Genomic DNA, 975,175 nt, shown 5'->3' on the forward strand with positions numbered 1-975,175 from the left:
AGTCTGGACCAGCTGGACCGGCTGCAAGCCTCCCCAGAACTGTGAGTTTCCCAAGCCACGGCAGCTGGCACCCCTCCCCCACAGGCTGCTTCCCAGAGGGGAAAGGAAAGGAAATTTACCAGCAGCAGGGACTGAGCACAATTAAACGTCTATTGTGGAATTAATTAACAAATTCTAACTACTAAAAATAGGCCCCCAGCTAAGGTGAACCTGGTCAAGGCAGAGGTCGCCCATTGGGCTAACGGAAAAAGAGGAAAGGGGAGGAAACAGAGGTTTTTGTGGCTGTGTTTCTATAGAGGCTTGGCTGCCTCTGGATTCAGCAGCGGGACTTCTCAGGCTGCAACTGCCCCAGGCATAGGCAGAAACGGATTGCTTTCAGGGCTGTCTCCCACCTGTGCCTTCCCCAGAGGAGGGGTGAAGCCCAACTCAGGTGGTATCCCTCCCTCAAGGAATTCAGACACCAGGGCTTGGCAATTTCAAGCCATTAAAACTAGCCTACAACCTCTCCTCTGTCTCCACCATGCCCCCAGCAGGGAGAGTCTACCAAAGTTAAAGGTGCCATAACATCTTTTGCTGGTGGGACCTGCAGGCAGACAAGCACCACATACTGGGCAGGATAAGAAAAACAGAGCCCAGAGACTTCACAGGAAAGTCTTTTAACGTGCTGGGTTTCACCCTCAGGGAAACTGATGCAGGTGACTCCTTCCCCCTGATAGGAGGCCAGTTTAGTCCAGGAAAACCTGGCTGGACTATAATGCCTATTTAGACCCTCCTAAGGGTGGGGAGGGAAGAGGCACCATACAAGCAGGGCAAGAAACAAGAACTGAAAAATTATCCTGTTAAACAAAACCTAAGCTAGAGGTCCAGAAAAAGCTGAACTGAAGGTCAAAGAACAGATAGAAAACAAATTCATCTAGCAAGAAAACCCTAGGTAAGAGAAGTGAAAGCAATCTCCAGAATAAACTAATTAAGGTAATTAAATGTCTAGAGCCAACAAAAAATAACAAATCACACCAGGAAAATTGAAGGCCCAGTCAAAGGAACAAGCCAACAGTTCAAATGAGATACAGGAGCTGAAACAATTAATTCAGAATATACGAACAGACATGAAAAACCTCATCAAAAACCAAATCAATGGGTGCATTGATTAGTTTAGTGGTTAAAATGCCCACCTTCCATGAGGGAGACCTGGGTTCGATTCCCAGACTATGCATCCAAAAAAAAAAAAAAAAAAAAAAACCAAATCAATGAATTGAGGGAGGATATGAAGAAGGCAAGGGATGAACAAAAAGAAGAAATGGAAAGTCTGAAAAAACAAATCACAGAACTTATGGGAATGAAAGATACAGTAGAAGAGATGAAAACAACAATGGAAACCTACAATGGTAAATTTCAAGAGACGGAGGTTAGGATTAGTGAACTGGAGGATGGAACATCTGAAATCCGACAAGAAACAGAAACTATAGGGAAAAAAATGGAAAAATATGAGCAGGGACTCAGGGAATTGAATGATAATATGAAGCACACAAATATACATGTTGTGGGTGTCCCGGAAGGAGAAGAGAAGGGAAAAGGAGGAGAAAAACTAATGGAGGAAATTATCACTGAAAATTTCCCAACTCTTATGAAAGACCTAAAATTACAGATACAAGAAGTGCAGCACACCCCAAAGAGAATAGATCCAAATAGACGTTCTCCAAGACACTTACTAGTGAGAATGTCAGAGGTCAAAGAGAAAGAGAGGATCTTGAAAGTAGCAAGAGAAAAGCAATCCATCACATACAATGGAAACCCAATAAGACTATGTGTAGATTTCTCAACAGAAACCATGGAGGCAAGAAGACAGTGGGATGATATATTTAAATTATTAAAGAGAAACACTGTCAACCAAGAATTTTATACCCAGCAAAATTGTCCTTCAAAAATAAGGGAGAAATTAAAACATTTTCAGACAAAAAATCACTGAGAGAATTTGTGACCAAGAGACCAACTCTGCAAGAAATACTAAAGGGAGCACTAGAGACAGATATGAAAACACAAAAGAAAGAGGTGTGGAGAAGAGTGTAGAAAGAATGAAAATTAGACATGACATATAAAATCCAAAATGCAAAATGGTAGAAGAAAGTACTACCCATACAGTAATAACACTAAATGTTAATGTTTTGAACTCCCCAATCAAAAGACTGGTGGAATGGATGAAAAAACAGGATCCTTCTATATGCTGTCTACAGGAAACACATCTTAGACCCAAAGATAAAAATAGGCTGAAAGTGAAAGTTGGGAAAAGATATTTCATGCAAATAACAATCAGAAAAGAGCAGGAGTAACTACACTAATATCCAACAAATTAGATTTCAAATGTAAAACAATTAAAAGAGACAAAGAAAGATACTATCTACTAATAAAAAGAACAATTCAACGTGAAGACATAACAATCATAAATATTTATGCACCAAACCATATGCCCCAAAATACATGAGGCAAACACTGCAAACACTGAAAAGGGAAATAGACACATCTACCATAATAGTTGGAGACTTCAATTCCTCACTCTCATCAATGGACAGAACATCTAGACAGAGGATCAATAAAGAAACAGAGTATTTGAATATTACAGTAAATGAGCTAGACTTAACAGACATTTATAGGACATTACACCCCACAACAGCAGGATACACCTTTTTCTCAAGTGCTCATGGATCATTCTCAAAGATAGACCATATGCTGGGTCACAAAGCAAGTTTCAACAAATATAAAAGATTGAAATTATACAAAACACTTTCTCAGATCATAAAGGAATGAAGTTGGAAATTAATAATAGGCAGAGCACCAGAAAATTCACAAATATGTGGAGGCTCAACAACACACTCGTAAACAACCAGTGGGTCAAGGAAGAAATTACAAGAGAAATCTGTAAAGATCTCGAGGCAAATGAAAATGAAAACACAACATATCAAAACTTATGCGATGCAGCAAAGGCAGTGCTAAGAGGGAAATTTATTGCCCTAAATGCCTATATCAAAAAAGAAAAAAGGGCAAAAACTCAGGAATTAACTGTCCACTTGGAATAACTGGAGAAAGAACAGCAAACTAACCCCAAAGCAACCAAAAGGAAAGAAATAACAAAGATTAGAGCAGAAATAAATGAAATTGAGAACATGAAAACAACCGAGAAAATAAATAAAACCATAAGCTGGTTCTATGAGAAAATCAATAAGATTGATGGGCCCTTAGCAAGATTGACAAAAAGAAGAAGAGAGAGGATACAAATAAATAAGATCAGAAATGGAAGAGGAGACATAACCACTGACCTCACAAAAATAAAGGAGGTAATAACAGGATAATATGAACAACTTTATGCTAATAATACAACAATGTAGATGAAATGGACAACTTCCTAGAAAGGCATGAACAACCAACTTTGACTCAAGAAGAAATAGATGACCTCAACAAACCAATCACAAGTAAAGAAAGTGAATCAGTCATTAAAAAGCTTCCCCCCCAAAAAAGTCCAGAACCAGATGGCTTCTCACGTGAATTCTACCAAACGTTCCAGAAAGAATTAGTACCAATCCTGCTCAAACTCTTCAAAACAATTGAAGTGGAAGGAAAGCTACCTAATTCATTCTATGAAGCCAACATCACCCTCATACCAAAACCAGACAAAGATATTACAAAAAAAGAAAACTACAGACCAATCTCTCTAACAAATATATACATAAAAATCCTCAACAAAATTCTAGCAAATCGAATCCAGCAACACATTGAAAGAATTATACATCTTGACCAAGTAGGATTCATCCCAGGTATGCAAGGATGGTTCAACATAAGAAAATCAATTAATTTAATACACCATATCAACAAATCAAAGCAGAAAAATCACATGATCATCTCAATTGATGCAGAGAAGGCATTTGACAAAATTCAACATCCTTTGCTGTTGAAAACACTTCAAAGGATAGGAATACAAGGGAATTTCCTTAAAATGATAAAGGGAATATATGAAAAACCCACAGCTAATATCGTCCTCAATGGGGAAAACTGAAAACTTTCCCCCTAAGATCAGGAACAAGACAAGGATGTCCACTATCACCACTGTTATTCAACATTGTGTTGGAAGTTCTAGCCAGAGCAATTAGACAAGAAAAAGAAATACAAGGCATCAAAATTGGAAAGGAAGAAGTAAAACTATCACCGTTTGCAGATGATATGATACTATATGTCGAAAACCCTGAAAAATCCACAGCAAACTACCAGAGCTAATAAACGAGTATAGCAAAGTGGCAGGTTACAAGATCAACATTCAAAAATCTGTAGTGTTTCTATACACTAGTAATGAACAATCTGAGGGGGAAATCAAGAAACGAATTCCATTTACAATTGCAAATAAAAGAATAAAATACTTAGGAATAAATTTAACTAAAGAGACAAAAGACCTGTACAAAGAAAACTACAAGAAACTGTTAAAAGAAATCACAGAAGACCTAAATAGATGGAAGGGCGTACCGTGTTCATGGATTGGAAGACTAAATATAGTAAAGATGTCAATTCTACCTAAACTGATTTACAGATTCAATGCAATACCAATCAAAATCCCAACAACTGACTTTTCAGAAATAGAAAAACCAATAAGCAAATTTATCTGGAAGGGCAGGGTGCCCCGAATTGCTAAAAGTATCTTGAGGAAAAAAAACGAAGCTGGAGGTCTCACACTGCCTGACTTTAAGGCATATTATGAAGCCACAGTGGTCAAAACAGCATGGTACTGGCACAAAGATAGATAGATATACTGGCCAATGGAATCGAATAGAATGTTCAGATATAGACCCTCTCTTCTATGGACATCTGATCTTTGATAAGGCAGTCAAGCCAACTCACCTGGGACAGAACAGTCTCTTCAATAAATGGTGCCTAGAGAACTAGATATCCATATGCAAAAGAATGAAAGAAGACCCATATCTCACACCCTATACAAAAGTTAACTCAAATTGGATCAAAGATCTAAACATTAGGTCGAAGACCATAAAACAGTTAGAGGAAAATGTAGGGAAATATCTTATAAATCTTATAATTGGAGGTGGTTTTATAGACCTTACACCCAAAGCAAGAGCACTGAAGAAAGAAAGAAAGAAAGAAATGGGAACTCCTCAAAATTAAACACTTTTGTGCATCAGAGAACTTCATCAAGAAAGTAAAAAGACAGCCTACACAATGGGAGACAATATTTGGAAACGACATATCAGATTAAGATCTAGTATCCAGAATTTATAAAGAGATTGTTCAACTCAACAAAAAGACAGGCAATCCAATTACAAAATGGGAAAAAGACTTGAACGCACACTTCTCAGAAGAGGAAATACAAATGGCCAAAAGGCAAATGAAGAGATGCTCAACATCCCTGGCCATTAGAGAAATGCAAATCAAAACCACAATGAGATATCATCTCACACCCACCAGAATGGCCATTATCAACAAAACAGAAAATGACAGGTGCTGGAGAGGATGTGGAGAAAGAGGCACACTTATTCACTGTTGGTGGGAATGTCAAATGGTGCAATCACTGTGGAAGGCGGTTTGGTGGTTCCTCAAAAAGCTGAATATAGAATTGCCATATGACCCACAATACCATTGCTAGGTATCTACTCAGAGGACATAAGGGCAAAGACACAAACAGACATTTGCACACCAAAGTTTATAGCAGCATTATTTACAATTGCAAAGAGATGGAAACAGTCAAAATGTCCATCAACAGACAAATGGATAAACAAACTGTGGTAGATACATATGATGGAATATTATGCAGCTTTAAGACAGAATAAACTTATGAAGTATGTAACAACATGGATGGACCTTGAGAACATTATGCTGAGTGAGACTAGCCAAAAACAAAAGGACAAATACTGTATGGTCTCACTGATATGAACTGACATTAGTGAATAAACTTGGAATATTTTGTTCGTAACAGAGACCATCAGGAGATAGAAATAGGGTAACTGGATATTGGGTAACTGGAGCTTAAGGGATACAGACTGTGCAACAGGACTGGATACTAAAACTCAGAAATGGAAGCACAATACTACCTAACTGTAATACAATTAGGTTAAAACACTGAATGAAGCTGCATGTGAGAATGATAGAGGGAGGAGGGCTGGGGACATAAATGAAATCAGAAAGAAAGATAGACGTTAAAGATTGAGATGATATAATCTAGGAATGCCTAGAGTGTATAATAATAGCAAAATGTACAATGTACAAATTTTAAAAATGTCTTTGCATGAGGAAGGGCAAAGTAATGTCACTATTGCAGGGTACTGAAAATAGATGGTAATTAATATTTTAAAATGTCACCTTATGTGTGAGACTAAAGCAAAAAATGCTTGTTACAAAATTTATATTTTGACTAGTGCCTTTCCTAATATAATTTATGTAGATAGTTTGATTGAACGCCATAAGTACTTGGAATCTCAGGTAGGACATGAGATTTTGTTGGTTTGTCCAGAGTGATGCCCTGATGAATCCCACAGTGATTCAATTAGTGAGTGGAAAAGTATTTGCAAAGTCCCCTTCAGGGAATGGTGAGAACGGGGAGAAATTCAACTTCCCCAAGTTGAATTCTTGATATTCTCACAAGCAGTGTGGACAACCAAAGCTATAGGCTGAGCCCCCAGTCTTGGGGTTTGTTCATATGAAACTTAACCCCACAGGGGATAGGTCAAGCCTACTTAAAATTAAGCCTAACAATCACCCCCAAGAGAACCTCTTTTGTTGCTCAGATATGGCCTCTCTTTCCAGCCAACACAGCAAACAGACTCACCACCCTCCCCCTGTCTACGTGGGACATGACTACCAGGCGTGTGGATCTTCCTGGCAGCGTTGGACAGAAATCCTAGAATGAGCTGAGATTCAGCATCAAGGGATTGAGAAAAAACTCTAGAATGAGCTGAGACCCAGCATCAAGGGATTGAGAGAACCTTCTCGACCAAAAGGGGGAAGAGTGAAATGAGACTAAGTGTCAATGGCTGAGAGATTCCAAACAGAGTCGAGAGGTTATCCTGGAGGTTATTCTTACACATTAAGTAGATATCACCTTGTTGTTCAAGATGTAGTGGAGAGGCTGAAGGGAACTGCCTGAAAATGTAGAGCTGTGTTCCAGTAGCCATGTTTCTTGATGATGATTGAACAATGATACAGCTTTCACAATGTGACTGTGTGATTGTGAAAACCTTGTGTCTGATGCTCCTTTTATCTACCATATCAACAGACAAGTAGAACATATGGAATAAAAATAATAGGGGGTACAAATGTTAAAATAAATTTAGTTTGAAATGCTAGTGATCAATGAAAGTGAGGGATAAGGGGTATGGTATGTATAATCTTTTTTTTCGGTTATTGTTCTATTTCTTTTTCTGTTGTCTTTTTATTTCTTTTTCTAAATTGATGCAAATGTTCTAAGAAATGATGAATATGCAACTATGTGATGATATTAAGAATTAATGATTATATATGTAGAATGGAATGATATGTTAATGTTTTTGTTGTTAATTTTTTAAATTAATAAATAAAAATAAAAAATTTTTTTAAAAGTTGAAAAAGTGATTAGACACTGAGTAGAAATATGAATGAAGATGATCTGGATAGGACTAAGGTATGTCAGTAGACTGGGTAAAGGATGATATCTTCCATATCTTAAAATTTCAACTTCTGTGTGAGACTAAATGGAGAGATGTTATTTGGTGCAAAATTTATATTTTGGGTAGTCCATTTCCTAATTTAACGTGTGTGGTTAGTTTAGTTGAACATCAAAAGTACAGGATATTTTAAATAGGGCATGAGATTTTGTGGGTTTGTCCAGGTTAGTGTGATGTCCCGATAAATCCCAGAGTGATTTGGACAGTGAATAAAAAAGTATTTGCAGGATCCCCTTAGGGGGAATGGGGAGAAAGGGGGAAAAATTCAGTTTCCCCATTTGGAGAATTCCTAATATTCTCGCAAGCAGTGTGGACAACTAAATCAATAGGCCGAGCCCTCAATCTTGGGGTTTGCCCCTATGAGACTTATTCCTGCAAAATATAGGCTAAGTCTAATTAAAATTAGGCCTAAGAGTCACCCCCAGAGAACATCTTTTGTTGCTCAGATGTGGCTTTTCTCTTAGCCGACACAGTAAGGGAACCCACTGCCCTCCCCGCTCCCCCATGTGGGACTTGACTCCCAGGGGTGTGAATCTCCCTGGTAAAATGGGATAGAGATCCCAGGTTAAGCTGAGATCCGGCATCATGGGATTGAGAAAACCTCTTTGACCAAAAGGGGAAAGAGAGAAATGAAACGAAATAAAGTTTCAGTGCCTGAGATATTTCAAACAAATCAAGAGGTTATCCTGGAGGTTATTCTTATGCATTATATAGATATCCCTTTTCAGTTTATGGTGTATTAGAGTGGCTAGAGGGAAGTACCTGAAACTATAGAGTTGTGTTCCAGTAGCCTTGCTTCTTTTTTTTTTTTTTTTACAATTTCTGCTCAGGACAAATTTATTAAAATTTCTACCAAAAAATAAAACAACCCATTCTCTGGCTTGCAGTTCCATTTCTTGCCGATGACATTTAGCTCAGTGAAATTCTATGGCAACCAAAGTATTCAAAGAGGTCCTTGAAATTTATAGCGACCAGATTTATCCTTGTCAACTGTGCTTTTTGAAAATGAATTCCATCTCACCCTTGAAATACTATCTTCACTCCAGCTGGGGTCATGTGGTAGAGGGCTCTGTGCCTCTCTCCCTTTGGGTTGTCAATTTCCAACCTTCTCTTTCCTTCCAAAAGGAAGATTTACTTCTTGGCTCCTGGCGTCCAGGCTAACCCTCGTTTTGCTGTGGTCTGCTAAAGTTCTCGGCATTTCCTTCTTTTTTTTTCACTTCTCTCCATCTTTATGATCGTGGTAATGTGGTTTGAATGTTTGTTTTGTTTTTCCAAAATAGCTTATCCATTTCCTATTCTACACCTATTTCTTTTTTTTTTATTAATTAAAAAAAAAATTAACAAAACATTTAGAAATCATTCCATTCTACATGTACAATCAGTAATTCTTAATATCATCACATAGTTGCATATTCATCATTTCTTAGTACATTTGCATCGATTTAGAAAAAGAAATAAAAAGACAACAGAATAAGAATTAAAACGATAATAGAGAGAAAAAAAACCTATACCTCACATGCAGCTTCATTCAATGTTTTAACATAATTGCATTACAATTAGGTAGTATTGTGCTGTCCATTTCTGATTTTTTATATCCAGTCCTGTTGCACAGTCTGTATCCCTTCAGCTCCAATTACCCCTTCTCTTTTTTTTTTTTTAATTAATGGAAAAAAGAAATTAGCCCAACATTTAGAAATCATACCATTCTACATATGCAATCAGTAATTCTTAACATCATCACATAGATGCATGATCATCGTTTCTTAGTACATTTGCATCGGTTTAGAAGAACTAGCAACACAACCGAAAAAGATATAGAATGTTAATATAGAGAAAAAAATGAAAGTAATAATAGTAAAAACAAAACAAACCTATAGCTCAGATGCAGCTACATTCAGTGTTTTAACATGATTACTTTACAATTAGGTATTATTGTGCTGTCTAGCCTTGCTTCTTGAAGATGATTGTATGAAGATATAACATTTACAATGTGACTGTGTGATTGTGAAAACCCTGTGTCTAATGTTCCCTTTATCTAGGGTATGGACAGATGAGTAAAAAAATATGGATTAAAAAATCAACAAATAATTGGGGGAAAAAATAAATAATAAACCACAATGTTAAATGTTGCTGAATGATCAATCAAAATTAAGACTTGATTAGGGGGTTGGGGAGCAAGGAGGAAATATTTAACTTTCCCAATTTAATAGGCTAAGCCCTCACTCTTGGGGCTCACCCCTATGAAGCTTATTGCTACAAAGGAGAAGCTAAGCCTACTGATAAAAAAAAAAAATTAAGACTTGAAAGGGGTCTTTGATAGTTCTTATATTTTTAAAATACATACTGAAATATTTTTAGATCAAGGACATGATGTCTAGCATTTACTTCAAGATAATCCTGGGCTAGGGGTGAGAGGATGGGTGAAGACACAAGAAACCACTCTGGGCATGAAGTGCTCATAGAGAATGCTGGGAACTGACGGCATCGAGAGTCACTGCACAGTTCTTTCTACTTATGAATGAACTACACGTTTGAAATTTCCCATTGTAAAGGTTTTTTATTATTTTCCCATACCAAAAGTTAGCCTTTGGGCTTTTATCATCACAGAGAAAGTTGGTAACCTCTCTGTAATTAGTACTGGTGGATTATGAAGGCAGAACCCAGTATGAGTTAAGGAGTGACTAGAGGCTAAGCTATAAAGACACTGAATGTAGACAATAGACAACTTGTTCAAGAAATTTAGCTGTGGAAGAGGGAAAGGATAGAAAGAAGACTTCTTCCTCTTTAAGATCGGAGGCTTGAGCTTGGTTATATGCTGATGGGCCTGAGCCAGCAGACAAAGAGACTGTTGAACAAGGAAGGAGCAGGAGAAGGTAGTAGGAGATGGAATGAAGATTTGAGTTGAAGGGATTGGCCTTTTATTATAAGATAACATCTCTTCCTCTGATGCAGAAGAACAGAAGTGGGTGAAGATGCAGGTGGCCACAGATGAGTGACAAGAGGCAAAGGGCAGTCATGGCTTCTACTTTCCCCTCTGAGCTAGGCAGTGAGGACATATACTGAGAGTGGGAATGGAATGTGAAGGGGCCTGAGGCTTAAGAACAGTGCAGAAGGTTTGAGAGAATTCACTTAGGAAGACCTTGTAGGGCAGCGTTGATGGTCCAGATGACATTGACGAACATGGAAACTATCTGCCCTATCTTGTGTTTGCTTTTCAGCAACACTCAGCAGCCTGGTTTGAGCTTAAAAAAGAAGACCATTCAGATTTGTCCACTTGTAGATTTTCCAAGGATGGGAACAGGAGGATAACTTAACAAGAGTGTTTAGGACTGCAGCAGTTATGTATGGGTGTGTAACAAATCACCCCCAAACTTAGCAATTTAAAACAACAAACATTTTTATATCTCACAGTTTCTGAGGGCTAGGAGTCTGGGAGCTGTTAAACTGGATGGTTCCAGTTCAAGGTCTCTGGTGAGGCTGAAGTCATCTAAAAGCATCAATAAGCTGGGGAACCCACTTCCAAGCTGATTCACATGGGTGTTGGCAGGCTTCAGTTTATCACTGAAGTATGGTACCCTGCTTCCTCTAGCATGAAACACTAAAGACAGTGAGAGGGAGGGAGGGACAGAAGAGAGAGAGAAACTAAGACAGTAGCAACAGTCAGTAATAGCCAAATCTCAGAGGTTACATACTATCACATTTGCTGAAATCTATGCTTTAGAAGCAAGTTACTAAATCTAGCCTATGAATAGGGGGAGAAAAATTAAGCACCAACTCTTTTGTTTTTTAATTCAATTTTCTTTTTATCATGACACAGTTGTGTATTCATCACCATGATCATTTCTAGAATATCTGCATCACTCCAGAAAAAGAAATAAAAGGAAAAAAACATACATTTGTTATACATACATAAACATACATAACTAGTGTAATACCACTAGTATTACAATCTACCCAACTTTTTTTTTTACCTCTTATTCCCCTCTATATTATTTGATTACTTTTTTGTCCTTACTTTTTTACTCATCTGTCCATACCTTGGGTAAAGGTAGCATCAGACAAGGATTTCACAATCATACAATCACACTGTAAAAGCTCTATAGTTATACAATCATCTTCAAGAATCAAAACTACTAATACACAATTCAAAAGTTTCAGGTACTTTCTTCTAGTTACTCCAATGCACCATAAATTAAAAAGGGATATCTATATAATGTATGAGAATAACCTCCAGGATAACTGCTCGACTTTGTTTGAAATCTCTCAGGCACTGACACTTCATTTTGTCTCATGTCTCTGTTCCCCCTATTGGTCAAGAAGGCTTTCTCAATCCCATGATGTCAGGTCCTGGCACATCACCAGGAGTCATGTCCCATGTTGCCAGGGAGATTTACACCCCTGGGAGTCATGTCCCATGTGTGTGTATTGGGGGGGGGCGGACAGTGAGTTCACCTACCGAGCTGGCTTACAGAGACATCCCACATCTGAGCCACAGAAGAGGTTCTCTGGGGGTGACTCTTAGGCAAAATTATAAGAACGCTTAACTTTTCCTTTGCAGGGATAGGCTTCATAGAGGTGAGCCCCCAAGATCGAAGGTTTTGCCTATTAAATTTGTTGTCCCCAATGCTTGCAAGAATATCAGGAATTCCCCATGTGGGGAAGTTTAATAGTTTCTCCTTCCCCACCCCACCCCAGCCCCTTAAGGGGACTTTGCAAACACTTTTTATTCTCTGCCCAAATTACTCTGGGATATATCAGGGCATCACACTAACCTGGACAAACCAACAAGATCTCATCCCCTACTCAAGATTCCATGTAATTATGATGTTCAAATAAACTAACTATGCAAGTTAAATTAGATAGTAAGCTACCAAACATACAAATTTTTGCACCAAATAAACATCTGCCTTAAGTCTTACACAGAAGTTGAAGTTTTAAAATAAACACCATATCATATCCTGTTTTCTGATTTACCTTAGTCCTATGAAGATCAGCTTCATTCATATCTCTAGTTGAAGTTTAATCACTTTTTCACTTTTTTAACAGTTGCTGTGTAGGGTAATGCTGACTTTCAAAGCCTCAGAGCTCTAACTCTGAGTCTCAGGTGTCACACAAATACCCAAAATTCCAGGGAATGACCAGGTTATACACCAATAGCTCAGCATCTCAGAATTGTAAATAGCAGTTACAACTCTGGAATAGATGTGACTGTTTTAAGAGCTTACAATCTAGGAACCTTTACAATAGGCCCTCAATCTGACAACCCAGTTTCTCAAATTCAATTCTCTGAGTTTGTATATTATAATTAGTCCATATGATTGAGGCATGATTTTTGTCTTTTGTTTCTGACATTTCATTCAACATACTGTCTGCAAGCTTCATTCACCTAGTTGCATGCCTCACATCTTCATTCCTTCTTGCAGCTGTTCAGTAGATCGTTGTACATATACACCATAGTAGCCCTTCCATTCCTCAGTCAATGAATCCTTAGGCCACCTCCATCCATTGCAAATTGTGAACACTGCTACCATAAACACCAGTGTGCAAATGTCCATTCATGTCCCCACTCTGAGTTCCACTAAGTATATACTTAGCTACAGGGTTGCAGGATCATAAGGCAACCCCACCCCTAGCCTCCTGTGGAACCACACTGCCCTCCAGAGGGCCTGCACCTCTCAGCTTCCCCATCAGCAGTGAATTGATACATCTCTCTATCCACATTTTCTCCAGCACTTGTATCTCTCTGTTCATTTTTAAACAGTTTTATTCACATATCATACAATCCAATCTAAGTAAAAAATCAATGGTTCCTGGTACAATCACATAGCCATGCCTTCACCACCACAATCTATATGAGAACATTTCCTTTTCTTCTGCAAAGAATCCCATGCCTCTCCCCCATATCCCCTGCTTACTGACATATTGTTTTGGCACATAAGCACTAACTCTTGAAGGGAGGAGTGCCAAAGAATTTGTGAATATATATTTTTATTGCCACAAGGACATGGTCAAGAGGGTGACTATAATGATAGACCCTAATCTGGATGGAGAAAGATAGGCGGGAAATGATGGGTAAAGAGAGTATAGAGGAGATTCTAATAAATAGTGAGAACAACTACATGGGAAAACTAGAATGCTAGAAGGATCAGAGTCTTGAATATGTGAATTCCAGAATAAAAACAGAAAAAATAATAATAAAGGAATTTACAGGAAACAGAGACAATGCAGGAAACAAAAGAAAACTCATTCATATCCTCAGTGAGATAAGACAAGATACTGCATCAATGTAAAAATAACATGCTGATATTTTAGAAAGGGGTCATCAGAGTACAAGAAAGATTTCTCAAATATTAAAAATGTGCTTGACTTCCGGAGAAGATGGCGGATTAGTAAGACGCGCGGGTCTTACTAAGTTCCTCCTCCAGAAAAGCAACTAAAGAAACAGAAACAATACGAAACAGCTCCCGGAGCCATGAAAGAGACCAAAAAGACAGCGTACCCCATTCTGGAACAGCTGAACAGGCAGGGAGAATCCGCTGCGGTGAGATACCCGAGGGGCGCGCGTTTTCCCGGCCGGGGCGGCTGGCGACTGGGGTCCCCTCCATGCACGTGGCTCCCTGGTCTGACTGGGAACGTTGGATAGCGGGGCCCTCCTGCCACGCTTGGCGTCTCGGGCCAGCTGGGCAATTTGGACCGGTACTCCCCCAAGCCGCGGCGGCTGGCAACCCCCCCCTCCACGCGCGGTTTCCCGGGCCGACTGCGAGATTCGGATTGGCAAGTTAAAGGAGCCACAGCATCTTTTACTAGTGGACCCCGCAGACAGACGAGCGCCACGAGCGCCACCTACTGGGCAGGAAAAGAAAAACAGCCCAGAGATTTCACAGAAAAACCTTTCAACCAGCCGGGTCCCACACCCAGGGAAATCTGATCAAATGCCCAGACACCAGCAGAAAATAATGGATGACGCTCAGAAAATTGAAGATATGGCCCAGTCAAAGGAACAAACCAATAGTTCAAATGAGATACAGGAGCTGAGACAACTAATGCTGAATATACGAACAGAAATGGAAAAACTCTTCAAAAACCAAATCAATAAATTGAGGGAGGACATGAAGAAGACATGGGCTGAACAAAAAGAAGAAATAGAAAGTCTGAAAAAACAAATCACAGAACTTATGGGAGTGAAGGACAAAGAAGAAAAAATGGAAAAAACAATGGATACCTACAATGGTAGATCTAAAGAGACAGAAGCTACAATTAGTGAACTGGAGGATGGAACATCTGAATTCCAAAAAGAAACAGAAACTATAGGGAAAAGAATGGAAAAACTTGAGCAGGGGGTCAGGGAACTGAATGACAATATGAAGCGCACAAATATACGTGTTGTGGGTGTCCCAGAAGGAGAAGAGAAGGGAAAAGGAGGAGAAAAACTAATGGAAGAAATTATCACTAAAAATTTCCCAACTCTTATGAAAGACCTAAATTTACAGATCCAAGAAGTGCAGCGCACCCCAAAGAGAATAGACCCAAATAGGCGTTCTCCAAGACACTTACTAGTTAGAATGTCAGAGGTCAAAGAGAAAGAGGATCTTGAAAGCAGCAAGAGAAAAACAATCTGTCACATACAAGGGAAACCCAATAAGACTATGTGTAGATTTCTCAGCAGAAACCATGGAATCTAGAAGACAGTGGGATGATATATTTAAATTACTAAAAGAGAAAAACTGCCAACCAAGACTTCTATATCCAGCAAAATTGTCCTTCAAAAATGAAGGAGAAATTAAAACATTTATAGACAAAAGTCACTGAGAGAATTTGTGACCAAGAGACCAGCTCTGCAAGAAATACTAAAGGGAGCACTAGAGTCAGATATGAAAAGACAGAAGAGAGAGGTATGGAGTAAAGTGTAGAAAGAAGGAAAATCAGATATGATATATATAATACAAAAGCCAAAATGGTAGAGGAAAATATTATCCAAACAGTAATAACACTAAAAGTTAATGGACTGAATTTCCCAATCAAAAGACATAGAATGGCAGAATGGATTACGACCCAGCAATACCACTGCTAGGTATCTACTCAAAGGACTTAAGGGCAAAGACACAAACGGACATTTGCACACCAGTGTTTATAGCAGCATTATCTACAATTGCAAAGAGATGGAAACAGCCAAAATGTCCATCAACAGACGAGTGGCTAAACAAACTGTGGCATATACCTACGATGGAATATTATGCAGCTTTAAGACAGACTAAACTTATGAAGCATGTAATAACATGGATGGACCTAAAGAACATTAAGCTGAGTGAGTCTAGCCAAAAACTAAAGGACAAATACTGTATGGTCCCACTGATGTGAACCGACATTTGAGATTCAGCTTGGAATATATCATTGGTAACAGAGACCAGCAGGAGTTAGAAACAGGGTAAGATAATGGGTAATTGGAGCTGAAGGGACACAGACTGTGCAACAGGACTAGATACAAAAACTCAAAAATGGACAGCACAATAATACCTAAGTGTAATGTAACTATGTTGGAACACTGAATGAAGCTGCACCTGAAATATGGTTTTTTGTTTGTTTGTATCTTTTGTTTTTGCTTTTTTTCTTTTTCCTTTTTTGTATATATATATATATTTTTATTAGTATTATTATTTTAGTTCTCTTCTCTATATTAACATTCTATATCTTTTTCTGCTGTTTTGCTAGTTCTTTTCCTAAATCAATGCAAATGTACTAAGAAATGATGATCATACATCTATGTGATGATACTAAGAATTACTGAGTGCATGTGTAGAATGGAATGATTTCTAAATGTTGTGTTAATTTCTTTTCTTTTTTTTGATTAATAAAAAAAATTTTTAAAAAAATGTGCTAAAGATGCTCCAATCAAGTTGGCAGAGTGGGAAGCTTCAGAGCTCCACTCCCCCATAGAAGTTTTGAACAACCAGCAAGTACTGGCAGAAACTTCTTCCTAAAAGCTCCAGACAACAGTAAAGGAATTATAGTAATACAGCAAGTGCCAATCAAGAAAAAGGTCACTTACAAGCCTTGGCTTTTAAGCCCTGACTAGCCCTTGCACCATTCCCTCAATAGCTTGGTGTAGAGTTGGCCCATGCTCTCCGTGCAGATCCTTTACCAGTTCTGCAGAGAGAAGAGTATCCCTCACTGCACACACTGGGAGGACAGTAGGTTTGGCCCAATCTGTCTGGTGGTGGCCTGAGGGAACTGCTGCCCCAGAACTTGCCCGTGTAAGGAGGACTACAGTCAAATAACAACCGCCTCAGGCAAAGGTTTGCTGGTTGTGGGACATAGATCAGTGCCAGGGACCATGAGGAAAGTATTTCTTGGAGAGATGGGGACACTCATATCCATGTATTCAGGGGAATTCTTAGGGTCACATGTATATGCCCCAGACAAGGATCAGGGTGGCCAGAGCTATGTTCCAAACCTATTAGATGGATAAGCCCTGATGGAGAACACTCACACAAGTCAATCTTCAGAGACTTGGAAAGGTGTTTCCTTTCTTTCCCCTTCTTCTCCTTCTCCATCTTCATTAGCTCCTGGCATTCAAGGAGAGCTGTCATAACCTAGTGAGGTGGATGTGAGCTTAAGGGACAAATGTCTGAGTCTAAATTCCAGTGATAACACATGAAAATATGAAAATGTCCAGGTTTCAACAAATGGTTCCAAAACCGACATAGAAAGAGGACGTGATGGTTCAGGCAAAGTCGATCAAAGCATTTAGAAACCATCAAGGAGGAGGATCCAACCTGGGACATTCCAGACAGGACTTTTAAAATAGTCCTAGGTAGGCTCAAAGAGCTCAAGGAAAACATGGACAAAGAACTAAAAGAAATCAGGAAAATGGGAGATGAACAAAAAGAGATTATTAATAAAGAAATGGAAATTATAAAAAAGAATCAAACAGAGCTAACTACCACAGTAACATGCTATGTTATAATCAGGCTGCTGAACGCCAAAGATAAAGAGAATTTTGAGAGAAGCAATGTGTCACATACTAAGGAGCCTCAGTAAGATTAAATGCTAATTTCTCAGCAGAGACCGTGGAGGCAAGAAGGCAAAGAGAATTCTGCAACCAGCAAAACTGCTTTTCAAAAATGAAGAAGGAATTAAGACATTCCAAGATAAACAAAAGCTGAGGGATTTGTCACCACTAGACCAGCCCTACAAGAAATGCTAAAAGGAATTTAGCAGATTGAAAGAAAAGGACACTAGATAATTGACAGAAGCCACATGAAGAAATAAAGTTTTCTAGTAAAGAAAATGACATGGGTAAATATAAATACTAGTACTACTGTATTTCTTATTTGTAACTACATTTTTTACTTCCTATGGGATCTAAGAGGCAAATGGATAAAATATAATGATAAATCAATGGTTTTGATCTCATAAGGCATAAATATGCAATCTGTGATAAGAATTATAAAACGAAGGGTATGGGTATATAGTTTTTGTCTGCTATTAAAGTTGTTAAATTGATATCAAAGCAAATGAGATTGTTATAGATTTAGGATGTTAATTTTAAGACCCATGGTAACCACAAAGAAAATATCAGAGAATATGCAAATCCAGAGACAGAAATTAGAGTACAGGTTATGGGTTGGGGTCGAGAGGACAAGGGCAGTGGGGAGTTAATGCAAAATGTGCGTAGGGTTTCTAGTTGAGATGAAGGGAAGATTATAGTATTGGAGGGCACTGCAACATTGTGAATGTGATTATTCCCACTGGATGGTATGCTTGGGAAGGTTTAGGATGATTAGATTTATGTTCTATATATGTTTCTACAACTAAAAAAGAAAGAGAAACTAAAGAAATAAAGACAATTAAATGCAACACGTGATACTAGATGGGATCTAAGGATGGAGGAGAAAAGTCTCAAAGGGCATTACTGGAACATAAGAAAAAACTGGATCACAGAATGTAAGCTTATATCAATATTAAATTTATTGAACTTGATAACTGCACTTTGGGTAGTTGCATATGTGAACATCCTTATTCACAGAAGATGTGCATGGAAGTATTACACACTGAAGGAGTATGATGTGTGCAACCTGCTCCCAAATGTTCAGAAAATAGATGAGATAAATAGCTAAATAGATGGATGGATGGATGGATGCATGGATGGATGGATGATAGACAGAATGATACAGCAAAGGTGGCAGAATGTTATAATTGGTAGAGCTGAATACCTGGAGGGGAGTATATTGGAGTTTTCTGTATGAATTTGTATTACTTTTGCAACTATCATGTAAGTATGAAATTATTTCAAAACAAAATTTTTTAAATGTGATAAAAAGTATTTTAATAGAAGGATTAGTTGACAAAAATCTCTCAGGAAGTGCAAGAAGAGACAAAGAGATGGTAACTGAAGATAAAAGATAATTAATGTGTCAAATCAGGAACTGTCAAGTAAACTCACTGCCCTCCCCTCCCCACCCCCATAGGACGTGACTCCCTGGGGTGTAAATCTCCCTGGCAATGTGGGACAGAAATCCTGGGATGAGCATCAAGGGATTGAGAAAAACTTGACCAAAGAGGGAAGAGAGAAATAAGAAAAAATAAAGTGTCAGTGGCTGAAAGATTTTAAACACAGTTGAAAAGCTATCCTGGAGGTTACCCTTTTTAGTTTATGGTGTATTGGAGTGGCTAGAGGGAAATAACTGAAACTATAGAGCTGTGTTTCAGTAGCCTTGTTTCTTGAAGATGACTTTATAGTGACATAGCTTTTACAGTGTGACTATCTGATTGGGAAAACCCCATGTCTGATGCTCCTTTTATCCAGAGTATGGCAGATAAGTGAAAAAAAAAAAAAAAGGATAAAAATAAAAAAATTATAGGGAGGATAGGGGCAAAATAAATTGGGCGGATGGAAATACTAGTGTTTAATGAGAGGGAATGGTAAGGGGTATGGGATGTGCAAGAGTTTCTTTTGATTTATTTTTCTAGAGTGATGTAAATATTCTAAAAAATGATGATGGTGATGAATATACAACTATGTGATATTGTGAGCCACTGATTGTACACTGTGTATGGAATGTTTGTATGTTAAGAATGCTTGTATGTTTGTATGTTAAGATTTATCAATAAAAATATTTTTTAAAAATCAGGAGGTCTCAGATATAAATAATAGAAGTTTCAGAGAGAGCAGAAAATAGAATGGAAGATATTATCAAAGAAATACCAGAAAAATTTCCCATTGAAGGACAGAGGTTTCTAAACTGAAAGGGATCATTAAATGCTGAGCACAATGAATAAAAAATATACCCACACCAAGGCATACCATCATAAATAATCAGAACATCAGAGATAAAGAGAAACCCTAGAAAATTCTAGAATGAAAAAATAAAAGGTCACATACATAAGACCAGGAATTTCAAAAGCAATACTAGACACTAAAAGATAGTGGAAGAAACAGCCAGAGACCCAGGTTCAATTCCCGATGCCTTTCCATGCAAAAAAAAAAAAAAAAAGAAAAGGGGGAAATAATGGCCAATTTTTTACTCAAACATAATCTCCATCAAGTTGGAGATCAGACTAGAGACATTTTTAGAAATGAAAAAATCTCAGAAAAATTCACCTCCCATCCCATCTTTCTCAGGGAGATACGTGAGGATATGTATCAGCAAAACAACAAAGCAAACAAACAGAACAAACACATGATCCAGCACATAAGAAAGGTGAGGGAAGGTCCAGGAACGATGCCCTAGAGAGCCTCTACTCCAGGGGGCTCCAAGAGGGATGTCTCTGGAAAACAAAACGGTCTGATGCATTCGAAGAGAAGCTTAACAGCTCTTTTGGTGACCTGGGGGAAATGAAAAAAAAAAAAACAACAACAACTAAACTAAACAAGTTTTTTAAATAAGGCAATTATTTACTCCAAGGGAAGAAAAAAATTTATAAGAAAATGTGATGAAGTATACTGCTAGGTTTACCAGTGAACAATAGTTTCATTGTCATATTGATGTAAGTAGTGACCAGTGATTTTAACCAAAAATTACTATCACTATATTGGGAGGACAGGAGGAGAGATGATGGTAGAGGTGGGGAGGTCACAGGAAGGGAATATTACAAAGGCTAATCCATCATGCATTACCACAGGATATCACCATATACTATTTAAAATTAAAAAAATCAAAAATTAGCAAGATAAACATATTATTTAGAAATATTTAGCACCATGCATTATTATAGGATATCATCACATATTGTTTAAACTTAAAAAATAAAAAATTAGCAAGATTAAAAAAATGAATGAAATGTGACCCCTACCGCACAGCATACCAAAAAAAAAAAAAAATTAGCAAGATAAACATATTATTTAGAAAAACAATTGTATCTTTATGTTGCTCTGAATTCAGGAAAAAGTTTAGTAACATAGATCATTACTACAGCAAGCTGATATTTCTAATAACTTTCTACATGATAATTTGAGAACATTCACAGTGTTGATAACTGATTAAATAGTATTTAAGTTAGTGTTTAATATTTAGAATTTAAGAAACTACGCTCTCTGAATTTGTAGATTTTTTTCCTTGTTGCCTTAATTTTAAATCGGTTTATGAAACATACAACACAAACACAAGTTTTATGTGATTATTTAGATACTTCATTTAAATATCCCTATGGTGAAGCTAACTAAAACATCCATTTTGGGTGCTTCTGTGTGTACTGATTTAATCCAAAATGGTTTAAATTAATGCTTTGTTAATTTAATCAGATTTATTTTTTCTTTTTATAATTTCATTAATATTTATTTTATCAACATTAACACACGCATATAGCTTAAAAATGTAGTTATAGTCTTATAAAGTCAAGTTGTACTGTAAGGTTTATAAAGAAAACAGCTATCCTCTACTTCAGTTTTCCCTTCCCCCATTTCCTGAACCTTGAAGGCAACCAGTTTCAAATTTTCTTGCTACTTACTGATATTAACCTCCATATTTCTAAATATGTTTTTTTCTATTAAGATTTCTTTTTATTACCTCTGTGTCTGTATTAAGTTAAACATAAGTTCTCACTGATGTCTCCAACTCTAATCCATTACTACATAGCCACTGAGTTTTTATTTGCTATTATATATATTTTTTACTTTTTTAAAAAGTATATTTTTATTTAAGAAAACAAACAATACACACAGAGGATCGCTTCATGCGATCTCCAAAATTCTACCACAGAACTTAATCTCTCATTCCAATCTCTTCTTACTTTGTAGAACACTAAATCAAATTATTTATATTTTTAAATTTGAAGGATAGATTTTCAAATATTGGTAGGTCTAATTACATAAAATCTTATCTCAAAATATGAAAACATGAAAGAACTTTGAAAATTTTAAAGCACTATTCAGATTTAACAGGATATAAGCACAGAGGCTATACCTATCTGCTTGAATTTGGGAAATACAGGTAAAAAGTGGTTTGGAAGAAAACAAAAGACATACAAATAATCCGATAATTATCTGTAAGCTATATTTTCCTCAGCTGTCCTTGAACTTCTCTTGCTCAAATTTTCTGATGCAAATAAATTACCTATGCCCCTTGTCTCCAAATAGCCTTCTCATCCTCAGAGCACCCCTTCCCAGGGCTAATTATCACAGCTGAGCGTTTCCTGGGCCACTCAAGCAAATACCAATGCACTGGTTTGGCAATTTATTTGCTAACAGTTTTGAGGCTTTTAACCTTTGAGGCTTCCCCCTCTCTCTCTGTCTGAATCTCACTCTGCTCCTAAAGGACTCCAGTAATGATTAAAACCCATTCTGATGGAGGCGGGCCACAACTGAACTGAAGTAGCCTCATCGAAAGGCCCTACTTAAAATGGATTCACACCCACAGGAAAGGATTAAGTTTAAACTGGGGTACATACAGCTACAAACCACTGCAATGGCCTTTATCCTGACACCATCCTCATGCCCCAGTATGTTATGAGTTATCATGGAAGCAAAGGATGGGGTATGAGAATACCACAATTGTTAAACTTGCAGATGACATTTTGGTGTTGATAAAAATGTTAGTAGCATATACTAATGCCAAAGTCGGTGGGTTGCAGATAGAGTATTTGTATCAGAGAAGGGATCATATCTGTCTTGACCGTCGCTGTATCCTCTGGGCCTAGAGGAGAGTCTGGCACATTACCAGCACATTTTTTTAATAAATGTTTCTAGGGAGTGAATAAGTGAAACCCAAGGGAGAACATTTTAATTTGAACTTAATGGAAAACTTTTTTTTTTGAGGGGGTAAGGTAGTGTCCAAGGGCTAATTTATTAGTTTGCACAGAAATTCAATGGCTCCCTAATTGTATGCTGCCATTTCTCACTCCCTTCTCCTTTTGTCTTTTTCAAATTTAATTCATTTTACACTGCTACCAATGAAACCACTCTCAGAGTTAGGACTTAACATCTAGTGCCTTTAAAAATCAATCTCAAATGTTGTGTTAGTTAATTTTTTTTTAATTAATAAAAAAAAAAATCAATCTCAAGGGTGGGCCACGGTGGCTCAGCAGGCAAAGTTCTTGCCTGCCAGTCCAGAGACCTGGATTCACTTCTTAGTACTTGCCCAGGCAAACAAACAAAAACTTAAAAAAAAAAATCAATCTCTAACACAAATGTCCAGTTCTAAATGTAAAAGATAAGGTCCATGAAAAATTCTTGTGGAGAAAATGCCTACTTAATTGTCTTTTTCAATTTAAAATTATATCTTGACAAAAAAAGTTCATCCACGGTTGAATAAGCTTATACCTAATGATTCCAAGAAACTTTTAAAGGCACGTGTTTTAAGGGAAACTCCCTTTTGATATAATATTATTAAAAATGTTACCCTAGTAAAAAAAAGATTAGTGCATTATATTTTATTAGCACTCAGGTCTATACACTCATGTCACTCTTTCAGCATTATTTTAAGCACAGCAGGGGTGGTTGCCTTGGGGTCACATTCCCAACACCACACATTCAAGCTGTGTGACCTTGAGACAGTCACTTAACCTAGCTGGGCCTCTGTTTCCTTCTCTGTTAAATGAGGTATTAGTGTCTTCCCCACAGGGTTGTTTTGAGGATTAAATATAAAACCTGAAAACAGCACCTGAGTCAGGGGAGGTGTTAGCTAATACTGGCTATTGTCTCCATTTTTAAAGATTAGAAAACACAGAGAAGTGAAGAGATTTGTTTAAGGTTACACAACTGGTAGGCAGCAGACTGCTGACTCATCTCCAGATTTTCTGACTCCAAATTTAGTGGTCTTTCTGCCATACTACAATTATCTCTCATTTCAACAATAAGAGTGTACGGCTGCCTTAGAAAAGTTCACAAAATTAGAATACTAAAATTATAGCATACAATCAGAAACTGGCAGTAAGAATAGCTGGTTTTACAGTCTCACAGTGTTACCAGTATAGAGGGAGCAATCACTAAAACTAATTTAACTAAGGTTTTACCAGCAACAAGATACTTCAATACTTTTAAATTTATACCTAAGCAGTTCTATTAGGGACTGGGTTTTGTTTTGCTGTTCTTCTTTTTTCAAGACATCACTCCCTTCTACCAGCATCTGTAACAAGGAACAACTGTACAATGTGTTACAAATACAAACTTGGGACAGAAGGAGGGTGGTGTGGAAGAGAGTAAGGGCCTCTGAGGTTGGTTCCTCTCCTGCTTAGTAGGCGAGTGGGCAAATACCCTAATACATGTGATTCTTAGCTCTCTTGCCTGTGAAATGAGAAGGCTGGATTAAATGATATCCATATTTCCAATAGCGTTAACATTCAATGATACATTTTATGACCCTCATATGGGTATGGAATATACAACTTCATGTAGACTAAAAGACTGTGTGGATTATAGGACCAGCTTAGTGACTCTTGGCAAATACTTAACCTTCATGAACTTCATATTCTTCTCTTTATAAAATGAAAACTTTTGTCTCATGACGTTGCTGGGATAAAAAAAGGAATGAGATAATAAATGAAATCATAATTTACGCAAAATGCCTAGAACATAGAGAGCATTAAAGTATTTTTTTTCCAAAAATGCATAAACCCTGCTTATGAATTCAAACTTGTTCAATTTATGCTGGTAAACAGACTATTTAATAATTTTTAAATGTCCTAGAATGATCAGCAACCAATATGTTTTTATCAAGTAGTTATTGGTTTCTACACTGGTAATAAAATATGTCAACATGGTTCCTGATACTGACACAAGAACATTCATATAGACCAATAGAAGCAGAATGGAGTTCAGAAATCAACCCTCACATTTATATGTCAACTGATTTTTGACTAGGGTGCTCTTCTAGTTGGAAACTGTTATACGCCTCCAGAAAAGCCATGTTCTTCTAATTCAATCTTGTGAGTACAGATCAGTTGTGGGTGGGACCTTTTAATTAGGTTGTTTCCATGGAGATGTGGCCCACCCAATTCAAGGGGGATCTTAATCCTTTTACTGGAGTCCTCTATAAAGAGAATATAAGGCAGAAAACAGAGAGCTCAGAGCCAACACAGTAAGCAGAGGGATGAAACAAAGTGAAAGACATAGAGAGAAAGAATATGCCCCAGCAGAAGCCAGAAGGACCCATAGGAACTAAGAGAGCTATTTTGAAATCAGCCCAGGAGAGAAGGGCCAGCAGACATCACCATGTATGTGCCTTCCCTTGTGACAGAGAAATCCTGAATGTCATCAGCCTTTCTTGAGTAAAGATAGCCTCTTGTTGATGCTTGTTCTAGTTTGCTAGCAGCCGAAATGCAGTATAACAAAAATGGAATAGCTTTTAAAAAGGAGAACTTAATAAGTTGCAAGTTAGCAGTTTTTAGGCCGTGGAAATGTCCCAATTAAAGCAAGTCTATAGAAATGTTCAACTTAAGGCATCCAAGGAAAGATACCTTGATTCAAGAAGGCCGATGAAGTTCAGGGTTTCTCTCTCATTTGGAAAGACACATGGTGAACATGGCGTTATCTGCTAGCTTCCTCTCCAGCTCCTTGGAAGGTGTTTTCCTTCTTCATCTCCAAAAGTCACTGGCTGATGGACTCTCTGCTTCATGGTGCTGAAGCATTCTTTGCTCTTTCAGAATCTCCAGCTTTCTCCAAAATGTTTCCTTTTTTATAGGATTCCAGTAAAGTAATCAAGACCCACCTGGAATGGGTGGAGACTCGTCTCCACCCAACCCACTTTAACACCCATTCTTGAGTGAGTCACATCTCCATGCAGATAATCTAATCAAAGTTCCCAACATACAGTACTGAATAAGGATTAGAAGAAACAGCAGCCTTTACAAAATGGGATTAGGATTAAAACATGGCTTTTCTAGGGTACACACATCCTTTCAAACCAGCACAATGCCTTAATTGGACATTTTCATGGCCTTAGAACTGTAAATATGTAACCTAATAAATCTCCTTTGAAAAGCCAATCTATTTACGGTATATTGCATTCTGACAGCTTTAGCAAACTGAAACAGGTACCAAGAATACTCAGTTGAGAAAGAATAGTCTCTTTGATAAATGGTGCTGGGAAAGCTGGATGTCCATAAACAAAAGAATGAAGGTGGATCCCAGCCTAACACCATATACAAAGATCATCTTAAACTATAAGAACCAGAGCTATACAACTACTAGGAAAAAAATGTAGGAAAACATTTTTAGGACCTGATGTTACACAATAGTTTCTTAGATGTTACACCCAAAGCACATGCAGCAAAAGAAAAAAAGAGATAAATGGGACCTCATTAAAATTAAGAATTTTTATTTCTCAAAAGACCTTATCATGAAAGTGAAAGACAATGTACTCAATGGGAGAAAATATTTGGAAACCACATTTCCAATAAGGGTTTAATATTCAAAATATTATGAACTCCTACAATTCACCAAGAAAAAGACACAACTCAATTAGGAAATGGGCAAAAGGCTCAAATAGACATTCTCCAAAGAGAATATACAAATGGCCAAAAACAAAAAAACACATCAAAAGATGTTCAACATGATTTGCTATTAGGGAAATGCAAGTCAATACCACAATAAGATATCACTTCACACCCACTAGAATGGTGACCATTAAAAAAAAGAAGAAGAAACAGAAAATTCCAAGTATGGGAGAGAATGTGGAGAAAAAGGAATATATATTCACTGTTTGTGGAAATTTGAAATGGTGCAGCTACTGCGGAAGATAGTTTGGTGGTTCCTCGGAAAGCTAAGTATGGAATTACCATATGACCCAGCAATCCCACTTCTAGATGAAAGCAGATACACAGATATGTGCTCACTGATGTTCATAGTAGCGTTAGTCACAATTGCCAAAAGATGGAAGCAACCCAAGTATCCATCAACCAATGAATGAATAAATAAAATGTGGTATGTATACACAGCAAAATATTGTTCAGCCAAAAAAAAAGGAATGAAGCCCTGATACATGTGACAATATAGATGAATGATGGAGACATCATGTTGATAGTTGCAATCCCCAACCTTGGAAATTCTCCCAATACATTTATCAACAGCTGTGACCACATGGCTACTGAAATTCTTGCTCCATTTTCAGTTTTAGATCTCTCTGCTCCCAAACAGTTTTTCTCTTTCAATAAAGTCTTTTTTTTAATTTTTTTTATTAATCAAAAAAAAGAAAAGAAATTAACACAACATTTAGAAATCATTCCATTCTACACATGCACTCAGTAATTCTTAGTATCATCACATAGATGTATGATCATCATTTTTAGTACATTTGCATCGATTTAGGAAAAGAACTAGCAAAACAGCAGAAAAAGATATAGAATGTTAATATAGAGAAGAGAATTAAAATAATAATACTAATAGAAAAAAATATATATATATAAAAAGGAAAAAGAAAAAAAACAAAAACAAAAGATACAAACAAACAAACAAACAAAAAACTATATTTCAGGTGCAGCTTCATTCAGTGTTCCAACATAGTTACATTACACTTAGGTATTATTGTGCTGTCCATTTTTGAGTTTTTGTATCTAGTCCTGTTGCACAGTCTGTATCCCTTCAGCTCCAATTACCCATTATCTTACCCTGTTTCTAACTCCTGCTGGTCTCTGTTACCAATGATATATTCCAAGCTGATTCTCGAATGTCAGTTCACATCAGTGGGACCATACAGTATTTGTCCTTTAGTTTTTGGCTAGACTCACTCAGCATAATGTTCTCTAGGTCCATCCATGTTATTACATGCTTCATAAGTTTAGTCTGTCTTAAAGCTGCATAATATTCCATTGTAGGTATACGCCACAGTTTGTTTAGCCACTCGTCTGTTGATGGACATTTTGGCTGTTTCCATCTCTTTGCAATTGTAGATAATGCTGCTATAAACACTGGTGTGCAAATGTCCGTCTGTGTCTTTGCCCTTAAGTCCTTTGAGTAGATACCTAGCAGTGGTATTGCTGGGTCGTAATCCATTCTGCCAGTCTATGTCTTTTGATTGGGAAATTCAGTCCATTAACTTTTAGTGTTATTACTGTTTGGATAATATTTTCCTCTAACATTTTGCCTTTTGTATTATATATATCATATCTGATTTTCCTTCTTTCTACACTTTACTCCATACCTCTCTCTTCTGTCTTTTCGTATCTGACTCTAGTGCTCCCTTTACTATTTCTTGCAGAGCTGGTCTCTTGGTCACAAATTCTCTCAGTGACTTTTTGTCTATAAATGTTTTAATTTCTCCTTCATTTTTGAAGGACAATTTTGCTGGATATAGAAGTCTTGGTTGGCAGTTTTTCTCTTTTAGTAATTTAAATATATCATCCCACTGTCTTCTAGATTCCATGGTTTCTGCTGAGAAATCTACACATAGTCTTATTGGGTTTCCCTTGTATGTGACAGATTGTTTTTCTCTTGCTGTTTTCAAGATCCTCTCTTTCTCTTTGACCTCTGACATTCTAACTAGTAAGTGTCTTGCAGAATGCCTATTTGGGTCTATTCTCTTTGGGGTGCGCTGCACTTCTTGGATCTGTAAATTTAGGTCTTTCATAAGAGTTGGGAAATTTTCAGTGATAATTTCTTCCATTAGTTTTTCTCCTCCTTTTCCCTTCTCTTCTCCTTCTGGGACACCCACAACACGTATATTTGTGCGCTTCATATTGCCATTCAGTTCCCTGATGCTCTGCTCAAGTTTTTCCATTCTTTTCCCTATAGTTTCTGTTTCTTTTTGGAATTCAGATGTTCCATCCTCCAGTTCACTAATTGTAGCTTCTGTCTCTTTAGATCTACCATTGTAGGTATCCATTGTTTTTTCCATTTTTTCTTCTTTGTCCTTCACTCCCATAAGTTCTGTGATTTGTTTTTTCAGATTTTCTATTTCTTCTTTTTGTTCAGCCCATGTCTTCTTCATGTCCTCCCTCAATTTATTGATTTGGTTTTTGAAGAGTTTTTTCATTTCTGTTCGTATATTCAGCATTAGTTGTCTCAGCTCCTGTATCTCATTTGAACTATTGGTTTGTTCCTTTGACTGGGCCATATCTTCAATTTTCCGAGCGTCATCCATTATTTTCTGCTGGTGTCTGGGCATTTGATCAGATTTCCCTGGGTGTGGGACCCGGCTGGTTGAAAGGTTTTTCTGTGAAATCTCTGGGCTGTTTTTCTTTTCCTGCCCAGTAGGTGGCGCTCGTGGCACTTGTCTGTCTGCGGGGCCCACTAGTAAAAGATGCTGTGGCTCCTTTAACTTGCCAATCCGAATCTCACAGTCGACCCGGGAAACCGCGCGTGGAGGGGGGGGTTGCCAGCCGCTGCGGCTTGGGGGAGTACCGGTCCAAATTGCCCAGCTGGCCAGAGACGCCAAGCATGGCAGGAGGGCCCCGCTATCCAACGTTCCCAGTCAGACCAGGAAGCCACGTGCATGGAGGGGACCCTAGTCGCCAGCCGCCCCGGCCGGGAAAACGCGCGCCCCTCGGGTATCTCACCGCAGCAGATTCTCCCTGCCCGTTCAGCTGTTCCAGAATGGGGTACGCTGTCTTTTTGGTCTCTGTCGTGGCTCCGGGAGCTGTTTCGTATTGTTTCTGTTTCTTTAGTTGCTGTTCTGGAGGAGCTCAATAAAGTCTTTTAATGCTTAAAAAAAAAAAGACATCATGTTGAGTGTAATAAGCCAAATACAAGGAGACAAATATTATATGATCTTAGTGATATTAAATAATTAGAATAATCAAATTTATAGAGTCAGAAACTAGAATTTGGGTTGCCAGGGACTGGGTTGGAGGTAAGGAATGGGGAGTTAAATGGTATAGAGGTTCTTTTTGGGGTGACAGAAAAAATTTGCTAGTGGATGGTGGTGATGGCAGCACAACATTGTGGATGTAGTTACAGCACTGAATTATATATTTGAATGTGGCTAAAAGGGGAAATTTTAAGTTGTATATATGTTACTGGAATAAAAAATAGAGAGAGAACTAACAACACAAACAGTGAACCCTAATGTAAACTATGGATTGTATTTTATACTACAATTATAAAAATGTGCTTTCATGAATTATAACAATTGTACTACACTAATGCAAGGTGTTAATAATAAGGTACTATATAGGAACTCTGTATTTTATGCATGATTTTTCCATAAACCAAGTATTTCCAAAACAAAAGGTTGTTTCTGAGTTATCTTCCAATTAGTGGATTAAATATCTTCCCAGCCAGCCCAACCATAAACAGGTCGTCAAATATCCCAAGCCCACTCATTCACTGATTCACTCATCCATTTATTCCACAAATATTTATGGAGTATGTATTATGAGCCAAGCACAGTTCTAGACCCTGAAGATGCAGGGGAGAATGAAATAAATAAGTCCCTGCTCTCCAAGAGCTTATGGTCAAGCATATTGTGGGAACAGTCAGCAAAATAATATCTAATGCTATGTCTAGTGACAATTGGGTTAAGAAGAAAAATAATGTGTAAAATGATAAAAGAGTGCTTCCTTAGAGAACGTGGTCAGAGAAGGCCTCATTAAGGATGTACATTTGAGTGAGCCCCATGTATATTTGAGTGAGTCCCACATGACCAGGACAGAAACAAGAGAAGATGCAGACAGGAGAAGGGCAATCCACGCCCTGGAATAAGGATGAACTTGGCAGGTTGGATAAACAATAGTGAGAGTGGTGGGGCCAGAGTGTAGGGAAGGGGGAGAGCAGTAGATGAGATAAATGAGGTAGGAGAGGCCAGAGCAGGGAGGGCCAAGGAGGCCATGTTAAGGAATTTGGATTTCATTGTATATACTACAGTAAGCCAATGGCAGGTTGAGAGTGGGTGAGTGACTCTTTTAATTGATATACATATATATTTTTTACATGGGCAGGCACCAGGAATCAAACCCATTAATTGATATTTTGAAAGGATAACTGCGGCTTTTGTGTATAGAAAAGACTGTATGGGGGTCAAGAGTGGAGGGAGAAAGACTAATCAGCTTTTAGTCTTTAAACTGCACAGTAACCCAGGACTTTGATGGTAGCAGTTTGTACCAGGGTGGTCAGTTTGCATGTAATAGAACTGGAGCTGGATTAACCACACTAGCTGAAGGCACAGCGCAGGAGTTATTCATTAATAGCTGGTATGGTGATTAGCAATTCTGCACCCAAGTTAACTGCAATTGGCCCGAAATAAATTTGAAGGGAAAAAAACCCACCAAAACAAATGTTCTCAAAACCATCCCTCTTTTCCTCTTTCACATCTATTTTCCAAATTTAAATGTACTTTTCTCCTTCTCTACTATGCCCTCATCCCACAAGACCTTTAGAAAGTACAGAATGTATTTAAGGCTTACTTCACAAATTCTTTTCATTTGGGTACATTTGTACTGGAGAATTTGAATTGCTTTTTTAAATGTTATTATGAATATATAAGACTTGTAAAAGGTACACAACATAGCAAAAGCTGTTTATCACAGATTAAGAAATAAAACATAACAATAGAATAGAGTCCTTTTAATTGCTCCTCTCCAATCACATACCCTTCCCACCCCACAAAAGTAAATCCTAGCCTGAATTTGGTATTCTCACTTCTGGGCATCTCTTTATGCTTATACTAAATATATGCACATATAAATACATGTATCTGTCTTTATTTTTCCAGACAGTAATCATAAACATCATAAACTGGTTTTGGCTTAAATAGCAAGAAGTTATTGACTCACTATTTCAGAGGTTAGAAGGCTTGCTTCCTCCAGGGAAGTTAGTATCCTGGCTGGTCGGCAATCCTTGGCCTCCTTGACTTTCCCATCACATGGTGTTGTCTTCTCCTTCTCTTGTTGGTTCCATTGACTTCCATCTTCTTCTAGTTCCTCCCCATGGCTTCTGTTTCTGTGTCCAATTTCCTTTGCTTATCAGGACTTCAGTCATGTTAGAGTAAGGACCCCCTTAACTAATAACATCTTCAAAGGTCCTGTGTGTAAATGGGTTCACACCCACAGGCCAGGGGCTAGGTCCTGAACATCTTGTGTGGGACATGATTCAATCTCAAGCAGCATCCCTATTTTGCATGGTTTTAAACATTATATAAATGGTATATTTTCAATAATTTTTCTTCTTTCATTTTTTAACATTGTGAAAGCCACCCATGCTAGTTCATTCATTTTCACTGCCATTTATATATATATATTTTTTTTATTGAATGACTTTACCACAATTAGTTTATTCTTTTCTCCTATCCATGAAGATTTGGGTTGTTTCCAATATTTTTGCTATAACAAACATGCTACTACAAATATTCTCATACGTACTCCTTTTTATATATGAGTCAAAGCTGAATCTAGAGTCTTCCTACTCAAAGCGTGATCCAAAGATCATCAACATCAGTAGCACATGTATCTGGTAGAAAGGCAGAATCTTGGGTCCCACACGAGACTGAACTAAATCAGAATCTGTACTTTAACAATTACCCAAGTGATTTATTGGCACAAAACAAGTTTAAGAAGCATTAGTCTAATTGAAGCAGTATTTCTCAAACTACCTGTAATGAGTAGATTTTATTTTGGCTTTATCTGTTACAGACTGATAATTTGTAAAATACAAAAGTCACATGCTTGGATATCATGGCAATGTCAAAATTGCTATAAGGTTTCTCAACACTTATTCATAATTTCTTTACTTAATTCAGTGCAAACTGGTTCGAGTTTGTGGACCAGCTTGGTTCAGAGAACTACACCAGCTATATGTTTAGGAGTGAAATTGTTGAGTCACTGGAATTCTCATCTTCAACTTAACTGGATAATGCCAAATTGTTTTGCAGGTGGCTGTTTCAAATACATTCCTACCAGCAGTATATGGGGTTCATGGATGTGAAACAGTATCTTACTGATGTTCTAATTTACGTCTCCTTGTTATCTTTATCTTGGAAGACTATTATGGAACAGTCTCTGATAATACGTTTTCCTACTGCATAATCTTCTTATAGGTTTATCTTCATTACTTGGACTTATAACTATTTCCTGGGACTACCCCCCAAAATAAGGTTCAATCATTGGAATATAGATATTTAGTAAAAATATATGCCCCCTCTGTTGCTTAAAACAATCATCCAATTCTATCTTATTGTTTTTTTTTAAGGCAAATGCTCACTTTAATCATGGTTCTAAATTACTTATTTCCATATTAACATAGATGTTTCCATATATCAGGAAGAACTTAGCTAAGTATAATCCAGTTTTTAATGGCTAACATGATTTGATAAAATATATATATTAAAAAGTGACCAGGAGCTGGTTGAAATTCTCACTATGAATATAAAATACACATTACCATTTCTGTACACAGTGAACTCAGATCTCAGCTTCCTGGAAAGCTCTGTTACCTAATATCATAATAGGGATGACTAAGTACACAGCAGGCACTCTCTAAAGCACCAGCCTAACATCAAGTGATTATATCTTTTTTTTTGCATTCAATTTACCATTTGTTTTTGAAATATACACGTTTTTCATGGAGAATTTAAATATTTTTTCTTCTCAATTTAATTACGTTTTTCACCTATTCAAACTCAACCTTGTCCCTAATGCATTTTAAATCAATGAGGTTTTACCATAGTTTATTTTTCTCTCAGTGCAACTTAATATGTAGCTTGCTTATTGTTTTTTTATTTAAGAAAACAAACAATATACTTAAAAATGGATATCTTAGCTTAACCATAGGCATATTTAAATAAAGTATCCATATAACCATTATAAAGCCTGTGTTTGTGCGGTAAGTTTCATAAACCAATTGAAAATTAAGGCAACAAGGAAAAAAAATCTACCAATTCAGACAGCAAAGTTCTTAAATTCTAAGTATTAAAACTAACTTAGATACCATTTGATCAGCTTTCAAAACTGTGAATTTCTCAAAATAACATGTAGAAAGTTCTTACAAATATCCGCATTGCTATAGTAATGACCTATGTTCCTAAATATTTTCATTATTTCAGGAAAATATGAAGATACAAATATTTTTACCATTAACATAGGGAAATTTTAACCACCTAAAATGGATATTAGTTAGCTTATCCATAGGCATATTAAAAAAAAAATCTTCTTGAAAGCAGCAAGAGAAAAGCAATCCGTCACATACAAGGGAAGCCCAATAAGACTATGTGCAGATCTCTCAGCGGAAACCATGGAGGCAAGAAGACAGTGGGATGATATATTTAAATTATTAAAAGAGAAAAACTGCCAACCAAGAATTCTATATCCAGCAAAATTGTCCTTCAAAAATGAGGGAGAAATTAAAACATTTTCAGACAAAAAATCACTGAGAGAATTTGTGACCAAGAGACCAGCTCTGCAAGAAATACTAAAGGGAGCACTAGAGACAGATACAAAGACAGAAGAGAGAAGTGTGGAGAAGACTGTAAAAGGGAAGACTATGAGTAAAGATAAAAAGAAGGAAAATTAGATATGACATATAAAATCCAGAAGGCAAAATAGTAGAAGAAAATACTACCCATGCAGTAATAACACTGAATGTTAATGGATTAAACTCTCCAATCAAAAGACATCGTCTGGCAGAATGGATTCAAAAACAGGACCCATCTATATGCTGTCTCTACTCAAAGGACATGAGGGCAAGGACACAAATGGACATTTACACACCAATGTTTATAGCAGCATTATTTACAATTACCAAGAGAAGGAAACAGCCAAAATGTCCATCAACAGACGGTTGGCTAAACAAACTGTGGCATTTACATAAGATGGAATATTATGCAGCTGTAAGACAGAATAAAGTTATGAAGTATGTAACAACATGAACGGACCTTAAGAACATTATGCTGAGTGTGATTAGCCAGAAACAAAAGGACAAATACTGTATGGTCTCACTGATATGAACTGACATTAGTGAATAAACTTGGAATATTTCATTGGTAACAGAGACCATCAGGAGATAGAAATCAGGTAAGATGTTGGGTAACTGGAGCTGAAGGGATACAGATTGTGCAACAGGACTGAATATAAAAACTCAAAAATGGACAGCACAATATTACCTAACTGTAATACAATTATGTTAAAACACTGAATGAAGCTGCATATGAGAATGATAGAGGGAGGAGGGCTGGGGCATAAATGAAATCACAAAGAAAGATAGACAATAAAGACTGAGATGGTATAATCTAGGAATTCCTAGAGTGTATAATGATAGTGACTAAATGTACAAATTTAAAAAATGTTTTCGCATGAGGAAGAACAAAAGAATGTCATTACTGTAGTGTGCTGAAAATAGATAGTAATTAATATTCTAAAATTTCAACTTATGTGTGAGACTAAAGCAAAAAATGCTTATTTGGTACAAATTTATACTTTGACAAGTGCGTCTCCTAATATAACTTATGTAGATAGTTGATTGTACACCTTAAGTACATGGAACTTTGTGTAGGACATGAGATTTTGTTGGTTTGTCCAGGTGATGTCCTGATGAATCCCAGAGTGATTTGATCAATGAGTGGAAAAGTATTTGCAAAGTCCCCTTCGGGGAATGGTGAGAATGGGGGAAAACTCAACTTCCCCAAGTTGAATTCTTGATATTCTCACAAGCAGCGTAGGCAACCAAAGCTATAAGATGAGCCACCAGTCTTGGGGTTTGTTCATATGAAACTTAACCCCACAGGGGATAGGACAAGCCTACTTAAAATAAAGCCTAAGAGTCACCCCCAAGAGAACCTCTTTTGTTGCTCAGATGTGGCCTCTCTCTCCAGCCAACACAGCAAGCAGATTCACCACCCTCCCCCAGTCTATGTGGGACATGATTCCCAGGGGTGTGGACCTTCCTGGCAACGTGGGACAGAAATCCCAGAATGAGCTGAGATTCAGCATCAAGGGATTGAGAAAAACTCTAGAATAAGCTGAGATCCAGCCTCAAGGGATTGAGAAAACCTTCTCAACCAAAAGGGGGAAGAGTGAAATGAGACAAAGTGTCAATGGCTGAGAGATTCCAAACAGAGTTGAGAGGTTATCCTGGAGGTTATTCTTATGCATTAAGTAGATATCACCTTGTTGTTCAAGATGTAGTGGAGAGGCTGGAGGGAACTGCCTGAAAATGTAGTGCTGTGTTCCAGTAGCCATGTTTCTTGGTGATGATTGAACAATGATATAGCTTTCACAATGAGATTCTGTGAATGTGAAAACCTTATGTCTGATGCTCCTTTCAGCTACTATATCAACAGAAGAGTAGAACATATGGAATAAAAATAAATAATAGGGGGAACAAATGTTAAAATAAATTCAGTTTGAAATAGTGGTAAATGAAAGCGAGGGGTAAGGGGTATGGTACGTATAGTTTTTTTTCTCTATTATCATTTTATTTCTTTTTCTGTTGTCTTTTTATTTCTTTTTCTAAATCGATGCAAATGTACTAAGAAATGATGAATATGCAACTATGTGATGATATTAAGAATTACTGATTATATATGTAGAATGGAATGATTTCTAAATGTTTTGTTTGTTAATTTTTTTAATTAATAAAAAAATGACAAATGTAAACCACGCAAAAAAAGATACAAATTAAATTTTAACATAATCAAAAAAAAAAAAAGGATGTAATGGAGAGGCTGGAGGGAACTGCCTGAAAATGTAGAGCTGTGTTCCAGTAGCCATGTTTCTTGATGATGATTGTATAATGATATAGCTTTCACAATGTGATTATGTGATTGTGAAAATTTTGTGTCTGATGCTCCTTTTATCTACCTTGTCAACAGATGAGTAGAACATATGGAATAAAAATAAATAATAGGGGGAGCAAATGTTAAAATAAATTTAGTTTGAAAAAAAATCTAAGTAATTATCGTAAAGCCTTTTTTGTACAATATGTTTCATAAATCAGTTTAAAATTAAAGCAAGGAAGGAAAAATCTATAAATACAGATAGAGTTATTTAAACTCTAAATATTAAACAGTATCTTAAATACCATTTGATCAACTATCAAAACTGTGTATGTTCTCAAAATATCCAGTAAAAAGTCATTACAAATATCACTCTTGCTCAGCATAGCTAACAAATGAGCTATGTTATTAAATATTTTCAAATTTTTTATTTCAGGAATTTATTTTATCTAAGATTACTATAACTGCCTATAGTCTTTTTTAAACTTTTTTTATTGTATAGTATAATATATATACAAAGCAAAGAAATGAAAAAGCAATCGTTTTCAAAGCACTTTTCAACAAGTGGTTACAGGATAGATCCCAGAGTTTGTCATGGGTTACCATACGATCCTCTCACATTTTTCCTTCTAGCTGCTCCAGAATATAGGAGACTAGAAGGCTTAAATATTTTTTTATCATGACAATGTTTTTTTCTTTTTTGTGAAAAATAACATATATGCAAATAAGCAATAAATAAATACATGCGTACACAAGCATCAGTAACTATCTTAAAGAAAATAGTGTAAATTTTTTATTCTTCAAAAATTCATAGAAGGGTCCAAGAGGGCAGCTTAGTGAGGTGTGGAATTTAGCTCGTCCTCCAGAACAGCTAGTAAATAGCCAGGAACAGTACAGAACAGCTGCTGGGCCACATCAGTCACCAGACACACAGCATATACCAGCCTGGACAAGCTGGGCCAGCTGCGATCCCACCCAGAACTGCTTCTCAGCCTCCAACTTCCCACAAGCAAGGGTGGAATTAAGCTTGTCTGAGAGACAAAGAGGCTGGTCAGGTGAAAGGAATTAAATCCCTAGAAGAGGGGCAAGGCCCAGCTCAGGTGGAATCCCTCCCTCAAGGAATTCAGACCCCAGGGTCTGGAAATTGAAGCAATTAAAGCCATCCTATAACCTCTCCTCTGTCTCCACCATGCCCCAGCAGGGAGAGTCTGATGAAGTTAAAAGCACCACATCACCTTATGCTGGTGGGACCCGCAGGCAGACAACTGAGACACACCGGGCAGAACAGGAAAAACACAGAATCTAGAGGCTTCATAAGAAAGTATGTCAACCTGCTGGGTCTCACCCTCAGGGAAAACTGACGCAGGTGACTCTTTACTCCTGAGAGGAGGCCAGTCTGGTCTGGGAAAATCTGACTGGGGCCCATAATGCCTAAAAAGACCCTCCTAAGGAAAAAAAAGAAAAGAAAAAGGCACCATACAGGCAGGGCAAGAAACAAGAACTGAAAAATTCTGATCTGTTAAACAAAACCTAAGCTAGAGGTCTACAATAAGCTGAACTGAATGTCAAAGAACAGACAGACAACAAAGCATCCAGCAAGAAAATCCTAGGTAAGAAAACTGAAAACAATCTCCAGAATAAACTAATTAAGGAAATTAAATGTCTAGATGCCAGCAAAAAATAATGAATCATACTAGGAAAACTGAAGATATGGTCCAGTCAAAGGAACAAACCAACAATTCAAATGAGATGCAGGAGTTGAAACAATTCAGGATGTTCGAACACACATGGAAAATCTCATCAAAAATCAAATCAATGAACTTAACCCTGCAAAGGATAGACTAAGCCTACTTAAAATTAGACCTAAGAGTCACCCCAGAGAACCTCTTTTGTTGCTCAAATGTGGTCTATCTCTTTCTCAGCCTAGATGGCAAGCAAACTCACCGCCCTCCCCCTTTCCACATGGGACATGACTCCCAGGGGTGTAAACCTCCCTGGCAATGTGGGACAGAAATCCTAGAGTAAGCTAGGATTCAGCATCAAGGAATTGGGAAAACCTTCTCAACTAAAAGGGGGAAGAGAGAAATGAGACAAAATAAGGTGTCAGTGGCTGAGATTCCAGAGTTGAGAGGTTATCCTGGAGATTATTCTTACGCATTAAATAGATATCACCTTTTTAGTCCAGGTGTAACGGAGAGGCTGGAGGGAACTGTCTGAAAATGTAGAGCTGTGTTCCAGTAGCCATGTTTCTTGAGGATGATTGTATAATGATATAGCTTTCACAATGTGACTGTGCGATTGTGAAAACCTTGTGTCTGATGTCCCTTTTATCTACCTTTTCAACAGATGAATAAAATATACAGATTAAAAATAAATAATAGGGGGAACAAATGTAGAAATGAATTTATTAGATTGAAATGCTAGTGATCAATGAAAGGGAGGGGTACAGGGTATGTATGGTATGTACAATTTTTTTCTGTTGTCTTTTTATTTCTTTTTCTGAATTGATACAAATGTTCTAAGAAATGATCATGATGATGAATATACAACTATTTGATGATATTGTGAATTACTGATTATATATGTAGAATGGAATGATCATATGGTAAAAAATGTTTGTGTTTTGTTCTTATATTTTAAAAAAAATTTAATTAAAAAAATCAAATCAATGAATTGAGGGAGGATATAAAGAAGGCAAGGGATGAACAAAAAAAACTTGTGTTGGTCAACGATGTACACCCTAGAGGAGAGTCAACCTTAAACCACTTCAGGTTATTTCCCGAGATGGTTTGACCGAAGTTGCTGGAAGTAGAGGGGAGGTCAGTAGGACCATAAGTAGCTTCATGGTTGCAGTGTGGAGTGATAGTGGGCAGTAATCAGAGTCTTGGGTGGGGGCTGCAGGTCCAGAGAGCATTGGGTAGGCAAGTCCATTTAAAACCATGGTGATACAACTAATTTGAGATCTGGGATAATTGGTTTAGCTGGGCCAGCCAGCTACGTTATCTTTTTCTTTTTTAATTTAATTTATTTTGTATTATCAAACTAAAGCAACATACAAACATGAACATTCTAAGCATACAAACATCCCATGTATGATGTACAATCAATGGCTCACAATATCCTCACATGGTAGTATATTCCTCATCATGATCATTTTTTAGAACATTTGCATCACTCCAGAATAAGAAATAAAAAGAAAATACTTACATATACCATACCCCTTACCCCTCCCTCTCATTGACCACTAGTATTTCCAACACCCTGAAATATTGACATTTCTTTGTTCTTCCTCATACAAAAACATTTTTTAATTTGTGCATTTAGTCACTATAACTGTATACTCTAGGACTTATCAGGGCATCACTCTGGACAAATCTACAAAATCTCATGCCCTATTCAAGGTTCTATGTACTTTTGATGTTCAATTAAACTGCCCATTAAAGTTATATTAGGAAATGCACGAGCCAAAATATAAATTTTGTGCCAAATAAACATTTTTTGCTTTAGTCTCACACATAAGTTAAGATTTTAAAATATGAATTACTATCTATTTCCCACACCCTGAAATACTGACATTCCTTTGTTCTTCCTCATGCAAAAACATTTTTTAATTTGTACATTTAATCACTATAACTGTATACTCTAGGCTTTCCTAGATTATACCATCTCAGTCTTAATCGTCTATCTTTCCTTCTGATTTCATTTGTGTCCCCAGCCCTCCTCCCTCTGTCATTCTCACATTCAGTTTCATTGAGAGTACTAACATTATTGTGCTATAATTAGGTAGTATTTTGCTATCCATTTCTGAATTTTTATAATCAGTCTTGTTGCACAATCTTCAGCCATTCAGCTCCAATTACCCAAAATCTACTTTATTTCTATCTCCTGATGGACTCTGTTCTTAACTGAAATTCTTGAAGTTCATTTATTAATGTTAGTTCATATCAGTGTGACCATACAGTATTTGTCCTTTTGTTTCTGAATAATCTCACTCAGCATAATGTCCTCAAGGCCCATCCATGTTGTTGCATGCTTCATGACTTTATTCTATCTTACAGCTGCGTAATATTTCATTATATGTATATACCATAGCTTGTTTAGCCACTCGTCTTTTGATGGACATTTGGGCTGTTTCCATCTCTTTGCAATTGTAAATAATGCTGCTATAAACACTGATGTGCAAATGTCCGTTTGTGTTCTTGCCCTCATGTCCTCTGAATAGATACCTAGCAATGGTATTGTTGGATCATATGTTTTGCATAGATTTTTAATGTCAAAGAGAGAAGTGTATCTTTACAATGGGGAGTTCTGGCAGTCTCTTCTTAACCAAGTGATCAAAGTTAGTGTTTTAGTTTGTTAAAGTTGCCAGAAGGTAATATACTAGAAATGGAATGGCCTTTATAAAGGGAATTTATTAATTTGCAAGTTTACAATTCTAAGACTGTAAAAATGTCCAAACTAAGGCATCCAGGTAAAAACACCTTGACTCAAGAAATGCCAATGGGTCCAGAACACCTCTGTCAGCTGGAAAGACATGTGGCTGGCATCTTTTGGTCCTTTGGTTTCTGGTTTCAAACAGCTTCCCCAGGAGTGTTTTCTTTCTGCATCCCCAAATGTCTGAGTCTCATGTTGGCTGTCACTTCTGTTCCCCAGGCATATGTATCTGAGGTTTCTCATAAATGTTTCCTCTTTTAAGTACTCCAGTAAACTAATAAAGATCCACTTTGAATGGGCAGAGTCATATCTCAAAATCAAAAGGTATACCACAATTGAGTGGATTATATCTGCATGGAAGCAACCTATTCAAAGGTTCCCACTCTAAAAAACAGGTCTGGCCCTACAAGATTGGATCAGGATTAAAACATGGCTTTTCTGGGGTACATAATAGTTTCAAATTGGCACAGTTAGTGTCACAAATAGTGGGACAATCTGACATATGCCTCCTGAGGTGAGGCAGTTTGAAATACACAACATCATCTAAAAGGATTCTTGCTAAAAATGTTTAACCTTAATAATCTGCAAGATCAGAACATGTCAACAGAAATATAATATGAGCCACATAAGTAATTTAAAATTTTCTGGTAGCCACATTTTAAAAAGTAAAAACTTCCCATGAGATGCTAAGCAAGCCAGAACCCAGAGTTGTGTCCCAGAGGAGTTAAGTGAAGGCCCACAGATGTTTAGAGAGGAAACCACTGACATTAGAAGCTGGAAGCAACGAACTGGGAACAAGGACCTGCAGATGCTAGCCACATGCCTTCTCAGATCAGCCTTCCTTGAGCCAAGTTATCTTTCTCTGGATGCCTGAGTTTGGACATATTTATGGCCTTGGAACTGTTAACTTGTAAATTATTATATTCCCATTTTAAAAACCATTCCATTTCTGATATATTGAATTCTGGTAGCATTAGCAAACTAATACAGATACCATGATCAAAAAGAGAATATGGGTCACTGACCTAATTTCTTCCAGCCAATGGCATGAAAAGGAGTGTGTTTTGAAGAGGAGGAGCAGAAGTGGAACTGTTTAAAATTTTAAAAGACTTGAGAAATAACAACTACACATATTGAGTGGACCTTGTTTGGATCCCGATTCAAACGACTATAAAGACATTTTTTAGACAGTTGGGGAAATTTGCATATAAATTGGATGTTAAATAATATAAAAGAATTATTATTAATTTTGCTAGGCATGATAGTGGCATTTTGGTTATGTAAGAAAGTGTCCTTTTTTGGGAATGCATATTGAGATATTCAAGGGTGAAATAAAATGATGTCTAGGGTTTGCTTTAAAATATTCCAGCAAAAGGGGGGCAATTTGGGGGAACAGATGAAAAAGCACGGCAAAATGTTTATGGTTATTGATTTATACACAAAAGCCCATTATATTGTCTTGTCCCTTTGTGTTGGGAATTTTCATAATAAAAAAGTTAAAAAAAAAGTAAAAACAACAAAAATCCACAGGTGAAATTAACTTAATATTATTTATATTATTTAACATATTTAATATAATTTAACTCACTATATGCAACACATTAGCATTTCAACATGTAATATAAAAAATTTAATGAGACATTTTACATTTTTTATGAAGATTTATGAATCTTCAAAATTTACAGTGTATTTTTACACTTAGAGTATATTTCAATTCAGACAGTAAATTTTCTTCAGAAATACTTCATCTTTAGGTTTTATAATATTTACAGTTGAAAAAGTAGATTCATATACCCCAGTTGCTCCAAACCTACTTAAAAATTTCCCAGTAATTGAACTGAATATCAGCTTTCAAATTTAAATTAAAATTAAATAAAATTTAAAGTTCAGCTCCTCAATTGCACTAGCCACATTTCAAGTGCTCAGTAACCACATGTGGCTAGTGACTACCTCATTGAATAGTGAAGCCCCAGACCTAACTTCCAATTTACAGGAAATAAGGGGAATAGTAGATAATCAAGCAAGTTAAGTGACATTAAGAGACAATCCAGAATGTGGAACATTCTGTAAAATAACTGTCTTGAACTTTCCAAAAAGTCAATATCATTAAAAAAAAAAAAAAAGATAAGATGGGAACGTATCCTGGCCTAAGACTTTAAAGGAGCTTTAACGACCATACTCTGTGTTGATACTTTTTGAAAACAAAACAAAACCTCGGACAACTGGAAATTTCCCTAAACAATTGGGAAATTTGAATATGGACTATATCTGAGATGATAGTATGGAATCATTGCTAATTTTCTTAAGTGTGAGAGTAGCAGTATGGCTATATAGGAGATCACTTTATTGCTACGAGGATGGTAATTTGAATGGGACAATAATTCTAGAAATGTGATTTTAACTAAATATCAAAGTTGATAGAAGAAAAAATATTTTTAGACATGCAAGATCTCAAAGTACCTTTCTATGCAACCCTTTTCCAGAGGGCACTGGAGGATATCCCTCCTTCAAAATGCGGGAAGGAATAAATCCAAAAAGAGGAAGATTTGGATAAGGAAGATGTGGGTTGAGGAAGGAAGTGGTTGAGCACAGGAATGAGGTTATGGGAATTCCCAGGACTATGGTTAGGACCAATTTTAGAAAGCAGACATTCCAGACTGGAGCAAGAGCAGTACAGCCCAGTAGAGATTACACAATGAGTTTGAACCTCTGCTGGAGAGTTCTGAGAGAAGGATTAATGATAGGTACATACAGTGCTGTGTCGGTAAACTACCTCTCTGAAGGAAAAAAAAGAAGTTCTGGTTTGTAGTATTTATTTGAGTGGCATAAACCCTTCCATTATAGCTGATTCCAACTACCAACATGAAGATCCTAGACAGAGTTGGCAGGCAATATCCACAATCTTTTCTCAGGAGTCAGTAAGAACTCACTCTAACACATCACTGACATAGGAAATTAAGAAAATAAACAAATACAATAATTATTAACTCCAGAAAAAATAAAAAGTTATACATATTTTTAAAAAGGAATCATAGTAGTACTCACAGAGTCAACTATGAGCAATATTTACATTGCCATAATAGCAACGTGCATACTGAATATTGGTTTAACTGTTAAAAATATGAGGTAACCAAGAAAGTTCCGGGAAGATGGCAGAATAGGACAGGTCGAGTTCACCCCTGCTCCAAAGAACAGCTAGAGAAGGGCAGGAAGGCAACTGGGACAGCGATTCCAGGGTGTAAGTGATGTGTGAGAGTCTTCTACACCACACAGGGAGGCCCTGGTTGAAAAGCTGAAGACTGAGATGCAGAGAACTGGAGACCATCCAGCTTGTGTAGGCAACCTAACATGCCCCTTTCCAAAGGGAAGTCCGGAGCCCTCAGGAGTGCACAGCTAGGAAGACAGGGACACCACCCCCAAACCCCCAACTCACCCCACACCCCACACACTGGAACACCGCCCTGCCACCATGCTCCAAGAGTCCCTGCCCCACACCCCCACCCCGCAAGCACAGCACATCTGCCCCAACCCAACTTACCTCTCCCTCACAAGCACACAGTCTCAACCCACCTCTCCTCCCGAGACCCACCCACCTGTGCCCAATTCCTCCACACCCACCTTTCCCTCCTGGTCCTCTGTGGGGGCTGCCATGCATCAAGGCTGTGCATTTACCTTCATACCCAGGCTACATCCATACTAAGACCATACATCCTTCAACCCCGCCACACCCCCTCTGAGCTCTGCACACATGTACATCAATTTATGGCCCTCCCAGATTTGCACATGCACACACGTGCACCCTGTCACGCCCCCCATCTCTGGACAAGCTCTGACCTGTGCATTTGGGCCACACCCGCCCCCAGCCCACGCAGACGCAACCCTAGACCCTGCCCCTGAGCTCTGCACAGGTACAAACCATGGCTCCACCCCTAGACACGTGCACACCAGGGCTCCGCCCCCCCAGACCCATGCATGCGCACAGCCACATCCTCCCTGCCACCAGGTGCTCATGCTTTCATGCATAGACCTCTTGACTCCTGACCCACACACATGTACCCTTGCCCCACCCTCCGGCACAAACGCCCTGCTCCCACATATGGGCAGGTGCTTACATGTGCAAAAGTGTTACATACCCCTGCCCTGTACACGTGGGAACCCCTGCTCCACTACCCCCCACCCCCCAACCCCTGTGCACCTGTGCCAGGCCTCTGCCAACCTGACATCACCCACCCCTGACCCACATCCCAGAATCCCCATGACCTGTGCTTGGCCCCTACATACTCCCACGTCTGCAATCTGGAACCCTGTGAAAGTACACACCTGCACCCTGCCCTCCCTGTGACCTGTCCTCTGTGCCTCCTACCGTATACCCTGATGCCCATGACACCCACGTTCCACATGCCCACCCACATCCTGCCTGTGCAGCAGCCCCCATACATCCACACAGCCCCCACCTATCCACCTCCTGCATGCCCTACCTCTGTGCCCCCTATACCACAGCCTGCTCCTGCACTCCAAGGCCTGCCTGAGCTGCACCTTGCCCCCACGGCACCCACTGCACCTCCACAACCCTGCACTACTGCTCACAGACACCAGCATAGCGTCCCCAACCTGCGCCTATACCTGAGTTGCAACCCATCACTGCACTGTTGTGTCCTGCCCCACACCCTGCATCCTGCTCCACATCAATCCCACAAATACAAAACTTTAGACTACTGAAGGAGATCAACTTCCAAAGTAAACTTATCAAGATATTTACATATCTCAAAGACAACAGAAAATCACTAAGCACATCAAGATGCAGACAGATATAACCCAGTCTAATGACCAAATTAAAACACTGGTGGAGACATGGACTTTGGGATAGCTAATCAAAGATGCTCATATAACTCTACTAAATAAAATCAGTGGGATAGTTAATGACATAAAGGAGATAAAAAAAAAACTCAATAGAAGAGCATAAAGAGGAATTGAAAAAATAAATAGAAAAATAGCAGCTATCACAGATTAAAGATGATGTAGACCAAATAAAAAATATACTAGAGACACACAACAGCAGATTTGAAGAGGCAGAAAAAAGAGTAAGTGAACTAGAGGACAGGGCAACTGATTTCAAACACACAAAAGAGCAGATGGCAAAAAAGATGTAAAAATTTGAACTGTATCTCAGGGAAATTATGGACAAAACAAAGTGCCCAAATATAAGAATCACTGGTGTCCTAGAAGGACAAGCAAGAGTAAAAGCCTAGGAAGATTAGTGGAGGATATAACAGGGGAAAACTTTCCAACCCTTATAAAGGACATAAATATGCAAATCAAAGAAACCCAACGAACTCTAAATAGAATAAATCCAAACAGGCCTACCCCAAGACACATACTAATCAGTCTGTCAAATGCTGAAGAGAGGTAGAAAATCCTGACAGCAGCAAGAGAAAAATAATCTACTATATACAAGGGAAATCACATAAGATTTGAGTTTGGACTACTCAATTGGCATTATGGAGGCAAGAAGGCAGTGGTATGATAAATTTAAGATCCTAAAAGAAAAAGACTTCCAGCCAAGAATTCTGTACCCAGCCAAATTGTCCTTCAAAACTGAGGGAAAGATTAAAATGTTCACAGACACACAAAGGCTGAGATAATTTGTTAACAAGAGACTGGCCCTACAAGAAATACAAAAGGGAGTTCTGCCAGCTGAAAGAAAAAAAAAAGACAGGAGAGGGAGGTCTGGAGGAGGGCACAGAACTGATGAGTACCCGTAAGGGTAACTTAAAGGATAAAAAGAGGAAGAGGGAAAAGAATATATAGCTCTGACAAATAAAATCCAAAGAATAAGATGGTGGATTCAAGAAATGCCTTTAAGGTATTAATTTTGAATGTTAACAGACTAAACTGATGAATTAAAAGATACAGATTGGAGGAATGGATTAAGAAATATAATCCAGCTATAAGCTTCTTATAAGACACTCAGACACAAGGATACAAATAGACTGAAATTGAAAGAATGGAAAACTATGTTTCATGCAAGTTGTAACCAAAAGACAATAGAAGTAGCTATACTATTATCAGGCAAAATAGACTTTAAATGTAAAGACATCATAAGAGACAAAGAAGGACACTATATATTAATAAAAGTGGCAATTCACCAAGAAGAAATAACAATCATAAATATTTATACTCCCAATCAAGGAGCTCCAAAGTACATGAGACAGACATTGGCAAAACTGAAGGGAGCGATAGATGTTTCAAGAATAATATTAGGAAACTTCAATACACCACTCTCCTCTACAAAGAGAACAAACAGACAGAGGATCAGCAGGAAATAGAGAAGTTAAACAATTTGATAAATGAATTAGACCTAACAGACATATATAGGTCATTACACACCAAAACACCAGGATATATGTTCTTCTCTAGTGCTCATGGAACATTCTCCAGAATAGATCATATGGTGGGGCACAAACTGGTCTTTATAAACTTAAAAACACTGAAATTATTCAAGGCATTTTCTCTGATCACAATGGAATGAAGCTGGAAATCAACAACCAGCAAAGAGTGAGAACTTTCACAAATATATGGAGATTAAATAATACACTCTTAAACAATGAGTGGGTCAAACAAGAAATTGCTAGAGAAATTTGTAACTATTTGGAAACTAATGAAAATGAGAATACAACATATCAGAATTTATGGGATGTGGCAAAGGTTGTATTGAGAGGCCCTAAATGCCTATGTTAAAAAAGAAGAAAAAGCAAAAATTGAAGACTTAACTGCTCACCTGGAGGAATTTGAGAAAGAACAGCAAACTAACTCCAAAGCAAATAGAAGAGAATTACAAAGATTAAAGCAGAATTAAATGAATAGGAGGACAAAAGAACAATAGAAATAATCAATAAAACCAAAAGTTGGTTCTTTGAGAAAATCAATGGACCAATAGCACGGCTGACAAAGGAAAAAAAGGGAGAGGATGCAAATAAACTCAGAAATGAAAGGGGGTCAAATTACCACACACCCTGAAGAAATTTTTAAAAATCATAAGAGGATACTATCAACAACTATACACCAACAGACTAGACAACTTAGATGAAATGGACAAATTCCTGGGAACACACAAACAAGCTATACTGACTCAAGAAGAAACAGAAGATCTTTACAAACCAATCACAAGAAAAGAGATTCAATCAGTCATCAAAAATCTTCCTACAAAGAAAAGCCCAGGGTCAGATTGCTTCACAGGCGAATTTTATCAAACATTTCCAGAAGGAACTAATACCAATTCTACTGAAACTCCTCCAAAAAGCTGAGGAAAAAGGAACACTACCAAACTCATTTTATGAAGCTAACATCACTTTAATACCAAAACTGGGTAAAGATGCTATAAGAAAGGAAAACTAAAAGCTAATCTCCCTAATGAATATAGATGCAAAAGTTCTCAACAAAATACTAGCAAATTGAATCCAACAACCCATTAAAAGAATTATACACCACGACAAAGTGGGGTTTATACCAGGAATGCAAGGATGGTTCAACACAAGAAAATCAATTAATGTAATACTGCACATTAATAAATTGAAAAGAAAAAAATCACATGATCATCTCGACTGATGCTGAAAAAGTATTAAACAAAATTCAACAGGCTTTTCTGTTAAAAACACTTCAAAAGGTAGGAATCAAAGGTAACTTCCTCACTGTGATAAAGGGCATATATGACAAGCCAATAGCCAGAATCATACTCAATGGAGAGAGACTGAAGATTGGGAATGAGACAAGGATGCCCTCTGTCACTACTATTATTCAATAGTGTGCTAGAAGTTCTAGCTAGAGAGGCAGGAAAAAGAAATAAAAGGCATCCAAATTGGAAAGGAAGAAGTAAAACTCATTATTTGCAGATGACATGATACCATACCTGGAAAATCCTGAGAAATCTACAACAAAGTTACTTGAGCTAATAAATTCAGCAAAGTGGCAGGATATAAAATTAATGTGCAAAAATTAATAACTTTTCTATACACAAGCAATGACCTGAGAAGTCAATTAAGGAAAAAATTCCATTCAAAATAGCAACTAAAAGAATTAAGTACGTAGGAATGAACTTAATTAGGGACATAAAGGCTTTGTACACAGAAAACTGCATAACATTGATAAAAGAAATCAAAGAAGTTATCAATAGGTGGAAAGACATTCCATGCTCATGGATGGGGAAGTTAAAATAGTCAAGATGTCAATTCAACCCAAATTGATCTACAGATTCAACACAGTACCACTCAAAATTACAACAACCTACTTTGAAGACTTGGAAAAGCTAGTTACCAAATTCATCTGGAAGGGAAAGAGACCCTGAACAACGAAAGGATGCTAAAAAAGCAGAACAAAGTGGGAGGAGTAACAATTCCTGATTTTAAAGCTTATTATAAAGCCACAGTGGTCAAAACAACATGGTACTAGCACAAAAATAGAAGTATTGACCAATAGAGTCAAATCGAGAATGCAGAAATAGACCACCAAATCTATGGTAAATCTATGGCCCCCAAATCCACTGAATGAGGACAAAATAGTCTTTTCAGTAAATGGGCATGGTAGAACTGGATATCAATAGCCATAAGAATGAAAGAGGACTGTGCAGGTTTGAAGTTATTATGTACCCCAGAAAAGCCATGTTATTTAATCCTCATTAAATATTGCTGGGTGGAATCTTTTTTATTGTTCACATGGAAGCGTGACCCACCCAATTGCTGGTGGTAACTTTTGATTAGATGGTTTCCATGGAGATGTGTCTCCACCCATTCAAGGTGGGGTTGCTTACTGCAGTCCATTAGGAGGAAACCATTTTGGAAAAAGATAAGAGCAACAAGAGCCACCAGAACTGACAGCCAACAGAATGGACAGAGCCCTGGAGAAGCCATTGAAGAGAAAGCAAACATCTCACCACTTGCCTTTCTAGCTGAGAGGGAAACCCTAAACATCGATGGCCTTTTTGAACCAAGGCATCTTTCCCTAGATGCCTTAGATTGGACATTTTTATAGGCTTGCTTTAATTTGGACATTTTCACAGCCTTAGAACTGCAAACTTGCAACTTAATAAATTTCCCTTTTTAAGAGCCATTCCGTTTCTGGTATATTGCATTCTGGCAGCTTACAAACTAGGACAAGGACCCTTACTTTACACCCTATACAAAAATTAACTCAAAGTGGATCAAACACCTAAATATAAGAGCTAGTACCATAAAGCTCCTAGAAGAAAATGTAGGGAAACATCTTCAAGACGTAGTAATAGGAGGTAGCCTCCTAAACTTAACACCTGAACACAAGCAAAAAAGAAAAAATAAATAAATGGGGACTCTTCAAAATCAAATGTTTTTGTGCCTCAAAAGCCTTTGTCAAAAAGGTGAAGAGGCAGCCAACTCAATGGGAGAAATTATTTGGAAATCACATATCAGACAAAGGTTTGATATCCTGTATACATAAAGAAATCATACAACTCAACAACAAAAGAACAAAGAACCCAATTATAAAGTGGGCTAAAGATATGAATAGGCTTTTTTCTGAAGAGAAAAATACAGATGGCTAAAAATGTGAGGTAACCATATTGAGCAAAGAGGGGACTGAAAGGGGACAAAAAACAAGAGTTAAATTTTCATCTCCCATTGTAAAAGATCAATAGATAATGACTAAAATTGAAAAATCAAGAAATAGTAGAATAACCAGTTTACTGAGAACTATGAAGGCAAACTTCAGGAAGAGTCAAAAGAGATAAAAGTGGCTACCTCTGGTTGCAAAACTGGGGTGGTGAGAAGTATGGCATAAAGCAGCTAGTTTTCTTTATAAGCCCTATAGCACTATTAGATCTAAACACATACACACATACTTAGGTGACAAAGTAGATGGAAAGAAGAGAATGGAGAAAATCAAGACTTCTGGTTACAGAGGGTTAACTGAACACAATCTTTTATCACTCCTTCCTCCCAAAAGTTATTCAAATGACAAAAGGGACATAAAAATAAAAATAAATGGATAACTCTGGTGGAAAGCCAGGAGGATGCAGCAGCACACCAGGACTTTATGGATAATACAAAATAGTTGGGATCAGATTGATTTTTAAAACGAATACACCTGGACTAAAAAATAACCTTACACAAGCCAAAGAAAGTACCTTACAAAGTGAGTTTTATCAGTACATCAAACTTCTAAAATGTTACCCCATTTCCCCTCCACTATCCCCCTCCAGTATCTCCCTCCACCTTAGCTCTATGAAATGGGATTTCTGATATGGGACATTCTCTCCCAGATCAGGCAGTGGGAGCAGAGACTCTGGGCACTATGCAGGAAGGAATCCCTGCACTCACAAGCACTCCCTAAAGAAGAGATTTCACGGTCACTCTTCACCCACTATACCGAACAATAACTCCATCCAGGGCTTCTGTACTGATAACCCACATTCACTACCAGACAAACAACACAGTATCCTAGAAAAACAAGGCACAATGTTAGGAATAAGACTAAAAAGATCACTTATTATGATTCCTTGTGGTCACTGTTATCCTGAAAAGCCACTCCTTTAATTCTTGCTCTGTAGCTCCCCAGAACTGTCCTGATTCCTTTTCTTTTCAAGACATAATTCTGCAACTTTTTCTTCAATTCAGTGAATTTCTCCAATCTTCCCAATAAATTTATTTCTTGCTTAAGCTACTCAGAGGCAGAGTCTGTTACTTGCAATGAAAAATTCTTACAATACAAAAGATTTGAATGACACAATTGATAAAAGTTTAATTTAATGCTATTTATATAGCTTTGGTACCAATAGAGAATGACACATTCTTTTTAAGCACCCATGAAACATTTACAAAAATGATCCCTCTTAGGCAATACACACACATACACACACAGCCATGCACATAAAATCAATAAATTGCCCCCAAAAAGAAGGTAAATTACAAGAAGAAGGAGTCAAGAGAAATTAAAGTGGTTGCCACTGGGTTGCAGAGGCCACAGTGTGGAATGAAACAAAACAAAAAGACAAAATTAAAAAACAAAAACATATCCAAACTTTACTTACAAAGAAAAAACAAAGTCTTCCAAAGAATTCCTTTGATAAAGAAGAAATAAAAGCTGAAATTACAGAAAATTTAGGAAGGAACAATCATAGGAGCGTTACTCTCAAAATCTATAAGACTAAAATGATCCTCAGAGGAAATTTTACAGCCTTAAATACGTTTATTAGTAACCAAGAAAGACAGAAAATAATTAAAATAATCAACTCAAAAAGCAAAAAAAAGACAATAAAATAGATATCAAGTAAACAGAAAAAAAATGTAAAATATGAAATGAAATAGAAAAGAGACTTGGCCAATAAAACCCAAAGCTTGTCTTTTAAGAAAAAGAGACAAAGTTATTAATACAAAAGGGAACATATGAAAATTATTTTCAAAATTATGAGAATATTTATTTTGGAAGTCAAGAAGGACTTCTTAAGCAAGACAAAAAAGCAAAAGCTATAAAAGAAAGCACTGATGTATTTGACTCAAAAAAAAGTTAAAATGTTTGAAAAATGAAAGCATTAAAAGCCATTATTATAAAGAGCTGCGGTAAACTAATAAAATCATAACCACAACAAAATTTTTTAAATGAGTAAAAGCTTTACAAATTCGTAGAAATAGGGCCAGTAAAGAATGCTCAAATCATACTCATAAAGTTTAAAACAATATAACACGATTTTGTACCCCATCAGATCAGCAAAACTTTTGAAGCATAATATGCAGTGTTGAAAATGGTTACTAGATTGTTGACTGGAACATAAAATGGTAGTATTTTTGTTTTTTATTTTTTGTTTGCTTTTTGGCAGTATTTTTGGAGTACAATATAAAAGTATGTATTACATTTTTTAGTGTGCATATCCCTTTGAATCAGTTATTTCACTTACAGAAATCAAACCTACAGAAATATTTGAACATATTCACAGATATCTGCATGAAGATGTTCACCAAAGCATTTTTTTCTTTTTTGGATTAGTGAAAAAGTGGAAGCTACTCAGCAGCCATTCAAACGAATGAGTAAAATAAAAAATAAAAAAAAAAAACGAATGAGTAAATCTCTAGGTACTTACATGAAAAAAATTTCCAACATACAGTGTCAAATGGTAATATAGTAAATTACTAAATGCAAATTGCATAGTGTAATGTCATTTGGATATGTATGTATCATATATAGACACACACACACAGACACAAACTGGGGTAGGTGTGCGTCACTTTTTTTTTTTTGCATGGGCAGGCACCCGAAATCGAACCGGCCTCTGGCATGGCAGGTGAGAACTCTGCCACTGAGCCACCGTAGCCAGCCCCACTTTTTTACTCTGTACGTTCCAGTGTTGTTTTAATAATTACTACAAACAAGTATTTTTTATTAAAGAAAAAGGAAAGAATAAACAGTTTGGGAAGAGACAAAAGAAAGCGTTTATGTTAGCGAAGGGTGAGAGGGAAAGACGTTTTTTATTTTTCACTCCACAAACTGTTACACAAATTAAACATGAGTGTTAGGGGTTTTTTTATGAAATCAAAATTTTAAAATACAATGAAATAACATAAAAATATTTTCAGAGACAAATGAAATGGACCCCAACTAAGCCTAGTCTAGCAATTAATTAAATAAAATGGCGTAAGATGTTCTACCTGGTCCTTTTCCAGTTACCCCTTCCTTAAAACAAAATTATGAATTACTTCAAAGTATTTCTTCACATCTTTATTGAACATTACCATCTTAAATACTGCCTTACGTGCCAAGAGTTCAGAGCATAGTTGGTGTAAAAATTTAGGCTGAGAACCCAAAATCGACAGGATATCACCGGCGGTCTTGTTCTTGTTTTTTTAATTCTCAATTAAATGTAAACTAGTAAGTAGCTTGTATATAACTGCCCAATTTCCCAAAAAGATGCTCATTTTAAAAAAATTGTTACACGTAAGTCACAAACTGTATTTTACTGAGAATGTAGAAGGATTAAATGGGGATGAAAGTAACATGATTACTGGCAGCAAGAAAACTTTCGGCATTAGGTACAAGCAGTGTGCTAAGCAGCAAGTACCTGGCAGCAGCATGACTTTGCACAACACACTCTGCAATCTTAAAACATTTCCCCAGGATTACACGTTTAATGTATAAAGACCAGATGTCAACTAGAAAGATAAAAAACACAAGTAAGGCAGGTAGAAGGTAATGATGGAGAATTTATCTTTGGTTGGACACTATAAAATCCTAAGAAATAACTGTATGGTATTCATTGCGGCTGCTGGTAGATCGGTTAGACCCCGTTCACCCTAATCCAGCTGGCACGCCTCATCTCGCCAAAATTCAGTATTTAGGCTTCACGTTATACTGCAGACGCGGTCACTTAAAAAACACAATTTTTTTTTGGTAAGGATCAACACAACACGTTAAAAATGCGGGGTGCAACCATTTCCCTACTCAAAGAGTCCGGGCCCCACCCCACCCTCACTTTCCCCTCAGCCCTATCTCCACGGCGGGCACAGACGTCCTGACGCATGTTTCACTAGCGAGTTGCTCTCTCCATTTTGTCCTCAGTCTCCTTCAGCCAACGGAAAGGTGCTACTTTAGAGCCACTGAGTGAGATATTTAAAAAGGAGGTAGTGGTGTGGACACAGGAACACCACCTGCTGAGGGCTGGCCCTGGGAACTCAATGGCTGTCCTGTGGAGGCGCCCGCGGCGCACAGGGATCGTCCTCGAGCCGGAAGGACAAAGGACACGTCGGGAACCTAGGCGGCCGAGGAGGCGAGGGGTGACTTCCGGCCCCACCAGCGGGGCTGGGGGTGGGGTAGGGCCTGCACGACATTGGCCGCGGCCCGCCCCACAGGACAAAGCTTTGGCGGCGCCCCTCGGCGCGCACCCCGCGCCCGTGCACGTGGGCTTGCGCGCGCGTGCGCGCGGGTAGAGACTAGAAATGGCGGCTGGGGCGGAAGAAGTGGGCTGCAGCGGGAAGGGGAGTAGGCTGGCCGTGCAGCAGCTGTCCCGCCGCCTGCCTCGCGGCCCCGTCCCCGCCCCCGCCATGGATCCGGTAGCCGGACTCGTTCATGAGCCCTCCTCCCAGGCTCTGCAGGGATGGGAAGGGCCCTAGATGGAGGGATATGATCCGTCCATTTGAACAAAAGACATGACAGTCACAGTCGAGAAAAGTAGGAAAGCTTGCCGCCTTGTGAGCGAAGAACTAGAATCGCTCACCTAAAATGGCGGACGACGCGCGGGGACGAGTTGGATGCGCGGCGAGGCGGCGAGGCGGCTCCGCCCCTGCGGGCTGTACCGGAAGTGCGGGGAGCTGGGTGAGCCGTGGCTCTGCCCGGACTGCCGGCTGGGCTTGCGCTCTCGGAAGCTCTCGGAGGCTCTCGGAGGCGCTGCTTTTCCCCATGGCGGCCGAGCCGGAGACTGGCGAGCCTGGGAAAGGGAAGGTAACGCGGACTGAGGCCTCCGGGGAAGTGCGGGAGAAGCCCACGGTCCGTCCACCTGCGGACCGTCCATGTGTGGACCGTTTGGGAGGTGCAGAGCAGGGCGAGCAAGGGCGAATCGGTAGGGAAAGAACCTTTCTTGAGCCGGGAGACCCTAGGTCAGAGGCACGTACCATTTTTCTCTGGTGGCATTCTTGGGGTTGAAACTGTTACACACACACACACACCCCTAGTGTGTCTAAATTACCGTGACAAAATTGACCAAAACTCGGGAGGAGAGGGACTACTGGCAGTAATGACTTACCGCAGGCCGTTATAAAAGAGCTAACAATACTGAATTCTTTGGTGTTTTGCTGAGAAGGGTACCGCCCTGAAATTTCCCGGTAAAGGTTAATTGTAAAGGGAGTCATTAAGAAGTTCCTTGAGGATAGGGACACTTAAATGTTGTGTTCGTCACAGCACTTAACGCAGAGGAACTTCGTAAATGCTGAGAAATGAAAACGTGGTTCTGTTCTTGTGAATTTCTATCCAGGACAGGAGAATCAGAAAGGTTGAGTCTTTTCCCGGTTAATCTGTTTTCTCTCCACCTAGGGGATGCAATATTGTATGTAACCAGTAGCCTCCCTAATGTCCCTGTCTTCCTGCTCTTCCCCTTCTTAGTCCACTGTCCATAATTGTCAGCGTTTTCCTTCTATGTAAAGTGGGTAATTTCACTCCTCGACTTAAAATCTAGTAGCAGCGGCCCATGGCTTGCAGGATAAAACAAACCCAAATTCCTTGACCCGTAATGTAGTGTTTTCCTCTAGCCCTGTCTCACAGTTCAGACTGATTCACTTCACAATTGCTCTCCAGGTGTAGGAAACCTGAACCAAGCTCTCCGGTCTCCACAAAGGGGACTCACTCCCTGTGAAACCTTCCGAGCCCCTGTAGCGGAGAGGTATTTCTTTGTCCATCACCCCTGGCACCTTGTACATAATTACAGCATTTGCCATACTGGAAGATAATTATATATTGTCTTCCTCCTTGCCTGGGTCTCTGAAAGCAGGGAACTGTTTTGTCATCTTTATATCCTCGGTGCAAAGCAGGTAGTGTTCAGAAAGAAATGACCACAAAATAAAAAAAAAAATTTTAATATTGTAGATATTAATATTGGACCAATCATGAGCAAATTATTTGAAGACCCGTGGTGTGCCAGAGGGCTCCTGACCTGTAATTTTATGATATACTCTGTTCATTTCTTCCAAGTTCTTTCTTCTTGGGGGACGTTTTCGTTTAACCGGTTTTGTCTATGTTATTGGTGTTTTTTTCTTTTAGTGTCTCATATAATGTACTATTACAAATATGCTTAGTGCATAAAAAAGCCCTTGAGACTTATTTATCCAAGGGGGCACAGTAACATTAAATTCTAGACTCAGCTTTGTTATCAACACTAATAAATAGGGCTTCTATTCTTCTTGTATTTGAGTACTCATCTTTGATAGAAGCTGACATTAAAAAGTGGTGAGGGTGCGTTAATTTGCTGGTAATCAAATACTTTTCTTAAAAAAGATGTTTCAATATTGATCTAATTAATTGGTCTGTCAGTAGACAAAACAAAATACTGTCAATGAAATGAAGAGCTGTACAGCCCCTAAAATTGGGCACTGCCACATTTGTGGGTAAGGTTAAGAAAGAGAAATGAAGCCTTTAAAAAAGCAGGTCATTCCAGTACCGTCCAGGGACAAGGATTACTTGGTTATTAGAATCAACATAAGATAAAAACGGAAGTCATAAAGCTAGCTTACCTTGTTAGAAATAGTCCTTTAAAAACTCTTTCCCTTGCCCTCATTCTGGGCTCTTTAAGAAATATTAAAGTATGATAGCTGGTACTTAACTACTAGGAAAGTGCTATAAGGCAAATTCTGAATTCTAGTAATTAATTCACCAAAGAGTTCCTATTACTATGTTCCAGGTACTAGGTGCTAGACATACAGTTTTTATCAAACAGGCAAAATCCTTGCCCTTATGGAACTCACACTCTACTCTGACATTAAGGAAATAAGAATTCTGGATACTGAGCCAGCCTTGAAAGATTCAGGAGAAAAGCATGCTTCAAACCCTGAGGCAGTAGCCATCTAGGCCAGTTAGAGGAACACTTAAACTAGTGCACCTGGTACTAAAGAACACAAATAGTGGGAAATAGTGGGATACAGTGAAGTGCGGGTGGCCTGGCAGATCATACAGGGTCCTTCATATCATTGGTAAGGAGTACACTGAGTAATTAGGCCCTATGGAAGGTTTTAAAAGGAGAATGACAATCACCCGAAGGGCATTTAAGTTCGTAGAATTGAGGTCTTTTAAGAGGCTGTAAGAGATAATGGGGTGGCAGTTAAGATAATAGCAATGGAGTTGGATGAGGCTGTTTTGGAGATAGATTGTTACAGACTTACTGATAGACTGAACATCTGAACATAGATTTAATAGCAGGAAATCAAAGATGACTCTAGGTTTGGAGGGTTTTTTTTTTTTTTCTTTTAAACCTGTCGAGACACATCAATAAGCAAATGAAACTGAAACTTGGGAGTTTAGGTTTGATTAGTCTAAATTTGGAAATCCTCACATGCAGATTTTGGAGGTGGGGGACAGGCACATCAACATTTAGATGTCTGCACGGGAAAAGCAATAAAGGCTCCAGAAATGAGACAGAAATACGAATGTATTGGAGGCCAAGAAGTAGTTTATTTGCTTGGGGGGGGGGGGGGCAGGCAGGGCTGGGAATCAAACCCGGGTGTCCTTCATGTAAGTAGTTTTAAAAACAAGCGATTATGGCAAATGTGCTGAGACTTGAGTATTGTGAAATGGATGTCTATTTTAGAGGCCTTAATGGACCAGTTTCTATGGGTGCTGGGGATAAATTGAGTTAAAGGTAGAACAGAAGGTGTGTTACAAGTTTTATGGAATAGCACTAGAAGATCAGGAGGGAGAAGTCGAGAGGTTTGCTTGTTTTTAGAAATATGTTTGTATACAGGAAATTGCTATAAAAGAAAAAAGCAGAGGTAATACATGCAAAGGAAGAGAGAATCGCAGAAGCAATATCCTGGAGTAGGCAGGTGTAGTTAGTGGATTTGTTTCAGATAGGAATAAGACCAGTTCATCCTTCTCAACAAGAATATGGGGCACTGATGCACATAAATTTGGTAGTGGAAAAAAAAAATCTTAAAAAAAGCCCTTGGCTTGCATTTAAGGGTTAGATTTAACAGCAAGTTAAATCTTAAATTTGCAGGCTGCTTAAGAAAATATTAGAGAAATGTTTAAATGCATGGGTATTAAGAGAACTACTTCAAAGGGACTTGACTGTTGTCCTGCATTTCTATTTCTGATCATCTTACAACTCAGTGGCTGAATACTAGGTTATTACAATATTCTATGCTTCTTTTGTTACCAGTAGTATAAAGTTCAATTTGAATGTGCCAGAATTACTAGTAAAATTGTGGTCTTAAAACAGTATAGTTTGTGTTTAAATTTACTAATTCACTTTTTTATTCTATACAGCAGTATTTCCCAAATCTGATATTCATCAGAATAAAACACCTGGGAAAAAACAAAAATTTCCCAAGCAACTAAATCTGAGTGGGGTTGACCACTCAGATGCCTAAGTATCTGGCTGGTTGTGGCACCCTTATTTTAGAGAATATTTTTAGTAAAGATCACCCATAGTGGGGCCAATATCATGTACGGCAACTTTACCAAGTAATGTTTGGTGATTTTGGTGTTTCCATCATGGAAAGGAACCTGGGCAATATAGAAGGAACAGGGGCAGTAAGTGCTTGAGCCCCATGCTTATCCCCTCTGCTTAAAAATCTCCTTGTCCAGCTGTGACAAGTCACTCTACCCTGTGGTACAAGCTACTGGTCTCACATACTTCAAATACCCAGTAAAACTGCAGCTTATACTACTGCTCTCTTTGCCCTCAGCACCCACACAGCATGGAAAATAAGACTGGTGTGATAAGGACATGCTCCTGTGTGAGCAGGGAGTCCAGCATTCCTCACTGGCATGTATTTCCTTGAACTCTTGAGCTGAGCCTTTGCTAAATGAAAAATCTAGAAAAGCAAAATTAAATCCCCAACTTCTTTGTATGCAGTTTTTACTCAATTTTATAAAACTAAAGGTCTGCAAGATAATGAGCACCTGCTCTGTTAAAAAGTATTCCTGTGTTACGTGGTGGTGAGGTAAGCAGAGAGAAAAGGAATAAAATTATCTGAGATAATACATGCTTTATTAATGAACTAAGTCACATTTTTTCTTTTCCAGTAGAAGCTTGAGCCAAAGAGCAAACAGGAGAAAATGAGAGTATCTTCATGTTTCAACCATCATTCTGAGTTCTTTTAACTCTCCTTTCCCCATTTCTTCCCTTGCAGTATTGTATTATCCTCTGGGTATCAATCATTTCATCCTACAAATCGTTCCCCCTTAGAATATCATCTTCCTTACTATTTCCCCCAAACGTCTGCCCTGTCCTCCCAGAAGCCCCAAGTAGTCAGGATGATAGATGTCCGAGTTAAGTGTGTTAGATTTAAGGTGGCAGTATTTTTTTAAATCAGGGAAAGGAGCTCAATACATCCAATGAAGATCAGGAAAAAAATCAAGACATCTTTAGCACTTGATAAATTTTAATAAACATCCAGCCCAATAATCATCTAACCCAACCCCCTCTTCATATTACAGACTGAGTCCAACAGAGATAAAAATGACCTACAGGTTACAGTATTAACTAGTGACAGAGCTGAGACAAAAAAATCCAATTCTCTGTATTCCCAGCATTCCCCACCACATGTAGGTTGTGGTTACCATGTACTATAAAAACGGAATCAAATATAATTAAGTTCATCCTCGCAGGCAAGGAAACTGCACAGAGCGCTTATACAAGAACAGCTGAATACACTCAAATACTGTAGTAAACTGGTTAGTTATTTCAATGTTCCCACTTTTGAAAGCCTCCCCGATTACTGGAATGACTCCAAATCAGCAGATTAGCAAATAATTGTATAACACAAATATGGTATCCTCCTGCATGGGGTTTTCTGGTCAAAATTCCAATTTAAAAGTTTACAGATTGTGTTATACTAAAGCAGGATAAACTTTCAGATTAGTAGTTTGCTAATCTTTGCCAACTGCCCTGGAATAAATTATTTTCTTGTTCAATCCAGGTTTTTTTATTTTATCCTAGCCCTTTAAACTTCTGGGGATTTTAGATGTCGAAAACATTCCCTGTGCACGAGATTCAATATTATATGGTTCATTAGGATCTGTTGTGACTGGCTTTGGACATTTTTTATTAACCAGTGAGTATCTTTTTTTAAAATACATTTCATTTTTTAAATCTTTATGTGCAGAGAACAATACCTTTGTAGATGTAGAAATTATGTATAAAAATCATGGTTATGTTTACTTGACAGGTAGAATTAGAAGATCCTGTGATGTTGGAGTAGGAGGATTTATTTTGGTGACTTTAGGATGCTGGTATGTATACAAAAAGTGGTTTATTAATTATAAAGTATTTGTTCTTTCCAGAGCTATCTTCCACTGAGAGATTTCAAACTCCCATAACTGCTTTATTAAGCCATCTTGGTGGAATGCCTCTATCTTTTTATATCTATAGCATTTACAGCACTTGTACAGTGCTTAAATAAATCAAGGCATGACACTAGTTATTTCATTAATACCTAGTTACGGTTTCTACACTGTTCATTTGGGATGACTGTAACCTTTTACCTTATCCTCATGCTTGTTTGATCTTTGTAATCTCTCATGCACTTATGAAATGAAATGCAACTTTTAGAATGTGTTTTAAAAAAACTAACACAACATATATTAATCTAAATTTTCTTGAGCAAAGTCAGCCCAGAAAGCACACGATTCCATTTAAATGAAGTTCTGCGACAGACAAAACTAAACTAAGGTAATAGAAAACAGAATATAATGGGATGGGGGACACTGACTAAAGAGGGTCAGAAGGCAATGTTCTGGAGTAAAAGAAAATACTCTTTGTTGGTTCTATACGTGCACACTTTTAAAATCCTCAACTTTACATACAAAATATACCTTAAAAAATGTTCACATAGTTGTAGGTATTTTGACAAACCACTGAAAAATAGCACTTTAAATGAGAATGCTCAGATTTCCAATCTCAGCAGTAACCTATAAACATTTTTAAAATCTGTTTATAAAAAGCAGTAAATAGGTGGGCCATGGTGGCTCAGCAGGCAGAGTTCTCACCTGCCATGCTAGACACCCCAGCTCAATTCCTGGTGCCTGCCCATGTTAAAAAAAAAAAGCAGTAAATGAGTTTTGTAAGCTTACTTCTATAGGAATTTTCTATTAATAATTTATTCATACTCTTTTCTTAAAGGTTCCATTGTAGGTATAATAATGCAAAGTTAAGAATTAAAGAAAGAATTGCCAGAGAAGGAATTAAAAATAAGATTTTATACGAAAGCACCCACCTTGATCCTGAAAGAAAACGAACTAACAGCAACAGCAGTTCCTGAGCAGAAAATTAGGATACAACTTACTGAAATCAATGTGAACAAAATGGACATCAACTGTAAAAAGCATTTCATCTACAGTAAGGAAGGGTTCAATCAAGTAAAGTATGTGTTAAGGTACAAAGGTGCAGTTTCTTGATATTTGTAAAAATACTTGCAAATGAACTCTGGCTTTACTTCTTATCTAGCCAAATAAAGTGTTGCTTACAATGGAGTTTGTATATACTTAAAATATGAACAGAATTTACTGGCAATGTGATGAATAAAATCATGAAGCCTAGAAGAGTCTCCTTGTAATAAGTAGCTGAGTTTGAGTTTTCTCTCCCAGTTGGATTTTTTAACTTGCCTTAAAAACAAAAATCACAATCTTATGAGGAAATACTTCCTGGTTTCTAAAAGCAATGCTCACATCAAAAGGATGTGTTTTACTGCCATAAACATTTTTGTGGGTGGGGAAAAGCACTTTAATTCTTTTAAGTATGTACATGCTATGCATTAAAAATATTCTAAGAACTTTTGTTCTTAAAAAAGCAACTGCATGATTAAACATGAAGACAATACCAATGGACAGTATCATGATGAACCAAAAATAGGAAAACAGGGATGAGATGTCTTGAAACAAGTAATTATTTTGTTCCTCATCCCTTTGCAAAGGAAGTGTACAAAACAGGAGTAGCATTTTCTACCCCATGCCTACCTTCTCTTGTGTCTGTCATTTTGAAAATTAGGATGCACAAAGACTGTGAATTACCATAACTACTGTAACAGCTACTAGTGAATGGCTTTTTCAAACAAACCAAACTTGAGTAGCGCTTATTCACCCTTGCATGTTTTACTTCACCCATGTTTTACGTTCACTGTGTGAATGGGGAAAATTTTGATGACAGCTAACCAATAACCTAACCTGATAATTAACAATCTGTTTGAGAAGGCCACTTTTGTTTACTAACATGTAGTATGTAAAATTGGGCAGTTGGATTATAACCTAAGATGCATGCCAGCTCTAGCATACTATGATTATATCTTACCCCAGAATAAGAGAAACCTCTTTGCTGATAAACTTTCCAAGGCCTTCATCAAAACAAGGTTAGTTCATTTTCCCAGCAGAAACTGCATACTGGAGACACCTGATTAAAACCAAAGTTGTGGGTTTACAGATCATGCATAATACAGGATTCCCATATACTGCCCCACCACCACCTTGCATTAAGTGTGAAACATGTTACAAGTAATGATAGTAGAACTAGAAAAATGTGCTATTACAAGTTCATAGTTTAACTAACAGGGTTGTATTTTAAAACGTCATTTCCTAAGATTACATATCATTAATATTTTCTGTATTTTTGAGCTCATCAAAAGTTAAAAAATACATTAAATTACTTGGTTTATATAACTCATCCCATCGCTACTGGACATCTGTTACAGCCTCCATTTTGGGTTTTTTTTTAATGCTTCAACTTTCACTTCCCAATCCTTTCCACACCCTATCAGCCAAGTCTGACATTGGTGAATTAATCTCTTAAATGTACCTCCAGCAACCATGACCATTAAACCTTAATCTATGCCTATGCTAACGTTTCTGTCATCACTGCCTGTGGAATGCCTTTCCTACCTCCTCTCTAGCTTTCCCAGTCTCTTGTTCACTACAGTAATCAATTACCCTCCCACGTTTAGGTTCATACTACTTTGTTTTCTTGTACCAGCACCTTTTTTGTTATTTGCGTGTGTCGTACAAGTAGAAACATTCCCAACAATCTAGCACAGAAATTTCAAAAAGTATTTGTCAAATTACTGAATGTCTGCTACACCAAGTAGCGTCCAGGGTCACCTCTGATCTACTTTTACAGTTTCAAATTTTATAATGATAGAGTAACCTACCTTTTGGACTCCATTCAGAGCCTCCAGCTGCATGTACTGCTTTCTTCGCTGTTCCATTAATTCCGAAATTTCACACTAGGTGATATAGCAGTAGGTACCAGCTAAATAGCTGATTGAAATAGAATTGTGATTATTAGTAGTTTTAGAAACTCTTTGTAGCTTATCTATCATAACTATTTTGTTAAATCCTTTCTAATGCTTTATATATTTTCCCCCTCCCTCACCCCTCCCACTTTTTGTTTTTGACTACTTTTAAATCTCATTAAAAGGACTTCAGGGAATTTAAAGTTAACTAGCTTTTCTCAGGACTTGTGATTTATAGACTGAATTTGGCAAGAAATATCGACTATCCCTGGTACCATTATTTGATTTGTAAGCATCTCTTTAGTCTACGTACCTCTACTCCATCGCTGGTTTCCCTTTGCTTCGATTATAAAATGCGAGGAGGTCTATATAATAAATTCAGGATTCCTGTTTATGCACTTTTCAGCAAAGAGCTAAGGATCAAATAAGGTTTGAATCCTTCTATTCCTAGATAAAAATCTGTTAAGGGGGATCAAGGCCCCCCTTTAAAAGTCATGTTAAGATATGCACTATTCTTTGGATACGCAGAAGACCATAACAAGGAAAGTAAAATTAAAACGATCGCTCTAGTTCTGGTTTTTAATTGCCCTCTGAAATAAACTGAGGGAGGCATCTTAAAATATAGTCCAGTGGTCATCAATCAAGATATTATATTCCAATATCCTTCTAACCACCCCAGTACTGGTGTTTTAGATAGTTTATTTTGTACACTAGTTCCATGTTTGAAATGTTTTAAATTTTTCTTTAAAATGGGAAATACAGCTGTTAGGGACTTTTTAATTACAAAGGTATTTTCCAAGTATTACATTCTAAAGTTTATAATGCAAATACTACAGATAACTACTGCATTGCTGCGAATATTTTTTAATGCTTTTCAACCATGCATTCTCCTTACTCTTCCATTTTCTAGAATAAGGATGACATTTTTTTTCCAAGTATTTTTATCTTGAGAAGACCAACTGCTTAATAAACAAATACTATTAAAGAGGTCTCTTGTTTGCTTTAAACCTTTGGTCAACATTAACAGATGATATATTTTCTTTTTTTTCTAGAAATAAAATTTCTCCAAGTCCTGTATACGGTAAACCACTTATTATATGCCCTGCCCTTAAGGGATCAAAATTAAGTAACTTCATATACTGGTTTCTTAAAGGATGAGTTTCCACAGACATAATTTTCCCCTATGCCATTTGAGGATAAGTCATGTGAAATAAGCTAGGCTCTACTGTCTAAATTCAAATTTTACTTCTTAAGGGAATGATTCTTTTTAGTTTTATGGGTTTTTCTCAATGAATAATGGTTATAGAATTTGCTTCAAAACCTCAAGCGTTCTCTGCTACTCAGAATCCATCGTACTGCATGTACTACTTTACATGACAAAGTAGGGAGGGCCATGTTTTGTTGCACAACCTTGGTAGCTATCATTTGCAATCAGTACATCAAAGTATTTCACCAAAATACATATTCTAGAATCTGTATTAGTAGAGAAATTAACTTCTACTAAAGTTCTTAATTACGTTTTTAAATAATTTCAAGGCAAGAGGAAATTATAAGCTTCGGACTGTCACAAAGCTCATATGCCAAGCTTTTCCATTCCCTCAGTCTGCTGAAAATATTACGAACTACAGTAATTTGGCTTCTTCAAAGGTAACGCTTTAACTTTTATTTCACTAAACATTTTTTTTACTTTAAATTTCCTTTAATATGAATTTACATCACTTCTTTAGCCAAAGAACCTTAATCTACTTTCCAAATTTTCCTAAGCTTAAAAAATATATACTAAGTGTTGTGTATTTAGTATAGATGCAGAAAAGATTTTGGGAAACCAAGGATAAAGAAAGGTATCCCAGACATTTTTTGCATTAGAATCTCTAAGCCTATCTTTACTTGAACTAGACATAAGGATAACATTAAAACAATGTCTAGCAAAAAGATAAATAGAAGGAATTTAAACCATTAGAAAAATGATTTAACTTTGAAAGGATTAAGGTCTATTTGCATATATACCTAAAACGCGATTAGAAGACTGCCAATTGCCAAGAGAACACCAAATATTCAACTTCAGCTATGCCAAGGTAGAATTAGGAAACCCTTATTATTTCATTATAGAACTTATCCCTCTGGTTACAAATTTCTCCATTTCTCCCATCTTTTTTAAAATAGGGGGCATACTAGTTAAGATACTGGAAGCCTAATAAAACAACTGTTAAGTGTACAAGCAGCAATTAATTTAGAATACCTATTGGAATCACTGGAACACATTTAGTTGGGCCCTTTTACTCTTCCACACAGCACATTCACATGGGCAGACTAAGGAAAAGGAGATGAAATTTAAATCAGCACATTTCTTGCTTTATTACATCTCAAATTAAAAAAAAAAAAAAAAGTACGTTGGAACCTTTCATTGTTGCACTTGACCGTAATTCTCCCACAGCTCCCTTAACCTCAAACTGAGACATAAGGGCACCTTTTTAATAGCTACCTAAAATTGGTGTCTTGTTACCTGCCATTCAAATGAGCCCCAATCATTCTTCTGCAATATTATGCCATCTTCTCTATGCTGTTAATGCTTTTGAAATACTACACTTAAATATGACATTACTAGACATCACTGTTCTTAGTAGGGCTATTTTAAAAATTTTGGGCTCCTTGCCAAATATATTATTGGACAAATTAACATTTTACTTCCTGGTAAAGGCAGCAAAGAACATGCCATAAATATAGTTCAGTATTTATCCATTACTAAGCTCTTCAGCTTTAATTCCTTGAAAACAGCAGACACACACCTACTGGTTTGGTAACTTTAAGTGTAACAGCACAACAATAAGCAATTTGGCCTTTCTGTAAGACATTTCTCCATATGCCTAGGCTGTTACTACCTCGTCACCCTCAAGTCTAAGTTCTCATACCCACAAATCCAACTTTCTGCTTAAAAACAAAACCCATGTCCTTTGTTAAGATGCAGTATGGGCTGAATCCTGGCATGAAAAGGGAAAACAAGTTAAAATATCCTTAGGCAAAAAAAAAAAAACCACAAATTACAGGCATGGTTATGTTCCTTGTCCTAAAACTTCATCCAACCAAGTAGTCACTACCAATGTCCTGGCCTATCAGTTATCTGCAGCATTTGTTCCCTTATCAACACTGATAGGGTTAGACCTGAAATCAGTGACCATATTCATGTCACTTACATGGACTGCTTCAGCTTTCCATATGGCAGCTCATTCCCAACTTAATTCCACAAAATATATCACTAAACCTTATAGCCTAAAGTTCCTGGTGCAACTAATGGAACAACTGTAATTGGCTAGGATGTGAAACCTTATTTTTACTTAACCTAACTGCATAATTTTATGGTCTGCTATAGTTATATTCCACCTATCCTTCTGTGGTCCAGCTGTTAAGGACTACTTACTGAGGTTGACAGAAAACTGACCTATATTCAGCACAAATAAAAACTTGATGTTAAGAAAGGTTTCTTCAAATATTCAATTTCACAAACATGCGATTTAAATTCTGGAATGCTCACGATACTCAGGGATCCCCAGTTCTATTTTTTTCCTAACCTATCACACTCAAGGGATACATAAACTCTATCTGTACTGTAACTCACTTCCAGAGCTGATTCAACGACGTTAAATTTATTTTAAATAACATCAAGGTTGGCAATAAGGACTACTTTTTGGAGACAAAACTTACTCCAGTATGAGCTAGCCAAACAATGTATCTTTAATGCTTCTCTGACCATTTTGTGTGAGGGGCTGTTAAGAGTACCCTAAATAACTAAAAACTCAAGCATTAGACTATATTTACCACCTTGTTTCCATCTAGAAGTTGAGAAATAACAGCTATGGAAAAAATATTTAAAGCTAAAAATTATCCAAGGAAAGGGCACTCCACATCCTAATGTAGTTTAAGTATTTAAAACATTCAGGTAATTAGCAATTTGAAAAATGACTTATGGCTTATGAGTAGAACCTAGTAATACAAACATTATCTCCTTGCTTTTTTATTATTACTAAATGTTAAAACTTAAAACCCAGTCCTTCATAATCTCAATCTCAGGGGCACAGAAATCTGAATCATGTTTAAATTCAAACTGTTTACAGTGGCTTTGTGATCACCTTTCAATTCACACATCCTCAGTGAGTATTCTGGGGAGTTGGAGAGTAGATAATTATTCTCTGCTACAAGTTCAATATGCTTTCACGTGACATTTTGAAGTTAAGTGTAATGACAGAATTATGGAAACAAACATTTTTAAGATATGTTTATGTCCAACTAACAGAAACTAAGAGGTTTGAGAGATGAAAACTCTTATGCCTTTCTCACCAGAATACTAGTATAATTACCTTCATTTTAGTTTGGTTTTTTTAATTGAATTTACTTACAGATCTATCAGGTCATTGTGTCTGAGATGCCTATACCACTGCCTGCAAAGATACTAAAATATCACCCTTTTCATTTGTCTAATAGAACCCATTATAACAAGGGTCCTAGGATAAAAAGCCAATTTATATTAACGAATATGTGCTTTTAGAAAACAAAAACTATTTAATTCCCAACAATTAAAGCAAATTCTGAATACAGAACACATCTATCCATGAATGAAATCCCCAGAGTAAACAACACACTAGAAGTATTTCTGGTTGCCTTTCCTGGAATAATTTTTAAGTACTTATTCAAAGCAGATTGCTTTTAAGAAAACTTTTTTAGGCCCCTTATTTTCAGATAGGGTCTTTCCTAGGCAAATGAGAGATTTTGTCATTTCAATGTTGTTTAAGTTTGACTCAAGCTTCATTTTAAGATTGCCATCTTCCATCTGGTTATTAGGGCCAAAATCTGATTAACTATCTTCTAAGTCAGAGCCAGAGCCCTATATCAATTTAAACTCCCTGACCTCAGCAAAGGCTGGATGGCTATATGAGGAACATTGGCCTATTAGTAACAAAAAAATCTCGGCATTTTTAGCTTTGCTGATTAACCTTTACATGATATTCTCATACTACTGTGACTGACCATCAAATTATGATGGTACAATTAACTATCTTCAAAATTTGAGTTAAAGTATCCCTAAAACCAATAGCAATATAACAGATGAGGTTTTTCAGGGTGTAGTGAGGACATTTGTTCAGAACTAAATCTGGTGTTTTTGCTTGCCACAGTGGGGAGGAGGCAGGCATGGAGAGAGGTGAATAAACCAAGTTTCTCATTCATAGATCTTAAGTCTGCCGGAACTTGGCATTTTTAAACTTACCTATTTTTCTCCCTTTTGTTTGCTATTGGTGCATTCTCTTTTCTCAATTTCCTATATACTTTCTAAGATTATTTCTGTTCATAAAAGTATAGACAATGTAATTATAGTCCTGAGACTTCTCGTCAAACTGTTGAAGCACGTTTCTGGATAGTTTCTCTCTTCCCAAAATTTATTGGGCCGCACACAGCATGGTAGTCTACCTAAATGACAGTGTTATGTGACTATTTCTTTGCTGCAATTAGAGTTTGAATTCCTTTATAACCAATCTCTAACTAGAAAGTATATTGACGATTTTAAAAAAAGGTGCAAATATAAAGTTTAGGACAACTGAATGTAAAATTAGCATCAATGTATAGTCTGGCTGTTTTACCCTGGGGTAGGTCTATGCAATACTATTCACAATGTTACCTGGCAAAAGTAGCTCATGCCAATGGTTGCTAGCAGTAAATTAACTTCTAAAAAGACAAAAAAAACCTTTGAAACACTATCTTGTACTATTTTTAAATTTGTATGATTAGCTTTTGTTAGAAAAACTTTTCAACCGAACCTAGACCATTATATAAAATTTAATTCCAGCTTGTAGCAAGATTCCTAGGAATATGAAAATCCAAGTTAAAACTGATTTAAAACAGCTAAAACAAAAATCTAAGCAACTAGAAACAGCAAATCTAAATTTACCAAAGCAACCTAAAAGTATCAACCAAAAACTAGACTGAAGTCAAATTTTAGTTCTACAGTTTGACTCCTGATTCCTCACTTCACATCAGTGAAGGTCCTTTAGAAGATTAAGTGTTCTGTGCAAACCCAATAAATTACAATTAGGGGATCTAATGTTATCACATAGCTATATTTAAGTTAGCAGTGTTGTGTAGTAGTGAAATCAATGACTGGCTTGTATGACGGCTTCTAAAAGCATCTGTTCCCAGAGTTAGCATCAATGTATTTTATATATATATAAAATAATAATCAGTTGAGGACAGCCATTAGCATTTTGTAAACATGATAAACTAAGTGTTAACTTCTCCCAGCCAGTACCTTTTCCCCTCATTAAATATGATAAAAGTTGTCTGGGGGGGGAGGGGAAGGGAAGAATTCAACTTTACTTCATAATCAAAATCAGTTGTCAGTATACATTTAAGTTTTTAAAACCTAAATGTTCCAAATACATAGAATAAAAAGCTGTCCAGAAAGCACACACTTAGTATCTCCTCTTGGGAGTTTTTTAGGGATTTTGAACCTTGATGGCGAGAATCCCAAAACAAGAGTAAAATGAATTTATTTTATTGCAAACAAACGTCTAAATTAATTTCTCCACCCACTTTCTTTAGAAAGAAAAAGAAATCAGCAGGCTAAGGAGATACCCATTCAAGAACTGACATGATTAAAAATTAAGATATAAATGGGTGACTCACAATTTCATTAGCTTACAAAGATGGTGGAGTTTACTACAAGCACACTAGTTATACAGTATTTTGTGGGAGAAGGGCATACAGACATAGCTAACTTCATATAGATCCCATTAGACAACTGGATTTACAACAAGTTTTTTTAATAAGAAATGGGCAAAGCCAGCTTTCTTTTCAGAATCAAAATGCAGAACAAATGGAAAAATTATGGTATTTAACCTTCACAAGTTTGAGCCTCCACAAATAATGCAACCATGTTTTACATTTTTAACAGCCCTTCTATATACACTCCATCTTCTCTATCTTACTTCCAAGATGTATCTTCATTCCCGATTATGCCAATTCCATTGTTAAAAAAACCTTCCCAGTTATTGGAAGAAACTACTAAAGTTTATCCCCTCCTCCACTACCCATCAAACTACAGAGAAGATGGAGTGTAATATGAGCAGTACAGAGTCTTACGCAATTCATGAGGACCACTTAGTCCTTACATGAATCTGGTTGCTAACATTTCTATTATATTGTGACAATGACTCCCGACTGTTATTCTCTGAGAAATGGGGGAGTAAATTCTTAATAAAAGACACCAGGTACAAAGCAACATTTTACTTTTGTTGTGATAAAAAAAAAAGTCACATTTTACAGATAAAATGTAGAACCCTGAAATACTGACACATTCTCTTATCGTGCACAATGCTGAGGTTCTCTTACGATTCACTTTAAAACTGCAATTAAAAATGTACAAAAAAGAAAAGAAAAAAAAAATCAACCCACAAAGCTTCTAAAAAAGGAACCCGCAGGCACTTCCTCTTGTGGAATGTTTAAAAAGTTAGCCTACTAAAGAAAACAGTCGACTTCTTGTGAAGGTTTTGGAGAAATATGTATCAGTTCGTTTTATTTGGGTATTCAATAATATCCTTGGTGATAATGCTGACTCCATGGCTTCTGACCCCAGAATTGCTGTAAGAGAAAATTTTTTTTTTAAAGAAAAAACATCAATAAGCCACTCAAACTGCTTTTTAGGAAATGACAATGAATCTAATTCAGAGTAACTGCTGGAAACAAATTTTTATACCTGTCATACCTCTAATTTCTATCAAACCAGATTAAGTTAGTATTAATATCCCATTATCAGTAAGACATTACAAAAAGAAACACATCATGACTTGGTTAGTTTACACAATTAAAGCTAGTAATAAAGAAAACCATATATATTAAATAACAGTATTTTAAAAAACTCTTAAGTTACAGCAAACTCCAACCTATTTTGCCTTTAAAAGATAAGATTATGGCTATCACTGCAACACAATTCATACCTTGCCCTATAACAATTAAAAACACTTCAATCACAGGACAAAATCTTCTTCAAGACTGATTTTTATAAATTCAAAATACAATTACTACATATAAGCACATAAGAAATTACTTACACCCTGCTGCCACTGGTTGTAGCCCTGAGATTGATTTTTGTAGCCGCGATTGTTGCCTCGTCCTCTGAAGTTCTACAGAAAAGAAAAATGAATGCTGAGCTCAATAGCTTGTTAGTAGATTCGTACATCTGGGGTAGGGGATACAGAAACAGGCTGGTTTCTCAGCTGTTTTAACTGTTTAGTCATTATGAGAAATCCACCATACTAGTAAATATGCCTGAAAAGCAAAGTTTAAAAAGGACTTATTTACCGTTATCAGTTTAATTCCCCTTGCATTCTTATTGTGGCTCTACAACTTGCCAAAATATAATTATCAGTGCCTGTCAAAGACCTTAAAACATTACCTGGTTGTAGTTCCCTCTATTGGGCATTCCACCTCTGTTGTAGTTCCCTCTATTTGAATAGCCACCTCGGCTGGGGAAAACAGGGCCACGAGGGTATGGATAGCCAATTCCACCACTTCCACCACCACCACCACCTCTCTGTGGCATATTGCCCCTCCTATTATATCCACCACGGTTCCCAGGAGCTAAAAACAAGAAAAGTTCAGTTTAAGAGTGTGTTGTCCTCGCTTACACAAAAGATTTGGCTTCTAGAAGAAAAAACAAATGTTTAAACACTGATGCTAAATTTTGACCATTTTATATTACCTATGGTATTAACCAAGTAAACTTAAGTGTCATTCAGTATTAAATCACAAGATGTAAGCAGTTACGACAGCAGCACTGGCCCAATAACAGGACTGAATTTCCTAAGATGAACTTAGCTAATCAACACATAGATTCAAACCATAAGATAATCACTTGCTTCCATCTTGAACCAAATAAGCAGAAGACTAAATTTAACTTACCTCCCCCTCTGAAATTTCCACCACGCATATTGAATCCTCCACGTCCTCTATGGCCACCACCTCTATTAAACTGGTTCTTGCCACTCTTATTTTTATTGCTCTTCTTTGAGCCAGTGTTCTGTTTCTTTTCTGGGGGAAGAGCCTTTTTGCTTTCTTCCTTATATTGCTCCAAAAGCTTCTGGGCTTCCTCCTTTTGCAGTTCAACATAGGTAATCTCATCAAAGCACTCAGCTACCTCTGGCAGCGTAAAGTTTCCTTTGGGGAATAAAGACAGATAGATTATTTACTTAAAAACCCACTACACACATCTACAATTCTTGAATGGCTTTAATTCTTTCAAAAGACATTTTTCCCTTTAAAAAAAGGAAAAAGCCAAAAACATTCTCTTTGTTGATAGTAAAGCAAGACTTCCTGATACCGTATTATTGACAGGAAGTAGTTTGCAACTCTAAGAAATAAATCATAGAAAGAGATTTAACATGGTAATACAATTAAATTCCATGCCTTTCATTTTGAGAACTGCATGTTCTGGAAGGTCTTTCCCCTCTACTTCTGCTTTCTTCTGTGTTCTCTGCTTATAGTCTTCATCTTTTGGGCAAACCACAACAGCTTTTCGTTGGAAGCCTGCAAACAGGCACATTTTTCTCCTCTGTGCAGCAGCAGACACATTTGTCTTTAAAAAAAAAAAAGTTTGGCTTAAAAAAATATGAAGTGTCTATCATTAAGTTTATAACCTTGGCCATTTAGTTCAAGAAAACTGGTACCAAGAAAAAAAAAATCAGTCACAATTTACAAATTTATATTCTTAAAAAGCTATAGCATACCTGATCCAGAATGAAATTTCGTTTCTTACGGGCAGCAATCTCAATGAACTTTCCAAGACACTGGGGGGCTCTTTGTAACAGTGTGTTCAGTTTTCCGGTATCTGCCATTTGCTTCTTAAAACCTGCCACCTATTTAAAGTTTAAAATCCTCCTTTCAATTTGAGGTAGATGGGTTACATAAAGCAAATGTTATCTCTAACCTTTTAATACCACCTTAAATCCACGTGAAAAGCAGAAAACATTTTAAAATTTTCAGTATCGCCTTACACCCCATTAATGCTAGAAAATACAAAGCCACTTAATCATCTAACAAGGACCTATCCTATTCTCAGTTCTTTTAACCGCTAGAGTTCAAAAAATCTACTTAAGTAGTCAACGTTAAGACAGATTTAAACAGGTCAAACAGTTATTTAGAATGTCTTCTGGTAAATTTAAAGTACTGAGATTAGGCCAAAACAGTTTACTTACCATCATTTTATCCATAATTGTATTTGTGCCAAGAATGTTGTATTTACCAGGATTTTCTGCTGCATGTTTAGTAACCCAGGTGGTTTTTCCAGCTCCTGGCAAGCCAATCATCATTACAACCTACAAAGGAAAGAAACATTTCACTGTCCAACCATTAAAGGTGACCTAATAGTTTTTAAATGCATAACAAAACGCATGTAGATTCAATCTTCATAACCTGTTCAAAAAGAAATAGGTATTAAGTCTAACACTCCACGTAACGGTGAGAAAAAATAGCTACTAGAGAACAAACACTGGTTGAGAGCCACAGCTTTGCCAGTAACCTGTGGATTAACCTTTGTTTTTTTTTACATGGGCAGGTACCAGGAATCGAACCCGGGTCCTCTGGCATGGCAGGCAAGTGTTCTTGCCTGCTGAACCACCATGGCCCGCCCTGTGGATTAACTCTTAAACTAGCTTTTTTTGCCAAGCAAAAGGTATCTTCAAATGCTACAACTTAAAACACTTACTTCACAATCTTTCTTCTCTTCAGGCCCCTTTGGTCCTCTGACTCGATCCTCTAAAGGGACATTCTGGATTAAAGTATATTCTTCAGGTATTGGGAAATATGGCTTTTCCTTCTGACCAAAATTAAATTCTACTGCACAGTTGTGACAGAGAACATGTGGGAAGAGTGGCCGTCCAGCAAGAACTTCCTTACTGATTTTGAAGGCAATGCCAAGATCTTGCCCATTCTTAGCATAGGAGAGCTCTACTTCATCACTTTCAAAGTTCTGTTAAACAGAAGATTTTTTATTTTAATTTGCTTCTTACAAACCTTCTAAAAGATGTCAAAATTTATGAGTGACGCTTATCCTCTGAAAAATAAGCTAAATGTTAAGAACTTCCCTAATGGTTATAATGAATGAAACATATTACCTATATCCGCTTCTTGTTGCAAAGGGTGGACTAGATTTTTCAAATCTAATGTAATGTTTAACAGTTTAAGTCAACGTGAGTTAGTGATTCCTTTCTTAATTTCCTATATTTCTAGTTCAACAGGATGTATCACTTTTTATTCTAACCCAGAGTTAGTGTATATATTGATAGTACTTAAGACTGACACTGATTAAACTTAAAAAAAAAATTCCTAGATCAAATTGCTATTTGCCATAAACAGAACCTTAAGTTATGACTTACAGCAAAACATGTAATCACATCATTTTCATCAAACTTCTCCCCATAATCTTCAGTCTCACAGTTGCACGTTTTTATTCCTTTTAGAGAATATCCATAAGAAAATTCTTCTTCACCTAAAAAATTTCAATCAATTTATGAAGTCCAATTACATCCATTGTCTTTTTATAAATATGTAGTGCACAAGAGAAACTAATGCATAACTTAATATTCTTTCTATATCCTAAAACTAGACATAGAATTGTTGTATTAGCTGAGTATATATACACCCTAGTTAACAACTGTGTATCACGGGTAAGATTTTACTTTAAGCACTGGTCACAAAATTATAATATTCTGCCTGTGCCTACTACTACATGCTATTTTTCATCTTCAAAATATTAAGATAGGATAATGACAATGAGGTTATTTAGCATACCTTCTAGTATAGTTAAAAATATCAAAACGACAGACTGTACACATTCACAAGCCCATAGTATTGAAATGGAAACCTTACCAAGCAACATTCCACTTGTAGTTAGGGACCAACCAATCCGAACTTCATGTATGTCGATATCTTTTGTATACAAATGCCTTACTGGGATCTTCTCTGTAACCTAAAAGTCAGAACGTTAAGTGATTAAACTGTAAACCACAGAAGGCAAATCCTTGAATCCAAAGTCTTATTTCATTTGGGCTTATTTCATGGGCTTATACTGGTCCAACTACTTCAACAAAGAGAAGATACCCACTCTTCCTTGCCTCCCTCCACTACAGTATTTACAAGAACATAGATAAAGTCTTCTAAGAGCTTATAAACTAGAAAATGTAAACGGGGGAGGGGAGCGATTCACATTTTAAAGGATGTTTAAAAACTAAATGTTCTCAATTTACATACAACATGGCTAACTAAATCATGAACCTCATCAAATTTTTATTTAACCCCTTGGTGTCCTTGCAAGTGCACGACATAACTTTTTTAAATGAGTTAGCTCTACATGGCAATTTTTATTTAATTCCAAATACAACAAACACGTTCAACTATTACAAAACAGACTCCAATCCCTCCTACAATTCACAAAATCTTTAAAACGTAAAGTTTCTCTGACACTAAGAGTATCCGGCGAATGAGGACTCTCTCTCACACACACACACTCACACACACACACACTCACACACACACACACTCACACACACACACACAAATCGCAAAATTAGGATTTACCTTCATCTCAAAACAGACTTTGCCTTTGGAAACACCGTAAGATGCCCTTCCTCCAGCCCAAAGAAAAGCAAAACTCTCCATAGTTAGGGAAGAAGCACTGAGACGATCTCTCGATATTTTAAAATGCAGATCACAGTTATCTGTAATCATATCAAATATCATATTGTTTCCTTTTGACATCTAATGTTAATTCATCTGCTACATAGACAAGAAAACTTGGTTATTAAATGTTTGCATTTCTTGATGCTTCATAAAATCTCATACTGTTTTTACATCATGCTGTTGTTTAAGCCCCACTCCCACCAAGCCACTCGTCAAAATTATGAACTAAAGAATAAACTGTCTATAAAACTAAGAAATACCAAAGTTTAATATGTGTATGTTTAGCACATAAAATAAGACAGTGTGACATTAAATACATACCTGCTCTGCTCTTTACCTTGATTTAGAGGCAAGCAGTAGAGGATAGCAGGAAATCAAAGTGAAGCATGCCAGAAACAGGTTGCATTTACCAGTGCCACAATAAACTGAAGGGAGGTCATGACCAAATATTTTAAAATAGAAGTATGAGCTGCTTTTCTTGCCCTTGGTAACTTAACAACACAAAGGCTCTAAACCCTGCTCTAAAACTTGAAAAGGCAGCCTCAACCTACAAAGTTCAACTCTGTTATAAAGCTGTTAAAGCATTTTAGGTCCCTGAGTTTCCCTAGGCTTGCTCTTTAGTCCATACTTACAAGAGATTACCCACTACCTGGATTATTCAAATCTGAAGTATCTTTAACCTAGCTATTGGGTCACTGACTCATTAGCCTGTACCTAATCAGAACTCACGCTTGAGGAAGAACTGAAGATAAATCAGAAAACCGTTCTTTTTGGAAGTTTTAATTAGGGAATTATTGCCACAGTTTGGAATTCTTGAATCCATTAGCTTTGCTCTTAAAATTTTTGATAGAATCTGCATCATATACAACCTTGTGAATCTGAACAATATTGAGTTAACTGATATTCTTAGCTGACCAGCTGAAATCCTACCTACTTTATAATAGTGGAGTTTTACCTTCCTGTAATATTGTTTCAACATCTTGCCAATTTCTAGCAACTACATCAAAGCAATTTAAGCAACTGAATTTAATGATACTTTCCAAATCTTGGTGTGAAACTACCTAGCCATCAAATAACTAGTTTGTCTCAAAGAACCCATAGACTATCTCAACTACCTATAAATGGTATACGGTAAGAAATAAAAAATTTAATGTTTACACTGTTACAAATCTGAATAAATACAACTTCTAATTCATGGAAATTTAAGCTTCCACTGCTTAAATCTACTGGGCGATGTGACACCTATCTACTTGTACTTCAATCATTTCTACCCTCTGCTCTACTTATTACAATGAATAACTTCATTTTTATCAAATACCAAACCAACGTAATTACTTATAGTAAAATTATAAATCTGACAGCCATGGCTCATTTATAGGTTTGCAATACTTCCTCATACTCAATTGCAACCCAACTGGGTAAAGTAGCAGAATTTACAGTGCTGCCATTGATACCATTCGCTGCTGAAGAAAGCTAGTGGCCCAGTGAAAGCCCACTGCTGCTGCCCCAGGTCTTTGGAAGAAATCAACTTATGTTAAAGCAGCAGCTACTGAACTGGAATTGAGAACAAAACAGCAGTTATTGAAAAAATAGTATTACAATCTTTCGTTAGAATAGGGAATAAACTTGTGTGCTAATGGGAAAGGTCATTAGCAAATATTTAACTAGCCCAAATAGCTCACATTATAATTCTACAAAAAAAGCGTAATTACTTTACTGTAGAAGCCTTAGTATAAGTTATGGGTACTTCACAAATTTCCATTAGGTAATTAGTAAAAAATTGCCATTAATTTTACATTCCTAAGCATAAGAGCTTTCAAGTCATATAAATTATAAAATCGCTAGAGCATGTGAAATTACCAATACAACTGATGCTGTACTTAAATATTAAGCTATAAGAATGAATACACACCATAATCTCCTACTTTTACTGTTTTCTGAACTTAGGTTGGACGTACAGCATTACGTCTGTAACACTGTAGAACCAAACCACAGCATTTGGAGCTGGAGGAAGGGAAGAAATGGCTTCACTTACAAGTATCAAGACAAACCACTGTGTCATCGAAGTGTTCATCTTCTTCTTCGACAGGCGGCTGAGGAGATTTGGCTCTGAAAGAAAGAATTGTCTCCTGATATGGCTTTTCCCGTCAACCAACAAAGAATAGATGATTAAAAAAAACTAGGTTACCATCCTCTACCTGCTATACTTGTTTTCTTCAATGTACTCAAAATATCCGCGGCCATGATCTTCTCGAGGTCTTTTAACACCTCTCTTTTTGTCTCCGCCTTTCTGCTCTGTTTTGCCGTCTCCTACAATACACAACAGCCTTATAAGAAGCCAAGCCGCCAAAGAGTGACCAAAAAAATCCTTTCCTAGTTTGAGGCGCAAGACCTTGTCTTCATCCTTTATTCCGTAAAGAGCTTTCAATCGACGAATCAAACGCGAAATCAAAGCACAGAATTCAACCAGTTAGTGACGCAGTCCAAAGACGTAACTAATTTTGCCGTGTACGCGATGATCCGAGAAAACGAAAGAAAAATAGTCGGGCGCAAATCCTGGACCCACGTGCACCGACAGTGTTCAGGAAGGGGGGAGGGGCGAGCCTCCGCCGCGCGGCCCAGCCCGCCCCTCCCCCACCAGCCCGCGCGCCCCGCCGCCGCATTGTACTGATCTTCCGCCCAGGCTCCCCGCCCGGCGCCTCACGACGGAAGTGACGTCACGCCTCGACCCTGCGCTCCTTGCACAATACAGCGCCCAAGAGCCGCTGAGGCACCCCCCGCCCCGGGACCTCGAGCCTCTCCCCTCCCCCCCCAGGCATGTGCCCGCACCGCGCACACGCAGCGCGGCGGGGCCCCCGCTGGCCCACAGGGCTTCCTCCCGCCGCCCGCCGTGGCTCCTCCCCCTCCAGCGGCAGCTGCAGCTCCCCCTGGCTCTTGAGTCACATAATGGAGGCGCCACCGCCGCCGTCACACACACCGACCCCGAGGCCTCATTACGAACCCAGAATTACCCGCAACCCCCCTTCCCCACCTGGATAGGCACACGGAAAAGGCTCCGCACCCGCCCCCCTCGCCCAACCCCCGCGGCGGCCCCAGCCCAGGGTTCCCTCCCCGCGGCGGGGCTCCGGCAGGCCTGGGGCACGGTCCCACCCCGCGCGGGCCTCCCGCCGCGCGCAACGTACAACGCAGCACTCACCCGCCGCCGGAGCCCCGGGGCGACCGCCGCCTCCGCCGCCTTCCGCCTTCTTCTTACCTCCCGCCTGCTGTTGGCCCTGCCTGGCCCCGGGCGGCGCCACCGTCACCGCGAACAGCGAGGTGGGGCCGCTGCTCTTCCCCGCGGCCTCCTTGGCGGCCCCGCGCTGCTGTTGGGGCTGTTGCTGCGGCGTCGCGGGCGGTTGAGGCTGCTGCTCCCCGTGCCCGTTCTCGTCTCCCGCGCCTTCCTCCTCGTCTCCGAGCTCATCTTCTCCTTCCTGGAAGCCCTGATCGTCGCCGTTCTCGTCTTCCGAGGCAGCCTCCTCCTCCTCCATCGGGCCCGAGTCGGCCGCCCCCGCGGCCCCGTTCTCCTCCCCTAGCTCCATCTGGTCGCCATCCAGGGCCGCGATCCCTTCCTCCTCCTCTTCTTCCTCCTCCTCTTCATCGCCGGCGGTCGCGGCCTCCTGCTCGAGGCCTGCTCCCGAGCGCCCGGCGGAATCCCCGCCCAGGTCTAGGCTGCCGTTCCCGGGCTCCATGGCGGGGCGGCCTCCGGCCTCCTCGTCGTCCAGCGCGGCCTGGAGTCGCTCCATGAGATCGGCCTTGAGGCCCTTGTCAGAAAGGCGCCGCTTCTTGAGCTCCTCTTTCAGCTCCGACACCTTCAGCTTTTTTACATTAACAGGCGAGGAACTCATCGTGAGGGCCCCGATTCACCGCTAGGCGCTGGTTCAAACTCGGCTCCGCTCACACGGCCACTGGTGGCGGCTAGTGCGGCTGCTCCTCGGCCCGGGCGGCGGCTGCGGCTGCGGCTGGAGGTGGGTTCGTGCTGCAGAGCGGACCCGCCTGGTGTCGAACGGCGCCAATTCCTTTCACCGAGTTCGCGAGGGAGACGCGGAGACTCGCCTGGCGCGAGCGAGCACGCAACGTCCTCTCGCAGGGCGGCGCCGCGCACGTAATATAGTCGCCCCGCCCCCCAGCCTTACGGTAGTGCTGCGCAGCAGCAAAGTCGCGGCGCGCGCGCGCTCCCCTTCATCCTCTTTACCGTACTTACTTCCCCGCCCCCACGCCGCGTCCCAGACTCGGAGAGCGGCGCAGGCCGCGCGGCGCCGTTCCTCACGGACCGAGCAAATGGAGGAAGGTCGACCGTCTCTCGGTTAAGCCGAAGCCTACCGGCCCTTCCAGTGCCTTAGTACTACTTTTGCTCTGTCAGTCCGATCTGGACGCTGCTTTTATCCATATGTCTTTAATTTCACTCGAACTCTCCACCTTTTCTTCCATCTTAGATTTGCATTCTTAGATATTTGTCCTCTATCAAATTAAAACTCCTCCACATTTTATTTCAAGTTTGATTTGTACCTCACAAATTAGCTTTGATTATGTGCGTGAGGTGTATTTTTCCGCTTAATTTTTTTGTTTAATTTTACCGAGTCCTGCCTGGGGAGTTGGATTTTAAGTGCCGGAAGGGTGAGGGCAGAAGCCCTTTCTTTTGTCTTTTCCACAACCTCTGTTGCAGGGCTTGGGATCCTGTATTCCACGCTGCCAAATAAACTTTACAGGCCTTCATGGCAACTGTTCTCATGTTTTAGTAGCCAAATAGATAGATCTCAGAATTGCATTTGTGAGTTTTCTTTACCTACCAAAAAGACGGCTCTTCTATAATGTTTATTCTGTCAAATTTAGGAGCGGTCTGCAGTCCCAGCAGCTAACAATGAGGGGGAGAGCAGTCATGCACTTTGATTCTGTTCCTACTCCTATGAAACTTCTTAATCAAATCATGCTGAAACTATAGAAACTGGTGAAAAATATGATTTTGTAAAAAAAAAAAAAAATAGTCACGCTGGAAAGGAAATCGGTAATTTTTGTTGTATTTTTAGAAGTTTATGTTTTCTCTTTAGTAAATGAAAGGACTGGTATGGTCTCGAAGTTTTAGGTAGGGGTTACAAGGAAATAGATTTGTGATAACCCGGGAGAGTCTGTACAGTGACCAGCCACTGTACTCTCTAAGGAGATCAGTTTACCCAGGAGATCTGTTTGGTACAATAATGCCCCAATATTAATTTGAAATTTGGAAGTGTAGAAATCTGTGGTTAACTTTCTCTCATAGACTAGTCTGATTTGATGATTAATACATTTTATTTTTAAAGTTCCTTTTTGATAGTTTTTAGGAAGCATGTACCTTGCCATGCAGGCATGTGTAAAGATAAAATACCAACATTTATGTAATGATTTAAGTTGAAATTAGCGAACTATGTACAATGCTGATAATTCTTGGTTCAAGTTGACTTGAATTGATCGGAATAATATCCAAAACAGAACCAAACAGGTTTTAGCCTTTGGTTATATATCCTTGAAATTTATAAACAAGTGACAAAACTGGAATTTGAACGCTTTCTTTGCCCTTGATCAAAAATTGAAAGAGCTACAGGAAGCTTACACATTCACAAATTAGATAATTAGTCCGTTAGAGAATCAGGGTTGAATACAACTAAGTCTTTTAAATGTGTAACTATCCTTAGATCCTTAGGTAATAGTTACATTTTTAGGTATTAGTGATATGAAAACAATTTCAATTTAGCTGAAAAAAATAAGCCCCAAAACTAGATATATTATCAAAATAGATAGATTTACAACAGTTGTTTGGGGTACATTAAATCAGTTGTAAGAACAAACATGAAATATGTTGCGATGTGCTTTGAAATGTATTGTTTTTTGTATATATATTATTTTTTACAGAAAAAGAAAAAAGTCGATTGTGATGATCAATAAAAAGTCTTAGGGAAAAAAGCCAAAAATAATAATTCAAAAAATAAAAAGAATGAACATGAACTCTATCTTTAGATGCACATTAGAAAGTTCCATCCATGGCCTTGTTTCCAAGAGCTTTGTGACTTTTAGAGCCAGATGGGGCCTGTTGATCGTCTTCAGTCTGTTCATTCCACAGTCAAGGAAGTGGAGATCTCACCCCCATGCCGATCCTCTTTCGTACATTACAGTAGGCTCCCTTAGACAGCGTTCAAAAGAAACCAGTTTTTCTAAATGCTCAGAGAACCATCATCTTACTGGTTCTTTTTTTTAAAAGGAAGAAATGTACCATAGACATATTTTACCACTGAAAGTACAAATCATGACTTGATTTTACTAGTCGTTTTTTACTTTACTCTTTTTTGGGGGGAGGGGCAGGGTGCATGGTCTGGGAATTGAACCTGGGTCTCCTGCGTGCAAGACAAGCATTCTACCACTGAACCAGCTGTGCACCCTCATTCTGCTTTATTTTTTATACCATCATGACAGTCCTATTCTACAAAGTTGACTAAAAGTGAGGTTACTTTATATTTCTGAGGGACCTATAAGGAACTTGAAATTACCCCCTTTTAAAATCCTGCCGACTACCAAGAAGGCACAGTTGAAGGGGGACAAATTAATTCTCAATGGCAAACAAGTGATTGATTAGTTAATTACCCCTGGATAATTGATGTAGCAGAGATAATTACAAAGTTAGGTACCCCAGATAGATAATTTACATTTTAAGGTTGAAGCAATGCTGTTGTTTTGTCACACAATTCACTCAGCAAATATTTTTGAGCTAAGACAGGCGCTGGTCTGCTGACAGATCAGTGATCTATATAAATATGCCTTCACTCTCAGGGAAAGTTAGTCAGTAAATAAAGTAGAGATGACAGGTACTACAGGGGAAAAACCAAGCAGGAGAAGGGCAGGGCATGCTGAGGTGGGGTGCATTTATAAATGTGGTAATCAGGGAAACCTAACATATAGGGTAACCTTGTGGAAGCCTGAGGGGTGTGATAGGAAGTGAGATCAGAAAGGAAAGATAGTAGAAAAGATTCAGATTGCCAGTAGTTTTCTAGGTTGTTTTGTAAGGACTTCGACTTTTGCCTTCAGTGAGACGGAAGACACTGAAGGATTGTTAGCAAAGAAATGACATGAACTGATAGGAATACTAAATTTAATGAATCAGCCTGCACTTCATTTATCATGACACTTCCATTTAATTCTGTATTTTTTGTATACTACAATTTAGCATAATGAAAGAAGCAAGAAATATGCTTAGATACATTTTTTAATGTGTTTTACAAAAGATATAAGAAATTACAAGTAGCTTTGGGTTATTATAAATTAAGACAATTTTTCAAATAGACCAACAAGAAAACCCAATTGGAAGGGGGATGTACCAAATAGCAGTTAAAAGTGCAAGCTTTAAAATCAGACAGACCTGGTTTCCATACCAGCTAAACCACATAATAGCTGTGTGATCTTGGACAAGCTGCCTCATAGGGTTGTTGAGAAGATTCAAGGAGGTAATGAATATAAAACCTTGAGTACAGTGCGTGGCACATAGTCTTCATTAGATATGCCTGGCAAGTTAATAAACTTAAGAAAATCCGTGATTTGATTGTTAAATATTATTTAGGAAATTGTGACTTTACATATTTTGTAAATTGTGAGTGATTTGTTCATGGTGAGATTTCAATTTGGCAACAAAGTGAAATAGTGGAAGCAAGAATGTGCAGATTTTACTTCTAGCCCCAGCACTGTCATTATAATCAGCTGTGTGATCTTTCTGGACATCAGTTTCCTCCTCTATAAACCATGCAGAACAGACTAAAAGACTTAATAGAACTTTCTATAAGTTCCCTATTTGCTGACTCTAAGAAAAAGCCATGGGGAGGAGTCAGGCTAGAAGTTAGTGGAAACCTGGAAGAGAAAGAAGAGGACAGCACTATATGGTAACACCAGGGAACCCCAAGGATTGCCAACCCTTCAGCACCACTGGCCCCAGGCAGAAACAAACTTTCAACCTCCAAAACTATTCCAAAGCAATAAATTCCTGCTGTTTAATCCAACGAAGTGTGTGGTATTCGTCATACCAGGTGGGAAACTAACACAAAACCCTCATCTAGATGTGGCCCAACAGCTATACTAAATGGAAAGCTGATCCAGGAATGGCAGTAAAGTGTATATGTAGATACATTTACATAATATATTTACAAACATATACGCACACATAGTCCCAATGCATCCAACAAATATATACTGAGCACCTACTATGTACCAAGTATTGTACCATATACAAGGAATACAGATACAAATGACACAGTACCAGGCAGGAGCTTAGTGTTTGGAGAGAGAAGTCAAGGTATAAGCAATTGCAAAGGATGCTATGAGACACTAGGACAACTACAAGGGGAGCCAGCCATCTTGACCAACTGCTTAGCTGCTGTCTGTAGGATTCCCATAGCATAGGCTTGTACACATGCTTGCCCACACACAAACATTCACACATGCAAACTCTCTCCCCAACAAATATAGACAAGAAGCCAGTTGCATGACATTTGCAAGGAAACCGTAATTAGCTAAGATTTTCTTATATCATATTCATTACTTTATATACAGAGCTGCTTATCATTTTTAGACTTCTGCCAGCTAATAATTAAGCAAGTCCTTCACTAAAAGCTGTCAAGTGTTTAGAGAAAAAAAGTCAAAATCAAACTAAAGGTGTCCCCTGTTCTGTCGTAACTGCCAAGGAACTCTGTATACTCTGTTTCTAAATAACCTTTTCTTCATTTTCCTACGTTCACTTTGCTCCACACTTTTTCTTTTTTATTAATTTTTTTTAAATACCAAAAAAACACCAAACAAACGCGAACATTCGTAATTTTTTTATCATTCCATTCTACATATATAATCAGGAATTCACAATATCATCACATAGTTGCATATTCATCATCATCATGATCATTTCTTGGAACATTTGCATCTATTCAGAAAAAAAAATAAAAAGAAAATGGAAAAAAATTCATACATACCATACCCCCACCCCCACCCCTCACCGATCACCAGCATTTCACTCTAAATTTATTGCTCCACACTTTCTATGGGCTGTCTTATAAGTCTGATGTCTTTTGTCCTGATTCATTTATTTGTGCTATTAACTGCCAGTCACTGAGTTTTCCGCTATGTATTGACTACTGTGTAAGGTATTTTATACAAAAAATCTCTGACTCTCATACAATCTCATGAGTAGGAATTCTTAGTCTCAACTTATAAATAACGGCCCCTGAGAATCAGAGGAGTTGTCATGTGACCAAGGTTACTATGTGGTAAGGCTGATATGCAAAATCAGGGCTGCCCATCTCTCGTGCCCAAGCTCTTCCTCCTGAATCAATCAGTTTGAGTCATTAGAGTTTCAAGGTAAAAAATGACACTCTATTTTGGCACAATTTTATAGGATATATGTGGTAGATTGAGTTATGTACTCCAGAAAAAAACATGTTCTTATTCTTAATCCCATTCCGTCAAGGTGAGCCCACTGTAAACAAGGACTTTGGAAGCTGTTTTTAGTTAAGGTTGTGGTCAAATGAATTAGGATGGATTTTAATCCTATTACTGGAAGCCTTATAAGGAGAAAGCCACGGGGAGTTGCTACAAGCCAAAAGTCAATGGGACCCTAAAGAGAAAGGAAAGGACATCACCATGTCCACAACTGGGTGGGTTACATCTCCAAGAAAACACATAATCAAAACGTCTTACTTAATATTGAATGAGGATTAAAGAACATGGCTTTTCTAGGGTACACGGCAGTTTCAAATCAGTATATTCCATCTTCTGGACCCCCTAAAGACATGTTCTTTCCATATATAAAATACATTTGTTCTAGTTTGCTAGCTGCCAGAATGCAATATACCAGAAACGGAATGGCTTTTAAAAAGGGGAATTTAATGAGTTGCTAGTTTACAGTTCTAAGGCTGAGAAAATGTCCCAATTAAAACAAGTCTAAAGAAATATCCAATCAAAGGCATCTAGGGAAAGATACCTTGGTTCAAGAAGGCCGATGAAGTTCAGGGTTTCTCTCTCAAGTGAGAAGGCACATGGCGAACACAGTCAGGGTTTCTCTCTCAGCTGGAAGGGCACATGGTGAACACGGCATCATCTGCTAGCTTTCTCTCCTGGCTTCCTATTTCATGAAGCTCCCTGGGAGGTGTCTTCCTTCTTCATCTCCAAAGGTCGCTGGCTGGTGGACTCTCTGCTTTGTAGTGTTGCTCTCTCTGAATCTTTCTGAATCTCTCATTCTCCAAAATGTTTCCTCTTTTATAGGACTTCAGAAACTGATCAAAACCCACTCAAATGGGTGGAGACATGTCATCCCCTAATCCAGTTTAACAACCATTCTTAACTAAATCACATCAACCAGGGAGATGATCTCATTACAGTTTCAAATATACAGTATTGAATAGGGATTATTCTACCTTTAAGAAATGGGATTTATATTAAAACATGGCTTTTCTTAGGGGGCATACTTCCTTTCAAACCAGCACAACATTCATTCAGTACAATATCACACAGCCTTAAACAATTTCAGTAGCAATACAAATACAGTACAAAGTCAAAAACAATACCAAATCTCATCGAAGTCAGCTATAGGCATGGACTGTCCTAAGGCAAAATTTTCCTCTGGCTCGGGACCTGTAAAAACTCAGAACAAGTTATCTGCTGCCAATACAAAGGAGGGACAGTCATAGGACACATGTTTCCATTTCCATTGGAAGAAACACAGGGGTGTTTTGTAACCAAACAGTTACAAAAACCTGCAGGGCAAACTCCATTAGATTTCAAAGTCTGAGAGTCATTTATCCTTGGGCCTTTAGAAAACAGAAATCCCACCCTTTCCAAAGGCTTAAGCAGCAGCCCTGTTCTCTCCAAATGCAAACTTGGGGGACACTGGGTAGACCACCTTTTTCTTGGCTCCACCTTCTCCAAACATTGGGGCAACACCCAGGCTCCCTGCCATCTCTGGGGCACACACTCAACCCCTCCAGTAAATGGGGTAGCAGCCAGGCTTCCCCCCAATCCCCAAGGAATGTGCTTCACCATCTCGGAGGCCTGGAGCACCATAACTCTTCAAGAACATCTAGGTGAAAGGCCCTCCTTCTGTCTTTGAGGCAAACTGACCCTCTCCAAGTGCATGGGTGGGTCCACTCTCCTGGCCCAAGTTTTTTGGCTTCAGACCTTAGCATACATGGTTCTGCCTTTGAAGGTATTTTTTTCTTTAATTTGTCCCTTTACTGTCCCTTTTAGTCCAGACTGGCAGTGGTTCTGTTTATATAGATCCCACAAGATATTTGCTGGTTTTCTATGTAGTATGCAGAGATCATGACCATCAGACAATAGGACTTCCCATAAATCCTTCCTGGAAAACTCCCTCTTTAATCCTGGCTTTTCAGAAATGGCTGACTGCTTCCATGTTTGGCTAAATCTTTCCATGGGACACTATTTTCTGAGGTCTCCCTTTCTGGAAGCCCAGAATTTTTCAAACGATCAATTTCTGTATCCAAGAGTTCAGTTCTCAGCTTCTCTCTTTTCTGTTGCATTTCACTATAAGCTGCAAAGAGAAACCAGGCTGCACTTTTCATATTTATTTTGGAAATCTCTTCAGTTAAGTATCTTAGCTCGTGGCTTTTAAAATCTGCCCTCCATCAAAAACCAGTAGTCAATTTTGCCAGATTCTTTGCCACTGTAAAACAAGGATTGCCTTCCTTCCAGTTTGCAATAACACATGCATCATTTCTGTCCAAGTCCTCGTCAGAATTATCTTTTTTTTTAGGTTTCTTAAAAAACAGATAATTAGCTTTTTTTTATTTTTCTCATAATTTTTTAAATTTTTTTAAAAAATATAACAACAAGCACAAACATTTTTAACGTATGATCATTCCGTCCTACATATATAATCAGTAATTCACAATATCACATAGTTGCTTATTCATCATCAAGATCATTTCTCAGAACATTTGCATCGATTCAGAAAAAGAAATAAAAAGACAACAAAAAAATTCGTACATACCATACCCCTTACCCCTCCCTTTCATTGATCACTAGCATTTCAATCTAAATTTATTTTAACATTTGTTCCCCCTATTATTTATTTTTATTCTGTATGTTTTACTCATCTGTTGATAAGGTAGATAAAAGGAGCATCAGGCACAAGGTTTTCACAATCACGCAGTCACATTGTGAAAGCTATATCATTATACAATCACCTTCAAGAAACATGGCTACCAGGACACAGCTCTACATTTTCAGGCATTTCCTTCCAGCCTCTCTGTTACGTGTTAACTAAAAAGGTGATATCTATTTAATGCATAAGAATAACCTCCAGGATAACCTCTTAACTCTGTTTGGAATCTCTCAGCCATTGACATTGTATTTTGTCCCATTTCTCTCTTCCCCCTTTTGATCAAGAAGTTTTTCTCAATCCCTTAATGCTGAGTCCAAGCTCATTCTAGGATTATCGGAAGTATCTTTGAGTCCACATTTCTGCCAACAGTCTCATCAAAGCATTCTAGGCCTTCTCTATCAAGATCCTCACAACAGGGTGGGCCACGGTGGCTCAGCAGGCAGGAATGCTTGCCTGTGATGCCAGAGGACCCAGGTTCGATTCCTGGTGCCTGCCCATGTTAAAAAAATAAAAAGATCCTCACAACTCTTCCAGAATTTTCCCCTTATCCATTTAAAAAGTCATTCCAACATGTTTGGAATTTTCAAACTGCAGCACCCAACTCTTGACCAAAATCTGTTTTAGTTTGCTAAAGCTGCCAGAATGCAATATACCAAAAATTGAATGATTTTTATAAAGGGAATTCATTAAGTTGCAAGTTTATAGTTCTAAGGCCATAGAATGTCCAAACTAAGACATCCAGAAAAAGATAACTTAATTTCAAAGAAAGAGCCAATAACATTCAGGGTTTCTCTTTCGATTGGGAAGGCACATGGGGATGTCTGCTAACTTTCTCTACCACTATCTTCAAATGGCTTCTCTAGGGGCATTTTCTTTCTACATTTCCAAAGATCTTGGGCTATGTGGGCTCTGAAGTTTTTTTCCAAAATGGATCCTTCTTAAAGGGATCCAGTAAGCACCCACCTTGAATGGGTGGAGACATCTCCATGGAAACCACCTAATCAAAAGGTTCCACTCACAATTTTGTGGGTCACATCTCCATAGAAACAACTTAATCAAAAGATCCCACCCAATAATATTGACTGAGGATTAAAGAACATGGATTTTCTGGGGTACACAATAGTTTCAAGCTAGCACACCATGTGATGGTAAAACTAAGGAATCAAGGATTGCCAGCCAGTCAGAATGTTTTGGACCCCAGGAAGAAGCAAGTCTTCTAGCCTCTGCAACCATGGGCCAATAAACCCTGTTGTTTAAGCCAACCCAATATATGGTGTTTATTATAGTAGCCAAACACTAACAGATACAGTACAGAAGAAAGAGGCAGGCAGACCAACAAGAATATTACATGTGCTCTACTACGAGAGTAATATGTGCTATGAGAGAGATATTCAGCATGGTAAATGAAGCAAGGGGTTTCTTGAGTGAAAAGGCACTCAAGCTGAGTCTTCAAAGAGTTGGCAAAGCTGAGAGAGGGAGAATTTTAGGCAGTGGGAAGAGGCTCTGAAAATGTGCAGAGGTAAGAGCCACTCCTGTGGCTGGAATTCAGTATGGCTGGATTGTAAGGGGCAAGAAGGGGGGATGATTATAGTGGAAAACAGAGGCAGATTAAGAACTCCCAGCCAAGCTAAGGAGTTGGAACTTCATCCACTGATAAGAGATGTGGGAGTAGGAGCACTAAGCAATTTTAATCTGAGAAGTGGCATGATCAGATCTAAAGTTTAGAAAGATCAGGGAGGCATCAAAGTTTTGAGAACTCACGTGCCTATAGGTTATAGGCCAGAAACACAAATGAATAAGGAGGATAAGGTATAAGAAAAACAACTGCTCTGTTTGGAGTGATGAAAAGGTTTGGGTAGTGAATGGTGGTGATGGTTGCACAACACTGAGTGCAATTTATGCCACTGAACTGTGTACTTGAAAAATGGTTAAAATGGAAAGTTTTATGTTATGTGTATATATAACATATATATACATATATATGTATAGACACAATAAAATATTTTAAAGAAGAAAAGGCAAGCAACTTCAATTGTGAAGATATATAGCAAGTAACTCTTGGCCTCAGGGCAGGGACATCATAGGGAGTGACGGAGGATTTGAAGAACTGGAATGAGGGCCCCTATTTACAGGGGTTGGCCACCTATGGCCATGTGGAATGGGGCCAGGAATTGCCAGATTTTTCTCATTTCTCCAAGGAAGTGGAAATACTAATTTTATATGATGTCTCCTGAATTTTGGAGGTGATCAACACTATGTAAGGAGAAAGCCCCATATCTTTGGCCCCATTTGTAGCCGTTGGATTAGAAGGTCTTAAGGAGTGAGCGGGGTGGGTGGGGGTGGGTGGTAAGCAGGTAGACCTGTTAGGTGGCTGTGAGAGGAAAATGGATGAGAAGTGATGAAGGCTACTCTGACCAAGGTCAAATGGGTCAGTTTAGTCTTACTAAGGGTAAAGGGGCTGTGAAGAAAGATTACATAAGAGTCCTAGGGTTTAAACCCAGTGATGTTTGCTTGAACTCTGACATGACAACCCGGTCCTGGGCAACGTCACCACTAGGGTTAATTTTATAAACAGTGTTGCCATTAGAATTGGGATGTAATATTTTGATGGTAGACACATTCTTTACTAATAGGAAAAATGTTCTGCCCTGCCCTTCACACTTTGATATGTGTATATGAGGACATTCCACCTCTAACCTTCCTGTTATTCCCCTCACCGCGAAAGTGGCCACAAACAGATTAAGAGGCACATATATTGAGTTATGGAACCAAAGCAAAGCTTAGCAACATGTAGGGCCTGGAATCTGTTCCCATTCCTGCATATTATTATACCATTGACGTCTGGTTAAACTGAATGCCAGAGAGAGTTCTGAAGTGGAAAGGAGGCACAAAAAGAGTTATCTACCCAAGGGGGAATGATGTGTGGAAGGAAGACAGAGCTTCCTTAGACAGATCCTAACTGTTAAGAGGTGGCTTCAGTTTTAGGACCACACTGAGAGAGAATGTATGTTTGAGAATATTTACAATTTATTTTGCTCTTTTAGCAATAAGTAATGACACCATGTTCTCTGCTGGCTACTTCCTTGAGTTACCACCCACCTGTTAAATATTTATCATATTTTACATATATAAATATTATCTCATTATCTCACCCTCACAACAATTCTGATATTGTATGAGTGCTAGGCCTTGTTTATCCTACTCCACTTAAAGATTCAGTTTAGGTGTCACCACCTCTAGGAAGATCTTCCTCATTACCAGCAGTCCCACCCTCCATCACCCCCAACTAGATTAGGCATGCCTCCACTGAGCTGCCAAAATCCCTGATGGGGTTCTTGCCCATGGCTTTGTAGTTCTCTGTTTCTGTTTCTGCCTCTCCCACTGACTGATCTTCTCAAGGGGGGAGCTGCTGTGTTTCTAATTCAGTTTGGATCCTTAGCCTAGCCTAATCCATTCCTGTGGATGGGAACTCCTGTAAACCGGACCTTTGGATGAGGTTGTTTCAGTTAAGGTGTGGCCCAGCTGAATTAGGATGGGTTTAGTCCTACTACTGAAAGCCTTAGAAGGAGAGAGTAAGCCAGAGGGAGCAGCCAGAAGCTGAATGTCAACGGAACCTGAGAGAGAAGGGGGAAGCCAGGAGAGTCTGCCAAGTGCATAGCCATGTGACAGAAAAGCCAAGGACCAAGGATCATCAAAGTAGCCCTCCCCAGAATGTTACAGTCTTCTGGGAGAAAGCATCGCCTTGATGAAGACTGGATATTGGACTTCCCCTAGCCTCAAACCTGTGAACCAATCAATTCCCATTGTTTAAGCCAACCATTGCATGATATTTGCTTTGGCAGTCAACAAACTAAAACACCTGAGATGTAAACATTCAAGACATGTGCGTGGAATGATAAGCTTATGTGGATATGACATAGCTCAACAAATGACTATAACCCTTACCATCCAGGTAACCTTAGGCAAAGTCACTTCCTTCTCAGTCCCTTAATATGTGAAATAATGATAATTACAATTGTCCTAGCTATGCTTAGTGGTGAAAATGCTAAACTATACAATTCTATATAAGCGGGTGGTATTCATATACCTTACTTATCAAAAATAGATTTTGGGGAAAAGGGAAGGGGAGAAGTTTTTATCTGTCTATCTCAATCTGAAACTGAGTGGTAACAGTGCTTTTTGAAAGATTTTTTGAAAGATTTTTTTTCAATTTAGGTCTAATAGCTCTAGGAATAAGATAGCATGTGGGATGGATTAATAAGCTACATCTCTTTTGGTGGGTGAGTGAAATCATGCTCAATTCATCTTTCTCCTGGAGTATTAAGTCATATCTAAACAATGGTCTGGAGAGGTTTTAGATTCATGGGTGCTTATCTGTGCCCAGGATTCATAGCCACCATTCTGGCTAAATGAAAACAGTAATTGGGTGCCTTACTGTTATTTCTGCAGAAGCATTGCTGTTATCATGGAAAATAAGAAAATAAAACTCAGTCATTAAAAAAGAGTATGGTGCTTTAAAATATGAAGATAAAGTTATTGACTTCCTATCAAGTGGGACAGACTTCTTTCTGATAATGGGTACGAATTTGTAGTATCATCCTGAGATTATGACCTGGGATTGCTCTATGGTTTGAATTTATACTACTGGATGAAACCACCTTGATCTAAGCATGTAAAGTGGACTTTCGCTTTGGTGGTGTTTACTGATCACATCTTCCACTCTAGAAACTGAACTTTCTTAACTTGGCTTTTATCACATAAATACTTAAGTAGGTCAGCATTCCTACAACAGATGAGTGTGGAGCAAATTCTCAAAATAAGATTAGTAATATTGCCTAGAGAAGCTAATTAAGCACTTTGTAAACAAAATCTTAATTTACTTTCATCCACGAGGAACTGAGGGAATTTACCTCCCTGCCTCCAGGGAAGATGTGAATCAGCAAGTTGAGAGAGGGAAGCCAGTTATGTTTTAGGCTCATACTTGATATCTATCTGAGAAGTGATATGATTTCTTTCCAACATGGGAGAGGTTTGATTGCCTGCAAAATTGGATTCATTTCCAGTTTTTCCGTTGTCAGATCTTCAGAGTCAGATGATACCATTTACTTACAAAAATATGAATTCCTATAATAGGCGCTCCAAGCCATAAATACACAAAGATTTTACAATGTAAATAGTAGAGATTTTTCAATTATGGGTGGTTCAAACTCAGCCATGCCCGAGTTCTAGCCATCAATACAGTAATAAAGAGCTAATAGAGAAATGAATCACTCATTAACAAGGCACCAGAGTGATTTATCTTTATAAGGTTCTGAGCTCTTCAGCAGCTTCCCACTGCCCAGGAGATGAAGCACTTAATCCTCCCCTGGGACATCCAGGAGGTGGCTCCTTACTCCTTTCCAGTGGTATCACAGATTCTTCTGTGCTTCATGGGCTTGGGGTGGGGACCCATCTTTTTCTAGAGCTGGCCACCGTTTTGTTTTCTTTGCCTGAAATACTCTTGGCATGGCTCACCCCCACTCATCCTTCAGGGCTCAACATAACCTCATTACTCAGAAAGACATTCCTTGATTGTTTTCACCAAGTTATGTCTTCCAGACTAAAGTTTTACTCTCTCATAGCAGCCTGCACCTCCACTTTCCTAACATTTATTGTACTTATAATGGTTGATAATATGTACCTACCTCAAAGGAGTGTTGTCTGAGGAAAGTGCCTGCTCTGTGATAAACATTCGGCAAAAGTTAGCCCTGAACCTTGTTATTGGGTCATGTTTGTCTTCTTCCCTAGACTTGTACCCTCGGGAGGGTAGAAAACATGTCTGTCTTGTTCATTCTATATTCCAGACGTCCCACACTAGGAGAACTGGGCAGAGTCAAGGAGCCCAATAAATATCTGTTGAATGAAGGAATACATAAACATTTGTTGAATGAGTTTGTAAATATTTATTAAGGTATTTTGAACCAGGTCCTATACAACTGTAATATTTCAGTGAAAAAAAATTCAGAGTCTCTCCTATGGGTAGCACATAGAGGCATACCCTCAGACTTAATTAATAATCTATAAAATACACTCAAAATTCAAAACGGATTACCCTTTGTATGTAAAAAAAACATGTTTTAATTGGATAGACAGGTCTTATTTATCTTTCTATGCCAAGCAGCTAGCTCTTAATATGTACTCAATTAATGTTTGTTAAATTGAGAATAGGTCGCCGACAATAATATGATGTTTGATCAGGGCTTTCCCCATTACAAAGTGCTTCTGCATACAAAATCTCATATTATCATATAGTCTCCTTTATTCTCACAGTTCTTCTCTTTTCCTTTTCCTTCACATTCACAGCCATCACTTTTTTTTTTTGCTTTTCAAAAGGGGAATTTAATAGGTTGTTAGTTTATAGTTCTAAGGCTGAGAACATGTCCCATTAAAGCAAGTCTATAGAAATGTCCAATCTAAGGCATCCAGGTAAAGACACCTTGATTCAAGAATGCCAATGAAGTTCAGGGTTTCTCTCTCAAGTGGAAGGGCACATGGCGACACAGGGTTTCTCTCTCCTCTGAAAAGTCACACGGTGAACACAGCATCATCCACTGGCTTCCAGTTTCATGGAGCTCCCCTGGAGGCATTTTCCTTCTTCATCTCCAAAGGTTGCTGGCTGGTGGACTCTGCTTCTCACGGCTATGTCATTCTGCTCTGCTCTCTCTGAATCTCTCTGAATCTCCAGCCATCACTTCTTGACTTTCTGTTGCCAGAATCAATGCTATGTCGTTCTGCTCTGCTCTCTCTGAATCTCTCTGAATCTCCAGCCATCACTTCTTGACTTTCTATTGCCAGAATCAATATAACTTCCTCAATTTCTTTATCCATCTCACTCTTTTCAACTGTTTATTTCTAGTTCTCTTTCACATATGTCTAAGCAAATTTTACTCTTTTATACATTTCCACTTGACAAAGTCCAAGTCCCAGACAAGTTTACATTTGACCCTGAGGTAGAAGCCACATTACTGGGGATAAAACCAGTTAGCAGAAGATAGATTGGGGTATGTGTCCAAGAATTCTGAGAGTCCCCAACTGTAGTCTTCCGGGCACTGGATAGATTGCAATAGTAGTGGTCAATGAGAGAAAGGGGTAAGAGGTATGGGATGTGCGGGTCTTTTATTTTTCTTTCTTTTTCTAGAGTGATACAAATGTTCTAAAGATGATTATGGTGATGAATATACAACTCTGCAATGATATTGTGAGCCATTGATTATATGCTTTGGATGGACTGTATGTGCATGAAAAAAATTTTTTGAAAGTCTTTTGGGCAGCCTTAACAGCAAGCATTAGACATCTTATTTTAAAAAGGAATCACACATTATATGTCCACTGCCTATGGTTTGAATGGTGGCCATGGTTTCTTCTTTTATTTTCTACTGAATAAACTTCAGTTGAGAATAAAATATAGGAGATATTATAAGGAGAAAGGAACACCAATAAGTATGAAGTTAATCAAGGTAATAAAGAATATTCCCTATTTTTAAGACCTAATGTCAAATGGTGTTTCCACCAGGAGAGAAGTCTTCCATAAACACTGGCTTTCAATTACAGACAAAATGGAAAATAGGGAGGTGACAATAGGTGTGAAGTTGAAGATCTCATTTGGCTTCCATATGTCCAATGCTTTTAACATCTAGGTAGAGTTCTCATTCTAATATTCCTAAGAGATGCAACATCGTACAGTGGTTAAGAACACAGAGTCTGGAGCCAGGCTGCTAGAGGCAGAATCCTATTTCCTTTAATTCCTAGTTTTGTGACCTAAGGCAAGTTTCCTAATCTTTGTATATCTCAGTTTCCTCATCTGGAAAATAAGAATAAGAAATACACACAGAGTTTCTGTGAGCATTAAATAAATCCTTGCAAAAGACTTAAGACAATGTCAGATTCATATTAAGAATTGTAACAGTGTTTGATTAATAAAACTATAAAAATAGTTAATTCACATCTAAGTACCCTATAGTTTACAAATTAATTTTCACGTTCATCATTGTAGCAAATTCTCACAACTCCAAGGTAGTTATTAATACACCATTTTATGGATCAGGGAATGAAGTTTCCTAAGTGGTTTGGTAAATTAATAGCTCTGGGCCAAAGGTTATCAGATAGAAAAGTAAATGTTTCATTTTTCTTATCCTTTCTCCAAGGTAAGGGGTCAGGTATTTTTGTTCCTTTTTCCATAGGAAGGAGAACGGTGACTACCCACTTAACTGTTGTTTGGTTATTGATAATGAGTGGCTATCTTCCATCGAAATAAAATATAGTTTATACATGTGCATTTATGATATGTGGCTTGCTGCATACCTCTCTTCTAGAACATTCACCTGTTGGTAAGTTTTATTGCTAAAGACCTTTAGGGAACAATATTAGTCATAATGGTGAATCTTAAACTAACACTCTGACTCCTAAATTGAAGTTGGGTCTGTCAGCCTATAGAGGGAAGCTCATTATAGATCTTGGATTGAAAGAATCTTCCCCTTCCTCCCCCAGGGCACACCCATACCTGGAGTTATGTAAGAAATTTGTTTTCTGCTCTGTAATTATTAAAATTTTCTATTTTACACCCCCCTGCACCTTTTTATTTTGCATGGACAGGCACCAGAAATCGAACCCCGTCTCCAGCATGGCAGGCAAGAATTCTGGCACTGAGCCACCGTTGCATTGCCTAATATTTCCTATTTTAAATAAGATACTATGTATGAGTAAAAGGTTCTCAGGGTAGCTGGATGAGCCTGAGAGACAGGGTTGCCTTCCTCCTGGGAGGCCCTAGACACTGCAGAGTGATGTTAGATATACAGGCTTGGGAGCTAGAAGCTGGGCTATCTGATTTGAAGCCCACTTAAACAACTTTTTAACTGTGTGATTTTAGACAAGACACTCAATATCTCCCAGTTTCCTCATTCACAAAAATGGAGATAATATTATCTGTCTTATTGGGTTGCTGGGAAGATTCAATGGGTTAATGTATGCAAGGCATTTAGAATAGGTGTGGTTTGTGTCAAGCATTCAGAAAATGTTAGCTATTGTCATTGTATTCTATTTTACTTAACACCCTCATTATCCTCTCCTCTAAATTACTGGATTCAAACATTTTTGCCTGTGACTTTTAGAAAAAACACATTTTGTATCACTGTCCAGTAAAAGCATACTCATACACCCTTAAAAAAATAACTCAAAATTTCACGGAACATTAATATTCTTACCACGTGCAATGTACTCTATTAATTTCTATTCCCTTTTTAAAAAAAGATTGGGAGCGCCCTGTTAAATTGATTTCACAACCCACTAAATGAGTCCGTTTGAAAAACTCTGCTCCTTGGTAACTGTGTTAGGCAGAATAAGGATTCCTAAAATGTCCATGCCTTAATACCTGGAACCTGTACATATGTTACTTTACATGTCAAAAGGGACTTTGCAGATGTGATTAAGATGGGGAGATGATCCTGGATTGTTTGGGTGGGCCTGGTTTAATCACATGATTCCTTCAAAGTGGAGAACACTTCCTAGGTGTAGTCAGAGAAAGAGCTGCAAGTATGGAAGAGGGGTCAGATGCAAAGTGAGAAGGACTTGACCCTCCATCATTGGCTTTGAAGACAGAGCAAGGGAGCTATGAGTCAAGGAATTGTAGACAGCTTCTAGAGGAATCTAGAAAAAGCAAAGAAACAGATTCTTCCTTAGACCTTACAGAAAGGAACACAGCCCTGCTAAACTCAATTGTAGCCAGTGAGACTCATGTCAGACTTCTGACCTCCAGAACTGTAAAAAAATAAATTTGTACTGGTTAAGTCACTAGATTTGTGATAATTCACTGTAGCAACAATAGGAAACACATATGCCAAAGCCAGAAAATCTGACTTCACCTTTGACAAATCTTTCCTTGTAGCACCACACATTCAATAAGTCACCCAGTTCTGCTTCTACCTTTGAATATCTCTGGAATAATCTATATGCTTTCCTAATTTTCATGGTCATTGTCCACTATCAGACCCTGTCTATCTCTCTCTTGGACTATAAAGCCTCCACATGGCTCTCCCTGTTTCTGGTCCTCTCACCTGTACCAACACCCCTCCCTCTTACCTTCAGAGTTAACTTTCTCAACTACCAGTAAGATTACCTCTACTTTAGATGTCTCATCATGCCTAAGGAAGGAAATCTGAAGTCTTTACAGTGATAAAGCTCTTCAGCCAACTCAGTTCAAATCTATGAGGACACATTTCTGGCCCCTCAGAATATTATATTTATAAAGTTGCTTTACCATGTCACTTTATTATAGGTAGTTTTTTTTTTTTCATTTTGTTTTAAAAGATTGCTTCTCAAGAGTCAAAGAAGGCACAAAGAAGGGACACTGCTTGCCAGCCAGTCAACTCTTCATGTGTCCCCAACTAGGTTTCTGAGCTTCTTGTTTCTATTATGGTTCTCTAATCACAACATATTTTATTTTATTTTTTAATTAGATCATTAGTGGCATAGAGAACTCCTTGCTTTGGCAAAATAAATAAAATACCAGGCAGTATACACTTTATTTGCTTTTATTTTAACAAGCCTTGTTACAAATATGTACCAACCTGTGTATTTTGGAAGGTTCTGCTGGACCTGGCATCAAAATGAGAATAATAAAGAAATGCACGTTGCTGCCCCTCTCCTGCCTCTGTGTACTTCTTTGTAGTCACCAGCCATGGTGAGAAAGAAGGCCATTTCTCCAAAGAAAGTCAAAATCCCTGTCTTGACCCTCCCCTGCCCACTACCTCCCCAGGCTTCTTTGGTATCATACTTTTTCCTACATATCCCCTGTGGTTTAGCCAACCAAGTCAGACTAGGTTCACAATTAAATTTCCACACAGCAAGAGAAAATTTCAGATTATGAACTACATTCAGTTGTACAACAATGAGGACAGTACATCTTGATACTAAGCTTTAAACAGGCTGAGTTCTAATAAATTCCATCTAGGGGCACCTCAAAGCATCTCTTATGGTTCTTCTGATTTGGGTACTATATTTCCATTTTCTGGTCTCATAGCCCTAATTTGGTCTCTAAAGGAATCACATTGTTTGTTTTTTCCATGTGGAAACTCATATACCCACTGTTTTAGTTTGCAAAATCTGCAAGAATGCAATATACAAGAAACAGAATGGCTTTTTAAAAAGGGGAGTTTATTAAGTTGCAAGTTTATAGTTCTACGGCCATGAAAATGCCCAAACTAAGGCATCCAGGGAAAGATATTTTGGTTCAAGAAGGCCGATGATATTCTGGGTTTCTTTTTCAGCTGGAAAGGTACATGGCGACATCTAGCTTTCCCTCCGGGCTTCTTCAATGGCCTCCCCAGGGGCGTTTTCCCTTTTTTTTGGGGGGGGGGATTTTTTTTATTAATTAAAAAAATTAACAAACAAAACATTAAGATATCATTCCATTCTACATATACAATCAGTAATTCTTAATATCATCACATAGTTGCATATTCATCATTTCTTAGTACATTTGCGTTGATTTAGAAAAAGAAATAAAAAGACAACAGAAAAAGAAATAAAATGATATTAGAGAAAAAAAGATTATACATACCATACCCCTTACCCCTGGCTTTCATTTACCACTATTTCAAACTGAATTTGTTTTAACATTTGTACCCCCTATTATTTATTTTTATTCCATATGTTCTAGTCTTCTGTTGATATAGTAGCTAAAAGGAGCATCAGACATAAGGTTTTCACATTCACAGAGTCTCATTGTGAAAGCTATATCATTGTTCAATCATCATCAAGAAACATGGCTACTGGAACACAGCTCTACATTTTCAGGCAGTTCCCTCCAGTCTCTCCGCTACATCTTGAACAACAAGGTGATATCTACTTAATGCATAAGAAAAACCTCCAGGATAACCTCTCGACTCTGTTTGGAATCTCTCAGCCATTGACACTTAGTCTCATTTCACTCTTCCCCCTTTGGTCGAGAAGGTTCTCTCAATCCCTTGATGTTAAGTCTCAGCTCATTCTAGGGTTTTTCTCAGTCCTTTGATACTGAGTCTCAGCTCATTCCAGGATCTTTGTCCCACGTTGCCAGGAAGGTCCACACCCCTGGGAGTCATGTCCCACTCAGAGAGGGGGAGGGTGGTGAGACTGCTTGTCATGTTGGCTGGAGAGAGAGGTCACATCCGAGCAACAAAAGAGGCTCTCTCGGGGGTGGGCGTTTTCTTTATGCATGTCCAAAGGTCTCTGGCTGTGGTGGTTCTGTTGGTTCTGAAGCTTTTTCCAAAATGGTTCCCTCTTAAAGGGCTCCCTCCAGTAAGCAACTCCACCATGAATGGGTGGAGACACATCTCCATGGAAACTATCTAATCAAAAGTTATCACCTACATCTCCATGGAAACAATAAAAAAGGGTGGGTCACATCTCCATGGAAACAATTAAAAAAATCCCATGAGGCAATACTGAATGAAGATAAAAGGACATGGCTTCTCTGGGGTGCATAATAGCTTCAAACTGGCACACCCACCAGTTCTTTGGTTAAAACTGCCACACCTGTCATGGCCACTCTATCACCACTAGGCTTGCCTTGTGTTGCCGTAAGAACCTTGTTTCCTTTCCCTTCACTTTCTGACTTTTAAAATTTTCTTCCTTTCAAGGCTGTGCCCTGAGCCCTTATATTTGCAATGGAATTTCTAAAATATTGCATTCCGCTCTTGCCTTGCTTTTTTCTCTATTACTAGTGTTTTCTTTAAAAGCTTTTACAATTGCTCAACTCTTTGCTCTATGCAGTCATTTAAATCCCATTTGCCACCCTACAGCTTGAATCCAGATTCCCTGATACATTATCTTTCCAGTCAGAAATTCATAAAGATCATTTTCATTGAAGTAAGCTACACTGACTTCCAGTAAACATTTCAAGTATGTCATTTGGGGACCCTTAATCTTCTTTCTTATGCTTCTGTTTCCAGATCTTTTGCATGGTGAATTCTTACTTAACGGACCAGGTTCAAACTTGACCACCCAAGAGCATGTCCTAGTTTTTGACTGTGGTTGGGTGCAGTTGTAGCTCCTGAAGTGAGTAGTGGAGGAGTGGAGTAATGTGACAATCCACACCTATATATCATGCCTTGAGCTAACACAGGTCTGAGTTCAGTGTTCTCTGCTGGGAAATTTGGTGGGTTTTGCGGATGGTTGTTAGAGAGCGGACAAAGGATAGCCTTCTTGATATAATCTGACCCTTATGTAAAAGTTTTATGCTTTTGTTTTTGTTTTTATTTGGTAGTTGTGTGTGTGTGTATGTGTGTGTTTTAAGTGAGCATTGAAAAGTTCCACCCTATAGCAGAATCATCCTGAGGGACACTAGTGTGACTGTTGTTCCAGGCTCTACCATGTGAAAACCCAATTCAATTCTTTGGCGCCTGAAGAATCATGCTAGATAGCTTTGGTGTCTTTGCTTTGATCTTATTTAGTTGAGAGCTGATAATTTACCAGCAAAAGTTCATGCTAGTATTCAGGCTAACATTTAATGCTAGAAATGCTAGGGATGGAGATACAGCCCATTAGTTAATTCTTATAATTGAGATAGGCTGTGGTCATTAATGTAAGTGACAGCAACTCTTCTTCATCATCTGGTTAGCAGCAAAGAAAGAGATCTGAACTAAGATCAAAGAATCTGGTTCAAATCCTAGGCTTATCTCAAGTAAGTCTTAACTTCTCTGAGAACATTTTCATTATTTGCCAAAGGATAATAAGAATATCCTCTATACTTACTCAATTGATATTTTTGTAAAATAATACGTGCACTTTGTTTAAATAGTTAAATAGCAATGTGAACTTTATCACATACACAAAATGTAATTCCCTGCCTGAATTATTTTCCAAAGATAGGTTCAACAGTATTCTTCATTCTACATACTTGTATTAGCTAGGGTTCTCTAGAGAAACAAAATCAGCAGGAGCTATCTGTAAATATAAAATTTATAAAAGTGTCTCACACAACCATGGGGCTGTAACAGTCCAAGATTTGTAGGGCAGGCCGTGAACTGACAGCTGCAATGAAGGTCTTCAATGAACTCTCGGGAGAGGCTGGCTGAAGCAGAAAGAGGGATTGCCTGTTCTGAGTCCTCCTTAAAAGCTTTCCAGTGAGCAGGCCACAGTAGCTCAGTGGCAGAGTTCTCGCCTGTCATGCTGGAGACCCAGGTTTGTTCCTTGGTGCCTGCCCATGTAAAAAAAAGAAAAGAAAGAAAGCCTTCCAGTGATTAGATTAAGTATCTTTCATTGCAGAAGACACTCCCCTTAGCTGCAGCTGTGGATGCAGCCAATGCAATCATGATTTAAGTCTACGAAATGTTCCTCAGAGCAACAGACAGGCCAGTGCTTGCTCAACCAGACAATCAGGCACCACCAGCTGACCAAACTGACACATGAACCTGACCATCACAATACTCTTCTTCCAATGAAACCCTGATATTCCTCCCATGAAGTTGTAGGATCTGTTCTTCCCCTTGACTTCGGTGAATCTTTGTTACTGTTTTGACTGATAGAATATGGCAGAAGTGATGCTATGTGATGTCTTGTTCTCTTGGGACGTTCACCTTTGGGGGTCTTAAGACATGTTAGCAGTCCAATTGCCTTGAGGTCACCATGAAATGTAAAAGCCCAATTTAGTCAACTTAGAGAGATCACGTAGAGAATGCCCTAAACGAGAGAGAGGGAGGGTGAGAGATGCTGCTCCAGCCCTACCTCGATCCTAGCTCCAGTCACTCATTTTAACAGCATGAGAGACCTTGATCCAGAACTGCTCAACAGAGCTGTACCTGAAATCCTGGCCCACAGAAACCATGGGAGATAATTAATAAAATGTTTGTTAATGTTTAAAGCCACCAAGTTCTGGGGCAATTTCTTACACAGCAATAGTAACCAGAATACTTCTGAACCTTTCTTATCTCTCAGTCTCTCTCCCCTGAAGGCAACCGCTTTGTATTCTTTTAGCTGTTTTTTTCTCCATACTTAACACTGCATAATTATAAATAATATGCTTAAACTGCTATACATTCTAGATATATCATAATTAGAGTCCATATTTTAGAAGATGAAGACTTCAAACTCTTATACTATCCTCATATATTGTTTGTGGGATAACACAAGCACTTTTGTTTGCTCAGTCCCCAAATACAATTATATCAAACTTCAGTTGTCAGTATTTTTACCTTATTATCACTATGTAAGTCTTTTGTTTTTTAATATTTTTATTGACAAAATAGCATACAAACACAAACATTCTTAACATACAAACATTCCATACATGATGTACAATCAATGGCTCACAATATCATCACATAGTTGTATATTCATCACCATGATCATTTTTTGGAACATTTGTATCACTCCAGAAAAAAAGAAATAGAAAGAAAAAAGAAAAAATTCATACATACCATACCCCTTCTCCCTCCCGCTGATTGGCCACTAGTATTTCCATCCACACAATATATTTTACCCTTTGTTCCCCCTGTTATTTTTTTATACATATCTTTTACTCATCTGTCCATATCCTAGATAAAAGGAACACCAGACACAAGATTTTCACAATCACACAGTCACATTGTAAATATTATACCTTTATACAGTGATCCTCAAGCAACAAGGCTACTGCAGAACAGTGCTACAGTTTCAGGTACTTCCCTTTAGCCACTCAAATACACCATAAACTGAAAAGGGATATCTATACCATGCGTAAGAAAAACTTCCAGGATAACCTCTCGACTCTGTTTGAAATCTCTTAGCCACTGACACTTTATTTCCTCTCATTTCTCTCTTCCCCGTTTTGGCCAAGAAAGTTTTCTCAATCCCTTGATGTCAGCCCCCAGTTCATCCTGGGATTTCTTCAAATAGGCTTAGCTTATCCTTTGCAAAAATAAGTTTCATAGGGGCAAACCCCAAGATTGAGGCCTTGGCCTATTGATTTGGTCGTTCTCATTGCTTGCGAGAGTATTAAGAAATTCTCCAAACAGGGAAGTGAATCTTTCACCTCTTCTCCCAATTCCCCTAAGGGAACCCCACAAATAATTCTTTATTCACTGTTCAAATCACTCTGGGATTTATCAGGGCATCACACTAACCTGGACAAACCCACAAAATCTCATGCTCTGTTCAAGATTCCCTGTACTTATGGTGTTCAACTAAACTGACCATACAAGTTAAATTAGGAAATGCACAACCCAAAATATAAATTTCGCACCAAATAAGCATCTCTCATTTTAGTCTCACACAGAAGTTGGAATTTTAAAATACAGACGATATCATCCTTTACCCAGTCTTCTGATATACCTTAGTCCTATCCAGGTCAGCTTCATTCATATTTACGTGATGTCTGATCACTTTTTCAACTTTTTCAACTGTTCCTGTATGAGGTACTGCTGACTTTCATAGCTTCAGAGCTCTGACTCTAAGTCTCAGGTATCATATAAATACCCAAAGTTTCTGGGAAAGATCATGTTACATACAAACAGCTCAGTATCTCAGAATTTAGAATTAACAATTGCACCTCCTGAATATATGTGACTGCTATAAGAGTTTACAATCTAGGGCCCTTTACAATAAACCCTAACCAGATAATCCATGCTCTCAACTTTAGTTCACCAAGTTTTGTTTTGTTTTTTTAATTATAGTTAGTCCATATTATTAAGGCATTATATTTGTCTTTTTATTTCTGACATTTCATTCAACATATAGCTCTTAAAGTTCATTTTTCTAGTTGCATGCCTCACAACTTCATTCCTTCTTGCAGAGGCTCACACCATTGTATGCACACACCGTAGTTCCCCCTTCCATTTCTCCGTCCTCGTTGTACCCTGAGGCCATCCATTGTGAAGCATGAACAACACTACCACCAGAAACACCAGCGTGCAAATGTCCATTCCTATCCCCACCCGCAGTTTCTCCAGGTATAAACTGAGCACCAGGGTTTCAGGATCATATGGCAACTCCACCCCTCATCTCCTAGGGCAGTACCCTTATCTGATACTGCTCTCCAAGGGGCTGCACCTCTCATTTCCCTACCAACATTGAATAGGTACCTCTTTTTCTCTGCATTTTCTCTAGCACTTGTTTCTCTCTGACCATTTTTAAATAGTTTTATTCACACATCATACAATCCAGCCTAAGTGTATAGCATGCCTTCCCCACCATACTCTATCTGAAGACATTTCCTTTTCTTCCACGAAGAATCCATACTCCTTTCCCAATGCCCCCACCTGTTGACATTTCTTTCTGGCATAATGCCTTTGTTACATTCAGTAGAAGCATGTTACAATGTTACTGTTGACTATAGACCCTAGCCTCTGATTACAAGTTTTATAAGATAGTTCCCTACATTTTCTTCTAAAAGTACATTGATTGTACTTTTTCCCATATACCATCTATTTTCAACACCCTGTGATACTGACATTATTTTGTTCTTCCTTCTGCAAAAACATCTTTTAATTTGTATATTTAATCACCATCATTGTACACTCTAGGGATTCCTAAATTATACCGTCTCAATCTTTATCCTCTATTTTAACTTCTGATTGCATATGTACCCCCAGCCCTTCTCCCTCAACCATACCCACATTCAGTTTCATTCAGTGTACTTACATTATTGTGCTAAAACCAGGTAGTATTGTGCTATCCATAGCTAAATTTTTACAATCAGTCTTGCTGTACAATTTGTAACCCTTCAGCACCAACTGCCCAATCTCTACCCTATTTGTATCTCCTGATAACCTGTGTTCTTAATTTAAATTCTCCAAGTTTCTTCATTAATGTTAGTTCATATCAGTGAGACCATACAGTATTTGTCCTTTCGTTTCTGCCTAATTTCACTCAGCATAATGTCCTCAAGATCCATCCACGTTGTTACATGCTTCCTGACTTTATTCTGACTTACAGCTGTATAATATTCCATTGTATGTATATACCACAGCTTATTTAGCCACTCATCTGTTGATGGACATTTGGGCTGTTTCCATCTCTTGGCAATTGTAAATAATGCTGCTACAATCATTGGTGTGCAAATGTCCATTTGTGTCCTTGCTCTCATGTTATCTGAACAGATACCTAGCAATGGGATTGCTGGATCATATGGCAATTCTGTACTTAGCTTCCTGAGGAGCCACCAAACTGCCTTCCTCAGCGGTTGTACCATTTTACATTCCCACCAATAGTGGATAAGCGTGCCCCTTTCTCCACATCCTCTCCAGCACTTGCAGTTTTCTTTGTTTTTTTTTTTTTTGATAATGGGCATTCTAGTGGGTGTCAGGGGATATTTCATTGTGGTTTTGATTTGCGTTTTCCCAATAGCCAGTGAAATTGAGCATCTTTTTATGTGCCTTTTAGCTATTTGTATTATCTTCTTCTGAGAAGTGTCTCTTCGTGGTGCCCATTTTTTTCTGGGTTTTTTTGTATGCTGCATGATGGGGTCCCATTTCATTATTTTTCCCTATGAGTATTCCATTATTGCAGCCCCATTTGTGGAATTTTTGTTTGTTTGTTTTGCCTGTTTTATTTTGGGGGGGGGAGGGAAGTGCAAGAACCAGGAATAAAACCCAGGTCTCCCACACGGCAGGTGAGAATTCTACCACTGAATTACGCTTATAACCCCTCTTAGCCCACTTTTTAAATTGGGCTGTTTGTCTTTCTGTTGTTATGTTGAAGAGTCTTTTTATATATTCTGGATACTAGACTCTTATTTGATATTTGGTTTCCAAATATTGTCTCATATTGCATAGGCTGCCTTTTTACTTCCTTGACAAACTTCTTTGATGCGCAAAAGTGTTTAATTTTGAGGAATTCCCATTATCTATTTCTTGTTTCAATATTCATGCATTGGGTATAAGATTGAGGAAAACACCTCCTATTACAAGTTTTATAAGATATTTTCCTACATTTCTTCTAAAATTTCTATGGTCTTAACTCTAATGCTTAGGTCTTTGATCTACTTCTTTTTTTCTTTTCTTCTTCTTTTTTTTGTATGGGCAAGCATCTGGAACTGAATCTGGGTCTCCAGCATGGCAGACAAGAATTCTGCCACTGAGCCATGATCACACTGCCTTATAAGAGAAATCCTCTCGCCTCCCTCCCCCCCACCCTGTCACCTGCTGGCTGTGGGCCTCAAGCCCGTGTCTCCCACATTGCAGGGCAATAAATCTACCACTGTATTACCTTTGCCTCTGGTCTTTGATGTATTTTGAGTAAATTTTTGTATAGAATGTGAGATATGGATCCTCTTTCATTCTTTTGCATATGGATATCCAGTTCTCCAAGCACCATTTATTGAAGAAGCTGCTCTGTCCCAGATAGTTGACTTAACTGCTTTATCAAAGGTCAATTGTCCATAGATGAGAGGGTCTACATCTGAACACTCTATTCAATTCCATTGGTCAGTATATCTATCTTTATGCCAGTACCATGCTGTTTTGACCACTGTAGCTTCACAATATGATTTAAAGTCAGGTAGTGTGAGACCTTCCACTCCATTTTTATTTCTTAAGATATTTTTAGCTATTCAGGGCACCCTGCCCTTCCAAATAAATTTGGTTATTGGTTTTTCTATTTCTGCAAAGTAAGTTTTTGGAATTTTAATTGGAATTGCATTTAATCTATAAATCAATTTGTATATAATTTGTATATATTTATATATAAATATAGTTAAGATTGACATCTTAACTATATTTAGTCTTTCAGTCCATGAAAACGATATGCCCTTCCATTTATTTAGGTCCTCTGATTTCTTTTAGTAATTTTCTATGCATAGGTCTTTCGTATCCTCAGTTAAATTTGTTCCTAAATATTTTATTCTTTTGGTTGTTATTGTAAATGGAATTTTTTCTTGATTTCCTTCTCAGATTGCTCATTACTAGTGTATAGAAACAATCCTGCTTTGGGGTGTTGATCTTGTACCCTGCCACTTTGCTGTACTCATTTATTACCTCTAGTAGCTTTGCTGTAGATTTTTCAGGATTTTCATCATATAGTATCATATCATCTGCAAACAGTGAGAGTTTTACTTCTTCCTTTCCAATTCAGATGCCTTGTATTTCCTTTTATTATCTAATTGCTCTGGCTAGACTTCCAGCACAATGTTGGATAACAATGGTGACAGTGGACATCCTTGTCTTGTTCCTGATCTTAGGGGGAAAGCCTTCAGTCTTTCTCCATTGAGGATGATGTTAGCTGTGGGTTTTCACATATTCCCTTTATCATGTTGAGGAAGTTCCCTTCTATTTCTATCCTTTGAAGTGTTTTAATCAAGAAAGGATGTTGAATTGTGTCAAATGCCTTTCCTGCATCAATCGAAATGATCATGTAGTTTTTCTGCTTTGGTTTGTTGATATGGTGTATTACATCAATTGGTTTTTTTATGTTGAACCATCCTTGCATAGCTGGAATAAATCCCTCTTGGTCACGGTGTATAATTCTTTAAATGTGCTGCTGGATTCAATTTGCAAGTATTTTGTTGAGCATTTTTGCATCTATATTAATTAGAGAGATTCGTCTGTAATTTTCTTTTCTTGTAGTATCTTTGGCTTTGGTACGAGGGTGATGTTGGCCTCATAGTTGAGTTATGTAGTCTTCCCTCTTCTTCAATTTTTTTGAGGAGTTTGAGCAAGATTGGTACTAATTCTTTCTTGAATGCTTGGTAGAATTCACATGTGAAGCCATATGGTCCTGGCCTTTTCTGTTTTGGGAGTTTCTTGATGACTGATTCAATCTCTTTACTTGTGACTGGTTTGTTGAGGTCATCTATTTCTTTTTGAGTCAATGTTGGTTGTTCATGCCTTTCTAGGAAGTTTTCCATTTCATCTATGTTGTCTAGTTTATTAGCATACAATTGCTCATAGTATTCTCTCATTACCTCTTTTATTTCGTGGGTCGGTTGTTATGTTTCTTCTTCCATTTCTGATTTTATTTATTTGCATCCTCTCTCTTTTTCTTTTTGTCAACTTAGCTAAGGGTCCATCGATTTTAAGGATTTCTCAAAGAACCAACTTCTGGTTTTGTTGATTTTCTCAATTGTTTTCATGTTCCCAATGTTGTTTATTTCTGCTGTAGTCTTTGTTATTTCTTTCCTTTTGTTTGCTTTGGGGTTAGTTTGGCTATTCTTTCTCTAGTTCCTCCAAGTGAACAGTTAATTCCTCAATTTTTGCCCTTTTTTCTTCTTCTTCTTCTTCTTCTTTTTTTTTTTTTTTTTTTTTTTTTTTGCATGCTGTATGGCAGGGTCACATTTCATTCTTTTTCCATGTGAATATCCTGTTATTGCAACACCATTTGTTGATTTTGATTTTGTTCAGGAATTGAACCCAGTCTGGCAAAGCAGGCAAGAATTCTGCCACTGAGCCACAGTTGCACTGCCCCTCTTCCTTCTTTTTTGATATAAGCATTTAAGACAATAAATTTCCCTCTTAGCACTGCCTCTGCTGCATCCCATAAATTTTGATATGTTGTGTTTCTATTTTCATTTGCCTTGAGATATTTACTGATTTCTCTTGTAATTTCTTCCTTGACCCACTGGTTGTTTAAGAGTGTGTTGTTGAGCCTTCATATATCTGTGAATTTTCTAGCCCTCTGCCTGTTACTGATTTCCAATTTCATTCCTTTTGATCTGAGAGAGTGTTTTTCAATCTTTTAAAATTTACTGAGACTTGCTTTGTGACCCAGCATATGGTCTATCCTTGAGAATGATCCATGAGCACTTGAGAAAAAGGTGTATCCTGCTGTTGTAGAGTACAGTGTTCTGTAACTGTCTGTTACATCTAGTTCATTTATGTTTTGCTCAAGTTCTGCTTCTTTATTGATCCTTTGTCTAGATGTTATATCCATTGATGAGAGTGGGGAATTAAGTCTCCAACAATTATGGTAGATGAGTCTATTTCTCTCTTCAATGTTTGTATTTTGTGTTTGCCTCATGTATTTTGGAGCACTCTGGCTCAGTGCATAAATATTTATGATTGTTGTGTCTTCTTGTTGAATTGTTCCTTTTATTAATACATACTGTCCTTCTTTGTCTCTTTTAATTGCTTTACATTTGAAGTCTAATTTGTTAGATATTAGTATAGCTACTCCTGTTCTTTTCTGATTGTTGTTTGCATGAAATATCTTTTCCCACCCTTTCACTTTCAGCCTATTTTTGTCTTTGGATCTAAAATGAGTGTTTACAGGAGTGTAAACAGCATATAGATGAGTCCTGTTTTTTAATTCTGCCAGTCTATGTCTTTTGACTGGGGAGCTTAATCCATTGATATTTAGTGTTATTACTGTCAAAGCAGTACTTTCTTCTACCATTTTGCCTTTTTTATTTTATATGTTGTTGTTATTGGTTTTCTCTCTTTTTTTTTTACCTTGCTTTTAGTCTTCATTTCTACACTCTTCCCCATGCCTCTCTCTCTCCTACCTCCTGTAGTGCTCTCCTTAGTTTTTCTTACAGAGCTGGTCTCTTGGTTACAAATTCTCTCAGTGTTTGGCTGAAAATGTTTCACTCTTCCCCTCATTTTTGAAGGACAATTTTGCTGGATATAGAATTCTTGGCTGGCAGTTTTTTTCTTTTAGGAACTTAACTATATCATACCACTGCCTTCTTGCCTCCATGGCTTCTCTGAGAAATCCACACATAGTCGTATTGGATTTCCCTTGTATGTGATAGATTCCTCTTCTCTTGCTGCTTTCAAAATTCTCTATTTCTCTTTGACATCTGACAGTCTGATTAGTAAATGTTTTGGAGTATGTCTATTTGTATCTATTCTGTTTGGGGTACACTTCACTTCTTGGATTCGTAATTTTATGCCTTTCATAAGAATTGGGAGATTTTCAGTGATTATTTCCTCCATTAGTTTTCTCCTCCTTTCCCTTTTCTTCTCCTTTTGGGACACCCACAGCATGTATATTTGTGTGCTTCATGTCATCATTCAATTTCCTGAGACCTCAGATTTTTCTGTACTTTTCCCTATATTTTCTTTTGTGGGTTGGATTTCAGATGTCCAGTCCTCTCGTTCACTAATTCTTTCTTCTGCCTCTTCAAATCTATCACTGTAGATTTCCACTGGTTTTTTTTTTTTCTTCATTTCTTCTACTCTGCCTTTCATTCCTATAAGTTCTATAGTTTGTTTTTTTCAAACATTTTATTTTTTTCTTTTTGTTCACCCAATTCTGTATATCCCCCTCAACTCATTGATTTGATTTTTGATGAGATTTTCCATGTCTGTTTGAACACCGTGAATTAGTTGCTTCAACTCCTGTATCTCACTTGAATTGTCAGTTTGTTCCTTTGACTGGGCCATATCTTTTATTTTCCTAGTATGACTCATTATTTTTTGCTGGTGTCTAGACATTTGATTTCCTTAATTAGTTTATTCTAGAGGCTTTTTTCACTCTTTTATGTAGGATCTTCTTGCTGGATGGTTTTGCTGTCTATCTATTTTTCTCTTTTTTAACTCAGTTCAACTTATTCTATACCTCTATAATGTTTAACTGATCAGAGTGTTTCAGTTCTTGTTTTTCTGTTTCTTGCCCTGCCTATATGGAGCCTTTTTTTTTTTTTTTTTTTTTTTGAGGCAGGTTTCTTCGGGTATTACGGACCCCAGTCCAATTTTCTCAGACCCAACTGGCCTCCTTTCAGGAGGAAAGAGTCACCTGCATCAGTTTTCCCTGAAGGTGAGACCCAGCAGCTTGACAGTCTTTCCTATGAAGCCTCTAGACCTTGTTTTTCCTGTCCTACCCAGCATGTGGCGCTTGTCTACCTGCAGCTTCCCACTAGCATAAAGTTCTGTGGTACCTTTAACTTCAGTAGACCCTCCCTGACTGGGGCAGTTTGAGACAGAGGTGAAGTTGGAGGTTGGCATTAATTGCTTCAGTTTTCCAGTCCCTGCTGTCTTAGTTCCTTGGAGGGATTCCACTTGAGCTGGGTCCCACCTTCCTCTTGGAAAAGGCACAGACTTTAGCTATTTAACCCCTTTCACCTGACCAGTTCCTTTGTCTCTTAGACAAGCTTAATTCTGCCCTTGCCTGGGGCAGTGCTGGAGATTGAGAAGTCTTGCAGTTGTATCTAGTGAGTTGTTAAGTAGTAGAGATGGAGCAAAAAAAAAAAAAAAAAAGCAGGACCCCTGCTCCTTGGGTTTTTCAATCAAAAGCTCAAGTTGGTAAGTGGCTGTATGTATCTCCAGGCTCCATGTGCCCCCTTTTTATAGGGTCCAGCCTTTTCCCGTATTTTGTGCTGTCTGACTTAAAAAGCCTGTTTTTTTTTCCCCATCAGCCCCACCCCCTCTCTGCTGGGACAAAAACTCCTAGTACCTTTATCTCTTATTCCAGGTTTTTCTGAGCTGGGGGCTTATTTGCAGTAGTCAAAATTTGTTAATTAATTCTGCAGTTGGAGCTTGGCTGAGGTAAACCTTTGCTGCTAGTAAAGTCTGTTTCCTTTCCTCTTTGGGAACCAGGCTGCTATGCCCATGGGGGAGGGGCGCCAGCCTCCGCAGCTTGAGGGACTTACAATTCTGTGTGGAATTGCAGCTGGTCCAGCTTGTCCAGACTGGTGTATGCTGTGTGTCCAGTCACTGACATGGCCCCAGCAGTTGTTCTGTACTGTTCCTGGCTATTTACTAGCAGCTCTGGAGGATGAACTAAATTCCACACCTCATCATCCTGCCCCTCCACTATATGTCTTTTTCACTTTTGAGCCAAGAATACATTGCCATTACATTCCTCTTTTTATACTACTTAATTTCTCACTCATTCAAATTTCCCATATCATTATCATTATTTCTTTCCACAGTTTCTAAACTTCCCTGAAAGAGATTTTCAATACGGTCAAATACATCAAGTAGTCTACCTATCTGTTCCTTTTTCATCCTGAATTCATCCTATTGCAGCCTTCTGCCCCTCTGTTCCTTTCTAAGCCAGTGCTTTCTAGGTGCAGCTAATGCCTAGAGGCTACCTTTTGCCTGTGTTAGAAACCCCTTTCCCTGAATTGGATGTTTTAATCTTTCTTGGGTTACTCCCTCATTTTGGTGGAACACATCCTCCAGTGGCTTCCTGAGAAAGGATGTGGGAAGTTTGAGATCTTGCATGTCTGAAAACGTCTGTATTATACTTTCATTTGAATAATAGTTTGATGAAGTAGAGAATTCTAGATTGAAAAGTCGATTTCACGCAAAATTTTGAAAGCATTGCTCCATCGTTTTCCATTTTCCAACACTCTTCTTGAGAATTCCACTGCCGTTCTGATTCCATATACTTTTTGTGTGAGAGTTTTATCCTTCCATAGAAACTTTTAATATTTTCTTACCTCTAGAGTTCTGAAATATCTAGAAGATAAGCCCCATTTGGATCTTTTTATTATTTTCCATTCATTTCCCTGGCCAGATTACTTGAATCTACAGTCCTGCCCTCTTTTCTGGGAAATATTCTTCTATGATTTTTTTTTTATGCTTTTCTCCTTTTCCCATTAGTTGGCTATTGGACTGCCTGGATAAATCCTTTAATTAAAAAAATCTTTTCTCCCTTGCTACCCACCTTTATTATTATTATTAGAGAAGTCACAGATTTACAGAAAAATCATGTAGAAAATACAGAGTTCCCATATACTTCACATACATACACAGTTTTTCCTATTAACACTTTGTATTAGTGTGTTATCTTTGTTAGAATTGTTGAAACAATATTATTATAATTATACTATTGACTATTGTCCATAGTTTACATTAAGGCTGACTTTTTGTGTTGTACAGTCCTATTTGGGGTTGTTTTTTTTGGGGGGGGGGGTGCATGGTCCCAGAATCGAACCCAGCTATCCTGCGTGGAGGGTGAGCATTTTATCACTGAACCACTCATATACCCTCCTATTTGCTTTAATGACCAAAAGTCTTCCATCACACCAAACAGAAATTATTTTCCAATTAAACATTGACTCCCCATTCCTTGCCCCCACCCCAGCCTCTGGTAATCTGCATTCTAGTTTCTGACCCTATAAATTTGCTTATTCTACTTATTTCATACTGGCAAGACTGTTCAATATTTGTCTCCCAACCTTTTTGTTGTTGTATTTGTTACAATTTATAAATTTATATATTGTATGTCTAAAACTATAGATTTATTATTATTTTCCATGCATTTACATTTTGGAAACCGTAAGAAGTAAAAAGTGGAGTTACATACCAAAAAAATACATTTATAATTGCTGGCATTTACTGACATTTATAATTACCCACATGGCCACCTTTACTAGAAATCTTTATTTCTTCATGCCCTTCATCTACTATCTAGTCCCCTTTCTTTTCAGTCTGAAGAACTCCCTTTTGCATTTAGCATTGCTTGTAGGGCAGGTCTAGTGGTGATAAATTCCCTCAGTTTTTGTTTACCTGGAAATCTCTTAATTTTTCCCTTGTTTTGAAAGACAGTCTTGCCAGATATAAAATTCCTGGTTGGCAATTGTCTTCTTTCATCACTGTAAATATGTCATCCCACTGCCTTTTTGATTCTGTGGTTTCTGATGAGAATTGGAACTTGATGTTACTGGGACTCCCTTGTACTAAATACATTACTTTTCTCTTGCAACTTTCAGAACTCTCTCCTTGTCCTTGGCTTTTGACAGTTTAACTACTAGGTATCTGGGCATAATTCTCTTCAAGTTTATACTGTTTGGGATTCATTGGGCATCTTGAATGTGCCTGTTCATTACTTTTATTAAATTTGAGAATTTCTTTGTATATTCCTTCTACCCAGTTTTCTCTTTCTTTACCTTCTGGGACTCCCATAATGTGTATATTGGGATACTTGATGGTATCCCACAGGCCTCCTAGATTTTGTTTACTTTTTTTTCATCTTTTTTTTTTTATGCACCTTAGACTGAATCATTTCAATTGTGTTGTCTTCAAGTCCACCAATTCTTTCTTCTGCTAGCTCCAATCTGAGGTTAAAACCTTTTGGGGAATGTTTCATTTCAGTTATTGTGGCCTTCAACTCTGGTATTTCTGTTTGGTTCCTTTTTAAAGTTTCTGTCTTTTTATTGAGATTCTCAATTCATTCATCATTTTCTTGATATCCTTTAGATCTTTCTCTCATGTTTTCCCTTGTCTCTTTGAGCATATTAGGGATCATGTTTTAAAAGTTTGTTTCTGGTAAGTCCAATGTTTAGTATTCTTCATTGACGGTTTCTGATTTTTTATCTTGTTTCCTTGGCTGGACCATTATTTCCTGTTTTGCACACTATATATTTTAATATTTTAAAGTATTAATTCTGGGATTTAGTCACTGAACTGTACCTTATTTGTACCTAGTTTAGTAATATGAGAGATTTCCCTGAATGCTAGGAGGTAACAAAAACAAAGAACCAATCTAAAAAACACCTTCACAGTCTTTGAATATTGGGTTTATGTTGGATGGTACTCTTCTCCAGAGTTTAGCTCTCCTATCAGGAAGATGGGCCTGAGATGAAAATGAAGTACAAAGTCCTTTCTGTCTCTTTTTAGTCTGTGTCTTGTCCTGGGCTTGTGCTTGCTGGTGGCCTTAGAAATTTCTCCATTTACACGAATCTCAATGCCCCTTCTACTCCTTATGAAATAGACATTCTTCCTTTCCTGGGTGCTCCTTTGTATGTCTTTAAGCAGATAATGCTTTGCTACAGGTAGCTTTGACTTAATTATTTCTTATTATATCTGTACGCGGCTTCTGCCTGCAGGGCAAGTTCTGGGAGGGTGATCCAGAGATGAGTTTCCTGGTTCACTTTTTCAGGCTGCCGCCAGACAGATGGGCATCTACACATAGGCACTTCATCATGCACATAGGGGTTTCTCTACTCCCTCCAGAACAGGGCCCGGGTCCCACTATGGGAGCACAGGCAGAGGTCACACCACACCAGGTAGGGTGGGGAAAGGACCAGCAAGGTCACCTTGAGTTTCTCCTACTGTTTCTAAAGCTATGTTTTCTTGATTCAGCACTTGCCTAGTTCCTGCAACCATCTGACTATTTTCTGGAATTCGAGGAAGATAGCTCTGCCAGGTTTTGCTAGTTATTCAAAGACTTGCGGGGCACATCCCCCAGAGTGTCCTCCGTATCCAACTTGTTCAACTGTATAACTGATCATCTTTCTAAATCATGGGAAATTTTCTCAGTTCTGAAAACTTGCTCTCGTTTTATCTTATTTCTCTGATGATACTAGCACATTTATTTATGAAGGCTTTCTTCTGTCTCCTACTTTTGTTTTCTCCAATTTTCTGGGTTGTGTTTTCATTTGTTTGTTTGCTTTAGTTCCTGTCTTTCACATGTGAGAACTCACTCAAATGTCTGGAAATTCTTGCGTGGCCATTCATTAAATAGTGGCATGCTAAAGAGCTGAAAGAAAACATGAATGGGACTTCATAATGCTGAGCTCCACTCTAGGGTGACAGGTTAGGAATCCAGCTTTTGCATGGGAAACCATCCCCCACCGCCACTCCTGTCTAGCCAGCAGTACAAGTGTTTTAGCTGAATAATTTCTGCAAAGTAGAATCTTTTATTTCCCTACCTGAGGATAGGGTGGGGGCTATTGTATTCCTGGATGACAGCAAAGTGGGGTTGGGGCTTTGATGCACTTTCAGATAACCCACTCTCAAGCCCCATGCCTCACCCCTGCCTTCTGGTATGTCTGGTATACCCGAGTCTGGGCATCCACAGTTCAATTTCTCCAGATATGTCTCTGAATTCCTGGGGCCAGGTAGGGAGTAGGAGTTTCTACCTGGCTATATGGAGAAGAGGAGCGGGCAGGTGGGAAATCTCAAGACTTCAAACCAAGTCCCCTGTTTTCAGTCCCACACAAATGAACCTGGTCCCTCCCAATCCTGAAACTTTCTGGGATTCTGTAGAGCATATTAGTATCCTCCTCTGATCTGGTGCTTCTTCCTTCATTCTATGTGAATTACCAACTTTCATCTGATTTCTATAGACACAAAATGTGTTGATACCTCTTACTCATTGATATATTCTCTTCTGCTCTCTGTGACCCTAAAGGTTTATATCATTTCCATTTCTTTTCTGTCATTTAAGTAGAGCTTCAGGAAAAAGCAGAGATAAACATTTGCACTTGACTCTGCCATGTTTAATCAGCAATCTCTCCCTTACTTTGTAAGCCTATTGTTAGTACCAAATAGACAATAGATACAAAAGAGCTTTGAAAACTGTAAAATGTCATGCAAAAGTTATTTATTATCATTTGATTCCTAAGAAACTGCAATAGGTTTTTCTATTATGACTTATCACTTACTACTTTTGACAAATGAGCCATTCAGTAAAGTCAACCACCCATCTAGCAATAATCCTTAGATGCTTTATCCAGATGAAAATAAATAAAATGTCCTCAATTGTAACGGTTATACAGAACAAATTGAAAATACTAATTGGTAACCTAAATAAACTGCATCATGAGGGGAGTATAGAGCATCTTCTCTCCCAGGCCCCTCCCCCAAATTCTCTCCCCCAGGTGGGTGGGTGGCTTCTCCCTGTGTGCCATGGGCCCCTGGGCATACATGTGTCACAGCATTTCCTACTCTACTGAAACCGCTTATTTCCTTACCTCGCCCTCCCAAGTACCGACTGTGTCTTATCCATCTCTGTATCTTTAGCTCCTAGCACGGGGCCTGGCCTACAGTAGTTTCCCAATGCTTGATGAAAGTGAAACACTGCAGACAATCACCTCAAACAGTATTTATTCTCAGGGGAAAATATTTTGAAGGGGGTGACTGACTGGACATTCCAGTTTAAATATTGAGAAAACAAAGGTTGGAAATCCTCCCTTCCCTATAAAGACAAAGAGAAAATTGTGGATCTGTTTGACAAGTTGCTTCATCTTTTCATGCGATGGAAAAGAAAGGATAGAGAAGTAAAAACACAGCTCTGGCAGCACCAAACAGCCCAGATACAAGTGTTGAGCACAAAGTGGGAGGCAGGGTGGATCCTGACAGCTCTTGTGTTCCATGAAAAACACCTGCTCTACTGGCAGCCGGGAAGGAAAGACCCAGAATAGCACATTTACACCACTCACAAAAACATAGGAACTCCCCTTTACTGTAGGCAAGGGGGGAATGTAGGGAGAGAGGACAAGTGAAGCTTACTTGGAAAATGTACCCAACACAATTAAGAGGGACTTGAATTTCCTCTCTAATGGGAAGACAATGAAATTCAACACTCCTTTCTGACGGGTAGCTAGGTATGTTCAGGGTTCACAGGATTTGAGGGCAGACTGTTGGGAAGCTTAGAAGCATGCAAGATTCTCAGATAGGACAAGCTACACATAAAGCACCGTCCCAGGAGTCCCTTGAGGGAGGCTTACTTAGTCACAGAGTGATGAAATCGCTGAGGAATGTGGGGCATATCCCACCGTATGCGTTGCGCTCGGAGTTCTAGGAGAACGGGGTGAGGTTTGGAAATGATGGTATGGAGATCATGTGAGCAGCAAGCAGAGGCCCACCAATAAAGAAACAAGTAGCCAGGAAGATCTGTGATTAACTAACAGACAACCCTGTATCTTATATTAGCATTTCCAAAATAGTTCCTTGTTCCTTAAGAAAAGGATTGTGTGGTCACTGAAGTTTGGAAAATGCTGGATAACGTAAGACCCCTTAGGGATTCACAGTGTGCATTTGCATCTTAAAGGCCCTGAGGGGTTCTTCATGAAAGGAAAAACAAAAACATAAAAAACTGCTTTGCTTTATTTAACCCAGAGTTTTCCAACACTTCCCTGCAAGTAAGGCCTATTAAAATCCTGCAGAACTAGTGTTCTATGAACTACAAAATGGGGAACTCCAGTTTACCTAGGCTGTGATACTTGAGTCTTGCCTTTGGTAATGACAAGACACTTTTCAGGATTTTATAGTGAAAGAGGAGTTTAATTATAAACATTATATGTGAATTTTAAACTCCCCCTTTCTCAAATAACATATCAGAGTAGAAAATCCACCAAGTTTCTTATAATTTTTGTTGTTGTCATATCTTATGTTATTTCTGTGTAAAGACACTTGTGTTTAAAACAAACAGTGAGAAATAGCACTCTTTCTGTTGCTGGCAAATGATTGGCTTATTCTTTATCTTTTAATAAGGTTTCTCAATCTTGGCACTATTGACATTTTGGATTGGATAATTCTTTGTCGCAGAGGGCTGTCCTGTGCATTGTAGGATGTTTGGCAGCATCTTCTACCCACCGTATGCCAGAAGCATTCCTCTACCCAGTTAGGACAATCAAATATGTCTCCAGACATTGCCAAGTATCATTTGGGGAGCAAAATCTTAGCCGCAATTTAGAACCACTGGTCTAAAAAGGACACCCAAACTTCATCAGGAAATTTCAAAATTATTTTATATTTCATCATTTATTGCTGGTAAACATCTGGTCACTCAAAAAGTTTGCTCAAGAGAATTGAGATGAGGTCAAAGCCCAAGGAGTTGCTGCAGAAACCTGCAGTGTGGCCAAGAACATGGGTTTTTATTCTGCCCCCAAAAAACTGAATTACCCTTTGAGTTAGAAAGTACATTAGTAAAGCAGATTATAAGGTCAAAACAAAAAGAATTTGTTTTCTCAGTTAAAGCCTGAAATCCTTGAACCCTCGTTTTGGGGGTTGTTTACATATCTTCTCTGTATCTGGAAACAGTTTGGTTCAGCTCAAGTATTCTTTGAATGTTTGAAGAGGGAAAATTTTTTCTCTTCAATAATTAAAAGCTAGTGCTTGGTATTACCTTCTTAAATTGTAAAATCAATCTAATAAAAGTCTTACTTAGGGCGGTGCAATGGTAGCTCAGTGGCAGAGTTCTCACCTGCCATGCCGGAGACCTGGGTTCAATTCCCCGATCCTGCCCATGCAAAAAAAAAAAAAAAAAAAAAATCTTACTTAAAAGACTATTAGAGACTTAGAGTGAGGCATCTTGGATCCAATAAACTGTGCTCAAAATGGTGAATCCACATACTAAAAACTGGACAACTTCCCAAAAGTTACCTTTGGAAAAGAGAAGCTCTCACCATGACACTCTTCAGGAAGACACACACACAAAAAAAAAAAGAAAAAAAAAATTTCCCCTCTTAGGATAAAACCCCAAATCCTTAACCCTTAATGTGGCCTATAAGGTCCTACAAGATCTGATCCCTGTCCATCAAGCCAGCCTATTTTCAAACCACTCTTCCTGCCTTTCACTCAATTTGGGCGTTCCTGCCATTTCAAGACTTTTCTATATACTATTCCCACTAGCCAGGACACACTTTATTCCTTTCATCCTTATCCCTCCCCTATTGCCTGGACAATTCCTACAGCTCCTCTAGGTCACTGTTTCAATGGAGCGAACAGCAGGTGCAGTGTTAGGAGATGGAAAGGGGCTTGATCTGTTAGGGAACAGCCAGAAAGCCCGTGTGGCTGGAACTTAGGGTAGGAAATGAGGTTGAAAACTAGGCAGTGGACAGCTAACATAAGGCTTTGTAGGCCATGGTAAAAAGTTTGACAGCCCATCAGAGGGTTTCAAGTAAAGGAGCCAAGTACAATCTTATTTAAGTATTTACAAGGTCATTCGGGTTGAGGAGTGGATACTGGGTTGGAGAGGGAAAAGAAAAGAAATCAAGACAGCTGGGAGGCTATTGCTGGATGCCAGATGAGAAATGATGGGGGCTTGAAAGTGAAGATAAGTGATTAGATTCAGGATGTATTTTTGAAGTAGAGTCAACTAATGGTTTGGAATAGGAGTGAAAGGAAGGAGAGGAATCATGACAGATTCCTTTGTTTTCAAATTGGTAAAATTTTGGCGAATGTAGAGTTACATCCTCTTTTAGGTTAAAAACCTAAAGAAGAGCAGGTTTGATTGTGAAAAATAAAAAGAAAATACAAACCGGACAAGTTTGAGATACCCATAAGATATATAAGTTAAATATATATGTCTGAGTTCAGAGGATGATCTGGGCTGGGGATGCACATTTGGAAGTTGTGCTGGTTTGAAAGGATGTATGTCCCCTAGAAAAGCCATGTTTTAATCTAAATCCCATTTCATAAAGGTAGAATAATCCCTATTCAATACTGTACTTTTGAATCTGTAATCAGATCATCTCCCTGGAGATGTGACTCAATCAAGAGTGGTTGTTAGGCTGGATTAGGGGATGACATGTTTCGCCCATTCTGATGGGTATTGATTAGTTTACTGGAATCCTATAAAGGAGGAAACATTTTGGAGAATGGAGGAAATTCAGAGAGAGCAGAGGAGAACGATATAGCCACAAGAAGCAGAGTCCACCAGCCAGTGACCTTTGGAGATGAAGAAGGAAAATGCCTCCCGGGGAGCTTCATCAAACCGGAAGCCAGGAGAAGAAGCTAGCAGATGACACCGTGTTCACCATGTGCCCTTCCAGCTGAGAGAGAGGCCCTGACTGTGTTCGTCATGTGCCTTCTCACTTGAGAGAGAAACCCTGAACTTCATCGGCCTTCTTGAACCAAGGTATCTTTCCCTGGATGGATGCCTTTGATTGGACATTTCTATAGACTTGTAACTGGGACATTTTCTCAACCTTAGAATTATAAACTAGCAATTTATTAAATTCCCTTTTTTAAAAGCCATTCTGTTTCTGGTATATTGCATTCTGGCAGCTAGCAAACTAGAACAGAAGTCATCATCATATATGGAAATAACAGGAATGGAATGGATGGGTTTACCTGGGGGAAACTGGAGTTATAGAAGAAAGGGGGGCCCTCTGTGGAATGTCAACATTAGAGGTTATGTAGACTAGAGAAAGAACCTGCATAGGTGGTTAAGAAGGAGTAGCCCCAGGAAAATGCAGTTTTAGGAAAGCCTAGAGAGGTGTGTTTCGAGATATGTGTGGTTTACCCTGTGGAAAACTGCCAAGAGATCAAGTAAGATGGAGGAAGAAAATGATCTACTTACTAGATTTGGCAATACGGGTATTGATAGCCTCAGCAAGAGCAGTTTTAGTGTAGTAAGTTGAATGACCAACAGGAAATAATAAGTCAGAGTCATCTTTTGAGAAGTTTGGCTACAAAGAAGAGAAATGGGCTATATTTGGAGGAGATAGAGGAGAATTCCTTTTTTTTTTCTCAACTTAGGAAATATTAGAACATATTTGTCTGCTGGTGAGCATGCCACAGTAGAGAAGGAAGAAGAAATGATGCAGAAAAGAAGAAATTTTTGAATAGGTGGGATGTAGAAAACAAGTGGAGAAACAAGCCTTCTAGTCTCTGAGATTGTAAGCCAGTAAATCCCTGTTGTTAAGCTAACCCATTGGATGGTATTTGTTTTAGTAGCTGGGAAACACATGCACCATACAAACCAGCTATTTCGCTCTTGGAGAAATGAAAACTTATGCTTGCACAAAAATCTGTTCATGAATTTTCATAGCAAATTTATTCATATTAGCCCAAAACTAGAAATAACTCAAATGTTCCTTCAATAGGTGAATAGTTAAGCTGTAGTATGCACATATTAAGAAGTATTACTCACCCATAAAAGGAATGCACTATTGACATATAAAACAACTTGGATGGATCTCAATGGAATTATGCCAAGTGGAAGAAAAACAATCTCAGAAGCTTATATACTACATGCCTCCACTTATATAATACCCTTGAAATGGTAAAATGATAAAGATGGAGAACAGATTAGTGATTGCCAGGGGTTAGGGAGGGGAAGAGCCAGAAGGATGGCTTTGGCTATCAAAGGATAGCATGGGGTATCTATATGATGGAATTGTTCATATTTTGACCATCGTAATGGCCACACGAATCAGCACGTGTGATAAAATTGCATAGCACTAAATACACATGCAAAAATGAGTGCATGTAAAATGGGTGGGATCTGAATAAGGTTGGTGGGTTGTGTCAAGGTCAATATTCTGGTTGTGATGCTGTATGATAATTACACGAGGTGTCACCCTTGGGGGAAACTGGATGAAGGGTGCATGGGCTCTCTTAGCATTATTTCTTACAAATGCATGTGAATCAACAATTCATTCAGAGCAAAAGTTTAAAAAAAATAACCAAAAGAAAAAAACAATTTGAAATTAAGGCAAAGAAAACAAAAATAAACTGGTTGAGAAATTTCCTAATATGCATTTGTGTACATTATTATTAGCCATTTTTAATATTAGAGGTTGGAATTCCATGTCTTCTGTATATGTATCAACCACAACACTTGTATGCATTATGTTTTCTTAGTAAATGTTTAAAGCTGCTGCTGCTGATCCCATACAATGTCTAGTTTGCTTAGTAGTTTGGTTTTTACCTCCCAACTATTCTACATGTAATATTTTAATTTTCTTCTGCAACAGATCCTGAGCTTGATTTCTGTGTGGGTACAGATTTTGAATTAGGCCTTTTTCTTTCTCTGTTGCTCTCTAGATTAGGAAGAACAACTTGTTTATATTAGTTTATATAATTACTCAGAAAAAGAACACTGCATTCATACTTAATGTGTAGAAAAGATGTTGGTCTTCCAGTTGATATTTTACTCACTTTTAAAAAGAACATTCAGAGGGAGGCTATTGAGAAAGAGTGCTGCCAGGATCTTCATTTTGCTTACACAAATTGGGAAGTTGTGATATTAGTCCATTTGGAATTATTTCATGATGTTTTGAATTAAGTGGTCTTGTAGGTACTAAAAGTGAGGGTTGAAGATGACCCATCAATCACAAGCAGCACAGTCAATTCAGACGGACAAGAGCTTCTTGACCAGAGCTGAACTGAGAATGGGCACTCCTGGAGAGTGATGCAAATGGAAGAAATAAGGGGGCAATCAAATACAAGAATTCATGATTCACATGCATTGATATTGATACCCCCTTGTACTTTCTTTTTCTGTAATATTATTTTTTTTAAATTTTTTTATTAACTTTAAAAAAATTACAAGAGAGAAACACAAACATTCCTAATATATGATCATTCCGTTATATATATATAATCAGTAATTCACAATATCATCACATAGTTGCATATTCATCATCATGATCATTTCTTAGAACATTTACATCAATTCAGAAAAAGAAATAAAAAGGCAGCAGAAAAAGAAAACTAAAACAGAAAAAAAAATTATATATACCATACCCCTTACCCCTCCCTTTCATTGATCTCTAGCATTTCAAACTAAATTTATTTTAACATTTGTTCCCCCTATTATTTATTTTTATTTCATATGTTCTACTCATCTGTTGACAAGGTAGATAAAAGGAGCATCAGACACAAGGTTTCCACAATCACACAGTCACAGTGTGAAAGCTCTATCATTATACAATCATCATCAAGAAACATGGCTACTGGAACACAGCTCTACATTTTCAGGCAGTTTCCACCAGCCTCTCCATTACAACTTGAATAAAAAGGTAATACCTACTTAATGCATAAGAATAACCTCCAGGATAACCTCTTGACTCTGTTTGGAATCTCTCAGCCATTGACACTTTGTCTCATTTCACTCTTCCCCCTTTTGGTCAAGAAGGTTTTCTCAATCCCTTGATGCTGCTTCTCAGCTCATTCTAGGATTTCTGTCCCACGTTGCCAGGAAGGTCCACACCCCTGGGAGTCATGTCCCATGTAGACAGGGGGAGGGTGGTGAGTTTGCTTGTTGTGTTGGCTGGAGAGAGAGGCCACATCCGTAATATTCTTTTTTTTTTATTTTATTTTTTTTTTTATTTTTAATTTTTTTATTAATCAAAAAAAGAAAAGAAATTAACACAACATTTAGAAATCATTCCATTCTACACATGCACTCAGTAATTCTTAGTATCATCACATAGATGTATGATCATCATTTCTTAGTACATTTGCATCGATTTAGGAAAAGAACTAGCAAAATAGCAGAAAAAGATATAGAATGTTAATATAGAGAAGAGAATTAAAATAATAATACTAATAAAAATATGTATATATAAAAAGGAAAAAGAAAAAAACAAAAACAAAAGATACAAACACACAAACAAACAAACAAAAAACCATATTTCAGGTGCAGCTTCATTCAGTGTTCCAACCTAGTTACATTACACTTAGGTATTATTGTGCTGTCCATTTTTGAGTTTTTGTATCTAGTCCTGTTGCAAAGTCTGTATCCCTTCAGCTCCAATTACCCATTATCTTACCCTGTTTCTAACTCCTGCTGGTCTCTGTTACCAATGATATATTCCAAGCTGATTTTCAAATGTCGGTTCACATCAGTGGGACCATACAATATTTGTCCTTTAGTTTTGGGCTAGACTCACTCAGCATAATGTTCTCTAGGTCCATCCATGTTATTACATGCTTCATAAGTTTAGTCTGTCTTAAAGCTGCATAATATTCCATCGTAGGTATATGCCACAGTTTGTTTAGCCACTCGTCTGTTGATGGACATTTTGGCTGTTTCCATCTCTTTGCAATTGTAGATAATGCTGCTATAAACACTGGTGTGCAAATGTCCGTCTGTGTCTTTGCCCTTAAGTCCTTTGAGTAGATACCTAGCAGTGGTATTGCTGGGTCGTAATCCATTCTGCCATTCTATGTCTTTTGATTGGGAAATTCAGTCCATTAACTTTTAGTGTTATTACTGTTTGGATAATATTTTCCTCTACCATTTTGGCTTTTGTATTATATATATCATATCTGATTTTCCTTCTTTCTACACTTTACTCCATACCTCTCTCTTCTGTCTTTTCGTATCTGACTCTAGTGCTCCCTTTAGTATTTCTTGCAGAGCTGGTCTCTTGGTCACAAATTCTCTCAGTGACTTTTTGTCTATAAATGTTTTAATTTCTCCTTCATTTTTGAAGGACAATTTTGCTGGATATAGGAGTCTTGGTTGGCAGTTTTTCTCTTTTAGTAATTTAAATATATCATCCCACTGTCTTCTAGCTTCCATGGTTTCTGCTGAGAAATCTACACATAGTCTTATTGGGTTTCCCTTGTATGTGACAGATTGTTTTTCTCTTGCTGCTTTCAAGATCCTCTCTTTCTCTTTGACCTCTGACATTCTAACTAGTAAATGTCTTGGAGAACGCCTATTTGGGTCTATTCTCTTTGGGGTGCGCTGCACTTCTTGGATCTGTAAATTTAGGTCTTTCATAAGAGTTGGGAAATTTTCAGTGATAATTTCTTCCATTAGTTTTTCTCCTCCTTTTCCCTTCTCTTCTCCTTCTGGGACACCCACAGCACATATATTTGTGCGCTTCATATTGTCATTCAGTTCCCTGATCCCCTGCTCAAGTTTTTCCATTCTTTTCCCTATAGTTTCTGTTTCTTTTTGGAATTCAGAAGTTCCATCCTCCAGTTCACTAATTGTAGCTTCTGTCTCTTTAGATCTACCATTGTAGGTATCCATTGTTTTTTCCATTTTTTCTTCTTTGTCCTTCACTCCCATAAGTTCTGTGATTTGTTTTTTCAGATTTTCTATTTCTTCTTTTTGTTCAGCCCATGTCTTCTTCATGTCCTCCCTCAATTTATTGATTTGGTTTTTGAAGAGTTTTTCCATTTCTGTTCGTATATTCAGCATTAGTTGTCTCAGCTCCTGTATCTCATCTGAACTATTGGTTTGTTCCTTTGACTGGGCCATATCTTCAATTTTCCGAGCGTAATCCATTATTTTCTGCTGGTGTCTGGGCATTTGATCAGATTTCCCTGGGTGTGGGACCCAGCTGGTTGAAAGGTTTTTCTGTGGAATCTCTGGGCTCTGTTTTTCTTTTCCTGCCCAGCAGGTGGCGCTCGTGGCAGTCGTCTGTCTGCGGGGCAGTCGGCCCGGGAAACCGCGCGTGAAGGCGGGGGTCGCTGGCCGCCGTGGCTTGGGGGAGTGCCGGTCCAAATTGCCCAGCTGGCCCGAGACACCAAGCGTGACGGGAGGGCCCCACTATCCAACGTTCCCAGTCAGACCGGGGAACCACGTGCGTGGAGGGGACCCCAGTCGCCAGCCGCCCCGGCCGGGAAAACGCGCGCCCCTCGGGTATCTCACCGCAGCAGATTCTCCCTGCCCGTTCAGCTGTTCCAGAATGGGGTACACTGTCTTTTTGGTCTCTGTCGTGACTCCGGGAGCTGTTTCGTATTGTTTCTGTTTCTTTAGTTGCTTTTCTGGAGGAGGAAGTAAGACCCGCGCGTCTTACTAAGCCGCCATCTTCTCCGGAAGTCCGTAATATTCTTAATGTCTCTAATATTACGTTTTCCATCCTGGTCTCCTAGTTGTCAGCATCTTTGCAAACAGAGACTTCCCTTGATGATCAAGTCTCTGCTCAAATCAGGAGGAGCACAGTGAATAATGAGGTTGTTTATTCATCCTTCCATCCATCTAGTCATCCATACAGGAAAATATTAGTGAGCCACAACTACACATGAGGCACACAATATCATTTTAATAAATGGAAAAATTGCTAATTGGTTGATAGATTGAATAGTCACAGCAGCGCGTCTGTGTGGGCATTCAGCATTATGGCCACCAGAGAGACATTAAAAAGCAACCATTTGAATGAAGTTGGAACAGAGGCCTTCATTCACTGTGAATTATTTTGAAAGATCATTCCCTAAAAGAGAACAAAAAGGCTGACAAGCTTTTTATATTTGTGTCAAGCTCTTCTAATAATTGAAGAGTAATTTGGGGGAATTTGCATATTCCTGGGTGGGTGACCTTTGTCCCACATAATACATAGATATACTTTTCAAAGTGAATAGGATCTTAATTTCCAATTACAGTTTTTTTTTGTTTTTTTTTTGCATGGGCAAGCAATCCCAATTACGGGTTTTTAAAATGCAAAATTAGCACAATACTTTGGGTAAATAACAGGTCTGAAGAAACTATATAATCTGCATTTTCCTGCCTAGTTGCTATTAACTGCCCCAGTTATAATCTGGGTGTAAGAAGAAAAATATTTCCCAGCTCATTTGTCTAGCAATTGTTTTGATTTTGATTATCCTTATTTTGTTTCTTTTTTTTTGTGTATGTTTTGTTTGCTTGTTTATTTTTAACTATAACCAAGTTCTTTTACTTCTCTGTTCTCTAATTTCTGCAACTGAATATGGGAAAGATAATTGCAAGTGATACAGTTGTTGAGGTTACATGTGTGCAAGATTCCTACAGAGAAGCACCTGGTATATAGTGAGTTTTTAAGTGATAGCTGTCATTATTATTGTTGTTACTAAAATAGATACAAAGTGAAATTTAATTCAAGCCTACCAAAAATGTTAAGTGCTTTCAGCAACACAATGTTATTTTAAAAAGTGTGTGCCTAGCAATTCTACTCCTAGATATATACCCCAAATAATTGAAAACAGTGACTCAGATACTTTGAGCTCCGGTGCTATCAGGGCACTGTTCACAATTGCCAAAAGGCAGAAACAACCAGGTGTCCATCAGCAGATGAATGGATAAACAAAATGTGGCATATATGTGCAATGGAATATTATTCAGCCATAAAAAATAAGAAAGGTCTGATACACTCTACAACATGGATGAACCTTGAAAACATTATACTGAGGGAAATAAGCCAGACACAAAAGGACAAATATTGTGTGATTCCACTTATGAAAAGTATCTAGAATAGCCAAATTCATAGATGCATAAAGTAGATTAGAGGTTACCAGGGGGTGAGCGGAGGGTAAACAGGAAATTACAATTAATGGGTACAGAGTTTTTGTTTGGGGTGATGAAAAAAATTTGGAAATACAGAATGGTGATGGTTGTACCACACTGTGAATGTAATTAATGCCACTGAATTGTACACTTAGAAATGATAAAAATGGAAAATTTTGTTAAATATAATTCACCACAATAAAAATTTTTTAAATATGTTTTTTTAAGGAGAAAATGCCATAATATGAATATATATCATTTTTCTTGGTGACTACTAAATTCTTTGGAAATGAAGAGAAATTTGGAATGAGTTTGATTTTCATGGTCAAAACCGAAGGAGATGAGAGGATTGAGGTGACTAAATACAGGTAAAGCACACTCAGTACTTACGAGAATACTTTCCAATAGGTAAGCTGTATTTCTCTTTAGGTCAGAGGAACATGAAAGGGCAGGAAACGGGGGGGGACCTACAGGAGCCCCCCTGCAGATGGGAGGCCCCTTCCCACCCCTGCCCCATAGAAAAGTTGAAAAAGGGAGCGATGTGGAAATAACAATGACTGGGGTCCATGTAACTCCTGCCAAGGAAATAGAGATGAAAAATAATCAGAATAGATACTAGAAGTGATGTTTAAGTGGGGCTTTTTTATTTCCATGGGAGTTGCAGGTACTGGATTGAAAGTTTGGTGAAATAAAAAGAAAAGATTGAAGAGTGTGATGGAGGGGAAATCTACTATTGTTGGAAACAGCATGAGTCTAGTGGGAAAAAATGTGGAGCTCACAGGAGGAAGGTTCAGGTGCAAATGGCCTTTTAAAGGTTAACGATTCTATGCTGCAGTTTCCCAACTACAAAATGAAGAAGAAATGGAAACAATTTTTCTCTACTTCACAGAGCTAGAAAGAAAAGGAGAAAGTGTTAAAGTTCTTTAAAAGAGATATTTGATAAATTTAATGGTTGCATCTGGATATTGTCATTTATTTTTTCTTCCAGATGAACTTTAGAATCACTTTGCTAATTTGCTGATAAAGTTTTTCTGGACTTTTAATCGAAATGTATAGATTAATTTAGGGAGAATTGATAGTATTTTAATATTAAATCTTTCCTGCTAGGAACAGAATATGACTCTCTACTTGTTTTATTCTTCTTTTTTATGGTCCAAGAGCGTTTTTTAGTTTTCTACATACAGGTTCTTTATATTTCTTATTTGGTTTACACCCAGGTATTTTACGCTCTTTAGTTGCTATTTTAAGTTGGACATTTTCCTATTATACTTTGTAACTGGTTTATAGGAAAGCTATTCTTTTATATTGATTTTATAACCAGCCACTTTACTGAAGTCTCTTATTCTTTCCACACAGTGTTTCAGCTAATCCTGTTGGGATTTCTATCTATATAGAAATATCAACTGCAAAAAAGAAAAAAAAAAAGGATAATTTAATTTCTTCCTTTTCAATAATTGAGCTTATTTTTTCATGCCTTTATTTGCATTGGCTGAAACTGTGAGAACAACAGATGGATAATAGTGATGATAGAGTATACACTTCATGCTTTTTTGTTCCATATTTTAAAATAAATGCCTTACCATTAAGTATGATGTTAGTTGCTGATTTCAGATAGAAAAATTGTATCAAATGAAAGAAGAGTTCTTCTATTTTTTTCTTTGCTAATGGTTTTCCACTTTCTTACTTATTAGAGTTGCTATTAACTCAAAGCACTTTTCATAAGGCCCCATATATTTCATTTTGTTCAAAAGCCTGTAGTCTCATCACAGCTTAACATGCATTATTGGATTAATTAGTACTGCCATAATTTGCATAATCATTAGGTCCAGAAAAATTGAAGACTCTCTTTAATACATAATGAAAAAGGCATTTTATCAGCTGTACCAGAGCAGCATTTCTCAAAGAGGTTTCCACAATTCACCTGAAGTACTCGTAAGTACAGATCAGTGGGCCAAATCCCAGACAGAAAGAGAATTTATGGAGTCTGGGAACCTGCATTTTCAATGAGCTTCCCAATGAACTTACAATTTTGAAAATCTGTGGGGAGGATAGAAGAACAAGTAAAACATACAGAGCTTTAAAAAGGAGAGTATATTTGAACTAACCATCACAGAATGGCATAGCTAAATTCATTGTGTGTGCTATAGTGATTAAACTACTTGTGAATATAATGAAACAGTTAGCTCAGCCAGGACTCATTCCAGTCATTTTTGTCTAAGCTTAGTTCTGACCATTTCTAGAAATTCCTTTAATTCACTGGTTTTTCCAATAGTGCCAGAGAGGCCTCTAATGAAGGTAAGTAAGGGCTGCCTAGCTGGTTGGACTCTCCTTTTCAACTCCACGCAGAGCAACTCTACTTTTTCTTTTACATGTTTTAGGTCTCCAAGCAATATTTTAGGTAAAAAAAATTTTGCAAATTATTGATTTACACCCTTTAGCTCCATCCTAAGTTTACTATAGCTTGATCTTCTTATATTAGTTTACATGATCAAAACTCATAAAAGCTTGATTTGAACAAATCTGCAAACTAAAAAACATAAATCACCTTTATGTGTTTCTTACTTTGTATAGTTGTCTCTAAAAATGTAATCTCTTCTATCTCAGGGATCATGACTTTGCATATAATACATAATGTTTCTAAGAATCTGAGGGCATTCTGTATCTGTTTACTATTATTATCATTAATATTAACCAGAAACTCTCTAAACATATATTTGAAAAATTGTAGAGAGGAGGAAAAAACCCAAATGAGATAATTAAGGGAGGCATGATGAACTAGGCCCATGATTAGGAGTGAAGCTGGAGTTTCTGGCCCAGGAACTCTAATTCCTTTCTATTTATTTTGGTGCTTGTTGTCTCACCCTTCTGGATTGTAATGCCTTCTTCTTCTTCTATAAATTGAAGCATGAGATTTCAAAGATTCCTTCCAGCTCTAAAAGTTGGTGACTTATTTGAATGTTAAAGAATTCGACATTGGCTTAGATTAGTGCCCAATGCTGTGCTTTGAGCTCTCTGTCCCAACCAAGAAAAATTTCTAGTAGTATTCTATGTATAGAATAATGCCCTGGACTGAAATGCATTGATTCATTAATTCTAAAATTAATTAATTCAACACAATAAGTACCTACTTACATGTGATTAAAAGCAAATTACTTTAAGGGAACCTAAACCAATAATTATGTTTTTTAAATCATAAGCACAATAAATTAACTCACGTTTTGTTAAGATACCCAGTTCATGGTGGATGAGGATGACAATTCAAATCATGCCTAGGATTTCATTTCCAACTTCAGATGTTAGTTCTCTTTATGCTTATTTTTCAAGACAAATTTTGTTTTTCCAGGTAGGACTTTCCTGCCACATTCCTCGCAAAGCTGAAATTTAAAATGCCTATCTTTTGTTACCATAATAAAAATGTAAAAAGAAAGAAAAGCCTGTAGAACTGTCTACGGCAAAGAATGAGCCCTAATGTAAACAATGGACTTTAGTTAATGAGAGAATTATAATACTATTGGTTCATCAGTTGTAACAAATGAACCACACTGATTCGAAGTGTAAGTAATAGGGAAAACCGTGCGTGTGTTGGGGGGTGGTGGAGGGTATATGTGAACTCTGTCCTTTCTGCATGATTTTTCTGTAAACCTACAGCTGTTCTTTAAAAAAAAAATGCTTTCCTTTTAGTCATCGTCCATGATTTCTCACCAGTGCCCACTGCTTATAACAAAAATGAAGTAGTTTTTCCTCTATTCAGCAAGTGCCCTCTGTACATCCTATAATCCCAACAGTGCACCAGGACATTAGAAGCAAAAGAAGGGGAGCAAGTAGTAGTGATCCTGAGAATCTCACAGCCTTTCCTGTTCATTGGAAAAAGAGGGAACCACATTTAGCATATTAATTTCTTGATAAGGATGATTCTTAACTAATGACAATTTAAAAAAAATTTTTAAACAAAAATTCCTTTGCAACAGTTACTTGTGAAACATATATTTGAAATTTCACCAATTATGGTATCGATCTGAGCCAGAACCCTAGTCATATCTCTTTGTGGCTGTGAAAACAAATCCAAAAGCAATATAATGAGTGGGTTGAAGTAATTAATAATATTTTGGTATAAGGAACACTAATGAAGCAGTAAAGAGTGGAATGACAGCTGCTATACATGGGACTCATACTCCCTCCCCCCCAAAAATCCTGTTATGTTATCTTATAAAAGAGCGCTATTGACTTAAGATATCTTAGTGGAGAAAAAAAAATTAAGATACAACAAACAAAAAGGAATGTTTTCTTACCTTTTTCCATCCCAGTGTATTCTTTGCCTAGAGATGGCAGCATACATGTTATTTCTAGGAGGTTGGGTCCCACAGGATTGGATGTGATAACATATCTTTAAACATTTTTCACATTTGCATGTTCCACGCATGAGGTAAGCCCATACTTATTATATATAATATATTTCATATGATATATGTAATACTTTATATATTATATATAATATTGTGTATGTATGGTTATCTTTGCTTTGCTGTTGTGTTCCTTCTTTGTATTAAAGAGATACTGATAGTGCTGTGCCCTTGCAAAGTTTATGCCTCACCTCATAGTTCCCTCAATTTTGTGAATGAAAGTTACACACTGCTGTAGTGTTCTCTGGCTCCTGTTTTGTTGGCAATATCTGTGATCACTGGTGTATTAAATATCAGGCCTTGAATAATTATTTCTGCCTTGAGCTGATGGCAAACTAGGAGACTAATACTTTACCTTTTCTCCAGCACAAGGAAATTTCCCCTTGGATTCAACCCAAGTGCAAGGCAAAAAATCTGACAACTCCAATGCGTAGCCCACTCCAATCCAAAAAAAATCTAATTCATAGAACTTAAGCTAAATACTGCCATTAAGAGGAAATAATATCCACTACATTTCCATGAGAATGGCAAAAAGAACTGAAGATAAAAACCAAGATACATCTTATTGATCTGTCAGTTGTGGCAGAACTTAAAAGAATAGGAAAATATGTGAATTCTCTTCCTTGTGATCAAAGAAGTATCATTTGGTTATTTCTTTTGTGGGTTTGAAAACTTGAGTGAAGGATCCAGTGGACTTTGGAATCTTACTATAATGCTAAAAATTATTATAGTCTGCCTAAGGTAAGCATAGGAGTAACTTTTGTATTTGTCATTTAATTCCATGTAATTCATAGTCCTTTCATGCAACCTCTGAAATTTTAAAAAGTAAGTATCAGTGTAGTGTTCTTAAGTAGAAGATGTATTTCTAGACAAGTCCAATCAATGTGAAATATGCTAGGCACCGCTGACTAATTGGTAATCTTTGAGAGCTGTGGTTTACAAAACATGTGTGATTAAGGTATCTGCCAAAATGAAACCCGAATCTTCATGCTCTCATGCAAAGGAGACAGAACTTGATATCAAAGAATACGAGGAGGCCTATGGGGCTTAGGTTTTCTGTGAGAGGATTGAAAATATGAACAGGCTTCAGGAAATAATGAGGCCAGCTACAGAGCCATGGGCCTGCCCTCCCTGGTAACTGCACAGCAGGACTCAGTCAGGTGCAGGCAGAACTCACTTGACAAGGCTTTCCATAGAGGCCGGTCCTGCAGCTCCCGGGCACCCACCCACACTGGCACCATGCATGTGCGTGAGGTCTGCAGAGCTGGCCCCTGTAGTATCGACTTGTCAGAGGACCCAGCTGTATTTCTCCTCTCACACTGAAAGGGACATCTTTATTTAATGGATGATTCTGTTGTCAGGGCCCAGATTGCCTATGGAACATCATTTTCTTGTACGCAATAAGAATACATCTTAAAGCCACGTCATGTTTGAAAACAAGGTCATCTTAAAGATGAGGACACACACACAAAGCATTGCCATGCACCTCCAGAAGTTCTGCGTGTCCTGAATTTTCATTTGTCACATAGAGAGAGAGCTATTCTCACATCAGGAATTTACTGGCTTATAACTGTGGGCACCGGATTGCTTATATACTAGAACTATTTTACAGCACCCGTTGCTGGGAGATATCCAGTAAACAGGCAGGGTTTACTGACATGTGCCTGATGAGTTTTCTTTGACTTTCATTTAGTATTTGCTCATTTTGGAAGAAAAAGTAAATATTAAAAATACAGACCACCTTGAAATTGATAGTTACATAGAGAAGCTTGATCCAATTCAGATTTGTCTTTTTTTTGGCATGACACTTCATTAGTGGAGCTGTATACCTCCTACTATGTCATACAAAGAAGCACATACTAGATGTTGTCAACCTGGTACATCCATGATCAAGTTCCCCATGACCTTTCCATCCATGGTTTTAGCAGGCATCTCTGATCACTGCTTAGATTATTTCATTAGGGGTTGCAAAATGGCAATCTTTTAATTTCATCATCCCTTCATTTAGGAGCTGAATCTCTTCTCATCAATTGTTTAGTTACCCTTAGATACAGTTTGTACAGAATAAATGCTTTCTTCTCTTGATTTATTCATTTTCCGAATAGAGTTGTTGCCTTGGCATCTTCTAAAGGTGACTACTGAAACTATTTTTGGACCATTATTATGAACCCATGGATAGCACCATACTTGATGTGTATTTATACATTTTAGGTTATTTACTTATTTATTTTCAGATAGTCAAACTATCCCACTTTCAGCCAGCGCTCCCGTATCTTTCTGATGTGACCCAGAAGTCTTTGATAACTTTCTTTCTTCTGGTACAGCAAGATGTTCCAGGGTCAGGGGACATATTACATGACACCATGTGGGTGAAAGCAACGAAATCTTGAATGTGAGAAACTTACAGGGCAATCTATTTCATTTTTTTGATAAATACATTACAAGGAGTAAAAGAAGGAGAACAGAAAATATGTAGATTAGAAAAGACCGTAGAGACATGAGACAAACGCAATTTATGGATCTTGTTTGGATCCTGATTCAAACAAAGCAACTGTATTTGAAGACCTGCTGGCTTTTTGATAATATTAAGGAACTATTGGGGGGGAAAAAAACCTCCTTTTGTTTTAGAGATATATACCAAAGTATTTATGGATGAAATGATTTATCTGAGATTTGTTTCAAAATAATCTATTTGGGGTGAGGAGAGAAAGTGGGTGTGGTACAGATGACATAACATTAGCCATGTGTGGATGGTTACTGAAGCTAGTGGTGGGTATGTGGGGGTTCCTTATGTTAATTTCTTTGGTTTTATATCTTTTTTTTTTTAATTACATGGGCAGGCACCGGGAATCGAACCCGGGTCTTCGGGCATGGCAGGCAAGCATTCTTACCTGCTGAGCCACCATGGCCCGCCCTTCTTTGGTTTTATATATCTTTGAAAATTGGCATAATAAGAAGTTTAAAATGTATTTAAAAAGTACGTATTACCCTAAAGGAAGCGGAAGAAGGACTGGTTGTGGAAGAACTACACCAGCTCTACATTGATACAGTGTTGCCTATTTCAGAAAAGTGCTTGCCACTTGCCTGCTGCAGAGGCAGCGCAAGGAAAGCCTGGTGAATACACCAGGATAATAATGCTATCTAGTGTTTACTGAGGTATGTTGCAGGCCCTGAGCTAGGTGTTTGAATAACCCACAATAACTCGATTAAGGTTGATACTATTATAATAATACCCATTTTACACATGGAAATACTGAGGTTCAGCAAGGCCACTCACTTAATAAGCAGCAGAAATAGGCTTTAAGCCGTCTGGTTTGGCTCTGGAGCCTATACCATTAATAAGAGCAACTTGAGTAGCTTTTACTAGAAGCCAAGCCCCTTCCAAATGCTTTACATCTACTCATTCATTCAGTGTTCACAATAGCCCCATGAGGAAGGTACTCTCCTTAGACCCATTTCACAAATGAGAAACCTGATACATAGGAAGGTTAAGCAACTGTGCAAGGTCACGCAACCAGCAAGTGGCAGAGCCAGAATTCAGGTTGGAGGCTCTGCTGTCTCTCACACGCACCACTCTGCTATGCTGAGATCTATTTGTGCAGCGATTTGATCACATGCAAGGGGTGGTCTCTGTTAGAGGTTCTGGGCTAAGGTGGTGGATAAGATACTTAATTTTTTTTGCCTTCCAGTAGCTTATAGCCTACTCGTCCCTGAATCTCTGGGGAGACGCAAACTGATCAAGTATATTAAGAAACCTAATGTTTTTATATTTTTTTCCTGGATACATCCCTACTGAAACCCTCCTCCTCCTATTCTAAACTGGACTGGTTGAGGCCACTGCACAGCTCCTGTGTTGAATTTCCTGTTTCCTGGATCTCACATCATCATCTTTTTTGGGTTACCCTATGTTTCTGGTGGTGTACATCTTCCAATACCTTCTGATAAAAAGCGCAGAAGAAATACAATTTTTGAAATCTTGCACAGCAGATAATATTGCCTTTATTTTATTCTACAGATTGGAGATATAATTTTAATTTGAAAATCATGTATCCTCTGAATTTTGAAGGCATCTTTCTTTTTCTTCTGTTGAAAAGACTAATGCTCGTTTTATGTTGTCTTGAGAATTGTGATATCGTTCCAATTCTTCATCCTTTGTGTGCGACCTGTTCTATCTTTCTAGGAAATTTTAGAATCTTCTCTGTAAAACAGGATAATATTAGTACTTACCTGATTGAATTAGTACCTGAATTATGTGGATCAAATCAGTTAATATGTTGAAATTCTTGTGCATAGTCCCTGACACATAGTAAGTTTTTTATGTGTCTTCTATCAGTTTTACTCACCTTACTGGGATTTTGGGAGAGATGGGATAAAAGCTTATGTTCACTGGCCATGTGTAACTAGGATTGCAGAAGTTAATATTTTGCAGTTTTCTCGTTTGTGTGTGTGTGTGTGTATGGAGGTTTATATTTTCCAAAACTGAAAAAACAACCAAAAATGAAATGAGTTAAGAAACCATCCCAAAAGGATTTTGATTAGGGCTATGCCTCACCCAGTGAAATTGGTGAACAAGTCTGATTGGAGTGTATAGGAGTATGTAGAAGGAAGGGAGGGTATTGGCTGCTGAGGCTTAAAGCTATCAGTAAGCCATATCCCCCAAATATACTGGACTCATCTCTACAATACACGTTTTTATTTACTTTTGTGTCCTCAGCACATTGGTCACTGTTTGATTCCTGGTAGGCAATGGATACAACGTCCTTGGCAGTTGGCTTGGCAAGAAATAACTTATAAATATCAGCTCTGTATCTTTGTAGCACATGTGTCTACTTGGAGACTCTGTTTTCATTCTACCTTTTTATTGACTTTGCATATAATTGTTAATTTCCTCAATAATAGTAACTAATATGTATTGAGTGCTTTACATGGTTTATCTCATTTAATCTTCCAACGAGCCCATGAAGTCATTCCCAATTTCTTTCAGAAAAATGAGACAAGAAGTTAGGTAACTTGCCCACAGCTATTAAGCATTGCAGCCTGGCTTAAAAAAAAAAATCAGTCTAATTCTTTTTGTACCTTGAGGAGCAAAGGGAAGTAATGAATCACCCTATTGGTGATTAGACTAATCTGAACACAGAAGTTATCACGCAGTGGTGAGCGGCACGTCTAGGCTTAAAGACTGGTACTGACTGATTCATAGTGCACTGTTAGGAAAAGGGTTTGATTTATACTCATTCACTGCAGCATTCCTAAATAATAATATCTGGAGAATTATAGACACTTAATATATATGTGATGACTAAATTAAATAAAACATAAAATTTTAGATCTAGAAAAGAACTCAGAGATCATTTAGCTAAGTGAACTGATTTTTGAAATGGGGAAACTGAGGCCAAGGTATTTAAGTCAGACATTGCATATTGGTGGGCCATGGACATGTTTTGTGTTTGTTTATGTTTTTTTCGTTGTCTCTACACAGTGCTTTTTAAAATATCAAAGTGGTTGTGAAATTACGTTTGGGCACTGAACAGAAAACCCAATAAACCTATGGCTTAAATAGGATAGAAGGTTATTTCTCTCTCATTGTAAAAGACAAACCAAAGGGAGGCAATCCAAAGTGTTGGCTCCAGAATTAACAGGAATGTAGGCTCCCGTCTTTCTTCGCCCATGGCTTTCATCCTCAATATTGTATTATGGTACAAAGTGGTCATAGAGCCTCTGGCCATTTGCATTCTGTCAGGAAGGAAGAAGATGAGGAGGGCAAAAGGGGATGCTTTTCATCTGAGTTTAAGTAAAGGAGATTATCTGGATGTCCCATACAACTTCTCCTTATATCTCATTATCAGTGTGCAAGGGAGTCTGGAAAATGTATTATTGTGGCTGGGAATCCTGTTGCCCAGATTAAAAGCAGGATTCTGTTATAAGAAAGAAGGGGAGAATGAATTCTAAATGTTTTGTTAGTTAATTTTTTTTAATTAATAAAAAAAAAAAGAAAGAAAGAAGGGGACAATGGATACTGGGTAGGCAGTCTCTCTCTCATGGTTGTCAACATTTTAAATACCAGAAAATTTCACGTTGGGAGTTGGGAGTTTTTCTTTTCTTATGAGAGCATGAGAAGATGGAGCTGAGGTTTTGGGTGAGGGAGGAGAGGAAATTCTACAGGACTGAAGGGAGAGCCAGATGAAACGGAGGAGGGCCATGAAGCTGGGCTGAGGAGGGAGTTGATGAACTAGAATATGAGTAGTGATTTGGGTTCTGCATTGTGGTCTGACAAAGTTAGTGGTTTAAGAGGATTAACCTAGTAATAGTTGGAGGACTGGTTGAACAGAAGGAAGAGAGAAAGTACAGGTAAGGAACTATTACCAAGACCCAGGATGCGTTGATGAGGGTCCACCTCTGCAATGTCAGTACAAATACATTACAAGCCACACATGTAACTTAAAAATTTTCTGGGGCCCCATTTAAAAAAAGAAACAGATGTAATTAAATTTTGTGATGCAATTTTGTTGATAGATGTTATATATTCACATACCATATATACACAAAGTATACAATCAGTGGTTCACAGGATCATCCTATAGCTGTGTATTCAGCATCAAAATAGATTTTTGAACATTTTCAATTACTCCAAAAAAATAAAATAAGAAGAGAAATAAATAGTAGAAAAGAACACCTAAAATGTCTGTTACCCTGTGCCCCCCTATTATTTATCTATTTTTTGTCTTTTTGTTTTCTTTCTCATCTGTCCATACACTGGATAAATAGAGAGTCAGTGACAAGATTTTCATAATTACATGTTACACCTTAAAGGCTCTATAGTTATCCAATTATCTTCAAGAATGAAAGCTACTAGATTGCAGCTTAACAATTTCAGGTATTTCCCTCTAGCTACTCCAATACACCAATAACTGAAAAGGAATATCTAAGCACTGCATAGGAAGAACCTCCAGGAAGACCTCTTGACTCTATTTGAAATCTCTCATCTGCTAAAACATTATTGTGTCTATTTCTCTTCCCCCTTTTGGTTAAGAAGCATTCTCAATCCCATGATTCAGGGGCCAGGCTCTATCGACAGAAGTATCATAGCCCATGATGCCAGGGAGATTTATACCCCTGGGAGTCATGCCTGCCAAGGAGGTAGAGCAGTGAGTTCACCTGCTGAGTTGACTTAGAGAGAGAGAGAGGTCACATCTGAGCAACAAAAGAGGTTCTCCGGCAGATGAGTCTTAGGCATAATCATAAGCAGGCTTATTTGCTCCTTTGCAGGAAAAAGGTTTATATGGGCAACTCCCAAGATTGAGGATGTGGCCCATAATTTGGCTGTCCCCAGTGCTTGCAAGACCATCAGGTCTTCCCCAAATGCAGAAGTTTAATATTTCTACCTTTTTCCCAGTCCCTCAGGGGGACTTGGCAAATATTTTTTATCTTCTGCCCAAATTACTCTGAGATGTATTGGGGCAGCACACTAACCTGTACAGACCAATGAGATTCATTCCCTATTCAAGGTTCCATGTAATTATAGTGTCAAGTAGTTGACCATACAAGTTAGATTAGATGTCATGCTACTGAAAATATAAATTCTGCACCAAATAAACATCTCTTCCTTTGTTCTCACACAGAAGTTGAAGTTTTAATACGCAGTCAATATCATCCTTTACCTTGTATTCTGATTTACCTTAGTCCTACTCAGATCAGCTTCATTCATATCTCTAATTGAAGTCTTGTCACTTTTTCAGTATATTTAACAGTTGCTCTAAAAATGTAAAAAAAAAAAATGCTGACTTTCATACCTGCAGAACTCTAGTCTCAGGTGTCACACAAATATCTGAAGTTTCAAGGAATGACCAGGTTAAACACAGAGAGCTCAGCATCTCAGAATTTAGAAATATCAGTTACCACTTTGGAACAGATGTGACTGCTGTAGGAGCTTACAATCTAGGAACAACTTGAGCTGTTACCCCCTTTTTTGGGGGAAGATAAGCCCTTTAGGGAATTATCTCCTTCACTTGCCTTGTTACTTTGTCACTCAGACCTATCTTAACTGCCCTTGCCTGGGTCACAGCTAACATTTAAAAATGCCTGAGCCTTTCTCTAATGACCTACTTGGAATCGTTTAAAAAAAGGAAAAGAAAAGAAAAGAAAGAAAGAAATCCCTTCTAAGGGCCAATTTCCAGCCCCCAAGTTTTGACTGTCAAGAGCCGGAGTTGGTAGCCAGCTCTTTGTGCTCTTTTCTTGAGGCTCAGCTCTTTTCCAGTATTCTGAGCTTGGCCGACTTCAAAAGTCTTGTTTCACTGTTGTTTTTCACATCAGCCCTGCCTCTTCACTGCAGAGAGAGACCTCAGGATTCCTTTCTTGCTTGTTCTTGGTTTATCTGTACTTGGAGCTTGTATTCAGCAGTCCAAATTTGTTAATTAAAATTGAAATTGTAGCCTGGCTGAGCTGTCCTTCCTTGTTCCGAGCAGAGACTACTTCTTTTTTCCTATGGGAGAAGTATTTCCTACTGAGCCTGCCATGCCAGTGGGGGAGGGGGATTTGCTTACAGTACTCCTGAGTTTGGGGGATTTATTTACAGTACTTTGCCATGATCTCTGCCCTTCTACCCATTCCAGACAGTGTATGATGTGTGTCCAGTCATGGAAGTCCCTCTAAACAGTTGTTGCAGACAGTTCCTGGCTATTTACTAGTTGCTCTAGAGGATAACTAAATTCCACACCTCCCCGTGTCACCATCTTGCCCCACCCCTTGCCTGTAATTCATTTTAATGGTACATTTTATTTACCTGCTGCGATGGTTTGAACCTATATGTACCACAGAAAAACATGTTCTTAAACATAATCCATTTCTCTGGATGTGAACCCATTGTAAGTAGAACATTTTGATGGGGTTCGTTCAGTTAAGGTGTGGCCCAACCCAATCAGAATGGGTCTTAATTCTCTTACTAGAGTCCTTTATATATAAGAGAATGAAATTCAGACAAAGAGAGAGAAAGTCACAGGGAGGAAGAAGCTAAAGTCATTGAAACCGAGAAGGGAATGGACACACCAGTAGATTGCCATGTTGCAGAGGAGACAAGGATTGCTGGCAGCTGCTTTTTGGGAATAAAGCATTGCCTTGAGGCTTGAACATTTTCTCAGCCTCCAAACTGTGAGTGAATAATTCCCTTTGTGTAACCTGACCCATTTCATGGTATTTGCTTTGAGCAGCCTCGGAAATGAAAACACCCATTATACCTAAAACATTATTATTTCAACATATAATCAATTTTTTTAATTATCAGTAAGTTTTACATTCTCTATTTCTGAATTAAGTCTTTGAGATCCAGCGTGCATTTTATACTGACAGCGTATCTCAATTCAGATGCTAAATTTTCATCGGAAATAGTTGATCTGTATTTAGATTTTTTTTGATGTATAGTTGAAAGCGTATATTCACATACCTAAGTTATTTTAAATATACACAAAAGTTTTCCTACAACTGAATCGAGTAGATTTTTTAGTTTACGTTAATTAAAATTAAGTGAAACATAAAATGGAGCTCCTCGATCACACTTAACACGTTTCCAGCACTCAGTAGCCGCACGTAGCCATGGCTTCCACATAGGGCAGCATAGTCCAGAGAAGGAATGAAGACAGAAAGAAAGGACCTCGTTCGAGACACAAGGCTCATAAATGATGCTTGTCAAATGGAATACCTCTGACAAGACCCATATGATCATTTTCTTACAAAAGCGCAGGATTTATCCACATTTTACACATTCCCTAGAATGCCAGGTCGTTTTATCTCTCCAGTTCTTCACCTGGAATGCCTTTCCTCTTGTTTTTATTCACCTAGAAAATGTCCACATATCTTTCAGGTCTCCATTCAGATGTCATCTCTGTGAAATCCACCGCAGGTCCCTCAGACCTGGTTAGTTGGCCCCTCTCTTTGCTCTTGTGTCATGCTTTTATGGATTTTTCATGTCTTTAAGGTAGAGGACCATCCCTTAATTATATCTGAATACCTATTCATAGCACAAGGCCTTATAGGTTCTCAGAGCAGGTTATTGAACGAAGAAGACCATGTTAGGCTACATTTTGCTTCTCTGTTGACCTTTCAGTCTGCATATTTTAAAGGGATATGCTCAGTCTTAATGCAATTGTAGCTTTATCTACTTAAATATCATTTGACATGTCACTTCCAAATGGCAAAGTTCAAGCTGCTTCTAACTTTAAGCCTCTCTATATGAAAACTGTTCAGGGCAGGTTTGTATAAGACTTCCATCTTTTTAAGACCTGACATCAGCCCATGCTGCTACACTAATTCATTTGAGTTTAATTTGTGTGCCTTTTTGGCTGTTGCCTTTTGTGAGAACAGGCACTTGCATATAGTAGTTCTTGGATGACAACCTCAGGGACTTCTTAAAATGTATGAGACATATATTGCAGTATCACTTGCTTAAGCAAGGTTATGTAAAACAGACTGAAGGACAGCGTTACAAGACACAACTTCACTCCCAGGTGGTGATGGAGACATTTCATTAGGTATAAACTTGGACACAATTAACTTCATGGTGATGGAGTGCCTGAACTTCAGTGTAGCCAAATCTATATTTGTTATGTGCTTCATTAGATGGCAAGAAACAGAGTGAAGCTTGGATGATCTTAAGTGGTAGGAGGCAATTTGACAACATCTACTGAAATTTTAAGTGCACATTCTCTTTGCCTCTCCAAAGTCTGCTTTTAGGAATTTATTGTATACAAATATTTGCATAAATTCATAAACAAATGTGGAAAAGAGTCACTTTTGTATTGTTGGTTGTTTTCTTTTTAATTTTGAAATAGCCTCCACATCTACCAGTATTAGATTAATTATGTAATTTATGGTGTCTATACAATGGAATACTATGCAACCATTGAACAAAATAGGCATATATACAGCCTGTCCGCATTGTTTGTGGATTCTACATTTACAAATTTGCCTACTCGCTAAAATTTATTTGTAACCCTCAAATCAATACTTGCAATACTTTTGCAGTTATTTGCAGATATGTGCAGCACAGCAAAAAATCTGAGTTGCTTGACATGCCTGTTCCCAACTGAGGTTAAACAAGGTGACAGCTCTGCCTTCTTATTTTCACTCTCATGGTGTAAACAAGTGTCCTTTTGGCATTCTATTTAGTGTCATGTTTTTCACATTTTTGTGCTTCACTGTCTAAAAGGGCTTACAAGCATAAGGTTGAGTGTTGTCTAGTGTTCCTAAGTGCAAGAAGAAAATGTGTATGTTAGTTAAGTTTTATGCATGAGTTATAGTACTATTGGCCATGAATTCAATGCTAATGAATTAATATATATTAAACAAGATGTCTAAACAGAAGCACATTGTTCTAGTTTTCTAGCTGCTGGAATGCAGTATACTAAAATAGAATGGCTTTTAAAAAGGGGAATTTATTAAGTTACTAGTATACAGTTCTAAAGCCAAGAAAATGTTCCAATTAAAACAAGTCTATAGAAATGTCCAATCTAAGGCATCCAGGGAAAGATACCTTGGTTCAAGAAGGTCGATGAAGTTCAGGGTTTCTCTCTCAAGTGGAAGGGCACATGGCGAACACAGTCAGAGTTTGTCTTTCATCTGGAAAGACACATGGTGAACATGGTCAGGGTCTCTCTCTCATCGGGAAAGTCATTTGGTGAACACAGCTTCATCTGCTAGCTTCCTCTCCTGGCTTCCTTTCACAAAGTTTCCCAGGAGGCATTTTCCTTCTTCATCTCCAAAGCTTGCTGGCTGATGGACTCTGCTTCTCGTGGCTGTGTCATTCTGCTCCTCTCTCTCTGAATCGCCCATTCTCCAAATGTTTCCTGTTTTATAGGACTTCACAAACTAATCAAGACCCACCCAAATGGATGGAGACACACCTCTCTAATCCAGTTTAACAACCACTCTTGAGTAAATCACATCTCCAGGGAGATGATCTAATTCCATTTTCAAACATACGATACTGAATAGGGATTAGAAGAAACGGCTGCCTTTACAAAATGGGATTAGGATTAAAACATGGCTTTTCTAGGATACATACATCCTTTCAAACCAGCACACACATAAAATAAATTTATGTATTGATCTGCTGATGAAAATGAAAACAGGCTCTGAAGAACCTAACCGAGTATTTTGCGTAGGAACAGTCGTTCAACATTTGCTAATTCAGTGTTTATTGTGACTTTACAGAACATAACCACTGCGAATAACATGAATCAACTGTATAAACATTATTTACACAGAAAGCTGTCCATTGCTGAATGAAGAAAGCAAGTTACAGAACAAACTATGTTAAAATAAATATGTAAGAATATTACACCAAAACTTTTAATAGCGGTTATCTTCAGGTTGTCAAAATGGCAGAAAGGATGGCTTTTCATGTAACATAAATGTATTTATTGTTTGAGAGTTGTTCAATGAATATTTATCATATTTATAATTTTAAGCAGCATTTAAAAATGTATAATAATACCAGGAAAATAAGGAAATAAGAAGATATCTCAGCAGCAGAAAATCCAGACTTCGTAGAAAACAGTAACTCCAAGGAACACCTTGAGGAAACAATAGCAGTTTAAATGATCTGGTAATCTTATTCGTTCCTCTGCTCAGAAGACTTTTGCACACTGCATTAGTGACATGGCCATGCTACTAACTCATTTTCTTACATTCAACTTCTTTCTTCTTTTTTTGGTATGGACAGGCTCCAGAAATTGAACCTGGGTCTTCAGCATGGCAGGCAAGAATTCTGCCACTGAGCCACCGTCCTGCCGCCCAGATTCAGTTTCTTTTTTTAAAAAAATGTCTTTATTGAGATTTCTTCACGTACCGTAGAGTCCATCCAAAGGACACAATCAATGGATCACAATATGTATTCATCACCATGCCCATTTTTAGAACATTTGTATCATTCCAGAAAAAGAAATAAAAAGAAAAAAGAAAAAAACACCCCATACATCCCATACTGTTAACCTCTCCCTTTCATTGACCGCTAGTATTGCAATTGACACAATTTTTTTTTACCCCTTACTCCCCACCCCACTATTATTTATTTATTTTTTGTCCTAATTTTTTTATTCATCAGATTCAGTTTCTCATGCTTTTTCTCTGTCTGGTTCTCATTAAACAATCCCCAACTAAGAGGATCTGATTAGATCAGTTAATCACCATTCAATCTGAATTACTCCTACTAGCTAAGGTTCTTCTACCACGCCACCTCGTGGGCCTCTATTTCCCCTTTAGAGCTCACTGGCTTTGACTAGAGCTGTTTCCTAGTGCAGTCAGTGGTTATGTGGTACATGCATTAGAAAACACCCACAGCCTGTTCGATTAGGAGGACAATCTGGTTGTGCCAGTTTGAAAGGATGTATGTACACTAGAAAAGCCTTGTTTTAATCCTAATTCCATTTTGTAAAGGCAGCTGTTTCTTCCAATCCCTATCCAGTACTGTATGTTTGAAACTTTAATTAGATCATCTCCCTGGAGATGTGACTCAATCAAGAGTGGTTGTTAAACTGAATTAGGTGGAGATGTGTCTCCACCCATTCCAGGTAGGTCTTGATTGGTTTACTGGAATCCTACAAAAGGAAACATTTTTGAGAAAGGAGGAGAGATTTGGAGAGAGCAGAGAAGCATGACAGAGCCCCGAGAAAGCCACAGCAGAGAATGCTGCAGAACCACAAAGCAGAGAGTCCACCATCCAATGACTTTTGGTGATGAAGAAGGTAAACACCTCCCGGGTCACTGGAGGGGAAGCTAGCAGATGACACTGTGTTTGCCATGTGCCCTTTCAGCTGAGAGAAAAACCATAACTGTTGTTCTAATTTGCTAGCTGCCAGAATGCAATATACCAGAAATGGAATGGCTTTTAACAAGGGGAATTTAATAAGTTGATAGTTTACAGTTCTAAGGCCGAGAAAATGTCCCAATTAAAACAAGTCTATAGAAATGTTCAATTTAAGGCATCCGGGGAAAGATACCTTGGCTCAAGAAGGCCGACGACTTTCAACATTTCTCTCTCAGCTGGAAAAGCACATGGTGAACATGGCAGCATCTGCTGGCTTTCACATGGCTCTACTAAAAGGGACTCTCTCCAAAATATTTCCTCTTTTAAAGGATTCCAGCAAGCAACTCCACCTTCAGTGGGTGGAGACACACCTCCATGGAAATCATCTAATCAAAAGTTACCACCCACAATTGGGTGGGTCACATCTTCATGGAAACAATCAAAATGCTCCCACCCAGCAATACTGAATGAGAATTAAAGGACATGGCTTTTCTGGGGTCCACCACAGATTCAGACCAGCACAACTGTGTTCGCCATGTCCCTTTCCACTTGAGATAAATCCTGAACTCATCGGTCTTCTTGAATCACGGTATCTTTCCCTGGATGCCTTAAATTGGACATTTCTATAGACTTGTTTTAACGGGGACATTTTCTCGGTCTTAGAATTCTAAAGCAGAAACTTATTAAATTCCCCTTTTTAAAAAGCCATTCATTTCTGATATACTAGCAAACCAGAACACTGGAAAAGGCTTATGCATAACATTTCACGAACCATTCTCTGTACTCTCTATTTCAATACAAACAAGATGAGAGGCAAGCACAATATTCCTAACATTTATTATTATGTTGTTGAAAAAATCTAGTCAAGAGTCCTTTTGTAAAGACGTCCTTGTCAGTGTGAAGGTTTGTCTTCATATTTTCTAGTTGGGTCAGTTTATGTTCTCCAAACCTATGGTTTGCAAATGTGCATGCTCTAGATCAAAAAGTAGATTCTAGAAGCAATTTTTTTCTCACTGCCTGAAGTTTACTTTTCATTCAAAGATTAAATTGATGAAAAAAACAAGTAAAGAAAAAATCAGTGCTATTGCTTTTGAAGTGATAAAAGTGCAGCTAAAATTTTTATAGAATCTGGGATTCCTCTGATGCTGTATTCTTGAAATATTTCAAAGCCCAGTCTAGGCATCTATTTTTAAAGTTTAAAAGGCAGGTAATTCAAACCCTCCAGAACAAGGGGAAAAAAATAAAATAAGAAAAGGTGCATCCAAAAGTGCTGTAGGTATGAACACTTTCTTCGTTACATTTAATTTGAAAGTCGACATCTCCAGGCCACTGGGGATATTGTTAGTCTTTTCTTACTGGCAAAGGGGCCACCTGACTTTAGAAACCTATGCAAGATGTAGATGTATTTACACCACTTCCAAAGGCAGGTAAAGTTCCCATTTCCTGTGCAGAGTAGGGACCATGTAGATGGCAGGCTATGGCATCATTCATTTTTCTATGCTTCAAAGACTGATTTGCCAAGGCATAGCTGGTTGAGCTGTTGGGTTTATGAAGATTTATTATTATGTGAATCTGTCACGTGTTTTTCATACTCAGTTCCTCTCACAGTGTGTATTATGATATTCTGTACAAGGATTTCCATTTCTATTAAACAAACTGGTATGGAACACCTACCTTGTGCCAAGCACCATGTGAGACACTAGAATACCAAAGTCAGTAATATATATTTCCTAGCCCAAAGTTACTCATATCTAGTAAGGAAAACAGCCTTGCTTTCAATCAACTATAATGCATATTATAGATACACACAATCTGCCACCTGAGCCCAGTTAAGGAAAGAACTACCTTAAGGCTTCAATTCTAAGGTGTACATTTTAATATCGCTGATATTGGGATGTATCTCACAATTCCTACTGGCAGGTTTTTTTTCCCTTAGTGATATCACTTCAATGATGTCTTACTTCAGTGAAATACATTGGTTGTGTCTTGGGCACAACGACATAATAATAAATGTTAGGAATATTGTGCTTGCCTCTCATCTTCTTTGCATTGAAATAAAGAGAGAATATAGAGAATGGTTTATGAAATGCTATGCATAAGCCTTTTCCAGTGTTTTAGTTTGCTAGCTGCCAGAATGCAGTATATCAGAAATGGAATGGCTTTTTCAAAGGGGAATTTAATAAGTTTCTACTTTACAGTTCTAAGACCGAGAAAATGTCCCAATTAAAACAAGTCTATAGAAATGTCCAATTTAAGGCATCCAGGAAAGGTACCTTGATTCAAGAAGACCGATGAGTTCAAGTCACACAGACGTGAGGAGAGAGTCATAGAGGAGATTTCTGTGTTGGGTCTCTGACGATTGAGTAGGATAATTGCTATGGTAAAATCCTCTCATTACAAGTGTTGTAATCAGACCTAAATCCTAACTGCAGAGACTTTGGGCTATTGCTTAAAAGCAGGGGTGTTTGAAGGAAATAAATAACTAACACTCAGTGTGGTGTGTTTTGTGTGTCAGGTAATGCTCTAAGTGCTTTCACATGTGTTAATTCATTCAATCTTAAAGACACCGCTGAGAGGTAAGATACTTTTTAGTATTCCCATTCTACAGATGAGGAATCCTTAGAAGTTAAATAATTGCCCATGGTTTCACAGCAAATAAGTAAGCAGTGAATTAAAATGCGGAAGTCTGGCTACAGCTCTTAGTCACTGACACAGAGCCTCTCAGATGAGTGTTTATGTGAAAGCTTTTCTCTGTGAACTGCAGGATTGCACAAGTATTAGTTATTATTAAATGCAAGGAAGAGGGCTTCTCAGGTAAGGGGACAGTAGGATCAAAAGTGACAAGATTTTAAAGCATTCAGGAGTTACTTTTGGAGGAAGAAGCGTTCAGGAGGGTAGGATGGGTGTGGGGTATCACTAGATAGGAGGCTGAAGTTATATTGATGTAGAATTGTAAAATGCATTAGAGAATTTTGGATTTGGGACTTTATCTATGGGCTAGAGGGAACAGTTAAATATTTTTGAGCTGGGGAGTGACCCAATTAAACTTGAGATAGCAGCAGCAGGGAAGATGGATCCCAGTGGCGCGAGATTGAATGCAGAGAGACCAGTTCGGAGAATGTTAATAGAGAACTGAACTTGGCTGCAGTCGTGGGGATGAAGTGAAGGAGATCAGATTTGCACTAGAGACATTTTACATGGAGATCCAAGCCAACTCAGGCGAAGAGAATGCTATCTGACCTCAGACAGCTCGTAGGAGGGGTGGCGCGTGTCCTTAGAGGGTGGCCAGCCGGCCAATAGAGATGCACAGTACAGGATGCGACGTGTGAGTACTGCCGGCTAATCCCGGCTTACTCACTATGACATCCCATAAAGACTTTTTAAAAATCAGATACGCAGAACAGTGCTTTAATCTTGACCATATGTTGCCTTATGTGTTTCAAAAGCTAGTTAGAGCAGACATGATGGTCTCATAGCCATCTGATGACCGGTTATCTTGGAGTGGAGTGGCCTGGGCAGTGGCAATGCCCTCAGTATCCACAGGAATCTAGTAAGATAGATAGTCAGCAGTGACTAAGAGTCTACTGTGCCCACAGGACTAGGGAAGAGACTGAAGAAACTGAGAAGGAAGGAAGCTTCTCAGTCAGTGCAAGAGTCACAAAGCGAACACCCAGAAAGGTGTTTTAAAGAGCATATCAAACAGGCAAGTGAGCAGTGCAGAGCAGACTGCGTGTGGGAAAGCGGCTGCATTGGGCAGTGCAGCCACTGCATGCACTTTAGCTGGTGGAAGCAGGCTGGCGGCCTTGGTGCAAGCCCTTCGTGATGACAGCGCTGTTTAGGCGGCCTCAGGTGACCGGCCTTCTGGGTGATGGGGCTGTTTAGGGTGACCACGCCTTTGGGGTGGCCAGGCCTGTTTAGGCAGCCCAGGGTGACCAGGCCTTCGGGAGGACGGCGCTGTTTAGCCGCATGGCCTGCATGGCACACTGAGGCTGATGCAGGTCCTGACGCGTCTCAAGGGCTGGTTCAAACCCTACATCACAAAAGCCCTGTGTCCCCCCACACCTCCCCCAAAAGAAAACAAATTAAGAATCTCACCAAGAATCTTTGAATTTGGGAATGGGATATTTACAGACTCATGGTAGTCCTCATTAAGTTCTACCCCAGGGGCCGCAGTAGGTCTCCCATGAAACTGGGGTGCCCCTCCTTCCCCACCTGACCCTGTGGGCTGTGAGAAGGCATCATGTGGTGCCACCCTGGACACAGTCAGGCCCTGGGGCTGCCCCATGTGAGGTTCCCCACAGTACCATCCTTATGTTCATCCAAGGATGGTACTGGATCTTGGTACCATTATTATTTTTTAACTTTTTTTTCTTAAATATAACATATATACAAAGCAAAGAAAGAAAAAAAGCAATAGTTCTCAAAGCACTCTTCAACAAGTAGTTAACAGGACAAATCCCAGAGTTGTGGTGGGCTACCATACCATCATCTCAGATTTTTCCTTCTAGCTGCTCCAAAACACTGGAAGCTAGAAGGAATATTAATACAGTGATTCAGCAGCCATACTTGTTTGTTAAATCCCATTTTTTTCTGTTGTAGCTCCTCCTCCTCCTTTGATCCTTCTCCTAATCTATAGGGATCTTTGGGCAATGCCCATCTGACTTTCTCATGTTGAGAAGGGATGTCAGCACTAAAGGATAGAGGGATATGATTAACTAATAATCTTGGAGAGGCTGATCCCTGTGGGTTTCAGGATTTATTTGACTTAGGAACCCTCTGGGAATTATATGGTCCAGGAAGGCAAACCTAGTGCATGAAACCTTTATAGAGTCTCAGCTTGAACCCTAGGGTAACGTTTTTTTTTTTTTTATTAATTAAAAGAAAAAATTTTAACTAACACAACATTTAGAAATCATTCCATTCTACATATACAATCAGTAATTCTTAATATCATCACATAGATGTATGATCATCATTTCTTAGTACATTTGCATCGATTTAGAAAAAGAAATAGCGAGACAACAGAAAATGAAATAAAATGATAATAGAGAGAAAAAAATAAAAATAAAAAATAAAAAAAAACTATAGCTCAGATGCAGCTTCATTCAGTGTTTTAACATAATTACATTACAATTAGGTAGTATTGTGCTGTCCATTTTTGAGTTTTTGTGTCCAGTCCTGTTGCACAGTCTGTATCCCTTCAGCTCCAATTACCCATTATCTTACCCTATTTCTAGCTCCTGCTGGTCTCTGTTACCAATGACATATTCCAAGTTTATTCTCGAATGTCGGTTCACATCAGTGGGACCATACAGTATTTGTCCTTTAGTTTTTGGCTAGTCTCACTCAGCATAATGTTCTCTAGGTCCATCCATGTTATTACATGCTTCATGAGTTTATTCTGTCTTAAAGCTGCATAATATTCCATCGTATGTCTATACCACAGTTTGTTTAGCCACTCGTCTGTTGATGGACATTTTGGCTGTTTCCATCTCTTTGCAATTGTAAATAATGCTGCTATAAACATTGGTGTGCAAATGTCCGTTTGTGTCTTTGCCCTTAAATCCTTTGAGTAGATACCTAGCAATGGTATTGCTGGGTCGTATGGCAATTCTATATTCAGCTTTTTGAGGAACCGCCAAACTGCCTTCCACAGTGGTTGCACCATTTGACATTCCCACCAACAGTGGATAAGTGTGCCTCTTTCTCCACATCCTCTCTAGCACTTGTCATTTTCTGTTTTGTTGATAATGGCCATTCTGGTGGGTGTGAGATGATATCTCATTGTGGTTTTGATTTGCATTTCTCTAATGGCCAGGGACATTGATCATCTCTTCATGTGCCTTTTGGCCACTTGTATTTCCTCTTCTGAGAGGTGTCTGTTCAAGTCTTTTTCCCATTTTGTAATTGGGTTGGCTGTCTTTTTGTTGTTGAGTTGAACAATCTCTTTATAAATTCTGAATACTAGACCTTTATCTGATATGTCATTTCCAAATATTGTCTCCCATTGTGTAGGCTGTCTTTCTACTTTCTTGATGAAGTTCTTTGATGCACAAAAGTGTTTAATTTTTAGGAGCTCCCATTTATTTCTTTCTTTCTTCAGTGCTCTTGCTTTCGGTTTAAGGTCCATAAAACCGCCTCCAATTGTAAGATTCATAAGATATCTCCCTACATTTTCCTCTAACTGTTTTATGGCCTTAGACCTAATGTTTAGATCTTTCCTAGGGTAACATTTTAACTACTGGATTGAGTCAAGCCAAAATTTCACTATGTGTGTCCTCCTTTCTGCTTAAGACAGTATAAGAAGGGTTTTCTGTCAAAGGGCAACAAAAGAATCCTAGTTGATACAAGGGTCTAAAATTTTTTTTCAAGGCTCTGAAGCAGCACAAACGCAAAGTGCTCTGCACCCCAAAACCCCACTGCTGTTCGTATTATGCAAACAAGTTACATTTTATTTGTCAAATATCCTGTGAATTCCCCCAATTGTAGTTAAAAATGGGGTTTTGCAAGTTTATTTGGCCATTTAGGCAAATGTACTTACATTCTGAGTTCCATAACTTTCTCCACTTATTCCAAATGTGCATCATAGGGTTATCAGTTTCCTTGGAACATCAGTAAATGACAACATCTTAGGAATATGAAAATTCCTGAACAGAAGGAGTGTACTTCTGTTTTTTTTAATGGGATACAGTCAGCCCCTCTGCATTGAGACATGTTCTTCCATGGGTATTACTTTACATTCAAGCAGTGAAGAGGAGTGTTCTAGTTTGCTAGCTGCCAGAATGCAATACACCAGAGACAGATTGGCTTTCAATAAAAGGAGATTTGTTTAGTTAACGTATAGTTCTTCAGAGGAAAGCCAGCTAACTTTTGACTGAGGTTCTTTCTTACGTGGGAAGGCACAGGGCGATCTCTGCTGGCCTTCTCTCCAGGCCTCTGGGTTCCAACATCTTTCCCCAGGGTGATTCCTTTCTGCATCTCCAAAGGCCTGGACTGAGTTGCAAGTGCCAAGATGAGGTATGCTGAGCTGCTTGGGCTGTGCTATGTTGAGCTCTCTCATTTAAGCACCAGCCAATTAAATCAAACATCATTCATTACAGCAGGCACACCTCTTAACCTACTGCAGATGTAATGAGCAACAGATGAGGTTACGTACCATTGGCTCATGTCCACAGGAACAAAACTAAGCTTGACACCTCAACCTAACTACCACAAGAAGGTACACAAAAGTTGAGAGAAGCATACAATGATTCCTTCTGTAATCCATCAGCACAATCATGGATTCTTGGTCAGGAGCAGAGATTATTTCAGGTAAAATCTGTTTAGCAGTTGGAAGATAAATGCCTGTTAAAAATTATTAATTATCCACCTGATGTCTTTTTTTGTTACCTAATCCCTTAAATTACATCCCTTTATTCCTATATCCTATTCATTAGAATAGTCTGCACTACTGGACTATTATTTTAAAGTTATAGCTCTTTGGCACTTGTGTTTACCATGGGCTTTACCATAGTTTTTATTAGGTACTTTAAAGAACCATTTCATTAGATAATGTCCATCCCATTTTATAGGCGAGGTGTATAATGTAGTTTGTTCAGGGTCATGGATTAATAGCCCATAATTAGAACTCCTGTGCTTAAACTGTTAGATGTTCTAGCCCACAGGGTATCTTTTTATTACTGTTACTTATAAATCACCTTCTTACCTAACTTTTATGGAAAACAAAAGGTGTGCTTCATGACGGTATTTAAATAACGGGTTTTGGAGAAATTGTTTTCTTTTTATTTTGTTACCTATAAATGTACTCTTCCTCATATGTCATAGCTGGTTTGTTTCATCAGAATCTAAACAAGATGTGCATATTATATTTTTTCTATCTCAAGTTTCTTTCTGTTTCGAGGGATCCACACTCCACCCTACTTTTTTTGTGTGCCACTGACTTATGGAAGATACTGGTTCAATTGTCCTATAGAATATCCCACGTTCTGGATTTGACAGTTTGTTTCTTCCTGCTGTCATTTAACTTGTTTCTCCACATGCCTCACCCATTTCCTATATATGAGAGTTAGCTCTAGAGGCTTGATTAGATTTAAGTTCGACTTCTTTGGCAAGAATATTTCATAGATTATATGGCTATTGGTAACTTAATAGAACTTCCTGCAAAATTTGATTCTAAAATAAAGTGGGAACATAAAATGTAACTGTTTGTGGATTATTCAGGAAGTATCTGGGATATTTCCCAAGGATTCACCGAAGTAGGTTAGAAGAATAGCCCCGAAGTCCAGCCATTAGCTTTAATCTTTTTTTTTTCTTTATGACTGAAGTTGTGGGTTTACAGAACAATCATGCATAAAGCTTCAATCTTTTTGTTTCTCTTCCCCTGGGACAGCACTGATTATCTATGTTTGTCCTTGTCTAACGCTGACCACCTACCTAAATATGGAACATGCACTAAAGGAATGAATAGATATGTGTTTCTCTGGTCTGGGTAGCAAGCACAGAAATGGACTCTGCCTAACTTACTGAAAGGACTTCATTAAAAGGCTGTAGGGTAGATTGTAGAATCCTTAGCTAGGCTGGAGAACCAGGCTCAGAGAGGTACAGAAACCCCAGGAACGTAGGCAGTAGCACCCACAGCCAAGGTCACTCTATAGAAACCTATTGGATGGGAAACAGTTGCTCTACTTCTATACCACTAGCATCAGATACTCCTGTCTCCTGCTACCTCAGACCCTGTACCATGAATGAATTCTAAATCCTGCTTCATCTTTATATTACTTGCTCAAGATTCTGAGTTGTAGGCAAGAGTGACCAATTTACCAGCTTGTCACATGTTCACACCCCTATTCCTGGAGAGTTGGGAGTATCTGGACCCTTTGACTTCCATAGAGGGATACTTGGTATCCCATTAAGTCTCAAATGGGTAGAAAGTGGAGTTAAGACAGAGAAGATAGGATTTGACAAGTGGGTATGACTCCTGAATAGTTATATTGATATTTGTTTTAGTCTCTGGTGTCCTGGAACAGCTAATGGGAAAAGACTAAAATAATGGAACTATAACCTGTACCAAACTCTGAAATCTGTTCTATAACTAATTTCTGCAGTGTGCTTTGAAATTTATTGCTTTTGTGTGTATATATATATTATTTTTCACAATAAAAAAATAAAAATAAAAATAAGACTCATATATGGGTAGATCAACCCAGTAGGAAGAGGGTTTGGGTGCATGTATCCAAAAACCTGGACAAATATCCATTGTATAAGATGAATTCAATTATTATTGGACCCTTTCAAAGGATAGGTGAATTGGAATCAGTGAAAAGGTAGGTGTCAAAATATACTTAGCTGCAGTAAAAATTCTAGGCCAAGTACCTCTATCTGATGATCTGTAATGCTTCTTAAATTTTAACATGCATCAGAATCACATGGTGGGCTATTAAAAAACAGATTGCTGAACCCCACCTGTAGACTTTCTCATTCAGTAGATCTGTGGGTCCAAGCGTTTGTAGTTCTAACAAGTTCCCAGGTGCTGCTGCTGCTGCTGGTATTGGGACCATATTCTGAGAAACACTAGTCTAGGTTCTAGTTCAACAACCACTTGCTCTGTGTCTTGGTGTTTTTGAGATATGTGTAAAACTTACAGTGTTTCAAGCAGCAGATGGACAGGTGAGATGACTTCTGAGAGCCTGCAAACTCTATGAATCTATGGTTCAGTAACATCCTATAAATATAATTTCTTTTCCATATACAACTCAAATTCCTAAAAATACATGTCACGCAAATTACTTTTCTCTAGACTAAAGTCCCTATTTCCATGAACTAGTCAAAGATTTAATTCCATTCATCACCCTAGTCACTTTCCTATGAATTCTCTACACATTGTTATTGTTCCTGTTAACATGTGTTTTTCAGTTAGGGTTCTCCAAGGAAACAGGATATATATATATATCTGCAAATATATGAGATTTACTATAGGAATTGGCTTACATGATTGTGAGGGTAGGCAAGTCTGAATTTCATAAGGCAGGCCATGAGACTAGAAGCTGGGAACTCTGATGAATGTTTTTGACAAATTCCCCAGGAGAAGCTGGCCGGCTGAAATAGAGATTAAATTTTTTCCTTCTAACTGCTGAAATCATCAGTTCTCTCTTTAAGGCCTTCAACTGATTAGATGAGACTTTTGTCATTGTTGAAGGCAAACTCTTTAGTTAATTGTAGATGTATTCAGCCATAGATGCAATCAACTTACTGATGATTTAAATCCAGGAAATATCCTCACAGTAACAATCAGTCCAATGCTTGTTTGACCAAACAACTGGACACCATCACCTAGTTCAAAATAACACATCACAACTTAAACATCACAATGTGGGACCCAGAATTCGAAACATACTCTAGATGGAGTCTGATTATTATAGCGTAATGCTATTGTAAAAGCCTTATTTTTGTTCCCAAATTATCTATTAATATCATTCAGTAGCTCTATCTTATTATTAACTTCATTTTGATATTCTTATCCACTAAAATCCATACCTCGCTTTTTTTCATCCATCCTTTCTTTCACATTTTAAGCTTTAATGCTCAAAACTTTTCATTGTACAAATGATTGTGGAAGCCTATGTTTAGGATTTAATATTTATCCTTGTTAAGTTTTATGTTTTAGCCTTGACGTATAACATTTGTCAATTTGTTATCTGATATACTTATTGTGACTTGAACATTGTAGACAGTTAAAGATATGATCAGCACAATACAAATATCCTTATTCATTAGTTCATTTATTCAACACTTTAAAGAGATGGTTATTTTATCCAGTTGAATTCACCTAAATTTATTTTTCCTGAGTTTTCTTGACTCCATTTTGTTTACTAATGTCTTCAGGGTTTTGACATATGCCTTGGTGAAATGGGATGTACAATGTCCAGCATCCCAACCCTCTTTCTAGTCTAGTAGTTTCTGGGTTTCCAACGACATTGTGGATCATGACTTTGGGTCATCTGAGCTAGGTGTGCATTCCAGATATACGCTTAATTCTGTGAACCTGCAAGTCACTTCAATTCTCAGACCCTGAGTCTCTTCATTTCCAAAAGAGAGCAATAAACATGGTCTTGCAGGGTTATTGTAAGGATCAGACATAACATAGGCGGAAAGTACAAGGTTCTCTTATATGCCCCCCCTCCAGTTTTCCCCAGTACTAACTCTGCAGTAGTGTAGTATCAATTGATGAAACCATATTACTATAATTATATTATTAACTATATTCCATAGTTTATGGAAGGGTTTACTCTTTTTGTTGTACAGTTCTATGGGTTTTTAAAATTTTTTATCCTGGCAACATATATACAAGCTAAAATTTCCCACCTCATCTACTTTCAGATATAGAATTCAATGGTGTTAATTATAGTAGCAATATTGTGCCACCATTACATCATCCATTACCAAACCTTTACTGTCATCCCTAACAGAAACTCTGTCCTGATTAAGCAATAACTCTCCATTCCCAATCCTTCACTGCTAAGCTGAATTCTAGTTTCTGACTCTACAAATTTTCATATTCTAATTACTTCATAGAAGCGAGATTATACAATATTTGTCCTTTTGTGTTTAGATTATTTTACTCAATATGATATCTTCAAGGTTCATTCACATAGCAGCATACATCAGAATTCATTCCTTTTTACAGCTGAATAATATTCTGCTACATGCTACCTTTTTTTTTTTTTTTTTTACATGGGCAGGAACCAGGATTCAAAGCTGGGTCTCCAGCATGGCAGGTGAGAACTCTACATGCTAAGCCACCATGGCCTGCCCATACATACTTTCTGAACTTGGCATATGAAAAAAAAACATTAGGAGGAGAAAGATTTCTAGTAAGGAGAAATTATATTTCTTCAGAATCTATATAAACTCATGCAAAGCTTTGATCCAGAGATTTGCAAATCTGAGAATTAAACAGTATACATGAAAAATGATTATCAAATAACTTAAAAATGGTATGGTCTTTAATGAAAGTACTTTTCTCCTTGGTTAAAATATACAATATGATAATTTTGGTTTTTTAATTATAGTCTGTGGCAAACTTTACCATCATTGTTGTGCTAATATGCAATAGAAGACTTTCCCAAGGCTTCATATGTAACATAAGGACTTCATACAGGATTATGGAAGGATTATATACCATTTTTCTAATTATTCCAAAAGGAAAGTCACAAGATATTAATCAAAGAATTTAAATATGTAAGATATTGGGTAATTGGAGCTGAAGAGATACAGACTGTGCAACAGGACTGGATAAAAAAACTCAGAAATGGACAGCACAATACTACCTAACTGTAATATAATTATGTTAAAACACTGAATGAAGCTGCATGTGAGAATGATAGAGGGAGGAGGGCTAGGGACATAAATGAAATCAAAAAGAAAGATAGATGTTAAAGACTGAGATGGTATAATCTAGGAATGCCTAGAGTGTATAATAATAGTGAAATGTACAATGTTCAAATTTTAGAAATGTTTTTGCATGAGGAAGAACAAAGGAATGTCATTATTGCAGGGTGCTGAAAATAGATGGTAATTAATATTTAAAAATGTCACCTTATGTGTGAGACTAAAGCAAAAAAATGTTTGTTACAAAATTTATATTTTGACTAATGCATTTCCTAATATAACTTATGTAGATAGATTGATTGAACGCCATAAGTACTTGGAATCTCAGGTAGGACATGAGATTTTGTTGGTTTGTCCAGAGTGATGCCCTGATGAATCCCAGAGTGATTCAATCAGTGAGTGGAAAAGTATTTGCAAAGCCCCTTTCAGGGAATGGTGAGAACGGGGAGAAATTCAACTTCTCCAAGTTGAATTCTTGATATTCTCACAAGCAGTGTGGACAACCAAAGCTATAGGCTGAGCCCCCAGTCTTGGGGGTTGTTCATATGAAACTTAACCCCACAAAGGATAGGTCAAGTCTACTTAAAATTTAGGCCTAAGAGTCACCCCCAAGAGAGCCTCTTTTGTTGCTCAGATGTGGCCTCTCTCTCCAGCCAACATGACAAGCAGTCTCACCACCCTCCCCCTCTCTGCGTGGGACATGACTCCCAGGGGTGTGGACCTTCCTGGCAACGTGGGACAGAGATCCTGGAATGAGCTGAGACTCAGCATCAAGGGATTGAGAAAAACCCTAGAATGAGCTGAGAATTAACATCAAGGGATTGAAAGAACCTTCTCGACCAAAAGGGGGAAGAGTGAAATGAGACAAAGTGTCAATGGCTGAGAGATTCCAAACAGAGTCAAGAGGTTATCCTGGAGGTTATTCTTACGCATTAAGTGGATATCACCTTGTTATCCAAGATGTAATGGAGAGGCTGGAGGGAACTGCCTGAAAATGTAGAGTTGTGTTCCAGTAGCCATGTTTCTTGATGATGATTGTATAATGATATAGCTTTCACAATGTGATTGTGTGATTGTGAAAACCTTGTGTCTGATGCTCCTTTTATCTACCTTGTCAACAGATGAGTAGAACATATGGAATAAAAATAAATAAAAGGGTGAACAAATGTTAAAATAAATTTAGTTTGAGATGCTAGTGATCAATGAAAGCGAGGGGTAAGGGGTATGGTATGTATAATCTTTTTTTTTCCTATTATCGTTTTATTTCTTTTTCTGTTGTCTTTTTATTTCTTTTTCTAACTTGATGCAAATGTTCTAAGAAATGATGAATATGCAACTATGTGGTGATATTAAGAATTACTGATTATATATGTAGAATGGAATGATATGTTAATGTTTTTGTTTGTTGTTAAATTTTTTAAATTAATAAATAAAAAAAGAATTTAAATATTTGCACCTAGCTTTTAGTAAGTAGAGAAAAACAAAAGAACTGTTAATTGATTGTCTATATTAGGTGGCTGGGGGACAGAGAAGGGTGGGAGGGAAACTGCTTTTTCATTATAAGCCTTTGTACTTTTTGAATTTTGTAAGTGCATATATTACCAATTCAAAAAATAGCTAATCCGTTTTTTTTCTGTATGCTGTATGGCAGGGTTCACATTTCATTTTTTTTCCGTGTGAGTATCCCATTATTGCAGCACCATTTGTTGAATTTTTGTTTGTTTGTTTTTTCTTTCTTTTGTTTGCCTTTTTTTTTTTTGCTTTTGGGAAGTGCACCGGCCGAGAATTGAACCCAGGTTTCCCGCATGGCAGGCTAGAAGTCTACCACTGAATTACCCTTGCACTCCCTTAGCTAATCCATTTTTAAGTAATGGAAAAAAGAATTTTAAGTAACACTATCCTTTTTACTGAGAGCTGTTTCTTATAAAACCTCGAAGTATTGACTACAAAGAAGTCAAATAAATTCCTATTCAAGTCTGACAATATATATGAATTAAACCAGTTCAATGAACCACATTAAAATAGATTTACTTTATTACAACTTCTAAACTCTGTCTTCTAGGTATTCAAATGAAAACGAAATTGTTTCTACTGAGATAGCCAATCCATTGCAAACATTTTACTAAGAACATTGAATTTTTTTCCCCCTTGGGTGCATGTCTGTGAATCAAACCTGGGTCTCCCCCATGGAAGGCAGGCATTCTAACCACTGAACTACACATGCACCCTGAGAATGTTGATTTTTAAATGGGAGACACTTTTGAAATAAAAAGAGCAGGAAAGTAAGCTGGATTCAGATTTTAATATAAACATTTTTTCTGAACATTTTGGGTAACTTTTTTTGTGAGTAAGTATTAGATTTTTGTTGAATGTATCATATGAACAATCAACAATTTACATAAATCCTGACTGCCTATTTAGGCAAATAAAACAAGTGCTCCAAACAAGATTGTGCACATGAAAAGAGAGATATTAAAAATATACACACCTCCAAGGGCTACTAAATCATTTTGTTTTATGATACAAAATGAGAGTCCTTCAGTTTGTAAAATTTCATGCAGATACTGTTTTTTTTGGCATGGGCAGGCTCTGGGAATCAAACCCAGTCTCCGGCATGGCAGGTGAGAATCCTGCCATTGAGCCGCCATTGCACCACCCAGATACATTTTTTTTTTTTTGATGTTTAAGTCTTAAGGTATTAGAGAACATTATTGCAATTTTCATTGCCTCAGCAACTGCTATGGAGCAGACACCACAACACAGAACTTTATAGCATCTGAGGATAATCATAACTGCTTGAGAAAGTCCGTAAGAACCTGAAAAACACCAAACCATAAATTCAAAATTACGTTTTGCAAATATTTCTTATAAGTCTATTATCCTGAAGAAGCCATGGATTATCAGTAGATGCTCAGTAGAAGGTGACTCATAATTTCTTTCAGTTTGTTTGATAACTAGAAGAAAATAATGTGCTTTTTGTAATAGTCATATAAAAGTTTGCTTTTAAACTACGTTGGTGGGTGAATGGGTGGTTCAGTGGTAGAACACTTGCTTTCCATGCGGGAGACCTGGGTTTGATTCCTGGACCATGCAGTCAAAAAACAAAACTACATTTGTGATTTCAAGCTAGGCAAACATAGCTAGGGTATGTGTGTTTCCCCTATTTTACCTAATATCATGGTATTGGCTCTTTTGCGAAATTCCTGCTACAACAGTGGAAACTCAGTAACTGTGAGATCTCTTAACTCCTTCCTCATTAATCTCAATCTCAGTAGTCCAGGTCTCCCAACTCCTGCCCAGAAACCAAAGAAACTATCTCAATGTCTACTAACGGAACAGTCCAATGGCAGACAGTAGAAAAGTCCACACTTAAGGAGCCACTTGAACAGAAGAAGGTGGCATACATCTGTTACCTCTACTAGCATTCAGGGAAAACTCAAGTCTTTTATTTTATTTTTTTAAAATTTTTATTGTAAACCTTAATGAACATACAAACATTCTCGACATACAAACATTCTTGACATGGTTGCAATCAATGGCTCACAATATCATCACATAGTTGTATATTCATCACACAATCATTTTTTTGAACATTTGCATCTCACCAGCAAAAGAAAGAAAAAAGAAAAAAGAAAGAACTCATACATACCATGCCTCTTACTCCTCCCTCTCATTGGCCACTAGTATTTCAATCTACTCAATTTACTATAACCTTTATTTCCCCTATTATTTGTTTATTTTTATCCTTATTTTTTACTCATCTGTCCATACCCTAGATAAAAGGAGCATCAGACACAAAGTTTTCACAATCACACAGTCACATCGCAAAAGCTATATCATTATACAATCATCTTCAAGAAACATGGCTACTGGAACACAGCTCTACATTTTCAGGTACCTCCCTTTAGCCACTCTAACACACCATAAACTGAAAAGGGGATATCTTTATAGTGCATAAGAATAAGCTCCAGGATAACTTCTCAACTCTGTTTGAAATCTCTCAGCCACTGACACTTTATTTTGTCTCATTTCTCTTTTCCGTTTTGGTCAAGAAGGCTTTCTCAATCCCTTGATGCCGGCTCCCAGCTCATCCCAGGGTTTCTGTCCTACGTTGCCAGGGAGGTTTACACCCTAGGAGTCATGTCCCACATAGAGTGAGGGAGGGCAGTGAAAACTCAAGTCTTGGACACAACCTCAGACCACCTAGAAAGCACCATGGGCGCCTAAACCAGAAAGTATCCAGCTGTTTCCCAGACAGCATTACAGTACTCTTGAGACCATAGCAAAATTTTAATCCAGACCCAGGCAGATGTAGACAAGAGAGCCAAGGATTTCCTCTGCAGGTGTGCGCAAAGCTGCTTCTTCATGAACTGCGTCCAGATCAAGGAAGCAGGTCAAAGCCAAAACCCTGTTCAACAATACCAGTCCTCACTCAGGAGTCTCCAGCAGGTATCCGAGGACTCAGAGAGGCAAAAGGCCCTAATCGGAAAGGTTTGGCAGTTATTCCCATCCCATAATGGATTATTGCAGCACTTCCCAGCCCCTCAGATCCAAATTGCCAACGTCAAAGAGTTCTAGGAGCAGTGTAGTAAGGCTTCAACTAACTTGCATCTTTCAAGTTCTTTAATCTTTTATTTTCTCTTCCAGGGCATGAAAAAACTCAAAACTGGGAATAGTGAAAAATAACAATAACAACCACTTATTGTGCAACTGCCTTATGCTTGACACTGTAGAAGTGCCTAACGTACTACATTTACTCATATAGTCTTCTTCATAATAACCTTCAAGGAAGTATAAAAATGAAAACAAACAAAAAAACAAAAACGAGACTCAGAATGGTTAGTAACTTGCACAAGTTCCTACAGCTAACAAGAGTCAAAGATAGGATTTGAACTCAAGACTGAGGACACAGCCTTATAATTATATATAGAATTACAATGTCCTTGGTAAGGCAAGAAGTGTCTACCAAGACAGGGTTTTTTAAAGAATTAAATGAGAAAACACACGAAAGCACATAGCCTGTTGCCTGACATAAAATAGGAACTCTGTAAATACTTTTTAATCATTATTTCATGTCTTGGAAAATGTGCAGTGGAGTGGGATAGACAGTGGTCTTTTATAGGGTTTTTAACTGGTTCGACAACAGCTATTAAATATTTTAAAATAGCAACATTCACATGGTCCCATAGTATGTTAGTTGGCCAAGTTAAAAATAGATTCTAAACATAGCAAGAGCAGAAATTCAATCTAAGCGACTGAGTCATGGAAAGCAGTAACCACGGTTGTAACAGAAAAAGAAGAGGGTGCATTAACTGACTATGCATTCATTTAGAATTATCCATCTCCACTTCCCATTCCCTTTATCCCTTCTCTAGAGCAGGAAATGTATATATATGTAGATATATACACACACACATATGCAATACATACACAGAAATGCAAATAAAGATGACATATTCCTATTTAGCTGCAATAGAATTATTATAAACCTATTACTTTTGAGGCTTTGGCACTTATTAACACATGCTAGATACCCTACAACAATACGCATTTCCTTAAAATTTTTAGGCAGAGGAGGGAGGATAATATTTCAATGTTTGGGAACTAAACGGGTTGATAACTAGAAAGGATGTGGACAGAAGCTACATTCATAACTATTCCCTCTGTGCTCAGTAAATGTACAGTGGCAGACTTAGAATATTGGGTTAACACTCTGTCATTCTGTCATCTGAAACCCTGGGAGCTGCTATGCCAGATAAAAACTTCAATCACTGCCAAGGACTCATTGCCCAGAACCACAAGTAGCTTTCCCGAGAAAGGATGGATCTTACGTTCTCCTAAAGTTTACTACTTTAAGACATTGTTTGGAGCACAAAATTAGTTTCCTCCCAGTTGCTAGGGTGTACCAGTTGTGGATGTCATTACTTAAGACAGAAGCCATAAAATGTGTATCCTTAAATCACAAAATTGTATTTCATGAACATCAAGAAAAGAGTGATAAATGGGTGTGCACTGTTACTTTACGTAATGGCACATCACATTAAACAAAACTTTTCATAGAAAAAGAAATGTACAGGCTCTTTTGAAGAATAATTTTTTGTACCATATAAAGAATAAAAAAACACATTATGAATAGATCCACCATAAAATTGATTTATACTCCTTTAAAGAAAGTTTGAAAGAGGTTTATTTGGAAAACACGAAACAAAATAGGAGAATTAAGGCCAAAACCACAGGAGAGTAATTAAGTATGCAGGCTTTGGAATCAGGCTGCCTGAGTTCTTACATCAGTTCAGTTGATACAAATTGTGGATCTTTGGGCAAGGGAGTTCAGTTCTTTGGGCCATAATTTCTTTTTTTTTATTGTGAAAAATAACATGCATACAAAAAAGCAATAAATTTCAAAGCACCCCGCAACAATTGGTTGCAGAACAGATTTCAGAGTTTGGTATGGGTTACAATTCCACAATTTTAGGTTTTCTCTTCTAGCTGCTCCAAGACAATGGAGACTAAAAGAAATATCAATACAATGATTCAGCAGTTACACTCATTTGTTAAATCCTGTCTTCTCTTTTAAACTCCACCTTCTCCTCTGATCTCTCTCCCCATCTTTGGGGTATTTGGGCTATGCCCATTCTAACTTTTTCATGTTGGAATGGGCTGTTGATAATATGGAATAGGAGAATGGAACTAGTTGATGTTCTGGAGAGGATGGCCTCTCTGGGTTTCAGGATTTATTTGGCCTAGGAACCCATCTGGAGGTTGTAGGTTTCTGGAAAGTAATCATAGTGCATGGACCCTTGGTAGAATCTCAGATAAAGCCCTATATGTTCTTTAGGGTTAACAGGAATAATTTTGATTGAAGTTAGGCAAACCTTGATAATTAGCAATATCTAGCTAAAGCATGATCTAGAGTAGCCTCTTGACTCTCTTTGAACTCTGTCAGTCACTGGTACCTTATTTATTACAACTCTTTTCCCGATTTGGTCAGGAAGGCATTGTCAATTCCACAGTGCCAGGGCCAGGCTCATCCCTGGGAATCATGTCCCATGCTGCCAGGGAGACTTTCACACCTGGATATCATGTCCCAGGTAGAGGGGAGGGTAATGATTTCACTTACAGAGTTGTGGGCCAAAGTTTCTTGACTGTCAAGTGGGAATAATTATAGTACATATATCAGAAGGTTGTTGTGAATGGTAAAGTTCTCTATACTAGCAATAGGTCTAGCACATAGAATTGTAAATATTAGTAGTGTCGTTTTTTTGAAAGTAACAGAGGCAACAGATATTACTAGGTACCTGAGATGAGCTGATTATTATAATCAAGGACTGATTTTCCCAAGAGCTAGGACAAAAAAAAAAAAGACTTTACTTTCTGACAAAAGGACAATAAACCTTCATCATCGAAGATTATTCAGATTCAAGTAGGAGGTTATTAAATGAGTTTTTGAATACAGGGCATTTCATGGAATAGCAGGAATCTTCAATGTCAGTTTCGCACACTGCAACAGTAATTGTTCAGTTGAGGCTCCTTCTGTCCACTCTCTGAAAGAGCTGAGGGGCTAGAATGCTATATTGTAATGCATGGTGCAGAACTGAGATACATGCCCCAAATTCTTTGCCCTCTGATTCTTACTTAGGTGGGTAGGACATAAAAAATCTAGAAAAATAGATGGAAAACTTTCAAATGGCTGATATCTTAAATGGATCTTTAGCAGAAGTGTATCAGGTTTATTCATTTAAGTATTTAATTTTTTGGTTCAACAAATACTTGTTTTAGGCATCAGGCAAAGGGACATGGATTACAAAGATGGATAAGATCCATTGCTTCTTTTGGTCTTACATGCTGCAAGTTAAGAAAGAGCCACATGCTTAAGATACCAGAAGTGGATGGAAACAAAGATCACATCAAATGAGAGTGAATTTCTACTGTCTTTCCAGATGGAAGGGCAGTTTATGTTGGTGCTGTGGGGATTAGGTCTGGCTGCCAATGGAATCATTACAGCATTTTACTTAGGAAAGAGCTATGAATTAAATCAAACACTGGGATAAGTTCATCATTAATATGTTAAATTACATGCCATCTAATATAAGAAAATTGTTATAGCCTAAAAAATTCTGATATGGACTTAGGCAGCTTGTTTCTTTATTCATGAATTGGCCCTATAGATTTTGCCTAATTCCTAAAAATGTTGAAGGTATTTTGGAATCAAATTTAATTTTCCTTGCTCTATGCTCCCTAACCTCTGGACATTTCTTTAATATGGTTCTTTTCTTAATGAACTATCATCTCCCTAAAACAAGTACTTGTTCACTAGGCTTATTTGTTCATGAGCCAAATTATTTAGAGTAAAGGGTACAGATTAAAGAGAAGAGTGCTAGGACACAGACTGTTTGACACTATTTCTTGGATGGATCAACGCATTAATTAATCCAGTGTTTCCTAAACTTTACTCAGTTATTCTTTAGTTCCATTTTTTTTTTTGTCGTATCCATTTACTTGTACTAATAGACACATTTTCTTAAATTTGACATAATGAGAAAATTTTAGTAAAATTTAGTCTTATCAGGCAGGCCATGGTGGCTCAGCATGCAAGAATGCTTTCCTGCCATGCCAGAGGACCCAGGTTTGATTCCCGGTGCCTTTCCATGTTAAAAAAAAATTTAGTCTTATCTTAAGCAATATTTGTGAAATCATGTATTTGAAGTGCTAGATTTTTTATTACAGTTTAAAATCAAAACAGAACCACTTATTTTATTTTATTTTTGAAAATGTTGTTATTGAGAAATTTTTGTACACTATACAGTCCATCCATAGTATACAATTAATAGCTCACAATGTCATCACAAAGTTGTGTATTCATCACCATGATCATTTTTAGAACATTTGCATTACTCCAGAAAAAGAAATAAAAAGAAAAACTTATACATCCCAGACCCCTTACCCTCCCTCTCATTGACCACTAGCATTTCAATCTACCCATTTCTTTCTTACCCCTTATCCCCTCCTATTATTTATTTATTTATTTTTCCTTTAAAAAAATTTTGTATTGTCTGCAACAAACAAACATACAAATATTTTTGACATACAAACATTCTATACATGGTGTACAATCAGTGGCTCACAATATCATCACATAGTTGTGTATTCATCACCATGATCATTTTTTTGAACATTTGCATCTCTCCAGCAAAAGACACAAAAAGGAAAAAAGAAAAATCTCATATACTCCATGCCACTTATACCTTCCTCTCATTGAGTATTTCAATGTACTCAATTTATTTTAAACTTTGTTCCCCCTATTATTTGTCTATTTTTTACTCATCTGTCTATACCCTAGTTAAAAGGAGCAGCAGACACAAGGTTTTCACAATCACACAGTCACAATGCAAAAGCTGTATCAGCATACAATCATCTTTAGGAAACAAGGCTACTGGAATACAGCTTTACAGTTTCAGGTACTTCCCTTCAGTCACTCCAATATACCATAAACTAAAAAGGGATATATATATATATATATATATATATATACACATATATAATGTGTAAGAATAACCTCCATGATAACCTTTCAACTCTGTTTGAAATCTCTCAGTCACTGAGATTTTATTTTGTCTCATTTCTCTCTTCCCCCTTTTGGTCAAGAAGTCTTTCTCAATCCCTTGATGCTGGATCCCAACTCATCCTGGGAGTCCTATCCCACGTTTCCAGGGAAATTTACACCCCTGGGAGCCATGTCTCAGATAGAGGGGAGGGCAGTGAGTTCACCTGCTGAGTTGGCTTAGAGAGAGAGAGAGAGGCCACATCTGAGCAACAAAAGAGGTTCTCTGGGGTTGATCTTTAGGCATAGTTTTAAGTTGGCTTAGCTTCTCCTTCTCAGGAATTAGTTTCATAGGGTCAAAATCCAAGAGCAAGGACTCATGCTGCTGAATTGGTTGTCCCCACTGCTTGTGAGTATATCAGGACTTCCCCAGATGGGGAAGTTGAATATTTCCTCCTTTCTCCTGAGTCCCCCAAGGGGACTTTGCAAATACTTTTTTATTCTCTGTCCAAATTACTTTGAGATATATTAGGGCATTACACTAACCTATACAAACCAACCAGATCTTATGCCCTATTCAAAATTCCATGTAATTATGGTGTCCAAATAAACAAGTTAAGTTAGGAAATGCACTACCCAAAATATAAATTTTGTACCAAATAAACATCCCTTCCTTTGGTCTCATATGGAAGTTTTAAAATATGGACCATATCATCCTTTATCCACTATTCTGATTTACCTTAGTCCTATCCAGATCAGCTTCATTCATATCTCTAGTTGAAGTCAAAACAGAACTATTTAGATAAATAGAAAAACAAAAATGTGTGACTCACCTAAAATAATCTCCCAGTCCTTTTGGGAAACAAGGAATTAATCAATTAACAAAATTTTGAACTGAAAAGGACTCTTAGAATTTCTAAGCCAATGCAGAGTCCCACAGAGGTGAAAAGTCTCAGCCAAAGTCACCAACCAAGGGAAGAGTTAGGCGTGGAAACTAAGTCTATATTAGTGTTACAAGTTTAATGCTTTCGTCATCATAGTTGGTTGTAAATTGTGCCCCCAACTAGCTGAATAGCTATTTAAATATGTGAATTCCTACCAAATAAAATAATTTTTGTCTGGGTGTAAATGATGCCAAAGTACTTCTGTCAGTAGCTAATAGTCCAATCGCTTCTTAAAGCCACAAGAATACTTATTTTCTTATTTGACAAAGCAACAGCTGTCTCCAATGATTTAAATATTATAGATTAAAAAGAATGGTATGCAAAAGGCACATGAAGAGATGCTCAATGTCCCTGGCCATTAGAGAAATGCAAATCAAAACCACAATGAGATATCATCTCACACCCACCAGAATGGCCATTATCAACAAAACAGAAAATGACAAGTGCTGGAGAGGATGCGGAGAAAGAGGCACACTTATCCACTGTTGGTGGGAATGTCAAATGGTGCAACCACTGTGGAAGGCAGTTTGGCGGTTCCTCAAAAAGCTGAATATAGAATTGCCATACGACCCAGCAATACCATTGCTGGGAATATACTCAAAGGACTTAAGGGCAAAGACACAAACGGACATTTGCACACCAATGTTTATAGCAGCATTATTTACAATTGCAAAGAGATGGAAACAGCCGAAATCTCCATCAACAGAAGAGTGGCTAAACAAACTGTGGTATATACATACGATGGAATATTATGCAGCTTTAAGACAGGATAAACTTATGAAGCATGTAATAACATGGATGGACCTAGAGAACATTATGCTGAGTGAGTCTAGCCAAAAACTAAAGGACAAATACTGTATGGTCCCACTGATGTGAACAGACATTCGAGAATAAATTTGGAATATGTCCTTGATAACAGAGTCCAGCAGGAGGTAGAAACAGGGTAAGATAATGGCCAATTGGAGTTGAAGGGATACAGACGGTGTAACAGGACTAGATACAAAAACTCAAAAATGGACAGCACAATAATACCTAATCGTAAAGTAATCATGTTAAAACACTGAATGAAGCTGCATCTGAGCTATAGGTTTTTGTTTTGTTTTGTTTTGTTTTGTTTTGATTTTACTATTATTACTTTTATTTTTTTCTCTATACTAACATTCTATATCTTTTTCGGTTATGTTGCTAGTTCTTCTAAACCAATGCATATGTACTAAGAAATGATGATCATGCATCTATGTGATGATGTTAAGAATTAATGATTGCATATGTAGAATGGTATGATCTCTAAATGTTGGGTTAATTTCTTTTTTTCCGTTAATTAAAAAAAAAAAAAGATAAGGGATAATTGGAGCTGAAGGGATACAGACTGTACAACGGGACTGGATATAAAAACTCAGAAATGGACAGCACAATACTACCCAATTGTAATGCAATTATGTTAAAATACTGAATGAAGCTGCATGTGAGGTATAGGTTTTTTTTGTTTTGTTTTTTTTTCTTTCTATTATTGTTTTAATTCTTATTCTGTTGTCTTTTTATTTCTTTTTCTAAATCGATGCAAATGTACTAAGAAATGATGAATATGCAACTATGTGATGTTATTAAGAATTACTGATTGTACATGTAGATTGGAATGATTTCTAATTGTTTTGTTAATTCTTTTTTTAATTAATAAAAAAAAAAACTACGAATGTAAAAAAAAAAAGATTAAAAAAAAAAAAAAAAAGAATGGTATGGCGGCATAGTCCTGTTTAATGTTGAGATTATATTTAGCCAAGAACTTTCCCATCCACTTTATTTTGGCAGAAATATTTTACTGAGGACTACTGAGAAGGTTTAAGAGCCAGGATAGCTTCAGGTTGGACAATTCAGCCTTCTTATGAATTGTGCAGAGATGAGTGTACAACAGACTTGAATAGTAAATAGGTATATAGGCCCTAGTTTGGGTATGAAATTTGTCTTTAACACTGTCAAGATAGTGACCCTATTTAACATGTTTGTTGTTTAAATAATATTAGTGTTGCTATTAAATAAATGATACTTAATGGAAAAGACCACTATATAAAGCCAAAACTCTACACAACGATTATCATCCTGAGATTTCAGAGTATAAGTTTTATCAAGTGGTAAAAATATGCCCATTTAAGGAAACGGAGGCACAGAGGACTAACATTACTAAATGACATCAGAGCAAAATTAGAAATAAAATTCTGAGTTCTAGGGCCCTGGCTCTCCCATTATGCTGTACCTTGTTCTAGTGAATATTCATTTAAAAATAGTTAATACGAAGAAAGACATGGCACAGTCCTTTGGGCATTCCCATTTCAAAGAAGAAGAAGATATATAAGACTTATCTCTGTATAGCAAAGTTACTATGATTATTCAGGCAATGTTTTCTGTTGAGCATTAATTTTCAAAGTATTTATTAAATTCTTGGTTGTACCTTTTCCTCCTGATGCAAAACATTGTTGTATTATTAGGGCAAATACATGGCACTGTCTGTGAGAGAAACCATAATTAATAGTAAATTTCTAGTTAATGTTCTATTTAGTTAAAAGTCTATGAATTCAAAGGCCTTGAGAACCCCCAAGGCAGTGAAAGAAAAACAACTTAGTGGACAGACTTAAACCAAATTGCTTAAACTTGTAATTCTTTGCTTCTTTACAAATAGGTATAACCTCTCATTTATCTCCTAGAAAAAGATACCATTAGTCTGATGATATACTTTCTTTCTTTCTTTTTTTTTTTTTTTGTATGCTATATGGCGGGGTCACATTTCATTCTTTTTGCAGTTTGATATCCTGTTATTGCAGCACCATTGTTGAATTTTGTTTATTTGTTTTGCTTGTTTGTTTGTTTTTTGGGAAGTGCATGGACTGGGAATTGAACCCAGGTCTCCTGCGTGGCAGGCGAGAATTCTACCACTGAACTACCCTTGCAACCCCCTAATGATATACTTTTATGGTGGTTCCTCTCTGCCCACTCACCCCAATAGATGACATTGAACAGGCTGAATCCATGGGTCTTACTTACTACAGGGAGGAAAAGAAAAATCCAGAGTGAGATTGTGAAGTAGGACTTCAAAAGAGGTCTTGGAGCTGAGCAGTAGAAAAGGCATTTTTCCTCTCAGAGAAGCTGTCTGGAATCTTAACTGGATTGCCAGTTGATAATTTTCACATATTTTAGAAGCAAACCTTTATTGGGTAAGTCTTGCCCACAGTAATGGTATGGTATGGATTCTCTACCTTTTGGAGATAAAAGAAGGTTTGGTGGTATTTTCATTTTATAGGTCATTAACTTAATGAACTCTGGGACAAAAAGTGATGTGACAAAAAATAAAAAAAAAGCAAAATACAAACAAACCAAAACTCTGCTACCTTAAAACTACCACCTCTAAAAATATCAGCTGTCACGTTTGTGTGTTCCCTGTTGTCCCTAACAGACTGTCCCTGTACAGATTAGGCACTTTATAAATATTTTCTGAATACTGAGTGAATCTTTCTTCTCCAGGAATGGATAAGGAGTCTAAAATAAACAAGAGCTCCCTTACTTTCATTACTCTGGGAGAAAGGATTGTGAATGTGTAAGAAAAAATTAAAGGGGTTAGAGAATTACATAAATGTTTCATCATTTCACCAGTTTTCCCTTGGCTTCACTGCTCCCAGCAACCACGCTCTGGCATAACTGAACTCTTTTCAACACCATGTTTCCCTTCCTAGCCAAATCTTGCTAAAAATAACTTCTTTTTCTAACCTCTCTCTCCTGTCACCACCATTCGCGTCCAACCTTACACTTTCCTTTGACTTCTTGAAAATATAGATGATCTGAAGAACAAAAAAGGAAAATATGAAGAAAACCCCAGCAAAACCTGTGAAGATTTTTTTTTTTAGTCTGCGTATGTATTGTCTGTTCATATAGTTTGGTTTAGTGATGTTCTCTGTTGGGGACCAGGTGGCAGAGCCTTGTTCTGGGGTAATGTGGAACTCTATTAAAAAGTTAGAAGCTGGGTGGGCCACAGTGGCTCAGCAGGTAGAGTTCTCACCTGCCATGCCGGAGACCCGGGTTCAATTTCCAGTGCCTGCCCATGTTAAAAAAAAAAAAGTTAGAAGCTAACTTACAAGACTGTTCAGTCACAGCTGATTGTTATTCACAGTTATTTTACTAAGTGTTCATCAGGGTAAGTGACCAGACTCACAGGCCAGGCCTAAACAGTCAAGGTGAAGCACAGCACTGAATCATTTTCTGCTCAATTCTAAAGGTGCAAATGATATTGGCATTGTCTGTGATACAAAATAATATTAAAAGTGTACTTTTTTGTATCTGTTATTTACAGTATTTAAAATTGCCATATATCCATATATCTGTGTAACTATTTATTCCCCAGGCTATTTTTCCACTATCTTATAAGAGCCTGAGGGACTACCATTAATCTGAAAATTCTGGGAAAGGAAAATCAATTATAATACTGTAAGGATTGGTGTGGTAGGGTTATGGAAGAGTCACATGTTATTAGGCACATCCTCTTATAATCTCAGAGAGTCAAAAACTTTTATGAATCAGGGATGATGTCTGTATAAATTTTGTAAGATCCCAGGATCTTTATAATATATCCACTAGTTACTTTTATCTTTTTCCCCCATAGATTAGCAGTAAAATTCTTAAAAATAGTTTTAAAAAATGTCTATGTGGTTTGTATTCAAAGGTAGCAAGGAAGGTGGAAACTGGAGCGACTGGACTGCCCAACTCCCTTCACAGCCTCAGTTCCTCTCTGCCCACTCACCCCAGTAGATGGACATCGGACAGGCTGAGTCCCTGGGTCTTAATACAGGGAGGAAAAGAAAAATTCAGAGTGAGATTGTGAAGCAGAACTTCAAAAGAGGCCTTGGAGCTAAGCAGTAGAAAAGCCAGTTTTCCTCTCAGAGACACTGTTTTGGAATCTTAACTGTTGTCTTCCTCATCTTTAAAATGGGAATCATATTAGTATCTTTCTTACAGGGTTATGGTGATGAACATATTCCATGTAAAATACTTGGCATATTTCCTAGAACAAGCAAATGCTCCAAATAGGTGTAAGAATCATGAAAACGTCTTACAGACATAGTTCAAAAAAATTAAATCAGGTCAGAAGTCAGGGAGAACTACAGGTTGTTTGCATGTGCAAATTGGTCAACTGCTGTCAGACCATCTCTTGGCAATTTTCCTTATCTCCATTTTACAGGTGGGGAAACTGTGGTTCCAGAGAAGTAACATGTCCCAAATCATATAAATAATGAGTAATGGACTGAGATTCAATACTGGGTTTATTTACCTCCTAAGACCATAGACATGTTCATTTCTACAGAAGTATCTCCTAATATAAATGTTAACATAATTGATTAATGTTAATTATGTTAACATTAACATAATTCCAAAGATGAAATTTTGAAGCTGGAACTCCCCAAAATTCCAAAGTCAATTAGCAGCATAATTCTGCACTTTTCTCCTTAGTGGGAAGAGGTTAAGTGAACAATCATACACATTTATTGAATCTCTGGGTTAGCTACCACCCTTCAACTTTAAGGGCGTCTGGTAAATGAATAAAGAGCAGAGACTCACCAAAAGTTGCTTAGCAATGTGTGTCCCTGAAATGTGATGCTTAGGACAAGAAATGTGGAAATAATGAATTAGATTACGACTTGCTGTGCCAACATGTTTTTTTTTTTTTAACTTTTTTATTGTAAAATATAGCATATATATAAAGCAAAGAAAGAAAAAAGCAATAATTTTCAAAACGCACTTCGACAAGTAATTACAGATCTCAGAGTTTCTCACAGGCTACCATTCTACCAACTCAGATTTTTCTTTCTAGCTGAAAGAAGGAATTTGGAGGCTAGAAGGAATATTAATATAGTGATTCAGCAGCCATTCTCATTTGTTAAGTCCCATTTCTGTTATATTTTCCTATTCTCCTTTAATCCTGCTCCTAATCTATAGGGATTATTGGACAATACCCATTCTGACTTTTTCATGTTTGAGAAGGGATGTCTACACTAAAGGATAGGAGGATGAAATTAATTGATAATCTTGGAGAGGTTGGTCCCTCTGAGTTTCAGGATTTATCTGACCTAGGAAACTTCTGGGATATATATGTTCCAGGAAGGCAAACCTAGTGCATGAAACCTTTATAGAGTCTCAGTTTGAGCCCCTAGTGTTCTTAAGCATCAGCAGGACTGATGTTGATTGGGATTTAGCAAACCAAGACAATCAGCACTATCTAATTCAAGCTTGCATAACAGTAGCCTCCAGAATAGCCTCTTGACTCCATTTAATCTCTCTTGGCCATTGATGCCTTGTTTTATTATACATCTATTCCCCCTTTTGGTTCAGAAAGCATTGCTAATCACATGGTGCCAGGGTCAGACTCAATCCAGGGAGTCACGGGCCACACTGTCAGAAAGACTTTCACCCCTGGATGTCATGTCCCACATAGGGGGAGGGATAATGATTTTCCTTGCAGAGTTGGCCACATCTGAGCAACAAAAGAGGTTTCCCAGAAGCAGCTCTTAGGCCTTGTTATAGGTAGTCCTAGCTTCACCACTACAAAAATAAGGATCATAAGGGCAAGCCTCAAAATCAAGGGCTTGGCTTATTTTCTTGGGAGTCTTCAAGGTTGAGAGAGTACAGGGTTTCCCACATGGGAAAATTTAAGAGTTCTATATATATATATTCCCCCCTTTGGACCCTCAAGGGACATCACCAATACCTTTTTTTTTTAATCATGGGCAGGCACTGGGAATCGAACCCGGGTCTCCAGCATGGCAGGTGAGAACTCTGCCTGCTAAGCCACTATAGCCCGCCCACTATCAATAACTTTTAATTATCAGCCCACGATAGTTTGGGATGTATCCAGGTATTACATTAAGCTGTACAGAATCACAAGGCCTCCTTCCTGTTCTGGACTCTAGGAACTTGGGTTGTTTAAATGAGCTATCCAGACAGGTTGATTTAGATTTGTGTGTTATAGAAAATTTAGGTTCTAGACATAATAAACCTCTCTGTCATTGGTCTCATACTCAACATGTGTTTTTCAAGAGAAACATAAAGAAGTGTGTTTTTGAGAAAAACGAGGCCAGGGGTGTGATTTTTCCAAATGCTTTAAGAGTTGTGGTTACACGCAAGATTTACTTCCAAGCAGCCTACAGAGCTAGCTAGTCCTGGCTTCTGTTCTGGTCTCCCTGAAAAGTCCAAAGGACCCCTGTCACTTAAATGCTCTTGTCCAAAACCAAGAATTTCCCTTGTTATTATGAGGCCTGAAACCTCAATCCACGCCTCAATCCAGGAAGGTGAACAGGAAAGAGAAGGAAGGTAAGCAAACCACCAGGTCATAGTAGAGCAGTGAGTATTCCGTTCTTTCCTGCTATCCAAAAGCAGGCATCCAGCCAGGCCTTTAGTTGAACTCTTTGTCAATCCAGACAATGACAAAGTCTCTAAGATAATCTCTGTCAATTGCTTTGGTTTTGTATTAAAGCAGTTAAAAAAAAAATGTGTGTGTGGGGTGCATGCTAAACCATTTTTTGCCTTTTTCTTTTCTAAATATCCTGGTTACTAATTGGGACATAATGATATATTTATAAAGAAGGCATATAACACAGTGGCTCTGGAATCAGAACTCTATTCCTAACCAGTCCTCATACTAGCTGTGACCTTAAGCCAATTATGTGAAAATTTAGTTTTTTCCTCTATAAAATGGGAATACTAGTATCAGCTTCATAGGGATTAAATCTGATTATATAGAGACTACTTAAATATATATATATATAGTATTTAAATATAAGTATTTAACACAACTAAAGAACTATTTTTATTATTATATCTCTGTAATGAAAGCACACCCTCACTCTGTTGTGTTCTGACAGGGTTTTCCTTTGGAGATCACAGGTAAGACTATTCATTTTTGGGTAGGGATAGTGTCTTTCTGGAAAGAGTGGACACTTTTGAGGTTACTTATCCAGGGAAGGGATATATATCCTCATTTAGGGAACTGGAATTTTAGACCAGAGAGGAAACTTCCTCCCTCTCATTTTCCTGTGCCTAGAGCTCAAGGAATCTAGATATGCTTAAGACCAGGCCTGCTTGATAAAGTTTTTTTTTTAATTGTGAAAAATAACATATATACAAAAAAGCAATAAATTTCAAAGCAGCCCACAACAATTAATTATAGAATAGATTTCAGAGTTTGGTATGGTTTACAGTTCCACAAGTTTAGGTTTTCCCTTCTAGCTGCTCCAAGACACTGGAGACTAAAAGAAATATCAATATGATTCAGGAGTCACACTCATTTGTTAAATTCTATCTTCTCTTTAATAATTTCACTTTCTCCTTTTTTTAATTCTTTTTTTATTGATATATATTATATATTCACGTACCATGTAATCATGCAAAGTGTACAATCAGTGGTTCACAATATTATCATATAGTTGTGCATTGATCTTGATAAGATTTTAAAAAAGGCAAAGTAGAAACCAGAAAGGGGCCATAAACTGAAGACAAGTACAGCATATCATGTAACTTGGATGATATCACTTAAGCAGCAGTAAATTTTAGTAATTAAGAGTACAATCCCTGGAGTCAAACCACCTCCAGTTGTGTAGCTGAAGCACAGGAAGAATAAAGTTCTCGGAGGGGAAATTCAATCTCAGAACAATGGTTGGGGTCTCCACTCTAAGCGGAGCTGGGGGTTATTTCCCTCAAAGGCAGCTGACGTCCTTTCAGGTTCTTTTAACTTTTTTAAACTTTAGCTTACATATATTGAGTCTCAGGAAAACTCTAAGATAGGGATTTTGGTTATTGTTAGTTTTATTTTTCTGAGTCAACTAAATTTTAAAGAGATTACATGCCTGGGATTATGAGGTCAGTAAATAGCAATGCCCAAGAAAAACCCAGTTTTTGGTTTTTTAATTATTCATACTCCAGGGAGATTTCTATTATCCCCATGCTAGGAAAGTAGACATGCTGTAAGAATTTTGGGACTATCATTTCGCATTATTCACATCACTTGCCCTTTCTATTTCATCCACATCTTAAATAATGGAATCAATTGCATTTCAGAATAAATATTTTCTGCATCCCTCCAGGGCATGGTGCTAAAGCCTGTCTGAATAGATTTAATCCACTATAAATTCAGGCATGCAAAGGACATAACCTACCATGCTGGAGACCTGGGTTTGATTCTTGCCACATGCATACAAATAAAAAAAAAAAGAAAGAAAAGAAAAAGAAAAGGACATAAGGACATAACCTGTACATGTCCACCTGGTCCTATGGAATAATCAAATAAGTATCACTGTCTAAAACTATACTCTTTTAAGCTTATATAGTATCCATGAGAAGGATCAAAAATATCTCTGTTTCTTAGTTTCTGAAAATTACTGTGAGATTCTTAGGGGGAAAAATGCTTTAGCAGTACACAAAATTGCAAAGTTACTCAAGCTATAGTACAGAAACAAAAATCACATGAAAGAAAAGATTCTAGTTCACCATTGTCTAAAACAAGCTAATGATCATTTAAAAAGAATTAAAAGTATAATATATCAAGAGAGTCAGGTTTCCACAACCAAAAAAAGTGTAAAATCAAGTCAAATAATGACATTGTACAGATCATTTATTCACTGGCATTGTGAGCATTTGTTATTTGGATAACCATTTTCACCTTCTGGAAAGGTTTCCAGAATGATGATCTCTAATCAGCTAATCACAGTCAGTTCAAAAGTATTATTAAGCAGCTATTATGTGCCCCCAATTACGCTGCGTTTATAAGACTAGGTTCTTGCCTTCTGTGCTGGTTTGAAATGATGTATGTACCCTAGAATAGCCATGTTTTAAATCCTAATCCCATTTTGTCAAGGCAGACGTTTTCTTCTAATCCCTATTCGGTATTGTATGTTTGAAACTGTAATTAGATCATCTCCCTGGAGATGTGATTTAATCAAGAGTGTTTGTTAAACTGGATTTGGTGGACGCGTGTCTCCACCCATCTGGGTGGGTCTTGATTAGTTTACTGGAATCCTATAAAAGAGAACAACAAGAGCGAAAGCCAGGAGATTCAGAGAGAGCAGAGAATGCTGCAACACCACAAAGAAGAGAGTTTACCAGCCGGCGACCTTTGGAGATGAAGAAGGAAAACTCCTCCTGGGGAGCTTCATGAAACAGGAAGCCAGGAGAGAAGCTAGCAAATGACCCTGTTCGCCATGTGCCTTTCCAGAGGAGAAACCCTGACTATGTTCGCCATGTGCCTTCTCATTTGAGAGAGAAACCCTGAACTTCATTGGCCTTCTTGAACCAAGGTATCTTTACCTGGATGCCGTTGATTGGACATTTCTATAGACTTGTTTTAATTGGAACATTTTCTCAGCCTTAGAACTGTAAACTAGCAACTTATTAAATTCCCCTTTTCAAAAGCCATTTTGTTTCTGATATATTGCATTCTGGCAGCTAGCAAACTAGAACACTTTCAAACTTAATAAGGAGAAGGAGTTAATATATATTAAATATTTTTTACTCATCCAAACCAAAAGAAATAGCATTTTCTGAAATGTGCTTTAGGAATTCAGAGAAGTAATTAATCTGGTTTAGAGTAATTTAAATAAAAAGTTTGCTGAGGTGTTAGATTTAGTCACAAATTTAAAAGTATTGAGCAGGGAGTTTGCAGAAAATCTGTTCAACTCTTAAAATAATTTGGTTTTTATTTATATATGAGTTCCATTTTATTAACATGTGCAGCCAGTAAGTTTGCTGATACAAAAATATAATAGAAAAATGTCTTACTTGGGATAAGTCTGTTGACTCTGGGTCTTGAAGAAAATCACTGAGGAGACCAACTCCAGTCTTAATTTTTTAAAATATATTATTTCAGACACAAAAATTGAAACATTTTCTACAAACTAGAGATATATGGATGAATAAAGCCTGAAGCATTTACAGTTTGGTAGAAGGAAATAAGTAAATCATTGCAAATCATTGGGAGAGGCTCTGTAAGATGTGTACGGCCCCCCCAGAGGAAGAGGTTATAGAGAAAACTTCCAGGCGGTAACCTTCAAAGAGATCAACAACCAGGAAGGGTCAAATATGTGTCTGTGGGATGGTGAACTGTGGCGAAGGAAGAGAGGGAAGAAAGGTACTTAAGAAATAGGAAACTGCAAACAGCATATAAAAAGGCACAGTGAGTAAGTAGTGGAGTTTAATTGGGGTTTAAATTGCAGTGGGAGAGTTGGGACTTTCTACATTTATTTTAAAGCCCTTCATTATCTATATGAAGAAAGAGAGTCTAAAGACAAGTAACTAGACCATAATGACTGTGAGATTTAACATAAATGACATGCTAATAATTAATTAGCTAATACAATGCTAATAATTACTTTTATATTTGGGTGTTAAGAATTCACTATATGTAATTGTATTTATTTCATATAAATATCTTCTGATAAGAAATATTATGATAATCGAACCATCCAATTTCAAATAGAACCACATGGATACCTATCTTTTTTTTTTTTTGCATGGATAGACACGGGGATAGCAGGAGAGAACGCTACCTGCTGAGCCACCGCTACCTGCTGAGCCACCGCTACCTGCTGAGCCACCGTTGCCCGTCCGCACATGGATACCTTTTATAGTAAAAACCTTACTTTAGTAAAGAATATAGTCAGTTTGCTTTAGGTTTTAGTTTAAGATTTTAGATACAGAATAAAATGAGCATAAAACCAGTGTTAATAAAATAATTAAATAGAAGTATCTTGCATTAAATACAAATTATCTCTTAAAATTTAGTTAATAGTTGATAAATTGCTTCTACATTCATCACGTCATTTACATTAGTACAGCATATACACCTAAGTATCATTTAACATTAGTTTTAAAATAAGTATTTGAGCCACATCATTAGGCATATTAAAACGTTTTTAAGAAGAAAATAATGTAGTAGCGTGAATTTAGTCTTAAAAATAACATACTAAAAAGTTAAACACAACTGCAAAATTCCAGAAAAGCAAGATTGAACGCTTTTCCATAGCCACTTTCACTGGAGGTCATCTCAAATTTCACAACTAAGAACAGTTTAAGATGTAATACTGGCACATTTTTGTTGCTAAGAGAACCTATTTTGTTTCAGAATTGCAGCCTTGACGACGCAATGTTTGCGCCTGTTTTTACACGTTTTTCTAGCGCTATTTCTCTTCTCTAGCAGCAATAGTCTAATGGCGCTGGTTTCCCCTTGCACCCGGCCCAGTTTTCCGTTTTAGCTTCAGTTCTCACAGGCTGTGCGCTCGCCTGTTCTGGAAAGGGCGGGGAGGACTGGAAGGGAGAAGCCCGGAGGGAAGGGTTGGGGTGGCGCGGCCCCACTGCAGCCGCCGGGGCCGCTCCCCAGCGTGGACCCGCTGTGAGTGCGGAGGCCGAGGGGGCTGGACGGCGGGAGGGTGCCGGCCCCGCCGGGGCAGCGGCCTCTTCATCAGGCTCTCGGCTGCGATTTAAAATCTGCAGCAAAAACCGTGTGCACACATCCTACAAACAGGAGGGGCGGGCGAGGGCAGTGTGTCCGCGTGATGTCCCCGAATGAGTCGGGAAAAAGGGAAAGGAGAGGTTCGAGAAATTATCAAATAGTTACCCCAGGCCGGAAAAATCAGGGCCCAGGCCTTGCGCTAGAGGAGAAAAGGCTGAGGGGCCGGTTGGCGCAGCACTGGGGCCCGGGCGATAGCACCGGCTTCCGCGAGAGGCTCGGGGCGGGCAGGGCAGAGGATGCGCGCCCGGTCTCCCCCACCCACCCCGGGGGCTTCCTTCCCTGGGATTCTTAGAGACTCGAACTCTAGGCCCGGCTCGCCGTGCGGCCGGAGCGGGGAAAAGGACGCCACGACCTTGGGTAACGCTAGGCATCTCCCAGGCGACAGACTCCGCGACAAGATGGCGGAGGAGAGGGAGCGCACAGGTAAGCGCCGTTGGGTGAGCGGCTGCCCTTGCAGCCGCTGCGACCCCGGGGTGCACAGGCAAATGGGGAGTGGGGTTGTTCGCCGTTCATCTTGTATCCCCACCACAGAGAAAGAGGTGATTGAGAAGACCGGTCGACCAGCTCTGCAAGGGAGGCTTCCCTCGCCCCCGCGCGGGGTGCTTCCCGGGCGGACTCTCGGCCCCGCCTCCCCCTTCTCCCCACTCCTCCTCCCTCCTCCCTCCTCCCTCTCTTCCCCCTCTCCGCCCCTCCCTCGAAGGCCCGAGCCTCGGTTCAACTGTCGGGCTGAGGGACAGACGGGCGAAGGCAATAATGGCGGCCTTGTTCACGTTCTTGGGGACGTCGCCTTGCCCGGAGTTCTCGGTGCCGCAGGCGCCACGCCAGCAGCTGCTCAGGCTTCGGTCACCACCGGGTGGCTGGGCAGGACGGGCGCCGGCTGCCAGGATCTGACGGGCTCCCTTTCGGTCGCGCCGAACTCCCTCCCGGGCCCAGCCGGATGGCTTTGCGGCCACCATTTTGCCTCTGTGGTGAGGACGTGGGAGGAGGGCCTGGAGGTCACCGCCGCTTCCTGCGCGCCTCCCTGGCCCCGAAAATGCCTGCCGTCTTATAAATAAAAGCAAATCAAAATCCAGCAATTTCAATAATGACGAAATGGCCCAATCGCGTGGGAAACGCGTACGAACCCCCGTGTGCAGGCAGAGAGTCCCCCCCGGTCCCGTGGCGGGAACAGCCACCCCAGCGCGCGGTCGCCGCTGGCACGGGCCAGACTGGGCCGGGCGGCTTAAGGTCTGCCGGGTCCGGAGAGCTGAGAAAGGAAAAACTGATTATCCAAGGTTATTTGCAAGACATTACATTGTTTTCACTCAGCGGTATGACTTAAAACTAGACCTTTAAACTAGACCCTTAGTTACCTTGGTTGCCTCGTAGTTACTACTAAAAGTAAGTGTTTATATTTATTAATTGCCAAAGTCACCGCAGAAACAAAGTGATAAAGCAGTAGAGGTAACTTAGAAATGAAAACAATATTCCACCTTTGTGTCCTTTCTGGAGCGCTCGAAGACTTATATCAGCGTTCTGTTTTTCTCAGCATGGAACAAAGTCAGGTCAGGTTAAGTGAATAAACTGACCCCTAGATGCTTAGTCCCTTGCCATGGTGATCAGATCAGCAGAGGAGAAACAAATGAAACGGTGCCAAAGATCTGCCTATTGATAACAGTAATACTCTTTGATCTTTTCATGGTATGGTTAGTCTGAGAATGCGGGACTGTTAAATAGATGTTACCTTTCCTAAAATAATTATAATTTTATGATGCTGTTATACTTACAGAAGTATGAGATATTTTCTAGATAAATTTTAAACCTTCCCCAGAAAAAGGAATGATTTATTCTTATATATTCTAAGTTCCTATTTATAATAAATGGAAAAATCATTAAGAGATAAATGTTCTAAGTTAATTATGGATTTTTTAAAAAAGTGATTTGATTAGAACAGCATGAGAATCAAAAAGCACTGGATTATGCTCCAATTACGCTATCTTTACTTTTTTTAAATAGAGCTTTCCTGATTTTTCAATTTTCAAAAATGTTTTCCTATTTAAAATAAATTAATTCAGAGAAAGAAAAAATTCTGTACACAATCATAGAAGTAATACTGTTAAAAGCTGGATACCATTCATTCACTGGCATATATTTAATTCCTAACATATGGAAGCCATTCTGCTTAGATTAGAACTTTGGAGGAGACAAAGATGAACAAGACCTGGTCCCTCCTTCCAAGAAAGGTGAGTTTAGTGAGGAATATGAATCATATACAAATGGGAGGGATCAGGTTACTAGGTAGAGCAGCATTTGTGCCAGACACTGTGCCAGGTATTGTACCCTTGCTACTCAAACCCAATCTGTGGGCAGAAGGTTCAGCAGCAGTGGGACTTTGTCAGAAATGAAGAATCTCAGGCTCTGCATTGTGAATCAGAGTCTGCATTTTAACATATTTGCAGGTGACCCACATGCACCTTAAAGTTTGAGGCGCACTGTTAGATAGTATATGCCACTTATTCTTAACAGTTTTATGAATTAACTATAACTGCATTTTGAAGGGCATGATGAAATAATCTTATGTTGTCTGAGGATAAACTAGAGACTTGGTGATATTGATCTTTGAATGGACATTTTCCACTCCTATATTTGATTCTCAGGTTTGAAGTTTCAGAAATTACTTCTAACTTGACTAAGCAGAATTGATCAGGCTTTGGGAATTCAATTAAGCTAATGAAACTCATGAAAGACTGATTTGCAAACCTGGATAATTTAATAATTTAAATAAGAGTATGTTGATACAATTACCAGAAAGCTGATTTCTGCAATGTAATACACTATATTATGGGTATTAAACTTTTGGGGAGATTGAATTTATATTTCAGAAGTTGCTTGATGAGCATAGAATCAAACAAAAGAGGATAGTTTTGAAGCATGTATCCATTATCAGTTTCAAGAGGTCAAGGACCTTTTCTGATCTGTTATACCCAATGTACAGCAGTGTCTCCTTGAAGTATGCATTAAATAAATATTTTGAATTTAGATCATCTGAAGTCATCAAAGTCAGTTGATGTGTTAACTAAGGTCATAACTAACTTTATTTAATATTCTATATCTAAGTAAACATAAATAATAAAATTTAATAAAATAAAGCTAATTTCTGTTTTTTTTTTCTTTTCCTTACTACTAAAGCCTTATGTTTATATTTAATCTGGGTCAACAATTTTTTTTTTCAGAGGGCCATGGTATTAACTAGTGTATCTTAAAAATTTCTTAATAGAAACATGTTTTAAATAGTTCATCTTAATTTTGAGATATATTGCAGTTATATAGGAGCAGTAAGTTTCTGGGTAGTCAGCTCCTCTTCATCATTTAGGGATTAGCACTGATATAAGTATGGAGAATATTGATAGGAAAAATGAACTAAATTTAGTACAGGGGCTATTATACTCTTTTTTTTTTTTACATGGGTAGGCACCAGGAATCGAACCCGGGTCCTTGGGCATGGCAGGCAAGCATTCTTACCTGCTGAACCACCGTGGCCCACCTGGCTATCATACTCTTGTAAAACCTTTCTGTACTCTTCCGTATATTGAAGTTATTATGCTGATTTGTAGCGTATTTTGTGCCTTGGCCTAGTATAATTTTTTTTCCTAGATTAAAAATGTGTGATAGTTGTATTAGCTAAAAAATAAAATAAGTTAAATTTTAGAATTGTTAACTTAAAAATTCAAATAATTTTATTTGTTTTACCAAAAGGAGAATATTTTAAATGAAATAGAAAAAAGGTATTTGAAAAGTTTTAGTCTTTCCCTAAACTTTTCTCAGGGAGAACATTTTTTTTTCCCTTTCCTTTCTTTTCCTTCTGTTTTGTTTGTTTAAACAGAGAACCAATGCAATTCTTGATTCTTTGGATCCTTAAATCTTATGTTATTTTTTCTGTCTCATAGAGAGTATTATATGGGGCTGGAAGGATAATTTGGCTTGTAATTGGAAACACATCTAGGAAACACTGCTTAGGAATAAAATTCTAACTTTTGGCTGCCCGGTGAGCTTTGAAAGGTATGTTCATTTTTTTAGTAAACCTCTTTTTGTACATCAGATACTGGAAGCTCACTCTAGGCTTTACTGTTTTTGTTTGTACTGAAACACTGTTACTCTGCATAGTTTGATAATTGTTAATGTGTCTCCAATTCAACTGTTACCTCCCAGAAGGAAGAGGTTTTACAAGTTTTGTTTTTGCTTTTGCTTTGCTTTAGTTTTGGTCTATTGTGCCACTCCTCTGAAAACCCAACATTTGGAAATATAAAGTAAAAAACAGAAATTAAAGGTGAATATTACCTTATGAAAAGAGTTCCCTTAAAGAGTAACTGTTGATAGTATGGAGTAGTATGTAGAATAGTAGAGAAGGAGTGAACTTTGGAGTAAGACCTGAATTTGAATTCCAGCCTCTTCAAGATCTAACTATCTGATCACAGTCAAGATGCTAAACCTAAGGAGCCTCAGGTTCCTTAACTGTAAAATGGGGGCAATTGTACCTATTTCATAATGTCATTGTGATGGGGACAGGGTCTTCTTATTCATCTTTACATCCTAACACCTACCACAATGCCTGGCATTGAATGTTGGAAGGAAAGAGCTTGGTAGAGTCTGGAGACTTAGTAGCTATTATGAGATGTTTGAAATGGAATATAGGGGTTAAGAAAAAGTTAAATCCAAATTTTGACAATTGTTGATACTACATGGTGCATTCGTGCATATTTATGGATCTCTCTTCAATTGTTGTCTCCCCATTTTAGACCAATATAAATACATCCAAATAGAGGCTAACTAAAGAAGGAAACTAATTTATTGAAACCTAATTTACATCCCTTAACTTAGAATTCTTGAAAGTCAGAGAAAAACTAGGCTGAAATTTATCTTTATACTAATATATAAAAATTTGTCAAAAATTTCATAATTTAGAAAATGAGATGGAAATTTTGAGTGCATTCAAAATGAAAAAATTTTGGTGCATTTATTTTGGAAAGCAATTTGAAACTTTGCACTAAGAAAAATTATGTCATATGCTTTGATTCTTTAATCTCAGGCATTTTCCATGAAAAAAATTGTTCTATAAAGGAGAAAAAGAAAGCAATAAATACAAAAACATTAATTATAAAGTCATTTATATATTTGAAGACTTGAATATAATCAACGTCCAACAAATGGGGGATGCTAAGTAAGTTGTTTTGTATTGACTGGTTGGACTATAGCCACTTAAAACAATATATAAAATTATATATATACATGGGTAAGAACTACAGGGAACACAGGGAAATATGATACCGAGATAGTTAGATTTTCAGGGGCATTTTCTTTCTTTCTTTCTTTTTTTCCAGAGGGGACAAACGACATTTGTTACATCATCAGTGCAGTTTACAATCAGTAAGTCCCTGGACATCTTTTAGGTGTGCTATTGGCAAAAGTCCCTAGATTTCCTCTCTTGAGGTTTTAGATCATTACTTTTTTTTTTACATTTGGGTTTCAGGGCTTATCTGGTCTAGGAACCATTGGAAGGTTTAAAGTTTCTGAAAAGTAAACTTAGTGTGTACAACTTTTATAGGATCTCAGATAGAGCCTTGGGTTCTTTAGGTTTAATGGAATGGTGCTTGGCTGAAGCTTGCAAAAGAGTAACTTCCAGCCTAGCCTACCCACTCTATTTGAACTCTTAACCTTATTTTGTTACATTTCTTTCCCCCCTTTTGGGCAGGGAAGGCATCGTCGATCCCATGGTGCCAGGGCCAGGCTCATCCCAGGGATTCATGTTCCATGTTGCCAGGGAGACTCACACCCTTGGATATCATGGCCCATATAGTGGGAAGGGTAATAATTTTCTTTGCGATTTGGGGTGAGAAAGAGAGAGAGAGAGAGGCCCCATATGAGCAATAGAAGAGGTTTTCCAGAAGGTAGGCGTACCTTGTCTTGTTCCAATGGGGAAAGCTTTCAGTCTTTCTCCATTGAGGATGATGTTAGCTGTGGGTTTTTCATATATTCTCTTTATCATGTTGAGGAAGTTCCCTTCTATTCCTATCCTTTGAAGTGTGTTCATCAAGAAAGCATGTTGAGCTAGCAAACTAGAACAGCAAGAAACTGAATACGACAAATATATCTATTAATTCTCAACTGGCTAAATTAAATCAGGGTGTCACCGAATGATAGAATATTATGCAATCATTAAAAAATAAACAGGAAGATCTACAAGATATATCATTGAGTGAAAATTATAAAATATAAACCAACAGGTATTGTAGGATTGCTTTGTGTTAACAAATAAAAAGGATATACATATAGGCATATGGATGCATAAAAACAGCTGAAAGAACATCTGAAAGTACAGCTGCTTCTGGAGTGTAGGGCCAGAAGCCACAGTTGTTTAAGGTGAAATTTCATATTTTAGTTTATTCCTGTCTATACTGTTCACGTCGTATGGGCATGCCTTTCTTTCATACTAAGACTTCTAGGAAATGTCACATACCTGATAAAGGGTCAGTCTAATTTTCTACAAATCAAATATGATGAAATTAAAAATTATATTTGTAGCAATATCTTAGAAGTGTCAATGTTACTTAAGTGCTTTTAAAATCATTAAAGATTAAATTTGGTTCAATATGGTTTATGTCAAAAAAAAAAAAGCATGTTGAATTTTTTTTGTTGTTATTTGTTTGTTTTGGGAAGTACATGGGCCAGGAATTGAACCTGGGATGGCAGATGAGAATTCTACCGCCGAACTACCCTTGCAGCCTCTAAACCTGTGGGTTTTATATATATTAAGAGTATAATAAAATAATTTGTCTTTTAAAAGCAGTAATAGATATGGATTCTTTAGACCCGAGCATAAATTCAAATCTGCTGTTTTCAGTTTTACTTAGCATGTTCCTTAATTTCTCTTAACTTCAGTTTCCTCCTCTGTAAAATAGGGGTAATATTCATTCCCCTATTTGTTTTAGAAAGTTAAAACTATCAAATGCTGTACATATAGGTGAAATTTCTTTAAATAATAATTGTAAAACCATAGTTCAGACAATTATCATTTTTTAAAAATATTTTTATTATAAACAATGAACAAACATACATTCTTGACATTCAAACATTCTTGACATGGTTGTAGACAGTGACTCACAATATCATCACATAGTTATGTATTCATCACCATGATCATTTTTTTTTCAACATTGCATCTCTCCAGAAGAAGAAAGAAAAAAGACAAAAAAACCGCATACATGTCATACCCCTTAACACTCCCTTTCATTGACCACTAGTATTTCAATCTACTCAATTAATTTTAACCTTTGTTCTCCCTATTATTTGTTTATTTTTTATCCATATTTTTTACTTATCTGTTCATACCATAGATAAAACGAGCATAATCACAATCACACACTATAAAAGCTATATCATTATACAATCATTTTCAAGAAATATGGCTGCTGGAACACAGTTCTACATTTTCAGGCAGTTCCCTCCAGCCACTTTAATACACCTTAAATTAAAAAGGGGATATCTATATAAGGCATAAGAATAACCTCCAGGATAACCTATTGACTCTATTTGAAATCTCTCAGCCACTGACACTTTGTTTTGTCTCATTTTTCTCTTCCCCCTTTTGGTCAAGAAGGTTTTCTCAATCCGTTGATGCTAAGTCCCAGCTCATTCTAGGATTTCTGTCCCACCTTTCCAATTTTGTTGGCTTGTAGTTCTTTTTCTTGTCTAATTGCTCTGGCTAGAACTTCAAACACAATGTTGAATAACAGTGGTGACAGTGGACATCATTGTCTTGTTCCAATGGGGAAAGCTTTCAGTCTTTCCCCATTGAGGATGATGTTAGCTGTGGGTTTTTCAGATATTCTCCTTATCATGTTGAGGAAGTTCCCTCCTATTCCTATCCTTTGAAGTGTTTTCATCAAGAAAGCATGTTGAATTTTGTTAAATGCCTTTTCTGCATCAATCCAGATGATGTGGTTTTTCTGCTTTGATTTGTTGATATGGTGTATTACATTTATTGATTTTCTTATGTTGAACCATTCTTGAGTACCTGGGATAAATCCTACTTGGTCATGGTGTATACTATATTTTTGGGTTTTTTAAAAATTTTTATTTATTTATTAAACTTAACCACATACAAACACAAACATTCTTACCATATGGTCATTCCATTCTTGATATATAATCAATAACTCACAATATCATCACATAGTTCTATATTCATCATCATGAGCATTTCTTGGAACATTTACATCAATTCAGAGAAAGAAATAGAAAGAAAACAGAAAAAAATTCATATATATCATGCCCCCTACCCCCCTCCCTTTCATTGATCACCAGCATTTCAATCTATTAAATTTATTTTATTTACTTCAACATTTGTTCCCCCTATTATTTATTTATTTTTAACCCATACATTTTATTCATCTGTCAAAGCAGATAAAAGGAGCATGAGATACAAGGTTTTCACACTCACACAGTCACATTGCGAAAGCTATATCATTGTATAATCATCTTCAAGGACCATGGCTACTGGAACACAGTTCTACATTTTCAAGCAGTTCCCTCCAGCCTCTCCATTACACCTTAACTAAAAATGTGTAAGAATAACCTCCAGGATAACCTCTCAACTCTGTTTGGAATCTCTCAGCCATTCACACTTTATTTTGTCTCATTTCTCTCTTCCCCCTTTTAGCTGAGAAGGTTTTCTCAATCCCTTGTTGCTGAGTTCCAGCTCTTTCTAGGATTTCTGTCCCATGTTGCCAGGAAGGTCCACACCCCTGGGAGTCATGTCCCATGTAGAGAGGGGAAGGGCAGTGAGTTTGCTTGTCATGTTGGCTGAGAGAGAGAGGCCACATCTGAGCAACAAAAGAGGTTCTCTTGGGGGTGACTTTTAGGCCCAGTTTAAAGTAGGCTTAGCCTATCCTTTGCAGGGTTAAGTTTCCTATGAACAAACCCCAAGATTGGGGGCTTAGCCAATGCTTTGGTTGTCTCCACTGCTTGTGAAAATATCAAGAATTCACCACTTGGGGAAGCTGAATTTTCCCCCTTTCTGACCATTCCCCCAAGGGGACTGTGCTGGTTTGAAAGGGTGTATGTCCCCTAGAAAAGCCATGTTTTAATCAAAATCCCATTTTGTAAAGGCAGAATAATCCCTATTCAATACTCTTTGTTTGAATTTGTAATTAGATCATCTCCCTGGAGATGTAACCTGATCAAGAGTGGTTGTTAAACTGGATTAGGTCTCCACCCATTTGGGTGGGTCTTGATTAGTTTCTGAAGTCCTATAAAAGAGGAAACATTTTGGAGAATGAAGGAGATTCAGAGAGAGCAAAGCAGAATGGCATAGCCACGAGAAGCAGAGTCCACCAGCCAGCAACCCTTGGAGATGAAGAAGGAAAATGCCTCCTGGGGAGCTTCACAAAACAGGAAGCCAGGAGAAGAAGCTAGCAGATGATGCTGTGTTCGCCATGTGCCCTTCCAGATGAGAGAGGAACCCTGACTGTGTTCATCATGTGCCTTTCCAGATAAGAGAGAAACTCTGACTGTGTTCACCATGTGCCTTTTCAGATGAGAGAGAAACTCTGAACTTCGTTGGCCTTCTTGAACCAGGATATCTTTCCCTGGATGCCTTAGATTGGACATTTCTATAGACGACTTGTTTTAATTGGGACATTTTCTCAGCCTTAGAACTGTTAACTAGTAAGTTACTAAATTCCCCTTTTTAGAAGCCTTTCTGTTTCTGGTATATTGCATTCCAGCAGCTAGCAAACTAGAACAGGGACTTTGCAAGTACTTTTTTATTCACTGTTCAGATCACTCTGGGATTTATCAGGGCAATACTCTGGACAAACCTACAAAAATCTCATGCCCTACTTAAGGTTCCATGTACTATGGTGTTCAATTAAACTGTCCACATAAGTTATATTAGGAAATGCACTAGCCAAAATACAAATTTCATACCAAATAAACATTTTTTGCTTTAGTCTCACATGTAAGTTGAAATTTTAAAATATTAATTAGCATCTATTTTCAGCACCCTGCAATAATGACATTCCTTTGTTCTTCCTCATGAAAAACATTTCTAAATTTGTACATTTAATCAGTATCATCATACACTCTAGGCATTCCTAAATTATACCATCTCAGTCTTTATTGCCTATCTTTCCTTCTGATTTCTTTTGTGCCCCCAGGCCTCCTCCCTCTATCATTCTCACATTCAACTTCATTCAGTGTAGTAACATTATTGTAATACAGTTAGGTAGTATTGTGCTATGCATTTCTAAATTTTTGCAATCAGTCCTGTTGTACAATCTGTATCCCTTCAGCTCCAATTACCCAATTTCTTTCTCCTTATGGTCTCTGTTACCAACTGAAATTCTCTGAGTTCTTTCACTAATGTCAGTTTATATCAGTGAGACCATACAGTATTTATCCTTTTGTTTCTGGCTAACCTCACTCAGCATAATGTATTTAAGGTCCATCCATGTTGTTACATATTTCATAACTTTATTCTGTTTTACAGCTGCATAATATTCCATTGTATGTATATATCACAGCTTGTTTAGCTGCTCTTCTGTTAATGGATATTTTGGCTGTTTCCATCTCTTCGCAATTGTAAATAATGCTGCTATAAACATTAGTGTGCAAATGTCCATTTGGGTCCTTGCCCTCATGTCCTCTGAGTAGATAACTAGCGGTGGTATTGCTGGGTCATATGGCAGTTCTATACTTAGCTTCCTGAGGAACCGCCAAACTGCCTTCCACAGCAGTTGTACCATTTGATATTCCCACCAACAGTGGATAAGTGTGTCTCTAAGTGTGCCTCTTTCTCCACATCCTTTCCAGCACTTGTCGTTTTCTGTTTTATTGATAATGGCCATTCTGGTGCGTATGAGACGATATCTCATTGTGGTTTTGATTTGCATTTCCCTAATAGCCAGATGTGCTGGTTTGAAATGATGTATGTACCTGTTCTAGTTTACTAGCTGCTGGAATGCAATATACCAGAAATGGAATGGCCTTCAAAAAGGGGAATTTAATAAGTTGCTAGTTTACAGTTCTAAGGCCGAGAAAATGTCCAATCTAAGGCATCCAGGAAAAGGTGCCTTGGTTCAAGAAGGCTGATGAAGTTCAGGATTTCTCTCTCAAGTGAGAAAGTACATGGTAAACAGAGTCAGGGCTTCTCTCTCAGCTGGAAGGGCACATGGCAAACACAGTACAGTACCCTAGAAAAGCCCTTTTTAAAAGTCATTCTGTTTCTCGTATATTGCATTCCAGCAGCTAGCAAACTAGAACAGATTTTGGGACCTGAGGAGTGGAGTGCTGCTGCAGTTTGCAAATACCAAACATGTTGGAAGGGCTTTTTAGATGGATAAGGGGAAGATTCTGGAAGAGTTGTGAGAAGCTTGATAGAGAAGGCCTAGAATACTTTGAAGAGACTGTAAAATGTGGACTCTAAAGACACTTCTGATAAAGACTTAGACAGAAATGAGGCATGTATTATTTCAGACTGGAAGGAAGACGAGCCTTGTTTTAAAATGACAGATAATCGCCCACGCCCCGCAGCAGCCGAGCCGCCCGCCATCCTTCTCCCCTCTCTTTCTCCGCCGGCCCACCGCGCGGCGCCCACGCCCCGCAGCAGCCGAGCCGCCCGCCATCCTTCTCCCCTCTCTTTCTCCGCCGGCCCGCCGCGCGGCGCCCACGCCCCGCAGCAGCCGAGCCGCCCGCCATCCTTCTCCCCCTTCCTCCCCCTCCTGCTCTGGCTGCTCTCCAACCACCACGGTGCCCTCTTCCCCCGTCTTCATCGTGCTCCTCCGCCACCAGCCTCGACAGCCTTGCCGCCCTCACCTTTCCTCCTCCAGAACAGCTACTGTGGGAGTGGAGATAATACAGAGCAGCTCCCGGAGCCATGAGGGAGATCAAAGGGACAGCGTACCCCATCCTGGAACGGCTGACTATCTGGGAGAACCAGCTCCAGTGAGATCACCAAGGGGCACGGGCTTTCCTGGGTGGGACGGCAAGCGACCGGAGTCCCTCCCTTCCACCTTCCTGGGCCAGCTGGTAGAATTGGACAGGCGGTCCCCTTAGGCCGCGGCGGCTGGTGCCCCCACCACACGAGGCCTCCTGGAACAACTGAGATAGTTGGGTTGGAAATCCCCAGACTGCGGAGAACAGTGACCGGGGGATCCCTTCCAAACACGTGACTCCCCCATCGGCTGGGAACAGTGCACTCTCCCGGGCTGCGACAGCTGGCACCCTCCCGCCACGCTTGGTGCCCCGGGCCGACTGGCTAATTTGGCCAGACGCTCTCCTGTGCTGCGACGGCCGGCGACCCTCCCCGCGTTTGGAACCCCGGGCCGGCTGGCATTCTTCCAAGACGCTTCGGCTGCCGAACCTCCCCTACGGCGAGAGTTTTCCAGAGTTGAGGGACCCACAGCAACTTTCGCTGGTGGAACCCACAGACAGGCGTGTGCCACGAGCGCCACCTACTGGGCAGGATAGGAAGAACAGAACCCAGAGATTACACAGAAAAATCTTTCAACCTGTGGGGTCGAACACCCGGGGAAATCTGACTAAATGCCCAGACGCCAGCAGAAGATAATGGATCACGCTCAGAAAATTGAACATATGGCCCAGTCAAACGAAGAAACCAATAGTTCAAATGAGATACAGGAGCTGAAACAACTAATGCTGAATATACTCACAGAAATGGAAAACCTCTTCAAAAACGAAATCAATAAATTGAGGGAGGACATGAAGAAGACATGGGCTGAACATAAAGAAGAAATAGAAAAACTGAAAAAACAAATCACAGAACTTATGGAAGTGAAAGATAAAGTAGAAAACATGGAAAAAACAATGGATACCTACAATGACAGATTTAAAGACACAGAAGATAGAATTAGTGATTTGGAGGATGAAACATCTGAATTCCAAAAAGAAACAGAAACTATCCGGAAAAGAATGGAAAAATTTGAACAGGGTATCAGGGAACTCAAGGACAATATGAACCGCACAAATATACGTGTTGTGGGTGTCCCAGAAGGAGAAGAGAAGGGAAAAGGAGGAGAAAAACTAATGGAAGAAATTATCACTGAAAATTTCCCAACTCTTATGAAAGACCTAAAATTACAGATCCAAGAAGTGCAGCACACCCCAAAGAGATTAGACACAAATAGGCGTTCCCCAAGACACTTACTAGTTAGAATGTCAGAGGTCAAAGAGAAAGAGAGGATCTTGAAGGCAGCGAGAGGAAAAACAATCCGTCACATACAAGGGAAACCCAATAAGACTGTGTGTAGATTTCTCAGCAGAAACCATGGAAGCTAGAAGACAGTGGGATGATATATTTAAGTTACTAAAAGAGAAAAACTGCCAACCAAGACTCCTATATCCAGCAAAATTGTCCTTCAAAAATGAGGGAGAAATTAAAACATTCTCAGACAAAAAGTCACTGAGAGAATTTGTGACCAAGAGACCAGCTCTGCAAGAAATACTAAAGGAAGCACTAGAGTCAGATACAAAAAGACAGAAGAGAGAGACATGGAGAAAAGTGTAGAAAGAAGGAAAGTCAGGTATGATATATATAATACAAAAGGCAAAATGGTAGAGGAAAATATTATCCAAACAGTAATAACTCTAAATGTCAATGGACTGAATTCCCCAATTAAAATACATAGACTGGCAGAATGGATTAAAAAACAGGATCCTTCTATATGCTGTCTACAGGAAACACATCTTAGACCCAAAGATAAATATAGGTTGAAATTGAAAGGTTGGGAAAAGATATTTCATACAAACAACAATCAGAAAAGAGCAGGAGTGGCTATACTAATATCCAACAAATTAGACTTCAAATGTAAAACAGTTAAAAGAGACAAAGAAGGACACTATATACTATTAAAAGGAACAATTAAGCAAGAAGACATAACAATCATAAATATTTACGCACCGAACCAGAATGCCCCAAAATACGTGAGGAATACACTGCAAACACTGAAAAGGGAAATAGACACATATACCATAATAGTTGGAGACTTCAATTCACCACTCTCATCAATGGACAGAACATCTAGACAGACGATCAATAAAGAAATAGAGAACCTGAATATTACTATAAATGAACTTGACTTAACAGACATTTATAGGACATTACATCCCACAACAGCAGGATACACCTTTTTTTCAAGTGCTCATGGATCATTCTCAAAGATAGACCATATGCTGGGTCACAAAGCAAGTCTTAACAAATTTAAAAAGATTGAAATCATACACAACACTTTCTCGGATCATAAAGGAATGAAGTTGGAAATCAATAATAGGCGGAGTGCCAGAAAATTCATAAATACATGGAGGCTCAACAACACACTCTTAAACAACAAGTGGGTCAAAGAAGAAATTGCAAGAGAAATTAGTAAATACCTAGAGGCAAATGAAAATGAAGACACAACATATCAAAACTTATGGGACGCAGCAAAGGCAGTGTTAAGAGGGAAATTTATTGCCCTAAATGCCTTTATCAGAAAAGAAGAAAAGGCAAAAATGCAGGAATTAACTGTCCACTTGGAAGAACTGGAGAAAGAACAGCAAACTAATCCCAAAGCAAGCAAAAGGAAAGAAATAACAAAGATTAGAGCAGAAATAAATGAAATTGAAAACATGAAAACAGTAGAGAAAATCAATAAGACCAGAAGTTGGTTCTATGAGAAAATCAACAAGATTGATGGGCCCTTAGCAAGATTGACAAAAAGAAGAAGAGAGAGGATGCAAATAAATAAGATTAGAAATGAAAGAGGAGACATAACTACTGACCTCACAGAAATAAAGGAGGTTATAACAGGATACTATGAACAACTTTACGCTAATAAATACAACAATTTAGAAGAAATGGACAGGTTCCTGGAAAGATATGAACAACCAACTTTGACTCAAGAAGAAATAGATGACCTCAACAAACCAATCACAAGTAAAGAAATTGAATTAGTTATTCAAAAGCTCCCTAAAAAGAAAACTCCAGGACCAGACGGCTTCACATGTGAATTCTATCAAACATTCCAGAAAGAATTAGTACCTACTCTCCTCAAACTCTTCAACATAATCGAAGTGGAGGGAAAACTACCTAATTCATTCTATGAAGCCAACATCACCCTCATACCAAAACCAGGCAAAGATATTACAAAGAAAGAAAACTACAGACCAATCTCTCTAATGAATACAGATGCAAAAATCCTCAATAAAATTCTAGCAAATCGTATCCAACAACACATTAAAAGAATTATACATCATGACCAAGTAGGATTCATCCCAGGTATGCAAGGATGGTTCAACATAAGAAAATCAATTAATGTAATACACCATATCAACAAATCAAAGCAGAAAAATCACATGATCATCTCAATTGATGCAGAGAAGGCATTTGACAAGATTCAACATCCTTTCCTGCTGAAAACACTTCAAAAGATAGGAATACAAGGGAACTTCCTTAAAATGATAGAGGGAATATATGAAAAACCCACAGCTAATATCATCCTCAATGGGGAAAAATTGAAAACTTTCCCCCTAAGATCAGGAACAAGACAAGGATGTCCACTATCACCACTATTATTCAACATTGTGTTGGAAGTTCTAGCCAGAGCAATTAGGCAAGAAAAAGAAATACAAGGCATCAAAATTGGAAAGGAAGAAGTAAAACTATCACTGTTTGCAGACGATATGATACTATATGTAGAAAATTCAGAAAAATCCACAACAAAATTACTAGAGCTAATAAATGAGTACAGCAAAGTAGCAGGCTACAAGATCAACATTCAAAAATCTGTAGCTTTTCTACACACTAGTAATGAACAAGCTGAGGCGGAAATCAAGAAACGAATCCCATTTACAATCGCAACTAAAAGAATAAAATACCTAGGAATAAATTTAACCAAAGAGACAAAAAACCTATATAAAGAAAACTACAAAAAACTGTTAAAAGAAATCACAGAAGACCTAAATAGATGGAAGGGCATACCGTGTTCATGGATTGGAAGACTAAATATAGTTAAGATGTCAATCCTACCTAAATTGATTTACAGATTCAATGCAATACCAATCAAAATCCCAACAACTTATTTTTCAGAAATAGAAAAACCAATAAGCAAATTTATCTGGAAGGGCAGGGTACCCCGAATTGCTAAAAGCATCTTGAGGAAAAAAAACGAAGCTGGAGGTCTCGCGCTGCCTGACTTTAAGGCATATTATGAAGCCACAGTGGTCAAAACAGCATGGTATTGGCATAAAGATAGATATATCGACCAATGGAATCGAATAGAGTGCTCAGATATAGACCCTCTCATCTATGGACATCTGATCTTTGATAAGGCAGTCAAGCCAACTCACCTGGGACAGAACAGTCTCTTCAATAAATGGTGCCTAGAGAACTGGATATCCATATGCAAAAGAATGAAAGAAGACCCATCTCTCACACCCTATACAAAAATTAACTCAAAATGGATCAAAGATCTAAACATTAGGTCTAAGACCATAAAACAGTTAGAGGAAAATGTTGGGAGATATCTTATGGATCTTACAACTGGAGGTGGTTTTATGGACCTTAAACCTAAAGCAAGAACACTGAAGAAGGAAATAAATAAATGGGAGCTCCTCAAAATTAAACACTTTTGTGCATCAGAGAACTTCATCAAGAAAGTAGAAAGACAGCCTACACAATGGGAGACAATATTTGGAAACGACATATCAGATAAAGGTCTAGTATCCAGAATTTATAAAGAGATTATTCAACTCAACAACAAAAAGACAGCCAACCCAATTACAAAATGGGAAAAAGACTTAAACAGACACCTACCAGAAGAAGAAATACGGATGGCCAAGAGGCACATGAAGAGATGCTCAATGTCCCTGGCCATTAGAGAAATGCAAATCAAAACCACAATGAGATATCATCTCACACCCACCAGAATGGCCATTATCAACAAAACAGAAAATGACAAGTGCTGGAGAGGATGCGGAGAAAGAGGCACACTTATCCACTGTTGGTGGGAATGTCAAAGGATGCAACCACTGTGGAAGGCAGTTTGGCGGTTCCTCAAAAAGCTGAATATAGAATTGCCATACGACCCAGCAATACCATTGCTAGGTATCTACTCAAAGGACTTAAGGGCAAAGACACAAACGGACATTTGCACACCAATGTTTATAGCAGCGTTATTTACAATTGCAAAGAGATGGAAACAGCCAAAATCTCCATCAACAGAAGAGTGGCTAAACAAACTGTGGTATATACATACGATGGAATATTATGCAGCTTTAAGACAAGATAAACTTATGAACCATGTAATAACATGGATGGACCTAGAGAATATTATGCTGAGTGAATCCAGCCAAAAACTAAAGGACAAATACTGTATGGTCCCACTGATGTGAACGGACATTCGAGAATAAACTTGAAATATGTCATTGGTAACAGAGTTCAGCAGGAGTTAGAAACAGGGTAAGACAATGGGTAATTGAAGCTGAAGGGATACAGACTGTCCAACAGGACTAGATACAAAAACTCAAAAATGGACAGCACAATAATACCTAATTGTAAAGTAATCATGTTAAAATACTGAATGAAGCTGCATCTGAGCTATAGGGTTTTTTTTGTTTTTGTTTGCTTGTTGGTTTGTTTGTTGTTGTTGTTTTTTACTATTACTGCTACTTTTATTTCTTTTCTTTATATTAACATTTTATATTTTTTTCTGTTGTCTTGCTAGTTCCTCTAAACCGATGCAAATGTACTAAGAAACAATGATCATGCATCTATGTGATGATGTTAAGAATTAACTGAGTGCATATGTAGAATGGTATGATTTCTAAATGTTGTGTTGATTTCTTTTTTTTTTTCTTTCCGTTAATAAAAAAAAAAAAATGACAGATAATCTGGCAAAATTACTAGTGGCTTTGGCTGGAAGGCAGAGTTTAAAAGCCATGAACTTGGATATTTAGCAGGAGAGATCTCCAAATTAAATGTTGAAAGCGCAGCCTGGTTTCTCCTCACAGCTTATAGTGAAATGTGACAGGAGAGAGATAAGCCAAAAACTGAACTCTTGAGTACAAAGAAACCAGAAACTGAGTCCTGGAAAATTCTGGGCCTCCAGAAAGGGAGACCACAGAGAATAGTGCCCTGTGTGAGGATTTAACCAAATGTGGGACCCAGTCAGCCATCTCAGAGAAAGCCAGGATTGGACATGGAGTTATCCAGGAAGGATTTGTGGGAACTCCTTATGTCTGATGGGCATGAACCAAGGCTACTGCATAGAAAGCCAACGAGAGTGCTGGGGGACCTGTATAAACACAGCCACTGCCAGTCTGGACTGGAGGGTCCAGAGAAAGGACACGTTGGAGGAAAAATAACTTCAGAGGCGAAACCATGGAGGCTGAGGGCTGAAGTCAAGAAGCCTTGGGCCAGGAGAGTGGACCCACCCAAGCCCGTGAAGAGTGTGAGTTTGCCCCAAAGGCAGAGAATGGGCCTTCCACCTCGTTGCAGTGGAAGAGTTATGCCGTCTCAGGCCTTGGAGAGGGTGAAGCACATTCCTTGGGGTTTGGGGAGAGCCTGGCTGTCACCACATGGTGGGGTTGAGCGTGTGCCCCAGAGATGGCAGAGAGCCCTGGTGCAGCCCTGATGCTTGGAGAGGGTGGAGCCCAGAAAAAGGTGATCTCCCCAGTGTCCCCCAAGGTTGTGTTCGGAGAGAGGCAGGCCTTTGCATAGGCCTTTAGAAAGGGTGGGACTGCTGCTTTCTAAAGCCCTGAGGATAAACAACTCTCAGACTTTGAAATATGATGGACTTTGCCCTGCGGGTTTTCAAAACTGCTTGGATACTGTGACCACTGTGTTCCTTCCTCCCTAGGGAAATGTGTATATGTATGCCATGATTTTTCCTCCTTTGTATGCTGGCAGCAGATAACTTGTTATGAGTTTTCAAAGGTCCGGAGGCAGAGGAGAATTTGCCTGAGCACAGACCATACTTGTACCTAACTTTGAGGAGACTTTTTACTGGTTTTAACCTTGTATTGCATTTGATTGTTACTGAAATGCTTTAAAGTTTTCTGATATTGTGATGAAATTAATGTATTTTGTATATGGGAAAAACATGTCTATTTTAGGGCCTAGGGGGTGGAATGTGCTAGTTTGAAATGATGTATGTACCCTAGAAAAGCCATGTTTTACTCGTAATCCCTTTTGTAAAGGCAGCCATTTCTTCTAATCCCTATTCAGTATTGTATGTTTGAAACTGTAATTAGATCATCTTCCCGGAGATGTGATTTAATCAAGAGTGGTTGCTAAGCTGGATTAGGTGATGACATGTCTCCACCCATTTGTGTGGGTCTTGATAAGTTTCTGAAGTCCTATAAAAGAGGAAAAGCTTTGAAGAATAAGAGATTCAGAGAGACCAGAGTAGAATGACGTAGCCACAAGAAGCAGAGTCCATGAGCCAGTGACCTTTGGAGATGAAGAAGGAAAATGCCTCCCAGGGAGCTTCATGAAACAGGAGGCCAGGAGAAGAAAGTAGCAGGAGATGCCATGTTCACCATATGCCTTTCCAGATGAGAAAGGAACCCTGACCGTGTTCGCCATGTGCCCTTCCACTTGAGAGAGAAATTCCTAACTTCATTGGCCTTCTTGAACCAAGGTATCTTTCCCTGGATGCATTTGATTGGACATTTCTATAGACTTCTATAGACATTTTCTCAGCCTTAAAACTGTAAACTAGCAACTTATTGAATTCCCCTTTTTAAAAGCCATTCTGTTTCTGGTATATTGCATTTCAGTAGCGAGCAAACTAGAATACCAGGGAAGTTGAGCATCTTTTCATGTGCCTGTTGGCCATTTGTATTTCCTTTTCTGAGAAGTGTCTGTTTATGTCTTTTGTCCATTTTGTAATTGGGTTGTCTGTCTTTTTGTTGTTGAGTTGAAGAATCTCTTTCTATATTCTGGATACTAGACCTTTATCTGATATATTGTTTCCAAATATTGTCTCCCATTGTGTAGGCTGTCTTTTTTTACTTTCTTAACAGTTCTTTGATGCACAAAAGTATTTAAAAGTTCCCATTTATTTATTTGTTTCCTCATATATTTCTTTCTTCAGTGCTTGTGCTTTGGTGTAAGGTCTTGGAAACTGCCTCCTATGATAAGATTTACAAGATATTTCCCTACATTTTCTTCTGAAAGTTTTCTGGTCTTAGATCTAATGTTTAGGTCTCTGATCCATTTTGCATTATTTTTTGTGTAGGGTCTGAGCTATGGATCCTCTTTCATTCTTTTGCATGTGGTTATCCAGTTCTCTAGGTACGATTTATTGAAGAGACTGTTCTGTCCCAGGTGAATTGACTTGACTGCCTTATCAAAGATCAATTGTCCATAGATGAGAGGGTCTATATCTGAACACTCTATTTTATTCCATTGGTCAGTATGTTTATCTTCATGCCAGTACTATGCTGTTTTGACCACTGTATCTTTGTAATATGCCTCAAAGTCAGGTAACATGAGACCTCCAACTTCAATTTTCTTTCTTAGGATATCTTTTGCTATTCGGGGCACCCTGCCCTTCCAGATAAATTTGGTTATTGGTTTTTATATTTCTGAAATGCAAGTTTTTGGGATTTTAATTGGTATTGCATTGAATCTGTAAATGAATTTAGGTAGAATTGACATCTTAACTATACTTAGTCTTCCAATCCATGAACATGATATGCCCTTCCATTTATTTAGGTCTTCTGTGATTTCTTTTAACAATTTCTTATAGTTTTCTTGGTATAAGTCTTTTGTCTCTTTAGTTAAATTTATTCGTAAATATTTTATTCTTTTGGTTGCAATTGTAAATGGAATTTTTTTCTTCATTTCCCCCTCAGATTGTTCATTGCTAGTGTATAAAAATACTACAGATTTTTTGAGGGTTGATCATGTAAACTGCCACTTTGCTGTACTCATTTATTAGCTCTAGTAGTTTTGCTGTAGATTTTTTTGGGTTTTCGACATATAGTATCATATTATCTGCAAACAGTGAGTGTTTTACTTCTTCCTTTCCAATTTTGATGCTTTCTATTCCTTTTTCTTGTCTAATTGCTCTGGCTAGAACTTCAAACACAAGTTGAATAACAATGGTTATAGTGAACATACTTGTCTTGTTCCTGATCTTAGGGAGAAAGGTTTCAGTTTTTCCCCATTGAGGATGATGTTAGCTGTGGGTTTTCCATTTATTCCTTTTTATCATGTTGAGGAAATTCCCTTCTATTCGTATCCTTTGAAATGTTTTCAACAAGAATGGATGTTGAATTTTATAAAATGCCTTTTATGCATCAATTGAGATGATTATGTGGTTTTTCTGGTTTGATTTGTTGATACGGTATATTACAGTAATTGATTTTCTTCTGTTGAAACATCCTTGCATACCTGGGATGAATCCTACTTGGTCATGGTGTATACTTCTTTTAATGTGCTTCTGGATTCCATTTGCAAGAATTTTGTTGAGGAGTTTTACATCTATATTCATTAGAGAAATTGATCTGTAATTTTCTTTTCTTGTAATATCATTATCTGGCTTTGGTATGAGGGTGATGTTGGCTTCATAGAATGAGTTAGATAGCCTTCTCTCCTCTTCAATTTTTTGAAGCGTTTGAGCAGGATTGGTAGTAACTCTTTCTTTCTTTCTTTTTTTTTTTTTAACATGGGCAGGCACCGGGAATCGAACCTGGGTCCTCTGGCATGGCAGGCAAGCATTCTTGCCTGCTGAGCCACCGTGGCCCGCCCACTAATTCTTTCTTGAATGGTTGATAGAATTCACATGTGAAGCCATCTGATCCTGGTCTTTTCTGTTTTAGGAGCTTCTTAATGACTGATTCAGTTTCTTTACTTGTGATAGTTATGTTGAGGCCATCTGTTTCTTCTTGAGTTAATGTTGGTTGTTCATGCCTTTCTAGGAAGTTGTCCATTTCATCTAAGTTGTCTAGTTTATTCACATAAAGTTGCTCATAGTATCCCCTCATCACCTTCTTTATTTCTGTGGGGTAAGTGGTTATGTCCCTTCTTCCATTTCTGATTTTATTTATTTGCATCTTCTTTTTCTTTTTGTCAGTCTTGCTAAGGGTCCATCAATTTCATTGATTTTCTCAAAGAACCAACTTCTAGTTTTGTTGATTTGCTTGATTGTTTTCAATTTCATTTATTTCTGCTCTAATCTTCATTATTTATTTACTTTTGCTTGTTTTGGGGTTAGTTTGCAATTCTTTCTCTAGTTCTTCCATGTGAACAATTAATTCCTCAATTTTTGCTCTTCTTTTTTGATATACACATTTAAGACAATAAATTTCCTTTTTGGCACTGCCTTCACTGCATCCCATAAGTTTTGATAGATTGTGTTTTTATTTTCACTTGCCTTGAGGTATTTACTGATTTCTCTTGTAATTTCTTCCTTGACCCACTGGTTATTTAAGTGTGTGTTGCTTAGCTTCCATATATTTGTGAGTTTTCTGGCCCTCTGCCTGTTATTGATTTCCAACTTCATTCCTTTATGATCTGAGAAAGTGTTTTGTATGATTTCAATCTTTTTAAATTTATTGAGTGTGGTACAATGGTGGCTCAGTGACAGAATTCTTGCCTGCCATAGCAGAGACCTGGGTTCAATTCCCAGAGGCTGCCCATGCCAAAAAAAAAAAGAAGGTACAGTATATTAAATTTATTTGGACTTGCTTTCTGACCCAGCATATGGTCTGTCCTTGAGGATGATACATGTGCACTTTAGAAAAAGGTGTATCCTGCTGTTATGGGTGTAATGTTCTATACATGTCTGTTAAGTCTATTCATTTATTGAATTATTCAAATTCTCTGTTTCTTTATTGATCCTCTGTCTAGATGTTCCATCCATTGATGAGAGCAGGGAATTGAAGTCTCCAACTATTATGGTACAGGTGTCTATTTCTCTTTTCAGTGTTAGCCTCATGTGTTTTGGGGCACTGTGGCTTGCTGTATAAATATTTATGATTGTTATGTCTTGTTGAATTGATCCTTTTATTAATACGTAGTGTCCTTCTTTGTCTCTTAGTTGTTTTACATTTGAAGTCTTATTTTTTTCTATATTAGTATAGCTACTCCTGCTCTTTTCTGATGTTGCTTGCATTAAGTATCTTTTCCCAATCTTTCACTATCAACTTATGTTTATTCTTGGGTCTAAAATGAGTCTTCTGTAGACAAAGTATAGATGGGTCCTGTTTTTTAAAATCCATTCTGCCAATCTATGTTTTTGTTTGGGGAGTTTAGTCCATTAACATTTAGTATTGTTACTGTAAAGGCAATACTTTCTTCTACCATTTTACCTTTTGGATTTTATATGTCATGTCTAATTTTTTTCTCTTTTTACCTTTACTGGTAATCTTCATTTTTACACTCTCTTTCACACCTCTCTCTCCTGTCTTTTCCTGTATGCCTCTAGTGTACTGTTTAGTATTTCTTGCAGAGCTGGTCTCTTGGTCACAAATTCTCTCAGTGATTTTTTTGTCTGAAAATGTTTTAATTTCCCCCTCATTTTTGAAGGAGAATTGCATTGGGTATAGAATTCTTGGTTGGCAGTTTTTCTCTTTTAGTATCTTAAATATATTATACCACTGTCTTCATGCCTCCATGGTTTCTGCTGAGAAATCTACATATAATTGTATTGGGCTTTCCTTGGATGTGATGAATTGCTTTTCTCTTGCTGCTTTCAAGATTCTCTCTTTCTCTTTGACATCTGGCAGTCTGATTAGTAAGTGTCTTGGAGTCAGTTTGATTAGTAAGTGTCTTGGAGTATGTCTGTTTGGATCTATTTGTTTGGGGTATGCTGCACTTCTTGGATCGGTAATTTTATGACTTTCATAAGAGATGGAAAATTTTCAGTGATAATTTCTCCATTAGTTTTTCTCCTCCTTTTCCCTTCTCTTCTCCTTCTGGGACATCCACAACATGTATATTCATGCTCTTCATGTTGTCATTCAGTTCCCTGAGCCTTGTTCATATTTTTCCTTTCTTTTCCCTATATTTTCTTTTTTGTATTGGATTCCAGATGTCTAGTCCTCCGGTTCACTAGTCTTTTCTTCTGCCCCTTCAAATCTTACATTGTAGGTTTCCATTGTTTTTCTTTTTTTCATCTCTTCTAATTGTGCCTTTCTTTCCCATAAGTTCTGTGATTTGTTTTTTCAGCCTTTTGGTTTTTTCTTTTTGTTCACCAGTTGCCTTTTTTATATCCTCTCTCAACTCGTTGATTTTTATTTTTGATGAGATTTTCCATGTCTGTTCGAACATCCTGAATTAGTTATTTCAACTCCTATATTTCATTTGAAGTGTTGGTTTGTTCCTTTGACTGGGCCATATCTTCAGTTTTCCTAGTATGACTTGTTATTTTTTGCTGGCATCTAGGCATTTGATTTCCTTAATTAGCTTACTCTGGAGATTGTTTTCACTGTTTTGCCTGGGAGAAAAAAGTTTGTGTAAGATTGAAAGCACAATTACAAAATTATGAGAAAACAAAAGAATGGTGTCACTCAAGTCAAGGGTAGTGGAGAATTTCATGACGAACTAAAAAGTGTAAAAATAAAAATAAAAACCCCACCACCACACTAAAACCAATATTTAACATTTATAGAGAACTAGGCTAAATGTTTTACATGTTTTACATGTCATTTGATCCTTATAAAACCCCTTTGTCATAGGTACCTTTATTCCCATTCTATAGTGCCAATATCTAAGAGTATGGAAGTTGTTACTCTTGTTCTTACCACAAGAAAAAAAGCTAAACAAACTGAAAGTTTGGCAGTCAAAAGTTTGACTTCTTAGATCCATCAGAGAATTGAAGTTGCAGGGCAATCTGCCATCCAGAAATGTGGAGAGACAGGAAAATACAGAGAAGGTTTCCTTAATCTATAGTAGAAGCTGCTATAACTATAAAGTGGTAGGGATACTCATAATTTTGATGAGTTGTTGCAGGCTGGATGTGGACTACTCTGAGACTGAGAAACTCCTGGTGTTCTGCAGTCTTATGGGGTTCCTCATACTTTCTTGAGTTTTATTGTAGGAACCCCACCAGATTATCATGGTGAAGAGACAAGAAAGACCCCCTCATTGCTCTGACAGTGGAGGGAAAAAATAATTCTTTGAAATATGCCCAGAGCATTCCCCATAACAAAGGGAAAAAGAATTTATTAGACCCTTGTCCTTCCTATTGACATTTACTCAACTCCAGCTCCCCCTAGCCTTCTCTGGTGGGGTTGGGGAGAAGTTAAGAAACACTTGTGTTGGTTATAGTCCAGCGACACAGGCCAACTAAAAATAAAATTTAATCCTAAATTTATAAAATGCTTCTCCTTCACACTTGACTACTACATCAGCAAGACTGCAGTATAATAATAGTGGATTACAGCCGAAAGACCTGCCAGGTGCAGACTCTGTCTGAAGAGGGGTTCTTAGGGAAGCCCAAAGACAACAGGGAGACAAAAGCAAGAGCACTAGAGGAGTCTGGTACCTACAACACAGATTACCATAAAACTTTACGTAAAACTTTGTTCCTGTTAACTGATACAGTGAATTTAGCTTCCAACAAAAATAACAAGGCACATAAGAGGCAAGAAAAAACAGTCTGAAGAGAAAAAGTAAGATGCATGTTTTGGAATTATCAGACTGAATTTAAAATAACAGATTAATATCCTAAGAGTTCTAATGGAAATGATAGACAACATGCAGGAACAGATGGATAAAGTAAGCCAAGAGATAGGAACTCTAAAAAAAGAATCAAAAGGAAATGCTAGCAATAAAAAACAAAGACCATAATTGAAATGAAAAGTGCCTTTGATGGGCCCATGAGTAGGTAGATGCCAACATGGTAGAGGAAAGATAGATCAATAGAAACTTCCCAAACTGAATTGTAAGAAGAAAAAAAATTATAACATACTGACCATCCCAGAATTGTGGAACAATTTCAAAAGGAGTAGCTGGAATACCAGAAGGAAAGGAGAGAACAGAGCAGAAGAAATATTTGAAGTAATAATAGCCAAGAATTTTCCAAAATTAATGAAAAATACCAAACCACAGATCCAGGAAACTGAGAGATCACTAAGCAGGATAAATATTAAAAACAAACAAACAAAAAAAACCCAAAAAAGTACAGCTTGGCAATGTCATATTCAAACTGCAGAAAACAAAAGACAAAAATCTTAAAAGTAGCTAGAGGGGAAGAACATCTCAATTATTGAAGCACAAGGCCAATCATAAAAGCAGACTTCTTTATCGGAAACCATGCAAGCAAGAAGAGTGTGGAGTTAAATATTTAAAGTGTTAAAAGATAGGTAAAGCAATTTGACAGAGGTCATGTAGATATTAAATGGTAAAGAATGGACCACATTCAATTCTGTTTGGTTCTTAAGTAATGCTCTTTAACCTCTATACCTCACATAGAGAAATCAAATAGAAGTTTACATAAGGAAAAAAAAAAGGAAAATTCACCCATGATCTCATTATCTGTAGTAGTATCTCTCAAACTTTAGTTTGTATCATAATCACTGGTGGAGGGCTCTACCCCCAAAGTATCTTAATCAGTAGATTTGAATCAGGTCTCCAAGAATTTTATTTCTAACAAGTTACAGGAAGAGGATGATGCTGTTAAAAACTATTGGTCTGGACTCTAGAGCAGTGTTTGCTATTTTAATGTATTTTCTTTCAGAATTTTTCTAGAGAGATTTATATTTTGCTTTAGTTTTGACTTCAGACTATATCATATAGTTTTTTTTAAAACTTTTTTATTGTGAAATATAACATAAACAAAAAAGCAATAAATTTCTAAGTACATTTTAATAAGCAGTTATACAACAATTTTTAAAGTTTGGTATGGGTTACAGTTCCGTGAGTTTTTGTTTTCCCTTCTAGCTGCTCCAAGACACTAGAGACCAAAAGAAATAATCAATATAATGATTCAGCAGTCATACTCATTTGATAAATCCTATCTTCTCTGTTATACTCCTCCTTATCTTTTTAGTTTTTGTGATAAATAACATATATACAAAACAATAAATTTCAAAGTACATCGCAACAATTAGTTGTAGAACAGATTTCAGAGTTTGGTATGGGTTACAATTCTACAATTTTAGGTTTTTACTTCTAGCTCTGTAAGGTACTGGAGATGAAAACAAATATCAATAAAATGATTCAGCACTCATACTCATTTGTTAAACCTTACCTTCTCTATATAACTCTATCATCACCTCTGATTTTTCTCCTGCTCTTTAGTGCTATTTGGGCTGTGCCCATTCTAACTTTTTCCTGTTGGAAGGGGCTGTCGATAATATAGGATGAAGGATGGAACTAGTTGATACTTTGGAGAGTCTGGCCCCTCTGCATTTCAGGGTTTATCTGTTCCAGGGACCCATCTGGAGGTTGTGAGTTTCTGGAAAGTTACCCTAGTACATGGAACCTTTGTAGAATCTTATGTAATGCCCAAGTTTTCTTTAGGATGGAGGAATGGTTTTGGTTGGGATTTGGCAAATTATGTTAGGTAGCAATATCTAACTGAAGGTTGCATAAGAGAGATCTCCAGAGTACCTCATGACTCTATTTGAACTCTCTCAGCCACTGATACCTTATTTGTTCCACTTCTTTCCTCCCTGTTGGTCAAGATGGCATTATTGACCCCATGGTACCAGGGCCAGGCTCATCATCCTTGGGAGTCATCTCTCATACCACCAGAGTCATTTCCCACACCTCCCATCACCCCTGGATGTCATGTTCCACATAGGGGGAGGGCAGTGGTTTCACTTGCAGAGTTGGGCTTACAGAGAGAGTAAGGCCACATCTGAGTAACAAAATAGATCCTCTGAAAATAACTCCTAGGCGTACCTTCAGGTAGGCAAGCTTCTCCGCTACATGAATGAACTTCACAAAAGCATGCCTCAAGATCAAGGGATTGGCCTGTTGATTTGGGTGTCCCTAATGTTTGACAGAGTATCAGGGTTTTCCCTGGTGGTAAAGTTTAATAGTTTCATTATTTTTAGTTCCATCCCTTAACGGACTTTGCCAGTACTTTTTGATTATCTGCTTAATATACTCTGTAATATATCCAGGCATTACATTAAGCTATTCAGGATTCAAGACTCCCTGTGTGTGGATTACTTAAATGATCTATCCAGATGGGTTGAGTTAGATTATATGCTACAGAAAATTCAAGTTTTGGAAAAAATAAAACTTTCTTCCTTTGGTCTCAAAGAGTAGGTGAAGTTCTACAATATAGACAATGTCTTCCTTACCCCTGAATTCTAAATTAACTTAATCCCAACCTCGGCTTTGTTCTTATCTCTTAATACTAGGTTATAAATATATAAAACAGCCTCTCGAAATCCAGAAATAGGGGGTGTGAGGGTACTTTACTTGTAGAATTTTCACCTGCCATGCAAGAGACCCAAGTTCAATTCCAGTCTATGCACTTTCCTAAAACAAACAAACAAAAAACAATCAAACAAAAATTCAATAAATGGTGCTGCAATAATGGGATACTCACATGGAAAAATAATGATATGTGACTCCACCATACAGCATACACACACACACACAAATTCCAGAAGTAACAATTACCGCCCCAGACTAAATGTGATTGCTGTAAGACCTTACAATCTAGGCTCCAATTTTCTTTTAAGTGTTTTCTAAATGAGATCATACAATATTTGCTATTTTGTTTCTGGCTTATTTTGCCTCACCAAATGTGCCACAGGTCCATTCACATTGATGTATGCCTCACAACTTCATTCCTTTTTGTAGCAGCACAATGTTGGAACATATGTATGCACTATCATTGGCCAGTCTACTCAGTCAGTGCATCTTTGAGCCATCTCCATCTACTGAGCCTTATATATAACGTTCAAAGTCAACCATCCATCAACACTCTCAATTTTAGATAGTTTCATTGTCTCCAAGAGAAAGATAACCAATAAACACACTCTCACCAAATAGAAAATCCAAACTCCCCCTAACTCTTGTCCCTCTGCCCACTATGTACCTGTAGTATTACTGCAGTACTGTTGATGTTTTCCTATTAAATATAGCCCATAGTATGCAACAGCAGTTTTCCCCCTATATCCAGAACTTATACACTCTTTGTACAAAATTCTCCTACCTTTGCAATAGTTCATGCAGGAACTTACTGGTTCTTATATTAAGATGTTTGATCCAATTTGAGTTAAGTTTTGCATAGGGTGTACGGCAAGGGTCCTGTTTCATTCTTCTTGCTATTGATATCCAGTTCTGCCATGTCCATTTATTGAAAAGACTATTTTGTCCCAGTTCAGTGGAACTGGGGCCATGTCAAAGATTAGTCTACCACAGATTTGGTGGTCTCTTTCTGTGCCCTCAATTCAGTTCCACCAGTTAATACCTCTGTCTTTGTGCCACTACCATGCTGTCCTGACCACTGCGGCCCTATAATAAGTTTCAAAATTGGGGAGTGTTAATCCTCCCACTTTGTTCCGACTTCCCAGGATGCTCCTAGGTATTTGGGGTCTCCTTCCCCTCCAGATGAATTTGGTAACTAGGTTCTCTAAGTCTTCATAGTTGGCTGTGAGAATCCTGATAGGTACCACTTCGAATCTGCAGCTCAACCTGGGCAGAGCTGACATCTTAACTACATTCAGAGGTCCAGAGGGTCGGGGCAAGGATGTGCACATGTGCGGGGCGAGGCGGAATGGGGTACAAGGGTCAAGAGGTCCATGCATGGATACATGGGTGCCTGGCAGGAAGGTGTGGCTCTGCCGGTGCGTGGATCTGGGGGCAGATCTTAGGTGTCCATGTGTCTGGGGGTCATGGCTCTGGTGTGCACATGTGCAGAGCTCATGGACGGGAGGTGGGATTGTTCCTGCCTGGGCCGGGGGCGGGTGTGGCCTGGATGCGCAGGTTAGCGTTTGCCCAGAGCTGGGCAGGGGGGGAAGCCATGGAGTGAATGGGCAAGTGCGTGTGCACGCATCTGTGGGGGCATATGCTAATGTGCTTGTGTGTAGAGCTCGGTGGTGTGGGGTCCAGGGGGGTTGAGCGACTGGTGTAGGTGTGGCCTGTGTAAGAAGGTGAGCACCTGCAGCCCAGATGCAGGGGACAGGGAGGAGGTGGGGGTTGAGGGCCTGGTTGCAGGGTGCAGGTCTCAGTAGGTGCAAGACTGTTCACTTGCATGGGAAAGGTGGGTGGGGCTGGGACAGGCTTGCACGCATGCAGGGGGCAGGAGTGTGGAGCAGGGAAAGGTGGGTGACAGAGTCATGGGGTTTACGTGTGCAGTAGGTGGGGGGAATCATGGGTCACAGGGCAGGGGCGGCGTACGTGAGAGTAGTGTTTATAAGGAACATGGTTTGGCTTACTTCCTTGTCCCTGTCTCCCTGTCTGTGCATTCCTGTCAGCTCTGGGCCTCCATCTGGAAATGGATGTGTTAGGCTGTTTGCACTAGCTGGATGGTCTCTGGTTCTCTGGGTCTCAGTTCTTCAGCTTTTGGAACCAGGGCCTCCCTATGTCATGTAGAAGACCCTCCTAGGTCACTTATGCCCTGGGATTGCTCTCCTCGTCTTTTTCTGTCCCTTTTCTAACTGTTCTTTAAAGCACGGTTGACCTCAACCTATCCTATTCCACCATCTTTCCAGAAGTCCAGAACAGAAATTTTATATGCAATGTTTTCTCAACTTTTGGGGGGAAGGAAGGAAATATAATATTAATAGCAGTTATCTTAGGATGATAATATTATGAGTAGCTTTTATTTTCTTCCCTTTATTTCTCCTACAAGAATAGTTCTACAAAGAACAGTTATTACTTTTATCGTGAAGAAAATCATACGTATATTTTAGTCTCCATGAACCCACCCCCAAAATGTAGATTCTGCTAGGAATTTATATTTTCCACCCTAGTTAAAACTGAGCTCATGCTCTCACTATCGTTTTGCTATTCCCCAAAGTTTTACTGACCATTCTAGTTATTGGCTATTATGGTATTTTGCAGTTAAATGTTTTCAAAGACATTATTACCTCCTTGAGTAGTGATAAGTACTAAGACTAACATGGCATTCACTGTGTATTATTCTGAATGTTTTACACTTATTAACATATTAAATCTTTGCAATAACCTGTGAGGTGTGTTCTATTACTATACTAACATGGCATTCACTGTGTATTATTCTGAATGTTTTACACTTATTAACATATTAAATCTTTGCAATAACCTGTGAGGTGTGTTCTATTACTATAGTCTCAGATGAGACTCCTGAGGCACAGGGAATTTAAGTTGTTTGCTCGAGTTCATGTATTATGAAGTGGCAGAGCTGGAGCTTGAACACAAATAATCTTAACCACTACTTTTAACTGCCTCATTTTGTTATACAACCTTCCTTTCCATTCTGGTTTGCTAGCTGCCAGAATGCTCTATACTAGAACAGAACAGCTTTTTTTTTTTTTTAATTTTTTATTAATTAAAAAAAAAATTGTAAGAAACACAAACATTCCCAACACATACACTCAACAATTCACAATATCATCACATAGTTGCATATTCATCATCATGATCATTACCTAGAACATTCGCATCAATTCAGAAAAAGAAATAAAAAGACAACAGAAAAATATGACAGAAAAAAAAATTTTATAGGCCATACCCCTTACTGATCCCTTTCATTGATCACTAGCATTTCAAACTAAATCTATTTTTATTTTTTTATTTTTTTATTTTTTATATTTTTTATTAACAGAAAGAAAAAAAAAAAGAAATTAACACAACATTTAGAAATCATACCGTTCTACATATGCACTCAGTAATTCTTAACATCATCACATAGATGCATGATCATTGTTTCTTAGTACATTTGCATCGGCTTAGAGGAACTAGCAACACAACAGAAAAAGATATAAAATGTTAATATAAAGAAAAGAAATAAAAGTAGCAGTAATAGTAAAAAACAACAACAACAAACAAACCAACAAGCAAACAAAAACAAAAAAAACCCTATAGCTCAGATGCAGCTTCATTCAGTATTTTAACATGATTACTTTACAATTAGGTATTATTGTGCTGTCCATTTTTGAGTTTTTGTATCTAGTCCTGTTGGACAGTCTGTATCCCTTCAGCTTCAATTACCCATTGTCTTACCCTGTTTCTAACTCCTGCTGAACTCTGTTACCAATGACATATTTCAAGTTTATTCTCGAATGTCCGTTCACATCAGTGGGACCATACAGTATTTGTCCTTTAGTTTTTGGCTGGATTCACTCAGCATAATATTCTCTAGGTCCATCCATGTTATTACATGGTTCATAAGTTTATCTTGTCTTAAAGCTGCATAATATTCCATCGTATGTATATACCACAGTTTGTTTAGCCACTCTTCTGTTGATGGAGATTTTGGCTGTTTCCATCTCTTTGCAATTGTAAATAACGCTGCTATAAACATTGGTGTGCAAATGTCCGTTTGTGTCTTTGCCCTTAAGTCCTTTGAGTAGATACCTAGCAATGGTATTGCTGGGTCGTATGGCAATTCTATATTCAGCTTTTTGAGGAACCGCCAAACTGCCTTCCACAGTGGTTGCATCCTTTGACATTCCCACCAACAGTGGATAAGTGTGCCTCTTTCTCCGCATCCTCTCCAGCACTTGTCATTTTCTGTTTTGTTGATAATGGCCATTCTGGTGGGTGTGAGATGATATCTCATTGTGGTTTTGATTTGCATTTCTCTAATGGCCAGGGACATTGAGCATCTCTTCATGTGCCTCTTGGCCATCCGTATTTCTTCTTCTGGTAGGTGTCTGTTTAAGTCTTTTTCCCATTTTGTAATTGGGTTGGCTGTCTTTTTGTTGTTGAGTTGAATAATCTCTTTATAAATTCTGGATACTAGACCTTTATCTGATATGTCGTTTCCAAATATTGTCTCCCATTGTGTAGGCTGTCTTTCTACTTTCTTGATGAAGTTCTCTGATGCACAAAAGTGTTTAATTTTGAGGAGCTCCCATTTATTTATTTCCTTCTTCAGTGTTCTTGCTTTAGGTTTAAGGTCCATAAAACCACCTCCAGTTGTAAGATCCATAAGATATCTCCCAACATTTTCCTCTAACTGTTTTATGGTCTTAGACCTAATGTTTAGATCTTTGATCCATTTTGAGTTAATTTTTGTATAGGGTGTGAGAGATGGGTCTTCTTTCATTCTTTTGCATATGGATATCCAGTTCTCTAGGCACCATTTATTGAAGAGACTGTTCTGTCCCAGGTGAGTTGGCTTGACTGCCTTATCAAAGATCAGATGTCCATAGATGAGAGGGTCTATATCTGAGCACTCTATTCGATTCCATTGGTCGATATATCTATCTTTATGCCAATACCATGCTGTTTTGACCACTGTGGCTTCATAATATGCCTTAAAGTCCGGCATCGCTAGACCTCCAGCTTCGTTTTTTTTCCTCAAGATGTTTTTAGCAATTCGGGGCAACCTGCCCTTCCAGATAAATTTGCTTATTGGTTTTTCTAATTCTGAAAAATAAGTTGTTGGGATTTTGATTGGTATTGCATTGAATCTGTAGATGAGTTTAGGTAGGATTGACATCTTAATTATATTTAGTCTTCCAATCCATGAACACGGTATGCCCTTCCATCTATTTAGGTCTTCTGTGATTTCTTTTAACAGTTTTTTGTAGTTTTCTTTATATAGGTTTTTTGTCTCTTTGGTTAAATTTATTCCTAGGTATTTTATTCTTTTAGTTGCGATTGTAAATGGGATTCGTTTCTTGATTTCCGCCTCAGCTTGTTCATTACTAGTGTGTAGAAAAGCTACAGATTTTTGAATGTTGATCTTGTAGCCTGCTACTTTGCTGTACTCATTTATTAGCTCTAGTAATTTTGTTGTGGATTTTTCTGGGTTTTCTACGTATAGTATCATATCGTCTGCAAACAGTGATAGTTTTACTTCTTCCTTTCCAATTTTGATGCCTTGTATTTCTTTTTCTTGTCTAATTGCTCTGGCTAGAACTTCCAACACAATGTTGAATAACAGTGGTGATAGTGGACATCCTTGTCTTGTTCCTGATCTTAGGGGGAAAGTTTTCAATTTTTCCCCATTGAGGATGATATTAGCTGTGGGTTTTTCATATATTCCCTCTATCATTTTAAGGAAGTTCCCTTGTATTCCTATCTTTTGAAGTGTTTTCAGCAGGAAAGGATGTTGAATCTTGTCAAATGCCTTCTCTGCATCAATTGAGATGATCATGTGATTTTTCTGCTTTGATTTGTTGATATGGTGTATTACATTAATTGATTTTCTTATGTTGAACCATCCTTGCATACCTGGGATGAATCCTACTTGGTCATGATGTATAATTCTTTTAATGTGTTGTTGGATACGATTTGCTAGAATTTTATTGAGGATTTTTGCATCTGTATTCATTAGAGAGATTGGTCTGTAGTTTTCTTTCTTTGTAATATCTTTGCCTGGTTTTGGTATGAGGGTGATGTTGGCTTCATAGAATGAATTAGGTAGTTTTCCCTCCACTTCGATTATGTTGAAGAGTTTGAGGAGAGTAGGTACTAATTCTTTCTGGAATGTTTGATAGAATTCACATGTGAAGCCGTCTGGTCCTGGAGTTTTCTTTTTAGGGAGCTTTTGAATAACTAATTCAATTTCTTTACTTGTGATTGGTTTGTTGAGGTCGTCTATTTCTTCTTGAGTCAAAGTTGGTTGTTCATGTCTTTCCAGGAACCTGTCCATTTCATCTAAATTGTTGTATTTATTAGTGTAAAGTTGTTCATAGTATCCTGTTATTACCTCCTTTATTTCTGTGAGGTCAGTAGTTATGTCTCCTCTTTCATTTCTAATCTTATTTATTTGCATCCTCTCTCTTCTTCTTTTTGTCAATCTTGCTAAGGGCCCATCAATCTTGTTGATTTTCTCATAGAACCAACTTCTGGTCTTATTGATTTTCTCTATTGTTTTCATGTTTTCAATTTCATTTATTTCTGCTCTAATCTTTGTTATTTCTTTCCTTTTGCTTGCTTTGGGATTAGTTTGCTGTTCTTTCTCCAGTTCTTCCAAGTGGACAGTTAATTCCTGCATTTTTGCCTTTTCTTCTTTTCTGATAAAGGCATTTAGGGCAATAAATTTCCCTCTTAGCACTGCCTTTGCTGCATCCCATAAGTTTTGATATGTTGTGTCTTCATTTTCATTTGCCTCTAGGTATTTACTAATTTCTCTTGCAATTTCTTCTTTGACCCACTTGTTGTTTAAGAGTGTGTTGTTGAGCCTCCATGTATTTATGAATTTTCTGGCACTCCGCCTATTATTGATTTCCAACTTCATTCCTTTATGATCCGAGAAAGTGTTGTGTATGATTTCAATCTTTTTAAATTTGTTAAGACTTGCTTTGTGACCCAGCATATGGTCTATCTTTGAGAATGATCCATGAGCACTTGAAAAAAAGGTGTATCCTGCTGTTGTGGGATGTAATGTCCTATAAATGTCTGTTAAGTCAAGCTCATTTATAGTAATATTCAGGTTCTCTATTTCTTTATTGATCGTCTGTCTAGATGTTCTGTCCATTGATGAGAGTGGTGAATTGAAGTCTCCAACTATTATGGTATATGTGTCTATTTCCCTTTTCAGTGTTTGCAGTGTATTCCTCACGTATTTTGGGGCATTCTGGTTCGGTGCGTAAATATTTATGATTGTTATGTCTTCTTGCTTAATTGTTCCTTTTAATAGTATATAGTGTCCTTCTTTGTCTCTTTTAACTGTTTTACATTTGAAGTCTAATTTGTTGGATATTAGTATAGCCACTCCTGCTCTTTTCTGGTTGTTATTTGCATGAAATATCTTTTCCCAACCTTTCACTTTCAACCTATATTTATCTTTGGGTCTAAGATGTGTTTCCTGTAGACAGCATATAGAAGGATCCTGTTTTTTAATCCATTCTGCCAGTCTATGTCTTTTGATTGGGGAATTCAGTCCATTAACATTTAGAGTTATTACTGTTTGGATAATATTTTCCTCTACCATTTTGGCTTTTGTATTATATATATCTTATCTGACTTTCCTTCTTTCTACACTTTTCTCCATGCCTCTCTCTTCTGTCTTTTTGTATCTGACTCTAGTGCTTCCTTTAGTATTTCTTGCAGGGCTGGTCTCTTGGTCACAAATTCTCTCAGTGACTTTTTGTCTGAGAATGTTTTAATTTCTCCCTCATTTTTGAAGGACAATTTTGCTGGATATAGGAGTCTTGGCTGGCAGTTTTTCTCTTTTAGTAACTTAAATATATCATCCCACTGTCTTCTAGCTTCCATGGTTTCTGCTGAGAAATCTACACATAGTCTTATTGGGCTTCCCTTGTATGTGACAGATTGTTTTTCTCTCGCTGCTTTCAAGATCCTCTCTTTCTCTTTGACCTCTGACATTCTAACTAGTAAGTGTCTTGGGGAACGCCTATTTGTGTCTAATCTCTTTGGGGTGCGCTGCACTTCTTGGATCTGTAATTTTAGGTCTTTCATAAGAGTTGGGAAATTTTCAGTGATAATTTCTTCCATTAGTTTTTCTCCTCCTTTTCCCTTCTCTTCTCCTTCTGGGACACCCACTACACGTATATTTGTACGGTTCACATTGTCCTTGAGTTCCCTGATACCCTGTTCAAATTTTTCCATTCTTTTCCGGATAGTTTCTGTTTCTTTTTGGAATTCAGATGTTTCATCCTCCAAATCACTAATTCTATCTTCTGTCTCTTTAAATCTGTCATTGTAGGTATCCATTGTTTTTTCCATCTTTTCTACTTTATCTTTCACTTCCATAAGTTCTGTGATTTGTTTTTCAGTTTTTCTATTTCTTCTTTATGTTCAGCCCATGTCTTCTTCATGTCCTCCCTCAATTTATCGATTTCGTTTTTTAAGAGGTTTTCCATTTCTGTTCGTATATTCAGCATTAGTTGTTTCAGCTCCTGTATCTCATTTGAACTATTGGTTTCTTCGTTTGACTGGGCCATATGTTCAATTTTCTGAGCATGATCCGTTATCTTCTGCTGGCGTCTGGGCATTTAGTCAGATTTCCCTGGGTGTTCGACTCCACAGGTTGAAAGATTTTTCTGTGCAATCTCTGGGTTCTGTTTTTCTTATTCTGCCCAGTAGATGGCGCTCGTGGCACACGTTTGTCTACGGGTTCCACCAGTCAAAGTTGCTTGGGTCCTTTAACTCTGGAAAATTCTCACCGTAGGGGAGGTTCGGCAGCCGAAGCGTCTTGGAAGAATGCCAGCCGGCCTGGGGTTCCGAATGCGGGGAGGGTCGCCGGCCGCCGCAGCACAGGAGAGCGTCCGGCCGAATTAGCTAGTTGGCCCGGGGCGCCAAGCGTGGCGGGAGGGCGCCAGCTGTCACAGCCCGGGAAAGTGCACTGTTCCCAGCTGGACGGGGGAGTCACGTGTTTGGAAGGGATCCCCCGGTCACTGTTCTCCGCAGTCTGGGGATTTCCGACCCAACTATCTCAGTTGGTCCGGGGGGCCTTGCGTGGTGGGGGCACCAACCGCCGCGGCCTAAGGGGACCGCCTATCCAATTCTACCAGCTGGCCTGGGAAGGTGGAAGGGAGGAACTCCGGTCGCTTACCGTCCCACCCAGGAAAGCCCGTGCCCCTTGGTGATCTCACCAGAGCTGGTTCTCCCAGATAGTCAGCCGTTCCAGGATGGGGTACGCTGTCCCAGCCATTCCAGGATGGGGTACGCTGTCCCTTTGATCTCCCTCGTGGCTCCGGGAGCTGCTCTGTATTATCTACACTCCCCCAGTAGCTGTTCTGGAGGAGGAAAGGTGAGGGCGGCAAGGCTGTCGAGGCTGGTGGCGGAGGAGCCGGTGAAGGCAGGGAAGAGGGCACCGTGGTGGTTGGAGAGCCGCCGGAGCAGGAGGGGGAAGAGAGGGGAGAAGGAGGGCGGGCGGTTCTGCTGCTGCGGGGCGTGGGCGCCGCACGGCGGGCCGGCCGAGAAAGTCAAACTAAATCTATTTTAACAGTTGTTCCCCGTATTATTTAATTTTATTCCATATGTTCCTCTCATCTGTTGACAAGGTAGATAAAAGGAGCATCAGACACAAGGTTTTCACAGTCACGCAGTCACATAGTGAAAGCTGTATCATTATACAGTCATCATCAAGAAACATGGCTGGAACACAGCTCTACATTTTCAGTCAGTTCCCTCCAGCCTCCCCATTACATCTTGGATAACAAGGTGATATCTACTTAATGCATAAGAATAACCTGCAGGAGAATCTCTCGACTCTGTTTGGAATCTCTCAGCCATTGACACTTTGTCTCATTTCACTCTTCCCCCTGTTGGTCGAGAAGATTTTCTCAATCCCTTGATGCTGGGTCTCAGCTCATTCTAGAGTTTTTTCTCAATCCCTTGATGCTGAATCTCAGCTCATTCTAGGATTTCTGTCCAACGCTACCAGGAAGATCCACACGCCTGGTAGTCATGTCCCACGTAGACAGGGGGAGGGTGGTGAGTCTGTTTGCTGTGTTGGCTGGAAAGAGAGGCCACATCTGAGCAACAAAAGAGGTTCTCTTGGGGGTGATTGTTAGGCTTAATTTTAAGTAGGCTTGACCTATCCCCTGGGGGGTTAAGTTTCATATGAACAAACCCCAAGACTGGGGGCTCAGCCTATAGCTTTGGTTGTCCACACTGCTTGTGAGAATATCAAGAATTCAACTTGGGGAAGTTGAGTTTTCCCCCGTTCTCACCATTCCCCGAAGGGAACTTTGCAAATACTTTTCCACTCATTGATCAAATCACTCTGGGATTCATCAGGGCATTCACCTGGACAAACCAACAAAATCTCTTGTCCTATACAAAGTTCCATGTACTTAAGGTGTTCAATCAACTATCTACATAAGTTATATTAGGAGATGCACTAGTCAAAGTATAGATTTGTACCAAATAAATATTTTTTTGCTTTAGTCTCACGCATTAGTTGAAATTTTAAAATATTAAGTACCATCTATGTTCAGCACCCTGCAGTAATGACATTCTTTTGTTCTTCCTCATGCAAAAACATTTTTTAAATTTGTACATTTAGTCACTATCATTATACACTCTAGGCATTCCTAGATTACACCATCTCGATCTTTACCATCTATCTTTCTTTGTGATTTCATTTATGCCCCAGCCCTCCTCCCTCTATCATTCTCACATTCAGCTTCATTCAGTGCTTTAACATAATTGTATTACAGTTAGGTAATATTGTGCTGTCCATTTCTGAGTTTTTATATTCAGTCCTGTTGCACAATCTGTATCCCTTCAGCTCCAATTACCCAATATCTTACCCTATTTCTATCTCCTGATGGTCTCTGTTACCAAGGAAATATTCCAAGTTTATTCACTAATGTCAGTTCATATCAGTGAGACCATACAATATTTGTCCTTTTGTTTCTGACTAATCACAGTCAGCATAATGTCCTTAAGGTCCATTCATGTTGTTACATACTTCATAACTTTATTCTGTCTTACAGCTGCATAATATTCTATCTTATGTAAATGTCACAGTTTGTTTAGCCAACTGTCTATTGATGGACATTTTGGCTGTTTCCATCTCTTGGTAATTGTTAATAATGCTGCTATAAACATTGGTGTGTAAATGTCCATTTGTGTCCTTGGCCTCGTGTCCTTTGAGTAGAGACAGCATATAGATGGGTCCTGTTTTTTAATCCATTCTTCCAGACGATGTCTTTTGATTGGAGAGTTTAATCCATTTGCATTCAGTGTTATTACTGCATGGGTAGTACTTTCTTCTACTATTTTGCCTTCTGAATTTTATATGTCCTATCTAATTTTCCTTCTTTTTACCTGTACTCATAGTCTTCCTTTCTACACTCTTCTCCACACCTCTCTCTTCTGGCTTCGTATCTGTCTCTAGTGTTCCCTTTAGTATTTCTTGCAGAGCTGGTCTCTTGGTCACAAATTCTCTCAGTGATCTTTTGTCTGAAAATGTTTTAATTTCTCCCTCATTTTTGAAGGACATCTTGCTGGATATAGAATTCTTGGTTGGCAGTTTTTCTCTTTTAATAATTTAAATATATTATCCCACTGTCTTCTCGCCTCCATGGTTCCTGCTGAGAGATCTGTGCATAGTCTTATTGGGCTTCCCTTGTACGTGATGGGTTGCTTTTCTCTTGCTGCTTTCAAGATCCTCTTTCTCTTTGACCTCTGACATTTTGATTATTAAATGTCTTGGAGTATGTCTATTTGGATCTATTCTCTTTGGGGTGTGCTGCACTTCTTGGATCTGTAATTTTAAGTCTTTCATAAGAGTTGGGAAATTTTCAGTGAAAATTTCCTCCATTAGTTTTTCTCCTCCTTTTCCCTTCTCTTCTCCTTCGGGGACACCCGCAACATGTATATTCATGCACTTCATATTGTCTTTCAATTCCCTGAGTCCCTGCCCATATTTTTCCATTTTTTTTCCTGTGGTTTCTGTTTCTTGTCGGATTTCAGATGTTCCATCCTCCAGTTCAGAAATCCTATGTTCTGTCTCTCGAAATCTACCATTGTAGGTTTCCATTGTTTTTTTCATCTCTTCTGCTGTGTCTTTCATTCCTATAAGTTCTCTGATTTGTTTTTTCAGACTTTCAGTTTCTTCTTTTTGTTCTTTCCTTGCCTTCTTCATGTCCTCCCTCAATTCATTGATTTGGTTTTTGATGAGGTTTTCCATTTCTGTTCGTATATTCTGAATTAGTTGTTTCAGCTCCTGTATCTCATTTGAACTATTGTTTTGTTCCTTTGACTGGGCCATATCTTCAATTTTCCTAGTGTGATTTGTTATTTTTTGCTGGTGTCTAGACATTTTATTACCTTAATCAGTTTATTCTGGAGATTGCTTTCACTTATCTTACGTAGGGTTTTCTTGCTAGATGAGTTTGTTGTCTATCTGTTCTTTGACCTTCGGTTCAGCTTTTTCTGGGCCTCTAGCTTAAGTTTTGTTTAACAGAGGGTAATTTTTCAGTTCTTGTTTTCTTGTTTCTTGTCCTGCTTGTAAGGTGCCTTTTCCCTCTCCACCCTTAGGAGGGTCTACATAGGTATTACAGACTCCAGCCGGGTTTTCCCGGACTAAACTGGCCTCCTATGGGGGGAAGGAGTCACCTGCATCAGTTTTCCCTGAGGGTGAGACCCAGCAGGTTGAAAGACTTTCCTGTGAAGTCTCTGGGCTCTGTTTTTCTTATCCTACCCAGTATGTGGTGCTTGTCTGTCTGCGGGTCCCACCAGCAAAAGATGTTGTAGCTCCTTTAACTTTGGAAGGCCCTCCCTGCTGGGGGCGTGGTGGAGACAGAGGAGAGGTTGTAGGCTGGTTTTAATGGCTTCAAATTGCCAAGCCCTGGGGTCTGAATTCCTTGAGAGAGGGATTCCACCTGAGTTGCGTTTCACCCCTCCCCTGGGGAAGGCTCAGGTGGGAGACAGCCCTGAAAGCAGTCCGTTTCTGCATATGCCTGGGGCAGTTGCAGCTTGTGTATTCCCGCTGCTGAATCCAGAGGCAGCCAAGCCTCCGTAGAAACAGCCACAAAAGCCTCCGTTTCGTCCCCTTTCCTCTTTTTCGGTTAGCCCAATAGGTGACCTCCGCCTTGACCAGTTTAGCCTGAGCTGGGGGCCTATTTTTAGTAGTCAGAATTTGTTTTTTAATGCCACAATTGGTGTTTGGTTGGACTCAGTCCCTGCTACCGTTAGAGTCTCTTTCCTTTTCCTCTGGGAAGCCGCCTGTGGGGGAGGGGTGCCGGGCGCCGGCCGCTGCCGCTTGGGGAACTGCCGTGGCTTGGGCAACTCACTGTTCCGGAGACTTGCAGCCGGTCCAGCTGGTCCAGACTGGTGTACGCTCTGTGTCCAGTGTGGCTCCAGGAGCTGTTCTGTACAGTTTCTGGTCATTTAGTAGTTGTTCTGGAGGACGAACTAAAATGCACACATTGCTAAGCTGCCATCTTGGCCCCTCCTCCCTCGAACTATGCATTTTTAACTAAATAAATTCCCTTTTAGTAAAGCCAATCCATGCCTGGTGTGTTGCATTCTGACAGCTTTGGTAGACCAGGACACTCTCCAACATTTACAGTTTCCTGTTTGTTTAATAGCAGCCATTCTTATAGGTGTGAGGTGATATCTCACTGTAATCTTGATATACATTTCCCTTATAGCCAAAGAAAATGAGCATCTCTTCATGTGCTTTTGAGCCATCTGTATTTGCTCTTCAGAAAAATGCCTATTCATATCTTTAGCCCAACAACAATTGGGTTGTTTGTTCTTTTATTGTTGCGTTGTATGATTTCTTTGTATATACAGGAAATCAAACCTTTGTCCAATATGTGTTTCTCCCATTGAGTTGACTGCCTCTTCACCTTTTTGACAAAGTCCTTTGAGGTGCAGAAGCATTTGGTTTTGAGGAGTTCCCATTTATCTATTTTTTTTCTTTTGTTGCTTGTGCTTTGGGTGTAAAGTTTAGGAAGCTACCTCCTGTTACTACATCGTGAAGATGTTTCCCTACATTTTCTTCTAGAAGATTTATGGTGCTAGTTCTTATATGTAGGCGTTTGATCCACTTTGAGTTAATTTTTGTGTAGGGTGTAAGATAGGGGTCCTTTTTCATTCTTTTGACTATTGATATCCAGTTCTTACATGCCCAATTATTGAAAAGACTATTTTGCCCCAGGTCAGAGGATTTGGGGGCCTTGTCAAAAATCAGTTAACCATGTGCATGGGTAGTTCAGTGGTTAGAATGCCCACCTTTCCTGTGGGAGACTCGGGTTCAATTCCTGGACCATAACCTCCCCCCCCCCCCCAAAAAAAAAAAGGAAAAAGAAAAATCAGTTAACCATAAATTTGGTGGTCTATTTCTGCACTCTCAATTCTATTCCTTTGGTCAATGCTTATATCTTTATGGCAGTACCATGCTGTTTTGACCACTGTAGCTTTATAATAGGTTTTTAAAGTCAGGGAATGTTAATCCTCCCATTTTGTTCATTTTTTAGGATGCTTTTAGCTATTTGAGGTCTCTTTCCCTTCCAAATGAATTTGGTAATTAGCTTTTCCAAATCTTCAAAGTGCATTGTTGGAAGAATCTGGATTGGTATTTTGTTAAATCTGTAGATCAGTTTGGGGAGAATTTACATCTTAACTATATTTAGTCTTCCTATCCATGAGAGGGAATGTCTTTCCACCTATTTAGGTCTCCTTTGATTTCTTTTAGCAATGTTATTTAGTTTTCTGTGTACAAGTCCTTTACATCCCTACTTAAGTTTATTCCTAAGTACTTGATTCTTATAGTTGCCATTTTGAATGGAATTTTTTCCTTAGCTGGTTCCTCAGCTAGGTCATTGCTTGTGAATAGAAATCTTACTGATTTTTGCATATTAATTTTATATCCTGCCACCTTGTTGAATTTGTTTATTAGCTCAAGCAACTTTGCTGTAGATTTCTCAGGATCTTTTGCATGGATAGTATCATATCATCTGCAAATAATGAGAATTTTACTTCTTCCTTTCCAATTTGGATGCCTTTTATTTCTTTGTCCTGCCAATTGTTCTAGCTAGAACTTCTAGCACAATGTTGAATAATAATAGTGACAGTGGGCATCCTAATCTTGCTACTTATCTTAGGGGGAAAGCTTTCAGTCTCTCTCCATTGAGTTTGATGCTGGCTATTGGTTTTTCATATATTTCCTTTATCGTATTGAAGTAATTACCTTTGATTCCTATCTTTTGGAGTGTTTTTATCAGAACAGGATGCTGAAGTTTTTCAAATGATTTTTCAGCATTAATTGAAATGATCATGTCATTTTTTCCTTTTGATTTGTTAATGTGCTGTATTACATAATTGATTTTCTTGAGTTGAACCATCTTTGCGTTCCTGGTGTAAACCCCCACTGGTCATGATGTATCATTCGTTTTATGTGTTATTGGAGTCAATTTGCTAATATCTTATTAAGAATTTTTGCATCTATCTTAATTAGGGAGATTGGCCTGTAGTTTTCTTTTCTTATAGCATCTTTACCCAGTTTTGGTATTCTATTAGTTAAGGTTCTCTAGAGAAACAGAATCAACAGGAAATATCTGTAAAAATGAAATTTATAAAAGTGTCTTATGTAATCATGGGAATGTAGCATCCAAAATCTGTAGGGCAGGCTGTGAAGCTGATAACTCTGATGGAGGGTCTGGATGAACTCCACAGGAGAGGTTCGCTGGCCAAAGCAGGAAGAATAACTGTCTCTTCTGAATCCTCCTTAAAAGGCTTCCAGTGATTAGATTAAGCATCACTCATTGCAGAAGACACTCCCCTTGGCTGGTTACAAATGGAATCAGCTGTGGATGCAGCCAACGTGATCATGATTTAATTCTATGAAATGTCCTTATAGCAACAGACAGGCCAGCACTTGCCCAACCAGACAAAACAGGTACCACCACATGGCCAAGTTGACATATAAACTTGACCAAGACAGGTATTAAAATGATATTAGCTTCATAAAATGAATTAGGTAGCTTTTCTTTTTCCTTAATTTTTTGGAAAAGTTTGAGCAGGATTGGTGTTAGTTCTTTTTTGAATGTTTGATAACATTCCCCTGTGAAGCCATCTGGCTCTGGGATTTCCTTTGTAGGAAGATTTTTGATGACTGATTGAATGCCTTTACTTGTGATTGGTTTGTTGAGATCTTGTATTTCTTGCTGAGTCAGTGTTTGTGTGTCTCCAGGAATTTGTCCATTTCATCTAAGTTGTCTAGTTTGTTGGCGTATAGTTGTTCATAGTATCCTCTAATGATTTCTTATATTTCTTCAGGGTCTGTGATAATGCACCCCTTCTCATTTCTGATTTTGTTTTTTAGCATCCTCTCTCTTTTTTTCTTTGTCAGTCTTGCTAGTGGCCCATCAATTTTATTGATTTTCTCAAAGAACGAACTTTTGGTTTTATTGATTCTTTCTATTGTTCTTTTGTTCTCTCATTCATTTATATCTGCTTTAATCTTTGTTATTTCTCTTCTACTTGCTTTAGGGTTAGTTTGCTGTTCTTTCTCAGGTTCCTCAGGTGTACTGTTAAGTTCTTGATTTTTGCTTTTTCTTTTTTTTTTTTTTTTTTTAAATATAGGCAGTTAGGGCAATAAATTTCCCTCTCAACATAGCCTTTGCCACATCCCATAAATTCTGATAAGTTGTATTCTCATTTTCACTCATCTCCAGATCACTACTGATTTCTGTAGCAATTTCTTCTTTGACCTACTTATTGTTTAAGAGTGTGTTATTTAATCTCCATATATTGGGGATTTTTCTCATTCTTTGGTAGTTATTGAGATTCAGCTTCATCCCATTGTGATCACAGAAAGTGCTTTGAATAATTTCAATGCTTTTAAATTTATAAAGATCTATTTTGTGTCCCAGCATATGATCTATCCTGGAGACTGTTCTATGAGCACTAGAGAAGAATGTATATCCTTGTGATTTGGGGTCCAGTGACCTATATATTTCTGTTAGGTCTAGCTCATTCATCAAGTTGGGGTTGCACTGGTGAGGGTAGCGCCCAAGGAATGTGCCTGGCTTACTTCCTAATCCCTGGGTCCCATCTGTGCACTTCCGCATGCTCCTTCCCTCCACGCCAGGCCCCAGCTTTCTGCCTCAACCGTTCCTTGGCCTCTGCAACCAGGGTGCCCTATGAAGTGCAGAAGCCTCTCCCAGGTCATCTGCACTCCTGAATTGCCACCTCAGCTGCCCTCGTATCCCTTCTCTAACTTTTCCATGGAGCAGGGCTAATTTTCAGATACTCTATTCGACTGTCTTCCTGAAAGTCTCATTTTCTTTATACTTTTTATAAGAAAATAAAACACAGTGTCTAAGGAAATTTTTAAATGATGAATTTATATAAAACTTTTGAATATATTAATTTTTTTTAATGAGGAACTTCAGCTTCCTTCCCAGAATATTACTTTTTCTTCAACAATTTTTTCATACATCATATAATCCATCCTAAGTGTATCGTCAGTGGTTGTATAATGACAGAGTTGTTCATTTATTGCCACAATCAATTTGAGAACATTTTCATTGCTTCTAAAAGAAAAATCCCACACCCCTTATATTCCCCCCATTATTGACCCTTAACATTGGTATGGTACCTTTGTTACAATTGATCAAAGACTATCACAATATTATTGTTAACTGTAGTCCACAGTTGGCATTAGTTGTATTTTTCCCCATATACCATGCTATTATTAACACCTTGTAGTAGGGGCATTTAACTTCTCTTTTTCCTTGTTGATCCTCTGTCTGGTTGTTCTATCTATAGAGGAGAGTGGTGTATTGAAGTCTCCTACTATTATTGTTGAAACATCTATCGCTCCTTTCAGTTTTGCCAATGTCCATCTCATGTACTTTGGAGCTCCTTGATTGGAAGCATAAACATTTATGATTGTTATATCTTCCTGGTGAATTGACACTTTAATCAGTTTATAGTGTCCTTCTTTGTCTCTTATGATACCTTTACATTCAAAGTCTATTTTGTCCATTATTAGTATAGCTACTCCTACTTTCTTTTGGTTACAACTTGTGTGGAAAATCTTTTTCCATCCGTTCACTTTCAATCTATTTGTATCCTTGTGTCTAAGATGAATCTCTTGTAAGCAGAGTATAGCTAGATTATGATTCTTAATCAATTCTGCCAATCTTTTTCTTTTAATTGGTATGTTTAGTCCCTTAACATTCAAAGTTATTACTGAAAAGGCATTTCTTGAATCCATCATCATATCTTTCTAAATTTTGTCACATCTATATATTCTTTTCCGTCTGTTCTCTTTGTATTCTTTAAATTACCCTTAGCGGTACTCTTCAATTCTGTGCCCTCCTCCAGACCTCCCTTTCCTGTCTTTATTTTTCAACCAGCAGAACTCCTTTTAGTATTTATTGTAATATCAGTGTCTTGTTGACAAATTCCTTCAGGACTTCTTTGCCCGTGAAAACTTTAATTTCTCCCTCAATTTTCTTTTTTTTTTCCCCTCCCTCAATTTTGAAGGACAATTTGGCTGGTTATAGAATTCTTGGCTGGTAGTCTTTCTCTTTCAGAATCTTGAATATATCATACCACTGCCTTCTTACCTCCAGGGTGCTAGTTGATTAGTCTGAACTCAGTCTTATTTGGTTTCCCTTGTATATAGTAGAATGTTTCTCTCTTGCCACTTTTAGGAATTCCTGCTTCTCTTCAACATTTGACAGACTGATTAGGTATGTGTCTTGGGGAAGGCCTATTTGGATTTATTCTGTTTGGAGTTCATTGGGCTTCTTTGATTTGTATATTTATGTCCTTTATGAGGGTTGGGAAGTTTTCCCCCATTATATCCTCATCTACTCTTCCTAGCCTCGTACTCCTCTCTTCTCCTCCTGGGACGCCAGTGATTCTTATATTTGTGCGCTTTGTTTTGTCTATCATCTCCCTGAGTTCCAATTCAGTTTTTTCCATCTTTTTTACCATTTGCTGTTTTGAGTCTTCGAAGTCAGTTATCCTGTCCTCTATATCACTTATTCTTTCTTCTGTCTCTTCAAATCTGGTGTTGTGTGCCTCTAGTATGTTTTTAATTTGGTCAACAGAGTCTTTAATCTCTGTGATATCTGCTATTTTCTATTCATTCTTTAAAATTCCTCTTCATGCTCTTCTACTGTCTTCTTAATATCCTTTATGTCATTTGCTATTTCACTTATTTTACTAAGTAGAGTTGTATGAACATCTTTGATTAGTTGTTTCAATGTCTGTGTCTCCTCTGGTGTTTTAATATGGTCATTAGGCAGGGCTATATCGTCTGCATTGTAGTATGCTTAGTGATCTTCTACTGCCTCGTGGCATGTAAATATCTTGATTGACTTATTTTGGGAGTTGATTTCTTTCAGTAGTTTAAGGTCTTGTGTTTGCCAGATGGTTGTACAGCAGGGAGAAGGGTACGGGATGGGGCACTCAGTGCAGTGACTTACTTAGGGCATGTAAACATCTTGATTTATTTATTTTGGGGGTTGATTTCTTTCAGTAGTTTAAGGTCTTGTGTTTGCAGGATGGTTGTACAGCAGGGAGCAGGGTAAAGACTGGGGCACTCAGTGCAATGATTTATTCAGGGCACATATAGGTGCAGGTTCAGGATGTTATGCTGATGCTTGTGAATGTGGGCACCCAGAGGCCAGGGAGGATGTAGCTGTGTGAGTGCACATGTCTGGGAGGCATAACCCTGATGAGTGCTGGTCTAAGACGTGGGGCCCTTTGTGTGCATGTGTTGAGCTGTGGCAGCAGGTCAGCATTATGCCTTCATGGATTCGGGGCAGATGTGACCTGGCTATGCAGGTCAGTATTTTCTCAGAGCTAGGAAGTGTGGCTGAGTGACATGCACATGCATGGTTCTAGGACTACTGTAAAGTGTGGTTCTCAGAGCTGAATGATGTGATTGGGGGCCTGTGCACATGCGTGGGCCTAGGAGTGCCATAAACTGATGTGTAGAGCTCAGGGGGGCACAGGGTGAGGCTGTGTGACACAATGGGTAGGGGAACAGGGGTAGCCTGGGTATGGAGGTTAGTGCTCGAAGCCTTTATGCAACAGCCTGCAGGGAACAGGGAGGGGGAGGGAGTGCTTGGGAGGGGTACAAGGGTACAGGAGAGGTGGGTTGGTCTGTACTTGGGGTGGGGGTGGGGGATGGGTATGTGCCTTGAGGGCTGGTGGGGGTGTCTAGAGTGTGGAGAATGGAGCAGGTGATGGGGTTTGAGTGCATGGGGTGTGGGGTGAGTTGCTGGTCATGGGGTTGCACTGGTGAGGGTAGCGCCCAAGGAATGTGCCTGGCTTACTTCCTAATCCCTGGGTCCCATCTGTGCACTTCCGCATGCTCCTTCCCTCCACGCCAGGCCCCAGCTTTCTGCCTCAACCGTTCCTTGGCCTCTGCAACCAGGGTGCCCTATGAAGTGCAGAAGCCTCTCCCAGGTCATCTGCACTCCTGAATTGCCACCTCAGCTGCCCTCGTATCCCTTCTCTAACTTTTCCATGGAGCAGGGCTAATTTTCAGATACTCTATTCGACTGTCTTCCTGAAAGTCTCATTTTCTTTATACTTTTTATAAGAAAATAAAACACAGTGTCTAAGGAAATTTTTAAATGATGAATTTATATAAAACTTTTGAATATATTAATTTTTTTTAATGAGGAACTTCAGCTTCCTTCCCAGAATATTACTTTTTCTTCAACAATTTTTTCATACATCATATAATCCATCCTAAGTGTATCGTCAGTGGTTGTATAATGACAGAGTTGTTCATTTATTGCCACAATCAATTTGAGAACATTTTCATTGCTTCTAAAAGAAAAATCCCACACCCCTTATATTCCCCCCATTATTGACCCTTAACATTGGTATGGTACCTTTGTTACAATTGATCAAAGACTATCACAATATTATTGTTAACTGTAGTCCACAGTTGGCATTAGTTGTATTTTTCCCCATATACCATGCTATTATTAACACCTTGTAGTAGGGGCATACATTTGTTCTAGTTCATGGAAGAGCATTCCTATTTTGCACTATTAATCATATTCATCATCCACAAGAGGGTTCATATTTTATACAGTTCCATGTTTTACCCTCTAGCTTTCTTTTAAAGCAGTTTTACTGAGATATATTTACATGACATGTAATCCATCCAAAGTATTCTGTCTATGGCTCACAGTATAATCAAAGAGTTGTGTATTCACCACCACAATCAGTTTGAAAACATTCTCATTGCTCCAAGAAGGAAAATCCCATATCCCTTATACCCCCCTATTATTGACACCCAGCATTGGTATAGTACCATGCTACAATTGATGAAAATATATTGTAATATTACTGTTAATTATAGCCTATAGTTTGCATTAGTTGTAAGAATATTGCTTTTTTTGACATTTTTTATTGTGGAATAGACATATATACAGAAAGCAATAATTTTCAAAGTACATTTTACCAAGTAGTTCTAGAACAACTTTGGTATGGGTTACAGTTCCACAATTTCAGATTCTCCCTTCTAGCTGCTCCAAGACCCTGGAGACTAAAAAGAAATATCAATATACTGATTCGGTAGTTATACTCATTTGTTAAATCCTTACTTCTCTGTTATAACTTCTTATTTGATCTTACTCCTAACCTTTTAGGGATATTTGGATTATGCCCATTTTAAATTTTTCATGTTGAAGAGGCGTGTTGACAGTATGGGGTAGGGGGATGGAACTGGTTGATATTCTTGGAGAGATGGTCACCTCTGGGCTTCAGGACTTACCTGGCCTAAGAACCACCTAAAAGTTTTAGGTTTCTGAAAAGTAAATTTATTGCATGCAATTTTCGTGGGATCTCAGATGAAGCCCTGGGAGTTCATTAAGGTTAACAGGAATGATGTTGATGGGATTTGGCAAACCTTGGCAACTGGCAATATCTGGCTGAAGTTTGTATGAGAGTAGCCTCAAGAATAGCCTCTTGACTCCATTTTAACTCTCTTAACCTCTGATACTTTATTTTTTTACGTTTCTTTTTCCCCTTTTGGTCAGGAAGGCATTGTTTATCCTATGGTGCCAAAGCTAGACTCATCCCTGGGAGTCATATCCCTGGGAAACTGGGAAACTCACATCCCTGGATATCATGTTCTATGTAGGGGGGAAGGTAATGATTTTCCTTGCAGAGTTGGGTTTAGAAAGAAAGGAGGGGCCACATCTGAGCAACAAAAGAGGTTTCCGGAAGTAACACTTAGGGATAATTATAGGGAGGCTTAGCTTCTCTGCTATAGAAATAAGTTTCATAAGAGCAAGCCTCAAGATCTAGGGCTTGGCCTATTGGGATTCCCTAGTGTTTGACACAGTATTGGGTTTCCCAGGTGGGGAAGTTTAAAAATTCCCTATTTTTCTCCAATCCCTTAAGAGACTTTGCTAATACTTTTCAAGTATCTGCCTAACATATTCTGGAATGTATCCAGGTATTACATTAAACTACACTGAATTACTAGCCCTTATTCCCATTCTGGGCTTTATGTTTTTGGGTTGTTTAAATGTACTATTCAAACAGATTGAGCTAGATTATGTGTGTTCTACTTTGCTAGCTGCCAGAATGCAATATACCAGAAACAGAATGGCTTTTAAAAAGGGAAGTTTAATAAGTTGCAAGTTTACAGTTCTAAGGCTGAGAAAATGTCCCGATTAAAACAAGTCTATAGAAATGTCCAATCTAAGGCATCCAGGGAAAGATACCTTGGTTCAAGAAGGCTGATGAAGTTCAGGGTTTCTCTCTCAAGTGAGAAGGCACATGACAAACACGGTCAAGGTATCTCTGTCATCTGGAAAGGCACGTGGCAAACACAGTGTCATTTGCTAGCTTTTTCTCCTGGCTTCCTGTTTCATGAAACTCCCCGGGAGGCATTTCCCTTCTTCATCTCCAAAGGTCACTGGCTGGTGGACTCTCTGCTTTGTAGTGCTGCAGCATTCTCTGCTCTCTCAGAATCTCCTTTCTCCAAAATGTTTCCTCTTTTATAGGATTCCAGGAAACAAAAACATTCCAGACATGTCTCCACCTAATCCAGCTTGATTGAGTCACGTTTCTAGGGAGGGATCTAATTACAGTTTCAAACATACAGTACTGAATAGGCATTAGAAGAAACGGCTGCCTTTACAAAATGGGATTAGGATTAAAGCATGTTTTTTTCGAGGGTACATAAACCTTTTCAAACTGGCACAGTGTGCTACAGAAAATTTAAGTCTTGGACAAAATAAAGCTCCCTTCCTTTGGTCTCATGCAGTAGGTTAAGTTCTAAAATACAGACAATACCATACTTACCTTGTATTCTGATTTACTTTAGTCCTAAACAGGCTTCATTCTTATCTCCAATTGAAGCTTATTTTCTTTTTTCGGTTTCTTTAACATTTCATGTATGTAGCAATATTGACTTTCAGACCTGCAAAACTCCAACTCTGAATCGTAGGTATCACACAGGTACCCTAAGGTCCAGGAAAATACAAGGTTATACATATAACACAGCCTCTCAAATTCTAGAAATAACAATTACTGCTCTGGGCTAAATGTGTCTGGTATAAGAGCTTACCATCTAGGCCCCAGATTTTTGTAAGTATTTTCTAAAAGAGGTCATTCAATGTTTGTTCTTTTATTTCTGGCTTACTTATTGCATTTATTTTTATCTTTATTTTGTATACTGTATGGTGGGGTCACATTTCATTATTTTTCCATGTGAGTATCCTGTTATTGCAGCACCATTTGTTAAATTTTTGTTTGTTTGTTTTATCTTTCTTTGTTTGCTTATTTGTTTGTTTTGGGAAGTGCATGGGCCCGGAATTGAATCCCGATCTCCCACATGGCAGGCAAGAATTCTACCACTGGACTACACTTGCACCCCCTGTTTCTGCCTTATTTTGCATCACACAATGTCCCCTAGGTTCATTCACAATGTTAGATGCCTCATGATTTTGTTCCTTTCTTTAGCAGCAGTATTTGATCATATGTGTACACCACAGTTTGCTAGTCTACTTTTCAGTCAATGTATACTTCAGGCTCCTCCATCCTTTGGTTATCATGAAAAATGTCCAAAGTCAACAGTTCATGTCTCACATTATCCTCGCTTAGTTGTATAATCATCAGCATGCTCAATTTTACACAATTTTCGTTGCTCCCAAGAGAAAAATAACCAATAAACACATGCTCACCAAATAGAAAATCCAAACCTTCCCTTAACTCTTGTCCTTCCACCCCAATTATTTATCCCTGCTATTGCTGTGGTACTGTTGATGTCTTCTGTTAAACATAGCCCATAGCATACAATAGTAGTTTTCCCCTGAACCCTGATATTATGAAGTCTTTGTACGAGACGCATACCTTTGAAGTAGTTCTTTGCAAGAACTTATTTATATTTTAATGTTGATTGCTGAGATACATGGGCTCTATACAACCTTTCAATCATGTTCACCTTCAATATGGCCATATTACTAATAGACCCACTGATGAACTGCCTTCACTTCTATCCAGTCCCTTACTCATTAGCTTACCATTCACCCATCTCTAGCTTCCCTGTGTCTCTAGGTCCCTCATATTCTGTAAGTCATAAAAACAGAATCATACATTATCTATCCTTTTGTGTCTAGCTTATTTCAGTCAGCATTATGTCTTCAAGGTTCATTCACATTGTCAATGCTTCAGGATGTCATTTAATCTTACTATTATATATATAATATATGTACTATATTATACTGTACTATAATATATATACGTATATACTATTATATATACTATTTCATTGTATGTATGTGCCACATTTTGTTTATCTTTTTATTCTTTAAGTTACCTTTACTGATACTCTTCAATTCTGTGTCCTCCTCCAGACCACCCTCTCCTGTCTTTTTTTTTCAGCCAACAGGACTCCCTTTAGTATTTTTTCTAGGGCAGGTCTCTTGTTAACAAATTCTCTCAACATTTGTTTATCTATGAAAATATTAATCTCTCCCTCATTTTTTTTGGGGGTGGTGCATGGTCCCTCACTTTTGAAGGACAACTTTACTGGATAAACAATTCTTGTCTGGAACTCTTTCTCTTTTAGAATCTTAAATATATCATAGCACTGCCTTCTCATCTCCATGGTGCCTGTTGAGTAGTCCTAACTTAGTCTTATGTGGCTTCCCTTGTATGTAGTGAATTATTTTTCTCTTGCTGCTTTCAGAACTTTTTGCTTCTTTTCAGCATTTGAGAGCCTGTTTAGTATTATGTCTTACAGTGAATCTATTTGGATTTATCTGTTCGAGGCTTGTGATTCTTTGATTTGCATATTTATTTCTCAAATAAGTTTTGGAAAGTTTCTTTCCATTATCTTCTCAACTCAATTTCCTAGCCCTTTACTCTTCTCCTTCTGGGACACCAGTGATTCTTATATTTGTGTACTTCATGTTGTCCATCATTTCCTTGTGATGCAATTCCAATTTTTCTGTTTCTTTGCCATTTTTTTTCTGCATTCACATTTATTTGTCCTGCCCACTAGTTCACTTATTCTTTCTTGTACCTCTTCATATGTGCTATTTATTGTGTGTCTCTAGTATTTTTTAATTTGGCCTACAAATCTTTCATTTCTGTGAGATCCACTATTTTTTCTGTTTATTCTTTTCAAATTCTTCCTTCTGCTCTTCTAGTGTCTTCTTGATATTCTATATGTCATTGGCCAACCCATTTGTACTAGTCAGGGTTCTTTAGAGAAACAGGCCAACAGGAGATATCTGTAAATATGAGGTTTATAAAGGTGTCTCACACAACCATGGGAATGGAAGGGTCCAAAATCTGAAAGGCAGCCTGTCAAGCTAGCAGCTCTGATGAAGGGTCTGGACAAACTCCATAGGAGAAGCTCACTGATTGAAGAAGCAGTGAGAAAGTCTCTCTTCTTCCTTAAAAGTCTTCGGCTGACTGGATTATCTTCCTGGCGGAAAACATGTCCCAGTTGATCGCAGATGCAGCCAGCCATAGATGTAGTCAACTGACCAATGAACTAACACACCAGCCTTCTGTTTATCAACCAGCCCCAAAATATCCTTGTAGCAATGTCCAGGCCAGTGCCTGCCAGACCAGACAACTGGGCATAATCACTTGGCTAAGTTGACACCAAAATCCAACCATCACACCATTGAATTTATTTAGGAGATTTGTATGAACATCTTTGATTAGTTCAAAGTTCTGTGTCTCCTCCTGTGGTTTAATTTGTTCATTTGGCTGAGTCATATCTGCCTGAATCTTTATGTGCTTTGTGATTTTTTGTTGGCTTTGAGACCTTTGATTAATCCTGATAAGGTTATTTTGAAAGTTCATTTCCCTTGCTCTTCTGAGGTTTTGTATTTGCTTGGGTTTTTGTTAAAGGTTTCCTTTTGCTCTTGGTTTGTCAGTAATTTCCCACCAAACCAAGGCCCAGATCTCATCACAGTTGCAGGATGAAACTCTACTTGAAGATCTAATGAAAGCTAGGAAGATAGGCAGTTGCCAGACTTCACTTTCTGTGTCTTACCAGCATATGTCACTCTTGGGCATCTCTTCCCTTCTGGCCCACTTCTCCTTGACTGCTGCAACTGGCTGAACTTGATGGAGACCCAGTGCAATTCCAGCCAGGACCACTGGTCTCGGTTATGTGCTGAAAGCCACCAACCCTTGAGCTAGTGGATGGGCATTGTGTAGGGAATCCACTTGTGGGGATGATGCGTCTGGTGGTTGCCAGGCTCCTTCTTGGGACTTTGGCTGTGGGACTGACTATTTCAACTGTTCTTACCTTCAGCCTACCTGAAAAAGCCTAGTAGTGTGGCGTGTCTTGCTTCCTCAACTATTCCTCTTTGCTGGTACACACCTGAGGGCTCTGGGCCTCCATGGGAAAAGGGAAACAGCAGTACTCAATGAGTCTCTTTCACTTGCCAATTGTCATACTGACCCCACCCTGTCTCCCCCTCCTGCAAAAAGGAGGGCCCCCAGTCTGCCAAAAACCAGGCCCCCACAGTGGCCTGCTTTGGGGGTTTGGGGCAGGCATTGTGCGCTGACTGGAAGGTCTCTGTGTGCAAGCAAACCAAGTCTGCTGGCTTCCTGGTTCCCCATGGGAACTCCTGGCTGTGGAGCTGTTCTAGTTTGCTAGCTGCTGGAATGCAATATACCAGAAACGAAATGGCTTTTAAAAAGGGGGAATTTAATGAGTTGCTGGTTTACAGTTCTAAGTCTGAGAAAATGTCCCAATTAAAACAAGTCTATAGAAATGTCCAATCAAAGGCATCCAGGTAAAGACACCCTGGTTCAAGAAGGCCGATGAAGTTCAGGGTTTCTCTCTCAAGTGAGATGGCACAGGGTAAAACACAGTCAGGGCTTCTCTCTCAGCTGGAAGGGCACATGGCAAATACGGTGTCATCTGCTCGCTTTCTCTCCTGGCTTCCTATTTCATGAAGCTCCCCGGGAGGCATCTTCCTTCTTCATCTCCAAAGGTCACTGGCTGGTGGACTCTCTGCTTCATGGTGCGGCAGCATTCTCTGCCCTCTCTGAGTCTCTCTGAATCTCTCATTCTCCAAAATGTTTACTCTTTTATAGGACTTCAGAAACTAATCAAGACCCACTCAAATGGGTGGAGACATGTCATCCCCTAATCCAGTTTAACAACCATTCTTAACTAAATCACATCAACCAGGGAGATGATCTCATTACAGTTTCAAACATACAGTATTGAATAGAGATTATTCTACCTTTACGAAATGGGATTTATATTAAAACATGGCTTTCTTAGGGGGCATATATCCTTTCAAATCAGCACAGGAGCTAAGAGGAAAGATCTCCCAAGCTAGCCACGGAGGCTGACCCCACTCCTTCAGAACCTGCTCCTTCCTGTGCACTGCTGCTTGTTCCACGACCAAGCAAACTCACCCCCTTCTCTATGTCCCAGGTCCTCAGCTTTTTCATTCATAACCTCTCTATTTGCTGTAGAAGACACTCTCTAGCCACTTGCACTCTGGAATTGCTTTCCTCATTGTTTTTCTGTCACTTCTCTACTTGTTCCATGGAGCAGTAGTGAACTCAGCCTATCCTATTCCACCATCTTCCCGGAAGTCCCTGACCTTATTTCTTTCTATTCTGCACTTGTTTATTCTGCCTAAAACCTAATGCTGCAGATATTCACAAGGCTGACTCTTTCTTCTCCTTCAAGTCTCTGCCTAAATGTCACGTATAAGTGAGGCAGATCTTTCCTAACCACTGTACCATCCCACGCTACCCTTTCCACATGCCTGCCACTCTTTCCAATATTTCCAATATTACAGTTTTTTTCAATACTATTGGTATCACTTCAATGCTGTATATTTAACTAAATATCTATTGGCTTATCTTTTTCTTCAATAATGATAGCCCCATGAAGGCAGGGATTTTTGGCTTATTTTTATTCTTTGCTGTATTGTTTGTATCTAGAGTAGTGTTTAGCATATTGTAGGTACTCAAAAATATTTATTAAATAATTTGCTTTTATATTGCTTTATAAAAGTAAATCTTATTCCCAAAATAGCTTTGAAAGTTCTTTGAGGGAATGTTGCATGTTGCTTTTGTATGCCTCTCATCTCCTAACTTCATGCCTCCTCAAACATAGAATAAATCAAGGCAGGTGAGAAACTCTATTGATAGGAATCAATATACGTTGGGTTAGAGCCCTCTGTCCCTCAGGCTAGAACTCTCTCCAAAGTGTCTGATATAAAAGATAGGCAGTTCTAAAGGCAAAATGAATTGATGATTACAGAGTCAAAATAGCACTTATCTTTGGTGGGGAGGGAAAGAGATGAACCGTGAATGGGCATGAGAGGATCCCTGTGAAAGGGTGCTAGAATTGTTAACATACCTTAATCTGGGTCGTGGTTCCATGGATAGATACGCATATATATTGTTAACCTTTGCACTTAAGATTATACCTTTGGTACTTTATAATATATTTATTATGCCTCAGAAAAAAAGTTGAACAGAAAAGATAGTCTGTTCTATTGTTTGAAATCTCCAGAGGAAGTTAAATGATATGTTATAAAAATTAGGATAGAATTTTTTATGTTCTTTCTTATTAAGAATATCTAGCTTGGTTGTTGAAATTTTTGCATTGAATTCAAAATTAAAGTAAAATAATTTTTATTTGCTTTATCTTTTGCAGAGATAGCAGTAGCAGAATTTCACAGAAAAATCAGAGAAGCTTTTGAAGTGTTTGACCATGAATCGAATAATACAGTGGATGTAAGGTTTGGAAATTTTTTCTTTGTTAGAATTCTAAGTTACTGCTACAACTCCTTAATTTGAAGAGGGCTCATTTCTCTTCTTTTTACATTATACCTTTTAGTTATTATGCTATTTACACTATTTATTATGCTATTTACATTATTTATTTTCCTCTGCCTTGTAAAAGCTCTTTGCTAACTATTGCATCAGCTAAATACTCCTTCCTATCCTATATAGTCTGGTGGAAAGAATATGCCGTAATGCCCAACCTATAGATTGTAAACTCTGTGACGGAGGTGAACTCCACTGTAGCTTTAGTGCTTGGCACACGGTTGGCACTCATAATACTTACTGAGTGGGTGAATAGACTATGCTTTTAGACACATAGGTATGTATTCTCAAGATATGAATGAAATATTACCAAAGAAGATTCGTGATACTTGAGCAATGGTACTGTACGCTGCCAAAGTAAAATAACAGAAGGAACCAAAACAGAAGAAGGTTAAGTGAGAGACAGACATGATTATTGGTAATCCGAATGGAGGACTAGGGGACAAAGAATAGCTTGAGACAAAAAAAAAAAGTAAAAAGCATATCAAAATGTAAACAGATAGAGAGTAGAAAGATAATTTCACGGGTGCACGAGTAGTTCAGTGGTTAGAATGCCCGCCTTCCATGTGGGAGACCCAGGTTCGATTCCCAGACCATGCACACACACACACACACACACACACACACTCACAAAAAGATAATTTCACGAGATTTAATAGAAATCATAGGATCCCTGCCACATAAATCAAAGGAAAACAATAAAATATTGTTTCAGGAGGCCAGGCCCAGTGAGGATTATTTGATGGAATCACAATCCCAAGATTCAGAACCTAGTTTGCAGACCAGCAAAGCAATGTAAAATTAGTTAAAAATGGTACTAGTAAGAACTATTTGATGCTTATAAGCCAGTTCTCACTTTCAGTGCTTGTGCTTCAAACTGGAATTAAACCGAATGACTAATATGAAACTTTATTTATGACAAATTGTGACTATATATATTCCTTAGTCTCACACCTCCCTCACCACAGGTAGGGAGACTGGTAAGTGCATTTGCTTTATAGTAGCACTTTATCAAATTTTGTTTTCTACCTCAACTATGTTTATGGGTCCTACTTCAGTGGGGAAGGTAGAAAATGGAGTCAAGTTTGTCTCTCCAGCACATTAAATGTTACTACTGGCTTTTTTGTGAGCCCTGACTCAGCCAGGTCAAGGGAGTGTGAGGGCACTTAGAGCTGCAGCAGTGCACAGCTCCAAGTGGCTTCATTCAGACTGTATTCTGTGGGAGAGTGTGTGGGTGGGATGGTGGCAGTGACTGCGTTTGGGGAGGGGGTGGCTTGTAGGGTGGGGAAACGTGCAGCTTTTGCCTGCTGTTTGAATGACCAAATATTTGAATGTCATATGCCTTGACCTGAGACCTCTCTTTGAGGCTGAAGGTTTCTCCTTCTGGAGCAGGGGAGAGAAATATTGTTAGAGAAGTGAGGGAAAAATCGAAGAAAGACCAGTATAGCCTTATGAGAAAGAAAGGGAAGAGAGAAAAGAAACCAAGGTTTGCTATCTGACAAAGTCCTTTGTACATCATGTTATTTTAATATTTTTGTTTGTATGGTAAGAGTTGACATCTCTGTTTTTGGAGACAAGGAGGGGATAGTTTGTTTAAGGTCACCTCAGGGTTTTTCTAATTCCAAAGTGTTCACTGTATCACATTGCCCACATTGTTCTTCATGACTGATTTCTTCCCTTTAGGCTCCCTGAAGTAGCATTGAAAAGAAAATCTCTGGAATCCTTTAGAACAGTGATGCTAAACTTTTTTTTAGTAGAAGGGCTAATTCAGGAAAATAAACATGTTTATTGGATGTATCTTTTTTCCATTGAAAATGAGAATAATTTTACTGACACCCTGAGAGGAAGTGTATATTCCTACACCTTAAATTGTCTATTTTATTGAATAAAGAAGGTTGCTAAGAAAATTGGCATTGTTTTAAGTGCTAAAATATTAATGCTAAGCACATTTGAGGAGTAGCAACAAGGATGAATGCAGCTTTCTAATTTTTATTCTTTATGTTGATTTGTGTAGCACTTTAAAGTTTATGAGTGTTCTCATGCTGCTTGTAATTATTACCATTCACTTTTTATAAATCGGAAATTGAGGATAGAGAAGCAAAATGGTTACCCAAGACCACACAATGGGTTAGCAGTAGAATTGGAAACTCAAATTAATTTCTTCTGTCCTGGGCAGCATTTTCCAAGTCTGTTGTGTACCAGCCCTGGACTAGGATCTGGGAATGCAATGATGAGTAAGGTTTGATCCTACCTTTCCTAACCTCCACTCTCTCTCCATTTGTTAAAACAGTTAATCTGTCTAGAATTTACTTTGCTATATGATTAAAAGTGAAGGCATATCTAGTCTTTTTTAAAAATTACTGAACAGTTTATTTTGTTTGCTTTTTGAATTATTAGATATACTTTATTATATGCTTAATTTTGTACTATTAGTTCTAATTTTAACTCTGTATTTTGATGTATTGCTTTACCTTTCAATCTTCTATTAGTTTTACACTATATTCTTACCAATTTATAATATGCTTTAGTATTTGTTAGAGCTGATTTCCCTTCATTATTCTTCTTTTTAAACATCTTAATTAAAAGTTGAAAGGAGTATTCTGTGTATAGATTGAGTGGTATAAAGGAGTGTCTTTACAGGGACAATTCCAGAGACATCTATAGTGGCTTGGTTTGGGCAGAGAAGGGAGAGTGTTTCGTGGGAGGCTGAAAGGGCCTTTGGCTGTTCCTGCTCTAAGATGCTTTAACCCTTAGGGGGAGGCGTGGGAGGTAAGGCTGACCCGGCCAGCTTTACAAATGAGTTTTGTGGTGGTTACTCTCTCTTATCCTTGCCTCTGCTTTGTACTAACTGAAAGATTTGATTTGAAATTTCATCACGTTAGATGGAGGTTAGGTCTGATATTATGATTACCAGGCAGCTTGTGGGTTGCTCATCACTATCTAAAATAGTATAAAATAGTCTCTCTGCTTTCCTCAGGCTTTTGTAGGACAACCAGAGGTTTAGAATCAAACTTTCTGGGTTCTAAGTCTAGCTTTGTGACTGTGTGTGATTTATTTATTATCTCTCTGCCTCAGTGTTCTCAATTACTTCAAGGCATAAGTAAGTGATTCTCAAAGAGTAGTTTGCAGAACCTCAGAATGTACCTGTGAAGTCAAGGCTATTTTCATAATAAATCTAAGACATTGTGTACTACTTTCATTCTCATTTTTTCACAAGTGTATGATGAAGTTTTTCAAAGGCTATATGATATGGTATTGCAACAGTTGAATGAAGAAGCAGATATAAGAATCCAGCTGTCTGTATTAAGCCATTTAATATTCTATTAAAATATAAAATATTTGCAAATATGTAAAATGATGCCATTTTGGTAATAAATTCATTTTTTGTTTTGGAAAATGTAGTTATTTTTCATAAATTATGTTGCGTGGATACAACATTGGTTTATTATTGTTGTTTCTAAATGAATTAATAAATAAATATTTTTAAAACTTAAGGTTTAATTTCCAATATGGAAAATATAGATAAATTTAATCCATTTAAGAAAAGTTCTTTGAGTGTTTCAATAAATTTTAAGAGTGTAAGAGTCTAGAAAAATGCTTGAGAATCATTATTATCAACTGACATTTTAAAATATCTTAGAATAATATTAGCTTGGAATTTAAGGCTTGGGACAACAATATTACCTACTATTATTCCACTTTTATATTCTTGAAATAAATAATTCAGACTGCTTTTTCTGCACATTAATTTGTATTAGCACTGTTATATTGTACATAACAAAACCCTTATAAAAATAACTAAGTTCTATGCATTCTGTATTCATCTTTCAGCTCTGATGCATTCATTTTCTTTCCTGTTTTCCATGTTAAATAGCTTTGAAAGCTGGCAGCTTGAAAAACATTGAGGGATGTTTTCAATATCATAAATTAGGGGCATTTTATCTTGCTTTATATAAAAATATATACATTTTCCTTTCTATTTTCAGAAACTGGTAAGATTGACTGAAAATTAAATTTTTGAATAAATAATATGACAGAAAAGAAAAGATTCTGAAAGCACAAAGAATATATAATGATAAGTTAATCTTTTCACCTCTAACCTTGGATATCTATGCTCACTTTCTAAAGGCAAGGTTACAAGTTTCTCTAATTCATCCAGAGATAGTCCATACAAATATAAGGAAGTGTGTATGTATGTGTGTGTGTGTGTGTGTGTGTGTAACATAAGTGGTAAGATACTATATAAACCATTCTGCTCTTTGCTTTTTTCACTTATCGGTATATCTTGGTGATTATTCTTTATTAGTACTTAAAGCGCTTCCTCATTTCATTGTATGTATGAACTATAATTTATTGAATCAGTCTCCCATTAATGGACATTTGGGTGGTTTCCAGGCTTTTGCTATAATAGGCAGTGTTGGAGAGAATATTTTAGTATGCAGGTCATTTGCAAAGATGTGTATTTTTCTCTACGATAGATTCTTGCAAATATGTAAAAGTTCATGGATATTTTCGGAGATATAGTTATCTTGACAATATGTTCTCCTACCTCAATATGTGAGAGTACCTGTTTCTCCACTCCTTCTAAAAGTGCGATTGTCAAACTTTGGGATTTTTGTCCATTTATGTGAAAAATAGAAACTCAGTGTTATTGTTCATTTTCCTAATTATGAGCATGCTTTTGTACTTTTAAAAACTGTATTTCCTTTCCTTTTTCAAAAAATGTTCTATGCTATTTTTCTTTTTAGTAATAACACAACAGAATCCAGTGCTTTTCTACTTTTTTAGCTATGATCCTTTAGGACTAGCTCTGACAAGTACATTTTCCTATACTGACAAATACCTGTGCTAGTGGCCTGTAGGCCACATTGTCAGGAATGTGTATCTGAGAGGCTGTACATTTCAAGGAGGCCTGACAAGGCTGAGATATTATCAGGTGGCTTCCTCAAGATCATTTAGTCATTTTTTTTCTTACTTTTTGTTGTGGTAATGACATACAATATAATGTTTGCCATTTTAACCATTTTTAAGTGTATTAATTACATTCACAAAGGTGTGCAACCAATGCCATCCATTTTACCAAAACCTTTTTATCACCGCAAACAGGACTGTATGCCTATTAAGCCATAACTTTACATTTCTCCCTACTTCCACCCCTTGTTAAGCTTACAAATCCTTACATCTCTATGAATTTGCCTATTCTAGATATTTCATGTAAGTGGAACCATTCAGTATTTGTCCTTTTATGTCTGCCTTATCTCACTTAGCATAATGTTTTCAAGGTTCATTTATGTTGTCATGTAAAGAACCTTATTTCTTTTTTTTAATTGGAACCTCATTTTTTTTTTAAGGTTGAATAATATTCTATTGTATTTCTCACACTTTGTTTATCCATTCATTTGTTGTTGGACATTTGGGTTGCTTCCACCTTTTGGCTATTGTGAATAATGTTGCTATGAACATTGGTGTTGAAATACCCGTTTGAGTCCCTGTTTTCAGTTCTTTTAGGGATATATTTAGGAGTAGAATTGCCAGATTATATGGTAATTCTATGTTTACTTTTTTGAGGAACTGCCAAACTACATTCCATAGTAACTGTATCATTTTAAATTTCCACCAGCAGTGTTTGAAGATTCCAACATTTGTTATCAACCCTGCCTTTCTTTTTTTTGTTACAGCAGTCCTAGGGGTATGAAGTGGTATTTCATTATGGTTTTGATTTACATTTCCTAATGGCTAATGATGTTTAGCATAATTGCTGTACGTACATATATCTTCTTTGGAGAAATATCTATTCAAGTTCTTTGAACATTTTTAATTGAATGGTTTGTTGTTGAGGTATAGGAGTTCTTTATATAGTCTGAACATTAAACCCCTATTAGATTATGACTTCCAAACATTTTCTCTCATTCTATGGTCTTTTCACTTCTTGATAGTGTCCCCCCTTTTTTTTCTCGTATGCAGTATGGTGGGGGTCCCATTTCATTCTTTTTCCACGTGACTATCCTGTTTTTGCAGCACCATTTGTTGAGTTTATTTTTTGGGAGGGTGGAAGTGCATGCACCAGGAATCAAATCCATGTCTCCTGCATGGCAGGTGAGAATTCTACTTCTGAACTATCTTTACAGCTATAATAGGGCCCTTTTTTTTTTTTAATTTTTTTTTATTAATCAAAAAAAAGAAAAGAAATTAACACATTTAGAAATCATTCCATTCTACACATGCACTCAGTAATTCTTAGTTTCATCACATAGATGTATGATCATCATTTCTTAGTACTTTTGCATCGATTTAGGAAAAGAACTAGCAAAACAGCAGAAAAAGATATAGAATGTTAATATAGAGAAGAGAATTAAAATAATAATACTAATAAAAAATATATATATATAAAGGAAAAAGAAAAAAACAAAAACAAAAGATACAAACACACAAACAAACAAACAAAAAACCATATTTCAGGTGCAGCTTCATTCAGTGTTCCAACCTAGTTACATTACACTTAGGTATTATTGTGCTGTCCATTTTTGAGTTTTTGTATCTAGTCCTGCTGCACAGTCTGTATCCCTTCAGCTCCAATTACCCATTATCTTACCCTGTTTCTAACTCCTGCTGGTCTCTGTTACCAATGATATATTCCAAGCTGATTCTCGAATGTCGGTTCACATCAGTGGGACCATACAGTATTTGTCCTTTAGTTTTTGGCTAGACTCACTCAGCATAATGTTCTCTAGGTCCATCCATGTTATTACATGCTTCATAAGTTTAGTCTGTCTTAAAGCTGCATAATATTCCGTCGTAGGTATACGCCACAGTTTGTTTAGCCACTCGTCTGTTGATGGATATTTTGGCTGTTTCCATCTCTTTGCAATTGTAGATAATGCTGCTATAAACACTGGTGTGCAAATGTCCGTCTGTGTCTTTGCCCTTAAGTCCTTTGAGTAGGTACCTAGCAGTGGTATTGCTGGGTCGTAATCCATTCTGCCAGTCTATGTCTTTTGATTGGGAAATTCAGTCCATTAACTTTTAGAGTTATTACTGTTTGGATAATATTTTCCTCTACCATTTTGGCTTTTGTATTATATATATCATATCTGATTTTCCTTCTTTCTACACTTTACTCCATACCTCTCTCTTCTGTCTTTTCATATCTGACTCTAGTGCTCCCTTTAGTATTTCTTGCAGAGCTGGTCTCTTGGTCACAAATTCTCTCAGTGACTTTTTGTCTATAAATGTTTTAATTTCTCCTTCATTTTTGAAGGACAATTTTGCTGGATATAGAAGTCTTGGTTGGCAGTTCTTCTCTTTTAGTAATTTAAATATATCATCCCACTGTCTTCTAGCTTCCATGGTTTCTGCTGAGAAATCTACACATAGTCTTATTGGGTTTCCCTTGTATGTGATGGATTGTTTTTCTCTTGCTGCTTTCAAGATCCTCTCTTTCTCTTTGACCTCTGACATTGTAACTAGTAAGTGTCTTGGAGAACGCCTATTTGGGTCTATTCTCTTTGGGGTGTGCTGCACTTCTTGGATCTGTAAATTTAGGTCTTTCATAAGAGTTGGGAAATTTTCAGTGATAATTTCTTCCATTAGTTTTTCTCCTCCTTTTGCCTTCTCTTCTCCTTCTGGGACACCCACAACACGTATATTTGTGCGCTTCATATTGTCCTTGAGTTCCCTGATACCCTGTTCAAATTTTTCCATTCTTTTCCCTATAGTTTCTGTTTCTTTTTGGAATTCAGATGTTCCATCCTCCAGTTCACTAATTGTAACTTCTGTCTCTTTAGATCTACCATTGTAGGTATCCTTTTTTTTTTTCCATTTTTTCTTCTTTGTCCTTCACTCCCATAAGTTCTGTGATTTGTTTTTTCAGATTTTCTATTTCTTCTTTTTGTTCAGCCCATGTCTTCTTCACGTCCTCCCTCAATTTATTGATTTGGTTTTTGAAGAGTTTTTCCATTTCTGTTCGTATATTCAGCATTAGTTGTCTCAGCTCCTGTATCTCATTTGAACTATTGGTTTGTTCCTTTGACTGGGCCATATCTTCAATTTTCCGAGCGTCATCCATTATTTTCTGCTGGTGTCTGGGCATTTGATCAGATTTCCCTGGGTATGGGACCCAGCTGGTTGAAAGGTTTTTCTGTGAAATCTCTGGGCTCTGTTTTTCTTTTCCTGCCCAGTAGGTGGCGCTCGTGGTGCTCGTCTGTCTGCGCGGCCCACCAGTAAAAGATGCTGTGTCTCCTTTAACTCGCCAATCCGAATCTCGCAGTCGGCCCGGGAAACCGCGCGTGGAGGCGGGGGTCGCTGGCTGCCGCGGCTTGGGGGAGTGCCGGTCCAAATTGCCCAGCTGGCCCGAGACGCCAAGCGTGACGGAAGGGCCCCGCTATCCAACGTTCCCAGTCAGACCGGGGAGCCACGTGCGTGGAGGGGACCCCAGTCGCCAGCCGCCCCGGCCGGGAAAACGCGCGCCCCTTGGGTATCTCACCGCAGCGCAGCGGATTCTCCCTGCCCGTTCAGCCGTTCCAGAATGGGGTACGCTGTCTTTTTGGTCTCTGTCGTGACTCCAGGAGCTGTTTCGTATTGTTTCTGTTTCTTTAGTTGCTTTTCTGGAGGAGGAACTAAGACCCGCGCGTCTTACTAAGCCGCCATCTTCTCTGGAAGTCCCCAATAGTGCCCTTTTTATAAGTTTTTAATTTTGATGAAGTCCAGTTTATGTTTTCTTAGGTTACTTGTGCTTTGGGTATCACATCTTAGAAACCATTGCCTAATCTAGGACCATGAAAATTTGTCCTTATTTTTTCTTATAAGAGTTTTATTGTTTTAGCTATTAAATTTAGGTCTTTTATCCGCTTTAAGTTAATGTTCCTGTATAGTATAGGGTAAGGGTCTAACTTCATTCTTTTATACATGTAAATCCAGTTGTCCTAGCGCCATTGGTTGAAGAGCCTCTTCTTTCCCCATTAAATGGACTTGGCACCCTTATTGAAAATCAATTGACAATAAATGTGTGGGTTTATTTCTGGACTCTCAATTCTATTCCATTGGTTTATGTCTATTCTTACAGTATAACACTGTTTTGATTACTGTAGCTTTGTAGTATATTTTGAAATCAGAAAGTGTGAGTTCTGCAACTTTGCTCCTCTTTTCCAAGATTGTTTTGGCTATTCTACATTTCCTTTTATTTGAACTTTTGTTCATGACCTCCCCCATTTTTCTACCGAATTATCTTTTTATGTATTAAATATCTTAGCCTTTGTCTGTATCTGTGATGTATATGTCATCTATATTTTGACACTATTTTGACTTTCTGTCATTTAGAAAGTAAAAGAAAAAATTAGTCAAAATATACATGTTTTAAGTGGGTTTAGTTTTTGGAAACAAACAAAAGTCATTAAGAATAGTTTTAATATAATAAATTTAGGTTACCCTGAAAAAAAAGCTAGGTTTACAAACAACGATAATATACCCCACATGGAGTAGCCTCTAAAATAAAGAAGTTAATTATTCCACATAGTTGCTAAATTTAATTTGAAAATATTCTAATATTATTCATAAACAATTCTAGTTTTTTATAATCTATGTTCTTTCATCTTTGAATCTAACAATGAATGTATACTGGAAGTCAGCAGAGTCAGTTGCTGGCTCTATTGTTTATTTTCTATGTACCGCCCTCTTTTTATTTCATTTTTCTTATCAAAATAACTTAAATAGTAATACCTGCCCTACCTAAGCTTTGTGTATAGAGTATCAAATTAGGAAAATATGAGTGAATTTTGAAAAGTACATAAGCTTTGTTATGCTTAGTTATTTTAATACTCCATTTTAATAAGTTCTAGAACAGATTCTTGCAAATGTGCCGGACTTCCCCTTCCTCTAACCATACCTGTCATTCCCATTCCTATGCTTAAATCTGCCTTCGCAGAATGATCTTATTGTTATATTCCAGACGGTTTTGTGTTTGCCTTATACCTGTGCTATGTATAGGAGATTTTCATAAATATTTTCTGATTTTCTTAGTCTTTAGATAAATTTTTTTTTTTGTAGTCTGGCAGCCTTCAACTATCTTCTTGCTAATGCAGTGAGGTGGGCTTTTTTGTTTGTTTGTTTTCCAGTGGTTTGTTCTTCAACTGAACGTGAGTCTGAGACCCATACCATTCAATATTCATCTATTTCACTGATAAGGAGGTTTAAGTTTCTTTAGCCATTGGCAGAGACCTTGAGTGTCTTAAGCCTTGTCTAAAATTCAAAAGTAGGTTAGAACCTTTTTGAAACAGAAGTAACTTCCTAAGAAGACTGGAGAAGTGAGATGTCATAAATATAATGTTTATTTCTTCACATTTATGCTATTTCTAAGGATTATTAACACATTTCATTCACAATTCATGTTCATTAGGTAGTAAAAAGTGTGAGCAGTGTGGAGAAACTGCATGAACAAAGAAAGCTTGAGACTACTCAAAGTGCTATAGAAAAACTGTAGAAGTAAATGTGTCTGCACTTATGTAATGGAAAAACATAGTATAACTGAGTTGGGGGTGATGTTTGGATTTGCAATCCCTTCAATTAGGGAGTTAGTTGTAAAATCTGCAGTTTATTCATGTAACGATATGTCATACAGTAGGTAAAATTAATGAACTAAGTCAACATGTATAACTTGGATAAATTTCAAAACAATGTTGAGTTAAAAATTACAAAAGGAAGCAAACATTATGATATACCATATATGTTTTAAATGCACAAAACAATAGTGTATATTGTTCATGAACACATAAACATATATAGTAAAAGTATAAATACATATATGGGAATGATAAACGTTTTCCTCAAGACTGTGGTTGCATAAGCGGATGGAGGAAGAATGGATGGAAAGTAGGATTTCATCTGCTTCTGTGATGTTTTTTTTTTTGATTTTTTATTAATTAGAAAAAATTACAAGAAACAAACATTCCCAACACATACACTCAGCAATTCACAATATCATCACATAGTTGCATATTCATCATCATGATCATTTCCCAGAACATTAGCATCAATTCAGAAAAAGAAATAAAAAGACAACAGAAAAATATAACAAACAGAAAAAAAAAATTTTACAGGCCATACCCCTTACTGATCCCTTTCATTGATCACTAGCATTTCAAACTAAATCTATTTTAACAGTTGTTCCCCCTATTATTTATTTTTATTCCATATGTTCCTCTCATCTGTTGACAAGGTAGATAAAAGGAGCATCAGACACAAGGTTTTCACAGTCACACAGTCACATAGTGAAAGCTATATCATTATACAATCATCATCAAGAAACATGGCTACTGGCACACAGCTCTACATTTGCAGGCAGTTCCCTCTAGCCTCTCCGTTACATCTTGGATAACAAGGTGATATCTACTTAATGCGTAATAATAACCTCCAGGATAACCTCTCGACTCTGTTTGGAATCTCTCAGCCATTGACACTTTGTCTCATTTCACTCTTCCCCCTTTTTGTCGAGAAGGTTTTCTCAGTCCCTTGATGCTGGGTCTCAGCTCATTCTAGAGTTTTTCTCAATCCCTTAATCCTGAATCTCAGTTCATTCTGGGATTTCTATCCCACGCTGCCAGGAAGATCCACACCCCTGGTAGTCATGTCCCACGTAGACAGGGGGAGGGTGGTGAGTCTGTTTGCTGTGTTGGCTGGAAAGAGAGGCCACATCTGAGCAACAAAAGAGGTTCTCTTGGGGGTGATTGTTAGGCTTAATTTTAAGTAGGCTTGACCTATCCCCTGTGGGGTTAAGTTTCATATGAACAAACCCCAAAACTGGGGGCTCAGCCTATAGCTTTGGTTTTCCACACTGCTTGTGAGAATATCAAGAATTCAACTTGGGGAAGTTGAGTTTTCCCTCGTTCTCACCATTCCCCAAAGGGGGCTTTGCAAATACTTTTTCACTCACTCATCAAATCACTCTGGGATTCATCAGGGCATCACCTGGACAAACCAACAAAATCTCTTGTCCTATATAAAGTTCCATGTACTTAAGGTGTTCAATCAATATCTACATAAGTTATATTAGGAGATGCACTAATCAAAGTATAGATTTGTGCCAAATAAACATTTTTTGCTTTAGTCTCACACATTAGTTGAAATTTTAAAATATTAAGTACCATCTATTTTCAGTACACTGCAGTAATGGCATTCTTTTGTTCTTCCTCGTGCAAAAGCATTTTTTAAATTTGTACATTTAGTCACTATCATTATACACTCTAGGCATTACTAGATTACACCATCTCAATCTTTATCCTCTATCTTTCTTTGTGATTTCATTTATGCCCTAGCCCTCCTCCCTCTTCTGTGGTGTTTTTATTGTTAGGGAAAAAATCTGAAGCAAATGTGACAAGATGTGAAATCTGTTAAATGTAGGTATTGCATAAATGGCTGTCATTTTTTCCTGTACTTTATTTGAAATATTTATAATTAGACAAAAAATATATATTTTTCAAAGAGTGGTTTATATCTTGTCTATTCACCATCTCACCTAAAATTGGTAAAAAATTGGAATTGATTCCGTGATTCAAGAAAAAGAGTTCTTAACTATTTTCATAAAATAGTGCTTGTCTTTTGTAGATAATTTAAGAAATGTAATAACAAAGAGTTTTAAATATCTATCCCAAATCCTACCTCCTGAAATAATAATCATTAATATGAGATGACTATCATTCTAGACCCCTTTTCTATCCATATATAAGTGGGATAAATGGATGGATGGATAGGGAGTTAATAGAAAGGAAGAAGGAGGAAAGAAGAGAAAGGAAGCAGAAGGAAATTATGGAAGGAAAAAAAATCTAGTATATAATCTCCATAAGAGCAGGGATTACTGTCTGTTTTGTTTTACCAGTGCTGTATTGTACTATCTAGAATTGTGTTAGAAACATAGTAGGTGCCCATTAAGTATTTAAGTGAACAAAGGAAGAAACTACTCCTATAAAAATAAAATCACAATGATTCTGCTTTTTAAAAATAAAAAGCATCAATTTAATTTTTTTGAATATAGCAAAACAAAAAAATTAAATTGGAGAAATTGTGAAATCTCACATATCTGCTGACCACAAAAAACTTTATGTATTTTAAGTTCAGAGAATATGTTGAGAGAAACATCAACAGATTGTAGTTATTGTTTTTTTATACTACGTTTCTCAAAAATAAAAAATATTAATTGATTCCCTGCTATGAAAGATGAGAACAGTAGCAACTTAAAAATTGTATCAACTTTTGCCCCCCAATCTCCCAATTTATCTTAGGCATATTAATTTTTTTTACATAGACAATGTAGAATAGTCAAACTTTGTTCAGTGTCATGCAATTTTCTAGTATATATCTACTTTATATTTGAGTGGAATCATTACTAACCACCATTTTCCCCATGTTTTTTCCATCCTTGAATTTTTTATTTTGAATTATTTCTGTTGTGTAGATTTCTTCTATTGTGAAGTGTTTGTGTTTTTATGTTTTTGTTTTATTTTATTCTGGTAGAGTTCATGGGTATTCTCTGAGTTCTTTCATGTTTAAAATGTTTTCATTATACTTGAATACTTTGTACTTGAATGACATCTTATACATTTTCACCATTATTTATTTATTTATTTGCATGGGCAGGTTCCAGGAATCGAACCTGGGTCTGTGTCATGGCAGGTGAGAATTCTGCCACTGAGCCACCGTTGCAGTGCCCTCACCATTATTTTTAATGGCTGCAAGGTGTTCCAGTGTATGACTATAAGTTCATTTCAGAAATCTGTGTTGTTTGTAATATGATGACACTGTAATTATGACATGGCTAAAATTATTAATGTGAGATTGTTCAAAGATCTTACTCCTTTCCTAAACTGCCACAAAGTAGATCCTGGTAACCCAATTTCTTTTCTTCTACCTTTCTTAAGGAGAAAGATGTCAAGCTACGTCATTAAGATCTGAGAATAGATGGTGGGAGGATAGATAGTAAACACTCTGACTGAGAATGAAAGAGAAGTTTGTTAAAGATGGGGAAGGTAAAATGTGAATGAGAGTAGTGGAGCTCAAGTAGTTACAGGGTATGAAGGTAGTAATAAGGAAAGGGGATTACAAAAAACCCCCCACAACCCAGCACATTTTTTAATAGATAATATATTCACGTGGTTAAAAATTCAAAGAGAAAAAAGTATAGAGAAAAATCCCTCCAACCCCTTTCTACCAGTCACCCAGTTTCCCTCCCCAGAGGCAATGAAAATACTAGTTTTGGGGTATCTCTTCACAAATATTCTATGCATATTCAAGGAAACGTATACATATTATTATTCTACATTATTCTCTTTTATTTAATCAAACAATTGCATTCTTATGTGTTCCTATGGGGTGAGGTCAAATCTTTGGTGAAATTAATTTTATTTGTTTGTTTATTTATTTATATTAGAGAAGTTGTGAGTTTACAGAAAATTGTACACAAAATACAGGATTTCCACATACCACCCTATCACTAATACATTGCATTGGTTTGGAACATTTGTTACACTTGATGACAGCAGATTTTTATAATTGTACTGTTAACTAAGTCCATGGCTTAACTTAGGTTCACTGTTTATGTAGTGTAATTCCATGTTTTAAAAAAATTTTTTTCTGTTACCATGTATGCAGTCTGTCATTTCCACTTTTAATCATATTCAAATATGTATTTCAGTGCTATTAATTGCATTCACAATGTTGTGCTACCATCACCACCATCCGTTACCAAAGCATTTCCATCATTTCAAATAGGAAATCTGTATATTTTAAGCCTTAACTTCCCATGCCCCATCCCCACCATGGCTCCTGGTAACCTGTATTCAAGCTTCTGACTCTACAGAGTTTGCTTATTCTAATGTTTCACATGAAAGAGCTCATACAATCTTTTTTCCTGGCTTATCTCACTCAACATGATGTCTTCATGGTTCATCCACATTGTCACATGTATCAGGGCTTCATTCCTTTCTGTGGCTGAATAATACTCCATTGTATGTATATATCACATTTTATTTATCCATTCATTGGTTGATGGACACTTGGGTTTCTTCCATCTTTTGGCAGTTATTAATAATGCACTATGAGCATCAGTTTGCAAATATCTATTCGAGCCCCTGCTTTCTATGCTTTGGGGTATATAACTAGTAGTAGGATTGCCCATTCATATAGCTCTCTGAAGAACCGCTGAATTGTCTTCCACAGTGGCTGCACCATTTTACATTCCCAACAGCAATGAATGAATGTTCCTATTTCTCTGCATACTCTCCAACATTTGTTATACTCTGTTCTGCTAGTAGCAGCCTTTCCAATGGGTGTGAAATGGTATCTCATTGTGCTTTTTAAAAAATTGCAAACTATATGTACCAAAAAGCAATACATTTCAAAATATATTGTAATGAGTAGTTATAGAACAGATTTCAGAGCTTGGTATGGGTTACAGTTCCACAATTTTTGGTTTTTCCTTCTAGCTGCTCCAAGACACTGGAGACTAAAAGAAATATCAACTTAATTATTCAGCAGTCATACTCATTTGTTATCCTGTCTTCTCTGTTATAACTTCTCCTTTGATCTTTCACCCAGTCTTTAGGGGTAATTGGACTATGCCCATTCTAACATTTTCCTGTTGGAAAGGGTAGTCGATAACGTGGGATAGGGGAATGGAACTAGTTGATGTTCTGAAGAGGCTGGCCCCTCTGGGTTTCAGTACTTATCTGGCCTAGGAACCCATGTGAGGTTGTAGGTTTCTGGAAAGTAATCATAGTGCATACAACTTTTGTATAATCTCAGATAGAGCCCTAGGTGTTCTTTAGGTTTGGCAGGAATGGGTTTGGTTGAGGTTTGGCAAACCATGTTAAACAGCAATATCTAGCTGGAAATTATGTAAGAGTAGCTTATAGAATAGCTCTCACCTCTATTAGAACTCTGTCAGCCACCGATACCTTATTTTGTTACAATTCTTTTCCCCCATTTGGTCAGGCAGGCATTATTGATACCATTTTGCCAGGGCCAGGCTGTTCCCTGGGATTCATATCTCATATTGCCAGAGAGACTTTCACCCCTGGATGTCATGTCCCACATTTGGGGAAGGGTAATGATTTTATTTGCAGCATTGGACTTAGAGAGAGAGGCCCCTTCTGAGCAACATGAGGGGTTTTCTGGAAGTAATTCTTAGGCATAACTATAGGTAGGCTTAGCTTCTCTGCTACATAAATGAGCTTCACAAGAGCAAACCTCAAAATCAAGGGCTTGGCCTATTGACTTGGGAGTCCCTAATATTTGAGACAGTATCAAGGATTTCCCCTGTGGTAAAGTTCCATATTTCTTCTTCTGTTCCTCAAGGAACTTTGCCAATACTTCTTAATTATCTGCTCAACACACTCTGGAATGTAGCTGGGTATTACATAAAGGTGTATAGAATTATAAGCCTTCATTCCCTTCCTGGGCTCCATGTGTTTGGATTGTTTAAATAATCTATCCAGAGAGGTTGAGTTAGATTATGTGCTACAGAAAATTTAGGTTTTGGACAAAATAAACTTCTCTTCCTTTGGTCTCATTGGATAGGTGAAGTTCTAAAATACAGACAAGGGTCTCCTTACCCCTGTATTCTAATTTACCTTAGTCCTGACCTGATTGGCTTTGTTTTCATCTCTAATTGAAGCCTGATCTCTTTTCAGTTATTGTGTGTGGCAATGCTGACTATCAGACCTGCAGAACTCCTGCTGTGAGTCATAGGTGTCACATAGGTACCCAAAGCTCTGAGGAAATACCAGGTTGTGCATATGTAATACAGGCTCTCAAAATCTAGAAATAACAATTACAGCTCCGGACTAAATGTGACTGGTTTAAGGGATTATAATCTAGGCTACAATTTTCTTTTAATTATTTTCTAAAAGAGATCATTCAATATTTGCTCTTTTGTTTCTGGTTTATTTTGCATCACCTAATGTCCCACCAGGTTCATTTACCTCAATGCATGCCTCACAAGTTCATTCCTTTCTGTAGCTGCACAATATTCTATCATATGTATACATCACATGTATACATCACCATTCTACTTCTCAGTCAGTGTATCCTTCAGCCACCACCATCCATTGGGCATCATGGATAATGTCCAAGGTCAACAGTTCGTGTCTCACATTATCCTCACTTAGTTGTATGATCATTGACACTCTTAATTTCACACAATTTTCATTGCTCCCAAGAGAAAAATAACCGATCAACATACCCTCACCAAATAAAAAACCCAAACCTCCTCTTAACTCTTGTCCTGTCCCCCCCCCCCCCCAATTATTTACTCCTGGTATTGCTGTGGTACTGTTGATGTTTTCCTGTTAACATAAATCATAGCATGTAATAGTAGTTTTCCCCCTATAATTGATATGATAAATTCTTTGTACAAGATTCATACCTTTGAAGTCGTTTGTGCAAGAATATATTTATATTTGTAGTATTAATTGGTGAGTTACATGAATCTGTACAACCCCTTACAATCATATTGACCTTCAATATGGCCGTATTACTTATAGACCCACTAATGAACTGCTTTCACTTCTATCCATTCCCTTACGTTTAAGTTCAACCTTATTAACTAACAATTCACCCACACCTAACTTCCATGTATTTCTATGTCTCCTATATTCTATATTATAAGCCTCCTGAGTTTACCTTTACCAAGGTCATAAAAGCGAAATCATACAGTATCTATCATTTTGTGTCTGGCTTATTTCACTCAGCATTATGTCTTTAAGGTTTTCCATGTTGTCATATGCTTCAGGACTTAGTTTCTTCTTACTGCTACATACTATTCTATTGTATGTATATACCATGTTTTGTTTATCCACTTGTCTGTTGATGGACATTTGGATTGTTTCCATTTTTTGGTGATTGTGAAAATGTTGCTATGGACATCGATGTGCACATGTCTGTTTGTGTCACTGCTTTCACCTCTTCTGGGTACATTCTAGGTCATGGTTTTACTGGGCCCTAGGGCAACTCAGTATGTAGTTTGCTAAGGAACCACCAAACTGTCTTCCATAGTGGCTGTACCATTTTACATTCCCACCAGCAGTGCATAAGTGTGCCAGTTTCTCCACATTCTTGCCAATATTTGTAGTTTCCTGTTTGTTTAATAGCAGCCATTCTTATAGGTGTGAGGTGGTATCTCCTTGTAGTCTTTTTTTTTTTTTTTTTTAAACATGGGCAGGCACCAGGAATCGAACCCGGGTCCTCTGGCATGGCAGGTGAGCATTCTTGCCTGCTGAGCCACCGTGGCCCGCCTTCTCCTTGTAGTCTTGATCTGCATTTCCCTTATAGCTAATGAAAATGAGCATCTCTTCATATGCTTTTGAGCCAGCTGTATTTGCTCTTTGGAAAAATGTCTATTTATATCTGTAGCCCATTTTGTAATTGGGTTGTTTGTTTTTTGTTGTTGAGTTGAATGATTTCTTTTTGTATACAGGATATGAAAATTTTGCCTGATGTGATTTCCAAATATTTTCTCCCATTGAGTTGGCTACTTCTTCACCTTTTTGACAAAGTCTTTTGAGACCCAGGAGCATTTGATTTTGAGGGTTTGTCATTTATGTATTTTTTCTTTCATTGCTTGTCCTTTGAATATAAAGTTTAAGAAGCTACCTCCTATTACTAGCTCTTGAAGATGTTTCCCTATTTTTCTTCTAGGAATCATAAGATACTGGCTCTTATATTTAGGTGTTTGATCCACTTTGAGTTAATTTTTGTATAGGGTATAACATAAGGGTCCTCTTTCATTCATTTGGCTATTGATATCCAGTTCTCCATGCCCATTTATCGAAAAGACAATATTGTCTCAGTTTAGAGGATTTGGTGGCCTTATCAAAGATTAATAGACCATAGATTTGATGGTCTCTTTCCTCACTCTTGCTTTGATTTCATTGATCAATGCTTCTGTCTTTGTGCCAGTACCATGCTGTTTTGACCACTGTGGCTTTATAATAAACTCTAAAATCAGGAACTGTTTCTTCTACTATTTTAAAAACAGGAACTGTTAATCCTCCCATTATGTTTAGCTATTCGAGAGCTCTTTCCCTTTCAAATGAATTTGATAGCTAGCTTTTCCAAGTCTTTAAAGTAGGTTGTTGGAATTTTGATTGGTATTGCTTTGAATCTGTAGATCAATTTTGGTAGAGGTGACATCTTAACTATATTTAACCTTCCTATCCATGAGCATGGAATGTCTTTCCACCTATTTAGATCTTCTTTAGTTTCTTTTCGCAATGCTATGTAGTTTTCTTTGTACAGGTGCCTGGTTAAGTTTCTTCCTAGACACATGATTCTTTTAGTTGCCATTTTGAATGGAACTTTTTCATTAATTGTCTCCTCAGTTAGGTCATTGCTTGTGTATAGAAACGTTACTGACTTTTGGACTTTAATCTTATATCCTGCCACTTTGCTGAAATTGTTTATCACCTCAAGTAACTTTGTTGTAGATTTCTCAGAATTTTCCAAGTGTAGTATCATGTCATCTGAAAATAATGAAAGTTTTACTTCTTCCTTTCCAGTTTGGATGCCTTTTGTTCCTTTTCCCTGCCTGATTGCTCTTGCTAGAACTTCTAGTACAATGTTGAATAATAGTGGTGACAGAGGGCATCCTTATCTTGTTTTCAATCTTAGGGGGAAAGCTTTCAGCCTCTCAACATTGAGTACGATGCTGGCTATGGGTTCTTCATATATGTCTTTTATCATACTAAGGAAATTACCTTTGATTCCTACTTTTTAAGTGTTTTTATCAGAAAAGGATGTTGAATTTTATCGAATGCTTTTTCAGCATCAATCGAGATGATCATATGATTTTTCCCTTTTGATTTGTTAATGTGCTGTCTTACATTAACTGATTTTCTTGTGTTGAACCATCCTTGCATTCCTGGTATGAAACACACTTGATTGTGGTGTGTAAATCTTTTAATGTGCTGTTGGATTCAATTTGCTAATATTTTGTTGAGAATTTTTGCATTTATGTTCATTAGGGAGATTGGTCTTTAGTTTTCCTTTCTTGTAGCATCTTTACCTGGTTTTAGTATTAAAATGATATTTAGCTTCATAAAATGAGTTAGGTAGCATTCCTTTTTCCTCAATTTTGTGGAAAAATTTGAGCAGGATTGGTGTTAGTTTTTTTTTATTGTTTGATAAAATTCCCGTGAAGCCATCTGGCCCTGGATTTTCTTTTTAGGAAGATTTTTGATGACTGTTTGAATCTCTTTACTTGTGATTGGTTTGTTGAGATCTTCTGTTTCTTCTTGAGTCAGTTTAGCTTGTTTGTGTGTTTCCAGAAATTTGTGCATTTCATCTAAATTGTCTAGTTTCTTGGTGTATAGTTGTTGATAGTATTGTCTTATGGTTGTTTTTATTTCTTCAGGGTCTGTGGTAACGACCCCCCCCCCCATTTCTGATTTTGTTTATTTGCATCCTCTCTCTTTTTTCTTTGTCACTCTTGCTAGTAGCCCATCGATTTTATTGATTTTCTTGAAGAATCAATGTTTGATTTAATTCTTCTTTCTATTGTTCATTTGTTTTCCCATTCATTTAACTCTGCTTTAATCTTTTTATTTCTCTTCTTCTATTTGCTTTGGGTTTAGTTTGCTGATCTTTCTCAAGTTCCTCCAGGTGAGCTGTGAGAAGTCCTCAATTTTTGCTCTTTCTTCTTTTTTAATATAGGCATTTAGGGCAATAAATTTCCCTCTCTGCACAGCCTTTGCTGCATCAATAAATTCTGATATGTGCATTCTCATTTTCATTCTCCAGATAGTGGCTGATTTCTCTAGGAATTTCTTCTTTGACCCACTTGTTGTTTGAGAATGTGTTATTTTATCTCCATATATTTGTGAAAGTTCTTGTTCGTTGGTGGTTATTAATTTCCAGCTTTAGTCCATTGTGATCAAAGAAACTGCTTTGAATAATTTCAGTGTTTTAAAATTTATAAAGACCTGTTTTGTGCCCCAGCATATGATCTATCCTGGAGAATGTTCCGTGAGCACTGGAGAAGAATGTATATTCTGGTGTTTTGGGGTGTAAAGACCTATATATGTCTGTTAGGTCTAATTCATTTATCAAATTGTTTAAGGTCTCTGTTTCCTTGTTAATCCTCTGTCTGGTTGTTCTGTCTATAGGAGAGAGTGGTGTATTGAAGTTTCCTACTATTATTGTTGAAATGTCTGTTGCTCCCTTCAGTTTTGCCAGTGTCTATCTCATATACTTTGGAGCTGCTTGATTTGGAGCATAGACATTTATGAGTGTTGTTTCTTGTTGGTTAGCTGTCTCTTTACTAATATGTAGTGCCCTTTTTTGTCTCTTATGATGTCTTTATATTTAAAGTATATTTTGTCTGATATTAGTATAGCTACTCCTGCTTTCTTTTGATTATAGCTTGTGTGGTACATCTTTTTTTCCGTCCTTTCACTTTCAAACTATTTGTATCCTTGTGTCTAAGAAGAGTCTCTTGTAAGCATCATATAGCTGGATTATATTCCTTAATCCATTTTACCAATCCATATCTTTTAATTGGTAAGTTTAGTCCATTGACATTCAAAGTTATTACTATAGAGACATTTCTTATATCCACTATCTTATCTTTTGGTTTTTATTTGTCAGATCTATATGTTCTTTTCCTTCTTGGTCTTTTTATCCTTTAGGTTACCCTTACTGGTAATTTAATTCTTTAATTCTGTGCCCCTCTCCAGACCTCCCTCTCCTATCTTTTTTTTCAACAGGCAGAAGTCCATTTAGTATTTCTTGTAGAGCTGGTCTCTTGTTGACATATTCTCTCAGTCTTTGTTTTTTTGTGAACATTTTAATCTCCCCCTCAGTTTTGAAGGACAGTTTGGCTGGGTAAAGAATTCTGAAAGTCTTTCTCTTTCAAAATCTTAAATATATCATACCACTGGCATCTTGCCTCCATAGCGCCACTTGAGTAGTCTGAACTCAGTCTTATGTGGTTTCCCTTGTAGGTAGTAGATTTTTTTTCTCTTGCTGGTTTCAGGATTTTGTGCTTGTCTTCAAAATCTTCATTTGGCAGCCTGATTAATATGTGTCTTGTGGTAGGCCTGTTTGGATTTATTCTATTTGAAGTTCATTGGGCTACTTTGATTTGCATATTTATGTCTTTTATAAAGGTTGGAAAGTTTTCCCCCATTATCTCCTCAACTAATCTTTCTAGACCTTTTCTCTTTTCCTTCTGGGACACCTATGATTTTTATATTTGTGTGCTTTGTTTTGTCCATCATTTTCCTGAGATCCAATTTTAAAAATTCCATCTTTTTGTCATTTGCTCTTTTGTGTGTCAAAATCTTTTGTCCTCTCCTCTAGTTCACTTATTATTTCTTCTGCCTCTTCAACTCTGCTTTTGTGTATCTCTAGTATATTTTTGATTTGGACTGCAGCATCTTTAATCTCTATGATTTCTGCTATTTTTCTATCCATTCTTTCAAATTCCTTTTAATGTTCTTCTAGTATCTTCTTTATCTCCTTTATGTTACCAGCCTTCCCACTGATTTCATTTAGTGAAGTTATATGAATATCTTTGATTGTTTCAAAGTCTGTTTCTCTTCTTGTGTTTTAATTTACTCATTAGACTGGACTGTATCTGTCTGCATCTTCATATGGTTAGTGATCTACTCTTGTCTTTGTGGCATGTAAATATCTTTATACGGTTACTTTATGCTGATATCCTATGGTAGTCTAAAGCTTTGTATATGTGGGACAGGTGTGGAGCAGGATGTGGGCCTTGGGGAGGGGCACAACAGTGTGATGACAGATTGTGGTGCAGGTATATATATGGGTCAGGGACCTATGCTGGTGCCTGTGCATGTGGGGTGCATGTCATGGTATTGTGGATGGGTGGTGCGGGGGCCATGGGCATGACGTGCAGCTTAGCCAGGCCTTGGAGCACTGGTGCAGGGTGTAGTATAGGGAACACAGAGGTAGGGTGCGGCCAGATTGGGGGGCTGAGTGGATGCATGGGGGCTGATATGTGGCAGGATGCTGGTGGGATCATGAAGCATGTGGGTCATATGTGTCAGGGTCTGGGGTACAGGGCACAGAAGTCGGGGCACAGGAAGGTTGGGGTGTGGGTGTGTTCTTGTATCGGGGAAGGGGTCCAGGGGTGCAGGGATGCGGATGTGCGAGTGTGTAGGGGCAGGACACAAGTCGTAAAGTTTGTGGGACATGTGTTGGGTGGGTGATGACGGGTGAGTGGGGCCCTGGCATGGGTCTGCAAGTGTGGGGGTGGGATAGGGCTGCCTGCTAGTGTAGGCCAGACTCTCTGTGGCACAGATGTGCCCAAGAGCACCTGCCAGTTGTGGGAAAAGGGCATTTGTGCCATAGATGGGGCGAGTGTGTGCATGTTTGTGGAGCATGGAGATTGGGGTGCAGGGGTCAAGAGGGCTGTGCACAGATACGTGGGTGCCAGCAGGGAGAATGTGGCTATGCTGGTGTATAGATCTGGGGGCAGGGTGTTGGTGTGTGGAACTGGGGGGCAGGGCCCAGGTCTGCATGTGTGCAGAGCTCAGGGGTGGCAGGGTGGGATTGTGCTTGCTTGGGCTAGAAGTGGGTGTCACCTGGTGTGCAGGTTAGCAATTGTCCAGAGCTGAGGAGACATGGCATGAGTGGTGTGTACACATACATACATGTGGGGGGCCAGATGCTGATGTGCACATGCACAGACCTTGAGGGGGCCTGGCAGGGTTCAGTGACTGTATGGAATGGGTATGGGTGTGGCCTGTGTATGAAGGTGAGCATCTGCAGCCTGAATGTACAGGTGACTGCCTGCAGGGGGGCAGGGAAGGGGATGTTGTGGCCTAGTTGCTGGCTGTGGGTACGCGGGTTTCAGAAAGAGTGAGAAAATGGACTGGAGAGGTGGGACTGTGTGCTTGTGTGGGAGAGGTGGGTTGGGCTGGGAAAGGCTTGTGTGCATGCAGGGGGCAGGAGTGTGGGTCGGGGATGCATGGGAAGGGAGTCAGGGTGGGGGCCCTTGGAACATGGTGTGGAGGCTGGTGACAGGGTTCGGGTGTGTGGGGTGTGGGAGGAGTTGTGGGTCATGGGGTAGGGGTGGCTTGTGTGCAGTTAGCATGTTCAGTGAACACAGCTTGGCTTACTTCCTTGTTCCTGTCTCCCTGTCCATGCACTCCTGATGGCTCCAGGCCTCTGTCTGGAAATGGACATGCTAGGCTGTTTGCAGTAGCTGACTGGTCTCTGGTTCTCTGCCCTCTCAATTCTTCTGCTTTTTCAACCAGGGCCTCCCTATGTGGTGTAGAAGACCTTCCCAGGTCACTAACACCCTGGAATCGCCCTCCTGAACTTTTTTCTGTCCCTTCTCTAGCTATTTTTTGGAGCAGGGGTGAACTCGACCTATCCTATTCCACCATTTTCCTGGAAGTCCTCTCTTTGTCTTTTGCTGTGATTGTGTAATCAGTTTATTACAGGATGTATTTTTCATCGTGTTTATCCTGTTTAGTGTTCTCTGAAATTCTTTGATATGCATATTCATGTCTTTTGCTAAGTTTGGGAAGTTCTATATCATTATTTCTTTTTCTATTCTTTCTGCCCCTTTCTCTCGTTCTTTTCCTTTTGGGACTCCCATATGCATATTCTGGTATACTTGATGGTGTTTTCTAGTTGTATTAGGCTATTTTTACTTAAATATTTCTTTTTTTCCTTCTGCTCCTCAATCTAATTCATTTCAAGTTCATTGATTCTTTCTTCTGCCAGCTCCAGACTACTCTAGAAACCCTCTTGGGCAGTTTTCATTTCAGCTATTGTGGTCTTCAACTATATTAGTTCTGTTTAGTTTCTTTTAAAATTTTCTAACTCTTTGCAAAGACTCTCATATTGCTCATTCATTGTTTTCCTGATATCCTACAGTTCCTTCTCTGTAATTTTGTTTATCTCCTTGAGCAGTTTTAGAATCAAATTTTTGTATGCTTTGTTCTATATGTTCACATTCTTTTCTTCTTTTTGGTGTTTTTTTCCTCTTCCTTTGGATGGGTCATCTTTTCCTATTTCTGTGTCTTGCACTCTTTAGTTATGCACTGTATATTTTAAAATCTTAAAATGTGAAATCTGGAATTTATTCCCTGGGATGTCTGTTTCTTGATTTGTAAAGACCTACTGGTAAGAGAGAGATTTTTTTGCACTTGAGCCCTCAAAACAGGAAGGTCTGCGAAGGCAAAGCTGTATGCAGGTTTTCCCTGTTTTTCTGGGCTCTGTCTTGTCCTGAGCATTTGGTTGTTAGTTGTTTTGGAGTTCCCCTGTTTACAGGAGTTTGGCTTTCCCCCTTTGTTTCCCAGGAGGCAAACTTCCCTCTCCTGAGTATTTATACCAGCAGGCCTTTGTCTCACACTGTCTGCCTTTATGGTTTTTTATATTCTTTTCATTGACTCAGGAGACTTTTGCCTGAGGGCGGATTCTAGGAGGAGGGTTATGCCTGAGAGAACTTTCCCAAGTCAGTCTTTCCCAGCCCAAACAGAACCAGGGACCCATGAAGGGGGCAAAGACCCAGCTCCAAAGTTGCCCTGGGGAGAAGTTCAGGAAGTGTGTCAAAAGTTTCTCCGACAGCCCCCCATACTGAGCTTTCCTGGCCTGCCCAGAAAATATAGCCCTTCGTCTAACTGTTCCTTGTATCCCCATGGAAGTGTTGTGTCTTTGGATCTCCACCACCTCTGTCTCTATCCAGGGAAGCTTGGAAAAATAGCTCCTACCACCTTTGTCAGAGTGTGGTTGAAACAATGGCTGATACGCAGTTATCCAAATTCGCTAGTCAAATACTGTGATCAGCAATCTGCTGTGCCCACTTCTGTTCTTAGAGAAGAGGAATTTTATGTATCTTTCTTTCACTGGTAGCTAACAATGGACTAGATCCAGTGGCAGCCTGCTGCAAGAGTGGGAGTTGGCCTCAGTAACTGCTGCATGGAGAGAACAGTTTGCAGTTCTTTAATGTAATTTATCAACTTTTTCCTTTTGCTCTTCCCTGAATGCTGTACAGTGTTCTTCTGGTCATTGGAGTTTCAAAACAGTTGTTTTAAATAGTTCCTGCCTGTTTAAATAGTTGTTTTGGTGGGAGGACAGTCCTGGAGGTCCCTATTACACTGTATTTTCTGGATACTTGTGAAATTTATTTTTATAAAAGCTTCTTAGTAGCACTTAAGGGTCTAGGGTAGATGCAGCTTTTCAGAGAAAGCTTAAGCCTAGATACAGAAACGTCCCAGGTTTTAGTGTATTGTAGGTTATTATGAAGGGTGTGTGGCAATGCTAGATATCCTGGTGTGCTTTATAAAGTTTGTTAATAAGATGGCATTGTGACAAAAAAATAAGACCTGAATATAGACTACCCTGTCCAGTGAACTTTTTCTACTATTTTGCTAAAAAAGTAATTTCTGCATTCCATATTTTTGGAGGCCTTCTTTGGTTGAATCTGGATTATAAGTATTGTCTGTTATACTTATTATCTAAAACAGGTGCAAATGTTTCTGTATGCCTACAAAAATTGAAAGCCAGAGACTATCTGAGTACTGGGTAGTCTCAGGGAGTGTACTTCCTGGGGCCTCTGGGCATATAATAAAAGCCTCTGGGTGTGTACCCTCTGTGGCTTCCAGGTTCATATTTCCTGCAGCCTCAACGTATTCTTCTTGACATATGAAATCAAATATCTGCATTCCCTTTAAAAGTGTCATCTCTAAATGTAGACGACAATACAAATACTTAGCAGAGAATAGTTCATGGTAATATCTTCTTTAGCGCTGAAAGATGAAAAGGGCACCAACCAAAAAAGCATTACTGTGTACTCAGATAACCACAAGGAAATTTGGAAACCTGGCTTCTTTTATTATTGTGTTGATCTTGCTCTTCCAGCTTGGAACCAAAAAATCGTCTCATTTTCTCAGTTATGTAGGTTTCTTCAAGGACATGTAAGGATATATTAGGAAATAAGGAATAAGCAAAGGCTCTCCCCAGTGGTATTCAAGCATTTCAGTGTACTGGAATGACATTTGTTTCCATGAAGGATACAGGTGCTGTATTTCAATAGTTTCTCTGGTTGTTCCACATCAACTCTAGTAGCCTAATATGCTGGTAACTCTGTTCCTCTGCCTCTATTTTCTCTCCCAAATTCTTCTTCCTACTTTACTATCGGCTAATTTAATCTCTACTTTGTATCTCGTACTTCCTTGCTTCTATTTGGCTTCTAAGGCCTTATAATTCTGCTAACTGCCTTCTCTCTGTTATTTCCCTTCTACTTTTCTTCCATATTGTGTTCCTCTCTGTATCTCTTACTTTCAAACTCCCAACAAAGAAAGAAGAAAAAAACCTGTTGGGGTCATTTGCCAGTATTCAGTAGAGTGCTTCTGTTAAGCTAGGCTCTTTGAATAGCCACCTTTATGGGTCTCTCTTCCACGCCTATAGGAGGATGTAATGTTTTGGTTAAGTGGCCATCTCTGGTTCAAGCAGCTATGCCTGTGGAGACAGATCAAATGGTACAAAGCATAACAATCTATACATTAAGAAACTCTCAGAAGAGGCCTGTGGATTTTGAAGTTACCTTACATGCCTTTCTGGCGCAGTTACCCCATATCCTGATGAAGTTGTCTGAGCCTACTAACAGGTTACTCCAACTCATTTTCTAGGTCAGCAGTTGAAACTCTGGTAATCTCACTGGTTTCTTACTATTTCCCTCCCAAGTAGTGGTAGTTATTCATGTTCTGGTGGTCAGCTGTGGTAGAGACTGGGTAGTCTAATTCTATTTCCTCTTCTCCTGGGCACATGGCAAGACTATAATTTCCAGCCTCCATTGCAGATAGAGGTAGGCTGGGAATTATATTCTGTCTAGGCCATGCTACTTTGTTTTGGCCAATGGAATATGGGTAGAAGTGCTGTGTTTTACTTCTAGACCTGGCTCATGAAAACATCCTGTTGTGATCCTTCATGCTTTATCCTCTTCTGGCTTGATACATATAACCAGTATGTTGTTAGAAGACATGTTTTAAAAATGCTGAAGTCGTAAGATGGAAAGAGCATGATATTTTTGGAGAGCGACCTACCATCAAGAAAACTCATTTTGGATTTAATGTAAGCCACTTCAGTGACTATTGTGTTACACCACTGGGGGGTTGGCTATTATACTAGCAGTAAGTATTATCCTCACATTGGTGACCATATTGAATTTGCTCCATAGGAAACCAAGGAAGGGTTTTGGGCCCTTAGATATCTTGGTGGACTAAGTTCCAGGTTTTGTGGGCTGAAGTTGGTTAACAGGGTGGTCCCATCAGAGAGAGCTGATGGGGTATAGAAGAGCTATCCTTGTTTTGCTACTCCAGTCAAGTATGGCATGAAGAATCTTGCACTTCAAGTCTTCTTCCACAAATAACAAGCCATGGATACTCATTATAATTGTATAAAAAAGTCCAGGAGGTTTTTTGAAATTGCCCCCAGATTTATCTGTGGGGAGAGAGAAGGAAGGAAGTAGTAACAGTGGTAGTAACAGCATGTATACAGAGCAAATAACTCCATCCTCATCATAGAAAATCAGGCCAATAAAATTCAATGTTTTGTATATTCTGGGTAGAAGGTTTGATGGAAACTTCATCCATTTAATGTACATGGCTACTAAGGCAAGAGGTCTAAATTTGTTCTCACCCTAGGGGAGGTGAGAAAATCAGGACTGGTTGGGGTATTCAAGTGGCTACCAAAGGGAGATTTAGTTACAGTACCCAGGTGCCAAGTCACATGGGAATTCATTATTTTTATCAAAGGACTTAGCAACAATTGTTTAAGGTACAACAATATAATGCAGTTGTGAAACCAGGCCAGGAGACAGGCTATAATTCAGGCAAGATTTTGGTTAGTTTAAAAGCTTGGTAGTAGCTATACCAGCTCCTAACCCATAGCCTTTTTTGTTTCATTTTTTGGATTACTGAGAAGTCACTCAAATGTCTTCTCTGAAAACTAGTGAGTGTATTTTGTAATAGTTTTCAGCCTTCCACTGATCTCCATGAGTGTTTATGTTTTTAACTGGCAGCTTTTATTATTATTTTTTGCCTCCTAATTAATAATTTTACTAAAGATGAAATATTTATTGCTTGGGTTATGTAATGCATACAACATTGCCTTTTGTCCATACACAGCCTCAATATTAGCTGAGGGTATGTGATTAGTTGTGTGAAGTTATTAGGAAATGAATTTGTAAAGGAGGTTAGGGACCATTCAGTGAATGGTGGGCTCCTCCTAGGAGTCTGGCTTTCACTATATAGTCAATATAAATCCGTAAAAGCAGAGAAGTAATCCTGGGTTTTAGAAAGATAACTGTACCTATAGGATGGTAGATAGAATGACTTGTAGACTAGTACAGTGGTTTCCTAATTCTCGCTGCATATTAGAATCACCTGAGTAGGTCTTTAAAAAAACCAAACATGGTAAAAGACTTGAATGGGGACTAGAAGAATAAACTTCAATGGCACAAGGTCTAATGATAACAAGTATAAACAAGGATATGGAATGACAGGCATTCTCATACTCTGCTCAAAAGAATCTAAATTAGAGCTTTGGAAAAAAGTTGAATAACAATGTGTCTGTGTGGTGGCCTTCCAGAGCTGTCCCAGTCTAGATGGCTGAACACTGCATGCATAAGAAAAGCATGAAGCTACCCAGAGAGCTCTCCAGCCTAACAAGATCTAGTTACTTTCATTAGCCTACAGCCTAAAACCAGGTAGAAACAAGGATGCAGGCATGGATAGCTGATGACCCCAAGAATAAGTGCTTTTGTCATACCCTCACAAATAATTACCTCTTTTAATAACTTAGCTTTCCTTGACATCCACTGTGTTCTTTGTATTCTGCTGAGTTATCCTCTCCCTGAGATAGTAAACATGGAATGTCCATGGGTAGGTACAATGAGTTATGTATCATAGGTTACAACGAATTATAAATGGAAAGGCCTCCATTATCATTTCTAATGATCCCAATACACAAATATATTCCATATTAAAACATAAATAAAAAACAACAAAAGAGCAACAAAATAAACTTTTACCCAATAAAATACCCTGACTAAAGTCCTATCATTGTGTTTCTCATCATAACTAAGAATCTCAAAAAAGAGTTTGCTTTCATTGATAACCTTTGCTTCTTCTGTTCCTTCTTCAACATTCAATTTATAATTTGATTTCTCTCTTCCTATCCCATTCCCATTCATACTGTCTATGGTCACTATTTGTTTCTTCCCTTGTTTTCCAGGACATTACCTTTGGTTTTCATCCAATATCTTTGACTTTTCCTTCTCAGCCCCTTTGGGAGCAAGTACCTATCTGGCCTATTAATGTCCATCAGAGTTCTGGCTTCACCCTTCTTTTCATAGGAAATATACCCTTTCCTGGGAAATTTCATTCATACCCTAATATAAATTTGAGCCTGAAAAATTGAAAAAAAGAAAGTCTATTAAATAAGCAACTCTTAGGTCAAAGGGGAAAGTTTAGGGGATGAAATTGAAAACAACAATAATGGAAACAAAATACACCAGAATCTATGAGATATAACCAAAATCAATACTCATTAACTGCCATTATCAAGAAAAAAAATGAATAGAGTACCCAATCCAAAAATCCAGGGGAGCATCACAGAACTAGACTTTTTTTCTAAGTAAAATAATATGTATATAGAATAAAATCTAGGGGAAAAAATGAACTGAAAGAACGTTTAAGGGAGGAATTAAACTTTCTTTAATTTAAGGGAGGAATTATGAACATAAAAATAGAATTAAGGGGTTAGGAACCAGATAACAATAGGAACTAAAATGAACAGCCAATTTTCTGAAAAGTTTAAAAAAGGTAAGACACTAATATTTGGGGGGTGGCGGGAGAAAGGACAAATACACAAATAACTTGGGGGAAATAATCAAAACAGGAAAATTTGAAATATCATAAGAGACTAATTTAGTTTGTACAACTCTATACAAGAAAATTTGAAAATCTAACTAAAATGTGCAACTTTCTAAATAAATATAATTTGTCAAAACTGTTTCTTATCTTCTGTACATGGATCAGAAAGTTTAATATTAGTAAGATGGCAATACTCCCCAAATTGATCAAGAGATTCAATGCAGGTCCTATCAAAATACCAGCTGCCTGTTTAGAAGAACTTGAAAAGCTGATCCTAAAATTCATGTGGAATTGCAAGGAACCTAGAATAGCCAAACAATCTTGAAAATAAAGAACGAAGTTAGAACTCCTGCTTTCTGATTTCAAAATTTACTACAAAGCTACTGAATCAATACCGTGTAAAACTAGCATAGGACTAGACATATAGATCAATGGAATAGAATTGTTCTAGAAATAAACTCAAATATTTGTGGTCAGTTGGCCTTTGGCAAAGGTGGCAAGATGATTTAATGGAGGAAGACTAGTTTTCAGCCAGTGTTTTTTGGACAACACGATATCCACATGCAAATCAATGAAATTGGACTCCTACTGTACTCCATATGTAAAAATTAACTGAAAATGGATGTAGGACCTAAATGTAAGAGCTAAAACTATAAAAATCTTAGAAGAAAACATAGTATAAGTTTTTTTGACATTACATTAGGCATGGCTCCTTTGATATGCACAAGCAACCAGAGAAAAAGTAGATGAATTGGTTTTCATCAAAATTTAAAATTTTCTGCTTCAAAGTATACTTTAATGAAAATGAAAAGATAGACTTTAGAATGGAAAAAATATTTGTGAATCATATATCAGATAAGGGTCTAGTACCCAGAATATATAAATAACTCATATAACTCAACAATAAAAAGGCAAATAATCTAATTAAAAAGTACATAAAGGATTTGCATAGACATTTCTCCAAAATGGCCAATAAGCTATCTTGAAAAGATGTCACAAGGGCACAATATAAAAGTCATATATCCATTACCAGCAATCAAGGCAGTTGGATTACAATTCAGAGGTTTCAGATATTTCCTTCTGTCTTCTCCAATATACTGGAAAGCAAAAAAGAATATCTATATAATAATTCAGCAATCAAGATCATCACTTAAGTCCTAGTTTCTTGGTTACACAATTCAGTCTTTAACAAACAGTTTTCAGCCTAATGTAGAATGAAAGGTATAACAAGTAACTTTTAAAATGTGGACATGTTGTGATAGAGGTATGCTTGGTAAGACAAATGAGAGAAAGGCTCATTTTGCCAGGGTGAGGTGAGGGCAGGGACTTCACCTGGATGTGATAACACAGGATTCTTGAAAGATGAACAGGAGTTCCCTGGATAGTCAAGGGTAGTGGAACATGAGAAGATGGGGGTTGGGTGGGGTAAGGAAGAAGATAGTCCAGGTGTTGGGAACTACAAATGTGAGGTCCAGAGACTTTAGGGAATAGTGAGTCATTTGACCAGTCACAGGAGATGAGCCTAAAGAAGGAGCAGAGGCCAGGGAAGCGGGGCTTATGTTTCAGGCTGAGGAGTTTGAACTTTACCATGAGGGAAATGGAACCCAATAAGGGATTTTCAGCAAGGGGGTGTCATCCTCAGAATATCTTCTAAAGTTTCCCAGCAGTGGTATGGAGAGAAGACTAGAAACAGACCTATTCAAGGATGAAAGATTAGCGAAGGGGCTACTGTGCCATGCAGGGAAGAGAGGTAAAGGCCCCTCTCTTCAAAGAGAGTGAAATCAAAGAAGTGACACAGAAATGCACTTGTCTGGGCCCTCTCCATTGCACCAGTCCAACTTGGTGAGCTCCTTGAAATAGTCCTCTTCTCTTAGCAACATGACCCAGATTTTTTAAAAAAATGTTTTTATTGTGAATTATAACACACACATACACACAGAGAAGCAATAATTTTCAAAGTACATTGTAACAAGTAGTTACAAAACAGATTTCAAAGTTTGGTATGGGTTATTGTTCCACAATTTCAAGTTTTTCCTTCTAGCTGCTCCAAAACATTAGAGACTAAGAGAAATATCAATATAGTGATTCAGTAGTCAATCATTTGTTAAATCCAATATTTATCTGTTATACCTCCTCCTTCTCCTTTGAACCTTCTCTCAATCCATAGGGGTGTTTGGGCTATGCCATTGTAACTTTTTCATATTGAAAAGGGGTGTCAACAATTTAAGATAGGGGATGGAATTAGTTGATGCTCTTGGAGAAGCTGGCCTCTTTGAATTTCAGGACTTATCTGGCCTAGGAACCCTGTAGAGGTTATGGGTTTCTGAAAAGTAAACTTACTGCATGAAACTTTTGTAGAGTCTCAGTTAGAGCCCTAGGTGTTCTTTGGGATTAACAGGAATGATGTTGGGAGTTGGCAAACCATGGCAGTTACCAATATCTAGGTTAAGCTTGCATCTAGCCTCCAGAATAGCCTCTCGACTCTAAAATAGACTTTAAATGCAAAATTGTTATAAGACACAAAGGAGGACATTGTGTATTAATAAAAGGGGCAATCTACCAAGAAGAAATAATCATAAATATTTATATGTGTTTTTTGAATGCTGTATGGTGGGGTTACATATCATTATTTTTCCATGTGAGTATCCCATTATTGCAGCACCATTTGTTGAATTTTTGTTTGTTTGTTTTTTTGTTGTTTGTTTTGCTTGTTTTTTTTTTTTGGAGAAGTGCATGGACCGGGAATTGAACCCCGGTCTCCTGCATGATAGGTGAAAATTCTACCACAGAAACACCCTTGCACCCCCAACAATTATAAATATTTATGCATCTAACCAGGGTGCTCCAAAATACATGAGGCAAACATGGGAAAAACTGAAGGGAGATATAGGCATCTTTACAATAATAGTTGTAAATGGTTCAATATACCACTCTCATCAATAGATAGAACATCTAGACAGGATCAGTAAGGAAAGAGAGAATTTGAATAAATGAGCCAGATCTAACAGACCCATTAAGAACAGTGTACCCCAAGATAGCAGAATATACATTCTTCTCAAGTACTCATGGATAATTCTCCAGGGTAGACCACATTTTCGGTCACAAAACAGGTCTTATACCTTTGAAAGATCAAAATTATACAAAGCACTTTCTCTGATCATGCTGGAATGAAGCTGGAAGTCAAAAACAGGTGGAGGAGGTTATCAGGAGATAGAAATAGGGTAGGGATTGGGTAATTGGTGGTGAAGGAATACAGATTGTGCAACAGGACTGATCTTTCAGAAGATCAACAAAATTGACAAGCCCTAGCTAGACTGATAAAAAAGATAGAAAGTAAAAACAGAGAAGATGCAAATAAATACAATCAGAATAGGGTGGGGCAGTGGTTATTGCTACTGACTACTCAGAAATAAAAAGATCATAAAAAAGACTATGAACAACTGTATGCCAGCAAGCTAGGCAACTTATATGAAACTGACAATTTTCTAGAAATACACAAACAACCCACACTGACTCCAGAAGAAATAGAAGATCTCAACAAACCAATCACAAGTAAACAGATTGAAACAGTCATCAAAAACCTCCAAACAAGGAAAGCTTAGGACCTGATAGCTTTATAGGTGAAGTCTACCAATCATTCCAAGAAGAATTAATAGCAAGTCTACTAAACTCTTTCAGAAAATGGAGAGGAAGGAATGCTACCTAACTCATTCTATGAAGCCAGCGTCACCCTAATATCAAAACCATATAAAGATACTACAAGAAAGGAAAATTATAGACCAATCTCTCTAATGAATATAGATGCAAAATCCTCAACAAAATGCTTGCAAATCTAATCCAATAGCACATGAAAAGAATTATACACCGTAACCAACTGGATTTTATTCCAGGTATGGCAAACGTGGTACAATAAAAGAAAATAATATAATATACCACATCAATAAATTGAAGGGGAAAAAAACACATGATCATCTCAATCAATTCAGAAAAGGCCTTTGTCAAAATCCAATATCCTTTCTTGATAAAAACACTTTGAAAGATAGGAACAGAAGGAAACTTTCTCAACCTGATAAAAGGCATATATGAAAAACCACAGCTAACATTGTACTCAATGGTGAAAGACTGAAAGCTTTCCCAATGAGATCAGGAACAATACAAGAATGTTCACTGTCACCCACTGTTATTCAACATTGTAGTATAAGTTCTAGCTAGAGCAATTTGGCAAGAAAAAGAAATAAAAGGCATCCAATAAGGAAAGGAAGAAGTGAAGCTTTCACTATTTGTTAATGACATGATCCTATATTTAAAAAGTCCTCCAAAACTACAACAAAGTTTTTAAATTTGATTTTATTTTATATGCTGCATGGTGGGGTCACATTTCATTATTTTTCCATGTGAATATTCCGTTATTGCAGCACCATTTGTTGAATTTTATTCTTTATATTGTTTGTTTGTTTTTGCTTGTTTGTTTTTTGGGAAGTGCATGGACTGAGAATTGAACCCAGGTCTCCTGCATGGCAGGTGAGAATTCTACCACTGCACTACCCTTGCATCCCCTACAACAAAGCTTTTAAAGTTAAGTGGTAGAATATAAGATCAACATGCAAAAATCAGTTGTGATTCTGTACGCTAGTAATGGGCAATCTGAGGATGAAATCAGGAAATAAATTCCATTTCCAGTAGCAACTAAAAGAATCAAATACCTAGGAATAATATTAACCAAGAATATAAATGACCTGTATTCAGAAAAATACAAAGCATTGCTAAAAAACAATCTAAGAAGCCTAAATAGATGGAAGGATATTTTGTGTTCATGGATTGGAAGACTAAATATTGTTAAGATGTCAATTCTACCCAGATTGACTTACAGATTCAGTGCAATCCCAATAAAAATTCCAGTAGCCTACTTTGCAGAAGAAAATATTCAGAAGCATCTTTAAGATTTTGTGATAGGTGGTGGTTTCTTAGAACTTGTACCTAAAGCACAAGGAATGAAAGAAAAAATAAATAAATGGGGACCTCCTCAAAGTTTAATAGTTTTCAATGACAAGGTATTACTCAATAGGAGAAAATATTTGGAAGCCATATATCTGATCAGGGTTTAATATCCAGGATACTTGAAATTAATGATAAAAAGACAAACAACCTAATTTAAAGATGTGCCAAAGACACGAATAGACATTTTTCCAAAAAAAGGGCTAAAAAGCACATGAAAAGATGTTCAACATCAGCAGCTATTAGGGAAATGCAAATTGAAAGTACAATGAGATAACATTTCACACCTGCTAGAATGGCCAATATTAAGAAAACAGAAAATTGCCAGTGTTGGAGAGGATATTAGAAATAGGAACATGTGTTCACTGTTGATGGGACTGTAAAATGCTGTAGCCACGGAGAAGGCTGTTTGGTGATTCCTTAGAAAGGTAAATATAGAATTTATCATATGGCCCAGCAGTCCTGCTACTGGGTATATACTCAGAAGAACTGAAAGCAGGGATGCGAACAAACAATTGAACACTGATGTTCATAGCAGCATTATTCACAATTGTCAAAAGATGGAAACAGCCCAAGTGTCCATTAACTGATGACTAGATAAACAAAATGTGGTATATACCTATGGTGGAATATTATTCAGCTGTATGAAGAATTGAAGCCAAGACATATGTGATTACAAGGATAAATCTTGAGGACATTATGTTGTGTGAAATAAGTCATACACAGAAGGACAAATATTGTATGACCACACTAGAATGAATTAAATATAACTAGCAAACTCATGGTATTACTATCTAGAACTTAGGTTACCATAAGATAGTATGAGGGCAGAGAATGGGGAGCTGTTTTGGTTTGCTAAGGCTGCCAGAATTCAGTATATCAAAAATGGAATGGCTTTTAAAAAGGGAATTTATTAAGTTGCACGCTTACAGTTCTAGGGCTATAAAAATGTCCTGATTAAGGCTTCCAGAGAAAGATACCTTGATTCAAGAAAGGCCGATGGGCTTGGCTGGGGCTTCTCTATCAGCTGGGAAGGCACATGGGGTGATTTCTGCTAGCTTTCTCTCCCAGCTTCCCCGGGGGCTTTTTCTTTGTGCATTTCCAAAGGGCTCTCCCTCTCTCTTTGTGAGGTTTGAAGCTTTATCCAAAATGGTTCCCTCTTAAAGGACTCCAGTTAAGTGTCCCCATCTTGAATGGGTGGAAACACATCTCCATGGAATGTGGACCTAATCAAAAGGTCCCACCCACAATTGACTGGGTCACATTTCTGTGGAAACAACTTAATTAAAAAGATCCCACTGAACAATATTGAATGAGGATTAAAGAACATGACTTTTCTAGGGTATGCAACAGTTTCAAACTGGTATTGGAGCTGGGGCTTAATTTCTGCAGAATTTGTTATAAGGCTGATAAAAATGTTTGCAAATGAATGGAGGTAATGGGAGCACATTATAATGAATGTAGCTAATGGCAATGATATGTGGGTGTGATTGTAATTGAAAGGGAAAGTTTAGGGTTCTGTGTGTCACTAGTAGGAAAACTGGAGAATGACACATGGGACTGTATCATATAGTGAGCCCTCTTCAGTGTGAAAATGTTCTAGAATTGATTGTGGTGATGTATGCACAACTCTGTGAATATACTAGAAGACAGTGATCGTCCACTTAAATAGTTTCAACCTATAAATAACTTTTTTAAGTGTGAAAAATAAAATGAATGGACCAATTTACTCTAAAAAAAATCAGTAGTGTTTCTATACATTAGTAATAAGCAATCTGAGGAGGAAATCATGAAAAATGTTCCATTTACAACAGCAACTAAAAGAATCAAATATCTAGGAATGAACTTAACCAAGGATTTAAAAGACCTATATACAGAAAACTGCATGTTTTTTAGTTTATATGTTGACTGAAATAAGACACAAAAGGTATGATTTCATAAATATGAACTAAATTATAATGAGCAAACTCTAGAGTCTAGATTCTAGAGAAACTGAATAAGGGTAGAGAATGGGGAATTGTTCCTTATTTGTGCAGAACTTTTATTTTTTTAATTTTTATCTAGGCAGGTACTGGGAAACAAACCTAGGTCTCCGGCATGGCAGGTGAGAACTCTACCTGCTGAGCCACCATGGCCTGCCCTGTGTTTTACAATCAAACATTTAAGATTGATTGTAAATGTTTAGAAATGGTTAGAGATCATGGTAGCACATTATAGTGAGTGTAATTAATTGCACTGTATTATGGGTATGATTTTGGTTGAAAGGAGAAGTTTAGGGTCATATATGTCATAGATGGAAAGCTTGAGGATAAAACATGGAACTGTATAACTGTGAATCCTGTTGTGAATGATGACTGTGGCTAATAGTACAAACATGAGAATGTTCTTCCATGGACTAGAACAAATGTGTCCTGTCATAAAATGTTAACAATAGGGTGGTATGTGGGTAAAAATACAACTAATGCAAACTATGGGCTACAGTTAACAGTGATACTGTAGTATTCTTTCATCAGTTATAACAAAGATACCATACCAGTGCTAAGGGTTAATAATAGGGTAAAAGGAGTATGGGATTTTTCTTTTTTGGAGCAGTGAACATATTCTTAAATTGATTGTGGTGAGGAATGCACAACTCTTTTATTATACCAAGAGCCATTGGTTGTACACTTTGGATGGATTATATGGTGTGTGAATAAAACTGCTTTTTAAAAAATAAGCATAATCCAGATCATCTGTTATTAAGTATGGTATAATAGGCCAATGAAATAGAGTTGAAAATTCAAAAATAATCCCAAGTGCATATGGAAAGTTAATATATGATATAAGTGGCATCTCCAATAAGAGGGGAAAAGATTGACTTAACAACAGATGGCCGTTTGAAAAAAAAAAACCATAATATTCTTTCTGTACCTCATGCTGCATACTAAAATAAACTATATGCAACAAATATCTAGGTGTAAAACATAAAGTCTTATAAATATTAAAAATGTATGTGTGAATTTCATATGAATGTGAACTTGGAGTAAGCAAAACTTTCCTAACTATGTTTCAAAACAAAATCCGGACGTGAAAAGAAAAGATTGACACATTGTCACATAAAAAAATTGCATGCCAGAAAAAAAGAATTAAGAGCTATATGGTAATTTATGAAAAAAAAACAAAACATATCACAAATGGCTAATCTCCCTAGTATATAAAAAGTGGTAATTCTTAAAAAAAAATCAATTAACTGGAAATCTCCATTTCTTGATCATAAAGAAAAGGAAATTGAGTATATTATTTTAAAATTTGATCATTTTCAGTGTTTTAAAAAATTTTATTTTGAAACAATTTTAGAATCATAGAAAATTGCAAAAATAGACAGTGTTCTTATATATCCTTCAGCCTGCTTCCCCTAACATTAACATCTTTGACATAACTATAGTACATTGATCAAAACCAAGAAATTAACATTCGTCATTTAATGCTATTAACTAAACTCTAGATTTTATTGGAATATCATCAATTTATCCCTTTTCTGTTCCAGAATCCAGTGTAGAATCTCATGTTGCATCTTGTTGTTTTCTCATTAAATAACTTGTCTTTAATCTGTCACATGTCCTCAGTCTTTGTCTTTGAAAAGTCCTTCTCAGTTATTTTGTAAAATGTGCCTCAGCTTGAGTTTGTCATGTGTTTTCTCATAATTGGATCTAGGTAATGCATTTTTGGTAAACATACCAGAGATATGATTTTGTATGTTTCTCAGAGCATCACATCAGGGGTTAACATCATGTTGATATTTCTTATTGTTGATCATATTAACCTTGATCACTTGGTTAAGGTAGTATTTGCAAGGTTTCCCCACTGTGAAATTACTGTTTATTCCCTTGTAATTAATATTTTAGGGGAGATACCTTGAGACGATAGAAATATCCTGTTTCTCCTCAAAATTTCCCCACTAATTTGAGCATCTTTCATGGATTTTAAAGATGCCTGAAATTGTTCTTACCAAATGGTGCATCATTGTTATTTTTAAAAAGAAAACTCCTGCACAATAGACTTTGTTTGTGTTTTGTTTTGGGGTGGGCAATCATTCGACAGTGTTTACTTTGGATTATATTTACTTTCAGAACATTAAAAAATGTTTCAGTCAATTAATTCAGTAAACATTTATTAAACCCTTGTTATGACCAAAATCTATGAGGAATATACAAAAGGCATAGTAGTACTAGTTTGCATCTGAGGCTTTTTCTCTGGTGGTACTTTTCACCTTAACTTATGCTATCATGATTTGTTCTAAGAAGATATTGCAAAAAGGGTTGAGAGAGAGAATTCTAGGAGTCAGAGAATGAGATCTAACTTTCAATTTTGCTCCATACTAGCTTTGTTATTAGGAGGGCGAGTTAAATAACGTCTCCAAGTCCCAGTTATTTTTTAAAAGGGGGTTATAATTCAGAGTGATATGAGAATTAAATGGATGAATGCATATAAAAGTGTTTTTAAGTGAAAGGCAGTTACAAATGTATATAAAAGTGTTTTTAATTGAAAGGCACTTACAAATTGAAAGGCAATGTGTGCTACAAATTCATTTGATATTCAACAAATATTTACTGAGCACCTGTTATGTGTGAAGCTGCTTTCTATATATTGTGGTACAGAAAGAGATAGTCAAGGCCTCTGCCTTCATGTAGCTTATATTTTAGAAGAAAGAGACAAACAGTATACAAGTAAATATAGTAAATATAATTTCAGTAGTAAGTTCTGTAAAGTAAATAAAACAGGGTGATGTACCATAATGTGCTATAAAGAACATAAAATAGAGTGATGTATTAGAGAGAGGGAGTGGTTTGGCCAGAGGGAATAATGTACACATTTTGGTCAGGGAGGACTTCTCTAGAGCTGACTTTTGAGTTAAGATGTTTATAATTAGAAGGAGCCAGCCATGTGAATATAGATAGACTATAAAAGTCTTATGAAGAGTGTACTGGTTTGAAGGATTCTGTGCCCTAGAAAAGCCATATTTTAATCTTGATCCATTTTGTGAAGGCAGCCATTTCTTTTAATCCCTATTCAGCACTGTAGGTTGGAAACTTGATTAGATTATCTCCACAGAGCTGTGACTCACCCAATTGTGGGTATTAACCTTTGATTAGAGGGAGATGTGACTCCACCTGTTCCAGGTGGATCTTGATTAGTTTACTGGAATCCTTTAAAAGAGGAAGCATTTTGGAAGCAAGGGAAAGAGCCTTGAGAACCAGCAGAGCCCAGGCAGCCCCAGACTTTGGAGTTGAATAGGGAAAATGCCCCCCCCCCAGGGAGCTTCGTGAAACGAGAAGCCTGGAGAGAAAGCTAGCAAATGTTGCCATATTCACCATGTGCCTTGCCAGCTGAGAAACCCTGAATTTCATCAGCCTTTCTTGAGTGAAGGTAACCTCTTGTTGGTGCCTTAATTTGGACATTTTTATAGGTTTGCTTTAATTGGAACATTTTCATGGCCTTAGAACTGTAAACTAGCAACTTAATAAACTTCCCCCTTTTAAAAGCTGTTCCTTTTCTGTTATATCGCATTCTGGCAACTAGCAAACTTGAACAGAGGGGAGGGGAATCACTGTGTTAGAGAAAAGCAAAGAGGACATTGTAATTACAATATAGTTAGAAAGTGGTATAAGATTAAGTCAAAGAAGTTGGCAGGGGTCAAATTATGTAGAGTCTTAATAAACAATAAAAAAGAGCTTAGATATTATAAGTGCCATGGGAAGCTATTGAAGGGTTTTGAGCAGGGGAGTTACATAAAATGATTTACAATTCTGGCTGCTGGGAGAAGAATGAATTGAAATGATTGGTAAAAGAACCAGCAGCATGACAATTTGACAATTATTGTAGTGGCCCAAGGCAAGAGAATGGGGGCTAAGCAAGCATGGTGATAGTAGAAGATACAAGATACTATTTTTGTTTTGATGGTGGTGGTGGTGGTGATTTCTTTACAGCCATTATCACTGCCTGAAATTAGCTCAAATAGGAATTTGTTTATATATATGCTTTTTGCCTCCTCCCACCAGATTGTGTATCCATGATTAAATCAGAGGACCTTGTCTATTCAGTTCACCACAGTAACTGTAATCAGTGCTAGGGCAATGCCTGAGCTATAGCAGATGCAAAAATAAATGTCATTAAATTTTTATTTATTATATCACTCTATGTAATGTCCAGTATTTTATAGAGCTTTTTTTTCCCTAGCTACTGCACAGGAGCTTCCAATTTTTTCATCTGAGGGTTGCAATTTTAGTATATAGGTGTAATAAGAAATTATATTGCACAGTTTGGAGCCAGAAGGTTTTAGGAAACATTTTAGCGGTAGAAAAATGTTCCTTATTTGATTAGGAAAAATATTCCTTACATTTGAACAAAAATGTAAAAAAAATTGATATTTTTTGGGGAAAAAAAGTCTTTTTTTGAACAGAGTCATTGTGATGAATACAGACAGTTAACTGTTATTTTGGCTTCATTTCATTCCTTTGCCAAAATAGTTAAATATTTGTTAATTAGTAGAAAAGCATTTTGAAATCCTGCTTTGTTCCTTCTTAGAATTTTTTGAATTGCTTTAAATTTTCTCTCATACTGGGCATAATATCAGTTATTTCATAGAGAAGGTAAAATGTTTTGCCCGTTCTTTTCTCCCTTAGAATTGCATCAACTGTCCTGAATCAGGTGTTTACTTTGTGATGTTTAAGACTTTAGACTGAGGGCTCTTAAACTGGTGACTCACGGCCTAACCTAACTCAATAGTACTAGCTCCATCTTGTGTTAGGTATGTGATACTACACTTAGTGAATTTCCAGTCTTCATCGGGTCAAACATTTTAAGTGGTCCAAATGCTATTTATAATTAAATGATGATGCCACTATTGAGCAATCTCATTGTGACTCATTCGTCCTGAAATGATCTTACCCCAATGTCTACTACTCTTTATATGGTGCAGATACAGAAACAAATCCTTAGTACTTAACTGTGTAATGATAAAGACTTTTAGAATTAGTTTGGCTTTTTTTGAGGGTGGGAGGAGTGGGTGAGTGCGGGGGTAGGTGCATGGTGGGGAATCGAACCCGAATCTCCCGCATGGAAGGCTAGCATTCTACCACTGAATAGTTGGTTCTTTTAATCAATGTAAGACATCTATTCTGGTAAAAGAAATAAAGAGTCTCTCCTATATTTTAAGGACTTGATATGAAATAGTTTATTTTAATTTGGTTTAAAAACCTTACCACAACTGAGGTATTGACAATAAAAATTGATTTAAAAGGAAGGAAAAATTTTCCAAAAAGAAAAATACTTTTTTTTTTACGAATTATATTTGCTTTCTAGTTTGGATGCATGGAAGACTCCTGAGTGAGCTGGTATTTTTCTCTTTGGAAAAGAGACCGCATAGGAGAGGCCAGTTTCACGGGGCCCAAGTAAGTGATGGTTAACCATTCAGGAGTTTTGCAAGTCACTATATATAAAAGATAATTACATAAACTTACAATTAAATTATATTTAAAACAAAGGTAATAAATGCTCAAAACTTAATACTTCCTAATTATTACCTTTTACTCTTATTTTGAGGTTATGTCTAATGTATGTATGTAGAAATAACTATGTGTTTGTTTACTTTTGTGCATCTCTTCCTAACTCCACTTTGAGTGACTTCAGCTCGGTAGCTGGTAGCTTGAAATTGGCAGTGGTGGGAGTATTTATACAGTGGAGATTTACAAAACTGTACAAATCCCCGCCTAAAAATCTGATAAAAAGACTTTAGAAGAAATCAATACATTTTAAAAAGCTATTTTAATTTTTCTTTACTACATTAGCTCCAGTATGTTTTTAAATAATTGTTTTAAAAGGTTACTTTAATAATTTTAAATAGTTACTTTACTTCAATAATATTAATAGTATTAAACATACCTTTAAAGGAGGTGCAAGGATAGTTCAGTGGCAGAATTCTCGCCTGCCATGTGGGAGACCTGGGTTCGATTCCTGGCCCGTGCACTTCCCCAAAACAAACAAACAAAAAATTCAACAAATGGTACTGCAATAATGGGATACTTACATGGAAAAAGAATGAAATGTGACCCCTCCATACAGTATACAAAAAAAAAACCTTTAAAATAATTTTCAATCAATTCTCTTGATTCAAAATCTCATTTAGTAGAAAGTAACAATAGGTTAATTAGTCTCAATATTACATATATTCTAGCATTACTTTATTTCATATTTGTGTTTCATTTTGTAGTTATCTAATATTTTTATTTTTCTTTTTTTGAACATCTTTTATTTTCGACATTAAGCTATGAAACTTCTATTCCCTGTCTCTTGAAACTATATTTTCACCTCTTTTAGTATTTTCTTACATTTTCTTTTTCAGTTCTCTCTCTTTCTCAAAATTAATGTTCTGATCTTTTTCTGGCCTCTGTTCTTTCTGGCCATTCTCTTTTTTTCTCAGCTCACCTTTAGAAGCTTTATTACTCTGAAGGCCAGACTATTAGCAATATGGTTTCCTCCAGAATGGCAAGGATCCCAACTCCATCCAGTGACCATCTGGACTTCCTCAGGGTCCACCTGGTGCTTTCTGCTGCTTTCCCATGTTCTTGGCACAAGAATTATAATGGAAGAGAAGGTCATATAATCATTGCTTTTCTGTGCCTCTAGCCTTGTACTTCAGGACATGAGGTAACAAGAGAAGCTCTGAGTCATCTTTGCTTCAACTATAATTTCTTTTTGCTCTCATCTCATGGACTGCATTTAGGAACTTGGGAGGCCTCTTGAAATAAATTCATCTCATATGTGAGAAGAAGGGCATATTAGTATTTATGTATCATCTCCCCTCCCCCATCCCATTTACCCTTGCTTTTTTTTTATCTTCTCCCTTTCAGTTCACCCTCTATATTACTACCTTTACTGGGCAATGCATTCAACTGACTGCCACTAAACAGCACCTACCTGGATGAACTGCCTCCTTGGGCCAGAGGCCAGTCCGACAATTCACCTGGGAACTGTTGCTCATCTTTATAAAGCTAGCAATTATTACTTCTGCTGACTTGAGTGCAGCACTCAAAAAGATTCACTCATAAAAACTGACAACAACAGGATGCTCTCTTATTTATTGTTGTTGGTAGATCTGCACGGGATGATAGACTGATATCCAGCCTCGTTCCTACTTCTGCTTCATGAAACTGGATATTTTCAGTCTATCATCTAGTGTTCCCGAGTTTTTTATTTTAGATTCTAAAATACTAAGTGAAATTGTTGTAATTACTACGTTTTAATATAAAACCTAGGATTAAGACATCCTTAGTGACCAGCTTTTCAAGTAAAAGTGATAAAAATTGCATAATCCAAAAGAACGATTTGTTTTATAAATAATCTGTCTATCCTAGGCAGGATTTCTGATAACTCCTTATTATTATTTTGTGTTTTTTTAATGCAGTTTTGTTGTGATATAGTCATGCACCATAATCCATCCAAATTTTACAATCAGTGGCTCACAGTATCATCATATAGTTGTGCATTCACCACCACATAGAACAATTTCATTATTCCAAAAAAGAAATAAAAATAAAGAAAGCTCAAAATATCCCATATGCCTTATCACCCCCCCGCCACCATTATTATTAGTTTTTGTCTTTATCTTATTACTCATTTACCCATACATTGGATAAAGGGAGCGTCAGTCACAAGGATTTTACAATTACATGGTCACCCAATAAAAGCTATAGTTACACAATCGTCATCAGAGATCAAGGCTATTACGTTACAGTTCAACAATTTCAGGTATTTCCTTCTAGCTATTTTAATATACTAGAAATGAAAAATATCTATATAATGTCATTAGTCATAATAATGTGCTAAATCCTAATTCCTCAGTTATACCTCCTCCCTCTCATTTGACCATTCTCTCAATCTTCCGGAATATCCAAGCAGTGACTGTTTTTTGTTTTGTTTTTTTTTAAGCAGTGACTATTTTACTTCTTCATGTTGAAAATGGGTGTTGACCCTTATGGGGTATAGAATGAAACTGGTTGATGTACTTGGAGACACTGGTACCTCTGGGTTTCAGGGCTTAACTGGCATAGTAACAATCTCGAGGCCTTACATTTCTGAAGAAAATAAACTTACCAAGTAAAACTTCCATGGAATCTTAGATAGATCCCAGGATATTTTTTAGGGTTTTCAGAAATACTATTGGTTGGGGCTTGGCATAATGTGGCAATTTGCAATATCTGGCTGAAATTTATATAAGAGTAATCTCCAGAATGACTTCTAGATGCTATTTGAAATTGCTTAGCAATTGAAACTTTATTTTGTTTCATTTCTTTCCCCCTTTTGGTCAAGAAGGCATTCTCAACCCCATGATGCCAGGGCCAGGCTTATCCCTGGGAGTCATGTCCCACTTTTTCAGGTAGACTCCCCATGAAGGCGGGGGTGCAGTGGGTTTATTTGCAGAGTTGGCTTAGAGAGAGAAGCCACATCTGAGCAACAAAAGAGGTTCTCTGGAGGTGATTCTTAGGTATAATTTTTATAAGTAAAATATAATATAATATAGTATAATTATAATTATAATTTTGCCATTGCAGAAGTTAAGTTCCATAAGGTCAAGCTTAAAGATTGGAGGCTTGGCTTATTAAATTTGGAGCACCTAATGCTTGAGAGAATATCAGGAATCCCCCACATGAGGAAGATTAATAGTTCAACCTTTTTCCCAGTCTCTCAAGGCGACTTTGCAAATACTTTTTGATTTCCTTCCCAAAATACTTTGGAGTATATTGGGGTATTACATTAACCTGTACAGAAAAAAATATATATCATTCTGTATTCTAGGTTCCATGTAATTATGTTGTTTTAAAAAACTGACCATACCAGCTTAAATTAGATAGTGTGCTACAGAAAATTTAACTTTGTACCAAATAAACATCTCTTCCTTTGGTCTCACACAGAAATTGAGGTTTTAAAATATCACCTTTTACTCTGTGTTCTTATTTACCTTAGTCCTAATGAGGTCCACGTCATCATATCTCTAGTTGAAGTCTGATCTCTTTTTCAGTTTCTTTAACAGTTGCTGTATGAAGTAATGCTGACTTTCAGAACGCAGAACTCTAACTCAGAGTCTTAGGTGTCACATAGATACCCAAAGATCCAGGGAACTAGCAGGTTATACACAAAGAGCACAGAATTTCAGAATTTAGAAATGATAGTTAAAATCCAAAAATAGATGTGACTGCTGTAGGAGCTTACAATCTAGGAACCTTTACAATTAGCCTTATTGAACATTCTGTACTCCTCAATCATCAATTGCTCAGTCTCTGCCCACTTTCTATTCCTATGCTTTCAAATTAAATTCTCATTATAGTTAGTTCATATTAGTGAGACCATACAGTATTTGTCCTTTTTAATGGCCTATTTCATGCAACATAATATCTTCAAGGTTCATCCACATTTTTACATGTGTCATAACTTTATTCCATCTTACAGCTGCATAATATCATATTATATTATAAACCACAGTTTTTTTATCCACTTGTCCATTGATGGACATTTGAGCTATTTCCATTTTTTGGCAATCATGAATAATTCTGCTATAAACATTGGTTTGCAAATGTCTGTTCATGTCCCTGCTTTCAGTTCTTCCAAGTATATACCTAGTAATGGGATTGCTGGATGATATGGTAATTCTTTACTTAGCCTCCTGAGGAATTGCCAGACTGCCTTCCAGAGCAGCTGCACCATACCACATTCCTACCAACAGTGAGTAAGTGTGCCTATTTCTCCATATCCTCTCCAACACTTGTAGTTTTCTGTTTTTTTTTTTTTTTGATAATGACCATTCTAGTCAGTGTGAAATGATATCTCATTGTGGTTTTGATTTGCATTTCCCTAATAGCTAGTGAAGTTAAGCATCTTTTTATGTGCCTTTGAGCCATTTGTATTTTCTCTTTGTAAAAGTGTCTAACCATGTCTTTTGCCCATTTTAAATTGGGCTATTTCTTTTTGTGGTTGAGTTGTTATAAGATCTCTTTATATATACTGGGTATTAAACCCTTATTCAATATGTTGTTGCCAAATGTCATCTCCCATTGCATAGGCTGCCTTTTTACTTTCCTGACAAATTCTGTTGATGCACAAAAGTATTCAGTTTTGAGGAGATCCTGTTTATCTTTTTCATCTTTTATTGCTCGTGCTTTGGGTGTAAAGTTGAGGTAACCATCGTACCGCAAGCTCTTTAAGGTATTTCCCTATATTTTCTTCTAAAAGTTTTATGGTCTTAGCTTTTTGATCCATTTTGAGTTAATTTTTGTATAAGGTATGAAATAAGGATCCTCTTTCATTCTTTTGGATATGAATATCCAGTTCTCCAAGCACCAGAGGCTGCTCTGTCCCATTTGACTTGACTTGACCACCTTATCAAAAATCAATCATCCATAGATGAGAGGATCTATTTCTGAACACTCAGTTCTATTCCATTGGTCAGTATATATATCTTTATGCCAGGACCATGCTGCTTTGTCCTTTATATCTTTGAAATATGCTTTCAAGTCAAGGTAGTATGAAACTTCCCACTTCATTTTTCTTTCTCAAGATATTTTTAGCTATTTGTGGTACTCTGGTCTTCCAAATAAACTTGATTAGGGTTTTTCTATTTCTGTAAAGTAAGTTCTTTGGATTTTAATTGGTATTGCATTGAATTTATAAATTATTTTGTGTAGAATTGCCATCTTAATTATATTTGGTCTTCCAATCCATGAACACAGTACGTTCTTCCATTTATTTAGGTCTTCCTTGATTTCTTTTAGTAATGTTTTCTAGTTTTCTGTGTATGGGTCTTTTATGTCCTTGGTTAAATTTATTACTAAATATTTGATTCTTTTGATCACTGTTGTAAATGGAATTTTTTTCTTGATTTCCTCCTCGGATTGCTCATTCCTAGTGTACAGAAATACTACTGATTTTTGCATGTTGATCTTGTACCCTGCCATTTTGCTGTATTCATTTATTAGCTCTAGTAGCTTTGCTTTAGAGTTTTCAGGATTTTCTGCATATAGGTATCATGTCATCTGCAAACAATGAAAGTTTTACTTCTTCCTTTCCTTTTTGAATCCATTTTATGTCTTTTTCTTGCCAGTTGTTCTAGCTTGAATTCCAGCACACTGGTGAACAACAGTGGTGACAGTGGCATCCTTGTGTTGTTCCTGATCTTAAAGGGAAAGCTTTCAGTCTCCCCTCCCCGAGTATGATGTTACCTCTGGGTTTTTCATATATTCCTTGTATCATTTTATCATGTTGGGGAAGTTCCCTTCTATTCCTATCCTTTGAAGTGTTTCATCAAGAAAGGATATTGAATTTTGTGAAATGCCTTTTCTGCATCAATTGAGATGGTCATGTAGTTCCTCCCCCACTTTGATTTATTGATGTGGTATATTACAGTAATTGATTTTCTTATGTTGCACCGCCCTTGCATACCTGGAATAAAACCCACCTGATCATGATGCATAATTCTTTTAATGTGCTCCTGGGTTCAATTTGCAAGTATTTTGTTGAGGACTTTTACATCTATATTCATTAAAGAAATTGGTCTGTAATTTTCTTTTCTTATTGTATCTTTGTCTGGCTTTGGTACTACGGTGATTTTGGCTTCACAGAATGATTTAGGTAGCTTTCCCTCCCCTTCAGCTTTTTTAAAGAGCTTGAGCAGGACTGGTAATAATTCTTTCTTGAATGCTTAGAAGAATTAATATCTGAAGCCATCTAGTCTTGGGAACTTCTTGATGACTAATTTAATCTCTTACAAGTTTACAGGTTTGTTGAAGTCCTCTATTTCTTCTAGAGTCAGTGTTGGTTGCTTATCCTTTTCTAAGAGGTTGTCCGTTTCATCTATGTTGTCTGGTTTATTAGCATATAGTTGCTCATAGTATCCTCTCATTATCTCCTTATTTCTGCAGGGTCAGTAATTATATCCCCCCACCCATTTCTGATTGTATTTATTTGTCTCCTCTCTCATTTTTCTTTGTCATCCTTGATATTATTGATTTTCTCAAAGAACCAACTTCTGTTTTTCTTGATTCCATTGTTTTCATATCTCAATTTCATTTATTTCTGCTCTAATCTTTGTTATCTGCTTCCTTCTGTTTCCTTTGGGATTATTTTGCTGTTCTTTCTCTAGTTCCTCCAGGTAAGCAGCTAATTCCTCAATTTTCCTTTTTCGTCTTTTTAAATATAGGCATTTAGGACAATAAATTTCTCTCTCAGCACTGTCTTGCTACATCCCATAAGTTTTGATATGTTGTGTTCTCATTTTCATTTCCTTTGAGATATTTATTGATTTACTTGTAATTTCATCTTTGACCCCCTGGTTATTTATGAGTATGTTGTTTAGCCTCTGTTTTAGTTTGCTAGCTGCCAGAATGCAATATACCAGAAATGGAATGGCTTTTAAAAAGGGGAATTTAATAATTTGCAAGTTTACAGTTTTTAGGCCATGGAAATGTTCCAATTAAGGCAAGTCTATAGAAATGTCTGATCTAAGGCATCCAGGGAAAGATACCTTGGTTTAAGAAGGCTGATGAGGTTCAGGGTTTTTCTCTCAGCTGGAAGGGCACATGGCAAACATGACAACAGTCAGCCAGCTTTCTCTCCAGGCTTCCTGTTTCACGAAGTTCCCTAGGAGGCATTTTCCTTCTTCATCTCCAAAAGTCGCTGGCTGGTAGATTGTCTGCATTGTGGTTCTGCAGCATTCTGTCGTCCTTTTCTGCTTTCTCAGAATCTCCAAAGGTCGCTGGCTGGTGGACTCTGTGGTTCTCTCAGCCTTGTGGCTCTGCTTGGCTCTGCTATGGCTTTCTTGTTGTTTTCAAAAGGCATTCACTCCAAAAAAATGGCTCCTGCTTTATAGGATCCCAGTAAAGTAATCAAGACCCATTCAGAATGGGCAACATGTCTCCATCTAATTAAGTTTAATACCCACAGTTGACTGATTAGGACATAACCTAGTCAAGTTTCCAACCTACAATACTGAACAGGGATTAGAAGAAACCATTACTCTTACAAGATTGTTTAGGATTAAAACATTGCTTTTTTTTTAGGGCACATAAATCCTTTCAAATCAGCACAGCCTCCATTTATTTGTGAGTTTTCCAGGATTCTGTTTGTTATTGAATTCCAACATCATTCCATTATGATCCGTGAAAGTGCTTTGTATAATTTTGATCTTTTAAAATTTACTGAGGTCTGCTTCCTACCCCAACATATGGTCAATCCTGGAGAAAGATCCATGAGCACTTGAAAAAAAAGTATGTCCTGCTGTTGTGATGTATGATGTTCTATAAATGTCTGTTAAATCTAGTTCATTTTTCATATTATTCAAGATTTTTGTTTCCTTATTGATCCTCTGATTAGATGTTCTATCCTTTGATAAAAATGTTATATTGAAGTCTCCAACTATAATTGTAGGGATGTCTACTTCTCTCCTTTCAGTGTTGTCAGTGTTTGCCTCATGTATTTTGAGGCACTCTGGCTTGATGCATTAATATTTATGATTGTTATGATTTCTTTGATAAATTGTCCCTTTTATTAACAAATAGTGTCCTTCTTTGTATCTTAATTCTTTTACATTACTTTTTATGCATTAGCATTTTAGCACCTGTGGGAAGTAAAAAGTAGTTACATACTAAACAATACACTACAATAATATTGGCATTTATAATTACCCAAATGGTTTATTTCTTTATGCCTCTTTGAACCACTCTCTTCCAATTTATTTCCTCTACTGTAATTGCTTGTTTAATTGTTATTCTTACCTATTAGAATGTAAATTCCAGGAGAGCAATTTTTGTCATATTCATTCATGTGTTCCTAGAACCTAGCATATTTTCTGATGCATAATAGGTATTCATAAATATTTTTTTAATTAAAAAAATAGGATTAGAATCATTAAAAATACAATTTAATTCTGGTGTTAGCACTCACTAGCTGTGTAACATTGGGCAAATTATTCATCTCCAAGTTTTAGTTTACTGATCTGTGAATTGGGATAATAATATCTAGGTATATTATAGGGTTTTTATGAAGATCAGATAAGATTGGTGTATGTGAAAGTATTTTCCAAATATTTTGTAAATAAAGTACTATACAAACTATAATTATTAGTCATTATTAAGGTATAAAAATTTGAGCCATAATCTCATATCTGTAAGTAAACTTAATTTAAAATAGCTACCTTGGGCCAGTATTACGTCAGAAAGGAACCATAATCCAATGTCCCCAAAACATTGAAAAGTAATTTAAAGTCTCTCAGAGAGGGATAAAGGGGGATTACATTGCTGACACAGTAAAATATACAGGAATTGTAATTTTCCTTTTATCTTTCTTCCCAAAATCTAACTCCGAATAGCATCTGTTCTCTAGAATAGAATTACACACATAATTTTAAATTTTCTAGTAGCCACATTAAGAATAAAATAAAAACAGAAAATTAATTAACAATGTTTTTTAATGCAATGCATCTGATATATTATACTTTCAACAAATAATCCATAAATGAGTTATTCGTGAGATTTTATGTTCTTTTTTTCATAGTAAGTTTTGAAATCCTTGTATATTTTATACCTACAGCACATTTTCAATTCAGTGTAAGTCACATTTAAAGTGCTCAGTAGCCACATGTAATTTCAAGGCTATTGTACTGGTCAGTGCAGCCCTACTTCTCTCCATTATCTAGAGCCCCTCCCTGCCACTCTCTCAAAATTCTATAAGGGCTTTCAGGTCTCTTCCTTCTCCCCCTCCCTTTCCTGCCCTGCTTTTTGTTATGTAATGTTACAAAAGCAGTCCTTCCATTCTGTAGCTTCAGCAGTTTTCTCATTTGCATAACAAAAGGCCTGGAGTATTGTGGAGGGGATAAATTTCTTTGAATATATATGAATTCATATTTCTTGTCCTTGCCTTATTAAATATTTTTAAAATTTATTTTTATTGATAAATATTATATATTCACATCTCATGTAATCATCCAAAACGTACAGTCAGTGGTTCATAATATCTTCATCTAGCTGTGCATTTATCATCACACTTGACTTTTTTTATATAAAAAAGCAATAAATTAGAAGAAAATATAGGGAAATATCTTATAAATCTTATACTTGGAGGCAGTTTTATAGACCTTACACCCAAAGCAAGAGCATTGAAGAAAGAAATAAATATATGGAAACTCCTCAAAATTAAACACTTTTGTGCATCAAAGAACTTCATCAAGTCAAAAGACAACCTACACAATGGGAAATAATATTTAGAAAAGATATACCAGATAAGGGTCTAGTATCCAGAATATATAAAGAGATTGTTAAACTCAACAACAAAAAGACAAACAACCCAATTACAAAATGGGCGAAAAACTTGAACAGACACTTCTCAGAGGAGGCAATACAAATGGCCAAAAGGCACATGAAGAGATGCTCAACTTCCCTGGCTATTAGAGAAATGCAAATCAAAACCACAGTGAGATATCATCTCACACCCACCAGAATGGCCATTATCAATAAAACAGAAAATGACAAGTGCTGGAGAGGATATGAAGAAAGAGGCACACTTATCCACTGTTGGTGGGAATGTCAAATGGTACAACCGCTGTGAAAGGCAGTTTGGCGGTTCCTCAGAAAGCTAAATATAGAATTGCCATATGACCTGGCAATACCATTGCTAGGTATCTTCTCAGAGGACATGAGGGCAAGGACACAAACAGACATTTGCACACCAATGTTTATAGCAGCATTATTTACAATTGCGAAGAGATGGAAACAGCCAAAATGTCCATCAACAGATGAGGGGCTAAACAAACTGTAGTATATACGTACGATGGAGTATTATGCAGCCGTAAGACAGAATAAAGTTATGAAGTATGTAACAACATGGATGGACCTTAAGGACATTATGCTGAGTGAGATTAGCCAGAAACAAAAGGACAAATACTGTATGGTCTCACTGATATGAACTGACATTAGTGAATAAACTTGGAGAATTTTGTTGGTAACAGAGACCATCAGGAGATAGAAATAGGGTAAGATATTGGGTAATTGGAGCTGAAGGGATACAGATTGTGCCACAGGACTGAATGTAAAAACTCAGAAATAGACAGCATAATACTACCTAACTGTAATACAATTATGTTAAAACACTGAATAAAGCTGAATGTGAGAATGATAGAGGGAGGAGGGCTGGGGACACAAATGAAACCGGAAAGAAAGATAGACGATGAAGACTGAGATAGTATATTCTAGGAATGCCTAGAGTGTATAATGATAGTAACTAAATGTACAAATTTTAAAAATGTTTTTGCGTGAGGAAGAACAGAGGAATGTCATTACTGCAGGGTGCTGAAAATAGATGGTAATTAATATTTTAAAATTTCAACTTATGTGTGAAACTAAAGCAAAAAATGTTTATTTGGTATAAAATTTGTATTTTGGCTAGTGCATTTCCTAAAAAAAAAAAAAAAAGCAATACATTTTAAAGCACATCACAACAATTGGTCACAGAACACATTTCAGAGTTTGGTATGGGTAACAATTCCACATTTTTATGTTTTTACTACTGGTTGCTCCAAGATACTGCAGATTAAAAGAAATATCAATATAATGATTCAGCAATCATACTCATTTGATAAACCCTACCTTCTATGTATAACTCCACCATCATCTGTGATCTTTCTCCTACTCTTTAGGAGTATTGGGTTTTGCCCATTCTAACCATTTCATGTTGGAAGGGGCTGTTGATAATATGGGATAGGGGATGAAACTAGTTGATGTTCTGGAAAGGGTGGCCCCTCTGCATTTCAGGACTTATCTGGTCCAGGGGCCTATGTGGGGGTTGTAGGTTTCTGGAAAGTTACCCTAGTGCATGGAACCTTTGCAGAATCTTAAATAATGCCGTAGGTGTTCTTTATGATTGGCTGGAATGGTTTTGGTTGGGGTTTGGCAAGTTATTATAAGTAACAATGTCTAACTGTAGCTTGCATAGGAGTGACCTCCAGTGTAGCCTCTTTACTCTATTTAATAAACTCTCTCAGCCACTGATACCTTATTTGTTGCACTTCTTTTTCCCTTTTTGGTCTGGGTGTCATGGCACCAGGACCAGACTCATCCCTGGGAGTCATCTCCCATGCCATCAGGGAGACTCACCCCTGGATGTTATGTCCCACATGGGGGGGCGGGGGACACACACAATAATTTCACTTACAGAGTTGGGCTTAGAGAGAGTGAGGCCACATCTGAGCAACAAAAGAGGTCCTTCAGAAGTAACTCTTAGGCAGATCTATAGGTAGGTTAAGCTTCTCTGCTACATAAGTAAGCTTCACAGGAGCAAGCCTCAAGAAAAAAGGTTTGGCCTATTGATTTGGGTGTTCCTAATGTTTGACACAGCATCAGGGGATTCCCTGGTGGTAAAGTTTAATAGTTCCATATTTTTTCTCCCATCCCTCAAGGGACTTTACCAATACTTTTTTTTTTTCTCGCATACGCACACACCGGGAATTGAACCCTGATTTCCGACATGGCAGGCAAGAATTCTGTCACTGAGCCACCATTCCACTGCCCTGCCAATACTTTTTGATTAAATACTCTGGGATGTATCCAGGCATTACATTAAGCTGTATAGGATTAAAGGCCCTCATTCTTATTCTGGATTCCCTGTGTTTGGATTGTTTAAATGATCTATCCAGACAGGTTGAGTTAGATTATGTGCTATAGAAAATTTAGGTTCTGGACAAAATAAATCTTTCTTTGATCTTAAAGAGTAGGTGAAAGTCTAAAATACAGGCAGTGTCTTCCTTACCCCTGTATTCTGAATTACATTAATCTTTGGTAACCCAATCAGCTTCATTTTTATTCCTAAATACCAGGTTATATATAAATAAGACAGCCCTTCATAATCCAGAAATAATTACCACTCCAGACTAAATGTGACTGCTATAAGAGCTTACAATCTAGGCCCCATTTTTCTCATAAGCATTTTCTAAATGAGATCATACAATATTTGCTCTTTTGTTTCTGGCTTATTGTGCCTCATCAAATGTCCCACAGGTTCATTCATGTCGTTGCATGCCTCACAACATATGATTGAACAGCATTATGTTTAATCATATATTTACACCATCATTTGCCAACCTACTTCTCAGTCAGTGTATCCTTCAGCCACCTCCATCCATTGGGCATCCTGTATAGTGTTCAAAGTCAAGAATCCATCAACACTCTCAATTTTAGATAATTTCGTTGTTCCCAAGAGAAAGATAACCAATAAACACACCCTCTCCAAATAGACAATCCAAACCTCCCCCTAACTCTTGTCCCTCCCCCATCATTTACCCCTGCTATTGCTGTGGCACTGTTGATGTTTTCCTGTTAAACATAGCCCATAACATGCAATAACAGTTTTCCCCATACCCGGTGTTCTAGTTTGCTAGCTGCCGGAATGCAATATATCAGAAATGGAATGACTCTTAAAAAGGGGAGTTTAGTAAGTTGCTGGTTCACAGTTCTAAGGCCAAGAAAATGTCTGAGGTGAGAACGGGGAGAAATTAAACTTCCCCAAGTTGAATTCTTGATATTCTCCCAAGCAGTGTGGACAACCAAAGCTATAGGCTGAGCCCCCAGTCTTGGGGTTTGTTTATATGAAACTTAACCCCACAAAGGATAAGTCAAGTTTACTTAAAATTTAGGTCTAAGAGTCACCCCCAAGAGAGCCTCTTTTGTTGCTCAGATGTGGCCTCTCTCTCCAGCCAGCACAACGAGCAGTCTCACCACCCTACCCCTCTCTACGTGGGACATGACTCCCAGGGGTGTGGACCTTCCTGGCAACGTGGGACAGAGATCTTGGAATGAGCTGAGACTCAGCATCAAGGGATTGACAAAAACCCTAGAGTGAGCTGAGACTTAGCATCAAGGAATTGAGAAAACCCTCTCGACCAAAAGGGGGAGGAGTGAAGTGAGACAAAGTGTCAATGACTTTGTCACTTTGTCAGATGCCAAACAGAGTCGAGAGGTTATCCTGGAGGTTATTCTTACGCATTAAGCAGATATCACCTTGTTATTCAAGATGTAATGGAGAGGCTGGAGGGAACTGCCTGAAAATGTAGAGCTGTGTTCCAGTAGCCGTGTTTCTTGAGGATGATTGAATAATGATATAGCTTTCACAATGTGACTGTGTGATTGTGAAAACCTTGTGTCTGATGCTCCTTTTACCTACCTTGTCAAAAGATGAGTAGAACATATGGAATAAAAATAAATAATAGGGGGAACAAATGTTAAAATAAATTTAGTTTGAATGCTAATGAAAGCGAGGGGTAAGGGGTATGGTATGTATAATCTTTTTTTTTCTGTTTTCTTTTTATTTCTTTTTCTGAATTGCTGCAAATATTCTAAGAAATGATGAATATGCAACTAACTGATGATATTGTGAATTACTGATTATATATGTTAATGTTTTAGTTTATTTGTTAAATTTTTTTAAATTAATAAATAAATTTTTTAAAAATGTCCCAATTACAACAAGTTTATAGGAATGTCCAATTAAAGGCATCCAGGGAAAGATACCTTGGTTCAAGAAGGTCGATGAAGTTCAGAGTTTCTCTCTCAAGTGAGAAGTCACATGGTAAACACAGTCAGGGTTCCTCTCTCATCTGGAAGCGCACATGGCAAACACGGCATCATCTGCTAGCTTCTTCTCCAGGCTTCCTGTTTCATGACGTTCCCTGGGAGGCATTTTCCTTCATCTCCAAAGGTCGCTGGCTGGTAGACTCTGCTTCTCATGGCTATATCGTTCTGCTCTCCTCTCTCTGAATCTCTTATTCTCCAAAATGTTTCCTCTTTTATAGGACTCCAGAAACTTATCAAGACCCACCCAAATGGGTGGAGACATGTCATCCCCTAAACCAGTTTAACAACCACTTGATTAAATCACATCTCCAGGGAGATGATCTGATTACAGCTTCAAACATACAGTACTGAATAGGGATTGTTCTGCCTTTATGAAAAGGGATTTAGATTAAAACATGGCTTTTCTAGGGGACATACATCCTTTCAAACCAGCACACCTGGAAATTATACTCTTTGTGCAAGATTCATACCGTTGGAGTAGTTCATTCAAGAACTTACTTATATTTGTAGTATTAATCAATGGGACACATGGGTCTATACTTATTAAATATTTATTGTAATGAATAAAATAGCTAGTCTCATACAATAATATGCTTATTACATTGGTGTTTCAGGGACATATTTTGAAACTTCAGAACAAAAAGTATAGTCTTATAAAAGGTTTCTAGTTCCTTTTAAGAACGTATGTTCAGATACTGCCTGATGAGGGATATGGGGCATGAAAAACAAAAATGTTAAGAATAAGGTATTCATGGTAGTATGAAATATAGTTGACATGAAGACATTACATGTTTTTTAACCCTTCATTATTATGAAGGAAAATCAGTAAATGAAAATTAAGAACCCTATCTTTCACAGTTATCAACTTTGTTTTTTTTTTCTGAAAACCCTGCAACTTCTTTAAGTTAGGAATTTAAATATATTTTATTTAAAATGTTTTCTCAGGGGAGTAAAAGGGTAGTTCATTGGTAGAGTTTTCACCTGCCCATGCTGGAGACCCAGGTTTGATACCTGGCCCATGAACTCCCCGTCTCCCCACCACAAAAAAAAATTCAACAAATGGTGCTGTGATAATGGGATACTCTCATGGAAAATGAATGAAATGTGACCCCGCCCCCACCACCATACAGCATACAAAAAAAAAGTTCTTGGAGGTCTCCTTACTTCAGAACTTAAAAAAAAGTTTTCTCTGGCAAAAAAGATAATACCACTAAAATCATCCAGGATTTTAAGAAGTTAAGTATTCTAGTTAAATGAATATCTGTGAAGTTAAATTAACATGCAAATATTACAATTTTAATTTTAATCTCTTTGAATACAAATATTTAATAATCTATTATAAATGTCTTATCTTAGTATCCAGAGATTGCCTAATATAATTTATACTTTTACGTTATTTGTTGAATTGAATTACAGTATTGTTGGGGAGGGTGAGGTGACAATGTCAACTGAGAAATAACAAGATAAGCTGCAAGGCAACAAAGTCTTTTATTGGGGGTCTTAGAATTGCAATCAGAGAGCACAGCTTTAGGTAGCAACCTAAATCCTGTCCTTTCATCGCACCTAAGCAAGGGTTTTTAAAGAAAGAGATTACCTAAATTTGGTTGGTGGATATTTGGGGAACTCCAAATATCCTTCAGTTTAGTTTTCTGAGTTCCTTATCTTGTGGTTTGTGTCTGGTGTCCAGATGTCCTTAGGGTTTCAGAGGAACATTGTTGCTTGAAGCTTTGCATACTTTGGCAGTTGGTGATATCTGGCTGAGAATTGCATAAGAGTAAGGTCTGTAATGACTTCCTGACTCCATTTGAAATCAGCTATAGTAACTCTATTTTATTTCTTTTGACAGTATCTAATATTTATTTAGTAGCTACTCTGCTAATAGCTCTGCTTTACATTAATGATATCTTATATTTATTTAGCCTAAGTGTGTGCACAGCATAGTTACAAGTGTTTTGAGGCAGGTACTAGTTTACAGAGCAGGAGGCTTACCAAAAAGAGATAACGTAGGTAACCTGCTCAGACTAGCAAAGTCTAGTGACCTGCTGAAGTGGGATTTGAATCCTAGCAGTCTGGCACTAGAGGCCATACTTTTAAGTACTCTGCGCTAATGTAAACTTCACTAGAAACCTCAGGTAGACATTATCACCCCCTTTTTAAAGAAGGTAAAGATGAGGTTCAAACAAGGTGTTACACTTAAAATCATCTAGTAATGGGCTGACATTTCTTTTTCTTCTTCTTTTTTTCTCTATTTCTTTCTCTAGAACTTTCTTATATTGGCCCAGGCAGGTTTGAATTTGCCAGTCAATGAGAACACTTTTTTCTTTGGTTCACTTGTCTGCCTTTTCCTTTCTCCAGGAAGTATCTTTATATGCTCTGAAATAATTGAGAGATACATAGCATTTGCCTCTTCATTCAGAGTTTATGTTCTTAAAGTATTGATGACTTTTTTTTTCCCCAGAGAGATTGGAACAATTATCAGGTCGTTAGGATGCTGTCCTAGTGAAGGAGAGTTGCATGACTTGATTGCAGAGGTAAGTAAGGCTAAGAAAGTTTCATTCACCAGACTCTTTGATATTGACCCAAAGGACCCTGTGCATCATTTGTAATCTAAAAATGCTGACCTGAAATTAAAAGTGCTGAAAACTACTGAATGTACTTAGTGAAAATATTAGGAAAACTATGCAAATTAGCCAACTAATAAGAACTGAAAGAATTAAGACTAGATCTTGAAGAAATGACTATGATAAGTGATTCAATGGATGATATCAAGAACCCACTTTAGATATTATCCTAACTTTAAAATTAATTGAAGAAAAACAAGTAGACATAAGGAATTGATTATATGCAGAATGAATATTGTTCTAGTTTGCTAGCTGCCAGAATGCAATATACTAGAAATAGAATGGCTTTTAAAAGGGGAATTTAATACGTGTATTAAACCCTAGCAGTTTAAACTTATTAAGTTTAATAATAAAATAAGTTTAATAAGTTTCTACTTTACAGTTCTAAGGCCAAGAAAATGTTCCAATTAAAACAAGTCTTTTGCTAGCTGCTGGAATGCAATATACCAGAATCAAAAAGGCTTTTAAAAAGGGGAATTTAATAAGTTGCTAGTTCACAGTTGTAAGGATGAGAAAATGTCCAATTAAAACAAGTCTATAGACTTCTTTTAAAAACTTATTAAAATTAACTTTATGGGAGTATAATTATAGACATAAATTATAAATCTGTTTTTAGTGTGTTAAAAAAAAAAGCTAGTCTATAGAAATGTCCAATCTAAGGCATCCAGGGAAAGATACCTTGGTTCAAGAAAGCTGATTCTATTTGGTTTTCTATGTGTTAAATAGGTGTGTAAAGTAACAACCGGATGTTATTGGAATTTTTCTTTTAGCATTTATAATTTTCAACTCATTATATTTCTTTGTGTGTGAAATTTTAATCAGAAGTGGTTACGATGTTAACAGTATTCTTTGAAAGAATATCTAAAAGGTTTATGCATGTTTGAATGATCACACAAAGGCTGATTTCTAAAAAATATTAAAACAATAAAGTATTTATTTTGCCTAAAAAAAAAAAAAAAGAAAGCTGGAAAGGCATATGGCAAACATGGTGTCATCTGCTAGCTTTCTCTCCTGGCTTCCTGTTTCATGAAGCTCCCCAGGAGGCATTTTCCTTCTTCATCTCCAAAGGTTGCTGGCTGGTGGACTCTCTGCTTCTCGTGGCTGTGTCATTCTGCTCTCTCAGAATGTCCTTCATTCTCCAAAATGTTTCCTCTTTTATAGGATTCCAGTAAACTAATCAAGACCCACCTGAATGAGTGGAGACACATCTCCACCTAATCCAGTTTAACAACCACTCTTGATTGAGTCACATCTCCAGGGAGATGATCTAATTACAGATTCAAACATACAGTATTGAATAGGGATTAGAAGAAATGGCTGCCTTTACAAAATGGGATTAGGATTAAAACATGTCTTTTCTAGGGTACATGCATCTTTCAAACCAGCACAAATATTGAAGAAGAAAAATAGTAAATGATGCCAGTTAAAAGAGATTGGAAGCAAAAATAGAGACCACAAGGGATTTATATTTATTTGGAGGAAATAAAACTAAAAAAAATGTAGTAAACAGGATAATATAGTAAGAACTGTTAAGTAAAAGGAAATGGCTACATGCACTGCTGGTGTTGCCGGGAGAAGAACCCTTTTCCAGAAGACAAAAACACCTGACTGACAGGGGTTTTCTTTGCTGGCTTGAATCTGTTATGTACCCCCAGAAAAGCCTATTTTTAAAATCTGATCTTGTGGGGGCAGACCTATTATTGGGTGGAACCTTTTGAATAAGTTGTTTTCATGGAGATGTGACCCTGCCCATTCAAGGTGAGTCTTAATCAGCTTGCTGGAATCCTTTAAGAGAAATTGCCGAAAGAGTTTAGAGAAGCTGAAAAGGAAAATGTCTCAGGGAGAAGCAAGAAGGACTAACAAAAGATGAGAGAGCTGTTTGAATCCAGAAGCTGGAAAAGAAGGACAGCAGAGAGCACCATGTGCCTTCCATATAACAGAGGAACCATCACTGCCAGCTGCCTTCCTCTGAGAAGGTCTCCTCTTATCGGTGCCTCAATTTGGACATTTTCATGGACTTAGAATTGTAATTTATAACTTAATAAATCCCCTTTGTAAAAGCCAGTCCATTTCTAGTATATTGCATTCTGGCAGCTTTAGCAAACCAAAACAACACCCTTCAGGGTTGTTGATATGCAGTACCTAGTGATAAAATTAGTTTCTGTCCAGTAGAGATAGTTTATCAGAATGGATAAGCATACTTTATTAATCAAAGTATATCTGTTCTCCACTTTGTAAAACTCCCCCTTTGTAAACTGGAAATTCACTGTTAGCCTATCAGAACACTTCTTCACTTGCTTTCACATTTTCCCAAATGAGATTCCCCTTTCTGTCCCCTCTGTGGCTCTTCCTTCTCCTTTCTGAATGGGATGCTCCCTGATTTATGAATTGTTCAATAAAGTACTGAGAACCTAGATTGCATGAAAAAGTTTTCTTTTATCAGAAATAACTTGATATCCAGGCATTCTAAACATTAAAAAAAAAATGATTGTGTTAGTTTGAAAGGATTTATGTACCCTAGAAAAGCCATGTTTTAATCCTAATCAATCTTGCAGGAGCAACCTTTTCTTTTAATCCCTATTCAATAATGTAGGTTGGAAACTTTATCTCCATGGAGATGTGACTTACCCACTTTTGGGTATTAACATTTCATTAGAGGTAGATGTGACTCCACCCATTCCAGGTGGGTCTTGATTGGTTTGCTGGAATCCTTTAAAAGAGGAAGCATTTTGGAAAAGGCTTAAGATTCCAAGAGAGCAGAGCCACAGCAGGGTGACGAGAACAACAAAGCAGAGAAGCCATGCCACCAGAGACATTTGTAGATGAAGAAGGAAAATGTTCCCAGAAGCTTCATGAAACAAGAAGCCTGGCGAGAAAGCAGACGTCACCATGTTTGACATGTGCCTTTCTAATTGTGCAAGAAACCCTGGATGTCATCAGCCTTCTTGAACCATGGTATCTCTCTGGATGCCTTAGATTGGACATTTCTATAGCCTTGCTTTGATTGGGACAATTTCACAGCCTTAGAACTGTAAACTTGCAACTTATTAAATTCCCCTTTTTAAGAACTGTTCCATTTCTGTATGTTACATTCCAGCAGCTAGCAAACTAGAACAATGATTAATCCTAACAATGTAGATGAGTCCTTGGAGAGACTTGCCCCATAAAGAAGTGAAGCACAACCCAAGACCAGAGCCGCATGTCCTATGTGGATTGCCAGAAAGACATTGGATCTAATTTAATGCAACTTTCAGTTTAACAAAGCGGAGGACTTAAGGGGAAAAAGCTACCTGGGAAATTACCAGAAGAATTTTTTCAGAATCGCTTATTCCTAAGCATGAGTGTTGCAGGTGAAGTCAGGATTAACAAAGAGGATAAGGAAGAAAGGCAGGAAAGTGGGATTTTATTTATCTTTTTATTCCTTGTACCTAGCACAGTGCCTGCATAAAAGAGGCCTTTTGACAATGTTATGTTGAAGAGAAGTGTTTTTGTTGCTAAAGCTGATAAAATGTAATATACAAGAAACAGATTGGTTTTTACAATGGGGATTTATTAACTTAAAAGTTTATGATTTTGAGGCCGTGGAAAATGTCCAAATCAAGGCATTATCATTATGATACCTTCTGCCTGAAGAAAGGCTGCTGCTAATCCTGGACTCCTCTGTCACTCTCCCTTCTCTCCGGGTTTCCTTGCTTCAAGCTTCTAGCTTCAGTGGCTTCTTCTCTCAGCTTCCGTATGGGTTTCTTTCATTTAGCTTCAGTCTCTCGCAGCTTTGTGTGTCATTTTCTTTAAACTTCTCTGGGGCTTTTTTCTGTTTCATTCTCTTGTAAAGGACTCCAGTAAGAGGTATAAGACCCACTTTGAATGAGGTGAATCACTTTTCAATAGAAATAACCTAATCAGAAGGTCTGCACTCACAGGAATGAATTAGAGGAACATGATTTCTTTTGGGGATACATATACAGCTTCAAGCTATCACAAGAAGTATTGTGACTTTGAGTCACATAAATTCTGTATCAATTTCTCTATAATAATACCTGCTTCAAAGTTTGCTCCACAAATAAATGAAATAATGTAGAAGACATTTTTTGAATTCTAAAGTACTATATAAATTAAGAAATGGAGGATTACAAAAATGATTCTCTTGCCCAGATATAACCACCTTGGTAGCATAAAAGAAGTACCCATTTTGCATTAACATTTAAAAACATTGGATAAAATAGGGAATTGTAAGAACACAATGCTTTTGATTTTGGGATTCTATAAAACTATTTGAATTAAGAGTAGGGAAAAGTTTTATTTTCCTGAATTGCTTCTTCTATCAAAAAGGTTGCTGACCACTGCTTTACAGTGTTAAAGATAAGGCTGGAATTAGGATTAGGGAGAAGTCTGACACTGTGAAAGTGATAGGAACTGTAAGATGAATAGACAGTGAAATCATAATTATTGGATATAATTTACTAGAGTAGGTGGAACAATAATGACAAATGCCTCTGAAGTTTGGGAAAGAAAAATCTTTAGAGCTTAGTCCTTTGGTGGTAGACTTTGTTTGTTTGTGTATTGTAATCTATAGTAGAGGTCAGCAAACTATAGCCTCTGGGCGAAATCTGGCCTAACACCTGTTTTTGTTAATAAAGTTTTACTAGAATACAGCTAAACTCATTTATTTCTATATTTCTATGACTATTTTCATGCTGCAATATTGGGCAGAGTTAAATAGTTGCGAAAGAGGCCATATAGCTTGCAAAGCTTAAAGCATTTACTGTCTGGCCCTTTATAGAAAAGTTGCCAACCATTGATCTATACGTTTCTGTGGCACAGTAGAACAGATGTCACATCTAGGATTAGGAGATCTAGGTTCAAATCCCTCCACTCCCACTTATAACTATATGACCTGCAGTGAGCCATTTAATCTCTCAAAGCCTGGTTCCACTTCTGCAAAAGGAATGTAATAATATTAAAGTGTTATTATAAAGACTACATTTAATAACAGGAATCAACTGTCATTTGGTGGGCACTTGGTGCATATTTGAGTTTGCTTGTTTTACAGGTAGTACTTTACCAAGTGCCTACACTAGTTTGGGCAGTTAGCCACAATGGATGCTCAGTTTTCAACATTGTGTTTTGTCTTTACCTTTTTCTTAGGCACTGTCACACAGCCTTTGAAAATTACAGATATTTTAAACAGTTATGAACCAATAGGGGTCACTCAGCTCTATAAGTATTTTTCTGTAGCTATACACCAATACAAATAATTTATTCAAATCAAGTTCTAGCAGTATGCTTAAAAAGCTTTGGGTGTGACTACCATTTTTGAATTTTTCCAAATAAATGAGAGAAAAAAACAGAAAAATTTTGAAAATCAGTGCTTCATACAAGTAAATATCTAGGGGTAAATGTTGTATTTCTAAATGGTCTGCAATATATTTAGAGATCAAACCATTTAATGTATATTTGTATGTGCTTTAAAATTTTTCTATAGAAATTGAAACCTGCTTACAATTCTCTGGTTGTCATCTACTTGAATTTTCTTATATATATACACTTTTGTATATATCTAATTTTGTAACTTTCAACCCTTAATTTCTTGAAGAAGCTCAAGTTTCTTGAGCTAATGTTTCTCTTGAAATGGATAATTTTAAAACTTACTCAACATTGATCTATCTACTTAGTATTCTATAATTAGCAACTTGTGCCAAATAATTTTTGTTTGGAATATCACAAAAATTGACAACTGTGAGAAGAGTTAGTGAAAATTTTACTGACATACAGGTTACCAAATGATAATTCCTTTAATACTAAGTTATAATCATCTAGGAGCTTCTGTTTTCAGGAACTGAGAGGAGGTAATGGCATTTTAGTACAAATGCAAAGAGTATTTGGTGTTCTATGGCCTTTGAAGTCCATACCTAAATGAAATTATGGAGAATTTTAAGTGGTTGCAAAGGAGAGCTAAATGTTCTTTGGAAAATAAGACCTAGGTAGATAAAATTATTATATTGCGTGTGCTGATTTGAAAGGATGTATGTCCCGTAGAAAAGCCATGTTTTAATCTAAATCCCATTTCATAAGGGCAGAATAATCCCCATTCAATACTGTATATAATTAGATCATCTTCCTAGAGATATAACCCAATCAAGAGTGGTTGTTAAGCTGGATTAGGGGAGATGTGTCTCCACCCATTTGGGTGGGTCTTGATTGGTTTTTTTAAATCCTATAAAAGAGGAAATATTTTGAAGAATGAGAGATTCAGAGAGAGCAGAGCAGAATGACATAGTCACAAGAAGCAGAGTCCACCAGCCAGTGACCTTTGGGGATGGAGAAGGAAAATGCCTCCCTGAGAGCTTCATGAAGCAGGAAGCCAGGAGAAGAAGCTAATAGATGACTCCATGTTTGCCATGTGCCCTTCCAGATGAGAGAGGAACCCTGAGTGTGTTCAGCATGTGCCTTTCCAGATGAGAGAGAAACTCTGACTGTGTTTGTCATGAGCCCTTCCACTTGAGAGACAAACCCTGAACTTCATCGACCTTCTTGAACCAAGGTATCTTTCCCTGGATGACTTAGATTGGACATTTCTATAGACTTGCTTTAATTGGGACATTTTCTTGGCCTTAGAACTGTAAACTACCAACTTATTAAATTTCCCTTTTTTAAAAGCCGTTCGGTTTCTGATATATTGCATTCCAGTGGCTAGCAAACTAGAACATTGCATAATGATAAATAAATCAACTTATCAGGAAGATATAACAATCATAAATGTTTATGGCCTATGTGCTGCTTTGAAAATGTTATGTACCCCAGAAAAGCCATGTTTCAATCCTGATTCAATACTGTAGGCTGGAAGCTTTTGATTAGATTATCTCTGTGGGGAGGTGACACACCCAATTGTGGGTATAAACTTTTGATTAGATGGAGATGTGACTTTGCCCATTCCAGGTGGGTCTTGATTAGGTTATTAGATTCTTTAAAAGGGGAAACATTTTGGAAAAACCTCAGAAATGACAGAGCTGACAGAAAAAGAGTCAGCTGACACAGATGCTTGGAGCCCAGCAGACGTCACCATGAGATGTTAAGCAAGCTAGAACCTGAAGAGAGCCAAGGGAAGCCAAGAGATGACGCCAGCCCTGGAGAAGCAAAGTGAGGAACCCCCACAGGAACAGAGGCTGAAAGCAATGGAGCCCAGGAGCAAGGGACCAGAATTTGCCAGCTACGTGATTTCCCAGCTGACAGAAGTGTTCCTGACCCATTGACCTTTCTTGAATTAAGATATCTTTTCATGGATGCCTTAGTTTGGACATTTTTATAGCCTTAGAACTGTAATAAGTTGTAGCCTATAAATTCCCCCTTTTAAAAGCTATTCCAGTTCGGGTATATCATTGCATTCCAGTAGCTTACAGACTAACACAACCTAATAAAAGAATTTCAAAATCCAGGAAGCAGACATGGGCAGATTAAAGGGACAGACAATTCCACAATCATGGTTGGAGATTTTAACTACCTTCTCTAAGTAATGGAGAGGACAGCTAGACAAAATGCCAGCAAACACATAGAAGATCAAAACAACACCAACAAACACCCTGCCCTAATTGGTATTTATAGGATACTACACCTAACAACTGCAAAGTACATTTACTTTCCAAGTTTACATGGTATGTTCCACAAGGTAGATTGATGCTGGGCCATAAAACAAGTCTCAATAAATTTTTAAAAATAGAAACCATAAAGATTATACTTTCTGATAAAAATAGAATTAAATTATAAGTCAACTGAAAATAAGATAACTTGGAAACCCTCAAATATCTTGAATTTAAACAACACACATTTAAATAACTCATGAATAAAAGAAGAAATCACAGGGAAATTAGAAAATATTTTGCCCTGATCATTACTGGAAATACATGTCAAAATGTGTGGAATGCAATGTAAAGCAGTGCTTAAAGGAAATTTAGAACTTTTTATGATTATATTAGAAAAGGATAAAAGCTCTAGAATTAATGATCTAAGTTCCCACCTTAAGAAACTAGAAAAAGAAAAGTATCATATATTCAACATAAATAGAAGGAAGAAATAAGAAATTAGTGAAATAAAATATGGACAGAGAAAAATAAATGAAAATTCCTAGTTTTCTCAATTCAAATTGATAAACCTCTAGCTAAGTTAATCAAGAAGAAAAAGATAGAAGGCACAAATTACCAATATCAAATTAAAATATGGGTTATCATTAACCTTCAGATATTTTTAAAGGCTAAAAGGGAGCAATATTATGCCAGTTTAAATCTGTTGTGTTCCCCAGAAAAGCCAATTTCTTTTAATCTTCATTCAGTATTGTTGAGTGATATTTTTATTGTTTCCATGGAGATGTGGCCCACCCAATTGTGGGTGGTACCTTTTGATTAGATGGTGTGGTAGTTAGGTTCAGGTGTCAGCTTGACCCGGTGAAGGTGCCTAGTTCTGTTGCTGTGGACATGAGCCAGTGGCATGTGGACCTCATCTGTTGCTGATTACATCTGCAGTCAGCTATGAGACCTGCCTGCTGCAATAAATGATGTTTGATTTAATTGGCTGGAAGCTTAAATGAGAGAGCGCAACATAGCACAGCCAAAGCAGCTCAGCATACCTCATCTCAGTACTTGCAACTCAGCCCAGGCCTTTGGAGATACAGAAGGGAATCACCCCAGGGAAAGTTGTTGGAACCCAGAGGCCTGGAAAGAAGGCCAGCAGAGATCGCCCTGTGCCTTCCTGTGTTAGAAAGAACTTCAGTTGAAAATTAGCTGCCTTTCCTCTGAAGAACTATACATTTTTAACTAAATAAATCTCCTTTTATTAAAAGCCTATCCATCTCTGGTGTGTAGCATTCTGGTAGCTTTGGCAGACTAAAACAGATGGTTTCCATGGAGATGGGGTTGCTTACTGGAGTCCTTTAAGAGGAAACCATTTTAGAAAAAGCTTTAGAGCAACCAGAGTAACCAGAACCAACAGAGACCACACAGCCAGAGACTTTTGGAGATGAAGAAGGAAAATGCCCCCAGGGGAGCTTCCTGAAACAAGAAGCTTAGAGAGAAGGCTAGCTGACTTGCCATGTGCCCTTCCAACTGAGAGAGAAACCCTGAACTTCATCGGCCTTCTTGAGTAAAGGTAGCTTCTTGTTGTGCCTTAATTAGGACATTTTCATGGCCTTAGAAATGTAAACTTACAACTTAATAAATTTTCCTTTTTGGAAGCTGTTCTCTTTCTTATATATAACATTCTGGCAGCTTGCAAACTACAACAATTATGAACAACTCTATGCCAGTAGATTTGGCAACTTAGACAAAATGAATGAACTACCTGAGAGACACAAATTATTAAACCTGGGGGATTTGAATAACCCTATATCAATTACAGAAATTGAACTTATAATTAAAAACCTCCCCATAGAGCAAACTAGAGATTCAGACAACTTCACCGGTAACTTCATAATACCATTTTAATACAAACTCCTTCTGAAAATATTAACAGGAGAAAACATTTCCCAACTCATTTAATGAAGTTAGTATTATGCTGATGTCAAAACCAGATGACGATATTACAAGAAAAGAAAACTACAGACCTTTATTAATAGAAATATAAAAAAATTTTACCAAATCAATTCCAACAGTATGTTAAAAAAGATAGTGCACCGTATATAAGTGATATTTATCCTAGGAATTTAAAGTTGGCTTATAATTTACTTTATTAACAGAACAAAGGAGTTAAACCATATGTATGAGCATTTCAATAAATATAGATAAAACATTTGACAGAATTCAATATCTATTGAAGATAAAAGTATTCACCAAACTAAGAATAAAAAGGAAGTTCCTCAAGTTGATTAAGGCCATTTACAGAAAACCTACAGCTAAGATCATACTCGGTGCAAAATCAGGAAGAAGGCAAGGAAGCCTTTGTTCACTACCTTTCTTCATTGTTTACTTGAAGTCCTCATCAGCACAACAGGACAAGAAAAATAATAAAAGACATAGTTTTGAACATAAAATGTAAAATTATTTCTATTACAGACCACAGAATTGTATGTAGCGTATTTCTCAGGGACTGGAGCCTAGCCAAACTTAAAATTTTTTAATGTTTCTCTCCCTCTCTATGTTCACTCCCGGCCCCCATATCGGTAACCTAGTTCACTGTTCCCCCTTCCCCCTCTTGTTGTAGACCGCCCATTTCCGTAGCTCATCTCAAAGCCTGCAACCCTTCCTGTTATGCTCAACTCGTTCCATACCCCTAATTTCTACCTTCTGCCTGGCAACTGCCTACTACCTTGCATGATTGGCTGCCTCAGTGTGACGTGTAGACCCTTAGCTCCACCCCTCCTCCGAGTATATTTAAGCCTGTTGCTCGCCCAGCCCCGCGTCGTCGATAGAGCCCCGGGGTCTTCATACCCCAGAGGTCCCACTCTTCGGGTTCCCGGGTGACCCATCCCGGAGTGTAACAATAAAGGCTTAAAACCCGCATCTGGCCTGAGTGACGACTTCTCGCGACCGCCGGCTGGGGAAAGCGCCGGCTCCAGCTTACCCAGGTTAATTCCTGCGAGCTCGCCCCAAACCCACCCAGTGTACCGGTCGCGCGGCCCGGCTGAAGCTATCAGCGACAATTGTATATTTAGAATATTCTAAGAACATTACCAAAAAGCTACTAGAACTAATATGTGAATCTAGCAAGGTCACAGGATACAAAGACAACATACAGAAATTAATTGTATTTTTATAAACTAAAAATGAGCAATTAGAAAAATGAAATTAGAATTAACAACTCCATTTACAAAAGCATAATAATGAAATAATGAGGAATAAATTTTTAAAAAATATGCAAGACTTGTACACTGAGAACTGCAAACATTGTAAGAGGAAAAGAGCTATATAAATGGAAAGATACACATTATAATGGTTGATTTCATGTGTCACCTTGACTAGGTTATGGTATCCAGTTATTTAGTCAAGCGAGTTCCAGCCTGATTGTTACTATGAGAATATTTCATAGATGGATTTGCATCTACAGTAAGTTGATTGCATCTATGGTTGATTGCATTTAATGGTCAACAAGGGAGATTGTCTTCAGCAATGAGGGGGAGTCTCCTCATCCAATCATTTGGAGGTCTTAAAGCCAAAACTGAGGATTTCAGAAATCAGAATAAAAAATTTCTGTCTCTAAATCAGCCAGCCAGCTTCTCCTGGAGAGTTCAACTTCACTTTCATTAAAGTTTCCAAATTGTGGTCTGCCCTACAGAGTATAGATTTACCAGTCCCCACGGTTGTGTAAGCTAATTCCTATAATAAATGTCTTAATATTTATATATTAAAATATATAATCTCTTGTCAATTGTTCTCCTCTGGAGAACCCTAATACATATATATTCATGGATTAGAAAACTCAATATTGTTAAGGTGGCAATTCTACTCAAATTTATCTATATATTCGATATACTTGCCATCAAAGTCATAGTAAGCTTTTTGAAGAAACTTACAAGTTGATTCAAACATTTTCATAGAAAAACAAAGGACCCAGAATAGCTAAAATAATTTTGTAAAAAAACAAGGTTGAATTTACACCACCTGATTTCAAGATTTACTATGAAGCTAGAGTAACCCAGAAAGTGTGATAATGGTGTAAAGATAGACGTGTAGATCGATGGAGCAGAATAGAGAATCTGGAAATAGGCCCACTCTTATATGGTCAATTATTCCTCGACAATGGTATCAAAGTAATTCAAGGAGAAAAGCATGAATATTTCAATAAATGCTGGAACAGCTGGATATCTGAATGGAAAGAAAACAAATTTCAACCCTTCCTTACTCCATAAATGAAAGTTAACTTGAAATGAATCATTTAGCCTGAAAATTAGAGCTAAAACTATAAAATTTCTAGGAGAAAACTGTGACATTGAGTTAGCCAAAAATTCCTTAGATAGGACACAGAATAATTGAACCATAACAGAAAAATGATAATTAACTTTATCAAAATTTTATTCACCAAACGACACAATTTTTTTATTTTTTTATTTTTTGTTTCTTATTTTAAATGGCACAGTTTTTAAACAACAACCAAAAGATACCAGGCACAAAAATGCAAGCCACAGATTAGTAGAAAAATATTTACAAATAATTTATCTGACAAAGGTCTTGTATCCAGAATATATAAGCATCTCTTTCAATTAATAATAGGACAACCATTCCATTTTAAAAATAGCCAATTATTTGAACATTTTGCAAAAGATGTCAGAATGGCCATGTATCAGTCAGGGTTCGCTAGAGAAACAGAACCAGTAGGAGATATCTGTAAATATGAGATTTATAGTAATGTCTCATGCAACTGTGGGAATGCAAGAGTCCAAAATCCATAAGGCAGTCCATGAGGCTGGCAACTCTGAGGAAGGTCCTCAACAAAATTTACAAGAGAGCCTGGCTAGCTGAAAAAGAAGTGAAAATTCTTCTCCCTTAAAAGTCTTCAGCTGATTGGATTAAATCTAGCTGACTGGATTCTTTCTTTGTGGAAGATACTCCCTTAGTTGATCACAGATATAAACAGCCACAGATGCCATCAACTGACTGATGATTTAATAAACCAGCCTTCTGGTTTATTAACCAGCCATGATATATTCTTGCAATAACAGTTAGGCCAGTACTTTCCTGATCAGACAACTTGGCACCATCAGCTGGTTAAGTTGACAACTGAACCTAACTATCACAGACCACTAAACACATGAAAAGATGATGAATATCACTAGTTATTTGGGGTAATGAGCTACCATTACACACCCACTAGACTTGCTAAAATAAAAAAGTCTGGCAATATAAAATGTTGGCAAAAATTTGGAGCAGGTAGAACTCACACATTACTAGTGTGACTACAAAATAGTACAGCCATTTTGGAAAACAATATGACAGTGTCTTATAAAGGTAAATGTACCTTACTATACAGTCTAGCAATCCTCCCTGTAGGTATTTATCCCCCAAAAATGAAAGTGCGTATCCACACAAAGACTTATAAACAAATGTCCATTATACCATTAATTATAATAGCCAAAAAAACCCCAAACAAACGAACAAAAAAACTGGAAACAACCTAAATGTCCATAAATCAGGGAATGGATAAATAAAAAAGAACAAAATACTGATACACATATCAACATAGATAAATCTCAAAAAAATGTGTTAAGTAAAAAAAAGACAAATGCAAAAGAGTATACTTTATGATTTCATTTACATGAAATTGTAGGAAAGGCAAAACTATAGTGACAGAAAGTAGATCAGTGGTTGCCTGGGACTAGAAATTGGGAGATGGTGCAAAGGAGCTTTAGTTAACTTTTTATAATGAAGGGAATTTTCTATATTTTGATTATCATGATGTTTAGATGGCTATAAAATTCCCCACATTAATTCAAACTGTACATATTACTGCAATTTAAATTATGCCTCAATATAAGCATAAGAAAGGAATAACATGAACACCTTTATGCTGCTTCTTCAGTCTGTGGATTACAGATAGGAAAATTGGCTCCAGTTTAGGAACTGAGGAAAGAATTGTGACTTTTTATTGGGTTGACCATACTTAGTCTCCAGCTTCTCCATCCTTATCTTTTTTTGGTTATAGAGGTTAGGCAGTATTTTTGTTGGCTTTTCATCTATTTTGCCCCTAGGCATACCATATTCTGTTAAAATCTCAAAAACTCCCCTTAGCTCCCTCTTTATCCTTACTGGTCATTGTATGCTGCCTCTTAACACTTCTACCTGGTTTCTGTTACTTGCAGGGGGTGGGGTAAGGTGGTTGGGTATGACTTGGAGAGTGAAAGGGTTGCAGAATCGTCCCATGTGTTTAAAAAATCCTGGATATATGATTGCTTATTCTACCATCAACACTGGCCTGCAAAGAAGAACCGTCACAGAACTTCTTAGTAATGATACTACCTTTCTCACCAATGCATTCCTGAAGCCTTGGTGAATGGTGCGTCCTCTGGGCCCCAACAAGAAATATGATCTTCTGGTGGTTTTTCTGACTCATCTCCCTTCCAACCTGCCTACTTCTTTCAGCCAAGGCAGCTCCAGATTTTCTGTTTCACTCAGTATTGATCATCGATTACTTTAGGTCTCTGAGGGTTATCCTAGCAGCAAGTTTGCTCCATCTTCTGGGGTCTTTGCCAGGGTGTTAAGTTCTGTTCCCTGAGACAGTGCCCAAAGTCAATGAATTCTTACTTATCCAGTCTTATATTCTAGAACCCATGTCCAAGCACCCTCACTCAGTCTCAGAGATACTCCCATAGTCTTTTTCCTCTGTTATCAATCCTGGCAAGGACTTCCCCATCCAGGTCATTCTAGCAACTAACTCAAGTTAACAGTCAACCTGCTAGGAAAGGAGATGGGAGAAGCTTCTGAGTGGGGCACCTGCTTCCTACAAGGAAAGGGTGGGCCACCTCTGTAAGCCCAGAGTGTCCAGAGGATCTTCCCAGCTAACATCATCAGAGATTTCCATCAGGATGTTTCCATCCCATGTTTCAGGGTGCCAGGTTTTGTTACTGGACAAAGGCCATGGATTCTTTTGCCCAATGTGCTCAATAACCAATTCCTGAGGGTTTCAAAGAGAGAAAGAGTTTATTAATAGGCATATAGTAGGAGAGCAGATGGCCTAGAGGTCCAAAGCTCTAAACTGCCACAATTCTGATAGTTTTATTAGCGAGAACTGGGCAGGGTTTAGAATAATGTGCACAGTGGCCTCAGATGATGTAATTAGAAGTGATCTGATTATCGAGCATGAATAGATTGATTACATGCTTTGTCACAGAACATATGTAAGAAAATGGTGGAATGAGGCACAGGTGACTTGTAGGTTAAAGTCTAAGCTATTGCACATGTCAGGCGGGCCCACTCTGGTTAGATCCAGTCTTGGTTATCAAGATTACTTTGGACTTGGGGTGGGTTTGTTCTGGGCTGACCTAAGACCCTTCATTAATAAACATTAAGGGCCATCTTTAGTGATTTCATGATTCTAAAGTTGAAAAACTGGATAACTGGGTACAAATGAAGGTTAGTCACAAGGTTTTTACGATTACAGAGGCAGGAGATAAGGGCTTTACAATCATTATCAGAGATCAAGGCAGCTGGATTACAATTTAGAGATTTTAGGAATTTCCCTCTGTCTATTCCAATATACTGGAAAGCAAAAAGGAATATCTATATAATGATTTAGTAATCAAAATCATCCCTTAAACCCTGATTTATTAGTTACTGATTGGATTAAATCTGAGTACACATGTTTGGATATTAAGGGTAACTACGAGAAGAATACAGATTGAATGTATAACTTCCAATTTAGTAAAAACAGGATAATAGAAATTAAATAGCACTCAATCAATCCCATAGAAGGTAGAAAAGGGAAAAAGAAGCATAGAAAAATCAGGATATATAGAGGCTATATAGAAAACACAGGGTATTGGTACAAATAAGCATAATACATGGAACTGGACTAAACTCACCAGTTTAGACAGAGATTGTTAAGATTGCACCCTTAACATTCCAGAGCTTTTTCTGTCAGTAAGTTTTGTCATCCTTCTCTTCAAATTATTAATCTGATCCCTTCTCAAAACTCCCATATCCATCACCTTAGCCAAAGCCATTGTCATCTCTCCCTGAACTACCATAATGGCCTACTTTCCCCTTTCATTTATTTAATTAAATTTTTATTGTGGTAACATATATACAACATATTTGAGTATGCAATTCAGTATTAATTACATTCACAATGTTGTGCTGCCAATCACCACCATCAATTACCACAACTTCTTCAATACCTGCAACAGAAACTCTGTACCTATTAAGCAATAATCCCCATTCTCCCCCCATCTCAGCCCCTGGTAACCTTAATCTACTTTCTGTCTTTATAATTTACATATTTTAGATGATTCTTATAATTGGGATCATATAATATTTACTTGTCCTTTTTTGTCTGTCTTACTTTACTCAATGTGATATCTTCAAGGTTCATCCACGTCATAGCATGTACCAGAACTCTTTATGGCTGAATAATATTCCATTGTGTGTATATACCATGTTTCATGTATCTATTCAGTTGTTAATGGACATTTGGGTTGTTTCCTCTTTTTGGCTATTGTGAATAATAATGCTATGAACATTGGAGTACAAATATCTGTTTGAGTCCACTGATTTTTTAAAATGCAATTATATTGAGATATATTTGCACATCATACAGTCCATCTAAGGAATACAATCAGTGGCTTATAGTATCCTCACATAGTTGTGCATTCGTGACCAAAATCAATTTTAGAACATTTTCATTACTTCAAAAAATAAAAAGTAAAAAATATTAAAGAAAACCCAAAATATCCCATGCCCCATATTCCCCACTATTGTTGACCCCTAGAATTGGTGTGATACATTTGTTATTATTAATGAAAGAATATTAAGATATTACTGTTAACTATTATCCATAGTTTGCAATAGATACATTTTTCCCATTTATCACTCTATTATTAACTCCTTGTATTAATGTTAGACATTTGTTCTAGTTCACGAAAGATCTTTTTAATATTCGTAGTTAATAATAGCAGCCATTCTCCACCATGTGATTCACTGTGTTATACATTCCCATGTTTTAACCTCTAGCTTTCCTTCTGGTGACATACATGATTCTAAACTACCCCTTTTAACCACATACACATACAATTCAGCACTATTAATTATAATCAGAATTATGTGCTACCATCACTTGTATCCATTTACAAATGTTTAAGTTCAACCTAGTTAAAAATTCTGAACATATTAAGCAACTGCTCCCCATTCTGTAGCCTCATTCTTGCTTCTAGTAACCTATATTCTAGATTTTGTGTCTATGAGTTTACATTTTATAATTAGTTCATATTAATGAAATCAGACAATATTTGTACTTTTGTGTCTGACTTATTTCACTCAACATAATGTCCTCAAGTTTCATCCATCCTGTTGCATGCTTTATGACTTCATTTCTTCTTCCTGCTGAATAATATTCCATCATATGTATACACCACATTTTGTTTATACATTCACTGGTGAATGGGCACTTGGGTTGTTTCTGTCTTTTGGCAATTGTGAATAATGTTGCTATGAACATCAGTGTGCAAATGTCTGTTTGTGTCTCTGCTTTCAGATCTTCTGGGCATATACTGAGTAGTGGGATTACTGGATTCTAAGGCAACTCTACTTAGCTTTCTCAGAAACCACCAAACTGCCTTTCCATTGGCTGTACCATTTTACATTTCCACCAGCAGTGAAGTATTCTAATTTCTCCACATCCTCTTCAACACTTGTAGTTTTCTATTTGTTTAATCATAGTCATTCTAGTAGATGTGAAATGATATCTCATTGTGGTTTTGATTTGCATTTCTCTAATAGCTAGTAAATATGAGCATCTTTTCATGTACTATATAGTTATCTACATTTCCTCTTTGGAAAAAACGTGTATTCATTTCTTTTGCCTTTTTTTGTTATTGTTGTTAAATCCTCTTTTCTCTTTTATAACTCCACCTTCTCCTTTGATCTTTTTAAAAAGTTATTTTTTTATTGATATATATTATATATTCACATGCTGTATGTTTTTGTTTGCAAGCTGCCAGAAGGCAATATACCAGAAACAGAACAGCTTTTAAAAGGGGGAATTTATTACGTTGCAAGTTTACATTTCTAATGCTGTGAAAAATGTCCAAATGGAAGCATAGCTATGGAATGTCCAATCTAAGGCATCTAAGGAAGAATACTTTGGTTCAAGACATCTGTTAACTTTTTCTTCAGTGGTTTCCCTAGAGCTCTGTCTGTTCTGTTGGTTCTGTCAGTTCTGGTGACTCTGAAGCTTATTTCCAAAATGGTGATCCTTTGAAAATGTTGGGACTGTACTTTCCTAGCCTTCCCATTAGATGGCACTCTTCAGAAACCTATACCCCATATCACAACAAAGGTAAGTTTTTTTAAATCCCTCTGAATCCTCTGTTTCTACAGTGGGTGGGAATAATGGCCCTGCTGCAGGTGCCTTACCAAAAAGGGCTAAGGCTGTAAGACCCCACTATTCTATTTCAACTATGAACAGTTGGGTCAGTACTGTCCTACAACCTACTTTGTTCCTGGTTGGGAGCGGCTTACCTCACTCTCTCAGACTGCAGCAGACAACCAAGTAGGGTCTAGGCCAACCTGAAGCTACCTACGTCAGGGGTAGGAGACTAGTGCCAGGGGCTGCAATGGAGCTTAATTACTTCCTAAAGCTTCTCTGTTTATGGAAATAGTGGATCTGTGAGTGTCCTGGGCACCTGCATAGAAGGGAACAAGGTTGTGGGACCTAGAAGGTCACTAGTTGAATCATAACTGTTGGCCAATAGTTGAATCATAACTGTTGCATGTTTGCCTCTTTTCCTGAGGGGCAGACCTCCCTTTCTATTCATGCTGCCACTAGACAAGAACCTGGCCTACCCAGAGCTTCAGCCTTGGCAGTTGTATTAGTTAGGGGTCTCTAGAGAAACAGAATCAACAGGGAACACTCACAAATATAAAATTTATAAAAGTATCTCATATGACTGCGGGAGCGCAGAGTCCAGAATCCACAGGGTAGGCTGTGAAGCTGACAGTTCCGATGGAGGGTCTGGACAAACTCCACAGGAGAGGCTTGCCAGCCGAAGCAGGAAGAGCCTGTGTCTTCAGAATCCTCCTTAAAAGGCTTCCAGTGATCAGATTAAGCATTACTCATTGCAGAAGACACTCCCCTTTGGCTGGTTACAAATGGATTCAGCTGTGGATGCAGCTGACATGATCATGATTTAATTCTATGAAATGTCCTCATCGCAACAGACAGGCCAGCACTTGCCCAACCAGACAAACAGGTCCCAGCACTTGGCCAAGTTGACACATGAACCTGACCATGACAGTCCACCCCTTGTCAACCTGGCAGCTATATATATCACCTTAAACCATACCAATTTCCAACTAAAAACAATAAAACACACATTTTTTCTTTCACCTATCAATACTCAACTGTCCTGCATATAACTGGAAACACATTAAATCTCTCCAGAATAGGGTGCAAGTCCTTCGGTAATATTCATTCTTAAACTTGATATCTTACAACTTAAATAGTATAACACGAACAAAACAGTATTACAGTCCTTGTTTCTGTATCTAATCACGTGGTTGAAGTTCATATTTATCACTACCTTCTTCCACTACCCATTCCATGTTCTCTTTACCCTCAGCAAGCACTTCAGCTGGCCATGGTTCTTTGCCTGGTGGAGTGACCCAGACCTTCATTCGTGAAGTTTCAGAGCCATTGGTAGTCCTGTCTGGATTGGGTTGTTGCAGTTTTCCATTGATTTTAATCACAGGGCATGGTACTACAAGACGCCCTAGGGGATCTCCTATTTTCCAAGAAAACTCTTCTTTACCTCCATTATGTAGTTGCAGTCCTACTTACCCCTGATAGTCAGGGTCAGTCACCCCAGACAATAATGTAATCCCCTTCTTGGCTTGTTGATCCAGTGGCATAAATAGCCCAAACTGACCAGGTGGCAGGCTTAGATTCCAGTTCAGTGGAATCATTGTTGTTTCTCCTGGTGGAAGCACTCCCCGTTTTGGAACTAAAACCTGTAGACCAGCAGAGTTCAGGGTCGCAGGGACAGGAAACAAAAATTTTCCTAGTGGATCACTAGGGGTGATAGTGAGTGGTACCACTCCCATTTCCACCCCTTGGTTCCTAGATCCATGAATCCTGGCTATGGGAGAAACAGCACCATACAGCGAACGCTGATTCAGAGCATATACAGCTTCCTGGAGAACATTACCCCAGCTTTTTTAAGGTATTGCCACCTAGTTGGCACTGTAATTGAGTTTTCAAAAGGCCATTCCACTGTTCTATCAATCCAGTTGCTTCTGGATGATGGGAAACATGGTAAGACCAGAGAATTCATGAGCATGTGCCCATTCCCACACTTCATTTGCTGTGAAGTGTGTTCCTTGATCAGAAGTAATACTATGTGCAATACCATGACGATGGATAAGGCATTTTGTAAGCCCACGGATGGTAGTTTTGGCAGAAGCATTGCATGCAGGGAAAGCAAACCTCATATCCAGAGTATGTGTCTATTCCAGTTAGAACAAATAGCTGCCCCTTTGGGGGCTGGGCACCAGGTGCCATAATGAAGATTTGTCTTTCACTGCATTCTTCCTGTTTGTGAAAATAATGGAACTGCTGCCCCCAAGACTCCAATGTAGAAAGACTATGAGCTACGGGACTGAGAGGGTTAACCTCACCAGCCATCAATTGGACCAGGACTATGCCATGTCTTACCAACTGGGTGAGAACCAGACCAATATAGTAGCTATCTTGTAGATTCTTTGGGATTTTTTATATGTACAAGATCATGTCATTTGTGAATGGGGATAATGTCAATTCTTCCTGTTCAATTTAGATGTCCTTTATTTATTTTTCTTGCTTGATTGCTCTGGTTAGAACTTCCAGTAAAATGTTGAATAGCAGTGGTGAAAGTAGGAATTCTTATCTTATTTCTGATTTTAGGGTGAAAACATTCCATCCTGCATCATTGGGGATCATGCTTGCTATTTTTTTTAGTAAATGCCCTATATCATTTTGAGAACATTCACTTCTGTCCTAGTTTTCTGGGTGTTTTTATCATGATAGGACGTTAGATTTTGTCAAATGCCTTTCCTGTGTCAATTAAAATGAAATGTATCCAATGAAGCAATTGTGGGTCCCCCCCCCTTCATTCTATTAATATATTTTAGTATGCTGATTTTCTTATATTGAGCCACTCTTTCATCCCTGGAATAAATCCCACTTGGACATGGAATATAATCATATTAATATACCATTAGATTCAGTTTGCCAGTATTTTGTTAAAAATTTTTATGTCTGTGTTCATAAGGGATATTGGTCTGTTTTTTCTTTTGTTATGTGGCCTTTATCTGGCTTTGGTGTCATCATAATGCTAGCTTCATAGAATGAGTAGGAAGTGTTGGAAATGTTTAAGAAGGATTGGTATAAATTTTTCTTTAAATTTTTGGTAGAGGCAGTGAAGCCATCTGGTACTGGGCTTGTCTTTGTTGGGAGGTTTTTTATTATTTATGCAATCTCTTTACGTATTATAAGTCTCTTGAGGTTTCCTGTTTCTTCTTGCATCAGATTAGGTAATTTGTGTATTTCTAGGAATTTGTCTGATTTTTCTAGTTTAATTTGTTGGCATACAATTGTTCATAATATTCTCTTACAGTCCTTTTTATTTCTGTAAGGCCAGTAGTAATGTCCCCACATTCATTCCTCATTTGAATTATTTGCATCTTCTCCCTTTTTTTCTTTGACAGTCTTGCTAAAATTTTGTTAATTTTATTTTTTTTCCAAAAACCAACTTTTTGTTTCATTGATTCTCCTTATTGTTTTTCTATTTTCTATTTCATTTATCTCTGCTCTAATCATTTCTATTTCCTTCCTTCTGCTAACTTGGTTTAAATTTTCTTCTTTTGCTAGTTCCTTTAGGTGTGAAGTTAGGTTATTGATTTAACAGCTTTCTTTTTTTTAAATTTAGGCATTTGTAGCTATAAATTTCCTTCTCAGTATTGCTTTTTCTGAATCCCATAAGTTTTTGTTATGTTGTATTTTCGTTTTCATTCTTCTCTTATGTATTTTCTAGTTTCCCTTGTGATTTTTCTTTGACACATTGGTTGTTTATGAGTATATTGTTTAATTTCCACATATTTTAAAATTTTCCAGTTTTCCTTCTGTTTTTAGGTTCATTCTATTGTGGTTAGAGAGGGTACTCTGTATGATTTCAGTCTCTTAACATTTTTCAAGATTTGAATTGTGGCTTAACATATGATCTATGCTGGGGAAAGTTTGATGTGCATTTGAGAAGAATGTGTATTTTGCTGTTGTTGGGTACAGTGCTCTCTGTATGTCTGTTAGGTCTAATTGTTTTCTAGTGTTTTCAAGTCCTCTATGCATTTAGTGATCATCTGTCTAGATAGCTATTGAAAGTGTGTATTAGGATATCCAATTATTATTGTCAAACTCTCTCCCTTCAATTATGTCAAATTTTTCTTCATATATTTTTGGAGTATATATATTTATCATTGCTATATCTTCTTGGTGGATTGAACCTTTTATCAATATATACTTCTTTGTCTTGTAATCTTTTAAAACTTAAAGTCTGTTTTGTCTAACAATAATATAGCCTCTTGTGGCTACTATTTTTCATGGACTATGTTTTTGCCATTCTTTTATTTTTCAACCTCTTTGTTTTTTTTTGTATCTAAAGTGAGTCTCTTATAGACTGCGTATAGACGGACCATGTTCTTGTCATCCAATCTGCTAATCTTTGCCTTTTAATAGGAGATTGTAATCTATTTACATTTGAAGCAATAACTGATAAGAAAGAATCTATTCCTGCCAGTTAGCTCTTTATTTTCTGTATGTCTTATGTGTTTATTGTTGTTCAATTACTCCATTACTCCCTATTTTTGTATTTAGTTGATTTTTTGTGGTGTAAAATTTTAAAAACTTGTTTTCAAATGTACTCAAACATACAGGAAGTTGCAAGAATAATACAAACTCCATACAGAGACATCCAACATATGTCTATCCCCAAGATACCCATATCCACCAATATCAACAAGTTGCCACATCTGTTTTGTCATTCTATGTATCTATCATCCATCCATTCATTTTTCTGAATTACTTGAGTATGGATTGTATACATCATACTTCTTGAACATTTAGTACATTTCCTAGGAATAAGTATATTCACTTCTGTAATCATCCTAAGTGTATTATTCAAGTTCAGGAAATTTAACATTGATAGGAAGCTTACAGTCTTTTCATATATCCCAACAATTGTCCATTAGAGCATGGGGCCTCTCTGATCCTTTCAGTTGATGTGTCTTGTGTCGGGCATGCATATGTGGTTCTAGAAATTCCTCCCATTTACATGGTTCCAAATGTTCCCTCTTCCCTAAGAAAGTTTCCTCATGGTTCCAAGCACTGCTCTATATATCCTATAGCCAGCAATCCCTTGTCCCAGGCAGTAAGACATGACTTCTCTCCCATGGTGTTCTGAACTCTCTTCTACATGTAGGTCAAGTTCTTGGACAGTGAGTCCCTCATGTATACAAGGGCTGCTCTGCTTTCTGGAACCAGGATCAAGGATACAAACTAGGAGCACAAGCCAGCTCTATGTCAAGCCAGTGAAGGGTGGGGAAAGGACCAGCCAGGGTACCATGCAATCCTACTGGTTTTACGTATTCCTTTTCTGGAGAGGGGCTCTCCCTGTTACTGAAGTCCTTTAACTGTTTTCTGGAGCTTTGAGATAGATATTTCTGCCAGTTATTGCTGGTTGTTCAAAGCTTCTGTGTGGGGAATAGATCTCTGAAGCATCTCACTCCACCATCTTGAACTGTTGTGGTTTATCATTTTGATTCCCTTCTCTTTTCTCCTTCTCTTTATTTTTTAGTTATTTTCTTAGTGGTTACCTTTGTGATCACTATTAACATCTTAAACTAATAAAAATCTAGTTTGTATAACACCGGCTTAATTTCAGTAGTGTACAAATGCTCTACTCTGATACCTCTCTGTTCCTTCCTTTTTGTAATTCATTGTTTCAGATTACATCTTTATACTTTGTATACCCATAACATAGATTATAATCATTTTTGAGACATTTGTCTTTTAAATCATATGGGGGTGGGGAGGAAGGTAGTTAAAAACCCAAAGTATAGCAATACAGGATTTTATATTTACCATTTCTAGTTACTGTTACCAAAATTCTTTATTTTTTCTTATGGTTTAGAGTTACTTCTGATGTCTTTTTATTTAAGCCTGATAAACTCCCTTTAGCATTTCCTGTAGGGCACGTATCCTTGCAATGAAATCCTTAAACTTTTGTTTATCTGTAAATGTCAATTTCTCTTTTATTCTTGAAGGATAATCTTGCTGGATATAATATTCTTGGTTGGCAGTTTTTTCCTTAAAGATGTTGTTACTGCCTTCTGGCCCCCATATTTTTTGATGGAGAAATCAACTGTTAATCTTATTCAGGATCCCTTGTACCTGACAAGTTTCTTCTCTTTTGCTGCTTTAAAAATTCTTTCTTTGTCTTTGGATTTTGACATTCACTGTAATGTGTTTTGGTGTGTTCTATTTCAGTTTAACCTGAGTGGAGTTCATTGAGCTTCTTGGATGTGTAGATTCATGTCTTTCATTCAATTTGGTAAGTTTCTGGCTGTTATTTCATCAAATACTTTTTCTACCCCTTTCTCTCTCTCTTATCTTTCTAAGACTCCCATAAAGCATATTTTGGTGTGCTTGATGGTGTCCCACAGGTGTCTTAGGTTCTACTCATTTTTCTTCATTCACTTTTCTTTCTGCTCTTCACACTTGATCCTTTCAATTGTCTTGTCTTCATTGTGTGTCCAAACCCATGGATTAATCATTACATTTTATACATTTGTAGTTTAGCTCTTGTAAGAAGTAAAAGTAGAGTTACAAACCAAAAGTACAGTAGTACTGGCTTTTTTATAGCTTTGTTTTTTTTTTTTTTTTGTGGTTTTGAAGGACATAGAATTTTTGGTTGGTAGTTTTTTTCTTTTAGCATTTTAAATATGTCATCCTATTGTCCTCTTGCCTCTATGGTTTCTTTTGAAAAAAATCAGCACTTAACCTTATCAAGGCTCTCTTGCACTTGATGAATTGCTGTTCTCATGTGGCTTTCTGAGTCTTTCTTTGTCTTTGGCATTTGACAGTTTCATAACAATGTTTCTCAGCATGCCTCTTCTCTCTTTTTTCTCCTTCTGGAATTCCTATAATACATATATTGGTATGCTTGATAGTGCCTCACATGTCTCTTAGGCTCTATTCACTTTTTTTCACAGGTTTTTATTTTTGCCTCTCAATCTGTATAGTTTCCGATGTCTTTTCTTCAAGTTAATTGATTCTGTCAACTCCACTCTGCTGTTGAACCCCTCTAGGCAATCTCTGTTGTGGGGGTGCATAGTCTAGAAATCAAACCTGGGTCTCCTGCATGAAAGGCAAGCTTTCTACCATTGAACCACCCATACACCCTCTAGGCAATTTTAATTTTTATTCATGTGTCTTTAAGCTCCAGCAATTCTGTTTGGTTCCTTTCTATAGTTTCTATCTCTTAAGTTCTTTCTTTCTTTCTTTTTTAATATGTATATATAATTTTCCTTCTTTAGTTTCTTGCCCAGGTTTTTCTTTAGCGCTCTGATCATAATCAAGTCAGTTTTAAAAATTTATTTGTTTGACATGTCCAAATTCTAGGTTTATTTGTTGATTATTTCTGACACTTTATTTATTTATTTATTTATTTATTTTTGCTGCATGCACACTGGGCATTTGAATATTTTAACTTGTTAACTTTGGAATTTAGTCATTGAAGTGATTGTTCCTTAAATTGGTTTATGCTAGTTTTATGACAGAGAGTTACTTGGATGCAAGGAGCTAACAAAATAAATAAATTGAAAACATTTTTCCCGGTGTTTTCTACTTGGATCTGTGTAGTGCTGTTCTTCAGCCAGCTACAGAACCTACAGAACAGAACCTACAAAAGCTACAGAACCTACATAACAGCCTGAGGTGAAAGCATAGGGTCATCTAGGTCTTTTTTGAGCATGTGCCTTGTCTTGGTCATGCCTATATGAGCTTATGAATTCCTCAGTTTATATACATCTTCAAATTATTCTCTTCCCCTAGAGAATTTGCAGCCTTTACTCTGCAAATTTAGCCCTGGGTACTATATTGTATTTCTTAAAGCCAGTGATCTTTTGACCCAGATAACTGTGGTTTGATTACTTTCTTATAACATTTTAGCTGCCCTGTAAACCACTTCTACATCCAAAGGAAGTTCTGAGACAGATGAACATCCTGGTCCAGTCTTTCAGGTTGCCACTAGGTGGATTAGTACAGATGTATGTGTATCCCTGTATGCACATAAGATTTACTCTGCTCTTTCTGGAACTGTTTTTGGAACAGCCCTCACCAAAAACATGGGCTGGTTCTGTACTGGGTCAGGGAACAGGTGGAGAAAGGGCAACAAAGATGTCACAAGATTTTCCTTTTGCTTTCTTTTTATTTTTTCTCTTGTGGGCGGGCCCCGGGAATTGAACTCGGGTCTCCAGGATGGCAGGCGAGAATTCTGCCACTGAGCCACTGTTGCACCGCCTGCCCTCCTTTTGCTTTTTATCTTCTTTTTTTAATTTCTTTTTGCATGGGCAGGCACCTCCTTTTGCTTTTAAGTTCCTTTTTCTTGATTCAGTGCTTTCCCAGTTACTTCAGCCATTTTACTGTTTTCTGGAGCTCTGAGAAAGATGGTATTGCTAGTTTTTTCTTGTTTAAAACATCTGTGAATGGATGGAACCCTGGAACATCTCACTCCACCATCTTGGTGATATCATTTCCCACCATGGCCTTTTTAACTGCTTTTACCACTTCCACTCCTAGCCCCCACAGTCTAGTCTTCACACTGTTGTCAAGAGAGATCTTTTTAAAAAGCGAAGTTAGAGCATGTCATTCCACTGCTCATAACTCTGTAATAACTTCCAAACTCGTGTACAAAAAAATTCACAGTATTTGTACTTATTATGGCCTACAAAGCTCTAAGTGATCAGTCCTGTGATCTCCAACCATTGATCTTCTTGTTCACGTACTGGCTTCCTTGCTGTTTGTAGACTATGTTAACATACTTACACTCAAAACCTTTGTTTTTGCTCTTACCTCTGCCTTGGAATGCTCTTCACCTAAGTATCTGCAGTATTTAGAGACCTTAAATCTGGCCAGAGTGAGTCCTAGTGTGGCAAGAAAGGAACTGAGAGGTGGTATTGGCATCTTGAACTTCTCCATGTTTCACCTGTATGTTGTGATTCATTATCTATATCCTTGGTATTATTAATTAAGATTGATACTAGGTAAAAATCTCAGTTTCTGATGAATCTACTCTGATTGTCCAACACTTTGTGTGTAATTAACACAACCTGAAATTATCTTATTTGTTTATTTTTGTTTCTATCCTTACCTCTGGAATATAATCTCCTTGAAGGCAGAAAGTTTTCCTGTTTTGTATATTGTATACTTAGCATCTAGGACAAAGCCTGCCATATACTGACTCAAGAACCTTTTTACTGTTTCTTGCATAACTAAGCCATATTTTGATTGTAATTATGTTTCTTATACTTTCTCCCCTGCCCCAAAACTTAACATAGTTTAACACAATTATTAGACTTTTCTCACAAAGCCTGGTACCAGAGTAGCAGTAAGTATGGAAATTCAGGCCTGTACAGCACTGTAAGAGTTATTTGAGTGAAGAGTTTTACAGTAGGTCTGATTCATACATTCAACAGTTTAAAGTTTACATTAAATAAAAGTAGTTAAAAATTGTTATGAGCTGGTATTCATTCAATGAATGATTATTGAACATTTACCATATACTGGATAACAGGAATACAGAGTCAAGCAAAATGAGCGCAATGGCATCCTAATTTGTTTCAAGATATTTTTGAACATTTTAACAATTATAAAAATAAATACCAAGTGCCAATACGTGTACATTTAAATATTTGAGATGGCGTTCAGTCTTACTCCTTCAGCCAAATGAAGAAAACTACCCATAAATAAATGGACAGTAGAATTTTGTATGTCTCTGGTCTGTCATTTAATGTTAAATTAATAGTGGTGAGGAGCCTTTATGATGTCAAAGTGTGATAGTTACTCCCTTATAACCAGTTAAAACAATATGTTTTATATTATATAAACATTTAAATTTATGTTATATAGCAGCTTAACAAACTAAAACAGATACCATAATACATTTGCAGACATAACACAATCCGCAAAGATTCTGAACATGGTTTATCATTATTTTTATTGGGTAAATATTCTTAGGGGGTTTTTTTTTGTTGTTTGTTTGTTTGTTTTTCCACATTCCCCAACTTTATTAGAGAAAAAAGCAGTGATGGTAAATCTCTAGAACAGTCAATTTTCTGGGATTCCTCCCTTGAATATGAGACATTTAATTTCCAAACACATGCCTGCAGTATACATGGTTCCCAACTGCAGTAAGTAGGTAAGAAGGCTGAAACTGTAAAATGTTCATCTTCCAACTTTTCTCAGTCTGTGGTCTGTCTTTGGATCAGCAGTAATTGCCTAGATAGCGACTATGGCTTCATTAATTTTTGTCTGTAGCTCTCTGAGCTCTTCTATATGCAGCAATTGCAGAATTTGAGCAGCTTCATTAAGAACTGTATCTCCTGTGTCAAAACCAAGAATATGCTTGTCTAAAGCAACAGGCAAGCCCTCTTTTGTTTGATTTGCTTTGGCAACTGCATCCTGCCTCAGATGCTCCTGAACCAAAATGTGAATTGCCTTAAACACCACCAGGTAATCATCATGGCGTTGAATCTGAAGAAGGTTAGCCAAAGGCATTACTCCAGCTTTAAAATCAGGATTATTTACATTCAAATTGATCAATGACTCGGCATTTTTAGTTGCACTGTCAGTATTTTTTGTATTATCAGGTGCCAAGTCTTTGTATTTTTCAGCATTATCTCCATATTCAAGTCTAACAGCCAACCCAAGAAGCTAGTCAATTGCTTCTTGTTGATCTTGAATCTTGAAAAGACAGTTAACATCTCTGCGATACTTTTCAAAGAACTTGGGCACACACTGCTGTAGATGTTTCTTAAATTACCCCTGTCTTCAATTTTGTGGTGTCTGATTTTCTGATCTTCAAGCCAAAATAAATAAAGTTTCTAAGTTCTGTTTCCCCTCTTGCAGTTGAAGCCGGCAGGGTTGTGGTAGTTGAGGGCTGTCAGCTTGTGTGGGAATATGGCTGGGGCTCCTCGTTCAGACCTGGGCTTCGGGCTGGGAGAGGAGAATTCTCAGTTTTTTTTTCTTTGAAACTTTAGAAATGGCTTTTTCGTTAGCAAAATAAAATCTACATAATCCACACCATAAAAAAAAACATACCCCAATACCATATATGATAGGATTACAGGGTGAATTGTATCCTTTAAGCTTTTCTGTATTTTTTTAGTTTTCCTACAAATAGTTGTGTTACCTCAATGATAAGAAAAAAGAAAAGCAAAGAAAGGGCTGGGAGAGGAGAATTCTCAGTTTTTTTTTCTTTGAAACTTTAGAAATGGCTTTTTCGTTAGCAAAATAAAATCTACATAATCCACACCCTGATGAAGTGGGAATTTCTGCCAACCTGAACCTTAATTGTATCATTCCAGTTTTAAGTGAGCTCTGAGACTTCACATCCTTCAGAATTTGACTGTACCACACTGGGATAATTAGTTTCTTGTTTTGAGATAGTTGGCTATATGAAATATTTTTACCTGTTATTGTTCCCATATATCCTGACATTGGAGAAGGTAGGAGGATTTATCCTTAAAATGTTTTACATATTCCCTTTTAGATACCATTTTTGCATACTAGATACTAGAAATTGGCAAAGGTTTTTAAAAATAAGTACTTGGTGTTGACACTCTTTCACACGGCTAATGGCAATAAAAATTGGTAGTATTTATACCTTTCTGGAAGACAATTTAAAAATACACGTCAAGAATTTAAAAGATGTACATACTTAATGATTTGTTTCTGGAGGAAATACTGTTATTGAAACCAACACAGATGTAGATTTAGATTTAGATTTTAGATGTTAATCACAGTTTTGTTTGTAACAATTAGAGACAAACTGAATGCCCATTAACAGGAAAAAAGTTAAGCAAATCTTGGTTTATCCATTTAATGGAAAACTAATGACTAGGTAAGATGTTCATAATATATTAAATAAAAATGCAGGTAGACTAGAATTCCATTTTTGTTAAAATATATACATATGTGTATGTTTATGTACATACGCATATGTGTGTGTAAATAAATGCAAAACATACCCCAATACCATATATGATAGGATTACAGGGTGAATTGTATCCTTTAAGCTTTTCTGTATTTTTTTAGTTTTCCTACAAATAGTTGTGTTACCTCAATGATAAGAAAAAAGAAAAGAAAAGAAAACTGCATTATATGATTCATAGTGTCTATGATGACAAAGACACTGATGTTGAAGAAGCATGCCGAGAGTAAATAAAATTATTTTATAAAGTGTAAAACTAAAGAGTAATGTTTTAAAATTATTAGGTTACGTACATAGTTTTAAATATATATGTGAACCTAATAAAGTTTATATATAAAACTTGTCCACAATTCCTTTAGGTAATTTTCTCATTAGGAGAAAGTGGGATCATTTTATTCAAGTTCACTATATTCAGATATTTTTGTGTTTACAACTGCTTCTTTGTTTAAACTAAATCTCAATCCAGGATGAAGCTTTTCTTCTAGTTTCATTATAACACAGTTTTAAAAACTTGCCTTTGGGGTATAAATGGGATAGAAGAAAGAATACCTTAGTGGGAATGATTTTTCTAATGATTGACAGATTGTCTCCTCTGTTAAATACAGGACACTACTGAGGGTGGGGAGAAGGCCTCAAGTCTGAACTGAGAGGACAGAAACTGAAAGGAATGAAATAATTAGTGTAGCTGGAGCCCCACCCTCAGAAGACAAAACTGGGAAATTAATGGCCTAACACCCACTGATTCAACCTTTTCTTCTTATCAGTTCAAATTGTAGAAACTCAGCATTATAAGGGACTTCAAGGATTACCTGGTTTAGCCACCTATTGATTTTTGGATTCTTTAGTGGTCTGAATGAGAGGTGATTCAATCTATGTTTGATACTTCCAGTAACAAGAAAGGAATTTACAATCCAGAAGATTCATATATCCTAATTTTGCACCAACAGCCCTTGGAATGTTTAGAGTAAATAATTTGAATAAAGTACATAGGGCTTTAAAAGTTTTTGTTTGTAAAAATAATATTTTTGGTATATTCTAATGAATTTTTGTTGTTATCTAAAGTGGATAAATATATTCTAAATTGTATTCATATTTTGGTTTTAAAACATGATTTATGTCAAATTTTTATATAAGCTTAACTTGAAATATCTCAGGGTTTTTATACTTTTACTACAAATAATTTTTGTAAAAATTCATATATATATATCTTATTTGGTGACCTGGAACTAGTTGAAATGTAGGTACTTTATAAACCATCTTAACTACTGATATTATCTTGTTTCTTGTGAAGCATGAAATAGTTCAGTTCCTTGACTGATTATCATATCCCTGGGGAGAAATGAATTTCACTATGTTTTATGGTGCCTATTCAGTGGGTTCAGCATTAAAATAAATAATGCTGGAATGAGAAAAGAGATGGCCCAATGATTTCACTATGGGAATGAGAGTTAAAGAATTGTAGGCTGTGATTCCATTAAAATGCTTGTTTTAATTTTTAGAACCTAAAATAGGCATTTAACCTCTTTGTGCCCATATTTCCTCAAGTGCAAAGTAGATTTAAAAAATTAATTTATAGTAGGCTGAGAAACAGAATTTGCCTCATGTTTTAAGACTTAGATAGATGTTGATATAAAAAAAAATCACATAGTATTTATTGCAACTTTTCCATATTGGAGAAGAGATGCAAAGAGAAATGGAGTGCCTGGGGTCACATGGAGATGGGAGCTTAAGCCCTCCTTCAGCCCCTTTCTGTAGCAGTAAAAGTAGTATTTTTTTCTTCAGGTCCTCCTCCACCAGAATTCTTTGGAGGAGAAGTAAGTCATATCAGAGCCATGGTCTCCCAGGCAAACTCTGCTGTCACACTAGAAAGATGAATTCACTATAAACGGGGCTTGCAGGCTAAGCTGGAGGAGCTCTAGCCCAGAGGTTTTATCTTTACACTCATAAAAGCTGCCTGGGTTACTTTTGAATTATCACTTCCTTTTCAGCACATGAGCCCCTTGGAAGAAACTAGATTATGATTTACTTTGACTCATTCATATTTGCTATAGCAGGATATATTTGTTTTGTTTGGTTTTGACTTTTGAAGAAGAGGGATGCAGTGCGTGGTGGATGCCTGTTCTCTCCCTCTCCTTTCAGTCCAAGGCCACATGTAGGGGAACAGCAGAGGTGGAGGCATTGCTACTAAACCATGCAGCCTGCCTGGAGTAGGACAAGATTTTAAATATGCCAAGAAACTTAATATATTATATTGTTTGACCACCGTATCCAATGTGGCATTTCACAGATGAGAAGGCAGGGCTTGAATTTCTGTATGAACAATTAGGTCCATGTGGCAGGATGTGGTGGGTCAATGAGGACATGCTTGAAATGTCAGCGTTAGAGACTGATTCTTTTAGGAGGAAGTGTCATTCCATTTCATAGAACCAGAATTGTGCACATTGCCAATAGAAATAATCATAATCATAACCACCACAGACTCACACTGAGCACCTCCATGTCATGTCTCATGTGATCTCTGCAACAACCTTGCAGGATAGATATGACTGTTCTCCCTGTATTACAAATAGGGGCACTGTAAATAGAGGATGAATTTTAATAAAAACATTTTAACTATTCATAGTCTAACTATGGATGTACTGTGCTATTTTTCTATATGGAAGGCAACATCCTTTTTTTTTTTGTATACTGTGTCATGGGGGTCACATTTTATTCTTTTTCCATGTACGTATCCCGTTATTGCATCACCATTTGTGGAATATTTGTTTGTTTTTGGGAAGTGCATGAACTGGGAATCGAAACCAGGTCTCCCACATGACAGGTGGAATTCTATCACTGAACTACCCTTGCACCCCCGGCAACATCCATTCTTTTAAAAGACTAAACAATAAAGAGGTCAAAAGGGATTTCCTCACTCAGACTGCCATAAGTAAAGAAATGGCAATGGATTCCTAGTCTTTTTGAACATGTATACTATAATTTAGGGTATTTTTCTTGAATTCGTTTCGCTATAAGTGAGTTGAGTTTTCCCTTGAAGAAAGTAGGTCTGAACATGTACCATTTTCACTATATCCACTCTGAAATACAGTTCTGAATTCTGAATATCTACTTTGCTCATCTCCAGTTGATAAATACAGGGACTTACTGCTTGATGATAATGATTCAAAGACTTTGGATAAAAATATGGCACACACATTTAGAATATTAATATGTTATATATATATATATAAACACAATATATACTATAGAGTATGATCCAACATTTGATATATTTTTATTAAATCTTAAAATAATTTTTGCCCATGGATTTAAATAATCACTGAGCCATCATTGCATTACATTTCTAGAAAGTAATGTTCTTGTCCTATCTTACTGATGGCCTCATATGGTTAATTAGTTTTTCCTGCACCAGAAAGAATAGTACCCACTCTTCTTGACCCCACCCCATCTCTACTCGGTAACCATTTCCAGATTCCCAGGAGTGGTATTTACTTCTTGTTTCTCTTGTATGATAGAAGAATATACCATATTTTAAAAATACCTTTTAGGAAAATGATGAAGTCGGAATAAAATATGGTGTTAAGTTAGTAATGTATCAATATTTATTAGTTGTCGCAAAATTTACTGTACTATTTTGACAGTAATGTGAAGAGTTAACAATGCAGGTGGAGGGTATTCAGGAACGTTTTATACTGTTTTTGCAATTTTTCTTTAAATATAAAACTATTCTAAAATAAAAGTTTAATTATAAAAAACTTTTTATGATAAAAAATAGTGCCTGATACATATTAAAAATTCCGTAAATTCTATATTTGGAAATATCATGTAATTATATATATTTTAATGCTATTGCTTATAAATGTTTTTATATGAAAAAATGGTTTAGATGTGGCCTCTAGAGGACAGTGTTGGTTCATAGAAATATTTATAATCTGCCCAATTGAAGATAGGCTTATCATTTTTCTTTTTTGATATTAAACAAATCCTCTGTTTACTCATCACTCTTTAAAAAAAAAATCAAAGAAAATTTATGCCTTTTCTGTGGTAGTCTGTTTTAACTTATTATTTTTGTGTAATTTTGGTTCCATAAAAGTCTATTAGGAGGGATGCACGGGTGGTTCAGTGGTAGAATGCTCACCTTTCATGCGGGAGACCTGCGTTGGTTTCTGGACTACGCACCCCCACCAAAAAACACAAAAAACAAAAAACTTCTATTAGGCAAGAATGATCCTGCAGCGTTTTCACCCTAGTGTTCACAGCACAGAGGCTTGGGAGGTTATGAGGAAACCCGGCGGAGCGCTGTGAGTCATCATATTGTGTGTTACTTGTGAGTTCTCACATGATGGAGAGAGAGTTATAGAATCGAATCGCCTTTGGAAAAACTAAGGACAGCTTGTAGATTGATGAGGAGGCTCATGAAACGAAGATGGATTTTGATCTTTGAGAGGTTAAGACTGCTCTACAGTGGTTTGTTGGGGGTAGGGGAATAGAAAACAAATCATTGCTCCTACTTCTGGAGCAAATTGTTGGGAGTAATCAGAATAGAAACGCAACATTTTAATTTAAAAATTATTGCTCCTTAGGTAATCTCATGAGATTGGTATTTTACTTTGAAATGTCTCCTGGAGATTGGGAGTTACAGAGTGCTACTTATGCCCATCAGAGTCCTATCTACATTAATTTGCAAAATGCTTAGCTTGGACCAAGAGGCAGCTAAAGAGAATTTTTCATGTATTGAGGGGCTCAGAAATTCTGTAACATATCATTTTGTCATCAGATGGATTAAATTTTCTGCTGATGGTAGAGTCTGAGGACTCCAGACTTTTTAATGGTGTGAACCTTGTATAAATCTATTTAAAAGTGGTTGTGACTTAGATGACAGTATATTCCATCTAGCAGCAACCCACAGATTTCTTATTTTTTGTTCAAACAATAAAGCTAATCTATTGAATTGGGATCTATGAGCCTTTTAAAGGAATTTTTGAAAAAGAATGGAAAATTTATAGCTCCTCATAAATAACTTGACATGAACGTTAAGATCAATATGTTTTGTTCAGACACACCATCAAAGTTGAACCGATTGGTCTCATTCTCATCTAATATTGCTAGGTACCAAAAATTCTTCCTTGACTATTCTGTTCTCTTAATTTTGTGGTAGTATAAAAAGTTTCCACATTTTATTTAGATGTTTAATAAATATTAAAGTGATGTACTTGGGTCCTTGAGATAATAATTGGTTCCCTAACCTGGCCCCTCAAACAGTAATCTTTATCCCAGGGAAAAGCATCAATCCATCCAGTTGTGTAAGTCAGAATCCTGAGAGCTGTCCTTGACTCCCCTATTTTTCTCATTCTATTCACAATAGATGCACTACCAGGCCATATTAATTTTACCTCTTAAATATCTGTTGAAACTCTATTTTTCTCTCCCTGGCCACCACTCCAATGTAAACTGTCATTTTATCTGCATAGACTAATGCAGAACCATCTCACCCACAACCAGTGTATCTTTCAAAACACAAATCTGTTGAAACCTTCAGTGATTTCCTATTGTTCTTAGGATAAGAACCCAAACCACTTTCATGGACAATGAGACCCTACATGATCTGGTCCTTGTCTCTCTCTTCAGCCTCATCTTGAAACATTCTCCTCCCTGCTCCCTGAGCCTCGGCCTCATGACCTCTGTTACATCTGCTTCCTCCCATCACAGGGTCTTTGTGTATATAATTTCATCTACCTGGGAGTTTCTTCCCTGCTTTCTTTGTCTGTTTCTGCTCATCCTTTATAAATCAGCTCAAGTATTATTTCCTTATGAATGTCTTCCCTGATCTCCTTATCTAGAATAGTCTCTATATTATATGCTCTTATAGACCCATGCTCCTTTATTTCATTGTGCTTATATGAATTTAAAATTAGACACTGTTTTGTTTTGTTTTTTAATTAGTATATGTTTCCTCTACCAGAATATAATTTCTCTGAGCAGGGATCATGCCCATAAACACTCATCAACAAATCTCTAGCACTTGGCACAATGCTTGGAAAAACTAGTTGCTCGATACATTTGTTGAATGAATAAATCGTGATTTCTTTGTTAATGTTCAGGTAGAAGAAGAAGAACCCACTGGATACATTCGATTAGAAAAATTTCTTCCAGTGATGACCGAAATACTACTGGAAAGAAGGTAAATATATAAATGTTATTGTTAAGACAAAATAATGATTAGAATTATAGTAATGTCAAAGTGCTTGATTTTTTTCACTTTGTATATTTTACACAACCAATATTTATCTTAGGGTAGTTTTCTTCTAACTTTACACTATGCTTCTAAAGTTTTGATGGTATGTGCTTAAAAATATCAAGCACTTTAGTATTAATCTAAGCAAAGATTAAAGAGTCAATAAGCTACGACAATCATGTCAGCATTTTTATCTCTGATTTTGAATTGTTAATGATAAATAAGAAAAGGCTCTAATTGTTCTTTGAACAAAAGTACAGCATAACTTAAACCTACTATAGTTGGTTACGATAGAGATTTTACTCCCACATAAATTGATTTTCATAATGATGCAAAAAAGCAAATAGAAAACATCAGACATGCCAGTGATTTTGAACTAAATAGTTTCTAAAGGGATTGGGTTCTTTCAACTTTCGTATCCAGAAATACAAAAATTTTGGTGAGGGATGTATGTTACCAGCTTTTATTTTGCTTTATGTAGTCATTTTTATGTAGAGACAAGATAAATACTGTGGCACTCCTTTTACCACATAATTATAGGTACAGACCAATTCCAGAAGATATCCTTCTTCGTGCTTTTGAGGTATGTAAGCTCCAGATGATATCTTTTTATATTTATATATTTGTATGAGAAATTGATTATCTAGAATTTACTCATCAAACAAAAGATAAAATACTTATCTTTTCCTTTCCTCCAGGTGTTAGATCCAGCTAAACGTGGGTTTCTTACTAAGGAAGAGCTAATCAAGTATATGACTGAAGAAGGTAAGTATGATTTATTATTTGTATTGTAACAGCAATTTATTTAAGAGATTAATAATGTTAACAATTATGTACAGCAAAAATTAAACTCAGTCATTCTGGTTACAAATTATTTTGCTATTTCTATTATTTTGGTTTGGGGTGATTTCTCTTTTATGGAAGATAAGAGTATAAATGGTTGTCAAAAGGAGACAGATTGTTCCCTCAAAGGATTTTTTAAAGTGTAATGATTACTTCTATTAATTGTAGTTATTCAATACATTGAGAATATTTCTAGAATAAGAGGTATACCACCTAGAAAATATGAATTATCAATCACTATATATCAATGCCTGTCACTAGATTAAAGATTTGAATTGGTATATATATATATATAAATTCCTTTTTAAAGAGCTTTTCAGTTGGTGAAGTTACAGATAATACAGCCTCAGTTAAATATGAATTCACATAATAATTTTAGTTTTTATGCTAATGGCACCATATATATTTGCTTTGAACATGAACTATACACTCACACATGCACACTTACATATAATACCTGCACATCTATAATATATCAATGTATCTCCTTTAAGAACACTCTTTGCTTAGGCTGATCCATAACTTTGTTTTTCCTGAATGTCAGTAACCGGATGGACATCTTCTCAAAACCATTCTCATATTAGTCACCTCCTTTCCTTCCATTCAAAGCTAGATTTCTGTCTTCTTTTCTCAGTTCATTGGATCCCAGATTGAGTCCTAAATGATTCAGAGTCACTAATCACTTGAAACAGGATCAGAATTTCCGGTAATTTTGAGTAGTGAAGACCAAGACCATGTCTACATGCACAATTGATTTGACCATTTTTACTTAATCCACCATTAGTTGGGAATACAGAGAATGAGAGTAAGGAAAAAAATCACATGACAGTCATAGCTGTCACCCAAGAACTTTTATGATGTTATTAAAATTATCTTAGAGATTAAATGTGATGGGAATGTTATGACTTTTAAAGCATCAGCCACTTAATCTTAAGGATTAATTTAAGGGAAATGAATCCTAGATTATTTTAGTCAATATGAATTTAATCAAAATGGCCCAAACAGTTCAATTTTGTTAGTACTGTACTGCACACCTACTATGTGTTTACTATTTAGTAAGTGTAGTGAGGGATGATGGTACTCAAATCTGCTCCTTCTCTCAAGGTTATTACAATCTTATTGGGAAAATAAAACTAATTTATAAAATAATTCACAAATCAAGAGAATAGGAAAATAAGTATTGGAAGGTCACTGTGAGCCTGGAAAGCTTGGTCTTAAAGAAGATTTAAAGAGAAAATAGATTCCTTAAGATGGTAAAATTTAAATGTAAGTTGTTGAGGGTAGCGGTAAAACCTTATACATTATAGTACCCACAGATGTTTTTTGAATGAATGAATGAGCAGATGAATGAAGGTAAAGGGATTGATGTGAGAGAAATTATGAATGGATAAAACAGTACGAGCAAAAATGGAAAGGTAGAAATGAGCATGGTATTTTAGGAGCTTCTGAGAAGCTGGCCCAGAGGGTCTTGTTAGCAAACAATAATAAATGAATTTAGATAGATTTATGGGGACCAGATTGTAGATGCCTGGACTCAGGGTTTTTTAGCTCATCCAGTGGGCAGTGAAGAAGGATTGCATCGTTTTGAAGAGATGAGTCATTTGGCACAAGAGGGACTGTGAGAATATTACGCTGGTTCTGGTAGGCAGGGGAGATGAGTAAGAAAGAGGTTAAGCAAAGGACACCAGTTAAAAGACTGTTTTGGTATTATGAAGGTATTCTAATAATGTCCTGACCTGGGTTATGGGAACAGGAAGAGAAACAAGGGATTGATATAATAAGACTATCTACAGCAGAGTCATGATGAATTGCAGAGTATAGGGGTTAAAGAATAAAAAAAACAACAGGGCTTTGATATTTTGAATGACAGGTATTATGGTTATTCTGTTGAGTGAAGTGTATATAGAAACAATGCAATTGTAGAGTTTACTTGGAGACGCAGTGTGATAATTTCCGAAAAGGTGTATTTAGAGACAGTTAATGGTACTTAGAGATCAATTATTTAGTATCTCAGTGGATTAAACATAGAATGATTATTTTCAGATAATATTTTAAGAAGATAGGTGGAAAAAAAAACATGGATTGTTGTCCCGATTACTCATTCAACAAATAACCTTCCATATTACATGGGTTAATATATTTGATAGTGATTTATAATGTGTAAAGTACTTTACATATCTCAAGTATTATTGTAGTCAACAGACTCTCAGCCAACTGTGATAGCAGCTTACTAGCTTAGGAACAGGTGCTCTGAGATTCTCAGAATTCTAATATTTGATTTTAAGTACATTTATGCTTTATAACAATATGAATTAAAGTTACTTACACAGTCTTTTCTCAGTATCCACAAAGCATCAAACACCTTAATCAATTTGAGAATGTGGATTCTAAATGTCTAGGATGTCATATCATGAACATAATAAATCATATTGAATCAAGTTCCTGCATGATACAAGTCCACTTGTGTCCAGGCATGTGTACTGTGTCAGATGGAGTCTAGCAGCAGGAAAATCTCAAAAAACAGTTGGGTTTTTTTGTTTTTTTTTTTGCCTCTTCATGTGGTTTCAATGTGGTTTACATTTTTATTGTAAAATATAATATATATACAAAGCAAAGAAAGAAAAAAGCAATAATTTTCAAAGCACATGTCAATAAGCAGCTTCAGAACAGATCCCAGCGTTTTTCATGAGCTACCATTCCATCATCTCAAATTTTTCCTTCTAGCTGCTCCAAAACACTGGAGGCTAGAGGAATATTTACATAGTGATTCAGCAGCCATACTCATTTGTTAAGTCCCATTTTCTCTGTTATACCTCCTACTTCTCCTTTAATCCCTCTCCCATTCTTTAGGGATCTTTGGGGAATGCTCGTTCCAACTCTTTCACATTGAGAGGGGGTGTCCACACTGAAGGATAGGGGGATGCAATCAATTGATAATCCTGGAGAGGCTGGTCCCTCTGAGTTTCAGGATTTATCTGACCTAGGAACCCTCCAGGAATTATATGTTCCAGGAAGGCAAACAGTGTATGAAACCTTTATAGAATCTCAGTTTGATCCTTTGGCATTCTTAAGAGACAGCAGGAGTGATGTTGATTGGGTTTTAGCAAACTATGACCATTAGCACTATCTAACTGCCTGTTAACTATTGGCCATACCATGCAGTTTTAGTTTTCCCCCTAGATCCCTCTACCATTGACTCCTTGTCCACTATCAAACCATTGAAATAGTTAATGTGAGAACTTATTTATAATCATAAATTTAATCATCAGGATACATGGCACACATCCCCTTTCAGTCATTTTCACCTTCAATATGGCAATTTCCTTATAAACCAACTTATTAATTATCATCACTTATATCCATTTCCTTGCTTTAGATTCAACCTCTTTGGGTAGCCTTTCCTCCATCTCTAGCATCTGTGTTACCCGTGCCTATGTGTCAGCCACTGTTCTTAGTCATTTTTAAATAATAAGACATTTAATCCTCATAACAACCCCCATGAGAGTGGTGGTGCTATTGATAGCTCTGTCTTTACAGACTGGGAAACTGAGGCACAGGGAGGTTAAGTGACTTGCCTCAAATCTTAAAGCTAGTAAGTGATAACTAGAATTTGAACCCAGATAATCTGGCTCCCAAGCCTGTGCTTGGAACCATTAAGTTATTTTCCTCCATCCTTAATCAAATACTATATACCTGTTTCCTTGCCTAGGGAAACAGTGTAACTACCTCCTGTATTGTGCATTAAAAAGGCCTTATTCTAAGCAATAGAGTGTGATGGTAAAGCTCATAGACCCTGAAGCTGGACTGCTAGCATTCAAATCTCCCAATAACTAACCACCCACTAAACTGGGGCAGGCTGCCTTATTTTTTTGTGCATTAGTGTCCTCAACTACAAATTGGGAAAATAACATTTCTTACCTCTCATGAGGTATTTGGGAGATAAGTTAGCTAATATACATGAAGCACCTAGATCAGTGCCTTCACACATAGTCTTCAATAAATATTTGCTATTAGTATTCTTTTTTTTTTGACATGGGCAGGCTCCAGGAATCGAACCTGGGGCTCTAGCATGGCAGGCGAGAATTTTGCCACTGAGCCACTGTTGTACCATGCTACTGGTATTCTTTTAAGTTTCTTAGGACTTAGTGTCCTTCAAAGTTAATTTGGCATTGGATTTAGTAGTTAACAATCAGATAAGAATAATCCAAATTTGCCTTTTTAGGCATTTTTAATTTTCTTAGTATATAAGCATGATTTCAAAAGAACTCTGTATGTTTTCCTTGTTCAATGTACCTTCCTCATCAAACTCTCCCTTTGAATCTTTTCAGTGTTATTAACTGAATTCCAACTTAGAAACATTGTTTGTAGTGGCAGGTGGCTTAAGCTCAGAAGGTAGGAAAACCTCAGACCCTGATAACTGCTTGGCTAAATCTCTTCAGGGATAAGGTGGATATTTCTGTATTTTTGTTTAATGCTAAGTTGTTTTAAATAGTCTAGAGCCATTCCAACATTTTTTCTGAGTTTGCTTTTCATCTTGGTGAAACCAATATCCTGATGGCCCTAAGCTGTTATCCAAATCCACCTGTGTTGGTTTGAAGCTGTTATGTGCCCAGGAAATCACTTTCTTAAAGCTGATCCATTCCTGTGGCTATAGACCTGTTGTGAGTGGGACATTTTAATTAGGTTATTTCAGTTGAGGCATGCCCCAGTGGGTCTTAATTCTCTCACTGGAGTCCTTTATAAGAGGATGAAAACAGAAGCTGAGAAAGGACCCAGAAGCTGACAGAAGATACAGAAGCACAGATAGAGCAGCCAGAAGCTGAAAACAACAAAATTTGGGAGAGATGGACCAGCAGACTCGACTGTGTGCCATGCCATGGAGTCCAGGATTGCCAGATCATCTGTTGATACCTTGTTTTGGATACTTTCACAGTTCAGAACTGTAAGCTTGTAAACTAATACATCCCTGTTGTTTAGAAACCAGTCTATTTCTGGTATATTGCATTTCAACAACTTTCCTTTGGTTTCACTTGACACAAACTCTGGGTTAAACTAGAACAAAGCAGACTGTTTTGAAATGGTTGATGAGTGTCATCTCTCACAGGGTTCAACTGGCATTACTAAGTTGTCCAGACATGGTTAGGGAATATTCAGAGATACAATCATTACAGTTTCAATTCTTGTTATCTTATTTTCTCAACTTTTCTGCATAGCAATCATATAACTGTCTTCATACCCTTACTAAACTTAATTATTAGATTCCTAACAGACTAGGGCTTCGGGTTAATCTTTTGGCAATTTCAGTAGTTTTATTTCAATAAATAATCTTTTTCATGTTATGTCCTCCTGCTGTGAAAGAAATGATCAATTCTGTAGTTTGCTTAATCTAAGACATCTGCAAAGTAAGGTATGTCCAAAGTCTGTCAGGGACTGCAAAAGCATGCTGTTTGAACCTCTGAATTGTTATGATATGTTGGCTTGATATTCCTGGGTGAGAGAGAGTAGTGATACAGTGGGGGCTTGTGGGACACCATGACAATTAAATTTGCCAGAGGAAATAGAAAAAAAAGGATCAAAAGATTGTAAATGATAGATTGCCTTTCTTGTCCCTCCAGGTGAGCCCTTTTCTCAGGAAGAAATGGAAGAAATGTTGTCAGCTGCAATTGATCCAGAATCAAATGTAATTCATTACAAGGACTATATATCAATGATGGTGATAGATGAAAATTAAATGCTCTTGTCTTAATTTCTAATTCAAAGGACAATTTTAAAAATTGGCTGTCCTTATTAATTTTACATTTTATCTTGTATTTCCTTGATCTAATATCTGATATCTCATGATATAAATGTTGCAAGATATTTTGTTTTTTAATGGTGATTGTAAAATTAAAAACAAATTTATTTGATATGTCTGGCCTTATGAAATGACAATTGCTAATTATTTGAAAACTATCCTTACATTTTTAACTCTTATTCATTTCCATGACTTTTATTCATTTTCTATATTAAAATTTATGTTACCTCGCTGCCCTCCCCCTGTCTACGTGGGACATGACTCCCAGGGGTGTGGACCTTCCTGGTAATATGGTACAGAAATCCTAGAATGAGCTGAGACTCAGCATCAGGGGATTGAGAAAATCTTCTCAACCAAAATGGGGAAGAGCAAAATGAGACAAAATAAAGTGTCAATGGCTGAGAGATTCCAAACAGAGTCGAGAGGTTATCCTGGAGGTTATTCTTACACATTAAATAGATATCACCTTGTTAGTCAAGATGTGATGGAGAGGCTGGAGGGAACTGCCTGAAAATACAGAGCTGTGTTCCAGTAGCCATGTTTCTTGAAGATGATTGTATAATGATATAGCTTTCACAATGTGACTGTGTGAATGTTAAAATCTTGTGTCTGATACTCCTTTTATCTACCTTATCAACAGAAAAGTAAAACATATGGAATAAAAATAAATAATAGGGGGAACAAATGTTAAAATAAATTTAGGTTGAAATGCTAGTGGTCAATGAAAGGGAGGGGTAAGGGGTATGGTATGTATGAATTTTTTTCTGTTGTCTTTTTATTTCTTTTTCTGAATTGATCCAAATGTTCTAAGAAATGATCGTGACGATGAATATGCAACTATGTGACTGAAAGATTTTAAGATATGAGGTATTTGAGAGAAAGAAAAGTAGACGAAAGGATTATAAATGAGCGTGCTTTATTGAGCTGGGCTCCTGGGCAGAGCTCACCGAACCCAAGAGGGAGTGAGGTGAATCCGTCCACGGGCTTTGGCAAGTGCAGTTTTTAAGGGCAGGGGTTAGGTGATGACATGAAAGGGGCGGCACATTAAACAAAGGATTATTATGCTAGCGGGTTGAGCATTGGGTGGTTAGATGTCCGTGAATAGATGTTTGCTGCCAAGACCTTGATTGTAACGGTTCACCTCCCGTTCTGGAGTGACTTCATGGTTCCAGCCATAGAGCCCTCCCTTATTCCCCAGACCTAACAGTGATGATATTGTGAATTACTGATTATATATGTAGAACATAAGTTAAGAATGTTTGCATTTGTTGTTATATATATATATTTAATTTAAAAATTAATTTTAAAATGTTTTGGCAAAAAAATAAAACTTATGTTACCTTCAAATTAATTAAACTGGCAGAATGAGGAATGAGTGGAATAACCCAAGATTTGGCATATTAAGATTTTGGGTGGGGGCAGAATGACCACAAATTGAAAATGAATTGCAATATGATGAAGTCTTTTTTAAACAAGGTACAATTCAACAATCTGAATGTGGGAGAGTTATTCAAATGAATATTAGTAATTGATTTTTTATGAATACAAATTACAAATCTCATTTTGAGATTAAAATGTTAGTATGAAAATTTAAATTTGCTGATCCAGTATGTTACCATTTATGAAATTGCTAAAGGAGTTGAGGTAATTGAATCTAGGGAAAAGAAGACTGAATGGAAATTGATAATGCAAGCTAGTAGCAATTCTCTCTTCATCTTTAAAACTCTCGCATATTCGGACTATTTCTTAGTATTGTCCTAAACACTAAGCAAGAATGTTGAGAAATGTTATGGTGTTTAGGAGGTACAGCCATTGAACGAGCAGAACAAAGTTATCTGAGCACAAGGAGTCTCAATGGGAGAATGAATGAGAATTTTCAAGAAAAGGAGAAAATCAGGTAAAGGAGAATGAAAACTTCCAGAGTGGTGTTAACATTGTATGTGTGTATATACGGAAAAACCAAGGAATTGAAGCACCTCAAGAAAATATTATAATGATAATCTATGGGGCTACGGTGTTAAGGAAAGATAAAAGTAGGAGGGGGCCTGATTGAAAGGAAGGGGTCAAGGAACTCAAGATCTCTAAGAATTCCACTGACTTGCATGGCGGAGGTGAGGGATGATTGTCTTTCCTGCCATTCCTGAGTAATAATATGCTTTGCTTTTAGTGGTTTTATAATGTTTTATTTATTCTCATATTATTATAACTAACAATAATAACTAACATTTTGACTGTTCACTATACAGTGTTCTAAGTAATTTACATTAATTAATTGATTTAATCCTCACAGCCACTCAATGGTATGGGTATTATTATGTTACCCCTATTTTACAGAGGCAGTAAAGAACTTGCACAGCCATAAGGCATTGAATTAATCAGGTTTTGCTGACGAACAACCTCAGACTTTCAGTGGCTTACAACAGTAAGTTTCTGTTCATGTTTTATGCCTCCTGGGGTCATCTTGTGTCATTGACGTGTTTTCTTCATCACACTCATCTACTTCTTAGGTAGGATCATCACTGGTCCTGCTTTACCCAGGATAGTCCCAGCCTCCACTCTTGCTGAATACAGCTCCCTTTTGCTTTTAGGAATATCCCAGTTTAGATGATAAATTATATGGTCATCCCATTAAAAAATAGTGAATAAAAATAATGATAAAGGATCATTGCTTGTGGAAAGCTTTATGAAAAATAGCCATAGCAATGGTAGTAGTGGAAGGCATTTCTTCCTTCACCAGTCTCCCAAGATTATGCCAGATAAATCTAAGTGAAGAACTGATGTGCCATTCACTTAGCTATGCGTGTTGGAATTGCCACACAGAGATGAACATGGGCCACATACCTTGATGCCAGTGAGGAGAAGTATGAGGAAGGGGGTGTGGTGACCCTCAGAAGCATTAACAGGCATGCTGTTTATGGTGGGTGACACATGGCAGCCAGGAAGGAAGGTGGCAGAGACATAAAATATCCTTCAAGGTGGAAGTATACCCAAGGGCTTATCATGTGGCAGCAGTGGCTACCACCAATATGTAGCATTAAAAGTGTATGCTAGTGCCTAATGCGTAAACCCAAGTGAAAGGTTTAGGAGGTGAAAGGGTGAGAAAGAAGGAAGGTAGACCGGGAAATTTAAAGCAGGGTTTATTTCTGGGCTCCTGGGCAGAGCTCACCGAATCCAAGATGGAGAGTCGTGAGTCTGCGCCTGGGTGATGGCGTGGGCAGTTTTTAAGCAAGCAGGTCAGGTGACATCCGGAAGGGGCGAGTCTCCGGAAGTCAGGTGTCCAGAAAGGGCGGTTCTGGAACCCATGTTGGGAGGGGCGACACAGCCTCCGCAGCTCCAGTTGCAGTGCCCTTCCCGGTTCCCCCGACCTAACACCAAGCATGGACTTGTTTGGAGCATACATGACAGCTCTGAGTTATCTTCTATTAGCCCATTACCCCACAGAACCCTGATTATGCCAAAGAAATGCTGCCTGGCTAATTAACTCCAGCCTGTTGGTAAGTAAGAAGTGATATATTTTCTTTCCCAGGAGAGGCTTCCATACCCAGAATCAGTAGAGCGAGGATGCCTCAGGATGGAATATCCCCAAGTCCTACCTTCTAGAATTCTTCAAAAGTTCTAACTGCCTACCATAACTGTCAAACCCCAACTAAAACCATTCTTGCCAATCCTAAAGAACATCTAGGGCATTATATAAGCATTATATATAGCTGCACCATTTTACATTCCCATCAGCAATAAATGAGTGTTCCTATTTCTCCACATCCTCTTCAACATTCGTAATTTTCTGTTTGTTTAGTAGTGGTCATTCTAGTAGGTGTGAAATGTTATCTTATGGTTTTGATTTGTATTTCCCTCATGAGAAATGGTGTTGAGTATCTTTCCATGGCTTTTTGGACATTTGTATATCTTCTTTGGAGAAATGTGTATTTAAGTTTTTTCTCCGTTTTTAAAAGTGTCTTTTTATTGTTGCGTTGAAAGATTTCTATATATATTCTAGGTATTAAGCCTTTATATATGGTTTCCAAATATTTTCTCCCATTCTATAGACTGTCATTTTACTTTCATGATAAAATCCTTTGAGGCACAACCGCTGTAACTTTGGTGAGGTCCAATTTATCTTTTTTTTTTCCTGGTACTGTCTGTGCTTTGGGTTTAAAGTTTAAGAAACCATTGCTTAACACAAGGTCCTGAAAATGCTTCTCTACCTTTTCTTCTAGGAGTTTGGTAGTTCTAGGTCTTACATTTAGGTTTTTGGTCCATTTGGAGTTGATTTTTTTTTTAATGATGAGAGATAAGGGCTCACCTCCATTCTTTTCCAAGTGGAGAGCCAATTTTCCCACGCAGTTTGTTGAAGAGACTATTTATTCTTGCTCAATTGGGTGGTTTTTGCCCTTTGTCCAAAATCAGTTGGCCGTAAATCTGAGGGTTAATTTCTTTTTTTTTTTCATTTTTTTTTATTAATTAACGGAAAAAAATTAACCCAACATTTAGAAATCCTACCATTCTACATATGCAATCAGTAATTCTTAACATCATCACATAGATGCATGATCATCGTTTCTTAGTACATTTGCATCAGTTTAGAAGAACTAGCAACACAACCGAAAAAGATATAGAATGTTAATATAGAGAAAAAAATAAAAGTAATAATAGTAAAAACAAAACAAAACAAAACAAAAACCTATAGCTCGGATGCAGCTTCATTCAGTGTTTTAACATGATTACTTTACAATTAGGTATTATTGTGCTGTCCATTTTTGAGTTTTTGTATCTAGTCCTGTTGCACAGTCTGTATCCCATCAGCTCCAATTACCCATTATCTTACCCTGTTTTAACTCCTGCTGAACTCTGTTACCAATGACATATTCCAAGTTTATTCTCGAATGTCGATTCACATCATTGGGACCATACAGTATTTGTCTTTTAGTTTTTGGGTAGACTCACTCAGCATAATGTTCTCTAGGTCCATCCATGTTATTACATGCTTCATTAGTTTATCCTGTCTTAAAGCTGCATAATATTCCATCGTATGTATATACCACAGTTTGTTTGGCCACTCGTCTGTTGATGGACATTTTGGCTGTTTCCATCTCTTTGCAATTGTAAATAACGCTGCTATAAACATTGGTGTACAAATGTCCGTTTGAGTTTTTGCCCTTAATTCCTTTGAGTAGATTCCAAGCAGTGGTATTGCTGCGTCATATGGCAATTCTATATATAGCTTTTTGAGGAACCGCCAAACTGCCTTCCACAGTGGTTGCACCATTTGACATTCCCACCAACAGTGGATAAGTGTGCCTCTTTCACTGCATCCTCTCCAGCACTTGTCATTTTCTGTTTTGTTGATAATGGCCATTCTGGTGGGTGTGAGATGATATCTCATTGTGGTTTTGATTTGCATTTCTCTAATGGCCAGGGACATTGAGCATCTCTTCATGTGCCTCTTGGCCATCTGTATTTCTTCTTCTGGTAAGTGTCTGTTTAAGTCTTTTTCCCATTTTGTAATTGGGTTGGCTGTCTTTTTGTTGTTGAGTTGAACAATCTCTTTATAAATTCTGGATACTAGACCTTTATCTGATATGTGATTTCCAAATATTGTTTCCCATTGTGTAGGCTGTCTTTCTACTTTCTTGATGAAGTTCTTTGATGCACAAAAGTGTTTAATTTTGAGGAGCTCCCATTTATTTATTTCCTTCTTCACTGCTCTTGCTTTAGGTTTAAGGTCCATAAAACTGCCTCCAATTGTAAGATTCATAAGATATCTCCCTACATTTTCCTCTAACTGTTTTATGGTCTTAGACCTAATGTTTAGATCTTTGATCCATTTTGAGTTAACTTTGTGTAGGGTGTGAGATATGGGTCTTCTTTCATTCTTTTGCATATGGATATCCAGTTCTCTAGGCACCATTTATTGAAGAGACTGTTCTGTCCCAGGTGAGTTGGCTTGACTGCCTTATCAAAGATCAAATGTCCATAGATGAGAGGGTCTATATCTGAGCACTCTATTCGATTCCATTGGTCGATATGTCTATCTTTATGCCAATACCATGCTGTTTTGACCACTGTGGCTTCATAATATGCCTTAAATTCAGGCAGCGCGAGACCTCCAGCTTCGTTTTTTTTCCTCAAGATGTTTTTAGCAACTTGGGGCACCCTGCCCTTCCAGATAAATTTGCTTATTGGTTTTTCTATTTCTGAAAAATAAGTTGTTGGGATTTTGATTGGTATTGCATTGAATCTGTAAATCAATTTAGGTAGGATTGACATCTTAACTATATTTAGTCTTCCAATCCATGAACATGGTATGCCCTTCCATCTATTTAGGTCTTCTGTGATTTCTTTTAGCAGGTTTTTGTAGTTTTCTTTATATAGGTTTTTTGTCTCTTTAAGTTAAATTTATTCCTAGGTACTTTATTCTTTTAGTTGCAATTGTAAATGGGATTTGTTTCTTGATTCCCCCTCCGCTTGTTCATTGCTAGTGTATAGAAATGCTACAGATTTTTGAATGTTGATCTTGTAACCTGCTACTTTGCTGTACTCATTTATTAGCTCTAGTAGTTTTGTTGTGGATTTTTCCGGGTTTTCGACGTATAGTATCATATCGTCTGCAGACAGTGATAGTTTTACTTCTTCCTTTCCAATTTTGATGCCTTGTATTTCTTTTTCTTGTCTAATTGCTCTGGCTAGAACCTCCAACACAATGTTGAATAATAGTGGTGATAGTGGACATCCTTGTCTTGTTCCTGATCTTAGGGGGAAAGTTTTCAATTTTTCCCCATTGAGGATGATATTAGCTGTGGGTTTTTCATATATTCCCTCTATCATTTTAAGGAAGTTCCCTTGTATTCCTATCTTTTGAAGTGTTTTCAACAGGAAAGGATGTTGAATTTTGTCAAATGCCTTCTCTGCATCAATTGAGATGATCATGTGATTTTTCTGCTTTGATTTGTTGATATGGTGTATTACATTAATTGATTTTCTTATGTTGAACCATCCTTGCATACCTGGGATGAATCCTACTTGGTCATGATGTATAATTCTTTTAATGTGTTGTTGGATACGATTTGCTAGAATTTTATTGAGGATTTTTGCATCTATATTCATTAGAGAGATCGGCCTGTAGTTTTCTTTTTTTGTAATATCTTTGCCTGGTTTTGGTATGAGGGTGATGTTGGCTTCATAGAATGAATTAGGTAGTTTTCCCTCCGCTTCGATTTTTTTGAAGAGTTTGAGGAGAGTTGGTACTAATTCTTTCTGGAATGTTTGATAGAATTCAGATGTGAAGCCATCTGGTTCTGGACTTTTCTTTTTAGGAAGCTTTTGAGTGACTAATTCAATTTCTTTACTTGTGATTGGTTTGTTGAGGTCATCTATGTCTTCTTGAGTCAAAGTTGGTTGTTCATGTCTTTCCAGGAACCCTTCCATTTCCTCTAAATTGTTGTATTTATTAGCGTAAAGTTGTTCATTGTATCCTGTTATTACCTCCTTTATTTCTGTGAGGTCAGTAGTTATGTCTCCTCTTCCATGTCTGATCTTATTTATTTGCATCCTCTCTCTTATTCTTTTTGTCAGTCTTGCTAAGGGCCCATCAATCTTATTGATTTTCTCATAGAACCAACTTCTGGCCTCATTGATTTTCTCTATTGTTTTCATGTTCTCAATTTCATTTATTTCTGCTCTAATCTTTGTTATTTCTTTCCTTTTGCTTGCTTTGGGATTCGTTTGCTGTTCTTTCTCCAGTTCTTCCAAGTGGACAGTTAATTCCTGCATTTTTGCCTTTTCTTCTTTTCTGATATAGGCATTTAGGGCAATAAATTTCCCTCTTAGCACTGCCTTTGCTGCATCCCATAAGTTTTGATATGTTGTGTTTTCATTTTCATTCGCCTCGAGGTATTTGCTAATTTCTCTAGCAATTTCTTCTCTGACCCACTGGTTGTTTAAGAGTGTGTTGTTGAGCCTCCACGTATTTGTGAATTTTCTGGCACTCCGCCTATTATTGATTTCCAACTTCATTCCTTTATGATCCGAGAAAGTGTTGTGTATGATTTCAATCTTTTTAAATTTGTTAAGACTTGCTTTGTGACCCAGCATATGGTCTATCTTTGAGAATGATCCATGAGCACTTGAGAAAAAGGTGTATCCTGCTGTTGTGGGATGTAATGTCCTATAAATGTCTGTTAAGTCTAGCTCATTTATAGTAATATTCAGATTCTCTATTTCTTTATTGATCCTCTGTCTAGATGTTCTGTCCATTGATGAGAGTGGTGAATTGAAGTCTCCAACTATTATGGTATATGAGTCTATTTCCCTTTTCAGTGTTTGCAGTGTATTCCTCACATATTTTGGGGCATTCTGGTTCGGTGCGTAAATATTTATGATTGTTATGTCTTCTTGTTTAATTGTTCCTTTTATTAATATATAGTGTCCTTCTTTGTGTTTTAACTGTTTTACATTTGAAGTCTAATGTTGGATATTATTATAGCCACTCCTGCTCTTTTCTGGTTGTTATTTGCACGAAATATCTTTTCCCAACCTTTCACTTTCAACCTATGTTTATCTTTGGGTCTAAGATGTGTTTCCTGTAGACAGCATATAGAAGGATCCTGTTTTTTAATCCATTCTGCCAATCTATGTCTTTTGATTGGGGAATTCAGTCCATTGACATTTAGTGTTATTACTTTTTGGATAATATTTTCCTCTAACATTTTGCCTTTTGTATTATATATATCATATCTGATTTTCCTTCTTTCTACACTCTTCTCCATACCTCTCTCTTCTCGCTTTTTGTATCTGACTCTAGTGCTCCCTTTAGTATTTCTTGCAGAGCTCGTCTTGTGGTCACAAATTCTCACAGTGACTTTTTGTCTATAAATGTTTTAATTTCTCCCTCATTTTTGAAGGATAATTTTGCTGAATATAGGAGTCTTGGTTGGCAGTTTTTCTCTTTTAGTAATTTAAATATATCATCCCACTGTCTTCTAGCTTCCATGGTTTCTGCTGAGAAATCTACACATAGTCTTATTGGGTTTCCCTTGTATGTGATGGATTGTTTTTCTCTTGCTGCTTTCAAGATCCTCTCTTTCTCTTTGACCTCTGACATTCTAACTAGTAAGTGTCTTGGAGAACGCCTATTTGGGTCTAATCTCTTTGGGGTGCACTGCACTTCTTGGATCTGTAATTTTAAGTCTTTCATAAGAATTGGGAAATTTTCAGTGATAATTTCTTCCATTAGTTTTTCTCCTCCTTTTCCCTTCTCTTCTCCTTCTGGGACACCCACAACACGTATATTTGTGCAGTTCATATTGTCCTTGAGTTCCGTGATACCCTGTTCAAATTTTTCCATTCTTTTCCCTATAGTTTCTGTTTCTTTTTGGAATTCAGATGTTCCATCCTCCAAATCACTAATTCTATCTTCTGTCTCTTTAAATCTATCATTGTAGGTATCCATTGTTTTTTCCATCTTTTCTACTTTATCTTTCACTTCCATAAGTTCTGTGATTTGTTTTTCCGTTTTTCTATTTCTTCTTTTTGTTCAGCCCATGTGTTCTTCATGTCCTCCCTCAATTTATCGATTTCATTTTTGAAGAGGTTTTCCATTTCTGTTTGTATATTCAGCATTAGTTGTCTCAGCTCTTGTATCTCATTTGAACTATTGGTTTGTTCCTTTGACTGGTCCATATTCTCAATCTTCTGAGCGTGGACCGTTATCTTCTGCTGCTGGCGTCCGGGCATTTAGTCAGATTTCCCTGGGTGTCGGACCCAGCAAAGTTGTAAGATTTTTCTGTGAAATCTCTGGGTTCTGTTTTTCTTATCCTGCCCAGTAGGTCGCGCTCGTGGCACACGTTTGTCTCACCTGTTTGGAAGGGATCCCCCTGGTCACCGATCTCCGTGGCCTGGGGATTTCCGATCCAATTCTCTCAGTTGGTTCGGGGGGCCGCGCCTGGTGGGGGCGTCAGCCGCCGCGGCTTGAGGGGACCCTGTGGTTCCTTAATTATTAATTCCCCTATTGGTGTTTTGTTGGACCCAGTCCCTGCCACTGTCGGAAATTCCCTCCTCTCCCTGGAGGGGTGTTAGTCGCCGGCTGCAGCGGGCCCGGGAAATTCGCCACCGGACCAGGAAGTCGCCCGCGGGGGAGGGGCGTCGGTCACCGGCTGCCGCAGCCGGGGGAATTCGCCACCGGACAAGGAAGACGCCCGTGGGGGAGGGCCACCACGACTTGGGTAGCCCTCTGATCCGAGACTCATAGCCGGTCCAGGAAGCCGCCTGCAAAAAAGGGGCGCCGGCCGCCGCGGCTTGGGAAACTTGCCTCTCCGAGACTCTCAGCCGGCCCGGGAAGGAGGGATGGAGGAGCTCCAGCCGCCACAGCTGCCCAGGAACTGAGTTTTAATGCTGTAACAGAACTCCCTCCATCCCTTTTTACTTCTTCATGTGGGCAAGGTTTCTTAGCACTTCTGTCTTTTAAAATTAAGTGGTGGCCTCTTCAGGTTCTTCTGGGGAGTGAGTGAGCCCCCCACAGGGAGAGCGCCTCGCGGAAGGAAGGAAGGAGACTCCGGGTGCCTGAGGGTTAATTTCTTAACTCTCCCTTCAATTCCACTGGTCTGTATGTCTGTTCTTGTGCCAGTACCATGCTGTTTGATTGCTATGGCTTTATAATAAGTTCAGATTGGGACGTGTGAGTGCTCCAAGTTTGTTCTTCCTTTTTCAAGATGGCTTTGGCTATTCGGGACTGCTTACCCTTCCATTTAAATTTGATGATGGGCTATTCTATCTCTGCAAAGAAGACTCTTGGAATTTTATTGAGATTGCATTGAATCTGTACATTGCTCTGGGTAGAACAGACATTTTAACAATATTACTCCTTCAATCCATGAACACGAATGGCCTTTCATTTATTTAAGTCTTCTTTGATTTATTAAATTTTTTTGACAATGTTTTGTGGGTTTTGGTATACAAATTCTTTATGTCCTTGGTGAAATTTATTCCTAGATATTTTATTCTTTTAGTTATTGTAAATGGAATTTTTTTTCTTGACTTGCTCTTCAGATTGTTCAAAGACGAAGAAACATTACTGATTTTGGGTGTTGATCTTATACCCTGATACTTTGCCAAATTCATTTGTTAGCTCTAGGAACTTTGTTGTGGATTTTTCAGGATTTTCTGTATATGGTATCATGTCATCTGTAGCTAGGGAAAGTTTTATTCATTCCTTTCCAATTTGTATGTCTTTTATTTCTTTCTCTTTCCTAATTGCTCTGACTAGAACTTTCAGTATAATATTAAATAAGAGTGGTGACAGTCTTGATCCTGATCTAAGAGGGAAAACTTTTAATCTTTTACCATTAGTATGATGTTAGTTGTGAGTTTTCATATATACCCTTTATCATATTAAGGAAATTTCCTTCTGTTCCTAGTTTTCTATGTGTTTGTGTCAATAAGGGGCTCTGGATTTTGTCAAATATCTTTTCTGTGTCAACTGAGACAGTCATGTTTTTTCTCCCCTTTATTCTGTTAATGCAGTGCATTATATTAATAGATTTTCTTATATTGAACAACCCTTGCATACCTGGATAAATCCCACTTGATTATGGTGTTTAATTATTTTAATGTACTGTTGAATTAGATTTGCTAGCATGGTGTTGAGGCTTTTTGCATCTATATTCATAAGAGAAATTGGTCTGTGATTTTCTTTTCTTGTATCCTTATCTGGCATTGGTATGAGGGTAATGTTGGCCTCATAGAATGAATTAGTTAGTATTCCTTCTTCTTAAATTTTTTGAAGAGTTTGAGCAGGATTGCTGTTAATTCCTCTTGGAATGTTTGGTAGCATTCACCTGTGAAACCATTTTGTCCTGGACTTTTCTTTTTTCACAGGAGTTTGAATGCCCCTCCACTTCCCAGGAGCAGACCTTTTCCCTTTTCCAGGTGTTTCATTGCAAGACTTGATGCAGGTAAGCCTTTGCCCCAGGCCATCTGCCCCAATTGTTTCTTACACTGCTTTTGATGTCTCAAACTGCTTTTGCCTGGAGGGCAAATAAAGGGAGGGGGGAGTTCACAGGGGAGAGGAGTTTCCAAAATCAGTCTTTCCTAGCCAGAACAAGGACAGAACCAGAAAGGAGTGCAGGCTGCTTCAAACTGCCCTGAAAAGAGAATGAGGGAGGGGCTGGAAGGGCCCCAAGATCTTCTCCCACAGCTCCCCAAAGCTGCATTTCCTTCACCTGCCCAGCAGTTGCAGCCCTTCAACTGTCCTTGGTATCTCTAGGGAAGCCACCTCTAAGTTTCCTCCAGATTAGAGCAATGGCTCTCCTAATAGCCGGCCCTCCAGCGATCCAAAGTAGCTAATCAAAAGCTTTGACCAGCGATAGGCCCATGCCCACCCTGGATTTTGGGGAAGTGAATTTTTATATTCCTTTTTGTCACCAGCAAGCTATGCCAGGGGTTGGACCCCACTGCTGTCCTCCATTGGAATGGGGATGGGTGGGTACCATTAACCTAGTGGAGGGGAGAGCAATTCACAGTTATTTACCAGCCTTTTCCTCCTGCTCTTCTCTGGATGCTGTACAGTGTTCTACTGGAATCCTTGGTTCAGACAGTTCCTACCTGTTTAATAGTTGTGCTCGTTGGGGGACTGATTCCTGGGGCTTCCTACTCCGCCATCTTCACACATTATTTTTCTGCCTGTCTTTATAAAGCCACCAAAAAGTGTTAACAGGTTTCCCATGGAAATCTCATTTTATCTCCTAGTTGCAGAATAAACGTAGTATTTTTTAAAATTTATTTTGTGTTATCAAACCAAAACAACATACAAATATGAACATTCTTAACATATAAACATTCTGTGTATGGTATACAATTAATGGCTCACAATATCATCACATAGTAGTATATACATCACCATGATCATTTTTTTTAGAACATAAAAAAGAAATAAAAAGAAAAAAGGAGAAACTCACAAATGTCATACCCTTTACCCCTCCCTCTCATTGAACACTAGTATTTCCATCTACTCCATAGATTTTAACCTTTGTTCCCCCTATTTTTTTCTACACCCCTTATCACTGTGTTTCATTGTTCATTAATGTTTCAGTCTTCTCAATTTATTTTAACATTTGTTCCCCGTATTATTTATTTATTCTTAATCCATATTTTTTACTCCTTTGTCAATATTGTTGATAAAAGGAGCATCAGACACAAGGTTTTCACAATCACATAGTCACATTGCAAAAGCTATATCATTATACTTTCATCTTCAAGAAACATGGCTACTGGAACACAGCTCTACAGTTTCAAGCACTTCCCTCTAGCCTCTCTAATACATCTTCAACTAAAAAGGGGATATCTATATAATGCATAAGAATAACCTCCAGGATAATCTCTCGACTCTGTTTGAAATCTCTCAGCCACAGAGACTTTATTTTGTTTCATTTCTCTCTTCCCCCTCTCAGTCAAGAAGGTTTTCCCAATCCCTTGATGCTGAGTCCCAGCTCATTCTTGGATTTCTATCCCACATTGTCGGGTAGGTTTAAAACCCCTGGGAGTCATGTCCCACATAGAGATGGGGAGGGCAGTGAGTTTGCTTGCTGTGTTGGCTGAGAGAGAGAGATAGGTCACATCCGAGCAACAAAAGAGGTTCTCTGGGGGTGACTCTTAGGACTAATTTTAAGTAACCTTAGTCTATCCTTTGAGAGGATAAGTTTCATATGAAAAAACTCCAATATTGAGGGCTTGGCCTATTGATTTAGTTGTCCCCACTGCTTAAGAGAATATCAGGGATTGTCCAAATGAGGAGGTTGAATTTGCCCCCTTTCTTGCCATTCCCTCAAGGGGACTTTGCAAATGCTTCTTTATTCACTTTTCAATCACTCTAGGCTTTATCGGGCATCACTCTGGACAAACCTACAAAATCTCATGCCCTATTCAAGGTTCCATGTACTTATGATATTCAATTAAACTGTCCATATAAGTTATATTAGGAAATGCCCTAGTCAAAATATAATTTTGTACCAAATAAGCATTTTTTGCTTTAGTCTCACAAATAAGTTAACATTTTTTCCCCTAGGTTTTTTTAAACATAAACAACATGAGCATTCTTACCATATGATCATTCCATTCTTGGTATATAATCAATAACTCACAATATCATCACATAGTTGTATATTCATCACCATGATCATTGCTTAGAACATTTGCATCAATTCAGAAAAAGAAATTTAAAAAAAGAAAAAAATTCATATATACCCTACCCCTTACCCCTCCCTCTCATTGACTGCGCATATTTCCATCTACCCAATATATTTTAGCCTTTGTTTCCCCTATTTTTTCTATATTCCTTACCATTCCCCTTCACTGATCACTAGCATTTAAATCTACTAAATTATTTTAACATTTGTTCCCCCTATTATTTATTTATTTTTAACCAATATGTTATGCTCATCTGTCCATACTGTAAATAAAGGAGCATCATACACAAGGTTTTCACAATCACACAGTCATATCACAAAAGTTATATCATTATATAATCATCTTCAAGAAACATAGCTACTGGAACACAGCTCTACGTTTTCAGGCAGTTCCCTCCAGCTTTTCCAATATGCCTTAACTAAAAAGATGATATGTATATAATGCATAAGAATAACCTCCAGGATAACCTCTTGGCTCTGTTTGAAATTTTTCAGCCATTGACAATTTCTTTTGTCTCATTTCTCTCTTCCTTCTTTTTGGTTGAGAAAATTTTATCAATCCCTTGATGCTGAGTCCCAGCTTATTCTAGGATTTCTGTCCAACGTTGCCAGGAAGGTTTACACCCCTGGGAGTCATGTCCCACATAGAGAGGGGGAGGGCAGTGAGTTTACTTGCTGTGTTGACTGAGAGAGATAAGCCACATCTGAGCAACAAAAGAGGTTCTCTGGGGGTGACACTTAGGACTAATTTTAAGTAGACTTAGTCTGTCCTTTGTGGGGGTAAGTTTCATATGAACAAATCCCAAGATTGAGGGCTCAGCATATTGCTTTCATTGTCCCCACTGCTTGTGAGAATATCAGGAATTCTCCACATGGAGAAGTTGAATTTTCCCCCTTTCTCACCATTCCCCCAAGGGGACTTTGCAAATACTTTTTAATTTACTGTTCAAATCACTCTGGGATTTATCGGGGCATCACTCTGAACAAACCTCCAAAATCTCATGCCCTACTCAAGGTTCCATGTACTTATGGTGTTCACTTAAACTGTCCACATAAGTTATATTAGGAAATGCCCTAATCAAAATATAAATTTTATACCAAACATTTTTTGCTTTAGTCTCACACATAGTTAAAAATTTTAAATATGAATTACCATCTATTTTCAATACCCTGCCATATTAACACTCATTTGTTCTTCCTCAGGCAAAAACATTTTTTAATTTGTACATTTAGTCATTGTATCATTGTACACTGTAGCCATTCCTAGTTTATACCATCTCAGTCTTTATCATCTACCTGTCCTTCTGTTTTCATTTGTACCCCCAGCCTTCCTCCCTCTATCATTCTCACATTCAGCTTCATTCAGTGTACTAACATTATTGTATTACAGTTAGGTACTATTGTGCTATCCATTTCTTAATTTTTATAATCAGCCCTGTTGTACAATTTGTATCCCTTCAGCTCCGATTACCCAATATCCACCCTATTTCTATCTCCTGATGGTCTCTGTTCTTAACTGAAATTCTCCAAATTCATTCCTAATGTTAGTTCGTATCAGTGAGATCATACAGTATTTGTCCTTTTGTTTCTGGCTAATCTCACTCAGCATAATGTCCTCAAGGTCCATCCATGTTGTTACATGCTTTATGACTTTATTCTGTCTTACAGCTGCATAATATTCCATCGTATGTATATACTACAGCTTGTTTAGCCACTTGTCTGTTGATGGACATTTGGCTGTTTCCATCTCTTGGCAATTGTAAATAATGCTGCTATAAACATTGGTGTGCAAATATCTGTTTGTGTTCTTGCCCTCATGTCCTCTGAGTAGAAAGCTAGCAATGGTATTGCCAGATCATATGGTAATTCTATACTTAACTTTCTGAGGAATCACCACACTGCCTTCCATAGTGGTTGTGCCATTTGACATTTCCACCCCAACAGTGGATAAATGTGCTTCTTTCTCCATATCCTCTCCAGTACTTGTCGTTTTCTGTTTTATTGATAATGGTCATTCTAGTGGGTGTGAAATGATATCTCATTGTAGTTTTGATTTGTATTCCCCTAATAGCCAGGGAAGTTGAGCATCTTTTCATGTGCCCTTTGGCCATTTGTATTTCCTCTTCTGAGAAGTGTCTGTTCATGTCTTTTGCCCATTTTGTAATTGGGTTATCTGTCTTTTTGTTGTTGGGTTGAACAATCTCTTTATATATTCTGGATACTAGACCTTTATCTGATATAGCATTTTGAAATACTGTCTCCCATTGTGTAGGCTGTCTTTTTACTTTCTTGACAAAGTCCTCTGATGCACAAAAGTGTTTAATTTTGAGGAGTTCCCATTTATCTATTTCTTTCTTCAATGCTCATGCTCTGGATGAAAGATCTAGGAAATTGCCTCCTATTAAAAGATTTATAAGATATTTCCCTACATTTTCTTCTAAAGGGTTTATGGTCTTAGATCTAATGTTTGGGTCTTTGATCCATTTTGAGTTAATTTTTGTATAGGGTGTGAGATATGGATCCTCTTTCATTTTTTTTTGCATGTGGATATCCAGTTCTCCAGGCACCATTTATTGAAGAGACTGTTCTGTCCCAGGTGAGTTGGCTTGACTGCCTTCTCAAAGCTTAATTGTCCATAAATGAGAGGGTCTATATCTGAACATTCTGTTAGAGTCCACTGGTCTATCTTTATGCCAGTACCATGCTGTTTTGACCATTGTAGCTTCGTAATACACCTTATTGTCAGGTAGTGTGAGACCTCCTACTTCGTTTTTCTTTCTCAGGATATTTTTAACTATTCTGGGTACCCTGCCCTTCCAGATAAATTTGACTATTGGTTTTTCTATTTCTGAAAAGTAAGTTTTGGGGATTTTAATTGGTATTGCATTGAATATATAAATCAATTTAGGTAGAATTGACATCTTAACTATATTTAGTCTTCCAATCCATGAACACAGTATGCCCTTTCATTTATTTAAGCCTTCTGTGATTTCTTTTAACAATTTCTTGTAGTTTTCTTTGTATAGGTCTTTGTATCCTTAGTTAAATTTATTCCTAAATATTTTATACTTTTGGTTGCAATTGTAAATGGAAGTTTTTTCTTGATTCCTCCTCATATTGGTCATTACTAATGTATAGAAACATTGCAGATTTTTGAGTGTTGACCTTGTAACCTGCCACTTTGCTATACTTATTTATTAGCTCTAGTAGTTTTGCTGTGGATTTTTTTGGGTTTTGGACATATGATATCATATCATCTGTAAACAGTGAGACTTTTACTTCTTCTTTTCCAATTTTGATGCCTTATATATTTTTTTCTTGTCTAATTGCTCTGGCTAGGACTTCCAACACAATATTGAATAACAATGGTGACTGGATATCCTTGTCTTGTTCCTGATCTTAGGGGGAAAGTTTGCAGTTTTTCCCCATTGAGGATGATGTTAGCTGTGAGTTTTTCATATATTTGCTTTATCATGTTGAGGAAGTTCCCTTCTACTCCTATCCTTTGAAATGTTTTCAACAGGAAAGGGTGTTGAATTTTATCAAATGCCTTTTCTGCATCAATCGAGATGATCATGTGATTTTTCTGCTTTGATTTGTTGATATGGTATATTACATTAGTTGATTTTCTTATGTTGAACCATCCTGGAATACCTGGATGAATCCTATTTGGTCATAGTGTATAATTCTTTTAACGTGCTGTTGGATTCAATTTGCAAGGATTTTGTTGAGGATTTTTGCATCTATATTCATTAGAGAGATTGGTCTGTAATTTTCTTTTCTTGTAGTATTTTTGCCTGGCTTTGGTACGAGAGTGATGTTGGCTATTGAATGAGTTAGGTAGCCTTCCCTCCTTTCCAATTTTTTTGAAGAGTTTGAGCAGGATTGGTACTCATTCTTTTTTGAAAGTTTGGTAGAATTCACATGTGAAGCCATCTGGTCCTGGACTTTTCTTTTTTGGGGAGCCTCTTAATAACAAATTCAATTTCTATACTTGTGATTGGTTTGTTGAGGTCATCTATTTCTTCTCAAGTCAATGTTGGTTGTTCATGCCTTTCTAGGAAGTTGTCCATGTCATCTACATTGTCTAGTTTATTAGCCTAAAGTTGTTCATAGTATCCTCTCATTATCTCCTTTATTTCTGTGGGATCAGTGGTTATGTCTCTTCTTCCATTTCTGATTTTATTTATTTGTATCCTCTCTCTTCTTCTTTTTGTCAACCTTGCTAAGGGTCCTTCAATCTTATTCATTTTCTCAAAGAACCAACTTCTGGTTTTGTTGATATTCTTGATTGTTTTCATGTTCTCATTTTCATTTAGTTCTGCTCTAGTCTTCTTTATTTCTTTCCTTTTGCTTGCTTTGGGGTTAGTTTGCTGTTCTTTCTTGAGTTCTTCCAAGTGAACAGTTAATTACTCGATTTTTGCTCTTTCTTCTTTTTTGATATAGGCATTAAGTGCAATAAATTTCCCTCTTAGTACTGCCTTTGCTGCATCCCATGAATTTTAATATATTGTGTTTTCATTTTCTTTAGCCTCTAGATAGTTACTAACTTCTCTTGTAATTTCTTCCTTGACCCATTGGTTGCTCCTGAGTGTGTTCTTGTGCCTCCATGTATTTGTGATTTTTCTGGCCCTCTTCCTATTATTGATTTCCAACTTCATTCCTTTATGATCTGAGAAAGTGTTTTTATGATTTCAATCTTTTAAAATTTGTTGAGACTTGCTTTGTGACCAAGTATATGGTCTATATATGGTTGTTTACGTGAAATATCTTTTACCAACCTTTCACTTTCAACCTGTGTTTATCCTTGGGTCTAAAATGTATCTCCTATAGACAGCATAAAATGGGTCCTGTTTTTAATCCATTCTGCCAGTATATGTCTTTTGACTGGGGAGTTCAATCCATTAAGATTTAGTATTATTACTGTAAGGGCAGTACTTTCTTCTACCATTTTGCCTTTTGGATTTTATATGTCATATCTAATTTTTCTTCTTTTTACCTTTACTGATAGTCTTCATTTCCACACTCTTCTCCACACCACTCTCTGCTGTCTTTTCCTATCTGTCTCTTTGTGCTCCCTTTGGTGTTTATTGCAGAGACAGTCTCTTGGTCAAAAATTCTCTCAGTGATTTTTTGTCTGAAAATGTTTTAATTTCCCCCTCATTTTAGCAGAACAATTTTGCTGGATATAGAATTCTTGGTTAGCAGTTTTTCTCTTTTAGAATCTTAAATATATCATACCACTGTCTTCTCACCTCCATGGTTTCTGCTGAGAAATCTACACATAGTCTTATTGGGCTTCCCTTGTATGTGATGAATTGCTTTTCTCTTGCTGCTTTCAAAATTCTCTCTTTCTCTTTGACATCTGACATTCTGGTTAGCAAGTGTCCCGGAGTATGCCTATTTGGATCTATTCTGTTTGGGGTACACCGCGCTTCTTGGATGTGTAATTTTAAGTCTTTCATAAGAGTTGGGAAATTTTCAGTGATAATTTCCTCCATTAGTTTTCCTCCTCCTATTCCCTTCTCTTCTCCTTCTGGGACACCCATAATATGTATATTGTTATGCTTCATGTTGTCATCCAATTCCCTGAGGCCCTGCTCATATTTTTCCATTATTTTCCCTGTAGTTTCTTTTGCTTGTTGGATTTCATATGTCCCATCTTCCAGTTCACTAATCCTGTCTTCTGCCTCTTGAAATCTAACATTGTAGGTTTCCATTTATTTTTATCTATTCTACTGTGTCTTTCATTCCCATAAGTTCTGTGATTTGTTTTTTTCACAATTTCATTTATTAAACATACCAACATACAAACACAAGCATTCTTACCGTATGATCATCCCATTCTTGATGTATAATCAATAATTCATAATATCATGTGATTTGTTTTTTCAGACTTTCAGTTTCTTCTTTTTGTTCATCCCTTACCTTCTTTATATCCTCCCTCAATTCATTGATTTGATTTTTGATGAGATTTTCCATGTCTGTTCAAACTTCCTGAATTGCTTGTTTCATCTCCTGTATTTCATTTGAATTGTTGGTTTGTACCTTTGACTGGGTCATATCTTCAATTTTCCTAGTATGATTTGTTATTTTTTGCTGGCATCTAGACATTTAATTTTCTTAATAAGTTTATTCTGGGGATTTTTTTCACTTTTTTATCTAGGATTTTCTTGCTGAATTGTCCGGGACTTCTCGCTCAGCGTCAAGCCCCCGGCCGGCGAAGGGGACAGAGGAGAGAGAGACAGACGCAGACAAACCAACTCGAGTGATAAACACGAATCCGTAACACGCGGCGGTTGTGAGCACAGACCTTTACTGGAGCCAAGCTTGCATTCTCTGTAACAGGTTCCGCGCGGGCTAGAATACCCCACGGGGGAGCAACCTCTATGCGGCCGTCAGGTACGGCTCCCTGCGGGTCGTCTCCGCTTACCCCGTCCGGGTAACGCCTTATATGCATAATCAAAATCCAATAGGCTAACACCACGTATACAGGGGTGATTGGTAGATGCGGTTGGCGGGTGTGTGCGTCATATGCGGAAGCAGGATGTGGGCACCATTTTGGCTCACTCGATGGGCGGGGGGAACTCTAGAGCAGGCTGCAGCGTGTCCACTAGGCCTGACCCGGGAGGCGGCTCTCCACACTGAATGACTTTGTTGTCTGTCTGTTCTTTGACATTCACTTCAGCTTGTTCTAGACCTCTAGCTTAGGTTTTGTTTAACAGATCAGAATTTTTCAGTTCTTGTTTTCTTGTTTCTTGCCCTGCCTGTATGGTGCCTCCCCCACCCCCACCCCCCAAGAGGGTCTACTTAGGTATTATAGACCCTAGTCAGACTTTCCCAACCAGACTGGCCTCCTATCCGGAGGAAAGAATCACCTGCATCAGTTTTCCCTGAAGGTGAGACCCAGCAGGTTGAAAGACTTTCCTATGAAGCCTCTGGACTCTGTGTTTTTCCTGTCCTGCCTAGTATGTGGCACTTGTCTGCCTGCAGGTCCCACCATCATAATGTGATGTGGAATCTTTAACTTCAGCAGACTCTCCCTGCTGGGTTGTGGTTGAGACAGAGGAGAGGTTGTAGTCTGGCTTTAATCGCTTCAGTTTTCCAGACCTGGGGTCTGAATTCCTTGTGGGAGGGATTCCACCTGAGCTGGGTCCCACCCCTCTCCTGGGGAAGGCACAGCCTCCAGGGAATTACTTCCTTTCACCTGACCAGCCTCTTTTCCTCTCAGACAAGCTTAATTCTGCCCTTGCCTGGGGCAGTTGGAAACTGAGAAGCCTTGCTGTTGTATACAAAGAGCAGTCAAGCCTTAGCAATATAGCCACAAAAAATAAAAGAAAAAATACTTTTCAGAGCAGGACCCCCATTCCTCTGGTTTGCCAATCAAGAGCTTAAGTGGGTACATTGCTCTATGTATCTCCAGGTCCTATGTGCCCCCTCCTATCCTTCAAGGCCCAGGTCTTTTCAAGTATTTTGTACTGTGTGATCCAAATAAACCTCTGGTTTTTTTTTCTTTTTTCCATCAGCCCTGCCCTCTCTGCACCAGGGCAAAACCCAACAACCTCAGCTTTTACTTGAGGTTCAGCTGAGCTGGGAGTCTATTCTTGGTAGTCAGAATTTGTTAATTAATTCCACAATTGGAGCTTGGGTGTACTCAGCCCCTTGCTGTTAGTAGAGTCTCTTTCCTTTCCGCTCTGGGAAGCAGCCTGTGGGGGAGGGGTGCCAACCTGCCCGACTTGGGGGACTCACGGTTCTGGGTGGGATCACAGCCGATCCAGCTTGTCCACACTGGTGCACACAATATGTGTGCTGTATGTACGGTCACTGATGTGGCCCCAGCAGTTCTGTACTGTTCCTGACTATTTACTAGCTGCTCTGGAGGATAAGCAAAATTCCATACCTCACTAAGCCACCAAGTTAAATGTAGTATTTTTGCATAGGGAACATTTTCTTTATTCTAAAGTATTTTCAGTTTGTATTTTACCTCTTTCACTCTTCTGCATTACCCTCAGCATCCAATTTAAGTCAAAATGGCATTTTCCTGCCAAGAAGAATATTTGATCTTTTTTGCCTTCTGGGATGGGGGTGCAGCATAACTCAAGTTCCCACACAGGCCTGGAGTCTGGTGATTGCGTGCTCTCACCCTGTTCTACCTCTGACTCACACTGGCTCAGGCACTTCGCTTCCTGTGAAACTATAAAATAAGAGTCCAACCCTAGTTGTTCTCCCACCTTTCAGGAGTGCAAATATTTAGTCTCTTTTGCATGCAACAAATGCTCAAGTGCAAAATGATAAGTGCTGCAAAAATAGTGTGTCTGAGACAGCACACAAGTTGAAATTATGACTGATGATTAAGGGCAGAATTATATTCTATGGAATGGAATACGTTTAGATCTTTTTCTCCTTCCTTCCTTTCCCTGTTCTTTTTCAGGTTCGAAAGTACCTTGTTTATAGGGGTAATTCCTTGAAGATCAGTGTAACTACATTACCTGTTTTGGAAAGTGTTAACAAGTAAAAAAGCTCATGGTCACATACCTGGCATGGTGGCTGTCCTCCAGGCCTGTGTATCTGTGAAAGTATGGGTTACTTGTCACCTGCTTCAGAAGCACCTGGGGTGGAGATGGGGGTGAGGAGGAGTGCTTGTCAGAAATCCAGATTCCTGGCTCCTGTGCCAGAGTCCCTAAAACAGAATCTCGGGAGGTGAGACCCAGGTATCCATTTGTTTTCTTTTTTTAAAGGGCACTGTCATGGGAGTTTTTTGCACACTTAAATGTAAGAACCACTATCTGGGGCAGTATTAAATTGTGAAAGTGTGAGATTTGGAGTTCAATTCAGCCATTTAAGTGATTGAAGCAGGTCATTTAATATTTCTGAGCCTCTACGTTTTAATTTGTAAAATAGAAAGAATACTTACTCTTCAGGGTTGTCATGAAGAGTAAACAAGATAATATAACTGAAAGTTCTTTGAAAGAGAGAGAGAGAAATCTGCTGCCTGGGAATGTGCAATCAGAGTGTGGGAAAGTGGGTAGGTCAGAGAACAGTAATCTATGATATGAGGGTGGTGAGCCACCTGGGGTGTTGGAGAGATACAAGAAAATGTGCCGTCATGGTGCTATTAATAATAAACTGTTAAGTTTATTTCTGGAATGTGAAATTGGGAGGTTTTAGATATGTTTTTCCTTTTTTCTATCAGTCATAGTGCTTTTAGAGCAGCATGGATTTTTCACCTCATCTCGTGGAGAAAACTCTTATTCATCTGAGGAAATGGTGTTTTATTTTTCTAAAAAAAAATTCACAAAGTTGAACATTTGAGACCAATTCTAGTTCTTTGGTAAAGGAGGTGAGATAAAATAGCTAATTCTGAAAATTAGACATGGATTTATATGACTGGCTGAACAAAATGACAAATATGTCTTGCTATTTCTCTATTAAGTGTTCACCCATTCAGTAAGAAATCTTCAAAGAGGCTCCCAACCATTTATCATTAAGTTAATGAAATTTATTAATATATGAATTGAGTGTCACATGCTTTAAATAGAGTTGAAAAAGAATCAAAGTTTGTTTTTGTATTCTGAATGCTTAGGTTTAAATATCTGGGTAACTGTTGGCTCCATTCTAAGCCTGGTTACTGGCTGAAGGCATGATATTAACTTGGGCAAAGTACCTTGTTGATGATAATAAACATAAGTCTATTTTTCAACTAGTTTTGGTAATTTCCAATTTTTTTTAGTTACTTTTTATCAAATCTAATTAGACTGTCATTGTTTTAACCTTGTATTATGGCTGATAAAGAGCTCATATTAGGGATAGAAGTGTCAGCTCTGCCATTTTCTGAAGCGCACCTATGATCACAGTATTAGTATTATCTTCAATTCAAGGTTTTCTTTACAGGAAACTTTTTAAGCTGATTATCAATTTGTGAGGGTTAGTTTAGTTAAAACTAGATAATATCTATAAATCCTCCACTTAATAGGGCACCCATAAATTGTAGTAATTGCACTAAATAAGTAAGGTAAAAGCATGTTTACAAGCAAAGGCCCGCCCTCTCTTCCCTTGGGACACCTGCCTGCCTTCCCTGAAATGGGGGTCCCTAGCACACGGACCTAGTTAAGACTTCAGTGGTCATCCATAGTATGTATTGGTAAAGCCTAATTCTAATTTTTAAGATAATGTATAAATTAAAACAGGAATTCTAACTGTCTTCCTGTACCCTAATGAATTATCTTATATACCCTGTGGGTGTGCATATCTCACTTTTTTTTCAGGTTTTTTTTTTTAACTTTGAAGTATCTTTCAAAACTTTTTTTTATTATGTAATATATATACAAAGCAAAGAAAGAAAAAAGCAGTAATATTCAGAGCACTCTTCAATAAGTAGTTACAGGACAGGTCCCTTGTCATGGGCTACCATACGATCCTCTCCGACTTTTCCTTCTCGCTGCTCTAGGATATAGGAGGCCAGGAGGAATGAATATTTTTTTATCAACATAATCGACTTTTTTCTTTTTTGAGAAAAATAACATACAAATATATATGAAAAAGCAATAAATTTCAAAGCACAGCACAAAAATTAGTTGTAGAACAGATTTCAGAGTTTGGCATTGGTTATAATTACACAATTTTAGATTTTTACTTCTAGCTGCTCTAAGATACTGGAAACTAAAATAAATATCAGTTTAACAATCAGCTATCATACTCGTTTGTTAAACCCTACCTTCTCTGTATAACTCCACTGTCATCTTTGACCTTTCTATCCCACTCTTTAGGGGTATTTGGGCTATGCCCATTATAACTTTTTCATGTTATTTTATGTCAATAATATGGGGTAGGGAGATAGAACTAGCTGACACATCTCACTTTCTTTTTTTTTTACATCTCACTTTTCAAGATGACTATTGTAAAGACTTTCCAGAGGGAAAGGATCTTTTAGAAAAACAATGTAAAATGTAAAATGCTTTAAAAGTTACTGCAGTATTTTAAAGCAATATACAGTTACTAAAGAAAAACTAGAAAATGCCAGTAAGCAACAGTTCCATTAAAGTTAACCACAATAACACTTTGTTTCATCTCTTCTCAAGCCTTTTCCCAAGAACATGTATATCTATATAACTTTTTCAAATATCAACATGGAATCTATCAGTTAGGGTTCTTGGTTGCAAAGACAGAAGCTAAACCTGCCTAACTTAAGCAAGAGGAAATTCACTGGAAGGAACATTGGCTGACGAAGGGGTGCTCAGAGAATTCACAGGTCACTGGATGGCTAGGCATGGGGCAGCCAAGAGCCAAGATAGCTACAAGAGCAAAGAATAAGGGAGCGAGGGCAGAGCTATCGTCTCATCGCTGGAGCAGTGCTATGGGGCACTGGTGCTGCAGTAGATGGCCTCGCGCTGGCCAGGTCTGAGTCCTGGTGAGGTGGTAGATGAGCTGGGTTAAGCCTGTCCTGGGCAGGCAGAAGCAGTATCACATCCCTAGGCCATCAGTCATCTAGGAAGCATCCAACCATCAACTCTACCCAATATTCCAGTGAAAATATTCCAGTAAGAAATAAGGGGAGTATTGGGGAGGAGAAATAAATAAATAAACAAATATTTACTACAAAACATGCTACACATGCCATTAGGTAACTCTATTTTTCATGCATGATGAACAATTTTTCCACATTAATATGCATTAACGTAAAATAAATTTTAATGACTGAATAGCATCTAATTGTTTACATGTACATTAATTTAGTTCATTAATTCTCTATTCTTGGTCATTTAAATAATTTCCAGTTTTTCCCTATTGTAATACGTTGTGAAGAATATTCAGGTAGTTAAATCTTAATTTATTTAATGGCTTATGATACCTTCCTAGAACTGTTGGATTTCTTTCAGAGTTGTGGGGACCTATTTTTAAGTATTTTTATTGTGTTTTCAGACTATCCTGGAGAACAATTGCTCCCAAATCCCATCATAAACATGGTTTTATTTTGAACTTGGCCAATTTGATAGGGAAAAAATAGTTATCTAATTGATTTTTTAAATAAACATTCCTTTGATTATTTGGGTTTTCTAAAGGCCCCTGACAATGTGTGCCAAAGGATTCAATTGAATTAGCTCTGGAAGCAACAAAAATGAGTCTCACAGATTGTTTCTGGTCAGACAGAAGCAAGAAATCCTTTGGCTGTTGTGAACTGCAGACTCATAAAGCACAAAATTACAGGCAGACTCTGAATTCAAGAAATGCATTTTTATTCTGAATAATTATCATTTGAGGAGGTTATTAGTGAGGAAGAGCTACTCTTGCACACAACAGTCAGCAGGAAATGTCACAAATATTCAAGCAAAGAAATAGGAACTGAGGAAATAAACATGCAAATAAGAAGTGAGAAATTATCACCAAAGCCATAACGAGGGTCCAACTGGCCATCTGCTCCACTATAAGCTTTTTAGGATGTGAAAATGTTTCCTAATATAATTCATTTGCTCATTCCACCAACATTTATTGAATTCCCATTGTGTCAAATACTGTTCTAGGTACCAGAGATACTAAAATGAATTTAAGATACAGTCCTTGTCCTTGAGAGGTTTCAGTCTTGGGAGAGAGAGACAAACAAATAATTACACTGAGCGATTGTTGTTCAGCAACATTAGCAAAGTGCTCAGGAATCAGAGCAGACAGCAGTTCTGCCCATGGGATTCACAGAGGACTTCACAGAGGAAGGATGAACCATAGATGTGTGGCTTTTTTATATTCATCACCATGATGATTTTTTTAGAACATTTGCATCACTCCAGAAAAATAATAAAAAGAAAAAACTCATACATACCATACCTCTTACCCCTCCCTCTCATTGACAAGTAGTATTTCCATCTGCTCAGTTTATTTTACCTCTTATCCCTTCTATTATTTATTCATTTTCAATCTGAATTTTTTACTCAACTGTCCATACCCTGGATAAAAGGAGCATCAGACACAAGGTTTTCACAATCACATTGTAAAAGTTATATCTTTATAAAATCATCTTCATGAATCAAGACTAAGTTATATATATATATATATATATATATAAAGGAAGAATCAAGGCTACTGGAACACAGATCAACAGTTTCAGGTACTTCCCTCCAGCCACTCTAATACACCATAAACTAAAATGGATATCTATATAATGCCTAAGAATAACATCCAGGATAAACTCTCAACTCTGAAATCTCTCAGAGACTGAAATTTCATTTTGTCTCATTTGTCTCTTCCCCCTTTTTGTCAAGAAAAATTTCTCAATCCCTTGATACTGGGTTGCAGCTCATCCCAGGATTTCTGTCTCACATTGCCAGGGAGATTTACACTGTTCGGAGTCATGTCCCACACTGGGGGGAGAGCAGTGAGTTCACCTGCCAAGCTGGTTTAGAGAGAGAGGACACATCTGAGCAACAAAAGAGGTTCTCTGGGGGTGACTCTCAGGCAATTTTAAGTAGGCTTAGCCTATCCTTTGAAGGAATAAGTTTCAAATGGGGTGAACTCCAAGATCAAGGGCTTGATCTAACGATTTGGTTGTTCCCACTGCTTGTGAAGATATCAGAAATCCTCCAAATGGGGAAGTTTAATATTTCTTCCTTTCTCCCCAGTCCCCCAAGGGACTGCCCAAATTACTCTGGGATATATTGGGGCATCATACAAACCTGGATAAGCCAACAAAATCTCACAGCCTAATCAAGATTCCCTGTACTTATGGTGTGCAACTAAACTGACCATACAAGTTAAATTAGGTAATGTGCTACCCAAAATATAAATTTTGTATCAAATAAACATCTCTCCTTTTGGTCTCACACAGAAGTTGAAGTTTTAAAATATGTATGATATCACCCTTTACCCTGTGTTCTGCTCTAACTTAGTCCTATGCAGATCAGCTTCCTTCATATCTCTACTCGAAGTCACAGATGTGTTTTTGTGCCCACATTGGCAATACTGTTAGGTAAGGAGAAGGTTACGGTTCCAGAACGAGATGGTTTGAGTCTCATGATAAAGTAGATTTTTAGCATGGCTTAAGGAAAGAATGGACCTTTTTTTGAATTCCAGCTGTGCCAAGTACAGGATGTGTGACCTGGGAAAAGTCATTTGATTTGTCTTTACCTTTGTTATTCAGCTGTAAAATAGCAGTCATATTACCACGGAAGGTGACTGAGCAATAAGGCTATGTGCACATAGGACTCAATAAGTGGCAAATATCTGTTGAATGAATGAATATACTTTCTTTACTCTATATAGTAAATCTTTTTCAATTCCACATTGATTTGGGGACCAGATATTTACCGGACCTCAAATGCCAACCCCAGTCCTTCCCAGCTGAGAAAGAAATCCTAGATCCCAGTCTTTCTTCTGAGTCAAGGTATCTTTCTATGGATGCCTTAGTTTGGACATTTTTATGGCCTTGGAACTATAAACTTGTAACTTAATAAATCCCCTTTATAAAAACCAATCTACTTCTTGTATATTGCATTCTGGCAGCGTTAGCAAACTAAAACAATATGTACCTTTAAACAGAGAATTTCTGTTTGGTAGCCATCATGCTGGCTTTTCTATATCTAGCCCTTTTAGTTCATAATGCAGCCAAAACAATGCCAACCAGGCTACCCCAGCCCCCTTCCACCCAGATAAAAATGATAATCAGGACTGAAGATCATGAGAGTTTGAAAGAAGTTGGAGGATTATGGGAATCAGTATAGTTTACTTAGAATACAATAAAATCTTGGAATACAATAATAGTCACTGAAGGAATATTCTTAAACAAGCAACTAAAACATTTGGTGCTGACATTGAGTTGAACATTAAATATCTACAGTATTTTCTAAAATTATTGAGTCCAAAGTGTCTCAGGATATCTAAAGGACCATTGCAAAGGATGCTCTATATGATACTACAGAAGTGGGGACACAGTTGGATCTGAGATCACCTTGGTATTAAATTTGCTTCATGTAACCTTAGCTGATCAGTCTTTTTTTATTTTTAAAAATATTTTTATTAAGAAATATCTACACACATACAGTCCAATCATTGTATACAATCAATGGCTCACAATATCATCACATACTTGTATATTCTTTACCATGATCATTTTTAGAACATTTGCCACATTCCAGAAAAAAATATGAAAAGAAAAAAAAACACCTCATACATCCCATACCCCTTACCCACATTGACCCATAGTATTTCAATCTACCCAATTTTTACCCTTTATCTCCCCATATTATTTATTTATTTTTATCCTTATTTTCTTTTATTCATCTGTCCATACTCTAGATAAAGGAAGCATCAGACTTAAGGTTTCACAATCACGTAGTTACATTGTAAAAGTTATTTAGTTATACAGTCTTAAAAACTCAAGGCTACTGGAACACCATTCAGCAGTTTCAGGCACTTCCTTCTAGTCACTCCAATATACCATAAACTAAAAACAGAAGTCCATATAATTTTAACCGCATTCAAGTATTTAATTCAGGGGTGTTAATTACATTCACAATGTTGTGCTACCAGCACAACCCTCCATTACCAAAACTTTACGATAAACTCAAATAAAAACTGTACAATTTATTCATTAACTCCCCATTCCTACCTCCAATCTGGTCCTTGGTAACCTATATTCTAGATTCTAACTTTATGAGCTTGCTTATTCTAATTCTATGAGAACAGTGAGATCAAGACATTATTTGTCCTTTGTGTCTGGCTTATTTCACTCAACTTGTCCTCAAGGTTCATCCATGTTGTCATAGGTATCAAAGTTTCATTCCTTTTTATAGCTGAATCATATCCCATTGTGTGTATACCACATTTGTGTGTATACCACATCAACCTCATTGGTTGATGGACACTTGGGTTGCTTCCATCCTTTGGCAGTTGTGAATATTGCTGCTATGGACATTGGTGTGCAAATATCTGTCTGAGTCTCTGCTTTCAGTTCTTTTGGGTATATGCCTAGAAGTGGGATTGCTGGATCATATGGTAATTCTATACTTAACTTTCTGAGGAACTGCCAAACTGATTTCCACAGTGGCTGTATCATTTTACGCTCCCACGAACAATGAATGAGTGTTCCTGTTTTCCTACATCCTCTCCAACATTTGTAATTTTCTCTTTTTTTCTTAAAACAGTAGTCATTCTAGTGAGTGTAAAATGTTATCTCATTGTGGTTTTGATTTTCATTTCCCTCATGGCTAATGGTTTTGACCATATTTTCATGTACTTTTTTTTTTGTGTGTGGCTATTTTTATATCTTCTTAGAAGAAATAGCTGTTTAAGTCCTTTGCCCACTTTAGAATTTGGTTGTTTGTCTTTTTATTGTTGAGTTCAAGGATTTATTTGTGTTTTCTGGATATTTTCTCCCATTTTGTAGGTTGTCGTTTTACTCCATGATAAGATACTTTGAATTACAAAAGTTTTTAACTTTGATGAGGTCCTATTTATCTATTTTTTCTTTTTTGGTTGTGCTTTAGATGTAATGTCTAAGAAACCATTGCCTAATACAAGGTCCTGAAGTTGCTTCCCTATATTTTCTCCTAGGAGTTTGATAGTTGGCTTTTATATTTAAGTCTTTGATCCATTCTGAGTTGAGTTTTGTGTATGGTGTGAGGTAGGGGTCCACCTGCATTCTTTTGCAAGTGGAGATCCAGTTTTCCCAGCATCATTTTTTTAGAGACTTTTCTTCCCCAATTGAGGGGATTTGGCACTCTCTATGGCCAAGAATCTGTAAGATGTGAGGATTGATTTTTGAACTCTCAGTTCAATTCCAGGGTCTGCATGTCTCCGAGTACCATGCCATTGTTTTTTGTTTGTTTGTTTGATATTTTGGATTTTCAAAAAAGCAATTTTATTGAAGTATATTCACATACTATATAATGATTCAAAGTGTAGAATCAGTGGTTCACAGTATCATTATATATGGTGCATTCATCAACATAATCAATTTTTGAACATTTTCATTAGTCCAAAAAAGTAAATAAATAAAAAAGGACAACCAAAATATCCCATGCCCATTATTCCCCATTATTTATTTATTTATTGTCCTTATTTTTTTACTCATCTGTTCATACATTGGATAAAGGGAGTGCCAGCCATAAGGTTTTCACCATCAGACAGCCACACTATAAAGGCTGAAAGGTTATACAATCATCTTCAATAATCAAGGCTACTGGATTACAGTTCAACAGTTTCAGGTATTTCTTTCTAGCTATTCTAACATACTAAAACAAAAGAGAGGGTTATCTATATAATGCATAAGAATAACCTCCAGAATGACCTCTTGACTCTATTTGAAATCTCTCAGCCACTGAAACTTTATTATTGCTATTATTTTTTAGGCATGGGCAGGCTTCAGGAATCAAACCCCGGTCTCCAGCTCAGAAGGTGAGAATTCTTGCCACTGAGCCACCATTGCACCATCCTGAAACTATTTTGTTTCATTTCTCTTTCCCCTTTTGGTCAAGAAGGCTTTCTCAATCCCATGATACCAGGGTCAGGCTAATCCCTGGGAGTCATGTCCCACAATTCCAGGGAAATGTATATCCTGGGAGTCATATCCCATGTAGAAGAAAGGCAGTGAGTTTACTTGCCAAGTTGGCTTAGAGAGAGAGGCCACAACTGAGCAACAAAAGAGGTTCTCTGGGGGTAACTTGTAGGCATAATTATAACTAGGCTTATGTTCTCTTTTGCAGAAATACATTTCATAAGGGCATGCCCCAAGATCAAGGGCTCAGCCTATTAAACTGGTAGTCTCCAAAGTGCCATGCTGTTTTTATTCCTGTGGCTTTGTAATAAGTTTTTAAATTGAGAGGTATGAGTCCTCCAACTTTATTCTTCTTTTCCAAGGGGACTTTGGATTTTGGGGGCCCCTTACCATATATATTCATTCATTGTTAGTGGGAATGTAAAATGGTACAGCCACTGTGGAAATCAGTTTGGCAGTTCCTCAGAAAGTTAAGTATAGAATTACCATATGATCTAGCAATCCCACTTCTAGGCATATACCAAAAGAACTGAAAGCAGGAACTCAGACAGATATTTGCACACCAATGTTCATAGCAGCAATATTCACAACTGCCAAAGGATGGAAGCAACCCAAGTGTCCATCAACCAATGAACAAAATATATATATTTTGGCATGGGCAGGTTCTGGGAATCGAACCTGAGTCTCTGGCATGGCAGGTGAGAATTCTGCCACAGAGCCACCATTACATTGCTCCCTTCCATGTATTTTTTTTTTTTAACATGGGCATGCACCGGGAACCTTCCATGTATTTTTGATGGTGGACTTTCCATTTCTGCTAAGAAGGCTGTTGAAATTTTTATTATGATTGCATTGACTCTGTGTATTGTTTTGGGTAGAATTGACATCTTCACAATACTTAGTCTTCCAATTCATGAACATAGATTGTCCTTCCATTTATTATTCCCTTCCTTTCAAGTTTGGTTAGATTTATTCCTAGATATTTGATTCTTTTAGTTAGTTAACTATTATAAATGGATTTTCCCCCTGATTTCCTCTTCTGATTGTTCATTACTAGTATATAGAAACACTACTGATTTTTGGATGCTGAGCTTGTACCCAGCCATACTGCTGAATTTGTTCATTACCTATAGGAGCTTGGTTTTTGGATTTTTCAGGATTTTCTGTATATAGGAACATGTCATCTGCAAATATTGAAAGTTTTACTTCTTCCTTTCTAAATTGGATGCCTTTTATTCCTTTTCTTGCCTAATTTCTCTGACTAGAACTCTAGTCCAGTGTTGAATTGCCAGTGGTGGCAGTAGACATGTTGTCTTGTTCCTGATGTTGGGGAAGTTTTTCAATCTTTTACCATTCAGTATGATGTTAGCAGTGTTTTTTTCTTATATGCCCTTTATCCTGTTGTGAAAGTTTCCTTCTTTTCCTAGTTTCCTACATGTTTGTATCAAGAAGTGGTGCTGGATTTTATCAAGAGTCTTTTCTGTGTCTGTTGAGGTGATATGTGGTTTTTACCATTTGTTGTGTTAACATGGTGTCTTACATTAATAGATTTTCTTGCATTGAACCCTCACATACCTGGGATAGATCCCACTTCATAATAGTGTATAATTCTTTTAATGTGTTGTGTATTTGGTTTGCTTGTATTTTGTTGAAGAGTTTTGCATACATATTCATAAGGGATACTGGTCTGTACAATCCTGCCCCATTGACATCTCCGTAGCACTTATCATTGTTTGGCAGCAAATCCATGGCATCATTTCATTTCATCCTTAAATTTTGTGTATATCTAAAATATAAGGACTGTTTATAAAAGCAAGCCACAATGTTATTATGATCCCTAAAAAACACTAATTCTTAATATTATCAAATATACAATCAGTGTTCAAATGACCAATTTTCTCATAAATGTAATAAATGACTTTAAAAAATATACAGCTTGTTGAATTAATGTTCAAAAAGATCCACCATTGTGATTGGTTGATATGTTTTTAAGATTTCTTTTAATGTATAGTTTTCACCTCCAATCGTATTTTTTTTTTATGGGGGGATGCATGGTCCGGGAATCGAACCCAGGTCTCCCACATGAAAGGCGAGCATTCTACCACCGAACCACCCCTTGCACCCTCCAATCTCATTTTTATCCTTTGCAATTTATTTGTTGAGTAAAACCCAAATCCAGACCTGTAGTTTGCTTATTATATCCCCATGTGTATGCAATTCAACACACTCCTTTTTTTCTATCCATTACAAGTAAATTGGTGGTTGGATCTAGGCTTGATTTTTTTTTTAAGTTTTCAATTTAAATTGAATAATTTCAATTGGGTTTTGAGACTTCTTCGTCTATTCTTATGTATGACTTTTTTTTTTTGTATGCTATTTGGTGGGAGTCACATTTCATTCTTTTTCCATATAACTATACTGTTATTGCAGCACCATTTGTTAAATTTGGGGGAGGGGTGGGGGAAGGGCAGGGACCAGGAATCGAACCTGGGTCTCCCACATGGCAGGTGAGAATTCTCCCACTGAACTACCCTTGCACCCCTGAGGTTTGATTTTTTGAGGCACAATTACTTTATAGATGGTGTGTCCTTTTATGAGGTTGTCTCTCTGTGATGCTAGAAGTACCATAGATTAATGGCTAGATCAGTTAATTAATTAATTTATTAGGGTTTGCAGAATGGGGATCATCTAATCCTATTGTCCCTTCTTCATTTATTAGCTAAAATACTCTTTAAAGAGAAATTTTCCTCATCTAATATTTGGTTACCTAATGATACAGTTCTCTAAGAAAGGCAAACAAAATATTTAAGTTTTTCTCTTTATTTACCTGTTTTCAACATAATGATTTGTTGTCTTAGCATTCTCTGACAGTTATCAATTAGTTTTTGTGTATCAGTCAGGGTTCTCCAAAAAAACAGAACCAATAGAATGTGTGTGTGTGTGTGTGTGTGTGTGTGTGTGTGTGTGTGAAAGAGAGAGAGAGAGAGAGAGAGAGAGAGAGAGAGAGAGAGAATGGAGAGAAATTCTATGGATTTGGAACTGGCTTATGTGATTGTGGGTCTGGCAAGTATAAGCTCAACACATGTCCTTGTCTCTGAACCATCAGATTAATTTGTTTTCCTGTTAAAGGAAGGGGCAGGTAAACAGTTGCAAAGAGCAAGAATTGTTTATTCCAAAACTCAACCCCTATAAGATAGGCAGGGTAAGATCAGAGTTAAGCAAGTCTTTGAAACATTGCTTGGCTCGAAACTCCCTTGTACCAGAAGCTAGATCCATTGAAGGGAAGGTGGCTGTGTGAGTGGCAAAATGCTTGCTTGAGTGGGCTGCTACTGGAGTCTGGTGAGAAGACAATTGCAAAAGAAGTCACATTCTTGGTCTAAGATCTGCAAAATGGACATAAGGAGGGAGTGTGGCTATGGGCATGTGACCAACTAAAAGAGGCAGGGGAGGCAGTAGACTGGGCAGGCAAGGCCAGAGACAATGACCAGTTGGTCCAGTTTCTGCTTTTGGAATCTTGGAAATAAGAGAGGGTGCTTGCTTTGATGGGGAAGAGACACAGGTGAGGAGCCTATGGATGGACTTCAAACAAGCTTAAGTTATTTTGGAACCACCTTTGCAATGCATTGATTAGTGAACAGTTTAGGTATTTTGTAAAGGATCGTCTCTTTAAGCAATTTCAATACAGAAAGAATATACTATAGAAAGAATAGAATAGAATAAATGGACGTAGAAGTATCTATTGCCATTAACATTTGGCCAATCTTGCTTCATTTATTTTTCTTCGCAAGCAGTTCCTCTCACTTCCACTCTCTCCCCTGCCGTTTGATTTCCAAACCAATTCCAGACAACACATCATTTCATCTCTGAGTACTTTGATATTATCTTTAACAGACAAGGACTTTTATCCCACATGACCGTAAGACCATTATCATACTTAAAAATAAATTAACAATAATTCTTTAATATCATCTAATAGTCAATCAATATTCAAATTTTCACAGTTTTCTCATAAGTGTCTTTTTACTGTTGGTTTGTTCCAAACAAGGTCCATGCATTGCATTTGGTTGATGTGTCTTTCAAGTCTCTTTTAACCTATAATATTTTCCTCCCCTTTTGTTCTTGCCATTTATTTATTGAAAAGCCTGGTCTTTGATCCTGGAGAATTTCTCACATTTTATATTTATCTAATTGTATTTCTGTGGTGTTGCTTATCATGCTCTACATGTATTTCCTGCAATCTGATTGTTATATACTGAGGCTCAATCAAATTCAAGGTCAGTTTCGTTCTGTTGTTTTTATAAATTGACTCCATTGGAGGTGGTGTATTTTTATTGCCTTCCTTCAGGAGACTCAGAATGTCCAGATTCTCTTTTGTCAACAGTTGGTTCAGTTGCTGTCAGCCTGATCCAGAGGATATAAATTCCCCATCAACATTTCACCATAGTTAGCCTGTAAATGTTATTTTATTAGGAGTTGCAAATGGCAATTTTTATATTCTATAATTTCTTCTTCATTTATGCACTGAAATTCTTAAAGATAGTTTTCCATCATCAAATATTGGGTTTCTTTGAAATGCAGTTTGTACAGCAAGGGCACAGCAATTTGCTGGTTCTTTTCATTAAGTTTTCAAAATAAATATTTATTTATTTTAAAATCATGCATTTTTTTTTATATCTTGTGTGAGTCACAGGTGTGTCTTGAAATTGTCTGTGCCCCTTATCAGAACTATTAGGCCCCATTTGGTACCCAAAGCTTCACAGGGTAATATTATTACCTCATCATTTTCTGATGATTTATAATGTTTGCATAAGCACTTACACTGCTATTGATGTCACAGTTAATCTACCTTTTTTGTGTGTGTGTGGGTGGAAGTGAAGTGTTTGCACTGGACTTGATATAATAAAGCTGCCACAGATGGATAAAACAGGTTTCAAACACCACAAGATTATAAGGAAAAAGCTGATTTATAGTATTTATATAAATGATAATAATATAACAAGAATTCACAAAAGTTCTGAGTATAATTTTTCTATAACTAGTCAGTAATACCTTTCAATATATTTTACTATTTTATATATTTAAATTTTATGTTTAAATTATTGTGTATTTTTTTCCTTTTTTTATTAATTAAAAAAATTAACAAACAAAACATTAAGATATCATTCCATTCTACATATATAATCAGTAATTCTTAATATCATCATATAGTTGCATATTCATCATTTCTTAGTACATTTGCATCGATTTAGAAAAAGAAATAAAAAGACAACAGGAAAAGAAATAAAATGATAATAGAGAAAAAAAAACTATACGTACCATACCCCTTACCCCTCGCTTTCATTTACCACTAGCATTTCAAACTGAATTTATTTTAACATTTGTTCCCCCTATTATTTATTTTTATTCCATATGTTCTACTCTTCTGTTGATACAGTAGCTAAAAGAAGCATCAGACATAAGGTTTTCACATTCACAGAGTCTCATTGTGAAAGCTATATCATTGTTCAATCATCATCAAGAAACATGGCTACTGGAACACAGCACTACATTTTCAGGCAATTCCCTCCAGCCTCTCCACTACATCTTGAACAATAAGGTGATATCTACTTAATGTGTAAGAATAACCTCCAGGATAACCTCTCGACTCTGTTTGGAATCTCTCAGCCATTGACACTTTGTCTCATTTTACTCTTCCCCCTTTTGGTAGAGAAGGTTCTCTCAGTCTCTTGATGTTAAGTCTCAGCTCATTCTAGGGTTTTTCTCAGTCCTTTGATGCTGAGTCTCAGCTAATTCCAGGATCTTTGTCCCACGTTGCCAGGAAGGTCCACACCCCTGGGAGTCATGTCCCATGCAGAGAGGGGGAGGGTGGTGAGACTGCTCATCATATTGGCTGGAGAGAGAGGCCACATCTGAGCAACAAAAGAGGCTCTCTTGGGGGTGACTCTTAGGCCTAAATTTTAAGTAGACTTGACCTATCTTTTGTGGGGTTAAGTTTCATGTGAACAAACCCCAAGACTGGGGTTATATAAATGATAATAATGTGGCAAGAATTCACAAAAGTTCTGAGTATAATTTTTCTATAACTAATCAGTAATATCTTTCAATATATTTTACTATTTTATATATTTAAATTTTATGTTTAAATTATTGTATATTTTTTAGAAAGAAAACCCACTTAGCCAAGTCAGATTTGCAACTTATCTCTGTGTTTCTTCCATTTTTAAATTTAGTCATTCAACAACACACATTAGTTATCAATGAATTTGGAGATCTAAGCTAGGTAGAAATTTGAGCTAATTTCTGCAGTAACCAGGGTTACTCAGATCATTTCAAAATTATCTTAATTTAGGAATTAAAGAATTCAGATGATATGGGAAATAGAACAGTTACAACCTAACCTCCTAAGAAAGGTTGCATTTCTAAATTCCTAAAGGATGTTATCCTAATATATGGCTAACATCAAGGACTGAGACTAATGACCTTGCAATAGCAAGGGTGAGTGGGGCAGGCACCAGAGTTACGGACAGAAGTGGAAATTAGGCAAAATCAATAATCATCGAAAACTGTGCTTGGAGGAGGGTGATCAGGGAGTTATTCCATGCACTCTAAATGGAACCATGAAACCTACACAGTGCTATGCGGAGGATCAAAAAGCACAGGGAGTTTATAGGCTTTATCTGCTTGTGTATTGTAAAAGTGGGATGGAACCAAGAGTCAAGATCTGGAAAAATAAATGTGTATGCTTTCATGTAACAGACTTTAAAGTTCCAAGTAGGGGCCAGGTTGTTCACTAACCCAGGTACTGAGACTCTGTCCACCACACCCCATCACTGACTCCCTTCAGTAAACACCAAATTAATGGCGGCTCCAAAGCTTTACAGCTTTTCTTCTGGTCCTTATCCCAACCCTTGGCCTTTCCTTCTGCTCAGAGGACCTAGCCTCTTATTTGACAGAGAACATAGAAAACTTAAGCTTGAACGTTCTCAAATCTCCCTTGTCAAAGAACAAATGGCCCCTGTAAGATATGCAGGGTAAATGTGGAGCTGCAGGGTATCACAGTCACCTCATGAGTGTCTGCTCCTATTTTTGCTACCTGATATTCCCATCACTGCTTGGATTTGGTACCAGCTCCTGACTCCACACTACCCTTTCCTGGTTTTGGGTTCTCCTTCATTTCCCAGGCTTCAGGAGTTCTCTGGGTACCACCTCAGGTCTCCAGTTCCTAGTGCGACCCTAGTGCATGACACTTTCCATTACCAACCCACTTCCATTCATGTGTAATTGTGCAAGGTACAATACTCTTGTTTCTAAAGGCACCTCTGTTTTCCTCCATCCTTACCTCCTATACTCTACTCTCAGAAGTCCCTATGCCCTCTTCAAAGCTAACCTTCCTTCTATGCTATATTCCCATTCCAGGCTGCCTCATTCCTCTTCCATCAATTATTCCCTTTGTTCTTCTATTTTCTCTTGGACCACAGTCTAACTGGGTCTACTCCTTCTTTGTAAAAACACCTTCCATTCCTTAGACTTATCTCCCTTTTATCCACATTCTCTATCTCACCCCCATCCACCACACACCCCCCTATCTTAGTTTCCCAGCTGCTAAAACAAATACCATACAATTGGTTGGCTTGAACAACAGGAATTTATTGGTTTACAGTTTTGAGACTAGGAAAAGTCCAAAGTCAAGGTGTCAGCAAGTCAATGCTTTCTCCCAATAGACTGTTCTGGGGTTGGCTGCTGACAATTCTAGGACTCATCATATGGCAATGCACATGGCAGCATCTTCTCTTTTCTCTTCTAGGTTCCATTGACTTCCAGCTTCTTCGTCTCTATGTAACTTTCTTTCTGGCCTTCTCTAAAAGGCCTCCAGTAATAGGGTCAAGACTCATCTTGATTCAGTTGGCCACACCTTAACTAAAAATCATACCTTCAAAAGGTCCTAAATAAGACCTTGTGTTCACACTTACAGGATTGGATTTAGAAAAAGAACATGTGTTTTTTTTTTTTTCCTGAGATACATAACTCAATCTACTGAACCTCCCTTTGCCACCAAATATTATGAAAGAATATACTATACTCTCTGAATTCACATCTTAACCTACCCTTCATTTCTCATGCCTTTGCAATCTTATTATTTCTGCAGTCTTCATCACTACTGAAAGTGCTGGCAAGGTGATCAATGACATATCAATTGCTGATTCCAGCCACCCTGGCTGGTCATTAACCTATGTGAATTTACTGCAACATTTGACACTTGGTGGTCACCTTTCCTTACTGAAATTATTGGATTCAGACTCCACAATTTGCAGATTCTTTCTTTTTCTCTTTGACTATCATATCTGATCTCTTACTGGTGCCTCTTTCTATTCCCATTCTTAAATATTAGTGTCTCCAGGATTCTAGCATTAACTTTTCTTCCTTTAATCCACTCTCAAAGCAGCCTGATTGATTCTCATGGTCCCATTCTACTACTTATAAGCCAAGGACTTCAGATCTAAACCTTGGAATCTAACTTTTCTCTGAGACTTTCTCCAGCTGAAAGTTCTGTGGGTGTCTCATCTGCAGCAAAACCTATTCTTCCTCTCTAATTTATGAACATGCCTAGTGTCTCTGTAATCCATCCCTCCCTTCCATTCTACTCTTGGTAATATAATGTGGTTCCAGTCCTAATCACCTCCTTCCTTGTCAATTGCTACACCATCCTAACTCTCTGCCTCTAGGCCCAATCTTTTCTTCATCTGTCTCTGAAAATGTCATTCTAAACATATATGGTTGGAGGCAGGTCAGGATGGGGGCATAGTGAAGTGTGGAATTTAGTTCATCCTCAAGAGCAGCTAGTAAATATCCAGGAACAGTACAGAACAGCTGCTGAGGAAACATCAATGACCAGACACATAGCATACACCAGTCTGGACCAGGTGGAATGGCTGAGAACCTACAGATAACTGTAAGTCCCCCAAGCCACAGAGGCTGGAACCTCCCCGCCCCCCAGGCATAGCAGGCTGGTTCCTTGAGGGGAAAAGGAGACAGACTTTACTAGCAGCAAGGGCTTAGCTCAACCACTCTTCAATTTCAGAATTAACAAATTCTGACTACTGAAATTGGCTCCCAGAACAGATAAATTTGGAATAAACACTAAAGGAACTAGGAGTTTTTGGTCCAGTAGAGAGTGGTGGGGCTGATGGAAAAAAGAAAAAGAGGCTTTTGAGTTGGATGGCACAACACACTGGAAAAGGGCTGGAACCCAAGAAAAGGGGACACATAGAGCCTGGAGATACATAGAGCCACATACCAATTCAAGCTTTTGATTGATAAACCTGAAGACTGGGGGTCTGGCTCTGAATAGGATTTTTTGCTTTTTTTTTTTTACTCCTTAAACAGCTCATTAGATAGAACTGGAAGCACTCTGAGGCTCCAGCACTGCTTCAGACAAGGGTGGAATTAAGCTTGTCCGAGAGACAAAGTAACTAGCTAGGTGAAATGAGTTAATTTCCTAAAGAGTATGTCTTCCCCAAGAAAAAGGGGTGGGACCCAGTGCAAGTGGAGTCCCTTCTTCAAGGAATTCAGTCCCTGGGGACTGGAAAGCAGAAGCAATTAAAGCCATTATACTACTACAGCTCTGTCTCAACCACATCCCTGGCAGGGAGAGTCTGCTGAAGTTAAAGGCACCACATCACTTTATACTGGTGGGAAGCTGCAGGCAGACAAGTGCCATGTGCTGGGCAGGATAGAAAAAGCACAGAGTCTAGAGACTTCATAGGAAAGTCTGACAATCTGCTGGGTATCACCCTCAGGGAAAACTGATGCAGGCTACTCTTTTCTCCTGAGATTTGGGCCTGTCTTGTCTGGGAAAATCTGCCTGGAGTCTATACTATCTGAGGAAACCCTCCTCAAAAAGAAAAAAAAGACTCCATTTAGGCATGGCAAGAAACAGAAAAACAAAAACTGAAAAATTCTGATCAGTTAAACAGAACCTATGCTAGAGGTTAGATTAAGTTGAACTGAATGTCAAAGAACAGAGAGAGAACAAAGCCATCCAGCAAGAAGACCCTAGATAAAAGGCTGAAAAAAATTTCCAGGATAAACTAACTAAGGAAATCAAATGCAAATGCCTAGATGACAACAAAAAATAACAAGTCATACTAGGAAAATTGAAGACATGGCTTAGTCAAAGGAACAAGCTAACATTTCAAATGAGATACAGGAGTTGAAACAACTAATTCAGGATGTTCAAACAGATATGCAAACTCTCATAAAAAATCAATGAGTTGAGGGAGGATATAAAGAAGACATTGGGCAAACAAAAAGAAGAATTTTAATGCTTGAAAAAACACATCATGGAACTTATACTAATGAAAGTCACAATAGAAAAGATGAAAAAAAAATTGGAAACCTACAATAGATTTGAAGAGGCAGAAAAAAGGATTAGTGAACTAGAGGACTGGGCATCTGAAATCCAAAACACAAAAGAAAATATAGGGAAAATAATGGAAAAATATGAACAGGATCTCAGGGAATTGAATGATAACATGAAGTGCATTAATATACATGTTGTGGGAGAAGAGGAGGGAAAAAGAGGAGACAGACTAATGGAGGAAATAATCACTGAAAATTTCCTATCTCTCATGAAAGACCTAAAATTATAGATCCAAGAAGTGCAGCACACCCCAAACAGAATACATCCAAATAGACCTACTCCAACACACTTACTAATCAGATTGTCAAATGTCATAAACAAAGGGAGGATCTTGAAAGCAGCAAGAGAAAAGCAATCTGTCACATGCAAGGGAAGCTCAATAAGACTATGTGTGGATTTCTCAGCAGAAACCATGTAGGCAAGAAGGCAGTGGTATGATATATTTAAGATTCTAAAAAAGAAAAACTGCCAACCAAGAATTCTATACCCAGCAAAAATTGTCCATCAAAAATGAGGGGGAGATTAAAATATTTTCAGACAAATAATCACTGAGAGAAATTGTGACTAAGAGACCAACTCTGCAAGAAATACTAAAGGGAGTACTACAGGCAGAAAGGAAAAGGCAGGAGAGAAAAGTCTGGAGAGGAGTGTAGAAATGAAGCCAATTATCTGGAGAAAAGTGTAGAAATGAAGACAATCAGTAAAGGTAAAAGGAGAAAAAAAATGAGATATGACATATAAAATCCAAAAGACAAAATAGTAGAAGTACTGCTTTACAGTAATAACATTAAATGTCAATGGATTAAACTCCCCAATCAAAAGTCATAGACTGGCAGAATGAATTAAAAAACAGTTTCCATCTATATGCTGTCTGCAGGAGACTCATTTTTTCAACAAAAATAGGTTGAAAGTGAAAGGTTGGGAAAAAATATTTCATGCAAAAAACAATCAGAAAAGAGCAGGAGTAGCTATACTAATATCCAATGTGCCAGTTTGAATCTGTGGTGGACCCCAGAAAAGCCATGTCCTTTAATCCTCATTCAGTATTGCTGGGTGGGAACATTATGATTGTTTCCATGGAGATGTGACCCACCCAATTGTGGGTGGTAACTTTTGATTAGATGATTTCCATGGAAGTGTGTCTCCACCCATTGAAGATGGAATTGCTTACTGGAATCCTTTAAAAGAGGAAACATTTTGTAGAGAGGCCTTTTTTTGTAGAGTCACAAGAAAGCCAGCAGATGCTGCCAAGTTCACCATGTGCCCTTCCTGCTGAGAGAGAAACATGAACTTCATTGGCCTTCTTGAATCAAGATATCTTTCCTTGGATGCCTTTGATTAGACACTCCTATAGACTTGTTTTAATTGGGACATTTTCTTGGCCTTAGAACTGTAAACTAGCAACTTATTAAATTCCCCTTTCAAAAGCCATTCCGTTTCTGGTATTTTGCATTCCAGCAGCTAGCAAAGTAAAACATCCAACCAATTAGACTCCAAATGTAAAACAATTAAAAGAGATAAAAAGGACTATGTAGTAATAAAAGGAAAAATTCAACAAGAAGACGTAACATTCATAAATATTTATGCACTGAGCTAGAGTGTTCCAAAAAGGAGCAAACACTGAGGCAAACACTGACAACGCTGAAGGGAGAAGTACACATCTCTATCACAATAGTTGGAGACTTGATTGTCCACTCTCGATAATGGATAGAACATCTGGACAGAGGAACAATAAGGAAACAGAGATTTTGAATAATACAATAAGGGATCTAGATTAACATTTACAGAACTTTGCACCCCACAACAGCAGGATACACATTTTTCTCAAGTACTCATGGATCATTCTCAAGTATAGACCATATGCTAGGTTGCAAAACAAGTCTCAATAAATTTAAAAAGATTGAAATTACACAAAGCACTTTCTCTGATTGTAATGGAATGAAGTTGGAAATCAGTAACAGGCAGAGGGCCAGAAAATTCACAAACATATGGAGGCTAAACAACAAACTCTTAAACAACCAGTGGGTCAAAGAAGAAATTAAAAGAGAAATCAGTAAACACATCAAAGCAAATAAAAATGTAAACACAACATATCAAAATTTATGGGATGCGGCAAAAGCAGTGCTGACAGGAAAATGTATTGCCTTAAATGCATATATTTAAATAGAAGAAATAGCAAAAATCGAGGCTATAATTGTTCACTTGGAAGAACTTGAGAAAGAACAGCACACTAACCCCAGAGCAAATAAAAGGAAAGTAATAGTGTTGTTTAGAGCAGAAATAAATGAAATTGAGAATATAAAGACAATTGAGAAAATCAACAAAATCAGAAGTTGGTTCTTTGAGAAAGTTAATAAAATAGATGAAACCTTAGCTAGGCTGATGAGGGGGGGAGGGGAGGCATAGGGGGAGGGGAAGGGGGAGGGGAAGAGGGAGAGACAGAGAGAAGGGGAGAGAGAGAGAGAGAGGGTGACAATGCAAATAAAATCAGAAATGGACGACAAGACATAACCACTGACCCTGCAAAAATAAACGGAATAATGAGAGAATACTATGAGCAACTATATGCTACTAAACTAGACAACATAGATGAAATGGACAACTTCCTAGAAAAGCATGAACAACCAACATTGACTTGAGAAGAAACAGATGATCTCAACAAACCAGTCACAAGTAAAGAGATAGAATCAGTCACCAAAAAGCTCCCAAAAAAGAAAAGTCTAGGACCAGATGGTTTCACATGTGAATTCTACCAAGCATTCAAGAGAGAATTAGAACCCATCCTGCTCAAACTCTTCAAAACAATTGAAGAGGAGGGAAAGCTACCTAACTCAGTCTATGAAGCCAATATCACCCTAATACCAAAACCAAAGATACTACAAGAAAAGAAAATTAAAGACCAATCTCTTTAATGAATATAGATGCAAAAATTCTCAACAGAATACTTGCAATTTGAATCCAGCAGCACATTAAGAAAATTATACACCATGACCAAGTGGGATTTATTCCAAATATGCAAGGATAGTTCAACATAAGAAAATCAATTAATGTAACATACCATATCAACAAATCAAAGCAGAAAAAAACACATGATCATCTCAATTGACGCAGAAAAGACATTTGACAAAATTCAACATCCTTTCTTGATGAAAACACTTCAGAGGATAGGAATAAAAGGGAACTTCTTGAACATGAAAAAGGGAGTATGTGAAAAACCCACAGCTAACATCATCCTCAATGGGGAAAGACTGAAAGCGTTCCCTTTAAGATCAGGAACAAGACAAGGATGTCCACTGTCACTATTGTTATTCAGCATTGTGCTGGAAGTTCTAGCCAGAGCAATTAGACAAGAAAAATAAATATAAGGCATCCAAATTGGAAAGGAAACAGTAAAACTCTGTTTGCAGATGACATGATACTATACGTAAAAAATCAAAAAAAAAATCTATAGTAAGGCTACTGGAGTTAATAAATGAATACAATAAAGTGTCAGGGTACAAGATCAATGCCCCAAAGTTAGTAGTGTCTCTATACAGTAGTGATGAGCAATCGGAGTAGGAAATCAAGAAAAAATTCCATTTGCAATAGTAACCAAAAGAATAAAATACTTAGGAATAAATTTATCTAAGAATACAAAAGACTTACACACAGAAAACTACAGGAAATTGCTAAAAGAAATTATGGAAGACCTAAATAAATGGAAGGGCATATGTATTCATGGATTGCAAGATAACATAGTTGAGATGTCAATTCTATCTAAATTGATTTATAGTCAATGCAATATCAATTAAAATCCCAACGGTTTATTTTGCAGAAATAGAAAAACCAATAATCAAATTTGTTTGGAAGGGCAGGGTGACCCAAATAGCTAAAAATATCTTGAGAAAGAAAAATGAAGTGGGAGGTCTCACAGTACCTGACTTTAAAGCATATTACAAAGCAACAGTGGTCCAAACAGCATGGGACCAGCACAAAGATAGTTATACTGACCAAAGTAATCGAATTGAGTGATCAGAAATAGACCCTCTCATCTATGGACAATTGATCTCTGAGAAGGCAGCCAAGCCATCCCACCTGGGACAGAGCAGCCTCTTCAGCAAGTGGTGCTTGGAGAACTGGATATCCATATGCAAAGGAATGAAAGGGGATCCATATCTCACACCCTATACAAAAATTAACTGAAAATATATCAAAGACCTAAACATTAGAATGAAGACCATAAAACTTATAGAAGAAAATCTAAGAAACTAGCTTATAAATTTTGTAATAAGAGGCAGTTTCCTGAACCTTACACCCAAAGCATGAGAATTGAAAAAGAAATAGAGAAATGGCATCATCTCAAAATTAAACACTTTTGTACATGAAAGAACGTTGTCAGGAAAGTAAAAAGACAGCCTTTTTGGAATATTCGGAATATTTGGAAACCATGAATAAGTGTTCAGTATCCAGAATATATAAAAAGATTCTTGAATTCAGTAACAAAAAGACAAAAAAACCCAGTTTAAAAATGGGCAAAAGACATGAAGAGATATTCTGAGAAGAGGAAATGCAATTGGCTAAAAGGCACATGAAAAGATGCTCAACTTCACTGGCTATTAGGAAAATGAAAATCAAAACCACAATGAGATATCATCTGAAACCCACTAGAATGGCCATAATAATAATAATATTAATAATAATCCTGGAGAGGATGTGGGGAAAGAGGCACACTTATCCACTATTGGTGGGAATATAAAATGGTACAACTGCTCTGGAAGGCAGTTTGGAGGTTCCTCAGGAAGCTACGTAGAGAATTGCCATATGATTCAGCAATTTCATTACTATATATTCAGAGGAAGTGGAAGCAAGGACACTAATGGACATCTGCACACCAATGTTTATAGCAGCATTATTTACGATTGCTAAGAGATGGAAGCAGCCCAAATGTCCATCAAGGGACAAGTGGCTAAACAAGCTGTAGTATATATATATGATGGAATACGATGTAGCTGTAAGACAGAATAAAGTCATGAAGCATGTAACAACGTGGATGAAACTTGAGGACATTATGCGGAGTGAATTAGTCAGAAACAAAAGGACAAATACTGTATGGTCTCACAAATATAAACTAACATTAATGAGGGAACTTTGAGAGTTGACGTTAAGAACACAGGTTATCAGGAGATAGAAATAGGGTAGAGATTGGGCATTTGGTGCTGAAGAAATACAGACTATGTAACAGGATTGATTGTAAAAATTCAGAAATGCATAGCACAATACTACCTGATTGTAGCACAATAATATAAGTACACTGAATGAAGCTGAATGTGAGAACAGTTGAGGGAGAAGGGCTGGGGGGCTATATTTTGAAACCAGAAGGAATGATAGAGAATAAAGAGTGAGATGGTATAATGCCTAGAATGGATAATGATGGTGATTAAAAGTTTTGCATGAGGGAGAACAATGTCAACATTGCAAGTTGTTGAAAATGGATGGTATACAGGAGAAAGTACAATTAATGCAAGATAAGGTCTATAGTCAATAGTAACATAATATGCTTCTACTAAAAGTAACAAGACATTATGCCAAAACTAAATGTCAACAGGTGGGGGGCATGGGGGAGGGGTATGGATTCATTGTGGAAGAAAAGGAAATGTCTTCAGATAGATTATGGTGGCAAAGGCATGGCTATTTACTTAGGTTGGGTTGTATGATATGCAAATAAACAGGTATGGTCACAGTACTTGTCTTAGTATGAGGTTTGCCAAAAGCAGTTCCTGAGATACAGATTTGCATAGATTTGGGAGGTGATCTCAGAAAAAATAGCATGGCAATAGGCAAGTGAGGTAGATAAGGGAAGCCAGCTAATATAGGATCCTATCAAGCCTGTAATCACTGCAGGTAACTGAGTTTAATCCTGTTGGGAACTCATAGAGTCACTGTAGAATGTGTGCCTCTGACTTATCCTGCCTGATTGGTCAGAGAGTTGGGATATTTATACTCTGACCCCATATCAGGCATTGGTTGAGAGAGATGAGAGGCAATAATTCTATAGTGTTTTATGCTCTCCTCGGGCTGGTGGAAGTCAGGCCATCCTGTATTAAAATGGTAAGACAAAGCCTGCCTCTTCACACTTTCCTGCTTAAAAACCTCCACAGGTCCCCTCTACCCTCAGCTGCCTTGCAGGCCTCCTCTCCTGCACCCGTCCCCACAAACCTTTCCCTCCACTTTCATGGTGAGTCTCAGGTTTCTCCTAAAGAAGACAAACACTCTCATGCCCCCTTGAATTTGAATACATTGTTCTTATTGCCTCTCATTTAGGTTCAATGGTAATAATGGTTACATGTATTGGGCATCTGCTAAAAGTAGGGAAATTTATATTAGCTTTCTTAATGTAACCCTTACAATCACCCTATGAATTATTTTTCAAAATTACTATATCCATTTTATAGATAAGGAAATTGAGGATGAGAGAGGTTAACCAACATACCTGTGTCATGAAGCTAAGTGTCAGGGCCATGTTTCAGCACCCAGGTCTCTGCTCTGAGCCTGTGCCATTCGTTAACCATAAAGATGATTGCGTTATAGGGTGCAAGGGTAGTTCAGTGGTAGAATTCTTGCCTGCCATGCAGGAGACCTAGGTTCAATTCCTGGTCCATGCACTTCCCCAAAACAAACAAACAAGAAAGCAAACCAACAAAACCCAAACAAACCAAAATTCAAGATATGGTGCTGCAGTAACGGTATAATTATATGGAAAAAGAATGAAATGTGACCCTCACCGTACAGTATACAAAAAAAAAGAAAAAAGAGAGAGAAAGCAGATGACTGCTTCATGCTTCAGCGTGGCGGTGACCTGTCCTCACTTCTCCTTCCCCAACCAGATGGTCCCTCCCCCATCTTCCCATAGCAATGCTGCACCTGCCTTTTTATAGCAGGTGTCACCTTGTGGCATAATTATTTATATATGCATGCCTTCCCTTTTAAACTGTGAACCTCTCATTTTTTTATCTTCAGTGCCTGGACAATTGCCTGGCTGGTAATAAGGCCATCATTAGCCCTTAAAATAAAAATTAAATTGAGTTATTACTGAAATTAAACTTTTATTTTAATACCATGCACATAAACCCTGAGGAATGAGGCTTCTTGAAAAAGGCAGGGCCCAGATTTGGCTTAACCTGTCATTTTTTGCCGGGCAGTAAAGAAATAGGAACATCAACTCTAATGGAGCATATGGGCAGGGTCCTGTCAAAAGCCCACCAAAAAGAGGTGGCTTTTGATCTAGACTGTGTTTCCCCAAGGGACAGAAACAAACCCTTACCCAAATCAAGGTATAGTCTATTGTTTCTTCCTAGTTCATGCACAGAACAACAACAAAAATTCCTGGACAGCCATTAAGGCTTTAAAGGCTCTTTGATTTGGGATGTTTATAAGGCGTGTTTGAGTCGGTGGCTGTGCAAACCACAGAATGGCGATGGGGGAAATGTCGGCTGGTGACTTACAGAGCTGCCCCAGCTTTATTCTTTAGAAGTCATTGAATTGACACTAACAGCCAAAGGGGGTTGCTAGGTTTTAGTGTGGACTTGACAGTAAAATGGAGGAAAGAAAGCTTCTTTCTGGGAAGAAACTTCCATCCTGGGCATCTATAATAGACAAGTTCATTCTATCCCTACATAATAAAAAATTCAAAGCAAACACAAATAAACAAACAAAAAAATTTCATGTGCAAATTTGTAAAAACCTGGCTTCACAATCAAGATATTGAATCTGCTAATAACAATATCCTAGGAAAGCAAATGATAAAACATTAACTTTATCATTTGCTTTTTGGCAATAGGGGATAATGAGAAAGAACAGGGAAAACATTCAAAAGGCAGCAGAGAGATAAACTTCACCCTTCTTTCTTCACGGGGTCCCGGGGGTGTTTGGCAAGTGCTCCTGTGCCCTGAGGTGAGACTACCTAGTGCATGCGGGCGTGTCTGCTGCCGAGGATGGCAGCGTAGCCGAGCTCTCCCATCTGCTGACAGCAGGGCAAAGTTTTTGATTTAAAAAAAAAATGATGCTCATTACACACACACACACACACACACACACACACGCACGCGCGCGCGCGCGTCTTCCACAAGCCATTTGCAAAAAAGACGGAGCAAAGAACAATTTCTTTACAGTGCACTTGGACTTTTCTAGTGCTGTGAAAGTTAATACACTAATGAAGGCTACACGAGGATCTTTTACTTCTATGTCTGTGGATTTTGTCTCTATTGTACCTCTTGATACTATTTTGATTGCCTACTTTGTCTATCTTCTCTTCACTTTCATAAAAGACATAGCTTTTCCGTCTGACTTTCGAATTTCCTATATAAACAATATAATATTTGTTGGTACTGGAATCCATTTAAGGAAATAGAGCATGAGGACTGGGGACTTCTTGAAAGCACTCCTACCTCCCATCAACATCAGCGAATCTGGAAGATGTTACTATTATTTTTTTATGCGGATGATCCTTATTACTCTAATTCTTTCATTTAAGGTCACACTTAAGATTTTTGAAGTTTCAAAGAGATAGCTACAGCTGAGTGAAAACAGATTATTGAAAACTTTATTATAAATGTGTGAAGGCATATGGGTTTTAAACTTCCTTATACTTTTCTGAGTGTTATTTTTATAATAAAATCTTATGTTTTGAAAAGCAGGCTATCCTTTACCTTGATCCTTAAAGAACATGTTGGTTTATGCTACTGTGCTTCCAAGATTATTTTTTCTGTGAAGTTTTTTTTCCCTGAAAAGCTAATCATAGTGTCTTACAGGTAAGTCAGTCAAATAAGACACAGTTGAAAGGCCAATTGCATGAGGTTTCCAGGTACTCTGCCATAAAAGTTCCCAGAAAAGCTATTAAAAATTTATCTGAGTTACTTTCAGTGATCTTAATTAATATAGCAGTTGTTGATATAGATTATGTCTACTGCATGGGCTATCTTTATACTATTTTGTTGCCTTTTTTTTCTCTTATATTCAGTTCAGAACATTTTATAATGCCCACTTACAAAATGTTTGCTCAGCACTGTACCAATCACCATGGGAAATATAACAGTTGATTATTGCCTGGAAAAGCAGTTCCTGGAGAAAAATTCAAAAGAAAAGGATGTTCCAGTCCTCCATTTAGCGATGGCTACAGAAACATGGTGATTTCTGTTCTAAAGTTAATATGACATTACTAATGTATGAAACAAGACTGAATGCTGGAAATATGTTGGTGTAATAGTACTATAACACCTAACTGTCATTAAGCATTTACCATGTGCCAAACTCCACACTAGGTACTTAACTCACATTATCTTATCTAATCTGCACAAAACCCCTACAATTAGCTACTGTGATTATCCCCATTTTACAGTTGAAAAAGCTGACACACAGAGAGATAAGCATGGTGCTAGAAAGTGAAAATGTGATATCTAGTCCAGGTCTGCCTGACTGCAGGGTCCGAGTTTGATGCTGGTCTTTATCTTTAGGACAGCCTTTGGCAGGCCAGTACATCCTTCAGGATGTCTAGGCTGAAAATAACATGGTGTTGAGTTTTCACTGCTAAATTTTATTTTCCATTAAAGTGAAAGTGTAAGGAGAACAGTTTATTAAAAGAGCATCCAAAAAGAGGCTGTCAAATTTGTGTAATGCCATTGCTTGTTGTGGTAGTTTGAAGCTATTATGTACCCCAGAAAAGGCCATGTTCTTTTAATCCATTCCTGTGGGTGCTGACCTACTGTGGGTGGGACTGTTTTGGTTAGGCTGTTTCAATTGAGGTATACCTGCCTCATTCAAGGTGGGCCTCGATCCTCTTGCTGGAGTCCTTTATAAGAGGATAAAACACATATAGAAGCTAAGAGATGAAATTAGGAGAAACTCATGGAGGACCTACAGAAGCTCACCGAGGAAGCCACTGGAACCAGAAGCTGAAACCGAGAGTGAAGGACTAGCAGATGCTGCCATGTGCCTCCCTGCCTGACAAGTGTCCTGGATGCCAAGAGCCTATCTTCAGAGTCCAGGTATTGTCCTTTTGATGCCTTGAGTTGGACTTTTTACAGCCTAAGAACTGTAAATTGTAAGTTAATAAATCCTCCTTGTAAAAGCCAACCCATTTCTTTCTGGTATATTACATTTCATCAGCTTTATCAAACCAAAACACTTGGTCTCTACTACCAAGTCTTTCACTGATATGCAAATATGCATGCTGGGTTCTTTTTTTTTTTCTTTTAATTGTCTTCCTAGACCTTCCCTAGATCCCTTCATGTATGATATCTCTGTGAGAACTACTGTGAAAAACTGAGTGGTTGGCCAGCAGCCTATTTTTGCCATTCTTCATGGTCAGACCCAGGACTTACTTGAGAGAAAACTTAGCTATGTTTGAACAGTTTTCCTGTTTGGTAACATATGGAAGAGTTTTGCATTTCTTATGCATAGATTAAAGGGAGATGTTACCAATCAAGTGATTTAAATTATTTCTTAAAAATTAGTGCAAACTCTATGCTGTTGGGGAAGGAGGAACATTACTTCATATTTAGTAAGAGTGGCTGTGGTACCTGGAAAGGCAGTTCCACCAGGGGCACATATGGAAGTCAAGACGTGTGGTTGGGAGGACCTGGTGACAACTGTTTCATCTTTTCCCAAAACAGCAGCTTGCCAGTTTTGACGTGTGCCACATTCATTCACTCATTCATTCATCAGTAAGACCCTTCCTTGAGCTAAATATACTGAACTTTGTAGCAGTCCCCAAAGACTAATCAACAGTCCCTGTCCTCAGAGAACCTGCTGTCTAGTGAGGAAGACACATGAATGGGTAAATCACAGTTCCTAGTAGACAATGACATTATAGAGTGATGAATGAAGTGCTGCTGAAGCACGGAAGACAACGCAACTATCCTAGCTTTGGGGGTGGGGTGGGGGTGTGTCTAGAAATTAGGAGGTGACATCTGAGCTGTGGCTTAAACAGAGAATAGGAAGTTTCCTATGGGGGAGCTCATTTTAGGTAGAGATAGAGTCTGCAAGGACAAAACTTCAAGGGCCCGCCAACTTACCCCTAGGGAACAAGAGGAAAGTGCCTGGGTTTCTTGTTACTCTTTTGTACTCTTTTGTACTGTAAATTTTAAAAGGTCTTTATATATATATATACATTTTTTTCCCTAAAGTTCTCAGCCATCTTGAGTATCTGGAGAAAACCTTTCTTTGTCTTTGCAAAGATCAATGTGACCAAAGTAGCATAAAATCTGTTCTTTTAGAATTATTATTATTTTACATATATATTTTTAACTTTACTGTATAGTATAACATATATACAAAGCAAAGAAATAAAAAAACAATAGTTTTCAAAGCACTCTTCAACAAGCACCTCTCACATTTTCCCTTCTAGCTTCTCTAGAATATAGGAGGCTAGAGGACTTAAATAATTTTTTAGCATTACAATTGGCTTTTTTTCCTTCTTTTTTTGTGAAAAATAACATATATCCAAAAAAGCTAAAAATTTCAAAGCACAGCAACACAATTAGTCATAGAGCATATCTCAGAGTTTCACACAGGTTACAATTTCACAATTTTAGGTTTTTACTTCTAGCTGCTCTAAAATACTGGAGACTATGAGAGATATAAATACAATGATTCAGCATTCATATTCATTTGTTAAGTCCTATCTTCTCTGTATAACTCTACCATCACCTTTGATTTTTCCATTCCTCTCTTTAGGAGTGTTGGGACTATGGCAATTCTAAATTTTTCATATTGGAAGGGTCTGCCACTAATATGGGGTAGGGAGATGGAACTAACTTATGTCCTGGAGAGGCTGGGCTAGGTTTCAGGACTTATCTGGACCAGAAACCCATCTGGAGGTTGTGGTTTCTGGAAAGTTACTCTAGTGTATAGAACCCCTGTGGAATCTTACATATTCCCCTAAGTGTTTTTTAGGATTGGCTGGAATGGTCCTGGTTGGGAGTTGACAGGTTATGATAGGTAACAAGGTCTACCTGAAGCTTATGTAACAGCAACCTCCAGAGTAGCCTCTCGACTCTATTTGAACTCTCTCTGCCACTGTTACTTTATTAATTACACTTCTTTTCCCCCTTTTCGTCAGGATGGAATGGTTGATCCCACACTGCCAGGGCTGGATTCATCCCTGGGAGTCATCTCCCACCTTGCCAAGGAGACTTTCACCCCTGGATGTCATGTCCCACGTAGGGGGGAAGACAGTGATTTCACTTACAGAGTTGGGCTTAGAAAGACTGAGGCCACATCTGAGCAACAAAAGAGGTCCTCCAGAAGTAACTCTTAGGCATGCCTATAGGTAATCTAAGCTTCTCTGCTACCTACATAAGCTTCACAAGAGTAAACATCATGATCAAGGGCATGGCCTATTGTTTTGGGTGTCCCTAAAGTTTGATACAGTATCAAGGGATTTCCTGATGGTAAAGTTTAATAGTTCCATATTTTTTCTCCCATCCCTCAGGGGACTTTGCCAATACTTTTTGATTATCTGCTTAATATACTCTAGGATGTATCCAGGCATTTCAATAATCTATATATGATTAAAGGATCTCTTTATTATTCTGTGCTCCCTGTGTTTCAATTGTTCAAATGAGCTATACAGATAGGTTGAATTAGATTATACACTACAAAAATTTCAGTTCCAGACCAAATAACCCTTTCTTCCATTGGTCTCAAAGAGTATGTGTGGTTCTAAAATATAGACACTGTCTTCCTTACCCCTATGTTCCAAATTACTTTAACCCCAACCTGTTCAACTTCATTCTTATCTCTAAATATCAGATTATATATATAAAACAGCCTGTCAAAATCCAAAAATAATAATCACCACTCCAGACTTAATGTGTCTGCTCTAAAAGCTTACAATCTAGACCCCTGTTTTCTTATAAGCATTTTCTAAAGGTGACCATACCATTGTTGTTCTTTTGTTTCTGGCCTATTTTGTCTCACCAGATGTCCCACATGCTCATTCACATTGTTGCATGCCTCACGACATTGTTCCTTTTTGCAGCAGTACAACCTTCATTCATAAGTATACACCATCATTTGCCAACCTACTTCTCCATCAGTGCATCCTTCAGCACCTGCATTCATCAGACATCATGTAGAGGGCCCAAAGTCCACAGTCCATCAACATTCTCAATTTTAGATAATTTCATTGCCCCAAGAGAAAGAAAACCAATAAACACACCCTCACCATATAGGAACTCTAAACTTTCTCTTAACTCTTGTCCCTCCCCCCATTATTTACCTCTGCTGTTGCTGTGGTAGTGCTGATAATTTCCTTTTGAACATAGCTCATAGCATGTAATTGCAGTTTTCCCCCTCTACCCTGGACTTGAACACTCTTTGTACAAGAATCATATCTTTGAAGTAATTCTTGTGAGAACTAATTCATATTTCTAGTGTTAATCAGTGGGACACATAGGTCTATACAACCCATTTCAATCTTGTTCATCTTCAATATGGTAATGTTATGTATAGACCCACCAGAGAACCACCTTCACTCCTACCTGTTCCTTTACATTGGTGTTCAACATCATTAACTAAGGGTTCTCCCATCTCTAGCTTCTATATATTTCTAAGTCCCCAATATTCTGTATTACAAGTCTCTGATTATACCTTTATGCTGATCATAAAAGTGGAATCATACAATTTCTATCCTTTTGTGTCTGGCTAATTTCACTCAGTATTATGTCCTCAAGGCTCATCCATCTTGTCATGTGCTTCATGATGCCATTTTGTCTTACTGCTGTATAATATTCTATCGTATGCATATACCACATTTTGTTGATCCACTCATCTGTTGATGGGCATTTGGTTTGTTTCCATCTTTTGGCAATTGTGAATAATGCTGCTATGAACATTGGTGTTCAAATATCTGTTTGTGTTGCTTTCAGCTCTTCTGGGTATATACCAACTAGTGGTATTGCTGAGTCATAGGGCAACTTAATATTTAGTTTCCTAAGGAACTGCCAACAGTCTTCTGTTGTGGCTGCACCATTATACAGTCCCATCAGCAGTGCAGAAGTGTCCTAGTTTCTCCATGTTCTCTCCAACATTTATAGTTTCCTGTTTGTTTAATAGCAGCCATTCTTATAGGTGTGAGGTGGTATCTCATTGTAGTCTTGATCTGTATTTTCCCTATAGCCAATGAAAATGGGTATCTTTTCACATGCTTTTGAGCCATCTGCATTTGCTCTTCAGAAAAATGCCTATTCATATCTTTAGCCCAACAACAATTGGGTTGTTTGTTCTTTTGTTGTTGAGTTGCATGATTTCTTTGTATATAGAGGAAGTCAAATCTTTGTCAAATATGTGATTTCCAAATATTTTCTCCCATTCAATTGGCTTCCTCCACCTTTTTGACAAGTCTTTTGAGGTGCAGAAGCATTTGATTTTGAGGAGTTCCCATTTATCTATTTTTTTCTTTTGTTGCTTGTGATTTGGGTGTAAAGTTTAGGAAGCTACATCCTATTACTAGGTCTTGAAGCTGTTTCCCTACATTTTCATCTACAATCTTTATGGTGCTAGTTCTTATATTTAGGTGTTGATCCACTTTGAGTTAATTTTTGTGTAGGGTGTAAGATAGGGGTCCTCTTTCATTCTGTTGGCTATTGATATTCAGCTCTTTTATGCACAATTATTAAAAAGACTATTTTGTCCCAGTTCAGAGGATTTGGAGCCCTTGTCAAAAATCAGTTGACCATAGATTTGGTGATCTATTTCTGCACTCTCGATTTGAATCCATTGGTCAATGCTTCTAACTTTGTGCCAGTACCATACTGTTTTGACCACTGTGGCTTTATAATAGGTTTTAAAGTCAGGGATTATTAATCCTCCCACTTTGTTCTTCTTTTTTAGGATGCTTTTAGCTATTCAGAGTCTCTTTCCCTTCCAGATGAATTTGGTAATCAGCTTTTCCAAATATTCAAAGTAAGTTGTTGGAATTTTGATTGGTACTGTGCCGAATCTGTAGATCAATTTGGGAAGAATTAACATCTTAACTGTATTTAGCCTTCCTGTGCATGAACAGGGATTGTCTTTCCACCTATTTAGATCTCCTTTGATTTCTTTTAGCAATGTTATTTAGTTTTCTATGTACAAGTCCTTTACATCCCTAGTTAAGTTCATCCTAAGTATTTGATTCTTTTAGTTACTATTTTGAATGGAATTTTCACTTAACTGACTCCTCAGCTAGGTCATTGCTTGTGTATAGAAATGTTACTGATTTTTGCACATTAATTTTATATCCCACCACTTTATTTACTCAAGTAACTTTTCTGTAGATTTCTCAGGATTTTCCAAGTATAGTATCATATCATCTGCAGTTAATGAGAGTTTTACTTTTTCCTTTCCAATTTGGATGCCTTTTGTTCCTCTTTCCTGTCTGATTGCTCTAGCTAGAACTTCTATCACAATGTTGAATAATAGTGGTGACAGTGGGCATCTTTGTCTTGTTCCTGATCTTACAGGGAAAGCTTTCAGTCTTTCTCCATTTGGGTACAATGCTGGCTATTGGTTTTTCATATATTCCCTTTATCATATTGAGGTAGTTACCTTTGATTCCTATCTTTTGGGGTGTTTTTTATCAGAAAATGATGCTGAATTTTGTCAAATGCTTTTTCAGCATCAATTGAGATGATATGTGATTTTTCCTTTTTGATTTCTTAATGTGCTGCATTACATTAATTGATTTTCTTGTGTTGAACCATGCTTGCATTCTTGGTATAAACCCCACTTGGTCATGTTGTATAATTCTTTTAATGTGTTGTTGGATTCGGTTTGCTAATATTTTATTGAGAATTTTTGCATCTATGTTCATTCAGGAGATTGGCCTGTAGTTTTCCTTTCTTATAGCATCTTTACCCAGTTTTGGTATTAACATGATATTGGCTTCATAAAATGAGTTAGGTAGAGTTCCTTTTTCCTCAATTTTTTGGAAAAGTTTGAGCAGGATTGGTGTTCTTTTGGAATGTCTGATACAATTCCCCTGTGAAGCCATGTGGCCCTTGGCCTTTGTTTGTAGGAAGATTTTTGATGACTGATTGAATCTCTTTACTTGTGATTGGTTTGTTGGGATCTTCTATTTCTTCCTGAGTCAATGTAACTTGTTTGTGTGTCTCCAGGAATTTGTCCATTTCATCTAAGTTGTCTAACTAGTTGGTGTATAGTTTTTCATAGTATCCTCTTATGATTTCTTTTATTTCTTCAATGTCTGTGGTAACACGCCTCTTCTTATTTCTGATTTGGTTTACTTATATCCTTTCTCTTTTTTTCTTTGTCATTGTGGCTAGTACTCCATCAATTTTATTAATTTTCTCAAAGACCCAACTTTTGGTTTCACTGATTCTTTCTCTTATTCTTTCATTCTCCCATTCATTTATCTCTGCTTTAATCTTTGTTATTTCTCTTCTTCTAATTGCTTTAGGGCTAGTTTGCTGTTCTTTCTCAAGTTCTTCCAGGTGTGCTGTTAAGTCCTTGAGTTTTGATCTTTCTTGTTTTTTTAATATAGGCATTTAAAGCAATAAATTTCCCTCTCAGCACATCCTTTGCCACATCCCTTAAATTCTGATAGGTTGTATTCTCATTTTCATTCATCTCTAGATAGCTTCTGATTTCTGTAACAATTTCTTCCTTGACCCACTGGTTGTTTCAGAGTGTATTATTTAATCTCCATATATTTGTGAAAGTTCTTGTTCTTTGGTAGTTATTGAGATCCAGCTTCATCCCATTGTGATCAGAGAAACTGCTTTGAATAATTCCAATGTTTTTAAATTTATGAAGACCTGTTTTGTGCCCCAACGTATGATATATCCTGGAGAAGGTTCCATGAGCACTAGAAAAGAATGTATATCCTTTTGCTTTGGGGTGCAATGACTTATATATGTCTGTTAAATCTAATTCATTTATCAAGTTATTTAACTTCTCTTTTTCCTTGTTGATCTTCTGTCTGGTTGTTCCATCTATAGAGGAGAGTGGTGTATTGAAGTCTCCTACTATTATTGTTGAAACATCTATCACTCCCTTCAGTTTTGCCAATGTCTGTCTCATGTACTTTGGAGCTCCTAGATTGGGAGCAGAAACATTTATGATTGTTATATCTTCTTGGTGAATCGACCCTTTAATTAGTATATAGTGTCCTTCTATGTCTCTTTTGATGTCTTTAAGTAGTCTGTTTTGTCTGATAGTCGTATAGCTACTCCTGCTTTCTTTTGGCCACAACTTGCATGGAAACTCTTTTTCCATCCTTTCACTTTCAATCTATTTGTATCTTTGTGTCTAAAATGGGTCTCTTGTAAGCAGCATATAGCTGGATTATGTTTTTTAATCCATTCTGCCAATCTATGTCTCTTAATTGGTAAGTTTGTTCCATTAACATTCAGTGTTATTACTGAAAGGGCATTTCTTGAATCTGCCATTATATCTTTTTTATTTTATTTGCCAGATTTATATATTCTTTTCCTTCTTTCTCTTTGTATTGTTTAAATTACCCTTATTGGTACTCTTCAATTCTGTGCCCTTCTCCAGACCTCCCTCTCCTGTCTTTTTTTTTCAGCTGGCAGAACTGCTTTTAGTATTTCTTGTTGGGTCGAACTCTTGTTGACATATCCTTTCAGGACTTCTTTGTCTGTGAAAAGTTTAATCTCTCCCGCAGTTTTGAAGGACAATTTGACCGGGTACAGAATTCTTAGCTGGAAGTCTTTTTCTTTCAGGATCTTGAATATATCATACCACTGCCTTCTCACCTCCAGAATGCTAGTTGAGTAGTCTGAACTCAGTTTTATTTGGTTTCTCTTGTATGTAGTAGTTTGTTTTTCTCTTGCTGCTTTCAGGATTTTCTGCTTCCCTTCAACATTTGTTGACTGATTAGTATGTGTCTTGGGGAAGGCCTATTTGGATTTATTCTGTTTGGAGTCTGTTGCACTTCTTTGACTTGTATATTTATGCCCTTTATGAGGGTTGGGAAATTTTCCCCCATTATATCCTCAACTACTCTTTCTAGCCCTTTAAGCCTCTCTTCTCCTTCTGGGACACCAATGATTCTTGTATTTGTATACCTAGTTTTGTCTGTCATTTCCCTGAGTTCCCATTGACTTCTTTTCCATCTTTTTTGCCATTTGTTGTTTTGAGTCTTCAAAGTCAGTTATCCTGTCTTCTATATCAATTATTCTTTCTTCTGTCTCATCAAATCTGGTGTTGTGTGCCTCTAGTATGTTTTTATTTTGTCAATAGGGTCTTTAATCTCTGTCATATCCACTATTTTTCTAAGTATTCTTTCAAATTCCTCCTTATGCTCTTCTACTGTCTTCTTGATCTCCTTTCTGTCATTTGCTATCCACTTATTTTATTAAGTAGAGTTGCGTGAACATCTTTGATTAGCTGTTTCAATGTGTGTGTCTCCTCTGGTGTTTTAATTTGGTCATTAGGCAGGGCTATATCTGTCTGCATTTAGAATTATTTTATAAACTCAACACATGGAAAAACTGTATAATAAAATCTTGGTTTTTATGCTGTTTTTTGAGTCCTGTGTGGTGGAAAGTATTTTGTTTTAATCCCCCTTCTTATGGCTGATACTTCTAAAGATAGCTGTGATTTTTTTCTGCACTGAAATATAGCAATGTAAAAGCCTCTAAGCCCTGTAAGAAAATTGCTATTTTTCATCATTCTTTGCATCAATAGTGAGAAGCTCCCACAGATAGCCTGTGTTAAGCAACCTACATTCAGCTTCTTGCTATTAAATCTGGCTTCCTTCTACTGGTAACTGATAACAGTAAAATGAAAACACATCCACTTAGCTTTAAACATGCCCCCAATGGAAAATAATGACTGTTGAGCTTGGGTGATTGTTACTCAACGGAAAATTTCAGTTCTGGTACCCAAGAATTAGCAAAATTTGAATCATTTTGAAACAATGGTATAGGCTGCATTTTGTAAAGTAAAAATTATATTAGTGGCACATTTTGATTTCTGGCAGACGTATTAAAAGAAAACTTTACCTGTCTGGAGAGATTTGATGAGTTGCTCAGCTAGCTGAGAAGTATATGAATCACTCACTTAATTGGAAGCTGGGCCTTGGTGGTAGAGCGTTGAGTGTTCTGTTTCTGATCGCTATGAGGTGATAGTGGAGAATTCCAGTTTGTTAGTACCATTGATATTCCAGTGATCCACTGGTAACAAGAATAGAATTTATGGATAGGTTTACAGTTTGTTATAGTTAGTAAATAAAATTAATTAATGTTAATTAGTAATTAATGCATTAAAAGAATTTGAACCCTTGATGAAGGAATTATCTCACCTTTCAGACAAGGTAATGTCTTACTTCTTAGGACTTTAATAATTCTAACCAACCTACAAATTCAAGTGTAACATTAAAGGCTAATTAAATCAAATTTCCTCCATTAGAGAGCAACATATAAGAAATCAAGAAGTGATTTTATTTTTCATAATAAAAGTGACCATTAAGAGTACGGGAATGATCCCAGTATGTATGCTGGGGTATCAAAATGAAGTTTTCAGCCACTTACTTAATGAAAGATAGATGATCATAACCTGAAGAATGTAAAAAATAATAAATTGCCTAATTTATTTTCTGAATGAGTAAAAGTGCACATACACAAAACTCAAAAGATATAAAAGCTCATAGATTAAAAATTAATTCTTCCTTATAACTTTCCTCCTCAACCATTCCATTCAGTTTCCATTCAGTTTTCTTTTTCCTGAGTTCACTCACTCTATTGGATTCTTGTTTAAGCATGAGTGTGTGTGCACACGTGTGTGTGTTTATTTACTTATTTAGCACCTTTACATATTTTCCTTTTACATTGACCAAGAGATCCTGTAATCCAGTTCATATATCTACCTCATTCATTTTAATATCTGCAGAATATTCTGTTGCATGGATGTACCATGCTTTATTTAACTAGTTCTCATTTAATGAATATTTAGGTGGCTTTCAACCTTTCAGGAATTCTCAATTATATTGCAGTAGATGTTAAATATATATGTACATGCTGCTCCAAGATTTTTCCTTATTTTCATTTCCCTGGTAGGTTTTTCTCATTCTTTTATATTTCTCAAGAATTTTGCCTTAGGTGTGTTTTTGTATACCCAAACAGTGATTGTAACTTTTCCAGCAATTGCTGTATTTTCCATTTTAGATAAGAGGCTTCTTAGATGGGAAGGGTATACAGTGGTTGATAGATGAATAATGTGGAATAATGCAATTTAGGGCAATTACCAGTTAAGAGCAATGTTAGGCTTGATCCACTTTGACTTGTAATCTGTACATTATTCATCCCCAAACAGTACAGCTCCTGTCCTCTTACAAAATCAGAATGTGGCTGTTTTGAAGGAATGGTGTTAAGCCTGTCTACTCTGGGTTTTTAAAGCATAGTATTATACTTTTCAAATAATTAAGACAAATATAATTCAAAATTAATTCCATCAACTACATGTTTCTTTAGTTTTGAAATCCCTGCAGATTTTGATTAATTTTCATTAAACTCACAAACATTTCATAAGCAGAATTTTCATGTCCCTTTTTTATAAACCTCTTTAACAGAAACAAACAACACAAAAAGGAAACAGTAAGGTATATTTTGCACAGTTATGTGAACTTTAGACAATATCATCTGACTGTAGATGTGATCTTTGTTGCTCAACCCATAATGGGGAATTGATTGACTCATATAACTCAACTATCCAATGGCAGATAGTTTAGATGCACCTTGATGTAGGACTAATATGCCATAATTAGCATCCAACTCTTGGTTCTGCTTCCTTGTGTTGACTTCATTTTCAAACAACTCTTTCCCCCATAATTCTCAAGATGGCTGAAGATAATTCTTGGATTTTCCCTTGCAGAGAAACATCACCAGAAAACTGAGTGTTTCTTCCCAGTCTGGAACAGTAGTCTTGGACTTTATTCTCATCAGACAAGCTGAGTCTCATGCACATCTTGAACCATCGCTGGCTGGCTTAGGCTTGAAGCACATGCGCCACTCCCAGAGCCCAGGGCAGAGCTGACTTTCCACAAAGTACATGAACTGAGTGGGAGAAAGGTGTATATCTGAACAAAAATTAGGGACTGGACATAGAACAGGTAAAGTGAGCAAATTTCTACGACAGTTCCCATGCCTCTGATAGGAAGAAACAAACAAGTCTTGCCTTCCATTACCCCCTTCCCCCAAAATCTCAGGAGCCTCTTAGGTCTTAGGTTTCTTCTAGTAACTTCTTGATCTAACTTTACTTCCTTAAACTTGGATCTCCTCTCTGAATCTTACCTGCATATTGTTCTTTTCTTTCCATATTCATCCAAACGTAGAACGTCATCCTTTTTTTTCTTTTATTTGCTTCAAAGTAGTCTCATACAAGGCATTGCATGTGATAGACCTAAAAGGAAGGTTGAAGCAATGAAAGGGAATTGCTTAGCAGCACACCACAGTACACCATTTAAAATTTATTGTCAACTCATTATTTAATGCAATTTTATTGGTATATTCATATATTCACATACCATATAATTATCAAAGTGTAAAATCAGTGGTTCATGGTATCATCATATAGATTTTTTAAAACATTTTCATTAATCAAAAAAAAGAATAAAATGAAAAGTAAAAAAGAACACCCCCAAAATTCCATGCTTCCATCCTCCCCTATTATTTATTTATTTTGTCTTTATTTTCTTATTCATTTGTCCATACATTGGATAAAGGGAGTATCAGTCACAAGGTTTTAACAATCACATGGTCACACCTTAAAAGCCCTATAGTTATTCAGTCATCTTCAAGAATCAAGGCTACTGGATTACAGTTCAACAGTTTCAGATATTTCCCTTTAGCCACTCCAATATACCAAAATTTGAAAGGGGATATCTGTATACTGCATAAGAATAACTGCCAGAATGACCTCTCGGCTCTAACTGAAATCTCTCAACCACTGAAACTTTATTTTGTTTCATTTCTGTTCCCCCTTTTGGTCAAGGAGGTTTTTTCAATTCCACAGTGCCAGGACCAGGCTCTTCCCTGGGAGTCATGTCCCATGTAAGGGGGAGGGCAGTGAGTTCATCTGTGGAATTGGCTTAGAGAAAAAGGCTACATTTGTTAACGCATTTTAAAAACAGCATACCATTCACATACCCTAAAATTCAACCTCTTTATTTTATATTTTATTTTTGGCATGGGCAGGCATCAGGAATCAAACCCAGGTCTCTGGCATGGCAGACGAGAACTCTGCCTGCTGAACCACCATGGCCTGCCTAAAATTCAGCCTTTTAAAGTATATAATTCAATGGCTTTTAGTATAATGATGGAATTGTACAACCATTATCTACTTCCATAAAATGTTCATCATACAAAACATACCCTTGTACCCATTAGCCTTCACTCCCTATCCCCCTCTCCTCAGCCCTGACAATCACTACTTTATTTAATGGAATCATGTGATAGATGGCCTGCGGTGTCTGGCTTCTTTTATTTTGCATAATGTTTTTTTTTTTTTTTTTTAGATTCATCCATGTCGTGGCATGTATATGTACTTCAATCCTTTTTATGGCCAAAATAATATTCTATTGTGTGGATAGGATACCTCATTTTGTTCAATTCATCAGTTAATGGACATTTATAAAATGTCCATTATTTTCATAAAATGAAAAACAGGGTTGTTTTCATTTTTTGGCTATTATGAACAATGCTTCTATGAACAGTCATGATAGCCCATTTTAAAGAGTGTTTTCACCGTACCTGCTGTGGGGACTTTCTCACTGGCTCCACTTTTGTCTTTGTACCCCATTCTGCCCCCTTGTTTTGACCTCTCCCTTTTCTGACTCAAGGCCAGCTTCCTCCCTCATCTCTTAGACCCTCCCACCTCCCACTTTTGCATTTCTACAATCTCTGTAAAGTGCTCTGGCCAACAAAGTTCCATCTATTCTGCACATCTCCCTTTTGAAATGCAAGCACCAGCTCAAACTCTGCAGTATAATATTCTTCGACTCAACCAAATTCTCAGGCAGGCCTTTTACCTGGCCAATCTCTTTAAGTGAAAGGGAAGGTAAAATTTAGTTTTCACATCATATGAATCATGATCTCTACCTTAGAAGGCAGAAGCCATTCAGTCAGATGTTTAGTTCTGAATAGCATTTTTTGTTTTCTTTTCTTTTTTGCAATCTGTGGGACAGTATCAAGGCTCTTAACACTGAATTTGCCTATGGGATTTGCCCATCAAGGCAGAGTGTCCTCACAAGTTTGGCAGGATCGTGAGCTTCCACAGATGAGAGGGACATGCAGATTGGGGGAAAAGGCTCCCAGCTGAGCAAACCAGGGTTATAGGACACACTTAATATGGCAAAAACAGCACTGTGGGTCATGTCCAAAAACACAACAGGGGGTGCAAAACATCAACTTAGAAGACAGTTGTCAACCTCAGAGACTCTCATTCAACTTATAGAGGTAATTATCACCGCAAGACCTTAAGATGTTTAAGGAGTTTTGCAAGAGATATTTACATTTTCTGGCTTGCATTTTTGTTTAGGAAGACATGAAAGTGATGATCAATCACTTCATGATTAGCCCATCTTTATAAACTAATGAGCCCACAAATGTGACTGAATACCTGCCTAATTTGTGAAACCAAAATTTTTGTCAAGAACCTTATTTCTGAAGAAGATCAATGATACGTTGAAAAAAATAAAGGGAATGCTTAAGAAAACAGGAAATCATTTTAGGGTAGAATTTTTTTTGGGGGGGGGAAGAAACAGACAGTATTCGCCCACGTTTTAAATAAGGAATAGGGATTTCAATAATAATATAACGAATAATGCATTTACTTCATTTATAAAATTTGGCCTGTAAAGAATAGAGCCAGTAAGGGTTAAAGTAGCATACAGAGAAATGGAAAGCAAATGGGGAGTAAAAACAAAGACAGACACACACCTGTTGGGAAGTGAAGTTGCCAACACCCTGAAAGGGGAGCCCTGTTTGTATCATTTCTCCTGTCTCTGCAGTGCCTCCCACACTGCCTACCACATAGCAGGTGCCCAAAGGAAGGTTTGTTGAATAAATGATGATCACAAAAGACAGTGAGTCAGAGAGAAAAACAGTAAGTGTGAAGGAGGTAAAGAAAGAAATAACCTTACTAAAGTAAGGTTTTCATTTTCAAAGGTCTGAACATGACTTTGTTCTTATAACAAATCCATGAAATAGGAAGAAAGTATTATTATCCCCGCCATTTGTACAGAGAAAGCATAAATTTAGGATTAGAGGAGTTGCATCACTCACTGGAGGTCACACCCCTGGGAGGCAGCAGGGCCGTTCTAGAAGAGGTCTTCCGCCCGCTAGCCTGGGCTTCCTGTCTGCAGGGCTCTGCTTCTGTCTCCTGGAGGGACCGCCGCATGCCTGGACCCTGGGGAGAGAGAGGTGCAGGGGAGGGGGAGGAGTTGGGATTGAGGGAGGTGTGGGGAGATGATGTCCATCCTCTGACTTGGATTATTCCCAGATAACGTGTCCTCGTGAGCAAGAAATGCTGATGGGTAGCTGACATCCAATAGCATGCCTCAAAGCCAAAGTGCCCTGGAAATTCAAGAGTAAATTTCTGTGTTTCCAACTGAGTCTATCCCCATTACTCTCATTCTGTATTCCCTACAGGGCTGCCTGGTGCAGAGTGTGGGGAAGGGGCTCTGGACTTGAGTTAGAAAATCTCAGATCCCTGTTCCATCCCACCCTCTACCTGCTGATGTGTGACTCTGGACACATACGAAAGACTTGGAATGAACTGGGATTTTCTCAGCAGAAGCACAGGTACCAAAAACCGTGAAGTATTCCTTTTGATTCTGAGGGAAAAAAAGATTTCCAGCACACATTCTAAACCCATCTAAGCTGTCATTTCTGTGTAAGAGTAATACAAAGATATCTTCAGTTAAGCAGGAGCTCAGCATATGCGCTTCTGACCCACTTCCACCCGGACCCTGTTGTTTAAGAAGAAACTCCAGCAAAAGAGGGAGAAAATCAAGAGTGAGGACCCCTTGGGATGGAGGAAATAGTGGATTTAAATTCAAGATGGCCAAGAAAGGATGGCTGGACAAGTGCTGTTTAGCAGGCTTAGAAAGCAACTAATGTAGTCAGAAAGGCCTGAGGAAAAACAGAGAATTGTTAGATTGTTTTATATGAGAGATAACTTAAAAACAAACAAACAAACAAAAAAACACTGCTAAATGTACATGAGATCCAATGCAGCATTTGGAAGAAATTTTAAGCTAAGTGTAGAGAAAATTATGCTAATGGGAAAAAAAGGAAATTACCAACTCTAAGAAAAAGAAAATTTTGTACAAGAAAGAAAATATAATCATAGTACAAATATATCTCATAGCACCCGTGCTCCAGAAGTGAGCAATATTTACCCACCATGCAAACACTGTTTATGTTACCTGTGCTGTGTGATCTTAGGTAAGCTACTTAACATCTTTGTTCTCTCATTTCCATTCATTACCTAGAATGCAATAATAATGGTACCTGCCTCACCAGGTGGGTGCTGAGGATTAAATGAGATGATTCATGTAAAGAGCCTACTCATTTATTCAATTAATATTTATTGAGCACCTACTATGTGCCAGGCATTGTTGTTTGTGCTTAGAGTAAATCTTTGCTCTGTGCAGTTTATATTCTATCAGTGAGAGGCAGTTAATAAACAATGAATATATAAATGATAAAATATGTTAGAAGGTGTAAGTGCTAGGGAAAGACCTACGACAGGGAAAGGGGGGGTCTTGGGTGCCAGGGGAGGGGGGCAGGTCATAATTTTCAATAGAGTGCTCAGGTTGGACCTCAAGAAGCGGGTGACCTTTGGGCAAAGACCTGAAGGCAGTGAAGGACTCGGGTGGGCAGGTCTCTGGGAGAAGACGGTCCTGACCAGGAAGGTGAGTGCAAAGGCGATGCATTCCCAGCTTATCCGAAGAAGAGTGATGAGGCCTGTGCCACTGCAGCAAAATGAGAGGGAAGAGATGTAGGAGAGCAAGTCAGAGAGGTATTGTAGGGCCAGGTCAGAGAGCCTTGGGGGCATTGTAGGATTTGGAGGAACTGGGGCACCACTGTAAGATTTTGATGGACGAGGGACACCATCTGATGTACATTTTAAGGATTCACCTTGGCTGCTGCATTGAAAATAGACTATAGGGACGGCAGTGGGAAGATTAGGTAGGAGGCTGTGGCAGAAAATCAGGCAAAGAGATAATGGAGTTGGGCTGTGGTAGCGGTGGGGGTGCAGAGACACAGTCATATTTGGGATATGTTTTTTTTTTTCTCTTTTTAAAAATTATTTTTTGGGCAGGCCGCAGTGGCTGAGTGGCAGAATTCTTACCTGCCATGCCGGAAACCTGGGTTCGATTCCCAGTGCCTGCCGATGCCAAAAAAAAAAAAAAAATTGTTGAAAGATAATACACATACAGAAATGTGCACAAATAAATATTCTATCTATATACCCACTATATATAATACATGTATCTGCAGAAATTTAAAGTTACCTATATATGTCGGCATTCCGTTTCTTTGCACTATTTCTTTCTCACTTGCTATTTTTGGGCCCTGGTAATTGAGGAAGTCAAGTGAACAAGACTGGAAGAGTGCAAACAAGTGTGTTGCACAGAGATCCTACCAAGAAGGGTGAACTGATGAGACAATGCCAAGGTGGGGGTTCCTTTAAGATTGCCTATGTGCTGTTCAATTCCTCTGCCACACTCCTGCAGGGCCACCTTTTTCACATGTTTTCAAGTAAAGATGATATAACACAGAAAGGGAAAAATGTAAAGAAAGATGCCACACTGTCTCCTTTTCAAGACCAAATTCAATACTACGTGGTTACCACTAGCCCATGTGGCACCTTTAATAAATTAGAAAAATGCACTTCCCCCCCAAAAAACACTCCCTTCTCAAGTCACTTTACTTCCAACTGTCAGAAAATTCATTGCAATATAACTAAACTAATTTTACTGGAATAAGAACACTTTCCTGCCACTTGCTGGATGAGGAAACATCTTGCACTATGCAACCTGGGACTGCTGCGCTTGGCCCTCAGGTTGTAGATAATTGCAGTTTGGTCATTTTTAATTAATGCACCAGTCAGGGTTATTTTTTAATATATTGTTTTAAAACTTGATGTATAACATATACACAGGATAAATAGGAGGTGTATTTAAAAAGAATAAAACAACAAGAAAAGCACCAATTTGCACAGAAAAAAATGTAACAAGCTCACAATTTCAAAAATACATAAATGTTGCAAAGAAATACCATTAGCAAAATAAGTATCAGAAATTAGCATGGATTGATGGGAATAGGGTCAAAGTGAAAACTCCAACTAAGTTGACATACAAAAGTGATATGGTCAATAAAAATTTTATTTGTTTTACGCTGATGGAAAACAAGAAATGATGCTGAAAATCTAAGTATATTTCTGAGCAGCCCATTGTAAGTAACACAGACATGTGGAATGAGGGTGGATGGGAAGGGCAGGTCAGAATGTCATTCCAATTTTTGGATGCGACAAAAGATGGTGACAACTTGTTATTGATCTCAGAAAAAGGTCGAAAACAGATCCTCATAATGGTATTTTTTTTAAACCCTTAAGTAAGGAAACATTGGTGACTAAGAATCAGAAGATTAATCAGACTTAAATTCATGAACTCAGAAGGTCTTGACTAAACATTTGGGTAATGCAGGACCTCACAAGGATTAGCTTGAAGATTTTACATTCTTACGTTTTGATGGTAGATCCGATGGGATTTCCTGACGGATTGGATATGAGGTATGAGAGAAGAAGGCCAAACATTTTGGCCTGGGCAACTTTAAGGATAGAATTGCTATTGGCCTAGATGAGGAAGACAGCAGGTGGAGCTGCTTTAGGAGTGATCAGCTGGAATTTGATATAGGACATGTTAAGTCTGAGATGTCTGCTAGACATGTAAGTGGAGATATGATGAAGTGAGTTGGTTATATGGGAATGATCAGAACTGGTGATAGGAATCTGGGAGTCATTAGCCTACGGGTGACTTTTGGAACCTCCAGATCGGACATGGCCACCAAAGGAGGACGCACAGATGGAGCCAAGAAGAGGCCAGCAGAATAGGCTCTGGGGTACACCATCCTGAAGAGGGTGGGGAGACGGGAAAGAACCAGTTGCGTCACTGAGAAGTAGTGCAGGGCCCTCGAAAGCAAGTGAACAAAGTGTGCTAGAAACGACAGGGTGATCAACTGTGTCAAAATATCACAGCACCTGGCACTCCATAAATACTAGCCCGTTATGATTCTTATTAATATTGGCAAGATAGGGAGAGTAGAGAATGTGGTGAATAAGCTAAATCTGCATACACCATAACATGGAGTAAAAAGCTATTGTCAGAAATTGATACATTAAGAAATAGGATAAATATCAGGATAAGCGCATTTAGGAAAATGGAGTTAAATACCTTAAAATGGGTCAAAATGGGTGCCTCAGAGGAGAGGAGAATAGGTGGGAAAGGCAGTGTGGGACAGGGAATTTTTCAAATAAGCCTTTTAGACTGCTAGGTACATATATTTGATTAAGAAAATGTAAAGGACACAACAAGAAGACTATTGCACCAAAAAAAAAAAAAAATCAACTGTCCAGTGTGATTTATGAATGGCATTTTGCAGGGCGATTGCTGAGCCCATGCTGTGGCTGCAGAGGCAGCTTGGGCCTGCCCCCAGGACCCATCATTTATTGACAGCCTACATGCATTGCTAGGGCAGGAAGGACAGGAATAACTTAGGCTACAGGGAAAGAGAAGAGACTGCAGAGGAAGAAACAAAAAATTTCTTCTTCCGCCACACTGTATTGCTGTGTGCTTCTTCTAGCTTCTTATTGCCAAGGACTGGTTATGGGTCACAGAAAATGGTGTGACACCTTCCACCATCCCTGTCGATCACACTGACACCTCCCTAGCACGCCAACCCCCTGTCGTACCCACGCCCAGGGAGGACGACTCGGCCTTTCTACTCTGGAAGATGTGCATTTCTCAATCGGAAACATATGTAGAAAATGACTGACATTACTGGTATCAGTTAAGCTGGGTGACCCAAAAGAAAAGGAAGATGGGGATGTGGGGTAGATAGGGGGGAAGTGGGCTAAGATTCTCTAATGACATGATGTGCAGCTATTTGCTTATTTTCTGTGGCTTTTGCTCCAAATGAGAGGTTTTCGCTTTCACACAGTGAAGGGTAAAATACAAACCCAGCGTTCACAAACATTCACCCAGAGAGGTGGTTCAGGGTCCAGAGTTCCTCCTGGCATGGACAAGGAAGGTTGGTGGAAGGATAAAGAAAACAGAAGGGAGACTGGAAGGGTGGTTGAGAGGAAAGCAAAATAAGAGGGAAAGGAAATGATAAAAGAATAGGAGAAAGGGCATAATAGTTAGAGAAGAGGGCCAGCCAAATAAGTGGGTTGGGTATTATTTTGTGGACTGATACAATGGGTTAGTGTACTTACTTCTCAGGGCTGCCATAAAAAGTTACCACAACCTTGGTGTCTTAACACAACAGAAATTTAATCTCACAGTCCTGAAGGAAGGAAGTCTGAAATTAAGGTGCTCCAGGGCTGCACCCCCTCCAGGGGCTCCAAGGCAGGCTCCTCCTGGCTCTTCCAGCTTCTGGTGGCCTCAGGTGATCCTCGGTGTGTGGTAGCAGCACTCCAATCTCTGCCTCCACTTTCACAGGGCCGTCTCCTCGGTATGTCTTCTGTCTGTGTGCCTCAGATACCGCTCTGCGTTCTCTTGCTTATAACGACACCAGCCATCGGATTTAGGGCCCACCCTAAATCTAGGATAATCTCATTTCAGGATTCTTAATTGCATCTACAAGAACCCTGTTTCCAGAGTGGGCAACGGTGGCTCAGTGGCAGAATTCTTGCCTGCCATGCTGAAGACCCAGGTTCGCTTTCCTGAGCCTGCCCATGCCAAAACAAACAAACGAACGAAAAGACCCTATTTCCAAATAAGGTCCCATCCACAGGTGAGGGGGGCCAGGCAGCACTGGATATATCTATTTGGAGTTCCCTATTCAACCCATGATGGTTACTCACCCTCGACTTAAAAGGCGTTCTCTAGAAGGAGAATTTCTTAGGAGTAATGGACAAAATTTAAAGTTATTTATTTACTCACTGAAAAAGAAAATGAACAGGTCAATAAGAACATATTAAAAATCTGAGAAAAGAAAAAAACACAGGGCAATTGAGAACCTGAAAGTTAATACAAACCTCTGATAGAAGTGAAAATATGTTTTTTGTTATTATCTCATTGGATTTTTGTATATGACAATACAAATAACACATACAGCTATATAGCAAGGAAACAAAGTTGACACTGATAGCCTCAAGAATCCATTAGTGGAGTGATTTTCTAGTTCTATAGTTCATGAAAATAAATAATTGTCTCATCTGTTCATTGATTTAACAGACAGTGAATCCTGAAAGACATGTGTCAGGGTCCGTGAGTGGAACTAATAGTAACATGACCAAATGCCCCCCATGGAGAGCTCGTGGTCTGAGAGGAGAGAGGGAGCCTCTCACAGGAAAGGAGCCACAGAGGGTGGCTGTAGGATTGAAGAAAGATGGCCGTGCATGCCTTTGGAGGGATCAGAGAAGACTTCACGGAGGAGGTAGTTCTGGAGCTGACACTGGAGGAGGGAGCATCTGAATCTGCAGCGAGAAGAGGAGGCACATTCCGGGAAAAGGCAAAAACAGAGGCCCGGGTGAGAGATCTCATAGTGTGTGGTGAGTATGAATGGTTCTGTTATGTTGGACTTTAGTGTCTGAGGAGGAAAGTAGTGGGGATTAGGTGGAAAAGGTGGGTTAGCCAGCTCACGGAGGTCCTCGAGTGCCACACAAAGGAGTTTATTCAGCAGACCTGTGATTCTCAGACTGGGAGAGAAGGCACCCTCCCAGGAGGTGGTTGGAGGCGCTCTAGAGGTGGATGTCGTTAGAAGAAGCTCCTCTGACATCCCACATGCAGGGCGTCCTCCCTACTCCGGAACTGGGAATGCCTCTCTTAGTCAACAGGAACCTTTGAAGCTCTGAGCAGAAAGTGCCCAGAGCTGGCTCCACAGAAGATTCCTCTGCAAGTACGTGAAAGACTTGTGAGGTGGGGTGAGGCCAGAGACAGAGTGCAGCGGGGACACTACTGCCACAGCACCCATGATGAGGAAGTGAGCCCTGATCTAAGGGGGTCATGGGCAGAGAAAAGAGGAAGCAATGGGCTGTGAGATCTTATTTGTGAAGTGTGGACTGAACTGCCTGGTTCCAGTGGGACTGGTTTAATGGGAAAGCTTTTCTTGCTGGATGTTCACCTCTTATTTGGGTTCAGATAATGTGTGCATAATGATCCTCACAAACTCTTATCTCGTAGTATTTCAGTTGATGCATTGCTGGTTCTGAGGGTGTTTAGTTCAGTGACTACAATGCTCATTTACTCTCTGATATTATTATGCCCTCTAGTTTTCTGTTTTACTAATGTTGGGGCGAGGGGAGGATGAATATTCAATCTACTACCCGCCCTCCCCTTGTTTCTCTCATGTGGCTGATGGGAAGATTTAAAGGTTCCACCAGTCCCTTGTGGACACGTGAGCTGTGGTGAGACCTGAAGACTCCTCTGCCAGACGAGGGTGGGGCAGGGCTGGGGTGTGCGGGGGCAGGATACAACAGACTGGAGTAAGGCTTTCCCATAACCTAAAGCATTAACTCAGCTTTCCACCAAGCATTCCATGCATCCAGCTTAGGCAAAGAAAAAAAAAGTCTTGGAATCCTCATTCCCCTCCCTCTTTCTCTCTCTCTCACTCCTCAGCCAATCCACCAGACTCTACCTGTCTTAGCTTCCTAGGGCTGCCTTAACAAAGCACCACAAACTGGGCGGCTTATAGCCACGGAAATGTATTGTCTCACAGCACCGGAGGCTGGAAGCCTGGAAGCACAGTCTCAACAGGGCCATGCTCCCCTGAAATGTGTAGGGGAGAAGCCATTGTATGGCTCTCTCCTCCAGCAATCCGAGTGTTCTCTGCCTCAGTTGTCATCTGGAGTTCTCGCCTCTGTCTCTGTCCTGCTCTGGGTCCATATTTCCTCTTCTTAAAAGGATGAGAGCAGTCACATTGGATTAGGGGGCCACCCTACTACAGTATGGTTTCATCTTAATATAACTAATTACATCTGTAAAAACCCAGGTTCCAAATAAGGTCACATTCTGAGGCACTGGGGCTTAGGACTTCAACATATCTTTTGGGAGGGCAAAATTCACCTCAACATTACCTTCAACACATGGCCCAAATCTGGCCCCCTCCATGGTTGTTATCCTGGTCCAGCTGCCTTAATCTCTCATTTAGATTATTACAGTGACATCCTCTCTGGTCTCTGTTTCTGCCCTTACACCATCAGTCTATTCCCAACACATTTTATTCAGAATGATCTGAATAAAACATAGATGAGATTGTGTCAAGCCTGTTCAAAACCCTCCAGATGGCAACTCCTGTCACTTGGAGTAGAAACCAAAGCCCTGACAATGGTCCACAAGACCCTGCTGAGGTCAGCTGCCTCCTTCTCTCTATTGTTGCCTCTTAATGTTCTTCTTCCTTCTGATTCTGCAGCCACAATGGTTTCTTGATTTTGCCATTCCTTAAACAAGCCAAGCACATTCCTGCCTCAGGGCCTTTGCTCCTGCCATTTCTTTAACCTGAAGTTCTCTATCCCAGCGAGTTGCAAACCTTGCTCCCTTTCCTTCAGTTCTCAGTTCCAATTTCACCTTAACAAGGAGCTTTCCCTGACCACCCTAAAAAGTAATCACCTCCCTCACCACTCCCCATGCTATCTATCCTCCTTGCCTTGCACTTATCAACCTCTGACATATGTTTGTTTATTAGTTTGTGTCCAGTTTGCTGTCCTCACTAAAATGTAAGTTCCCGGAGGATAGGCCTTTTTCTGTTTGCTTTGCAGCTGTATTCCTACCAACCACACAGTGCCTTGCGGGTTTTTAACCATAGCAACAAATGTTTGTGGAATGAATGAGCATGTAAAGACTTCCTACCCCTTAGGCAATGAATCAATCAGGAAAACAGAAACTATTCTAGGTATTTCAAGCAAGAGGTGATTTAATACAAGGAATCTGGTCACTGAAAGGGCTGCAGGTGCAAAGGTAAGAGAAAGCCACCACCAGCTCTCAGGTCCATTACCAGCTTACAGAAAAACAGCAAGTTTCAGAAACTGTAGGAATTACTGTCAATTTCACAGTTGTCTGCAGCACTGAGGCAGGGGTTCATGGAGGAGCACTTGGAGGTCATAATGAAACATCAGGCTTGCATGTTTGCCTCCTGCTGAATGGGGAGCCACAGAAAACAGTTATTTTCCAAATGTCCCTTGAGTAGTTCTCATTGTTGCATTCTAACTTGGAGCCTCCCTGGTAGGATATACTGGGAAATGTGGTTCCCAGGTCTTCAGCTTGCCATACAAGGGCCAGCATTTAAGAGTGGAAAATGGGGCTGGCACCTCATCAAAGGCAGGAAATGGCCACTCTTTTTCTCTTGCTTTTCCTCAAGTTATACCTTTTTGGGGGAAGAAAAACTTTCTCCAAGAAAGAAAGCAAAGATGCAGATTGGTTTCAAGAATTAGGATCTGTCAGACATCAGAATCCCCATTGTAGGAGCGTTCTACCTCATGCTACCAAAAGGTCATGATTTTAGCTAAAATTTATTGAGCTATGCTATGCATCAAGCACTGCACTAAGCCTTTCATCTGGAATATGTCATTTAATCCTCATGAGGTAAACATTATTATTCATCCTCATTTTATAGACGAGGAAAGAAGAAATGGAAGCTAAGTAACTTGTCCAAGGTTGCAGAGCTAAAAAGCTTGGGGGCCAGAATTTGAACCCAGCTCGTAAAACTTTGGAGCTGGGTTCTTAAATGTGATTATCATGTTGCTCCCCCAAGGAGAGGAAACACCAGTTCTAGGGATCTCAGCTATCTGAAGATGCACAGGGAGGGAAAGGTTTTATTAGTCTATGTGAATCTGTTAACAGATAAAACTAATGATTATTTGAATGCAATGCATGTGATTTTGAAACACAAACCAGGAGTAGGACTCAAGAAGAATGTCTCCCTAGGAAACCTGGGACAGTAATGTCATCTGCTCACTGTAGCAAAGAGAGAGGAAAGTACAGAGAAGACTGGTTTGTGATTTGGAGGTCTAATCTTTGCCTTGCCATTTTAACTTCTTTTGTGATGGGCATATCATTTGGACTTTTTGTGTTTCCAGGCTCCTCATCAGTATAAGTGAAATAATTGTTAATCTTACCCACAGAAGATTAACTGAGGGAGAACCTAATCACTTGGTATAAATTTTATGAAAACCCAGCTGCTAGAAAGTAATGTTCTATGCCAGAATAGATTTATATATTAGACTAGAGGATTTTTTAGGTACTATTTAAAATTCAACAGTGATGGGCTTGCTACCAGTAACTAAGGAAGATGATTACACAGTTTCCTAGATTTTGCCGTCATTATTTTTACCTTGAAAGCTTTTCTACGTTTTCCTTAACTTTAATTTAAATCCATCACTCCTAATTTTAATCTTTTAGAACTAGGCATGTTCTCACTTTCAGAAATTGGTTTCCTGATGATGATCTTGTTTCACTATAGTTATATTTTAAACTTTATACTTATTCGAGTTGCTTCAATCTTCACTCTTAAGCAACGCCTTCTAGGTTCTTTAATTACTTTTGATCATACACTAAATTTCACATGAAAAGCAAAGCATATGAAAAAATGATATACATTCATGTTCTCCATATACCTGACATGAGAGCAACACCTAGAACTGTGATGGGTGCCACAGACATAAAGATTAAGGACCTGGCGGCTGTCCTCAGGGAGCTCACAGTCTAATGGGCATTCTGAACCTTTGAATGGACATCTCAAATCTTAAGTCAGAGCTCTGTATTTAACAACCGTTTTGCATCTTAGTGGCTCTAGAACTCTTTATAAGTAATCAATTTAATAGGGAAAAGAGGACAAATGAAAACAGATGTACGGGTAGCTCATGCATAGCTCTATTATTATATTGCTTTATGCCTCAATATGCAGTAATTAGGGGTGTTGGAAAGATGAGATGGCAGTTACAGAGGAATTACGGAGACTGCTGTGGGTAAGTGGGGCCAGTTAGGGAAAGCTTCCTGCAGGAAGAGGCCCTGACTAATTCGGCACAAGCTTATATTACTTTTAGTTTACTATTTCTTCTCTGGCAGTCTTTTAGGGAGTACTGTTTTCTAAATGCCTTCCGTTTAGAATCTGAGGTTCAAAACACATTTCTCTGATGTAGGAAGTTTGATGTTTTTGGCTTTCTTTATGTTTTCTATTTCTTCATACTTCTGAGACTCTGCATTTTCACACATTGTTTCACTTTTCTTCAGCAGTGTTGGCAACACCTCTCAATTTAGCTCATCTCTGCACTTCATTTATTGCCATTTATGTCTTCTTAAAGATAATTCATTAAGATGACAAGCAAGGCCAGAGCCAGTACCAGTCTCAGGCTTCTTTGCCCTAGATTGTCAGCCATATATTACAGTTCATGACTTAGGGCCTTGAGTTGTGTTTTCCACTCATGCGTGGCTATTTATCTAAGAGATGAGATGCATTAAGATTTGCTGCTGTAAATGAATAAAAAAGTATTTGCAAAGTCCCCTTAGGGGAATGGTGAGAAGGGTAAAATTCAACTTCCCCAAGTGGAGAATTCTTGATATTCTCACAAGCAGTGGGGACAACCAAAGCTACAGGCTGAGCCCCCAGTCTTGGGGTTTGTTCATATGAAACTTAACCCCGCAAAGGATAGCTAAGCTTACTTAAAATTAGGCCTAAGAGTCACCCCCAAGAGAATCTCTTCTATTGCTCAGATGTGGCCTCTCTCAGCCAATGACAAGTAAACTCACTGCCCTCCCCCTCTGTATGTGGGACATGACTCCCAGGGGTGTGAACCTTCCTGGCAATGTAGGACAGAAATCCTAGAATGAGCTGGGACTCAGCATCAAGGGATTGAGAAAACCTTCTCGACCAAAAGGGGGAAGAGGGAAATGAGACAAAATTAAGTGTCAATGGCTGAGAGATTCCAAACAGAGTCGAGAGTTTACCCTGGAAGTTATTCTTACGCATTAAATAGATATCACCTTTTTAGTTAAGGTGTAATGGAGAGGCTGGAGGGAACTGCCTGAGAATGTAGAGCTGTGTTCCAGTAGCCATGTTTCTTGAAGATGATTGTATAATGATATAGCTTTCACAATGTGACTGTGTGATTGTGAAAACCTTGTGTCTGATGCTCCTTTTATCTACCTTATGGACAGATGAGTAAAACATATGGATTAAAAATAAATAGTGGGAACAAATGTTAAAATAAATTTAGTAGATTGAAATGCTAGTGGTCAATGAAAGGGAGGGGTTAAGGGTATGGTATGTATGAATTTTTTTTTCTGTTTTCTTTTTATTTCTTTTTCTGAATTAATGCAAATGTTCTAAGAAATGATCATGTTGATGAATATACAACTATGTGATGATATTGTGAATTATTGATTATATAACAAGAATGGAATGATCGTATGGTAAGAATGTTTGTGTTTGTATGTGGTTATGTTTCATTAAAAAAAAAGATTTGCTACCGTAAAAGCTTTAACAAAATAAAGATCTGTCATCTCTAGTGGGGTATCTTCACCTGTCAAATAAGTTAAACCATCAAAAGGTAATCTGGTGCACTAGGCATACTTCTTTTCTGCAAGACCTGGAAGTTTATTGCTTCTCATTTTTATAAACTGTTAGAGGATTTTTTTCTTTCTCTTAGTATATGTTCTCAGTTCTGTGCAGGTAGTGAGGTTGATTGTATGAGAGAACAGTCGAACTGAGGCTACTTGATATTTCTTCTCATACCCTCTTCACCTGTTCTCTCTCACTTGGAACACAGACGCTTGATTTTCACTATCACTTCTTTAGTTGCCTGTGACTCAGTCTTAATTGTCAGAAGTTTGAAAAGAGCTCACCAGGCAGGACCTCATGCAGAACAGACATTTATAATGATTGGTCGTTGTGTACCTTGTGTAACCCCCTGGCTTACATGTCACCCTGCTGTCTGCTGTTAAGTGGAGAGTAAGATCAGTCGGATATTCAGATGGCTGGGGTTTCTCTGGGTACATCATTATTCTCCTGGTTCTTGGTTTCCTCATCTTTGCTATGGAAGTGAGAAGGCTGCCTCTCTCACATGTGACTGTGAGGAATTATAAACCAATAAGGTGATTGCTTAGCATATGGCTGAATGTCAAGGGCCATATAAATGCTTACTTTCATTTATATAATAATAGTTGGGAGGCCATGTGAATGCTGCTGTGGAAACTATAACTACTGCATTTCCTGATACTTATCTATGCTGTTGTTTACATATGAGGCTTTACATTTAAATCCCGTGATTTTTTTAATCCTGTGGTTTATTAGAAAAGTAACAGGAAAGATCACAGCTTGATCACAATCTCAGCCATTTTATCACAGTGTGAGTTGTCACTGTTCTCCCACCCAGGCGCATCCATTGCCCAGTTATTCTCATATAATCACCTCTCCCTCCCCCCCAAGGTCATTTGTCTCCCATCTAGCCATCTGTCCTTCCTTCCATTCATCCTTCTGTCCAACCATCCATCCACCCACCCATCCATCCATCTATCAACCAGAAACACTGCATTACTACCTTATGAGCTGAATGAGCCAAATATGAATAGGTCTGAACTGTTGATTTTCCAGGGGAAGTTTAGGGAGTGAGAGGACTTCCTTAGGTGACAGAGCTATGTGATAGCAGATCTTGCATGGACAGTCAGCTCAAGGGGGAGATGATGAAGGGAGGGTTTGCTGTAGTGATACTTGGGGCTTTAGCAATTCAAAGGACAGTGGAGGCTCCTCAGGCTGGTAAGCCAGACCTCAGCTGGCACACAGCTAGAAAAGGATGATCCACAGGGTGTGGGAAACGATAGTACAACAGAAAGAACAGGAAATTGAACTCTAAGCCCTCATTGGAGGAATTCCTGGAATCGCACACCTCCTGCGAGTCTCTGTAAGCTGACCCTGGCTGGTTCTCATTCCCACAGCTGCTGAGGCTCATCCTGCTCAGGGGACCCAGCTCCCTCCCTGCCCTGCGATGGTGACCTTGCTCTGGCAGTTCTTTACAGAGAGCCTGTTAAACTCTTTCATTTTCCCAAAAAAACCATTTGTTTTGGCTCCTCCACTCCCAACAGCAAATAGCCGGTGTCCTTTGACCCTCTCGCCACTGCTGGGATTCACTCTCCGGTTGATGTGAAGATGGACCCTATGGGACTCCAGGTGGCTGGGCCAGAATTCCTGATGTGGGCACATGGGCTCATCCTCTTTGTCAGACTTTTGCTTCAGAGAGAAAAGATAGTTGGATCATTGTGGCCATATCTTTTCTAGCTGATTTAGTGCTGACATTTCTGAAGGTGATCTCTTTTTACCCCCACTATTACTTTTCTCATCACTTAAAAAAAAACAGTATTATTGAGATATATTTTACATATAATAACATTCACGCTACTCAAGTTCAAAATTTTTCGGTAAATTTACTGAGTGGTGCAGCCACTATCAGAAATCAGTTTCGGACATTTTCATCACCCTGATAAGATCCTTTATGTCCATTTACAGTTAATTTCCATTCCTATTCCCACCTCCAAGCAACCACTAGTCTACTTTCTGTCCTTATAGATTTACTTTTTCTGGACATTTACTATAAATGGAATCATACAATATGTGGTCTCTTCTGGGTGGCATTTTTCACTTAGCATAATGTTTGTGAGGTTCATGCATGGTCTAGCATGTATCAGTATTTCATTCCTTTTTATTGTCAAATAATATTTCATTGTATTGATATACTACCTTTTGTCTACTCATTCACCAATAGATGGACATTTAGGTGGTTTCCATACCTTGGTTTTTATGAATAATGCTGCTATGAACATTTGCATGCAAGTCTGTTTGCGGACATGTGTTTTCATTTCTCTTCCACCTTGGAGTGGAATTAATGCATGATACAATAACTTTATGTACCTCCAGCAATGTTTGAGGCATTTTTCCATAGCTGCACCAACAGTTGTTATTGTTTGTCTTTTTGATGATAGTCATTCTAGTGGGTATAAAATGGTGTCTCCTTGTGGTTTTAATTTGCATTTTTCTTAAGACTAATGATGTTAAACATGTTTTAATGTGCTTATATTAGTCATTTGCATATCTTCTTTGGGAAATAATCTGTTTGTGGTTTCTTTTGCCCATTTTTGATTAGGTTTTTGCTTTATAATTTGTGAGTTATAAGATATCTCATCACTTTCTATCTCCTGACTGACATGTTTGCTTCCATGCACTACAGCTCCAAAATTTCTTACAGATTGCTAGCAGATTGTTACAGCATGGCCTATTTACTCAAAATCCTTCAGTGTTCTCCGTTGCCTATAGTTCAAAATCCTAAACTTGACATTTAAAATAGTACATGATGTGGTTCCTTCGTGCCATGCCCCTATAGGCACTCTGAGTATAGGAAAAATGGCTCACTTGTGCCCTCTCTGTCCTTTTCTGTGGAACTTCTGTCTCTTGTGCCATGTCTTTCCTACCTTTTCCTCAAACTTCTATCCGTCCTTCAGGGCCCAGCTCAATGCCACTTTCTCCATGTGTCCTTTACTGACTCCTCCACTAAGAATACCTCACCTACCTCTGACATCCTTATTTTATACCCCAGAAATGCCATGTTTTAATCCTGATTCAGTCTTGAGGGACCAGGCCTATTGTTTAGGGTAAGAAATTTTGATTGTTTCCATGAAGATGTGACACACCCAGCTATGAGGTGGCCTTTTGATTAGATGGAGATGTGACTCCACCTATTCAAGGTGGTTCTCGATTAGTTTACTAGAGTCCTTTAAGAGGGGAAACATTTCAGAGAAATCTCAGCTGCAGATGCTTAGAGAACAGCTGCTTTAGAGCTGACAGAGACATGGATGTTTGGAGATGCTTGGAGTGCCAACAGAGAGCAGATGCCTAGACATGGGCAGAGCACAGCAGTTGTTACCATATGCCTTTCCATGAGATGCTAAGCAAGCCAGAATGCAGATTTGTGTCCTGGAGGAGCTAACTGAAGGCCCACAGATGCTTGAGCCAGAAACCACTGGCATCAGAAGCTGGAAGCAATGGAACCAGGAACAAAGATCAACAGATGCCAGCTGCATGACTTCTCATATGACAGACATTGGCTTTTCTTTAATCAAGGTATCTTTTCCTGGATGCCTTAGTTTGTGTATCTTTCTGGCCTTAGCACTGTAAATTTGCAGCTTAATAAATTCCCTTTTTAAAGGCCATTCCATTCTTGGTATATTGCATTTTGGCAGCTTTAACAAACCAAGATATTCTCCTAACTCTTTTCCTTTTTCATTTGTCCTGCTGGCCTGTTTACGTGCCCTGCTTGTAGTCTGATTCTTTTTGAAATTTTAAATAAAAAGATTTCCATACATCACCACAGAATATTCTGGTCTAGTTCTAAAATTTGCAGAGCAAGCAATCATTAACTAGATATGTAGCAGTTTATGTTTTATTTTATGTCCTCAACTTTCATAGCCTTTTTATGTCCCACCTGCTGCCCACATGAGCTCCACTTCTGACCTTGAAACTGTGGGTTGTCCCAGAGAAATGTGTTTTCAGTTGGTGACAAGGAAAGGTTTGTGTTTTTTCCCCAGAAACTCTCTCTGACAAGATCCTGTGTCTTTGGACAAACCATAAGACTTCTAGAGAGCTCTAGGGGTCTCTCTCTTGTATTCTTAACTTCAAATTTAGGAAGTGATAATGTTTTATCAGTATTTTTTTTGGTACAGTTCTTTGAAATCCTATTTTATTGTAAGGTATTTATTTTTAATCAACAACATTTCCTATTACTATTCCTCTCCTGCATTGTTTCTTTGTATCCTGATTTTAACTAGGCATGCAGACGTGTGTGTGTGTGTGTGTATTTGGGCATGCATGGCCAAATATGCTTTGTGGAGGCACACATATATATTGTGCTCATCCTTTCTCCTCTAGCTTCTTGTGATATCTTTCCTACAAATTGAAAATTGCTTCAATTTCTGTTATTTTCACAATTTTTACTTTTAATAATAATATTAGATTTGTTTTAGGAAATGGGTGATCCTACCTCCCAGAGAGTTGTTATACTCAATATTTTGGTGTTTCAGTTTAATCTTTTTTTCTGATGCATATATAATTTTCTTTAGGTTTAACTGAATTATCATACAGTATGCACTTTTTTTTTAACTTAACATTAACATCATCGATATCTTTCATTCAATTATTCTTTTATGAAAACATTCTTAATGGCTGCATGGTATTCCATTATCTGATGATACTTTAAGTTATTAAATCAGTCCCCTACTGATGCACATGTAGGTTACTTTCCTTCTTTGACTATTATAAACAGTGATGCAGAGAATGATGTGATCGTCCCCAAAGCAGGTTACTTCCTGTGATAAATGGCAGCACAGCCCACAGCTGTCAGCATTTCATGCACAACATTAGAGGGCTGAGGACTTGTGTTTCTGATCCTCCAGAACTTATTGTTTTAAATAATTGGTCTTTTCTCCTGTCTCACCCCAAAAACAAACAAACAAAAAATAACAATCAGAAAAATATCACTCTGACCACACTAACTAGACTGTTACCCCTTAGGCCTTTCTATACCTTTTACTTCTGAACTGTCAACTTTGGATTGAGCTCAAGACTTGGAATTTAGCATAGAAAGAATTTATGAGGACAAACAACCCTATTAAAAAATGGGCAAAGGTCATGAAATAGACATTTCTCCAAAGAGGAAAACAGATGGCTAAAAAGCATATGAAATGATGCGCAGCTTCAGAAGCTATTAGGGAAATGCAAATCAAAACCACAATGTGCTATCATCCCACACCTACTAGAATGACCACTGTTAAACAAACAGGCAACTACAAGTGTTGGAGAGGATGTGGAGAAATTGGAACACTCTCTCACTGCTAGTGGGGATGATACAGCCACCGCGGAGGACAATTTGGAGGTTCCTCAGGAAATATAGAGTTGCCTTATGATATGACCCTGTAATCCTGCTACTCGGGGTATACCTGGAAGACCTGAAAGCAGGACTGCGAACAGACACCTGTGCACCGCTGTTCACAGTGGCATTACTCACAATTGCCAAAAGCTGGAAACAACCCAAGTGTCCATCAACTGATGAGTAGATAAATAAAATGTGGTATATACATACGATGAAATAGTATTCAGCAGTAAAAAGGAATGAAGTCCTGAAAAATGTGACAACATGGATGAACCCCAAGGACATTATGTTAAGTGAAATAAGTCAGACACAAAAAGGTAAATATTTTGTAATTTCACTGATATGAGCTAATTATACTATTTAAACCTATAGATACAAAATGTAGAATATAGGTTACCAGGATATAGAATAAAGTTAAAGAATGGAGAGAAGTTGCTTAATAAGTATAAAATGTTTAACTAGGCTGAACTTAAACATTTGGAAATGGACAAGGTGATGGTAGCACATTTATTCTAAGAATACTTCACAGGGCTGAATGGTGTGTGAGTGTGGTGGAATGGGGAAGTGTCACCAGAGGAAACTGGAGGTTAAAACATGGGAATGTATGACACAGTGAATCTTGTGGTGGGCAATGTCTGTGATTAACTTTACAAATATAAAAAAGCTCATTCATGAACTAGAGCAGATGTAGGACACAATTACAAGGAATCAATAATAGGGGGTATGTGGGAATAGTGTACCTATTGTAAACTTTGGACTCTAGCTAATTGTAATATTTTAATACTCTTTCATTGAGAGTAACAAATGTACCACACCAATACTATGGGTCAATAATATGGCGGGGATAAGGAGCATGGAGATATAAGGGCTTTCTTTTTTATTTTCATTTCTGTCCTAGAGTAATATAAATGTTCTAAATTTACTCATAGGGCTGTATACACAACTACGTGATAGTACTGAAACCAGAAAATGTATACTTCAGATGGTTTCTATGTCTGTGAATATATCCCAATAAAATTGCATTAGAAAAGAATTTGTGAGGATAAAATAATTAATGACTGCCTTTTAGACCACAATAGTGACTGAATGCACAAATTACTTTTAGCTCCATTTACTTTTAGCTCCCTGGCAGACCACATATGGTCATATGGTCCCAAGGACACTGGTAGATCATATATAACTATCGTCTGCATATTCATCCAGATACCACATGGACAGTGTAAGCCACTTTAATTATCTTTGAAGGAGAAGCACAGCCACTTTTGGCACATGCACTCAACTGGCTCTGTTGGCATGTTGATGCCTGAACTGATATGGAAATTATTTTGAAAGAAAAATGCTAAGGAGGCATGGAATCTGTTATATTCTGCACTCTGCTTGGCAATTAGGTTACCAGTATGATTTTGATTTTCTGTTTCTGACTTATACTTTTAGATTTTTAAAAACACAATGCATTGACATATTTCACCTAGAAAATTTATGAGCTATTTATGTCTGAGATTTAAATAATGGGAAAGCTAAATTGCATTCTCTGAAATTATAAACATTTCCATGAAACATTCCCAAAGAAAGGCCCACTTAATAATAAAATAGCAAGGAATATGGAATAAGAATTTCATTATCAGTCCGGTAATGGACCTTACCTTATTTTTGCATTTTGTAGTTATAAAGGGAAGAAAAGTCTTTATACCCAGGGGCATCAATTGGATCTGTAAGTTGGCATTATAAAGCCTCTGGATTTTAGGGTATAATACAATTTTTTTCATTCATGAATGAGTGGTTTTGTTCACCTAAATCTTAACATAATGCTGTTAACACCCTGGAATGTGAAGAAGTGAGGAATATTGCTATGTCTCTATCTATATCTAAATCTAAAACGGTATCCAATCATCTATTACTGAAGGATTTGGTTGCATCATTAAAATCCCTAATTTTAATAGAAAATAAAATTATCGCTAGCCTCTAAAGGCTGCTAACTCACAGAATAAAACCTTCGAAGCTACATGAAATCTATGAGTCCAAGGTGAACTTGAAAAGCCACCAATAAAAGTAAAATTAAGGAGTATTTTGTATTGAATCTTGAAATTCCTAAAGAAAACAATTATGGACAGTTCAACAACAATAAAAAATGTATTGGAAGGCACTGGAGGCAGAAACTGGAGGGAATATAAAGATCCAGTCCTTTGAAAGAAGGGTCATATGGCTGCTTTTTCCATTCTGCTGAACACAGTTGACTAGATTTCAAGAAGAAGGCCAGTCTTATTGTTTTGAAGTATTACATGGTGGAGTTCAGGGGCTCCAAGTATAACTGGAAATGAAGGAGGAAAATCCTGAAAGGAGAGAGCCATAAGTGAAGCAGCCCTATAATCTGCCTTAAATTTCACTTAAATCTTTGCTTGATACATTAAACTCTGTATACCCAGAAAAGCTTCAAGAATTCCAGGTGAAAGCAACATTTAGAAGCTGAAAGAGTTGAGCAGAGATTTCAGCTGCCTACTGCAGGGGTGCAGAGTTTGAAGTTTGAGTCCCAAGTTAGAGAGATTTGATAAATACCTTAGGTGCTCCATGAAACCTCACAAGAGCCACACTTGAAGAGTAGAGACTAAGTTCCAGGACTAAGAGATTTGTTCCTAGATCTAAGGGCAAAACCTAGATAGAACCACCCTACAAAAGAACAAAAGCAAGCTTCCACACAAGTTCAAGGTGAACAGCCAATAATTAAAACTTCCTGCTAGAGCAGAAATCAATGCTCTTCAAAGAAAGGTAATAGAATCCAGAGTCTCTACAATGTAGTATCTACACTATTCAGTATAGAATTAAAATTTACTAGATATTTGAAGGAACAGGAAGATGTAGTTCAGAGTCAAGAAAGGAAAAAAACAGTTAATAGAAAATGACCTCCAAATGAGCCATATGTTGGAATTAGCAAACAAGAAATTTCAAGCGGCTATAACAACTTTGTTTTAGGATTTAAAGGAAAAGAAGCAGAGAAATGGAAACCGTGTGTGCATGTGTATGTGTGCATGTGTGTGTGTCTCTGTGTGTGTGTGTGTGTATGTGTGTACCTGTTCTCAAACTGAAAAGTACAATATTTGAAATAAAAAATTCACTGCCAGATAGGCTTAATAGCAGATTGGAGATAGCAGAAGAAAGGGTCAGTGAACTTAATGACAAATCAATTGAAATCATTCAATTTGAAGAATAGAGGGGTAAAGACTGAAGTAATGAACAGAGCCCCAGTAACAAAGAGACAATATCAAGCAGTCTAACATGTATATAGCTGGAGTCTCAGAAGGAGAGGAAAGAGAGAATATTGGGCAGAAAACAGTTGATGTGTTAAAAAAATATATTTGAAAATTCTTCAAATTTGGTGAAAAAACTTACTGATGTACTTACAGATCCTAGAAATTTAGTAAACGCTTAAGCAGGATAAATACAAAGAAAACCACATCCAGGCACATCATAGGCAAATAGCCAAAAACCAAAGATAAACAGAAAATCTTGAAATAATCCAGTGCATCCAGAGAAACATCCATAATAATTACTGCTGACCTCTCATCAGAAACCAGGGAGGCTGGAAGGCAATGAATGAGATCTTTAAAGGGCTAAAAGAAAATATCTGTCAATTAAGAATTCTACAAGTTAAACAATTCTTCAAAGTGAAACAAAGATAAACAGAAGCTGAGACAATTCGTTGAGGAGACCCTCACTATAAGAATTGCTGAAGGAAGTTCTTCAGGCTGCAAGGAAATAACCCAGTTGGAATCTTGGCTTGACAGGAAAAAAAAAAAAAAAAGAAAAGTCCCAGAAATGGAAAAAGTGAGTAAATAGAAAACACAAATATTTTTTATTTTCTAATTTCAATAAAAGACAACAGACTGTTTAAAGTAAAAGTGATAAGATTGTATTGTGGGTTTTACAATGTATGTAGATATAAATTATATCAAAATAGTAGCCCAAAGGAGGGAAGTAAAATGGAAATATACTGTTGCATGTTTCTTACATTTTAGGTGAAATGATACATGGTCTGTACTTACAGATGATGAGCCAAAGGTGTATATTGTAATCCTTAGAGCTAGAAATCCAATCGAGTAATTAAGTCGGAATACTAAAAATATTCAATTAACAAAAACAAGGCAGGAAACAAACAGAGGAATGAAAAATAGTACAAAGAGAAAACTAATAGATTAATGCTAGCAACATCATAATGCTGAAAAACCGTATTAAGAAAACAAAACAAAAAAACGCCGAAAACAAAAGTACATATTACAAGGAATCTATTAAATCAAAAGTTCAAGATCAGGCGGAACTAATTTATCATAACTGACATTAGAACAATGGCTGTTTAAGAGGGGTGGGGATTCTCTACGAAGGGGCAGGAGAGAACTTTCTGGACTGATGGAAATTTGTGTCTTCAGGGGAGAATACACTTATCAAAATTCATAGAATTGTACACTTATGATTTGTGCATTTCACTGTATGCAAATTTCACAGCAATAAAAAAACCCTCAAATTCAACTCTCTTGAGGGGCCTCAGTTTATAAACTTGATCAAGAGAGGGCGCGCTGACTCTACAAACAGGCTTCGAGCCCCAGCTACTTTGGGATTCAAATCAGACCAGCTTTGGTCTCTTTGGTCTCTAAGGTGGATCGCGCAGCTCCCTGAGAAGTCTTCCATGAGACCCTATATTTCCCTCCCGCGGCTTCACCGGCTGGTCAGTTTCATCTGGCCACACCCAGCTTTTCGATGCTAGCAGCATGTACCTAATGGCGACGATATCTTCCGCAGCCCTTCCGCGGAATGCAGATGGGGCTGAGAGCTGGCGTGCGCAGCTTGGAAGCGGACCTACATCCTAAGGTCTTCTCCTGATATGGTTGTTTTAAAATTGGCAGTGGGAACGTAATGGAAACTTCCACACTGTCCCCTCATCTTCATTTTGACCTTCTTCGCTTGCTTTGGTGGCTGTGAAATAGTCCCACCTAGGGCTGCGCAGCCCGGGGGGGAGGGCGGCGCCAGCGCGGCACAGGCACCAGGAGAGGCTGAGAGCATTACCCCAGGGTTGCAGGACGCTGGAACACTGTCTTCCAGCCCCTCAGGCCTAGTATAAATCGCCAATCGAGTAATTAAGTCGGAATACTAAAAATATTCAATAAATCGCCGAGAGAAGCCAGCGAATGGAAAGACCTAAATGTTCTTTGCGCCCTCGCCCACCCCCAGCCCCGCGATCTCGGGGGACGAGGAGATGCCATTACACCCCACGTGATCCCCGCGCTGGTCGGCTTCTTCCAGAGGCGGCTGGCGGGGTGTTAATTAAAGGTCACAACAAAACAGATCTGCTGGCTCAACAGAAGAAATGCCCTCCTGGGAAATGGCAAATGACACCCCGGAGGAGCCACGTGTGGAGCCTGGCACATGCTGGCGTCCTGCGCTCTGGGGTGCTGCGCGGGTGGGGGAAGGATCCGAGAGGGCGCGCTGAGTGGGTCTCCCCGCGCCCCGCTGGAGGGAAAGGCAAGGAGGGGGCGCCGGGGGCAACGAGCCCCAGCAAGGGGCGGTCTGGTCAGCGCGCACCACGCCCCCTTTCCAGGCCCGCGAGGGCCGCTCTGCGGACTGGCAACACGGCGAATCTCTGTTTCCCCTGGCCGTTGGGTCCCCGGGCTCACCTGTCCCAGCTCAAAGCGGATTAGTAAATCACAGATTGGGGTCCAGGCGGGCGGAAGCAAAGCCCCCCCCCTCCAGTCCTCCGGCTTTTGTCGGGAACGGTGGCCACCGGCTGGCCCGGGGTGGGTAGGGACAATTCTAGAAAAGGTTTGCAGGGCAGGTCTCCGAGAACAAAGGGCGGGGGGAGGACCCGGCATGTTTGTGGACTTGTCTGTGACTCAATCCTTTACGGCGTTTCAAAGGCAGAACTGAAAGCCCTGCCAGCAAGAGAAAGAACTCGGGGGCGGGGGAGGCTGGGGCCCAGCATTTCTGCGCAGCCACGCTGCACCTCAGCTCCGGGCTAGCGCAGTGAGTCCGTGAGTGCCCCGGACACCGGCTGCTCACCAGTAACTTCCCTGCGAGGAACGGGATTTACGCCCAGCCCCCGCCCCCGCCCCGCCCCCCTCGCTCCCGGCCTCGCAGTGTCAGGCCGGAGCGCCGCTCCATAAAAATGGATCCGGGCCCGCGCGGCGGCGGCTGCGGGGTGGCGGGCACGGCGGCGGCTCTGGCTGGCTCCCGGGCCGCTGGGCTGCGTTTCCCGGCGTTTGCTCGCGCGCTCTGACCGCGGACCGCTCCTTTCCCAGACAGAGCCGCCCCCTCTCCCGGCGCTCGCGTAACTGTCAGGCAAAACGGGCAGACGGATATTGGCTCCGCGAGCTGCCGAGGCTCCTCCCCGAGTCTGGATCTTTATATTTTGGGAGAATTTCTTTTAACTCACTTACAAACCTCGGTGAAGGCGACAAGTTCCCACACCCGGCCAGGCTGACGGGGCCCACGCGCCGGGAGCGGCGAGGCGAGGCGCGGCACCGCGCGGCGAGGGCTCGGACTCGCCCACCTTTTCTGCAGCTGCCTCTGCGGTGATTTTATTCCTGTTTTCAATGGTGAAGGAAAACGGACTTCCTTGGCTGAGGAAAATGCCATTTTTCTGGATCTGACCGTGAAAAGAGAACGTGTGACTGGAGGTAGCAGAAGAGCATATTTTGAAGACAAGAATAAACCATCCACCCCAGCCCTTAATGAAAATTGGTGATATTACTCACTCTTAGGGTCAAATTTCCTTTTATTTTCCCCCCTCCATACTAAGGATCCTTGAGTTGAGGGCAAGGAGCTATCTCCTCCTACATCTGGGGCACCTTCCTGGGCTTGAAGACCTCTTGGATGTAGCTTTGGTGAATCATTAAGACACTCATCCGGATAAATCACCATGAATTCAGTAGCTGGGAATAAAGAGAGACTTGCAGTCTCCACCAGGGGCAAGAAATACGGGGTAAGTTGTGACTGGGATAATGCGGGGACCCACTAAAGCCCCCAACTCTGCCGGGGTCCCTCCCACTCCTCTGGCCTTCGGTGCGGGCGGGTCAATACCGCGGAGACGGCTCCCCCAGCTCCGCGCCTGCGGTTCCTCTCCGCTGCGGAGGCTGAACCCTCGGCGGACGCCGGTTGTGCGTGCGCGGAGGCGGGTCCGGCTGTGACGGCCCCGCACGCTCATGCTTGCTCGCAGAAAATCTTCAGTCCTCTTGTTCCTTCCCTTCCCCGCACGCTTAACTTTTGCAGCATTCCTCCACTTTTAAGCACAGTTGAGCTGAATGGGAGAGTTTTTCATAATTCTCTGCTTTTCCTCGTGTCATTTCCCTGGAGGCGGGAGAGCCTTTCATTTACCATTATGATTTGGTGGGCTGTGTCTCAAATGAATAGAAATCCAGAAGTCATAGTCCCTCGGGATAGATTCTTCCAGGATCTTGTACCTAGGCTCTTTCTGCCTCTTTCTGAGGTAGGTGCAGGGTTCAGAAGAGCTGGGCTGCTGAATCTATGGGTTTCCCTCCAGAACCCATTTAAAACCCCCGAGTGAGCCCTTCTCCTCCGTCAGCGCCCGGGAACCCGCACAGTGTGCACCCAGTGGGATGGGGCTTCACTTAAGGACGATTAACGATACACTTGGTGGCTGATTTGGCCGCAGGATTTGGAGCGGTCCCGAATGGGCGCCGATTCGCGCTCGGCCTAGGACTCTGGCGCGCAGATCTCCCGATGCTGGCGCTCCCCACCTGGCTCGGCTTCGGGGTGCTGGAGCCGGCCGCCCCTGCAGCCCCGGCCTCCCCTCCGCCCCTGCCGCCTTCCGCCCCTGCAGCCCTTGCAGCTCCTGCGACCAGTGTGTCTCCCCCCGCAGGTGAATGAAGTCTGCTCGCCCACCAAGCCCGCAGCGCCCTTCTCGCCCGAGAGCTGGTACAGGAAAGCGTACGAGGAATCGCGCTCCGGGAGCCGGCCCACCCCCGAGGGCGCGGGCTCGGCGCTCGGCTCGTCCGGGACCCCCTCCCCCGGCTCGGGCACCTCGTCTCCAAGCTCCTTCACGGGCTCTCCGGGCCCCGCCTCCCCCGGCATCGGCACCAGCTCGCCGGGGTCCCTGGGCGGCTCGCCGGGCTTCGGCACTGGCTCCCCCGGCTCGGGCAGCGGCGGCGGCTCCTCCCCCGGCTCGGACCGCGGCGTCTGGTGTGAGAACTGCAACGCCCGCCTGGTGGAGCTGAAGAGGCAGGCGCTGCAGCTGCTCCTCCCGGGGCCCCTCCCGGGCAAGGTGAGCCCTGCGGCGAGGGCGGGCGGGGAGCTCCGGGTGGACCCGCGGAGGGGCTGCCCCACAACGCTGGGGGCGCTCGCACGGCCCCGGGAGGGGGCCCCGTGCATCTCCTCTCAGCCAGAACGCCCCGGGGCAGGGGGTCTTCTCCACAGCGTGGACGGAGCATCCGCGGTTTCAAGCTTCACCCTCCACCGGGGCTGTGCTCTCCCAGGCGATTTGTCCTACTGCCCGTCACCCCTTTAGAGTTCCCTTTGGGTGGCCCCTGCCCCCGCACGCCCATAGTGTTCGACCTGCGCCGTGCTGCCTTCTCAGGTGCCCCTGGGATTCTTTCTTTTCTTCTCCTCCTCCCGGGGCTGCAGGACTTTCATTTGATTTTTTCTTCCCACCCCCCAAGCATGATCCTTAACAAAAACGTCGATGGGGGCAGAAAAAGCAAGATGATATTTAGGAGTTGGCATTTCCCATTGCCTATTTATTCTTTTTTCCTGAGATTCCAGAAACAGAAACCATATTGAAAAACCAGCATCTTTTCTGTAATATTTTGTGTGTGTCAGTGCGCGAAAGATTAAGGGGTGGATAGCTCCTTGGAGCAGAGCTCCCTCCTGGCCTGCTGGAGCCCTAAAAGTGCCGGTTCTTTCCTAGCAACCCTGCGGGCGCGGTGTGACCCTTCCAGAAGCTCCCAGAGTGTAACAGTGCAATTGTATTTGCACGGTTGGACCCAAGTACTATCAAATGATAATATTTACTCTTCCACTTCAAAGAGTTTTTATCAGTGGTTAAGGCAGAGAAGTATCAAGAAAACTGAATTGCTTTGGAGGTTTCTGACACTGTTTGTTCAACGGCATTTTCTGTTTCTTTTGAAATGAAATATTGTAATTTCTGTTTATATTTCTGCTTCTTTTGAAACGAAATATTATAATTTCAGATAGTGAAGTTTAGGAATAGCTGCATATGCTTGCCTCATCTGCTTATCCAAACACACACACATTAATGTCTCATCTGCAAGGTTAAGTTAAACCAATACCCATAGATGTTGTAAAATTTAAAATGTGGAAAATTACCACCAGGAGAATTGGTTTTATGAACCCAGAATTTATCTCAAGAATAATTAACTCCTGGAATGTTGTCAGTGGTATTTTTGTAGTTCTATAATAAATTCTTCAGGACACCCTGAGAATAAATCTCAGAGTATCTTAAAGCATATTTCACCCTTACATGCTAGATCCTCCTATTTAACACTGTTTCTTCACTCACAGATTTGTTTGTTGTTTAGATCACTCATCCAATATTTATTGATTCACATTAAGACTCTGTGTTAGGCAGAACTGTGAAAAGAACAGATATGTGCAATCCTTGTCCACAGGGAACTTATTTTCGAACGGAGGATGTAGAATGTCCACAAAATGCACAATTTACAATTACTCCACATTTATGTTAGGTGCTACAAATGAGAAGTATAGGATGCTGTGATGTTTATATAGTGGGACTGGGCCATCTGATAAAGATTTGAAGGACTGTCATTCTTAAAGTTATAAAATCTGATGTTTGGCAAACTGAATAAATTGCAGCCCACCAAGAAGTTTAGAACATTAGTGAGGACCTGTCCTTATAATAGGTTCTTTGTGTTGTTGTTTGAGTGCTCTTTTGTGTGCAAAGGTAAATCAAAGTATACACTTTTCATTAAAAAAGTTGGAAAGGAAATTTATCTACAGGAAGAAGAAACAAATATTGAAACTTATATGCATCCGTTGTATTTTATAAAGTCATTTGACAAACTGGATTTTTGTTTTTGTTGAAACATCCTGGAAAACTCATTAACAGCGTTATAGGAGGCAGCTCAATATGTTTACCAATTTTATTTATGTGGTGAAATGCAAGTGAATTGGGAAACTGGTTATAATACCAGAGTGAGGTGCAGGGTCTGCAGAACCTCAACTCTTGGCACCGTCTTATGTGATCCATGCATATCTAGAAAGGGGGTGTCAGTGATGGGGACAGTCACATGGGATCATTGTAGGTGGGTACATGAATATCACATGATGCACAGTTATCTGAGCTTTTTATGTGAAGCAGCACAGTAAAGCATGCTATTTGGTATAGGGGAGTATGCAAGACCTAATCAGGAACAAAGGGTTTTGGATTAGATAGTAATGAGGTGTGGGACCTGAGTTTTAACTAGAAATACTCCAACATGCTATTGGGAATAATGATTTATGTTGTTTTGTTTTAAAAGCTATTGTACCCTTAGATTAGCTACTACAGTTTCTATTATACCTTTAAAGTTTGCAACATTTTAACCAAATAAATGCCACATTTCCTGGTGTACCATAGAGGGAGGACCATTAAACTGTGAGACAAGGCCTTTCTTCTTCCCAGAGTTGGATTTATGGGCAAATTTAGGACCTCTGTAGCCCTGAGGCACAGAAGGAGTTAAGTTTCATTAGAACAAGAGATGTCATTGTGGCTCCAACATGCAGTTCACCCTGGAGAGTAAGATTCAGGAAGATAAAGACATGTTTCTGAGGAGTACTTAGCAAAAATCATCTTTGTAATTAATTTAAGATGCTTGACTGTATTTTTGGGGAATGCTTTCTTAAACAGAATAATAAATTCTACTGAGGGGTATTATTTAATGTAGGCATTTAAGAGTCCAGGGCAAAAGAGCACATCCAGAGGCCTTATATGTTAAAACAGATTTGGTTTTAGTTCTTTCTCCATCACTGGCTCACTTTCTGACATTGAGTAAGTCTGTTTTCTTCTCTAATTTCTAACTTTCCCATTAATAGGGTAAGGAAGACAAATGATTCAATCTCTGTTGGAACACTGTATAAATTATTTAAGATGAGACTTGGAAAGGACCAGAGAAACATGGGAAGATTCATGGTTATTAATTTGATAAGATTCTGTTAGATTTTGTTTTATAGAATTTAGGGGTTCTCTTACAAACATTACCCCTTTTTTGCTTGTAATTTCATCAGTACACTTCACAAATATCATACTGCTGTATGAGTTCTCACATGCTTCCGCTTGCTGAGGTGGCAAAGCCTGATTGACTTCCCCTAGTGTTGTTTCTGAGACAGCTGGTTATGGAGGGGAGGTGAAATGCGGGGGTGTCTGGTTACTACCAGGAATTAGGGATCAGCTCTGGAGGCCTGAGGCATGGCCCCCCTATTCTGAGAGCTTCTCCGTGGTCATGGGGTCACTGGGTTCCTAGCTGGGTGGGTGGTGCTGGCGCTAACCAAGGCAGAAACAGAAGCAAGATTTGGCTGGAGCTCAGAGAGAATCACAATAATGGGTTTGGTTTCTGATCTGTTGATTTTGAAATCCCTGGAAAGAGATGGCCAGTGAGGCAGACGTAAGAAAAAAGTATCGGTTGATTATTTCAAGAACCTGGAATGTAGAAGTGACAACTGTGAGCTCATATAACCCTGTTAACGATGCTCTAGCTTCATCCTTTCAAACGGCACCTCACCTGAGTGCATGGAGATCTGTGCCTAGTGGTGGGTTGTAAAACATTCTGATCGACTTTTATTATCACCTCAGTCAGTAAAAAAGAACTTACTAGGTTTATAGCATTTCTTTTCTTCTGCTTATAAGTGTAAGTAGACAAAACAAAAGAATGTGAATTTGCAAAATTTGGGGATTTTAAATGAAAATGATCCTTTTACCCATTGTGGTATTCCCATGTATTATAAGACTATTTCATATCCATCAGCAAAAGTATCTTTCCCACTTTATAGACAGTGCAGGCACCATGCTAGAAATTCTTCATTAGGGGCCAAGGAATGGATGTCTCATTTTTGGCTACCCTGAATCCTTCTCAGATCCCGACAGAACTTTGGCATCAACAGTGCAAGTAAGATGAAACATCAGCCCAAAGAAATTCCCTATAGTAAGCAGAAATACTCCAGGTTGGCAAAAGTATATTGGATATCTATACATTTACATATCAATAAAAGATATGTAAATTTTTAAACATAATTTTACATAAATTAAAGGTCTAGAATTATGCTCCTACCTGAGCCACTTATACCCCCCAAATACCAGGGAGATTAGCCAGACCCACTGAGAAGAGTGGTCAGGAATCACAGAGATGAAAGAAAGGACTGTGCCGTATGGGCTGAAAACAGAAAACATGTATCCTAAATATCCAGAACCCAAGTAAGTCTAGACTTTGAAATATAGATATATTTCTATATTTTCCCAGCTTCAAAACAGGGCCATAGAAAAAATATTCAAAAGATTCCCCATAAGCTATCATAAGATACTTTATAAATAGATAAAATAGGTGTTGTGGTTTAAATATCAGATGTTTATGAGAGAATTCTAGTTGAACTTTTTTTTTTCCAAGAACACATGGCTATTTTCAGAAAGCTCCATTTGAGTTTTGAAGCACTGCTTTGAAATACTTGTGATTTAGTCTTTTTCATTTTAGAAATATTTTAGTTAAAGGAACACCTAATAGATAATACCAGCAATGAGAAAGTTCTATAGTGTTTATCATGTAAAAATTCCTGAAGCATTTAGGAGTTTATGAAAACATTCTCAGTCAAGACATGTGAGCAAGGGTCTCTTCCTCAGGTTTAGCAAGCTGTGGGATAATGGCATTTCATTCTACCAGACTTTTACTTGTGAACAAATTGGTCCACTTTTATAGTGACTTAGTTCATTTTTCAAAAATCCCTGGCTTGTTATCATCTCTTCCACACTCATTGCTGATAAGATTATTGCGTTGGTAGTGTGATTTTTTTCAATGGCTGAGACTGGTAATTTGTCGTCATTTAAAGGGATTAAGCCAATTAAAATGTAGGCAGCATCGGTAGCTCTTTGGCATCATGTCACAGATTGTATCATTCATCAGCTAATCATAGTGATGGTGTTAATAATGATGATGATGGTAACAAATGGCTAAGAATTATTATCCTTGTGCGCAGGTCCTGTACTAAGATTATCTATCTGTCTATCTATCTATCAATCTATCTATACACACACATAAACATAATTACCAAGATATATTTACATACTTACTAAGGCATATTTACATACATATATATACACATATCTACATACATAATATCTCAAACAGCAAAATGAAGATGAACAAAATTTATCATTTTACCCTGGAATTCTATGTGCTTGATATCCTTAAGGTCACAAAAGGAAGCAGGAGAAAGGATGCAAGGAACAGCACACCTCTTTCCCCAAAGCCGCTGAGGGTCACTTTTAATGTAATTGCCTGCGTGGGAGACCCCTGCTTGTGAGAGAATGTTATAATTATTTTTCCTGGGCTCAAAAATGGTAGCTTTGCTATTGGGGGCAGGCGCGGGGTGGGGAAAATTCTGTGAGGTTGTCAAGATTCTGAGCTGAGTAATTTTTTTTGGCTGGAATGTAATGGGGTGGGGGGGAGGAACTTCCTCATATTTATATTCACTCAGTTGAGACTGCTGTCAGCCCTTTCTGAGCAGAAAACCTTGCCTGAGGACCCTGTCCTGACCTTTGGAGAGGAAGAGTGCTGCAGCTGAACATTTCAGTGCCAAGTCAGCAGAGCTCCCAGACTTTTACTGTCCTCTCAAAGGTTGCAAATTGACTGAGCATGTGAGGGTTCACAGTTTCTTTTCAGGAATACACAACTAATTTCTTTTTTACTATTTTCTTGAGTCAGGGCAGTTTATAAACATTCTTTCTTACCATTTGTTTTTTGTTTTGAACCTCTTATATGCTCTTTTGTGGCCACGGAGCACTGTTTAGAATGGACTCCTGTTGTACTTTCATACTTATATTCACCAGTCTGGAATGTTTTATCTTAAAGTATAATTGTATAGGTGTGAAAGGACTGAGAATCCGTGTGTATTCCTAAATTAGGTTTGAACTATTTATCAAACTAATTGTGTCCATTTTTCCATTTACTCTTACCTCTGGGACTGCTTGAGAAGTCACCTAAGAAAGTAGGATTTTTTTTTAACTTTTTTTATTAATTAAAAAAATTAACAAACAAAACATTAAGATATCATTCCATTCTACATATACAATCAGTAATTCTTAATATCATCACATAGTTGCATATTCATCATTTCTTAGAACATTTGCATCGATTTAGAAAAAGAAATAAAAAGACAACAGAAAAAGAAATAAAATGATAACAGAGAAAAAAAAGATTATACATACCATACCCCTTACCCCTCGCTTTCATTTACCACTAGCATTTCAAACTAAATTTATTTTAACATTTGTTCCCCCTATTTTTTATATTTATTCCATATGTTCTATTCTTCTGTTGATATAGTAGCTAAAAGGAGCATCAGACACAAGGTAGAAAGTAGGATTTTGAGTCATGATTAAAAAGGTGTCTGCTTACCACTTCCAGGTTTTAAAGAAATTCATCTGGTTCTCTTTGAGTATCTATATGGTTTTCTTTTTTATATTTAGATCTTTGATCCATTGGGAGGTTATTTCAGTGTATACTAAAAGGTATAGATTAATTTTATCTTTTTCCAAATGTCTATCCATTTGTCTCCAAACCATTTATTAAAATACCCATCTTTTCCCCACTGACTTAAGATACCACTTTATCATAAGCCGCGTTTCCATTTGTACTTGGCTTTATTTCTTGACCTTCTATCATGTTCTGTCCTTCTCTTCATGTACCAGTTCCTCACAGCTTTAGTTATAGAAGCTTTGTAGTATGTTTTAACGTTTGGTAAGGCTAACCTCTTCTTCCCACACAAACAATGCTATTCTGATTCTTCTTTCCCAACTAGTTATTTTCCTGCATGAACTTCCAAATAAAGTTGCCTGAACAGAATTTTAACTGGCACCATGTTCAATTTACATTTTTACCTAGGGGAGAATTGGTATCTTTATGATGTCGAATCTTTCCTAAGAACATGGAATGGCTTTCCATTTGAACAAGTCTACCTTTCAGCAGTTTTTCCTCATATAGGACCTGCACATTTCTTGTTAAATAAATTCTTAGGTATTATATCTTTTGTACTGTTATAGATGGGCTCTTCTTTTCCATTATCTCTTGTAATTGATAATTATTTGCATATATGAAGGATATTAATTTATATAGTAATTTTATATCCTGTTGTCTTATTAAATTTTGCCAATGTCTTCATTAGTTTATTAGTTTTTTATACTGGTAATCTTAGGTTTTCTAAATAATTCATCTTCTACAAATTGAAACATTATTACTCTCTTCCTTTGCTTTTTTTAATGCCTTTGTTTTCTCTTTTTTGTTACATTGGTTAATACCGCCATATACAATGATAAATAACAGTGATATAGTGGGAAAGTGTATAGTTTTTCCCATTAAGATATTGGTTTTTGAACTGAGGTCTCTATTTTTAAAAGTTAAGAAAGCACCATCAATTCTTATCTTACTTAGCGTTTTTCTGTCTTTAATCAGAAATGGGTGTTAGATGATCATTTCCCTGAAGGCTAAGAAGACATTGGCAAAAATATGATTTTTCCTTCCTTAGATCTATTAATATTATGAATTATAATTGATATCCTCATGATGAACCATCCTTGCCTTCCCATAAGAAACCCCGGTTGGTCATGATTTATTTTTAAAATATGCTGTTCAATGTGTTAATGTTTTATTTAATGTTTTTCCTTTGATATTTTTAAGCCAATAAACATGTTTTATCCCCCCCTGTGTACCAGCTAGTTCTATGCCACGTTGTAACCAAGATTCGAAAAGGACAAAAATGTATGCCCTGGAGCAACTCACAGTCTAGTAGTAGAGCCACAGAGGGAACCAGAAAATTAGAGTACAGTGTACTGAGTTCTGGAATTGGGACACACAGTCTGCTTGGAAGCACAGAAAGGTGATTCTTGAGCTGGGTTTCTAAGGGTGAGTAGGAGTTCAGCACATGCATTTGGTGAAACATAGACCTTTCAGTCAGAGGGAATGGCAGGCATAAGGCAAAAGGAATTATACAAGCTCAGTACACTAGATGAGCTGAAGTAGTGCAGTGTCACCGTGGTACGTCGTGTGGGTAGGTGAAGGGCAGACTCGGATGGTGGCAGGATGAAGATGAGAGGCCTTGCAGGCTTAGGAATCTAGATTGTGTTCTGCAGGTCGTGGGCAGCCCTTGAAGGGCTTTTAGCAAGGGAATGAAATGACTAGATAGGCATCTGAGAAAGATTGCTCTGATAGTGAGAAAGAGGATGGATTAGAAGAGTGGTGACAAGAAGACCAGTTAGGAGACCCATCATAATGGCTTGGGTGAAAGATGACACAGACTTGAGCTAAGGCAGTAATAGTGGGGATAAGGAGGCAAGTAGATAATATACATAGAAAATCATGGTGGGCGGCAGCTGAGAGATGGGGCAGGAGGGAGAGGAGGAAGATGCGTTCTCTGAGGTTTCTGGGGAAGGCAAAGGTATAGATGGTGCTGCCATTTGTTGAGCTGGAGAATGCAGGAAGAGAGGGTTTTCATTATTGTGGGTCTTGGTTTTGAGAAAGGTTGTGGATAATAAAAATAGTTTGAGCTCTGTGGTGTTTGAGGAGGAATGGTTCAATGGGTCCCTTCTGAAACACTAGAGCAGGTTCAGAGCTGGAGACAGGAATTTGGAAGATGTCAGCATGTAGGAAATGGTGGATTCTGTCGACTGGGTGAGTTCTCCAAAAAGGATGTGAAAAGTGAAACAACAGAGTGCTGAAGATGGAGCTGTAGGGTTCACTGTCATGAAAGAGACAGGCAGCTTGAGGTGCCAGAGAGATAGACCAGGGAGGAGAGGCCAGAAAAGTGGGAGGGAAATAGGAGAAAGTGGTGTCATGGAAATTAAAGGAGGAGAGAGTGTCAAAAGGGAGGGGCATTGAGATCTGGTACCTTAGATCAAGGAGGTAAGGGATGAGGTTTCTGTTACATTGGCAAATTGGAAGTCATGGAGGATCTTTTTTAGAAGAGTTTCTGTTGCCGTGGGAGAAGGGCAGCCAGTGGCAGTGTGTCTGAGTCGATGGAGAGGTGAGGACACTAAAAGGTTAAGGGAGTACTTTGCTTTACTAAAGCTGCCAGAATGCAATGTACCAGAAATGGGTTGGCTTTTACAATGGGGATTTGTTAGTTTATAAGTTTACAGTTCTAATTCTAGGCCATGAAAATGTCCAAATTAAGGCATCAAGAGAAAGATACCTTCTCCGAAGAAAGGCTGCTGGCATCTGGGGTTCCTCTGTCACATGAGAAGGCACCGGGCTGGCATCTGCTACTCCTTCGCTTCTGGGTTCCATTGCTTTCAGCTTCTGATTCCAGTGGCTCTCTCTCTCTCTCGTGTCTGTGGATCCTCTTTAGCATCTCCAGATGTTTCTCTCTAAACTCTCTCTCTCAGTATTTCTGCCTTTTATCCTCTTATAAGAGGGCCCAGTAGAGGATTAAGACCCACCTTGAATCGTCTGGGTCACATCTCCATGGAAACAACTAGTCAAAATGTTCCACCCATAATAGTTCTGTACCCATAAGAATGGTTTAAAAGAAGTGGCCTTTTCTAGCATACACAGTAGTTCCAAACTACCACAGGAAGGTCCTGGCTTTTTCCGCTTTTTGAGGTTCTTACTACCTTGAAAATAGGATATGGAGTCAACAGACAGGTGCAAAACCAGGCTCCTTGGGCAAGTCACTCAGCCCTTCTGATCTTGCCTCTGCTCATCTATGCTATGGGGGTGATGATACGACCCTACAAGGATTAGGTAAAATTGTGAGATGATACTCCATCATCACTTTGTGTTATTGTTCCAGTGACTTTACACAGGGAGTTGGATGTAGCACATTCTAAATTTTATGAAAGGTTTTTTCCTTTCTTTTATTTTTTTTGCTTGAGATATGACACCAAAATGCAAAAGGAGCAATCGGAGAAAATGGAACCATTCAGCCCATCTCCTTTCCTGTTTCTTTACCTCCAGGTGAATAAAACATGTCATTTTTCATTGGTAGGGTGACTCTACAGGAAATTTAAGAGAGTTGATGGAAATAGCTGTGACTGTTAGTTGAGATGCCATAAATATGGTTTGAGAGCCTTGGTCACAGACGGAAATCCCTTCTTTAAGCCCAGCCCCTTGCAGAGGCCCTCCAAGGAGTATTGCAGCCACTGCATTTGGCATTTAGGCTCTGATGAATGAAGGAAAGCAGATTTTCCTCCAGTGACTGTGTGTGTGACGTGCAGATCTGAGCAGCACCAGGAATTTGGGCTTATCTGTCTTCCCATCCAGTTGTATCTTTCTTAGACAGTTTTTTTTGCAGTTTTACTTTGCTGATTCTATCACATTGATTCCGACCAGACCCTGTGGAGAAGTCTGGACTAAAAGGTCACCCTCCCCCACGAAGCAGTGTTTCTCAGCCCTCGGAGCTGGAGTTGATCTGGGTGGATATGGTTCTTGTAAGTTCTTATATAAAAAAAAAGAGTAGGGATTTCTAGTGGTTATATAGGTTAAAATATCAGAAAGTTCTAGGGTAAAGTAAGTTCTCTTGATAAGCAGAAATACCTTTAAATATATCTTAAGTGTTATAGACAAGCTTACAGCTGAGGGCCTGTTTTTATTCATGTTTTCTACTTACTGGAGTTCAAGTTCAATACCATTGCTGACCTTAAAAAGTTCTTGGGAAGAGTTTTAATGTTGCACACAGTATGGTTTTTAAATAATTGATAGTTCTTTCATACAAAGTGTGTTTCATATATATTTTTCTATTTTTTGAAAGTGTGAGAACTGTAAATAATATTAAGTTAAATTTGCTTTTTCACCACAGTGGCGGGTGACATATGTGTAAACTTTTATCTTAATAATTCTGTATCTAATCTAAGTGATATCTGAGATTTGTGATTGCTGATTCATGCTTTTTTATAAGGTAAGATAGGAGCTTATAGAGCCTGGGATTTTTCTGGAGTGTAATTCCATCTTTTAAGCAGTGGTGATGAGCAGTTGCACGTTCCTGTGAAACACTATCTTTTTATTTATAGTGGTTGCTTTCTTTAGAGCATAACTGCTATTTTCCTACCCCCTTAACTGAGGATTTCAGGCAGCAATAGGAGACATACATATTAAATAATTAGAAACCAACAAGAATAATTGCCATCACACAATAATAACAATCCCTACCAAAAACTGTTGGACTTTCTATCCAAATGTTAGATAGAACATAAACATTTGAATCCAGGCAAACAACTAATTACCATCATTGTTCAAAAAATTAATTAGCTTCCTGGTTCATTTCTGTCTTTCCTTTGAGGTAATTTGTGGGTGTTAGATCTGTAGAGGGAAACCTTGTCCTGGGGATGGCAGCTGAAGAGGCAGCGTTGCATGTCGTCTCCTTGGTCCCACCGCTGCTGGTTGGGGCACCGCTTGTCCTCAGCCCAGCCAGGCACTGCGGCAGTGGATGCTGAGAGACAACAGTACTGGGAGGATAGAAAGGAAGGAGAGGAACAATATGGAAGGGAGGAGGTAGAAGGACAAGAGAGAGGGGAGAGAAATGGAAAATAAAGAGATGGGTGGTTGGTGGGTTTTGGAGGTTTTCTATACCTAGTTCCCTCCTCCTGCTCATAGTTCTCGATATTTAGGTGATAAAGGACCATTCTTAGAGCAGGATACAACCCTGCCTGCAGCACTAATTAGCATTGTGATATTGGGGAACTCACGTAGCTGGCCGGTACTTTATTCTTCTCTTGTAAATTAAAAGGGTAGAAAGTCTCTGAATCTGGAGAGAGCCCCCTAGGGTTTATGGGACCTCAGTCTGGCCCCATAATTCCAGAGAGATATGCTTGATAAAATCCTAGAGGTATTTTTGGCTGAGCCAAGAGCCCGAAGCTGTTCCTGAACTGCCACGTTTGTGGGGCTTCCCACCCCCAGCCAGATCCCGCCCCTGTCTGCCCACTACAGGGACTGTAGAGCTATTATTGTGCACATTTCTGCCTTTGGAATTTGGATCATAAATTGACTAAGATTCTTCTTGTTTCTTAATAAAGCCATTTACTTAACAGTCTTGTGTGTTTGTAAGGAAGAATAAACTTAGACAAAAGAACAGTCGATTTTATAACAGCAGTGTGGGAACATTTGAAGAAAAGTTTTGCCTTAGATATAAAAACTGCTCATAGTTTTACATTTAAATTGCCTGCCCCACTGATTAGGACTTAGAAATAATTTCTGGCGAGTTCATCCTGCGTCGCAGTCTAGGAATACCAGAGCTCCAAACATTGTACTCATCATTCTTAAAAAAATTGTCCATTTAATGTTTTTTCCAAATCTTTTACTGCCTTTGCTGTTGCTTACTTTTTTTTACTCTGTCCAATATCTAGATAGAGCCATATTTGGGTAGGCCTATATTTATATATCACATGTATGTGAATTGGATTTAATAAGCTTGCATTTTTGATAGTGTGGTCTGGAAAAAGGATACAGCAAGTAGCTGTATCTCAGCTCAGTGAGGTCCACCTCGGTTATTATAGACGGAATTTTTCTCATTTAACACTATCCTGGGTTGCCTTTTTTCAATATCTATTTCCTGTGAAATGTTTCTCTAATCCTTATTTGAATGATATTTCTGTATTTTAGGTTAAGCACAATCCAGAGAGCACATTAGGACTGTGGAGCACGTATCACTGGGAACAGGCACAGAGCAGCAGGACAGCAGGAGAACCACTGGTTGCTCCTCATCCTTTGCCTGAATTCTTTGCACAGACATTAACGTGGCATTAACAGAGCATGCTGTGGCCAAATGCACACAGCTCAGAGTCTTTGGATTAAGCGCAGAAAACCCTCCACACAAATTTGTGTTGGTTTTGTCCTTAGATATTACCTTTCACTTCTCTTCTTGGTCTTTTCCCCTAAATTTATCCATGTACCAATTAGTGGAATTTCTAACGGGCAGTGTGTGTGCATGCACACGTGTGTACACACACGCTTTGTGGGATCCCTGAGGGAGATATTCAGGTTGCTAACATGGCAGACGTCCTGTCTCAGGTTTCAGACATTGTTAGGCCCAGGCTTTTATGGGAGGTCAAGGCAGCTAATAAAATGGGATGTGCAATTAAAAGGACATTCAGCAGAGAAGGATGGCTAGCTGTCTGGGCAGTTTGAGTAGAGGAAGGTTTGGCAGCTGTAAGTTTGCTAATGATGACTTTACCAGCATTTTTTTTTTTTTTTTGTAAACGGGGTGGTAAATGTAATACAAAGGCATGGTTTTAATATGCCTAATCAGGTCCTCTGCTTCCTGTGTGAGGCACCTTCTGGGGGAAGGAAGAAACTGGGTTGTGGGCTTTTTTGTTATGGTGGTTGGCGCTAATTTACGTTTTTTATAGTGCTCTTAGTTACTAGTGATTCTCCATAATGCCCCATTATGGTAGCCAGGAAGGAGATAACAGAATGATAGAGAGGTTTAAGAGGCTTACCCAGGGTCACCCAGAAAACCTCTGGCTTCCGAATCCCCATCTAGGTTTTAATAGGATATATTTATGCAGTTATTTTGCCCATGTGCGTCTCCTTCTGAACTCTGAATCCTGGGAGCATACAGATCATATCTTATTAATGTGGATTCCTTTGGTGCCTGTTCACCCAGTAGACAGTAATTGTTCTTTGAATAAATGAATTCTTCAAGGCTTACTGGCCTTTTGAGGAAAAAGAGTCTCCTTTCTACTGCTGTATAATGGAAACATTCCTTAGGGTGTTGAGGGAAATGACAGAGGATGCTGGTGGTGGAGGGGGAGAGGTGAAGCCTGAGGAGGGTCCGGGAAGTGGCAGGACGCTGCCCCACTGACATGGCTCCTGTTCTCCAGAAAAGAGCAAAATTCATAGGGATCAAAGAGTGAGCAGCCTAGGACCCTGGGTGAAACTTGGTCTAGTCATTTATGGGTTGGCTAGTTTGGGGGTCCTTGCATTTCTTGTTACATGGTATGTTCTTCTTTTTGCCCAGGTTAGTGCTGTCATATTCGCTTTTACTTTGGTAAACTCAAGGAATTGGGGGTGGCGGCAGTGTTGACTGGGTGTTTGGAATGGATTCTAGGTATCCCAGGAAGGAAACTTAGTATAATTGGTTGAAACTAAATTAATAGCACACGACCCAGAGATACAGGCCTCTCAGACAGTGCTCATGTCTGATTTGATTTTTCCCTTTATCTGAAAATTGATAAAGATAATCATGCATGTCTTGGTTATTTGGTGAGATGGTAACATGCGGTAATATCCAGGATGGATGATGGATTGGAATAATAAAAGAATCTCTTTCTCCCTTTAAAGGTTTAGGGCTACGTCAAAGCTAGAAGTGAGAGGAGAAATGAAGTGGGTCAGTGTTGAATCTTGAAGTGCAGAGGAGTAAGGAAGCAGCATGTGCTTTCTACAGACATTAATGGGATAATGCTAGTTTTTCTGAAAAGAAATGGAATATTATTCTCATTGCTTTATTTAAGAGCACCTGTTAGTATCTTTTTAGTCAGAGCATGAACTCTCCAAACCCTCTTTGTAATTTTTATACAGGGCAAAATTCAGTATAAATATGTCAATTTAAATGATGGCCATTCATTTTAACGTGCACCTCTACTTTACTCCTGGCGACCTCAGCATATTCTTTTTAATCTTTTAACATTTTATAATCATAGGCCAATGGAATAGAAGGAGGCTTAGAGGTTATCCAGCATTCCATTACGATTTTGTGGTCAAGAGCATGGTTCTCAGAGTCAAACTATCTGGGGTTGAATCTTTGCTCTGCCATTTACCAACTCTGTGAACTTAGGGAAGGACTTACCTGCTTTCTACCTCAGCTTCCTTATTTGTAAAGTGGTGTTACTGATAATTGCATTAGAGACATGCCTTGACTGGCACATAGTAGGTGTTCATATTAAATTTTAGTATCCAAACTCCATTCCCATCTTACAGAAAGCTAAAGTCACTTATCTAGGCAATGATGTCCTGACCCCAGGCTTCATTCTACGCAATTAACATTCAGCTCATTTGTTTCTCATTCTCTCATCCATCCATCCATCCATCCATCCATCCATCCATCCATCCATCCATCTACCTGTCTGACCTTTCTTTGACCCTCATCATATATGCATGTGGTCATTTGACTTGATGCTGATGATATAAAGGTGATTAGACACAGACCCTGCTCTCACACTTCTCACAGTCTACTGGAGGGGGTGGGTACAGTACAGGGGAGCTTTGAGTATGGTGGGAAGGGACAATGTCCTAAAAGAGGTGATGCTGCATTGAGGCTAAAAAAGATGGGTAGGAGTTGGTGAGGGAAGGCTGAAGAAGAGGAGGCATTCCAGGGAATCTCATGAAAAGATAGAGGCCAGTAACATCTTGAGAGTCTGCAGCTAAGAAGACCCTTCATTTCTTAATTCTAAGAAATGAAGGATTGCTGGACATAAAGTTCTGAAGAGGTGGCCCAGCACTTTGCCTTCACCAAAACTTAAATGACAAGGTAAAATTTAGACATCCGTTCTAACAAAGATAATAGTGTGCAATGCATTATATAGAGTTCTGAAGGAAGGTCTAGCTCTGTGTACTGCTATGTATAATGGACATAGCTTTTGAATGATAATATTGGTAACGTTTATTGATCTAACTACCAGATCCTTCAAAGCATTAGGTGCAACATCACGTTTAATTCTTACAACAGCCCTTGGGGGAGGTAGCGTTACACTCCCCACTTTACAAATGAGGAGACTCCGTAAGTTTAGGTGCCTGGGTCAGGTCCAGCAGCCAGGGTGCAGTGGAGGCAGGCTGAGGTCCCTGTGCTGACTGTACCCCCTCTTAGCTCTCTGCTATAATGTGAGCCTCATTATAATCCTGCAGCAGGTAAAGGGGCAGTTTATGTCCTGTAGAGGAATGCAGGGGATTCCCCCCACCCTGTCTATTTTTTCTCTTACTTCCATTTACATTCTGGGAAGAGGACTGGCCGTGGCCAGCCAGAAGCCATTTGCAGGGGGTGGGTGTGGGGGTCACAGGCAGGACCCGTGGTACACTGTTCTGCAGGACCCTGTTTTATCTGTGCCTGTAATAGTTTGAAAAGTTTTACAAAGACTGTTATCATCATTGAGTAAACACATTAAGCTGGCAAATAAATCTTGATGAGGGCAGCACATTAAATGGTCCCCTGCATAATAGTTATGAATACACGACTATAATTACATTGTACATGTTGCAGTAAACTCCAAAAAATGATTTATTAGCTCTTGGGTACTTGACAGCAATATATTCAATGGCAGCGAACTTTTCCAAATTTGGCAGCGTATTTTGCGTGTATGACTTTTTTGGAGTTAGACCAAATGTATCCTTTTAAAGATCAGGTAAGTTAATGCTATCCTATATTTATAGAACCACTTTCTTCAGGTCACTGTTGCCCCTTCTTTCCCTCTTTTCTCGCAGCACCCCTTTAAGAAACGTCAGGGCTGAAAGGTCTTAATTTCATTTAACAGGCAAAATAAATGAAGGATAGAGAGGCCATGAAGCTTTCTTTTGTTCTTTCTGTTCAGCAAATATTTATAAAGCACCTCCTCTGTGCCAGCCAGTGTTCTAGTTCCCTCATCACCAGCACGTTCAAGTCAGAGCCTAGGAAACTTGCCTTCTCTTTTGCTTTACTCCTGCTGTCCCTTTTCTAGAGCAGTGGTCCTATTGAAATACCTGCCTTTCTATGGGTGTCTGACATTTCCCAGGTCAAATGAAGGGAGTTTCGGGGGGTGCGGCTTACCTACAGTCTCTGCCCACAGATGAGGTGCCACAGTCATCAGAGTATGACTTTTTATAAAGTGTTCCTTCAACCCTTCTTATGGACCGTGGATTAACTGGGGGTTTCTTTTGGGGCCTGTTGCTCATTCCTTGCTGCCTTTCCTGGTTGAGACTCCCCAAAGGGTGAAAAGCTAGAACAGTGGCCTTTGTCTTCAGTAAGGCCATTAGATGATACAGTGACTGCTTTCAGATGCTGCTGCTGTGGCCCAGATTCAGTATTGTGACCCAGAGGTGAAAGGCTACATATTCCATTTCGACGCTGAACCAGTCAGCTTCCAGACTCCGGGCATTTTAGTAGAGAAAGGTGTAGGGTGATATACACGCTAGAAAGTAGCTAGAAATAGGTTTGGGAAAAACTAAGAATGGAGCCTCAATTCCTAGAGATGTTTTTGTGAAAGGTGTCACCTTTGTCAATGTTAATACAAAAAGCACAGTGATATAATCATACACTCCTGGAAAATAGCCTGCATATAGCTAAAATCGATGTGCATGTTATTTATGAGCATATGCTGTGTGTGACTATCACAGGTGCTGGGTTCTGGTCCAGATTTTTTTCTTTTTCCATTATAGTTTTCAGAAAGAATGAAATCAGAGATACATAGTTTAACCTAGCAAAAATGAGTGCAAGTCCAAAACAAGAATCTTAGAAAGTTAAAATTCACCTTCTTTCCAGGTCTCAGGTCCCAGGTTTCAGTCTCGTTTACCTTGGGTGGCTGATGGGGTTACCTGCCCTGTGATCAGGAATGTTTGTATTACTCAGCTGACGTTGCGATGTGAACACAGAGGCCCAGAACAGGGGACTTTGGAAGAGGAAAGTAAGTGGGAGGAAAGGCTGCCTTTTTATTTTGAGGAACTAGGTGCCTCTCCCCACAAATGCTCTGTTGGCAGAGATCCTCTGAAATTCTGCAAATTCAAGATCTGGAATAACGAAAAAAGGTACAAAAAATTAGGAGACAGAATTTTGTGGCAAGGAGTAGGAAGTCATCCAGTCCAGCCATGGCAGAGCAAGAGGTAGATTAAAAAATAACAACGTTCAAATCAGAGGGTTTTTTTATTATATTGATAATGTATTCAAAATCCTCTTCTTGTTTGTTCCGTTTCTAGTTTTTTCTTTTCTTTCTAGAATAGAGTGAGAAGGGAGGAACCGTAAATATGGAGTCATAGCTTTGTTTAAAGGTGCTGAAATTTTATTCTGAGAAATGTTATGCTCTTTTGGCTTTACTCCTGCTGTCCCTTTTCTAGATCAGTGGCCCTATTGAAATACCTGTCTTTCTATGGGTGTCTGACATTTCCCAGGTAAGATGAAGGGAGTTTTGGGGAGTGCAGTGTACCTACAGTCTCTGCCCACAGATGAGGTGCCACAGTCACCTTTGAGACCTTGACATTATCTTTCAAAAAATATTTGTTGGAGACTTCCGGAGAAGATGGCGGCTTAGTAAGACGTGCGGGTCTTAGTTCCTCCTCCAGAACAGCTACTAAAGAAATAGAAACGGTACAGAACAGCTCCCGGAGCCACAACAGAGACCAAAAAGACAGCGTACCCCATTCTGGAACGGCTGAACTGGCAGGGAGAATCCACTGCGGTGAGATACCCGAGAGGTGCGCGCTTCCCCGGGCCGGGGCGGCTGGCGGCCGGAGTCCCTCCCTCCCTCCTTCCCGGGCCGGCTGGGAGAATTGGACAGGCGGTCCCCTCAAGCCGCGGCGGCCGGTGCCCCCCCCCCCCACGCGCGGCCTCCCGGGCCGGCTGGGAGAATTGGATCGGAGGTCCCCCAAGCTGCGGAGACCGGCGACTGGGGTCCCTTCCACACACGTGGCTTCCCGGTCTGGCTGGGAACATTGGATCGGCACTCTCCCAAGCCGCAGCGGCTGGCGCCCCACAACACGCTTAGCTTCCCAGGCCGGCTGGGAGATTTGGACCGGCACTCCCCCAAGCCGTGGAGGCCGGCGCCCCCCACACATGCGGATTCCCGGGCCGGCTGGGAGATTTGAATCGGAACTCCCCCAAGCCGCTTCGGCTGGCGACCCTCCGCCACAGCGAGAGTTTTCAAAAGTTAAAGGAGCCAGAGCATCTTTTACTGGCAGGACCCGCAGACAGACGAGCGCCACGAGCGCCACCTACTGGGCAGAATAAGAAAAACAGAGCCCAGAGATTTCATAGGAAAGTCTTTCAACCTGCTGGGTCCCACACCCAGGGAAATCTGATTAAATGCCCAGATGCCAGCAGAAAATAACAGATCACGCTAGGAAAATTGAAGATATGGCCCAGTCAAAGGAACAAACCAATAGTTCAAATGAGATACAGGAGCTGAGCTGTTCTGAATATACGAACAGAAATGGAAAACCTCTTCAAAAACCAAATCAATAAATTGAGGGAGGACATGAAGAAGACATGGGCTGAACAAAAAGAAGAAATAGAAAGTCTGAAAAAACAAATCACAGAACTTATGGGATTGAAGGACAAAGTAGAAAAGATGGAAAAAACAATGGATACCTACAATGGTAGATCTAAACAGACAGAAGCTAGAATTAGTGAACTGGAGGATGGAACATCTGAATTCCAAAAAGAAACAGAAACTATAGGGAAAAGAATGGAAAAATTTGAGCAGGGGATCAGGGAACTGAATGATAATATGAAGCGCTCAAATATACGTGTTGTGGGTGTCCCAGAAGGAGAAGAGAAGGGAAAAGGAGGAGAAAAACTAATGGAAGAAATTATCACTGAAAATTTCCCAACTCTTATGAAAGACCTAAAATTACAGATCCAAGAAGTGCAGCGCACCCCAAAGAGAATAGACCCAAATAGGCGTTCTCCAAGACACTTACTAGTTAGAATGTCAGAGGTCAAAGAGAAAGAGAGGATCTTGAAAGCAGCAAGAGAAAAACAATCCATCACATATAAGGGAAACCCAATAAGACTATGTGTAGATTTCTCAGCAGAAACCATGGAAGCTAGAAGACAGTGGGATGATATATTTAAATTACTAAAAGAGAAAAACTGCCAACCAAGACTTCTATATCCAGCAAAATTGTCCTTCAAAAATGAAGGAGAAATTAAAACATTTATAGACAAAAAGTCACTGAGAGAATTGGTGACCAAGAGACCAGCTCTGCAAGAAATAGTAAAGGGAGCACTAGAGTCAGATACGAAAAGACAGAAGAGAGAGGTATGGAGAAGAGTGTAGAAAGAAGGAAAATCAGATATGATGTACATAATACAAAAGCCAAAATGGTAGAGGAAAATATTATCCAAACAGTAATAACACTAAATGTTAATGGACTGAATTCCCCAATCAAAAGACATAGACAGGCAGAATGGATTAAAAAACAGGATCCTTCTATATGCTGTCTACAGGAAACACATCTTAGACCCAAAGATAAACATAGGTTGAAAGTGAAAGGTTGGGAAAAGATATTTCATGCAAATAACAACCAGAAAAGAGCAGGAGTAGCTATACTAATATCCAACAAATTAGACTTCAAATGTAAAACAGTTAAAAGAGACAAAGAAGGACACTATCTACTAATAAAAGGAACAGTTCAACAAGAAGACATAACAATCATAAATATTTATGCACCAAACCAGAATGCCCCAAAATATGTGAAGAATACACTGCAAACACTGAAAAGGGAAATAGACACATCTACCATAATAGTTGGAGACTTCAATTCACCACTCTCATCAATGGACAGAACATCTAGACAGAGGATCAATAAAGAAATAGAGAATCTGAATATTACTATAAATGAGCTAGACTTAACAGACATTCATAGGACATTACATCCCACAACAGCAGGATATACCTTTTTCTCAAGTGCTCATGGATCATTCTCAAAGATAGACCATATGCTGGGTCACAAAGCAAGTCTTAACAAATTTAAAAAGATTGAAATCATACACAACACTTTCTCGGATCATAAAGGAATGAAGTTGGAAATCAATAATAGGCGGAGTGCCAGAAAATTCACAAATACGTGGAGGCTCAACAACTCACTCTTAAACAACAAGTGGGTCAAGGAAGAAATTGCAAGAGAAATTAGTAAATACCTCGAGGCGAATGAAAACGAAAACACAACATATCAAAACCGACGGGATGCAGCAAAGGCAGTGCTAAGAGGGAAATTTATTGCCCTAAATGCCTATATCAGAAAAGAAGAAAAGGCAAAAATGCAGGAATTAACTGTCCACTTGGAAGAACTGGACAAAGAACAGCAAACTAACCCCAAAGCAAGCAAAAGGAAAGAAATAACAAAGATTAGAGCAGAAATAAATGAAATTGAAAACATGAAAACAATAGAGAAAATCAATAAGACCAGAAGTTGGTTCTATGAGAAAATCAATAAGATTGATGGGCCCTTAGCAAGATTGACAAAAAGAAGAAGAGAGAGGACGCAAATAAATAAGATCAGAAATGGAAGAGGAGACATAACTACTGACCTCACAGAAATAAAGGAGGTAAAAACAGGATACTATGAACAACTTTACGCTAATAAATACAACAATTTAGATGAAATGGACAGGTTCCTGGAAAGGCATGAACAACCAACTTTGACTCAAGAAGAAATAGATGACCCCAACAAACCAATCACAAGTAAAGAAATTGAATCAGTCATTCAAAAGCTTCCCAAAACGAAAAGTCCAGGACCAGACGGCTTCACATGTGAATTCTATCAAACATTCCAGAAGGAATTAGTACCAACTCTCCTCAAACTCTTCAAAAAAATCAAAGTGGAGGGAAAGCTACCTAATTCATTCTATGAAGCCAACATCACCCTCATACCAAAACCAGGCAAAGATATTACAAAAAAAGAAAACTACAGACCAATCTCTCTAATGAATATAGATGCAAAAATCCTCAACAAAATTCTAGCAAATCGAATCCAACAACACATTAAAAGAATTATACATATGACCAAGTAGGATTCATCCCAGGTATGCAGGATGGTTCAGCATAAGAAAATCAATTAATGTAATATACCATATCAACAAATCAAAACAGAAAAATCACATGATCATCTCAATTGATGCAGAGAAGGCATTTGACAAGATTCAACATCCTTTCCTGTTGAAAACACTTCAAAAGATAGGAATACAAGGGAACTTCCTTAAAATGATAGAGGGAATTTATGAAAAACCTACAGCTAATATCATCCTCAATGGGGAAAAATTGAAAACGTTCCCCCTAAGATCAGGAACAAGACAAGGATGTCCATTATCACCACTATTATTCAACATCGTGTTGGAGGTTCTAGCCAGAGCAATTAGACAAGAAAAAGAAATACAAGGCATCAAAATTGGAAAGGAAGAAGTAAAACTATCACTGTTTGCAGACGATATGATACTATACGTCGAAAACCCGGAAAAATCCACAACAAAACTACTAGAGCTAATAAATGAGTACAGCAAAGTAGCAGGTTACAAGATCAACATTCAAAAATCTGTAGCATTTCTATACACTAGTAATGAACAAGCTGAGGGGGAAATCAAGAAACGAATTCCATTTACAACTGCAATTAAAAGAATAAAATACCTAGGAATAAATTTAACTAAAGAGACAAAAAACCTATACAAAGAAAACTACAAAAAACTGTTATAAGAAATCACAGAAGACCTAAATAGATGGAAGGGCATGCCGTGTTCATGGATTGGAAGACTAAATATAGTTAAGATGTCAATCCTACCTAAATTGATTTACAGATTCAATGCAATACCAATCAAAATCCCAACAACGTATTTTTCAGAAATAGAAAAACCAATAAGCAAATTTATCTGGAAGGGCAGGGTGCCCCGAATTGCTAAAAGTATCTTGAGGAAAAAAAACGAAGCTGGAGGTCTCACGCTGCCAGACTTTAAGGCATATTATAAATCCACAGTGGTCAAAACAGCATGGTATTGGCATAAAGATAGATATATTGACCAATGGAATCGAATAGAGTGTTCAGATATAGACCCTCTCATCTATGGACATTTGATCTTTGATAAGGCGGTCAAGCCAACTCACCTGGGACAGAGCAGTCTCTTCAATAAATGGTGCCTAGAGAACTGGATATCCATATGCAAAAGAATGAAAGAAGACCCGTATCTCACACCCTATACAAAAGTTAACTCAAAATGGATCAAAGATCTAAACATTAAGTCTAAGACCATAAAACAGTTATAGGAAAATGTAGGGAGATATCTTATGAATCTTACAATTGGAGGCGGTTTTATGGACCTTAAACCTAAAGCAAGAGCACCGAAGAAATAAATAAATAAATGGGAGCGCCTCAAAATTAAACACTTTTGTGCATCAAAGAACTTCATCAAGAAAGTAGAAAGACAGCCTACACAATGGGAGACAATATTTGGAAACGACATATCAGACAAAGGTCTAGTATCCAGAATTTATAAAGAGATTGTTCAACTCAACAACAAAAAGACAGCCAACCCAATTACAAAATGGGAAAAAGACTTGAGCAGACACCTCTCAGAAGAGGAAATACAAATGGCCAAAAGGCACATGAAGAGATGCTCAATGTCCCTGGCCATTAGAGAAATGCAAATCAAAACCACAATGAGATATCATCTCACACCCACCAGAATGGCCATTATCAACAAAACAGAAAATGACAAGTGCTGGAGAGGATGTGGAGAAAGAGGCACACTTATCCACTGTTGGTGGGAATATCAAATGGTGCAACCACTGTGGAAGGCAGTTTTGCGGTTCCTCAAAAAACTGAATATAGAATTGCCATACGACCCAGCAATACCATTGCTAGGTATCTACTCAAAGGACTTAAGGGCAAAGACACAAATGGACATTTGCACACCAATGTTTATAGCAGCATTATTTACAATTGCAAAGAGATGGAAGCAGCCAAAATGTCCATCAACAGACGAGTGGCTAAAAAAACTGTGGTATATACATACAACGGAATATTATGCAGCTTTAAGACAGAATAAACTTATGAAGCATGTAATAACATGGATGGACCTAGAGAACATTATACTGAGTGAGTCTAGCCAAAAACTAAAGGACAAATACTGTATGGTCCCACTGATGTGAACCAACATTCGAGAATAAACTTGGAATATGTCATTGGTAACACAGACCAGCAGGAGTTAGAAACAGGGTAAGATAATGGGTAATTGGAGCTGAAGGGATACAGACTGTGCAACAGGACTAGATACAAAAACTCAAAAATGGACAGCACAATACTACCTAATTGTAATGTAATTTTGTTAAAACACTGAATGAAGCTGCATCTGAGCTATAGTTTTTTGTTTGTTTGTGTTTTTAATATATATGTATTTTTATTTTTTATTATTATTTTTTTATTTTTTTCTCTATATTATCATTCTATATCTTTTTCTGTTATTTTGCTAGTTCTTTTCCTAAATCGATGCAAATGTACTAAGAAATGATGATCATACATCTATGTGATGATATTAAGAATTACTAATTGCATATGTAAAATGGAATGATTTCTAAATGTTGTGTTAATTTTTTTTAATTAATAAAAAAAATAATAAATAAATAAATAATATGCGGAACAAATGTTAAAAATAAATTTAGTTTGAAGTGCTAGTGGTAAATGAAAGTGAGGGGTAAGGGGTATGGCATGTATAATCTTTTTTTTTCTGTTATCGTTTTATTTCTTTTTCTGTTGTCTTTTTTATTTTTTTCTAAATCGATGCAAATGTTCTAGAAATGATGAATATACAACTATGTGATGATATTAAGAATTACTGATTGTATATGTAGAATGGAATGATAGCTTAATGTTTTGTTTGTTTATTTTTTTTAATTAATAAAAAAATTAAAAAAAATTTGTTTAGGGAGAAATGGTTTCAGATCCATGAAGATTTCATACCAGAATAGACCAGTAAGTAGAATGTCATATTCAATGGAAGGGGACCAGAGACTTTCCAGAAAGATGCACAGAGTTCTATACTGGCCTCCACAGGCCATTTGCCGTAACATCTATAAGCTTGGGCTCATGGAGGGGAAGGGAAAGAAAGGGCATCTGGTCGTTCACCTTATTTTTAAGGAAAAACACCCCTGACTTTTTTGATCTCTTATTCCCTCTGAGATAACAGCATCTTTAAATAAAAGAGTAGTGCCAAGTAATTCTATTTAGAGGCTTTGCAGGGCTGGGGTGGTGTCATGGAATGCCTCTTAGGAAGAACCCAGGCTATTGCTGGGGAATTTTACTACAGCAATGCCAATGGCTGACACTGATGAATGGCTCGTCTGAGCAAGTTAGTAAAGCAGATTGCAGGAGGCAAGTGACTTCCAGGCATCCTCGGCCCTCTATGTAAATGAAATCTCCACGGAGCCATTATTTACTTCTCTATCTATGAAATGAAGAGGTAGGATTCTTGCCTTTTGGTTTTGATTTTACTTAGTGTCTGTGTCTGTGTATGTGTGTGTGAGTGTGAGTGTGTGTGTGTTTTCTTCTTGCCTGCTGGTGTTGGATACTGGTAATGGCAAGTCATATCTGTTTTTGATTAGTAAAATGACCTTCAAATAAGAGCAGGAAAAAAATGCTGTCTTTAACTTGGAACCCTGTATTTTTTTTTTCTATAGCAAATTTAATAGCTTCTTGTCCTTTGTTTTTAGCTGAATAAATCAAAGACTTGGTCTGGGGGAATTATAGCATTTTGTTTAGAGAAGAGGTAGAGGAGTTATATGAAGAGCTCACATAGGGATGGGTTAGTTTGCCTTCTACCTAAGATAGAGAAACTTGAAGATAGAGGATGAGACTGGGTTGTGCAGGTCAGTAGAGCTTTCTTTGGCAGTGGCATGAAGGAACCAGGCACTTTCTGATGTTTCTGGGCAGAGAATATTTTGCCCCTTAGGAGAGTATCACACAGATGTCAAAAACCCCTCGAACAGCTCTTTTACAGGAAGATTTAAATATCAAAATGATTCCTGAGCCACAGATGCAAGCTATTCTAGACACGTTCAGGAAGTAGAGTACTTGCCATGTGCTGAGTACTAAACAAGGAGCTCAGTATTTTCAAGTGCAACCAAATCACTGAATTTGACCTTGCAGTTGTTATAGTGGGGTTGGGGCTGCATTTTCAAATAAGGGGAGCAGTGTTTTTATGGCTTTGGTTTTTACTCAGTTATTTTTTTTCTGAGTCCTTTGAATGACCAGAAAATTCTTGGGCTGTCCCTTTAGTCAGATGTTTCTTGGTGGTCTTTAAGTTATTTTTGAGCGCATGAAACACTCAAGAAAATGCTCTAAAGGGAAAGACCCAAATGACCTCCCTAAGTCACTCGTCACCAACTGAGTCGTCAAACATCTGTTAAGCTCCTCAGATGTACCACCTGCTTGTGTTACAGATTTGAAAACGAATGAGACAGAGTTTGGTCTTGAGAGGCTTACCAACTAGTGAAGGCAGACATGTCAATAAAGACGTGCCGTAAGGTGGGACCAGAGCTGCCACTGAAGTGTGACTTGGGCAGAGTCCGGGCATAAAAGAGAGTGTGGCCATTTCCGCGGGCAGTTGAGGTGGTGTCAGAAAGTCCAGGACCAAAGCCTTCGTCTGTTCCTTGAAGAACCAGCAGGTGTTTGCCTCCGCAATGGAGAGCAGAGCTGCAGGGGCAAGGGCAGTGCAGCGGGTGGCCTCGAGAGCACGGCATGGGTGGGCAACGGCAGTGACGGCGACGGTGGGCGATGAGCGGGTGGTGGAGGCCTGGTGGACTGTGTTCTGATGAGGAATTTTAATCAGGGACCAGGACAGGGTTGTCCTTTAGGGTAACCGCCGGCAGCAGCAAGAAAAAGAATCAGAGAGAGACAAGACCTCAGCTGGTGAAAGGCAAGAGACGGTTGTTGATACTTTTAAAGGACTGTTCTGCTATATAAGCATCTGGTTTTACTGGAATTTTGTTCCTCATGGAAATAACATGAAGACGTCGGACCCTCTGCATTTCTAAGGGTGGTATAGACTCTTAGAGGCTGGAGGTGGTGCTAAGAGCGCAGGTGTAGGAGTCCATGGATCTGAGTTCTGACACTGGCTCTCCACGTAAACAGTGACTGCACACTGTCCTTACTTCAGCTTCCACATCTGCAAAAATGGGGGGACACCCCCTTTCCAGGTTATCAAGATCATTACATGAGATGGTTCCCTGTTAAAATGCTTAGCATGAGGAAATGAATACCTGGTAGCTGTCATCGCCAGTCTTTAATTCCTAAGTTGTGACCTTTGCTATGTGTGGCCCAGTGCTTTAAGAGAGGGAACTTGTAGTCCCTTTTGAAATTTACAGATCTGCTTGTGCAGTCCCGATCCCGTGGTAAGTTTTCTGCCTGCTGTAGGTGTGCCGTTCACGGGCCAGCAGTCACCCTGGAAGGGTGGGGCAGGGAAAACGGAAGGAAGCCAAGCCTCAGAAATAGGCACAGACTTGTTTATGGCCAGCGCAGGACTTGGAGTCCTTCTGAAGTCACTGCTGCAGAATTCTTGTTTTCTATGGTGGGTTAGCTGGGGGTCGGGAGGGGTCTCCTCTAGCCCTTCTCCCCCATCTCCACCTGCAACAGACCCCGTCAAACACTGAGAGGCCTGGGAGAGCTGCAACAATTATTGTGCCAGAAAGGAATTTGCCAAAGCTCTCGGCGATCTTTCTATATTAAAGTTTCTTTTCTTTACCTCTTTCATACGCAAATTTAAGCCTTTTTTTCCCCTTTAAATCACTTTTGTGCTGTTTAACCTCTTTGCCCTGATTTTCCCCTCTCCTTTTATAGTCCGGTCCAGCTGATGGATCACCTGGGTAAGATTGCCCCCTGGCTTTGTGAAAGTAGCAATTAACTCCCACCCCGAGAAGGTAGTGTGTTGTGTTGCACGGCAGCCTTGGTGTGGAGGATGGGTCGACTCTTTTCATTTGAAAGTAGGATATCGATGAGCACGAATGCCAATTTACCGCACAGGCTCTTGCCAACCCGTCTTGATCTCATTATGGTGTAAATTTTCCAGATTGTATCGCATTAGCTCAGGAGAATTCAGGAGAGAAAAATGTAGTAAAGTAAAAACACACCCATACACAGGCACACGCACACAGAAGAAAAGGAATATTTTTTCCATTATCTATAATGAAGGTAAAAATCAACCTGGCCCTGCCTGGCTGTGTCTGGAAGGCCCTGTGGTGGGTGTACCGAGGGTGGATGGGTAGGTGTAAAACCCTGAAACAGGTTTTCAAGTACTTTATATTTTTGGTTTATACCTTTGATTCATTTTACAATTGGTTTTTTTTTTTTTGGAACTCATGATTTTGGGGAAAGGTCAGACTGTCAGGTCTATTCGTCTGACCCTTCCAGCCTCAGCGTTGTGAGAGAGAAGGAGGGAGGTTGATGTGGACTCTGATGGTGCTAATTTTGTAGGCCTGAGATTTGTGTGCATCGGACAATAAGGAATGTAAGATCGTTCTGCTGTGTTTTTTTTTAAATAGTTTCATTGAGATATGATTTATATACCATAAAACTCACCATTTTAAGTGCAGAATTCAATCGTTTTTGGTATATTTGTGTATTTGCAGAGTTTGGCACCTATTAGAATGCACCATTAGATGGTGATCTAATTTGAGAACCTTTTCATCACTCCAAAAATAAACCTCATGCCCATTACCCACACTCCCCATTCTCTCCCTGCCCCCGCTCTAAGCAACCACTAATCTACTCAGTCTCTGTAGATTTGCCCATTCAGGGCATTTCATGTAAGTGGAATCAAACTGTATGTGGTCTTCTGTGTTCTTCAACTTTGGATAATGTTTTTGAGGTTCGTACACGTCATTCTTTTCATTGCCAGGAGGTATTCATTGTGATGTACCACATGTCACTTATAAATTCATCAATTGATGGATATGTGGGTTGTTTTTCAATTTTGACTATTATGAGTGATGCCACTATGAAGATTTGTGTACATATCTTTGTGTGGACGTATGTTTTCATTTCCTGTGGGTAGATAGCTAGGAGTGGAATTGCTGGGCCATGTGGTTCCTCTATGTTTAACATTCTGAGAAACATCTAAACTGTTTTAGAAAGTGGATACAACATTTTACATTCCCACTAACAGTACATGAGGATTCCTGTTTGTCCACATGTTTGTCAGCAATTTTTATTATCCATCTTTTTGATTACAGGCATGCTTTGCTTTATTACAATCACAGATATTATGGGGTTTTTTTTTGTGTGCAAATTGAAGGTTTGCGCGGCCACCCTGTTTTGAACAAGTCCATCAGTGCCATTTTTCGAACATCATATGCTCATTTCGTGTCTCTCTGTTACATCTTAGCAATTCTCTCAATATTTCAAGTGTTTTCATTATTATTATATGTTATGGTGATCTGTGATCAGTGATCTTTGATGTTACTATTGTAATTCTTTTGGGGCACCATGAACTGTGCCCATATGGAACATTGAACTTAGTCGATAAATGCTATGTGTTCTACAGGTTATTTCCCATCTCTCTTCTCCTCAGGCTTTCCTATTCCATGAACCCAACAATATTGAAATTACTCCAGTTAATAACCCTACAGTGGTCTTTGGGTTTTCAAGTGAAAGGAAGAGTCATACGTCTCTCAAATTAAATTTAAAAAATAAAAAAGAGCTAGAAATGATTAAACTTAGTGAGGGAGGCACCTCGAAAGCTGAGATAGGCTGAAAGCTAGGTCTTTTAGGATAAGCTGTTAGTCAAGTTGTGAATGTAAAAGAAAAGTTCTTGAAGGAAATTAAAAGTGCTACTCCAGTGAACACACAGATGGTAAGAAACCAAAACAACTTTATTGCTGATATGGAGAAAGTTGTAGTGGTCTGGATAGAAGATCAAACCAGATACAACATTCCTTTAAGCTAAAGCCTAATTCAAAGCAGGCTCTAACTCTCTTCCATTCTATGAAGGCTCAGAGAGGGAGGAAGCTACAGAAGAAAAGTTTGCAGCCAGCAGAGGTTAGCGTATGAGATTTAAGGAAAGAGGCCATTTCTGTAACATAAAAGTACAAGATGAAGCAGCAAGTGCTGATATAGAAGCTTCAGGAAATTACCCAGAAGATCTAGCTAAGATAATCAATGAAGGTGGCTACACTAAACTACAGATTTTCAGTGTAGATGAAACAGCCTGATGTTGCAAGAAGATGCCATCTGGGACTTTCATAGCTACAAAGGAGAAGTCAGTGCTTGGCTTTAAAGCTTCAAAGGACTGCTGACTCTCGTGTTAAGGACTAATGCAGCTGGTGACTTTAAGTTGAAACCAACGCTCATTTACCATTCTGAAAATCCTAGGGCCTTTAAGAATTATGCTGAATTTGCTTTGCCTAAACTCTATAAATAGAACAACAAAGCCTGGGTGACAGCGCATCTGTTTACAGCATGGTTTATTTAATACCTTAAGCCCATTGTTGAGACCTACTGCTCAGAAAAAAGATCCCTTTTAAATGTGAGTGCTCATTGACCATGTACCTGGTCACCCAAGAGCTCTGATGGAGATGTATGCGAACACAACAACTGCTCTTCAGCCCATGGATCAAGGAGTCTTTTCAACTCTCAATTCTTATTATTTAAGAAATATATTTTGTAAAGCTGCCAGAGATAGTGATTCCTCTGATGGATCCAGGCAAAGTCAATTGAAAACCTTCTGGAAAGGATTCACCATTCTAGATGCTACTAAGAACATTCATGACTCATGGGAGGAGGTCACATATCAACATTAACAGGAGTTTGGAAAAAGTTGATTCCAACCCTCATGGATGAATTTGAGAGATTCAAGACTTTAATAGAGAAAGTAACTGAAGATGTGGTGGAAATAGCAAGAGATCCAGAATTAAAAGTGGATCCTGAAGATGTGACTGAATTGCTGCAATCTCATGATAAAACTTGAAGGGATGAGGAGTTGCTTCTTATGGATGAGCAAAGAAAGGAGTGTTTTTTTTTCAAAAACGTAATTTTATTTTTTAAAATTTATTTTGTATTATCAAGCCAAAACTACATACAAACATGAACATTCTTTTCATACAAACATTCCATGTATGGTGTACAATCAGTAGCTCACAATATCATCACATAGTAGTGTATTCATTACCTGATTATTTTTTAGAACATTAGCATCACTCCAGAAAAAGAAGTAAAAAGAAAAAAGAAAAAAACTCACACATACCATACCCTTACCCCTCCCTCTCATTTACCACTAGTATTTCCATCTACTCAATAGATTTTAACCTTTGTTCTCCCTATTTTTTTTCTATACTCCTTACCACTCCCTTTCATTGTTCACTGGTATTTCAGACTTCTCTATTTTAACATTTGTTCCCCCATTATTTATTTATTCTTAATCCATGTTTTTTTACTCCTCTATCAATATTGTTGATAAAGGAGCATCAGACACAAGGTTTTCACAATCACATAGTCGCATTAGTGTATCATACTTTCATCTTCAAGAAAACTGTCTTATACCTTTTGTTCCCTCAATTCTTAGAGTACATACTTTCATATGTCTTTTTTTAGTTTTTGTACTTTAACTTTTTGAGTCCCTTCTCATTCCTTTCAGTATATACATTTCATGTTTCTTTATGGTTACCATGGGGCTTAAATTTTACATCCTAAATCTATAATAATGTTTGATTTGATATCACCTGAACTTCAATAGCATATACGAACACTGTTCTTTTACCCCACTCTGCCTCTCCATTTTTGTTGAACCTGTTACAAATTATGTCATTATAATTATACATCCCAAACCATAGATTTATCATTACTTTGTATGCATTTGCATTTTAGAATCTGTAAGAAGTAAAAAGTGGAGTTGCATATGAAAATACAGTTCAATAGTACTGGCATTTATAATTACCCATTTAGTTGCCTTTATTAGAAGTCTTTCTTTATGCTGCTTTGTTCCTGTCCAGTGTCCTTCTCGTTTCAATCTGAAGAATTCCTTTTAGTGTTGCTTGTAGGTCAGGTCTATTGGTGACACATTTCTTTAGCCTTTTTTTTTTTAATCCTGTAATGTCGAAATCTTTCCCTTATTTTTGAAAGGCAGTCTCATTGGATGTAGAATTCTGGGTTGGCAATTATTTTCTTTCAGCCCTTTAAATATTTCATCTCACTGCCTTCTTGCCCCCATGGTTTCTTGTGAGAAAGCAGCACTTAATCTTACTGGGATTTCCTTGTACATGGCATGTGGCTTTTGTCTTGCAGCTCAGAGCTGTGTCGTTCTCCTTGGCCTTGGACAGTTTGAGTACTGGCCATGTTTTGATATGTCTGGCCATGCTTCTCTTTGAGTTTATCCTTTTTGGCTTTCCTTGGACTTCTTGAATGTGCATATTCGTGTCATTTGTTAAATTTGGTATTATTTCTTTGAATACTTACCTTTTGTCTCTTTCCTTCTTTCTTCATTTTCGATTTCCATAATGTGTGTTCTGGTTCACTTGATGGTGTCCCACAAGTCTCTGAGACTCCATTTGCTTTTTTAAATACTTTTTTATTTTTTTCCTCAGTTTAAATCATTTCAATTGCCTTGTCTTTGGATTTAGTGATTATTTTTTTCTTCTGCTAGCTCCAAGCTGCTGGTGAAAACATCTAGGGAGTTTTCCAATGTTTTTATTGTGGACTTCAACGTTCTGTTTGGTTACTTTTAAAAATTTCTCTCTGTTGAGATTCTCATATTGTTCATTCATTGCTTTCCTAATATCCTTTTGTTCTTTCTCTGTGTTTTCCTTTATCTCCTTGAGCATATTGAGTATAATTTTTTTGGTCCTTGTCCAGTGTGTCTGAAGTCTGGTTTCCTTGGTTGATCATTTCTGATTTTTATCCTGTTCCTTTGGATGGGCCATAATTTCCTATTTCTTTGTTTGTCTTATAATGTTTAATTGCACACTGTACATTTTAATAGTTTAAAGCAATAATTCTGAGATTTAGTCCCTGAAATGTCTGTTCTTTAAGCTTATATCCAGCTTGTGTTGTGACAGATTTCCTTGAGTGTCATGGGCTAACAAAAACAAACCAACCAACTAAAAACACCTTTCACAGGCTTTGCAAATCGTCTCTGCATTGGTGAGTATTCTTCTGAGTTTAGCTCTCCTATCAAGAAAGTCTGCCTGAGGGAAGAGAAATGAAACAAATTAAAGTTTCAGTGGCTGAGAGATTTCATACAGAGTCGAGAGGTCATTCTGGAGGTTATTCTTATGCAGTATACAGATATCCCTTTGCTGTTTTTGGGTATTGGAGTAGCTAGAGAGAAATCCCTGAAACTGTTGAACTGTAACCCAGTAGCCTTGATTCTTGTAGATGATTGATGATGGTAGAGCTTCTAAGGTGTGACCATATGATTGTGAAAACCTTGTGACTCACACTCCCTTTATCTAGCATATGGACAGATGAGTAAGAAAAAAAGACAAAAACAACCACAACAATGGGGGATGGGGAGCATGGGATGTTTGAAGTATTCTTTTTTTACTTTTATTCTTCTTATTTTTTTTTTAAGTAATGAAAATGTTCAAAAATGGATTGTGTTGACGAATGCACAGCTATGTGGTGATACTCTGAACCACTGATTGTACAATTTGGATGATTATATGGTATGTGAATATACAATATATCACAATAAAATTGCATTTTTTTAAAAAAAAAGGAAGGTCAGCCTGAGGCAAACGCCAAGTATAGGATCCTCTCTTTCTTTTCTGAGCCTCTGTATTGTCCTGGACTTGTGCTTGCTTGTGACCTTGGGTAATCTCTTTACAGGAATTAGAGTGCCTCCTCTCCTCCCTATGAAATAGACTCTCTCCCTCTCCTGCTAACTTTATTATATGACTATGTAGCTGGTGATTCTTTGCCTCAGGCTGTTGGGATTTAACTGTTTCTTAAACTGCTTTAGTTGTTTCTGCCTACAGGGCCAATCCTATAAGGACCAGCCAGAGATGAGTTTCCTATTTCAGTCTTTCAGGATGCCGCCGGATTGATTGGCACTGCCATAAGGGCACCCTAGTATATGCATAGTGGCTATTCTGCTCCTGCTGGAACAGGGCCACTGGCCCTTAGGGGAGCTGAGACTAGCTCCACACTGCACGGGAAGGGATGGTGAGGGGCCAGAAAGGGTGCCACAAGCTTTCCTACCACTTTAAAGCTGCATTTACTTGATGTGGCACTCACCCTGCAATCCTTTAATTGTTTTCCAGACATTTAAGGAAATAGTTTTGCTGGGTTGGGTAATTTTTCAAAGATTTGGGGGTGGGAGAAGGTAGGCACCGTGAAGCTTCTGCCATCTCGATCCCCCAGGATTCACTATGGTTTTGATTTGCTTTTCCCTAATAACTAGTGTTGTGCTTTTCATGTGCTATTGACAAGTTGTATATCTTCTTTGGGGAAGTTATATATCTTCTTTGGGGAAATGTTTATTCACCTCTTTTGTCCATTTTTTTAATTGGGCTATTTGTCTTTTTTGTAATTGAGTTACTTGTTATATATAACAACATTTGTTACATTGTTAATGTTTCTTATAAATTCTAGGTACTAGTCCCTTCTCAGTATATGATTTGAAAATATTTTCTCCCTGTCTGTGGGTTGTTTTTTTTACTTTCTTGATGGTTTTGTTTGAAGCTCAAAAGTTTTTAATTTTGATGAAGTCCAACTTACCAAATTTTCTTTTATTGGTTGTACTTTTGGCATTATATTTAAGAAATCATTGCCCAACTCAAGGTCACAAAATTTGCTCTATATTTTCTTCTAACGGTTTTATAATTTTAACTCCTACACTTAGGTTTGTGATCCATTTTGAGTTAATATTCATTTTTCCTGTAGTGAGGCTTTTTCCTAGTCGCATTCAGATTTCAGCAAGTTAGACTTACAATGACCATTGCAGATTTTCTTTTCTGTTCTTTATTTTTTAATAAAACCTGCATAATGGCCAGTAGAGTCACGATTGCAAAGCTTGACATGAGAGTTGGCACATAAACATGCAGAAGTAGGAATCCTGCCAAAATCTCTAACACAATCTTCTGAGGCTGGGGGAACTGTCACACAGGCAACTTACAGGAAGGAGATGGACTCCAGGACCTTGGCACTGATCCGAAGAAAGCTTGACCTCTTAGCCAGCATCAGAGGTGACAAAGCAAACAAGCCATCAGAGAGAAGCCTGGGTGGCATGCCACAATTAAGTTATTATGGCACCAGGGCAGCCTGCCAAGCCAGCTGTCAGAGGGCAGACAGAGAAATCAAATTTTTTTTTTGCTGGGGTGCTGTCATGCAGTTATTTGATAAAGCTGTCTGTCTGTTTTTGAATCCATTTCTGCTTTCAGTGGATTTTTTCTTTTAACCCAACCCCCTAACCAACCTCCTGCAAAAGACACAAATGTTCTCTTTTATATACCTCTTATTTTTCTCCAAAATCCTCCAAGGATTAGATATAATTTTCAGGGAAGTTGGAGGAAGTGAGATTCTGGGCTGATTTTTAAACAAAAACCAAGGCACAAGCTAGAAGTCACTAGGTGGAATGACATCATAGGATGTTCCCTCTTGAGGCACTGATCGTGAGAGCAAATTGAATGGTAGAGTGTCAAGATGAGCTTTTATATTTTGTAACTTGAACTCCAGGTCAGGTCTCAAAACACTTTAAACACATTAGCAGAAATAGCTCAGCCCACCAAGTCAATTGAGGGGTGATGTAGTACTTATTCTGGGTTGATCTTTCCATTTGTATACACATGTGCAAATTATGCTTTGTACACACAGGTACACACTGCATACATTCTCCTAGTGGAGTGGTTTCTCATTTAATGTTCCCTCACCCCCATATTGATTTGAAAATCTTGGTGAGGGGAGGATATATTGAAAATCAAATATACATACCTGTCTTGTATAAAAATAAGAAATAGTGTCAGTATAAAAAAATCTGAGTTTATACCACAAATTATAGAGAGCATCAGTTTTCATCACAAAATCAGTAGTCTATTGTTTTAGTTTGCCAGTTGCCAGAATGTAATATGCCAGAAACAGAACAGCTTTTAAAAAAGGGGAGTTTAATAAGTTGCAAGTTAACAGTTTATAGGCCATGGAAATATCCCAATTAAAACAAGTCTATAAAAATGTCCAATCAAACGCATCCAGAAAAAGATACTTGGTTCAAGAAGGCCGATGAAGTTTAGGGTTTCTCTCTCAAGTGAGAAGGCACATGGCGAACACAGTCAGGGCTTCTCTCTCAGCTGGAAGGGCACATGGCGAACACGGCGTCATCTACTAGCTTTCTCTCCTGGCTTCCTGTTTCATGAAGCTCCCTGGGAAGCGTTTTTCCTTCTTCATCTCCAAAAGTCACTGGCTGGTGGACTCGCGGCTTCGTGACATTCTCTACTCTCTCAGATTCTCTCGCTTTCTCCAAAATGTTTCTTCTTTTGTAGGATTCCAGTAAACAAATCAAGACCCACTCGAATGGGTGGAGACACGTCTCTACCTAATCCTGCTTAACAGTCACTCTTGATTGAGTCACATCTCCAGGGAGATGATCTAATTACAGATTCAAACATACAGTACTGAATAGGGATTAGAAGAAATGGCTGGATTTATAAAATGAGGTTAGGATTAAAACGTGGCTTTTCTAGGGTACATAATCCTTTCAAACCAGCACATCTATGGGTTACCTGTAGAGAGATGTTTTTTCTTGGTTCAATTAAAATGAAAGTTTTCAGGAATTATTTTATTATATGTGGAGGAGCACCTGTGTCTTTTGTCTCCCAGAGATCGGAGTACAGGGCTTTGCAATGAACGGTGAATGGTTTTTGGTAAATGTGGCTGACCATTTGCTTACTCCTAAACTTTGGTAGTTGATGCAAGTTTATTTTCCTGCATCATATACAGATGCGTTAGTGAATATGTCTCTTGTTTGCAGTGAAAAAGTATGTTCAGAGCAATTTTTTTAGATGTTTAGAACATTTATAGCTCAGTGCAGTGGAAGGTCATTCCAGACTGAAATCCAAGACTTTCTAATCTACATTAATATTTAGAGTCAAACTTTTCTTTAATGTTTCTCTGGGATTATGATGATCACTCCATACAAATTTAGTTCAGCTCAGAGTTTTGAGAACCTGCTGTGTGCTAAGGCTGTAGGTAAGAATGATTCCAGCCTTCAAGAAGAGTATAATTAGGTAGGCTCTGGAGAAAATTCAGAGATACAAGACGTGAAATTAAGCAAATCTGAACACCTTTCTTGGGTTGTCTGATTACTCCGAAACTAAGCGTTTTTCTCAGTCAACAAGTACTGTGGTGTCTCTTTGCAAAGTTGGAAGGCATTGGTACAATATAAGTCTCGTGTCACAGGAAATGACAGCAATTTAATGACTAACATCAAGAATCCCATTTGCCACCAGTTTATATTTTCTCAAAATAGGTCTCCCCTCACGTGTATTCTACTTTTCTAAATAACGGCATTTCCCAGAAACCATGGTCTGAGCTGGGTTCCGCAGAGGCTGGCAGCACCCTCTGTAAATTGTGGGAAAGTCACTCTAGCAAAGAATGGCCCTATTTCCTTAACCTCAAATTAACTGTCATCTTGCTAACACCTTGCTGAATTTCTTTATTTTCTGCTTTATTTGGGGGCAACTCAGACCAATTAAACAGCCTTGGTTAGGTATCCCTTGCTTAAAACAATCTCCTTTGGTCTGTGAGGTACAAATAATCGAACTTTAGGGTTGACAGGAGTAGTTCTGAGAGTGTGAGCCTGATGGAGAGTGGAAGGAGAGGGGTAGGGCTCGAGATCAGCAGTGAGAACACCTGCGGCGCAGTCCCACTTCCTGCCCGGAAAGCCCTGTGCTCAGTAACTCACCTTCAGCCTGGTCCTCTGTAGACTGGGAATCCTAATATCTGCCCCACTTATATTTCAGGCAAGAATCAAATGAGATAGTGGGAGTGTTCAATAAATTAAAGTGACATGAATGTTAAGGGAATGATTATAGATATCATCAAAGTAACTATGCTAGTGTCGGACAAAATGTCCAGTACTTTTCTAAACAATTTAATTCTCCAAAATAAAGGATAACAAGCCCTTTGAGATAACTAGTCATTTGGCTAATGCAGGACTGCCCCTCTGGTCACTTCCTTCTCTCAGCCTGAGGGGCAGGAAAAGAGGTGATTGAAGATCTTTGTCTTGACAAAATGCTCAGTGCACTCCCTTGTGGGTCAGGAGAATGTGGATTGGAGAGTCTGGACATTTCAGTTTTGCAAGTGGAAATGGGTAGCTGTGTGTGTGTGTGTGTGTGTGTGTGTGTGTGTGTGTGTGTGTGTGTGTGTGTGTGATGCTAACTCAATTTCATGGCTAGAAGAGAGAATGTTGAAGAGTTATTAGAAAATTTTTTATTCACAAAATAGGATAAGTTGCCTCAGGGCCTTGAAGAATAGGCAAAAGATATGGAATTAATTTTTGATAGTAAGGAGCTAATTCATAGTCTTGACCTTTAGATGGGTATGATGAAAACTGTGGTTGAGGATTATTTTTCTATTCTTGGAAAAATCCAAGTTCGGATGAGAATCTAAATGAGGATAGTAAATACTGAAATAGGAATGAAAGGGCAGATGTGAGTCACTGTTGAGCATAGGTGTGGCCGGGTTGGTTCTAGTTTTCCCAGGTGAAGCTGGGTGGGTAGGAGAGGGCCAGTGCAGGAACAAGCAAAACCTGCCCCCTCTCTCTGATAGATGTTCCAAGATTTTGCTTTTATACAATCATGTTTGGGTTTGGCATTGGCTCAACTTTGGGGAGAAAATTTTTGAACTTTCCCTTTATGCTCTGCAAACTAATGACAAGACATGGTTTGAGAAATTAGCTCCTGAGTAAGTTCCATTTACAAAAATGTTCAAACTTTAAAGAATTGTGAATTGTTACTATTTTGCATTGATGACTTTTTTTCTTTCAAATCCTGGAGAATAATGGATTATAAAGTTCTTTTATGTAATCCCAGTTCTGGAAACTTAAATATGGCTTTCCTTTTCTTTTCGATGTCATTTGCTCTAAGAACACAAAAGATAACTGTTTTCTAGGCCAGGCACACCTTGTAAGCATTTCTGTAACAAAACAGCAAACTGTAATTTTTTTTGTTTATTTTTCTTTTTTTGTTTTTTGTAGTATTTTCTTTAGCAAACTGTAATTTAAAGTTTATTTCACTCTGTTATTGCTAAGCAACAAAGAAGCCATGCTTACAGAAGGTTTTGTACTTAGACTGTCTTTAAAGAAATCTGCGGTGCACTCAGGACTCTGTTGCCCTCAGGTTGTGGAGGTGTTCTTGTTTTACTTTTCTAAAGAATCCGTAGTTAAAGGTGAGTCTCCTAGCTGTCTTCTCTTTGTGGAAAAGACCAGAATCATCCCAAGTGGAGTCCTGGTCAGAGGTCCCACAGCTGGAAGCTCATGCTGCTAAGGACTCACTTAAAAAAAAACCCTTTGTTTTGTGCCAGGTTTTATCAGAACCAAACCATTTTGTTTGTAGTCTTTTCCGCTGGAGACTCTTTTCTCAGTCTTTGCCTGGACTGGCTTGCCGTGTGTTATGGATTGGGTTGGAAGATGCAGGCGCGGCCTCGTGCCACGCTCCCTCATCAGCAGCGGGCCCTGTTGCTATGTTGGAAGTGGTTTTCCATTTCTTCAGCAGCAACTTCTGCTGGTTTTGGGAATACCAGTTCCTCACTCTTGTGCCAGTTTTGGTTTTCTGTTTTGGTTTCATACATAGGATGTCTTTTTCTATGTTTCCCTAAATGATTATCTTATATTTCTTCCTCATGTCTACTAAAAGCGCAGCATCTCTGTAAAGCTTTCCTTGATTTGAATGAAGTGATCATTTTCCCTTAGTCCCATGATGCCTCCATCTCTCTGTAAAAGAGAAGTTCTGAGTATATAAAAATATAAGCATCTATTTGTAATCCAGACTTTTCCTATGACAGGTAGGTTATGGATGCTACCAAAGATTTGGGAAATATTTGGGAAGAAGTTGTTTTCCACAATGGAAAGTAACAAAATTACTACCTAATTAATGAAATTATCTATATGTAGAGAACCACAGACAAATCCATTCAAATGAATGATTTATCAGTACTGAGTTTGTGGAGCCAGAGTATATGCTCTGAAAGATGTGATTGCATCATTACTGTGAATAGAAATCCAAAATCAGCTTAATTGTGTTGTAACATGAGGCCATGAATTGATGGTGCTGGGCTGACCAAAGAGAAGGAGAATTAGGTGTATTTGTCGTTGTACCTTAAAAACTTCCAAGGGAGAAAGTTAATTATATAACTGAAATGCCCCTAGAAGAAGGGTGGATGCTAAGCTGATGTGTACCACTGTGTCTTTCTGGTTGTTTAGGCCATTGCCCTTATTGATCTTTGGGCATCTTTCTGGATGTTGGGAATCTGTTATAATTATAATCAATCAGGGATAGGTCACACCAGGTGTTTAATACTTTGAATATCACTCCCACTGGAGGTACAGTTCATGGGTCATTCTAAGACCTTCTGAATCTTTATATCAAGATTAAATAAAATGGTGTTGAATACTTTTACAAAATAACTATTTAATCATCTTAATCATTATCTTATGATTCCTTTAAATTATTAGCTTATTGTTATCTTCAGAATATAATTGATTTACTGTATACTTAAGTAACTTCTAATGAGTTAAAGGAATAAAATATTAAAAAAAGTTTAAAAGTCTAGAAGAAAATGGAGGTGATTAATTTATGGATGAAGAAGTTTCTAAGCTTAAAAGAATGGAAGGTATTGCAAGAGAACATAGGGACAGGTTTGACTACATAAAAATTAAACTCTGTATATCAAAAACATCTGGACATTTGATAAATAAAATCAAAAGGCAGACAACAATCTGCAGAGAATATATTAAAAAAAAGAACGAAGTGTTACTATCCTTAATATATAATTTTTTGGTACAAATGTTACTGTAAACAGTAAGACCCCAGTGGAAAAGGGACAAAATTTGTGAAAAGGCTTTGCAAAAAGGGAAATAAAAATGGCTAATAAGCATAAGAAAAATTGTTCAACCTTGTTGGTAATTAAATAAATATAAATTAAAGCAACATTGAGATAACATTTTTGGTCTTGCTTAGAAAAGATTCTTTAAAATATGATAATATTTCATATAGTAAAGGATAAATTAATACAACTATATTGAAAACTATTGTGGTCAACCTAAGATTATTTTTACCCTTTGACCCAGTAATTCCACTTTCAAGATCTCTCTTAAGGGAATAATCAGAACTACAAAGTTTAATGCACAAAGATATTTTCTGAAACATTATTTATATTTATAAAGAATTGAAAGAGGGAACCTGCTCATATATCATGATTAGTTATATCAACTAATTCTAAGTGAAAATAGGACAGAATAAGATGCAAAATTGCATATGGAGAATTTCACAGTAAAAAAGTGAATGAATGTTTGTCTCTTTTATTTAACTTTATTTTTTAAACTTTTCACAATGGACATTATATTCCTCTAAAAATTTAAAATTTTGGTACATTTTATAAAAATTTGATTCCTACATACTCTTTTGAGAAATGTCTGTAGTGTACAAACCAGGTAACATGTTGTCTGTGCCTTCCTATGAGAAGTTAGATGATTTTAAACTCTATATACAGTTAAATGATCTCATTCAGGTGAATTTTTTAATAATAAATCTTCCAGAAGGGTGAGGATCACTATGTATATTTTAGGGGCCTGCACAGCCTACGGTAATTCCTTCCTTTTAGGGAAAAGAAGGAGGAAGACATCAGCAGGCATCCGTTTGTGATGTGTATTTTACTTCTTAATGCCACTGTGTTCACTAAGCTCACAATCAGATATGATGTAATCTATTTCACTTGGTTTCATGAAAAAGCAGAAAGCTTTTGCTTTATTATTATTTTTTTGGTATGCTGAGTGTGGGGAGTCACATTTCATTATTTTTCCATGTTGTGTATCTCGTTATTGCAGCACCATTTGTTGGATTTTTGTTTGTTTGTTTTGCTTGTTTGTTTATTGGGGAAGTGCATGAACCATGAATCAAACCCGGGTCTCCCGCATGGCAGGTGAGAATTCTGCCACTGAACTACCCTTGCACCCTCTTGCTTTGTTTTTTAAATAACCTTTTTTCTAAAAAAGGAATTCAATAATAACATATAATAAGAACTTATTAAGAACCAGCCACTGTTCTAAACACTGTTATATTATTTAATCTTTTTTTTATTGTGGTGAAATTTATGTAACATAACATTTGCCATCTTAACCATTTTTAAGTGTAAAATTCAGTAGTGATAATTACATTCCCCATGTTGTGCAATCATCACCGCTACCTATTGTCCAAAATTTTTCATCACCCCAATCAGAAACTCCCTGCCACTTAGGCAATAGGACCCCATTCTGCCTCCTTCCCAGCCCCTCGAAACCTCCAATCTACCTTATAGTTCATGTAAGTGGAACCATACGATATCTGTCCTTTTCTGTCCGGCTTATTTCACTTAGCATAATGTTTTCAGGGTTCGTCCCCATTGATCATTTAGTCTTCATAGCAATCCTATAAGGTAGTCCTGTTACTACACCAGTTTTACAGATAAGGAAACTGAGGGACGGCAAGTCAAGTCACGTGAAGAAGCTGGTGATCAAACTCATGATCTGACTCCAGAGTTTCTCAATCGCTGAGCCAACTTTATTTACAATTTGCACGTGCTTTACCGAGGAATTGACTCAGGCATAGACTGGCCAAGGCTGCCGTGTGATGAATCATCTGACGAATCAGTGGCAGACGAAGGTTTGGAGCGATGTATTGCTGTGTGCAGTTATCATGTGAGGAACTGAACTGTGTAAACGTAGAAAATGATTAGTTTTGTGCACTTGAAAGTTTCTTTTTGCTTTTAAATAAGCATTAATGGACTTTCCACAAGCTTTTGAGAATAATGTCCAAATAATATTATTAATATAAATTGTTAGAGCATTCCATGCCAAAGTTTGATTTTTATAGGAAGAGGAATGTGGTAGTCCCTTCTATGTAATGTCTTGATGGTCCATAAGAATCTCCACTTATACCTTGTTTCTGCCTCGGTTTACTTTGGAGCAGGCATAGTTCTTCATTGTGGCAAATGCATTTTAAACATTTTCCCCTTGTTTTTGAATTGATTTGTAGTTTCATTTTGCATAGATTGCTTGATGCAGGAGACAGTTAGGAAATGAGAGCATGACCATGTGGCACAGATTATAATGCACAAACTTTAGTTAAATAGTGATACTGCTCTGCAGACTCATTGTTGTGTGGACACGAAGGGACATTTCACTTTGTAGCCTGACAGTGTTAACAAGGTTTAGCTGATTCAAATGAAAACATTGGTCCTGGGGTCTGGATAGCCAGGAAAAATAAAGATACCTGTAACGAAGTATTTCTGTTTGCTGGCGGAAAAGCCGAAATCTTCCCTTACCAACAGTATCAGTGATTTCCTCACATTGTGTGTGTGTTTGTGTGTTGGGAGAAGCTTGTAGATTTTAACAATTGCTTGAGCAAAGCTACTATGTTCACACTGTCCAAGTGTGCTAGGTCAGGCTCCAAGGCGTTTAGCTTAAGGAGATACATTTAAAGGGAACCATGTTATAAAGGCAACTGCTTGGGAGGTCTCAATAATTGCTGGTTTTTATTGGCTGTGCTAGGACTTTATGTAGGAACGGGTGTGATCTGGGAGGCATTGCTTTACACACCGACTTTAAAAAGTCACTGTTGTATTCTCGTTTAGCTGCATTTGACATATACTCACAGCTTTCCTTTCTCTGCCTGCAGTCTAGTCAGATAATCCATTGTTGCATTTTACTTTTACTCAAGTGAATAAAACTTGTGTCAGCAGTACCTTTGAATTATGCTTATGTATTTCCTACTGCCTCTTTGGCACACAGTTTGGGAAGAGTCTGTCCTCTGCCTGAAATAGGAATACATTATTCTTCTGCTGTGCTTCAGTTTCACCATCATTTAAAGAGAGGGAGTGCAGTGGTTTTGAACAGCCTTTTTTCCTTCCTGATGCTGTGAGATATGCTAGCTGAATTACGAAGTCTTTGAACTGCACATTGCTTGAATTCCTTAGGAGAAATAGTTGAAATAAACCTGAACCTGTGATTTTTTTTTTCAGGAGGAGGGAGGGGAAAGAGTCTTGTCTTTCCACTTCTTAAAGCCTTGCCTTTGATCTTGTCAGGTGAGGGCACTTAAAGCATTTAACAGCTGGATCTTTGCTGGCTTGGTTTGTCTTCGGTGCTGCAGGGAAGGACCCTTCTGTGTGGAGTGTCCTGGGGAAGCGTCTCTGCCTTGACATGGTTCCTTGCAGGAGACGGAGGGACTGGAGCCCTTGCCCAGCACCTGAAGTTATTTTCTAGGCTCCTCAGGGTGTCTGTGTGTGGAAGGAGGATCCCAGGGACTATTTGCTTCTAGTGTTCTTTTGTTTGATTTTAGAATCTAATGCATTATGGTTACAGGTATGTAATGACACAGTGTTTAGATACTGTCCCTTCAGTAAGACCCCATTTTTTGGTTAACAAAACCACCATTCACTTGATCAGTGAGAGTTACAATGTAATGGTCCTTTATGTCTTCACCCCACAGCTACTCTAGGGCTGAATCTGTGGATCTCCCTTCTGCAGTGGTAGGGAAGTCATGACCTATCTTTTCACCCCATACTATAGCTGCCCACCTGGCCTCCCAAAATCTATTTTTTTCCCATTCCCAGTGGCCCAAAATGCTACTTTCATTGTGTTTTTCAGGTGTAGCTCTTGTAATGCTGATCACTATTTACAAAATGATGAATTTAGTGTAAATTCCTTAGACCTCCTTTTAAGGCCTTCAGGTCACCTACTTAACTTTCCAAGGTTTAGCCCCTATACGCATACTGTGTTCTAGCCCAGTGCTTCTTAAACATTAGCATGCTCTAGAATCACTTGGAAGACTTGTTACATGACAGATTCCTTGACTTCATCTCCTGAGGAGGTTTGGGATGGGTCTGAGAATTTGCATTTCTAGCATGCTTCCAGGTGATGCTTTGAGAACAACTGCTTTAGCCAAACCTACTGCTGTAGTTTAGCAGAACTTACAATTCTCCCCTACACTTTGTAATGCTTCTTCCTTTACTTCGAATACTATTCTTGGTTCATTCCACCCAGCAAACTCAGTTCATTCATCAGAGCTTCTCCCAAGGCCACCTTTATAAGATATTTCAAATGCTATGAGGACATCTTCCTTTGGCCACAATTTTACCTTTTTCATCAGAGCCTGCCATGCACTGTAGTTATTTACATTTCATCTTATTTTCCTTGTATGAATGGTAAGCTTGTAGAGAGGAACAAATTATAACTCCTCCAGTCTGTGGTAGAAAAACAGTTGTGAGATAAGAAATCCTACTTCCTATTGACTCAGCTATGCATTTAAAGATTCTGGCAAGTGCTTGAGATCCACAAAGGGCAGGAATCTTGCCGTATCCGTATTTGAATTCTCTGCAGCACCTGACTAATTTCTTACTCATAGTAGGCCTACAGTAAATATTTGCTGAATGAATAACAAGCTTAAATACTAAAGATGCTGCAGGCCTGAGAAACAGGGAGCAAGCTCTGCTGAGCCTTCTTACTTCTATTCCTATAATCCTCTTATAAACTGTTGGCCTTCTAAGAGAACATTTATTATTTTTAATGAACTGGTATGTGGCATGGTTTAAACCTATTTATTATCCTTCAAAAGTTAGCCTGGAATAGTATCCATCAGCCAGGAAGATCTGAGAAAGGGCGGGATGCACCTTTGTCCCCAGGTTAATGCTTCTCGAGAGAAGCGTGCTTTGAAGAGGGCGGGAAGACTGATCTTTTATTTTACCTCAGCATAATTATGATAACTTTGTTCTTTAAAATGCACATGCACACACACACACATACTTTATGAGTCTCTTACAGCCAGTAATAGTGGTTGTGTTGTTATACTTTGGGGAGTCTTGAGAAGCAGGGACAATCACGGGAGAAGAGGTATATTTTTAAGAATTTAATTTTCAGTGCTTGATTTTAAAAATTTATAAAAGTAAGACATGCTCATTGTAAGCAATGCAAATGGTATGGAAGTATATAGAGCCCAAAATTACAATAACCCTGGAAAAGTGTGTGTTTATAATTTTAAGCAATGTATGGAGATGTTATGACCTGGGAATGCCAAAATGTAAAGTAAATGGCCTTTAGAATATAGAGAACCATCAGCTATTGGTTTGTTTCTCAGGATAAATCAAGGTATGATTTTTCTAGTATCCTCAAAATGATTAACACTCCTATATAAATGGTAGAACCTTTGAATTGCACAGGTATGTATAAGTTTCACATTTGAGAATATCCCCGTGGCTGCCAGCGTCATGAGTATGCTCTGTATATAGATGCCCTTAGCCAGGCTATGGGCCAGAAAAAGTTAGGGAATGTGATCCGTTTTGTGATTGTATGCATTCACTCGTTTATTCACTCCTCAACTATTCACTGAGTGTTTACTCCATGTTGCCTCACACGGGACTGAGCAAAATAAACCCAGTGCCTGCTTTTAGGGAGGTTCAGTGAGGATAGCGGAGTCAATGCAGTCTCTGGGCCTAAGTTCAAATCCCAGATCAGCATTTACTAATCTGTGTGCTTTCAATCAGTTGAGTCACTAGGCCTCGATTTTCATCATCTGCAAAATGGGAATAATGAAAGTACTTACCTCAAAGGTTATTGTATGGATTAAAATAAGGAATGCATGTATAATAATTAGAACAGAGCCTGACAGTTGATAAGTGCTCAATAAATGTTAGTTATTATTTATAATTGGGGTGAGGGTAGACATCAAACAATAATAAATAATATAAGGTTATAAACTGAGTTAACTTTAAAAAGGAAAGATGAATTGTGCTATGAGAAACTATAACATTGTAATTTAGAATGGGAGGTCAAGGAAGCACAGTAGTCGGCTGATGCAGGAAGGAGGCCAGTTTGGCAGGGGTGGAGTAAGCAAGGGAGAGTGGCCTGAGCTGAACTGGAGTCCAATTCATTAACCAGGCCACAAGGTTAGTGAGAGAGCTGAACCAGACACAGGTCTCCTTACTCCTGATGCATTGACTAGAAAATCCTTGACCCTCAAACTTTGATCACATTTAGTTCCTATCAGAAACAAATCTAATTGTCTTTAGACATGTGCTTGAAAGCAATGACAGGTCCTCATACTAAAAAAGGACCAAGTGTTAGTATATATAATACACAATATATATATGTATGTATATATAATATGCATATATTATATAATATATACATGTGTGTACATGCATGCTTCTCTCCCTCCCCCTTCTCTCTTTTCCTCCCTTCCTTGCTCTTTCCTGTTTTCCTTGGGGTGGTAGGGCTCAGAGGTCTACATAATTGGTGGCTGAATAGGTAAGAATTCAGGCTGCTCCGTCTTTTCCAGATGTAAGTCATCTGACCCATTTGGCTCTTTATGAATCCATCCATCCATCTATCCATCTGTCCATCCATTCATTCATCCATCCATCTCTCCATCCATTCACTTGTTCATTCATTTATTCATGCAATTCATAAATATTAACAAAAGGGCAATCATGAGTAAAGTGTTTGTGCTAGGTATTTGCAGTGGTCAACCAAACCAACCCAGTTAGTCTCTGTCCTTGTGCAGTGTACAGTTTCTCAGCAATAAATCAACGGGAAGTTATCATATACTTGAAATGTGCTACTAATGTGCTATGGGATACAAAAAAGTATGTAAGTTGGTCCTAAACCTCACAAGGAATTTACAGTCTGGTTGATTCCACAAGGCTTTTCTTTACTGGCTTATTTATTTTTAATTTCTAAGATAGGGGCAGTGATCTTCCCGAGTCTCATTACTCCCCTGAATCTCATTTTCACAGATGCTCAGAGGACAGGGAGACTATGGCAGCAGCGCATTGCATTCAATGAGGAACAGAATTTCCTGAACCATTTTTCATTTCCCTCCTGGTCTCTTGAGTCTAGTTGATCTTGACTAGAGCCCTGATAATCTCCTAGACAAAATATTTAAATCTTCTCCAGCTCTGGAGACTTTGAGAAGAGGATATTGTGGCTGAAGTCCTAAATATTTTGGAATATCATTAATGCAAGCGTTACATAGCAGATGCTGTTCAGCACAAACTCTATCCCAAGAGACTGTCCATATCTTTGTAGATGGAAATGCACACGTGTACTCATAAATTTCCCCAGCCTCCTAATTTTGTGTCCTACTCCCCTTTGGGGCTAACCCCTGCTTTCTTCCCTTGGCCATTGGTTACATTTTTCTTTTTCTTTTTAGAAAGAGGATGAAAAATAGCCACAGTAAATGACTGACAGAGGCTTGAATTGTCATTGTTCTCTTTTCCAGGGGGAGCTTGTCTTTTTCATTGAAATCAAAGCTCTAATCTGAAGTTGAGTTTCAGATGAGGCAGGGCTGATTTGGGATAATAGGATTTTCCAAGCATTCTCAAAATCACGGTATATACACATAGGCAAAACACTAGCTGCATTGGCGAAGCTGCAGTGCTGGGCATTTTGCAAAAGGGATGGAGGCTGCTGTGCTGTCTCTCTCAATACCTCTTGATTATTGTTTAGTGGAAAAGGTAAGAGGATTAAAAAATAATAATTATTGAGCCTATACCACATGCCCAGTATCATCCATACAACAACCTTGAGAAAGAGACATTATCACCTTCATTTTACATAGGCAGCTGAAGATTACAGTGTCCCAGGGACTTGTTCTGGGTCACACAGTCAGGACTTGGGGTTGGACGTAAGGCCTGGGCTTCTGGGCCTGGATCACCTGCCCATGTGAACTTTAGTTTCCGTATCACCACCGCCTCACCACCTGATTAAGTGATTGCAACTTAAAAATACAAATAGACCCGGTCAGTTCCATTTTGAAATAACAAAACAGTCAACAATGTAGATGATATTATGCTCTAAAAAAAAAAAAAAAATCCTGATAACAGAGCAAGCACAGTTTCTCGCCTTAAGATTTACCTATTAGTAGAGCGATGCTGAGATCTTTGTAATGCCAGTAAAGGGTTGTTACTGCTCTCTGAATTCTTGGTCTTTTCATGTTTGTCTCATTTGTCTTCTAACCTTCAGGCTTGCCCATGGTTTCTTCTGTGACCACTGGAATTCTGAATTCAGAAAAGGTTATTAGCCACCTGAATAATTGCACCTTTATAACTTTTAAGACAACTACCTAGAGGCAAAGGATAACTACAATAAATGACCTGTAATTCTAGGTCTTAGATCTTTGCTTTAACATAAAAACAGCGTTCCACCTCCTTAGATTCACAACCTGAAGAAATCAAAGCTAACCACTGCCAGATTTCATTATCTAGTATTTAAAGCATGTTCTAAAATGGGAACAAGTCTCCTTTTTAGGGGTGGATGGGGTAAGGGGATCCATTTCTGATTTTGCCATGCTTCTGTAGGAATTTTTTAAATAGGGGTAATTTTTTTTACCCCCAACTGTTCTGCACCACAGGGGTATAGTGGTATCCGAGGAGGCAGCTTGACTTTATGCTTCAGGGAAAAGCCTGTTATTTCCTGTTGGGGTTTTGAAGTTGCTCTTGTTTAGTTTGTTGCTGTTTTATAAGTCAGCCTGGATATGTAAAGGCAGGAGGCCTGTTGGTCTATGTTATGTTGGCCTTGGGGCATTAGAATTACAGAGCAGCTTTATTTAGGGTTGCTAGGCAGGCCATATGTACTCAATTATCCCATTTTGAACGACTTGGTCCTTTGTACCAGCTCTTGCCTCTCCCCACCCTTTCCATCTCTTCTGCAAAAGCTGCTCACTGCTGTTACCCACATTCAGTAAGGCCTGGGCGACAGTGACAGTAAGGAAAGTACAGATTGGACTCGTCGGTCCCTCTCAAAACCACTTGCTCTTGCCGCAGACCCCTCCTTCCTGGGCACCTTCTACCTTAACTAAGTTTATTCCAAGGAAATGATGGAAGAATTTCATTTACATGGGACTTACACAGACTAATACAGTTTAGTACAAAAATCAGGGGGCTTTGATATCCGGTAGATCTAAGTCCAAATCCCAGTCTAGCTGTCTGAGCTTGGAAAAGTTACTTAGCTTTTCTGACTCTCGCTTTCTCCATTTGAAAATGGGTTGAATTTACAAGGAAGCTGATTTTGGTGCCCATAAGAAAAATGGGGATAACAATAGTTCCTTCCTGGATTGCCATGAGCATGGTTTCTGACGCAGTCGATTTTTAATACATATACTTCTATTTTCCCCTTCCTCTACTTTCTTCAATTTTTTTTTTTTTTCACTTAAACATCTATTGGTCATCCTATGGTGGTTTCAGGACATGTATATTTCAATGTTAACTGGGACAATGCCATGGAATTGAAGCTGTAACAACAGATGATGGGGCAAATATGTAAGGAAATGTGTGGATTGTGTTACTGGTACCCACAATTACCACACAGCTAGTATTTGTCCACTTTAACAGACTTTCTTACCAGTATTTTGTGTTGCATCAGGAAGTGAGCTTTTTAATATCACCTATACAATGTCCAGGACGTGCTTCCTCCCGTCTGCTCCCTGTCCCTCTTTCCCCAGGACTCTATTTCCCTTTCTCTCCCCTGAGGTTGGTATTCCATGTCTTGAAATCTTCACTTGTGTCATATATTCCTGGGAATCTAGAACGTTCTGAATGCTTTGTGACCATATTCACCCTGCAATGTGAATTCTCTAGAGCCACAGAGAAGCAGAAGCAAGTCGATGCTGCCCCATGAACTCAGAGGGTGAAAGAATTTCACGACAAAGCTCTCAGGGGAAGTGGTGTCAACTGCAACATCTTGAATATAGTTAGTGTGTTATAGTTCTCCAGAGAAACAGAGCCTATATATGATTCATGCAACCATTGGGGCTGGCAAGTCTGAACTCTGCTGTGCAGGCTGCAAGTTGGAAACTCATAAAGGTGTTGCTGAACTTCTTAGTCTGAATTCCTCTGGGAAAGCTGGCCAGCTGGAAATTCTGGCAAGAAGCAGACATTCTTCTTCTGACTTCTGAAATCCTTAGTTCTGACTTTTAAGACCAATCCAACTGAATGGATGAGGAGGTTCCCCACATTGTTGAGGGCAATTTCCTTTGTTGGTTGTAGATGCATTCAACTGGTTTTAGTTACAATCAGCTGATATTGATACAAGTCCCATCTGCGAAATACCCTCACAGTAACAAGTAGGGCAGCATTTAACCAAACAACTGAACATTGTAATCTAGCCAAGCCAACATATGAAATTAATCGTCATGGTTAGGAATTGGGTCTATTTCCCCAGAGTAATATGAACCCCCAGGCTGTTCATGGCAATACATGAACAGTCTGTAGATAATTAGCAATTAGCTTATATCTTTACACAGAGATATTTCAGGTTCGCTGTATATATCCTTCTGCAGCCATTGTTGTGCCGGATTCAGGTGGCCTTGAAGCAGGGAAATACTGAGTGGGAGCAGGGAGGAGGGTCTCATGAGGAGCCTGGAAAATATATTGGGCCAAGGCAGGAGCTGGTGGTTCAAGAAGTGAGGGGAGGGGGAATAAGCGAAAACCTCATAGCTTCATGGATGTGGCTTCATGGATGAGATTCCGATTAGAATACCAAGGGTAAATGCTATTTGGAACATCCCCCTAGAAATTTAACTAATGTGAAATCATAGTAAAATGTATGTGTTATAAGACTTCACCTCAAAGCAAATAATCCCACTTAAAATCTCAAGTTTTTAGCTTTTCCTTCTGCAGGAGTTTTTTTTGTGAAATATTTCTTAATTGTTTACGTAACAGCCCTGATTGGGACTATAAAAGGAAGCTGATGTGTCTATTTAAGCATCCTCTGTAAATTCAGGCCACTAGAGTACCTTCTAGGTTACGATCTCCCTGATACACTGGATTTTGTGCACAGCAGGGTACCAGATTCTGTTAAAAGGTGCATTATTCCAGTTTATTGGTTTTGTAAATGCAGTTTATTCCAAGCACAGTATGCCAGAATGATTTCTATAATTCATAATGGTATTATCATTAAGGTATGTGGGAAGTATACTAATTCCTGTTCTGTAGGATAAAACAGCTAAGGCAGAAATAACGCTGCCTTAAGAATCTTCTCTTAAGAATCTAGGCCAATAGTGCTAGAAGTGCACAGTAATAATAACAGTAACGTGTTCAACCAGCAATACCAATTACTGTAAGAATACAGTGGACGCAGACCATATTCCCACATAGTTACACAACTGGGACATTTAACTAGGAAAGTTAAACAACTGTATGACATTTCTGGTATACTAGCCGTCAGATCTCCCAGTATAAAACCCTTCCAAGATACATCTGCCACCATATCTCCTTCCGTCTGGCAGAACAGAGCAGTCTTCCCAATCTTTGCCATGCTCAGAGAACCAAGTGAGGTGACCTGGTTTCCTCTCCTGACTCTATCTTGGCTCTCTCATAGTTAATCAAACCCTTAAATGTCCTGAAGGGTCAGGAGCCCCTTCTTATTCTCCAGTTTCCTGTAAAGGCTGGAGGCATGGCTCTGGGTAAATCTTTTTTTTTTTTTTTTTTATTAATTAAAAAAAGAATTAACAAAACAATTAGAAATCATTCCAATCTACATGTACAATCAGTAATTCTTAATAACATCACATAGTTGCATATTCATCATTTCTTAGTACATTTGCATCGATTTAGAAAAAGAAATAAAAAGACAACAGAATAAGAATTAAAACAATAATAGAAAGAAAAAAAACCTAAAAAAACAAAAACAAAAAACCTATACCTCACATGCAGCTTCATTCAGTGTTTTAACATAATTGCATTACAATTGGGTAGTATTGTGCTGTCCATTTCTGAGTTTTTATATCCACTCCCGTTGTACAGTCTGTATCCCTTCATCTCCAATTATCCCTTCTCTTTTTTTTTTTAATTAACGCAAAAAAAGAAATTAACCCAACATTTAGAGATCATACCATTCTACACATGCAATCATTAATTCTTAACATCATCACATAGATGCATGATCATCATTTCTTAGTACATTTGCATTGGTTTAGAAGAACTAGCAACATAACCGAAAAAGATATAGAATGTTAATATAGAGAAAAAAATAAAAGTAATAATAGTAAAATCAAAACAAAACAAAACAAAACAAAAACCTATAGCTCAGATGCAGCTTCATTCCGTGTTTTAACATGATTACTTTACAATTAGGTATTATTGTGCTGTCCATTTTTGAGTTTTTATATCTAGTCCTGTTGCACAGTCTGTATCCCTTCAGCTTCAATTACCCATTGTCTTACCCTGTTTCTAACTCCTGCTGAACTCTGTTACCAATGACATATTTCAAGTTTATTCTCGAATGTCCGTTCACATCAGTGGGACCATACAGTATTTGTCCTTTAGTTTTTGGCTGGATTCACTCAGCATAATATTCTCTAGGTCCATCCATGTTATTACATGGTTCATAAGTTTATCTTGTCTTAAAGCTGCATAATATTCCATCGTATGTATATACCACAGTTTGTTTAGCCACTCTTCTGTTGATGGAGATTTTGGCTGTTTCCATCTCTTTGCAATTGTAAATAATGCTGCTATAAACATTGGTGTGCAAATGTCCGTTTGTGTCTTTGCCCTTAAGTCCTTTGAGTAGATACCTAGCAATGGTATTGCTGGGTCGAAAGCAATTCTATATTCAGCTTTTTGAGGAACCGCCAAACTGCCTTCCACAGTGGTTGCACCCTTTGACATTCCCACCAACAGTGGATAAGTGTGCCTCTTTCTCCGCATCCTCTCCAGCACTTGTCATTTTCTGTTTTGTTGATAATGGCCATTCTGGTGGGTGTGAGATGATATCTCATTGTGGTTTTGATTTGCATTTCTCTAATGGCCAGGGACATTGAGCATCTCTTCATGTGCCTCTTGGCCATCCGTATTTCCTCTTCTGAGAGGTGTCTGTTCAAGTCTTTTTCCCATTTTGTAATTGGGTTGGCTGTCTTTTTGTTGTTGAGATGAACAATCTCTTTATAAATTCTGGATACTAGACCTTTATCTGATATATCATTTCCAAATATTGTCTCCCATTGTGAAGGCTGTCTTTCTACTTTCTTGATGAAGTTCTTTGATGCACAAAAGTGTTTAATTTTGAGGAGTTCCCATTTATTTATTTCCTTCTTCAGTGCTCTTGCTTTAGGTTTAAGGTCCATAAAACCGCCTCCAGTTGTAAGATCCATAAGATATCTCCCAACATTTTCCTCTAACTGTTTTATGGTCTTAGACCTAATGTTTAGATCTTTGATCCATTTTGAGTTAACTTTTGTATAGGGTGTGAGAGATGGGTCTTCTTTCATTCTTTTGCATATGGATATCCAGTTCTCTAGGCACCATTTATTGAAGAGACTGCTCTGTCCCAGGTGAGTTGGCTTGACTGCCTTATCAAAGATCAAATGTCCATAGATGAGAGGGTCTATATCTGAGCACTCTATTCGATTCCATTGGTCGATATATCTATCTTTATGCCAATACCATGCTGTTTTGACCACTGTGGCTTCATAATATGCCTTAAAGTCAGGCAGCGCGAGACCTCCAGCTTCGTTTTTTTCCCTCAAGATGTTTTTAGCAATTCGGGGCACCCTGCCCTTCCAGATAAATTTGCTTGTTGGTTTCTCTATTTCTGAAAAATAAGTTGTTGGGATTTTGATTGGTATTGCATTGAATCTGTAAATCAATTTAGGTAGGATTGACATCTTAACTATATTTAGTCTTCCAATCCATGAACACGGTATGCCCTTCCATCTATTTAGGTCTTCTGTGATTTCTTTTAGCAGTTTTTTGTAGTTTTCTTTATATAGGTTTTTTGTCTCTTTAGTTAAATTTATTCCTAGGTATTTTATTCTTTTAGTTGCAATTGTAAATGGGATTCGTTTCTTGATTTCCCCCTCCGCTTGTTCATTACTAGTGTATAGAAATGCTACAGATTTTTGAATGTTGATCTTGTAACCTGCTACTTTGCTGTACTCATTTATTAGCTCTAGTAGTTTTGTTGTGGATTTTTCCGGGTTTTCGACGTATAGTATCATATCGTCTGCAAACAGTGATAGTTTTACTTCTTCCTTTCCAATTTTGATGCCTTGTATTTCTTTTTCTTGTCTAATTGCTCTGGCTAGAACCTCCAACACAATGTTGAATAATAGTGGTGATAGTGGACATCCTTGTCTTGTTCCTGATCTTAGGGGGAAAGTTTTCAATTTTTCCCCATTGAGGATGATATTAGCTGTGGGTTTTTCATATATTCCCTCTATCATTTTAAGGAAGTTCCCTTGTATTCCTATCTTTTGAAGTGTTTTCAACAGGAAAGGATGTTGAATCTTGTCGAATGCCTTCTCTGCATCAATTGAGATGATCATGTGATTTTTCTGCTTTGATTTGTTGATATGGTGTATTACATTAATTGATTTTCTTATGTTGAACCATCCTTGCATACCTGGGATGAATCCTACTTGGTCATGATGTATAATTCTTTTAATGTGTTGTTGGATACGATTTGCTAGAATTTTATTGAGGATTTTTGCATCTGTATTCATTAGAGAGATTGGTCTGTAGTTTTCTTTTTTTGTAATATCTTTGCCTGGTTTTGGTATGAGGGTGATGTTGGCTTCATAGAATGAATTAGGTAGTTTTCCCTCCACTTTGATTTTTTTGAAGAGTTTGAAGAGAATTGGTACTAATTCTTTCTGGAACGTTTGGTAGAATTCACATGTGAAGCCGTCTGGTCCTGGACTTTTCTTTTTAGGAAGCTTTTGAATGACTAATTCAATTTCTTTACTTGTGATTGGTTTGTTGAGGTCATCTATGTCTTCTTGAGTCAAAGTTGGTTGTTCATGTCTTTCCAGGAACCCGTCCATTTCCTCTAAATTGTTGTATTTATTAGCGTAAAGTTGTTCATAGTATCCTGTTATTACCTCCTTTATTTCTGTGAGGTCAGTAGTTATGTCTCCTCTTCCATTTCTGATCTTATTTATTTGCATCCTCTCTCTTCTTCTTTTTGTCAATCTTGCTAAGGGCCCATCAATCTTATTGATTTTCTCATAGAACCAACTTCTGGCCTTATTGATTTTCTCTATTGTTTTCATGTTTTCAATTTCATTTATTTGTGCTCTAATCTTTGTTATTTCTTTCCTTTTGCTTGCTTTGGGGTTAGCTTGCTGTTCTTTCTCCAGTTCTTCCAAATGGATAGTTAATTCCTGAATTTTTGCCTTTTCTTCTTTTCTGATATAGGCATTTTAGGGCAATAAATTTCCCTCTTAGCACTGCCTTTGCTGCGTCCCATAAGTTTTGATATGTTGTGTTTTCATTTTCATTCGCCTCGAGGTATTTGCTAATTTCTCTTGCAATTTCTTCTTTGACCCAGTCGTTGTTTAGGAGTGTGTTGTTGAGCCTCCACGTATTTGTGAATTTTCTGGCACTCTGCCTATTATTGATTTCCAACATCATTCCTTTATGGTCCGAGAAAGTGTTGTGTAAGATTTCAATCTTTTTAAATTTGTTGAGACTTGCTTTGTGACCCAGCATATGGTCTATCTTTGAGAATGATCCATGAGCACTTGAGAAAAAGGTGTATCCTGCTGTTGTGGGATGTAATGTCCTATAAATGTCTATTAAGTCTAGTTCATTTATAGTAATATTCAGATTCTCTATTTCTTTGTTGATCCTCTGTCTAGATGTTCTGTCCCTTGATGAGAGTGGTGAGTTGAAGTCTCCAACTGTTATGGTATATGAGACTATTTCCCTTTTCAGTGTTTGCAGTATATTCCTCACGTATTTTGGGGCATTCTGATTCGGTGCGTAAATATTTATGATTGTTATGTCTTCTTGTTTAATTGTTCCTTTTATTAGTATATAGTGTCCTTCTTTGTCTCTTTTAACTGTTTTACATTTGAAGTCTAATTTGTTGGATATTAGTATAGCCACTCCTGCTCTTTTCTGGTTGTTATTTGCATGAAATATCTTTTCCCAACCTTTCACTTTCAACCTATGTTTATCTTTGGGTCTAAGATGTGTTTCCTGTAGACAGCATATCGAAGGATCCTGTTTTTTAATCCATTCTGCCAATCTATGTCTTTTGATTGGGGAATTCAGTCCATTGACATTTAGTGTTATTACTGTTTGGATAATATTTTCCTCTAACATTTTGCCTTTTGTATTATATATATCATATCTGATTTTCCTTCTTTCTACACTCTTTTCCATATCTCTCTCTTCTGTCTTTTTGTGTCTGACTCTAGTGCTCCCTTTAGTATTTCTTGCAGAGCTGGTCTCTTGGTCACAAATTCTTTCAGTGACTTTTTGTCTGAGAATGTTTTAATTTCTCCCTCATTTTTGAAGGATAATTTTGCTGGATATAGGAGTCTTGGTTGGCAGTTTTTCTCTTTTAGTATTTTAAATATATCATCCCACTGTCTTCTAGCTTCCATGGTTTCTGCTGAGAAATCTACACAAAGTCTTATTGGGTTTCCCTTGTATGTAATGGATTGTTTTTCTCTTGCTGCTTTCAAGATCTTCTCTTTCTCTTTGACCTCTGACATTCTAACTAGTAAGTGTCTTGGAGAACGCCTATTTGGGTCTAATCTCTTTGGGGTGCGCTGCACTTCTTGGATCTGTAATTTTAGGTCTTTCATAAGAGTTGGGAAATTTTCAGTGATAATTTCTTCCATTAGTTTTTCTCCTCCTTTTCCCTTCTCTTCTCCTTCTGGGACACCCACAACACGTATATTTGTGCGGTTCATATTGTCCTTGAGTTCCCTGATACCCTGTTCAAATTTTTCCATTCTTTTCCCTATAGTTTCTGTTTCTTTTTGGAATTCAGATGTTCCATCCTCCAAATCACTAATTCTATCTTCTGTCTCTTTAAATCTATCATTGTAGCTATCCATTATTTTTTCTATGTTTGCTACTTTATCCTTCACTTCCATAAGTTCTGCGATTTGTTTTTTCAGTTTTTCTATTTCTTCTTTATGTTCAGCCCATGTCCTCTTCATGTCCTCCCTCAATTTATCGATTTCATTTTTGAAGAGGTTTTCCATTTCTGTTCGTATATTCAGCATTAGTTGTCTCAGCTCTTGTGTCTCATTTGAGCTATTGGTTTGTTCCTTTGACTGAGCCATATTCTCAATCTTTTGAGCGTGGACAGTTATCTTCTGCTGCTGGCGTCTGGGCATTTATTCAGATTTCTCTTGGTGTTGGACCCAGCAAGGTTGTAATATTTTTCTGTGAAATCTCTGGGTTCTGTTTTTCTTATCCTGCCCAGTAGGTGGCGCTCGTGGCACACGTTTGTCTGCGGGTCCCACCAGTAAAAGGTGCTGTGGGACCTTAAACTTTGGAAAACTCTCGCCGTCCTGGGGGTTCGCTAGCCGAAGCGGCTTGAGCCGGCCCGGGGTCCGAACGCAGGGAGGGTTGCTGGTCGCCGCAGCCAGGGAAAGAGCCCGTCCGAATTTCCTAGTCGGCCCTGGGCAACAAGCGTGGCGGGAGGGCGCCAGCGGCAGCGGCCCGCCCGAGAGAGTGCACGTTCCCCGGGAGTCACGGGGTCACCGTTCTCCGCGGCCTGGGGGTTTCCGATCCAATTCTCTCAGTTGGTCCGGGGGCTGCGCGTGGTGTGGGCGCCAGTCGCCTTGGTTTCAGGGGACCACCTCTCCAATTCTCCCAGCCGGCCCGGGAAGGGGGAAGGGAGTAACTCCGGCCGCTTGCCACCCCGCCCGGTAAGGCCCGCGCGCCTCGGCGATCTCACCCGAGCTGCTTCTCTCAGCCAGCCAGCCGTTCCAGGATGGGGTACGCTGTCTTTTTTTTCTCTGTTGTGGCTTTGGGCGCTTTCTGTATCGTTTCTACTCCCCTAGTAGGTGTCCTGGAGAAGAAACTAAGATCCGCGCGTCTTACTAAGCCCCCATCTTCCAGGAAGTCCCAGTGGTGTTCTTTTCTGGGTAAATCTTTTGCTCAGGTGGAGAGGAATAGAGGTGTGGTAGTTAGATTCGGTTGTCAACTTGGCCAGGTGGAGGTACCCAGCTCTGTTGCTGTGAACATGAGCCAATGGTACATAAACCTCATCTGTTGCTAATTACATCTGCAGTCGGCTAGGAGGCGTGTCTGCTGCAGTGAATGATGTTTGACTGAATTGACTGGTGTTTAAATGAGAGAGTGCAATGTAGCACAGCCCAAGCAGCTCAGCATACCTCATCTCAGCACTTGCAGCTCAGCCCAGACCTTTGGAGATGCAGAAAGGAATCACCCCAGGGAAAGTTGTTGGAACCCAGAGGCCTGGAGAGAAGGCCAGCAGAGATCATCCTGTGCCTTTCCACGTAAGAAAGAACCTCAGATGAATGTTAGCTGCCTTTCCTCTGAAGAACTAATGAAATAAATCCCCTTTTATTGAAAGCCGATCCGTCTCTGGTGTGTTGCATTCTGGCAGCTAGCAAACTAGAACAGGAGGGGTAACTGGGTGCAGAAAAGGAACTTCATTGACTCTGCACCAAGAGTGGTCTCGTTTTCTTCCACTATTTGTGTATGTCCTGGGCACCCTCTGCTATCTTTGCACAAAAGTGAATGCATTTCATATGCTGTGTCTGAAGTTGATTTTCTTTGTGAGTGGGGAAGAGGAGTGGGAATAGAAGACAATTGTTGTCTCAAATCATGTGATTTCTTCATGCAATAATGTGTTCTTGACATTAAAAAAATAACTTCAGGCAATGGAATAGCCTAAGGCATAGTTGCACATAGTTGTATAGGCAGTTATTGATCTGGAGAATTAACCTCCATGGCTCTTTCAGGGAATACGATTCTAGGAGAATAATGGAGAATGTATCTGGACATGCAAGTTCTAACCCCTGATGTGTTGCTGCTGTTTACTGCAGGTGTGCACGTTTGTTTTTGTCTCGTCTCATATCAGATGCCACAAGGTAGGACCAGCAAATTCCCACGAATCCTCTCACACAGGACACTTCTGTTTCCTCTCACTTTGCTCTTTAAAAAAAATCAAATCTCTTAAAATTTATAAAAATGATCTATTTTTTAAACTTTTAAAATTGTATCATATATATACAAAGCAAAGAAATAAAAAAGCAACAGTTTTCAAGGCACTCTTCAACAAGGAGTTAGAGGACAGATCCCAGACTTTGTCATGGGCTACTATGCCATCCTCTCACATTTTTCCTTCTACCTGCTCCACAATATCAGAGGCTAGAGGGCTTAAATGCTTTTTATCATCACAATCAACTTTTTTTCCTTCTTTTTTTTTGTGAGAAATGACATATATACAAAACTATAAATTTCAAAGCACAGCCCCACAATTAGTTCTAGAACATATTTCAGAGTTTAACATGGGTTACAATTTCACAATTTTAGGTTTTTACTTCTAGCTACTCTAAAATGCTGGAGACTAAAAGAGATATCAATTTAATAATTCAGCAATCATATTCATTTGTTAAATCCTACCTTCTCTATATAACTCCACAATCACCTTTGATCTTCCCATCCCTCTCTTTAGGGTTGTTTGGGCTATGACCATTCTAAATTTTTCATATTGGGAGGGTCTGTCACTAATGTGGGGTAGGGAGATGGAATTAGCTCATGTTCTGGAGAGGCTGGGCCAGGTTTCAGGACTTATCTGGACCAAGGACCCATTTGGAGATTGTTGGTTTTTGAAAAGTTACTCTAGTGCCTTGGAACCCTTGTGGAATCTTATATATTGTCCTAGGTGTTCTTTAGGATTGGCTGGAATGGTCCTGGTTGGGGGCTGGCAAATTATGATAGGTAGCAAGGTCTAACTGAAGCTTGCATAAGAGCAACCTGCAGAGTGGCCTCTCAACTCTATGTGAACTCTCTCTGCTACTGAAACTTTATTAATTATACTTTTCCCCCTTTTGGTCAGGATGGAATTGTTGATCCCATGGTGCCAGGTCTGGATTCATCCCTGGGACTCATCTCCCACATTGCCAGGGAGACTTTCACCCCTGGGTGTCATGTCCCACATAGCAAGGAGGGCAATGATTTCACTTGCAGAGTTGGGCTTAGAGAGATTGAGGCCACATCTGAGCAACAAAAGAGGTCCTCCAGAAGTAGCACTTAGGCATCCCTATAGGTGGTCTAAGCTTCTCTGCTACCTACATAAGCTTCGTAAGAGTAAGCCACCTCATCAAGGGCATGACCTATTGATTTGGGTGTCCCTAAAGTTTGACACAGTATCGGGGTATTCCCTGATGGTAAGGTTTTATAGTTCCATATTTTTCTTCCGTTCCTCAGGGGACTTTGTTAATACTTTATAATTATCTGCTTAATATACTCTAGGATGTATTCAGGCATTTCTGTAATCTATACAGAATTAAAGGACCTCTTTATTATTCTGTGCTCCCTGTGTTTCAGTTGTTCATATGAGCTATACAGATAGGTTGAATTAGATTATGCACTATAGAAAATTTTATTTCCAGACCAAATGAACCTGTCTTCTAATGGTCTCAAAGAGTGTGTGTGGTTCTAAAACGTAGACACTGTCTTCTTTACCCCTATGTACTGAACTACTTTAACCCAAACCTGTTCGACTTTGTTCTTATCTCTAAATATCAGTTTATATGTATAAAACAGCCTCTCAAAATCCAGAAATAATAATTACCACTCTGAACTTAATGTGTCTACTCTAAAAGCTTACAATCTAGACCCCTGTTTTCTTAAAAGCGTTTTCTAAAGGTGACCATACTATTCTTGTTCTTTTATTTCTGGCTTATTTTGTCTCACCAAATGTCCCACTTACTCATTCACAACATTGCATGCTTCATGACTTTGTTCCTTTTTGTAGCAGCACAACCTTCATTCATAAGTACACACCATTGTTCGCTGATCTACTTCTCCATCAGTACGTCCTACAGCCACCTGCATTCATCAGGCATCGTGTAGAGGGCCCAAATTCCACAGTCCCTTAACATTCTCAATTTTAGATAATTCCATTGTTCCCAAGAGAAAGAAAAACCGATAAACACACCCTTGCCAAATAAGAAATCTAAACTTCCTCTTAATTCTTGTCCCTCCCCCCATTATTTACCTCTGTTGTTGCGTGGTAGTGCTGATGGTTTCCTTTTGAACATAGCTCATAGCATGCAGTAGCAGTTTTCCCCCTGTACCCTGGGCTTGAACACTCTTTGTACAAGAATCATATCTTTGAAGTAATTCTTATGAGAACTAATTCATATTTCTAGTGTTAATCAGTGGGACACGTAGGTCTATACAACCCCTTTCAATTTGTCATCTTCAATATGGTAATATCACTTGCATTCCCACTCCTATATATTCCATTAGATTGGAGTTCAACCTCGTTGGCTAACGGTTCACCCATCTCTAGCTTCTATGTATCTCTAATTCCCCAATGTTCTGTATTATAAACCTCTGATTATACCTTTATGCTGGTCGTAAAAGTGGAATCATACAATATCTGTCCTTTTGTGTCTAGCTAATTTCCCTCAGCATTATGTCCTCAAGACTCATTCATCTTGTCATGTGCTTCATCACGTCACTTTGTCTTAATGCTGCATAATATTCCATCATATATATATACCACATTTTGTTGATCCCCTCATCTGTTGATAGGCATTTGGTTTGTTTCCACCTTTTGGCAGTTGTGAATAATGCTGATAAGAACATCAGTGTGCAAATGTTTCTCTGTGTCATTGCCTTCATTGTTTCTGGGTATATACCAAGTAGCTATTGCTGGGTCATAGGGCAGCTCGATATTTAGTTTCCTAAGGAACCGCCAAATAATCTTCCATAGTGGCTGTACCATTATCCATTCCCACCAGCAGTGCATAAGTGTCCCAGTTTTCCACATCTTCTCCAACATTTATGGTTTCCTGTGTGTTTAATAGCAGTCATTCTTATAGGTATGAGGTGGTATCTCATTGTAGTCTTGATCTGCATTTCCCTTACAGCCAATGAAAATGATCATCTCTTCATGTGCTTTTGAGCCATCTGTCTTTGCTCTTCAGAAAAATGCCTATTCATATCTTCAGTCCATTTTATAATTGGGTTATTTGTTCTTTTGTTGTTGAGTTGTATGATTTCTTTGTATATACAGAAAATCAAACCTTTGTCCGATGTGTGATTTCCAAATATTTTCTCCCATTGAGTTGGCTGCCTCTTTGCCTTTTTGACAAGGTCTTTTGAGATGAGGAAGCATTTGATTTTGAGGAGTTCCCATTTATCTGTTTTTACTTTTGTTGCTTGTGCTTTGAGTATAAATTTTAGGAAGCTACCTTCTATTACTAGGTCTTGAAGATGTTTCCCTGCATTTTCTTCTAGAAGCTTTATGGTGCTAGTTCTTATATTTAGGTGTCTGATCCACTTTGAGTTAATTTTTGTATAGGGTGAAAGATAGGGGTCCTCTTTCATTCTGTTGGCTATTGATACCCAGTTTTTCCATGACCAGTTATTGAAAAGACAATTTTGTACCCAGTTCAGAGGGTTTGGAGGCCTTGTCAAAAATCAGTTGACCGTAGATTTGGTGGTCTATTTCTGCACTCTCAATTTGATTCCATTGGTCAGTGCCTCTGTCTTTGTGCCAGTACCATGCTGTTTTGACCACTATGACTTTACAATAGGTTTTTAAGTCAGGGAGTGTTAATCCTCCTACTTTGTTCTTCTTTTTTAGGATGCTTTTAGCTATTCAGGGTCTCTTTCCCTTCCAGATGAATTTGGTAATTAGCTTTTCCAAATCTTCAAAGTAGGTTGTTGGAGTTTGGATTGGTGTTGTGTTGAATCTGAAGATCAATTTGGGGAGAATTGACATCTTGACTATATTTAGTCTTCTCATTCATTAGCAGAGAATGTCTTTCCACCTATTTAGATCTCCTTTGATTTCTTTTAGCAATGCTATTTAGTTTTCTGTGTACAAGTCCTTTACGTCCTTAGTTAAGTTCATTCCTAAGTACTTGATTCTTTTAGTTGCTATTTTGAATGGAATTTTCCCCTTAACTGGCTCCTCTGCTAGGTCATTGCTTGTGTATAGAAATGTTACTGATTTTTGCATATTAATTTTATATCTGCTACCTTACTGAATTTGTTTAACTCAAGTAACTTTGCTGTAGTTTTCTCAGAATCTTCCAACTATAGTATCATATCATCTGCAAAAAATGAGAATTTTACTTCTTCCTTTCCAATTTGAATGCCTTTCATTTCTTTGACCAGCTTGATTGCTCCAGCTAGAACTTCTAGCATAATGTTGAATAATAGTGGTGACAGTGGGCATCCTTGTCTTGTACCTGATCTTTGGGGGAAGACTTTCAGTCTCTCTCCATTGAGTACAATGCTGGCTATTGATTTTTCATATATTCCCTTTATCATATTGAGGTAGTTACCTTTGATTCCTATCTTTTGGAGTGTTTTTATCAGAAAAGGATGCTGAATTTGGTTAAATACTTTTCCAGCATCAATTGATATGATCATGTGATTTTTCCCTTTCAATTTGTTAGTGTGCTTTATACGTTAATTGATTTTCTTGTGTTGAACCATCCTTGCATTCATGGTATAAACCCCACATGGTATGTAATTCTTTTAATGTGCTCTTGGATTCAATTTGCTAATATTTTATTGAAAATTTTTGCATGTATGTTCATTAGGGAGATTGGCCTGTAGTTTTCCTTTCTTACAGCATCTTTACCCAGTTTTGGTATTAAAATGATATTAGCTTCATAAAATGAGTTAGGTAGAGTTCCCTTTTCCTCATTTTTTGGAAAAGTTGGAGCAAAATTGGTCTTAGTTCTTTATGAAATGTATGATAAAATTCCCCTGTGATGCCATCTGGACCTGGGCTTTTCTTTGTAGGAAAATTTTTGATGATTGATTGAATCTCTTTATTTGTGATTAGTTTGTTGAGATTTTCTATTTCTTTCTGAGTCAGTGTAGCTTATTTCTGTGTCCCCACGAATTTGTCTATTTCATCTAAGTTGTCTAGTTAGTTGATGTATAGTCGTTCATAGTATCCAATTATGATTTCTTTTATTTCTTCAGGGTCTGTGGTAATGCACCCCTTCTCATTTCTGATTTTGTTTATTTGCATCCTCTCTCTTTTCTCTTTGTCACTCTTGCTAATGGCCCATCAATTTTATTGATTTTCTCAAAGAGCCAACTTTTGGTTTTATTGATTCTTTTTATTGTTCTTTTGTTCTCCCATTCATTTATCTCTGCTTTAATCTTTATTATTTCTCTTATCCTATTTGTTTGGGGGTTAGTTTGCTGTTCTTTATCAGGTTTCTCCAGGTATGCTGTTAAGTCCTCAATTTCTGATCTTTCTTGTTTTTTAATACAAGGGCAATAAATTTCTCTCTCAGCATAGCCTTTGCTGCATCCCATAAGTTCTGATAAATTGTATTCTCATTTTCATTCATTTCTAGATAGCTGCTGATTTCTCTAGAAATTTCTTCTTTGCCCCACTGGTTTGTTTAAGAGTGTGTTATTTAATCTCCATGTATTTGTGAATGTTTTTGTTCTTGGGTGGTTATTGAGATCCAGCATCATTCCATTGTGATCATAGAAAGTGCTTTGAATAAGTTCAGTGTTTTTAAATTTATGAAGACCTGTTTTGTGCCCCATGATCTATCCTGGAGAATGTTCCATGAGCACTAGAGAAGAATGTATATCCTTGTGCTTTGGGGTGCAATGACCTATACATGTCTGTTAGGTCTTATTCATTTATCAAGTTATTTAACTTCTCTATTTCCTTGTTGATATTCTGTCTGGTTGTTCTATCTATAGAGGAGAGTGGTGTGTGGAGGTCTCCTACTATTATTGTTGAGTTATCGATCATTCCCTTCAGTTTTGCCAATGTCTGTCTTGGGTAATTTGGAGCTCCTTGATTGGGAGCATAAACATTTATGATTGTTATATCTTCTTGGTGAATTGACCCTTTAATAAGTATATAGTATCCATCTTTGAGTTTTATGATGTTTTACATTTAAAGTCTATTTTGTCCGATGCTAGTATAGCTCCTCCTCCTTTCTTTTGGTTACAACTTGCATGGAAGATCTTTTTCCCATCCTTTCACTTTCAATCTGTTTGTGTCCTTGTGCCTAAAATGAGTCTCTTATAAGCAGCAGATAACTGGATTATGTTTCTTAATCCATTCTGCTAATCTGTAATCTTTTAATTGGTAAATGTAGTCTATTAACATTCAAAGTTATTACTGAAAAAGCATTTGTTGATTCCATCATCTTATCTTTTTAATTTTATTTGTCAGATCTACATATTCTTTTCCTTCTTTCTGTTTGTATTCTTTAAATTACCCGTAGTGGTACTCTTTAATTCTACGCCCTCCTCCAGACCTCCCTCTCCTGTCTTTTTTTTCAGCCGTCAGAACTCCTTTTAGTATTTTTTTGTAGGGCCTGTCTCTTGTTGACAGATTCTTTCAGGACTTTTTTGTCTATGAACACTTTAATTTTTCCCTCAGTTTTGAAGGACTTATGGCTGGGTATAGCATTCTTGGCTGGAAGTCTTTCTCTTTCAGGATCTTGAATATATCATACCACTGCTGTCTCGCCTCCAGGGTGCTAGTTGAGTAGTCTGAACTCCATCTTACTTGTTTGCCCTTGTATGTAGTAGATTGTTTTTCTCTTGCCGCCTTCAGGATTTTCTTCAACATTTGACAGACTGATCAGTATGTGCTGTGGGGAAGGCATATTTGGATTTATTCTGTTTGAAGTTTGTTGGGTTGCTCTGACTTGTATATTTATGTCCTTTATGAGGGTTGGGAGGTTTCCCCCATTATATCCTCAACTACTCTTCTTAGCCCTTTACTCCCATTGTGAATGGGATGCCACTGATTCTTATATTTGTGCACTTTGTTTTGCCTATCATTTCCCTGAGTTCCAATTCAGTTTTTTCTTTTTTGCCATTTGCTGTTTTGAGTCTTTGAAGTCAATTATCCTATCCTCTATATCACTTATTCTTTCTTCTGTCTCTTCAAATCTGGTGTTGTGTGCCTCTAGTATGTTTTTTTTGGTCAACAGAGTCTTTAATTGCTGTAATATCTGCTATTTTTCTGTTTATTCTTTCATATTCCTCTTTGTGCTCTTCTACGGTCTTCTTGATCTCATTTATGTCACTTGTTATCCACTTATTTTATTAAATAGAGTTGCATGAACATCTTTGATTAGTTGTTTCAATGTGTGTGTCTCCTCTGGTGTTTTGATTTGAGCATTAGGCACAGCTATATCTGCTGCATTGTGATATGCTTAGTGATCTTCTGCTGTCTCTGTTGCATGTAAATATCTCGCTTGATTTACTTTGGGAGTTGATTTCTTTCAGTAGTCTAAGGCCTTGTGTTTGAGGTATGGTTCTACAGCAGGGAGGAGTGCATGGGGTGGGGCACTCAGTATGGTGATTTGTTTCAGGGCAGGTGTAGGCACAGGTTGGGGATGTTGCACTGATGCTTGTGAATATGGGCGCCCAGTGGCCAGGGAGGATGTAGCTATGTGGGTGCACTGGTCTGGGGGATATAACCCTGATGTGCGCTGGTCTAAGGTATGGGGCCCTTTGTGCACATGCATAGAGCTGTGGCAGTAGGTTGGCATTATGCTGTCATGGACTGGGGGCAGATGTGACCCGGCTGCGCAGGCTGGCACTTTCTCAGAGTTGTGAAGTGAGGCTGAGGGCTGTGTGCATGCATGGTTCTAGGACTGCTGTAAAGTGCGGTTACCAGAGCTGAATGACATAATAGGGGGCCCGTGCACGTGTGGACTTGGGAATGCCATAAACTAATGTGCAGAGCTCAGGGGTATGGAGTGAGGCTTTGTGTCACTTTGTGCACTGGGGCCAGGGGTAGCCTATGTATGGATGTTAGTGCTTGCAGACTTTATGTGCTGGCAACAACCTGCAGGAAACAGGGATGGGGAGGTAGTGCTCGGGAGGGCTGCAGGAGTGGTGGGTTGGGCTGTACTTGGGGTGGGGGTGTGTGACAGGTATGTGCACTGGGGTCTGGTGGCATGGGGATGCATGGATTGTGGGGGATAAGTGGGTGACAGGGTTCAGGTGTGTGGGGTGTGGGGTGAGTCGCCAGTCATGGGACTGTGCTGGTGAGGGTAGCACACCCAAGGAACAGGGCCTGGCTTACTTCCTAGTCCTGCTCTCCTGTCTGTGCATTCCCCCCGGCTCCATGGCTTCACACCTCCATGCCAGGCTCCAGCTTTCTGCCTCTCAGTTCCTCAGCCTCTGCAACCAGGGCTGCACCTCAGTCACCCTCCTGTCCTTGCTCTAACTTTTCCATGGAGTAGGGCTAATCTTGAGCTACTCTAGTTACCCAATATCCCAGAAGTCCATAAAATTACACTTCAATAAAAATTAAGGTATTTTTGCATTTATAACAGTAATATACGCCTAATATGGAGAATGTGGAAAATACAGAAAGAAACCAAGAATATGAAATCATCTGTAAAACCACCATATAGAGACTATAGAATTAAAAATCCACATGATATTGACCTGCAGGAATGATCCAGTCTAAATCAGCATGCTGATGTTTAAATGGGGTGTGTTTCACTTTGAAGATCACAGGCCCAGCTCCTTGGAGGGAGAAGCCTGCACCTAGCATTGTGCCTGGCCCAGAGAAGGAGATAGTGTAGTTGGATGGATGGATGGATGGATGGGGCAAGTGGAATCAAGGCTGGACTCACCATAGGAGCTGTGATAGAATTTCTGGGACATTTGCTTCTGATGAAGGCATGAAATAATCTATTTTCAAAAGGCTTTTGGAATTTTTTCTCTACTCCATGTTATTTCCCCTTGCACTGCATCCCCTCTTGTTACTCCTCCCAAGCACATGTACACACCCACTTTTCACACCGTCATACTTTTTGTTGAAGAAATGTGTATCTCTGTCATGTATTAGTCAGTTGTTTACCAAGTGGCGAAACCTTTCCATATTCTGGGACATGTGTAGCAAAAAGAAGCTTTAGCCAGAAGGTGTAGTAGCGGAGAGAGGAGCCCTTTTCTTTACTTTCTGGCTTCAAAACTTTCTGGACAGCTTATGGCAAACTTGAGGATGGAAGTTGGCTGGATTGCCCCAGAATTACCTCGCACTGATTTCCTTTTTCTGCAGGATTCTTTTGTCAACAGATAATTTCCTGTTAGCTAATCAACTGGCTCCTCAAATTGAAGCTCCCCTTCATATTCTCACCTCTGTGCCAAGAAATGTTCTTGGCTATTGAAACCAAAGCGATAGATTGGCAGTGGGACTCTACTTGGCTAGGGGTAAAATAACCGATGATTGCAAATAATTGCAGAAAACAATTTTGAATTTTATTAATGAGGTGCTCTAAACAAGTCTTTTAGCCTGTTGTTCCACTTAACAGCCAATTCACTGAAGTTCAGTGTGCTGTAATTTACATTTATCTTCGCCATTGAGAGCACCAGGCCCTTGTATTCTGTAATCCACACAGTTGGTCATTTTCAGGAATGCTTCTCTCTGTGACAATATAAAATAAAACAGACTCGTTGGAGAACTGCGTCAATTTAGCCGCATCCAGAGGACCAGTTGGCTGCTTCTGCTTCAAACTTATTTTCTCTCCTGAGGAGAGGTGACACAGGCACAGAAAGTCTCTAGGTCAGAGATATTGAGGTAGAGGCCTGGGGGGGCAAGGAACATCTGTCATTAGAATATCAGGTGACTTTTCCTTTCATTTGCTTCCTTTCACCTAGGGTCCAACATCCCAGGTTGAACTGATTTTTTGGTACATGACAAGATTTCTGGGGAAGAGGTAGCGGTAAAGTGGGGGAATTGTTTGGAGGAGTTGGTATAGGCTGCCATTTCCCTCCGTATTACATCTCAAAATATGAAAGGTGTGGCTTTCCACCATAGATCACCATGATCTCAGCTAAACCAACTCCTATCTTCCCTAATATATTTTCAACTGAAACCCTGTGGCTGCTTGCCTCTATTTATTTAACATAGCTGTGACCATGCTGGGCTGACAGGGAATATAAAAATGAGACCAATTTTTGTTGCCCTGTGGATATTTATTGTAAGTTATTATTGTTATTTGTTTCCCCACCAGATTGCAAGCCCCTTGAGGCCAAGGACCTTGTGTTCTGTATCTTTGGATTTTCTATAGACCCTAAAATACAGTAGACAACCTAGAAAATGTTAACAATGGATTAATCTAAGGGAAGAAAGAAGACAATACAGTACATACATGCAGAACTGGGAATGAAAAAGATAAACAGTGAGAGCTCTAAGTAGTCGCAAAAAGAGCTGTAGGGCTTAGACAAAGAAGGTATCGTTTTGTCAGGGGAAGGTCTGAAAGCCTTTATGGAGAGGCTGGCACTGGAGCATTGGTAAGACTATGATAGGTGGAGTATGGGGGTTAGGCATTTCAGTGGTGAATTAGAAGAACATGTGCATACATATGAGAAAGAATGCAAAGTGCTTTTGGCTTTGGATTGAGCATTAGTTATATGCAAGGGAGTACCAGGAGATCAAAGGGGAAATGTAAGTTGGAATTAGATCATGGACATTTTGAATGCCAGGCTAAGGGATGGACTTGATTTATTGGCAATGAGGATTTACTAAAGGTTTTTGAGTGTCAAGTAATGTGATCATTCACATAGTGATGTTGAGCTGGTGGCTTTGTGGAGAATGGACTGGAGAGAAGCTCTTGCAGTGACATTAGCCAAAGTGTAAAGCTTTTGACCTACGGTGCTTCAGGAAGAATGGAAGGTTTGTACAGATGTGATTGCCCCATCTGTCCCTTAAACTGTCTTCAGTATATTATAGAAACCACACGAAGGAGGATAATCCTTAAACAAGAGGGAGAAAAGGATTTTTATAATAAATAGTGTCTTAAATGAAGATCTAATTTCCTCACCAATTTTTATTTTCTTACTCAGCAGAGCTCGGCCTGAGCTCATTTCAGTTTTGGAGGGCTCAGAGGCAGGATTATTAATGTTCAGGTCAGAATTGATGCTAGAGGATAAAAGCATTTCCATAAGGAATGCTTTGTCAGAAAAGGGGGTAGAAATCAGACGTGAAGTGCCAGGGCGCCCGGAATAGTCATGGGGGACTTGGAGCTGCAGATCCTGCCCCTCCATGGGCATTCTTTTCCCAGCGTGCAGAACTCAGCATGTTGCCAGTCGGGACCAAGAGTGTTCCCAGACCTGCTCTCCAAGGTCTGAGCCTGAAGAGGTGCTTGGAGCACCCAGGTCTTCCCAGAGAAACCTCCCAGACTTAGGAAATCCTCTCATGAGACCCATTTGCCTCCGTCCAGCTGCATCCTCTGTTCTTCACCACTGGTGGTATTCTGTTCTGCTTGGGAGACCACAACTTTATTTGTTTTTTGAGACCAAAAATACATCCCAAGAAAGTGTGGCAGTTTTTAAGCTTGCTGCAGGAAAATGTTTTTATGGTCTTTGTGTTTTCTTGTGCTATTTCCCAGGGATGAGACTGAAAGAGAAAGACCAACTCACTGTTGCTAAATCAAATGTTCCCTTGTGAATAAAAACACCCAGAGCCAAACTAGGATCTGGGTTGGATGGGCATGGAATGGGAGCATTTACCACAGGATCCTCAGATATCTGAGGCTGAGCCCCTGTGTGGCCTGAGGCTCTCCCACTTAATAATAGTCATAGAAAGTCTCTTTTTGCTAGAGATAGAAAAGATCAATCATGCAAAGAGCTGGAGTCAACCACCTACCCCCACCCCCACCCCCACTATCTAGCTTTCTGCCTCTTGACAACACCAAAATGACTTGGCTTTGGAGGCCAGCATTGAAAACACAAGGCGCAACGGGAAGGGGTTATAACTAAAGAAACCAACATGTAGTAATTGTGTGGACAGAAATTGGGCATTTTCATGTCCTATATAAGCCCGTTTTAGGGTCTTCTGGATGGTGCAAATTTGGAGGTAGGGCTGGGGTCTCTCCTTGGGGATTTGCCCTCTGGAAAGAGGCTTCAGATGTGATGGCAGTGTTTTATTTCTTAGGCCAGGTTGTGGGTACATGGTGGGTCATTGTACTATTCATTATGCTCTTTTGTATTTCTCAATGAGTTCATCACAATATTTTATAGAGAAAAAGTATTAAATCCCCTCTTTGGGGCTTCCCTTACTTTACCCACAAACAGGAAAAGAACTTTCTACTGAGACGAAGGAGAGAATTCAACTTTACATCACCTTGGAAGCATATTTTCCTTCTCAGTTTCTTAGAAAATGCAGTCTAACTTGTTGGTTTCAAACCATATTAAACCCTTTTATTTTCCATTTGGTAAGATGGTACCTCCTGGAGGGAGGCCTGGGAGGAGAGTGAGAAGTGATTTTTCTCTACAGCATAGAAGTTCGGAACTTAGAGGAAGAGGAGGCCCCTGAGATGTTCTCCAAGGCCACTGCTCTTCCCTGCCCCTCCCAAACCCCTCAGACAAGACAGGGTTTCTGGAATGCTCTACATGAATGTAACAGATGGAGAGTGACCTCCATTTAAATGCTTGGTAATTTTACAACTGCAGGCTTGCATTTTAGAAGCACTTTCTCATAATTCCATTTGGAAGAGAAGTATATTGTCCATCCCCATTTTAAAGGTTGGGAATTGGAGAGATTAAGTGGCCTGATCATAACATAGAGAGTAGTGGAGCTGTGATTAGAAATTCTGTGGCCTTGCAGGACATCCTGCCACCTCTCACCTTTTCTTTCAGTTGTGAGAGATGGAAACCCTTGAGAGTTCCCTTTTTTTTTTTTTTACCTTTACTCCATTCTCGTTCTCAATAATTAATTTCCCTTTCTTATCTTGCTTATATTAACAATTACATTATAATGCCTAGAGTGAGTTCAGACTAGAAAATTAATGCAGATATTTCCCCCCTGGGACACAACATTCCTGCAAATCCTACTGGGCGCGCTGAGTTTGCTTCTCTTTTGATGTAGTTGGAGAATAGCAACCCAGTTGCTAATACAGCTTTGCTGATGACCTGAATTCAGTGAGTTTCCCCTCAGGTTTCAAAGGCTGTGCACTTTTGATGTAAGTTGCTGTGGAGTCACCCAAGAGATGTCCCTCTAGGCGGACAGCCTGCTGCCTGCAGAGTCCTACTTTGACTCTGTTGCTGTTTTGTCGTGGGTTACTTCTTAGTGGAGTAGGATCCACTTAATGAGTAGTTAATACCCATGAATTGAGTAAAATTATTCTACAGCTGGCATTTTCCATGACTATAATTACCGAAGTATTCCAGTCATCCTTTATGGATGTTCTCCCTGGAGGGGACCCTGCATGAGAAGTTGACCCAGTTAATTTAAAGCTCAAGTTAATAAACATTTTTAGGTCTGTTGACCAATATCCTTTAAATCACTGTGATTTTTCTAAGGGAAAAAATAAAAGCTTCATGCATCCAGAGCATTGTTTCTGTCAATTAACCTAGTTCATTTTGATTTCCTTTTGGTTCAGAACAATTTAGGTCAATCTCAGAATTTTAAGAATGAACCTCTGGAGGCAAAGGAAATTAACTAGGCTCTAAGGGGCTTGTTACCACAATTAACCCCAAAGACAGACTCTCAGGCGGTGAGGGGCCAGGTGGGGGCCTGTATGACCACTTCAGGCTGTGCCCTCAGTTGAGAGCCTGTTGTGAGTGCCCTCTTTTCTTACTTCCTAGCTGGTTTAAATAAACATTGCACGTACAACTGCTACTGAGTTTCTCCTGCTCTTTCTGTCTTTTAGAATAGACTTGTTTTCTCTCTTTTCCTGAGAAGAGGCATCAGTAAACTCTTTAGTCCCAGGCTCAATGGGACTACCATTGAGTAGGGCTCAGAGATGGTAGAAACTACCCCAGGAAGACGTCAAGCAGAGACGGAGAAGAAGGGACAGAGGACTGAGAAAAGGATAGGGGCTGCAGAAGGGAGAGCCAGACGACCTTCTTTCTGTGTTTGGAACAGGGGCGTCATTCATTGGATCCTGAGCCATAAATCACCCTCAGAGTCCTCATAGCCGTTCATCACCATTAAAAAGCATTTATGCACTGTGAATGCACACATGGCACTTTGCTATTTTGATTCACTTATTCTTCACTTCTTATGTATACAACGAAAGATGTGGTGCCTCAATTGTAAGTTCCACATGACTGCAGAATTTCCTGACTGAGGATGGAGCCTGGGGCAGCCTTGAGGTAATTAGGGTAAAGTCACTATACACAGAATGCAAATTTTTCTAAAATTTGTAATCTGAAATGCAATGTACTCTTTTCCTTACAGTAAGACTCCCACAGTTCTGTCCACCCTCGTTCTCAAGACATTGTTTTTTTCTTCCAAAGGAGTAGAAACTAAAATTTTGTTAGCAGGGCAATCTATTTCATAGTAAGGAAGGACATATAGATGAGACCTAAAACTCTGAGTTTATAATTTGATGGAATCTTGATAAATGGGAGGACCCTTTGAGACAGATATTTCAATGTTTGAGAGTTCCAGGTATGCCTGGATTTAACACTGCCCGGTGCATAGCATATGCCAGGCTCTCTAGTACTTACTTAAATAAATGTGGTACCCAGATCACAGAAGCCACAGAAATGCCCACACCCAGAATACTATTCTATTTGCAACTGAGGTATAGTCTCGAAAGGTCTGGACATTTTTCTTTTTGGGTATTGGTTTATCTTCTGCTTACAGTGCTGACACGTTTCCAAAGTAAGGCCAGAGTCAGAAGCCAGACTTCCTATTTAGGAACACAATTTCTGCTTCATAGTTTTGGTTTACAGGGGGTTAACTTTTCATTGTCTGTGCATCATATAGCAGCTAATGTCCTGTATTAAGGAAGGGGAATGCCCCATCAAAAGCTGACACTTTAACCTTTTTTTTTTTTTAACTTTATTATATTTTATTTTATTTATTAAACATACCAACATACAAACATGAACATTCTTACCATATGATCATTCCATTCTTACTCACAATATAATCACATAGTTGAATATTCATCATCATGATCATTTCTTAGAACATTTGCATCCATTCAGAAAAAGAAATAAAAAGAAAACAAAAAAAAATTCACTTACCATACCCCTTACCCCTCCCTTTCATTGATCACTAGCATTTCAATTTACTAAATTTATTTTAACATTTGTTCCCCCTATTATTTATTTATTTTTAATCCATGTTGTACTCATCTGTCCGTAAAGTAGATAAAAGGGGCATCAGACACAAGGTTTTCACAATCACACACTCACATTCTGAAAGTTATATCATTATACAATCATCTTCAAGAAACATGGCTACTGGAACAGAGCTCTACATTTTCAGGCAGTTCCCTCCAGCCTCTCCATTACACCTTAACTAAGAAGGTAATATCTATATTATGTGTAAGAATAACCTCCAGGATAACCTCTCGACTCTGTTTGAAATCTCTCAGCCATTGATCCTTTATTTCGTCTCATTTTGTTCTTCCCCCTTTTTGTCTAGAAGGTTTGCTCAATCCCTTGATGCTGAGTCCCACCTCATTCTAGGATTTCTGTCCCATGTTGCCAGGAAGGTCCACACCCCTGGGAGTCATGTCCCATGTAGAGAGGGGAAGGGCAGTGAGTTTGCTTGTCGTGTTGTCTGAGAGAGAGAGGCCACATCTGAGCAACAAAAGAGGTTCTCTTGGGGATGACTCTTAGGCCTAATTTTAAGTACAACTTAGCCTATCCTTTGTGGGGCCAAGTTTCATATGAACAAACCCCAATATTGGGGGCTCAGCCTATTGCTTTGGTTGTCCTCACTGCTTGTGAGAATATCAAGAATTTTCCAACTTGGGAAAGTTGAATTTTCCCCCTTTCTCACCATTCCTCCCAGGGACTTTGCAAATACTTTTTTATTCACAGTTCAAATCACTCTGGGATTTACTGGGGTATCACTCTGGACAAACCTACAAAATCTCATGCCCTACTCAAGATTCGATGTACTATGGTGTTCAATTTTTTAAGCTGTTCACATAAGTTATATTAGGAAATGCACTACTCAAAATATAAATTTTGTACCAAATAAACATTTTTTGCTTTAGTCTTACACATAAGTTAAAGTTTTAAAGTATTAATTACCATCTATTTTCAATACCCTGCAGTACTGACATTCCTTTGTTCTTCCTCATGCAAAAACATTTTTTAATTTGTATGCTTATTCTCACATTCAGCTTCATTCAGTGTTCTAACATTAATGTATTACAATTAGGTAGTATTGTGCTATCCATTTCTGAATCTTTACAATCAGTCGTGTTGCACAATCTGTATTCCTTCAGCTTCAATTACCCAATATCTACCCTATTTCTATCTCCTGATGTTCTCTGTTACCAACAGAAATTTTCCAAGTTCAGTCACTAATGTCAGTTCATTGACACTTTAATCTTTTCTGTAGAGTGAAATAGTTTAAAGAATATAAAATACAAGTGTCAGTGCTGGTACGTTTGGCACTTAGTAAATATTTATTGATATAAATTAGGCTGAAATTCAGAGTGGAAGAAGGACAGAAGCAAATAAGGAACAGAAAAACAACAAGGAATTAGGAAGAGAGAGACATCATGTCTGGTGGGCTGAATAAAGAAAGGCTTTACAAGAAGGTGACATTTAAGTTGGATCACTGAGAGTTGGTAGGATTACCTCATCTTTTCTGTTTAATTCTTTTACTTTACCCTCTACTATTAAATTTCTCTTCCTTTTCCCATTTTTACATTCACACCTATTATGTCATTTAATTCTAAACAAAGTATGCTATTTTTTTCTGCCAGGTAGATCTCCAAAACCAAGTTATATCTGAACAGAGTTGAATAGCAACTAAAAATAAATTTTAAGCGAAGAGCCTTTTCCCTACTCATGAATGTATATTGCTCTTAGGGTACCAATCAAAATGACAGTGTTGTACTGAATTGACAAATGCGGCTCTGCTTTCTGTTGTCAGATGTCATTATAAGTCTCTCTTCTCTAGACTCTGTGTCCATATTGAATAGAAATCTTTGCTATTGATGTACATAGGTTGTTTGTAATATTCTGACATGAAAATTAATAAAGAAAATTAACATTTTTCTTTTTCACTTTGTGGTTTGATTTTTATCTTTTTCTTCTTCTTTGGATGTATCTTTTCATGATGTCTTGCTTTGTTTTTGTTATTCCATCTTTCTTTTATGCTTTTCTTAACTTTTTGACACAGTTTTAATCCTATTTTCTTAGAAAATTTCAGACTCCCTCAGAGTTTCTTATTTGCTTCTGTCCTTCTTTCACTCTGAATTTCAGCCTAATTTATATCAATAAATATTTACTAAGTGCCAAACGTACCAGCACTGAAGGATATGAAGATAAGTCTGATATAGTCCTGCCCCTCCTAAGCTCATGGCGAATTGGGAGGGAAGGAGAAGTGAAGCAAGCACATAAGTGTTCTAATTTGCTAGAACTGCCAAAATGCAATATACCAGAAACGAAACAGCTTTTAAAAAGAGGAATTTATTAAGTTGCAAGTTTATAGTTCTGAGGCCGTGAAAATGTCCAAATTAAAGCAAGTCTATAAAAATGTCCAAATTAAGGTGGCAACAAGAGGTTACTTTCACTCAAGAAAGGCCAGTGGAGTTCAGGGTTTCTCTCTCAGCTGAAGGGCCACACGGCGACATCTGCTAGCTTTCTCTCCAGACTTCTTGTTTCCTGAAGCTCCCCCAGAGACATTTTCCTTCTGTATCTCCAAAGATTTCCGGCTGTGTGTGCTCTGTTGGCTCTGAAGCTTTTTCCAAGATGGTTCCCTCTGAAAGGGCTCCAGTAAGCAACCCCACCTTGAACGGGTGGAGACACATCTCCATGGAAACCATCTAATCAAAAATTACCACCCACAGTTGGGTGGGTCACATCTCCATAGATAATCAAAAATTCCCACCCAGTAATATTGAATGAGGATTAAAGGTCCACAACAGGTTCAAACTGGCACAATAAGTAACTATAATGTAAGACAGAAATGGTATGCACTAAAAGAGAAATGCTAAACAACAAAATGATAGTACATAGGAGTGAGAAAGAGAGAGACATCATGTCTGGTGGACTGAATAAAGAAATGCTTTACAAGAAGATGACATTTAAGTTGGATCACTGAGAATTGGTAGAATTACCTCATTTTTTCTGTTTAATTCTTTTACTTTATCCTCTACTCTTACATTTCTCTTCCTTATCCCAAACTAAAATGCATCGTCTGCTATTGATGTCCTTACTTGTTTCAGGCTGTGCTCAAAATCACCTCAGGTTTGACTTTATGCTTGGTGCTAGAAGGCAGGGCCAGTGAAAGGAAGGGTGGTTGAATACTTCAAACAGACGTATGTGCCAACATGACATGGTCCAAATAACCTCACTTGACAGGGATATTTGGAAGAAGTCATGGGAGAAGATTCAATTACTGAGAAGAACAGGGCTATGTGGTTTTGAATGTGCCTCTCTGTAGTGGTTAGGTTCAGGTGTCAACTTGGCCAGGTGATGGTGCCCAGTTCTTTTGCTGGGGACTTAAATCACCAGCATATGCAATTCATCTATGGTTGATTACCTCTGTGGCCAGCTAAGAGGTGTGCCTTCTGCAGTGAGTGATGTTTAATTTAATTACCTGGAGGCTTAGAAAGAAAAGAGAGAAGGAGCACAGTACAATTGAGCAGAGCTCAGTACACCTCAGTTCAGAGTTCACAGTCAAAACAGACACAGATAGTTGGTGATGCAGAGAGGCTATGCCCCTGGGAAAGCCGTGTGAACCCAGAAGCCAGGAGAGAAGGCCAGCAGATGTTGCAGTGTGCCTTCCCAGGTGACCAAGAAATGCTGATGAAAGCTAGCTGCTTTTCCTCTGAGGAAATGTAAACTTGTAACTAAATAAATCCCCTTTATAAAAGCCGATCCTTCTCTGGTGTATTGTATTCCGGCAGCCTTAGCAAACTAAAACACTCTCTTAGATGAGGGAGGTGCTGGTGCTGGGTCACAAAGGAGGTACCTCTTCAGGGTATGCAGAGGTAGGACAGTTCCCTTCCATTTCTGAAAGCCAGTGGGGGGCTTTTCCTCCTCTGGAAGATTCATCTCATTTGTTAGTTCACAAGTACACTCACTTATTCACACTCATTTGCTCATTCGACATATATCCATATGTGTTTCTGCTATAACAGACGTTATGCTTGTCTTGATGGAATCAAAAAGAAATTGAACCTGGTCCCTCCTCTTTGGAGTCTTATGTCCATTAAGGATGTGTTTGGGAAACTGGGACTTTAGAAATTGGGGCTGCTTCCTAGGATGAAAAAGACTGCTGATATTTTTGGGTTTCTTTAAGCACTTTCATAATCAGTGTCTTTTTTTGGAGTAATTAAATGTTAATTCCTTAGATAAAGTGAAAATGTCCCCTCTACTTTTATTACTTAAAATGGTTTAATTTTGACATAATCTAATCTTCCTTTCAAGATTTCCTTTTTATTAAAAGAAGTGAGATCCCAGCATCTGTTGCATTACTCATTTTTTTTTTTAAGAGAAATCCCCTCTTTGAATCCCATTTTTATTGGGATGACTTCCTTAAAAAAATAAATAAAAGCAATAAAACTCCAAACCACCCAACATTGCATTCATGTGAGAGTAGATGTATCTGTAGCAAAAAGAAGAGCAGGAGAAAGATCTTCAATTATACTCACGAGAAAACACGTAAATTCAGAAAGAAACTGACAACCCCTTTACCCCACCCTTTCCTTTCCCCATCCTCAAGAACTTGTGAAGAACAAAAGGCAATTCAGATAGCAGAATATTACTTCTGTCACTGTAGCACCAAACTATTAAAGTTTATTAAAAATAAAACTGTCCCTCAAGGCAAAACATTTCATTTATTTTCCTTTGAATGTGTAACTTGTTTATTAAGACGAACTAAGTGGCTAAATCTAGATTGTACGCAGGCAAGAAAAATTGATTTATTGTAGCTTGTAGAAATTATGCTTTCTGTTCCCTGGAATTATCTTTGGATTTTAAATGAAGAATAATATAGTCGGATGGGGGGCTGCTTTCTCTGGAAATACACATAATCCGGCTCCAGAATGTATGATGCAGCAGTTCACCTTTGTTCTTTTGCAGATTGGTTCTTTGAGACCAAATTAGGATATTGAAAGATTTAGCTAGTTTTTAGTGATGTTCAAGGAACAAGTTGCAGTTTTTTTAACTTTAATATGACAATGTCTACTTTCACCTTATTTCATATTTGAGACCATTTTACCGCTGAAACTGTGACAGAGGGAGAACAAAGTACAGGCAATAAATTGCATGTGCTTCCTGGTTCTGGGAGAGCTGGGTTCTTTGTTGTTTCATGACCCAGCACAGAGGCATTCCCACCAACAACAGGGAAGGATATTTGTCCCAGCAGGGTAGTCCCCCTATTGCTTGTTGCTCATCTGGGGGCAGAGGTGTGATGTCTAATTCCCCTCTGATTGATGCCCCATTTGCTCTGAACTGATGCAACTTGAAAGGAGAAAAAGGTGTAAATGGTTAAAAAAAGAAACAAAGAAACCTATACCTAACTTAGCAGTGAAACAGAGGAACCCTCTGTTCAGGAGAGATGTTTTCAGTTCTAAAAAATTTTCCCTTCAAAATTTGGACAACTCAGAGTCCTGAGTAGTTAGCTGGTAAGGATATTTCAGATAAAGGAAACTGAAGCTTTGAGAAGGCGAGTGACTTGCCCGAGGACACACACTTAATAGTTACAGTAGTAATAGCGACCAGCAATTGCACACCTACCGTGTGTCGGGCACTCGTAGGTATGTGTGTTAGTCCCAGCACGTAGTCCATTGTCCATGCCAAAGTCCCAATGCAATATTTGGTTATTTTTCTTTGTCTCTTTTTCATGATGCCTCTCTGAAGAGAGCCCACTTCTAGTTCTGCACAGATATAGCCTGTGCAACAGGCAAAAAGCAAAGGCTATGGCTGGGATCCCCTGAACTCTGAGCCTGTGACTCATTAGAGATCCAGCTTTCAGGCTGTGTGTTCCTGTCACCTGACAGCGAAATCCAGGCCCCTGGGGCAGTCCATGACTGTGGCTTCTCAGTGGGGTGCACCCTGGCTACCTCCACTGATGAGGTTCCATCCCCTCGGGCAGGTTTGTGGAATCAGCAGCTGTCACCCAAGGGGGAGCTCAGGGAAAAACAGAAGAAAACTCTACGACTGTCTTTCTTCTCCCCTTATCTGAGACTAGGAAGAAAAGAGAAGAGGGTGAGTGAGAAAAGGCGGGAGGGGGTTGGGTGTGGGGCCTGAATTGTTTTCACTTTCTCTCTGGGAGATTTGAATATCAACTCTTTATGGCCGCAGAAGAACCAGGTTTTCCCCTTCTCCCTCGTTTCCAGCCTGCATGATCCCAGGAGCTCTGAGCTGTGCTGTACGAAATTTACTAAGATACGTGGGAATGGGCTGCTTCACTGTATACCTCACATGTGCTCTCTAGCTAAGGACTTTAATAAACAAGTATGAATTGTACCTTGCCTGTAGGGGGACTTTATCTTTCCAAGCCTTTGAATTAATAAACAGGATGAGCCTTTTTAACAGGGAGCTTGGGACAGAATGAACTGAATGAACCACTAAAAAGTTATTGGCCTTTAATTCCTGCCTTTTGTATAGCTTGACAAGCTCCTCTTGGGTCAGACCTGAAACCCTTTCCCTGCTGGGCACCAATCCTTCTGTGGCTGTGCATGCAAGGGGAGGGCAAATGCCACCTCCCTGTCCTTTGGGAAGACATCCTTTCCTGAGAGCCTTGAGTGCCGCATTCTGACTTTTGGTTTCTTCCCTATGTCCGCCTGAGAGGTGAAAGCCTTATCACAGGAAGCTCCGAGCACCACCTCTTCCTGTTAGGAACCGGAGTGCTGGCTGCATCTTAACGGAGCTTCTGCTGTGATCGCTGCTGCTTCTGTCACTTCCCACCTTTCTAAAGCAGGTCAACACTCAGACTGTCGGTGGGACTGCCCCGCCTGGGTCTCACAACGCTTTAGTAATCTCTAATTGTACTCCTCTGAACAGCTGAATGCTTAGATCCTGGTGAGCTTTTTGTAGGTGGCTTGGAGGGAAATAAGAACCCAACAGGACAGGCTGGGTCTTCAAGAGAGTCAATTGCCAGGGTCTTCCTCGTAGCTACCACATGCCTCTCAGTAATGGGGTGCTAAGCGCAGATGGAAGGGCTGTGGGTAATTCGGGGGCTATGAGAACAGGAAATAAGAGGAACAGACCAGTGTTTTCCTCCTTGAAAATCATTTCTCTTTTCTGTTACAGTTTAGGTGGAAAAGTAATAACTGCCTGTATTAATATCATACTGAAGAGCAATAACTATCTAGTATTAATATCATACTGAACAGTTTCTACAGTCTTAGGCAAATGCTCACCTTGAATCCTTGTAGTAACCCCGTGTGGTTTTAAGGCAAGTATCGTTGTTAGCTCCGTTTTTCACAGATGAGGGAACTGAGGCTCAGAGAGGTGAAGTGATCTAAGGCTTGGAGATGGGGTTGGAATCTGGAGCTGCTGTCTGCACCTCCTCTGCTCTTTCTATTTCACCTCTGGCTCTGGGCTCCGGGAGGCCCCTTCCCCCAGCTTGACAGGTAATTCCATTGTTTTGGAATGGAGACTGGTGGGTGGTAAGGAACCAGGTGTAACATTTCAGAGCCATCAGTCATCTGTGATGACAACAGGAAGAAGATGACTCTCAGCTGACCAGCAGCCAAGGTGCAGCGCATTCCTCACCGGGAAGGAATCAGATATGTTGCGGTGGGGGGTGGGATGGGGGGGTGTGGTATTCCAACAGAGTGTGTGTGTGTGTGTGTGGGGGGGGTGGAGTGAGGTTGACATAGGGTCTTTGAGGCCTGAAATACTGTCTCTTTCAAAAGGGGGTTGATTTAAAAATAAAAATTTTTTTACAGCTGTTTTTCTTTAACTATCAGCAATACCAGCATTGTTTCATAAAGCCACAGAATTTCCAAACATAATGGAAATTCCAGTGGTGTGGGGTGTGGGTTTGGGGGGGGGGTGGTTGGTGGTCAGCTTGGGAAAGGAGGGATCTCAGTCTGAGCTGTTTTGTTTTCTTCAGTAACGAATTTCACATGGCTTCACTCTCCTCAATTTTGTCTGCAGGATGCTCAAGTTTAAGCCTGGGAAAGAAGGGGGATCAGGAAGGAGCAGGCAGCAAGGATTAGCAGTGGCCATAAAAACCAAACATAAACCCAAGACAGCCCCATTTGGTGTGACTTCTAATGGCTGCCTTCCCGTCAGCTGGTGTCAGAGGAGGCACATGGCATCAATTAAGCTCCCAGGCAAAATTTGTATAAATAGGTCTGTTCATGGAAAATTAATTTTTTTCCTCTCCAATCTTAAAAGATGTGCAGTCTACATCTAAATATTTTTGAAATAACAGCTACGGTGACTGCAATCAGGGGTGCTCATGTTGCCAACAGAACTTGTGGGGTGAAACCAAAGAAAGGAAAGGAATAAACAAAAACTAACACAGCATCTTTAGAAATAGTCTTTCACGTGTTGAAAACACTCAGCAATATTTAGAACAAGTGTTGGCCCTTCGTTCAGAGGTGGCCTGACTTTCTCTGAAGTTTGAAGGGACGTAAAAAGGTACTTTTTCCTTGTTCTGCTTCTACTCTTATGATTCCTATTTTAAACTTCGTTTATATTCAGGTTTTCACTTGACAAACTCAGGCAATGTCAATATTTGCCAGATTCAATATTTGTTAGATTCAGTTCTGGGTTTTAAAGTAAGATCTTTAACATGCCTTTTTTTGTCCTTCAAAGCGCAAGAAAGTTAGGAGCCTGAGGTTGAAGCTAATTGGAGTTTATAATCTTATCAGGAGAGGCAGACATATACACACAAAGCTTTGCTGCAAGGCAGAGTGTGGCAAATGCTGTGGGAGCTTAGAGAGAGTAACGATAATTCTCCCAAGTTGTGAAGAGTGAAATTGTGGAGAATTTTCTCGGTTCTTTCTTCAGTGTCGGAAGATATAATCGGAAGACATAATCGTAGTAAAGAAGTATTGCCAACTAGGTGAAGAGAGCAAGAATCACTTAACAATTGGTTCTAGAATGAACATATATACCAACATATACTCCAGAGGGATTAAATGATTAATTATAGAAAATAAAATCCTGAAACGATTAGAAGAAAATAAAGATAAATAAATCTTCATCTGATCTCAGGGGGGAAGATTTATCTAAGCACAAGACCAAGGGAAGAAAAATCAATGAACAAGACCGATCAATTGAATTACAAATTACAGGTATGAGACTGTTCATAGCAGCTTAAAGCAAAATCTGGAAACAACCCAAATGTCTATCATTAGGAAAGTGGATAAACTCCCCTCTCTGAGATTCACTGAGTAGAATTTTTCACACAGTGGAATTTAAAAAAACAACAAAACAGCCAAAGTGAATGAATTATGACATAAAATAATGTGGATAGCAACAATATAACATGTAAAATGATTACTTAAACATGATAGTCTTTTTAACCTAGTATTTCAATATGAAAAATTTCAAGCATTGAATAAAGTTGAATTTTATAGTAAGCATCGGCATACCCATCACCCAGGTTGGTCACTAACGTCTTATTTTATTTGTTTTATTACATATCTACCCAGCCTTACCTTTAATTCATTGGTTCTCAACAAGGGGTGATTTTGTCCTGCAGGGGACATTTGGTAATGTCTGGAGGGCGTTTTGGTTGTCCCAGCTGGGTGGACGTGTTCTACTGGCCTCTGGTGGGTGCCAGGGACGTTCCTGAACTCCTCTGGGTGCGGGACAGCCCTGCAATGAGGAATTCTCCAGCCCCGTTTGTCAGTGGTGCCTTGTTTTAATTAATCTTATTTTTTGATGCATTTCAAAGATAGTTGTTGACATCAATGTACTTTCCCCTACATACTTAAGCGTACATATCATTAACTAGGATTTAGTATTAGTTTACTGTTTTTCTTTCTATGCGAAATTTGCTTACCATGAAATGCACACTCTTAAGGGCACATTTACTGAGTTTTGACTGTATACCTGTGTGACCTAACTCCTTATGCGGACACAGGCATCGCTGTTCTGATTTTTCCCCACCATAAACTAGTTTTGCCTCATCTAGAATTGCATATAAATGGAATCATAAAAAGTATATTTCTTCTGTATGACCTTAGAATGAGGCTTGTAGACCTGTGTGGGCATACAAGGCCCTTTCAGTGGATCCTGATGTCAACATTTTCATAGTAGCATTGATGGGGCCGAGGCAACAGTGGTGGGGGGGGAGTACGTAAAACTACTGGTGGTGCCACACAAATCAGGGTGGTGGCACCAAACTGTACACAGCTGTATTCTTCACTGCCATAAAACCATAGAAAAAGAAGCCAGTATCACTTAAGAGTGCAGTAAAAATTAATGTTATTATGCTTCTGCTTCTGAATACATGTCTTTTAAACATTCAGCATGACAAAATGGGAAATAAGCATAAAACAATTCTGCTACTGCTGCAGGACCGAGGTCAAACCCAGGAAAAGCATATATGTGATTGTTTGAGTTGCAAACTCAACTAGCTACTTTTTTCACAGAACACTGTTTTTTACTTGAAAGTTCAAGTGACAGACAAACTATGGTTTTTTAGACTTGAATATGTGGCAGATAGAGTGGACCTGTCACTTCAAAGGAAGCAGCTAGAAGCATTAGTAGCTATTGCTAAAATCTGAAGTTTTCAAGTAAAATTAGAATTTTGGAAAACTTAAATTTGCTTAATTAAAATTTTGAAAAACCTGTATTCAATACTGTGAGCTTGTCAGCTCCTCAATATTTAAAAAGTTTTGCTGACAAGACTTGTGGTGACATTAATAACTATGGTTTTTAAATATTGTATAATGGCATGTATCAACATCTGGAAGATTTGCATAACTCATTGAACTAATATTTTCTAAATGACCTATGCTTAGTGTTATACAATCCTACATGGTTAAAAGTCCATCCCAAATGTAACATAGACCAATAGGTTTTCATGTTATACAGTATGAAAATCTTATTAATATGGTTTCGGTTTCCACACTGCAATTTTAGGTTCTACATTAAGAAACTACCACTTGTGAAATTTTGGTTTGTATCAAAGATGAATGGCTATATTATCTGAGGAAGTTATAAAAATATTCCTCCCTTTTCCAACTACATGTCTGTATGAGGCTGGATTTTCTCTGTTTCAACCACAGAAACATCACAGCAGATGGAATGCAGAAGCAGATATGAGAACCCAGCGATCTTCTATTAAGCCAAACATTAGAGAGTTGCAGAAATGTAAAAGGAAAAAAAAAAGCTACTCTTCTTGTTCAGATTTTTACTTGGGAAAGTAGTTACTTTTCTAAAAAATATTAATTCATAATTGATTTATTTTATTTTTAAATGTATTAAATATTTTAAATTTTTCTTATTTACTTTTTATCACTATGGATATTGATTAATATTACCCAAATGAACAAAATTTTGGGGGGTCCTCAAGTAATTTGGGTATAAACTGGTTCTGAGGCCAAAAATGTGAGAACTGCTGACTTCCATACTGCAGTTAACATTTCTCTAGGTTATTGTGGGAACCAGTAATTTCTTCCTTTTAATTGTTACTTGGATTCCATTAAATCAATATATTGCAGTTTTTTTAATCCAGTCTCCTGTTGATAGACAACTGGGCTATTATTCATACTAGTATGAATAAAGCTGTTATGTACCTTGTTATATAAATCTGTTTATGCATATCTGTTTATTTTTCTGGGATAATTACTTAGGAGTTGAATTGCTGTCTCATAGGATAGGTGTATGTTTAGTTTGTGAGAAACTTCCAGATGGTTTTCCAAAGTAGTTTATCATTTTACATTTCCGACAACAATGCATATGGACATGATAGCCTTTTTATAAGGTTAAAACAAGAAAACACACACACACACAATTTCAGAACTCATATAGATGAGATAATACTATATAAAAAGGAAACCAAGGCAATGATGAGCACAGACTTTTTGATATCAGAGTGTCCTCGGGTAAGAGGAGACACAAATGGAGTGGGGAGAACTGCGTTGGCGGATGTTAGCTATTGTAAAGGTCCATCAGTGCACTGGTTTATAAAATAAGGAGAGGGATACCGGGGAGGGAGTGGAGCTCTTACTAATAGAAATCATTTCCCAAAATAACAGTATCTATGGCAAACAAAACAGACATGGACTATCTTATCTGTATTTCTATGTCTTCGAGGCTCCAGATTTCTACAAATAGTCTTTAACTTTCTCCAAAAGGGCTAATGGATAAAACATTCTCCTGATGTGTACACTGGCTACGTCAGAGAAGGGTAATGAGCCTATTGTTCCTGCTGTTTAATAATTCCTATTGGGAATCAACAACTACTTTTCTGTTGGGCTACCCTCTCCCATCTAAATTTCTGGCTTTCCTTGCAGTAGGTTCCCCCCTTAGCTTCAAGATAATGTGCAGGTGTCTTGAGGCCAGAAAGAGCACTCATTTAGCCATACTCAGAAGCATCCCCTCTTCCCCAGTCCGTGGAGATAGAAGAATTTGAGCCTGAGTTTTTTATTTATTTTTATTTTTTTTACCCTTAGCAAAATACAATCGGCTTTTATTATTATTATTATTTTAGGACTTGGGATAAAAAGGCCCATAAAAACAAGAGCATGAAACAGCTTTTACTGAGCAAACATTATGCTGATTTATTTGTGAGTAAAATCTGAACCATATGGACTAGTTTTCCTTTAAAATGCACAAAGGGGTTCAGGCACTTGGGAAATTTGTTTTGCCTTTCAATGAACATGTTGTGGTCAAAAACACATATAACAAAGGTGCTCAGTCATCCCTCTGGACAGGCAGGCATGCTCCCCACAGGACAGTAACCTGTAGAAATTTGGGAAAAGGGGGGGGGGGGGGGAAATCTGGAATCCGCTTTATCAAATAGTGACAGCTTTTCCTTTTAAAATCCCCTGACAGTGAAAGAGACAAAACTGAAAATGGAGACATGAACTCGGGGCCTGCAGATTAGTGGCCTTCTCAGGTTGCAGAGAGCCAACTGCACATTCTCTGTAACAAGCTTGTCACAGCAGACACGGAAAGTCAGGTCTACCCGGCCGCCGGGAGGCGAGTTTTCTCTCTTGGCCACACGTGTCTGGAATCTTAGCACGCCCGGTATGCATGTCGTGTGTGCATATTTTTGAGTTTGGGGAAGAAAAGTCAGGTGCTGTCTGTGCTTATCATGATGATGTAATTTCATTCACCAGCTTAAGCTTCTAATTTGCTACAAAAAAAAAAAAAAAAAAAAAAAAAAGCCCTGGGGACTTGGCCTGTGTCCATAAGTAAAACCAGTTTTATTCATTTCTTTGAGGAAGTGCTCCCCCCTTCAGACTCACTGACATCCAGTTCCACATCACTGTGTTGTCAAGTGACATTTTTCAGATGCTTGAACTGCAGGCAGCTTGCTCTGAATGAACTGTGTGGAATGGTGGGCTGTGAACTCAACCCACCCCTGCCGTGGGTCAGCCCGAGGCCATTTTCTCACAGATTCTAGGAAAATTACCTTTTCCGTACCGGATGGCATTATTGTCAAGAGCCAGTTGTGGAGTGCTATGTATTCCTGGCTCACCTGAGCCGTGGGCGGGCCGGAAGAGAGGAAGGGTCCCTGTGGTGGGATCAGTCAGCCTGGGCTTATCTGGATGCTAAAGAAAAAACTCCCCTCTCCTTCCACAGCTGCAGGGTTCAGAGCTTCTGAAAACTCTGCAATGGTGCTAAAAGCCCCGCCATGAGGAGGGCACCCCTCTAACAACGGCATGCCGCCCCGGGCAGCCGCCAAGCCAGGGAAACTCAGCCGAACTTTAAACTCTATAATGCCAGGGAGGGGGAATGACACAACAGTATTTTAGACACATTGTTTCTTGAGCCACAAAATGTAGCAAACTTTAAATTTTATTTGGGTTGTTTTCCAAAAATTCTTTTGTAAGTCTTTTTTTTTTTTGACTCTTTATTTTCGTCCATGGAAACAATGACATAAAATTCTTAGACCTGCCTGCAAAAGCCACATATGCTAATAGTCTCATGTAATCTGCACTTACTACTTACACTACAGATTCTATGACAAACTGGGACACCAGGAAGACACTTCTCTCCATTCCTTCATGTTCCTTCCAGCATTCTGGCCACTTCTTAGGGGGCCCTTTTTCAGGAGCTTTGTTAATTCTCTATATTTGTGCATTTCCATAACTGAAGTCACCTTTCTATCTGGATGTTTGTAAGTAAAAGTGCACCCCTAACAGAACTCGTGGATAAGCCAAGACCCGGTATCAAGGAATTGAGAAAACCTTCTTGACCAAACAGGGAAAGAGAGAAATGAGACAAAGTCTCAGTGGCTGAGGGATTTCAAATAGAGTCGGGAGGTTATCCTGGAGGTGATTCTAATGCATTATAGCTCCTTTTTAGTTTATGGTGTACTGGAGTAGCTAGAGGGAAATACCTGAAACTGTGGAGCTGTGCTCCAGTAGCCTTGATTCTTAAAGATGATTGTATAAAAATATAGCTTTTACAATGTGACTGTGTGATTGTGAAAACCTTGTATCTGCTGCTCCTTTTATCTAGGGTATGGACAGATGAGTAAAAAAAAATATATATGGATAAAAATAAATAATAGGGGGGACAAAGGGTAAAGTAAATTGGGTAGGTGGAAATACTAGTGGTCAATGAGAGGGCGGGGTGAAGGGTATGGTATGAGTTTTTTCTTTTATCTTTTTACTTCTTTTCTGGTGTGCTGGAAATGTTCTAAAAAACGATCATGGTGATGAATACACAACTCTGTGATGATATTGTGAGCTATTGATTGTACACCATGTATGGATGTATGTGTGTGAAGATTTAGCAGTAAAAATATTTTTAAAAAAGCCCATCCCTAAGTTCATATCTTCCCCTACTCTGAATTATGGAACAAAAGGCAATTTCCCCAGTTATAGTTCAGACTAAAGGAAAGAGTAATATAATATAAATGATGACAAAAGAACATTCACAGTTGTTGAGTCCCTGCTATGCACAGCAAATTGTGCTTAATGATTTATATCCATTATCTCATTTCATCCTCACAACTAATTATAGTTTCAAACATACGGTATTGAATAAGGATTATTCTACCATTATGAAATGGGATTTAGATTAAAACATGGCTTTTCTAGGGTCCATATATCCTTTCAAACCAGCACAGGAAGCACCTTGAAAGAAGGAGATGTCTCTTGGAGGCTTGGTGGTAAAAGGAAAGAAGTAAGAAAGCAGCAGAAACTAAAATTACTTCAGGAAGAAAAATAAGAATATCACAGAATGAGAAGATGCAACAACTCCCCAGACCCTCCCCCAAAATGCCATTTGTAAAACATATGCACTTTACTGAACTTAGTAAGACACTTGAAAGTTTTTATAAACATTTGTTCTTGCTGCTCTAGAAAAATCAAGCTAATTAAGAATTAATAACAGGAAAGTTAGGCAATATTTATGAAAAAATCACTCTTAAAAGAAAATAAAGTGAGAATCGAAACTTCTCAACTGAAGAAAATACTCCCCCTTAGAACAACCACAAGGCAAATGAAAATTGTGACACTACATCCATCATTGGCTAAATATTATAACCAAAACTTTAAAGAAATGAAAGAAAACTTCAACTCAGAAATTTGAAACAGAAAAATGGAAGAAGTAAAAGGAAAGATGATGACATGCAGGCAAGAAATAGAAGTAAAAGATGAACTCATTGCAGAAATAAAGACTAAGCTACAAGGTGTCCAGGCGAAATTAGAAAAGGATATTGAGATGAGCAAAAGCAGTCAAGACAGAAAATGAGATAAAGAGCTAAAAAGGATTGCAGCTAAAGTGGGAAACATGGAAGCAGGCAAAGAAGATCTAAGATAGGAATAATTGAAGAAGAAAATCAGATCAATGGAATAGAGCTAATGTTTAAAAGTATAATCCAAGAAAACTTCCCAGTAAAAAAAGATGTGGATCTACGTATTTAAAGTTTCCACATGGACTTGGAAAATTGACCCAGAATATTAACCCAGTATGTATCCTAATATACTTAGAGGTTAAAGATGAAGAAGGAGGAAGAGAAGGAGAAGGAGGGAAAGAAAGATGAAGGAGAGGGGAAGCAGGATGAGGAGAAGAGGAAAACAACTCTTTGGGCCTCCAGAGTCACTTAAAAAGGAAAGGTTGGCACCAAACTTCCTATCAGCTACATGCAAAGCAGGATGATAGTGGAACGGCATTCTCAAGAAACTTTAGGAAAGTATGAGCCAATCATAAAAGAATTTAGAAAATATTCCACTCAGAAGCCCTTCCTGAGGAATATTCTAGAGCAGTAGCTTCAGCTAAGAGATGTTTGGGGGAAATTTGGCAAAATGACCGGCAAATACAGGGATTTGAACAAAACGAGTTGCAAATCTACTTTGAAAGAGGACTCAGGCTTCTGAAATTAATTGGATGTGTTCATCCATTGGATCCTTGCTGAAAGGGTTTGAATAGGGAAATATGCTGTCTGACTGTGATGCTCTCAACAAACCTGGAGCCTTTGAAGTTGCTATAGTGTTAGGACATAGTTTTGGATACTCTGGTTGCCAAATTTGTAAAGCAGAAGAAAGTAGCAAGTGGAAGTGATTGGTGGATCAATATAGAGGGGAATAGATAAAGGCGTTTCCTAGGAAAGGCAGTGGAAAAATTTGAATTTGGTAGATTTTAGTGAGAGAAAGAATCCAAGTACATTTAAGTTTGTAGTTCTTTCAACATTCATTTTATTTCTTAGAACAAATATCAAAAATATTTCATGGTCTTAACGGGCTGATGCTCCTTAGTTTTCATTTTAATAGTTTATATTATGGAGAAAATCTCTATCTATGACTACCTCCTGTATCTAAATTTTTTTTTATTAATTAAAAAAAAATTAACTAACACAACATTTAGAAATCATTCCATTCTACATGTGCAATCAGTAATTCTTAATATCATCACATAGATGTATGATCATCATTTCTTAGTACATTTGCATCGATTTAGAAAAAGAAGTAGCAAGACAACAGAAAAAGAAATAAAATGGTAATATAGAGAAAAAATAAAAATTAAAAATACAAAAATATATATAAAAACAAACAAACAAACATACAAAAAAAAAAAAAAAACACTATAGCTCAGATGCAGCTTCATTCAGTGCCTGTATCTAAATTTGAGAAGACTCCGGCATAGAAATGGTGGCAAATACATAGCACATTTGCTTTCACTCCTTTCCCTTAAGTCATGTAGGACAATATAATTGAACTTGGCAGTGGCACCCTATTTCACTAAGTCCCTTGATACCCTACTTAATGTAACACTCCACCAGCCATCACCGTTCTACCCGTGTTGGTTATAAGTTGAAATCTATTTGCTATCCTTGCCCGAACCCTAGGATCTGTGGTCTGATTACTTTGCATCTTCATTTAGTTTGTGGAAACTAATGTGATTTTACAGGCATACTTTCCTGACAAGCATTTATTAGACACTTATTAAGTGTCATGCACTACATTAAGCACTGGGTATAGCTAAATAATTAGCACACTTTACCATCCTCCAAGGGGCTTACAGAGCCCTGAAGGAAATGCAAGATTCTGTAGAATTTGGCTTGTGGGTGTGTCCCTTTTAAGTTATATCAAACCTTGCAGTTTTCAGAAACTCTATATGTTGTAGGAACATCATATGGGCCTCAAATTTTCAGGCATGGCAAAAAATTATGCCTAATTTCTTAAATAACATGAATGGCCCATATTCCTTGTCCTCATTTTGTAGTGCCTTGCTACTCAGAGTGTGGTCTCAGGACCAGCAACAAATCGCCTAGGGATTTGTTAGAAATGTCGAATCTCAGGTCCCATGCAGATCTACTGAAACAGATGCAGCATTTTTTTTTTTACATGGGCAGGCACCGGGAATCGAACCCGGGTCTTCTTAGGCATAGCAGGCAAACATTCTTGCCGCTGAGCCATCGTCGCCTGCCCAAGATGCAGCATTTTAATAAGACTCCCAGGTGATTTGTATGTACATTGACATGTGAGAGGCACTGCAATGTCGTAGAGTGTGTTGCAGTAGAGCAAACTTTCATCATTTACCACCTGAGGTTTTTTCCTCCCCACCCACACATTTGATCTCCTCCTAACCAACCATAGACATAAACTACAAATATCAGTTTCCCTCTTTGCCAAAATTTTATTTGTGAAAGGAAATCCTATTGTAAATTGGTGGTACTGTTAGTTCCTGTCTTGTAGGTTGGCTGTAAGGATTTACCGAGACAGTGCATCTGTGGTGTTTAGTATAATAGCTGGCTCAATAAAATTAAGACAGGGTCATGCATGATATTAATAATATTAGCTCAATAGAAAGTGGGGAAATTAGCCTTTTAGTACCCTAACTTCTGAACTCCACTGAGGAACTTCTGACCCTTCTAAACTGTTGGACTCTTGTTTGATTCTTTTATGTAAACAAACAATAATATGGAACCTAAAGTACCCCTGAAAGACTGGTAGGTAGTATTCACATTTGTATATGCACACTCACACACACATGCATGTACGCACTTGCACGGGATAAGGGTGACAACCCCAGGTGCCGAGCTTTGCCTTGCTGAGCACTCTGTGAAGATTTCCTAGGCCCTGGGGTAACCTGGTTGCACTGGCCTGTTTCTGTGAGCTCCTGGAAGGAGCTGGATGATTGGGCAGAGGAGTTTCTCCAGGGTGGTTGAGGGTTGCTGGTGAAACAGCAGTGTTTCTGAGCTATCAGTGGGCTAGCCTGGTTTGGGACAGCGGAGCCCTTTGGCTTCTGGCTTCAGGTGCTTTAGTCTGCAGGTGGGGAGGCCCTCCTCCTAGGGCTTGCAAAGAGAGAAAGTGCAGAGAGGGGCACTGATTTATTTAGCTCTGAATTCCCTTGGTTTCACTGTAGGCTTTTGCTTTGCATAAACTCAGCGGGGGAGCTCCTTTTCCAGGCCTGGTAACACCAGCCTGCTATTAAGTGTTTCTAAGAGAATAAAAGCCCCTTGTGTTAGATGCTGTGTTCTCCACCTGCCTTGGGGGCCCCTTAGCCCCCCATGGGGCATCCAGCACACAGGCTGACTCGGCAGGTGGTCGCTGTGGCCCCGGTGGTCTCTCTGGCCTTTCAGAAGGCCGAGTCTGCTGGAAGGGAAATAGCCAGGTCTCCCACCTCTTCTCCCCCTCACTGCATTTAGTTGCCTGTGGAGAGGCACCGCTGTACCTTTCTTTTCAGACTTGATGTGTTGCAGGGAAATATTTGTCTATGTTGGGCTTTAAAAAATTGGATCATTACTCTCTTACTTTAAGGTAGTACTTTGAAAGGCCACAGTTACTTAGAAGTAGGTGTACTTTGCCAATTAAAGGTAAAATTTATGACAGTTTGACAAGAGTAGCTTTTTAATTTCTGTTAAGTAGAGGAGAGAAAGGAAGAGTCCCCAGAGTATTAAATGGCTTTGTATTGTGATATTTCAAATTAATACAACTGAAATACAATATATAGATCCTCCGTTATTTCCTGTACTAAATGTGAACCAGGTATGCAATTTGAAGACATTTAAGTGATATACAGGGTTTGCCATTTGGATAAGGTTTTGAGTAGTTAGAATAAGAAAATACTTATTGCCTTCCCCAAATTCTGCCACTACAAGCTGCTTCTACATATTTTATTATTTATGGTTTGATGAACAAGGTGTGTGCAGGTGAGAAAGTTAGGAGTATAAATGCTAAGTTCATATCTTGATTCTGTTGGTTCCTAGCTGTGGGACTTTGGGCAAATTAATCTTAACCTCCTTCAAACTCAGTTTTTACAACTTTAAAACATGAATGAAATGTTATCTATGTGAAAAATAAAATAGGCTTCTGAAAAATAAAATGTATCTGAAATAGCTTAGCACAATGGGTCAAATATGAAATTGACCCTCAATAAATATTATAATTATTAATATCTGAATGGTAGGATTTTGTTATTTAAAAGAACCTTTAAATGAATTCCTTTGTAATGATGTCAGTAATCCTCTCTGAATTCAGTTCGTCTTTTAAACTAGAAGATTGGTATACTGGGTTTTCTTAAAGAATATGTCTTACCTAGCATTATGCATGGTGCTTGAGTTCCTGGTACTTTCTTATTTTTTATAAGAAACTTTAACCTTAAAACACTGGCGGGTAGAAATGAAGATACTTGATACAGCGTCCTAGATGCTGGAGCAAGGGAGAAGGAATAGTGAGTCCCCAAAACTGTAAGCTCCGTGAGCACTAAGACCATGCCTGTTCTGTTCATTGGTGAATCCCCAGTGCAGAGCACAATGCTTGGCACATGGTGGGGCTAAATTAAGTGTGTGTAGAGTGGAGAAATGAATAGTGAATAAACTGAGATTACATAGCTCAACTCTCAACCCCATTCTGCATTAGGAAAATGTGGTGCCAAAAAATGAAGTGACTCGCCCAGTATTTCTTAAGACAAAGCTGGGACCTGGAACGCCTGGTTGGTGCTGATGATTGCAAATGTTACCAAGCCCCACAAAACAGCAGAATTCCTCTGAAATGAAAACTAGGATGTCTTAAGTGACATAATGGCTGGCTGCATTTATCTGTGTCTCTCCCTCTTTCCTCTCCTCTCACCCTCTTCTTCTACTCTTGCTACTACCTCTCATGATATGTCCTTTGCCAACACCAAGATGTGGATAAGACAGATGTGGCCTAATGTTTGTCTCATCCAGTGTACCTCTCAAGTCCATCTGTAGACTAAAACCTTCAGCAAATGTGAGCCTTTAACTTCCCTTCTTTCCGGACATATGACATATTCCTGTTACCAGGGCTGACCGCCTGCCGCCAGTTACGAGGTATGATTGGCTCCTGGAGGCCATTAGGATGGGATTTTAGTAACAGGGAGAAATGCTTCTCCTGCACCCAAGAAACGCCAGGAGGGTGATGGTGCTAGGTATTACTCAGCCATGGTACAGCCTGTTTCACTGGTTTAGGAAAACCTTACCCTGATGAATTGTGGTGCTGAGGCAGGGAGCCCAGAAGGGCTTCCTGGTTTATTCCTTCAAGCTTTCTGGAAACAGACACACTTCCCCCTGTTCTTTCTAGCAAAGCTGTCTTTTGTACAGAGGGCTTTACTTTGGATTATTATAGGGAATCTGCAGTTTTCTGTACAGATAGGAAAATCATTACCCGAGAATAACAATACGCTGTTTTGTTTGTTTGTTTTAAAATGAGAAAGTCATATGGAGCGCTGCTTCTCAGACGGTTTCTGACGGGCCAGTTTTAAACATTTCCAATAGGCTGTGGATTGACACGTTTATAAAATACAATGAAAATGGGGGGCGCAAGGGTAATTCAGTGGTAGAATTCTCACCAGCCATGTAGGGGACGCGGGTTCAATTCTCAGCTCATACACTTCCCAAACAAACAAGCAAGCAAACAAACAATGGAAAAAACAAACCAAACAAAAAAAATTCAAAAAATGGTGCTGCAATAAGGGAATTCTCACATGGAAAAAGAATGAAGTGTGACCCCGCCATACAGCATACAAAAAAAAGTACAATGAAAATGAATTACTAGAAAAATGAAATTAAAAAAAAACAGAAGTCATATAAAATACAAGCCCCCGTTTATTTAATGATTAGAAAATAGATATATGATTACATAAATTGCTGCAAAAGATTCCAAATGTTTGCTCTCAACTCCTCTGTTTACCTCTGGGGACTCATAATAAAGTGTCTGCAGACCTCACTTCAAGTAGCCTTTAAGGAGACAAAGCTTCTTTTTTTTAAAAAAAAATACTTTTATTGATAAATCTTCACACCCATGCATTCCACACGTGGTATACAATCAGTGGCTCACAATATCAACACATAGCTGTGTATTCATCACCAGAGACATAGCTTCTTAACTCAAATTTTATTTTCTACTATACACTGAAAGGTTGTTTTTATTTTTGCCTCAATTCCAAGCCTCTTTTTTTTCTCTCTATCCCTCCCAACCCATTTATTTTACTTTCAAAATCTTGGTATGGCCTGTATAACTGAGAGGTCCACGACACTCAGTGGAAGATTAAGATGTACCAGGAAGGAAGAAATGCTGCTGCTTTCTGCCACAGTTGAATTGTTTCCACTGAGAGCAAGTCCGTGCTCTTTTCTCATCTGGGCAGATACTGAACTGAAATCCCTCAGAAAATGATGACATTCCACATGGCAAAAAAGCAGATATCAACATATAAGGCCAATAAAAAAGATCATGAGCTAATAAAAATGTTCTGGATTCACTTTCCAGAAGGGCTACATTTTGATGATTTATTAGAAAGAGAATTCTTCTCTTTGCCTTGATTTCTATCAGAATCTTAGAATACAGTTTTTGGCCCACTGATTAAGTTTATGGTTAGTGCAGTGATCCTCTGAATTCGTTAATAGTTTTCGTTCCCAAAGTTGTCTCTCCTGACAGTATATTTTTTCTTTTCCTAAGGAATCACTTCTCATAAAAATCTCATCCACCTTTTGAAACCCTAGGAATTTTTCAGATACCTCCTGATTTCCTGAGCCTATTTTTTACAGCTTCCATTACCGTATTTTCTATACTTTTCTTTTCTTGGGGGAGGGGGAAGATAGAGAGTAGTTATTATAACTTGCAGAGTTGGTTTGCAAAATCACACTTTGTTATACCTGCCTTAACACAGAAATTTCTGAAAATTGTATCTCTGGATTAGTAGAATTAGTTTTCTACTCCATAAATCCTGAAGTTTTCAATCCTGCATTTTGAGTTTGTTAGACAGTAATGCACATACGTACACACACACACATACATACATACAAACATACGCTTTGTTTCGATTTGCTAAAGCTGCTGGAATGCAATATGCCAACAATAGGTTGGCTTTTACAATGAGGATTTATAAGTTTACAAATTTACACTTCTAAGTGCATGAAAATGTCCCAATTAAGGCATCAATAAGAAGATACCTTCGCTCAAGAAAGGCTGAATGCACCCAGGGTTTCTCTGTCACATGGGAAGACACATGGCTGGCATTTGCTGGTCCTTTGCTCCTGGGTTTCATTGCTTTCAGGTTCTGGCTCTTTCAGTTTCTTTGAGTCCTTGCTTGCTTCTCCCTCCAAGCTCTCTGGGTGTTTCTCTCTCTGTGCTTCTCTCTCTGACCTCTCCCTTTTTCTACCTTTTATCCTCTCATTAAGGAGCCCAGTAAAGGACTAAAGCCCACTTTGAATTGGGAGCGTCACATCTCCATAGAAACAACCTAATAAAAGGTCCCGTCCCCAATAGCTCTGCATCCACAAAAATGGATTAAAGGAAATGGTCTTTTCTGGGGTACATAACAGCTTCAATCCAGAACAAACCCTTACCCTTTTAAGGCTGGAAATGAGTGGGGAGAGGACAGGGGAGAAGAGCAACAAGGGAAGTTTTAGTGAGGTAGTGATACAAAAAAGGCAGGTAAGTGAAAAGCAATAAGGAGTTTAGAGAAATTAGGAGGATGCAGAAGGCATGAAAAAACTACAGAAAGCTGCTGAGGAGAAGGATGGGGGCTGTGGGTCAGGTGGCTCAGGGAGACTAGGGGTGGGGAGCGTCTAGAGGACAGCCTGATTTGAGCTGGAGAGCCAGAAGGAAAGAAACTTGCTTCCTCTATGCCCTGGGTACCAAGATGGAGGGCTCCAGCCCAGACCAAGTGTTCTAGTTTGCTAGCTGCTGGAATAAGATATACCAGAAATGGAATGACCTTTAAAAAGGGGAATTTGACATGTTGCAGGTTTACAGTTCTAAGGCCATGAGAATGTCTCAATTAAAGCAAGTTTATAAAAATGTCCAAATTAAGGCACCAACAAGAGGTTACCTTCATTCAAGAAAGGCCAATGAAGTTCAGGGTTCCTCTCTCAACTGGAAAGGCACATGGTGAACATGGCGACGTCCGCTGGCTTTCTCTCCAGGCTTTTTGTTGTATGAAGCTTCTCCAGGGGCATTCTCCTCCTTCATCTCCAAATGTCTCTGGCTGCATGGGCTCTTGTAGTTCTCCAAAATGCTTCCTCTTTGAAAGGATTCTGGTACACTAATCAAGACCCACCTGCAATAGATGGAGTCACATCTCCATCTAATAAAAAATTTAATTCCCACAATTGGGTGTGTCACATCTCCATGGAGATATTCTAATAAAAAAATTCCAACCTACATTATTGAATAAGGATTAAAAGAAATCTTTACTCCCACAAGATTGGATCAAGATTAAAACTTGGCTTTTCTAGGGTACATAATCCTTTTAAATCAGCACACCACAGTACCTGCCCCCAGCTTACCTTCCTTAGATCCCAGTCTCTACTTTTTCCTGTCCTTGGGTCCTACAAGGCATTCTAGGTGGTAAATGGAATATTGTGAATAGCTGTTCTTGAGTCAGAATACTCATTTAGAAAAATAATCAGTAGTCAGGAATATTTTCCCTTGTTACCAATTTATGTCAGTATTTCCTGTGTGTGGCTCTGAGGATTGGGGAGTATCATTCCGAAAGAAAGTAGCAAGGAACCAGGAGGTGGGACTGCATGGTGACAGGGCCTTGAGGAGGACTTTAGGGAAGACCATGAGGACTGAGGATGCCCAGGCAGGGGAGAGGCAGCTGGCTAACTTTATTTTTATTTTTTTAATTTTAAATATATTTATTGGGAAATCTTCATACACATACAGCCCAACCATAGTGTATAATCAGCGGCTCACAGTGCCATCATATAGTTGTGTATTCATCACCATAATAGTTTTTAGAACATTTGCTTCACTCCAGAAAAAGAAATAAAGAGAAAAAAGTGAAGACTCATACATTCCGTACATCTTACCGCTCTCTCTCATTGACCACTAGTGTTTCCATCTACCCAATTTTTTTTTTACCCCTTATTCCCACCTATTATTTATTTATTTACTTCCTTATTTTAATTTTTATTTTTTTGCTTATCTGTCCATACACTGGATAAAAGGAGCATCAGACACAAGGTTTTCACAATCACACAGTCACCCTGTAGAAATGATATCATTATACAATTGTCTTCAGGAATCAAGGCTACTAAAACATCCTTGACCAAAAGGGGGAAGAGATAAATGAGACAAAATAAAGTCTCAGTGGCTGAGAGATTTCAAACAGAGTTGACAGATTATCTTGGAGGTTATTCTTATGCATTGTATAGGCATTCCTTTTTAGTTTATGGTGTATTTGAGTGGCTAGAGGAAAGTACTTGAAACTGTAGAGCTGTAGCCATGTTTCCTGAAGATGATCGTGTAATGATACAGCTTTTACAGTGTGACTGTGTGATTGTGAAAACCTTGTGTCTGATGGTCCTGTTATCTGTGGTATTGACAGATGAGTAAAAAAGATGGATAAAAAAATAAACAATAGGGGGAACAAAGGTTAAAATAAATTGGGTAGATTGAAATACAAGTGGTCAGTGAAAGGGAGTGGTAAGGGGTATGGCATGTATGAGTTTTTTCTTTTTTCTTTCTTTTGCTGGAAAATGATCATGGTAATGAATACACAACTGTGTGATAAAAAATGTACTTGGAATGTATTTTTTTTGCATATATGTTATTTTTCACAATGAAAAAAACATAAAAAAAAGAATCAAGGCTACTGGAACACAGCTCAGCAGTTTCAGGTACTTTCCTCTAGCCACTCAAATATACCATAAACTAAAAAGGAATCTCTATATAATGCATAAGAATAACCTCCAGGATAACCTCTCGACTCTGAAATCTCTCAGAAGAAATTTTACTTCGTCTCATGTCTCTCTTCCCACTTTTGATCAAGAAGCTTTCTCGATCCCATGATGCTGGGTCCTGGCACATCACCAGGAGTCATGTCCCACTTTGCTAGTAAGATTTATATTCCTGGGAGTCATGTCCCACGTAGGGGAGGGCAGTGAATTTACCTACCAAATTGGCTTAGAGAGAGCGCTGGCTGGTTTTAGATACTCACTTGGCTAAAGGGAGCCAGCTGGACCAGCTGTTCTCTGGAGCCTGAACTGACTTGGAGATCTGCGTCGATGATTACCTGGTTCTAAGTGGGTAGGGAGTCAGGCTTGAGCTGCCACTACCACACTCAGAAAGAATGGGAGGAAGCAGGAGCGACAGAACCCCAAGCCCCTCAGGTGGGGTAAGGCTCCCTATGTCGAGGGCCTCCATAAGTGCTGCCCTTACCTTGCAGCCTAATGGACTCCAGGGCCAGGGACCCACAATGGACCTTTCGGTGCAGTCTTTGGGAAAGAGCAGCAATGACAGCAAACACAGACTTGTGCAGGACCGAGGGCAGCTTTGTTGCTCTCCCTTCTCCCTTCTGACAGGCACTTTACAGTGGCAGCAGGAGGAGCAACATCTGGGTGGACACTTGCTTTGGGGAGTTGGCCCTGGCGGCCCCTTTGCTTTCAGCTGGAAGGCCACATTGCTCAGGAGGCCACGCAAGCTTATTCCCATCCCTCACCTCCATCCCCTCCAGATGCATGGGTTAATCACTGGTCCTTGAATATCCTATGTGTTCTAGAACTTGCATGTTTTTCTTCATGCCATTCCCTCTGTCTGGGACGCCTTTTATTGTCCTGAAACAAGAGAGAAAAATGTCTGGCTGTTAGATTTCAAATAGCATCTTGAAGCTCTTGGTTATTTTTAAATATTTAAAAAATACAGAGAGGAATAAAGAATAATACGATGAACATCCATCACCCAGGTTTATCAGATCTTAACATTGTGCCATGTTTATTCCCAATCCCTTATTTTTTATTCTTTTGCATGGGCAGGCACTGGGAATTGAACCCAGGTCTCTAGCATGGCAGGTGAGAACTCTGCCTGCTGAGCCACTCTGGCCCATCCTCCCAATCCCTTATTATTTAAAAGTAATGAAGATTCAGATGCAAATGTTCTAAAAATGATCGTGGTGATGAATAACAACTATGTGATGATATGTGAGCCATTGATTATATACTATGAATGACTATATGTGTCTGAAGCTTTCTCAATAAAAAATAAAAAAAAAAAATAATGGAGATTCAGCCAAGGCTTTCCATATACTCTTTCCTGATCCCATTCTTCCTTACAAGTGGTAACTTCTATAGTAATTTGTGGCTCTCATTCCCATTAATGGTGTTCATATTTTGTTACATTAAAAAATTAGTTTGACAAAATATTTGCAACATTTGCCATTTTAAGTGTACAATTCAGTAGCATTAATTACATTCACAATATTGTGCGACTACCACCAGCGTCTATTTCTTAAACTTTTCCATCACCCCAAGCAGAAACCCTGTACCCATTAGGTAATAACTCCCCATTCCCTACCGTCTCCCCCACTGCCAGTCCATCTCTGGTAACCTCTAATCTACTTTCTGTCTCAATCAATTTGTGTGTTCTAGATATTTCCTATAAGCAGAATCATACAATATTTGTCCCTTTGCATCTGATTTATTTCACTAAACATAATGTTTTCAAGGTCCATCCATGTTGTAACATGTTTCAGAATTTAAGTTCTTTTTCAGATGAATACTGTTCCATTGTATGTATGTACCATGTTTTGTTCATCCATTTGTTAATGGACATTTGAGTTGTTTCCACCCCTTTTGGCTACTATGAATAAAAATGCTATGAGCATTGGTGTAAAAGTATCTGAGTCCTTGTTTTCCATACTTTCAGGTATATACCCAAGCCTGGAATTCTTGTTCCTATGGTAATTCTATGTTTAACTCTTTGAGGAACCTCCAAATTGTTTTCCACAGTGAACTGCACCATTTTGTAGTCTCACCAGCAATACATGAGGATTCCTATTTCTCATATCCTGACAGTTTTTGTGATAAAATAGCCATCCTGGTGTGAAGTAGTGTATTATTGTGGTTTTGACTTGCAGTTCCCTTCCCTAATGACTAATGATGTTGAGCATCTTTTCATGTGCTTATAAGCCATGCATATATGTCTTTGGAGAAATGTCTATTCAGGTCATCTGACCATTTTTAATTGGGTTGTTTTCTTTTTGCTGTTGAGATGTAGGAGTTCTTTAAATATTTTGGATGTTAATCTTTTCTCCAATGAACGATTTGCAACTATTTTCTCCCATTCCATAGGTTCCCTTTTCACTTCCTTGATAATGTCCTTTGATTCACAAAGTTTTTAATTTTGATGAAGTCCAATTTAACTATTTTTGCTTTGGTTGCTTATGCTTTTGGTGTCAAATTTAAGAATCCATATGGACTCCAAGGACATGAAGATTTAGCCTTATGTTTTCTTCTAAGACTTTTATGGTTTTCACTTTTATATTTAGGTCCTTGGTCCATGCAGAGTTGAATTGATTATATGGTATAAGATAGGGGTCCAACTTCCTTCTTTTCCATGTGGAAATCCAGTTGCCCCAGTACCATTTGTCGAAGAGACAATTACATGTTTATACAGCAAGTATAAACATATATGTTGTCTTGATTCATTAAAAAGCTGTACGTAAATGGCATCATATTGTGCATGATATTCTGCAACTTGGTTTTTCACTCAATATTGTTTTAAGATTTATCTAAGTTATGTTTAGTATTTTTTTATAGTATTCTACTGTGGTAAGTATATGACTTATTTATTTCTATTGATGAACACTTTTGTTTGTTTGCTTTGTGCTTGCTGCTATCTACCATGCTGCTGCATTTGTTCTCTTACATGTCTCTTTTTTCACCTATTTGTGGCAGTTTCTCTGTGATGTGTATGTATGTTTATATTATATGCAAATATATGTGTGTGTACATATGTATAAATAAAATGATTGTTCCATTGATATGGCCATTCCTTTTTTCTTCTTTGCCAGCACTCATTTTTATCGTATTTAAATTTTGCCAGACAAATAGATGAAAAGTGGTGTCTCCTTATTTAATTAGCATTTTCCTGATTCCTGGTGAGATTGATCATCTTTGCATGTGTTTATCAGCTACTTGGGATTTCCCCTTCAGTAAACTGCTGGTTCGTATCCTTTGCACATTTTTCTATTGGTTGTTTATCTTGTCCTCATTGCCTTGGGAGTTCTTTATGCAGTCTACACAATGAGCCTTTCTTGGTTATGTCTGTGGCATTGCATCTCTTCCCAGCATTTTCCCAGTTTAGGGAGTCTTTTGTTGTGCAAGAGTTGTTAACTTTAACAGAATCAAATTTAGCCATCTTTTTTGGTATGGTTTATGTTTTTTGAGTGTCTTACACTAGCAAACACTTCCCTAAATTTCATCTTATATTTTCTTCTAAAAGTCCATTTTGTTTTCTCACTCTGAGAAAGACAGTCCAAGATATTTCAGGGTCTCAGGGAGCAGCATCTTGAATAAATAATGTCATGATAACCTAGTTCTACCACAACAGAATCAGTAAGACCGAAAGGGTGACTATTTTGCATTTAAAGTTCTGTAACTATGGCCATATGTGTAGGCCACTGGCAATGTCATCCAGGGAGGTAGGCCCAGAGAAGGAGGTGACAGCTACAAAATACCGCAGAAGGGGAGAACCATGTAGGTGGCAGGAGTCCACATACATGGAGACTCCCCTGACTTCCCGTTAACTCCTGTCTTCTCTTCTTACACTGGTATCTTAGATATTCATTATAATCAGATTTCAATCTGTCTAGAAAGGTGTATGAGAGTGGACATGCAAACACATGCACAAACACCATGATTTGCTGTGGATTGGGATGCTTTTGTGATTACTATTAGGGATTCCCTCTGTTTTTCCTACACCCTCCCTGTGGCTGGTTCTGAGATGGGCTCAGAATAAGGGTCTTCTTATCCATACTGCAAGTCAGAAGAATGAAATCAGGTGAAAAGAGACTTACATTTTTAACTCTCAAGGGTTTTCAGTCACTTCAGTAATGAGATTCATTGTTTGTTTGTTTTTATATCTTTAAGGTGTAGAATCCCACACAAGGAGCATGTGAACCTCAAAGTGATTGGAAGGAAGTAGTGAGTTGGTGATAGACTAGGAATAAAAATAAACTTTAATGAAGGGAGTTGGCTGTTTAGCAGATCAAGTCTGAACGGTATGAGTGAAATGCAGATGCCAGAGTGATCCATGACTTCATCTAGTCTGTCTGAGTTACCTGACCTTTGTTCCTTAATTGCCTAATCTGTCATGTTTGTACCCTTTAGATGCCAGGTGGGTGGTCTCCTGATTGTCAGAAGCCCTTGTAATATATGGGACTATGTTGACTGTGCATAAGGCCATTGTCCCCTTGGCTCCATCCCCAGATGGGGGAGTTTTGGGAGTGCTGGGTGTACTACTGCCCTTGCTTGACAGTGTGATGCTAAACCAGATCCCAGTATCCTGGCATATGTGTTCTCGGCAAAGGGTAGGGCTTTTGGGAAACTGAATTCATGTACCTGGTTCAGTCCAGGTCACAGACTGCAGACTCAGAAAGGCTTGCAGAAAAATGCTGGCTGGTCTTCTGGATCAATCTTGAATAAATTGAAGGTTTACAGTAGGTTTACAGTAGAATAAAGGACTGAAAGTTGCAGCCTTGGAATTTTTGCCCCTTCAAAAGTCATTCTTGAAAATTCCCCTCCCAGTGAAGTTCTACCTTCTAAACATTAGCCCTTATTGCCTCCTAGATGCCCCCTGACACAAGGCTCTGCTCTTCTAGGTCCTCAGTTCATCCGTGAATGGATGATACTGTTGTCCTCATCTCCCTCAGCTTCCGATAGCTGATAGCTAGCTGGTCTGCATATGTATGGCCACGCTGGAAGTGAAAACATTGGAACACTGCCACACTTGTTGGTAAACAGCTGCTTCTCTGAGTCCAAGTCCCTACCACCTCCAGGCACTGCTCTAGGATCTCTGGGATCTCCTCACAAGCCAGTGCATAAAGGGCTAATATCTGCCCCAGCAGGGGGTCCTCAGGACCCTGCCCATCCCTCCAGCTATATAAATCTATATATCCTCCTTATCTCCTATTAGGGAGACAGACGGACAGACAGACAGAGACACATGCCTACACACGGTCATCGAAGGATCCATTTCAATTAATTGATGCCTATGCCATAGAGGTTATTAGTTAATTATTTTGAATATCAAAATATCATAAAGCAAAATTTAGGGCCCTTTTCTATGCTTAGAGGATAAAGGAATTCCATTGTGTGCAGAGCTATGTAGAATTCTTCAGAGACTAGAATAATTATAATAATAGAAGGTGCCTGAAAAGCTTGTTTGTTGGGGCAGAACACACACACATGTGCACACACAAACACTAACTTAAAAAAGCAATACGTCACCATGTTGACCCTGATGGAGAACACAGATGCTGAGAATCAGAGAAGAACACACAGCCCATCTGTTCCAAAGGGTAAGCTGTTTTCTTTTCCTTCTGTGAGTTCCTCAGAGCATCTGCCACCATGACCTGCTTGTCACAGGATTTTAGTGAATATTTAAAACTTCACTGATTGGGGGGAATATGTAGTAAGTGAAATTTTAAGGCAGAAGGGTTGATGGAGAGAGAGGAGAGGTGGACATTGTGGGTGAAGAGTGGCGTGGGAGAGGTGGCAGAAGGATTCAGGGCCCCCGGTGGGAGCTTGGCTGGAAGGTGGATTGTTGAAGGGGGTGATGGTCCATTGGGCAGAGGCATGGATCCTAAAAACTAAATATTTTGGATTTAATATGAAAGTCATATGCAGTGACACAGAGGGGAAATATCAGTCATCCCATCGTTGACGTTAGAAGGCAGCCACCTTGCTCCCGAGGAGTTCAAACTTGTCTTTTGGAGAAGACAAGGAGGAGAGAGAAGAGGCCTTGCGTTGACCATGTATTTTATTACCACAGCCTGCGGAACTCCCTGCTCTTTTTCTTCTGCTCTGTGCACCTTTCTGAACTTCTTGGCACTGAGTTGTCGTGGCAGAAGTCCACAGCTCAGCAGAGCCCACATTAGCCCTGGTTCCGGTCCTCATTCTCCCCGGGGATGGGAAGCTAAGGGAAAACTACTATTAGTCACACCACCAACAGGGCAGACCCTGCCATGCACATTCCAATGGCTTCAGAAGCCTCTCAACATCCTGGGGAAGTCTGAAGCTTACAGCTAAGATACATTAGTTTTTTTTCTCCTTTGAAGGAAAATGCTAGTAATATACTTTTATACCCCCGCCCCCCCAAATGATCGAGCACATTGGTGAAGAGGCTGTGACCTACTTGGGAACTTAAGCAAGTTGTTTAGTTGGAATGCTATTATCTTGGTGGTGAAAACCCCCTTTGCAGCAAGCTGCCTTCGGAGGTCTGAGAGCTGCTATTTGTCACTGAAGGCGTTTGGCACTTTCCTACCTGCCTTCCAGAAGGCGGAAGTATCTTCTAGCTTTCCCACATTCCTCAAGATTCTTACTGTGTTTCCATGACTGTCTTAGGAGGGCTTTTCACATATAAAGATACATGTTCAGGTAGGAAGCTCCATTCATCTTTTTACATAGAGGGGCTAGCCAGTTGTTCAAACGCTATTTATTGAATAGTTCATCCTATCATAATGGATTTGTTATGGTTCTTGTCATACCGAGTTCTCATATTTGTTTCATGGGTCTACTTGTCCATCCCTACACCAAGTTTCACACCCTTTTACTGTCTTGATATTTGATAGTGTAAGTCCTCCCAACCTTCACCTTGATTTTTCCTGGCCCTTAAGATCAGCTTTGCAAATTCTGCAAAAATATCACATGAATATTTCTATTGGAGTTGCTCAATTTGTAGATTAATTTGAGGATAATTGATAGATTTTTATAAATATTCAATCGTATCATCCATGAGCATGTTGTAATTGCATTTATTTAGGTCTTTCTTATTGCCACTCAGTAAATGTTTATATTTTTCTCCCATAGGCTCTTTAGCACCATGTTAAATAGGAGTAATGACAGTGGGCCTCCTTGTCAGTTCTAGATCTTTTAAGAGAAAACTTCTTTCATTTAATTATTTAATATAATGTTTGCTAGGTATGGGCAGATACCCCTTCCCAAAGTAAGGAACTTCTGGTCACCATTTGCTAATTATTTTTCGATTGTATGACTGGCTATTCATTTTTAGCAAATGCTTTTTCTACATCTGTTGAGGTGGTAACTTTTTCCTTAGTATGTTGATTGGAGGAGCCCTATGGAGATATTTTCTAATGTTAAACTATTCTTTTATATGACTTAGAGACATCGTGTTAATTGTCATTTCCTTGCTGGGTTTGACTTGCTGAACTTTTCTTTTAGGAAATTCACGTCGTGTAGTTTTCTTATACCATCCATCTCCGGTTTGATTTCAAAGTTACACTTGCTTCATTGAATGATTTGGGGAGTTTCTACTTTTTCTGTTCTCTGGAAGAGTTTACATAAGATTGGATTCATAACATTTTGTGGAACTTTCCTGTAAAACCATTTGGACGTAGGGATTTTTGGTGTGTTAATTTTTTTTTTTAACTTTTTTATTGTGTAATATAACATATATGCAAAGCAAAGAAAGAAAAAGGCAATAATTTTAAAAGCACTCTTCAACAAATAGTTACAGAACAGATCCCAGAGTTTGCCATGGGCTACCATTCCATCATCTCAGATTTTTTGTTCTAGCCACTCCAGAACACTAGAGGCTAGAAGGAATGTATATATATATATATATATACATATTAAAATATGTATTTTAATCATCACAAGTAACTTTTTTTTTCTTTTTTGTGAAAAATAACATATATACAAAGAAGCAATAAATTTTAAAGCACATTGCAACAATTAGTTGTAGAACAGATTTCAAAGTTTGGTATGGATTACAATTCCACAATTTTAGGTTTTTAGTTCTAGCTGCTCTAAGATACTGGAGACTAAAGACCTATCAATGATTCAGCAATCGGACTCATTTGTTAAACCCTACCTTCTCTGTATAACTCTGATGTGTTAACTTTAAACCACTGAAATAATACTTTTTAATGATTGTAGTACAATTCAGTTTTTCTATCTACACTTGAGTAACACAGATTTAAACATTTTAAATTATACGTATGTAGAATTTTTTTTTTTTTAACCTGGGCAGGCACCAGGAATTGAACCTGGGTCTCTGGCATGGTGGGCAAGAACATACATAGAATTTTAAGTCCTACTTTTGAAAAAATTTAACATTATGAGCATTTCCTACATCATTAAATATTCACTGAGTAACTTACTTTAGAAATGAGTTTTTATTTATGATTAACTTTATTTCTAGAATTATGCAAGGTAGTGTACATAACACACATAAAGTAACAGAGTTAGCGGAGCTAGGCTCATAGTGGAAACAGTCATTTGTGCCGGACATTGTACTGTACCAGAGCTAACCAGATACAGTAACTTTCCAGAGCAAATGCTGGAATTTCCTCATGCTTTACAGAGTGAAGGAAAAGGCAATTCTATGAAAATTAACAAAGGGCGGGGGAGGAGGATACTTTCCTTTTTGCTAAAGGAAAAATAACACATTCTTTTTGAATGATGACTTATTTTTGAAACGCATCCTGCCTGAACTGTGGAGCTCAGGTTTCTAGACCTCATCAATTTCTGTTAAAAGATATTTGTAGAGATTTCCAAAAGTGCATAAAAAGATGGCAGCTTCTTCGTTGTGAGAGAAAAGTAACATGGGGAGGGAAGAAATATATTCCCCCTTTTATTGATCTCAGCACATCTGGCCTAGCGTGTAGTTCTTCATGAAAGTGTTTTTGATACCCAGTGTGTTAGTTAGATTCAGTTGTCAACTTGGCCAGGTGAGCACACCTAGTCTTGTTGCTGCGGACATAAGCCAATGGTACGTTAACCTCATCTGTTGCTAATTACATCTGCAGTCAGCTAGGAGGCGTGTCTGCTGCATTGAGTGACGTTTGACTTAATTGGCTGGTGCTTAAATGAGAGAACGGAATGTAGCACAGCCTAAGCAGCTCGGCATACCTCATCTCAGCACTCGCAGCTCAGCCCAGGCCTTTGGAGATGCAGAAAGAAATCACCCCGGGAAAAGTTGTTGGAACCCAGGGGCCTGGAGAGAAGACCAGCAGAGACCATCTTGTGCCTTCCACGTAAGAAAGAACCTCAGTGGAAAGTTAGCTGCCTTTCCTCTGAAGAACCAACAAAATAAATCCCCTTTTATTAAAAGCCAATCCGTCTCTGGTGTGTTGCATTCTGGCAGCTAGCAAACTAGAACACCCAGCATGAAGTGTCCTTTGCCACAAATGCCTTCTAAGTAAAGCTTTACACTGGAAGCTAATAAGGCCCATTTGTGGGTTTCTGCCATGTGTGTTTTAATTTGGCAAAGGTGGACCCTTTGGGTGCTTAAGGCAGTTTGGTTTGGTTTATAATGTAGCAATTTTATTTCCTTAATGAAACCATGACACTTTACCAAATTTTAAAGGGCTTAGAACATTCCCCCTGTCCCTCCCCCAATCTGCTAAAATCAGCTAAAGAGCTCAGCTTCTCTGTAGCCAGTGTCCTATGGAGGCAAAAATCTCTGAAAATTCATGTTGAGTTTCTTGGAGCCCTGAGAAACCCATTTAGATTGAAGTCAGAAACATGGTCAGCCTCTTGGAGTCTCCTGGTAAAGAGCCCTGTCTGATTCTCACACGTTTTCTCAAAAGCATCTTATATATTGATATCATATGTTTTTTTACTTGGTGCAATTGCACAGCATTTTATAACCCACAGCCCACATGTGAGCTGACCCAGTGGCTTCATGTTATAAAAAGGACAACATGGAAGGTGCTACTGCCAAGCTATCTTGTGGAAAGCAGCTTTTCTTCTTTTGAGATTCTAGTTCTGATAGATTAAGAAAAATCCTTTAATACAGGTACAAAAATATATATGTAAAATTTCATGTAGCACATCACTAAAAACTCTTGGACATAGGGAAAAATCCTTTTTTTTTTTTTTTTTTTAGCAAGATGGTACCACTAATGCTGTCTTTTTATTTTTTTTGCCTACACAGTAGCAATTTCTAAATTGTTAGACATAGTGCTTTTTTGGTTTCATGTAATGTTTTTCTCCATGATACTTAAATTTAGTGAATAGTTGAAATATTTCCTTGAGAGGTAGAAATGAGAAGCATGAATCAGAGTCGGTTAAGGTCATTCTAAGACAGTTTTGTTATTTTTTTTAATTCTTGGTGTGCTGCTGCTTACACGTGCCCCTCCTAACCCACATGTACTAGAAAGGCCCCTGGACTTGGCCATGCCCCTCCCCAGTTGTGTAACCTCTTAGGGTCTCAGTTTTCTCATCTGTAAAATCTAAGATCCCATCTCTTCCTACCACCAATGAATTTATGACAAAATGTGAGCCCCCAGGTCACCACTGCTGTACTCTGTAGACCAAGAATATTATTAACATTTTTGGAGTCAGTATAAATCCTCATTCAACTTAATGAAACTCAGGCCTGTGAGCGTGCAGCATCAACTAACTGCAAACATGAAAGGGGATGCATACAGTGTCTCATGAGACTCGAGGCAGATGTTGAAGGGTCAATTTGGAAGAGACCTTAGCCTTCACCCAGTCCAACAGCTCCATTTTACAGCTGCGGAAGCTGAGGTTCAAGGGCTAGTCCACAAGGCTGCGAAGCTCAGCTCGGCCAGCATTGCTCCTGGCTGCTGCTTCTTAGCCCCTAGCACTGTATGAGTCTTTGGTGAAGTGGCTTGACTTTAATAGGACACATGTGGGATTTGCAAATGATACACCCCACATCCAGTGAGTGCATGTGTGAGCGTCCGAAATATTGTTTCAGCTCACAGCCCAGTTAGGGTAAGAGACTAAAGAGATTCCTTTTTTAGTCACTCCATTCTTGTCCTCGTTAAGTTGCTCTCCCAGAGCCTGTTGTCTGGACGAAGGCTGGAAATGAGAAATGGTTTCCCCCTGGAGCCTTCCGATGCCTGGTAATGCTGCTGCAGCCCTGTCTCAAGTGGCGGAAGACAAGGCTGGGGATTTCTTATCCAGATTGTTGGTCAGAAGGTTTCCATTCTTCACACCTTCTCGGAGGGAACTCCCTGTGGCTGCGGTGCTAGACTGTGCCGAGTGCCTCACCTTCCATGTTATCATTGCCATTTCCTCCTCCTCCTCATCCTCTGAGCTGTGCATGGAGCCCTGATGGTGCCGTAAGCTGCAAGGCCGAGCCCCTTCTTCCAAGAGGTTCCATTCTGTCCCCCTGGAGAGGGAGAACCAACACATAAGAGAAGAACTGTAAGAAGAAAAGGTCAAAGAAGAACTGCAGTAGGCCTCCTGGGCCAAGTGAAATGTGGACTTCAAGGGCCCAAGTTCAGGGGGGAGTGTCCCTGGTCCGCTTGGGGACCCGAGCAGGGGCTCGATCTTGTCCTGTGCCGCTGGCCGCGCTTCCTCTGCTGAGCACAGTGGGCCAGCAGTGGTGTTGTTCCTGGAGCAGGATCAAAGCTCACTCCTCGCTAACCTGCAGAAATGAGCAGGTAAACAAATGGGAGCCATAAAATACAGGGACTAAAATGCAAGTTTGTCTCCCGGTGATTAGCAACTGGCCCCTTTCCAAATTCCACCTGCTCTGTGTGGAGCTGTGGTGTCTCGTTCCAAGTGTCTTCTTACAGTGCCTGACCCAGGGCCTCCGGTAATAATACACTGGTGTTTGCCAAGGATAACAATGGCAGAGCAGCCCCGGGAGCAAGGCATGAGAGGCAGCCTGAAATCCTAACAAGCAAGACCTGCAGGTGGGGCCGAGAACCAGAGGCTGAGAGGCAGCGGCTGCTGGTGGCTGCTACCGACTCACCGCATCTCTAGGAGTCTCCTTCACTTGTCTCTGCTTCGGTTTCACTGTGGATGAAGCCTCTTTATCAAATGACAAGCTGAGCCGGCCTCTTGGCATGAAAGAGAAAAGTAAGGCTACATCGAAGTCACAGGTGCATCTCCTTTTAGGCAACATTTGTGTATCAGTTGGATTTCTGTAACTGTCCCCTATTTGCCAAACCTGATCAGCCCTAAAGGAAGGGTGGCGTTGTTGGGTGATAGAAATGGCAGTGTTCTGGGAAGATATTGAGCCTTGAGCTCTGCCACCAGCTTGGAGGTTTGGGGAGGTTACGTAACTGTCCTGGCCTTACCCTGCCTGTCACCGAAAGAAGGTAGTTCTAGTGGATGATTCTGAAGGTCTTTTCCAGCTCAGTTTTTCTGTGGGTGTCTCCTGACTTGGTGGTGTTTAGGCCTTATGGTTGCCTGCCCAGGTGAAGTGACTGGAGGAGTAGAGAAAGATCACCCATACTCTCAAGTTCATCTTCTTTTCCTAGGCCCATGGAGCCACCCCTTGAGCCTCTTCCTGTCGGAGGACAAGGGCTGAAGCCCCATGTATTAGTTTGCTAAAGCTGCTGGAATGCGATATACCACAACTGGAACAGCTTTAAAAAGGAATTTAATAAGTTACAAGTTTACACTTCTAAGGCCATCAGACGTCCTGACTAAGACAACCAGAGAGAGATACCTTTGCTTAAGGAAGAGTGATCTGGGAAGTCCCATGGCTGGGGTCAGCTGGTCCTCATTCTTGGTTCCATTGCTTCCAGCTTCACTTCTGATGCCAGTGGTTTCCTCTCAGCGTCTGTGGGCCTTCACTTAGCCCCACCCAGGACACAACTCTGGGTTTCATCTCTTAGCTTAGCATCTGCTGGAGATTTCTTCTCTTCAGGTTCTGGCTGTTCCTGTGAGTCCTTGCTTAGCACCTGGACTATTTCTGTCTCGATCTCTAAACATCTACCTTGGCTGTGCCCTCTCTCCAAAGTGTTTCCTCTTTTAAAGGATTCCGGTAAACTAATCCAGCCCCACCTGGAATGAGTGGAATCACATCTCCACCTAATCAAAGGTCACACCTACACTGGGGCACACCACATCTCTGTGGAGATAATCTAATAACGGTTCCGCCTTACAATATTGAATCAGGATTTAAAGAAACGGCTGCCCCCACAGCATTGGATCAGGATTGAAACATGGCTTTTCTGAGGTACCTAATAGGTTCAAACCGGCACCCCCCACTACTAAAAATGCACAATGTTACCTGACAGGGGAATCCTAGGGACAGAAATTACCTGATTGCATTAGCTGTCTTGATTCTAGAGAGTAAGTCTCAAGAACATAAGCACATAGAGACTAAAGAGTGGGATGAGAAAACTCTGGTTATGCCTGGTCACTGAATGCAAACTTCACCTTCTGGGAACCTAGACATACATCTGTAATGTTAAGAAGATTTTTGCAACGTTGATAATAACTGAAAAAGAAACTGTTTAAAAAGGGTGAGTTTTTCTATATTGTGTTTTCTTGAACAGCCCCATGGTTTGCGTGACTTGTGGGAGATGGTGCTGTTTATTTGATATCTGAGAGGTGAAGGGACAAAATACCTCTTGCCACCTTTTTGGGGAGCAGGGGATGTAGGGGCAATGGGGGACAAGGCCTGATGTGAAATAAAATAAAACAGCACTGGTTGAGTTGACTTGAGAGAAGCTGACTCCCCAGTGGGCTGTTTGCCTGCCCCTCCTGCATTTCCCATAGAGTTCTGTGGGAGCTCGGCACACACAGTCAGGAAACCATGCTAGGGGAGCTGTAAGCACACACTTTCTTGGTTCTTTCTGTCATTGAAGAACATGATATAAATGTGGAGTGTGATCAGAGGTCAGTCATCACAGGTGCTTAGATGTTTATCGTAGCTTTTCTGCTCACTTACTGCGTGGCCTCAGGCAAATTGCTTAACTTTTCTGGCATTCAGATATTGTAAAAAGGAAGAGGGATGTTGGCCTCTAAGGGATCTGGAAGGAATGACCAGTAAGGAAGTTTTGACACTTCATAAACATAATATGTTTGATACAAGTCTTTCAGGGAGGCTTGGTTTACTGACAATTTTCTGTCAGTCTTCATGGCACACGGTGGAATTTCCTTCATTTGAGTGGCAGGAGATGGAAGAGCCCCCCACTCTGTTACCTTCTGCTAAGTGTAAAGGTCATGTTGGCATCTGTGTCATAATCATCTTGCTGTCCCCTTGTACTGAGCCTGATGGAGTAGGTGCTCAAACCAAACACTGACCCAAGCTGCTGACTACAGATAGAAATCACATATTCATGGGCAGTGGGTGCAGCATATTTGCTATTGGATTTTTAGCTCAACAGCAGTCTTGTCTCCTACCCTCTTTTCTTATATCCTTCACAGTACCTAGGCAAAGACTGAGCTTAGCTCTCTATAGATGCTTATTGATGACTGACGGGCCAAAGGATGTAGTCTGAACTGTCGACCCTTGTATTTCTTGATGGCTCCTTACGTGCAAAGACTGAAACCTGGGAGCTACCAGTCGCCTCTAGATCTAACATTAAAATCAGCTCTCTCCACAGCAGATTATCTTATGCTTCTTTGGTCACGAGATGCAATAAACATTTTTCCAATGTCCCGCTGGCACTGGGACATGAAATACACCATGGCAGGGGGTAGGGGGGACTTTACTACCACTGATTTCCATGCTGAACGACAGATCGGTCATGTCTTGTCATTTGTCTTTGGAGAGCCTTATTTTCCTCATATGTAATACATGTACCTAAAGGCATGGGAATCCAAATTGTAAGGAGCAAAGGAAACAGCCACCTATGAAAGTAACTGCTTGAAGGATTGAAGGAAAGACTAGAAGCTGTTAGGTTTGGTTACTTGTTTAATTTTGTTTTGTATGCTGTTTTGTTTTCCTTGGTGAGAGCTACTTCTCTACTTCTTTGTTGACTCATTATAAAGATTATTATTTTTTTTAAATTAGGAAGTTGTAGGTTTACAGAAAATCATGCAGAAAGTACAGATTCCTCATATACTTCTCCCCCAATTTAGTTTTCCCTACTGTTAACAATTTGCATTAGTTAGGTATAAGTTTTTCATAGATGCTGTTTGCATGCTAAGGAAGCGTCTTTCTATTCCTAGTATGCTGAGTGCTTTTTATCAGGAAAGGGTGCAGGATTCTCTCAAATGACTTTTTCTGTTTGTTTGTATCAATTGAAATGATCATGTGTTTTTTCTTTTGTTCTTTCTATTAATGTCATTTATAGTATTAATTGATTTTCTTATGCTGAACCACCCTTGCATACCTGGGGTAAATCCCACTTGATTATGGTGTATCATTCTTTTAATGGGTTGCTGTATTCAATTTGCTGGTAATTTTTTGAGAATTTTTGCATTTGTGTTCCTAAGAGATTTTGGTATGCATTCTTTTTCTTGTGGAATCTTTATTTGGTTTTTGTAGTAGAATGATGCTGGCTTCATAGAATGAGTTAGGAAGTGTTCCCTTCCCTTCAATTTTTTAGAAGATTTTTAGCAGAATTGGTATTAATTCTTGGAGTGTTTGGTAAAATTCACCTGTGAAAACATCTGGCCCTAGGCTTTTCTTTGTTGAGAGGTTTTTGATGACTTGTTCAATCTCTTTACTTGTTATTGTTCTATTGAGATCTTCTATTTCTTCTTAAGTCAGTGTAGGCAGTTTTTAGGCTTAAGGAATTGTACATTTCATCTAGGCTGTCTAATTTGTTGGCATATAGTTGTTCATAGTGTTGTTTTATAATCCTTTTTAATTTCTGTGCAGTTGAATGTCCCTCCTTGCATTTCTGATTTTAGTTATTTGCATCCTTCTTTTTTTCTTTTCCAGTCTAGCTAGAGATTTATTGATTTTATTGATCTTTTGAAAGAATCAACTTTTGCTTTAATTCTCTTTTTTTTCTCTATTTCATTTACCTCCACTCTATGTTATTTCCTTCTGCTTGCTTTGAGTTTAGTTTACTGTTTTTTTCCCCCAAGTTCCTCCAGTTATGGAGTTAGGTCTCTGATTCATGTATTTTCTACTGTAAGCATTTAGAACTAAAGTCCTTATTTAGGCATTTAGGACTAAAAGTTAGCACTGCCTTTGCTACATCCTGTAAGTTTTGGTATGTTGTCTTTTCATTTCAATTTGCCACAAAATATTTTGTAATTTTTCTGGTGATTTCTTACTTGATACATTTGTTGCTTAAGACTGTGTTGTTTAGTTTCCACATATTTGTGAATTTTCCAGTTCTCTGTTATTGATTTCTAGCTTCATTCCATTGTAGTCAGAGAAAATACTTATATTATTTCGATCTTTTTAATTTTTAAATTTATTGAGATGTGTCTTGCAACCTAAAATGGTCTGTCCTGGAGAATGACCCATGTGCTCAAGAGGAGAATGTGAGTCTGCTGCTGCTGGGTCAAGTCTTCTATACATACATATGTTAGGTCTGGTTGGTTTATAGTATCGTTCAACTCTTCTGTTTCCTTACAGGTCTTCTGTCTAGATGTTCTATTTGTTGTTGAAAGTAGTATATCACAGTTTCCTACTATTAAAGTAGAACCATCTATTTCTCCCTTCAAATTTGTCAATATTTGCATCATATATTTTGGGGCTATGTCATTAGGTTCATATATTTGTATAACTTTTATGTTGTCTTGTTGAGTTGAGCCTTTCATCACTATGTAGTATATGTCCTTTATAAAAGTTTTTGAATCAAAGTCTATTTTAACTTATATTAATACAGCTCTTTTTTTTGTTACTATTTGCATGGTATATTTTTCTCCATCCTTTTACTTTGAACCAACTGTGTCTTTGAATTTAACACTTCGATTTAATGCTCTTGTAAACAGCATTAGTTGGATCATGGTTTTTCATCCTTTCTGCCAATCTCTGCCTTTTGTTTTTGGCATGGGCAGGCACTGGGAAATGAACCAGTCTCTGCCTTTTTGCTGGAGAGTTTAATCCATTTACATTTAAAGCTATCTACTGACAATACAGGACTTCCTTTTGCTGTTTGTTTACTGTACGACATCCGTTTTTCCCCCCTTAGTTCTTCCATTAATGCCCACTCTCATATTCATTTGATTTTTTAAATCCAGTGTGCCATTTTAAGTCTCTTCTCATTTCCTTATTGTGTATTTTCTAGATATTTTCTTTGTGATTACCATGGGGCTTAAGTTTAACATTATAGATCTATAATAATCATTTTTTATTTGCTACCAACTTAACTCCAATAGCATCCATATACACTGTTCCTATCTATCTCCCTCCTTTTTGTTGTACTCGTTAAAATTACATCTTTCTACATGTTATGTCCAAATCCATAAGTTTATCATAACTTTCTATGCATTTGCATTTTAGAACTTATAAGAACTAAACTGTATAGTTATATATCTATAGCATACCAAATACAGTACAACAATATGATAATGCTGGCATTTATAATTTCCCTTGTGTTCACCTTTACTAGAGATCTTTTATTTCTTTATGCCATTGAATCTACTATCTAATGTTTTTTCCTTTCAGTCTATAGCTCTCCCTTCAGCATTGTTTGCAGGAACCATCTAGAGGTGACAAACTCCCTCAGCTTTAGTTTATCTGGAAATGTCTTAATCTCTCGTTTGTTTTTTAATGACAGTCTCACTGGATACAAAATCCGTGGTTGTCAGTTGTTTTCTCTCAGCACTTTAACTATTTGATCTCACCTCCTTTTCCTCATGGTTTTTGATAGCAGATCAGCATTGAATCTTCTTGGGACTCCCTTGTGTATAACACAATTGCTTTCCTCTTGCAGCTTTCAAAACTCTCTCTTTATCCTTGACGCTTGACAGTTTAACCACTATGTGTCTGGGTGTGGTTTTCTTTGTGTTTGTCTTGTTTGGAGTCCTTGAATGTGTATTTTCATGTCTTTCATTAAATTTGCAAGTTTTCTGTCATAATTTCTTTGACTATTCCTTCTTCCCCTGTCTGTCTTCTTTTCCTGGGATGCCTGTAATGGATATATTGGTACACTTGGTGATGTCCAACAGGTTTCTTAGGCTCCATTCAATTTTTTTTTGCTTATGCATTATTTTTTATTTTTATTGATGTATATTATATATTCACATACCATGTAATCATCCAAAGTATGCAATCAGTGGTTCCCAATATCAGTATATAGCTGTGCATTTATCATCACAATTGACTTTTTTTTTCTTTTTTGTGAAAAATAACTTATACACAAAAAAGCAATAAATTTCAAAGCACATCATGACAATTAGTTGTAGAACAGATTCAGAGTTTGGTATGGGTTACAGTTCCACAATTTTAGGTTTTTACTTCTAGTTTCTCCAACACTAAAATAAATAATCAATATAATGATTCAGCAATCATACCAATATAATGATTCAGCAATCATATTCATTTGTTAAACCCTACCTTCTCTCTATAACTGTCACCTTTGATATTTCTTCCACTCTTGAGGGATATTTGAACTATGCTGCTAATTTTTTCATCCTGCTCCTCAACCTGAATAATTTCTATTGTCTTGTCTTTGAATTCACTGCTTCTTTGTTCTGTGGGCTGTAATCTGCTGTTAAAACCCTTAAGAGAATTTTTTATTTCAAGTATTTTGGTTGTCAATTCCAATGAAACTCTGTTTCATTTCTTTTTAAAGTTTCTCTTTCTTTATTGAGACACTCATATTGCTCATTCATAATTTTCCTGATATTTTTCAGTTCTCTCTCAATGTTTTTCTTTATCTCTTTGAGCATATTGAAGATCATTCTTTTAAAAGTTTTTGACCAAGGTCTGATCTTCAGTGTTGATGGTTTCTCTTGTTCCTTTGGATGGGCCATCGTTTCCTTGTCCTTGTAATCTTTTGCTGTATGTTGTAATATTTTAACAGGCTGTTATTTGGTTCCTGAGCTGTCTGTTCCTTAAATTTTATCCAGTTAGGGATCTGACAGAGATTTCCTTGGGTGCCAGGAGCTAACAAAAATAAACAAATCAATAAAAAAAACCACAATCTTTGAAAATCGGGTCTATGTTGGCTGGTGCTCTCTTTCAAAGTTTAGCCCTCCTATCAAGAAAATCAACCTGGGATGAAAGTGAAGCACTGGGTATTCTTCATCTTTTCTGATCCTTTGTCTTATCCTGGGTTTTTGCTTGTGGCCTTAGGGATTCCCCCATTTACAGGAATCTGAATGTGTCCTCTATTCTCTATGAAATTGACTCCTTCTCACCCTTGTACCCCACAGTTTTTCTACTGTGTGTTTTAAAGCCAGTAATTCTTTGTTTCATGCCAGTTGAACTTAATTGTTTCTTATACTACTTTAGCTTTCTTCAGGCTGCTTCTGCCTCCCAGATTCTGGGAGAATGAGCCAGAGAGGAGCGTCCTGGTTCAGTCTTTCAGGCTGCCCCCTGGGAGACTGGCATTGACCTAGAGGCACCCACTATGTGCATGGGGTTTTCTCTGCTCCCTCTGGAACAGACCCAGAGACCCACAATGGAAGGTGCAGGCTGGCATTGCACTGCACCAAGGAGGGGTGAGGGTGGGGCCAGTAAGGGCCATGAGCTTCTCCAACTATTGTTTTTTCTTTATTAGAGAAGTTATGGTTTGCAGAACAATCATGCATAAATACAGGATTCCAATATACCACCCTATTATTAACACCTTACTTTGGTATGTAACATTTATGACAATTATGATAGCACATTTTCATAATTGTACCATTAACTATAGTCCATAGTTTAATTAGAGTTCATTGTGTGTGTAGTGTTCCAAGGTTTTTTTTTTTTTAATTTATTCTGTTACCATATACACAATCTGACATTTCCCCTTTTAATCATTCAGATGTATATTTCAGTATGGTCAATTGTGTTCACAGTGTTGTACTACCATCACCAAAATCTATTGCCAAAACACTTCCATCATTTCAAATAGTAACACTGTACATTAAATCTTCAATGTCCCATTCCCTAACCCCACCCTGGCCCCTGGTAACCTCATTCTAGATTCTGACTCTATGAATTTGCTTATTCTAATTATTTCATATCAGTAAGATCATACATATGTCTTTTTGTGTCTCCCACACCGAATTGTCAGTTTTTTTTTCTTTAATAGCAGCCATTCTAATGGATGATAATGATATCTCATTGTGATTTTTTTTTCCTGCATGGGCAGGCACCAGGAATCGAACCCAGGTTTCTGGCATGGCAGGTGAGAACTCTGCCCGCTGAGCCACCATGGCCTGCCCTCACTGTGATTTTGATTTGCATTTCCCTAATGGCTAGTGATATTGAGCATCTTTCAAGGACTTTCTGGTCGTTTGTATGCCTTTTTTTTTTTGAGAGATGTCTATTCAAGATACTTTGCCTATTTTTAAACTGCATTGTTTATCTTTTTGTTAAGTCGAATGATTTCTTTATGTATTCTGGATATTAAACCTTTATTGGATATGTGTTTTCCAAATATTTTCTCCTATTGGGTAGGCTGCCATTTTACTTTCATCATAAAGTCCTTTGAGGCACAAAAGTTTTTAATTTTGATGCGATCTCATTTATGTATTTTTTCTGTTGTTGCTTTTTCTTTGTGTGTAAAGTCTAAGAAACCATTGGCTAACACAGGGTCCTGAAGATGCTTCCCTATGTTTTCTGTAGCAGTTTGATAGTTCTGGCTCTTATATTTAGGTCTTTGATCCATTTTTTTTTAAGCAGATAGAAAATGTACTGAGAAAAGAGGTGAGAAAGTTAAGAGACCCCAACAGTGTGAGGTCATTCGCTTTTACAGCTTTACCTACCCACCCCCTTCCTTGTTTGGGGCTCTTTTTCCTCCTTCCCTTCTCTCCCGGGTGGTGTGTGGTTGTAAATAGTGCATTTGGTTGGGTTGGTTCACTCCACCCTTCTCCACAGATGAGTGGTGGTGGTCGTTTGGCCCCAGTTGCTGTTCTTAGAGATATCTTTTTCCTTGAGGCTTGACCACTTTTTGGAGTTTGCCCTATGCTTGTCTTGCTACTTCCTTAATTCTAACCCTTTATCATTTTCTCCTCAGAGACTTCTAACTCTCCTTAGTCTTAAGGGAATTGGGTCGATGGTCCATCTTCTGTAGCTGCTTCCAGCTGTCACTGGACCACAGGCCCTGCTTGTGGGAGCATAGAAGGCTCTGGCTGTGCTGTCGAGGGTGGCTGGTTAAGCATGGGGAACAGGAGCGGAGCCTCTGGCGAGGAGTTTGTTGTGAAAGGCTTCTAATCTGGGAGAAACTGACTGGGCCAGAAATTGTATGCAGGGTCTGAACAGAAGTAGCAGGATGGAGCTCAGGGTATTTAGAATTTTGGGAAACACTGTTGGTTGGGGCTTAGCATACTGTGTGGCAGCTTGCATTATTTGGTGGAAATCCACACAAGAGCAACCCCAGAGTGACCTTTGGATTCCATCTGAAATTTCCTAGCCACTGAAATTTCATTTTCCTTTTTTGGTCAGCTGTTTATGAAACTTTAAATTTTGGGAGCTTTAGGGCAAGGTAGTATAACTGACAAGTAAATTTGGTTGTTTCTATGATCTGTAACTTTTAACATTATACAGATCAATATTAAGATGGAACATAATCAAGTTTTTAGGAATTTTAAACAGTTTCTAAATATATGAATAACATTTCACCCATCTGAATTTAGCTTACAGAAGAATAGAAAATCTCTTCTAATGATTTTATTATTTAATATGTTAAACTATTTTAACACCTCACTTTTACAAGGTGAGAGAACAAATCCTTTATACAGCTTTCCTTTAAGAGTGAGAAGATTTCTCTTTTGAACTAAAGGATGAAAATGTCAACAAATATATCACCAAGGAATGTATACTGATGTGATATAAAAATTTTTATCTTTTAGACAGAGTACTCAGACATAGTTAAAAAAAACTTTTATAACTTAGCTTTAAGAGCAGATCAATAATCTACATTATTTTAACAGAGTCAAAATTAGCATATTGCTAGGCTGTGCTGAAGTAGTTGGAAGTTGATAAGTTCTGCTGCTAAGACATTCTTAAAGATATGGGGACTATTTCAAAATCTTTGGGGCAGCACTAAATGAGCAAGGCAGGAATCCTTTCCTTAAGTCCCTGCCATTTTAAAGCAAATAGTTACTGAGAGTTAGGGTGAGGAGGGATACAAAAAAATGTGTTTTTAAGATCTAAAACTGAGAATTTGAATGCAGACAGGATCTGCTCAGCAGTCTCGCCCTGGTATGCCTTCATCCTTTATAGAAGGACTGTCAGGAGGCCTTGATGGCTTAGGGGCCTCAGGGCAAACAAGGGGGGTAGACACTAGCCAGGTTCACCAATCTTAAGGTGGCCCCCAGGAAGTGAGGAAGATTCCTCCCTAGAAGAGGGGTGGGGCATTTAGGGACAATTAGAAATTAACGGGCCCGAGAATGTCCTCACACCTGCAAAGGAGAGGGGTAGTAAAAGTTCTAGTTTGGGCTTTACAGTAAACTCCCATAACTAGGCAGGGCTGAGTAGAGGTAGGGCCAGAGTGGCAGTTCAGAACAGAGTAAGTGGCCTTATTATTTAATTAAGGAACTAATGATCCTACCTGCCATGTTGAGTGTCACCTGAGCCTCCTCTAGGTTGATGGTCAGATGTGGGTTCAGCAGAGCCCTAAGCAGTCTTGGGCACCCTCAGGCTTCTTCACGTGGCATGAGCAGGGGAGACAGTGAAGTCCCTGGACCCCATGCCTCTGTTGGTGGCACCTGGGGCAGGCTCTCTCTGGTAGGTCCCAAGGTCGGGAGTTATTTCAAGGACTCGGGCACTCTCTCTGCCAGTGGTCCTCTGACCCACCGTTTAAACAGGGCCTTTGAGGCTTAGAGCCACAAATTGGGTGACCTCGTGAAGACAGGGTGTTTTTACCAGTGACTGCAATGAGCTGAGCCTTTTTTTTCTGTCCTTTTGCTTACCTCTCTTTGCCATCTCCTTCTTCTCAGCCTTGTCTTGATTGTTAAAGACAGAAAAGGCAGTTTTAATAGGTTATTAGGGGGAGTTTGCAAGCCCATGAAGAGTTTTTGCAGCTTTTTCTGAATGTCAGGGGCAGACTGGCTAATGAAATAGGTGCCCAGCAAAATTTGACTTTCCCGGGGATCCGGGCTTTCATTATTACACTTCTTTAGGGCTTCCACTAGCTTCCCTTGAAACAGAACCAGGTTTTCCTTTTTCTCCTGAGTGATTTTCCTTTGCTTATTATAATTAAATGGCTGGGTGATGCATGTTCTCATGCCTTTCCTCTAATAGAAATTGAGGCATGGGCATAACACAAGCAACAAGTCCGTCTTGGGTCTTTGTCTTTAGAGAGCCATAAACATCTGGGCATAGGGAATTTCTGACCACTTTCCCTGTCCTTTACAGACAGGAGGAGATATTGTAATGGAGATCCCCATTGGAGGGCTATGCTTCCCTCCAATATTGACTGTTGGCATTTCCCATTTTCTCTGGAGAAGGAGGAAGAGGAGCCTCACTAGGACCAGTGTGACTGCCTGGCACTCCAGTGCCCACCAGAGCTGGGCATTTCCCTCTCTGCCCACCAACCCCTTGGAACACTGAGCACAGTTGTCGGGCATCCCTGGGACACCTTTCCCGAGAGATGTCTGGACCTTTGCTTCTGGGGTTTCCCAAGCACAGGTCAGGTACTCTAACCCTGCCCTTGCCCAGATGAAGTCCAGGACAACGCTCTCGAGGATTTGGGGACTCAAACCCTGTACTTTCCTGGGTGCTGTCTGGACCTACACTTCCTGGGGTTTCCTGGGCCTTGTCCAGAAGAATTCCAGGACAAGGTGCCCAGAGTCCTTCCTCTCTACCACCCCAATCTCTTGGGAACACAGTGAGTAAAGTCACAAGGTATCCCTGGATATTCCTCCCTGGAGATGTGTAGACCTACGTTCACAAGGTGAGGACACTCACCCCACCTGAGAGAAGTCCAGGACAAAACTCCCAGGAATACCTTTGACCTCTAAGTTTCCTGTTTCTTGAGGGCTAAAAAGTGAGCATATACCCTAGAAGGGGAGCTTTATATTTGGCCACAAAAGTTCTCATTAGAGACAAAACAATTAGGGCCTGGAGGGGACACTCCTTTTGGCAGGTGCCTAATTTCCATGGGCATAAACCAGAGGTGACTCCTTAGAATGTTAAAGAGAACACCTTATTTGATGCAAGAATCTGTGTTATAAAAGATGGAATGTCTCAGAGAGCATTGAAAGCAAGACAGGGAGAGAAGGAGACTCTCATGGAGGCAGGGGAGAGAACCTCTGTTGAAGAGGTCAAAAGAGGACAGATTCAGCAGGAGGAAGGGTCTGGGTCCTCAGAGGGGAGGAAAAGAGAGTGTTGGGAGGTCTCACAGAGCCAGAGGTGGGGGTGGGGGAGAGAGAGAGAATTTCCCACTCCCCTGGATCAGAGCCCTAGATACCTAGGGACACAGACTTGCATGATATAGGAGAGAATAGCAATGAACACAACAGAGGTTCTCTCCCTTGCCTCCATGAGCGTCTCCTTCTCTCCCTGTCTTGCTTTCAGTGCTCTCTGAGACATTCCATCTTTTATAACACAGATTCTTGCATCAAATAAGGTGTTCTCTTTAACATTCTAAGGAGTCATCTCTGGTTTATGCCCATGGAAATTAGGCACCTGTCAAAAGGAGTGTCCCCTCCAGGCCCTAATGAAAAAAATGAAAGGACATGGCAAAACATCCTAGTACTCACCAGTCCAGATGGCCAGAGAAGAGAAGTGTCTCCTGGCTGGCTCATCAAAATATATTGCTGGGACTTCCGGAGAAGATGGCGGCTTAGTAAGACGCGCGGGTCTTAGTTCCTCCTCCAGAAAACAACTAAAGAAACAGAAACAATACGAAACAGCTCCCGGAGCCACGACAGAGACCAAAAAGACAGCGTACCCCATTCTGGAACGGCTGAACAGGCCGGGAGAATCCGCTGCAGTGAGATACCCGAGGGGTGCCCGTTTTCCCAGCCGGGGCGGCTGGCGACTGGGGTCCCCTCCACGCATGTGGCTCCCCGGTCTGACTGGGAACGTTGGATAGCGGGGCCCTCCCGCCACGCTTGGCATCTCGGGCCAGCTGGGCAATTTGGACCGGCACTCCCCCAAGCCGCGGCGGCCGGCGACCCCCCCCTCCACGCGCAGTTTCCCAGGCCGACTACGAGATTCAGATTGGCAAGTTAAAGGAGCCACAGCATCTTTTACTGGTGGGCCCCGCAGACGGATGAGCGCCACGAGCACCACCTACTGGGCAGGGAAAGAAAAACAGAGCCCAGAGATTTCACAGAAAAACCTTTCGACCAGCCGGGTCCCACACCCAGGGAAATCTGATCAAATGCCCAGACACCAGCAGAAAATAATGGATGACGCTCAGAAAATTGAAGCTATGGCCCAGTCAAAGGAACAAACCAATAGTTCAAATGAGATACAGGAGCTGAGACAACTAATGCTGAATATACGAACAGAAATGGAAAAACTCTTCAAAAACCAAATCAATAAATTGAGGGAGGACATGAAGAAGACATGGGCTGAACAAAAAGAAGAAATAGAAAATCTGAAAAAACAAATCACAGAACTTATGGGAGTGAAGGACAAAGAAGAAAAAATGGAAAAAACAGTGGATACCTACAATGGTAGATCTAAAGAGACAGAAGCTACAATTAGTGAACTGGAGGATGGAATATCTGAATTCCAAAAAGAAACAAAAACTATAGGGAAAAGAATGGAAAAACTTGAGCAGGGGATCAGGGAACTGAATGACAATATGAAGCGCACAAATATACGTGTTGTGGGTGTCCCAGAAGGAGAAGAGAAGGGAAAAGGAGGAGAAAGACTAATGGAAGAAATTATCACTGAAAATTTCCCAACTCTTATGAAAGACCTAAATTCACAGATCCAAGAAGTGCAGCGGACCCCAAAGAGAATAGACCCAAATAGGCGTTCTCCAAGACACTTACTAGTTAGAATGTCAGAGGTCAAAGAGAAAGAGAGGATCTTGAAAGCAGCAAGAGAAAAACAATCCATCACATACAAGGGAAACCCAATAAGACTATGTGTAGATTTCTCAGCAGAAACCATGGAAGCTAGAAGACAGTGGGATGATATATTTAAATTACTAAAAGAGAAAAACTGCCAACCAAGACTTCTATATCCAGCAAAATTGTCCTTCAAAAATGAAGGAGAAATTAAAACATTTATAGACAAAAAGTCACTGAGAGAATTTGTGACTAAGAGACCAGCTCTGCAAGAAATACCAAAGGGAGCACTAGAGTCAGAACCGAAAAGACAGAAGAGAGAGGTATGGAGAAGAGTGTAGAAAGAAGGAAAGTCAGATATGATATATATAATACAAAAAGCAAAATGGTAGAGGAAAATATTATCCAAACAATAATAACACTAAATGTTAATGGACTGAATTCCCCAATCAAAAGACATAGAATGGCAGAATGGATTACAACCCAGCAATACCACTGCTAGGTATCTACTCAAAGGACTTAAGGGCAAAGACACAGACGGACATTTGCACACCAGTGTTTATAGAAGCATTATCTACAATTGCAAAGAGATGGAAACAGCCAAAATGTTCATCAACAGACGAGTGGCTAAACAAACTGTGGCGTATACCTACGATGGAATATTATGCAGCTTTAAGACAGACTAAACTTATGAAGCATGTAATAACATGGATGGACCTAGAGAACATTATGCTGAGTGAGTCTAGCCCAAAACTAAAGGACAAATACTGTATGGTCCCACTGATGTGAACTGACATTCGAGAATCAGCTTGGAATATATCATTGGTAACAGAGACCAGCAGGAGTTAGAAACAGGGTAAGATAATGGGTAATTGGAGCTGAAGGGATACAGACTGTGCAACAGGACTAGATACAAAAACTCAAAAATGGACAGCACAATAATACCTAAGTGTAATGTAACTATGTTGGAACACTGAATGAAGCTGCACCTGAAATATAGTTTTTTGTTTGTTTGTTTGTTTGTATCTTTTGTTTTTGTTTTTTTCTCTTTTTCCTTTTTATATATATATATATTTTATTAGTATTATTATTTTAATTCTCTTCTCTATATTAACATTCTATATCTTTTTCTGCTGTTTTGCTAGTTCTTTTCCTAAATCGATGCAAATGTACTAAGAAATGATGATCATACATCTATGTGATGATACTAAGAATTACTGAGTGCATGTGTAGAATGGAATGATTTCTAAATGTTGTGTTAATTTCTTTTCTTTTTTTTTGATTAATAAAAAAAATTAAAAAAAATATATTGCTGGTTTTCGTTTTCCAGGTTCTTGCCATGCCACAAGAAAGAATTAAAGGGCACAGCCCAGAGAGTAAGCAGATAGAAAATTTATTGAGAACATGTATAAGAGGACATGTAGGTACTCTCACAAAGACAGAGGTGAGAAAGGTGAGAGGTCGTCGTTGATCCATTTTAATTTGATTTTTGTATAGGGTGTGAGGTAGGGGTTCACCTGCATTCTTTTGGAAATGTAGATTCAGTTTTCCCAGCACCATTTGTGGAAGATACTATGATGATTTGGTGTCATTATGGACCCCAGAAAAGTATATTCTTAAAGTTAATCCTTTCCTGTAGGTGTGGACCTATTGTAAGTAGGATCTTTTTTAGTGAGTAGGATCTTAAGTTCAGATGTGACCCACCTCATTCAGGGTGGGGCATAATTTTCTTACTGGAGCCATCTAGAGGAAGAAATACAGAGAAAAAACCCTAGAAGCTTAGAGAGAAAAAACCATGGAAGCCAGAAACTGAAAGCAATGAGACTGGAAGAGAAGAGAGAGACCAGCAGAGACTTCCATATGCTTTGCCATGTGGCAGAGGAATCCAAGATGGCTGGCAACCAGCCTTTCGGGAGAGAGCATCACCTAATGATGCCTTGATTGAGACATTTTCTTAGCTCCAGAACTGTAAGCTTGTAAACTAATAAAATTCCCATTGCTAAAAGCCAATGCATTTCTGGTATACTGCTTTCAGCATCCTAGCAGCCGAAACAGACATAATTCTTTCTCCGTTGAGTAGTCTTTGATTCTCCTACTGTTTTTAAGCTGTGTTTTCTTAATTTGTCACTTGCCTAGTTACTATAACACTTTTTCTGTTTTGGGAGCAGGAGGAAAATGGCTCTGCCAGTTTTTGCTGGTTATTCAAAGATTCTGCTGTGGTATGGGGCCCTGGAGCATCTTACACCATTATCTTTGTTGACTGGTTTTTGCTGACTCTTAAGAGACATAGCATGGGTCTTTTCACATCTGCCAATGCTTAAATTTTTTTTTTTTGCTTGGGTAGGGTCATGGTCAGGTTCATGTGTCAACTTGGCCAGGTGGTGGTACCTGTTTGTCTGGTTGGGCAAGTGCTGGCCTGTATGTTGCAATGAGGACATTTCATAGAATTAAATCATGATCATGTCAACTACATCCACAGCTGATTACATTTGTAATCAGCCAAAAGGGAGTGTCTTATGCAATGAGCAATGCTTAATCTGATCACTGGAAGCCTTTTAAGGAGGATTCAGAAGAGACAGGCTCTTCTTCCTGCTTCGGCTGACAAGCCTCTCCTGTGGAGTTTGTCCAGACCCTCCATCGGAATTATCAGCTTCACAGTCTGTCCTACAGATTTTGGACTCCACATTCCCACGGTTACTATATTTACAGATATTTCCGGTTGATTCTGTTGCTCTAGAGAACCCTAAGTAATGCAGGCAGGCACTGGGAAGTGAACCCAGGTCTCGGGCATGGCAGGCGAGAACTCTGCCTGCTGAGCCACCGTGGCTCACCCTATGCTTCACTTTTTAATTTCTTTTCCACATAGAGTCTGCAGTGATGAAATGACTTCCTAAAGGGGCCTCTCAGGAGTCTCTCTCTGGAGGTAGAATACAATTTTTAGAAGGAAGGAAGACATGTTAATTTCACAGAGCTGAACGTTATAAACACATGTAATATCAACAGTAGTGACTTTTCAAGCAAAGTCTAGAATTTAGTCAGGAGGAGAACTTCATTCTCACTAGGCACCCAGTTTACATTTATGTTGAAACATACAGAACCATTAACACTCTTTAAGTATTAACTGTTCTTGGTATTATTTTCATCCAGTTCTTATCTAGGTGAGTTTCATGGCAGGCTGAAAACAAGATGTTTTATGACAAAGAAACTTCAGAAGCCTGCCTCAGATTTACAGGCCAGTGCTTTTGAGCTCCAACATGGTAGGAGAAGCATTCATGAGGAACTCATTAGTATTGTTTAGTGGGTTGTCTGCATCCTTTGTATGTGTTGCTGTTTCTGCACCCTTAATTCCCATAAACCATCATGCCCCTTTACCCCCAAGAGTTAGCATCCACCGTTGCTTGCTCTAATTTGGAGAGAAGGTAGAGGGAAGTATATCTGAAGTTAAGCCTTTCAGATATTCTCTACCCTGTTCTAGGCTTGGGTTCTTGGCGTTTTAGTACTGTCCCTTCATTCTATAGTACATACATATTAGCAAATGTGATGAATTAATATGCTCTTGTGAGTAGTTCTCAGGGTTATCAATCACAAATTTTCCAAAAAGATCTGCAGATAAATTTCACAAACATTGATTGAAGACTCAGTGTATGCTCCGCACTGAGATAAGCACTAGGGATAGAAAGACAAAAATGCAGCTCCTGCTGTTGATTTCATTTGCATCCTGCCCTCAGGAACTCAGGTTAATTGGTGCAGGAGTTTAAAGGCTAATTAGGCTTCTTAGACCCCTTGGGAGACATGTGAGTTTTAAGACTCATTTCCTAAAAAAATACAACCATTGTCATAAAAGATTCTCTTCCTAGCATCAAACATTAGTCATTTAACAGTCTGGATAATACGAAAAATTTATTTGGAGAAGAGAAGCACATAACTGTTAACTAATGTTAACTTATGGCGTTATGCTAAATAACTGGTGTGGCCGACTTGACTGAGCTGACTACTTCTTTTGTCATCTTGTCCACACAGTCAGTGTGTATCTGCTTAGCTTTCATAAGCTATGGTTTTCCCCTTAGGATCATCATCAGTTTTTTTCCAGAATTTAGATGATTAAACTCACAGATGGCAGCCCCTCAGTTATTATGCCACTGATTAAAGAATTGTTAAGGCAGATTTATTTCTCTAAATACAAACACATGTAAAACTGAGATTTTGGCCAAAACTTTGCTAGAAACAATAGTGCATTGTTTCTGTCTCCAAGATGTATTCCATTATATGCTTGTATTATAAAACAGCAGTGCCTGGCAATTATATTATGATGTTGATCTCCAAATAACTAAGCTCTTGACTACATTTTCAAATTGCTCGGTCCTTCTGTTTTTTTTCCTTTTTCTCTCTTCCATCATCAACAACATCTTAGATGTGATAATATATGTAAAGCACTGCTTTGTATAAAAGGTGAATGCTACTAATTTTGATTATTGTCTTTATAGTAACTCTAACAAATGTATTAGTGGTTAAACATGCATGGTCTTCCACCCACATTATTGCACCTTTCCTTTCTTCTTGGGCAAGTGGAGAACTGGAGTTCATTGTAATCCCTTCACTGTTATTCAGAGAAAATGGAACTACTGGTATTGGCCTCATGCCAGCTGGTTCCAGACGATTCTTTAAAAACAAATTCCCATTATTTACAGATACAAAATTGTACACTGAACCTCTTCCTCCAATAAACAAGTTATTGACTTAGTAAAACGAGTTTATCAAGATTTCTGTAAAGAAAATCAATATACAAAGTTAAATTGTTATTTATTTTCATCACCAGCAGTTCTAACAATAGATCTAGCAAAAGATGTACAAAACATCTATGGAAAAAATTATGAAATTTCCTCAAAAGACATTAAGAATTCTAAATAAATGGGAAGGTATACCATGCTCACGGACAGGATGACTCAGGAATGTAAAGATGCCATTTTTTTTGATTGGGGATTTGATAAGCTGATTCTCAAATTTATAGGAAAAACTTGAGAGGAAGAGAGAGAGAGATTAATTATAAAGCTTTAATAATTGAGGGTTAAGATATTTAAGATAGTGTGATATGAGCACCAGGAAGAAAAAAAGCAGACTAATTGAGCAGAATAGAGAGACAAAAATAGACCCACACAGGGCAAATTTAGTTTAAGGCAGAGCCGGCATAAAGACAAGTCGACAAGTTGTGGAAAGGAGGGACTGCTCAATAACAGTGCTGAACCTACTGGGAAAGCATTTAGGGTGTGGCAATGAAATTAAATCCCTATATAGACAACATACAAAAAAACAAGTTTCAAGTAGATTAAAGTCTTAAATGTGAAGTTTGAAAGGGAAACTCTAAGCAGTTTAGGAAAGCATATATATGAAGATATTTTCATAACCTTGATATATGGGATAGCCTTTAAGGAAGATGTCAAAAGCATGAACCATGAACGAAAAGATTGATAAACTTGACAATAGTAAATTAAGAACTTAATTTTTTCAAAAAATACCATAGAGAAAAGGAAAAAGAAAATCCACAAACTCAGAAAAGTTATTTGCAGTATACATAATTGAAAAACATATTAGTATCCAAAATATGTAAAGAACTACTACAAATAAATAATAAAGAGACAGATAATCCAAAAGAAAATGGGGGAAGGACTTGAACAGGCATTTCAGAGGAAAAAAAAAACAGGAATGGCTGATATACATATGACAAGATGCCTAACCGTTGGACTTTAGAAACTCCACATTAAAGCCATAATGAGATATCATTTTATACCAACCAGGTTGGCAAAAATATAATGGTCTGATATTCTCCAGTACTGGAAAGGGGTGTGGGTCAGTGGGAATTGTCAGTCACTCCTGGTAGGACTATTGGCACAGCAACTTTGGAAAACAATTTACGTTTACCTATTACCCAAACAATGGCCCTGCTTTTCCTCTCCTAGCATAGAGCCTGGTGGAAAGAGAAGGTGCTTTTGGAGTCCAACCTACAAGGATTTGAATCCCTTTTCCTAGTTGCATGACTTCAAGCATACGAATTTCTTGGTTTTCTTACCTGTACAATGAGAGAAACTGAAATGTTGTGAAATAGTGACTGAAAATTCATGGCACAGAGTAAACCTCACTAAATGGTAGCTATTTCATTAATATCTGACTGAAAGGCAACTCCTTGAGGACCGCAGCCTACCCTTCCTTCTTCCTGCCCGTAGTGCATAGCATAGGTATGCAGTAAAGGAGATCTGGTTTAGATTTGCACCAACTCCAATACATGCTGGCTAGTATGTCAATTCTGCACAAACTTCCATGACACTGCTACCCTCAAGCAGTAATACAGTTCCCTGTCCTTTCCTTCACTTGGCAGGGGCCATATTCTCTGCCAGTAATGTCAGCCATAGTGTCAACCTTCAGCGGGTAGCAAACACATTTAGGACACAAAAGGATATTAGAGTGACAGAGTTAGAATGGGCATAGCCCAAATACCCCTAAAGAGTGGGAGAAAGATCAAAGGTGATGGTGGAGTTATACAGAGAAGGTTGGGTTTAACAAATGAGTATGAATGCTAAATCAGTATATTGAGATTTCTTTTAGCCTCCAGTACCTTAGAGCAGCTAGAAATAAAAACCAAAAATTGTGGAACTGTAACCTATACCAAACTTTGAAATCTGTCCTACAACTAATTGTTGCGATGTACTTTGAAATTTATTGCTTTTATTTATATATGTTATTTACAGAGAAGGAGTAATATTAGAGAAGTTAGGATTTAATAAATAAGTATGACTGTTTCATTATATTGATATTTCTGTTGTTCTCCAGTAGCTTGGAGCAGCTAGAAAAATCGTGAAACTGTAACCCATACCACACTTTAAAATCTGTTCTATAGCTACTTGTTAAAATGGACTTGGAAATGCACTGCCTTTTTTGTATATATGTTATATTTCATAATAAAAAAATGTTAGAAAAAAGGATAATTACACTGAAAGGGCATGTTATTTCTTTATTATGGCCATCTTTAGTGCTTTTTGAAAGTTACAATCCCAGCATTGAAAAGTCCACGCCAGCATGGAGGGTTAACATACTAAAGGAATCAAGCACACACCAGTGGCTTTCTCTCAATGTTAGCAGCCTCAGAGATGAATTTAATCTTTTCTGCAGTCTCATTTCTCATATTCGTATGCACAGGAAAACTCCACCATAGTTGCCTGCAAATGCAGGCATAGGAGAATGCTGGGCTCAGTCATGTATTAGAAAGAGAGTCAGCTAAGGGCAGGTGCTGTTGGTGCCATCGAAACCCCTGAACAACAAGATGGGAGAAAAATGACGAAGAGGCAGTAATTTCAAATGAGTTACAAACTCCCAGGGCTTGGAAAATCCTGAAGAGCTCTTAAATTGAGGCTTTCAGGTGAGAAGAAATATTATGACCATTTAAATGTTTTGGGGTGACAGATATCTTTGAGAAATAAAAGATATTCTGAAAGAATTTTCCGTCACTATTCACAATATCCCAGAAGCCTTGGCCCTGAGGCTGGTTGTCTGCGTGTTTGGGGGCCTTTTTTATAGCCAGGCTTTTTATTGCTCAAATAAAGATTTAAAAGTTCAGCCTCATCGTTGTGACGATCCTTATGGAGTGACAATAAAGGCAGGAATTTCAGGCCAGTGAAAGAGAGATTTAGAAACTCCATTTTAGATGAGTTATTTTTGTGGCATGTAATATAGAATTTTATTTGAAAGGAAAAAAAAAGACGCTGTCAATTAAAAGAGAAAATTAAAAAAAAAAGAAAGCTCATAAAATCTCTACAGGTTCATCCTTTCTTTTCCAGGGCCCTTCCCTGCCCTTTTCCAGCCAATGTCCTTTACGAGTACAGCAGCTTCTACAGCCACTGTGACTCCCTGGAGCAGATTCAGAAATGGGTGGGGGCTGGAAGCAGAACTCACAGGAGCATAGGGTTAAATTAACCCTGAGGAGGTGTGGCTCTCACCCCTGCCCGCAAATCTCTGTTACAGACTCTTGTGCCCCTTTCTGGCCAGGATTTTGCGAATAATCTCATTCCAGGCTGTCTTGCATTTACTGATGGCCCAAGTCAAAGAAAGAAGAGAAAAAAAGTCAGAAGGGGATGGGGCGAAATTATTAAATACTGGGAGTGGGGGAAAATGGGCAGGCTGGGAAATTATTTTAAAAGGGTTAGGGGAAAAGGGAGGTGGGGTAATACTAACAAAAGAAAAAACTGTACCTACATTGGAGTGCTATAATTTTCCCCAAGAATTGCCATAGAAATCGCACTTCAGACTCTTATGCCATGCATAAATTTGAGGAGAACAATTTACCTGCATTGTTTGCTCTGTGTCTCCAGCATCCTCTTTCTCATGTATCAGTCAGCGGACTCATTTCATACATTATCATCTGGTACTGTTGGGTATTCATTCCTTTGCGGTGATTTTGCTGCCAAATGTCCTCTTTTCAAGTCATGGACATCATTAAGTATACTTTTTATTTTACATCACTTATCATTCTCAGAGCTCCTTTATTTCATTACTTTGCATTCAGAATTTCAGGCCTAAATCAATAGCCTTGACATAGAGGCAGAATCCTGCTTTTTCTGTTTGGCACTAGCAATTCCCTTCCTGAAACAGAAATTTCTTTTTCTTTCCAAAAGTTGTCCAATGTGGGGAATAGTTAGCTGGCTTAATGTTTTGATTTGTTAGAGGGAAAGATGAAGATAAAAATTGGTGATGGGAATCCCCTATAAAAGAAACTCTTTTTACTTATACCTTCAATCTTTTATATTTGTTTTCAGTGCTTTTCTTGCATTCTGTTCTCCCTTCCCCAAAAAGAGACTATTGCATGGGACCAGGGAGTCAGGCTAATGAGTCTCTGCCTCAGCTCTCTGCACCTGAGCTGCTGAGCTTGTAGACAGTAACTCAACGTTCTACTCTCTGTCCCATAAAATGATGACTTGCCAATCTCTTCAGGGAGGGTTTCGATTGATGAAGTACCAAGAAACCATCATGGGAAGCACCCTGTGTAGGGATAATGACTTAATTAATATCAGGCTTTCCTGTGAGTCTTTCTGTTTCACAGCCATGCCCACATGAGTTCTCTGCCATGCTCACAGAACATGTGGCCCTCTTGAAGGAGACAGGAAAGGGTCCCACGGATGGGACTGTGCTACGAAATAAGTCATCACAGGTAGTCTCTGAGCTATGTGTATCTGAAAAGAATTCATAATTAGCTGAAGTCAAGAGAAGAAGAGGTCTTCTTAACTCTTTTTCTCTGTTGTTATAGGCACTGATTTCATAAAAGGACAGAATGAGCGCCATTTTCCTGATTTATGTTAAGGCTAAGGCATTAGGGATTAATGCCTGGTTCTTTTATTCTTTGCTTATGAAACAGTGGCAGCAAGGATCTTTGTCAAGAGCTACCTGTTCTCATATCTCCCCACATATTCAGTTCTTAACCTCCCACATGCTTTCTTGGTATAGTGTTCCTCCCCAAAGCATTGACAGTAAGTCCTCAGACCATCTGGTGTTTGTTTTTCATTGGCTTGGAAAAGAGGAAGGTCTTCAGGCCCATTGATAACCCTTGTTTGTTGTGGTGAATTTTACCCTGTGAGGGAGCCCAGAATTGTGCTATAGGCAGCCTTATGCCTATGCAAACTCTCTCTCTTAACTTTTATTTTGTTGTAAATTATATGTACAAAAGAGTATATAATAATATATACATATATATATGTATGCACATGTAATATACATAACATATAGACAGAACATTTTAAAGAATAGGGGCACACAGAGCACCCCATGCCCTCCACCCAGCTTAAGGGATAGAACATGGCAGGACTTCTGCAGGCCCATGTGTGATGCTCCCAGTTGCACCTGCATCCCCTACCTTGAAAGTATCCTCTACTGTGATTTTGTGTTAATTGATCCCTTGATATTCATATAGTTTTATCACATATTATAATTTAAATGATAGATTGTTCAGTTTTGTCTTCTTCTGAAATTTATATAAATGAGACCATATAGTGTTACTCCTTGCACATTTTCTAAACATTATTTTTAAAGATTCATTTGTGTTGGTTTAGCTATGGTAATTTTTATTGAAGTTCATGTTCCTTACACTTTTATCTGTGAGAGATTTTTTGAGTTTAATGGAAGTTCTTCTAGAAAGGATTTAATTGTTTTTTATATCTACAGATATCTGGGGCCTATTTAAGTTAAAATTTAGCCAAGTGTAAATTTTGACCCCAACTCTGGTCTTTGGCAAGACTTTTTCCATTTCATACGTCCTACCCACTGCCAAATCTGAGAGAGGCATGTATCTGCAACTTTCTTCTGTGAGGCAGATTTTTGTTCTAGTTTATCCACTCAGTATGTCAACTTTTAGGGGGAGCCTGTTTTTTTTTGTGGGGTTCTCTCATTTGGATTCCTGTCCCTCTAAAAGTGTTAGGCAAGAGATCTGGTATACAGCAGTAAAACAGCAAAACAGATGGTAGCTATTTGTTGCCACAGTCGTGCTGCATAATAAGCCATCCCAAAACTTAGGGGGTTAAATTTCAATAATTTATTTTTGCTCCTGTGCCTGGGAATCAGCATATGTCCACTGATCTAGGCTGGCTCAGCTCGGCTTGGTGGCCAGCTATGGGCACCTGTCTGTTCCTTACTTCTCTCCTCTTCTTTGGACCAGCTGAGACCTGTTCTTTTCCTGGTCATGGCAGAAGCCACAAGAGCACTGAGCAGAAACACACAGTGCCTCTTAAGGCCTGTGTTCAGAACTTGCCCATTTCATTTCTGCCCACATTCCATTCACCAGAGCGAGTCATATGGCCTGTAGTCGAAGGAAGTGCAGAGTTTATGGCAGAGAGTCAGGAAGCAGGCTAACAATTCAGAGCCATGGTTCGATTTCCCATCGCTCTCTTTCACCTATGGGTGTCAGTGTTTCTGGGTTGGTGGGCACTGAGTTTCAGACGCAAAACTTGCAATATCTTGAGGGTTGGATTTACTACTGGAGTTTTATATTCATGTCTATCCTTGAGGTCTCCCAGATGGGGTATTCCTGACTGGAGATTCTTAAAACTAAAGAAAAAAAATAAAAGAGGGAGGGCCACGGTGGCTCAGGGAGGGCCACGGTGGCTCAGGGAGGGCCATGGTGGCTCAGCAGGCAGGAATGCTTGCCTGCGATGCCAGAGGACCTGGGTTCGATTCCCGGTGCCTGCCCATGTAAAAAAATAAATAAATAAAAGAAACATTAGCTCAGGCAAGCCATTGCTTCCTCCAGTTCTACTGCTTACTAAGGGCAGTGGCCCTGAGAGAGGAATTCATGGCATGGCAAAGTCACCTGCTCTGTGGAGCACCTTTGACTTCCTGGACTGGGATGACTGGGAGAAGGTAAAATATAACCTCAAATTCACACATTTTGGATATTGATTCTTAAGTCACTGATGGACTATATCATAATTTCGCAGAAAACTACTGTGATACAGAGTTGCTCCATTTTCAAGAAACCTAAATATTTGGCATACTTACGAAAGTAGTAAAGTTGGTAGTAATTATTCATAAATTAACAATTATTTACTTTATAAAAAGAGACAGTGAATTTAAGTAACAAACTTTTCCAAAACATTTAAACTTTCATTCAATTAAAACATTTTGATTTCCTTACAACTTTTTAGAAACCTAATTATCACATATAACAGGAAAATCTCTGCAGGTCTGGAACTAGTTTTCTTTTTTTTGGTGATCACTGTATTTTAAACTATTTCTTTTAATTTTTAAGGATTCATGTATGATTCATTTTACATATATGTTAATTTCTATACTTTATGTAATTTAATTTTCACTTTAAGCAATATTTAAGTCTTAAAATTGGCCCAGGTTTGCAAATTTTTAGTATCTTAGTTTTCTTTTTGTAATCTATGGAAAAGTTTTTTTTCTTTCTCCCAAATTATTGGGATTTGGCTGTATTTCTAAGGCTAAGAAATTATTGTAATGTGCTCTTTGGTTGTCTGTTATTTTTGGCACATAGCAGTGATCAAATTTTTAGAGCTTCTGATCTCTGAGTGCCTTGTCTGTTGACTAAAATATGCCAAGGAAGAGGTAGGGTTCCCCAATTTCAAGGGTAACTTGCGAATCTCATGGAAAAGTGACTATTCCTTTCTATCTCATTGTACTTATTTTTCCCACCAGCTTTTGAGTCTTAATTGCTATCTTTTGAGTCCCAATCATACTAAAAATGCATGAACAGATAGGGAAAAGAAAGTTTGGTTTGAAGTAAATGAGCAGAGGGGAAATAGCTAGAAAATATACAGACAAAGTCAATTCCCATGTCTCAAATTGTTTCTCTCTCTGTACCATCTCTCCACCCCACTATTTTTTAGTATTTAGCATTATTCCTGGGAAAAACTTTATATATACTTTTTAGAGTCTATCTGTTCTTTCTCCTTATCTTCCACCTGAAGCCATAATGTTCCATTCTGAGCATCATAATCATTTTCACAGCACCTAAATGTGATTTCACACACAGCAGATTATGACTTCTGTGGAGAGTGAGCAGTGTAAAATGATTAAACCCTTAGGACAGGGAGCCCATTTCACACAAATCTCCTTAGCAACCAACATAAGACAGGATAATGGACAGCATAAATGGATTGAGGATAATACAGCATCCCATTTAATGATCTGTTCAAATGCCTCCAGAACATATTCTCAACTAGAAATTATAGCTGACACCAAACAGTACTGAGAAAATTTCTCTGGAAAAGGTGATGCCCACGTGAAAGAAAAACACAGGAATGTGTACCATTAAAAATGCAGGTTGGGTCTGTTGAAGACGAAATCTCGTCCTAAGATGGCGGACCACTGGGTCAAAGGACTTCTAAAGGGAGAGCCTCACAAGGTGGAGGACGGGGTTTGGAATGCGTTAAGTCTAATGCGTTGACTCTCATTTATGACTATTTCCTTATGTTTGGAGGAGGAAGAACTATGTGCCACAGAGAACTAGATTTGTGAATTAACACTTATAGCCTCCCTGTAATTAACAGCAACAAGAATCATCCAAAGGTCTTGAGTTTTTGCCAAAAGATCTGTTGCCTCCATGACAACTTAATACCTTGTTTACAGTTTACTGCTACTGTTTCTAGGAGGGGCATTTTTATTGGGAAGAGAAGAGGCAATCCAGAGAGTCTAGCAATTATTTTTTCATGCCTGCTGTGCACACATCACGGGCATCTAACATAATGGGCTCCACTGTATTTGAGCACATCTGAGACTCATGCTAATATTTTATATATGTCATATGTCATTTGTAGCCAATAGTCGTTAGGATTGATGACTAAAAGAAGCTCAGAAGGAAACTGTTTCCTTTGGAATCACCAATAATTTTGAAATCCTCAGCAGAGCTGATTGGTCAAGTCAGGCAACCTTTTTCAGCAAGTATAATGAAAGTGAATTTTGGTTTAATCATAGATGTGGTTATAGGATGGGATTTGAAAGCATCTTCTGTGTCTTGGATAGAAGACTATCATTGAAGAAATTACTGGCAAGTTATAGGGATTCAGACATTGTAGAACCCTTCTATTATCCCATTCAATTATTATTATTGTGATTTTCTACTCAGCAAGTATATGGACCTGAAGAAAAATCGTCTAATAAACATTTATTAGTGGCTGCTCTATGCTGGATGGAAGAAAATTAGAAGGAACCAGATGCACCCACTTTAATTAATTGGTGTAATCAGGAGTGGCACGCAACATCAAGGGTGAAAATTGCTAACTTAAATTGTGGCTTTGTGGCTCAAATGAGTTTTTGCAGTTTTGATTGTTTTCCCCTTGAATAACTAAATAGGTAGAACTTCTATGTTTTCCCTTCCCCTCTATCTGGATTTCTTTCCTTTTTGAGGGGGTTAGGAAAGGAAGTTCAATTAAAACTCTTTTTATGGAGTGATAGGTCTCAAATTGCCAATTACTTTGCTGGAGAGTTGGAAGTTTATTCTCAGGCTTCTCTCAGTTCATTCAGTAGACCGACAAAGAGAGGAACATCAGAAGATGTAATGGAAACAAAACAATCAATGTTATCCTTCTTTTGACAAAAAGCATTACAGAATGAGAATATAAGTAGCGGCCCTCTGCCTAGGAAAATCTTTTCCATTTTTCTTGTCTTAGTTTATTCATCCTTTAGGTCCCTGCTTAGGCAAAACTTCCTCTGGAAGCCTCCCCAGTCTTTCCTCTACCCCCAAGTCCTACCTCCAACTCAGATTTCCTTATCCCTGTCTTAGTACTTAATACAGTTCATGGAATTGCCTATTTATTTTCTTTATTCTCTTTTATTTGGGATCAAGGACTGTATCTTGTCACCTTTTGATCTCTTGACATCTAATACAGACCCTGGTATTCAGCAGGTGCTCAATAAAACCTTTATTGAATTAATGAGTGGAAGCAGCGTCTATCTCGCCGAGGTGGTGGCATTGGGTGGCACTAACTACCTCATTTATTTCTGAATCCCCAGTGCCTACTTGGTAGATCAAGTATCTATTGCCTCATAACAAACCACTCCACAACTTAGTGGCTTAAAACAACGGCCATTTATTTAGCCACAATTCTGGACTAGAATTGGCCGTCTAGGTCAGGCTCAGCTGGGCAGTTCTAGTTTCAGCTGAATTCCCTCATGTCTTTTGCCAGTTTCCAGATCAGTTGAAGTTTGGCTGATCTCTAAGTTTGGCCTCAGCTGGGATGTTCCATCTCTTTCCCATGTGGTCTTTTATCTTCCAGAAGGCTAGACTGGGCTTGTTCAAAAAGAAAGTGGGCAGGGTTCCAAGAGGTTGAGCAGACGCATACATGGTCTCTTGAGGCCTCAGCTCAGAACTGACAGTGTCATTCTGCTGTATTTTATTGGCTAGAGAAATCACAAGTCCAGATTCCTCTTGATGAGAGGTGCTACAAAGTCAAATTGCAAAGGGGCATGGATACAGGAAAGAGAATGGTTGAGGATATTTTTTGCAAGCCATCTACCACTCTTGGCATGTAGTAAATGCTAAAAATATATTTAAATTAAATTGAATCTGAGAAGTATTAGATTTAGCCACATCTGGGAAATTCTTCGAAGGAAGATAAAATTTCTCTTTGGTCCCTTTCATTACCCTTCTCCTACTTCCCAATCATGCCACTCCATTGCTACCCACAAACTCAGGCCTTGGCACTGCCCTTTGAGTACCCAAGTCTTCCTATTCAATTGATGAATATCTATGGAGCACCTATTAAGTTCATAGTGTAAGCCAGACTCTATACTAGGTAAGGATATAGCAGTGAGCAAGTAAAACATGGTTCTTGTCCTCTAGTGGCAAAGATAGATGTCTGATCAGAAATCACAAATATGATTAGTGGTACAAAGACATGCTGGATTGAGGAAGAACAGATAACAGGGAGGATCTGACCTGCTGAAACACGATGTTTAAGCTGAATTAAGAGAGGAGCAAGAGATGAGTAAACCCGGAGCCTTTATTTCTTTCCTTGGAGGAGGTGCTGGTCACTGTGAGAGCAGAGAGAAGGTGATGTGGGGTGCTTTCCAGAGAGAGAGAGCAAGTGGGAAGGCTCTGGGGAGGGAAAGGGCATGTGCTTGAGGAAGGAGAGAAAGGAGTGGCCGGAGCCCAGAGGTCGAGCAAAAGGAGGGAGTGCAGAGACTCAGGTCTCCCGGAGCTTTGGGGACTGTGTTAAGGTCCTTCCTCATGAGTAATGAAAAGCTGTTGAAGAGTTTAAAATGGGAGAGATCTGACCCAATTCACTTTTTACAATCTTCTTGTGCTATGTAGTGAATGGATTAGTGGTGTGCAGGAACGGGCATGAAAACCTCTCCGTTTCCCACCAACAAAACACCATTCCCAGCAAGGTATTAGGAAGAAAGCACTGACTGAACCGAATTCACAGCAAATATCAACCTTGTCAGTAGTCTTTATTCAAATAAATCTTTAATGTGCAATTTCAGTGTCCTGAACCCACTGACTTCTCGGCCTGTGAGCGGCACAGCAGTGCCTGGAAGCTGAGGTGGAGGGAAGGGATGGAAGGAAAGGGAAGGAAGCTGTCGCTGCTGACACCACGGTGCCTCAGCCACTTCCATTCATTCTGACCTTGGCTGTCCTGCAGGGGAGGAGACAGGTGGCTTCAGGTAGCTGCCCAGGTCCTCGAAGTGGCTGATCCACCTTTTACAACTCTTTCATTGGGCTTCATTTTGTAGTTTGTAACAACCTAAAGGCAGCTGACTTCCAGGGTGGAGCAGAAGATCTGCCTGGCTCTGCACAGTGGCTGGCATCTTGAAGCACTGCCTCTTGAGCTGTACACCACTGTTCTGGGAATAACTGATAGATTATTGTCTATGGGACAAACCAAGTGTGCATCTGAAAGCAGATTTCCCTTTCCAGTTTTCCTAGTTCTCAGTGGGTCACTGAAGCCTTGTCATAACTGCCCAGCATCTTCCTAATGAAACACATATAGTCCTCTGTGCCCAGCAATTCATTAACTGGGTGGCCAGCGCTGCTACCAGGTGTCCCCTGCCCCTGAATTTTGACATCCAGAGTTTTATTTAAAAGCCCAGGTCCTGCTTATCCATCATGTTCAAGATTAGGTTATTTGTAGAGTGGAGTCATTATCTCTAATGCTTAATAACTGTGCCACAAAGATAGTATAATAAATTCAAGAAATGTAATTTAGAAAGGCTTTCAACTCAAGCCTTATGTATGTGTGTTTTTAATCTTTCATGATCTTATTTCCAAGGCTAAAGAAAACCCTGTTTTCTCCCTGTCTTCTGCTTAGTTTCTGCCTTTTACTTTGAATTTGTTTGGCCATGTCCTGACTGATCTGTTTCAGGTGGTGCGCTTGGTGTGGGGAGCTGGGAGCAGTGATTGCACTGGGCGTTCAGAGTGCCCGCGCTGCAGAAGCCGGGGGTGTTGGCCAGGGGTGACAGGTGGGGTGGGGTGGGGGCAGGTCGGGGGGAGGTGGGGGGTGCGCGAGGTGGGATTGGAGTCGTGCACCATGTGGGTTTGGCCAAGCGTGGAAAGCAAGTTACCTTCTTGGATCCTTTGCTCTTGTCACAAATGAACAAGGTGTCCAGGGCTCCTGGGTGATTGCACCAACTCCCTCCAAGCCTGGGTGCCGTCAAGGTCTTTCAAGGCGGGATTTATCCTTACAGCAGATGGCTCTGAGTGAAGAGACTCTTTGGGTAAAATCCTGGCAATAAAGAAGGACGTTTCCTTTTTTCTCTTTTTTTTTAGGCACTTGCATAAAATTGAATTTAGTCCTTCTGATTTATCTTCTTGGACAAAGCATCAGTATGCATAGTCTTTAAATTTGCAAGTTAAAAACTTTGATTTGCCATGGGCAGAGTCCCCTTGAGAAATAAGGCAGTTAGACTGTTTGTGAGTTCTTTTAAGGAATACAGACCATACTGTTGGGCCTGTTTTGTACCCTGAGGGGGTGTGGACAGGAAGTGTATGGCAAGGTTCATAAAACACTTAGAGCTTTTTCGGAGAAAGGAGCCATAGAAATGTAAGGCATTATAACTGTGTTCAAAACCTCCCACGGAGCCTCCAGGCTCTCATTTCACTCCAAGTCATAAAGAGAGAGGATCTGTTACCAATCTCCCCTCCCCTCCCCTCTCCCTTTTACTCTTTTCTCTAGGAAAGAATCAAAGGATCAGAGTCTAACTATATGGGAGAATCAGTGAAACCATTAATCTACATGGTCTCCATCTTACAAGCTTTGAAGAAGTAGAATAGCTTCTCTTGCAAAATCTTACTATTTTTCTTTTTGCTGTTTCTGAATTGTTTAATAATCATGATTTAATTTGTCCTCTTGGGTCAAAGTTAACAAGACTAACCCTGAGCAGGGTAAAACTGAATCGGGTAATAGCAGGCATTTATTTCTTCATCTAAATGACTAAATTTCTCTTTGGGGATATCCTATGGGTAGGCCAGAGAGAGAGGGGCTGCTGGAGGAAGAGTGGATGAAACTAGTTTTTGAAAGAAATGTTCTCAAGAAGGCCAGAAACATTCTCAAGAAGGCCAGTTTTGTGTTCCATGGATACTCCAGTTTTTTGTCTGCTCTGATAGCTTCTTAAACGTATTGTCTCCAACACATGGGAAAAGACTGCAGAGGGTTGGAACTTAAAGAAGTATGTCACACCAAATCCAGACACAAATCATAAAACACACACATGTTAAAAACATTTATTTGGAATGGAGAAAAGTTATCACTTTTCAAACATTAGATAGAACTTCATACATACTAGGGGAATATTTATATATAAACCATTGGTTTAGCGTTATAACAGAATTAGACAGTTTGATTAGACAAGTGGTCAATCCAGTCAGCTTCTGAATTGATTTTGAAGCAGACTGTGCCAGTCGACTGCTGGAATCAGGCGGTCAGTTGTGTGATGTAGACCTGATACTCTAGCACAGGCCTGGAGTAATGAGGTTAAACGGACTAGTGATAAATGGCTACAGGTAAGCTTAGGGAAAATATGGAGAACTCTATCAGTGGCTCCGTATCATCATCTCCAAAATCATGAAATGAAATCATGATCCATTCTTGAGATTTCATCCATTTTCACAGTAAGTGGTACTTCAATCTCCATATAAAAAGACACTTGAAAGTACGTTGACACATTTGAAGAACTGTAGGCTCGAGAAGACGGTGATGAGAATGAACTTTATGGAGGTGATTTGGACATAGAGAGGATGATTTTATTTAGTGTTTTCACAGAGTCCTATTTGGAAATTTTACTTTTCAGAGGCTTGAACTAATTGAAAGAAAGAGATGCTTTAAGTATATTTGGAAAAATTCTTCTGCCTGGTTTTGAGTATACCAGAATTGTTTGAGAGACTTTTTTGGGGGATCTCATTTGAGAGTGCCTTGGGTGGATTTGCTTTGCCTTAGATGGAGTTGGGTATAAGGAGGCCTGAATGAGAGTGGAGCTGCTTTGGGAATTTGGGTTTGCTTAAAACAACTCCGGTTCAGACTGAAACTTATGTGGAAATGTCTCTGCCTCTTCTTATTCTTCTTTGTAGCCCCTGTATCAAGCGTAATGCTTTTCATGAGGTAGGTGTTCAGTAATTCTTCAGAGCTGGGTTGTTTGCCAGCTTGAGGCATTTGAATTTATTCATTGATCTGGGCTCCATTTGCCACTAGAACCTATGACTTTGAAGAAAGAAGCTTTAGTATCCCAGAAGTTTTGATGTCTAGTAATTTTTTTTTTCTTATGGGCTGAGAAATTTACCCTAAGGTCAGAGAAGGAAGAGAGGAGATCATTGTTATACATGGTCTTCTTCAATTAAGAACAAGTGACTAGTATTCATGCTGTTTGGTGAAGTCTCTTCACATCTCCTCTCCTGGGTTCTTTGCTGAAGAACCGTCTTTGTGGTTGATTCCCCCTTTCTGAAAAGTATTTTGTATATTTAGGTATCAGCATATCTGCGATTACAAATTAGAGAGCCATTTTATACTAGAGGCAACAGAACAGATCAGAGGCACGGGTCGTAATCCGAGCAGAAGTGATAAGGGCCCAGACAAAGGCACTGGGAGGCAGCAGCTGAAATGGGTTCTGATCTGTGCAATGTGCACCAGACTTAGTCCTTGTAGGCTTCTGGGTGAAGAGCTTCCTTGTAGCTTTTAGACTCGGGATGCGCTGCTCGTACCACATGTCCTGATGGATTACCCAGTCTGTGAGGCCAGGAATAAAACCCTTCCTTGGCAAGGTTGATTTTACTGTCTTCTGCATAGTCAATGTTTTTCACTTCCATATCTTTATTGAGTTCATGGCTTGCCTGGAATTCCATCTGCTATGCTCTGTTAGTTCATGCCCATCACTGTCCTAAACAGCACAGTCGAAACTTTTTCAAAATTCTTATCATCTCATTTCTGTACTATGTAATTTTGTACTTATTCCACATCTAACTTGTAAATGCTCTTTAATACTTTCATTTATGGTTTGACTTCATGGATAGCAAACTTAAGAGCAAAAAAAAAAAAGCTTTCTCTTTGAATTTGTATGCTGAATCCAACAGAATTAAGCCATACATAGTAAATTATATGAACCACACTATATACATTTTCAGTTTGGTTTTCAAAATTTGATTTTCAAAATGACTCTATGAGGGCAATTATTACTGTTTCCATTTTATAGGTGATGAAACTGAAATTCAGAAAGGTCAGATGACTTAACTGAGGCGACACAGCCAGGTGAGAGGCAGAGGCGGGATTTGAGATGGGATTTGAATTTGTGCCCAATATTCCTTCCACTACCACTCTTAGCTTGGCTGAGTAAATAAATCCTGTCTTCAAAAACATTAGAGTCGCAAAGAAAATGTGGAAGGCTTCCTTAGCAGGAAATATTCTGAACACTATGGTTTTTCTAGAAAATAATTTGACTTAGAGAAAAGAATTAGGCTCTGTCTTCTGAAGAATATGTCCTCAAGGTTTATTTATCATTTCTCACACATTTTCAGGTGCTTACCCTGGACTAAGCGCTGTGCTGGTTGTTGGGAGTGGAAAATGGTGTCACATTAGGGCATGGATCCTCTCTTATGGAGGGTACAGCCTAGAGGCCGAGAGACAGCATTGCAGGGTGGCAGATTTCATGCATGCCTGTGGGTCTGTGGAAGAACACCACTTGCTGTTCTAACCAGTGGGCAAAATTTACCTCTGAGTTAGCTTCTGCTATATACAAATTAGCTCCTAGAAAATTGTAAGCTTTACATAGAGCAGCTTTAGGACCAGGGAAGATAGAAATGGTGGCATAGCAAGCAGTCTTTGGAAGTCAGAAGAGACTGCACATGTCACCGACCGGTTTTCAGAATCCAGGAAGTGTTCACGATATGTGAGCTGTCTCACTGGGGTTTAGAGCCATTCTGATGAGGGCAGAAAAACTGGCCTGGGATCTGGGTAACTCTTTCACAGTTGATTGGGTAATGAGAAGAGCTGTTCTCAGAGAAATGAGAACATGTGTATTGGAAGGCTGCCTTTGCTTAATGTTCCGCACGATCCAGGAGGCCAGATGGCATTTTATGTGGTTTTCACAACTGTGATTTTGGATTGATTACTAAACCTGTTTGTGTTCCTAACCCAGCTCCCTGCTTCTCTGCCTGCCTTTTAGCTTCACCCTCATTCCCGCAGCTTGCTTTGAACAGCTGCATTGTTTTTCCTCTTTTCCTTATTTTTGCATCAGTGCCAGCCTCTACTACCTTCAGACCTGGCACCTATTTGCTTGTCAAGAGTCTAGCAGAGAAAATAAAATCCTTTTCTCTACTGGGTCTGATCATCTGAATGGCTTTTGTTTTGTATTTATATTCCTTTCTGGACTTATTTTTTCAACTTTGGATCATCTACTTAATGGGTTATGAGGACCCGTTCTGATCCCATGTTGGTTTCTCCATAGGCAGTTGACCATCCATCATCAGATAGTATTTGCATAGGAAGGACAAAATCATTTTATATATATATAGTGTAAGGAAAACATCATAAGGAAGTTTGTAGTAAAAATTAATATTTGCAAAGCAGTTTAGAATTTTCAAAACACTTTTCACATAAATAATCACTTTCAGTCCTTACCACTGTCTTGAGAAAGAGTTGAGCAGGCATTAGTGTCCCCAATTCATATAAGAGAACTGAGGTACAGAGAAGTTCTGTAGCATACCCAAGGTTGCCCAGCTAGCAATGAGTAAAGCTGGATGTGGAGATGATAGCCTCTGGGTCTACAGCCAGAGTTCTCTCCTCCATCTATTATACTCACTGGCAAAGAAAATCTAATTTAGTGTAAATAATTTCAGCATGCTCCACAATTTTGAGTGACTCACCAGACCACTGTTGCCTTTTATTGAATAAGTCATAGTGGCCATTTGTAACTCACAAGATCTTTTTATGATCTTTATTCTATGGTAACTCTTATGACTTGAGTTTGCACTTGACCCATTTTAATAGGCTGGTAAAGAGAGAGTTGAAGCAGTATGCTGAGAGACACTGATATAAATGACTGTTGCTCGAGATTGGCCTCTTGAACTGGGCTCCTACTTTCCCAGCAAGGAAGGAATAGCAGATGTTGTAAAACCTTCTGGTTTGGTGAAAAATACAGTATCTTGGTGTTCAGATGAAATCCTGAGTATAACTAGAGGAGCAAATGTATTTTATTCATCTTTCTATTTCTGGTATTTTGTCCAATGCTTGATATAATAGGAACTCAGTAATTAATTGTTGAGTGGAACCTCTGAATATATAGGTTTCTCCTTGTGGGAAATTATACCGTATTGATTTGTTGAATGAAAGTCCATTTTTGTCAAGATTCCAGACATAGCAGCCCCTTCATTACTTCTATTCTTAACAAAAAAGACTTTTACTGTCATTAATGCAAGTTCTTTTTAAAAAACAATTACCATCCTTTCATTGAATAGAGGCACAAATAAATGAAAATCTCATTAAAATGAAAATGAACAGTGGTGCCTGTAGCCTCTCTCTACATGGCTGTGATTTCTCTAAGCTGTTCCCTCCTCTCCACTTCCTGGAGTATGCAGGAGTTGAGGCTATGACTCCCTGGTTGCATTGTCTGGGTTATTAAAGTGATATATCTTGGGACTGAGCTTGAGCAGGAATCATCCTGTTTCCTGTTGGAATTGATTTTCTGTCCGACTTTCATTTCCTATTGTACGTTCCTCTGGGGTCAGGGCAGCTTTAAAGATATTCCTGGATTCTCTTCAAATGTGTGTTTATCTACGTGAACTCCAGGCAATAAAGAGGCTGCCTGGCCAATTTTGAGAGTTGGACCTCACAGGGTTCTAGGATTTGGGTTGGACTCCAGGTCTCCCTGACACTTGTCCTGTTCCTTAACTTGTCGGTACTTCTTCACGTGTCAGTTGGACTTTATTCTCTGCAATCTGCATCAGAAAGCTGCTCAGAAGAGAGGGAACTCTATATAGTGGTTATTATTTCAAATGTTTACTGCTTAAATTAATCTGGCTCAAACCTGAACAGCCTGTTGGTAAACCGCAAGGCTGGAGAGTTTGTACAAAAGAAATCCCTGGTCAAGCTCTCGGTCTTCTGGTGCCTGATTATTTACCAGTAAACATTAAGATTACAGTTTGCAGATTATTAAACAGCTGTTGAGAAGGAGAAAGGTGAGTCTTTACTGCCTTACAGTGCTTGGTAGAATCAACCCAGTTGTGGTTTCTCTTTCTTATGTTGTCAGTGTTTACTTGTTTTAGTTGTTCTATGCCACTTCCATGTTTTCTGCAAGTATTCTAGGAAGTTTTAATCAAACAAAATAGCAATAAGTTGTGCCTTTTTATTGTTTATCAAAAATGAGGAATTTTGTTTAATCTGTTATTGTGCCTTATATGAGTATATCTTTAAGCAATCATTTTCCATCATATTCTTGGATTTATGCTTCATACACCACATCAATCCATTTACTACTTCACAATCGAAGTCCTCTTTGTTGACATGTTTCATAGAAACAGGATTCTGTCTGTCAGCATGTCATTATATTTGTAGTCAGGAAAATCTAACATAAATTTACTGTAATGTCATCACGAGGGAGAAGCATCTCTTTTGGCTTAAAGAGAGAAAGTCGATGATGTGGTAAAGGAATTAAAGGACATCTTTTGTAATTATTTCTAAAACATGATAGTTGGGTAATACCCAGACATGTCCAAATGAACTGAGTCACGTGAAAGCTTCTGGTTTTATTCACCCATAAGTTGGACCTAGTATTGATCAGATAGAGTAATGAAGGATGGAGGTTGCATAAATTCGGCAGCAAAGAAAGTAACAACTTGCTTTTTACTCCACTCCTCACACCTTTTATGTATTGTTGAAACAATAACAAACATTAAGAATTTTCCCAGTATGTCAGGGAGTTGTGGTTATTTCTTCCAGGGTACAAGGAAGTATATATGATGATAGAGATGAGAAATAGTCATTTAGGTGATGACTAAGCAAAACATTAAAATAAACCGGGAGACCTGGCTTCTACTTCTCAATTCTGCTTCTAACATGTTCAGTGACATTGAGCAAATTTCTTTGCCTCTCTGGGTCTGAATTTCCTTAACTGTAAAAGAAATTGTTGACTAAATGATCTTGAAGATCCCTTCCAGCCCTGACATTGAATGCAATACAGTAACTTATAAGATTTATTTATACAAAATTAACAAAATTAATTTGAATTTGTTATTTTCTTCTGGTTAATTACCACTTGCACACCTGAAGACTACCCAAAAGTAGTAATTTCTTTTTTTTAAATATATTTTTACTGACAAAGCCACACCCAAACACAAACATTCTTAACATACAAACATTCCATGCTTGTTAATAACCAGTGGCATCATAGATTGCTTGAAATGTTGTACAATCCATGGCTCACAATATCATCACATAGTTGTATATTCATCACCACGATCATTTCTTAGAACATTTGCATCACTCCACAAAAAGAAATAAAAAGAAAAAAGAAAAAACTCACACATATTATTCCCCTCACCCCTCCCTCTCATTGACCACTAGTATTTCCATCTACCCAATATATATATGTATTTTTTTTCATTTTTAACATTTTATTCGTACAGTGATTTCTTATTTGAATTAGATGTTCTGTGAAGGAAATGTGGAATCCCCCAGAATCTAAAACTAGTGAAAATTTCTCTTGTAGAGCAAATACTGGTAAAATAAAAATAAAAAAAATTAAAAAGCACTGTAGCCATGTCCCCTTCAGCGAGTCCGAAGGTGTGTAGGATAATTGCTGGCTTTTTATAGTATGAAATGCCATCCTGTTAGGCCATGCAACAGCATGTAAAGAGGGGAGGAAGTGAGAGACTGTGAAGACACACGCACAAGTGCAGGCTTCACCTTACAGCAAAAGTGCTGCTTCTCAAGGTAATGACTTTGTAGGAGAGTTTTCCAACTCTGCAATCTTCACCGCTGCAAACAGGCTCCCAGGGGAAAGTTCACAGAGTAGCAGATCACCTTACACTAAAGAAAATAAAAAAGCATTCCAGTTCTAGGAATATAAACCAGCCATATACTCAGGGGGCAAATTTTGCACTGACTTCAGGAGAAAAGAAAAGCACTAATAACAAATAAGTCTCAGGAGACTTCAGATGAATTGCAGTCTCATTCTTTTGTGATAGCAGAGAGCTAAGCTTTGATATATTTCCTCTGGAGATGATTCTAAACATGGAGGACCATAGATATCAAGGTGTATTTGCTTTCCTCTTTCCAGGTTGCTAAATAAGATCAGGAAAAGGCTGAGTAGTTGATGGCAAAAGCTTCTCTGAGTTGTCTTGTGTTTGGAGAAACAAGATGATATTTCCATTTAGGAAAATATGTCTGATCAATGATACAAAATGAAGTTGGTCTCATTTTAGGTTCAACTGCTGAATTTTCAGAAATATTTGCCTTCACTAATCTTAGGAAGAAGTATCCTTTCTCTTCTCCACACTTCCCCTCTTTGATTCTGGATATCCTTTTCCTTCTTGCTTTCTCCAGGAATTTGCTCCATCTGATTCTTCATCATCCAAATGGGAATGAAAATCTTGCATCCCCTGATCCTGCAAGATTCATTTATTTTTGTCCTAACTTTCCATTCACTGACTAGCCTCTTGGAAGAAAAATCTGTACTTTGCCATGGCCACGGCGTCATGACTAGCTCAATCTTTTTGCACTTGTCTTAACTCCCGTAAAGAGTTCTGAAGCAGCACAACCAAATGAGGCCAACAACTTTCTGTTTACCAGATGTAATCACCAATTCCTAAGCTATTTTGCGAGCTCCATTATTTATTACTTTTTTACAGCATCTGAGACTGTTGACTATATTTCTATTCTGAAAATTGTTTTCCTTGTTTGGCATCCTCTCCTAGGATTATTTTGAGGCCTGAATCGAGTGATGTATTTAAAACACTTAGATACTGCTGACATGGAATTGCTCAATAATATTAGCTGTTGTTATTCTGGAATATTGTGTTTTCTAATTATTCTACCTATCTTCTTTTTTATTGATTTTATTTATTCTCTCTGCAAATTAACTATAGATAGCTCCTTATGTTTCTGCTGTTGCCTCTTTTTTTTTTTTTAACTTTTTTTGTTGTACAGTATAACATATATACAAAGCAAAGAAATAAAAAAACAATAATTTTCAAAGCACTCTTCAACAAGTGGTTACAGCACAGATCCTAGAGTTTGCCATGGGCTACCATACAATCCTCTCATATTTTTCCTTGTAGCTGCTCCAGAATATAGGAGGCTAGAGGGCTTAAATACTTTATCAGTCAACACAATCGAATATTTTCCTTCTTTTTTTGTGAACAATAACATATATACGAAAAAAGCTATACATTTCAAAGCACAGCACCACAATTAGTTGTAGAACATATTTTAGACTTTGACATGGATTACAATTTCACAGTTTTAGCTTTTTACTTCTAGCTGCTCTAAAATACTGCCGACTAAAAGAGATATCAATTTAATGATTCAGCATTCATATTCATTTGTTAAGTCCTATTTTCTATGTATAATTCCACCATCACCTTTGATCTTTCCATACCTCTCTTTGGGGTTGTTTGTGCTATGGTTATTCTAAATTTTTTATACTGGAAGGGTCTGTCACTAATATGGGGTAGGGAGATGGAACTATCTGATGTTCTGGAGAGGCTGGGCTAGGTTTCAGAATTATCTGGACCAGGGACCTATTTGGAGGTTGTAGGTTTCTGGAAAATTACTCTGGTGCCTGGAACCCTTGTGGAATCTTATATATTGCCCTAGATGTTCTTCAGGATTGACTGGAATGGTCCTGGTTGAGGGTTGGCAGGTTATGATAGGTAGCTTGCTGTAAGAGCAACCTCCAGAGTAGCCTCTTGGCTCTATTTGAACTCTCTTTGCCATTGATTCTTTATTAATTGTACTTCTTTTCCCCTTTTTGGTCAGGATGTAATTGTTGATCCCATTGTGCCAGGTCTGGATTCATCCCTGGGAGTCATCTCCCACGTCACCAGGGAGGCTTTCACCCTGGATCTCATGTCCCACGTAGGGGGCAGGGCAGTGATTTCAGTTGCAGAGCTGGGCTTAGAGAGACCGAGGCCACATCTGAGCAACAACAGAGGTCCTCCAGAAGTAACTCTTAGGCATGCCTATAGGTAGTCTAAGCTTCTCTGCTACCTACATAAGCTTCACAAAAGTAAGTCTCCTGATCGAGGGCATGGCCTATTGATTTTGGTGTCCCTAAAGTTTGACACAGTATCAGGGGATTCCCTGATGGTAAGGTTTAATAGTTTCATAGTCTTTCTCCCCTCCCTCAGGGGACTTTGCCAATACTTTTTGATTATCTGCTTAATATATTATAGGATGCTTCCAGGCATAACCATGATCTATACAGGATTAAAGGATCTCTTTCTTATTCTGGGCTTCCTGTGTTTCAGTTGTTCAAATGAGCTATACAGATAGGTTGAATTAGATTATGTACTACAGAAAATTTCAGTTCCAGATCAAATAAGCCTTTCTTCCATTGGTCTCAAAGAGTATGTGTGGTTCTAAAATATAGACGCTATCTTCCTTATCCCTATGTCTGAATTACTTTAACCCCAACCTGTTCAGCTTCATTCTTATCTCTAAATAATAGGTTATATATATATAAACAACCCTCAAAATCCAGAAATAATCACTACCCTGGACTTAATGTGTCTACTCTAAAAGTTTACAAACTAGGCCCCTGTTTTCTTATAAGCATTTTCTAAAGGTGACCATACCATTTTGTTTTTTGTTTCTGGCTTATTTTGTCTCACTAAATATCCCACATGTTCATTCACATTGTTGCATGTCTCATGACATCATTGTTCCTTTTTGTAGCACAACCTTTGTTCATAAGTATACACCATTATTCGCCAATCTACTTCTCCATCAGTGCATCCTTCAGCCACCTGCACTCATCAGGCATCATGTAGAGGGCCCAAAGTCCACAGTCCATTAACATTCTCAATTTTAGATAATTTCATTGTTCCCAAGAGACAGAAAACCAATAAACATACCCTCACCAAATAGGAAATCTAAACTTCCTCTTAACTCTTGTCACCCCATTATTTACCTCTGCTGTTGCTGTGGTAGTGCTGATGGTTTCCTTTTGAGCATAGCTCATAGCATGCCATAGCAGTTTTCCCTCTGTACCCTGGACTTAAATACTCTTTACATAAGGATCTTATCTTTGAAGTAATTCTTATGAGAACTCATTTACATTTCTAGTGTTAATCAGTGGGACACGTAGGTCAATACAACCCCTTTCAATCTTGTTCATCTTCAATATGGTAATATTACTTATAGACCCACTAGAGAGTCACCTTCACTCCTATCTATTTCCTAACATTGAAATTCAACTTCATTAGCTAATAGTTCACCCATCTCTATGTATCTCTAAGTCCCCTATATTCTGTATTATAAGCCTCTGATTATACCTTTATGTTGGTCACAAAAGTAGAATCATACAGTATCTGTCCTTTTGTGTCCGGTTAATTTCCCTCAGCATTATGTCCTCAAGGTTCATCCATCTTCTCAAGTGCTTCAGGAGGTCATTTTGTCTTACTGCTGCATAATATTTCATCATATGTATAGACCACATTTTGTTAATCCACTCATCTGCTGACGGGCATTTGGTTTGTTTCCATCTTTTGGCAATTGTGAATAATGCTGCTATGAACACTGGTGTGCCAATGTGTTTTTGTGCTCTTGTGGGTATATAATAAGTAGTGCTATTTCTGGGTCATAGAGCAACTCAATATTTAGTTTCCTAAGGAATCGCCAGTCTTCCATAGTGGCTGCACCATTATACATTCCTGCCAGCATTGCATAAGTGTCCTAGTTTCTCCACATCCTCTCCAACATTTATAGTTTCTTATTGGTTTAATAGCAGCCATTTTTATAGATGTGAGATGGTATCTCATTGTAGTCTTGATATGCCTTTTCCTTATGGCCAGTGAAAATGAGCATCTCTTCATGTGCTGTTGAGCCATCTGTATTTGCTCTTCAGAAAAATGCCTATTCATATCGTTAGCCCATTTTATAATTGGGTTGTTTGTTCTTTTGTTGCTGAGTTGTATGATTTCTTTGTATATACAGGACATCAAACCTTTGTCTGACATGTGATTTCCAAATATTTTTTCCCCTTTAATTGGCTGCCTCTTTGCCTTTTTTAACAAAGTCTTTTGAGGTGCAGAAGCATTTGATTTTGAGGAGTTCCCATTTATCTATTTTCACTTTTGTTGCTTGTGCTTTGGGTGTAAAGTTTAGGAAGCTATCTCCTATTACTAGGTCTCGAAGATGCTTCCCTACATTTTCTTCTAGAAGTTTTATGATGCTAGTTCTTATATGTAGGTGTTTGATCCACTTTGAGTTAATTTTTGTATAGGTGTAAGATAGGGGTCCTCTTTCATTCTTTTGGCTATTTATATCCAGTTCTGCCATGCCTAATTATTTTATTTTTTTTTTTTTAAAGGAAAGACAGAGAGAAGGAAGGAAGGATAGAAGGAAGGAAGGAAGGAAGAAAGGGAAACATTTTTAAACATTTTCTTGTTTTTTATTGTATTCTGTTTCTCCGTTTTTGTTACATGGGCTGGGGCCGGGAATCGAACCGAGGTCCTCCGGCATAGCAGGCAAGCACTTTGCCCGCTGAGCCACCGCGGCCCGCCATGCCATGCCTAATTATTGAAAAGACAATTTTGTCCCAGTTCAGGGGATTTGGGGGCCTTGTCAGAAATCAGTTGACCATAGATTTGGTGGTCTATTTCTGTACTCTCAATTAGATTCCATTGGTTGATGCCTCTGTCTTTGTGCCAGTCCCATGCTGTTTTGACCACTGTGGCTTTATACTAGGTTTTCAAGTCAGGAAGTGTTAATCCTCTCACTTCGTTTTTTCTTTTTTAGGATGCTTTTAACTATTAAGGGTCTCTTTCCCTTCCAGATGAATTTGGTAGTTAGCTTTTCCAAGTCTTCAAAGTAGGTTGTTGGAAATGTGATTGGTACTATGGTGAATCTGGAGAGCAATTTGGGGAGAGTTGACATCTTAACTATATTTAGCCTTCCTCTCCATGAGCAGGGAATGTCTTTCCACCTATTTAGATTTCCTTAGATTTCTTTTAGCAATGTTATGTAGTTTTCTGTGCACAAGTCTTTTACATCCCTAGTTATGTTCATTCCTAAGTATTTGATTCATTTAATTGTTATTTTGAATGGAATTTTTCCTAAACTGACTCCTCAGCTAGGTCATTGCTTGTGTATAGAAATGTTACTGATTTTTGCACATTAATTTTATATCCCACCACCTTGCTGAATTTGTTTATTAGCTCAAGTAACTTTTCTGTAGATTTCTCAGGATTTTCCAAGTATACTATCATATCATCTGCAGTTAATGAGAGTCTTACTTCTTCCTTTTCAGTCTCTCTCTATTGAGTATGATGCTGGCTATTGATTTTTTTTTTCATGGGCAGGCACCAGGAATCGAACCTGTGTCTCTACCATGGCAGGCAAGAACTCTACCTGCTGAGCCACCATGGCCTGCCCTGGCTATTGGTTTTTTATATGTTCCCTTTATCATATTGAGGTAGCTAACTTTGATTCCTATCGTTTGGAGTGTTTTTATCAGAAAAGGATGCTGAATTTTGTCGAATGCTTTTTCAGCATCAATTGAGATGATCATGAGAATTTTCCCTTTTGATTTGTTAATGTGCTGTATTATATTAATTGATTTTTTTGTGTTGAACCATCCTTGCATACCTGGTATAAACCCCACTTGGTCATGGTGTATAATTCTTTTATTGTGTTGTTGGATTCAATTTGCTAATATTTTATTGAGAATTTTTGCATCTACATTCATTAGGAAGATTGGCCTGTAGTTGTCCTTTCTTGTAGCATCTTTACCTGATTTTGGTATTAAAGTGATATTAGCTTCATAAAATTAGTTAGGTAGAGTTCGTTTGTCCTCAGTTTTTTTGAAATGTTTGAGCAAGATTGGTGTTAGTTCTTTCTGGAATGTTTGATACAATTCCCCTGTGAAGCCATCTGCCCTGGGCTTTTGTTTATAGGAAGATTTTTGATGACTGATTGAATCTCTTTACTTGTGATTAGTTTGTTGAGATTTTCTGTTTCTTCCCAAGTCCATGTAACTTGTTTGTGTGTCTCCAGGAATTTGTCCATTTCATCTAAATTGTCTAGTTTGTTGACGTATAGTTGTTTATAGTATCCTCTTGTGATTTCTTTTATTTCTTCAGAGAAGGGTAACACAGCCCTTCTCATTTCTGATTTTGTTTATTTGCATCCTCTCTCTTTTTTTCTCTGTGAGTCTTGCTAGTGCCCCATCAATTTTTTGATTTTCTCAAAGAACCAACTTTTGGTTTCACTGATTCTTTCTATTGTTCTTTTATTCCCCCATTCATTTATCTCTGCTTTAATCTTTGTTATTTCTCATCTCCTATTTACTTTGTGGGTAGTTTACTGTTCTTTCTCAAGTTCCTCCAGGTTTGCTAAGTCCTCATTTTTTGCTCTTTCTTATTTTTTACTATAGACATTTAAGGCAATAAATTTCCCTCCCAGCACAGCTTTTGCCACATCCCATAAGTTGTGATAAGCTCTATTCTCATTTTCATTCATCTCCCAATAGCTGCTGATTTCTGTAGCAATTTCCACTTTGACCCACTGTTTGTTTAAGAGTGTGTTATTTAATCTCCATTTATTTGTGAATGGTTTCATTCTTTGGTGGTTATTGAATTCCAGCTTCATCCCACTGTGATCAGAGAAAGTGCTTTGAGTAATTTCAGTATTTTTAAATTTATAAAGGCCAGTTTTGTGCCCAAGCATATTAGCTATCCTGGACAATGTTCCATGAGCACTAGAGAAGAATGTATATCCTTGTGCTTTGGGGTGCAGTGACCTATATATGTCTGTTAGGTCAAATTCATTTATCAACTTATTTAACTTCTGTTTCCTTGTTGATCTTCTGTCTGGTTCTATCTATAGAGGAGACTGGTATATTAAAGTTTCTTACTATTATTGTTGAAACATCTATCACTCCCTTCAGTTTTGCCAATGTCTGTCTCACATAATTTGGAGCACCTTGATTTGGAGCATAAACATTTATGATTGTTATGTCTTCTTGGTGAATTGACTCTTTAATTAGTATATAGTGTCCTTTTTTGTCTCTTTTGATGTCTGTAAATTTAAAGTCTATTTTGTCCGATGTTATTATAGCTCCTCCTGCTTTCTTTTGGTTATAACTTGTGTGGAAAATCTTTTTCTATCCTTTCACTTTCAATCTATTTATGTCCTTGTGCCTAAAATGAGTCTCTTTTAAGAAGCATATAGCTGGGTTATGTTTCTTAATCCATTCTGCCAATCTGTATCTTTTAATTTGTAAGTTTAGTCCATTAACATTCAAAGTTATTACTCAAAAGGCGTTTCTTGATTTCACCATTTTATCTTTTTAATTTTATTTGTCAGATCTATATATTCTTTTACCTCTTTCTCTCTTTGTATTCTTTAAATTACCCTTAGTGGTACTCTTCAATTCTGTGCCCTCCTCCTGACCTCCCTCTCCTGTCTTTTTTTTTTTTTTTCAGCTGGCAGAACTCCTTTCAGTATTTCTTATAGGGCCAGTCTCTTGTTTACAATTTCTTTCAGGACTTCTCTATCCTGTGAGAATGTTAATATCTCTCTCTGAATTTTGAAAGACAATTTGGCTGGGTACAGAATTCTTGGCTAGAAGTCTTTCTCTTTCAGGATCTTGATTATATCATACCCCTGCCTTCTTGCCTCCAGGATGCTAGTTGAGTAGACTGAACTCAGTCTTATTTGATTTCCCTTGTATGTAGTAGATTTTTTTTCTCTTGCTGCTTTCAGGATTTTCTGCTTCTCTTCAATAGATGACAGATTGATTAGTATATGCCTTGGGGAAGACCTATTTGGATTTATTCTGTTTGGAATTATTTGGGCTTCTTTAAATTTGTATTTATGTCCTTTATCAGGATTGGGAAGTTTTCCCCCATTATATCCTCAAGTACTTTTCCTCGCCCTTTACTCCTCTCTTCTTCTTCTGGGACACCAATGATTCTTATAGTTGCTCACTTTGCTTTGTCTACCATTTCCCTGAGTGCCCATTGGATTTTTTCATCTTTTTTGCTATTTGTTATTTTGAGTCATCGAAATCAATTATCCTGCCCTCTATATCACTTATTCTTTCTTCTGTGTCTTCGAATCTGGTGTTGTGTGCTTCGTTTTTTATTTGGTCAACAGAGTCTTTAATCTCTGTGATATCTGCTGTTTTTCTGTTTATTCTTTGAAATTCCTCTTTGTGCTCTTCTGCTGTCTTCTTGATCTCCTTTATATCATTTGCTATCCCACTTATTTCATTAAGTAGAGTTGTATGAGCATCTTTGATTAGTTGTTCCAGCATTTGTGTCTCCTCTGGTGTTTTAATTTGGTCATTAGGCAGGGCTATATCTGTCTGCATTGTGATATGCTTAGTGGTCTTCTGCTGTCTTCGTGGCATGTAAATATCTCAATTGATTTACTTTGGGGGTCGATTTCTTTCAGTAGTCTAAGGCCTTGTATTTGCTGCATGTGGTGCAGAAGCCTCTCCCAGGTCAGCTGCCCTCCCAAATTGCCGCCTCAGTCGCCCTCCTTTCCCTTCTCTAACTTTTCTGTTGAACAGGACTAATCTCAAGCCACTCTATTCAGCCATCTTCCCAGAAGTCCCCTGCTGTTGCCTCTTAAAATTGCCCAGAATGTATTGGTACCTATCATAACTTGCCAAACCAAAACCAAAACCATTCCAATCAATCCTAAAGAACACCTAGGGCAATATATAAGTCTCTACAAACATTCCATGCACTAGGGTAACTTTTCAGAAACCTACAACCTCCACATCTGTCCCTGGACCACATAAGTCCTGAGACCCAGAGGGCCCAACCTTTCCAAAACATCAACTAGTTTCATCTCCCTACACCATATTATTGATAGTCCCTTCCAACATGAAAAAGTTAGAATGGGCATAGCCCAAATATCCCTAAAGAGTGGGACAGAAAGATCAAAGATGATGGTGGAGTTAGACAGAGAAGGTGGGGTTTAACAACCAAGTATGATTACTGAATCATTATATTATCTCTTTTAGTCTCCAGTATCTTAGAGCAGTTAAAAGTAAAAACCTAAAATTGTGAAGCTATAACCCATACTATACTAAACTCTGAAATCTGTTCTATAAGTAATTGTTGTGCTGTGCTTTGAAAATTATTGCTTTTTTGTATAAATGTTGTTTTTCACAAAAAAAGAAAAAAAGGTCAATTGTGATAATACAAAAAATATTTATTCCTTCTAGCCTCCAATGTTCTGGAGCAGCTAGAAGGAAAACTTTGAGATGATGGTATGGTGCCCCTTGACAGACTCTGGGATCTGTCCTGTAACTACTTGTTGAAGAGCGCTTTGAAAACTATTGCTTTTTTTCCTTCATTACTTTGTATTTATATTATATTATACAATAAAAAAGTTTAAAAAAATACCCAGACTGGATGAACTGTGAAGCTGATGATGTTTACGCTTTAGGGCCTGTCTCCTACACAGGCCTCTTCTAAGGTGTGTGGGACCTTGTACGCACCTGGTCATCTGTCTTTGGCTGATTTCAAGGGTAAGATATGCAGCTTCAGTTAGTGAAGATCACCCTTGTTTGCACTGTACTTCCTGCCTCTCATACCTCCGCTCCTGTCAGGTGGTGTTAGAATAGCTAAGGGCATTTGAGATTCTATTAACCAGAAGCTGAGCTGGGGATACATTTAATTTGGTTTTGTGAGCTCTAACCATGCAGTTCTCAGGTACTCCTGTGTTTAATTGAATTACCTGCAGGGGTCCTGGTGCAGCAGTGGCTTCCTCCTGCCCATCATACAGCTCACCCAGGGCCAGAGGCTGCATCACAGTTGCCTGTACCTAGAAATGTGGGGAAAGTGGAGGTGAATCATACCATATGTCTGACAAGGGATTTGTATCCAGAATAGATAAAGAATACTTAGAGATCAATAGTAAAAAAGACAAATAACCTAATTAGAAATGGGGCAAAGATTTGAAAGGAAGCTTCTTCAAAGAAAATACACAAATGGCTAAAAAGAACATGAAAATGCTCAACATTATTAGTCGTTAGGGAAATACAAATCAAAACCACAATGAGACACCATTTTATAACCACTAGGATGGCTGCAATAAAAGCAGTGAGTAATAAGAAGTGTTGGCAAGGATGTGGAGAAACTGGAATGCCCATACACAGTTGGTAGGAACGTAAAATGGTGCAGCTGCTTTAGAAAACAGTCTGGCAGTTCTTCAAATGGCAAAACATAGAGTTACCATGTGCCCCAGCAATTCTACACCTAGGTATATTCCCAAGAGAAATGAAAATATACATCCAATTTTTATGTGCAAAAATTTGTACATAAATGTAAAATTACTATTCATAATAGCCCAAAGTGGAAACAACCCAAATGCCTATTAACTAATGAATCAATAAATAAAATTGGTGTATGCATACAACTGATACATGCTACAACACAAATGCAACTTGGAAACATGACACTAAGTGAAGGAAGCCAGGTATAGAAAACCACATATTACATGATTCTAGTTAAATGAATGGTCAAGAATAGACAAAAATATAGAAACACTGTAGATTAGTGGTTACTGAGGGCTGGGGTAGGGGAGGGGGACTGAAGAGTGACAGCTGATGGTACAGGATTTCTTTTTTTTTTTTTGGAGGAAGGTAACAGAAATATCCTAAAACTGATGATGGTTGCACAACCCAGAGGATATATTTAAAAATACTGAGTTATATACTTGGGTGACTTGTTTAATATGTAAATTGTATCTCAATAAAACTTTCTAAAATGTAGTAAAAATGTATCATAGATGTACATCTATCTGCACTATAAAATTCATCAGTTGCCTTCCAACTAACGTTCAACTCCATGGCTTGGGTTTCAAGGGTTTTTATTGACGTGGAACACGTTTGCCCTCATCTATACATTTGTGAACCTTACGTATTATTCAAGTGTCATAATCCATCAAACTGGATACATCTTCTTCCTCCAGATAGATATTCCCTTCATCCCTTTCTTACAGTCCTTAGCATAATTTGCCTTGTGGTTGTATTTATTTCCATGCTTGTCCTGTTGTCTCCACCTGATTGAGAGCTCTTCAAGGTCAGTGCGTATAGTTACTCATGTTAGCCTCTGAGAGCACCTGGCCTCTCATCCTTATCCAGTTGGCACATGATACATTTTTATCACTTGGTGGAATGAATGGATTGTGAAAGTATTAAAAGTGATCACAGATGTGACTCTGTCTTTACCTACTCACTCTCACCAGGGTCTTTCAAACACGATGCAAGATCAACTGTACAAAGACAATTTTGGAAACTCTTAAAACTGTGCAGGGCATTATTAGCTGTTCAAATTAGTGTCAATTAACTTTTGGCAGCACTCTTGAGATTCCTTATCATCTATATTGGTTTGTCAGATGAGGTAATGTACTTTTTTCTGGGTACAGTTTTAGTGTCTTCGAAGAGATTGGCAGCATTTCATAGTTGTAAACAAAACTGTCTCAGGTGTAGGACCATGACACAGAGGAAATAGGATGCCAGAAGCTCTGTGAAAACACTTACATCCATTTCAGCAAGGAGGAATTGTGATCTGGTAAATAAATTAGTGTTCTGTTCTGTTCCTCCGTGAATGAATGGGCCCCAAAGACTTCTTGTCCTGGGTGATAAGCCCCTGATGTCTATTCCAATTCAGTTTAAAAGCTCCTTTTCTCCAGGAACCCTTTTTTAAAAACATAATTCTTTCTGTAAATATATTTATCACATTAAAAAGAAGTTCAAACATGCAGAAATCAACAGAGATTGTTACAACAAACAGACCTACCACCACTCATATTTAACAAATAGGTTTTTTTTTTTTTTTCCCCCGTATTTGCTTTGGATCCATTTTTTTTTTAATGAAAAGCACTTCAGGTACAGTTAGTTGACTCTTACCTTCTGCTCTCAAATCCCTTTCCCTTCTCTCTCCTCAGAAGTAACTATTATCTCCTTCCAGGAATCTTTAACTGGTTAAACTTTTCAGTCCAACTTTCATGTCAGTTGTTAATTAAGACAATTTTTTATTTCACAACTGTCCGTCTGCCTCATGTCCTTTATTCAGAGTGCACCTTCAAGCGTATTAAATTGGGAGTTTTTCCCTGAGTCAGTTAAATCAGCCTCTGGGGAAGGGAAGACTACAGACAGATACTAAGGGAGATGTAAAGAAACACTCGTCACCACGTTCCTGGACTTTTGGGAAAGAGGAGTGAGAAGACCGTGAGATGGTCTTGTCTTTGAAATACAAAAGTTTGGTTACACCTGGAATATTTTTGATATGATGGGTTTTGTACAGTTTGAGAAACTTTCAAAATTCAGATCAATCCGGTTCAATAGCAGCAGTATTTGGAAAAAATGTGCTAGGTCCTGGAGCAAGGAGGAGTAAATAATGTGGGTATATGTGTCTATATACATACCCATTATTTACCTAAATACTCTGCTTCATTCAAGGATGCATTTAAGGTTTGCTTTTAAGATACATGCAGCAGAGCAAGGAAAAGAATCGTTAGGTAAGGGACATGAAGATTAAGCAGGAGATGAAGTTTGGAATAATAGGTTCAAATTTGAGGCAAGACCAGCCCAGGAATAAGCAATGGCGTGAAGCTCTGCCTAGAAGTGGCCCATGGATTTGGTCATGAGCTTCTCAGTGGACAGTGAAAGAAGTAAAGTGATTGGTGACATAATTCAGGCTCTTAAGATAAAAGAATATCAGTTGTCTCGAGAAGAAGTGCTATTTCTAGCATGGATGTCTGAAAGACATCTCCCCAGGCACGTAGTGCTCATGAGGAAAGCTTTCTAGCCAGGGTGCGCCCAATCTGGAGTGTGTGGGGAGCGCAGCTGGGGGACAGAGGATTAGCATGTCTCAGGAATGCCTGGAATGCCGAGGGCTGCTCAGTGCTAATAATGCCACCAGTGACTTTTTTTTTTTATGGGCAGGCACCGGAACTCGAACCCAAGTCTCCGGCGTGACAGGGGAGAACTCTGCCTACTGAGCCACCGTGGCCCACCCCCACCAGTGACTTTTGTGAGAAAAGAAAGCATGGGCCTTAGGCCCTAGTTGTAAAAGTATTTCGTATTTGAAGAGATCCATCTTTGGGTTTCTAGGCCTTCTAATTGGTATCATTGACCTACGAGAGGATTTGGTACTCTCTTGTCTGTTAACCTTAAATATCTTTAATAATAACAATACCAATAATAGCATCCATGATGCTAAAGTCCCTTCTAGGCACTTTACCCAAGCTTGCTTAGGCATCAAAGCTATACTCTTGGGAAATTGGGGCACCCAGACGTCAGGTAACTTGACCAAGGTCACATAGCTAGGAAATGATGTCATGTTTTCAGGGTCCTAATTTGAATGAAGGTGACCTTCCAGTTACTGTTAGGAGTGAAAATAAGGGAGGGCTCCCTATGGTAGATGATCAGGTGTTGCCTTCTTTTGCACTGTAGGGCTTTTTTCCCTGGAGGGAAGGAAGCAATGCACACGTGTGCACGCACAGGCTGGTTAGGTGGTGTGTGTGTGGCTGGAGAGCTCCTGGGGAGGAAGATGCCTGCAGGAGCCATGTGTGCGTGGGAAGGCATGGAGGGCTCGCTGTGCGGAGAGGTGTGCTGCCGAGCAGCTGCAAGTGAAGAGCAGTCACAACTTCTGACCTTCCCATAGCCGCTTGCAATTTATGAAGCACTTTCCTGGTGTCATTTGTAGCTCTTAAGTATCAGAGCAGGGATTGAAGCCGAAGTTGCCTTATATTAAGTTCTGTGCTCTTCTCACGACACCTCACTACCTCTCCAGGTCCATCGTATGTCAGGAATTTCTATAGTGAGCTCCTTCTAAATATCTGTTTGAAGCTGAAGGAGAAAAGAAATGGAGGGAATAAAGTAAACACCCAGAAGTTCTTGAAATACAAAGCCGGGAGAGAGAAACTCTACTTGCTTCTCCCTAGGTCTCACCACCTGGTACACATCACCAGCTTCACTTGAACTTCACCTCAGTTCAGCAGTATGTGGAACTATGGGGCAAGATTCCCCACAGGCATTGTGGGAAGGTGGCCATGTTGGGTCTGGAGGGTAGTGCTCCCTCACCGAACATGTGCAGGTCTGTGCTTCGAGTTGTTACAGAAGCTTATTCTGTTGGCCCTTATATCATCGATTCCTCCCATTCAACAGCTCTCAGCCTGCTCTTTAGGGGAGATAGCCTTGCCTGCTGTGTCTGCCAGTCACCCCCTAACTCAGAACCAGTCAAGATTGGGTGAGGTTATGGATAAATCAGATTGAGGGTCTACTGAGGTAGAGGTGTGGGGATACCAGAAGAGACAACTTATTAGAAATGTGCTTTAACCAGTAAGCAGCCACTGGCTGTACTGCCAGGTCTACCTACAGTATGGAGATGGCGGTCTGGTAACAATGAACACTGGACTGAAGGATCCTTATGAACCGCTTCCTGGCCTGTCACTAGCCACCTTCCATAGCCACCCTTTCTGCCAGGTAAATATTGCTTAGATACCCAGCTTCTGCTTAAAGCTACATGATGGAACTTGTACTAAGGATGCAACTGATGGCGCGTGTCAGCTTGTTGGAGTTAAAAAATATATTTTAATTTGTTTAGCTCTCTGGGGAAATTATCTGAGCTTGCATGTGATAATCAACTTTCACATGAGCTTTCAAAAAACCTAAAATTATTCAGGCAACAAAATAGATTTTTAATCTACATAAATACAGAAGTCTTTTGCAACCCCCCCCGTTTTTTTGAGGGGGTGGAGATGAAACCAATTCTAATTTTAATTCATTCTTTTCTCTCTCTCCCAGACCACTATCATTAGTAGTTGTAGGAAACGATGATTTTTAGTAGTACCTTGTACAACATTTTTTGCATGCATTTCCCCTTTTTATTTTAAACTTTACCCCAACTCTTAAGGTAGGGATTGGCAGCCAGTGTTACTTTCCCCTTTTTATAGAAGAAAGTGTGCCTCAGAGAGATGGTGATTTGCCTGAGTTCATATGGCTGACAGAATGCAGTGCCAGGTATAGTTCTGGAAACTAGCTCAGCACTCTTTTCACCCTACTAGGCTGCCTCATAGTAATAATAGTGATGATAATGGAAACATTACTATAAGATAGTCAGGGCGGGCCACGGTGGCTCAGCAGGCAAGGACACTTGCCTGCCATGCCAGAGGACCTGGGTTCGATTCCCGGTGCCTGCCCATGTTAAAAAAAAAAAAAAAAGAGGCGGGCCGCGGTGGCTCAGCGGGCAAAGTGCTTGCCTGCTATGCCGGAGGACCTCGGTTCGATTCCCGGCCCCAGCCCATGTAACAAAAACGGAGAAACAGAATACAATAAAACAAGAAAATGTTTAAAAATGTTTCCCTTTCTTCCTTCCTTCCTTCCTTCTATCCTTCCTTCCTTCTCTCTGTCTTTCCTTTAAAAAAAAAAAAAAAAAAAAAAAAGAAAGAAAAAAAGATAGTCGCAAGAAAATAGAGTTCAAGGTAAGATCAATTAATTGTACACTCCATCTGCATCATTCAGGATGAGCTAGATTGAGTTAACATCAAAATGTCAATAGTTGACTACCCCAAATTATGTATTTTTTGCTTATGCAAAATCCATTCTGGGCCCTGGTGACTTTCCAGGACAATTGTCCTCCATGTTTCCAAGATGCTTTGTTATGGTGACTCCTCTATCCTAACCTGGGGCTTCAGGGTACCTGAGGGAGGGGTCCTGAAAAATTGCATATTAGCTTTTAAGTGTTTTGACCTTGAAGTGACAACCTTCACTGCCAGTCATAGCCCATAGGGCCCTGCCCAGCAGCAAAGAGGTTGTGCAACCTTCTCTTCTCTGTGTCCAGGAAGGGGAGGAAAGCCAGAAATACTGGTAGGTACTAGCAATACCTGCCAACCTGCAAAAAAGGTCCATTTTGTAGAACAGGCTTCCCATTTTCAGATCCCAAGGAAAGCATTCAGGCCACCTTAAATTACTTTGGAGGTGTACATCTACGTAATCAATAGAAATTTAATAGATGCAAGCCATATACCCTCTCCTAACTGTCGGTGCATGATAGTTCAGGATTGCTGGATTCCTATTTTACACATGCCATTTTCCTGATTAAAACCTTCAACGGTTCCTGCTTGTCCTGAGGAAACAGTTAAAATTTCTTACTATGATTTATGAGGTCTGTCATGATTGCTACATGCCAATTTCCCCTGAAAACTTCCCCACGATTGCCACCCCACCTCATGCTATAGTCTGGGTATACAGACCTCCTTTCAATCCTCCCAAAGCAGACTACTCCCTTACCTCTGGCCTTCATGCCGGCTGTTCCCTCCCGGCCCATTTCCTCTTGACCAACTCCCACTCTTTATTCAGGTCTCAGTTTAAATAAGGAAGGCCTTTCCTGACCGGGTTCAACCTTCCCTTTGCGCTATGTTAGCACCCTCTCTGTACCCTTGTCAGCCATGGGGTCACTTACTGTAGTGGCCTGTTTACTTATCCAATTAGAGGGGAAATGCCTTGGGGTCAGGAACAGGGACTGACCCTGCACTTGTCCTGAAGCGCTTACATTCAGCACAGGGTGTAGCTAATGCACAGAAGCAATGGAAAAATATTTGTTAAATAAGAGATGAATGGATAAACAAGCCCATAAAGTTTGATGCTACATCAGGGTGAGGTGACAGATCTCTTGGGTCTCATACTTTTCCTCAGGCTGTGTTGTAAGCTATAATCAAGATGGTTATTTTTGAGCTGTAGGCTTGGGCCACTTTTTTTTTTATGATGTATTCTGTTTTTTTAAAAAATTTATTTATTAATTAAAAAAATGAACAAACCAAATAAAACATCAACATATATAATCAGTAATTCACAATATCATCACTTAGTTGCATATTCATCATTTTCTAGAACATTTGCATTAATTCAGAAAAGAAATAAAAAGACAATAGAAAAAAAATAAAACAATCACAGAAAAGAAAAAAAAAGATTATATCTACCATACCCCTTACCCCTCGCTTTCATTGATCACTAGCATTTCAAGCTTGGACCACTTTTTCCTCTTGTTTTTGGTCTCAGCGCACACTTGGATAGTATCTGGATTTGCTAATTGCCTCATCTACCACCTCTGTTTGTTAAAGGTGGTAGAAATAGTCTATATTTTAATATTAAATCATTTTCTATTTCTCTGGCAACGTTTAAATTCATGTGATAAGACATGAATAATGGTAAAAATGTCATTATATACCTGAATTGTTTGACTATAAAATAGATCCCCATTATAAAGTATTTCATTAATTCTGCAAATTCAGAGTTCCAATCAAAATAAGTGCTCAGAACTTGATACAGCCTATACAGTGTAGCATCACATGACTAGAACAGGCTATTGTGTGATTGCACTGTGAAGAAAATTGCTGAGAGTGGTATATTTTGGTTCCCTGACTTCTTTTTATTTAAGAAAATTATTCTCCCCAGATGCATTTAATTTTGCTTCAATAGAAAAATTCTCCCACTTCTTTCCCTAAGATAAACATCCAGCTCAGTGATTTCCAGTTTTTTTAAACCATAATCAACCTCTTTTATTATTTTTTCTCTGATGTGAATCTGCTTTAAAAACCAGTTTTAAGCTATTTCCTGTGCCTGCATTTATCAAATAATAATTCCTTTGTCTATCTTCCCACTTAAAAAAATCAAGACACTCATAGTCATTCAGCTGTGTTCTCGATTGCTCGAATGGCCAGTTTCTCCACACTGATTTGATATACTTGCCACTGAAGGAATAATGCTTAGGTATAAATGAAAGTGTGATTTTCATGGGATTTTTTGACATATGAAAATAGCTCAGGAACCCCCATTTTCGCCTTCAAGGAAACACAGTGATTTGCATTTTGCTGTTCCTGATGCGTCTCCTTTAAGAACCTGTGTTTGCCACATGTCCAGCCCTCTGCTTGGGGGATGGGGAGCTCCCCAGGCCTAGTGATGGATGTTTTAGTCGGGAGTGCATATTGGATCTGTTATATGCAGTGATATATGATTTCAACATTTCAGGGTGGATTTGGATTTTCTATTCTCCCTGACTGGAATTTTGCTGCCGTGTTGCTCTGTGCTTTGCTGTCCAACAAGAGGAAAATAAATCTAGAAACCCGCTTACCAATGGACATGTCACATTCAATTCTACTTTACTGAAAGATTACTTCAAGTCGAGGCCTTAGTTTCCTTATCTGTAGAAGTTAGAAGTAAGGGAGGATCCCTTCCAGCTCTCGAAATTCTGAAATTCTAATAACGCTGTGAGCACGACCTGATATTCCTTACACGTTCCTCGTGCGACAGGCAAAGGGGGCTCGTCATCAGTGGGTTTTCACAGGGTCGTGGCTGTCCCCCAGGATGGATTGATCTGTTTTTCCTAAGCTTGAGGCCAGAGCTGGAAGGGAGGCCGTTTGTTTTGGGCGCTGCTGAGAAAAGCAAACTAATCATGTGAAAACCCACTCTGGGGAGATGAAGTGACTTGAAAAGAAAATGAATTGGGCCTGTGCTTCTATTTGGAATGAGGAAGAAGAAGGAATGGAGGAGGCACGAGGAAGACCTGGAGAGCTGTGAACCGGTGGCTGAGTGATGCTGCAAAGCACAGAGCTGCTGCAGGCCTCAGCTTGGCAGCCCAGTGAATTGGGCTCCCTTAATTGTCCAAGAGTGGGACTGGCACAGCCCAGGCAGGTTCCTCTACCTGCATTTCTGATCACTTTCCCTGGGTTTTTCTGGCCCCTTAGAGCTCTGTGGGGGACCTGCCAGGGGGTGGGAAAGCGGGGCAGAGGGGCACATGTCAAAGCCTTGAGACCTCCCTTTTCCTTGCCAGCAGCTGAAAAATTTTCAGAGGAGTAGAACTAAGGACTAAAACAAGAAACTATATAAAGTAGAATGGCCACCAGATTTTGTCTTTCTGCTTCAATGGTCCTGAAAAATATGGAGCAGGTTTGGGAATTGAACACTTTTAAGCAAGCTGAATTTACAGATTAAGGTTACAGGTTATACCACCTGAGTTCCAGGTTAGAACAGCCACTCCAGAGAGAGAGACTCATTTAGAAACAGAGATGAGGCTAATCTGTTTTGTAACTTCTTAGTTCAGATTACCTTTGTTGTGAGGACTGAGGATTCTGAAAAGAGATCTAAAAGGGCCCGAAGGATATTAGGGTTTACCTGGGGGCCAAATCAGCAGATATTTACCCACACAAAAGCCAGGGCACTGTAGGAGGGAAAAATGAATTAATCAACATCAATACTTGTCATGGTTGGGGGGGAAAGCAATACAATGAATGGCTGGCAAATACAGGTGTGACTTCCACATAGCTTCAGCCAGATGAGAAAGAGGAAGATACTGGGAAGGTATTCCACATAGCTTCTGCCAGCACCACCCCAAGGATCCCTTGGAACTTGGCCAGCCACTCCCATCACTTCTCCAGGGGATTCTTTTCTCCCTGGGAATTATGCAGTTTGACAGAACTCTGTTCTCTTCGCCCACTAGTAGTTGCCTGACTCCTGAGCTGCAGATTATAGGCCAGTGCTGAGGGTTGTGGTGATTTCCAGTGGCTGCCTGTCACAGAGGTGACTCCAAGTCATAGGGCTAAGTCTGAAAACAGCATGGACTAGTTTGGGACACTCTGGCATGCACGTTAATATTCCTGTGTAGAAGGTAGTTCTGGAACTCTATAAAACTATAGATAACTAAATTCCCCTGCCTATTGTCTGTCTGTCGACCTTGCGTTTAAGACTTTAAAAGTGATCAGATTAGGTCAACATAGACTAGAAAGAAAAGACATAACAAAACAAGATAAAGGGTAAAGAATTTCTCAATAACACGGGAAAATTTTACAATTGTGAGATTAGTTAGAACTAAGACTGAACAAGAGAAGAAATATCTATTGCATTTTACCTCTAGAAAGAAGGAGACTTATAAATAGAAAGAATTAGGTAATATTTTGATATGGTTCTTTTGGAAATTTATTTCCACTATTAAATATTTTTCTCTCCCACTTAGAAGCATCTTCAGCGTAGGGGAAAATCCAAGATTCATGAACTATCTGGCAGTGTAAGAAACAGTTGGAGATTTTGTACAAAATTGCATCTACAGGCTTTTCTTTTTAGGAAAAATGCGTTTCAAAGTATTAGGAGATTCAAGGAGAGCACAAAGCCTTACATTTCAGTGTTTATGGAGTTAGAAGATCTGGTATACCAAGCTAGCCTTGATGACTTTTATCTAGAGATAGTAGGCTAGCGGGGAGAGAGGAGGATGAGAAAGTTAATACCTAGCAGGAGCCAAAGGTAGCGGTTGGCCGTAAAAGCCCTTAGCTAGGTTGGGATGAACTGGAAAAAATTTTTAATGCCTAGGAATTTGATACAACTGCTGTGCTACTAAGAAGGTAGACCCAAGTAAATGGAATTCATTATGGCCATAGGTATCCTCCTTTAAGTTACAACTCAGGGTATAAACAACAGAAAGCAAAACACAAGCTGAACAAATATCACAGAAGCTGAATGACCTCTCCAGATCCAATTCCCTTATTTGCTCAGACTCCTAGGACCTCTGTGCTCACGCATTCATCTGCAGGGCTTTGAGACTTTCCACAGCTGTCATCATTTAGCATAAATAACAGCTTGCCCAAGAGTGGGTGATAATATGGCGCTGCGCTGGTCCACTTCTGGCCCAGCATTCCTCATGAATGTCTCCTGGCACTGGCTGTGTGCCAGGCCTGACAAATAGCCGTGAAAATGACTTGGCATAAAGTGATTTTAAAAAATTATTGTCGAGATGACTTCATTATTATATTTTTTTGTGCTTGGCAAAATAAATACTGTGCTAAAATGTTGTTGTTGTTGTTTTTAATCAAAAGAAAACATAGAAACATTTTTTTCCCTCTATTTGGGTTATAGAATGTTCGATGATCTTTGGTCTTTGTCGTCTTGATTGTGGGTCGCACAATTTCCGTCCTTCCTGGGAAAACATATCCACAAGCCCCAATGAGAGTTGCAGGCCATTTCTGAGTGACATTTTTGTGTGTGTGTCTGTGAATAACTTTAACATCGTGACTCATTACTTATGGGGTTTCTGCTCCCTTATTAAAGTAGGTTTGGGGAAGGAAAGGTTGTACATGAAATTGTAGCCCATGGTTTTGAGAATATGTGAATGGAAGCACTTTGAGTGTTAGCTTTATGAGTCCATGATATTTTCCTGTTGCAGCTTAGGTATGGATCCCTAAAACGGAAATAATTTGGGAGCACAAGAAGGCAGGCTCAGTTGTCTGCTATTAACATTCCCTTTAGAAAAAAAATTTTGTTCTTGTTAATTTACAAGAATGTTTCACAATCACGAAATGACGTGGTTTTAGAAATTACCATAACTTAAATTTATTTAGAATTGTTATTGTGAACAAAATGCTTTTAGGTTTATTGTTTTGTTTGACTACTCAGATGGTACCTGTGAGGTAAGCCAAGAAGTGATTCTTATTCTTTTTGTTCCTGATGAGAGGCTGAAAGACTCTGTACAGCGATGGAACATACTCACTGCCGTAGGGTTAGTCTGCAGCAGCAGAGGCAGGCTAGAACCCAGGACTTCTGATTCCTGGTCTAGAGCTGCTTCCTTAAAAATCCTTCTACCACCTTTTTAAACACCAGTACGTTTTTCCTTCAGTGTTTAGATCAACAAAGAAATATTTACTGAGTTTCTTTCTACTTGAGTTGAAAATGTTTTATGAATTTATACATGAAGGAGCCCCCTTTCATTTCACCATCTTTTTGGGTCTCTCTATATATTTTTTGTATGCTGTATGGTGGGGTGACATTTCATTATTTTTCCATGTGAATTTCCCATTATTACAGCACCATTTGTTAAATTTTTGTTTGTTTTGTTTATTTGTTTTTTAGGAAGTGCATGGACTGGGGATCGAACCCAGGTCTCCCACATAGCAGGCGAGAATTCTACCATGGAACTATACTTACACCCCTGTTTTGCTTCTGTTCTTATCATTAATTATAAAGTGGTCAGTAGATTTACCTCTTGGTTAGGATGTCCTTGTGCAAGGTGACAAAATCTGACTGTTGACATACACCAAGAATTTTGTGCCTCTGAGGAAAATCAGCAAAAACCTTTATCGTTGCAGAGTTGCCTCACTATTATCTACCAACATGTAAACACATGAATAGCAGCAAAGAATTCTATCTATTGCACTTAAAAAACTGGCTTTGACAGAGGAAAAAGTTTATCTAAATAAAAAGCATTAAGGAGATAGAAAATAACAGCCAAGTCTTCCTTATTTCCCTTTTGAGATGCTGCTGAATTTAACCACGCTATAGGCCTGTGCCCCCAAAAGAGAGCCCTGGAAGGGGCAGCCCACGCCGGTTAGCTCAGGCTCCAGCACAGAAGCCCTGACTGCTATAGCTGAGGCTGAGGGTTTGCTTTGTGTGAGTATTAGCATTGCCTTGGCCCTCTCCTTTAATTGTGTGGTTAAAAGCTGTGGACTCCTGTGGCCGCTACTGAATTATTAAGGGGAACTGAGAGAGTAAGTTTAGATCTCACCTCCCTATTCCCCGAAATCCAGGAACAAAACAACTCAAACGCATGTCCTACCAGAGTCAAGTCAAGCCCACACATTTTTATTTTGCTTGTTTGTTTGCATTTGAAGCAAATGAATGGTGCCATCGGATGATGGAAGAACCTACATACTGGTATCAGCTCTATGGTGGACAGATGAACAGAGAAAGCATATAGTAACTTATTACCCATGTGCCTGGTGCATTTAATTACTGAGTTTCTGCTGCTTTAGTGGTGGTGGTTTACAATTATTAGAGATGCCTGGAGCAACAAAAGAATACAGGATCGGAAATATTTTCAAATCTCTCTTCCCTTTTTGAGGCAGCCTATCTCCAGATAACCAAGGACTCATGGATTGACACCTTCCCCTTACAGTCCTAGTGTAATAAATATGGGTATTTTAACCTTGTCAGTTAGGTGGCAGTATAGTCTAGAAGGAAAACAGCTGTAGCTTGTGGGTCAAAATTTATGCAGTTTGCTCCTAAGTCTTTTATTGATATCGTAATTGGCTGGCCCTGGGTAGTCTCTTGATTTCTCCTCTCCATGTCAACACAATGGGGACAGTCATAATGCGACTTGGCCCTGACTTAGGATAAATGAGGTAATACATACTCAGTCTGTGCTGTCAGTATACAACCCCAATCTATTATTCAGGTGTTCAGACTAACGTGTCATATTTATTTAAATAGCTTATGTGTTATCTTTCTGTCTGTCTTACACATAATGTTCATTATCTATGCCTGAGTGTGTAGGAGTGTTTGTGTACCTCTCTCTCTTACATGTATTTTTATGCTTTGAGCTTTTACAAAGTTCTTTTTCAGGCATTACCTCATTTGAGGTCCCCCCCCCCCCCCCATAATCCATCAAAAGGATGGATTTTCTTGTTTTCATTTTATAAATGTGATTCAGAGAAGTCATGATCCCTGAAACTTGATACAATGACCATGTTTTTTGAAAATGAACAAAAGAGCTTCACTTCAGACAAAGGTCACAATTTCAAATGCCTCTGTAGCTAGATTGTCAGTAAGCTTGGAAAAGTTGCAAGAAATTCATTGACCAAAATCAGGAAGATCAGCCTTTTGAGGAAGGTTGCTCTTGATGGAAGGGCCAGCAGTATCTTTCACTGAACTGCAAATGTACATGTTGGGTTGGCTTTCTGGGGAAGGTTCTGCTAAGCACAGTGCCCTTCAACTGGCCTGGAAAGGATGCTCACATTTGTTCATTCGGAAGGTTCTGAAAGTTACCACCTGCTATACGGCGGTCAGTTTCTTAGTTAATTAGTACAGCCACCCATTTATTCATTCAGTTACTCAAGAGCATTTACTAAGTTGCTACTCTCTGCCCTCAAGGGAGTTCCACTTGAAGTGGGTGAGGGGAAGCAGCAGAGGATTGTGGAGTGAGGTCTGCAAGTCCAGGCTGAGCAGAAGGACATTTTCAGACATAGAATAGCCCCTTTGTGGTAGACCGAGTTGCTGGTAAAAAGTAAAATAGAATGTATTATTTTGGGTATGGGATCTTCATGACATAGATTCTTCTTCCTATGGAACTTTGATTTCTACTAGCTAGGGGGAGGAAAGAACTATTTTCATGGAAATGATAAACAGTGATAGTGTTTCATACAAAATTCACAAGTCATAGAAAATCCCTCTGCATGGGACGGGGCAAATCTCCCCAGAGAGAGCGGCCCTCTGTACTGCAAGATTGCAGAGGCTTGCCAATGGCTGAGAGGTTCCAAACAGAGTTGAGAGCTTATCCTAGAGGTTATTCTTACACGTAATATAGATACCACCTTTTTAGTTAAGGTGTAATGGAGAGGCTGGAGGGAAGTACCTGAAAATATAGAGCTGTGTTCCAGTAGCCGTGTTTCTTGCAGCTGATTGTATAATGATAGAGCTTTCACAATGTGACTGTGTGATTGTGAAAACCTTGTGTCTGATGCTCCTTTTGTCTACCTTATCAACAGACGAGTAGAACATATGGAATAAAAATAAATAAATAATAGGGGAAACAAATATTAAAATAAATTTAGCAGCTTGAAATGCTAGTGATCAGTAAAAGGGAGGGGTAAGGGGTATGATATATATGAATTTTTTCTGTTTTCTTTGTATTTCTTTTTCTGAATTGATGCAAATATTCTAAGAAATGATCATGATGATTAATATGCAGCTATGTGATGATATTGTGAGTTATTGGTTATATATCAAGAATGGAATGATCGTATGTTAAGAATGTATGTGTTTGTATGTTGTTATGTTGAATAAAAAAAAGATTGCAGAGGCTGTGGATGATAAAATGAAGCTGAATGCTTTTGGTTGAGATTTATTCCTTCCTTCTTTTATCCTTTCTCCTTAGCTTAATGCCAAGCTGTGCTGAGGAACTTGAGGTCACTTGTATATCTCCCCTCACCCGAGATGTTTCTTACTCTGGTGCACTGCCTTTGGAATGTGCAGTTGTAGCTCCTGAGACACCTGTGCTCAACCACAGGGCCAGCCATGAAACAGTGTCCCCAGGCAGTCATTGCCATGATGTTTCAGGCTTGTTAACCTGAGAGGGGGACCTGAGATATCATGTACCTAAAGAAATTTATGATCTATTGCCTCCCTATGAACACACTCATCTCTGTACTCATAGCACTTTTTACATATGTTAAATTAAACCAGGAACTTACTGGCCCGTGGTTTTGAGGATTAGGATAAAACTGAGGCATCAGCAAGGTGGTGTTTTCTCCCCAAAGGCTGTGGTGGTTCAGGGATGGCTGCTGGTGATCCGTGGTCCTTGGCTTTTCTGTCACACGGCTGTGCACACAGCAGCATCTTCTTCTGTCTCTTCCCAGTTCTGCTGACTCACAGCTTCTGGCTGCTCCCACATGGCTTCTCTTCCTTTAGCTTCTGTTTCCATCTGACATTCACTCTTCTTATAAAGGACATCAGTAATCTGGATTAAAGCTGAGAAATCTGGATCGAGTTGGGCCACACCTTACTTTAAGTAATAGCTTGAAGAGATCTTATCTACAATTGGCCCAAACATGACAGAATGCAGACTGAGACCAAGAATATGTCCAAACTTGGGCGGGCCACGGTGGCTCAGCAGGCAAGAACGCTTGCCTGCCCTGCCAGAGGACCCGGGTTCGATTCCCGGTGCCTGCCCATGTTAAAAAAAGAAAATATGTCCAAACTGGGGTAATGTGATTGAATCACCACATGAACTGTTCATGAAATTGCCAATATGCACTATTTTGATCTACCCCAAAGAGGCAGTTTCATATTGTTCAACCTGCTACCTGTGGTATTTAGATTGTTTATGTGTTTCTATTTATGATAGAATGAGACTATTTCATCATTTATTTTTGAATCCACAACACTTAGCACAGTACCTGACACATGGTAGATGTTTAATAAAAATATAATTAAGCCAAAAAAAAAGAAGGCTAGAGATTCTCATATATTCAGTTGACTAAGTAACAAAACGTTTGGTTGAGACAATTATCCAGCTAAGGAAAACTGCATGGTTTAATTTCTTAAAAGTCGGAATTATCTAAGTCAATCACATTCATCTGCAAATTTATACATCCCTGAACTTTGTAGATACAGCCATGGTATGTATAGGTTTCTAAAGCATTTATATTTTTAAATACTTAATAGAGATCCTTTCTTATAGCAAAATCATGAGTCTTATTGGAAGTCATTCCAATTTATGGGGAGAACCTGAAGTCCAGTAGAGAGTTGATATCATTTTCACTATGAGAAGGCTCATTTGTCAACATGAGCTTGCACCCAAGCCTATTCTGATGAATGCCATTTTGCCTTCAGTCCAGGAATTCATAAAGACAAGCCGAAGACTCACATTTCATCCAACCTTCTGATTCTAGCAATCAGAGCTCCAATTCAATCCGACCAGGATTTGAACAGTTTTCAGTGCATTTGATATATTACCAGCTGTTGGATATGGATTGTCGTGGAGATTTTCCAACCAGAATTGCTGTTGTAGACTTGACCGTTACCTCCCACTGAGGGCTGCTTGGAAACCACTATCCCGGTTTCTGCTTCCTCTTTCATTGTTAAAAGGGGAGAAAACACGATTTTAAAAGAGAGTGCTGCTGTTTTGCTTGGCTATTAGCTTCAAAGAGGGAGAAGATCATGAAAAATTAAAACAAAATACACTGAAAAGTCAATTTGATACAGAGATAGGCAGGAAGAGAGACCCCCTTTGCCCCTCACCTCCACCCCACTCACAGAAGAGTGGCTGTGTCACAACATAGATGAGAAATATCTAACAAGATTTGAGTGAGCATGATTTCCCTAACAGAAAGGTGTGTTTTCAAGGTGCACATTTAGAGCAGTTGCAGTAAATCTTTTTTTCAAATGTAAAAAAAAAAAAAAAGTCATCAAGTAGCCATGGTTTACTCTCCTGACTTAACTTTTATTGTCCCGGAGGTGTTCTGCTTAGAAAGAAACCACGCTGTTAGAATATTCCAACAGAAGTATCATTAACATGATTTAGTAGGTGAGTTACTGAGGGTTACTTAGCCAAGAAACAGCAGTTTTGGACAGCGGTAAACTTGTTCAGCTCCTCACAAATTCAGTAAAGTGGCCTTTATTTCCTCCCACCCAGGTAGCTACCCTGTCCTCAGCCCAGACATTCACATTCTAACGGCTGGCCAGATTTACTCCAGAGCGGCCAAGCACAGGTCCTGGGCTGTTTTCTTCTTCAATTTCTGTGGCCTCATAGTGCTCAGAAATGTTGACTTTTATGAAGAGGCCGAGAATGTCCCAGTACATGCCAAAGCTTTGGTTGAGGGCTTGGCACGAAGAGAGGCAGCCAGTGAGAATGGAAAGCAGCTGGGCAACTGGGGCCCATTTTGCTCATGGAAACTAATTCAGGATAGTCCTTTGGTTTGTGTGATTTAGCAGGCATTGCTCTGCCCCTAAGAATTATTTGTACTCATGATTTGGAAAAATCCATGCATATATCAAAAATTAGGTAACATCGTACAAACTGCATGGTAACTTTGAGGTGATCTTTGGACCAGATTCCAGTCCAGTCCCTCTTTTTGCAGATCAAGCATCAGATGTCAAGAGACCAAGTGATTAGTGAGAACCTTCTCTTTGTCTTCATATCCATCACCCAGTCTTCATGACTTCTTATCTCTTACAGTTTCCCTCTGCTTTCTTCCTTTCTCTCACTTCTTTGTCTACTCCTTACACTCTAAGGAAGCAAGCAAGCAAGCAAACAAACATTTTGGTTGAACCATTTTTAGGACCAGGGACATAACTATGAGACCTGAAACCTTGTACAATTTGGGGGACCTTCTTTAAGAAAAAGAATGCATCTGACCACATACACACATTACTAGGACCCCTCCCAGGGCCTTGGAAGGGACCCAGGTAAGTAAGGAGCCCTGAAGCTTAAACTGCCATTAGCTTCATGGTAATTCCATCTCTAGTTAAATTGCATCTCTGGACCTTTAAAATTTCTTTCTTTGTTTTTCTTCTTTCATGCCCTATGGCAAAATGAGCAGTTTTGAGTGTTTGCATCACAAAAGCTAACAAAAGCCTTCCTCCTTATAATGGTATGATTTTAGATTCTTAGAGCATGCAGAATTAATGCAAGCAAGGTTTAATTATTATGTTTGGTTAGATCATTAGTTGTTTTGGATGTTTTCCCTTTCTTATTTCTTCTCCTCCCTTGTGCCCTGGCTTTCCTTCCCCTTCCTGTCACTTTAGCTGTGAGACATCTCCAGAAGTCAGCATTTTCCAGATGATAAGGCAGGGGTACTTGATCTGGGATTCATGAGTCCCGATTCTCAAGATATTGTATGTTGAGAAAAGTTCTCATTGTTTTAATAATTATGACAATTCCATCCATTGAATGCTCCTGTGTGCCAAGTACTACAGGATTCAGTCTCATCAGGATCTCAGAGGGGCCTGTGACCCAGAACGAGTCAAGAACCACCGTTTATAGTATTTGCTGGGAAGGAGTCTAGCCTGTAATGCCTTTTCTCTGAAAAAGAGGCAACTGCAAAATATCAACATGTTTTTAGTTCTTTTTTTTTTTCTATTAAATGTATTTTCCAGTGCCTTAGGATAGCTGACAAATGAAAAATAATGGGCACCTGTATTTTTATGAAGGTAATGTTTTCATTGGTAAAATGGGGTTTATTAGACTCTAAGAACTTGTGATTTCCAAACATTGATAATGCTTAAACTTGGGACTGAAGGAACATCCTTGACCTTGATATGCCGACAAACACTTACCCAGTTGAAAGGAGGAGTGGCAGTGAGCTGAGCTACCTGGGAGGGCCATCAGGAGAGTGACAGCGAGGAAGGGCAGGGGTCCTGAGTGAGGCACCTTGCTACCAGGACCCTGTTTAGCTGAGGGGGTGCTCAGGGGAGGGGCCCAGACTGGGGCAAGGAATTGGGGGATGGGACAGAGGTCTGGGAATCATGGATGTGAGTAAATTGATGTGACTTGGAGCATGTCACAGCAGCAAGTCACTTACCCTTTTTTGGCACAGGGGCCTACTGTTTGTAAAAAGTAAAGGGTTATCCCAGGACTAAGTTCCCTTCTAGCCCTTAGTCTGTTTGTTTCTTTCATTCCATCTATTCTTATAAATCAAAATATGTCTTTGAAGGAGGCTGAGTTAATGAAAGATTTAGTAGTTATAATTTTACTTTGTAAAACTTTCTCTTTGGGGTATATACCAGTTTGAAAGGATTATGTGCTCTAGAAAAGCCAAATTTTAATCCTGATCCATCTGGTGGACGCAGCCATTTCTTTTAATCCCTATTCAGCACTGTAGGTTGGAAACTTGATTAGATTATCTCCACAAAGGTGTGCCGCGCCCAATTGTGGGTATCAGCCTTCGATTCGAGGGAGATGTGACTCCACCCATTCCAGGTGGGTCTTGGTTAGTTTGCTGGAATCCTTAAAAAGAGGAAGCATTCCAGAAAAAGCTTCAGAGTCACGAGAATTGTGAAAGCCCACAAAACCAGAAACTTTTAGAGATGAAGAAGTAAAATGCACCTGGGGGAGCTTCATGAAACAAGAGGCCTGGAGAGAAAGCTAGCAGCTGTCGCCATGTTCGCCATGTGCCTTTCCAGTTGAGAGAGAAACCCTGTACTTCATCAGTGTTTCTTTTTTTCTTTTAAACTTTTTTTTTTATTGTATTGTATAACATATATACAAAGCAAAGAAATAAAAAAGCAATAGTTTTCAAAGCACTCTTCAACAATAGTTACAGGACAGATCCCAGCATCAGCTTTTCTTGAGTGAAGATGACCTTTTTTCCGTGCCTTAATTTGGACATTTTTGTAGAATTGCTTTAATTAGAGTATTTTCATGGCCTTAGAACTGTAAACTTGCAACTTAATAAATTTCCCTTTTAAAAAACCTTTCCGTTTCTGGCATATTGCATTCTGTCAGCTAGCAGACTAGAACAGGGTATATGATAATTGTATTTGCGAATCACCTGGATATATATATATGCACTTATAGATAGATTTAATGCCTGCATACCAGTTATGAGCATCCTGCCTAAATTCATGTTGTGTCTGCTGCATGGTTCCTGCAGTACCCAGAGGGGCCAGCTGCACAGTGACTACCACTGGACACTGGGCTCCTTCTAGCACAGAGCAGGGATGTGGCAGTACTTCCAACTAGTTTATAAAGGCCTAGATCCCAGAAGAGTGATGGCCCCATATGTGTGGTAGCCCTTTGGTCACTCTTCTCCCAGTCACATGCCCGCTCTCCACCCCAGCAGGGTGGATACCAGGAACTCAGGCATTGGGAACTTGGGGAGACAGGCGGGAGAGCAAGGACTAGGAATTAACCAGGATATTTCACCCATCCTTATAGTGAGAGTTGTGCCCCTCATCCAGCTCTTTATGTTCCTGCACATTCTGTGATGCATGGTGTGTTATCATTAATATATTGCAACCTATTCGAGGATGATTTTCTCTAGTTTTCTGTCATCTTGTGGTTCTGTGCAAAAGGCATTAAAATGCGGATTAAAACAAGGGCATCTGGATATCATTCAAAAAATATCAACCAAATTTGGAGGCTCTCAAAGTGGCAGTGTGTTTGGAAAGCTGTTTCGGCAGTTTTCCCTTTCTAGGAGGTGGGGACAAGAAAGGACAGGACAGGAGAAGGCCACCGATCCCTATAGGATATTTCCAACCAGCATGTTACTCAGTGGAGATCGAATTATTTTCACTGACTTGGTGTCAGGATTGGGCTTCATTCTGATGCCGACATGCCAAGCCTGGGGGCAGCAGCGGGTACCTGGTCGGGGCCGCCGTCCACCAGCTGTCACTAACACCGTCAGGAAGGGAGAGAGGCAGCCTCAATGCCGCACATTAGAAGGGCAGAGTCGTTTTGCATTAATATCCCGCCATGCTTGACCGTGCTTGCAGAGCTTCCTGCTCACCCCTGCGGCCTCTCTTGGGATTTGCACCCCAGTGAGTTGGGGTGCTGGCGTGAGCTGGGAGTGGCAACTGGGGAGAGTCCAGGACTCCAGTCAGGCCTTCGATGCGTTGTCTGATGCTGCTGAGCCCTCTCTCCTCCTTCTTTTCACTGACTGAGTGGTTGGAGGCGATGACTGCCTGCCCGTTCCTGACGGCTGTCACCCGCATTCATTCGCTCACCACTCACTTCACTTATTCTGTCGCTGCCCCGTCCCACCCCTCAACTGACTCTCATGTGTGACTTGAAATTAAACAGTATCATTAGATGATACCGAAATAGACACTAACTATCTGGCAAATAAACAATGGTGACTGATAAAACCAGAAGAAGATTTGTCATATTCAGACCCTGTGTTTTGTGACAGGCCGTGGTCCACTCTCGGGTCTCAGGCCTCTGTTTAGTGAGCCGGCCCCCTCTGGAGCACAGGCTCCTCCTGGCTGGCCTGAGGTGGGAAGTCAGGAGGGGGGATCCAGAGGAGCTGCTGGAGTGTGTGGGCCAACCCCCCGCAGGTAACAATAGCAGGGCTCCGTGGGAAATTCCCCACAAAGAGCCCCAGGCAGGCTGATCTGGATAGGCAGGCGGTGGCCACACAGGCTGCCACGCCAGCACACGTGGAGACGGGCGCCTCTCAGTGGTCTGGGGAGGCGGGGAGTGGGAGCCTAGGTGTCAGAGGACCATTGGTTCCATTCACTCACTCTCTGATTTCAAACTAAATGATTTAAAAAGATTGCTTATAGGCGATGCAGCAGTGGCTCAGCGGCAGAATTCCCGCCTGTCATACTGAGACTCGGGTTCAATTCCTGGTGCCTGCCCATGCAAAAAAAAAAAATGTTCACACGTGAAGAGGGAGAATCCCCAATAAAGACAGAGAAAATCTGTGTAAGAAGCAGAGGGATTAGAGATTCCGAAGCAGGCTGGGAAGATGCACATGAGATGACTCGAGAGCATAGTCCTGAAAAGGCTGACATTCAGGCAGGTGAAGCCTCAAAGAAGGACTACAGAAGGGAATTGGGGTAGGGGGTGGGAATTTGAGACGTGACATGGTGATGGGGAGAGCCTCGGCATTTGGGGTGACAGGAGCTGCTCTGGGACACAAGCTTCTCACATGTGAGTATCAGAGGACCTGGGACCCTGCTCATGCCAGGGAATCCTGTGCCCTGGAATAATCCAGTAAATGCCCAAGGTTTCTGAGAAGCACTGTGCCAAGTGGTCAGGGTCCTAAAAGATGAGTTTCAGAAGAAATTTTCTAAATCAACTTTGAGCAGTGGCAGGGCAGAGAGCGTGAAAATGTATAGCCCTTCACGCTCTCTTCATATTTAAAATTAAAAAACATCCAAGACTGACCAAAAATACAGGTTTGAAATTTGATGAAGGAAATTTGGGGTGACTACATTTGCCAAAGCATTGGATTCCCCTGGAAATAAAATGCTGTCCGCTGCAGACACCTCTATTACACTCCATCTCTTAAGGCAGGATTGCCAACCAGCCTGATTCCAGGCTTGGGAGCTATCCCTGGACTGGTGGGCGAGGAGGAGAGGCTTTATTTTCCATGGATATGTCATCGGTATTAACGTTTTTAGAACATTAACTGGATATAGATGATCGATATGGGGTAAATATTCACTGTGTAATATTCAGCACATACTATTATATACTGTATAAAAAATAATGCAAAATGTGATATTGTGTGCTTTTTACATACATAGGAATGCATGGACTTTTAAAATGAGCTTTTTTTCTTTTGTAGTTAAATGAAAAGTGCACATTAGGAAATGCAGTAAGTAATATGACAATGAGCTACATTAAGCTGCGGGCAATTCTTCTTCCAAAGACATTTGTATTTTAGTGGTTGGAAGAGTGTGTACGTAAAGCTTTCTTTGAACTGTTGTTATTCACTCAGGCAGATGACTAAGAATGGCATAACCCCAGCAGTCCCTGAAGGGTCAGATGAGAGATGAGTATAACATTTCAGGATTGAACGGGAGTTCTCACTGTTCATGAGTATTCACTCCCCAAATCTGGATTTGTAGTGTGAAGTATCTTCTTTCTTAAGCCTCTGCATGTCAGAGGTAAGCACTTCCTCTTTATTATTATTATTATTATCATCATTTTTTCCTCTAGCAAACTCTCTACTGGAGGAGCTTTTGTCTGGTCTGATCTCCCTTCCCGTTTGTTTCCGCCTCCTCTTCCTTTCTCCTCGCCTCCCCCCTCCTTGCACACCTACTGCCATCCACACTGCTTAAGTAGCATTATCGTCTCCTGGAAGCCACGGATCCTCTGTGCTTCACAGAGGGCTTTTGGGGTGTTCACATCAGACCCAATGACTGTCCAGAGATGAGCGTCCATGCTTTGCACAAGTCAGTGAGGAGTTCTGGCTGGTTTGCTGATCCAGCAGTGACTTGGTTTCTGTTTAGGGCACATCATTTTGGTGTTGTCTGGGATGAGTGTCTGTGGCTTTTATCTCATCGTGCTGTCTCTCTGCTGCAGAGGGGCTGGTTTTGGTGGTCAATGGCAGGGGTGAAAAGTATGTTGGGATGTGGAAGTGGACTGACCGTTCGGGAACATCTCCTGGACAGATTACATATTTTCAGTGTGGGCCAATCTAAGCCAAGGCTTGGAGAGTGAGGTCAAAATATAGGCTAAGGGCATCAACATGAAGCCAGCATGACTGTACAAAAGAGTACATTGGGCAGCAGTCATAGAGGACTGGTGGAAAATAAGCCAGCACAGGAGAAAAGCAGGACAGACACTGTGGCTGAATTAATGTGAGATTGGAACTTCCCTATTTTCTAGCCTTCGACCTTTGTCTCTCCACATCTTTAACTCCAGCACCTTCCCTGTGAGTGGATTGGAGGGCAGAGGTGGGAATTTCTTTGGGACAAGAAGGAAGGAGAAAAGGAAAGTTCTGTGGTCTCCTGTTACCCATACAATAAGGTACAGAAAACAATGTGTGCAGAAGTCTGTGATGGGCTCTCTTAATTTTGATTTTGCAGAGTAAATAGTGGCATCTCTCTTTCAATGCACTTTTTGCATTCTAAAGGCGGCTTTAAAATCTGCACTAGCATATTTCAAGCCACCTCATGTCTGTTTTACTAACTTAATTTGTGTTTTTTTTCTCATTCCTAATACTCAGGAATGCTGTTAAAGTGCTTTCTTCCTGGTCTTAACTAATGCTTTTCAGTCCTTGGAGTGGTTGATTAATGGAAGTGCAATAGCCCTTCATTTCTTTGCCTTCAAAACAGTGCCACCTGGGTCTTTATGGCCCTCAAAGCAGATGTTTTCTGCAGAGAGTGAAATTCCTATCAGTTCAGCCCCACCTCAGACAACACGTAGGTGAGAAACCACCAGGGTACACAGGAAGGAAGCCAAAGCTGGCAACCCTTTAGGAGCCCTGCGAAGAGCCAGCCCCAGGCTTCCCAGACTAATTACCCCGATGGGGTCAGGCTAACACTCCCAGGCCGAGCAGCAGAGGAGAGGCATCTTCTGGAAAGGAGTATGAATGGCCAGGAGGAGAAAGCACAGAAACAACCCCTGAGGATGAGAAATTAGTTTGCAATACAGTTTATCGTATGTGGGTGTTAGTTCTCTACTAATAGTTAATATTTTGGGGGCATTTACTACATGCCTACCTCTGCCAAGCACCTTCTTACTTACTCTCCTCTCAGCCTCATACTAACCCCGTGAGGTAGCTATTATTACCATTCCATTTTTATACACGAGGAAACCAAAGTGCAAAGAGGGTAACTAGACCAAAACTGTATTAGGTGTCAAAGCTGGGATTTGAACCTAGATCTGTCTGATTCCAAAGCTCATATCCCTAAACAATGCAAGAACTGGATCTGCTTTGGTCCACTAAGCCTGTTTTCACATATCCTTTGTGACTCAAAAGCAAATATTCTGAGATTAGAGAATAGTTCAAAGCAGTGGGTCAGGAGGCATGGAGTATTTCTCCCCTGCTTCTGCCCTGCTCACGTACGGTGGCTCCTAACTGTCACCTGTATTCTGCCCTCTGCTGTCTGTTGGCCCTTCTTGCTAAATTTGATGGCATCATTGGGCAGAGTTTGATTGGTCTGTCTGGTTCTTCATACAATCTAATCCCAATCCTGGATCCTCACTTCCCCTTTATGGCTTTGCTTTGGCTTCCCCTGAGCTGGCACCCCAGACTTCAGCATCTAGTTTACCTATTACCCAAGGTCTTGAACACACACACACACCAATATTCTAGTATCAATGTGTCAGGCCAGAAGGTTGCGTTTTCTTAGCCCAAGGAATCAGAATTTGGGGTCTGGATGGGTAGAGGAACTTAGAGGAGGCTAGGCGTGCGTGGGGAGGCTTGGGTAGCAACTCAGAGCTGGAATTCCCTGCTCACCATTTCCTGAAGAACAAGAAAAATTGTACACAGTGACTACTCTGTATAGTCCAGCCCTGTGTAGCTCTTGAACTTGATGTTAAGTAATCTTTCTAGAACTGCCACCCACTATTCCCAGAAACCAAGGAGGAAGGGGGCATGGGTGGGCCATAGAAAGAAGTAGGAATACATGGGAGGCCAGATTTAAGATCAGTGTGTAGTATTGAGGGACTCATTGCAGGTCAGAGGGGTGACAGCTGTTTATGTGTGCGTCCACCGTGGCACCTCAACAGTGGATTGGCTGTTGGGTGTTGACCTTGACACACTCTGGGGAGGAATACAGCTTTGCCTTTTTCCACAAATGTGAATTGTTGACCAGATGGACTTGCAGGGAGAAGTCCCCTTGGTACTGATTTGTTTCTGCGTAGGTGCAGGCAGTGGCAGTTCCGGGAATACTAGTGCTTGAGAGATCTCCTGAAGAGTCCTTGGTGTTTCTGTTCGCCTTCTGGATCGACCTGTTCTGAATCAACATGATCCTGAATGCTGCTGATACCCTATGAGTTCTTAGCCTCTCTTTTCCCAAAGTTTTCTGGGACTGCAAATCCAACTTCATTAAACTTAGTCAATTTTAAATGAAACTGAAACCCAGGCTAGGATTTTTGTTTCACCTCCCAGATCGAGGGAATTTATTGCCTCATTAACAGTCAAATAAGCAGTTTAAATGGCCCAAGAGTAAGCTAGCCACTTGGAATCCCATGCAGTCTGCTGGGGCTCTTATCTGTGAGCTGATTTGTGACTTACCTTTGCCTCCAAGGGGGCCCTTCAAGGGCAGAAAGGAAGCAGGAAATAAGATGCAAAGAGAAAATGTAAGTGAGTGGGTATTCTGGTTTATCAGGTAGAAGTCACTGTGTGTGGAGGGGAGAGGGGACATTTAGTTATAAAACTAAAGATTGTTAGTCATTTAACCTAGTGACCCAGAAATACTTGGGATGTGTGTTTGTGGAGATGTGTCTGTGTTTGTGTTTAACTGAGCTTTGTTGAGAACCAGGTGTCTTTAGTGATGTAGACCCATTTCTGTTTTAGTGCGAAGATGATTTATAGATTTGCTTGTCTGTGGCCCATTGCTAGTACATTGGTTTTTGGTTTTCTAATCTTTTGTTCGTGATTACATTCCAAGCCCTTAGAACAGTGACTGGCACCTAAGGATTCAATAAATAATTGTTGACTGAATAAATAAATGACTATGGACAAGAGTAATATCTTGCCCATAAGTCAAGTAGTTAGAATAAATGAAGAATTAGAGCACTGACCAAAAGGCCATGGGGTAGCTACATAGTGGTGACAAGGCTCACGCTCGCATTTCTTTACTCATAAGAGAGACTTTCTCTCTTTCACAGTCAGGTCAACTACAATACTGTTCTTGGCCTGGAGCAGATCAGAAATGGCAAATTAAAGATAGAGACACTCACAAAGACAAAACCAACCAGGTGACAGCTAACTTGATAGGAAGAGAGATACAAGTGCTCCAAGTTCAGCAGTCCTGGGAATACACTGCCCTTTATACTTTACAACCTCCTTTGGACATGATATCATGGGGTACAGTATGAAATTAATTATGTTCGTAATGGATACGGAATCATCAAAGCTTAAATCATGTCTCATAACTTTATAAGAAGGCAAGGTGGACTTTAATTCCTTAGGAAGAATTATTGGAAATGGTTTAAATAGCTGTCTTTTTCAAGATACGTGCTTCCTTTGTCTAAATCTATGACCTGTGAACCAAACCAGCTCACTGCCTGTTTTTACAGATGAAGTTTGATTGCAAAGAGCTATACTTATTTATTTACATATTGTCTGTGTTAACTTTCACACTATAATGGCAGAGTTGAATAGCTGTGACAGGGAATGTATGGCCTGCAAAACTGAAGACATTTATGGTCTGGCCCTTTACAAAAAGAATTGGCTGATCCTAATCTAGGTGTTGGATTCTCCCTGGATGTTAGTCCTGGCTTATGTGTACCTCTGATTCATTTGTTGCATTATCAGATGATCCACATACCTGCATGTGGACACATACACGTTTCTGTGTGGTAGATCAACACAGGTAAATGTTGATTACCCCATTTCCTTTACTTATCAACCATCACTCTACAAAAGAGTTTAAATGCAATTAGCTATTGCTCTTTCTACTTCACTCAACTGATAGCAGTAAATGGTATGCTGTAACCTCTGAACCAAAGGGCAAAAACATTCTGGAGAGGCTATAGCACCTCTGGAAACCTCACTGCACATTCACCCTTCTCTTAACAGCTTCTCGAGTATAAGCATATTGATTGCACCCACAGCTTGTATAAGATAAAAGTCCTTGCAGTGCAAAGGAAACAGTCATTATGTATCCCAGATAGGTCTTATGGGATATTTAAATGGTACTGGATGTTGACTGCTATGACAAGAAATATTCTATGCTTCATCAAATAGAATGGTACTTTCAGGTTATTCTTATGGCCCTTGTCACTAACTTAATTGAGAAAGTCTCTGTGGCAAAGGCAGCCATGTTGATTTATTATTCTGTCCTCACATGGCAGTACCACGGTAGCGTTAGCATTGATGGGTTCTGACTTCTATATACTCCTTGCTCAGTCCAGCTAATATACTTCCCTTTACTCTCTTAATTTTCAGGTGCCAAGAGCCAAAACGCATTATGGTAGGTAGTCTTCTGAGATTGTAGACTCCTATGGATAAAATAAGATTATGTAACATTGAAATAAGCATTAAAATGTTGTTTGAATTTGGAGAGGGTGCGTCCCATTTTTTAAATGAAATATAATTCATGTACCATAAAATTCACCATTTTTGAAGTGTAGAGTTCAGTGGTTTTAGTATATTCACTCAGTTGTGAAATTGGCTTTTTATTTTCTTAATATAAGAACATTGGCTCATTTTGAGGAAGACAATGCAATCCATGCAAAAGTGGCTTTTTTGTTTATTGTCCTGAAATCCATATACAGAAACTCCATGGAGATTTACTGAATGACTTACGTGCCACTGAGCATGGATTCTGACGGTTCTGGAGCCCCAGAGTTTCTTTTATATTTCAATTTGCTTCTCCCAGTTGGGCAGTTGTCAGGAAATACCAGGACCAGAGTCTCTGGCCTCTAACTAACTACCCAGATGCCAGAGACTGAGCTCCCTACCTTCTGGAATTCTTTTTTCCTCCAAGATCAGTTGCAGGGTACGAGGAGTCTTTTCTTTCTTGCTGCCCTGTCACTATGGAGAAACATATACACCATAACAATAACTTAGCTAGAGGGTGGTGCAACAGTGGCTCAATGGCAGAATTGTCGCTTGCCATGCTGAAGACCTGGGTTCGATTCCCGGAGCCTGCCCATGTCAAAAAAACAGAACAAAACAAAAACAACTTAGCTAGAGCTCTCATTGTAGTATATATGGAAATGTCCTTACCTCCTTGTCTCCTTGAGTTGTGCAAAGCAACATTCGTTCTTTCATTCATTCACTTATTCATACATAAATACTTACCGAGATCCTATTATGTATAAGGTATTCTATATGAGGTCCTTAGGAAAGAGAGGTTAAATAGACAGGGCTCTTGTTTATATTCTGTGAAGAAAGGAGACATTACATAAGTACTTATCCAATTTATAAGGTAAAGTACCTAATTTATAAGTGCATCAAAGGAAAGTACATGGTTTTGTTATAAGAGGGTACAATATGGGGCCAGACTCAGCCTGGAAGCTGGGGAGCTTATCTGAGGGTATGGTATTTTAGCCAAGATCAGAAGGATAAATAGAAATGAAAATGGCCTATACAAGGGCTGGAGTTAACAGAGGAGTGGAAGAATGACATAGAAGAAGGAGAGAAGGAAGGTGGAAGTTTCATCCCAGAGGGCTTTGCTTGCATAGGAAGGATTTTGGACTAAGCAGTGGAAGCTATCAGAGTTCCACATGACCACGGTACTTGCTGTATGTTGAGCGGTTAGAGGGAAGCCAGCATGGAGCAGGGTGACTTATTGCAGCCATCCAGGCGAGAGAGGATAGTGGCTCCAATGACCAGGAAGGGGCAGCTGTGGAGAGTGGACTCGACATCCATTTAGGAGATGGAGTTAACAGGATGAACTATATCTCATTTACTTTCTTTCTTTTTCATCACTATAGTTGGCATCCACCTCCTTCCCCAATCCTAGCCCAGTAGCTTCATTTTTCTGTTTGGCTGAGCAAGACACTAAAAGTCACTCAATGTCCACGAAGTCAAGTGGAAGTAATTTTAAAGGAACTTCAGAGCTGTGTCTGTAGTGTTAGAGATCCCTGATTTATAAAGGCAGAGCCTCTCCAGGTCATTTTCTGAGATTGTTCCAGCGAGGTTTCACTGGAAAAGCTGAGGGCTTATCAAAAATGCTGTTTTCAGAGAAGGCAAAAATCACTGGGGACAAATTACAGGGAGGTAAAGACTTATTCACAACATCCTCCAAACACAGGCAACATTCTCCCCATGAAAAGTTCCTCCACTCTTTTTTAGAGCACCAAGTTATATGCAGCTCACTTCCTAAGAAGGCTGGCAACAGGGAGAGTTACCAGTTAGAGCAGCGCATGGAGGAAGGAGTCACAGCTATGCAAATAAATGCCTGAGTTCCTGGGTCTTCCACACTTGACTTCATGGAGCCATCTCACCTTTCTTCAGGGTTAATTCTACTACCAGAGAGTTGATTTTCTTTTCACTTATGTTCTGGATTTTCAAATTCTCAGACTATGAAATGAGTTGGAAAGTAATCCTTTGCTTCCTCTTGAATGATGAATAAGAATTTGTACTTGTGAGCCCACGCCAGGTGGATGACTAGAAGACTTCACAAAACCTCATCACACCTTGGCTGGATGCATTTAATTGCCTCTGAGCCTTTTATAGATGGTCTCTGAGCCTTTTGTAGATGGTGCTACTTAATGTTGATTACACTTAGGCTAGTGTTAGTAGACTGCTCTGGCTTTTTAATATTTTTCACGTGTTTAAGTAAATGACGTTGTCTTCAGTAGGGTTTTTATTTCAAGACCAGTAAACACTGCATCAAGATGAAGACATTTAAAAGATTTAAAGGTATTCGAGTTAAACAGATGATTTTTGAAATTCAGGGGTTCAAAAAACCAAAATGCAGAGATGGTCCATGATTTTATATAAAAATTTATTTTAATAATTAATAATATTGTTGATCTGGATTAAAGCAGGAGTGGACAGTATAGGTGGGGAAAGAATAGGACTTCTAATTCAAAGATGACTCCTCAGTCTAATGGTCTTTATTCGTTTTGCTCCCCACCTTTCTTCTGAAGTCAATACTGTTTTTACCCATTTTTTTTTCCCTGAGGACTTGGGGCCCAAGGGGTTAAAGTCACCATCCCACAATTTCTTAGCCATCTGGCCTAGTTTAGCAGGATTTGAACTCAGTACACCCGAGCCTTGGGAGGCAATGATCCTGCTGAATGAAGGTCTTTGTATGAAAAAAGGAGGGGAGAGAGTAGAAGGGAAGGGAGAGGGGAAAGAGGCATCAACCTGAAGAAGGGCTTGGAGAAAAAGAGAGATTAAGAGTTTAGATTAATGTTTATTTTGGAAATAACTAAACTTAAATATATATTTCAAGTATTTGCCTTCACTATAAGTTTGTTTATGGCTGAATTTAAAAAATAAATCCCTTGGGTCTCCTCAGTATATTAGTTACTTGGATATGTTGCATTGGAAGAAGACACAATACATTTTAAGGGAGGTCATTTGTTAAGATTAGAGCTGGCTAATGCCCTTAAAATATGAAAACTGTTTAATATATTAAACAGTCCCACAAAATCTAGTTTTTCTACTGTGATATATGTATTCATGAGTAATAACCTCTGTGTTGCCTCTGCTCTGTCAGAGTAATCGTTATCCCAGATACTTCAGGTCTGTGTCCGAATCGGTGTAATGAATGCTAGTATGAAAATTATGAAATACTTTTCATAAAGTTCTTGAGTTATTAAAATTTAGATTTCTAACCCTTAGCAGTATAGGTGATTGGTAGGGTAGAAGTCATCTGTGTAACTGCCAGTTAACTGCAAATTCTCTTCTCATAATTGCTAAGGACTTCAAGACCCCATGGGTTATTCTTCTCAGTGCTTTACATTTTGGACAGGCTACAAAATCTCAAGTAAAATAGATATACTTGGGCATGAGATGCTGACTTATAATTTATGGAATCGCCAACTTTCCACCTGTAAACCACAAAGATGTGGTTTTGATTTATGTGGTGACAGCCAGGAAGCAAACATGAAAACCTTTGTTCCTCTGTCACAGCTTCTAAAGGCAACTGGGTTAAAAAAAAAAAAAATCCAGAATGCTGCATACACATCCAGTTCTCTGTAACATCATTACAGGGAAAGTCCCCTTGGTGGAATCTCTGGCTTTTTTTTTTCTTGGGGTGCAGGTGGTGATTCTGCTCTCCCCTGTTTTAACCAGACTTGTACTTTTTCTCTCTTTTTTTTTTTGTATGCTGTGTGGTGGGGTCGCATTTCATTATTTTTCCATGTGAGTATCCTGTTATTGCAGTACCATTTTGTTGAATTTTGTTTGTTTGTTTTGCTTGTTTGTTAGTTTTCTGGGGAGAAGTGCATGGACCAGGAATTGAACCCAGGTCTCCTGCATGGCAGGCGAGAATTCTACCACTGAACTACCCTTGTGCCCCTCTTTGTTGTTTTTTTACATTGTGTTTCTCTATAGGATTTTATCTGAGAAAAAGGGTCGAATCCCCCTTCAAAAAACAATTCACAAACATGTATCATTTATAGGAATGTTGATACTGAGCTATCCCATGCTGGGACAGGGCAATCACCCTGCTACCAGAGTGATCCTGGAGTCCTTTTCCATTTCAGCAATCTCAGAGAAAATTACCACACTCCTGAATACCAACATTTCTCCTAAATTTTCAGGTTTTTCTGTTGGCCCTCTGAACCTCTGCCAGTCGGTGTACAGACTATTTAGATGCACATACAGATAGTCTTCGCCAGGATGTGAGAAACTTAGGGTATTGACAGACCATGCGTTTTCATATCCATGGTATCATGATATACATGTGCTTCTACAACTCAAAATTTTACCTCAAAATTATATTTTTCAGATCTATCCATGTCAATATATGTAAAAAGGAGGCAATTCTACTCCTTTTTATTCTTTCCCCCAATCTGCGGTTGACCCCCTCCTCCTTCCCTCACTTCTACCCCCACCTCATGCCTCTACCCAGTCAATTCAGCTAACTCTAGAGGAGGTAGATTTTTCCTTAGTGTCTTCGTTCATAAATACTGCATGACTGTATTTATGTTTTGAGCTATTACCCAGAAGCAATGGTAATTTTTTGCTCTCTTGGATGTTCTTGCTTGGTCAGTCTTGTGCCTGCTGACATATATTTGAATGTCATCTGTGTCCATAGCTCAAGCGAAAAGAATTTCAAGCTGATGACCTCAAAAGAATTTCAAGCTGATGACCTCGGTTTATCACTCCTACTATTGATTGGAGTGAAGGTAGCACCTCAGAGCTTGCTCCTGGCAAGAACCCCATTCTTCCCTCCTACAACCTCACAGCCTCACCCTACAGTTATCTCAGAAACATCAGAACTAAGCGTGGCAAACCCTTTAATCCCTGTTTATGCCTCTCATCATAGGCACTCTGGGACTCGGTAAATCCCCCAATCCAATTCCATCTCCCTCTACACTCCTTCTCTTTTCACAACACTGATGGAACTCTCAGTTCATCAACAAAATTCTTTAAATCCTCAGCCTCTTCTCTGAAAGTTCCCTTTACCTTCTTTGCCTTGCTGCTCCTTATAGCCCTCTCAGATTGCATCTGCTTTATCTCCCACACCCCTGAACTACTAAATTTGGTGATAGCTCTTCATTGCTCCTTCTGTGTTATCATCTTTCCCACTTCTCTAACATCTCCAACCTTGCATCTCATGCCATCAAATCATGATTTGTGACTGATTGTGATCATCTACTAATCTCTGAGTCATGCTGCCTTGTTCCATGAGGATTTTAGCTACTAGTGCACTATCTCTGCACCAACCCTAATTCTCTAATAATGCGTGATGATTTCAGTGTTCTTGTAGATGATCATTGCAATATTCTGGCCAGTCAAGTCCTGTTCTTCCTTCATCTAATGATCTTGTTCTCCACCCCACCTTAGCCACCCATTTCTATAACTGTGCCCTAGACACTGTTACTAATAGTGATGACTAGTAATGCAGTCATTATCAGTAACTGCACTGGCTTCAGAATCTCATTTTCAAGCATCCCATTCTTTGACTACCACCTCTTTCTGGCTCACTCCTTCTATTACCTTGACTCCAGAAGTTCTTGCAGCCCACTGAGCCCTAAAATTCATTGATCTTCCCCTCTTTTCCACCTACTTCATGTCTTCTTTCTCTCCAAATCTAGCTTATGTTCCTTATACTTCTTATAACTTTAACTAATTTGTCCATCTCTCTCTTCATCCTCCTCTCCTTGACAAATGACAGCCTTGGTTAAATCGGCTCTTCTTTGCAAGGGAACCTGGGGGGGGCGGGAGGAAAACACAGAAACATGGTAACTCTTTCTCAGTTTATGATCATTATGTCAAGCAACTCTCAGTTCTGGCTGAGAATCATATTATTTACTCTTCCACTCTCTTACTCAACTATTTCACATCTTTCCCTCTTCTGAACCTATGACACCTCCTTTCCCATCCTCACTCTCAGCTGAATTTCCACAGGCTTCTGCCATCTACCCGCCTTGCCACATCTGTGCCCATGTACTTTACCAGTTTGCCTGATACTGTAGATGAACTATTTGCTTGTTCCCTAAGGCCAACCTTTCCATTGATACACTAGAGTTTGTCCTCTCTTACTTGTTCAAGGATACCTTCTGGCAATATCCCCCTCTTTCTGTGTCATCATTTCTTCCCTCTCTATTAGATCATTGCTTTTAGAATACAAAAATGTTATTATAGTTTCCAACTTAAAAAAAAGTTCTCTTCATTTCCCTGTGCCTGCCCATACAAAAAAAAAAAGTTCTCTTGACTTTATGTACTCTACAATTGTTGTCCCATTTCTTTGGTCTTTGCTGCAGAATTTCTCACAAAAAAGACCTGTTATACTGTTTCCAATTTCTCATCTCCACTCTTTTCAGCCTACTGTATTTAGCCTTTAGTTGCCACCACACAACCAAAAGCTCAACAATGACCTTCACGTTGTTAGATAATAATTGATAATTATACCACATTTATTCGTTGAAGAAGTATTTGTTGACCACTATGTGCTAGACACTGTTCTGAGTGTTTTACATATATTAATTCCTTTAATCCCATGAGGGAGGTACTATTATTATCTCCATTTTATAGATGAAGAAACTGAAAAACAGAGAGATTTGGAAATAAAAGAAACATGGCTACCCCCACAATATTGGATCAGGAAAAAGGACATGGCTTTTCTGGGGTATATCCCAGGAATAGAACTCAGTCTTTATTGGTTTACTAAATCCTGCCAGAATGCAATATGCCAGAAATGGAACAGCATTTAAAAAAGGAATTTATTAAATTACAAGTTTACAGTCTAAGGCCATAAAAATGTCCAAACTAAGGCATCCAGGTAGAGATACCTTGACTCAAGAAAGGCTGATGGGTCTGGAACACCTCTGTCAGCCAGGAAGGTATATGGCTGGCATCTGCTGGCTCTTTGGCTTTTGGTTTCAAACAGCTTCCCTGGGGGCATTTTCTTTCTGTATCTCCAAAGGTCTCTGTCTTGGTTGGCTCTAAAGCAACTTGTGTTTTCTCCAAAATGCCTCCCCTTTTAAAGGACTCCAGTAAACTAATAAAGACCCACCTTGAATGGATGGAGTCACATCTCCATCTAATCAAAAAGCCACACCCACCTATGGGTGTGTCACATCTCCCTGGAAAAAATCCTATCAAGGTTTCCATCCCACAATATTGAATCTGGATTAAAAGAAACATGGCTGCCCCCACAATATTAGATCAGGAAAAAGGATATGGCTTTTCTGGGGTACATAACAGCTTCAAACCATCCCACCAATGGTCAGTTCTCAATTCTCGTTTTCCTTGACGAGTTTGCAGGATAACTCCCTCCTTCTTATAACATTTCTTCACCTCTTTTCTAGCACATCACACTTTTTAGTTTCTCCTTTTACTTCATTGGCTGCTCTTTCTTCTCAGTATCTTTTTTTGGTTCCATCTTATCATACCCAAATACATACTAAAGCACTCAATCATCAAACTTTTTCTCTTTCTACACTCACTCCCTATGTGATCTCTTGCAGTCCCATGATTTTAAATACTATCTCTATATTATTGATTTCTGAAATTATATCTATAGCCTATAGCCTGGACCTCATCCCTGGGCTTCAGATTCTATATTCTTCCTGACCTCTCTTTAAACCATTTCCTCTCCTTAGTTGTCCCACAGTCTCCTTCCTGTTCCTGGTTATACCTCTGGGTCTTGTGTGCACCTGCTCTGCAACCAGGGATGCTTCCTTCACACTCCATGTCTGTGTGGCTCACTTTCTGCTTCCTTCAGATCTCTGTTCAAATGTCCCTTCTTAGAGAGGCCATCTCTGACCATCCTATGTGAAAGAGTAGTCTCTCACTCCACCCTCAAAAGTCTTTTTTCTCCTTCCTTGCTATTTATTGTTCTACATGTGTCACCATGTGACATATAATGTATTTGCTCATTTACTTGTTTTTCTCCAGAAGATCACTCCATGATGACAGGGACTTGATTTTGTTCACTGCTCATTGCTGGGTGCATAATAGTTGCTCAAAAAATATTTGGTGAATGAATGAAGTCATTGAATGACTTTAAAAACTTGATGCTTTTGATTTTTTTATATGAATTTCTTTGTCACATTTATAAAGTGAATAAAATAATAAGCATATAAGTGAGTCTTCTTTGCTCTTCCTTTAAGTGTTATTATATTTGTAACTGAACCTAAAATTGTAATAAAAAGTTCCAGACTATTTTACATCATACCTTCAATTGATAGTAATAGGTGGAAACACTTTAAATAACAGCATTAACAGGTCATAGTTTTGGCTAAAGGACCACAATATTTTTAAAAGTAATTTAACTAATTCTCTAAACCTTTGAAATACACAATACTCATTAATGTTGAATTATTTTATAGAAATATACCAAAAATTTCACCCTGATATTAACTGCTTAGGGTTTAAAGTTTTTTTTTTTTATAATGTCTTAATAATATTGACTTAAATTAGGTTCTAAGAAAAATGGCCTGGCTTAGTTAACAATAAATCAGGTTATACTATTTACAGAAAAAAACAACTAAAATTTTGCTTATAAATAATGTGGAAGGTTCTGGTATTAAATCACCATCCACAGCTGGGCTCTATTTTCAGCTCCCAAACACAGTGTAGTTAATATTGAACATATCTATATTTGAACTTAAAAAACACAAGCATACATTCCTTTGAGACCAAGCTTTTGCCACAAAATCAGCAGGGAATTGCACCTGAAGCACATTTTAAAAACCATTATCTCAAAAGACATTGTCTTAGAGTATACACACGAAATCCTGTGGCTGGCCTCTTGACCATGAAGTTAGTAGTAGAAAAGAGTGTTGAAATGGTTTTATTACATAAGTAATTGCCCTTCATTTTCACCTAAGGGTATAGTCTGGTTGAAGCAGTGGCTATTAAGCCAGCTGGACTGGTACATTCCCGGGGTGTAGACCCACCTGACATGTGGGACTGGTGCCAACCCCAGCCTGCCCTGAGGTGTGTCAAGTTTTCCCTGGACATTTTGGGCATAGTAGAGTCATTCATCTGGACAAGAGTTGGATGAGGCATGACTCTTGCCAAATCAGAGTCTCTTTCTTTCTCAAGAAGATTTCCTGTGATTTTTCTACATTTTATGCCAGCTACTTCTGTATACCTAGTTACTCACCCAGAAGTAGGTCTTTAGTGTGAGTTCACAGATTACCATGAAACCCTCCTCCTTCTCTGAAGCCCACCTTTTGTCTTGACCTACAGAAATTTTTGTCTATTCCTCAAAACATGGTTGATTAAAACTTCCCTCCAATCCAGTCTCTAGACTGGTGTCCTGCATAGGAATGTGACGTTTTTGACCATGGGTAGACTCAAATATGTAACCTGGGACCATCAAGATCCAGGTTAAAGCTTTGTCCTGAGCATTCTCCTAGCCATGCGTGCTCTGGAGTAGTATTCTCCATCCTCCTGGTCCCACAGCACTCAGGCCCTGCTCTAGGATCCCAGATCTGGTCTCTGAGGATGACCACTGGTTGTTCAGAGTGACTTACCAGCTCTGCCTTGTGGTAGGTATCTCTGGTCTTTGGTCCACTGCTTTGATGTGATTCCAAGATACTAGAGAACATGCATTCAAGGTTTTTGAGGGTACAGAATTTCTTGGTAACTATCTCCAAAGCATTTAATAATTGCCTTTGCCAAGCTTGTAAGTGGTTTTATAACAGGTGTGCAGATGGCATGAGATTCTGTTGGTTTGTCCCTTCTGGAAAATTCTTTTCCCCTGCCTGATCACCTCACCAGTGAAGAGAGGAGGGCAGGGAAGTGACTTCTCACAAGTGTTCTGACAGGCCTGGGACAAAACATGTATGAGGTCAGTCTTACTAGAGACAAGGGAAGAAACTGAGCTATTTCTGGCTTTATCTTTTCTAAGCTATCCTGTGTGACATTTTTAGCTGAGAGTATTTCCCTTTGGGTGTGGAGGGTCTGGAAAAAGAGCTGGACATTAAGATAGATTTAGCACATTGATCTTGGCCTTTCTCTGGAGCCAAAAGACTTATCTGGGTGGACCATCTTTGGTCCTGTTATTCTGTTACCCCTTTTGATACTTGGGCCCCGAGCTCTTCAGCTGAGAGCTGGTAAGTGCATTGAATAAGACATGGCTTATTCCCTGAGTATCCTTCTTCATGTGTTAAATCTAGTACAGAGTCATTGTTTGTAATAATAACACATTACATTTGTAGCATTCTTTACAAAGTACTTTTATGTCTATTATTCTTTTTAATCCTTCTATCAATACCAAGGGATAAGTATTAGCTGTATCTTACTGGTGAGGAAGCTAAGGCTTAAGACGATTGAGTGATTTGGCCTAGGTTATGCAATTAGAAAATGACAAAGCTGAGACTAAATCCAAGTCTTCTGAATTCAAGTCCAGATCTTTGCTCATTCTGTTACGTTTACTTCTTCATCAGCTCCCCAGACAAAGAGGAAGAACTAGTTTTCTGGTTTGATGGTATAGTTGCCATTCTTTTACCTTTGTTTTACAATTAATTTGCATAGGTAGGCAGTGTCCGTGACTGACTCATTCTGGTTCTTTGTAAGGCCTGTTAAAGTCAGTCAGAAGGCCCTTTTTAAAAATAGGAAGATAAATCAATAATTTAATGGCATAGCGGGTAAATGCAAATGTGCTTTGTCAAATTCTAGGCCTATAAATGCAAGAGTAGCTAGAGATGGCAGGAAGAGACGGCCTGGTTTGCTTACACCCTTCCTCTTTCAAATAATAGCTGGAGCTAACTGCGGTTGAGCCTCTGTGGGAAAATCTAAGGGATCACTCAAACAGATGGCTTTAGTTTTTGCTCAGTTCCTCAAGATAAACTCTGCCCATTCTCCCTACCATGAGGATCTTCTGAAAAGCCATGGAAGACTGTAGCCTTTAAAGAGTTTCGACTTCTGTCGGGAGAGGGCTGGTCAGAGTGGCACACACTAAGGAGGATGCCAAATCATGGTATCGTGTATTATGTAGCATGGTATCAAACCATGGCCGTGTCTGGAAATCCCCACCTCCCCAACAGTAAAGGTCAGGATTAATATGAGCGAAGAATCTGTGAGCTGAGAATAGCTGAGCCATTCTCTGACTCTATAAGTGTTTAAATAGCTCGTAGCAACTGGCTCCCCAGGAATGATTGTTACTGGCTGAAGCGGACAGAGAGGTGTGATCCAGTCCCTGGATAAAGGCGGTTTGCCCTGCAGCTCTCCTCCCAGCCTGCCATTTTCACAGTGAATTCATAGTTCAGACCTTTTTACCAAAGATTTTATGGAAGAAAGAAGGTAAGATGTGCTGCTGGCCATGTCACGATTAATCTGTCCCTCCCCAAATAGACAAGCAGGGTGTGCAGTGATGGATAGTTCACTTCTGAGCCTCCAAGTCGATGTCTCGTAACTAGATTTTAGTCATTGTTAGTTGTGGATATATAGAACCTCTGTTAAGTGTTGCAAAGATATTGTTTCTTCTGCCCGAGAAAGTGCTAAGGCATTTCTGATGTATGTGAATAAAAACAAAAAGGAGCAGCTCAGGTCTTAAGGAACTGCTCCAGGTTGGGGCATTTATGGCTAAGGTCTTTGTAACTTCCTTCACCAAACTTCACCTAGCATAGAGCCTGACACAGAGTGTGTGCTAGATCCACGTGGGTTTTGCAGGAACAAAGAGATCTTTGATCTTCTCTTTAATTTGCACCAAATTATACCTTAAAGCTGACTTTTTCTTATTGTGGCATTGATTTTCTCTTCTCCAAGAGGAAACTGCAAAGTTCCCATGATGTGAAATCTGGCCAGAGGCTTACAGTGGTCTCTTAATAGGAAGCTTAGCTGTCCCCTCTCCAATTCAGGCCAAGAGGCAAAGGTGTAAATAACAGGCTTCGTAAGCAGCAGCCGAAGCCACAAGCCAGATGAAGGGTTTCATGGGGCCAGGACCATGGGCTCCATCAGCCTTTTCCACCACATCCTTGTGCCCAGCTGGTTGGTGGCACTGTCAGCCGTGCCTCTCTTACTAGGAAGGGCATTGGCCATGTATCCAGACACAGGGCAGGTCAGAAAGCAGGGAACATGGTTGGGATCTCAACTCTGCCAGCGTGTGGCATTTTCATAGTGGTGGCCACGGTGCCCACCCACAAGTGGGCATGCTTGTACCCACTCCCCACATCCAATCTGATTATCTGCTGCAACTGAAAATCAAACTGTGACGAGGCTGTGCATTTTAGAATTTAATATCTCTACACTGAAATGAAGCTGAGGCACAGATGAACCAGCATTAGCAAATGGATTTAGAACACTCACCTCCTTGTCCTGCATAGGGATTCTTCTAAGAGCATGGCAAGAAGGAATCAGGTGAATAGGATTTGTCCAGAATTTCAGTGTTGGCACTATTGACACCCTGGGGATGGATTATTCTTTGTTGGGGGAGGGGGGACTTGTTCTGTGCATTGTAAGATGTTAAACATTATCTTTGATCTCTACCCACTAGAAGTCAGTAGCACCCTCCCAGTTACAGCGACCAGAATTGTCTCTAAATATCTTAAAATGTCCCCTGGGACTCACAATCACTCCTGGTAGAGAACCACTGGGGTAGAGAGAGAATTTGGTGAAAAGACATTTGCATTATTCCTTTAGTCTTCGAGCTTTAGCCCAAGTGTTATTTAGATTGTCTTGAATTATTGTCTGTAAAAAGTAGCAGTCTCCAGTGCCAAAGCTGCAGTTCCTCAGGTGGAGTTGAGCGCTGCACATGGAATGGTCAGTTCGTTAGGTGGAGTTGAGCGCTGCACATGGAATGGTCAGCTCTTCTTTGAAGGCCACAGCCCAGGTTAGCTTCTTGAAAGACAGAGACAGATGTCCCTTTCCATTCTTTCCTTCTTCTCCCTCTCCCATCTCTTTCTCCTGTCCCATGCCTTCCTCTGTGACAGTGTTCTAAGGAATCACCTGGTACTGGTGTGATTGTCAAAATGCAGATTCTAGGCCCCATGCCCCAGTGATTCTGACAGAGAAGGTCTGAGAGGGCCTTGGGATCTGACTTGTCATGAGCTTCCCAAGGGATTTTGCTGTCAGCAGTGATCCAGAGGCAGCACCTTGAGAAACAGACCTTGGAGGGATGCCAAAAGAAATATGCTCTCCCAGTCCTCCCAAGATCATTAAAATCTAATTGGGGGGGGGGGGGGGAGACAAATGCAAAGCAGAAAGTGATAAAATCCCTAAGAAAGATGAAGCTAATAGATGTGGGAACCCCACGTACCGAAAACAGATTTGTTCATTAATTCGTTTGACAAATACCTTCTGAGTGCCAACTATACTTCAGACACTGTACTCGTGACTAAGAATTCAGCAGCAAACAAAACACACAGCAAATTCCTGCTGTGATCCAGTTCATGTTTTTCAGGGGGAGATGGACGATAAATAAACTCTGTAAGTAAATACTGTGCTAGGAGGCAGCAGTGCTGTAAAGAGAAATAAAGTAGCAAAGAGGGGTAAGGAGTTGCTGGGTTAGCTTGCAATTGTTATTAAGGTAGCCAGGAGGGCTGCCTTTAAAAGATGATATTTAAAGACTTGATGGAAGTGAGAAATTTTCCATGCAGAATGAATGGCAAGTGTGAAATCAGCGAGGTGGGAATGGACATTCCTTGCATGTTTGAGGAACAGCAAAAAGGCCCTTGTGTCTGGAGCAGAGTGAGTAAGAGAGCAAGTAGGAGGAGGTGAGGCTGGAGAGGCAGCAGGGGGCCAGGTGCTGCAGGGCCAGCCGAGAGTCTGGGGCTTGGACTCTAAGGGAAGTGGAGTTGGGACCACTGAAGGATGTGAATCTGAGGAGTGGCAGGATCAGATTTAAGACTGAGAAGGCTCACCCTGCTCCTGCACTGAGTGTGGACTCCAGGGGGTCAATAGTAGAGGTTGGCATTACTATTAAAATTATGGCATGGTTCCTGCCTGCTAGGAATTTACCGTGATTGGGTAGATAGAGCACACACAGCTCTAATGAGGAAGTGTTTGCTACGTGATACGGATGACTCAGATCAGAGAAGGACGATGGAGGTCCAGCAGAAGGGGACATCCCTTTTGGGGTTCAGTGTTCATGGAGGAGTTAAACTTTCAGGTAAATAAGAGTTTCTCCTTTGGCTTGATTGACATACAATAGACTGTGCACGTGTAGAGTGTGCAATTTAATATGTTTTGACAAATGTATACCCCCATGAAATCATCCCAGTAATGAAGATTTCTATCTCTCCTGAAAGTTTTCTTGTGGTTTGTATCAGGGTAGGAATCGGAGGCACAGAGGCTGGGAAATGCAGGGGCTCCTCTGGGAAGAAGGGAGGCCACCCCCGCTGTAACATGTGATGACATGGGGAACTATGTAGATGTCTGAAAAGAAGGCGTGAGGCAGAAGACGTGGTGCCCAAAACACTGGGTCACAGGGTTAGGTCCCAGGGAAAGTGGTGGGAGTATTTACGTTTGTTGTAGGTCATGACCAAACAAAGCTTGTGTTAAAATTAAAAACTTCAGCTATTAAAACATTTACACACACACACACTCACCAAATTTGGGCTAGTTCATCTTTTTGTAATAAGTCCGAGAAATCATAGCCAAGGGCAGTTGTGTAGGATTTCATGCTTATAAAGTAAATTAAAGGAAAAAGAAACATGAGGCAATTTCATAATTAGATAATTAGCAGAACCTTTAATAGCCTTATACTAATACAACTACTTACAAATTGAGAATAAATCCATTTTCTACCTGATTAAAGTCTACACATAAAAAAAAAAACCCAACTAGTCTAGATAACCTTTAGTAGTTTTAAGGTAGTATTTTAATGTCATTCTAGAATCTTGATTAGTGCTTCACATTTGTAAAATCCAGCCGGTTATTTTTGTGTCATTGTTGAACAGCTACTTTCAAGTTAAGGGAAACATTTTAAGTAGGTTGTAAGAATCTATCTCCCATCCTAAGCTCTTAATCTATTTATGAATGGATCTTATTTCCCCAGGGCTAGACTGAAAAGCAAGATTTTCAAGTTTTAAGATAGCCGTACTAATGTAGGAAACCATCTTTTTCCTTATCCGTCTCCTCCCTCGAATAGAGAGTAGATAGGTAGTGCGTGGCAGTCGATGGCTCTGCGAGTCTCACTGAACATCCAGCACAGCCTCTTTGGAGCACTGCCCCTCCTGTGGGAGAAATAAGGAATACTTTTCAGGTGGCCCATTATAGAGAGAAGCTTCATGTTATCAGTTCCGTGGGAATGAAGGACTCTAGCGTTTTTACAGCTCTTCAAATAGAAGGGAAAGGCTGGTAGCCCCTAGGCCATGCTCGCTGAGGTCAGCGTTGGACTTGGCCAGATGGAAGAGGTGGTTAAGTGAGGGTGATATGTTCTCTTTACCCGTTCGCTCTCTCTCTCTCTCATGACTTACATTTATAAAGTTAAGCCCTGAAAAAGTGCTACCATTGGGAAACTCTGGTTAATTAGATTTCTGTTAACTGTTGGTTTTTTAGTAAAATATCTTTTATGGATTGAATCATGTGCCCCACAAAGACACATGAGAGTCCTAAGCCCCAGTCCTGTATTTGTGAATCATTTGTAATCAGGATCTTTAAACCTCCTATTAAGATGTGGCTGAACTGAACCAGGGTGGGCCTTAATGTAGTATGACTGGGTCCTTAGAAGCAAGGGCGGGAGGAGTGAGGAGGAGACAGACGGCCACGTGACAGCCATCCCCTCCTCTCTTCTTTTTTTTTTTTTTTCCCACATGGGCAGGTACTGGGAGCCGAACCTGAGTCTCCCGCATGGCAGGTGAGAGCTCTGCCTGCTGAGCCACTGTGGCCCGCCCCCCTTCTCCCTTAATTCCAAAAGGGTCTGCTGAATCCTCCTGGGTGAAAGTATGTCCTAGGATCATTGTTGCCATTGTCATCATCATCATCATCACAATAAGAAGGACTAAATTGGCCAAAGTGCTACATTACATAGTGAGAATAGTAACATGGCTAATACTTCTGTTTATTTAGTGGCTACCAAGTACCCGTCACTGTGATAAACATATTATACATTTCACATTTAATCTTTACTTAACTCCGTAAAATAGATACTGACATCAGTTCTCATTTCCGCAATTTACGGAGACTGAAGCTCAGATAGGATTTTGAGAAAGGGCTCCTGATCACATAGCTGCTAAGTGATACAGCTGGGAGGCAAACACCCCCGACGCTTAAGGTAAAGCTTTCAAAAGGAGCAAGAGACACTGTCTATTCTATCTAAAGTTGGGAAAAATGAGACATCTACATTAAAAAAATTTTATGGTCATTATGAGAAACGCCATTTGGGTAATTCATGAACTATTTTAATTTTAAGTTCTAAAAATCTCCTTTCGTTTTAAAACAGAAGAGTCTTACGATCTGCAACTCTCACACGTTGCAGCCCTAGTTACTCCCAGTGGCCTGGCGAGTGGAATACAGTCATTCAAACTGAAGCTGCACGTGTCATCTTTTAATAGGACCGCGTCTCTGTGCTGTAAGCCAGAGCAGAGTCGCTAAGGTTGGGCACCGTCTTACATTCCAGGTTAATTTGGTTTCTTATGTAGAACAACTTTGGTCTGACATTTAACATTTCTTCCTTTGGCATTTTTTTTTCGTCTCCGTGGGCTCATTACCTAGCATGCCTTTACGTTCATTCTTTTCCTCATGCTGGGATGCACATTCCCTGCACACATCAACGCGTGGTCATCATTATTGGATAACGTGCTGTTGGCTTGTGAAGCAGACTGATAATGATGTTAACAAACTTGGGTTCAGATGCTGCTTGGTAGGCAAGGAGGAGGTTGATATGGAAGTTTTATGCTAATGGAGCTAGAATGTCAGCCACCTGTGATTTCAAGCCTGGCATAGGTGCTGTCATTGCCTTGGTTATTTTGACTATCTCAGGTCCTACCTGGAGCAGATCATAAAGTTTTAACACACGCTGTATTCTTTCACAAACTACTTCCCTCCTCCTTCTCATAACCATTTCACTTTGGAAGATGAGGCATCTTCTTTGCCAATCAGAGTAAAACTCGGTGGGACTTTCTTCAGTTGGTACATTGTATTTGTGAGGATGGCAGAACCTGTGTTGGGGGGGAGTGTAACTCTTCCTGACAAAGGGCAACGGAATCTCATGACTTTGTCTCACATTATGATTTGTTCCCTGGTATCCCTCTGACACAGTCATATGCCTTGTCTGAGGGCCTGAAAATGCTATGACAACCAGAAATAAAGAATACTGATGTTTAGCCATCATTAAATTCCTGCTGGGTAGATTCAAGGCAACTGGATGGGAAGAGAGTCTCACATGAAAAAAATTCTGGATTAACAGGACCCTTTGCATCCTCTTGATCTTCCACATTCTATCAAGTGTAGATAAATAAAATGTTAAATTCAGGAGCTACCGAGCGATGAAGAATGAAATCTCTCTGAAGAAGAGAAGCCTACTGGCTGGCATTTGGGGGTTATTGTTACATTTTTAGATACTAAAGTTCTCCTCTCTGCCTATGTCCAAAGATTTGGCCAAATTATTTTGATTTTTCTTCTTCTGAAATCAGTGAGGGGAAAAGCATGACGTCTTTGAGAGATATGAGTCCAAATATTTGTATGTCTAACTGAGAATAAGAGTATTTGTATTCTTGGCTCCAATGTATCTAAAGTTTCTTATATATTACTTTGAAAACTTTCAATTTTGCCATTTCCATTAAAAAAGAAAAAGAGGACTATTAATATTCATACCTTTGGGGATAGAACTGCTTTGAAGAACATTGAAATTCCCAAGAAAGAAAGGGCACTGATGAGGCATGTGGCAAGGGTGGGAGAGGGTGGGAACGCAAACCTGAGCAATGCAAAGATTATAAGGAGTGTGAAGGTAAATTTCATTGATCTTCTGGGAAGCAACCAGCTACGAGGAATAAAACATTGCATTCTCAGGCTGCTATCCTCCTTTCAGGACCTCCCGAGACAGTATTTATGGAGGAAGAAGATTTAGGAACAAAGTAAAACGAAACTTCCTTTGAAGAACAGCTTAAATTTTGTTAAGCTTGTCACTAGAGGCCTCTAGAATAATAAACAAGAAGCAAACAGCAACAGGAATTTGTCCAGCAAATGCTGGATGCTAACTCCAGCTGTTGCCGTCAGCACGTATCTAGAGGCTTTAGAGGAACACACTCAAAATATGCTTTTGGCTAAAATAACATGGAAAATCACCATGTCCCCCAAAGTGGCATTAGCGTTTATTGCTGAGCAACCTACTCATTAGAGGATGAAATGGAACAGAAAGTAATAAGGACCATTAGTAAATGGCTTTGTCTGGGCAGTAATTCTTAGTTTCTTAGCTTGAGTTCTGCAGATACTTTGACTTTCATTACCAGCCCAGCCTCTTTCATTAAAAGCTCGCCACCAACACATGGAAAATAACCATGCCACCTGGTTGCTGTGGGTCCAAGGTTGCTGGGCCAAGTGTCTAATAACAGTCTGGAGTTTTCCTTTTGGTGGGTTTCCCTTGTCTTCATGTTGATGAGTTGGCCTGATGGTTTTAAAAAACCAACCAACCAAACAAAATAAAACCTTTTCTATATAAACATACTTTCTTGGGAATTTAGGAAAAAGGTGAAGAGCTTTTGATTTAGTGTCCTGAAGCAAAAGATTCTGTTCTGATAGTTAAAAGAAGAGTCAGGTAAAAGAAGAATTCAAACTATAGTTGACCCATATGATGCTCTTTAGCCAGGTAGAGTCAATACAGTTGGAAAACTACACTGATCTTTAGATTTGGAAGCGTTTGTTTCAGGACAATTATATGATAGATGATTAACTCAGACAACGTAAATGAAAGATAGACATAGACCGAGTTTGTTACTTGGCTGTTTTCCACTTGATTAGAGTCCTTTCATTCATTCATTTATTTCATAAATATTTGTGCTGGGCCCTGGGGAATTAAAGATGAAAAGAAAGAGTATTTGCTCTTAATGAGCTTAAAGTCTAACAGAGAAATAGTTCTACAAATAAAAATTTCAGGCAATAAAATGACTTCAAATGGAAGTATAGCAGAACATGATATATGATTGATTGGATATGACTGGATTAGCAATTTAGTAAAATCATTTTATTTTTCCCAGAGATGAGATCATGGCTAGAGTCAGGAAACCACGGCGATGTGAAAAATGCTTAAAGCATTAATGTGGCAGTGGTCAAGGAGTGGAGGGACAGCTGGAGAGTTTTAGGAAGTAGCATCTACCAAACTTGGTGCCTGAACATTAACTTCATTTACTCCATCCTTCTTTTGAAGAACTTTTACTTGTTTCCTAAGTGTTTCTTGGATTCCTCTTCATGACAGAGAAGGGGCAAAAAGAATTTTGTCTATTTTCCTGAAATAAAAATTAGGGCTTTAAAAATAGAAGTTCAGCATGTGTGTGTGGGTTCACTGCTCCCGTATGACTACGTCCTGAGGTGGTCGGATGAATCAGGATTCGAACTAGGAGGATATGCAGATGTCTTTGAAGCCCACCAGCAAGACTGGATCGTTAATTCACTCCTCCTCTGGATCTTCGTTAGTTGGTACCAGAGGGGCGCTCCTGTAGTCCCTCTCCTGCAGCCACTGCAGTCCCTTCTGAGTCCATGTCAGGAAAGCACATTAGGTGTGAGCTTACTTAAGTGTCTTAAGGACTCCTTTTCTCTTTTCTTCCTGTTTATTACTACTCTCCCTTGAAGCAGTATCCTCTTTACTCAGCACTTCCCCAAAGCTGTGTCTGTTGACCATTCCTCTTTGAAGTTTTGAGTTGCACTAAAATATTTATAATGTGGACAAGCACTTAAAAGGGATTTTAGTTTCCATAAGAAGTATCTCCTGACATACTGATACCTTTTGATGATAAGAACTAATGTAAGACTGCAGATCAAGGGTTGCTTAATTTAGGGAACACCTCTTTGGCATGGATCAGTATTAGCATACTCATTAAAGAATCAATCTCAGCTTTCCTCCAGATGAGACAAAAAGGGCTGTTTGTTCTTTCTTGGTAACCTGTGACCACATCCATCATCCTGGCAGGGGCATAGCTGCAGCACCTATTTGATGGTTCTGATGGCTCTCCAGGGGCTCTCCAGCAGGACTTGCTTTGGTTGGGTACAGGCCCAAGTAGGAGAGAGAAGCAGAGAGCCAGAATTCTCCTTGTCGAGGCCTCTTGAACCAGGAGGGGAACTTAGAGTTCTGTGTGCCTGAGCTCCTACAGACTGGACTAGAGGCAGCAGCAGAGGGATGCACATTTGGTAGCCTAGGAACAGGGAAGGTCCTCTGGGACCATGAGCTCACGGAGGGTGGAAGTTATTTGCATGCATCCTCACATCCTCAGTCTGGTGACTGCCTGGCATGTTGGAGGCCAACATAAAAATTTAATGAATGTTAGAAGCTGAGCAGCACAAGCAATAGACTGAATACAGAAGAGTCTGCTTCAACAGAGAGTAGTAGAAACCAGAAGAAAAAAAGAGAAAGAATCCTTAGAACCATGGAGGGCTGTGTGATTTCCATAGAATGCATGCACTCCTTCAGTTCCAGCTGCAAACATAGATTTTAGTGTTGAGCCCAAAACCTATGGACCAGGATCTCAAAATAAACTGTAATGTGTGGGATGGATGGGACACATCTTATCTCTGCCTCCTTACTGTGGTACTTGATTGGGTTAACAAAAATAATATACATAAGCCATTAATTGGAGGCTTCTTGGAACCAAGCAGCTTGCTGTCTTAAAAGCATAAGCCATGGGTTGTGGATTGCTTTTGAATGCCAGTTTCTTGATTTCTCACACTATCTCCAATTATGTAGTGAAATGTGGGACTAAATAAATGAATTATAGAACAACTAAAGGATATAATACTCTCTACTCATTTTTAAACATCACATTTTCAAATATATTTGTTGAAAAGGAAAATTTCTCATGTAGTGTCACATGAAAAAGCAAGATACTATTTCTCGGCAGAGATAGGGGTCCAAATAAACTCCTATTGAATAAATGAACTTTCCTAGGTGAATGAGGTGAAAACCTCATATATCTGTGCAAACACGAAGAGACCATCAATAGAGTTGTCTGTCTGGCTCTTGAAATGGAAAATCATGGACTTAGTGGTCAGGAAGACTAGGTATAGTCCAATTTTTTAACCCTTTTTTGGATCTTCCTTACCTATAGACAGAAGTGATAGTCTACAGTGGTTCCTGCAGGGCCTTTTTGAATGCCACATGCACTGATTTGTGATGAGAGACTCTGAACAAAGCAGCTTCTCTGAGAAGGACGCCCCAAGGCAGGTTTCACATGGTTTGCATCACTTTGTCCACTTGAGACTCAATCAACCTTGACCTCCTATTGTTCCCAAGATGTTTGTGATCACCCTGAGTTTCTACCTCCTAAGCCACTCCTTGCTGCTGCTGTGTAAAGAGGCCTCTTGATTTATTAATCAATTAATCAGTGCATGCTGAGGAGCTGTTCATGATAGTTAAATAGGGTAAACAAAATGCTGGAGCCCATAATCAAGATGGATGGTAATTAAGAACGACCCTCCCCTGATGCTCTCCCTGCCCACTCTGGCTCCCGAGCACCTCCCCTCAGCCAAAGCTCATCAAACCCCATTCAATCCGGAGGGCACTTCCACCCCATAAAAGCTGACAGCACATTTTCAGAATGACAGGTTTTCTCCTAATGTCCTAGAGGAAAATCAGCCTTGAGATGAGCTTCATAAATTATTTGAAATTGTTGAAATTCAAATGTTCAATCAGGCCCCCAGAATGGCCTAATGATTTTGTCCATATTTACAGTTACTGTACTCTCCTCTCCCTAATTTTCACAGAGAGAGTCACAGAGCTGGAAGGACTTCACATCTCAGGCCATGGCCTTATGTTACAGATGAGAGGTGTAGTGAGATTGCATAAATTGTCCAAGGTCACAAGTGAATTAGAAGCAGAACTGGAACTAGAACCCGAATACTTTAATATCTAATTAACACTCCTTGTGCTTTATTCTTGATGCAGTTATGCTTTCCTATAAAAAGCAAAGCAAAGTAAATGAGAGAAATCAGCCTTATTAAATTCATTTTCTGATTTCTTTTAAATGTGAGTGTCTGAGTTAAACATTCTTTTTTATAGTAGTTTTAGATGACTTTATGAGAGGAAGTATCTTGGGTTTATTGCACTGTTGCCAGGGAGATATTTTTCTTTAAATTAGTGACTGCAGTGGATTGAATCATGTCCTCCATCGTGACCCCCCATCTTGTGGATGTGAATCCATTTATAGATAGGACCTTTGAAGATGTTATTAGCTAAGGTGTGGCCCAACCAAATAAAGCTGGGCCTTAATGCATATGACTGGAGTTCTTATAAGCAGAGGAAATTCGAAAGCCATATGTCAGTAGAGGCCAGAGTGAGTGAGGGAAAGGGAGAGGGAAAGAGAATCATGCAACAGAGGCCTACCATTACCAGAATGCTACAGACTTTGGAGGAAGCATGGCCTTGTTGATACCTTGATTTTGGACTTCTAGCTTCCCAACCTGTGAGACAATAAATTCTTGTTGTCTAAGCCATTGAGTGATATTTGTCATAGCAGACCTGGCAAACTATGACAGTCAGAATATCAGATACATGGATACAGACATGGCCAGCTTGGCCAGGGGGCAAATGGTACTATGGAGGTACCATTTAATCTGCAGAGATTTGCTAGGTTGCTGGAGCAAGGTTGTATCTCCAGTCCAGAATCTGTTTTGTTTGATGTTCTTCCAATGACATGTAGCAGACAGTGCTAATAAGGCCAAGATTTTCTTAGAACAGAGTCCCTGTTCCAGGTCATAAATAGCTACCCATCTATTACCAACTTTCCCTGAGTAGCAAGGAGCCAGGGGCCACCATGGAGTAGGTCTGGACATCATGTCTGGACAAATGTTTGTGTCTTCTTAAACTTTGTGAGGCCCCGGGTGGGTCTGTAGTTCTTAAGTGGACACAAGGAGAAGAATCTGGAATCTCCTGATTTGACTGGCCTGGAAAGGAAGATGCTTAGAAATCTTTTCTAAAATCCCTTAAAGACTTCACTATAAAAATCTTAAATTTGTCAAATGTGTTTGTCAACTGAAGAGGCTTTTCTGACATTCTGGCTTCTTATTTCTGTTGGGTATCCATCAAACAATCAAACTCTTTGGATACATCCAGGAATAATTCAAAAAGCAGACATCTGAATTGTACTTAGCAATCTTAAGCTGCAACTTCTTTTTTTTTTTTCTGTTCATGTGTTTTCCAGGACTCTGCTTTCTCAGCTGTGATTCACGACAAACTGCAGGTCCCCAATACCATCCGGAAGGCATGGAACGACCGGGACAACCGCTGTGACATTTGTGCCACGCACCTGAATCAGCTGAAGCAGGAAGCCATCCAGATGGTGCTGACCTTGGAGCAGGCAGCTGGCAGTGAGCACTATGATGCCTCACCTGGCTCACCCCCACCGCTCTCCAACATCCCCACCCTGGTGGGGTCTCGGCATGTGGGTGGGCTCCAGCAGCCCAGAGAATGGGCCTTTGTGCCCGCCCCCTATGCCACCTCCAACTACACAGGCTTTGTCAGCAACAAGCATAGCAGCAAACCCAACAGTCTTGGGGTCAGCAATGGGGCAGAGAAGAAGAGTGGGTCCCCAACCCACCAGGCCAAAGTCGGTCTCCAGATGGCCACCAGTCCCAGCAATGGGAACATCCTCAATTCAGTGGCCATTCAGGCTCACCAATACCTTGATGGCACCTGGTCCCTGTCAAGAACCAATGGGGTCACCCTGTACCCCTATCAGGTAAGAAGCCTCCGTAAGTAAGGAAGAGCAGATTGGCTGGAGTCAAAGCAGAGAAGTGGGCAGCCATTTCTTTCTCCACTCTCCTTCCCCTGGGAACTCCCCAGCTCAGGCCCTAAAGCTTCCCGGTGGCCCTCTCAGAGTTCTCATTAAGGTGCCCTATTGAGAATGTGCCTGCCATATCCTCCAAAGCTTTCATTCTCTCTGGTCATACAGGAGCCCCTTCCTGGGAGACCCTGCTGACCCAGGCAAATGCAAAGGTCTTTCCAATCATCAAGTTTACTACATGGTGTAGTGACTAAGAGTGTGAGCTTGGGGACACATAGACTGGAGTTTAAGCCCCAATTTGTCCATTTATTAGCAGTGTGATCTTACACAAGGGACTCGCCCTCTCTCAGTCTAAAATCCCTCATTTGTAAATGGATGAAATAGTAGTGAGAATTAAGTAGGATAGTTTATGCAAGATATTTTGCCCAGTGTCTGGCATGTAATAGTTATTATTTTGTTGTGTGGCTGACAACAGAGATTTTAGACAAATGGATGTGAGATTTTTGAACCAAAGGATATTATGGGTCTCACTACTTAGTCAAGGATGATAATTATGTAAAAAGTGATCCTAAAACCTCAGGTTATTTCTTACTCATTTCCCAGTTATGCCAGGCATTTGTTGAGTGGCTATGGTGATGTAGAGACTTAAGTTCTTTCCAACTAATGATGGTACCATATTGCAGAGCTCTTGGAGTCCTTTTCCACATCTAAGGCAACCAGACAGGAAATGAGAGAAGAGAGAACATGTAGAGAATCTCAGAGGGGGCAGGGGTTGGTGGGGGAGAGAAGGGAGAGTGAGAGGTTTGCCCTGGAAGGGGAAATGTCACCTTCATCTCAATTCCAATAGTAAGAACCCAGTCTTCTGACCCCACCTCCCTGCAGGAAAAGCTGAGAAATCCAATCTATTTTTGTGCCCAGGAGAAAATAAACACCTTACATAGTCTTTGTTACATGGGACAAAGGTACAGGGACACATAAAATGAATGAAATGTGGCTGATAAAAGTCTTAGTGACTTTCCTAGAGTGTTTAAGAGGGGACTAAAGTACATCTGTTGTGATCTTGACAGAAAGTGAGGAGTATTGATCATTATCCTAAGAAATTAGCTTTCTTGGATTGTCAAATTTTCCATTTACAGAGTGCTTTGCAGTTTACAAAACGTAGCCCACACATTGTTTTAGTCAACTCTGCGACAGGCCTGTGAAGTAGGCAAGGTAGATGTTAGAGTTTCCTTTACATAGGAAATGGGGCATACCATGCTCAGTGACAGGATCAGAACCAGCTCTCCCTCTCCCAGGGGAATGGGTTGTGACCCTGTATTCCAACTTTCCCAGCTTACCCCATAGCAGTCTCCCTGCCAACATTGTCTCCAGATATGGTTACTTTTCAGAGCCTGGCACCACCAAAAAAAAAAAGCATTACTATTTTGATTTGCAGGGGTCTGGTTGGAATTTTCTGGGTTGTATGTATAAATACAATGAAAACCCAGTGGCACCCTAGTAGGCTCCAAAGTCTAATGCTTGAAAATAACCACCTAGGGCAGGAACAGAATGAGGCTTCTTTTCATTATTAAATGACATGCTTCCCACCCCCCTGTAATTTATAAATATTCATTTTAGAAACTATTTAAAAATGCATGTTTATTATAAAATAAAAATATGAACAAGTTTAAATAAAACTTTAGAAATCAACATTACCCAGGATAAACTATATAATGTTTGAGTTTATTTCCTTCTAATATTTTATGCACACAATTTGTAAAATTGTGTTTATGTCGAGTTCTGGGGTCTGTTTTTCACTTAATATATTAGGTGCATTTTCCCATGTCTTTATAAGTGTATTTCTAAGTTATGATTGTTAATGTAGTATAATATTCCATTTTATGAATATGTTCAAATTTATATAACCAAACCTCAGTTATTAGAATTTAGGTTTTTCCCCACTTTTTTTCTACTGTAAATATAATGCTCTGGTGACATCCTTCTACTCAGATCATGTTTTCAGCACATCCCTGGGTCGTGCTAGCCACATACTCGTTTTACACAAAATACAGCATTTCAGCTTCAATGGTCCCAAGTGCTTGTAGCATGTATCAGGTGCTTGTTAGATCAGAGGCCATGCCAGCTCAGCTAAGCAAGGAAACAGAAGAAACTGCTGCTTTTGTATAAAATATTCAGTGTGGTGAAAAGTTTGTTTCAGAGGAGGAAAAACAAACTATGGCTTAAAAGGAAAATTAGTGATTATTGGTGCATTTCTTTTATTGGTGCAATAATTCTTCCTGCTCCTCTTACCCCCTACCCCCTCCAGAAGAATGAGAATTTCCTCTAGAATAACAAATATTTATTAAGCTCTAACCAAGTGCTAGTGTTAGATGCTGGGCCAGGACTGCTGCCTGGGGATGGAAGGTTCCTGAGCAGTTGGGGAGGAAGCAGGTAAACTTACCATTAGAGAACAGGAAGGTGAGTGGGACAATGGAGAGGCATGGACTGCTTTGAAGGCAGCCAGAAGGGATTGTAATCCAGCCCGTGGGGGAAGGGTGGGTTGGGGAAGGATTTGTAGCTTAAAACAAGATACAAAGATGATTCACGCATGCTACCCATGGGTGAATGTTGTTGCTCCTTTCCTACTCCAGAACGGGCCAATCCATGTGATCCTCCTGAATAATAGTTCAAGGGACCAGAGGAAATCTCTCCCGGATAAAGGGATTGGGTGCCTGGCTGTGAATCAGTGCCCACTGTGACACGGCTTGTCATTCAGATGCCCTGGGCTGGGGGCTCTGGTCTGGCCAGACTGAGTGTCTCCTGTGGTGGCATCTCCCTGCAGTAAATATCCTGGCGCTCACAGTCTAGCCAGCTCGTCAGAGATGGTTGACTGCCCTGAAAGCTGACCTCATTTTTCCTGCTCGCTGAGACTCCCACGTCCCTCCCTGAAGAGCACAGGGGCCTCTGGGTGAGTGCCAGAGCTGTTTCTGGGCAGCAGGCATTCTAGGCTTTGCCACTCCTAAGGCTGCTGCCCCCTGTCTGCAGATATGGAGCCTGTAGGAAGGAGGGGCAGTGGGGATAAAAAAGACAGGGATGAGCTTTCCAACGGGAAGCCTGGTGAAACCTTCCCATGGCTTATAAACAGGTCCCTCACATCCCTTGAGGCCCCTCTGTCACCCACACCAGTGTGTAATGATGTTTGAAAGTTATAGTATGAAGATTTCTTTTTCTTTATAATAATTCTAAGCAATTATAAACAACTGCAGGTTTACAGAAAGATCATGCAGTAAGTGAGTTCCCATATACCCTGTTCTCACACACAGTTTTCCCTGCTGTCATTTGATGAAACAATATTATCATGCTATTAACTGTAGCCCATAGTTTATATTAAGGACCATTGTATTGAACAGTTCTTTTTTTTTTTCTTCTAGTAACTTATATATAACCTAAAATTTCCCATTTTATTTGCTTTTAGATAGACAATTCATTGTCGTTAATATTACATTCCCAAAGTTGTGCCTCCATCCCCACCATTCATTGCTAAAGCCTTTCCATGACCCAAATAGAAACTTTGTACTAATTAAACAGTACTACCTATTTCCTACCCCAACCCAGCCCCTGGTAACCTGTATTCTAGTTTCTGAATTTATAAATTTGCATATTCCTCTTATTTCATATAAATGAGATCATAAATATATGTCCCTTTGTGTCTGGCTGCTTTCACTGAACATGATGTCTTTTGTCATATGCATCACAACTTCATTCCTTTATACTGCCAAATGCTATTCCATTGTACATGTACAATTTTTGTCTTTTGGTATAAAATCAAGGAAACCATTACCTAATACAAGGTGCTTAGGAAGAGTCTTCCCTATGTTTTCTTATAGGACCTTTATAGTTTTGGTGCTTGTATTTAGGTTTTGATCCATTTTGAGTTAATTTTCATATATAATGTAAGGCAGAGGTCTACCTTCCTTCTTTTGCATATGACTATCCAGTTCTGCTAGCATCATTTGTTGAAGACATTATTCTTTTCCCCATCGAATGGACTTGGTATCCTTGTCAAAAATAATCTGGCCATAGGTTTGAGGACTTATTTCTGAACTGTCCATTCAGTTTCCTTTGTGGGTGTGTCTGTCCTTGTGCCAGTACACACATTGTTTTGATTACTGTAGCTTTGTAGAGCCCTTCAACTTTGTTCTTTTTCAAGATACTTTTGGCCTTTCATATGAATTTGATGATTGGCATTTCCATTTCTGAGAAGTCTGTTGAAATTTTGATTGGGATTGTATTGACTCTTTAAATGGTTTTGTTTAGATTTAATATCCAAATATTTAGTCTTCCAATCCACGAATACGGAATATAATCAGGAGTTTTTGTGATTCCCTTTAGCTATATCCTTCATGTTTCTAAAGTATCTCTGGCTAGAGCAGGACTCAACACACATCACAGATAAATAAAAATCTATCCAGAGAGATAAGAGAAATAGTAATTTAGGGACCACTGAGATTACATTAAAAATATTGGACAGAACACAGTGATAATTTCTCATTAAATATCTTAGAAAATTGATTTTTTAGACATTGTTGATAGACCCTTTCAGAGAAAGACTATCTCCTCTTAACTTGCAGACATTTAGCACAATCTATACATCCACATGGGAAGCTCTCTAGAACCCTAATTTAACCTCATGAGTTTTTATTTTGAAAAAAACATGTCTGGATTACTTCTTTATAATCAACCATAGATAAACCTGGGGCTTAGAGATTTGAAGTTTCTTTTGTTCGAGGGTTTCCTGAATCTTGGTTTGATTTGCTTTGCTATATTACAAGCTCATTGAGAACAGGGATCAATTTTATTCTCATATGTCTTTTAGCAGCTAATATGTGCAAAAGTGACTTCTTCAAAGAAAGCTCTGATTTCAGGGCAATACTAAAGGTGTTTAGAATGATTGGCCCTAAATACAGGGAAAATTTCCAGGCCATAAGACCTATCCAGACCCCAACGTTTTTGTTGGAAACTTCTTGTCACTCACTCCAAACAAATCTTTACCTTGAAATGTCTTAACAATACTCAAAGCATTCCTGGATGCAATGACAAAGAATTAAGGTGGCGTTTTGATGTCATACTAAATAGACACTTGGCATTTGGAAGGGAAGAATTTTATTTCATAAGGTTTCAATAAATCTGAACTTGTCAAGAAAATTCAAGAAGGTATTAGATTAATATATCAGTTATAAATCCATAATGGATCATCAATGCATCCAAGGAATTCATTGTACACTCAAGCTGAAGTAAAATGTCATGGAAAGAAATCTCTTGGATTTTTTTCCAACCATCCCTTGGAATCAAATCAGAGATAATGTTGGACTTTGGTAGAAGTCTGTGTAGTATTGCCTATAATATATCTTTAGAATTTAATTCTGTCTAGTAAGCACAGTTATTATTGAATGTTACATTTTAAGACATGAATACAGACATGCAGTGGCAGCGACAACCTGGAAAACACTCAAGATTTGCTAAACTACACTCCCCTTCAGCACCTAAAGCTGCTTTTCAGAGATCAGAAATCTTGTGTATGGGAGGGGAGAGGGTGGTCCTCAGTGCTGACAGTTTTTATGGAAGACTTCAGAGTGCCCATGTGAGAAGAAGGCGAGACTGTGAAGCCTGCTGGTACTGCAGTTCTCAGAAGCTTTCTGATTGATTTGAAAACGAGAAGCACATGTTCTAGTGTCCCTGTGTCTGGGGAGTGAGGCACACATGTGTTCCTTCCTTGCTGCCCTGCTCTTCGAGAAGGAGCAGGTATGCATGAGTGTTTACATTTGATCAGTGCTGGAGGATTCCTATGCACATTTTTGGCAATGCCCCAGGGTTCAGCTATCTGTTCCTTGAAATGTGTAGCATGCCTCTTCTTGGGTCAGCCCCTGGCTTCAGTTTGTTGCCCACTTGTTGCTACTTCTGCCCAGCCAAGGCAATAACATAAGACGTCACATAATTTGATCATTAGTGATGTAGGATTTTTTCCGTCCTGCTTATAGTTAGTCAAAGGGGTGGTAGATTATCTTCATGTCTTTGAGAAACCACAAATGCAGGAAAAGAAATTAGTTAATATATTTGGTTATAGACAAAGGATTTCTCAAGAATATGGTTCTTAATGTGGATTTCTGACCAAATGGAAAAGATATGGGTAGTCACATTGTATGAATATTAGTAGAGTCATGGTTTGAAGGGAGCACCCAAGCTTCATCAGAAAATTTCCAAAATATTTTTTATCAAGGGCATTTGCCTAGTAAGACGGGCTGCATAGTGGTCTCCCCCACTCCCACTCACCCCCCAAAAAGATGTACTAATCCCTGGAACCTGTGAATACATTGCCATAAGAGCTAAAAGTGATTCTGCAGATGTGCTTAAATTAGGGCTCTTGAAAGAGGGAGAGCAGCCTCAATTACCCAGGTGGGCTCAATGTAATCACAGGGTCCTTATAGGAGGGAGGTAGTCGAGCAGAGTCAGAGAGAGTCATGTAAGGATGGAAGCAGAGCTCAGAGAGGAAAGAAAATGGAGGAAAGCATCCTGAGCCGAGGAAGGAAGGCAGCCTCTGGAAGCCAGAAAAAGCAAGTAAACATGTTCTGTCTTAGAGCCTTTAGGAGGAGCCAACTCTGCAGTCCCATTTTAGATTCTGCCCTCCAGAACTGTAAGAGAATAAGTTTGTGTTGTTTTTAATCTGCTAAATTCGTAGTGGTTTGTTTCAGCAGCAACAGGAGAGAATGCACCTGGTGTACTCATTTATTTGCTCACTAGAAAATAAGGTGAGGTATAAAACTGAAGGTGTTGCCACAGAAACCTGCAATATGGCCAAAAACATGGACTTCTCATCCCACTCAACAAACTTGCATTAACCTTTGGATCAGACAGTGCATTAGCAAGTCAGATTATTTCATTTGGGTGCCTCTGTAGAATGAGAGGTTATTCATACTGCACGGTTGGCTTTCGATTGTCTCAGATTTCCCTATTGTTATAGCATCATAATAGCGAGCATACCACAGCCACTCTCCATTGGTAGCTAGTAATTACCATTATGTAAGTCTCTCATACTGTTGAAACTGCAGAAAACCTTCCAAGCTGAGTTTGTAGAGAGAGAGGGAGGAGGAGAGAGGAGTATGGAGAAACTTGAATGAAATGTGTGCAGAAGAAACTCAGCTTTCCTAGAGGGCCTTTTGGTCATGCAATAGGGTTTCACAGAAATGCCCTAGTAATAAGTCTTACTTCGTATGTGTGCTGTGAAGGCAACTACACTTGAAAGCACTTTGTAATGTTGTAAAGTAGAGTATGTTTGTGTCATACTTTAATTTGGTAGGTAGAAAGCAGACAGCCATTGGAGATTTTGAGCAGGAGAATGAAAAGATTCCTTTGCTTTATAGCAGTAGTTCTCAACTTGGCTGCACACTAGAATCACTTGGGAGCTTTAAAAATCCCAATGCCTGAGCCATACCCTAGACCAATTAAATCAGAATATCTGGGGGTGGGATCCAGGCTTTGGTTTGAACTGCTGGATTAAGGACCACAGCTTTAAAGAATGTTTTTCTGGTAGCGTTTAATAATAGGTAAAGAGAATAGGGAATATATGTAGATAGGAAGTAGATTAGATGGATGAAAAACAGAATTGGAGTTGAGAAGTTAAGGTGCAGATGTGTTCCTTCTTCGCTGAACCGCTTTTCAAGAAGGGATGTTTGCAGCAGTCCATACTGGAGGACTCCCAGTTGGAAAGAAATAACCAAAGAAAACAAGTAGAAATAATAAAAAGGGTAAGGCAAAGAGTGAGGAAAGTGCACTATCCACAGACACGCCTATACAGATGGAGAGGAACCAACATCGAGAGCCAGACAAAATGATAAAAGATTCACAGGGACAAGGTTGAAGGATTAACTCATATACATGCATTTTGGGGGCAATATAATCTCATTTTCTGAACTTGTACAATAAATTTTAAGTCTGTTTGTGCTTTCACAGCCAGAGGTGTCAATGTAAGTAGCACTTGTTGAATCCTACCTGGTGGTGGATAAATCTAAGCTGAAAACCTAAGCTGACCAGGCCTGAAAGCCTGATTCCTTATCTATTGATTAAGCTGATAGTTGGGGAATGGTAGAATGAGCTGTATTTTTTTGTTCCTTTAGAAATATTTCTGGGCTCCAGAAAGCATCTAAATGGTGGGTAAGAGGCTGTGACCCTTGAAGCAGGATTTCTTAGTTACTTTTCCCCCCATCACACTTTTTGCATGGGTGGGTGGGGGGTGAGGTGGGGTGGTGGGATTGTGGGATTGTGGTTTTTGTCTTTCAAAGCTGAAGGTTATTTCCTCCAGCTTCCCCCCTCTGGGCTTGGGGAGAGTGCAACTCTCAGAATTGCTAAGGAGGTAAAATTATAGTCAGAAGATTTCCTAGATGTAGGACTCTCTCTTTAACAATTGTCTTTTGTTTTACACAGCTTCCCACAGTTCAAAATCTTCCAAAACTAGTTTCTTCAGGCAAAATATTCACTTTCTTTATATATTAGAAGAAAAGCACTAAGAAATATCCCAATCCTGGCCTCATCAGCTCCTGAGCTATTGCTGAGGATTAGTGAGTTGGCTAAGCGAATAAGAACAGCTACAGCTTTTTTTTTTTAATATGCTACAACATATGCCATAGATAAACTAATTTTTAGGAAGCCTGAGGCTGATACTTATCAATGATTTTATTCAAGACTCAAAGAATGAGGGTCTATAGGTAACAATTATGCTAGATTGGCTATTCATGCACTAGTAATTTTAAAAACCCGCTTCTCTACTTTACTGTATGACCTTGAGCAGGCTTCTTAACTGTTCTGTGTATTTTGTTCGGTGCAAAGAAAGTTGCAGAGTGGTTATAGTGATCATATGAGGTAGTGAATGTTGAATATTAGTGTTGTTTCTAACATGTGGCAGCCTCTCAATAAAGTGAATTGAGACATGGATGCCGCCATCATTTACTCAACTCACGTTCACGGGACTTAAGACTGAATGCAATCAGGCCCTTCTTTTTCAATACGACACAAGTGGTAAATGGGAAACAGAAACAAAAAACATAAAATGAATATCAAGCACATGAAAATTATCCATTCACTCAGAAAACATTGGCTACTTCCACATATGACCAGATATCAACTTTTCATATGGACATCACATATTACATGGGAATGTCATATTTTAAGTAGAATTCATCTCATTCCATCGTTAGTGAATGAACAGATGAAATACTGAAAAGCTTGTGGACCTTTCTCCCCTGTATTGGAGGTATACCTTTCTCAATATCTTTATAAGGGCCAGGGGAGTTGAATCTATGGAGTTGAATAATTTGAAAGTCTACAGAATAATAGAGAGTTGGAGTTTAAAATAATCCAAAGAGAGTAAAACCTTATTTTGAAGTTGATTTGAAATATCAAGTATTCAGACATAGTTCTTGATTCTTATTGAATAAACACTTTGAAACAGAGTACTTAGGCCTTTCATTCCTGCTTTCCTTATCTATATGCTGATGGTACAATAAACTTTAATACATTTGCTTTCTCATGCACTTATGTCTTTACTTGTAATATGAATTTTTATTTCAAAGTCATTATAATTTGGGGTCTTCAATAAATTGAAAAATTGGAAAAAAGTCTCTTATCTACCCCACCCCAGGTATATCAAATTGAGGTTTTATCATGCTAACAGTCTTTAGTGTGACAAATAAGGTTGCCTCTCTATCTCATAGAGGCGTTTGTGAGGATCAGTTAATGAGTCATATGTTTCATAATGCCTAAGTCTTTCCCAGGGAGTAATTTTGGTATTTAGGAAGCATGTTAGCCACCATTTTTAGAGGCTCTGGGGACTATTTAAGGCATTACTGCTATACCAGTGGCCTCAAAGAGTTAACATTCCTTCAGTAGCTTGTCTGAGTGCCTGGGACACTGGAGAGAAGAAGGGATGCCATATGAAAAGCAAACAGAGCAGCCACATCCATGTTGAAGGCTGTGAAGAGTATTTTCTAATTACATGACTAGTCTGAGCCAATCCAGCAGTTTTCATCACTTTAGCAAGATTGCTGTATCCCCTGTTGGTGAGGCTATGGGAGCCAAATGAGTGGGGGGAAAGGCTGAACCTGTTCACGGCATGCTGCCTTCTTATTAAAGCAAACATTTCAGAGACACCAACGGAAGGAAGCAAGACAGGAAAGCAGACCTGGTGAATTATGACAACTGTGAGGCTCAGAGATATCAAGTGACCTGCCCAAGGTCACACAGCTATGAAATGATAGAGCTGGGCTTCAGACAGTTTTCTGTGTGCTCAACCCAACCCAGCATTGCCCCCCTGAGGAGAGGAGGTCAGATTCTCAGGTTGAGCAAAAGTGCAGCCTTTGCTGGGTGGTGGAGGTGTGATGCTGTGAAATTAGGATTTCCAAGTCAGTTTTTTCACATTTTATTTCTCTGTGCAATAGGCTAGAAATAATTTCCCTGTTTTACATCTGCTCATTAGGTGGTGAAAAGGAAAAGGGGGCATTAAAGATTTGACAAAGATTGGTTTAAAAAAAAAAAAAAACAACAGTTGTGAAATAATGCTGCCATCTAGTGAGACATACTTTAGCTTGCCCAAGAGGTAGACTTTCTACAGGCCTTGTATTTAAAATCCCAGATTTTTAACTCCCAGATAATCATAAAATGAAAGGGGGCATCTCTTTGTCAACAACGTGTTCTTAATTTAACATTGTGATACATGTTTAAATCCGAAACATACCCTTTAGAAAATCTGTTCAGGACTTGCCGCCCTACCGAATCATCAGTGAAGATGGCACTTGGTTTGGGGAAAGTAGAAAGAGCCTGTAGATCTGCATTTGGGTTCTGGCTCACCTGCTTGTTAGCTGTGTAATAGTTGGTATATTACCACCAAAAGCCAATTTTCTTTTCCTATAGTGTGGGGATAATAGTATCTATTTCCTAAGATTGTTGTGAGGATTTAAGTTCATTTATTCTAAAAATAATTTGAGTTCTATACATCTGAGTAGCCTAATCACTGGCCTTAAATGAGGATATCTATACAGAGAATTGCACAAATGCCTAGAAGTCCACTCCAAGCGGAACCAACCTCTGGAAAATGGTGGTGGAACTGATGAACACAGAAGATGAGTTCATACTCATTTCAGAGTATGATATAGCTTAGTTTTTATTAGTGATTTCGTGGGTAAGTATTTTGAACACAGCCTTTCTCCAGGACTAGCTCTGTAGCTTAGCGATTCATCGGCTGCCCATTTAAAAGGCACCTGAGGTTTTGTGTTGGAGAAAGTTTTGGTTTTCCTCTAGAAAACTGAAGTAAAGATTATACTTTCTCATCTAAATAACCTTTTTGATAGAATGAAGTTACTTCAGGGGATCAAATACTGCTGTTAGGCTCCCTCCCAACACTTTATTTGAAAGACCAATGCTTAGTCTTTTATGAAACTGATAATTCAGAAGCAGCAGCGGCCTGTTGAGTCATTAGGAAATAGAGAGGGACATGTAGCAGTACAATGAAAACTCTTGTCCACAAACACCGAGTAGAAAAGATGGACAAGCACAGTCAGTTTTTTCTGGGGAAAAAAAATGAGCAAGAGGTGCTCTCCTCTAAGTGTAGTTTAGAAGCCCTATTCAAGAGAAAGGGCTACAAATCCATTTGCCATCAAGGAGATGATATGCCGACCTATTTCTCAATCAGAGCCTGGATGACTGAAATTCACAAAGTGTCTCAGCCATTGCAATAGCATTTCCTTTTGGAGGACTGTGGAGACTGTAAAAAGGGTGCAAAGCACTAAAATCTTATTGTCATTCCCACCTCGGCTACTCACATTATGACCTTGGGCAATTTCTCCAGCTGCAAAAACAAACTTGCAGTTGTATCCCACATTTGGCTTAGCCTGCCATCATCCTGGCGAGTGGGACACCTTTGAGCATGGGATGTTTTACATTCCCCTGTTGGTGTGCTCCTGCTTCAAAAGTTTTGCTTCTCTCCTTAGTTACCACTCACTATCGGTTTTGGGAACCAATGCGAATTTCATTAATTTAGTTTTGTAGTAGACAATTATAGCCAATGCTTTGGCTATGCTTAGTGCTATAATTATAGGGATTAACTCAAGCTTCACAATAAGCTATGAGGTAGGTAGATCATTTTCGTTTTAAAGATGAGGAAAGTAGGTTCAAGATAACACTGACAGCACCTGTGCAGAGGAATCTCACATTTCTGGATTCTTTTAAAAGTTGTCAATGTTTTATTGAGTATTTACGTAGTTGTTGGAATTAAGATTGGTAGATAGCATTTCTATAAGTTAATGTTTTATGTTAATAGTAAACTTAGAAGTTCTGATTTTTATCTGACTATAAATATTAAGGAAGCCCTGCCCTTTGTCTGTGCATATTTAGTAGTTCTCCTTACTCCTTCTTTCTTTTTCTTTCATTTTTGTTTTAAATTTAAGTCAGCTCTTGGTAGTTCTTAGACCTAATTATCTAGCTTATAAATTATTCCTTCCTTTTTTGTCATCCTCCACTCCTATCTTTTGAATCCTACCACAGTTTATTTGTATCTCTGAGAATGGGTGGGCAAGGGCAATTAAAGGATTTGAGGTGGAAGCCAGTTAATTCTGTCACTTACTAGCAGTTCATACAAGTGTTATGGGAGAAAGGAAATCAGATCTAAAATTTAGAAAGTACTTATTTAAGCATTACAAATCTTTCAACCTCTTCTAAGTAGCTGCTAACATCGAACTATATAATAGGCAAAGTAAAAAATGAACCAATGTAGCATTTGGGGTTAATTGGTGTAAATGTATTAATTATCATAATGATAGAGTAATTATTAATATCTTCTAAGGTATATATGTTAAAAGTTTCCATATAAACATCATCCACACAACGTACATATAATGTAAACAGATAATGCTTAGAAGCAAGCATTTAAACTCTAGACTATTTTTATAACCTAGCACACTTAATCTGCATTTTTGTTATAATTAGAAAGACAAGTCTGGGGAAAGGAGTATAAAATATGAAAAGAAAAGCAGATATGTTAAGGCACAGTTGTAATGAGGATGGTGTGTTGGGGAACTGGGGAAGAAACAGGACAAAGAAGGAGCATTAAAGAGGATAGACTGTGGGCTTTATCCCTTAGCTATGTATAAGGCCTTTGGAAACTGGGTGATGGGAAACCATGAGATATGACGCGGTTAGTTGATAGGGGTGCATCCTGCTGGTAGAAGGAGAGAGAGTTGGACAGAAGTGGTTATGGTGGTTTTGAGGCCAAGAAGAAAACAGTAGGAAAGGGCTTGGGTGGGGAAAGTCAGTCTTGACATATTCTGAATAAAGCCAATAGACTTTGAACACTGGCTGGATATGGAGTAAAGAAAAAGAATGGTTGAGGAAGACACCCAGGCCATATGCCGAGTTAAGCAACGCATGGAAGACTGGGAGAGAAAGGAGGAGGGGGAAAACAAGGAAAGAATTCAGTTTTCAACACAAGGGCTTCAGGAGACCTGTGGGGCTCTGCTTCAGAAGCAGATGTGAAGGAGCATGGGGACAGTTGAAGGCCAGGTTGCATTATACACAGGATGTGGGCGCAGTAAGACAAGGCGTATATGAGAAGTGAAAGAAGGTTGCACAGCTTATTCTTCTAGAACCCAGGTCTTTGGCTCTAATTCAGTAGCCTCCCTACTGTACCTTTATAGACATGAAAAGCCGTGTGAGGATGCTGTAACCACATGTATATGGCCAAATAGGCACCATGCTAGTTCCTGGGGTTACAAAGCACCATCCTTCAGGCACTTGAGATAGTACTTGTCCTATTGGCAGTGTGTCTTGGGATAGGAAATCAGGGAAGGAAGATTTACTGTTTTAAGTCTATCCTTTACTGGTGTTAATACGTGTGGGGGTGAGTCAGTGGTGCCCTTTAAGGCTTGGCACAAGGGCTTCTGTGCCCTGATGCAGCACTCGTGACCTTGACTTAGCTGGGTGGTGGGCAAGAATGCTGCTCTGGGGTCTGGGCTCCTGCTGCCCAGGTGGATGCATCTATGCAGGTGAACTAGACTCTGACCATCTACAATGTAGACTGTGCTTGTGTGTGTGCATCCCTCCCCCCACAACCCCGTCACATCTATCAACATGATGAAGACCATAGCAGCTCCACTTTCCTGGCTTCAGGAAGTTAGTCTTGCATCGCATTTTAACAGCTTCCTTTTAAAAGCTGTCCATCGAGAACATGAGAGTTGAATAATTTCCCTAGGTTCAATTAAGACAAATATCACCCCTCGTTTTGTCACTCCCTGAACCTGAGGTGGGGGACAATTTAGTTGAAATTTAGCTGAAAATCTAACCCAATATCTTAATTCATTCTGTGCTTTAGGGCGCTCACAGCGTCCAGGTGTTAGGTGATGGTAAGTAAAGATGAGCAAGGCTTAGTCCCTTTCTTCGGGGACTGACCTGGGCAGAACTCCCTGTGACCTGTGTCAGGTTGTGGTTGACTCTGGCGGAGGCACAGACATGCTGTGGGAGAACAGGGCGGACGCCAAATGTGATTCCACTTAAGTACTGGAAAAAAGTCTTCATATATTGTCTTTATATAGTTTATATGATAACTTTCCTTCCGGATTGATACTTTTTGAAGAAGTAGAAAATGTCTTAATACACACCCTTGAATTGGACAAACTGTTTAAATAACTAGTAACTCAGAAATATATAGTAAATCTTGTTTCATTGGACGATATAGAGGTTTTATGATCTAATCCAACTCTTGATTCCACCTTTAAAAATATCTTTCTGATTCCTTTGTAAGTATAATGTTAGCAGCAAGCAGGCAGGCTGCCCTGACACCTCCCCAAAGTGCAATTTTGCATTTTCTGTGGGCTCATGGTGGTTGGACAGAATGAGAAGCCATCAAAAAGTAAGTCCAAGTCTCATCCTTCTCCTTTATTCACGTTGCCCAGTCTCTGGCCACCCACCCAGGGAAAGTTAAGGCTGCAGTTACCAACTTCAGTCTAATATACACCTCAATTTTTGAGGGCAGAATAAGCAATTGTGAAACCATAAGTGAAAAGGTCCTAGGTTCCATGCCTGTCCCTTGAGTAACTAGAACCACAGGTTGTTGTCTCTCTTCCTCATGCCTCTTTGGTGTTTGTCTCTAGGAGGCTGGTTTGCTCTGCATATCACTATGATTTTGCAAAGGAATGTGAGATGAAGAGACGAAGTGTTTCCAATAATGACATGGAAATTATTGTGAGATGTTCTGACACATAAAGTTCACATTTAGTATTTGGTGAAGATAAATCTCAGGAAAAGGGTCTACGATATGAACCTTTTCGTTTAAGACAACACTTTCTTAGGAGAAGATTTATATGATAACTTTCTGTATTGATGCTTTTTGAACGAGTAGGAAAGGAAAGTAATTCATGGAAAATATTTTTCTTTATCAAATGAGGCCAAAGTGACCACTAGATTTATGTGCCTTTGATTTACTGAGGAAAATCCAGTTATTTCATATGCTTAGTCACCTGAACAGTGCAGCCTTGATTTGCCCAGATTTGCTCTTTTCCTCTTGTCTTGTGCATATGATGCTATTAGCATTTGTTTGAAAACTGCCAAGAAAATGACTTAGTTAACATGGTCCAATGTATTTTCTGCACACACAGGAGCATGACTGAGTAGGTCCCTCATTCTCTCCACATCTGCCCCAGCCTGTCTAAGAAGAAATGAATCTAAGTCAGCATGGAAAGATGGTACCTAAATTGCACTTCATGGGGAGATGGACCCAACCCTCCTATCCCTTTCTTCACTTTTAAAATCTAATCTTTAATTTCACTTTGTCTAGCATTGTTTTTTGTTGGAAGACTTTTCTAAGTCTGTACATATTCTAGGAGGAGAGAGATCCAGTTTATTTGTCGTGCGTGAACCCCGGTTCTGCCTGAGGTATATTTTCCCTATGCTATTCTCTTCCATGCTTGACTGGGAGAGTGAGCTTCAGAGAAGAGTGAAATTAGGTCTGGGGTTGGCAGGGTCTCCCCCTTAGGTCAGCAGGAAAGATTAATCTAGAGGGATGCCGCCAGATGCAGGGGCAGGTGTAGCTCAGTTTCCATTAAATCCACTGCTTAGTAATTCATTTGCATTGTATTTACTCTCAAAAAAGCACATCTTCATGTACACATATTCACTTGTGCACGCAAAGTTCTTGGCAGAACTGGAATAAATTAAAATTTACTTACCTTTATTTGAGAATTGATTGACTGCTATAGTTTATATTACATCAACATTAAAGAGGAAATTTTATTTCAACTTTATTCCTTATAATCATGTTTACTCTTTGTAAAGCTTTTCTAATTCTTTAGGGTTTGAAGGCAGTAAGTTGTCTTTTGGAGGAATGCTTAAGTTACAAATTTTAAATAAAAACTATTTTTAAAATCAAGTTATGTGTGTGCATAGTTTAGAGTTAAATTGTTTGAAAAGGCTTGCTATGAAATACACCAGTCCAGCATGGGGGATGTGGTGCTTTCAGAGGTTTATTAATATTTGCCTCCACAGCTCATAACACTTTTTTTTTGTTTTATGTCTGTTGCTTTATTATTTACCTATTGCAATAGTTCTCAAAATATGCTTCATTAACCATTTGAGTCCTCAAGACCCTTTTAGTGGGTCCATGAGCTCAAAGCTATTTTCATGTAATACACCTTGTTTTTCTTTTCAAAACTTGTAGGCATTTGCTCTCATGGTGGCGGGTAGAAGTTCTAGCATCTTAGCATGAGTCAAGGTAGTGGCACCAGCGCTGGTTATTGTGTTCTTCATTGTCACACACTCACAGTTGAAGAAAAAAAAGTACAGTTCCACATAAGAATGTCCTTAATGAAGCAATACAAATGATTCATTCTATTAAATCTTGAAATATGTATTATGTGAAGTACGTCTGTAGCATATGACGTTTATCTCAAGGAAAAGCACTGTGTCATTGTCTCAGTTGCAGTCTGCTGGCCCCACCCCCCCCTTTTTTTTCTATGGAACACATCTTTACTTGAAAAAATAACAGACATAAAACCCGTGGTGATTCAGACTCTGGTATTTGACAGACATTCTTTTTCAAAAATGAACAAAAAAGCCTCCTACTTGAAGGAAAACTGATAAAACACAGCATATTGAAAAAAAAAAAAAAGGAAAGGAAAACCAACAGTGCTTGTTTAACAATGGTAAAATTTGCACTTTCAAGTGAAAGAACAAATCTTGAAAAACTTGATTTTTGCCACTGAGAGCCTGAAAGCTTTCCAAGACTCAAAGACTTTTAGATTGGAATAGTGGTGATATGAACCAATGTGAATTTTAAAAAATTTTCACAAGATGAGACTGAATATCAGGAAGATGTGCATAACCTGGTGAAACATTATTTTCCAAATGACCATGTTAACAATCTTCTGTAAGATTGAAAGTGCAAGAGAGTCTAATGGGTTTTAGCCTAAGTGCTAAAAGCTTGTTAACATAGTTTCAGAATGGACATTTAAATGAACCTTTAAGAAACTACTACTTGTTAAGTTTTAGTGTACTATCAAAGAAATATGTCCACAATTATCTAAAAAAGGCCATTATTATATTCCTCCTTTTTCCAACTACATATCTAGGTAAGCTGAATTTTCTCCACATAATTCGACTGAAACAGCATATCCAAACATAAACCTCCCGACCAAAACTATGTAAACCACATGCTCTAGTCTACCAAAGCTGCCGGAATGCAGCACAGCAGAGATGGTTGGCTTTTAATAAAAGGGGGTTTATTTAGTTCAAAATGTATAGTTCTTCAGAGGAAAAGCAGCTAACTTTCAACTGACGTTCTTTCTTACATGGGAAGGCGCAGGGTAATCTCTGCTGCCTTTCTCTCCAGGCCTCTAGGTTCCAACAACTTTCCCTGGGGTGATTCCTTTCTGCATCTCCAAAGCTCTGGGCTGAGCTGGGAGTGCTGAGATGTGGTATGCTGAGCTGCTACATCGAGCTCTCTCATTTAAGCATCCAACCAATGAAATCAAACATCATTCACTGCAGCAGCCATGACCCCTAGCTGACTGCAGATGTAATCGGCAACAGATGAGGTTCACATGCCACTGGCTCATGTCCACAGCAATAGAACTAGGTACCTTCACCTGGCCGAGTTGATGCCTGACCCTAACTACCACACCACATATTACAGAGATTTGTGAAAATGTAAAACAGTACCACTCTTCTCACTAATCTCCTTTTATTTGGGCAAATTAAATATTTCATGAAAATAAATTTATGCCAACATGCAATGGGTTTATTAGTTAAAAATGAATTAATGTACAATTTTAAAAGTTTCGTTCAATTTCTACTATGGTAAATATTAATGAGAGAAAGCAACCAGTCCATACTGGTGCAAATCAGGAGGTTCTGAGAAACAATCTTCAAAAAAGTATGGAGTATGGTGTAAGTAGCAGGTTTGAACATTTTTAAGAGCAAAATTACAGAACAAGGACAATTTGGGATTGAATGAGTGATAAATAGGAAAGACAGCAAATTGAAAAGCAAGATAAATATTGTACAATGAAGGAAAAGCTCTTGGAGGTCCTCAGTTTTTAAGAGGGCTCCTGAAACAAAAGTTTGAGAATTACTGACCTAGAACTATTTTCAAATCCAAGGTATCAAAAAACTTATCCCTCTTGCATATTAAGGGGGAAAAAAAAGTAATTATAGTTAAATAGCTCAGCTGCAAATAGCCTACCCATTATAGGACATGAGGATTCAGCTCTTTCACTACCACTGATTCCCACCCCACACATCTGCTCAATTCTTATTTTATTTTTTTAAATTAAAATTACAAGAAAAACACAAACATTCTTAACATATGCTCATTCTGTGCTACATAATCAGTAATTCACAATATCATCACATAGTTGCATATTCATCATCATGATCATTTCTTAGAACATTTGCATCAATTCAGAAAAAGAAATAAAAAGACAACAGAAAAATAAAACGAAAACAGAAAAAAAAAATTATACATACCATAACTCTTACCCCTCCCTTTCATTAATCACTAGCATTTCAAGCTAAATTTATTTTAACATTTGTTCCCCTATTATTTATTTTTATTCCATATGTTCTACTCATCTGTTGACAAGGTAGATAAAAGGAGCATCAGACACAAGGTTTTCACAATCACATAGTCACATTGTGAAAGCTATATCATTATATAATCATCATCAAGAAACATGGCTTCTGGAACACAACTCCACATTTTCAGGCAGTTCCCTCCAGCCTCTCTGTTACCTCTTGGCTAACAAGGTGGTATCTATTTAATGTGTTAAGAATAACCTCGAGGATGACCTCTCGACTCTGTTTGGAATCTCTCAGTCACTGACACTTTGTCTCATTTCACTCTTCCCCCTTTTGGTCAAGAAGGTTTTCTCAATCCCTTGATGCTGAATCTCAGCTTTTTCTGGGATTTCTGTCCCACGTTGCCAGGAAGGTCCACACCCCTGGGAGTCATGTCCCACTTAGACAGGGGGAGGGTGGTGAGTTTGCTTGTTGTGTTGGCTGGAGAGAGAGGCCATATCTGAGCAACAAAAGAGGTTCTCTTGGGGGTGACTCTTGGGCCTAATTTTAAGTAGGCTTGACCTATCCTTTGTGGGGTTAAATTTCATATGAACAAACCCCAAGACAGGGGGCTCAGCCTGTAGCTTTGGTTGTCCACACTGTTTGTGAGAATATCAAGAATTCAACTTGGGGAGGTTGAATTTTCCCCCATTCTCACCGTTCCACTCACTGATCAAACCACTGTGGGATTCACTGGTACATCACTCTGAACAAACCAACAAAATCTCATGTCCTACCCAAGGTTCCATGTACTTAAGGTGTTCAACCAACTATCTACATAGGTTATATTAGGAGATGCACTAATCAAAACATAAATTTTGTACCAAATAAACATTTTTTGCTTTAGTCTCACACATAAGTTGAAATTTTAAAATATTAATTACCATCTGTTTTCAGCACCCTGCAGTAATGACATTCTTTGTTCTTCCTCATGCAAAAACATTTTTAAAATTTGTACATTTAGTCACTATCGTTATATACTCTAGGCATTCCTAGATTATACCATCTCAGTCTTTATCGTCTTTCTTTGTAATTTCATTTATGCCCCCAACCCTCCTTCCTCTATCATTCTCACATTCAACTTCATTCAGTGTTTTAACATAATTGTATTACAATTAGGTAGTATTGTGCTGTCCATTTCTGAGTTTATATATTCAGTCCTGTTGCACAATCTGTATCCCTTCAGCTCCAATTACCCAATATCTTACCCTATTTCTATCTCCTGATGGCCTCTGTTACCAAGGAAATATTCCAAGTTTATTCACTAATGTCAGTTTCATATCACTGAGACCATACAGTATTTGTCCTTTTGTTTTTGGCTAATCACACTCAGCATAATGTCCTTAAGGTCCATCCATGTTGTTACATACTTCATAACTTTATTCTATCTTACAGCTGCATAATATTCCATCATATGTATATACCACAGTTTGTTTAGCCACCCGTCTATTGATGGACATTTTGGCTATTTCCATCTCTTGGTAATTGTAAATAATGCTGCTGTAAACACTGGTGTGCAAATGTCTGTTTGTGTCCTTTCCCTCATGTCCTTTGAGTAGAGACAGCATATAGATGGGTCCTGTTTTTTAATCCATTCTGCAAGTCTATATCTTCTGATTGGGGAGTTTAATCCATTAACATTTAGTGTTATTACTGCTCGGGTAGTACTTTCTTCTACTATTTTGCCTTCTGGATTTTATATGTCATATCTAATTTTCCTTCTTTTTACCTTTACTCATAGTCTTCCTTTCTACACTATTCTCCACACCTCTCTCTTCTGTCTTTTTGTATCTGTCTCTAGTGTTCCCTTTAGTATTTCTTGCAGAGCTGGTCTCTTGGTCACAAATTCTCTCAGTGATTTTTTGTCTGAAAATGTTTTAATTTCTCCTTCATTTTTGAAGGACTGTTTTGCTGGATATAGAATTCTTGGTCGGCAGTTTTTCTCTTTTAATAATTTAAATATATCATGCCACTGTCTTCTCGCCTCCATGTTTCTGCTGAGAGATCTACACATAGTCTTGTTGGGCTTCCCTTGTACGTGATGGATTGATTTTCTCTTGCTGCTTTCAAGATTCTTTCTTTCTTTTTGACCTCTGACATTCTGATTAGTAAATGTCTTGGAGTATGTCTATTTGGATCTGTTCTCTTTGGGGTACCCTGTACTTCTTGGATCTGTAATTTTAAGTCTTTCATAAGAGTTGGGAAATTTTCAGTAATAATTTCCTCCATTAGTTTTTCTCCTCCTTTTCCCTTCTCTTCTCCTTCTGGGATACCCACAACATGTATATTTGTGCTCTTCATATTGTCTTTCAGTTCCATGAGTCCCTGTTCATATTTTTCCATTTTTTCCCCTATATTTTCTTTCTCTTGCCAGATTTGAGATGTTCCATCCTCTAGTTCATTAATCCTATCTTCTGTCTCTTGAAATCTACTGTTGTAGGTTTCCATTTTTTTTCATCTCTTCTACCATGCCTTTCATTCCCATAAATTCTGTGATTTGTTTTTTCAGACTTTCACTTTCTTCTTTTTGTTCATTCCTTGCCTTCTTTATATCCTCCCTCAATTCATTGATTTGGTTTTTGGTGAGGTTTTCCATGTCTGTTCGTATATTCTAAATTAATAGTTTCAGCTCCTGTATCTCATTTGAATTGGTTTGTTCCTTTGACTGGGCCATATCTTCAATTTTCATAGTGTGATTTGTTATTTTTTTTGCTGGCATCTAGGCATTTAATTACCTTAATTAGTTTATTCTGGAGATTGCTTTCACTTCTTTTACCTAGGGTTTTCTTGCTGGATGAATTTGTTATCTATCTGTTCTTTGACATTCAGTTCAGCTTTATCTGGACCTCTAGTTTAGGTTTTGTTTAACAGAGGATAATTTTTCAGTTCTTGTTTTCTTGTTTCTTGCCCTGCTTGTATAGTGCCTTTTCCCTCCCCACCCTTAAGAGGGTCTATGTAGGTATTATAGACTCAAGTCGGGTTTCCTGGACTAAAATGGCCTCCTATCAGGGGCAAGGAGTCACCTGTGTCAGTTTACCCTGAGGGTGAGACCCAGCAGGTTAAAACACTTTCCTGTGACATCTCTGGGCTCTGTTTTTCTTATCCTGCCCAGTATGTGCCGCATCTGCCGGGGGGTTGCACCAGCAAAAGATGTTGCAGCACTTTTAACTTTGGAAGACTCTCCCTGCTGGGGACATGGTGGAGACGGAGGAGAGGTTGTAGGCTGGTTTTAATGGCTTCAAATTGCCAAGCCCTGGGGTCTGAGTTCCTTGATGGAGGGATTCCACCTGAGTTGGGCTTCACCCCTCTCCTGGGGAAGGCACAGATGGGAGACAGCCCTGAAAACAGCCCGTTTCTGCCTATGCCTGGGGCAGTTGCAGCCTGAATCCAGAGGCTGCCAAGTCTCCATAGAGACACAGCCACTAAAACCTCAGTTTCCTCCCCTTTCCTCTTTTTCCATGAGCCCAATGAGCGACCTCTGCCTTGACCAGGTTTAGAGTCTCTTTCCTTTCCCTCTGGGAAGCCGCCTGTGGGGGAGGGGCACTGGCCACCGGCCACCGCGGCTTGGGGAACTCACGGTTTGGGGGAGGCTTGCAGCCGGTCCAGCTGGTCCCGACTGGGGTATGCTGTGTGTCTGGTCACTGATGTGGCCCCAGGAGCTGTTCTGTACTGTTTCTGGTTATTTAGTAGTTGTTGTGGAGGACGAACTAAAATGCGCACATTGTTAAGTCACCATCTTGGCCCAGAAGTCCTCAATTCTTATTTTTTAAATTGCTCCAAAAGTTTGTCATGGCTTTGGTTTGATTAATATCTGGTGTTACTATGACTCTGTAAAGGCTATTTGCAGCTGAGCCATTAAACTATGAGTATTTTTTCTTTAAATGTGCAGGAGGGGTAAATTTTTTTCATATTTTAGCTTTGAAAACATCTCTGTTTTACCTTGACACTTGATAATTTTTGACTGGGTAATAGAGTTGGATGTTCTTTTCCTTTAGAAATTTGAAGGCATTTCTCTGTGGTCTTCTGGCTTCCTTTATTGCTGCTGTTGGAAAGTGAATCTTGATCATTTATATAAAATTTGTTGTGCTCTCCCCTCTCATTTCAGCTCTCTCCTTGGAAGCCCTTAATCCCTAGTGTGAAATTTCACAAGGATGTATTTTGGTGTGGATCTGATGTCATCCATGGTCCTGACCCTTGACAGGTCTTTAATCTGCAAACTCATGGAAGTTTTCTTTAATTATTTCTTTGATAGTTCACCCTGCCCCCCTATATTTTCTTTTACTCCCTCTGGAACTCTTATTTGGATGTTTGGCCTTCTATTTCTAGCTTGGTGGGTGTCAGTGTTTTAGGAGCCAAGTAGAAGAAAAAAGAGGGAGATCTCAGATTCCGTATGTAAACCTTAACTTTATTGTTGAATTACTATCTTGTTTTTAGTTCCCTACTCCTGACTGTACCTTGTGTGTTCCAGTCTATAGAATCTGTATTTTATCCTCTCAGAGAACTAACCTTTTGACCCTGCCAGGGTAGGGGAGTGCAGTCAGCCAGCTATCTAGGGCAAAGGAAGAGATGGTGTGCTCTACTTCTCAACCATTTCAACCAATCCCTTGGTTTTACCTCCACTATAATCTCTGCTTCTGGTGGTACTTGGTGGCCTCAATTCCTGAGCCTCTTAGGGTTGTGGTTGAGTTATTGAGGTCTAAACTGGGTTGTTTGCAGCTTTTCCAGTTTGGAACTTGACTTTGAGTTGTTTTCCACTTGCTTTCTTCATTCTAGCCTCTAGAATTTTCTTGCAGTTGTTTTCTCTGTACTTGTGGGCTTATGCCTTCTTAAACATCCTTATTATATTAGGGTTTCAGGTGAGAGCAGTGCCAAATACATGTATTTTACCCACCATTTTAACCATAAGTACATTTTTTAACATTTAGAAAGCATAAAAATACCTTTAACATATATTCTTAGTAAGTAAAAATTGTTAGTGGTTAAGAAGCATTTATTACAAGGTAATTTTTTTAATGTACCTATATTTGCAGTATTACAGTTCTAATAGAAAAGTAAGCGATTTGACTTTGGTTCCAACACTTATCAGTCCTAGTGTAACTTTAGGTTCAAATTCAAGTAGATCTGGGCACATGTATACATTGAAGATAAAGCCACTATTTATATGTTTTAAGGATGCTCTGGTTTTCCAGGATGGATATTATTCAGGGATAGATTGGCTCTCAGTTCTTTCTTGGGATCTGAACATAGTCGGCTTGGTCTGGATATAGTCTATTTTCTACTTTCCTTTTCCTTTCCCAGAAATGACCTCAGATTTTAAAGACAAATTAGGTGGTGGTAGGAGAGTCAGTGTATGGGAATTAGGGTACTTCTCTCCTCTCTGAGGAACAAACCAGGTACAAGGTTGACTTTTGGGGGTACTACCACTTAGGAAAGAGTCTTCTGGACTCCGTGGTGTGCCAGAGCCCTTGATGGTGGAAGCCAATTCTCTACCCAGCTCTGTGTTTGGTAACATGATGTTGGTAACTTGAAATTGACCAGAGTGGGAACATCTACATCTTGGAAATTGGCAAACTCTACAAATTAGGGCATTTTTCCCCCAGAAGCTGGTTTTAAAATTTTAACCAGCATACTGGTGCCTAGACCTGAGTTTACTCTCAGAGCAACCTGGTGGACCCCAGAGTTTCATAATTATGTCAGCCTAAAGATGTGACATATTTATTTGCCATTCTGTTAGCCTCTGGGAGGCCAGGAGGGTACAGTGGGCAAAGTGCAAAATTTGGAGCCAGACAACTTGATGTTTAGATTCTTCCTTGGGTACTTCTAGCTCTGTGATCTTTAGCAAACTTCTCCCATCCTCAGCTTCAGTACTTTAATCTGTAGCACAGGGGAAACAATATCTTCCTGTGAGGAATGCTTTAAAAATGAACAACTCTGCTAATCTGCCTCCCTAAACTACATCCTGCAGAAAGTCCTGGCTTTGTGACTAAGAACCTCTGTGGCCTATTTTGTATGGCAGTAGGGTTGTGAAAGCATCGATTATGATCCTTATTTTTATAACAACATGCAAAGTCTGTCTCTTGCTTATTTGGCTTCCAAAATTTATGAAGCCATTCTTAAGAATTATAAGATTAGTATACTTCAGGCTTTCACAGGAAAGAATAATCTTAATCTTCTCTCCAGTGGTCACAATCCCAGGGGAAGAGCAGCTTTGTTAAGGGTCAATCATTTAAAAGATGGCTATCCAACAAATTATCTATCTAGTTTTAAGTTCCATCCTTGAGTAAAGTTAAATGTTTACAGACTTGAACCAAATCAGCTCAACCCTTTTTATAGTCACCCAGTCTGAATTGTGCTTTAATCTTTTTTAAAAATATTTTTATTGATAAAACTTAACATACAAACACAAACATTCTTAAAAATACAAACATTCCATCCATGGTGTGCAATCAGTGGCTCATAATATCTTCACATAGTTGTGTATTCATCACCATAATCAATTTTTTGAACATTTGCATCACTCCAGAAAAAGAAAGAAAAAATTCATACATACCATACCCCTTACCCCTCCCTCTCATTAACCACTAGCATTTCCATTTACCTAATTTATTTTACCTTTGTTCTCCCTGTTATTTATTTTTTATCCATATTTTTTACTCATCTGTTTATACACTAGATAAAAGCAGCATCAGACACTAGGTTTTCACAATCACACAGTCACATTGTAAATGTTGTATCTTTATACAATTGTTTTCAAGAATCTAGGTTACTGGAGCATGGCTCTACGGTTTCAGGTACTTCCCTCTAGCCACTCCAATATACAATAAGCTAAAAAGGTGACTCTATATAATGTGTAAGAATAACCTCCAGGATAACCTCTTGACTCTGAAATCTATCAGCCATTTACACTTTATTTTTTCTCATTGTTCTCTTCCCCCTTTTGGTCAAGAAGGCTTTCTCAGTCCCTTGATGCCAGGTCCTGGTTCATCCCAGGATTTCTGTCCCACATTGCCAGGGAGATTTATACTCTTGGGAGTCATGTCCCATGTAGGCGGTGGGGGGAGGGAAGTGAGTTCACTTACCACGTCTGCTTGGAGAGAGAGGCCACATTTGAGCAACAAAAGAGGTTCTCTGGGGGTGACTCTAAGCCTGATTTTAAGTAGGCTTAGCCTATCCTTTGCAGGAATAAGTTTCATAGGGGCAAACCCTGAGATCGAGGACTCGGCCTATTGATTTGGCTGTCCCCACTGCTTGTGAGAACATCAGAAATTCTCCAAATGGGGAAGTTGAATATTTCCTCCTTTCTCCCTATTCCCCCAAGGGGACTTGGCAAATACATCTTTATTCATTGTCCAAATCTCTCTGGAATTTATCGGGGCATCACACTAACCTGGCAAACCAATAAAATCTCATGCCCTATTCAAGATTCCATATACTTACGATAATCAACTAAATTGACCATATCAGTTAAATTAGAAAATGTACTACCCAAAATATAAATTTTACACCAAATAAACCTCTCTTCCTTTAGCCTTACTCAGGAGGTGAAGTTTTAAAATACAGATAATATCATCTTTTACCCAGTCTTCTGCTATACCTTAGTTCTATCCAGATCAGTTTCATTCATATCTCTACTCAATGTCTGATCACTTTTTCAACTTTTAAACAGCTCTGTATGGGGTACTGCTGACTTTTCATAGCTTCAGAGCTCTAACTCTGAATCTCAGGTGTCACGTAAATACCCTAAGTTTCTGGGATGGACATGTATACAAACAGCTCATTATCTCAGAATTTAGAATTAACAGTCACACCTTCTGAATATATATAACTGCTGTAAGAGCTTACAATCTAGGACACTTTACAATAAGCCCTAACCTGATACCCCATGCTCTCGACTTCAGTTCACCAAATTTTTATATTCTAGTTAGTCCATATGATTGAGGCATGATAATATGTCTTTCTGTTCCCGAATTGTGCTTTAATCTTATGTGCTCAAACTTTCATCAGAAATTAATATAGGAAACAACTATTTGAATTTTGCTTCAGCATTTGCTGAGTTGTGAGTACAGACAGACTGTCCATCATGTCGCTCAGTTTACCTGTTTACAATCCCCTGCACAAGACATCTGTCATTGATACATAGGGAATAACCTTGCCTCTGCAGTGAGATAAGTATGTTTCCTCTTCTTAATTAGGATTTGTAAAACTTGTAATGTTTCCCTATTCAGTTTTGCACAAGAGCACTGGAATTGTTTTGTCATCAGTTATAATGACTGGGTTAAGCTTTTTGTTTGGTGTGTTAGATTTCTCTTCTTAACCCTGTTTTCCACATCTTATGTATTTTATTTATTGTACTTGCTCAGTTTTTAAACTACAAATTCCTTTTGGAAATAACAGAATAAATAAATGGTTGTGAATGGGTTAAGGAGGATCAGTGATAATAACTAATAATGTTTTTAAAATGGTATAAGAGGCATGTTTATGAGAACTGGGAATTTTTAGGCTGGACAAGAGAAGATAGAGAGGGAACATGAAAACCTTCAGAGGCTTGAAATGCTGTGGTTTGGAGGAGGGAGTAGGAATGATTTTTATAGCTCTTAAGGATCTAATAAGGGCCAATGCCTAGATTTTCCATTGGTTCTTTCATTTTTTCCAAAATTATTATTTTTTTGAGTGTTTACTCTGTGCATGGCACTGTGGAGGAGGTCAAGTAAAGAAGACAGCATCCCTGCTCCCAAACTACTTCCGTTTTGGAGAAGAAATTTTTGGCTAAGTGTAAAGGAGAACTTTCTAACCATCAGAATTTTCCCATAATGAAATATATTGCCTTGCAGAGGAGGGACCCTCCCATCCTAAAAGAATCCCCCAAAGAGGCTGGCAGACTGAGTACCCTGAAAACCAGCCCTGTTGTCAGGAGAGAGGGTAGACTTGGTGATGTTTGGGGTTCTGCCCTGCTCTGCTTCCGTGACTCTTTTACTTGGAGGTTTCAGTGTTAAGCCAAAGAATTAGTTTGTTTCAACGTAAGTGGGAGTTCTGGGAGCAGAATGAGGAGAAGGCGATAAAAATGCCTGCAGAAACCAGGTCCTTTCCTGTGTGACCAGGAGGATCCCACAGATGCCTTTACTCTGACAGCTGTGTTGGCAGCCGGGCTTTCACAGAGCTGCCAGTTATCTCCTTATGGAGAGTCTTATCAGCGTGTGGAGCCGCTCTACAGATTGCTCTTAACATGGGCAGAGACTCCTCCTGCGTCTCCACGTAAATGAGAGCAAGAGACAGACACCTGGGTTCACAGCACCAGCACCCAGAGACCAAGCTGCTTTCTGTGGAGAAGTTCGGAGGATGGCTTGGAGTGTGTAGCTGGAGTGAGGGGCAGGATGATCAGTGGCGAGCCCTTTATGAGATGTGAGCCCGGGCATCCCTTCATACTTCCTGCATTCAAGTCGAGGCGTTCGCTGTGGAAATTCAGTAGAAAGGGCAAGAGGTTACTCAGTGTAGATTCCTAAATGAAAATTTTGGCTGAGAAATATTTTTCACCCATCATGTTTATTCTCTATGGGAATTAATATAATTTTAAATTTTGAAAATAAATTTGGAAGAAAAGTTGCAAGAGTAAAAATAGTACAAAAGATGCCCATATTCCCTTAACCCAGATTTACCTGTTGTTAACCTGTTTTTCCCTGAACCATTTGAGAGTAATTGGCATACACATGACCCTCTATCCCTAAATATTTCAGTATGTGTCTCTTAATAAATGGACTAATCCCTTGTGTAAAATTAACATTGTTGAATACGTTTAATCTATCCATCTTCCAATTTTTTTTTTTCATTCAGTCAGCCAAATAATGTTCTTTAATAGCATTTTTTTCCTCCTCCAGTTCTGGCTCCAATCAGGATCAAATTGCCTTTTGTTGTCGTGTCTCTTTAAGATCATTTAATAGTAATATTGTTACAGTTTATTGGTCATCTTAGTGGCTTCTTCTAAATATTTAGATGAAAGTTCTTCTTTTCTTAGGGTCTGTTTCATTTACTTGAAAACCAAAGTTAGGCACTCTGGACCCCAGACCCACTCGCATTCCATGGAAAGTGTTTTCATATTAAAGGTGAAAGGGATAGCAGGTGAGGAAATTCTGGGGTGCATTTTATCCATGGTGGACTTTTTTTTTTTCCTTATTCGATTTGTCACACAGAAATAGAGGAGATGCTTGGAAATCATTCTCAAATGCCCCTGCTGTCAATCCCACCAGTTGCCAAGAAGATCTTCCCTTCACCCTTGAGGAGAAAAAAAGAAATCGTTTGAGATTCTTTGTTTTATGTTGAGATAATATACTTTTATGAATCTAGAAACATAAAAATATCTTTACATTTATTCAGAGCCCTTACATCAGCGCTTTCCTGCATTTTAGGAGTCAACAGCAGTAAAAAGTGTGGTCTTTAAGCATTTCAATGCTTGCGATCATTTGGTTGACTCAGTAAAGGGTGTATTCAGCAATTACCCTCCCTGCCCTCCAGAACAACTTGTTTAGCATGCATCCATATGCATTATGAAATATAATAATATGTCAAACAAAAGTATGCCTAACAGTTATAAGATGTAATGCAGACTTAGAGTTATGGGGATAATTTTTCAGATGGTATAATTACAGGGAAGCTGAATAATTAGTGAAAGCTTTCTATAAGAAAATCAGTGCTACAATACTGACTTCAAAAATTCCCTTTAGGAATGTTTTCCTTAGTATCTACTTTATGGAGGAGAGAGATGGTACAAGAGTGATGGAAGATGCCACTTTAAAAAATGTTACTGAAATCTGGTATATAGCTTCTTTGGGAGCTGGGGGTGGGGAAGGAAGATTAAAAGGGGAAAAAAATTGATTTCTCACTTTCCAAAGGAGCAGCTTTATACAGAAAAGACCTAACTATGGTCTGTATTTTAAGAAACCATAGGGAGTTCTGAAAACTAATAAAGAATCATATTGGTAATACTTTATGTCTAATAACTGTTGATACAGACATTTTAATCTTTTTTTTTTTTGCTCCTCTATTTCTGCCTTTCACCTTTACTTTACTTTTGCATATTTTATGAGTTATGGAAAGAAAAATTTGGGCTTCAAAAATGACATATTAATATTTTCTGAGTTTATAGAGTTCCATATTCATAATTATGATGTGGAAGATGTGTGCCCATGAGGTATAAAACAATCACATGAGTAGTGAAATTACTTAGAAATTCTCTTCCTTAGGTATTCCAGGATTCTCTAGGGCTGCGCCATCCAATGCATTAGCCACTGGCCATATGTGGCTATTGAGCATTTAAAATGTAGCTAGTCTGAATTGATTTGTGCTCATGGGAAAAAAATAAAATATCTCATCAGAATTTTTTTTTATATTGATTACATGTTGAAATGATAATTCAGATATGTTGGGGTCAATGAAATTCATTTCACCTGTTTCTTTACCGTTTAGACATGGCTACTAGAAAATCCAAATTGCACATGTTGGGCTTGCATTTGTGATTCCCGTTATATTTCTATTGGACAACACTGCTCTAGAAGGAAAAAAAATACAGAGCAAAAAACCAACTCATTCACAGTATTTTGGAGTATGTTACCCAAGGGAAAGCCGAATCTCCAGTGATCCCATTTTTGGGGTTAAGTTTGGATTTCATTAAAGCTTCTTTAATTAAATCTATTGTAAATCTGCCCAAAGGTCCAAGTGGGGAAAAGAATGGAATCTTTTTGTTTGCTTAAAAAAAATTCTAAGAAATACTGAACTCATTTCAAAAGCAATTTATTTTTAAAAGCTTTGTAAAAAGCTTTCCATGGACTTGGATTGGAAATCTGATGACTACTGAGTTTTTAAGAGGCTGAAGAATTGTGAAAATTACCCAGAAACTTCTGAAAAGACCCTTCTAGTGCCCCACAGAAGCCCTCGGTGTAGGGGTGGGGGGTGGGGATGGGATATAAGGGCACTGAGACGCCTCAAATCAGTTATATCCTTCTGTGTGTACACCTTCCTTCCTATAAACGAAAACATTGGGAAAGATAAAATATTTATTCCTAAATGTCTATAACTGAATTTATGGATGTAACTCGCTGGATATTATTGCCTGTGTAAACCCATGTAAATGTGCACGTAAAGCATGTTTTTATTAGTTCCTACATAAAATTTTTATGATAATGGCAAACAAAGGACCAATTTAGTTTAGCTGAGTTGGTTCTTATTACTCCAGCTTCAAACAGATAAGCAGCAGTGCAAGCAGCAGCAGTCAACGGGGAAGTGGGTTGGATCTCTCAGGGTTGGGACTCCTAGGCCTGGGATGGAGAGGTTGAAACAGCCTGTTGGAAAGTCTCCCAAAGGCCAGGCAGGGAATCCGGCAGGGTGAGCCTGGTGGGGCAGCCTTTAGCTTTTAAGGCTGTTGTTGAGCAGTTATACTCCCAATTGGTAACTGCAGAGTATTCAAATTTAGCTTCTGATAAGGCCTGCATAGTTGCTATTGAAAGAACTCCCACATACTGTATTTCAACTGGAGACTTAGAGAAAAAAGATTCAAGTGGCTTATTGTGGGTTATTTCCCACTCTGGGATTTAAACAAAGCACTAACAGAACAAAGTTCCTTACATGAAGTACCTTCCTCTGAGTTGCTCCTCTCTGTGGGGCCATGGCAGACTTGCTGGAAGGGGGAGAGCCCCTGCCTCTCGTTCCCACTACAGCTTTTTTATGTTTAACCCTGGAGTGTGGCAAATCATCCCTATGGTGACCTGGATTGGAGGGAACGTTTTCTAGAACTGGATGATAAAGCATCTTTCATAAATATGGCTTGCTTTTGCTTAGTGACTAGTTAAAAAAGGGTAGTAAGACTATAATCTAGAGTGAGCATGATTCCCGAACAAAAATTCAGGAGACAGAGTTTGACAAGTCTGAATGTACTTAGGAGGACAATAGCAAGAAATATTTTACATGAATGAGGCCGAGAAATAAAAGGCATGTGATTTTCATAGCCATGTAGATTATGTTAGAAATCACCTGGAAAAAATGGGCAAGCAGAGTACAATTAGGTTCACTCTGGGCTAAATTCTGTCTGCAACACTAATGAAATTGCAGCCTAGTGATTAGAGGGCTGCGGGGTTTAAAGTCTAGACAGTAGAAGTATTTACATCAAATAAGTGATGGTTAGGAGATTTTTCCTCTAGGCTCTGGTATGTTTCTTCCTTTTGGAGGAGCTACTCTGGACCCACCTTAGCCATCGGGATTGGTATTCTTAAATCTCTAAGAAAGGAGTTTCCATCACTTCCAGTATCCCACTTTTTGGATGTGTTCCTTGCAGGACTAATCTAATTTGAAGTAATTTATTCTACTTATTTCCTCAGTGGATATGTTTACTGATTCTCAGATGGGTTTGTATGCAATCCGTAAATTGTTTCTTAGTATTCTCTCCCCAAAAGGAGTTTTCATTCTTTCTCAAAGACGCTGCTTGAGCTTCTTGTTGGAGGAGCAGTTCTCCTGGCTGCCGTGTGTTGGGGTTATTGCGTGCACGCAAGTTGGGGTAATGGCCTTAGCTCGGACTCTGGGGAAAAAAAAACTCCACATTTTAAGCTAACTACAAAATGAATAAATATTATGTATTTTATGTACCTGCTGGTGGTGAGTGCTGTGGAAATTCAGATATATTGTTTTCAATACTTAATCCAAGAGGATGATTCAGGGTAGTAAAGGTTACTCCAAAGGCAAGATTTACCTCCTGCATTTGTGGAACTGACCGTCCAGAATGGATATGTTGCTGGCTCTGCTTCTTAGGGGGGTTACAAGTCTGATGAATTCTCAGTTTGTGTTGAAATTTGTACTTCCTGCCCATCACCTTCTTTCATACATGGCCTGGTTGATTCCAGGTTCTGGAACTGAGCACTTGGATCTGTCTGGCTGCCCAACGTATGTGGAAGCACCGTAGGCTTCCGAGTTACTTTGTGTAAAGGTAGAATCATGGTTGATGTATCTGGGAAGGGGGTGCTGAGGGGAGGAGTCGAGAAAAGATGACAGAACGGACCTAGCTGAGATGATGTCGCTGCTTTCCTTCAAGAGGTTGCTTAGAGAATAATTCAATTTGGGGGAATTGCAATGATTTCTTTTTTAAATGCAGTTTAGAATCTTTTAACTCAGGATTAGATGAATAGCTTTTCAAGTATGTCTGAAAGACCAGAATCCCAGAAGATTAGCTCTCTTTTGAATAGCAGACTCTGGGGACTTAAGGTTTATAACAGAAGGGCAGATATGGAAGAGATGAACTCCAAGGTCCAACACCAAGAATAAAATGCAGGCTGGGTTCCTGAGGTGCCGGGAAAATTTTGTTAGCTAGAGGAATCTAGGTAGATACACTCACAATAAGTTAGTTGGCATTGACTTTGCTAGGCCTGACCGTTATTGTAAAATCGGTAAACGTCTAACCAGTGGAAAAGTATAGCTGAGCTTTGGAAAAAAAAAGCCAAAGTATGTATAATAGAAGAGAGAACCAACATCTTAAATGAACAGAGGAGAAATTTGAGCAGAACTGACAAATGAAGAAATCAGGCGCTGGACGGAATGTTACAGCCACAACAGAAAAATGTGGAATAGTTGTTTAATGAAGACCTAATGAGGGTATAGAATTCTCTGGTGTCAGCTTGCAAAGAAAATCTTTGTCTCTTTGCTAATTATATTAAAAGCAAGGGGGTGCTGAGCAAATTGCAAAGACTTGAGGAAATCTAACTGCAGCAAAATTTTGGAATTTAGTTTTACAAATAATGAGTTCCAGGATTTTTTAACGATCCCTAAACTTGAAAATTCAAGATTAAGGAAGGAATCAGAGAATACCCCAAACATTATTAAAGTTCTAAAGCAGTCTGAATTTTTTTTTCAGTAGTGCAATATAAACTGAAAACATATGTAAATAAGCATATTTTATGTTAAAAATCCAAAGCTACTAACTAGGTGAATCAAGTTAGAAAGCTATCAAATGCATAGGTCGGCTATGGCTCTGGTGACAGGATTTGGCTCAATTCTGATGAGGCTTAATGGCCTAGGGTTTCCCAGTAAGCAACCCTTCTGAGCTGGTTTATGAATTCTGGATATGGAGGAATGGTGTGGGCATTTAAATGAACAGCTTTATAGAGTGAGTCATCCTAAAATCAGAATGGAGTAGACAGAAAAACTCTTCCAAACATCTTTTCCAGATTATTTTAAGTCTGTCCATAAATACTTGCCTACTTGTGAACAGATTCTCAATTAGTTTTTAATACATTGGTTTTGATTCTCCAGCCGTTTATATTTGAGAAGGGTGTTTTTGAGAGTGTTTCTATTTAATATTCTTTATGGCAGATGTCTGAATTTGGAGGCTAAGATGCAAAGAGGTTAATTGACTTTATTAAGGTCCCACAGCTGGCTATTTTGCTAGAAATGAGCCTCTAGCTTATTGCTAACCTACAGAGACTTTCTGTGCATTTCAGAGATTTTCAATCTTCTTAGAATTCTGCTGTCTTGTTCTTGGTTTTTAAATATGCATAAATAAGTGCTGCTGTTAACTGGCTGTGTCATGAACTAAAGTGTGGGCGTCGACCTGGCCTCAGTTTCTTCATGTTTACGTGTGAAAGAAAGCCTAGATTATATCTGACTTTCCAGCTTTATTTATTTATTTTTAATTGTTTTCTGGGTTGGTATTTCTGCAGTTGTAAATAGAAGATGTGAGGTCAATGTAAAGTTGGACTCATGTAAGTCAGTGCATTACTTTGGGAAAACTGGCTGAAGCTTAAAATTAATTCATTGATCATTGTTGAAGGTTTGAGATAGTGATCTTTTTTGTTGTCATTGATGAGTTTTTATGTTTTTTATAAAGTCCGCTGAAGTGTTAAATTAGGGACACATTTTAAAGAAATAATAGGAATATTTTGAAACTTTTGCCTTTATGGTTGTAGAGATCACAGAGCCCATTCGGCAGCATTATATCTCCTTTCACCCTAGGTGCAGTCTCACAAATACCCCTGCTGGGGAAATTAGGACTAAGATAGGGGAGATGACTTGCCAAAGGTCTCATGTTGTTGGCAAGCAAGTCATCTTCAGAATTCTTATCATTCACAGCAATATTAAACAAATGCTGACTGTGTGACAACACTTTGCTAGGCTCAGGGGTCACACTGACAATTAAATTTGGTTCTAATATGCGTAGCCTCTTCATGGCTGTGGTTTGGGGCTTGCAGGACAGAGCAGCATCCATCGCGCAGTGCTGCAGTTTTCCCTAAAGGACCCCAGATAAGGAAAAGACCCTTCCCTGGAAGATCTGAGCCCTGCAGATCTGTTCTCTTGTGGGTCCTTGTGCCTGGATCTCAGCCAGTTGCAGACAATGCCCCATGCCTTGTATGGGGTGCGTGTACGTGTGTGTGTGTGTGTGTGTGTGTGTATATTAGGCTCTTGACATTTCATTCCAGCAAACCAAGGAAACAACATTGAGTTTGCAGTCAGTTCACTGGCCATTCTGCAAGCTTGGGGTGGGCCACATGAAGTCTTTAGGTCCTTCAGTATTCTTTTCAAACAGGAATTCAAGAAAGTTGGAGGGACATAGCATACCAACAAAGAATGCATTATAAATTCCAGACCATAATGTATTGCTGGTTTTCTTGATAGTTTCCCAACTATTAGCTGAGGTTTAGGTGAAGAACAGTGATGCTTAGTCCAGGGAGGGACTGCTTCTTGAAGAAGCGTGATGATGACCTCTACAGACAAACAGGAGATTAAACATAGCAGGAAAAAGCTGTGATCTGTATTAGAATTAATGCTAAATCACTTCCTAGTAATCTAATATTCAATCTCTTAATCTTATTGTGTTTATCCTTGGAAGCATAACAATAAACAATGTCAACCTACCAAAGTTACTTAAAGTAAGCATTCAGATATTAAAAAAACAAGCCCTTTTCTTCAAAAGTTAGGATTTTCACCCACATACAGTCCGTACATTGTATACAATCTGTGGCTCACAATATCATCACATAGTTGTATATTATCACCATGATCATTTTGCATCACTCAAAAAAAAAAAAAAAGAAAAAGAAAAAACTCATGTCCCATACCCCTTACCCCTCTCTTTCATTGAACACTAGTATTTCCATCTACCCAATTTATTTTACCCCTTACCCCCCATTATTTTTTATCCATATTTTTTACTCCTCTGTCCATACCTGGATAAAAGGAGCATCAGACACAAGGTTTTTATAACCCCACAGTCACATTGTAAAAGTTATATCTTTATACAATCATCTTCAAGAAGCAAGGTTACTGGAACACAGCTCAACAGTTTCAGGACTTCCGCCATCCACTCCAATGTACCATAAACTGAAAAAGGGTATCTATATAATATGTCAGGATAACCTCTAGACTCTGTTTGAAATCTTTCAGCCACTGAAACTTTATTTTTTCTCATTTTTCTCTTCTCCCTTGTGATCAAGAAGGTTTTCTCAAACCCATGATGCTGGGTCCCAGGTCAGCCTGGGAGTTCTGTCCCATGTTGCCAGGGAGATTTACACCCCTGGGAGTCATGTCCCGTGTAGGAGGGAGGGCAGTGGTTTCACCTGGAGAATGGCTCGCTTTTATAAAATGGGTCTTTAAATTCAGTTTGAATATTTAACTTGTAGTACCTTAGAGCTCCAAGTATAGCTTAAACCTTCCTCTGGTAGATGGTGGGCTTTAGTCTCTTGGGCTTGATTGCTTATCTCCTGAAACAGTATTCCTATGATCGCTGCCTCATACTCCAAAGAATTAGATCCTGCCAGCTGTGGTTGTCACAGGCTCAGATTCAAGCTAACTGAGAAGAAAGGTTACTGTTCTCCTCTCGCTTTCTTTTCTCTTTCTTCCCCTTTTCCTGTTTTTCTCTTTTCCCTTTATCTCTTTCTCCCTCTCTGTATATCTCTATTCTTGTTTTTCTTTCCTTTCCTCCACTCTAGCAATTTAACTTACTGCGATGTAGGATTAAGGTATATGCTGAAATACCATATTTTTATATAATAAAGCTTTATGTTCCCTATTCATAATTTTAAAAATCAGGTGAAAACGTTTTATCCCTTAAAACTCCAGCAGCTTGAAACCCAACTAAGTTAATTTCATGTATATTTGCATGCTTTATTTACTAATGTATGGTGAACAAGACCCAGTTCCTGCCCTCAGTGGCAGGCAATTTCAAAACAAAAGCTCTGATATCGTAAGGACAGGATTTCAGGAACACACTGGGGAGGTAGGGATGGCCTTGAGCACGCTGTTTGGGGAAGGAAGAGTGGTCAGGAGATGCTTCCTTGAGCACTGGCTCTGGGATGACAGTTTAGAGGGCAAGGACCAAAGCACGTGCCTTCAGCAATAGAACGTCTGCTCTTTGGTGGTGCTTGAAGAAAGAAACTAGACCTACCAGGTCTGGGAACCTGACCTAGGTGGAGCCTCTGGCCTGACCCTGATGCCGGCATTGGTTGGGATTACGATTTCATCTTGACTGCTCAGAGTTTACTTAGTTGCACATTGAAAGTGAAATTAGTTACATCAAGATTCAGACCATTTGATTTTATTTTCCTTTGAACATAAAACTCACAAAACCCTGGGTAGAGTCTTTTGCACATATCGAGACATTATTCAGAGGCTTCTTTTCTTGGCTATTATTCAAATCTTCTACTGTCAGCACCTTTTCTGAAGGGGGTAGGCATAGCTGAAGAGTTCTGCAGGCTCTGGATGACAGTGGATGGAAGCAGTCCAATATGAGCTCAAGGACAGGGAAAAACCAAGCCTAGCAGCATTAGCTGCTCCAAGGTTTTCCATGTGGCAGGGTTTAGGCTATTATTTGATAACAGCTGTGCCTTCACTATAGGGTTGTTGTCACAATTAAATATGATAATACTTAGATCAGAATGTGGCTCATGGCGAGAGCTCAAAACTGTTCATGAGGATGGTAATGATGTATAAGGGTTCCTCAGATGTCTCAGGCTAGGGCGAATCTCACCCTGACTGCTGGACTCCTCTATGGCTATACATTTCATAGTTGAGGATTTGGTATGGAAAATATTGTGACTCTCCATACCTACAAGATGAATTAAAATGCATATGTAGAAATACCATAGATTTCGTGATGAGATCATTTTTATAAGATATTTTTCAAAAAAAGTATAGTTGAGTTCTGACTTCAGCTGTACATCTTGGAACAAAGATATTTGAGGGAGAGTCCAAAATAGAAAATACTTCATCCTGTACCTCAATATTTTTTCCTAAAATAATGTAAGCACTCTGACCCTTTACCTTATGCAACACAAAGGAGAAAAAAAAGATAGTTATCAGGATGCTGAGGGGCCAGATTTAAGCCCTGATAATGAGTGTCATGAAACACAGCAGCTTTTTGTGTTTGCTAAGTCTCCTCACACAGGGCAGGATGCTCGACAAAGTTAAGGCTGTAAATTGAGGGTGAAGAAAAGGCAGCCCTCCTTGGTCCTGTGTGTTGCCAGCTTGTGGAGTCCCCTGCTGCCGGAGGTCACTGAGTCAAATGCTATGGATGGACAATTTTATGGCCACTAATAAAATTTATAGCCAAAGCAAGCTAAGATAATGAGGGCAATCAAATGTCCAGCCCTGGGATATGAGAATCCCATCTTGGCCAATAGGTGCGGGCCTGGGGGCTGGGTAGCACAGGAAGGGGTTTGTCTGTCTGACTCAAGGCAAGCTTCAAAGTCTCAGATGTGATTTGTGTCCATGGCAGCCACCAGCACTGGGCCAAGTCTGGGGCATGCTTCAAGTGAGGTGGAATTGCCTCTTCTCCATGCACAGCAGACCAAGCAAGAGTAGTAGGAAAATTAACTGGCATATTTAAATGTCTAGAAGTTGGCAGGGTGCATTAAAATGATCTGACCTGACCCAGTTTGGATCTACTACACTGTGTAAAGAATGTTCACCAGCTATTCAGATGTGACTTGGCAGCCTTGGAGAATGCTGGGTTGGGGGGGGGGGGGTGTTTTACTTATGCAAGTGTAAGGAAGTCAAATGGTGGTTAATTAAAGAGTTTACCTCGGGGCTTGCCTCAGCCACACCTCTTCTCCAGTTCTGCCTACACCCCCCCCCCCCCCCCCCCCCCAGTTCTGCTGATATCCCGGTTTCCTTCCTCTTCCCTTTTTCCCCACAGCTGAGAAGATTTCGGTTTGCCCCATCTCCTGCAGGCCTTGGGCTGGGCTGGGTGGGGTCTTGTCACTGAAACGATGCCCTAAAGCCCATAGTGTGGTGGGTGCAGAGATGAGTCAGACTGCTGGAGAGCAGAACCCCCTGGGTTCTCAGCCCATTTTTCTGACTTGGGTCTCACCAGTGAGAGTCTTTATGTTTTGGCCACCTCCCTGAAATGGCAAAGCAGATGGGTGGCCATTTGGGAAAAATCAAAAGGAATTTGTTCTTTGGTGTTATGTGTGTGTTTTATATCAAAATTCTTTTGATGAAGTAGGAGAAACTTATTATGTTGCCCTACTTCTTAGCAGGTTTTATTCCAGCAGAAGGGGCCCAACAATAGCTAACTCGCTAGCTGCAATGTCTGCCCAGATTCTAAAGCAAAACTTGTCCTGCCTGCACTACAGCAGCTTCCCCCCCACACACACCCACCTGCCCGCCACAGATTCCACTTAGGAAAGGTTTGTATCGCTGTCCACAGAATGCCTGACCCTGCCTTTGAAAGGGATTCCTTCGGCTCTGGATAGCTCTGGTTACAGGGTAGAGAAGAGACAGGAGGGTGAGATTAAAGCTTAAATGGGGTGAACAAATTTGTACAATACCTGGGGGTGGGGGTGACTCGGGAAGAGGAGAACCAGGTGAGGAAAAATCCATGAGGGGTGGAAGCAGCCGGGCCAGGGTGGGTGGAGGGACGTTGAAGTACACAGATGCTCTGGAAGAGGAAATTATCCCTGGTTAGGAAACATCCTCTGCTTCCCTCTTAAATAGGTCATTTCCATTGTTTCTCTGCCTACAAGTGTAAAATAAACATAAACTGAAGTGCAGTAGTCCCCAGGGGAAGGCCAGCTGAAGCCAGAGCAGGAGTCATGTTGAGCCCTCTGCACAGAAGCAGGAGTCTTGTGGGGGTGCACAGAGACCTCTGCAGTATAGGGGCTGCCTGGCCTTGGGGTGCCCTCTCCCAGGGCAGATCCTTATAGTCATCCCCAGAGTGCCCAGTGGGACACACATTCTTACAGTGAAAGTCGACACTCATCTATAGAGAGGGGCGTGTGATTTTTTTTTGTCTCTTTCACTCTCTCCGAGATAGGTGGACACTGCATGGTGATTGTTAGAGGAGGATGCGTCTGTCCACCAGTGTCCACTTTGTATTTTCTGTGTGATTGAAACCCCTTTCTGCGTCATCATCTGTAATTTGCTTATCCTTGCCCTGGGAGTGCACTGTTCCAGCATCTTCTTTGCAGACTCACTTGCCTAATTTATATTTGACATGGGCTTTTTGGAAGCATACGCTGAGTTCTGATTTCCTCCGAGCCCAACTAACAGAATAGCTGCATCCCAAGCACAATACCAAGGCCTCAGCATGACCTGTGACTGATCTGTTTTGAGATAATTGTTGATTTGTGCTAATGCTGATCAGAGATATGTATTGTGCACCCACTGTGTGCAAAAACCACAGATGCATCGAAGAGCAGTGTAATTATAAATAACAAAAGAGATGTCTCAAGGTAGCGAGATATTAATTGCTTAAGAGAAAATGTTGAATGTTCTGGGATTTAGGCGGCATAACTTCATTAAATGTCGTTGATAAAATTAAGTCTGAGTAGGATGCATTTGCTATCCTAGACGTCCCTCCCCAGGAAATGGATATTGTTTGGGATTCCCTGCCTCCTCGGTGGAGGAAGAGGAGGTTGCTTTTTGGGTCAGTGATGCCGTTTAAGATGAAACCTCATGTTGACACACTCTGGTAGTTCTCAGAGGCGCTCCTGTCAGTGGGGAAGTTAAAGGTCAATGGCTTACAGATTGCGATTTGTGATATAGAGACAACCTTGGAAAGAGCCAAACATCTTTTGTCTTGATTCTGTGGTCAAGATCATAAGCAAACTTGAGATTTGCTGTTTGGGGACAAGTACAAGGCTCCCCTGAGGTAGCAGTGCAAAAATTTGAATGTGACTCAAAGACCTGAATCTTGCCAAAAGTGGAAAACTGAACAGAGCAGCTTTATCTTGGTGGTCTGTGTAAGGCAGCCCATGTGCACATGCAATGATGGGTGGGGTCCTCGGGCGCACTGAGGGCCCCTCCACCCTAACCTGTGTGCAAGCACACACACGTCAGCACCTGTGCAAACCCAGGGCCTGGCTCATCTCACTGCCAACACCGTGTCTAATTTACCACCACCACCCTACCAGCACCAGCAGACACCATGTGATGTTTTGAAAGTAAGAGATACTGTTAAGCACTCAGATGGTCCCGTGTAACCGAGATGGGAAGCTAAAAGCAGGTATTAATCAGAACTAAACCAAACAAAATCCTGCGGTGAAAATCACACCCCCCTCCCCAAAACTTTGTGATGAGGACCCTCCAGCAGGTTTTCAGCTGCCGCTTTTAGACTATGGGGATATACATAATCAAGATAGAATCCTTCCACAAGAATTTTAGATGTTTCAAATGTGTTTGGTAGGCTCTTTGAGGTTTTGAAATCTGAATTTCTTCCCTATAAATCTTTTATTTTTTACAGTATCATGAGAGAAGATGTGTATGATAGTTTAAAAAGAAAAGGTAAACCTAAAAACAAGGCTTTTGATTCAGAATTAAGCAGTGAAGCCAGTTTTAGGGGGTATTCCTACCAGCTGGGGATTTTCTCTTTTTGTAGATTGGGAGGCACCATGAGCAGCAGTTTGTGGTGGGGAGAGTTGAAGGAAGAAATTGACCTGGGGGAGATAACTGCAGGGTGAAACCACCTCGGAGTCAGAGCGGGAGTCCAATGTTGGTTGTCCCACTTATGAGCCATTTTCCTTGGGAAAGTGGCCCAGTCTTTCTGAACATTAGTTTTCTCATCTATAAAATGGTCCCCTTGTCTTGAAATCCAATTTCTGCAGGGTGATAGTCTTCAGGACTCAGCAAGGGCTCTGCTGGCAGCCACTGAAGCCCATCCCATGTCTTCTGCATTACCTTGCTATCCCGCCTGTCTGACCTGGGAATAAAGGGTGGTGGGTGTAAGGTAGCTGGAGATGGGCAGGGGTTCTCCGTAGCCAAGGCTTTCAGGACAGATTTTTATATATATAACAGAGACTTTATTATGGCTAGCAGCAGAAAGACAAAACACACAGCCCCCCCCCCCCCCTTTTTATTTTGGGAATCAAAGCCAGGTCTCTGGCATGGCAGGCGAAAACTCTACCTGCTGAGCCACTGTGGCCTCCCCAACACAGCCCCTTTTTTGCCTTTGAAGTGTGGAGAGTCCTCATGAGTGATAGGAAAGGCTACTGCTCTGAAACAAAACTTGGAAGCCAAGTGCAGAATGAGTGCTGTTGAGTAGGGGGCCTGCAGCCAAGGTGGGGGACAGCTGGAGGATGCGGGGGTGGGGACAGGTTCTAGTTCTATCACAAGAACCATCATGGAATGAAAACTCCCAAAATCTCTTTGGGAATGTGATGTTTCTCCCACTGCCCTTCTGAGAACCAGCTCTGGCCCAGGAAGGTAGAGGGATTGTGGGAACTGACCCTGAGGTATGTCAGGCAGTCGTTGATTTCATCTGCGTTGGCTTGACCTGGCTGAAGCCCAGGGTGTCCTTCATTCAGAAGCATGGTGGCAGTGACCCGGGTTCAGAACCTTCTTCTCTTCTAACCGCCCCCTCCTGGGCTGCCGTGATGTCGCATGGAGACTGAGTCGATGAATGTGGACCCCTTTCTTCCTTGCAGGCCCATTGAGGTCCCCTTTGACTTAATGATTTGGCTAAAAAATACTTCTTGGAAGCTTCCTTGTGACCAAGCCGATAGTATTTTTCACATTCACATATGCCCTTGTTCTGGAGAAGGAGAAAGAAAATGTGTCTTTATGTTTTTGTATTTATCTTTCTTTCAGATATCTTGAGGTCAGACACTAAGCTGAGTTTACTTTCTGTAATCCCCCCAAGACTGTTTTTTTGCTCAGGTTATTCAGTAACCACAGTATCTGAGGTGAGGTTGTAAAATAATAAGGAAAAAAAAGAAAGAATGGAGTCAGAAGACCTGTGTTTCCATACCATCTTTCCTCCTCAATGGCAGAATGATCTTGGACAGATCACCTAACCTCTCTGAGCCTCTGCTTTCTCATCTGTGAAATGGGAATCGTATCCCTCCTGTATATGTAACTTAATATTGTTTCAAATGAGACCTGTATGAAAAAGCAATTTTGTAATCTATAAAGATGTAAGGCTATCCTCTTATTATATTAATAAGTATAAAATCGTCATAGATAAGAATCTTTAACTTTTTTAGCTGGTCTCTGAATTAGTTATATATTAAGCAGTCACAATTTTCAAAAAGTCAGAGAAAGAAGTTGAACTGTAACAGTTCTTTCATAGCCAAACCTCATTCAATAGGCAATTATTTTTCTTTCATTTGTGGAACAATTAAATTACACCTTATTGTCATAAGGATACTTTGAAGGGTTGAGGAAGTATAAATTCTTGGGAATCAGCAATGCAATACCTTGGTTACAAGTGCTACGTTAAACGATCTGAAGCCACACTCCACTGTAGGATGAAAAATGAGCTTATCTGACAAGACTTTCTCAGAATAATTTCGAATTGATGTCACTTAAAATGTTAGATTAAAGCAGCTATGTAGTTAATTCTGAGAGCAAACCTAGCTCCTTTAGTTTTTCAGGGTTATAAGGATTTAGCTAAATTAGAAATAATAGAAGTTGCTTTGGGCCAGGCATCTTGTGGACTGTCTCTGTATTAAATACAGATTGCCAGTGAGTTGTACACAACTTGCAAGAATAAGAAGTAAATGTTGAAGATAGAGGAGACTCCAAGAAATGTTTGCACACTTGCCTACCACAATGTGTGGTTCATACTAGACACCTAATAAATGTTGTTTAAATAAATGAACAAATGAACTAGTGAACTAGAAAAGAGGCTGCTCTTTATCTGTAAACTAGCACATAGTGGAGTCAAAACACTACACTTTGGCAGGGAGAAGGACAGGGGGGATATAGTGTCATATTCCAATAGTTAAACCAAATAGAAAAATAAGTCTTCAAAAGTATGGCTTCTTACTTATAGGAGATTTCAATAGGTCGATGTGAGTAGTAGAAAATAAGAATATTTCAGTTTTATTACACAAAAAGGTTCTCAGCATCTCTGTGTGCCAGGCACTTTTGAACTCTAGGGATACAGAGTGAGCCAACCAGTTCTACTCCTTCTATCCTGGGGTTTTTGCATAGTGGGAGATAATAGCCTACTATTAAATGTATAAGATGAACCCTGGTAAAGCTACTGCACTAAAAGATTACACTTCTCTGAGAGTATGTCCGGGAGGAAATGTAGGCTGGAATAAGGCTTTTCTAAGAAAATGATGGTTGAATACTGATCTGAAGGAAAAGTAGAAAAAATCCACATCAGGTGAAAGCATGTACAAAGTCCCTATGGCAGGCAGAGCCCAGTGTATTTGGGATCAATATACTGGATACAATATAATGGATACATTGGTACAGCTACCAAATGGATGTTTTTTCTGAATGTTTAAGATCTTTGAAAAGAATATTGCTTATAAATACAGATATAAGGGCAGTGAGAGTCTATAAGAATCAGCATTTGGGGGGTTCCCCCTCTACATTTTTTTTTCCTCTATCAATTTTATTTATTTATTTATGAGAAGGAAGAGACGAAAGAAAGAGAGAGGGAGAGAGGGTGCTGGTATTGGCCTAAGAGCCAGGGTCTGCTCACAACTACAGATTAGCGTGGCTGGCTCACTTCTCTGGTTCTCAGGTTCCTTGGATAAGAATAAGAGTTGTGAAGAAGGTGATCTTAGGGGTCTCTTCTCGACTCTAAAACATTCTGTATTTCTAACTTCTGGAGATAATTGATTATTGAATAATTCTGCTTTTCAGTTTAGGAATTCAGTGTCCTGCGTCTCCTAATCCCCAGTTCTTTAAAAGTTAAGAAATACAGTTTGCTTGACACAAGAGAGCCAATAGCTCTCTCTTAAGGGGTCCTCTGCACCGAAATCCATCTGCTAAGTGATGATTTTGACAGCCGTGTGCCCACTGGCCGCTCACTTTATCCTGAGCTGGATTTGGGAATCCAGAGCTCTACCCGGTCACCAGGTAGGGGTGCCAGCCCCTGGCCTCTGGGCTTCAGCATCCTGCCATTCAGTGCACACATCCTAGGACTTCTTGGTAGGTTTACAGGACACCTACAGGGACAGTTTATACATATGGAGGCAGAAGAAGTCCCTTCGCTTCACTCCAAACTTCAGATTAGAATACGGTTAAGAATCAAAACAGCACAAGGCAAACAAAACCAGATGATAGCTGCTTTAGTGAGCCCACTGAACCACTTGGTTGTAACAAATTATACAACACATTCATTTCCTGCCTTCATTTAGACATCTTTGCGTGTCAAAACAGGCATGCATGTCATAGACTGTAGCTGCCTGATGGAAAAAAAAATGGTGCTGTGAATTCTTAGGCTTTGCATTGCTTTGTTTTGGGGGCCGTGTCCAGGATGGCATTGTGCACCACCGAGGGCTTAGTAGAGGCTGTTAAGTGGCGACAGCAGTGTGCCTGGCCATGTCCTCAGCTCCCCAGTTGTTTCAGCTGCTCCCTCCAGCCTGCTTCATTCCTCCAGGAGGATGGCAGCTGTTGGAAGGGAGCCTGCACACCCAAGGAGAACAGGCCCTCTGCACAGCCAGCACCCTTGCCTGAGTGTAGGGAGCATCCTCCCAGCCATCGGCTGGCTGCCTTTGCTGCCTTCCCTCCAGTTTCCTTCACTTAAGGTCGGGTCTCCTTCCAGTGCATCGGCATGAATGAGAGTAAGAGAGTATGTGTTGGCAGAAATTTCAGCTTTCTAAGTAAGCATGAGTTTAAGCAGAGCAAAGTTTCAAGTCAGTGGGCCTCTGAGTAATGGCTATTCTGCTAATAATGAAAAGTACAAATGTTTTTATGTCCAAGGGTTAACAAATGGGATTCTTTTACTGGCCTACTGGGCTGCTCCAGTACAAAGTAGGAACTGTTCCTGATGTTTGTTTATTGCACTTGCATTTTCTAGGCAATTAGAAACTTTTTCCACTCTGCATTTAAGAGGTTTGAGCAGGCCAGAGATTCTTTATTTTAAATGAAAAAGTTTTAAAAGTATCTGGTTTTCCCAAATAGCATGCTTAGATTTTGCCTGCATAATTATTACATTTGCGGTGGGATTAGCATTTTCCAAAAAGTTTATCTCTACAAAAGATTCTCATTTGGCCCAGAAGTGTAGTTCTTCATCACATCTTGTACAAATTTAAGGAAAAGGGACCCAGTCCTGTCTAGTAAAACTTCAGTTATAAAGGCAACCATTTCAAATAAAATGGAAGCTATTTATCTTAATGAACCAGCAGGAAATGAAGTCTGTCGAAATTATCTAAACTCTCAAAAAACAAACGACAGCAACAAAAAACAACTCACTGATAATTTATGATGCTTTAACTATTTTTATTAGGTTTTTAATGTTACCTGTTTGCTGACTTCCTATGGCAAACAACAGCAGCATCAACAAAAGAAACCAAGTTGTGTTTTAATTCCTTCTGTTCTTCATTAGTAGGTTCACTTCTCTCTTATCTTAATGAAACTAAACCTTTGCACCAGTCCTCCATTTAGAGCAGTTATGGCCATTCCTGGTGAGAAACCTGCATTAGTTAATAATACTAGGGCTGGTCTTGGGCTGCCAACAGTATAGATAATGTTTTGTGCTTTCACCTCTGAATGGAGGAGAGACAGACAGAACCGAAACTTACAGTGTGTGTGTGGGGGGGGGTAATTTTATTCCATTATTTTTAATGAAAACGAGGAGGTATTCTAGCTACATTCCTGGAAAACAGTCTTATAGAAGCCCTAAGCACCCACATATAACTGAATGTACCAGGAATGGGTGAGTATCTAAAACTTGTTCATAGCAGAATTTCCAAAACGTGCTCTCATTGACCGTACAAAGGTTCCATTCTAATGCAACTGTTCCTGGTGGGGTGGTATATGGGGAGCTGTGTTTTATGCAGGATTGTTCTGTAAACTCACAACTTCTCTAATAAAAAAATCTTTTAAAATTAAACCTTGTTACTTCTCAGATCCCCTCCCCTCTCCCTGTACCTCTGGTCCCATCACCCAGATAGGGAGGTGCCGTCAGCAGGCAGGAAATGGAATAAGCTACGGGCAGTGAGCTTGTGTCCGTTTGCCTTGGTAGATCTCCCAGCTGATGCCGGAGCCCGGCCGGGAGGGCTTCACGGAAGCCGCGCTGAACCGCTACAACGCAGACAAGCCCGTGGCCTGCGGCGCCCCAGCCCCGCCCAGCTCCTGCGTGGCCGGCGAGACGGCCACAGGCACCTCGGTGGCTGCTTCCTTCTTTGCGAGGTAAGAGAGGTTCTAGACCTGCAGTTCTTCCAGGAGGGCCCACCCGGCGAGCTTCTCAGGTGGGCCGACTTAGCTAAAACACCAGAAACCGTACGGGACTGTTCTGTGGACTGCACTCTTCAAACAGGGGTCTTTCAACCTTGGCGTTATTCACGTTTTGGGCTGGATAATTCTCCATGGCAGGGAAAGCTGTCCTGTGCATTGTAGAGGTTGCAGCGTCCTGACCTCTACCAGCTACATGCCAGTAGCTCTCTTCCCCCATCCACCCCCCACCCGCCCCCCAGTTTTGATAACCAAGATGTTTTAGAATGTCCCCGGGTTGAAAACTGCTCTAAGGATACATGGCTTTAAAGATGCGCCTTCACGGGTTCAGGACTTGCGGTGGGGGTGTGGCTCGATGACCTGTGTTTCCAGATTGCTGTTCTCCTTGCAGAAAACGAGCTGCTTAAAAATAGACTATTAAATAGATGTCAGTGTTTTCCCCCTTGATAGAGGGATAGCTAGCAAAGACTCTCCTGCTAATCTTAGAAACTTTAAAAACATGAGAAACAAAAAAGAAAGGTATTTCAACAATGTTTGCTGCCTAATTTTAGCAACGTGGCATAGACGGGGCAGGAGACACAGGACAGCTGGGCAGGAAAGGACTTCAGGGATTGTCTGATTCAATCTTCTTAGCTTGTGAGTGAGGAAACTGAGGACTAGGAGAGTTCAACTATGAGTTAGTTTATAGCAGAGCCAGAGACAGAAACCAGATTCTGCTGCTTTCTTTTCCCTCTTTGTTTCGTTCTTCATTTGATACACAGAACTTAACTGTAGAAAACCTTCTCTGCGTGATCACAAGTTCCTGAGTGAGCAGGACCAGATTTGAAATCAGAAGATCCCTTGGGTTCAAGTTCCAGCTGTGCCTCAGTTTCCTCAGCTATGGAAATGAGGATAACACTTATACTGCAGGGTTGCCCCGAGGATGAAGATAAAATGATTGTGAAGTATGAAGTACTGTGTTAAGTCAATACAGACTTAACTAGTATGTTAGTAAGAACCAATAATCATGTGGCTTTTCTTGTTGTCCTTGTAACAACCAAAATGCAAGGACAGGGCTGTCCTTAAGAAAGAAGCATGTTGGGAAAGACACAGAGGATAAAATATCCTGGATTAAGACACAGTAAAGGAAGCACATAGGGCTTGTTGGACACCTGGATTTGAGGCTTTGATTGCACCTCGGTGCCATGTTTTGTCCTCTGAGCGCTGGGCTAGCTTATGTGTAGAAAGTAACATGAAGAAACTGTGTGCTGGCTGCCCGGTGGTGGGGACATCGTGGTAGCTCTCTCTGTGCAGGAACCTCTGTTTCTGGGCCCCAAGTTCATTGAGGTGCTACGTTTGTGCCGTTTGGGGAAGAAATGAAGAAATGCATTTAAAAAGTTGATCACAGGGCCTGAGTAGGTTATTAGAGCAGGTCCAGAGGAGAGTGACCAAAGTGTTGAGAACTAGGAAGTCATATTGTGCATAAGGAATGGTTGAGAGCATTAGGCATGTTTATTCTGGAGAACATAAGGCTTGGAGGTACATGATAGCAACCCTCCAATAACTCCTGGGTCATTGTGTAAAAGAGGGATTTCGTTGATTCTGCAGAGCACCTGGGAATAAGGGCAGACGTTGAATGAGATCTAGTGGTGAGGAGGTATCTCTGAGCTCAGAAGGAAGGGGATCTTGCTTACCATTCACACTGACCTGAGAGAGAGTGAGGTCCCTGTCATTGAGGATGGTCCAGTTTATGTTGAATGGTCACCTGGCCTCGATGCTGGAGAGAACACGTGGTGCTCAGATGAGAGCTGATTTTCAGTGCACCCTACCCTGAAATTCTTTGAATGTGAAAAGCCTTCAGTTCAAAGTCCATCCAGAGAACTTTACAGAAGATTTTCTGATTCTCACACCCCCCCAAATAGAAAAAGGATTTGAAGCAGGAAGAGATAAGAGGTTAGGGTTCCTCAGGAGCAGTGTTTAGGGAGAACAAGTGTTTCCTGGTGCTCAGAAATCAGTTTCCTTAGAGCCAGGGAAAGGGTATCAAAATGAGATAGGCATGGGAATTCCCAAGTGTTAGACAAATGGTATACATGAGCACAGGTTTTCTCACTAATCAAAAGAAAATCTATAAACAAAAATCAAGGAAGGGGATGACAAAGACCGTCCTTTCTGATGACTCTTGCTTTACAGGCAAGGGGTGGAATAGAAACACTGAGATGAACCCAAAATGTATGAGCTGATAATGTCAGTTGGGGGAAGCCCTCAGATGTTGCTAGTGATAAACAAATACTCTTAAACCCATGGCTTTAGAATTGCAATGGCTTGTGCTTTGAGCTGTCAAAGAGCTAGAAAGAATCCACAGAGCAGCCTAAATCCTCATTGCTTTATATGCGGCGACTGCTGATAGCACTAGAAGTTAATGGATAAGACATTGAAAGTACTTAGTGTGTGTTCAAAGGATTTACAATGCAGAGAGTGAGGGAATATATATGTATGTATATGTAGTATCCCCAGCCCTTACCCATTGTTCTGTCTTGCTCTGCTGTTCACATCAATGATAGTTGAGATTCCACACCTCCCAATAAGGGTGACTGCACATTAATAATCTCCCTGTCACTGACAGCAACTGTTCTAGTTTGCTAGCTGCCATAATGCAATATACCAGAAATGGAATGGCTTTTAAAAAGGGAGTCTAATTAGTTGCTATTTTACAGTTCTAAGACCAAGAAAATGTCCCAATTAAACAAGTCTATAAAAATGTCCAATCACAGGCATCCAGGGAACGATACCTCGATTCAAGAAGGCCCATGAAGTTCAGGGTCTCTCTCTCAGGTGAGAAGGCACATGGCAAACACAGTCAGGGCTTCTCTCTCAGCTGGAAGGGCACCTGGCCAACACAGCATCCTCTGCTAGCTTTCTCTCCTGGCTTCCGGTTTCATGATGCTCCCCGGGAGGTGTTTTCCTTCTTCATCTCCAAAGGTCACTGGCTCCTGGACTCTCTGCTTCATGGTGTTGCAGCATTCTCTGCTTTCTCTGAATTGCCTTCATTCTCCAAAATATTTCCTCTTTTATAGGACTCCAGAAACTTATCAAGACCCACCCAAATGGGTGGAGACATGTTGTCACCTTATCCAGCTTAACAACCACTCTTGATTAAATCACATCATCCAGGGAGATGATCTGATTACAGTTTCAAACATACAGTTTGAAAAGGGATTATTCTGTCTTTATGATTTTGATTAAAACATGGCTTTTCTAGGGGATATACATCCTTTCAAACCAGCACAGCAACATAATGCAGAAGACTGAATTACCTTCTCAAGGTCCACAGTGTCAAGAGAAGAACCAGGATATATCTCACCCTGGCTTTGATACATCAAAACAAGAACCAGCTTCTGTTGTTAGTAAATTGAGTTCAGTGTCAGAAGTTTTAGGTTTCAGCTAAAGCAAGGTTGTGTGAGGCTTTGGTACGGGCAGCTTTTCATAGGGCTGAGATCTGGGTCTATTGCTGGCACCAAAAACTAGGAACACTTTTGTGGTTATGGTTTTACAATGAATAGCCGAAGTCTCTCTTTTCATAGGACTTTTGGGGCACAATCGGCTCCTCTGCCTTAAATTTGGGCTCACTGCTTTTCAGCTCTCTGCTTGAATGTGTGATGGAAGCATAAAACTGAGTCTACAGGAATCTGGAACTTTCCCGGAGCTTCAAATCGGGACACAAGGGTCGCCTGCTCTCAGAAAACTGTGCTGGGTAGTATTTCATTTTATAAGTGAGGCATGCCATTTGCCAAATTTGGGGCCAATGTGACTGATGTTTGAATATTAAGTATGCACCAATCACTGCACTAAGTTCATAATATGGAAAATGTCCCTTAAGAGTTAGCCCTCTGAGATTGAGCCTGTCAATTTCCCTCTTTTACTTGATGAAGAAATGTCCTGAGGTTAAGTTGCTGACTCAAAGTCACACAGCTGTGGCACTGGGTGGGTGGGTTGTGGAGGGGATTCCTCTCACTTGGGAGCACATGTTCTTATCCTTGGTGAGATACCGTTACAGAAGTTTTACTATAATCATATATTGATAGCCATTGCTTATAAAACACATTTGAAATAAGTGGATCCTCTTTCGTTTTTTGTTTTGAGAAGATAAGTGGAACAAAACACAGTTTGTTGAAGGTTTCAGATGTCTACTTTTCTCTTTAATACTAACGTTTTTTTTTTTAAGTGTTTACCTTTCAGCCATGGGTAAGAGGACTGGGTGGACTTTGTTGCATCTCAAATTCAACATCTGAAAATAAGAATGCTGATTCTGAGGAACCAATGAGACTTTCAGGTGGTGCTCCTCAAAGTGTGGTCTGCAGGCTGGTGCTTGTTCATGAACAGTTAGGAGTCTGTGATAAATATAGAAATTGAGAGTAAGCATTAGGGGCTTCTGTAGCAAGTTGACAGTAAGTTTGAGTCTGAATCTAAGAATAAATAATTGGGGCTTATATTCTATATGTAATTAGTGTCCTTCAGCACAGATAGTTTAAGAAACATTGCTTTGGGAATTGGTGGTGCTCAAAGTACTTGCCCTTTTATGCCTCTTTTGCCAGAATTTCTTTAAGGACTTGGGTTAAATTTCAGCACTATCATAGAATGCCTTTACCTCAGAATCTTGGTATGCTCTATTTTTGGAAAAAAACTGTTTTTGGACAGAACATTAATAGTGAACCCATAGAAGAGATTGGCAAAATCGATCATTAGGTTGGTGAACTATTATGTGCTGGCACTGAATATAAAGAACATTTCAAAGAAGTCTCCTTTGTGCAATGCCCTTTGTGTAGTGAAGTGGTAGTGTAGAGTGTGGTTAGATTTTTCTCATTTGTTGCTTCACTTTAGGTGAAGAGATATATATATTTTTTTCCTGCGTGAGCAAGCACCAGGAATCGAACCTGGGTCTCTTGCATGGCAGGTGAGGACTCTGCCTGCTGAGCCACCGTGGCCCACCTAAAGATGTATTTTTTAAAGTGTGCTTTGCCTTATAATGAATGAAGTGAAATGAAACCCACTAAAAATTCCTGGGTGAAACCTAGCCTTAATAGGCTGAGGTTGCAAATCTTTATTTTTTATTGAAGGAGTAATGAATGGCTTCTGGATTATGCAGAGAATTGTCTTGAGCCCTGGTAAATAAAATGAATCTTTTGAATGACTTATCTTTCTCATTGATTTTCATTTTCAACTAAACTGAATAACCATGAAAAATCCCCCCCCCCCCCCATTGAGAAAATGGTCCCTGGAGGATTAATAATCTCCATTTGGAGCAGGTATTAGGAAAATAATGGAAATTGCTAACTATCACATGAGCCTTTTGAAGATGATTTCAGGTTTTGGCAGAGCTGAAGACGCCCTCCTTGTGGAGTTGGTGAGCACGTGCTTTCAGATATCATTTCTTACTGAAATTCTTTTGTTTATAACCTTTAGGTCTAGTTTACCACCTTTGTAAGACTGCACCTTCTACCACATTTAAATCAAAATTTCAAGTAAAATTTGTAGAAAGTCTTTGTTTCCTGGGGCTGCCATAATAAAGGACCACAAACCTGGTGGCTTAAAACAACAGGAGATCATTCTCCCACGGTGCTGGAGGCCAGAAGTCCAGAGTCAGGGTGTTGCAGGGTGTGTTCCATCTGAAATGGGGGGCGGGGGGCGGAAATCATTCCATTCCTTGCTTCTGGCTTGGGGCTGCTCTTGGCGGTACTTGTCTCGTGGCTGCGTGTCTCCACACTCTGCCCCCATGTCATGGAGGCAGTGGCAAGGACTTGAACATATCTTTTGGGGGGGACACAGTTCAATCCATAATGATGATCAGTTGTTTTTATTTAAATTTCCCTATTTTCTTGATGTAAGTAAATGCCTTTAAATTGTTTTCAGAGGTTTTTGATTACTTCACATTACGCTTGCCTTTGAATCTTTTATAACTCTTTTTCTCATTATTGGGTCCATCAAATTAATTAGAATTTTTTTCCTCCCTGTTCCTCTTTGTTTTTCCAGTAATGGGGCTATTTTGTGCTTATCTACTCTCTTCTTGAAGAATTTCGGGGTCTGACATTTTCTGGGTAAATCTGGTCATTTCAATATAGGATTGTTCTCAAATTCATCTTGTGGGACCCATTTGCTCTGCTTTCTTTTTGTCACTTGCCAAACTGTCCCACATTTCCTTTTAATATATTCCTCCTATTCCTTACCTTTTGCCCAAACTCATTCTTTTCTTTGTATTTTTGTCAATCTTGATCTCTTATAGGACTCTGTCAATCTTTGTTTTTAAGCCAATCTGATTACCTAAGAGCTTTCTCCAAGCCCCTTGGACATGTCACTAACTATGACTGATTTGACAACTGTCTCTTAGAGGCCAGAGGTTTCCCTGGCTTCAAGACCAACTCCAGGGGCCTGGGGTCAGGGCTGAGCTGAGCTGAGAGGGCTGACCACGAGGTGCTGCCTTGGAGCCTCCTTCCTCCTTCCATCATCCACCTTGCAGAGCACAGCCATGCTACAGTGCAGACAGCTGTTACTTATAGGGAAGGACCTGCTTAAAAAAACCATTTCCATATTCGTTCTGCCAGCCAACTCAAATAGTGCCTTGCTGAGCTGGTTATAGCAAATGCTTTTCATGTATAATCGTGTACAATAAAGGCTCTCTAGTCCCTGGACATGTGAACATGTAACAATAGTATTTGGATATATGCTAGAAGTTCACTAACTCAAAAAGGGCAGAAAGAGAGTGGAACTGCTCACAGTCCTTTTGTTTCCCCATCAAGAATGGCTCGCTTTAAGAATGCTCATATCCTCCAATTATATATATATCAAAAATCCTTACCAAAAGAAAAAACAAAACAGAACTATCCTAAAACCACCTTAGTTGGACTCAGGTGATCAAGAAGGAGAAAGTGCCCAAGATCTACCTTTTACTTACTGATCCACTGTAGAGAGAGAGGGTATCAACAGAGCTCCAGCCCTTAGTTTTATAGATTGGAACAGTGAATTTAGCACCATGTCCCTTATGATAGACTGATACCTCTACACAAACAAACAGAAACCAAGGAACTTTTAGGAGTTCATACTGTGGAATTAAGTATTTTTTTCCCTGTCTTTTTGTTTTGTTTGCATTAAAGTTTATCTCCCCTTGCCTCCTCTACTCTTGGTAGGAACTCATTCTGACTTGGTGTCTATCCTTTCCCTTCTTTCTGCATGACCCCCCTTCCTCTCCCTTCCAGCTCTGTCTGCCTACCCCATGGCTACCACTGAGCATCCTTTGGAAGACTTGTGTTCTCACACGTAATTGTACAAAACGCTCATGGAACAACGGCATCCAGTTGAGGGGGTGAGTAGAGCTGAAATCTGGCCAGCAGAATTCTGGCCAAGCAGAGGTACCTCCCGCACGGCTCTCTCTGTCCGAAGAGGCCACTCTTTTTCTCAGTTGTACAAAGAATCAGAATGGGAGAGTGTTGCTGCAGCTGGTCCCACCTCCTGTAGGTTAACAGTTTTGGGGCAGTGATCTTTGAAGGCCTGGATTGGAAGCCAAACCCATACCCTCAGGATTTCTAGTTTGTTTATTCCTGGCAGGTCATACCTTTACTCTTTCAGAACAGACTTCATGGACTTTTCTTGGAAAAGAAGACTCTTCCTCATGTATATGGATGAAATGACTTTTTAGGAGTCATAGTTATATGAATGTAGTTTCATTGTAACTCATGTCAATTGCAGTGTGAAAGGAAAACATTAAGGAGCCAAATGTGTATTAAGTGCTTTCAGGTTTCAAGGGCTTGAGGAAACAGTTTTAGGTGTTTGCTGCATGGAGTACATCCTGGATTACTTGTAAGAGACAGCAAAAGGACTGAAGAAGTGACCGTAATTCAGTGTCTACTCTTATCCTGTGTAGTAAAAAAAAAAAAATCCTAAAACAGGTCAAGTGGATGACCCTGACAGTAATCCCAACTCCAGCCATGTCCAGGAATGTTCTATATCTGGACGTGGGCAGATAGCTTTGATATGCAGACTGTATATAAATGGCATTCATGACCTGGAATGTACCGCTCTGAGTTGGTGGTCCATACTAAAGAAAACAGCCAGTGTTTGCAGCCCCTTTTGCATCTCCTGCTATAGGAAAATGAATAAAATAGTGACATTTTTTGATTAAACAAATCCTTTGCTTGACCGATTGCCAGTTGGGGTATTGGCAATCAGTTTATAACATCTGGGAGTCATTAGTGCAGCTTTGCTTATAATGAAAACCCAATTCATGCCTCGGCATGGACTTTTGAAGACGAAACAATTTCCGTGTGTCTAGAGGACCCCAGTAATTCTTGTCAGATATTCTCAGGGTTAGGCATTCTAGTCATTGTACATTCTAAATGTTTTTTTTTGTTTTTTTTTTTTAATTGATAAGAGGTGACAGAAGGATGGAGTAGCCCAAGGACTTGGATACAGAGGGCCTGGGTTAAATCCTCAGCCTGCCCCTGACATTCTACCTTAGGCAAATGACCACTCTAAGCCTCAGTTTCCTCTGTTATAAGGAGATATTAACATCAACTCCATAGGATTATGGTAGGATTCAATGAAAAGGTGACAGTGCTTTGTAAACTTCATCAAAATCCCAAAGATAAGGTGATACTTAATATAAAAGGATGGAGGTGCATGGGTGGTCTATGGCAGAATGCTCATCTTCCACACAGGAGACCTGGGTTTGATGCCTGGACAGTGTGCCAAAAAAGAAAAAAAAAAGGATGGAGCACTGCTCTCAGTGGAAATCCGATGAATTCTCAACTTGCTCTTGAGGGGGTGACATTTTTTTTTCTTTGATTAGAAAAGTTTTGGCTTACAGAAAAATTGTGTAGAATGTACAGAGTTCCCATATACCATCCCTGTTAACACTTTGCATTTCTGTGGTAATTGTTACGATTGATGAGACAGTATTGTTATAATTTTGCTATTAACCATAATCTGTAGTGTATATTAGGGTTCCCTGTTGGTGTACAGTCCTATGGTTTGTGTTTTTTTTAAAGTTTTTTTTTCTAGTAACATACAACCTAAAATTTCCCCCTTTTAACCACATTCTAATATATAATTCAATGTAGTTATTTACAGTCACAATGTTGTACTATCATCGTCTCATCCATTAACAAAACTTTTCCATTACCCCAAACAAACGCTGTACCAGTTAAGCATTAATCCTCTATTCTCTATCCACACACTGAGTCCTGGTAGCCTGGATTCTAGGTTATGACTCCATGAATTTGTGTATCCTAATTATTTCATATCATTGAGTTCATATAGTATTTTCCCTTTTCTGTCTGGCTTATTTCATTCAGCGTGATGTCTTTAAGGTTTATTCGCATTGTCATGTGTCAGAACTTTATTCCTTTTTATGGCTGAATAGTACTCCATTGTACGTACAGACCATGTTTTCTTTATCCATTCATCTGTTGATGGACACTTGGGTTGCTTCCATCCTTTGAAATTGTGAATAATGCCTCTATGAACTGATGTGTAAATACCTACTCAGTTTCTGTTTTCAGTTCTTTGGGATATATACCAAGAAGTGGGATTGTCAGATCACGTGGTAATTCTATACTTTCTGAGAAATTGTCAAACTGTTTTCCGTAATGGCTGCCCCAATTTAAATTCTCATAAGCAATAAACAAGGGTTCCTGTTTCCCTACATCCTCACCAGCACATGTTATTCAAGTCTTTTGCCCATTTTTTAAATTGGGTTCTTGAACTTTTGGTTGTTGAATTATAGAAAATGTTCATATATTCTGGTTGTTAAATCCTTATCAGATCTGTGGTTTCCATACATTTTCTGCCATTCTATAGGTTGTCTTTTTAGCTTCACGATGAAGTCCTTTTAAGTCCCATATATTGTTGCTGTTGTTTTTTTTCTCTAGCTGCTTGGGTTTTTGGTATAAGTCTAAGAAGCCATTGCTTAACACAAGGACCTGAAGATGTTTCCTTTTAGGAGTTTTACAGTTTTGGTTCTTATATTTAGGTCTTTGATCCATTTTGAGTTGTTTTTTGTATATTGTATAAGGAAGGGACCCAACATCATACTCTTACATATGAACATCCAGTTTTCCCAACACCATTTTTGAGGAAACTGCTCTTTTTAGACTTGGTGCCCTTGTCAAAAATCAATTTTCTGTAGGTGTGAGAATTTATTTCCGAACACTCAATTTGACTCCAATTGTTCTATAGCTCTGTCTTTTTACCAGTGTCATGTAGCAATCATGATTATTGTAGCTTTTTAGTAAGTTTCAAAAATAAGAAATGTGAGTTCTCCAATTTTGCTCTTTTTCAATATGGTTTTGCTGGTCAGGGTCACTTACATTTCCATATAAATTTGATGATTGACTTTTCCATTTCTGCAGAGAAGACCATTGGAATTTGGTTGGGACTATGTTGAATCTGTAAAATGCTTGGATAGAATTGACATTTTAAGAATATTTAGTCTTCCAATCCATGAATGCCAAATGCCCTTTCATTTATTTAGGTCTTCATTGATTCTTTCAATAATGCTTTGTAGCTTTCTAAGTACCGATTCTTTACATCCTTTATTTATTCCTAGATATTTGATTCTTTTAGTTGCTATTGTAAATGAAATGCTTTATTGTTTTCTTCCTCAGACTGTTCATTACTGGAATATAGAAACATTGCTGATTTTGCATGTTGATCTTGTACCCTACCACTTTGTTGAATTATTTATTAGCTGTAGTAACCTTGTGGCTTTTCTAGGATTTCCTGTATATAGGAGCATGTCATCTGTGAATAGTAAAAGTTTTACTTCTTCCTTTCCAATTTGGATGTGCTGTATTTCTTTTTCTTGCCCAATTGCTCTGGTTAGAACTTCCAGTACAGTATTCAGTAGCAGTGGGGACAGTGGGCATCGTTGTCATATTCCTGATCTTAGGACGTAAGCATTTAGTCTTTCATTGCTGAGAATGATGTCAGTGGTAGGTTTTCATATATGCCCTTTATCACGTTGAGAAAGTTTCCTTCTATTCCTAATTTTCTAATTCCTTTATGCAGAAGGAGTGCTGGATTTTGTCAAATGCCTTTTCTGGGTCAATTGAGAGGACCAGGTCATTTTTTTCCCTTCATTCTGTTAATCTCATATATTACAGTAATTGAATTTCTTATGTTGAACTACCTTTGCATACCGGGAACAAATCTCACTTGATCATGATATATAATTATTTTCCTGTTCTTTTGTATTCAGTATTTTGTTGAAGATTTTTGCCTCTATGTTCATAAGGAATGTTGTTTCTTGCAGTATTTTTTTCTGATGCTGGTATTAGGATGATGTTGGCCTTGTAGAATGAGGTAGGTGGTGTTCTCTCCTCTTCACTTTTTTGAAAGAATTTGAGCAGGATAGATGTTAATTCTTCCTGGAATGTTTGGTTAAAATTCACCAGTGAAGCCACCTGGTCCTGGGCTTTTCTTTTGGGGAGGTTTTTGATAATTGGTTATTGGTCTGTTGAGATCTTCTACTTATTCTTGAGTCATGGTGGGTAATTTTTTCTGTGTATTGTTTTTCTTTGTTCCTAAAAATTTGTCCATTTCATCTAGGTTATCTCATTTGTTGTGTGTAGTTGTTCATAGTATCCTCTTCTCCTTTTTATTTCCTTAGGATCAATAGTAATGTCCTCTCTTTAATTATTGATATTAATTTTTATTTGTGTCCTTTTTTCTTTGTTGGTCTAGCTAAATGTTGATCAACTTGTTGATCTTTTAAAGGAACCAGCTTTTGGTTTCCTGATTCTCTCTTTAATTCTCTATTTTAAAGATGTCTCCTCTAATCTTTCCTTCCTTCTGCTTGCTTTGCGTTTACTTTTCTTTTTCTGGATCCTCCAGTTGTGAAGTTAGGTTTCTGATTTGAAATATTTATTTCTTCTTCTTCTTCTTTTTTTTTTTTTTTTGGACAGGGCGGTGGGTGGAAGGCAAGCATTCTGTCCCTGAACCACCCCACCCTATTTCCTCTTTTTTAACAAAAGCTTTTAGAACTATAATATAGCACTGCCTTTTCTGCATCCCATAAATTTTGGTGTGTTGTATGTATGTGTATGTTTTTTAATGTACCTTGCATTTCATAATATCCCTTTGATTTCTTCTTTCACTCATTGACTGTTTACGAGTATGTGGTTTAATTTCCACATATTTGTAAATTTTTCCTTTATTCCTCTGTTATTGACTTCTACCTTCATTCCATTGTGGTGGGAGTGTATACATTGTGTGATTTCAGTGGTTTTAACTTTGAGACATTTTTGTGACCTAACATAGGGTGTGTCCTGGAGAATTATCCAAGAAGAGAAGAATGTGTATTCTGCTGTTGGATGAAGCGTTCTATATATGTCTGATCCAGTATTGGTCAAATCTTCTATATCCTTGTGACCTTTAGTCTAGGTGCTCTATCCATTATTGCAAATGATGTATTGACATTTTCTATTAATGTAAAAATGTCTATTTTCCCTTCACAATTGTCAATAATCTGTTTCATATATTCTGAAGGGTCTGCAAGTAAGAACATATACATTTGACCTTGTTATATCTCTTGTTGAATTGACCCCTTTGTCATTATATAGTCGCCTTTTGTCCCTTCTAAGTGTTTTAGACTAAAAGTAAATTTTATCTGATATTCATGTAGCTACCCCAGCTCTCTTCTGATTACTATTTGCATGGAATATTTTTTTCCAGCCTTTAAATTCTATTCATATCCTTGAATCTAAGGTAAGTCTCCTGTAAATAACATATTGTTGGTTCATGCTTTTAAAATCCGTTCTGTCAGTCTCTGCCTTTTGACTGGGGAATTGAATCTATTTACATTTAAGATTACTGATACCAGAAGACTTTCTTCTGCCATTTTGCTATTTGGTATTTTATAGTCTTATACTTTTTTTGTCCTTCAATTCTTTTAATATCTGCTTTCATATTCATTTTTTTGTTGTGTACCATTTTGAGTCCCTTCTCATTTCCTTTTCTGCATATTTTCTCAGATACATTCTTTGTGGTTATACCTTAAAACTATCATATATTTGATTTGATACCAACTTAACTTTAATAGTATGCACAAATGATGCTATATACTCCTCTATCTCACTACCCTTTTCTTTTACTTGTTACAATTATATCTATATATTGCCTGCCCCAAATCATGGATTTATTACTACTTCTAATGCATTTGCATTTTAGAACTTGTAAGAAGTAACAAGTGAAGTTATCGACCAAAAAGTACAATATAATAGTACTGGCATTTATAATTACCCATATGGTTACCTTTACTGGAGGTCTATTTCTTCATGCCACTTCAATCCACTGTTTAGTTCCCTTTCCTTTCAGTCTGAGGATCTCCCTTGAACATTGTTTGTAGGCCAGGTCTGCATATGACAAACTCCCTCAGTTCTTGCTTATCTGAAACTGTCTTAATCTCTCCTTCACTTTTGAAAGAAAATCTTGCCTGATATAAAATTCTTGGTTGGTAACTGTTTTCTTTCATCACTTTAAATATTTTATCACATTCTTTTCTTGCGTTCATGATATCTGATGAGAAGTCAGAAGTTAATCTCCTTGGGTCTCTCTTATACCTAGCATGTAGCTCTTCTCATGCAGTTTTCAGAACTCTCTCTTTGTCTTTGAAATTGACAGTTTGACTACATGTCTGAGCATTGTTTTCTGAGTGTCTCTTGCTTGGGGTTTGTTGGGATTCTTGAATACATATATTCATGAGTTTTTAAAAATTTTGGAATGTTTTATATCATTTCCTCAAATTCCTTTTGCCCCTTTCTCTTGTTCTTATCCTTCTGAAACTCCCATAATATACATATATTGTATACTTGAGAGTGTAACACAGGTCTCCTATCCTCTGTTCACTTTTTTAAATCTTTTTTACGTTTTGCTCCTCAGCCTGAATCATTTCAATTGTCTTGTCTTAGGAAATCACTGATTCTTTCTTCTGCTAGGTCCAGTCTAGTGTTGAAACCCTCCAAGGAATTTATTTCAGTTATTGCTGTCTTCAATTCTGGTATTATTTTCTGGTTTCTTTTAAAAATGTCTCTTCATTTTGATTTTTATGCTTTTCTTTCATTGTTTTCCTGATATCCTTTAGTTCTTTCTTTCTGTTTTCGTTTATCAACTTGAGCATATTGAGGATTGTTTTTCAAAGTATGTCTGAAGTCTGGTCATCTTCATTTGTGGTTTCTGGATTTTTATCTTGTTCCTTTAGATAGGCCATCGTTTCCTGCTTCTGCGTCTTGTAATCTTTTTAGCACATTGTGCATTTTAATATTTAAAGTGTTAACTCTGAGATGTAATACCTTACTTCTGCTCCTTAAGTCTATATTCAGCACATGATGTGAGAAGTTTTCTGGAGTTTCAGTAGTTAACAAAAACAACCCAAGATTTTAAAAAAACAAACACGTTTTGCTATCTTAGCAAATTGACTTGACGTTGGCTGGTGCTCTCCTTCAGAGTTGATCCCTCTTGTGAAGACGACCAGTCTGAGTTAAAAGTGAAGTACAGGATTGTCTGTCTTTTCTGAACTAGGGTCTCATTCCAGCTTATGCTTGCTCGTGGCCTAGGAAATTCTCCTGTTTAGAGGAATTCCAATACCTTCTCTACTCCCTGTGAAATAGACTTTCCCTCCCTTTGGCATGTGTTTGGGGGTGGAGGGTGTGAAGGAGCACTTGCTCTATTGTATGTCCTAGAGCGGGTAAGCCTTGTTCCCCTGGCAGCTCTGACTTAATTGGTCTTACACTGCCTTAACTGGCTATAAGCTGCTTATGTCTACATGGCAAGTTCTGGGAGAGCTAACTCAGCCTTTCAGGCTATCTATGGATTGGTTTCCATCAACATATAGGCACCCCATTATACGGTAGGGGTTATTCTACTCCCTGTGGAACAAGGCCAGGGACCCAAAATGGGAACACAGAGTGACTCCACATCATGCAGGGAAGGGCCCACCAAGGGCACCACGAGCCTGTTCTGTTTTTAAAGCTGCTTTTTCTAAGTTGGAACTCACCCAGTTACTGTGATCTTTAACTGTTTTCTGTAATTTTGAGGAAGATGGCTCCCTTGTTTTTTAGTGTTCAAAGACTTGGTGGGGGAATGGCATCCAAGAGCATCTTCTGCCGCCATCTTGGTCAACCTGGATGACTTTTTTGTTGTTGTGCCTCACTTTGCAGTGTATTTACAGGGTACTTTGTAATACTGCCTAGTGATTACTTAGGGCTCCTGTGGCAGTTGTAGAGATTTGGCATCATGCCTCAAGAGAGCAGTATCTGCCTACTCCAGGAGTTGAGGACCATGGTTAGTTCTTAAAGCCTTAGCTACTTATAAACCAGGTACTGTTGGTGATTGAAAACATCACTTACCCGAGGGGAAGAATTCTGCTCTCAGGGCATTATATTCTAGTGGAACTCCAGTTAGTTGGTAACGTATTTTGAAATCTTCTGAGGGGGTTTTATTTTTTTAGTCTTATAGCACTAGAAAATTTGTCTCAAAAATAGAAAGAAAATAAAGGGAAGAAAGGAAGAGAGAGGGAGGAGCTATTATGAATTTTATTACTGTATAGCTTGGTGGTGACTCAAGTGTAGGAGCTGAAATTCTAGCATGGCACTGACAGTGGAAATTAACCAAGACTAAATAAAATAAATGTACAAGAGTAGTGGGGGGTGCATGGATAGTTCAGTGGTAAAATTCTCGTCTGCCATGCAGGAGACCCAGGTTCAATTCCTGGTCCATACACCCCAAAAAACAAAAGTACATGCATAACATATTTTTTCTTTAACACTCTCATGATTTTAATTGGGAGCTGAAGATGGAGGATGGAGTGGCATGGAGTAAATTCAGAAACAGCAAAGGAGAGATGTATGTACTGTAGGAGAGAACAGATGGGGAGAGAATACAAATTTTACCTGTTATATATTTCTTAAATTTGTTTGCTAGCCTGTACTTGTACTGCCTCCCTATTACAATCTCTTGTAACTTGTTTCCTTTCTTAAATGTTTATTTTAAAATACTACCCTACCATTATTGAGGGCTGCTATATGCTGCACACTCCTCTGAGTTCTTTATGTGCTTTTAAGCTTCAAAACCAATGGAAGCACAATGAGGTGAAATGACTTGATCATGGCCACGTAGCTAGTGGGGTATCTAAACCAGGGGGTGATTTCAGAGCCCGTGAGCCACATTGTAAAATTCATGAGAGCAGGGATGTTTATCTTTGTTCTTGGCCCTAGTACCCAAAGACCACTCAAGTAATATTTGTTGAACGAATAAATGAATGGTCTTAGTCCCTATGCTTTCCTGACTCCGCACTCGAGATGGGCTTTGATGGGTGAATGGCATGAAGTAAGTGGTCGCGATGCAAGGGTAATAAGGGAGACCAGAGAATGAATGCAAAGGGCTTGACAAAAGCTATAGGGAGTAACATCTTGACAAATGACTCTTCTTCATTTTTCTATTTTTGTAAAATATTGGCTTATTATTTCACTCAGAAGAGGTTCTTCAGTGACTTAGAAGGCTTTCTCTATACAATCTGCCCCTCCCTACTCCTTCCCCCACCATCCACCCTCCTTGCCTTCTCTGGTCTGGCCCAGCTGACCGCGCTATTCTTCAGAGTGCCAAGACCATTTTCGCCTCATAGGCTTTGCTCCTTCTTTTCCCTCTGTTTTCCCCCCACGTATCTGTGTGGCGCACCCTTCCCTTCCTTCAGATATTCCCTCAAATGGGACTTTCATGGTAAGGGCTTCTCTGCCCTCCCTGCTTAAAGTGACAACCGTCTCATCTCTGTGTCTCCCTCCCAGCTACTACCTATTGTATTGTAAATATTTGAGTGAATAAACGAATTGACCTCAGACTAAAAAGGAGACAGGCAGCTAAGTCTGCAGACTGCCTTCAGCTGAAATGCTTTGAGAAGTTAGCTTTTTTCCCCCACTTGTATTCAGGAAGAGTAATTCCCGGCTTAGGACATTTCTGGGAGACGGCATCATAACTAAGCACGAGTAAAGACACTGCTGGGAAATTGAGATTCTTATTAAAGTATAGGTGCCTAATGGTTTTGCTTTTTTTTTTAAGCAAGGAATTTGTAAAATATGGGACAAGTGATGCAGCCTGGGATGATAAAACAAAGAGTTAAAGCAGAGGAAAGAATTATCCATTACAGGACTAGCACCGATGAAACAGGGCTCTCCATCTTTTTCCTGTCTCGTTGAAAACCTGTCTCTTCCTCCCTTGAATAAACCTATTCGCTTTCTGTCCTTCTACTTTGATTTATTATTTTAATTCTATCACTGTCTTAGTGAAGTATGTAAAGCATTTGAGACTAAAATCATGTGGAAGACATTATGGAAACTAAAGATGTATTATATTATGTGGTATTGGGTTGAGGTTCAGTTTAAGATGCTGATGAATCATATTGTTGATGAAAATATAAATCAGTCTGTGGCACTGTCTGTCACCTGAATAAGGAATCGACTTCTCATTAAGGGTATAGAAAGGAGGAATTTAAGGAATATTGGCATAATAATTTGGTTAGAAATAGGTACAACTGAAGCATAAAGAGGTTTGGGGAAGTCTCTGCTTTTTATAGGGACCTGTCTGTGAAGGTGGGATTTCTTCTTGCCTCTAAAATGGAAATATTTATTTTTCTATGTCCATGTGATTACTAAATTGCCAATTTCACAATAACAAAAACTGTGTCTAAGCCTCCTGCTGCATTTAGCCTCACGCCTGGCACATAAGAGCTCAATCAGTAAATGAACACTGAAAGAATAAATCAACCATATTTGAAAATTTAGGTCTGTCTTGTTTCTCCAAAGAGTGAAATACTTAAGAAGCTATGGAATGTGCTTGTAAATGATACTGCACAGCTTCAGAGTTATTCCAAGTACTAGCGTTAGTGATAAAAATAATTCCAATGAATAAACTAATGGAATGTTTTTCATTATTCCAACAGTTAGATTCAGCAGTACACTATTTTAATAATCATCTATTTTGTGTAGTATATGCAAAATGATTTTAGCATCACATTGTAATTAGTAATTAGATGCTTTTTTTGCAGGCACCTGGAATGCTTGTTCATGAGGTACACTGAAATTCAGGAAATACAATTCCATGAACCCAGAAATAATGGCCTGTGTCATTTTCTTGGCATCCTCCAAAATCAAAGCCTTAAGAATCCATGGTTTGTCCTTTTAAACCTGAGCAAAAGAAAGAAAAAAGCCTTGGCAATAACAAAGACAGAGAAATTCTCTCAGGGACCTGTAGTGAAAAAGGATATAATCAGCACCAGGCAAGCCACTTTTGGATAAAAAACGAGCAAATACAAACCGTCACTCAAAATTTATTTCCAGTCATTTAAGGGTTTCAAAAAATAAATGTGGTTCATTTCTCTAAAATAATTTTTCATTTATTATCTGTCTCTTTGGTGCTCAATCTAAAGTGGCAAGGTGGCACTTGGGAGAAAGCAGTGTAGTCTGAACTCGGCTATATGGAATTTTAGAGGCACTTTGTAGGGATGAAAACAAAAATACTAAACAGTCTAAATCCCTTTATGTGCTTTAATCATCTTAAAGTGTTTAAAAATAAGACACTGTTTCTACTCTCAGGGAGCCTCAAGTATGAGGCTAAAATTTGGGAGAGGTAGCCAAAGAGAGCCAGGGGCTACCACTCCGTGGAGGTGGGGGGGGTGGGGGAGGGGCGGGCGGGGGAGGGGCGTGTAACGAAGTCCAAGGTGACTGTTTTCTAGCCTGACTGCGAGACACTCCTTTCTCTCTCCTGCCTCTGCAGCCCTGGCACACATCACTTTTCCCAAGATTCTAGAATTCATAAGAAGATGATACTCATCATTCTCAGGCATAAAACCTCACAGCTGCAGGGGCCAGTACCCGTGACTCCTTCCCTGAGGGTTTTCTCTGGCTGCTGGAGTTCCGGGGACTGAAGCATGGGGCAGGCTAGAGGTGTTAGAGTTAAAGCCTTTGGGAAATGGCTCACAAACTAGACGGGGAAGGAGTTTGTGGTTAAATACCCTAGCTCCTTTGCCGCTTGAGTGGGATAACTGGGAGGCAAGATCTCCCTGTCTCCCGAATGTCCTCAGTACTGAGCTCCAAGTACTTAGTACTCAGTCATTAAATACTGAGCCCCAGTGGTCCTCCTTAGTAACCTCCTTGATATGGTACCCTCTTCAGGCTTCCTTCTCTTGCAGTCTCACTTCTTATTCCCCAACCACTGCTTCCTGGAATCGCCTCTAGTTAAACTGCTGGCACTCACATCATTGTCTCAGGGATGCTTCTAGGGGAACCCAACATAAGATACTGGCAGTATAACCTTATTCATTCACCCATCAAACATTAGTTAAGTGCATGCTACATGCCAGGCATTATATTAGACCGTGAAGACAGCAAGATAAAGTACAGCCATGGCCATCAGGGAGCTCTCACCCTGACAGGGGACCCAATCCCATTATTAGCCAGGTAAAAACAACATGCAAGTTCAGGACCAAGAAACACTCCAGGGTTAACTCCCTGTGCCTTCGGGTTTTTTTTTTAAACTGAAGGTGCCTTCTCAGCACTTATTATTACCAGAAATTCTCCTATTCAAACGTTTTTCGTGTTTGTCTCCCCTTCCAGGATATACGGTCCAGGCAAGGAGGACGTCTCTATGTTGTTCCATTGTATCCTCAAGTGTTAACACAGGCCTAGAGAATGGCTGGTGCTCAATAAATATTTGTTGAGCAAGTCTCGGAACCATCCCGGAGAGTCTGTGTGGAGGGTTTGTCAGCCTCCTCTTCCTCCCTCCTTGGGGGGAGCTCATTTGTATTGAAGAATGACAGATGTTCCTTCACAGGCCCACGATGGCCTGCGCTCTGGGCAGGAAAGACAGACGGGGGCTGGCCACCAGCCGTTGTGCCCTGTGAGGAGGGTGTCCTGGGGTTTCCACTTATTGTTCTTTGGGAAATAAGAACTTTTGCCTAGCTATGTACCTGAGATGAGCGCTTTTCTTTAATGTAATGGTAGTAGTCGATTTTAGGATGTTTTCCTCTAACCGAGCCTGCGTCCCTTTGTTGACTTTGTACACTGAATCATACAGCTCTCCATTGGGAGATTCTGCTGATTGACCCCCTTTTGCCGTCTCCCACCTCTTTATCTAGGCCTACACCAGTGCTAAGTGAGGGGCCCCCAAATACCTGCACAACCTCCTCGACTGTCAGAAGAAAGGAAACCTTGATTTTGGAACGTAAAAGGTTTATCAACAGGCTGAGAGAATGAACTGTCCGCAGTCACCCACCCCTGTGGCATGCATGACTGTCTCTCTCCATGTCCGCGACTTCTCGCTCAGCGTCAAGCCCCCAGCAGGCGGGTGAGACAATGAGGAGAGACAGAGAGACGCAGACAAATCCGCGCTGGTGAGAAACACAGATCCAAGACATGTAGCAGTTGTAAGCACAGACCTTTACTGGAGTTAAGCTTGCATTCTCTGTTACAGGTTCCGCGCGGGCGAAATATCCCGCGGGGGAACAACCTCTATGCGGCCGTCAGGCACGGCTCCCTGTGGGTCGTCTCCACCCACCCCGTCCGGGTAACCTCTTATATACTGTGCCCAAACCCAATAGGTTAGTGCCACGTATACAGAGGTGATTGGAAGATAGGGTTGGTGGGCGTGTGCGTCATTTGCGGAAGCAGGATGTGAGCGCCATCTTGGCTCACTCGATGGGCGGGGGGAACTCTAGAGCAGGCTGCAGCGTGTCCACTAGGCCAAACCCGGAAAGCAGCTCTCTACATCTCCCCCTTTTTGTTTTTATAAGAGGCATGGTCCGTAGACCGTATTCTTGTACCCAGTGTCTCTATTGATGATGGTGCTCCCGTGGGCCTGAGTGGCTCACAACATAGTTTGGTGCTTTGGGGAGTCTGGACTAGGCTCGCGTCATCACACGACGGAGCCTCTGGCACCGACCAGAATGCTCACCTCATATAGAGACCGGAGAGTCCGTGAACTGGATACCACGTGACTCCTCCCTGCAGTGCTTCGCCTCGCAACTGGGTCAAGCGGGGATTATGAGAGCGACAGCCAGGGCATAGGAAACGCTGCGGAGGCCTCGGTGCAATGGCTAGAGCCAAGCCCAGTCTGGCCAGGACTGCGGCCGCAGCTCCACCGTCGAGGCGGCTAGGCGCGCAAAATTAACAGCCTTTGGTGCCTAGCTAAACACGGGTAGTGGCCAGGGAGCTTGCAACAAACCTTGCTGACAAGAGCTTTGCCCCAGGTGATTCAGACGGGCTATCTATCGAGGAGGGACGCACACCCACATTTGACTGGGAAGACATAGCTAACATGGTAGAAACACGTAGTTGCTGCTGTGTCTGGAACAAGCGTTCTAACAAACATTTAACAGTGACTAAGCCCACTAATAGTCCCACTGCCACGAGAATCCAAGTAGTCAAATTGGGCCAAGAGAACCATGAGGTGACTCGGTTCCACAGACTTTGTACAGTCTCGCCCAGTTTGGAAAGGTCGAAGGCAACGGGGGTTATTAAAACTGGTCCCCCTTCTAAACAATCGAAGGGTGACCGGCGCTTTCGTTGCTATCTCGTCAGTCGCCGCCGTCATCAGCAGAGTTGGAGACCGGATCTGGTGGCTCTGGTTGGAGGCTTATCAATTTTCTGGGCAACAGTTCCTTGGCGTCCTCGGGCGACGTCACGGTTCTCACCAGTCTTTCCGGAACCCACACTGGTTGACGTCCTGGCTCCTGGGGAAAAACACAAACAGAGCCTCTGGCCCAGCTGAGCACTGGGTCAGGGCTTTGCCATTGTCCTGACAGGACATCCTTCCAATGGACTAGACCTCTATGTGGAGGACTCGGAGTAGTGTGCTGAAGGGCAGGTGTCATTCCTTGTGAGTTTTCATTTAAAAAATTGTACGTAAACAAGGCTATAGACAGTTGAGCCTTTGGGGACAGGCCGTGACCTATTCCCCCTTTCTGTTTTTTGAGCAAGTCTTTAAGAGACCTGTGTGCTCTTTCAATGATCCTTTGCCCTTGAGGGTTATAAGGGATGCCATGCTTTAATTGGACTTCCATATTATCACAAAATTTTTGGAAGGTTCTACTGGTGTAAGCAGGTCCATTATCTGTCTTTAATATTTTTGGCTTACCCCACGCTGCCCAAGCGGCAAGGCAGTGTGCAATGACTTGGTGGACTTTTTCTCCTGTCTCAGCAGAGGCAAATAATATCTGAGACCATGTGTCTACTGACACATGCAGGTATTTAATTTTACCATAGACTCCATGCAATTATTAATGGCTCTTAAATCATGTAACAATCTCCATCTGCCTGATTTTTTCTTTATGACAAAAATAGGGGTGTTCCAAGGTGATGTAGAGGGAATGATGTGGCCCTTTTTTAACTGATCTGACACTAGAGTGTGTAATGCTGAGAGTTTTTCCTGTGATAATGGCCACTGAGGCACCCACACCGGGGTACTGGTCTTCCATTTTAGTTTTATAGGTGTGGGTGGGAATCTCCCCTCAGTGGCCCCTAGGAAAAACCCAGGCCTCGTCTGTCAGAATTGGAGACAGCTTGTATAGGCCTTGCGCGCCCGTGCAATGAGGCTCCTAAGCCTTTGCCGGGGACATATCCCATTCCTTTTAACAAGCGCTTAGAAGTTGGAGAGCAGCCACTGTAATTACCTGATTCGGCCACCAGAGGGAGCCCGTGGTGAGGGTTTTTGGCGAGATCACCAAAACCATTCACCGGAAGCCGCCGCGCCCCTGCAGCAGGCGCTGGCGGGGCGGAAGGCTGCGTGGGTGAGACAGGGGGCCTCCCCCAATCGATCAGCGGAGGCGCGTCTGCACCCTCGGTCTCATCACCATCTGACTCTGAGTCAGAGCTGTCTGAACTATCGCTTGACTCTGGCGGCTTGCCTTTACGGGAGCCGTCCGCAGACGAAACTGACTGAGTTTCTTGGAGCGCGTGCCGTGCCTGCAGCAGGGCGGAAGACGGACTTAGGCCTGCAGCATTCTCCGCCTCAGGGCAAGCACGGACGGTTTCCCAGATAGGGACCAGGATCGGGTCCATACAAAGGCCCGTCCGGCGCGCCCGTTCTATGTCATTACCAAGTTTTAACCAAGAAGGCAGACTAAGGCTCCCGGAGTGGGCGAACCAAGGTGCAAAAGCAGCAACATCGTCTAAGAACCGCAGGAGGGAACTCTTCCTAACCGAGATACCCCACTGCTTCAAAAGGGTCTTTAAAGGAGCTAACAAAGGTGAACTTCCTGACTGCCCCATGCTTGCAGTCGGCACTGTACTTTAATCAATCGGGGAGCTCTCCCGATTCACTGGGGCTACCTGAACGCCCACAGCCCTTAACTCTCACGTAATAAGAAGTACTCACCTTCTCGCGGTGATCAAGCGCGGGAAGTCCGCTGCGAACTCAAGATGCGCGTCCTCACCAGCTCGGGGAAAGGCAGCAGAAGGGTTCCCCGTACGGGCCACCACTTGTCCGCGACTTCTCGCTCAGCGTCAAGCCCCCAGCAGGCGGGTGAGACAATGAGGAGAGACAGAGAGACGCAGACAAATCCGCGCTGGTGAGAAACACAGATCCAAGACATGTAGCAGTTGTAAGCACAGACCTTTACTGGAGTTAAGCTTGCATTCTCTGTTACAGGTTCCGCGCGGGCGAAATATCCCGCGGGGGAACAACCTCTATGCGGCCGTCAGGTACGGCTCCCTGTGGGTCGTCTCCACCCACCCCGTCCGGGTAACCTCTTATATACTGTGCCCAAACCCAATAGGTTAGTGCCACGTATACAGAGGTGATTGGAAGATAGGGTTGGTGGGCGTGTGCGTCATTTGCGGAAGCAGGATGTGAGCGCCATCTTGGCTCACTCGATGGGCGGGGGGAACTCTAGAGCAGGCTGCAGCGTGTCCACTAGGCCAAACCCGGAAAGCAGCTCTCTACATCTCCACAGCCCTTGCTTGATTCACACCCCTAGAATTCCTCTAGAAAATGCTTCCCGTTCAGGGCAGTTCATCACGCATGCCTTGGGAGCTGCTCCTGGTGCTTGTCTCTTATTATAATTCCCCGACCACTGCTTCCAGAGCTCAGACTGCGGAGGTGAGGCACCTGCTAGTTCTCAGGACATGCCGTCCCTTCCCTCCCTCGGCCGGTCTCCAATCTCCCCATCCTTTGCACCTCAGTGTCCCCACCTGTTGACACATTTAGCTCTATCCTTGTGTCTTTTAGATATGCTGGAGAATCCCATATCACTTAAGATGCTGAGCATTCATTCCAGCGTTCCCGCTAAAGATAGAGAAGATAAAAATTGGTATCATCAATCTTTAAGCTTCTCCTGTGGTCCGCATTGCCAACCACGGCCTCTGAAGCCTGTGGTGGATTTACTACTCTGCATGTTCTTTATTTCCGTTAAAGCTGGGCACGTGAGGAAAATTGATTTATGGAGCCTATATCCAGCCTAGTTGGGGGGAAGGGAAGCAAAGCGTTGTTTCAAGTTGCAGTAAATCCAAACATGACTAGTATTTCTTTACACATGCAGGGGAAGAAATTCTAACAAGTCTATTGCTACAGAAGCTCATAAATTAAAAATAACAAGGCTATTTCCTATACACCTGGAATTTCAAAATTACAATCTGTTAATTCTGTCATTGCCCCCTTCACTAAGGAGGCTTTGAGAATGACAGCTCAAACAGGCTCTTCTATTGTAGCTTTGAAATCCAAACAATGACTCACCCCCATGTCTGTTGACCTTTGCTTAAGAAAAATATTTCAAGATAAGGGAAGTTACTTACCAGAAGCACAGACTTTAGTCCATTATTTTTTCCCTCTAACCTTCTATGACTCTGTTCTTCCTTCTTCTCTCCCTGTTTTTTTTTTTTTTTTTGCTTTTTTTTTTAAACTCAAATTTAAGAACAAATATAATAGCATCAGAAACAAAACGGGAAAGTCATCTTTACTTTCCACTCTGTTTTGAACTTGAAATTCCTCCATATACCCAAATGATACACCCCAGGTGGGCTGGTAGAACTACCTTGATTCCCCTCTTAAATGTTTTAGCACCTGCTCATTACAGAGATTCCAAGAGTGGGGAAATTAGGTTTCTTCCTGTCCCCAAGAATTGCCTGACTCCTGGGCCATAAAGTTAAGATTGGCAGATCTAGTGGACAAAGAAAGCTCTGAAGGCACAACTTCAAGGCCCCATGTTTTTATTTCTTCAGTTCTCTGAGAACTATTTTTATGCATAAAGGAGGAAAAGAGAATATGTTCTATCTAGATTTTTAGAAAGCCTTAAAAAATGCCTAGAAATGAATTTTTACTACCATACCACCCAGCCAGTCCACTCCTAGATATTTACCCAAGAAAGTCCATACAAAGCCTTGCACATGGGTGTTCATAAAAGTATTACTTATAATAGCCAACCAGTAAAACAATCCAAATATCTACCAACTGATGAATAGATAAACAAAATGTTATTTATCTATACAATGGAATGCTACAGCATTAAAAAGGTTCAAACTATTGGTACATGCAGTGACACGGCTGAAACTGTAAATAGTTATGATGCATGAAAGAAGACAGTCTGCCCCACCCCCCCAAAAAAAAACTATGGTGTGTTTCCGTTTATAAATAAATGATTCGCAATAGAGACTATAGTGACAGCGTGTCGGTGGGGGGGGGGGGGTGAATTAGGCATGAGCAGACTTTTGGAGATGATGGACAAGTTCATTATCTTTGTGATGGTTTCATGGCTGTATACATACGACAAAACTCACTAGATTGTATACTTTATGTACAGTTTCTTATATATCAGCAATACCTCAATAAAGCTAAATAAACTGGTTTTCTTGAGGTTGGAGAAAATTTCTTGACATGGTGAGAGGATTGTCTTAGAGAGTAAATGAATTGCTGGGATAGTAGTTTTCTCCAGAATGAAAAGGGTTAATAATGGGACCCAGTAAGAGAGCTTATTGAACTAGTCTTACTTGACATCTTTTCAAGGGATTGTGATAAGAAAGTATCAAGGGAAATCTCCGAACTTGTACACAAAACTAAGTTCTTCCAGGTGATAAATACTACCAAGGTTCAAAGAACGGGGGAAATGAGCAGAAGACTTTAATGAGAGCAAAGAAAAACATTTTTTGAGAAAATAATTCAAGTTATTCTTATAATATGCTGAGAAACTTATTATAACTGAGGAAGGGAATCTAAGTACTTGTTCCCTGAACAAGATTATGACCAAGGCAACAGTAACAACATTTGGTGGACAGTACCAGGAAGAAAATTACAGAAGTGAAAGGTGTCGTCTTACCCTAGGATAAAATAAAAACTTGTTTGAAGATAGACGCTTTTATGAAATTTTAATAAGTATACCTTACATTATAAAAGGAAAATGAAAACAATCAGAGGGTTAGAGGAGCTTCCATTTGAGAATAGGCTGTTGAAAGAACTCCGTTTAGAAGACAAAATCTAGGAGGAAATCTGAGTAGCTCAGATAGGAATGTGGAGAGATTACTTATCAAATCTTAGAGTTCTCTCTTAAGACTGCAAAAAAGCAACACAAGGGGAAAACAGTAAACTGTACATCACATCTGAAGACACGGAACAGACTGAGAATATAAATCTGGAGGTTTAGATTAATTCCGAGAGGGTAGCTCTTGGACAAAGCTAGAGGTGTTGGGGAGTGAATTCACAACTATAATGCCACGGAGGGTGAGAACCTGCCTCTCTTGCTCAGGGAGATGGAATTCTCAGCTAGAAAAGTCAGGGCTCCAATTCAGTAGGATGACTGTTCTAATCTGTTGCTGAAATGCTTTTCTACAGCATTTAAAAAAGTGGCTACATTCTCCTGAGCTGGCAGGTATTTAGAAGCCCCTTCGTCAAGTTCAGATTGGACACGTGTAACGGGCCCTCTCTTTCGGTGGGCAGAGTATGGGCAGGCTGGTACAGAGTGACCTCTGGCATGGATGTTAGAGATAGGAATGTCAGCACAGCAGATGAGACGCTCTGTTGCCTTGGCAATTTCCCCCAGACTCTTGCTTGTTTCATGCCCAAAAGGAGGCAAGACAGGAAGGAATAAAAATCCAAATCGGTGCAGTCACTCAGAAAGAGGACAGGTGATGGGCTGGCGTTCTCTCTTTGGTTTTGTGTGGAATTCCGAAGTGCCTCTTTGGGACCGTGAACCCCAGCCATCTGCTTGCTTGGAACCTGGAGAGTAATACAGCTGGTATCTACCCTGAAAACTAAGAGGGTGCAGAGCATGTGGGCATGCTGTCCAGTGTGACTCACTAGGAAGGAGTGGAGTATGGGAAATGAAGAGATTCACATTCAGAAGTGAAGATTCAAGGAAGCTTGATGGCTCCCAGAAGACGTGTCTGCCAGATTTCCTTTGTAAAAGGAGTGGAAGGGAACAATTTAGAAGAAACACTGACTTTCTTTTCCTTCCAAGACATCTGTACCTTGGCCACAAATAAATATAAGAGTCTTTCTCTGTTGCCGGTGTCTTATTTGCTGTGATCATATGATTTTCATATGATCCGTGACGATCGGTGTCACCTCCTGCTTCCTTATCCTTCCCCTCCCATTTCATCTGTTTACTCTCCAAGTGGAGATTCTAGTTCATTCACCTAATGAGTGTGGGACTCCAAAAGTAACTAGCAACAGGGAGAAATCTCAGGAGAGGAGGAAGCACAGGATGCCCCACTATTTTTTACATGGAGATTGACAAGCAAGGCTAGCAATTCCAGCAGAAGGTGCACAACACATTAAACAGAGGGGAAAAGATAATAAAATATCGCCTGCTGCTTAACAGTCGTTGGGTGGAAACATTCCCTGGAACTATACAGCTGTTTCACTTGATGGCTCATAAAGCCTGGGTAAAGTCCGTCAAGGGCCTTTTTTCTTTGTGAGGGACCATTTTTTTTCATGCAGTTATGATAGCATCTGGTTCCTGTCCCTGGAAGTGCAAAGAATCTGCAGGCACAGGCAGACGGCAGCCTCGGAAGAGCCCAACTGCAAAGGCATCTGGCTTCTTGGATAAATCTTGGGTCACTTCAGACCTGAGGGCCTCATCATAAAAATGCAGATTAAGTTCAGTGGGTGGTCATTGAGCACCTGCTATGTGCCAAGCCCCAGGTTAGCTTAGCTCATTGGATTCACACAACTGTGAGGTAGATATTGTCCCCATGAAAGAATGATATGGGAAACAGAGCCCTGGACCATTTAGGAAACATGCCCAGGTTATGCGGCCGGTGAGTGACAGAGCAGGATTCCCAAGCCTGGTGCCTTTTCCCGTGTGGCAAAGGAGGCGGAGAAAAAGGTGATGATGACTTCTATCTGTGCTCTGGATGTGTGTGAAATACTTCTGCATTTGCTTGCTCTGAGTAGCTGTACCTAGGTGTGTTGAGAAGAGGGTGATACTTTCCAGAACACTAAAAAAAAAAAAAAAAAAAAAAGTGTCCTGCTCTTTTAGGTCAGGTTCCCCAGGTGAGGATTCCTATGCAAGTGATTTATTAAGGAAATACTCCCCAGGAAACATGTTAGGGAAGGAGAGGAGGGGACCAGGCAAGGTATCGTGTCAGGCAAAGTCCCACAGAGTGTGACCTGAGTTTCAGCCTGATCCTGCCAGGGAACCCTCGAGTGTAAGTTAAGTCTGAGTTGTCCAGACCTGCGGCAGCAGAGCTGGGGCTTTCGTACCTCCTAGAAGGAGGAAGGTAGTAAGTTCCAGGCACTTCCAGCTAGCTGTCCACTCCCCCAGGCAAAGCAGCCTCTGGTGGCCCAAGGGCAGTCTTTTGGAAGAAAGAGCTGCAGGTGCCGACTGTTGGAAGCAAATGCTTACCGCACAAAAAATGCAGGAAGAGCTCTAAGGGGATCTAGGCGGGACAGGTGTTATCACCTACACCTGCCCTTCCTCAGCACCTGCCTGTCAGGAGAGGGGGCTAAAGAGATATGAAAACAGTGGCATGCTAAATCAGGCATGTCAGCAGTGCCATCAGCTGTATCTCCATAAGAAAGGGTGCCACTTTTCCTGAATTTTAGGGGTTGTGTTTTCATCACTAAGTTCCGGATATCTTTGGTGATGCACTCTCAGACCAAGTCCACGTGAAACAGACTGTTGGATTATATCATGTGGGATGATATAATGAGACAAGGCAGGCTAACATCTCTTGGGAGTGAAAGTTGTTCCTGAGTGAACTTCTGTGTTCTCCTTCTAGGTGGGAAAAGGGAAAATGAAAAGTGGAAGGTTACCCAAGGCAGGGAGTGTCCTCATCTGAAACCATGCTGGGACTAGAAATGCTATGAATTCCAAAATCCACCTGTGTCTTTCTTGAAAACTAATAGCTGTATGTAAAAAAAAAAGAAAAAAAGAAAGACGTATATAGTATGTGAATCCATAGGAACCATATTTTAAATGAAAACAAAGTTCTTCCATTTTAAAGGAATCTCAACTCTTTGTTTTGGCATATGGGTGCTCCTAACCCGAAATTCCTATGTAATTTATACCAGAATTTACTTCTGTCCTTTGCTTACTTTGTATCTGTCAAAACCATTGACATTGAGCAGTCTGGAAGCCAGTCATGAATTTAATGCCATGATTAAGTAGAACTAAGGTGTATTCCTTCCTTTGGGGCTGTTTGACAGAGAATCAAAAGGACGTCAAGGTCAGTGATCATGAGTTACCGTGGAGTCCTGCTGGTCTTTTGCAACCCTAGTCTCCCAGGAAACATCATGGGGGCGCGGGGGGACAGGTGCCATCAAAGAGGGTAACAACTTAAAAGATAGTGGATTAAAATATTTGTATGACGATAATGAAATTATAATTTTGTAAGAGTTCCTGTCTTTTAGAGACATAAACTGAAATATTTACAGATGAAATGTTATGATTATGGGACTGTCTACACAACAATACAGGAGACGGGAGAAGCAGGGTATATACATGGAATAAGACTGGCCATGAGTGGATAATTGTTGAAGCTGTGCGATAGGCACATAGACTATTCTTTGTATAGAAATGTTCCATACTGAAAACTGAAAAAGGGAATGAAACTAATCTATACTTACAGATCTCTCCAGAAGAATCTCTGGAAGCCCAGCCCTGCTGGTCTCAGAGTGTCCCTCACATTCTCCCCGGTGGCCATAAAGCACCTGCTTCATGATAGGGGAGGGCACCGGACTCCCAACCTAGGAAGCACCTTTGCTGCTGCTCTGCTCTCCCCTAGAATCCTATTTCTCTGGCCAGAGATTCCAGCATTACACTTTTATGAGGCTACCTCTCTGATTTCTTGCAAAGTTACTCTTTATCTGTTTCCCGGGGACTGAGCTAGTGTGAGTGGCACCATCTAGTACTATTTCAAGTACCCTTATCACTTCCCTTTTCTCAGATAAAGACATTGCACACACCAGGTTTGGTTGCTTCTATAGGAACCTGGCCAAGTTTTATAGGGCTGGTCAAGAAATGTATTAGAAAAGTATAAGGAGAAGTGATTTCCTCCCAGCCATTTGTGAGCCTGGAAATAAGGTGGCCCTGAGGGGAGGGCCACCTCTCGAGCAGGCTCAGTGAAGAATTGTGTCTGATTCCCAGCTGGGCTTTCATCCTCCAAGGCCGTCTCCTTTTGGACTAAATCTACAGTTTCTAGAGCTTAATTAAGAACCTAATGAATAACTTCTGGGCTTCAGGGTAACCTAAAGAATAACCAAAAAAAAAAAAAAAAAAACCACCAAAAAGCCTACTATAAAGTGGTTTACTCCTACGTGAACAGTTTACCTTAAGACAGAAAAATCTTCCTAAGGCCTAGGGTGATTTTAATACAATCACAGATCCTGTTCTCTGCCAACTCACAAGGCATCAGAGGTCTCTCCCATTTTATATAAAGACGAATTAGCACTGTTCTCACTAGCTCATGGCTACAGTGTTCCCAGAGGCATGGCCTTGGGTTCTGCAGGAGAAAAAGTTTCCATTATTTGGGAAACTGCTTAGGTAGTTTAGCCAGTACAGTCCAAAAAAGTATATTTCATTTTCTTTCATAGCTGGAGATACAGTTTCTGATTATAGTCTCTTCCATCAAGATATGTAGTACCATGAACTCAATAGACTTTCAGGATATACCTCTTGATTAAGCGATAATCTGCCTTGCAGTTGTGATTCTCTGTTCTGTTTTAGCTTTGCCTCTTCATATCACAGCACCATGTGGAGACTGGGGCTGGCCCTTTCTCTCCTAGGCATTGCTGGCTTACTCCGTGCTGCTGCTGTGCTTGTTGCCTATTCAGTTTAACAGCTCCAGAGATGTTTGGCATTCTTTACAAGTCACTTGAGCTTGATGTTGCTAAGGTGCACGTGGGTAATAGTCTTGCCTTGATATGCATTTTTTCTCTTTAATAGAGAGGTTGTGTTCACAGAACAATCATGCATAAAATATAGAACTTCCTTGATGTTTTAACTCAGTTGCATTCCAACTTAGTTTTGAGTACTGATCAAATGAATAAGAATATGCCTAGTTAACTGGAAGGGAAAAAATCACAATCACTCTTAGTAAGCAGTAATCTTTCAAGGAAGCAAGTAACGTCAGTCTTAAGAGGTATGGCCGATGCTGAAAAGTCTGGAAGTGAGATGGGAGTTCTTAGTCTGATCACAGTTTGGTCTGTAGTTTGGAGAGCAGTTATTTAGATTTGGAATCGGTGTGCCAATCCAGAGGTCAAAGTGCTGACTCTCTTACATATGCTAATCTGAATTTTGATAATTTTTGTTATCCATGCATTCAAAAACATATTTATTGAACATCTGTTGGATTCCAGATATGAGGATCTTCCAGGCCTCAGCTAGCATTGTAATTTTAAAACCAGAAGCACCCAGCCGCTATTGAATCCTTGAAAATAAACAAAATATTGACATCCATGGCATTCTGAGCACAGAGACCTCCGGTGCCTGAAACAAGAAGACTGTTAAACTTAGCACATCTGTACTTGAAGATTGATCTTCTGTTGCTTTTGGCCTGCAAGTTCAGAATAATATCATGTGGATTTTGAACCAAAATGAATACAGCAACAGGCAGTTCATCATAAGGGGCTGGAGCTTGCAGCTGGATTTGGCATCAAGGCGCTTGCTTGCATTGGTGCTCTGCATCCCTGTGGATTGTTGTCATATGGAAGTAATTCGCATAGGCTGAGAGCAGCATGGTGAAACTAACTAGGACATTTCTGAAAATCGGTGCGAGCAACTTGGAAGCCTGAGTTGAGAAGTAAGCTGGACTTGCCACAAAGCAAATGCATTTCCCAATAACTTTTTTTGGAGGAGACTTTATATAACTTTCCTTTGAATTGCATTTGTTTATGAAGTGTGTAGCGATCCCTTCCATTGTAGCTGGATCAGGAGGGCCTGTGTTTTCTTCTCAGCCTAATTCCTATGATTTAGGATGTCCCCAAAGCTCCACTTTGATCACCCTCTCTGTGGCTCACATACATTTCCACTTTGTACCGTTAATCAAAAATTACTGTGAGCTGGGAAGCATTTTCACTAAACACCTGGCTAGCCTGAAGCTCTTTATACTTGACAAAAATGGGAGACAAAATTAGAATGACTTTAGCATTTTAGGCTGGATTATAGAATTTGGTGATCAATTACTTGAGAACCTTTGGTTGAATGAGGCTAAAATATCCCTGATACTTTATTGCTGGAAGGGAATTTATTCAGCAAAAGACAAAAATATAAATTTTAAATGACAGTTTGTCCTAAGGTCATTCACCTACCACCAGATGCTTTTCACAGTTCACGTAATGTCTTATGTAATTATTGCCAATGCTTTCCACTCATGGATTCATTGCAAATGGGTTTAGCATACATGGAATCTGTTATTTCTTGTGTGATCATTTTGCATTCTTATATGAATGAGGTATGAACGTCCATATATGGTAGATATGTTATTTATTCATGAGAGAAAAATGTGTCAATATGTTTTTTACATGTGTTTTGCCTGGGGCAGCACCAACATTGTAATATAAGCTGCAGTAGGTGTGTGTCTGGGTAGAATGTGGTGAGTTTTCTTGTGCTTTCCTTCCATTCAGGGGCTTGCAGCACTCAGCTGCCAGCTCCAGTTGGAAAGATGAAATGAGTCGTCTTCTGTAAGTTTTAATGATAGAAGGAGAAAAGAGTTATGATAATTAGATGGGGAAGATGAGCTAATCCTTTTCTATAAGATCCTTTCTATAAAGTGTATGGCACCATCCGGTGGGCCCAGTTGCTATGTAAGAGCAGTGATGGATGTTTCGTCTTTGATACGTTGGACTTCGGTGCCTTTGAAATAAATAATTGCGCTGTGACTCAGTCTTCCCACGGGAAAACTGAGGAGGCTGGTGACGTGATAGCTCTCGGATAGGTGTGCTCTGTGATAGGATAAAAGTGAGCACGTGTTAATGCTGTAGGGTGGGGTATCCTTGCACTGTAGGGATACAGAGCAGCATGCAAGGAGCTCCGGGAAGCTGTGGGATATGGCAAATCTTACAGGAGCATTCACTTTTCCTTCAAGATTTGGAAAGGAAACCATCATTTTTTAACAGTAAAAAACACAGATTTATTATGGAATAGAATATGAAGCTCGGATGAAGTTTTAGGATAGCACCTGAGTCTCTAAGGAATTTCTTGCTAGAGTTAGATTGGTTTGGGTTATACCTCTCAATGGAAAATAATTCACACTGTCCATTGTATTAGATTTACTACAGGGGAAAGATTTATTTTTTTTTCTTCAAAGAATCAGCATTTTGACTTGTTTTCTTATTTCTACCTTTTCTATTGCTACCTCATTGATTTCCATTTTTATATATTTTTTTTATATTTGCTGTTCTTTTGCTGACTTTTTTATTTTTGATTTCCATTTTTAATTTTACTATTTCTTTCCTTCTTTCTTTTGGTTTACTTTACTGTTCTTTTGCTGACTTTTGGAATTGGAAATTTAATATATGTATGTTTATTTTGTTTTTATTGCTATAAATATTTAAGCTATGATTTTTTTCACTGATCAGTGCTGTGCTGGTTTGAAATAATGTGTGTACCCTAGAAAAACTATGTTTCAATCCTAATCCCATTTTGTAAAGGCAGCCGTTTCTTCTAATCCCTATTCAGTATTGTATGTTTGAAACTGTAATGAGATTGTCTCCCTGGAGATGTGATTTAATCAAGAGTGGTTGTTGAACTGGATTAGGTAGAGGCGTGTTTCCACCCATTTGGGTGGGTCTTGATTAGTCTCTGGGGTGCTATAAAAGAGGAAACATTTTGGAGAATGAGAGATTCAGAGAGAGCAGAGCAGAACGACATAGGCACGTGAAGCAGAGTCCACCAGCCAGCGACCTTTGGAGATGAAGAAGGAAAATGCCTCCCAGGGAGCTTCATGAAGCGGAAAGCCAGGAGAAGAAGCTAGCAGATGACACCATGTTCACCATGTGCCCTTCCAGATGAGAGAGAGAAACGCTGAACTTCATTGGCCTTCTTGAATCAAGGTATCTTTCCCTGGATGCCTTAGATTGGACATTTCTATAGATTTGTTTTAACTGGGGCATTTTCTTGGAAATGTAAACTAGCAACTTCTTAAATTCCCATTTTTAAAAGCCATTCCATTTCTGGTATATTGCATTCTGGCAGCTAGCAAATTAGAACAACTGCTTTAATTGTATCCTAGAGATTCTGATAGGTGATGTTTTTAAATTTTCTTTAAGAAATTTGGTAATTTGGTTTGTGTTTCCCTTTCACTCAGGAATTATTTAATATAGAATTTTTAAATTGCCAGGGTGGAGAGCCTTTTGTTTACTTTTAAAATTTATTTCTGGTTTTATTGCATTATGAGCAGATAATGTTTGTGTTATTTCTAGTTTATGGCACTTATTGAGGTTTTCTTTGTGACTTCCTGTATATGAAAGTTTTATGAATTGTGCTTCAGAAGAAGGTATGCTTTCTATTGTCTAGGTGTCAAGTTCGATATGTGCCCAGAAGATCTATCTTAATGAGCATGCAGTTTAAATCTCCTGTAACCTTACTTACTTTTTACCTTCTTGAATTGTCATGGCCTAAGAGTGGCAGGTTCAAGCTGCTTCATGGCGGGGGAAACTGAGGCAGAAGGATAAATCAGTAATACAAATCCTGTCTTCACTTAAAATGTTTGCATTTTATTAATCATCTATTTTTTGCGTTAATTTTTATTTTTTAGTATGTTACATTAAGTATTTATTTTAGTTACTGAGTTTTTTGGCAACTTTCAGTTGTATGTCCAGGGAACATGCTCACTCTTCTTACCCTCTTAAAGGGCAAAAGGCTCCTCTTATTAGTATGCTTCTATCTATTTCTCCCTATGCCTTGTGTGATTTGCCTTTCTTGAAAGTGGTTGCTCTTGATTTGCTACAAAACTAATCATAAAGTTTATACTTTCCTGTGAATTGTGTTTTTTAGTATCATAGAGTCATTTGTCATGTTTAATGCTTTTGGTCTGGATTCTACCTTGTCTGTTATTGGGATCGAAAACTATGGGGAAATTTGAGATTCTAACAAATCCTCAGTTTATGAACGATGAAACTGAGATGCAGGGATTTTGATTGTAGTTGAAATAATTATGCTTACTTAGATTAAAAATGTTGATCGCTTTACTTATAAGTACCGGTTAGAGTAACAACCTCACTGTCCTTCAGTGTGGAAATGGTATCATTCCGAAATTGTGTGAATAAAATGGTGGTGAATAGCCTTATCATGTATGAGGGCGGGATGGGTGGGCCACAGATCAAACCGAGGGCGTGGGAAGGGCAGGCTCTGGTAGCCTTTGAACTGAATGCTGTTCCCTCTGGGGAGCCGCAACTCCTACAGATATGAAGGGTGTGAGCTGAAAGCAGACCAGTTAGTTAACGTGGGGTCATTCAACCCTCAAATAGTTTAAGAGCAAGAAAACTGGGACTTCTTATTGAGCTACTAGGAGTTTTATGAGTGAAGAAGGGAATTGTTTTACTACACTTTACAGAGTAGAGTCTTCTAATCTTTCCTCTTCGTGATTCATAGTCTCTAAATGAAGCTGGCTTCATCCATTCAGCACAGTAGCATTCAAAACTGCCTTCTTACTTTTCTTCTAAGTAGTTCTTGTGTCTTTGAGCATCTGGGGAAGTAAACCTGAAGAAAGGTGGAAATAAAATATAGCTTAATTTTGTCCTCACCAGCCCCCTTGCAAATGCATTCATGCTTCTCTCTGCACGTCTTGTTAGGTGAATGGAGAACGAAAAAAAAATTTTTTTTTGGTCCAGCAGGTTTTCCTCCCTTTGTCTCCCTCTGAGGTGCTCAGAGGCATCAGTAACAGAGCAGGAAAGCCCTGGCTGAACAAAACTTAGTCTTTTCCTTTGATACCTTCCATTGGGAGGCTTCATACAATGTTATTTGAAAGCACTTTGTCAGCAAACTCCTGCTTCAGACAGATATTGAGAAAACTATTGAGGAGGCTTCAATGGAAAGGATCTGATCTGCCCTAGAAACTGCCCCAGTTCTCTATCAGGATAGCCACCAGCTGTACAAGAGCAGATTGCCTCCCCCTTGGTCTTTTTTTGCTTTCTCCTTTTTTTTTCTCTCCTTTCTATTGTAAGAATTGTGGGAACTCTGTTTAAATGAAAATAACTCTCAAGCTGGGCTTTGTTTTCTAACATGGATAAATGCCTAGACAACTCATATCCACTCTGTAAAACTAGAGAGAGTCTCAACTTTTGATTATAACAAACTCGTGTGGGACTAACTTTGGAGTTCAAGGAGAAACTAGTCTAGGTGTTGTGGGTATGACTTTTTATAGCCCCTGAAAATTAAATATTGTGCTGGAGCCTGGGTTGACAACTGTTTACATTGGTATCCAATCTCATGCCACCACTCCTTGCTTTATTTTCATTGGATTTAAGTATTTCTGAACCCCTGAGCACCTATTGCCTTTTAAAAGCTATGCTATGTTACTTTCCACTTATAGCTGCAGTATAAGCAAATACAGAGGTCATGATGCCAAGAGAAACAAAATCTCTGTTTCGCTATCTCCTTCTTCCAGTCATTGAGATGAACCCAATTGGATACAAACTGATGCATATCCAAGAAGACAGGGGCTGGTGAGAGAGCGTGAGCACTGCCCACGGTACTTGTTCACAGTCTGGAAGACCCCTGGGCTCACACCTTGCTGCTTTTCTTTGGGTGTCTGTGGCTCACCTGTCCCAGAAGAGGGGTTAGTGCCTCTTAGTGGTATGGCCTTCACTTAACCTCTCCCCATCTATAAGCATGAAGAAGTTCCTCCTCGATCTCAATTTCTGTGATTATTTGGTAATTTATTTTTTATTTATTTATTTATTAATTAAAGAAAAAAAAAGAAATTAACCCAACATTTAGAAATCATTCCATTCTACATATGCAATCAGTAATTCTTAATATCATCACATAGATGCATGATCATCATTTCTTAGTACATTTGCATCGATTTAGAAGAAGAACTAGCAAAACAACAGAAAAAGATATAGAATGTTAATATAGAGGAAAAAAATAAAAAAAATAATAATAGTACAAAAAAAAAAAGACAAACAAACAAACAGACAGACAAAAAAAAAAAAAACCTGTAGCTCAGATGCAGCTTCATTCAGTGTTTTAACATGATTACTTTACAATTAGGTATTATTGTGCTGTCCATTTTTGAGTTTTTTGTATCTAGTCCTATTGCACAGTCTGTATCCCTTCAGCTCCAATCACCCATTATCTTACCCTGTTTCTAACTCCTGCTGGACTCTGTTACCAATGACATATTCCAAGTTTATTCTCGAATGTTGGTTCACATCATTGGGACCATACAGTATTTGTCCTTTAGTTTTTGGCTAGACTCACTCAGCATAATGTTCTCTAGGTCTATCCATGTTATTACATACTTCATAAGTTTATTCTGTCTTAAAGCTGCATAATATTCCATCGTATGTATATATCACAGTTTGTTTAGCCACTCGTCTGTTGATGGACATTTTGGCTGTTTCCACCTCTTTGCAATTGTAAATAACGCTGCTATAAACATTGGTGTGCAAATGCCCATTTGTGTCTTTGCCCTTAAGTCCTTTGAGTAGATACCCAGCAATGGTATTGCTGGGTCGTATGGCAATTCTATATTCAGCTTTTTGAGGAACCGCCAAACTGCCTTCCACAGTGGTTGCACCATTTGACATTCCCACCAACAGTGGGTAAGTGTGCCTCTTTCACCGCATCCTCTCCAGCACTTGTCATTTTCTGTTTTGTTGATAATGGCCATTCTGGTGGGTGTGAGATGATATCTCATTGTGGTTTTGATTTGCATTTCTCTAATGGCCAGGGACATTGAGCATCTCTTCATGTGCCTTTTGGCCATTTGTATTTCCTCTTCTGAGAGGTGTCTGTTCAAGTCTTTTTCCCATTTTGTAATTGGGTTGGCTGTCTTTTTGTTGTTGAGTTGGACAATCTCTTTATAAATTCTGGATACTAGACCTTTATCTGATATGTCATTTCCAAATATTGTCTCCCACTGTGTAGGCTGTCTTTCTACTTTCTTGATGAAGTTCTTTGATGCACAAAAGTGTTTAATTTTGAGGAGCTCCCATTTATTTATTTCCTTCTTCAGTGTTCTTGCTTTAGGTTTAAGGTCCATAAAACCGCCTCCAATTGTAAGTTTCATAAGATATCTGCCTACATTTTCCTCTAACTGTTTTATGGTCTTAGACCTAATGTTTAGATCTTTGATCCATTTTGAGTTAACTTTTGTATAGGGTGTGAGATACGGGTCTTCTTTCATTCTTTTGCATATGGATATCCAGTTCTTTAGGCACCATTTATTGAAGAGACTGTTCTGTCCCAGGTGAGTTGGCTTGACTGCCTTATCAAAGATCAAATGTCCATAGATGAGAGGGTCTATATCTGAGCACTCTATTCGATTCCATTGGTCGATATATCTATCTTTATGCCAATACCATACTGTTTTGTCCACTGTGGCTTCATAATATGCATTAAAGGCAGGCAGCACGAGACCTCCAGCTTCGTTTTTTTTCCTCAAGATGTTTTTAGCAATTCGGGGTACCCTGCCCTTCCAGATAAATTTGCTTATTGGTTTTTCTATTTCTGAAAAATAAGTTGTTGGGATTTTGATTGGTATTGCATTGAATTTGTAGATCAATTTAGGTAGGATTGACATCTTAACTATATTTAGTCTTCCAATCCATGAACACGGTATGCCCTTCCATCTATTTAGGTCTTCTGTGATTTCTTTTAGCAGTTTTTTATAGTTTTCTTTATATAGGTTTTTTGTCTCTTTAGTTAAATTTATTCCTAGGTATTTTATTCTTTTAGTTGCAATTGTAAATGGGATTCGTTTCTTGATTTCCCCCTCAGCTTGTTCATTACTAGTGTATAGAAATGCTACAGATTTTTGAATGTTGATCTTGTAACCTGCTACTTTGCTGTACTCATTTATTAGCTCTAGTAGTTTTGTTGTGGATTTTTCCGGGTTTTCGACGTATAGTATCATATCGTCTGCAAACAGTGATAGTTTTACTTCTTCCTTTCCAATTTTGATGCCTTGTATTTCTTTTTCTTGTCTAATTGCTCTGGCTAGAACCTCCAACACAATGTTGAATAATAGTGGTGATAGTGGACATCCTTGTCTTGTTCCTGATCTTAGGGGGAAAGTTTTCAATTTTTCCCCATTGAGGATGATATTAGCTGTGGGTTTTTCATATATTCCCTCTATCATTTTAAGGAAGTTCCCTTGTATTCCTATCTTTTGAAGTGTTTTCAACAGGAAAGGATGTTGAATCTTGTCAAATGCCTTCTCTGCATCAATTGAGACGATCATGTGATTTTTCTGCTTTGATTTGTTGATATGGTGTATTACATTAATTGATTTTCTTATGTTGAACCATCCTTGCATACCTGGGATGAATCCTACTTGGTCATGATGTATAATTCTTTTAATGTGTTGTTGGATACGATTTGCTAGAATTTTATTGAGGATTTTTGCATCTATATTCATTAGAGAGATTGGTCTGTAGTTTTCTTTTTTTGTAATATCTTTGCCTGGTTTTGGTATGAGGGTGATGTTGGCTTCATAGAATGAATTAGGTAGTTTTCCCTCCACTTCGATTTTTTTGAAGAGTTTGAGGAGAGTTGGTACTAATTCTTTCTGGAATGTTTGATAGAATTCACATGTGAAGCCGTCTGGTCCTGGACTTTTCTTTTTAGGAAGCTTTTGAATGACTAATTCAATTTCTTTACTTGTGATTGGTTTATTGAGGTCATCTATGTCTTCTTGAGTCAAAGTTGGTTGTTCATGTCTTTCCAGGAACCCATCCATTTCCTCTAAATTGTTGTATTTATTAGCGTAAAGTTGTTCATAGTATCCTGTTATTACCTCCTTTATTTCTGTGAGGTCAGCAGTTATGTCTCCTCTTCCATTTCTGATCTTATTTATTTGCATCCTCTCTCTTCTTCTTTTTGTCAATCTTGCTAAGGGCCCATCAATCTTATTGATTTTCTCATAGAACCAACTTCTGGTCTTATTGATTTTCTCTATTGTTTTCATGTTCTCAATTGCATTAATTTCTACTCTGATCTTTGTTATTTCTTTCCTTTTGCTTGCTTTGGGATTAGTTTGCTGTTCTTTCTCCAGTTCTTCCAAGTGGACAGTTAATTCCTGCATTTTTGCCTTTTCTTCTTTTCTGATATAGGCATTTAGGGCAATAAATTTCCCTCTTAGCACTGCCTTTGATGCGTCCCATAAGTTTTGATATGTTGTGTTTTCATTTTCATTTGCCTCGAGGTATTTACTAATTTCTCTTGCAATTTCTTCCTTGACCCACTCGTTGTTTAAGAGTGTGTTGTTGAGCCTCCACATATTTGTGAATTTTCTGGCACTCCGCCTATTATTGACTTCCAACTTCATTCCTTTATGATCTGAGAAAGTGTTGTGTATGATTTCAATCTTTTTAAATTTGTTAAGACTTGCTTTGTGACCCAGTATATAGTCTATCTTTGAGAATGATCCATGAGCACTTGAGAAAAAGGTGTATCCTGCTGTTGTGGGATGTAATGTCCTATAAATGTCTGTTAAGTCTAGCTCATTTATAGTAATATTCAGATTCTCTGTTTCTTTATTGATCCTCTGTCTAGATGTTCTGTCCATTGATGAGAGTGGTGAATTGAAGTCTCCAACTATTATGGTAGATATGTCTATTTCCCTTTTCAGTATTTGTAGTGTCTTCCTCATGTATTTTGGGGCATTCTGGTTCAGTGCGTAAATATTTATGATTGTTATGTCTTCTTGTTTAATTGTTCCTTTTATTAGTATATAGTGTCCTTCTTTGTCTCTTTTAACTGTTTTACATTTGAAGTCTAATTTGTTGGATAGTATAGCTACTCCTGTTCTTTTCTGGTTGTTATTTGCATGAAATATCTTTTCCCAACCTTTCACTTTCAACCTATGTTTATCTTTGGGTCTAAGATGTGTTTCCTGTAGATAGCATATAGAAGGATCCTGTTTTTAAATCCATTCTGCCAGTCTATGTCTTTTGATTGGGAAATTCAGTCCATTAACATTTAGTGTTATTACTGTTTGGGTAGTGCTTTCCTCTACCATTTTGCCTTTTGTATTATATATATCATATCTAATTTTCCTTCTTTCTAAACTCTTCTACACACCTCTCTCTTCTGTCTTTTCGTATCTGACTCTAGTGCTCCCTTTAGTATTTCTTGCAGAGCTGGTCTCTTGGTCACAAATTCTCTCAGTGACTTTTTGTCTGAGAATGTTTTAATTTCTCCCTCATTTTTGAAGGACAATTTTGCTGGATATAGGAGTCTTGGTTGGCAGTTTTTCTCTTTTAGTAATTTAAATATATCATCCCACTTCTTCTTGCCTCCATGGTTTCTGCTGAGAAATCTACACATAGTCTTATTGGGTTTCCCTTGTATGTGATGGATTGTTTTTCTCTTTCTGCTTTCAAGATCCTCTCTTTCTCTTTGACCTCTGACATTCTAACTAGTAAGTGTCTTGGAGAATGCCTATTTGGGTCTGTTCTCTGGGGTGCGCTGCACTTCTTGGATCTGTAATTTTAGGTCTTTCATAAGAGTTGGGAAATTTTCAGTGATAATTTCTTCCATTAGTTTTTCTCCTCCTTTTCCCTTCTCTTCTCCTTCTGGGACACCCACAACACGTATATTTGTGTGGTTCAAATTGTCCTTCAGTTCCCTGATCCCCTGTTCAATTTTTTCCATTCTTTTCCCTATAGTTTCTGTTTCTTTTTGGAATTCAGATGTTCCATCCTCCAAATCAGTAATTCTATCTTCTGTCTCTTTAAATCTTTCATTGTATGTATCCATTGTTTTTTCCATCTTTTGTACTTTATCCTTCACTTCCATAAGTTCTGTGATTTGTTTTTTCAGTTTTTCTATTTCTTCTTTTTGTTCAGCCCATGTCTTCTTCATGTCCTCCCTCAATTTATCGATTTCGTTCTTGAAGAGTTTTTCCATTTCTGTTCGTATATTCAGAATTAGTTGTCTCAGCTCCTGTATCTCATTGGAACTATTGGTTTGTTCTTTTGACTGGGCCATATTTTCAATTTTCTGAGCATGATCTATTATCTTCTGCTGGCGTCTGGGCATTTAGTCAGATTTCCCTGGGTGTTGGACCCAACAGGTTGAAAGATTTTTCTGTGAAATCTCTGGGTTCTCTTTTTCTTATCCTGCCCAGTAGGTGGCGCTCGTGGCACATGTTTGTCTGCAGGTCCCACCAGTAAAAGGTGCTGTGGGTCCTTTAACTTTGGAAAACTCTCGCCGTGGGGGAGGTTCGCCAGCCGAAGCGGCTTGGGAGAGTGTCAGCCGGCCCGGGGGTCCAAACGCGGGTAGGGTCGCCGGCAGCTGCAGCCCGGGAGAGTGCCCGTCCGAATCTCCTAGTCAGCCCAGGGCGCCAAGTGTGGCGGGACGGCACCAGCCACTGCGGCCTGGGAGATTGCACCGTTCCCAGCCGGACCGGGAAGTCACGTGTTTGGAAGGGACCCCGGTCACCGTTCTCCGCGGCCTGGAGATCTCCGATCCAGTTCTCCCAGTTGGTCCGGGGGGGGCTGCGCATGGGGCGGGTGCCAGCCGCCGCGGCTTGAGGGGACCGCCTGTCCAATTGTCCCAGCTGGCCCGGGAAGGAGGAAGGGAGGGACTCCGGCCGCTTGCCACCCCGGCCCGGGGAGGCCCGCACCCCTCGGCGATCTCACCAGAGCGGGTTCTCTCAGCCAGTCAGCCATTCCAGGATGGGGTACGCTGTGTTTTTGATCTCTGTCGTGGCTCCGGGAGCTGTTCTGTATCATTTCTACTCCCCTAGTAGCTGTTCTGGAGGAGGAACTAAGATCCGCGTGTCTTACTAAGCCGCCATCTTCTCCGGAAGTCCCCTGGTAATTTATTTTATTCTAAGTATAAACATGCCCATCAAAAACTTTTGAAAAATATATGACTATAAAGGAAAAAATTAAAAAAAACCCACCCACGATCCCAGCATCCAGAGATACCACTATTGACTTTTTAGTGTGTTTCCTGCCCAATTTTTTCTAATGCATGTAGAGTTGTTTTACAGAATTGAATTTCTGTGTTAAAGTAATATTTTATCCTTTTTTCTCTACTACTGTCAGCTCTTGAACATTTGTCCATGTCGTTTAATGTAAATTGAAAAATAAATTTACATGAAGACTGCAGATTAGTACACTGTGCAGATAACGTTTTATTTAAGAATACCTTGTTGTATATTTAGGTATTTTGTTATGATGATGCTACAGCAACTGTTCCTGCACATAAGTCTTTGTGTACATCTAAGGTTGGTTATTTTCTTAGTGTATAATCCTAGTAGGAGAATCATGGAGTCAAAGTATTTTAGTATTTTTAAAGTACTTGATACATGATGCCAAGTTGCACACCAGCAGTATTTCAGCCAATACTGAATATCATCTTGGCCAATTTGATAGTTTAAAATGATGTCTCATTTTAAATTTCATTCATTTTGCTCATTTGGTTGAATATTTTATGAGTTCACCAGCTATTTAATGTTTTTCTAAAATGCTGATGTTTTTCTGTCTTCTAATCATTCTTCCACTAGGGTGTTTGGAATTTTCAGAATGAAAAAGTTCTGTAATTTTGAAGTAAATATTGAGTTACCAAAGTACCTTAAATTTTAATGAAGCTACTGTAGCTGGTGTCCTTTTATAATATATATAACCCTTGTTATAGTTTCCCAGTTCTTGGGCCTGGCACAAAGCTGTGCATACTCAATGGGCTACATAAGGGCTTTTGAATGAATAATCTGTTATTTAAAAATGCTAATGATGTACAATGATGGTTAATAAAGCTAAAATGAGAATTTTTAGTCCTGGAAAAGGAAGAAAGAAAATTTTTTAAATTCTATTCTTTCCATGATCTTATGCTAGGCTAGCAGAGTATCACAGAGGACTGATATTAAATATTAAACCAAACATTGCATCTCAGCTTCTTTCAAATTGCAATGTATATTTTATGCATACTGAAAAGTAAATAGAATGCTATAAGGAGGACGTTTATCAAATCTTAATGATTTGCCATGTTTATTTTTAAAAAAGAAATAAAACTTTATAGAAACAGTTGATGTCCCTTGCAATCCTTTTTTCAGTTGTCACCCCCACCCTCCTTCCTCTCCAGGGGTAACTTCTTGTTCTGAATATGGTGCTTACTATTTGAGTGCATGTTTTTATACTTTTATGACATAGGTATGTAGTCTTGTTTTACATTTGAAACCTTTTATAAATGGCATCATACTGTACGTTCCTACTACAACATTTTTTTCTCATTTAATATTGTTTTTGAGATTAATCTGTTTTAACAGTATCCTATTATATAGACTTTTCACAACCTATTTATCCTACCATTAGAGGCCCTTCTAATATTTTGCCTCTGCAAACCTTCTACTGCAATGAACATTGTTGGTCTGTCCCATGAACATGTATGTGAGTTTCTCTATGGTAGGAATGGAATTGCTAAGTCACGGGCGTTGCCTCCTTTTCTAGAAAGTGCCTAGTTCTTTTTTTGTGTTTTTAAGGTATTGAGCCTGAGTTTTCCTGATGGTCAGTGTAAATAATGCCAGTTAATATTTTTTGAACAGGAAATATTCTAATGGTTTTACATAACTCAACACATTTAAGCCTCACGTCTGCATTTTACAAATGAGATATAAAGGACTTGCTGATCTTGCCCAAGGTCACACAGCAAATGACAGGGCCCATTTATACCCACACAGTGGAGTTCTCAAACCTAGCTCTTAATGCTAGGTTAGGCTCCAAGTGGCATAAAGTCATCATCCATGCTATGTTTATAGTGGTATAACAATACTAACTATTTAACACATAAGCACTCTATGAAGAAGAAAGCAGCCTTACTCGAGTTTTTACTGTTTAATAGATTAGGAAGAAGTAAATGGTTGCTTAATTTGCCCAAGGTCCACTAATCAGGGACTCATCCAAGATTAAATCCCAAACTCCAGATGCAATATGTCAGCCATGTGGTTTGTTTTCCCTCTGTCTATATTTCTCTCTCTCTCTTTCTACCTATGCGTTCATGAAGACATATGGCTACATCTTCAAGTGCTTTTAGTTTCTTTTAGTCTAGAAAGAGGCAATAAATTTTTTAGGAGTAGTAATGGATATAATCTTGCACATGTTAGTTTAATTGCAGCACTGTAATCCCTATTCAAAGTGCCAGACTTTTAGGATTAATTTGTTGCGTCTGTTGTTAACACAGTACTCAGTCTTCTGACCAGATTCTTTGCCCAACGGCCCTCATTTACTAATGAGTCATTGCTGCAATTTTCAGAGAAATGTTACTGGTACAATCATGTTTGAACATTCATCAACTATGACGCAAGCCCAGTTAGGAGAGATGTTGGTGTCCTTAGCCCACAAATAAGGGCATAGGATTAAGTCTCACACTATAAATTTCCTGGGGATACTACTTCTATCAGTGTTTGGAACAATTGATGATGAAACTATGTGTGGCCTTCCAGCTCAGTTGACAGGACCATGTCATGAGTCAGGCTTAAAGTGGCTGCAGCGGCCTGCTTTCTTTTCGTCTTTCATCATCCAAGCCCGTTTTGGAAAGGGAAAGCAGAGGTGGAAGAGGAAGCATTTCAGCAGGAATGCGTTTCTCTTTGTACACACATCACAGACACACAGCAGTGACAAAATAATTATAGCTTTAGGTTGAGCATTTCTTCTTTTGCATTTTGTTTGCAAACAGCCAATTATTTCCATATTGCATACTAGAGAAACCCAAAGCAAAGTGAGCTAATCAGTAATGTTTCTGCTAAGTCCAGCTGTCTATTCATCTCCCCTCATTTTGGTTTTATTTTTTTCATGGTGGGTTTCTAACTCCTCTTCATCTCCACCCAGTTATATTTTGAATCTTTTAATCTGCCTTTGGACTAGTGGATGGAATTCCAGGTTTATGTTATCCTACATATATTGAACCTTAACCACTTTAAAGTGTATTAAGAGAAGCAGTCAACAGCCACAGACCTCATACTTTCCTTAATGCTACAGTAACATCTATTTCATTACATGCACAATGCATCTTCTATTCCAAGGCACTGCTGGTCACTGGTAGGGTGGGGTGGAATATACCAGTGAATATGACCTTGCCATAAAGGACATTAGGATTGACTGGGTCTATGAAAGGATACTCGTAGTCATCTGAATTGGGGAAAAACTAAGTTATAAGGAAAGCAGCAAAACCAGAGATACAAGCATGGAATAAAAACCCAATACTGGAGATCTGGTGCTCAATTTCTGTTCTGTTACGTTGGTTTGTAATTCAAGTTGCTGCATAATATAAAATCTATGATTCAATTTCTCTTTCTGCCACCCCACTGTTTTTTGTTGTTGTTGTTCTGTTTTGCTTTTTATTTATTTATTTTTTTCTGTCTGAATCCTATGGTAGAATGAAGAAATCAAGAAAGGCCGTAGTCATCACCAGAATTTTCTTCTAGGAGATTTAGTTAATCATTTTCTCCCTGAATCATTTTTCTCTTGGATCAGGGATTGTTGAATTATGGCTGGGGGCAAATCCAGCCCAAGCCACCTGTGTTTGTAAATAAAGGTTCATGGTGAGGCAGGCAGTGCCCATTTGTTTACATGTTGTCTGTGGCAGCTTTTGTGCTCTGACAGTAGAGCTGAGTAATTGGGTTGAGGCAGTATGTTCCACAAAGCCTAAATATTTACTGCCTACCCTTTTGCAGAGAAAGTTTGCCAACCCTTTAGAGTATAGAAAAAGACTTCAGAGAGTTTCACTGTGAAGAGTTTCTTGAAAAACCTTTTGGTAAAGCAAAATTGTGAGAAAAAGTTAAAGATATGGAAGGGAATTGCAGACAATATGGACAGTTGCTTTTTGTCCCAGTGGCAGGAAGCCCTGAGTCATGGAGTCAGTGTGGAAGCATACATGCTACTCCCAAGTGCTGCTGCCCTCTCTTGAATTATTTTGGCTATCACAGCCCAAATTCATATCAATTCACCATACTTAAAAAATACATCATCCCATCAATATCAGCTTGCATTGGTGTGACATATTTGTTAGAATTGATGATGGCACACTTTTATAATTGTATTATTAGTTAACTTCAATGGCTTACCTTAGGGTTCACTGTATAGTGTTGTTCCATGCATTATTTTTATTGTTTTAAAATTTTTCCTGTTACCATATATACAATCTAACGTTGCCCCTTTTAATCGTATTCAGGTACATATTTAGGTACTGTTAATTGCATTCACAATGTTGTACCACCATCCATTACCAAAACATTTCCATCATCCCACATAGGAACCCTGTGCATTTGAAGCCTTGACTTCCCATTCCCTATTGCCACCCTGTCCCCTGGCAGCTTGTGTTCTAGATTCTGACGCTATGAGTTAGCTCACGGAGTGGTGTATTACACTGATTGATTTTCTTACATTGAACCCACATTGCATACCAAGGGTAAATCCCATTTGGTCATGGTGCATGATTCTTTTAATATGCTGTTGGATTGGATTTGCTAGTGTTTCTATTGAGGATGTTTGCATCTATATTTCTAAGAGATATTGATCTGTAGTTTTCTTTTCTTGTGGAATTTTTATCTGACTTTGGTATGAGAGTAATAATATCAGCCTCATAAAATGGGTTAGGGAGTTGCCATGGTCAGCTTCATGTGTCAGCTTGGCCAAGTGGTGGTCCCTGTTTGTCTGATTGGGCAAGTGCTGGCCTGTCTGTTGCAGTGAGGATATTACATAGAATTAAATCATGATCATGTCACCTGCATCCACAGCTGATACCATTTGTAATCAACCAAGGGAGTGTCTTCTGCAATGAGTGATGCTCAGTCTAATCACTGGAAGCCTTTTAAGGAGGATTCAGAAGAGACAGGCTCTCTTCCTGCTTCGGCTAGCAAGCCTCTCCTATGAAGTTTTTCCAGACCCTCCATCAGAATCGTTGGCTTCACAGCCTGCCTTATGGATTTTGGACTCTGCGTTCCCATGGTCACATGAGACACTCTTGTAAATTTTATATTTGTGAGTATTCCCTGTTGATTCTGTTTCTCTAGAGAACCCTAACTAGTACAGGACTGTTCCCTCCTCTTCAATTTTTTGGAAGAATTTGAGCAGGATTGGTGTTAATTCTTCTTGGAATGTTTGGTAGAATTCCCCTGTGAAGCCGTTTGGTCCTGGGCTTTTCTTTGTTGGGAGGTTTTAATTACCATTTTAATCCCTTAATTAGTCATTGGTTGTTAAGATCTTCTATTTCTTCTTCAGTCAATGCAGGTAGTTTGTATTTTTCTAAGAATTTGTCCATTTTATGTGTGAGCAATTCATAATATCCCCTTAATGCCCTTTTTTATTTTAGAAGGATTGGTAATATCATTTCTAATATTCTTTATTTGTATCCTCTCTTTTTCTTAGTCTAGCTAAAAGTTTGTCAATTTCATTGATCTTTTCTATTTCCTTTATCCCCTCTCTAATCTCTATTTCTTTCCTTCTGCTCACTTTGAGTTTAGTTTGTTCTTCTTTTTGTAGTTCTTCCAGTTTTGAGAGTAGGTCTCTGGTTTGAAGTCTCTCTTTTTTAATGTAAACATTTAGAGCATAAATTTTCCCTTTCAGCACTGCCTTTACTGCACCCCATATTTCCTAATTTTTCTTATTTCCTCTTCAACCCACTGGTTGTTTAAGAGTATTTTGTTTAACTTTCATATATTTGTGAATTTTCCATTTCTCCCTCTGTTATTGATTTTTAGCTTTATTCTGTTGTGGTTGGAGAATTATACGTTATATGATTTCAACATTTTTTAACATATTAATAATTGTTTTGTGACCCAACATATGGTCTCTCCTGGAGAATGATCCATGTGCACTTAAGAAGAATTTGTATTCTATTTTTGTTGTATGCAGTGTTCTATCTATCTATCTATCTATCTATCTATCTATCTATCTATCTATCTATCTATCTGTCTAATCTGTTAGGTCTACTTGGTTTAGTGTGTCATTAAAGTCCTATACTTCCTTACTGATTTTCTGACTAAATGTTCTATTCATTATTATGAGTGGTGTGTTAAAGTCTCCTGCTATTAATGTAGAAATGTCAGTTTCCTCTCTCAAATCTGTCAATATTTGCTTCATATATTTTGGGGCTCTGCTGTTAGGTGCATATACCTATAATAGTTAGATTTTAACAATTGTTGAATTTTCCCTTTATCCCTATATAATGATCATCTTTGTACCTCATAACTATTTTTGACTTAACAGCTATTTATCCAATATTAGTTTGGCAACCCCAACTCTCTTTTGCTTTCTACTTGTATGGTATATATTTTTCCCCTCCTTTCACTTTCAACCTACCTGTATCTTTGAATTCAAGGTGAGTCTCTTATAGACAGCATATAGTTGGGCTGTGATTTTCTTTATACATTCAGCTGATCTCTGCCATTTGAGTGGAGAGTTTAATCCATTTACATTTAAAATCATACTAATAATACAGGACTTTTCCTGCCATGTTGCTATTTAATGTTTATAAGTCTTATAGTTTTTTTTTGTCCCTTGCTTCTTTTAGTGCCTACTTTTATTTTTATTTGCTTTTTGTGTTTTACCATATTGAATGCCTTCTCATTTCTGTCTGGATCTATTTTCCTTGTGGCTACCATGGAGTTAAATTGGTTTGATACCAATTTAACTTCAATAGCATGCACGTATATTTTTCCTATACCCCTCTATGCCCCCCACCATTTTTCTACTTTTTGCCACATTTATCTTTGTAAATTGCATGTACAAAAATATCGATTCTTCATTTTTTTTATGCATTTTCATTTTAGAACCCATAGGACCTATAGGAAGTAAGAAATGGAGTTGTGTACCAGACAGTGCAATATATTAATACTGGCATTTATAGTTACCCAAATACTTACCTTTACCTCTTAATATTTTATGCTGCTCTGAACCACTGTCTAGTGTCATTTCCTATCAGTCTGAAGGATTCCCTTTAGCCTTGCTTGTAGGGCAAGTTTAGTAATAATGAACACTATCAGCTTTTGTTTATTTGAGAGTGTCTTAATCTCGCCCTCATTTTTGAAAGATAGTCTCTCTGGATATAAAATTCTTTACTGGCAATTGTTTTCCTTCAGCACTTTAAGTATTTCAACCCACTGCCTTCTTGCCTACGTGGTTTGTAATGAGAAATTGACACTCAATTTAATGGGACTCTCTTGAATGTAATACACACTTTTCTCTTGCAGCTTATAAAATTCTCTCCTTGTTCTTTGCATTTGATAATGTGATCAATATATGATGGAATATATTTTCCTTCATGTGTATCCTGTATAGTGTTCTCCAAGCTTCCTGGATGTGCACATTCATGTCTCTTGCTGTGTTTTGGGAAATTCTTTGTCATTATTTCTTTGACTATTCCTTCTGCCCCTCTCTTTCTTCTCCTTTTAGGACTCCCATAATGCATATATTGGTATTTGTGATGATGTCCCATAGCTATCTTAGGCTATTTTCATTTTTAATATTTCTTTTTCCTTTCTGTTTCTCGGCCTGATTTCAAATGTCTGTCTTCAAATTCACTGATTCTTTCTTCTTGCAGCTCCAATCTGCTCTTGAAACCCTCCTTGGGCATTTTTCATTTCAGGTATAGTGATCTTCAACTCTAGCAGCTCTATTTGGTTCCTTTTAAAAATTTCTATCTCTTTATTTAGACTCTCATATTGCTCATCCATTGTTTTGTGATATCCTTTAGTTCTTTCTCTGTACTTTTCTTCATCTCCTTCAGCATTTTTAGGATCATTTTTTAAAAATGATCTCATTCATTGGTAGCATTCAGTATTTTTATCTTTTTCCTTTGAATGGGCCATCATTCCCTGTTTGTCTTGTACTCTTGTACGTTTTGATATTTTAAAATGTTATCTCTGCGATTTATTACTTGGTCTGTTTCTTGGTTTTTTAATCAGTTGCAGATGAGAGAAATTTTCTTGAGCTTTAGCCTTCTTATCAGGAAGGTCTGCCCAGGCCGAATGCAGTGTGCAGGATTTTCCCTGTCTTTCTGTGCCTCTGTCTTGCCCTGGGCTTTTGCTTGTTATGTGTTTTGGGCTTTTCCTGTTTACAGGAGTTCGGTTGTCCCCTCTTATTCCCTGGACACAGACCTACTTCTCCCAGGTGTTAAAACCAGCAGGACTTTGTTCCACACTGTCTGCCTCTATAGTTTTTATACACCTTTTATTGTCTGAAGCTGCTATTGCCTGGAGGACAAATTCTGGGAGGAGAGTCACCCTGGAGGGGACTTCCCCAAATCAGCTTTTTCCAGCCATAAAAGGGCCAGGGATCAACAAAGGGGGCACAGACCAGCTGCAAAGTACCATAGGGAGGGGATCAGGAAGATTGCCAAAAGCTTCTCCAATGGCTCCCAAAATTGAACTTCCTAGCCTGCCAGAAAATGCAGCCCTTCAGCTAATTGTCCCATGCAGTCCTAAGAAAGCACTGTATCTTTAAATCTTCATTGCCTCTGCCCCTGTCTGAGGAGGGCTGAAATAATAGCTGTTCTCAGTGCTGGGCCCTTAGTAATCCTAATCAAAAGCCATGATCAGTGATCAGCTGTGTCCACCCGTTTCTCAGGAAGAGAATTTTTACCTCCCTTCTGTCACCAGAGAGCTAGCCAGGGCCTGGACTCCATGGCGGCTGTGCAAGAGTGAGGGATGGGTGCTGGTAGCCACCGTGTGGAGGGAACGATTTACTGCTCTTCACTGTAGTTTATCAGCCTCTTCCTCTTTCCGGGATGCTGTACAGTATTCTTCCGGCCTCCAGAGTTTCAAAATAGTTGTTTCAGACAATTCCTGCTTGTTTAGTAATTGTTTTGGGGGAGGGACTGAGTCCTGGAGCTCCCTATTCTGCCATCTTCCTCAGAAGCCAATCTCAACAGACTTTTTTTGAACACATCAGCATGCGTGCCACACTCAGAATAGCAGATGCAAAGATAGGGAAAATAAGACACCTGCTTCTGAGATGTGGACAGGAAAGACATGCAAGCAGATTAGTTACCAAAGGAAATATCTCAGTGAGAGCCCTTGCAGAGATAGGAGCTAAGTTGATGGGAATCTAGGAAGAGCAGCTTACTCTGCCAGGGAAAGTTGGAGATGACCTACCACTGCAGTTCTGGGTCATTGTTCCTTTCACTGTCATTAGATGGAACCAAAAGCTTGTCCCTTCCCTGAAGAAATGAGACATCTAATAGCTCTCTTCCCTCTAAGACTATGGCAGGCCTCAAGGAACATCTCTGGGTTTGGGGACCCAGTTTAGAAGCCTGCATTACTTAGGGGCTGTGTGCTAAAATCTGGACTCCTTCTTTGGTTCTGCTTTCTCATAAATTCATCTCAGTTTCTTCAATCTTATCATTAAGATCAACTAATAATGTGTTCAGTAAGCATGCAATGACAAGTCAGAATGCTCAGTAGACAGTGTTCAATGGAAATTTGTTGCAAGAAATCAACTGAGGAAGAAAGAAATTAATATCTCTTTCTTTCCGGTTATGTTGAGCTCCTTAAGGCTTGACAAGAACCAATCCCACCCTCTCCAGGGGCACTGCCCTGCAGTTCTCAGTGAACCTGAGAGCTCTGTGCTTTATCTTCTGATTGCACCTGTGGTCTCTGATGTGCTGGCTGTGAGAATGGCTAAGTGATGTGCTCTCTTCAGACAAAGACAGTGTTTTAATTGGAGGTGGAATACAGATATTCATGTTTTCACTATTGCTTCAGGAAACCTGGGATTTAATCTTAGGTATCTGGAAGGCAGGAGGTTTTGACTGCTAATGGTGGAAGAATTTTGCAAAACTCCATGAATATCCTTTAATCCTCTGAAATGACATTGAGACTATAGTGCGTTATGTCAAATTCTGATCAATTGCATGAAGGAATGGCTTCAAGATATACAGAAAATAGTGTTATATGGACATCGTTGTGCTACTCCTTAGATCGTGTTTTTAAAAATTAATCTCCAAAAGGTTTTAAAGTCAAGTTTTACAATAACTTCTTAAAACATACAAACCAGGTGTACTTTGAAGAAGTGGGAGGAAATAGTTGTTCTCCTGGTGGTGATTTCCTTTAGGAGCATCTTCATTGCCGTGTACTCACAGAGTTAGTAGCAATAATAAAACATTATTAGGGTGGCTTTTCAGTGTCAATCACCCTGCTAATAATGCTTTACAGATACCATCTTGTTTTGTGTTCATGATCACCATATGGAGAAGCAGAGGCGCAAGAAGTTAAGTTAGTTGCTGATGGCCACGGAGAGCTGGAATTTGAACTCCAGATGGGCTGACTTTAGAGCATGCCATCTCAATCTTTACCCTGCACTGCCTCTAATGAAGGAATCCACATGAATGAATTAATGAATCTTGCCTGCTGAAATAAGCAGGCTCTGGGGGATACAGAGAGACGACTCAGTTTATGCTCAGGTTAGGGAGACAAAACTTGATACAAAGCACCCACACACATAAATGTAGCAGAGCAGGAGGTGAACAATATGTGGTAGGCAACATGACTGTGGAGGAAAATCCCTCTGGCCTTCACTCAAGCTTTACTGATGGTACCCTCTTCAGATGAGACCTTGCTTCTTCAATAGACCTCCTAGGAAAAGGACCCACTACTTTTGCATACCAGGGAGGTAAGAGTGAGATCAGGTGCCACTTATTAGTTGTACTCAGCTCACTACATTTGTTACCAAATCCACTTCTCACATCAATCCATGAGGCAGGCTAGGATGATTATTCCCATTTTATAGTGGAGTAAACTGAAGCTGAGGGAAGTTAAGCAACCTGCCAGACCTGATGCCTGAGAAGGGGTGGATTCAGGATTCATGCAAAGATGTGACAGGTAATAAGCCTGTGAGGTGCCCATCATACCTTGTCTCCCATGGTATGTATCAGTACAGTTCTGGGTGTTATTTTTTCCTAGCTGGAAAGCAAAGCTGGGGACTAGATGCTCAGGAGAGTGACAGAAACACAGCCATGGACATGGAGTTATTTGGAGGCCATCAGAAAGTTCACAGATCAGTTCCTGGCATGCTTCCTGGGATTTTGCTCCATGGCTACAAAATTTGCTGTAGAGCAGATCTGCCCAGCTGCCAGTGGGCCCAGAGATTTCCAGTCGCTCTGGTGCAGCTTCCATCTGCCCATCTCCAGGGACCACCGCCACAGCGTGTCTACATGGGATTAAAAGGCATCAAAGGAGGTGGAAACAGGAATGTTTTGTGTTCTGAGTATAGTATAACTATTACAGGAACCTGGAGGTGGATAAATACGGGATTTCACTATGTACAAGCACCTTAGGAACTAATCCATTTTACTCACTTTCTATTTCCAGAGATTATACTGTGAGGTTTGTCGTCTAAGAGCTTCCCTATAATGACTTTTTTCATGATTCATTCCTCAGTTAGTCATTTTGTTTGTTGCTATTTTGCCACAGAGCTTCAAAACCATTATCTCCTCCTCTTCTGAAAAACACGCACACACTTTGCTTCATTTAATAATGCCACCCACTCTTTCTAGTCTTTCCTCAAACTTCAGCCAGTTCTTGTATCTCTGACATGAGAGATACACAAGTCAAATACTAGGCACTAATCATCAAGAGCTTAAATGCATATTCAAAAAATGTATAGGCCTCCGAGTCCAGAAATGCTACTGCCGACTCATGGAAGACAGTTTTATGTTGCTTTAAAAATAGTGGGAGTGGATGGATACCCCAGGAGATAATGGGCAGAGTCACCTTGTGTCCATCCCCCACCCAGCGAGTGTGTGTGTGTGTGTGTGTGTGTGCACACATGCCTAGCATAGGGTGTTTCTTACTGGACTGAGGTGCTGTAACTAGAGAACAAACCATCCAAGAGGTGTCCTAGAGAGGTCACCACCGTCAGATCTAGCAAATAAGACCAAGTTAAGGGGCATACAAGGGAGCAAAGGGCAGCAGCCAAGGGTATGGAGCAGAAGGACAGGGAGTGGATCCTCAGCAGTGAAACCTGCACACTGGGCCAGGCACCAGGCTCTGCGGGGTCCTGCAGAATCTCACTTCACCCTCCCACACTCTGCGAGGTGGGTTCTGTTCTGTTGGGGCTGCGTTCCAGGTGGGAGGTGAGGAAACTCCTAGGGAGTGGCTGTTATTCCTTAGCCTGAGCTCAAGACCACGTGAGAGGAAAACGCAGCACCCCTGGCAGCAGCTCCAGCCCCTTAGCCTGTGGTTCACGGAACACCCAACAGGGCCAGGCACAGGAAGGAACCACAAGGGAAGGTCTTTCGGGCTTTCCACCCCATTACCTTGAAACTCACTTTCTAGTTTTCTCAATATTCAATATCCCTCAAAATTTAAGTAAGTTCCTATAGCATGCAAATGCTTTTAACTCCTTAGGGCCGTTAAACACTTAGTTATTCTTTGCATCCTGGCAGAAAACAGATGCCACATTGCCTAACAAACCATTTTAGAAACAGACTTCCTAATACCACGGAAGCGTGGGGGAAGCCACGAAGGAAGCTGCAGCAGAGCTGATGCCACCCCTAGGCCTGAAGGGGAAGGGGAAGGAAGCAGCAGCACCCCAGCCCAGAGAGGGGAACCCTGATCACAGTCAGCTGAGAGGCACAGCCCGCCCCACAGGCAGGGAGCTGGGGGAACAGACTCCCTTGCCTGCCTCTCTCCTCCTCTCCCAGTTCCTCCTGAGCTCTCCACTAGCTGAGCCTGTTTGGAAACCAGGAGGAAGCCTATCCCTGCAGCCTGTGTTAGAGAAGGGTGGACCGTAGACCTAGTGGGGCAAATGGAACAGCCACGGCATGAGTGGTTGCAGAAGCCAGTAAACTCGCTCACGAGAGCAGCGCCTGCACACGCGGAATGTTGCATCTGCATTCAGGCAGTACGTCCACCCTACTGAGCCAAGGGGCCTCGAGGTATGAGTCCCTGATTTAGACTCATGGAAATTGTTTTTGCCCAGATAAAATGTCCCGAGTTTGTGGTCTCCTTTGCATCTGTAATAGCGGAGTGAACAAATGGCCTGTGCGCTGAGACGCAGGTCACGTGTGCAATGGGCAGCTATCTCTTGTTTCTTTGTAACAAAGGAATAAATAAGCACAGATCAGGTAAAATGGAATACGGCCGTGAGGTATCTTAAGGGAGTATTTCAATGATAACTATCAAGAAAACATTTGGAGCTGGGGTTCACGAGGTAAATTAAATCAACCACGGGAAGAAAGGAAAAAGTTTAAACCTAAAACACTTTTCTCTGTTTGGTTTTCTGAATAAAAGGCAAATAGGTAGGTGGATAATAGTGAACATCTTAACTGAAATAACTTGATTGCATTTTCCCTTAAATGCTTTAAAAAAAAAAACAACTCTCTGGCTTCTTAAATGACTGGTACTAATTTCAAGGAGTCCAGTCGTTAACCCTCAGTTTTGGTTTTGGATCTATCTAGATAATGTCACCACTGGGGCCTTGGGGCCGACAACGTGGCATCCTTCTTGCCATCGTGAAATGGCTGTTTCTGTTCAAAACACGTGAGGCAGGAAGTCGTGACGCTCTGGACCTCGGACACTGGCATTGGACAAAAATTCATGTTCACACTTTGAGCATTTCATAATAAAATAAATTCTGTTAGATACTAGATATTTACACCGCCTCGTTGGGGGTGTAAAAGAACGAGGGAAAAAGTGATGATCAAGATGATGAAAGCAATTTTTGGTGTGTTTTCAGTTTTCTCGTTAGGATGGCTCTTTGTGGAATACCTTGTTTAGGCAGTGATGTCCGGGAGGCTGGTATTTCTCAGCGTTTGAGAGGAAATTTTGGTTCCTTGAAAAGAGGGTTTTCTTCTACTGCTGAAGCACATCGTTGTCTGGTGCTTGAGTGATTGCAAACAAACAAAAAACAGGCCTCTATTTCCCAGTTCTTTCTCCCTCTGCTGTCCCTGGGACGGAAACCACTGGATCTTAACTCCTAACCGGCTTCCCCAGGCTGGAATCTTAATCAGTCTGGCTTAAAATTGCAGGGCAAATGCTTACCCAAGTGGCCGCTTCCTTTAATAATGGCTTAAAGCATGTGCTAGATCCAGTATCGTTGTAACATGTAAGTGAGAACCAGTTTGAACACCCCTGAAGCATTTGCCCTTTGACCTACACAGTCACCCATCCCTTTTGAACTTTCCCCGGATGGGATTGTGAAAATGCCAACCTAGAATTCTTCAAAATCTTTTTAATGGGGTGGGCAATGGTGGCTCAGTGGCAGAGTTCTCTCCTACATGCCGGAGACCCGGGTTCGTTTCCCAGTGCCTGCCCATGCAGAAAAAAAAAATCTTTTTAATGACTTGGAATGATCAGAAACTTCAAGCCATTCTTATTTCTATCTTTCATCCTTCCCTATCCTACTATTATTATGAGGATATTTTTATCTGCCATGAAGACCTCCTCTCCAATGACTCTTGGGTGGAAAACTGAACACTGGGGAGTTAACATCTCACTTTTCTTGATTACCGGCAGCCTTCCAAAGAGAAGAGGTCATTGGTCTGGAGGAGGAGAGGGAGGGAGAATAGCTGTCCCGTCCCCATGTCCCTTCTTTCCCCTATCAGCTACTGAGCATTGCTTCTGAGCATTCAGGTCCCTTCACTCTCATCACAAAAGAGGTAATTACCTCATTTCAGGCATTCCTTTTATAGTGCAGGTGGCAGCTCATCAGAGTAGTAGTATTTCATTCTCACAAGAATGGATCCTCATTGCAAAGTGTCTCAGGGGTCATATGCCATTTTTATGGGAACCTGAAGAGGTTGGAGAAAAGGATGAAAATATGTAAGGCTTCTGCTGCAAAGAAGGGAGCTATTTGCCAAACGAGGGAAATTGAACCTAGAAAGTTACTGTTGGAAATACTTACCTCTAAAAGAAAGCTAGACCCTTATTATTGAGTTGAGTGGCATTTCTCTTTATTAAAAAGTTATAAAGTCTGGTAGTAGAACTGTCTTCAAAGCTCAGTTATACACTGGGTTTATTTTTCCAATCTCCCTTTTTTGCTAGCTATGTTCTTTTAGCAATTTGCATTGGAGCTGTTAAATTAAGGGTTCTTGCAGTAGAAATACTTCTTATTGCTTTAGCAAGTGAAAATACTTGCAAAAGTAGTTATTTAAATATGTAATATACATAAATATATGTGTTTATATACAAACACATATGTTACTGGACAAAGGCCCGTGGATTCTTTTGCCTGATGCGCTCAATAGCCAATTCCTGAAACACTGGGGTTTCAAAGAGAAAAGTTTATTACCAGGTGTGTGGTAGGAGAGCAGATGGCCTAGCAGCCCAAAATCTGTCTCTCTGAACTGCAATAATTCTGATAGTTTTATTAGAGAAAAAGATGGGCAGGATTTAGGGTGAGGATGATGAGGACAAAGACGATCTAATTATTGAGTGTTCACAGACTGACAGCATGCTTCGTCTCAGAACATATGTAAGAAAATGGTGGAATGAGGTATAGGTGTGTGGTAGGCTAAAGTCTAAGCTACAGGGGTGGTGCGACAGTGGTTCAGTGACAGCGTTCTTGCCTGCCATGCTGGAGACTCGGGTTTGATTCCCGGTGCCTGCCCATGCCAAAAAAAAAAAAAAAAAAATTCTAAGATGCTGCATGTCAGGTGGGCCCATTTTGGTTAGATCCAGTCTCTGTTATCAAGATAACTTTGGACTTGGGGTGGGTTAGTTCTGGGCTGACCCAGGACCCTTCATTAATAAACATTAGGGGCTGTCTTTAGTGATTAAAAGACTCTAAAATTGAAAAACTGGATAACTGTACAAATGAAGGTTAGTCACAATGTTTTTACAATCACAGCAGCAGATAAAGCCTATATAATCATTACCAGGGATCAAGGCAGATGGGTTAAAATTTAGGGATTTCAGGTGTTTTCCTCTGTCTACTCCGATATACCAGAAAGCAAAAAGGAATATCTATATAATGATTCAGTAAACAGAATCATCCCTTAAATCCTAATTTCTCCGTTATACACCCATATCTATAAATTGGGGGAATTTTTGTTTTGTTTTTTAACCTCAGCTGGGGTTCAAAGAGAAGGATGTCTATAAAAGTCTTTACCCAAAGGAAGAGATTTCCCCTCCACACCCACTGTGGTCCTGTAATTCAGCACCAACGCCAGATTCTAAGGTGGGAGTCTTGCCTTCAGTCTGTCTGTTGTGCTCCTGTGTTATGGTGGACAGAAACCAATGCTACTCAGAAGAAGGTCAGGAAGAGATGATCTGCCTTGGTTCTCATCTTAACTGAAATCAAGCCACTAACTTGGCTTTAAAGTGGAGCTTTGTGGTTCAGTTTTCTTTGGTGGTATCCGTTAAAAATGGAAGGCAGAGAGAGGGTAGCAGAATAGATTGGCATAGTATTCAGCCATTTAGGATGTATTATCGTTTAGTATGTGTTACTAATCCCTACCTATAGCAAAAACTCTCGTGGCTTGATCAGGGTTATCCTTTACTCCAGAATGAAACTGCTTTTTGTGGGCACCTGAATTCCAGGTGGGGCTGGGCACAGCTGAGAGAGTGTTTAGCATCATCAAGTGATTTTTGTATTGGTCACACCTTTTTAAAATTGGCACGGACTCATAAACGTTATATTTCTCTTGAACCTTGATTGAATAAAATCATCACCATGCATGTTTGTTTTAATGAAATAGGCAACCTTAGCCCCACTGTAACACATCCCAAACCCAGTTTAGTCAATTAATCAAATGCTTTTACAGCCGTACCTACACTCTGTATAGGTAATATAATTTAGTCCATGTTTTTAATAAATTCAAAACCTCATTTGATAGTAATTTGGGCAGTTAATAAAGAAATATTTACAAGGTCCCCTTGGGGGACTGGGGATAAAGTGGGAAATATTTAAGTTTCCCATCTGGAGAATTTCTGATATTCTCGCAAGCAGTGGGGACAATCAAATCAATAGGCCGAGCCCTCAGTCTTGGGGTTTGCTCCTATGAAACGCACCCCTATAAAGAATAGGCTCAGGCTACTTAAAATGAGACCTAAGAGTCATCTCCAGAGACCCTCTTTTGTTGCTCAGATGTGGCCTCTGTCTCTAAGCCAGCTCAGGAGGTGAACTCACTGCCTCCCCACTGCATGGGACATGACTCCCAGGGTGTAAATCTCCCTGGCGACGTGGGACAGAACTCCCAGGAGGAGCTAGAACCCAGGATCAGGGGATTGAGAAAGCCTTCTTAACCAAAAAGGGGAAGAGAGAAGTGGCTGAAAGATTTCAAACAGAGTTGAGAGGTTATCCTGGAGGTTATTCTTATGCATTATATAGATATCCCTTTTTAGTTTATGGTATATTGGGAGTGGCTAGAGGGAAGTACCTGAAACTATTGAGCTGTGTTCCAGTAGCCTTGATTCTTGAAGACCATTGTTTAAAGATATAACTCTTACAATGTGACTGTGGGTTTGTGAAAACCTTGTGTCTGTTGCTTTTTTTATTCAGGGTATGGATAGATGAGTTTAAAAATATGGATAAAGAATAAATAAATAATAGGGGGGACAAAGGGTAAAATAAATTGGGTTGATGAAAATACTACTGATCGATGGGGGGGTAAGGGGTATGGTATGTGTGAGTTTTTTCTTTTTTCTTTTTATTTCTTTTTCTGGAGTAATGTAAATGTTCTAAAAAATGATCATGGTGATGAATACACAACTATGTGATATATTGTGAACTATTGATTTACACCATGTATGGAATGTATGTGTGTCAAGATTTACCAATTAAATATTAAAAAATAAAACACAGCTTGCAGAACTCAAAAAAAAAATCTCATTAGAGAGAATAAAATGTGCACAATTAAAGATGTCTAGGGATGCATATAAAATGTTATCTGTGGACGCAAGCCAAATGAGTAGTATGGGGAAAAGTTCTATAGGAGTTTAAGGAAACTGGGGATCACAATAGATTAGAGATGGGAGAGTTCAGAAAAGTAAGGGAACTTGAATTACACCTTTCAAGAATCAATAGAATTCAGACAAGCTGAGGAGTGAGAGAGGCATTCCAGGCCCCACGAGAAATAGTGGATATGCAGTTTGGGTTGCCCAGCCCAGGAGACGACTCTGGAAAGGCGGGTCAGAGTGGAGGGGACCCTGACAGCTGGGGTTAGATCTTATAAGCAGAGAACCTTCCTGGAAGGACTTGAAGTACCGAGAACCTGAACGTGCTAATGGGTTAGGCAGGAGAGAGATGAATTAAGCTATCGCAGTAATCAATTTGGAAGTCACTGAGAATTGGATCCGAGTGTACATGAAAAGAGAGCAGTGGATTCAAATTACAAAGGGAGAATTGGCAAGGGGTTGGCAAACGTTACTGCTTAGAAGACAACTGTGTTCTGGGACATAATGCCACTAGATTCCACAGTCTTCTTTCCTGATCTCCTGAACAACAACAAAAACATAGTCTTTCTGTAATGTTTTATGATTTCCTGCTTATTTGGGACATAATTTGAAATCATTGCCATGTGATTTTCAGATGTTCATTTTCTTCTGGATTTCCCAGCACAATTTCATAATTTTATACAGGATCATTCTGTCCCCCTCTCCTCTCCCCTGCTCTCACATATCAGTATACAGCATATATTTTATTTGATAATGACTTAAAATTTTCAAGATTCTGTTCCTGTTTAACTTGGAAGCATTTTCAAAATATCCGAAGCCCATTCTTGTATTGGCTTCTAATTTTATTGTTACTTACTCAAGCAAGCAGGATGCTGTGAAAATGATTACTAAAATTGAACCTGTAGTCAGCTTTCAAAGGTTATGTTTTTATTCTCAGTGATCAAAAGGTATCTTTATGTCATGCTCAATGATATCAAGATAGTGAAATTAAAGCAAAAGTTGCTGTTGTTTGACAAACACCATGACAGGGTTTTCAGTATCTATTTACTTAACAGAAAAGTTTTCTATTACTGCATGAAAGTGTTATTTCTATTAATAAAAGCACTTTCTCGTTAGTGATCTCTTGTCATACAAAGTTCTGGATCTCTTAGAACTATAGATAAGCATTTTCTATGTGGATATATAATATTCATATTCAATATTTGTAACTAATGAACAATAAAATGCTATTGAGACCTTGCTCTGTGCTCGCATGGTTCTAGATGCTGGAGTGCGATGGAATGGTAAAAACTAGCTCCTTGATCTCATAGAACTTATAACATGGTAGGAGGAGTGAGAGAGTAAATAAAACAGAAAATATCTGATAGTCAAAAAGTTATGTTGCCCCCTAAAGTAAAATAACTGATTGTTGCAGAATGAGAAACAGGAATGCGAAGGACAGAATGGGTGGCTGTGGGAAGTTGTAGACGTCTTGCTGGAAGTGAATTTTAATGGTTGTGGTTAAGGTTGGCTAAAATTTTATAGTTTTATAAGATTTTTTTTCTAGTTTCCTTATCAGATGTATCTTCATGCAAACCAAGAATTTGGTTTTCACTATGTTAAAATATACTGTTTTCTTGGATTATTTGTTTGCTCTTAGTGAGGAGCTATAAAAGGTTTGTAACCATCTAAATAATCTGCCCAGATGACAAAGATTCTATGTCTCATTAGATCAACATACTTATTGATATGTGCATTGACCATCTCCTTCCTTATAGTTTTAGACAAGGCCTCCTCATTTTTTAAAAAAATTTTTTTTCTTTTTTTTAAAAAAAAGCTAAAATGAAAACCAGACAAAGATCTAGAGTGAGCGCGTTCCAAGTGCATGGGGCCAATTTGGCTGCCCCTCCTCAGCACAGCTCTGCTCCTGTTGGTATGCATTTTGTTAAAAAAATAATTTTCTTTTGGCAAAATGGTTGCATCACTCAGATAAATAACAACTTGGAAGCTAATGCTCATAGTCATATCTCCATTGAATAGAGTCCCATATGCCCATTAAGAATTAAAAACAGTACTCTGATAAAACCTCCGTCCATATATCCTCGTTCACTGAGTGGTGGCCTAGGACTGGCACTGGCTAACTCATTGCTGTGCCCTTTTGAGAAGGTGACTGTCTCTGTCTCTTGGACTGAGCTGCTCGGACAGTTGACCTGACATTGGCTGCCCCCTTCCTGATGACTATGGACCAGACTGTGTATGCATCTGTTTATTAGGGGTGGCAAGGAGGACATTTTGGGCCCCCTCTACTTTGGGAGGCCTTACTTGGTTAACAGAAAGTGCCAGATGTCATTGCTTTTCCTTGCTGCAGCTGCTGAGTGAGGTTGTGGTAGTACCCCTGGACGTTCTGAGATGGGCCCTGTTTGGGTATTAGAAGTTTATTCGGTGAGAATAAAAATCAGTGAGAAGAATGGGATAAAAACTTGAAAATCATACGTCTGATAAGGGTCTACTGTTGAATATGCAAAAAATGCTTTTACAACTGAACAATAAAAATACAAGCAATGCATTTGTAAATGGGCAATGGATTTTAATCGATATTTCTCCAAAGGAGATATACAAAGGACCAATAAGCATATGCAGGTAATGTTCAACACTATTAGTCATGAGGGAAATGCAAATCAAAACCACAGTGAGATACCACGTCATATTAGGATGACTATAATGATTTTTTTTTAAAAAGGAAAATAACTGTTGGTGAGGGTGTAGACAAACTGGAACCCTCATTGCTGGTGGGACTATAAAATGGTGCAACTACTGTAGAACATAGTTTAGCAGTTCCTTAACAAGTTAAGCATAGAATTAGCAGATGGCCCAGTAATTCCACCCTTAGATATATACCCAAGAGAAATAAAATCATGCACCCACACAAATCTTGTACATAAATGTTCCTAACAACATTATTCATAATAGCCCAAGAGTGAAAACAAACCAAATGTGTACCAGCTGATGAATGGGTAAATGAAATTTTTTGGCACAATAAGGAATTTAGCAGTCTTACTATTTGTGAAAATTAAACTGCAAGAATGTTCAACGAGGGTGAACTGAAATGTTTGGAAATGGACAGAGGTAATGGTAGCACATTATTGTGAGAGTAATTAACAGGGCTGAATGGTGTGTGAGTGTGGTGGAACAGAGAACTTTAGAATCATGTCTGTCACCAGAAGGAAATTTGGAGGTTAAAACATGGGAACGTAAAATGTAGTTAATCTTGTGGTGGACAAGGTCCATGACTAACTGCACAAATGTAAAAACGCCCCTTCATGAACAAGAGCAGATGTAGGACACTAATATAAGGAGTTAATAATAGAGGGGATATATGGGAAAAATGTTCCTATTGCTGTAGTAAACTCTCATCAACAGTAACAAATGTATCACACCAACATTATGGGTCAGTAATATGGGGGGATAAGGAGAATGGGAGGATTCTCTCTTTTATTTATTTTTCTGGAGTAATGAAAATGTTCTATATTTCACCATGAGGCTGTATGCCCAACCATGTGATGCTACTGTGAACCAGTGATTTTGTATACTTCTGATGGTTTCTAGCTGTGTGAATATATTGCAATAAAATTGCATTGCAAATAAAAATCAAATTAAACTGAAAAATCTTGGGCTTATTTTCAGCAATTTCTAATTATGTAGTTATTAACTTGTATATGATCCCTTCTCCTAGCCCAGTGCCATTTCTTTCTTTCTTTTTTTTTTTTAAGTTAAAAACACCTCATTCTAAATCCTGACTTAGAAGGTTCAGCTTTGAAGCAGATACAAAATTCCTTCATTCTCTCAAATATTTTTCCAGTACCTACTATGTTCTGGGCAATGTCCGGACAGCTGGGATGCCCCAGTGAACAAAGCACAGATTCCTACCCTCGAGGAGTTTACATTCTAGTGTGTGGGTGTGGGTGTGGGTGTCGGAAAACAAACCACAAGCATAATAGGTCAGTTACACCGTAGATTAGAAGGCAGTAATCACTATGAAAAAAAAATAGAGCTGGTGCTGGAAGTAGGGCTCGTACAGGTTGTAGTGGCACAGTGGCCAGGGCTGATCAAAAGACGAGATTGGGCAAAGGCAGGAAGGAATGAGGGAGTTACCAACAGGTGACTGTTTCCTGTGGGGCGAGAAGAGCAAGGTCAAAGGCTCTAAGGGGCGAGCAGGTCAAGCATGTTGGAGGAACAGCAAGGCGTCCTGGGTGGCTGCAAAAGAGACCGAGTGGAGAGGTTGGCAGAGTCACAGGAGGGTCAGATTATCTAGGGCCCAGGAGGCTATTGCAAGGACTTTGACATTTTTTTTTAATTGAGGTACAATTCACATGCCATTTTAAAGTGCACAATTCAGTGGATTTTGGATGTTCACATTCTCATGCAACCATCGCCGTTGTCTATTTCCAGAACATTTTATCACCCCGGAGAGAAAACACTGTACGGGTTGAGCAATCCTTCCTCCATTCTCCTTCTCCCAGCCCCTGACAACCACTTATGTACTTCCCACTCTGTGGATTAGTCTCTTCTGGACAATCCACATGAATGGAATCATATATATATGTATGGTCTTTTGTGCCTGGCTTCCTTCGCTTAGCAGTGTATCTTCAAGGCTCTTCCATGTTGTACCATTTATCAGTATCTCATTCTACATTTTCCTGGCAAAATTGCATTCCATTGTATGGACAAACGTGTTGTTTATCCATTCATCAGTTGATAGACATTTAGATTGTTTCTGCTTTGGGGCTATTATAATCCTGTGTATACGTTTTTTTTTGTTTGTTTTTTGCATGGGACTATGTTTTTATTTTTCTTGGGTCTATGCCTCGAAATGGAAATACTTTGGCTTTTTTTTTCTGAATAAAATGGGGAGCCGTGGCAGGGTTTTTTGTTTTGTTTTATTTTTTTTAACATATTCTGACTTGCATTTCAAAAGGGAGTTCTGGCTGCCTGCTAAGAATGGACTTTTGGGTGGACACTAAGTAGAAGTAGGGAAACCAGTTAGGGAGCTGTTGCAGTAATGAAATGATGGTGCCTCAGGCCAGGGTAGAAGCAGTGTAAGTGTTGAGAAGTGGACAGGTTCTGGGTACATTCTGAAGGTGCTTGATATATGTGAGAGGGAAAATATAACTCTAAAGATCTTGGCTTGGTCAACCATAAGGACAGAGCTGCCATTAAGTGAGATGGGAAAGGCCTTTCAGGGAAGACCAGCAGTTCAGTTTGGATACACCGAGGCTAAGATGTCCATTAGACATTTGAGAGGCAGCTGGCATTAGACATTTGAGAGTGGTAATATTTTCTGTTTATTGAGTTCCAACCATTAGCTCATGTTATAATTGAAAATACCCGTCATGGATGAGCTTCTCTAGAAATGACATTTAAAGGTGGCTGAGTGGTAGGCACCAAAGGTATATAGACAGAAGCCATTCGTTAATATCTTAGGGATGCAGAAAGCAATAAATACCACTTGATGCCTCTCTTGTTACCTGTGTTTTCTAGTTATGCTGCTGTTGTGTTATTTCTCTGTTCTCCCACATGCTCCTCAATTTGTGGTCAGCATATAAAGGAAGAGGACTGGTTGTTTAAGACATTTTCAAAAAGTATGTGGTAGTCCTACCTAAATTGATGAATTTGCACTGTTTGCAGTAGAGGATGGAAGAAAGCATTCCTGTATGTTAGATCACTGAGCAGATATCAAGAAGCAAATGGGATGCTGCCTGGTACGCTGCACCCTGTACCTGGATTGTCCTTCATTCTATAGAAACCTTGGGATTTGTATTCTATCCAGTTTATGTGCTGTAAGCGCTAAAGTAGTTGAATCCCAACACTTTTAGAGAATTGAGAAAGGAAATGTTTAAAACTTAGATAGAAACCCTTGGAATCACTGAATATCCTCAGTGAAGGAAACCACAGAGATCTTGTGGTCCAATCTCGTTTTATAGAAGAGGAGACCACAGCACCCACACACGGTTTGTCCAAGATCAGCCAGTTAATTCAAACCGCTCCTTCTTATTCCCCTCTACACTTTTATTTCCACACTTATATTTATGATCTGGCAATAACTAGCATATGAGAAGTATTTAAAATGTGCCAGGCATTGTGTTGGCCACCCATTGCACATGCATTTTCTTATTTAGAATATCACCTACAAATACTATCTTTGGAATATTTGTCCTTTGGAAGGAGGCATCTTCTTAGAACCACTGATGGGCCAAATGGCTTTTAACTTTATCACTGTGTGGATTTCTCCATAAATAACTGGCAAAGACCATCTCAACAGCTCCATGGTCCTCTCTGGGCTCAGAGGGTGCCTGCAGCCACCAGCCCAGCTGGCACATTAATTGTTTCAGGTCCAGTTCCCATGTTTCAGTCAATCTGTCTAGAGAACAATGGAACTCCTGAAACATTCTAAATGCTCAAATATAATGTAAAAAGGACAGTGTATAATTGCAGTCTTCTGTGTTTGAACTACCCCCCTGGGGAAACAAGTGTGGTGGTTTGGAGCTCATCATTAAACCTGGGAACTAGATGTATGCTCCTGCGTCCCTCAGCGCTCCCATGCACAGGTGTTATGTTCACTCCCAGTACCGTATCTTTGATCTTTTTACACGAAGCTGATATTTGAGAATTCTTTTCTTTCCCTGGAGGGTCAGACCTCCTGTCAACTCGCCATAAAGATGAGGAAGAGATTTCCTTTTGCACCAATTGAGGACAGATGTGGCCAAGTGTTGATTATTATTATAAGAGATGAATGCAAATGTTATCATTACTAAGTGCTAAGCTTTATTTCTTCAGAATTCCCCTAGAGTTCCTAGGCTGGGAATCTTGCCCACAGACCTTGATAAACATCCTCTGCCACCTTGAGCAGTCTCTGGTTTGATGTGACCCCATGTTGTAGCTTCCCCCCTCACCAGCAGCACAGAAGCATCAAACCAAATAACGCTCTTCTCAGAATCGTGTGTGTGTGTGTGTGTGTGTGTGTGTGTGTGTGTGTGTGTGTTTTTCATGGACAGGCACCAGAAGTCGAACCTGGGTCTCTGGCATGGCAGGTAAGAATTCTGCCTGCTGAACCACCATGGCCCACCCTTTTTTTTCCCCCCATGTGTATTTTTACAGTCCTTGCTAATGAGGCCCATAGCAAAGGAAGAGAGAGATAATAAATGGGGCCACTGTATTTGAGTGGTGGAAACCAAGGGCAAAGATTGTCAACTAGGCAATTCAATGGGGAAAGGCATTTCTTTTTAAGCAAGAACTTCAGATGAGTAGACCTGTATAAGGATCCAATAGAACTAGATGTCTAATGGGCAGATATGTATTTAGATTCAATGAGGCCTATTGTTTTATGAAATGTATGAAAATATGGGTAAATATAAATATTGTTAGCCAAGCTGTTTTGAGGGCTTGGGAAGAAACTGTCCGGAGGGCATGCTGCTTTTCATGCACAGGATGTATTCCATTTGCCTTAAATCTTCCTTTGGAATGAGGAAAGAGGGCTCTGCTAGGTGAGAGGAACTCACTTATCTATGTGGTATGGAGCCTCAAATAATCCATTCTTCATGTGCCTCCTGCCTTGGACGGGCCGATTACTACTGGGTGTTCCCACCAAATGAGTGGCTCATTCAGAGGCACACTGTGCTCCTTGATGTCAAAGGAATGGCTGTGCCGTGAGTGTCCAAATCTGAAGACTGCATGAATACTTCCATGGTCTCTGTTGTTGAGTCCTAGGAGTGTGGTGTGGTGGATGCTGGGGAAGAAGTACATGGTTCTGGGACTGTGACGTGCCATCAGTTCCAGTGAGTCCATGTCACAGGAAGATGCTTCCCCTTTAGGTATGAGGAGTTACAAGCAGTGTATCCTAGGGCTCTCACTTCTGGAAGGTAGGGCAGTAGAAGTCAGCCAAGGCACTAGGTCATCTTTGTGTCCCCTCTGCATCTCAGAGGGTTTCATGAATGTTCGGGGTCTGACATTCAGTATAGAATCCAGGAGCCTGGTGAGGAGGCACTATCTCAGAACCAATCAGAATAAAAATAATATTTAATAGATAACATGTCATGTAAGTATTTACTTTGTCTCAAGCAGTGTGCTGAGTTTATCTCTTTTAATCCTCACAGGTTCTATCTGTGTCCCCACTTAGAGATGAGAAAATTGAAGCTTAGGTTAAAAACTTGTCTAAGGCCACTCCACTGGGATAGAAATCCAGGTCTGGTAGACCCAACTCTCCACCCTCACAGAACAGGCTTGTATGCCTGAGAATGTCAGTCTCACCAATACTTGTTTACCATAGCTGCTTAAACCTGGCTGGGGGTGGGAAGGGGAAGGTAAGGGGAGGAGCAGAGGAAACAGTGGAGTTGAATGAAGTAGCCAATTGGGAGACACCAGTTTGCTGGGCTAAGGAAACTGCTGGAACCACTCACCACTCTGCCCACATTCCACTAACTCTATTGATAGCAACTTCATTTGAATTAAATAAGGACTTAAATTTAAGACCAAAACAAATGGCAAAGTAGAAAACCTTTGAGTTTCTACCTTTCCTTTCAGTTCTTCAATTACCTACAATGTTTTTCCAGAGAATCAACATGAAAACTAGGAGTGAGTCTTCAAGAGTGTATCCTGACTTTATAAACAGACACCTGGAAGAATTTGAAATGTAAAGTATTAAACCAGGTATAGACCCAAAGAATTCCAAGGCCTATAGCCAGGGTCAGCCTTCTGAGCTAGACTAAGTGGTTCAACTAAGTTAAGTGAAAAATGCAACTGGGAGCAAGAGAGAGAACCTTGCAGAGGTATCTCCTCCCTTTGGCACTGTTGATGCATCCTTGAACCCAATCACGCGAGGTCTGGAGAAAGGTCATGGTTCTAGTTCTCCCATTTCAGGAAGCCAATAGAATCAGAAATGGAAGAGGTATTTAGGGATCAGCATGGAAACTTCACTAGGAATGTCCAGAGAAAAAAGACCATTCCCTCTTCTTGAATGCTGAGAACAAAGACTGGTCATTGCCTCTTTAGACCATCCTCATTGTTCTGAAGGCTCTGTGAAAACTTGGCTGCATCATTTAAATGGTTCAATTTAAGGCCAGATATTAGAGATCTCATGAACCACTGCCCTTATTATTGGTCAGGCCACCAACTGGTAACCTAAACATGTCATATTTCTGTGTCTTGGAGAGGACTCTGAAGCTTTAAGGGCCTACCATGTTGAAAATCTTGGTCAAGAGGTCCCAGGTGGTGCTTTGGGGTTAAAGTTGCCAGGACTCACGCCATGTGCTATGAGTCGAACTGGTCTCATCAAACTAGGAACTGGTGTCAGAGCCCAGCCTGCATAGACTGGGTCTGAGAAAGACGAATCAACTCTGAGGGAGCTTCACAAATCTCTATTAGGGATGCTCGGTGTGAGGTGGTGACAAAAGCACTCAGTCAAATACTCTTTCTTATGATATGCATGTGCTAGGGATATATGGCTCTTGTGAGTCACCAATAATCATTCAGAAGGACTAGAGGACCTTTTAAGCATTTCCCATTTCCTTTGTATTCTTGTAATAAAATCAGGTTAGCTAAGCAGATTTGGGCTAGTACCTCTTTTCATATGGTTCTCATATTCCTTTAAGTCCTCTGATTTCAAGAAGTTTATATCCATACTCTTAATTTCTAGATAATGACATGAAAACACGAGTTTTTACTTGTCTCTCAACTCCCCTAGCCACCGCCCCAACCCCCCACAAAAGAATTCTTACTCTCAATTGATCATCCTCATAGAATGGATCGGGTCAATTCTCATGCTGAGATTTAATAGCTAATTATATTATTCTCCGCAGATAGGCATGCATTTGAAAATGACAATGCTGAAATTAATCCATCGTAGTGAATTTCTAATGGTAGGCCACATAATCTATAGGAGATGGGTACCAAAGAGGAGGGAAAGAGAACTACCAGAGGCATGTTTCATCAGTCTGAAAGGTTTTGGAGAAGGGGGTGGCCTAGGGTCTGAGATTGCATTGCCTCATTTGTGAATTCAGATCCACTAGCAGGATGGATTCAGGGCTTAGAATGGGGAGATTAGACAGAGTTTGGTGGAAGGCTGGGGTAACTTGTATCAGAAAGCCTGGAGACACATCTTGCTTTTATCATTTATTGTCTCTTTGCCCCTCAAGTCTCAGTTTCTGTGAGGCTTAGAACATAAAGTGAGGATAATAAAGCCTGTGTCTTACTATGAACACTAAATTAAGTTCGATCAGAATTTGTAGAAGCACCTGGCTAATGGTAGATGCTTGCAAATATTTATTTCCTTTCATTCATTCAAGAAGATTATTTCTCAATCTCTTTTTTCATACCCGTAAAAATGCCCTGAATACATTTTGGGGTTTAAACCCCATCCATAAACTTTTAATCGAAGTTTAAACCTCATCTATAAACTTCATCTAATAGATGAAATTCCTCTGCCAGATATTTTACTTATAGGAAGATAAACCTGTGCTTTGGGAAAATTGGCTAACGAAGAAGGATTGTTTGGGTCTTTAATTGTTTGGATCAGGAGATAACTGTACTAGCTGAATTTCAGCAAGCATTTTCTCATCACAAGGATGTTATTAAATTGAGCCTGAGGTCTGTTCACTTCTTCTTTCCCCATTTCCCTGGTCAGAGATTTTGTTCTGTTGATTTCAGATATAAATGCTGATGTTTAAAAGAAGGATAAACCTGGGACTTAGATAATTATATGGGAAGAACTGTCTTTCATTAACTGTGTGCTTCTATTAAAATAAAACTCATTTTGCCTTCTTTTGGAATTTGGGTTCTGATTATTACTTGGTAATGTGGATCACTGGAAAGTTTTTTCGAGCCTGCCTATCTTGGCTAGATGATACCTGATATTATACAGGCTTAGACAAATACTGATATTTTTAGCTAAGTTCCTATTAACAGGGAGAATGCAGGAATAGAGTTTAAATTGTTAAGATGAAATTTAGCTAATTAAATTTTGGGAGGATGTGTCAAGCAAGTCTGTCCAAGTGCATGGTGCCGCAGCGGGCATGTAAACGAACATGTATGCACGAGAAAAGGAGATGTCTAGTGATAGCAGTGGCAGCCAGCAGAAGGAGGAAAAGTGGAAGGAAAATCTCAGTGCTGTGGGGCATTCATTTTGAAACCATTGTCAGGATAAGTATGGATACCCCAGATTCTCATTATGCAGGGCAGGCTATCTGGCATTCCGACAGGAAGACTATTTCTTTTCATCTTAGTATACTTAATATTTTTATCTTTCTACTAACAGATTAATAGAATATTTTAATAAAAATTTGTAAACCTTGTGTCTGTTGCCCCTTATATCCAGGGTGTGGACAGATGAGCAAAACATATGAATAAATAAAGAAATAATTGGGGGGACAAAAGGTAAAATAAATTGGGTAGATGGAAAAACTAGTGGTCAATGAGAGGGAGGGGTAAGGGGTATGGTATGTATGAGTTTTTTTCTTTTTATTTCTTTTTCTGGAGTGATGCAGATGTTCTGAAAAAATGATCGTGGTGATGAATATACAGCTATGGATGATACTGTGAGCCATTGGCTGCATATCATGTATAGAATGTATGTATGAAGATATCTCAATTAAAAATTTTTTTTGTCCACCTTTGTACATTGCCTTATGTCTTTTCTGAATTCTAACACTCTTTCATGAGCCAGTGACTCTTCACTTTAATGATGATGATGATTTGTTAGGAATGACTTTACAGCAAAACCATTTTTTATTTTGCCCGAGTTTATTTCTGCTTCTATCCCGAAAGATTTTTTACCTTATTATTTTTTCTCTCCCTTTACTCCTGCCCTCTCTGCCTTTCGTCCCTTATTAAGTGTTAGTATTTTGGGGTTATAGTTTACTCATCCTGGCCAATATCCTAAATCCTACTACATTAAAAACCTTGGAATGTGCTAATGGAATGTTCCACATTACAGATCTGTGATCTTTACAATGCAGATAAGATCCAGACAAGCAGTAGAGGCATATAATTGTTTTTCACATAAAGCCCATAGACAGTAGAAGAAGGGACATAATTGTCATGAACCAATGCTGCCATCTTGGTCCCCTGAGAACCCCATGACTAGGTACCATGAAACTTCTCTACTGCATTTTAAAGTAACCAGGCTCTCTACTATTTCATGTCATTTCTGGGATGGCTTCCTCCCTGGGATATTTGGCTCGTAAATTAAAATGATGGAAAAGAAATTTTGTAGCAAAATGAAACAGATTTAGCAAATTGGAACATTTTTAAAATGTGGACCATTACCTCTTCTTTTCTCCAAAGGAGAAGTACCCAACAGAATAGAATGTGTGTGAGAGGTTGTGGTGAGTGAGGGCATTAAGAGTTGCTTTTCCTCTCTGGATTAAGTGGGATGACAAACAGATATCTTGGTATTTTAAAGCCCATTTTCTCAATTGAAAACTGAGAAATAAAAACAATGCTGAATGTGAAGGTAGCTTTTAGAGAAAATACTTCAACTTCTTATAAATTGGTGACCCCGTGTAACTACTTCCTGTGATCAGGGTGAGACTTTGAGATGGCATATTGCAGCCGTTTCAAATCTGTGATGCTGGCATTTCTCCACAGCTCTGAGGAATAAATGAAGGAAGGAGTTAAGATTCCATACTACTATAAATTTTGATTACTATAAATAATCATTCCATTTTTTTTTCTGATCAAATATGAGTATTTTTCTTTGTAGCAGTCTCATCCCAGCTGGCATTTACTTTAGTCAGCCCTCTTCACAAACATGAGTTGACCTTTCCTAAAGAAGCTTTAAGGAGAAAAAAAAAAAAAAACCACAACTATATATCCTGATTAAAAGTAGCAAATTGTGTACTTTCTCAAGAGTTAATGTGGGCAAAGCAGTGAAATGTTTATTCTAATAATTTTAAGCCTTCTTTTGCAACCCATTCTTTGTTTGTCTTCTCCATCTGTTCAGACTGGAACTGCTTAATTGAGCATTTGATAAAGCCAATGAGGAACTTCAGAAAAAGCTTCCTGTCTTTTTTTTTGTGTGTGTGTACAATTTTTGCAATTTTATTGAGATATATTACATACAACACATGCACTGCTTCCTGTCTTTTTAATGAGGGTGGGGTTTGGAGCAGAAGAGGAAAGAAAAGTCATCTGCCAGTTTGGTAAATCATTTTCAGGAAAGAAGTTTCAGCGAAGTATAAGATTTTGAACAGACAATTCAGGAAAGAAAACAAAAAACCACATATAGTCATATGCATAAATGGTTTTTATATATAGCCTTTTAATACATAATTTCATACATAGTATCTCATTTAATGTTCACAACAACCTCAAAAAGTGTGATTATTATTTTATATTTATATATGAAGGTTCAGATTTCATAAGTGGCTCACCAAGGACCTACAGCCAGTAGGAAGAAGATCCAAACCCTAGCAGAGCCTGCCTTTCCATCCACAGTGTCCTGTTGTCCCTGTGCTAAGTCCCGGGTCTGAGGACTGGGTCTGCTGCTTTTGCAGTCCCTCGTACTTTACCTTCCTTGCTCCCTGCATCTCTGGGATGAATCTCTAATTGTGGGAAATTGAGGTGTTTCAATTCCTTTGAAGTATTTTATCAAGGTAGCCCATGTCAGGCCACTTCTTTGTCTATTTGTGTGCTTGGAAACATGGCCACACCCCTGTCTATATGACATGTTTTTTTCTCCTAAATTTGTGGGATTTAAAATGTGTTAAACAGATTGTTGACGAGCATGTTTCTAAAGGAGAAAAGTACCAGCAGCAGCACCAGCTGCACAGTTTGTAGGGCCCAGCACAAAATGAAACGTGGGGTTCCTTGTTGGGAAATGAAGAATTGCAAGATGGTGACAGCAAAGCATTAAACCAAGCGGGGGTGGGGGGCCCTCCTAGCTCTGCACACAGATATGCTGCCCCCACCTCCTGCGCCCACCCAGTTCCTTTATGAGTAGCTTGGCCAAATACTTTCTTGGCATAATATAAGGTAAAGAGTTAAAGGGAAAGGAGCAAATAGTTCCAAGGCCAGTACTCTCCCTCTAACTCATGTTTTTTTAATTGGAGGGTTCTTCGTTTGCTTTTCTCCTCAAGGCCTGATAACTTTCCATTGATACAGTGCTTCCTCTGCTGCTTTGGTGGCAAATTTCAGGCTAATTTAGCTTTAAAACATCCTCTAACCGTATATTTTAAAAAACGAGCAAAATACTCTGCAGCAACTTGACATCTGGCCAAAATTTGACCACCAGCTTCTGACAACAGAAATCGTCACGATATAGGATTGTATTAGAGGGGATGAGGGGAGAGGGACCGATCATGGCACCTGTCACATCTTGGTCTGAGCCGCAGCGTGCAGCCCAGTTCCTGAGGGAGCAGCCCCCAGGATGAGTCACCCTCCCGGCCTGGGAGAGGACGGCGCCTCCTGGTCTGTGTCGTCCTGGGATTAGATCTGAACCACAGATCATGTCATCCTTTGCTGTGGCCTTGTCCCTCCTCTGTCTGGCTTTTGATGAACTGAAGACTTGGGTCTGAGCCGTAATGGAGACTTGTAGTAGAGGGAAGCATGTTAGCTTTAAGAAGATTATTATAATTATCCCCGAGGCACTGAAGTGGTGTTCCATTTGCATTTCAGACGCTAAAATCAGAGGGCAGGTCCATAAGAGGTTAATTCTGTGAGTGAGTCCTTAATAATAGAGCACCAAAACTAGCTTCTTTATGCCTTAGGCTGGGTTTGCAGTCAGAAGATGCAAAATAAGCTAAGATTAAAGCTTCTCAAGTGACTCTTAAGCAGGCCTCATGCTCTTTTATTTGCAAATGACCTCTCCCCTCCATCTGTGAGGACCTTCTGGGCTCCTGCACCCTAGAATCCTTTGCAGTGGCTCCTGTGGTTCTGTATGGACAGGAAGACAGATTGTTATCTCCTACAAGTCACTGCAAAACATGAAACACAGTCCAGCTTCCACATTCTGGCAGCTCGAGCTCTTCACTCAGAATCTAGATAAAGGCTAGTTATTGATAATTATAAATGCATTCATCATAAAGCATCCTTCCAAATTTCATCATTTCCTCAAATACTTTTAGTGAACACAGCCTAAGGAGCCCTAATGCATCCTTTTCAGCCCTCAGGAGCAGACAAGAGACTGCAGCATCATTTGTTAAAATGTAGTTGCATGTTGATTATGTATAAAGATGGACTTGATGCAAATATGGGGAAGAAATGTATACCTCATGGAAGTAAACCTGATGGATCATTTCTTTTTAAATTTATACAGTCTGTGATCAAGTGGTGGGGTAGAAATCTAAGAGACATTAGCCACATGATGGGCTAAAACAGCTTTGGGATAACCTGCAAGTATTATTTGTCTATCGTTTCCCAAGACAGATTCAGTACATTTTAAACACATCACTGCATCCCTCTTGAAATATTTTAGTATTTGCTAGGTTTGAAAGTTTTTTAAAGCAACAGAAATGATTTATCTTCCATTTCCGATTCTTCTTTTGGATGTGTGTGAGTAATGTCCAGGGCTGTCAGGACGAAGAAGCAAACTTCCTGGACAGAAGAAGTCTTCACGGTATCGTGTGCTATGGCTCAGTTCAGCAGACAGAACCACTGCTAATGACATTCTTGTTGCTACTTTGCTAAGAACTTTATAAAAATTATCTCAGTTTTTACAGAAACACTTTGAGGTAGATACTGTTAACATACCTATTTTACAGAAGGAAGATACTGAGACTCAGAGAGGTTAATTCACAGCCCAAGGTCAGGATACTGATAAATGAGCTGTGTACAGTCCTGCTTCTGTGTCTAAAACCAATATGTTTGGGCGGGCCACGGTGGCTCAGCGGGCAAGAATGCTCGCCTCCCATGCCAGAGGACCTGGGTTTGATTCCCGGTGCCTGCCCCTGTTTGAAAAAAACAAAAAACAAACCAATGCGTTTGACCACTGTGCTGGGGTTTGTAGAACTGGTTGACTACCTGGAATAGTAAATCACGTTCAGCTCACATGTCCACTACAATCAAATCTTGGCTTCTGCCTTGGATATTGTTCTTGGCAAGAAACAGTGCTATGATTGATTTGTGATATCTGTAGTAGGCAGATCCAGTAGTCCAGTTCAGGGGAATAATAAAAACAAAGTCGCCATACCCATATTAAATGACTCTCAAACTATCCTTGAGGGACTCCTGTGTAGCTCACATGCCGTTCACATTTTTATTGCACAACCCATGTTTTATTTCTAACCTATCAATAGGCAACATGCTAATACAAAGTAGGCAGATTCGTATTTCAGAAACAATGTTCATTTTCCATTAATTCTACTTCTGGATTTCTTTTCATCCTCAGTATAAAACTTTGGAATAGGGCCCACACATAGAATAATACTTGAGAGCATCTGAGAATTATTTTTCTCTTGCATTTATCGCTCTCTGTGAGCCTTGTCAATAATTCCAAGTACTTTGTGATTTCTCTGCTTACAAAATACATTGTTAGGTATCATTGTAGTTGGAGAAATCAAAACAGAGCAAGCAAATGGTGGTTTGAAGTACCTGTTATATTAACAAGTAAGTCAGATTCCTGTAATTCTTCATATTTTTAGTGGAAGATTTGAACAGACATCACCTCTTTCATAATGAAGTTTTGCTCTTTCATTTTAGTGCTTAGATTGGAGTTTGCCCCATGAGAAATCACCAAGCAGACTTAATTTTGTTTATTCCTTCTTCCAAGACAGCATATTTATTCTCTGCCAAAATTTTCCAAAGAATGAAATGAATTTCAACCAGGGTTGTAGGATCTGAAAAGGTGAAAGCTAACACATAAGTTGCTTTGTCTCACTGACTTCAGTTATTTCTCTTCTAGAAGGAAAATAACTATATATTGATATTTCAGAATTAAAAGTAGCCCATATTACTACCTGCTATTCTTTCTTGTTACTGTCATATACAAAACTTCTATTTTCTTTGTGCATGGCTTTCTTCTCATATTCAAAACAGCTGGCTAAATATAGGTAACCAAAAAGTTCTGTGCCAGACTCAGCATTATCCTGACCTAATGTGGTCTAAGTCACAAGAACAAGTCTGGGGGAATATTAGTAGCTCCTTATGGAGAAGACAAAACAGGGGGCACTAGATAGGACAATGGATTAAAACGCTAATGAACAGAATGTTGGGTCAGGGTTTACCTCCTCTGTGACCAGGCCAAATTACCAAATTTCTCTTGACCTCAGTTTCCCTGGTAGTACAATAGAGATGTTGGACCAATCTTTAAATTCCTGACATGTTTAAGAGTTCTAGCATGCCAGGACCACTCTGATGTCTACTCTATCAGGAGGGAAACCAGCCCTGCTGTTTTACTCTCTGCATCTTGGGGCCTTTGGGGAGTTACTTCCCTTGAGCCCCCCTGAAGACAATGTCTGAGCACTGTCAGCTCTTCTCCAGGAAGCAGCTTTAGCTCCTTGGAATTGTCAGGAATGCCATTTGGTAACCCCTGTGGGTTCCTTGTGTGTTTCATTGAAGCAAGATTCAGATTCTTTAATATCTACTTAACACACTATTTATAAGCTTCATAAGCTTTCTTCTGATGGGGAGAGGGAAGAATTTGGTTCTCTTGAGCTGTTTACGTCTGTCAACTTTTGGGGGAAATCCTTCAGTAACTTCAAGTCATCTTTGCATCCACCTAGAGTTAATAAGAGCATGTGGGTAAACTGGGCCAAGAATAAACTAAGATTACAGTGACCCACATGATGTTTTAAGAAAACAGAAAGCCAGAGCAAGTAACAAGGCCATTATGCCTACTCCATTTTTGCATTTATTCTCAAGCAAAGAACATTTTTCAAACTGACCAAAACCAACTTGATGTTCCATAATTATGTTTAGTAGATATTGGTAGCCTCTGATAGTTCAGGATATTGAGGGTTATAGGTTTCGTTCCATTTTGTGTTATGATGAAAATAAGCCTTAAACTGATTTCCACCATATTTACAAAGATGTGTTAGCAAGCTGGCCGCAAACAGTTATGCAGTCTGTTTTGGAAACTTGAAGATCCAACTCCTGTCTTTTTAGGCCTACAACAGCACCATGTAGCACCTGCATGCTAATAGGATACACTATTGGTGTATAACTAGATGTGGTTATGTGCTAATAATGTGATTCAGATAATTCAGATAGTCTTCTGGTCAAAGTCAGGCAAAACATCCCCCTCAAATTTTTTTTGCTGTTTCAGCCCTGGGAAATTACCAAAAGACCTGCTGAGTTCTCACCCTCTCACCCCACACCTAGAATAAACAGAAGACGCGAAGGAGAAAAGCATCTTCTCAACTGTGTTGTTTCCTTCCTCTCTCAAATCATAATTACCTAAGTCCTAGTTGCCTTGGCAGTTCTGAGATCTTCAAATAACAATTTTTATTGTATTTTATATGATCTTTCTGGTGGTTCTTAAAGAGAGCATTGGTCTGCCGTAAGCTATGCTACCTTTTCCTGAAGCAGATGTCTCATTTTAAGATTTCTGAGACTCTTTAGAATCCATTAGCTTATTTGATGTTCGTGACAATTCTGGCACAGTAGGGGATTTCCAAGATCTTGCTTCAGCTGAGGCCAACATTTGTTCTGATTGATCATTTCCTGTGCCAGACCAAGTTGTTATATGAAAGACTCTAATCAGAAGGTCACATGCCAGAGGCAGTTATTACAGTAGCTTTTGCTAGCTTTTTTACTGTTCAACAGAAGAGGCTCAGTTGATTTGAATATGAAAGTTGAAATGATTTTTCTTTTGGTGAAAATGGTTATGTTCAAATATGTGAATTGGCTAGAACTATCAAGCAGGTGCTCCTCCTCTTATAAAAACAGTGTGTAAGAACCCAGCATGCCCAGTTACCCCAAGGTTTAGAACTCTGAATTCTTCATTGTTCATATCCATACAGAAAAGAGCATAAGAGACATCCAGAAAATGTGGAATGTCCATGTAATTGGAGTTCCAGAAGAGGGGACTATAGAATGAAGCAGAAGCAATGTTTTCTGAAAATGACAAAAGACATCAAACTGTGGATTCAGAGAAAATCAAAGCTAGGCACTATATAGTGAAACTACTAGAAACAAAAAACAGAGAGAAAAGTTCATGAAAGTTGCCAGAATTTTTCAAAGTTCCCACTATAAGATTAGCAGCTCACTTTTCGACAGAAATATAGAAAGCTTGACTGTACTGGAATGCCATATTAAAATGTTGAAAGAGTGTAACTGTCAACCTAAAATTTTATACCCAGCACAAATATGTTCAAAAGTTGCTGTGAATAAACATATTTCTGGACAGACAAAAACTGAACAAATTCATCAGTATACCACTGAAAAAAAGATACTAAAAGGATGTTCATGGTGAAAATGATCCTAGAAATTTAGGAAGGAATGGAGAATGACAGGGAAAATATGAAAGTAAGTTGAAGTACATTAAAAATATAAAATAGGCATATGATAAACCTAATCTAGAAAAAGTTAATTATATAATCTGAATAAGAGGTTTATGAGTATTCACTATACAATTCTTCCAAGTTTTCTTTATTTTTGAAAAATTTCAGAATAAAATGTTGAGAAAAATATGGTCAAATATAAATCAATATTGATCATTCAAATCAATAAAAATGATGTCTTGTGCAATCTGAAATATGTAGAGTTAAATGTATGATGAAAATAATACAAAAAGTAGAAGAGAGGTAAATGAAGTTAAAGCATCATAATGTCATAGCAACATCTGGGAGTGGTAAAAGTTCTAATTTTATTAGACTATATAAATCGAGGACACATGTAATTTCTATGGTACTGGTAAAATAATACATAGAGGGGAAAATAGAATGAAAAAATGCTTGATTTCTCCAAAAGGAAGCAAGACAGGATAGTAGAGAGAGCATAAAGTAGGTAGACCAATAGAAAATAATTGTAAGATGGTGGATGTAAACCCAACACTATCAGTGATTTGATTAAATAGATGTTGACTAAATGCTCCAATTAAAAGATGGTTGCCAGACTGTATTAAAAAAGCGATAAAGTCTAACTATATACTGTTTATAAGGAATACACCTTAAATATAAGACACAGAGAAGTTGAAAATTAAAGAATGGAAAAAAGATACACCTTGTAAACGCAAACCAAAATAAGCTCATTTTAGTTCTAATATCAAGGAAGGAAGACTAATGAAGGAAGCATCGGTAACTATAAAGATATTTTGTAATAATAAAAGAGTCAATCCCCTAGGAAAATATAAAAACTCTAAATTTGCATACAACTAACAACATAGCTCCAAACGTATAAAACAAATTGACAAAATTTGAAGGAGAAATAAATTCACAGTGATAGTGGGTGGCTCTAACACACCTTTCTCAAGAATTGATAGAGAAAGCAAAGCAAAATCAATAAGAATGTAGAAGAGCTGAACAAGCTTATTAATTCGTTCTACCTGGTTGACCTTTATGGACCACTGTCCTCAACAATGATACACGACCGTTCTTTTCCAAGAATACCTTTGAATTTACCAAAATTGACCATATGCTGGCTCAAAAGGCAAGTCTCAATAAATTTCAAAGGACTGCAGTCATTGAGTATGTTTGAGCTAGAAATCAATGACAAAAAATAAACAGAGAAGACATAAATGTTTGGAAATTAAGCAGTCCACTTATAAATAACCCACAGGTTAAAGAATATGTTTCAGAGGAAATTAGACAATATTTTGAAATTAAATTATAACAGGAAATTTATATATAAAGTGCTGACTAACCAGTCAGCCCTGAAATGTGTGTCCTGATGAAAGCACTTCAAATTTTAACTACCCCTAGAGTTTAAATTAATACCTATGCACACATATATTTCACTATGTATGCCAAAGTACTGTATTTTTAAAAATTATTATAGCAGCATATAAATATAAAAAATTTCCCATTTAACCATTTTCCAGTGAACGATTCAGTGGTATTAACTACACTTACAATGTTGTGCTACCGTCATCACCATCCATTATGAAGGACCATATTTTAAAGTAAATAACAGACAATTTAAGTAGGGAGATAATTATAGTAATGCCAGGTTTTAGATGAGACTTTCAATTATTAAATAAAAAACAACACTTAGGAGAAATTACTTTAAAGACATACTTATTCTATCATATTATCCTCCATCTCAAAAAATAATGCAACTGCATATTTAATTCCCAGGTGACTTTTCAACATTCAGACATCACTTATTATCCATCAATTTGCCGTCTTCTTCCATTTCCTGGTGTCTCTCTCTCCATTCCTGGGAGCAGAGGGGAAGGAGGTGAGAGGATGAGAACCTGCTCTGCCATACTTTATATTCTAATACTTTCGATCTAATTGCTTTAGTGTGATCAGAGAAGCTGGAAATTGAATCAGAGATCTCAGGGGCCACCCAAATGATGAGTCAGCCTGGATGTGAAGCCAACAGTGACAGTGGTTGGCTCCATGGGCTTAATTAGAAGCTGGTGGAATATTATCATTTACTCTACCAGAAAATCCTTCGCTTGAGAGGCAACTGGGTTAAGGAAGGACATGCTGAAAACAGAATTTGTGAACTATAACCGAAAGCTGTCTGTCCACAGCAACCACCAGAAAAAGCGAGGAGTGGGAGAAAGTGCAGCAGTTTGGCAGTCTTCTCACAGAGCTTGTGCAGCGGCAAGGGGATAATTTCTTGGAAGCTATATCCGATGGCACTCAGTCATGGATACTGGGCTTGCTTCCTGAAAAGTTCAAATCCGTGTGGACTGTCAAGTTTTCTTCCTCTCATAATACAGTCATTAATATTTTACTTTCTTTTAGCCTGGAACTTCCTAATGATTTAATAGCTACACTCACAGTGGCTTGTGAGAAAGCTGGTCTTGACCGACTGCCTCTTGGTTCTGTCCCGCTGTGGTACAGTGTCTGAGATGCCCTGAGTAGAAAAAGCACCAGCAGGCAGAGTTCACTACATTTCCCCCATGCCTGTCCTTTGCCTACCCTGCACTTCTTTTACTGCCTTCTTCCTTTTGCATCCCCTATTAAATGAGGCTGAAGAACGGGTGATAAGTAGAAGCAGATGTGAAGTTCTGTTTGTGTGTGTGTGAGAAGGGGAGAGGAAAATTAGCAGGTGTTCTTTAAGGAAAGTAGAAGCAGTTACATCCATAAGGCAGCAGGTTGCCAGACTAGTCTTACCACTGCAAGAGGAACTTGGATTGCATCTCTGTACCGGTTTTCATCTCTCCCAAATCTCTTTTATTGCAGTGCTGCAAGTGGTTCATGTTACTTTTCTTCAAAGAGAAAGGTGTGTGAAAGCCCAAACTCAGGAGGTTTCTTAGTCATTGTCCTCGGTGACCCATATTAAAAATGTGAGAAGTAGGATAATAGCTGTATGTGTGTGTAGTTTCTTTCCCTGGAGGGTTCACACACTTTATAAATATAATCTAGATTAATACAGCATCATTGGAGTATGCAGAGTCAATAAACTCAGCCCAGTTAAACTAAGTGCTTTAGCTGGGGCTGCATGGTGAGTGGAGAGGTAAAGGCAGAAAAAATCCTACTGCTTCTCTAGTTTTCCTGTAATATCTCATAGTGGAAAGGTAGAGATGATCTGATTTTAGTTTTCTAGAACTGATACACTTGGCTTAATTGCTGGGGACACACGGGTTTGGGACATTAACCCATAGATCAATAGGTAACTGCTTACACAAGTAATAATTTGACCCAAAAAGTTTCTACTCACAGATTTTTTACACCTTTACTTAAGAGTAATTTAAGGAGGCCATGGAGGAAACCATATTTTTTGGAAAAAGTCCAGCAGCACATGTTGCTTTCAGATTAGCTAAATGATATGCTGGGGCTGATGGGATATAAAAGTAGGCAGAAGTCTTGTTTTATTTAATTGGTTTTTGTCTGTGGCATTCTGGCTGATAGGTCTGATGTCCCGTAAAGTGCTGAAGCAACAATCGATGCAAAGATAAATAGTGTGGAATGGAAGAAGGATCTTTTTTTTTTCCCCCTAAAAGGGAAATTCTGCCTCCTTGAAGATTTTGCTGAGGCTTGGCCTGAGTGGGAGCATTATTTTCCTCCTTGTCCTCTGACTTTCTGATGCAAGCTTTGTTTTGGGCTGGTTACTGTACTTCATCAATCAGAATAAACACTCCCGGCTCTTGCTAAAAACATTGGGAGGTTGTAGGACTCCTGGGTCTTAGACTTCCGTTTTCTAGGTCCTGGAGTAGGCATTCAGTGGCATTCTTTCCTGTTCTGAAATTCCTTTGGGTGAAAGCTGTTGACCTGCCTTAGAGAAGTGAACATTTTGGACCTTTCCCAGGATCCTGATTTCACTCCTGTGAGCTTGACCCACTGAGTCCTGGGAGTGACAGCTGACCAGTCTTCAGTGTTAGAAAATGATGATTTGATTACAAGAAATATTGACCATAGCCCACACTCAATTCCCAAGTAAGACTCATTTACCATAAGTAACCCTCACATTTGAAGGTTGAGTTCTTTAACGCACATTGTTTTCCAAGTTAGAAAAAATATGGAACTTTGTTCTACCGTAAAAACAAAACAAAAAAAACAACACTAGGTAACCCAAACAATAGGTTGAAAACTGGGTACGTTGTAAGTAACGTATTAGTAACATCTGGTGTAATAACTGTTAACATGCTGAGTGCCTGAAGCAAATTGGCATGTTTTTCTTCTACTTTTGCCAATAAGTTGTCAAAACTGACTTAGAGTTCCTTCCAAACTCTCAGAAGAATATCCCAGACAAGGGAACTTATATAGCCCTCCACTTTACTAGGTAAAAAGTCTGGCTCATGGCCAAGGTGAGAAGTCATGCTGAATTACAGGAGGAATTCCAAAGAGTTGGGCAGGAGCCTCTTGAAGGCAAGATGCTAAATACGAATGTGGTGAATTAATTGATTTGTATCTTCCATGAGAGGCAGGGTGAGAAGAGGTGAAATTCATTTCTTCAATGGGTTCTGCTCCTCTCTTTAATGAGTGAGTGAGCAGCCTCTCTAGAGCTGCCTCTTTTGCTGCTTCCATCACTTGATGACCAAAGAGGCTCTTAACACTCAGCATAGAACTCGGTGATGTCTTATGCTCAAAGAAGGAAGGTGGGCAACAAGGTAATTTATACAGGTATTCCTAGGGAAAGATCCATGGAGGCCAAGTAGTGGGGAGCAGTTGGGCAATGCCTGATAGTTAAAACAGAGACCAGTCATTGCACATGTATGATGTGCCAGGCCCTTTTGGATGCTCTATCTTAGATATCCTGGTGATCTGATGAGGGCAGTACCATTATGATTCCCATCTCAACAGATACAATTGGAATTTAGAGAACTTTAGTAATTTACCTGAGGTAGTATAGTGTAAGGTTTGAGAGTGAGGACTCTGAAACCAGAACACCTGGGTGCAAAGCTCGATCTTGAGAAAATCACTTCACCTCTTTGTGTTTCCTCATCTGCAGAATAAGCATAGTAATATTTACTTCACAAGGTTGTAATGAGGATTAAATAATTCGATGTATATAACACCCTTTGAACTGGGCCGGGCATGTATAAGTCCTATTTAAGTATTTGTTGTTGTTGCCTTTTGTTTTTAGCAGTGCTGAGAGATGTGAACCTCGATTAATTTGATAACTTATTGCTATATGGCTTTATAAAAGCAAGTGGAATAAACTTTTTCTTTCTCTTACAACTAAAAAAGAGATGATAATCCTGCCTCAGCATGCATAGATAGCATGGAAATTAGTTTTTCTACAGAGCATTTTTTTAAATGGAAGGTAATAGCTGCACTGGGCTAGTAAAAATTTACGTCAGAAGTAGACTTTGTGGCCTGAAGTATACACAATTGCATTTCTGCTAAGACTAGCCACACATTTAGAGGCATAAGGCAGTCTGAAATAATTCTGTTCCATTATCAGCATGCAGACGGAGAAGTATTGAGCCTTTTGCTAAATTTGGCTCAGCTGTACTTCTGTCTTTAGAACCAGGCAATTGCTTCATCATGCACACATTGTGCTGCCCTGATATTTTGGTGACTACTGCAGTGTCGCACATTCATAGGATGCCAGCTGTACGTCTTTATGATTCCCTGAGAATTTGGCCATTGGTCAACATACAAAGCAGTGAAGGCAGCGTCCACTTCAGATGAGACAAACACCAGACCCGTAGTTGAGGTGGACAGGTCACTAGATTCTGCTTTTCCAATAAGGAGGGAGGTTTGTCTGTTTTATAACCGTGGATACAAAAGGTTATTACAGCAGGATTTCTTCTAACTAGTGATGTAAAATGTAATGGATAAGTAAATAAAGGGTTTATACTTCCTTCCATCTTTTCGAGAATGAGGTGGAATTGAGAAGGTGTTGTGTTTAAAAAGAGGAAGCAAGGACTGTCCTGAAACACCGTGACGGGTTTACTTTGTACTCTGCAAGCTCAATGGAGATAAAGACTAGGTGGGTCTTATTCACCGCTACATGACCAGCACCCATAGGCACTTCATACACATTTGTTGAATGAATGAATGTTTGAATGGTTAAGCTTATAGACATTACCTGGTGTGCCGGTGTGCATCTATTGTGACCCCCAGGAAAGCCATGTTCTTTAATTCTCATTCAGTATTGCTGGGTGGAATCCTTCTATCTGCTTCCTTGGGTATGTGACCCACCCAATTGTGGGTGGGACCCTTTGATTAGGTGGTTTCCATGGAGATGTGTCTCCACCCATTCAAGGTGGGGTTGTTGACTGGAATCCTTTGAGAGGGAACCATTTTGGAAAAACCTTTAGAACCACAAGAGCCATCAGAACTGGAAGAGCCCCAGGGAGGCTGTTAAAGAGGAAGGTAGCAGACCTTATGATCCCTCCCAGCTGAACATCATCGGCCTTCTTGAACCAAGGTATCTTTCCCTGGATGCCTTAGATCGGATGCTCTGATAGCCTTGCCTTATTTTGGACATTTTCATGGCCTCAGACCTGTAAACTTGCAAGTTGATAAATTCCATTTTGAAAAAGCCTTTCTGTTTCTGTTATATTGCATCCTGGCAGCTAGCAAACCAGAACACTTGTGTATGAAGACAGTGTCTCTAAGTAAGGGAAGATGAGTAAAATGGCAGGAGATTGAAGAACCAAAGGTATGAGGTGGAACCAACACAGGAACTCTTTGCTTTTCATGACAGGGATGATGCTGAAAAATTTTCTATGTTAATTGGTGAAATTTTTATGGTGAACTCTTTTATAACCTGTATGTATATTTTCCTAATTTGTCTTTTTAAAAATCTAGATTTTCATGTATCAAATTTCCTCAAGTGAGTATGCCTAATTAACATACGCTTTTCATATTTATTTGGCCGTGTATAATATGAGTTAAAATTCCAATATTTCTATAAAGTGCTAAGATTTCCGTTGTTCATTTCGGGTGTTGCCGAACACCCTGTAGATACCACATGCCAAGTGAGTTTTTAAGGTATTAGCATTTCCCAAATTTAGCATTTATATTCTTGAAAGCACTTCCTTTTTCCCACACAGATCTAACCTTAGAGGTATTTGACCTTTTATTTAAAAAAATATATGTTTGATGTTCTGACTATTTTCCACAAAAGAGCTCTGTTCTCAAATGCATTCTATGGAGAGAATTCCTCAGTTCTTTTGAGAAGGATAAAAATCCTCTCTTAAGTCTGCCAGACTAAAGATCAAGGACATCACAGCCCTATGTAGTCTGAAGAGTTCAGACTGATCATTGTCCATGAAAAAAAGCTTGATGATGATGGGGTAGTTTTAAACCACTGGATGGACCACTGGATTTGGAGCTAGGTCTTGAGTTTCACTCTTGGCTTTGCCACGGGATGGCTGTCTTGCCTTAAAAAGGTGGAACACTTGGCCTCTTCTCCTGTAAGGATCTGGAAGCTTTTTCTCTGGCCAGTCCAGCTATACTGTGGAATTTGCTGTAGCAGGGCTCCAACTGAGACTACCCAGGGGTGTTGGTCAGAGCCATTATCTGAGGGCTCACTGAAAATTCTATGCTCTTCTCCCAATTTAGTGGCCTGGTACAGCCAGAGCAAGGGCTTCCTGAGGAAAGATGACCCTGGTCCTGCTTGGGTCATCTTGGGGCTACTTAATAAAATATCTACTCCAGATTCTAAGGGCTGCCATTTCTGTCTCTGCTGACTGTTTGAGCAGGGCAGGTGAGGACAGGTAAGGGCAGGGCCAGGAAATCGGTGTTTCAGCTGAAGAAGAGAGGAGGCTGCACTCTGTTTTTATTTGGGAAACCTTTTGCCTACGCATCACTCACACCCCTCATCTGGGAGCAAATGGCTTCATTCTGAGGCTCCTCTAACCCTTCCCTTCCATCCTTCCATATACTCTCCTTTCTCTTCCTTTATGACTGGCTCCCTCTGTTCTTTCTCCTCCTCCTCTTCTCAATTCAAGTAGTATCTGTAGTCGGGGATAGCCCCATCTGATAATGTGGCTTCGAAAACAGGGTGCATTCAAGACCATCACAGGCTCTCACAATGCCTGACCCCTTCAAGTAGGGACGGGGTTTCAGTCTTCTCACTAGCAGTCTTGGGATCCGTATTTGTGGACAATTGTTTTTGAAGATGAAAGGGATTCTATACAAGGCGTTATGTACAACCATCCTTGCCTGATATGAGGCACCTCCATCCTTACTGGTGAACTTTCTTTTCTAAATAACATGTTTTTAAAAAATTGTCAAATAGAAATACGAATAAAATGTGTAGGCTTGTTGACCCAGCACATCAAGAAACAGATTTCTTTTTAACCATCACTGCAATGTGTTTTCAGAATACACACGATTCGAATAACCCTAGGTTTTATGTAGATTAAGAATTTTCCTGCTTTTGGTATTTCCCGCAGGGAGATTCACTAGTAGTTAGGTATAATTCTTTTAGAGTTTTTTTTTTCATTATTTGTATCTTCGGTATCTGTTCAACCTTCTTTCTTGCATATGGATACATATATGTTTGCATAAAATGTGTCATTAGTGCTTTAGCTACTTGGATTTTCCTTTCCTTTTTTTTTTTTTCTTTCTTTCTTACCCATTCCCTGGAATAATATCTTCCTGTAATGGGGAATAACAAAACTACTCTTCTCTCTTGGGCAGTGAGGCCTAGTCTCTTATGTCCCCCAAGATAACCTGAGTCACATACAAAAATGTGGTTTGGAGTGAGGAGAGAGGAAGACAGCATCAGTGTCCCACTGCCAAGGAATTTTGTTCATTTAACTGAAATCTCTTTCCTTTACTTGACCCATCTTAAATCCTTCTGAGAGCTCTGTAAACTACCCAAATTCCTCCAAAAAAAATCTTCATTTTATCACCATTTATATGATTCCCTGTTTGTCTTATAAACCAGAATATATCCTTAAAGCTGTCTTCTTCCTTATTCTGTATTATAGTCTTGTCTTTATATGTGAGTTGATTTGTTTTTCCCAAATCAGTGGATGAATCTTAGGTACCATTTTGTTATTCTACTTATTTTGTGTCCTCTAACTGTGTGTTAGAGATGGGAAGTGTCCATGGGGTCATCTGAATCTGAAACTTTGGTGAAAAGTTTTTAAACAGTACAACTCCCATTTCAAGTGAAATCTTACAAGATACCCCAAGATATAAAGCAGATAAAAGCAGAAAAACTGTGGTTGAAGGTGGTGGGAGAGTAGGTGGTGGGCCAGCAGAGCTCGAAACACTCTGATGTCCTTACCCTTCTCAGGGGACTCCACAAAACCTAGTTTAAAAACCTCTGATTTCTGCCAGAGACGAGAACTGAGACACCTGGAGATAAAATTCAGTGGCCCAGCATTTTGGAGATGGAGGAAGAATCAATTGTCATTGCCTTGAAGATTGGACATCATTAGAGGTACAAATGTGTAAAGGTTACTGGCAGTTAAGTGTCAAACAGACCAGAAGAACCTCAATGCTTCACATCCATAGGGTTGCAGGTTGGGTTTTCTGGAAGCGGATATTGAGATGGAGTTGGGTAAATGGGATGTTTATTAGAGATTAACACCTGTAGAAATGAGGGCGAGGAAGCAGGATTATCTAGAGGAAAAAGTCAAATTGCAATATGGACCCAAGCCTTAGCCAACACCACAAGGAGGCTCTGGAGCATAAACGGCCCATAATAGTCTCCTGCATTGGGCCTTCATATCCCTGCCTCCGTCAGTCATTGGATGTGGCCCCCACCGCCCGAGGAAGGACATGCTCTTGAGAACAGTGGTTTTCTGCAACTGAAGCCCCTCCTGAAGGAGCTGACAGCTGGAGGCTGGCTGCCCACCATCAGGGCAATGAGTCTACCTTGAAGGAAGATCTAAAAGGCACCTCTCTGTGTCCACTCCACGTGGCTGCCAGGAGTTCTAGTGGTCACGAGAGAGATGGTGAAGAACAGGGTGCTGGCTTTCCCAGAGATGTCCCAGGCCATCCTCATTTTATGGGTGGGGGTTACAGCTCCACAGCTAAATGTCATGCATGGTAAGCAAATGTTTTGACAGACAGACCAGTCCTTCAGATGGATTCTCCACTGTATTTTCAAGATGGAATCCGTATGGAGATCTTTCATTTCCGTCCCTATTTTACCAACTTCAGTGACCGTTTTCACATGTTGGCACTTAACATAGTATAGTGAAATAAGCAGCAGATTGGTATGCAGAAGCTTTGGGTCTAGATCTGGCCAAGCAGTTATTAGCTATTTGACCAAGAACAAATTAACTTCTCTTAATTGTACATGGGTTAATTGATACCAGTTAAAGCACTTGGAAAACTGTAAAACAGTATTTAAGATGTTCCTTAGATGGTTCCTCAGGGTTTTTCAGGCCCTCTTCCTTCACCACTCCATTTTATTCATTCATTCAATTACTCGTGTGAGTGATTCCTAACTTTTAATCTGTAACTCCTCGAAAAATTTTTTAAGCCAAGTACATGGGAGGCTTTGTTTTCTGCTAATTATTTTGGTGTTGCTTCTTTAGGAGAGCTATTATAAGCTGTGAATTATTTAAAATTTTTCTATATATGATGTATATCATGTATATAAAACAGTGTGTGAAATATAGGTAGATGATCAGTTTAAACACAAATGTCATGTGTCAACCACCCAGGGTAATGCTTTATGATATATTTAGTCATTTAATTAATGCACATTTATTGAGTGCCTACTCTGTATTCAGAACTTGGGGACATATAATGATGGTTGAGAGATCATCTAGTCTACAAAAAAAGGTTCATCATCATTTAATAGGAAAGAGAGAAAGACTGGCCAATAAGTAATTGCAATGAATAAAGGAGCTGGTAATGAGAAGTGCAAACAAGATGTAGTGGAACCATTTCCTTTCTCTGGGGGAGTTAGAGAGGCTTCAGGAGCATGCAACTTTTGGCCTGGGTTTGAGGGACTGGTTGGCCTGGGAAAGAAGAGTATTCTAATCAAAGAGAACAGGAGGTACAGCCCTGGAGCTACAAAACATTTTGGAAGTTTTAGAAGATGGCAAGTCATTCCTTCCCATAACTCTCCTGGTTCCCGTCTTATCATTTTGACCATTCATTCTCAGTTTTTGTTCTTCCCCATTCCAGTAATGTGATATCCCCTCAGGTGTTCCATTAGAATCTCTTCTCATTCCATCCCACATTTCATTCATTTCTCTGCCCACTCAACACAGATGAGAAATAAGTAAGAGCCCATTCTTTCTCTCTATGGTGGTCTTCAGAAACTTGGCCTGCATCAGAATCATCTGTGGAGCTTGTTAAAATGCAATCAGAATCTTTAGAGTAGGGCCCAGGAATCTACATTTTTAACACGCTGTCACCAGGTATTTCTAATGCAATGACTGGGACCACATTTGGAGAAACCCAAGTGATGGGATTTGTCATAAAGAGAGGGGCGGGTTGTAGGGAACGCGCTGGAATCGGCAGGGTTGGCCTTGTGCTGTTCACTGTCTTGTGCTACCCCCTCTGACTTGCCTTGTCTGCGTGTCTCCAACATCTGTCTTCCTGCCTTCAGCTCCTCTTTTGCTGTTCTTTCTTCCTTCTTGTATGTCTGTACCTGTCCCTGGGCTTTAGAAAGCCCCGTTTGTGTGCCTCATGGCGCTGCTCTGTGCCACTCTTCTCTTGGGGATAGTCTGTGCCTTGGCTCAGTCTGTGGCATGGCCTGAGCTGCAGCGCGTGCAAACAATGCAGCATGACTTACAAAGTAGACAGTCACACTGAAAGCCCCGGCCTTGCCTCTCTACCCTCCTCCTTTGGGTGTTTAAAGCCAAGGCCTGCATGATCAGAGATGGTGCTGATACTTTTGAAGGCAGAGGGCTCTGTGTGTCAGATTTGCACTGCCATTACCAAGAGCATTTGAATAGTTTCAAGACATGTCTTGAAACTAGACATTTTCACTCAGAAAATGAAATGTACATGTGTAGATATATTAGTCTCGTGGGAACTCATGCCTGCATCTGTTTGTCTGCAAGTGCTTACTTCCAGAGTCACACACACGTACAGAACCCTGGTTCCATCAGCTTGTCTGCACACACATGACTTAACATGTATATGAACGTATAATTAAAGATTTAAAACACTTGATCTTGATAGTCTGCTTTGCAGCTGCTGTGCTCAGAAAATTCCTAAGCTACTGTGGGTTAATGGGAGTTAGAGCAAGTGTTTCTCTCTCTGCTGGTCTCTTTGAGTAAAGCTCCCTTTTTTTTTCCCTCTCTCTCTCTCCTTCTCTCTTCCCCTCCCTGCCTGCCTGCCTGCCTCTGCCTGCCTCCCTCCCTACCTCCCTCCCTTTCTCTCTCTCTCTCTCTGAGATAGCAGACGAGAGAGAAACTGGTGCGGCTTCCTGTGAGCAGCGTGCTTGCATGTGTGTGTTGGCAGGACTCTGTGAGCTCCCCTTCCATGGAGGCGATGCGGTGTTCCTGGAGGGAAATGCGATGTTGGAGCAGGGACTGAGCTGGCCTGCGAAGGTGGCTGGGAGTTCAGTGGGGCCAGGATTGTGGTTTAGCCAAAGGCTGGAATCACAGCAATGTTTCCCCAGGGTCTGCACTGAGAATTCCCAGACCCCCATGGATTTTAGAATTTCCATGCCTTTTCTCTTCCACCTTCGCACTATCTTACTTTCTCCTGAGATGGCCCCAGATCTGCAAGACACATTTGAGAGGAGCTATTTTTTAGCAGACGTGAAGAAATGGATCCTGCACTTGATTATTTAGCCATGATTTATCAATGATGATGGATTGGAAAGCAGTGTAAGTAGCACAATTATATATGTTCCTATTTTTAGATGGTTTGTCTTACTGACTTCTTTTTACTGTTACTTTTGAGAAAAGTTAAAATGAAATATAGAAAGTATTCCAAAGAAGTTAACAGAGTCCAGATTGAGCTTTTTTTTTTTTTCCTTATTCACTGGCTGAATACATACAGCTCTATCAGAAGAGACACAAACTACTGACATACAATCTACAAACATCCCCAGGAGGATGAGGCTAAAACTGGAAATAAATGAATTAGGTTTTTGAACTGAAAATCATTGCTACAATCAGGCTTATTCAAAGGTTGCTAAAATATTTGGCACTGGCTTGTTTGGAATCAAAGACAGAATTTAAAAATGTGTTCTATTCTCAGGATCATAAACATTAAGTTAGACTATAGCATTTAGAGCAGGTTATTTTGGGCTTCATAAATGTGTTTTTTTGTTTTTACTAATATTACATATTGGCTATGTTTTTCTTCCATTTCAGCTTTTCTTGAGACAGAATGCCTTCCCATTCTAGGGTATAAGGGCTGGTTGCCCTAAGGTTGCAGAACATGAGTGAGTTGAGAGCTAGTTATTGCTAGTCTATGCCAGTTCTAGGGGTTTCCATCTTCCTGTGCTACAACTTGATATAAGCAATTAAATTCTCAAAGATACAGGGAAACAAAACAAAACAAGTAACTGAAGACCAAAAGATCGGTTCATTGCACAAGAGAGAGGGACACCTACCTAAAAGACTAAAACTGGAGTTGAAAAATATAATTAGCCCTTTCTTTGAAATTTGAAATGACACTAATTTTGTATAAAGAAAGCGCAACTTTAGTTATTATTTTTTTAAACTTAAAAGCAGTATCTTAAATGAGACTTTTAAGCGCATAAATCATTTAGGTAAGACATCAAAGTAGATTGCTGATATTTTTAGTGGCCAGTTACAACTTTTTCTTTTAGAGCCTATATAACAGTGTTAACACAAATATGCCTGGCTTCTTAAAACTTGCTTAGATTTGAAAGTAGGATTTTGGACAATTACACTGTAATGAAATTTTCTTTACTGTCTTTGCCTTTTCTCTATCACACGTATACCGCAGGCAGGGTTATTGCCCCTCCCACTTGCCCCCTCCCCCTCCTCCCCCAACCCCTTCCTTCCCTCTGAGTCTTGGAGTTTCATGAAAGACCCTTCTAAAGATTCTCTTTTAATACACGCCCTGCCCAACCTTGGACAGAGAGAGTACTGTACTGCAGCACACAGGCTGCCAATTTTGGAATTGAATGAGCTCAGTTGATTCCTGAATATTAAATCAGTTCTGTGAGCAATTGAATGAGATCATATCTTACAAACCTGACCTAAGGCACTCCTGACTTTGATTGGCATTGAACATCAAGTGCTGTGGCACTGAGCACCTGAGGGGCCAACCTAGAACCAATTAAACCTCCAAACTCATCCTGGATTCCTGCTGACCAAATATACCTAGGGCCACGCCTTTTAAAATATGTCCTTTGTTATCAAGGGAAATGTGAGACAGAAAACACATGTTGGCTGTGTCACGTGAGTGCCTCTCTGCACATGAAGTGGTTATATGACAAGGGGAAATGCTTTCCGTCTTGCACCGTTTTGTTTTGGTTTCTTGTTGATGTGGATTCTGTCAGACTCGCGCATCTGGAAGAGGTTTTAAGGGGAGTGCAAAACCTGGAGCAAAGCATGCAGGGAAAAGGAAAATCATTTTTAAAAAAAGCAAAGTCAGACTTGAAGGGGAATAATTTTATTGCCCAAATTCCAGTTCCCATTCTTGTTTGTTTTTTTGTTCTCCCTTAAAGCATGTACCGATTGCAGCCTTCCTGGGTTAGTGGGGATAAAGATTCTTTCATGCTGCTTTTGGATTTTGAGCCAAGGAGGATGATCTCTCCAAAAGACCAAAGAACAACCAGTAACAATCTCTCAAGTTCCTGCTCACTTTAGCAGCGCTAACAACCCCCTTTCCCTGCTCTTCTCTCCCCTAGACCAAGCTTCTCTTTGCCTGTGAAATGTCCCCTGGTGGACAGTGCCAAGTCCCCCAGGAATCTCGTGTGTGTCCTATTAAGGCAAAAAGATGAGCTGCTGAGGACAGGGTTTTCATGGAGGGTGCAGCGTGCTTCTTAGTGGTGAGTGAAGAAAGGGGCCAGATATGCTGATACCTGCAGTCTTTGAGAGGTAGCTGATTGGCATCAGTAAAACTGCTGAGCAATAAAAATTAAAAAAAAAAAAAAAAAGTGAAGTCAGTAAAATGCTGGAAGAAATGTGAGAGAAAGAAGAGAGAAACAGGGCGGTGTCTGAAGAGTTTCAAGCAAAGTTCTGTTAAGTGTCCAGAAGGTCTGAACTGATAACACCAGATAGTTCAGATAAGTCTTAAACTGATCAATACCTTTCAGATGGAATGAAGTTTTCATTTTGGCCTGATGTTCTGCAGAAGAGCTTTGCTCAAGATAGATGCCAGTTCTCCCACTTTGCTCAGCAATCTCTCTACGTTAGTATGTTCTCTTTCTGAACATCCACCTTCCTTAGCAACTGGTTATGTTCTGAAAAGTTGGGAGTCTGAGAATTGTTCTAAAACAACGCTGGTCTTCAGATCAGTAATCCTGAGGAAAAGTACGTCCATCGGGGTCACCCTCACTTTTCTTATTAGACTTGTCATCATGGATCCAATTTTTACCCTTTATCTGTACTCATCAGCCTGTTTTACATCTGCCAAGATTCTCCTCTCCTTAAACTCTATTCTTCCCCACCTTAATCTGCATTGCAGAGAACTCTAAAATCCTCATGAGTTTTTTTGCAGAGGCGATGATATGCTCACACAGTGCACCTGTTCTTGGTCTCATCTTCCCTTCTATTTTGTTGAAGAGGAGGCAGGGGAGAAAACCACCTTCAGTAAACTTGGAGGAAAAAGATATGTGAAAAGTGACTCAACAAGTTTTTCTGATTGGAGAAAGGATTTGCCTTCTTTCGTAGATAGTTTTTCTTTGTTTTTTTTTTCTTTCCTCTGGGAGTCAATGGAACTGCTATTAGGTAACATCTGAATTGAGCAAAATCTATAGTCATGATCTGTATTTAGACTATTGACCAGTATATTACTTAACTTTCCAAGCTTCTATTTTTCCATCAATGAAATGGGAGCCAAGCTTACCTCATCAGGTGTGGCGAAAATTAAGTGAGATAATGTACCATGCCTAACACGGTGCCTGGGCATATCCTGGTTATTGATCCTGTCTTCATGTTCTCCTGTCAACAGTGGGCCTGTCGGAGACCTTCAGCAGATGCTCTAGATCCCAAGTGATGGGGGACCTGGGAGACAGGGGAGACAGTGTGAACAAGTGAAGAGAGTGCTGGAGAAAGAATCAGGACCTGGGAGTTTTAGTCACCACCTGAGAAAATGACCACCCTTCTTTCATGCTCCAGCAATGCTGAAGTGCTTCCCTTTCCCTAAACATGTTACTCCATCACACTCCCGCACCTTAACTCATGCTCTTCCCTTGGCATGACATGTCTTCTTCCTCTTCTTCTCTTGGCTAACTCCTTTGTTCTTTGAAACCTCCCCTGAATCCCTGAGCCTGGGTCAGGGCCCCCCTCTGTTTTTCTGTAGCACCAGCATCTCTCAGTCCTGGGATCCACCATGGGAAACATCACGACATGCCTCTCTCATTAGACTAGCATTACCTTGAGAATGACACCTCCATCTTTAAGATCTGTGTGTCTGCACTTGGCCTCAAGACCAGGCCTTGCTCAATAAATGTTTACTGAGTGGATGAGTGAATGAATGAATGAATGAATGAATGAATCCCTGTCTCCATTATAGGTCTTGAATGAAGAGAAAACAAAATAATGCATGTGAATGGTCTTGATGACTAGAGTGGTGTGTAGTTGTCTTCAGTTTTAAGTCAGTATGAGGTAAATTGTACTTTTAATACCAATAATTTTATTTCGTTCCTTGGATATAGAAGTCATCATTTTTGGTGAAACAAAGTAACATTCTCTTTTGTACTATTCTTGCAATGCAGGCTGATTCTTTGTCAGAGAAGCAGGACAGGTTTTGTGTGGGCCAGAGGCTCTGATGTTTGAAACTCTGTGAGCAGCAAACTTTTCATTCCAAATTTAGAGATAAGACTCTGAAAGCCAGTGCCCCTGGGAGGAATCAATCGCTTTGTAACTTAACTTCACCTGAGACATGAGTGAGTGATTTTACATCTCTGCCTAACAGCATCGAGAATGGGAAATGAGTTTCTAAAAGAAGAGGTGGGGAGAGAGAAAAAGAGGGTTCTGAGCACAAGGTACATGCTGCCAACTTCACTGGTCTCACCATGGAGGCTGAGTCAAGGAATGAGCAAGGACTTTCGAGTCTGAAAAACTCAAAAGTTGGAAAGTGTGAGGATTCCAGCCTCTCATTTGAGTCTCACTGCTTTTCCTGAGCCCTCTCACTGGAGGAATATTTAGATTCTATTCTGCTTCTCTTAGCAGTTTCTCTTCATCGTTGTGACTATACATGACTAAGGAGAATGATACTGAATTATTCTTCCTCTCTGGAAGCCAGATCTGAATTGAACCTTTTTTTTCCTTTTCTTCAGAATGGCTTAGGATTCCTTTAGCAGTGCTTGAACCCTGTCCATGATGAAACAAGCTCTTCTTTGACATGTGGTCTGTGGAATGTTTTTCCTTCAGAAGAAGTTCTTTGCAGAAAAAAAAAATAACAGGAATGGTCAGTTCCAATGCCTAGTCCTTATGCAAATCCACAAAATGGCCCAGAGGATGACATAAGATCATATACATGAACATTCTTTGTTCATAGAAAACTCTGTAGGAATATATATATATCTCTGATGTGTGTGTATAAAACTCTACTGCAGCTGCCTCACCATTAGAATGAATACACTGTGGATCCATTATTCACCTCTTCAGGTCCAGCTCTGGAGTTTGCATATGCTCGTTTTTCATCTTCCTTTGACCCTTGGTTGTCTGCACAAATGAGCCACCTGCTGTAACTTGGTGTGAGATGGAGATGTGGGGTGAAGTAATGAGCCCACAAGGCCTTTCTGTGCCTATTGGCTGCTCTAAAGGGAAATTGAGGAATACTGCAAAGCCACAAATTTGAGATGTCACTTCATAAATATGTAAGCTCCTTGCTTAGGTAATAAGCTCCTTGACAGCCAAAACTGTCATTTGCACATTCTCTGCAGCTGCACACAAAAGTTCCAGTTGCCTAAATATCCCTGGATACTGGGAACTAAAAGCTAGAGAGTCAGGAGGGGGTGCTGGGCGGATCGTGCTGTTGTTCTCCACTTGGGTTGCCTCTGGTCTTACTTACCCCACCATCAGGAGGCGTTTTCCCTTGGTATTTTAGTGAGTAATTGTAGGGAAAGATTTTGCAGGATGGCACTTGGGATAAGAAAAGGGTTGAATGAAGAGGACATATATAAATTGGGGACATGAGAAATAGTTGTCAACTTTAGCTTTGGGGAACAATGACTAAGTCTGAACAAAAATTCCAATCTCTGTTGTATTAAATTCCTACAGGAGTTCAGTGAAAATCTAATCAGTTTATTATAAGACTAAAAAATAGTCCTTCAGACCAAAGTTAGGACAAGAAGCAGATATTTGGTACACAAGCATTTTCTGAGCACCTCATATGTTACAGGAATTTGTAAGGTTTCAGGAATTCAGTGCTGAATCAAGGAGGGGAGTGGTTAAAAGACAAATTGTACTGTAATATGCTATGATAAACTGCATAGTAGCTTCATTAGCAAAATGTTGTTAAGATGTGGAAGGAAAGAGTAAATTCTTTTTTGGCTTAGGGGAAGGAGTCACAAGCATTAGATCTGAGTCTGGAAGGATAAGTAGGAGGAGTCTGGGAAGGGAGGGCATTTTAGGCTAAGGAATTGGCATGAATCTCTGTTTATGTGCAGAAGCATAAAAGGGCACGGGTATCATGTAATTATATTCATGTTGCATGGTAATTAAAATATTTTTCAAATTCTCAAAATAGGCAGTTAGCAACAGGTCACATTAAATAGGATTTTTTGATGCTGAATACACAACTGTATCAGATAAGATTCAAGCTGATGCCACATTTTCAGAGCTGACTGGAAATAGTAGATATGGATCATATCTTCTGTTCTAGTTTGCTAGCTGCTGGAATACAATATACCAGAAATGGAATGGCTTTTAAAAGGGGTAATTTAATGAGTTGCTAGTTTACAGTTCTAAGGCCGAGAAAATGTCCCAATTAAAACAAGTCTATAGAAATGTCCAATCAAAGGCATCCAGGGAAAGATACCTTGGTTCAAGAAGGCCCTGATGAAGTTCAGGGTTTCTCTCTCAAGTGAGATGGTACATGGCGAACACAGTCAGGGCTTCTCTCTCAGCTGGAAGGGTACATGGCGAACACGGCATCATCTGCTAGCTTTCTCTCATGGCTTCCTATTTCATGAAGCTCCCCGGGAGGCATTTTCCTTCTTCATCTCCAAAGGTCACTGGCTGGTGGACTCTCTGCTTCGTGGTGCTGCAGCATTCTCTCCTCTCTCAGAATCTCTCATTCTCCAAAATATTTCCTTTTATCGGACTCCAATAAACCAATCAAGACCCACCCAAATGGGTGGAGACATGTCATCCCTTAATCCAGTTTAACAACTACCCTTGACTAAATCACATCATCCAGGGAGATGATCTGATTACAGTTTCAAACATACAGTATTGAATAGAGATTATTCTACCTTTATGAAATGATATTTTGATTAAAACATGGCTTTTCTAGGGGGCATACTTCCTTTCAAACCAGCACATCTACTAAAAAATAGTACTTTTGAAGTACTATTTAGAACCTTGGTTCTTTGTGTGAGTTGGTAATCTTAGATTGCTTGTTAACTCATTACGTCTATTTTTCATAAGACAGTATTAGCATATCCATTTCTAAAAATCACTACTTGGAAAGGCAGAGCTATTCATGAAAAAGATCAATAGATTGAGTCCAAACAACTTGATTTCACTTTAAAAATCAGAGGTCATCACTGGACACCTATCCAGTGATGGTGTTAATAAAAATACAGGATTTTGTAGTAAACACTCTACCTTTATTAAGGTACACTCCCAAAATTCATAAGAATGGGAAAAGATAATAATGGGCCTTCTAAAACACCAAAGGAGAGTTGAATAATATTTTGAATGGTTTTAATAGTAAATCAAAGCATCATAGTGGTTATAGAAGCCATGGCATTTTAGAACTGGGAGAGACCCTAGAGATTATGGATTGTATTGGCTTTCAAATCTTTGAAGAGTGGCATTCCAGATAAGGAAGCTATGATAAGATTCTGTAACCAGATTTAGTGAGGACTACAAGAAAACCCACTTATTCTTGGATCCATTGATGTAATCATTCTTTCATTTAACAAAAGTTCATAAAGCCCTTACAACATGTAGTATAAATATTTGAATTAGATACTGGTTGTGCCATCTTGGGGCTTACTTTTTTTGTAAGAAGGTAAGACATGTATGTAAATAATATAAAGCTAAAGCTATTTTTAAAATAAAATGAAAGTGATCTATTAAGTTTAGAAGAGGGAAAATATTTCCAACTAAATTTGATGTATTAACATGGGCCCATGTGTTCACATTTATTTTGTTTAAGAAGTTTTGAGCATCTAAGAAGAGACAAAAACTAAGGGAAAATTAAGGGCTTGGCTTAACCCATGTCTTTATTTTGGGGAAATGCAAAGCAGCATTAGAATTGAATTGTTAGATTATTTGTCATTTGTTCATAGCCTAATGAGAACAGATTGTTCAAGTACAGTATAATTGATTTAATTACCTTGAAAATATAATTTTGAAAATGTCAGTTTGAAAAAAAAAAAGAAAGACTCGCTGGTTAGTTACTAGTATATCTGAGCAGTCTCTAAAAGCATCTTTCTTATCATGATGAGAACTACCCCAGAATTGAGCCAAGGAAATAAGGACTTTGAGCCCCTCTGGAGGAACGAGAGAGAGCCCTCCCCTGCTAGTCTGGCAGCAAATGATTCCTTTTCTAAAAGTCAGAAATGGAAACAAAAATCATTTAATCAAATTGACTTTTAGAATTAACCTTATGAAGCAGAAGTCTACAGCCTTCAACTCATAGAGAATTCATGAGGTATTTGTTCAACAGACAACTTTGTAAAGTGCTGCCCCCTCAAAGGTCTGGTAAAACAAATATTGGACACAGATTAATAATAATGGAGAAAAATGATTATGATGAGCACAATAATTACATTTGCTCTCTGAACATAATCTTCTGCAAAATCCCATACCACAAAATATTTTATGGGTTTTCATGTAAGAAGCCAGCAAATCTTTAAAGAAAACAACAAAAAAAGCCTAACTGTTCATTCATTAATTCCACAAACATTTGAGTGCCTACTATGTATCTGGAACCATTCTTGGCAATAAACAAAGCAAATAAAAGCCTTTTCCCTTGTGGAACTTACATCAGAGTAGCAGGTGTTCGACATCAGCCCTGATGTGCGCCTTTTCCTTTGGGAATATTGTAGGCTGAATGAGTGTGAGTGTGGACTGCAGGAAGCAAGGATGCTGGTGAAACTGCAAGAGTCTCCGAAGGTTAGACTGTGCCACACCCTTCAAAAACCAATTTTCCCATAGATGATTACAAACCTGTTAGTATAATTTGACAGGCTTGTTTTGGAAGCTATTTAAAAACTTAAATACATCCAAATATAGCCCAAAGCATAGCATTATAGAGCCTCTGGACTAGAGGGACCCTTAAATAAAAGTAATTCCAACCTGGGCCTATGTTTCCAAACTTCTGATGGAAAGTGTGTGCGTATCATAGGGATGACCCCATCAGAAGGACACATAACCAGATTTACTTCTTCAGTGGTGCTAGCGATTTTGGGCCAACTTGTTTCTATTCATCCATCTTTATTTAGTGCTCACTGTTGACAAGGCAATGTTGAGAACACAGTTGTAGACCTTACAGAACTCTGAGTCCCATGAGTGAGATGCAAGTAATTATAGCAAGTTGTAAGACTCAGTGTGCTGAGCCATATTTTGGCCCATTCTTCATCTTGACCAGGACCACACTGACAGCTTCCTGGCTGGTGGTTGACATGGCAGTTGGATTCTGCCAGCCTTTGTGACCAGCACAGGTAACTTATTTCTGGTGCATTAAGGAAAGTGATACTATCTGTCCTAGTCTGTAAGCTGCCAGAGTGTGATATACCAGAAACAGAATGGCTTTTTAAAAAGGGGACTTATTAAGTTGCAAGTTAAAGTTCTAAGGCCATGAAACTGTCCAAATTAAGCAAGGTTATAAAAATATACAATCTAAGGCATCCAGGGAAAGATACCTTGGTTCAAGAAGACTGATAATGTTCACAGTTTCTCTCTCAACTGGAAAGGCACATTACAATAAAAGAGAAAGGCTAGCTTTCTCTTCAGGCTGGGAGGATCATTTCTATAAGAAAGAAAGATCAAAAAGAGGACTTTCTCCATTTGAGCCAATAGAGTCGAGCCTTAGGTTGGAGAGAAATGGGCTCTGTCCATTCTGTTGGCTCTGCTAGTTCTGGTGGCTCTGAAGCTTTTTCCAAAATGGTTCCCTCTCAAAGGGCCCCAGTAAGCAACCCATTTTGAATGGCTGGAGACATATCTCCATGGAAACTATCTAATCAAAAGTTACCACCCACAACTGGGTGGGTCATGTCTCCATGGAAACAATCAGAAAGGTCCCATCCAGCAATATTGAATGAGGATTAAAGGACATGGCTTTTATTAAAGGACATAATAGTTTCAAACTGACACACTGTCTATACAGTATCACTCTATGAGGTAGCCACTCTTATTATTATCCTGTTTTACAGCAGAGGAAATTGAGGCACAGAGAAGTTAAATAACTTGACCACGGTCACAGAACTCATAAATGTCAGAAAGATTTGAATCTAGCCTGTACTCTTGACTATTTCTCTTTTCTGTCTCTCTTGAGGGTACCCTGAAATATTTAAGCATTATAATACTTTATCAATAGTTGCTAAAGCATATGTTGGGTCACAAGCTTTATTTGCATAACTTTCCTCCACCCACATTTTACTTTACACTCTATGAAACCTGATGCCTTGTTACAAGCATTTCACTTTTGCATGCGTGTTGATTTTCCCCTGCGTGCCCTAGAAAACTGCCTAAACTGTCTTGCTGACATTGATGATAGATTCTCCTGCCCCACCCCCCATCATTCTAATATGAAAACACACTGTCAAAGGAGCAACTTCCAGGTAAGTAATTGCCTCCAGCACACACGTGCCCCATCAGAATCTAGCTGCTGCTGATGGCTTTCAGAAAAGCCCTGAATTGATGGAGATTTTCCTGACATCTGCTTTGAGGTTGTAGAAGACTCTAGTCTGTTGGCTCAAATACAGAAAGTCCTCTTCTTTTAAATCTTTCTTTCTTATAGATAAGATCCGCCCAGCCAAGAGCACAACCAAAACTTGTATTAAGGACCTTCAATTGATATCGATGTTAATACCACAGTCATCTGCCATAGCGACAAGGCTTGTAGTGGATGTTCAGAATTGACTCAGAATGCAGCAGAGTTTAAAGCAAAGGCATGTCTTTCACGATCCTCTTTATAAGTCATATTTCAAAGCTGCAGTCAGAACAGTTTATGGGAAAAAATCTCCTAAAAGAATCATTTAGGATATAGTTTTCATGTTAATGTTTGATGATAGTAGTAACAGCAAACATTTACTGGCAGTTAGTGTGGCCAAGAACTGTTCTAAGAACTTGATTGATAGACACATCATACAGACACACATAGAGTAGATGTGTGTTCATTCAAATCTCCCAAAATGCTATGAGGTAGTCACTCCTATTATCCTGCTGTACAGCTGAGGAAATTGAGGCACAGAAATGTTAAGCAATTTGACCAAGGTCACCAGATTCAAGAGTGGCAGAAAGAAGATTTGAACCCAGTCTATACTAATTTTTTATTAAATATTTTTATTGACAAATATTCATATATATACAGTCCATGCATGGTATACCATCAGTGGCTTACAGTATCATCACATAGTTGTGTATTCATCACTATGATCATTGTTCTAGTTTGCTAGCTGCTGGAATGCAGTATACCAGAAACAGAATGGCCTTTAAAAGGGGAAATTTATTAGGTTGCAAGTTTACAGTTCTAAGGCCATGAAAGTTCCCCAATTAAAGCAGATTTATAAAAATGTCCAAATTAAGGCACCAACAAGAGGTTACCTTGACTCAAGAAAGGCCAATGAACTTCAGATTTCTCTCTCAACTGGAAAGACACATGGTGAACATGGTGACATCGGCTAGCTTCCTCTCCAGGCCTCTTGTTTCATGAAGCTCCCCCAGGGGCTTTTTCCTTCTTCATTTCCAGTGGTCTCTGGCTACTTGGGCTCTTGTGGTTCTCATAGCTCTCCAGTTTTTGCCAAAATGCTTCCTCTTTTCAAGGATTCTAGTAAACTAATCAAGATCCACCTGGAATGGGTGGAGTTACATCTACCTCTAATCAAAGGTTAATACTCACAATTGGGTGAATCATATCTCCATGGAGATAATCTAATCAAGCTTCCAATTTATAGTACTGAATAGGGATTAAAAGAAACAGCTACTTCCACAAGATGGATCAGGATTAAAACATGGCTTTTCTAGGGCACATAATCCTTTCAAACCAGCACAATCATTTTTAAAACATTTGCAGCACTCCCAAAAAAGAAATAAAAAGAAGGAAGAAAAACTTCATACATACCATACCCTTTGCCCTTCCCTCTCATTGACCACTAGTATTTCCATCTGCCCAATTTATTTTACTCTTTGTCCCCCTATTATTTATTTTTTTATCCATATTTTTTACTCATTTGTCCATACCCTGGATAAAAGGAGCGTTAAACACAAAGTTTTCACAATCACACAGTCACATTGTGAGAATTATATCATTATGCAATCATCTTTAAAAGTCTAGGCTACTGAAAAACAGCTCAACAGTTTCAGGTACTTCCCTCTAGCCATCCCAATATGCCACAAACTAAAAAGAGATATCTGTATAATGTGTAAGAATAACCCCGAGCATAACCTCTCGACTATCTGAAATCTCTCAGCCACTCAAACTTTATTTTATCTCATTTCTCTTTTCCCCCTATTGGTTGAGAAGACTTTCTCAATCCTATGATGCCAAGTCCTTGCTCAACCCAGGAGTTTGTCACACATTGCCAGAAAGATTTACACCCCTGGGAGTCATGTCCCATGTACCGACCTGTACTCTCAACTGTTTCTCTTTCCTGTCTCTCTTGAGGGAACCCTGAAATATTACAGTATTATAATATATATATAAATATTTGCTAAAGCCTATATTGGGTCACAAGCATTTATTTATAATTATGTAACTTTTATCCACCCACATTTCATTTTAAACTTTATGAAACCTGTTGAACTCATGGGCCTGAAATTGCCTTTGTACAATTTTCTAGTCGAGTTGCATCAGAGTATTCGCCATCTAATAATCTAGAATTACAGTGACACATAACCAATTTTGACACACCTAACCAAACTACACTGAAAGACTGAAAAGAATTGAATACTGCAGTATTGTAATACATCAGCTATAGGCCCCTTTTAGCAACAAAGAAATCACCTAGAGGACCAATAAATAGTAGAATAGTCATATGTCAGACTCTTTCAAGGATTGACATCTTACTAGTTTTCCCCAAATGATTTTAAATCACTTCCAAAATTAAATATCTATCAAATAAAACAATTAGATCTTAAAAAATATACTGGAAACCAGTTAGAAGGAGAGAGAGAGAGAGAGAGAAAAATACCAGTTCCTGGTCTAAGTTTGTTATTGCATTTGAGCATTAATTAGGCTCTGAATTTTATGGAAGCTAAAGCAAATGGATCAGAGAGGAGTGAAAGAAAGGGGAGAGCTGAGCTCCTAATGTGTGCAGATCAATTACTTTCCCATACATTATGTCCTTCCCCTCACAACAGACCCTGGAGAAAGATGTTATTTCCATACATATCCACATAAGTGGCAGGGCCAGGATTTAAACCAAATTTACTGATGCCGAAGTCTGCATGCTTGTTTTTTTATATCGGATGACTCTATTCTCACCCAAAAAAATAATGCATTTGATCTGTCTGGAGACACCAAATCTTTCTTGCAGGATTTTTACAAATAGATCCTTATCTAAGGAATATCGGGTAATAGCACAGTAACCAACAAAGAGTAAGCACTCAGTATTTATAGAGTAACATGAATAAATACATGCATAGCAAATAAGATGAAAGTTAAATTCTTTAATTTTCATAAAATATGGAAATGTTTTTATGGATGCTTTTATACCAAGTGCTATAAAAAGCAAAGCCATAACATGGCATCATAATCAAGCACAAGGCATTTAGGTAAAGGCCCGAAAGTATAATATTTTGTATTTGTCTTACCTTTCATGGACTAATTTCGTGAAAGACTAACCTAGCCTAGACCCCTTATCTTGATTTCTTCAGCCCTCATTTATTTCTCAACCCACCTCTCCTCTGGTTCTGTTCAAGGTCAGTCGCTCATTAACCCTAGTCCAATGGACATTTTCATTCTCTTTCTTGACTTGATAGTAGCATTTGACATTGGTGATTTCTCGTTCCATCTTTCCTCTTTACCTCTCTGGCTGCTCCTTTTCACTCTCCTTTGCTATCTCCCCTATTTCTATCCCCTCGTTAAATGTTGAGGTTTCTTGTGGTTCTAACAAGACTCACTTTCTCTTCTCAGTCTCCTCTGTACTCTTCCTGGGTGATCTCACCCACTCCCTTATCTTCACCTGCCGTTGTCATGCTGAAGACGCCCAAATCTGAAAACCTAAATCAAATATTTTAATACCCAAATCTGAAAACCTACACTTCAAAGAAATGTGTATCATGAGAAATGAAATTGAAAATCTTGAAGATGGGTAGTTTCTGTTTATGGAATCATAGGTTCAGTTTAAAATGAAAAATTGTATTTCATCCTTAATCATTTCTTGGCCCTTATTCATGCCTTGGGCGTGATTTCTGTGTATCTTTAAATACGGCACTGAACGGCGGTTTGCATTTGTTATTAGTGATTTGTTTGACAGAGTAGAAAAACACAGAAAGGTAAAGGTAAAGTGTTTGTAGCACTGTCAGTTGAATATCATTCATAAAGTTAAATGTCTCTGAAATTTTAATTGAAATCAATGTGAACGAAGCCTCAGTTTATTAAAATTCAAATTACGAGCAATTTGCAGAAGTATGTATGTTGTGTAAATGTGGAACTCGATATGAGAAGAAGAGGAAGATTGATTGATTGATTATATAACCCATGAGAAAGAAAAAACATGAATTATATTTCTGTCCAACTGCGCATGAAGATATTCACAGGCACAGCCGGATGATATCCTGATTTAGAGTATTCTCTTCACACATCTGTTCCTAGAAGCTCTATCAGAACATAAATATTATTTGTCTCATAATATTAGACCTAGGAATCTTATCCTTTGCCAAGGATTTAGTGTCAGAAAACTACAATTATAATTAACAACCTGTTATTTTGTTTTAAGTTGAGATGATACTTTAAACCTATATGGTAACTTAAAATAATGAAGTTATGCCCCAAATTCTGCAAAAAAAGTGGGAACACTTTAGCCTAGGATCCTAATAACTAAGGGTATCTACAGCATATGAAAAGTTAATTTTTCACATTGTAAATTTTACCTACCTATAAATAACATACCCACTAAAATAAACCTAAGTTAAATGGGCAGTTTAACATTGCCCAGGTTCCTTTACAAACTTAACTAGGAAATGTAAACTAAATCTTCATTTTACCTTAAGCTTTCTATTGCCTGTAATTTATTTCAAAATAATTTCCTTTATAGCAGTGTTTAATCATTTGATAATCTTTTCTAATACACTCAGCTGCTCTACAAGACAAATAAGGAATTATGAAGAAGGTAATACAAACTGTAGCTGAGAGAGATGAGTTACTTCAGAGGGAAAACACTGTTATTTTATTTTTAGTTTATTTTTCTTATCTCCCTCCCTCTGCTAACCCCTTCACCCCCCCCCCCCCCACCTTCCCGGCTCCCAGCGCCCAGCCCCCAGTGCACAGCCTCCGGCCCCTACCCTGGGTCCCCAACCCCCACCCCCAGCCTCCAGCCACTAGCGCCCACCCCCTAGTCACCAGTCCCCAGCGCCCAGCCCCCACCCGTAGCCTCCAGTCGCTGTACCCACCCCCAATCCCTGGCCCCCAGCCCCTCAGGCACAGCCTCCCTGGAGGAGCGGAAGTGCACTCTATAGGGTGCCGGTGGGAGGATCTGCCCCTGGTGTTCACGCCCAGGTCCTGTCGAGGAAGAGGGGCCCCCACTTCTCTTTTAATTATCTGGTGTCTCATGGTCCTGTTCCCTTTCCATGCTACTTTGTAGAGTTACCGCCTGCACCCACTGCAATAATCAAACAAGCAAGTGGTATAACAAAAGTAAATGATAGGGGGTGTGAAGGTGGTTCAGTGGTGGAATTCTCACCTGCCATGCGGGAGACCCGGGTTCCGTGCTGGGTCCATGCACTTCCCCAAAAACCAAGCAAGCACACAAAACAAACAAAAATCCAACAAATGGTGCTGCAATAGTGGGATGCTAACCTGGAAGAATAATGAAATATGACCCCACCATACAGCATACCAAAAAAAAAAAAAGTAAATTATAGGCCCTTACTTAAACAACTTTGAAGCAAAATGGTAAAAGGAGCTGCCCGTATACTCTTATAGGCCATGATTACTAGGGAGTCTTCCTTCTCTCACAAGCTATTTTGCTCTGGAGTAAACACTGATCTATGCCATGCCATCTGTTCTGAAAAGATTGCTTCTCTACTTTATTACAAACAAAACTGCCTCTTTTCCTCTGCTCCATAGCTTATGAACATGCCTCTATGAATAGACTTTATTGCACTGTGTGTTTTGCCTGCATAGGTTCCATCCCAAGTGACCTGACAGGAGAGTGGATGGGGGGGAAGGGATGGCAACTTCTCCTTCTCTGACCCAAGTGGAGCTTCTAAGGTGCAGGCAGCCCAAATGTTTGCCCAGACCAAGGGCACTTCAGCCTCACAGCCCAGGATCAGGGGCAGGGACTCTGATCCATGGGGCTGTACTCTTGGAATGCAAGGATCCCATGCAAGTTATTTTCCTTTGAAATGAATTTACTTAATGACTTCTTCAGATTTCAACTATAGCAAATAATTTGTTAAATAAAAAAGAAACCTTGATGTTTAAAGGGGAAAAAAAGGAGAGAACTTCATATAGCAAATGAAATCAACTGTCATATTCGAATTTAATTAACCAAGAAGCCCCCGAACCACAGAGCGTGTCACCCAGCATTGACAGTTAATTAGCGTGGCTCTGAAAGAACTACAGGTATTTGGCAAGGAGTTATGGATTAAAGGCTTTATTTTCTCAACAAACTCTGCCCATTTCTAGCTAACACACTTTGATAGCAGTTTGCCGCTTAAGGCAACAAATTATTTTCAAAGTGCATAATTTCATGTCAGTTTTTAATTTCATATGATCAAAATATGGAAGAAGTGAGATAAAGCACTTCTTTAAAAATGTAAACATTAAAAGTGAACAATACAACTGCTTTTTGGTTTCTTTGGCTCCTCAAGATAATTTAGCCTATCAGACAACATGGAAAGATGAATTGAGGTCATCTCCTGGGGATTTAGTGCTTACCCTTGGTTTTTAAATGGACCCTTTATGGGGGCTCATGCAGCCTCTTTTTACATAACACTAGTATATGTTATAAATGATTTAACTAGAAACTACTGGAGTTTGCATCTTATGGGCAGCCTGACGTAATGAAAAGAACATTAGATTAATTAGAGTCTGGAAATCAGATTATCTGGAATATGCTTATTCCTTGAAGCAATCTTAATTTTAGTTGAATAGTCCTCGTACTGTAGAAGATAAACATACATACATAGACACATATATTCTATGTATAAAAAGAAATAGTTGGGCGGTGCAACGGTGGCTCAGTGGCAGAATTCTAGCCTGCCATGCCAGAGACCCAGGTTTGTTTCCTGGTGCCTGCCCATGCTAAAAAAAAAAAAAGAAAAAAGAAAAGAAGCTCAGAAAAATCGGGCATTGGCATTACACAGGGAATGGGCTCTAATTAGCCTATGATCATCCTTCTCTCTGTCTATATTTATAGGCATTTGAAATACCTGGGTTTGTTGTTACAGGTATCATCAATTCCATAATAATACCAGCTAGTTCCCAATTACTCATGTTTATGAAAGAAAATGTTAATGTCAAACAACTAAAATTGTTTGTATCTGCCTCTGGAATGGATTTTTCAGCTTACATTTACTTGGGCCAGGTGTTTACAGTTCTTTTAATTTATGTATTCAGTCCAATTTGAAAAGTGGACTCTGGAGGAGGTGAGAAGCCACCTAGTGTCCCTGGTAGTAAGTGATGGATTGGGCCAAATCAGGCCAGGAACAGAGAGATCTGCGGATGGGAAGCACCTGGCCCGAAAGGATCGATGACCAGAAGGTGAGCTAGCGCAGGGAAAAGTGTTTGAGGAACCAAGTGTTCATAAGGAAAATGGTCGGAGAGCAGTCGAGGCTGGATCAGAAAGTTTGCAGGAGAAACTCCAGCAGCCAAGCAGAGGCCAAAATGCAGTACATCAGGAAGCTAAGGGCAGAAAGCCAGGGGAGGAGATTGGGAAGACTAAGATATAGGGCTTGGCACGGGCTAAATAACAGGGACAGGAGCACGCAGAACTGGGGCATGGCTGTGGCTAGATCGTCCCTAGCCAGGTGCTTGGAAACTGGCACCATCAGACAGCAGGCCAGGCTCTGTCCCACAGGTGCAGGTGAGTGATCCTGCCCTGTGCTTTCCCTGGTGGGGGCCTCTCACCTGTCCTTGTCCAGGACTTCTGTATTTGCCCCACTTCAAGCAGAATGCCTGGCAGGCACAACTCCAGACTTCCATGCTCATGATGCTTTTTTGGCCCTCGATAAAGTTGTTTTTGTTTTCCTTTATTAGAGAAGTTGTGGATTAGTAGAATGGTCATGCATAAAATACAGGATCCATATATACCTCCCCACCACCAACACCTTGGATTGGTGTGGACTATTTGTTATATTGGTGATCCTGGTAAAGTTTCCATGTGTGTATATTGGCAGCTGGGAGACCTTCCCTCCACGACAGCAGGGAGTGAAGGATGTACAGTCTTTTAGGTCTGAGCAAAGATGAAGATGTGGGAATAATAGAAAAGCTAAAATCTATAAAGTCACAAGCCAACTGTATCTTATATGGCATCAAAGGCACTTAATAAATTGTCAATATATTCTTTTAAAGTTTTCCATTACATATGAATTGTGAAGAAGTTTTGTTCATTCCATTTTCCAATGTCCTTGATAAAGCACGGTGCTCTCTCTTAGAATATGGGAGATTACTGGGGCTGAAGCAAGTTGCCACTTCTCTGAGGTCATTTAGTTTCAGAAACAGAACTTTCCTGTTTCTAGTGAACTTTCCTGTTTCTCTAGGTGTTCGACCTGGAACTTATTGTCTCAGCAGTGTTTGGGTTTCCCTTGCTGGATTTGCTGGACATACAGAAATAGGGAAGTGTAATAAGAAAGTCGACATGTCCTTGGTCTTCTGGTAGAAAGTGGCACCAGCTTGTCAAGTTCTGGATGAATTAAGTTCGTTAGAGCAGAGGTTCCTAACCTTCTCTTGGGTCTTGAAACCCAGCCTCCCACAGATGACATCTTGGCCACTAGCTCCATCACTGTCCCTGTCCTTTGCAATATGTAAGGAAGCCGAGGAGATAGGCAACAACGCCAGGTATCCTGGCCTGGGGGTGAGCAGAGGTAGGGGGCAGCTTGGTACTGAGCAGCTGCTGTGTAATGAGCAGGGAGGGGTTCCCCTCTGGCAAGACATGTAGAAGAATCATTCTTAAAAGGCTCCAAATCACGGTATGCATTGGAGCAGCTTAACTGAGCCCTGAGGAACCGCATCATCAGACCAACAGCTTGTTCACCTGTCAGAAACAGAGGCAAAGACACTTGCCTTTGAAATCTGAGGCAAAAGACTTCAGAAAGGCATACATCCTGCCACAGACAGGATATTTATCTGACGTTTCTAAAATCCAAATTTCTATGGCCAGGAAAGAGCAGACTCTTGCATTATACCTATGTTTTGCCTTCTATGCCAACAGTTAATTCTTTTACGAAACACCTTATGCTTTATTTGGGAAAGTGAAGATATCTCTATTTTCACACAGGTCATTTATGTTAGCAAACTCTTTCACAGGTACCCGGCTTTGAGCAGGGGTGAAAGCTTTCCTTTAAATAGCCTTTGCAAAAAAGTAGCTTATGTATGGGCTACTTTTTCTCCCTTATCTTAGCCTTTTGTTGTTTTTTCCTTTGCCCATAATATTCTCATTGAGACCCTGAAAAATTCTAGACACTAATGAGTTAGTAACATTCACCCACAGTATGGTTGTCAAACACTTCTTGTTACCTTTGTCCCACCTCCTGGCATGAGCTGCCAAATAACACAGTTTCAGAAAAAGCTTTCAGCTCCAACTGCTGGTAGAACTCTCTAGCTATGTGCTGGGTTTACCCGCTGTGTGTCTTCAGGCTTCTCCCAGTGATGCTTTATCTCTCCTCCTGGGGAGAAGCGTGAAGTTATCTAAGGCGCTTGGTGATGCAGATTCTTCTCATTCATGGCATTTAGGAGGCGACTCGAACACAGAGCAACTGTGGAGCGGCTCAAAGATGACTTTAGTGATATGTATAGACTGCTTGCCTAATTCCTTTGCGCATAGTTGTCATTCAATAAGTATTTATTGATTGTGTTTCCCAGAGCACTGAGATGCATTTTAAGCAGCTTCCAGCATTCTCTCAGTGTATGTAGAAAGAGAAGTAGGAGACAGTGGGACAGGGTATGTAGAAATGTTTGCTGTAGTGCTGGTTAGGCAGAGGCTCACTCCTAGTTATGGGAATAGACAAGCCATCTTCATATAATTTGCTGTTTACATCCTAATTCTGGGCATGACCTAACTCACTCAGCAGAGCCATATTTCCCCTGTGATATGGAGGTATGTTGCTAAGCAACTAGATCAGTAATTGGTAAATGCTTATATATGACTTGATTTGAGTTACATAAAAGAATATGTAGCTGTTTTCTTTCCCTTTATTATTAGACAAATGATTAGTATTTGATTTTATTTTGCCCCTATAAAATAGCTGTTTTCTTCATTTATCAATTGTATAATAGCATGCTATAAAAGAAAGACCCATAGTCTAGAAGATAGAAAATTTGAGTCCCAGTCCCGGGTATGAGATTCACTAGCCCTGTGAGTGGCTAAAATCAGGCAACTTTTGAGCCTTCATTCTTTTATCTGGAAGTTGTGGTACTAATACTTTCTCTACTTGCCTCACAGGGCCAGGTGAAGAATGGATGTGATGGTGTACAGAAAATGCTTTAGAAAGTGTCAAACACTCCAGGGTTAAAATATTAGCTAGAACACCAGGCCACTTAATCTTGGGTCTTTGTTTAAATCACAGTTCCCTTAATCCCCAGGGCTGAAGTAAGATTTTCTTGAGTGAGTGTACACTATCCCTTCAGCATGAGGACAGATCTGGATGCTGCAGAAGAAACCAAAAGCTTAGTATCAACCCTTAGTGAATTAACAATGCAGTAATGGAAGCAAGTCTAATGACACCCAGAAGCAAGAGGGCCCACCTCGGAGGAGCATCTCAATGAATGTTAGACCATTAAGATCTTACTTTCAAGACCAATTGCTAAAAGAGTTCAGGGGAAAAGGTGATGGTCCGTGAAAGCTGAAGAAGTTGGCTGAAAGCAATTTGTACCAGCCCTTGAAGAATGGGTAAATTTTGAAGAGGAGAGTAAGGGTAAATTCATAGCAATTATCACTACGGGTTATCGTTGTGTAGCAGGTTGCAAAAATCAATCAGTTTTCAAATTATAACAATGTCTCTCTGTAGTGTTTTAACACAATATTGTCTGAGGTTAACGGTCAGCCATGTTTTACTTCTAGCAGTAAACTATGTTATTTGAAGTCATGTCATGAATTTTCTTCCTGCACGAATGAAATGGATCATTTACATAAAAGTCAGAAAAGCTCCAAGACCCATATGTTTTTCATCCCCTGGAGACATGAAAACGACCTCCATGACAGCCAATTAGAAAATGGGAAGGTGAGGGAGATGCTTCTATTCCGTTTGGAGAGCTTCCAAAATGACTAACAAATGCTTACTGGCGATGCCAGAGTCCTTTTAAATAGGTATTTTTGCAAAATGAAGCATAACTGGTGTTTTTACATGTGGATGGATATCTTAACTATTTTCACAAACCCTACCCCAGACTGTGGGTTCTTGTCAGATACTCTGCTATTTACAGTCTGTTTTATTACCTCCTACCCTGTGGCATTGGCCCCCTGGATGTCCCAGGAGCTGCTGTAATCTGTCATGTCATCACTGATCATCAGACAGCGTTAATCCTCAGCACACTGACGTATTTTATAATGGCTGTAAGGCGTTGCAGTCCATGGCAGCACCAGCCATTTTCAGTTAAATTGCAGCTCGGACTGTCCTTACTGATGGAGATTCTGCCACCCTCCTCCCCCTGCCTTGGGCCAGGACCCTTTCCGAGCAGCAGGCAGGGCCATCCTGGGCCTCACCCTGCCCTTCTCCTGAGCAGCTGTTCAGTTGCTGTCCCCCCTATCAGTTGCCTGGGTCAAATTCAGTACAGCTTGAATGACCTCTTATTTTTTATAAACCTTTTGCCTATATATCTGAGTAGCCCACATTTGAAAAGCCATTCACACAAGATGACAATCTTCTCAGGATGTGGTTAGGAATGCATGGTGCATAGAATTTTCCCTGGGGTAAAGGATACCTAAAAAGACTGTACTGCCTGATTTTTCTGCCTGCTCCGTAAGGACAGTTCTATTCTTCACGAAACTAATAACTCTGGAAAAAGGTTGTGAGATCAGTCTTTTAGTAATACTGCACATGAAAGGGGGTAGACTCACAAGGGGCGGGAGAGATGCAGTCAGGGTGAGGGCTTTTCCATTTAAACACCCCATCTTTCCGAAGACTCAGGGTGGTAGTTTGGCAAATAGTCTCTCCACGAATACAGGGGAGAAAATCAGAAAATCCCCGTAAATTCCCCTCTAAACTGTATAACTGAGACCCCAGACTTTTTCCCTACCTTACCAGTTAAATTCACCAGATAATTATTTATCTCATTGTGTTGTTTAGATTTTCTGATCATGTGCAGGTCATCTCTATTCTGATTCTAATTCCTAAATTCAGATATTGTCCCACTGATGTGTTGACAGTTGTCTTCTGCCTGTGGGATGAGGAAGGTCCGGAGAGAAAGGAATAGAACTCAGAGGAAAGAACTGACCTAAATAGGTAGAAATTCTCGTCAAGTACAGACTATTGCTCTTCTCCGTGAAGATTGATAGTGCTTAGCATGGTGCCCTTTTCTTTATAGATGTTCAGTAAATATTAATTTCATCCTGATAGAAAAAACTGTCTTTTTCCTTGAAACAGAGCACAGAGAATTTAATGCAGCTAATGGATATTTAAAGATGTATGCTGGGATGAGTAGCTTTAGGTAATATGTGATATAATATCCTTGGTAAAAATGAGACAAATAAATATTACTCATGGTAGTTTTTTAGGTTAATTTGTACTGTTTAAATCTTATGACACACTCATCAGTGTTTTCCCTTTGCAAAAAGAACCTGTAAGACATTAGCTACACAAAATACAATTCCAGCTAAAATGTCTTTACCTTGCCAGTCCTTTTGTGACTGCCTCTCACCTCTCTCCTTTATGCCCTTGAATAATACAACTGTACGTGGCTGATTTCTGTACCTTAACCTTCTCCTATCTGTGTGTCATTGAAGTACTACATAAAAAGAGTGACTTCCAGGAAATTGGAATATATAAAATAGAGATCAAACAGCTGGTTGTACTGTCAAAATTAAAATAAAATGTTATTAGGAAACCCATGACTATAATATAATTTTTATTCATTTCAAAATTCTGAGATTCATGTAATATATTTTATATGCATATTTGAAGAGGAAAATAATTGTGAGTGTATTCTCAAAATAATTTCCAAATGCGTTCTTAAAATAATTCCCTCTACTACTTTTCTGCATCAAGGCCAACAGAGACTTCTCTAAGTGTAATAGAGACTCCAGGAATCATTGCAGAATATCTATACTGGAAAGGATTTTGGAAATCATCTGTTTTTCATAATGCACGCATTCCTCGCTCTAACATTCCCTGTAGCGTCTTCCAGATGCTGCTGGGGTACTTCCAGCCATTTCAGCAGCAGACCCATAATTAAATATGCTATTTCAATTTTTAGAAAAATGTCCCTTATAGAAGCCAAATATGCCTTTAAATTTCACCAACTTGTTTTGCTACCTGTGTTTATGTAAAGCTAATCCCTATTCAGAGATGATATGGTATAATATGGGGCATAGACCAAGATTTAGTATTACCTCCACTACTACTTATGTTTCTCCAAAGGGCCATTTATTAAGTTCTTCCTGTTTGCTAGGCATTATACTAAACCTTTTATATGTGCTATCTAGTTCAATTCTCATAAAAAGTAGCGTATAAAGGTAGGTATCCTATTGTAACATTTTGCTATGCAGAAACTGTGGCCTGATGGTATTTGCAATGATAATAATGATGACAGCGTCATTGAGCGCCCACTGTGTGCCAGGCAGTGTGGTAACCCCTTTATGTACACATTATCAGAAGTTAAGTTACTTGCCTAGGATCATTTACCCAGTGTCTGAATAATCTGGGTCTTCAAACTTAGGTCAGACACTGTAAAGCCTCTAGATCTAAATCCTTTAAGCCTCATCTCTTTGTGTATTAAATGGGGGTAGTTTTGCCTTCTTCTCAAGACCTTCTGAAATTAAAAAAGAGGTCGCATGAAAGAATCTAGCATCCTTGTCTGAAAAATACTTTCATATGTCATTTGATTCTGTTTTTAAAGATACTTCTCCTTCTCCTTTCTCCAGACTTGTATTCTCCAGGCTAAATATCTTCCAGCTGCTTTGGTCTTCATTCATTCAACAAAATCTTCAAGATCCCTGCCTTGCTGGAACTTGCATTCTGGAGGCAAAACAGATAAAAAATAAATATGATAACTGCGTAATTTGTCTTATGTAAACATGTTACAGGATAAGTGGGCCATGGCAGAGAGGAGGGGGGAGGCAAGCAAGGTAAGGAAAACTAGGAGCCTGGGGGCAGATGATATAACTTTTACTATAACTGTATAAGTTAACCCATCACTCAGTAGCATAAAGTAACAGCCATCATTTATTATCTCCTGGTTTCTGGGGGTCAGAGATTTGGATAGGACGAAGTACAGATGGCTTGTCTCTGCTCCACAGTGTCTGGGGCTCTAGTCAGTAGACCTTCCATTTGACAGCTGGAATCACTTAAAAATGTGTTCACTCACATGTCCAGCAGTTGATACTGGCTTTTGACTGGGATCCTCTGTTTACCTGCACGTGGCCTGGGCTTCCTCACAATATGGTGAGGAAGGTAAGTGTCCCGAGGGAGAGCCAGATGGAAGCCATGCTGCCTTTTCTGACCGAACTTTGGCAGTCCCACAGCATCACTTCTACCACATTCTGTTGGTCCAGGCGATTTCTCAAAGCTCCCTTCAAACTCAGAGAGAGAGCAGAGATCCCACTTCTCAACAGAGCAGTATCAGTATCGTGTTGTACGAAGAGCCTGTGGGTGAGAGCCATGCTGACATAGTCATCTTTGGAAAATACAGTCTACTAGGATGAGCAGGGTAACGCGATAAGGGGACATTGGACGTAAGGGAGTGAACCCTCTGCTGTCTCTATCTGGACTGAGGCCCTGAGGTGGGGGTGAACCAGGAGTATTCAGGGGGCCTGTATGGCTGCGGTGGAGGGATCATGGAAGAGTGGTAGGAATGGAGGTCGGAGAGAGATGGGGGAACAGGGACAGGCCACGTCAGGCCTCTAGGTCATCGTACGTACTTGGGCTTTTACTCTGAGATAGAGAGGGCAATGGAAGGTGTTGAGCAGAGTTTTAGAACCTTCCTATAATGTTTACTCTTTATTGTGTTGTATGAAGTACCTATGTAATGCAAGCATATGCTGTACTAAAATGCACGTTTTCAAATAATTATGTGGTGTAACCCCCAGTCTCTGAAGAAGCATCGTGAGTAGCCTGCACCTTTGTACTTGATGGTATTGTTAGCTGCTGTCAGAAGTATGATAACAGATGAAGAGAAAAAAAATGCTAAGTATGAGTACACTTTCCCAAACACATATAAACACAACTCACAATGAAATGGACCCCAGCTTACAGCAGAAACAAGTTGAATGACAACATTTGATATAATATCTATAAAATGTGGACTCTGGGATGTGAGGGTAGTTCAGTGGCAGAATTCCCAGCTGCCGTGCAGGAGATCCAGGTTCGATTCCTGGTCCATGCACTTCCCAAACAAACAAAAACAAAAAATTCAACAAATGGTGCTGCAGTAACAGGATACTCACATGGAAAAATAATGAAATGTGACCCCACCATACAGCATACGAAAAAAAAAATTGTGGACTCTGCAATAAAATGCCAAAGGCTAAAACATAAATATATAAACTTTAAAAATAACTTGGTTACAGTAATACTTTTCATGTGTCTTATCAACATGTAGCTGACATTCAAAATTTTGCAGTATAGGTATAAAATATAGGAATATGTAAGAGCTACAAGTAAAAACCCTAAACCATAAAGTTGCTCATGTGTGAAAACACAGAAAAGTTTTTACACAGGAGAATTTGTGATGGTGAGTACAGACAGTATAATATAGAAAGCTGTCTAGGAAAAACGCTTAGGTATTTAAGTACTTTTGACTTCCTCTTGCTCAGAAAACATTGGAGTCTTGTGAAGTTCTTTAATGTGACTGGACTAGCCCTTTGTAACCAGTGTCAGTACCAGCCAGGCCAGACGAGCATGGAAGCTGAACTTCAGCAGCGCCTGCCGACAACAGGCTCTGATGGACTCATGTCCTCTTTTTTTTACCAGGACAGGTTTTTGGGTTTTTGGGTCTCTCACCCCCACCCCTTTTAAAACTGTTTTAGCAAACGGATATGATGGGTGTGTGTGTGTGTGTGTGTGTGTGTGTGTGTGTGTATAGGAAGATTATATTAGAAAACTGATCGCACAATTGCAAATACAGTGGATAAAGCCCTCCTCTTTGTGGTTACTTTCAGTTTGTGGTACCTTTTATCCCAGGGGAAAAGGGCTGCTGTCCGGTTCCTTATTTTTACCCATGATGTTCAGCTCCTCATCCAAAACTCAGGGTCCCAGATTGAGCTGCAGTGAGAGGAGGGGACCCGTCACAACAGAGGGTTTCCAGATTCTGTCCTTTCCTTGAAAAGCCTGCATAGGGCAGGGTGCTCTGCCACGTCCTCAGCTGGTCGGTCGGGGAGTGGCCTTCCCTGCCCGGAGTGGACTGGGGTGTGTGCCACTGGAGCCCCACCACGTGTGTCTCTGGTGACTGTCGTGCTCGCCAACAGCCTGCTTTTCTCCTGAGCTTTTCATCCATGATGGGCTCACAGCTAAGCCTCGGTAGCTTTGCTGGCCCAGTGGACTCTTGTTTGGAATTAAATGTCATTGGTGACAGTAAAGACAGCATGAGTGTTGGGACCCTCCAGTGGCCGGGAGGGAGTTGGTGTTTGTTGAGAACTGAGGAGAACCTGAACATAGAGTCAGAGGTGCTGCTGGCCTGGAAGAACCTGTTACGTCCAGGGAACTGGCCCCTGTGGGCATCCTCCTGTTTCCAGGTATAAGCACATAGCTCCCTTGAAGAAAGGAAAGAGGCCCCCAAACATCGTGGAGGCCCTCCTTCCCGAGGTGGGTGGTGTGGGAAGAGTCTCCAACTGAAGGACTTACTCATATTGGGAGGCAAAATGTCCCTCAGCTTAAGCCTCTTCCTTTCTTGTCACTGGCAGTTTTCAAGTAAATCAGGATCTTGGCTGACATTTCGAAATTTAAGAGGGTCTAGTTTGCAAAAGAGCAAATGGGCCACTTTCTTCATAGATGTTAAAGGTTTCCCCAAATCCCTTTTCAGTCTGAACCTTCACATAATTTTTCTCAAGTCGCTTAAGCAGTGGTTCAGAAACTAGATGAAATCTAAAAGACCTCCCTAGGGTTACAGTCCAGTCAGGCTTCCTGGGGAGCCAGCCACCACCCCCCACCCATCCCTTCTATAATGCAGAGATGCATGGTGAGGGGGAGCCCCGCAGCTTTGGGCCCGGGGTGCGCATTTCACCAGTGACTGCACCTGCTGGTCACTCCGCAGCCCCAGAGTTATGTTTTAAAGTAATTCATCTGGCTGCTATGTGAAGAACAGACTGTAAGGGGGCGACAGAGGGAATAGCAAAGCAGAAGGAGAAACACAAGTTAGGAGCCTATTGCAACAATCGAGGCAAGAGAGGTTAGTGGCTCCAACCAGGGTGGTGGCAGTAAACGTGGTGAGAAATGGGTGAATTCCAAATCTATTTTGAAAGTCAAGTCAACAAGATTTCCTAATGGGCTACTGATGTGTTCTGTGAGAAAAAGAAGATTCAGAGATGCCTGAACCATTGAAAGGATGGAAGAGCCATTTTCTGAAATAGGGTAGGCTGTGGATATAACAGCTGTGCAGGAAAAGATCCCATATTTGGTTTTGAAGGTGGCAAGTTTGAGATGCCTATTAGACATCCAAATGGAATTGCTGAAGAGAGAATCATATAAATGACTGTGGCATTCCGCAGAGACGTGTACACTGGAAATAAAAATTTCAAGTTCGAAAACATGCAGATATTATTTAAATTGTGATCCTGAAAGAGAACACCAGGGGATTGAACGTAGATGTAGGAGTAAAGAGGACCAAGGACTGAGCCTGTGCTAGGCTGCCATCAAGAGTTGGGGGAGAAAAAGAAGGAACCGGCAAAGGAAACTGGTAGAGAAGATGATATGTCAAAAAGGAAGACTAGGGTGGGCCACGGTGGCTCAGCAGGTAAGAGTGCTTGCCTGCCATGCCCAAGGACCCGGGTTCAATTCCCGGTACCTGCCCATGTAAAAAAAAACAAAAACAAACAAACAAACAAAAAAAAAAGGAAGACTATATCTGAGTCAAGATGGGGACTAAGGACCATTGAATTTAGCAACCATGGAGGTCATCGGTAAGCTTAACAAGAGCAGTTTCAGTGGAGGACAGAAGTGTGGAATGTGCTTCTGGAGAGTGGAAGGAGAGAAACTGGGGAGAGTTGACTATAGGCAACACTTTACGTAAGTTTTCCTGTAAAGGTGAGCATGGAAATAGATTGGTAGTTCCTCCAGTTGATTCTGAGGAGGTAGAATCAAGAGAAGGACTTTTGTTGTATTTTTAATATGGAAGAAATAATGGCATATATGTATACTGTTGGGAATGATCCAGGATCGAGTGGAAACTTGACAGTGTAGGGGAAAGTGGAAGAGTTGTGGAGTGATGCCCTTGGGGTATGTCCTTCATAGGCTCTAATTTTGAGGACCCTCACTCTTGAAGAAGTTATCAGGAAGAGCAGCAAAAGAAGGTTATTTTTAAAAATTGTTCCTAATGTCTTAATTTTATGTGTTTCCAGTGCTCTTCATTTTTTGTCATCCTAGGAAAAATGGGACTATAGCACTCCTTAAGTTTGGCACATTGTATTGGGACTTTGGGTTATCTTTCCATGAAAATGTATTTCTTGTGTATCCCATTTCTCCCTATTTCACTCCTGTGAAATAGATCCTCAGTTTTACGGCTAAGAAAAATTAAGGTTTGGAATGGCGATGTGATTTGCTGTATTTGGGCAGTGGCAATTTTGTAGCTCAGGGGATTTGTCAAAATGATAATTACTGATGCAAAATTAAAACCCCCTATTCCAGGTCATTAAGAGAGATAAGGGAGAAGGTATAAACAACACTGATTTTTGTCCTTCTGACCTGTCTCTCTCGTGATCTGTTATGTAATTAATAAAAACATTGGATGGGTTATTAACTTTTGATCTGTAGAATAAAATCATGGTAGCCCGTTTGTTTTAAGCAGCAGCTCAAACATTTAACAACATTTCACAAGGACACTGGAATTCTCGGAACAATAAAATAGTGTCAAAACACCAAGGAGAAATCCAGAAATAAATATATTGTCTGTGAAATGTTTTTTCTGCTTATTCCCTATCAGGCCACTCTTGCTGTCTTTTCCTTTTTCCTCTTGGAACGTTCCCATTGCTGCAAAAACTTCCCGATGGGAGACCCCAGCTCTTTTTGAACAGCCGCTCTGCCTCATCCTGTCCTTACCTTGTTTTCTCCTTCATCTTCAAAATAAGATTATAGCATGTGAAGTGTTACAGGCACTAGAATAATGGACAATGTGATGTGAGTCCCCGATGTCACTGATGATGCCAAGTAGCCCCTCCTTTCTCTGTCTGCACCTTCTGTGCCGCTTGTGTTGGCGCCAGCTTTCTCACTCCTTGCACTTGCCTGTCAGTTGCATTCTGTATTTAAAGACTACTCTGTACAAAGGCCCGTCTTCCACATGAGCAGCCTATAGTCTCCGTACCCTGCACCTGGAGTTTATATTCTGATCTGGTGTAATGTTTCTAAAACCAGCTTAATATATCTTTCCTCTATTGAACTAGGGCTCGTGCTTTCCCCTCCACAATCAAGTTCATAATGTGCCTCGATTGGCTGCCCCCATGGTTTCATCAGACTGGTTTGGATTTTATAGTTTTATAAGGTGTTAGAATATTTAAATAGCTCATAAGGTCTCTTGCACTAGAATTTATACAGAGAAATTATGGAATGATTAGCCTAATAGGTGCTGTTTATCCCCAGGGATGACCAGTGTTTTTTGCATGCTGAACTGAGTGTTTGCGGATGGCAAACAATTTTTTGTAAGTTGTGATTGCAGACCCATGCACTCTATGGCTTTTGTCTTATGCTGTATTTGATGACTGGGTAACTCATTAAATTCCCTCTGTTGTAATAAGGGGCTGCCACAGGGCCCGCCGAGGAGGAGGAGATAAGGAATTATTAAGCATTTTCAATAAGAGAAAGAAAGTAACCTTCGTATATCTGATTGATTGTACAGTACACGTTCCCTTACGGCCCCTCCTCTTCCTTTTTCCCTCCAGAGCTGCCCAGAAGTTAAATCTGTCCTCTAAAAAGAAGAAACATCGACCTTCTACTTCTTCCATTGTCGAGCCGCCTCTCTTTGCCACCAGCTTCAGTGGGATTCTGCAGACCTGCCCTCCTCCTGCCCCGCCATGTCTGCTGAGAGCTGTCAGCAAGGTGAAGGACAGCCCGGGCCTGGGCAAGGTAGGCCTGTCTGCCGGCTCCCCAGGTGGGGCTCTGGGTCAAGGGGAAAGAAGAGAAGGAGGGCTACTATTTGTCTGTTAAAGTAAGATGACGGCAGGGGCGCAAGGGTAGTTCAGTGGGAGAATTCCCGCTTGCCATGCAGGAGACCCGAGTTCGATTCCCAGTCCATGCACATCCCAAAAAACAAACAAACAAACAAAAATTCAACAGATGGTGCTGCAATAACAAGACACTCACATGGAAAAATAATGAAATGTGACTCCACCACACAGCATACAAAAAAATAGAAATAAAAAAATAACATAATGGGAGAAAGGAGACAAAGTGAAATTCAGTTGGAGAGACTGAAATTTTCTTTGGTTGCATATACTTGGTGCATTAAGTCATTCAAGTGGTTGGAGATCTGATTTGATCTGGTGGAAAAACAGCTTTGCATTGTTTGACAGAACTGCAGCCATTTAAAGAAAAGACACAAAGACACAAAAGACAGAAGGCAGAGGCAGGAGACCGACAGAAGGCACAGTAAAGGATTATGACATAAGGACACGTCGTCATATCCCCCATGACACTTTTGTTTTTCTTGCCTTCAGAGACATCTCTTCTGCTTTTTTAAACCGGACCACTGATGGGATTTGGGGGGAGTGTTTTCAATCGTGCCATTCTGGCTGAGAAATTCAAGTTGGAATTGTTACAAACACTTAGAGGCAGAGGAACCCTGTTGCAGTACGTTGCTCAGCCATGTTCAGAATAACTTGACTTGTAAATGCTCTTTAAACGCTTTCTTCTGAGATAAACATTGAGGGGACGTAATTTAGGGTTTATGTTCAGTTGGTAAATAAGATGGGATTTATGTAAACTTTAGACAGAGAAAGAGGTGGATGCTTCATTTCTTTTATTTTTGTCAGATGTGGGATGGCACACACAGCTTCACTGGTCCTTTGCTGATTTAACCCACTGCTGGCTCTGACCTTTTTAATTTGAGAAGTTGCCAGTTTGCTGAAGGGAGAAGTGGTTAAATTATGCAGATTGAGATTTTATTCGTTTTGACCACTGACTATTCCTTTGACTTCTGAACATGAGGTCATGGCCAGGTTCACGGTCTCCAGTGGCCACCCAGGTGTCCTCTGGGGAGTACCCTTTCCCCCCCTGCCCCTCCTACCTTAGGCTTTCTCGTGTTTTAATGTCTCCTCTTTTGTACCATGCTGTCCCACCCCCGATTTCACCATCTCATTGTGGAGGGTATTAGCTAGGGTTCTCTAGAGAAACAGAATCAGCAGGAGACATCTGTAGATATAAGATTTATAAAGGTGTCTCATGTAACCATGGCAATGTAGAGTCCAAGGTCTGTAGGGCAGGCTGCGAGCTTGTAACTCCAGTGAAGGTCCTCAACGAACTTTTAAGAAAGGCTGCTGGGCAATCATGGGAATGGAAGAGTCCAAAACCCGCAGGGAAGGCTCTGAAGCTGGTGACTCCGATGAAGGGTCTGGATGAACTCCACAGGAGAGGCTGGCTGGCTGAAGCAGGAAGAAGTGACTGTCTCTTCTGAATCCTCCCCTAAAACCTTCCAGTGATTAGATTAAGCATCACTCACTGCAGAAGACACTCCCCCGAGCTGATTACAAATGCAATCAGCTGTGGTCTCAGCCAACGTGATAATGATTTAAGTCCATGAAATGTCCCCACAGCAACAGACAGGCCAGCGCTTGCCCAACTAGACAACCAGGCATCACCACCTGGGCAAGTCGACACATGAACCCAGTCGTGGTAGGGAGGTATTAACTTTATATGTTACTCTTACAAAAGTGTTTCAATTTTAAAAGGTTACGTTGAATCAGGCAATGCTTGCTCCCATGGAATGCGTCTGGTCCTAGAATCCCTGATACTGGAGTGAGGCAGCTAGTTTTCAGCTAAAGGCTTTTCTAGGACGAGAGCTATGGTTAGAAACGAGCCAGCAGGACTCTGACTGTGAGGGTTGCTCTAGCATCACCAGATATGGAAGGACATGGAGAAGATCTTATCAGCCAGGACTCTCAATGTCGTTGGAAGCTGCCTGGGGAGGGCAGTGATATCCTCAAAGGGGGACAGTGGAGTAGTAACAATGGTTGATACACTGCCTCCTAAGGAAGGTGGCTCCAAGTTACTGCATGGCTTTCGTTTTCCTAAGAGGAGTTTGCAGCGTTAGTGCCGTAGCTGAAATGTTCTTGTCAAGGTGAAGTTGAGCTGCCGTTGCAGTCTCCTTCATATTCTAAGCACATTCAACTTCTCGTCTGAATAGATGTAAATAAAAATTTAGATAGTATCACTTTGAAGAAGTACCAGATTATTAGCCACCTGTGACACTCATATATACCAATTGGCCCTGTCCAGAGCACCTCAAATGAGCCACCTAAGAAGCATCTTCCTTTGGCCCTGTCTGTGATTCCCAAAAGAGTTGAGGTAAATACATCTTCAGGTGGGGCCACAGCCTGTGCCCCAAGTCCAAGGCCTTTTGTCCTCTCTTTCCCCCATTCCTAAACCCCATCTTTGGAATTGCAAGACAAGGGGTTTGGGTACCAAAGACAGGGGACCCAACCAACAGAAAATGCATTCAGCCAGGAGGATGACCCAGCACTTGCATCAAAGTAGTTTGGAGGGCTAATGAGCTTTATCCAACCTTGATTTCATGGCATACCACATGCAAGACCAAGGGTAAGGTGCCTTGAAATTATTAGTTATAATACTTAATACACTAAAGCTGACAAATCATACACTTAGGTTATTAACTTAAAGATGCTCTCCTTCTCTCTCACGTACAATCCAATGTGCTTTCTTGGATGGGAGAAAAGGGGTGAGTTTAGCCTGCTGGGAGAGTTGGGAAGCCCTGCGTGTCCACGGATGGGGTCATCAGTCTGGGTGTCACAGACGTGCAGAAGGTGTGACTTTGACCTGGCCAGTGGCCACAGGAAAGGTGAGTCTGTCTTCCTGTCTTACTGAGGACCCAAGGGGTCGTGGTGGCAAGGGAGTGACACTTGAAAGGAATGTGCTCTCTGGAAGGCTGTAGACATCAGATTCTTTAAAATGTGTTCCGTGGTTGAAACGAGGTCAGTAAGGGCATATCTGATCTGCCTTTTCCTGCACAAGAAGGGTCTGGTTCTCATAATGCAGGAGGGTTTTTCCTCTGCCATGTAAGCACCACACTGCCTGACCTTCAGCTGAGGCCCGAGTTCCCAGCCTTGTACTTTTCCTACCCTGTTGATATCTCACTATAATTAGGAACTGCAGTTCTTTTTACCTATATGGGAAAATTCCCATCAATTTACCTCTGTTGCATAATTTACGTTTTAATATCCCAAAGAAATTCAGTAGAGGTTAATATAGAAGATAAATAATGGGTGTTATATATAAATCAGAATATTTCAAATAGGCAAGTTTGATTGAGTTGCTGAAAGCAACTTCATTATTTAAACCTGAGTTGGGACCTCTTAGGGTAGGGGTGGTCCCAATATTTTAGGTGGCCCTAAGGGTGAGAGCTTGTTACCCAGCCCAACTCCACCTCTGGTGCCTGAACCATCCAAGAAAACTTCCTCAGGAAACTTGGGAGTTTTTCACAGATATGGAAGGGATCTTGAGGGTTTATTTAGAGAGATTCCCTCAACTAGTCAATAAGAAAACTAAGGCCTAGTAAAGGTAAGAGATTGTTCAGTGACTCCAGATTTGGGGCCAGATATCAGGCCATTTTATTTTCTATTGTTATCACTGACTGCCACTGGATATACATGACAGCTCAAATCTGGGGTGGAGACAAGTAGGTCTTGGGCCCACAGTAGTGCATATGATATCTGGAACCAGTTGCCTTCATCCAGCAGAGGCCACATTGCCCTCTTCAGAATCATGGTCGGGAAAGCAAGGGCAGGGAGAGCCAAGGGCAGGCACAGGGATACCAGCAGTGCTACCCCTTGCTCCCCTCCCTGCTGTGTTTCCCAGCAAAGCCCTCCAGGGGGTTATTGCTAGTTGTTGAGCACCTCTTGAAGCAAAAGCTTTTCTGGAGGCCATGGGAGATTTTTTTCTGGGAGAAAAATGGAAGAAATTGAGCTAACTTCCAACACAGCGCACGTGCACGGAAAACATAGGAAGCCCCTGAGCACGTAAAGCTGCTCCTGGCACACAGCAGATGTTTATTGAGTACCTATTATAATGAAGGACTGTGCAGGGCATGAGGTCTGTGATGGCAGAGGAGGCAGAGTACCTGTCCTTACAGCACTTATAATCTAGTGCACTCTTCCAAAGCTCTAAACCAATCAGTCAGAAATTGCACCAATTTGGACCAGTTTGAAAGAAAAGCAAGACTTAAGGAAAAGTCAGAATTACAGACATAAAAAAAATTCTAACTTTCAAATTGTGTAAATTGTTCAACTAAGTGGTCTCATGATTTGACTTGCAGGTAAATGATACTTTTGGTCTGTTTGAAAATGGTTCCTTCGCCAAAGTCGGTCAGCACTCTTCATGAAATTTGTTTGCACAATTGATTGACATCCACGTTGAAAGTGCATTTGTGAGTGTATTCCAGCTTAATGCCAGAGCTCTTGGTCTTGATTCCAGGTTTCTAGGGCAGAGTGTGTTGCTGTGTAACCCATGAAGCACATGGCTGTGCAGCCCCTCTGTGGGCAGATAAACAGAGTTCAAGATGGGAGTGATAATGGCCAGACCCGCATTGCTCATGGTGATGCTTCACCTGCAGCCCAGTTCTCCTCCTCCCAGGATACCTGAATGGAGAAAGGAGCCTCCTTTTTCCTTCATAATCTCCAAGAATGCCTCAGAAATATGGCAGTGATCAGCTCCCAGCCTTTAATGCCTCAAGCATGTTTTGGGAATATAAGAAAACTTATAGGTGGGTGCTAGCCACAAGAAAACAGATGATAGAATTTGGAAGAATCAAAAAAACTGGATGGAGCAAACATGAAGAGGTGTTGGAGACAGGCCAAGCCTGTCATACTTTATTCATTCAATAAGTATTTATAAAGACCCTTTAAATCCCAGATACCATAGTAGGTGACTCTGCAGGGAGCAGTGTACAGAGGCTGGTTGCCTACTCCCAGTCACGTCCCTGCCTGGGAAGAGGTGGGAATATCTCATCTCCATAAACCTCTAGGTGCTCACAAATATGTTTGACTGCCGCTCAGCCTCAGCTACCACCTGTATACCATAAATGCTTTCCTTCTCCTTGCAATCTCCACTTAGTCTGTTCCGAGCCAAAGAAGGTCCGCATGGCATCGTTTACGGCGGGTTCCTATCACCACTCGTGCCCATTCCCCAGTGCACTTCTCAGGGCTCGATGGAGATGTCTCCTCTGTGGACAAAGGAGTCCAAAGGCAGGGGGCTTGGTGCAGTCCTCAGAGTTGTGTTTTAGAAACAGACTTGCTTCTCTGGCCAGATTATCCCCCCCTCCCGCCCTGTCCCCCTGTTATGCCATTATCCTTAGTCCTCAAACTGAAGTCCTCTGTCTCTTATTCTGCGCTATCTTTTAAAACCCAGTGCCAGCATATTTTGGCTTCTTTCAAAACTTGTATACTCTGAATAACTGCACACATGAGCATGGATGTATGTGCGTGCACTGGTGTTCTTGGTTGCTCTTGTTCTCTCCCTGTTCCATTCCTTGGCTTGTATAACACCCACAACATCCCTATATTGTCAGGGTTTAATTTAAACTTTCCCCTATTTGATCTATAAATTGCTAGAATTGAAAAATTAAAGGAACTATGTGAGCTTTTTAGTACAAACTTTTTTCCTTTACAGATTTATTAATATTTTCAGGGTAGAAGTTATTTAACTATTAAACTCATGTGACACTGCATGGAAAAGAAAGACAAGATCCCCGTTCCTTAAAATTTAAAGTTCAGATTACAAAAAGAAAAAAAATAAGATAAAGATATATATATTTAAAAAAATTTCTGTGGCAATTATTCATTTATTCAACAAATAGAAATGCCCAGTTTCAGTAGCTTTTCCTTATTTAGGAGGTGATACCAGGCTACATTGAGAAGAAAACTTCAGGTTTTCCAGCCCAGATACGAATTATTTATGGGGTAGGCAAATTGTCCAAATTCCTCATTCAGTACTTGCCTTTCCTTATCCTCAAGCATTATCAAAGAAAAGAGGAAAGACTTGAGCCAACCTTTAAAATTAATTTCAAAATAAATACAAAATAAATAATTCAAATACAATGAAAAATTCTGGACCCCACTATTCCATCTTTAAACACTACACACAGGAAAAGAGAATTGTGAATTCTCCCTTATTTTGGTGTGCTGTTAGAGACAGAAAGAAAAAGCCTGTTTGAGAAAGAAAAAAAAACAGCTTCCATCAATATGTTGTTTTGTATTGGTAAATATAAAACTGTATCTTATAGAAAATATCCAATTTTCATCATTTTTTTAATCCTTCAGTGGATAAAGTAGCAAATAATTCTGTGTTTTGTATTCAGAAACACTTTAAAACCTCACACCTTCAGGGATATCATTATTTTTGTTAATTGAACTTTTGATAAAAATGCTAGTGGAATTACAGAAACAGTCTGTCATATGGAAAATAGTAAAGATAATATTTTAGTATTCTAAAACAAATTATAACAAATGATTGAAGGTTATGACCAGTGAGTATAATTTTCATAGTTACAAATAATGTTAACTTGTTTATTTTTATGAAAATTTGTGAAAAAAAGACTGTGTGAATGATACATACACGCTCATCACTTTCGCCAGGCTGATAGCACTGTAAATTAAAGTGTTAGCCCTCTGGGAAATGAACTCATATGACCTTCCACTCCCTAATTACACTTCTTTTCTGTGCTCAGTTGGTTTGGCTTGAGCTTGCTAAGTGCACGTAGTCAGAAGGTCCCTTTCTTACTGCCCCCCTCTCTCTTTCCCCCTCCTCCAACTCCTGTCTCAAGAGAAGGAGACTTGGAGAAATCATTCTGACTCTTGAATCTTCGAGGTTTCTTTGTGTCCCTGGATGCCGCGATTCCCGCATCACTCATCCTAGTGTGCACAGTACGGGGCTGCGCCGTCCCAGATCCTGGGGTTCAGCAGGTCAAGTTGCCACTGAAGGAGGGCAGAGCCTTCCCGGGTACACCTGAGAGACCCAGTCCTGAGAGCTTTCTACAGCCCCACACACCTCACACACACACACACACCCCACCCCTACACCCCCACGCACCACTCCCTACACCTCACACACACACACACACCCCACCCCTACACCCACACGCACCCCACACACTTGGATTTAGCAGTCTTATTTTCTCAAACCAGAGGGTGCTATCAGGAGAACTCTCTATTAAAGGATACCAGGTGGAAAATCATGGTGAAGACATGGAAAGTGCAATGTTGTGGGATTTTTTTTTAATTATGGTAATATATATATATATATATATAAAACAAAATTTTCCACTTTAACCATTTTTAAGTCACAACTCAGTGACGTTAATCACATTTGAAATGTTGTGCAGCCATTCCCATCTATGTCTAAAACTTCTCATCGCTCCACATGGAAAATTTGTACCCATTAAGCAATAACTTCCTGAAAGGTCACTTTTATTCTTCATTTTAATATGGCCGCCTTTAATTCTGCTGATCATGTTATATGGGTGTGATTTTCTGTTGTCTTCACTATCAGATGGGGAACTAGGTGGGCCAGCATTCTGGTTTAATTAGAGCTGATATCTGATAGGATGGCACATACTACATGCAAAATATTCGTTTCTGGTTTTCCTTGTCTGAGCTATCTACAGGCAGCATGCTGGATGAAAGGACTCCTGGATGAGCAGGGAGGATGAGTTTGGTTCTGCAACCCAGAGTTACCTGTCTTATGTCCCAGGTCCACTGTTGTAGCTTTCAGGGCCTAGAAAGAGGAAAAGCATTTTACACTCATTTTCTTCATGGAGATTCTGTACTCTCCTACAGTCTCCATGTCTCCTAAACATCCCTGCTTGCTTCACATGAAGAGCTGGGATCTTCTAAAAACCTTCTGGCTTAGTTTTCAGGGACTTAATGAAGCCCTCTAGACACTTCTATAGGTCATACTCCACAACAAATGTCTGCGGGCCAGCTGAAATTCAATTACTTACATTTCTCAGTAAAAAGTCCTTTTCAGTTTCCCTCACAAGGTTGTAAACTTCTTGGGAGAAGGAATCATGCTTCAGTGCCAACTTAGGGGACTTTCAGTAAATGTCATTGATTATAATATTTTTACCTAGTGTAAGTTCCCATTATGCATTGAGTGCTGTGGAGAATATATCCCAAGAGAAGGAGCTGTGATAATGAGGGAGAAACAAGAAAAGCTAAATTACGAGACCTCAGTGGTCCTCGGCCCTGCTTATTCCTTCTCAGCACAAGAGTTGCCCTCAGAGACTGCCAGCACATCGAGATGCTGATGCCCTCACTGGCCAATAGCAAACCCTGCCAACATACCTCCCCGTGGAGTTTTCTTATAGGACCATCCTGTCCATAGCTCTCATTTTACATGTGAAGAAATGGAGGCTCTACAAGATGAAGTAACTTGTTAATCCATTTATGTGGAAAAGACCAAAGTTTAAATTTGAAATGTAACAAGGTGATCCGTCATGAAGAATTAAGAGCAGAATCTGAAGGAGATTCTTCATTGTCCCTGCCCCCACCTCCCACCCCTGCATTTTGTGACTTTTGGTCTCAATTCTACTGGCTCTATTTATTTAGATATTAAACGGAGATGCTAAGTGTGTGTGTCTGTGATTGTATGTGTGGAGGAGGCGAGGAGGAGAGTGATTTTATAAGGGGACTTTTTAAAGGCTGGAAACCTTTATCATAATTGGAAGATAGGCCTGGGGCCTCCTGGAATACTTGTAATCCCTAATTAGCATCCTGATTTATGGAATGAAAATGTGAGAGAAAATTAGAGAATTCTTCTGGAATAAATGCCACGTTCTCAATTAACCAAAGGGCAGTAAGATTGATTATAATGCCAGAATAGGGCTTTTGATCACTCTCTGTCCAAAAATCACATTTTGGCCAAGTTCAGCAAAATTAGACAGTTACTGATATCAAAAGAGAATGGGAATAGTAGGTATATTTTAAGCTGATATTTCCAGCATCTTATCTTTCTATGTCTTTCTCTTGCTGAAAGGAAAGTTAATCATGATTTTCTATAATTACCCATTAAAATGGAATTGATTGCTATGTTTTATTTAAAAATGGTGAGTCCGAACTGCTGAGTTAATTAGAAAGTTTTTCCTTTGTGCTTCAGACAGAGGAGGAAGTGCTGTCTTGCCTACTGAATGATTTGAATGAAGAGAACATTTGGATCCTTTCTAGTGTTTCATTGAGCTGAAATATGTTGTTATAGAGGGGACCAGTCTGTCTGATATGTTCTTAAAAGCAAAACATATTATTAATTGAATTGTTCAATAGCTTCTGCAATAAAAATTCTCTTACTACTCAGAACCACAGCATAAGACCCTGTGTTCTGTCATGTTGCTTTACAAGTCCATCTTATCTCTGTGCTACAATTCTGACCTCTAAATTCCAGCACTGATTTTGAGTGTTTGACTTTCCAGATAAAACTAGACATGGAACTACTGCAAGTATTTAGTGTCAGGGACAAAATTTGTTCTAAATTTCTATTCCTGTTTCCCTGGTCTGCCTCTGTGTTCCATGCCACAGCCAATTATTCAGATAGAAATTTTGAATAAATTCTTGTACTTCTGCTGAGATTGCTTCACCAGTAACAGTGAACATTTAGTGGGTTTATTAGTGGAGCCCTGTGCCAGTTGTAGCTAGCCAGAAGTTTGTGAGTTTTGTTTCTCCCCTTGCTGAAATTAGTGATGGGGAAAAAATACAAAACCGGTCTCTGTTTCCCAGTGTTCTCAGTGTTTTCAAGTGCTTGTTCTCTTAGGTTTGTAAGTTCAGTTCTCTTATTTGGAAGTGCAAGATCACAAGTGCTGCCCTGGGGAGGAGCTCTTGTGCGTCTGCCTCTCGATACTCCCAGGCAGCCCAGTTTGCTAGAAGGGCCCCCGCAGTAAATGCTCACCCACTCATAAAAAGCAGCAACACCTGCAGTGCCTATAAAATCTTTTAGGATGGAGCACCCCAAGCCAACTTGGGGAGAACCTCAGAAGATGGAGACCCCGAGGGGAGTTTGGTCCATCGGCACCAATGCTGTGCCTGGACACGGCTCTCGAAAAGCAACCTGTGTGCCCGGGGTGTGAAGTAAGAATGGGGTCAGGCAGACAGAGCCAGTTTGTAAACTCTTAACACTCACTCCTATTATTATTGCTATCGTTACTGTTATTATTAGATAAGTCACTTCCAGCCTTTTTCTGTCTGAGCCTTATTGTCCTCAAAATAGGAAGCCCAGAAAAGGTTACCTCTATGAAATCTTTCAGTTTTTTCTTACATGAAAAAGGAGACTATTCCCCCCACCCCCCCAAGGGTTATTTCCTTCGGCAGCTTGGCCTTATGGCCCTACCTCCGGTTATAGAATAGGAGGATAAAAGGCCTTTCTGAGTGCTTTACCCTGACGGATGCGATGAGTGACAGACTCCGTTTCATCCTGCCCTGGTGGACTTGCTCTGTTCCTTGTTTTACATATTTTGAGAAAATATTTTGCCATGTTTGCACGAGGTGGTTTTCAGTGGAAGGCAAATTTTTACAAATCCAAGCAGTGTAATAATCTCTGGGTTATGTTGTGTAATAATCTCTGGGTTACGTTTTCATATAAATGAGTAGAACAATCCTGGAAACTGGGAAGAATGGAGAGTAGGGTTTGTCTGTTGGCCAAGATTTCCACACACTCCCCCATTCCCCATTCTATTAAAAGTGAAAAAAAGTTGCATCCTACAGCTGCCTCTGAGGTACTCAGGAACCGGCCAATCACACCTTCACTCCCCACGCAGCCCTGAAATCAGGCTGTTTGTTCTGGGTTCAGGTGTGGCAGTGCAAGGTTTGGTGTGAATGACTGTAGAATGCCCAGTGGCCTGATCTCACTTCACCCACAGCACTTGCTCTTATTCAGAGGTTCCCAGTGTCTCTCTCCTCAGCCTTCACTTGGCCAGCTCCTGCCCAGTGGGTAGCTTTCCATTGAAATGCCACCTCCTGCGGGAACTCCTTGCCAAACACCTTGCCTGGGTTAGGTGCCCCATGTAGGCTTTCATAACACCCTAAGTTTCTCTTTATTGCATTTATCACCCTTTAGGTAAAGTTTTTGGATAATTGTATTCTTGATGCATCTCTCTATTGACTGTAAGCTCCACGAGTGCAGGGCTGACCATCTCGTTTCCCGCTGCATCACAACACCACAGGAGGCCCAGCCATCCTAGGTGCTCGGTCAATGCTGGTTGAATGACAGATGGACGAGCTCCCCCAAATCTCCATTCTGTTACAAGGAGCCTTCATATCCACATAAGGCCTTATGGCTTATAAGACCTTTCACTTATTCCATCTCCCTTGATCCTTAGGTTACTCCTGAGAGGTGGGAGTAGGGGGTGGTGTGAGGTTAGAACCTACCAATGGATGAGGACACTGAGAAAAGGCAAGTGAATTCCCAGAGATGATGCAGCTTTAAAAATTTTTTTAGAATATTCTAGAGCATTCATAGGTTTATAGAAGACAGTTTTTAATAGTGAATTGATGAGACCCCATCTTGTTTCCTAGTGTGATGCTGTTTTCCTAATGATACCACACGTGTAGACATTTACTGTGTACCAGGCACTGTTCTGAGTGTCTCACACATACTAACTTGTTAAATCCTCACTGCAGTCCTGTGAGAAGGATTCTATTATAATCGGCCCCATTTTATATCTGAGGAAGTTAGAACAAACTTAAGGAATCTGTCTAAAGTCTCCTACCTGGTCCATGGTAGAATTGTCCTCTGGGCCACTACATCCTAGTGAACTTGTCTCTTGGTAAGCATATCATGTAGGCATTTTGATTTGCAGAGAAAGCACAGTGAGTGAATGGCTGGTTTGCTGCAGTTGCATTTGTGGGGCAGTGGACACACAGCTCCCTCTGAGCTGTCCCTTTCTGCTGCCAGTAGTCCCACCTCTCTCTCTCTCAGCCGCTCATCTCAGAAAATCCTTCAGCCGCTGAGGTCCTTGTGAGTGTCACTATGTTGTGTCATCCCTCATAGAGCAGCTATAATAGTATGGATTGTTTGTGGCTCAGGCATCCATGCATTAACTAAACCAGTGGAAGTAAATTAATATCATTGAAAATGATTTGAGAAGACCAAAACAAATACCAGGAGGGAAAAGGCCATTGTTTTTTAGCTCTAGTCAGAATAGTGAAAATGCAGGGCCTGGAGCTGTGATGGAAACAGGACTTCTGGAGCTGATGTGCTGGACAAGCTCGTCTTAGACTGTGTTGACTGAACCTCTGGATAATCCAGTTCCATTAAGGATTCTGTCTCTAGAACAACAGATGAGTGACAATAGAAATGCTTGCATTTCAACTTTGGTGTAAAGAAAGTTGTTGCATTTGTCAAGCCCATGGTCTGTGGAGACAATTCTGGGAGAGACCACATTTCCTGACCCTGTCACGCCTGCCCTCCCGTCTGCTCTGTGCTCTCGCTTATCTCACGTCACGGACCTCCCCACTCTTCACGTCTGGCCAGGTGCCCGTTTCCTTCACCTTCCCATGTGCATCTTTAACCCTGTCCCTTCCTCCTTCGATGTTTTGTGCCATGTACTATCTCCAGCACAGATTTTTCTTAGTAACCATTTACCACTGTATGTTGCTCTCACTGTTTTGGAGTGTAGTTTATCTCCTCTGGTGAGTCTTTAGGCTGCTTGGGGGTAGGGATCTTGGTTTATATTACTTTCATATGCTCCCAAATGCTCAGCAACATGTCAGGTAAATAGAACCTAGAGTGAAGAAATTAGGAAAATACAGAATATACAGAGTATAACAGAATCGCTGTATGATTATTCCCCGTGCTGTGGCCTCCTCCAGCTGTCATTCATTTATCTGTCTGTCCATCCATTCACTCACCCATGAAGCTTGTACAAGGTACCTGCTATATGCTAGTTGTTTGGGGGAATAATAGATAAGTTAAAACATGGCCTTTGCTTTTAAGGAGCCCAGAAATTGCTATTTGAAAGAGTTAAAAATCATTCCTCAGGTAGACAACAATTCAAACTTAAGAACACCTCTTCTTATCATCATCATTCTGGCTTATCACAACAGATAATGCTGAAATTTGTGCAAGATAATTGGCTTCTTGCTGAGCTTTCTCCCTGATTCCTTTTTACTGGGTACAAAATAATACCCTTACAGTATTCATGTGGCATTGTGATGCCAGCGGATGGTGCAGCAGTCAGGGAGGGTGAACTTTTATTTCATTCTTTAACACTCTGAAGTGTTGCATGTGATTCTCCTGCAATTCATTTGTGTGAGTGAACACGGAGACATGTAAAACATACAGACGCTTTCTTATGAAAACTCACAGGTACGGGTAGAATTCTCCTGAAAGTATGTGATAAAGAATGTGATAAAGAGGCTGTACTTTTCTTCTCTTTGATGGGGTGAAGTGAAGAGCTGTGTTCATCCCCAACAATTCCTGTCCGTTTCCATTCTGCATTTACCACCCAAGGGAGAATCCTCATACCCTTCAAAATTCCAGTGTTTCCTGGTTTCCTTTGAGAAGACATCTGCTAAGAAATGAAAGCCGCATCAGTGATAGGGGAGATTCTGAAGTGCTCTTGTGTAATGTGTGCACTGGAAGATGACATAGTTTAGAATGGAAATGAGGGGAGGGAAGTGAAGGAGAATGACAGGGTATTATTGGTAGTATTTAGAAGTCTTTTTGGTTTCAAACAAAAGAAACTCAAACTGGCAGGTAGTGGAAATGATGGAAAGGCTATTGGTGTCTCCTGAACTGACCCTGTGACTCGGATCCGCACGGAGCCCTGGTTCTCTTTCTTTGTCTCTTACATGTGCTTCTTCACGCATTTTGGCATCATGCTTTTCCAGTGCAGTCAGACCAGCTTTTCCCCCAACAAACTCCAAAGTGTCATATTTTACAGCTTCTGCCAGCACACCAGACAGACACTTGTCCTCTCTGGCCCTAAACCCAAACATTTCAGGAAAGAACTAGGATCAGTCCAGACTGGGTGTGGGTCTAAGAAAATGGATGCCCCATTTAAGCTACGGGATTGGAGTGGGGGAAGAAGACGCTGCCCTAGACCAATCATGGGCAAGCACACAAAAATCATCCACTGCATCTTTAGATGATTTGGGGAAGCGTTAGTGGGCATTTTGGAGGGAAGACCAAGAAAAAGATATGCAGAGGATGGAGTGCCTGAAATTTAGACCATGACCCATGCCAAACAAAGTGCCAGAGAGAAGTCATTCATTCAATCGGTATTTACTGAGCATTTGCTACAGGCCTTTAAAATGATTATTTGGTAGGGGTGGTATTAATTTTGTGAACTACTTATTTCACGATCATTTAGCATTTTCTAGGGGGAGAACTTAGAGGAAAGAGACCATGTGAAAGTTTGCCCTGAGAATGACTCGGAGAGATGTGCCCTGTAAAGAAAATCTAGACTATTCCTCAGCATCCCTGCAGCATCCCAAGAGGCAGAGAGTCAGCCCTGAGTCAGAGCTTTTGATTGCCAGATTCCGGATGGACAGTCTTACGTCTGCCACTTAATGCTGGCCATGACCTGCTTCCTCAGTAGAACAAGGGTTGCATATAAATGCCCAGATTTCTGCACATTAATCTTTATGAAAATGTTTTTGTCTCCCCCTTCACCCAAATGCCCACTGTGTCAGGATTCTCCAGAGAAACAGAACTAAAACCCTGTGTGTGTGTGTGTGTGTGTGTGTGTGTGTGTGTGTGTGTGTGTGTATAAAGTGATTTATGTTAGGAAATTGACTTACCTAAGATTGTGGGAGCTGGTATGTCTGAAGTCTATCAGGGAGGCCAGTAGGCTGGAAATTCAGAGAGGGGGTGGATGATGTCATCTTGAGGCAGAATTTCTTCTTCCCCTGAGACTTCCCAGTTCCTGGTTCTGAAGGTCTTCAGCTGGTTGGGTGAAGTCCACCCACACTTGAAGGTCAGTCTCCTTTACTTAAAGTCGTCTGACTGTAGATATTAATTTCATCTCTATAGCAACATCCCGGCTGGGGTTTGCCCAAACAACCAGATAACCTAGCCAAGTCAGCACATGAGATTAACCGTCACCCCCCTACCGTGGCTCACCTCAGTCACTCTACTCTCCTAGCAGTGTGCCATCCACAGCCAGACGGCCCCATCTCCTAAATTAACCCCACTGGAGATTTACATTGAGACACACATGTGGAACAAGGCAGTAAGAGATGTCTGGCTCAGTTTGGACCATGTACTAATTCCCTATATTATCAAAGAAACGTTTGCTCAAAAGTACCAGGCAGTTTGTGCTAAACATTGCCCATGCGATGTAAAACAAAAAAACAGACAGTTTTTAAAAATTTAGAGATGGCTAGAATTTTCCAAATAATTTGCATAACAGTTGACACCCATATATATTCATCTCCAGCTGGCAGAAAATCTGAAAAGGTTTGTAGATTTTACTGGATTTGATTTAAAGTCTAAGCGGTCACCCATACTGCTTTGCGGAGTGTAATCTGCAAAGAAGGAAGTAATCACCGTCTTTACTTTCTCCATTGTGGCCAGCACCAGAAGGATGATGTGTTTATGAAGTGAGTGTGGTGCAGCAGAAAGAGCATGGAACTGAGAGGGCAAGAGTTAGAATCCCAGCTATCCTCCCTCATCTGCTGTGTGACCTGAGAGAAGGTCACACAGGGCCTTATCTGCGAAAATGGGGAAACTAATCAGACTTCCTCACAGGATAATCGTGAGGCTCCGAGGATGGTACTTGAGATAGCAAGTTATGAGACCTGGTGCTGGGGTGTGGGAAAGCCTCTTCTGTTGGCCCTGTGGATCTCAGGGCGTGATCAAGAAAGGCTGAGACTAGGATTCTTAACAGACCTGTGGATGGGGAAGCTAGTTGCCTACTTGAGAGATGGGTATGGGGGATGTGAGGCCATATTTAGGTTTCAAAGTAGGATTTAAACCTATAAGGGGAAGCAGCATTGGTGTGATACAGACAGCTGTGGCCACATTGAAGCCAACTTCAGAGTCTGTCCATCCAATCAGAGGTGAGGCATTTAGTCAACAGCCCTCCAATGTCAGGGAGGCAAGGGGTAAACACTGAAAGGACAGTAGCTATTACTTGGAAGCCAATCACTGGACAACTCAGGTTTCATGGGTAAGAAATCCATTTGGATACCAAGAAGGTCCTTGATGCCTGGGAAGTTAGGGTCCTATGGATAGCGTTGGAGCAGCAATGGAAATGATGACTGCCTAGAGCCTGGGCTCGTGGGTGACCAGCTGAGGCTTCTCAGGTCCCCCTTGTGAAGTACAGGAGTGGTTCCCAGGTCCAGTGAGGGACAAGGCCTGGATTATGCCAACAGCCTTCCTACCTTCATTCCAAACCAAATTCCTCACCCATCTTGTATCAGGTTTACGCTTTTCCTGGGTCTGCGTTGCCTCAAGAGAAGGTCCGCATATTCAGCCCAGGGTTGCAGGAACCCTCTCCTTGCCCTCTGGCTCCATCTTTTCCTGCCTGCACCTATGAATTCTAAAGAACTGTTTTCAGTGCTACAAGGAGGACACACTTTCTCTCACTTCCAGACCTTTGATGCTCCCCTCATCTTCCTGCTCACCCCTGACTCATCCTTAATCCTATCCTTCATGCTTCATCCCGGATGTTATTTCCCCCAGAGAGTTTCCCTCATGCTCCCAAGGCCTCTTACAGTCCCACAGTACCCAGTGCTTGGCTCTCACTCAGTACTTGCTTCACTGTGCTGTGTGTCGTGCTTCCCCTCCAGACCAGGAGCTTTCTGTGGCAGAGGTGGTATTCGGCTGTGCCGCATCCCCAGCCCCCAGCACATCACAAGTGCTGGATAAATGTCTGTTTTCTCGGAGTCAAAGACCAGGAAGTTTCAGAGACAGGGAGACCACATTGTTATTATTATTCAGTTCGAATAATTTCAGTCATTATTTACTCAGATTACAACTTAATGCTTGGAAAAGACACGTTTGTTTGCAAGGCAAAATGCTGCATGATGCGGCCACTCGGAAGGCTCTGGGTCCCGGTGCCTCATTTACCCCGAGCTGGAGAAGCAATGACAAGGGCAGAGGGTTAGCTAATGAATTTTCTGTCTAGACAATATACTGTTACAAAAGGAAGATATTCTCAAATCTTTGACAGGAGTCAAGGCAGAATTCTTGTCAGATTATATAAGGAAAAAATGCACTGTTATTCCATGCACACCGAAAGCCATTGTGTTTTCTAAAAGCCTTCGTCTATGCAGGCTCATGGTATTTAAATTAATATTAAGGAATTCTGGTTTTACTACCAAATGCAAGTGAGTTACAAGGGTTTTTTTTATTTGTTCCTGGGCTGGTCTATTTGTTTCAATCAGTATCTTCAATATTTTAGTTCCAGACAGGAGGTTTTAATGCTGTTATATGCTACTGATGTCACAGGCATTTTGTACCTCCCTGTCTGTTCACCTGCCTTCTCTGCCAGTGATGCTTCATTTCCTTATTGCTTGTTGGCCTGGGAAAATGCTTCTCATTCATCAAGGCTCCGTTCCCATGTCACTTGGGCAGCCCCTCATCCCTCCCCTACCCCGTTCCTGTGCTCCTAAACCACCCCATGAGCCGGTTCCATATAGAGACCATAACTTGTTGAGGAAAGAGATTGTATCTTGTTCACCTCTTTTTGGGCTCATTCATTTGAATTAACGAATCGTGCTCATTCAGTTCAGTTTGCTGAGCATCTGCTATTTTCCAAGGGGTTTTCTCCTACCTTCGAATGAGCCCAAGATGCCTGAGATATAGTTCCTGTATTTAAGGAGCCCCGTTCTGTTGGGGAGGAGAGATACCTGTCAAGTGAAGGTGGGGTGCTTCACCTGACAACTTACTGCGTTTCTTTTCTGTGAAATAAAAACGTAGCTTCTGGTATTACTTCATTTAATTCTGCCATGGTATTTGTGGTGGTGATTTTAAAATTCAGAGATCACCCGGTGTTAACTCTTATACTTTGTTCCTAATTAATTTATATTGGAGAAAGAGCAGAGGGAACTTGGATTTTGTGTTGCTTTCATAGAGTAAGAAGTTTAAAATCCCACTTTACTTCTTGGAGATTCTAGGGGCCCCAGTGTAAGGGACAGGGAGAAATGCAAACCTGTCAATCTGCCAGTCTCTCCCTTCTCTAGGAATTCTGACATGTGGATTTCAATTGTCAAACCCACTGTCAGATTAGCTGTCTTCCTGTGAAGACATTCTTCCCTCCAGCTCCTAGCTGCCTCTTCCCACCACCTCTCAGTCCCCTGTCCCCACAGGGTTTTCTTCAGACAGTGGTGACCGGCTCATAGATCCTGTCCCCACTTGGACAGCCTCCCCCAGCCCCCCCCCCACCTTTACTCTGGAATTTAGGGTCTCAAGTTCAAATTCACAGCCCCAGAGAAGTGTCAAGTTACCGCACAGGCCAAATTGCTTCTAGTCCCACAAGAGGCTGAGCTACTAGCAGCCCGTGGCTGGCACGATGAGCAGAGGGTGGCCCCATCCCCTTTAGGAGAAACCAAAGAGCCTTGGAGGTGAGGGGAAGGGCTGCCCGGGAGGTGAGGGGCATGGGCCCTGGGAACTGTGAAGCTTTCCCCTTGTGGGCCCATTTATCACGAGGACCCTTAGGCAGACAGGAGGCAGCGCTCAAACCACCAGCACAAAGCTATTTCCAACTCGATCTTGGCTCATTAATAATGAAACAGCAATAGTGCAGGCACAAATTAACAGTATGTAGGTGGGTGGATAGGGAGAGTTGGACATTTGGGAAGCAGCCTGGGCTGCCGCAGATTCAGAGGGAAGCCATTTGGTATGTGTGATGCCCTTCTCCCGGGACGGGGCAAACCTGGGATGAGCAAGGCAGAGTCATCTGCCCACGGAAACCAGGTGACCAGGTGAGCCGAACTGACTGTTTTCTAATTATGACACCAGATAAGCTCCCTGCGTGTGGAGCAAATGACTTGGGTGATTTATCTATAATTCTGGCTGAGCAATGATATTTGTATTCCAATTAAAAAGAGAACAGCAATTCTGTTTCTTATGTGATGATAATAATCGTAGTTAACACACACTGCTTGCTGTGTGCCTACTGCTGTTTTCAGTTCTCTGCATCCATTCACTCATTTAAATCACCCATCATTGGGGCTGGACCATCATTATCCCTACTTTACCAGTGAGGAAACTGACGCCTACCCAGGGAACCACGTGCCTGAGCGCAAACAGCGAGTCAGAGGTTGTGGGCAACCCAGGCTCTGGAGCCCGAGTTCTGAGCTGCTGCACACAGTGCCTCTGATGCTTTGGTTTGGGTCAATACCGAATCTATGCACATTTTAATGAGAACAGTTACACTTGTAGGCTAGCTTCTAGTTTACTAGTAGTTTCTCCAGCCCATCTAGTCCTCCCACAAACCTGCGGGCATTTTACAAATGAGACGGAAAGTGATGTTTCTTAGTCCCAGAGGGATTCGGCCAGGACAGGAGGGCTTTACCGGCAGTCGTCTCAGCCTGATTCCTCCCTGCCCCCGCCCTCTCCTGTGACAGATGCTCCATGGACCCCCTCCAGTTGTTCCTCTGGGGACAGCTGCCGGTAACTCTTCCACGCCCAGACGGACGGCAGATGCAGCAGCTCGCCAAGTGGCTCAGACTTGCCTCCTCCAGGCTCACTCTGGTCCCCGGTTGGCCTTGGCTGCTGCCAGGCTGAAAGCACCTCTCAGCTGTGCTCCTGGCCACATCCGAGAACAAGGCCCAGAGAGTTTATCTTTTTTATTTTTTTAATATTTTTGTTGTCAATCCTTAACATACAACTATTCTTGACCTACAAACATTCTATACATGGTGAACAATCAATTGCTCACAATATCATCACATAGCTGTATGTTCGTCACCGTGATCATTTTTATGAACATTTGCATCACTCCAGAAAAAGAAATAAAAAGGAAAAAAACTCATACATCCCATACCCCTTACCCCTCCCTCTCATTGACCACTAGTATTTCAATCTACTCAATTTACTTTAACCTTTGTTCCCCCATTATTTGTTTTTTATCCGTATTTTATACTCATCTGTCCATACTCTAGATCAAAGGAGCATCAGATGCAAGGTTCTCACAATCACACAGTCACATTGTAAAAGCGATACCGTTATACAGTCGTCTTCAAGAATCAAGGCTACTGGAACATAGCAGTCTCAGGCACTTCCCCCAGAGAGTTTCTTAAATGGCCTGTAGTTAGTATAGCCAGAGGTAGAGGGAGAGCTGGGAAGGGTGGAGAGAGTCAGGAATCATAAATACAGGATTAGAGGTGAGAAGGTAATTTACTTTGTGACTTTAGCTATTTGCAGTTCAAGTGGCAGGCAGACACTTTAAAAAACATGACCTGGTGACAAAAATTGCAGTTCTTAAGGTGACAAAAATTGCAGTTCTTAAATCACATCCTTAAAATGGGGGACATTGCTTTAAAAGGGACTTGAAGTGAGCTTGCCCACAAAATGTCATAGTTGCCTCTGCTGTGTCAGCTCTTGGTGTGAGAGCCGGAGCCAGGCCGAGGCTGGGGCCACGTTCCCGAGCTTCACGCCCAGTCCTGTAGTGACCAGTTAGTTTCCCGTCTGGAAAAGCCCTGCTGCATCTACAGGTCTGTTTGCACACGGCCCCCGCACCTTCCTCACGCGCCTCTGCCTGGCCTTCCCCTCATCGTTGGAGCCCCGGGGTGTGCCGGAGTCCCTGTGCTCCGAGCTGTGGGGTCCATTGCTTCCAACTCCCCCAGTACATGTGAATTCCTTGTGGGAATTTGAAAAATTGCCTTTTTATCTTGGCCTCTTACTGCTTTCCTCCCACACCCTATAAGGGAACTGGCACTTAGTACTTGTTGGTTCCGGAAATGAATATGGGGCCATTAGGGAATGATTCTGAAATGAGTCTTTGAAAGGTGGAAATTGACACAATTCAGATGCTTTCTGCTAAGTGCCAGTCAGCTGTCTCTTCCTAAAGACCCCCTCTGAGCCAAATGCTGACCTGTCCTGGCTCTCAGCCTCCCTGGCCGGACCCACAGTGTCTTCTCTGTGCACTTTAGGATAAGCTCCTGCTTTTCCCCCATCAGGGCATCCTCCTGTTTCTGTTCCCTCCTCAGTGTGTCCTGGAAACTGCCAGAATCATAGTCCCCAAAACCAAATTTAATCATTCTACTTAGCAGAATTACTTTCTTTTTGTAGAACAGATTTCAGAGTTTGGTACGGGTTGCACTTCCACCATTTTAGGTTTTTCCCTCTACCTGCTCCAAGACACTGGAGACGAAAAGAAATATCAATATAATGATTCAGCACTCATGCTCATTTGTTAGATCCTTTCTTCTCTGTTACAACGCCTCCTTCTCCTTTGATCCTTCTCCCAGTCTTCAGGGGTATTTGGGCTCTGCCTATTCTAACTTTTTCAGGTGGGATAGGGGTGTTTCCAGTTGAGGTTCAGTGGGATTACATTAAAAGGCTGATGAGGTCATGCGAGGACCTGCACAATCCAGTCCCAAGTTCCCTCAGGCCCCCCACCCAACCTTCCTGGAAGCCTACCACCCTGCGTCACAGTCCATACTAAGCCTCAGTGCCCCCTGAATGTGCCAGACCCTTTTTTCTGTTTTGTCTCTGAGTCTTTTCCATAAAAGAGACCTTCCTCAATGTCTCTCCCAAACTGCTTCTCAACCTTGTGGCCTAATTCTGCGGAATTCATTTGCACTTTTTCCCTATCTCTATTCAGGCTTTTCTGTTTTCTAGCCCCCCTCTTCTGCACCATCGCTTTCCAGAGCAGGAACCCCATCTGGCCGTGCTTGCTTGTCCCGTACCCAGCGTGATGTCAGAGTTCTCCCTTTCCTCTTTTAAATGTTGCCAAGTCTAGAGAGCGGATGGCATCAGCAGTTTGAAAGCTGTGGGTTAAATACTATTTGCAGAAACACAAATATAGAGAAAAGAGCTAATTCAATTGTACATCTTTAGATGAAGCTTTTAAACTGAATCCCAGATTTTGAGTGCTTACAGGTTGTGTTAGTTTGTTAGCTGACAGAACACGATATACCAGAACTGGAATGGCTTTTATAAAGAGGAATTTAGTAAGTTACAAGTTTACAGTTCTAAGGAAGTGAAAGTGTCCAAAGTAAGGCACCAACAAGAGGTTAACTTCACTCAAGAAACGCCGATGTGACAGGAATGCCTCTGTCGGTTGGGTAGTCACGTGGCTGGCATCTGCTGGTCCCTTGCTCCTGGGCTCCGTTGCTTTCAGCCTCTGTTCCTGTGGGGGTTCCTCACTTTGCTTCTCCAGGGCTGTCTTTCATCTCTTGGCTTTCCTTCGCTCCCTCCAGGTTCTGGCTTGCTTAACATTTCATGGCAACATCTGCTGGGCTCCAAGCATCTCTAAACATCAGTGTCCCTGTTCTCCACATGTCCACATGTGTCAGCTCTGCTCTGAAGTTTCTGTTGGCTGTCGTTTCTGTCACTTCTGACTCTTCCAAAATGCTTCCTCTTTTAAAGGATTCCAGTGAACTAATCAAGGCCCACCTGCTATGGGTGGAGTCACATCTCCATCTAATCAAAAGTTAACACCCACAATTGAGTGTGTCACATCTCCCTGGAGAAAACTTAATGAAAAGATTCCAACCTACAGTATTGAATCAGGATTAAAGAAATGGCTATTCCTAAAAGATTGAATCAGGATAAAACATGGCTGTTCTGGGATACTTGATAATATCAAACCAGCATACAGGTCTGCTTCTATTATAACAAATTTAGAGACTCCAGCTAATGAATCTCTGTTCCAGAATAATATTAAGAATAAAATTTAAATCCCTACAGTTTTTTTTTTTAAGTTCATTATAGTTCTTTATAGTGAAATTTTATACTAATTCAGATATCACTGTGAGGCTTGGTCTAGTGATTGGCAGGCCCCTGGAGTGCATTTAATTCTGGGGCTCTGATATAGTCTTGCTAGCCATTTGTGTGGTGTCCCTTGAATGCATGTTCTTGTTCAGGTCATAAATTAAGGGCAAAAATATGATTACTTCTTTTTCCCCAAAGCAATAGCTTTCAAGTGCTGCTTATTTCTAAAACTTCCTTCTCTGGCCATATGCCAGCCAAGAGCACAGGGTTAAACTTAAAATTGCCATGTGTATACTAATGTCTTGGGTTCTAAGAGTGGATAGCCTTGCCCCATCCCACTCCCAGCCGAGGCTAGGGGTCAGAAGTAGTAACTGGTGATGAATCAGGTGGCTTCTGTCTTAAGACACAGTCAACGTTCATTGTCTCTGCAGGCCTGACTAGAAATAAGCAGACACAGAAAGGCCAGCAATTAATATTTCCCTAGAGATATTCCAGATCCTGCTGGGTCGTCTGTGACGTGGCAGTGTTTTTCCTGCTCAGTGATTTATTCCATCTGAGGAAGAGCTTTCCTTAGCTGGGGTCTGGGGGGTCTACAGAACGTGACCCTTTTAGGTTTTTCAGGAGTTATTTCAAGGCTTCTTAGTTGGATATCCTTTCAGTGTCTAGTGATGAGCAAAGCTGTGTCTCAGCCCCGCCCTCCCAAAGGGTGCTGTTGGATTGGCCTTCTCGACTCCCTTTCCCAGGAGCTGTTGAGTGGACGCAGTGAGAGAGAAAGATAATGGCAGCTTATCCCTTCCCCAAGCGCATGTCCACGTTCTGTTGTGGCCTCCAGTGACAATGCAGAGGGACACCCCGTGGCAGGAGTATGGGCATCACATGTGGGGCTGTCACACATGTTTCTTTGGAAAGGCTTTCTTGCATTGTTCAAGTCAAACCATACTGATGATAATTCAGTGGCCCACCATGAAAAAGTCAGGAAGAAAAAAAATCCCTTCCTGTCTACTGAATGGCTTCCATTAGCTGATCTCTGCAAATCTTTGCAATGTTTTGTGGCTAGATCTCGGGACAAAACTACACTTCCTTTGCCTTAATGCTAAGGGTATACCCAGGATAGGGTTCTGGGGGAAATGTCATTGTATATCTCTGTTCTTTATCATTGTTCCTCATTCTAAGCTTTAATCTAAATTAATAGGCTTGGGTTAGAATTCAAAGGGAAAGGGGCTTTCAAAGGCTTCTTTAGAAATCTTGAAAGACAGCTCAAAATCACATAGACCAGTGGCATTTCCCTTGCTGTATGAAAAGGTTTAAAAGAAACAGTGAGCTAGAGGAGTGTTATTGACTATCAGTTGGTACAGACAGTGACATTACATTCTGATCTTTGGAATCACAAGGTCTCATCAAGGTACCTTGAGGGGTTTCTTAAAAGGACCTGAGGCCGTGGACAATTTGTTCAGTGTCTCCTCTTGCACGTTCTACCACTGTGCTCCGTGTCATGGCAAGGGTTAAGGATAGGGGCATAAAAATAATCCCAAGAGTTTCATATCTCCCAAAGTGCTAACGCTATCCATCTAAGCTGTGCTTTTGAGTTTGAGCTGAACTGGAGAAGATAGAAAAGAAATACAGTAGAAATTATTTGAAAGCTGGAAATCAAGTTTTGTAATTTCTCTGCTCTAAAGAAGAGGTGGTTGAATGCCAGGTTTAACGTGATGAAGTGGATTGGTTTTGTCCCATGCTCCATGAATGAAGATGAGAAATGGGCTTAATGTGCATCTAGAGAGTTTGAATGGATGTGAAGGGAATATTCTATGTAGTTAGTGAATAAATATTTAGAGAGGCCCCCAGGGAGGATGCAAAGCTTGATGGCTGGAAATTGAATTTGAATATTGGCGCCAAAGGATTAGGTGAATGACCACTTAAATTTTCTTTTTCTCTTTGTATAATTTGCGCCATTGTACATTGACTGTCTTCCCAAATTATCCTACTGTGCCTTAAGAAAAAAGATCCCCTTAAAAATAACAGAACTGAAAAATCCAGCTAGGGGCCTCTTCCATAGGAGAGCGGTCCTTGATAGCACAGTATATTTATAGTTCTTTTTGTCTTTTTCTTCTGACCACTTTCCTATGATCATTTCTTTCCCTGGAAGCAAACCTGTGAGTTAGATAGGGACAGGTGTCTTTAATTTCCACTCTATAAATGAGAAAACTGAAAATTGGGGATGTCAAGTGTTAATTCTACCCAGGTTTGAAGCTTCAGTGTCATTTTTGTGTTTCTTCTACTCAGACCACATTTAATCCTTCAATATTCTGTTTAACTATTTCCTCCACTTATTACCCACATCTGTTTCTTTCTCCCCACCTCTCCTGACACCAGTGAGGACTTCATCACCTCCTGCCTGTACTGGTAGGTTCTGTGATATCTGCCAGATTCCAGTCATACCACCTCCTTGACACCTGCAATCCCTGTTCCCGATCGTAGGAATATGCAGCCATGTCTGTGCCAATCATTTTGCAACTTGTAGAGACTGTGGACATAGAGGTGGGGAGGAGCTGGGATGTTTATGACAGGAAACATTCTCATGCCCCCTGCACTTCAGTTTTATTCCGCCACAGCTCTCAATGTTTGCTTTTGGACAATAGACCCGTTTATGGTGGACGATTTTTATGAGTCCATATATCCTCCCTCAGTGTTTCACAGTCACTAAAAGTCAGGTCGCAAAAGTGAGTTAAAGCTCAAGCTAAAAATTTCCCACCCAATGAGGATTCACTGGTTTAGTTGCAGACTAGGTTTTGGGGCCAACGTATTCGTGTTTGTAATTCCACACTCACATTCTGATGTCACCAAATCTCATTACAAGTCATTTTTGTAAGACTTGGTACAACAAGTCTTAGTTGTACCTAAAATTTTAAAACCCATCATAAGTTAAAATGTATCAGTTAGAACAATAATCCTCCCTACTTTATAGTGTATATTTTCATTGTATGAAATAACAAAACTTAAAATATATCAATTAGAACAATAATCCTCCCTGCTTTGTAGCGTGTATTTTCATTGTATGAAATAACAAAATTGCATTATATCATATCTTGTTTCTATCATGCCTCCTTCTCCGATTAGAATGTATGGTCCTCAAAGACAAAGAAACATATAAGTTCAATTGATTCAGCGATTCAATAAAACGTCTAATAAATACCCATTATGTGGGCGGCCCAGTACTCACCCCTCTGGTCCTAGAGAAGTTGTGTTACTTGATATTAATGATATTATATAATTAATATATACTTATATATATTAAATTAATATATATTTATATATATATTAATTTAATATATGTTTATATAATATAAATATTGTATTATATATATCATTAAATGATATTAATGATATTATATGATTAATATAATATTTGCCAAGGATGGCAAATAGTGATGTTGTGATTGAATGGGGCTCCAGCTCCTGTTCCCAGCTGCACTTTTACCACAACACCACACTGCCTCCAAATAAATGTCGTTGACTGACAAGATCTACCCAGTTGTGAAACGTTATATGATCCCTAGATTGAAGAGTAGAGCAGGTTAGTCAGATTTCCACCTACAAAGAGTCTCCCTATAATCCCAGCTGTTCTCAGAGAGGTGACCATATAAGAGTTTATGAGATGATCATAAGCTGTTACGTGGTCTCTAGGGGTGCCTAGAGGGGTGCATGCCCACCAGCTTTTGCCTGCCTTTGGTTACGTTCTCTAAGCCCTTTATTTTAAGTATTAGGATTAATTAAGCCTTTCTCTTGATTTTAGAAACTGAAGCAGTAACTCAAGAGAGAAGTACACTCCATATAGCTCTCAGTACACATGTGGTTTCTATATTGTGGTCTCTTTTGTGTTTCCAAGGCTCACTCGAGTTCTGGTTGGTCATAGGTAACCAGGGTATTTTTAGTATATTTACACAGATTCCTTTGTGAGCCTCTAGATAACACACTGCAAGGACATTCATCCTTCTATGCCCTTGACAGGCTGAGGAAAAGTATTTGCTGGTAAAAGAGGTGCTGGTAAGACCCAGCCTTTCAGAGAGGTATATATAGTCAAAAGGGCTAATCACCCAAATGACAGACCCGCATGGCTGGCTTTCCTCTTTATCTTGCCTTGACTGAGACTAGATGAGCACTGCTGGCCTTAGCAGTGGAGAATTCTGTTAGAACAATATCCTCGGGGAAAAGCCTTTATCAGCTAACTGTGACAAGGATGGCAAACGTGTCCAAGGCCCAGCTCTCAGGGTCTCTCTTTGAAGATCTTGCAAGACCGAGGGCCTGTGTGCCTGCTCTGGCAGAATCAGGGCTGACTCTCCCCCCATTCCTATAGGAGTGGTCTGCCCACTCATGGGCTTTTATTTACCTTTGTCATTTGGGATGTCACGTTGTCCTTTCCCATTTGGTGTGGCTCCAGTTTTTGGGAACAGAAGGAGGTAGATGATATTTTGTGTATCTCAGACACTGAAGATACTGAGATTCTGAGAGCTTCATCATTTAGCTCCATGCTCATCCGTGGCCACAGAAGTGCCTCTGGACCAGGAGTGACTGGCTTGAGGGTGAGGACCCTGAAAAGGAGGCTGGGCACACTTCTGTTGTCCCCCTGGCTGTTTGCAGGCCTGGACTCTGAAACCGCTGGTCTTTAACTTTCACGAACTATGCAGCTGAGCCTCCCACTGTTCCAAACCCTCAAGTCTTGTCACCCTGCCTCTGTGTCCGTCACCGTTCCCAGGACAAACGTGGGGTGGCCATTTGGGAGTCCCTCTACATATGAAACCCCTTCTCCAGGAAGGAATCATCCCGGTAATACTCTTCCTCAGTTTTCATATTCATCTCATTCTAATAGCCAACTTTATGTCAAGGTATGTTTACATATACATATAAGCTATGTTTGTTTTTATGTAGTATGACTGTATAAACTGCCCAGCTGCCAAAAATTTAATCAAGTCGTAGGACCCCTTTGTGGCTCAGATGTGTTTGCTGCAGGGAAATGACTCGGCCTCCTGTTGTCGGAAAGGGCATCTGTCTAATGCAGAAATGGAGAAACACATCCTCGCTTCTTGCTGCTTGGTGTGAAATTCCTTATAAATATACATCTCGATAGAGCCCTTGACACTTTACCCAGAGCATGAGGAGGAATAAAACCTTTTCAACCCAAGTGAAACCCACACAGAATGAATGGGAAAGCAAAAAGAAATCCCCAGGACACAAATGAGAAAGAAAGGATTATACTCTGTCATTGTCCCTGACGTGATGTTTGCAGGTGGGACTCATATTGCACGGTGTATATAAATGAAAACGCTTATTTTTCACATTAAAGTCTTAATGTCTGCATCTAAAGATTAGTTTTCTCCACAAGTCAATTCCTCTGCATCATCTTATGGCCTATTTTTTGTTTTTATTTTTCTTCTTAATTTCTCTGATTTCCCACTGATCCCTCCTTATTGAAATTTTGATAAGGAAAAGCAGATCGGTTTCTTCTGTACATTCTCTCAGAGAATAAGGACTGATATTCTTTGTTTTAGATCAAACCTCACTAGTTCTTGGAGACCATTTGATTTGAAGAAATAGCCAAGCTAGGCCTCTGAGAAGGCACGTGGTTCCAGGAGCAGCTGGAGGAGGAGCTGAGCAGCAGGGTGTGGCCTGGGGACCCTGCCTGGCCGCCTGGGTCAGCCTGCAAATCCTCTGACAGCAGGGCTGCACGCGGCCCCTCCCCGGACGCCGGCTCAGGCTGCTTTGGAGGCTGTCTTTTGCCACTTGTGTGTTGTGGTAGAGCCACGGACTGCTCTTGCCTTAGTCTCAAGGGTAGTGAAGGCCAGGAGGGGGCCTGTCCATTACTCGCATCATGGGGGGAGGAGGGTGTGGTTTCCGTGATGCCCAGACATGCCTTTCCCCCGTGTTCACACATCGTCCCTGCACCTTCCTTTGCAGAGAAAGGTTAAAATAGGAATTGCGCTTTGGAGGGGGTGAGGTGAGGTTCTTATATCTTTTTCAAAGAAAAGGGCAGGAAAATACTAACAATGGGTCTATTCATGGCTAGGTAGAAATGAGGTTGAGGGTGCACTCGTTGATATGTTTTTGGATTCTCTCTCCAGACTTTCAACTCCTTGATGTGACAGGTTGCTAGAGTTGGTGACTGCGCTACTCTTTGGCATTCTCTGTCCCTGCGCTACTCTTTGGCATTCTCTGTCCCTGCAGATAGTGGCTTTGCTGTGAGAATGCTGGGGAAATGAAGACTTGAAATCCACAACATTATTAGCACTGCCAATACAGTAATCCAATAAAGGTTCCTTGGAGGAAACCAGATTTTGACAGAGGCTACTGTTTTTATCACTTTTCTTTTTGTGTGACATTTTCACTGAAGGACTTTTGTAGAATTAGGGAAATGGGACAATGGTCGGTGACCCGAACGCTCTCCTTTGCCTCCTCCCCTTCCTGACACTTTCCTGTTTGTGCTTCTGCTCTATGCTTGCCTGAGGCTTTCCGTGCACCCTGGAAGCACTCTCTGCAGAGATTATCCTCCCACGTCCCTTGCCTGCTCTCTGCAAACGACAGGACATCCAGGTAGTAAAGCTGTCAGACGGCAGAGCTGAGGGCGGGCTCTTCCGTCCCCCCCCCGCCCCCCTGCCTCCTCCCGCTGCTGCACATCTGGGAGGGTCAGGATCACCAGCTCTTTCTAAGGAGAGTCAGTCAGCCTCTTCCATCCCCTGATGCTAGAAAACTCCAACTGGTTATCAACCCCCTCTTACCCCCCAATCTGAAAATTATCAGGATGAAATATAAAGACTAAGCCTCAGAGACTCATAAGCGTAGGATATCACATCACACAGGCATCTTTCGGTAACCCAGGACTCCCTTAAACCGTAAGTTCTGGAGTCTCAGGTCTCTTTGTTTCCTTACTGTCAAAGAAAATACCAGACAATGGATTGGTTTGAACAACTGAAATTTATGGTTTTGGAAATAAGAGAAAAGTCCAAATAAAGGTGAGGTTTTCTTCCCAAAGACTGGCCTTCTGGGGCTGGCTGCCGGTGCCCTTTGAGATGTGAGACGTGCACATGGTGGCCTCTCCTGGCTTCTCCCTTCACTTCTGGGTTCTGCTGACTCTGAGCTTCTGGCTGCTCCTTTCACCTTTTTTTCCCCTCTCTGTAACCTTCCCTATAAAGCCTTCAGGAATAGGATTAAGGCACCTCCTGATTCAGTGGGACCACCCCTTAATTGAAGTAACCTCACCAAAAGCTCCTGTTTACCAGCGTTCACACCCACAGGCATGGGTTGAGTTTAAGAATGTGTTTTTCAGGGGCACATAGCTCCAAACTGCCACACCAGGACATAGCTTTTCCATTCCTCAAGGCACCTGTCTGTGAGTGGAGGGTCATCGCTGCTGGGTTTTGTTGTATTCTCGCTGTCATGTGACTTTTCCTTTTTTCTTAGCGCCCCCAGTAATCATATTTGCCACTAGCTGTCTTTGTGGGGCTTTAGTGTGAATGCTAACTGTGAGGCCCTCCAGGAAAACCTGTGACGTGAGCCTTTGTCTGTGTGGTTTAGGAGAGGCGCCCCAAGGGAACGCAGTGTGAGCCGAGTGTCACACCTCAGTGACCAGAAAGTCCCCTGACCACCTCCAGGCCTGTAAGCCCTGTGGCTGGGCCTTAGACGGGCTGCCCTGGGGCCCTACCCAGGCCGTTTCTGCCCGATTTCATCAGTTACACAGCTAACGTTTCTTTAGGGCTTGGGAGAGGGGCTCCTCCCAAAACCCATTCCCACACGAATCACCTCTGGCCTTTTTCTGTTTGGCACATTGTTTAGACAAAGAGGAGTTTGTGTGTATCTCTTCCCACCAGACTCTCCCCTAAGTGGAGGCCTGGGATTTGGAACTTGGGATTTTTTTTTTTGTCTCCCCTCTAAATGAATGCCTTGTTGATACACTGCAGTTTCTCACATCTTCCGAGCCTAAGGGACTGCCTTATCCACAAGGACACACACCCTTATTATGGATACGCGCTCCCCTAGTTCCACTTCCATACTTTTGGGGGCTTAGTTTTTGTTTCTCAGCATCATATATGGTATGCCTCATATCTAAATTTAATATTAAATCATATAACTCCCAAATACTTTGACTGCATTTCAGAATTTTCTCTCTGAAAATGATTTTTTTAAAAAATTATCTTATCCAAACCTCTCATTTTACAGGTAGAAAGAAACGATTTACAGCAGGACTTCTCAACAGCAACACTATTGGCATTTTGAGCCCAGTAATACTGTATCATTGGTGGGGGGTTGGGGGTGTGATCTCCAGTGCATTGTAGGGTGCTTGGCAGCAATCTCGTCCTCCACGTACCGGATGCCATAGCATCCTCCAAGTTGTGACCACTAAAAATATATCCCGACATTGCCAACACACCCTTTTGAGATCCTCTGGGCTAGAGGTAAAGACCACACAGCCAGGTGGTGACAAAGTCAGGAGGAGAACCCAGGTGTCCCGACTCCCAGATCTACTCTTTCCAGGATCAGGAAGCAGAATTAAGCTCTTAGCTTGTGCACATCTCAAAGTAACAGCCAAGGGCACTTTCACAGCTCTTAAGGAACATGAAAGGGCTTAGGAGGTAATGAACCAAGAACAAGGAAGAGCTTTGCTGAGCTCCCAGCGGCTGCAGTCCCTCTGTCCAGTCTCCTCATCCTCTAGTAGGACCTGGCCCTGCTGTCACTGTACCTTTGTGAGTTTCTGACTCATTGACTCTACTTCTGTGAGCGAACTGCTACCAGACAATGTTTTAAAATCGCATCAGAAGTGTGTCTAGAGTGAGTTTAGGGGAGAGAATCCAAGAGGCAGAGGAATGTGGCTGCATGTGTGCTGACGAGATCCATGCTCGGAAGCTGGGGCTAGCCCGCTGTAGGGGCCGCCTGACCCTCACATGGCAATGATGACTCATTCTCAGCCTTGGTCCAGATCGCCAGCCTCTTGTGGAAGTCTTGATTCACGTCTGTATCTTTGGCACTTTTCTTAAGCCCTAGCAAACGTCCAATTTGTATGGGGCTCTGTTCTTTCTTGTCCTTTAAACCTGCTTCACTTTTTCTCCTGACCACAGGCTTAGAGACATCTGTACTGAATGTGATCAGTGTGGTGGGTAATAAATGCCCCAAAGTGTTATCGCTTTCTAATGGGCAAGGGCAGTTGTAATTACCAGGGATTTCTTAGGTGAGAGATCAGAAGTTCTCAGGCTGAGCCTGATTCTAGGGTCTGATATGAATCTGTGCTTCCCCTTGTATAAAGGTAAGAAAATTCCACTGTCGGGGCTCTGAAATGAGACCCTTCTAACTTCATTTACTGATCTCTGTCTTTGGTTTGCAGGGCTCTGCGGAGCTGCTCTGAGGAACCTCTTTCTGGTAAAGGGAGAATTTAATTTACTGGCTATGCCTACAGGCAAAGTAAAAATTTCAATCAAATCTCTGAGTCTTTTGTCCAAATTGAGCCATAAATACAGAAGTAGAACTTTTGCATGGAATTACTTTCAGGTAGTTAAATAGACTCTAATAACAGAACTAATGAACTGAGGGAAGATAGGTTTTGTTATGCTATGAAAAATTGCAAATTTATTCTAATAAGTCATTGCTTTAAAAGAAAGCCCTACCTAAATTTTTCCTGTCCTATTTCTTTTTTATTCTTTGAGTAAACAGTAGGGTAGTCTCTGTATTTCTGAGTTATTTCCTTCCTAGCCACCTGGTCATAATCCAAAAGGAAAAATAAATTAGATTGATTCTGTGAGTGCTACTTCATCGCCATTCACGTGTGGTTAACAATGCTCTATTCTCCCCCAAATAAAGAAGGAACATACTGGAAACTTTTCACAAAGAAAAAATCAGTGTTTATCTCTAGCATTGAAATTTCCTAGAAAAAAATAGCAACAAATCAAGTATAGAAGAGCCTCAATTTTCAGTAATTCCAGTCTGTGTATTTCTGAAGATTTCTCCCTTTCAGAAACGGTTGTGTTGCCTCATTCTGCTCCGTGGACAAATGGTGTAATTGAAGGAAGGCACCGTGAACGTTCATTGAGAAACCGGTTCTCTTACGTGGTCTTTTCAGTGGTGACCGAGGTTTTGCATACATCCCCTCACTCCTCTTGCCTCTTCTCCAGCCGTAAAATGGGCAGAATAGCTGTGCTGGCTGTCATTACAGAGATGCTGTGAACACAAGTGCTGTAACAGTTGGGAACGAACTGTGACTTCTTTAAAGGAATACCATGTTGTATCAGGCCAAAACCCCAGCATGACCACACAGGATTTAATATTAAATGTCCCCTGCCCATTCCATCACTTTCATTCTTCTCTTTGTCAAGGGGATGTCAAAACTGGAGTCTCCTCTCTCCTCCCTCTTCCCAGGAGCAGCCATTGGCTACAAATTGGGAGAGATGTTGAGAGCAAAAGATATTGGAGTAAGCAGATGGATCAGTCGACAGCCTCTGGTGGGGGGGGGGGTGGAGATGTCACACTCAAATTGGGTATTTTGAGAAGAGTTTAATAAAGGGACCATTTTGAAAAGTAGTCCAGGGCTAGTAATAACAGAGGCCAGTCTCACCCCTAGGACTTAATAAAGTTAAGGTCTTCTGAGCCAGGGAAAAGGAAGGAGCCAGGGAAAAGGCAACCTGAGTTGGCCATCATCCTTCAGAGTAGAGGGTGTCTGTTGATTGGTCCAGGCAAACCAGTCTCCCTGGGCCCTGAGCAGGCAGAGAAGGATGTAGAGTGGAGCTGGAGGGCGCAGAGGAAAATTGGCCCAGCATGGATGAGAATAATTCTTCTAAAATAGCCCTTCTTACTCCCTGGGACTAACAGCCCTCCTTGCCTTCGGCTCCTGCCGCCTCTCTTTGTCCTTGGATGGATACAGCTTACGCTTCCCAGTCCCAGCCTCAATTTTCATTTTCCTGTTTTTGCCCTCATTCCTTGGGCTGCCCATACCTTAAGAATGGACAGAAAAACTAAAAGCTATTTCAAATCCTCTCCTTTGCAGCTAACAGCACAAGGTTTGTTCTGCCCTTAAGGCGGCACAGACCCAGTATAAGGGTTTTTCATTTCGTCTCCCTTCCTCAGTACAGACCGTCCTCTGGCACATCCTGCCTAACAGAATTCTGGTCGGGCGGGACAAAATGGCACAGTCAGCTTCGGCTCACTCACTCACCAGGGCTGTTAAAATGCTGATTCGAAAGATGAGGAAAAACTAAACCGCATATCCTTTGGATATCTACCCTTTCAGATCTTTTGAGGAACATTTAGGAAGGTTTTTTTTTTTCAAATGTGTTGCCAATAGCCAGCAGACCTACAAGAACTGGTGCTTTCTGGAAGAATACCCACCAGGCTCTCCACACTCAGTTCTTTGCCAAGTTCGAACAAAGAACTATGGATAAGGCTTTGCCCTTAATCAGAATAGCATTGAGTTTTGTTGCAAATACATTCTTGTGCATTATAATGATGAAAAAAGATACATCAATATATGGATAGAAGTTAGTGTTTGTTTTAAGGCATGTGATAGTTTCCCTAGAGCCATCTATTCTTCAGCCTTGACCTGCATTTAGCAGAGGGCTCATATTTGCAAGAGGGCTGACTGAGATTTCCGTCCTAAGAGCCTTTCTATCCTAGCGGTCATTTCAGTGCCTAAGGAGCCGCTACCAAAGCCTCGTGATCACTGTTGAACCGTGTGTGCCACTTCACCTTGTTGGGTGTCAGGCATCTTCTGTGGAAATATGATAAGCATGGAGTGGTAATTACCCTCCAAGTGAAAAATATGGCATAATTTAGTCATTTTTCTATTACCAGGTGTAACTTTTACATCCCGGCAACTACTGGGACTTGAACAAAGGTCCGTGTGGTCTTTGGAAGTCAGATGTGTGGGAAGTACAAGGGAGAAGAATGCTGAACTTCACAGGCCCTGCTGGCGCGTCTGCTGAGTGATTAGCCGGTCCTCTTAGTGAGGATTACACAGCTGTGAATTTACTATGCACCCACCTAGGGGGTTAATGTGTTCATCCACCTGTCAATAAACTGCACAGTAAAGGTTCAAATAATAGAGCAGAAAAATTTCAGAGGACTTGTTACAATCTATCAACTCAATAACTTAACAATTTTAGAAAAATCCCTGAATACAAATTTACACTGTTTTTAGTTGTTTTACAACTTATCAGGCCATGAATCTAAGTTTTAAAAGTCCCTGAATGTATTTAATCATAGCCTAGGTTTTTCTACAGTACTAAAATGTGCTTCAATATGCTAAACCATAGCAGCGCAAGGTAAAAAGGATTTTAGGAAATTCCATACAACTTGCCAATGAAACCGTAAGCACATTCAGTGTGGGTTCTGCTTTGTGCATAAGTGATGTGCACCAGTCCAGGCTTGATTGAAATTTAGACTTTGTATTCGTTCTCTCACCTTGTCTCCCTAGGTAGGCAATTGCAGTAAGGAGGAGAAAGAGAAAAATGTGCATGATTTAAGTTAGGGCTGGGTTTGAATTGCATTTCCTCTACTTACTGTGAGGCCTTAGTCAAGCCATTTTGCTTCTTTGTACTGTCTCTTACATGACAATATCCTATCTTAGAGGGTTGGCATAAGGAATGGCAAAGAGCAAGGCAGAGGTAAACTACCATTAGATGCTTGTTGAATTTGAACCAAATGCAAGAACTGATGTTGAGATTCAACAGGACACCTCCCCATTCCCACTCCCAAAAAACACACGCAAACGCACACACACTCCTACCCCTCACTCTCCTTCAGAGGGACCAAGGGTTAGGTGTACTTACTTCCATCTCTTTCTTTAAATTCCAACCCATCCTTAGTAGGCATAACTACCACCTTCTACCTACCCCCTAAAAATATAAGAAACGGTTAGAATCTGGGCAGGTTGTTTGTAAAGCATTTCCAACCCTTGATCTAATATGTCATTATTATTTGTAGAGCACTCTTCTGTCTTCATTCACATTTCCCTTTGTACCCTCTTCTACAGCCTCCCCAGAAAAGACCCGATTGAATGTTTTCATCTCTGCTTTCTAATGCCCAAATTTAAAACTCACTGATCCTGTAGAACTGAACTCCAGCTGGGGGGAAACCACTCTGGGTGATACTGCGAACGTAAAGATGAGGCACAGGCCCTCCTTCACGGCACTCAGCAGCTTACAGATTTGAAAATAAGTTCTTTGCCTGGAGCATAACTGAGCTACGTGAATAAATCCTAGGCTCAGGCCTGGCAACCCCTGCCTGAGTCTTTCTCTCAGTATGTGCTGCCTGCCCCCGGCACGTCTCCACCCACACAACTCTCCTCTACACTCGACCTTCTGGCAGAACTTCATTATGGTCTCATTTATTCCGTTTTCATGGATGAATGTTTCTTATCATGCCTGAGAGTTTATTGAATCAATTCCTCCTTAGTGCGGTTCACTAGAGCCCTCTCTAATGCTACCCGAGGGCTCTGTGCCATCTGGGCTGTGTTATAGCGGATGGTGTCATAGGAAGCTCTTCTGGTACCTGAATGGACTTCATCATAATTCTCATGTCACTGTGTCAGAACTGGAGAAGCTGGCTGGAAGGTTGCCAACTTTCACCCACCCAGCTAAGCATAATTTTGCATTTCTCTAACCCATCCAGGGAATGACATGGTCCCAGTGAATGGTTTATTTTGGAATGCTTAGCACCGAATTCAAACATGATTCTGGATAAACTGTGACCTAGAAGCAAAAGTTCCTTCTCTGGTGAAAATGTCTTAAGTTACATGGTTTTTATAATAATCATTGTCCATACAGAATAAATATTGACTATACTACACAACCATACAGGCTCATTGAGTCTTACAGATTATTAAGTAAAAATGTTAAATATTATCCTTAAATGTGCACACCTACACATGCACACACATATCATTTCAGTGTCAGGGCACTGTTCTCTGGGGGGAATATGGTCTTAGAACAATTGGGTATCTTTAATTTTGATTTCATATTTAGCATAATTTTAATAAGATTCCAAATAATTGAGTGAAGAGAGGAGAAAATGGGCCTATAAGAAGAGTCGCTTTGAAATCTATTGTGGAAAATGTATGTTGCTGAAATGATAATATAAGCAAAAGCGTAAAAAACTAATTAAAAAGCAACAGAACCAATTAAGTACAGATCCTGGAATGTGGCCTACTTTTTTAAAGAAAAGTTCTTGAATCTTCTAATCCTTGCAAAGGTTAACATTTATTTTACTCTAAAACTTCAAGTAGCTATGGCATAGAGTCAAAAGCCAGGTCCATTTTGACAGCACGAAATAGTCTCTCCTTAGTTATCAATATCTTTAAAATTAGTTTAAAAAAATTAGCCTTTTCCCCAGGAGATAAATTCCCATCAGTGTGATTTAGATTCCCAGTAAGGTTAGAGGGAATGATTCCATTAAAACTAAGCCATGAGGGCGGGCCGCGGTGGCTCAGCGGGCAAAGTGCTTGCCTGCTATGCCGGAGGACCTCGGTTCGATTCCCGGCCCCAGCCCATGTAACAAAAACAAAAAAACAGAATACAATAAAACAAGAAGGTGTTTAAAGATGTTTCCCTTTCTTCCTTCCTTCCTTCCTTCTCTCTGTCTTTCCTTTAAAAAAAAAAAAAAAAAAAAAAAAAAAAAAAAACTAAGCCATGATTCCTCCTGAGTAGCTCTGTAAATGTAATCCCACTTACAGCTGGAATCTGTTGGAAATGCAAACTCCCAGCCCCACCCGAGACCTGAATCAGGAAGTGTGAGCGGGACCCAGCATTCTGTACTTCACCAATCAGTTAAGTTTGAGAACTGCTGTTCTTGAGTGAGAAAACACAAGCTTTCCCCTGCGTGCTTAGGTGAAATAGTTTCCTGGAAACCTACTTACCTAAACAAAAAATGTGGCTATGGCGTCCATATTAGGTGGCCCATTTGCTTCATAAAAGTTTACAAAGTAAAGAACCTGTGCTTTTTCCTTGCATGTGATGAAAGCACCATCACTAACTGGGAGTATGCATCAAAAGCAGGATGGGGTGATGTCTGATCCTTGAGCTAATATGGGATCCTGAAGATGAGTGAACCAAAGCTCCTCCACCAGGGAAAAAAATACATGTTTCTCCCTTAGCCAGATGCCTAGTTACCACCAATATACCTTGTTCTGTGGCTGAAACAGAAGAGTTTGCATCATTTTGTGCCCTAGAGTAGAATCCTTCTCAAGAGCTCTGAAGAAAAGCTGTCCTTGGTTCTTTCCTTGAATTCAAGTGTTTTGCATCTATACTTTCCTAGGTAAAAAGAGTGCCTTACTCATCAGCATTTAATACATATTTATTTGTTGGATGCCTGATTCATTATCCTCCACTTCAGGTCACATGGCTGCTATTCATACCAAGTAGCAGTTGAGTAATTTGCACGATCCTGCGGAAGATTCATTGAGCAAGTAGCTGACACGTTTTACAGTGCTGGTCTGGAAAAATGCTGGGCTCTAGATGCCTCTGGTACATACATTATCTCATTTAATCCTCTAACTTCTCTGAGGTGTAGGCACTATTGTTGTCTTCTTTTTACACAGGAGAAACTTGAGATGCAGAGATGCTCAGTCACTTGACCCAAGACCCCAAGACGCCACTTGCTGTCACACTCCGTGTCTGTGCCCACCTGCTTTCTCTGCCAAGGGTGCCCTTCCCTGCCAGTGGTGCCTTGCTGCTGTTTACTCCCCTTCCCTGTGTCCATTGATCGGCACCTTCGTGAAGCCTTTCCTGCCCTCTTGCCCCCCAAATGGAAATGCCCCCTCTTTGGCCTTCATTGGACCCTAGTACAGAACTCTTTTGTGATGCTTGGTAATCTCTAGGTCCCTTAAAGGAGAGCAGCTAGCTCTTTATAACCCAGCACCCTGCATGGTCCCTGGCCTAGACAAAGGGTCTCAACAGCTGCTGGATGAATGCAAGCATGCATGTCTAAATGGAGGCTTCCTGATTCCTTACCTGGATGGTCATCCACTAAGCTAGTTTGGGATGTGGCCAGGAGTCTGTCCAGTGTGTGCCCCCAGGGCAGGTTTCTTCTAGACTAAGGTTTCTAAGTCCAAGCAAGATGAACTGTGCACAGTTTTCCCATGAGGGGAGAAGCAGCTCAGGCTCTTTGGAAATCAAAAGAGGATAGTTTGCAAGTTCACCTGGAAGGCAAGATAAAATAGCGCTGTGTAATCCGGAGCCCAGGAATAAAGCTCCATCATGGGGACCCCAGGCAGTAGTGGCAGGGGAGTGGTGGTGTCCATTCTGCAGGGCCATATGATAAAGCCTCCCTCTGAATTCTCATCTTTAAGGAGAGCTGATTACATAGGGCATGAAATATCCTGTTGAAGGTATTTGCAGGACTGAAAAGTTAGCTTCTATCGTTTGGCAAGCTGCAGTTGCAGACCATCTCGGTGTACGATAAATGCTTCTGACATTTCCTTCAGACACAGCGTGCTAGGAAGGCTTTTAAATTCCCAAATGCAGAAGCCAGCCTATCAATCAGGTGCCTTTCATTAAAGGTTGCCAGAACCCCTCAGTCCCAGAGGGAGTAGTCACCTCCAGAGTCACCTTCACGTCCCCGGTCCCCGGCCTCCAGGCAGAGAGGATCCCCATTGTTGGGTCATGGATGTGTACCTTGATTTGTTGTTTGTTTGTTTGTTTTTAATCCTTACCATTGTACGCTGGAGGACATCATTAGGTAAATTTCACATTTACTTGGTCCTTCCCTCCCTAACTTCCATCTCAATCGACATACACACATTTTAAGAAGAAAATAAAGGAAAAGCACGTCTTCCAAATAATCCTCCATATTAGAATTTAGCATTCTGCTTGGAATGGGTGTCCCTGCAGCTTGCAAGTATACCTTGCCACGGAGGGGAGGGTGAGGAATTGGAGGGGCTGTTGCTCCCTGGCCTCTAGCTGGAAGTGGCAGGAGCTTCTCATTAGGCTTTGTTTCTCAACCCCCAGTTGGTCTTCATTCATCTCCTCTTATCCCAGCGTCCTTCTCCTCCCCCAGGCCTTGCAGATTTATTAGATCCCCTCCAGTCCTCTCAAGAAGAGGCAGCATCAAGCTTGAGGCTCATTGAAGCTAAGCCTAGAATTAAAGTTACTTTAATTCCAAGCCCTCCCCCAAAATCCTTGAAAATAAAGAAACTCTTAAATGGAAATGCTGCTGTCTCCCTTTTGCTTTATACGAGATCTGATTGTGGCTCCAACTCTTTTACCCTCCTCCCTGTCACTGTCCCCCTGACAGCCCTGGTTGGGGCCTTTGTGCATAGTGTGTGTCCAATATATATTTAATGGAACTGCGCCGTAGCAATCACAAAGTAAGGAGGCTTTTTAAAGGAACTGACAGGGGAGGAATTGGAGTCCCTGTAGCTAGTGTTGCAGTTATTGAACTTTCTTACTCTTCTTTCCTTACTGGTTGAATGAGACTGAAAATCTCTGAGATTTACCAAGGATCCAGGAATTTGGACCAAGGTAATGGCATAATTTCTTCTTTGCTCCTACTTCCACTCTCTTCTCCTCTCTTTTAGTGTGGGGGAGGTTGTGGGAATGTAGTGAGTTCACTGTAGTTGTCTGCTGAGTATGTCAGGCTTTGATGAAAGTTAAATTTACCTGCTATCCTACATTTTAGGTAAGACTCTTCCAGATTTCAGCCTCCTGACCCAAAAGATCCCTCAGCTGCTTTTTCTCATCTGGATGGTTCCCTCTGTGTCTTACTGTCCATCTTGCCTCTTTCCTGTAACTAAGGCATCAGGGTTCCAGGCTGGAGAAGCAGCCTGATCTTGGAATGTGGACAACCTTGGCTTTTGGGTTGGAGGTCTCCTAACCCAGCCTCCCCTGCAGTCCCGGGAATTTGTCTTCCTTCCCCCACCCCCTACCAGGCTTGCACAGAGTCTCGTAGACCTGAAAGGGTCTTAGTGAGGACCTGAATAGCCCCACTCTGGCCCAGGAAGCCCTGTGTGCCCAGACTTGTGCTATCTCCTTAGAGTCTGTTAATGTTTCATCTGTACTTGGTACTTCCAGGAACTAAATTACCATCTCGTGGGAGATGTGCACACTTAATTGGGAGCCCACACAGCGTTCCTAAAAGGCAATTAAAAATCAAAATGGGCTTAAATGAAGGATGCCAGAAGGATATATACCTATTAATTAAGTGAACCATGGTTGCTGCCTTTGTTTTAGATAACTAGGTTGTTTATTTGGTGCTTTACCAAATTCCATGGGGAACTGTCGATAATATTTTTAGATAGACACCTGCCTGGGTTGTTTGACTTACTCTCAGAGTTCTGGGTTTTATTTATCTAGGTCAAAGAACAGAAACAGTGGGATCTTGAAGCACAGCTGGGGCTAAAGAGAAGCTGGCAATGAAGTACAGAAGACACTAAATAAAAGGTCATGTTAGCAAGCTGAAGTTTTCATATTTATAATAAAGTGGGCTACAAAAAAGAAATACAACTTCCCCTCAGCCCTGTTATTTTCCAAGCCAAACAGCATGTCTCTGATGACAGACAAGGCTGCATCAGCAGATGCAGCATTTCTTGAGTGTTTGCTGTTTAACGACAGATCTGTTACTTAACTCTTCAATTGGTTATAGCACATGAGTGAGCTTGAATGGTCAATCAGCCCTTTATTAACAAGTGCCAAACTCGGAGTACATCTATAAGAATTCTAATTGTAAGGAGTGCCCACTGCTGCTTTTCTCAAAAAAATAGAATTAGTATTTCTAATTTCTAATTTCTAACTGCAATAGTTTCCCTATCTAATATTGAGGAAAATCTACAACTGTCTCATGCCCAGTATGTGCTAAAACTCAGGCGAAGCGGTGGGGTAGGGGTAGAAGCCTTAAGACTTAAGCTTAACCTTGCAGCTGTCAAAATTGGGTGACCTTGGGCAAGGCTCTCACCTGCCTCCATTCTGTATGATGTAGTGGGATGGTCTTTTCTGTTCTTAGGTATCTGGTATGGACATAAAGCAATTAAGAATCTAGTAACTCTAGGTCTCCTGAATTCCTAGGTCAAAGGTGATTAGAGAGAGACAGTTGGGGTAACAGTGACTTTTGGTACCTGAAGAAATGGGCTCTTATAGCCTCCTCTTGGATGTGGGTTTAATGCACTAGTATTTATTACTTATTGAAGACATACTTTGTACGAAATGCTTAGTATGATTATTTGTTCAATAATTACCCCAGTCCTTCAAGATGGGGTTGTTATCCCCATTTTGCTGACGAGGAAACTATGTTAAAATACCTTGTTCATGGTCATGCAGCTCAATGCGACTTGAACCCAGATCTGTCTGCCTCTGTGGGTCAAGTTCTTCCCAGTAGACCCAGCAGCCTCCGTAATTTAATAACGATTATAGTCATAACCAAAATACATTGAGCAATGTTTTAGTTTCTTTGGCTGCTCAAGCACATACGATTAAATGGGTTGGGGTTAAACAATGGGAATTTATTTGCTCAATTTTGAAGCTCAAACAATCCAAATCAAGGTGCTGTCCACTGGCATTCTGGGGCTGGCTCCTTTGTCACATGGCAAGGCACATGGTGACCTTCTCTGGCCTCTCCCTTACCTTTTGGGGTTCCTTTGAATTTCAGTTTCTGCTTTTCCTGGCATGCTCTCTCTCTCCCCCTCCCTCTCTCCTCCCTCTCCCTCTCTCTCTCACTGTATGTATGTGTGTGTATGTGTATTCTTTCTGTTTATGAAGGACTCCACTGATAGGATTAAGAGCCTTGACGGGTCTCGTCCACCCTTAACCGCAGTAACCTCTACAAAAGGTCTTACTTACAGCCAGGTCACACCCACAGTAATGGATACGATTTAAGAACATGTTTTCCTGGGTACATGCAGCTCCAAACCCCCATAAGCACTTACTATGTTATCTGGGCTTTTGCATGCCTAAGCTCTTTTAATTATCATGACAACCCTGTTAGATACTACTTCTATGACCAGTTTATAAATAGTCCAGCCAGAATTCAAACCCAGACAGCCTGTCCCCGGAATCTGTACTCCCCAGCTCCAGGCTATACTCCACCTAAGTCATAGGACATTCTCACCGTGAACATCGTGACATTGGAGAATCACGTATTCTGCATCTCCTCACTCCCAAGAATGCCTGCTGTGCCTATGAATGTATCTTTAAGCCAATTCCTCTATTTAAAATAAGTTCCCTGATGCAGTGAGCTAAGAGATGGGGTGTCTTTTAAATGGCTACTGTCAGAGTCCCAATCATTTCTGACAGAACAGCCCCTGAAATGTGCCTGTCTTCATCTCCGTGGCCATGGCCAGCTCTCTCCCCAGCCTATTAATTGGTCTTTCTGCAAAACTGCAGCTCTTTCCCAAGCCTGCTCCCGAAGGCTGCCCAGCCATCAGCAGTGCCTCACAGGGAAGGGTTTTTTCCTTGTTTTCATGCTCCCTCCCTCCAGTGCTGCGCTTCCTTCCTGGGCTTTCCCAGTGACAGATGCACTTTGATGAAGAGCTTCAGGGAATTGTGCTGTCCCTCCACTCCCCAAAGCTCTTCTTTATTGAGTGCATCTCATTACTGGGCTCCATTTTCTGGTCTTGCACATGCTTTCTCATACTTAACTTTACTGTGCCACCACTTGTCACCTTTCCCAGCCTGGCTTTTAATAATGTAAAATCTTCCCTCTCTGATGGCATCACTGCTCATTATCTGTTTTCTGGCACCACGCGAGCTCACCCACTGGTACCACTGAGAAGTCATCCCCAGCTGGAACAAGGAACCCTGGTGAGTTTGGAAAAAGGGCAGAGATCCTCTGGCTCCCACCAGGATTTCGCACTCGGAAGGGCGTGTCAGGGGCCAACGTTGTTTCACCTTTGCTGGGCAGTTGTCTTTTGGCACGTCTCTTAAGTACCCTGAACCTCAATTTCCTTAAGCTCAAAGTAGGGGGTATGGTATTAATAATTATAATCCTATGTCCTTAACGAAGCTGTTGTAGGGAACCAAATTAAAATAATGTGATGTGAAAGTCTTTTGTAAGATTTATAAATCTTGTGAGGAAATTATGGCAGTAGTGCCATCGACTGACTGATTCACTGAGTGATGAATTTTGTCAACTCAAAGATACAGCCCCAAAATCAGCCCGTAGGGCACCTCTGCTTCCTGCATTCTGCCCTCCCCGTCCCCAAACTCAGCACTGGCTCAGATGGCTCTGGACTATCTCCAAGGTGGTTATAGCCCCATTAGCTTCGATTATGTCATGTATGTGGTGTTTTTTTGCAAAGAAATTCAATCCAATTTAGTTTTGATCTGTGACTCATGATTGAACTGTGCTTGCAATCTCTGGAGTCCTTTCATGTACTGATCTGTGATGCTGGAATGGTAAGTATGGTTTGATGGGACAATGACCTCGTAAGATATGTTTAAAATCTCCCTCTCTAAATTCAGAGCTTACAACCTGCTTGGTGCTTCCAGGTATTTCCTGGCTCTGGAGTTATCTGAGGCCTCCAAGATCGTTACTGGCTTATGATTCCTGTGGTCTCTTAAAAAACTGAGATCTTCTAGTCGCATGACACTATTGCAGTCTTTCCTCAGAAAAAATAATTTTGGATCATTTATGGAAACTATATTAGAAAGGCACTTACTTGTCCTCCTTTTATAATACCTGGCTTTAATTTACTTCTTTATGGAACCTCTTTGCCTATCTCTCCTATCAGTTTCTAAGCTGGCACATAGGGCAAATAAAAAGGAAAAAGGAGTTATTGGTACTGGTGGTGGGTTAACAACATAAGCTTCTAATATATTATTTAAAGAGGAAAGGGCTCTTTAAATAATGGCTGGAAATTGCATCTCTAATGCTTGTGGTGTGTTTTAGAAACCAGCACATCATTAAACTCTTTTATGATAGATTTGTCAGAATGTCCCAGCATAGAAGAATATGGAATTTCTTGGTAGATCAGAAAAGCTAGTGTGTTGAGAAGCACATGCTGTTTTAAGTTTCCCATCTCTCCAATCATCTTACTTAGAATGGTTGGGGCATTTTTCTGAAGTGACGAGTGTACTACAAGCAGACAACGTGAGCATTTTCATCATGTTGCCTGAATAACACAGGAAAGAAAAGAGTAAAATGAGAGAAATACCACATTTAGCTTTTAGAAGCACAGATCAAATTTTGCATGGATTGCTTACCTTCCCACAAAACATAAGCGGGCTGCGTATTCTTCATTTAGTTTTTGGGGGTGGGGTAGGGAAAGGGGAAGGATGATTTGTTCTTAGTCTCTTTTGTCTCTATGTATAAATGTGTTCATTAAATAATGTTCTGCTGTAATTTTTCAAATTAAGCCTAGGAAAGGGCCTTCCAAAGTCATTAAGTTGATATACCAGCCTGCTTTATACTAGCTGATTCAAAGAATATGAATTCTTCCATTTTATAGTAGACTTTATTTTTTAGAGCAGGTTTAGGTTTCCAGAGAAATAGTACAGAAAGTAGAGTTCCTATACACCTCTTCTCCACGCTCATGCAGTTTCCCTTATTATTGTCTTATATTAGTGTGGTACATTCATTACAATTAATTAGCCAATATTGAATTTCTTCCATTTTTCTTGGATAACCACACTATATACCTATATGCTGCCTATGTATCTTGACCTCTTGGTTCTTCATTCTGTTCTTCCAGGGAGCTAAAACCTGGCAGACTCGTTTTAGGGATGAAGAAACCAAGACCCAGGGAGGTGAAATGATCTCCTTAGGCTCCACGGCCACTCAGGAGGTGACGCTTGGTTACAACCCAGCCTCCTGCCTCCTTGTTCCCTGTGGGGCCCACCACACGTGGCGCTGAAGGGAAATACATGCATTTAGATACAGTCGCCCCTTATGGTCATCCCTCTAAGCTCTTCTCCCAAGGGTGGGAATGCACAGTATGTGGATTTCCTGGAATGTGGAAACCAGGACCCAGTTTATGTGAGAATAGCATAGTCCTTCTCTCACCTTCCCCTGTAGCTCTCATTAGGCAGAATCAGGTAAGATCAACTCAGTTTTTCACCCACATGTTGAAAACTTTCTCATCTGAGACTTCAGAAAGTTACCTTCATGAGACAGGATGGACGATATGTCTGTAGATTACTTTTCCCCATCAGAATTCCTGTCCTCACCTTCACTATCCCTGGCATCAGTAGGAGGGAAACAAGATTGGGGTCCAGAGTTGCTTTAAGAAATGATGGCCCTGCAGTGTGGCCATGCTGTCTCATTAGATTGCTGCTTTGGTTTTAGAATTCCTTCCAGCAGTCTTTCTTGCTTTATTTTTTCCACCATTCTTCCTGTTGGTGGGTTTTTATTATCCCACCTTATTTATGGTTGGTTTACCTTAGAGAAATACTTCCAGACATGTTTCATAAATTTAGGGATAGATGTGGAAGGATTAAAGATAATGCTCATGGAACTAAGATTGAGATAAATTTTATTCCAAATCATTTTTACGGCTAAATTGATCCATCTGCACCATGACTAGGCTCATTCCATCAGCAAAAGGAGCTAAAATATAGAAATGTAAAGGAATCAAAAGATCTTAGTGGTTAAATCTGTAGCCTGTGACCGTTGAGCATGGTAGACCCACTTTTATTGAGCACTTACTATGGCCGAGACACAGGTCAGGGCCCAGTTCTATACCTGTCTGTATAGAGCCTTCAGAACGAGCATCCACAAAAAACTCATGAGTGAGAGTGATTGTGAAAGTTCTGTTTCCACCACTGCCTTATCATTGTCTATAGTCTTTTTCCGATTAGCAGGGGATCCTTTGAATGGTCACACAGGCCAGTGCCCTCCTGAGCTTTAGAACCTAGAGAAAATCTCCAGCTGGAGAAGAGCCCGTGGAGGCTCTTCTTTGCCTGTTTCTCCACCCAGAGCAGAGAAGAGCCTGCACTGGTCTGCTCCCATTTGCCTGTGCTCTGTGAGTAGGGACAGACCAGAATCACACCTCGCAGGAACTGCGAGCGGGTATAAGCCCACTCCTTTTACCTCCAGCAAGGCCTTTACTTTGATGGCGTGTTCTCTGTTCTCCATGAACGTCTCGCATCTCCTTTCTCCCTCAGCTTCGTGATGCAGACCAGAAGGAGGTGCAGAAATGATTAATAAACAGGGCAAAACCATAAGTGCTACCCAGAGGAATGGGTCCCACCCATCCACTGAGTAAATAAATGAGGCCAGAGTGGGATGCCAACCAGGGGGCACTTTGGTGCAGGAAGTGGTCATCTCCTTTCAGTGGAGTTGGGGCCGCAGGTCCCCCTTCTTTCTGCTGTCTTCAGCATTCCAGATCCCATTCCCACCTGTCTGCCAGGAATGACGTAGTGACTGCTTTACCCGGAGAGCTCTGGAGAGGGCTGGGTACATAAGCCTTCTGAAGCCCTCTGCTGAGAGCAGCAGGCAGGAGAGGGGCAGAAGTCATGCTGAGAACCCCAGCACTGCTTGTATCAAAAGCGAGAACTTCTGGCAGAAGTCTGAGGGACTTTCTTGATCACAAGTGGTATCTCCTAAACACTTTCATTACAGGGGATTAAGCAGAAAGTGGATTGCTGGACTAAAGGAATAATGACACAAAGGAAGTGAAGCAGAAAAAACCAATTTCCTTCCTTTCAGGAGGGGGGAAAAAAAAAAGAAACTCCAATTTATTTAAATGAATTACAAAGAAAAGAATGGAGTGTGGCATCCCCCCACCTCCAACCCCCAGCCTCAGATTCAATGGGTTTTTAAAGGACTGCAGGTCTCCTTGGCCAGACCGGTGGCCTAGATCTTCAGCCTGTCTGCAGAGACTGAGCTGCAGACCCTGGAACTTCATTAAGATGCAGGGGCATTCCTCCTGGACAGATGACTCACTAATTTAGCCCCTTCTTTCCAGCTTCTCATTGTAGACCCGTGCCTGGCTTAGCTCATATTTAAATTCAGCACCTCTGGTTACCCAGAAATTGCTTGTGAAATTGTGAAATAGAAATGCAGCGGGCCATGTGACTCCATCAGTTCTGCCTGGCATTGCATCATCCTCGACTTGCTACATTCAGAGGCCTGGCAAGGGAATTGCATACAGAAAGCCTGGAGGCACCAGACTCCAACCAAAAGTTGCAATTTGAATATGGTCTCTGAGTACACCTGCTGTGTTACTGGGGCAAATCGATAGAAATGAATGCAACTGAAATAAGACTGTAGAAATTCACAGTGAGGAGGAAAATTGCCAGAATGGAATGTAGACAGGCGTGGGAGTTATTGGCATGTCTGCGGTGACTGGGGTATTTGACAGTGTTTTACTAATGGGAGTCTTGTCGCACCCAGCACTTAACAACCAGCTCTGCGTATAGTCGCCCCTGATGGCATCCTATTTGTGATTCCTGGACCGCAAGGGCAAGGTTAGGAGTCCTAAAAGCTTATCAATAACACTGTGAAATGAAATACGGTCAGATATCATGATTAGAGGGACGCAGGAACAGGAAGGGAGACGGGACTCAGACACCACCCGTGGGCTCCGTGCCCCCTTCAGCACTTCTGTGTCGCAGCCCTTCCCTGGTGTAGGCATTGTTCTTCCTGGGTACAGGTAAGAAAATGAGACTCGGAGAAGTTGGGCCTGTTAAGAGGCAGCAGTTGGCATAATGGAAGAAGTATGAGGTTTCGGAGTTGGACAGAAGTGGATCAGACCCAGCCTCACTACCCCCAAGTGATTTGGTTAGGGCAAGGTGTTGCACGTCTGTGAACCTATGTTCTCATCTGTAAAATGTGCACAAGTGTGCCTCTGCCCTGGACTACGTGAGGATTAAAGGAAATAATGTAGATAACAGCGCAGCCCCAGAAAATGGCAGATATGTTATATCACAGTGAAAGAACCAAGAGTTGAACCCAGAGAAGTCTGCCTCATCCCCTAGCTTGTGCTCCCTCCCCCAGCATGCTCAGCTTCTAGATCCACACTTGAGTAGTGTTCTTAAGATATGAGAACATGCACAGCTGCTGCTCCCGACAGCACATTGTATGCCCGCTGTGCTCTAGGAATTATTCACATTTCAGCTGTGCACACTGCAAATGAGTTCTCATAGCTTAGCAGAAAGGGCTTAGACATGCAGGGAGATGACCTCGCTCCATGATGCATAAAATATATTATTCTCTAACTGTTTCTGTATGTTTGAAATATTTTATTTAAAAATTTATGTCCTTCCCCCGCCAAAAACAAAAAAATTGCGTGGTCGAGATTTCATCAGACATGACAAGTAATTAAAGAGGGTAGAGAAGAAAGAAGTTTCAAAAGAATCCTGTACATAACCTTCAGAACCTACTGACTTCTATTACTAAAATAATAGAAGTCCCTGCATCTGTCTGCCCTGGTACTCTTTGTATTACAAGTATCTTTGCGTCCCCAGTGCCTGACCCAGGGCCTGGAGTAGAGTAGGTGCTCCACTGAAGCATTTTGAACTGAACTAGCAACATGGTAGCAAAGAGCTTCTACAGGAGCAAAGGATATCCATTTCCAGAAGATTTTGCCACGGACTAGTGGGTGTGATTTTAGCTTGATTTGCGCTTGCCTTAGAACTCCAGGGAAAGCAGTCCATTTCCTTAAGTACTATGCCCAGTCGGGGGACTGACACCGATTGGTTGTCAGCATAGAGAAGCTGATGCTAAATGACTCAGAAGGTGGGTTAAAAGTGCCTGGCTTCCGTTCCCCACAGAGATGCATTTTCATTCCTGAAATGACAACTTCTCCATGCTCACTTAATGGGATCCCAAATAACATGTTTTAAACAAATCTTTTATCATGGTTGCCCCTTGTAACGCATTTCAAATGCTGACCAATAAAAACAGGCCATTTCATGGTACTCTAATGAAGACTCTAATAACTGGGGATTTTTGTCTCCAAGAGTCTTGATAAGCACAGGCAAGGAGTAAATTACAGAGCTAACTCTTATGTGCATGGTTTATTGATCTGTGAGCTTCAAGGGAGCTGCACCAGCCCCTATAGCTCAGCAATCCTGATTACCTTTTCATCTATGAAATTGGGCCACTGGACACGGTTAATTTTCAATTTATATTAATAGGAAGACAAAGAACGTGCTGTACCATCTCTGTGTATAAAGTAATGGACATAGCAAAAAACTCTACCTGGTAATTATAAATATTTATTTTCTCATGTCCCATCTAGGATTATGCTGCTAATTCATTGTGCGTTTCGCCATAATTTATCATGAGAAAGCTCAATGTTTCCATGCTTTTGTCTCCAGAATATATGTGTATACTCTATCAGAAAGTATCTAGCTGCCTTGATTCATGGTGTTTCTGTCTTTGTTTCTTAACAGGTAAAAGTCATGCTTCGCATTTGCTCTACATTGGCTCGTGATACCTCAGAATCCAGCTCTTTCTTAAAGGTGGACCCACGGAAGAAGCAAATCACCTTGTATGACCCCCTGACCTGTGGAGGTCAAAATGCCTTCCAAAAGCGAGGCAACCAGGTTCCTCCGAAGATGTTTGCCTTTGATGCAGTTTTTCCACAAGATGCTTCCCAGGTGGGTGTAAAACTCCCTCTCAGGCTTAGGCAATTTTGGTTAAAGCAGCTTTGATTCATTCACGAGTCCCTGTGAGCTGGGAGGGTGTCTTTTGGGGAACTCGGATGAATCAGTCCTTCTACATATACAACGTTTAGGAGCCAATTTGAGCTCGGTTGAAAAGTTCAGTCCTCTTGAATTGCTGGTGTCATATCCTGGGCAGGATCAGTTGTGCTGGGATTTCATAAACCATGTCCTTGGGGAGCAGGGAATGTGAGCCAGTGAGTGGCTGGTACACAGAAGCAACGAAGATAGAAGGCAGGATCGGAAGTCACGGGAGCAGCTGCATCGAGGTGCTGGTGACAGGTCCATTACTGAATGGACCCCACTCCTGCCAGGTCATCTGAGTGTGGCGTGTAAGGAGGGAAACAAAAATCTCATGGAGCTGGATTAGAATCAGGCAGAGTCTTAGGGCCCTAAATAAGGACACTGGGGTTTAGGGCACATCTCTAGTCCTAGTGAGGAACTGGAATGCTAGATAGGGAAACTGAGGCTGGAATGCAATTCTGTGGCCTAGGGGGGAGGGGAAGAGGAGAGGCTGGAGGATAGCTGCAGTACCAGCTACAACTCAGTGGCTTAACCTAATAAGCATTTATTGTTGCTCATCAGTGTGCGGGTCAGCTGAGCAATTATGACCCGAGCTTGTCTCACTTAGGTGTCTGTGATCACCTGTGAGTTGGACGGGCAGCTCTTCTGACCTTGGCTGTGCACTCACATGCTTGGGGGGTGGCTGGCTTTACCCTGGTCTAGGATGACCTTGGTTGGGACAACGGGTCTCCTTCCACATTGTCTTTCCTCATCCCGTAGGCTAGTTTGGGCTTGTCCTAATGGCAGGGGCAAGCATGCCTCTTGAGATTTAGGCTTGCACTTGACGCAATATTATGTCAGCTGCGTTCCACTGAACAAAGCAAGTCTTAGGCCCAGATACAAGGATTGGGGAAGAGACTCCATCTCCTGATGGGAGGTGCTGCAATATTATAAAGGCATGCGTACAGGAGGGGTAAAGAATTGTGTCCATTTTTGTTAATCTGACTATATTTGGAGGCTACTTTGGGAGCCTGGGATGCCAAGATTCCCCAGGCAGCCATGGGCAGCCAATTAATTGCAGCCCCTACCAGATGGTGCAGCCCCGTCTTCTAGTAGGCATTCGTTCTTGCTGGAGTTGGCTCTGGGAATTTTGATGAACGTGGGGCCTCTGGGTGGAACTAAAGAGCACCTGCTCCTGTGAGGAACTGTGTATGGGAGAGGGGACGGGAGTCTTAGGCTGACTGATTGCAGAAATAAATAAGTGAGGCAGGTTAAAAGTGCGCAGTGGCCTCCTTTGCCTGCATTTTGACATTAGACAGCTGTATCTTTCTGATAAATTTCCAGTACCTCCCAAGATTTCTACAAAATGGTACTTATTATGGCAACTAATAGCCTATAGCAGAGCCTGAAGACAACAACAGGTGCTATGAAGTTGCCAGTTGCAGCTTCTGTTAATTTCCTAAATGTTACGTCAGAGTATGGGAAGTAGTGATGTTGACACAGGCTCCTATTACACCTAAGGCACAGTGTGCGTGCTAGAGGTGCCATTCATTCAACAGCTGAGCATGTGGTTTGCCCAAAGAGATTTACCTTGAGAAGACAGAGTTACTTTATGAATAAGTTCTGTGGTTTCTTTCTTCATTGCATTCTGTATGTGTGGTACCACCCAGTGGGCTCAGTAATCGAAATCTGACACTAGGTCTAATAAATGGCCTACAAACAATCTAATTAACACAGTTAAAACTTGCCAGAAACAAATCTCTGTCAGTTGTAAGAATCCCATAGCAAACCCTAAATTAAAGGGAAACTACTGCTGAATTTTAGATTTATTCCAGAAAAAGGAGGTGTCTTTATTGTTAGCCTCTATTTGCATTTCGCAATTGATTCCAGTGCTTAACATGCTCAGGAACTGACTTTCTGTACTTTTACTTCTTTCATAAAGTAAAAAAAATTACATTTCTTTATAAATTTGCAGTTTTCGAGTGGTTTAAAATACCTTACCCCATTTGACTCTTACTGGAATTCTGTGGTATAGGAAAGGGAGATGTCTCTACTATTTTCATGTTGCAGAGAAGTAAGAAGCTGAGACGCAAAGATTAAGTCATTTGTTCAGTGTGTTCCTAAGCAGACATCTTCCCTAGATTCTTCGCATTGGTCTCTGTTTGCTTTGTTTGGTGTGAAATCTTTGACCTCCTGCCATCTTATCTGTTATTTACTGGCAGTGTGTGCTTGGGCAAGTCACATGACCTCTCTGGTCCTCGGTTTCCTCCACTGTAAAATTAGGATGTGTCAGAAATGTACTTCATAGGTTGATAGGTTGTTGTGATTCATCAAGGTGCTTAGAGCAGAGCCAGGACATAGTAAGTGCTCAATTAATATTAGCGATTATTGCTATTAAGTTATCATTAGTAATATTACTATTTTGCTTATGGGCATGGCCAGCCTCGGGCCCCATGGGTGGGTCCCCTCTGAGTCCCCAAAGCAGGAAAGTGTGCAGAGTGGGCCTCTGCTCCCCAGGCCTTGCCGTTGGTCTGCAGAGCAGCAGCCAGCGCAGTGCCTGAGAGGAGTATGAATTTTGTCTTTTCTCGGTTTCTTTCCTGAAGCTAAGCAGTGATCAGAACATTCCTTGTTACTGGTTGCCCTTATGAGTGATCCTCATTACCTTACAGTGACCTTGGCAGGCGATAGCTGCCCCTGCTGGAGCCTGTCTCTGCTGGGTGTGGCTTAGGGGAGGAGTGGAAGAGAGGACTCAGACCTGTGGGTGAGCAGAGGCTTCATGCAGGCCTGGCCCTGCCCCCGGGGCCTGTGCTTGGCAGAGCTGCCTGTTTTCTCCAGGAAGAGGCAGGACAGGCAACCCAGGGCCTCCAGAGGGCCGTTGGCAGGTCTTAAACAAATGCCAGATGGACAGGTCGACGACCACCTCAGAACTCAGCCCACGCCTGTGTCCTCTCCCTCCACAGGCCTCCTCAGAGCCAGTGGTGGCAGTTTGGTCCACACACAACCATGGAGTCCCCAGTGGCTTTCGGATCTGATATCACTTGTTTTATATATGCCTCAAAGTGAGCTCTTGGCCTCGCAACTCCCATCTCACTTTACGTCCGAAGAAGGCAGGGCTCATTTGGTAATGACTTCTCCCTGCTTTGGGGAGGCAGGCCCTGTTGGCGAATCCTATCAGAGTCTCTGCCTCAGTCACATCGCCGCAGTCCTGGGGTGTGAAAAGCCCCATGGCCTCACGGCAGCACAGTCCTGCCGTCAGGGGGCTGCCAGCAGAGGTGACCACCAGAACAACGGGCAGTTGTTAGAAGTGTGGTTTTTCAATTTCAGTTTGGGAGAAAAAAATTTGATTTCCAAATACTCAGGTTCATTGGGCCCCTGAAACCTGGAGCTGAATAACTGCATTCATCGTTGAGCGGCCGGTTTTCCGATCCCCCGTGGGAGGCACAGTGCTCTGGCTCTTGCAGAGTGGCTGTGTTTGCACAGCCTCGGAACGCGTCAGTGAGGTTGGACTCCAAGGCTGAGACAGTGATGAAGGCAACAGGACACGGTGACTACTTTTGTCCTGCTGCTGCTGCGAAAGTCTCAAATGCTAACCAGAGAGAGAGAGGTTTCCCAAATCTCCAAATTAGTCTGCAAAATGTACCGAGTCCCTGTTGTCTGCAGAGCACTCCATTGTTAGGTGTTACGGGGAAATACAGAAAGTTGTGACTTCCCTGGTTCCTATCTAAGGAGTTAATAAGCTGGAGATGGGACCCTACAAAGAGGCCGAAGAACATACATGAAGAGCTACTGACAATTGGCAGTTGATATTATAGATGTTGAATATGTCAGTAGAGAAAGAAAGTGAAGGAGGTTTTCAAAACCGGAGGACATGGAATGAGAAGGAAGGAGCTTGGGGAGGAAGGCGGGTAGATATGACAAGCCTGCTTGTCCTAGAGCTAGATTGTAGAATGAGACCTGTATCCTGAGATGCCACTTAACCTTTTTTTCCTACAGTAAGCCTGGCCCATTTCATAAGCTCTATGTATATATTTGTAGAGAAGGGATCAGTTTGCAGAGTGCAAATGGAGCATTTAAATGCCTTGTCCGGTGGGCCAGGATGGCAGCTCAGGAAGGTGACACGAGGCCCATGGAAGCCCACTGGGTTCGTGCTAGCTTATGGGGGACAGCAGGTAAAATGTTCCATCATCAGTAGATGGGTGGTTTGCAGCTGATGTGTGTGGTGCTCAGGCTTGCAAGGGGCTGAAGGGACAGAAGGATCCTGCGAGCTTCCAGGACTTCTGGGGTTGTGCCAGCTCCGGGACCCTGAGCCCCAGGAAGGCAGGCTCACCTTTACATAGTTAATGGTGCCTTGGCCCATTTGGTTCATTGACCCCTCGTGTTTCCTCTTGTGTCTGACAGGCGGAAGTGTGTGCCGGCACCGTGGCAGAGGTGATTCAGTCCGTTGTCAACGGGGCAGACGGCTGTGTGTTCTGCTTTGGCCACGCCAAGCTGGGTTAGTAAAAGCTCCACCTGTTCCTGCTGCTCGGTGGGTTTGCTTCAGCCCACTCATGCTTCTTTTCTCCAGTCCCAGGGTTCTAAGATGAGAGGAAGGGTTAAATTTCTCTGAAGCACTCAACTGAATAATCACAAGTAGTCATTTTTGCTTTTGACATATTGGTATCCACTGTGAGCGGATACCATTCATCTAGGAAAGTCCCAGAGATATGAACTAAGGTAAAGTGAGCTTGGCTTGGTAAGCCAGGGCCAAGCTCAGAAAGCAAGCAGGAAATGTGCGTTTCCTGAACACGGTCCGTTGGGGAAGCAGATAGCATCCCTTGCCTCCCCCAAAGGGTGATGTTGTTGGCTAGAGTTGACATGAAAGCCAGAAGAGCAGCCTCCAAGCAAAGCCTGGAACCACATTAGGACCTGAGCTGGGGAAAGCAAACTTGCAGCCCTCCCAACATCCCAATGTTCCTGTAGTGAAGCATCTGTGAAAGGAGGCGGGGAAGCACCCCAAGAAGAGTTTTAATAGTTAAATCCCTTCACAGTGCCTTCTTAATCCTGGCATGTGGCCACCAGCTCACCAGATCTTACTTTAGACCTAATGCTTGGTAAGTTAGTAATTTGTGGAGCTCCAAAAAGTGTCCCTGGGCAGAGATTTGAACAGAGGTCTTGCAGAGGAGACAGAGGTCAGTTATAGACCAAGATAGAAAATCCATTTCAGCTCACTAACACAGCTGTCTTGCCCCCACGCCTTCTTTCTCTTCTCACCCTCTGATCAAAGCAGTGATCCAGATTTTAATGGAACTTGCTCACACTATAAAAATATACAGAGCATTTAACTTGCGAAAGGATATAAAGTGTAAGTGTGTGAATTTAATCTGTAGGGTGGCTATAAAAAGAACCATAAGAGTGATGAAAGGTCCTTCCCTTCCTACCACGCACAAAGCAGTGCAAAAGCTGGGGAGCTGTGATGCTTTGGGATCCTCCTAAAGGTAAACTGTGGTCAACTCTTGTCATTTGACTGGTTTCTTGCGTTCTTTTTTTATAGCCCTCTAAGCAGGCACCAGGAAATATCTTTGTTGTTGCTGTCAAATCCTTTCTTCTTCTCTCACCTTTCCCCACTTGCCCATGCCCTCCTCCTGCATCCTTTGCATCCGTCTTTGGAGAATGCAAGTCTCAGCACTCACATTGCTTTTCTTTCCTCCCTGGCCCTCCCAGGAAAATCCTACACCATGATTGGAAAGGACGACTCCACGCAGAACCTTGGCATCATCCCCTGTGCCATCTCTTGGCTCTTCAAGCTGATAAATGAACGGAAAGAAAAGACCGGAGCCCGTTTCTCAGTTCGGATCTCGGCGGTGGAAGTGTGGGGGAAGGAGGAGAACCTGCGAGACCTGCTGTCGGAGGTGGCCACGGGCAGCCTGCAGGACGGCCAGTCCCCCGGGGTCTACCTCTGTGAGGACCCCATCTGTGGCATGCAGGTGACCGACTCTGGAGCCTGCCTGGCCCTGAGCTGGCGCATCCCTACCTCAGAGGGTTGGCAATTCAACCGCGAATCCCTCAACATGTCAACTGGGGAGGCTTAGGAGTGTTTACTTTAAAGTGGACTGGAACTTTATGGCCTGCAGCTGTGGGGCCATCAGCTCGCCCAACCTAAATATTTGTACCTTGAATCTAATTGACAATGAGCAGGAGCCACGGTTGTTGTAGCGTTTAGGGGGAAATTGAATTCATGTTCTTTATGCCCCTTTCAAAAAAAAAAAAAAAGTACAGTCTTTCTTTTGTTTAACAACAAACCGAAATATTTACTGCTCTGCACAAATAGCTACAGACATTACTGTGGCTGTTTACAGCTCTATAAACTGTGTTTCTGGCACTGGTTTACAGCCGGGTTAGTAGTGCTGTAGGAAAAACTAATAACCACTTTCTAATTAGAACTGTGAAAAAATTGTTAGAGCCGTGGAAGCCAAGAGTTTCTCCCTTGCTGTCTGACAATAGAAGTGAGAATAACTCAGGAGTTCTCTGGTTCATATCACAAATAGTCAATTCTTCTGGTCTCTAACGCTAGGTTTTATATTTTAGTTTTATCAGAAGTCTCTTTTTTAGATAGTTGTTCAGTTTGATAATGACTTGCCCAGTAAGTGAGATTGCTTTAAGGTAAGAATAAACCCAGTGGCCACTGTTTTGTTCAGCTACTTGAACCTGATCATGCCCTTTCCCTGCTTAAAGCACCTTAGATCCTTCCATTTCCTTTAAGAATTCTCCATTCCAAAAGTCCCTATGATTTTCAGGACTCTGTATGATCTGGCCCCTGCCTCCACTCCAGCCTCACCTTTTACCACTCCCCTCCTTACCACTCCTCTTAAATGGCCTTGTAGTCCTCTAAGAAGGCAGTGATTCTCAGACTTCGGTGTGCACGTGAGTCACGTGGGGATGCAGATTCTGATTCGGTTGGTCTGGGGAGAGTCCCTTGATTCTGTATTTCTCACATGCTGCCCATGACTGACTACAGTTTCCATAGCAGCGCTCCAAGCCACCAACCTTCCTCTCTTACATGTGGGCCTTTGCATATCCAGTTCTCTGTGTGAGGCACAGTTCTCCTCCCCTCTTATTCTTTATCTGGCTATCTCCTTATCCTTCTGCCCTCAATTAGATGTCACTTCTTTCAGGAAGCCCGCTTAGATGTTTCTCCTGGGTCACCAGAACACTGCACTTCCTCCCTCATAGCTCTCATCATATTGTGATTGCGTGATTAGTTCTTTGCAACTCCCAATAGGCGCAAACTTCTAGAGGAGTGAGTACCATGTCCAATTAAAGTTGGCTGTTCAAAATGTTGATAGATAAATCAAATACCATTTGGATATAGAATCTAATTAGAATACAAACTAACTGGTCATACTGTCTGGGCAAAGGCCATGGATTCTTTTGCCCAATGTGTTCAATAACCAATTCCCGAGACACCAAGGTTCGAAGAGAGAGTTATTACTAGGCACGTATTAGGAGAGCTGTTAGCCTAGTGGGCCAAAATCTCTCTCCAAACTGTAGTAACTCCGATAGTTTTATTAGAAGAAAGATGGGGAGGGTTTAGGATAATGAGCACAGTGGTCCCAGATGACGTAATTAGAGGTGATCTGATTATTGAGCATGTGCAGATTGATTACATGCTTAGAAAATAGCTTAGTTAAGAAATGTATGTAAGAAAAAGGTGGAATGAGGAATAGGTGACTGGTAGGTTAAAATCTAAGCTACTGCACATGTCAGGCGGGCCCATTTTGGTTAGATCCAGTCTTGGTTATCAAGATAACTTCGGACTTGGGGTGGGTTAGTCCTGGGCTGACCAAAGACCCTTCGTTAATAAACATAAGGAGCTGTCTTTAGTGATCACAAGACTCTAAAGTTGAAAAACTGGATAATTGGGTACAAATGAGGGTTAGTCACAAGGTTTTTACAGTCACAGGGGGTAGAAGATAAAGGCTATACAGTCATTATCAGAGATCATGGCAGCTGGATTGCAGCTTAGAGATTTCAGAAATTCCCCTCTGTCTACTCCGATATACCAGAAAGCAAAAAGGAATATCTATATATTCATATAATGATTCAGTAATCATATAATGATTCAGTAATCGTATAATGATTCAGTGATCGGAATCATCCCATAAATCCACATTTCTCTGTTACATCACAAAAAATCTTAATTCACCCACAAACAATTTTTTCTGGAGCAGTGGTTCTCAAGTTTAACCTGCATCAGTTACTTGGAGGACTTGTTCAGGCACAAATTATTGGACTCCACTCCCTGTCTGTCATTCGGTAGGTCTCGGGTAGAGCCAAGTTTGCATTTCTAATAAGTTCCCATGTGATACGGACGCTCCTGGTCCAGGCACCACACCTTGAGAACCACATTTCTGGGAAACAAAGTATGTTCAGATATTATCTACAGAGTGCCTAGAATAGAATCATTATTATCCTACCTACTGCTTCTCTTCTGAACTTTACCTTCACTGTCAAATACACTATAACCTCTATTCACAGGACTGCTAATTCAGTTCCACTTACGTGAAAGATCTGGTTACTAAAGACTAAGAAGAAGACATAAACATCCTCTGTATTGTAACTGTTCTTGCCGAAAAAATCTTAAAAATTATTTGGTTTAGTTTTGTGCCACAACAGATATAAAGCAGTGAACAAAACAGAATCTTCATTTTGAAGTTTGAGGATTTTGATGGTCTCAGGTTCTAAATATCAGCTCTCAGAGTTCAAAATTATAGATATAGTTAGAATCAGCGTAGAAAATTGCCCAAAGGTATATACTGCAAATCAATTCTTTGTAAAAATCAGCAATTTGAATTTGCTTTCCCCCCAAAAAAATGAGTACTAGGCAAATTCTAACAGTAAGATCGTTCTGATTAAGGTTTACAATAATTGCCAAGGGATGTCGAAGGATTTAGAAAAGTTTCCCACCATGATTTCTTTAATTGCTTAACGAGCATGCCATGAACATGAATGTAGGAACTGAAGCTAAACACAGATATCCCTTAAATGATATGGATGAGACTTTCAAGCATCTTGGGTGTTTTTATGTGCCTTTTTTTTTTTTAACTTTTAAAAAATTATTTACTAGTAAATGTGGTCTAAGATTGGCTTTCAGTTAGGTAACTGGAAAAATTAAGAGTCAAGCTAAACAAGATTTTTACTTCTTTGGAATACTGGTGCTGTCATGTCTCAGGTCTCATTTTGCAACCCACCCAGTGCCAATCCACAAACAAGCTAATCTTTGAAATCAAGATGCAGTCACTTCCCTTGCGTGTTCTTAGGTAAATAGATAGTCTAAGCGTGTTGGTTTGCTGTCTGCAGAGATAAGGGTGTGGGCCATTTGCTCCCGTTGATTGCACCTATTTGCTATCCACCATTTGCTTTTCACACTTGCTATTTACGAATTCTGTTGAAGTTGTAAAACTGGTAGATAGGTTTCCTCCAATTAGTGTGCTGTCAGTATTAATTTTCAAAAAGTAATCAATTAGGCTGAGCAGTGCACACACATATAAAACCTCCCTCCAGAAGGTCTTCCAGTCTCAAAGGCTTTGCTGCGCAGACCAGACAGTGAGCTGAGTGGAGCTATGCAAACCCAGGCACGAGTGCCAGGGAAGCACTTCTCAGCCCGCAGCTTCACTCTCAGCCTCTGTCTTCCAGCTGCAGAACCAGAGTGAGCTGCGAGCCCCCACCGCAGAGAAGGCCGCCTTCTTCCTGGATGCGGCGATTGCTTCCCGCCGGAGTAACCAGCAGGAGTGCGACGAGGATGACCACCGGAACTCGCACATGCTCTTCACCGTGCACATCTACCAGTACCGGATGGAGAAGAGCGGGAAGGGAGGAAGTGAGTCGACCAGTTCCCGTCCTTGCTCCCCATCAACGCTCAGTCCTCCGAAAACCCCCTGGTCTAGGGCAGTCGGCACCATTTTTGAAGAGTAAAATTACCCCGATATGTAATCCAATTGTACAGAGGCTGGACTGAGGTTGACTTTTTTTTTTTTAAGGCATGTTATTTTGAAATAATTTCGAACTTACAGAACCTTGCAAAGATAATACACAGGCAGAGAACTCCAGTAGGGCTTACCAACTCATCAGATTTCACGTTATATCACTCTTTCTACATGTCTGTCTGTCTTTCTTATCTATCTCTCTCTCTCTGTTTATCATCAATCTATTTTCTAAACATTTGAGAGTAGCTTGCGTGCATCATGTTTCTTGAACACTTAATACCTCTATGTATATTTCCTAAGAACAAGGGTATTCACTTATGTAACTGCACTAAGTGCAGTTATTAAGTTCAAAAACTCTAACATTGGTCAAAAGCACACAGTCTATATTCCAGTTCTTTCACTTGTCCCCATAATGTCCTTATGGGAATGTTCTCCTCCATTGTCAGATCCTGTCCAGGATCATGCATTGCACTTAATTGTCATTGTCTCTTCAGTCTCTCTTTTTTTTTAAACTGTGGAAACATATATACAAACACAGTATTTCCCACCTCAACCACTGCTAAGCGTGCCGTTCAGTGGGACTGACAACAGTCCCAGCGTTGTGCTGCCTTCACCACCACCCACTGCCAGAACTTCTCCGTAATCTGAAACAGAAACCCACTGTGCCCTAACTCCCTGTTCGACCTTCCCCCACCCTGGGAAACCTGTGCTCTGCTTTCTGTATCTATGGAGTCACGTGTTCTCATTATTTCATATAAGTAGAATCATCCAATATCTGTCCTTTTGTGTCTGGCTTATTTCATTCAACATGATATCTTCAAGGTTAATCTATGTATTGCAACTTCATTTCTGTTTATATCTAAATAATATGCCATTGTAGATATATGCCGTCTTTTGTTTATCCATTCATCTGTCAATGGACATTTGGGTTGCTTCCACCTTTTAGCTATTGTGATGATGCTGCTGTGAATATTGGCATGTAAGTATCTCTCTGAGTCCCTGCTGTCAGTTCTTGTGTGTATACTTAGAGATGGGGCTGCTGAGTGATGTGACTGATCTGTGTTTAAGAGCTGAGGTTCACTTTTGAACTGCCCGAGGGAAAGGGGTTTGCTTTGTGAAGATAATTCATAAATTTGCTTGCTATAGGAACTTCAGAGAACAAACTTAAAAACTGCTTAATACTCTCTTTTTATTCATAAACCGTAAAGGTGCTCATTACAAAAGACCAACATTTATCCGCAAAAGCACCCTGGCAACATGCTATTAATCATTAGCTTAAATCACTATATGGAGTAGAAAGAAGCAAAGTTATTTTCTAAAATAGTCTATAAATCAAAATTTTCAACAACCAGATGGCTGCCCCTCTCAGTGCAATCACTGCAGATTCACTGTAAAACCCAGGTGCAGCACCTGCTCTGTGCACAATATGCACTACCAGGAAACCAAAGCTATGGTTATGTAGTCCCTTCATGGCTATTTGTTCAAAGTCTACTCTGATCTTGGTGCAGTGCTCTATCCTTTTTATATCAAGTAGGGCACTCTAAGCATAGCGGACCAGAGTACCAGCTCTCAGCTGAAAATCTCTGGCAGGGATCTTGGACCACGGACAAAGTGGTCTGTTGACCTCACTGGGCTTTCTAAGGTTACTTGTGGGCCACGTGGCTGTGCCCACTGGGCAAAGGCTTCTCTGTCTCTCAATGTCTACCTCTGTGGGACGTTCAAATTACAGGCAACTGGCCCACAGCACTTTCTGAATGATTACCTCAAAGATTGTTTCACTGGATGCCAGAGAAACAAACAAAATAAGTGTAGACTAACCCTCCTGCCTGAAAGCTGTGAAGCCAATTGGCTAATGCAACCAACAAACCTAATTCTAATAGAATCTAGAATTAAGTCATCCAACTGGGATCTGTGGAAGGGCTCCCCAATTTCCCCCAAGTTTGCCGTTGCCAAAAAGACTTAAAAAACAAATAAAAAATTAAAAAAACCAACCAGTACTATAATGGTCAGAAACCAGCCAGCCAGGCTGAGAAACAAGCTCCACAGGCCCAGTGGCAGACGGACCCTGCCACATTGAAGGACAGTGTCCAGCTGCCCTGATCCCCAGGCCCCTCCCCACTTGCTTCCCATCCACTTTTCAGCCCCATATGGTCCCTCTTGATGTTAACCTTCTCTAGGGAGGGTAATACTGCACCTTCGCCTGTAGGGCTCATGTTTATAACAATATAAAAATAATATGTTTATAACATTGTAGTGACTGTAGCAAAAAGCCCTTGTTTCTAGATGTAAATGGTCAAAGAAACAAGTGCTCTATTGTATTGACTAAAATAGTTCAAATAATTCCTGTATCATTGTATCTCCTATTCTGGATTAGTGCCCTTTGGACAACAGACAGTTCTGTAATTAAAATGTAGTATCCTGGGTGGGCCACAATGGCTCAGCAGGCAGAGTTCTTGCCTGCCATGCCAGAGGACCCGGGTTCGATTCCCGGTGCCTGCCCAGGTTTTAAAAAAAAAAAAAAGTAGTATACTGCCAAAAAAAAAAAAAAAAAACACTACTCCTGGAGTTAGTTCTTGGGGGCCTCTCTTGTCCCCAAGTGGAGCTCTGTCCATCCCTCATTTCACTGTCCCTGTTGACTCAATCTTCCATCATTGTTTTTTAAATTCAGGTTCATCAAAGTATAATTTACATTCTGCAAAAAAAAACCTTGCTCCTTTTATGTGTAGTTAGATAAAACAATTTTATCCACATTTTCTCCTAACCATCTGGGAGCTGACTTTCAATCCTGCCTTCACTGTTTAGTTCCTTTACCCTGGCCTGAGCCTGGAGTTCCGCTTAATTCCACTAAAGTTAGTTCCACTAACGCTGAGCTTACCTGTAATGGCTGCTGCCCGAAAAGTCCAGGGAGACTGGCCCTCACTTGCAGTGCATTGGGTGTCCCAGGAACGTATAGCATCAGCAGACGACCCACTCTCTCTCAACAACCAGCGAAGGTGAGAAAGATGTGACTGGTGATAAACAGGATGTTTTGAATGCAGATCCTTCAAGGGGAGATCAATTCTCAATAAAAAGTTCATCGCATGTATAGTGCTTCCATTGAGAATAGTATTCTTAAAGAAGGAAACAAGGAATTAGGACCCAAAGGAGAAGATCCAGACCTTGAAAAACCATAACAGAATTTTATCCACATTTTCTCCTAACCATGAGGAAGCTGACTTTAAATCCTGCTCACTGTTTTTTTCTGGGTAATGTGTTAGCAGTGTGAATGTGGGAATCTGAAAAATATTTATTTTATTCTTTTAAGCAGCTGTCAATAAAAATAATAATGAGAGCCTGCAGTGGATTCCTATACATTCAGCAAAGAGTGACTCACAAAAGATAGGAATCTTGAGCCAAAGGGCTTCAAAATGGCACTAAGTAGAAAAATTCAAAGGATGGAGTAATCTCCTTCTAGATTTCCATCCAAGCCACAACTCTCCTTTCTCTCTTTCTTTCTGGTTCTGCTTTCATTTTATAATCTAAAAGTAGAAATATTGAAAACAAAGAATTAAATTACTTCAACTGTAAGAACTTGAAATTCAGCTTCCACTAAAGTTTAGAGTAGGATACGCTCGCTCCCCCTACCCCAATCCCATCCATGCACCCCAAATCAGTACTTAATTAATCCTGAGCACTTTAAAAAATATTTAGCATCAAACTCATCGTCTTCCTGTTTATAACTGTGGAAAGAGAATTGCTTTTAAATAATAGATTCAGGTTAAAGGAAAAGACAAATCACCATTAATGACTTCCAAAACCTCATTTAGGTACTTTCTAATGCGTCAGTAGATGAGAACAAAGAAGGGACAAGAGTCCAGCCTGACGGGGATAAACCCTAACAAATCTTAGGGGTGCCACCTGCCTGCCAGAGCGCTGTGGCTTCTGGGGCAATGGAGCTTCAGCCAAAATGCACACAACCCCCCATTGCATGGCTCACTTGACTTCAGTGAATTTACATCTGTTTAAAATATAATGAGAAGATTTGGAGTGTTGTTTAAAATGGAAACTTTGTTTACTTATACATAAGTAATAATCCCTGTGGGCCTGTGAGCCAGAACTCAATTTAGTGAAATTTTATTAATTACTCACCCTGCAGGAAAGTAGAGCATGCTGGCATTAACTGGCCATTAGAGGTTTAGATGATGGATTTAAAAAGATCTCTATGGCAAGAACTGAACACACAATGTGTATATACATGCACCGAATCTTGTACACATATATGTTCTTATATGCACACGTTTTATAAATACACACATATAAGTAGACAAAATTTTTTGAACTTTTCCAGTCAAAATAGAAAAGTCTATGTTGATGTATCACTTTTTCACAGATATGCTTTAGGTTAAGACTAAAATATTTCCCTGGTGTAAAGGGTTTTTGGATTGTTAGTGGGCCTGATTCTTCACTCATAGTGGAGATAAAGCAAGGAAAGACAGGATAAAGAAGGAAAGGAGAGGGCAGGAAGACTTCTGAAAATGGAGTTGGGAAAGAGCCGAGTAGAGGAAAAGTATTTTTTTTTCTGTTAGAGAAGTTGTGGGTTTATAGAAAAACCATGCATAAGGTCCAGGGTTCCCATATTCCATCCCATTATTAATTCCTTGTATTGGTGTGGTACATTTGTTACAATTTATTAGGTTGTCTTTGAATTCTTTTAGCAGTGTTTTGTAGTTTTCTGTTTCCAGGTCCTTTATATCCTTCATTATATTTATTCCTAGATATTTGATTCTTTTAGTTGTTATTATAAAGGGAAATTTTTCTTGATTTCTCCGTCTGATTGGGGTTTTACTGTGTACAGAAATACTACTGATTTTTAGGTGTTGCTCTTCTACCCCATTACTGCTTTGAATTGATTTAATAGATCTGGTAGATTTGTTGTGGATTTTTCAGAATTTTCTGTATAGGATCATTTCATTGGCAAATAGGGAAAGTTTTACTTTTTCCTTTCCAATCTGGATGCCTTTTATTTATTTTTCTTGCCTAATTGCGCTGGCTAGAACTTCCATATACTGTTGAAAAAAACAGTGGTGATGCTGGGCTTCTTGTCTTCTGAAGAACACAGAGATTTTAAAGATAAAGGAGAAGAGCTGAGGAAATACCTTCTACTAAAGAGGAAGCTGATTGTCTGCTGGGAGTGATGGAGCAGGGATGTGAGGCTTGCAAAGGTTGGGACTGCTGCCATAATGGAGGTGATGGGAAGGCCACAAGAAATTACTATGGGAATCCCAGAAGCACTGTTTGGACTATCATCCCCTGACCAAAGACTTAAAAATGCAGAAATAATGACTTCCTTAGTAACTGGGGGTCAGGGGTTGGGAGTCCTACTGTGGCCCTTGTGTGTGACAGTCTCACTTTACAGGACCTTGTTCTCAGGGGGCCTGAGGCCTGGCCCCACTTCGCCGAGGAGCAGTATTCTTTTCTAGACCCCTTTTCTCACATCCACTACCCAAATGATGGATCTCTGCAGTCACCTCAACAACAGAGCTCTGGTCGGAGCGTTCCTTAATTTCAACCACTCCATGACACATAAAGAGAAATATATTTGCTGTTAGAAGAAAACTGGTTAAGAACACAGTCTGTTCAGACTTCTGAACAGATGAGCATGAGTGTGGATGAATGTTCACATACACACACAGCCCAGTCCACACTCGGCTTCTAGTCTTCCCCAAGAGGCGATAAAGTGAATGAAAAAAAATCAGAGACCTCAAATGCTCTTGACCTGCACAACAGCTGCTTGCCAGCTTAGGTTACTCATCAAAGTGATTCTTTCGAAAAGCATCTTTATCAATCCAGAAAGGGATGTAAAACTCCAGTTTCATTAACGTATACCCTGACATATCACTAGTACCGTCTTGCTTTAGATGCAGATACACCCTTCATAATGGTGTTAGGGTCTCTTTCTCGGTGCAGAATTCCCAGGGGCATTCTCAGGCTATTACAGAATCCCCATCACTCCATCACAGCAGCAGTCCCTGGCTTCGCAAGTCTCACGCCCTGCTCCACTACTCTCAGCAGACAACTAGCTTCCTCTTTTGTGAGAAGGTATTTCCTCAGCTATTCTCTTTTTAGCTCCAAAATCTCCTTGTTCCTCTACCTCAGTTTCTTCCCAACTCCTTCCTCAGAGGTCTGCTTCCCCCCATCTCTGTTCCTTCTTTATTCTGCCCCCCTTTGCCTCTTCTAGGACCTTGCCCCATAATTTATCTTCTCTTGCTTATACTTTCAATCTCTGCTACCACCTAAGTCAGGGCTGCCTCTTAAAAAGACAAAAAGGCAGGGGGAGGGGAGGAGGGAAGGAGAAGAAAGAAAATGAAAATTAAAACAATAAAAAAAATCTTGCCTCTATTTATTTCTTCCTTGAACTGCCTCTTCCATAAAGCCTTTCAGAGTCTCTCCTCTGTGTAGGTTCTCCTTTGAATCCCATAGCAGTTTATGGTGATGTTAAGTCTTCCTTACTGTACCTCATCTTTTAGTCATTCCTGTGCTTGTCAGTTTCCACATCTCTACAGTGGGGCCAATTCCTACATTGCAGGATGCCTGTAGAAATTAAATTTGATTAGGAGAATTTAGCATTTCCCACCATCTACCAGGTACTCAAACATTAGCTGGGAGAGTGGTTCAGAAAATGGGGTAAAGTTGGTATGCTGCTTCCCGTGGGGGGAATAAGGCATGAGGGTAATTTGACTTAGTCAAAGTCCAGACTTAAAATATACAAATTGAGAATATAAATAAAGAGTATGGAAGGCAAATGGGCTATATTCCTTTAACACTGTGGCCCTGACTTCAAAAATTTGAAGTCGTCAAGGAATCAATTTCCTACCTGCCATTAATTATCACCAGCTTTGTTTATTATAGATCTACTTTCTCTCCACCTGCCTGTAATCATGTAAATTCTTGATAATAGCAGATAACCTATGGGCGTTCACTTTGAACCATTCCAGATTAAGCAGCATGTGTGAAATTCAGAATTCGGTGACTTCTGAAATTCCAGTGGGTAGAGAGCAGAGAGTAGATTTTCCATTGTCTACATGTGACTCTCATTTTGAGTCAGGCAGATATAATTATAGTTATTTTATAATATTATTCTACAGCACGGTATAAATTGTGTTTTTTGTTCTCCATGTTCTATTTGACCACATGTACTTATGCATTTTATTCCATTACATCAAATGGGCGATTAGAATTTGGAGGTCCAAACTAGGCTCTGCCTTTTGCCCTTAAATCTGTGATGCTTGTGAATATCTGGGTTTCTCCTGTCCATATAATTAAGTTGTAAAACATGATATTTTGCTTTAAAAATAAGTATTTCCCTAGCATACTGCCATGACCCGATCTCGCATGATACGAAATGGGATAAGAGAGAAATAACGTATTACATCCTCCCTTTTAAGGTCTCTTACTGGAATTGGGTAAGCTTGAACAAAATAAAGCATCCTTAATGTGAAAAGCTCTTTGCCATGTACCAGAGTAACGGGAGCGCTTGCACTGAAACGCTGCGCTTTCTGTAAGCATTCACCACTTTTTCCTCTGAGCTGAGAATGGGACTAGAGGCTGAGATGGGGTAGAGGCAGTCAGGGTTGGGATAGTGATTTCCAAGCTTTTTTTTTTTTTTTTTTTAACATGGGCAGGCACCGGGAATCGAACCCGGGTCCTCTGGCATGGCAGGCAAGCATTCTTGCCTTATTGCATTATTTCCAATGAGTAATCTGCTGTCATCCTTAGCTCTTTTTTTTTTTTTTTTTTTTTTTTTTTTTTTTTTTTTGGTGAAGGGGTAGGGCGTGCATGGTCCAGGAATTGAGCCTGGGTCTCCCGCATGGAAGGCGAGCATTCTACCACTAAACCACCCATACACCCTCTCATCCTTATCTCTGATGCTTTGCATGTAACATGCATTTTTGCTCTAGCTGTTTTTTTAAGATTTTTCTCATCATTACTGATTTAGAGCAATTTGATTATAATATGCCTTCATATAGTTTCCTTTATGTCCTTGTGCTTGGGGTTCATTCAACTTCTTGGATCTGTGGGTTTATGTTTTTCTGTAAACAGTTTACAATTTTTAAAATTTGGGTAACTTTGAACCATATTTCTTCAAGCAATTATTTTTGTACCACCCCTGTGTCTTCTCCTTCAGGAACTTCAGTTATACACAAGGAGGGCCACTTGAATCCTACAGCTCTTTTCTATTTTTTCTGCCTTTTTTTCACTCTCTGTTTCATTTTGTCTGGTTTCTGCTGCTATATCTTCAAATTCACTAACCTTTCCTTCTGCAGTATATCATGTGCTGTTAATCCTATCCAGTGTAGTTTTCATCACTAGAAGTTCAGTTTGGGGGCTTTTTAAAATTTCCATGTCTCAACTTAGTGAACATTTGAAATACAATTATAATAATTGTGTGTATATATATATATATATATATATATACACACAAATATAATATAATGTCCTTCCCTCTCAATCCTATATCAATTCTGGCCTGCCTTCAAGTATTTCTTCATTATGGGTCTCATTTTCCTGCTTTCTTTGCATGCCTAGTTATTTTTTATTGAATGTCAGACATTAAAATTTACCTTGTTGGGTGATGAATATTTTTATATTCCTATAAATAGTCTTAATCTTTGTTTTGAGATGCAGTTAAATACTTGGAAGCAGTTGGTAGTCTTGCTTTTGAGATTTGTGAGGCAGGACAAGGTCTGTGCTCAGCCTAGGGTTGATTATCCCCCACTACTGAAGCAAAAACCTCCTGTGTGCTCTCCCCACTGTTCCATGAATCTTGAGGTTTTCTAGTCAGGCTGTCGGGCACAGACACTAACCTTCACTATTATCTTTATTCTTTTCAGGTGATTGTTTCCCCAGCACTGGATAGTTTCCACACATGCATGTGATGATTAGTGCTCAGCTGAATCCTTGAGGGGCCCTTGAGCAGACCTCCAGAGTTCTTACCTCTTATATACGCTGTCCTGTGAATGTTGTCACCTTGGCCTACCTGGGTTCTCAGCTCTGTTTTCAAAATTCAAAATACAGGGAGTCTACCGAATTCTATCTGGAAGCTCTCTCAAGGCAGCAAGCTCAGACATTTATAGTGCTTTTCTGTTTCTCATCTCTGAGGGCTCATTATACTTTGTTGTCTGATGTCTGGGGTCTTACAAAACATTGATTCATAGGTGTGTTGGTTTGGGGGTTGTTTTAGATTGGAGAGTCAATCTGGTTCCTGATACTCCTTCTAGGCCAGAAGCAGAAGTACTCATGGGAAAGTTTCTTAACTTTTCTGAACTTCCATTTCCTCATCTATAAAAGAACAACAACTGTGTTTAGCTCATGGTTTTGCCATGGGACATGAGTAAGACTGATGTTTGTGCAGCACCTGGCACTTGGCAGGTACTCAACAAATATTTGGGTCTTACCCTGACTCTGCACCTGGATGCTGCTTCCTCCTGAATTTACCCAAGTTGATCAACCAGACTCCTGACTGGGCTGTAAGTCAGAGTTTCTACAGATGATCCACCAAAGCAGATAATCATTCATGGGCCACTGAGATTTTAACTTGATCAATTTCAGAGTTCTCTTATCCAATGAACATTCATGTACAAACTTCATCCACATGGACCTAGACATTTACCTTCTTTGGCATCTCACCCAATTCCATCTACAGGAATTATTTATAGTAGAAATTGTCAGTTAATAGAAGGTCACTGATGTGTGGCAGACAGTACTTAAAAGGATCAATGCTATTGGTAATCCCAAAATGATTTTGTTGGCATTTCCTACTAGGTCATGAACTTCATCCTTTTCTTTCCTGTTTCTTTTTTGCCTCAGGTTCTCAAGGAGCCACATGAAGAGTGGATGAGTATTTGACAGAACTTAACCACTTCTCTCTTCTCTTGTCTTCTCTCCCTGGTAGTATCGGGAGGTCGCAGCCGCCTGCATCTTATTGACCTCGGCAGCTGTGTGAAGGCTCTTAGCAAAAATCGGGACGGAGGCTCCGGGCTGTGCCTCTCGCTGTCTGCTCTAGGCAATGTCATCCTGGCACTCGTCAATGGCAGCAAACACATTCCATACAAGTAAGTGGGTCTTCCACACAAATGGGGTAAGCACAGAGCCAGGGCTGGGTATGGGGTCCTGCTTCAGGGACATCTGGGGACAGGTGTGTGCACAGAGGGAGGGTCTAGACCGAGTTCAGGGCCAGAAACCAGCCTTAGCTAGCAGCTATGTACTACATGGTCTTCCACATTCAAAAACTATGGGAATACTTACATCTCCTACCATCCTAACTTTAGACTGCTCAAATCAGAGAAGGAAGAAATAGGAAGTTATCTCAGTTAAGGTCTTCAGTCAAAGTTGTCATTGGTAAGTGATTGTCACAATCATGTGGAGATGCGTCTGTTTCATGGTGATGAGAATGATGGGCAGCAGATTGCTTGACCCCTTCTTTTAGGAGTAGCATTGCCAAAATTAGGCCATCAAAATGCAGGAGACCCAATTAAATTTGAATTTCAGATTAACAGCCAGTAATTTTTAGTATAAGTATGTCTCCAGTGTTGATGGGACCTGTAAGTGTCCTGTGTTTTCTCTGGTGACGCTACTTGGGAAAGTACCTAAGCTTTGGAAATTGCTACCCACTCTCCCAACAATGTTTATTCCATTTCCAGCATTCTTCCTCTCTTTCCTTTACTGCTCCAAGACAATGAAATTATATATAAGAAATTATACTTATGTATACTATTGTCTTATATTTACTTGTGTATAAGATATTGAGTTGTTCTGCTCCTATATCTGACACAGCCTCAGATTTACCCTATCGCCTGAATGACCCAGCCCTGGGCTCCCCTCACCATCCTCACCCCAGCTCAGCTTGCAGTGGACAGTGTGCAGGGGAGGGCAGGTGCTCCACTGGCTGCCCAGGCCCCTGCCAAGGCCCAGTGATGCTACTTCCTAGCTATATGATCACCACATCATAAAGCATTATCTACATAGGGATCTTATAAGGCTATGATATAAGGTATATGAAAATTTTTTATAGACTATATAGCCCTATGGCCAATATTTAATAATGATAATATGATTTATCCTATTTCCTCCTCTATTTAAATGGAAGTAACACCTACTTCAGAGAGTTTGCATAAGGATTAAACAAATGTATAGGGAATCATTTTTAATCTTCAAAATCTTATAAAGTGTCAGTTACTATTGTATAGAAAGAGGAAGGTAAATCAAGCAGTTCTGTAACTAAGATTCAGAAAGAGTCTTCGAGTTTTCCTTCCCCTCTGCCCTAAGTTGATGCCAGTCTCCCCAAAGACAATGAGGTTCATTGTCCACCAGGGAGACCATTTCTAAACTAACTCCTGAAGCTCAAATGGTAACTATAATCCTGTCTCAATTCCTGAAATTAGAAACCCAAGTTATATCAGCATTGAAATGTTTTTTCCAGACCTTGGGTGGGTCCCCCTTCTATGAGAATAAAGTTCCAAATTGAACATTTATAAAGTTCATTCAGTGTCATTTCTGCAGTGAATATGCTCAATTTGGGGTTAGAAAGAAAAAATGTCTAGTGTATAGCCATCAGGGTTGGAGAACCTTAGAAAGAAAGGGAAGACTTACTTGCTCTAATTGGTTTTCCTATCCATAAAAGGGCATCTTACCTTTTAGTGTGATAACTTATTAGATCATTATATATATATATATATGTATTCAGAATGCTACCTTATGTGGTCACTGAAGGTCTGTTTCACTCACATAGTCTTCATGTTGTTTCTGTAAAGTGACATGCTTTTATGATTGTTGCATTGATGATGGATGGATGAATATAAACATATGAAATTATTTTTACTTCAGACATAATAACCTTGTGTTGATTGGAATTGGGTTTTCTTATAAATAAATAGGGAACCATTTTGCTTTTATGAACAGTTCACGTCTCTTGTTAAACTAAACACAAACACCTGCATCTGCCGCCTCACGGAATAGCCACTGCCACTAGGAAGACCAAGAGGGTGGAAGACCTCTGCTCGGCGTTCCCTGCAGGCACCTGCCTGCTTTAGCTCTGAAATCCCTTTCTTTCCATTCTGACACCAAGGCGGGGTGGTTATTAATGTGCTTCCATGTCTTAAGTAGGCACAGACTTGACATAAGTGCTGTGTCTGCTCAAGACACAGTCATGGAATCGTTCTCCATCATCATGGCCCTGACCTAGTTGAGCCGTTGGACCTTGGGTAACAGATTTCTCTGAGCTGCCCTGTCCTTACCTAGCCTACCTCATCCAGATCTTTCTGGACTGCCCATTGCTCAGTGTCAGGAAACATGGGGACCTGAGAGTTCAACCAGCTCTGTCCTGTCCAAAATGTTTGTTTGCCAGAATCCGGTTCTGCCATGCCTCAGTGCTTGAAACCCAACATTGTGTATAAGCTTTATAAGACCTTTGCTATAATATTTTCTAAGAGCCTCAACCACAGTCCCTATTCAGTATTTGGTATCTGGAGTTTAACATTTGCAAAGTGATTCATCAACTAGAAACTATCTCCTTTCGAGGGACCGGTAGATAAGACAAAGATTTACTCAAATTCCCCAGCCACTTGGTGGCAGGAGTAAAACCGCATCGCTTTTCACAGCTTCAGAGATCTTGGCTGTTCTGAGCCCATGTTGCCAATCCCATCCCCGCTTCTCATCAAGCTTTGTAATGTATTAGCTGCCTTTACTCTGCGCAGTGGGGAGTGGGGTTTTCAGCACAGCAGGATGCTCAGATTTCTCTTATCAGTTCAGTCAATGCTCTATAGCCATGGTATATGCAGCATCCTATTAGCATACTAAACTACCTTTCACAGTGTCAAACTTTGTCTCTGCAATGGATTCCTTGGAGAGGGGAAGTTTCCTGCTCACTTAGAGGGAAAAAACAAACAGAAAATCAAACTTCACATTCTTTACCCTCCTCCACCCTTCCAAAACCCACAAAAACCCTCTAGCTCTTCATTTGTCACCCTGGACAGCTCTGCGCTTGAAACCTGCATTACTTGTGTTTGCTTCTGGGAAATTAACTGGAATGTGCACAGAGGAGATATAGCCTATCCTCATTTCTCGTCATCATTTTACCAACTATTTGTCATGTGAGCAAGCCGGAAGGTGAGCTTGGATTCATTACCCACCCCAGTTGCTCCCATGGGCACCTTGAGGTGTTCTGAATGGTTCAGCCCTTGTAGATGATATTGCCTTCACCCACAACAGGTACAGGCAACGAGTGGGCACCCGACCTTAGCCGCTACGTGGCACGAGTTTGCGGGCCAATCCAAGCACCTAAATCAATCTAAACAGTGACACCACTAAGAAGAGCATGCAGGGAAGGCAGGGAGACCATCAAAGGCTTCAAGTCCCCAGTCAGTTCTGTACTGACAGGCTGCACGAATCACTCTGCAACTGTGGGGAAACGCGTGTCTACGGAAGTCTATCAGTCCTGAGCATTTTGACAGTACATTTGCAGATTTCCTTCTAGTGCTCATTACAGTCATTTGCTATTCTTTGCCACTTCTTGAACACTAGGGTGATAGGAGTCTTCCCATTTTATAGATAATGAGGACAGGCAGAGCACTGAGGTGGATTCCGATGCAGGCACACTGGAGTTGGCCCCCAGACGGACCACCAAGGATCTGTCCCTGTGAACTTAGCTTTCTTTGGCTGGAATGCTTTTATGTCCCACCTGGTGTGAAGGAATATGGTTTTTCCAGAGACTCAAATTCTAATCATGGCCCAGTTCTCTCAAAATAGAACTTCTGGTCCCTTTTAGGAACTGTCTTCTGTTCTAGTTTGCTAGCTGCCGGAATGCAATATACCAGAAACAGAATTCCCTTTAAAAAGGGAATTTAATAAGTTGCTAGTTTCCAGTTCCAAGGCCAAGAAAATATCCCAGTTAAAGCAAGTCTATAGAAATGCCCCATCAAAGGCATCCAGGGAAAGATACCTTGGTTCAAGAAGGCCAATGAAGTTCAGAATTTCTCTCTCTCAAGTGAGAAGGCACATGGCGAACACAGTCACAGTTTCTTTCTCAGCTGGAAGGGCACATGGCAAACAAGGCATCATCTGCTAGCTTTCTCTCCTGGCTTCCTGTTTCATGAAACTCCCCAGGAGGCATTTTCTTTCTTCATCTCCAAAGATCTGCTTCTCATGGCTATGTCATTCTACTCTGCTCTCTCTGAATCTCTTTCATTCTCCAAAATGTTTCCTCTTTTATAGGACTCCAGAAACTAATCAAGACCCACCCAAATGGGTGGAGACATGTCATCACCTAATCCAGTTTAACAACCACTCTTGATTAAATCATATCTCCAGGGAGATGATCTGATTACAGTTTCAAACATACAGTATTGAATAGGGATTATTCTACCTTTATGAAATGGGATTTTGATTAAAACATGGCTTTTCTAGGGGACATACATCCTTTCAAACCAGCACGTCTTCTAAGGAAGCAGTCCCTTCGCAGCCGTCAAGCCCTGAAGCATTTACCCTCGTTCATCACTGTTACTCCACTCGGAGGAGTAAATTACTTTAGTAGGTCATATATCTGTGAACTTCTTCGACAACGGGACACTTGCACTCTGTTTCTGAACAACAGATGTGTCGTAGCGTCTTGGCTACCACATAACGAAAGGACATGGAGAATAACTCTGTGCTCCTCTCATGCCCTGTCAGTCGGAGAAGCTCTTCCAGTCAACTTGAAAAATGCCTCCTCACAACAGCCCCCTGATGTAAAGGATGCCTGCTGCCTCTCTTTTACAGGTTTGCTGTGTGGTTCAGACCAAAACCTAATCCTGCTTTGTTCAAATCAGCCACTGACATGCTTTGGGCTCAGGCAGCTGTGCTGACTTCATCACGCCCTCCTCTGTTTTCTGACGTAAAATACCTGTGAGAGAACAGGTGAGGCTCAAGGCAGCCTGTTATCCGAGCTTCAGGTTGCCAGCAAGCTCCACAGGCAAGGTCCGCTTTAGAGAAGCCCCTATTCCAAAAAAGCAATCAGTATGCCTGCCATCAGGGTCGGAACATGGCATTTTTTCTTCTGAGGCCCTAGTGAGGAGTGAAGAATGAAGGTCATTTCAAAGAACTTAACAGCATTGGAGCACAACAGTCATTAAAAGCAGCAGGCAGCACTAGAAACTCAAATTCAAGTCAGTTGCTGTGAGGAAATGACATCTTATAAATAGAGCCAGCCTTTTAAAAACGTTACTGCCTCTTCTCCTCCAACAGAGGCATGGACTGGAAACCTGCAGGCAGCACGTGCAGCAGCAGGTCTGAAACTCATGAGGATTTTTCAGTACCTGCATCTCTGAAATAGGTAGACACTCTTTTTCCTCGCCTTGCTTTCTGCCTACTTCCCATTTCGATGGGGATTATTCTCTCTCAGTGTCAGAAACCAGTCAAGGCCTAGGAAGCTGGAGAAAGCAGCTCAGGACCCAGACAGATTGATATTAGCTACAGGGCCCCCTTCCCTGAGGAAGCCCTGAACTTCACACAGCAGGTAAAAGGGCTGTTCCTCTGGATGTGAACATATATTATTTACATTTTAAATGAGATTAAATAGATATTTGCCCAGAAAAATGCAAAGGGAATATCAGTTCTCCAAATTGACTTAATATAGCCTGTAATGAGGAGAAGCCGTGTGTAAGAATCTGTGTGTGTGTGAGAGAGAGATGCATATGTAGTATCCCTTAAGTGTACACTAATGCTGTATTATCTCCTCCTGATTTATGGGGAGAACATCAATTATCAATTTAGAACTATTTGAGCAAAATCAGGATTATAGTTTGTAGCATTCCCTGTTTAGAAATAAAATAACTGCATCTCAGGTTGCCAGGCAACTGCAACAATGACAGTCCTTGGTTTTCCTGCTTCAGACATATACATTGATGTACATTTTAATGACTGTTAGGGTGCACGAGTGAAAGTTCAGAAAATCACTGGAACACATAAGTCCTTCTAGGTGATCGAGCATTCTTTGCTTTCTTTCCTTCGTCCCTCCTAGCTCTGCTTCCCTAGCCAATGACGTCCTCGTATTTAATTACTTAAATATGAATATATTTTTTAATTCCCAGGGACTGTTTTCTTACCAGTCAAGGTAGGAACTGTTAGTAAATTAACTCTACCAGGTTTATTACAGAACTGCCCAAGTCACTCGGTGAGAAATGACACCTCCTGGGAATCAGCCGGGAGTTGTAAGCTCTGGGTCAGATTTGGTTGTCCTGCCACTGGATTTTGACACATAAATGCTGGGGTGTCCTCGTCTTGCTTTCAGGAGGACCATTTCTGTCCTCCTCTCAGAGCCTCACTGAATTGGGAACAGAGTGTTAGACCCCTACTCAACCATAGTCTCTTCGGATCAAAGCCATGGTTAATGTTTTTCTTTATCCACCACAGCTAGTCCCTGTTTGATAATGGGACATAATGGTTTGAGGGCTGGGTAGAAATCAGGAGACTTCTTCATTGCCCTTTTGGCTTTTCAAGAGGTTTTCTTCCTTTAGGTTCAATCTCTGAGGTTATTAATCACACATTTTTTACTCCAGATTCTGAACCAATTGACAAATAGATACCAGAGTAAAATTGGGTGTACAACCCCTCTATCTTCTTAATCCTAGCACAAGGAAAGGAGAGCTCTTCTCACCCCACCACCACCACCACACACACACACAGACCCCTGGACTCCCTTGGGGCAGAGTTGGCTCAGCTCAGCAGTCATTTACCCAGATCGCCACCTTGTCAGTGGAAGGGAAAAGATGTGTGGCTTCCGGTCAGGGAGAAGGAGAGTAAGAGACAGGCAGAGGCTATATGTGCCCAGAGTCACATTTACCAGTCTCACCTCCATTGCCTTTTTCCTTCCATGTCAAGAAATGAATAAAGGGACAGAAAGAAGGGTAGGGACTTTTTCTCAATATTTTCAAGGGGATGGAGAAAATAATTTATGGGACTGGAGTCATATGCAGAAGGAGAAAATAGTTCTCAATGCTGATTTTCTGGTTTTTCAGTTCCGTTCCAGGTAGTTAGCATGGTACCTTAATGAACCCCAAATAAGGATTTTTCACAATGTGGAACATCATAGTAATAGCTCATAGTTGCCCTCTTATTATGTATCAGGAGTTGTTCTCAATTATGGGTATTTAATTCTGACAATCTTATGACGTAGGTACTATTGTAATCATGCCCATTTTACAGATGAGGAAACTGAGACATAGGAAAATTAATTTGTCCAAGATTTCACAGCTAAAAGGTAACAGAGCTACTTCACTGCTTCCCGTGTATCACTACTACCGGACACAGTGTCTAGAAAGTTGTTGGCATGTAATAAATATTTGTCAGAACAGGTGAGGCAAAACAGTGGATTGGTGTATCTTCAAGGCTTAATTACTTGTAGCTATAGATCAAAGCATAAATCCAAGGGTGCGACCAGCTTTGGCCAGCTTGTACGTTCAGGGTCAGTCTCTTGATCTCGCCTTTTCCATGATTACTGAACAGGAACTGACTTTCAGTGAGGAAAGTGAAATCAGATAACATGAAAAAGGGAAAGAAATTTCCCTTTCAGAACCTAAATCACTCATCAGAGCTGAATCAGAAGCGCCATGTAAGAATAATGTTAATGAGAATATTCTGACTTAGAACTTGAGTGAAGGGCTGGAGATAGAAGATTAGACGTGCAGGGTCTTGGCTCAGCATCATTAAATGGCAATCTATGAAGCCACACTGTCCAAGTCCTATATTCTGGACACCACCAGTAGATGATCTCAGCAGATCTCAGCCTATTTCATGAGTCTTTTAAAATTTCTAAAATTGTATAACCTTTCTCATATAAGAGCCTGAAAGTTCATGGAGTCACTTTGAGGATAACTGCAGGCTTCTGTGAAGCTCTCTGTGGCTGAGGAACTCACTCCCAGCCCATGTACCTTAGCTGGGTGGGCTCCAGCATGAGAAGTGCAGCCATTTCCCACAGTAGAGAACTGTGCACTCAGCACAGCCTACTGATAAGACCAAGTTTCCATCACTCTCCTCCTTGGGCAGTTTCCATTAGGTGTGAGGCATTCCTGCCTGATAGATTCCTGTCAGAATAGGAATGGTTATCTCATAGACTAGGTCTTGAAGTTTTGCTGAGTCCCAGAAAAGTAACAAAGGGATAGGCGAGTGGTGAGAATGATGGCAGGGCTGTCAGAGCGTGAGATAATGAGCTCCCTCAAACAACATCTGGCTAATAATAGAAGCTTTGGAGATTTCCACGACTGGCAGATAAGATAGTAAATCTATCAACTAGAATTTGTGAAGTTTCCTTAGACTGAACTCCCAAAGAAGTACATGCAGTCAAACATCTGTGGTTTCTAAAAGAGATGGATTGCAATAGGGTGGAGCTAACGCTGACCTGAGACCAGGGCAGTGTGGGTTCCAGCACCTGCATCTCTGCTGGCCTTGGTCTCCATAGTGACTCTTTCAGAGCTTTTAATTTCTCAGCCAAATACATCAGAATAACCATTCTTCTTCTCTACCTCAGAAACATACCATTGTGACAATGTCTCTGATAGACCTTTTAAAGAAATATGCTTCAAAGGCAAAAATATAACTGTTTTCAACATATTTCAAAAAATGACTCAGACTAATCTGGCACTATCGTATCTTTTCTTCCATTCTTTGACTTAAAATTAAAAAAGGATGCATCCCTTCTGGCCAACTGAGCTGTTACTCCCTTTTGTTAAAATGGAGCCTGCATGTATTTATTCAACAAGAGTTTGTGGGCTGAATGTACGAGAGCCCTGTCTGTTACAGATATTTAGAGAATTCAACTCCAAGTGCTCTGCACAAAGAGGGAAGTAACAGTTTTAAGGGAGCAAGGAGTCTACCCATCACTTCACTCATTAAATCTGTTAGCTCAAGAATGAGCCTGAAGTTGGGGGTCAGATGTGGCTGTATCATCGGTTGTATCTGTGTATCTCACCAGTATGGGTATAATTCAAATGCTTATAAAGATGCATGTTTTTCATATAGCAAGGCCTTTAAATGTAATCCAACTACTTCTTTTGGTGTTGGGCCAAAGAGACAGTGATGTGTTTCAATGCTGAAGTAAAACTTGTCTGTGTTGGAGTGAGCAAAAGAAGGGTTTCCTTCCAGGCTAACTTTGATGAAAGCAGTTTCACCTTACACTTTAAATCTGAAGTGATACATAACATTTAACTCCACTGTTCCTAGAGCTCAGTGCTGTTCTGATCAGTAAAGTGAATTCTGCTCCAAAGGAACTTGTTGCGGCATTTAAAGGATTGATACAATTACAAATCTGATTAAGCATACCACGCGTATAAAGGAAATCATTTGAGAAATATATAGCAGAGTATAAAGTTATAGAACTTTATTCATTTATTCATTCATTCATTCACTCAATCATTCAGAAATACTGATTGAATCCTTACAATATACAAGGCACTGGGGGTATAACAGAGTAACACAGATAGACAATTTAGTAGGGGCACAGACATTAAACAACTAAGTACAGTACCTGGTAATATGTGAACACCCATGATAAAACGCCAAGGAAATAAGGGGCCATGTGAGATTGAGGGAATCAGAAACATTGTTTTCAGGCCGTCTGGGCAGAGGTGGTGATTGGGAGTCCTCTTCTCCTCAAACCTCACTCATCTTCCATCCAAAGCTTCCCAGAGCCCATCCTTTTAATGTCCAAGACATTTACAGCTGTTCTGTCAGTGTAGACATTGTCCGACACAAATCATGGTAAACTGCTGAGCAAAATGCAAGACTTCAAATCCATAGCTAATGGTTGTCTTTAATGATAACTAATCACCATATCAGAAGTTGTGTTGCAAAAGGAGGAGCCAGGGCCAGCACAGAGACCCCAAGGTGCCCTTGGGCACCCACAGAGCTCTGTGATTATTCAAGGATGGCTTGATTTAGGCATGATCAGGCAGGAGAAGGGATGAGCATACAAATCAGGTGGGGCTTAATTCATTAAAAAACTATCTTGAACGTTAATATAACCCCAATCAGAGTATCAAATCATAAATTTTCACCTGTTTCACAACTGGTTCAGGCTCAATTGAGCATTAATAAGATCTTTTTTTCATGCAAATGAGGTGATAATTCATTTTATGTGTAACTGGAACAGTTTTCAAATACTTACATTTATGGAGCAGTTAAGTTATACCAAGCTGTCTAATGTATCTAGGAATTACTAGATTCCTATTTCTTTTAGGAATAGGAATTTCTTGAAACAGAGCTGGATTTTATTTTGGTATAAAAGAGATCTGAAGAAACAGATTGTTACAGTGAATTTGTTGTTAGTTTAAGGAACATTAGATTTTAAGAGACTTTATGATATTCAGTCCTTTAGGACAGCAATCATAATTGCTACTTATTTTTGTTTGTTCTCATTATGCTTTCTTATCTTACTCCTTACCAGTGAAGTCAATGTTTTTATTTTCTGGGTTTCTAGGTTTGGGGGCAAATGGATACAGCATTGGGGAAAATCCTTTTCAAAGCCCTCAGTTATAAGCAGTTATTTCCTAATTTTGTTCCTTGCCATGTGTCCTAATGTTGTACCTTGCCATGTGTGCTAGTCCACTAGTGTGGAGCCCGGAAAACCCTGTTCTTTAATCCTGATTCAATATTGCTGGGTCAGATCTTTATGATTAAGTTTTTTTTCTGTAGAGATGTGACCCACCCAGTTGGGTGGTGGGACCTTTTAATAAGATAATTTCCATGGAGATGTGTCTCCATTCAAGGTGGGATTGCTTACTGGAGCCTTTTAAAAGGGAATTGTTTTGGAAAAAGCTTCAGGGCCCAAGCAGCCAGAAACTTTTGGAGATGCAGAAAGAAAATGCCCTAGGGGAGCCTTATAAAATGAGAAGTCAAGAGGGAAAACTATCAGATGTCACCATGTGTCTTCTCCACTGACAGAGATATTCTGGAACCATCGGCTTTTCTTGAGCCAAGGTATCTTTACCTGGATGCCTTAATTTGGACATTTTTATAGCCTTAGAACTTTAAACTTGCAACTTAATAAATTCCCTTTTTAAAAGCTGTTCCATTTCTGGTATATTGCATTCCAGTAGCTTTAACAAATGAAAATACCTTGCAAGTTTTAGCAAGGGTTAAACTTGTCTGCCTTTAAAATACCCTGTCAGCTCTTTCCTTCAAACCACTCATTAAGGCGTATTTCTCCCATGAGTTCTTGCCAGCCTGGCCTCAAACACACCAGCTACTCCTGAGCACAGAATTCCTCACTGGAGACTAATCGCAATTGTTGTTCGTACTGAGAGTACTTTTGTGTCATTTCTTGAACAAAGTTCACTGCTCCATTCCCTAAGGGCAGATGCCATTTCCACTATTTTCTTTGGAGGATTCTTTTGGTAAAGGTTGAAGAGATTTTACTTTCATTCCTTCTCTCAGCTACCGTCCACACAGCTTATCCTTTCTAAACTACAAATCTGATGTCACCCCCATCATTAAACTCTTCAGTAACTTCCTGTCTGCTAAAGGAGAAGTTCAAACCCTTTTATTGCCTATAATGTTCTTTCCTCCTTTGGGCAGCTCCCGCGTTTCCAGCCTCATCCTCTATTGCACTCTGTGTTCTGATCACAGAATCTAGGTACAGTCTGCTAAACACTCTGTGCCCTCTCACTCTCCCGTGCCTTGCAAGTGAGATTTCTTCTGCTTATAACAGCCTTTTACATTCATTCATTCATTCGTTCAATAAATAGCTATAGAGTACATAATACTTTGCAGCACTGTCCTGGACTTCCTTCTCCATTTTATGATGTTTCTCCTTATTTTTTTGCCATGTTTTAATTGTGAAATGTCTCATATGCACAAATGTGAAAACATCTGCACAGTTTGTGGAATAACAAATAAAATACTGAGTGCTCCCCACCCAGGTTGGAAACTAGAACACTCCAATGCTTTAGAAGGCCCTCATGTGTTCTCTCATGATAGCTTTGCCCTCCTGCCTTCCCCAGGAACTGCTATGAAGAATTTTATGTTAATCCCCTTGCTTGTCTTATAGTTTTACTACCTAAGTATCTGTTGTATATGTTGCTGAAAAATATATTGCTTTGTTTTTGAATTGTACATAAAGGACTCATACTCTATTCTTGGCCCTTCTATAACTTGCTTCTTTTTCAGGTTCATTCATATTAATGTGCATGGTAGATGTTTATTCATGTTCATTGCTGTATGATAGTCCATTGTAAGATAAATATTTTCTCCTCTTTGAAGCCTTTTCTGATCTCCTTTACCCCTTTTCCCCTCCTGGTTCTTTGCTCCAGGAAAGTTGTTTCTATCCTTTAATCTCTTGTGATATCCTATACAATGAAATAAGGGTATTTCATTGTAAACATTTGTGTTATATTTTAATTATTTGTTTACTTATCTCTTCTATCATATGAACTCATCAGGATGATGTGGAATTTTTTTCTTCAAGTTCCTTACTATTTTTGCATTAATTTAAATTAAGCTAACCTGCTCTAAACCCTACATCTTTAGTAACAAATCTGAGTTACTTTCTTGCCTTCAATTTTGTGGTGGCCTGTCCCAGTATCAGGAGTATTTCTGTGGACCACCAGGCTTGTTTTGTGGTCATCTAAGCTTCATTCTAAACTAGTATTAAGTGTATGTCTTCGCAGTAACATCAACTGTTTAGAATGTGGAGAAGCATTGAAGCTACACACCTGAAGTTATACTTTCTGAATCTGATATATATAAAAAATACACTCACTGTACCAGGCTTTTTTGACATATTTATTGCATAGAGTTCACCGAAGAGATTTCAGTACTCTACCTCTTTATAATAGTCATTTATTGCATGGCTTTGAAGTAGGTGTCCTAAGGATATAATTACAAAAAACTTCCAGGAATGCATTAGAACACTAAGGAAAAGCTGTTCTTGTAACTAGGTCATGTCATCAGGTTTGGGAATGGCAGCTGATCATTTGACAATAATACGGGTTTTGAGCTACATCTATGAGAACATGTGCCTTGGTGCTAAGATGGAGAGTCAGACTATGTATGGATGGGGCATCCTCAGCTCTTATGATTAACTTCTTGCAAGACAAGATGTTTCAAATAAGTGAGAATGGATCTTCTCTTGTTCAAAGCCTAGGAAAGTGATGAGTTGGGCTCATCCCTGTGTCCCTTCCCACTTCTGGTCAAATTCAGCTTTGACCCACTTTAGGGAAATGGAAAAATCCATAGCTGTGCCAGTTTGAATCTGTGGTGGACCCCACAAAAGCCATGTCCTTTAATCCTCATTCAATATTGCTGGCTGGGAGCATTTTGATTGTTCTCATGGAGAGGTGACCCACCCAATTGTGGATGGTATCCTTTGATCAGATAGCTTCCATGGAGCTGTGACTCCACCTATTAATCCTTTAAAGGAGGAAGCATTTTGGAGAAAGCTTCAGAACTACATAGCCACAAGAAGCAGAGAGTCCACCAGCCAGCAACCTTTGGAGATGAAGAAGGAGAATGCCCCCAGGGGAGCTTTATCAAACAAGAAGATGGGAGAGAAAGCTAGCAGACATTGCCACGATCACCGCATGCTCCAGTTGAGAGAAAAATGCTGAATGTCATTGATTTTCTGGAACCAAAGTATCTTTCCCTGGATGCCTTAGCTTGGACATCTTATAGACTTGCTTTAATTGGGACATTTTCTTGGCCTTTGAACTATAAACTAGCAACATATTAAATTCACCCTTTTTAAAAGCCGTTCTGTTACTGGTATATTGCATTCCAGCAGCTAGCAAACTAGCACAACAGCCCTTCCTTCTGTGACTGCCTTGACAATTTAGTTTTGATAACGCACAAACTTCCCTGTTTGAGTTTTTGGCTGGAATAATGAAGCTCATCTTTGCCACCGCTTGAGTTTCCTTTGGAATAGTAGCATAGCAACCTTTAAAAGCGATACAATGTGATCTTTCCAAAAGTAAAGGCTTTCCTTCACCAAAGACATTCACTTTAACCTATAATTTATAAATGAAAAGGGTCGAGTGGTTATTATTCCAAAAGCCTTTCAGGTAGAATCAGAATCACTGCTTTTGACATTAAATCCTCAATTCAAAGACCCATTTGAGGACCCACTTCACACGGTCTTGGAATCGTGGGTGTCATGCTAAGGCAATAAGAGTCGTATAGCTACCACTTTTTGAGTCCAAGATTAAAAGGATACAATTATCCCTTCAACCCTATGAAGCAGATGCTGCTAGTATTACCATTTTACAGATAAAGAAACTGAGGCACAGAAAAGCCAAGAATGTTTCCTACTGTCACATGTGCAATAACTGGTACCCTAGGGATGGATTTCAGAGACTGCCCATTCAACCACACATTAGCCCCTAGGATAGGTGTGGCAAAAAGCACACAGAGCTGGAATAGGAAGACCTGAGTTGAAGCCCCAGCTCTTCACTCATTGCCTGTGTGACATGAAGATCTTTTAGGCTCCATCGGTCAAATGCAGAGAAAATTACAGGTGTGTCATGGGACTAAATGAACAACGCACGTGAAAGCAGTTGATATACACTGAAGGGCTATGAGACTGATGAGGATGATACCCATCTCTAAAATCTCTTCTGGAATCTTTTACATTGTTTTTATTTGTTTAATATTTTTACTGAGAAATCTTCAGACACATACAGTCCAGACATAGTATACAATCAATGACTCATAATATCATCACATAGTTATATATTCATTACCATGATTATTTTTAGAACATTTGCATCTCTCCAGAAAAAGAAAATGAAAAAAGAAAAAACTCGTACCTCCCATATCCCATACCCCTCCATCTCTTTGACTACCAATATTTCAATCTACCCTATTTTTTTTTACCCTTCACCCCCACACACTATTATGTATTTATTTATTTTCCTTTAATATTATTTTTTTTTACTCATGTGTCCATACCCTGGATAAACGGAGCATCAGACACAAGGTTTTCACAATCACACCATCATTTTGTAAAAGCTATATAGTTATACAATCATCTTCAAGAATCAAGGCTCCTGGAACACAGCTCAACAGTTTCAGGTACTTTCCTCTAGCCACTCCAATGCACCATAAACTAAAAAGGATAACTTCTCGACTCTGTTTGAAATCTCTCAGCCCCTGAAACTTTGTTTTGTCTCATTTCTCTCTTCTCCCTTTTGGTTAAGAAGGCTTTCTCAATCCCATGATGCCAGGTCCTGGGAGCCCTGTTCCATGCTGCCAATGAGATGTACATGCCTGGGAGTCATGTCCAATGTAGAAGGGAGGGTAATGAGTTTACCTGGAGAGTTGGCTTAGAGAGAGAGAGGCCACATCTGAGCAGCAAAAGAGGTTCTCTGGAGGTGACTCAGACATAATTTTAAGTAGGCTTAACTTTTCCTTTGCAAGAATAAGTTTCAAGATCAAGGCCTAAGCCTATTGATTTGGTTGTCCCCACTGCTTGGGAAATTATCAGTAATTCCCCATATGGGAAAGTTTAATATTTCCTCCTTTCTCCCCAGTCCCCCAAGAATATTCTACAATTATTTTTTTTCTGCACATATTACTCTGGGCTATATCAGGGCATCACACTAACCTGGACAAACGTACAAGATCTCACATCCTGTTTAAAATTCCATGTAATTATGGTGTTCAAATAAACTGATCATACAAGTTAAATGAGATAATGCACTACCCAAAAAATAAATTTTGCACAAAGTAAACATCTCTCCCTTTGGTCTCATACAGAAGTTGAAATTTTAAAATACAGACCATATTATCCTTACCCTGTATTCTGATTTACCTTAGTCCTATCCAGATCAGCTTCATTCATATCTCTAGTTGAAATCTGGTCACTTTTTCAACTTTTTTTTTTTAACAGTTGCCGAATGGGGTAATGCTGACTTTCATAGCTTCAGTGGTCTAACTCCGAGTCTCAGGTGTCATGTAAATATCCAGAGTTTCCTGGAACTAACAGGTTATTCACAAACAGCTCAATATCTCAGAATTAATTCTGGCTAGAACTTCTAGCACAATATTAAATAACAGTGGTGACAATGGGCATTTTCGTCTTGCCCTGCCTATATGGAGCCTCTTTTTCTTGAGGACAGTCTCCTCAGATATGCTTGACCTCAGTCAGGTTTTACCAGACCAGACAAGCCCTTGTCTCTGGAGGAGAGAATAGTCAATATCAAGTTTCCTTGAGGATGAGACCCAGCAGTTGTCAGACTTTCCTGTGGAGACTCTGTGCTTTTCCTATCCTGCCCAGCATGTGGCATTTGTCTGCCCACACTTCTGACCAGGGTAAAGTGATGCGGTGCCTTTAATATCCCCAGCCTCTCCCTGCCAGGGGTGTGTTTGAGACAGAGGCTGAGGCAATAGGTGGGCTTTGACTGCTTCTGTTTTCCAGTCCTTGGGGCCTGAATTCCCTGAAGTAGGGCCATCACTTGCACTGGGCCCCACCCCCCTTTCCTTTGTGAAGATACACACTGTAGGGAGTAGTCCATGTGACTATTTACTTTGTCTCTCAGACATGCCTTAATTACACCCCTGCCTGGGGCAGTGCTGGAGCCTGAGATTGCTTGTAGTTCTATCTAATAACCTGTTAAGAAGTTAATAAAAAAAACATATTTTCAAAGGTAGATGCACATTTCCCATATTTACTGAACAAGAGCTGGGGTTGGTACATTGCTCTATGTATTCCTAGGCTTTATGTGCCCTCTTTTCGTAGGGTCCAGCCCTTTTCCAGTATTTTGTCCTGTCCAACTAAAAAAACCTGTTGCTTTTTGTTTGTTTGTTTGTTTGTTTGTTTCTGTCAGCCCTGCCCTCTCTCTGCTGGGGCAAAAACTCCTGGTTCCTTTAGTGCTTATTCCAGGTTTATCTGTGCTGAGGGCCTGTTTTCAGTAGATAGAATTTATTACTTAATTCCACAATTATATTAAACCCATTCCACTCACTCCAGACTGGTGTGTGATGTTTGTCTGGCCACTGATGTCCCCCCAGCAGTTGTTCTGTACAGTTTCTGGCTATTTACTGACTGCTCTGGAGGATGAACTAAATTCCTCATTATGCTGCTTTTTTGCCCTACCTCCTTTTACACTAATTGTTGATTAGCTTTGTGTTGAAGCTCTTTATTGATGCTTGGTTCAACTTATTCTAGATCTTTAGATTAACTGTATTTAACTGATCAGATATTTTTTCAGCTCTTTTTCATCTTCTTCTTATCCTGGATATGCATTACCATTTTTAAGATTGCACTTTGTGTGCAATTGTTTCACTTCCAGGAGAAAGCTTCCTTTCCTCTGTTCCTTCTCTAGGAATCTTCTTCTCTTCTGCTTGTTTTTGTTTTGCCTCTATAGCTTTTTATACTCCTTTCATTGTGTCTAGCTGCTTTTGCCTGGAGGGCAGGTTCTGGCAGGAGTATCATCTCTGAGAGGACTTTCCTAAGTCAGTATTTCCCAGCCAGAGCAGGGTCAGGGACCTACAAAGGGGGCACAGATGGCTCCAAGTGCCCTGGGGAAGGGATCAAGAAGGGTGCCAAAAGCCTCTTTGATGACTTCCCACAGCTGTGCTTTCCTGTCCTGCTGAGCAAATGCAGCCCTTCAGCTAACGTTACCCCACACCCCCAAAGGAAGCACTGCACCTTTAAATCTCCACTGCCATGCCCAGGTTGGGGGTTGGGTTGAAACAATAGCTCAGAGCCAGGAGGACCCCAGCAATCCATCTTCGCTAATCAAAAGCCATGATCAGTGATTGGCCATGCCCACTCCTGTTCTTGGGGAACAGGATATCCCTTTCTCCCTCCAGTGAGCTAGCCAGGGACTGAACCCTAAGGCAGCCTGCCATGAGAGTGAGGGATGGGCACTGGCAGCCACTGTGGGGATAGAGCAACTCACCATTTTCCACCATAGTTTAATAGCCTTTTCTTCCTCTCTTCCCTGGATGCTGTACAGTGTTCTTCTGGCACCAGCACCCTAAAGCAGTTGTCTCAGATAGTTCCTGCCTGTTCAACTGCCGTTTCGGTGGAAGGACTGAGTCCTGCAGCTCCCTACTCCACCTTCTTCCCCAGAAGTACCCCACCCCCTTTCCAGCCTTCTGACTCTATCGATTTGAGCAGAAAATGGGTCAAGCCAGAGCCCCCACTCTTTACATAATGCTGCTTGGTAAGAGACAGGGGTATCCCTATCCCAACTAGCATTCTAGGGGCTTCTATTGTTTTTGAGATTTTGCCCACTGGTAAGACAGCCTAGAAGCTCCATAGCTTGGCTGCAATGAGCCTCCCGTTTTCCCTCAACAGCAGGGCAGTGAAATGAGCCCTTTGAGACGACTAACACACCTTCCCTGTAGTGTTGATTCAGGTGCCTGCAAGTCAGCCTCCCATGCTTTGAGGGTGCATTGTCATTGCTGTCATTTATTGTGAGGGTCTTTTTCTTTTTTTCTCATGATGTGCCACAGCCTCATTACTTCCCAGTGCCACCCTATGCCCAGAAATCATTTGCTCCATCATCGTCCTTATTAATATCACCACCATCAAAGGTGCTGAAATTACACTTAGGTAGTTCTTACTGTATGCCAAGTCCTGTACTCAGTACTTTATATACATCAACTCATTTCATTTTCATGACAACTCTGTAGGGCCAATACTAGAAATCAACTGAAGGAGAAGCTGAACTCCAAATTTCCTTTGCCATGGCAGCCTTCAGCATGCAAAGCAGATAACAGAAATCTCTGTAGTCACATTTAATTGATTGCTGTTAGTGGAACTGGCATGGGGCGAAATTATAAAGAAGTTTGACTCCTGTGTTTCCCTATCACCTCTCTGCTCCTTTCAGTAAGTGACCCTTCTCCCCTGGAGATACTCTGTGTCTTCATGCTACCCAGGACTGCCCCGTGCCTGCCCCTCTCCAACCCCATCCTCCTGGTTGTACCATCATTGAGAGCCCCCATTGCCCTAGGCCTCTTTTCACTCTATATTCATATCAAAATATCTGTCCTGTGGGTTACCCCTTCACATTCTGCCTTGTGATAAGGTAATGTGTTGCACTGTCACACTGAAAAAGTAATAGCTAATAATGGTCTAACAATATATGAGTTCCTATTGCTCCACAACATTGTCAATGTTTTTTGGTTTCTTTTCTTTTCTTTTCTTTTTTCTTTTTTTGGCAATCAAGGTAAGTAGCTACTGGTATTTCATTGCAATTTTAATCTGCATCTCCTGATCACTAATAAACTTGATTATCTTTTCCTATTTGTTAGTCTCTTTTTGTGAAGTTCTTGTTCTGTCTTTTGCATATTTTTAATAGAATTGCGTATCTTTTTTTCCTTCATATGAATTATGTGCAAATTTTGGATATAACTACCTAGCAGGTATCTTTTCCTAGCACCATGTATTGAATCCCACTGGTCTGCAGTGATCCTCTGCTATAGAACAAGTACCCAAATATGTGGGAGTCTGATTCTTGGACACCACCCCTTTGCCAATACCACAGTGACACACAATGTCATAATTACTTTTGAATTTGTTAATTTTCTTTATGGTATGTTTGTTTCCCATTTTTATTAATTTCTGCTTTTTATTTCTTCCTTCCTTTTTCTTTGGGTTTACTTTGCTCTTATCTCCCATCTTGAGATGGGCTAGTTAGCTCCGTAGTTCTCATTCTTCCTCGTTCTATAATTAAGCATTTAATGCTTAATTATACATTAATATCTAGATGCTGCTTTGCCTGTATCCTCAAGTTTTGATAATGACAAATGTTTTCACTGTAATGAGTTCAAAATACTTTCTTTTGTCTTTTATACTTACTTTTTTTTTAATCCATGGCTTATTTTGAAATATATTTATTAAGTTACATGGAAGCAGTTGTTTCTTTTCAGGCTTGCTTTAAAGATTTGCTAAGACTGGTACTGGGCACTCTAGGGAATAGTTGGTCCCACTATTTAGGGAAGTACCCTTCTGAGGACTCGTACCTGATGCTACCTGTGTTAGCAGATCTTTCCTCTTTGGCTGAACACAAATCATTTCCAGTTCCATGTGGGCTCCAAGGATGGTTCTGACTGCCCTTTCTCTTCAGCCTTGGTGGTTTTCTCTTATGTGTACAGATTAGGGCTCAAACAGAGTTCTCCTGAGGTGGTGCTCTCTTACTAACTGTGCAGCCCTCTCCTTTCTGCTATTTTGCTCTCCAGATCTTAGCTGCCTTGGCCTCCCCAAATTCTAAACTTTGTAGAGCTCAGCAAGACTGCCCGGTTCTATCTGGTTTCCCGTTCTCCATTCTGTGCCCCGAGAACCCTCTTTAGGCAGTGAGCTGCGGCCCTTGTGGGGCTCACTTTATTTGTTTTCCTTCTCTTGGTGAGTATTTTCCTCTGCTCTTCTTGCCCAGTGTCTGAAACTGATTTTTGTCTCATGTTTTTAGTTTGCAAGTTGTTTAAAATCATAGGGTAAATCCAATTCCTGTTTTTCCAGTGTAGCTAGAAGAAGAAATTGTTCATTCCTGGTATTTTTTTTTTGTTTGTTTAATTTCTTCTGTTTCTTTAAACATCTTAATTTCTTTAATCACGTTAATCAACTTTTTTGTTTATTTGTAGTGGATGTCTGAAAATCCCAGTCTGCCATCTGTTGTTTCTGCTGCTGCTTTTTCATGGTACCATGTTTATTTTCACCTGGGCCTACTCATTTTCACTGGCATTTGGTTTGTGAGGATTCTTTAAGACCTGAGGTAGAGATGGTTTATTTTAGAGAGCATTTGTCTTTGCTTCTACTAGGTGCCTGGACTCCCTCCCAGTTCAGGATGTTCTACATTATATCACCAGCAGGAAATATTCTGGACCACCCAGATATTGAGAATCCAAACTACAAACTTTCCTCTGGTTACAAATTCTCAGGAAAATTTATTTCCCTTCTGCTCTGTGCCATGTTTCAAGGCAGTTATGTCTCATACATATGAAGGCTGCAGGAGTTGGAGAGGGAGTTTTTTCCATGTTGGGCAGTCTTTGGGCTTTGTCTTCTGTTCTCTATGCCCTTTGAGGCCATATAAAACTAAACTAATATAACCTAGTTTGGCGAATACCTTCAGAGTGAAAGCACGTGCCAACTTCACTTACTTCTTGGCCTGAGAATTCCTTATTCTTCTTCATCCTTAACAATGCATTTAATAAGACTTAAAACAATACATTATCCACAGTGTTTAATTGTTCTTGACAGGATGATCTTTCGAATTGCTTAACCTGCCATATTGCTCTTCTATTTTTCTGTAATTTTCTATCATGCATCTTTCACTCTTTTAAATTATAAGTAAGGGGGCTATATAATTTATTATCCAAATACAGACATTTTTGGAGTAATGGGGGCACTTAATTAATACTAACCTTTCCTGATTTACAAATCCATCTAATTATGTTGGTGGATCTGTAAACTAGTCCTATTCAAAAGTTTTTTCAAAAATATATTTTCTTACATAAAAAAAATTATACACGTAAATCAAAGTTAAAATTTTTTTGACTTCTTCATGTTGCTTATCTGAACATTAGAAAATAAAATAAGCAGAACAGTTATTCTTGATATGGTTTTGTGTATTTTAATCATCTTGGCTATTTGTCTCTAATAATACCATGCCAACTCTATTTTTCTTAAGACACTATTTTTTTCCATCATCTTATAGTCATAGGTCCTTTTGTTCTTCGGTTTCTCTAACCACCTACATATGTGTGTGTGTGCTCGTTAGATAAAAATTTTAATACTACAGCTTTATTTCTCTCAATCGAATATCACACTTTGATGGAAAATAATTATGATTTAATTTGCACCACAACTAATTACAAGTTCATTTCAATGGAAAAAGTTTTTCAATTCAGTTAAGTATACTGTATGTTGAAATTCCCAAGGATTCTTCCCACAAGTAATTTCCAAAATACAGTTACAGAATTTCAAATTGTAATCTTTTATACTGTTCGAGCTCTCATCATCTAATACTCATTTACTTCCTTCTTTGCTTTTGCAGGGATATATTTCAGTATCCTCCCATTTGTAAGTTTTGTTATTAATAATTGCAATTCATTAAAAGCTTCAAAGACTGAAATTTTTATGTTTCATTTGTTGAATACCTGATTTCAGATTTATAACTTGTGAACAAAATGCAATCAAAATTTAGGTGACTTGTTTCCAAAACTTCAAACTTTCTTCTGTAGGTGTTCTAGTTTGCTAGCTGGTGGAATTCGATATATCAGAAATGGAAAGGCTTTTTAAAAAGAGGGATTTAATAAGTTACAAGTTTACAGTTCTAAGGCCACGAAAATGTCCCAACTAAAGCAAGTCTATAGAAATGTCCAATCTAAGGCATCCAGGGAAAGATAACTTGATTCGAGAAGGCCGATGAAGTTCAGGGTTTCTCTCTCAAGTGAGAAGGCACATGGCAAACATGGCGTCATCTTCTTGCTTTCTCTCCAGGCCTCCTGTTTCATGGAGCTCCCGCAGGGGCGTTCTTCTTCATCTCCAAGTCGCTGGCTGGTGGCCTCTGTCTCTCAGAATCTCATGGCTTTCTCCCTTGTTGTTCTCCAGCTTTTCCCAAGGCACTTCGTCTTTTAAAGGATTCCAATAAAACCAATCCAGACCCACCTGGAATGCGTGGAGACACAGCTCCACCTAATCAAGTTTAATACCCACACTTGATTGAGTCACATCTCTATGGAAATAAGCTAATTAAAGTTTCCAAAATACAGTACTCAAGAGATTAGAAGAAATGGCTATCTTTACAAAATGGAATTTAGGATTAAAACATGGCTTTTCTAGGGTGTATAAATCCTTTCAAACCAGCACATTCTACCCTTTGGACCCTAAAAAAGACATGTTTTCCCCATGTCTTAAACCATTTCAGTAATAGTACAAATACAACACAAGGTGAAAATCAATACAAAGTCAGTTACAGGCATGGTCTGTCCTAAAGCAAAGTTCTCCACTGGCTCTGGACCTGTAAAAACTCAAAATAAGTTATCTGCTGCCAACATACAAAGGAGGAACAGTCATAGGATACATACAGCCATTTCCATAGGGAGAAGGAACACAGGGGTCACAGGACCCATACAGTTTTGAAAACCTGCAGGGCAAAGTCCATTGGATTTCAAAGTCCGAGAGTCATTTATCTTCAGGGCTTTAGAAAGTAGCAGTCCCTCCCCTTCCAAGGGCTATGCACAGGCCTGCCTCTCTCCAAGCACAACCTTGGGGGACACTGGGGAGACCACCTTTTTCTTGGCTCCACCCTCTCCAAGGATTGGGGCCGCACCCAGGCTCTCTGCCATCTCCAGGATACACGCTCAACCCTTTGTGTGGTGGCAGCCAGGCTCTCCCTAAACCCCAAGGACTGTGCTCTACCTTCTCCAAGGCCTGAGGCGGCATGACTCTTCCACTGCAACAAGCTGAAAGGCCCATTCTCTGCCTTTGGAGCAAACTCACCCTCCCCACATGCTTGGGTAGGTCCGCTCTCCTGGCCCGAGGCTTCTTGACTTCAGACCCCAACCTCCATGGTTTTGCCTCTGAAGTTATTTTTCCTCCAATGTGTCCCTTCTCTACCTTCTCAGTCCCAACTGACAGTGGTTCTCTTTGTACAGATGCTGCAACAGTCTCGTTGGCTTTCTATGCAGTAGCCTTGGATCATGCCCATCAGATGTAAGGAGTTTCCACAAATCCTTCCTGGGTAACTCCATGTCCAATCCTGGCTTTCTCTGAAATGGCTGACTGGTTCCACATTTAGTCAGAACCTCACATGGGGCACCATTCTCTGGGGTCTCTCCTCCTGGAAGCCCAGAATTTTCCAGAACATCAATTTCTGGTTTCTTTGTACCTGAGAATTCAGTTCTCAGCTTATCTCTTTCATGTAGCATTTCACTATAAGCTGTGAGGAGAAACCAGGCTGTACTTTCCACATTTAATTTGGAAATCTCTCTTCTGCTAACTATTCAAGTTCATGGCTTTTGAAATCTTCCTTCCAGCCAAAGCCACTAGTCAATTTTGCCAGATTATCTGCCATTTTAAAATAAGGCTCATCTTCCTTCCAATCTATAATAATATGTGCATCATTTCTCTCTGGGACCTTATCAGAAGTATCTTTAGAGTCCACATTTCTACCAACAGTCTCTTCAAAGCATTCTAGGCCTTCTCTGTCAAGCTACTCACAACTCCCCCCAAATCTTCCCTTTATCCATTTAAAAAGCCGTTCCAGCATATTTGGTATTTGCAAACTGCAGCAGCACCCCACTCCTGGTGCCAAAATCTGTTCTAGTTTGCTAGCTGCTGGAATGCAATTTACCAGAAATGGAATGGCTTTGTAAAAGGGGGAATTTAATAAGTTACATGTTTACAGTTCTAAGGCCATGAAAATGTCCCAAATAAAGCAAGTCTATAGAAATATCCAATATACAGCATCCAGGGAAGGATAACTTGATTTGAGAAGGCCGATGACATTCAGGGTTTCTCTCTCAGGTGGAAAGTTCCGTGGAGAACATGGTTGGGTTTTTCTCTCTCATCTGGAAAGGCACATGGCAAACATGGTGTCATCTGCTGGCTTTCTCTCCAGGCCTCCTGTTTCATGAAGCTCCCCCAGGGGTGGGTGTTCTTCTTTTTCATCTCCAAAAGTTGCTGGTTGTTGACCTCTGTCTCTCTCAGAATCTCATGGCTTTCTCTCTTGTTGTTCTTCAGCATTTTCCTACGTGCTGCTTCTTTTAAAGGATTCCAGTAAAAACAATCAAGACCCACCTGGACTGGTAGAGACACATCTCCACCTAATCAAGTTTAATACCCACACTTGATTGAGTCACATCTCCATGGAAATAAGCTAATTAAAGTTTCCAAACTAGAGTATTAAAAGGGATTAGAGGAAACAGCTATCTTTACAAAGTGGGAGGAGTAAAACATGGCTTTTCTAGGGTACATAAATCCTTTCAAACCAGCACAGTAGGCCACTTAGATTGATTTATAAAGTATGTTTTGAAGTTAAAAACTTTTGAATATCAGCAGTTTCATATTGTTCATACTAGTTCTTTAAAGTTGCAAATATTTCTCAAATCCAATTGCTGACAGGCAGCAAAGAGAAACTGTACCCGCCCCTGCTAAAACTTATTTTTTTAATTCAACATTAGCTTCATCACAAATTTTTTTGGAGTTCAGTTACTCTGATGTGTCTGTGTATGTATATATATGTATGTACATATATAAATGCATATGCCCATATGTATAAATGTATATAAATACATCCATACAGATAAAATACCTGCAAATTTTGATAGCCTTTTATTTCTCTAGGTATAGCTAGAACTGTTTCAGTACAGCTATGAATTGTGTGTGCAACACAACCAATTACAAACGCATTTCAGCATAAGTTTCTCAATTTAGTACGAACATTGTATCAAAGTGTGAACTCTACTCACTGCACGTATCTCACATTTACTTGATAAGAACATAGAGGTAGAAAGGTCTACTCTTTTCTTCCCAGCTCTTCTTAATGAGAGTCTGAATAGTAATTCTTTGTTTAGAAAAATAAAAACTCCTGGATAAAATAAACCAGACAGGAGGCAGGACAATAGGCATAACCTAAGATGTTCTGGGCAAACCAGGACATATGGCCAGCCTAACTAAAAGCTGTTCAGAACAGGGACTGCATGTCTTTTTTCTGTATAATCCCAGGGCTAGCAGAGGGCTTACCTGTATCAATGCTTGTTGAGTGAACCACTCCAAAATAACATTATATTTGTTGCATAAGACTTTCTGTGTTAGTGTAGAGGAATGAGAAATGGGGCAGATTCAGGCATTTTAACAAGATCCTTCAAAGTCCTACCACATAGAGTGGCTGCTTCATCTGCTTAGGCTTAACTGTGAGCAGAGATGACCCCTTGTTGATTTTTTTTTTAAATATCTTTTCCACATGCCAAAGGTATTTAGTTTGGTGATACAAACTTGCTTTATCAGCCCTCTTATCCCACACCCTGCCTGGACCCAAACATTTGTTTGTTAGACCATCTCAGGGGGCAGTAAGCATGGAGGGATAGCCTTGGGGCAGTGACGCCAACATGACTTACAGACTTATCTGAGCCGATCTGCCCAGAGACTTGGCCTCAGATTGCATGCACCTCGGTGGTTCCGACTGTCCCCTTTCTGGGAACATCATCGTGCACATTCCTGCAGTGGGGACGGTGACCTTCGTGTAAATGTCTCTCTGTGATCTGCCCGCCCTTGGAGACTGTGAGCTGTGCCGCCAGAGTGGGCTGTGCCCTGTCGTCTGTAACACGGGAAGGTGCGTCTGCTGTTACAAGGGAGAGATGCCGAGCCTTGTACAGGGCACTTGTTCTTGCCCCCAGTCAGTGGCGTCTGCTTTGGTTTTATTCTATCAATAGGTCTTAGGAGGGCGGGGGGAGTAATACATTGGAATCCCAGAGTGAGAAGTGAGGAGCCATGTCTTTTGATGAAGAGGGACCCATTAGGCGTTTATTTAACCGTTTGCAGAAAGGTAACTCATGCCGGATGCCGGATGCCATGTTAGGTCCTGGATATGTAGGGCGGGGAGAAAGAGCTCTTTGATGCAGGCATTGCTAGAGGGCATTCGGGCCACCTGTCCCACCACTGAGTGACTTTTACGGCCCTTTGGAAAAACACTGAGATGTTGTTTGGTTGGTTTTGTTTTGCATGGGCAAACACCGGGAGAGATGGTTTATATATATATATTATATATATATAAATATATATTTATATATATATAATATATATAAAGGAAAATAAGGAAATAAGGAAAATGTGATTAGTTCCTTATTTGCAAGCCTTGTGTCACTGGCAGGGCTTTGAGAAACTATCTAGTTAAGTATCTTACAGGCATAACGGTGAGTGAGCCCTGGACTCAAATCCCATTTATGCCACGTGGAAGATGATTAGCTATTTGTTATTAAACAGTCTCATCCACTTAAAAGACGCAAAAAGTATGCATCAATATCCTATCTTTTTTTTTTTCTTTTCAAACAAAATATCACTGGAAAACTCGAATTCTTAATTTTTTTTTCAGGAAATATGTGAATGCTTCATGTCATTCTCCATTAAAATTTCATGGACTCTCCCTTAAGTTATTAAATGTATGAATTGTGGCCTCTGTGGAAGCATTTTTTCTTGGACTTGTACCAGTAATGGAAACCAGTCTTAAACTTAATTTCCTTTAATTCCTTCCAGTTACTAAGTACTGTTCTTTGTGCCAGGAGTCAGTCCAGTTGGTACGTTCTGTGAAGGTGGGGGGATCCTATTTCTTTAAGCCTCACACGACACCCAGAAAGCATTCCCACAGTTGCTCCCGTCATCCTTCTAGAGTCGGTTATACTTGATTTCAGAAGAGGTTTATCCCTGGGCAGCCGTGGCCTGGGCTCAACGGGAATCTTTCAGGTGTTCCCCACTGGTGGCCGGTTAGTGGGCTGCATGTGATAAGGACCATATTAGACAAGCATCTTCCCAAAATCGTATCGGTAGTCCTTGGTCCCTCTTATTGGCAGGCTCATCAGAGGAAAACTGAATGTTAGAAGGCTTTTGAACCACAGGTGTCAAAAAATATCCATTGAGAACTAAGACTGATAGCGTGTTACCTAAAAACGAGAGGGAAGGTGACCTCTAAGGACCCAGGTCCCTAAGGAGTTGCTAGTACTGTCAGGCTTTCCGTTTGCATTTCTGAATAATTAGAGGATGTGAGCTGGACATGGAAGAATTTCCATAGACAGAGATTAGGGTAAAGGATGTTCCAGATAGAGAGTAGACCTCCCTGCCTTTTGTGTGTATATAAGATCAAAACAGAGTCAAGTGAATGCAAATGAAACAAATGCTCAGGGGCTCCTATTTGTATTCTTTCTGTTGATTTTATTTTTATAGAGAGCATGGAATCAGTTAAATCAAACTCTGGAGACTGGAAATAGTCATCATTGTAATCCAGGGTAATCAAGAAGCCTAAGCCCTTTGCCTAATACTATTTAATCTCCTTTTAGCTTCTCAGAGGAGTGTCACAGGAGAGACTCACCTCTTCTCCAGTTCCCAGAGCTGGAAAATGAGCGCTCCATAATTCATCCAGCCCACACACTGCTCTATCAGTTTAGGGTTTTGCTTGGAGAATAGGTGAAAAAAGTAGATGAAACCCTTCTAGATATTTCTCTGCCTTTTTTTTTGGTAAACTCATTTCTTTTGAAAGAAATCTAAATATACTTGCAGATTGTCAAAGCCGAGATTCTACACAGTTCTAATGTCAACACTGAAGGGTGACCACAGACTCAGCTACAGAAAGAGTCCCCATCAAAAGGCCACGTCAAATATAAGCTGTGTGTTTCCTACCTGAAACAAGCATTAAAACTTCCGTAAGCAGGCGGGCCACAGTGGCTCAGCAGGCAAGAACGCTTGCCTGCCATGCCAGAGAACCCGGGTTCCATTCCTGGTGCCTGCCCATATTAAAAAAAACAAAAACAAAAACAAAACTCACGGAAGCACAGAGGAATGTTCTAAAAATGAAATATTATCACTAAGGAGTTCCATTAGGTTGGGGAACAGTTCAGATGGGAAGGCATTGGAAAGGATTTGGGAGAAGATACTAGGCTAAAATAAAATGAAAATCATTCATTGTATCAGCAATTCAATTTGTGACTTTTGTTTTCTTCCTTCTTGAGGAACCTTTACAAATCCCTAGAGGAGGACGGAGTGGCACAGAAATTGAGGGAGGGAGTCTCGGTTACCATGACAGCTGACTGATGATTCCCCTCTCTATCAACCCTCCATCCCCATGCCCCTTTTAGGGTTACTACAGAGATCGCTGGCCTCAGGATTAGCACAAGCTTTAAACCTGAGGATGATTTAAAGTTGAGGAACAGCAAAGTTTCTGAATGTTGCAGTGTGCTCATCTCTACTGAAAACGTGTGTGACAGTTACAGTGCAACATAATTGAGCTGTTCCCTTTACCTTCCCCCAAGAAAGCTATCAGAAACCACTGCCAGGGCTCTATACAGAGTGATAGGGCTATAGAAATGTCTCTTGCAAATCGCTGATAATTCATGATAATGGGCTGGGCCAGATAAATTTTTAAAAGGAGTGAAACTTCACTTAATATGGAAAATGTCAGAGTAGCATTGACATTCTAAACTGCAGTAACAATATAAACATTATTATTTATCCTCATCTGGTACTGCAGGTGATGTTCAATAAGTGCAAACTCAACAATGTAAAGATGTTTTTATGGAATGCATTTAATTTATGGAAGTGAATCCATGTTTTATAACCACTTTAGTCATTGCAAGTGAGTCTTGTTAAATGTCATCAGAGCAAATTGGCTGGGATTTTAACATGGAACCTTCTGTTAGCTATAAATTAAAGTTACGTCATATACTTCCCCTAAAATAGCCTGTGGAGACCGTACACTATTTACAGCTGGTTTTTCCTATGAAGGAGGCTGACTTAATGTGAATTTTTATGTTACTCAGATGAATGAAACCAAGGTCCAGGTTAAAATGGATTCATGTGGCCCAAATTTCTTAGACCTCCCCTTCCTATGTGTACAGTTGTAAACTATTAAAGCCACATCTCAGATTTAATTGGCTCTAGCCTATACCTGTGATGCAAAACTACTTGTTTGTGGAAACTGTCTTTCTATCCAACATCAAGGAGCTCTCACGAGTGTCATGATGTGACGAGCCCAGCTGGGAGCTACCAGTCTCCCGAAGAACCACAGCCCCTTGCAGCACCATCACTTCTGTCCTGCCTCTCACTGGGTTCTGACACCAAAATTCAAGAGTCCTCATGGCACCAGTCCTAAATGACCATGCTGGCATGGGGAAGGACACATCGTTCCCATGCATTTCCTTGCACCAAGGCATCCCAGAATGGTGCTGCTTGCACCACAGGGTTCCACAATGCTGAAGGTCAGAGCTCTTTGAGGAATGAGATTAACCTTATCTATTCTTTTAAAGGTTAAAGTTTCAGGGCATCCACCAACCAGTGGTCTTAGGATAAGCAAGACATGAACTCATAGCAGGTGGTGTATTTGGTTGGTCCCTTAAGCCAGGAGTAGGTGGTTCTACGTAAGGTCCTCTCCTAAGCTCCTCCTGATGAGAGACACTCATCATTTCCCATACTAAATAACAGTGCCTGCAGAAGTGCCTTTAACACACATACTGGATGCAGGGAGCTATTTCTGCCTATACTTTGTTAGTCATCCTGTCGGAAGATCTGAAAACTGTGCTTCTCTGTCAAGGTTGCCAATATCATGCAGTCACCTTCCCCTCACTCAGCAGAAGAGAACCGCTTGTGCTTTTGGCAGTACAGGTGGGGTAATAGCTAAAACTGAGCAGTAAGCACTTTAATGCCATGGCCCCCTCATTTTGAAAATGCCTTTAGGATACCCTGGCCTGCTCTTTAGTACCAGAAACCAGATAATGCAAGCCCTAAAATGTTGGATCTTTCACGGGAACATCACTCAGAAAAGGCCATGCCTAGAGGAAATGGCTTCCCCAGAGGAAAAGCAGTATAAAGTCTTCCCCTAAAAGTATGAACATCCATAAAATAGTCATGAAAATGGAGGTCATCAAATCGCCTTAAAAATAAACTTAAGGGAAGTTACTGTTTTTTTTTTCCATTGGATGTATATGTTTCAACCTGTCACAACTCAACAGTCACAAATAAAAATACCTGCTTGGGACCTGGAAGACAGAGGCACGAGAATTGTCTTCCCCCAGTGGATCTGGAGACTCAGTGTGTCCTTTGCCCAGTTCTTTCTCATGGTGGATGAAGAACTGCACAGACGCTGTCTGCTGTGACCAGGACCTTTGGGCGGTTCATGGTGTCTTGGGAGCCTGATTCCCGGCATCTTGGGCTGGCCTCAGAAGGTCACTGGTGCCCCTTCCAGGGACAAAAGAGAGGGAGGTTCACAGGCCAACAGGATGTGAATAGGAAGGAGGCAGGTCAGTGGGAGAGGGGTGTGGGTACCTTATGAATAGCCAAAAAATATTTTAAGTCATCATTTTATCTTACCTCTTGTCTCTATTTTTTTCCTTTCCACTTGTTCTTCCTCATTACCCCACCATAGGTAGAGTAGGCGGGCAGGTGCAGGGGCCTGGGATTTGGGGGCGAGGGATGGGAGAGCAGAACTCTTGGAGTTAGCCTGATAACTGGCAACTGTTGCTGAGCATTTCAAACTCACCTGGGAGGTCGGTTTTGTCATTTTACATGGGAAGTGGCAGAGAATGGTACAGTTATTAGAATGCGATGTCGTTCCCAGGTAATAGCCTTAAGAATTTGAATAATAGCAGTATTTTCTTGGCACTTGAATATTATTTATTATCTTGAACTGAACCTCTTGACACATAGAAGAATCCTCTCTGTGTGGTTGCCAGTCTTGAATACCAGTGGTATGTTACTTAAAACACATGCACACACACAAATATTTATCCCTTTTCTGAAAAAGGACATAGGTGTATGTGTTTATGATTTATATGCCTGCTTCAGTTCTTGCTGCCCATGGGATTCTTTCTCTTGTAAATTGTTCTGGAGCTTAGTTAGTTTTCGGGACTAAGCTCCTTTCTTTCAACGTTTTATAAAGAATTGACATAAGAGGCCCAGCCTCAGCATCCTTTATTCGGTGGCCTCATAGTATCTATATTGAAGAAGACACATTTTTAAAAAACTAGAACCATGTCTGTTCTAAGTGGAAATTTATGGTTATCTCTTCACAGGAAGCAGGATTTGAAAAAGGGACAGTCCTGTGGTGCTGTCATTAGGTTCCCACTTTGAAGACTGAGAACTCACTCTCTTCTCCTTCCTCAGAGGGGCATGCTCAGTAGATGCCCTACTCTCTGCCTCTGGAGTCTTTTCCCTCCCTTTTCTGGAAAGGAAGTATATGTTAACACTGCACATGAAAGGAATGGCCTCTTTCTCGTGAAATGATCTGGCCAACGTTGTGTGACTGTGACTATTTTAGTTCATAAGGTATCCTTGTATGATTTCACCAGGAGTGTTTCCTCTGTTAGGCATCGGCAAGTGACGTGCTGCAGATTCCAGCCTTCTCTTTCAGAAAAGAGCTGGGTCTTGAGGGGTTTGTTTTTGGTTTGGGATGTTATGGAGACCTAGACCAAACAGAGTTCTCTTCACTTCCTTGAATGCCTGCTATGCAGGAGGATCACAGCCAAGGAGAGCGAATCGCATTAGAACCACGAGTCTGAGTGTTCTCTGGCCATCAGGGGGTTGCCACAATGCATGGAAACACCCTTTCTCCTTGAGGGGTCTTCCATACCGTGTGATATGGTAGGTGTTTCCTTCTCTCCTGAGCTTCCATCAGATGATGTTATAATGAGTGTTTATGTGTCTGTCTCCCTCACTGAATAACAGGCTCCTTGAGTAAGTAGACACTAGTGTCTCTTTCTGGTACATTCTGAGCACCAGCACAGGGTCTTACTTAGACTCGATAAATGTTTCTTGAATGAGCAGCTGCATACATTAATAAGTTCATTAATTGAATGAGTGTGAAGAGCCGCACAGCCCCTTTGGAAGGAGAGGGCCAGGCTCTGCTTCTGCGTGAAGCAGGAAATGGTTTGGACAATCAGCGATGGCTGCGACCTGGTGCTCCCAGTGATTTCTAAAGCTGAGCATTTCTTCCTCTTCGCCTGTTTCCATGGAACTGACTTCAGCTCTCCCTCCATGAAGCATCTGAACTAAAGGAGAGACAACACAGACATCTATCAAATTAGGAAGACATTATTGAATAGTAGGACGTTAAGATACAACTTGATTCTCTAGCTGATGATTCTTGGCACGGTGCCTGCGGTGACAACTGAGTTATGTCACTGCTCTAGAGCAGGGTTCAACAGACGTTATCTTTAAAGGACCAGATAGTAAATGTCATTGGCCTAGGCCCTATCATGTCTGTCACAACTACTCAACCCCGCCTGGTAGTGCAAAAGCTTTATAGACATTGCGTAAACTAAAAGGTGTGGCTGTGTTCTAGTAAAACTTTATTTACAAAAACAGGCAATGGGCCAGACTTGGTGGCAGATGGCAGTTGGTGAATCCCTGTTCCAAAGTACTATGTGCTCTTTCATGTTTTTTTTTTAATTATTATTAAAATTTGTTCATTATCCCATTTTATGTCCTCTTGCTGTGTCTAATAAATGAACTGACTTATTTTTAAAGACATTTTTCCAGATATTTTTAAAAGTGTGTGCAGTCGGCTGCAGGAAGTGGGATATGTGTGTGTAACACAGGGCTGCTTGAAAGGGGGCAGAGTCCTTCCCAGCGCCCTGTCAGCTCTGCTCGGTCACCAGCCCCTTCCTGCTGGTGTCCCCCTGAGACTCCAGCTCCGTCCTCAGTCCTGGCACTGGGGCTGAGCCAGGTCAGCAGCTCTGCATTGTGTCCGGCTCTTCCTTTTTCTTCAGTCTTGATACAAAGGTGTAGGCTGAGTTCCTGGTGACCATTTCCCCCAGAAACTCTTTGAACCTTTTTGTTTCTTATCCAAGACGCCAGGTTAAGCCTACAGTTTTCAGCCTTTAATGCTCTGCTCCTTCTTTCACCTTCCCTCTCTCACTTAATAGTCTTCACTCCAAGTTAAAGGATCATCGCGAGGTTGAAAAAGCCAAAGCTCTATGTCCATCTTTTTTATTCCTATAAGCATCTGCTTTAGGGCCTAGAGAGGCCCAGGTGAGTCTTACCATCAGTTTTACTGGCTTCAATAAGGAGAGGAAAATGCTGGTTGCTAAGCAACACACATCATGCCTTCTTCCAACAATGGGCACTTTTTTATATATACATTTGTCCATATAAGATCGACTCACGATTGAGGGGTCTTGTGGAAACACCCCGGGCAAACAGTTCGATGTAACAATGTTTCATCCTTTTAGTCTGTCTTTGGTGTCTTTTCCTGACTTAACAAAGGGTCCCGCTGCCACGTAGAAACCAGGGATGTGTGCCATTATCAGAGTGTAACTGATCAACAAGACTCAGCCGTGGGAACTCCGGAGTGTGTGGTCACAGCTTAGCCCTAATGGAATCCAGCTCCACTCCCGTTCTGAAGGTGAAGTCCCAGCCCGGCCTCCCCCGAGGCTGTCTGCCGGGATGGAGCCTGGCCAGCGCCGAGACCCCGCCGTCCTGCTGGCTCCATTCCCCAGGGAGTGATGTGTTCACAGCTGGGTCCTTCTCTTCTTCCACATGCCCCTGCTGACCACCACTTCCATCACTGCTTTTTTTTTTATTAGAGAAGTTGTCAGTTTACAGAAAATCATGCATACAAATGCATTTTAATCACATTCACAGTGTTTTGCTGCCATCTCCACCAGCCATTACCAAAACTTTATGATCAAGCCAGATATAAACTGTGTATAACTCCAGCATTAACTCTCTATTCCTTAACCCTGTGCCGTCCCCTGGTGACCTGTATTCTATGAATTTGCCCATTTTAATGATTTCATATTGGACATCACTGACTATTTTGCTTGACGGGAAGCCCTGATGTACTTTTCATTTGCCCTGGAATTGAGCCGCCGTAAGCACAACATCCCCAAACCTTAACTGGTCTCAGATGGAAAGGAAAGACTGTCGCCCCACACCGCAGACTGCTCCCTGACAGCTGCACACAGGTTGCTTGTACAATGGTGTCACTGTCTCCACGGTCTGATCTTGGCGGTCCGTGGCCGGTGTCTCAGGCAGGACACGGTGGGCTGGACGGCCGCTCCCCAGGGCGCCGTGGGGCCGAGGTGCTCCCAGCCCGATGGGGACGCGGACGTGAGGGCAGGCGCTTCTCGCCTGGCATCGTGATACAGTGTGGAGATGTGAACAGGGTGCGGGAGACACAGTGCCTTCAGGATCAGGGAAGGCTTCCGAGAGGAAATGGCATTTGGCAGCCATTGAGAGGAACCGCGCTGATGAAGTAAGCCTTTTAAAAGCAAGGCAGGTATATTCTGGAGCAGCTAGAAGGAAACATTTGAGAGGATGGTGTGGTAGCCCATGACAAACTCTGGGATCTGCCCTGTAACTACTTGTTGAAGAGTGCTTTGAAAACTGCTTTTTTATTTCTTTGCTTTGTATATATGTTATATTATACAATAAAAAAAGCTAAAAAAAAAAAAAAAGGCAGGTAGAATAACATTGGGAAGAGTCCAGGAATGGACAAAACAGAGCCATTTCTCAGGCCAAGTTCCTAAAGTGCTGTTTGTGATCTCCTGGGCCTCATCTACCCCCTCGGAGCACTGGCCCCCATGGCTCCCGTGAAGGCTCTGGGGAGGGCTTTCTAGAAAGTTTTACGGTCGGTTGCTTATTGGGTGCTTGGGCCTATGTCTGTGTTTCTCCACTTATAATCAGGGAATACGAATGCCATTTCCTTCATTATAGTGTAAATATGAGTTAAGAGAGAACCAGGCAGCGATAATAAAGTGGTTGCAACTCCTTGGCAAAACAAACTTTGCATATACTGTAAACCTACAGATCTTCGATAAGTTTATAGTTGCTTCTGAAAACCCACAACTTCTCTAATTAAAAAAAAAAGTTTATATTTGGGTGGCTACTTTTTGTTGCAATAATTGCAAACTGTACTGAAACTCACGGAGAAAGGCAGCATGTGCAGATAGCATGCTGAATCACTGGTACGAGGCTATCTTCTCTCGATCCCGTCCTCCGGTTTCTATTCCCAGGCCTCATTACGTGCAATATCATATGCACAGGCACAGACACTCAGGAAGAGCCCTCCCAGCCAGGATGCGAGTGCCCAGGGAGGTGTTTTGCATGAATCCCACCCTTGGGGTCAGAAACCCTTGCTCAGCTGCCAACTGCAAATAGCCCCATCTTGGAAAATGATGCTAATTATAATCAGTATGCCATTAAAAAAAAAATGGAAATACACACTTGCACCAACCACACCACCCACCACTGCCGCAACAGAAAAGCTGCACGCAGGCCTGAAGTCGTAGCCTGACAGCCCAAGTGCAGCACGGCCCACTAACGCAGCCTTAACCCCCTGTGTTCCTCAGAGACAGCAAGCTCACCATGCTGCTGCGCGAGTCGCTGGGGAACATTAACTGCCGCACCACCATGATCGCCCACGTCTCCGCCGCAGCGGGCAGCTACGCAGAGACCCTGTCCACCGTCCAGGTTGCTGCACGCGTCCTGAGGATGAAGAAAAAGAAGACAAAGGTAAGACGTTTGCAGGTGCTAGGGCAGAAAAAGGAGCTCTAGGAGCCCCACCCTGGTCCAGAGACAGAAAGGGCCAGGTCAGCACTGCCCATCCCAAGTGTGTGGGTGGGGGCCGTGGGCACGGGTCCCCAGGGAGGAGAGCCTGCAGGCGGGTGCCAGGGGAAGGCCAGGCCCTCCTCACAGCTCTGCACTGCAGGGCACCCAGCCTGCATCCCCAAGGAGAGCACTTGGTCCACTTGAAATACTGCCTGCCTATGGCTGCTTGAGATAAAAAAAAAAATGCCGGAGGGACGGAGAAACTTCAGTTTTCCCCTAGACTGTCTCAGCCTTCTGTAGATGAAGTCAGTGTCCTCATCGCTGACTTTAGTGAATTATTCCCTCCTGGCTTGTGAGGCACTGATCTCCTCCGCATCTCCAGGGGTCAGTTTCATTCTCCTGCGTTCTGCTTGGCGCACTCAGAGGTTTCTGGCTGATCTTCAGGGTCTGCTAGAACATGCACTCGCGGGGCTCGTTTCCTTCAGCAAAGGCAAAACCAGGACTGTGGCAGCCTAACAGGGCTTTAGAATAAACGCTTGTGATTCTGATCACTCAGGTCCAGGATGGGGTGGTGTCTTCTTTTTTTTTTTTTTCATAATATAAATCAGGGCTTTCCAGCCAGTGCCCCATGGCGCAGGCTTCCCATGGTTTGGGTGTGCCGATTCAGTGTCCAGTCAGCCCTCGGTAGGTCCGGAGGGGCCTGGGCTAGCCGCCGCCCTTCACAAGCAGCCCCTCTGACTTCCGGGGGGCTGTACGGGCATTTCCATGTATGTGTGGAACCCCGAGGTGGGAAGAGAGGGCACCGTGGCATAGCACACCCAGAGTGATGGCCCGTGTCCCAAGGCCAGAGGTGGCTGCGTAGCCCAGGCTGAGTCAGCTGCCTCCCCCTCCAGCTGCGGTTTAACTCTCCCCTCTCCCTCGCAGTACACCTCTAGCTCCTCCGGGGGAGAGAGCTCCTGCGAGGAGGGCAGGATGCGCAGGCCCACGCAGCTGCGGCCCTTCCACCCCAGGAGTGCGATGGACCCTGATCTCGCCATCCCCACCCTGTCCAGCGAGCCCGACTACTCCTCCAGCAGTGAGCAGTCCTGCGACACCGTCATCTACATCGGGCCGAACGGCACAGCCCTCTCCGACAAGGAGCTCACTGACAACGAGGGGCCCCCAGACTTTGTCCCTATTGTGCCTGCTCTGCAGAAGCCCAGGATCAACAGCCGGCCCGCCGAGGCGGCAGGGGCCGTGGCCGGTACGTCGGAGCGGGACTGCCTGAAGTGCAACACGTTTGCCGAGCTGCAGGAGAGGCTCGACTGCATCGATGGCAGCGAAGAGCCCAGCAGATTTCCTTTCGAAGAGCTACCTGTGCAGTTTGGAGCAGAGCAGGCAGGCACGTGCCCCTTGTTGAGCCTGGCGGCTGGAGCTGGCCCACTCTCTGAGTCCGATAAGGAAGATAATGGGTCCGATGGACAGCTGACCGACAGAGAAGGCGCTGACCCCCCAGCCCCCAAGAGGCAGAGGGATGGCTCACCCGCCCCTGCCGCCTCCCTCGCCCACAGCCCCACGCCCGCCTCCCCCAGGAGTGTCCCAGGCAGCAGCAGCCAGCAGGGCTCGGCACAGCTCCTACAGAGCCGCAGCCTCCAGAGCAGCCGTGAGAGCCTGAACTCCTGCGGCTTTGCAGACTGCAAGCCCAGACCCATGGGCTCACCCCGCCTGGGCATCGCCAGCCTGTCCAGGACCTCAGAGTACAAGCCCCCCAGCTCTCCTTCCCAGAGATGCAAAGTCTATACCCAGAAGGGCGTCCTGCCTTCTCCTGCACCCTTGCCCCCCTTGAGCAAGGACTCCGGCGTGGCGTCCAGTGAGTCCTTGCTTCAGCCTGAAGTACGGACGCCCCCGGTAGGAATGAGCCCCCAGGTTTTGAAGAAGTCCTTGTCTGCTGGGAGTGGAGGTTTCACAGAAATCCCCCTGGATGATGATCACCAGGCAGCCACGTCCCCAGATTCGAGGAAGGAGCTCCTCAGGGCCACACTGGTGACGGTGCAGCAGCCGCTGGAGCTGAACGGGGAGGACGAGCTGGTGTTCACCCTGGTGGAGGAGCTGACCATCAGCGGGGTCCTGGACCGCGGCCGCCCCACCAGCATCATCAGTTTCAACAGTGACTGCTCCGTACAGGCCTTGGCCTCAGGCTCGCGGCCCGTCAGCATCATCAGCAGCATCAGCGAGGACCTGGATGGCTACTCCGGCGTGGCCCCCGTCTCCGAGGTCAGCATCACACAGTTCCTGCCCCTCCCGAAGCTGAGCCTGGATGAGAAGGCGCGGGACGCAGGGGGCCGGCGCTGCTCCACGGGCTCCTGGCTGAGCGAGGCGAGCACAGGCAGCACCGGTGAGCAGCCGTGCCCCGGCCTCTCAGCCCAGATGTGTTTTGGGCATGGGGAAGCCATGGCGGAACCTCCAGCCTCGGAGTTTGTCAGCAGCACCCAGAATGCAGCCCTGGTGCACAGAGAGAAGCCCAGGGCTGGCCCTGACAATGTGCTCATCTTGTCAGAAGTGGGGGAAGAGGCCTTCAACAAAGCAGCTTCTCTCAAAGGCTGCAAAATATCAGCTCTGGGCAAAGCCAAGATCACAATCTCCAATACGACCGATCTGAGCGGCTGTGATGGGTACATGCCCGTAAAGACCAACATCACGCTTTACCCCTGCATCGCCATGAGCTCCCTGAGTGTCCAGGAGCCCGAGGCATCCACAGCCCCCATCGGCTCGGCCCCCAAAGCCACCCAAACTCGTGAGGACCAGGAGGCCTGTGCAAAGAGAAGCATGAGGTTTGAGGACCCCTGGCTAAAACGAGAAGAGGAGGTCAAGAAGGAGGATGCCTGTCCCAGTGCAGGCATCAGGTATGAGGCTGTGACAGGCTCTGCGGAGCCTGAGGCTGTACTAGAGCAGGAGCAGGACGGGAAGCCCAGCTCTGGCGATAGGCTGAGCGGCAGCAGCGGGGAGACATCTGCCTCCCCCGTGACTGACAGCCTCAGGAGGATTGTGGATGGGTGTGAGATGACCTTGCCCGCTTTGGCTGCACAGGCAAATCCCAACAAAGGCCTAAAATCTAGCAGCCTCCCTAGGGCCTTTGAGAAAGGCAGCGGACAAGAGGCACTGGCCGGCCCCTTCTACCACGGTGCTGTGGAGACCAGCTGCATGGGTGCAGCAGTGGGCGTCCAGCCCTCAAAGACAGCCCTGGAGAGGAAAGCAGCATCACCCAAGCACGGTGTCCTGGCTCGGCCCAAAGGGACTCCCCCTCTGCCCCCCGTCCGCAAGTCCAGCCTGGACCAGAAGAACCGGGCCAGCCCCCAGCACAGCCCCTTGAACCAACCAGCTCCCTTCGCGGCCAGCTTCCCAGACGAGCCCAGCAGCAAGTCGAAGGACACCGTGAGCAGCGGCAGCAGCAAGCTCTTCAGTGCCAAGCTGGAGCAGCTGGCCAACAGGTCCAACTCTCTGGGCAGGACCACGGTCAGCCACTACGAATGCCTCTCGCTGGAAAGGGCTGAGAGCCTGTCCTCCGTGAGCTCCCGGGTGCACGCCAGCAAGGACAGCACCATGCCCCGCACGGCAAGGAGTCTGGGCCGCCCGGGGGCCTCGCCGACCAGCTCTGGGAACCCCCAGTCAGCCGGGGCCTCGCCCAAGGCCGGCCAGGCCAAGATCTCAGCGGTGAGCAAGCTCCTCCTGGCCAGCCCCAAAGCGCGGAGCCTGTCCACCTCCACCACCAAGACCCTCAGCTTTTCCACCAAGTCTCTGCCGCAGTCGGTGGGCCAGAGCTCCAGCCTGCCGCCCAGCGGGAAGCACATGTCCTGGTCCACCCAGTCCCTTAGCCGGAATCGGGGCGCGGGGGGCCTGGCTTCCAAACTGCCTCTGCGGGCCGTCAATGGCCGCATCTCGGAGCTGCTGCAAGGGAGCTCGGGCCCCCGGGGCGGGCAGCTGCGGGCGGGCGCCGAGACTGAGGGCGGGCCCCAGGCGGAGGAGAAGCCGGCCGCCCCCGTGCTGCCCTCGCCCTACAGCAAGGTCACCCCGCCGCGGAAGCCGCACCGCTGCAGCAGCGGCCACGGCAGCGACAACAGCAGCGTGCTGAGTGGGGAGCTCCCGCCAGCCATGGGGAAGACGGCGCTGTTCTACCACAGCGGGGGCAGCAGCGGCTACGAGAGCATGATGAGGGACAGCGAGGCCACCGGAAGCGCCTCCTCCGCGCAGGACTCCATGAGCGAGAACAGTATCAGCGGGAGGTGCCGGAGCCTCAAAACTCCCAAGAAGCGGTCCGGTTCAGGTAGGGGACCCCGCCCCGCCCCGGCTGCCCGAGCCCCACTGCCCCCCTCTCCTGTGGGAGCCAAGGGGCATCCGTGCAGATGGTGTGGCTGGCTCAGCCCCCTTCCCAGGGCCCCTCGTGATTCAGGCTGCAGCTGGGGTTTAATGTAAAAAACTGACTTGGTTTTGTGCATTTTCCACCTTAAGGGCACCAGCATGGTGAGAAGGCAGAGGCAGGACGGCAGCCCCAGTGCCGGTTCTGCACTTGGTGGCTGTGGGATGGAACTGGCTTATTCTTCCTTGTTTCCTTCTTTGGGTTTATCTGCTCAAGGACCAAGACACCCCAGCCGCATGGAGTTAGGGCGGCTGCGCTTAGGCCCTGCTGCCTCCGAAACCCAGATCCTGTCGCTGGGGCGCAGGATGAAGCATGCTTTGTCCCACTGACAGAGCAGGCAGACTCGGAGAGCAAAGAGACAGGCCTTCCTTCTGCTGAGCACCCCAAATTTTCTTAGACAGTCAAATAGGCCCTCCTGCCACAGGGCCCGAAACACCTGTGCACCCAAACACAGACTGCACACCAGCACAAACCACACACACACCAGCACAGACCACACGCACACCAGCACAGACCACATGCACACCAGTACATCCCGCACGCACACCAGTACATCCCGCACGCACACTAGCACAGACCACACACATACCAGCACAGACCACACGCACACCACACAGTATCTAAAGGGTATCTTTGGGGAAAGTCTCTGCCATCTCCTTTCAAAAGGCAAATTCACCAGAAGGGTTCATGTTTAAGGGCCACCGACTTGTTAACAGAAGTTTTGGGTGACATGACATAGAGTCATGATGGGCCGTGAGAGAAGCACACAGGTCAAGCCAGTGGCCCTGGGAGCAGAGACTGAGCTGAGGAGCAGCAAGGAGAGAAGGGAACGGAGAGGAGAAAGGCAAGAGGAAACGAGGACAGCTTATGCTACTTTAGCTGGTTAGAATTTTGCCTGGAACATCTCTGCTCTTAGATAGCTTTCCAGGAAATTGCTCCTGCTCATTGTCTAGCATATGGACTCTTTAATTCTTTTTTCTTTGAATTACATCCACTCACAAGATGGCAAGACAAGACCTCTGACAGAGCCCTATCCCACCCCAAACACTCAGATGCACCAGTTTTAACATTTTGCCACATTTGCCATTTCTTTCTTTCTGCCTGTCCATCTGCCCATCAGTTTGTCTGTCTGTATATCTATTTATCAGTCCACTTTATGAACACTTGAGTGCATACTGTATGCATCATGCTCCTTGTACCTTTAGTACTTTGGGGTATATTTCCTAAAAACAAGGAGATGCACTTATTTAACCACCATAAATTATCAAGTTCAGACTTAACAGTCTGTGTTCCAGTTTTTTCATGTGTCCTAATAAAATTCCTCTGACTCTTTTCCCCGCCCTTATTAGATCCCATCCATGATCATGTACTGCATGTAATGGCCATGGTCTCTTCAGCTTGCTCTTTCTTTTCCTTTTTCAATTTTGGACCATTTATACAACACATACGTCCCATCTCAGCCACCCCTAAGCACACCATTCAATGGGATTAATCACATGTGTGATGTTGTGGTGCCCTCACCACCTTCCATCATTAAAACTTTCCAAGGTGAGTGCGAGGGTAGTTCAGTGGTGAAATTCTCACCTGCCATGCTGGGACTTGGGTTCAATTCCAGGCCCATGCAGCTCCCCCCCAAAACAAACAAGCAAAACAAACAAAAACAGACAAACAAAAATTGAACAAATGGTGCTGTAATAATGAGATACTCACATGGAAAAATAAAGAAATGTGATCCCACCCTACAGCATACCAAAAAATTAATAACAACAACAAAAAAAAATTTCCAGCTCCCCGAATAGAAACCCTGTACCCATTAAGCATTAACTCCCCCCCCACCCCCACCCCTGGCAACTGAACTCTACTTTCTGACTCTAGGAGTTTGCATATGTTTGGTATTTTCTTTATAGTTACCATGTGTCATGGTTAGGGACAGGTCATCATCATGTCAGCTACATCCACAGCTGATTCCATTTGTAATCAGCCAAAGGGGAGTGTCTTCTGCAATTAGTGATGCTAAATGTAATCATGGGAAGCCTTTTAAGGAGGACTCAGAGGAGACAGGTTCCATTCCTGCTTTGGCTGGTGAGCCTCTCCTGTGGAGTTCATCCAGGCCATCCATCGGAGTCATCAGCTTCGCAGCCTGCCCTGTGGATTTTGGACTCTGCATTCCTACGGTCACGTGAGACACTTTCATAAATTTTATATTTGCAAGTGTTCCCTGTTCATTCTGTTTCTCTAGAGAACCCTAACTAATACATCTTGGTACCAGGAGTGGTTCTTAAGGAACAGAATCTTAAAAATGGGTTTTTATGAATGGTTTTCTACTCTGACTGGGCTCAGAGACACTAAGGACTCTGATTCCCGTAATCAGAATGACACTCCCAATCCATGGAGTGAGTTGGCAAAGGAGATAGTCAAAATATCATCATTCGATTCTCCTAATGCGTCGCTTGTACAAAGCCAGACTCTGGGGGATAATGTTTTTGACACCTTTACAGAGTTTTGTAGAAATAAGAGTTATAGAGATGTTGGTTGGTTGTTGTTAGATACACTATCTACATTAAAGGGTGAAAGGGACGGGCTTAAGGCTTCAAACGAGAAGCTTAAGTGCTGTCTGAAAGGTGTAGAGGTTTCTATGAGTATCCTGAAGGAAAATCTTATTTCCTGTAGCCATAGACTTGAGATCTCTGAAAATCAGACTCAGAATCTTATTGTTAGATTAGCAACTTTACAACGTAAACTGAAATCTCAGTCTTGCATGGTGTCTGCCATTAAAGTGAGGGCATGGATTGGAAAGGAGTGAGACCCTGAAAAATGGGATGGTGACATATGGATTGATAATGATGTTGGGGGTGAGGTTGAAACCCTAGACCATGCTGAGCCTTCTTTAGATAACCCTGTAATATTCTACCCTGAGGACATAGCTGCCCCACCTCCAGCCTGCCTTTAGGAATTGGCCACCCAACCTCCTCCTGAAGGGATTAACCCTAGAGTTATTAATCCTGTTACACCAGATGAAACTGCAAATGAGGGCCCTGAAGCAAATGGCTTGGAAGATATTTCTAATTCTTTTCATGACCCACCCCCACCACCCCTCATTTCTTCTAGACCTATAACTAGACTAAAGTCCCAACAGGCCCCTAAAAGTGAGGTACAAAGTATCACACATGAGGAGGTACGTTATACTCCAAAAGAACTGTGTGAGTTTTCCCATTTATATAGACAGAAATCAGGGGGATATGTGTGGCAATGGATTTTAAGAGTGTGGGATAATGGTGGGAGGAATATAAGGCTGGGTCAGGCTGAATTTATTGATGAGCCCACTAAGCAGAGATTCTGCATTCAATGTTATAGGCCGAGTGGTTAGAAAAGGTGTTAACAGCTTGTTTGGGTGGTTGGTTGAAACATGGATCAAAAGGTGGCCAACATTACCTGAGGTTGAAATGCCAGAACTGCCCTGGTATAATGTAGATGAGGGGATCCAGAGGCTTAGAGAGATTGGGATGTTAGAGTGGATTTATCATGCAAAGCCTGCTCTTACACCCCAGGAATGTCCAGAAGATGCACCTTTTACCAGAACAGTGAGAAATAAGTTTGTGAGACTAGCACCATCATCCCTCAAGAGCTCTGTGGTTGCACTTCTCTGTAGGTCAGATATTACTGTAGGAACTGCTGTCACTGAGCTGGAATCCTTAAACACAATGGGGATGACAGGATCCCGAGTTGGCAGAAGCCAGGTGGCAGCATTTAATCACCAAAGACAGGGTAGATGTGGGTATTATAATAGACAACAAACTCAAAGGAGGCATCAAAATTATATGACATGCAGAGATTTGTGGCATTGGCTAGTAAATCATGGGGTGCCTAGAAATACAATAGAAGGGCAGTCTACTAAATTCTTGTTGGAGCTGTATAAACAAAAGAGTTCTAGGTCAAGGAAACAGAAGTCTAACCTGAATTACAAAAACACAGAGTCCAGGCCCCTTAATCAATTTCCAGACTTGAGACAGTTTACAGACCCTGAGCCCCTTGAATGAAGGGGAGGCCAGGTCCCTATGGGGGAGAACCCTGTTACACTGCCACAAATTTATACTGTTAATCTTCCTCTAAGTCTTCCCCAAGGAGACCGATGACCTTTTACCAGGGTAACTGTGCATTAGGGAAAAGGAAATGATCAGATATTTCGGGGATTATTAGACACTGGTTTAGAAGTGACATTAATTCCAGGGGACCCAAAACGTCACTCTGGACCACCAGTCAGAGTGGGGGCTTATGGAGGCCAGGTGATCAATGGAGTTTTAGCTCAGGTCTGTCTCACAGTGGGTCCATTGGGCCCCCAGACCCATTCTGTAGTTATTTCCCCAGTTCTGGAATGTATAATTGGCATAGACATACTGAGCAACTGGCAGAATCCCCACGTTGGTTCTCTAACTCATGCAGTGGGGGCTATTATGGTGGGAAAGGCCAAGTGGAAGCCACTAGAACTGCCCCTACCAAGCAAAATAGTAAATCAGAAACAATACTGGATTCCTGGAGGGATTGCAGAGATTACTGCCACTCTTAAGGACTTGAAAGATGCAGGGGTGGTGATTCCCACCACATCCCCGTTCAACTCTCCTATTTGGCCTGTGCAGAAAACAGATGGGTCTTGGAGAATGACAGTGGATTATCATAAACTCAACCAGGTGGTAACTCCAATTGCCGCTGCTGTTCCAGATGTAGTATCATTGCTTGAGCAAATCAGTACATCCCCTGGTACCTGGTATGCAGCTATTGATCTAGCAAATGCTTTTTTCTCAATAGCTATTAGTAAGGACCACCAGAAACAGTTTGCTTTCAGCTGGCAAGGTCAGCAATATACTTTCACTGTCTTACCTCAGGGGTATATCAACTCTCCAGCCCTATGTCATAATCTTGTTCGCAGAGACCTTGATTGTTTCTGCTTCCCACAAGACATCACACTGGTCCATTATATTGATGATATCATGTTGATTGGACCTAGTTAGCAAGAAGTAGCAACTATTCTAGATTTACTGGTAAGGCATTTGCGTGTCAAAGGATGGGAGATAAATCCAACAAAAATACAGGGGCCTTCCACCTCAGTAAAATTTCTAGGTGTCCAGTGGTGTGGGGCATGTCGAGATATCCCTTCTAAGGTGAAGGATAAATTGCTGCATCTGGCCCCTCCCACAACCAAAAAAGAGGCACAACGTCTAGTTGGTCTTTTTGGATTTTGGCGACAACATATTCCTCATTTGGGTGTGCTACTCCGGCCCATTTATCGAGTGACCAGAAAAGCTGCTAATTTTGAGTGGGGACGTGAACAAGAGGAGGCTCTGCGACAGGTCCAGGCTGCTGTGCAAGCTGCTCTGCCACTTGGACCATATGATCCAGCAGATCCAATGGTGCTGGAAGTGTCAGTGGCAAATAGAGATGCTGTCTGGAGCCTTTGTCAGGCCCCTATAGGAGAATCACAACGCAGACCCTTAGGATTTTGGAGCAAAGCCTTATCATCTACTGCAGATAACTCCTCTCCTTTTGAGAAACAGCTTTTGGCCTGCTACTGGGCCTTAGTAGAGATTGAACGCTTAACCATGGGCCACCAAGTTACCATGAGACCTGAGTTGCCTATCATGAGTTGGGGGTTGTCTGACCCACCAAGCCATGAAGTTGGGCGTGCACAGCAGCACTCTATTGTAAAATGGAAATGGTATATACGAGATAGAGCCAGAGCAGGTCCTGAAGGCACAAGTAAGTTACATGAAGAAGTGGCACAAATGCCCATGGTTTCCACTCCTGCTGCCACATTACCTTCTCTTTCCCAGACCAGAGCTATGGCCTCTTGGGGAGTTCCTTACAGTGAATTGACTGAGGAAGAGAAAACTTGCGCCTGGAAAACTTCAGCACGATATGCAGGTACCACCCAAAAGTGGACAGCTGCAGCATTACAACCCCTTTCTGGGGTGTCCTTGAAGGACAGTGGTGAGGGGAAATCCAGTGGGCAGAACTTCGAGCAGTGCACCTGGTTGTTTATTTTGCTTGGAAGGAAAACTGGCCAGAGGTGCGTTTGTATACTGACTCATGGGCTGTTGCTAATGGTTTGGCTGGATGGTCAGGGACTTGGAAAGACCATAATTGGAAAATTGGTGACAAAGAGGTCTGGGGAAGAAGTATGTGGATAGACCTTTCTGAGTGGGCTAAAAACATGAAGATATTTGTGTCCCATGTGAATGCACACCAGAGGGTGACTTCAGCAGAGGAAGATTTTAATAATCAAGTGGATAAGATGACCCGTTCTATGGATACCAGTCAGCCTCTTCCCCCAGCAACTCCTGTCATTACCCAATGGGCTCATGAACACAGTGGTCATGGTGGTAGGGATGGAGGTTATGCATGGGCTCAGCAACATGGACTTCCACTCACCAAGGCTGACCTGGCTACAGCCACTGCTGAGTGCCCAATCTGCCAGCAGCAGAGACCCACACTCAGCCCCCGATATGGCACCATTCCCCAAGGTGACCATACAGCTACATGGTGGCAGGTTGATTACATTGGACCACTCCCTTCATGGAAGGGGCAGCGATTTGTTCTAACTGGAATAGACACATACTCTGGATATGGGTTTGCTTTCCCTGCACGCAATGCTTCTGCCAAAACTACTATCCGTGGGCTTACAGAATGCCTTATCCATCGTCATGGTATTCCACATAGCATTGCTTCAGATCAAGGAACACACTTCACAGCAAATGAAGTGCGGGAATGGGCACATGCTCATGGAATTCTCTGGTCTTACCATGTTCCCCATCATCCAGAAGCAGCTGGATTGATAGAACGGTGGAATGGCCTTTTGAAAACTCAATTACGGTGCCAACTAGGTGGCAAAAACTTGAAAGGCTGGGGTAATGTTCTCCAGGAAGCTGTGTATGCTCTGAATCAGCATCCGCTGTATGGTGCTGTTTCTCCCATAGCCAGGATCCATGGGTCCAGGAACCAAGGGGTAGAAATGGGTGTGGTGCCACTCATTATTACCCCTAGTGATCCACTAGGAAAATTTTTGCTTCCTGTCCCTGCTACCCTGAGTTCTGCTGGTCTACAGGTTTTAGTTCCAAAACGGGGTGTGCTTCCTCCAGGAGAAACAACAGTGATACCACTGAACTGGAAGTTAAGATTGCCACCTGGTCACTTTGGGCTACTTATGCCTCTGGATCAACACACCAAGAAGGGGATTACATTATTGTCTGGGGTAATTGACCCTGACTATCAGAAGGAAGTAGGACTGCAACTACATAATGGAGGTAAAGAAGAGTTTTCTTGGAATATAGGAGATCCCCTGGGGCGTCTATTAGTACTACCATGCCCTGTGATTAAAATCAATGGAAAACTGCAACAACACAATCCAGGCAGGACTACTAATGGCTCTGAAACTTCAGGAATGAAGGTTTGGGTCACCCCACCAGGCAAAGAACCACGGCCAGCTGAAGTGCTTGCTGAGGGGAAAGGGAACATGGAATGGATAGTGGAAGAAGGTAGTGATAAATATGAACTTCGACCACATGATCAGTTATAGAAACGAGGACTGGAATGCTGTTTTGTTCATGTTATACTATTTAAGTTGTAAGATATGAAGTTTAAGAATGAATGTTGCCCAAGGATTTGCACCCTATTCTGGAGAGATTTAATGTGTTTCCAGTTATATGCAGGACAGTTGAGTATTGTCAGGTAAAAGAAAAAAAATGTGTGCTTATTTGTTTTCATTTGGAAATTAAGTATGATCTAAGGTGAGATATATATATATATATATATATATATATATATATATATATATATATATATGTATGTGCCAAGTTGACAAGGGGTGGACTGTCATGGTTAGGGACAGGTGTCAACTTGGCTAAGCTGTGGTACCTGTTTATCTGATTGGGCAAGCGCTGGCCTATCTGTTGCAATGAGGACGTTTCATAGGATTAGGTCATGATCACGTCAGCTACATCCACAGCTGATTCCATTTGTAATCAGCCAAAGGGGAGTGTCTTCTGCAATTAATGATGCTAAATGTAATCATGGGAAGCCTTTTAAGGAGGACTCAGAGGAGACAGGTTCCATTCCTGCTTTGGCTGGTGAGCCTCTCCTGTGGAGTTCATCCAGGCCATCCATCGGAGTCATCAGCTTCGCAGCCTGCCCTGTGGATTTTGGACTCTGCGTTCCTACGGTCACGTGAGACACTTTCATAAATTTTATATTTGCAAGTGTTCCCTGTTCATTCTGTTTCTCTAGAGAACCCTAACTAATACACCATGGGACTTAAATTTAGCATTCGAAACTATAACAATCTCTTTCACTTTGAAACCAACTTAACTTCAATAAGAAAAAAAAATTTTTTCAACAAAACACAATTTTCTGCAGAGCCCCACATGCAGTTCTGTGTCTTGGTTGAAGCAAGGAGGGCACAGGGCCCTGCCCTCTTGCCCATCCCTCACCATTCCACAGCCCCAGAACACTTCTGTGGAACCCCTGGCCATGCAAGAAGCTCCCAGGAACCGCTACTCTGCCAATGTTGGTACCATTGGCTTATTTTAGAATTAAAAGATGCAATGAGACCCAGCTGAGGGCTTCCCTTCTCCTGCTCCAGCAACAGCCCACTGCCTTTTCCTCTGAGCCCTGAGGCTGCTTTTTCCTGTCCCCCCACCCCAGGCGATCACAAATTCTGGGACATTCCAACCCAAATGTCAGAGTCAGCACACAAAATAAACCATTTGTCTTCCTCGAATCAAAAATAGAAGGTGAGGGGCTATGCATCGTGCAGTTTTACATCCACGTTCGTTATGGTTTAGAGAGGCCCCCTCCCACCCCTCCACAGGGCATGGCTGTGGTGAGCTTATGCTCTAATCCCGCCCAGGAACCATCTTGGCTGTCAGAACCTTGACGTCTTTATTTCCCGGACCGTGTGTGCTTCTGTCTTTGATGCGCTTTGGCAGGGCATCACATCAGGCCCTTACCCCTTAGAGGCAAAGCAACAGACCTTGGAATAGGCAAGTTGAAAATGAAAAAACCATTCCGGGGAACATAACAGCTGCTTGGGTCCTATTTTCAGGGTGAAGGGCATTGAAATGGATTGAACTGAATATATTGTAGAAAACAAGAAAGTTTAAGCAAAAAAAAAAAAAAATCTGCTGGCTTTCCCAATTCTTGGTTGATCGGCCTAATTATTACAATCTCTGCATTGGACCCTCCAACTCCAGCATACTGTGTGACATTTGCTGCGTGGTCATATGAGTTTTAGTCTTATCAAGTGCTTTCATGTGCTCTAATTTAGTGCTGTGAATCTAGCAATCCATTTCTCTCTTTACATATCCTGTATTCTTTTTTTTTTCACTTGGCTGTTACTGAAGTAAAGGGGAAGGATAATTATGAAAAAGCAAATGTGTACCAATAACTGTCTGGAGAGTGGACAGCAGGCTCTGTACACGTCCTTATTCCAGTTCTCCCTCCTTCCACAGTGCTGTCCTCTAGGGTTTCTTGTTAGGTAAGGCTGTTGGAGAAATGGTATAAAATAAAAGCACCAGGGTGGGATTTAACAGGAGTGCCAGAACGTTCGACCTTTGTGGTCAGCTGCTGTAGATTCAGGGCTCCGTAATGGATATGATGACGCAGGGATGCTTATTTCAGGTTAGGTGACCTTGTCTCACTTATTTATGATTATTATTAAGAGAAATGCTGGCTGTCAAGCTTGATCAGCATAAATCAAAAGCAACTTCTTCAAGAGAAGCCATAAAACTAAAGGAAATTCTTGGCTAGATGGATGGACTTCACAGTTACTGGAGAAGTTTGAAACTGCAGAGGAGATAAGCAGTTATCATTTATCTGAGATGGTTTTTAAATTTGCAAACACATAATGCTTATTATTATTATTAGGATTGATTCCTTAGTCAACATGAAATCGAATTATGTTACTGGGAAGATAATCTTGAGCTCTTAAAGTACATGTGACTGTAGAAACAATAAAGCATCACCGAAGTTCATCTTCCCAGGATGATTCCCAGAATTCTGTGTTGATGGGAGAGTACACAGAATTGGGCTTGTTTCAGTGGTCGCAGCATGGTGCCGCGAGGAGAGCATGTTAGAAAGCAGGAGGCTCGGGCTCTTGAGCTGTGTGACCCTTAGGAAATAATTCCTCTAGGGATAGTTCAATTATCTCACGTGAAAGTAGAGGGAAGGGGTTGGTAGATAACTGCCGCAGCCCCCTCTGTTGCCCATCAGAGGAGACTATGCAAATGATATAAAGAGCAGCGGTAGAAATATGACAGCATTCCCGTAAGACCACCCAGAGGCGGTGGGATTTCTTTTCAGTTGTTAGGTATTGAGCAGCCATCTTCTGTGCTCTCAGTGATATGGAAGTTTCAGGAGCTGTCAGGGAGGGGCATACAACATATAAGACAAAGTGACGGTAACAAGGTTATAGTCTAACTGGAGAGAAAAAAACAAAAAACATGGGACGGAGAACAGTCAACCAAGGCACATTCCCAAGTTCCAAGTGGAGAAGTGCACACCGAAGTGTAAAAAGCGTTTTGACGAAGGGAAGCTTCCTTAGAATCAGAGCAACTGAGCAAGTCTGCAGGGAAACGCTGGGGGAGAGCTGGGCCTCCAAGGGTGCTGAAGTATGGACAGGCGCGGGGGGTGGGGGGCATTCAAGGCAAGGGGGTGACGTGAGAGCAGCTCAGGGGCAGCCAGACCATATGGCCAATGGGTAAAATAGCAAGATTAACTCAAGAAGGTGGATATTCCTCATGACGAGATGAGAGATTAAAAAATTTAAGCCCAGATTAAATTACTCCTTGAACATCTGGCAGCTATAATAAAAATTACTGGGGAGTCATTATAGGTTCTTTAAAAAAAAAGCAAAATGTTTTATTCACATACCCTAGAGCCCATCATAAGTGTACAATCAGTGGTTCCTGTTATAATCACATAATTATGTGTTTATCAGCACAATCTATATGAGAACATTCCCATTTCCTCCAAAATGAAACCAAAATCCCATACCCCTCCCTGATATCCCCATATTATTGATATTTAGCCTTGGTATAGTGCCTTTGTCACAATTAATGAAAGAATATTACAGCGTTACTGTTAACCTGTTAACTGCAGCACTTAGTTTGCATTACCTGTATATTTTCCCATATACCATCTTATCATTAACACCTTGTAATACCATTATAGGTTCTTGACTGTGAGAGTTGAGAAAGGCTTTGAGTTGCTTTTATCAATGTGTTCTAATTTGCTAGCTGCCGGAATGCAACACACCAGAGACAGACTGGCTTTTAATGAAAGGGGGTTTATTTTGTTAGTTTTTCAGAGGAAAGGCAGCTAACTTTCAACTGAGGTTCTTTCTTATGTGGGAAGGCACAGGATGGTCTCTGCTGGCCTTCTCTCCAGGCCTCTGGGTTCCAACAACTTTCCCCAGGGTGATTCTTTTCTGTATCTCCAAAGGCCTGGGCTGAGCTGCGAGTGCTGAGATGAGGTATGCTGAGCTGCTTGGGCTGTGCTATGTTGCACTGTCTCATTTAAGCACCAGCCAATTAAGTCAAACGTCATTCATTGCAGCAGGCACGCCTCCTAGCCGACTGCAGATGTAAATCAGCAACAGATGAGGTTCACGTACCATTGGCTCATGTCCACAGCAACAGAACTAGGTACCTTTACCTGGCCAAGTTGACAACTGAATCTGACTACCACACAATGGATTTTCATTGATCTACCCACAGTTCCTTACCACCCCTTCTGTGGTCAGTGGCACAGACTTGTACGCATCACACAGTTATGAATTAGAGTGACGACAGCCAGGGCAGTGTACATGTAGGCAGCTAAGAGGATACAAATCAGTGACAGGTGGCTTATGTCATGGTGACATCAGGCTAGCGTCCTCCCGAGTGCTCAAACCTTACACCGTCACATCCCTCTTGTATCATGTGATATTTCCCCAGCTACAATCCCTAATTCATACCTTCTTCCTACAATCCCTTAAATTGCATGGTGTGTGTCACCCACTTGGCTTTTTTCTCTCTCTTTTCTTCTCTTGAGCTGATTGGGGAAATCTGAAAATTAGATCAGCCCTTTATTCTGAAGGAAAGTCACCCCACTGCAGGCAAGCCCCTGCCTGAAATAGCCTAGTACCCAGAGAGCCCTGAGGAGAGGGAGGCTTTGCCCAAGGTGAAGCCAACCCAGGGAAGTCTGAGATGGACTTAGTGTTTGGTCTGCCCAGATGTCAGCTCCCACAAGGCCTGTTCTGTATTTGCACAGTCTGCTCGGTACCCAGCCCTGAGCCGGGTATGAGTAGCATTGAATGCCATTTATCGATTCACTGGTTAGTTGATTGATTGGCAGCACAGTCCTAAAAATTAGCTATTTCTTCTCTATATGTTTTTTATATCTTGTCCTTTTGGTGATAAGTGTTTTAAATGTTGAGCCTGGCCTTCTGTCTCTTTTGTAATTCTAAGCACCAAATACCTTCCCTTCCCTTGGTGCAGAGTAGACATCACCGACTGATGGCCCAGTCTCGTGGGCACCGTGCACATAGTGGGCTGAATGCCTGGGACACCAAGTTCCGTTCCCGGAGCCGCTGCACAAGTGTCTGTGGTCATTCCTCACGGGGATTGCAAGGGCCTGTTTACTCTGCCGTCTTCGCTGCTCATTCGGTTCCGTGATGAGCTCACATTTTGTTCTCTTGGATTCAGGGAACACAGTCGCCCGGGGCTTTATGAAAACAAGGAGGAAGGCCAGCTGCTTGCTGGCAGATGTAAGATTTGCAGAGCATTTTGACGAGAACCCACCTAGAGACATCTGAGAAAGGGTGCAGAATGAGGGAACCTTTTTGAATATACAGTTGGGGAAGAAAACAGAAAGTGACTCCCTAAGACGCTGTGGAAGCCGAAGGGAGAGGATGGAGGCGTCACTGCGCTCCTGGGTGCAGGCTAAGGATCACCCAGGGAAAGATGAGGAAGCTCAAGTTCTGCTTGCAGAGACTTCATAGCCTTGGGGCCTCTGCCTCTTCCTCATCTCCAGTTTGGGAGAATTTACTGTTCAGCTAAAGCACCGCCACAGGCAGAAGCCCCAACGCCAGCATTCGTTTTTTTGGTCAGTAAAATCGCACTGTTCATTCATCCTCTCTCTGTGTGTTTCTCTCTCTTTCTCTGTCTCATCGCTGACAGGGAAGCTTCCTTTTACCATAATGCTTTATGCTTTTTTTATTCAATTCACTATCTTGCTGGTGCCCCTGTCTTTTTTTTTTTTTTTGTATTTTCATTAAGATCTCTTCATGCACCATACAGTCCATCTAAGTTTACAATCCGTGGCTCACAGTATCATCATATAGTTGTGTATTCATCACCATAATCGTTTTTAGAACATTTGCAGCACTCCAGAAAAAGTAAAAAGACAAAAGAAAAAAAAACATACACCACTTACCTCTTACCCCTCCCTCTCATTGACCACTAGTATTGCAGATTACCCAAATTTTTTATCCCCCTTATCTCCCACTATTATTTATTTATTGTCTTCACTTTTTTTTACTCGTCTGCCCATACTCTGGATAAAGGGAACATCAGACACAAGGTTTTCACAATCACACAGTCACACTGTAAAAAAAAGTTACATCATATTGCTATACAATCTTCTTCAAGAATCAAGGCTACTGGAACACAGTTCAACAGTTTCAGGTACTTCCCTTTAGCCACTCCAGTGTACCATAAACTAAAAAGGGATATCTATATAATGCGTAATAATAACCTCCAGGATAACCTCTCGACTCTGTTTGAAATCTCTCAGCCACTGACGCTTTACTTTGTCTCATTTCTCTCCTCCCCCTTTTGGTCAAGGTGGCTTTCTCAATCCCGTGATGCTGGATCCCAGCTCATTCTGGGAGTCCTGTCCCATGTTTCCAGGGATATTTACATCCCTGGGAGTCATGTCTCACATAGGGGTTAGGGCAGGAAGTTCACCTGCCGACTTGGCTTAGAGAGAGAATAGTGCCCGTATCTTGAGTCAGAATGAAGACAGCAGGCGATGGAAGGAAAAGCTAATGATGGTCGATTCTAGGGGCAGGAGTTTGAAAATGGACAGAAGCAAGTTTCCTGGGGAGTATTATGAGGCTTTCCTGACAATTGACCTAGTTGACAGCATCTTCAGACTTGGTGTATGGCATATTTACTTCTATTTGGGTGCATTGACGTTAAAAATGGAAGATCCAATATCAGACTTCTCACCTGCGACTCTGAGTGCTGCAGCTAATAGAATGAGAGGAATTGGGATGTGTCCGTGGCCCTTCTTACTGATGCAGGTGGCTGCAAAGTCTGCAATGGGGAAGGAAGAGAGGGGGCTCAGCCTTTGTTTAGGAAAAGGGACCTTAGTTGGAAGTTTAATTAAAATACCAGTATTGATGCTCTCAGGTCAAATTTGGCCCATTTTGCACAGCAAAGCTACACTGGCAGTTATCAAGATAAGAATTTGTTTACACACTTGACTTCCATGAATCCAGATTGATAATGAGTGATTTAGAAGAAGGAGGAATTGCCACCCCTCAGCATCACTGAACCAGGAGGAGCTGGTTCAGTACAGACCGTGTCCAGAGGGGCATCACACAACTCTCGCCAGGCTGGGCGCTGCCACTATGGCTGCTTTCCAGCTGATGCTGCCCTGGCCCCACCAGCAGCTTTCCAGGAAGGTGGTCCCTGGTAGAGATGGGGCTCAGCAGAAAGACCACAGCTCAGATGCCTGGAGTGCATCTGCTTAAGTGGTAGAGGAGGTGGAGCAGGCAGAAATTTGAGGAAGCCTTATATGCGAGGATCCATAACTAAGCCCTGTGGTCAGTCTTCCTCCAGTGATGGTGGGACATATGACATGGCTGCTTCTTGGGCCCTTTTGAGCAGTGAGAGGACACCATCTCTACCCCTGAAGTATCTTCACATCGTTCAGCTCTGTTTCCACTAGCCTTGATCACATGCCCCCTGCACCGGTCCTCAGCTTTCCCCATCATCACCTCAGCATAAAGCCTGTGAAGGCTCACAGTGTGCTCTGCAGGAGGTGCCAGGGAGGGAGGGAGGGGGAGGGGGGGCTCCTTGGATTGAGGTTCATCAACTGGGTGATAGCAGTTCCTTCATAGAATTGTCTTCCTGGTAAACAAATCCAAGAAACCGACAGAAAATCCACGATACTCATTCATTTGTATGTAGTAGAAGCTACACTTAGATCCCAAACCACAAGTAACTCCACAAAAGGCACTCACTTTCCACCTCGAAAAGGACTGACATAGTGAAGCAGTTCACTAGGTTGCCAGATAGCATGGAAGGAGGGCAGTGGTTGGTAGATAGCCTTCAGGATGTTTCTGTTAACCTACTGTAACATCAGTCAATTGTCATTCTCTATTCAGACTAGCTTACTTCTCTCTCTCCGTCAGAGTGATTTCCCCTCCCATCTTATATGCTGCTTGGAGTGAATACTGGAGGCAACTGGAGGGTGGTCCTTGTTCCAAATGTTTGCCCATCTGATCACATCCTATCTGGGATAGCCAGACTCCAAGACGGCCCCATTTGTCCCCACCTCATAGTATTTATGCTTTTCTGTAGTCCCCTCCTTTTTGTACCAAGGTTGGTCTGTGTGTCCATCAGAATAAGACAGAAGTGATGATATATCACTTTCAATGCTAGGTTTTAAAAGACACTATGGCTGTGTCTTGAGCACTCTTTCTCACTCCCTGTCTTGGATCACTGGCTCCAGGGGAAGGCACTGGCATGTCCTGAGAAGCTCTTTGGAGAGGTCTGCATGGCACTGGCCTGAGCCTCCTGCCAGCAGCCATGTGAGTGTGCTTACAAGTGGATCCTCCAGCCTCAATAACACCTTCGGACGATGCAGCCCAACCTGACAGCTTGACTCTGACCCTGAGCCACCCAGCTAAGCTGCTCCCAGAGTCTGGACTCACAGAAATGTGTGAGATAGTCAGTGTTCATTGTTTGAAGCTGCAAGGTTTGGGGAATGATTTGTTACACGGTAGTTGATTAATACGCCATCTCAGCCCATGGCTCTCCTCAGTTCCTCTTCTGTTTCTCATGCAAACATACCCTTGGAAGAGTCATCCAAGAACTGTCTGACCATGTCTGACCACTTGTGCTTAGACACTGGGCTTCTCCTGTTACATTACTGGTTTCATTTTTAGAGGGGGATATTTCCTGACCTTTCGTCAGAGTTATGGTGGGTGAGAGGGAAGGCTGGTTACCCTCTTGGTGGTCCAAATACAGATAGAGAAAAGGCTGTCACAGGAATTACTTCAAGAATATTTGCAGACTAGAAGAATGAAGCTGCCTGGGTCTCTGGGGCCACAGTCCTCATCTTTGAAACAATCCATTTTTCCCAAGGCTTCACACTCCTCCTTGGCCAACCAGAGGAATGGGACATTACCAGTTGCTATTGCTCATTACTTCTCTCCTTCCCTAAATGTCTTTCAGGTGATCCCACTTTACAGAAACTGCAGCAGAGGCATACAAGGGCGCAAGGGGTTGCCTCAAGTCCACTAGCTTTGGTCAGAGTTGTAAAATACCTACTGTCTGTTCATTTCCACTGTGAATGTCTTGGACACTAAGGAGACAGACACTCACTTTGCTCCAGTGGTTGATGTTTCTTAGTTTCATAAATCAGTGCCTGCAGTTGTGAAAAATAAATACGGGGATGTGTGCATAAAGATTTAAAAAGTGAAGTCTGATATGGAACCGAGGGAGCTTAGAGGACTGAGTAGTCTTTGTAAAAGAGAAAATTAACTCTTCACTGAGACTTCCTCCTGAAGACCACGCGTGCCCCTCCTGGCCGTGCGCTGCTCTCACCATCCCTGGGTGTGTAACTGCAGGTGGAGGGTTTGCACAATCCTAACTGCTTCAAAGAGTTTGTGAGAAGGAAGACTTGTAGCTCAGTCCCTTTACTCTACACCTAAGAATTATGGTTCTTTTCTCTCTTTGAGGTTGTAATATTTTCATTTAAGCTTTCCTTAGCAGTCTGTGGACCTCTGGAAGTTGGGGAGAAGTGCACCTTCTCTGTCTCTGAAAGGGCCAACAGGCCAGGCAGGCCACGCTGCCTCAGTACTCGGCAGTTAGACCCTCTTGAAATTAGGGGGAGGAGTGGGGAAAGAGGATGGAAGGAAGACTATAGAAGAAAGGGCATTAACTGCTCCAGAATTCTTGCCTGTAATTCTCTAACCACTATCCCCCAGCGTCACGCAGCCGCCATTATTAATGTTGGCTCCAGGATTAGTGCTTCTGACCACATAAAGCCCATTAATGAAACAAGCTGTTATGTCCTCAGAGATGCAGGCTCTCTCTTGCTCCCCGTCATTCTCACTCAAATCCTACTTTGGATGGGGTTCTTTATTCATTCTACTTAAAAGCAGAATCAGAGAGAGCAGAACACTAAGTGCAGCTGGCAGCGGCTTCAGGAAAACCCCACCTTCTTTAGTCAAACTAAGGAGGGGACCGTATATCAGTTCAGAGTGAAATTAGATCCCATTCAATTTCAGAACAAACCTATTAGAATTAGTCATGTTTTCCAAGCATCCTTCTTCCCCAGAGAAAGAAATACCTCCCAAATGCCCATCTCCCTGAGGTGGGGGTATCTCAGGAAGAAGCCTTGGGCGAGCCTCGCACTTCTGGGGGCACTGTGGAAACCTGCCTTTTAACAGCCTGCCTCCTCTCCCATGGGCCCAGAGACTGGAGAGACTCCCACAGCCCCCTTGGAGAGGTGCCAGAACAAGTGGAACTTTGTCGTTTCCAAATGCACATTTGGCCCTGTAGTCAAGCCAGGGTCTCGAGAGGGACACTGCTCGTTGCCCTGTGCGGGGAGCCTCTCCTGGCACTGCGGACCCTTAAGGCGACTGCTTATTACAATCCTCTTTAGACACCTTACCTCTAAGATTGTAAATAAACCTGTTATCGTTCTGCATAAATCCCAAGTTACTTCTGAGCTTTTATTTGCATCTCCCCCAAAAGATTATGAGCTTCTTGAAGATAGGAAATCAAAAGGTATTCATGTTCAGCAAGAACCAAATATGTGCCCAGTTCTTTGTTCTTTAATTGTAACACAAACTGATAGGATACTAGAATGTCCGCACACTTACCAAGGAGAGAGAGAGTGCAAGTTTAAGTTTTGGCTTTTACTGTTAACTTCATAGCTAGGCAAGCCCTGGGGGAGGCAGGTCCAGAGCAGTAGCTCAGGACAGAGTAGGCGGCTTGTGAACTTAATGAACTTACTGTCCAGCATCACCCGAAGCTCCCCTGGGTTGATGGATGGTCAGGTGTCAAGTCCGCAGAGCCGTATGTGGCCTCGGCACCTTCAGTCTCCTTCCTCACCGCGAGCAGGGCTTGAGGCGCTGTCCTGCCCACCCCCTTCAGAAGACAGTGCAGTCCATGCGCCCAGTGTCCATGTTGGTGGCATTTGGAGGAAGGCCCCTGTGGGTCCCGGGGTCGAGGGTTGTCTCGGGGTTTCTGGCACTCTGTCTGCCAGTGGCCCTCTGACCCACAGCTGACGCAAGGCCCTTGAGGTCTGGAACCGTGATTCAGGTGACCTGGGGGAGAGAGGGCACTGCTGATAGCATCTGTGATAAGCCAAGCCTATCCCCTGGCCTTCTCTGCTTACCTCTTTTTGCCTCGTCCTCCGCCTTGGCCTTGGCCTTGGCCTGGTCATGAAAGACAGTCTAGCAGGTCATTAGTGGGAGTTTGTGGTTCCGTGGAGTGCTTTTGTAGCTTTCTCCAAATGTCGAGGGCAGACTGTCTGCTGAAATGAGTGCCCAACCAAATCTGACACTCCCGGGAAACTCGGCTTACATTAGTATATATTTTTAGGGCTTCTAACCTCCCCTGGGATAAGGCCAGGTTTTCCTCTTTCTCCTAAGTGATGTCCCTTAGCTTATTACAATGAACTGACTTGGAAGTACATTTTCTCATTCTTTCTAGCTAAAGGATATCTATATGGTCCCTATTGGTTTACAAGAGAACCATCAAGATTTTTCTTCTAATGGAAATTGAGACATGGGCATAACATGTATGACAAGCTCTTCATAGGTCCTTGGGTTAATAGAGAGCCATAAACATCTGGGCATAGGGAATTTCTGACTACTTTCCCTGTCTTTTACAGACTGGAAGATGGTATTGTAATTAATGAGCCCCATAGGAAGGCTATGCTTTCCCATCTCTTAGCTTATATTGACTGTTGGCATTTCATATTTTCTCTGGAAAAGGAAATAGGTGAGCCTCACTAGTGCCAGTGTGACCATGTGACATCCCAATGCACATCAGAGCTAGGTATTTCCCTCTCTGCTGCCCCAATCTCTTGGGAACATGGGGAGTAATGTCACTGGGCACTCCAGGATGCTCCTCCCCAGGAGATATCGAGACCTATGCTCCCGGGGTGGGGGTGCTCACCCACTTGAGAGAAGTCTACAACAATGCTCCCAGGAACATGTTCGTCCTCTAAGTTTCCTATTTCCTGCAGGCTAAAAAGTGAGCATGCACTGGAAGAGGGGAAGTGTTATACTCGGTCACAATGGGTCTCAATAGAGACCAAAGGATCAAGGTCTGGAGGGGAGATACTCCCATTGGAAAGTACCTAATTCCCATGGGCAGAAATCAAAGGTGATTCCCTAGAATGTTAACTAGAACTCTTTGGCACAAGAATCCTTAACCCAGAATCCTGTATTACAAAAGATGGAATGTTTCAGAAAGCACTGAAGGTCAGACAGAGGGGAAAGAAGGAGACTTTTATGGAGGCAGGGGAGAGGACCTCTGTTGAAGAGGTGGAAAGAAGAACAGATTTAGTGGGAGGAAGGGTCTGGGTCTCCAGCAGGCAGGAAGAGAGTGTGGGGAGGACTTGGAGAACCAAGGGGGCAGAGAGAGAGAGAGAGAGGGAAATGGGGGCTTGATTTAGCTTCCATTGGACTGCTGCTTGACACAGGGCAAAGCCCCCAGGCTGGTTTCAAGGGCAGTGTCACCCATTGCTCTGAGTCTCCTTGAATCTGCGCAGTGTGGAAAGGGTTCCTGCCACCTCTGAGGAAGGAGCCAGAGATGCAGGGTAGACCAAGTTTATGTCCTGGGGAAGGCAGATAAGAGTCCCCAGATTCACAGAAACACAGAGTTGCATGAGGATATAGGAGAGGGTAGCAATGAGCCAAACAAGAAGAAAAAGCAAAAGCATGCGGCCAAGTCTCCTGGGCAATAGCCATAGCTTACCAGTCCAGGCAGCTGGGGCGTAGTGTCTCCTGGCTGGCTCACCAAAAAATGTTGCCAGATTTGGCTGCCTATGTCCTTGGCTATGCTGCCAGAAAGAATTCAAGGGCACAGTACAGCATAGAGTAAGCAGATGGAAAGTTTATTAAGAATGCATGTGAGAGGACTTCCGGAGAAGATGGCGGCTTAGTAAGACGCGCGGGTCTTAGTTCCTCCTCCAGAAAAGCAACTAAAGAAACAGAAACAATACGAAACAGCTCCCGGAGTCACAACAGAGACCAAAAAGACACCGTACCCCATTCTGGAACAGCTGAACGGGCAGGGAGAATCTGCTGCGGTGAGATACCCGAGGGGCGCGCGTTTTCCCGGCCGGGGCGGCTGGCGACTGGGGTCCCCTCCACGCACGTGGCTCCCCGGTCTGACTGGGAACATTGGATAGCGGGGCCCTCCCGTCACGCTTGGCGTTTTGGGCCAGCTGGGCAATTAGGACCGGCACTCTCCCAAGCGGCGGCGGCCAGCGCCTCCACGCGCGGTTTCCCGGGCCGACTGCCGTGCAGACAGACGAGCGCCACCTACTGGGCAGGAAAAGAAAAACAGAGCCCAGAGATTTCACAGAAAAACCTTTCAACCAGCTGGGTCCCACACCCAGGGAAATCTGATCAAATGCCCAGACACCAGCAGAAAATAATGGATGACGCTCGGAAAATTGAAGATATGGCCCAGTCAAAGGAACAAACCAATAGTTCAAATGAGATACAGGAGCTGAGACAACTAATGCTGAATATACGAACAGAAATAGAAAAACTCTTCAAAAAGGAAATCAATAAATTGAGGGAGGACATGAAGAAGACATGGGCTGAACAAAAAGAAGAAATAGAAAATCTGAAAAAACAAATCACAGAACTTATGGGAGTGAAGGACAAAGAAGAAAAAATGGAAAAAACAATGGATACCTACAATGGTAGATCTAAAGAGACAGAAGCTACAGTTAGTGAACTGGAGGATGGAACATCTGAATTCCAAAAAGAAACAGAAACTATAGGGAAAAGAATGGAAAAACTTGAGCAGGGGATCAGGGAACTGAATGACAATATGAAGCGCACAAATATACGTGTTGTGGGTGTCCCAGAAGGAGAAGAGAAGGGAAAAGGAGGAGAAAAACTAATGGAAGAAATTATCACTGAAAATTTCCCAACTCTTATGAAAGACCTAAATTTGCAGATCCAAGAAGTGCAGCGCACCCCAAAGAGAATAGACCCAAATAGGTGTTCTCCAAGACACTTACTAGTTAGAATGTCAGAGGTCAAAGAGAAAGAGAGGATCTTGAAAGCAGCGAGAGAAAAACAATCTGTCACATACAAGGGAAACCCAATAAGACTATGTGTAGATTTCTCAGCAGAAACCATGGAAGCTAGAAGACAGTGGGATGATATATTTAAATTACTAAAAGAGAAAAACTGCCAACCAAGACTCCTATATCCAGCAAAATTGTCCTTCAAAAATGAAGGAGAAATTAAAACATTTATAGACAAAAAGTCACTGAGAGAATTTGTGACCAAGAGACCAGCTCTGCAAGAAATACTAAAGGGAGCACTAGAGTCAGATACGAAAAGACAGAAGAGAGAGGTATGGAGTAAAGTGTAGAAAGAAGGAAAATCAGATATGATATATATAATACAAAAGCCAAAATGGTAGAGGAAAATATTATCCAAACAGTAATAATACTAAAAGTTAATGGACTGAATTTCCCAATCAAAAGACATAGAATGGCAGAATGGATTACGACCCAGCAATACCACTGCTAGGTATCTACTCAAGGGACTTAAGGGCAAAGACACAGACGGACATTTGCACACCAGTGTTTATAGCAGCATTTTCTACAATTGCAAAGAGATGGAAACAGCCAAAATGTTCATCAACAGACGAGTGGCTAAACAAACTGTGGCATATACCTACGATGGAATATTATGCAGCTTTAAGACAGACTAAACTTATGAAGCATGTAATAACATGGATGGACCTAGAGAACATTATGCTGAGTGAGTCTAGCCCAAAACTAAAGGACAAATACTGTAAGGTCCCACTGATGTGAACCGACATTCGAGAATCAGCTTGGAATATATCATTGGTAATAGAGACCAGCAGGAGTTAGAAACAGGGTAAGATAATGGGTAATTGGAGCTGAAGGGATACAGACTGTGCAACAGGACTAGATACAAAAACTCAAAAATGGACAGCACAATAATACCTAAGTGTAATGTAACTAGGTTGGAACACTGAATGAAGCTGCACCTGAAATATGGTTTTTTGTTTGTTTGTTTGTGTGTTTGTATCTTTTGTTTTTGTTTTTTTCTTTTTCCTTTTTATATATATATATATTATTAGTATTATTATTTTAATTCTCTTCTCTATATTAACATTCTATATCTTTTTCTGCTGTTTTGCTAGTTCTTTTCCTAAATCGATGCAAATGTACTAAGAAATGATGATCATACATCTATGTGATGATACTAAGAATTACTGAGTGCATGTGTAGAATGGAATGATTTCTAAATGTTGTGTTAATTTCTTTTCTTTTTTTTGATTAATAAAAAAATTAAAAAAAAAAAAAGAATGCATGTGAGAGGACATGTGGACACTCTTGCGAGGAAAGAGGCGAGAGGCCCTAACATTGTGGAACAATCTGCTTTCATAGATTTTTGCTCCTTTTGTGTTTTTAATTAACTATTTTACTACCCTCCCCTTTTCCCTCATCTGTGATGCTTGATGGAAGATGACTCACTCAGGCTGGCCAGTCGGTTGGTTTCACTCTTCTTTGTAGATGACTTTACTCAAGTCGGGGTCATTTGGCCCCCAGGTGCTGCTTATTGCTAGTCTTCTCAGCGATATTTTTCTCTTTGAGGCCTGACCACTTCTTGAAAGTTGCCCTTTGCTTGTCCAGTCACCACTGTAATTCTAATCCTGCCTCAATAGAGAAACAGTATTTTCGGGAACTTGTATACCACAATCCCAAATGGTAGGCCCTTTTTACCCTGACATGAACATCTCTTTCCTTTCACCGTGACACTTTCAGGAAATGCTTAAGATATAGCCAGTATGGCTCACAGTTCTAGGCTACACGTTTGGGGTCAAGTATGTATGTTTCTCACAGCTGAAAACTCGGAGATGTTTCTAAAGATATGGGCAGGGATTTCCCTGAGCTCCTGGAGGTAAAGACTAGGTGCCAGTTCACAGGACTGACATGTTGAAGTGGGTTGAAGTGTTTCTTGGGTGCTTGCCATGGTTCCATCCCTTGTATCAAAGAAGATTAAAAAGATTGAAATTCAAAAAGATTAACATTGGGCTTAATCCTCTGTTTAGGTTCCCAGAGACGGAGGCTCATCCCAGCGTTGTCACTTGATACCTCCTCCCCAGTGAGGAAGCCCGCCCACGGTGCCGGGGTCCGCTGGGTGGATGGCCCCTTGCGAAGCACCCAGAGGGGCCTTGGGGAACCTTTTGAGATTAAAGTCTATGAAATTGATGATGTGGAGCGTCTGCAGCGGCGACGAGGTGGAAACAGCAAGGTGAGGCCAACTCCTTCCCACATGGTCCCTCAGGCAGGTGCCAGGGCAGTGAGCTGAGAAAGAAGGCTTAGAGCCAGAAAGACTTCCCGGGTGGGCATGTGGTATGGGCAGGGGGCAGTGACCTTTGGATCCAGGAGAAGGGCCATTGGAATCTTAGGAATTGTAAAACCTGGAAGATGATAAGCTTCTCACAGAGACTTTGGTGAGGTCCATGTTTCTCTGCCTGAAATGTCTTACAGGCTCAAAGGCAGGGGGACAGTGAGTTGTCTCAGGGACTTTTCTGACTCTGACTTGAGGTTTCATACCCCAAGGCCGATACACATTAGTCCAGGTTGGGACACCATTTGCTCTCCTTAAGGAAAGCCTGCAATACTCTTACCCCGTGATCAGGTAATGTGAGCTGGCTGGTCTGTCAAGGCATGAATTCAACTGAGGTGCCCTAGGTTCCTCCAGGCTTCCCTGTGACTGGCTCCTGTTTCATTGACCATAAATCCTGTTCTCTAGAACACAGTGAGTCCACTGGACTTGAGCTGAAGGTCCTTTTCTCCTTCACCCCATCTCCTCCTCTGTGTTCTAGGAGGTCATGTGCTTCAATGCAAAGCTGAAAATTCTGGAGCATCGCCAGCAGAGAATCGCTGAAGTCCGTGCCAAATATGAGTGGCTGATGAAGGAACTGGAGATGACTAAGCAGTATTTGATGCTGGATCCCAACAAATGGCTTAGTGAATGTAAGTCCCATGGCTGATTTCCATCATTGTGACTAAAGTGTTCACCAGCTAAGCAGATCTAACATATAACCAAGTGTTTGGTTTAGATAGAATTGTTTCTGAATCCGAGGGCAGAAAATGCCCATCAAATGGAGATTATCTCACTGTATGGGCAGTTTCATTCACCAGGGCTGGGTTGTGGAGGGGCCACGGGCAGCAAAGGGGTGGTGAGTATCATTCTTGCAAGATTATTTCTTGTGTGTCTCAGTCCAAAGCACCTGAAAATTAGATTTCCCCCACCCCCACCCCCGCATGTGACAGAAGATCACCCAGACATAAAGGCTGTATTGCAAATCTGCTCCCAGGCCACATGATTTTGTATTATGAAATCATGCTGCATATCTAGCCTAAAATAGACAAGAATTTATAGAGCTTTCAATTGGGTGGGATGTACAGTCCTAAAAAATCCTTAAAAAAAAAAAAACCTAGAAAGCAAGAAAAGCATTTTTGAGTGGAAAATGGCATAGACAGTATTATTTCCATCTAATAGAGAGCACAGGATGACAGCAGTAATCATCTAATAACAATTCAGAACAATTCTTTCTTTGAAAGATGGATTCAATTTGCCTCTTATTTATTTGCTCCTGACCATTCCATTTACCACAGAATAAAGCTTGAATCAGGTCCCAAGTGTTACAGCAATATGGAAACCAATGCTATGGAATAAAATACATTACTACCGTTAAAATCCCCTTCCACTCCCTTTCCTGTCTGGCACTGCCCCCCTCTCCTCGACCAGCTTCAGCCTCCCTATGCCTCCCTCTCCCCAAAAGTCCACGTGACCCCTGGCAGCCAGTGAGGAGAGCGTGGAAGGTCAAGTCTGAAGGCTTCGATTTCAGTTCCAAAGAAGCTGACTGTTAAAATATTGGTTAAAATGATACTGGGTGTAGAAGGAAGGACTGTGTCCTGCTGTTGACAACAGCATGTCTTCATACAGTTTATTTTCCACAAGAATGAGATACTAACATCCCTTGGAAACCTCCTTGGGGTTTTGTGAGGACCAGATGAATTAATGTGTGGGCAGAGCACTATTACCATTTTAGGACACATGCGCAGTTTTGAGTTGTAGCATTTGTGGTTTTGACCCCAGTCACAAAGACCAGGTTTGGAAAGTGGCTTTCCCACTTCCAGTTGCCATATCTTACATGAAAGCTTTGATTTCCATAACTGTAGACTGGGAAAAATATTGGTGCCTGTATCAGAGGGTTAGATAAGGACTCTTCTTCTCTATGTTTTTTTTTTTAACCCCCAATGGGCAGGCACCGGGAATCAAACCCGGGTCTTCAGTGGCAGGCGAGACTTCTCCCTGCTGAGCCACTGTGGCCCACCCATCTCCATGGTATTTTTATCAAAGCCACTGATGGGACAGACAAGACATGACCCTGGTGTGAATGGAACCTAACTTTTTCTCTCCCACCAGTGGATAGCCTTTTCCTTCTGCATGAATTCCAGGCACTTGACGATCCCAGGGGTGGGGATGTCCATTCAGACAGTTCCCCTTCTTTTTTATTTTCATTTAATTTTTACTTTTTTAGAACTGTGTACGCTCAAGGCAGACTTGAAAATTGTCTTCATTTACAAAGTCCCATTTTTTCCCTAAGATGGGAACAAACTTATGCATACAAGTACATATGTGTTCAGAAGCTTCTAGGAAACAGTCATTTCCTTCTCGTCTTTGTACGTGTCAGGAATCAGTGATTTTTTTTTTTTTTTAGCCTCAGGAAGAGAAAGAACAGAAAGCTAGGGGAAAGGGGAACACAAATTGTTTTTTAAAAATTGAATTAAAAATTAGAATGAGAAGCCCAGTGAAGGCTGCAGGCTGACTGTTCCCTTGGAGGTACGGGTTGTAGGCAGGGTCTCAGGGTAGAAATGGATGTACTGGGATTCATGTTTATTATTTTTCATAATATAATAAAAATTCTGTGTGGCCCAGTAACATAGACTGATATGGTTATGGCATGGTGTTTTGTTTGTTGACTATTAGGTCGGTGTGCAGGAGCACCTGGGTTTCCTCCCAGCTGGAGGCCCTGTTAACCGGTGCCACCGTGAGCACAGCACCTCTCTTCTTCAGATCTCGGTTAACTCATCTGTAAAAAGAAGTCAGATTCATTGACAATTCTTGTGTTTCTCCTAGCATGTTACAATTTTCAAATCCCATACATTATCTCCTTTTAACTTTATTCTTCATAGCAATTTAGAGTAGGTAGGTGTCTTAGTTTGCAGAGCTGCTGTACAAGTAACCATAAACTGGGTGGCTTAAAACAAATGTATCATCTCACAGTTCTGGGGGCCAGAAGTCTGGATTCAAGGTGTTGGCAGGGCCCTGCTTCCTCGGAAGGTTCTGGCAATGGCTTGCCAGCACTTTGTGGCATGACTCAGTCCCTGCCTCTGCCACATAGCTGCTGTCTCTGTTTCCTACTGAATATGTCCAAATTTCCTCTCCATATGAGGACACAGTCATATTCGATTAGGACCCACTCTGATCCATTTTTGGCTTCATCTTCATTAATAATATTTCCAAAGATCCCATTTCCAGACAGAATTCCCATTGTCGGGACCAGAGGTTAGGATCTGAGCACATGGTTTTGAAAGGGACACAATTCAATCCGTACAGTAAGGCAGGCAGGGTAGGAACTGTTAGTCCCAATTTACTGCTACAGAAACCAGACCCAGCTGGGTGTCGACACGTGCCTCCTGCCTTGGAGTCCAGAGCTCCCTGCAGTACCCCTGGCTTTGGTCATACCTGCCCTGCCCGTACCATCCCCCTGCAGCCCCCTCTCCCTGCCCTGACACCTCTGGGCTCAGTAAGGCATTTGGAGCCAGGATGGGTTGAAACCAACTCTTCACACTGTATAAACCTGAGCATTAGGGAGCATGGTGGCATCCGAGGTCTCAGCTTGTTTTCTGAGTTGAATGAATTATAAGCCTTAGTATAGATCTGCTCTAATGTCACCACACTTCCCAGACGGCCAGGGAGCCTGTGTAACTTGCACAAAGTGCTAAAAGAAAGGACCCTGCTTCTCAGCCTGCTTGGAGAGGCAAATGCATAAGGCTTATGAAGGAATGACCAGAGAGGAATGTATTTCCTTTAAGTAGGCAGAGGTACAAGTGTTGCTCGAGTGAGACCTAAAGGAATTCCCCTCACCGCAGCTTTAAGGCTTATTTATTTTACACTTCATAAAGAATAATGTTGGTGTTTTTAGAGTCTTTTTCAAATGTTATGAAGGAAATGGGTGAAGGTGGATGGAGATAGAATGTCACATTATTCCTCGTTGTATTCTCAATACAAATTAAATTTTTTTGTAAGATCAGTTTTATGTTTATAGAAAAATCAGGCAGAAAGTTTAGAGTTCCATGTACTCCCCACCCCATGCAAATTTCTCTAGCAACATTTTGCATTGGTGTGGTACCTTTGCTATAACTAATGATACAATATCATAATTATAACTGTAATCCATATTTATATTAAGATTCACTCTTTGGGTTGTACAGTCCTGTGGATATTTAAAATTCTTATTTTGGTAACCATATATACATTCGAAAGTTTCCCTTTTTTTACCACTTCGAAGTAGACTCCATGTGGTGTAAATTACATTCACGATGTGCCTTATCACTGGCACCCATTAACAAGCTCTTCCTTCACCCCAAACTGAACTTCTGAACCAATTCAGCTTTGACTCCCAATTCCCCACCCTCACTCCTGTATTCTAATTTCTGACTCTGAATTTCATACTCTAGATATTTCGTATACATAGAATCATAATATATATCCTTTGGTATCTGGCTGATTTCACTCCATGTGGTCAGTCTTCTAGGTTCATCCACATTGTAGCATTATCAGAACTTAATTCCTTTTTCTGGCTGAAGGATATTCCATCGTATGTGTGCGTAGTTTGTGCATCCATTCTTCCACTGGTAGACAGACACCTAAGTAGTTTCCACTTTTTGGCAGTTGTGAAAAATGCTGCTGTGAACATCAGAGTATAAGTATTTGCTCACATTCCTGTTTTCAGTTCTTTTGATTGTATTAACTATTAGTGGGACTACCAGATCATATGATATTTCTATATTTAACTCTCTGAGGAACTGCCACACTGTCTTCCATAGCAGCTGCAGCATTTTGCATTCCCACCAGCAATGAGTGAGCTTTATTTTTCCACATCCTAACAATTGTTGTTTTCAGGTTTTTAAGTAGTCATCAGTCTAGTGAGTGTGAGATGGTATCTTATTGTGCTTTTAATTTACATTCCACTGGTAGCTAATGATATTGAGCATCTTTAAAAGTACGTATTGGTCATTTGTGTATATAGATATAGATACATAGATATATAGATATATATCTTCTTTGGAGAAATGTCTACGCAAGTTCTTTGCCCATTTTTAAATTGGGTTGCTTATCTTTTTGTTGTTGGGTTATAGGAGTTCTTTATATATTCTGGAGATTTAACTCATATCAGATATATGGTTTCCAAATATTTTCTCCCATTCTGCAGTTTGTCTTTTCACTTTCGTGATAATGTTTCACACAAAAGTTTTAAATTTTGACAGTGTCCAATTTATCTGTTCTTTTCCCCCCCCACTTTTTTCTTTTTGGTATAAAATCTAAGAAACCATGCCAAAATCAAGGTCCTAAAGAAGTTTCCCTATGTTTTCTTCTAGGAATGTTATAGTATCAGTTCCCCTTATATTTAGGTCTTTGATCTATTTTGAGTTGATTTTTGTACGTTTTGTGAGATGTAGGGGTCCACAATCATTCTTTTCTTTCCCCCATTGAGTGGACTTGGCAGGCTTTGTCAGAAAATAGGTCATAGATATGAGGGTTATTTTTGAACTCTCAGTTCCGAGAGTCTATATGCCTTTCCTTCTGTCGGTGGATCACTGTAGCTTTGTAATAAGTTTTAAAATCTGAAGCATGATTCCTCCACCTTGTTTTGGCTATCTGGGTTCCCTTACTTTTCCACATGAATTTGATGAAGGGCTTTTCCATTTCTGCTAAGAAAGCTGTTGAAATTTCAGTTGGGATTGTGTTGAATATGTACACTGTTTGGGGTAGAACTGACATTTTAACAATGTTGAGTCTTCCAAACCATGAGCACCAACTTTCTTTCCATTTATTTAGGTCTTCTTTAATTTCTTTCTGTAATATTTTGTTGTTTTCCATGTATAAGGCCTTCATATTCTTTAGATTTATTCCTAGGTACTTGATTCTTTTAGTTGTTGTAAATGGAATTTTGTTCTCTTCCAGTTGTTCATTGCTGCTGTTTAAAAACAATATTGATTTTTAAGTGTTGGTCTTTGTTCTAATTTGCTCACTGCTGTAATGCAATATACCAGAAATGGAATGGCTTTTAAAAGAGGAATTTAATAACTTGCAATTTGACAGTTTTTAGGCTGTGAAAAATGTCCCAGTTAAAACAAATCTATAGAAATGCCCAATCAAAGGCATCCGGGGAAAAATACCTTGGTTCAAGAAGGCCGATGAAGTTCAGGGTTCCTCTCTCATCTGGAAAGACACAGGGTGAACACAGTCAGAGTTTCTCTCTCATCTAGAAAGGCACATGGTGAACACGGTTAGGGTTCCTCTCTTATCTGGAAGGGCATATGGCAAACATGGTGTCATCTGGTAGCTTCTTCTCCTGGCTTCCTGTTTCATGAAGCTCCCTGGGAGGCGTTTTCCTTCTTCATCTCTGGCTGGTGGACTCTGCTTCTCATGGCTATGTCATTCTGCTCCGCTCTCTCTGAATCACTCTCTTTCTCCAAAATGTTTCCTCTTTTATAGGACTCCAGAAACTAATCAAGATCCACCCAAATGGGTGGAGACATGTCGTCACCTGATCCAGTTTAACAACCACTCTTGATTGGGTTACATCTCCAGGTATATGATCTGATTACAGATTCAAACATACAGTATTGAATAGGGATTATTCTGCCTTTACGAAATGGGATTTTGATTAAAGCATGGCTTTTCTAGGGGACATACATCCTTTCAAACCAGCACAATCTTGTACCCTGCCATTTTTGCTGAATTCATTTATTAGCTCTAGGAACTTTGTTGTGGGTTTTCTAGGTTTTTTATATATTGGATCATGTCATCTACAAACAGAAAGAGTTTGACTTCTTCCTTTCCAATTTGTATGTCTTTTATACCTTTTTCTTGCCTAATTGTTCCTAGAACTTCCAGAACAACGTTGAATATCAGTGGTGACAGTGGGCAACCTGGGCTTATTCCTGATCTTAGAGGGAAAGTTTTCAGTCTTTCCCCATTGAGTATGATGCTAGCAGTAGGTTTTTCATATGTGTGCTTTATCAGGTTGAGGAAGTTTCTTTCTGTTCCTAGTGTTTCTGAGTGTTTTTATGAGGAAGTGGTGCTGGGTTTTGTCAAATGCATTCTGTCACTCAACTGAGATGATCATGTTTTTTTCCTTCATTCTGTAAATGTGGTATATTAATTAATTGATTTTCTTACACTGAACCACCCTTGTGTATCAGATGGGTAGGCTGAAGCTGGGAGTGGGTAGCCCCAGGCAGGGTGTCTGTGCCTGACACTGGCCCTGCTGACCTTGATTAACCATCCTTGTTCAAGGGCTCTTTCACTTTTTTTTTTTCTCTTTCCCCCTCTCTTCTTGATCTAGCCGGTCTCAAATTTCCCCTTAGAGAGTCTCACCCCTTAATTTTAAGGAGTGCTGAGGGACAGAGATAAATTTTCTGTAGCTGCTTCTGGGTTTTGGGGGGTGGGGTGTATAGACCCTGCCTGATAGGGCAGAGAACTTTCTGGCTATCTTATTTAAGTTGAGGAAAGGAATCTGGAGGGGCTAGTGGTGTAGGTGAACATTTTCCCATCAGCATGGGTTTGGTGTGAAAGGCTTCTAGTCTGGAAGAAATAAACTTGATGAGAAGCTTAAAAATGCAAGGACTGATTAATACCAAGGGGAGGATAGAAGTGAGCGGGCCTAAGAGATGCATTAGCCACGCGAGGCTGGGGAGGAGGGAAGGAAATTACCGTATTTTAGGTTTAAGAGTGAATTCTATCTGGGAGGCTTGTTTCTGCTTGACTGGGGAATAAGAGGGGTGGGGGGTGCTTGTGGCAAGTTAAGGGATGTAGGAATGAGGTTTAGAAGGGACTTAATTGATTTGGGTGCAGCTTTGGCTGCTGTGTTGGCCCAGTTCTTACTTTGAGAGATGTTAGTATTATTTAGTATATTTCTTTGATGGCCAGGGCAATGAATTACTATCTTTGTTGGTAAAGGCACAGCACTTAAGAGATTATTTCTTGAGAAATGTATTTGAGAGAAAGCTTCGTTTTTTTCCCTTTTTCCCCTCCACTGCTGTGCAAGCATGGACGACTAGGAAGAAGAGCTCAAGTGAGGATAATTAGTCTTGTCTTCTGAGCTAAAGTTCCTGGGGGTGGAGCTTTGGCTTATTAAATTAGGACCTCTGATTGCTTAAGAGAATAGAAGGAGTTCCCCAGGTAGGGAAGTTTATAGTTTTAGAATATATATAAGCATCATTTACATGTTGCTGTATGGAGTAATGCTGACTTTCAGAGCTGGAGAACTTTAATTTTGAGTTTTGGATGTTATACAGATACTTAAAGTCCTAGGGAATTACTAGATTACCCAAAAGTAAAAAAAAAATTCAGAATTTAGAAATAACAACAGTTAAAGTTGAGGAGTAAAAGTGATTTTTAAGAGCTTTAAGAGCTTACGCTTTAATTTTTAATATTTTCTAAGTATTTTTAAGTGAGTTTACTTTTAGAAGTGAAAACATTTGACAGTTGTTTTTATTAGGGTTATTAACTACAAACTATGGTAGAAGTTGTTTTCTATTTTACACATTTACTTGGCTTATGTTAATAGGCAGAACATCATTTGTCTACTTGCCTTGTTTTTCCTTGAAAGTTTTATTTGTTGAAGATGAGGTTTTGACTTATAGCTGACCATCTGTACATTTAGAGATGCTTTAGAGTAAAGTGGTGTGACTAGATAAGTAAATTTGGTTATCATATAGGTCAGTGTTAAGATAGAAACGATTTATAAATATATGAATAACGTTGCACCCATGCTAATTTCGCTAACAGAAGGATAGAAAATTCATTTTAATTATTGTAATATTTGTTGAAGAATTTTTAATGTAAAATATGTTAAAAGTATTTTAGCATTTCACTTTTACAAGCAAGAGAACAAATCCTTTATATATGCCTTTAAGGGTGAGAAGACTTGTTTTTGAAATAAAGGATGATAAGGTCAACATAAACATTAATAAGGATATTATTCTGATGTAAAATTTTTATCATTTAGGCAGAGTATGGCTAAGAAAAACTATGACTTTTCATTAAGAGCCATTTAACAGAGCAACACCGACTATGACAGAATTCATTTTTATAAACTTTTTGTAGTTACCAGTGACTATAAACAAAACCTATGTTTTAAAAACTTTCTACAGGGTGTGGGCCATGGTGGCTCAGCAGGCAGAGTTCTTGCCTGCCATGTCGGATACCCGGGTTCAGTTCCCAGTGCCTGGCCATGTAAAAAAAAAAACTTTCTACAACTTTCCACATCCATCTAAGGTTTAAACCACCTGTAATATTCTGTATTCACTTAGGGCTTGTTATCAGTAATGACTATAAAATTTACTTTCTTACACCTTTTTTGTGACTTTTCATAACCATATAAGTTCAGTTAGCAATGATTACAACAAACAAAATTCATGTATATTAGGAGTATGTTAATTTACAAAAGTTAACATATTGCAAGACTGTCCTTTGAGGCAGTTGGAGGCCAATAATATGTTCTGCTGCTCAAGTATTTTTAAAGATATAGGGATTGCTTTGAAAATTTTTGGGCAAACTGTTTAAGTGAGTAAAGTGGGAATTTTATTTAGTCTTTGCCATTTGAAAGCAAATAGGATGAAGGAAGGATACAAAGATGAGTTTTTAAGATTTAGGACTGAAAACTTGAATGTAGTTAGGGGTTATTCCTGGACTAGCCTCAGGATGCCTTTATTTTCTATAGATGGGTTTATTTGCCTAAGGATTTCCTTTGGGATGCCAAGAGGCTTTAATTTAGTAGGGGCCTCAGGCAAACAAGGGGTAAACACTAGGCAGTTTACTATTTAGGGCAGCCCCCAAGGAGTGAAGCTCTCTCCCTTGAAAGAGGTGGAACATCGAGGGATAATGAGAAATTGATGGGATACTAGAATGTCTTTAAGCTTGAGTTTTGAGTTTACTGTCAACTTCTATAACGAGGCAAGTCCAAGTGGAGGTAGCTCAGAGTGACAGTTTAGGAAAAGTGGCTCCAGTGTTAAGAAATTAACAATCTCACCTGCTCTGTCGCATGACACCTGGGGCTCCTTTCGGTTGGTCAGGTGTGAAGTCAGCTGCGCCACGTGCAGCCTCAGGCACTTCAGTCTTCTTCACCTGCTGCCAGCAGGGCTCCAGGACTGTCCTTCCCACTCACACCCCCCACAGGAGACAGCGCAGCTTCCTGGGCCCAGAACCCGTATTGGTGGCACTTGGGAAAAGTCCTCGTGGGTCCTGAGGTCGAGGGTTGTTTCAAGGTTTCTGGCACCCTCTCTGCCAGGGGCCCCCTGACGCACTGTGGAAGCCCTGGAGGCTTGGAGCCAGGATCGGGGTGACCTCCAGCAGGCAGGGCACTGTTAATAGTGGCTGCACCAAGCTGAGCCTGTTCTCTGGTCTTTGCTTAGCTCTCTTTGTCGTCTCCTCGTTGGCCTTGTCGCGATTGTTGAAGACAGAAAAGGCAGTTCTTAATAAGTCATTAGCAGGAATAAAGTAGTGTAACTGATAAGTGAATCTGGTTATTATACCAAATAACCGTGAGGTCCTCGGAGAACTTATGCAGCTTTCTCTGAATGTCAGGAGTAGAATACCTGGTGAAATGGGCGCCCAGCCAAACCTGACCTTCTCAGGAATTCGGACTTACATTCATCTACTTCTTTGGGCTTCTACCAACCTCCTCTGGAGCAGAGCCGGGTTTTCCTCTTTCTGAGTGATTTCCCTTAGTTCATTACAAATAACTGGCTTGGTGGCACATTTTCTCATGCCTGTTAGTAAATAAGTACTTTCTCCTCTAATGTAAATGGAGACATAGGCATGATACAAATGACAAGTTTTTTTAAGGCCCTTGTCTTGATAGAGAGTTGTAAATATCTGGGCATGGGGAATTTCTGACTATTTCCCTGTTTTTTTACAAACTGGAGGATGGCATTGTAATTGAGAGTCCCATGGAGGCTTTGCTTACCCTTTTTTTTTTTTGAAAAATAATCCTTTATGTTTCTGTGGGGTTTGAGTAATAATTTCCCCCCTTTCATTGTTTATTTTAGTTATTTGTGCCTTTTTTTTCTTTATCAGTCTAGCTAAGGGTTTGTCAGTTTTGTTACTGTTACCATATATGTTCTGGTACCCTCCACCCACCTTTTGTTGTTCTTTAAGTTTTTATACAGCATGTCCAATACCATATATTTTTCATTATTTTTTTATGTCTGCATTTTAGATCCTATAAGAAGAAAAAAAGTAAATTATACAACATCATAGTACCAACATTTATAATTACTCATGTGATTATCAGAGATCTTTATTCTGCTTCCGTGGATTGTCTAGTGTCCCTTCCTTTCAATCTGAAGAACTTGGTTTTAGTATTTCTTATAGGGGAGGTCTACTGATCTACTGATGATCTCCCTCAGCTTTTATTTATCTGAGAATGTCTTAATCGTTCCCTCATTTTTTTTAAATTATTTTTTTCCTCCCTTATTTTTGAAAGACAGTTTCACCATATAATTCTTGCTTAGCAACTGTTTTCTTTCCACACTTATAAATATTTGACCCCACAGCCTTCTTGCCTCCATAGTTTCTGATGAGAAACTGGCACTTGATCGTATTGGGACCCCCTTGTATATGATGTTGTTTCTCTCTTGCAGCTTTCAGGATTCTCTCTTTGGCATTCAACAGTTTATGTATCCGAGAATGTTTCTCAGGTTCATGGAACTTCTTCAATGGGTACATTCATGTTTTTAAATTTTGGAAGCTTTCTCCCATTATTATTTCTTGGAATATTCCTTGTTCCCTTTTCTCTCTTTCTGGAACTCTTATATGTAGGTATTCCTGATGGTGTCCACAGGTCTCTTAGGTTCTGTTCACTTTTCTTCATTCTTTTTTTATTTCTCGGCAGAATCATTTCAATTTTATTAGCTTTAGAATTATTGATTTTTTTCTTCCAACTGCAATCTGATGTTGAATGTCTCTGGGGAATTTTTTACTTCAGTTATTGTGGTCTTCAGCTCCAGTATTTATGTGTTCCTTTTTAGAACGTCTTTCTCTGAGATTTTCATTTTGTTCATGTAGTGTTTTCCTACATGTTTTCTTTTAGCTCTTTAAGCCTATAAGATCATTTTTAAAGAAGTCTTTGTCTGGTATATCCAAAGCCTGGTTTTCTTCACTGATGGTTTCTGGGCTTTTGAATGGCCATCATCTCCTGTCTCTTTCTCTTGTAATCTTTTGTTGCATAATGTACTTTTTACTATTTTAACCTATTAACCCTGGAATTTGGTCTCTGAGTTGTCTGTTCCTTGAATGCCAAGAGCTAACAAAAACATATATACCAATGTGATAAATACCTTTCACAGTCTGCAGATTAGCTCTGTTTTGACTGCTGCTCTCCTTCAGAGTTCCCCCTGTTTTCAAGAACCTGAATGACTCCTCTTCTCCCTATAAAACAGACTTGACCACCTTTCTGGGTACTGTGATGGTGATCTTTTGTCCCAGGCTATTTCTATTTGCTTGATTGTTCCATTGATTTAGCTGTCAGCTAGCTGCTTCTGTCTGCAGGATAAGCTCTGAAGCAGACAGCTAGAGATGAGTTTCCTGGTTTAGTCTTCCAGGCTGCTACCAGACAGACTGGCACCAACATATAAGGTTGTTCTGCTCCCTTCAGAGCAAGGCCAGGGACCCACAATGAAAGCACTGGCTTGGCTCCACATAAGGCCAGGGAGGTTATAATGGAGAAGTCTGCAAAGGCATTACAAGCTTTTTCTACCATTTTTAAGTTGCCTTTTTCTTAATTCAGTACTCACCTAATTACTGCAACACTAACTGTTTTGCCCAGTTTGTTTGTTCATAGATTCTACAGGGAATGGAACCCTAGAGCATCTCATGCTGCCAGTGTTAAAATATAAAGGATCTCAAATTAGAATTAGGGCCATATAATTAACTAGCAAGCAGTGTTCTATTCTCAACTTGTGTGAGGTCTATCAGGCAGGAGGAAGCATCAGTGCTGCTTAAGGCAGGCAAAAATGAGACCTACAATAAAAAGGGGCAAATGGAGGTGTGAGCCCTGCCATCTGGACGAAGCGTTCAGGTGATGATTCTTTCCCTTCTTGTTCTGAGTCTCCATCGGCCTTATTCTTTTTTGCAGTTGACTTGGAACAGGTTTTGGAGCTGGATTCCCTGGAGTACCTGGAAGCCCTTGAGTGCGTGACCGAGCGCCTGGAGAGCCGCGTCAACTTCTGCAAGGCTCACCTCATGATGATCACCTGCTTTGACATCACCTCCAGGCGCCGATAGAAATTCGAGCCCCTGTCCTAGCCAGTGCCCCTCACTGCCCAGGACTTCACAGAGACGGTCCCACTCCCCCAGGCCCTCTGTGTTGGCGACAAAGACGATAGGATGAGGATGAAGGTTGGTGGCAAGTCTGGACTGAGCGTTGAGCGAAAGGCGTTTTTTTCTTTTGTTTTCTGTAGGAAAGGTGCAAACACCAAACACACATGGAAGGAGAAAGTGATGGGAAGCCCAAAGGATGTCGAAGCCCCATGAGACTGAAAAAGCACTTTGAGGAACTTTAAAGAACTTACTTGTACATAAGAACTGCTAGCAGAAGAGACCTCACTCTTTTCTTACTTTTGTGAGAAAGGGAGAGGGTGGATGTAGGATTGTTGTGGGAAGCTGAAACAAAACAATGAGAAATTACCCAGAATAACTGATTAAGTGCCTTTCAAATCTTTATTATCCAAACATTTATGTTCATACTTTCTTGTGTACAGATGGTGCTAGTCAAGATTAAACAACAACAAGAAATCACATTTTTGAAATGTATTTACAGCTCGTTTTCACTTGGTGTTTTATCCTATTTCTGACTTGCTATTTCTAAGTAACTTGTATTTGTAGAGATATTTCCTAATCAGTACTGCATATGAATAAATGTTAACTGTCTTTTATGGTTATTCTGGTAAGGCCACTCAAACAGGACATCAAGACATCAGCACAAGCCAGTGTTTCCAAAGAAGATTTTGCATAGCAGGCAATGCTGGAAAAAGCCTCTCAGAGCAAGTTCAGCAGGCAGACTCAAAAAGCCAGCCATGGAACAGGTGCCCTCGAGCTTTAGAGAGGAAAGAGGAGATGGGGGCTTGCATAAGGAAGAAGGAACCCGTTGTGATCAGGGCTCTCCATTTTCCTTCTAGGTGGGTGATGTCTGTGCCATACACTGTTCCCTCTCCAAGCCCTGATACACATACTGGTTCCTTGACCCACAACTCCAGGATTTCGATGGCCTTCCCAAAAGTTTCCCTATTACTTTTATCCCAAAGACTCTGGACTGAATGAATTCAACAGAGCCATATTTTTTGTTTTCAGAAAGTTTTGTGAATTCAGTAAATCATAGAATCTTCCCCAGTTTAGAGACCTTCTCAGACTTATATGTGCTCAGATACTCCATCCGTGTTGGATTAGGACAAGAAAGGATCTTGGGGTTACAAATAGGAATATACTTTTCTGTTGTGCAGAATACTGCTTAAAAAGCAAGAAGTTCAGTTTTCCCATACCCTAAAGCCTCCATACCAAGTAGGAGTAAAGTTTATCCTTTCCATCTTGGCATCTGAAGGCAGAGAGAGGTTTCTTCTCCACACATGACACCCTAAGTAGGCAGAGTGACTTGGAGCAGAGTTTAACGAATGAATGTGGACATGCAGGTCTTCGCTCCCAAGAATTTAGGGCAACATTCTCAAATTAAGATGTTCATTCCTTCAACGATTCCCAGAGAGATTATCATCCCCGTGCTAGTGGGTAAAGACCAAGGCACAGAGTGGGCAAGGGACTTGCCAATGACAGCTGGGGACCTATCGCATCAGAATCCCGGAGTCTTCCTGTCTTCCAGGTCGGTGCCAGGGCTCCCTCCAAGAGCTGGTGTCAGACTTCCATCTGGCAAAGGTGCTCTGCTTTTGTACATAAGTACTGTTCCATTTTTGCCCTCCGATGCAATATATTTTTCATGAGCCAAGTTCCAGGCTAGGCAGTCTCTGCCAACCAACTGCTCAGCCCCAGCTGCTCCCCAAGGAAGGAGAATTTGAATTCCATTTTCAGTGTACCTCTGAGTATCTGTATCATAGCGCATCAGGCTAAACACCCAGCAGGGCTCAGCAAACTCAGTAAATAGGTACTGGAGTCCCACGAGCATCCCGTGGACCTGACCTCTTAGTAGTCACAGCAGGACCAAGACTGCTCTGTGAGCTCAGTTGTGTTGGAAGTTAGCCCTGTAGAACGTAAGCTAGCTCCGTGAGCACAAGTCCCGATTGGCACATTCTATAAGAGTCTGTTCACGTGCCAAAGTGCACACAGAAAATATCCCAAATCTGCTGGGTGAAGGGGCCAATTATAGCGCAGGGTTACTCAGAAGGGATCATCTGTCATATCCCCCAAATTTAACCTGTGTGTCACCTTGGTAAGCAGAGCATCCTCCGGCCCCTAAACTCTGTCCCCGTCTGCAGGACATTCACCTAGCTCTGGGAACCCTCTCAGTTTCATCTTGCAGTGCTTCTGTGAATGGACTTGCCCAACTGTAACATCTTGAAAGCTTCTGGACCCCAAGGAATGCCAATCATCTGAGTTTTTGCTAACTGGCATCCCTTTTGGTTGCTGGTATGAAAGATACTGTTTCAAGTAAAGCCTTTAATTTGTGGGGTTTTCCTGATATTTTCTAAGGTGAGTATTCCAGTTCTTGCTGGAAACAAATCCACTTGATCAATAGTTTGTTTCATTTTGCTCTTGCCACTCATCTCTCTAGCCCTCGTGCTGTACCGTACCTTTATCAGGCCAACCTCTGAGCCTTAGGGGTCTTTCCCAGAGTGAGACTAAGTAAAGAAATTGACTGATTTAAAATCTAAATCACAGGGACCTCTCCTAGGGGAGTGGTCTTCAGTTTGCCTATTGCCTAAACTTACTTTTAGACATTTATAACAACTTTATAAGAAACCAAAAGGCTCGAATGCAACCAAGCGTTACCTTACCAAGTCAGGTTGCCTCCCCAAGCTCCCATGTACTGCTGCTCATGGAACAACCTCTCAGCGTTCTGTAGTTATGGTTTAGGACAACATTGCATGTACAGTGTCCATTCTGGATTTTTCTTCTTTTTGACCTAAATAAGATGCAAATATCTTAATTTACCGTCCACTAATAAATGCTGGAGAAATAATGAATTTTAAGCTATTATATATGCTTGTTCCTGCCTCTGCCTATAAATTGACTATATAGAGATGATAATCTTTAGGCAAAAAGTAAAGCAGCCATCGGCTAATGCTTCAAAGGATGACTGGCATAAGATGGTCCCAGATCTTCTTTTGGTTTTGGGGATAGATAACCCAGGAAGGCAAAGGGCATGACACAGGCCCGTCTCTACTGCATTATTCAAAAATGAAAGGACAAGAACAATGCTTACTGACATTTGAAATTTAGCTGTCTAAGCCCTAATTCCTTGTCTGAAATCTAACCACTCTCCCCTCCCCAAATAGTTTAGTTTGAGGTAGGCACATTAGCAGCAGAGGAAAACTAAGATCCACAAAAAGGAAATAGTAATATTGTTTGCCTGGGAATAAATCCATATTGCATTCCCTGATGGTGTTTCACGCTGACAGAGAGCAATAGTTTGCTTTATCCTGGGCTTTCAATCCCCACCTGATAGCTGCAACTTTTCATCTTCTTGTCCTTGAGTTCTCCTCACACCCTGGGGAAAAGCTGCCTCTCACTTCAATCTCTTCCCGATTTGAAATCAGAACACTCCCCTGTTGTTTTATCTCCGGTTGCTATGCCAAGCACGGAGAACTTGAGATGCAAATGTAGAGGTTGTTCCTGTATTGACACAGGTGGGAATCATACAAGGAGCCCCACAAGGAGGGGAAGTGTGGGTTTCCCTACAGTAGAATCTCGGTGAAAAACCCTGCACCCAACTTGAAGAATTCGACAGGCAGGAATCTGGCCCAGCTTGTCGTATAAATTCACCCTAAACTTCAGGTCCACTGTGTTCCTGCAAGGTGGTAGTATTTATGGTCACATCTAATACAGAGTCGTGGTTCAAAAGGTATTACATACACACACACACACACACACACACACACACACACACACACACAGCCCTCATGGTTGCTGCTCCAATTTCTGATCAAGCGTTGAACAAGAAATGCAACTGTGCCACTTGGGTGTGTATCTTATGTCCTTATAAACCAGACTTTTGGGGCTTCGATTCTAATGCTCATCATTCATTTTGGTTAAGCCATAAGCCCTCACAGGTGTTACTATTTGAAATCAGCTGTGTGATCTTGACTTCTTGGGATAAAAGGCAGGGCTGGTAAAAGCCCCATCCATCTGTTATACGCAAACACAGTCGCCTGTGTTGTTGCCCGTCATTGATGTGTACCCGAGGCCACTCAATAGCGATGTAGTAAATGCACTTATGATCTTTAGTCCAGAAAAGATTTTACAGTCTTCTACAAGAAATGACTAAAGATGAGTTCATTTCACAATTGAAACAGAAAAATTCATGGATTTACTTTCTTCCCTGTTGGAATATTAGCCTCCTCTTCAAGCATATACAGAAAGTTTTCCAAAATTTTAAGGGCAATAAATTTTAAACCCTGAAACTATGCCAATAATAAACAAGCTTAACGTCATGCTCACCACTACTTGTGCTGAATAAACTGCCGACTGCCGACTCTCAATGTCCCTGGGTCTCCCCACCTGTGGCAGGCCAGTTCCCACCCTTGCTAGGAACACTTTACTCTGCCACCCCTGAGAGCTACGGCCTGAAGAGAAGGCCAGGCATCCCTGCTCTTCTCTGTGCCACACAAAGCCAAGGTTGCATTTCACTGGCACTGCCAGTAACTGGGTTCAGTTTTTGAGGGGTGGGGAGTACCAGGTGGTAGAAATAAACTGGGTTTTGTTTTGTTTACTGATCTTTTTAATCATCTCTTTCTCCCCCTCCAGCAAATAAATACGTCAACATTTGTGGGTGAAAACTCATAAGTTGTGTCACTTTATCTCCCTGACAAAATCCATATTTTAAGTTAGTAACTGTTCATTTCCAGATAAAAGCATAAATCCAATCCAATACATCTCTTGCATGTTAAGCTCATCTCAGAAAACAAACCAATAACTCTTCAGTTCATAGAAGCTAATTTATCCATCCTTAAAAAAGACATTCTACTTTTCGGTGGGCCTACTCAGAAACTGAGATGATGTGATAGTATTGGACACA

At 39.8% G+C, this 975,175-nt stretch overlaps 4 protein-coding genes, 1 long non-coding RNA gene and 1 pseudogene across 15 annotated transcripts; 3 read left to right on the forward strand and 3 right to left on the reverse strand.

Moving 5' to 3' along the window:
• The first annotated feature begins 55,149 nt into the window (after positions 1-55,149).
• Positions 55,150-62,379, forward strand: COX20 (cytochrome c oxidase assembly factor COX20). Its single transcript, XM_077168513.1, has 4 exons — positions 55,150-55,645; positions 60,852-60,966; positions 61,081-61,144; positions 62,034-62,379. The coding sequence occupies exons 1-4, from the start codon at positions 55,427-55,429 to the stop codon at positions 62,170-62,172; spliced, it is 537 nt and encodes a 178-aa protein (XP_077024628.1). The 5' UTR covers positions 55,150-55,426; the 3' UTR covers positions 62,173-62,379.
• Positions 62,380-71,385: 9,006 nt separating this feature from the next.
• On the reverse strand, positions 71,386-80,960 carry HNRNPU (heterogeneous nuclear ribonucleoprotein U). Of its 2 annotated transcripts, none has more exons than XM_077168508.1 (14): positions 80,045-80,960; positions 79,047-79,158; positions 78,884-78,957; positions 76,747-76,886; positions 76,039-76,138; positions 75,546-75,658; positions 74,876-75,139; positions 74,367-74,486; positions 73,899-74,027; positions 73,579-73,747; positions 73,075-73,329; positions 72,569-72,753; positions 72,225-72,296; positions 71,386-71,754 (listed from the first exon to the last, which is right to left on the reverse strand). In XM_077168508.1, exons 1-14 carry the CDS (start codon positions 80,730-80,732, stop codon positions 71,701-71,703), a joined length of 2,475 nt encoding a protein of 824 aa, XP_077024623.1. In that variant the 5' UTR covers positions 80,733-80,960; the 3' UTR covers positions 71,386-71,700. The 2 variants fall into 2 exon arrangements, with proteins under 2 accessions (XP_077024623.1, XP_077024624.1); XM_077168509.1 differs by having other exon boundaries at positions 80,102-80,959.
• A 101,833-nt stretch (positions 80,961-182,793) lies between these two features.
• Positions 182,794-344,674, forward strand: DRC8 (dynein regulatory complex subunit 8). 6 transcript variants are annotated; one of them, XM_077168520.1, is made up of 8 exons: positions 182,794-183,038; positions 183,537-183,581; positions 240,845-240,929; positions 301,008-301,080; positions 337,201-337,280; positions 337,875-337,917; positions 338,033-338,099; positions 343,793-344,660. In XM_077168520.1, the coding sequence occupies exons 2-8, from the start codon at positions 183,557-183,559 to the stop codon at positions 343,906-343,908; spliced, it is 489 nt and encodes a 162-aa protein (XP_077024635.1). In that variant the 5' UTR covers positions 182,794-183,038; positions 183,537-183,556; the 3' UTR covers positions 343,909-344,660. The 6 variants fall into 6 exon arrangements, with proteins under 6 accessions (XP_077024635.1, XP_077024632.1, XP_077024634.1 ...); XM_077168517.1 differs by lacking the exon at positions 182,794-183,038 and having other exon boundaries at positions 183,054-183,581; positions 343,793-344,662; XM_077168515.1 differs by lacking the exons at positions 182,794-183,038; positions 183,537-183,581 and adding an exon at positions 183,865-184,468 and having other exon boundaries at positions 343,793-344,673.
• Positions 329,332-336,803, reverse strand: LOC143689445 (RNA transcription, translation and transport factor protein pseudogene; annotated as a pseudogene).
• Positions 344,675-434,705: 90,031 nt separating the features above from the next.
• On the forward strand, positions 434,706-974,586 carry KIF26B (kinesin family member 26B). 4 transcript variants are annotated; one of them, XM_077168521.1, is made up of 15 exons: positions 434,706-435,146; positions 436,044-436,445; positions 649,533-650,069; positions 697,627-697,793; positions 821,798-821,981; positions 872,243-872,449; positions 876,914-877,007; positions 878,216-878,478; positions 882,188-882,371; positions 892,409-892,568; positions 928,474-928,636; positions 929,597-932,972; positions 956,678-956,880; positions 957,458-957,608; positions 970,073-974,586. In XM_077168521.1, exons 1-15 carry the CDS (start codon positions 435,084-435,086, stop codon positions 970,219-970,221), a joined length of 6,303 nt encoding a protein of 2,100 aa, XP_077024636.1. In that variant the 5' UTR covers positions 434,706-435,083; the 3' UTR covers positions 970,222-974,586. The 4 variants fall into 4 exon arrangements, with proteins under 4 accessions (XP_077024636.1, XP_077024637.1, XP_077024639.1 ...); XM_077168522.1 differs by lacking the exons at positions 434,706-435,146; positions 436,044-436,445; positions 649,533-650,069 and adding an exon at positions 652,863-653,061; XM_077168524.1 differs by lacking the exons at positions 434,706-435,146; positions 436,044-436,445; positions 649,533-650,069; positions 697,627-697,793 and adding an exon at positions 791,095-791,513.
• On the reverse strand, positions 447,383-486,779 carry LOC143689508 (uncharacterized). Of its 2 annotated transcripts, none has more exons than XR_013178810.1 (3): positions 486,623-486,779; positions 485,138-485,280; positions 447,383-447,823 (listed from the first exon to the last, which is right to left on the reverse strand). It is a non-coding gene; the product is annotated as an uncharacterized LOC143689508 (long non-coding RNA). The 2 variants fall into 2 exon arrangements; XR_013178809.1 differs by lacking the exon at positions 447,383-447,823 and adding an exon at positions 484,827-485,000.
• Positions 974,587-975,175: the final 589 nt, after the last annotated feature.

Source organism: Tamandua tetradactyla, chromosome 7, assembly GCF_023851605.1.
Source record: "Tamandua tetradactyla isolate mTamTet1 chromosome 7, mTamTet1.pri, whole genome shotgun sequence".
NCBI lineage: Eukaryota > Metazoa > Chordata > Mammalia > Pilosa > Myrmecophagidae > Tamandua > Tamandua tetradactyla.

What these genes read in the sequence shown, in the direction of transcription:
- COX20 (XM_077168513.1), top strand. Translation starts at nt 55,427, where the DNA reads ATGGCGGACGACGCGCGGGGACGAGTTGGATGCGCGGCGAGGCGGCGA. An exon ending in GCGAGCCTGGGAAAGGGAAG is followed by an intron (nt 55,646 to 60,851) that starts GTAACGCGGACT and finishes ATTTTATCCTAG; the next exon opens with CCCTTTAAACTTCTGGGGAT. An exon ending in TGGACATTTTTTATTAACCA is followed by an intron (nt 60,967 to 61,080) that starts GTGAGTATCTTT and finishes TTTACTTGACAG; the next exon opens with GTAGAATTAGAAGATCCTGT.
- HNRNPU (XM_077168508.1), bottom strand. Translation starts at nt 80,732, where the DNA reads ATGAGTTCCTCGCCTGTTAATGTAAAAAAGCTGAAGGTGTCGGAGCTG. An exon ending in GAAGAAAACAAGTATAGCAG is followed by an intron (nt 78,958 to 79,046) that starts GTAGAGGATGGT and finishes TCTTTCTTTCAG; the next exon opens with AGCCAAATCTCCTCAGCCGC. An exon ending in AAGAGAAGAAAGATTGTGAA is followed by an intron (nt 74,487 to 74,875) that starts GTAAGTGTTTTA and finishes TTTCCTTTGTAG; the next exon opens with GTTGTAATGATGATTGGCTT.
- DRC8 (XM_077168515.1), top strand. Translation starts at nt 184,243, where the DNA reads ATGACGAAATGGCCCAATCGCGTGGGAAACGCGTACGAACCCCCGTGT. An exon ending in GAAATACTACTGGAAAGAAG is followed by an intron (nt 337,281 to 337,874) that starts GTAAATATATAA and finishes ACATAATTATAG; the next exon opens with GTACAGACCAATTCCAGAAG. An exon ending in CAAGTATATGACTGAAGAAG is followed by an intron (nt 338,100 to 343,792) that starts GTAAGTATGATT and finishes TTGTCCCTCCAG; the next exon opens with GTGAGCCCTTTTCTCAGGAA.
- KIF26B (XM_077168521.1), top strand. Translation starts at nt 435,084, where the DNA reads ATGAATTCAGTAGCTGGGAATAAAGAGAGACTTGCAGTCTCCACCAGG. An exon ending in ACAGCCCGGGCCTGGGCAAG is followed by an intron (nt 821,982 to 872,242) that starts GTAGGCCTGTCT and finishes GTTTCTTAACAG; the next exon opens with GTAAAAGTCATGCTTCGCAT. An exon ending in AGCAAACACATTCCATACAA is followed by an intron (nt 892,569 to 928,473) that starts GTAAGTGGGTCT and finishes TGTGTTCCTCAG; the next exon opens with AGACAGCAAGCTCACCATGC.